At 40.8% G+C, this 1,141,133-nt stretch overlaps 10 protein-coding genes and 1 long non-coding RNA gene across 27 annotated transcripts; 5 read left to right on the top strand and 6 right to left on the bottom strand.

Moving 5' to 3' along the window:
* Window positions 1-11,331: 11,331 nt before the first annotated feature.
* On the top strand, window positions 11,332-172,232 carry c2cd3 (C2 domain containing 3 centriole elongation regulator). The gene is made up of 34 exons (XM_073044032.1): window positions 11,332-11,454; window positions 22,399-22,668; window positions 26,004-26,161; window positions 28,040-28,257; window positions 28,859-29,043; window positions 32,181-32,316; window positions 43,868-44,023; window positions 46,288-46,435; window positions 50,609-50,772; window positions 52,434-52,640; window positions 57,166-57,281; window positions 58,031-58,149; window positions 59,592-59,723; window positions 60,409-60,900; window positions 61,510-61,661; window positions 65,343-65,586; window positions 69,500-69,677; window positions 72,676-72,859; window positions 76,046-76,218; window positions 76,657-76,792; window positions 81,662-81,930; window positions 83,018-83,110; window positions 84,543-85,148; window positions 87,701-88,045; window positions 120,128-120,266; window positions 121,952-122,016; window positions 123,384-123,586; window positions 133,216-133,346; window positions 134,748-134,909; window positions 136,766-136,980; window positions 140,387-141,425; window positions 142,532-142,640; window positions 159,959-160,158; window positions 170,849-172,232. The coding sequence occupies exons 1-34, from the start codon at window positions 11,406-11,408 to the stop codon at window positions 170,865-170,867; spliced, it is 7,212 nt and encodes a 2,403-aa protein (XP_072900133.1). The 5' UTR covers window positions 11,332-11,405; the 3' UTR covers window positions 170,868-172,232.
* A 6,880-nt stretch (window positions 172,233-179,112) lies between these two features.
* On the bottom strand, window positions 179,113-220,546 carry LOC140726968 (dicarboxylate carrier UCP2-like). Of its 4 annotated transcripts, none has more exons than XM_073044030.1 (8): window positions 220,417-220,546; window positions 204,676-204,737; window positions 203,105-203,296; window positions 190,028-190,235; window positions 188,035-188,232; window positions 186,346-186,447; window positions 186,082-186,262; window positions 179,113-180,682 (listed from the first exon to the last, which is right to left on the bottom strand). In XM_073044030.1, the coding sequence occupies exons 3-8, from the start codon at window positions 203,228-203,230 to the stop codon at window positions 180,571-180,573; spliced, it is 927 nt and encodes a 308-aa protein (XP_072900131.1). In that variant the 5' UTR covers window positions 203,231-203,296; window positions 204,676-204,737; window positions 220,417-220,546; the 3' UTR covers window positions 179,113-180,570. The 4 variants fall into 4 exon arrangements, with proteins under 4 accessions (XP_072900131.1, XP_072900132.1, XP_072900128.1 ...); XM_073044031.1 differs by having other exon boundaries at window positions 203,105-203,247; XM_073044027.1 differs by lacking the exon at window positions 220,417-220,546 and adding an exon at window positions 212,242-212,338.
* Window positions 220,547-277,901: 57,355 nt separating this feature from the next.
* Window positions 277,902-293,791, top strand: LOC140726967 (dicarboxylate carrier UCP2-like). Its single transcript, XM_073044026.1, has 8 exons — window positions 277,902-278,105; window positions 278,455-278,613; window positions 286,953-287,178; window positions 288,145-288,352; window positions 289,175-289,372; window positions 291,664-291,765; window positions 292,544-292,724; window positions 293,217-293,791. The coding sequence occupies exons 3-8, from the start codon at window positions 287,053-287,055 to the stop codon at window positions 293,329-293,331; spliced, it is 930 nt and encodes a 309-aa protein (XP_072900127.1). The 5' UTR covers window positions 277,902-278,105; window positions 278,455-278,613; window positions 286,953-287,052; the 3' UTR covers window positions 293,332-293,791.
* Window positions 293,792-297,609: 3,818 nt separating this feature from the next.
* On the bottom strand, window positions 297,610-370,378 carry dnajb13 (DnaJ heat shock protein family (Hsp40) member B13). Of its 3 annotated transcripts, XM_073044022.1 has the most exons (9): window positions 370,236-370,378; window positions 367,756-367,859; window positions 357,108-357,269; window positions 336,955-337,109; window positions 330,220-330,333; window positions 320,741-320,854; window positions 309,874-309,950; window positions 305,454-305,641; window positions 297,610-298,303 (listed from the first exon to the last, which is right to left on the bottom strand). In XM_073044022.1, exons 1-8 carry the CDS (start codon window positions 370,301-370,303, stop codon window positions 305,488-305,490), a joined length of 948 nt encoding a protein of 315 aa, XP_072900123.1. In that variant the 5' UTR covers window positions 370,304-370,378; the 3' UTR covers window positions 297,610-298,303; window positions 305,454-305,487. The 3 variants fall into 3 exon arrangements, with proteins under 3 accessions (XP_072900123.1, XP_072900122.1, XP_072900124.1); XM_073044021.1 differs by lacking the exon at window positions 297,610-298,303 and having other exon boundaries at window positions 301,012-305,641; XM_073044023.1 differs by lacking the exons at window positions 297,610-298,303; window positions 330,220-330,333 and having other exon boundaries at window positions 301,012-305,641.
* A 10,647-nt stretch (window positions 370,379-381,025) lies between these two features.
* LOC140726964 (proteasomal ATPase-associated factor 1-like) lies at window positions 381,026-855,917 on the bottom strand. 2 transcript variants are annotated; one of them, XM_073044018.1, is made up of 12 exons: window positions 413,540-413,631; window positions 413,386-413,426; window positions 407,689-407,792; window positions 407,488-407,577; window positions 403,154-403,252; window positions 402,277-402,427; window positions 398,704-398,898; window positions 390,412-390,503; window positions 387,254-387,369; window positions 385,881-385,963; window positions 382,212-382,294; window positions 381,026-381,944 (listed from the first exon to the last, which is right to left on the bottom strand). In XM_073044018.1, the coding sequence occupies exons 1-12, from the start codon at window positions 413,587-413,589 to the stop codon at window positions 381,867-381,869; spliced, it is 1,182 nt and encodes a 393-aa protein (XP_072900119.1). In that variant the 5' UTR covers window positions 413,590-413,631; the 3' UTR covers window positions 381,026-381,866. The 2 variants fall into 2 exon arrangements, with proteins under 2 accessions (XP_072900119.1, XP_072900120.1); XM_073044019.1 differs by lacking the exons at window positions 413,386-413,426; window positions 413,540-413,631 and adding an exon at window positions 855,862-855,917.
* mrpl48 (mitochondrial ribosomal protein L48) lies at window positions 430,287-475,539 on the bottom strand. The gene is made up of 8 exons (XM_073044017.1): window positions 475,422-475,539; window positions 468,553-468,608; window positions 465,041-465,075; window positions 455,439-455,524; window positions 448,558-448,727; window positions 445,898-446,000; window positions 441,251-441,340; window positions 430,287-430,451 (listed from the first exon to the last, which is right to left on the bottom strand). Exons 1-8 carry the CDS (start codon window positions 475,440-475,442, stop codon window positions 430,377-430,379), a joined length of 636 nt encoding a protein of 211 aa, XP_072900118.1. The 5' UTR covers window positions 475,443-475,539; the 3' UTR covers window positions 430,287-430,376.
* rab6a (RAB6A, member RAS oncogene family) lies at window positions 510,287-596,291 on the top strand. Of its 8 annotated transcripts, none has more exons than XM_073044011.1 (8): window positions 510,287-510,390; window positions 542,234-542,292; window positions 562,756-562,809; window positions 568,521-568,626; window positions 582,277-582,388; window positions 585,163-585,256; window positions 593,326-593,392; window positions 594,138-596,291. In XM_073044011.1, the coding sequence occupies exons 1-8, from the start codon at window positions 510,300-510,302 to the stop codon at window positions 594,200-594,202; spliced, it is 648 nt and encodes a 215-aa protein (XP_072900112.1). In that variant the 5' UTR covers window positions 510,287-510,299; the 3' UTR covers window positions 594,203-596,291. The 8 variants fall into 8 exon arrangements, with proteins under 8 accessions (XP_072900112.1, XP_072900109.1, XP_072900113.1 ...); XM_073044008.1 differs by lacking the exon at window positions 585,163-585,256 and adding an exon at window positions 584,652-584,745; XM_073044012.1 differs by lacking the exon at window positions 568,521-568,626 and adding an exon at window positions 568,325-568,430.
* plekhb1 (pleckstrin homology domain containing B1) lies at window positions 654,748-755,563 on the bottom strand. 2 transcript variants are annotated; one of them, XM_073041882.1, is made up of 6 exons: window positions 755,375-755,563; window positions 754,908-755,060; window positions 740,374-740,476; window positions 713,420-713,465; window positions 659,308-659,410; window positions 654,748-655,116 (listed from the first exon to the last, which is right to left on the bottom strand). In XM_073041882.1, exons 1-6 carry the CDS (start codon window positions 755,409-755,411, stop codon window positions 654,980-654,982), a joined length of 579 nt encoding a protein of 192 aa, XP_072897983.1. In that variant the 5' UTR covers window positions 755,412-755,563; the 3' UTR covers window positions 654,748-654,979. The 2 variants fall into 2 exon arrangements, with proteins under 2 accessions (XP_072897983.1, XP_072897984.1); XM_073041883.1 differs by having other exon boundaries at window positions 713,426-713,465.
* fam168a (family with sequence similarity 168 member A) lies at window positions 850,669-988,884 on the top strand. Of its 2 annotated transcripts, none has more exons than XM_073044025.1 (8): window positions 850,669-850,793; window positions 896,415-896,502; window positions 940,476-940,556; window positions 954,216-954,341; window positions 958,758-958,900; window positions 968,078-968,252; window positions 970,011-970,141; window positions 983,716-988,884. In XM_073044025.1, the coding sequence occupies exons 2-7, from the start codon at window positions 896,433-896,435 to the stop codon at window positions 970,121-970,123; spliced, it is 708 nt and encodes a 235-aa protein (XP_072900126.1). In that variant the 5' UTR covers window positions 850,669-850,793; window positions 896,415-896,432; the 3' UTR covers window positions 970,124-970,141; window positions 983,716-988,884. The 2 variants fall into 2 exon arrangements, with proteins under 2 accessions (XP_072900126.1, XP_072900125.1); XM_073044024.1 differs by having other exon boundaries at window positions 968,075-968,252.
* A 36,176-nt stretch (window positions 988,885-1,025,060) lies between these two features.
* Window positions 1,025,061-1,094,700, bottom strand: relt (RELT TNF receptor). 2 transcript variants are annotated; one of them, XR_012098770.1, is made up of 12 exons: window positions 1,094,600-1,094,700; window positions 1,085,901-1,085,961; window positions 1,076,223-1,076,336; window positions 1,071,637-1,071,815; window positions 1,063,923-1,064,008; window positions 1,048,952-1,049,203; window positions 1,040,592-1,040,675; window positions 1,039,791-1,039,893; window positions 1,035,344-1,035,562; window positions 1,031,162-1,031,306; window positions 1,027,516-1,027,781; window positions 1,025,061-1,025,113 (listed from the first exon to the last, which is right to left on the bottom strand). XR_012098770.1 is itself a non-coding variant. In XM_073044007.1 (11 exons), the coding sequence occupies exons 2-11, from the start codon at window positions 1,085,943-1,085,945 to the stop codon at window positions 1,027,770-1,027,772; spliced, it is 1,239 nt and encodes a 412-aa protein (XP_072900108.1). In that variant the 5' UTR covers window positions 1,085,946-1,085,961; window positions 1,094,600-1,094,700; the 3' UTR covers window positions 1,025,061-1,027,769. The 2 variants fall into 2 exon arrangements, 1 of the variants encoding a protein (XP_072900108.1); XM_073044007.1 differs by having other exon boundaries at window positions 1,025,061-1,027,781.
* A 134-nt stretch (window positions 1,094,701-1,094,834) lies between these two features.
* On the top strand, window positions 1,094,835-1,105,842 carry LOC140725974 (uncharacterized). The gene is made up of 4 exons (XR_012098552.1): window positions 1,094,835-1,094,924; window positions 1,097,315-1,097,420; window positions 1,097,499-1,097,634; window positions 1,105,235-1,105,842. It is a non-coding gene; the product is annotated as an uncharacterized lncRNA (long non-coding RNA).
* Window positions 1,105,843-1,141,133: the final 35,291 nt, after the last annotated feature.

Here is a 1,141,133-nt window from a genome sequence, read left to right as displayed (position 1 = left end):
GTTTATTATCAATCAAATCACATGTTGCATAATGAAAAAAGTGATTGCAGTGTTACAAAATTGTGGTGATTTGTTTTGACAAGCAGTTCAAGAACCAAATATTGGAAGGGAAGTAGCTGTTCTTGAACCTGGTGGTGTCAGATCTCAAGACTTCTGTACATCTTGCCTGACAGTAGCTGTGAAAAGATGGCATTAGCAGGATGGTGAGGGTATCTGATGATGAATGTTGCCTTCTTGAGGCATTATCTCTGAATCAAGATCAGATTTATCACAAGTATATGTCCGGTTTAAGATGGTGCTGGTAAAGCTCAGTGACTACTTTTGGTGGTAAACAAAGCTACTATCTAATTTATTAATCATACTTTTTCTGGTAAATGATCATTGCAATCAATAAACTGTAACTTCCCTTCCAGAGTTGAGCATTTGAACTGTCTGAAAGACCTGGCATTTTTGCAGTGTGAATTGAAGCCTCAAAGGTGCAGGACAGCTGCAGAATAGCATGTATGGGCTGAGTCGAAGTGGCTTGACCTGGGCATGAGAGCATGGAATGAGTCAACATTTGGCCATTTCTGGAACAAACTTGGAGGTGATTAAATGTGGCAGAACCAAGGCAAGGCAAGCAGAAGCGAGACAGAGTCAAGGCGGTGGAGCCTGGGCCCGGTCCCAAAAGTGAGGAAAAACATGAGGTTTGATCAATTTAAGCAGTGGGCCGAACTGGAAAGGCCATATGCGGGCTAAATTGAAGCAGTGGGGCCCAGGCCCAAAAGCAAGGAACAACCCAAGGTTTTGATGATTTAAGCACTGAGCCAGCTTGTAAAAGTCAGGGTATTGTGGCCAGAGGTGAGGGTCGAGCTGATTTAGCACACTGCTCCACAAGGTTTACTCATCTCTGAGCTGAACTGAGGCTCCTGAATCAGCAGCAGTGATAACTGGCTTCATGGCTGTGCACTCACCTTCGTGAACTTCAGTTCTGAATGCTATTTGCTTACTTTTATTGTTTGCACGATTTGTTATTTTTCCTGCACATCGGATGCTTTTTCCTAAATGGGCTCTATAAGGTTTCTTCATTTTGTGGATGCTTGTAAGGAGACAAATCTTAAGGGTTTATATACCGGTAGTATACATACTTCATTGTAAATGTACTTTGAACTTTGATATTTGTCATTTTATGTAGATACTACCACTGGAAAGGAGGGATGTACCCATGATGTATTGGGCAGAGTTTATTCAAAGTCCCACAAGAGTTCCTTTTATCCGAAGTTATTTTTTCTTAAAATATTAATAAAACTTACAAATATATATTACAATTAAAGTGGTTTATATTTACAGTAATTCATATGTCATCATAATCAGTATTACTTTACTTGTAAAAGCGGCCATTCAACTCATTAAAGTCTTGCTAGGTCCCAGCAATACAATTCCATGTAGAGCATATTCAGTCTCATGTTCATCAACCTCCTTTAGTTATTTTATCACTAAATGAAGAGGTAATTAACTGTCACAAACAAGAGAAAATCTGCAGATGCTGGAAATCCAAACAACACACATAATGCTGGAGGAATTCAGCAGGTCAGGCAGCACCTATGGAAAAACAGTACAGTTGACATTTTGGGCCAAGACCCTTCATCAGGAGTGATGAAAAAAAAGATGAGGAGTCAGAGTAATAAGATGAGGGGATGGGAGGAAGAAACACAAAGTGATAGGTGAAACCAGGAGGTGGGGGAGGGGTGAAGTAACGTGCTGGGAAGTTGATTGGTGAAAGAGATACAGGGCTGGAGAAGGGGGAAATCTGATAGGACAGGACGGAAGGCCATGGAAGAAAGGAAAGGAAGAGGAGCAACAGAGGGAGGTGATGGGCAGGTAAGGAGATAAGATGAGAGAGGGAAACGGGAATGGGGAATGGGGGTGGTATTACCTGAAGTTCAAGAAATCGATGGTCATGCCATCAGGTTGGTGGATACTCAGACGGAATACAAGGCGCTGCTCCTCCAGCTTGAGTGTGACATCATCATGATAGTAGAGGAGGCCATTCACTGACATGTTGGAATGAGAATGGGAAGTGGAGTTAAAATGGGTGGGTACAGGGAGATACCGCTTGTTCTGGCGGATAGAGCACAGATGCTCAGCGAAGCAGTCCCTCAATCTACGTCAGGTCTCACTGATATACAGGATGCCACACCGGGAGCACCAAGCACAGTATGTGACCCCAACAGACTCTCAGGTGAAGTATTACCTCACCTGAAAGGACTGTTTGGGGCCCTGAATGGTAGTGAGGGAGGTGTAGGGGCAGGTGAAGCACTTGTTCCGCTTACAAGGATAAGTGCCAGGAGGGAGATCAGTGGGGAGGGGTGAATGAGCAAGGAATTTGCATAGGGAGCAATCCCTGTGGAAAGCAGAAAGTGTGGGGGGAGGTAAAGATGTGCTTCGTGGTGGTGGGATCCCGTTCAAGATGATGAAGGTTACAGAGAATTATATGCCGGAGGCGGAGGCTGGTAGGGTGGTAGGTGAGGACAAGAGGAACCCTAACTCTGGTGGGGTGGCAGACATGCATGAAATTAAAGAGATGTGGTTGAGGGCAGCGTTGATGGTGGAGGAAGGGAGCCCCTTTCTTTGAAGGAGCATCTCCTTAGTTCTGGAATGAAAAGCCTCATTCTGAGAGCAGACGCGGCAGAGATAGAGGAATTAAGAGAAGGAGATGGCAGTTTTACAAGTAACAGGATGGGAAGAGGGTTAGTCCAGGTAGCTGTGAGAATCAGTGGATTTATAAAAGATATCTGTAGATAAGCTGTCTCCAGAGATAGAGACAGAGAGATCAAGAAAGGGGAGAGAGGTGTTTGAAATGGACCACGTAAATTTGAGGGCAAGGTGGAAGTTGGAGGGAAAGTTGATGAAGTCGACAAGCTCTGCATGGGTGCAGGAAGCAGCACCAACGCAGTTGTCGATGTAGCATAGGAAAAGTGGAGGAGTGATACCAATGCAGGTTTGGAACATAGACTGTTCCATGTAGCCGAGAAAAAGGCAGGCATAGCTGGGACCCATGCAAGTGTCCATGGTTACATCTATTGTTTGAAGGAAGTGGGAGGAGCCGAAGGAGAAATTATTGAGAGTGAGGACCAGTTCTACTAGACGGAGGAGAGTGGTGGTGGAGGGGAACTGGTTGGGACTGGTGTCCAGAAAGAAACGGAGAGCTTTGAGGCCTTCCTGGTGGAGGTGTGTAGGGACTGGACATCCATAGTGAAAATAAGATGATCGGGGCCAGAACTTGAAATCACTGAAAAGATTAAGAGCGTGTGAATTGTCATGGATGTAGGTAGGAAGGGACTGAATCGGGGGAATAAAACTGAGTCCCCATTATCACGTCTTTGAGATGTGGGAGAAAATGAAAGCATCCAACAGAAATCCATATGGTGACAGGCAGCATATCTAAGCCCCATACCGACATTATGCAAGGTCAGAAATAAACCCGAATCACTGGATCTGTTAGGCAGCAATGGTAAATGCTGTGTAGCCTGCATTGTCACCATGCTCCACATTTCTTTTCCTTTACATACATTTCTTGAGCAACAGACCAAAAGAGAATCTTGGAGGACTACAATGTTAAGGAAATAGCACTGTTTATTTTCTCTCGATGCTCCTTTCTAACCACATTAGATACAGCAAGAGAAGATTCAGCATGTTTTACTGTAATTGACAGATTTTCCTGCAAGTTTCTCTTGCTTTTTTACCATCTTTATAAAGAACTTATTGACATTGAGAGTGAATATTTTTGTACTTCTGTTAATAAAAATGGCTCCCAATCATTTCTTTGACTTCAGTAATGATGATTACTTAACAAATAGTCTTAACAAGAAACCTCTTTATGCAAAGCAGAATGGCATGAAGTGAGTTTCTAAGAAACATTTCTAAGTTACACTACCAAGATTATGCTTATATGGTTTTGATATTGATGCTGTCTGGTGAAACCATCGATGATTTGGATGAACCAAGTGTAATAAATCCAATGCATCAGTGTAGATTTTGAGAAGGATAGAGATACTTTCTATGGATGTAAAGGTAAAGTGAATAGACAACAGCATGGCAGATAGAATATGACATAAAAATTGTGAGGCCATTCACTTTGGTAGTAAAACAAAACAATATTTTTAAAATATTGAGATTGAAAGATGTTTGTGTAGGTGAATTACTGGAAGTACTAAATTAAAAATGCCTTACTGGAAAAGGATCGGGTTCTGATGACATTGCACCTGGAATACTGTGTGCTTATCTGGTTTCCTCACATAAAGGAGTATGCAACAAAGGCTTGCCAGATTGATTGCTGGGTTGGGGAATCTGACCTATGAGTAGCGATTAGACTATAAGACCTGATAGAGGTGTACAAGATAATGAGAGGCATTGATCGTGTGGATAGTCAGAGGCTTTTCCCCAGGACTGAAATGGCTAGCACGAGAGGGCATAGTTTTAAGGTGCTTGGAAGTAGGTACAGTGGAAATGTCAGGGTAAGTTTTTTTTTTACGCAGAGTGGTGAGTGCATGGAATGGGCTGCTGGTGGCGCTGGTGGAGGCGGAAACGATAGGGTCTTTTAAGAGACTCCTGGATGGAGCTTAGAAAAATAGAGGGCTATGGGTAAAGCCTAGGTAGTTCTAAGGTAGGGACATGTTTAGCCCTGCTTTGTGGGCCGAAGGGCTGTATTGTGCTGTAGGTTTTCTATGTTTCTATATTCTAGTCCTCTCAAAATGAATGCTAACATTGCATTTGCTTTCCTTACCACCAATTCAACCTGTAAGTTAACCTTTACCATGGGCATCACAGTAGTGTAGCATTTAGCACGATGTTATTACAGCTCAGGGAATTCTGGAGTTCAATTCCCGTGCCAGTTGTACGGAGTCTTTATGTCCTCCTTTGGAATGTGTGGGTTTTCCCTAGGTTCTCCTGTGCCGTTCCACAGTCCAAAGACATACCAGGTAGGCTGATTGGTCATTGTAAATTGTCCTATGATTAGGTTAGGGTTTGTGGTGAACTAGATATACCTGTCTGACTGCTCCTGTGGCTCCTCCCAAGACCCTGCTGACTACCCCTGTGGCTCCTCCCACAGACCCCTGTATAAAGGCGACTGTGGCCTGCTGCTCTCCCTCATTTTCCCCAGGATGTAGTGTTGTTCTTCAGTCAATAAAAGCCGATACCTCACTACCTAAGTCTCGGCGTGAGTTATTGATGGTGCATCAGGGTTAATTGGGTTTGTTGGGGGCAGCAGGGACAGTGTGGTTTGAAGGGCCCAAAGGGCCTACTCTGCACTGTATCGCTAAATAAAATAAATTTCGGGAATCCTACACAAGGGCTCCCAAGTCCCTTTGTATGTCTGATTTTTGAATTTTCTCATTTACAAAATTGTCTTCACCTTTATTCCTTTTACCAAAGTGCATGACCATACATTTCCCTACACTATATTCCATGTGCTACTTCTTTGCCCATTCACCCAATCAGTCCAAGTCCCTCTGCAGACTCCATGCTTGCTCAACACTACTTGCCCCTCCACCTATCTTTGTGATACCTGCAAACTTGGCTGGAAAGCAATCAGTTCTGTCATCCAAGCAACACACACAAAATGCTGCAGGAACTCAGCAGGCCAGGCAGCATCTATGGAAAAAGAGTAAACAGTCGATATTTCAGGCTGAGACCCTTCATCTGGACAGGACATCCAAATTGTTGACATATAATATGAAAAGAAGCGATCCTAATACCGACCCCTACAAAACACCACTAGTCAACACTACTTGTAATCAGAAAAGGCCCCCTTTATTCCCACCCTTTGCCTCCTGCCAGTCAGCCTATCTATGCTAGTATCTTTTGTGTAATACCATGGCCTCTTATCTGATTAAGCAACTTCATGTTCAGCACCTTGTTAAAAGCCTTCTGAAAATTCAAGTAAACAATATCCACCACTCTCCTTTGTCAATCCTGCCTGTTATTTCCTCAAAGAATTCCAAAAGATTTGTCAGAGAGGATTAGACAGATAGAGAAGTCATTTCTTCATTAGAGGGCAGTGAACTTCCAGAATTCTGTAACTAACGGTGAAGTTGCATATTCAAGACAAAGATCACAGACCTTTCAATATAAGGTGAGTATACTTTAATAGATTTGGGACAGTGAAATGATGCTGAGGTTAAAAAAAAGTAGCTACAACCTTATTGAACCCAACAGCAGGAACAAGGAATTGATGGGCCTGCAGCTGCTTCTGTTTCTTATATATTCACAATTACTCTGGCTGTAATAACTCAGCCACTGATGCACCATCAATAACTCTTGGAGACGTGAGGCGAGATATAGGCTTTTATTGGCTGGAAGAAAGAACAAGCAGCAATTGACCACCACACTGCATCCTGGAGACTGAGGCCGGGGCGGTGTCCCCAATCGCCTTTATACCGGGGTCCGTGGGAGGAGCCACGGTCAGTGGGAGGAGCCACAGGAGCAGTCAGCGGGGGGGGGGGGGGCCTGTCCAGACACGTATATGTAGTTCACCACAGCCACCCTATTGTTTGAATTTAAGATTATCTTAATTTCCACAGGTTTATTATGTGATGAATTTACTGAAAAACTGTAAAGTATTGGGCATTTATTTCAGAGACATGAGTATTAAAATTAAAAGCTTTAACTAATCTTATTCTGAATTCATTGTTTAATTTTGTTTGACACAATGTCCTCTTGATGGAAGTAGATATCTAGAAAAGCTGAAGCTCTGTTAAGTTCCCTATCATCTTCAACTAGGTGGCACGGCTTGTAGAGTTGCTGCCTCACAGCGCCAGTCACCTGGGTGTAATTCTGACCACTAGTATTGTTGATGTGGAGTTTGCATGTCCTCCCCCCGATTGTGCAAGATTCCCTTAGGTCAGGGATTCCCAACCACTGGCTTAATTGTATTGGTCCATGGCATAAAATAGGTTGGGAACCCCTGTACTAGGTTATCTTAATTTCTCTTACACTTCAATGATATACAGTCTGAGGAGTTCAGTAACCATGCCAATTGAGGTTTATTGGACCATTCATCATTTGCTAAAAATTGAATGTTGGCTAGTATGAAGAAACAAGAAGCCAAATCATACTGTTGTTTGACTGCTTTCTACCTGGTCTTTAAAATGCCTTTTCTATTTAAGGTTAGCTCATGACCTCTGCTGTGCAATTAAATAGTTTTTATTTTTATTACATTTCCAACATTTGATTTTCTGTGATGTTCCAGCACAGGAACATCAAAAATGGGAGCAGGACTAGACCAATCAAGCCCTCGAACCTGCAACACTACTCAACAAGATAATGACTGATCCAGACTTCATCAAAAGCATTTTCTGCTCTCTTTTCCAAATATCATTCTGAATCAGTATTCTTTTTCTGTTAGTCTGGCCTGTTTGATATATCACACAACTGTAGTATTCACAACACATTCTGCAGACAAAGAAGCATAATCTGATTCTAGTTTCGACCCGAAATGTTACACTAACTATTTAACTACTTTGGTTTCACCATAACAGATAAATTTACCACTTTATTCTATCTATCACCCCACCTTCTCTGCTACTGAAACTTGTTTCCTCTCTTTCCCAATTCATTCCACAGATGGTGCCAGACCTGCTGAGTGTTTCCAGCATCAACCATTTTAAATTGGTAAATTGGTCTATTATTGCCATATACTGAGGTACAGTGAAAAAATTGTCTTGCATACTATTCATACAATTCAATTCACTACAACAGTGCATTCAGAAAGCATGGTAAAACAATAACAGATTGTGGAATATAGTGTTATAGTTAGAGAGAAAGTGCAGTGCAAATAAACAATAATATACAAGATCATAACGAGGTAGATTGTCACGTTAGGGAACCTTTTAATAGTCTTATAACAGCACGATAGAAGCTGTTCTTGAACCTATTGGTACGTACTTTCAGGCTTTTGTATCTTCTACCTGATGGCAGAAGGGGAGAAGAGAATATGTCTGGGGTGGGCAGGGTCTCTGATTATGTTAGCTATTTTGCTGAGGCAGAAGTGTACACACAATCCATGGAAAGAAAACAACACACACAAAATGCTGGTGGAACACAGCAGGCCAGGCAGCATCTATAGGGAGAAGCGCTGTCGACGTTTCGGGCCGAGACCCTTCGTCAGGACTAACCGAAAGGAAAGAGTAAGAGGATCTCGGTTAGTCCTGATGAAGGGTCTCGGCCCGAAACGTGGACAGCACTTCTCCCTATAGATGCTGCCTGGCCTGCTGTGTTCCACCAGCATTTTGTGTGTGTTGTTGTTTGAATTTCCAGCATCTGCAGATTTCCTTGTGTTTGCCCATGGAAAGAAGGCTGGTTTCCAGGATGTGCTGAGCTGTGTCAACAACTCTCTTCACTTTCTTGTGGTCATGGACAGTGCAGTTGCCATACAATCTATCATTCTTTCTGTGGCACAGGTTGACTACGCTTTATCCAATATGCTTGGGGCCGGAAGTGTTTCCAATTTTGGAACATATAATAAGATAGCCTGGGATTGCCATTATTTCTGACTCTGAATTTATGTGCTACTGGTAAGCAGTCTTTGTTGTACACTTGTTCATCACATATATACACCCACATATACATACATACACACATACTTAACAAAAAATTATTATATACCATTAATAAAATGAAAATACAATGTGCGCAGGGTAATAAATGAAGCACAGCAGCATCAGGAGACTACCTGAATCAGTTGTTGAACAACAACAGCAGGCATCCTGCACAAGGACTCCCAAGTCCCATTGTTTTGAATTTTATCCCCATTTGGAAAATAGCTCATGCCTTTATTCCTTCTGCCAATGTGCATAACCATGCTCTTCCATCTACCACGTCTTTTTCCATTCCCCCAATCTAAGTTCTTCTGCAGACAAGCTGCCTTCTCAACATTACCTGCCCCTCCACCTAACCTCATCTCATCTGCAAACTTAGCCATAAAGCTATCAATTCCTTCACGCAAATCATTGACATATAACATAAAAAGAAGCAGTCCCAGCACTGACCCCCACACAACACCACTAGTGACGAGCAGCCAACCAGGAAAAGCTCTCTTTATTTTGACTTTTTGCCTCCTGCAAGTCAGACAATCTTCTATCCCATGCTAGTATTGTACCTTTCCTGTTATACCATAAGCTCGTTAAGCAGCCTCATGTGCAGCACCTTGTCAAAAGCCTTCTGAAAGTCCAAATAAACAATGTCCACTATACCTATCCTGTCTATTATTTCCTCAAAGAATTCCAATAGATTTGTCCTGCAAGATTTCCCCTTTAGAAAACCATGCTGACTTTGGTCTATTTTATCATGTGCCTCCAAATAGTCTGGAATCTCATATTTAATAATAGACTCCATCTTTCCAACTATTGAAGTAAAGCTAACCGAGCTACAATTTCCTTTTTTTTCTGCTCCCCCCTTTCTTAAAGAGTAGAGTGACATCTGCAATCTTCCAGTCCTTAGGAACTATTCCAGGATGTAGTGACTCTTGAAAGATCATTATTAATGCCTCCACAATCTCTTCAGCTACTTCTTTCAGAACCCCAGGGTGTAGTCCATCTGGTCCAGTTGACTTATCTAACCCCAGACCTTTCTGCTTCTCATTCACCTTCTCCTTAGAAATAGCAATGACGCTCATTTCTGCCATTCCATTAGTGTCTCCAACAGTGAATGTGTGAGACCTCCGTCAGTCAAAGTCAACCATGGATGTTACATCCTAGCTGTCTAGATATGCAAGCCTGGGCAGTACGATGTGGAGAGCAAGCTATTGCCCATGTAGCAAACATCTGATGAATTCAAAGGAATGGCAAAGACCAATACGGTTTGGTACCAGCAGCATCGCAGGAGTTGCCAGTCAACATTGACCTCAACATAGGACTGCTTAGGAGACTCCAGCTCCAGATTTTTCCCTCAGGATTTACTCCCAAAGCCTTCCCCGTGAGACAGTATAGCCACAAGGCAGTGGAGACAGTGAAGACTGATGTAAAATATTTACTCAGTTCATCCGCCATTTCTTTGTCCTCCATTTCTATCTCTCCAGCATCATTTTCCAGTGGTCCGACATCCACTCTCATCTGTTTTACTCTTCATATATCTGAAAAAAGTTGTATCCACTTTTATATTATGTATTGGCTAGCTACCCTTCATATTTCATCTTTTTTCTCTTTATGGATAAGGGGTACTGAACCTGTACATCAATACAAATTGGTGATGGTCAAAGGGGACAAGCCAAATTTCTTTAGCCTCCTGAAAAAGAGGCACTGGTGGGCTTTCTTGGCTGGGGGTGTCAACATGGTTGGGCCAGTTCAGGCTTTTAGTGATGTTCACGCCTAGGAATTCGAATCTCTCAACCCTCTTGACCTCAGCACTATTGATGTAAAGGGGACCATGTGTACTGCCCCCTTCCTGAAGTTAATGACCAATTGTTTGGTTTTGCTTTCATTTTTCATTGAAAGGATGTTGTCATGACACTACATCACCAAGCTCTCAATTGCCTTCAGGTTTCCAACATCAGTAATCTTCATTTCAATTTTTATTATTGACCCTTCAATAAAACTGGAAAAGCAATGATTGTGTTTTAAATTAGAGTCTAGAAAACAGGGGCCATCAAGGAACTTCAAAGAATCAAAAATCAAAAGAAACTGTAGGTGCTAGATATCTAAAATATAAAGATACCCTGCATTTGTTTTTATATTTAGAAAACATATTTGTAATCTCGATAACTGGGTGCATTGTCACAGATATTTCCTGTATTCTCTACCAGAGGAATTTCTCCTATTTTCCCTCACAAAGATCCCCTCGTCTCTCCATCTTCCCCTTTCTTGTAACTTAAACACACTTAAACATATTAAAATGTTAGAAATCTGAAATAAAAAGAGAAAATACTGGAAACACTCAGACGGTTAGGCAGAATCTGTGGAAAGGAAACAAAGTCAATACTTCAAGTCAAGAACAACGCACACAAAATGCTGGCGGAACTCGGGCGGCATCTATAGAGGGGAATAAACATAAATACAGCCTAATTCCCCGAGTTCCTCCAGCATGTTGTGGGTGTTGCTCACGATTTCCTGTATCTGCATAATCTCTTGCGTTTGTGACTTCAAGTCAGAGACCGTCCGTCAGGGCTGGTGAAATAGTCTCCTTACTTCTTCAGTTCAGGTAAAAGTTGCCTGACGCTATTCCTCCCGCCGCATCTTTACACCCTGGCATTGGAAGCTGGTTGCTTGAAGAGCGAGTCCGTTGCTAGGGAACGCGTGTTGGTCCTCCATCGTCCCAGCGTGCTGAGCGGCCAGAGTTCCGCACCCAACCGAACCGGGCATTGAGCGGGCGAGTGACGAGTTTTAAATTGTTCTAATTAGTGACATGCACCGGAAAATCATAGAGGAACAATGAAAACTAAGAAGCCCAAAGCTGCAAAGTTGGGAAAGAAAAATAAAAGTAAGAGCGGGATTCCCCGGTTACTTTATATTATGCATTTGCCCATTGATTTTGTAGGCCTTGTCAGTTGATGTTATAGTACAGGAAGATATACAGACCAACGAAAGCATTGAGTGTTAGGAAATATGGATTGAATAGTGAAACCTTTCACTAATCACTCTGCATTCCTTCTGGGTGGGTTTGGGTGTCTGAATGTTAATTTCATCCATTCCCATTCGCAAGTTTTTATTATCGCCTCCCATTTTGTAGCACATTTATTTAGAGATTACAGATCTACTTTCAATTCCCCCTCCACCATCGGACAAACTGAACTTGGCATAGTATCTCGCACTAAATTAGGATCGTTTAAAGTAATTTTAAATGTACTCATTGTGGTGTTGTGCAGACAACTTGGGCAGAAGTTTTACAATCGAACCCGTATATCGTGATGAAAGTTAGTAAATTAGTCTGAAACATGTATTAAGAACGTAAATATTAGGAACACAAGTAACTTTCAGGCTATTCATGAAGATTATGAATGATTTTCTACCTCAGCTTTATTTCTCCTGGCTATCCTTGAAATTTTAAATACAAGAAACTTTTCAATTTTTGTTTTGGATCAGCTCAGTTCTAGACTCCTAAGCAAGGGGAAACATCATCCCTATATCCATGTCAGGTTCTATAAGAATTTTGTAAATTTCAATGAGATTGCTTCCCATTCTTCTAACTTCTAGATATGCCTCTTCTAATCAATCTCCGCTCATACTGCAATCATACAGTCCTAGCAATCAGTCCTGCCAATCTTTATTGCATTTTGTTTTAGCACAGCAAAATCTTTTTTTATGATATACAGTGACCTAAACTACATTCAGTACTCCAGGTGATGTTTTATGGAGTCCATGTATAATTGTAGTAAGACATCTTTCTTCCTGTCCGAAATCCTATTGTAATAAAGATCAACATGCCATTTGTCTTCCTAATTCCTTGCTCCCTCTAGTCCCTTTGAACACCAATCTTTTCATGTTTTCACTATTTACAAAAAAAAGTTCCACTTTTCTATTTTGTGTACTTGTGGATAATCTCAAGGTTTTGCTCATTCCACCTCCATGTCCTTGCCTATTCTGTTCATTCCTATCCCTTTTGAAGTCTTTTTAAATCTCATACTGTTTTTTTGCTAATCATATTCTCAAAGAACAGTAGATTGGAAAATAGTTAAACATATTAATCAGATATGATTTCCCTTTCATAAATAGTTGCTAATTTTTCTCAATCATCTTATTCTTTACTGGGTGTTGTACTTCTGCAGGCTTAGTCAGAAATTTCAGTGCTACCACTGTTGAGCTAACAGGCTGTTGGATCCCTTTTTTATTTCCTCATCCAGTTTCTTAAATACAAGGTCCCAATTGCAATTGACACAAGGTAGGTGGGAATATAAATAGTGAAGGAAACACTTAGACGCTATGAACTGATAGCTTTGTAAAGTCTAAAATTAATAAATTAACAAATTTGATAGTTAAGTTGGGTTATTTCGGGTTTCTTGCTTTGCAGCTGACTGTAAGCAGACAATTCTCAAGGTTGTATAATTTATACATTCTTTGATAATGTTCTTGAATCTTGATTAATTATGTGAGTAAAAGGAAAATGTTGGAAAATATGAAATAATCCATTTTGATGACAATAATAAAAGAGCAATATAGAAGTTAAATGGTGAGAGATTGCAGAGCTTTGAGTTGTGGAAGAACTTGGATATTCCACTTTGTGATTCACAAAAGGCTAGAACATAGGTATCAGGATCAGATTCAGGTTTATTATCACCGGCATGATGTGAAATTAGCAGCAGTTCAATGCAATACATAATATAGAAGAGGAAAAAAAAATACATTACAGTATACATATATTGAATAGATTAAAACGTGCCAAAAACAAAACTACTGTATATTAAAAAAATGAGGTGTCCAAGGGTTCAATGTCCATTTAGGAATTGGGTGGCAGAGGGAAAGAAGCTGTTTCTGAATCGTTAAGTGTGTGCCTTCAAGCTTTTGTACTTCCTACCTGATGGTAACAGTGAGAAAAAAGCATGCTCTGGGTGCTGGAGGTCCTTAATAATGGATGCTGCCTTTCTGAGACACTGCTCCCTGAAGAAGTCCTGGGTACTTTTGTAGGCTAGTACCCAAGATGGAGCTGATTAGATTTACAGCCCTCTGCAGCTTCTTTCGATCTTGTGCAGTGGCCCCCCCCCACCCCCTCACCCCCATACCAGACAATGATGCAACCTGTCAGAATGCTCTCCACGGTACATCTAAAGAAGTTTTTGAGTGCATTTGTTGACATGCCAAATCTCTTCAAACTCCTAATGAAGTCTTGCCTTCTTTATAACTACATTGATATGTTGGGACCAGGTTAGATCCTCAGAGATCTTGACACCCAGGAACCTGAAACTGCTCACTCTCGCCACTTCTGATCCCTCTGAGGACTGGTATGTGTTCCTTTGTCTTACCCTTCCTGAAGTCCACAATCAGTTCTTTTGTCTTACTGACATTGAGTGCCAGGTTGTTGCTGTGACACCACTCCATTAGTTGACACCACCTGAGATTCTACCAACAATGGTTATATCGTCAGCAAAATAATTTGAGCTATGCCTAACCGTACAGTCGTGTGTATATAGAGAGTAGAGTAGTGGCCTAAGCACACATCCCTGAGGTGCACCAGTGTTGATTGTCAGCGAGGAGGATGTGTTATCACCAATCTGCACAGATTGTGGTCTTCCGTTTAGGAAGTCGAGGATACAATTGCAGAGTGATGTACAGAGGCCCAGGTTCTGCAATCAGGATTGTGGGAATGATGGTATTAAATGCTGAGCTATAGTCAATTAACAGCAACCTGGCATTGGTGTTTGTGTTGTCCATGTGGTCTAAAGCCATGTGGAGAGCCATTGAGATTATGTCTGCCATTGACCCTATTGTGGTGATAGGCAAATTGCAGTGGGTCCAGAACCTTGCTGAAGCAGGAATTCATCACTGTTGATGTGAGTGCTACTGGGCGATAGTCATTAAGGCAGCTCACTTTATTCTTCTTTGGCACTGGCATAATTGTTGCCTTTTTGAAGCAAGTGGGAACTTCTGCCCGTAGCAGTGAGAGGTTGAAAATGTCCTTGAATACTCCTGCTAGTTGGTTGGCACAGGTTTTCAGAGCCTTACCAGGTACTCCATCTGGACCTTACACTTTGCGAGGGTTCACTCTCTTTAAAGACAGCCTAACATTGACTTCTGAGACAGAGATTACAGGGTCATCGGGTGCAGCAGGGATCTTCACAAATGTAGTTGTATTCTCCCTTTCAAAACGGGCATAGAAAGCATTGAGTTCATCTAGTAGTGAAGCATCCTACATTACTTTCGCTTTGTAGGAAGTAATGTCTTGCAAACCTTGCCAGAGTTGCCATGCATCCGATGTCGCCTCCAACCTTGTTCAAAATTGTCTCTTCACCCTTGAAATAGCCCTCCACAAATCATACCTGGTTTTCTGGTACAGGCCTGGGTTGCCAGACTTGAATGCCACAGATCTAGCCTTCAGCAGTTGACATACCTCCTGGTTCATCCACAGCTGTTGGTTTGGGAATGTACAGTATGTCTTTGTAGGCACACACCACTCATCCACACAGGTTTTAATGAAGTTGGTAACAACTGCAGCATATTCATCCAAGTTTGAAGATGAATCCCTGAATACAGTTCAGTTCTCTGATTCAAAGCAGTCCTGTAGGTGCTCCTGTGCTTCTCTTGTCCATACATTCTTAGTCCTCACTACTGATGCTGGAGTCTTCAGTCTCTGCCTCTACTCAGGGAGTAGAAGTACAGCCAGGTGATCAGACTTCCTGAAGTGAGGGCGTGGAATAGCACAGTAGGCATTCTTGATGCTGGTGTAGCAATGGTCCAGTGTGTTGTTTCCTTTTGTATTGCAAGTGATCTGTTGATGGTAATAGCTTAGTGATTTTTTTCAGACTGGCCTGGTTAAAATCTCCTGAATCAATGGTGAAGGCATTTAGGGCGTGCTATTTCATGCATATTGATCCCATTGCTCAGGTCATTTAAAGCCTGATTGACATTGGCCTGAGGTGGAATGTATACGGCTACCAAAATGACCCCGGCGAACTGCTGTGGTAGGTAAAAAGGATGGCACTTAACTGCTAGATATTCCAGAGGTATATCCTCTGCCTTCAATACTATTGTTCTGGAGTCACTGCAGAGTAAACTAACACCCCTAGCTGTACCCTACAGATCTGTCAGTAGATTATGAGCTTCCTAACAGGAAAAAAGCAGTACGTAAGGCTGGGCTTGTACTTGGCTAATCCAATGTTTATAAGCACAGGCTCTCTCCAATGCTGTGTTCTTTCACCTCTCCTGTTCTTACTTGTATAGATGACTGCACCTCCATAGACAAATCCATTAAATCCTAAAGTTCACAGATGACACAAAAGTAGTTGGTTTCATCTCGAATAATGGTGTGACCTACTGTCAAAGAGAGGTAGACTGTCTTGCAGCATGATGTGCTGGTAAGACTTGGAGCTTAATGCTATCAAAACATTGGAAATGAGGATTAACTTCTGCTGACAACCCCCTACCAGTCACAAATTCTAGGGGACTACCATTACCGGTATATTGAAGTGGGACAAGCACGTTATGCTCATCACTAGGAAAGCCCAGTAGAGATTGCTCTTCCTACACCACCTTAGGAAACTTAACATCTCAGGATGTATCTTGATGAATTTTTACTCAGCTGTCATTGAGAGTGTTGTCAGCACCTCCATCACTCTTTGGTTTTCCACTGCCTCCTCCCTCTCCAAGTCCAAGTTGCAGCGAGTGGTCTAGTCAGCAGAGAAAATCATTGGTTGTCAGCTACCACCATTTAAAGACCTGTTCATCCCCAGAGTGAAGAAAAGAGCTGAAAACATAACTGCTGACTCCACCCACCTTAGCAGGCACCTATTCACCAATTTGCCATCAGGGAGACACCACAAGTCCACCACCACCAGGATTACACATCGTCTCTGAAACTTCTTTCCTGTAGCTATCCAGCTTCTTAACAAAACTCACTCAGGTGTGATACCCCAGTTGTCCCTGCACGTTATCCATTAAATGGTCTTTTCTGCTCTCCTTCAAGTCAAGTCACTTTTTATTGTCATTTCGACCATAACTGCTGGTACAGTACACATTAAAAGTGAGACAATGTTTTTCAGGACCACGGTGCTACATGAAACAGTACAAAAACTACACAGAACTGCGTAAAAACTACACAGAAAAAAACTACACAGACTACAGACCTACCCATAAAGTGCACAAAAACAGTGCAGGCATTACAATAAATAATAAAGAAAACAATAGGCACAGTAGAGGGCAGTAAGTTGGTGTCAGTCCAGGCTGTGGGTATTGAGGATTCTGATGGCTTGGGGGAAGAAACTGTTACAAAGTCTGGTCATGAGAGCCCGAATGCTTTGGTGCCTTTTGCCAGATTGCAGGAGGGAGAAGAGTTTGTATGAGGGGTGCATGGGGTCCTTCATAATGCTGTTTGCCTTGCGGATGCAGTATGTGGTGTAAATGTCTGTAATGGCGGGAAGAGAGACCCTGACGATCTTCTCTGCTGACCTCACTATCCACTGCAGGGTCTTACGATCCGAGATGGTGCAATTTCCGAACCAGGCAGTGATGCAGCTGCTCAGGATGCTCTCAATACAACCCCTGTAGAATGTGATGAGGATGGGGGGTGAGAGATGGACTTTCCTCAGCCTTCGCAGAAAGCAGAGACGCTGCTGGGCTTTCTTTGCTATGGAGCTGGTGTTGAGGGACCAGGTGAGATTCTCCGCCAGGTAAACAGCAAGAAATTTGGTGCTCTTAACAATCTCTACCGAGGAGCCGTCGATGTTCAGCGGAGAATGGTCACTCCGTGCCCTCCTGAAGTCAACAACCATCTCCTTTGTTTTGTTCAGATTCAGAGACAAGTTGTTGGCTCTGCACTAGTCTTTTAGCCGCTGCACCTCCTCTCTGTAAGCTGACTTGTCGTTCTTGCTGATGAGACCCACCATGGTCGTGTCATCGGCGAACTTGATGATGTGGTTCGAGCTGTGTGTTGCAGCTCAGTCATAGGTCAGCAGAGTGATCAGCAGTGAACTGAGCACACAACCCTGGGGGGCCCCTGTGCTCAGTGTGATGGTGTTGGAGATGCTGCTCCCGATCCGGACTGACTGAGGTCTCCCAGTCAGGACGTCTAGTATCCAGTTGCAGAGGGAGGTGTTCAGACCCAGTAGGCTCAGTTTTCCAGTCAGTTTCTGAGGGATGCTTGTGTTGAATGCTGAACTGAAGTCTATGAACAGCATTCGAACGTATGTGTCTTTTTTGTCCAGGTGGGTTAGGGCCAGGTGGAGGGTGATGGCTATGGCGTCGTCTGTTGAACGGTTGGGACGGTATGCGAACTGCAGGGAGTCCAGTGAGGGGGTCAGCAGGGTCTTGATGTGCCTCATGATGAGCCTCTCGAAACACTTCATGATGTGAGTGCAACGGGACGGTAGTCATTGAGGCAGGACACTGAAGACTTCTTCGGCACGGGGACAATGGTGGCGGCCTTGAAGCACGTTGGAATGATGGCGCTGCTCAGGGAGATGTTGAAGATGTCAGTGAGAACATCTGCTAGCTGGTCTACACGTTCTCTAAGCACTCTACCAGGAATATTGTCTGGTACAGCAGCCTTCCGTGGATTGACCCTGCAGAGGGTTCTTTTCACATTGGTCACGGTGAAACACAGCACCTGGTCATTTGGAGGAGGGGTGGACTTCCTCGCTGCCACGTCATTTTCCACCTCAAAATAAGCGTAAGAAGTTGTTAAGTGCATCTGGGAGGGAGGTATCACTCGCACAATCAGGTGATGTTGCCCTGTAGTTGTAGTTGGTAGTTCCTTGATCTGCTAATTGTTCACATTTATGTAAATTTGATTATTGACACATGTGACTTCTGCTTATTTGTTGATTGCTCATGGCTGTTTGCACTATTGACTTGTAAATTGTTGGTTGCTATTGTGTTGTCTTTTGTGGTATTGTTCTGTGTATTATGCTTGGAACCAAACCACAGTCAATTCTGGCATGTTTCACCTACTGGCAGTAAAGTGATTCTAATTCTGATCAGGTAATTAGGAAACTAACAAAACTTATTATTAGTTGGTAATGGAAGTCAATCTAAAGAAGAGAGGTTATGATTTAACTAAGTAGGACTTGCTCTGTGTAGTGTAGGTCTGGAGCAGCATTTAAGGAAGAATGTACATGCATTGGAAGTCGTTCACAGAAGTATTACTAGATTGATAACTGGAAAGGGCAGGCTGCCTAAGGAGGAAAAACTGTACAGGCTAGATTTATATCTGTTGGAATTTAGAAGAATGAGAGGGGTCTTGAATGAAACATGTTGCTGAGGGATAATGCCAGAATGGATTCAAGGGGGATGTTTTCACTTGTAGGCAAATTTAGAACTAACAGTCATTGCTTAAAAACATTGTAAGACGGATATGAGACATTTTTTTTTCCTGAGCATTGGGAATCTTTGAAATTCTTTCTCAAAAAGTAGTGGAAGCATTACTTTTTTAAGACAGAGAGATTCTTGATAAGCAGACGGGTAAAAGGCTATTTGATTGGATGGCAATGTAGTGTTGAAATTACAATCAGATCAAATGTGAAATATGACCAATTTTATCTGTGGCCAGCTCTTTAGCATGTTCTTCATCAGGTCCTTAGGATTTATTGCCTTCCAGTCTTGCTATCTGTACTTGTACTTACTGTTTAATAATACTTATTCCTTTCCCTTTTTGTTTCTTCAACATGAAAGTTGAAATATTTAAGGGGAAATAAACTTACTCACTCGGAGAATTGGTGAATGCAGCTTCGATTTCAACATTTAAAAGAAGTTAGGTTAAGTACATGGACCCAAAGGGTATATGGAAGGTTATGTGTAAGTGTAGGTCAATGGAAGCAGGTGGAATTACAGTTCATCATGGACTAGATGGGCTGAAGGGCCTGATTCTATGTAGTGCTCTGTGACTATGAAACATTAACCCTGTTTCTCTTCCCATAAATACTGCCTGACCTGATTATTTCCAGCATTTTCTGAAGACAGATGCAGTTTATGTCTAATTTCTCTGCCATTTCCTTATCCCGTTTATAACATTGCCTGTCGTTATCTGTAAGAGTCCCACGTTTTTACTTGATGGTATTTTCCTTCATACAAACTTAAATCCTTGCATTCTATTTTTATGTTTTGAGTGAATTTATTCTCATATTCTGTCATTCTGTGCAGGAAGGCACAGAGTCGAATGTACTTCCTTAGAAGGTTGGCGTCATTCAATGTTTGTAGTGAGTTGCTGAAGATGTTCTATAGGTCAGTTGTGGAGAGCGCCCTCTTCTTTGTGGTGGCGTGTTGGGGAGGCAGCATTAAGAAGAGGGACGCCTCACGTCTTAATAAGCTGGTAAGGAAGGCGGGCTCTGTCGTGGGCACAGAACTGGAGAGTATGACATCGGTAGCTGAGCGAAGGGCGCTGAGTAGGCTACGGTCAATCATGGAAAACCCTGAACATCCACTGCATAGCACCATCCAAAGACAGAGAAGCAGCTTCAGCGGCAGGTTGCTATCGATGCAATGCTCCTCAGACAGGATGAAGAGATCATTACTCCCCAATGCCATTCGGCTTTACAATTCAACCGCCAGGGGAAAGATATGTTAAAGTGCCGGGGTTATGACTGAGCTTAAGTTACCATTCAATGTATTTTAGTAAACTATTTAAGAACTTTTTAAAAGCTATTTATTAATGCTTTTTTTGAGAGGGTGATTTTAGATGCATATCATATTTATACCGTGTTAAGTATTGTATGTAATTAGTTTTTGATACAATAAGTGTATGGGACATTGGAAAAATGTTGAATTTCCCCATGGGGATGAATAAAGTATCTATCTATCTATCTATCTATCTATCTCAGTCTCCATGAATTTCTTGGTCTTTGCTGAATTCTAAAATGTTTTACTTTTTTTTATTAGTTTTTCAAAACATTTTACAAAATTAAAAACCCCAAATCCCAATGAGGAGCATTAATACAGAGCAAGGTTAAGCATACAATATCAATATGCTACAGAGGAAGAGAATTTAACAAAAATACACCTAAATTAAAGACAAGTGAGCTTAGTGTCCTCCCCAAACCCCACAACACAAGAAAAAAAAACAACAATTCCAGACCAACCACCACACAATATAGAGAGTATGAGTCCGGACAGTCAAACTCCCAGACTGTGAATACACTTAGCAACAGAGGATAATAATGCCTACTACCAGAAAAGAAAGGGAGCTGAAAGCAAGGGACCGAAAAGAAAAAAAACCCTAGTCAAGAGGAAGGTTATGAAAGTACTCGATAAAAGGCCCCCAGATCTTATGGAACTTTAAATCCGAATTGAGAACTGAATAATGAACGAATATGAGTTTCTTGGAGGAAAGCAATGTCAGCTTTGAGTTGTTTAATATGTGAGAATACCTTCCTCCTTTTAACAGGGTGGTTCAGCCCCTTTACATTCCAGCTCTAAAATGTTTTAAATCCTCAGGCCTGCTGCTATTTTTGGTTACTTTATAAGCCCCTTCCTTTGATTTAATGTGATCCTTAATTACTCCTGTCAGCCATTTTGTCTGCAGAGTTCAAAATGCATTTATTATCAAAATATGTATACTGTATACAACCTTGAGATTTGTCTCATTACAAGCAGCCATAAAACAAAGAAACCCAATAAAACCCATTTTTTAAAAAAGATTGCCAAATAGTAATGTGCAGGAAAACAAATTGTGCAAAAATAAAAGTAAACAAATAGCATTCAGAACTGAAGTTGACGAATGTGAGTCCACAGCCATGGCCAATCATCATGGCAGCCAATCCAGAAGCCCATTAGCTGCAGGCCACAGCCTCAATTCAGCGCAGAGAAGAGTGAACCTCACGGAGCAGCAAGCTCCGGTTCTGACACCTTGAACTTTTTGATCTGGCCTGACACTTAAATTGTTCAAACTTCGGATTGTTCCTTGTTCTCGGCCCAGGCCCCACCGCTCAATTTGGCCGACATCTAATCTTTCTACTTCGGTCCAGCACTTAAATCAATCAAGCCTCGGGTCTCTCCTCGCTCTTGGGTCCATGCCCTGCCGCTTCAACTTTGCCTTACTTCACCTCCACTTGCCTCGCCTCAGTTCTGCCACATTGAATCGCCTCCAAGTCCGCTCCAGCAATGAACAAACATTGACTCATTCCCAACTATATAGGGCCCGTTCATGCCAAGCCACAACTGTCCTGTACCCTCGAGACTTCATTTCACACCATAAAAATGCCAGCTTGTACAGGCTGTTCAAAAGCTCAGCTCCGAAAGGGAAGTTAGATGCTATTGATTACAGTGATTGTATCCGAGAGAAAGAGTGATTAATTCAGTAAGTTATAATTTTGTTTGCTACCAACAAGTAGTCACTGTGCTTCACCAGATTATTCATGTGTATTTATTCATCAGATTTTCTTTTCATTCTAAATGCTATTAGTTTTCCATTTGCCTTCTAAATGAGGATCAGCATGGCAATAAAACTCTTCTAGTTGCATTTAAGTGTATATATTTTGATATGCCAGCAATATTTTAATATTGTGACATTCATAATAATCACCTCTCATTCCTCTTCAGTGCTCACACTTCAGCAACTGTTAGTATTTAAATTCATGGGCACTTGGACACACTTTTAAGCTTGGAATAACAAAATTTGCTCTGCTACAAGGTTTTTGTGAGCAATAATATATTTAATTTGAAGTTATTTAATGTTTGAGTTGATTAATACTCTTAATATTTTATATGTATTTGATAGCACCTTAATTTATCTCAGAAAAATAGAGCCTTCAATGTCATCATAACTTTACTGTACTTTTATTTACAGGAATAAGTGATGTCATACCATCTACAAGTTTGCCACCACTTGTTGAAGGTCAGATTCAATGTTTCCTAAGGATAACAGTCAGCAAAATTGTGTGGTTCATTCCCAAGCCTCTAGTTGCCCCTCTTGTTAGACTGCGCTGGTGGGGTGAAACTTCCACTGGTACTTTGTTTCACCCAAGAGATTCTTCACATGCTGAATCTAAATCTGTGAAAACCACTGCTCGATATGCTGTTCATTGTGGACCAAAGCAGTTTACTTCTTACCTTGAAGGTCAGTTGCAAACCTTAATCTCTAAATTCCATTATGCTTGTCCTATTCAAATAAATTTTGTGTTGAGTTTAATAACACTGTGCTGATATAATATATAACTTCATCAGATCTAGTTATGAATGGTGATGTGCAATTAAACAGCTTGTGGGAAGAAGAGGCTTCAAAAGATCCTAATTCATGGTACGATAGAACCCAACATGTGAATGCACTTCCAACAGCGTTTAACCCAAGTGTTGTGCTTAGTGATCTGTTTCTGATTCCTCTCAATTTTGCACCATCACAGAAGCCAATATGTTTGATTCAGTCCTCATGAATCATAAAATGGCTAAGAGCACTGGATATAATAAAAGCTATGGGACCAGATAGCATAACAGTTGTACTACTGAAGGCTTGCAGTCTTTGCTTTTAGCTAACAGTACAGTACCCCCATACTGGTATCTTCTGGGTGGCACACAAGTTAATGCTGCTACCTCACTACACCACTGGTTCATATTTGAACCTGATCTCTGGTGCTGAATGTGTGGACTTTGTATGTTCTCTGTAACTGTGATTTTCATTTTTTCCTTCCATCTATCAAAGACTTGTGAGTTGGCAGATTAATTGACCACTGTAAAATTCCTCGTCCTCCAGCATGAGTTGATAGACATGAGAGAAATAGTATGTTGCAATCAATTAAGTAGGGAAATGGAAGATGAAATTCTTCTGCGAGCTGATGGGCCAAATTATCTCTTTCTGAGTTATACCGCAGTGTTAAGAGAGTGAATACCTGATCATGAAAATGCTGGTCGTTTATTGAGGTTGGGTCTAAATCCTGGATTTCCCTACCTAACAGCACTAAGGGAGTACTTGCACCAAAAGAAAAACAGTGATTCAAGAAGGTAGCTCACAAGCTACCATCTCAAGAACAATTGGACAGGATATGCTGTCAGCAATGCCCAAATCCCAAAAATATTTTAAAAATATACCTTGCAATGTCATGTCCACAAAGGCAGAACAAATCTAATCTAGGTAATTACTTTCCAATCAGTCTAATCTGTCAAAGTGTTGGACGATGTCATGAACAATGGTAGCATTTGTTCACAGATGCCTGGGTTGAGCTTCACCAAGAGCATTCAACTCCACATGTCATCTAACTCTTGATCCAAACATGGACTGAAAAGCAAAATTGTCAGATGAGATGAAAGCCCTTTAACATTGGCAGCATTTGACTGAGTCTGAATAGGGAAACTTGGTGAAAGTAGAGTCAGTGGACAACAAAGGGAAAACAGTCCAGTGGTTGGAATAGTACTGTGTACAAAGGATAACTGTTGAGGTTGTTAGAGTCAATTATTCCAATTCAAGGGCACTGTAGAAGTTGCTCAGGCTAGAATTTTAGAATTTATCTTCAGCTACTTCAATATACTTCCTTTCATGAAAAGGATAGCAATGGAGATAGAGCAGATAATTTCACAGCCTTCATTACAAGCATAACTCCTAGATTGATTGTTATGTATTTTTTTATTTAGATATCCAGCCCAACGAGTTGCACCACCCAGCAACCCACCTATTTAACACTAGCCTAATCACAGGGCAATTTACAATGACCAACAAACCTACTAACCAGTATGTCTTTGGACTGTGGGAGGAAACAGGTGCACCTGGAAGAAACCCATGTGATTCATAGGGAAAATGTACAAACACCTTACAGATGGTGTTGAAATTGAACTCTGAACTCTAGAACGCCCCAAGATGTAAAAGTATCATGATAACCACTAAGCTACTGTGGCGCCTAATTTAATTAAGCAGTTCATGCTTGCGTGTTGGAAGACCCAGACTTTATTAGGCCATGGATAGTTAATGTGGCATATAGAATTTGTGTCATAATCTGCAAGGCAATTACTATTTCTGACAAGAGACAGTCCATCTATCCATTACCATGACAGGCCTCCACTATCATTTTCCTAGGGGTGATCTGTGAGTAGCCCTATTAATACCACACTTATAAGAGCAGGTCATCTTGCAGCATCTAACCTGTAAACATCCTTAAATGACACTCCACCACTTACAAAGCCGAAGGTAGAAGAATGATGAAATATTTTGTGTTTACCTAGATATGTGCAGCTCCAACAATGCTATTAAAGAATCTTAATACAACACACACAAGGAAATCTGCAGATGCTGGAAGTTCAAGCAACACACACAAAAAAAAATGCTGGTGAAATGCAGCAGGCCAGGCAGCATCTATAGGAAGAAGCACTGTCGACGTTTCAGGCCCAGACCCTTCGTCAGGACACACAGTTAATACAACTGTGTTAATACAGCACAGTTCACTTGATTGGTACCACATCCATCATCCTGTACGTTCATTCCCTCCACCATCAGTAGCCATAGTATGTACCATCAATAAGGAACTCACCTAGGCTACTCTGATAGCACCAACCAAACCCATAATTTAGATAACACTTCCTAAACTCAGGACATCTGCCATCAGGAAGGAATTGGGCTTCTTTAGATACCACCCTAATATGGAAATGTATCTTCATTCCTTCAGCAGAAGAACTACAGTAATTCAAGAAGCTGCTTCACACTTTGTTCTCAAAGGCATTAAGGATGTGCAATAAACTTCAGTCTTGCCAGCTCTGCTCAGATTCTGGAGATGAATAAATAAAATAAAAAGACCATACTAGCATAATTACAAACTAAACTGAATTTCATGTTTAAAAAAGTTTGAAATAGATGGGCAACCAAATGCCTCAGGGCCTACACCACCAGTTTCAGGAACAGGCAACCATCAGCCTCTTGAACCAGAGGGGATAACTTTATTCATCTTCACCTGTCCCATCACTGAAATGTTCCCATAACCTATGGACTCACTTTCAAGGACTCTTCATCTCTTGTTCTTGATATTTATTGTTTATTTCCTGATTGAATAAGTGAACAGTTTAGTAAGGAGTATAAATGGATTCAGAATAAATTCAATATATTCTGAGGTGAGAATGATGAGAGGAATGGACACAGTTTGTCAGATGATTTATAACAAAGTACCATTTAATGCAAACCAATAGCTACTATAAGTTTTTCATTTCATGTGGTGGGAGGGGATTGATGTCTTTCTTTCAACTACTTTAATGGTTTTCTGTATTCTATGGCTACCTGGAGAAGACAAATTTCAGAGTTGTATTTTGCATACATACTTTGATAATAAACTGAACCTTTGAGCCACCTTAGAAAGTTAATGTACTTATCAAATTCATTGCAATAAAAAAAATTCATTTCTGGAATATGGTTATTGCTGGCAATAACTCAAGCTAGTTTTAGACTTACATGCTGCTGTGTTCAACTTTTTAACATGATAGATATGGGTGTGCTGATATTGGATGTGATGACAAAGGCTGACCATCTCCCCATTGGTCGAGTTCAGATAAATGGAATATCACAGCTGTCACCCACCTATGACATTAGTGGATTTTTCACAGTTTTTTCACCCACCTCGGAGAAACTTGGAGAACTACAGGTTAGAAATGTTATCCTCCTTGGTATTTTTGATTAGAAAATATATAAAATTTTACTTCCTAAAATTGTTTGGAACTTAGTTGGCATAGGCCAAAGCAAATAATATTTTGTAATAATTTTGTTTGATTAAAGAAATAACCAGCAAGCTGCAGAAATCACTAATTATTATTATGGTGCATTAGAGCTCCCCATATTAATCCACTGAGTAAATGACCAGTTGTTCATAGAGTAAGTTGTCAATTTGAGCAATGCATCTAACATTGACAGTTTCATATCCATATGAAAACATGAACATATTTCCTATGAGATGTAGTTTTGTCTATTTGAGCTCTGCTGTAGGTATTTTGTGGCATTTTGGCTTGAGTTGTTTTTATCCCAGATGGGTGGTGAGAAGAGAAAAAAGAAGACTGAGGAGATATTGAAGTTTTAATCAAGTTATATATAAGGTGCCCTTTCTACTGCTACCACTAACAATGAACATAAATTAATATGCATTTACATACCATTTGCATATTTTCTACTCTTAAATTGATGAAGTATAAATTAGATCAAAGAATTGTACATCAAGCAAAGGGCAGCTCATTGTTCATTGAGAAGATTGTGGATTTTAATCCTCAAACAAAAAGGAGCAGTTGAGAATATCAGTGAATAAAATGCAATTTGATTGATTTAGTCACTGAATCGTGTCTGTTGATTTTATCCTTTGATGGACTAAATTTATTTTTTGCCTGATTCAATGTAAGTAATGTATGTTAGAGCATTTATGTTAATCATAGATATCTTTGCTGTTTTGTGAACACAGTCAATCAATTTGTAGAAGAAAAATAAACTACTATGGTATTACATGCATCATTATTGTCTCATGTATGGTTAAGTCCTTCAGTATTGTATTTAAATGTGAATTAATAAACGAACACCCTTTTGTTGCCATCATAACATTGAGCGTGCTTGGATTTGCTTGGCTGTGGATGTTTCCATTCCAGGTAATTGGTGAAAGTAGGAGAAAGGAAGTTGGGGTTTTGACATTTTTATCAGGATATTTAAGATTATGAGAGGCTTAACCAGAAGGGCCAACTTTCAGAGAAATGAATAACAAGTGTAGATTTCAGGTTAATTGATGGTAGAGAAGAGTTGGAACTTGTTTCCTAAAGGTGTTGGTGTAAAAGTCAAAAGCAAAATAAGGATTCTGGAAGAGAGATTTGGATGAGCAGTAGGATTGGCCAAATGGGTTAATTCTGCTCCTATGTCTTATGGTCTTAGAATGTCATAACCAAGAAGGTTGCAAGTAGAATTCTGAGCTGTCCAAACATAATACAGTGAGTAACCTCCTGTGCTGTAAATATCTCTGTCTTCATAATGCAGTTAGAACCATGTGTGGTTTTCAGATTTGATCACCAGTATGATAAAGGGAAATTAGACTGGTGAAAGGGAAATTAGGCAAGAGGAAATGTCTCTGATTCATTTGGTTGCATCCATCCTTGAGTCAAGAGGTCATGGGTTCAGAATTTATGGATTTGACATGAGCACAAATATTGTATTGCTCAGGAAGTGCTCCACTGTTAAGAGGATTTTTGGGTGAGGTGTCAACACAAATCTCCTTCATCACTATCAAGTGGATGAAAAAGTAATCCCATGCACTATTATGAAAACAGTGAAGCTCTCCATGGTCACTTGAATTGGCCATTTTAGAACAAAGTATTTACTCCTTTTCATACTTTGGTTTGTTGTTTCCTTTAAAAAAAAATTTTTCTAGCTCCATAATGTGAAAATGTGAAAGGTTAAAGTGTTCATGTTTCATCCCTTAATATGTGTAACTAAATGTTGTATGTTACTGTTGCTGATCATTTAAGTTTATTTATGTTATTGGCGTGGTTTCAAGGTATCACTTGCTCTGGAATCTCTACCTGATACTTTTGATAGTGGCTGTTCTATTCCAATCACTGACACGAGTGTGGATGGTGGAGTGTCAATCCGAAGTCCTGCTGCAGCGCATGTTTCAAGAACTGGATCTTTAGAAAATCTTGCTCCTCGTAAATTGTCATTAAGCAGCTTAAGTGGGAAGGAGTCTCTGTCAAGTAGTGCTTCAAATACTCCCAGGTAATAGCAAATCTTCAGTTTTGTTTTAAATGAAAGTTTAAATAGTGACATTATACTTCAAGATTATATGCATTACAAATAAAATGGACTAACATGCCTTTTCCTATGTTCACAGTAGCTTGTATTTCTATAATAATTTTAGCATTGAGAAAGGATTCTTACCACTCTTCAATTATTTAAAATAGAAGTGCATAGGGCTAGAATGTGATTATAGAATTGTAAGTAGGAGAAGCATGTTAAACAGAGATTCAACAACACAAAGCCATGATGACTGAAGATCCCTACAGCTCCCTACAGTCATCTAGGCTTCATTGTGAAAGAAGTGAGCTAAATTGAGGAGGAGGAGGTGGTGGATCTATTTGAGAAAGGTGGGAAAAATTGGTAGAGACCTTACAAAGGACAGTGGAAGTAAATGAAAATTTGAGTGTTAGTAATTACAGAAGAACATCATGAGAAGAATCTGTTTGTGTAAAATAACATAATGATTACTATCTTTGTAGATAATTAAGAATCCCTGCATTTGGGACACAATTTATAAGCAAACCAAAGAGGAAAATTGATTTTTGACTTTTTTGGGATGTTTCTCTTGTCCATCCCTCAGAGGAAAAGATCATTTGTACTTCCAGGAAAATGCAAAAAGTCCCACAAAGACAAATATTTCTGAAGGTAATCAACTGCAGAATTCTGCTTCTTTGGCACCCACAAAGACTTCTGACTCTGAAAACAAAAGTACGGAGAAACGTGTACTGTCAGTAGAAAGCCAGAATACTAAAAATCTCATTTCAGGTAGGTTACGAATTTGAATTCTTATTTAGTCACAACCCAGAATATTTTGTGTGCTTTATTTACCCCAATATCTGCACTCTTTTACATTTCTTTGTGACCTGTTCTTGTGTTTGAAAATATGGGATTTCTAGGCTACTGACTTATTTTTCACTTTAGGCATTGCATAACCCATCTAAATGATACTCTTTCATTTTCCAACAATTGATTCTTTTGAAATCTAGCAACAATTCTTAAAGATTTTGTTTGTAACTTGATCTGAAATAGTTTTTTTCAGAACAAATTTGTTGTTACGCTTATATTTTGCATGAATTTAATCCCAACAAATGATGTATTTGGGAAATCAAATAGGAGTAAACACTAAACGGTAGGGCATGTTAGAATGCTGATGAATAGAGAGACCTAAAGGTTCAAGTCTGTGGCTCCCTGTAAGTGACAATATTGGACACTGTGTCAGTGAATATGGCATGTGAAATGCTTGCTTTCACAAGCCAGTGATATTATGTTGCAATTTACAAAAAAAAAGGTTACACTGCTCTTTCTTCTTTTCATATTTTGGTTTGTGGTTTCCCTTAAAAAATTATTTCATTTGGCATAATGTGAAAATGTGAAAGACTAATGTGTACATGCCTGTTAAAGAAATTACTCAAATATACCACTGCGACATTTTGGACTTTGAAGTAACGAGAGCTTTATTCACGATACAGTGGGTTTCGAACTCCAAATAATACAGAGAGCATGGCTCCTTTTATACATTTATCAAACGATTGTAAAAGCAAAGTCTGTTGATTCCCTTGTGAATTAGAGAAGATAAGCTAGGTCACATGCAGTTCTCTTGTGATAAGTTACACCCTTAACCAGTGGTACCACGGTAGCAAAGCATGTGCTACCGGGCCGTGAGGAAACAATATGATTTGTCGATATGAAACGATGTGAGTCAGCTGCACCTTTCCCCATTCCCTGTCATGCCCACTGTTGAACTTGAACGCATGCAAGGTCATAATGCATGTGCGGTCATTACCCATGCGAGGTCATCAGTCACCTAAACACAGTGATACCCCAGTGCCAGGGATCACTGGTTAGTCTCGGGTAACCGGCCGCCTCACGCGGCCGGCGAGAAGTGCCGTTGCTACTGGCCTGGAACGCAGACAGATGGGCGCTGTCTCTAAACCTGTTTACCACTCTGAATGTTCATGGGGAACCCGGTGTTAAAATATTCGCAGACGACCTAATTCGGGCTCAGGGTTTCGTAAGTAGCAGAGCAGCTACCTCGCTGTGATCTACTGAAAGTCATCCTTTGAGCCAAACTTTTGTCAGCCGATAAATCCACCTACCTACACGCTCCCTGTCGCACTTTTCACTTGGTTGTTTTCTTTCTCTGGACTGTGACCGTCGCAGTCCCGGCACAGAGACCTCCGGCTCTTACCTTGTCCTCTCACTGGTGTGTTGCAATGATTTTATGTGTTCATATGAAGAAAATATGCGCTTAATATTAAATTCATTAGATAAACCCTTTTAGAAACAAAAAGACAGGGACTTTAATAACTTATAAATGGCTAATGGAAATTAGCCATTTATAAGTGACTTGTAGTTGACTTATCACCTATATTCCAGTTGTGATTAACACCCACACTGCTCGCTCCCCCCCGGCCGGTCCACAAGAATATTGTTATTAAACCGGTCCACGATGCAAAAAAGGTTGGTGACCCCTGCCTTTAGCAACAGCCAAACCTAAAAAAAAATCAGTCCTGTTTGTCCCATTTGCCCATTTTGTATTATGTGTGTTTGATTGTGCTGAAGAATGTGCAGAGGGAATTCTGTTGGATGTTACTTGAATGGAGAACTTTAGATATAGGGAGAAATGGGATGGGCTAGGCTTATTTTCCCAAGCAAATAGGGCTGAAGGTTGACCTGCCAGCTGAATATAAGATTAGGAAAGGCATAAGTAGGTAAACAGGCAAAATCTTTTTCCAGTGGTAGTAGTATCAATACCAAAGGGCATAGATTTAAGGTGAGAGGAAGAAATTTTAAAGGGATGTGTTTTTTTGCGTACTGTGTGTGATTGATATCTGGAACACTGCCAGGAGAGGAAATCTGATTAATTATAATGTTTAAGAGACAGTTAGAAAGCAATATTTAGTTTATTATTTACATATTATCTATACTGCTTTCAGAGCAGATGACAGTAAATCTCATGTGTTACAAAGGGCTAACTGAGCCTATTTTTCTTAAAGTTCAAGTTTATTTGTCATTCAACCACTTATGAATATGCATTGATACAGCCAAATGAAATTGTGATCCCCGGGGCTAAAGTGCAAAACACAGTACCAACAATCATACATAGCATAAGGCACACATACAGAACATATAATTATAATAGCAGTAAACATAACAGTCACAAAACAAAGATAATAATATAGCCCAAGTCCTTGGGTGTCATGTCCTGTAGATTGATGGTACATTGGCTGGTGTCTGCACGAACAAGTTAGCAGCAGTTCGATCATCATGTGCGTGTACAGCTGAAGCTTTAAGTTTGTGCAATCTTCTAAACTTATTTGGATATAGTCTTAAATGCATAGTTTATAATATGTAAATTTGTTCTAAAAGAATATTACAAATTTGGTTGTGGTGAAACAATGGATAAACCTTTTGGAAGGTTATAGTCTGGGATTATTCTCATCTGTGATTTGGAATTCAGTAACAGAACCATTTTAACATAACAAACAGAAATATGTTGAAGGAAAATTTGACTGGCAACCAACTGGTTCCAGAAATCAAAGTACTACCACAAATGTTCAAATCAAACCATGTCACTCCGGGAAACATTTCTTGCACATGGTTCTTTCAGAATGCCTCCTAATATATTTGCTACCTTCTTAATATTTTGAGTACTGTGCATAGCTATCATTAAAGTGTTAAAAAAGATGATGGTGAAACTACTGAGGAAAGCTATCAAGGAAAGCTGCTGTGTTTTCAGTCTAGGTTCTTTTACTTGTATAACATTGTCAAAACTAGTCTTTTCACTTAGCACCTTTGAACATTTTTCTAAATTAAAGCTTCATTGTAAATTCATATTATTATAGTAGTTAGAATTCTTGTAATTATTCACACATTCAATCAATATATTTCTTTTTTGGCAGTTCTTCTAGACCGAGGTAGCAAACTACGAAATGCGATGGTAGTTTCTGCAATGAAGACTGCTCCGAATGGTGAATCTGCATTAGTGGACATTTCTTCCTCAACTCATTATCAATCTATTGATGTGCCAAAATGGAAGTAAGCTTGATCAAACTCTTAGTGGTCACCAAGACATTTTTGTGCCATAACAAATGTAATTGAATTTTAAACTAATGTGATGTGCATTGAAAAAACAACTTTCTTTTAAATTAAGTTTTTCTGCTCATATCTGTGATAAAACTATCAACTATTGAAAGAAATCTTTTGAGGCAAAGCCCCAGTGGTTATTGTATTATTCTCTTTTAAAGCAGAATTAGGTTGATATGAAGCATAACCTGGATTTTTCCTCATAGGTGATGCCACTCTTTTCTCTGCATGTGTTATCTCAGCCCAACCTTAGTCTTTCCAAGGATGGGGAAAAAAACCTATGATAATTCACCCAGATATTGCAGTTCATGTTTGATGAGGGGTATATCCATGTTAGGATATGCTGTCAACATGTTTTGAAATATTTACATTTAAACAGGAGTACTGAATGAGGTGAATGAATGGAAGTGTTGACTGAATGATTTTGTTTTCCTTCATAGCTTTCAATCAGAATCAGGTTTAATATCACAGGCATATGTCATCAGATTTTGTTGTTTTGAGGCAGCAGTACATCGCAATACATAAGAATCAAAAATATATACAATTTAATTAAGTGGTGCAAAAACAGAGCGACAAAGTGAGGTAGTGTTCATGGATTCATTGTACATTCAGAAATCAAGTGGCGGAGGGGAAGAAGCTTTTCTGGAATCATTGAGTATGCGTCTTTGGACTCCTGTGCCTCCTCCTCGATGGTAGCAATGGAAGTTGGCATGTCCAGGATGATGGGTCCTTTATGATGGATGACACCTTCTTGAGGTATCACCTTTTGAAGGTGTTCTCGATGCTGTGGAGGCTCATGCCCTTGGTGGAGCTGGCTGAGTTTACAACTTTCTGCAGCTTCTTCTGATCCCGTGCAATGACCCCTCCATAGTAGATGGTGAAGCAACCAGTTTTCCACCGTACATCTGTATAAATTTGCAACATGATTAAATCTGCAGATGCTGGATATAAATAAAAACACAAAATGCTGGCAGAACTCAGCAGGCCAGACAGCATCTATGGTTTCGGCCCAAAATGTCGTCACTACCTCCTCCCATAAATGCTGTCTGGCCTGCTGAGTTCTGCCAGCATTTTGTGTATAAATTTGCACGTGTCTTTGGTTACATGCCAAGTCTTCTCAAACTCTGAATGAAATATATCCACTGTCATGCCTTCTTTGTAAGTGCATCAAAATGTCGGGCCCAGAACAGTATGTTCTGTAAGTATCTTCAGTATGTTGATACCCAGGAACTTCAAACTGCTTACCCTGACCATAGCTGATCCCTTGATGAGGGATGATGATGTGTGTTCTCTTGACTTCCCCTTTCAGAAGTTGACAGTCAATTCCTTGGTCTTACTGATGTTGAGTGCTGCAGGGTTGCTGTTGTGATACCACTCAGCAAGCTGATCTGTCTTGTTCCCATATGCCTGTCATCATCTGAAATTCTGCAAACAGTAGTTGTCATTGGTAAATTTATAAATGGCATTTGAGTTGTGCCCAGCAACACAATTGTGGATGTAGAGAGAGTAGAGCAGTGGGCTAAGCGTGTGTCCCTGAGTTGCGCCAGTATTGGTTGTCAGCGAGGATAAATGTTAATTCTAATCTGCACATTCCAATCAGAACTAATACCAGCACTAATAAAGTAGATATTTCTAACAACTTTAAGAAATTTGATCCACTGTGAGCTTTAACACCAATGTGCTTGGAAGAATGAAAATGTTTAACTGCTATCTATTCTAGAATCAAATATCTTAAAAAAAAATAGGAGCAGGACTAGGCTGTTTGGCCTCTTGAGTCTGCTATGCCATTTAGAATGATCGTAGCTATTCGTCAAATTTTAGTAGTCTTTTGGTCTTCCTTGATCTCTTTAAATATTAGTAGTAAATCTATTAACTGTCTTTGTGGTACAGAATACCACAGACTTACCTTACTCTGCTTGAAGAAATTTCTCCTCATCAGTACCTGTATCATTGAACTGCAATCCCTGATTCTGCACCTCCACCTTTAATTTGTCTGATCCCCATTATGTTTTATAAGCTTCAATGTAATATCCCTCATTCTTCTGAACTCCAGCAATTATAAGCTCAATCATCTTCTTGCATCAGTCCTGCCATCCTTGGAATCCGTCTGGTAATCCATAGCAAGAATGTTCATCTGATAAGGAGACCATAACTGCACTAAATACTTGAGGGATAGTCTTGGCAAGGTCCTGTACAATTGTAGTAAGATGTTGCTGTTTCTTCACTGCGCTCTTCTTGCTAGGAAGGCCAGTAGACTATTTGCCTTTGTAACTGTCCGTTATACCTGCATGCTTATTTTCATCAACTGGTGCACAATGATAATTAGTCTTGCTACCTCTTCCCCTTTCTACTCACCATTCAGTCTGTTTTTCTATGTTTGCCATCAGCATGGATTTAAAAATACAACAAATATTAAAACCTAAAAGTTGAGCTTCAGCGTGTGTACTAGATCATCTTCAGAGCCAGAGAGCATGTTGTAGGGATAATTTGATTAAAATCTGCAAGGCTTTACTAACTGGGGGAATTTATTTTAATATATGGTACTGTGCTATAATACTCTACGAGGGGTGATTGATAAGTTCGTGGCCTAAGATAGAAGGAAATGAGCTATTAACTTCAAACTTTTTGCATAATCACTCTAAGAGTTGACCTGCATGTGCATGTAATGAGAGCTGTATAACTCATCTCCTTCTATCTTAGGCCACTAGCTTATCAATCACCCATCTGTGGACATTTTCTAGAGGTCCAAGATTTGTATGCTCCACGACTGCTGGACTAAGTGTGTAAATGTAGGAGGGGACTAGGTTGAAAAATAAATGCGCTAGGTTTTCTAAAATTGATTCCTTCTACCTTAGGCCACAAACTTTTCAATCACCCCTCGTATAGCTTTACAAAATTCAGTCTATTTTAATAATGTATGTACAATAATGCTATTTTCAAGAAACTAATGATTAAGTGTACAACTTACACAACAACTTCTAGATTTTTTTTACCATCTTCCGATTTCCTGAACCTTTTTTGTTGTTTTTTTGGGTGTGAATAACAGTGAGAGTCAGTAGCCTCACTATTGATTTATCAGTAAATTGTGCCCTAATTTTAACTGTAACTATGATTTTAATGCCCGTGCTTGATACTATAAAGGGAAAATCCTGGAAATACACAGGTTTATCAGTTTTTCTTGACCAAAATATGTTAACTGTTTCAATAAAGTTCTGTACCTGGAACATTTTTTAAAGCTCTTAATAACCTGTCTTTAAATGCCTATTAAAATTGATATACTGTAGATCAGTACGAATGAAGAAGTGAGGACAAGAACTGATGTGCAATTTAACTTGAACTGAAATGTCAGTTTGAATTGAAATGATTTCTCCGAGTGCCCATTTTCCTCAAAAATAATTGCTTTGTATTTTCAGTTATCCAGTTATAGTGTCAGACTTCTGTAGGTAGTTGTGCTTTTAAACAAATAAGGAAGAAAAATGATGCTGTATTGTTCAACATTTATTCCAGTATACTATTGCTCATTTCCTTTCATAAGGACTGTATAGGAATTGATCTTTAGGAATTTGAATTAGTTTGATTGTAATTTCAATAGAAAGCCAGTCTTCATTTTAATCGTGTTATTAAATAAAATGTGATGAATTTTGAGCAAATAGTATTTTAATGTTAGCTTTTAAAATGATGAATAAGTCCCTTTCTGGACATACTCATAACAGACGATCTCACCTGTCCCTCAACACCATCTCTTTGGTCAAGAAACCACAGCAGTGTCTCCACTTTCTGAGGAAATAAAGGTGAGCAAGTGTCCTGACCAGCTGCATCACCGTCTCGTACAGCAATTGCAAGGCATCTGTCTACAAGTCCCTACAAAAGGTTGTGAGGAGTGCTGAGAGGTCCATCGGGGTCTCTCTTTCATCCATCAGAGATATTTATCAGGAGCACTGCTTACACAGAATCCTTAGCATTGTCAGTGATTCCTCCCATCTGTCCAACAATCTCCTTGCCCCCCTCCCCCACCATCAGGTGAGAGATATTGTAATATTAGGACAAGAGCTGTCAGGATGGGAAACAGCTTTTTACCCCAGGCCGTAAGACTACTGAACTCCCAGCCACCACCCAGGTCTCATTGTATATGAATTGCTTGTAGTGTTAAACTGTTTACTTTTTAACTTGTGTCCTAAATGTCCCTTATTATTTGTTAATTGTGTTAATATTACTTTATGTCTTGTGTGTACAGGTGTCAGAACAGTTAGTGGAGAGGTTGTGAAGGCAGATGTTGGTAAGACCTCAAACTAAGTTAGGAATCAAAAGGTTAAGCATGGTGTGATGAGTGTCCTGAGTTGCATATATTTCAATGCAAGAAGTATCGTAGGAAAGGCAGATGATAGTGCTGAAGATGAGGTAGCTGGTTTACAAACAGAGGCATCGTGTAGTGAGGAGAGGCTGTTGATAGGGCAAAATTGCAGTCAACAGGAGGAGTTGCAAATTAAAAAGTGGACAAAATTGAAGAGGGTGAATACAGGAATGAAGGTATTATATTTGAATACATGCAGTATGCTGACTATGGTAGATGAACTAGTAGCACAGTTGCAGATTGACGTATGATGTTGTAAGGATCTCTGAATCATGGCTGAAAGAAGATTATAGCTGGGAGCTTAATGTCCAAGGATACACATTGTAATGAAAAGACAGGCAGGAAGGCAGAGTGGGCAGCGTTGCTCTGTTGGTAAAAATGAAATCAAATCATTAGAAAGGTGACATAGGGTTGGAAGTTGTTAAATCATTGTGGGTAGAGCTAAGGAACTGCAAGGGTCCCAAGGGTAAAAAGACTCTGATACGAGCTGTATACAGAGCACCTAACAGTAGTAAGGATGTGGTCTATAAATTACAATGTTATAATAGTCATGGGGGATTTCAATATGCAGGTAGATTGGGAAAATCAGCTTGATACTGAATTCTGGTTTGTGGGGGGGGGGGGGGGGAATGTTTCCAGAATGCCTATGAGATGGCTTTTTAGAGCAGCTCATGGTTGAGCCCACAAGAGGACAGCTATTCCAGATTGGGTGTTGTGCAAAGAATGAGAATTGATTAAAGAGGTGAAGGTAAATGAACCCTAAGGAGAAAGTGATCATAATATGATTAAATTCACCCTGAAATTTGAGAAACAGAACGTAAAAGCCAAAGGGAGGGCAAATAATAGAGCAAAAATTAGTAGAAATTAGAGGATTGAGAAGCTTTTAAAAACCACCAGGGTAAAGGGTAAAACCACCAAAAGGATAAAGACCCAACAGAGTGTTCCTCGTACAGGCCGATTTCTTTGCTTAATGTTGATGTTAAAATCTTGGCCAAAGTTTTGGCTTATAAATTAGAAACTGTTATTCCCTCTATTATTTCTGATGATCAAACTGGTTTTATTAAAAACCGTCTTCCTTTTTTTAATATTTGGCGTTTATTTAACATTTTATATTCACCTTCAACTGGGATTCCTGAATGTGTTACTTCCCTTGATGCGGAGAAAGCATTTGATCGTATAGAGTGGAACTACCTTTTTGCAGTTTTAGAAAAATTTGACTTCGGTCAAAGTTTTATCTCTTGGATCAAATTGCTGTATCTGTGTCCTACTGCCTCTGTTTTGACTAATTTTCAGAAATCCCAGTTATTTAACCTCAAATGTGGCACCCGTCAAGGATGCCCTTTAAGTCCCTTTCTCTTTGATTTGGCTATAGAACCTTTGGCGATAGCATTCCGAAGCTGTCCTGAATTGACCGGGATTTGGAGGGGGGGTGTTGAGCATAAAGTTTCTCTTTATGCTGATGACTTATTACTTTTTCTTTCAAATCCGTCTACATCTTTACCTCCAATGTTCTTACTTCTTGATCAGTTTAGCCAGTTTTCTGGCTATAAACTTAATTTACATAAGAGTGAACTTTTCCCAATTAATAAAGAAGCACAAGAATTAGCATTTCGTGACCTCCCTTTTAAAGTAGTTCATAATCAATTTACTTATCTTGGGATTACAGTTACAAGGAAGTTTAAAGATCTTTTTTGTGAAAATTTTGCCAATCTTTTATATACTACAAAACAGAGTCTGTCACAATGGTCACCTTTATCTATGTCTTTGGTAGGTCGTATTAATGTTGTTAAAATGTATGTTCTCCCTAAATTTTTTTATTTATTTCAATCAATATCAATTTTTATTCCTAAAACTTTTTTTGATTCCTTAGACCCTATTATTTTGTCATATCTGTGGAACAATAAGCGTTCCAGAATTAATAAAGTTTATCTCCAAAAATCTAAAAAAGAGGGTGGCATGGCCTTACCTAACTTTCGTTTATATTATTGGGCAGCCAATATACATTGTGCTACCTTTTGGTCTTTTTTCCATAGCCAACCCGAGTGCCCTAATTGGGTGGCAATGGAGTTGAGTTCCACTAAAGATTTATCTATTTCTGCACTTCTTGGCTCTGTACTCCCTAGTAGTTTGTCTAGATTAATTGTTAATCCTCTTGTTAGACACACTTTGCGAATTTGGGCTCAGTTTAGGAAATTTTATGGTTTCTATGGTTTTTCCTCTTCTAGTCCTATCTTACATAATCACCTTTTTTTACCTACTATGTATGATTCAACATTCCATGATTGGTATAGGAAGGGCATTAGACATTTTGAAGATCTTTTTATTGATAATCGCTTCGCATCTTTTCAACAGCTCTCTGCTAAGTTCAATCTGCCTAATGCCCATTTTTTTAGATATCTCCAAATTAGACACTTTATTAATCCTTTAATTCCTAACTTCCCTGAAATGCCTGAGAAAAATGTTATGGATTTCTTTCTTTCTATTAATCCACTGGGTAAAGGTTTAATATAATTTATTCATGATAAATTAGCATTCTTACGGCGTGCCCCTGTGGATAAAATTAGAATGGCTTGGGAGCATGATATCTCTTTATCTGATGAGACTTGGGACTCGATTCTCAAATCGGTCAATTCAACCTCTCTTTGTGCTCGCCATTGCCTTTTACAGTTTAAGATTGTTCATAGAGCCCATATGTCTAAATCTAAATTATCTCAATTTTACCCTAATATTAGTCCTATTTGTGATAAATGCAAAAGGGGCGAGGCCTCTCTTATTCATATGTACTGGTCCTGTCCTAGCTTAGAGAAATTTTGGAAAGATGTCTTCATAACTTTATCCTATATTCTGAATCACCACTTAGAACCTAACCATTTAATTGCTTTGTTTGGTTTTTTGGGTGAGACAGATATACGTCTGAGTTCGACTAAGTGTCGAATATTATCTTTTGCTTCTCTCCTGGCTAGACGTTTAATCCTCCTTAGATGGAGAGATGTTGCCCCGCCCACGCATGCTCAATGGCTTAATGATATTATGTCCTGCTTAGACCTTGAAAAAATTCATTATTCAGTTCTTAATTCAGATATAAAGTTCCATAAGGTCTGGGGACCTTTTATTGAGTACTTTCATAACCTTCTTCTTAATTAAGGTTTTTTTCTTCGGTCCCTTGCTTTCAGCTCTTTTTTTGGTAGTAGGCATTATTATCTTCTGTTTTCAAGTGTATTTACAGTTTTGGGGGTTTGAATGTCCTGATTTATATTCTCTATATTGTGTTGTGGTTGTTCTGGAGTTTTTTTTTGTTGTGGGGCTTGGTGAGGATACTAACTTTACATGACTTCAATTTGGGTGTTTTCTCAATTATCTTTTTTGTATTATACTATTATTGCATGTTTATTTTTGCACTGTATTAATTTTCTTCATTTTGGTTTGGTTTTTTTTCATCTGTAGTGATGTAGAAAATGCATTAAAAAACCCACCAGAAGGCAACTAAAAAGTCATTAAGAAAGTAAATACGGAATATAAAAGTAAGCTAACCAATAATATTAAAGAGGATACCGAAAGTTTCTTCAGATACACAAAGTGTAAAGAGAGGCAAGAGTGATTATCAGACCGCTGGAAAACGATAATGGAGATGTAGTAATGAGAGACAAGAAAATGGTGGATGAACTGAATAAGTATTTTGCATCAGTCTTCACTGTGGAAGACACTAGCAGTATGGTGGAAGTTACAGGTGTCAGGGGTCATGAACTGTGTGAAGTTACCATTACTAGAGAGAAGGTTCTTGGAAACTGAAAGCTCTGAAAGTAAATAAGTCACCTGCACCAGATGGTGTACACCCCAGGGTTCTGAAAAAGATGGTAGCAGCATTAGTAATAATCTTTCAAGAATCACTGGATTCTGTTATGCTTCCAGAGAACTGGAAAATTACAAATGTCACTCCACTTTTCAGGAAGGGAGAGAGGCAGAAGAAAGGAAACTATAAGCCAGTTAGTCTGACCTCAATGGTTGGGAAGATGTTGGAGTCAATTATTAAGGATGAGGTCTCAGGTACTTGGAGGCACATCATAAAATAGGCCGTAGTCAGCATGATTTCCTCAAGGGAAAATCTTGCATGACAGATCTATTGGAATTCTTTGAAGAACAGGATAGACAAAGATGAATTGGTTGATGCTATGTACAGGTAATCCCCAAGTAACGAACGTCCAACTTATGGACAACTCGTACTTACGAACTGAGGAAGGAGAACGCCGTCTGCCATTTTAAGTCAGAATGCGACGCCATCTGCCATTTTAAGTCAGATCACGATGCCGTCCGCCATTTTAAGTCGTTGCCGTTGACACTGTGTTGAGTGTTTAACTTTGTATTTGGCTTAAATTTTTCTTAGTAAGATTCACCCTGACCCCACCCCCCTTACCCCCCTGTTCCGGTCGGCTGGTGGCGCAGTGAGATCAGTGTCGGGCTCGAGTTCGATCCAGTGACAGACCAGTCCCGTGCCGGGTTGATGTCGATGCAGTGACTTCCGTACCATCTGTGCTGAGTTGATGTCGAGCTTGAAACTCGACCTTGTAAAAAAAAACACTGCCACCTCCAGTTTAAATTCCCACGCAGAATATTGTGGAGGATCAAATACCCAAACCCAGCACAGCCCCATTTAGCCTGACCCACCACTTGTCCCACTTAGCCTGTCTCAATGCGGTGGTCCTTAGGACCCAGCGGACCTTGAGAGCTGGCGCAGCTCGGGACCCACCGCCCGCAGTTTTTCTGTTCCATTGACGGGAAGCAATCACGATTGAAAATAAAGTGGAAATAATAAAGCGTGTGGAAAGAGGTGAAACGTCATCGGTCATTGGAAAAGTGTTAGGCTACAGTCGGTCAACGATTGGAACAATTTTAAAGGATAATGGATAAAGTGAGAATAATGGAGCACGTTAAAGGCCCTGCCCTGCCCTGAAAGCTATAATTATTATTAAGTAACGCAGTGGTTTAATTATCAGAATACATACGTTTCTTAAGTGTTTTATATGTATAGAAAGGTAAAATATATACTATATACTAAGACAAACGTTTGACTAACTGATGCTAAATAATACTGGATGTACTTGTTCTGACTTACGTACAAATCCAACTTAAAGACAGACTCAGGAATGGAACTCGTACGTAACCCGGGGACTGCCTGTACTTGGATTTTCAGAAGGCTATTGACAGGATGCCACACATGAGGCTGCTTAACAAGTTATAAACACATGGTATTACAGGAAAGATTCTAGCATGGATAAAGCAGCGGCTGATTGTCAGGAGACAAAGAGTGGGAATAAAGGGTGCCTTTTCTGGTTGGCTGCTGGTGACTTCTGAGGTTCCACAGAGGTCTGTGGGGAATCGATTCTTTTTACGTTATGTGTCAACGATTTGGATGATGGAATTGATGCCATTGTTGCAAAATTGTAGATGATATGAAGATATATGAAAGGGCAGGTAGTTTTGAGGAAGCATGGGCAAAGATATGCAGATGGAATACAGTGTCGGGAAATGTATGGTCATACACTTTGGTAGAAGAAATGAAAGGGTTGACTATTTTCTAGGTGGAGAGAAAATATAGAATACTTGGGAGACCTTGTGCAGGATTCCCTAAATGTTAATTTGCAGGTTGAGTCTGTGTTGAGGAAGGCAAAAGCAATGTTAGCATTCCTTTCAAGAGGACTAGAATATAAAAACAAAGATGTAATGTTGAGACTTTATAAAGCACTTATGAGGCTCACTTGGAGTATTGTTAGCAGTTGTGGGCCACTTATCTTTGAAAGGATATGCTGAAACTGGAGAGTGTTCAAAGGAGGTTCACGAAAATGATTCCAGGATTGAATGGCTTGTCATATGAAGAGTATTTGATGGCTCTGGGTCTGTATTCACTAATAATCAGAAGAATCAGGGATGACCTCATTGAAACCTATCGAATGGTGAATGGCCTTGATAGAGCGAATGTAGAGAAGATGTTTCCCATGGTGAGAGAGTCTAAGAACAGAGAACACAGCCTCAGAATATAGAGGCATCCTTTTAGAACGGAGGAATTTCTTCAGCCAGAGAGTAGTGAATCTGTGGAATTCATTGTCACAGGCAGCTGTGGAGGCCAAGTCTGTATGTATTTTTAAGGCATAGGTTGATAGTTTCTTGATTGGTCAGGGCATAAAGGGATACATGGAGAAGGCAGGAGATTGGGGCTGAGTGGTAAATTGGATCAGCCATGATGAAATGGTGTAGCAGACTCAATAGGCCAAATGACCTAATTCTGCTCCTATATCGTATGGTCTTATCAGTACTGAGAAGAACATTGTTTTGTTTGGTGGTACACATGTAAATAGTTGAATGGTAATATATAAAGAAATTTTACAGAAATATAAAAAGACCAGTGGTGTTAATGACATTATTTTCTGAAATGTTTATCGATTTATTTTCCAGGTCCATCATAAATGATCATTTAAATCTTTAATTGCATTGTTCATTGTTTTTAATCTCCAAGAATCACTATCTTTGTAATTCAACTGTCTAAAAGAGCTAAAACATCAGTATCAATCATAACAAAAATTAATTATTTGAAAATAAAGTGAAACCATGTATTGTCTGCTTGATAGAAGTCACACATGCAAACTGAGAATAAATTAATTGGTAATGCACTCATCAAAGGCTCCAGAGAATGGTTATAATAACTTGCTATTTGAAATGTCATTTAAGCCCTTTTATGAGATTACTTCTTTAGCATCCTTTATTATTTGTTCATTATCAGCTTGCCACATGTGTGTATCAAGAATGATGATGGAAACAACTCGAGGCAATTTTTCCACAACAAGACATCACACAGAGTATAGAACATAATTTTAACTATTCACAATACTCTTAATCCACTGTGAAACTACATTATTTAGGAGAATACTCTGAGGTTAATTTGATGTACAAAATATGTTTAAGATTGTTACCTGTTGGTCATTTAATTGTGTACACATTGAAGTGAAAATTTGTCATGATATGTACAGGTTTCTGTGCTTTAAATTCTGAATGCCAGTAGCACCATTTTGTCTAAGCTCACAATTATGTTATATTTCTAAATTGTTTTTATTTGCAGTAAATTGTTTTCTGAGCCTTTTTTTTCCCCCTCCTTCCTGTCAGAATGCCTCAATCCCCTAATGGAAAACTGTTTCATAATTTGCTGGAATCAGAAGAAATTTCCCCAACTAAAGATACTTTACTACCTTCTCCTGAACACCCACTAAAGGAATATTATCCTAACACAGAGGCCACAGCCATCAAGTTGCTCCTTGGGAGGTAAATCCAGGCTTTATTTTATTTGAACTTTGCATTGGTTTCCATGTATTTTTCAAGTGGGTAACAATCTTAATATACATAATCTATGACGAGGGTTCCACAATTGAAAGGATTGGTGAAATTTTTTGGTGCACAAGAAAATGGATTCATTATAAATTCAAACTCTGCTTTTATCATTCCATGAGGATTAATTATATTTTATTACAGATTGTTCAGCACCAAAAGGGGTATCTGTAGTTAGATAATATTAAGGAAGGACGGTTATGTTGAAATTCTGATTAAGTTAATAAGGTAGTCTTACCTTGGTTATCTGTCATGTCTGACAATGACAGGAAACTTGTGCAATAGAGTTTATAAAGTGGAAAAGTCATTGTGCTGGGATAGTTCCTCTCTCTTGACCTCAGAAGTCCAAGTCCAGTGGTACGAGCAAGTGCCACAAACTGGGGTCTTCCTTGTTTACAGTGGATGACCATGACGTCTTCTGTGCTTTGCATGCCCTTTGCTCTTCTCAGAGTGTAGCATTACCACCTCCCTAGCTGTTAGATCTCACAGTAGATCTCATCCGCTCATACTAGGACGGTCCCTAACTGCCGATTATCCTCATCTGGTTTAGCATGCCTGTCAAAGTGGTGTACAGGGGTGTGTCCACTGTCACATGCAAACAGCTATTTGAGTCACAATGTGAGAGCTGGGTGTCTGGTGGGGACCAAAGGTGAGTGAGCTGCCTTTTCACCAGAGATGCTACCCCTCCCTGGACATCCCATAAACCCCAATCCGGTAGTACTGATTAGTATTAAGTGAATTTTAGGCTTCCATTATGATTGGTTGTTCAGAATTTTCCAAAGCTGCCTGAAGGGATTTTTAACATGATTATTTGTTTACAGTAGCAAATTAACTTGTCAGTCATCAGATCTTTGGGATGTGGATGGAAAGAAGCAAATCCAGGGGAAACTCCTGTACACTAAGGTTGTTACAGAAAGAACATGCAAACTCCATTCAGACAGCATTCTAGGTTAGAATTGAATGAGTCACAGGAGACTAACTCCTGCACCTCTATGCTCCTTAGGTGTGAAATCTTAAAAGATGGATTCTGCATTGCAAACCTTTAAAGAAGATTCACAAAATATAGCTTTACTGCAGCGTGATGTCCTAATGATTTTCCCAGAAGTTTTAAACTAAGAAACTTGACATGGAACCTGAAATCCAGCAGTCTAAATTTATCTTGTTTTGTGAAATATACAGTTCTTGGAAAGAGGGGAGTGCTCTTGATAAATGTAGTTAACTTTTATATCAATTCATTATTGTACAAGTATAATGTAAGGAAATTTTATGGTAGAGTCCTCAATATACACTCAGTGGCCACTTTATTAGATATCTCGTGTACCTAATAAAGTGACCACTGAATGTATGTTCATGGTCTTCTGTTCAAGGTGTGCATTCAGAGATGCTGTTTTGCACATTGCTATTGTAACATGTGGTTATTTGAGTTGCTGTCATCTTCCTGTCAATTTGAACCAATCTGGTCATCTTCCTCTTACCTCCTTCATTAATAAGACATTTTTCCCCCAAAGAACTGGTGCTCAATGGATATTTTTTGTTTTTCACACTTTTCTCTGTAAATTCTACAGACTGTTGTGTGTGAAAATCCCAGGAGATCAGCCTTTTCTGAGATACTTAAACCACCCCATCTGGCACCAACAATTATTCCATAGACAAAGTAACTTAGGGTCACATTTCTTCCCCATTCTGATGTTTGGTCTAAACAACAACTGGACTTCTTGACCATGTCTGCATGCTTTTATGCATTGAGTGGCTGCCATATGATTGGCTGATTAGATATTTGCAATAGCAAGTAATTTACCTAATAAAGTGGCCACTGACTATGTTCGAAATATTCTTAAGAATAAAAAACATTTCACTTAGCGGGAATATAGTTAACCAAGAGATTTTTACATTTCTTGGATTCACTAGCTTTAATTTGAACTTCAGAAACAATGGGACATTAGCATTGTGGATTTACCATCCATTACAGAATATGCTGATTTTTCAATGATTTTGAAGTCATTGAAGCAGTTTACATAAGAGATGATCAATCCACAACATGGGTATTGCACCTGGACAACAAAATCAAAATTTACCTCACCATGATAATAAAAAATATTCAAAACTTATGAATGAAATGTAGTAAAATCTTGTCATTTTAGCAAAACCCTAATAACTAAAACACCTTTCTTTCATATTCTGCCTGGCATTTTTATCTACAGTACTGACTCCATCCCTCTCCATTACTGGCATGGTATACATTCCCCTCCAGAGTCTTTATCTGGTGGAAGTAGTATTCTTGATGCAAGCGAATTGAACGATCCTCATTATGATAAGAGTCTGCTGGAAAACCTCTTCTACAAGGATCTTGTAAGTTATAAAACTGAAAAGGTTCCAAGATTTACCACAGCCTAACTAGTGTTAACATGTTTTGATTTTGAGATTGCTAATATTGATCACATCACATATCAAGAATCTGAGTTTTGTATTAACATGAAAAATAGTTGGAATACTTAAAATAGATTTGCTCCCATTTTTATGTTATTGCCCATGTACTAATCAAGCAACTGTGGTTTGGTATTTTTCATAGAGCAGAAAGATGTTGGTGCACTTAGATTAATTGTTTTGCATGATGGGTAATGCTAATGTGTGGAAGACGTTTTGCTCTGGTACTCACAAATAATTCCTTCAAGCAATGTAAGGAAAATGCATTTTTGAAAACATTGCTAAGGCATATTATTTATCAATTGGAAGTTCAGAGGGGATCTTCTGAATGATGTTAGAGCAACTAAAATATGACATGTCAAAAGTAAAAATGGAACTCTTGATAGATATGATCCGTTTCAAGAAGACTAGAATATAAAAGAAAGGATGTAATGGCAAGGCTTTATAAGTCATTGGTCAGACCTCATTTGTAGTATCCTAAGCAGTTTTGGATCCACTGACTTTGGCCTCCACAGCCACTCGTCGCAACAGATTCCACAGATTTACCACCCTCTGACTAAAGAGATTTCTCTGCATCTCAGTTTTAAATGGACATCCTTCAATCCTGGAGTCGTGCCCTCGTCGTAGAATCCCCTACCATGGGAAATAGCTTTGCCATATCTAATATGTTCAGGCCTTTTAACATTTGTAATGTTTCTATGAGATCCCCCTTCATTCTCCTGAACTCCAGGGAATACAGCCCAAGAGTTGCCAGATGTTCTTCATACGGTAACTCTTTCATTCCTGGAATCCTTCTCATGAATCTTCTCTGAATCCTCTCCAATGTCAATATATCCTTTCTAAAATAAGGAGCCCAAAACTGCACACAATACTCCTAAGTGTGGTCTCACAAGTGCCTTATAGAGCCTCAACATCACATCCCTGCTCTTATATTCTGTACCTCTAGAAATGAATGCCAACATTGCATTCACCTTCTTCATAACTGACTCAACCTTTAGGGTATCTTGCACAAGGACTCCCAAGTCTCTTTGCATCTCTGCACTTTGAATTCACTCCCCATCTAAATAATAGACTGCCCGTTTATTTCATCCACCAAAGTGCATGACCATACACTTTCCAACATTGCATTTCATTTGCCACTTCTTTGACCATTCCCTAAACTATCTAAGTCTCTCTGCAGTGTCTCTCTTTCCTCAGCACTACCTGCTCCTCCACCTATCTTTGTATCATCGACAAATTTAGCCACAAATCCATTAATACTGTAGTCTAAATCATTGAGATACATCATAAAAAGCAGCTGCCCCAACACCGACCCCCATGGAACTCCACTGTTAAGCGGCAGCCAGCCAGAATAGGATCCCTTTATTCCCACCCTCTGTTTTCTGCCAACCAGCCAATGCTCCATCCACGCTATTAACTTCTCTGTAATTCCAGGGGCTGTTATCTTGCTAAGCAGCCTCATGTGCAGCACCTTGTCAAAGGCCTTCTGAAAATCCAAGTACACCACGTCTACTGCATCTCCTTTGTCTACCCTGTTTGTAATTTCCCCAGAGAATTGCTGTAGGTTTGTCAGGCAGGATTTTCCTTTCAGGAAACCATGCTGGCCTTGGCCTATCTTGTCATGTGCCTCCAGGTACTCAGTAATCTCATCCCTAACAATCGATTCCAACAACTTTCCAACCACTGATGTCAGGCTAATAGGTCTATAGTTTCCTTTCTGCAGCCTCCCACTCTTCTTAAATAGCGGATTAACATTTGCAATTTTCCAGTCATCCGGTACAATGCCAGAATCTTTCAATTCTTGAAAGATCATTGTTCATGCCTCCACATTCTCTCATTCTCTACACCTACTTCCTTCAGAACCCAATGGTGCATTCCATCAGGTCCAGGAGATTTATCCACCCTCAGACCATTAAACTTCTTGAGCACCTTCTCAGTCATAATTTTCACTGCACAAACTTCACTTCCCCAACACTCTTGAATGTCTGGTATACTGCAGAAGTCTTCCACTGTGAAGACTGATGCAAAATATGCATTCAGTTCCTCTGCCATCTTTGCGTCTCTCATTACAATATCTCCAGCGTCACTTTGTATCGGTCTTATATCTATCCTCAACTCTCTTTTACCCTTTATATACTTTAAGAAGCTTTTAGTATTTTCTTTGATATTAGTTGCCAACTTCCTTACATAATTCATCTTTTCCTTCTTAATGACCTTCTTAGTTTCCTTCTGCAAGTTTTTAAAAGATTCCCAATCCTCTATCTTCCCACTCGGTCTGGCTTCCTTGCATGCCCTCTCTTTTGCTTTTACTTTTGCTCTGACTTCACTTGTCAGCCATGGTAGTGTCCTTCTTCCCTTTGAAAATTTCTTCTTATTTGGAATATATTTGTCTTGCACTTCCCTCATTTTTTTTGCAGAAACTCCAGCCATTGCTGCTCTGCTGTCCTTCCTGCAAATGTCCCTTTCCAGTCAACTTCAGCCAGTTCCCCTCTCATGCCATTGTAATTTCCTTTATTCCATTGAAATACCGACACATTGGATTTTATTTTTTCTCTCTCAAATTTCATGTGAACTCAATCATATTGTGATCACTGTTCCCTAAGGGTTCCTTAACCTTAAGCTCTCTTATCACCTCTGGATCATTGCACAACACCCAATCCAGCACTGCCGATCCCCTAGTGGGCTCATCAACAATCTGTTCTAAAAAGCCATCCCTTAGACATTCTACAAATCCAACCAGCAATCCTGATCGCCAGTGAAGTCTTTGAAGTTTTCATGTGACTGCACAGGTTTCCTCCGACATCCCAAAAATATAGTAGGTTAATTGGTCTTATAAATTACCTTGCATGTAGGTGAATGATAGAACCTTGGAGGGATCTGATGGCTCTGGGATTGTACTCACTGGAGTTTAGAAGGATAAAGGGGGATCTCATTGAAGCCTACCGAATATTGAGAGGCCTTGATAAAGAGGATATGAGGAGGATGTTTCCAATAGTGGGAAAGTCCAGACCAGAGAGCACAACCTCAGGATAAAAGAACATCCCTGTAGAACAGAGATGAGGAGGAATTTCTTTATCCTGTGGGCGATGAATCTGTGGAATTCATTGCCACAGATGGGTGTGTAGGCCAAGTCCTTGGGTTTTTTTAAAATGGAGATTGGTGTTTATTTATTGATTTACAGCTTGGAATAGGCCCCTTGAGCCCCTTCTGTTTCACCACCCAGCAATCACTGATTTAACCCTAGCCCTAATCATGGGATATTTTACAATGACCAATTAACCTATCAGTGGAGTAACCTTTGGACAGTAGAAGGGAACCCACACAGTCACGGGAAGAATGTATGAACCCCTTACACACAACAGTGGGAATTAAACCCTGGTTGCTGGTACTGTTGTGCTAAGTACTATGCCTCCAGGGTGTCAAAGGTTATGGGCAGAAGACAAGTGAATAAGGTTGAGAGGGAAAATAAATCAGCCATGATCAAATGGCAAAGCAATCATAATGAGCCTTATGGTCTAATTCTGCTCCTAAGTCTTATGAGAAATTCTGGCTGTTTAGGAATAGATGTGATGTGAAATAAAAATTATGTGTTTGCATTGTGCCATTGTGTGTTGATATGCATGATATTTAATTTAGAGTACTTTTACTGGCATAATAAAACTTAATTCAACAGTATTAATAATTGTACTGTCTGGTTATGTAGCTAGGCTGTTTTTTTGCATAACTGGCAATGACATTTTAAATACTTTGAAGAATTTGAGGCAGCTGAACTTGCAAGTAGTCAATTGCAGCACAGCATACTATGTACTAATGAACCACAACACTAAAATTAGTTAGATTTTTAAACTAAACATTCCTTGTAACTAATTTGTTTGAAATAATACAGTAAAATTAATATAGAACTGAAATATTAGTGAATTGAATTGTTTCATGTTTCTAGTATTATTTCAGGTTTTATATATAATGCAAAATGGCTGTTTGTGCCTTATGCTTTACAAGTCTTAAGTTGTCAAGTTTTGTTATCAGTATTAATGCAGTGAAATTTAGTTCTTCATGTGCTCATTAATTTCTTATCTGTTTATCGTTCCTTGTACGTAGAATTATGAAAGTAGTGTAAGTGACTTTACAAGTGAAGATGAGGAATTAGTTACTTCAGAGAAAAAACTAGGGACTCAAGCCCTCCGCAAATCTGATGCCCTTAACCAGAACAGCTTATCCCATGCACCAGATTTGAATCAAAATAAAATGCAAATGTCTATCAGGTAAGATAGTGCTTCAGAGGCATATTTAATATAGTTACTTGTATGTTTAATGTATCTAATTTGATTTTCTACAGTTGTTCTTAACTCCCACTGCCAGAATCATTTAAACAGTAATTGGAATTGTTTTTGTTTGTTTGTATGTAACCATTCCTTAGGATGACACTTGCACTGACAATAAAGCTGTTCAGCTACCTGTTACCCTTCCACATTGTTCAAGTTCCTTTTTGTCTGACTTTGACAATTAACCACTATTATTTATTGAATTTTACTAGCTTTTACATCACAATTTTATCCATGTACTCTTATGAAAAGGAATTGGATAACTAAACAAAAAATTAAAAGGATATGTGTTATGATTAGATTTCTCCAATTAATGAAGATATAATGTGCCAAATTTCAGAGTCCGTTGATGAATCTTTACCATTCAATTGATATACCCTATAATGGGTTAAGTAACCGTAGCTTCCCTCATACAGATCCTCCCCAGGTTATGTCAGGGTTCTGTCCCGTTCATTATCCAAACAGTTCCTAGGTTGAAAATGAACAGTTCAATTGCCTCACTGACTCAGTTAGTCTGCTCGGCTCATTAGGTTGAGGGAGCAAAGGCAAGCAGAAATCCCCTGTTTCTACCCAACACAAGATGGCTGTAACCTTGCAGCTGGCAGAAAATCCATTCCACCTGTCTTCCAAACGTTCACTTGTATGTTCTTGGCTGTGCTTAGTGCAGGCATGTGTAGCCTGCTGAAGACCTGTATACAGAAAATCAGTTCCTTTTGAATTTTTCAAGCTAATGTCTTAAGGCTGAATGGTTTCTTTTACTAGATGTGGAACTTTAATGGAAACTACCACAGCTAATATGGATGAAAACCAACATTTTTAAAATTTAAAAAATTATATTACTGGAAATACTCAACAATTTAGGATCTATCTCTGAAGAGAGAGACACATAGTTAACATTTAGCTAAGACCATCTATCTTTCATTGATTTTTTTTATTGTTATTCTATAGATTTATTGAGTATGCTTGCAAGAAGGTGTATCTCAGGGTTGTTTATGGTGACATATATGTACTTTGATAATAAATTTACTTTGAACTTTATCAAAACTGAGAAAGAGATGATGAGTTCTAAGATGCAGAGAAAGTGAGAAATCAAGAGTCTGTTACAGGAAAAATGGTACAAAGATTAAATGAGAAAAGAAATAATAGTTGTGGGAGGATGTTAGTACAACAATTAACGGAATAAAAGATCAATCAGGTGCATATTTTTCATCCTTGTATAAATTGCATGTGTTTGGTGGGGAGGATGAATCAAAATGCTGTACCTTGCTGATGTTATAATAATGTAACTTGTACTATAATAACTCAACAGGGATTGTATATAAGCAGGTTGCTACTGACACTTAAAATTGGGAATCTTATTTTCCTTTCATTTCTGGAGGTTGGTGCAATTGTAAAGGTCTCTATTGAAATGAGTTAATTGTTACACAAAGGATATTCTTTACAGTTTCTTCTTCATCCACTTAGTGTATTGTTACATCATTTGTTTATTCACTGATCCTGCTGTTGAGAATCACCCTTTGTAGAGACAAAGAAGAATTGAACATGTTTAACTTTTTGAGCTGCATATATTTAACACTTAACTAATTTCTTAACACCTACAGTCACCATCGACAAGATCCTGTATTGGACAACGAACAGGAGATACCTACAGTTGAGTTGAATGTAGATAGACTTGCTCTGCTGGGGCGCATTAATTTGGCTCGTGTTATAATTGAAACATTAAAGCTTCCTTCAGAGAGCACTCGTACAACTCCAAAAGAAAAGGGTAGCAGAGGAAAGCCACCTCGACCTATTTCAGGAAGGAAATGGTAATTTTTTTTTAAAGTTCATTGATTCAAGGGATGTGGGCTTCACAGGATGAGCCAACATTTAATTGCCTATCTCTAGTTGTTCATGAAATATCACAGTTCATATGATTTTTATCTTCGCTTCTAAGATATGTTAGTGGCTTGGTATTTTTGAGTGTTATTGCAGTCATTAGTATTTTGCTTTAGTTGTGTGCTAACTTCAATGTATAATTTAAAACAGTATATTAGTAGGAGGATGCTGCATTATCACAACTGCAGATGATGCTGATCAAACAGACTGCTTTGCACTGGATAGCCTCAGATTTCTCTAGTGCTGTTACAACTGGCCTCATCGTAGAGTCATAGCATGAAACAGGCCCTATGGCCTAACTTGTCCATGCTGACCAAAGTGCCATCTAAAGCAAGTCCCATTTGCCTACATTTGGCTCATATCCATCTAAACTTTCTTTACCCATGAACCACCTTCTGTGTGCAAGATTTTCCCCTCAGATCCCCTTTAGACCTTGCCTTAAAGCTAATATCCTAGATTTAGACTCTCCTATCCCAGAAAAAAGAGACTTTGATCATCCGCCTTAATGACATTCATGATTTTATTAACATCAATATGGTCACTCCTCAGCCTCCTTCACTGTAGGGAAAACAGTCCCAACCTATCCAGTCTTTCCTTCTAACTCAAGTCCTTCAGTGCCAGAAAAATCCTTATGAATCTTTTCTACACCCTCTCTAGACTGTTCACATTCTTCCTACAGTGGTGCTAGAAAGTTTGTGAACCCTGTAGAATTTTCTCTGTTTCTGCATAAAAGTGAACTAAAATGTGATCAGATCTTCACGTAAGTCCGAAAAGAGAACCCAATTAAACAAATAACACAAAACATTATACTTGTTCTTTAATTTATTGAGAAAAATTATCTAATATTACATGTATTTGTGGGAAAAATGTGAACCTCTGGGGTAATGCTTTCTACAAAAGCTATTTGGAGTCAGATATTCCAATCAATGCAATGAGATTGGAAGTGTGGGTTGTAGAGATGCCCTGCCCTATAAAAAAGACACACAAAATCAGGTTACTGACAGAGCCTGCTCTTCTCAAGAAAGATCTGTTCATGTGCCGCATGCCTCGATCAAAACAATTTTCAGAGGATCTTAGAAGAAGAATTATAGAGATGCAAGAAGCTGGAAAAGGCTGCAAAAGCATTTCTGAAGACCTGATGAGTGTCCATCGGTCCACAGTAGAAAAAATTGTCTGCAAATGGAGGAAATTCAGTACTGTTGGTACTCTCCCTAGGGATGGGCATACTACAAAGATTACACAAAGAGCACAACATCCATTCCCACGTGGAATTAAAAATGCCAGAAAATATGGGATTCCCAGTGGCCACCCATTTCAATTCCACTTCCCATTCCCATTCCAACATGTCAGTCAGTCCATGGCCTCCTCTATTGTCGAGATGAGACCACATGCAGGTTGGAGGAGCAACACCTTATGTTCTGTCTGGGGAGCTTCCAACCTGATGGCATGAATATCAAATTCTCAAACTTCTGGTACGCTCCCCCCGACCCCTTTTATAAAGCAACTTCCCAGCTCTTTACCTCACCCCTTCCCCCCTTCCTGGTTTCATCTATCACCTTGTGTTTCTTTCTCCCCTCCCCCCACATTCTAACTGAATTAGCATCTTTTTTTCTCCAGTCCCAATGAGGGGTTTCAGCCCGAAACATCAACCATATTCTTTTCCATAGATGCTGCCCGTGCCTGCTGAGTTCCTCCAGCATTTTATGTGTGTTACTTGTATCCTGGGGTCTACTATCTATTCTACAACACTTCCCTGGGGCTTCTGTCTATGTCCTCCCCTGGATTAATTTCCCAATTCCCAATTTAATTGTCTGAATTAAATTCCATCTGCCATTTGTTCGCCCACTTAACCAGTTGATCTAGATCCTGATGTAACTTTAGACATACTTTCTCACTGTCCAACATACTTTTATTGTGGAAGCAGTCAAGAATGTGAAAGATAGAATGTATTCAATTTATAATTTGGCAGATGTGAACAAAATTTATATCTTCTGTTGTCAAACACATTTTCCTACTCCTTGCATTTATGATATTTTGCAACCCAGTCCAGATAATGAAAGATATTTCTTGTTTCTGCCCACCTATGTCTCACACAAATACCTAAAGTAAACTTGACTGTGCAGCAGATTGCAATCCAGGTAGAGATGCAGCACCTATGGCGGTTTGAAATCCTGTAAAAAGTGTAGTGTCCACAGTTAGTTGCAGATCCATTGTTGACGCTGTAATTCCACACTAGGCAAATAAGTGGTGCCCATAGTAGACTGGAGTTCATAAAATGAGGTAGATAGAGGTTGGGTGGCAGAACATGCAGGACTACCCAGCACCCAGACTGAAGTTCAGATAAAGTGGCAGTACCCAAAGAAGACTGGAGGACAGGCAAGGGAAGAAACAGCAGTCATTGCAGACTCCATACCAGGCAGAGACGAGGCAAGTAGAAGATTCCTTAATGTGCCTGACTTGTCTCAATGATGAAGATGCTTTGGAGAGAGTTAGGAAGAGGAACCCAAAATTATCTTTTCAGTTACAACTGGCTATTTCTTCTTCCTAAGAAAGTTGACAATAGCTGTAGCTGATGCTCTCCTACTGTTGTTTATTGCTTGGCATTTAAAAAATTATCTGAAAATATCAAAGTTCTTGCATAAATATAACTCTTTCAAAATAATTTATATATTTTTTCTGCTAGCAACAATACAAATGCACTAGATTCTTATCCAAGCCACATACACAAAGTGCCGGAAGAGCTCCACAGGCCTGGCAGCATGTATGGAAAAGTAAAGTTGACGTTTCAGGCCGACACCCTTCAGCTGGAATCTTCTACTTGCCTCATCTGTGTTGAGTGTGGAATGGCTGCTGTTTCTTCTCTTGCCTATTCTCCAGTCTCCTTTGGGTCTTGGCCTGAAATGTCGACTGTACGCTTTTCCTTAGATGCTGCCTGGCCTGCTGAGTTCCTCCTACATTTTGTGTGTATTCCTTGGATTTCCAGCATCTTCACATTTTCTGTTGTTTGTGATTAGATTCTTATCCAGTAGTTTTATGTCTTTGTCTTAGTATCATTTCTGGATTTATAGCAGCATCTTGCATTATTGTTGGATGGCTGAAACAATGATGGGCGATGCGCTGTTAAATGAATTCTCTTGGTAGGTTATGTCCCAGGATTTCTGGCTGTAGAATAATTCTGAGGTAGATAATGTGATAATCTGGGATGAAGTGAATAAAACGTAATGTCATGATAATGTTTGGATGTTTCTGTAGAGAAGACATCATCCATAATCAATACAAGTGTTACGTACCCCGTAACTGGGTGTCAGACCAGCAAAGACAGAAGTATCCATTGGAGTCTGGTGGTACCAAAAACTAAAGGTGTTTATTAGTAAACTACACAATACAGTATCAAAAATGCAAATATACATATAAAACAAGTTAACAGTAATAAACCTAAAAGTGTAGGAATAATAATAATCAATAATAAACAAGCTCTATTGATGTCTAGGGGTAAATGAATTGTAATAGAAAAGTATAAAGTTCAGTGCAGTTCATATATGCTGAGGTAGTTATGGTTGTTGTGATGTAATCGTTGGAGAGAGAGAGAGCGAGCGAGATGTAACAGCTGCAGCAGGCAAACCTATTGCTTTCTGATTCCGTCATGTCGTTGTGGTCATTCAGTGATGACCCCTCTGTTCTTCAACTAGACCGTTCTTCTGTGGTGGACTCGTCACTCTGGCATGAGTGGACACACACACAAGTCCCCACCAGCCCTGCTGTAACACTGTGAGCTTTACTGACCGATCTCCTGATTCGGTCTCCGAAACCCCCACCTTTCTGTGGGTTCACAACACTCAGTCAGTGTCCACTGGTGTGTCTGAAGGGTGCCTCTCCAGACCTGTCTTTTATCCCCACTCACGGGGTCTCAGCTATCCATCAACTCTGAATGACTGTGTCCTTCAAATCAGGCCACTCCTGCTGTCTCCTGAGGAATGTTAACAAGCAAAGTAAAGTCCTTGTAGTGAACGGTAAATAATCCAAGAAGAATCAAAATACAATAAATCAACAGTCTCTCTGTCCCTCTTATCTGTAGCAGATGTTCTTGCCTGTGTTTCATCTCTCTCATGAGCAGCATAGCAACAGTAATAGTTCGTGGTTCTTGGGGGGGGAGGAAAATAGTTAACTCTGCACCCCATTGTCCATCAGGTCTGTTCATCACTCATAACACAAGTAAGTATTAGCATTAAAGACTCAAAGCATTCTTTGAGAAGCCTAAGCTACTTTTGTTTGTTGAAACAAATTTTTTTGTAGATGATATTCTATTTCTTATTTTTGAAACCAGGAAACAAAACTTTTGTTAGTTTTAGAAAATGTGTTTTTTCTGATGCAAGGTCTGTTATCTAGACAACTTGAATTCACTTGACAAGAAATAATTGTTTTATTTCTACTTTCTTTTTATTTACTTGTCTTCAGCACTTACATTGTTGAGTATAATTTTCCCATGGCCACAACTTCAAAGAGTGGAACGCAAGAGCTTTCCAGGGGATCTGAAATTACAAGAGTAGCTTCCAGCAAAGTTACAAAGGAAGGTAGGATGAATGGACAAAAATCTCTGTGCCATTTAATTAAAAAGAGAAATCAAGTAGGTTAACATTGTTCTACAGATTGATTGTCTTCCATCTGTTTCCTGAACTTATCCATGTCATCTGAAGCTTTCGATTTATTCTGATATATTCTCAGTGTAAAAATATGAAGACTCTATGTTCCTTTGTTCTGCATTCATTCTGCCAGTGAGGTCTACACTTAGATGAACTATACAGAGTACTCTGGCTCTAGTCTAGCTATTGTTTAATACAAGCACAATACAACTTCCCTGTGCTGTTATACTTTGCTTACCCAAAAAAGCATAATTTTCCAAGAGGCCATTTTTTTCACCCAACCAATCATTTAGATTTCCAATTATATATAAAATTGATTGAAATTTACATTTGTACTTCCTAATGTAGTTGTAGTTTGTTTTGGGGTATGAAGAGAAGTAAAAGCTGTCCTGTGGAAAAAAAAAAATCACTCTTGGAATCCTCCAGCCAGGTTAAATCAAGATAATCTTGTTACATATTGGATAGCATGCCTTATAGTAATAATGGAAGAAACAAAACTTTGTGGACAACCTGGTGGTATATGGTAGGGAGTAAAATGAAAACTACTGCTAAACTATCATGAATTGAGTGAAAGAGTAGTAATGCAGAAGGTAACGGTGAGAACTTATGAAGATAAGTTTATTTGTATAGACAAACACTGATATTTTTTAAAATATTCAATGGTTTTCCATTTTCTGTAGTTGTAAAGTTCCATCAACGGTTTGTTTTTCCCGTCTGTTTTGATGGATTGATGATAGAGCATTGGTGGAACTCCAGTCTTGTGTTCAACATTTACTCTAAGAAGATGACACAGAAAAAGGTTAGAGTTCAATTATTTTAGTTTGCTTATAAAGTAAATCTTTTCGTTGTATTTCTTTGAGAGGGGAAATGACCTAATCTGAATTTAGACCATATTATTTATAAAGACAAATCATTTGACAACTGGTGGGCAGAAGGACCCATTTTCTTGACTCCATGACACTAACAGCTTGGACTGGTGAGGTTTTTATATTGAATATCACCAATTCCGACCATTAAGGTTGTTGCCACTCTCACTTCTGAACTATCTCAAAAATGAAATGTTAATCTCTCAAACAAGTTTGGAAGCTTTCTGAAGAAAAAGTATGTGGAAATTTTGTTTAACTGCCTCAATTTCCTCAGTCTATTTCAGAGAAAAATACAGCACAGGAACAGGCTCTTGGGCCTGCAATGTTATGCCAAACCAACTAAATTAGTAATCAACTGGCTGACTGAACCAATATCTTCTGCCTGCAGAATGTTCAAGTTCTTCAATTTTCCTCGTACTCATGTGCCTATGTAAATGTCTCTTAAAAGCCCCTAGCATTTCTGTCTCTGCGACTACTCGGGCAAATATTCCAGGCACCCACCACTCTGTGTAAAACAAAAAAACTTGCCTGTCACATCTCCTTTGAAATTACCTCCTTTCACTTTAAATGCAATCTTTCCCCATTTAAAGGTATATAAGCCCTGGGAAAAAGGTACTATCTAATCTTCTCTATCTGTACCTCTCATAATCTTATAAACCTCTAACATTCACTCCCAACCCTTCGACGCTCCAGAGAAAGTAACCCAAGTTTCTCCAACCTCTCACTACAGCACATGCCCTCTAATCCAGGCAATTTCTGCTAAACCTCTTCTGCACCCTCTCCAAAGTCTTGACATCCTTCCAGACCTGTATGCCATACTCCAGATTTGACTTAAGTTGAGTTTTATAAAGCTGCAACATAACTTCCCAACTTTTGAACTCTAGGCCTCAACTAACAAAGGCAAGCATCTCGACCTGCTGTTAATACTGGAAGGAAATACACATCTCAGCTTGGTCTACAGCTGAAATGAATTGCTTAGATTTCAAAGTGCCTGATTTAATCAAAACTATTAATAAACCTTTACGTTGAAGCAGATTATTTTCTTTTGTTGATTTAATAAAGCTTATTACGGCACACAAGACATTCTTTTGTCATTTTATTTGTATGTTGTTGCTATCCTGATCACTTTTGGCCATGCAAATTCAAATACCTGAACAGCAAGTCTGAATTTCACTTGGGTCTCTACTGTGTTCTTTTATCTGGCCACAAGGAGGCACCAGTAGGCAAATCAAGAAACAGAATTTTTTCTGATTTCCTCCCTTTCCCTTTTAAAATTTATATATATTTTAACAATATTTTATACTGCTGTAGAAATATTTTAATGTATGTAAAACTGTTTGTATGAGTAATTCTAAACTCTTTTTCTTCACTGAAGCCACTTTTGATCGGTTCAGCTAGTCTTGCCCTTCGGACCATCGTTCAATCAGATTTATTAAGTATAACTAGCGAATTACCTGTGAACATGTGTGACAATAAGGAAAAGCAGGAACAAATTGGTCCTTTAAAGGTAAACTTTAGTACAAATTATGCAGTGATTGATAAGAAAAATTGAAGGTCATATCTGTTGACTCTCATAGTTGATGGACAAAATATGATGCAGAATGTTAAAAGGTTTATAAGTTCTGGTGATCAACACACTACAGCATTTATCACTTCAGTAATTTTGGCATATCATAAATGATTTTGTTATTTGAAAATGTTTTCAATGTGTAAGAGCTAATAGTATATTAGTTAATATGACTTCTGTAAACTTAGTTAATAGTTTAACTGATGTATGATGTGAGTACAGAATATGAAAGGTTTGATTTGTATAATTTGCACTGAGTCTGTTGATTTCTGAAGGGTGGCTGTGTGAAAACTGTCATGGTTCATGCTGTTAGATTAGGGAAAGACAAATTAGCCAATGTTCCTCATCCAGACATAGCTGAGGAGCCCTGCTTTGAAATGCAATTCTTTAGTCATTAATCAGCATTGGGATTGACTGTGTTGCCTTGTGATTAAAATCACTCGCTTGAGCATTGTCTTTCTCTGGAAGACAAATAGTATTCCCGCAGAGTGTCAGTTTCAGAAGATACTAAAAGAAATATACTAGAATATCTGAAATATTAACACAGGAATCTCAAAAAGTCTCTTGATCTAGGTTGAATTTATTGTGATCTAATTTCATTTTTCCTTGTATTAACATTTGGTAGGTATCCATGGAGCTGGCTGCTGACAACAAAGATTTCACCAGTGCTAATGCCAGATTAGCTGCTTCTCCAAAGGCTGTTTATGCTGTTTCTAGCCCGGGACCAAAACTCCTGTCAGCTCACAATACTGTTGATGTATGTCCAGTCGATCTGCAGGCTCGTGAATTAGTCAGGAAAGGAAATACTGAACCTCAGTTGAAGCAAAGTCATACAAAGAATGCTTCCAGAATTTACAATGTAAACCACCACCATCTTCCCTCTGTACCTGCAGCACCAATTTCAATAGGACAGTTTAATTCTTCAGTAGAGGAAGAAGAAGGGTTTTTACTCCATGTTCTTCTGATGGTACCTGATGGAAAGGACTTTGTCATGGGAGATGCCTCTGTCCAAAAACAATGCAATATATACCTAAAATGTAAGCTTTTCAGCACAGATGAAGCAACCAGGTCCCCGGTTAGCTGGAACACAGTTCACCCCATTTTTAATTTTTCACTGGTAAGTTTTTAAGAAATTCAACAAGTAATAATGAAGTGCATATATTGACTTTTTAAATAAGAGAAGGTCATGGATTATGATGACCTTGAATGCAGATTCAATTACACTTTTAAACGACAGCTCAAAACCTATTTAACCTTGCATTTAATTGCCATCTTTTTTCTTTTTATTTTCATGTTTATTTTTATATTACTTTCATGTTTGCACCTTCCTCATTGTAAAACACTTTGGACTACATTATCTGTATGAAAAGTGCTTTATAAATAAGTTGCTGCTGTTATTATTGTTATTAAAATATAAGTACCTAGAAGACAAAGGGAGATGTTTGTTGTGGATAGGAAAGAGAAAATTTACTGGTGAACAATAGCAGCATTATTAATTCGGCCATTTCATGGTATGCCTATTGTAATTTACAGAAGTTTAATTGCATCTCCTATAGTATGTCATTGCTATTTAAAAGCTTAACTATAAGAATCTAATTGGCCATGCAAATTGATTGCAATGTCTAGCCTTTGATATAAATTGTACTTCATTATTGAAAAGCAATATTTAATTTTCAATACCAATTTAACATTAAATATGCTGTTTTTTTAAAATTCTTTTTGCTAGGTAGCTCCAATCACACTGACTTCCACACTGCTTGAGAGGATGAAAAATAATATGATGATTATAGAAATCTGGAACAAAGCAATTACCTCAGGGCAAGAAAATCTACTAGGCCTTGTGAAGCTTCCACTTCATCAATTTTATTTATCTTTTAGGTAAAAACAACATTGATAAGTGAAATAGTATTTTCGTTTAAATGTTTCACATTGTGATGTAATTTGGATATATTGATCTAGAAATTTCCCACATACCTCACTTCCTTTTCTCAGCTATTAAATAACCTCTAGTAAGGGCAGATCTTTGTGGTTCATCAAGTCATTATTTGTGACTTATGAAGTAGGCTCCATCAGAATTTAGGGCCCTTAATGGTCTGTTTAATCTACTTTCGATAGGACCATGATAAAACAGAAGTGAATGTCAATTCAAGTAAAGTAATTACCATTTTCCCGAGAAACTGAAATTTTGTACTGGGCAATCCAAAATCTGAATATTGTGAGCATCACAATGTTCAGACCATTGTGAGACAAGTTAAATTTACCCTATTGATAATGTGTTGTTGCTATAGTAATCGTGCATAGTACAAAAGAATCCGCAGGTTCAGACACTTGGTGTGTGTGTGCACGTCTGAGGAGTCAGTTGTGCGAAGTTACCATCTGTGGGATTGTGACTGAATGCCTCTAAGACAGAATCCCACCTTAACACAGTGACAATCTAGCACCAGAGATCACTGGTTGACCAGGGGTAACTGGCTGTGTAGTGGCTAACGAGAAATACTGTTGCTGCTGGTCTGGAGTTGGGACGGACTTGTTTAGCACACTGAATGTTTATAGGAAACCCAGTGCAAAAATATTCTCAGACAACCTAATTTGGGTTTAGGGTTTTGTAAGTAGCAAAACAGCTACCTTGTTGTGATCTACTGAAAGTCGTCCCTCAAGCAAATATATCCTATTTATAAATTGAATTATTATTGGCGAACTTAAAATCACATTTATAGTGCTGATCTAAAAACAAAATAACAGGCAAAGTGGATTCAGAAGGGAACTTTTCCATCTAACCATCTTCATTAATCTTTTTTTAAAAATAGTTGTCTGTCAAAAACCCTATAGTGAAGAGCTTATAAACTTCAAAAATACAAGGCATATATTAACCACAAAGGGTGGATTTGGAATGAAACTTAACAGAATGATTCTAAGATGGGAAGTATAACTGATCCAATTCTGCAAAACTGGTATTGATGAACTGAGTTTACTGGGGTTAAAGACTTGTATTTTTCTTGTGAGTGACTACTTCAGAGTCAGAATCAGGTTTATTATCACCGGGATATGTTGTGAAATTTGTTAACTTAGCAGCAGCAGTTCAATGCAATACATAATATAGAAGAAGAAGAAAAAAAGAATAATATAATAATAATAACAACAACAATAAATAAATAAATACAGTGTACGTATACTGAATAGATTAAAAATCGTGCAAAAAGCAGAAATAATATATATTTAAAAAGTGAGGTAATGTTCACAGGTTCGATGTCTATTTAGGAATTGGTTGGCAGAGGGGAAGAAGCTAGTCCTGAATCACTGAGTGTGTGCCTTCAAGCTTCTGTACCTCCTACCTGATATTAACAGTGAGAAAAGGGCATGCTCTGGGTGCTGGAGGTCCTTAATAATGGGAGCTGCCTTTCTGAGACACCACTCCTTGAAGATGTCCTGGGTACTTTGTCTTACTGACGTTGAGTGCAAGGTTGTTCCTGTGATGCCACTCCACTAGTTGACATATCTCGTTCCTGTATGCCCCCTCGCCTCCATCTGAGATTCTAACAACAATGGTTGTATCATCAGCAAATTTATAGATGGTATTTGAGCTATGCCTTGCCACGCAGACATAAGTATAGAGAGAGTAGAGCAGTGGGCTAAGCACACATCCGTGAGGTTTACCAGTGTTGATCATCAGCAAGGAGATATTATTACCAATCCGCACAGATAGTGGTCTTCTGGTCAGGAAATCGAGAATCCAATTGCAGAGGAAGATACTTTAACCTCTCAGTCAGGATTGTGGGAATGATGGTATTAAACACTGAGCTATAGTCGATGAACAGCATTCTGACGTAGGTGCTTGTCTTGTCCAAGTGGTCTAAGGCCATGTGGAGAGCCATTGAGAATGCATCTGCTGTTGACCTATTGTGGTGATAGGCAAATTGCAATGGGTCTAGGTCCTTGCAGAGGTGGGAGTTCAGTCTAGTCATGACCAACCTCTCAACCTCTTGCTGGATTATCAGATTACATGCTTGATCAAATGATTAATTTTGCTGTAGACGTTATGTTTTAAAACAAGTGATTTAAATAGCCAAGCTTGATATCAAACATTTTTCCAACTGAGAAATACAAGCAACACATATAAAATGCTGGAGGAGCTCAGCAGTCCTGCCAAAGGGTCTTGGCCCGAAATGTCAACTACTGCCTGGCTTACTGAGTTCCTCCAGCATTTTGTGTGTGTTGCTTGGATTTCCAGCTTCTGCAGATTTTCTCTTGTTTGTGAGTAGAAATAAGACCAAGTTTTTCAGAATATACCTTTAAAAACTGAAAATTATCTATTTTTATTGCTTAGCTAAAGCAATAATCATGTTTACAAAACATTAGAAGTTTTGATTTTTAATCATGTGTATTTTCATATTAGATGTTTTCACCATGCAAATGCACCTTTTTTTTTCATCTGGCAGGGGAATGTTTCCAGAATTCTTTTGTTATCTTCTGTCAATTTCTTATCCTGTTGCACCAAGAAATAACAAATTTGTAAAAACCTGTGGGAAAAAAAGCTATGTCCATAAAACTATAAAGCTACTACTTGAAAATATAATAAAAATCCTGGAGCAAAATTTAGGAAGTAAATAGAAGCTGAGGGGAGTTTATGAAAGTTTGAGAGGCCTAGAGTAGACAGCCAGTCTAATGCATATAGTGCAGTGGGGGTGGGGGGGGGTGGTTCAAAGGTGATGTGTAGGGCAGTTGTGCCTGGAATTGTGGCAGAGGTAGACACCGTAGAGGCATTTAAGAAACTCTTAAATAGGCATATGAACATGTGTTGAATGGAAGGATATGGAGCATGTGTTGGGAGAAGGAATTAGATGTCGTTATCTTAATTAGTTCAGCATAATATCATGGACAGAAGGGCAAACTCCTGCGCTGTACAGTTCTGTGTAAAAATTTAATTTCTTATGCGAATCCACACTACAGTCAAGCATAGAATTTATTTTAGACCAGTGAGATAAGATTCTTGCACTGTATTACTCATGTAATGTTACCAAGCCAATTAAAAACCTACACAAGTGTCTGCACAATGCTCTTCTTGGTCTTGGGAGGGGAATAATATTTTTTCCTAAAATACTTCAAAATTGTTTTAAAAAATCACCAAAACCTTCTTGCTTGCTTCTACAATATGGCTATATTTTTGTGGAGCAGTCTGATCACTCATGTTCAAAGAAACATATCCTGAATATTAATTATCTATTCCTGCTGAACGTAAAAACATAAATGGATATAGAAAAATGAAGTCAGCAAGCTGGAGAGCCATCATTCGTTTCACTTGATTATAATTATAACTGTGTAAAATTTAGTTTAATTTAAACAGTAAGTTGTTTTTATAGATGGACATTTGTGTTAAAATCTCACCTGCTGAGCATTTGATTAGCTGTCAGTCGGAGCAACCTTAGTGTGCATAACTCTCCCAAGGTTTTAATTATTAACTGAATTGTAGCAAGTCAAGGCAGAGGGCAGATCTGTATACAAAAGAAAAAAGCTCTGAGCACTTCACTTTTGAAATATGATAATCTTTTTGTCTGTCATTAGGGACCCAAAGATTTCTCACTTATTGCTCCAAGCTCAATATCCTGTGGTTGGTGTGGACAGCTACATGCCAATGATGGATGTTTTCACAGGCAGTCAAAGAGGTAGCCTTAAAGTTCTATTAGCAATGGGTGGAGCAGACCAGATAACAGCACTTCAGAGACTAAAAAGTGATGAGGAGATATCTATCTCTGGTTTCCAAAGGATGCCTCATTTCTTGGATGCAGTGCCATCAGTTCTATCAAAGGTTTGTGATTGTTTTCTGCAAAATTATACTGTAATGCACTCAGATATGCTAGGGAATGCAGGACTAACACTTTTATGTTTGAATATAAGCCAGATACAGTTGAAGTCAGAAGTTTACATACTCTTAGGTTGAAGACATTAAAACTCATTGTTTAACCACTCCACAGATTTCATATTAGAAAACTATAGTTTTGGCAAGATGTGGAGGACATCTACTTTGTGAATGACACGTGTAATTTTTCCAAAAATTGTTTACAGACAGATTATTTCACTTTTAATTGACTATATTACAATTCCAGTGGGTCAGAAGTTTACAAAAAAAATCAAAAGAAATCAGCCAAGACCTCAGGAAAAAAAAGTGGACCTCCACAAGTCTGGTTCATCCTTTTGGAGCAATTTCCAAATGCCTGGAGGTACCACGTTCATTTGTACAAACAGTGGTACGCAAGTATAAACACCATGGGACCAAGCAGCCGTCATACTGCTCAGGAAAGAGATGAATTCTGTCTCCTAGAGATGAACGTACTTTGGCACGAAAAGTGCAAATCAATCCCAGAACAATAGCAAAGGACTTAGTGAAGATGCTGGAGGAAACAGGTAGATAAGTATCTATATCCACAGTAAAATGAGTCCGATATCGACATAACCCGAAAGGCTGCTCAGCAAGGAAGAAGCCACTGCTCCAAAACCACCATAAAAAGCCGGACTGCAGTTTGTAAGTGCACATGGGGACCAAGGTCTTACTTTTTGGAGAAATGTCCTCTGGTCTGATGAAACAAAAATTGAACTGTTCGGCCATAATGACCGTCGTAATGTTTGGAGGAAAAAGGGTGAGGCTTGCAAGCCGAAGAACACCATCCCAACCGTGAAGCGTGGTGGTGGCAGCATCATGTTGTGGGGGTGCTTTGCTGCAGGAGGGACTGGTGCACTTCACAAAATAGATGGCATCATGAGGAAGGAAAATGATGTGGATATATTGAAGCAACATCTCAAGACATCAGCCAGGAAGTTAAAGCTCGGTCGCAAATGGGTCTTCCAAATGGACAATGACCCCAAGCATACCTCCAAAGTTGTGGCAAAATTGTTTAAGGACAACAAAGTCAAAGTATTGGAGTGGCTATCTCAAAGCCCTGAACTCAATCCGATAGAAATTTTGTGGGGAGAACTGAAAAAGTGTGTGCAAGCAAGGAGGCCTACAAACCTGACTAGTTACACCAGTTCTGTCTGGAGGAATGGGACAAAATTCCAGCAACCTAACTGACCTAAGACAGGAAATGTTTTCTAGGATTAAATGTCAGGCATTGTGAAAGCCTGAGTTTAAATGTATTTGGCTAAGGTGTATGTAAACTTCTGACTTCAACTGTAAGCAAGTGGTGCATGTCAGTTTGTGGCCATTTCTAAAACTTCTGATTTTGTCCTTAAACTGAAATTATGTTGAAGTACCAATAATGGTCCAGTAATTAGAGTGCTGATTGCATTTGACAACATCAAAGTTACATTTTGAGATAGAAATATCTCAGGAGAAGCATGTTCTGTATGGACTTTTGTTTATCAGCAGGACTCTGATTTAGTAATAACAGATCTTTAATGTTGGGATGGTTCAAGTGGATTTGTGTATCCTCTCATTATATTTAGAACAAACTCAAAGTCAAGTTTATTGATATATGCACAGGTGCAATGAAACATTTCTGGCAGCATCATAGGTATATAGTAGTGGTCACCAACCTTTTTAAGCCCAAGATCCCCTACCTTGGTCTTAGTGAAAGGCAAGATCGACCCCAGATCGATTAGTTACACGCATGTGCACCGGGGCAGAAAAGACCAGAAGTAAAACCCTGCAACCCAGAAATAGAAATAATGTATAAACGCCAGGGGTACTCACCCTTTTTTGCACCTTGGACCGATTTAATATTGACAATATTCTTGCGGATCGGCCGACGGGGGTGGGGGTGGAGGGGGGATGGTGTTAAACACGACGGGAATACATCGATACTCGAAACAGTCTATTATGTCCAGTCTATTCCACAATTTAGTTTTTGTGGCTCTTGGCACTTAGCTTCTGTCCAGCTTGCTCACGTTTTTTCTGCTGACGCTTGCTCACATTTTTTTTGTCTTTAAGTGCAGGGTGCTTGGACTCAAGGTGCCGAAGCAGTTTTGAGGGCTTCATTGCCTCATTAGACAGCCTTCAGGCCCGAACTCCAGCCTCCCGCTCGCCCGCCGCCAGACGCCTTGGCCAGGTGCGGCTGGTCGTGGGTGCGGTGAGAGGACAAGGTCCCCATGAACATTTGTTGTGGTGAACAGGTTTAAAGGCGACGCCTGTCTGTCTGCGCTCCGGGCCGGTACCAATGGCACTTCCCGCCAGCCGGTTACACTAGGCCAACCAGTGATCCCTGGCGCAAGGGCATCACTGCATTTAGGTGACTGATGACCTTGCATGGGTTCAAATTCAACAGTGGACATGACAGGGAATGAGGAAAGGTGCAGCTGACTCATATCGTTTCCTCACGGCCCAGTGGTTGGGGACCACTGAAGTACACTGTGTAGTGTGGGGGAGCTACACGCATGCGCACTGGGCAGAAAGAACGGAACTAAAACCCCGCAACCCGGAAACAATCTCTCAACAGTGTTTGTGTATTTATTTTTCATTTTATTTCGGGATCTACTGGGAAAGTCACAAAGATTGACCAGTCGATCACAATCGACGGGTTGGCAACCACTAGTATATAGCATCATAAAAGCAAAATTCACAAGAAAAACAAATTAAACATAGATTATATGCAATTTTTTTCCCCAAGAAAATCCAATCAGAACCAAAAAAAACCAAAGTCAATGTTAGTGCAAAGTGATCATAGCGTTGCTAAACTGTGGTGATTAAGATTTTGCTGGTTGGTTCAGAGACCGAATGATTGAAGGAAAGTAGTTGTTCTTGAACCTAATGTAATAAGTGTATGAAAGATAGCAAACAAAAACCTTCATATTTTAAATTAATTTCCATGCTAAGTGATAGGGATAATACAAATCTAAGTCAAAACTTGTGCCATCATGAAGAAGTTATGGAATTGTAGACTGTATCTACACATAGCATCCTGGAGTAAGGAAGTCTTGATGAAACTTTATAAGAAATTGCTTCAATGCCAATGAGTGTAATGTGTCCGGCTCTGGATACTGCCCTTTGGAAAAGAAGGTGATAGAATAGATTCAGTAGTATTATTCCAAGGATGAAGGACTTCAGTTATATGGGTCATCTAGAGATGCTGAGGTTTTTATTTCCAACAGAGTTTAGAAAAGAGGGGAATTTAAAATCATGAAGAGTCCAGACAATAGAAAAAGTGTTCCTATTGGCAGACATCAAGAACAAGGGGATGTGAACAAATGTAAATGTATTGCGTTAAACATTTTTATATAGTCTAGCTAGGATCTGAAATTCACTGCTAAAGGAATATTTTGTAGCAGATTCATCTGTGTTCTGAAGGGAACTGATTAAATACTTGAAAATTAACAAAGTTGATGGTGATGAACTAGTTGAACTACCATTTCATACACCCTGATTGGTCTTGGTGATTAGATGGTAGAACTTTTCTATAAAGTTGCTGTACCATCAGTGCATTGAGGAATTAGATGGCCAATTTGTATGCTGTCATTTATTTGTCAATATTAGATGAAACTACTTAAAATGAATGAAGAAATGACACCATAACTTGAACTTTAAATTCACTCTGTATCTAGGTGATTTTCAGTAGATAAGAATTTTCTTTGAAGTCGCTGAAGCAAGTCCTAGAAAAATTGTTCTTGTCTGCATTGTTCCATCAAATATAATGAAAATGATTTTATAGGTTTGTTTTCTAACTACTGTTTTAAGTTTCAATTTGAGGTTTCATTATTTAACAGTTCTGATGTAATATATAATACTTTAGTTCAACAGAGAGAAGACAGAACCACTGATGGAACACATTTTTGAAATTAGTGTAATAAAACTGAAAGGACTGACTCCCTTGCAGTCCACTGTTTGGGGAGAGGCAGACTGTTACATTCAATATTATTTTCCAACTCAAGATGCTAATGTCATAACTGAGACCTTGCCAGATGTAACCGGTAAGTAAATTCTATACGTATTTCAACGCTGTTTTTCAGCCAGCATATGGCTTAGTAAAGTAACAGTATAGTGATCTTAAAGATGAACAAATACTGTAGTGGAATGAGTAAGTTCTATTGATGAAAAGAATTACACATTTCCAAAAACTTCAAAAGTATTTTCTTTAGAGTGAGCATTAAGCACAGCAGAAAGAAACTTGATAAAAGGAATTTATTTCATTTAGGAATCCAAATTGTAATGAAGCCGATAAAAATATTTATCCTATAGAACATTGAATAGTACAACACTGGACAGGCCAATCTGCCCAAGAGGTTGATGCAATTTTGATGCCAACTTATACTAAATGACCACCTCCTGTGTATCATTCATTTCTCTCCATTCCCTTCATATTTATGTGTCTATCTAAAAGTCTCTTAAATTCCACCAAGCTGCCTGCTACCACTTCTACCTCTGGTAATCCACCTGCTACGCTCCTGCATGAGGCAAAAAAACTTTCCTCATGTCACCCTTTAACCTCCTCCCGCACAATGCTGTCTTCTAGTGTTTGACTTTTCTACCCTAGAGAAAAGATTCTGACTGTTTACTCTGTCTTTACCTCTTATAATTTGAAAATATCCTTGTTATGGAAACACCATTGCCCTGGGATGGAAGTACCAATGTCTTTGTATTTTCACCATTTGTTATCTTCTGCACTATGATTCTATGCCCTAGTTGATTTGGTCTTTCAGATATTCTGTTATGGCTATTATTCTGTAGATTTATTATGCCTGCAAGAGAATATATCTCAAGGTTGTATATGCTTACATATATGTACAGTACTTTGATAACTTTACTTTGAACACTCTGGGGGAGAAATCTCAAATTTGTCCGACTCGTACCCTTTAAGCCCGGCAGCATCCTAGTAAACCTCTCCTACTCCTTTTCCACAGTCTCCAGGTCCTGGACAACTAGAACTGCACACAGTACTCCAGGGACTCTGAATAAAACTGCAGCATAACTTCCTTAATCTTATATTCGATGGCCTTTCCTTCTTTACCACCTTATCCACTTGTAGCCACTTTCGGTGAATAATTGAATTGAACCCCAAGATTCTTTTGTACCTCAGTGCTATTAAGAGGTCTATCATTAACTGGATACTCTCTCCTTTCATTTGATCTATCAACATATTACACCTCATACTTGCCTGAATTAAACTCCATCCACTGTATTCTCTGGTATTTTTTACAGTGTCCATAATTACACCAATCTTAGTATCATTGGCAAACTTACTAATCCACCCATCTACATTTTCATCTAAATTACTGATTATATATTACAAACAATGGAGATCCCAACACCAATCATTGTAAACCACCACTGGTCATAGACCTCTAGCCAGAATAACAACCTTCCAACCCTACTCTCTTTCTTCTATGGGCAAACTAATTCCAAATCCAAACTTGCATTTCACTCTGGATACAATACATCTTTATTTTCTGAATCAACATGCCATGGGGATCTGATCAAATGCCTTGCTGAAGTCCATGTAGCTAACGTCCACTGTCTTGCTCCCAAGCACCTTTATCACCTCCTCAAACAAACTGATCTTTTGTAAAGTATGACCTGCCCTGCACAAAGCATACTATTTTTCTTCTTCCAGCATTTTCTTCATTTGCTGACTCAGTGGTTTTGCTCTGGTCTTTTTAATCATTATCATTAGCTGTGGATACATCCCATTGTAGGAAGCCGCAATTTTAGTAATCCTGGCCCCTTTTAATTCTAGCTTCTTATATCCTTTTGCTTCTTCAGTTCTTTTCTTTACAATATTATGATAAGATGGATTCCTGACCTCACAAACTACCTTTTATGATCTTGCACCTTATTATCTATCTGCACAGCACTTTCTCTGTTGGTCTTGCACTTTATTCTGCATTCTGTTATTGTTTTACCTTGTACTACCTCAATGCACTATGTAATGATTTCAGAATCAGGCTTATTATCACTGTCATAGCTGTGAAATTTGTTGTTTTGTGGCAGCAGTTCCGTGCAAGACATAAAATATTATAAATAAATAGTGCAAAAGAGGAATAGTGAGAGGGTGTTCATGACATGTTCAGAAATTTGATGGTGGAAGGGAAGAATGTTGACTGTGCATCTTCAGGCTCCTGATGGTAGTAATGAGTAAAGGGTACGTCCTGGATGGTGAAGGTCCTTACTGATTGATGGTGCCTTCTTGAGACACTGTCTTTTGAAGATGTACTCGATGGTGGAGAGACGCATATTCAAGATGGGGCTGGCTAAGTCCCCAATACTTCGGTGTTCCAAAACCTCCTAGGGGTTCTGTGATTTGCTCTATATGTCCTGGCCTGGTTTAATTTCTCAAAGTCTGTAACTTCACACTTGTCTGGGTTAAATTCAGTCAAACATTCCCTTGTCCATTTTGCCAGAATTCTCAACCTTGTTCTAACCTTAGACCAGCTTCTTCTCTGTATACTATACCACAATTTTTCACCTGCAAACTTCGAACTATGTTTACATTCTGTTCCAAGTCATTAATATTTATGACAAACAATGAAGGGCCCAGCATCGATTCTTGCATTACTCCACTTGTTGCATGTCTCCAAAATGCAAAGCAATTCACTACTGCCACCCTCTGCCTCTTGCCCACCAAGATAATTTTGCTTTTAATTTGCTATCTCACACTTGATCTCGTGCTGTAATCATATGGACCAACCTTGCATGTGGGAGATGGACAGTGCCTAAAAAGACTTTATCCAAAGGATAAAGTGCCTTTATCAATCCTTTTGGTCTCCACAAAAAAATTCTTGATCAAATTTGTGAGACAAAATCTTCAGTGAACAAAGTCATTCAGATATTTTAGGCACCTTCCAGATGCTGTGGAAAACTAGATTCTGTTTAGTTCAACCCACTCTTACATTTTCTTGTGTCTTTAAATATTATAAAGATTAATTACCACTGAGTTATGTTAAATTATTTTGATACTTTTCTGTGTTGTAGGTATAATCTTGAAGTCTTTTCGCACAGCTACTACATTGTGCGTTCCAGATCCTGTATTTAATGATTGTCAGTGTCACTTGCTTCTGATCCCAGTGGACCTTCCTGTACAGAGAATACTTTTGGATGTTTGCTCAAAGCAAAGATCTGAAGGAGGTAGTGGCATCCAGTTTGAGGTTTGGTGTAGGTAAGTACAGTAGCCATAGAAACGTGCAAGTTTTGAGGAGTAGAAAGTAGGAAACTTGAGCAGTCAGATGTTTAGTTTGAGATGTTTCATTAACTGTTTCAAACTTAGCTATTTTAAGTAGAAGAAATAAATTCTCCAGCCATTGCACATTTACTGGATAACTATTTATTGAGTAGATGATTAGTAATAAGCCTCATTGTTATTTTATCTTTTTGATTATATTTTCTAATATTTGCTTAAAGAAATTTCTCTTATCAGTCCGGCCATGTCACAAACCATCCAAAAAGTAATGTCAACAAGATGATCCATATGTTAAGTACCATAATACTCTTTAGTCTCTCAGCATCTGTATGTGAACTTGACTATGTATGTACTTAATAAATATTACTTAGAAACATAGAAAACCTACAGCACAATATAGGCCCTTTGGCTCACAATGCTGTGCCGAACATGTACTTACTTTAGAAATTACCAAGGGTTCCCCATAGCCCTCTGTTTTTGTAAGCTCCATGTATCTATCCAGGAGTCTCTTAAAAGATCCTATCATATCCACCTCTACCACAGTCGCCGGCAGCCTATTCCACGCACTCACCACTCTCTGCGTAAAACAACTTACCCTTGACATCTCCTCTGTATCTACTTCCAAGCATCTTAAAACTGCCCTCTTGTGTTAGCCATTTCAGCCCTGGGAAAAAAGCCTCTGACTATCCACATGATCAATGCCTCCCATCATCTTATACATCAGGTCACCTCTCATCCTCTGTCGCTCCAAAGAGAAAAGGGCAAATTCACTCAACCTATTCCCCTAAGGCATGCTCCCCAATCCAGGCAACATCCTTGTAAATCTCCTCTGCACCCTTTCTATAGTTTCCACATCCTTCCTGTAGTGAGGTGACTAGAACTGAGCACAGTACTCCAAGTGGGTTCTGACCAGGGTCCTGTTTAGCTCCAACATTACCTCTCGGCTCTTCAACTCAATCCCACGGTTGATGAAGGCCAATGCACCGTATGCCTTCTTAACCACAGAGTCAACCTGCGCAGCAGCTTTGAGTGTCCTATGGACCTGGACCCCAAGATCCTTTTGATCCTCAAAACTGCCAAGAGTCTTACCATTAATTCTATATTTTGTCATCATATTTGACCTACCAAAATGAACCATCTCACACTTATCTGGGTTGAACTCCATCTGCCACTTCTCAACCCAGTTTTGCATCCTATAGATGTCCTGCTGTAACCTCTGACAACCCTCCACACTATCCACAACACCCCCAACCTTTGTGTCATCAGCAAATTTATTAGCCCATCCCTCCACCTCCTCATCAAGGTCATTTATAAAAGTCACGAAGAGAAGGGGTCCCAGAATAGATCCCTGAGGCGCACCACTGGTCACCGACCTCCGTGAAGAATATGACCCGTCTACAACCATTCTTTGCCTTCTGTGGGCAAACTAATTCTGGATCCACAAAGCAATGCCACCTTGGATTCCATGCCTCCTTACTTTCTCAATAAGCCTCGCATGGGATACCTTATCAAATGCCTTGCTGAAATCCATATACACTACATCTACTACTCTACCTTCATCAATGTGTTTAGTCACATCCTCAGAAAATTCAAACAGGCTAGTAAGGCACGACCTGCCTTTGACAAAGCCATGCTGACTATTCCTAATCATATTATGCCTCTCCAAATGTTTATAAATCCTGCCTCTTGTTCTTTTCCATCAACTTACCAACCACTGAAGTAAGTCTATAATTTCCTGGGCTGTCTCTACTCCCTTTCTTGAATAAGGGAACAACATCTGCAACCCTCCAGTCCTCTAGAACCTCACCTGTCCCCATTGATGATGCAAAGATCATTGCCAGAAGCTTAGCAATCTCCTTACCAACAAAATATTACTTGCTAATATTTTTCCTACACCCTGCTTTGATCAAAGTTTTGAGGCCACTTCTAGCCAATCATATTTTGTTGGTTTGCTTAACATTTTAAATGATAAATATACAACTTCCATCATTTACTAGCAGCTGCCCACAGACATTCTCTGGGCTTGTGCATAGCAACATACTCTCTCTTTCGATTGTGCAACACCACATAACTTTTTGTCTCACCATATTCTACACTATTTGGCTCTTGCTTGATCCTTAAAAGAGCTGAAGTTTTAATATAAACATTTGTTTCAGGTTAAAATAAGGTCCAGCAGTTACTGTTGTTCAAAGAATTCTGCTGCTTTGCATTTTAAACTAATTGATTCAGCAATTTTCTTTTGTTAATTCAATGTAAGTATTCATCTCAGTGGCTACAAAGAGCCTTGAATCAAGGAGAGACTGTTATGAGCAGTCTCTCCTTGGATAGTCACTCTCTTTTGCAACTTTATAAAGAATTGTAAATTTCAGTCAAAAGCAGAAAATAAGGGAAATGCTCAGCAGGTCACTATTATGTATATGGAGGGAAGCAGAATTAATGCTTCAGGTTATTAGATTTTCCATTATGTTGTCTCACCTGCTGAACTTCCTGTTTATATTTCAGCTTTCCAGTATCTGCATATTTTGCTATGTTTTAACAGTCATTCTGATTATTACTAACCCGAGTAACATCAGTAAATCAATTAACAAATTATGTATATAACTGCAGTGGCTTTATTATTACAAATGTACACTAATATATAAATATGAAAGTGAAAATAAAACATTTTTCTGTTATACCATTTTTTCATTCTTTATGATGTAATAAAATTTTTAGACTACTTGAGTAGTATAGTCTACCATTTTAACTATATTTCCTGAGAAAGAACACTGTGTCAACTAATTTATCATTTTTGATGAGAGGAATATGCATCTTTGCGAAAAAATACTGAACTAAACCAGTTTGCATTTAACCATAACCTCATTAAATTATGAAATAGGTTTGTGTCCTAAATGGCTCACTGCTGATACCATTTAATTTTGGGTACTCTCTCTGCCTCAGCAATAAAAAATACTGTAAGGAGTTCTTGAAACAACCAGTAGGTGGCAGAAGATTTCATTAATAATAAAAAGTAATGTAGTTTAGTGAAAGGCGTGATTGATGCAAAATTCATTCGTTCAATAAATTTAGCTTTTTGTTTTGAAATATGTTGCACAACCAAATATTATATGTATTTATAACTTTATGCAATGCATATAACATAACCTTTTCATATTATTTCTTAAGGTATTATTACCCTAATGTTAGAGATCAGGTCGTTGCCAGAGGTGTTCTCCCTTTGTCCAAGCTATGTGGTATGGTGACAATGCAACATCATAAGGAAGTTGGAGTTCAAACCTTTAGTGTTCCTCTTATTCCGAGGACAGAAAATGTTGAAAAACATCTTCCACATTCCACTGGTAAGTAAATTTTTCCCCAATTTTTATTTTTGTTGGTGAGCATTAGCAAAGTACTTGAACAGAATTGCATTAAATTATTATTTTTGATGACATCATGAGGTAATATGTCATCAAGAGAATAAAAATTAAAGCAAAATACTTGCCTGCCCATAAAAAAAAAATGACAATCTGGGCATCAATTTTCCAAATAATCACAGAACATAACAATTCAGATATGGCTATGTTGCATGGTACTACATATGTTATTGTAAAATGTATTAAATGTTTCATATGTGATGGTGCATATGAATTTTCAATTAGCATTTTCAAAAATTAAAAATGATCAAGTAATCTGTATCTGAAAACCTTATTCTAGCATACAAAGATTCATTATTCCATACATATTCTATCTTCCATGAAAGGCAATCAGATTAATATGATTTTTTTCACATATTACAGGCTTGTTGGACGTAAGTGTAAAATACAAATCTTCTGTAAAAGCAATTGAGGATGCCAGAGAAGGTATCATATCATCTAAAGCAGTGGTCCTTTCAGTACAGCTGCTTCGAGCTTCAGGTTTACAATCTGCAGCAAGGTGGGGATAGTTGACCAATGTTTCATGGATCCTTTTTAAATATTATTTGTATTAAAACTATTAGTGGAATTTTTGCTATAAATATTCCATTCATAACATCATTGCAGGACTTGTATGTGTCCAGGACAAAGAAGCAGGTAGGAAAAATCACTGCAGACACTATTCATCTGGCAACCTGCCTTTCCCAAAAACTCCCTTCTGGAAAGTGCTATAGGGCTATTAAAACAAAAACTTCACACTATTTTAAAAGTTTCTTCCCTTGGCCATTAATTTGATCAACCACTCTAGGTAGATCCAAACACCCCTCCCCCCCATCTGCTACCCCCATCATTACACTGCATTCTGAACACTTTAAACTACTTTTTATAAAGCTGTTTACATTGTAAATACATGCTGGAATTTATGTATTTATGCACATTTTATTCCATATCTGTACTTTAACATCTCACTTTAATTTTATATCATTCAAATGTTTCAAAGGTACATTTAATATCAGAGAAATGTATACAATGTACATCATGAAATGCTTTTTCTTCACAAACATCCATGAAAACATAGGAGTGCCCCAAAAAATGAACAACAGTTAAATGTTAGAACCCCAAAGTCACCCCCCAGCTCCCCTCCCTCTCATGCGTAAGCGGCAGCAAGCAACAATTCCCCCTCCCCCCACCGGCATAAAAACAGCATGGACACCCGCCACTGAGCACTCGAGGGTGAGCAAAGACACAGACTTGCAGTTACCCCAAAGACTTCACATTTCACCTGGTATACCACAGGCTCTCTCTTTCCCTAATAAGGGAGAAAGAGATGTCTCCATTTTCACAGCAAGCAGGGAGATATAACAAACAACTCGCTGGTTTACAATGTTAAAAGTCCAATACGTTGCTTTTTTTTCGAGCTCTGTGCCCAAAAATCTGGGCACAGAGCCGTAGATATTTTGACTCCCCCGACGACACACAGGTCTCCTGCCATGACACCAACCTTCGATCCGCCCATCTCCAGAGCCCTGAGATCTTAGGCCTCCAAAGCCGAGCCGGACTCTTAGGCCGAGCCCTTGGCATGCCGAACAACAACGGCCGATTATGAAACCCTGACAGCGGGTCCCAATCCCGCAAAGAACCATAGTCAGCATGTAACGCCAGGTCTGGGTCTTCAAAAGAACCTTGAAAGGGAAAAATAAAGATATTAGGGATGGAAGTAGAGCTGTTTCTGAAGATGCAAGCAAAGGAGTCACTATTTAGTGCCTCCACTCTGCCTTCTGAAGTTTTCATTCTTTATAACCATTGAATGTTTTTGTTGCATTTCAAGCAAACATCCCTCAGCAAGTTGGCAATGCTTGCAGATTTTTATGGTCAATAAAGTTGATTCTTGATACAATTGTAATTCATTTTAAACAAAAGAGCCCTGAAAATTAAACTTGAAACAAGTTATTGATGAAATGAGCAGATTGAGTATAATAAATCTGATTATATTTAGGCCTAAATATAATTAATGAAGTGCCATTAAAGATACAAATTGAAAGACTCGTTAAAGTTTGTAATAATCAGAATTAGACATTATCACAGGGGTTCCTGGAAGATAGAAGTAGAGAGAATAAGCAGAAAAATGCCTCTGAAATTCCATGATGTGTGGTAATCAGGAACATGTAACCAATTTGCAGTTGTATTTAATAAGAACAATATCAGTATTTGTCGATACCAAGTGAGAGTGGGAGAGTGATACATGAAAAACTGAGCAAAGATGTATTGTATGGGACTGAAAAGTTGTTGACTTCTTAAGGATATCTGGTAATGAAGATAAATCTACAAGTGTATTTTTGTATGGAATGAAGAATGGTTAAAAGTCCCAGTAAAACTTTAATTGTATTTTTGAATATAGGACCTTTTCAGAATCTTGTTTAACTCCAGGCAAAGTACTTTGTTTTATCAGTAACAATCTACATTTTAATGAAAATGGTGTTGAACAGTGGTGTTCCTTTCCTCAATCTGATCTGTTTCTGTAAGTTTCAGCAAAGCTTTAACCTACTTTGATATATAAAAAAATGTATCCATGCATACATTGCACACATTGAAATAGGACTGTGGTTAAGGTCCACTGAAATTTTTACTTGAATTGCTGACTGTTTTCAATGCAAACTGAGTTATTGGGGCAAGTGTCCTTACTATAACTTACTGCTCAATGGACCTCCTGAAGTACTATCTGCATCTCTGAACAAATTAATAACATGGAGCAATTTTATTCTGTAACCAGTTTCTTAAAGCCATTGCTCAGTTCAACAAACTGGACATTCCTAATTAATTTTCATGTTAAAGTTTCCAATAACTTCAATTTTCCATTTGTCTCAAATTACAGTAAGTTTGCTTGGCTATTTATCCAGTCCTCTGCAAAGGTAAGCTCCATCTTTGCTTATTAGGGATTTATGGTGACAGTTTTATCTAATCAATTACCATTGGAGAGAAGTCACCATTTTATTATAGGAAACAGCACAGCCATTTTGTGCACAAAAAACTCTTACAAATAACACAATGATTATTTTGTTTTCAATTTTTACCTGAGGGATTCGTTAGGCACTTAGGATAAACCCCCTGCTTTTGTTTTGAATAATGTCCTTGTCTTTTTCCTAAGAGAGCAAACTAGTTTGATGTGTCATCAGAGAAATGGTACCTCTGAGAGAAAAGCATTACCTTGGTACTATTCTGGAGTGTCGCCAAGATTTTTATGTTTAAATACAGTTGAACAGAAATCTAAAATTAGAGTTAAAGTTAGAGGTGCTACCATTGAGGCATGGCCGGCATACCAATACTAATTCAAACTCTCATGTTCTTGAAAATACCAACAGAGTTCCATGACTATGCATTTTTCTATATTCGTTTTTTCTCGGCACATCATTTTATTAACTGTGAGACCACCGCTGCAAATATCTATTTTTTAAATCTTGGATCCCACTGTCTTTTTATGTTGAGGCACAAGAATGCCAGAGCCTTGTGTATTTAGTATTTTAAAGGTCAGCATTGTAGTTTTAACAAAATAAAGCAGCAAATCTATATAACCATATAACAATCACAGCACGGAATTATATATGCATGTAATTCCAAAAGCGGCATTTAGATTTAAAGCAGTTGTAACTTGTCCAAAGATAGAAGTTTGAACTTGCCAATTCTGATCTCCCAGGAGTCCCAGTTAAGGGGAAAAATAGCCCTTGTTTTGATCTTAAAAATATGACCTATTCTGATTAATGTTAGTTTTTAAACTGTCTTTAGTGCGTTGATCCCACCATTTTCTCAGCATTGACAATCTAATATTCCTGTCATAATATTCACATCATAAGACGGTGATAATAAAAGCTGAGACTGAGATGGATGCTTTCATTTTCAGATAAGACATTGCAGCTTAAAACACATGCATATGCATATGCACATGCACACACACACACAAACATAAAATGCTGGAGGAACTCAGCAGATCAGGCAGTATCTATGGAGGGAAATAGACGGTCAATATTTTGTGCCAAGACCCTTCATCAGGACTGGAGAGGAAGGGGGCTGAAGCCAGAATATAAGGAGGAGTTTCAGCTGGCAGGAAATGAATGAGTTCAGGTGAGAGAAAATGGGTAGTGGGTGAGGGAGTGGGGTCAACGGGAATGATGTAAGAAACTAGGAGGTGATAGGTGGAAAAGGGTTAAAGAAGAAGGAATCTGATAGGAGAAGAGAGTGGACCATGGAATAGAGAGATGAGTTGGTAGCAGGCCATGAGGGGAGGAGAAGGGGGAAAAAGGGATGAGAAGCCCATCAGAATGAAGGAAATCAAAGTGGGGGGTGGTATCAAGGAGAACAAAGGGGAGTGGTTACTAGAAGTTAGAGAAAGCAATACTGATGTCATTAAGTTGGAGACTACCAAGACAGAATATGAGATATTGTTCCTCCAACTTGCATCTAGTCTCATCGTAGCAGAAGAGGAGGCCACGGGCTGACATGCTGGTATAAAAATGGAAAGTGAAATTAAAATGGGTGGCCACCTGAAGATCCTGGCTTTTGTGGTGGACAGAGCAAAGATACTCAGTGAAGTAGATCCCAGAATGTGTCAGGTCTCACCAACATAGATGAGGTCTTAGCCAGAGCACCAAATGCAATAAATGACCTTAACAAGCTCAAAGGTGAAGTGCTGCCCCACAAGGAAAGAATGTTTAGGATGCTCGGTGGTGAGCAAGGTGATGTATCGGCAAGTTGCTTGGATAAATGCCAGGAGTGCTGAATAGATAAGGGAGTTGTGGAGGCAGCATGAGTCTCTACATCCAACATATCATTCTCCATAACTTCTGCCTTCTCCAATGGCCTCCCAGAGGAGTAAGCTGGATACGGTTTCATACTATGCTCTTGACCTCAACACCTTAATCTTTTTTAGTCTGGCAACTTCCATGAAAAGAAATAAAGAGTATACATTTTGGGGTAGGTCTTTCATCAAGACTGGAAAGAAAGGGGGAAGAAGCCAGAACAAGAAGATGGGGGAAGGGAAAGGAGTATAAGCTGGAAGGCTATAGATGAAGCCAGGTGAGGGGGAAGGTACGCTAGGTGGGACTTTGTGTATTCATTTACTTTAGATAACAATTATGCTTTTTTTAGCATGTGAAATTCATAGAAAATGAGTTTTGCAGAAACTATTACATAATAGCCTACAAAATCTTACCTGCATGTTGAATTAAGTGATCATCTGCATTCACAAATCTGATATAGAAAAAGCATTTATGAATTAAGGTTGATTTCAGTAAGTTAGTTGCAAAAGGTATAAAATACCGGTAAGCCAGTTGTAATATCTGTAATTCTTTAATACTATAGCTTATAAATAACTTACATTGTGTTTCTGTAAATACAGGGCTGCTGCAGAAAGGAACAATTTCTTGCAATATCAATCTGAAGTTGGCGTGAACACTTATGTGACAATTCATATCTCCTTTCTTCTGGAAAATGAAAAACGGCGCACTAAAGTTGTAGCTCGTACATTCTGCCCAGAGTTTGATCATTATTCTGAGTTTCCATGTAACCTTATAATTCAGAAGTCAAATGGGGAGAGCTACAGTTTGGCTGAACTACTTGAATCATCAGAAGCTGTGTTTACCGTTTATCATCAGTCCAATAAAACTGGTGGGCACTGATTTTTTTACCTTTAGTTCTGTCTTTTAAGTGCACATACTGCTGTTTAACATCATCTGCACACTTCCTATTATTCCTGGATTGCATCACACTTGAAATACTAACAGCTGAACAAGTATTTAGGAGGCTTAAACAAAATCTAGATTGAATTCAGATATGGGCTAAATAAAAAGTAATATATTGGGTGTGAGGCATTAATGATGTCCATGAAGAGAAGGTCTTAACCACTTCATCTTTATGTTAGTGCTGTTAGCCTTGGCAATTCTGTCATTGTCTATATCTTGTGACTCACTGTTAACTGGACACTTGACTGGACTAGCTGTATAAGTAACGTGGCTTTGAAAGCAAGTCAGAAGCTTGGTATTTTTCAGTGATTGACTTGCATCCTGATCTGTCATTGTCTTTTTAAGCCTTCATTAAGAGGTGTGATGGAATTCTTTCTGTTGCCTAGTTCTGTGTCACACCAACGCCAATCAATAAGCTGGACACAGGCAAAGGAATGACAACAGAACCCAATTGATTATCATCACCAATTCATCATCTCACACAGTCACTCACTCCCATCATAAGTGCATATTAATTGTAGTGAATGCGATTTACAAGATGTGCTGCAGCAACTAAAGCCTCTGTAATAGCACTAATGAAATCAATGACCTTCAGCACTGGAAAGTGAAAGCAGAAGATAGATAGCAAGCATGCCATCTTAACATGGAAAATTTTTCAATATCACTAGGCCAAGTTCTTGAACTAACTCATCTGCTGAGTCCCCTCTCAACTTGGATTCCAACATTTCAAGATGATTCTTATCTTCCTGTATAGAAATGTGACAATGAGGAGCAGTAGCATTAGATCAATTGATGAATTAATCTAATGCCACAACCAGTATTGTAGCCTCAGCACATGGATTCCATAGTTATGAACATATAAAATGCAGTTGTTGCCTGTAGTTGTCCCCTGTTTTTGTTTAGTTCTGAAATCTGAATTCTTGTATGAGTCAGAATGTGATTTTTTTTTTTATGCACTGGAGGATTTTATTTGCATATCATTGCCAATTTTATGATTTCTTTTCTGTTTACAGCTAAGCCAAGTACAGTTTTAATTGGTTCATCAAGAGACATTGAATTGGGAAGTGTGCGTATTCCACTGGCAAGCCTGCTGGTGAAGCGGACAGGTAATGGAGGACCTGGTACACTAATGTCATTTAAGAAAAATTGGATAGGTATATGGACAGGAAAGGAATAGAGAGTTATGGGCTGAGTGCAGGTAGGTGGGACTAGGTGAGACTAAGCGTTTGGCACAGACTAGAAGGGCAGAGATGGCCTGTTTCTGTGCTGTAATTGTTATATGGTTTATATGTTGCACTATTATAACTAGAATTTACAGCCTAGGAATACAATCTGAGAACTCGTAAAGTTTAACAGTAACAATTATAATTTATAGATATGAAAAGTCACTTTAATCTCTGCTACTTTTTAAAAGAATTAATTATGTCAAAATAAGGCTTTCGATTGTAAAATAGGAAACCTTTGATCAATAAATGTGTCACCTCTTGGCACAGTGAGTTGAGATAGCAAAAACTCTGAAGTCAGAGAGAAAAAAGAAAATGTAAATTCACCTGACTTTAATTCACTATCCCCCTCCCACTCTGATCTGAGTGTGCAGCTTCCAGTTCTTTACAATGAGATCCAGTACAAGTTCACTTCAGTCTGGACACATTGCAGCCTTCCCAACTCAATATCAAATTATCTGACTTCAGATGACATGCTATTTCTTCCTGTTTATATAAGAAACATTTCTGCCTACCGTTCTGTTTTCCTCTCTGTATATTGTGGTCTTTTGGGCATGTCCAGGAATGTCAGAAGCACATCATGAACAAATTACACAGCCATAATAACTTAACCTCACACCATGTCTTCACACAATCAAAGAAATTCTCTTTGCTCCACCCACATTTCACTGCTACCCAGACTAACTCATTAGCTTTTATTGTTCAGATCCCTCTCTCAAGTCTGATGGAGACATTCATCTAAATATTAACTATTTATTTTTCCACAAATGGTACTTAGTTTTTCCAGCATTTTCTATTTTCTCATTTTGTATCACTTTGGCCCAGCATTTCTTATTCTACATGTTGAAGTCTACTCTGTCAGGCATGTCCCACCATATTACCAGTAACAACTCAATCCATAAGCCTAATCACTATTCTGCTGCCCTCATCAAGCCATTTTGACTCATCCTGTCATAGACATTCCCTTTGTTCTAGAGATCTCTACTCCACCCTCTCTCCTACTGAAAACTAACTTGCTTTGCTTTTACAGTTCAGATAAAGGATTGCCAACCCAAAACATTGACTGTATCTCTTTTAACAGATGCTTCTTAATATGCTGATTTTTTCCCAACATTTTCCCTATTTTTGTTTCTGATTTCAAGTTTTTTTTTCTATTTTCAGTTACATTTCAATTTCTAATCTGAGGCTTTAGTCCAGTGCTATAATCATTATGGTGTTGCCCCAAGTGATGAATATATATTGCTAAAAAATATCAAGGAATACAGAATATGTAGACTGAATATCTTCTCAATTATATATTGTGTTCTACATTAAGGTATCTCTGGCTGGTATGCAGTGAATCTTCCAGAAGCTGGTGCTTCTGTTCAGCGTTGTGGCACTCCGCCATATGTGGGTGGTGGTCTTGAAATTTCAATCTACTTTGCACATCCCAGTGATAGAGAGCGTGTCATAAAGGCTGCAGAGGCACTGGAGTGGAAGATTGGAATGAGTGGAGAAGATGATGAAAACTGGGAATGCACAGAGAGCAACATGTTGCTCACAATAGCTGTACCTCGCATATGGCTTCCCTTGCACTGTTTACTGCTGGCCGGTCAAGCACATCTGAACAAATATACTTTCTGTTATCTACGTTATAAATTCTATGATAGAGATGCTATTTGTACAACTCTTCAAAAGCCTATTTTTACTGACGTTCAGAGCCTGGTAACAGTGAGCTTTGACCAGGCAAAGACTGTAATTCTGAAAAGAACCCAATCCTTGGTCTGGTACTTAAAAGAAGAAAGACTAGAAGTACAGGTGTGGATGGCATATGGAAAAGACAAGGTTCAAAGACCTCACGATACTGATCGTCTGATTGGATATTCATTCATAGATCTATCGACACTGACAGAGAAAACATCAAGAAAACTTACAGTTAGTGGTATGTATATTGATTTTTGGAGCAAGTCTAAGTTGCAGTATATATTGAGACTATTATATTTTTCCAAAATTTCACCTTGCTGCTACTTTTAGGTTTGAAACCAAATGAAAGTATCCCTGCAGTTGCTTTTTAGTCCTAGACTTCTTTCATCTATTTTACTCAAACATTTTGATCTGTATAGCCTCTCTCCTGATAGCATGAACATCAATTTATTTAACTTCCAGTAATTTCTACTTCCTCCCCATTCTCTCTCTTTCTGTTCCTCATTCTGGCTTGCTTCTTACCCCTTCTGTTCACCTCACCTATCCAGCACCTCCCTCTGGGGCCCTTCCTCCTTCCCTTTTCCCATGATGCAATGTCTTCTCCTATCAGATTCCTTCATCAGCCAGTTATCTCTTCCACTTGCCACCTCCCAGCTTTTCACTTCATTCCACCCCCCCTCCCCTTACCTACTTTCACCTATCACCTGCCAGCTTGTACTCCTTCTCTCCCCCACCTTCTTATTTTGGTTCATCCGCTTTCCATTCCACTGAACATGAAAGGTCTTGGCCTAAAATATCAGCTGTTTATTCCTCTCCATAGATGCTGCCTGATCTGCTGAGTTCCTCACACAAAATGCTGTAGGAACTTAGCAAGCCAGGCAGCATCTATGGAAAAAAGTTACAGTTGACGTCTCAGTCCAAAACGTCCACTGTGCTTTTTGTCCATGGGCGCTGCTGGCCTGCTGAGTTCCTCCAGCATTTTGTTTGTGGGTTTGATTTCCAGCATCTGTAGATTTTCTCTTGTTTCTGCTGAGTTCCTCTAGCATTTTGTGTGTGTTGCTCTGAATTTCCATCATCTGTTGGATCTCTGGAGTTTATCTATTGTACTTTGGTCATATTTTCTATCCCATTCAGTTTTCAATCTGAAAAGAAACCTTAGAATCTTTCTGATATTTAAATTGATAGTTCTTTTTACATTGGGGAAAAGACAGTTTCTCCTTATTGGTCAGAGGACTGAGTCTAAGATATTCTCAGCAAGTGTTTCAAGCCTTCCTGATTCAAACCAGGTTAAATGTGGGGCAATGGGGAAGCTGAGCAGCAAACCCCTTGGCAAAATCTGGTCTTTTTAAAGATGACTATGTAACTCCTAAGTTTTCCATCTATGTGAATAAGAACCATCATTTTGGAATGTTTAAAACCTGACTTCACAAAACATTCAAAAACAATTAAATAAATTTCAAGCTATTTAAAATATGTAAAACATTTAAAATGCTAATTATTAAAATTAACTATAAAAGTTGTATCTTGGTTTTCCTATTTGCAGTAAACATTTTGTTGAAATTACTGGATACTCAGCTCCTCAGCTGGCTTATTTTGGTGTCGAGCCTATGAACAGATTCCCATGGACAGGAACTAATTGGCAGAGTGAGCAGACAGAATTTTGTTGACTGGAATTAATCAGAAAATCTGAGATTTCTACATTTAACTACCCATTTTGGGGTAAATGCTGACACTTTGCCCTGAAACTACTGCCTTTGTTAGCTGATATGAAAATTGTCTGACAGGGATTGTGAATGATTTGTGGTAGACATCTGTAAGCAATCTTTCCCCAATAATAGTGGTGAAATTAAGGAGGGAAAATGCAGACTGGCAGGTAACCATGAAGCATGCAGAAGAATTGAAAATTAGAACCAAAATTAATTTAAATAAAATCATGCCAGACACCGTCAACACAGGATACAAGACACAATTTTTGCAAAAGAAAAGAAAGGTGAAGGAATCTGATAAAAACTGGAAAGTAGACTGCACAGCATATCCAGGAAAATGCAAGCTTAGGTGGGCACATGCAGCTTCTCATGCTACCACAGTTTAGAGCAAATGACATGTTCTATGTAAAATTAACAGAGGAGAATGAGATGAATGTAGAGTGATTGTTTTATTGTTCAGGAAAGAGCCAAGCTGGACAGCGATGTGGAAACACTGAATAGTGGGTAGAGATGTGGAAGCTCCAAACATCCACATAGAAAGGAGATTGAAGAAAATGGATGGAAATTTATTGAAATAATGGAGGTCTCTGATGTCAGTGGGTCAAGATGAGAAAGGTTAGACAAAAATAAATTCTCGAGGAAGCTGTAATAATGGTGCTTCTGGAACATTCAGAGTTATTCACTGAACACCTCCTCTTCTCCTTATTCACACAAGCCCTTTCTAAACTCCACTTTTAATCAATTGTGTGATCACCAGCCCTTATAGTCCTGATGAAGGGTCTCAGCTGGAAACGTCAACTGTTTACTTTCTTCCATAGATGCTGCCTGGCCTGCTGAGTTCCTGCATTATTTTGTGTGTTGTCTTGGATTTCCAGCATCTGCAGATTTTCTCGTCTTAGTCCTAATAGTTATTTAGCTAAATTCTCGTTTTCCTTCACATCTCTAAGGACTTGTGGAATAGTTTTCTGTGTTAGAGGCAAATTGTTACTTATTTCCAAACATAAACCTTTTGCAGAATTGAAAAAATCCAGAGAAATTCCAAAATAATTATGTTTTCCCATTCAACTTTGTTTTTCTTTTACAGGAATTTATCCACTTTTTAAACGAGGTGCTTCTGACCTGTCAGGTGCAGCTCTGAGGTTCCATATCACACTTACACCAAATGATTTTCCACCTTCTACCACTGAATATTCTTCTCAGAGAACAAACTGTTCCGATGATGACCATGATTATGAATGCAGTGCCAAGGAAGATGTTCAGCTCATTAATGAAGCAGAGGAAATAACAGAAGTGCAAGTTGATGATGAATTGCCCACAGATTCTATCCTTGAATGCAACAAGGTGGCTAATGAAATTCATGAGGTAGACCTGGCAAAGACATTTGCAGTGAATATTGTAGTGGAGAGAGCTATGCATCTAAGCTTGAAAGGTAAAAAATTAATTTTGTTACAAAGTGTAGTGTTGCCATTTATTGAGTTGCCAGTGAAAATTATAATGATTTTCTTCACTTCAAAAGTAATTCATTAATTTTTCAAATAATTATAAAAGATCGCATTGCTTTATGTGAACAACATGCATCACATAGTATAAAGCAGTATGCCATGCAGCGGTTTTTGTTTTCTTTTGGCACTTTGCAATGTGAAGTTTATTGGTACAGTAAGAAATGGAATGGTTCTTGGACAAGGCAAAATGAGCAGCAACCATTAACATCAGGTACAAAATTCTGTACTTAACAGTGGAGGACAGTTGACAAGTAGCTTACAGCTTTTGGTTGCTGATGTCTGCCCCTACACTGGCTATATTGTCTTCAGCCTGCTCTCCTCTTTTCCTGTAGTTCTATGCAGCCTTTAAAGTTGTGTGAATCTTTCTTCCATGTGTTCAGCATCAATGCTCAACCAAAACCAAAGATCGTTGTCAGTTAGCAGAAACCCCAGCCCAAATGTATTGGTTGATGTATTGACTACACATTTTTTAACTATTAACTTGCCATTAGCTTAGTGCTTCCTCACGATTTTATGACTACTCACATATAAAAGTTTGGAAGGGTTTATCCAATACTACCAAACTCAATTTGGGGTTGGTATAATTTCATAATGAATCCCTTCTGTTACACTGATATAAATTTGATATCTGCAGATCTCAAGTTCCTGATCCTATGTCACCATAGAGGTGCAATATTTTATATTTTGAGTACTAAATGGTATTGGATATCAACTTAAGACAATTCTCAGAATAATCTTTTCAAATAAGAAGCTTATCAGGCTAATGAGTACCAAGAGGTGTGCAGCTGCCAATCTGATCCATGGATTTTGCTCTTATCTGTCTCATTGTCCTACCTTCCTGATGTGATTTCCTCCTTGATCACAACACCATGAACATTGTTATTGCATTATACCATTACATGTAGGGAACCGTACTCTCTCCGGTCCTGTTCACCCTGTACACATCAGACTTCCAATATAACTCGGAGTCCTGCCATGTGCAGAAGTTCGCTGATGACACGGCCATAGTGGGGTGTGTCAGGAATGGACAGGAGGAGGAGTATAGGAAACTGATACAGGACTTTGTGATATGGTGCAACTCAAACTACCTGCGTCTCAATATCACCAAGACCAAGGAGATGGTGGTGGACTTTAGGAGATCTAGGCCTCATATGGAGCCAGTGATCATTAATGGAGAATGTGTGGAGCAGGTTAAGACCTACAAGTATCTGGGAGTTCAGTTAGACGAGAAGCTAGACTGGACTGCCAACACAGATGCCTTGTGCAGGAAGGCACAGAGTCGACTGTACTTCCTAAGAAGGTTGGCGTCATTCAATGTCTGTAGTGAGATGCTGAAGATGTTCTATAGGTCAGTTGTGGAGAGCGCCCTCTTCTTTGTGGTGGCGTGTTGGGGAGGAAGCATTTTAAGAAGAGGGACGCCTCACGTCTTAATAAGCTGGTAAGGAAGGCGGGCTCTGTCGTGGGCAAAGTACTGGAGAGTTTAACATCGGTAGCTGAGCGAAGGGCGCTGAGTAGGCTACGGTCAATTATGGATAACTCTGAACATCCTCTACATAGCACCATCCAGAGACAGAGAAGCAGTTTCAGCGACAGGTTACTATCGATGCAATGCTCCTCAGACAGGATGAAGAGGTCAATACTCCCCAATGCCATTAGGCTTTACAATTCTACCGCCAGGACTTAAGAACTTTTTAAAAGCTATTATTAATGCTTTTTGAGATAGTGATTTAGATGCATATCATATTTTTTACTGAGTTAAGTATTGTATGTAATTAGTTTGCTACAACAAGTGTATGGGACATTGGAAAAAAGTTGAATTTCCCCATGGGGATGAATAAAGTATCTATCTATCTATCTATCTATGTAGTATACTATTACTTTGCTATTGCATAGAAGTGGTGGAGGAACCAAAGGGGTTATCTCTGATAGGGTGGAGACCAAAAGAGACTAAATGAGATGTTAGTGATGCTGGCTGAAGAAAAGCGACAAAGGCTTGTAGTTGCAGCTGATATGTTTGGAGGAGGTGTATATAGTAGAAAGTGAAGAAAAGAGAGGGAAAATAAACTAATGCCTGACCTAATTTGTTGAAGTTGCTATAAATGTGAAATGGAGAATGCTGAAAAATTACCAGCAGGTCAGGCAGTGTCTACTACAGGGGTTCCCAACGTTTTTTATGCTATGGACCTATACCATTAAGCAAACAGTCTGTGGACCCCTGAACAAGACAGGATAAAAAAAAGCTAATGAGTTCATAACTAGCAAAGATCTGACTGAGAGCTGGAAAGACTCTTTATCTGAAATTGTTGAATTCAAAGTTGAATCTGGGTTTTCTTCTGTTAATATGTAGCTAGTGCACCAAGAATGGGTCCAGAACTAGTGGTATGTTCCTTGTGTGAGGTTTGGGAATTCTGGGAGACATCCAGTCTCCCTGATAACTACATCTGCACAAAGTGTATTGAGTTGCAGCTCCTCAGAGAAGAGAACATGTTAAGGAAATGGAGCTGTAGCTGGATGACTTACAGTTCATATGGGAGAATGAGAAGGTGATAGATAGGAGTTACCTGGAGGTACTCACCCCTAAGTTGCACGAGGCAGGTACCCAGGTGACTGTCAGGAGAGGGAAAGGAAATAGGCAGCCAGTGCAGAGTACCCCTGTGGCTATTCCTCTCAATAATAAGTATACTGCTTTAGATACAGTTGAAGGGGGGGCTGCATTGACCTGATATCTGGCACTGAGTCTTTGCCGGGCTCAGAAGGGAAATGGATCACGTCTGGAGAAAGTATGACCTCTACAAGAAGGACTATTTACACCTGAACCAGAGGGGCACCAATATCCTTGCAAGCAAGTTAGCTACAGCTGCTGGGGTGTGTTTAAACTAATTTGGCAAGGGGATGTGAACCAAAGTGATAGGGCTGAGGATGGAACTGTTGCTATACAACTAGATGCAGTGTAGTGAGACTGTGAGGAAGGACAAGCAGATGATAGTGCAAAATTGAAGTCTGAATTGAATGCACTCAGGATACAGAATAAGTTAGATGATCTTGTAGTGTAGTTAGAGATTAGCAGGTATGATGTTGTGAGAATCATTGAGTTGTGGTTGAAAGAAGATCATAGTTGGGAGCTTATTGAAAGGACAGGCAGGGAGGTGGCTCTGTTGGTAAAAAATGAAATCAAAACCTGAGAAAGAGGTGACATACTGTAGGACTGGAAGTTGTATAATCCTTGTGGCTAGAGTTAAACAAACTGTAAGGGTGAAAATACCCTGATTGGAGTTATATTTAGGCCTCTGAACAGTAGCCAGGATATGGGCTACAAATTACAACACGGGATAGAAAAGGCATATAAAAAGGGCAATGTTGCATTAGTCACAGGGATTTCAGTATGCAAGTAGATTGGGAAAATCGGGTTGCTGCTGGATCCCAAGAGAGGGAATTTGTAGAATGTCTACAAGATAACTTCTTAGAGCAGCTTATGGTTGAGCCCACTAGGGGAAAAGCAAATCTAGATTGCCTGTGATGTAATGATCCAGATTTGATCCAGGGAGCTTAAAGTAAATGAACCCTTAGGAGACAGTGATCATAATATGATAGAATTCACCCTGCAGTTTGAGAAGAAGCTAAAATCGGATGTATCAGTATAAGAGTAGAGTAAAGGAAATTACAGAGGCATGAGAGAGGAGTTGGCCAAAGTTGATTGGAAGGGGACACTAGCAGGGATGACAGCAGAGCAGCCATGGCTGGAGTTTCTGGAAGCAATTAGGAAGGTGCAGGAAAGATATGAAGGGCCTGTTTTTGTGTTGTAGTAAATAAATGAAAAATAAATAAAATAATTGGCAGTTGAATTTAGTAAGTATTTTGTGTCAGTTTTCACTGTGTGGAAGACACTTGCAGAATTCCAGAAATGCATGAGTGTTGGGGTGGGGGTGGGCGGGGCAAAAGTGAGTGTCATTGCTATTACTAAAGAAAAGGTGCTTGGAAAGCAAACTCTGGGTCTATACTCACTGGAGTTTAGAAGAATGAGAGGGGTCCTCAATGAAATTGTTGAATATTGAAAGCCTGGATAAATTGGATGTTGAGAGGATGTTTCCAATAGTGGGGAGTCTAGGACCAGAAAGTAAAGCCACAGAATAGAAGGATATGTATTTAAGACAGAGATGAGGAAGAATTTCTTTAGCCAGAGGGTGGTGAACATGTGGAATTCATTGCCGCAGATGGCTGTGCAGGCCAAGTCATTAGCTATATTTAGGCAGAGGCTGGTAGGTTCTTGATTAATCAGGGCATCAAAGGTTATGGGAAGAAGGCAAGATAATGGGGTTTAGAGGGATAATAAATTCGCCATGATGGAATAACGGAGCAGACCCAATGGGCCGAATGGCCTAATTCTGCTCCTATGTCTTATGTTTTTTTTAGTAACCTAGCTTTCCTAGCAACATCTATCTTACAATGTCAAAAATTTAATAGTATGATCTATGTATAAAATATATCTAATCTGGTTAATTATCATTTATCATTTTGAATGTGCCAAGACCTGGGCAACAGTAATTTTAAATAGCACTTACCTTACACTGCAACCAGACAATAACTTATCCAACAGCGTCTAATCCCCTTCACTTGAAGTTCAGTAGTTTGAGTCTCTTGGTGGCATTAATCAGCCCCATTAAATTAATATAACTCCCAAGTTATACCTTAAACACAACAGATGCATTAGAATTGAATTGACTTTATTTCTTACTTCCTTCATACATGAGGAGTAAAAATCTTTACATTACGTCTCCATCTAAATGTGCAATGTGCAGTTAATAGTAATTTATAATAAATAGTATGTACAATGGGACAGTCAATATAACATAAAAATACAATTGTATCAATATGAATTAATCAGTTGATTGCCTGGCAGAAGAAGCTATCCTGAAGCCTGTTGTTCCTGGCTTTAATGCTACAGTACCATTTCCCAGATGGTAGCAGCTGGAACAGTTTGTGGTTGGGGTGACTCGGGGGCCCCAGTGATCCTTAGGGCCCTTTTTACACACTTGTCTTTGTAAATGTCCTGGATAGTGGGAAGTTCACATCTACAGATGTGCTGGGGAGTCCGTACCACTCTCTGCAGAGTCCTGCGATTGAGGGAAGTATAGTTTCCATACCAGGCAGCCAGTCAGGATGCTCAATTGTGCCCCTTTAGAAAGTTTTTAGCACTTGGGGGCCCATACCAAAACTTCTTCAACCATTGGCATTGTTAGATCCTCAGTGATGTTTATGCTGAGGAACTTAAAGCTGTTCACCCTCTCAACCTCAGTTCCATTGATGATAGTAGGGGTTAGGCTGGCTCCATTCCTTCTGTAGTCCACAACCAGCTGCTTTGTTTTTACGACATTGAGGGAGGTTGTTTTCTTGATACCACTGTGTCAGGGTGATGACTTCTCTGTAAGCCGCCTCATTATTATTTGAAATTAGGCCAATCAGTGTAGTGTTGTCAGCAAATTCGCAGTTTGGAGCTATGGGTGACGACACAGTCATGGGTATACAGAGAGTAAAGGAGGGGGCTTAGGACACAGCCCTGAGGGGCACCTGTGTTATCAGAGGGGCAGAGGTGAGGGAGCCCTCTCTTACCACCTGCCGGCAATCTAACAGGGAGTCCAGGATCCAGCTACACAAGGCAGGGTGAAGGCTGAGGTCTCTGAGCTTCTTGTCGAGCCTACAGGGAATTATGGTATTGAATGCTGAACTGTAGTCCAAGAACAGCATTCTCACATAAGCATTCCTCCTCTCCAGGTGTGTAAGGATGGTGTGAAGAGCTGTAGCTATTGCATCATCTGTCAATCAGTTGTGTTGGTGGGCAAATTGTAAGGGGTTCAGTGTGGGTGGTAGCATGCTGCAAATGTAGTCCTCGACCATCCTCTTAAAGCATTTGCTTATTATTGAGGTGAGTGTGACAGGACGCCAGTCGTTCAGACATGCTTCCTTGGTCTTTTTAGATGCAGGAGCAATGGTGGATGTTTTGAAGCAGGAGGACACTTTACACTGGGAGAGGGAGAGATTGCCATCACTTGCAAATTCCCTTCCCTGGTCACATTTGTATTGTACTGTCTTTCCTTCATTGTTTGCTGGGTCTCAGTACTGAAATCTGCTACCTAATAATACTGGGCAGAAATTCTTCACATTGACTGCGGTAGTTCAAGAAGGCATCCACCAGAGTCTGCCCAAGTGTAGTTAGCCATTGGCAATAAAATGCCAAAATTAACAGGACCAAATCCTACAAATGCTTTAAATAGGAACACAAATAAAATCAGATTACTCTAGAATTTTGCTGGTGAATTAATGTATCTTGTTTCTGAGTATCACCAAATCTGTTGTCCTGAGTTCCAAGGTCACCTTAATGTCAGCCGGTGTTGAAGCTTTCAATAAGAATTGGTGTAGGGATGGATAAAGTGCATAATGCCTATTGATTAATCAATCATTTATAAATACACCCAACCGCAGTGTCCTGATGGTAACTGACCACTTCAAGTTTGTGACATGGTGTTTTTTTTCTCTATGACTAGTGCTAATAGTATGGTTGACCAGTTCCTGCCCTTCTGAATGCTTTGGAGACATGGACAACCTACAGTAGACATCTCAAAGCATTAAATAGGTACCATCATCATTGCCCTTCTCTAAATCTACTCCCAGGACAGTTGAACAGATGTCAGTATTTTCTCCAAAACCAAAATACCCAACTTTGCAGCCACAGTCACTGGATAGGCAGCATTGCCTGACAGCAGTTTTCTGAAGTGAGCGTTATATTTGATTCATCACAAGTGAATTCCAAAGTATGATATTCATGAAACCTCCTTCGAAAAAAATTGAATATGCTCACTAGCTTATGTGAACCCCTGATCCAGTACTGCTCAAACTAGCAAAGAAACATCTTGGAACACTTCAAGTCACTGCCCTGAGTGCATAGAGGTCATGTTCAAACAATGAGAGGAACATTCAGTAATTGATTTATGCCTAAAACTCCATTTGTCCCACCTGTGATAATCTGCAGACCCAACATAGGACTGTTTAATCAGCAAAGAATCCAAAGACCTATGTATGTCCTCCATTCCAATAAAGAATTGATGTTTTTTATCATTAGCTAAGGTAGACTTTTGATGTATTTTAAAATGACGACTTTCTGTTTTGTTATCTGAGATGTCTTAAGTTAATAATATTCTTGCTCTTACTGTTATACTATCAATTAATGTTTGAAAAGAATCTCCTAAATTATATGTTACAGCCTTTCGATAGATTTATCATGCATTGTAATGGTGAAATCTCCCGTTTAACAATTTTTCAGATGTTGTTGGTGTCCTCATTTGCTATTCTAGGGATTACTAATTGGAATGTTTTGTGCTTTTTGCCTTTCTTCTTGAGTAATCCCTTAGGGTTGAAGATATTTTATACCTATTTCAATTTTTGTGTTTTGAAGTGGTTGATGAAGTTAATATACAACCAATGGACTTGGGGAAAGTGGCAGGTGGGTGGTTTGAGAGGTAGTGTGCTATTTCCACCAATTACACTGGGCATTTTGTGCAATTCCCATAAATGGACTCAGGTTCTTAATGCCTTTCTAAACTCCTCCACTTTGAGCGGTCTTAAATCACAGGTTTCCTCTATTCAGCTAGTAATCTTCTGCTTTGCAAAGCTTTGAGATGAGTCTCTGCTTTGTGAGTCTGGTGTTGGCCAGGTAATGTGACGGCCCAGCAATGCCATCTGAAGACATTCTTGAGGTGTTTCTGTATCTTTGCCGTAACAGAGCTCTGAATATGTTGCCTGTTTCAGAAGCTTAGAATTGGGCATACGAGTGACATGCCTGTATGAGAACAGACTGAATGTAATTACTGCCTTATTATTGGTTTCTCTCCAGGAATAAAATGTCGGCATTGGTGCATTTATAATTTTAATAACTATATAACCATATAACAATTACAGCACGGAAACAGGCCATCCCGGCCCTTCTAGTCTGTGCCGACGCTTACACTCACCTCGTCCCACTGGCCCGCACTCAGCCCATAACCCTCCATTCCTTTCCTGTCCATATACCTATCCAATTTTACTTTAAATGACAATACCGAACCTGCCTCTACCACTTCTACTGGAAGCTCATTCCACACAGCTGCCACTCTCTGAGTAAAGAAATTCCCCCTTAAAGTGTTACCCTTAAACTTTTGCCCCCTAACTCTCAAATCATGTCCTCTTGTTTGAATCTCCCCTACTCTCAATGAAAAAAGCCTGTCTACGTCAACTCTATCTATCCCCCTCATTATTTTAAATACCTCTATCAAGTCCCCCCTCAACCTTCTATGCTCCAAAGAATAAAGACCTAACTTGTTCAACCTTTCTCTGTAACTTTGGTGCTGAAACCCAGGTAACGTTCTAGTAAATCTTCTCTGTACTCTCTCTTAACTTGGAGAATTTTTTTTGATACACAGTGGTATCTCTCCACTGTTACTAGGTGTTTGCTCTAAATAGTCCTTGTCTAGAGGCTTGCTTGAGGACAGATTTCATTGTTAACCAGAATATTATTAACTTGTCAAATTGGAGAATTGGATTTTTTCCTCAAACTCAGAGACTGTGCTTGCATAAACTAAATACAGCCTACCTTTGCTGACAGGGCACGTAAAATTAAGGCATTTTCCAGAGTCTCATTAGTGACTCTTAATTGTTGGAATCCAATGTCATATAACAGGGAAGTTTGGCAGAGGACCTGTACTTTCATCTGTTTCAATGACCAAGTTGACAATTTGGTGCTCAGCCTCCAAATATGCACATGCACAAGCATCTTTTGTGTACTACAGTTTGACTGATTCTGAGGTGACCTCAATTTAGGAGTGGAGGAATCACTCACTGAACAGAATTTCATTTGTCCTGTAGCTTACTTCATAAAAGATTGATTAACTTTATTTGTCACATGTACATTAAAACAAACAGTAAAATGTGTTGTTTGCATCAATAACATAGTCCGAGGATGTGCTGGGAGCAGCCTGCACGTGTTGCCACACTTCTGGCTTAACATAACATGCCCACTACTTACTAACCCTAACTTGTACGTCTGGAATGTGAGAGGAAATAAGAGCACTCAGAGGAAAGCCATGCGGTCACAGGGAGAATGTAAAAGCTACTTACAGACAGCAACAGAATTGAACCTGGGTCACTGGTTCCGTAATAGTGTTATGCTAACCACTATACTACCATGCCGCCTAGATCTAGATAAACTGCATGTTTGAGCTGAGGGGCAGCTTTGTGAGGGGAAGTATTTGGGCAGTGGTGCAGCTCTCTTGACTTTAGTTTGCACTGATTTGCTAGATCCCAAGCTTCATATTGAGGAGTGGAAATTTCCTGTGATGAATTTTTAGAGTGAGTTGGATGTTAGTCAGCAGTACCACAGAAGCCTGGCAGACCATGGTCTTGATGCAATCCAAGAGGTTTGAAGACCACTGGAGACCATGCTCTGCTACATGGACTTCAACACATACTTAAGTGGGTATGTTTATAAGTGCCTGTTCATATACAATAAGTCTTTCTTGAATCTATGCATGCACTACTTCTTCATCGATTCCCCCCACAGCCTGTCCCTTGACAACACACTTTACTTTTTACCTTTGTCTATATCCAACACTGAATCTTTACACTCTTACTTCTGTCGTCATATCTGAACAACCCCCAGTCACCATTCTCTCATCCTCCCCTACACCCTGATGCTCATCTGTGTCCATCATTTCTGCATTGGATATCCATCCCCCTTTTCCCTTACACTCAGTTTTTTACCACTCTACCTTGCATTCTTTTTCCTTGCGGAATACTTTGCTAAATGATCTCCATGTTCTCTTTTGCTCTCTGCCCTGAGGAAGAACATCCTACATCATCATCAAGAGATGTAAAAGAAATGGCTGAATGAATTTCAGGGTGGCAGATGTTGGTATTCTGTGTTGGCAGGGAAATGTGCACTCTCATGGATTCTGGGACATTGGGCTACGGAGGCAAGCCAAGAGAGAGAGGGCTAGCCCATGGGTGAGGGTTCCCCTCCCTGTAAGAAAAACAGGTCATTTGGCCCTTCTAGTCTGTGCCGTAACTTTATTCCGCTAGTCCCATGGATCTGCACCTAGTCCATAACCCTCCAGACCTCTCCCATCCAATTTATTCTTAAAACTTAAGAGTGAGCCTGCATTTACCATGTCAGATGGTGCTCATTCCACACTCCCACCACTCTTTGAGTGAAGAAGTTCCCCCTAATGTTCCCCCTAAACCTTTCCCCTTTCACCCTAAAGCCATGTCCTCTCATATTTCTCTCTCCTAATCTAAGTGGAAAGAGCCTACTCGCATTTACTCTGTCTGTACCCCTCATAATTTTGTAAACCTGTATCAAATCCCCCCTCATTCTTCTACACTCCAAGGAATAAAGTCCTAACCTGTTCAATCTTTCCCTGTAACTCAACTCCTGAAGACCCGGCAACATCCTAGCTAATCTTCTCTGCACTCTTTCAATCTTACGGATATCCTTCCTATAGTTAGGTGACCAGAACTGCACACAATACTCCAAATTTGGCCTCACCAATGTCTTATACAACCTCACTATAACATCCCAACTCCTATACTCAATACTTTGATTTATGAATGCCAGGATGCCAAAAGCCTTTTTTACAACCCTGTCTACCTGTGATGCCACTTTCAGGGAATTATGTACCTGAACTCCCAGATCCCTTTGTTCCTCCGCACTCCTCAGTGCCCTACCATTTACTGTGTATGTCCTTCCAAAATGCAACACCTCACACTTTTCTGCATTAAATTCCATCTGCCATTTTCAGGCCCATTTTTCCAATTGGTGCAGATCCCTCTGCAATGCCTGCAATCTTAGTGTCATCAGTAAACTTGCTGATCCAATTTAACACATTATCATCTAGATCATTGATATAGACAACAAACAACAATGGTCCCAGCACAGATCCCTGAGGCACGCCACTAGTCACAGGCTTCCAGTCTAAGAAGCAATCATCCACTACCACTTTCTGTCTTCTCCCACACAGCCAATTTTGAATCCGGTTTACAACCTCTCCATGGATACCTAGTGTCTGAACCTTCTGAACTAACCTCCCATGTGGGACCTTGTCAAAGGCCTTACTAAAGCCCATGTAGACTATATCCACAGCCTTTCCTTCAACTACTTTCTTGGTAACCTCCTCGAAAAACTCTACAAGATTCGTTAAACATGATCTACCACGCACAAAGCCATGCTGACTATTCTTAATCAGCCCTTGGCTGTTCAAATATTTGTATATCCGATCTCCCAGAACACTTTCTAATAATTTACTTACTATTGATGTCAGGCTCACCGGTTGGAGCCTTTTTTAAACAATGGAACAACATGAGCTACCCTCCAATCCTCCGAAACTGCACCTGTGGCTAAGGACATTTTAAATATTTCTGCCAGGGCCCCTGCAATTTCTACACTAGTCTTTCTCAGGGTCCCAGGAAATTTCATGTCAGGCCCAGGGGATTTATCTACCTCTGTTCGTTGTAAGGCAGCAAGCACCTCCTCCTCTTTAATCTCTATATGTTTCAACTGCTTGTTTCCCTTCTTTCCATATTACGCTATGCCAGTTTCCTGAGTAAATACTGATGCAAAAAAACTGTTTAAGATCTCCCCCATCTCGTGAGACTGCATACATAGACAACCACTCTGATCTTCTAGGGGACCAATTTTGTCCCTTACTATCCTTTTACTCTTAATGCACTTGTAGAAACCTTACATCTTTTAGCTTTCCTGATTTCCTTCTTCAGTATTCTCTTACATTTTCTATACTCTTCAAGTACCTCATTTGTTCCTTGTTGCCTATACCTGCTATATACCTCTTCCTTTTTCTTAACCAGATGGCCAATATCCCCTGAAACCCAAGGTTCCCTATACCTGTTAACTTGGCCTTTAATCCTGGCAGGAACATGCAAACTCTGTACTCTCAAAATTTCACTTTTGAAGGCATTCCACTGACTGAACACATCCTTGCCAGAAAACAACTTATCCCAATCCACTCTTCCTAGACCCTTTCTCATTTCCACAAAATTGGCCCTTCTCCAATTTAGAAACTGGACTCGAAGACCAGACCTATCCTTATCCATAATTAACTTGAAACTAATGACATTATGGTCACTGGACCCAAGATGTTTACCTACACATACTTCTGTCACCTGACCTGTCTGGTTCCCTAATAGGAGATCAAGTATTGCATCCTCTCTCATAGGTACTGCTATATATTGATTTAGAAAACTTTCCTGAACACATTTGACAAGCTCCAAGCCATCTAGCCCTTTCACAGTGTGAGAGTCCCAGTCAATATGTGGAAAGTTAAAATCCCCTACTATAACAACTTTCTGTTTCTTACATCGATCTGCTATCTCTCTACAGATTTGCACCTCCAATTTTCTCTGACTTTTGGGCGGTCTATAACACAACCTTATTAGTGTGGTCACACCTTTCCTGTTCCTTAGCTCCACCCATATGGTCTTTGTAGACAAGCCCTCTGGGCTGTCCTGTCTACACACAGCTGTGATATTTTTCCTGACTAGTAATGCCACTCCTCCCCCTCTATCACATCTGAAACAATGGAACCCCGGAACATTAAGCTCCCAGTCCTGCCCCTCCTGCAACCAAGTTTCACTAATAGCAATAATGTCATAATCCCACATGCCAATCCACGCCCTAAACTCATCTGTTTTACCTACAATACTCCTTGCATTGAAATAGATGCACCTGAGAACATTTCTATCACGTACAAACCTTTGATTTCTGTCTATACATGCAGTCCTCACATGACCTTTATCCTCTTCCACCTCACTATCTGCTCTAACACTCTGGTTACCTCCCCCCTGCAAATCTAGTTTAAACCCCCCACCCCCCTGGAGCAGCACTAGCATATCTACCCGCAAGGATGTTAGTCCCCCTCCAGTTCAGGTGCAAACCGTCCCGTCGGAACAGGTCCCACCTTCCCTGGAACAAAACCCAATTGTCCAAAAACATGAAGCCCTCCCTCCTACACCATCTCCTTAGCCACGTATTTAGCTGCATTATCTTCCTATTTCTAACCTCACTAGCATGTGGCAGGGGTAGCAATCCTGAGATTGCAACCCTGGAGGTCCTGTCCTTCAACTTTTCACCTAACTCCCTTAACTCTCTTTGCAGGACCTCCTCCTCCTTCCTATCCACGTCATTGGTCCCTACATGGACCACAACATCTGGCTGCTCACCCTCCCTCATGAGAATACCGAGAACTCAATCTGAGATATCGCAGACCCTGGCACCAGGGAGGCAACAGACCATCTGGGATTCTAGATCTCTCCCACAGAACATCTTATCTGTCCCCCTAACTATCAAATCCCCTGTCACTACTGTTCTCCTCTTTTCCCTCCTTCCTTTCTGAGCTGAGGGTCCAGTCTCGGTGCCAGAGACATGACCACTACAACATGTCCCTGGTAGGTTGTCCCCAAAAACGGTATACTTATTGTTGATGGGAATGGCCACAGGGGTGCTCTGCTCTTTCTGTCTATTCCCCTTCCCTCTCCTGACAGTCACCCAGCTACCTGCCTCCTGACTTTTAGGGGTGACTGTCTCCCTGAAACTCCTGTCTGTTTCTGCCTCTGCCTCATGAATGATCGGAAGTTCATCCAGCTCCAGTTTCTTAACTTAGTTTGTCAGAAGCTGCAGCTGGATGCATCTTTTACAGGTGTAGCATTCAGGGACATTTGTGCTGTCCCTGACTTCCCACATACTGCAAATGGAGCACTCAACTGCCCTAAGTGCTGCCTCCATTACCTACTCCTAAGTTAATTAAATTAATTAAAGGAACTTACCCGGCCTTACCTCACTGGGAGCAAGCTCATCCTCAGCCTCTGCTCGTCAAAGCCTCAAAGCTCCACTAATACCCTGAGCCACTCAGCCACTGGCCGCTCTTCTTCTTCTTCCTCCTCCTCCTCATCCTCCAGTTGAGACACATCTAGGCATATTACTGCCCTCCACAGGATGTATAATTAATTATAGAATTTCAAAAAACCCAAATTCTCAAATATAAACTAGTCGTATCTAGAAACTGAATAATAAACTCTTCAATCAGATGGTGGTTCTCTTGGTGGCCAAACAAAGATTTAATAGAAAAACAAAATACATTTAAGTCAGACAGCCTCTTGAACAATATGCTTCTTTCAATTTTATATAGATTATAACTCAGCAAAACATGCTGAACTGTCTCTAGACTACCACAGGCACATAATCCAGTAGGATGTTTTCCTATTATCTTTAAATAATAGTTTATCCCACAATGCCCCAACATAAGTCTTGTTAATTTCACCATATCTCTATGATTTAAAGAGTAACAGTCTGAGACCTTTTTAACTAGTGGGTGACTAGAAAAGAAATGCCTTCTGTTTAATTCATTTTTCCAATCTTCCTGCCACTTCTTCTCTATACCTTTTTTTAAACCTCCTCCTGCTCTGCCTAGGGTATTCTAATTCCTACTTGCCCACTCTGTAAGGAAGACTTTGCAGTGCCATCCACAATTTCATTTCCCTCCACCCCAGCATGCCCAGGTATCCATGTAAATCTGACTTCACAACCCATCTTCCCTTTTCTAAACAAAACTAAGGGAATCTCAATAACTATGTCAGGATGAGCTTTTGATTTATGCCCTTTTATAGCCTCTAAGGCAACAGCAGAATCTGAACAGATGAGAACCCTGCATGGTGGAGAGTCTTCTATCCACCATAAGGCCCAGAGGATTGCTAATAATTCTGTTGCAAAGACAGAAACACCATCTGAAACACGGTGACCAATCCCAACTCCAAGCTGAGACACGTACATCCCAAATCCTGCCGTACTGCTGTCTGGGTCCACTGAGCCATCAGTAAAAATCTTCATACAAGATCCCCTTTTATTATTTATATATTCATTTATGATTGACGCTATTGAAATTTCTCTGCTTCTTTGAACCTGAAAAAGGAGGAATAGGTCTACTTCTAGTTCTGGCAAAAGCCAAAAGGGGATGGGTGGCAGACAAATTTGGTCAGCCATGTCTTCCTCAATCAGTTTCAATTTCATAGCCCAGTTATTAACCAAATCTAAAAATGGGTATCTTTTAATTTTACTTTGGCGCTCCGATGTCTCCTGCAAAAGACATTTTGATGGACAGCTGTGATTGAAGCCATTTAGTTTTGCCCAATACTGCAGGCCTATTTAATTTGTCTTAAATGTAGAGGCGCTTCTCCCATCTCCACTCATAATGCAGGGACTGATGTTGTTCTGAAAGCTCCACAACAGAGTCTAAGTGCTTTGGACTCCACCGTGTCTAATTTTTCAAGCACTGCCGTAGCAGTGGAACCATAAGCAATACAATCATAATCAATAACTGATTTAATCATAGCTAGGTATATTAAGTACATAGTTTCCCGCCCTGCTCCCCTGTCACATCCAGCAATACTTCTTATAATATTTAAAACTTTCTCACACTTTCCAATTGTCTTATCTATATGAACCCTCCAAGTAAGTCTTTCATCAAACCAGACATCTAAAAACTTGAATATCTTGACTTTTTCTAATGGAGAATCATATAGACACAATTCACAATCAAGAATCTTTCTTCTGAAGCCAAAAATCATATATTTGGACTTAGAAGCAGAAATCTTGAAACCCCATTTATTTGCCCAGTTTTCAACTGATCTTAAAGCCTTTTGTACCTGCTTTAATATATACGACGTTTCTTCCTCTTTTCCAGATTGCACCATCATCTGCAACCAACGATTTGCCAAATCCTATCCCTACCTGATCAAAGATATCGTTTATCATGACTTTAAAAAGAACTGGACTAATGCCATTTCCTTGAGGGGTGCCATTACCTATTTTAACTGACTAGGAACTTGTTCCACCTATTCTTACTTGAATTGTCCTTTCCTTAAGAAAATCTTTGATCCAATTAAGCATTCTACTTCTGATTCCTGCATCATAGAGTTTAATTAATAAACCATCCTTCCATAATGAGTCATATGCTCTTTCGATATCTAGAAATACACTTACCATTATAATTCTCTATTTTGAAACACTTTTATAATATCATGATCTAAAAGGGCAACAGATTCCATTGTTGATCTTCCAGTTCTAAAACCATTTTAATAGGCAGCAAAATGTCCCTTATTTTCTAAGAAATAAACAAGTCTGTTGGTGGCCATTCATTCCATAGTTTTATAAAGCACTGATGTTAAAGCTATAGGCCGATACAAACTACGACTAAACGCGTCTTTACCTGGCTTTAAAACTGGAACTACCACTACATGCTTCCATTCTACTGGTAATTTTCCTTCTTTCCACACTGAATTAAACAAAGCTATCATTTCTATAAATGCAGAGTCATCTAAATGCTTAAGCAATTCATAAAACAGTCCATCCCTACTAGGAAAAGTGTTTGAACCTGATTGGACAGCTTCCTGCAATTCCTGAAGGGAGAAAAACAAATTTATGGAGCTATTATCATCCAAACTCCTGTCCAATTTCCAACTTGCTTTTAACATAATTTCCTTTCTCAAATCACTTGGCTCTGCAGAACTGTGTAACATATCAGCCTTTTCCTTGTTGGTTACAGCTTCAATATCCTTCCAGCAAAGCTGGGATGGATAGTTTTTTATATATCCCTGACATTCTGTGAATGATCATCCATAGCTGCTTTATAGGTGTCTCAGGGCCCACGGTTCCACAAAATCTTCTCTAACTACCCCTCTTTTCATTTTAAATTACTCTCCTTGCTACTGCTCTTTCCTTTTTATATTCCATAACATTAACACTGGGTACTTTCTTAATTTCCTGTAAGCTCTATTTCTGTTTCTTACTGCTATATCACAATTTTTAATCCACCACAGAACTAATGCTCGAGCCTCAGGGACATTCTGTAGCAAAATAGTCAACTGAGCAACTTTATGAATTGTAGAACAGAGGGATTAATTCCAATTGTCTATGGAACCCTCGCTATCAATCTCTTCTATTATATCCACAGCTTTCTCCTGGTACTTATCCCAACAGGCCAATGAAAAATTATACCTGGCAGACCTCTCCTCAACTTCTACTATCAAATTTCTATCAAATCTACATAATACAGGATAGTGATCACTTCCTAGTGTGTATCTGTCCACAACATCCCATTCCCCAACCCTGGCTAAATTTGAGGAAGTGATTGATAAGTCTAAGTGACTACAAGAATTCTTTACAATATTAAATCTTGTAGACCTTCTGTCGTTTAGAAGTACCATGTTGTATTTATCTAGAAACTCCTCTACTACCACTCTATTACTATCTTTACTTTCACTACCCCATATAGGATTATGGGCATTGAAATCTGCAACCCAGATTACCGGGAGTCTTACCTTATTCATAATTTCATCAAAATCTGATAACATCACCATATTACATGAATTATAAAAGTTAATCAAAGTTGTTTGACCATGAGAGCTCCAAACCTCCACAGCCACAATTTCAAGGTTAGATTTAAAATCAAGTCTTCTAAATTGAAGTCCTGTTTTTATGAAAGTTGCACACCCTCCACCACATTTACCCGTTCTGTCAGCTCTCAAACTATCATATCCAAGGATCACAAAATCTAAATGAGGCTTTAACCTTGTCTCCTGTATACAGATCAAATCAGGCTTCTCTTTAAAAGTTCCAACAAATCTTTTTCATTCTTGACCATTTGCAATTAAACTTCTTGCATTCCATTGTATTAGTAAAAACATCCAAATACTAATTATTGGCGTCTTCACATAAAGCTCCTCCATACTCTCTGACCCCAACAACTGGGAAGTATTCAGTGATTATTTGTCTGTCATATACTCGTGTAATTTTTCCAGTAAAACCTGTTTTATATCAAGGAATCTCTCTGCAGTTCCAACAACTACTTTTATCATACCCAACCTCTTGGTTGTAGTTTCAGCCCCGACCAGAACATCAATAACAAACGCCAAAAAAGACTCCTTTGTCATCAACAACATGTCTGAAGGAACCATAGTTGGAGAATGCGGAATGTGCTGACTCCCCATCGTTCCAATCTTTTCTTTACTTATCTTTTGCTCTCTATCAACTTTCTTTATTGCCTGAGCATATGATATTTTTTGTTAGTTACTAACAACCTGAATCTGCTTTGTCTTGATAAAATACTCAAATCCTCTGAACACTGCTACATGGTCCCCTCCACAATTACTGCATTTAGGTGCCACTGCCTTACACGCTTTAGTATCATGATCCTCTCCACATTTCACACATCTTCTTTTACTTCGACACGAACCAGCAACGTGTCCAAATCTCTGGCAGTTATAACAGCGTAAGGGAGGTCTAATATATTCTCTAACTTGATAAGACATGCTCCCAAGATAGACTCTAGTTGGAAGAACGTCACCCAATCACCTCCTTCTCTCGATTTTAATCGCTTGGCTTCAATCACTCGACCACCTTTAATATTGTCCAAAATTTCCTTTTCGGTCATGCCAGACCAAATACCATACACTACCCTCCTAACTCCCTTCCTTTCTTTCAGAGTAATACACTCCACTTTCACAACCAATTTTCCCACCGTTTTAGCACTGCTATATTGGTCAACATCTTTGCAACAAATTTTCAGCAATCCATTATACAAAATCTTGGCCTGGAATTCTTTACCTTTTTGGTTCTCTAATGCTGCTGCTATTTTCAAAGGATTAAGGGCTCTAAATCCTCCTTTCCCTTCCTTCTGACCTTTAATTTTATACAGAACTATAAATTGCTCCAAGTCACCCATTTTCCTCAATTTGTTGTCCCCTTTTACATCAGCTCTTTCACTTGATGCACATCTTTTTGGCTACCCTTACTTCTGGAGTATTCCACAGTCTCCCACCCTCCTCCTTCAGTCTCAACCCTCCCTCCCCCCTTTGCAGTCATAGGCTACAAACTAACCCTTTCAAACTACTAAGCTGAATAAAGGGGAAGAAAATAAGTTAATAAAATACGTAAAGTTAAAGAAACTGGCCAACCAAAAGTTAAGGGAAACCACCACTGATCTAACATCAAAACGATACTCCTGGCCACTCTTCTTCAGTTACCCCTCCTTTTATTTGTCCCTGCCAATTATCTCCAGTACTCACTCCCTCTAATCAACTAATCAACACTCTGTTTAACCCTTCAGTTGCCCTCCACGCACCTTTTAAAGCACACTCACCTCAGCTCCTCAGCTGCTTCCCAGCACTCAGCGCTCTCCTGAGCCCTTCGCTCCTCCTCCTGCTGCGATGGTCCCGCGATCACACTGCTTTCTTATCCACCATGGCCTTTCCCATTTTCCACCTGCCAGCCCTCTCAACCTGCGACCTAGTTCATACTCCTGAATCACTTCCAGAAAAACATTTGGCGAAAACCTACCTGCCTCGTTTTGGCAGATTGTGATCACCTTGTGCTCAGATTAGCAAACCACAGGTTGTAATTTCACTTGCCACTGTGGCTGCCTTCAACCCATGAGGATTCTTTCTCCTGCACTGACACTTGTCTCCAATGCTCTCCCTAAACCTCAGAGGCTGCTGTCTCCCATACAGACTTTACAGACCATACAGACTCATTCCACTGAGATGCAACACTGAGCATCATAGGAAGTCATTCCTGCCTGTGGCCATCAAACTTTACAACTCCTCCCTCGGAGTGTTAGACACTCTGAGCCAATAGGCTGGTCCTGGACTTATTTCCACTTGGCATAATTTACTTATTATTATTTAATTATTTCTGGTTTTGTTTTGCTATATTTCTACTCTGTTTTTGGTTGGTGCAACTGTAACAAAACCCAATTTCCCTTGGGATCAATAAAGTATGTCTGTCTGTTTACATTCAAATTGTGGGTGATGGATGCAGGTATCTCTGTCCCCCGAACATCGTCAAATCCAGGGAATTTGTTTTTTACGTTTTCTCTATTAAAATAAAATGGGACCAATATCTCTTGCATTGAAACCACAGTACAGGGAGAACTATTTAAAGTTCAGAGTTAAGCTTATTGTATAAAAAGCTATCTTATATATCTTATCTATAAAAGATGCGCTTGCATTGGAGATGCTCCGGAGGAGGTTCACGAGAATCATTCTGGGAATGTAAGGGTTTATGTATGAGAAGGGTTTTGATAGTTCTGGGCCTATACTCATTACAGTTTTGAAGAATAATGGGGAATCTTATTGAAGCCTATTGAAGGCCTACATAGAGTGGATGTGGAGGGGATGTTTCCTATATCGTGGAAGTCTAGGACTAGAGGACAGAGCCTCAAGAGTAGAGGGACATCCATTTAGAACAGAGATGAGGAGGAATTTTTTAGCCGGGGATAGTGAATCTGTCGAATTCATTTCCACAGATGACCACTTCATTGAATATATTTAAAGCAAAGGTTGACAGGTTCTTGATTAGTTAGAGCCTCAAAGGTTACAGGGAGAAGAATGGAGAATGGGGATGAGTGGGATAATAAATCAGCCATGATGGAATGGCAGAACAGACTCAATGGGCTGATGGTCTTAAGAGCTATACTGCCTAGAGTATGAGTGTTGACTATTTTTATGTGCTTCATCCACATAGGAGCTCTTTATGAAGAGCCAAATAAGGTAGCTCACTCAGGCCACAACATCAAAATTTCTTACTGGTAATTAAAACATCTGAATTATAGTTTTACCCTATATATTACCCACAGACACCTTTAAGCTCTTATTATTTAAGTTTGTTTCAGGAATGGTGTCTCCTAATATTTGGTGTTTCATTTTATTTCTGTAATATGTCATCAAAAAGAAATCGAGAACAAGAGCCAAGGTTTAATTCATCTGTTGAACTTAACCATAGCTTCATTCAACCCAGGAACACCTGGACAGCAAAGGTGCATACATCACAATGTTCTTTAATGACTACAGCTCAGCGTTCAATATTATCATCCCCTTAAAACTAATCAACAAGCTTCAAGACCTTGGCCTCAATACCTCATTGTGCAATTGGATCCTCGATTTCCTCACTTGCAGACCCCAGTGAGTTTAGGTTGGCAACAAAATATCCTCCACAATCTCCATCGGCACAGGTACACCACAGACTGTGTGCTTAGCCCCTTGCTCTACTCGCTTTACACTTATGAGTGTGTGGCTAAGCACAACTCCAATGCTATTACCGTATTTAAGTTTGTCGATGTCACCACTACCGAATCAACAGTGGTGACAAATCAGCATATTGGAGGGAGATTGAAAATCTGGCCAAGTGGTACCACAACAGCAACCTCCCACTCAATGACAGCATAGAACATAGAACATTACAGGCCCTTCAGCCCACAATGTTGTGCCGACCATATAACCTACTCTAAAAATTACCTAGAATTTCCCTAGCACATTGCCCTCTATTTTTCTAAGCTCCATGTACCTGTCTAAGAGGCTCTTAAAAGACCCTATTGTATCTGCAAATCAAGATAAAAGAGCTGATTGTTAACCAGGAGGAGGAAACCGGAGGTCCATGAGCCAGTCCTCATTGGGGTATCAGAGCTGGATAGCATCATCAACTTTAGATTCCTCAGTGAAATCATTTCAGAGGATATGTCCTGGGCCCAGCACATAGGTGTAATTGCGAAGGAAGCACAACAGTGCCTCTACTTCCATAGAAGTTTGCGAAGATTTGGCATAACATCTGTAACATTGTCTGACTTCTGTAGTTGGTGTGGTGAAGAGTTTACTGACTTGCTGTATCATAGCCTGGTATGAAAACACCAATGCCTTTGAACGGAAAATCCTACAAAAATTAGTGGATATACCCAAGTCCATCATGTGTAAAACCCTCCCAACCATTGAGCACATTTACACAACGCTGTCGCAGGATCCATCATCAGGGACCCCCATATCTAGGTCTTGCTTTCATTTCACTGCTGCCTGCCATCAATCAGGAAGAAGGTACAGGAGCCTCAAGATCCATATTAAAATGTTCAGGAACACTTATTACCCCCCAACCATCAGGCTCCAGAACCAGTCTTCACAAAAAATTATTCTGCTCTGGTTAGAACAGGTTAACATCTTGGTTTTCTACTGTAGTGGCAATATATTTCTGTTGGCAGCTGAATTTGATGAGAAGGTTCCACAGTCCTTCTTGACTGATGGAGTCAATAAGCGTTCAGAAAGATCAGGGAAGGCTCAGTTTAGCTCAATGAAGATGATGTCCCTTGTGCCTCTGCATATACAAAATCCACACCATGATTTAATAAGCATTTTCCAGCTAGTGGCATGTCTTTGTGGTGGACCATGGTGTTAACTTTCCTTGTGGCAGACATCAACTAGATCTCTTTGTTACTACAGTCATACCAAAGTATAGGTATGTATCTTCAGCAAACAGGCTGCAGCAGTTCCAATAGACAGTCCATCCATCGGTTTCAAGGTAATAGAGTTGTACAGTGAAGAAACTGACTCTTTAACACCCCACTACCACCCATGTCTATTCCAACCATCAAAGAACTTTCTATACTAATCCCATTTATTAGTACTTAGTCTCTAACCCTCATTAACACCCACATCTATTTAATGTCAAAAACAAAACTGCAGCGGTGTTGATCAATTCCAAAAGAAATGCCAGAATGGGTGAGCAAAACTGTACAATTCTAATCTAAAGTTGAATTTTGCCTTTTAAATGCTCATGTTCCCACAGTATAAAAGGATTGGCTTCACAAAGCACAAGATTGTGCTACAAAGTACATTTGTATTCTGCTTTTGTACCCAAGCATAAAAGCAGATTGAGATCTTTGCCAAAAATACCAGCCCGCCGTTAGCTATTATAGATTGGTACAGGATCTTCAATAAACTTTGCCAAAGTGACAAAGCCAAATCTGAATTAAACTCTGGAGTTGACATGGTGCGCAGCAGCACTCTGCAGTCTACGAACAGAGTTAGCAGAAATTGATTAACATCATAATAGTTATAATTATGAGTTACATAGTTATAATTAACATTCTAATAGAGTTTATAATTGAAAGCAGTGTACAAAAATCATTTAATTTGTGTTAGATTTATTTTAGTCAGCATATTAATGGGAAACTAGCTTTGGAAATGCTCAAATCATTTTCTTAATTATTTTTGAAACAATAGACCACAGAGCAGTACAACACAATACATGACCTTCAGCGCACGATGTTGTACTTGTCTTTTAACTTACTCCAAAACCCTTCCCTTCCACAATATTTTAAAGTAGTTGAGTTATAAAAAGGGCAGAATTATCTAGTTGAGAATTTCAGAAATAAAGCATCAGTTTGAGTTAGTGGGAGGCAATTTCTAACTATTCTTTAACAATAAGGTTGGTGTACTGAGTGGAAATAGAGAAAGGGAAGGGGGAGGTAAGGAGATATGGTGAGAGAGGGAAATTGGAAAGGGGGAATGGTGAAAGGGGACAATTACCGGAAGGATATTACATGCCCATTATCTCCCTCTGGTGCTCCTCCCCCTTCTCCAGCCCTTTATCTCCTTCACTAATCAATTTCCCAGCCCTTTCACCCCTTTCCCTCTCTCAGTTTCACCTATCACCTATGACCTTGTACTTCTTCCTCCTCTCCCCCCACTTTCTTGCTCTGACTTTTCATCATCTTTTCCAGTCATGGTGAAGGGTGTTGACCTGAAACGTCAACTGTTTACTCTTTTCCACAGATGCTGCATAGCCTGCTGAGTTTCTCCAGCATTTTGTGTAAGATAGAGAAGATATTGATCACCATGGTTTTCAAATGATATCTTGTTTGATAAACTCTATTAAATGTAACAAAAGATGAATTAATCCAGGCTTTAAAAAGACTTTTGATAACTTCTTATTAAATCAATGAATATCAGAGAATGCAGTCTTGACAGCAAAAGATTCCACCCAACAGTGATAGAGCGGAGAGTAGGGATAAAAGATAATTATTCTAAATAACTGAAATGGAAAATGTAGATGGATCAGTGGATGTAAATATAGTCCAAATTATTTCTGGCCTGTGTTTCCCACATCAGTTATAAGAATGTGGTTAATGGTCCTGAATCTTTAGAGGAACACCTAACTTAAAAGTGGCATTTGCTTATCCACAAAATGCTGAATTCCTCCAGTATTTTGTGTGTGTGTTGCTTTGGATTTCCAGCATTTGCAAATTATCTTGTGTTTGATCTACGTACTTACCCACTTTAATTCATAACAAATAAACAATGCATACTTGTACCTATAGTTCTAAAGTTAGCCGAACTGACTGCCATTCGTCTTTCTGTCAGGCAGCTGTCCTAGCAAAATGTAATGGAAATGCCAGATATTAATTGATTTCTGTATGTTTCATTTATTTCTCACAAATCCATTGCATATTTCAATAATTGGTTCCTTCACATCTCCTTGTTTCTAATTTTTAATGGTGATACATAGTGTGGGTGCAGTTATGTCACTTGTTACAGAGTAATTCAACTTTTCATTCTGGTGTCTTCCCCCTTCCTGTCCAGTCCTGAAGAAGGAACTTGGTCCTCAACGTCACTTCCATAGATGCTACGTATTTGCTGAGTTCTTACAGCATTTTGTGTATGTTGCTCTGGGTTTCAAGCATCTACAGGGTTTCTTGTGTTTTTAACTTTTGAAGGTCCTCTGTTTCATCAGAGATTTGAGATTGTTGCTGATTTGTCTGTAGCTGTGAACTTCATCAAGTTATGAAGTTGAGGCTAAAATGTTGCCCTGAAAAAGAAACCCTTTGGTTTTAGTATTAGAATCAGGTTTATTAACATCGGTTTATGTTGTGAAATTTAACTTCCCTTGCAAGATTTTTTAAAAATTTAAAACGGGAGTTTAAAAACTAACACTGCAGCTTTAATAACATCAGTAGCTTGTTTACATGGTGGGGTGTACATTTGGTGAGGTTGCTTGATCACATATCGCATTGCAATTTAATGGTGTTCAGTCATCATCAAAGACTTTCAAATAGTTGCTCAGTTTTCAATACTCAGAGCAAAATCACAAAGTACTTGTCAGGCCATATCTGTGGGAAGTGAAATAAGAGTTAAAGTTTCAGATCAAACACAAAACGATCTAACAATGTGGCTTGTCCTGCTGAAAAATTTCAACATACTTTATGATTTAGAGGGAAAAAAGGATGGAGAATGGTGAGGGGGGGGCATTACCTTCCAGGTGAGGCAACATTTCACCTGTGAGTCTTTTGGGGTCATATACTCTGTTCAGTGCTCCCTGTGTGGCCTCCTGTATATCAGTGAGACCTGACATAGATTGGGAGACTGCTTAGTCGAGCACCTATGCTCTATCCACCAGAAGAAGGGGGACCTCTCAGTCACCACCCATTTTAATTCCACTTTCCATTCCCATTCTGATATGTCAATCTATGGCCTTCTCTACTGTCGCAATGGGGTCACACTCAGGTTGGAGGAAACCCTTATATTCCGTCTGGGTGGCCTCCAACCTGATGCCTTGAACATTGATTTTTCGAGCTTCCAGTAATGCACCCCCAGCCCCCTCATCATTCCCCATCTCCTATTCCCTCTCTCACCTCATCTCCTCGCCTTCCCATCGCCTCCCTGCTTTTCTTTCTTCCATGACCTTCTGTCCTCTCCTATTAGATTCTCCCTTCTCCAGCCCTGTATCCCTTTCACCAATCAGCTTCCCAACTCTTTATTTCACCCCTCCCCCTCCTGGTCTCACTTATCACCTTGTGTTTCTCCCTTCCCTGCCCACCCCTTTAAATATACTCCTCATTTTTTTTTCTCCAGTCCTAAACATCGACTGTACTCTTTTCCATAGATGTTGCCTTGCCTGCTGAGTTCCTCCAGCATTTTGTGTGTGTTGCCTGCATTTGATTATGAATTTATTTTGGTTCAGCACAGCATTGTGGGCTGAAGGGCCTGTTTCTGTGCTGTACCATTCCATGTTCTATCTTGAAAAATGAGAATCTAAATGGAATAAAGGAGGAAGGGGGCCTTTTAAGTACAAATACATAAATAATGAAAGGTAGCATCTCAGGCTACCGAAGTCACACAAAAGGTGGGGAAAGTATTGGCTTATTTCTAGAGGGATGAAATTAAAAATAGGCAAGTTATACAAGTAGATGATAAGTGTATTATGAATGTAAGGAAGGACGAGCCAATGATTAGGTACAGATGCAGACAGTGTAAAGCATTAAATTGTACCACAGTGGCAAAATTCAAAAGGGTGAAGGGTGCAGGACTGGAAGTGCTGTATCTAAATACACATAGTATTCAGAATGAGGTGGATGAACTCGTGGCACAATTAGATATTGGTCAGTATGACATTGTGGGCATCACTGAGTCGTGGCTGAAAGAAAGTCAGAGTTGGGAGCTTAATATCAAATGATATACTTTGTAACAAAACGACAGGAATGCATAGGGGGTGGTGTGGCTCTATTGGTAAGAGATGGAATTACATCTTTAGAAAGAGGTGACATAGGGTCAGAGAATGCTGAATCTTTGTAGGTGAAGTTAAGAAATTGCAAGGGTAAAAAAAACATTATGGGAATCATATCTAAGCCTCCAAATGGTAACCAGAATGTGGGGTTGAGATTGCAAAGGGAACTGGAAAAGACATGTAATTAGGGTAATGTCACAATTGTAATGGGGGACTTCAGCAAGCAAGGAGATTGGGAAAATCAGGTTGGTTTCAGATTGTAAGAGAGGGAATTTGTTGAATGTCTACAGGATCGTTTTTAGAGCAGCTTGTGCTTGATCCTACTTGGGGAAAGGCTATCTTAGATGGGGTGTTGTGTAATAATCTAGATTTTGTTAGGGAGCTTAAGGTAAAGGAACCCTTAGGAGACAGTGATAATAACATGATTGAATTTTTACTGCAATTTTAAAGGGAGAAGCATAAGTCAGATCTATCAGCATCGCAATGGCATAAAGGGACTTACAGAGGCATGAGAGAGGAGCTCGCCCAGGTGGATTGCAGGGTGATACTGGCAGGGATGACGGCAGAGCAGAGATGGCTGAAGTTTCTGGGAATAGTTCACAAGGCACAAGATAGGTATGTCCCATGAAAGAAATAGTTTTCAAATGGCAGAGGTAGGCAACCATGGCTGACAAGGGAAGTTAAGAACTGCTAAAAACCAAGGAATGGGCATATGATGCAGTAAAACTGAGGGGAAGTTGGATGATTGGGAAGTTTTTAAAATCCAACAAAAAGCAACTAAAAGCCACAAGAAGGGAAAAGATGAAATATGAGGGCAAACTAGGCAATAATATAAAGCAGGATATTGAAAGTTTTTTCTTTTATATAGAGAGCAAAAAGGAGGTGAGAGTTGATATTAGACCACTGGAAAATTATGCTGGTGAAGTAGTACTGGGGGACAAAGAAATGGCGGATGAACTTAATAAGTACTTTGCATTGATCTTCACTGTGGAAGACACTAGCAGTGTGCCAGTGCTTCAAAAATGTTAGGGAGCAGCAGTGAGTGCCATTGCTATTACAAAGGAAAAAGTGCAAGGCAAACTCCAAAGGTCTTAAGGTGGATAAGTCACCTGGACCGGATGGACTACATTCCAGAGTTCTGAAAGAGGTTGCTGAAGAGATAGCAGATGCATTGAGTTCAACTTGAAATTTGATAGGGAGAAAGTAAAGTCTGATGTAGCAGTATTTCAGTGGAGTGCAGTGGTGTGAGAGAGGAGTTGGTCAAAGTAAATTGGAAGGCGCTGCTGGTAGGAATGTCAGCAGAGCAGCAATGGCGTGCGTTTCTGGGAAAAATTAGGAAGTGCAGGACATATGTATTCGAAAAATGAAGAAATACTCAAATCATAAAATAGTACAACCATGGCTGACAAGGGAAGTCAAAGCTATTGTAAAAGCAAAAGGTTGGGCAAACAACAAAGCAAAAATAAATGGGAAGATAGAGGATTGGGAAGTCTTTAAAAACCTACAGAGAGCAATTTAGAAATTTGTTAGAAGGGAAAAGATTAAATATGAAAGCAAGCTAGCAAATAATATCAAAGTGGATAGTAAAAGTTTTTTCAATTATGTTAAAAATAAAAGAGAAGTTAGAGTGGATATAGGACCACTAGAAAATGAGGCAGGAGAAATAATAATGGGGGACAAAGAGATAGCTGATGATCTAAATGAGTATTTTGCATCAGTCTTCACTGTGGAAGACACTAGCAGCATGCCTGATGTTGTAGTGTGTAAAGGAAGAGAAGTGGGTGCAGTTATTATTACAAGAGAGAAGGTGCTCAAAAAGCTGAAAAACTTAAAGGTACATAAGACACCTGGACCAGATGAACTGCACCCTAGGGTTCCGAAAGAGGTAGTATTAGAGATTGTGATGGCATTAGAAATTATCGTTCAAAAGTCATTGGATTCTGGCATTGTGCCAGAGGACTGGAAAATTGCAAATGTCACTCCACTCTTTAAGAAAGGAGGAAGGCAGCAGAAAGGAAATTATATACCAGTTAGCCTGACCTCAGTGGTTGGGAAAATGTTAGGGTCAGTTGTTAAGGATGAGGTGATGGAGTACTTGGTGACATAGGACAAGGTAATATAAAGTCAGAATGGTTTCCTTCAGGGAAAATCCTGCCTGTCAAACCTGTTGGAATTCTTTGAGGAGATTGCAAGTAAGATAGATAAAGGAGATGCAGTGGATGTTATATATTTGGACTTTCAGAAGGCCTTTGACAAGGTACTACACATGAGACTGCTTACCAAGTTAAGACCCATGGTATTACAGGAAAGTTACTAACATGGTTAGAGCATTGGCTGATTGATCTGAGACAGCAAGTGGGAATATAAGGATCTCTTTCTGGTTGGCTGCCAGTGACTAGTGGTGACCTGCAGAGGTCAGTGTCGGGACCACTTCTTTTTGTGCTGTATATAAATGATTTAAATTATGAAATAGATAAATGGCTTTGTTGCCAAGTTTGCAGATGGTACAAAGATTGGTGGAGAGGCAGGTAGTGTTGAAGAAACAGGTAGGATGCAGAAGGACTTGGATAGATGAGGAGAATGGGCAAGAAATGGCAAATAAAATACAATGTTGGAAAATGCATGGTCATGCACTTTGGTAGTAGAAATAAATGTGTGGACTATTTTCTAAACAGGAAGAATATCCAAAAATCTGAGATGCAAAGGGACTTGGAAGTCTTTGTGGAGAACACCCTTAAGATTAACTTGCAGGTCAAGTCAGTGGTGAGGAAGGCAAATGCCACGTTAGCATTCATTTCATGAGGTCTAGAATATAAGAGCAAGGATGTGATGCTGAGGCTTTATAAGGCCTCACCTTGAGTATTGTGAACAGTTTTGGGCCACTCATCTTAGAAAGGATGTGCTGGCATTGGAGAGGTTCCAGAGGAGGTTCACGAGGATGATTCCAGGAATGAAAGGGTTATCATATGAGGAATGTTTGATGGCTGTGGGTCTGTACTTGCTGGAATTCAGAAGGGGAGGAGGGATCTCATTGAAATCTTTCGATAATTGAAAGGGCTAGACAGAGTAGATGTGGAGAGGATGTTTCCCGTGGTGGGAGAGTCTAGGACAAGAAGGCATAGCCTCAGGATAGACGGGGTGCCCTTTCAAAACAGATGCGGAGAAATTTCTTTAGCCAAAGGGTGGAGAATTTGTGGAATTTATTGCCACATGCAGCTATGGAGGCCAGGTGTTTGGGTGTACTTAAGGCAGGGATTGATAGGCTCTTGATTTGACATGGCATGAAAGATTATTGGGAACTGGGGTTGAGGAGGAGAAAAAAAATGGTCAGCCATGATTGAATGGTGGAGCAGACTCAATGGGCCATATTGCCTAATTCTGCTCCTATATCTTATGGTCATTGGATGTGTTCTTTCAAGAATGGTTCCAGAGGACTGGTAAATTGAAAATGTCACTCCACTCTTTAAGAAGGGAGGAAGGCAAAAGAAAGGAATTTATAGGCCAGATAGCCTAACCTCAGTGGTTGGGAAAGTGTTGGAGTCCATTATTAAGGATGAGGTTATTAAGGTTTTGGAGTACTTGGAGACTAATGATAAAATAAGTCAAAGTCAGCATGGTTTCTGGAAAGGGAAATCTTGCTTGTCAGATCTGTTATAATACTTAAAGGAAGTAACAAGCAGAGTGGATAAAGGCAGAGGCAGTGGGTGTCATTTACTTGGATTTTCGGAAGGCATTTGATAAGGTGCCACATATGAGGCAGCTTAACAAGATAAAATCCCCTGGCATTACAGGAAAGATACTGACATGTTTAGAGGACGGGCTGACAGGCAGGAGGCAGTGGGTGGAAATAAAGGTGGCCTTTTCTGGATGACTGCCAGTGGCTAGTGGTGTTCCTCAGGAGTTAGTATTAGGACTGCTACTTTTCACATTGTTTGTCACTTATTTAGATAATAGAATTGTTGGTTCTGTGGCAAAGTTTGCAGATGATATGAAGCTAGGTGAAGGGGTAGGTAGTGATGAGGAAGCAATGCGATTACAGAAGAACTTAAACAAAATGGAAGAATGGGCAAAAAAGTGACAGATGGACTACGGTGTTGGGAAATATATGATAATGTATTTTGGTAAAAGAAACAATAGTGCAGACTATTATCTAAATGGGGAGAAAATTTCGAACATCAAAGATGCAATGGGAATTAGGAATCTTCTTGCAAGACTCCCAGAAGGTTAATTTACAGGTTGGCATTCATTTTGAAGGGTATAAAATATAAAAACAAGGTGGTAATTCTGAGGCTTTATAAGACACTAGTCAGGCCGCACTTGAAGTATTGTCAACAATTTTGGCCCCCTTATCTCTGAAAGGAGTCTTTGGAGAGACTCCAGAGGAGGTTCACGAGGGAATGAAGGGGTTAACATATAGGAGCTTTTGGCAGCTTTGGGCCTGTACTCACTGGAATTTAGAAGAATGTGAAGATATCTCATTGATACCTAGCAAATGTTGAAAGGACTAGATAAGGTGGATGTGGAGAGGATATTTCCTCTGGTGGGGGTATCCAGAACCCAGGGGCACAGCCTCAAAATTGAAGGGTGACCCTTTTGAACAGAGGTAAGGAGGAATTTTTTTTAGCCAGTGAGTAGTGAATCCGTAGAATGCTTTGCCACAGACTGCAGTGGAGGCCAAGACAGTGGCTATATTTTAAGTGAAAATTGATCGTTTCCTGATTGGTCAAACTATCAAAGGTTATGGCAGGAAGGCATGTGTATGGGGTTGAATGGGATCTGGGATCAGCCATGATGGAATGGTTGAGCAGACTCGATGGGCTGAATAGCCTCATTCTGCTCCTTTGTCTTATGGTTTTACAGTGAAGGTATGAAAGTTTGATTCAACTGCACCTGGAGTACGGTGCACAATTTTGTTCATGTTTTTAAGGATATGTTATGTACTTTTCAAAGAGGAGGGAGGAGAGTTTGAGGGATTGTCAAATGGATTGCCTTTGTAGAGTTGTAATAGAAATATAGAGCAAATTTTGAGCATTCCTCAAACAAGAAAACAAATATAAAATCCACAATAAACTTGTTAACACAGCGAATAGCGATAACATGGAACTTGTTTTCAAATAGAATGATTGAAGCAAATAATTTGGAAACATTTGGAAAGGCTGCATAAGAAAACATAACAAAACATAACATAACATAACATGAAGCTGGATTAGAAAGAATCTGAAGATGTTTAAGTGAAACATAAGTACTAATGCAAGAATAGTTTGAAAAGATGGCCTGATATTGTGCTCTATATTTTTTCAACACAATACTCTAGACAATCTATGAAAAATTGTTTCAAAAATGTTTCAACTAAAATAGCTGCAGACCAATTTTGCCAGATTTTGGTTAGTCTTGTGGAGAAATATCTACTTCTGGATTTTTTTCTCATACTGAATTTATGCAATGTGGGCACTCTGAACTTTGGCTGATCTTCCTGTGCTGTCAAAAATAAGAACAAATTAAATTGGTTGTGTATTGATTAGTGTTTGATTCTTAAAGGCATAATGTATTTTTTAGGTTTATTTTATACTTACTATCTTATAATTACATTTTAAAGGATGTCCTTTGACAGAACAAACTGGAGTTAAACCAAGTTCCTATGTGTCATATTCTACATCAACCAATCCCACTCCTATAAGAACTCCTCTGATAGAAAATTCATATTGTCCTATCTGGGAACACCAGCAGCAAACAAGGTAAGTGTTCACTGAAATTTTATAGCATAACTACGGAGCTTCCTTAGCTAATACAGTCAGCACCAGTTGGTGTGAATGATTACTAAACTGCAGAACCCTAAAAAAGAAAATTGATGAAACCTGGTTTCCTTCCCAACTATCCACTCATACCTGGGATCAGTTTACTGTGTTTCTCTTTGCACTTGCACAATGTTACCTTTGAAATCCCATAAGCATCTGTCCAGTTTTATTTCTTGTCACCATGCAAACTCTCAGAGTAGGGCTGCTGCAGATTGTGTAGCTGCCTCAGTTCCAGCAAGCCAGGCTTAGTGCTGACCTCTGGTGTTCTCTGTGTGGAGATTGTATTCTCTCCTCGGACTACCTACACTCCAGTTTCCTTCCACATCCCAAAGGCTTGTTGGTTGTGAGGTTTATTGAAAGCGCCTCTGTCTGGTGTAGGCTGCTTGAAGGGAAGATAGGGGGAATGAGCATAAGAGAAAAGTAAGTGTAGGAATAGGATTGCTCTGAGAGCCAGCAAAAAACTTGATTGGGCTATGCTGGAAATACTGTACACTGCAAGTTCCACATTCCTGCTGGTTCTAGCTGTTCACTATCACATTCTACCACAGGAGGTTGGACAAGATATTTGAGAAAGACGGGTTTTCAGTCCTTGCCTTCAAATTCTTGTGCTAGCCATTCAGTTGTTCATTCCTTGGTTACTCTTTCAAATTTGAATTTTTATTTACGCCCCAGATTGCCTTTATGTTTCTCTTTAAGTTATAGAGGACTCAGAACAGTTTCACAATGATGTTGTCTGGAGTGGTTTGCTGCAGTTATAATGCAAGATTGGATAGACTGAGAACAAAAATTGCTAAGTTGGGACCTCATAGCAGATTATAGTGACAATCTTTTACCCATGGTAGAGGAGCCCAATACAAGAGGTTATGGGATTCAGGTAAGAGGGGAAAGATTTAATGTGGATCTGAGAGGCAAATTTGGAACAGTAATTTGGAACAGTAAGCTGCCAGGGGAGGTATTAGAGGTGGTTACAATTATAACATTTAAAAGACATTTGGGCAGGTACAAAGATCGGATGGTTTGGAATGATATGTGACAAACCTAGGTAAATGCAGCTAAATTAGATAGGCTGTAAGGGAAAGAGGTTAAGGAGCCTGAAAACTACACTCAACGTTTTAAGAACGACATCTTCCCCTCCACCATCAGACTTCTTAACTATCGATGAGCCCATGAACACTACCTCGCTGTTCGTCTTGTGCACAATTTATTTATTTTTATGTCTTGCACTGTACTGATGCCGCAAAACAACAAACTTAATGATGTATTTCAGTGATAATAAATCTGATTCTAATTCTAATCTAAGTCAGTTTGAATGAATTGGGCTTTTTGTGGAGGTAGCACTCCTCAAGAGACATTTGATTTTGCTTTGGAGATAAAACACTGTTTATACTATCTCAAGCTATAGATAATATTCTATCAGGAGTGCTCTATTCAATGTGAAAAACCACGTTATTTTGTTACATTCTTGTCTTCTTGAGCCAAGGGAAGCTATATAAATTAAGATTCAAGCCCTAAAACAGAATCTAGACGAGTCCTTATAGATAATGTGTGTGCCGTTTAGAAAATGAATATATCTAACTGAAGATAAAGTTTGTTTTTTACCGTGGATTTTGTTTGTCTTATTCCAGGCTGCCCAAAGAGTTATTATTGGATCCACAGCAAACACTAGTTTTCAAAGTATGGCATAAAGCAGGTAAATACTAAATATAGTTCTGCATTATTTATTTGATTCTGTTATTGGACCAGCTGTTCCTGAATATATTTCAAAAGAGAACATTTGCTGAAACTGATTACTGATGGTATGTTATAGAATAGAAATTAAGCTAAAGTGAATAAATAAGTTAATAGTAGTCTTCAGTTATTGAGGTATTTAACCAAATAGGTTGAAGTTTAGTCATTGTAGGATGGTTGTGTGTTTGAAGAATGAAAGACGAATAGTGAATTCTGTTGGTGTATTCAATCTGTGAACACTAGTGAAAATAAACAGATAATCACATAACAAAGTCATAGAGTTAGACATATGGAAACACACCTGTTGGATCAACTCATCCAATTCAAATATTTTGCCTACCAAGATAGTCCCATTTGCCTGCATTGGTCCCTCTAAACCCCTCCTGTCCATATGCTTATACAAATATTATTTAAATGTTGTTACTGTACCTGCCTCAACCACTTTCTCTGGCAGCTTATTCCATGTACGGATCGCCTTTTGTATAAAGATGTTGCCCTCAATTCCTTTTCTATGTCCTTCATCTCCCAGCTTAAACTATGTCCTCTGGTTTTTTAGTTCCCCTTCCCTGGGTATAGACTATGTGCATTCACTCTATCTATTCTCCTCATGACTTTACACACCTCTATACGATCATCGCTCAGTCTGCTAGATTCCAAGGAATGAAGTCCTAGTCTTCCAAACCTCTCCCTATTACTCAGTCCCTTACATCTTAGCAGCATCCTTGTAAATCTCCTCTGCTCTCTTTGTGATGTCCTTCCAATAAAAAGGAGGATCAAAACTTTACATAATACCCTAGGTGCAGTCACACAACCATCTGGTATGACTGCAACATGACATCCCATCTTCCAAACTCAGTGCCCTGACTGATGAAGGCCAGCATGCCAAACATCTTTGCCACCCTGTCTACTTTCAGTGAACCATATTCTTGTACTTCATAGGTCCCTTTGTTCCATAACACTCTCCAGGATGTTACCATTCACTGTGAAAGTCCTACCTGGATTTGATTTTCTGAGATGAAGCACTTCATGTTTATCCAAATGAATCTCCATTTGCCATTCCTCGGCCCACTTACTCAGTTGATCAAGATCCTCCTGAAATTTTTGATAACCTTCATAGTATTTGATGGAAAAAAAAAGGTCACTGGTTGAGTGACATTCAAGTTGATGAACTCAGACTTGAACCATAGCAATCAATGGTAAAGTCTCTTTGTAAGTTCAGATCTGTTAAGATCTATTTAGATTTGTTATATTTTACATACTCAGAAAACCTCTTTCACAGTACTATCACATTTATCAAACGCGTAAAAATGTTTTTTTTCTGTGTCCTAGATATTGACCGAGTTATAGGATTTGCATCCGTGGATCTTTCTCCTTTATTATCTGGATTTATGTCTATTTGTGGCTGGTATAATATCACTGACTTTAGTGGCCAGTGCCAAGGACAACTTAAGGTGGCAGTTACTCCAATGGAGAATATCTGTCACCTGAGAGAAAAGCGATGGACCCTGGCACGAAAACAGCCAGCAAGTGTTGTAAGTTATTTTTAATGACAGAGTAAAATGTACTGCTTTGACACTAAAGCTATAAAGGGATATGACTAAACAGAAAGGTTTCATCAGTCTGTTTGTGTGAATTCAATTTTGTGAAGTTCTCAATGCTGTTTAGAACAGTGTTTCCCAGCCTTTTTTAGCCTAAGCACTTTCATACTTGGCAACGCCCCTGTTAGGCTCGATATACTTTCTGGCACCACCATAGTGTAAAAACATGTCTACCATATACTAACAATAGTAAATGATTCTGCTTTAAATTTTTATTTGTCTTTCAACCTAGCTTACACAGTACCAGTGTGCTGTACAGCAGCTGCAATATCACTATGATCCTTGAATTTGATGGTTTTCAGCAAGAGTTGAAATATCTGGTTCAAGTTGTGACAGCAAAAACCTTAAGTCCCTAGGTGTAACAATATCAAAGCAGTTTCTGTTTTTTGTGAGTATGTGGTTCACTGCACTGAAGCCTTTTTCAACGAGGTAGGAGGATGGAAATGCAATGAAGATCAGTTTGGATCTTTCTTACTTACTTTATTGTCACCAAACAATTGATACTAGAGCGTACAATCATCACAGTGATATTTGATTCTGTGCTTCACGCTCCCTGAAGTACAAATCGAATTAAATATAATAAAAAATTAAATTATAAATCATAAGTAGAAAATAGAAAAGGGAAAGTAAGGTAGTGCAAGTCAGGTCCGGATATTTGGAAGGTACGGCCCAGATCCGGGTCAGGATCTGTTCAGCAGTCTTATCACAGTTGGAAAGAAGCTGTTCCCAAATCTGGCCGTACGAATCTTCATGCTCCTGAACCTTCTCCGGGAGGGAAGAGGGACAAAAAGTGTGTTGGCTGGGTGGGTCATGTCCTTGATTATCCTGGCAGCACTGCTCTGACAGCGTGCATTGTAATGTGAGTCCAAGGATGGAAGATTGGTTTGTGTGATGTGCTGGGCTATGTTCACGATCTTCTGCAGCTTCTTCCGGTCTTGGACAGGACAACTTCCATACCAGGTTGTGATGCACCCTAGAAGAATGCTTTCTACGATGCACCTATAAAAATTAATGAGGGTTTTAGGGGACAGGCCAAATTTCTTCAGCTTTCTCAGGAAGTAAAGGCATTGGTGGGCCTTCTTGGCAGTGGACTCTGCTTGGTTAGACCAAGTCAGGTCATTTGTGATATTCACCCCGAGGAACTTAAAGCTTTTGACTTGTTCCACCTGCGCACCACCGATATAGATGGGGTTGTGCGGTCCGCTACTCCTTCTGAAGTCAACAACCAATTCCTCGGTCTTGCTGACGTTGAGGGATAGGTTATTGTCTTCGCACCATGCCACCAGGTTCTTAATTTCCTCTCTGTACTCAGACTCATCATTACCCAAGATACGGCCTACAATTGTGGTGTCATCAGCAAACTTATATATTGAATTTGATGGAAACTTGGCTAGACAATCATGGGTGTACAGTGAGTACAGCAGGGGGCTGAGTACACAGCTTTGTGGGGCACCAGTGCTCAGAGTGATTGTAGAGGAGAGCTTGTCCCCTATTTTTACAGCCTGGGTCCTGTCTGTGAGGAAGTTGGAAGATCCAGCTGCAGATCCGAGTGCTAAGACCCAGGTTCCGGAGCTTAGGAATCAGATTATTTGGAATGATGGTATTAAAGGCAGAGCTGTAGTCAATGAAAAGGAGCCTTACATATGCGTCTTTATTCTCCAGGTGTTCTAAGGAGGAATGTAGTGGTAGAGAGATAGCATCTGCCGTTGACCTGTTGCTCTGGTAGGCGAATTGCAAAGTGTTGAGGTTGACCGGTAGGTTATGGTTGATGTGTTCCATAACCAATTGCTCGAAGCACTTCTTAGGAATTGATGTTAGAGCCACAGGTCAGTAGTCATTCAGGCATGCCACCTTGTTTTTCTTCGGCACTGGGATTATTGTTGCTTGAATTATTGTTAAAACACCAGGGGATCTTAGACTGCAGCAGGGAGCAGTTGAAGATGTCAGCAAACACTCCAGCTAGCTTGCTTGCACAGGCCCGGAAAAGCCATCCTGGGACGCTATCTGGGCCCGTCACCTTCTTTGGATTTATCTTCAGGAAGGCTCTTCTAACATCTTCCTCGGTGATGATGAATCTTGATGCCACCAGGTCCGGTAGGCATCTTTGACTGCTGTGTAGCAGTGGTCAAGTATATTCGGGCCTCTAGTGGAGCAGGAGACATGTTGGTATAACTTTGGCAGCGCTTTTCTGAGGTTGGCCTGGTTAAAGTCCCCGGCCGTAATGAGCAAAGCCTCCAGATACCTGGTCTCAAGTTCACTGATGTTGGCATACAGTGTATTCACAGCACACTCCACGTCCGCCTGGGGGGGAATGTAGACCGCTGTCAGTATGACCAAGGTGAATTCCCGTGGCAGATAATGGGGACGACACTTCACCGACAGATGTTCCAGGTCCGGACTGCAGGAGCTTGTCAGTGCCACTGTGTCCGAGCGCCATGCAGTGTTGATCAGTAGTCAGACTCCACCTCCCTTCGTCTTGCCCGAAGACGCCGTGCGGTCCACCCGATGGATCGAAAAACCCTCTGGTCGGATGGCACAGTTGGGGGTGGCAGGGGAGAGCCAGGTCTCTGTGAAACAGAATATACAGCAGTTCTGCATCTCCCTGCAGTAGATATGTCTCCCTTTAAGATCATCCACCTTGTTCTCTATGGCTTGAACATTAGCTAGTAGGATGGTGGGCAGAGGGATCCTAAAGCCCCTCCACTTCAGTCTGACCAGCAGCCTTGGATCTTCTCCAAAGACCAGGAAACTTTGTATGATAATGTAGCCACATACCACAAAGGCAAGCATTTTTGCTTCTGCATCATTCTGAATTTCGATAATTTCTACTTGCATCCTCTTTTCCTATTCTTCTTTGCAAAGAAATGGGTTAATTACCCAGTCTGGAATTTCCAGATCAGTCAAATTCTTGAATCAATTCTGAAAATCCATCTTCAATGACTGCAGGTGTAAGCAGTACTCTTCCAAATCACTGTCTGGGAAAGAGAGTGCCATACTTTCCGTGCAGGGATACTGTGAGAACATTCTTCTCCCAATGTTTTGCTTATATATTTCCATTTTCCGATAAAAGTGGACACTGCACTTTTTGCCTGGATTAGATTGAAATTCTCACCCTACAGTTTCACATTTTGAATGTTCATCTTGTCAATTTCCTGGTCTTTGGAGAAGATCCAAGGCTGCTGATCAGACTGAAGTGGAGGGGCTTTAGGATCCCTCTGCCCACAGATCGGCTGGGTATGCCACATCTCCACTTAGAACACGAGGAAATCTGCAGATGCTGGAAATTCAAGCAACACACACAAAATGCTGGTGGAATGCAGCAGGCCAGGCAGCATCTATAGGAAGAAGCACTGTCGACGTTTCGGGCTGAGACCCTTCGTCGTCTCGGCCCGAAACGTCGACAGTGCTTCTCCACATAGAAGTTCAGTCTTGTTTTCCGAGCTCTTTGTCGACTTTGAGAAAAATTCAACCATAGTGTCAAAAAGATCAAAGAAATGTTTTAAGCAGTAGCCTTTTGACAGCTAATGCACTTCAGTGTGAAGAAGCAAGCATTCAAACTCTTCATTGTTATCTTGGCATAACTGATGAAATATTCTGCTATTTAATGGATGAGGTTTAATTTTGTTGATAGCAGGATTTTACAAGAGTCATGCTTGAAAAATGTCGCTGGCAGAGGTTTCTGGCTGCGAGATGTTGACGGTGAATTACACAATGAATTGCAGACAGACTTGGAATTTTTTTTCCGGTATGGAAAATTATGCACAAGAAATCATATTTTTAATCTGAATACTTTTATCTTCAATATACATTTTGAGCTCATCATAGATTGATTCTCTGTTAATATTAGTTTTTAACTTTTTGCACCTTGAGGAATCCTTGGGGTTGGCAGGTTTACTGATTGCCACCCCCCCCCCCCCCCAAAATCTTGAACATCCCCCGACGACTTCTATTTCCCCTAATGGCCGCTTGGAACACGTAACCACCCCCTTGGGGGCAGTATTACCCCCATTGGGAATTGCTGATTTAGAAGTTTAGATTAAGTAATGTGCTTCTAAGAAAGATTTTAACCATTATGCTAAAAATTGATTTATTTTCCAGTGGGTTATTATTTGTAAATAGATAATTTTTATTTTTATTTATTAAATTTACTTATTCATGAAGCCCATTGAATGACAGACCTAATCTTTTGAGATCTGAAACCCTTTCCATAACCTTAGTTGAAAATATCTGAGGAAGCACCCCGTTTACTCTCAGAAAAGCAAGGGAACTTTATGTATATGGTTAATTTCAGGAAGATCTCTTTGAGAATATTAACATATGCTACTTTTGGAATATCTGCTCAGTTCTGATGTATTGTTTGATAAGCTTGAAAAAATTTCCTAGACTGAAACTAATATTTAGTCTTTGGTTTCTTCCTCGATATCATTGTCAGTAACTGTATATCATCACTGAAAGTTGGTCAGCTACTTGTTTAAAATTATTCAAATGGAAGACTATCACTTTTATAGTTTCAAAGTTAAAGGAAGTGGAAATAAATCACTCTCACCTAATTTAATTTGTATTTTTATTTATCTTTTTCTTGTCTACCTTTAATCTTTACTATACTTAATATCCTTTCAAAGTGTTGTCTTCTATATGGCATTACAGTCGGCCCTCCTTATCCGCAGGGGTTTGGTTCCGGGACCCCCCCCCCCCCCCCACGGATGCCAAAATTCGCAGATGTTCAAGTCCCTTATTTATCATGTATCAGTGCGGTGGTCTTTAGGACCCAGCGGAACCCCGGACTTTATTTAACATGTCTCTGTGCAGTGGACATTAGGACCTGGCGACGCAGCTCTGAATCCGCCGAGTTTCTGTTCATGAAAATAATCACGATCGCGATTGAAAATAAGGTGGAAATAATAAAGTGATTGGAAAGAGGAGAAACACCGTCGGTCATTGGAAAAGCGTTAGGCTACAGTCGGTCAACGATCAGAACAATTTTAATGGAGCATATGAAAGGCCCTGCCCGATGAAAACTACAATTATTACTAAGCAACGCAGTGGTTTGATTATTGAAATACGTATGTTTCTTAAGTGTTTTATATGCATAGAAAGGTAAAATATGTACTATATACTAAGAAAAACGTTTGGCTAACTGATGCTAAATAATACCGGATGTACCTGTTCTGACTTCAAATCCGACTTAAAGACGGACTCAGGAACAGAACTCATTCATAACCCGGGGACTTTTAAGTCATTTCTAGATTACTTATAATACCTAATACAATGTAAATGCTATGTAAATAGTTGTTATACTGTATAGTTTAGGGAATAATGACAAGAAAAAATAGTCTGTACATGCTGAAGCAACGAGTGCTGGAGAGAGAACTTCTGGGTTTTCCCAATCCGCAGTTGGTTGAATCCGTGCATATGGAATCCGCGGATAAGGAAGGCCGACTGTATTTACTTTTCTGCCCTTCTGAAATGTACAATTTTCCTAACCTTTCAGTTTTATTTGTTTCACAGTATTAGCCTTGCTAAAAACCTATTAGTTCTATCATAATATTATAACTACCACGGATACAAGGGTGTTGTTAGATTTTATCATTGAAGTTAATTAGGACTTTTTTATAATTGTAGGAATCTGTAGTACAGGATGAGACTTAAGCCCACTTTCTAATCCCACTTTCTAGCTCTTAATTCATTGTCGTGGCAATTCAAACACTCATCAATACCTTTTATGCAGTTAACAAACAAACCACAAACATTCCCCCACCCCACCAACAACGGGTTAAAAAAAAGCTTATTCTCCACTAATCATGTGACCATTGACTTCATAGTCCCCCATTCTTGCCTCTTGCCTACTGCTAAGAAAAGTGGATCCTTCCTAGTTGCTCTCAGAATGTTAATAAACTCGTGAAATCTTCCCACAATTTCCTCTGTCCCAAAGAAAACAACCTCAGCCAATTTAATCTTTCCTGATAGACAAATATGAGATCCATTCATGTATTCTGTAATGATCAGTACTATAGCTGTGGTCTAACAGTACCAACATAATTTGGTTGAGTCCTGAAAAAGAAGTATGCCATGTGGACTTAAGTGTCCTTCTAGTCTTTTAGAAGGTCTGATTTCCTTTCCCTTATTTTGTGTGTTTTCTTGTCCAGTTTTCCTGTCCAAATGCATACTTCACAGTTCTTTAGATTGAATCCTATTTGACATCCTTTTGCCTGCATGACTACTTCCTGTATTCAAATCAACACACACAAAGTGTTGGAGGAACTCAATAGGCCAGGCAGCGTCTGTAGAAAAGAGTAAACAGTTGTTGTTTTGGACCGAGACCCTTCATCAGGATTGAGTTCCTCCAGCATTTTGTGTGTGTTCATTTAAATTTCCACCATCTGCAGATTTTTCCATGTTGGTAATTTCTGCATTCCGTAGCTTTATTACTTACTACAAATTATAGATAATTTATAGTTATGAAATTATACATTATATTTCATATTTTTGCCAATTTGTCACAATTACTTTGAAAAATGATTTGTGGGAACTGATGTGGCATTAATATGTTTGGATTGTAGCATTGATAAAATTGCATACTATTGTACGGTACACAATTTATTATTGGATTTTACATGCTAATAATATGTCACCCTAAGTTTAGCAGTAACTTCTTCTCTGTTGGAAAGCTCGAATACGATTCACAATCATGACTGTCTGATCAGGGCTCATGTTCCACTGCAGTGTTGAAGAAATGCCATTCTGCTGAAGTTGGTGTATTTTAGGGGATGATTAAGTGAAGTGTAGGTGGATGAAAAGATTTCGTGACTCTATTTTAAAGGAAGGCAGAAAAGTCCTCCATGATTTAGTAGCCAATATACGTCTTTCAAGCATGGTCAGTAAAACATTATCTGTTCATTGCCTCTTTGATATTTGTGTGACTTTACTGTCTGTAAGTTTGAACTCATGCTTCCTGCTGTAAAGTGGTTACCTTTGTACCTTTGCTAGTCAGCTGTATTTTAAATTACAGCTCATTCTAGAAGCATGACTTCGAGTTAGTCATAGCTGTTTGAGTCATAACATGTAGTTCCTGCATATCTGCTCTGGGCCCCCACTGCCTCCCCATCTAGATCAACAATAGAGTTCCTTTCTCCTTGCGTTTAATACCATCACCATCCACATCCAATACATCATCCCCTGCCATTTCCACCACTTCCAAAGCAATCCTACCCCGAACCTCATTCCCATCCACAGAGACTGCTTCCTTCAGGATTCCTTGGTCTGTTATGGACTGTTTGGCATTGCTGAGAAAAGGCATAGACTAGGCAACTGTTCTGTGGAGCACTCAGTCTGCAGTGACCATCCCGATCTTACACTTGCATGTCATTTTAAGTCTCCATACCGTTTCTACACCAACCTGTCTGTCCTTAGCCTTCTCCCTTTCTATGGAAAGGCCAAAAACAAATTCAAAGAACAACATTACCTTGGGTAGCTTGTAACCTAATGGTGTGAACATTGAATTTTACAATTTCATATAATCCACACCTCCCCCCAGAGCTCTCCAACACACACTCACCTGTTTACCTGTCTTCCGAATCAGAATCAGGTGTAATATCACTGGCGTATGTTGTGAAATGTGTTGTTTTGTGATACCAGTATATTATAATACATAACAAAAACTATAAATTACAATAAGAAGTGTATTTCTATATAAAAATTAAATAAGTAGTGCAAAAAGGGAGAAAATAGTGAGGTAGTGTTCATTGGGTTCATTCTACCTTTGCTCATCTCTCCTACCTTTTCTTACTGGCTCTTTCTTTCATCTATCAGCCTCTGTTCCACCCTCCTTCACACTGCTATGTACTAGCATTCTTTCCTGTTCCCCATAAGTCCTGATGTAGAATCTTGACACCATTCATTGAATTACAACATTTGTCTCCACATATGTTGCTTGACCTACTAATTTCTTCCAGTGTTCTGTTTTTTTGTTTTAGATTCCAACACCTACAATCTCTTTTGTCTTCTTTAGTTTTATTATACCTGAGATATTGATCTCAGGAAGTAAGCATAACTTCCATTCTAGTTCTTTGAAAGGATGGATATGTTAATGCCGGTCTCTAATTGACCATGATAAGTTGGTAGTGTTCTACCACTTTCAACCACTACAGTCATTCAGATTAAGGTGAACCCACAATGCAGTGAATAGGGAGTCTCAGGATGTAGACATAGCAAAACAGAAAGTATCAGTGATACATTTCCAAGTCAAAATGGTTTGGGACTTGGAAAGATAATTGTATTGGGAGTGATCCAATGTGCCTGCTTTTCTTGACTGTTAGTCAAGGTCATATTTTGGGAAGTGCTGTCAGAATAGAATAGCTGCAGTATGATTTGTGGGAAGTAAATAAAGTTCCAGCTGTAATTTTTAATCATCAAATATAATACTTTCATGTAATACTGTGTTTTGAGCTTTATTAATTTACACCCTTGTATCCTATTCCATTCTGTATAGCTGCAAATACAGTCGTCCCTCGGTATCCACAGGGGTTTGGTTCCAGGACCCCCGCGGATACCAAATTCCATGGATGCTCAAGTTCCGAATATAAAATGGCGTAGTATTTGCATATAACCTACGCTCATCCTCCCATATACTTTAAATCATCTCTAGATTACTTATAATACCTAATACAATGTAAATGCTATGCAGATAGTTGTTATACTGTATTGTTTAGCAAATAATGACAAGAAAAAATGTCTGTACATGTTCAGTACAGATGCAGCCATCGTAGCTTTTCTGGGAACGCTGATGCTGCCTTGGCAACAACCGAAGCCTATTCTCCGGTGACTTTTAAGTTCTTGAGGCTGTAGTGCTTTACATAGCTAGTCAACCATCCCTTACTAGCCTTAAACTCCTTCCTCTCGCTCACAACACAAGTAGCGAACAAATGAGATGCAAGGCAAACAATGCTCGAACAACGAGTGCTGAAGAGAGAGTGAAGACCTGTGAAACGGCAGGAGGCTACAGCAGGGTATGCCTACACATCACTTCATTCGTGTGGATTCAGCATAGTGCTCGGCGCGTGGCAAATTCAAGTTTTGCTTTTAGGAACTTGCTGTGATTTTTTTTCGAATATTTTTGATCCGCAGTTGGTTGAATCCGCTGATGAGGATCCCGCGGATACAGAGGGCTGAATGTATTTGCATTAACATCCAGACTCCCATCTTTGTATATCTCTCTTCTGTTTGTTAAATGGTGATAAATATTCTGGCGCAGTTATGAAAAGCATTAAACTTTAAACAATTTAAAAATAGCATTATCTGCCAAGGATGTAAGAGAGACTCTAATGAATTGCACTTGTCTGACCCTGTTTCCAGTACTGCTTGACAAAACCTTAATTACTCAAGTGCATATCATCCAGAATAACTGCAAAAATTGACTGTGCTCTGTTGTGATGAGAAATAAGCCATGAGGATGGAATACAAAGTCATTTTTAACTTATAGAAGCATCATCTTAGTTTTCCCAGTGTAACTGAGAAACCAAAAAGAAATTTAATCGTATTACTTACTATAATATTTAACTTTATAGGCTGCTACCGTGGAACCATTGTTGTATAAGACCAGTGCCAAGTATAACTCATTCCCTAGTCACATCTCCAAATATTCAGAACAAGTCATCAGTACATCTTGGAATCCTGATGCTTTCCCAGCCAGTGACAGGTATGGAATAATGTTTTCACAGCTTTATAATTCTAGAAACTCAACAATGTTGAGAAAATGTTGACATGAGGGGTTAATGGAATTAAAGAATAAACATTTCATCATGTATGTACCTTTCGATGCCAATAGAAATGTGGTAACCTCTGAATTTCTTTATAGATTAGTGATTAAATTATTGATGGTATCAATATATAACCAAGATACCTTGCTAGCTTATTTGTATATTGTCTTTTTTTCAGACAACTGTAATTTTGCAAGTGGAAAAATTCTTGATATATTAAATACAGGGACCAAACTCATTGAGGGGATGCATATATATACATACACACACACACACACACACACACACACACACACACACACACACACACACACACACACACACACACACACACACACACACACACACACACACACACACACACACACACACACACACACACACACACACACACACACACACAATTACATTAAAGATACCCACATTTGCCATAATAGCATATGGTACTAGAACAGAATTAGACCATCATGGATTAGTAGGTCAACTGCTCTGTCTGTGATGCAAGGAACTACCGAGAATTGTGGAAACAGCTCACCACATTACAGAAACCATCCTCCCCTCCATGTACTGTCTATATGTTTCGCAGCCTCAGTGAAACAGCCAGCATAATAAAAGACCCCACCTGCCCCAGACATTCTCTCACCCCTCTCCCACCTGGCAGATTATACAAAAGCCTGAAAGTATGTACCACCAAGCTCAAAGGCAGCTTCTGCCCCGCTGTTACAAAACTATTGCATTATTTTCTGAATCAGAGATGGGCTCTTGAACCTGACAATCTACAACGTTATGATCTTCCAACCAATTGTCTCCCTGCATTGCACTTTCTCTGTAGCTGCTACATTTTATTCTGTATTTTCTTGCTTTACCTTTTACCTCCTCAGTGCACTGTGTAGTGTACTGATTTGTATGAATAGTATGTAAGATAAGCTTTTCACTTTACTTTGGTACCTATGACAGTAATGAACCCAACCCCATTCAACCCATCAAGTTTCCTCTACAGTTCAGTCATGATTTTTTCTCAGTCTTATTCTCCTGCCTTCTCTCAGTAAGGTGTGTACCTACTGAGATACTCAGAGATTATCTAAAATCGGATTACTGTTATTCTTTTTTTCCACTCTATGCATAACTGAAGGTGAACTGAGGATGCATGTAGGCTGTATTGTTTCTATAATAAAAAATGCTGAATGAGACAGTTTATCTGGTTTTTGTCCTTTTTTCCTGTGTTTCATAAATTTGCTTGAAAGAAAAGGTTGTCTCTTTTTTATCTTTGTTATTACAAATACTTTAGATTTTTTACAGTGCAAATTATGATTGAAATGCCCTTTCCTACATTTGAACAGGTCACTCAACATGGACGTCCAAGGCTCACGCCATGGGGAGCATATGGAAAATGTCCGTAGGTTTCACCAGTCCTTGCAACAGATGGAGTACAACATGCAAAGTGCTGGGAACATGGAATCTCTGCCACAAACTTCACGGGCTGTACTTTTTAGTGCTCTAAGGTAACAGTTTATTAATATATATTGCACGTACAAATAATATATCATATACATATTACATTTGTATTTATTTAAAGTGTAATTATGTTATGTGTCATGTTTTTACTAGTTACTCTAAAACTACAATTGAATCTTGCTTTTATCTGTTCAACATGTTCAGGGAATGAGCCTTCTTTAAATTACATTAAGTATTAAGTTAAATTTTACTCTTTATTCATTCTCTTGGTAGAACTATAAAATTCGGTCCACTAACCATTTACATTAACACAATGACCACAAGAAAGGTGCAGTCCCATGTAGGAAGCTATCTCATTCCAGTTCTCTTCTAGTGATTCACTCTTGATGTTCCCAACAATAACGTTAGCATAACACTACTACAGCACTAGCAATCTACATTCAATTCCGTCACTGTCTATAAGGGGTTTGTATGTTTTCCCCATGACCACATGGATTTCTTCCAAGTGTTACAGTTTCTTCCCACATTCCAAAGGTGTGCTATTTAGTAAGTTAATTGGTCACATGATAAACACAAGAGATTCTGCTGGTGTTGGAAATCCAGAGCAACACATAAAATGCTTGAGGAACTCAGCAGGTCAGGCAACATCTGTGGAGAAGACTAAACAGTCGATGTTTCAGGCCAAGACCCTTCATCAGGACTGACAAAGAGTCTCGGCCCGAAATATTGACTGGTTATTTCTGTGCATAGATGCTGCTTGACCTGCTGAGTTCCTCAAGCATTTTATATGTGTGTAATAGTCACTTAGGTTAAATCAGGTAGCAGGGGCTTGTTGACCAGAAGAGCCTGTTACTGTAATGTATCTCTAAATAAAATAAAATAAAAATAAATAAAATTACCAAGGTATGTACCTCTGAATATTCAGTATGTTAAATATGCTTAGCCATTGCTCTAGACTGATGGCACCACTGTTAGAATTTCTTGTATTCAAAACTTGATGGGCCAAATGGCCTACTTCTGTTCCTATAACTTAAAATAAACACAGATGGTGCATATTTACAAACTTTCATTTTGATGCTGATTTGCATCAAAATACTCATACAGGAAATGTAACCATCTCCATTTATGGACAGATGGAGGCCATTTGTTGTAACTCATATATTGGTTTTTCCATATTGGAATCCCAATCATTATTATCATTTGATGCCATTTTGCATCTAAGTGGAGTTTATCCTTCAACCACCTGAAATTTCCTGTTAATTTTCTTAGCATATGTAAAAAAAAGTGTCAATCAAGACTGAAATAAAAACATTTTGGCCTTTAATTACCGTTTTATACGTAGAATTAAACTTTGAAATCTTTATTTAAAAACAGGCAAAGTGATCTAGAAATTCCAAACACAGGAATTGTGTTTTTAGGTTAATTACCATCAGATTGCAAGAATGCTTGCACAATTATGTAGTGTTTTATTGGGTGTAATAGTAGGTCTAACTCTTGGGTTCTGGTATATTTTAGTAGGAAAATGATTACTTATTTGTTCCCCATTACATTGATCAGCATTTCAGAAGACAATTAACAGTATTAAACTCTATTACTGTTTGGAAAAATGGTAAGCCTTTGTAATTGTTTTCTTTCCTCACTTATATTAAAAGTGACCATAACAAATGGTTTCAGTGAGTAATTCAGTAATACAGTGGCTGATTAGCAACCCCAACTTCACATTTCTGGCCAGTCCCTATTTCTCTCTATTGTTTTATTATCTGTTAAATTGAAACACCAAGGGAAAGCAATTATAAGTACTTGCAAATTATTAGGTGATGGCCTGGTAATATAATCATTTAAAGCCATTTTCCAGTACGTTTGAAATAGTGTGTGTTCATATTATTTTTATTTTGATGTGTAGGAAGAATCTCAATGAGCTGGATGATATACAAAAATATTTCAGTCAGAAGCTGTCTTCAACTCCATTTGCGCATATGACTAGTACCATCCCACAACAAAGGGCAAATGTTGCTAATACAAATTTTCACCATGGATCACCAAATAGCATTGATAATGAACAGCATCTTTTGGACATTTCAAATGAACAGGTCCACAAATATCGCAATGTCATTAGTGGTGAGTAAAAGGACCTTTCTTTTGTTTATTCTTTATTTTTCATTATTTGCAAACTAATTTCAGAGATTTTAAGTTTTAATCAGTTTCAAGTTTCTGATTTAAATCTAAATTTACTGCAATTTTCTATGCACCTAAATGTTCTGAACACTAAAATAAACATGAGAATTATGAATAATATATCCTCATTATGCCTCTTACTTCACATAAGGCTAACAAATCTAGTCAATGAAATTTCACAATTAGCAACAGGTCTTTAGAAGACCAAACACCAGTAAAAAAATCTTGAGCAACAAAATATTATTTTCTAACAAATAGAAATGTACATGCAGTGAAGAGGAATTAGCCTTTACTGTGTAATCAAAGTTGACTTACATATCCTTATTCTAGGGTAATGGCTTAAAAGTCATCTGTCCATTTGTACACTAATTTGATGATAAGGCTAATTAATGATGGGGCAAGATTGCAGTCAACAGGATGAGTTGCAATGTAAAAGGCGGACAAAATTGAAAAGGGTGTGTGTAGGACTGAAGGTGTTATATTTGAATGCGCGCGGTATGCAGAAGAAAGTTGATGAACTTGTAGCACAGTATAACATTGTGGGCATCATTGATTCATAGCTGAAAGAAGATTATAGCTGGGAGCTTAACGTCCAAGGATGCACATTGTGTCGAAAGGACAGGCAGGTAGGCAGGGAGGGTGCATTGGCTCTGTTCGTACAAAATGAAATCAGATCATTAGAAGGAGGTGACATAGGGTTGGAAAACGTTGAATCATTGTGGGTAGAGCTAAGAACTGCAAGGGTAAAAAGACCCTGATGGGAGTTACATACAGACCCCCAAACAGTAGTAAGGATATGATCTACAAATTACAACAGCAGATAGAAAATATCAAAAAGGCAATGAATGTTACAATGGTCATGGGGGATTTCAATATGCAAGTAGATTGGGAATATCAGGTTGGTGCTGTATTTGAAGAGGGAGAAATTTCTAGAATGTCTATGAGATGGCTTTTTAGAGCAGCTTTTAGATGGCTTTTTAGTGGTTGAGCCCACTAGGGGATCAGTTATGTAGAGACTGCTAAATTTGGTCTACAAGTTACAAAAGGAGACAGAAAATACATGGCAAAAGGGCAATTTTACAATAGTTACGGGGGATTTCAATATGTAAATAGATTGGGAAAATCAGGTTGGTGCTGGACCCCAAGAAAGGAATGTTGAAAGGCCTAGATAGACTGGATGTGGAGAAAATGTTTCCTATAGTGGGGGAGCCTAAGACCAAAGGGTGCAGCCTCAGATTAGAGGGTATCCATTTAGAACAGAGATGAGGAATTTTCTTCAGCCAGAGTGGTGAACCTGTGGTATTCTTGTGGAGAAGTCAGCGGAATGAGGTTGAGAGGGAAAATGATCAGGCGTGAGGAACTGGTGGACCAGACTCACCAGACTCGGTGAGCTAAATGGCCTAATTCTGTTCCTATTTCTTATGGTAGTAAGGTCTTATATTAATCATTTAGCCAATCTGAAGCAATCCAATACAGATTCATCCAATACCATCTTTTAATGATTTAACTTTGACTTATCATTAAACTAATAAAAAATTGCAGTGCCTGTGGCTGTGTATGCTTGCCCTGATTTCTGTGGTATTAATTACAAAAACACTACTGTTTTTCTTCAGTACATTCAATCTTGTATATTTTTCACTGACATGAACTTTCACAAGCTGATACCACTGCAAAGCACTTTAAAACAGTTCAAATGTCTCTGATTTCTTTCCCTATCATATAAAATTCTGAGGGCTTAACGAAGGATGGTTCCCTTCATAGTGAAATGTAGAATAAGGTGGGGAGAGGGCCTACGACAGAATAAGGGAATGCGTGCTTAAGACTAAGATGAGGAGGAATTTCTTGTTTATAGTGCATAAATCTTAATTTTCACTACCATGGAGAGCTGTGAAGGATGAATTATTGAAAATGTTCGTTGCTAGGATGGTTTCATTTTCAGCCTTTTGGGGTTGAACTTTACAAGGTGCAGGTAGGAAAGTGGAGCCTAAGCAAAGTTTACATCATCCATTGCTGAAGCAGCCTTGAGTGTCTTAGGGCTTATTTCCTATATTTCTAATGGCATTCTATATTGATGCTGAGCAAAATATTTGGCCCTGAAAAGCTAAGTTTTGGTTGTGGTATGAAGATTACTGACATCAGTATTCCAAAATGCAAGGAATTTATTTTATGTTTATCAGGCACCCTTCATAATGCTTAAAAGGTTAATTAAGGATACTCGTGAAAATAAGTTAGTATTTTTAATCTGATTCATGACATTACATCTGTATGTAAGCCTCGGCACTAATCTCTGGCAGTAGCAGACATTAAGTAAAAAGTTTCAGTCCACAAAGATCTATTTGTGAAACTTCCATGGTTAGGGAAGTGCTGTAACTCTACTGCTAACTGCAGGTTCTGGCCATTATGATATATTGGCTATAAGGAATGCAGTTAAATCATTTGTAGTTTCCGAATATCTTTGGTCAATATATTTATTAGCACATGTTCAAGTTACAATCAAAGAAATTAAGATAATTTTCAGACTTTGGATGCTTCATCCATCTCTTATGATATCAACGAAGCAAGTGCGTACTTTCAAAATTAAATATATAAACCTATCATTTGTACACACAATTATTTCAAAAATTAATTATTTTAACTGGAAGAGCTTCTATGTATACACTTTCAATTCTTTAATTTTTTTTTTCCTTTTCCCCCTTTCTTGCACTCCTACTGCATTACACATCTGCAAAGAGAATTGGTCTCCAGTTATTAAGGGATGTCTGTAGCTGTTCCTTATTCATGGTGGTAGCATAGTGTATGATGTCCTCCAGTCTTATTTGTTTGACTTCTTTCCCCTCCACTCCTAAAGAATTTGAAGTATTACATATTTTGGCCAACATTTTACAGACCTGTGTTAATGTCTTAGATTTCCTTACTGAGCAAGATCCCATATCCTCAATGTAATGTGTGCCGCATCATATCTAAATTACCACATTACATTTGAAATATTGGTACTTACTTTATTCAAAACTGCTTTAAGTAGTTTCCTTTACTGAATACAGTAATTAAAGTTCTGTTTGCATGCCATTTCTGTTTGAGAGGTAACTGGCCATATAGAGGAACTAACTCTGTAATATTACTTATGGGTAAGGCATCTGTAACACTATCATCCTGTCTCTTCTCTTGGTGCCCAGTGTATGTATTCACATTGCTATGGTTAAGGTAATTTTTTAGCTTTTTCGCTTACTAGATCTAGGTATAATCTAATTCTAGGCGCCACTGATACTCATTTATTTGATAAATACTAAATGATTCTTGAAAATACTTAATTATTTCCATTTCATATCCATGCTTATATTTCATAATCTAGCTGGTTTGCAGAGAAACAAAGCTGATATTGCTGATCAGAGACCCTCTGCACAGGACATTGAAGATGAAGAGGAAATAGCAGAAGATTCACCACAGCAATCAGAAAATGGGAAACAACAAGATTTACTTAATACACAACCACCAGAGAGAAAGAACATGAAGATCCACCTTCCTCATTTCTGTGCACCAGCAAATTTAGATTTGGGACATTATAAACATAATGAAGTTTTTGATAAAGGCAATATAAATGACCAAAATAACGAGTACAATGTAGAAGTTGAGCACCAGCAAAACCATTATGCAAGTGACGGATTTAGTGAAGAAGAATATGAAGAAGATGTGATACAGCCAAAAATCTTAAATGACGTGACTGTTATGACGGACAGAACTAGCCCTTGGTCTAGTATTTTGTCAGATTTAGAAGAAGATAATAAGCATAAGTATGAAGATAAAAGAAAAACATCAGAACCAACTGGAAATGGAAGTGTGGCTAATGAACAAGAAGTGGTTTCCATTAGTGTGGATGATGAGATGTTTACTGAAGTACTGCAAAATGAAAATTACAAGTTACCTAGCAGTATCGCAGCTTCTGAGTCCCCTCGTACAGAAAAGTCTTCAGTAAATGAAGTAACAGAACTTGATATGTTAAATGAGAATTTAATTCTCCAAAGTGAATGTGGCTTAGATCTAAAGTTACAAGAAAGTCAGTTCTCTGATGATCGCGACACATTTTTCTCAAACAGTGGTGAAGCAGAGCTGACACGAGAAAATAAAGACTTTACAAGATTTGACATTTTCTCCAGCAGAACATTTTTGCCAATGGATAAGGACGAAACAGATCTTAGAATAAAAAATATTCATGAAGACTATTGCCATGGTAATAAAACAAAAGAACTTGAAAACGAAGAGAACCAAGTATCCTGTAACGAAGACAGCAATGAAGAGCCACAGGTTTTAGAAGCTGGTGGAGAGGGTGTTCACAGAAAACACAAGGGAACTGCTGAAACAGACACTGAAGGAGATAAATTTTCAGACCAATTGTATCCTTTGCATATTTGGTAATGCTTGTAAGGTCAACTTTTACTTAGAAATGCATTGATTCCTGATGTATTCCAGGGAAAGCCTTCTTTTCTGGACTACGATTATTTTAGGTCTTCAATGCAATTGATTTATTAAACAAAGCATTTTCTGAAATGTTTGTTTATTAAGTTGGCCATTGCTTAATACATTAGATTAATGTTGATTAAGTTTTTTTTGTGAAGTGATTTTTTTTTATAAGATAAAGAATGTTGTAAACAGAGAGATCTGGGGGCAAGAGCAGGTGCAAGTGCATAGTTCCTTGAAAGTGGTGATGGTAAAGAAGATGGAGTCTGACAGATTTTCCTTTGTTGGTCAGAACACTGAGTACAGAAGTTGGGACATTACAGCTGTACAAGACGTTAGTAAGATCACTGTTGAGGTACTGTGTGCAGTTCGAGTTACCCTACTATATTGATGCCATTAAACTGGAAGGGATGCAAACCAATATTTACAAGGATATTACTGGGACTGAAGAGCTTAGATTGTAAGGAAAAAAATGAATAGGCTAGGATTTTCTTTTCCCTGAAGCACAGGAGGTTGAGGGGTGACTTTAAAGAGGCTTATAAAATTATGAAAGGCACAGATAAAGTGAATAGCCAAAATCTATTTCCCCAGGGTAGGGGAGTTCAAAACTAGAGGCATAGGTTTAAAGTGGAAAGAGAAAGGTGTTGATGACTGTATGGAACAAATCATATCTCATAGTCAGAGTTTGTTTGATAATGTTGCTATTTTATATGGTACAAGTCATTGTGAGTACTTTTTTTTAGTTGTGAAGGAAGTTTTACTGGATAAAATTTCATGGTGTCACATCTTTTTCTTCCCTGATTCATTGTAATTGATTACCTGGATACAAACTATTTTAACATATTTGCTTGCCACCTTTATATCTAATTTCTGATATTCATGAGTAACTTGAATTGTTGGAAATGGATGCAAAGGATCATGTTACACATTCAGTTCAATTTCATTTAGTTATATAGCTATGGGCAAACTGAAGGTGGCTGCTGTGAAGAAACTGTACTTATGAAGTTCATTGATGTTAATAATCTTTAACAATTTTATGCAGACCAGATCCAGTTATAATTCCAAACTTTTTTCTTCCACCAAGTCATTTAGAAGCTTCAATGAGAATGTTAAATGTTCCACGGTCATTCCATACACCAACAACAAATCCAGTAAGTTTTAATTTTTCCTTTACATTGGTTGTGCTGCTCAAAGAATGCTTTGTAATATTTTAAGTTTTTTTATGCATTTAAAACTTCATATGTAATTAAGGAGGGTTTCCCTGGTTTATAAATTAGATTGTATAAGAACAAGTTCATTTTAACGTCCCCAAGAATTATCATTCTCTCATATACCTGACTAATAATCAGAAGCACATCCATTTGTTGAAACTGTTTTCAAATAGTAATAGGCAACATATATACTGTTATTCAAAATCCTAATTAAACAACTGGTGATTGTACATTTCAGTCAACAATAGAACATAACAGGCTGTCACAGGAAAAAAAAAGAAAATGTCATTGGCTAGTTTGGATTAGGAAACTCTAGTCACATACTCATGTAAACATACAGTTTTTATTTCAGATGTCTAATGTCTGCAATATTTTTGATAAATACTAATGAGATATCTGAAGCCCTATCCTCCTTACTGTGTTTGGTGTTTTTTTTTTCAGTTCAGTTTCAGTTTATTGTCATTTAGAAACCACAAATGCAATGCAGTTTAAAAAATGAAACAACGTTCTCCAGAATGATATCACAAAAGCACATGACAAAACAAACTACACCAGAAAATCCACATAATGTTTGGTAATCCCCAAATCCAGAGTCCGGAGAGGCTGCTGCGTATTAATATCGCGCTACCATCTTAGCGTGTCCCCCGGAAAGGAACTCCAAACCCTCCAGACAAAACAAGACTACCCAGACACACCAAGTCAAGAGACCAACTCTACCACCCAACAAACCAAAAACTAAAGCTACAAGACCTACACAAAACCACATAGTTACATATAGTTATAGTTAACATATAGTTACAACAGTGCAGACAATACCATAATTGATTAAAAAAAAACAGACCATGGGCACAGTAAAAATAGTCCAAAGATGTTAAAAGACTATAAGTTCGAAAGAAACCACCACACAGTTTCCACAAGTCCTCAGGATCCCGATAGACTTGTTTGAAACTTATCTGGGTTAACTAGCAACTGTGTTATCTTACTGAGCAATATTGTTTTCAAAAATGAATTAAAATTAGAATATTAATAAAAAATAGCATCTAATAGTGCAGAAAAGCAACTAGTCTGGCACCATCAAAATCATTAGCATGTCAGATTAATGGAGTTTTGCTATATATCTTAATCTTTACTGTTTTGCCATTGTGTTGCAGTAATCTTTGTTTTGTACATGATGGTATGGTTCTTTCAAGCAGGTTAAATGTATTTTGACAAACATGTTGACAAAACAGAATAAAAGTAGTCTGTTGGGCTAGTTTTAATTACCTAAAGAGATCAGAGAGGAATTCTCTATATTTTTATTCATCTAATTGGCTCTCTCAGGAGATTGCATAGTTTTCTTCATAGTGACGATCAAATACAGTGGATTCTGGTTAATTGGGACACATCGGGAGTTGGACATTTTGGCTCAATCAAGTAGCTGCCACAATTAGCTGAAGTTTTATGGAAATAGTTAAAAAGGTCTTAAAGAAAGCTGCCATTTAACTGAAATACAGAATTAGAACTCTATTAATGCTATTACAGTACTATAAAACAGGGTATTAGTTCCAAATAGTTATTAATGGAGCAATTCATCCAGTGTATGCCGTCATGTATGTAGTGTGCAGCAAGGGGTAGCACCTCTGGTGAAGAAGCTTGTCATGTCCATTCTGGGGCAGCTCAATTACCTTTCGTTGCCACCAGACACTCAGCTCTCACCTGTAGCTCCAAGTAGCTTTTTGTACACAACAGCGGCCACATCCCAGTACACCACTTCAACAGGCAGGGTAAACCAGGTGATGAGAGCAGCAGGCCTTATACCCTTGTGAAATAGTGACGTCCCTATCCTAGCATGTGAAGTCAGTTCCGGCAGAATGGGAAATTCCACAACGCTTCGTGGAGTGCAAAGGACTGATAAAGCACAGAAAAAGTCATGGTTATCCACAGCAACCAAGGAAGACCTCTGTTTCTACTCATAGCACTGGACCCAGAGGTTGCAAGAGTGGACTGTACCAGTGTAATGGCTTTTCCACTTTAATACCTTCCTGCCCAGGTTTCATTGTTATCGTCAGATACGACAGACAACCAACATGCTGCCATTTTCTTTTGATTGACTGTAAATAAACAAAATTAGTGCAGATAATAAGACTGCCTTCATGCAATGTTTTCGGCGATTGCATCCTCAAAATCTTCATTTTCGTCGTAACATTCAAGATAATTCAAGCGGATATGATAGGGTCTTTTAAGAGACTCCTAGACTGGTACATAGAGCTTAGAAAAATAGAGAGCTATGGGCAACTCTAGGTAATTTCTAAGGTAGGGACATGTTCGACACAGCTTTGTGGGCCAAAGGGCCTGTATTGTGCTGTAGGTTTTCTATGTTTCTATGATTCTCGATACCTTTAAATTCTTCTTAGATCCTAACTTGTTGAAGTAGTGAAATTGTTTCATTTTCACTCTCAGTTGTTTCTAGCATCTCCAAGCTGGAATGTTTGAAACTGCAGTGAGCGAAACAGTTTTGAATTGTCTTACTGCCATTTTCTCGCCAACTATCAGTGCCATAAATCACAGTTTCTTTTTAACACAAACACCTGCAACTGACACTATTGGAAAAACTGTTCACTTTAAACACAGTGTAGAATCTACTAATGGCCACACAAGTTCATGCAACTGATGCTAGTTAGAAGCTGTTCGGCAACAGTCTTCGGTCCCAATTAAGCATTGTGGCATACTAAATACATAAAGGGACTATTTTCTCAATTAGTTTTTGTTCTTTAAGTGTTGTTCCCAATAAGCAGCTGCCACAATTAACCAGTGGACCAATGAACCAGAATCCAGTGTGTATTGAAATGCTCAAGACATCAGTTGTGTACATAACTTTGAATGACCTAAAGGTTCTTTCCCTTTACATTATTTTTCAGAAGCAGAAACAGGTTTCTCTTATTCCACCAATCTTACAAAGATTTGGGAAAATATTACTAAATTTAAACTGTTGTTCTCCAGCAAAGTATTTATTTTTAAATTTCCATTTGGATATTTCCTCTTGCAGAAATAAACATGAGAGTATAAGGGATTAGAAAACATGTTTTCAAGAGTAAACTAAAGAAGTGCTCAAAAATAGCCTATCATTTTATGCCTCCTGGGCCTTCTTCTGTTACGGAGAAAGATTATCAACTATCCTTACATAACTGGTTTTATATTACAATGTTCTGACACACAGTGTCCCATCAATCCTGTTTACTTCATTCTGGCTGCCCTGAAGGCTGCCTGTTGCAATCACCTCATTATGAGATCACTTGAACAAGCAGAACATGTAGTTTCAAATATGTTGTAAACACTTAGTCTTATGATATGTACCTGGCAAACTAAATTCAACTTACAATGCTAGGGACATTTCCGAGACAGGGAAGATGTGATCATTTATTTCTGATTTATTAGCTGATCTGAGTCATCATCAGTGCTACAGTTGGTGTAAACAAACCTGAACTGTAAGGGTGTCTGTTTTACAGTAAAATCAGATAATGGCATTTATGTGGGCTCCTCTCAGCCGTTTGCAGGTGCAACTGTGAGTTCATTGGAGGCATGCAACAGTAAAACAGCAAAACAACTGAGATTAAAAAATAGAACATATTAAAATTTTTAGATGGCAGCAAAGCCAGGAAAGAGTTGGTTGTGGTCAGCATTCCAACTATTTTTTTGTACAGTTGCACAGACCAACCATTGCTCGGAGCAGGAAATTTTTACAAGGAGCGAAAACTGTGTAGCACTTCAAATGTTTTTATTTGTAACATGCATTCTATGAATATTTAGAATGAAAACTGAAAGATCACGTACTTTTGATTTTATTTATTAATTGAAGGGTATAATCAAATTCAATGCAACAAAGAAAATCTTAAACTTCTTCTCATCTGTCTTTATTACAAATGTCAAATGAGAAAATCTGCAGATGCTGGAAATCCGAGCAACATATACAAAATGCTGGAGGACCTCAGCAGGTCTGGAGTAAAAAAGCTGAGAAATAGATTTGAAAGGTGGGGAGGAGGGTAGAGAGAAATGCCAGGCGATAGGTGAAACTTGGAAGGAGAGGGATGAAGCAAAGAGCTAGGAAGTTGATTGGTTAAAGAGACAGAAGTTCATGGAAGAAAGAAGGGGAAGAGAGGAGCACCAGAGTAAGGGAATGGGTGGGCAAGGGGATGACATGAGAAAGGGTTCAAGGGAATGGGAATTGGTGAAGGTGGGGGGGGGGGGGGAACAGGATGGAGGTATTACTAGAAATTTGAGAAATCTATGTTCATGCCATCAGGTTGGAGGCTACTCAAATGGAATATAAGGTATTACTCCTCCAACCTAAGTGTGGCCTTATTCCGACAGTGGAGGAGGCCATGGATAGACATATTGGAATGGGAAGTGGAATTGAAATGGGTGCCCACAAGGAGATCCCACTTGTTCTGGTGGATGGAGTGTAGATGCTTGGCAGAGTGGTCTCCCAGTCTACGTCGGGTCTCACCGATATACAAGATGCCACACCCGGAGCACCGAGCACAGTGTATGACCCCCAACAGACTCACAGGTGAAGTATTACTTCACCTGAAAGGACTGTTTGGGGCCCTGAATGGCAGTGAGGGAGGAGGTGTAGGGGCAGGTGACGTGTCAGGAAGGAGGTCAGTGGGGAGGAACAAATGGATAAGGGAGTCATGTAGGGAGCGATCCCAACGGAAAGCAGAAAGTGGGGGGAGGGAAAGATGTGTTCAGTGGTGGGATCCAGTTGGAGCTGGCGGAAGTTTCGGAGGATTATGTGTTGGACACGGAGGCTGGTGGGATGGTAACTGAGGACAAGAGGAACCCTATCCCTGGTAGTGTGGCAGGAGGATGGAGTAAGAATAGATATGCATGAAATGAAAGAGATACGGTCGAGGGCAGTGTTGATGGTGGAAGAAGGGAAGCCCCTTACTTTGAAAAAGGAAGACGTCTCCTTTGTTCTAGAATGAAAAGCTGCATCCTGAGAACAGATGTGACAGAGCCAGGAACTGTGAGAAGGGGATGGTGTTTTTACAAGTAGCAGGGTGGGACAAGGTATAGTCCACATAGCTGAGAGAGTCCATTGGTTTATAATGGACATCGGTGGATAAGCTGTCTCTGGAGATAGAGACAGTGAGATTGAGAAAGGGAAGGGAAGTGTCGGAAATGGACCAGGTGAATTTGAGGGCAGGTTGGAAGTTGGAGGCAAAGTGGATGAAATCAACGAGTTCAGCACGGGTGCAGGAAGCAGCACCAATGCAGTCATAGATGTAGCGTAGGAAAAGTGGAGGATGGTCACCAGTGTGGGCTTGGAACATAGACTGTTCAACAAAGCCAATAAACAGGTAGGCATAGCTAGAACCCATTTGAGTGCCCATGGCTATCCCTTTTGTTTGAAGGAAGTGGTGGGGGGGGGGGGTGCCCAAAGGAGAAACTATTTAGAGTGAGGACAGGTTCTGCTAGGCAGAGGAGAGTGGTGGTGGAGGGGAACTGATTGGGAGTGAAACTTGGAGGGGAAGGAATGAAGCAAACAGCTAGGAAGATGATTGGTGTTTATTGTTACAATTTGTAACAGTGTTGTAACTGAAACACTGACAATGTAAATACTTTGAAGCTCTAAAATAACCTTTCACAACCTTATTGTCCTGAAATAAATTTCAGGTCTCAGGGAACCCCTGTATAAAAATTATTAAATCTAGAGCTCACTGTTTGTTAGCATGATCAGTAAGTTGTAGATATAATAATCCAAAAATAATTGTCAGTGCTCTTTTGAGTGGATAATGAGCTTTTAGACCTGGGATGGAAGATGTTGAATAGGGCAGTACCATGCAACAGGTCGACAAGCAGGTTCACTGGCACCCCATCCACCTGTCCATTCTGTGGCCGGGAGGAGTCACTGTACAGTGCTTATATGGAATCTGAGAGGTTGCATTCCCTGTTTGAGTATCTGCAGGGGCTGTTGCTCAAGTTACAGTTGCACTTCCGCCCCAGCACTCCTTATATTACAGGCACTCAGTATGAAAGGGGAAGGGTTGGGAGGAGTATCTACTAATGAGCTTGCTTCTAGGCCTGTCCAAGATGGCCATTTATGTGTCTAGGTGGCCGAAAGTCGAGGGCTTTGCCAGGGCTGACTGCCTGCCCCTCTTGTTAGGATGCATTCATGCCCAGCTTTCCTTGGAGAGGGAGCATGCTGTCACAATCAGTACAGTGGCGAATTTCTGAGAGCAGTGAGCCCCCAGGGAATTGACTGTTTTATAGACAGTGGTAATCACTTTTGAATTTGAATTTATTCACTGTCTTGTATATTGTATTTTGTCCTTTGTGTAATTGTTGTGTAAATAAACTTTTATAGTTTTGTTGAGAAAAAGACTGACTATTTTAGACAGACAATAGACAATAGGTGCAGAAGTAGACTATTCGGCCCTTCGAGCCTGCACCGCCATTCTGAGATCATGGCTGATCATCTACTATCAATACCCGATTCCTGCCTTGTCCCCATATCCCTTGATTCCCCTATCCATAAGATACCTATCTAGCTCCTTCTTGAAAGCATCCAGAGAATTGGCCTCCACTGTCTTCCAAGGCAGTGCATTCCAGACCCCCACAACTCTCTGGGAGAAGAAGTTTTTCCTTAACTCTGTCCTAAATGACCTACCCCTAATTCTCAAACCATGCCTTCTGGTACTGGACTCTCCCAGCATCTGGAACATATTTCCTGCCTCTATCTTGTCCAATCCCTTAATAATCTTATATGTTGCAATCAGATCACCTCTCAATCTCCTTAATTCCAGCATGTACAAGCCCAGTCTCTCTAACCTCTCTGCGTAAGACAGTCCAGACATCCCAGGAATTAACCTTGTGAATCTACGCTACACTTCCTCTACAGCCAGGATGTCCTTCCTTAACCCTGGAGACCAAAACTGTACACAATACTCCAGGTGTGGTCTCACCAGGGCCCTGTACAAATGCAAGAGGATTTCCTTGCTCTTGTACTCAATTCCCTTTGTAATAAAGGCCAACATTCCATTAGCCTTCTTCACTGCCTGCTGCACTTGCTCATTCACCTTCAGTGACTGATGAACAAGGACTCCTAGATCTCTTTGTATTTCTCCCTTACCTAACTCTACACCGTTCAGATAATAATCTGCCTTCCTGTTCTTACTCCCAAAGTGGATAACCTCACACTTATTCATATTAAACGTCATCTGCCAAGTATCTGCCCACTCACCCAGCCTATCCAAGTTACCCTGAATTCTCCTAACATCCTCATCACATGTCACACTCACCCAGCTTAGTATCATCAGCAAACTTGCTGATGTTATTCTCAATGCCTTCATCTAAATTGTTAATGTAAATCGTAAACAGCTGTGGTCCCAATACCGAGCCCTGTGGCACCCCACTAGTCACCACCTGCCATTCCAAGAAACATCCATTCACCGCTACCCTTTGCTTTCTATCTGCCAACCAGTTTTCTATCCATGTCAATGTCTTCCCCCCAATGCCATGAGCTCTGATTTTACCCACCAATCTCCTATGTGGGACCTTATCAAATGCCTTCTGAAAATCGAGGTACACTACATCCACTGGATCTCCCTTGTCTAACTTCCTGGTTACATCCTCGACTAATCTATTGGAGTTTTTCAAGCATGATTTGCCCTTGGTAAATCCATGCTGGCTCGGCCCAATCCTATCACTACTATCTAGATATGCCACTATTTCATCTTTAATAATGGACTCTAGCATCTTCCCCACTACTGATGTTAGGCTGACAGGACGATAGTTCTCTGTTTTCTCCCTCCCTCCTTTCTTAAAAAGTGGGATAACATTAGCCATTCTCCAATCCTCAGGAACTGATCCTGAATCTAAGGAACATTGGAAAATGATTACCAATGCATCCACAATTTCCAGAGCCACCTCCTTTACTACCCTAGGATGCCGACCATCTGGACCTGGGGATTTGTTAGCCTTCAGTCCCATCAGTCTACTCATCACCGTTTCCTTCCTAATGTCAATCTGTTTCATTTCTTCTGTTACCCTATGTTCTTGGCCCATCCATATATCTGGGAGATTGCTTGTGTCTTCCCTAGTGAAGACAGATCTGAAGTACTTATTAAATTCTTCTGCCATTTCTGTTTCCCATAACAATTTCACCCAATTCATTCTTCAAGGGCCCAACATTGTTCTTAACTATCTTCTTTCTCTTCACATACCTAAAAAAGCTTTTGCTATCCTCCTTTATATTCCTGGCTAGCTTGCGTTCGTACCTCATTTTTTCTCCCCGTATTGCCTTTTTAGTTAAGTTCTATTGTTCCTTAAAAATTTCCCAATCATCTGTCTTCCCACTCACCTTAGCTCTGTCATACTTCTTTTCTTTTAATGCTATGCAATCTCTGACTTCCTTTGCAACCACTGTGGCCCCTTTCCTCCCTTTGAATCCTTCCTTCTCTGGGGGATGAACTGATTTTGCACCTTGTGCATTATTCCCAAGAATACCTGCCATTGCTGTTCCACTGTCTTTTCTGCTAGGATATCCGTCCATTTAACTTTGGCCAGCTCCTCCCTCATGGCTCCATTGTCTCCTTTGTTCAACTGCAACACTGACACCTTCAATCTGCCCTTATCCTTCTCAAATTGCAGATAAAAACATCATATTATGGTCACTACCTCCTAATAGCTCCTTTACTTCAAGATCACTTATCAAATCCTGTTCATTACACAACACTAAATCCAGAATAGCCTTGTCCCTGGTCGGCTCTCGTACAAGCTGTTCCAAGAATGCATCCCGTAGGCACTCTACAAACTCCCTATCCTGGGGTCCAGCACCAACCTGATTCTCCCAGTTCACCTGCATGTTGAAATCCCCCATAACTACTGCGACATTACCTTTGCCACATGCCAGTGTTAACTCCCTATTCAACTTGCACCCAATATCCATGCTACTGTTTGGGGGCCCGAAGACAACACCCATTAGGGTCTTTTTGCCCTTACTGTTCCTCAGTTCTATCCACATAGACTCTACTTCTCCTGATCCTATGTCCCCCCTTGCAAAGGACTGAATCTCATTCCTCACCAACAGGGCCACCCCACCCCCTCTGCCCACATTTCTGTCCCTACGATAGCACGTATACCCTTGTACATTCATTTCCCAGGTCTGATCTCCCTGCAGCCATGTCTCCGTTATCCCAACAACATCATAGTTACCCATTCGCACCTGAGCTTCAAGCTCATCCGCCTTATTTCTGACACTTCGTGCATTCAGATATAGAATTTTTAGCCCATTTCTCCTCTCTCTGTTTAAATCGCTGCCTATTGTGCTTAACCCAGCTCCCCAAACTCCCATCGGGCTATACGCCCCTTGAATTTTGTTGTCTTTCCTAAATTTACTTATTCTTTCTGCACATTTAACTCCATGTTCCGTCAGACCATCCCTCTGTACATGTGTCCTCCTTATCACTTGTTCCACCTCACCTTTCTCTACTACACACTTAATATTCCGGAACCGTGTAGTCCCCACCAGTCCTTTATTCTTCATCTCGCTATCCTCTCTCACGTTCTGGATCCCCGCCCCCTGGAAATTTAGTTTAAACCCCCCACCCCCACCCCGAGCAGCACTAGCAAACTTTCCTGCAAGAATATTAGCACCGCTCCAGTTCAGGTGTAAACCATCCCTTCGGAACAGATCCCACCTTCCCTGGAACAAAGCCCAATTATCTAAAAACCTGAAGCCCTCCCTCCTGCACCATCCTCTCAGCCACGTATTTTGTGTATGTTGTTGCAGTAGTGCAGTAAATTACTCAGAAAATTGTAATTCTTCATCATTAACCTTATCAGAATTGTCCGTAGCCCTAGGCCTCAAATCCTCCTCTTCCATCTCATTCCTCCTCTTCATAAGTTGCCTCACTGGACTGTCTTTAGAATGAAAATTTCCCTCCAATTTTCTACTGCGCTAGTAGAGCTTGTTCACTCCTTTAAGTCAGTCAGCAGCACATAGGGGAAGTTGCAGGAGGGGGTGTAATATGGGAGGGGGAGGCTGATATCACAGGACAAGCTAGGCAAGTCAATTCGATGCTCAGAAAATGGACTTCAGGGTCCTCATCAGCCTACCATCCTCCCTTCCATGCAATACAGCACTCACCAGTTTTCAGCCTACAGTCTTCCCCTCCATGCAATACAGCGCTCACCAATTACAGTCAACCTTCACTAATCCGACTACCTGTAATCCGGTTCCTTCGATAATCTGGCACTGATTTCAAATTTCCCAGGCCACCATACCAATCTGCTGCACGTTGTTTTGGTTGCGCTAGATCTGTTCACGTGTTGGCGCGCACTTGTAAGCACAGACAGGTGATTCCTGCTTTTTCTCCTGCATCAATATCATTTGCGTGAGGCACGGGCGCCCATCTCACCCACCAGCGGCAGGGGAGCTGGCACACACTGGTTCAGTTTGCCTTCTCGCCTGCCTGCCGGCAGTTGCACTCTACCCTCCAGCGTCGCCTGGCCAGCGCTCTGTTCTCTTCTGCCTACGATTTCAGATCAAACATGGCAACCTGCTGAATTTAAGTGTATTCCTAAGCAGAGGAAAAGAAACTAATGAGGATTCCCTTAGTAACTGTGAGTGAAGAGGGAAGAGCCCAGCACCGTATCCCTGGCCGCCTGGCGGTCGTGTGAGATGTGGCATATAGAAGACCTCCTTTCTCCGACTACTGCTTCTGCTCACCCAGATGTGCTGCCACCAACATCAAGTTTTTGAAGAAACTGTTGTGCCAGTTTCAGCACCAGTTCCTGATGCTTCACTCATTTTTCAAGATGAAGATGTTGATGATCTTGACAACCCCACACTTGCAGACATGTAACTTTGCCTGAAGGTATATTAAACGTCTCACTTTAGAAGAGAAAGTGTTCAGCAGTTCTGTATAAGTTAATTCCTGTACATTTACCTATACCCTTTTTTATCTGTGCCTGTACAGTATATTACTTTATTAAAATTTCACTTGCTACTGATTTAATATTTCTGTTTCAGTATTATCTAACCTGTACTGATTTACATGATATTTTAACGGTATGATGAGGCAGTTAGCTATTGCTTAATGTGATCCTTCTATAATTCGGCATTTTCACTAATCCGGCACTCCTCAGATCCCAATGGTGCTGGATTATAGAAGGTTGACCTGTATCAGCCTACTGTCTTCTCCTGCATGCAATACAGCGCTCACCACTTATCAATGGCCTTCCCTACCTCACGTCAAAAACGGAATGAACATGGCCCTACTGTGTACTGCCAAACTGAGTTGAGAAACCTCTGACAAGATTACTAAGGGCTCTGCTCGGTCACTGCCTGCTACTGCGAGCGTTAGCATCGAATGTTCTGTGAAGTTCAAAAAACAATGCTTGCTTTTTAATGACAATCTCTCCGGGAACCCCTAGTGAGCTCTCATGGAACCCTGGTTGAGAAACCCTGCTGTAAAATGTTTCAAAGTAAAGGTTGTGGTATGTTTATTATTTAGAACAATTAACAGTTAATTGCATGGCATTACACAATAATATTAACATAGATTTGAAAATTGTATTAGCACAATTTCTAAATTATATTAACGTTATATGAAACAACATTGCAGCTGTGCAGCAACAAAGGCTATGTGCATTTCCTTTGGGTTCTTTGGCCTACTTCCCCCATACCAATGTTGCCCATTTCTGCTAATCCCATTTGTGCCTACTAGGATAATATTCTGTCTCATGTGGAAGTATTATGTTTAAGTATCTCTTAAACATAATAATTGTATCCTATTCCACCACCTCTTCTGGCAGCAAATTCCAGATTATCAATATATTTTTAAAATTTTAATAACAATTTAGTTTGCAGTGACAGAAATGGCATGTGAGAATGTAAAATGGTACTTTGCAATGTAAATAGGCATTTTCCTGTGTTGTTGAAGGGGCTGAAAGTCAAATCGATATATGAAAATATAGATTCTTTCTACACCTTTTCAGATGATAGCTGCTAAATGAGTTTCTTTTGTTGACCCTTGTGTCCCAGCTCTACTCCCCACTTTTCAATGTTCTAACCCCTGTGGCCATCCCCCTCAACAACAGATAGATCACTTTGGATACTGTTGGGTGGGGTGGGGGGGGGCTTGACCTAACAGAGGAAAGTCACTGTGATCAGGTCTCCAACACTGAGTCTATGACTCAGAAGGAAAGTGGGACGAAGAGGCACACTGTAGTGATAGGGGATTCATTAGTTAGGGGAATGTAAAGGAAGTTCTGTGGGTGAGAATGAGATTCCCGAATAGTATGTTGCCTCCTGGGTGCCAGGGTCTGGGACATTTCAGATTGAATCCTCAGGATCTTAAGTGGTAGGGTTATCAGCCAGAGGTCGTGATTTATGAGATACCAATGACATGGGTAGGATGAGTGACGAGGCTCTGCATAGGAATTTCAAGGAGTTAGGTGCTAAGATAAAGCACAAGACCTCCAGGGTTGTGATCTCAGGATTGCTACCCGTGTCACATGCTAGAGAGGACAAAAATAGAAAGATTATACATTTTAACAATCCTGTAAGGAGTTGGTGTAGGAGGAAGACATAAGATTTTTGTATCATTAGACTGTCTTCCAGGGAAGGTGGAACAGTACAGAAGGGATGGTTTGCACCTGAACTGAAGGGGGACTAATATCCTAGTGGGAAGGTTTGTTAATGCTGCACAGTGAGGTTTAAACTAGAGTTGCAGGAGAATGCCAGAACAGTTAGTGGGGAGGTTGTGGAGGCAGATGTTGGTAAGACCTCAGGCAAAGTCAGGAATCAAAATGTTGAGCATGGTGCGACTAGTGTCCTGAGCTGCCGATATTTTGATGCAAGAGGTATCGTAGAAAAGGCAGGATGATCTCAGGGCATGGATCAACACCTGGAATTATGACATTGTAGCCATTAGCGAGACTTGGTTACAGGAGGGGCAGGACTGGTAGCTCAATATTCTGAAGTTCCGTTGTTCTAGACATGACAGAGCAGGAGGGAATAAAGGAGGAGGAGTGGTGTTACTAGTCAGGGAAAATGTCACGGCAGTGCTCCATCAGGACAGACTGGAGAATTCGGCTAGGGAGGCATTATAGGTGGAGATAGGAAATAAGAAAGGTATGATCATGTTAATGGGCCTATATTGCAGACCACCCAAAACTCCTAGGGATTTAGAGGAACAAAATTGTCAAGAGATCACAGACTGTTTCAAGAAATATAAGGTTGTTATAGTAGGTGATTTTAACTTTCCAAATATAACTGTTTGGATGCATAGACTGATTAAGGATAGTCGGCATGGTTTTGTGAGTGGTAGGTCATGTCTAACCAGTATTATAGAGTTTTACAAGGAAGTTAGCGGGGAAGTGGCCAAGGACAAGGAATGGATGCTGTCTACATAGAATTTAGTAAGGCATTTGACAAGGTTCCACATGGGAGGCTGGTCAAGAAGGCTCAGTCACTTGGCATATAGGATGAAGTAGTAAATTGGATTAGACCTTGGCTTTGTGGGAGAAGCTGGAGAGCGGTAGTAGAGAGTAGCCTCTCTGACTGGAGGCCTGTGGCTAATAATGTGCCACAGGGATTGGTGCTGAGTCCTTTGTTTTTTGTCATCCGTATCAGTAATCTGGATGAAAATGTGGTTAACTGATAAGCAAATTTGTGGGTGACACTAAAATTGGGGGCGTAGTGGACAGTGAGGAAGGCTATGGTGGCTTGCAGAGGGATCTGTGTGAGTTGGGAAAATGGGATGTAAAATGACAGATGAAATTCAATGCAGACAAGTGTGAGGTTTTGCCCTTTGGTTGGACTAACCAGGGTAGGTCTTACACAGTAAGGAGGCACTAAGGAGTGTGGTTGAACAAAGGGATCTGGGAATACAGGTCCATAATTCATTGAAAGTGGTATTGCAGGTAGATAGGGTTGTTAAGAAAACTTTTGGCACATTGGCCTTCATAAATCAATGTATTGAGTACAGAAGATGGGATGTTATGTTGAAGTTGTAGAAGACGGTGAGGCCTAATTTGGAGTATCATGTGCAGTTTTGGTCACCTACCTACAGGAATGATGTAAACAAGGTTGAAAGAGTGCAGAGAAAGTTTACAAGGATGTTGCCGCACCTGGAGGCCCTGAGTTATAAGGAAATATTGATTAGGACTGTGTTCTTCAGAACATAGAAAATTGAGAGGAAATTTGATAGAGGCATACAAAGTTACGAGGAGTATAAATAAGATAAATGCAAGCAGGCTTTTTCCACTTTTTCCTCTGGTGGGGCTGCAACCAGAGATCATGGGTTACGGATGAAAGTTGGGAGGTTTAAGGGAACATGAGGGGAAACTTCTTCACTCAGAGTGAGAGTGTGGAATGACCTGTCAGCACAAGTGGTGCATGCAAGTCAATTTCAGCATTTAAGAGAAGTTTGGATAGGTACAAGAATATTAGCAATATAGAGGGCTATGGTCCTGATGCAGCTTGATGGGTGTAGGCAATTTAAATGGTTTGCCATGGACTAGATGGGCCAAAGGGCCTGTTTCTGTGCTGTGCTTCTCTATGACTCTAACGTTACTCACTTTCTCTTCCTAATTTTTTTTCTTTGCTGCCTCATCTCTTATCCTTGACTGTTCCTGCTTGTAAACTTTTGCCTTTTATTCCATGTATTCACATTGGCAAAACTTGTCAGACCATTTTAAAATAAATATTTTAATCCAGTCCAACACAACACACACAAAATGTTGGAGGAACTCTGCAGGCCAGGCAGCATCTTTGGAAAAGAGTTAACGATTCAGAATGAGACCCTTCAGCAGGACTGGAAAGGAAGGGGGAAGGAGTCGAGTGTTTTCTTGTGATTGTGTTTAATCCAGTCCTCTCCTCCACCTATAATCTTTTTCTTTCAAGAACTTCAACTTTCTCACACCAACTCGTCTGTCCACTGATACCTTTTGAATTTATCCTGAGCTGCATTGAAGAAGACCTATTGTTGTGCAAAAATACTGAATTATATTAGATAAGCAACCAATGTGCCAAATACATTTTGATCAATGACTGAAGTATAAGATCCTGATTATGCTATTGGAGGTTATGAGTGATCAAAGAGTTCAATATTTACATTATATTAAAAGTTCTGTTTGTAACTTGATCATCCTTAAACATGGTAAATTAAAAATGCATATGATACTCCTTTTAAAATATTTATTTAGATAGATAGATAGATAGATAGATACTTTATTCATCCCCATGGGGAAATTCAACTTTTTTTTCCAATGTCCCATACACTTGTTGTAGCAAAACTACTTACATACAATACTTAACTCAGTAAAAAAAATATGATATGCATCTAAATCACTATCTCAAAAAGCATTAATAATAGCTTTTAAAAAGTTCTTAAGTCCTGGCGGTAGAATTGTAAAGCCTAATGGCATTGGGCATTCATCCTGTCTGAGGAGCATTGCATCGATAGTAACCTGTCACTGAAACTGCTTCTCTGTCTCTGGATGGTGCTATGTAGAGGATGTTCAGAGTTATCCATAATTGACCGTAGCCTACTCAGCGCCCTTCGCTCAGCTACCGATGTTAAACTCTCCAGTACTTTGCCCACGACAGAGCCCGCCTTCCTTACCAGCTTATTAAGACGTGAGGCGTCCCTCTTCTTAATGCTTCCTCCCCAACACGCCACCACAAAGAAGAGGGCGCTCTCCACAACTGACCTATAGAACATCTTCAGCATCTCACTACAGACATTGAATGACGCCAACCTTCTTAGGAAGTACAGTCGACTCTGTGCCTTCCTGCACAAGGCATCTGTGTTGGCAGTCCAGTCTAGCTTCTTAGTCTAGCTATTTAAATTGTTGCCATTCATAAACAATGCAAAAAATGCACTTCTGAAATTTTTTTTTAAAAAATCTGTTCAAGTAAGCAATAAAGTGACAATCCTGAACTCAATTAGCTGGTCTTTAAACAATTCTCACATGCCAGGCGTGAATTTGTCTGACTGTTGCTGCTCCCAGTCAACATCCCTTAGCTCTTGTTGTAATTTTCCCTCTCTCAGCTTAGTACCCCATCCCTATCACAAATATAGCAACAAAACCCAAGAACATTTAGTTACCAGTCCTGCCCCTCATACACCATGGTCTCTCTAATGGCAAACATCATAATTCCTGGTACTGATTCAGGTTGTAAGTTCATCCTCCTTACCCATAAGACTTCTAACATTTTAGCAAACAAATTCCACTCAATCCAATGCAATTGTTACACTTTTATTCAATAACTGGTATCTCTTTTTATTCCATTCATAATTGAAATAATTTGTTACCAATCAAGTTTAGGTTGCCCATAATTTGAACAGGAGAATATCCCTTAATAATTTAGTTTCATAGACTTTATAGGCAACAAATAGATACACCCACAGTTAAAACCAGTTCCAGCCAGATCTGTTGAAATGTCATCAGCTGTTCTGATGGTACAATACAAAAATTTACGTGCAGTCAGCTGATTGTGAAGTATTAGAAGGGAACAAACTCCCAAATGCTGACAACTTGCTAGTTTCTGTTCTCATTAATTGGAAGCGTCGTTAATACTGTTCCTAAAACTAGTTGCACTTACAATAAACAATTGCATTCAGAAACTTCAGAAATTGGTCAAACATCTTCAGCTGCAAGTTTGTTTTGGACCAAGCTCTATCATTCTGTCCATCACTATCACTCTATTATTCTGAACACATATTTCATTGTGTACAGTCAACAATTTGAACATTTTGCTTTTTGAAGTGGGGTTTGGATTAGGATTACGTTTTTTCATAAGTTTGCCATATAAATGTTATTTTATTTAACCTCACAGTTATGTTTCAATGTGCTATGTCATGTTGTGACCTGGAGAGGAAGTTGCAGGTGATGGCATTACCATCTAGTGGAAATGCTACCAAGAAGACTTGACTTATTTCAATGCCTCTTGTAAATAGTGCAGAGAAGCCACAGAATGGGGAAAATCAAATCTGCAGATATTGAAAGTCTGAATGCCTGGAGGTTGGGTAACGTCTGTGGACAGAAAAGCAGAGTTAATGTTTTGGGTCAAACTTCATTTTCATTTCAACCTGAAATATTAATTCTGCTTCTCTTTCCACAGTTGGTGCCTGACATGCTGAGTGTTTCACAGAGTCGTACAGCATAGAAACCGGTAATTTAGCCCATCTGGTCACTGCCAACTAAGACTTTAACAAACTTGTTCAGATATGTAATGGAAACTATATTGACTGATTGTATTGCAGCCTGATATGGAACCACCAATGCCCTTCAGCAGAAACTCAGAACAAAAAATAGTGGATGTGGCCAAATCCATCACGGGTAAAGCCTTACCCACCATTGAACATATCTACACAAAGCATTGTTGCAGGAAAGCAGCATCTATCATCGGGGATCCCCATCACCTAGGTCATGCTCATTTCTTGCTGGTGCCATCAAGAAGAAGGTACAGAAGCCTTAGGTCTTACACTACCAGGTCCAGGAACAGTTATTACCCCTCAATCATTAGGCTCTTAAAGGGGATAACTTCACTCAACTTGCCCCATCGTTGAAATGTTTCCACAACCTATGGACTCACTTTCAAGGGTTCTTCATCTCATGTTCTTGTTTATTGTTTGTTTTCTTCTTGTATTTGCACAGTTTTTTCTCTTTTGTACACTGGTTGAACGCCCAAGTTAGTGCAGTCTTTTATTGATTCTATTATGGATTTATTAAGTATGCCTGCAAGAAAATGAATCTCAGGATTGTATATGGTGATATACATGTAATTTGATAATAAATTTACTTTGAACTTTGAACCTGCCCAAGTACCTTTGACTTAATTTCACCTCAGATGATTTCCTCTCATCGTTTCCTCTTTATTGTCAAAGAGCAATGCTATCATTAACTTTTAAATTTTTGTTTTCTACCCTGATTCCTACCCTAACTCCAAACAACATCAGTGTGTTTTTGTGTCTTCTTGGTTTCAAGTGTAAAATCTGTTTCTCTCTCAGCAGCTACTGTTTGACCAGCTTAGTATTTCCTGCTTTTCTCTTTTGGAATTGGAATTGGTTTATAATTGTCACAAATACTGAGATACAGTGAAAAGCTTAAATGTTCCTGTAGATAGGATATGGGCTGGCATGGTAGCGGAGCAGTTTGTAAAATGCATTAAAGCACCAGCTATAAAATTGGGGTTTTATTCCCGAAAAGTCAGGAATGTGTACATTCTTCCTGTAACTGCTTGGGTTTCCTTCAGGTGCTCCAGTTTCCTCCCACATTCCAAACGTGCAGTTAGGGTAAGTGAGTTGTGGGCATGTTATGTTGGTACCAGAAGCATGCAGACATTTGCAGCCTGCTCAGCACAATCCCAGCTGATTTGATTTGATGCAAACAATGCATTTACATGTGACAAATAAAGCTCATCTAAAATTGTGTTCATCTTAAAATCATTACACAGTACTTTGAGGTAGAACTGCAGGGTAGAAGTTGTCCTTAAACCGAGTAGTATGTATTTTCAGGCTTTTGTGTTTTCTGCCTGATGGAAAAAGGGAGAAGAGAGAACGACTAGGATGGATGGGGACTTTGATTATGTTGGCTGCTTTACTGATGCAGTAGGAAATAAAGACAGAGTGCATAGAGTGGAGGCTGCATTCCATGATGCGCTGAGCTATGTCCACAACATTCTGTAGTATTACTTTTATACTACTTTGAACAAGTCACTGCCACCCTATTTGTCCAACGGGAACTGGCTAATTGGAAAAAGGATCTAGTGTTTTCCTGGCGTATATGACGAATAAACTCTTTGCGACTTTCAGCTGGGTACAGGTATCAATTTTAACCGACTTTTCAATGGCAAACTCTGTCATCTTCATCAGGGATGATGGCTAGACATGTCTAGTCCAGTGGTATTTATACCTCTGTTGTCCATCCTTCCTGATCCAATCATGTTTCTGCAGCATTTATTGGCCAGATGGGACGCATGGTGAAAACCTGCGTCAAGGAGCACAGAATGTGTATCCATTTGAGTTTGCTGCAGGAGTTGGTGGTAGCAGAACATTGCATTGGATGGTTCAAAGCTGCTGATCCACACCAGTGGTTTTTGGGGCTACCTGGTGAAGGAAGCCATTGAAATAAAACTAGAGGAAAATAATTTTAACAAAGACAAAAGTCTCATTCTAAGTAAGAACTGGAATTCGATTGTAAACAAGGTGGGAAAGTGGAAACCTGAATGGATGAGAACTAACCAGTCAGGAGGGGCAGACATCAGGGGTATAAATACCACTGGAATAGACATGCCCAGCCAACATCCCTGATGAACATTGCAAGAGTTTGTAATTAATATGTCAGTTAAAATTGATATTAGTACCCAGCTGGAAGCCCGAAAAGAGTTTTTCATGGTTAATTGGATCCAAAATTGGCATAGTGATAGGAGGCAGAGGGTAGTGGTGAAAGGATTTTTTAAAAATTAGTGGTCTTTTTTTTAATTAGAAGTTCGACGTATTCATGTATATGATTGAATAACAATTAACATGAAGTTGAATTTGTGACCAATCATATACCGCAGGGACTTTTTATGTTTGTGACATTTATTAATGAATTGAGTGTGCATGTAGTAGTTATGATTAGGAATTTTGTGGAATACGTAAAAAATGGGGTTTTGGATAGCAAGGATCATTGTCTAAGGGTACATAGAACATTACAGCACAGTACAGACCTTTTGGCCCACAGTTTTATGCCAACCTTTCAACTGCTCCTAGATCAATCTAGCCCTTACCTCCCACATAGCCCTCCATTTTTCTTTCATCTGCGTGCCTGTCTAAGGGTCTCTTAAATGTTCCTAATGTACCTGCCTTTACTTCAACACCTGGCAGTGTGCTCCATGCAGCCACTACTCTGTTTGTAAAAAAAACTACCTCTGACATCCTCCCTACACTCTGCTCCAATCATCTTAAAATTCTATCCCCTTGTTTTAGCCATTTCTACCCTGATACAATGGGATGTACATCAGATGGAAAGTTAGGGGAGCATTGGATTTTGGAATTTAACACCAGGGTTTGATGTTATGCATTTTGAGAAATCAAATGAGAGAATGGAAAGGCATGAAGAAAAGTAAATGGACCCACCCCCAGGTCTCAGTCTTCAGGTCTGCAGATGAATGAAAGTGCCAACAAAGGTAGACGGAGTGATGAAGAAGGTATGTGGCATGCTTGTGTACATAGGTTGGAGGATAGAATATGAGCATTGGGACTTCATGTTGCAACTGTACAAAACTCTGGTTAGACCATATTTGGCATATTGTGTGCAATTCTGTGTTCCACACTAGAGGAAAGATGTGACAATGCTGGAGCAAGTGCAGAGGAGATTCTCCAGGACGTTACCTGGACTAGAGGACGATAGTTATGGAGTCATAGAGCACTACAGCTCAGAAATAGTCCCTTCAGACCATCTAGTCCATGCTGAACTTATTCTGCCCTGTCCCATCAACCTGCACCTGGACCATAGCCCTTCATACTCCTCCTGTTTATATACTTATCCAAACTTATCGTAAATATTAACATCTAACCTGCATCCACCTCTTCCACTGGCAGCTCATTCCACACTCACACGGCCCTCTGAGTGAGGAAGTTCCCTTTCAGGTCTTGCTTAAATATTTCACCCTTAGTAGTACCCCCCATACTAGTATGAACTCAGTGGGATAAAAACCTGCTTGCCCTAACCATATCTATACTTGTAATTTGGTATAACCTCTATCAAATCTCCTCTCAATCCCCATACATGCAAGGGAATGAAGTCCTAACCTTTTCATCCTTTCCCTGTAACTCAGATCTTCCAGTTCCAAGAACATCCTTGTGTATTTCTCTGCACTCTTTCAATCTTACTGATATCTTTCCCGTAGGAAGGTGACCAGAACTGCACGCAGTACTCCAAATTTGATCTCATCAACACTGTATACAACTTCAACATAACATCCCAACTCCTGTACTCCGTACTTTGATTTATGAAGGCCAACGTCCAAAAGCTCTCCATACAGCCCAGTTCACCATGGGTAAAGCCCTCCCCACTATTGAGCACATCTCGATGGAGCATTGTATCAGGAAAGCAGTAACAACCATCGGGGACTCACACCACCAGGTTCAGGAACAGTTATTACCCCTCAACCATTAGGCTCGAACCAGAGGAGATTATTTCACTTGTCCCATATCTGAACTGTTCCCACAACCTACGGATTCACTTTCAAGGACTTTATAATGCAAGGAGTATCATGAATAAAGTGGATGAGCTTAGAGCATGGATCAGCACTTGGAGCTATGATGTTGTGGTCATTACAGAGACTTGGATGGTGTAGAGGCAGGAATGGCTACTTCAAGTGCCAGGCTTTAGATGTTTCAGAAAGGATAGGAAGGGAGGCAAAAGAGGTAGGGGCATGGTTCTGTTGATCAGAGATAGTGTCACAGCTGCAGAAAAGGAGGAAGTCATGGAGGGGTTGGTTTACGGAATCTCTAGGTGGAAGTTAGGAATAGGAAATGGTCAATAACTTTACTAGGTGTATTTTATAGACCACCCAATAGTAACAGGGACATTGAGAAGTGGATAGGGAGACAGATTCTGGAAAGGAGTAATAATAACAGGGTTGTTTTAGTGGGAGATTTTAATTTCCCAAATATTGATTGTCATCTCCCTAGAGTGAGGGGTTTAGATGGGGTAGAGTTTGTTAGGTGTGTTCAGGAAGGTTTCTTGACTCAATGAGAGGCTGTACTTATCTGGTATTGTGGAATGAACCTGGTCAGGTGTCAGGTCTCTGTGGGAGAGCATTTTGGAGATAATGATCACAATTCTATCTCCTTTACCATAGCATTGGAGAGGGATAGGAACAGACAAGTTAGAGAAATGTTTAATTGCAGTAAGGGGAAATACAAGGCTATTGGGCAGGAACTTGAAAGCATAAATTGGAAACAGATGTTCTCAGGGAAACGTATGGAAGAAATGTGGCAAATGTTCAGGGGATATTTGCGTGGGGTTCTAAGTAGGTACGTTCCAATGAGACATGGAAAGGATGGTGGGATACAAGATCCGTGGTGTACAAAGGCTGTTGTAAATCTAGTCAAGAAGAAAAGAAGAGCTTACGAAAGGTTCAAAAAACTTGGTAATGATATGAATCTAGAAGATTATAAGGTTAGCAGGAAGGAGTTTAAGAATGAAATTAGGAGAGCCAGAAGGGGCCATGAGAAGGCCTTGGAGACAGGATTAAGGAAAACCCCAAGGCATTCTACAAGTATGTGAAGAGCACAAGGATAAGACATGAGAGAATAGGACCAATCAAGTTTGACAATGGACAAGTGTGTATGGAACCAGAGGAAATAGCGGAGGTACTTAATGAATACTTTGCTTCGGTATTCACTATGGAAATGATCTTGGCGACTGTAGGGATGACTTGCAATGGACTGAAAAGCTTGAGAATGTAGATATTAAGAAAGGGGATGTGCTGGAGCTTTTGGAAAGCATCAGGTCGGATAAGTCACCAGGACCGGACGGGATGTACCCCAGACTACTGTGTGAAGAGAGGGAGGAGATTGCTGAGCCTCTGGCAATGATCTTTGCATCATCAATAAGGATGGGAGAGGTTACAGAGGATTGGAGGATTGTAGATGTTGTTCCCTTATTCAAGAAAGAAAGTAGGGATAGCCCAGGAAATTATAGGTCAGTGAGTCTTACTTCAGTGGTTGGTAAGTTGATGGAGAAGAGGCAGGATTTATGAACATTTGGAGAGGTATAATATGATTAGGAATAGTCAACATGGCTTTGTCAATGGCAGGTCATGCCTGACGAGCCTGATTGAATTTTTTGAGGATGTGACTAAACACATTGATGAAGGTAGAGCCGTAAATGTAGTGTATATGGATTTTAGCAAGGCATTTGATATTGAGAAAGTAAGGAGGCATAGGATCCAAGGGGACATTGCTTTGTGGATCGAGAACTGGCTTGCCTGCAGAAGGCAAAGAGTGGTTGTAAATGGGTCATATTCTGCATGGAGGCCGGTGACCAGTGGTGTGCCTCAGGGATCTGTTCTGGGACCCCTACTCGTTGTGATTTTTATAAATGATCTGAGGAAGTGGAGGGATGGGTTAATAAATTTGCTGATGACACAAAGGTTGGATGTGTTGTGGATAGTGTGGAGGGCTGTCAGAGGTTACAACAGGACACTGATAAGATGCAAAACTGGGCTGAGAAGTGGCAGATGGAGTTCAACACAGATAAATGCGAGGTAGTTCATTTTTGTAGGTCTCATATGAAGGCAGAATACAGTATAGTATTAATGGTAAGACCCTTGGCAGTATGGAGGATCAGAGGGATCTTAGGGTCCGAGTCCATGGGACACTCAAAGCTGCTACGCAGGTTGACTCTGTGGTTAAGAAGGCATATGGTGCATTGGCCTTCATCAATCGTGGGATTGAGTTTAAGAACCAAGAGGTAATGTTGCAGCTATATAGGACTCTGGTCAGACCCTACTTGGAGTACTGCTACAGGAAGGAAGTGGAAACCACAGAAAGGGTGCAGAGGAGATTTACAAGGATGTTGTCTGGATTGGGGAGAATGCCTTATGAGAACAGGTTGAGTGAACTTGGCCTTTTCTCCTTGGAGCGTCAGAGGATGAGAGGTGACCTGACAGATAATAAGATAATGTGAGGCATTGATCATGTGGACAGTCAAAGGCTTTTTCCCAGGGCTGAAATGGCCAACACAAGAGGGCATGGTTTTAAGGTGCTTGAAAGTAGGTACAGAGATGTCAGGGATAAGTTTTTTACGCAGAGAGTGGTGAGTGCATGGAATGGGCTGCCGGTGATGGTGGTCGAGGCAGAAACAATAAGGTCTTTTAAGAGACTCCTGGATGGCTACGTGGAGCTTAGAAAAATAGAGGGCTATGGGTAAAGCCGCAGTAGTTCTAAGGTAGGGACATGTTCAGCACAGCTTTATGGGCCGAATGGCCTGTATTTTGCTGTATGTTTTCTACGTTTCATCTTATGTTCTTGATAGTTATTGTTTATTTATTTATTATTATTCTTTTTATTTTGTATTTGCACAGTTGTCTTTTGCACACTGATTCTCCTTTTGGGTGCAGTTTTCATTGCTTCTATTATGGTTATTGTATTACCGAGTATGCCCACAAGAAAATGAATCTCAGGGTTGTATATGGTGACATTAACTGCATGTACTTTGATAATAAATTTACTTTGAATTTATCTACCTGTCGCATAGTTATGGGAATAGACTAGGCTTGTTTTCAGTGGAACGAAGGAGACTGAATGACATAAGTATTATGATTATGATTGGAATTGCCAGGGCATAAGGTGAGAAGAAAGAGTTTAAAGAAGATCTGATGGATAAGGTTTTTTTGAGAACTGGAGCACACTCTCAGAGAAGGTGGTGGCATCAGATACACTTACACTTTTTAAGAGATCTTCAGACAGGCTCTTAATTAGGAAATAGATAGAAGGATATAGCCCTAAGTAGATTAATATAGATAGGCATGGACATGATTGAACATGGGGACGGTTGTGCTTTCTGAATTCCAGCGTATTTCAAAGGATAAATCAAAGTATCTGTATCCCAGGAGATTCTGTAGATGCTGGAAATCCAGATTAACACAGAATGTTGGAGGAACTCAGCAGGTCAGCAGCATCTAAAATGAAGGCTCTCAGCCTGAAACACACGTCTTTATGCCTCTCCATTGATGCTGACTGACTTGCTGAGTTCTTCCAGCATTTGTGTGTGTTACTCAAAGTATCTATCCCTGTTTTCAAATAAACAATAATGTTTACTGTTTGACCAACCTGTGACTCAGTTCCCTGGTTCCTATATCCGTACTTTACCAACTCTCAGGTCCCAGGGTTTCGTCTGGGCACTATTGTATCCTAAATGTACAATTGTGGCGCCCATCCTAATTACATCACTAGAACAATGAGTTCTGTTCTAATCCACATTTTCAACCAGAATATCCAGTTTTACGTGACTTAAGATTTGTGATGTACATCACCTTTATGTAAAAATTGTGGCATTAATTAAAAATTTGCCCCACAGTCAAATTTTAACAAAACCTCTGTTTACACTTCCCTCTTTCCAACCTGCCACTAACTCATCACAAATCTTGTTGGCAGAGTAAGATTTTTATTCCCACTTGATAAAAATGGTTCCAGTTCTCAAGGCATCTCAAATTAAAAGTTCATATCATTGTATTTTAGTCTGTCCATCGCCACCTTAGCCAATCTACGAAGTCTTATCCCTGCAGCTGTTTTGTGTACTATGCACTTTCAGGATTCTTCTCTGCCCTTCCCTTAATTCAAATGACACGGTTTAATTAAACTAAGAATTGGAAAGGTGGTAGGCACCCATTGGTAATATTGCCTTATTAATCGCTAGAAAATACCCTCCCCAACATTGAGCACAGCTACAAACTGCACTGGACTGCAAGGCAGATGGTGCTGAGTTCAAACCCAGCTGGTTCCCAACCTGGACAGCAGCAGTATCTGTGGTGGGAAGCTTCGACTTAATGACTGAACAATGAAACAACACTGCCACAAGAAAACAGCATCCAAAAATCAAAGACAACCACCACCTCCTCCCCACCCCCCATCCTCCAGGCCATGCTGCCTTCTCGGTGCTGTCATCGGGAAGGAGTTACAGGAGCTTTATGTCCCACACCACCAGGTTCGGGAACAGTTGAACCAGCATAGATAACATAACTCACCTCAACCCTGAACTGATTTCACAGCCTATGGACTCACTTTTAAGGACTCTACAATCATCTTCTCAGTAATATGTATTTAACTTTTTTTTATTTGCAATTTGTCTTTTGCATATTGGTTTAGTTTTTCATTGACTCTACAGTATTTCTTTGTTCTGTGAATGCCTGCAAGCAAATTCATCTTAATGTATGGTGATATTAGCATATCTACCAGCATATTTTGATTATAAATTTACTTTTAATTTTGCTTGAGCTACTACCTTATTTGTTCAATGAGTATGTGTGAAATAGACCATGAAAACGATTTCCCCTTTGACTGAATTCAGAATAGCATCTGCATTGCAAACAGCATTGACCTGTTTTTCTTGAAAGTATTAGCACATGGCAGAAACCACATACGAGATATTACTTTGTCCAGTGGCTAAATCAGAGGAGGATAGCCAACCCCTAATAATGCTGTAAAACAGTAATTCTTGCCTTCCAGAACATTGAGGATTGAGTATGTAGAACTGTCACAAGAATCTATCTGCGTTAGAAGCTAAGATACTCAACTTTAAAATTAAAATGTAAGGGATCCCATGGCATAGTTTTGGCTTGTCATCAAGATTATTTACTAGAGGTCATAGTACAGTGTACAGAAGTCGTCATCTTCCCAAACAGAGTCAAAATAAATGCTTAGAACCTGGATTGTGTGGTGCTTTCTTCTCAGTACCATGTATTGAATTGAATGAATTGACTTTATTTCTTACATCCTTCACATACATGAGGAGTAAAAATCTTTAGGTTATGTCTTTGTCTAAATGTGCAATGTGCAATTTATTGTAATTTGTAATAAATAATATGTGCAACAGGACAGTCAGTATAGCTTAGAAATACAGTTGTATCAGCGTGAATTAATCAGTCTGATGGCCTGGTTGAAGAAGCTGTCCTGGAGCCTGTTGGTCATGGCTTTTAGGTTGTGGTACTGTTTCCCAGATAGTAGCAGCAGGAACAGTTTGTAGTTGGGGTGACTCAGGTCCCCAGTGATCCTTCAGCCCCTTTTTACGCACTTGTCTCTGTAAACATCCGGAATATTTGGAAGTTCACATCTACAGATGCGCTGTGCTGTCCACACCACTCTGCAGAGTCCTGCAATTGAGGGAGGTACAGTTCCCATACCAGGCAGTGATGCAGCCAGTCAGGATGCTCTCAATTATGCCCCTGTAGAAAGTCCTTAGAATTTGGGGACTCATGCCATACGTTTTCAACCGTCTGTGGTGAAAGAGGTGAGGCTGTTGTGCTTTTTTCATCACACAGCTGGTATGTACAGACAATTTGAGATCGTTGGTGATGTGTATGGCAGGAACTTAAAGCTGTTCACCTTCTCAACCCCAGATCCATTGATCCAAATAGATCTTAGCAGTAAATTTTACAATTGCACAAGTGATTATTTCTAGCTGAAATTACAGCAGGTGCTTCCAGTTGTGAAGTATGTTTGTACTATTAACATCTTCCTAGCATTAATACACACCTTATGAAATGAATTGGAGATCTCAGCTTCCAGAAATAAAAACATACTTTAACAGGCCAAGGAAAACACTTTTATCATTGAAGTACCGTGTTAGGCATTATCTGACGTGGGGATCTTCCACAAGGGAACACAAAGCTTATGCACATGTTCATTGCACATACCAAAGTGCTCAGACTTCTCTGATTACTAATGTGTAGTTTTTGGAGAATGTAATGATAAAACAATGTTATGTAATGATCATCCCACAGATAGCTGTGTGTGGCTCAGTGCAGCATGTGATTCAGGGTGGGTACCTGACCTTGATCTATGTGGCACTGAAATGCACCCCCCCCCCCCCCATGGAACTACAGGTGTCATGGGGATTGCAGGCGACAATCTTTTGTTTGAATGTAGTGCAGCAATATGGCAGAAGCTGGGACCCAGGAAGACCCGATATACATTTTATGAGACAGAAAAGATGCTAAAACTGTTGCTTAGATGTTTATAAACCAGTTTCTTGATCTCTTTGTTAGGATGTGATATGGTACTTGTACTATATGCAATAATATTTGAGTGTATCAAAGGAAGATGGAATTCAATTTCTGGTCAAGTATTCCAGGTTTTTCCCTTCTATATTCTGTGTCTTCAGTTCTTTTTCCACTAGATGGACATATTCTCGCTTGTAAGTATGGAATTAGATAACACTATTCTGATCTGATTGTAATAGCAATTTAACAAATAATTTTGTTTTTGGGCAGATAATTTAAAAGATAAAAAAACAGATTGGCTTTATTTGTCAAATGTACGTCAAAACATACAGTGAAATGTGTCAGGGATGTGCTGGGGCAGCCTGCAACAGTAAATCACCTCTATTGGTTTTGTATTCACCATTCAAGTTTGTTTAATAACTTACTTTTTTTCCAGAATGAACTTCCAAATCTGACAAGAACTTCTCGACAGAGCAATCGACAAAAGTTAACTTCAAAGGTGTTATCTAAAGAAGAAACCGAAAGAATTGCAAAGATTTTTGCAGGGCACTTTGCAGAAGAAAGCTGAAACGATCTTTTTAATCAATAATGCTTTGATAATAAATCAATAAGCCTATGTACTTCACACCCAAAAATCAGTGAGTGTCCAAGTAAATTCATCCAGTAGTTAATGGCACATGTGACAATTGAGTTGTATAGTACTTGGACCTGAACAGTGAGTACTGTAAAACTGATTACCCTACTCTTCAGTTCCTTTGGCTGCTGCAAAAAAAGCATAGTTCATTCATGTCTATAGTTATCAGATACTGTTCCTTATTTATTCAGAACATTTAGTGCATTCAGTCCTTTCTTCAAAGTACACAAAGACTTTAGCAGAGATTAAAGTTTTGAGTGTGCTTCCAAGCCTTGGCATTATCCACTGACATTTACACTATTTGCTCCACAACAATGTAAACTCTATGCACAGCATCCAAAATGGGAGGTTTTAGGGCACTGAAGAACACTCAGTATACATTTGCAAGGTGGTATCTTTTCTATATTCTGTACAACATAAAATATTGAAGTGATACATTGGCAACATGCTTCATTACAACGTTTTCATTGCTCATTTATAAGAAAATTATTTTCCAAATAGACCAGTTCACACGATCCATTTAAATGGCACTATTAATGAACTTTCTTCTCAAGTCACAACAATGTTGGCTATAGGGGTTTCTGGTACTTGAGCTGGGAGTGATCCCATTTTTCGATTATATGTAATTGTAGCTGAACATTCAACATGGGAAGATTTTGTTACAAATCTGATATCATTCAGTTAACCTGGTGTAAAACAAAGAGAAGAGACTGTTTTTGAGAATAATGCTGCATACTGGTCAGAGGTATGTAGTGAAGAAATGTGAATACCCAGTCTTGGTTCTTACTTTGATATGCAGCACAATCAGGTCGTGTGAACCAATGAGGTAGATCTTAAATGGGAGCCAACTGCTTACTTGGTTGCGTATTATTTTGGAACTGCACTATCTTTGGTAATATGGTTATTTTAGGCCAGTAACACACAAAAATTGGACAAGTGGTAAACTGTCAGTGTTTTTTAAAATATAACAAGCTTCACTGTGATAATGTGAGAATCTAAAAGTACTGAAGACAGGAAATACCATAGGGCAGGGTATACTTGTGGTTAAAGGGTTGCATCAGTCATAATGCTGTTGAATGTATTTTTGTATGAAATAAGTTAAATCTTGTATTTTAATATTTTTATTAGACAGAATTATGTTTATGAAAACAAAATTGCCATTTGATAATAAATTATTTTTAATGTATTACAATAGTTTCATTTGTGATGGGTTTGAGGCTATACATAATTCTGGTGAAGTTTCTATCCTGTCTTGCTGCACCAGTTTGTGATAATCACAGCTTGTATTGGAGTAACCACAATCTAATACATTTTCATAGGTCATTTCTACTGCTGTTATGTAACACTAGTTAACAGTTTTATTGATATATTAAGGGATTTATTTAAATCTGTTGAAAATTAGCCTTCAGAAAATGGTGGTAAATTGCCATCTTGAATAACAGCAATCCTCCCGTTGAAGGTGCCCCACAATGCAAGATTTAAAACCAAATTGTTGCCAAGAACTCCAGCCATTGCTGCTCCTCTGTCATCCCTAATAGTGTCCCCTTCCAATCAACTTCGGCCAGCTTCTCTCTCTTGCCTCCTTAATTCCCTTTGCTCCACTGTAATATTGATACATTTGACTTTAGCTTCTCCTTCTGAAATTGCATGGTGAATTCTATCATATTATGATCACTGTTTCTTAAACATTCCTTTACCTTGAACTCCCTAATCAAATCCAGTTTGTTACATAACACCCAATCCAGAAGAGCTGATCCTCAAGTGGGATCAACCACAAGCTGCTCTTAAAATACCAAATCACAGGCATTCTACAAATTCTCTCTCTTGGGATCCAACACCAACCTGAGTTTCCCAATCTACCTGATTATTGAAATACCCTATGACCATCATAACATTGCTGTTTTGACATGTATTTTGTACCCCACATCCCGGCCACTGTTGTAATTTGTATCACACTTCCTGGCCACTGTTTGGAGACCTGTATATAACTCTCATTAGGGTCTTTTTGCCCTTGCAGTTCCTTAATTCTATCCACAACGATTCTACATCTTCCAATTCTATGCCAGAATCAGGTGTATTATCACCAGCATGTGATGTGAAATCTGTTAACTTAACAGCAGCAGTACAATGCAATACATAATATAGAAGAAAAAAACCAAAATTAAATAACAATAATAAATAAATATCTAAATCAATTACAGTATATGTGTATTGAATAGATTAAAAATTGTGCAAAAACAGAAATACTATATATTTAAAAAATGAGGTAGTGTCCAAGTGTTCAATGTCTTTAGGGATCGGATGGCAGAGGGGAAGAAGCTGTTCCTGAGTCACTGAGTGTGTGCTTTCAAGCTTCTGTACCTCCTACCCAATGGCAACAGCAAGAAAAAGGCATACCCTGGGTGCTTAATAATGGACACTGCCTTTCTGAGACACCGCTCCTTGAAGATGTCCTGAGTACTTTGTAAGCTGGTACCCAAGATAGAGCCGACTAAATTTACAATCGTCTACAGCTTCTTTCGGTCCTATGCAGTAGCTCCCCCACCCCACCTCCCATACCAGACAGTGATCAACCTGTCAGAATGCTCTCCACGGTACCACAGAGCCACCCCACACCTTCTGACTGCCTACCTGTCCTTTTGATATAATGTGTATCCTTGGATGTTAAACTTTCAGCTATAATCATCTTTCAGTCATGACTCGGTGATGCTCTCAATGTCATACTTGCACATCTATAACTGCACTACAAGATCATCTACTTTATACCCCAACAGTTTTAGCAACATGCCCGCAGGGATATTAGTCTCCCTCCAGTTCAGATGTAACATGTCCCTTTTGTGCAGGTCATATCTTCCTCAGTAGAGATCCCAGTGATTCAGAAATCTGAAAACCTGCCCATGCATGCACTTATCTGTCAAACATTCCCCTTGTTATCCTCACTGGCACGTGGACAGAGATGACCACCCTTGAGGTCCTGCTTTTTACCCAGCTCCCTAAATTCTCACTACAGAACCTCCTCCCGTTTACTCCCTATGTCATTGGTGCCAATATGTACCAAAACTTCTGGCTGCCCACCCTTCCCCTTTAGAATGCTGGGGACCCGATCCGAGATGCCCCTGACTTTGGCACCTGGGAGGCAACGTATCATCCTGGTGTCTCTATCGTGTCCACAGAATCCTGTGTCTAGTCCACTAACTATGGAATCTTCTATCACTATTGTAGGAGAGACTGGCACTTTCTGCAAACTATTTCGAAGATTGGAAGAGCAATGTATAGCCAAGCAATCAGTTGTTGATGCACATATTTTAAATGCAAAAGCATACATGACATTATACAGCACATACCTAGTGAAATGCGTACATCAATCTAAATCTAACTTTCTTGAATTAAAGAGAATTGATTTTTTTGATTTTTAATCAAGACCATATGATACGATATAGGAGCAGAAGTAGGCCATTCGGCAGTGAGTCTGCTCCGCTCTTCAATCGTGGGCTGATCCAATTCTTCCAGTCATGCCATCTCCCCATACCCTTTGATGCCCTGGCTAATCAAGAACCTATCTATCTCTGCCTTTAAATGCACCCAATGACTTGGCCTCCACAGCCGCTCGTGGCGACAAATTCCACAGATTTACCACCCTCTGACTAAAGTAATTTCTCCGCATCTCTGCTCTAAATGGATATACTTCAATCCTGAAGTTGTGCCCTCTTGTCCTAGATGTCCCAACCATGGGAAACGACTTTGCCATATCTAATATGTTCAGGCCTTTTAACATTTGGAATGTTTCTATAAGATCCCCCCTCATTCTCCTGAACTCCAGGAAATATAGCCCAAGAGCTGCCAGGCATTCCTCATACGCTAACTCTTTCATAAGTTGCACTTTTTTTTTTAGTCTGGTTTATTTCTCTATTCCATAATGTCATTTTTCAGGAGCAACTCACAAAATGCTGGAGGAAATCGACAAGGGGAAGAGGAGGGAGTTTTTTTACTGGAAGGAGAAATTGATATTCATGCCATCAGGTTGGAGACTATCCAGACAGAATATAAAATGTTGCTCCACCACCCTAAGGGTTGTCTCATTGTGGTGCTAGAGGAGGCCATGGACTGATTTGTTGGAACAGGAATGGGAATGGAAATTAAAATGTTTGGGCACTGGTAAGTTCTGCTTTTAGCGGATGGAGCAGATGTGCAGTTCCCCAATTCCCCAAAGCAGTTCCCCAATTTACGACAGTTCTCACCAGTGTAGAGGAGGCTGCAACGAGAGCACCAGACACAATAGGTGGCCCCAGAGGGTTTGCAAGTGAAGTGTTGCCTCAGCTGGAAGGACTGTTTGGGGCCCTGAATGGAGGTAAATGGGCAGGTGTTGTACCTTGGCCACTTTCAGGGTGCCGGGAGAGAGGTCACTTAAAAAACATTTCTCCTACAAAGCATGTAGTTCAAAATACTTTGCAATGGGATAAAGTGCAAACGTAAAACTAAAAGACAAAATGATATTGGTTAAAAGCAAGGTTAAGTAAGTAGGTTTGAGCTACCATTTAAAAGTGTTGAGTGAATCTGCATCCTTTATTGTTTAAAGTATTGAGTTCCACAGATTAGGAACATAGTTAAAAAAGAAAGCTGACCTGCAAATTTTCTTTTGAGGAAGATAATTTAAATTTAAAAGACCAGCAGAAGACCTGAGAGCTCGAGCAGGATTATGGAATGAAAATGGTTCAGTAATGTACTCCAGTCCCACACCACTGTAAGCTTAAAAAATAAGCTCACAATGTCTGGCACTGGGAACATATCTATCCCAAAGATTTTCAAAAGTTCCAGTATATCCCCTTTATAGCCCTGATCAGAATAAAGAAGGAGCCATATGTCAAGTATAGGCAACTAGCATCAAGAGAATATCTTGAGTACATGGATACAGGAGTGAGTACACGTAAGAATGAAATTAAGAGAGCAAAAATGGCCATGAGATATCTATAGCAGACATGATAAGGGAAATGCTAAAAGATTCCACAAATATATTAGAAACAGAAAGGGGAGCCAGGCAGAGAATAGGTCCCCTTAAGGATCAGTGTGGTGACAACACTATTTCTGAACTCTTCCTTTCCCTCCCGCTCCCACTCAGACAATATGTCAACTGACATCTTTTATAAACCTACCAACTCCCACAGTTATCCTGACTGTAGCATTTCCCACCCCGTCTCCTATAAAATTCCTATTCCCTTTTCTCAGTTCCTTTGCCTCCATTGCTCCTGTTCCCAGGATGAGCCTTCCCTTTCCAGAATATCAGAGATGCCCTCCTCCTTCAAGGAACGGGTTTCCCTTACTCCACTATTGATGCTGCCCTCACCCACATCCCTTCCTTTTCCTGAAGATCCGTGTTCATCCCAATCTCCCACCACCTTAAGAGTTGATAGTTCCTCTGGTCCTTTCCTCACACCCCATAAGCCTTCGTATTCAACACATCATCCTCCGCCATCTCCAAAGGGACCTTACCACTAAACATATCTTTACCATCTCCCCACCACCACTGCACTTTGCAGAGATCGCTCCCTCCATGATTCCCTTGGTCATTTGTCCCTCTCCGCTATTCTCCCTCCCAGCATTTATCCCTACAAGCAGCCTAAGTGCCACACCTGCCTAATCACCTCCCTCAACTCCATTCAAGGCCTCAAACAGTCCTTCCTGGTGAGGTAACACTTACCCCGCCAATCTGCTGGGGTCATCTATTGTGTCCAGTGCTCCTGATGCAGCCTCCTCTACAGTAGTGAGACCCGTTGTAAATTGTGGGAACACTTCGACAAGCATCTCTGCGCTATCCGCTAAAAGCGGAACTTCCTGTTGGCCAAACATTTCATTTCCCATTTCCTTTCCATTTTGTCAGTCCATGGCCTCCTCTTGTGTCAAGAAGTCACCCTCAGGGTGGAGGAGCAACACCTTATATTCTGCTTGGTAACCTGATAGCATGGATATCGATTTCTCCCTCCAGTTAAAAATGTATTTCCCCTCCCTCATTCTGGCCTTTTACCTCTTCTCACTTGCCTGCCACTTCCCCTGGGTCCTCTCCTCCTTCCCATTCTCCTATGGTCCACTCTGCTCTATCAGATTTGTTCCTCCCCCCACCTTTTTATTCTGGCATCGTCCCCCATCCTTTCCAGTCCTGAGGCAAGGTCTCATGAGAAATGTCAACTGTTTATTCATTTCCATACATGCAACCTGACCTGCTGAGTTCCTCCAGCATTTTGTGTGCATTGCTTTGGATTTTCAGCTTCTCAGACTTTGTGTTTCAACGTGCGGATTAATGTGTGGAGCCACAGGAGATGGCTACATCTTAAATGAATGAATCTCAGCTGCATTTGCCATGGAGAAGGACATGGAAGAGGGTCACAATATATAGGATCATACCAGTAGTACAGGGAGGAGGTGCTGAAATACGTGTGGGTAAATCCCTTTGGTCTACTCAGGTGCATACTAGGGCATTATAGGAAGCAATAGGCTATTTCTGGGCACTGGCAGGATTTTTTATACTATCACTAGCCATAGGAAGTCTTAACGATAGCTAATGATGTTAATGAAGAACTGTGGGGATAATCCCTTGCAACAATGATAGGAACATTATTGGAAAGGATACTTTTGGCAAGGCAAGGAAGTGTGAGAGATAGATTTTTTTTTAAAGTGATGACCAAGAGGATTGATGAGGTTAGTGCATTAAATGTTGTCTACCTGGACTTTAGCAATGTGTTTGACAAGATCGCACGTATTCTAACCTTCTGGACCACCCTACCACGTGGGATCCAGGATGAGCTAGCCAACTGGATACAAAGTAGACTTGGTGATAGGAGGCAGAGGGTGGTAGTGGAGGACTGTTTTTCCAGATTGAAGGCCCAAAACCAATGGTGTACCAGATTGATGACTAAGTGTCTTGTCTGTCATATATATCAATGATTTGGATAAAACTGCAAGTAGAATGATTAGTAGGTTTTCAGATAACATCAAAATTGGTGGTATAATGGACAGTGAAGCAGGTCCAAGGTTACAATTGTATAAAGGTCAACTGGGACAGTGGACAAGTGAATGGCAGATGGAATTTATCTCAGACGAATGTGAAGTGATGCTTTCAGCAAAGTTAAACCAGGGCAGGACTTGCATCGTGTGTGGCAAGGCCTGGGAGAGCGTTGTTGAACAAAGAGATCTTGGGGTACAAATAGCTAGTTCTCTGAAAGTGGGAACACACAGACAGGGTGACGAGGAAATCATATGGCCCAAACATTCTTTCTAGGTGGGGCAACACTTCACCTGCAAATCTGCTGGGGTTGCCTGTTGTGTGCAGTGCTCCCGATGCAGCCTCCTCTACATCAGTGAAATCCAGCATAAATTAGGCAACCGCTTTGTTGAGTACCTCCGCTTCATCCACCAAAAGCAGAACTTCCCAGTGGGCCAAACATTGTAATTCCAATTCCCATTCCAACATGTCAGTCCATGCCTCCACCAGTAAAAAATAATTTTTCCTTCCCCTTCACTCTTCTATTCTCCACTCTAGTCTCTTATCTCTTCTCAGCTGCCTAACACCACTTGGGTCCTTTCTTCCTTCACTTTCTCCTATGGTCCACTCCCCTCCCCTATCAAATTCCTTCTCCAGTCCTTTAATCTTTCCTGTCCACCTGGCTTCTCTCATCACCTTCTAGTTATCCTTCTTCCCCTGCCCCTATTTTTTTTTATTCAGGAGTCTTTCCCCCCCCCTCCCCCACCTTTTCAGTCCTGAAGGGTCTCCGCCCAAAACGTCCAGAGATGCTGCATTACCTGCTGAGTTCCTCCAGCATTGTGTTGCTTTGGATTTCCAGCATCTGCAGACTTTTGTTTATATATGGCATTCTTGCCTTCATCAATCAAGACAGTGTGTACAAACTATTGGGTAGGCTGCACTTGGAGTCTTGGAAGGTTGTGATTGAAATAAACAAGATGCAGAAAAGATTCTCAAGGGTGTCGCCTAATTGGAGGTCCTTAGTTACCATCTGTTACATACCCCGTAACTGGGTGTCTGACCAGCAGAGAAAGAAGAATCCGTTGGAGTCTGGTGGTACCAAACTAAAGGTGTTTATTAGTAAACTACACAATACAATATCAAAAATGCAAATATACATGTAAAACAAGTTAGCAGTAATAAACCTAAAAGTTTAGGAATAATAATAAGCAATAATAAACAAGCTCTATCGATGTCTAGGGGTAAATGAATTGTCATAGGAAAGTATAGAGTGCAGTTCATAAATGCTGAGGTGGTTATGGTTGTTGTATTGAAATCGTTGGAGAGAGAGGGAGCGTGCGAGTTGCAGCATGCAAACCTTTTTGTGGCTTTCTTAATCCGTCGTATCGTTGTGGTCATTCAGTTATGACCCCTCTGGTCTTCAGCTAGACCGTTCTTCTGTGGTGGACTCATCACTCTGGCATGAGCGGACACACACACAAGTCCCCACCAGCCCTGCTGTAACACTGTGAGCTTTACTGACCGATCTCCTGGTTCGGTCTCCGAAGCCCCCACCTTTCTGTGGGTTCCCAACACTCAGTCAGTGTCCACTGGTGTGTCTGAAGGGTGTCTCTCCAGACCTGTCTTTTATCCCCACTCATGGGGTCTCAGCTATCCATCAACTCTGAATGACCATGTCCATCAGATCAGGCCACTCCTGCTATCTCCTGAGGAATGTTAATGAGCAAAGTACAGTCCTTGTAGTAGAAGGTAAATAATTCAGGAAGAGTCATAATACAGTAAATCAACAGTCTCTCTCCCCCTCTTATCTGTAGCAAATGTTCTTGCCTGGGCTTTATCTCTCTCTCTCATGAGCAGCATAGCAACAGCAATAGTTCGTAGTTCTCGGGGGGGGGGGGGGGATGGCTAACTCTGCACCCCATTGTCCATCAGGTCTGTCCGTCACTCATAACACATCAGAAGATTGGATAAGCAAGGTCTACTTGGAGCAATGGAGTATGACAGATTTTATGATAAAGCTATATTAAAATTATAAGAGACAGTAGATAGCAATTGTCTGTTTCCCATGGTAGGAGCATCTAATAAAACTAGAGGGGAATATGTTTAAGACAAGAGGAAGGAGGTTTAAAGGGATCCGATGAGTAATTCACCCACTTGACATAGACAAGGTAGTTGTACCTGGAAAAAAGCTGCCAGAGGAGATGGTAGAGGCAACATTTAAGAGGCATCTGGCCAGGTTGTTGAATGAGTAGGGCCTAGACATGGGTCAAAGAGGCCCTGGAACTACGCTGTACATCTGAGATTAATCATTAATTTTGCTTCACCATTCCATAATAGATAACAGAAATCATCTTTATTCACCATATATATTTTAAAAAATCACAGGCTCTTGGTTCAAAGAATTTATAAGTTACATGATTATGGTACATTACTGTTGACCTGCAACAGCATCATAACACAAATCCTTTAAAAGATCCATGTCCACAAAATTCATACATTATTTAAAGGAATTCGGTATATATACACTATCTGTCACCATATATAGAATGTATCAAAGAGATTCCCAGGACTGCTTGGCCAACATCAGTGCACGTTTCAGCTGTTCATAGGAGACAAACATCACCACATTCCATGAGCCCAGCCTCAGGAAGGAGGGCATGAACCTGTCGAAAATGAAATAATAAATTTAGAATTATCTTAAGTGATTGAGAATAGTCTCCCTTATAAACAAGCACCTGTAAAATTAAACTGTCAGTAGTTATGGAAGTTAGAATGGTCTACATTTCTCCCTGCACAGATTAATCTTGTTACGACATAATAGATTTGCTATCAAGCCTCACTGTTTACTTATGTTAAATCCTCAAATTTAGTTTGTTTGCTTTTGTGATACTAAATCAGACAATTCAGTGCATTGAAGAAGCAGCTGGCAAGAATACTATGTGTAGAGCCAATGCAAGGCACAATAGAGATGAACAAGCAGAACAGAGCAGCCAGTGAGTGAGTGGGCCAGTGAAGGAGTGGAGCTTTGAGGCTTTGGCTCAAGAGGTTTTGGTGAGAAGAGGTGGAGGACGAGATTGCTCCCAGTGAGGTAAGGCCAGGTAAGTTTCTTTTATTAATTTAATTAACTTAGGAGTTGGTAATGGAGGCAGTATATAAGGCAGTCCAGTGCTCCGATTGTAGGATGTGGGAAGTCGGAGACAGCACAATCGTCTCTGATTACTACACCTGAAAAAGGTGCATCCAGCTGTAGCTCCTGACAAACTGAGTTAGGGAACTGGAGCTGGAGCTGAATGAACTTCAGATCATTCAGGAGGCAGTGGCAGTAATAGAGTTTCAGGGGGACAGTCACCCCTAAAAGTCAGGAGACAGGTAACTGGGTGAATGTCAGGAGAGGGAAGGGGAATAGACAGGAAGAACAGAGCACCCCTGTGGCCGTTCCCATCAACAATAAGTATACCGTTTTGGATACTGTTGGTGGGGACAACCTACCAGGGACATGTTGTAGTGGTCATGTCTCTGGCACCGAGACTGGATCCTCAGCTCAGAAAGGAAGGAGGGAAAAGAGGAGAGCAGTAGTAATAGGGGATTCGATAGTTAGGGGGACAGATAAGAGGTTCTGTGAGAGAGATCGAGAATCCCGGATGGTCTGTTGCCTCTCCAGTGCCAGGGTCCATGATATCTCGGATCGAGTTCTCAGTATTCTCAGGAGAGAGGGTGAGCAGCCAGATGTTGTGGTCCACGTGAGGACCAATGACATAGATAGGAGTAGGGATGAGGTCTTGAGGAAGGAATATAGGGAGTTAGGAAAGAAGTTAAAAAGCAGGACCTCATGGGTGGTAATCTTAGGATTGCTGCCTGTGCTATGAGACAGAGAGGGTAGGAACAGGAAGTTATGGCAGATGAATGCGTGGCTGAAGAGTTGGTGCAGGGGGCAGGGGTTCAGATTTCTGGATCATTGGGATCTCTTCTGGGGAAGTTCCGACCTGTACAAAAAGGACAGGCTGCACCTGAACTGGAAAGGGACCAATATCCTGGCAGGCTGGTTTGCTAGAGCTGTTGGGGAGGGTTTAAACTAGTTTGGCAGGGGGATGGGAATCAGAATCTGAGTGAAGGACAAGGACATGATGCTCTGAGTTGGTGAGGAAGGACAGGCGGGGGACAAGACATAAATGTGGCCAGTTAGAGAGGTTGAAATGTGTCTGTTTCAATGCTAGGAGTATTAGGAATAAAGGGGATGAACTTAGAGCATGGATCAGTACGTGGAACTACAATGTTGTGGCCATTACTGAAACTTTGCTGGAGGAAGGGCAGGATCGGCTGATGCAGGTACCAGGGTTTAGGTGTTTTAAAGGGAATAGGATGGGAGGTAGAAAAGGGGGTGGGGGGAGTAGCATTACTGGTTGGGGATATTATCACGGCTATAGAAAGGGAGGACGCTGCAGAGGGAGTATCCACTGAGTCGGTCTGGGTGGAAGTCAGAAATGGGAAGGGATCAATCACTGTGCTGGGAGTAGTCTATAGGCCCCCAAATAGCCCTCGGGACACTGAGGAGCAGATAAGCAGGCAGATTTTAGAATAGTGCAGGAAATACAGGATTGTAGTTATGGGTGATTTCAACTTCCCTCATATTGACTGGCACCTCCTGACTGCAAGGGGGATAGATGGGGCTGAATTTGTCAGGGGTGTTCAAGAAGGATTCCTGACACAGTATGTGGACCGGCCGACGAGAGGAGAGGCCATACTGGATCTGGTTCTGGGTAATGAACCTGGTCAGGTGACAGATGTATTGGTGGGGGAGCATTTTGGTGAGAGTGACCACAACTCCCTTAGCTTCAGCATAGCTATGGAAAAGGATAAAAACAGACAAAATGGGAAAGTGCTTAACTGGGGAAGGGCTAACTATGAAGGGATGAGGCAGTAAACTGGAAACAGATGTTCAAGGGTGAAAGCACAGAAGTAATGTGGAGGAAGTTTAGGGACCACTTGTGCTGGGTTCAGGATAGGTTTGTCCCACTGAGACAAGGAAAAAATGGTAGGAAAAGGGAACTGTGGCTGACGAAACACGTGAGGCAACTCGTCCAGAGGAAGAAGGAAGCATATGTTAGATATAAGAAGCAGGAAGCAGGGGGGCCTCATGAGAAATATAGGGTAGCCAGGAAGGAGCTTAAGAAAGGACTTAGGAGAGCTCGAAGGGGGCATGAGAAGGCCTTGGCATGTAGGATGAAGGAGAAACCCAGGGTGTTCTATGCGTATGTGAAGAACAGAAGGATGACAAGAATGAAGCTGGGGCCGCTGAAGGATAAAGAAGGCAACGTGTGCCTGGAGGCGGAGGAGGTTGGGGAGGTCCTAAATAAATACTTTGCTTCAGTATTCACAAGCGAAAAGGACCTTGATCAGGGTGAGGTCGAAATACAACAGGCCTGTGTGCTGGACAATGTGGAGATTAAGGAAGAAAAAGAGTTGGATCTTCTTAAAAACATCAAGATTGATAAGTCCCCAGGGCCGGATATGATACACCCCAGGTTGTTGTGGGAATTGAGAGAAGAGATGGCCAGAGTATTACCTATGATCTTTGAATCCTCTTTGGCTGCAGGGGAGATGCCGGAGGACTGGAGAATGGCAAATATAGTTACCTTGTTTAAAAAAGGTAATAGGGAGAATCCTGGGAACTATAGACCAGTGAGTCTACAAACTATTGGAAAGGATTCTTAAGGATAGAATCTACAAGCATTTGGAAAAGTACAGTCTACTCAAGGGTAGTCAAAATGACCTTGTGAAGGGAAGGTCGTGCCTCACAAGCCTAAATGAGTTTTTTGAAGGGGTAACAAAAGAAATTGATGAGGGTAGGGTGGTAGATGTTGTCTACATGGATTTTAGCAAGGCATTTGACAAGGTCCCCCACGAGAGACTCATCCAGAAAGTCATGAGGCATGGGATCAGTGGAACCTTGGCTGTTTGGATAAAAAATTGGCTTACAGGAAGAAAGCAGAGGGTAGTAGTGGAAGGAAAGTATTCTGCCTGGAGGTCGATGACTAGTGGAGTGCTGCAAGGATCTGTCCTGGGACCACTGTTCTTTGTGATTTTTATAAATGATCTAGATGAAGAGGCGGAAGGATGGGTGAGTAAGTTTGCGGATGACACGAAGATTGGAGGAGTTGTGGATGGAGCTGTAGGTGTCAAAGGTTACAAGAGGATATAGACAGGATGCAGAGTTGGGCAGTAAAGTGGCAGATGGCATTCAATCCGGATAAGTGTGAGGTGATGCATTTAGGAAGGTCAAACCAGAAGGCTGAGTACAGGGTTAATGGTCGGTTACTTAAGAGTGTGGATGAACAGAGGGACCTTGGGGTTCAAATCCATGCATCCCTCAAAGTCACTGCACAGGTTAATAGGATAGTTAAGAAGGCCTATGGGATGCTAGGCTTCATTAACAGGGAGATTGAGTTCAAGAGTAGAGAGGTCATGTAACAACTCTACAAATCTCTGGTGAGACCACACTTAGAATATTGTGTTCAGTTCATTATAAGAAGGATGTGGAAGCTATGGAGAGGGTGCAGAGGAGATTTACCAGGAAGTTGCCTGGATTGGAAAACAAGTCTTATGAGGCAAGGTTAGCAGAGCTGGGACTTTTCTCTTTGGAGCGTAGAAGGATGAGAGGGGACTTGATAGAAGTCTACAAGATTATGAGACGCATAGGTAGGGTGGATAGTCAGTACCTGTTTCCCAGGGCACGAATAACAAACACCAGAAGGCATATGTACAACGTTAAAGGAGGGAAGTTTAGGGGAAACATCAGGGGTAAGTATTTTTTTGTTTGTTTTGTTTGTTTGTTTGGTTTTTTTACACAGAGGGTTGTGGGTGCCTGGAATGACTTGTCAGGGATGGTGGTGGAGGCTAAAACATTAGGGGTATTTAAGAGTCTCTTGGACAGGCACATGGATAAAAGAAAAATAGAGAATTACAGGATAGTGTGAGTTAAGTACTTTTTTTAAAGGAATATAGGGGTTGGCACAACATGGAGGGCTGAAGGGCCTGTACTGTGCTGTAGTGTTCTAGTGTTGTAGTGTTCTAGAATGTATCAGTGCAGTGATACTGCAGTTCATAGATTGGGTGGGACTGGTAGGGGAAGGAGGAAGGATGAAAGGTCAGTGTGAAGAAGTAGCAGAAACCCAGGACCAGCAAGCACAGAAATGGAGTAGTAAGCATCAAAAAATGGCACAAAAATCATCATTAGGCCATTAGCCTATTTCAGGTTTCAAGAGAAGATCTGGTTCAACCCAAACAGGAAGACAGATTTAATTGATGGCAATTTTGTCAGGTAATCCGATATCACAAAAGGGTTCCAATTACCTGGCAAACTATCGAGGAGACAAATTAGGGGGAGGGAGAATAAAAAAAAGTGTCAAAAGCAAAATGCAAGAATTTGGACGACAAAGTTGGTAATACAAGATCAGTGATGACAGGTGAATGGTGTCAGGTTTCAAACAGGAAACCTGCTATCTAAGAAAGTAAACCCATTGACCATTAGCTGAGGTGTGGTTGACCCATAAGGAGCAAGGATACAAAGAGTAATGTGTAGAATACAAAGGACCCTACAGCTGAAGAAAAACGATGAGGATGGTGCAATAGTGCCACTGCACCATGCGCTCTTTTTAACCAGCTGTTACTGTGCAGAGCAAGAGTAATAATGTTGGATGAGACCGGAACTAGAGGTCATAGGTTAAGGGTGAAAGGTGAAATGTTTAAGGGGAACACCTTCAGTCAGAAGATAGTGAATTTGTAGAATGAGCTGCCAGCAGAAGTGGTGGATACAGGTTCAATTTCAACATTTAAAAGAAGTTTGGAGAACTGAAAGAATGGAGGGCTATGATCGAAGTTCAGGTCAATGGGACTAGGCAGAATAGTAGTTCAGCATGGACTAGGTGCACTCAAGAGCCTGCTTCTGTGCTGTAGTGTTCCACCTTATAAATCTCTACAAATCAATGGGAAAACAAATAGAAAAATTAACACAAGAGTCCAGTCTCGCCAAACTCTCCCTATGCTTATGGAATAGAATGGTTACCCTTTATAAAAAGCTGTCAAGCCCTCCTTTCGCAGCATGGTGAAGGAACAATTAATAGCACTGCTGTACTGGCCAGGGGTAGAGTTCATGTATCGCGTCTTCACAACATCAACGGGTGAAGCAACAATGGTTGTGCAGAACCCAGCAGCAAAACCAGAACAGAAGTGGCAAGGAAGGTTATCTGCAAATAAAATATCAAATCACTACTTTGCCTCAGCTAAAAATAGTATAGTCTTTTAGAATCACTAATGGTGCATCACTTACCAGTCATGAGATTATATCTTAAGATTGCATCCTTGAACAAGTCATAAGTGACCAGTTCTGCACAATTCACAATGGAATTACGAGCAATATTTGGCAAAGCACCTGTAAAAAAAAAACACTTTAAAGAAAGTGGAAAATCCCTTTGAAGCAGCCTCTTTCAATATAGACAGAAAGTCCTTATTGTCAAGTCTAGTCAACGCGTAAACTCAATGGCCACTTTATTAGGTACACCTGTTTGTTAATGCAATATCTAATTGGCCAATCATGTGGGAGCAACTCAATGCATGAAAGCACACTGACATGCTCAAGAGGTTCAGAGCAAACATTAGAATGGGGAAGGAAGTACGAGACTGTATATTGAACTGTACTCTTTGTTTTGTATATTGAATTAAACAATGGTCCTGCAAAACTGATAAAAGAGATCAACACATGCTTTATAAGGAAATGTGTCCATTTCTGGATGAGCATCTAAAAGCAGTAAAGTATAAATTAGAAGATTTTGTATTCAATCCATGACATGTCCTAACATCTTCATCAGCCTACATATTTTATAGTCATAGAATGCTACAGCACAGAAAAAGCCTTTTTGGCTCATCTAGTACATGCAGACGCGGTCTTCTGCTAAGTCCTGTACACCTGCACCCAGACCATAATCCTCTGTACCTCTCTCATCCATGTACCTATCCAAACTTCTCTTAAACATTACAGTTGAACCCAGGTCACTCCATATTCATACCACCCTGAGTGAAGTTCCCCCTCAGATCCCACTTAATTATTTTACCTTTTGCATATAACCTCTTGTTCTAGTCTCACCCAACCTCAGGGAAAAAGCCTGCATGCATTCACCCTGTATACAGTACACACCTCAATTTTGTATGTATTTATCAAATCTCACCCATTTCTCTTACACTCTAGGAAATAAAGTCCTAACCTATTCAACCTTTCCCTACAACTCAGGTTCTCAAGTCCCAGCAAAATCCCTGTACATTTTTCTGTACTCTTTCAAGTTTATTAATACCTTTCCTGTAGGTAGGCAACTGGAACGGCACACAATACTCTAAATTTGGCCTCTCCAACATCTTAAACAACTTCATATAACATCCCAACTCCTGTACTCAATGCCCTGATTAAGACCAATGTGCCAAAAGCTCTTTCCAACCCCATTTACCCGTGATGCCACTCTAAAGGAATTATGGACCTGTATTCCCAGATGTCCCTGTTCTACCATGTTCCTCAGTGCCCTACCACTCACTGTGAAAGACCTACCCTGGTTTGTCCTTCCAAAATGCAACGCCTCACACTTGTCCGCATTAAAATCCTTCTGCAAATTTTCAGCCCTTTTTTCCAGGTAGTAGAGATCACACTACAAGCTTTGATAGCCATCCTCTGTCCACTACTCCCTCAATTTTAGTGTCATCTGCAAATATTCTGATCCATTTTACTACCTTATCTAAATCAGTAATAAACATCTCATCTACATTTGTGTTTTCTTCTGGGAGAGGGCACACCAAAATTTCATTTCAAAAAGGGGAATATTGTTCAATTTAAGGACCATGTTGATAATCCTTTTCTGCACCAGTAATGGGCCCCAGGAGTTCCCACTTTTCTACATGCCATTGATAGCTGTCAAATGTGAGCTGGTTAGTTGATTAAAACATTTCATTACTACGGAATGAGAATTTCACAGACCTTTCCATAATCCTTTGAATCCTTCTTCTTTGGCAATTGTTCTGTAAGCATTCAATGTCCCGCTGTAGCGTTTAGTCATACCAGTGAGGTTTGCTTGTGCTTGAAACCTGACTTTCACCACATCGGTAGGCTGTGCCAAGGTGACTGCCATGGCTCCTGTTGTACATCCAGCAAGCAGGCGACATCCGATGGAGATAGCTGGATGAAAAATTTACAAATTCTCAATACCAGCTTTATGGTGGCAGAGTTGAGTCAAGAAACAGGTCCTTCAGCCCCTCTGGTCCATGCCATCTGAGCTATCCCCCTTTGCCCATATTTGTCCCACATCCTTCTCAACCTTTCCTATTCATATACTTGGCCAAGTATCTCTTAAATGTTAAATTACCAGTCATCTCCTTCCTCTGGCAGCTCATTCCATATTCTGATCACCCTTTGGGTGAAACAGTTGCCCCTCAGGTTCCTATTAAGACTCTCCCTTACACCTATGCCCCGACAAGAAAACTGTACATTGACCCTATCTATACCCCCCACCCCATGATTCCATACATTTCTATCAGATGATTCCTCATTCTATGCTCAAAGGCTGAGGCTGAAGTTGTTGGAACCAATATTCAACTAGATCGATTGTGAGAAAAGGGAATTGGGCATTGAAAACAGAGCAGACATAGGGGAGTGTTCCAGAGTGACAGAGAATTTCTGAGTCCTATGGAACAACACCCATTTTCAACTGATAGAAACAAATAATCCTACTTCTCTGTAGCCCTGTATATTTTTCCCTTTTCAGTACAATTTTAATTCTATTTTGTATGAGAGAGATCTGTGTTTGCATTTCAGGAAGCGGATACACAAAGAGCTGAATAAAAATACAGCTCATCTTCTTCTAAATTCTTATCAGTCATCTCAGATCTGCATATGCCTGTTTATTCAAATATTAGAAAATTCCATTATTGGTTCACCTGCTATAATTGTCTTATTCCCATCAGAGGTACAGTACTATATTTCAATATCTTCAATATTCAATATCAATTTAAATTCAATATCAATATAAATTTCAATATCTTTCCTCATATGTAAGCCTCCCAGAAATGGACTGTAGATGTGATTTACAAACATTAACCATGACACTGTTGCTTTTGGATTCAAAATCGTAACCTTCAGCCCAACTTGTCCATACCAACCAAACTGCCTACTCAAGCTAGCTCCATTTGCCTGCACTTAGCCCATGTCCCACTGAAGCTTTCCTATCCATGATCTTTTAAATCTTTGTAATTGTGCCCACTTCTACCATTTCCTCTGGCCACTTGTTTGACATATTGATCACCCTCCGTGTGCAAAGACTTGCCTCACAGACCCCCTTTAAATCTATGTCTTATAGTCTAGTCTACTGTGAGAAGATGGACCATTTATTATACCTACACCCTCATGATTTTGTAAGATCTTTCTGCAAGGTCATCCCTCAGCCTTTGATTCCCCATGGAAAAGAGTCCCAGCCTATCCAGTATCACCCTCATGGGAGCTTTTCTAGGCCCTTTCCGGCCTATGGACATCCTTCCCACAGCTGGGCAACCAGTACAGCCTATAATGCTCCAAGTGAATCTCCATCATTGTGTTGTACCGCATTGTGCATCTCACCATTGTTATGTTGAAAACATTTGTCTAACTGCCCCTCCAATTTTCCTTTCCTCCCCAGAAAATGTCCGTGTAGCCCCAGATCTCTTCCTTTAAAATTGCACTATCGCAAAATTGCATTATACGTTTTTATGTACAATTTTAGAAACTTTTTCCTTCATTTTCCTCCCTCCCAACAACTGAGCAACTTCCCAAATATCCCAGCCATTTAATCACTGGGTCTCCCTGAAATCTATTATTCATGAACTAATTTTGTTTTGCAACATTAATCTAGACACTATAGACGGCAGGCAAAGCAATCCTTTTCACTGTACCCCAGTACTTGATATTAATACACCAATTTACCAGTTCAGTGCATACTTACTGTCAGATCCATTGGAGTAGAAGAGTTTAACAGAATCATAAAGCCCAATGCGAACAGAAGAGAAACTCATCTGACGATGAAGACCAGCCACTAAACCATTGTAGAGACTTCTCACTCCTTCAGTCCTCACAATTGTAGCTATGGTACCAAAGACCCCTCTATACTTCACAGAAGTCACACTCTGCACAGATCTGGATTCTCCTTGAATCTGTGGATTATAAAGATTATTTCATTTTGACTGAATAATTGTTCATGTTACTTATTAGCATCTTGTACAATCACTTAATCCGTTACAAATTTAGCTGCAAACCACCCATCACTCTTGGGGTACATTTCAGTCTACCAAGATAATAAATACAATTATTAATAGAAAAATGATGATGTGCAGTATTTATTCATAACTTGATAGTTAGTTGTAAATGAATTCAAGCTTCCAGTTTAGAGCCATGGTGCATGTGATATTATGAGGAGAGGGCCAGATTTCCTACCACATTTCACATGAAACTTGCTTGAAGCCAGATCCTGATATTCTCCATGATGCACCAGTGTTGGACTTTAAAAATGGGATTGTTCGTTCACATCGGTACGAGAACTTTTATATGTGGACAAGTACATGGATAAGAGGGTTTAGAGGGATTTGGGCCAGATTGGGCAAATGGAACTAGCTTGGTGGCCACCATGGTCAGCATGGATGAATTGGCTTGCTTCCATTGCTCCCTTACTCTACGAGCCAACAACAATGGCAATTCTTTTTCAAAATTCATAGATTAAGGTACAAGAGAACAAGTTACAGGCAAGCAGGAATGGCCAAGAATCAGTACAAATTCGATGGGCGATGGGGAAAAAAATAAATATTTTCTCTAATGTTTGACTGGATTGAAATTATTTTTGCTCATTAGCTCCAGACTATTTCCTAACATCCAGTCAATATCCAAAACATCTCATTATCAATTTTAAAATATTAATTAACCTCCCGCCAGCTCAAGTGCAATTTGGGCACTCTGCTCTAAACACTAATACACCGTTAACATCATTAAGAAGTTCCAAATTGAGTTTCTGAAGAGGCAGAAGTTCGAAGTTTCTAATATCTTGAATGTATCATGTGCTCCTCCCTTCAAGCATTGGGCCTGCAAACTTACCATTGATGTTTTCTGAACTTGATTCAGCAAGTTTACAAATAGGTTGATAAAAGAATTAAGGACTGCCAAATATGAAGAGGTGCATAAAGTAAAATTAGACACCATAGCCTAGCAGAACAATAATAAACCAGGTCTAAAAAGAGAAAAACCAGGCATTTCCCATGGAAACTATTAGAGATGTGTTGCATAAAATAGAGGCCCCAAGTTTCCAAAGACATTTCTATGGTGGCATCACACAGCTGGTACTTTTCTGTTGCAGAGGCTGTAGAGAAATGTTTTTCCCACCTATTCCAATTCCCCTGCAGATCACAGGCAAGCTGCCAACAACAGCGTTCGTAACATGTTGGAAAAGGAGAGCGGACGTTCTCCTGTCAACCAGCCCCAAGCCAAAATTCATTGCTCAATTTGGAGAGCATTGCAATTCCTTTCCTCTTCAGTTCACACAGCCTTACTAAGATTTGTTCAGCTCTTGCAGATCCAAAGTCAGTGCTAAACATCAACATAAACATAAACATCACTAATATCTTCTGTTGCAAGACAAATGCAGTAACCTCACTAGAAACAGATCTCACACAGCATGTACTGCCATTCCTTCAATGTTTCCTTGCTGGAGCAATGCTGGGCAAATGCTTGACAATAGATGGGTTCACATTATAATACATTAAGCTGGCATCAAATGCAGAGAAGGCTGCAGTCAGTCACTGCAAAGTTGAATGACCTGCAATGATCCAAGTGTCACCAAAATGCACCAATTATAAACTGCTTGCTGGCAGATTTAACACAGATCTTGTAGAGCAGGGGTTCCCAACCTGGGGTGCCCGCACCCCCAGGGGGTGCGAGATGGAATTTCAGGGGGTGCGACAAAGAGTGGCTTGTGTCCCTGAGTGACGAGTCACGATCATCACTCAGCCAGCTGCCAGTGTGCCTTGAGAAGTGGTAGTAACGTTTCTCCCAAGCACACTCCAGTCTCCCACTGCCTGAGTCAGCATTGAGGATTCCATCAGTGTTACCTGGGAGTTACACCTCAGAGTTGAGGAGTCTCATCAGTGTTAGCTAGGTTACATCTCAGAGTTAAAAATCATCTCATAATGCCAAAATCTTTATACATCCCGAATCAACCATCGAGCAACGACTTCGCGTTAAAACCAAACCCGCAGACAGTAGGTAAATTATTCAATTATAATATTTTATATAGCCACATTTTGATAAAAAGCAGCTGAAGTCATTAATTCGTATTTGTCTCAATGGATTAAAGAAGTTTTTGAATTTCAAAGGTTTTTTTCCTTGTAAAAGGTTTTTTTCTTAAATCATTGATAATTTTAAATTGTGTTAGTTGAGGAGGTATCATGCTTAGCACCGAGAACTTTGAATCGTGATGGGAGTTCATATCTCCGGTAATCATCGGAAATAGGTGTGTAAATTCAGTAGAGAGTAGCCTAAAAAGTCACGTCGCGTCCCCGTAGCATTTCCACCTGACGATTTATCTTGGCGTAACCGCAGATAATATCATTATATAATATTCAAAAGCATATTTCTCACGATACTTTGCTATAGGCGTGTCTGGTTGAGTAACGTGGTCATCCCTGATTTAGTCAGATAGTTTTTCTCATATTAGCTCATATTTTTCTCTTTACCCTTAACCCTTCATCATGTCAAAAAGAAGGAAATGGAATGATGACTATGTGTACTTTGGTTTCACTTGCACAACAGGAAATGATGGCTTGCAAAAACCCCAGTGCATTCTTTGTAGCGTTGTGTTTTCCAACTCAAATCTGAAGCCATCCAAGCTTCAAGAGCACTTCAAGAACAAGCATGGTGGAGCTGATGTTGAAGGATATGATGTTGGGTCATTGAAAATCAAAACAGCTCATTTTGATTCACAAGGAACTCTTCCAAAATTAGGTTTTGTTTCTGTTGAAAAACCACTACTTCTTGCTTCATACCAAGTGGCATATAAAGTGGCCAAATCCAAGAAGCCCCATACAATTGCAGAAGATCTCATCAAGCCATGTGCACTGGAAATGGCAACAATTATCCTGGGCAAGGAAGCAAGAAAAAAATTTGAACAGGTGCCCCTATCAAATAAAGTCATTCACAACCGAATCAGTGATTTGAGTGAAGATATTTTGGACTAAGACATCTCAGATGTCAGAGCTAGCCCTCTTGAAATCTCTATTCAGTTGGATGAGTCAACTGATGTCTCCAGTTGTAGTCCACTCATCACATTAGTGAGGTATGTCAATGATGGTGCTGTGAAGGAAGATTTCCTGTTTTGTAAAGATCTGAAAACAAACATAACTGCAAAGGATGTGATGCAGCTGGTGAAAGACTTCTTTGCCAAACATGATTTAGATATCAAAGTCATTGGTTCTGTGTGCACTGACGGGGCACCTGCAATGCTTGGAAATAAATCTGGCTTTTCTGCATTGATGAAAAAGGAGATTCCAGACTTGCAAGTTACCCATTGTTTTCTTCATCGGCATGCTTTGGCATCAATAACATTGCCTCCAAATTTGAAGAAAGTCCTTGATACTTATGTGAAGATCATCAACTGGATCAGGGGACGTGCTTTGAATCATCGCATCTTCAAATCATTTTGTGAGGATCTGGGAAGTGAGCATTCAGTTTTGCTTTTCCACACAGAAGTCCGTTGGTCGTCACGAGGACAAGCTTTAACCTGCTTCTTTGAAATGCGGGAAGAAATCAAAGTTTTTCTGGAGGACCGTGAATGTGATCTGGTTGGGGCAATGGAATCACAGGAATTCACCCAAATGCTGGCTTACTTAGCTGACATTTTTACTCGTATGAATGACCTGAGTGTTTCTCTTCAAGGAAAAGGGATAAACATATTGAAGGCTTGTGAAAAGTTGAATGCCTTCAAAGAAAAGTTATGTCTTTGGCGTCGAAGGATGGAAAGTGGCAGTCTCTCAAACTTTCCTTCACTAGAAGAGATGGTTGATGATGCTGGATCCATAACTCCTACTGTGCATGAAGAAATTGTGGCTCATTTGGAAATGCTGTCAGAATCGTTTGATGGATATTTTGCTGCCGGAGACCTGAAGATTTCAGAAGAATGGATCATGAATCCATATTCCTACAATTTGGAGAAAATGTCAGATGATGAAGAGCTGAAGGAAGATCTTACTGATTTGCAGACAAATCGAGCTCTTGAAATGCAATTTGAAAGCAAGACTTTGGAGGAGTTTTGGTGTGCAGCACTGGATATGTTCCCAAGACTTGGTGGAAAAGCACTCCGTGTCCTCATTCCATTTACAACAACATACTTGTGTGAATCTGGATTCAGTTCTCTTTTGTCAGTCAAGACAAAATCTAGGAATCACCTGAATCCACAGGCAGACCTGGATCACAGTCAGCAAGAAAGTTCCACGTTTTGACAAAATCATGAATGAGAAGCAGGAGCAAAGAAGTCATTGAATTTTACGTTCACAATCGGGATTGATTTTACTGTTTACAATTTTTTCTGAATAAATTAGAATCTAATTACTCATTTTATATTTGCATTTTATGCACTGAGTTAAAAGCTTATTTTTTAAAGTTCAATTTGTTCACCTGCAGTATTGTATGTGGTTCAATTTGTGGTTCAAAAATTAGAAATTAGACTTCTTAATCTTCAAATGTTATATTACTTTTGTAAGGGGTGCAAACATTAATCAAACATTTCCTAGGGGTGTGGGGCATGGAAAAGGTTGGGAACCGCTGTTGTAGAGAGTTTGCAAGTTACATGGAAGAGTAGATTCATTTTGGGTAATTAGTTTGGAGTATGAAAAATTCAAAGTAAATTTATTATCAAAATACATATAATGTGTATCACCACATACAACCCTGAGATTCATGAATCTGCATGGTACAAGGTTTAATTCCAATTTGATGTGAATGCAGTGATGGTGATTTAAAAAAAATTACCATCCTATCAATGAGAACTCCAAACTGTATTGGTCCAATTTCCAAGCTAAGCGTCACTGGAGAGAAAGATAAAGTTAGACTTTTTGTACATTGAAACGTAGCGAAGTGCATCATTTTGCGTAGAAACAAATCGTCGATGATTGTGCTGGGCAGTCTCCAAGTGTCACCATCCTTCCGTCACCAAAATAGATGCCCACTTTTCTGCAAACTGTGCCAAGGAATTCCATTCACTCACTAGGCCTACCCAGGTATTCTGCTGAAGAGCATGTACTGTGATGCTTTTCTAAAGGGTCCCAAATATTAGCCACAAGATGATGATCCAGTATTAGCTGTTGACAACAGAAATAGGAACCAAAATACTTCCATACCTAATTTTTCTTCAGCCCTCAAGACAAAGATTATTCTGTGTAAAGAAAGGGCAGTGACCATCTCAATTTCAACATGATTAGGGTCAGGAGAAGACAGCAAATGGCGCCCGGACAGGCCAGTTTTCCTTCAGTCTCCCATGGAAATGCACACACAGCGATGTACAAAACTCCTTGCAGATCAACAGTCATCTAACACTTAAAGGAAACCAACAACTTCGATCTTCATAGGAAGTGAAAGAGAAAAAAAATTCCCACTTAAACAAACCAGTCCTTGTCTTAGCAACACACTGAAACCTAGAGTCTTACCAAAATACTGCAGATAAATAGTCAGACCACTTCCTTGTTCAGACAAATTCTGGTTCATTTATGTATCACGTGTATATTGAAACATTGAGGATGAGATTGAATGCATGAAGAGAGAATTTACAAGGGTGTAAGGACCCGAGTTAAAGGGAAATGTTGAATAGGTCAGGGTTTTATACCCTGGAGCACAGGAGAATGAGGGGAAAATTGATAGTTTTATACACAATTATGAGTATAGATAGGGTAATGCAAGCAGGCTTTTAACACTGAGGTTGATGAGACTAGAACTAGAAGTCATGAGTTAAGGGTGAAAGGTTAAATGTTTAAGGGGAATGCAAGGGGAAACTTCTTCACTGAAAGCAGTGTGTGGAACGAGCTGCCAGAGACAATGGTGAATACAGGTTCAATTTCAACATTTAAGAGAAATTTGGATAGGTACATGGATGGGAGGGGCATGAAGGACTAAGGTCTGGGTGCATGTTGATGGGGCTATGGCCAGGGGTTCCCAACCTGGGGTCTATGGACACCTTGCTTAATGGTATTGGTCCATGACATAAAAAGGTTGGGAACCCCTGGACTGGACAGATTAATAGCTTGTCACAAATGAGATGGGCCAAAGGACCCGTTTTTGTGCTGTGTTGTTCTATGTCTATTCCAGAGAGGTAACCTGATAGAGGTGTACAATACAAGTGGACAGCCAGTGACTCTTCCACCATCCCCACACCCATGGCAGAAAAGAGCTAATACCAGGACATAATTTTATGGTGATTGGAGAAAAGTATCGACGGGATATCAGAGGTAGACACTACCAAGGGTGGTGTTAGAAGTAGATACATTATGGGCATTAAGGAACTCAGATAGGTACATGGATGATAAAAAAAAATTGGAGGGCTGTATCGGAGGGAAGAGTTAGATTGATTTTAATGTTTAAAAAGTCAGCACAACATTGTGAGCCAAAGGGCCTGTAGTGTTCTATGAACTGTACAATGGAAGTGTGGCATTTGCGCTAGCCACCAACACAATCGAACGATGTGCTGGGGTCAGCCTGCAAGTGTTCCTGCACATTCCAGCACCAACAAACTATGTCCACAACGTTGAGCAAAAACAATAAAACGACAATGGCCCCTTTCCTCCCTCCTACCCACCCACTCACAAATATGCAGTCCTCCAGTCCCAAGACAGGCCACATCCAGGCCTCTGGCCTCCACTGGACTTGCAGACATTTGGCCTTTGACTTGCCCAACGGACCCACAGACCCAGGGCATTGGCCACTGGGCCTCAGCTTCCAGACTTCCAATGGGTCTTCAGGCTTCGATCCTGGGTATCAACCCAACAAGAGGACCCTCAACTCCAGGGCCGAGGACAAAACCCTGAACTCCAAACCTCAGACTTCAGAATTGCCAACTCATCTACCCAAGGGGCCAACTGCCCTCTTGCCTCGTGCACATACAGACCTCTGAGCCCACCGTTCCTGTGGGGGGACTCGCTGACCTGGGGGAGGGAAGCAGCCTTCATCCTCACACCATCATTCACATAACATTAGTGAAAAAACTAAGCGTGATGAAGAGAGGGTGCAGCACTGTTGCTGAGTGGCTTGTTGGTTTGCAGATGTTTCACTACCCAGCTAGGCAACATCGTCAGTGCAACTTTAAGTGAAACGTTGCGAACTATAGGACACGAAAGACCAACAAAGTAGATCACCAACATTTCATTCGAAGCTGTAACTCAGTGAGCAACATCCTCCGACATGTTCTTCCAACATCTTAAAGGGTGCAAAGCTGTCCCTCTGGAAAGGGAAGTACAGCGTACTATACTACATGCACAAACTGCTGGAGGAATTCAGCAGGTCAGTGGAAAGGAATAAAGAGTCAACGTTTCGGGCAGAGACCCTAATGACCAAATATAGACACTATTGCTCTCCATAGATGCTGCCTGACCTGCTGAGTTCCTCCATCTTTGTGCATGAGTTGCTCTGGATTTCCAGCATCTGCAGAATCTCTTATGTTTATACCATACTGTGTGCATTTTTCTCATGCTAGGGAACATCCAAAACTGAGTTTATCAAATGCTGAATTTAGGAACATACCAAACTAAGGCATCTACCAAAGGAAACTGTAATTAAAAGTAGTCAAAACTGAGATACAGCTTGGACACTGCAGATGCTGGAGTCTGGAGCAACAAGAAATCTGCTGAAGGAATTCAGCAGGTCGAACAGCATTCGTGGAAGAAAGGAAAAGTCAACATTGAGTTTCAACCAAAACCAGATTCTGCTTGACCCACTGAATTCTTTCAGCAGATTAGGCGAGATAGCTCATTTAATGTTGGTTCATTCTGCTCACAGGATGTCCCCTAGAAACATAGAAAACCTACAGAACAATATAGGCCCTTCGGCCCACAAAGTTGTGCCAAGCATGTCCCTACCTTAGAAATTAGTAGACTTCCCCTATTTTTCTAAGCTCCATGTACCTATCCAAAAGTCTCTTAAAAGACCCTATCGTATCCGCCTCCACCACTGTTGCCGGCAGCCCATTCCATGCACTCACCACTCTCTGCGTAAAAAAACTTACCCCTGACATCTCCTCTGTACCTACTCCCTAGCACCTTAAACTTGTGTCCACTTCTGGCAACCATTTCAGCCCTGGGAAAAAGCCTCTGACTATCCACACGATCAATGCCTCTCATCATCTTATACACCTCTATCAGGTCACCTCTCATCCTCTGTCTCTCTAAGGAGAAAAGGCTGAGTTCACTCAACCTGTTTTCATAAGGCATTCTCCCCAATCCAGGCAACATCTAAAAGTATAGACTTTTACTTCAGCAATAAGATTTGAAAGAAACATGACGCGGTCTGTAGACATGATGGAGTTGTGTAGGATTTGATCTATGGTACATTGTTCTTCTGCCTTTGATCATTGTGAACCAACACTTATGGACTACATAAAACCTCTATACCACTCTCCAGTTAATCCCTCCTTCCTGATTTCATTAGAGTAATGGCAAAACCATTTCTTCCAGGATGCCAAATTTGTTCGTAAGTGGAATTTTACAGGCCATTGAGAAATAGAGTTAGAACTAACCTATCAAGTGAGACCATTAAATCTCCAAAGGTAGCTCCATATACACACTGTGTCACCTGGTTTATAGTTCAAATTACAAGGTAAATTTATTATCACAGTACATGTACTGTACATCAACATGAGATCTGGTCCCTCTGATCCTCCACACTGCCAAGAGTCTTACCATTAATACTATATTCTGCCATCATATTTGACCTACCAAAATGAACCACTTCATACTTATCTGGGTTGAAGTCCATCTGCCTCTTCTCAGACAACACACACAAAATGCTGGTGGAACACAGCAGGCCAGGCAGCATCTATAAGGCGAAACACTGTCGATGTTTCGGGCCGAGACCCTTCATCAGGACTAACTGAAAGGAGAGATACTAAGAGAAAGGGAACCCTTTCTTTCTCCCGAGGCCTCCCATCCCATGATCCTTTCCCTTCTCCAGCTCTGAAATAAATTTCGCCAATCACCTTTCCAGCTCTTAGCTTCATCCCACCCCCTCCGGTCTAAGCAATTTAAGATCCTTCAGCCCATTGTGTCTATGCTAACCATCATACAGTATCTGTCTACGCTAATCCCACATAGTGCACACAAGATACTGGAGGAACTCAGCAGATTAATGGAGGGGAATAAGCGGTTGATGTTTTAGGCTGATACCCTTCATCAGTACTGATGAACGAATGGTCTCAGGCACAACCATCCACTGATTATTTCTCACCATAGTTACTGCCTTACCTGCCGAGTTCCTCCTGCGTTTTGTATGTGTTACTCTGGATTTCCAGCATCTGCAGAATCTCTTGTGCAGAGCGTCTGCATTAAATCCATGCCTCTCATGCTGGCTCATTCAAGTACCTGTTTAGGTGCGTCTTAAACATTGATAAACATTTGATAAACAGCTTTTAATAGATGTAACACACAAAATTCTGGAGGAACTTAGCCGGCCAGGCAGCATCTATGGAAAAAAAGTATAGTTGACGTTTCAGGCTGAGACCCTTCAATCAGGACTGGAGAAAAAAAAGATGGCCATCAATACCTATTTTAATTTTCTAGCAAATCAAAGATAAGTAAAAATGATGCATCATGTGGCTAAATTATTCCAATATACCCAATTTGCTCAAACATTAGTGTATTTTCAGTTTTTAAATTAAAGTGAATTGTAAAGAAAACCAGACATTCAGCTCTTAAAATTTGCTACCATCAGCAGCTACACCCTTCACAACAGACCAACTTGGCGCCTTCTCTCCACCCACCACCCCACAAACTTCTGCATATCCTCTTCCAACGAAATGCACGTAGTTGACTTTGCCAAAGCATCTAGTTTCCCTATTCTTATTGCATCAATAATATACAGAGAGGCAGCCACACACTGAGCAAAACACATAAATTGCTGGAGGAACTCTGCTCAGGCAGCATCCATAGAAACAAACAAACAGTTGACATCTGGGATCTAGACCCTTCTTAGGGACTGGAAGCTGTACTTCTACACACCTTCAGCACCCTTTCATCCAGCATCACCACCATTTATGCCGTTTGCGTCAGTGACCACAGTCCGAATACATGCTTGTGTTATGATACCAGCCCCCTCCTTTGCGAGAATCGCAAGAGCCCTAGTGAAGGGGGGGGGGGGGTCAATGACCCAAGAGAGAGAGAGATGTGCTGAATACCGCGTTCCACCGGGTTGCAGAATAAAGCGACCCTGACTATTGTCTCATGAAGACCACGTGTAAAGCCCTCGGGCAAAGTGGGCTGGTTGAGAGAGAGAGTGACACCTGCGATCCCGTGAGGAAGTATAAAGGAGGGTCTGGGGGGGGGGGGAGGGACGACCTCTTTAGACGCGTCAAGGAGACACGATAGCGATCCCGTCGTAGCGGGAATCCAGTTTGAAGGAAGCCACGTGCGTTAGATTCTGAATCGGGAGTCTGTGGCTGGAATCACGGAAAATCGCTTTTAACTAACAACAGGAAAGCCGGCTCCCCTGATTTCACGGTTTTGCTTCGTAAGGACCGGGCAAGTGTTCCTTTTCTCACCAGTCTCTCTCTCTCCAACACGGGAAACTCAGCGGTTCCCAAAAGGCTGAAGCCTGCCGACTTTTTGAATGACTGTTATATTTCCAAATGGACAAGATATTATCCCCTAGACAACGATAGAGCTTATTTCTGATTGATCATTACTATACCTGCGCTTTAGATTGAGTATTGACGATGTATGTTATCAAAATGTTTGTATTAACCTTCCTTTTGTGCCCCTTTATAAATAAAAACGTTTAAAAGAGGTACCATCAGACTTCAGCGGACCTCTCTATCTTTGCTGGTAAGTGATCCAGTTACGGGATACGTAACACTTGAGGCAGTTCACAAGTGTCACTGTGCTTCAGCACCAACATAGCATGCCCAAAACTTACTAACCCTAACCCACACAGCTTTAAAATGTGGGAGGAAAATAGAGGATCCGGAGGAAACCCACACATTCATGGTATGACAGTAGTGGGGGATTGAACCTGGGTCACTGGGCAGTGAAATGGTGAGATTGAACCGGGTCACTGGGCAGTGATGAACTTTCATCATGCTGCCTCCAGCTTTGAGCACAAGACCACAAGACATGGGAGCAGAATTAGGCCATTCAGCCCATTAAGTCTGCTCCACCATTTCCTTATGGTTGATTTATTATCCCTCTCACCGCATTCTCCTACCTTCTCCCCATAACCTTTGACGCCCTTACCAATCAAGAACCCATCAACCTCCACTTCAAATACATCCAGTGACATAGCCTCAATGTGGTAAAGAATTTCCTTCACATCTGTCCTAAAGGGACATTCTTCTACTCTGAGGCAGAGCACTCTGGTCCTAGACTCTCCCGCTATAGGAAACATCCTCTCCACACCCAATTGGTTTCAATGATTCCTCCCTCATTCTTCTAAACTCCAGAGAGTACAGGCCCAGAGCCACCGAACACTCCCCATATATTCCCAGAATTATTTTTGAGAACCTCCACTGGAGCCTCTTTAGTGCCAGCACATCCTTTCTTAGATAAGGTGCCCAAAATTGTTCACAATACTCCTACTTTGGCTAGTTGTTCATTAATGGAGCTGTTTGGCACATTCCACATTCATTCTATGCAAACGAAAGTTGCTGCTGGAAAAGCTAAAGAAATGACTGACTAAGCTATACTTGAATAGATACCAATAGAAATGTAGAACAAGAAAGGATAGGTTAGAATGAATGATTGCCCATTAGAGAGAGGCAGGAGTTTCATTTCTCGGAAGGCTGAGAAATTTCGTAATTCTTTGCCCAATATGTCACTTCAGTGAATATGTTGTGGGGCAGATTTTGAGTAATTGGGAAGCTGGAAAACCAGATCAGTCATGATCTCTTGAATGGCAAAACAGACTGAAAGCTTTCCTGCTCCTACTCTTCGGTAGGAAGATACCCATCCAGTCACACCACTCCACCAAACTCAAGGTCACCATCTCACATCAACAGCAGAAGTGTTGATTCCAAATGAGTTTAGATTCTCACGTGCAGGGTCTTTGTCCATCTCCCTGTGGACTGTCTACACTTCTCAGTACATCGGTAAAGCACCCAGCAGAACCAAAGACCCCAGCCACCCCAAACATTCTCTACTCCCCTCTTCCATCAGGCAGAAGATAAAAAAGCTTGAAAGCATGTACCACCAGGGCTCAAGGATAGCTTCTATCCCACTGATGTCAGACTCTTGAATGGACCTCTTTTATGACCAGATAGATCCTTGGCCTCACAATCTACCACGTTATGATCTTGCACTTTATCATTTATCTGCACTGCACTCTTTCGATAGCTTTTACACCTTATTCTGCATTGTTATTGTCTTACTTGATTCTAGCTTAATGCACTGTGTAATGATTTTTCTGAGTAAACAGCTAATACAAGAGGGTATAATTTTAAGGTGATTCGAGGAAAGTCTAGGGGAAAATGAGAAAGGCAAGCTTTATTTAAAAAATTATACAGACTGGTGGGTGCATGGATTGCACTGGCACAGACACTAGGGACACCAAAAAGACTTAGATGGACAGATGGATGACAAAAATGGAGGGGTTAGATTGATCTTAGAGGAGGTTAAAGGATCAGCATGTACCATACTTCAGTGTCCTATGTTCAGTATGTAAAACAAGCAATTCATTGTATCTTGGTACACTGACAATAAGAAACCAATATATCCAGTGATAACAGAGCAATAGTCAAGAGAAAGAATGAGCTTTGACAAGAGATATTTATCGGTGCTTGCACGGTATGCCATTTTACCTGCAATCTCACTTTGGTTGTATCGAGAGGGAATGTGACAAGATCGGCAATACATGCTGCTGTTCCAGCTCCAATTATTTTTATACTGTTTGTTGGAGGTTTGTCCAAGGGTTTTAATCCAACCATGTTCAAGTGCGGTCCTCCTACAGATGTGCCGGAAGTAAACAATCTGTTACCATTCTCCAACCAAACCTTCAAGAAAGTAATAGAAGATGGTGAAAACCGTGTTTCCTTTTCAAAGTATGATTATACAACAAGCAGAGTTTTTAAAATGTTGGTTTGTAGGGACCAGTAATTACCAAGTTCATTATCGCTGATGTCCTTACATTGGTTCCTAAGGTTGTCACAGCCATGGTGGTAGTGGGGATAAACTCCCACTACCTATAAAGTGCTCCAAAGGGCGAGTAACTCTAACAGCCTCTGACAACCAAGTCCAACTCTTGGCCTTCACGTGTGGCTTAGCCGCTAGGCCTGGCAGAACAGTTTCTACTGACAAGAGAAGGGGGCAAAGGTGGACCACTGGCACCTCAAAACCAGTTGTTTCAGGGAGAAGGAAAACTCTGATTTTAAATCGCCGCTGCCTTGCGGCCATACCCACCCATAGGAAAAGCTTCCGAAGTAACCCCCAAGGAAGAAATCCACAGCCAGGGTCCCCAAGGCAGTTTGATGTTGTTTATAACTTCTCTCTGGCAGTCTCTGCGACGACACTGGTGCCAAGCTGTATTGGCACTTGCCCTTCCCTTGGACAACATCAGTAATGTGGAGAGGGGGAACCCGCTGCACGGGCAACATCCGGTTCTTCAAATCTTCCCACCCAGGCTTGCGCCTTGGAGAGGACACAGTCCACCAGAGGCACAATCCCATGATCCACTGGGATCGACAGCTGCCTCCCCCCTCACATTTTGTTTTCCAATTTATCTTGCAGAAGCACTAAAGGAAGCCCAAGTCATTAACTGGCAAAGGCTGTCAGCCCCACCAATCTGCCCAGGATTTATGCGTTACATCATGAGTTGTGAAAATATTCCCAACCAATCCAGAACCAATTTTCTCTCCTGTGAGATGATTAGCTATAAAAATACGCATGTGGAGGTTCCTTGATTCCCTACACCATTGTAACTGGTCCAGGCAATTATCTGGTCTGAATAACTTCCAGCTAAACGTGGTGAGAAACCGTTCTAAGTCCTGCTTAAAACATCTAGAGAGGCCTGAAGTCCAACATCATAGGTTCAAGAATGTCTATTCCCTTCTTGAAAGAATCAACAAAACCCTAATCACTACAATTTAGCAGCATTCTGACCACACAGTCCACCTTGCACTAAAATCGAAGTCCTCTTCTTTTAATTAAGTTTTCTTGCAAAAATGGTGAACAATTTATGTTTTTCTTGCGAATGCTGCTTTTAAGATACTATGCGGTGATGCTGCTACAAGCAAAGATTGAATTGCACCTGTGTATACATGCATTCCAAATAAATCAACCTCGACTTTTGAGAGTTATTCCCCTTTTAGAGGCTGGCATGTTCCAGAGGTTTACTATCCCCTGGGAAAAGAGGAACTTGACATCTGTAACTTACCTCCAAGTGAATTTGGAGCAGGGTTTGCCTGGAGGCCTCTGAGATGCTGTAGTCGTGACCAGCTGCAAGGAGAAATGAGATTGTAATCAGGGGACTCTCACTACTGCCTGCCAAAGGCCAAGATCACCGCCAGGGTCCTCTGCAACCCCATGGAAGAAGAACCACTTCCCAAGTCAGTGTGGATTCAGTCCATCGAAAGCTGCAACAAACACGATTTCCATTATGCAACATTACCAAGAGGAATCCAGAGACAATTAAACATGGTGTTTATGAATCTTAAAAGAGCGTTAATGTTGTCTAAAAGAGGATTTAAAGAACCCTGCTAATTATCAACTCCCCCTAGAAACCCAGCTCCATTTTGTCCCCACCACACCATTACATGCAAGCCGCAATGCCAATCAGCTGCTCTACCACCACAGTGTGTCCAAGATCAAGGCAGGCTGACATTGTCCTAATCCATTGATGCACCATCAATAACTCTGAGACGTGAGTCAAGGTAGGCTTTTATTAGCTGGAAGAAAGCACCATCAGCAGCAAGAGACCATCACACAACATCCTGGAGACTGAGGGAGGAGCAGTGCCTCCAATCGCCTTTATACCGGGGTCTGTGGGAGGAGCCACAGGAGCAGTCAGCAGGGGGGGCGTGTCCAGACAGGTATATGTAGTTCGCCACATCCATATCTCCATCAGGCTCTTTTAAAATCATTTTTATTTACATCTGCAAGGATGGATTTGGGGACAGTGGGGAATTAGGGGTCAGGTTAGGGTTTAGGGACAGGGTTGTGAGGGTATTACAGATCAGACAGGAGGCCAAGCCTCCAGTCTGTGTTCGAAGGCCAGTGACGCAGACGTGGGATATCTGTCATCAGCTGGTGGATGTCAGGCCGACAGTTAGTGGACGAGGGCCCCTCCAGGGTCAGCGAGGTATCGCCAAGTCTGGGAAGCTCTGAAAGTCTGCGGGGGAAATCAAAGTCCACTGGAGGCTGGGGGCTGAGAAGGCCACCTGTCCTGGGGTTAAAGGACTGTCTGCGTGTGGGTGGGGAGGAGTTTCACTTTTCTGTTATTTTGTTGCTTGTTGGGTTCTGCGTTATTCTGCCCAGCATGGTGGGCATACTGTGTTGATGTGTTGATGTGTGGTGACACTTGCATGCTGTACCCAGCACACCCTTCAGTGTGAGATTGTAAGTGCAAATGACACATTTCACTGTATGTTTCAATGTACACATGATAAATAGACTTGAATCTTGATGCTCCCCATTCAACCTTTGCTGAACCAAACTCATGCTCAGGTATGCAGAGAACAAACTCCAAGTCATCATTAACTAGTTTACTGGTGTGTACAAACCAGGCTTTGCACCAAACTACTGAAAGACAAAGGGCCACCTGAGAACTAAATTCCAATGTTCAAATTCAGAACCTCCACAGTGCTCCATCAGCAAAGAGTTTTCAAAAAGGTGAATACATCACATCCAGAGTGAAACCCATGCTTCCTAACAGAGTTATCCCTGCCCTCTGCATGAAGCCTACCTCCAGCAAGCTTGAAGAAATACCACAAAAAATCCTCCCAGTCCATTGGCAGGTTGAGTGGATTGAATGCCCCCACTTCGAGGCTCCAACTGAGCCCGACAATTCCGTGGGGCAGATCCCATCACCACACACCCATCACGAGACTCCTCAAACAGGCACCATCACAAGGACAGCTACACCAAGACGTTCTTAAAGCCTCCTGGGGGAAGCCAATATCCTCATCCACTCTCTGCAACTGGATCCTCAACTTCTTGATTAACTGACTACAACCAGCAAGAATCGACAGCAACGCCTCTACTACAATCTTGGTGCTCCTCCATCCTTCCCTGCTCCCGAAACACTGATAATTGCATGGCCGGATTCTGCTCTAACTCAAAGTCTTGCAGGTGACACCATGGTAGTGAGCCTTATCTCAAATACGAGTCGGAGTGCAGGAAGGAGATAGAGGGCCTATTGGCATGGTGTCAATACAACAACCTTTAGTCAACAAACAAAAGAGCTGGTCATTGACTTCAAGAACAGAGTGGTGTATGTGCTCTTCTTTTACATTGATGGTGCTGAGGTCAGAGGGTTGAGAGCTTCAAGGTCCTAGGAGTGAAATTCACCAACAGCCTGTTCCAACCACAGCCAAGGAAGCTCAACAGTGCTTCTACCTTCTCAAAGGCTAAAGAAATTTGGCATGTCCGCTTTAACCAATTTTTACTAATTCACTGTAGCCTACCTGGATGGATCACAGCTGCTTTGGCAACTGCTTTGTCTGAAGGCTACGTCCACACTAGGCCGGATAATTTTGAAAATGCCGGTTTCGCGTAAAAATGATAGGCGCCCACACCAAGCGTTTTTGAAAATACCTCCGTCCACATTTTAAAATGGGTATTTGGGTGAATCTCCTCCTACTGGGCATGCGCAGGATACATCCACCGAAAACAAGCGACATGTTTGGTGTCAAATCTCTCAGTGAAAGTGTGCATTTGTGCAGTTACAGACTAGAAAAACTTAGCTGCCAAACGACGGACAGCTGTTGGTTCTCACGCAAGAGGACTTAAAACTTAAAAAAAAACAAATACTGGAGCATATGGAGGCAACTGACAGGGGGTTCCTGTATGACCCGGCTGACGACAAACATTTAAAAACTGACGAACTCTGTTGCATTAATAAAGCACCTTGTTAAATGTATAAAACATGTCTGCATCAGTGTTACCTTGTATTTCCATACAATGTTACATTAGGCTGTTACACATCTATTGTCAGAGAAGTACTTGCATAAATAGGTAAACCACTTTCATACGAGCAAGGTCAGAAAACAGGGCAAAGTGAGTATACTTATTCAGTAAGTTATGGGTCAAAGTATTTGCTAAGTACATTTTAAACTCTTCTGGCTTCAGTCTCGTTGCCGTCTGTTCTGAAATTGTTGGGTTGCGTTCAAGAAAACAATGAAATGGCGAGCTGCTGTCACCATCCGTTCCGGCACATCATGACAGCATTTTTTGATTTCTCCGGTTACCCCGTCCACACTGCTCTGACCAATCTGGTGTTTTCAAATTTATACATTCTGGAGGGTGTTTTAGAAAAGCTCCGTTTTCAGGGGAGGGTCAAAGCGAAGAGAGAAAGCTTCGGTTACGGATTTATCCGGTCTAGTGTGGGCGTAGCCTGAGACTGCAAGAAACTGCAGATGGGTTGGCACAACATTGAGGGCTGAAGGGCCTGTACTGAGCTGTAGTGTTCTAGTGTCCAGTGTCTACATGTGGACTCAGCTCAGCACACCACAGTAAAATGCCTACCTTCCATGGTCCCTGACTACATTTCGCCCTGCTTCAGTAAAACAGCCAACATAATCAAAGACCTCACCCACTCTGGACATTATCTTTTCTCCATCATTCCATCAGGCAGAACGTACAAAAGCCTGAAAGAATGTATCACCAGGCTCAAATTCAGTTTCCATCCTGCTGTTACAAGACTCTCGAAGTACAGTAAGATTAACGCGACCTCACAATCTATCTTATTATGGTTTCACACCTTATTGTCTACCTGTACTGCAATTTCATAACTGCAACACATAATTCTGTTCAAGTCAAGCTTATTGTCATCAACCCAGCCTTCTAAAAGAGGTGTCTGAATAGAACGTGCAGGCATTAGTAATGATCTTTCGAGGATCACTGGAATGGTTCCAGAGGACTGGAACATTGCAAATGTCACTCCACTCTTTAAGAAGCAAGGAAGGTACAAGGAAGAACATCATAAGACAGATCACCTGGCTTCAGTGGTTGGGAAGATGTTGGCAGTCCATTAAGGATGAGGTTTCGAGATATTTTCAGGAGGCATATGACAAAATAAGCCAAAGCTGGAGAAGTTTTGCAAGACAAATTTATTGGAATTATCTGAGGAAATAACAGGCAAGATAGATAAAGGAGAGCCAGTGGATGTTGCTTACTTGGATTTTCAGAAGGCCTTTGACTAAGTGACACACATAGGGCTGCCTAACAAGATAAAAACCCATGGTATTACAGCAAAGGTTAGCATGATTAGAAGATTGGCTGACTGCCAGGAAGCAAAGGGTGGGAATAAAGGGAGTCTTTTCTGGTTGGCTGTTGTTTTGCAGGAGTCAGTGTTGGCAAATGCTTCTATTCATGTGTATGTCAATAATATGAATGATGGAATTGAGGGCTTTGTGTCCAAGTTTGCAGATGATATGAAGATAGATGGAGGGACAAGTGATGTTGAGGAAGCAGGGAGTCTGCAGAAGTACTGAGACAGATTAGGACAATGGGCAAAAAACTGGCAGATGAAATATAGTGTCACTTTGGCAGAAGAAATAAGGCATCGATTATTTTCTAAATGGAGAGAAATTTCAAAAATCAGAGGTGCAATGGGACTTGGGAATACTTGTGCAAGATCCTGTACTTGCAGCTTGAGTCAGTACTAAGGAAGGCAAATGCAATGTTAGCATTCATTTTGAGAGGACCAGAATACAAGAGCAAGGATGTCATGTTGAGGCTTTATGAGGCATTGGTGAGACCGCACTTGGAGTGTTGTGAGCAATTTTGGACCCCTTATCTAAGAAAGGAGATAGATAGATAGATAGATAGATAGATAGATAGATAGATAGATAGATAGATAGATAGATAGATAGATAGATAGATAGATAGATAGATAGATAGATAGATAGATAGATAGATAGATAGATAGATAGATAGATAGATAGATAGATAGATAGATAGATAGATAGATAGATAGATAGATAGATAGATAGATAGATAGATAGATAGATAGATAGATAGATAGATAGATAGATAGATAGATAGATAGATAGATAGATAGATAGATAGATAGATAGATAGATAGATAGATAGATAGATAGATAGATAGATAGATAGATAGATAGATAGATAGATAGATAGATAGATAGATAGATAGATAGATAGATAGATAGATAGATAGATAGATAGATAGATAGATAGATAGATAGATAGATAGATAGATAGATAGATACTTTATTCATCCCCATGGGGAAATTCAACTTTTTTTTCCAATGTCCCATACACTTGTTGCAGCAAAACTAATTACATACAATACTTAACTCAGTAAAAAATATGATATGCATCTAAATCACTATCTCAAAAAGCATTAATAATAGCTTTTTAAAAGTTCTTAAGTCCTGGCGGTAGAATTGTAAAGCCTAATGGCATTGGGGAGTATTGACCTCTTCATCCTGTTGGAGAGGGTCAAAATGAGGCTCACAAGAATGATTTTGGGAATGAAAGGGTTAACATAGGTAGAGCGTTTGATGGCTCTGGGTCTGTACTCACTGGGTTTAGAAGAATGACAGGGGGGATGATCTCAATGTAACCTATGGAATATTGAAAAATCTAGATAGAGTGGTTATAGGGAGGATGTTTCTCATAGTGGGTATTTCTAGGACCAAAGAGCACAGCCTCAGAACTAGACAGACATGCATTTAGAACAGATGAAGATTTCTTTAGCTAGAAGGTAGTGATCCTGCAGAATTCATTGACACAGATGGGTGTGGAGGTCAAGTCATTGAGTATATTTAAAGCAGAGATTGATAGGCTCTTGATTAATTAGGGATCAAAGGTTACAGGTAGAGGGCAGGAGAATGGGGTTTAGAGGGATAATAAATCAGCCATGATAGAATGGCAGAGCAGATGATGGGCCAAATGGCCTAATTCTCCTCCTATGTCTAATGGCCTTATCATATACTTGTATGTTGCACAAAACAGTACATACAACTCACACACAACACGAAGTAACACTTCCACAAATAAATTCACAAATAGCAAGATGCATTTACAACAACAAGTTTAAAAACATAAGAGTACAACACTACAGGCACTTCATAGCTGGCGAGATCCGAGTGGTGGCAGAGAGTCTGGTAGTCTCATTGCTTGGGGAACGAAGCTAGTTCCTACCCCTGTCCCATGCTACGGTACTTACAGCCTGACGGTGGGGGATGGAGGGGCGGTCAAAGAGAATGCTGACCGGAGACGGGGGTTATCGACGATGCCAAGGGCCCTGCAGAGACTTTATTTTCTAAGGAAGCTGAGACCCTTTAATGTGTGCAATAGGATGCTGGAGATCTTTTACTGGTCTGTTGTAGCAGGGTAGTCTTCTTAACTGCTTGATGTTAGTGCTGGTGACACTAAAAGGCTAAATAAACCCAAAAAGGCTGGATCAGGTCTTGGCTACAACCCGAACTCTTGGGTTAATGGTGGAGAAGTCACTAAACGAACTGTTATTCATTATGGACAATCTGGCATATCCTCCCTATGACTTACAGAATAAACAGCGGAGCACCTTTTCAAACAGACTCACTCAGCTGCGCTGTCACCAGGATCGTTACAGAAAATCTTTCCTACCGAATACAACAAGCATATACAACAGTTCATGTCTGTGCGGCGGGAGAACACACAACATGGCACTGTCACGTATCCCGTGACCGGGTTACCAAACCAGCAGAAATGGAATAATACGTTGGAACCTGGTGATACTGTAACTAAAAGTGTTTATTAGTAGACTGCCCCCACCGGTCTCCCTTCACACACTGTGAGCCTCTGATCGATTCCCCCAAATCGATCCTCCGAACCCCCACCTTGCTGTGGGTGCACAACGCTCTTTCAGTGTCCCGTGGCGTGTCTGCCTGTGTCTGAGCAGACCTGCTTTTATCTCCCCTGCCGGGGTACCGGCCGTCCATCAACTGTCCATGTCCATCACCTGGCCCCGCCTTGCTGTGTCAGCAGGGATTCACACAAGCAGGCAAAAGTGTCCTTGGAGCAAAAGTAAACAATTATCGAAGAAGCCATAATACTAAATCATTCTCTGTCTCTCTCTCTCTCTCTCATTATCAGCATCTGCAGCAGGAGGCCTCCCCCCTCTTCTCTCTCTCTCTCTCTCTCGATAGCAGCATAGTTCACGGGGGGGGGGGGGGGCAACTCTGGCCCCCATCTCCGCCTGGTTTGCTCATCACACATCACAGTACAAAAGTCTCTGCTTTAATATTTCATACATTATTATTGCACAGTGGTACATTTTGTGTATATTATTATTCTGTATCTATTACTAGTTAAGTCTGTATACTGCTAAGTGCATTTTTCAATGTTGCTGCTGTAAAAGAAGTGTTTCCCCACTCAGGATCAATAAAGTATTACTAATAACATTATTACACAGCACATCTGGGTTGTTACTGTTTTCTCTTGAACTACCGCATTGCACAGTTGTAATGAAATTTTTTGTACGGATGCCACACAAAATAAAGTTTATTTGTACCTGTGACAATAATAAACCAACCACTCAAGGGAATCTCTGCTCCTTACTACAAATTAGCACAGAAGCATCCAGGATGGCAACAAGAACCTCGAACAGCTCCAACATGGAGCGTACGATGGAAAATGAAAGCAGCTGGAGGAATCCTCCAAATGGCTTGCCTGCCTGTTGTCAAGCACCTCCTATCCAGATTCAGCAGGATACATGTTCCACTGATAAGTATTATCAGCCAAGCTCAGAGTTACAGTAACAGAAACTCACCCGAGATCTTGAGGGACTTTAAAGTCTTTTGTTTGCCGGTTCTTGTTGAGATACAGTTGAGGTGCCTGGCTTCAGGACTCATTTATCCTGTAATACTTCCCCAGCTGTCATAGCAGCAGATTTCACAAGTTCCAGGGCTTGCAGCTGCAAATTGCAATTCCAGGAAAGGAGAGTCATACAGTATGAAACAAGCCATTCAGCTCAACACGTCCACTCAGACCACTGGCATCCATTTGTATTAATTCCATCTTCCAGCCCTGAGCCTTCAAAGTCTTCATGATTTGTGCTCTTGTAGATGGCTCTTAAACCTTATCAGCATCTCTGCTTCCACCACAGTACTTACCACCTCTAGGTATAAAGGGTTCCCCTCAAAAAATCTCTTACCCTTTAGTGGAATCTATATCCCCTAGTTTCATTCACCTCTGACAAGAGGCATGGATTCCTGCAGTATTGTTATCTATAACCCTCAATTTAACATATTTTAATCTTGTCTCCTCTTAATCTCTTCCACTCCAGTGGAAAAAAGACTTTGCCTCTCCTATAACAAAAGCTCTATTCCGGGTAACATCCTGGAGAACCTCCTCTGCACCTTCTCCAGTGCCATGTTGTTATTGTATGTAGGACCAGAAACACCAGCAGTACTCCAGCCAAAGATGACCACTCTTTTATAAAGTTGGAGCATAGCATCCCTGCTCTTGTGTGCAGTGCCTTAATGCTTAAGGTCAGCATTCCATATGTATTATTATCATAGAACTTTGAACGTATGTACAAAGTTTGTCAATCCTTGCATGGAGAATTATCACTTTGTCATGGTGGAGAGGCTTGTGGGTTCCTGAGATCCCAAGAGTGATGCAGTCTGGAGTTTAGCCATCTGGGGCTTAGCTCTTGGTAGTGTCAAGGCCTGTGAATCGTCCTCACCACTTTAAACGAAACCACGTACAGGCGTACTTCTTTAAGGGAAGTCCACCCCAACATCCTGGATTAAGTCCTGTGGTGATCAGCACGCGGCAAAAGGATTAGGATGGTGAGGTCTGAAAGCCCCTAGTCACAAACTGGCCAGAATACATGGATCCCAGGTCTGCCTGTATATCCACTCAAATAGACAACCCCTTAGGAGAACATCATACATGACCCGAAAGATTGCAGTACTCCTATTCAATTCATGGTGAAGGTCCTGGACTCATTGGTATCCCCAAATGCATCACCTCAATTCCTACTGCAATTTCTCAGGCCATTTAACCATCACATCAATAGCCATTAGGAGGCTAGAAGGCTAGAACTTACAGGTGTGAATTGGGACGATGTTTCTGCAGGGAAATGTACTATGGACATGTGGTCGATGTTTAAGGATCTCTTGCAGGATGTTAGGGATAAATTTGTCCTGGCGAGGAAGATAAAGAATGGTAGGGTGAAGGAACCATGGGTGACAAGTGAGGTGGAAAATCTAGTCAAGTGGAAGAAGACAGCATACATGAGGTTTAGGAAGCAAGGATCAGATGGGTCTATTGAGGAATATAGGGTAGCAAGAAAGGAGCTTAAGAAGGGGCTGAGAAGAGCAAGAAGGGGGCATGAGAAGGCCTTGGCGATTAGGGTAAAGGAAAACCCCAATGCATTCTTCAATTATGTGAAGAAGAAAAGGATGAGAGGTGTGAAGGTAGGACTAATTAGAGATAAAAGTGGGAAGATATGCCTGGAGGCTGTGGAAGTGAGCGAGGTCCTCAATGAATACTTCTCTTCGTTATTCACCACTGAGAGGGAACTTGATGACGGTGAGGACAATATGAGTGAGGTTGATGTTCTGGAGCATGTTGATATTAAGGGAGAGGAGGTGTTGGAGTTGTTAAAATACATTAGGACGGATAAGTCCCCAGGGCCTGACGGAATATTCCCCAAGCTGCTCTACGAGGCAAGGGAAGAGATTGCTGAGCCTCTGGCTAGGATCTTTATGTCCTCGTTGTCCACGGGAATGGTACCGGAGGATTGGAGGGAGGCGAATGCTGTCCCCTTGTTTAAAAAAGGTAGTAGGGATAGTCCAGGTAATTATAGACCAGTGAGCCTTATGTCTGTGGTGGGAAAGCTGTTGGAAAAGTTTCTTAGAGATAGGATCAATGGGCATTTAGAGAATCATGGTCTGATCAGGGACAGTCAGTATGGCTTTGTGAAGGGCAGATCGTGCCTAACAAGCCTGAGAGTTCTTTGAGGAGGTGACCAGGCATATAGATGAGGGTAGTGCAGTGGATGTGATCTATATGGATTTTAGTAAGGCATTTGACAAGGTTCCACACGATAGGCTTATTCAGAAAGTCAGAAGGCATGGGATCCAGAGAAGTTTGGCCAGGTGGATTCAGAATTGGCTTGCCTGCAGAAGGCAGAGGGTCGTGGTGGAGGGAGTACATTCAGATTGGAGGGTTGTGACTAATGGTGTCCCACAAGGATCTGTTCTGGGACCTCTATTTTTTGTGATTTTTATTAATCGGATGCCACACAAAATAAAGTTTTTGTACCTGTGACAATAATAAAGCAACTCCACTCAAGGGAATCTCTGCTCCTTACTACAAATTAGCACAGAAGCATCCAGGATGGCAACAAGAACCTCGAATAGCTCCAACATGGAGCGTACAATGGAAAATGAAAGCAGCTGGAGGAATCCTCCAAATGGCTTGCCTGCCTGCTGTCAAGCACCTCCTATCCAGATTCAGCAGGATACATGTTCCACTGATAAGTATTATCAGCCAAGCTCAGAGTTACAGTAACAGAAACTCACCCGAGATCTTGAGGGACTTTAAAGTCTTTTGCTTGCCGGTTCTTGTTGAGATACAGTTGAGGTGCCTGGCTTCAGGACTCATTTATCCTGTAATACTTCCCCAGCTGTCGTAGCAGCAGATTTCACAAGTTCCAGGGCTTGCAGCTGCAAATTGCAATTCCAGGAAAGGAGAGTCATACAGTATGAAACAAGCCATTCAGCTCAACACGTCCACTCAGACCACTGGCATCCATTTGTATTAATTCCATCTTCCAGCCCTGAGCCTTCAAAGTCTTCATGATTTGTGCTCTTGTAGATGGCTCTTAAACCTTATCAGCATCTCTGCTTCCACCACAGTACTTACCACCTCTAGGTATAAAGGGTTCCCCTCAAAAAATCTCTTACCCTTTAGTGGAATCTATATCCCCTAGTTTCATTCACCTCTGACAAGAGGCATGTGTTCCTGCAGTATTGTTATCTATAACCCTCAATTTAACATATTTTAATCTTGTCTCCTCTTAATCTCTTCCACTCCAGTGGAAAAAAGACTTTGCCTCTCCTATAACAAAAGCTCTATTCCGGGTAACATCCTGGAGAACCTCCTCTGCACCTTCTCCAGTGCCATGTTGTTATTGTATGTAGGACCAGAAACACCAGCAGTACTCCAGCCAAAGATGACCACTCTTTTATGAAGATGGAGCATAGCATCCCTGCTCTTGTGTGCAGTGCCTTAATGCTTAAGGTCAGCATTCCATATGTATTATTATCATAGAACTTTGAACGTATGTACAAAGTTTGTCAATCCTTGCATGGAGAATTATCACTTTGTCATGGTGGAGAGGCTTGTGAGTTCCTGAGATCCCAAGAGTGATGCAGTCTGGAGTTTAGCCATCTGGGGCTTAGCTCTTGGTAGTGTCAAGGCCTGTGCATCGTCCTCACCACTTTAAACGAAACCACGTACAAGCGTACCTCTTTAAGGGAAGTCCACCCCAACATCCTGGATTAAGTCCTGTGGTGATCAGCACGCGGCAAAAGGATTAGGATGGTGAGGTCTGAAAGCCCCTAGTCACAAACTGGCCAGAATACATGGATCCCAGGTCTGCCTGTATATCCACTCGAATAGACAACCCCTTAGGAGAACATCATACACGACCCGTAAGATTGCAGTACTCCTATTCAATTCATGGTGAAGGTCCTGGACTCATTGGTACCCCCAAATGCATCACCTCAATTCCTACTGCAATTTCTCAGGCCATTTAACCATCACATCAATAGCCATTAGGAGGCTAGAAGGCTAGAACTTACAGGTGTGAATTGAGATAATGTTTCTTCAGGGAAATGTACTATGGACATGTGGTTGATGTTTAAGGATCTCTTGCAGGATGTTAGGGATAAATTTGCCCCAGCGAGGAAGATAAAGAATGGTAGGGTGAAGGAACCATGGGTGACAAGTGAGGTGGAAAATCTAGTCAAGTGGAAGAAGACAGCATACATGAGGTTTAGGAAGCAAGGATCGGATGGATCTATTGAGGAATATAGGGTAGCAAGAAAGGAGCTTAAGAAGGGGCTGAGAAGAGCAAGAAGGGGGCATGAGAAGGCCTTGGCGAGTAGGGTAAAGGAAAACCCCAAGGCATTCTTCAATTATGTGAAGAACAAAAGGATGACAGTAGTGAAGGTAGGACCGATTAGAGATAAAAGTGGGAAGATGTGCCTGGAGGCTGTGGAAGTGAGCGAGGTCATAATGAATACTTCTGTTCGGTATTTACCACTGAGAGGGAACTTGATGACGGTGAGGACAATATGAGTGAGGTTGATGTTTTGGAGCATGTTGATATTAAGGGAGAGGAGGTGTTGGAGTTGTTAAAATACATTAGGATGGATAAGTCCCCAGGGCCTGATGGAATATTCCCCAAGCTGCTCTACGAGGCAAGGGAAGAGGTTGCTGAGCCTCTGGCTAGGATCTTTATGTCCTCGTTGTCCACGGGAATGGTACCGGAGGATTGGAGGGAGGCAAATGTTGGCCCCTTGTTCAAAAAAGGTAGTAGGGATAGACCAGTGAGCCTTATGTCTGTGGTGGGAAAGCTGTTGGAAAAGATTCTTAGAGATAGGATCTATGGGCATTTAGAGAATCATGGTCTGATCAGGGACAGTCAGCATGGCTTTGTGAAGGGCAGATCGTGCCTAACAAGCCTGATGGAGTTCTTTGAGGAGGTGACCAGGCATATAGATGAAGGTAGTGCAGTGGATATGATCTACATGGATTTTAGTAAGGCATTTGACAAGGTTCCACATGATAGGCTTATTCAGAAAGTCAGAAGGCATGGGATCCAGGGAAGTTTGACCAGGTGGATTCAGAATTGGCTTGCCTGCAGAAGGCAGAGGGACGTGGTGGAGGGAGTACATTCAGATTGGAGGGTTGTGACTAGTGGTGTCCCACAAGGATCTGTTCTGGGACCTCTACTTTTTGTGATTTTTATTAACGACCTGGATGTGGGGGTAGAAGGGTGGGTTGGCAAGTTTGCAGATGACACAAAGGTTGGTGGTGTTGTAGATAGTGTAGAGGATTGTCAAAGATTGCAGAGAGACATTAATAGGATGCAGAAGTGGGCTGAGAAGTGGCAGATGGATTTCAACCCGGAGAAGTGTGAGGTGGTACACTTTGGAAGGACAAACTCCAAGGCAGAGTACAAAGTAAATGGCAGGATACTTGGTAGGGTGGAGGAGCAGAGGGATCTGGGGGTACATGTCCACAGATCCCTGAAAGTTGCCTCACAGGTAGATAGGGTAGTTAAGAAAGCTTATGGGGTGTTAGCTTTCATAAGTCGAGGGATAGAGTTTAAGAGATGCAATGTAATGATGCAGCTCTATAAAACTCTGGTTAGGCCACACTTGGAGTACTGTGTCCAGTTCTGGTCGCCTCACTATAGGAAGGATGTGGAAGCATTGGAAAGGGTACAGAGGAGACTTACCAGGATGCTGCCTGGTTTAGAGAGTATGGATTATGATCAGAGATTAAGGGAGCTAGGGCTTTACTCTTTGGAGAGAAGGAGGATGAGAGGAGACATGATAGAGGTGTACAAGATATTAAGAGGAATAGACAAGAGTGGACAGCCAGCGCCTCTTCCCCAGGGCACCACTGCTCTGTACAAGAGGACATGGCTTTAAGGTAAGGGGTGGGAAGTTCAAGGGGGATATTAGGGGAAGGTTTTTCACTCAGAGAGTGGTTGGTGCATGGAATGCACTGCCTGAGTCAATGGTGAAGGCAGATACATTAGTGAAGTTTAAGAGACCACTAGACAGGTATATGGAGGAATTTAAGGTGGGGGGGGGTTATATGGGAGGCAGGGTTTGAGGGTCAGCACAACATTGTGGGCTGAAGGGCCTGTAATGTACTGTACCATTCTATGTTCTATGTTCTATCAAGGTAATCTTGTTGTGCAAGACTGCCCTCAACAGGGACAACAACTTTACCAATCTTAGTGTCAACTGTGAACTTGCTGTCCATAGCACCTACATCCACATATGGATGTTCCCTCCATGACACTGTAGACTCCCACTGGCTACTCTAGTCTCCTTCCACAGCGCAGAGGTAGGTTATCAGAATCAGGTTTGATATCACTGGTGATACATCATGAAACTGTGCAGCAGCTGTACAGTGAAATACAAAGTATAAATTGCAGTAAGAAGTAGATAAGTCATTAAGTAAGAAGTGCAAAAAGAGTAAAAGTTCATTGTCTGCTCAGAAATAAGACCATAAGATACAAGAGCAGTCTTAGGCCTGTCGGGATATTGAGTCTACTCTGCTATTCCATCATGGCCCATTCTCCTGCCTTCTCTTTGAGCTGATGGCAAATACATCCAGTATGCATCTTCAGGCTCTTGTACCTCCTCCCTGATGGTAGCAATGAGAAGAGGGCGTGTCCGTGGTGATGGGGGTCCTCAATGATGGATGCCACCTTTTGAAGGTGTCCTCGCTGCCGGGGAGGACAGTGTCCAGGATGGAGCTGGCCGAGTTTGCCGCTTTCTGTAATTTTTTCTGATCCTATGCAGTGGCCTTCCAAGCCAGGCAGTGAAGCAACTAGTTATTGGCAACAGTAAATCGACTTTTAATCAGTTTAATGGCAAAAGAAGATTGGGGGGGGGTGGGGATTGATAGCCATGTGTGAGAGAAATTAGAACAGGCAAATAAGGGAGAGGAAGTGGGATTGCTTGACTGAGGACTGGTCTGGACCCAATGGATGAATAGTTCCTTTCTCCATCGTTGCAAGTACAAGAGGAGAGGTCACCTACAGACATCCACACCCATTGGATGATACAAGATTTGCAAACCTCTTTTCCAAGGAATGTACAACAACGTCCACAAGCGAGTAATAAGTCACATTGGAATTATAAACATCACAGTGAAGAGCTCAAACCCTAGCTGGTTCAAATTTGGATTTCAAAAGGTTGGATTCACCAACCTACCAATAAGTATCGCAACACATTACAAATGAGGCAATTATGATCACTGAGTCAACTGAATAATAGCAAGCATCTGGTTTCAATAGGGATGGTATTATGCATTATAAATCAGAATTAATTAACTTAAATTCTCCACCAACCCGACCATCATTTTGATCTCCTGCTGTGCTTCAGAAGAGCCTAATGCAAATTTCTGGAAGAATATCTGGGAATATCTCAGAACTGTAACTAGAGGGATATGTAGGAGGGAAGGGTTAGGTTCATCTTAGAGTACAAGGTCAGCACAAATGAAATGGGCCTAAGGGCCTTTTCACTGGGTTAAACCACAGAACATAGAAGGCTACATGCCAAAGAACATGTAGTTCATTAACTAGCTTATTAAGCAGAATTTCAAAGAATCGAGATTTTTTTTTTCTTTAGCGGTCTTCTCCAAGAGAGCTGTACACCTGATTCACATCTGAACCAGTTCTGGTGAAAAGTCATTAGCAAATAATGGCTACCGGTTCTCTCTAATTCCCCACATATTTTCATTGTTTGATATTTCACAGTTCCAGCTTTATTTCTCTTTTCCTCTTCATCCATTGATACCACCCCACCCCCGCCACCCTCCGGCATCATTTGCGGACAGAACCTCTGCAAGAAGCAAGCCTCGACAACCTTCTCTCATCCAGGACCACCTCTTAGGGCATTCTAATGGACGTCTCTGTATTAGTGGGAGAAGTCGTGACTGTTCCTGCCACCTTCCCCTTTCTCTACGGATTGCAGAGATGAACTCCATCTCCACAGTGTTTCAATGCTTTCCCTTTGTTGGTTTCGAATATTGTGTCTGGCTTACTGTAAAATAAAGGATTACTTGTTGTTTTATGTCATACAACCACTTGGGCGCTTTATGGTAAATTCATGCAAAAATGTTCAGGCTTATGCAATTCAGCAAAAGAAATTGGGAAAGCAGAGAAAATCATCGTACTTACCTCACGACAGAGGAACAACATAACAAACGATCACCAGAACTCCTGCATTCTCCTCAACGTCTGACCCAGCTCACTTCAAATAGTTGGAACTGCGGTACCGATCTCTATTTATACAGGGAGCCAACTGCTCATTGGTGGAAGAAGGGACGTTCCGTTTTCGACCACTCGTGTCCGTGATGGGTGTCCGTGATGGGAGTCCCGCGCATTTCAACACAGGAAATCTGACCATCTGATCAACAAGTTACCCCAAATCAAAAGCAAGGGAACACCAAACGTGGCCAGAGGTCCGGCAAGAGAAGACTCATTATCCCTGACCATCCAGGTGTATCACCTTTAAACTACCTGTAGACAAGCGAAAGTTTTTAACACGGGTAGTTTTTAAACTACCTGTAGACACGGGTTATAAATGATACGGAGTGATAATCTTCATTTTCTACATGCCTGTACAGGGCGTGTGTTTTGTTTCCGTGTATATAGGGCTGCGAAAATGCTGGGAGCGTTTTAAACTTCATAATGCATAAAACGATTAGACACCATCTTTAGTTCTTAGGCTATATTTACACAACATTAAGGTTGATTCCTGTTGAGTGGCTTCAGAACTGGCTGTATTCTGCAGATGACAGATGAAGCCGCGCTGACATCTCGCAAACATTACTTGACAGACCTGAATTACGTTTGCTTCGTATGTTCGTTGCCAGCATGTGCTCGACGTCCGTCACTTTCATACGAAATGTGTGAGCTTAGTAACAAGTTGTGAGTTTAAAACTTTAATTCCACGAGCTTGCTTTACTTTCCTTAAAAATTTAGTGTGTTCTCAATATATAGTGGTGATTCAACCGTTGTTTGTTGTATTACATTTCTGTTGACAGGCAGGGTTTTTTAAAAACATCAGCTGATGGGGGGTGAGGCTCTAACTTTCAGCAATTGGATTGGACACGTCGACCTCCCCCCGCCCCCCCTTAATCAACCAATAGTCAAATGCAAATGGTGGGTCTGGTCTCTGTCCCCAGTTACCCTTTGACATTCCAAATATATATCCCTATAATGAATACAAATATTTCCAGTGTTAGGATGTTACCCAGAAACTTGGGTGGGAATAACTTTAACAAAAACACCCCTGTAGGATCACACCACCCTGCCTGGCTCTGAAACCAATGCAGCTTGATGAGTTCTTGCTTAGGTGTGACATGTTCAATCACACACTCTGTTCAGGTCCCCAGGCTCCTGATGTAGAAAGGGTCAGAGTTCAGGGAAGGTGCATTACTTTTACCTGGGTCTGCTCCTGGGCAAGGCCAAAGGGCCCAGGTAGGCAGCTACAGACCACCAATGTAATCACCCTGGTCGCCTGGCTCTTTTCCAAGTCCAGGTGACCCAGGCAGGACAGTAGGTGATGCCCTTTGACCCTCTGTAGACCATCAGTCCTACAGGAGTAAAGCAGCATGTGCTTTGTTTATATAACGTTTTCTTTCCCTTCTAGGTTCCCATATTAAAAGTACCCTTTAAAGGACGCAATTAAAATAAACTGAAAAATCCTGGCATGCTCAGAGGGCCAGGGAACATCTGCTGAGAGAGAGGGGCAGAAAACTGAAGTTCGGGTTTCAAGTCAATTGCCTTTCACGAGATGGGTCTGGCAATGGGTCATTGACTTGAAATGTCACCACTGACTGATTCACCCACATCCCGGCCAGGCTCTCTTCTTCTTGCTGCCATTGGGCAGGAGGTACAGAGCCTTAGTCCCACACAACCAGGCTCAGGAATAGTTATTACCCTTCAGTCACCAGATGCCTGAACCAGCATGGATAACTTCACTCACCACAACTCTGAATTGATTCCACAACCAATGGGCTCGCTTTCAAGGTCTCCCCAACTCATGTCCTCAGTATTTTTTTTATTTATTTGTAAAATTTGCACAGATTGTCTCTTTTGCACATTGGTTGTTCGTCAGTCTTTGTTTATCATTGATTCTAATGTACTTCCCTGTTCTACTGGGAATGCCCGCAAGAAAATGAATCTCAAGCTATTATATGGTGATATATGTGTATTTTGACAATAAATTTACTTTGCACTTTGAATTTTTGAACTCTTTGGAGGTGCTGTGTGGACTCCTGAGTATTTTCTGACCAATTTCTGTTTTTATTTCAGATTTTCCTACCTGGACTATTTGTTTTTTATACAGGTGCACTTAGCAACAGTCAGCAGTACTAATTTCCATTAAATCTCATCTTCTTTGTCTGCATTGCACCAGTTAATTCCTGTAAAGACATTATTCAAAGGGAGATATAAAAATACAGTGTAGCACTCACTTCAGTTTGTGACGTTAATATTGGTCTAGCTGTGCCAGCTGCATGTGCTTTATGAATCTGACGGGCGTAGCTGTGAGAAGCACAAACAGGTCTTGAGGAAACATTGGTGAAATGTCAAGGAGCAAATGTCAGATTAAATCACAGCAAAAGAAAACATGGTTTAGTACTTAGCCAGGCTTGCATTATAATTTAAAAGACAGTTATGATCTAATTTGTATGAACAGTTTCAGAGTTCATTCCTTCTTTGTAGTGAGTCACATACCCAGCAGGTAAAATATATATTTATTTATTCATTATAACTCTGCCACGGACAGTCCCAAGCCCGGCTGTGAAAGGAGAGGGGATGGGTATGGGGCTCACAACACCATCCCGTAAAAATTCAGAGATACGGAAACCCAAACGGAAGCTCCAAAGACCTCATCCCTGGGAGAGGAAGGATTGAGAAGATAGTCTATACCTGGGGACAACCTGAAAGACTGGCCCAGGACAGAGGACTATGGAGGAGGAATTGCTTTCTTCATCATAACGAATAAAAACTTACTTTAGCCCATCACTCCTACTGGGGCAGAGGCTCCTCTGCCCCAGTTGGAGTGATGGGCCAAAGTAAGTTCTTTTTCATTATGACGAAGAAAGCAATTCTTCCTCCAGAGTTCACGCTGGCAACATGCAGGACAATCCTGTCAAGCCCACCTTCCCCTCTGGGTCACCTCCCCATTAACCTACACCAAGGACATCTACAGAGCCAATTAAACAAGCAGCAGGTCTTCGGGATGTGGGGGGAAATGAGAGTGTGGGGAGGGAATGCAAACCCCACTTAACCAAGGTCAGGGTCAACCTGAGCTGCTGAAGCTGTGAAACAAACACTACGTCACTGTCCTGCCCCTTACAGTAACCAATTAACTTTTGGAATGTGGGTGGAAACAATCTTCATTTGCTGTCTCTGTGCCCTGGTCCAGATCGCTGCTCTTGGTCAGTATCAAGTGTCTAGAGACCTATTCCTGGAATGAGCTGGCTATTTTCAGTGGCACTACTTACATAATGATTCAGATTCTGATTCATTTATTCATCACATGTGCATTGAAACAAACAGTGAAATGTGTCATTTGCATTTGCGATCAACACAACACAAAAGTGTGTGCTGGGGGCAGCCCATGAGGGTTGCCACACAGTCTGGCACCAACAATGCTCGCCCACAATGATCAGCAAAACAAGCCCTTTCCTCTTTCCCATCCATCCACTCAAAATCCTCCAAACCCAGGAGAGGCCTCCAGGCCTCCAGCCTCCAATAGACTAGTAGAACCACAAACTTCAGGCCTCTAACTTCCTCAGTGGACTCACAGATCTGCAGACCCAGGGCTTTGGCATTGGGCCTCGACTTCGGGTCTTCCAATCGACCTTTGGGCTTTGATCTTTGACATCAACCCCAGAATTATCCAATGACAGGACCCCAAACTCCAGGCTTGGATCTCTAGAATGTTGAATGATTCCAGCAGTAATAACTGTTCATGAACCTGTAATCCTGTTGAAAATCCACCTCCAAGTTAAATAAAGCCTAGTTCATTTATTTCAGATGGGACAACAGTGGCGGAAGATCAGACCTTGCATCCTACTCTGGCTGTGGTATATAAATTTTAGTATATAAATCGGCTGTATGAAGAAGATGGTGTTGGTGACAATGAAACTACCAGGTTATTACAAAATGGAGACATACAGTAAGACCCTACAGAAGCATTTTGTTCCAAAAGCCCATTTAGTTCTTCAGGAAGAAAATCTACTCATCTTACCCAATTAGGCCCAGACATGACGTTCCTTTGGAAAGGCTGTGTCATGGAATTCTATTCCCCAGGGTAGGAAAGCTTTGTGTGAAGCTGGGCGCTTTAAAATGACCAAAGCCCAGCATGATGAAGGCAAATAAGATTCATTTACACGGAAGGGTGACTGTTGCATTTTGATGGTTGTATTTTGTAGTACAGTGGATTCCGGTTAATTGAGCCACCAGTTTATTGGGGCAACTGCTTATTTAGGATAACTCTTAAAGAACAAAAACAAATTGAGAAAAAAGCCAGTATTCCACTTGTTCATTTGGGAGACTCTGCTGCTCAATTGAGGCAGGAGACCGTTGCTGAACAGTGCACTTGTGTGGCCATCAGACACTACGCCATGCTTAGACTGAACAGTTATGTCAGTTGCCTGTGCTTGTGTTATGTTATCCATTTGGGCCAATAGATGCCAATTCAAAAAGCAGTGACTTTTGATCACTTTGGTTTCTTTTAAATTTTGACTTTAAAAATTTTTGATACCCTTGCCACAAGAAGATTTGACACTGGTGGAAAAAAATTACTCTACTGGACCAAGTTAAAAGCAATCCGCATAACACCACTCATCACCGGCTGCCATGGTAACTGGAGTGCTGAAATCTACAACTGCACACCGGATACATCAGCAAGGTAACCTGTGGGAAGGATGCCATTACGCCAGGGACAACGAGGACCATCCCAAAAACGAAAGCATGAAGGTAGGGATCCAGATGTTGAAGTGTCCCTCAATCAATGGTTTTCCATTGTAACTGGACAAAGTGTGCTTATAGTGGACCAATGTCAAAAAGCAAGTCAGAACAATCAGCTAAGAAGCTGGGTAATGATGATTTTAAAGCAACGGATGGTTGGTTGTATTGATGGAAATGACAATAAAGACAATAAATTCACCACAATAAATTCAAGAAAGCACACAGTGAGTAAGATAGTGCTGATGCTGTAAGTGCAGAAACACGAACATCTACAAAACTCTCCGACTTCCTTCAAAAATTTTGTGCAGATGACGTCTACAGTGCCGATGAAACAGACCTTTTCAATTGTGCCACGCTGGTCAGCTCCCTTTGCTACAAACACACAAGACTATCAGTTTCAAAGAAAGCAAAGGATCACATACCTGTGTTGTGTTGTTCAAATATGGCAGGAACTGATTTTAAAAATGGTTGGTTATTGGGAAAAGCATTAAACACCGAAGCTTTAAGGGGATAAGGGGCTAAGAATGGGTAGTTTACCAGTTGAGTACTATGCCAGCGTCCACTGGTTGAATCCTTCTGTTGGTAACCATTTCAAATTAATACACAGTTTTATAGTACTACCGCAATATTGGTAGTGTTCTAGCAAACACGAGGAAATCTGCAGATGCTGGAAATTCAAGCAACACATACAAAATGCTGGTGGAACACAGCAGGCCAAGCAGCATCTACTGGGAGAAACGGTGTCGACGTCTCGGCCCGAAACGTCGACAGTGTTTCTCCCTGTAGATGCTGCCTGGCCTGCTGTGTTCCACCAGCATTTTGTGTGTGTTGCTTGATAGTGTTCTAGCTTGTTCTGTATTTCATTTAATTTCATAACCTGTTACTCAGTTAAACAGCAGTTTGTCTTTTTTTAATACCTTTTTAACTATCTCTATGAAACTTTGGATAATTGTGACTACCACTTAATTAGGCCAAAACATACTGCTTCTGATGCGTTCCAATTAACCAGAATCTACTGTATTCCTTTTTCTGTATTGGTGATTTATCTTTATTAATCTTCCCGACAGTAAAGACAACTCCTGTTTCTCAATTCTCTCCATATCCTGGACAGCATTCTGGTACGTGTCCTCTGTCTCCCTTCCTTCTTGTGCCTGGATTTGAACCCAGTGCTACAGCTAGTGATTAAAAAGTAATTTATAAAAAGTCATTACCATACCAAATTTATATTTGTACTCTACTCTTAAAAAATAGCAAAGAATCGCATTTGATTTCCACTGACTCAGACTCAGCTGTCTATAGTTTTGAGGATTATCCCTGATTCCCTTCTTGAATAATGGGACAACATTAGATACTTGCCTGTCCTCCAGGACCTTGCCTGTGGCTGGAGAGAACATGAAGATATTGGTCAAGGCCGCTGCAGTCTCATCTCTTGCTTCTCTTGTGGTATATCTGGGGACTTATCCACCTTAACGGTCTTTATGAGACCCAACACTACATCCTCCTTTACCTCAAAATACCCTAGCATATCAATAGATTCAAGATTCAAGATTATTTACTATCATTTCCAGTACACAAGTGTAAAGGACAACAAAATAATTGTTACTCTGGATCCGATGCAGCACACAAAGAGACAATAAGATAAAGGGGACAAACACGAGGAAATCTGCAGATGCTGGAAATTCAAACAACACACACAAAATGCTGGTGGAACAGAGCAGGCCAGGCAGCATCTATAGGGAGAAGCACTGTTGACGTTTCGGGCCGAGACCCTTTGTCAGGACTAACTGAAAGGAAAGATAGTAAGAGATTTGAAAGTAGTGGGGGGAGGGGGAAATGCGAAATGATAGGAGAAGAACGGAGGGGGTGGGATGAAGCTAAGAGCTGGAAAGGTGATTGGTGAAAGTGATACAGAGCTGGAGAAGGGAAAGGATCATGGGACGGGAGGCCTCGGGAGAAAGAAAGGGGGAGGGGGAACACCAGAGGGAGATGGAGAACAGGCAAACAACTAAATATGTCAGGGATGGGGTAAGAAAGGGAGGAGGGGCATTAACAGAAGTTAGAGAAGTCAATGTTCATGCCATCAGGTTGCAGGCTACCCAGCCGGTATATAAGGTATATAAGGGGACAATAATTTTTTAAAAACACAATAAATATAAATACATAAGATAGTTTATATATACAGAGATTCATTGTATGTTCATAAAGTTACGCTAGGCTGAGGAGTGTCTGTACATAAGGTGACTCTGACAGGAAATGATAAAGTAGTAGTGGTTGGGGGGGGGATGGTGGAGTGGTGGGTTAGTGGGTGGAAGTGTTGATCAGTCTTACTGCTTGGGAAAAGTATTTTGAGTCCAGTTGTCCTTGTGAGGCCGCTACGTAGCCTCCTCCTTGATGGGAGTGGACAAACAGTTCATGAGCAGGGTGGTAAGATCCTTCATTATGTTATTTTCTGTCTACGTGGGTGGGCCGGTGCCAATGATGCATTGGGAAGTTTTGACTACCCATTGTGGAGCCTTCCTGCCCACCAAATGCAGTGCCCCTAGCAGGCAGTGATGCAGCACTTTAGGATGTTCCATACTGAGCAGTTGTAGAAGGACCTGAGTATAGATATGCATAGTCCAGCACTTTTCAGCCTCCTCAGAAAGCAGAGGCCTTAGTGAGCTTTTCTGAGTGTGTACAGTGAGTTCAGGGACCGTGTGAGGTTGTGTAAGATGTACACTCCCAGGAGTTTGACACTGTTGTGCCACCAGTGTCAAGAGGGCGATGAGCAGAGTGTATAACATTGGGCTCAGCTGTAATATACTATAAGACCATAACACATAGGAGCAGAATTAGACCATTTCGCCCATTGAATCTGATCCGCAATTCTATCATGGCTGATTTATTATCCCTCTCAAACCCATTCTCCTGTCTTCTCCCTGCAACCTTGCATGTTCTGACTAATCAAGAACCTATCAACCATTTTAAATATACCCAAAGTCTTGGCCTCCACAGCCACCCGTGGAACAGATTCACTACCCTTTGGCTAAAGAAATTCCTCTTCATGAACGTCCCTCTATCCTGAGACTCTGGTCCTAGACTTGCTCATTATAATAAACATCCTCATTCAATAAACATTCAATATTCAATAGGTTTCAATGAGATTCCCCTCATTCTTCTAAACTCCAGTGAGCACAGGCCTAGAGCCATCAAACACTCCTCAAATGTTAACCCCTTGTGGTGAACTACATATACCTGTCTGGACTGCTCCTGTGGCTCCTCCCACAGACCCCTGCTGACTGCTCCTGTGGCTCCTCCCACAGACCCCTGTATAAAGGCGATTGAGGCCTGAGCCCGGCCTCATTCCCCAGGATGTAGTGTTGTTCATTCTTCCAGTCAATAAAAGCCGATATCTCGTTTCTTATGTCTCAGAGTGAGTTACTGAATGTGCATCACCCCTTCATTCCCAGAATCATTCTCATGAACCTCTTCTGGACCCTCTCCAATGCCAACACATCTTTTCTTAGATACAGGGCCCAACACTGCACACAATACTTATTATTTCCTGTCAATCTCCTTACGTATAGCCTAGCATCACTCTATCGACATACAATCAATCTATGTATATAAGCTAGCTTATGTATTTACATTTATTGTTTTTATTATTATTATGGTGTTCTTTATCTTTTGTGGAGTTTTTAGTGCTGCTTTGGATCTGGAGTAACAATCATTTTGTTCTCCTTACATTTGTGCACAGGAAATGACATTAAACAATCTTGAATTGAATTGGAGTGTGTTCTGATCAATGCCTTATAAAAACCTCAGCATTACATCCTTGCTTTTATATTCTAGCCCTCTCAAAATGAATGTTAACATTTCATTTCCCTTCCTTACCACCGACTCAACCTGCAGGTTAATCGTTAAGGAACTCTGCACAAGGACCCCTTTGCATCTCCAATTTTTGAATTTTTCTCCCTGTTTATTAAATAGCCTGCTCTTTTATCCTTTTCACCAAGGTGCATGACTATTCACTTCCATACTCCATATTTCATCTGCTACTTCTTTGCCCATTTCCCCAATCTGTCTAAGTCCTTCTGCAGACTCCCTGCTTCCTCAACACTACCTGCCCCTCAGACAACAAATTTGGAGGGGGACACGGAATTAACATTTCAGGCTGAAGACTCTCGAAGATACAGATGCTACCTGACCTGCCGAGCACTTCAAGCATTTTCTGTTGAATGCCAATAAACAATCTTGAACTCTGAATGGTGGTAAACATAACACTTCACAGAGCTTGTGACCCAGGTTCAGTTTCCATTGCCTTCTGTAAGGAGTTTCTACATTTCCTCTAGTTGCTCTGGTTTCCTCTCACATTCTAAGGACGTATGGGTTAGTAAGTTATGGGCATGCTGTGTAGGTGCAGGAATTGTGAAGAAACTCATGCTGGTCATTGATGCAAATTATGCATTTCACAGTATGTTTCAATGTTTAAATAAAGCTAATAAAATTAATATTTCTCTTTAGTTCTACTGAAGATCATTGACTAATGCCTTGTCCTGCATGTCATCATAAAGAACAAATAAGATGGAGAAGAATTTATGTGGGCTGTTAAAGTTGAAGGTGATGTTCCACAGTCCTGATTGATTGAATCAAAAGCTTTAGTGAAGCCCTGTACAGTTTCATAAGCCATAAGCCCACATGTTCCTTGGAGTTTCTCTCAGTGAAGATCATGTCCATTGTACTGTGATTTGGAGAATACATCGCTGGTCACTGAGGAGATGTAGTTCTGGAAGACCCTAGTGACTAGGTAGAAAAATGGTTTGACACAGCCAAGAAGGACCAAAAGGCCTGTTTCTGTGCTGTAATGTTCTATGGTTCTATGGTTCTATGACTCTCCCTGTGTCAGTCAGAAGGAGGTCCCTGTAGGACTTGCATCCTTTCTTGAAAATGGTATCTCTTCTCTTCCCAGATGTAGATGAACAAGGATATAACAATAATCATGAGAGACTTAAAGCTACAGATAGACTACGCATACAAAATCGTTATAGTCTAGAGATCAAATTCATGAAGTGTATAAATGATAGTCTGCTAAACCTGCATGGTGATGAATCAATGTGGAAATGGGTGATTTCAGATCTAAAACTGCGCAAGGATAAAGCATTACCTCATCATCTGGTAGTTAATAGGTCCTTGATACGTGTGGCCAAGTGGTTAAGGCGTTCGTCTAGTGATCTGAAGGTTGCTAGTTCAAGCCTTGGCTGAGGCAGTGCGTTGTGTCCTTGAGCAAGACACTTAACCACACATTGCTCTGCGACGACACTGGTGCCAAGCTGTATGGGTCCTAATGCCCTTCCCTTGGACAACATTGGTGGCATGGAGAGGGGAGACTTGCAGCTTGGGCAACTGCCGGACCTATTAAAAAACCTTGCCTAGGCTTGCGCCCTGGAAACTTTCCAAGGCGCAAATCCATGGTTTATCGAGACTAACGGAGGCCTACCAAATAGGTCCTTAAGAATGAGTGACCTCAATGTAGTGAAAATTTAAATGGTGGTTTGAAGTGATTTAGTTCAACAAAAACAAAGGATTTTAATCAGAACAGGGCAAGCTATCAGGTATGAGGTGTGAGACGACTAAGGCTGATCAGGAAACAACATTAAAGCTAAACCCAAAATATCAAATGTTTAATCCTTTCCATAGATATTGCCTGATCTGCCGAGTTCCTCCCAGCATTTTGAGTCTGTTACACTGATACCCAATTTAGTTGTTCCTTTAGAGTTTTGATCTAGTAGAGTTTCTTGGCCCAGAGAATTTTTTTTTTTGCTATGAGCCACTGGGAAACAAAACTGGAAGCAAGCGGGCTGCCCCTGGCACATCATCGGACATAAGTGACATATATGTTTTGATGTTTCAGTGTATATGTGACAAATAAGGCTAATTTTTATTTTTTTAAAAGTACTAGAAGCACCAGTTTACCAGCTTCAGTAGGGGAATTGGATATGGAATGCACATAACATCATTGGTGCTCAGCCAATGAGAGAGCAGCACACAATGACACACACCTCCCCACCCTTAGAAATGATTCAAGTGGCACGGTTATTCCTGGGACCGCACCCAGGGTGCTGTGTGAGATGCCATTGTAAGTATATGTATATCCCTTCAAAAAAAGGAATAAAAAGGAATGTTGTCCAATTGTGGCTGACAAAAGAAGCTGAAGGTTACAGGTGACTAAGAGAAAAGCTTTTAATGGTGCCAGAAATGGAAAGATATTGTGTTGGAGAACCATCAGATGACAGCAAGGGAGGATTGACCTACTGTAGATAAGGTAATGCAAGAATGAGTAACAGACTGTACTAACTACTAAGAAAATAAGTAGAAGCTTAACCCCAGAACCTCCAGTACAAAAAGAATGAAAAGATAAATGGCCTTAAAAGATAAATTTAAGATCCTGCCTTGGACTGTAACCCTTAAAGCTCCCAGCAATGTTGAGGTATAGGTATAGACTGCGGTAAAAGAATACCTGTTTCAATTCCACTTGTTGCAGCTATATAAGACCTTGGTCAGACCCCATTTGGAGTACTGTGTTCAGCTCTGGTCACCTCAATACAGGAAGGATGTGGATACTACAGAGATTGCAGAAGAAATTTATAAGGATATTGCCTGGATTGGAGGGCGTACCTTATGAGTTGAGTTGAGTTGAGTGAACTCGGCCTTTTCTCCTTGGAGCAATAGAAGATGAGAGGTCACCTGACAGAGGTGTATAAGATGATGAGGGGCATTGATCGTGTGGATAGCTAGAGTCTTTTTCTCAGGGCTGAAATGGCTAAAATGAGGGGGTATATTTTTAAGGAGCTTGGAAATAGGTAATGTGGGGATGTCAAGATTAAGTTTTTCACACAGAGTGGTGAGTGCGTGGAATGCACTGTCGGCGGTGGTGGTGGAAGCGGATACAATAGGGTCTTTTAAGATCCTCTTAGGTAGGTACATGGAACTTAGAAAAATAGAGGGCTATGCGCTAGGGAAATTCTAGGCAGTCTCTAGAGTAGGTTACATAGTCAGCACAGCGTTGTGGGCCGAAAGGCCTGTAATGTGCTGTAGATTTCTATGTTCTATGTTCCCATTCTGACATGTCAGTACAAGGCCTCTTCTACTGCCAGGATGATGCCACACTCGGATTGGTGGAGCAGCACCTTATATTCCATCCGGGTAGCCTCGAACTTCCAATAATTGCCCCTGCCACCCTTCACAATTCCCCATTCCTGTTTCCCTCTCTCACCTCCCTCTAGTGATCCTCCCCCTTCCCTTTCTTCCATGGTCTTCTATCCTCTCCTATCAGATTCCCCCTCCTCCATCTCTTTCACCAATCAAATTCCCAGCCCTTTACCTCACCCCTGCCCCATCCCCATTTCACCTATCACCTGCCGCCTTGTACTTCTTCCTTCCTTCTGCCCACCGTCTTATTCTGACTTGTCCAGTCCTGAAGAAGGGTTGCGGCCCGAAATGCCGACTGTTTATTCCCCTCCATAGATGCTGCCTGGCCTGTTGAGCTCCTCCACCATTTTGTGTGCATTGCTTTAGTGGAATAGGCGTTTAACCTTTCACTTGCTCTGTAATACTGTTTTATTTTGTTAAGCTAATGTTAATTTCTTCAAGCTCCTTGGACCTTTGATCTGCATTATTTGCTTTTTTCCACCTTTTAGTACGTCTTTCGCAGGTATTACCTCTGCTCCATGTTCAGGCGGTTTGCACCCAGTCTGTGAGGTCATCCAGGCCAGAATTTCCCAGAGTTCATTTTGAAAATAAAGCTCCAATGATAATCACCCTTCTCGTCTCAATAACCTGCCTTCCTCACACCATTGCACTAACCCTCCAGAGACCAGTGCAATCAAGCAGCATAATGGGATGTAATTGGGCAATCTGCTGTGCCACTGACTGAAAACGTTAACTGTGTATGATTCTCCACAGATATGTCTTATGACCAATGGATTTTAAACTTAATGGTGCATGGACAATGAACTCCCTTCAAGTTTTCAGTTTGGATTAGATTCAGGCAAAGTCACTGACAGGTCACATCACACCAATAGTTCGAAAGAATGAATCATAACGTAGGAATGGGAGCACCCATAACCTATAGGCGGTCACACAACTTGACTGTCAATTAAATTATGAAGACGTGGAGAAATTCACTAATAGCACCATTACCAGTGGACGAGCCGACAAGAACACTGCATCTGATGATCAATACATTAGCCCTCTCGGCAGCACTGGGTCCCATGTTTCAGGCTGAGGATAGGGAGCCAGGTAACCTGAGGCTCGCACAGTCCAATGGAAGTAACGAATTCCATTGCATAAGATGCAGTGCCATCCAGTTCCCTGGAGCAGCAAGTCATAAGTTTCTCAGTGTTTGGAGGAGGATAAGCACACAGACTTGGAAAGAATTGGGACTATGTGAACTCATTGGTGACAGAGAAGGAAAAGAGTGGCATCCAGAATAGAGAGGAGTAACAAGCAAGGGAAAGAAGGTTAATGTGAGACAAGAGTGAGATTAAAAGGTAACCATCTTGACAATAATTTCAATTGAGAAGGTTAAAGTAAATTTATTATCAAAGCACGTATACTTCACCCTGACGTTCATTTACATACAGGCACTCACAGTAGGTGCAAAGAATCACATTAGATTTAATGAAAAACTACACACAAAGACAAACAATCAATGTGCAGATGAAGACAAATTATGCAAATTCAAATAAACAAAAATACAAAACAGATAGATAAATAGATCAATGGAGAAATTAGTAGACAGATAAATAGATAAATACGTAGATAAATAAACAAATGGAATACTGAGAACATGAATGCTAGAGTCCTTGAAAGTGGGTCCATAACTTGTGGAATCAGTTCAGTGTAAGGGTGATGATGTTATCTCCAGTGGTGGTGTGAACAGGTTTTGAGCTACACAACATAGCTGCATTTTGCCCAGAGGATATTATGGGAAACTGCTTCAATTTTTGATTGTAGTTTCAGAATCAGAATCAATATATCATTGACATGTTTCATGAAATGTATTGTTTTGCCGTGGCAGTACAGTGCAATACATAAAAAAACACTGTAAGAATTACCAATCCTCATAGAGGGATCAGAAGTAGAGAGAGTGAGCAGCTTCGAGTTCCTGGGTGTCAAGATCTCTGAGGATCAAACCTGGTCCCAACATATCGATGTAGTTATAAAGAAGGCAAGACAGCAGCTATACTTTATTAGGAGTTTGAAGAGATTTGGCCTGTCAACAAATACACTCAAAAACTTCTATAGTTGTACTGTGGAGAGCATTCTGACAGACTACGTCACTGTCTGGTACAGAGGGGCACAGGACCGAAACAAGCTGCAGAAGCTTGTTAACCTAGTGAGCTCCAGCTGGGGTACTAGCCTACAAAGTACCCAGGACCTCTTTAGGAAGCAATGTCTCAGAAAGGCAACGTCCGTTACTAAAGACCTCCAGCACCCAGGGCATGCCCTTTTCTCACTGTTACCATCAGACAGGAGGTACAGAAGCCTGAAGGCACACACTCAGCGATTCAGGAACAGCTTCTTCCCCTCTGCCATCCGATTCCTAAATGGACATTGAACCCTTGGACACTACCTCACTTTTTAAAAATACAGTATTTCTGTTTTTGCACATTTTTAATAATCTATTCAATATACATAATTGATTTACTTGTTTATTTATTATTATATTTTATCTTATTTATTATTTTTTTCTCTCTCTGTTAGATTATGTATTGCAATGAACTGCTGATGCTAAGTTAACAAATTTCACGTCACATGCCGGTGATAATAAACCTGATTCTGATTCTGATAAGAAGTATATTTTTTAAATAAGTAGAAAAATAAATTAATACAGTCGACAGTTTACAGTCTAGTCCACAGCTATTCCAGCACTGGTTCATTGCTGCCTACCGTTCTTCATAGCATGTTTGAACTTGTGGGTTTGGTGATGAATTTATTTGCTGAAGACCTTAATCTCTGTCCCAGTGGGCATGCTATCTGATTTTACAGTCAAATTGTCAGGTTGTTGCAAATGAACTGGAGCTGCAGAACCTCCTTCGTTTCAGTGATGGGTGTGCTCAGTGTTTTCTGGATTCAGCAACAAGAAAGAATCCCTGGAAAATTTGATATTCGTGCCATGGAGGAATGGAAGAGTTCTACATGTGTGAGCTCAGAGTATGATCAGTTGGTTTTGTCCACTATGATTGTAGTTCTCTTGCAAGGAAAAAATGCCTGACCAGACAGTGCCAGTAATTACACAACCCAAAGATCTTAGTCATCGTGATATTTACAGTGGTTGCTCTGACAATTCCAGTCAGACTAATGTGAATGCTTATGTGAGAGACACAAGAGACGCAGTTGCTGGAATCTGGAGCCACAAGCAAACTGCTGGAGGAACTTAATAGATCGAGCAGTCGCTGCGGGAGGAAAGAAATTATTGATATTTCTTTCCTGATGCAGGGGTTCTGCCTGAAATTTTGGCAGTTGCTTTCTTCCTGCAAGTGCACTGACCCAGCAGAATGAATGTTCATGTTGTCTGCGATCTGAAAGCGATTGATTGCAAAATGAACCCAGTGTTCAATGAGAGTATAATATCCATCATGATCCTTTTTTAAATTTTGCTTTTGACTTTCAACAGGATCTTCAATCTCATTAGCCAGGATGACCTTTGTACCTAATTATAATTCCTTCCAGCTTCACAGCTTATTGTTCTACTCAGTTTGTTCAGTGATGGGTTAAACACTAAAGGCATTGTATGAGATACAGCCCAGATACGCCTATTTATACACCTATATCTTGGAAAGGCTAGCCAAGGCAGTATTTGTTCCAACAGGCCAGACATCCCTTGACAGGATCTCACGCAGGCAGACAAACAAACTGTGACTGGTAGGACTAGATGGAAATTCCTGATTGAACTTAACAAGTTTAACATTCAAGTCTCTAAATGAGCTTCACTATCACTGGCATATGTCATGAAATGTGTTGTTTTGTGGCTGCAGTATAGTGAAATACTTTTATATATTTATTGTGATACAGTGCAGAGTAGGTCCTCCCGGCCCTACCAGCCGTGCCGCTCAGCAGTCCCCCAGTTTAAACCGAGCCTAATCACAGGAAAATTTACAGCGACCAATTAACCTACCAACCGGTATGTCTTTGGACTGTGGGAGGAAACCCACACAGTCACGGGGAGAATATACAAACTCCTTACAGGCAGCAACGGGAATTGAACCCGTGTCGCTGGTACTGCAAAGCGTTTTGCTAACCACTATGCTAATATGCCCATAAAATATATTACAAATTATATATAAATAAATCAATAAATAAATAAATAATATGAAAAGCGAGCAAATGAAGTGAGATTGTGTTCACACTTGCTGCACTTGACTCAGACATAACTGCATGACCAAACACCCGAGTAATCATATTGTCAAGTTCGCTAATGACACAACAGTTTGGGGGCTTGTAGAGTATTCATTATTTCAATAACATTGAGTAATATTGTACATATATCATCTGATTAAGCATTCTTTGTTTACATCATTAGTTATTGGTTACATGAATGGCATACGTCACTACGTCGCACGTGAGCTCCCGACTAAAGAAAAACTAAGTCGGCAAGTATTCTGGCTCCTTCTTTATCTTTTGACTAGTTTCTAGAGTTACAAAATATAACAGACTCATCACCAACAACGATGAGATAACCTGCAGAGAGGAAGTGGAAGAGATGGGAGACCTGGTGCCAGGCAAATAACCTCTTCCTCAATGTCAACAAGACAAAGGAGATGGTTGTCAATTTCAGAACTTGCTCCGTTCACACCCCTCTTTACATCGGAGCACAGCAGTGGAGATTGGAAACAGCTTCAGACTCCTGGAAGCACACATCTTGCATGAACTCTCAGGGTCCCAGAACATATTCTGCACAATCAGGGAAGCTCAGTAATATCTCTATTTTCCACTGAGGCTGAAGAGAGCTGGACTATACACATCTATACTCATGTCATTCTGCAGATGTGCAGCAGAGAGCTGAAGTCCACGATTCCTTGGTCTTTCTGACATTGAGTGCAAGGTTGTTGTTGCAACACCACTCAACCGGCTGATCTACCTCACTCTTGTACACCTCTTCATCATCGTTTTGTGCAGTAGGTATTCCATTAAGCTAAATGAGAACTTTTGTGCAAGTACACCTATCTGAGGCTCCTCTGGCAGACTGTGTGTTGCTCCAGGTTCCAGTCTCAGCAATCTCTTGAGACTCCATTAATACTTTCCCTCCTCCCTCTTGGAGTTATGCCCAGCCTGAAAGAAGATGAGAGTAAGGGGCTGAGCCCTGACACTATCTCAAACATGATGTCTAAGATTTATGCTGTAGAACCATCCGTGCCTATTGTCAAGAAGTTGGTCTATGGCTAACACTGGGACCAACCTAGAAATGTGGAAAATTTCCCTGTTCTCAAAGTAAAACTGATCTGAACCATACACTACCATGAGCCTATACCCAAGTTGTCAATTATAATCACATTGGAAGGAATGCTATTACGTGACATTCACTCATCATTAACTAGCTTGCAAGATGTGGTCCACTGGTTGGAATTCTCTCTGCTGCTTGAAGGCATGGTATGGAGTGGGAGTGAGCTAAATGCTATATTGAAAATTCAACCAGGAATGCTGATAGCTGAGCAACAGTCATGACAAAGCACGAAGCCAAGATTCAGAATACATGAGCCTTCACCCCACACAAACACAAAAGATTCTGCAGATACTGGAGATCTTGACCAACGCACAAAATGCTGGAGAACTCAGCAGATCATGCAGCATCTCTGGAAGGGAATAAACAGCCAATGTTTCATCAGTTCCATGGAAGCACGAGAGACTACCTCATTAATTAATTAAGACACAGTTACATAGAATTTTGTATAGAAGAGGGATTAAGGGTTAAGGGGACAAAGTAGGTGGGTAGAACAGAGTCCACATTCAGATTGGCCATGATCTGATTGAATAGCAGAGCAGGCTTGCAGATCAGATGGTCCACTCCTGCTGTCATTTCTTATGTTCTTATGTTTAGATGATCTGGGCCAAACAAGGGCCAGCGGGACTAACTTAGCTGGGCACCTTGGCCAGCATGCACCAGTCGGGCTGAAGGGTCTGGGTCCGTGCTGTGCGACTCTGTGAGAGATGACATGAAACACTTGCAGTAGAGGGAGTACAGAGGAGGTTCACCAGAACAGTTCTTGGGTGAAATGAGAGACTAAGGCATGGTAGAATAGCGATTAGTGTAACGCTATCACAGTGGAAGTGACCCGGGTTCAATTCTGCCGCTGTCTGTAAGGAGTTTGCACCTCCTCACGACTGCATTGGTTCCCTCCCATGTTCCGAAGAAGTTAGGGTTGGGGTTAGTAAGTTGTCATCATGTTATGCTGCATTGTCCCAAGCACATCCTCAAACTGTGTTAGTCATTGACGTAAAATGACACATTTCATTGTAAGTTTCAATGTTTTGAGGCAGAGGTGACAAATAAAGCTAACCTTTAAATCCTTAACTTTAAGCAGCTCACAGAATACAATGTGCAGTATGACTCTGTGAAGGGTATTGAAACAAAATGCAGGCTACCCATTTCCTTCTACAGCACCTGACTGACCTGTTGGTTTCTTCCAGCATCTACGTGATGTTCTGTGTAATAATTGATATCACTGCTGAATGCACACTGAACTTTGAGGCAAAGTATGATGCAAGGAATGCTGACTGTTTTCTAGGAAGGGTGCTATGCAGTGCGAATGAACTTTCCAATACTTAATTCCAAACTTCTGCATAATACCTTCAAAAAACATTCTTGTAAATCACATCTTTCAACATCTAATTGATGACTGTCAGTCATTCTTTCTCAACACTGACACAGGGCAGCTTGATACTGATCTTCCAAGTTCAGTGCTGAATGGAGTAATAACGTATCATCTTACATTCTCCTCTTAGGGAGGAAGGGCACAGAATGTTCGGCACTTAGGAAACTGATTTCTCTTCAGCAGGCTGCTATTTTCTGAATTCAGGTCCTTCCCAGTTTACAGGTACTCAACTTAGTCCAACACATCCATTCGTATGAACGAGCATGCTGGGAACTGACAGGATAGATCACATGGCTGCCCTGTGGGAACTTAGCTCACAGCTGCATTTCTGACTTGCGAACTGTCCATTCACAGGAAGAAGCTCCAGCCATAACCTGGGAGATTCAGAATCAAGTTCAATATCACGGGCAGCCCTGTGTAAAAGGGATGGGTTGCACTTGAATCCAAGGGGGACCAATATTCTTGCGGGCAGATTAACTAGAGCTGTAGGGAGTGGTTTAAGATAATATGGCGGGGGGACGGGAACCAGGACGAGGACGAGCCGGAGGTTTACAAGTAGATGATGGATGTAACATGATTGTAAGGAAGGACAAGCCAATGACTGGGTACAAATGCAGACAGAGCAAAGAGTTAACTTGTACCACAGAGGCGAAATTCAAAAGAGCGAAAAATGCAGGACTGAAGGTGCTGTATTTAAATGTACGTAGCATTCAGAATATGGTGGACGAACTTGTGACACAATTAGAGATTGGTCGGTATGACGTTGTGGGCATTACTGAGTCATGGCTGAAAGAAGGCCGTAGTTGTGAACTGATCATCAGTGCATTGAAAGGACAGGCAGGAAGGTGGTGAGACTCTGTTGGTAAGAGAGGGAATTATGTCTTTAGAAAAAGGTGACTGGGTTGGAGAATGGTGTATCTTTGTGGGTGGGGTTAAGAACTTCAAGGGTAAAGAAAACCGGTATGGGAATTATTTATAGGCCTCCAAATAGTAGCCAAGATGGCGGGGGGGGGGGGGGTGGGGAAGGTTGAGATTGCGAAGAGCTGGAAAAGGCATATAATATGGGCAATGACACAAGTGTAATTGGGGACTTCAATATGCGAGGGGATTGGGAAAATCAGGTTGGTGTTGGATTGCAAGAGAGGGAATTTGTTGAATGCCTACGAGATGGCTTTTTAGAGCAGCTTGTGCTTGAGCCGACTCAGGGAAAGGCTGTCTTAGGTTGGGTGTTGTGTAATTAGGGAGCTTAACATAAAGGAGCCCTTGGCATGCGGTGATCATAATATGATTGAATTCACACTGCAGTTGGAGAGGGAGGAGGGTAAGTCAGACGTACCAGTATTGCAATGGGATAAAGGCAATTACAGAGGCATGAGAGGAGTTTGCACAGGTGGATTAGAGGAGGATATTGATGGGGATGACGGCAGAACAGAGATGGCTGAAGTTTCTGGGAATAGTTCACAAGGCTCAGGATAGATATGTTCCACAGAGGAAAAAGTCTCAGATGGCAGGGGTAGGCAACCGTGGCTGACAAGGGAAATTAAGGACTGCATAAAAGGGTATATAAGGTAGCAAAAGTGAGTCGGAAGTTGGATGATTACTTTTGAAATCCGACAAAAGGCAACTAAAGCTATAAGAGGGGAAAAGATGAAATATGAAGGCAGGCAGACTAGCCAATAATATAAAGCATGATACCAAAAGTTTTTCTGTTATATAAAGAGTAAAAGTGAGGTGAGAGTTGATGTTGGACCACTGGAAAATGATGCTGGAGAGGGAGTAATGGGAGTCAAAGAAATGGCAGATGAACTTAATGGGTACTTTGCATCTGTCTTCACAGTGGAAGACACTAGCAGTGTGCCAGAGCTCTGTGAGTGTCAGAGAGCAGGAGTGAGAGCCACTGCCATTACAAAGGAAAAAGTGCAATGCAAACTCAAAAAGTCTTAGGTGGATAAGTCACCTGGACCAGATGGACTGCATCCCAAAGACCTGAAGAGATAATAGGTGCTTTGGTCATGATCTTTCAAGAATTCTGATTCTGACATGGTCTCAGAGGACTGGAAGATTGCAAATATGACTCCAATCTTTAATAAGGGAGGAAAGCAAAAGAAAGGAAATTATAGACCAATTAGTCTAACCTCAGTGGTTGGGAAAGTGTTGGAGTCTATTATTAAGGATGAGGTTTTGAGGTACTTGGAGACTAATGATAGAATAAGTCAAAGTCAGCATGGTTTCTGTCAAGGGAAATCTTGCCTGACAAATCTGTTAGAGTTCTTCGAGGAAGTAGCAAGCAGGGTGGACAAAGAAGAGGTAGAGGAAGGATTTTTAGAAGGTGCTGATAAGATGCCACACATGAGGCTGCTTAAGAAGATAAAAATCCTGTGGCATTACAGGAAAAATACTGGCATGGATAGCAAAATGACTGACAGGCAGCGAGTAGGAATAAAAGGGGCCTTTTCTAGTTGGCTGCCAGTGACTAGTGGTGTTCCTCAGGGATCAGTATTGAGACCACTGCTTTTCACATTGTTTGTCATTGATTTAGATAATGGAAGACAGGTGGAGGGGTAGGTAGTGCTGAGGAATCAATGTGATTGACAAATTGGAAGAATGAACAAAAAAGTGACAGATGGAATACGGTGTTGGGAAATGTATGATAATGCACCTTGGTAAAAGGCACAACAGTATGGCCTACTATCTAAATGGGGCAAAGGTTCAAACATCAGAGGTGCAGAGGGACTTAGGAGTCCTCCTAAAAGGTTAATTTACAGGTTGAGTCTGTGGTAAAGAAGGCAAATGTAATGTTGGCATTTATTTCAAGAGGAATAGAATATAGATAGATAGATAGATACTTTATTCATCCCCATAGGGAAATTCAACATTTTTTCCAATGTCCCATACTCTTGTTGTAGCAAAACTAATTACATACAATACTTAACTCAGTAAAAATATGATATGCATCTAAATCACTCTCTCAAAAAGCATTAATAATAGCTTTTAAAAAGTTCTTAAGTAGTTTACTTAAATACATTAAATACAATCAACCCCGGCACTTTAACATATCTTACTCCTGGCGGTTGAATTGTAAAGCCTAATGGCATTGGGGAGTATTGACCTCTTCATCCTGTCTGAGGAGCATTGCATCGATAGCAACCTGTCGCTGAAACTGCTTCTCTGTCTCTGGATGGTGCTATGTAGAGGATGTTCAGGGTTTTCCATAATTGACCGTAGCCTACTCAGTGCCCTTCGCTCAGCTACAGATGTTATACTCTCCAGTACTTTGCCCACGACAGAGCCCGCCTTCCTTACCAGCTTATTAAGACGTGAGGCGTCCCTCTTCTTAATGCTGCCTCCCCAACACGCCACCACAAAGAAGAGGGCGCTCTCCACAACTGACCTATAGAACATCTTCAGCATCTCACTGCAGACATTGAATGACGCCAACCTTCTAAGGAAGTACAGTCAACTCTGTGCCTTCCTGCACAAGGCATCTGTGTTGGCAGTCCAGTCTAGCTTCTCGTCTAACTGTACTCCCAGATACTTGTAGGTCTTAACCTGCTCCACACATTCTCCATTAATGATCACTGGCTCCATATGAGGCCTAGATCTCCTAAAGTCCACCACCATCTCCTTGGTCTTGGTGATATTGAGACGCAGGTAGTTTGAGTTGCACCATATCACAAAGTCCTGTATCAGTTTCCTATACTCTTCCTCCTGTCCATTCCTGACACACCCCACTATGGCTGTGTCATCAGCGAACTTCTGCACATGGCAGGACTCCGAGTTATATTGGAAGTCTGATGTGTACAGGGTGAACAGGACCGGAGAGATCACGGTCCCCTGCGGCGCTCCTGTGCTGCTGACCACCGTGTTAGACCTACAGTCTCCCAACCGCACATACTGAGGTCTATCTGTCAAGTAGTCCACTATCCAATCCACCATGTGAGAGTCTACTCCCATCTCCGTTAGTTTGTGCCTTAAGATCTTGGGCTGGATGGTGTTAAAGGCACTAGAGAAGTCCAGGAATGTAATCCTCACAGCACCACTGACCCCATCCAGGTGAGAGAGGGATTTGTGCAGCAAATACATAATAGCATCCTCCACTCCCACCTTCTCCTTATACGCAGACTGAAGAGGATCCCGGGCGTGCCTGGTTTGTGGCCTCAGATTCTGTATTATCAGCCGCTCCATGGTCTTCATCACGTGCGACGTCAAGGCAACAGGTCTGAAGTCATTCAACTCCTTTGGTTGTGGTTTCTTCTGTACCGGGACAATACAGGATGTTTTCCACTGTCTGGGTACTCTTCTCTGCTCCAGGCTCATGTTGAAGATGCGCTGTAGTGGTTCTCCCAGCTCAGTCGCACAGGCCCTCAGTAATCGTGGGGAAACTCCATCCGGTCCCGCCGCCTTGCTGGTACAGATCTTCCTCAGTTGACCTTCCACCTGTGCAGCCGTAATCCTGGGCGTGGGCAAGGTCTCCTGTGAGTGGCTATTTTCCTGTGAGGGAAGTAAGCCTGGTGTGGAGTTCTGCGGTGAGGATGAGATTGTGCTGTCGAACCTATTGAAGAAGTTGTTCAGCTGGTTCGCTTTCTCCACATCTCCACTTATGTTTACCCCCCCCCCTTTGCACCGCATCCGGTGATGATCTTCATCCCATCCCACACCTCCTTCATGCTTTTTTTCTGCAGCTTTTGTTCTAGCTTCCTCCTATACTGCTCCTTTGCCCCCCTTATCTGTACTCTGAGTTCCTTCTGAACTCTTTTAAGCTCCAACCGATCACCATCTTTAAAGGCCCTCTTCTTCTGGTTTAGGAGGCCTTTGATGTGACTAGTGATCCAGGGCTTATTATTGGGATAGCAGCGAACAGCTCTAACAGGAACAATGGCATCCACACAAAAGTTAATATAGTCCATTGTGCATTCAGTGACCTCCTCAACGCCCCCACAGAGCCCCCCTTGCAGTACATCCCAGTTAGTAGTACCGAAGCAGTCTCTCAGGGCCTGTTCAGCTTCAGGAGTCCACTTCCTAAAAGAGCGTGTGGTAGTGGGATTCCTCATCACAATTGATTTATATCTGGGCTGTAACAAAACCAGGTTGTGATCAGCTTTCCCCAGTGAAGGCAGCGGGGATGCACTATATGCATCCTCTATGTTTGCATACAGTAGGTCAATAGTCCTTTTACCCCTGGTGTAACAATCCACGTACTGGGAGAAAGCAGGTAATAAAAGCAAGGAGATAATGCTGAGCCTTTATAAGGCACTAGTCAGGCCAAGCAGAGTATTGTCAACAGTTTTGGGCCCCATATCTCAGAAAGGACGTTGTCATTAGAGAGTCTAGGGGAGGTTCATGGGGATGATTCCAGGAATGAAGGGGTTAACATGTGAGGAGCGTTTGGCAGCTTTGGGCCTGTACTCATTGGAATTTAGAAGAATGTGTGGGGATCTCATTGAAATCTACCGAATGTTAAAAGGACAAGGTAGGGTGGATGTGGAGAGGATGTTTCCTCTGGTGGGGGTATCCGGAACTAGAGGGCACAGCCTCAAAAGGAGGAATTTTTCTAGCCAGAGAGTAGTAAACCTGTGGAATGCGGTGAAGGCCAAGTCTGTGCATATATTTAAGGTGGAAGTTGATCATTTTCTGATCGGTCAGGGTATCAAAGGATATGGTGAGAAGAGAGGTGTATGGAGTGGGATCCGGAATCAGTCATGATGGAATGACAGAGCAGACTCGATGGGCTGAATGGCTTAATTCTGCTCCTATGTCTTATGGTTTTACACTGTATGTCGTGAAATTTGTTGTTTTGCGGCAGCTGTACATTGCAATGTATGGTAATAAGAACTATAAATTACAATAATCACATAGGCATTTTGAAAAGAAATTAAATATGTAGTGCAAAAAGAGAGGGAAAAATATTGAGTCCATGGGTTCATTGTCCATATAGATATCTGATAACTGGGAGAAGAAGCTGTTCCTGAAATGTTGAGTGTGTATCTTGGGGCTCCTGTACCACCTCTTTGATGGTAGCAATGAAAAGAGGGCACGACTTGGGTGGTGGGGTCCTTAATGATGGATGCTGCCTTCTGAGACAGCGCCTTTTGAAGGTATCCTGGATGCTGAGGAAGCCGGTGCCCATGATGGCGCTGGCTGAGTTTACAACTTTCTACAGCTTTTTCCGATCTTGTCCAGTGGCCCCTCCAAAGCAGACGGTGATGCAACCACTCCATGCTACACCTGTAGAAATTTACAAGTCTCTTTGGTGAGATACAAATTCTCCTCAAGCTCCTAATAAAATATAGCTGCTGTTGTGCCTTTTTTGTTAATGCATCATTATTTTGGGTCCAGGAGAGAGTCTCAGAGATGTTGACACCCAGGAACTTGAATCTGCCCTTTCCACTTCTGATCCCTCAATAAAGACTGATGTGTGTACCCTCGACTTCCTCTTCCTGACACCCACAATCAATGCCTTGGTCTTACTGATGTTGAGGGCAAGGTTGTTGTTGCAACACCACCCAGCTAGCTGATCTGTGTTACTCCTGTATGCGTCCCCATCATCATCTGAAATTCTTCCAGCAAAGGTTGTGGTGCATCAATAGCAAATTTATAGATAGCATTTGAGCTGTGCCTAGCCGCACACTTATGGGTGTAGAAAGAGTAGTGCAGTCTGCTAAGCATGCATCCTTAAGGTGTGCCAATGTTGGTTGTCAGTGAGGAGGAAATGTTATTTCTGATTCACATAGAGAGGTACAGAGGCCCAGGTTTTGGGGCTTCTTGATAAGAACTGAGGGTGTAATTGTGTTGAACACTGAGCTGTAGTCAATAAACATCAGCCTGACATAAGTATTACTATTCAAACACGAGGAAATGCTGGAAATTCAAGCAACACACGCAAAATGCTGGTGGAACACAGCAGGCCAGGCAGCATCTATAGGGAGAAGCGCTGTCGACGTTTCGAGCTGAGACCCTTCCTGAAATGTTGATTGCACTTCTTCCTAAAGATGCTGCCTGCCCTGTTGCGTTCCACCAGCATTTTGTGTGCGTTGCTTAAGTATTACTGTTGTTCAGCTGATCCAAGGCTGAGTGGAGAGCCACTGAGATTGCATCAGTTGTAGACCTATTGTGATGATAGGCAAATTGCAGCAGGTCCAGACCCTTGCTTGGGCAGGAGTTGATTCTAGCTGTGACCAACCTCTCAAAGCACTTCACCATGGTAGATGTGAGTGCTAGTTAGCAATAGCCATTGAGGCAGCTCACCCTGATCTTCTTGGTCACTGGTACGATTGTTGCAATTTTGAAGGACATGGGAGCTTTCAATTGCAGCAGTGAGAGATTGACGATGTCCTTGGACACTCCTGCCAGTTGGTTGGGAGGACTTGCATTCTAACTTTCTAAATAGTCTTGTGCTTAGAATACTCTTCCCGCTCATATACGATACAGTTTTTACAATCCATTTGGCCCATATAATTTTATGTCCAGTGTTTATGCTTCACAGGAACATCCTCCACTAGTCATGATTAGTAAGGTTGTAGGTGACAACAAAGTTACCAGTATAGAGGTCAGTGAAGATAGTTGCCTTAGGTTACAACAGGATCGAGATGAACTACTGAAGTGGACAAGGAATTGCAGATGTGCTACAGTTGCATGACACTATAGAGTTCATAGTTCAATTCCAGCCACTGTCTGTATGGGAATTGTATGTTCTCCCTGTGACCATGTGACCCTACCTAACTTATTGCCACTTTCAAGAAATTATGGAACTGTACTCTTAGAGCTCTCTGTTTTACCATAATCCGCAGTACCCTACTGCTCACCATATAAGACTTACCCCGGTTGTTCCTCCCAACATGCCACACCTCATACCTGTCTGCATTAAATTACACCTGACATTTTTCGTTTCATTTTTCTAGCTGGTCCATATCTGCAAGCTTTGATGGTCTTCCACACTGTCCATTGTGCCCCCCAGTCTTGGTGTCATCTTGAATGTGCTGATCCTGGTTACAACAGTATGACTGGAACATACAAACTCTGTAATTCCAGAATTTCACTTTTCAAGGCCTGGCTCACCGTTGCCAGAAAACAACCCGTCCTGATCCACATTTGGCAGGTCCTTTCTGATACTATCAGAATTGGCCTTTCTCCAATTTATAAAGCACAAAGTCAACCTGAGATTATAGTCTCAATCCTTCTCCATAATTATCTTGAAACTGATAGGATTATGATCACTAGATGCAAATTGTTCCCCTACGCAAACTTCTGGCATCTGTCCTGTCTCATTCCCTGATAGAAGATCGAGTATCGCACTCTCTCTAACTGAGACCTTGATGTACTGATTAATGAAACTTTCCTGAACACATTTGATAAATGCTATCCCATCCAGCCCTTTTACAGTATTGAAGTCCCTATCAATATGTGGAAAGTTAAAATCACCTAAAATCACCTATTATCACAACCTCATCTTTCTTACAACAAGCTGCAATCTCTCTACAAATTTGCTCCTCTAAATCCCACAGACTGTTGAGTGGTCTATAAATAATCCCATTAACATGACCAAACACGAGGAAATCTGCAGATGCTGGAAATTCAAACAACGAAGGGTCTCAGCCTGAAATGTCGACAGTGCTTCTCCTTATAGATGCTGCCTGGCCTGCTGTGTTCCACCAGCATTTTGTGTGTGTTGTTCCATTAACAATACTTTCATGTCTTCAGTTCTACCCATATAGCCTCAGTGGATGAGATTTCCAGTCTGTCGTCACTGAGCACAGTTGTGACATTTTCCCTGACTAGTAATGGCACCCCTCTCATTTTAATCCCTCCTGCTCTATCATGTCTAACACAATGAAACACTGAGCTGCCAGTCCTGTCCCTCTTGCAACCAAGTCTCATAATGGCTATGTTAATAGCTACAATCTCATAAATCCACATGCCAATCTATCCCCTAAGCTCACCCACCTTTCCTACAATGCTCCTTGTGTTTAAATACACATAGTTCAGAACATTACTCCCACCATACTCGACCTTTCAAATACCGACTTTGTATGTAGGTTTAACAGCAAATTTCCCCACAGAACCATCACTATCTGCTTTCTATCCCTTGCAACTCTAATATAACGCACCACCCCGACCCCAGGCAGCACTAGCAAACCTTCCCACAAGGATAACAGTACAGTCCCCTCAAGTTCAGGTGCAAATTGTCCCTTTAAGTCCCAACTTCACTGGAAGGGAGCCCAATGATCCAAAAATCAGAAGCCCTCCCTCCTGCGCCATCTCCTTGGCCACGTGTTAGACTGTATGATCTTCCTATTTCTGGCCTCACTAGCACATGGCACATGTAGCAAACCTGAGATCACAACCCTGGATATCCTGTCCTTTAACCCAGCACCCAACTCCCAGAACTCACTTTGCAAGACATCCTTCCTACCCGTTGGGACCTACGTGGACCACAGTCTCTGGCTGCTCACTCTCCCCACTTGAGAATGCCATGGAATCGATCTGAGGGACCTTTGACCCTGGCACCTGGGAGGCAACATTCCGTCCAGGGATCTCGTTCTCTCCCACAGAACCTCCTGCCTGTTCCCCTAACCAATTAACCCCCTATCACTACAGCTCACCTCTTCTCCCCCCCCCCCCCCACCTTCCCTTCTGAGCCACAGGTCCAGGCTCAGTGTCGGAGACCTGACCGCTGTGCCTTTCCTCTGCTAGGTCACCCCCCCCTTAGCAGTATCCAACGTGGATTACCTGTTACTGAGAGGATCAGCCACAGATGTATTCTGCAGTGGCTGTCTGTCCCCTCTCCCCCCACCTGACAGTCACCCTGTCCTGCACCTGGGGTGTAACTATCTTCCTGTACATCCTCAGCCTTCCGAATGATCCGGAGTTCATCCGGTCCCAGCTCCAGCTCCTTAACACGGTCTGTTAGAAGCTGCAGGTGTGGTCGTCAGGGGCACCGGCAGCCTCCCTGTCATCCCGCGTCCCACAAGAGGAGCATTCTGCTATCCTGCCTGGCATCCCCACTGCTCCACTCTGCCACAAGGAAGAAAGAATTAAATAAAGTTCATCCAATTACATGAAGTGTGTCAGTATATTTTTCTCTACCAAAGGAGCCAACCAAACAAGCTAATTTGGTTGTGGACTCTCTGCAAGTGCCGCTGCTTGTCCCTGACCTGGACTTGCGGCGCGGCGAGGAGTTTGCATCTGTGTGGGTGAGTGGGAGGGAGGGAGGAAGCTGGCTTGTTCTGTTGGAGTTGTGCTGACGTTGCTGTTGCTGAGAACTTGGTGGGCACGCTACACTGGCGCCAGAATATGTGGGAAGACTTGCGGGCTGACCCCAGCACATCCTTCGTTAGTGTTGCAGAGCAGGTAACGTACTTCACTACTGTGTATGTTTTGATATATATAAGTAGGTCAAAGCGAAGTAAGTTTACTATCAATTAACATGCCACCTTGAGATTCATTTTCTTGCAGGCATTTACATAAAAATGAAAAAATACCATAAAACAAAATCAAAAAGCACAGGATAAGATATTAACATCCCTCATGCCAATGGGTCGTGAGCACTTGCTCAAGACGGCCTTGATGTTGAGAGTGGTGCAGGATTGACATGCGGGGGTTTTCAAGTGGGCACCCCCCCCACCCCCGATGTTTCATTCATTAGCCCACTACATCTCCTGAGGGCTCTACGGTGACTTCTGGCATCCCAAAGATACAGCCCCCCCCCCCCCAAACCCCAGTTGTGTTTTCCTGCTCTTTTGATGCTGTCTTGGAGCCCAGGAAAGGTCTTTTTGCTTGATCCAAAGCTAGTGAGTGCTTCTTTCCGCTGCCTCAGATGTGGTTCTGATGGTTTGCTGTCGAGTCTAACCATGGATCCCTGGCTCCTTCAGCAATTTGATGGTGGATGTGGCTACAGACCCCCTACAGTCCACTTCCCCAGAACAAACTTTGGTTTCCAGCCCCGTCCTGAGCTCCAGCTGCTGTATCTGCATAGCATAGCCTCCTACGCTCATACGCTTCAGCCACTGAATCCTCCCTCAGGACTGTGAGTTCCATGATGTAGACGATCTGTAATGAATTGGACCAGAGAACCAAGTCTGGCCTAAGGTTGGCGATAGCAATTTCTGGTGGAAAGGTGACCTGTTTACTGACATCCACCAGCATTTTCCAGTTCATCTGTCCTGTTTCTGGCTCAGGAGGGAGATAAGTTGGTCTTTTCTCTCCCTCCCAGACGAATGCTGCTGCTGACAGAGCGTTAGTCGTTCTAGGGGGCAGGGAGTTGGTTGCTATCCTGTTGGTCCTGATTGGTGCCGCCAGACTCTTCAAGATCTGGCTGTGACACCATGTGTACCTCGTATGAGGCTGGTTTTACAGCTTGCCCGGACATGCTTGAGGGTTGCCGGAATCAGGCACGGGGAACAAACTGGATACTCACCGAACCACTGGTGGAGGTTTTTTTTGTGAGGGAAGCACAATTTATGAAAAACTATGCAAAAATGACAAATAACCGATGTGCAAATTAAGACATAGTGTAAATAAATTAAATAAGTAATACTGAGAGCATGCATTGTAGAATCCTTGAAAGTGAGTTTGAAGATTGTGGAGTTAGCTCAGATTTGAGGTGAGTGAAGTTATCCACTCTGGAGCCTGATGGTTGAAGGGTAAAAATGCTCCTGAACCTGGTGATGCGGGACCTGAGACTCCTGAACTTCCTTCCCGATGGCAGCAGCAAGAAGAGAGCATGGCCTGGATGGTGGGGGTCCTGATGGTGGACGCTGCTTCATTGTGGCAGCGCTCCATGTAGATGTGCTCGACAGTAGTAAGGGCCTTTCCCGGGAAGGACTGGGCTGCATCCACCACTTTCTGTGGGTTTTTCCATTCGTGGGCATTGGTGTTTCCACACCAGGCTGTGATGCAACAAGCTAAGACTCTTTGCATAGAGGATAGTCAAATTTTTAGATGACACGCCGAATCTAGGCAGAATACTAAGAAAGTAGATATGATCATTAATGGAGAATGTGTGGAGCAGGTTAAGACCTACAAGTATCTGGGAGTACAGTTAGACGAGAAGCTAGACTGGACTGCCAACACAGATGCCTTGTGCAGGAAGGCACAGAGTCGACTGTACTTCCTTAGAAGGTTGGCGTCATTCAATGTCTGTAGTGAGATGCTGAAGATGTTCTATAGGTCAGTTGTGGAGAGCGCCCTCTTCTTTGTGGTGGCGTGTTGGGGAGGAAGCATTAAGAAGAGGGATGCCTCACATCTTAATAAGCTGGTAAGGAAGGCGGGCTCTGTCGTGGGCAAAGTACTGGAGAGTCTAACATCGGTAGCTGAGCGAAGGGCGCTGAGTAGGCTACGGTCAATTATGGAAAACTCTGAACATCCTCTACATAGCACCATCCAGAGACAGAGAAGCAGTTTCAGCGACAGGTTACTATCGATGCAATGCTCCTCAGACAGGATGAAGAGGTCAATACTCCCCAATGCCATTAGGCTTTACAATTCAACCGCCAGGACTTAAGAACTTTTTAAAAGCTATTATTAATGCTTTTTGAGATAGTGATTTAGATGCATATCATATTTTTTTACTGAGTTAAGTATTGTATGTAATTAGTTTTGCTACAACAAGTGTATGGGACATTGGAAAAAAAGTTGAATTTCCCCATGGGGATGAATAAAGTATCTATCTATCTATCTATCTATCTATCTATCTATCAATGTTGCCGTGCCTTCTTTATGGTGGCGCATGGGCTGGTCCCAGGATAGATCCTCTGGTATAACAACGGCAGGGAATTTAAAGTTCCTGTTGAATCTGAATCTGAATCCAGGTCTGGATCTGGATCTGTTTCTCCCTGCAATTGCACGAGTATCCCAGTGGTCCGATTTCCTCTCACAGCACAAAGATTGTGGGTTGGTAGGCCAATATTAATTGACGGTGGAGTGTGTAGGTGGCTGCTAGAGCCTAGGGTGAGTTGGTAGAAATTTGGAGAGGATACGATAGATTAGAGCTGGTTTGGTGTGAACGGCTGGAACAGATTTGGTGTGCTAAAGGGTTTGTTTTACAGTATGTAACTATTACTCTGTAATATTAATAGTGGATTTCTATATAACAGCTTATATTTTGACAGGAACGTTGTTACACTTTCACCCAGAAGACTTTCAGCTCATTTTGTCTGCCATCAAATTCACCTGAAGGAATTCTAATAATACTAAATTCTTAGATCTACGAATTCAGTATTAATTCTGAATTAATTATTTCTGAAGTAATTAACTCAGAATTAATTAATTTTGAATTAACAATATTCTGCCTCACTCCTTGAAAAGCATTTAAATTTCTTGCTTCACCACGTTTCTGTAATCCTCGACTCGTTGTTAAGGATGTCAATCAATTCCTTTAATTCTACTTCTTAATGTGCCCAAACAGTGATTGAGAAGCTTGGGATTTTTTTTCCCAAGTGCTAATTTCTGGACTAAGTCTTCCAGGGAGAGGGACAAGAGAAATTAAACAACGAGTTAGAGTTGTGTTAGTGGTTATACAGTCTTTAAAGCTGGAGTCAGTTGTCAATGGTTGGGCAATTTTAAAAATTAAGGTGTATTTATAATTAATAAGGAATTTAGAACATACACTCAGTGGCCATTTTATTAGACCCTCTGATGTTACAATGTTAATTGTATGACCACAGACCTTACTTGTAAATAATATGAAATCTGGTGATAAAAGTTAGACTGATTCTGGACAGGAGATAAGGTCGTTAAAGTCAAAATCTATTGTTTTTACATTCAGTTGCCATTTTTTAAGTACACCTGTATACCTGGTCATTAATGTAAATATTTAATCCGCCAATTATATGGCAGCAGCTCAATGCATAAAGGGATGCAGACATGGTCAAGAGATTCAGATGTTGTTCAGACCAAACAGCAGAATTGGGAAGAAATGTGATATAAGTGACTTTGACAATGGAATGATTATTGGTGTCAGATGGGGAGGTTTGAGTATCTCAGAAACTGCTGGTCTCCTGGGGTTTTCACACACAATGGTCTCTAGCGTTTACAGAGAATGGTGCAAAAATCATAAAATATCCAGTGAGTGGCAGTTCTGCGGACAAACACGCCTTGCTAATGAGAGAGGTCGGAGGAGAATGACCAGACTGGTTCAAGCTGACAGTAACTCAAACAACCACGGGTTACAACAGAGGCACACAGAGAACATTTCAAACCTTGAAGTGGATGGGCTACAACAGCAGAGGACCATGAACATGCACTCAATGGCCGCTTGATTAGGTACAAGAGGTAGCTAATAACGTGACCACTGAATGTAGATCATAGAACACCTCAGCTCACAATGTTGTGCTGAGCTTTTAAGTACCTCAAAAATTAATCTAACCCTTCCCCCCTACATTACACCTACCACCCCACCAGCCTCCGGATCCAACGTATAATTCTCCGTAACTTCTGCCACCTCCAACGGGATCCCACTACCAAGCACATCTTTCCCTCCCCCCCTTTCTGCTTTCCACAGGGATCGCTCCCTACGCGACTCCCTTGTCCATTCGTCCCCACCGATCTCCCTCCTGGCACTTATCCTTGTAAGCGGAACAAGTGCTACACCTGCCCTTACACTTCCTCCCTCACCACCATTCAGGGCCCCAGACAGTCCTTCCAGGTGAGGCGACACTTCACCTGTGATTCGGCTGGTGTGGTATACTGTGTCCAGAGCTCCCGATGTGGCCTTTTATATATTGGTGAGACCCGACGCAGACTTGGAGACCGTTTTGCTGAACACCTACGCTCTGTCTGCCAGAGAAAGCAGGATCTCCCAGTGGCCACACATTTTAATTCCATGTCCCATTCCCATTCTGATATGTCTATCCATGGCCTCCTCTACTGTCAAGATGAAGCCTATACGTTGTGCTGCCTTCTGGTCTTTCTTCCACGGCCAACCCGAGTGCCCTAACTGGGTGGCAATGGAGTTGAGCTCCACTAAAGAATTATCTATCTCTGCACTTCTTGGCTCTGCACTCCCTAGCAGTCTGCCCAGATCAATAGCTAATCCTCTGGTTAGACACACTTTGCGTATATGGGCTCAGTTCAGGAAATGCTATGGTTTCCAGGGGTTTTCCGTTTCTAGCCCTGTCGCACATAATCACCTTTTTTTACCTACTACGTACGATTCAGCATTCCATGTTTGGTACAGGAAGGGCATTAGACATTTTGAAGATCTCTTCATTGATAATCGCTTCGCTTCTTTTCAGCAGCTCTCCATTAAGTTCAACCTGCCTAACGCTCACTTTTTCAGATATCTCCAAATCCAACACTTTACTGCTCCTTTAATTCCTAACTTTCCTGAAATGCCTGCGAAAAATGCTATGGACCTATTTCTTTCCTTTAATCCACTAGGTAAAGGTTTAATTTCAATTATCCGAGATAAACTAGCAGCCTTACGACGGGCCCCTGTGGATAAAATTAAAATGGCCTGGGAGCAGGATTTAAATATCTCCTTATCCGAGGAGAGCTGGGACTCAGTTCTCAAATCGGTTAACTCAACCTCCCTTTGTGCTCGCCATTGCCTCTTACAGTTTAAGATTGTTCATAGAGCCCATATGTCTAAATCTAAACTATCTCGATTCTACCCTGGCATTAGTCCGCTCTGTGATAAATGCAAGAGGGGCGTGGCCTCTCCCATCCATATGTACTGGTTCTGTCCTAGCTTGGAGAAATTCTGGAAAGATGTCTTCACTACATTATCGGGTATTCTGAATCAGCACCTAGAACCTAACCCCTTAATTGCTCTGTTCGGTTTTTGGGGCAAGACAGATTTATGTCTGGGTCTGACCAAATGCCGAATACGATCCTTTGCCTCTCTCCTGGCGAGACGCTTGATCCTCCTTAGATGGAAAGATGTTGCCCCGCCCACTCATGCGCAATGGCTTAACGACATTATGGCCTGCTTGGACCTCGAAAAAATTCATTATTCAGTTCTTAATTCGGATCTAAAGTTCCATAAGGTCTGGGAACCTTTTATCGAGTACTTTCATAACCTTCCTCTTGACTAGGGTTTTTTTTCTTTTTTTCTTCTTCTTTTCGGTCCCTTGCTTTCAGCTCCCTTTTTTTTCTGGTAGTAGGCATTATTATCCTCTGTTGCTAAGTGTATTCACAGTCTGGGAGTTTGACTGTCCGGACTTATACTCTCTATATTGTGTTGTGGTCGGTCTGGAGTTGCTGTTGTTTTTTTCTTGTGTTGTGGGGCTTGGGGAGGACACTAAGCTCACTTGTCTTTAATTTAGGTGCTTTTTTGTTAAATTCTCTTCCTCTGTAGCATATTGTTATTGTATGCTTAATCTTGCACTGTATTAATGCTCCTCATTGGGATTTGGGGTTTTTAATTTTGTAAAATGTTTTGAAAAACTAATAAAAAAAAAAATTTTTTTAAAAGATGAAGCCACATTCAGGTTGGAGGAACAACACCTTATATACCAGCTGAGTAGCCTCCAACCTGATGGCATGAACATTGACTTCTCTAACTTCCGTTAATACCCCTCCTCCCCTTCTTACCCCATCCCTGATATATTTAGTTTTTTCCCCCCCTCCTTTTTTTTCTCTCTCTTTCTGCCCATCACTCTGCCTGTTCTCCATCTCCCTCTGGTGCTCCCCTCCCCCTTTCTTTTACCCTAGGCCTCCCGTCCCATGATCCTTTCCCTTCTCCGGCTCTGTATCCCTTTTGCCAATCACCTTTCCGGCTCTCAGCTCCATCCCACCCCCTCTGGTCTTCTCCTATCATTTCACATTTCCCCCTCCCCCTCCTACTTTCAAATCTCTTACCATCTTTCCTTTCAGTTAGTCCTGACGAAGGGTCTCGGCCCGAAACGTCGACAGCGCTTCTCCCTATAGATGCTGCCTGGCCTGCTGCGCTCCACCAGCATTTTGTGTGTGTTCCCCCTACGTTACCCTTCATTTTCTATCATCCATGTACCTAACGCTTTCTTAAATGCTCCTAGTGTATCTGCCTCTACCAGTTCCCCTGGAGGCATGTTCCACACAGTCACACTATGTAAATAATTTCCCTCTGACATCCCTCCCCTCTATAATTTCCTCTAATCACCTTAAAAACAAAACTCTATAATTCTCTGGCAACACAAGTGAATCTGCAGATGCCGTAAATAAACAAAAGCACAACATGCTGGCAGAACTCAGCAGGCCAGACAGCATCTATGGGAGGAGGTAGTGACGATGTTTCGGGCCGAAACCCCCATGGTTTCGAAACGTTGTCACTACCTCCTCCCATAGATGCTGTCTGGCCTGCTGAGTTCTGCCAGCATTTTGTGTTTTTCTCTGTAATTCTCTGCCTGCTTGTGGGGAGATGAAGATAATTTAGCACAGCCATTATTCAGGAATGTGGGCAGAGCTTGTAACAAGAGACAGGGCTGGTACCTTGGGGCAAGTGGGTGGAGGTCAGGGGAAGGAACTAGGAACAGTTATGATCACGAGTGATCTTGTGGCTGAAGCCAGGCTCAGCTATTTGTATCTTTCAGCTTGTTTTGACAATCTGAAACTCACTGAGTATATTGCTCACTCAGTTAAGTTAACCTTCATCACTGTGGAGTTTATTAAACCACAGTGTAGCATATAAAAGAAATGAAAAAAACATCTATTGGCACATTAATAGGTATAATATGCAAATGTCCAACACCACCTACAACCCAACGGTACTGGATTATATCCAAATGTTCAAAAACTGGGAATGTATGCAGGAATTTTACAGGCATTGTTTGGGATTGTTACGTACCCCGTAACTGGGTGTCTGACCAGCAGAGAAAGAAGAATCCGTTGGAGTCTGGTGGTACCAAACTAAAGGTGTTTATTAGTAAACTACACAATACAATATCAAAAATGCAAATATACATATAAAACAAGTTAACAGTAATAAACCTAAAAGTGTAGGAACAATAATAATCAATAACAAACAAGCTCTATCGATGTCTAGGAGTAAATGAATTGTCATAGAAAAGTATAAAGTTCAGTTCATAAATGCTGAGGTAGTTTATGGTTGTTGTGTTGAAATCGTTGGAGAGAGAGAGAGAGAGAGAGCGAGCGAGATGTAACAGCTACAGTCAGGCAAACCTTCCTTTGCTTTCTTAATCCGTCGTATCGTTGTGGTCATTCAGTTATGACCCCTCTGGTCTTCAGCTAGACTGTTCTTCTGTGGTGGACTCGTCACTCTGGCATGAGTGGACACACACACAAGTCCCCACCGGCCCTGCTGTAACACTGTGAGCTTTATTGACCGATCTCCTGATTCGGTCTTCGAAGACCCCACCTTTCTGTGGGTTCCCAACACTCAGTCAGTGTCCACTGGTGTGTCTGAAGGGTGTCTCTCCAGATCTGTCTTTTATCCCCACTCACGGGGTCTCAGCTAACCATCAACTCTGAATGACCGTGTCCATCAAGTCAGGCCACTCCTGCTATCTCCTGAGGAACGAGCAAAGTAAAGTCCTTGTAGTGGAAGGTAAATAATCCAGGAAGAGTCAAAATACAATAAATCAACAGTCTCTCTCTCCCTCTAATCTGTAGCAGATGTTCTTGCCTGTGTTTCATATCTCTTTCTCATGAGCAGCATAGCAACAGTAATAGTTCATGGTTCTTGGGGGGGGGGGGAATGGTTAACTCTGCACCCCATTGTCCATCAGGTCTGTTCATCACTCATAACAGGGAGATTTGGTTATAATTATGTCCTAAGCAATATTAGCCTTTAATTTACAAAAATTCAGATTAGTTTATTCGGATTCAGATTACTTTATTCTCATATACACCAGGGTGGATTGGAATTCCTTGTTCATGTGAAGCCCACAGAATAAACAGTGTATATGGTAACAATAAATACAACAATAAACTCTTTAATAAGTGAAAAACAACAGCATGATGCAAAGAAAATATTGCAAATTGAAGGAGTTTACGAAAATGAAATGCTAAAGAAAGAGGTCGAGTTAAGAGCTTTAGAAAATGGCAGCATCACTGTTAGGGATTATTCAGGCATAAGAGAATTATGTGAATTTTGCACAGTCAAAATACTGGAGGAACTCAGGAGGTCGGGCAGCATCTATGGAGAGGAATAAAGAGCTGATGTTTCAGGACTCCTGATGGAGAGTCTCTGCTCAAAATATCAGTTCTGTATTCCTCTCCATGGATACCGAGTTCCTCCAGCATTTTGTGTGTGTTACTCTGTACTTCCAGCATCTGGTGAAGGTTCTCAAAACATCAACTGTTTATTCATGTCTATAGATGCAGCCTAACCTGCCAACTTCCTTCAGCATTTTTAAGAACATCAGAACATAAGAAATAGGAGCAGGAGTGGGTCATCTGGCCCGTCGAGCCTGCTCCACCATTCAATAAGATCATGGCTGATCTGGCTATGGACTCACCTCCACCTACCTGCCTTTTAATAGCCCTTAATTCCCCGACTATGCATAAATCTATCTAACCCTGTGTTAAATATATTTACTGAGGTAGCCTCCACTGCTTCATCGGGCAGAGAATTCCACAGATTCACCACTCTCTGGGAAAAGCAGTTCCTCCTCCTCTCCGTCCTAAATCTATTCCCTGAATCTTGAGGCTATGACCCCTGGTTCTAGTTCTCACCTACCAGTGGAAACAATATTCCTGCCTCTATCTTATCTATCCCTTTCATAATGTTGCATGTTTCTATGGGATCTCGTCTCATTCTTCTGAATTCTAGCAAGTACAGTCCCAGGTGACTCAATCTCTCTTCATAGTCTAAACCCCTCACCACTGGAATTAGCCTGGTGAACCTCCTCTGCACCACCTCCAAATCCTTCCTTAAGTAAGGAGATCAGAACTGCACACAGTACTTTGGGTGTGGTCTCACCAGTACCCTGTACAGTTGCAGCATAACTTCCTTGCTCTCAAATTCAGTCCCTCTAGCAATGACGACAAACATTCTATTTGCCTTCTTGGTATCCTGTTCCCCCTGCAAACCAACCTTTTCTGATTCATTTGTGACTCATTCACTGTGGATGTTCTCATCTGCAGAATCTCTTGTGTTTGTGAATATAGCAGATTATTAATTATTAGTTATGAACCAGTCTTCAGGAAGTAACAATTTAACTTCAATTTATACTTTAAGGCCAGTGAAACAATCCTTGGGTGTAGGACATTCCAATTCTGTTCCATTGAAACTACACAGAGGAAGACAATAGATGAACGTTCATGCTAATGGTGGTCATGGGAAGCTTGACAATGACAGCAGGGAAGGTATTACATGGCCATCTTCTGCATTAGCACATTGTTAACAGTATATCCCTGCCACTTAATGTTCAGGTCTGGTCTGTCACTTAATATTCTAGCCAGTTGTATACTGTATATCTTTCAACACTGTGGCAAAAGGAGTTAGTGCTCAGAATCTTTCAGAACAGACACCAGTGTTGAATATTCAAAGGAATTCTGCTAGTATGTAATACTGCCAAAGGTACCTGACTATGTTCAAGCAGTAAAAGATAAGTGGTGATTATAGCCATAATACTGTAGTTATTCATTTTATAATGTTTTCTCCAAGGATCCTCATCTTGTCATAGTGGAGAGGGTTGTGAGCTTCCTGAGTTCCCAAGAGTGATGTCAACTGGGTTTCAGCTGTCTGACCCATGGCGGTAAGGTCAAAGGGGAAGTTCTAGACAAAGAGCGATTCAACCAAGACAGCAATGGTGGAGGTGGCAGCAGTGCAGGCGGAGGAAAGCTGCAGCAGTGAAGTGCCCCCGGCTGTCTTGCATTCCATGTCATTGGACCCTGACCCCGATCTGTCAAGGATCATGTGGTGGCTGCCTTTCCACGTTAAACAAAGTTATACAGTGGGGTTCTGTCCTGTGGTAAAGAAGTGGTGAAGAGGGTAGGATTGTGAGAATATGAGGATCCTGGATCAGCCTCTACAGCCACAACAATAGAGAACCTCTTAGGAGAACATCATATTCGACTAGTGTTCAAAGTTCAAAGTAAATTTATTATCCAAATACATCAATGTCACCATATACCATCTTGAGATTCATTTTCTTGCAGGCATATTCAATAAATCCATAATTGAAACACAAGCCTAATAGAAACAATGAAAGACCACACCAACTTGGGTGTTCAACCAATGAGCAAAAGTCAATGAGCTGCAAATACAAAAAAAGAAAGATATAATAATAATAAATAAATAAACAATATATATCTGGAACGTGAGATGAAGAGTCATTGAAGTTGAATCCATAGGTTGTGGGAACATCTCAATGATGGGGCAAGTGAAGTTGAGTGAAGTTATCCACTTTAGTTCAAGAGCCTGATGGTTGAGGGGTCATAACTGTTCCGGAACCTGGTGGTGTAAGTCCTGAGGCTCCTGTATCTTCTACATAGCTCACAGAATGTTGCTGCGGTTCACTGGCACCATTTTGCTCGAGTGATCACACTACTACTAATGTATAAAGAACGTCAAGAATGTGAGATACTCTTGTATGCCCTTGGACATTTCTCCTGAAGGCTCCCTGAGTGAATAAAGAATTTTATATTTGATATTGGTATTGGTTTATTATTGTCACATGTACAAATATACAGTGGAAAAAATGGTATTGCAGGAGAAATAGATTATGAGGTCAAAAGTTACACACACAAATGTTGCTGGCACTCAGCAGGTCAGACAGCAACTATGGAAATGAATAAACCATCAACATTTTGGGCCAGTCAGGTTTGGAAAGGAGATGAGGTTGGGCGGGGCGAAGAAGCCAGAATGAGAAGAGGAGGAGGACAAGCTAGAAGGCGATAGGTGAATGGGGGAGGGCGGAATGAACTATGAAGCTGGGAGGTGATCAGTGGAAAAGGGGGAAGGCTAGAGGAGAGGCAATCTGATAGGAGAGGAGAGTGGATCATGGGAGAAATGGAAAGAGCAGGAGCACGATGGGAGGTGACAGGTGGGTGAGGAGAAGAGGTAAGAGTGGTCAAATGAAGAAGAGAAAAGAGGGAGGGGAAGATCACCGGAAGCTGGAGAACAAGAGAAAATCAGCAGATGCTGGAAATCCAAGCAACACACACAAAATGCCGGAAGAACTCGGCCAGCCAGGCAGCATCCAGTCCTGCTGAATGGTCTCGGTCCGAAACGTCAACTGTACTTCTTTACCATAGATGCTGCCTGGCCTTGTAGAAGTTGGAGAAATCGATGTTCATGCCATTTGGCTACTTAGGTGGAATATGAGGTGTTGCTCCTCCAACCTGAGAGTGACCTCATCGTGGCAGAAGAGGAGGCCGTGCACCAACATGTCGGAATGGGAATGGGGATAGGAATTATGGTTGGCCACTGGGAAATTCTGATTTTTGTGGGTAGAGCTGAGGTGCTTGACAAAGCAGTCCCCCAATCTATGCTGGGTCTCACCAATGTACAGGAGGTTGCATAGGGAGCATTGGATACAGTAGATGACCCCAAAAGATTTGCATGTAGCCTTGAACAGAGGTGAGGGAGAAGGTGAATAGGCAGGTGTAGCAGTTCTGCCACTTGCAGGAATAAATACTAGGAAGGAGATTTGTGGGTAGGGACGAATAGACAAGGGAATAATAGTGATCCCTGAGGAAGGTAGAGAGAGGGGGTGGGAGGTAAAGATGCATTTGGTAGTAGGGACCTGTGTGTAACCCCCTCTCTGGGCTTGTATGCAAACTTCGCTCAATAGCTATCCCTGCTAACAACCATCTGACTCAATGGCAAGAAGGCCACCTTTCCCAAACAAATATACGTCTAGGGTCAGTGTGATTTGGGGTTCAACTAAACAGGAATGCCTTGATGTTCCAATTAAAGCAAACTGGTTGACAAGAAATAACAGATTGTACATTGCATAAAATTATAAAGAAAGTATATTAACTAACTTCAGCTTTATCAGACAATTATTAAGAGTAAGATAAATAAAAGGGCCCATTACAGTTAAACCAGTCTCAATGAGCACTTGACCATCAGAGCTGCTATCTTCCAAAAGCTGAGTTCTCATCGCCAATCACTGGAGGAGCTTTTCATCTTGAACTCCTTCATCTCAGTGATTCCAGCTTCCTTCAGTTTCAGCACTCCTCTCCTTTGTCTTGTGAAGCACTCCTTGCAGTCACGTCTTCCAGTTGGATCGAATCCTATGGCCATCTCTCCCAATCTTCTCTTCTCCTCATGTCCTGCCAAAAGACCTCAAACCTCACCAGAGTCCACCACAATTTTTTCTCTGCCCAGCTGTCTCTAGAAGCTTCACCCAATTCCACCATCCTGATTGGCTGACACCACATTCCTAAGTTGAACATCATAGCCTCTTATCTTCAGCCGAAACCGAAACATTCTACCAGCAGGAGACACTGTTTTTACAGATAGCTACTAAGTGAAATGCCCCACGGCATAGCAGTAGAAATCTTAATAAGGACATTACATTCTCCCCACCCCAACCAAAAATAATCATGACCTCATGACTTTGGAACTTATCAAATCATTTCAAGACCCCCAATCCATTTGTAAGTGGCAGTAACATATCTCACTATTGGGATAGACGCAATGCTCTGTTTCCCCAGTGCATCATATGCCAGCCTATCTGAGGGTTTCCTGACTCTTTGAGACCTTCTTATCTCATCAGCCAGACCTTTTGGATTCTCTACCAGTCACTGTCTTTTCACATTATCTGAGCACTGCCACTCATCCAGTAACTGAGATGTCTGCTCCACCCACGTCACATATTCTTCCTCCAAACTGGGGATGGGATTGACTCCGGAGAACATCTTCAGTCTACAATAACTTTGGCTCTCTGCCGGTACACTTGGGCATTTACCTACCAGTGACATACTTACTGAAACCAGTTCAGAATTTCCATCACCCAGTGAAGGACCCATTGGACATTTCATATCAGACAACTCCTTCCCCTCACTTATTTGGCCTCTTGAGGAAGTTGGAGAGGTGCTGATGAGCTTTTTTGACTGTGAAAATCAACATGGTTGGACCAAGATAGGCTATTGGTGATGTTCATACTTAGGAACTTGAAGCTCTCAACCTCAGCACTGCTGGTGTAGACAGGAGCACGTGCACCACTCCTCTTGCTGAAGTCTTTATTTTTTTCCCATTGACACTGCCTGACCTGCTGAGTTCCTGCTGAATTTGAGGAAAATGTTGTTGTCACAACTAAGCTCTCTATTTCCTTCAACTGCTCTGACTCATCATTAATTGAGATGTGGCCCGTAACAGTGGTGTCACCTGCAAACCAGATTTCCCAGTTACAGCTTCCACATGGCTGCTTTAGTAATAAGAGTTATAGAAAAATGCAGCACACAAGCAGGCCCTTTGGGTCATCTTGTCAGTCACAGGACCATTTAAAGCAACACATCCAAAATGCTGGAGGAACTCAGCAGGCCAGACAGGAGGAAATATCTGTCAAGACAGGAAAACATCTGCAGATTTTCTCATGTTTGCTGAACTGCCTACTCCCATCAATATGCACCAGAACCATAGCCCTCCGTACCCCTACCATCCATGTAATTATACAATCAACCTCTTCAACACTAAGATCTTGAGTGAAGAAGTCTCCCCTCATGTTCCCCTTAAACTTTTCCACTTTCACCTTAACCCATGACCTCTACTTGTATTGCACCCAGTCTCAGTATGAAAAGCCTGCTTTCAATAACTCTATTTATACCCATCATAATTTTGCATGCCAAATCTCCCCTCAGCGTTCAAAGTTCCAAGGAAAAAAACCCTAACCCATTCAATCTTTCCCTATAACTCAGGTCCTTCGATATCCTTGTTAAATTTTTTCTGTATTCCTTCAATCTTATTGACATCTTTTCATAAGTGACAAAATTATGTGACACATCACTCCAAATTAGACCTCACCAACACCTTATACAATTTCAACATAACATCCCATCTACTGTACGTGAAATTTGTGATTTATGAAGGCCAATATGCTTAAAGCCTTTCTTATGACCCTATTCTTGGTGCTTGATTGGTCACGGCATGAAGAGATATGGGGAGAAGGTAGGAGATTGGGGCTGAGAGGAAAATTGGATCAGCCATGATGAAATGGCAGAACAGACTTGATGGCCAACTGGCCTGATTTTGTTCTTATATCTTATGGTCTATCTACCTGTGCCACCACTTTCAAAGAATTATGGACTTGTATTCCCATATGGTGTTGGCATGTGGCTAAGTGGTTAAGGCATTCGTCTAGTTATCTGAAGGTCGCTAGTTCGAGCCTTGGCTGAGGCTGCGTGTGTGTCCTTGAGCAAGGCACTTAACCACACATTGCTCTGCGACGACACTGGTGCCAAGCTGTATGGGTCCTAATGCCCTTCCCTTGGACAACATTGGTGGCGTGGAGAGGGGAGACCTGCAGCTTGGGCAACTGCCGGTATTCCATTAAAAAAAAACCTTGCCCAGGCTTGCGTCCTGGAAACTTTCCAAGGTGCAAATTCATGGTCTATCGAGACTAACGGAGGCCTAAAGAAAAAAATTCCCATATCCCTTTGTTCTACCACACTCCTCTGTGCCCCACCATTCACTGTGTAAGACCTACCCTGTTTGGTCCTACCAAAGTGCAACACCTCACACTTGTCTGCATCAAATTCCATCTGCCATTTTTTAGCCATTTTTTCCAACTGGTCCAGATCCCACTGCAAGCTCTGATAGTCTTCCTCACAGTCCACTGCACCCCCAATCTTGGTGTCATCCACAGATTTTCTGATCCAGTTAACCATATTATAATCCAGATCATTGATATTGATGATAAACATCGATCTCTGTGGCTCATCGCTAGTCACAGGCCTCCAATGAGAGAGGCAACCACCTACTACCACTCTCTGACTTCTCCCACAAAACCAATATCCAATTTGTACCTCATCCTGAATGCCAAGCAACTGAACCTCTTTGACCACCCTTGCATCCAGGGCCTTGCCTTACTGAGATCTGTGTAGACAATATCCACTGTCCTGCCTTCACCGACATCCCACCCTGCAAAAACTCATTTCAGGGAGGTAGCACCCCTGCCCCCTGCAACCCCATATCTCACCCCCCTCCAGTTGACCTCCAAGGGAGTATGTAATACTTTGTCTAATCTGTAAACCTATTTGGGTATATGCAGAAAATGTGACATTAAATGTGACATTGGTCTCCAGGGTTAAGGAAGGACATCCTGGCTGTAGAGGAAGTGCAGCATAGGTTCACGAGGTTAATTCCTGGGATGTCCAGACTGTCTTACGCAGAGAGGTTAGAGAGACTGGGCTTGTACACGCTGGAATTAAGGAGATTGAGAAGGGATCTGATTGCAACATATAAGATTATTAAGGGATTGGACAAGATAGAGGCAGGAAATATGTTCCAGATGCTGGGAGAGTCCAGTACCAGAGGGCATGGTTTGAGAATAAGGGGTAGGTCATTTAGGACAGAGTTAAGGAAAAACTTCTTCTCCCAGAGAGTTGTGGGTGTCTGGAATGCACTGCCTGGGAAGGCAGTGGAGGCCAATTCTCTGGATGCTTTCAAGAAGGAGCTAGATAGGTATCTTATGGATAGGGGAATCAAGGGATATGGGGACAAGGCAGGAACAGGGTATTGACAGTAGATGATCAGCCATGATCTCAGAATGGCGATGCAGGCTGGAAGGGCCGAATGGTCTACTTCTGCACCTATTGTCTATTGTCTATAAAATATGTATTTATATTATATTATATTATATTATCATGGAGTTTTTTTTATTCTATTACAACTTTAAGCAAGTCTACAGGGAGTTTGGCCTCATCACGTAGGACATCAATAGAGTAGCCCCTTAGCAGCTAGCCAGCTAGTTTAAATAATGTTAGCTATGCTAATGAACGAATGACACCTGTTAAACTCACCTCAACATGTCTTTTACATTTTAACCCACCATGGGCAATAGAAAAGTCACTGTTGCAAACAGTGCAGTGACCAACACTGTCATTATTTTTGAGGTTGACTGTAAAGCCCGCCCACAGAGAACACTGATAGGTCTACTTAGCACGAAGAGAGACCAATCAGGATGCTTGCTCTCCCTCTCCAATAATTCGATTCCTGGGATATTGCATATAATTTGCAGGCGTCAAGGAGCCACTACCAATGTATGGGAGACTCCCAAAACTTCCGGGAGAGATGGGATGTCTGCCTTCATCCACTTTCCTGGTAACTTCCTTAAAAAACCTTTATAATTGGTTAGACAAAGCCATGCTGACTATCCCTAATCAGTCCATACTCATAATCCTGTCCCTTAGGATAGCTTTCAATAACTATCCCACTGCTGATGTCAGGCTTACTGGCCTACTATTTCCTGGTTTATTTTTAGAGCCAAACAACATCAGCTATCCTCCAATCCTCTGGTACTTCAACTGTTGCTAAAGATGATTTAAATATCTCTGCTAGGGCCCCTGCAATTTCAGCACTTGCCTCCCACAGGGTCCTAGGAAACAACATCAGGCCCTGGGGATTTACCCATCCTAATTTGCTTCAAGACAGCAAACACCTCTTCCTCTGTAATCGATATAGTGTCCATGACTTCACTGCTGTTTTGCCTCACTTCATTGGACTCTGTGCCCATCTCCCAAGAAAATGCACATGCAAAAAGTCCATTTAAGATCTATGCTCCATGCATAGATTATAATTCTGATCTTCCAGAGAACCAGTTTTGTTCCTTGCAATCCTTTTGCTCTTAAAATATACTTAGAATCCATTATGATTTTCTTTTACCTTGTCTGCCAGGGTAACCTGATGTCTTCTTTTAACCCTCCTGACTTCTTTCTTAAGTGTTTTCTTGCATTTCTTATACTCTTTAAGTACCTCAAATGTTCCTAATTGCCCATATCTGCAATGCACCTCCTTTTTTTTAACTTAACCAGGGCCTCAATATCTCTTGAAACCAAGGTTCCATAGACCTGTTATCCTTCCCTTTTATTTTCACAGAAACATACAAATTTTGTACTTTCACAATGTAACTGTTGAAGGCCTCACACTTACCAAGTTCACCTTTCCCAGAAAGCAACCTGTCCCAATCCACACTTGCCAGATAATTTCTTATACCATCAAGATTGGCCTTTCTCCAATTTAGAAAGATGGGTAGTAGTGTGAAATTTGAGGAGGATGTTAGGAGAATGCAGGGTGACTTGGACAGGTTGGGTGAGTGGGCAGATGCAGTTTAATGTGGATAAATGTGAGGTTATCCATTTTGGTGGCAAGAACAGGAAGGCAGATTACTATCTGAATGGTGTTTCTGAATGAAAGTTAGGAAAAGGGGAAGTACAATGAGATCTAGATGTCCTTGTTCATCAGTCACTGAAAGTAAGCTTTCAGGTACAGCAGGCAGTGAAGAAAGCTAATGGCATGTTGGCCTTCATAACAAGGGGAGTTGAGTATAGGAGTAAAGAGGTCCTTCTGCAGTTGTACAGGGCCCTGGTGAGACCACACCTGGAGTATTGTGTTCAGTTTTGGTCTCCAAATTTGAGGAAGGACATTCTTGCTATTGAGGGAGTGCAGCGTAGGTTCATGAGGTTAATTCCTAGGATGGCGGGACTGTCATATGTTGAAAGATTGGAGCGGCTGGGCTTGTATACACTGGAATTTAGAAGGATGAGAGAGGATCTGATTGAAACATATAGGATTATTAAGGGATTGTTGGAGGAACAACACCTTATATACCAGTTGGGTAGCCTCCAACCTGATGGCATGAACATTGACTTCTCTAACATCCGTTAATGCCCCTCCTTCCTTTCTTACCCCATCTCTGATATATTTAGTTGTTTGCCTGTTCTCCATCTCCCTCTGGTGCTTCCCCCCCCTTTCTTTCTCCCACGGCCTCCCATCCCGTGATCCTTTCCCTTCTCCAGCTGGGTATCACTTTTGCCAATCACCTGTCCAGCTCTTAGCTTCATCCCACCCCCTCTGATCTTCTCCTATCATTTCGCATTTCCCCCTCCCCCCACTACTTTCAAATCTCTTACTATCTTTCCTTTCAGTTAGTCCTGACGAAGGGTCTCGGCCCGAAACGTCAACAGTGCTTCTCCTTATAGATGCTGCCTGGCCTGCTGTGTTCCACCAGCATTTTGTGTTGTGTTGTTTGAATTTCCAGCATCTGCAGATTTCCTCGTGTTTGCTATCACAACCTTATGTTTTTTGCAAATGTCAGCGATCTCTATACAAATTTGTTCCTTAATCCCACAGACTGTTGGGTGGTCTGTAACATAATCCATTAACCTGTGCCATACCTTTCTTATTCCTCAATTCCATCTTTAAACCTGGTCAGGAACAAAGATCACCAGGAGAATTACAGATTAAGTGGTATTTTAGAGATTTGGCAGTGTGTAAATTGTTCCTTATGGATTTACAAAAAATGTGATAATGGTTCTGGTACAAGAATGTGAGTTTGTTGTTCCTCCTTCCCCTCCCCACTGGGCCAAATCTCCAGGCCCAGCTCATCACCTGGTGAGTTCACACCTAGGAAATGCAAGTGTCAACCCTCGCAACCTCCAAACCATTGAGTATTGGGTTAATAATTGCAACAATTCAGCAATTCCACCCCCCACCACCCCCCCCCCCCAGTCAAACTCCAGCCGCATTTCAATGGGATCAGCTAAGCTTCTGAACATTGCTTTGCTCTTTCACCTTCAAACATTGATCTGCCCTGACAAAGGGTCTCGGCCCGAAACGTTGACTGCTCGTTTCTACGGATGCTGCCCGACCTGCTAAGTTCCTCCAGCGTGTTGTTGCTTTGACCCCAGTATCCACAGTGTGCTTTGTGTTTTTGATCTGCCCTTACTCTTCCCCCGCGCTGGAATCCTGAGCTGCTCCTCTTCCACACCTGAGGCCCTGCTCTCCGTCCTCTTCCTTTTCTCCTTACTTTAGAACCCTTCTTACTCTCCTGCACTGTGAACCCGTTCTAGAACACTTCAGCACAGTACAGGCCCTTCGGTGCACAATGCCAAACCTATAACCTACTCTACGACCAACTGAACCATTTCCCCCTTCATAGCCCTGCATTTTCATCAAGCATGTGTCTATCTAAGAGTTTCTTAACTCTCCCTAATGAATCTACCTCTACCAGCACCCTGGCACAGCATTCCACACACCCACCACTCCCTGAGTAAAAACCTTACACCTGACATCCCCCATACCTTCCTCCATTCACTTTAAAATTAAAACTCCTCGTATTTGCTCTTCTACTTGCACTATGTCCGCTCCTCCTGGCTGAGGAGTCAAGATACACACGTCCACCCATGCAAGATGACCAGGAGTGTGCACTGTCACACTCAACCCATCCTGCATCAAAGCCCTACTTCATCACGCTCTTCCCCACCTTTGATTTTACACCACCTCACCCCTCTGGCACCGTGGACTCTGCCTTTCTGTAACTCTGCTACACCCCCACCTTGGAATTCCTTCCCCACTTTCCTCCCACCCACCTTCCACCACTGGTTACACGTTCTCTTCCCAACTCTGCCAGAAATACCCTCAACCCTCCAGCCCAGATCACCTGCTCTCCCCTGACCACCGCTCCCCAGCAAAACCTATCAATGTTCTGCTCTCTCTACACTCACGACTGTGGCTCAGTAGAACCTCAAATGCCATCTCGAAATTCGCCAATGACCCCACTATTGTTGGTAGAATCTCAGGTGGCGATGAGATGGCGTACGGGAGTGAGAAAAGTCGGCTGGTTGAGAGGGGTCGCAACAACAACCTCACGCTCAATGTCGGTAAGGCCGAGGAGCCAATTGTGGACTTCAGAGAGGTGAAGTCGAGGGAACACTCACACCCATCCTCATTGAGGGATCAACAGTGGAAAACACGAGCAGCTTCAAGTTCCTGAGTGTCAACATCTCAGAGAATCTGTCCTTGGCCCAACACATCAATGCAATCACAAAGCATCCATGACAGCAGTTATATTTCATTAGGAGTTTGAGGAGGTTTGGTATGTCACCAAAGACTCTAGCAAATTTCTGCAGATGGACCGTGGAGAGCATTCAGAATGGTCACATCACTACCTGGTGTGGAGGCTCCAATGCACAGGATTGACAGAGGCTGCCGGGGGTTGTAGACCCGGCCAGCTCAATCACGGGCCCTACCCTCCCCACCAATGACAACATTTTCAAAAGGCGGTATCCATCATCAAAGATCCTCAGCAACCCTAATACATGGGTTCTCTTCTCATTACTAATTACAGGGAAGGAGGTATAGCGAGGACACACACTCAGTGTTCTAGGAACAGCTTCGTCCCCTCTGCCCTCCAATTTTTCATTGTAACTTCTCATCATTTGTTACGTATTGCAGTGTACTACCGGCACAAAACAGCAAATTTCATGGCATATGTCAGTGATAATTAACCAAATTCTGATTCTGAACATTGTAACCTTGTCAGCTCACACCCCACCCATTTCCCCCTCCTCCTCTGTTGTTCCACATCATCTCCAACCTTTGGACTATGATCCAAAGATACATTACACACCTTCTAGTCTCCCTCCTCCCCATCCACTCAGCTTTCAATTGCAATATTATAAAATCATAAAGTTATACAGCGCAGACACATGCTCTTTGGCCCTATTTCTCTACCTGGGCTAGTCCTACTTCCCCACGTTTGGCCCATATCCTTCCAAAAAATTTCCTATCCATGTACTTGTGTAAATTCTCTGGCACCTTGCTCCACACACCCACCACCCTCTGTGCGGATAAAGAATTACCCCGCAGGTCCATTTAAAATCTTCTCCCTGTCACCTTAGATCTGTGCTCCCAAGTTTTAGATGGCCCTAGCCTGAAGAAAAGACTGTGACTATCTGCCATATCCATGCCCCTCATGATTCTACACACCTCTGTGAGGTCTCCCCTCAGTCTCCCATGACACAGGGGAGAAAAACCCGAGCCTCTCCATTGTTGTGGAGCCCTCGCCCATGTTTCCTCTATTTCCCGCGCTCTACCCTGTCTTTCCCTAGATGGAACAGGAATGGAGCTCCTTTGTTCTACTACTCCATTTTATTTTATATATTTATGTTTTAGATACAGCCTGCTAACCAGCCCTTCTGACCCAACAAGCCCGCTTACACTCACGAGACCAATTAATCTACTAACTTGTACTTCTTTGGAACATACGAGGAAACTGGAGCACTGACATGGTCCCAGGGAGAATCTTAAAGACAGCGGCGGGAATTAAAACCCGAGTCGCTGATGCTACAATGGTATTAGACTGGTTGCTAGGCTACTGTGCTGCCCTTCCCATCAGCCTATGCATCCAGCACAATACCCTTTGACATTTCCATCACCATGGTGTAGTCCACCACCTGCCGCACCTTCTCTTCCCCACCCCATCCCACTTTCTGCCTTCTCATGTTTGCCTCACCCCGAAGGACCTTAAAGAGCTCTTCCAGGCGAGGCAGACATTCACATGCACCTCCTCCAACCTTGTTCATTGCATTCGGTACTGTCTAAGCGGCCTCCACTACATGAGTTAGACCAAGCACAGTCGAAGTTAACCACTTTGCCCAACACCTGCATTCCATCTAAACCAGGATGCTGCCTGGTTTAGAGAGTATGGTTTATGATCAGAGATTAAGGGAGCTAGGGCTTTACTCTCTGGAGAGAAGGAGGATGAGAGGGGACATGATAGAGGTATACAAGATATTAAGAGGAATAGATAGAGTGGACAGCTAGCACCTCTTCTCCAGGGCACCACTGCTCAGTACAAGAGGACATGGCTTTAAGGTAAGGGGTGGAAAGTTCAAGGGGGATATTAGAGGAAGGTTTTTTACTCAGAGAGTGGTTGGTGCGTGGAATGCTCTGCCTGAGTCAGTGGTGGAGGCAGATACACTAGTGAAATTTAAGAGGCTACTAGACAGGTATATGGAGGAATTTAAGGTGGGGGATATATGGGAGGCAGGTTTTAAGGGTCAGCACAACATTGTGGGCCGAAGGGCCTGTACTGTGCTGTATTGTTCTATGTTCTAAAGCCTTCCGGAGCACTTGGTTGCTGGTGCCGAATTAGGGTTTAATTTTTTCTTTTAGTTCAATTTTCTTTATGCTTATTTGCTTACATAATCACCCGCTTGTCCGCAAATGCTTAGTGGATTTTCAGTACATAGAACCTAGAGCAGTAAAGCGTAGGAACATTGTCTTCAGCCTGTTATGTTGTGTTGAACCAAATAAATCAGTAATCAAATGGCCAAGCAAACAAATCCCTTCTGCCTACACAATGTTTATATCTTTTCATTTCCCTCACATTCATGTCCCTGTCTAAACATCTTTTAATAAAACATAGAACAGCATAGCTTGTTCTGTTTTTTTTTGCAGTTTCTTTGTAAGCCAGTGTCACAGACTGTCCTTGTTGTGCCATTGGCTGTCCTAATCAAAAGAATTTCCTTATCCACAAAGTCCTAATGAAAGCCACAGACGTCAACTCTTTATATGCCTCCAATGATGCTGCCCGACCTGCAGAGTTCCTCCAGCATTTTGTGTTTTACTCAGGATTTCCAGCATCTGCAGAATCTCTCGTCTTCCTTGTGTATCTAGTTCGAGCAGGTTTTTGGTGTAAAGCTCGACCACAAGGTAAGGTTTATTGCCCTTTGCTCCACAGTTCCAGTTCAGTGAGTTAGTTACAATTGGAGACAGTTACCTACTGCTCCGTTTTATTGCCTTTCTTTTGCCGTGACATCTAATTAAACAGTGGTAAGCGGAAGATTTCTGACTCATTTGTGACTTCAAAAGACAATTCGGGGTGGTGACGTAGTATTTTGGTTAGTGCACCACTGTAAGATGGGGGTTCAATTCTTGCCGCTATCTGGAATGCTGTTGTGCATTCACCCCATGACCACGGCGGTTTCCTCTGACATTCCAAAGATGTATATTCAAGGTTGGGTGGCGGGGTGGAGTTATGTCTCTACTGAAGGAGGAGGGGTAAGGCACTCCTTCCCTCCGGTAACTGCAGGCCACTCCTGGGCAAGGTGTAGCACCTGCTTAGCCCCCCCGATCAGAGTCACGTGAAGCCATGGTGGATGGTTGTATAAACAGCTGGTGTACATCACTAATTCTGGTCATACGACCACCAACGCCAGGCAGACAATCTCTGAAGAGAATTGATAATGGCCAGGGTTACCTATCTTGTAAAGACACTGCCCAGAAGAAGGCAATGGCAAACTACTTCTGCTGAAAAATTTACTAAGAACAATCATGGTCAAGACCCTGATCACCTACATCTTATATGGCACATAATGGTGATGATGATGATAGTTATGGTTAGTGAACTGAGAGCATGCAGTTGCCACAGGAAGCATAGTGACACCATAAGACATAGGAGCAGAATTAGGCCATCTGGCCCATCGAGTCTGTTCCGCCATTCAATCATGACTGATCCTTTTTTTCCATCTCCTCCTCAACCCCAGTTCCCGCCTTCTCCCCGTAACCTTTGATGCCATGTCCAATCAAGAACCTATCAATCTCTGCCTTAAATACACCCAATGTCCTGGCCTCCACAGCTGCATATGACAACAAATTCCACAAATTCACTATCCTTTGGCTAAAGAAATTTCTCCACATCTCTGTTTTGAAAGGGATGCCACCTGAGGCATCCTGAGGCTGTGTCCACTTGTCCTAGACTCTCCCACTATGGGAAACATCCTTTCCACATCTACTCTGTCTATGCTTTTCAACATTTGAAAGGTTTCAATGAGATCCCCCCTCAACCTTCTGAATTCCAGCGAGTACAGGCTCAGAGCCATCTGGGTCTGTACTCGTATGATAACTCTTTCATTCCTGGAATCAAATTGTGAACTTCCTCCGGACCCTCTCCAACACCAGCACATCTTTTCTAAGATAAAGGGCCCAATATTGTTCACAACACTCAAGGTGAGGCCTCACCAAGTGCCTTATAAAGCCTCAGCATCACATCCCTGCTCTTGCATTCTCGACCTCTTGAAACGAATCCTAACATGGCATTTGCCTTCCTCACCACTGACTCACCCTGCAAGTTAACTGCCAGGGTGTTCTGCACAAGGACTCCCGTCCCTCTGCATCTCAGATTCCTGGATTTTCTCCCCATTTAGGAAATAGTCCACACATTTATTTCTACAACCAAAGTGCATGACCATGCATTTTCCAACATTGTATTTCATTTGCCACTTTCTTGCCCATTCTCCTAATCTGTCTAAGTCCTTCTGCATCCTACCAGTTTCCTCAACACTACCCGCCCCTCCACCAATCTTCATTTCATCTGCAAACTTGGCAACAAAGCCATCTAATCCATCATCTAAACTCACTTGCCACTCACCACAATTCTTGTTGATTTGACACCAAAGAAAACGCATCTCCTGGTTGTATATGGTGGCATATATATATATATATGCGCCCAAGACTTTTCACAGTACTCTATTTACTTTGATAAATTTACTTAGAATATTTTACTATATGTTTCAATGTACATCTGACAAATAAAGCTAATCTGAATGTCTTCAATATTATCACCAGAACCAACACTAGCCATTTCTCACTCCCACACGATCTTGTCTGTCTTCTGCTTCCTCCACTGCCAGGGTGAGGCTAAATGCAAATAGCACCCGGGTTGTCTATAAGTCAATGGTATGAACACAGAATTCTCCAATTTCGAGTACCCTACTCCCCACTCAGCTCCTTCTTTTCTCTGCCTCTGTCCTTATTTCCACTTTCTCCTTCTCTGTGTGTCTATTGACATGCCTCATCTGGATCTGCCTACCACTGGCGAGCTCTTTCTCCACCCCTTCCTCTCCCCTCTGTCTTTCAGTCTAGTTGAAGGGTCTCAACCCAAGATGTCAGCTGTCAATTTCCCTCTATGACTAAAGTTCAAAGTAAATTTATTATAAAAGTACATACATTTTCTTGTGGGCATGCACGTTAGATACAAAAGAAACACTGAAGTGTGTCAACAGAATAAATGAAAAACTACAAAGTCAGGTGACCATCCAATGAGCAAAAGGTGTTCATTGATTGAGCAGATACGAAAAGAAAGACAGCATAATAAGTAAGTAAATAAATAAATATTACAGAGAACCTGAGTTGTAGAGTCCTTGAAAATGAGTCCACAAGGTTGTGGAATCAGTTCAGTGATGGGGCGAGTGAAGTTATCCACTCTGGTTCAGGAGCTTGATGGTTGAGGGGTAATTGTTCCTGAACCTGCTGGTTGGGATCTAAGGCTGCCTTCTTCCTGATGGCAACAGTGAGAGAGAGCATAGCCTGGACTTCTCGAGTGCCTCCAGCAGTTTCTATTTCGGCCCCAGCCTATCCACTCTCTCCTTATAATGGAAGCATCCTTTTGCATCCACTCTGCACCTTTTCATAACTGGGTGACCCAAACTGACCGAGGGCTTTTAACCTGAAACATCAGTTCTGTTTCTCTTCCCACAGTTGAGATCTGACCTGTTGAGTATTTCCAACACTGAAGTTTTATAGAACATAGAATTGTACAGCATAGTATAGGTCCTTTGGCCCACAATGTTGTGCCGACCCTTAAACCCTGCCTCCCATATATCCCCCCACCGTAAATTCCTCCATATACCTGTCTAGTGGTCTCTTAAACTTCACTAGTGTGTCTGCCTCCACCACTGACTCAGGCAGTGCATTCCACGCACCAACCACTCTCTGAGTGAAAAACCGTCCTCTAATATCCCCCTTGAACTTCCCACCCCTTACCTTAAAGCCATGTCCTCTTGTACTGAGCAGTGACGCCCTGGGGAAGAGGCGCTGGCTGTCCACTCTGTCTATTCCTCTTAATATCTTGTACACCTCTATCATGTCTCCTCTCATCCTCCTTCTCTCCAAAGAGTAAAGCCCTAGCTCCCTTAATCTCTGATCATAATGCATACTCTCTAAACCAGGCAGCATCCCTGTAAATCTCCTCTGTACCCTTTCCAATGCTTCCACATCCTTCCTATAGTGAGGTGACCAGAACTGGACACAGTACTCCAAGTGTGGCCTAACCAGAGTTTTATAGAGCTGCATCATTACCCCATGACTCTTAAACTCTATCCCTCGACTTATGAAAGCTAACACCCCATAAGCTTTCTTAACTACCCTATCTACCTGTAAGGCAACTTTCAGGGATCTGTGGACATGTACCCCCAGATCCGTCTGCTCCTCCACACTACCAAGTATCCTGCCATTTACTTTATACTCTGCTGTGGAGTTTTCCTTCCAAAGTACCACCTCACACTTCTCCAGGTTGAACTCCATCTGCCACTTCTCAGCCCATTTCTGCATCCTATCAATGTCTCTCTGCAATCTTCAACAATCCTCTACACTATCCACACCACCACCAACCTTTGTGTCGTCTGCAAACTTGCCAACCCACCCTTCTACCCCCACATCCAGGTCGTTAATAAAAATTACGAAAAGTAGGGGTTCCAGAACAGATCCTTGTGGGACACCATTAGTCACAACCCTTCAATCTGAATGTACTCTCTCCACCACGACCCTCTACCTTCTGCAGGCAAGCCAATTCTGAATCCACCTGGCCAAACTTCCCTGGATCCCATGCCTTCTGACTTTCTGAATAAGCCCTCCGTGTGGAACCTTGTCAAATGCCTTACTAAAATCCATGTAGATCATATCCACTGCACTACCCTCATCTATATGCCTGGTCACCTCCTCAAGGAACTCTAACAGGCTTGTTAGACACGATCTGCCCTTCACAAAGCCATGCTGACTGTCCCTGATCAGACCATGATTCTCTAAATGCCCATAGATCCTATCTCTAAGAATCTTTTCCAACAGCTTTCCCACCACAGATGTAAGGCTCACTGGTCTATAATTACCTGGATTATCCCGACTACTTTTTTTGAACAAGGGGACAACATTCGCCTCCCTCCAATCCTCTGGTACCATTCCAGTTGACAACAAGGACATAAAGATCCTAGCCAGAGGCTCAACAATCTCTTTCTTCACCTCATGGAACAGCCTGGGGACTTATCCGTCCTAATGTATTGTAACAACTCCAACACCTCCTCTCCCTTAATATCAACATGCTCCAAAACATCAACCTCACTCATATTGTCCTCACTGTCATCAAGTTCCCTCTCATTGGTGAATACTTAAGAGAAGTATTCATTGAGGACCTTGCTCACTTCCACAGCCTCCAGGCACATCTTCCCACCTTTATCTCTAATTGGTCCTACCTTCACACCTGTCATCCTTTTGTTCTTCACATAATTGAAGAATGCATTGGGGTTTTCCTTTACCCAACTCACCAAGGCCTTCTCATGCCCCCTTCTTGCTCTCCTCAGCCCCTTCTTAAGCTCCTTTCTTGCTACCCTATATTCCTCAATAGACCCATCTGATCCTTGCTTCCTAAACCTCATGTATGCTGCCTTCTTCCACCTGACTAGATTTTCCACTTCACTTGTCACCCATGGTTCCTTCGCCCTACCATTCTTTATCTTCCTCACCGGGACAAATTCATCCCTAACATCCTGCAAGAGTTCCTTAAACATCGACCACATGTCCACAGTACATTTCCCTGCAAAAACATCATTCCAATTCACACCCGCAAGTTCTAGCCTTCTAGCCTCAGAGTTTGCCCTTCCCCAGTTGAAAATTTTCCTGTCCTCTCTGATTCTGTCTTTTTCCATGATAATGCTAAAGGCCAGGGAGCGGGTGATCACTGTCCCCTCTTAGTGCTCACCCACTAAGAGTTTTCATTTTGTTTTAATTTTTGTTTCACAATCTCCGACTCGCCCCAATCACCGTATACCGTAGCAGAGTGCGATTCCAAATTACAACCCACAGCGCAGAGATAACAGAGGTCCAGTACGCAACCCTTGGCCTCAATTTACCGAGGGAGGGCGATGCGGAAGGGAGTCCCACCCCCTTTGTTCGGCGTTGATGAGGTTGGCGCTGACGCCGAGCCGTGAAAGAAGGGAAGTTACTGTCTTATTTAAAAGGACAGCACTGGAGCCGGCGATCTACTGCAGAGGTTGAACCCAGGTTGTAGGCTGGACTGTCCTGCTCGCACAGAGAGAGCACCCACATTTGCACACGGCAGACGAAGGACTTAACTCAATTGCCAGGTAAAGTTTTAATTCATTTGTCCGTGGAAGCCGGTGTTGATTTTTAAATACCTTTATTAAATTTCTAAGAATATTTTGGACTGCTACTCGTGTTCAGAACAAGCGGCGTGGTGACTGTTAAAACGTAATGAAGAATAGTCTGTGGGAATTATTTAGGCTTTATTTATAAATTGTAGTTCTGCAAAAAAAGATTGGGACGGAATTTAAAAGTAGCAGAAGGTAGTAACTGATGTTTTTATTCCGGGTGTTGTGTGTTAAAGAGTGCGGACTGTTAAAGTTAGGAACAGTGTGCAATGTATTGCATCAGTTAATGACCGTGCCTAACTGTTCTGTGCTTTTCTTGTTGCAGAACCCGTATTATGATCATTTGGCGATTCATTTCTGAATTTTCTATGGAACAACGGCAGAGCCAAACTGTAACTAAACAGAGCTACAACGAGCGGGATACTTTTAGAGAAAACTGTTCGGCTCTCTTGTAACTGCCCTGGCACACTGCATCTGACTAAAGGTAGTTTCCCGTCGTTTGACATGTCGTGCGAGGCTAGAGAGTGGTTTATTTTAAGTTGCCTTGACTTCTGGTTTGTCTCATTCCAGTCTAGTCCCTCCTAATTGAGTCATGCTGGTTGCGAGGTATCCGGATATTACAGGGCAGAGTGAACAAAGAAAGAAATAGTCATTGATAATCTTAGCAGTAAGGGTTATTTCTAATGCCGTGGAACATTTCTAAAGATTTGGCAGACCAGAGATGGGTGTGTGTAAGAAGGTGGTAATGTGGGCGCCGCCAGACCACTGTCAACTTGCCACTCTTGGCTGGGATGTATTTCAATGGTGTTAGTGAAATGATTCCCTTACCTGACCGAGTCTGAAACCATGGATATGATTAGTTTCCTGGCATTGGCTTTCACCCTCCCCCCCCCCCCCCCACCCCACCCTGCCCGTTCACTTTTTGGCCTGTTCCCCATACCTATTGACCACGCGCACAATGCCAACATGTTGGACAAAGTATTCAGAAGGAGTGTAAGTGTTGACCACCTGAGTGCCTGTGTGTTTCCCTCAAAGTCAGAATTGTGTGAGATGGCAGACTTCCTCCCATAGTTTTATACCGTTCCTGGTTTCAAAAGGACTTTGGTTTCTCGTAATGGTCTACAGCTGGCCTTGAGCAGATCTTTGCATTCCCCATAGTGTTGGCACTTTCTCGGCTTGAATTTGTTCTGGACTAAACATGAGGAGAAGTAGTTCAGTTTCTACCACATTGGTGATTTCTAATTTCAGAAGTAATTTGAAGATTAGCTGTCTGTGGTATCCAATGATGATAGATTCTGGTGTGAAACCTGTGTGGAGGGGGTTTTTTACAGTGGAAAAGCCTTTGCGAGGGGGGGGCAGTTCCTCTTTCACAAGTCCAGGTCCAGGTGATACATGCAGTTGTCACAAATGGAGCCCTCCTTAGCTGCAGTGGATGACCATTTCTTTGCTTTATGCAGAGCTACGGACATGATAAAGCAATACAGAACCACCTCCTTGGCTGTGCTCTCATCTACCCGGTCAGCCAGAGCTGATTTCACATGCTTAGATGGGAATCTCCCTCCCTCACCATGTATGATGCCCACCGCCTCTCCTCACTTGGTTCAGCCGGTCGGTATGTTTAGTCGCGGCTGTACGAAGCACCCATGCTGTCGCAGCTGCTTGGAGCCGTAGGTGAGAGCTGTGTGGCTGGTGGGAACCTAGGCTTGAGTGAGCTGCCGCAGAATGACCATAAGACCACAAAACATTAGGCCATCTGGCCCATCGAGTCCGCTCCACCATTCAACCATGGCTGATCCTCCTTATTTTTTCTTCCTCTTCAACCCCGGTTCCCAGTTTTCTCCCCATGACAGCCTTCACCAGAGGCGCCACCCCATCCCTGGACATCCCATAGTCCCGAATTCAGTAAATCTGGCGTCATTGTGTGTCTGACCTTTCAGATTAGTGGTTTTTTTGCACTGGTACTGGGAAGATCGGAGGTGTGTAGAGTGGGAGAAGGCTCTTGAGGATACAGAGGGAAGAGTAACAAAAGGCATGAGGCCTTTGAAAGGTGCAGAGGATTAAATGATCAGAATGATGATTAAGTCACATTGCGAACAAAGAAAGGGAGATTTGTTTCCTGCTGTTCTCATGGTGATGTAGGGAGGATCCTGTTGCTCTCGCTTGGCCTGTGGTTGAAACTTTATTTGTCTGGCAAACCATTCAGCAGACAATTGAAAGCTGAGCCAGGAGAGTCCTGAGAACAAGTGGTTTAGCCTTTACCCATAGTCACGGAGAGGAGAAACAAGGCACTTTGGCCCAGCTTGTTCATGCAGACCTATATGCCCAAGCTAGTCCCATTTGCATTATTTCACTCTATACCTTTCCAATCCATTTACCTCTCCAGGCTAAACATCGTAATTGTATCAATCCTCTCCCATTTCATCTTACACACTAACCTTAATGCCTCCCAAATAGTCCCCTTTAAAGCTCTCCCATCTCACTTTAAATCTATGCCCTCTAAGGTTTGGACTCCCCTTGATTTTAGGACTGGTTAATACAGTGTGTACTAACAGAGGGTGCTGGAGTCAGACACAATTACTACATTTAAAGACCTATTATATTTAAATACTTAAATATGCAAGGCACAGACAGATATGGCAATCACGCAGGCCAATGGCTAAGCAAAAAGGTCAGTATGCACACGGTGTTCTGAAGTGTCCATTTCTGTGAGAGGAGATTAGATTGCAGATTAAGAACAGAACGCTAGGTCAGGCAACACCCCTGGAGGCAAAATGTAGACAACCATTTGCGACCAGACCCTGGATCTGCACAAAGAATAGCCTGAAACAACGCTATATATTTCCCCCCTCTCAAAAAATGTCTATGCCTGAGATTAAAATGATAAACTACCCTAATTCCTTACAAGCTGCCCAGTTGTGTAACATTTTCTCATTGACGGTCAAACCCATTGAGACTGTGGTTTGTTGCCTTTGTCACACGCGTTTTATGAAGGATCATAAGACATTAAAGACGCTGTAAAAATGGTTTTGGTGGTTGACAACACAAACCTCGGACACAGTGACATTTACACGGAGAGGTTTTTTTTCCCTCTCTGTCGCAGTTCGGATGGTTTCTCCCCAGCAGGTGCTAGTTTGGAAGTTAGTACCTGCATAACTGCGACCGAAGTGAGAAGCAGACACTTGGGCTTTAAAAACATTATTATTCTTGATTTCATAATATTGTTCCATAAGCAGCCTCGGGCGTGCATAATTGAAACTGAGTTCAGAATTTGCGCTTACGGCTGTTTTCGTGCGCCGGTTAGTTTAGGAAGCACAATGCGCTTGTATTCAGTGTCCTTTATTCTTAGAACAAAAATAGACTTTTATCTCGGTTTTTTTTTGTTTGATCTCTGGCTTCAAATGTTCTTTGTCGAAGTTATTTTCCTTGTATTGGTTTCATTAGGCAGAGCAGATGTTACCCGAGTTTCAGTCTAAGCTAGCAACAGGGTTGACCAATGGCGTTCGAGCCCTTGCATTACGCAGAAGCTTCCGTCTTCCACAACAACAGCTTAATTATATCAAATGTTTGAGGCAGGCGGAATGGCTGGGTGGTGTCTGGTTATCTGCTTTTGTTTCCTCCTTTTCATTTTATCAGCTTTGAACCATGGCTATTGTCTATGATCAGGGATGGGGTGGGAGCGATGAAACTCAAACCGCCACTTTGTTCAGAAGTGGGGTGGAATTGCTATAGGTGAACCGAAAAGATGCTTGCTTGTCAGACATTGGTGACGGAGGCCATTTATCCTTTGTTCATGTTTGCTCAAGATAGAGTGGCGGGAGTGTGGAATGAGTTGCCAGTTGAAGTGGTGAATGCGGGCTCACTTTTAACATTTTAGAAACACTTGGACAGGTACATGGACGAGAGGTGTATGGAGGGATATGGGCCGGGTCCAGGTCAGTGGGACCAGGCAGAAAAATGGTTCAGCACAGCCAAGAAGGGCCAAAAGGCCTGTTTCTCTGCTGTAATGTTCTATGACTCCGATGATTTTTCCCCACTCTTGGTCCATTGCCCTGTAGTCTATGGCTGGCCGGGTGTTTTAAAAATGCAGTCAGGGCTTCTTGTCCCCTCTTGAGCAATGACTCGCCAGCTGATGCTTTTGAGGGGGTTGTCAATTTCGCTCAAACTTGCCATGCATTAAATTAGGGGTGGTACGATAGTGTAGCAGTTAGCACCATATTTTACAGTATCAGCTGTAAGATTGGGGTTCGATTCACACCACTATCTGTAAGGAGTTTGTACATTCTCTGTGACCGTGTGGGTTTCCTCCGGGTGCTCTGGTTTCCGCCTGTATTCCAAACATGTAAGTTTAGGGTTAAGAGAGTTGAGGGCATCCCATGTTGATTTGACACAAACAACAATTAATGGGAGGAAGTTCGCAGATGCTGGAAATACAAAGCAACACACACAAAAACACTGCAGAAGCTCAGTGGGTGCTGCCTGACCAGCTGAGCTCCTCCAGGTGTGTGTGAGTGAGTGTGTGGCAACACTTCACTGTTTCAATGTACACGTGACAAAGCTAAACTTTAATTGAATGCCCTTGTATATTAACCCCTTTGGATATGGAAAACGTCCACATCAAATTAATCTCCACCCTGAAAGCCTGATGCAAAGAAAAACTACACTAGAATCTAATTCAACTAAAACGTGGTTGCCCTGGCCTCATTTTGTTAATCTCTCGTAATGCTTCCCTCAGCTCCCAAAGCTTTGTGTTCAGATGAAAGCGTTTCATAGACCTCTGTGGTACGTCCATCCGTAGAAACTTGTGTCTTTGTTGACATACCAAATCTCCTCAAACTGCTGATGAAGTATACATATGAAGTATGCTAATGAAGTCCTCTGTCCTGGGCCAGTCTTTCAAGACGTAGTCCTTCAAAGGTCCCTCTTTCCCCAGGGATGAGGTCTTTAGAGCTTCTTGTTGGTGTTTCTGTAGTGCTGGGCTTTTAGCAGGGTGGGGTTGCTTGCCCAGTGTCCAACCCTCCTCTTTTGCAGTCGGTCTTGGGACGGTCCATAGCAGAGTTAAAAACATTTGTGTTCCAAGCAAGTTAACAGATCTCACAGGGGTGGGGCGGGGAAGGAGGCTTGAATAAACAAGGTGCACAGCTGGTGACCAATCCAGATTACATATTTGCTGGATCTAAGGTCAGGTGATGATTTGTTTAAGTTCTGTCTCCATTCCACCTGCTCCTAAAACACTGGTTCCTTCTGGGAGCAGGGTAATGAGGCACAGAGCTTATTAACAATTTCACTGTGGCTTGTTTTTTTTTCCCAATAAAAGATGTGTATTCCTTTCATAAAAGGTTAAGAGATGGAGGAGGGGAAAATAACATCCTGTAATGAGTATCTAAAATATGCAAATCTACAATTTAAAACAGGTCAGGCTGCATCACTGGGGAGAGAGAGGAAAAAAGTTAATATTTTAGGTCAGAACTGGGAAGGAGAGAAGAAACTTGTGAATCTGTGGGGGAGGGTTGTCCCAATAGGATAAAATCAAGGTGACTGAGAATAAGCCGTAAACACGATTATCCAGTCAATAATAGGGAGGGAGCAGTTAAGAGTGAGACAGCTCCACAGCCTGTGTGGGCTCACTTTCAGGGACTCTGCAGACAGTGCTCTCAGTATTTTTACTTTTCTTTGTTATTTGCACAATTGGTCCTCTTTTTGCATGTTGGATATCTGTCGGTCTTTGTTTCTTCGTGGATTGTGTTGTATTTCTTTGCTTTTCCTGTGAGTTACCGCAAGAAAATGAATCTCCAGATTCGAAATGGCATACAATGTTTAAAAGTTTGCACTTTGAGTTACAAAAGATCGGAGGAGTTCTGAAACGCAGAGCAAGAGGACAGCGTGTTTGTTCGGCCAATAGCAGGATGCCCCATGCAAGTGCCTAGCTAACTCGTTACTGTAGAAGTGCCTGCCGATGAGCTGACATCAAGCAGAGCGGTAATGTAGTTGTCCTTCAGCTCTCGAATCTGTATGGGGATGTCACCCCTTTCTCAACAGAGTAACTACACGGGATAAATCTTGTGATACACTTTTGGAAAGCTTTGAGAATATGTGGATTCGTAAATTTAATGTCTTGCATTCTGGATTTTATTGAGTGGTAAAACCTGTACTTGTAAAGAATTAGTTCTGAAATGCTAGAATCAGTCTAGTATTACAGGCATCATGATATTTCTTAACTTTGCGGCAGCAGTACAATGTAATACATAATGGAGAGAAAGAAAACAAAATTATAGTAAGTATATATTGAATAGTTAAGTTAAATAACTTCCAAAAAATGTAGTGAGGTAGTGTTCATGTCCATTCAGAAATTGGAAGGCAGAGGGAAGAAGCTGTTTCTGAATCATTGACTGTGTGTCTTCAGGCTTCTGTACCTCCTTCCTGATGGTAACAATGAGAAGAGGGCATGTCCTGGGTGATGGAGGTCCTTAATGATGGACACCTTACTGAAGATGACCTGGATACTAGTGCCCATGATGAAGTGGCTAATTTTAGAACTCAGGAGCTTACTTCAATCCTACGCAGTAGCCCCCTGCCCCCCCATACCAGATGCAATGCAGCCAGTTAGAATGCTCTCCAAGGTACATCTGTAGAAATTTGCGAGTGTTTTTGGTGGCATGCCAAATCTCCTCAAACTCCTAAAGAACTATAGTCACTGTCTTGCCTTCATAGCTACATCAATATGTTGGGTCCGGGTTTGGTCCGTGGGAATATTGACACCCAGGAATTGCTCACTCTCTCCACTCAGAATTGAGGGAAGTACAGTTCCCACACCAGGCAGTGATGTAGCCAGTCAGGATGCTCTCCATTGTGGCCCCCCTAGAAACTTCTTAGGATTTGGGGGCCCATACCAAACTTTTCAACCCTCTGAGGTGAAAGAAGAGCTGTTGTGGCCTTTTTCACCACACAGCTGGTGTGTACAGACCACATGAGGTCCTCGGTGATGTGGATGCCAAGGAACTTGAAGCTGTTTATCCTCTCAGCCCCAGATCCACTGATGTCAATAGGGGCTAGCCTGTCTCCATTCCTCCTGTAATCCACAACCAGCTCCTTGGTTTATTCAAGCTTATTCAAGATATCCTAGCTGGTCTTGGCAAAGGGGATTTGTAGAAATGTCCTTACCAGAGAAGACTCTACAGGTGAAATGTAGGATGCCTGTAAACCAGGATAACTTGTTTCCTCGAGACTGAAAAGGAAAAAGTTCAATGTCATTGAAACTGGAGGAAATATGCAGTGGCTCCCAAAGGACAGAGCGTGAGACCAGTGTGGTGATTACCGAAGGGAAAAGGGCACAATTTCAAAGTTCTGTACGATCTTTGAAGTATTATCGTACATGGTGAGGAGAAAGGTGCAAAATGCCAAGAGGTAGTAAACTGGTGGCACAAGTAGGTGAAATACCAGTCAGGAATGTGGGATGATGAATTTTGAATTGGGGAAAATTGAAGAGGCAAATGGGGCAATTCAAAGTAGGTCTCAGTGGAGATCTAAAGATGGTGGGACATATCAACAGAGCAGACTCTATGGGCCAGATGTCCTAATTATGTTTATCCAGAGGACTGAGATTCCTGGGCAACTTTCATCTTCAGTCCCAAAAAACATCTCATGAGGTAATTCAGTATTTGTTAGAATCACCAACAACAGAAGGTTTTGCTTGTACTTCACAATCTGCTGTGGAACTGGGCAGATCTTTTGGAGAGAATCTAACTCTCCTCTTGCATAATATTATACTTTTTAAAAACAAAGATAATTATAGTTTCAATGACTATACTCATGAGCTTAAAGCTTTGAATGCAGAGAAATATCTGAAGGATTTACAATGGTTACAACATCCAAACTAGCAAAATAGCACAGCGCTTTCAGTACCAGCGACCAAGGTTCAATTCCCATCGAATTCCCATCACTGCCCATAAGGTGTTTGTATGTTCTCCCCATGACATCCGATTTCCTCCAGGTGCTCTGGTTTCCTCGCACAGTCCAAAAACCTACGAGTTGGTAGGTTAATTGGTCATTGTCCTGTGATTAGACTAGGGTTAAATCAATCAGGCGGGGTTGCTGGGTGGCATGGCTCGAAGGCCAGAAGGGCCTATTCTGTGCTGTATCTCAATAAATAAATTAAATAACCAAACAATAAATATTCAATTCTGGTGGCTGGTCCAAGAAAATGAGCACAAACTCTAGGTGTCTTGTCACAGTGGTTCAATATCAGTCGCTAGAGTATGAAGTAACAAAACAGACCTGTCCTGATGTACATTGTGGCCGGCTACGGCTTTAGCGATGTGCTAAATCAGGAAATTTAAATGCCTTCCTTGATCTTTTTAATGATCACCAATTAATGTGAACATTCACCTATTTCTTTGCTATTTCCAACAGTATCCCACATCCAATCATTGGTTTAATTAGTTATGAAGTATCAGTTGAAGTGAAATAGTGACCGGGTTGTATTTCCTGAAGACTGGCTATCATTTTGCACGGTATTTGCTATTTTAGTTTTTTAATCCCTAGCACGTGCTGTGAAACTCCTTTCATGACCAGACCAGCTTTATAGCAGTAGGGTTCTTGGGGTTCAGTGTATTTGTCCAGCTCTTCGATGGAGGGGAGGGAATGCCCACATCCATTATAATCCCCCAGGTTGTCGTCTATTCCAAGTTGGAGCTCATAAATATGTTGGGATCGTAAATATGGTTTCAACCTAGCAATATCTGCAATATCCAAGAAGCTGCAGTAAAAAATGTTAGATACCTGTTGAAATTAAAATCCTTTTCTCCCTCCTTCCCTTTCCACTCTCAGGCACGGGCAGAGTCCATTTATCTCGTTCATCACTCTTGCCATCTCCTGCAAGACACATCAGGATTTCATCACTTTGCTGCTAATCGTAACTTTGTGGAAAATGGTTGGGTTCAAGCCTACAGACATTCCTCCTACAGCCACAGTGAAATTTCTCAGTGCTGGAACTGCAGCCTGCATTGCTGACTTGTTTACCTTCCCGCTGGACACTGCAAAAGTCAGATTACAGGTAAGATCCTGGTGTTAGTTTTGTGTAAGTATGTTGCCTTGGACAGAATATATTGGTATTCCTTCTGACTTGCACTGATACTTGCTTGGGTTATTCAGCCCCCTTTCAATGTTAATCAATTTACTGACATTTTGAAACGTACCAGAAATGTAGTACAGGGAAGTGAGGGGTAGAATGGGGCTATGGGAAATGTTCTGAGAGCTGCCAATAAATTAAGTGACTTCAGAAAACATGAGTGGAAATTGGAGAAGGAATATTTGGGATAGTACTGAGAATCTCCATCTGGATGGAGTACGGAAGCCCTGTGCAATTGCTAGAAGAGTACACCACCTCTGAAACTACCTAGTAGGTTACCCCATTGCAGAGTCCATGGGTCCTACTCTGACTGCATCAACCACTGGAGCAGAAGCAATCCATCTTGGGCACTCCCTCCAGAGTATACATTATCACAAAGGAACTAGGATTAGTCATGTAAATATGAGAGGCAGAATTTGTTTTTGTTCCTTCTGTTATTCAAGTCAACAGAACCAAATCACAAAATGAAGTTCGTTGTGTGTTCATTACTGCATCACTCATTTGTATAATCAAATTAAATTGGAACAAATTGTTCGACTGCTTGCTTGATCCCCTGTTGTGTCTGTATTTTGCAGCTTAAGAGCTGAAATAGTCATTTACTTTTCTGAATTAGTTTAGTGCTGTATGCTACTATTTCCTCTTTTTGGCTTCTGTAAACAATAAGTAATAGCAAATGAAGAAACTTGCTTCTCATCAAACTTCTACTTACTATATTTCTATATATGCAATTTTTTCCCCTATAAATAACAGTTTACAAGCTGGAATTGCCCTGTGATGACCAAGTGCCGAATCTGGGATGACTAAGTATTAGACTAGACTAGTCTACATGTGAGTTGGGCTGAGCCCAAATCACACAATGCGGGATGTTCATCCAATTTTTGTCCTGCACAGATTCAAGGGGAATCAATGTCTGCTGCAGAGACGAGTACCTTCAGATATAGGGGTGTCTTTGGCACCATGGCCACAATGGTCAGGAATGAGGGACCAAGAAGCCTCTACAGTGGGCTGGTGGCTGGTCTTCAACGTCAGATGAGCTTTGCTTCTGTGCGCATTGGACTCTATGATTCTGTAAAACAGTTCTACACCAAAGGATCTGAACGTAAGTATAACTTATCTCTGACTATAGTGATGTGTTACTGTGGAAGATCGATCAGCTTCAGATAAGAGTCTGGGTGTTCTTCTATCAATTTTAAATATTTTTTGGAATTTAGTAATTGTTGTAGGAGGAAGCTTTAATTTGCTGAAGGATAAATCGAATGGATTAATTGTTCCGATATTCTTAAACAAGGTTCCACTGAACTGAAAGACCAATTATTGAGCAGACTATTTGCCAGTTGCAGATCACAAACAGTGACCTTTTACAGTTCCTGATCTGTATCAGTTTCAGGAACTCATGGTGCTGTGAATTTATCCTGTAATCCTGTCTACCAAGCAATGGACAGTGGAAACATAACCAGTATTTCTCTATTTGATCACCAGAAGGGGAAAAAAAACGGAACTGTGGAGACAAGAGATTCTGCAGATGATGGAAATCCAAAGTAACACACAAAATACTGAAGGAACTCAGCAGGCCGGGCAGTATCTATGGAGAGGAATACAGAGCTGAGGCCCTTCATCTCTGCATGAAACATTTGCATTTTGTTCCTTTCCAAAGATGCTGCCTGACCAGAACTGAGCCTGAACGGTAACTCAGACTGATTCTAAAATTAGAATAAATTGGTTTATCATCATATGTACTGAGGTACAGTACTGTTCATAAAGATGCTTCAGTGAGGGTCATGTTGCCAGTAATTGACAACGCTGATCAAATAAATGCATTTGCATTTTAAAATTTGGCACGCTTTAATCCACTTACGTAAAACACAGTACAGGTTCCTGGTCCTCCGATGGCTAGTCTTTAATATACGGATAATTTCTCTAGATGTTGGCATTGGTAGCCGCCTGCTCGCTGGCTGCACTACAGGAGCCATGGCTGTGGCGTTTGCCCAGCCGACTGATGTGGTGAAAGTGAGGTTTCAAGCACAAGCAAGTGTATCTGGTCCAAACAGACGATACAATGGAACCATTGAAGCCTACAAAACCATCGCCAAAGAGGAAGGAATTCGGGGGCTATGGAAAGGTTTGTACTTCTATTTGGAATTGCATTGAATTGTGTTTGATCCAAGACTCCCCGTTAAAATTGTTGGTTACAGAATTGTAATTTGATAATGAACTGGAAAATCTTTGCAGGAGAATAGACACTGGGTGACATGCTGCCATTTTAATTGAAATTGAAACATGCTACTTAATTGGTTTTAGTAAAACACTATTTTGTAAGATGGTCAAGTGATTGACTGAAGAGTATCTTTTTTTTGGTGGATTTGAATATTTTAGAATCTTGCTGTAGCTATTTGTGAATCTGTTTTAATAATCATAACTTTCCCAAATGTAGTACGGAGTTCAATGTAATATGCCCTGAGATTCATTTTATTGTAATAAATTTTAATCCAATAACCATAATAGAATCAATGGAAGACCGCACGAACAGGACGGACAAACAACCAGTGTACAAAAGACGACAAATTGTGCAAACACAAAAAGAAGAAGTATTGAGAACTTGAGACAGAGTCTTTGAGAATGAGTCCTTGGGTTGTGGAAACAGTTCATTAATGGGGCGAGTGAAGTTAACCCTTCCTGGTTCAAGAGCCTGATTGTTCAGGGGTAATAACTTCCAGAACCTGGTGCGGAGAGCCCTGACACCAGTGCACCACCTTCCTGAAGGCAACACTGGAAAGAGATCATGACCTGTGTAGCGGGTGTCCATGAAGGATACTGCTTTCCTATTACAATGCTCCATGTAGATGTGCTCAAAGGCGGGGAGGGCTTTACCTGTGATGGCCTGGGCCAAATCCTCTACTTTTTGTGGGAACAGGAACAGAACCTACACATGAAGTAGCTGAAATGAAGAAAATTCCTACAACATTTGAGAAACAATAAGACAACAGGGCAGAATTGGGCTTTTCGGCCTATTGAGTCTGCTCTGGAATTTCATGGCTGAATATTATCCCTCTCACCCCACTCTCTGCCTTCTCATTCCCATAATAGCTTGTCCTCCACAGCCATTGGTAGCAATAGATTCACCATTCTCTGGATAAAGAAATTCCTCCTCCTCCTCTCTGTTCTCGGGGGCATCCTACTATCCAAAGTCTGCGCCCACTATAGGGAACATCTTCTCCATAGCTGCTCCATCTAGGCCTTTTCAATATTCGATACGGTATTTGCATTTAAGATGTAAATTTTTGGTAACTGGCAGTAAGTGTCAAATTGGATCCTGTTCAAGGCCACGGCTCCTCGTAATTTCTGTAAACCTGTTACTGCATAGTCTCAGTGTACAGATTTGGAGCTAACTTTCAAGTTATTTAAAGAACATTTCCCATAGTATTACTGTCCCATCTAAATTTTTGTGACAAGATCCACCTCCTGGGATTACATATCACTACATAATGGAGAGGGTTCAAAGGAGGTTCATGAGAATTATTCCAGGATTGAAAGGGTTAATGTATGAAGAGCATTTGATGGCTTTGGGCCTGTATTCGCTGAAGTTTAGAAGAATGAGGGGGATCTCATTGAAACCAATAGGATATTCAAAAGTCTAGATTCGGTAGAACAGAAGATATTTCCTATATTTTGTTTTGGGCCAAAGGGCCAGCTTTGGAATAGAAGGATGTCCCTTTAGTACAGATGAGGAGCATCATGTGAACTAAATTAGTTGCAAATTCTACATTGTGCACCAGCTCAAGATAAATGTCTTGAGGTGCCTCAGGAAAACTATGTCCTTTGCTCTCAATGTTCCTGAGCTCTAGCAAATGGGTGGTGAATCTGTGGAATTCATTGCCACAGGCGGCCATAGAAGCCAAGTCATTGAGCATATTTAATTTGGATGTTGATAAGTAAAGTCATCAAAGGGAGAAGGCTGGAGAATGGGATTGGGAGAAAATATCAGCCATGATGAAAAGGTGGAGCAGACTCAATGGGCTGAATGGCCTAATTCTGATCCTTTGTGTTATGACCTCTGTTTGGGTATGGACTATCATTGTGAATTACTGTCACTACATTTTGAATCATTTAAGAATTACAGGAAAATCAAATTATTTACACCCACAAAAATTCATATTCTTGTAAAATCTTGTGATCTAATTGAGGACATTTAAAAGAAGCACACAGTTGGAGAACCTTTAATTTTTGTATGAATTGTCTAACATTAGAAATGTTTCCCATTAATGTTTTGTTCAAATTCATCTTTCTATTCCTACTTCCTTTCTGCCAGCCCCTCGAGAGAAGTAGTAGAGTTTAGCTGATAAAATAGGATATTTGTGCAGATGGAGAGAGAGGAACTACATAAATAATTAACATTACACATTACTTTATTAGGTACTCTACCAAATATCGCCCGTAATGCCATTGTGAACTGCACAGAACTTGTGACCTACGATCTGATCAAGGATCTGTTGATAAAGAAGGGTCTCTTGACTGGTAAGTGATGGGTGATTTGTTCTTGAATGAAAATTTGTACATTAGAATGTGAAAAAAAATTACTGAACTTTCAAGGCCAAGGAGAAACTTTAAATTGGTAAGGAGTCTAATGTATTCCAGGAAAATGAGATAATAAGCTTTCTTGCATGTAATTTGCATTGCAATTGTCCTCTAAAGGCTACATAAATTGTAAAGGACTCAGTTTATTTCTATTATTGGAATTGATACAGGAGCATTCTCAACTAGCTCCAGTTCAGCGGATGTAGAACATATGTAAACATTGTGGTTTTCCTATATTGGAGGTATAATTAAAAATGAGTAAATAGAAAGAAGCCCAGATTACTATGTCTGTATTGGTTTTTCCATTAACTCCACCCTTGCAAATGTGTCATCAGGCTTCCTAGGCTTATCCCTATCTATACACTTGGGCCTCCAGTCAGCCAGCAGCACGATTCTATGCTTCATTCCAAGGAGTCCTACTCCACTTATGTCTTCCAGGTTGCGTTACACCATACTCTTGCATCACATCATTCTCTACATCCAAATGAGAAGTACTGACAACTAATTTCCAGAATAACCATAATTAAAGTATCTTTAAAATTAATGTTGTATTGTAATTATAAAAAGTATCAATAATCACTGAAAATAACTTACTGATTTTTTTTTAAGGTTTGGCATATTTTGTGAAATACAGTATGTTGACATAAGCTCGAGGCCCAACAATCCAGGTCATCCTGATATTAGTGCAGGAGCCAATGTTTTAATGTCTCTCTTACAGATAACCTTCCATGTCACTTCTCTTCCGCTATTGGTGCTGGATTCTGCACAACTCTTATTGCTTCACCTGTTGATGTAGTGAAGACAAGATACATGAACTCTGCCCCTGGCCAGTACAACAGTGCCTTAAACTGTGCAGTTACCATGTTTACTAAAGAAGGTTTCACAGCTTTCTATAAAGGGTGAGTGCTTGCGTCTGGAGTTTCTAATACTGCGAATATTGTCTTGCAGCTGCTGTGAAGAGAACCTTTATTTAAAAAAAACTTTCTTTAATGTCTTCAGTATTTAGCTTTTGTGTTGCTAGTATTCTTTGGGAAGATGCATGCTCGTGAGATTAAAAAATTAAACAGGACACTGGGACGGCATGAAGTGGAAGGCAGCTATGTGGACCAATTATCACACAGCTAGTGGAATTTTTTTTTGCTTAGACTCGCTTAAATTTTAATTCCATTATTCAGCTTGAAACTTGAGTTTGTATTCAGTTACTTCCCATTTTGTGGTTGGAAAAATTGCATGACTTCATCTGAATCCCATAACATAGCAACTATACCAAATTTTTGCAAAGGTCATAGTGTCATTTTAAAACACTTTTAATAACTTGCTATATGTCATTGTAATGTGACACTTTCCAGAGTCAGCTGATTCTATAATCTTGTGTAATTGTTTCCTTTCAGATTTATGCCGTCATTTCTACGCCTGGGTTCATGGAACATAGTGATGTTTATTACCTATGAACAGCTGAAACGAGCTATGATGGTTGCCACACTTTCTAGAGAATCTTCTCTGTAAACAAAGATGCATAGTCTTTGCTTGAAATAATTTTTAAATCTAACATTCTGTGATATTTATTTTTTCCTTTGGATTTTCCATGTTGTAAAGCATTGTGTATCTCATTGGCTTAAGGAGCTATTTAAAGCTGGCTTTACAAAGGACCATGTATACTATGGAATTATCTCAACTGTTATTTATCTCCCCCACTACTAACTAAGAAATATTGATTTGTTGCATTATATATAACCTGGGTAGATTGGAAGAAATGAATTTTATTAATAAACTACTTTTTATTAAAAATCCTATAGCAATAGGAAAATTTGGTTTAAAAAGTATTAAGTACAACATTTGGAATGCATTCTGCAATGGTAGTCTGGGATTTTATTAAATGAATGCCTTTTTTACAAAATTAGATCCCTGAATTTCCATTCAATCAATAAAGCTGATTCTCACGTTTAAAGTGTGTTTTTAAAATGGATTTGAGGTTTGAGTCTTTGTGTTTGAAGCTTGAGTTAGAGGTTAATTTCTAGATGTGCATCTCCTATCACTGAGAGGTGTCTCCTGAAATATGGATCTTCGTATCAGGAGCCAGGCCAAGTTGGTAAAGTTCCTTTCCTGGATATAGTGCCTATAAAACGTATTCAACCCTTCCTACGAAGTTGTCATGTTTTATTGTTTTACAACATGGAATCACAGTGGATTTAACTTGGCTTTTTTGACAGTGATCAACAGAAAAAGATTCTTTTGTGTCAATGTGAAAATAGGTCTCTACGAAGTGATCCAAATTAATTACAAATTAAAAACAATAATTGATTGCTTAAGTATTCACCCCAAAAGTTTTTTAAAAGCACAAGAAAATTTCCCTGTCATTGAATATCCCTGAATAAGTACAGTTAAGCCAATCATGATGTGTAAAGAATATGGCACAACTATAAATCTGCCTAGAGCAGGCCATCCTCAAACTGAATGATCATGTAAGAAGAGGACTAGTGAGGGAGGCCACCAAGAGACCTATGACAACTCTGGAGGAATACAAGTTTCAGTGACTGAAATGGGAGAGACTGGGCATACAACTGTTACCCGGGTGCTTCACCAGTTGCAGCTTCGTACGAGAGTGGCAAAGACAAAGCCACTGTTAGGGGGGGGGGGGGAACCTCACATGAAATCTCAGTTAGAGTTCCCAGAAGGCATGTGGGAGACTCTGAAGTCAGCTGGAAGAAGGTTCTGTGGTCTGATGGAACCAAAATTGTGCTTTTTGGCCCTCAGACAAAATGCTATGTTTGGTGTGAACCAAACACAGCATATCAAAAACGCACAGCATGGTGGGGTCTGCATCGTGCTGTGCAGATACTTCACTGCAGCAGGCCCTGGAAGGCTTGTGAAGGTACAGAGTAAAATGAATGCAGCAACATAAAGAAATCCTGTAGGGAAAAACTGATGCAGTCTGCAAGAGAGCTGCAACTTGGGAGATCTGTTTCCCAGCAAGGCAAGGACCACAGGCATAAAGCTACACAGGAATGGTTTGAAAACAACAAAGTTAATGCCCTGGTGTGAACAAGTCAGAATCCAGACTTCAATCCAATTGAAAATTTGTGGCTGGACTTGAAAAAAGGTTATTCACTCACAATCCCCATGCAATCTGACAAGCGAGCTTGAGCAGTTTTGTAAAGCATGGGGAAAATTTGCAGTGTCCAGATGTGCAAAACTAATAGACCTATTCATAGACTCAGTCAAGGCTGTAATTGCTGCCAAAGGTGCATCTACTAAATACTGAGTAATTATGCAATCAATTATTTTGTGTTTTATATTTGTAATTAATTTAGATCACTTCGTAGAGGTCTTGTTTCACTTTGACACAAACGTTTTTCTGTTGATCAGTGACAAAAAAGCCAAATTAATTCCATTGTGATTCAATATGTAAACTATGAAAACTTACAAGGGTGGTGAATACTTTTTATAGGCACTGTATTTTCCGGCATGCGCATTAGTGAAGGAGTCAATGACTTGGAGATCTGTCTTCAAGTGCAATCTGCAAGCTACAGTTTAATGACCTTGGATCTGGAGTAGAGTTGATGATTGTCCACTTCTTCTGTAAATGGCCTCCATTCCAATAAAAAGCTCTTGGACGTGGTAAAATATTCCATTAAGCAAGATTAAAAAGAACTATATCGTGGTTGTTTGTGGTGGGGTTTGGCCTCTTGGACCTTGTTAGTTTTAAATATGGTTTATATATTATGGCTAGATCTAAGTAAACAGTGGTGGATAACTCCTACCAAAGCAAAGTTGTGGTCTGAGGTAGGCTAGACATGATCACATTGAATGACAAAGTAGGTTTGAGGGGCTTGTCTATTCCTGCTCCTTCCTATTGGTGTGTAAACATTCTATGCCTCCATTCAACTTATCTAGAAAGTGGTTACAATCTGAAACTGTAAGCGGCACTGAATAATTTTTACTGTTCCCAAACGTAGAATTTCAATGCTATTAAATCATTTATCCATCTGTACGTGGGATGAACTGAAGAGATGGTACTGTACTGTATTTTAATATGCCTTTATAACCATGGAAGTAATCAGTGTCATCCTTAAATTATTCCAGGCCAACAAAAAACAAACAATGAGAACAGCCTTGCTGAAAGAAAATCAATTAGATAAACTGAAGTCCAATAATGTTTCCTTTGATTGTTCACAGCTGAAAACAGTGAACTACCAGCTCCAGCCTGTGATTGATTAAATTTCCACTAGGTGCACAAAAAGGATCTAACTGGGTACAGAAATAATGAGCCTCATTTATTGCCATAAAAACCCAGCATGGGGCATCATTGGACAATTCCTGCCAGGTGTTTGGTTTAAAAACTCAAAGGCCATAAAGAATCTCAGATCAAACAGGCAGAAATACTGAAATAATTCAACAAGTGCAGCAACATAAAAGTAAACTATAGACGGTTCAGGTTGAATAACCTGTTTTTTTTGTTCCACACTGGCTGCTCGACTGGCTAGTTTTCCAGCACTACTGATTTTACTTTTTGCTTCAAATTCCAGCATCTGCAGTCACATTTCCAATGTACATTTTTCTACAATTTCACCAGTTATGAGAAGACTGAATAAATCTGGTACATTTAATGATTTTGTTTGGATGCTGATTTACTTCAAAACATCTTTACTCTGTTTTGATTTGATCCATGAGTTTCTTTTCGGTAGAAAATATGCATCTGTTAATCTGCATAAGTTGCTGCTTTGACTGGAACACTGTGGATCGACACAGAACAGCAAAGTTGTGCCCACCCTGTAACTTAACCCTTCCCTCCCATATAGCTCTCCCAATTTTGTTTTCATGTATGTGCCTATCTAAGTCCCTAATGTACCCACCTCTACCACCACCCCTGGCGGTGTGTTCCATGCCCTCTGTTGGGAGGGGTGGACATGGGGGGGGGGGGTGTCCCCTGAGATCCCTTCCCTCTGCCCACCCCCCATCCCCAATACTTTCCTTCTAATACCTTTAAGATATTTCCCCATGTACTAACTAGTTCTATCCTGGGAAAAAATCTTTGGCTATCCTCTCTATGCCTATTGTACGCCTCTAGCAAGTGACCTTCCATCCTCCTCTCCAAAGAGAAAAGCACTAAACAAGAACTAACTGAAACTGTGCCTACTGTTAGGGAAATTTGGTATCAATTTGACTTGAATATTAATTGGAGATTTCGTATGAATTGTTGTACTGGTAGGGCTGGTAGTGTGCAAGGATGTTATTGCAAGCTGATTTGGCAGATTGTAATGTCAGTTAATGTATAGTGATTATTATATAACATTGCCAACCTCAATACAGTTGAAGCCTTATGTTCATACACGAAGAATTTCATTTTGAGCACCACTTGAACCAACTTAACTTTTTAAAATGATACCAATTATTGCCAGTTTTCTAGTGATAGACACAAAGGAGAGTTCATTCAGAAGCATATTTGGTCTTTGCAAAACTATCACAATGCACTATGGTATGGTTCTAACATCAAACTGTAGTAAATCCCTGTTGCTCCAAAACTTGGAGCTTTGGTAGCTATTCTTGGTCTTCACAGCAAAGAAGCTGAGATGAGGGTTTGTAGACTGTTAGGAAAAGACAACTTCTACCCTACAGTCATCTCAGTTTCTTAACACTTCAAATGGCTTGATGCATAATGGATGTTCTTTGAACAGTTCCTACACAGACTTAAGTGAGCATCAATATTTGAAAGCAAAAAGAAACCAGATGCTGGAGACCTGAAATAAAAATACAGGAGATACACAGGTCTGATGGTATCCTTTATTTCACCACTGCAGATTTTGTCTGAGATGACAGTGGAACTCTGCCACTTGTAGTAGTCAGTTATTGAGGCAGAACATTGTCAACAATGGCAGAAATGATTTGGGGCCATTAATTTGTCTCAAAAGGCTGGTGCCCAGATCATTAGCACTACTTTGCAATTTGTAACACACTACTGTATTAGGAGAAAATCTGGAATAATCTATTTCTCCTGAAAGTAAACAGTGGGCAGGATCAATGTGTGGATGAGTGCAGGCTCTTGGATGGTGCAAAGACCCAATGACTCGTTTTTGTTGCAGAGCACCACGAGTGTCTTTTAAGTTTAAAGAGATTGCATCCATGAGTGGTCTGTCACCAAATCCGGAAGATCACAGTAGTTGTCTGATGTCTGGAATGTGTTACAACTGTGAGCTTCAATAGTCTTCAACTGCCATACATCTTTGAGCCACTTTGGCAGGAAAAAGGCCCAGCCTCCAACATCTTTGGTTCTTGACTCTACCAAAACTTGCAGGCAACCAGAAAATATTCAATCAATGAAAGGCATTTGCAAACTAACCAAGCAGACCATCGGTGTTCTAAAACAACACTACTGTTGCCTCTATTATCTAGAGACAATGCCGCAAGGCTTTACAAAGGTATAGTTGCTGATTGTACCTTCCATAACCCCTGATAAATGCAGGCTCATCCTTGCCAGCAGCTGTGGATCAAAAGAAGGAAAGGAGTAAAACTCAGCAGTCTTACTGGCTGAGCTGATTCTAGTTTCAATAAATACAATCCTTATCCCTCATTCCATTGGTTCCTGTTTTAACTACTTCTATTCTGAATTATTGTAATATAGTTAAGGAGCACAAATTAAAAATCTAAATTACATTTATACATTGAACTATGATAAAATCTGTGTGCTTTTTTAATTTAATCATTCCTTTAGTGCTTATGATCCACACAACTTTATCAGTCAAAGCTCATATGTTCTGGAGTATAGCATGGCAGCTGGAAAGCTACTGCTGTGTAGTGAAAGAGGTGACCTTGAACTATAAAATTCATCCTCTGACAACACTCTTACCATGAGCTCTGGCTGTGTTAATTGGCTGGCTAAAAGACCATGGGAAAGGCAGAGTGGTAGGGGTGGAAGTTTAAGGATACTGTTTTGGGAATGGACAGCAATCTCATGTAGATCTAAGTACATACCTCAAGCTGCCTCTGGAACACAGGCTGCATCACTGCTAGCTTCTCCAATCCCCAAATCCAAACCCTGACTCGCAAGTTAAATGGCTTCAGCCAGTGATACAAAAGAAATTGAGACTATGGTCATCAGGTACTACACGATGGTTGTGTCGGCAAATTTTGAACATGATGTGGAGGATTGTGAAGGATGGAATCCCATCCTTCTGCATGTGCCAATGGTGATTTGATTACTAATTTAATCACATTTTTGCATAAAATTGTGGGCCAAAGGGTCTTCTTGTGCTGTGCTGTTCTATGGTATTTGGTTATTGGTCTATTATTGTCACACATACTGAGGTATAGTAAAACATTTTGTTTTACATGCCATTTATATCAATAATTTCAAAACACAAGTAGATAAGGTAGCACAAGGGAAACAGTAACAAAATGTAGGTGATGTTATACTCACAGAGAAAGTGCAGTGCAGGTGGATAATAAGATGCAAGTGCCAAGAAGAAGTATATTGTGAGGTTAAGAGATCATCTTTCTCACAGAGGAGATCTGTTCAATAGTCTTGTAACAGCACGATTGAAGCTCTCTTTTATTGCATCCAGAACTGACTATCTGACTTCAACAACATATCAGGCATACCCAAACCAAAAACTGTCATAGTCTGCTGAGAGCTAGATCTGTGGCTTTCAAGACTAGTGATTCAGAACTATACAAAAAGTCTAGGTACAACCTGCAGAAGGCCATTTTTAGAGCAAACATTAATTCTCATTGAAATTAGAGATGGAATTAGATGCATATCAGCTCTGGCAGGGTTCGCAGGCCTTTAGGTGAAACCTAACAGCATGAATGGCAGTGATGCTTCACTCCCAGATGAGCTCAGTGCTTTTTATGTACACTTTGAAAGGGAAAATAAAACTACACCTGGTGCGAATCCCTGCAGCTTCTGGTAACTCTGTCATTTCTGTCTCGGAGCCCAACATCAGAACATCTTTCAAGGTGCCAGGCCTGATAGAATACCTAGTAGAGCATTGAAAACCTGTGCCAGCTAACAGGCAGGAGTGTTCTATGGACATCTTCAGTCTCTCACTGATGCAGGCAGAGGTTCCCATCTGCTTCAAAAGGGTTACAGTCATACCAGTACTCAACAAGGGCAGGGTGAGCTGCCTCAATGATCACCACCCAGTTACACCCATATCTACTGTGATGAAATGTTTTGAGAGATTGGTCATGACCAGAATCAACTCCTGCCTAAGCAAGGACCTGAACCCACTGCAGTGTGCCTTATGATCACAACAGGTCTACAGCAAATGCAATCTCACTGGCTTTCCACTTAGGCATGGATCACTAGGCAATTACAATTCCTATGTCAGGCTGCTGTTTGATTACAGCTCAGTGTTAAACACAATCATACTCTCTCTACTAATCAATAATCTCCAAAACCTGGCCCTCTAGCCTCTTCTGCAACTGGATCCTTGACTTCTTCATTAGGAGACCTCACTTCCTCACATCTCTTCCTCAATGACAATCAACATTGGCGCGCCTCAAGAACGCATGCTTAGCCCACTGCTCCACTCTGTACACCCATGAATATGTGGCTAGGCATATCTCAAATGCCATCTGTAAAATTGTTAGCAGAGTTTCACATGATGACAGGGAGGCACACAGGAGTGAGATAGATTAGCTGGCTGAGTGATAATCACAACAACAACCTTGCACTCAACGTCAGTAAGACCAAGGAATTGATTGTGGACCTCATGAAGAGGAAGTTGAAGGTACACACATCGGTCCTCACCAAGGGATCAGCAGGGTGAACAGTTTCAAATTCCTGGGATTCAACTTATCTGAAGATCTATCCTGGGCCCAATAAATTGATGCAATTACAAGGAAGGCACAACAACGGCTATATTCCATAAGGAGTTAGAGGAGATTTGGTATGTCACTAAAGACTCACAGATTTCTACAGATGTACTGTAGAGAGCATTCTAACTGGGTGTATCACCAGGATCGGAAAGAGCTGCAGAAAGCTGCCTGCTCCATCATGGACCTCAGCTTCCCCAGCATCCAGAACATCTTCAAAAAGCGATGCTTCAAAAAGGGAGCATCTATCATTAAGGGTCCGCATCACCCAGGGTATGCCCTCTTCTTATTGACACCATCAAAGAGGTGGTATAGGAGCCTGAAGATGCACACTTAATGCTTTAGGTACAGCTTCTTCCTCTCTGCCTTAGATTTCTGAATGGACGTTGATCCCATGTACACTATCTCACTAATTTTCTTTTTTTTTTGCTCTTTTTTTTGCACTTATTTAATTTTTTTATATAGACTGTGGATTCCGGTTAATTGGGACAAATAGTGACCAATATACTCTAGTCCAATTAAACAGCTGCTCCAATTAGCTGATGTTTTCATGGAAATAATTAAAAAAGGTATATAAAAGATAAACTACTATTTAATTGAGTAACAATTTATGTATTTAAATGAAATACAGAACAAATTAGAACACTACAAATACTACTACATCACTATAAAACTGTGTATTAATTTGTTCCCTATAGTTATTGAGGGAGGAATTACAATGCCGTGTTCTTTTACTAGTCTAAGTGAACAATATCAGCGCAGACGCCCAGTGTGGATAATGGACTGCCCTCATACAATTTTTGACAGTTGCATCCTCCAAAACTTCATTTTCATTGTAACATTCAGGATGACTGTTGATACCTTCAAATTCTTTATAGCTGAAGTAGTGAAATCAGTTCATTTTCACCAATGGCTGTTTCTGGCATCTCTAAGCCTGAATGCTTGAAACTGTAGATAGGTGACCAAAATTGCACACAATAAACCAGATTAGATCTCATCAATATCTTATACAATTTCAACATAACATCCCAACTCCTGTACTCAATACGTTGATTTATGAAGGCCAACGTGCCAAAATCTTTCTTTATGACTCTATCAACCTGTGATGCCACTTTCAAGGAATTATGGATCTGTATTCCAAGCTCCCCCTGATCTACCACACTCCTCAGAGCCCTACCGTTCAATGTGTAAGACCTGCCCTAGTTGGTCCTTCCGAAGTGGACCACCTTATACTCATCTACATTAATTTCCATCTTCTATTTCTCAGCCCATTTTTCCAGCAGGTCCAGATGTTGCTGCAAACTTTGATAGTCTTCCTTGCTATTCACTACATCCTCAATCTTGGTGTCATCCACCAATCTGCTGATCCAGTTTACCACTTTGTTATACAGATTGTTGACAGACAGAGCACCGATCCCTGCGCCACACCACTAGTCACAGCCCTCTAGTCAGAGAGGCAACCATCTACAACCACTCCCATGCTTTATTTGCAAACCCAATGTCTAATCTAATTTACTACAGTACCTCATCTTGAATGCAAAGCAACTGAACCTTGGTAAAGTCCACGTAAACAACTCACTGCCTTGTGTTCATCAACTTTCCTGATAACTTCCTCAAAGAACCCTATAAGATTGGTGAGACATGACTTACTACGCACAAAGCCATGCTGAATATCCCTAATCAGTACCTATCTGTACAAATATTTGGTCTCTTAGAATACCTTCCAATAATTTTTCCACTAATAATGTTAGGCTCACTGGCCTATAACTTCCTGGCTTATTCTTAGAGCTTTTCTTAAACAATGGAATAACATTAGCTATCCTCCAATCCTCAGGCACATCATCCATGGCAAAGGATGTTTTAAATAACTCTGCTAGGGCCCTGCAATTTCTTCACCAGCTTACCACCAGGACCAAGGGAACACATTGTCAGGCCCTGGGGTTTATCTACCCTAATTTGCATCAAGACAGTGAACACCTCCTCCTCTATAATCTGTATAGGGTCCATGTTGATCTGCTGATCCAGTTTACCACTTTGTCATACAGATTGTTGGTATTTGTCTCCCAAGTAAATACAGATGCAAAATATCCATTTAAGATCTCTCCCATCTTTTGAATCTATGCATAGATTACCACAATACTCTTCCAGAGGACCAATGTTCTCACTTGCAATCCTTTTGCTCTTAATATATTTGCAGAATCCCTTAGGATTCTGCTTCTCATTGTCTGCTATACTAACCTTGTCTCTTCTTTTGCCCTCCTGATTTTCTTCATAAGTATTCTCTCACATTTCTTGTACTTCTCAAGTACCTCATTTATTCCTTCCTACCTTTGCCTGCTATGGACCTCCTTCTTTTTCTTAACCAGGGCCTCAATATCTCTCAAAAACCAAGTTTCCATAACCTTGTTATCCTCACCTTTTATTCTGACAGGAACATACAAACTTTATACTCTCAAAATTTCACTTTTGAAGGCTTCCCACTTACCAAGTACACCTTTGCCAGAAAATAACCTATTCCAAATTCTTTATGATACCATCAAAATTGTCCTTTCTCCAATTTAGAATCCCAACCCGAGGACCAGACCTATCCTTTTCCATAATTACCTTGAATAAATAGCATTATGATCACTAGGTACAAAGTGTTCCCCTACACAAACTACCCTACCCTGTTTCATTCCTGAATAGGAGATCTAGTATTGCACCCTCTCTAGTCGGGACTTCTATGTACTAGTTAAGGAAACTTTCCTGAACACATTTGACGAACTCTTTCCCATCCAGCCCTTTTACAGTATGGCAGTCCCAGTTCAATATGTGGAAAGTTGAAATCACCTACTATCACAGCCTAATGTTTCCTGCAACAGTCTGTGATCTCCCTACAAATTTGCTCCTCTAAATCCTGCAGACTGTTGGGTGGTCAATAATCCAATCCCATTAACATGGTCATACCTTTCTTATTTCTCAGTTCTACCCATAAAGCCTCACTAGACAAGCTCTCCAGTCTGTCCTGATTGAGCACTGCCATGACATTTTCCCTGACTAGTAATGTCACCCCTCCCCTTTTAATCCCACCTGCTTTATCATGTCAAAAATAATAGAACCCTGGAACATTGAGCTGCCAATCTTACTCCTCCTGCAACCAAGTCTCACTAATGGCTACAATGCCACAAATTCCATGTGCTGATCCATGCTCTAAGCTCATCCACCTTTCCTGCAATACTCTTTGCAGTCAAATATATGCAACTCAGAACATTAGTCCCACCATGTTTAACCTTTCGATTCCAGATCTTGTACATGACTTAACAACATACTTCTCCACAACCATTCTACTATCTGTTCTAGCACTCTGGTTTTCATCCCCCTGTAACTCTAGTGTATCTCCCAGCCCCACCTCCTAATCTCATTCATGCAGCACTAACAAATCTTCTTGCTAGGATATTAGTCCTCCTCCAGTTCAGGTGCAAACTGTCCCTTCTGTGCAGGTCCCACCTTTCCTGGAAGAGAGCCCTATGAACCCAAAATTAGAAGGCCTCCCTCTTGCACCAACTCCTTAGCCAAGTGTTAAATTATATGATCTTCCTATTTCTGGCCACACTAGGAGATGGCATAGGTAGCAATCCTGAGATCAAACCCTGGAAGTCCCATCCTTAAACTTTGCACCTAACTCCCTAAAGTCACTTTGGATGCCCTTGTCACCCATCCTACCCATATCATTGGTACCAACGTGGACCACAACCTTTGGTTGCTCAACCTCCTTGGACTTGATCTGAAGTTTCTCTGACCCTGGCACCCAGGAGGCAACAAACCATCTGGGAATCTCATTCTCATCCACAGTACCTCCTTCCTGTTCCTCTAACCAATGAATCCCCTATCACTCCAGCTCGCCTCTTTCCTTCCCTTCCCTTCAGAGCAACGGATCCAGACTCAGTGGAAGAGACATGCTCGCTGCGACTTCTCCCTGGTTCATCCCTCCAACAGTATCCAAAGCAGTATACTAATTATTGAAGGGAATAGCCACAGGGGTGCTCTGCACATTCTGCCTAATCCCTTTCCTTCTCCTGACAATTGCTCAGGTACCTGCCTCCTATAACTTAGGGTTTCATCCAAGACTTCATCTGAATTCTCTGCACTGGAATTAGCAATTGCTCCCTCTGCAGAGTTGACATTTGGACCACTTGTGGTTGGTGACTCACTACTGTATATCCCACTTCTAACTAACTACAAAAGTTTCAGTTTCTAAGTCTGTGCGTGTGTGAGGTCAAGTTCAGGATGTCCTCAGCTTTATTCATTTACTTAGACACTGATCCCTGGTCAAGTGAGAATCTCAAAAGACTTAAGGGCAAGAAAAGATGGTGATAGTGGTTGGGCTGGTGTGGAAGGGGTTACAAACATGAGATACACAAGGTGTAGTCTGTAAATCAGAAGAAATTGTGTTATATGGGGAAAATGGGGTTTGAGAGAAAATTACTATGAGGCTACCATCGTTTACAATGGCTATTGAAGAGTTCATAATGGTCACAACCTCTTCTCAGAAGAACGAGCACCCTCCAACAAGATCCCATGAAATATTCACTGAACGTGACCACATTGTCAGTTCATCCAAAGGCATGCAGTATGAAATGTGCTTTGCAATCCTCAGTTATTTAACATTATTACTTGGAGTAAAAAATTTTAAACTATAAACAAATAGGAAACTTTGTTTTGGTAATAATTTTGCTTAAAATTTATAAATACACATTGTAATTTAGTGGTATAATATAATTATTCATCTACATATCAATATTTAAGAATGGATAAACATTTCTCCCTGTACTGACATGCAAATAACTGTTCTTCTTGCCATGTTGACCTTTAAACATGTAATGCTTGATTAATCAGTTTCTTCTTTGCCGGTGTGAGTTTATCTGGAAATTTGATATCAAACTGGATGATGAGATTTCCTTTGCTTGATGGATCTTTGGATAAAGGCATTCCTTCTCCTGGGACTACCTTGGTGTATTTAGGACTGTGGGAAGAAAAGAAAATGAATTACCAGAAACAATTTACGTTTTCTATAAGTTCAAGAGCACAGTCCATAGTTCTATACACAAATTTACTAAGTATTAAATTTGGAAATGGGGTAATTATAAGAGATGTCTCTTTCTTAAGTTGGGTGGTTAAATTTAAAACATTAATTGGTAATTCCTTACAACAAGGGCTGATTCCATTTTTTAGATGTTTTGTCAGCATAAATGCAAAAGAAGTTTGTTAACACAGGAAATAGATTCTAAGGATTCCAGTTCTATGGATTAATGCTTCTTCTGAGAGCTAGTTGGGGATGCTGGTGCAGGTATTGTTATTTAGAGATCCATCATTCCTTGAAAGTGGTGTCACAGGTAGATAGTTAGATAGATAGATAGATAGATAGATACTTTATTCATCCCCATGGGGAAATTCAACTTTTTTTTCCAATGTCCCATACACTTGTTGTAGCAAAACTAATTACATACAATACTTAACTCAGTAAAAAATATGATATGCATCTAAATCACTATCTCAAAAAGCATTAATAATAGCTTTTAAAAAGTTCTTAAGTCCTGGCGGTTGAATTGTAAAGCCTAATGGCATTGGGGAGTATTGACCTCTTCATCCTGTCTGAGGAGCATTGCATCGATAGTAACCTGTCGCTGAAACTGCTTCTCTGTCTCTGGATGGTGCTATGTAGAGGATGTTCAGAGTTTTCCATAATTGACCGTAGCCTACTCAGCGCCCTTCGCTCAGCTACCGATGTTAAACTCTCCAGCACTTTGCCCACGACAGAGCCCGCCTTCCTTACCAGCTTATTAAGACGTGAGGCGTCCCTCTTCTTAATGCTTCCTCCCCAACAGGCCACCACAAAGAAGAGGGCGCTCTCCACAACTGACCTATAGAACATCTTCAGCATCTCACTACAGACATTGAATGACGCCAACCTTCTTAGGAAGTACAGTCGACTCTGTGCCTTCCTGCACAAGGCATCATAAAGATAGGGTCATAAAGAAAGCTTTTGGCATAAAGTATTGAGTATGGGATTTGGGTGTTGTGTTGAAATTGTATAAGACATTGGTGAGGCCTAATTTTGAGTATTGTGTGCAGTTTTCGAGTTATAGAGTCATAGAAAGTACAGCACAGAAACAGGCCCTTTGGCTCATCTAGTCCTTACTGAACTATTTTAGCTGCCTACACCCATCAACCTGCTCCAGAACTATAGCCTTCCATTCCACAATCATCTACAGTGGAGCAACCCTGTAGAATTTGCTACATTTCTGCATAAATATGACCTAAAATGTGATCAGATCTTCACGCAAGTCCTAAACCTAAAGAGAACCCAATTAAATAACACAAAAAACATTACACTTCTTCATTTACTTATTGAGAGAAATGATCCAGTATCATATATATTTGTTGGAAAAAGTATGTGAACTTCTGGGGTAATGCCTTCTACGAAAGCTATTTGGAGTCAAGTGTCCCAATCAATGAGATGAGTTTGGAGGTATGAGTTGTAGAGGTGCCTTGCCCTATAAAAAAGACAAAGTCAGGTTACTGTCAAAGCACTGCTCTTCTCAAGAAAGATCTGCATATGTGCATCATGCCTCAAAACAACTTTCAGAGGATGTTAGAAGAATTGTAGAGATGCATGAAGCTGGAAAAGGCAACAAAAGCATTTCTAAAGACCTGAGCGTTCATCAGTCCACAGTAAAAGAAAATGTCTACAAATAGAAGTAATTCAGTACTGTTGCTACTCTGCTAGGAGCAAGTGTCTTGCAAAGATTACACCAAGAGCACAATATGCAATACTGAAGGAGGTGAAAAAGAACTCCAGGGTAACAGCAAAAGACCTGCAGAAATCTCTAGAACTTGCTAAAATCTCTGTTCGGGTTTCCACTATAAGAAAAACGCTGAGCGAGAAAGGTGTTCATGGAAGGACACCACAGAGAAAACCACTGCTCTCCAAAAACACATTGCTGCACACCTCAAGTTTGCAAAAGACCATCTGGATATTCCACAATGCTTCTGGTTCAATTTTCTGTGGACAGATGAGACAAAAGTAGAACTTTTTGGCAGAAATAAGGAAATGGCTGAGGCTTTGAATGACTATTCTGTGTTGGTCTTCATGGTGGAGGACACATCTAACGTGCCAAAGAGATATGTATTGAATGCAATGGGAGGTGAAGACCTCAATACAATAGCTACCACTAAAGCAAACTAGTTCCCTGGTCCTGATGGAATGCATCCCAGGGTACTGAAAGAAATGGCAGAAGTTCACTATAGCCCAGTTAGTTTAACATCTGTAGTTGGGAAAATGCTTGAAGCTATCATTAAAGAAGAATGGTTAGACATGACCTACTATGCATGCAGCCATGCTGATGTCCTTAAACAGTCCATGTCTAACCAAATACTTATATATCTGATCCCTTAGAATACCTTCCAATAACTTTCCAACTACTGATGTCAGGCTCACTGGCCTATAATTTCCTGGTTTATTTTTACAGCCTTTCTTAAACAGCGGAACAACATTATCTATCGTCCAATTCTCTGGTACCTCATCTACCTACAGGAAAGATGCAAATAAAATTGAAAGTGTGCAGGGAAAATTTATAAGGATGTTGCTGGGACCTCAGGACCTAAGTTATATTAGAAAGGTTGAATAGGTTAGGGCTTTAATCCCTAGAGTATAGAAGAATGAGGGTAGATTTGATAGAGGTATACAAAATCATGAGGGGTATATATAGGGTAAATGCCTGCAGGGTTTTTCAACTGGGGTTGGGTGAGAATAGAACGATAGGTCATGGCTTAAGGGTGAAAGGTAAAATTTTTAAGGGGAACATGAGGGGAAACTTCTTTAGACCTAAAGACCCAGAGACAGTTTTTAAGATTTCAGTAGAGGAGCAACATATGTAAAGAAGTAGAAATGTTAGAGAGAGTAGTAGCACCACATTAGAGAGCAGCAGGCTAAGAAATATTACGAACAATGTGAAGATTGGCTCAGAATGTTTGTATAGAAACATACAAAGTACAGGTAATAAACTGTGGTGACAATGAAGTAAAAATGATTAGGGTAGGGTGCTTAATATTTGAATACATTTTCAATAAGTATATGTAAACAATAATGGGAGGTGCGAGACAGAATCCATTTGTTAGAGCTGAAAAGCAAATATGATCATGCCACAAGCAGTATGCTATAAGCCTTCAAATATTAAGAGAAGAGAGGGGGAGTGGGGGGGGGGTGTAGAGAGAAAAGCAAATTTGTAAGGTGGTTATAAAGATGTACAAAACTATGGAGTGGTAAATCTGAGGGTCAAGAGCCAATGTTGGAGTAAAGAGAAAGGACTTTCCAAAATATAGAACTTTCTTGGTCAGTACGTTGTTGGTCCAAATTGGAAGGAGGAGGAGGGACAGGGCCAAAAACAACTCTTGAGTAAGAGCGAAAATCATAAGTTTTAGAATGATGATGGAGAATGGCAAGGAACAATCTGAAGTTGAATTCAAACTGACTGAGAGTTAAATTCAATGGGATGAGAGTGAATCTAGCCAAGAAAGCAAAGAAGGAAAAACCAGCACAGAAAAAAATAGGAAAGGAAATGTGGGGAAGATGCTCCAAGTATAGTATATGGACATATCTACTGGAGGGAAAGGGAACTAAAGCCAGGCCTACTAGAATTACAATTGTGAAATGCCTCTTCAAGAAAGGGCATGCTATAGTTACTGTATATTACTATAGTTACAATAATCATGGAAAAGATTAAAAAGATAGGTTTGCGGCAAGACATCACAGTTTTGTAAAAGTTCACAATTGACTAAGTTAAATATGTTGACAAATTAACATGGAAGGATGATGATTGAATGGTGTAGATGTTTAATACATTGATTTTCAAAACGATTTAACAAAGAAGCACATAAAAGGCTAGTTATCAAAATTGAGCCCTATGGAATAAAACGGTCAGCATCAGCTTTGATAAACAATTAGTTTAAGGGCAGGAAACTGTGTGTTAGGGTAAATGTCAATTTTCAGATTGGAGATTCATATGCAATGGTGTTCCCCAAGGGTCCAGTTAGCCTATTTTGATAAATATGATTGACTTGCAAATTGAAATACAATGAAATTTCAAAATTGAGGTGTAGTAAACAGTCTGAAGGGCACCAATCAATTACAACAATAAACAGATTGGCAAGAAAAGACAGACAAGTGGCCAACAATTAAACAGAGTAAATACTTACTGGACAATGTCATTGATTGGAATGCTGAGAAACCTGTCATCTAGTGTCTCAATTTCCACAGTGTAACCTGTTAAAGCCTAAAATCCAAATTTACCAAGAATTATTATGATTTATGAATTGCACAAAAGCTCAAATCATAAAAATATGTATTATTCAACTGTTAATATATTCATTGGTAAATTAATAATTTTCTCTTTTTATGAATTGAAATTGTTATACTTGTACCTGTTGGAGCATCAGAATCAGGGTTATTATCACTGCCTTATTTGACATGGAATTTGCTGTTTTGTGGTAGCAGTACAGCACAGACATAAAATTTCTATCAATTACAAAATAAATAAATGGTGCAAGTCAAAGAATAATGAGACAGTGTTGATGGATTCATGGACCATTCAGAAATCTGATGATAGTGGGGGAGAAGCTGTTCCTAAAACACTGAGTGTGGGTCTTCAGGCTCCCACAGTCCCTAATGGTAGTAATGTGAAGAGGGTACATCCCAGATGGTGGGAGTCCTTCATGATGGACGCTGCCCTCTTAAGGCACCACCTCGTGAAGATGTTCTTGACAGTGGAGATGATTGCGCTCGTAAAATCTACAACCTTCTACAGCTTCTTGCGATTCTGTGAATTGGAGCCTCCATACCAAGCTGTAATGCAAACCAGTTAGAATGGTCTCCACATGCATTTACATGAAATTTGCAAGAGGCTTTGGTATAGTAACAAATTGCCTTAAACTACTAACGTAGCAGAGCCACTGAATTGCCTTCTTTGTGACTACATCAATGTGCTGGGCCCAGGACAAATCCTCTGTGATGTTGACTCTCAGCAGATTTGTTCACCCTTTCCGCCATTGACCCCTGAATGTGGACTGGTGCATACTCTCTTGACTTGCCCTTCTTGAAGTCCCCAATCTTGTCTTCCTGACATTGAGTGCGAGGTTGTTCTTGCACAAAACCAGCTGATCTATCTCATTCCTGTAAGCTTCCTTGTGGTCTTCTGAGATTTTGCCAAGAACAGTGAAGTTCTCTGCAAATTTACAGATGGTATTTGAGCTGTGCTTAGCCACACAGTCATGAGTGTAGAGCAGTGGGCTCTCTGAAATGTGCCTGTGTTGACTGTTAGTGAGAACAAGTTATCTATACTGACTGTAGTCTCATGTACTGTTCCATGGACAGTATAGCTTCTTGATCTAAGCATCATAAGTAAGAACAGCCAGATATTTAACTGCAGTGGCCACAGCTAAACTTGATTCTGTTCTCATATAACATTTATAGATACCTGATTTCTAGAAGGATTGCAAGGTAAGTATCAGGGAGCTCTGATTTTTTTTGCTCTCTTCTCTAATCTAGGACCACTTACATTAAAATTATATAAATACAAAAAGTATTTCTGTAAATGTAATGATCCATGACAATGGACTTCAGCAGTGGTAGAATACCTAGTTTGTTCCTCCATTGTGCTTTCCCACATGGGGACCTCTTGCTCTCAGTCACATTATTAATAGAAGCAGATCAAATGTACCATCCCACTACCAAGAGTTCAAATCAATCTGCTTATCTCATAGATATTCCATTAATTTGACAAAGCACATATAAATTTAATATTTTACATTGGACTTTTTAAAAATAGAATTCTAAGTAGTTTCATAGAACTTGCACTTCTTAAAATAGGATATAAAAGAGCATCATTAATAATTCATAATCTATAGAGAATCAGGAAAATCCAATCTCCAATTTGCTGATGCTGGTCTTTACTAAGCTAGTGAACTTCAAACATGATTGATAATGGGAGATTTCAGTTGACCTCAGTGTCTTAAAGTGAAGAGAATTTTGTTGAGAAAAGAAAAACACCAGCCAGGATCTTTGACCTGATCAATATTTTATAATCCCATGTTAGGTCACATAAAGAGAAAACACTGAAACTAATTAACAGGTCTAGTGGCTTCTGTGAAAAAGGATTATTACTTCAGGTTGATGTCTTTCCATCAGAACTTGGCAAAGCTTAAAAAAACCAGACCTGTTTTAAAGTGCAGAGAGAGAGTAGGGGAGAGGGAACAAAGGTGACAAAGTAGAAACCACGAGAGACTAAGATGCAGATAGTGGAACTAGTTGAGAGTGAGTGGTGGAGACTCGTTACTCACAGTTGATCTGCCTGAAGGTGACGTAAACAGGAGATAAAAGCAAAAGAAATAATAAAAAAAGCAAAGCTGGATCTGTAAGGTATCAAACATTGCAGATCCTGGAAATTATGTAAGCAATGATGGAAAAAACTCATCAGGTCAGGTTGGATTTGTGGAGAAAGAAACATTGAGTTATTGTTACACTTTAATGACCTGTTAACAGAACTGGCTAGTTCCAGTACAAATGGCTGGTTATCTGAAATTGTTGAATTCAGTACAGTAATGCATTTAGTTACATGAGATGCTTGTCCCTGAGCTTATATTTGACCTTGTTAGAATAATGTAAGAGGAGAAAAATGGAGTGTTTTGAGTGGGAGTGGATAGAGAATTAAGTGATGTTCAACTGGAAATTCAGAAAACCACTGCTTACCAAACAGAGGTGTTCTGAAAAATGTGACCTGAACACTTTTTAGTTTCTCCAATCCAAAGGAGACTGTATTGTGAATACCAAATGCAGTCCACTAAGTTTGGAGTACAAGTGAATTACCACTTCACCTTAAAGGAGTGTTTGGATCTCTGAATGTTGGGAAAGGAAGAGATCATCTGTAAAATGAACTTCTTTTTTCTCCTCTTCTTTTTAGCAGTTCATCAGTATCAAGGAAGTTTAAGAGGATAGAATCAAAGTGATCCATCAGTTCAGAAAACAATTTTACCATCTCAAAGTCCAAAGAAGTTCAGTATATTTGGGTTCTTCTGCTAACCTTACAGAGGACTTCATCCCCTCACTACTAATCAACAAGCTTCAACATTTGTGGCTCTGTACCTCCCTCTGCAAATGGATCATTGACTTCCTCATTGGGAGACCACAGACAGTGAGGTTCACTAATCACATCTTCTCAATTTGGCTTATGTTATTTTTCAGTTTAAACCTTTTCAAAAATGATTAATAGCTATCATTTATAAACAGTTAATGAATGCTTGCATGTCGCCTAATGATAGGGTTCAACGTACCTGGGAAGTAGAACTTCAACATTCACTTTCAGATAATCAATGGAGTAAAATTTATTACTTAGTCAATAATTCATCTATTTGCGCATGCCATATCTTAATTCAGTTTAAGATAGTACATAGGGCCCATATGTCCAAAGATAAATTGGCACATATTTTTCCAAATATAAGCCCCATCTGTGACAGATGTAACACAGAAATGGCTACTTTAACTCATATGTTTTGGTCATGTGTAAGTTTAAATAATTTTTGGAGGGATGTGTTTGGAATATTATCTGAAGTTATAAATATGGATGTTCAACCTAATCCACTTACAGCAATTTTTGAGATTATTCCAGAGGAAGCAAGCAAAGTGTCTGCTTCCGCCCAACATGTGATAGCTTTTTCAACTTTACTGGCTAGGAGAGCTATTTTGCTACACTGGAAAGAATCTAATCCACCTACCATTTTCTATTGGCTCTCCTCCATTATGTCATGTCTAAGCTTGGAGAAAATTAGAAGCCGGACATTTGATACATCCTTTAATTTTGAACAAGTTCGGCGACCTTTTATTCAATATTTTCACATGATTTAATTTTTATTTATTTATTTATCTATCTATCTATTTATCTGTCTATTTATTTATTTATTTATTTAAAATTCTCTTTGGGGAAAATCCTTATCCATGAAGGTTCAGAGATGACTGGAAGGATGTGTTTTTTTTCTCTTTCTCTGTTTTTTTCTAATTTTATCCTCAATTGGACTGCCCAATCTTTCTTTTTCTTCTTTTTTTTTTGTTTTTTGTTCCAGTTTAGTTAGTGGGTTTTTTTCCTTATCAATAAAATTTCCAATCTTTTTTTCTTATGATTGTTATGAGGAGTTGTAGTTTTTTTTTACTATTGTATATTTAACAGCATAATATTTTACTTATTTGATTTTGATATTATATACTTTTTGTTTTTACTATTGCTGTTTATATGTCTTTTATATTGTCTACTTGTTATACTCCCCTTCCTATTTGTATATTCTTTATTTGGAAATCAATAAAAAGATTGAAAATGAACATCTTCTCCTCACTGACTATCCACACAGGTACACCTCAAAGATGAGTACTTAGCCCACCGCTATACCTTCTTTTCATTTGTGACTATGTGGCTAGACACAGCTCAAATGCTATCTATAAATTCGCCAACAACACCACAGATGGTGACAAGATGGTCACCCCAGATGGTGACAAGAAGATGTACAGGAGTGAGGTGGATCAGCTGGTTCATTGGTGTCACAACAACAACTTTGCATTCGCATCAGCAAGACAAGCAATTGATTGTGGACTTCAAGAAGAGGAAGTCAGGGGAACACATACTAGTCACCATTGAGGGGTCAGTGGTGGAAAATGAGGGGTCAGTGAGTATCAACATCTCAGAAGATCTAACTTGTGCCCAACATATTGATGCAATCACAAAGAAGGCATACCAGCAGCTCTACTTCATAAGGAGCTTGAGGAAATTTGATACGTCACCAAAGACTCTTGCAAATTTCTACAGATGTACGGTGGAAAGCATTCTGAATGGTTGCATCACAGCCTGGTACAAAGCCTCCAATGCACAGATTGTAGAAGACTGCTGAGTGTTGCGGCTCAGCCAGCTCCGTCATGAGCATAACACTCCCTGCCATCGAGGACAGTATTAAGACATGGTGCCTCAAGAAGACAGTAAGAACCCTGACCATCGAGGGTATGTCTTTTTCACGTTACTACCATTGGGGGAGAGGTACAGGGACCTGAAGACCCACACTCAACATTTTAAGAACAGTTTCTTCCCCTCTGCCATCAGATTTCTAAATGGCCCATGAATCCATCAACATTACCACATTTTTTGTCTTTTACCTCTATACCTTTTTTCATAACACAGTAATTTCTAAGTCTTGCTCTGTACTACTGCCACAAAACAACAAATTTCATATTATACTGTATGTCAATGACAATAAGTCTGATTCTGATTGAATATATCCTCTTTACAGAATGTAAGGTGATGAAAACTGAACAGCTATCCCAGAAATATTGTACAAGGGAAGAATTACATTTCTGGTTTCATATTTAACTGTCCAGGCTAAAGCTCTGACAGGGAGACACAAGAGACTGCAGATGCTGGTAGCTGGAGCAACACTGAGTCTGCTGGAACAATTCTATTTTGATTCCTCTCCCATTCCCACCCTGACCTGCCCAACCTGGCCTTCTCTACTGCTAAGAAGTCCAATCCAGACTGGAGGAGCAACACCTTATATTCCACCTGGGCAGTCTGCAACCTCATACTGTGAATATTGAGTTTTCCAAATTTAGGTTACCCCCAACCCTCCTTTTCTGATCCTCCATTCTGCCCATTTTATCCCCCTTCTCACCCTCCGCCAAGCCCTCCCTTCACCCAAGTTTGCCCTTGTCCCTCCTCCATCCAATAACTTCACACGTGTCCCTTTCCCGCCACCAACCTCCTTGGTTGGAGGGTTCTAAACGAAGTAGCTGAAAAAATTGTGGAGGCATTAATAATGATCTTTCAAGAATCACTAAATTCTGGAATGGTTCCAGAGGACTGGAAAATTGCAAATGTCACTCCAGTCTTCACGAAGGAGGGGAGGCAGAAGGAAGTAAATTATAAGCCATTTAGTGTAACCTCAGTGGTTGGGAAGATGTTGAAGTTCATTACTAAGGATGAGGTTTCAGGATACTTGGAGGCACTTAAAAAAATAGGCCAAAGTCAGCAAAGTTTCTTTAAGGGGAAATATTGACTGACAAACCTGTTGGAATTCTTTGAGGAAATAACAGACAGGATAAACAAAGGCGAGTCAGTGAATGTTGTTTACTTGGATTTTCAGGCCTTTGACGAGGTGCCACACATGAGGCTGCTTAAGAAAATAAGAACCCATGGTATTACAGGAAAGATACTATCATGGATACAAGATTGACTGACTAGCAGAAGGCAAAGAGTGATACTAAAGGGAGTCTTTTCTATTTGGCTGCCGGTTACTAGTGGCAATCTGCAGGGGTCAGTGTTGGGACTGTTTCTTTTCACTTTATATGTCAATGATTTGGATGTCGGAATTGATGGCTTTATGGCTAAGTCTGCAGATTAAGCAAAGATAGGTGGAGGGGCAGGTAATGTTAAGGAAGCAGGGAATCTGCAGAAAGACAGATTGGGAGAATGGGCAAAGAAATGTCAGGTGGAATATCGTGTAGGTAAGTGTCTGGTCATACCCTTTAGTAGAAGGAATAAAGGCAAAAACTGTTTTCTAAAAGGGGATAAAATTCAAAAATTTGAGCTGCAATTGAGGGACTTGGGAGTCCTTATGCAGGATTCCTAAAGGTTAACTTTCAGGTTGAGTTTTTGTTAAGGAAGGTAAATGCAATGTTAACCTTTATTTTGAGAGGACTAGAATGTAGGAGCAATGATGTAATTATGCTGATGCTTCATAAGGCATTAGTCAGACTGCTCCTGGAATACTGTGAGCAGTTTTGGATCCCTTATCTAAGAACAGATGTGCTGGCATTGGAGAGGGTCTAGAGGGGTTTCACAAGAATGGTTCTGGAATGAAAGGGTTAACAGGTGAAGGCTCTGGACTTGTACTTGCTGGAGTTTAGAAGAATGAGGGGAGCGTCTCATTGAAACTTATTGAATATTGAAAGGCCTAGATAGAGTGGATGTGAAGGGGATTTTTCCTGTAGTAGGTGAGTCTAGGTCCAGAGGTCACAGCTTCAGATTAGAGGGATGTCTATTTAGAATGGAGATGAAGAGGAATTTCTTTGTCAAAGGGTGGTGAATCTGTGGAATTCATTGTCACTGATGGCTGGAGAGGTTAAGTCATTGAGTATACTTAAAGTGGAGGTTGATAGGTTCTTGATTTGCCAGGGTGTTAAGGGTTGGGGGAGAAGAGAGGAGAATGCAGTTGAAAAGGATATTAAGTCAGTGATGATGAAATGGCAGAGCAGACTCCCTTCTCTTCTTATGATTCCTATTCTTATCGTTTTTACCTAGCAAATCCAGCATTGATGTTTCTGCTTATCTCCCTCCAGTAGCTATCTACAGTCTCCTCACTCCCTTCTCCTACTTCGCTCCATCTGTAGCTTGTTTTTTTTTGTTCTCTTTGTCTATCTCCATCTATCACTCACCTACCACAGTCTTCCAACTCAACCCCCCCACTCACCTCGCCTACCTAGCACTACCAGCCTGTCATCTTACTCCCTTCCTCAGTACACTCACTATTCTATCTTGCCACTCCTTCCCTCTCTATACCAGCCAACTTGCTCCTCCACTCTCAGTCCTGATGCAGCGATTCAACCCGTAATGTCAAACATTTCCTTCTTCCCACCAATGCTGCTCAGCCAGCTGAGTTCTTCCAGCAGATTGTGTGCTTCTATAGCTCTGCTTTCACACCACTGTTCTGCTGCTTATCATGGACCTTCAGTGCTTCATTAACTACAATCCCAAATATCTGTCCAACTCAGCAGCCCTTCTTGTTTTATTTAGAGATACAGCATGAAACGGGTCCACCCGGTCAACGAGCCTATGCTGCCCAATTACACTCATGTGACCAATTAACCTACTAGCCTGCACATGTTGGAATATGGGAGGAAACTGAAGCACCCATGTAGTCACTGGGAGAATGAACAAACAACAGCAGCAGGAAATTAACCGATGTCATTGGCACTACAAAGCATAGCGCAAACTGCTACGCTACCACGCCATCCTGAGTAAGTAATTGTACATACTATACATCGGGGATTCCCAATCTTTTTTATGCCATGGAGCCTTACCATTAACCGAGGGGTCCATGAATCCCAGATTGGCCAGTGCTGTTGTATATCCATCAGGAATTACACTGGCACAAAGGCATCATAATCACTAATCTACACTGAAAGGTCTGATTGCTCATCCTCTCTGCTTTCACTCACAGACCACAAGAATTGCCTAGCTCCATGCCAATTGCAAGGGCTGAGGCTCCTCCTTGTGGATTCCTATATCCGCCTCCCTTAAATGGCATTTTAATCTTGATAAACTAAGTAAACATGGGTAAATGTTTTGTTGCTTATTTTATTTTGCATAATAATATTTTTAAATGATTGATATGATTTTAGTGTGGTTTGAGTTTTCTTTTAATAACATATTATTTGAATCAGTTATATTCTCCTGAATAGCATTTAAATTTCTATGATTATCAGAAACAAGTAAAAATAGTTCAAAAGTTCTTTGACAGCAGCAGTTTGTCAAACACAGTCAGTGTGGGCCACAGTGAGGACTTAGCATCTGCTGTCTGAGGATCAATGTCTTTGTGTACCCACAAAGACTACTTGTTCCTCTCGGCATCAGTATTATAGAATCTCTCAAGTTCACAACCACCTGCCTGCCTATAAAATGTGTAAAGGAGTGAAGTCTGAGCAGGAATGGGAATACAAAGAACCTAACCACCCATAGTGTATCAAACAGCCCTGTGAAAGCTCTGTGAAATTGCTGTTACTGCCAGTGAGAGACCAATTTGACTCAGTGTAGGCTGAACCTGAACAAAGCAGGAGACAGGCCTAGAATCAAGCAGGAATGAGGTCTGGAACCTGCTGGGACTTGGAGCTGACACCTGGTGGAAGCTCAAAGTCAAAGTGAGAGTTTATTGCCATGTACAAATATATCTACGCACAGGTGCAATGAAAAATTTTACAAGCCCATAGCATCAGGTACAGAACATTCACAAGAAACACATAAACACATAACTTTGATTACTTCTTTTTTACAAGATATAGACTGAGGGAGTGATTAATGTTGTGCAGGTTGGTTCAAGAACTGAATGGTTGAAAGGAAGTAGCTGTTCTTGAACCTGGTGGCACAGGAGTTCAGGTTTCTGTACCTCCTGCCCAATGGTAGCTGTGTGAAGACAACATGGCCCAGGTGGCAAGGATCGTTGATGACAGATGTTGCTTTGTGTAGGTGCTACCAATGGTGGCGAGAGATATACCTGTGATATTTTGGGCAGACTCCACTATTCTCTGCAGCTTTTTAAATTCCTGCACATTCAAATTGCCATACCAGACCATGATACAACCAGTAAGGATACTTTCAACGGTACATCTCCTGAAGTTTGTTTGAGTGTTCAGTGACATGCTGAACCTCCTTAACGTCTAAGTTAAAGATGCTGGCATGCCTTCCTTTTAGTTACATCTATGTCAATTGATATGTTAATGCCCAGGAATTTAAAGCTGCAACTTGAGTTAGATGGGGCCTAGACCCACTCAGCCAGATAGCAGAGTGAGTTTGATCCTTATCTTGAATCTTCAGTCACAGCTTCCTGACTATTACTCTAGGTCATCAGAAGGAACTGGGTGGTGATGTCACCAGTAATTTCTTGTGAGGAAAATGTGTGTGTCATGGGGATTCTTGGCCATACCACCATGGCCTTTCTTGGTTTTACAAGTATCCTATATCAAGTTCCATCTGTTCAAACAGCTTTTATTTCAGATATAGAAATTACAGTAGAATCATAGATGGACACCAAACCCTACTTCTCATGAACCACACTTCTTCATGGGACAGTCATAGCTATGAGGCCTGGAGGCTGTTGGGCTTGTAGAGCTATAATAATTAATTGCAGTTATGAGAACTACACAGAAGGAAGTGAAATGAGTGACCAAGATGGAGCATAATCTGGCTTATTAGGTCTGGTGTTTGTATTACTGAACAAAGTCAATGAGTTTCCATATGATTAACCTAAAGCTTTCTGAAGATCACAAAATACCCATCTGATATGAATTCTATCACCAACTTTCTAATATCTTCAAAATATTGGATCAAGTTGGGAAAATGGGACATACTCTTTTAGAAGCTGTACCAGGATTCCCGAATGATTTTCTTCTGAATGTCATCATATGTACCCCCTAACACTTTTTAGTACCCTCCAAGACGATCACAACCTTGTCTCGGTTTGAAGGCTTGCATTCTCAATGACCCAGAGAGCTATGCTGGCTAGAGACAAAGCCTTATGCTTTGGCCCTTGATAGGATCACCCATGCCAAAAAGATCAAATGGCAGAGGCCAGACTAAGAGTGGTTCATCAGTAATCCAGATTCAGGGGTTCTGCTCAGGGCTAACAACACTGACTAGTCAAACAAAACTGTAACGGAAGCAGCAACAAAGAATCAAGACCTTCATTGCTGCCCTAAACACCAGGAGTGCAATAAGTAAGTATGCACTTTCTAGTACAGGCCAAAATCAAATTATTGATTTAATTTTAATATTTATCAGGTTGTCATTAGGAAAGTTTGAACAGATAGGTTAGTATCTGCTGGTGTTTAAACAGCAAGAAGGGATTTGTTTGAAAAGTTAAGTACCTGGTGGGTCTGGACAGGATGAATGTGCAGAAAATGTTTCTTCTTGAAGCTTTTTAAGCTGAAGGTGACAGTTTTTTTTCTTTTTGGAGGTCATGATAATTTGGAACTACCTTCATTAAAGGGCAGTGGAAGCAAAGTTTTTGACTATTTTTAAGGCAGATATATAGACTGTTGAAAAGCAAGGAGGTGAAGACAGACTGAATTTAACATGTGATTATTCATAATCTTATTGAATGATAACTCTGGCATGAAGAATTGTGTGGCTTATTTCAGATCTTAATTTTTATGCTCCTGGTTTTGTTTGTGTTTTTATACTTTGGTAGAGTAGACTCAATGGGCCAAATAGCCTAATTCTGCTCCAATGTCTAATGGTCTTACATACCTAAAGCTTGCACATACCTTTGCCAACTCTATAGGAACATTGTAAATGAGATCATTTTTGTCACGACAGAACCATGGATGTGGTTTCTCTTTCACAACAAATATTATGTCTGACGGAATATTATTTGGACCCTGCATGAAACAAAAGTAATAAATCTCATTAACCATTGCAAATTAGCAGTTAAATTTCATAGTCCTTACAAACATCATTCAAGGAATCATTGTTTATAACTTTTAACAATTAAAGTAGATATATTTTATATTATCATATAACCAACTTAGAAATATAGGTCACTGAGGCAAACAGCATTGACGTTTGACTGCCAGAATATAGGAGAATCAGGTTTAGTATCACTGGCAGATGTTATGAAATTTGTTTTATGCCACCACTACAGTGCAATACACAATAAAATGCTACATATTACAATAAGAATTACTATATACAAAATAAGTAGTGCAGAAAGCAAGCAAAATAAAGAAAAAAGTAGTGAGGTAGTTTATGTGGGTTCATTGGCCATTTGGAATTCTGATGACAGAGGGGAAAAAGCTGTTCCTAAAATATTGAGTGTCTGCCTTCAGGTTCCTGTACCTCCTCTTTGAAGGTAGCAATGAGAAGAGGGCATACTCTGCATGATGAGGGTCCTTAATGATGGATGCTGACTTATTGATGTAGCGCCTTTTGAAAGTGTCCTCAATGTTAGGGAGGCTCGTGCCCATGATGGAGCTCCCAATGCGGCCTCCTTCACATTGGTGAGACCCATGGTAAATTGGGGGACTGCTTCCTCGAGCATTTCCACTTCATCCATCACAAGTGGAACTTCCCAGTGGCCAAATATTTGATTTTTGACATGTTAGTCCATGCCCTCCTCTTGTGCCAAGGTGAAGCTACCCTCAGGGTGGAGGAGGAACACCTTATATTCTGTCTGGGTAGCCTCTAACCTGATGGCATGAATATTGATTTCTTCCTCTGCTTCAAAAAAAATCCTGCCCTCCCATTCCTCTATTCCCCACTCTGACTATTGTTTTACCTCTTCTCACCTGTCCATCACTTCCCACTGGGTCCCCTCCTCCTTCCCTTTTTCCCATGGTCCACTTTCCCCTGGTATCAGATTCCTTCTTCTCTAGCCTTTGACTTTTCCTATCCACCTGGCTTCACCCATGACCTTCTAGCTAGTCTCCTTCCCCTCCACCCCAACCTTTTTATTCTGCTATCTTCCCCTTCCTTCTCAGTCCTGAAGATGGGTCTCGGCCCAATGGGTCTATTTCCATAGATGCTCCTGACATGCTGAGGTCCTCTAGCATTTTGTGTGTTGCTTTGGAGCTGGATGAGTTTGCAAATTCCTTCAGCTCTTGCCAATCCTTGGTAGTGATTTGGATATAACTGTGCAGTGATATAGAAGGACACTGATATGGACTTGGACAGCATCTCTGATGGCAATGTTCCACACACCATGTAATACATTTGATGTTTTTACTGTTACTGTTGGTTTTATGCCTTCTTAAATGACTCCACTTAAAAATAGCTAAAACTATTTGGCCAGCTTTTCCAAAGTGAATATCACTGTCTGTACTTGCTGCTTGATTTCCTTTGACATATATTTGGAATCTAGAAGGAAGACCTTGGTGCCTTAGTCAGTTCTGCAAGTTAGCGGCAAGATCTGAATGAAGACACCTGTAAATTGGTCAAGACTCAAGTTATTTATCACTTGTACATCAAAACACACAGTGAAATACCGTGTTTGTGTTAACAACTAACACACTCGAGGGTGCACTGTAGGCAGTTTGAAAATGGTGCCACACAAACCACAATGCTTGGCAGAACAACACAAAACACAACAAAACAGAACATAACAAGCAACAAAACAACAACAGCAAAGCAAGTCCCATTCCTCCCTCCCATACACACACGTACACAGTCCTCCAGTCCCAGGACAGGCCGTCTTCAGACTCAAGTGGATTCGGACTCAAACACAGAGATTCGCAGACTTGGGCTCCAGCCAATGGGCCTTGGTTTCCAGACTGTTAATTTTGACTCTCAGGCCTCAGTCCTCAGTATCAACCCCAGGACCCACTTATCATCAAATACTAGGCCTTGAACTCTGGTCTCACTGATTCACAAACCCAAAGGATCATTGACCTCGTACCTCCTGCCCACATGGAACATCGACTCCATAATCTGCTGACAACTCACTGACCCTGGGAGGGGCATCCACCACCCTTGTCCATGCTGGTCTGCCAGCCCAACATCCGACCACAGATGACCCACATCTACATTGCTGACCTTCAAATAAAGAGCAGAGGTTCAGATTCCTGTCTAACCTCTAATTCCCCCACATTCCCGTTCCTAAACCCTAAGCTGATTCTAACTCTTTTCCAAATAACAACCCAAAAAAAAAATCAATTATATCTGAGCTGCAACCTTGATGGTTGATGGAGATCACAGCTCGGCGCCATCTTGGAAAGTCAGGCAGAAGCCAAGCATCTAGGGTATTTCAGAAATGCTACTGTTATGTTTTGTAACTCCAAAACATTAAACTAATCAAAAGGAAAGAAACAAGGGAGCCCAACAGATGGATGTAAACTTAGTTTTTTTTATTTATGGAGAGGCGCACTTATGACATAGTGGTATGGTGATGTATGCCATTAATGTACTTTTACATACAACACATAATGAATTAAACTACAAAGAATGCTTAATCAGACAATAAATTTACAATGTTACTCAAATATTACTGAAATATTAAATTCACAACACTCCTCCCCAACTCAATATAGAATGTACCTCAACTCTTATAATATAAACACACACACACACACGCAGAGTGTACTATATGCAAGGAGAAGGCAGAAAAAGGCGGTTGAGGGGATAATGAATCAGCCACGATGGAATGATGAAGCAGACTCAATGGGCCAAATGGCCTAATTTGGGTTTTGTGGTCTTATCTTCTAATTGAATTACTAGTACCTATTCTGCCATTCAATGCTCACCGAATTTTATTTCAATTCCATCCATGTATCCATTCCTGTTAATAACTTTGTCTAACAAAAAACAAACAGCCTCAGAATTGAAATTACTAATTGATCTGATGTGTGCTACTCTGTTTTTTGCACTATTTGAATATTCAGTTATTGTATGGTTCCTCTGAAATGGTTAAGGCAATGTTAGAGCATGAAAATTATTTACTTAATATTTCTGATAGTGGCAAGCCAGTCATCATAAACCCACTTTAAAATTCTGCCTAGGTTACTGCAGGTCTGGAACTGAAAGCCCCTGTCTCTGATCATCAGCCTAAACTGAAGTGAAATAAAGTCAGTGAAGGAGACTGGCATGTGATGAATGGGTTATGACTGCTGCCAGGAAATTGGGCAGACAGTTGCAAATTCCATAAACCAGCTGTATGTTGAGGGAGTTGAATCTTTATTCACTTTCAATTAATATCGATACTGATCTTGCTGGTTGGGGCCGGGGAGAGTAGGTGAGGATTCAGCGGAATGTAGGGCAATCTATAGCTCTCCACATCTGGGAAAAGTCCCCTATAGGTAAAGCCAGGGCTCTCATTTTCCTCTTCACTGAATTCACGGGGAGAATCATTTAGCTTTGCTTTCTAGAGTAGAGAGCTTTGGTTACCTCCCTGACACAGCAGTGGAGTGAAAACTGAGCTGTAAATGACATCACCTGCTGCAGTCTGAGATTGTGGAATTAGCATTAAATCCCACACTGATGAAGGGAAAGGAGAAAAGGGATAGAGAACACAAAAGAGAAAGGAAAGGAAAATAAGCAAAAATGCAAAATTTATTTAAAAATGTATGTTTAATATTACAATGCCTTGATGTAGCACAAGAAAAGGGAAACCATGAGCTGCAGCTGGTCATGAATTCCAGCTAGCACACATCAGATGAATATGAATGTAAGGTTCCTTGCAACTCAGTCACATGACTGGCTAGCTGAGCGCCTACTAAGGATGAATATCAATAAGAGCCTCAAGTTTGAGGCAGATGTAGCTGGCATTAGAGTTAGCTGACGCTTTAAATAACTATGTTAGGAATGGATAACTTCCCTTAAGGCTGCAAAATCACTCTGTTCATTTTCACTGCTTTCTAATCTGTGGAAAAATATATATGATCCATCTCATACACAACAGATCAACTTAACCTGTGAACAGACGTTTAAAGGATACGCAGGCATGTATTTTCAAGTTTAAAAAATTATAAATATAAATAGATTTAATCTGGTGTACTGTACTGCAGTCCTTATTTAGTGTTGTTACTGAGCAATCAGCATAAAGCTAGAAATAATATCAGTGACTTGATTGCACCCATTTTTTGTGAGAATGTATGAATATATAAACAAATATATGAATAGGAAGAGGCACTCAGTCCAAATCTTTGTTGTTATTCAGTATGAGCCTTGGTTGATCTGCCCAACCCTTATATATTCTCTTCTTCATCATTTCATCAAAGCTCTCAATTTCTTATTCTTAAAAAATCAACACTTCCTCTTTAAATAGCTCCAATAATCTCTCTTTGGATTAGAGAATTCCAGAGATTCACCGGTCTCTTCGAGAAGTTCTTTTGCACTTTAGCTTTAAATGATCTCACCTTAATCATGGAAATATGCCTCCTTGTTTGAGACTCTCACTAATGGAAATATTTCAACATCTGCATTATCCTATGTCATCAGGATCTTATATACCTCAATATGGGTCACCTCTCATTTTTCTAAACCCCAAAGAATATTGATCCAATTTATTTTACTGTTTATGATAGAACAATCCTCCCTTCCCAGGAACTAAACTAGTGCATCTCTTTTGGACTGTCTCTAATACAAGTAAGGGGACCTAAACTGTGTGCATTTTGGCCTCATACTCCAATTATAGCACCACCAGTATCCTGTATAATTGTAACAAAACTTTCCGATTTCTAAACTCCAACCCTCTTGCAGTAAATGCCAACGTGGCTTCCTAATGAATTGCTGCACCTTTCTGCTAACCTTTTGCAATTCATTCACAAGAACACCTAGAGCACATTGTACTTTGCTCATCTGCAATCTTCCTCCATTAGCTAATAGTCTTACCAAAGTGCACAATCTGACATTTTCCCACATTAGACTCCATTTGCCAAGTTTTCACCCACTTACTCAACATCCTGTTGTGGAGTTTAAATATTCTCATTGTAAAATGCCCTCTCACCTATTTCTGTGTCATTGGCAAACTTACACTTTGCTCTTCTTTCACATCTTTACTGTAAAGTCATAAATAAATGAGTGAATAATGAAACTGGTCCTTGGGCCACTTCAATAGTTATGTCTTTCCAACTCTCTCTAACTAAATGTCAACCCTTGCTAACACAATTCCCCAAATATCATATGCTCTTCTCTTGTGCCACAGCCTTTTATGTACCAGCTTGTCAAATGTCCTCTGATAGCTATTTGTGTGTGTGTGTGTGTCTGTCTGTCTGTCTCGGTGGGGGGGGGGGGGGGTTTCATCCTCAAAGAACTCAAGCAACTTTATAAAAACATAATTTACTTTTCATAAAACCACGTGGATAATATCAACCTTCATGAGATGACAAGCCATTTCTTCTTTAATTATAGACCCAGTACCTTGCTAATAACAGACATTAAACTAATGGTCCTATTTTTGTCTCACTCTTTTCATGAACATTGGAGTCACGTTTACAGTTTTCAATCTACTGATACTTACCCAGAATTTTGAATAACTTCAACAAATGATGGGAATATCCTTGCAACCATTTCCTTCATAGCCCTCTGGTGCAGGCCATTGTGTACTGGGAGCTTGTCTGTCTTTTGTCCATTAGTTTTTCCAAAGCAGATGACCCCTGTGTGAATTGGGTGTTGCATTTCTAGAAACGATCTATAATGCAGTTTTCCCATAACATTAAATCACAAGCAACACACACAAAATGCTGGTGGAACGCAGCAGGTCAGGCACCATCTATAGGAAGAAGCATTGTCGACGTTTCGGGCCGAGACGTCGACAGTGCTTCTCCTTATAGATGCTGCCTGGCCTGCTGCGTTCCACCAGCATTTTGTATGTGTTGCTTGAATTTCCAGCATCTACAGATTTCCTCGTGTTGACATTAAATCACAAGTAATGTTTATCTTTTTCACAAAAATTCCATGAGTGAATTTTATTCAGCATTTCAAGTTTCTGGTTAATAATTTTGTGAATGCTATAAGAGCAATTTTCATTTTTTTGAATGGCCTTTATGAAGGGGCTTGCTCGTACCATGAACCCTGCAATTGTGATTGTTACAAGTTCCTCAAAACTGTTTTAAACTAGGCCATCAGACATCTTTGGGATATTTCTGGAGTCTTCCACGGTGAAGACTGATGTAAATTCTTAATTTAACTTATCTGTTAATTCCTTTTTTCCTGTTATTAATTTCCAAGTCTCACTCTCTAAGGGTTGCACACTAATCCAGTCAACCACGCTTATTTTCTGCAATAATTTTAGTACTGTCAATTGGAACATAAGATCCAGAACCATTGACAACAAAATAGCATTTTAATTTTCCTTTTCTCCTTGCACCTTGTGAAACCTGCTACAACCATCCTAACTGGTACATGACTTCATTGCACTTAAGCCTGAGTTAAGCCTTGGATATTGACCTCTTACACATTATTTACAACAAAACACTGAATTGACAAAATAAGATCTTCATGCCTAAATATAGCTCAGAGTTCTTGTAGGTAAAAATTAAAAGATCTACTTCCTTCCTGGGGGTAGAATTTTCAATATAATTCACAACTATATTTGACGATCTCAAAGTACTGACAGGCAGGAAAGGAATAACTGTCAACTACAGGCTAAAGATCTTTAAAAATAATTTGCAATTTGCTGCTTTCTCAAAAGCCAGATAGCGTTAAGAAAACAAGTTTTTTAAAATATAATAATAGTTCTACTTTCTAATATCAGGTTATAACATGCTAATATTGCTGCTTCATGCAGGCAGTCATTGGATCAGCAAAGTACAAGTGATAGAAATTTAAGTAGATTACATCATTATCATCTCAATTTTTCCAATAATATACACTCAGTGGCCACTTTATTAGGTACACCTATTTTGTTAATGCAAGTATCTAATCAGCCAATCATGTAGCTGGTTCCTTAAGGTTGTTATAACCATGAATTGTGATGGGGGCACAAGCTCCCACTATCTATTAAATGGTCCCAATGGCATTTGCCTCAAAGAGCCTCTGACAACCATGACCAGCTCCTGGCCTTCACATGTGGCTTAGCTACTAAGCCTGGTGGACTATTTCTACTGACAGGAGAAGAGGCAAAGGTGGGTTACTGGTGCCTTACTTGAAGAAGGATATACTGGCTTTGGAGGTGGCACAGAGAAGGTTCACCAGATTGATTCCAGAGATGAGGGGGTTAGATATGAGGAGAGATTGAGTCACCTGGAACTGAAATTGTTGGGATTCAGAAGAATGAGAGATCTTATAGAAACATAAAATTATGAAAGGGATAGAAAAGACAGGCAGGAAAGTTGTTTCCACTGGTAGGTGAGACTAGAACTAAGGGACATAGCTTCAAGATTTGGCAGAGTAGATTTAAGACAGAGATGAGGAGGAACTACTTTTCCCAGAGAGTGGTGAATCTGTGGAATTCTCTGCCCAATGAAGCAATGGAGGCTACCTTAGTAAATATATTTAAGACCAGGTTGGGTAGATTTTTGCATAGTTGGGGAATTACAGGGATATGGGGAAAAGGCAGGTAGGTGGAGATGAGTCCATGGCTAGATCAGCCATGATTCTATTGAATGGCAGAGCAGGCACAACAGACCAATAGCCTACTCCTGCACATATTTCTTGTGTTCTTAATACCAGTTGCTTTGGGAAGATGGGGCTTGTCAACCATGGTTGGCAGCTCATTGAGGAACAGGAAAATTCTGATCTGAAACCTCTACAGTCTTGCAGCTATACCCACTCATGGGGAAGGCTTTGGCAATAAACCCTGAGGGGAAAATCCAGAGCTGGAGTCCCTAAGGCAGCCTGTTGAGGCCAACATTGACTTGGCAACTGCTATGACAATGCTGGTGCCAAACTGTATCAGTCTCTGCCGTTCCTTTGGGTTCTTTAGATGCGTGAAGAGGGAGAGCTTGCTCCACGGGAAACAACTTGCTCTCCATATTGTACTGACCAAAATTGTGTATCTAGACAACTAGGATGCAACATCCGTGGTCAACCCTAACCAACGGAGGCCTCACTCAATCATGTAAAAGTAACTCGATGCATAAAAGCGTGCAGACATGGGCAAGAGCTTCAGTTGTTGTTCACACAAACACCAGAATTGAGGAAAAATGTGATCAAACTGAATTTGACCATGGAATGATTATTGGTGCCAGATGGGACAGTTTGAGTATCTCGGAAACCACAGATCTCCTGGGATTTTCACACACAAGTCTTTCAAGTTTACAAAGAACAATGCAATAAAGAAATGCCACCCAGTGAGGGCTTAAATATCTTGTTAATGATAGAGGTCAGTGGAGAATGGCCAGGCTGGTTCAAGCTGATAGGAAGGTGACAGTAACTCAAATAACCACATATTACAACAGTGGTGTATGGCGCATGGCCAAGTGGTTAAGGCGTTGGACTAGCGATCTGAAGGTCGTGAGTTCAAGCCCCAGTCGAGGCAGTGTGCTGTGTCCTTGAGCAAGGCACTTAACCACACACTGCTCCAGTCCACCCAGCTGAAAATGGGTACTCCAGGAAAAATGCTGGGGGTTACCCTCGTGACAGACTGTCCCCCCCCCCCATCGAGGGGGTGGATAGTCTTGTACTCTCAGTCGCTTGTGCTGAAAAGCATCTCTGAAGGTACAATGTCAAATCTTGAACTGGATGGGCAACAGCAGCAGAAGACCACGAAGATACACTCCTGTACTTAATAAAGTGGCCACTTAGTGTTCGTGGTTGCTGGGAAAGGGATAGAATTTAAATGTGCTGAAATTAATTTTCAGTGCAGTTCTAAGAATCTAAAAATATAATAAATAAACCAAAAATCTATTCTTGAGGAAGAGAATGCTGTAAAGTGGGAAGAATTTCTGACAGACATTTCCTCGGATCCTGAAGAAAGCTGGCACTGTTCTTTCAACATGGTTCTCCAGCCAGAAATTAACCTGCTTAACAGTTTAGACTTACAATTGTGTAAAGAATATTTTGAATGAAGTAGGTTGCTATGGATGTGAGCTACTGGAAGGAGAGTGTGGCGTCTAATACCCAATTTAAGAGGTTGGGTTTCAACGATGTGAGTTCATGAAAGAGGAGAGGGATGTAGTGCATGCCTTTTCAGTAAAATCTTCCCTCTCCTTTCTATACCCACATTATATCTGGAAGTGTGGTGAAGGGGAGGGGTGGTTGGAAATGGATTGGGTATCAAGACTCGGTCTTTAAAGTTCCAAGATCCTACTCCAATTTGCTTTTCCCAGGCAGCTGGTGTTACGATTTTTATTTTCAATTACGCTCCAAGTACCTGGTCTCCTTCATTTGGGAATGTGATTTTGGTTCCTGACAACCAGCCTGGTTTAACTTGAATGGTTAGAATCTTATCCTTAATGCTTGAAGTGTGACCATCTTCATTCATAACCTGTTTAATGATAACAAACCAAATGAATTGTAATTTAACATAAAATTATTAAAATAAAGTTCTAATCAATTCAGTTAGAAAGTAAATGTGCCCAGACCTACATAAAAAATCAACTTATTTATGGAGGAAATGGTTAAGTGTTTAAGGTTTTATGCTGTGTTTCTGCATGTTAAGACACTTATTCTTTCACTAAATGTGAGCATCATTGGCAAAGCCAACATTTAACCCCCTCCCTTCCAAACTTGAGAAGATAGTGGTAACTAAAGTTTTTTTTTGTGTTACAGATTGTGTAGTGATGATCTAGCAACAACAAAGGTACACTGATGGATTTCTAAACCAGGATAACATGTGACTACAATGGAGTTCATAGGTAATGCTGCTCCCATGCAGCCCTACTCCTAGGCAATAGAAGTTACATATTCAAAAAATGCTACTGAAGAATCCTTGCAAATTACTGAAATGTATTTTGTATTTCACTTCTGTACTGACAAATGACCATAAACAATCTTGAATATGGTGTGGTTTGCAGTGAAGGTCCATCAGTGGTGGAGGGGTTGAATGTTTAGGGTGGTAATAGGGTGCCAATCATGCAGGTTGCTTTCATGTGGATGGTGTTGAATCGAGACTTGTAGTGAAAAAGCTTTGAAGAATCAGGTTAGGAATCACTCACTGGAAATTCACAATCTCTGACAAGGTATTATGTCACAGGTTTTTAATGTGGTTGTTATAATCACATTTTTGGAGACCACCTAGGATGTTGATGTTAGCAAAATTGGCAATGGAAATGCTGTTAGATGCCAAGGAAGGAATTAGACACTTCGTTGTTGGATTTTTTATACTCAAATTTTGGATGTTGGCATCACTGGTAATGCCAACTCATTGCTCATCCTTACTTGTCCTTGAAATAGTGGTAGTGAGCTGCTGCCTTAAACCAATACACTCCTCTTGAACGTGAGTTTAGATGGGGAGTTCCATCATTTAGACCTAGTATGAATGAATACCTAAGATAATTCCAAGCAGGATGATGTACAGTTTGGAGGAGAACTGCAGGTGGTGGTGCTTACATGCACATGCTGCTCTTGCTGATAGAAATCTTAAGCTGGGGACCTGCTGTCAGATAAGCCTCCATGACTAACTGGAGTGCATTTTGGATTGTTATACACAACAGCCATAATGCATCAATGGTGGAGGGAATGAGTGTTTAAAGTGGTAGATGGGAAAAACAAAATGTGTGAAGTTGTCATTACTAGGGAACAGCTACTTGGGGAAACTGTAAGGTCTGAAGGTAGTAAGTCACCTGGACCAGATGATATACATCCCAGGGTTTTGAAAGAGACTTTGGAGGCATTAGTAGTAATCTTTCAAAAATCAATTGATTCTGGCATGGTTCCAGAGGAATGGAAAATTGCAAATGTCACTCCACTCTTCAAGAAGGGAGAGAGGCTGAAGAAAGGATATTATAGGCCATTTTGTCTGACCTCAGTGGTTAGGAGGATATGGGAGTCAATTGTTAAGGATGTGGTTTCAAGGTGCTTCGAGACACATAATAAAATAGGCTGTAGTCAGCATGGTTTCGTCAAGGGAAAATCTTGCCTGACAAATCCGTTGGAATTCTTTGAAGAGATAACAGGTAGGACAGACAAAGGAAAATTGGTGGATGTTGTCTACTTGTATTTGCAGAAGGCCTTTGACAAGGTGCCACACATGAGGCTGTTCAACAAGGTAAGAGCCCATAGTATTACAGGAAAGAGACTAGCGTGGATCGCATGTTGGCTGACTGGCAGGAGGCAAATGTGGGAATAAAGGCAGTCTTTTCTGGTTGGTTGCCAGTGAGTAGTGGTGCTCAACAGGGAGCTGCTTTGAGGAAGTAGAGAGGTTACAGAACGACTTAGTACAGGTTAGGAGAATGGGTGAAGAAGTGGCAGATAGAATAGTGTCGGTAAGTGTATGATCATGTACTTTGTTAGAAGAAATGAAAAAATTGACTATTTTCTAAATGGAGAGAAAATACAAAAAACTGAGGTACAAAGAGACTTGGGAGTCCAGATGCAGAATTTCCTAAAGGTTAATTTGCAGGTTGAGTCAGTGGTGAGTAGGGCAAATTTGATGTTAGCATTCTTACTGAGAGGATTAGAATATAAAAGCAAGGATGTAATGTTGAGGCTTTATAAAGCAGTGGTGAGCCCTCACTTGGTTGGAGTATTGTGAGTAGTTTTGGGCCCCTTATCTAAGAAAGGATATGCTGATACTGGAGACAGTTCAAAGGAGCTTCATGAAAATGATTTCAGGATGGAAAGGCTTGTCATTTGATGAGCGTTTGATGGCTCCTGCCCTCTACTCACTGGAATTCAGAAGAATGAAGGGTGACCTCATTGAAACCTTCGAATGTTGAAAGACCTCGACAGACTGAAGGGCGTCCTGCTAGAACGGAGATGAGGAGGAATTTCTTTAGCCAGAGAGCGGTGGAGAGTCAGCTTTGGAGGCCTAATCATTGATTATATTTAAGGTAGAGGTTGACAGATTCTTGATTAGTCAGGACATGAAAGGATATGGGGAGAAGGCAAGAGAGGGATCAGCCATGTTGAAATGGTGGAGCAGCCTCGATGGATCAAATGGCCTAATTCTGCTCTTCTATCTTATTTTCTTATGGAAGGATGAGAAATGTTATCTTTTTTATGGGCAGGAGCTATCTGAGGAATTTTCCACATTGTCATGTAGATCTGACTATTGTAGTTGTATTGAAAGAATCTGGCTACAGGCACAAATCCTCACCACCACAGCCAAAATGTTAATGAGGCAAACAGCTTTTAGAGTATTCAATGCATGCAGCTGTTTCATGATCTTGAATAGACTGAATTAAATTGGCTGAAGATTGGCATCCAAGATGGGTGGAACCTTGGAAAATGGCCAAGATGGATCACTCATTCATGGATGAGGAACGTTACAAACACTTCAAGCTCATCTTTTGCTTTCTGCATTCAGCTCTGTGATTATTCAGAACAAGAATGTTCATCGATCTTCATCCTTTCATTAGTTCTGTAATGTTGCTTCTACAGTTAAGCATGCACGTAGTTTATGCTGTAGTTTTTCTTGATTGATACCTTTGGGTGATCCTGGCATGCTCTTACAATCACCGTGGTTGGTGTGTAATGATGGAGTGAGGATTATGTTGGTTTATGAACGCATATAAGAACATGAAACTATAAGAGAATGTAACAGCAAAAGGCCATAGAACCTCAAATCTATTCTATTAATTAATATCACGATTGATCCTCTGTCTTGTGCAATATACCACCTATCATCTTATTCTGCTGCACTGCAGCATTTTGGTAAAACTATCTTGGAAGTTCAAAGGTGAGACTCCTAGCAAGGGGAGGCTGATGATAGGGCAAAAGTGCAGTCAACAGGATGAGTTACAACGTAAAAGGTGGACAAAATCAAAAAGGGTAAATACAGGACTGAAGATGTTACGTTTAAATGCACACAGTGTATGCAATAAGGCAGATGAACTTGTAGCACAGTTACAGATTGGCACTTATGATGTTCTAGGCATCACTGAATCATGGCTGAAAGAAGATTATAGCTGGGAGCTTACTGTCCAAGGATACACATTGTATTGAAATGACAGGTAGGAAGGCAGAGGGGTGGCATTGTTCTGTTTGTAAAAAGTGAAATCAAATCATTAGAAAGAGGTAACACGGGGTCGGAAGGTGTTGAATCATTGTGGATAAAGTTAAGGAAATTCAAGGGTAAAAAGACCCAGATGGAAGTTATATACAGACCCCCAAACAGTAGTAAGGATGTGGTCTACAAATTACAACAGCAAATAGAAAATGTCAAAAAGGCAATGTTACAATGGTCATGGGGGGGATTTCAGTATGCAGGTAGATTGGGAATATCAGGTCAGTGCTGTAGCTGAAGAGGGAGAAATTTCTAGAATGTCTATGAGATGGCTTTTGAGAGCAGCTCATGGTTGAGCCCACTAGGGGATCAGCTACTCTGGACTGAGCATTTGGCAATGAATGGGAATTGATTGGAGAGCTTAAGGTAAAAGATCTTGTAGTGGAACATGATCATAATATGATCAAATTCACCCTGAAATTTGAGAAGGAGAAGCTGAAGTCATATGTATCAGTATTACAGTGGAGTAAAGGGAATTACAGAGGTATGAGAGAGGAATTGATCAGAACTGAATGGAGAACAACATTGACAGGGATGACGACAGAGCAGCAATGCCTGTAATTTCTGGAAGCAATTCGGAAAGCACAAGATATATACTTACCAAAAAGAAGAAAGTATTCTAAAGGCAAGATGACTCAACTGTGGCTAACAAGAGAAGTCAAAGCCACCACTATATAGGCCAATTAGTCTGACCTCAGTGGTTGGGAAGATGTTGGAATTGATTGTTAAGGATATAGTTTTTGGGTACTTGAAGGCACATGATAAAGTAGGCTGTCATCAGCATTGTTTCCTCAAGGGAAAATCTTGCCTGACAAATCTGTTGGAATTCTTTGAAGAAATGACAAGCAGGAGAGACAAAGGAGAGTCAGTTGATTTTGTGTATTTGAATTCAGAAGCCCTTTGACAAAGTGCCACACACGAGGCTGCTTAAAACATTGCAAGCCCAAGGTATTACAGGAAAGAGTCTAGCATGGATAAAGCAATGTCAGATTGTCAGGAGGCAAAGAACGTGAATAAACAGCCTTTTCTAGTTGGCTGCTGGTGACTAGTGGTGTTCCACAGGGGTCTGTGTTGGGACCGCTTCATTTTATAATTATATGGTAATGATTTGGATTACGGAATTGATATCTTTGTTGCAAAGTTTGCAGACAATACGAAGATAGGTGGAGGGGCAGGTAGCTTTGAAGAAGCAGAGAGACTACAGAAGGACTTGGATTAGAAGTGGCAGATGGAATTCAGTGTTGGGAAGTGTATGGTCATGCACTTTAGAAGAAGAAATGAAAGGGTTGTTTATGTTCTAAATGGAGAGAAAATACAAAAATGAGGCACAAATGTATTTGAGATTCCTTGTGCAGGATTCCCTGAAGGTTAATTTGCAGATTGAGTCTGTGGTGAGGAAGGCAAATGCAATGTTGGCATTCATTTCAAGAGCATTAGAATATAAAAGTAAGGATGTAATTTTGAGACTTTATAAAGCACTAGTGAGGTCTCACTTGGAGTATTGTGAGCAGTTTTGGGCCCCTTATCTTATAAAGTTTGTGCTGAAATTGGACAGGGTTCAAAGGAGATTCACAAAAATGATTCCAGGATTGAACAATTTGTCATATGAAGAGCGTTTGATGGCTCTGGGCCTGTATTCACCAGAATTCAGAAGAATGAGGGGTGACATCATTGAAACCTATCGAACGGTGAAAGGCCTTGAGAGAGTGGGTGTGGAGAAGATGTTTCTAGGAGTTTAGGACCAGAGGACATAGCCTCAGAATAGAGGGACGTCCTTTTATAACAGAGATGAGGAGGAATTTCTTTAGGCGTTAAATGGTGAATCTGTGGAATATGTTATCTCATTCAGCTGTGGAGGCCAAGTCTTTATGTATATTTGTGATAGAGGTTGATAGATTTTTGATTAGTCGGGGCATGGAAGGGATAGGGGGAGAAGGCAGGAGATTGGGGCTGAGAGGAAAATTGGATCAGTGATGATGAAATGGTAGAGCAGACTTGATGGGTCAAATTACCTAATTCTGTTCCTATATCTTATGGTCTTATGTCAGGATTCATATTCATATCTCTAGATGATTAGTCCAAATTTCTTTTAAATGAAAAGAAACATTGCTGCCATTCTTTAAATCAAACAAGCTTTCCCAGGAATATTTTCAGTCGGTTTACCAAGGCTGAAAGAGTCACTAGATGCTTACAGGCCAAAAAACTGGCTAAAGAGTTTCCTGAGTCAGTGGATCTTTGGGCAGTTGTGAAAAAAGGTACTTCTAGACAGACAGCTAAAAAGTGTTTAAACTTTGGTATCTTTGGAACACCGGTAATTTTCACACTTGCCAATCATTTTTATGAATTAATCATGGTCTTAGTTACTCCTTAACTCCGTCATGGATAGTCCCAAGCTGCAAAAGGAGGAGGCTGGGGCATTGAGCTAGCAATCCATCCAGTAAAAGCTGAGAACTACAGAAGCTCCAAAGACCTCATCCCTGGGATAGGAAGGATCTTTGAAGATGGGCTACACCTGGGGACAACTTGAAAGACTGGCCCAGGATAGAGAACACTAATAAGATGCTGTTGATGATTTATGCCCCAGTAGAGGTGACGGGCTTAAGAAGACTGGGGGGAGGGGCACCGTTACTCCTTGGAACAGACAGTTTACATGTTGCCATAGCTATTTTGTTTTCACTGCAAGTAATAGTTCTAACTACAAACGTTTGTAGATAGTGAAAAGTACAATATGTACTTATACATCTCACTTCTGGTGTGAATTAAAGGAAACAAAATCCAAAGACTTAGTGAATTAAAGTATAACCCATTTCACAATTTATCTGTAATATCTGAAGTTAAATTTCATCAATGCTGAGTTTATTGAACACAACTGTGTCAATAGATGACAGTCCCATAAATTTTCAATGATCATGCTAATTCAATGAATTAAGAGTACTGTACCCTGCGTGAGATTTTGATCTTTTTCAAACATCCATGATACAAATCTTCCAAAGATAAATGCAACTCCCGTTCAATAGGAGGATCCTGTTTCTTAACTCCACGTCCTCGTAATCCTCCAAATCCCAGATTTATCTCTCCTTTCGTGTCAAAAAAATCTGCAAATGAAAGTAAAGTGTGGAGTGTGGAAATGTGGAACTGAAACAGAGAACCATAGGTGTTTATTGCAATTTTGTGTTTCTGACCAGCAACAAAGTGGGAGAAATGTCTGTGAAAATGATACCACTTGTCACATGTTTTTATTGTATAATGAAAGCCATCCTAATTGTGAAAAAAAGATGGCACCATAAAGAATATTTTTGTGCTAATAGGCTGCATTCTGACAGTAAATCTTTACTAATTCAATTCACTTGCTCTTCACTTAAAAATGTTTGGATATTGCCAGTTATTTACAGTTCTCCAAACAACAGTTTCCTTAGTGGATTATTTTCTAGCATCTCTGAAAATCTATAAAGGATTTATTTTTGAATCATAGAATTATAGAGATTAATAGCACAATAAAATATATTTTACTCATGGAATCCACGCTTATCAAAATGAACTTGCCTTCATAATCACACTTCCCAGCCTCACATTCATAGCCTACTAGATTACATCTCATCAAGTACTTCTTAAATCAATGCAAGTTTCTGCTTTTACCACCATTGGCTCTAGACCCTTATTATTCGAGGAGTGAATGATTTTTTCCTCAATAATGATTTTACTCCTCTATTAATAACCATAAATCTAAATTCTCTTGTTATTAACTTAATGGGTACTTCCTATCTGGTTATCATAACCTTATATTCCCTGGTCATAGAATTTTACAACACAGCAACAGGTCCTACCATATCTATGCTGAGCAACAATTACCCATCTACACTAATCCCATTCACTAAGTCTTATGAGAATATGTTGAGTAAGCTAGGGCTTTTTTCTTTGGATAGAAGGATGACTAAAGGTGACTTGATCGTGGTGTACATGATGAAAAAAGGCACAGATAGAGTGGACAGCCAGAGACATTTTCCAGGGCAGAGATGGCTAATACCAGGGAGCATAACTTTAAGGTCTTTTGGAGGAAAGAATAGGGGGGAATGTCAGAGGTAGGTCTGTGCTAGAGGTGGTGTAGAAACAGATACATTAGGGACATTTAAGAGACTCTTAGATAAGCATATCTAAGATAATGGAGATAAGATATCTAAGATATCCATGGAGCTAAGATAAGATATCTAAGATAAAAGAAAATGGAGAACTATGTAGGAGGGAAAGGTTATATTGACCTTAGAGTAGGTTAAAGGGTCAGCACAATATTGTGGACTGAAGGGCCTGTAATGTGCTGTAATGTTCTTTGTTCTACATTCATTTGGCCTGTATCTTTCCATACCTTGGCAATTCAAGTGCTTGTCCAAATACCTAAATCAAGATGAGTCTTAATCTGCAAGATTTATATGGTTGAGTCATGTACAGTTTATGTGGACATACTGATATTTCTACAACCTCCATGTTTAAATTAGAAAATATTTGATTTTAAATATTCACATTAATTTTAATATTGGTAATTCCAGACTCTGTAGTTTAGGGCATAAAACAAATTGTTTATTTTTGATGTATTAAACCTTCTAGCTAAGAATCTAGCATGATTTCCCTTGGCTCCAATATTACTAGGGCTATTAGTGGATAAGGTTCCACTGCCTATTCCTATTCTGACATGTTGGTCCATGGACTACTCTACTGCCACAATGAGGTCACTCAAATTGGAGAAACAACACCCTATATTACTATTGGTTAGTCTCAACCTGACAGCATGAACATCAATTTCTCTAACTTCTGGTAATTTCTGCCCTATTCCCCTTCTCTCTTTTTCCATTCCCCATTCTGGTTCCCCTCTTCCTCTTCTCCTCACCTCCTACTGGCACCCCTCCTTCTTCCTTTCTCCTGTAGTCTACTCTCCATTCCCATCAGATTCCTTCTTCTTCAGCACTTTACCTCTTCAACCTACCACCTCCCACCTTATTTCATCCTCCTCCCCCTGATCCACCTCCACCCTCACCTGGCTTCATGAATCACCTCCATATGATGGAGAAACTCAGCAAGCCAAGCAGCATCTATTGACAAAAGTACAGTTGACGTTCCAGCCTGAGAATCTTCAGCAGGACTGAGGAAGCATTTTGTGTGTGTTGCCTGGATTTCCAACATCTGCAGAATCTCCTGTGTTTATTATTAGGGATAGGATCTTGGAGAAACTCTTAAATGAATGCTTCTTAGGAGAGTGCAAAACCGAGGATCTCCTCAGGATGGTTGGCGCAAAAGACAAAGGACATGGTGCCACTTGCCTCTGATGTTTATAGTGGTTAACAATGTGGTAGTTGATGGGTAATCCATTACGTAAAAGCAGACAAGCAGAACAGAGAGCCCATATAATATGTTGCCAAGGTGAAGGACATCTCAAACTAGTTTGATTTGATATCGGAGAGAGGGAAAGAGCCAATTGTTGTTATATTTATTGGAACAAATAGTGCACAAAAGTACGAGGAGTAACATTTTAAAAAGAGACATTATTATTTACATCTTAGTCTGTTTTCACTCTGATTTTATGGAATCCAGAGTTAACTGTGACACAACAACAGATGTGGCAAGAAGTGCCTAATGGTGCAGATGGGTGAGTGGTTTATGAGGCAATGTTTAGAAAGGTCCTTTGTGTATCCCCAATCCACAGACTCAAGCTTCTCAATACTAACCCAAATGATTTCTCTCCATTTCAAGGACCAGGGATTTCCATGAGTCACTGGGATAAATCTAATTTTATCTTATGTTATCTATGTTGCTTTTTTTTTCCAAGGAAGTTTTGACCATATTCTTGAATCATTACTCTCCATGACAGAGCTTGGAATAGAGTACCTGCTTCAAGAATCAGATGTCGGGCCTGCCCAATGCGGCAGAGTGTAATTAGTGCCATAAGGCTGTAATTATAATCTCTATATTATTACTCAATTCATGTGCAACTTGGCATGGGATAAACAGATTATAAAGGAGGATGCATAACTGGAAGAACTGTACAGGAAAGTTTCTATGCTAAGGAAAATGGGTACCACTACTGGGACAGCAAGAACTGGGCCATGAACTAGAACTGGCCAATTTCATCTGAATTATCCAACTTCCAGGAAGAAGTAATATGTTTAAATTAGAAATAGGCTACACAAATATGAAGTGGGTGCTTCACAGTTTTTCCGTGCCCATTTTTGCCTGAAAAGAGTATTAAAGAGGAAAACTGTCTATTTTTCTGTAACCCTCAGGCTCACCCAGCTCACGTTCATCTAGGGCCCCACCAAACTGGGTAATCATGTTTATGTGGATGCTGCGTAACATACCCCCAGTTACAAACCCACAACGCAAACTATCAGACAGTACACCATGTGCAACTAAATGATAGACTTTATGAATCTTAATCTGAATACAGGGTTAGTAATGAAAATAAACAAAACAAAAAAAGGGCCCAAGTCAAAGTCAAAATTGCGTTGAAGCTCACTCAGTAATCAATCTTCCACCATCGGTCTCCTCCAAACGTTGCCAACCTTCGGACCCTCAGATCCCAGTCCACTCCGTCCGGTGGTCTACCTGCTCTTTCCACACACGTCTTCCCTCAACAAAAGACCACGAAAAACCCGGTTCCCAGACATACAAGAAAGAACAACATCTCTCCCATTGGATAGCCAATGAATTCCAAAGACTCGTTATCTCTAGTCATAACCCAAACATTGCTGCTACAGAGAAACCATTACCTTAACAGTGGAACATTACATAGAAGTCATTATATTAGCCTTAGCTGTGAAACCTTACAGTGTGTTACATTTCTATCACGAAACCAAAATTGTTAACCATGTTTATGGTAATTAATCATTCTCACTAGATGTGGCCAACACTTGAAAAGGCCTTGCTTTTATCCAATCCTTATTGCCAGGATGGAGCCTCAGAGAGGGTAACATCCAGGAATTTGAAGTCTCCAACTTCCTCCCACCCCACTTTCCATAAACATCCCAACCCTACCCTCTCCTCTGGTGCCAACAACTCTCTTCCCCCCTCTGATGCCAGCTCTACTCCTTGCTGTGTTTTCACCATCCCTCAGGTGGAATGTTCTGTCCTCAGTAAGGGGCTTACATTTGTCTACCTTCACCCGCTCCTCAGTGAGTTTCATGCCCTCTATGATGCTGAGTTCTTCTTCCATCGCATCCATCTCTGAGCTCACTTCTTTGGCAAGAATTCCACCCACTGCACCAATGACCCTTACTCCCACCTCCAATCCTCCTCCTCCTCTTAGATACACTGCTCTGGTTCTTTTCATCTCAAATTGCCGCTGAGACATCAACTGCCACAACTTCAGCACTCCTCTCTCGTCCTCAAACCTTACCCCTTCTGAATGCACTGCCCTCTACTCTCTCCACACCAATCTCAACTTTACATCAAACCCATAGTCAAGGGAAGTGCTGTTATGTTGTAGAGAACTGACCCCTACTTTGCTGAGGCCTGGTGGCGACTCTTAGACACATCCTCATACCTACCCCTTGAAGGGGACCCCACTCTGACCATCAGTAAACTGTCTCTGACAGCATTACTGACTTCATCAACTCTGGAGAACTCCCTTTCACTGCCTCCAAACTCAAAGTTTACTTTCCCTCCTTCTGCTCGCTTCTACCTTCTACCCAAGGTCCACAAACCTGACTGTCCAGGTAGGCCATTGTCTCTGCTGCTCCTCCCCCAGTGAACTCATGTCCCCCTACCTCAACTCCATCCTATCCCCCTCGGTCAGTCCTTTCCCACCTCGATCTCCTCAGTAATGTTCAACTCCCCGGGCTTGACCACTTCATTTTCACCATAGATGTCCAGTCTCTATACACTTATATCCCCCATCAAGAAGGGCTTAAAGCTCCTCACTTCTTTCTCAATAAGAGGACCAACCAGTTCTCCTCCACCACCACACTCCTCCATCTGGCAGAATTGATTCTCAGCCTCAACAACTTCTCCTTCAGCTCCTCCCACTTTCTCCAGATTTGAGGGGTGGCAGTGGGCACCCGCATGGGCTCCATCAATGCCTGCCTTTTTATTGCCTATGCAGAACAGTCCATGTTTCAAGCTTTCCCCAGTAATGCTCCCCAACTCTTCCTCCGCTACATTGATGACTACATTGTTGCTGCTCCATGAACCCACACTCAGCTCATCAATTTCATCAACTTTGCCTCCAACTTCCACCCTGCCCTTAAATTCACTTGGTCCATTTCTGACAACTCCCTCCCTTTTCTCAATCTCTCTATCTCCCTCTCTGGAGCCAAACAATCAACTGATATATTTTATAATCCTATCAATTCCCATGGTTATCTTGTCTATATTCCTTCCCACACTGCATCCTGTAAAAATGCGACTTCCTTTTCTGAGGCCCTTCGTCTCCACTGCATCTGTTCCCAGGATGCAGCCTTCCATTCCAGGGCATCAGAGATGTCCTCCTTTTTCAAAGGAAGGTGCTTCCTTTTCTTCATTATTGTTGCTACTCTCACCTGCATTTCCTCCATTTCCTGAACATCTACGCTCACCCGATCTTCCTGCCATCTTAACAGTGATAGTGTTCCTCTTATCCTTACCTATCAGCCATGAGCCTCTGCACATAGCGCATCATTCTCTGCAACTTCCATTATCTCCAAAGGGATCCTACCACCAAATATATCTTTACCACCCCCTCTATATCTCTACTTTCTGCAGGGATCGCTCTCTCCATGATTCCCTTGTCCACTCATCCCTCCCCATTAATCTCCCTCCCAGCACTCATTGCTGCAAGTATTGGAGTATAAAAGTATAAATTTTGCTATGTAACCAAAACTATGTAGTCAGTTTTGAAACTTGCTATTTGCTATGCATGTACTCAATTTAGTAGGAGAATGAAATCCTAAGAATGTAGAAGACAATGGTGTGTTAATGAGAGGTAGCTAAGAGATGTAGATTAGAACATGATTAAGTCAATGGGTAGAAACAATAGTGGCGGATGTACGTGTGATACGCAACTATAGACCGATTGCATATGCTAATGCAACTAAACCAGGAGATTGCTATAAAAAATGCTGTGTCCAAAGGATCGGTGGGCAATCAGCAACTAGCTCAATGACTGTCTCAGCTTTGATTTGCAAATTAAAGTTTAATACTTCTTGAAGAATCTTCTGCGTCTCCTGGTCATTTGTGGGGCACGAGAAACCACGACAAAACAAGCAGTCAAAGTACTACACCTGCCCATTCATCATCTCCATCACCTCTATTTGGTGCCCCAAACAGTCCTTTACCTGTGAGTCTGCTGGGGTCCTCTACTGTGTTTGGTGCTCCCAATACAGCCTCCTCTACATTGGTAACACCTGTCATAAACTGAGGGACTGCTTCATGGAGTGCCTCCACTCCATCCGCCAAAAGTGTAACTTCCTGGTGACCAAACAAGGATGTTAGGGATAAATTTGTCTCAGTGAGGAAGATAAAGAATGGTAGGGTGAAGGAACCATGGGTGACAAGTGAGGTGGAAAATCTAATCAGGTGGAAGAAGGCAGCAGACATGAGGTAAGGATCAGATGGGGTTATTGTGGAATAGAGGATAGCAAGAAAGGAGCTTAAGAAGGGGCTGAGGAGAGCAAGAAATGGCATGAGAAGGCCTTGGCAAGTAGGGTAAAGGAAAACCCCAAGGCATTCTTCAATTATGTGAATAACAAAAGGATGACAGGGGTGAAAGTAGGACCGATTAAAGATAAAAGTGGGAAGATGTGCCTGGAGGCTGTGGAAGCGAGCGAGGTCCTCAATGAATACTTCTCTTTGGTATTCACCAATGAGAGGGAACTTGATGACAGTGAAGACATCATGAGTGAGGTTGATGTTCTGGAGCATGTTGATATTAAGGGAGAGGTGGTGTTGGAGTTGTTAAAATATATTAGGACGGATAAGTCCCCGGGTCCTGATGGAATATTCCCCAGGCTGCTGCATGAGGCGAGGGAAGAGATTGCTGAGCCTCTGGCTAGGATTTTTATGTCCTCATTGTCCACGGGAATGGTACCAGAGGATTGGAGGGAGGCGAATGTTGTCCCCTTGTTGCAAAAAGGTAGTAGAGATAGTCCGGGTAACTATAGACCAGTGAACCTTACGTCTGTGGTGGGAAAGCTGTTGGAAAAGATTCTTAGAGATAGGATCTATGGGCATTTAGAGAATCATGGTCTAATCAGGGACGGTCAGTATGGCTTCGTGAAGGGCAGATCATGTCTAACAAGCCTGATAGAGTTCTTTGAGGAGGTGACCGGGCATATAGATGAGGGTAGTGCAGTGGATTTGATCTACATGGATTTTAGTAAGGCATTTGACAAGGTACCACACAGTAGGCTTATTTCAAAAGTCAGAAGGCTTGGGATCCAGGGAAGTTTGGCCAGGTGGATTCAGAATTGGCTTGCCTACAGAAAGCAGAGGGTCATGCTGGAGGGAGTACATTCGGATTGGAGGGTTGTGACTAATGGTGTCCCACGAGGATCGGTTCTGGGACCTCTACTTTTCGTGATTTTTAATAATGACCTGGATGTGGGGGTAAAAGGGTGGGTTGGCAAGTTTGCAGACGACACAAAGGTTGGTGGTGTTGTGGATAGTGTAGAGGATTGTCGAAGATTGCAGACAGACATTGATAGGATGCAGAAGTGGGCTGAGAAGTGGCAGATGGAGTTCAACCTGGAGAAGTGTGAGGTGGTACACTTTGGAAGGACAAACTCCAAGGCAGAATACAAAGTAAATGGCAGGATACTTGGTAGGGTGGAGGAGCAGAGGGTTCTGGGGGTACATGTCCACAGATCCCTGAAAGTTGCCTCACAGGTAGATAGGGTAGTTAAGAAAGCACACGGGGTGTTAGCTTTCATAAGTCGAGGGATAGAGTTTAAGAGTTGCAAGGTAATGATGCAGCTCTATAAAACTCTAGTTAGGCCACACTTGGAGTACTGTGTCCAGTTCTGGTCGCCTCACTATAGGAAGGATGTGGAAGTATTGGAAAGGGTACAGAGGAGATTTACCAGGATGCTGCCTGGTTTAGAGAGTATGCATTATGATCAGAGATTAAGGGAGCTAGGGCTTTACTCTTTGGAGAGAAGGAGGATGAGAGGAGACATGATAGAGGTATACAAGATATTAAGAGGAATAGAGAGAGTGGACAGCCAGCGCCTCTTCCCCAGGTCACCACTGCTCAATACAAGAGGACATAGCTTTAAGGTAAGGGGTGGGAAGTTCAAGGGGGATATTAGAGGAAGGTTTTTTTACTCAGAGAGTGGTTGGTGCGTGGAATGCACTGCCTGAGTCAGTGGTGGGGGCAGATACACTAGTGACATTTAAGAGACTACTAGACAGGTATATGGAGGAATTTAAGGTGGGGCGTTATATGGGAGGCAGGGTTTAAGGGTTGGCACAACATTGTGGGCCGAAGGGCCTGTACTGTGCTCTACTATTCTATGTTCTAAACATTTTAATTCCTATTTACATTCACAATCCTGTTCCAACATGTTGGTCCATGGCCTCCTCTTTAGCCATGATGAGATGGAGCAGCACCTGATGGCATGAATAATGATTTCGTCTTCTGGTAAAAAAAAATCCCTACCCCTCCCCTCTTCTATTCCCCACTCTGGTCTCTTACTTTTTCTCATCTATCACCTTCACCTGGATCCCCTCCTCCTTCCCTTTCTTTTGAGGTCCACTCTCATCTCCTATCAGATCCTTCCTCTCCAGCCATTTACTTTTCCTAGCCAACCGGCTTCACCTATCGTCTTCTAGCTATCCTCCTTCCCCTCCTCCCATCTTTCTTAATTCTGGCATTCCACCCCCCCCCCCCCCCCTTTCCAATGCTGAAGAATGGTCTTGGCCCGAAATGTCGACTGTTTATTTATTTCCATACATGCTGTCTGACCTGCTGAGAGTTGATTCTAGCAATGACCAACTTCTCAAAGCATTTCATCACAATAAGTGTGAGTGGTACAGTCATTGAATTAGCTTACCATTGCAAGGTGATATCTTTAATGCATAGTGATTTGAATTTGTATATGATAATAACTGCACAATTTTGTTCTTCAGGAATACACCTGGACACTACAGAGAATGAAAAGAATTAAAGGAATGGATACTTGACAAAGATGGAAGAATAAGGTAAGGCTTTTAGAAGTTTTTAAAGCAGAAATTACAGTGGTTTGGAAATTTGTAGCTTGAGTCTTCCCATTGTTCCTATGCACAACACTGACCAATTCTCATATTCAGAAGCAATTGCAGTACGAAGATTCACTGCTGCCTTCAGAGTGCCAAAATTGCCTTTAATCATCTGAGGAAAAGTATATTTGATGGTCTCCTTTCAAGCGGTGACAACATTATAGAAAAATTCATCAAATCCATGGTTAGATAAGGGAACCATTGTCAATGTTCTCTATCGGGCTGACATTGCTAGCATTGCCCTAGATCTGCAGAGCACATCATTTGCATTTCAACATCAGTCTGCTGAAAACTGTTGTCCCTTAAGAGTCCCAACACTGTCAGAGATTTGTAGGTGGGCACAAAGGGTATTCTCAGAACTCCATGTAAAAGTATAACATCTCCTCCTATTGGGAGGACACCCTAGTTCATCAGCACTCACAATGAAGACGCAACATTTAGATGATGTTGGATCCAACTGTTTAGCTGAATTGTTTTGCAGTTTAACAATTCATTATCCACTTGTATTTTAAGTAGTTCCTGTATGCATATAACAACTTAATATGCTTTTAATGGTTATACAAAGTATAATTCTGGAAAGCTCTGGAAGCTTCTTTGTTCTGCATTATTTGAATAAGTGCTTTCTCAGTGGTTAAATCTTATCTATAAATTTTAATGGTGTTTTCTTTATCTCTGCAGTATAAAAATAGCTGACCATAGGGCAATGCCATCCTAAATCTCAGTTCTTTTGTCCCTTTGCTCAATAGGCCTCTATCAACGTCCATTTAAAATTTTCCATTGTTCTATCAATGCTTAGTAAAATGATTGCGAAGCAACAGATTTTGGGTCTCTTTCCTGATTTCAGAAAGAACCTTGAATCGAAACGTCAGAATTCAACAATGGCATTTTGAATCTTACATCCAGTAGTAGAAGCCATTAAAGGTACAATGAATGCATCACCTCCCAAATTACAAATCCACCTGCCCTGTTAAGTACCTTCTGTTCCACCTACAGGAGTGTCTATTGGTCCCATATTAATTTTATTGGCTATCTCAGAAATTGTAGAGCTGGACTGGACAGTCAGTCCTGAGGGATTGCTTAATCAGGTGTGGAAGAAACATCGATTTTAACGGCGTTTTACACCTTGACATCAAGAATATAAGTCTTTCAAACACCTTCTGTAATGTTAAGAATTCTGCTATATATATCAAATGCATGCCAATTGTGGTTGAAAGCATGTATACTGAATTTCTCTAAATAGTTCTAAGTTCTCCTTTTTTGGTCACTTTATGGCAGCATCTGAGATTTCTAATGGTTTCAATTAAGGTTCAATTAAAATGTATATAGAAAATTCAGCATCCATTAAAATGTAATTACTTTTACTAAAATTATTTTATCACATGTCAACTGGGGCTACAGCAGGCCACAGCACTGAAATGGTTCATCTGAGTTGCAACAGAGTTCTACGATTTATCTCAAAATAAAATAAAGTAACTTGGGTGATATGAAAAGACTCGAAAGCTGAACAGTCATGTTTTGTTTTTAATTTTGAAATTTTTAATTTTATTAATTAAGCTTGGTAATCTTTGAACATGCTGTGCCAGATTTTGCTAGACAGATAATGGTGTTCCAGTAACGCAAACTATCAACAGTTCACTAAGCAACCAGAAACTTGAAATGTGTAAGGCATGCCCTGTGAATTGTCAATCCCAAAAAATTTGAATTAATTTTCCAACAACTTTGTAGAAGAACCATCTCTAACTTGCTCCACAATTTGCCTGAATTGTAGCACCCGCATGATAATTATACTTTAAATTCACCATAGGTATGCTTAGTCACTAACACTGTAAGCAAGATAATTGTACAAAAGTAAGCTTCATTAAAGATATGAAACCAACATGATAATTGTTTAGAATTGCAAATCAATCTAACCAACTCATAAAATGAGTAAACATGTAATCTCTTATTTGATACATTCTTTCAAAATATGACTATTTTGATATAAAAATATTTTCATTTTTAACAAATGTCACTTTTTATATCCTTTCTATTACTTTGATGTTTGTTTCTAAGTTGGATTTTGTCACATTTTTTTTGTCAACCTCTCAATTCTTCCACAATTTATTTCTTCCTAGTTAAATCTCAATGGTTAAAAATATGCACTACTAGTCTCATTGTTTAGGAAAGCCTCTAAATAATGTATTCACTATATATTGTCAGCTTATTTTTCCAGTAATGTAATTTTTTAAAAGTTTAACTAAATGGATATAAGACAAAATACTTCCCTCTAGTAAAATCTGAGCTGAAAAATTGATGTAAATAATACATATTAATTATTATTAAATAATTTAAGTAATAAATAATTTAAATATGCATTTAGCAGCAGCACTTTTAAGCTGCAGGAGCTCTGATAAATTAGAAAGTCCCTTATCAAGCTGATGGATTCATTATTATACCTGGCCAAAGCTGATTTTCTGTTCATAATTTCTATTTAACAATTCTTGTGCACTTTTTAAAAAAGAGAAATTGTCTTGCTTTTACCAGGAGAAGCTGCCTTGGTTTAATTCCTCTTTACACAGTCTTTACCCAGTCTTTTTTTATCGAGTCAACTGACTCTGGTATAAACCATATACCATTCAATCATCCCTGCTTCCTCCAAATCATGGTAACAGTTCTACCAGACTTTTTTTATATTAATGAATAAAAAGTGAAATGTATTTTGCAGTTAGAAGGTAATTTAGTAAGGTAAAGCTTAAAAGACAAAGTTAAGTTGTTGGTAATGCTAGGCGCTATCAGGAGCAGTGATTTAACAAAGTATATAAAGAGAGGGGCATACTTATGCTGGGTGATGTACAAACTCCAATATAAAGGACAATGGCTGGTTATATCACAGGTTAATAGTAACAATAAGGTCTTATAAGGTAAGGTTTCCTAATAATGGAATCTAATACCTAATTCACTAATTCTGATGGTAACCATTTATGTTCTGCCATATACCGTAGATTCCGTACTACAGAGCGCACCTGATTAAAAGCCGCAGGCTCTAATTTTAGAAAGAAAATCAATTTTGTACTTGTACAAGCCGCACCGGATTTTAAGCCGCAGGTGTCCCACGTTGTAATATGAGATATTTACACAGAAAGATATTACACGTGAGGATTTTTAACTTTTAATTAAATTCGTATGGTAACATAAACAAATACATATTGCAAATGCTTTTTTTCGAACCGTGCCTGTAACACGGCTACTTTTAAATATACATACGTATCGTTAACACACAAATTACGTTGCGTATACTTTTTTACTGAACAGTGCACGAACAACATTCCAATATCTCCTAACGACTGGTAAAAAAATATATACTGCAGCCTACCAGGAAAAGTTATTGATCGCCTTTAACTTAAAAGCAGCGTTCTCGTGCGGGTCTAATGCGCTCGCCTAATGTGCACGCCCCCACCTTTCCGTTTATCGCAAACCGGTATTTCCCACAAGACGCGGCGAAACCGGATGTGACGTCATAGCATCCCGGGATGTAGTACAGAAAACAAATATACTTAAAACACTTCTAACTTTAACTAGAAAATACTAACAAATGAATTACTAAGCGAAAATATTATAAACTAAATAACTGCCATAAAGGCAGCACAATGCTTTTCTTCGAGTGTTTTCCATGTTGATGAGGGTGAGTACAAATGACTGATTTACAATAATTTAATTGTGAAAGTGCGCTTGATTTATCGTACAATTTCATTGGACCTCTGTGAACTACTCATCAATTTTATTCGTCTACTGTTACGAGGCAAAATGTTTTTGGCGGCATGAAAAAAAAACATGCATTAGCCGCACCGTAGTAAAGGCCGCAGTGTTCAAAGTTGTTCAAAGCGTGGGAAAAAAGTAGCGGCTTATAAACCGGCATCTACGGTATTTGAAGTCTGTCAGGAAGGAATGTTATAAGAACATACTAACCTTTAAATTATGTATTTGTATCAGATTTGGCTGGCCTAAAACAACAACATGTAGAACATATTTACAGTGTTTTCTTACAAGCCAGGAGGCCTATCGAGTCTACGTATACTTTTACAGCATCCCTCTCAGTCCTATTATCCTATGTATTTTCTTATCACTGTTCACATGCTCTCTGACATAGTTATCAGCTTTTCCCAGTCTGCTGTCATCCACCTACACACAAAATAATCTAGAGTAGCCAATCTTTGGGTTTGAGAAGAAACCAGAGTGCTGAAGGAAATCCACATGATTACAGGGAGAATGTACAAATTCGACACAGATAGCACAGGTCAGGACCAAATGTGGGTCACTGAACCAGTGAAAAGGTGGCACTACCTGCTGGGCTACTGTGCCACCCCCAATGATGACTTATCAGAGTCTATTTGCCATTGTAAACTGCCACGTCAACACTGCCTGCAAATCATCTGTCACCCTGTAGTTACAGAAGGTGGCCACAAGGTAGCCCTATGAAGGCACTTCATAAGGTGCACTTTCAGATCCAGCATCGATATTCCAATAACCTGCTAATGCTCAACAACTGACTGTGAATAACATTACTGCCACACCGCTCTTATACCATTAAAGTACTGCCTTTAAGTCAGAAATACTGGTAGTATGAATGCCAGCTTTGGGTTAGTGGTTGTACTGTCATTTCTGAGTCAAAAAGTTATTAATTCATCCTATTCTTGAAACTTCAGAAAGGGCTACAGTTTCAGCAGACCCTCTTTTGAATTTATTGTGAAGCTGAGACCCTACCAGCTTTTTTAGGTATGTATAAAAGGTCCCAATACTCAACTATGTCTCAAGGTTTGGAAAAGTTGAGAGAGAAATTCTCAGGCCTGTGATACACAGGGCCTTGCTGTGAAGAATCAAACCAGAAGGATTGCTTTAGTTAAGCCAACGCAGGATTAGAATTCGATGATAAAAGGCGTAGATCAAATGGACAGCCAGAGACTTTTTCCCAGGGCAGAAATGGCCAACACAAGGGGGCATCATTTTAAGGTGATTGCAGGAAAGTATAGGGCGAATGTCAGAGGTAAGTTTTTTTTTACACAGAGAGTGGATGCATGCATTGAAAGTGCTACCAGCGTACTGGTAGAGGCAGGGGCATTTAAGAAACTCTTAGGCAGGCGTATGGGTGATAGAAAAATGGAGGGCTATGTTGGGGGGCAGGGTTAGATTGATATTGGCATACGTTAAAAGATTGCCACAATATTGTGGACTGAAGGATCTGTAATGTGCTGAAATGTTCTATGTTCAAAGTTGGCTCATTGCTGATAGCAAGGTCAATTAAAGTTCTATACTAATAATGATATTGTATCAAAAGACAACTAAGAAATAAAGCAGCATTTTTTTCATATCTTGCATGACATTAAATGATCTGGTTTCAAAAAGAAGGTTGATAGTGAGCTAATATCAGGGAGTAATATTGTCCCTTTTGTTATTAATTAATATATTTATCTGAAGAAAAAGAGAGTAGCTCTCAATCTATGGCCTTCTGCACCACTACAAAGTGGTTTACAGCAAGCTTAATTTAAGAACAGCACCTCATTTTCCATCTGGGCATGTTGCAGTGTTCCAGACTCAAAACTGAATTTTGCTGTTTAATGAAGTTCAAATTTAATTGTCATTTAACAATACACATGAAAACAGTCAAATGAAACAGTATTCCTCTGGGGCCTAGGTGCAAAACATAGTACCCATAGTCACACACTGCATATAGAGCACATATAATTACAAAAGTACTAAAACATGCAGTCACAAAAATAGTAAGTCCCTGAATGTCGAGGCCTGTAGATTGATGGTACATGGGATGTTGTCCTGGAGCTACGTCTCTGCAAGAACAAGTACGCAGCAGTTCCTCACCACATGCTAGTACAGGCACAGACGAACACAATGCAGTTGTCTTCCACCAAGCAAACACTAGAGGGCAGCACTGATGGAAGGTGCCAGCCTCCAACCCAGCCATGCCACACCACCTCTGGCGTTTCCTCCCCTGGGCGGCTGCAATAGGTGACCCCATGGCATGAGGGTCTGGTCCGCACAACAACCTATGCCATCAGTCTCTCCAATGAACTAGACTTGGCAGTATTCTACATTACCAATGTCCAGCAGATCACCAGAAAAATGTCCAAGACAATCATTTGCACCATTTGTTGGACTGCGCACTACCTCAGGACACTGCCTCCTCCTTAGGTGGCTATACCAGGCAACATGGTACACACCAAGTCTAGTTCCACTGCTATCAAGGGACATACCTGAAGTATTTGATGTTCTTACTATCCAGCAGTGTCTTGTAATCATAAAAAACATGGTAAAGGATGAATAATTATACTTTTGTTTGGGCTCTCAGAGGCTGCTACAACTGAGCGCACTGCCATCTTACCAGAATTCAAGTAACTCCTTTCTGTCTGCATCTGAACTGGCATATTCCACTGCAGGATATCAATCTGTAATATTGGCAAGTTTTTGCACTCTCCACTAGCTTGACCTGACCTGCTTTGTATTTCTAATAGCTCTGCATTTCACTGCATTTACACTCCTTTGCCTGTGTTCTCTCTAACTTCCCTCTTTAACCTATCAACTAGATACGAGCTTATCCCAAAAGCAACATTAGCCTAATCCTGTCATTGTTATCTCCATGATCATATATACCTCTCTCTCCTCTCCTCTGTAACTTAAAACTACCGGTAATGTGTTTTCCCATTTCTGACAAGTCTTCGACCTGAGGTGTTATCTCTGTTGATCCTTCCACCAATGCCTTCAGACCTGTTGAGTGCTTCCAGAATGTTCTGATTTTTAAAGCAACTATTCTTAATTATTCTATTCAAGACCCACATTGTTTTATTTGCCCAGTAGTATTATGTATCTGATCATTAAATTTACTTGAAGACTGAGCTTGGTTTTCTCTCCAAAGAAGCCTGCTGTACATTTCTATAATTTTCTCTTTTTATTTCTGATTTTCATTATCCACTGTATTTTGCTTTCATAAACTTATGGGTAAGATTGTTGTAGGAATGCTCAAATGAAAAAGGGAAATAGACTGATGTAAGGTAACTTATTATCCAGTATATTCAAATAACAAATTAGAAGTCAAGGATGTAGTGATCAAGTTACACAGTACCCTGTGTTACGTACCCGTGACACGTGACAGTGGTACCCTTGTCACGTGACTGGGGTTGAAGTTATACTGGACTTGAAGTAATGGTCTTGTGATGGTGGAGTGATGTCATTTTCCCGCCAGTAGAGGTCATGTGACAGGTTTTTTTTACAGGGTATAAAAGGAAGACCCACCCTGTCAGGTGGGGCAGTTCGTGGCTAGATTTGCCAAGATGACTTCATGTCACTGCGTGATTTAATGTGATGACGCAGTTTAGTTGAAAAATGAAGTTTTATATAATGCCTAAAGTTTAAAAGGTCATTGCCAGCGGTTTCTTTGCTGGTGGAGAGTGAAGATAAGAATTTGGAAGATAGAAATCGAGGAGAATCGATTTTCGACAGTGGAAAGTTCGACCTTATTTGATCCTCATTCGGAAGGATTTCATTGACTGTTCTCATGTTAATCTCCGCTGGGATAGCGGGAGATTGAGAATAGTGTGGAAGGAAGGTCAGTGCCTTTAAGCCGTTATATTTCATAAAATTCTTCGTGGGAAAGTGCGATGCCGGGGAATCGAAGGACAACGTCGTGGAAGAGAATTTAAATCGCCTTTTAAAAAGTCTCTCCTCTTAAATGGACTGTGAGCTTTTGAACTTTTGGCATACCGCTTTAAAGAACTGTTTGTTTTTCAATACCGCTTTAAGAATTGTTTGAACTGCAACGCTATTAAGAACTGTGAATCTGCCGCACAGCAGCTGAATTCCGGTTAAGCTAATGTTTGTTTACTTTTGGGGGGTTTGTTTTCAGTGTTTAATAAACGTGTTATTTGTTATAAAAACCCTTGCCTAACTCATATATATTTATTGTTGCCTGAATACGTAACATAATTATGGGGGCTACGTCCGGAATTGGATCGTTTGAGTTTAAAATGCTTTTTGAATTTTGAGTCGGTGTTTTGGTAACGGGGAATACTCGATTCTTTTGTTTGATTGGCTTGTGAGTGGTATTTGGCAACGATGAATATTGATGAGTTTCTGGATTCGCCCGACGCGGACTTTTTAGCGAAGGCGAAAAAAACTGAAGTATCTGAGATTGCTAATAGATTGCAACTTAAAGATATTTTGAAGACTGCATCAAAGGCTGTAATACAGAGAAAAATCGCATCACATTTTGTGGCTTCGGGTGATTTTGATGAATCGATTTTAGAATCGTTTCCAATAAGTAATCTGGAGATACAGTTGCAAATTGAACAAATGAAGTTGGATCAAAGTAAAGCAGAATTGGAGAGGTGTAAATTGGAAGCTGAACAGAAAAAGAGAGAGTTTGAATATGCAATGGTGAATTTAAGGTCTGGGAATCAGTCTTCTGATTCTAAAAAACCGTTTGTTGCTAGCCAAGAAATTAAATTGGTCCCTCCATTTAGTGAAACAGAAGTGGAAAGATATTTTCAACATTTTGAAACTATTGCTCGGATGTCAGACTGGCCGAAAGATAAATGGTCAGTGTTGTTACAGAGTGTGATTAAAGGCAAAGCACAGCAAGTTTATACAGCTTTAACTGCTGCGCAAGCATTAGATTATGATATTGTGAAAACGAATATTCTCAAAGCATACGAATTAGTCCCAGAAGCTTATAGGGAAAGATTCAGGAGTTTGAAAAAGTCTGTGGAAAAGACTTATGTGGAATTTGCCTATGATAAAGCTATGTGTTTTGAGAGATGGGTTTCTTCTAAAAATGTAAATGAGGACTATGATACATTGAGAGAGCTGATTTTAATGGAGGAATTTAAAAGAAGCATTCCTGTTGAAGTAAGGACCTACTTAAATGAGAGGGATACTGATAAATTGCAGGACTGTGCTAGATTAGCTGATGAGTATGTTTTAATCCATAAGAATAAATCTCCTCAGGGTAGAATTTTTAAGAGGAAAAATAATATGGAGACTCAAGTTAAATCAGAAATTAAATCAGAGGTTAATGAGAGAGGTAAGGAGGAAGGAAAACCTGTGAAGGTAAGACAGTTTGGTCTTATTTGTAACTATTGTAAGAAGCCTGGCCATGTAATAGCTAACTGTTTCAAATTGAAAAAGAAAGAGAAGGAAGCAGTTCCAGATGCTTGTGTGCAACATACTGAAGCACCTGTAAAGTTACAGGGTTTGGTAAACACAAATGAGGATTTGTTAGAGTCTGACCAAGTTAGAAAGGGATATGATCATTTTATAACTGAAGGGTTTGTATCCTTGAAAGAAGGATCTACTCTGGTGCCAATAAAAATCCTTAGGGATACTGGAGCTTCTCAATCACTGATGTTAGATAGTGTGTTGAAGTTTAATGAAGAGAGTGATACTGGTGAGGTAAATTACATAAGAGGTGTTGGAAGTGATTTTATGCCTGTACATTTACATAAAGTAAATTTAAAGTCAGGGTTAGTTACAGGATTTGTTAAAGTAGGATTACAGCATAGCTTACCTGTGAAGGGTATTTCTTTATATAGGTCTTCAGTAGGTTTAACTGAATACACTTTATCTATCTGTTTAATTTTATTAATAAGCACTGACAATTCTGCTTTAGTTTTCTTTCTCAAGGCTGCTGAATATGAGATTATCTGTCCCCTAAGAAAAGATTTCAAGGTGTCCCATATAACCAGATTTGACATTCCTTCAGTTGTATTGTTACGTACCCGTGACACGTGACAGTGGTACCCTTGTCACGTGACTGGGGTTGAAGTTATACTGGACTTGAGGTAATGGTCTTGTGATGGTGGAGTGATGTCATTTTCCCGCCAGTAGAGGTCATGTGACAGGTTTTTTTTTACAGGGTATAAAAGGAAGACCCACCCTGTCGGGGGGGCAGTTCGTGGCGGGATTTGCCAAGCTGACTTCATGTCCCTGCATGATTTAATGTGATGACGCAGTTTAGTTGAAAAATGAAGTTTTATATAATGCCTAAAGTTTAAAAGGTCATTGCCAGCGGTTTCTTTGCTGTGGAGAGTGAAGATAAAAGTCTGGAAGATAGAAATCGAGGAGAATCGATTTTCGACGGTGGAAAGTTCGACCTTATTTGATCCTCATTCGGAAGGATTTCGTTGACTGTTCTCGTGTTAATCTCTGCTGGGATAGCGGGAGATTGAGAATAGTGTGGAAGGAAGGTCAGTGCCTTTAAGCCGTTATATTTCATAAAATTCTTCGTGGGAAAGTGCGACGCCGGGGAATCGAAGGACAACATCGTGGAAGAGAATTTAAATCGCCTTTTAAAAAGTCTCTCCTTTTAAATGGACTGTGAGCTTTTGAACTTTTGGCATACCGCTTTAAAGAACTGCTTGTTTTTCAATACCGCTTTAAGAACTGTTTGAACTGCAACGCTATTAAGAACTGTGAATCTGCCGCACAGCAGCTGAATTCCGGTTAAGCTAATGTTTGTTTACTTTTGGGGGGTTTGTTTTCAGTGTTTAATAAACGTGTTATTTGTTATAAAAACCCTTGCCTAACTCATATATATTTATTGTTGCCTGAATACGTAACACCTGAAAACCACATGTAATTCCAGTTGTTGAGTCACAATGGAGGCATTCAAGACTTGAGGCTGTTCTCTGTTGTCTATTGTCAACATCTGAGATATGAAGAATTTCTGGAGAAATATACTTTAGCATTTGTTTTCACAGATTGGCAGTCTTTGGCATTATCTTCCAGCTGGCATGTGTAAACAGGCAGGGTGTTCATGACCCAACTGATAGAAACAACATTATGCTCTGAGCTAATATCACTTTTCATATTGTTATTAAAATATTTAACAGAAATACCTGCAAATGGATTATCTCCACCAAAGAAATCTCTGAAGGTTTTGTTGGGATTGCCATGAAAGGTATATCCTGTTGTCCAAGCTCCTGTTTCACCAAATTCAGAGGGAATGCCTCCCTTCAAGCCCTCTTCACCAAATTTGTCATAAGTAGCTTTTTTCCTTACTGAAAAAAATGATAGGAAGAGATTTGTTATGTCAACAAAAACACTCAAAAACTTCTATAGATGTACCATGGAGAGCATTCTGACAGGCTACATCACTGTCTGGTATGGGAGGGGGCTACTGCACAGGACCAAAACAAGGTGCAGAGGGTTGTAAATTTAGTCGGTTCCATCTTGGGTACCAGACTACAAAGTACCCAGGACATCTTCAAGGAATGATGTCTCAGAAATGCAGCGTCCATTATTAAGGACCCCCAGCACCCACGGCATGCCCTTTTCTCATTGTTACCATCAGGTAGGAGGTACAGAAGCCTGAAGACACACACTCTGTGATTCAGCAACAGCTTCTTCCCCTCTGCCATCCTAAATGGACATTGAACCCTTGGACACTACCTCACTTTTTTGATATATATTATTTCTGATTTTTGCAGAATTTTTAAAATCTATTCAATATACATATGCTGTAATTTATTTATTATCTTTTTCTTCTTTTTCTGTATAATGTATTGCATTGAACTGCTGCTGCTAAGTTAACAAATTTCACGACACATGCCGATGATAATAAATGATGATAATTAACGTCGTCACTACCTCCTTCCATAGATCCTGTCTGGCCTGCTGAGTTTTGCCAGCATTTTGTGTTTTTATTTACTTCCAGCATCTGCAGATTCACTCGTGTTGCCGATGATAATAAACCTGATTTTGATATTTCTCAGTTTATTTGGATTTCTAAGTACCAAAAAAAGCTTAAAATTTCAATGGAATTATTTTAAGATTCCATTTTAGCTTAACCACAGTAGTGAGTTACCCATGTAGATTGAACTTGATCCATACCCTGGTGTCTCCACAAATGAACCACATTAATGTATTTTCACTCATTAGATATCTGTAATTATCAAGATTATTGTTCAAAGTCAGAGCTTAGACATCAACAAAATTTTATGGTTTAGAAGATGGTATTTAAATTAGACTGCAATAGGGCTAAAATCTATAACAATTAAGCTTTCAAAGATAAAAACACATTAATTTTGGGAGATTCTTATGACATTGTAGCAATTATTGGGGTTAAGGGCTAGTCACAAAACCTTGCAACTCGACTATGAAAACTTTTCCACCAAATTCCAGATTTGTTATGAAGAAATTGCTGCTATTATCAAGATTGTGTTCTTATGATCTGAGTCATTAATTTTTTCTTTTTCCACAGATGTTGCCTGACTTTGAGTATATCCAGCATTTTCTGTATTTATTTCAGATTGCACATCTGCAATTTTTCTGATTTTCATTTGAATTTAGGATGCTGGGTCTTTGTCAGCCTAAGCTGGGCATGTGCGTAGCCTTTGCCAATATTGACAGCACCTACAGGAGATAATATCACCTGTAGCATCTATCACCAAGGGATATCCAGGATATGCTCTCTTCTCACTGCTACCACCAGGCAGTGGGTACAGATCCTAAAGTCCCACACCATCAAGTTCGGGAACAGCTACTTTCATACAAGTTCTTGAACTGACCAACAAATCCCAAATCACATCTCAGCTACAGAACATGACAAGCTACCTCTTGCACTAACACTGACTCTTCTCTGATTGTGTCATTAAGACTAATGATTTATTTTGCAGGCTTATTTTCTCTTCACTGCTTATAATTTATGTATAATTTATATTCTGCGTGTTGTCTGCATATACAGTTTTGTGATGTTATTCATTGTATCTGTATGTCACCAAATTGCATACATGACAATAAATTTGATTTGTCTTGACTAACTAGGGCCATTAACTTGCAGCAACAAAGCAGACAAGTCAAAAATTCTAAAACGAGATTTCCTGGTGGTGGCTGATGGAGTAGCAGAAATCTCCCATTGCTCCAACTCTAATTATCTTACTATTTCCAACCTGCCTTGAAACTTCCCTTTTAAGTGTGATATTTTTTCATTATGGCTACATCAAGGGGTGGCCGAGGTACTAAAAAGGATGATCCCCCTGCTTCTTTGGATTCTGTTATGGATTTGCTGCAAAGTCATACACGAGAAGCCTCTGAGAAGTTTCAACAATTCAGCTTTGAATTTAAACAAATAGATGGCAAATTGGATTCTATTCAGCAAACCCTTAATGAACACAACAAACTTTTAAAAAATAATGAAGCAAGGTTGTCGTCTCTAGAAATGGAAGTGGATGAATTGCAAAAGCTTTGTGAAAAGCAATCAAAGTCCAACGAAGAGTTAAAACAGAAGATTATCAACATAGAAGATAGAAATAGAAGGAACAACCTACGGGTTCTGGGTCTCGAAGAATTAATTGAAGGTACTCATCCTATGGAATTCTTTGCAAACTTTCTGCAAGAATTATTTCTGGAAATTTTGGCGTCTTTGCCTATGATTGATGGAGTTCACAGGTCTTCCATGTTTAGACCTCTAGCAGTGATAGACCAAGATCGGTAATAATTTGTTTTCATGAACTTAAAACAAAGGGACTGTTAATATGCAAATCTCGTCAAAGAGGTATGATTGATTATTGTGGCAGCAAGATTAGAATTGTTGAAGATTACTCACCTGAGGTTATGCAGGAACGTGATAACTTCAAAGAAGTTATGTCTGAGTTTTTTAACAGGGGTTTTAAACCCTCCCTTCACTATCCAGCTTGTCTCAGAATCACACTTAAAAATGGTTCTTTCAAATGGTTTCGTTCGACTGCTGAAGCACAAGGGTTTTTAAACTCCGAAGGCTAGCTGTTTAGTTTGTCCTTACATGAAGACACAAGATTAAATGATAAACTTAATTCGCAAATCCCATCGAAGGGGCATGATTTGTTATAGGGTGGAATATTAGATTCTCGAAAACTATTCACCTAAGGTTATATAGGAATGTGCTAAGTTTAAACAAGCTTTGTTGAAATTTTTAACAAGGGTTTTAACCAGTCCCTTGGCTACCCAGTTTGACTGAAAATCTCATTAAAAATGGACCCTTTGAATGGTTTTGTTTGAATGCTGAAGCATAAAGATCTTTTAAAATTTGTAAGCTAACTGCTTAGCCTGTTTTTTCATGAAGATATAAGATTAAATGTTTAATGTCTTTCTGTATGAATAATGGTATCTTTTACTTTTGGTAAACCGTTGTAACTAATTTCCTTTTGAATTTTTTAATACTGTATTTTTGATATACGAGATTGAATTTCTTATTTGGATATTGTTTAGTCTAGGTTGGAATATAAATAATCTTGAAACTAATTGGAGCGATCACCAGGTTTTTTGGGGGTTGTTCATAGTTGTAGATGCCGGCTTTCTAATAGTCAGTTTTCCTCCTTTGGGAGGTGGGTGGGGGGGATGTTTTTTTCTCTCAGGAGCTGTTTTTGAAATTTTTTTTAGCCAACTTGTTGCTTGGTTACCATTTCTCAAGGTTTATGGATTGGTTTTAACTTACATTTTAACCTTTCCTTTAAATAATACTAAAAATGGACCAAACTATTAATTTACTCAGTTTTAATATGAAAGGGTTAAATCACCCTGTTAAACGTAATAAGATTTTTGCTTATATTAGGAAATTTAAGGTCCCTAATATTTTTTTACAAGAAACTCATACACGCAAATCTAATAATCTACGTTTTTTTAGCCATTGTAATGGACTTTGTTTTCATTTGTCTTTTCAGGCCAAATCTAGAGGAGTTTTGATTCTTATAGATAATACACTTTCCTTTGTCCAACATAAAGTAGTGTCTGATACTAATGGATGTTTTGTTATAGTTTCAGGAAAAATAGATAATAATTTAATAGTATTTGCCAATGTGTATACCCCAAATGTAGATGATCCAGGATTCTTAGAGCGTGTTTTTTTGTTTGTTTTTACCAGATCTGACTCTTTATTCTTTGGTGATGGGAGGAGATTTTAACTGCTGGCTAGACCCAATTTTAGACCAATTATCATCTAAACCAGTGTTTCTTAATAAATCAGCTTTGTTCATTCAATCTTTTTTTTAATTGAAATGTGGTATTGTTGATGTTTTACGTTTCCTACATCCTTTAGATAGGGGGGTACTCATTTTTTCCCCATGTTCATCATACATATTCCAGGATTGATTATTTTTTATTGATAGTCAAATGATTTCATCAGTTTGTTCCAGTGAATATAAAGATTTTGCTGTTTCATATCATGCTCCTGTATTTCTATCTTTAAATCTCCCTGGTCTTCCTCAAACAAACAGAATTTGGTGTTTTGATACAAATTTGTTATCTGATAAGGAATTTTAAAAATTTCTAGAGGCATATTATTTTGTTTTTTGAAGAGAATAAAAAGGAAGAGACTTCTAATCTTATTGTATGGGATACTTTCAAGGCCTATATTAGAGGACAAATTATTTCTTATACTGCGAGTGTTAAGAATAAAGCTAATAAAGAAAGAATTGAATCAATTAGATCAAAAATATGCGAAAGCTCCAGATACTGTTTTATATAAAAGACGTCTTGAAGTTAAAACTATATACGATCTTCTGTTAACATATCCAATTGAAACTCAACTTCTTAAAGATAAAACTCAATTTTACATTCATGGAGATAAATCAGGCAAAGTATTAGCAAACCAATTAAAAACTTCTGTAGTTAAACAACAAATTAAAGAAATTTGCAAAACTAATGGTGATAGGACAACTGATCACTCTGAAATAAATGATACCTTTACAGAATTCTATTCTAAACTTTATAGTTCTGATACCCCTAAAGATAATACTGTAATGAATAATTTTTTAGATCAATTAAATATCCCTGCACTTACTGCAGATAATTGTAAACAGAAGGATGAACCCATTTCTTATGAGGAAATTGCCGAGGCTATACGTTCATTACACTCGGGGAAGGCTCTGGGTCCAGAGGGATATTCTGGAGACTTTTATAAGGCTTTTTCTTCATTAATTATATTGCAGTTACACATAGCCCTTTTGGATTCTTTCAAATTAGGTAGCTTGTCTCAATCTTTCTATGAAGCCTCTACTTTGCTTATCCTAAAGAAGAACAAGGACCCAACTGAATGCTCTTCATATAGACCAATTTCATTACTCAATGTCGATACTAAAATCCTTTCTAAAGTTCTGGCTCATAGGATTGAAAATACTCTACCTTCTATTACTTCTGATGATCAGACTGGATTTATTTAAAACCGACATTCCCATTTTAATATACGTCGTATATTAAATGTTATTTACTCTCTCTCCTAGGAGATATCAGAATGTGTGATATCCTTAGATGCTGAGAAGGCCTTCGATCAGGTTGAATGGAATTATTTATTTAAAACCTTAGAAAAATTTAATTTTGGACCAGATTTTATTCAATAGATTAAATTACTTTATCTATCTCCTTCTGCTCGTGTTGTTAATAATTTTCAAAATTCCAAACCATTTAAACTTAATCATGGAACTAGACAAAGCTGTCCGCTGAGCCCGTTGCTCTTTGATCTAGCTTTAGAACCTCTTGCCATTGCTTTTTGAGAATCTAATGATATCTGTGGTATTTTAAGGAGAGGTATTACTCACAAAATTTCATTTTACGCTGATGATATATTGTTGTTTACCTCTAATGTTGAGACCTCGTTACCTTGTGTACTTTCTTTACTCACCCGTTTTAGCCATTTTTCAGAATATAAATTGAACCTACATAAGAGTGAATTATTTCCTTTAAATAATTTGGAATCAATTAATACTAATCTCCCTTTTAAAGTTGTAAGGAATCAATTTACTTATTTGGGTGTAACAGTCACTAAGAATTACAAACACCTGTTTAAAGAAAACTTTCTTACTTTATTGAATCATGTAAAAAGGATATCATTAAATTGGTCACCTATTTCAATATCATTGATTGGACAAATTAATTCTACTAAAATGAATATTCTACCTAAATTTATATATCTTCTTCAGACTTTACCCATTTTTATTCCTAAATCCTATTTTGACTCTCTCGATTCTACCTTATCCTCTTATATATGGAAAAATAAACGTCCTCATTTAAATAAAGTTCATCTTCAAAAATCTAAAAAGTCTGGAGGTTTAGCCTTACCTAATTTTAGGTTTTATTGCTGGGGGAGTTAATATATATCTTACGTTTCGGCTATATTATATTAATTGTGTAGATTGACCGGTATGGGTTTCTTTAGAAGCTAACTCTGTTAGTAAATTTCTCTTCTTGGATCCTCACTTCCTTTATCTGTAAGTAAACTAACTGATAATTTAATAGTTAAACATACTCTGAGGATCTGGATGCAATTTAGAAAACACTTTGGTTTATTGAGATTTTCCCTTTCAAGTCCCATTTATTCTAATTCTTTTTTAAACCCTCCATGACTGATTTAGTTGTTAAAGAATGGGACAAGTTGAGTATTAAATGTTTTTGGCATCTGTTTGCTGGAGGAAACCTTTTTTCATTTGAACTATTGTCAGCTAAATACAGTTTACCCAAAACTCACTTTTTTAGATATTTACAAATCAGAGACTTTTTAAGATCTCAATTATGCACATTTCCTATAAGCTCAGATAAGAACTTACTAGACATAATTTTTAGTTTGACACCTTTTCATACTGGTGCTATATCTAATATTTATGTTATGTTACTGGAGATGAAGAATGTTCCTTTCGACAAAGTTAAGAATCTCTGGGAACAAGATTTACAGAAATCAATATCTGAGGAAACTTGGAATGAAATTTTTAAACTGGTTAATACTTCATCGCTATGTGCTCATCATTCCCTCAGACAATTTAAGGTGGTACATAGAGCTCACATGACTAAGGATAAGCTATCTCGTTTTCATTCGGATATATCTCCCTACTGTGACAGATGTAATAATGGAGAAGCTTCATTAATTCATATGTTTTGGACTTGTCCGAATCCTGAAAAATATTGGAAGGAAGTTTTTCAAACTTTGTCCTTACTTTTTAAAGTCAGTTTTAAGCCTAACCCTCTGATGGCCCTATTCGGTATTGTTGCAGGACAAGATATTAAGCTGAAGGCATCTGATTTACATATTTTGGCCTTTAGCTCTCTCATAGCTGGGAGGACGCTTTTGTTTAAATGGAAAGATGTTTTTCCTCCTACTCATGCTCAATGGTTATGCAACATTATGTCATGTTTAGATTTAGAGAAGATTTGTTGTTTAACTTCTGAATCTCGTCAAGACTTTCAAACATCGTGGGGACCTTTACTGAATTATTTTCAAAACCTTCAATTCGTTGTTTAAACACAGATGTTGGCTATTATTCATTTTTATTATATGAGAAGGTATTTTACCTTCTTTTCTCCTTAATGAACAGCTTTGGTCTTGGTAGGGGTTAGATTCTTTTTTTTGTATTAAATTAGTATAGTTCAATATAACTATAGATTAATTTATATGAATACGGATAATGAGGTTGTTATTATGAACAGATACAATGTAATTGGTAGATTTTAAAATCTTTTTTGACCTTTTATATACACTTTCTTGTACTCTGTATTCTTCTATGTAGAAACTAATAAAAATATTGGAAAAGAAAAATGCTAAAACAAGAGAAAATCTGCAGGTGCTGGAAATCCTGATGAAGAGTCTGGGCCCAAAATATCGACTGTTTTCTCTTTTCCATAGATGCTGCATGACCTTCTGAGTTCCCCCAGCATTTTGTGTGTGTTGCTAAGTCAGAAACTCTTATCACGGCCTGAGCAGCACAGATATTTTAAAGATGAAAACATAATTCTTGGTTACTTGAGGCACCTCTATTAACTTCATGCACCCAATTTTTTGAACGATCTCACTATTACTGGATTGAACCAATTTTTCTGAACAAGTCAGGGGAGACAAATAACTTCCCCAAAGCTATTACATATTTGAAACTAGATTTTTTTTTACAATTTGCTGAGCAAACAGAAACAGCTCTTTCAATGAGTATCCTTTTGTTTATTCTTAGAATGTATCTATTGTTGATAATATGAGCATTATTTCCCATTCTTAGATTACTGGTGGTGGGCCATTTTCAATAGATGCTTTCCTTGTGTATTTTTTGCAGTGGGCTTGAAAACAATTTCGATTTTTTCAAAAAAATAGTTAAGAAACTGTTACATACAGCATGGGACTGTAGTCACGTGCCGCCCAGACTTGGTAAGAATGAGAAGTTTGCTTTTATAAAAGAATAGTAATCTTTTGCTGCCTTTTTATAAAATTCCACCAGCCTCACTGCTATTTCCATTGATATAACCTTTCATTTTCATGGCTGTTAAATATGACTCCTGATTGTCAAAAGTGCATGGAGGGATCAGAACACATTTCAGACTCTGCATTACCAAGTTAGTAACACAACCATTTAATTACAATACTTTTTGTGATAATGTCTACAATATTAAACATTAATGCCCATGACATCCAAATCTAACCCCACAACATCACTAAACTCCACCTCAGTTTATGAAGTCTGCATGGTGCCTTTTAGACATATCAATGGAATGTTCTACCACCCATGTGTTCTACTTCGTTGAATTTTCTGTGTTTCACCTTGAAATCTACATTGGTCTGGTGTACATGAGCCCCTGCCACAATGGTAATACAATTTGTTCAGCCAGGCAGGCTTTTGTTTAGATGTTGCAATTTTGTTCACGCTCACTTTCATTCCTGACCGCAATTCAATTGCATCTCTAGCTGCTGTTTCATTTTAACTGTTCTTTTAAATGTGTGTTGTACTTCAGTTAAAAGCCATTTCTGAAAGCTCTCTTGTAAGATTCCACAAACTAAACAATCTCTCAGTACATCGTTAAGCCCATTACTGAACTGTCAATGCTAAGACAATCTCTTCAATTCAGCCACATAAATGGACTCTCCTTCCATTTGATTCCACTTATGAAACCTAAAGTGCTCGGTAATCAATAATGGTTTTGTTTCTAAATGTTACTGCTTTACATTCATGATATCAGCAAAGTTCACTTCAACTGGTTTGGTTGCAGCAGTTAAATGTCTAAGCAAACTGTATGCTTTTCCACCTATTGCACTCAGCAAAACTTGCACTTGTTTCTCATTGGCTACTTCATTTCCTTCAAAATGCTGCTCAATTTGTTCAGTATACATCAACTAATTATCTGTTGTGCAATCAAGTGCATCTACCTTTCCAATGTAGGCAGCCATTTCTGTTTTTTAAAAAATTATTATTATTATCAGTGTTTATAAACCTGTGAATTTCACCTGTTTTATGCCTTTTTTAAAAAAAAACTTGAAAGTCTTTCATCTCTTACAAAAAAAAATGTGCTGTGCTTTTTTTTAAAAAAATCAAATGTCTTTCTCGCCCCTTTGAAGAAAAACATGCTACGCTTCATCTCGGGTTCATTTTTAAACTTCCCTGTCACCACTGTTATATTTTGTAATTCCAAAACATAAAACTAATTGAAAGAAGAACACAGGAACCAGGGATAACTTGTGTACTTTAGTGAGGCGCATACTTATGACATGTGGTGTAATGACGTATGCCATTCACATACTTTGACATATAATCTGTAATAAATTATGTAACCAAACAAAGAATGCTTAATCAAACAATATATTTACAATATTACTGAAATATTAAATACACTACAGATATTATTTTTCTGAGCATGAATATTCCATGATTATATTTTTCCACTGTTACTTTACTCATTGCTTTAAATGTTATATACTGCATTAGCACAGGAAAATGGGAAATGAAACAACATGTGGGACTGTGTACCTCTTTCTGTTCCTATTTCTTATCTTTTTATGGGCTCCAGTTTGCTCCTTGACAAGGAATAATTGTGCAAGCAACAAGGACTCCCACATTTTGTTTAAGTAATAAAAAAGGGCTGAAAATAACTGCAGACAAGCGGTCTACTAGATTGTGAACAAAGAAAATTGGGTATCTGACCTTGTTGTTTCATGAAACATCAGAGACAAGCATTTTCAGTCAAAGTAGAGTGGAGTTCTTCTACTGGGCTTTAGTTTCTTCTGATAACCACATGTTAACCATAGAGTAATTCAAGTTGCAAAAGACATACCGGTAATCTTGATTTCTTTTAAAAATAAACTTATAAACTGCACAGCTATGACAATGATTATGTATGAATAGGAACACAGAATACATCTTTCTACAAAATATTCAAAACATCACTCCTTTAAACATTGTTCAATAAAGTGCATGAACACTGAAATGTTCCTCCATTATGAAATACATTTTCATAATGAAAAACTGCATGGAAAATTTTTCCACGCTGAATTAAAAAGATGCTTTAATCATTTAACTGTATTACATGCAAAACATTTGGGTGAGGATTTTATTAACCAGAATAATGGAGTTCAGTACTGATTTAAATTGTATTTTAAAACCACAGAAGTATTGATTTCAATTAATCTGCATTTCAATATAAAACCAATGATCACTATTTTTATAAATAGTCTGGTTAGATATATGGCAAACATAGTCTTAATATAGTTAAGCTAATCATGAGGTTTGCAATCGGAAGCTGTGAAACTATAAAAATCTCTATACTCACAATCACTCAGAACATCATAGGCTTCTGCAATCTGTAAGAACTTTTCATTTGCACAGGGATCTGTAGTTTTATCTGGATGATACTTTAGGGCTAATTTTCGGTACCTACAAAGACAGATAGACATCCTCAACAAAATATGGTAAAAATCTCACTTTCCATCCATTTTCTGTTGAAGCCTAAGCATACAAATATAAACCTTTTCATAACTTAGTGAAATACTGTGTGCTCATGCCAACCAAAATTTACATAAACTTATTTCCAAAAAAAAGATAGAGCCCATAGCACTGCTTCTAGGTGACAAAACGTGTTAATTCCCTTTTTGTTTACAGAAGGCTGAACTTTCAAATCTGTTAGTATCACACCTCATCATTCTATTTTGTTTTAATTGGAAAGCAAAATCCCATTATTAATGTAGCAAGAAACATTATGGAAGCACAGTATTACACTTGCCTTGTATTTCTGAACCTGAAAAAGTAGACATTTTCTTTGAGAAAAATATATTAAAGCATATTGAAGTTGTGAACTTCAAGATTCAAAATTGTTTATTGCTGATCTTCAGTACACGAATGTAAAGAACAAAATTGTTGTTACTCCAGATAAAATGCGGCATAAAATACACAATAAGCATAAAAAGTAATAAAAATACAAAAAACAATAAATATGAATGTAAAAGCAATGCTATAAAACAATATACAAGTAACAGTTATATTCATAGATTGACTCTATGTACATAACGTGGAGCTAAGTGATGAGTATGAGTTAATGGTAGGGGTGGTCTCTCTATCGCCCATTACATCGCTGGCATTTAGGGCACCAGTGAAGATCCTCCACCTCTGGCAGTGTTCAGGGCTTCCTTCATCATGACAGTAGCTCAGTTTTCACCGTCCGTCATGCAAGTTCCGGGTAGAGAGTCGGGAATACCGTGACACTCAGATGTGGAAGGATTCTTCATTGCTATTTCCATAAAACAGTTTTGTTCTACTTCCTGAGCCGAAAACCTGAACCTGGAGGATGATGGACCTCTCTTAGTCTGGGCTCTACCGTTTGACTTATTTGGCATGGGTGACCCTACCCATAAAGCCCTGACTCCACCTACTAAAGCTCAATGGGTCATTGAGGCACACAAGCCTCCAAACCCTACAACACATTTGTGGTCCTCCTGGAGGGGTGGGGGTGGTAGGCTGGGTTAATAGCTAGAGATGTTGATTGCTTGACTATTGACAGATTTAAGGTATTTTAAATGGAAATGAACAATGAAAAGAATAATTTGTAGAGGGATCTGAAAGCAACAATGCAATGAAGCCTAAGACTGTGACACTCCGAGAATGGTGCATTCTCAGGCGAGTCTACCCACAAGCATGTAAAACAGGAATGCAATTCATATCACCTTGCACAATTCAATGGATAAAAAATGAATAGAATGAATCACAGAAGAAATCAGTAATGTCCACCATCGCTCAATATATTCAATAAGTATAAACAAAGGAACTGTAGAGCACATCTCAATAAAGATCAATATTGAGCCAGCTTCCAGTTGCTTCATCTGAACTGTAAAGAACACATTGTCAAAGCCTTACAAGATCGATGAAAATAATGGAATGGGCCTCCCATGGGCCTTCCAGTGTTTCATAGACTTGGCTAACACCAGTACGTGCACACTATGGATTCCTTAAGAAGGCAAAATATTGTCTGCACCTTGCTGAGAGCTCCCCTGGGTTTCTAGAGCAACTGTACCCACATATACCATGGCAACCATGAACACACATGACCCTTCGGTTCACATAACACAACTTTTGGAGTGGTGAGCGGTAATTCTGAGACTAATGTGCCAGTAGCAGAGAAAATATTGATTTTCATCAACATCGTTTATACATAGATGACACTCCAGAAACATTGTGAAATGTTGGTGGCGGCCATGGACATTTGTCAAATGTACTATTTGGTCAATACTTGCACCGCGATATTAGCTTGAATTTAATTAGTCATCAAAGAAACTTGTGCATATTACAAAATGTGTGCACTTAAATGGGATATTGAGGGCAAGTAGCAAGTTGGTGGAGGAACTGAATAATTTTTCTACACACACACCATAGGTCCTCAGTAATTGTATGGATATGCAAAGGTACCTTCATGCAAGATAAGAGATAAAAAGGGACAAGGCAAAAGGAATACGTAATAAATGCACATTTTTAAAGAATCTGTGTTATGCTAATTTTTGTGGTTGTCACTCTTTAAAAATCATCTTTCACACCCCTTCAGAATATCCCACTGCTCTCTACAGCCAAAGTAGTACTTCAGAATTGCTGTCAATTTTTATATAATGTGTACAACATTTTAAAATCCAATGGTCGATAATATTATAATCAGCTAGCAGCTTTTGGAGGGAAAGAACTGGCCATACACTCCCGTTCCATCTTGAAACATCTCAGGAGCTTCTACATAGTTGTTGAACAAACCCATACGTTTTATTTTAAACTCACGCTTTTTTAATATCCACGTCTGTTGCATTTCTAATAATGCCCAGGATGCTGTAGTAATCCTGACCCATCTTCACTCTTTAGCAGTTTTTACACTTGAACGATGTTGGCTTTCTCACTTCTGTTTGCTTCCCGGCGGACCTCCGTTGCTGCGGCAACGGGTTGACCTGAAAGATGACTACGTGGGATCGGAACCATGGTAACCGATACAAGACCTTCTGGGAATTGTAGTGCTATACGAGACCATTCTTTTTAATTTTTTTCTGTCCGTTTTTATCTTTTCTTAATATTTTATGAAATATTTTATAAAATTTGTTAGCAAACAGTTAAGTTAATGTTTCATTATTTTGGTTACCTTTAAAAATGCCTTCTTCAGGTAAACAGTACTTGACTTCAAGTACTCAGCATTCCACAAATTCCACATTCTAACATCTAAAACAAAGGTCTTTTTTAAATTTTTGATTCAGCTTTGATAGTGATTCTTCAAGTTAATTTGGTCTTCTTCATTTTGTCTGTTAAAATGTGCGGTACCTAAGCAATAATCAAATGGTACAGTGTCTAAAAGCAATATGAATACAATAAAATGGTGGGGATGGGTGGGGGAAGTGGGTGAGCAGGTCCATCAGCTTCCATGGAAAGAGAAAAAAAGAGTTAACTGTTTCAGATCAGAGGGTCCTTAGAAAAAAACAGAACACTTAGTTGTTTTATTGCAATTTTTATTTATTTTTATCCTGCCATTTAGGTAGAGTCTTAACCACTAGATTGAGCAACACACACACATTGCCGGGGGACCTCAGGAGGTCAGGCAGCATCATGGAGTGAAATGTCTAGTCAACATTTCAAACTGAGATTCTTCATCAAAACTGGAAAGGAAGAGAGCAGAAGCCAGTATTAAAAGGAAGGGGGAGGGGGATAGATAGATAGATAGATAGATACTTTATTCATCCCCATGGGGAAATTCAACTTTTTTTTTCCCAATGTCCCATACACTTGTTGTAGCAAAATTAATTACATACAATACTTAACTCAGTAAAAAAATATGATATGCATCTAAATCACTATCTCAAAAAGCATTAATAATAGCTTTTAAAAAGTTCTTAAGTCCTGGCGGTAGAATTGTAAAGCCGAATGGCATTGGGGAGTATTGACCTCTTCATCCTGTCTGAGGAGCATTGCATCGATAGTAACCTGTCGCTGAAACTGCTTCTCTGTCTCTGGATGGTGCTATGTAGAGGATGTTCAGAGTTTTCCATAATTGACCGTAGCCTACTCAGCGCCCTTCGCTCAGCTACCGATGTTAAACTCTCCAGTACTTTGCCCACGACAGAGCCCGCCTTCCTTACCAGCTTATTAAGACGTGAGGCGTCCCTCTTCTTAATGCTTCCTCCCCAACACGCCACCACAAAGAAGAGGGCGCTCTCCACAACATCCATAGAACATCTTCAGCATCTCACTACAGACATTGAATGACGCCAACCTTCTAAGGAAGTACAGTCGACTCTGTGCCTTCCTGCACAAGGCATCTGTGTTGGCAGTCCAGTCTAGCTTCTCGTCTAACTGTACTCCCAGATACTTGTAGGTCTTAACCTGCTCCACACATTCTCCATTAATGATCACTGGCTCCATATGAGGCCTAGATCTCCTAAAGTCCACCACCATCTCCTTGGTCTTGGTGATATTGAGACGCAGGTAGTTTGAGTTGCACCATATCACAAAGTCCTGTAGAAGCTCAATCTGGCAGGAAATAGGTGAAAGGAGAAGATAGGTGGGTAAGGGGGGGTGTGAATGAAAGCTAACGACGTGAGAAGCTAGGAGGCAATAGGTGCAAGAAACAAATGGCTGAAGAAGGAATCTGATGGGGAGGACATTAGACCATGGAATAAAGGAAAGGTGGTGGGGAGCTAGAGAGAGCTAATGTGCAGGGTATGAGGGTGAAGGAGAGTATGAGAAGTGGTGAGGAGGCCACTGGAATGGAGGAAAAAACTCATGGGTGAAGAGGAAAGCAAGATGTGTGTGGTTTTTAGAAGTTAGAAAAATTGATGATGGAGACTACCAAGATGGAATATGAGGCGTTTCTCCTCCAACTTGTGTCTGGCTTCATTGTGGCTGTAGAGGAGGCTGTTGGTGTGGGAATGGGAAGTGGAATTATGGAATTGAAATGGGTGCCCACCGAGTGATCCTGGCCTATGCAGCAGATGGAGTAAAGATGCTTTCTTCCACCTTCATGAACTCTCATCACCTCCCTCCCATCACCGTCCTCCCAGTCCTGACTATTCAGAAAAAAGGAAAATGCACCCAGAGATACAGCACATGGAAGTCTTGCAAACTTGGCAGAGGAAGCACATCACCACTGTCTATCAACTTCCTATCCCGTCACACTCCATCAACCCTTCAGTGGCTAATTCTGCAGATCCTACAGTGACTGCATTAGAATTCTCAGAGGTAGAATAACAATTTCCACCTCAAATTAAACACCACATTCAAGAAAAAAAACAGCTCTTTTTATCCAATGAATATCATATATTGCAGCTGGCGGACTTAAGGAGAATAATCTTCACTGTGAACAATTGAATAACCTACTTTGGTGTTTGTATAAAGCTCTTCATAATTACCTTTCTAATTTGGTTTAGTATGCAAACAAATTGAATTGTTAGTGCCCAATATTTTATCACTCTCTGGTGCCTCATTCATTGACAATTGTGTGGATATATCTTTGACTGACAGGGAGGAAGGATGACACCATAACAGGACCAATTGATTATGGGATAATGTTCCGGATTTATCATTAACAACCTTGTTTTCCTGCCAGTTTTGCAAAGAGCAAAAATAAAACCCTTTCTAGTCTTCCCAGTCTGTTGCTTTATCTTCTATTTTCCAAAATTTTGGAACTTTCTCTGCTGTGCCAATATTCTGGGCTTCTTCAAAACTGTAAGTGTGCTTTCAGTAGGTCAGCTGTCCCCCTTCAGTGCACCAACGTGACATTTTCAACACTGAAAGTACAACTGTCCTGGACCCATCAGATAAATATAATTGCATAGAAAGGACAACAATGCCTCTACTTCCTCAGGAGTCTGCAAAGATTCAGCATAGCATCAAAAACCTTGGCAAACCTCTATAGGTGTATGGTGGAAAGTGTGCTGATCGGTTGCATTACAGCCTGGTACAGGTATATCAATGCCTTTAAGTAGAAAATCCTACAAAACGTAGTGGATTTGGCCCAGTACATCATGGGTAAAACCCTCCCAACCATTGAAAGCATCTACATGAAATGTTGCAGTAGGAAAGCAGCATCCATTGTCAAAGATCCTCACCACCCAGACAATGCTCTTCTCTCGCTGCTGCCACCAGGTGCCTCAGAACTCGCACTACTAGGTTCAAAAACAGTTACCACCCCTCAACCATCAGACTCTTGAACAGAGGGAGATAGCTGCACTCATTTCAGGACTCTTTTATCTTGTTACTTCATGCGCGTTATTTATTGCTATTTATTTAAATTCGCATTTGCGCAGTTTGTTGTCCGTTGATCCTGTTTACAGTTATTGTTCCATAGATTTGCTAAGTATGCCCACAAAAAAAGAATCTCAGGGTTGTATGTGGTGGCATGTATGTACTCTGATAATAAATTTTACTTTGACTTTAGTGTGTGACTTGACTAATCACTGAGTAATCTCTTACGTACAAGTTTGAGACATTGTACACCCTGCATCAAGCCTGCTTTTGAAGTCATTTGAGCGAATCTACGAAGCAGCTTTGCAAGTCAACTTTGTTGCGGATGAATAGCATATGACATAGAATGGCTGCTTGCTTTGCATCAGTCTCTTTGTAAAAACAGCATCTGCGCACAGCAATAGGTTAGAAACAGGCCTTACAGCCCACTCCATCCATGCTGGCCATCAAATATCCATCTAAGCAAAACTGATTTTCCAGGATTTGGTCCATACCCATCCGTCCCTTTATGATTCAAATGCTTTTTTAGAATCTTGTTAAGTGTCTGTCCCTCCACCTCAGGTGGTACTTTCCAGATTCAAAATATTGTCTGGGTAAAAAACAAAATCCTTAGTTTCTTCTGAATCTTTTATCCCTTACCTTAAACCTATAACCTCTAGTTCTGATCACTCTACTAAGTTACAGTATTCACAGGAATTTGTAATGAATATACAGTATACCCATTGTCTTGCTATAAGAACACGTTGCCTACCTGGACATCAAATGGAGAACTTCTACCTATCAATGTTGGAGATCTTACGAAGAAAATCACAGCTGTGACGAATGGAGCTGGTCCAGCAACCCTGAATAATTTACATTCTATTTCGTTTTAATGGAACTGGCACACAGCAAATGGTTACCATGTTTGAAGAAACATTATTCTAAATCTTTCTAATTAAAACCTAATTTTGTTAATCCCTTTAGGAAAAAGGACTGTAATTACTATGCAGAAATTAGTGAAACGTTTCTCCCTGGTTGCTAGATACAATACTTAAAATATTGCACCATTTTAGTCAGAGTGTTAGAGAATCATAGGATTGTAGAGCACAGAAATGAGACAATTAGCCCACTATACCCATGCCAAACCTTTTGGCCACATTAGATTTGTATATTTCTATGATCTGCCTATTCAACTGCCTGTCTGAATGTCTCTTGGTGATTGTATCTGATTCTACCATCTCTTCTGCCAGAGAAATCCAGATATCAACCACTCTATGCAAAAAATAACTCTTAAATCTTTTTAAAAATTCTTTCCTCTCAGTTTAGACCTATATCCTCTTCTTTTTGATGTCATTACCATGCCATCTATGCCTCCTATAATTTCATATCTCTAACAAGATACTCCTCAGCCTCTCACTCCATGGAAAGCAATTTCAAACTACCCAGTCTTTCTAATCTTTAAAGTCCTCCAACCCAGGTAGCATCCCAGTGAATCTCCTCTGAACTTGGTCGGTTGCAACCCATCCTTTCTATAGTGTGGTGACCAGAACTGGACACAGTGCTCCAAGTGCAGTCTTCATTGGTGGATAGAGGAACAAGAGGTGTTAGCTACAATTGCTAAGTTCAGTATTAATTCCCCAGGACTGCAGTGTTACCCAGGTGGGGAGTAATATACTGTAGGTGCTGGAATCTGAAGCAAAAACAGTTGTTGGGAGAACTCGGTAGGTCAAGTAGCATTCGTGGAGACGAAGGGATGGTCTATTGCATTCAAAATGCTGAAGGAACTCAGTATGTGAGCCAGCATTTTGTGTTTTGCTCAAGATTTCAAGCATTTGAGAATTTCTTGTGTCTATTGCATTCAATGCTCACAATGTAGCCTCCTCTATATTTGCAAGACCAGCTTAGACTAGGTAACTGTTTTGCAGAGCACGTACCCTCTCTCTGTAACGGCAAGCTTGTGCTTCCATGTCTTGGTCATTTCATCTGCCTTTTCCATTCACACCGATCTTCCTGGGGGAAGGGGAAGGAGTAGAAGCAGGCAGGTGATAGGTGATTCCAGCTGAGATGAGGAAGGTAGGTAGATGGGGGAGGGGAGAAGCTGGAGGTGATAAGTGGAAGAGGTGAGAGATCAAGATTAAGATCGTTTAATGTAATTTCCAGTATACAAGTGTAAAGGAGAAATAATTAATTGTTACTCAGGTTCCAAAGCAGCACACAAAAAATCCCAACAAGATAAAGAGCACAATAATAATCCTCCCTCAATGTCCAAAATACAAAAGAACTGATTGTGGATTACAGAAGGAATAGAGACAAGCTTGTCCCAATCAGTATCGATGGGACTGCAGTTGAGAGGGTGAGTAGTTTCAAGTTCCTAGGTATACACATCACTGAAGATCTCACCTGAACTGTACACACTGGCTTTGTGGCAAAAAAAAGCACAGCAGTGTCTCTTCCATCTTCCACTGAAGAATTTCATCATGAGCCCCCAAATCCTCAAGACCTTCTACAGGGGCACCATTAAGAGCATCCTGACTGGCTTTATCATCACCTGGTACGGGAACTGCACCAACCTTGATCTCTGGGAACTGCAGAGAGTGGTACACACAGCCCAGTACATCTGTGGATGTGAACGTCCCTCCACTGAGGACATTTACAGCAGCAGGTGCATAAAGAAGGCCTGGAAGATCATTGGAGACACTAGTCACCCCAACCATAAACTTTTTCAGCTGCTCCCATCTGGCAAATGCTACTCCATAAGCAGGGTGGGTGGGATCCTTCATAATATTGCTGGCCCTTTTCTGGCACTTTTCTTGATGGGAGATAAGCCAGTGATGCATTGGGCATTCTTGATTATCCTTTCTGGAGCTTTCTTGTCTGCCAGTGTGCAATGATGCAGCATGTTAAAATGCTCTCTACTGGCCTTCTGCAGCATGGCCTGAGTGTTGATGTGCATAGTCCAGCTCTCTTCAGCCTCCTCAGTAAGTAGAGGCATCCTCTTGACAAAATTAAAACTGCCTGGGAGCAAGATTTAAATTTTTCAATGTCAGAGGAAGTATGGGATGAAGTCCTCAAATTAGTTAACTCAACCTCTTTGTGTGCCCGCCACTGCCTGTTACAGTTCAAGGTCGTACACAGGGCCCATATGTCTAAAACTAAATTATCTCGCATTTACCCAGATGTTAATCCCTGTTGCGACAAATGCAAAAGGGGCGAGGCTTCCCTTATCCATATGTACTGGACATGCTCTAGTTTGGAAAAATACTGGAAAGATGTCTACCAAACACTATCCCAAATACTTAGTACAATCTGGAAACTCACCCTTTGGTTCCTCTTTTCGGTACCTCCGGAGAGGAAGACATGTGCCTAAGTCTGACCAAATGTTGCATACTGTCTTTTGCCTCTCTTTTGGCAAGGCACGCAGTCTTGCTCAGGTGGAGGGATGCTGCCCCGCCCACCCATGCTCAGTGGCTTAGGGACATCATGTCCAGTCTACACCTTGAGAAGATCCACTACTCAATCCTCAATTCTGACATGACGTTCCAAAAGGTATGGGGACCCTCTCGAATATTTTCAAAAGCCCCAGCTAGACTAAAGGTCCATTCTCTCTCTCTTTCCTCAGTACATAAATCCCTGATCTCCAGCATTTTCCGGTAAAATTCTTCAGACTAGATTTGTTATCATACAACAGCCTATACACCTTCTCTATATCAATGCAGCTCTGTGGGGACAAAGGTTCTGTTTAACCCTTTTTGCTAATGCATTGATGGCTTGGAGTTGGGGACTGGGAGGGGTGGGGCAATAATCAAAGCATGATTGTACTATGGGTGCATCTCTTTCATAAATGTGAATTGTACATTTGTTATGCACTGCACAATTCTCCTTTACACTATGTTCTCTTTATTTAAAAAAACAATAAAAATATTATTGAAAAAAAGGTAGAGGCATTGGTGAGCTGTCCTGACTGCGTAGAATATTCTTGTGCGAGGTGTGCATTTCCAGGAGTCTGCAACTCCTCATGGTTTCCACTGTTGTGCCTTCAATGTAACGAGGGGTGCGAGTTCTCCTAAATTTGATAACCATCTCCTGTCTTATTATTTGCCTGGCACCAGGCCTCAAGCTCTTCTACCTCCCCTCTGTAGAATGTCTCATTGTTGTGGGTGATGAATCCCACAATTGTCATGTCATTTGCAAACTTGACAACGTGATTACTCGGATGTTTGATTGTGCAGTCATGTGTGAGCAGAGTGTACAACAATGGGCTCAGCACACAGCCCTAGGGGCACCCACATTGAGGATGATAGAGAGGGAGGAGTGGTTGTGTATCCTGACTATCTGAGGTCTGTTGGTTAGGAAGTCCAACACCCAGTTGCGCAGTGGTGCATTTAAACTGAGGAGTAGGAGTTTGTTCACCAGGTTCTGTGGGAGAGTAGTATTGAATGACAAACTGAAATCCAGAATCAGCATTCTGACATAAGTGCCCTTGTTTTCTAGGTGAATGACAGATGCTATGGTATCCGTCACAGAGGAATTTCATCAGGTAAGCATATTAGTGTGCGTCCAGTGTTACAGGAATGGGGTTTTTGATATATGCCATTACCAGCCATTAATGATGATTGGCATCATTTGTTCTGAATATGTAGAGTTTTTTTGGTACAGGGATGATGGTGGCTGATTTGAAGCATGTGGAGACACCAGCCTGGGTAAATGAAGTGAAGGAAACAGATGGAAATTGGTACCAGAAGTTAGAGAAATTGATGTTCATGCCATTAGGTTGGAGACTACCAAGATGGAATACGAGGTGCATCTGGCCTCATCACAGCAGTATAGAAGACAGACATATTAGTGTGGGAATGCAGACTGGAATTGAAATAGGTGCCACCAGGAGATCCTGGCTGTTGTACTGAACAGAGCAGAGGTATTCAATGAAGCAGTCCCCCAATCTACAATGGGACTCAGCGATGTAGAGGCCACATTGTGAGCTTTTGATGAAAGGTCTTGGTCCTAAATATTGGCTTTTTATTTCACTCCATAGATGCTGCCTGACCAGCTCAGTTCCTCCAGCATTTTGCCTGCGTTGCTCAAGATTTCCAGTATCCGCAGAATCTCTTCTGTCACCAACACAAGTTTAACAGGCCAAATGCCATCCTCTGTGTTCAAAGGAAATATGAAAGATTATGACATAAAGTACAGGGAAGCTCAGCATTGCCCTCAGATTGAACTTCTTCAATGTAGTTGCCTACTCTGCATTTGGCTTCTCCAGTGTCAAAGAGGTCACAGTGTGAATACTGAATGCAATGCACTAAATGTGAACCAGTAGCTTTGGGTAGATGGGTCGACACCTCATCAAGGAAAACTCTTCATCACAAACCGCTGCTGCCTTGCGGCCATACCCACTCACGAGGAAGGCTTTGGGAGTAAACCCGGAGGGAAAAACCCGGAGCTGGAGTCCCTAAGGCAGTCCTACAGTGAGTTCAATGTTGACTGGCAACTCCTGTGATGCTGCTGGTACTAAACTGTATCAGTCTCTGCCATTCCTTTGGGTTCATCAGCTGTGTGGAGAGGGAGAGCTTGCCACATGGGCAGCTTGCTCTCCAAATCGTACTGCCCAGGCTTGCGTATCTAGACAGCGAAGACTCAATATTCATGACCAATTCTAACTGACGGTCAGAGGTATTACAAATGATAAAATTGCATGGTAAAGCGAATAGTTGGTGGAAAAAACCCCAGAAAATTCTGGATATACTCAACAGATCAGACAGTATTTGAATAGGAGGTCTAGGTCCATAGATGCCTCAAAGTTGCCGTGCAAGTTGATAGGGTGGTTAAGAATTGGTATGATACAGTGGCCTACATTAATCAGAAAATTGAGTTCAAGAGCCACAAGTTAATGTTGGAGCTCTATACAACTGGTTGGACCACACTTGGAATATTGCATTCAGTTCTCGTTAACTCATTCATTACATGAAGAATGTGGAAGCTTTAAAGAGGGTAGAGGAGATTTATCAGGATTCATCCTGGATTACAGAATATTTCTTACGAGGCATGCTTGATTGAGCTAGGGCTTTTCCCTTTGGAGTAAAGGAGGATGGAAGGTGACTTGATAGAGATATACAAGATGATACGAGGCATAGAGTGGACAACTAGCACCTTTTTGTCAGTGAGGAAATGGCTAATAAAGGGGATATATTTTTAAGGTGATTGGAGGAAGGTATAGGAGAGATGTCAGAGGTAGGTTTTTTTTTTACAGAGAATGATCAGTGTATGGAATGCATTGTCAAGAGTGGTGGTAGGGGAATAAATGTTAGGGAGATTTAAAAGATGCTTACATAGGCTCATAGATGAAAGTAAATTAGAGGGCTATGTGGAAGGGATGGGCTACATTGACATTAGGGTAGGCTGAAGGGCCTGTACTGTGCTTACTGTTCTGTTTTATCTGTGAAAAGAGAAACAGAGTTAACATTAACTCTGTCTTTATTTCAGATTTCCAGCATCTTCATTTTCTTGATTTCCATTTATGAATAGTTTGTGGAGTTGATAAGAGTAGATATTAACCCAAATGTTCAGTATTTATCTTTAAATCAATATAGATAAATGAAAAGTATCACCTTATTTTTAATTATCTTGTGGGTTTTTATTTTTTTAACCCTAATTAGCAAAAAGTGGCCTTTCTAAGCTGCTGCCATCCTTGGGGCAAATATACCCCCACTGTACTGTATGGTTGGAAATTCCAATAATTAGTCACAATGACTATGAAAGAACACAATATATTTTCAAGTCCACAGCATACAACTTGGACCACAGACCGTAAAACATAGGAGCTGAATTAAGCTATTTGGTCCATTGAGTCTGCTCTACCATTCGATCATTTCTAATTTATTATCCCTCTTGACCCTTTTCTCCTGCCTTCTCTCTACATCCTCTGATACCCTTACTAATCAAGTACACATCAACCTCTGCTTTAAATATACCCAATGACTTGCTCTCCAAAGCCATCTATAGCAATGAATTCCACAGGTTCCCCATCTTCTGATAGAAATTCTTCCTCATCGCTGTTCTGAAGAGATGTCCTTTTATTTTGTGGCAGTACCCTTTGGTCCTGGACGGTGTAGATGTTTCCACTAATGGAAACATCCTCTCTGCGTCCACTCTATCTAGGGGAAAGTTGAAGGGGAACATGCAGTGAGAAGGTTCCCATGGAACTGCCACCCTGGTTCCTTCAGTTAACAGATGTGGCAGGTTTGAGATGCCCTGAAGAACCCTTTTGAGATGACCTACAATGCATTTTGTAAATGCTGTGCACTGTTCAACAAGGAAAGGCATTCCTGTTTCCCGTGCATTGCACATACAGTACAAAATACTGCCGGCCATGAAGAAAACCAGAATTCATTTTATTATTGTTCTTTATTTAGAGATACAGTACTGTGACAGGTCTTTCTCACCCAATAAGTTCACGCTGCTCAATTACACCCATGTAACCAATTAACCTACTAACCTGTACGTCTTTGAAATGTGGGAGGAATTCAGAGTACCTGGAAGAAACATGTGGTTATGGGGAGAACACACAAACTCCTTACAGACGTTGGCAGAATTGAACCTAAGTTGCTGGCACCCTAATAGCGTTAACACTAACCACTATGCTATCATGCTGCCCACATTTACTTGAAATGTCTAAAAATATAAAAGGATTGGGGAATTGCTTGTATAATCAGCAAATTATGGGTGATCTGCAAGACATAATCACAGGTCAAAATTAAAGATATTGAGAAATGAATAAAAGCAATCCTAGCCAACTTAAAATTTTAGCATGACTGGAAATTATTTTTTTTAAAAGGAGGAAACAAAAGTGTATTTATTGCCTTAGATACTTTTCTCAAACTGCATTGAACTGAACTCCATTGTGTATTCATAGAACTCAATTTAATAGAGACTATAATATGATTTTATCATACGATTAAAATCACACTAAATAATGCAATGTAATTACCACAAAGCAGCTGCTTCATTTATTTTTTTTCTGTGTATTTTGTCTTCTATTTGCTGATGCAGGCAATATAGAGCAAATCACAGAGACTGTATTATAATCTACAGAGCTAAGCTCTGAATTGCTTTTAACTAAAAAAAAGTTTTGTTTCTTAAAACAGTAGACGAAAGGCAAAGTGAGACTGCAGTTATCTAATGCACTCTCCCAAGAACAATGCTTCAAAGAGTTCAGAAATTCTGTAGTTGGTACTTCCGAACAACACTGTCCCTGGAGCATGTGTAGGCAAACTTTTCCCTCACAACAACCTGAAATGAGATAAATACAGGTTAGGGCATTGAGCAATGGGTCAGCAAATGGAAAACGTTCTCGCACAAATTTTCATATAACATGAACTTCTAAGATATTTATAATTCTTAGTGCTGTGCATAAAATGATATATTATTGATTACAGTGTGGGATTCAACTGATTACATTTTCCAACCATTCATAATCATGAATGGAAAATCTAGCTCACAAATTAATTTTTTATGATATTCAAGCCAAACACAATAAGCCACCATTACTTTAGTTACCTTGTATATGGGGTCACAGTCAGGCCCTGTAAATTCAATGACATAATCTTGATCCTGCTGAATAATATAACAACTTCCATCACCTGAAAGAATAAGGCAGTTTTAAATGAGTTATTTTCAAATATTTGGCTGTAGTTTAGGTCTGCAACAGTTTCAGCAGAACTCGCTGATGACTATGAACCCATTTTCTTCTAGAGAAAGTAAAAATATTTCGACACACACCAAATGCTGGAGGAGCTCAGCAGGCCAGGCAACATCTATGGAAAGGAGTACAGTCGATGTTTTGTGCTGAGATCCTTCACGAGTCCTGATAAAGGGTCTTGGCCTGAAACATCAACAGTTTACTCTTTTCCATATATGCTGCCTGGCCTGCTAAGTTCCTCTAGCATTTGATGTGTGTTGCTTGGAGTTCCAGCATCTACAGATTTTCTCTTGTTTGTGAAAAATATCTTAATTCCAATTCTTGTGAAAATTTGTTTTCTCCATTAAATATGCTAATTTCTGCCTGGGGTACAGATTCTCTGTTGCAAGAAATATTCTGGCATTTCACCTAAGCAACATTTTTTTAAATGAATTAAGTCTAATAACTGAGTGTCAATAAACTTTATAAGTTGAGAGGGTTTGCATGGGTGTAAGACTAATTGCACAAAATTTCAGTCCTCAGCAAAAATATATAGAAAACATATGAATCCTGGAAGATCACACTTGTCTTCTTTTCCCCAATTTCCACAATTTTCCCAATTTTTATTATGATTTCACAAGAAGCAGAATGCATGAAATTGACTCCAGTGAAATTACTTTCAAGAAATGTCATTGTGTTTTTCTGTAATAAATAGAGTTTTGTACTTCAGGGAATCATAGAATACAAAAATCAGAAAGCCAAGTGAACCGAGACAAAATGGTAAATCAGCCATGATCTTTCGAAAGGCAAAATATGTATGACAGATTAAAGAGCAGTTTAACATTTGGTGCGATGTGGATGTCATTAGCAATGCCAGCATTTATTGTCAATGCCTCATGTCACTTCAGTTGAGTGGCTGAATATAATTTCACAGGGTAGCTAACAGTCAACCACCTTGATGGTTCTGGGATCACAAATAGACCACTCTAGGTAGGGGCAGCAGGTTCCACATCAATGGGACCAGTGAACCAGAAAGGTTTTTAACAACAGCCTGGTAGCTTCATGGTCACCATTACTCGTAAGTCTATTATTTACTTACTTCAGTTTAGGTAGGTGAATATTTTGGGAATAGTGTCCACAATTCATTATGTCATAAGATGGTTATAAGAATAAAATTGAATCTTGCAGGAAGATTTTAACTTGGGACAAAATAGGACAGGAAAGACAAGACAAGATAGGAGCTAAGAGCAAGTACTATTGGACAAGTTCATGTCTGACATGTGGGAGCTATTTAACAACAGCTGATCAGAGTTCAGGTATGGAATTTCTGAATTCCTGAGGAGGATTTTTTTTTAGCCACAGAGTGGTGAATCTATGGAATTTGTTGTCACAGGCAGCTGTGGAGGCCAAATCATTAGGCAGAGGTTGATAGATTCTTGATTGTTCAGGGCATTAGGGATATGGGGATGATTGGGGCTGAGAGGAAAATTGGATCAGCCATGATGAAATGGCAGAGTAGACTTGATCAGCCAAATTCTGCTCCTACATCTTATGGTCTTATAAGTCCCCAGGGCCTGATGGCATAAATCCCAGAATACTAAATGAAGAAGTTGGGACATTACTGGGATTTGGACAAAGATCTTTGTGACTTCACTTGTAGCAAGTAAGGTCCCAAAGGACTGGCAAGTAGCAAATGTTTCATCTTTGTTCAAAAAAGGAAATTGGCTAATAATTACCTAGTGAACCTCACATCAGCGAAAAGGAAGCTCTTGGAGAAGATACTCAAGGATAGTATTTATGCACATTTGGGAAGGCACATCTTGCTTAGGGACAGTCTGCATAGCTTTGTGCAGGGCAGGTCATGCCTTAACAGACTTGACCGAGTTTTTTTTAAAGAGATTACAAAGGAGCTTGATGAGAGTAAAGCTGTGGATATTATCTACATGGACTTTAGTGTAATGCCCTGATAAAGGTTTCACTGCTAATGTAATGGTCTTTCTGTAGAAGCAGAGTTTGGGTTATGGTTAGAGATAACAGGTGCTTTGGAATGTGAGCCATCCAGTTAGGGGAGTGGGTTTTCTTTTTGTGTGCCTGACACTGGTGTGAGCTGGGGTCTTTCATCTGGCAGGAGATGCTGGAGAGAACCGGTTGTAGGATTCTACCCAGTGGGGGACTGTGATTTGATGGAGCAAGGTGTGGAGGTCTACTGAGGTTCGGTGAATATGACTTTTGGAAGAGTTGAGTTCCAACTGGTGCACACTTGACTATTTCATTATAATGGACCCTTTTTGTTTTTTTCTTTACCAACCCTTTAGTTAAGTTGGCACTTATAAATGTAATTCCTTTAATCATATGCAGTGTGCTGTCTGTTATTTCTTGGCACCAAGTTGTAACAGCGTAGCAAATTATATAGCATTCACACAAACCGGGGTTTGGGGTGGGAGAGCCGTCCCAATCTCACAGATTTGGTGGGACCGGAGTGTGTATTCCCTAGATGTACACAGCCCAAGGAAACCAGGATTTAGTTATTATCCTTCACCCATCAGGCCTTTGAACCAGAGGGGATAATTTCACTCAACTTCACTCCCCCCTTCAATGAAATGTTCCCACAAGGTCTCCCTTTCAAGGACTTTTCATCTCATGTTTTTAATATTTATTTATTATTTCTCTTTTTATTCTTTTCTTTTTGTATTTGCACAGCTTACTGTCTTTTGCACATTGGTTGTTTGTCCATCCTCCTAGGTGCAGTTTTTCATTAATTCTATTGTGTTTTTCATGTACTTACTGAAAATGCCTGCAAGAAAATGAAACTCAGGGTTGTGTATGGTGACATATATGTACTTTGAACTTTGCCTATGTTGGTGGGGGTGTTAAGTATAAGAGTAAGGAAGTCATGTTGTAGCTCTATAAAACTTCAGTCTGATCGCGCTCATTGAATTGTGTGCAGTTCTGGTCATCCCATTACAGAAAGGATGTGGAGAGGGTGAAGAAGAGCTTCACCTGATGCTGCCTGGTTTAGAGGGTATCAGCTTAAAAGGAAAGCTTGGATAAACTTGGCTTGTTCTCCTTCAGAGCATCAGAGGCTCAGACATGACCATATGAAGGCATTGATAGGGTAGACAGTTGGAATCTTTTATCCAGGGTAGAAATATCAAACACCAGAGGGCATGTTTTTAAAGCTGGGGGAAGGGGGTAAATTTACAGGAGGCATGAGGGGTGAGTTTTGCTTCTTGTACACAGGGAATGGTAGATGCCTGGAAGATTACCACGGGTAGTAGTGGAATCAGGCAACCTGGTGCAGTTTAAGAGGCTGAATGAAGGGATTAAGGAAATAGATGATAAACGGAAGGAGGAGATTTAGAATGTAGGCATCAAAAATCAACACAACATTGTGGGCTGAATGGCCTGACCAGCGCTATAATGATCTATGCTCTATGTTTAAATTCTCCAGCTGTCATCTCCAGGTCATTAAGTTACTGGATACCAGATCAATAAGTTAGGCACCATGCTCCCATACAATGTATTTAGAGAAACAAATATAGCCTTACTGTGGCTAGCCATAAAGCCTTCTCTACAGGGCAACAAGGAAAGGACTGGAGCACCTGATCGATGGATAACCTGTACGGGTGTTCTGTAAAGACAAAGTAAATTGAAAGTTAAAATGCAAACTAAGCATAGATCAGGACAATGTGGCATGTTCTAGCAAAAAAAATTTTTGTATATAAGGTTACATATTTAAATTCTTGCTAAATTCCACTTCTGAGCCCCGTTGTTCAAAAAGGTTTATATTATCTCTCATTTCTTTGGGAACTGTTCCCCTCTTCATCCAATTCATATAGTTATCCCTGAAAGATAATCACACTCTCATTTTATCTGTCCTGTATGCAACCTTTCCAACTCCAGATCCATCTCCACTGAAATTCACAGTTCACTTTTTATTTTTCTCACATCCCTCAGGATAGTTAAAGAGAATGAATGACACTACTACTCATACAGTGATCTGGAGCTTTAACCCACTTTCTTTGCAACATTTAAGGTGGTTGTTCACACAAATCTCCTTCAAATTCTCTGCTCTCCAGATCCATGGGAATGTCATTGCATGGGAGTTCTTTGTCTTTGCTCTGCAATGGCAGTAAAGCTTCTGTCATAATCACTCTTTACTCTTTCTGCATTTCATTCAGTTTTTGAAACCACATCACTCTTCTCCATATTGCATCGGACGCTGTAGTGCTTTTCTTCGATTCCCCTCTTCTCCTTACCTGTCTATAATCCCCCCTCTGATGCCCATCTTCCTTCTCTTTCTCCCATGATCCACTTCCCTCTCCTCTCCTATCAGATTATTTTTCTTCAGCCCTTTACCCCTTCCACCTATCACTTCCCTTCTTACTTCATCCTCCCTCTCCCACCCACCCACCTTCCCCCTCACCTGGTTTAACCTATCACCTTCCATCTCATACTCCTTATTATGGTAAATCACAAAGTATAAATGAGAAGTCACAATCCTTTTTGTATATCCCAATTGCCTGGATAATCTAAAAGTATCAAGAAAGCTATTTGCAATTAAATAAAATGCAGAATGCCCTTTTATAAGAAAATATTGCTAACTAAAAGACATCCACTAGAAGGATTGGTCAAACAAATACTAAGAGATTTTTAAAGATGAAAGTAAATCAGATGTGCAGTTCCAATAGTACCACAAACACAAGAAAATCTGCAGAAGCTGGAAATCCAGAGTAACACACACAAAACACTGGAGGAACTCAGCAGGTCAGGCAGCATCTATGGACATAAACAAACAGTCGAAGTTTTGGGCCGAGATCCATCATCACGGCTGGAAAGGAAGGGGGATGTAGCCAGAATGAAAGGGAACCACAGATCAAACACCAGTTTAATTTACTGTGGTGTTGTGCAGTTTACTTACTTTGTGTTTCGGACATCCAATTGATAAATGTTACCATCGTGTGTGCCTGCAAGGACGTAGGTACTTGAAAAGAAAGTACAACAGTTGAAGGCATCGGATCCCTCAAACATAAATATCTGGAAATTCAACATAAAGAATGACATCAGATTTATCTGCATTTTTTATGATCACAAAAATTATTAACACTTTGAGCCACTACTCTCAGGTTTTTTAAAAAAATGCCTAGAGAATAAATGTTACTATGGCACCCAACATCAGTTTAAAAGCAAAGCCATTTTCAATGTCATGAAACTGCTGCACAAAAGGCAAAATATCTTTCTCCCCCCCTCTCTTTTCCTTTTTTTAAGCAATTGAACATTCAGTTCTACTTCCCACATATTAAATAAATTTGGAATAAGAAGCTGTAATCAGTAATGGCAACCATGAAACTATCATATTTTACAACACCATTCATAGAACCACTTACTTCAGAAAATGGTATATAGTGGCATGCAAAAGTTTGGGCACCCCTGGTCAAGATTTCTTTTTCTGTGAATAGTTAAGTGAGTAGAAGATGAACTGATCTCCAAAAGTCATAAAGTTAGAGATGAAACATTCTTTTCAATATTTTAAGCAAAATTAGTGTATTATTTTTGTTTTGTACAATTTTAGAGTGAAAAAAAGGAAAGGAGCACCATCCAAAAAAGATTTGAGCTCTCAGATAACTTTTACCAAGATCTCAGACCTTAATTAGCTTGTTAGGGCTATGGCTTGTTCACAGTCATCATTTAGAAAGGCCAGGTGATGCAAATTTCAAAGCTTTATAAATACCCTGACTCCTCAAACCTTGTCCCAACAATCAGCAGCCATGGGCTCCTCTAAGCAGCTGCCTAGCACTCTGAAAATTAAAATAAATGATGCCCACAAAGCAGGAGAAGGCTATAAGAAGATAGCAAAACGTTTTCAGGTAGCCGTTTCCTCAGTTCGTAATGTAATTAAGAAATGGCAGTTAACAGGAACGTTGGAGGTTAAGTTGAGGTCTGGAAGACCACGAAAACTTTCCGAGAGAACTGCTTGTAGGATTACTAGAAAGGCAAATCAAAACTCCTGATTGACTGCAAAAGACCTTCAGGAAGATTTAACAGACTCTGGAGTGGTGGTGCACTGTTCTACTGTGCAGGAACACCTGAACAGATATGACCTTCATGGAAGAATCATCAGAAGAAAACCTTTTCTGCAACCACACCACAGAATTCAGCGTCAGACGTTTGCAAAGGAACATCTAAACAAGCCCGATGCATTTTGGAAACAACTCCTGTGGACTGATGAAGCTAAAATAGAACTTTTTGGCTGCAATGAGGAAAAGTATGTTTGGAGAAGAAAGGGTGCAGAATTTCATGAAGAGAACACCTCTCCAACTGTTAAGCATGGGGGTGGATCGATCATGCTTTGGGCTTGTGTTGCAGCCAGTGGCACGGAGAACATTTCACTGGTAGAGGGAAGAATAAATTCAATTAAATACCAGCAAATTCTGGAAGCAAACATCACACCGTCTGTAAAAAAGCTGAAAAAGGAAAGAGGGTGGCTTCTACAACAGGTTAATGATCCTAAACACACCTCAAAATCCACAATGGACTACCTCAAGAGGCGCAAGCTGGAGGTTTTGCCATGGCCCTCGCAGACCCCGACCTAAACATCATTGAAAATCTGTGGATAGATCTCAAAAGAGCAGTGCATGCAAGACGGCCCAGGAATATCACTAGAAGCCTTCTGCAAGGAAGAATGGGTGAAAATCCCCCAAACAAGAATTGAAGGACTCTTAGCTGGCTACAGAAAGCATTTACAAGCTGTGATACTTGCAAAGGGGGCGTTACTAAGTACTGACCATGCAGGGTGCTCAAACTTTTGCTTCAGGCCCTTTCCCTTTTTTGTTATTTTGAAACTGTAAAAGATGGAAATAAAAAGGTAATCTTGCTTAAAACATTAAAGAAATGTGTCATCTTTAACTTTATGCCTTTTGGAAATCAGGTCATCTTTTACTTGTTTAGCTATTCACAGTAACAGAAATTTTGACCAGGGGTGCCCAAACTTTTGCACGCCACTGTGTTTACCCATCTGAAACAGTCACATTTCTTTCAGTGTCTACGGAGAGGAACAAACATTCGGCGCTCTAGGCCTTCAACAAAACAGTCCCGATGAAGGGTCTCGGCATGAAACGTTGACTGTTTATTCCTAGCCACAGATACTACTCAATCTGGTGAATTCCTACAGCATTTTGTGTTTGTTCCTCTGGATTTCCAGAATCTCTTGTGTTTACATTTCATTTTATCCTGTATGCATCCTTTTCTTTCCAGCTCCCTGCAACTTCTACCAAAATCCACAAAAGACCTTTCAACCTTCTCATAGCACCAAGAAAATTCTAACCAAATGACATTAAAGACTTCTGCTAATCATTTTTGTGATTTGGAGCTTAAATCACTCATCTAATCTGCATTTGATATGATTAATAGCACCATCCTCCTCCCTAGTCTGCAGTGTTCAGCTCCACAGGACTGCCTGTGGATGCTTTCACAGACACTTTTTGAGTGCTTTTGCCAGTAATGGCTTGTCTGTTGTCTGTCACATTTTCACCAAAGGATCTATTTTATTCACTTTCTTCAATAACATTGCCTGTCTAGGAATTGTAACAAATTTCTCTCCAGTCAAGACAGGAGGGAAGTTATAAACTTTGTGCTGCCATTGGTAATCTTCACTCTTTGTTGACTGGGAGAAGTTGGATTTTAACCATTCATCCTAATGACTGGCAATATCACAGACCTCCATCTTTACAATAATGCTACTTTCATTTCAAGTCTGTTTCTGTTGCATGTATCTTGTTCAACATTGACTTACCATTCATATTTCTAAGGATGTATTTTGATTCCTGCTCCCAAGGCATAGTACATTTGAAACCTTCATCTTTGCCATTAAATCCCTCTATTGTTATCCCATCACCTCCTAAAAATTCCACTTTCTGCACTTCTCCCCTTCCTGTGTTTCACCACCGGTAGTAAATTTATGAACCCTCTATTTGGCTGCTCTCTTCTGGTATTTACTGCATGTAAATTAGCTGGTAGTTCCTGCAATTACTACATTTCAAGATAAGAATATCATAACTGAAAACAATAAAATATACTTACTGGTTCTCTGCTGAGCAGTCCAATGCTTTGCAGTTTTCTATCTTCACGAGCTAGAAGTAACAATTTTCCATCAGTTCCTATTTCACGTTCACCTGGTAAGAATACAATCTATTTTAAAAAAGTGCTGAAGGGGAATATTACATTGAACATAAGTGCATCTAATTAATATAAATGCTAGAGATTTTTTGCTTAAAAAATGCTGTCTGACTTTAAGGCATTCTCTTTATAACAAACATAAATGATCTTCCAGAAACAATGGAGAACATAGTATTTGTGAGAGGGAGGATGTACTGCTGGTCATTTTCCATAGCTTTATACACTTTGGAAGAGTTTGAAGGAAATGCAGGGCAGCTAATATAATTCCACTATGAAATGGAGGCAAAGAAATTACAGAGCAATAGGCCAATTAGTTTTGACATTGGTAGCAGAGAATAGAGTCCATAATAAAATAAATAATAGGAGGGACCTTATAAAACAGTGATAGCATCAAAGTCAACATGGATTTATGGAAGGGAAATTGTGTTTAACAAATTGTTTGGAAGTTTTTGAGATTCTAACGAACAGAATAGTGGAGGGAGAACAAGCAAATATGATGTATATGAACTTTCTGAAGCCTTTCAATAAGGCCCTACATAAAAGATTACCATATAAATTTAAAGCACAAAGGATGGGAGTAAGGTGCTAACATGAACAGAGAACAGTATGGTGGACATGAGTCCAAGACTGAGGACAAGGATAAGCATAAACCATGTAGGACTGGGATGAGGAGAAATTTCTTCACCCAGAAACTCGTGAAACTATATTCCATCTCAGAAAGCATTTTGAAGCCAAATCATTAAATAGATCAACGAGGAGTTATAGTTATTAGGGCTAAAGGGGACAAGGAATATGCAGAGAAAGCAGGAGCAGAATAGTTAATTTGGGTGATCACCTATAATCATAATGAATGGCAGTAAACTCAAAGATCTGAATGGCCTACACTCTCCAAAATATTTCTCTATCAAGATTTCTCCTGAAATGACCTGTACTTTCACCTGAAAATTTACTTGGACTGAGATTTGGACTTTCTAAATGCTATTGCTAGATTGCCTGCATGCATGTGAAAGATATATCAAGGGAGTTTTAATCATGTCACTGTTGAACGATACACAGGGTAACCCACAAATCTTGGAAAAACTCATGTACATCATTTTGAAAGGCTGTCATAGCCCCATAAACCCTGACAAAGATGGAAAAAAGGCTAGCAATAAAGACTTAAATCCCAAGGCCATGGCACAAAGGTAATAGAATAAATTAAATTAGTTGTTATTGCATTGCATTTCTGAATTTTATTAGTATTTTGGGATCATTTTGAAAATCAGTTTGTTTTTTCTTCTTCAGTAATAAATAAGCCTTGCTTTCCTCTGTATGTGTACTTTTAGGATTAATGATTCTGATTTCTGCATAACACAGATAGAAACATCTGCTCCTATGACAGCTTCAATCACCAATAAAGAGATATGACAATCAGGGCCATCAGCACTATAAGTGCTTGAAGACACAACAAAGCAGAGCTCATAAGTACATCAACTACCAGATTAGAAAAAGTCCTACAGAGAGGCATGTCTGATGAAATAGGATTGTGAATTTTTTTTTGCAAAATGATGCTCAGCTGCCATCTCCATCGAGATCAAGGCTCAGACTTGCTTGTTATTTTAAGTTTGTAGGCATTGTTTTGGGGGAGAGAGGGGAGTCAGAGTCAAGTTAAAGCTTAAAGGCAGTGATGAGGAGGACTTAGTGGACAGGCCTCTGCTCAATGCTTTGTGTTCCACCTTCAAAGTCCTGACTCTACATCTCCACCCCATGCTCAAGGGCCATTGACATGGATGGATGACGAGGGAGATCCATGGATGTTGGGCTGTCCCAGGTCTGTTTAGCCTGGGATTGGATGTTACTGCAAGCAGAAGGCACGAGGGCTGGTCAGTTGGTGTGCCAGGAGTTCAGGGTCCCGTCATCAGCTAGTTGGGAGTTCAAAACCGAACTGTAAGTTGAAGCCCATTGGCTGAAGCCTCCAGACTAGAGGATGGAGGCCCATCCTGGAGTTGGAGAACTATCCATGTGTGTAGATGGGTAAGAAGGAGAGTGGGAGGGAGTAAAAAAGCCTGTTTTGCTGTTGTTGTCTTGTTACTTGTGTTCTGTATTGTTCTACCGAGCATTTGGGCATGCTAGGTTGGGGGTGAAATGTGGGCTGCCCCCAGCACATTCCCTAGGTAGAGTTGGTTGTAAATATAAACAACACATTTCACTGTATGTTTCAATGCACATGTGATAAGTAAATCTGGATACAAATCTGAATCTGATTACGACAGTTATATTGACTGTTTCGTTTAAAGTTCAGGTTCAAATATGGAGAATTTGACTCAATATATGGTCAACTTAGAACGAAAAGCAGAATAAAAAGAATGTACAAGGTCACCAACTCAACCCAAGTGTGGGCTTCCCTTTTTTTTTAAGCAAAACATAGTCTACTAGTATGGAGAGAAAATGCTCTCCCACGACAGGAAGCAACATGAAGGACACAAACTTCAATCCCTTCTCATCTCCATGGGACTCGAGCCACCTGAGGTGTTAGTGAGGCCATTTGTGACAGACTGCGATCACAAATATCACCCCTGGAGCGTTTTACACTTAACTGCACCTATCATTCTACAAAAACAAACTAGTGCTCATTTATAAGCAACTAATTTGAAATTTTCACTAAATCTTAATGACTACTGCAAACTCCCACTAGCAGATGTAATAAAACTGGAGAGTGGATATTCACAGGGACTCCCTCTGTGGAAACACAAAAAGAATGGCACCATTATTTCAGTGATGAAGCACAACAACCTGTATTTAGATTGCAGTATAAATGCAAAATGCTTCAAAGGAATAGTTATTTGAAAATGGTTGTGAGCCAAGGCAGTCAATAAGTAGTGCTGATGTCAAGTTACATACTGTATGTTTTTCTTAATAGGAAATAAAGAAAGGGGAGTGGGAGGGGACAAAACATAGAAAACCTACAGCATAATACAGGCCCTTTGGTTAACAACGCTGTGCCGAACATGTACTTACTTTAGAATTTACCTAGGGTCACCCATAGCCTTCTATTTTACTAAGCTTCATGTACCTATCCAGGAGTCTCTTAAAAGATCCTATCATATCCACCTCCACCACTGACACCAGCAGCCCATTCCATGCACTCATTACTCTCTGCGTAAAAAGCTTAAGCTTACTCCTGACATCATCTCTGTACCCACTTCCACTCATCTTAAAACTGTGCTCTCTCATGTTAGCCATTTCAGCCCTGGGAAAAAGCCTCTGATTATCCACACGATCAATACCTCTAATCATCTTATGCACCTCTAACAGGTCACCTCTCATCCTCTGTTGCTCCAAGGAGAAAAGCCTGAATTCACTCAACCTATTCTCATAAGGTATGGTCCCCAATCCAGGTAACATCCTTGTAAATCTCTGCACCCTTTCTATAGTTTCCACATCCTTCCTATACTGAGGCAACCAGAACTGAGCACAGTACTCCAAGTGGGGTCTGACCAGGGTCCTATATTGCTGCAACATTACCTCTTGGCTCCTAAACTCAATCCCACGGTTGATGAAGGCCAGTGCACCATATGCCTTCTTAACCACACAGTCAATCTGCACAGCTGCTTTGAGCGTCCTATGGACTCAGACCCCAAGATCCCTCTGATCCTCCACACTGCCAAGAGTCTTACCATTAATACTATATTCTACCATCATATTTGACCTACCAAAATGAACCACCTCACACTTATCTGGGTTGATCTTCATCTGCCACTTCTCAGCCCAGTTTTACATCCTATCAGTGTCCCACTGTAACCTCTGACAGCCTCCAGACTATCCACAACACCCCCAACCTTTGTGTCATCAGCAAATTTACTAACCCATTCCTCCACTTCCTTATCCAGGTCATTTATAAAAATCACGAAGAGAAGGGGTCCCAGAACAGATCCCTGCCCTCCATGCAGAATATGACCTGTTTATAACCACCTCTTGCCTTCTGTGGGCAAGCCAATTCTGGATCCACAAAGCAATATCCCCTTGGATCCCATGCCTCCTTACTTTTTCAATAAGCCTTGCATGGGGTACCTTATCAAATGCCTTGCTGAAATCCATATACACTACATCTACTGCTCTACCTTCATCAATGTGTTAAGTCAAATCCTCAAAAAATCCAATCAGGCTTGTAAGGCATGACTTGCCTTTGACAAAGCCATGCTGACAATTTCTAATCATGTTATGCCTCTTCAAATGTTCATAAATCCTGCCTCTCAGGATCTTTTCCATCAACTTACCAACGAAAGAGGCAGGTAAAGAGGGTGGTTGGTTAGCAGGTGGACGATGAAAGAAGAGATGGAGAAGAGGAGGGGTGGGGTACTATGGGGTAAGGAGTTTCAGAGTTAACATTAAACCAGTTGAAGGCAAGTAATGTAATTCTAGTCTTTAAAATTCTAAATCTTCCATTGCACAGATGATAGCTATGCTATAGTCTTTATGAATTTTGGCTCAACTCAGAAAAGTATGATTTATTAAGTTAGTAAAAGCTAGTATCAGAAATGATCTTGCAAGTGTGAATTGGGACAGGCTATTTTCTGGCAAAGGTGTATTTGGAAAGTGAGAAGCCTTCAAAAATGAAATTTTGAGAGTATAAAGCTTGTATGTGCCCGTCAGAATAAAAGGTAAAGATAACAAATGTAGGGAACCTTGGTTTTCAAGCGATATTGAGGCCCTAGTAAAGAGGAAAAAGGAGGTGTATAGCAGATATGGGCAAGTAGGAACAAATGAGGTGTTTATGGAATTCAAGAAATACAAGAGAACACAAGAAATAAATCAAGGAGGCTAAAAAAAAGCATGAAGCTGCTCTAGCAGGCAAGGTGAAGGAGAATCCTGAAGGATGGTACAGGTATGTTAAGAGCAAAAGGATTGCATGGGACAAAATTGGTCTGCTGGAAGACCCGAATGGTAATCCAAGTGTGCAGCCAAAGCAGATGCGGGAGATCTTAAATGTATTCTTTGCGTCTGTATTTACTCGGGAGATGGATGCAGAGTCTATACAGGTGAAGAAAAGTGGCATCAACTTCATGGACCCGATATAGATTACAGAGGAGGAGCTGTTGGCTACCCTGAGTCAAATCAGTGTGGATAAATCCCCAGGACCTGAAAAGGTGTTCCCTCAGACCCTACAGGAGGCATGCAGAAAATGCCAGGGCCCTAGCAGAGATATTTAAAACATCCTTAGCGACAGGAGAAGTACCGGAGGACTGGAGGATAGCCAATGATGTTCCACTGTTTAAAAAAAGGCTCAGAAACCAAGAAATTATAGGCTAGTGAGTGTTGTGATGGAAATGAGAAAGATTCTTTGGGTCTCACATGCAAGAGCCCGGGACACACAGTTTTAATAATGAGGAGTTTATTTACAAGGGGAGATAAAGCTTGGGAACAACACAAGCGGCTACAGTATTCATACAAATGCACTTAGAATGGATGAGCGTGGGAAAAGTCGGGTCTGCAGTACAATACACGGGAGAACGGTGTGGGAACAGAGTACAGGTACACATACAAGCAAGGGAAAACTACAATACTTGCCCCCCGCCCCCCCCCCCCCCCCCCCCCGGCTATGGGCAGGCACGGCTCTTTGCTAAAGGGACAACAATAAACACTCCCACAACCCTATTCAATGCACACCTTACCACGTGTCTCCAGCACTGTTCTGCTGTTTTCAGCCTGGAGTGAATCAGGGTGGTCCCTTGAGGATGGCAAAAGAGAGCCAGCCAAGCACATGTAGTACCCTTTATAGGTCAGGGGGCCAACAGTTTGGTGCTAGACAGGTTAACCCAATTAAGGTGGCCAAAGGTTAAGTGTGCATTGATTAGTTGGGAGGGGCAAAATGTTGACTGGCAGGTGGTGTGACCTCTGACCAGGTCAGGGCAGTGCTGTCATGGGACAGGCACAGCTCTCTGGTTACAGTGAGTCTGACAACAGTTGTGGGAAAGTTGTTGGAAGGTATTCTAAGGGTCCGGACATATAAATATGTGGATAGACATGGACTGATTAAGGATAGTTAGCATGGCTTCATGTGTGGTAGGTCATGTCTATCAAATCTTTAGAATTTTTTGAGGAAGTTAGCAGGGAAGTGGATGAAGATAAGGCAATGGATATTGTCTACATGGACTTTAGTAAGGCAATTGACAAGGTCCCACATGGGAGGCTGATCAAGAGGGTTCAGTTGCTCAGCATTCAGGACGGGGTAGTAAAATGGATTAGACATTGGCTTTGTGGGAGAAGCCAGAAATTGGTAGTGTAGGATTGCCTCTTTCATTGGAGGTCTGTGAATAATGGTGTGCCACAGGTTCGGTGATGGGTCGTTTGTTGTTTGCCATATTCAGATTCAGATTCAGATACAGTTTATTGTCATTTAGAAACCACAAATGCAATGCAGTTAAAAAATGAGACAACGTTTCCCCAGAATGATATCACAAAAGCATATGACAAAACAGACTACACCAGAAAATCCACGTAACGTTTGGCAATCTCCAATCCAGAGTCCGGAGAGGCTGCTGCGTATTAATATTGCACTACCGTCTAGCGCGTTCCCCGGAAAGGAGCTCCAAATCCACCAGACAAAAACAAGACAAAAAACTAAAGCTACAAGACTTGCACAAAACCACATAATTACAACATATAGTTACAACAGTGCAAACAATAACATAATTGATAAAAAACAGACTATGGGCACAGTAAAAATAGTCCAAGATGTTAAAGGACTGTAAGTTCAAAAGAAATCACCACAGGTTCCACAAGTCCCCAGGGTCCTGACAGACTCGCCATCCCACGCCAGTGGCAGAAGGGAGTACCCCCGCTATGGACTTCTAAGGTGCCGCCCGACTCAGCCTCGCAGATGCAGCACACAATGGAAGCTCCGTCGAAACCAGCCTCGCAGACGCAGCACACACTGAAAGCGACCTGAGTCCGTCGAAGCTCCGAGCCGACGACCATCCCCTCCTGCACAGCTTCTCCGAGCACCATCCTCTGCCGAGCGTACTAAGACGGCCCCGCCAATGGCCATTGGCAACGCGACCCCGAGGACGTATGAAGTACCATATATATGTATCAATGATCTGGATGATCATGTGATTAATTGGATCAGCAAATATGCAGATGACACCAAGATTGGAGGTATAGTGGATAGTGAGGAAAGCTATCATGGCTTGTGAAAGGATCTGCATCAGATGGAAAATGGGCTGAAAAATGGCAGATGAAATTTAATGCAGACAAATGTGAGCTTTTTTTTACTTTGGTAGGACCAACCAGACCAAACAGTGAATGGTAGGGCACTGAGGAGTGTGGCAGAACAAAGGGATCTGGGATTACAGGTATATAATTTCATTGAAAGTGGCATCACAAGTAGCTAGGGTTATAAAGAAAGCTTTTGGCACAATGGCTTTCATAAATCAATGTATTGAGTACAGAAGATGGGATGTTATGTTGAAGCTGTATAAGATGTTGGGGAGGCCTAATTTGAGTATTGTGTGCTGTTTTGGTCACCTACCTACAGGAAAGATGTAAATAAGTTTGAAAGAACGCAGAGAAAATTTACAAGGATATTGTCAGGTCTGGAGGACTTGAGTTATAAGGAAAGATTGAATGGGAGAGTACTGTATTCTTTAGAACGTAGAAGATTGAGAGGAGATTTGATAGAGGTATTATGAGGGGTACAGACAGGGTAAATGCAAGCAGGCTTTTTCCACTGCCAAGTGGAACTATAACCAGATGTGACGGCTTAAGAGTGAAAGGTGAAAAGTTTAAGGGGAACATGAGAGGAAACTTCTTCACTCAGAGTGTCACGAGAGTGTGAAATAAGCCAGCAGCATGTGGTCCATGCGAGCTTAATTTCAACATTTGAAAGAAGTTTGAATAGGTACATGGTTAGTAGGGATTTGGAGAGCTTTGGTCCCAGTACAGTGGAATAGGTTGTTTAAATGTTTTGGCATGGACTAGATGAGCCTGTTTTTGTGCTGTACTTCTCTACGACCCTAAAACTAATAATCTCTCCTCTAACCAAACAAATGCTTTCCAGAAGTAGTTATTACATCTTCATCTTTGCCTTATTATATGGTTTGATGTGCAACTGGAGACTAAAACAAGGACTTCCCTGGTCTGTGTACTTCAATAATTTACAGAACAAACTCCAACTTTAGAGGAACTTGCAAGAATCTATCTGAACAGTTTACTTACTTATTTGATGCATAGGAGAACCCAAATTCAATGTGTTTTCAGCAATCCCAACTGAACATCCATTAATTGGAGTCCCACAGTCTGTTAGAACTGCAAGACAGGTGGACATGCCACAGTCCCATAGTCTTGCTGTTCCATCCCTAGAGGCTGAGATAACATTTCTTCCACGTTCTACAATTGCTGTATCAAGAATACCTGTTTAAAAGGAAACACACCATAAACAAGCATCTTCCTCTCAATTCATACAATCTGCAAACTAAAGTATTTTAAGAATTGAGTAACCGATTCAATTTTTAGGAGCAAAAATAACTTGTGAAACTTCTCATCTCCTTCAACAGAATTTTAAAGTTGAAATCACCTGCAGTTAGTAACTACTTTCTTTTTTTTGGTTTTTATATGTTTTCACAGCCATAAGTAAAAATCTGTTTTTGAATAGGATTGAGAACAAACACATAGAGAAAACAAAACAAAACAAAACTGCTAGAGGAACTCAGCAAGTCAGGCAGCTTCTCTGGAAACAAGGGATAGTTAATGTTTTGGGTTGAGACCATGTATTGTGACTGGCAGTGCATTGATTCAAAATTCAAGGTTGTCTAATGTCAATTCCAGTACAGAAGTGTAAAAGTGACAAAATAATTGTTACTCTAGATCCGATACAACACAAAGAACACTAAGATAAAGATAAAAAAACACAATAAATATAAAGAAATAAGATAACCTATATACATAGATTATTTGTATGTCTATAAAGTGATGTTAGACACAGGAGTGTCTGAACATAAGGTGACTGAGCCGAAATGATAAAGTAGTGGTGGTGGTGGGGGGTGTGGTGTTGATTAGCCTTACTGCTTAGGGTAAAGTAACTGTTTCTGAGTCTGATGGTCCTGGCAAGGATGCTACATAGTCTTCTCCCTGATGGCAGTGGATAAACACTCCATGAGCAGGGTGGAGGGTTCTTTCATGATGTTACTGACTCTTTTCTGGGGAGGGGGGGTGGTCAGCTGTTGTCGGTTACATTTTGGGTCGTTTTAACAGCCAATATAAAAGAGATGAGAAATAGTAGTCAGGCAGGAGCTAGTAGGTGCAAAGAGAAAATACGTGAGGAGGAGGATGGAGGGTAGTTAGATCCAGTGGAGCAGGCGCAGGTACAGGTAGAAAATTAAAACTGTGGGTTCAATTAACAAAACAAATGAATGCACAATCAAGATACCTTGTTAAAGAAATATTTACATAGTCTTAAAACATTAAATGCAATGAATTATTGTGTTTTGTTTTGGCAAACACAGAATAGCGGCAGTATATCTCCAACAAAGCCACTCATTGGTGTACAAAGGTGTCAAGATCTGCTCATTGTTGCAAACAGAAAAGAATGACTGCAGGTCATAGGGCAGAACTGCAAAGCAGCAAGGATAACTCTTACAGTTTTCTTGGTTTAACTCTCCTTTTGGCATTTCTCTCTCCAGCTCGGGTACTTTCAAAGTTTTACAGTTATCAACTTTCATTTTGCTTTCAGAAAACATATACTGATTTACTGATTTTTTTTAAGAAGTCACTTCTGCATAAGTAAGCTGCTTGCAATGGAGGTTTTAAAAAAAACTTCAGAATATTAAAATGCAAGAACACAAGTTAACGTTAAGTTATTCATAAGCCCAAGCCCTTAATGGGTTTGTTTCATTATTTATTGATCTGTTTCAGAGCAGCTTTATTTTCTTTAATTTTACTTATTTTATGTAGAGATACAGTGCACAACAGGCCCTTCTAGCCCAATGAGCTGTGTTGCCCAGCAATCCACCGGCATTTGACAAGGTACCTTATGCAAGGCTTATTGAGAAAGTAAGGAGACATGGGATCCAAGAGGACGTTGCTTTGTGGATCCAGAACTGGCTTGCCCACAGAAGGCAAAGAGTGGTTATGGATGGGTCACATTCTGCATGGAGGCCGGTGACCAGTGGAGTGTCTCAGGGATCTGTTCTGGGACCCCCTACTCTTCGTGATTTTTATAAATGACCTGGATGAGGAAGTGGAGGGATGGGTTAGTAAGTTTGCTGATGACACAAAGGTTGGAGATGTTTTGGATAGTGTGGAGGACTGTCAGAAGTTACACCTGGACATTGATAGGATGCAAAACTGGGCTGAGAAGTGGCAGGTGGAGTTCAACCCAGATAAGTATGAGGTGGTTAATTTTGGTAGGTCAAATATGATGGCAGAATAAAGCATTAATGGTAAGACTCTTGGCAGTGTGGAGGATCAGAGGGATCTTGGGGTCCAAGTCCATAGGACACTCAAAGCTGCTACTCAGGTTGACTCTGTGGTTAAGAACGCAAACAGTGCATTGGTCTTCATCAACCGTGGGACTGAGTTTAAGAGCTGAGAAGTAATGTTGCAGCTATATAGGACCCTGGTCAGACCCCACTTGGAGTACTGTGCTCAATTCTGGTCGCCTCACTACGGGAACAACGTGGAAACCATAGGAAGGGTGCAGAGGAGATTTAAAAGGATGTTGCCTGGATTGGTGAACTCAGCTTTTTCTCCTTGGAGGATGAGAGGTGACTTTAGATAGAGGTGTACAAGATAATGAGAGGCATTGATCATGTGAATAGTCAGGTGCTTTTTCCCGGGGCTGAAATGGCTAGCATGAGAAGGCATAGTTTTAAGGTGCTTGGAAGTAGGTACAGAGGTGATGTTAGGGGCAAGTTGTTGTTGTTTTTTTTTGTTTTTTTTTACGCAGAGTGGTGAGTGCATGGAATGGGCTGCCAGCGGCAGAAACGATAGGGTCTTTTAAGAGATCCCTGGATAGGTACATGGAGCTTAGAAAAATTAAGGGCTACGGGTAAGCCTAGGTAGTTCTAAGGTAAGGACATGTTCAGCACAGCTTTGTGGGCCGAAGTGCCTGTATTGTGCTGTAGGTTTCTATGTTTCTACTTAACCCTAGCCTAATCACAGGACAACTTTACAATGACCAATTACCTACTAACCAGTACATCTTTTGATTGTGTGAGAACCGGAGCATCCGGAAGAAACCCACGTGGTCAAAGGAAGAATGTACAAACTCCTTACAGATGACACTGGAACTGAACTCCGAACTCCAAGGAATGGCCCCAAGCTGTAAGAGTGTCGCTCTAACTGCTACGCAACCATGGAGCCTTAGTTTTGGGGTCAACATTAAAAAAAACAAAGATAATTGCAATAAAATTAGAGGACGTTGGGAAATACTTAACAGGCCAGGCATGAGCTGAGGTATAGGGTTGATGCTTTAGGCCAAAGACACTCAGATGCTGCTATAACTACCAAATTTTCCCCCTTATTTTCTATTTATATTTTAGTTACTAGCAATAGCTTTTTAAAAAATTTTCAACAATACCTGCAATATGGATAACAATATTGTTTTCAACTTGTAGAATATTTTACTCAATAATTTAAACACTGTAAATCTTCATGGAGCCAATTAATTCAACAATCTAGTCTTGTAGTAATGTTTACAATAATCTGTCAGGAAAGTTTTCTTCAGAATCCATTTTCGTCAATCGTTTGCCCTTGCATTTGTACAGAAAACTTGTTATCAACTCTACGTACCTCCTTTGTGCCCAGTTAAAGTTACAGAACAAGTTCCATCTTCAACAGACCAGATCTTTAACTGAGCATCCATTCCTCCACTTAGAACGACAACACCAGATGGAAAAAATCTACAAGTGTTCACGTCATATACGTGGCCAACCAGTTCTCTCTAGAAATTAACAATTCATAAATGATTAGAAATGCAAATATTATTTTCAATTTCAAATTCTTTCTTTGAATCATTACTTTGAATTATTACTTGCAAGACATCAACTTCTCATGATTTATTGATATGTTTGTGATGATTACATTTTAATACTCCAGATCTTTGGTATAGTTATGTAACTGATGAAGCATCTTGCCCTGCATTCACACTACAATCTGGAACAAACACAACAAAATGTAACAAAATTACCTGCACAATAGGGATCAGATTTATCAAACTTTATTACCTACATCAGAATGATCATATGAAAATAATCTTACTCCAAGGTTTCATTACAATGGTTAGAAATCGATTCAGCAGTAATTTCCTCACTTATAAGGTTACTGGAAATTTTTGATGGCATTATGGCTTTATGATCTCCCCTGGGTTAACTGTAGTTGACTTTACAAAGTAAAAATTACTAAGTAGAAAATCTCTTAAAGTCCTTTCAGTTAAAAACAATGCACATTCAGTTTACTATGATGTTTTAATGCAATTCAAAAGTCAACTCAGAGTAAAAAGGTCAATCAGTCACAAAAGAAACTGCTGAAGACAGTCTTTGACCCAAAGAATGTTTACCACTTAGACCAGCAGCAGGTAAATGTAAAGAAATGGAAAACTGATACTTTTGTGAATTTACAGTAAATTCTTTCTTACTAAAAGCTGAAAAGGAATTAAATAGGCACTAACCCTCATTTCACCATTGTTGGCCTGCCAGACTCTCATGGTTCCATCTGTACTGCAGGATACCCCCAGACCCCCACCACTGGATATATCCATGCTGGTTATCTAGATGCAAGGTTAGAAGAATCAATGTTATGCTTAAATCTAACAAAATACCCAGTATTTTTGAAACACACACAAGGTATGACAAAAAGCAGTTTAAACAAACTGCAAAATCAGATTTCCACAGCCACTCGCAACTTAATTTATAACTCTTAACATTTGTAACATTACAATTTCATAATATACACAACTAATTGAAACTATTTAATAGAAACTATGAATGCATATCAATTAAACGTTCTATTCATTTGGATTAGCGGTCTTAGCCATAGTACTGAAGTAGGGTGGCAGAGGGTAAGAGAATTGACATGTGGGAAAAAACAAAGCAACAAATACCTCTGCCTCAAATCAGTTTTGTTTGCTTATGAGTCCGTGTACACACTCAATAGCCACTTAATTAGGTACACCTGCTTGTCAATGCAAATATTGGCCAATCATGTGGCAACAACTCAATGCATAAAACCAGGCAGACATGGTCATAAGGTTCAGTTGCTGTTCAGACCAAACAGCAGAATGGCAAGAAATGTGACCTAAGTGACTTTGACCACGGAATTATTGTTGGTGCCAGATGAGGTGATTTGAGACCATTACGAACCCCCACAGCCCCCAATGATCCAGTGATTTCAGTCTCTGAGTCCGACGTGAGAGCAACCTTCAGGAGAGTGAATCCATGGAAAGCATCAGCCCAGGTGGGATACCTGGCCAAGTACTAAAAAACCTGTGCTGAGTGTTCACTGAGATCTTTAACCTCTTGCTATGGTAGTCTGAGGTACACACTTGCTTTAAGTAGGCTTCAATTAAACCATTGCCTCAGAAGAACGCAGTAACCTGCCTCAATGACTATCATCCAGTAATTTGAGAGGTTGGAGATGAAACACATCATCTCCTGCAGAGAAGCAACTTGGATCCACTCCAATTTGCTTAACAGCACAACAGGTCCACAGCAGATGCCATTTCATTGGCTCTTCACTCAACCCTAGAACATCTAGACAGCAAGGATGCATAAATCAAGATGCTCTTTATCAACTACAGCTCAGAATTCAATACTATCATTCCCCACAAAACTAATCAATAAGCTTCAAGACCTCGGCTTAAATATGCTGATGACACCACTGTTATAGGCCGAATCAAAGGTGGTGACAATTCACCATATCAGAGGGAAGATTGAAAATCTGGCTGAATGATGCCATAACAACAACCTCTCACTCAGTGTCAACAAGGCCAAGAGCTGATTATTGACTCCAGGAGGAGGAAACCGGAGGTCCATAAGCCCGTCCTCATCACGGGATCATAGGTAGAGAGAGTCAGCAACTTTAAATTCCTCCATGTTAGAGTGTTCAGAGGACCTGTTCTGGGCCCTACACATAAATGCAATTACAAAGCAAGCACAGCAGTGCCTCTACTTCCTTGGGAGTTTGCAAAGATTGAGCGCGACATCCGTAACTTTGAATAAATTCTATGAATATGTGCTGGAGAGTATATTGACATGTCACAGCACAGCACAGGTATGGAACACCAATACTCCTGAATGGAAAATCCTGCAACAAGTAGTGGATATGGCTTAGTCACAGGAAAACAGCATCCACTATCAGGAACCCCCACCACTCAGGTCGTGCCTTCCTCTTGCTGCTGCCATCAGGAAGAACGTACAGGAGCTTCAGGACCCACACTACCAGCTTCAAGAACAGTAATTACCTCTCAACTATCAGGCTCCTGAACCAGAGGGGATAATTTCATTCAAATTCACTTGCCCCATCAGTGAACTGTTCCCACAACCTATGGACTCACTTTCAAGGACTCTTTATCTCAAGTTCTCGATATTTATTTCTGCTTATCATTATTTCCTTTTTATCCTCATTTTAGTTTTCTGTCTTTTGCACACTAGCCCTGTTGGTATGGTCTTTCATTGATTCTATTAAGGTTATTGCATTTATTGAGAATGCCTGCAAGAAAATGAATCTCGGTGTTGTATATGATGACAAATATGTACTTCGATAATAAATTTTCTTTGAACTTTGAATTTTATCTCAGAAACTGCTGATCTCCTGGGATTTTCACACACAATGGTCTCTAGAATTGACAGAGAATAGCACAAAAAACAAAAATCATCGAGTGAATGGAAGTTCTGTGGGTGAAACCGCCTTGTTAATGAGAGAGGTCAGAGAATGGCTAGTCTAGTTCAAGCTGTCAGATAGGTGACAGTAACTCAAGTAACCACATACTACGATAGCAGTGTGCAGAAGAGCATCTCTGAATGCACAACACATCAGACTTTGAAGTGGATGGGCTACAGCTGCAGAACACAAACATAAAGAAATACAGTCAGTGGCCAATTAAGGCTCAGGTGGTACCTAACAAAGTGTCAATTGAATGTATGCTCATTCTGCCATAAAATACAGCACAATTTCCAGCAGTGGTACGTTATGAGCACTTCTTGCTCTCGTCACCTGATATTAGAAAATGTGAAGGAAATATGACTGGGTTGGTACACATGAGATGGTGTCCACTCACCAAGCTTCGAAGAATAGCTAGAAATCTATATCCAATGATATAACTATGAAGTTGGGACAGACCCACATCAAAATAATTGGCATATGGACTAGGCAGAATGGCTGTAACCTATGAAACACCAATACAGTGGAAAGTGATATACTTCACAGGCAAGGGGAGAAAATTTCAGGAAGGATGAAAGTCAGGATGAATTAAAAATCTTCATTCAATGTTTTAAAGTTATTTAGTTGTAGCTTTATGTGGAGAAAGTTTATGTAATTGCAAATCTCATAATCATGAAGGACTCTGAGGTTTGATGTTTAATATTCTGTGTGTTATTTGCTCTCTTTTTTGGCTCATTGGGTGTTTGATGTTTTCTTTGAACAGATTCCATGCTGTTTCTTTGTTTTGTGGTTGTCTTCGGGAAAACAAATCTCAGGGTTGTATACTGCATATGTACTTAGATAATAAGTGCACTTTGTACTTCAATTATTAAAAAAATTATATTTTATTTGACACTTTTCAGTAGCTGCTATGTGATAAAAATGTATTATTTTGTGAAATGAAATTTTGCATACCAATTTTTGGAACATTCTCTCTTCTTGCAACAACTGGGAGTTCATTTTCGGGCCCATGCAATAAAATAATGATTAAATTGTAGAGCCATCTCTCTAAAATGCAATCAGTAGCTTGGCACTGGAAAAATTAACTAAATTAATATGAACTAATGAGTGTTATAGTAGATAAATAAAACATAAAATTTGGTGCAATAACACCATCAGTTGAGACTACATTCCCATTAGTATAGTTTTAACAGTTTTGTTGAGGAACTTCTTTACCCTAGATTTGTGGCAGGTGAAAGATCTCAAAAAAACGTATCACATCAGCCAAATACTGAAATAACCTCACTTCCTATTACACATGAATAAGATATCTACTACATCCAAGCCTAATGTGGGCATGAATGTCAAAAAAGGGTTTGTGAACTATTTTAACAATTAGCAGAAAAGGTACAAAACAATCTTATTGGTGGATAAATGAAACCACAATCATCCACTAATTGACTATTTATTTGGAAAGTCCGATAGTTCAGTATCTGGCTCACCAACTGATGATTCCATGTTCCCTGACAAACAGGAGGTCCAGTTCACATGCCCTCTTTCGCTCAAAAGATCTCAAAGTTCTCTGTCATTCACCAGGGTCACAGTTCCTGCGCTTTTTTAAAACTCCATCTGGTTTTATTTCCTGTACTCCTTTTAAATTCACTAAGTTCCCCCCACCCCCGCTCCCTTGAGCTCACTGAAAAATGTGTTTTTTGACTATACAATGCCTAAAAATGTTAATTAAAAATATGTTGGGTTATTAATTGAAGTAACACCAATTAGTCCGGAACTATCAAAGTGCCTAGTAAGCCAGATTACCAAAGCTTTACTGTATTTCAGTCTCCAAAAAAACTTAAATGTTAAACTAATTATATATTCTTTTTCCTCAGGTACTTCAGAATTCTCGATCTTAAAAAAATCCTCAGCCAGTGCTAACACTGGAACAAGAGGTGCTCATCAAAAAAGTTAACATGTTCCATTGACTCTCGTGTATTAATTACACAAAATTACAATGAGATTTTTTAAATATGCAATTTTTCAAATGAACATCACAGTCAAAATAGGCTCAAAGTAAAGACAGTATTTGTCTTAGGAAATCCTTCAGTTTATGCAACCGGATAAAATCTTAGAGAAATATGAACTTACACTTTTGGTGTGTATTCTAGAAAAGACTGCATAAGGCATGAGAAATTTTGAGGCTGTATTCCCATCTGGACAGGAAATTAAAATACTCTTCTGCAAGGGAAGAAAACAGAGTTTTAAAAATGGACTGATTCACAGTCTGAAGCACTTCATTTTCACCAATGGTAATATGAAAGAAAATGATGTTAAAGAAAAGGATCTCACCTTTGTAACTTCAGTTACTTCAAATCCTTCCGAAGCTGTGACTACTGGAATGCTATCCTTGCCAACCCCTTGGCACTTTATACAGCCGTATAATGTAGCTGCTCCTAAATGATCAAAAACGGACATTACCTAATAATTACATAACCCTTCAATGTAATTAGAAGCCATTTAGTCCTCATTTTTATGGAAAGTCATTTGCAAATAAACTTTCCAACAATTGTCTGACATTTCAATCTTTTTGATGAGATATTAAATAAGTTATTGTTTATTGTCTGAAAAGATTACAGCATTTTGAAAATGGAGATCCTTCTGGTACAATGGGTAATGCTCATCTCTGAAACCCTATCTAGACATTATCACCTTATTATATACACATTACAAGCCATATTCCCCACATTAAAACAATGAATAAGAAAATACTTCATTTGCTCTAAATGCCTTGAAATAAGTTTAAGTTTATTGTTGTTTGACTGGACATCTACGCAACCAAATAAAATGACGTTCCTCTAGACCATGGAGCACCCACAAGACAACTATCACACACAGCGCATAAACCAAAATATTACAATAAATTATAATTCAAAATGCATGTAATATGCTGCATAGGTAAACAGAACAGTGAATAGCTCAGTCTTAGTGATGAGACCTTAGTGGTGGCAGGGTATTCATTAGTCTCAGAGGCTGAGGGAGCAAGCTGTTACCCAGTCTAGCAGTCCTAGTCCTGATGCTTTTGTACCTTCTTCCTGATGGTAGCGGGCCAAAGAGATTGTAGGATGGCTGGCAGGTATCCTCAGCAATGCTGCAGACCCTTCATCTGCTACCACCCTCGTAAATGTCACAAATAAGGGGGAGGGAGGCCCAATGATCCTCTTGGCAGTTTACACTACCATCTGTAGGGTCCTGTGGTCTGATGCCTTGCAGCTTTGATACCACACAATGATGCACCCATTCTGGACACTCTAGATCAGGGTTTCCCAACCTTTTTAATGCCAAGGATCCCCACCTTTAACTGAGAGGTCCGTAGACCCCAGGTTGGGAACCCCTGCTCTAGATGGTGCTCCTATAGAAAGTTATTAGAATGGAGGCGGGAGCCTTGCACACCTCAGATGTTGCTGTGCCTTCTTGGTTAGTGAGAAGGTGTTGTGGGTCAAGGTTAGATCGTCCATTATAAGCACACCAAGGAACTTCATTCTCTTCACTCTTACCATGGCAGAGTCATTGATTTGCAATGGATAGGTTGACCTGTGCCTTCCTGAAGACCACAATCATCTCTTTTGTCCATAACGAGATTCCAGTTGGTGTTCTTGCACCATTTCAGAAGCTACTCTACCTCCTCTCTGTATGCCGACTCATCATCGTTGCTGATGAGGCCAACCACTGTAGTATCACCTGTGAACTAGATGATGCTCCACGTATGTTGGTATAAAATTGTTACTATTGTTGAGTGTCACTGAGTCATGGCGACCCTATGGTAATTGTCCACAGGGTTTTCATGGCAAGATACAGAAATAGATTATCAGGCCCTCCTACCGCGCAGATACTGCCAAAAAGGATTAAGCCTTGTAGCTGGCTGATTAAGTCTGAAATGGGGTTCTGGAGTCACGTTTCTGTCAGGAGCAGTATGCAGTAGTCCCTCGTCTCCCATTGGTTCAGATGTAGACACAAGTAATCCACCTTATTCTCCAGTGATTGAATGTTAGTGAGTAGAATCATCAGGAACACAGCCTGCAGGGACCTATTTCTCAAACTTCAGTTATGCCTCCCAACACCCCCCCCCCCCACCCCCCCACATTTCCCATCCCCTTTTCTCTCTCTCATCTCATAATCAACTTCCCAGCTCTTTACTTCATTCCTCCCTTTCCAGGTTTCACCTATCACCTGGTGGTTCTCTCTCCCCTCCCCCCACCTTTTAAATCTATTCCTCAGCTTTTTTCCTTGAGTCTTGCCGAAAGGTTTTGGCCCAAAACATTGTCTGTACTTTTATTCCATAGATGTTGCTTGGCCTGCTGAATTTCTTCAGCATTTTGTGTATATTCCTGATTTCCAGCATCTGTAGATTTTCTCTTGTTTATTATTTTACTTAATACCTTTGCATTTTATATAGACAATCCAGGGCAAGTCACAGAATCATGATCAAATCATGAATACTCGGATCAAACCAGTGTTTGAATCCTGCATACAGTTCTGCAAAACTGGCTGATTACAGAGGACTCAAAAGTGAAAAGAAAATTAAAATAAGAGAGGTTAAGAGACTATGTGAGAAAGACTAATGTCAAAATAAATAGTTTTGTAGGAATAGAAATAGAACAAAAATAGGAATGTGCATGCACAATGTACTAAAAGAGTATTTTACATCTGTCTTCACCGGGGAAAGGGGAGCTTCCAAAGTACAAAATGCAAGAAGCAGTTGAGAAACTTAACACTTTAAACATTTTCAGCACGGAGGTATCAGAAATATTGATTGAACTTAAGCAGGCAAGGGATGCACCCTAGGATCTTGAGGAAAATAGAGGAGAAAAGCATGAGAGCATTGACCATAATCTTCTAGAGCTCATTAAGTGGTGCCAAAGTATTGGAGGATAGCAAGGGAATGTTATTCCCCTATTCAAAAAGGACAAGGAAAATCAGAATCAGAATTAGATTTATTATCACCGGCATGTGCCGTGAAATTTGTTAACTTAGCCCAGCTATCGCAGGTCTGTCAATTTCATCTTGGTAGTCAGAAATTTTTTAGAAACATTGAACTGGCACAGGGAGGAAAGAGGATTAATTAAACAAACCAGCATGGATTTGGAGGATAAAGGAGTCAAAATGGATTCCCACATAGCTTTGGGTAAGGTGCCAAAATCAAAGTATATGGTAAAAAAAGGAGACTGTGATAGCATGAGTACAAAGTTGACTAAGTAATAGACAACAAAATGTTGAGATGAATAGTTGTTTTGCAAAAGGGAGATAAATGCAAAGCAATGTTCTCAGTGTTCCTGCCTTTGCTGTGTTTGTTAGTGACCCAGACTTGGGGTGAGAGCCGCAATATTTAGATGCAGCAAAGATCCTCGCTCATGTGAAGCTCACAGTGTAAAGTGAACGTGGTAATAATAAATAGAACAAAAAGCACAGTGATGAGCACAAATCAAAGGAATGGTGCACAGCATAGGAATGCAAACTGAAGGACGGCAAAGAGAAATGCTAAAGTAACAATAATGGAAGGGGTAACATTAAGGGTATGTGGCAGCAGCTCTGAGAAGGGGTGAGAGAGAGGTGATTGTTTCAGAAGTCTGATAAAGAAGCTGTTCCTGAGTCTGATCATTTGGGCTTTCAATTTCCTTTACATTTGCAGATTGACATAACTTGGCAGCATTGTGAACTGCAAAGTCCATATAGATTGATTACAGTAGGATATAAAGAAGCAGATGCATGGCAGATGAAGTTTAATGCAGAAAAAAATGAAGTGATGAATTTCAGTAAGAAGAATGACGAGATGTAATACAGAATAAAAGGAGAAGAGGATACTGCACAAAAAGAAAGAATTAAAACATGAGAAACGTATTCTTTTTATATGCAGTACTTGGTTGGAATCTAAAATGCACTTCTTACAAAAATGTGGAGGCTTTTTCCATTGTAGCCTTCAAGATGAAACTAGATAAGTATACGATAGAAAAGCAAACTGACATGCAATGAAGGAAGGGTTATGATTTGCTTTGGTGAGAGCTCTGGTCTGACAAGATGGATGAATGGCCTTCATCCAAGTCATAACCGATTTATGGCTTTATTATTTTGCTCTGGTGAAGGTAAAAAAAAATCGATGTTGTTCTGAATGTTGGGAATACACTTTTCAATTCCTCAAACAGGAGCTTGGGACCTATGATAACTACCCAAGCCACTCAACAGGTCGACAAAATATTAATTTAAATTTGCCAAAGCACTGACCTCCTAAGAGTGCAACATTCCAAGCTGACACTAACATCTTAAGTATAAATTTTAGTTTTATTTTAATAGATACACAAAGGATAAAAAATATGCTCTTATATAGAATCTTCAGTGTAGAACATCTTCCTGGACTCAAGCTAAGGAAATATTGGAATAAGTGACTAAAGCATGGATGAAGTGGTATCTTAAAGAGGAGAGAAAGAAGAAGAGCATTTGAAAACCTGTAGCTTAAGTACGGGGGAAGGGGGGTTGGGATTGCTAATAGCCAGACAAACTGAAGTGTAGAGGAACAAGAGACCAGATTCACAAAGAAAAGAATTCGTAGGATGCTGTAGAAATGGAGGTTACAGAGAAAGGGAAGATAACACCATGAAAGGATTAGGGCAGTTAGATGGAATGTTTAAATCTGAGCCACAGGGTATAGCCAATGTAGGTTATATGGGGTGAGGAGCAGTGGATGCCTGGGAAGGTGGCAAACATAATAGATGCAAGCAACAAGAGGTTGGAACAAGGAAGTTTAATGCAAGTTAAGAAAACATAGCACACAAGCCAGCTTTGACTTTTCTGAACTGTACAGACAAGAAAGATTAGAAGAGCCCAAGAAAGAGTCAAGGCCAACACAGACAAGATGAGCTGAACAATCTCCTCTTATGAGATGTTCCCATAATGACCCATTATTCTATTTACTACAGAATATTTGTGTAATGATTAGGAGAAGCAATAAGCAGAGAATATTTTTCAACCTGAAGATAACATATAAGTGAAACTTACTGCCTTAAAGCAAAAATACCCTAATTATCTCTGAAACCTATTTGGAGAAACACACTAATGTGCTACAAGTATATGCACCGTGTGCTGGAAGGTGGGCACAGGCTGAGTAAATGTTCCCCATCAGCTACACATGCAGGAGGGTCACAGTTACTTCTTTATACCTTCATTTTCTATTTCCATATGTAAAAGGATTAGGATTCGGGGGAGGGGGGCCAATATACTGTAAATGCTGGAATTGGAAACAATGAACAAACTGCTGGAAGAACTCTGTAGGTCGAGCCATGTCTAAGGAGGCACTTCGGGTTGAGACCTTGCATCAAAACCTCATCTCTTTATACCGTTTTCCCTCTACTCTCTCATCATGCATGAGATATAGAGAGAAGATGGCCATAAGACAAGACACAGGAGTAGAATTTGGCCATTCAGACCATCAAGTGTGCTCTACCATTCTATCATGGGTGACTTATTATTGTCTCCACCACCCCCCACCCTATTCTCCTGCCTCCTTCCAGTACAAGGAGGTGGGAGAAGTGAGACTGGCTGGTAGGTCGAACTAGCTGAGGTGGGGGGGGGGGGTGGAATCATGGGCAGTTGGAGTTGGAGCAAGAGAAGTAATTTTTTGAGACAGAGGCTGGTGAGAAGAGTGAAACATAAATAAGCAGATGAAGCCAAGTAGGGAGGTAGCAAGGCAGCAAATGGACAGATAAGATTATGATTAAAATTATGGCTGTCATGCAGAATAATTCAGTGACTGTTTTATAATTCTGTTTAACCATGAGGCAAAACCAGTCTGTTCAAAATCTTCAGGTCACAAGCGGGAAAAGGTCTGCACTCGATTAGACAAAGTGACAGGTTCTGGAAGGCAAATTTTTATTACTAATTCTACCCGTCATACTGTTTAGAAAGGGGTTGGAGGCGATTGCAAACCGGTGGAGTGTCACAAAATAAAGTCTTGATATGTATTTGAAGCCACATTGAGCTCCGTCTCTCAGTGCTTACCGGGAATTTTACAGGAAACCCAAGCTTCCCTCTCATTCTCCCTGTTGGGACAAAAACCGAAAACTCAATTAAAATCCTGTCGGCGGAGAGAGGAGTCTGTGTCTCCATAAAGGAACTCACTGATCATCTGGTATCAATTCTACTCTAGAATTACCACAAGGCCTGTGCCCAGTCGCTCTGGATGAAGATCCGACCGCCTGCCATGACGATGCCACACTGCCGTAAATCGCAGTGTGTGTCGCAAACGGCCCGTGTTATTCTCCTCACCTCCCTCTGCTAAAAGTGGCAGCTGCAAGTTGCGTTATGCTACTGAATCTATTTACGTTCAGGGCAAACTACAGAGTTAGTAAAACTGACGCTTTATATTTAAGGCTAAATTGTAAACACATATTTATTTTTAAGGACAATATTTTACAGGGAGTTTACTTTTATAAAATATTAGTGCCAAACCTGCTATGTTCACATTATTGGCACTCTGCGTTAATTATTTCTCTTCTATCTGCCAATCAACCCTCCTTTCCCGGAATGCACTTATCGCTTGCCAACTCTTGCTAACCACCCGTCTCTTCATCTCTTCAGACCGGCAATCTCCTCCCTTGTTTTTCATTTGTGGGGACAGTTTGGTGATGGGGTATGTAAGTGAAGTTATCTGTCTTGTTCAAGAGCCAGATGGTTGAGGGGTAATAGCAGCTCCTGAACTTGGTGGTGTGGGTCCTGAAGCTCCTGTACCTCCTTACTGATGGCAGCAGGGAGAAGAGAGCATGACCTGGATGTTGGGGGTCTTTGATGATGGATGCTGCTTTTCCTACCAAGGTGCTCCATGTCAATGTGCTGGGCGGTGGGGAGAACTTTACCTGTAATAGATTGGGCTGTTCCCAGTACTTTTCGTAGGTTCTTCCATGCAAGGGAATTGATGTTTTCATATCAGGCTGTGATGCAGCCAGTCAATATACTCTCTGCCACACATCTATTGAAGTTTGTCAAATTTTGTGGATGACATGCCAAATTTTGGCAAACTTCTAAGAGATTAGAGGCAAGTGTAAGCAGGAGCATTATCCTGGGACAACTGTGTCAAAACCGAACAGTGCTGTGATGGTGGACACTCCCTGAACACTAAACAGTACGTACCTGAAACGTGGTGCCCGGACGTACCTGTGGCTTCCCCCGGGGTGGTACATCTGCTACTACCCAGGATAGATAGTACTGTACATACCTCCTTAATAGTCTGGATGACCACACTGCCCATGAGGGTTGGCCGCAGAAATGTTCTGGATGATGGTCTTTCCCCTGTATGTTATGGCCATGCTATCTCAGGAACTGATACGCACATTCTCTGTGCTGGAGACACTGGACAACGTGCTGGCCACAGGGCTCAAGCATACAAAGGATGCACTGACTAAAGTGTCAGCTGAGATGATGGCCATTCGGATAATGGCCTCCGAAAATCAGATGGCCTTGGTCTACCTGCTTGTAGAGACAGGTGATACCCGTGGTCTGATTGGTCAGGAGTGCTGCACCTACATCCCGGACAAATGTGGGAACATTACTGATCATTTCCAGCAGTCAGTAAATAAGATCAGGAAAGAAGGGGGCCAGCTCCATAACTACTACTCTCCGGGAAAAACTCGTGGTCTTTTGGAGCATGGGGAGGCTGGTGGACTACTGATTTACTGGTGGGTTGATCATCCTGGGTATTATTATGTTATGTTTTGTGTGTTGGCGCGTGGCCAAGTGGTTAAGGCATTGGTCTAGTGATCTGAAGGTCACTGGTTCAAGCCTCAGCTAAGGCAGCGTGTTGTGTCCTTGAGCAAGGCACTTAACCACACATTGCTCTGCGACGACACCGGTGCCAAGCTGTATCAGCCCTTGCCCTTCCCTCAGACAGCATCGGTGGCGTGGAGAGACTTGCAGCTTGGGCAACTGCCGGTCTCCCATACAAACCCTGCCCAGGCCTGCGCCCTGGAAACTTTCCAAGGCGCAAATCCATGATCTCTTGAGACTAATGGATGCCTATTTGTGTGTACTATAGTGGGGCATCCACAGGGGTTAATCTAGCCTGCCAGCTAAGTGTCATGGTGTTGTCTTTCAAGGGGTGGCATCAAAAGCTGCTCCCCCAGGATTGGCCCGTGTGCCACCGGCTGTGTAACTGAAGATGTCATGGCACTGGTAGAGGTTAAATCCAGCGCACAGTAACTACACAGCCTCTTCTCAGATCTGGATCACTGTGGACGAGGTAGTCAAAGGTGCCACTGAACCAGTAAACAGTGGGGGTGTGCTGCACCCCAGGTGCACAGTTTAGAGAAGTATTTGCAGTTGTGTGCATGTTTAGTGTCTGTTTGGTTTTACTACTTTAGATAAGTATTTGCAATCAAGTTTGGCTTGAAGGGATTACTGAATGTTTGATGTCTGTCTTGTCTTATAAATAAATAAATAGTTAGCCTACTTACCAATAGAAAATCTCTTCTATCCCCACTCACCAAACTTGCAAACCTGGTTTCATACAATTGGCTTCGCACCAACTATTGTACTTGTAAGAAAGCAGAAGGTCCAACCTGTGCCTGGAATGTGCTGCCAGGTGTGAAACACAACAGAGGCATTTGAAGCGCTCTTAGAAAGGTACATGAATGTGCAGAGAATGGAGGGATATGCATCTTGAGTGGGAGAAAGGATTAGTTTAGTCAGGCATTTAATTACTGATTTGTTTAGATTGGCACAGCAGCATGGACCAAAAGGCCTGTTCCTGAGCTGAACTGTTCTATGTACCATCTCCTCTTCTTGCAAATAAGACGGTTGTTCAGCCTCATCAAGTGGATAGTGCTTGAAATGTGAATGGTGTATATGTCTTCACTTCTGTATGCTAAAGTGTTAACTGAGAATCCGTTACCAAATGAGCCATATTTAGGACACGAGAGACCACAGATGCTGGAGCCTGGAGCAAAAATCAAGCGGCAGAAAGAGCTTAACAAGTCAGGCAGCATCTGTGGAGGGAAATTGACAGCTAACCTCAACAGATGCTGACTGATCTACTGAATTCCTCCAGTAGCATTTTATGAGCCACCTCTGAGGTGAGAGGTGAAATGTTGATCAGGAATTCTTTTGGACTAATCAAACTTAGAAATGCTAATGCACTGCAGTGGAAGTAATACTGTGAATGTCTGGTTAGAAAAAGGGGGGTAGTGTTAAGAATGGGAATGTTATGGTGCAACTATGTATTTCATACGGAACCAAAATACTGTGGGTTCTGGCAAATGTGCATACTGAAAACCCAGCTGGTGAAACTTCCAGCTTTGGAATAGAAGAGACAGACTTAAAAAGTTTACTCAGCTTTCATCAGAACCTATAAAATGTATAGATACACAATGTTGTGTATGTAATGTTTCAGTAATGTTATAAATATATTGTTTAAGCATTCTTTGTCTACACAATTCATGAACGGTTATAAATATGAAGTGCATGAGTGGCATGCATCATTATTGCACCACATTCTACGTACATTTCTCGTTAAAGTAAAAACTAAATGTAAATGAGTTACCCCAGGCTCCGTGTTTTTCTTTCAGTTAGTTGTATTTTCTTGGAGTTATGAAACATAACAGTGGTGATGAGTTAAGTTTAAAAACAAACCTGAGGTGACTACCTAACCTGATGAAGCATAGCATGCCTTTTCTTTTCTTCAGAAGAGGGGAAAGATGCTAGAGTTTAGAAAAAATACAGCACATATTCTCAGAAGTTAAAAAAAGGCAGAAAATGGACAAAATTTACCTGTTCATAAACAGTAATAATATTTTTTTTAAAAAAGCAAAAATGGCTGGTTACATCAGAAAGATAGATGCATTCCATTGCACAACTGATAACTGGATATTGTATACTGAATGAATTGGGCAATATTTTGATGCAAATGAAGTAGCCAATGCAAAACAAATGCCAGTGTTTCTGGCCATAATAGTGGAAAGGCATATAGTTTACTTAGAAGTTTTACTGCTCGAATCAAACCAGCTGAAATGAGTTTTGCTGATATTGTGAAAGTAATGCAAGAACATATAGAACTGAAAATATTGCTGATTGCTGAATGTTTTAGGTTTAATAGGTGGAATCAAAAGGAAGGGGAGTGCATTTCAGAATGTGTGGCTGAATTGAAGAGATTGAGCATCGTCAGGTCTTAATTATGCACTGTGAGATCGTTTTGTTTGTGGAATCTTACAAGAATGATTCAAAAATGGCTCCTGCTGTAGCACAACTGAACCAATTGAAATCACTGTATCAATGGAAGCAGCAGCCAGAGAAGCAATTGAGTTGCAGTCAGGCATGAAAATGAGCGTGAACTATATTGCAAGGTCTAAACAGAATCCTGCCTCGCCAAACAAATTGTGTTGCCATTGTAGAAGAAGCTCACATAGACCAGACAATTGCAGGTTTAAAGGTGAAACGTGTAGAAAATGCAACGGAGTAGAATATTTACAAAGAGCATTTCAGGGAGACAAAAATAAATGGACTGCACAGGGGAGAGGAAAAGATAAAAAGTCAAGTTGCATTTTCAAAAATAACATTAATCTGCATGCTGTCCATGAAAAAATCTGATAATGATGAGAATGACATAGGACAGTCTTGAGAATTACAATGTGAAAACTAACAATAGACAAGCAATATGGCTTGCACCAAAAGTGAATGGCAATTTAAATAAAATGGAATTGGACACTGGCTTGGCTGTTGCAGTCATTCCACAAAATGAGTTTGAATGGCATTTCAAAGATACCAAATTGAAGCATGTCAATATCCAACTGAAAGCTTATACTGGAGAAAAGATACCTCCTGTGAGATCGACATCTGTAACAATGATATAACAACCAACAAGCCACATTGGGCTTGTATGTGGTAAACACAGGAGGGCCAACATTGAGGGGCTGTGATTTGCTGAGAGAACTATAACTTGATTGCCACATCTCCTGCAAATAAGTCAACTGAAAGCAAATTAAGAAAGGTACTCAATGATGCCACAGCAGTGTTCAAACATGGCATTGGAAAACTCAAACATGTTGAGGGTAAAATAGAGTTAAATGAAAATTCCACACTCAAGTTTCACAAAGCCCTTATACCATCTGTGATAAAGTAGCCAGTGAGCTAGATGGCAGGAATTCTTTTCGAGATTGAGTGGAGCCCATGGGCAATGCCAGTGGTTCCAGTGGCCGAGAAGAATGGGTCTGTCAGGATCTGTGGTGATTTTAAGATCACCATTGTGGTGATATGACATTTAAGAACGTGATTGGAGAGAGTTCTGAGCATGCGCAGGAATGATAGAAAGATCGAGAAACATGGCATTGTAAGCACGTTGTGGCTGTTGTTAAATAAAAGTCTATTCTTCCAGAAAATGGTCCTTTATTAGTAGCCCACGGTATGTATGAATATAAAGAACACAACATGCTGTCAGAAGTTGGTCTGGAAGAATAATACGTTTCCTAACACAGGAGAATCGAAGACAATTTTCTGAAAAAAAAGTTCGATCTGTTTTGGTGTTGTTAACAGTTTTACAAATGGAAAGTTTGCAGCCTCCACTGACACTTCAATTGTCTGGGAACATAGCTGAGAACTGGAGAAAATTTAAGCAATGTTTTGAATTCTATTGGCGATCGATACAGATAAAAAACCGGAAAAAACGAAAGCTGCGTTTCTACTCCACGTAATAGGTGACGACACAATTGAGGTATATAATCATTTTATTTTTGAAAATGGAGATAATTTAAAGTTAAAATCAATAATGGGCAAATTTGAAGCATTTTGTATACTGAAGCGTAGTGTGACATATGAGTGGTACAAATTTTTCACATGTACGCAGAAAGCTGGTGAAACTATTGACCAATATGTTACTGAGTTGAGACACCGGAGTAAATCATGTGAGTTTGGAGAACTGACAGACTCTCTCATTAAAGACAGAATTGTTTGTGGCATTCTGGATAATGGTCTGAGAAAAAGACTGTTAAGAGAACAAGACTTAGACTTGGAAAAAGCTTTGATGCTCTGCAAAGCTTTGGAAACCATGACGTCACAGGCTGAAGAACTTTTCACTGAGAGCTGCCACACAGACGTGTGATTAAGTGTGAACATATTAGAAAAAAATAATAAAACAACAACAAAACCGACAGAGAGCAAGACGTCATCTGAGAGAAAAAAGCTATGTGGTCGCTGTGGGCGGCAGCATCAGCCAAAACAGTGTCCAGCGCATGGGAAAATGTGCAACGACTGCGGTAAGAGTAATCATTTTTCATGCTGTTGCAGAAGTAGAAAGAAAATAAAACAAGTAAATGCAGTGTTTGAAAATGAACTTGAGGAGTTTTATATAGATGTGCTTTGTGAAAACAAACAAAGTAAGAATGACTGGACTATTCCATTGCAAGTGAACCAAAACACATTCTGTTTAAACTTGATACTGGAGCACAAGTAAATGTTCTTGCAGAATTTGAGTTTAATGCGTTAAAGCCAAGACCAAAGTTACATCAGACAAATATAAAAGTGATTGGGTATGTAGGTGCAGACATTCCAGTTAAAGGAACATGTGTGGCAAAAGAATCACACAAAAATATTTTTTTGATTTGATTTGATTGGCAATTTGATTATTTTTTGATTTGATTTGATTGGCACCACCGCTTTGATTTGTGGTGGTGCTAAGGAATGTACAATCAATACTGGGTTTATCTGCCTGTGAGAGATTGAATTTTGTGAAAAGAGTCTTAGTCCTGGACAGTGACACAGAATCAGAATACAGTGACTTGAAAGAGTACAAGGACTTGTTCAAAGGGCTTGGTTGTCTTCCAGGAGAGCACACGATTAAAATTGACAACACAGTGCCACCCGTAGTACATCCATGTAAAAAAGTGCCTTTTGCATTACATCATCAACTGAAAACAGAGCTTGACAGAATGGAATGGCTAGGAGTCATAAAAAAAATTGATGAACTGACTGAATGGGTCAATTCGCTTGGCATTGTTGTTAAGAAAAATGGAAAACTGAGGATTTGCTTAGATCCAAGAGACTTGAATCAAGCCATTAAAAGACAACATTTCAAATTGCCTACTTGTAGAGAAATTACAAAGTTTGTATGTCACAGTTTGCTTGCAAAGTACTTTAGTAAATTAGATGCATCCTCTGGATTCTGGCAACTTAAACTGGATGAACCGAGTTCAAAGTTGTGTACCTTTAACACTCCTTTTGCCAGATACTGTTTTCCTTGGCTTCCGTTTGGAATTGCATCAGCTCCTGAAGTGTACCATAAAACGATTCACATGCTATATGAGCACATTGAGGGCGGAGATACTTCCATGGATGGTACTATTGTTTGGGGATCATCTAAACAAGAGCACGACGTGAGACTCAGACAAGTCTTAGAGGCAACACGCAAGGCAAACCTGAAGTTGAATAAAGACAAATGGCAGCGAGGAGTGACTGAACTTACCTCTGTGGGTGATATCATTCAGCAAAGAGGCTGTGCGTCCTGATCCACTGAAGGTTTCTGCTATTGAGAACATGCTAAGACTGCAGTGTAAAGAGAATGTTCAAAGGTTTATGGGAATGGTCAACTACATGGGAAAATTCATACCCAATTTTTCAGAGCAGCTTGCTCCATTGAGGCAGCTAACAGAAAAGAAAAACAAATGGAGCTGGAATCATGAACAGGAGAAGGCATGGCAAAATCTCAAGAAAGTGCTCACTAAAGAACCTGCATTGAAATTCTATGATGCTGAGAGACCCATCAAAATCTCATGTGATGCATCTCAAGCAGGCTTAGGGACAGTATTACTCCAGAAACATGATAAGGAATGGCTGCCAGTGGCATATGCACCTCATTCATTATCTGATACAGAAACAAGGTATGACCAAATTGAAAAAGAATTGTTCAGCATTATACAAGGGAATCTGCAGATTCTGGAATTTCAAGCAACACACACAAAATGCTGGTGGAACACAGCAGGCCAGGCAGCATCTATAGGAAGAAGCACTGTCGACGTTTCAGGCCGAGATCCTTTGTCAGGACTAACTGAAAGAAAAGATAGTAAGAGATTTGAAAGTACAACCCAGATCATACATGGTCCAAACAGAAGAAGGAGCAGTGTTAAGAAATCGTAAAGACCTGAAGAAAGAGCCAACTTCAGAGTTTCAGTTAACTGATGCAGACCAGATGAAACATGGAAATAACAACGAAACACAATAGACAATAGACAGTAGGTGCAGGAGTAGGCCATTCGGCCCTTCTAGCCAGCACCGCTATTCACTGTGATCATGGCTGATCATACACAATCAGTACCCCGTTCCTGCCCTCTCCCCATATCCCTTGACCCCGCTATCTATAAGAGCTCTATCTAACTCTCTCTTGAATGCATCCAGAGACTTGGCCTCCACTGCCTTCTGGGGCAGAGCATTCCACATATCCACCACTCTCTGGGTGAAAAAGTTTTTCCGCATCTCTGTTCTAAATGTCCTACCCCTTATTCTTAAACTGTGGCCTCTAGTTCTGGACTCACCCATCAGCGGGAACATGCTTCCTGCCTCCAGCGTGTCCAATCCCTTAATAATCTTATATGTTTCAATCAGATCCCCTCTCATCCTTCTAAATTCTAGTGTATACAAGCCCAGTCGCTCCAATCTTTCAACATATGACAGTCAACAAGAACTGTGTGAACCACTTAGAAGGTCTACTCGTGTTCATAAATCCCCAGAGGGACTGACAGAGACATGTTAAATTATGCATTTGCTCTGGTCAATGTTGCTAATTGCTTTTCTTTTTAAGGAAAGGAAGATGTGGTGATATGACGTGTAAGAACGTGATTGGAGAGAGTTCTGAGCATGTGCAGGAATGATAGAAAGATCGAGAAACATGGCATTGTAAGCACGTTGTGGTGGTTGTTAAATAAAAGTCTATTCTTCCAGAATATGGTTCTTTATTAGTAACCCACGGTACATATGAATATAAAGAACACAACAATCATTAACCCAGTACTGAAAGTAGATGAATACCCTCTGTCTAGTATAGAAGATATCTTTGCAAACCTTTCCAGGGGGAAACACTTCAGAGAAGTGGATTTAGCTGAGGCCTACCTACAGATGGAGATGGAAGAAGAGTCCACAGTGTTTTAAAGTTCAAAGTAATTTTATTATCAAAGTACATATATGTTCACCATATACAACCCTGAGATTGATTTTTGTGCAGCATACTCAACAAATACATAGAAAAATAACCATAACAGAATCAGTGAAAGACCACACCAACTTGTGCATTCAACCAGTGTGCAAAAAGACATCAAACTGGAAAAACACAAAAAAAGGAATAATAATAATAATAACAATAATAATAATAATAATAATAATAATAATAATAATAATAATAATAATAATAATAATAATAATAGATAAATCAACAATAAAATATTGAAAACATGAGATGAAGAGTTCTTAAAAAGTGAGTCCATAAGTTGTGGGAACATTTCAATGATGGGGCAAGTGAAATTAAGTGAGTTATCCCCTTGAGTTTAAGATCCTGATGTTTGAGGGGTGACAACTGTTCTCAAATATGGTGGTGGTTGTCCTGAGGCTCCTGTACCTCCTTCCTGATGACAGCAGTGAGAAGAGAGCATGACCTGGGTGGTGGAGGTCCCTGATGATGGATGCTGCTTTCCAGTGACAGTGTTTTGTGTAGATGTGCTCAATGATTGGGAGAGTTTGCCCATGATGAACTGGGCTCTATCCACTACTTTTTGTAGGATTTTATGTTCAAGGCATTTGGTGTTTCCATACCATACTGTGATGCAGCCAGTCAAGATACTCTGTACTACACATATATTGAAGTTCATCAAAGTTTTAAATGTCATCCGGAATCTTCGTCAACTCCTAGGGAAGCAGAGGTGCTGCTGTGCTTTCTTTGTAATTGCAGTTACATTGCCCAGGACAGGTCCTCTGAAATAATAACATGGAGGAATTTGAAGCTGTTGACCTTCTCCACCTCTGATCCTCCAATGAGGACTGGTGAACGGACCTCTGGTCCCCTTCTCTTTAAGTCAATAATCAGCTTCTTGGTCTTGCTGACATTAAGAAGTTGTTGCTGTGGCGACACTCTGCCAGAGGTTCAACCTCCCATAGGCTGATTCATCACCACATTTGATTCAGCCAGTGACAGTGGTGTCAGCAAACTTGAATATGGCATTGGAGCTGTACTTAGCCACGCTGTCATAAGTGTAAAGTGAATAGAGCAGGTGGCTAAGCACACAGCCGTGTGCTGATGGAGATCATGGAGGAAATGCTGTTGCCAGTCCAAACTATCTGGGGTCAGTTTGGATTGGCAGCAACACTCATAAAAGGCTTTATCGCTATAAAAGGCTTATTTTTAGAGAAGCATCTGCACCTGCACTCTGGCAGAAAGCTATGGATTGGGTGCTGCAAGGCTGCTCAGGCACTCTGTGTTACCTGGATGACATTATTGTTACCAATAAGGATGACAAGGAACATCTCCAAAATCTCTCAACAGTGAAAAATAGGTTATATTATAGGCTCAGAGCATGATGTAACAAGTATCAGTTCTTTAAACCAAGCATCACCTACAGTAGTCACACCATTGACACACAAGAATGTTGAGAAAATTGAAACAGTGGTGGATGCCCGAAGGCCAAAAGGCGTGTCACAGTTGTGGCCTTTTTAGCATTGACAGAATTCTCTCAAAGCTGGCCACTCGTTATTACAGATTCGGAAGAAATGGCAATGGAGAAAGCAGTGTGAGGTGGCTTTCGAAAAGGTAAAGGGAATGGTGACATCAGAGTGAGAATGTACTCACATTACAATCCACATCATCCAGTGAAACTTGCCTGTGACACCTCGACTTACAGTACAGGTACAGTCATGTCACGTTATGAGTAATGGAAATGAACACCTGTCGTGGTTTCTCGTGCCCCACAAATGACCAGCAGACGCAGAAGATTCTTCAAGAAGTATTAAACTTTAATTTGCAAATCAAAGCTGAGACAGTCATTGAGCTAGTCGCTGATTGCCCACCGATCCTTGGACATAGCATTTTTTATAGCAATCTCCTGGTTTAGTTGCATTAGCATATCCAATCGGTCTATAGTTGCGTATCACAAGTACATCTGCTGCTATTGTTTCTACCCATTGACTTAATCATGTTCTAATCTACATCTCTTAGCTACCTCTTATTAACACACCACTGTCTTCTACATTCTTAAGATTTCATTCTCCTACTAAATTGGGTACATGCATAGCGAATAGCAAACTCAGACTACATAATCTACATCTCTTAGCTATCTCTCATTAACACACCATTGTCTTCTACATTCTTAAGATTTCATTCTCCTACTAAATTGGGTACATGCATAGCAAATAGCAAGTTCAAAGCTGACTACATAGTTTTGGTTGCACAGCAAACAATTTCAACCTTTATACTCCAATAAACCCCATAGCCTTCGCATCATGTGTCATTACTGCTGCAGAGAAAAATTACGCACAGATTGACAGAGAGGCCTTGAGTCTGGTTTGGGGTGTAAATCATCTAAACCAGTACCTGTATGGGAGAGAGTTTACCATTATTGCTAATCATCATCAACCACTAGCGTCCATTTTCAACCCACAGAAGGGTATGCCACCAACAGCTGCAGCACAACAACAGAGGTGGGTTTTGTTTCTCGGAGGACAAAATTACAAGATTGAATTCAAGATGACAACTATTCCTGGAAGTGTTGATGGATTGTCCTGTTTACCATTGGAAAAGGAAATACCTGAAAATTTACAAAAGAGGTCACTTCTCTTGATGTATTCTCCCTGAGCAAATCAAAAATCTCTCTATTATGGCAGAGATGATCTAAAGGGAAATCAGAACCACACTCTCTGAGTGGTAACCCGAAATGTCTGGAATGTGCGGCAAAAACTACAGTTATCCCATTTTTCCCAGCACCAGGGATGAATGTGCCCTTGAGAGACATTACCTTATGTGGGGATTGAGGGTTGTTGTACCATCCAAGCTGAGAGCTGAAGTGTTGGAGGAGCTACATGCTGGTCATCTAGGCGCAGCCAAGGTTTGTCTGATGGCCTAGGATAGATCAGCAGATCGAGCAGCTCACCGAGCATTGTTCAGGATGGCAACACATCCATAAAATGCCCAGAGCTGAATCTCACTATCCCTGGGAATGGCTTGCATTGCTCTGGCAGCGGAATCATGTGGATCGTGTGGCACAAATTTCTTGGTAGTAGTGGATGCAGCTACAAGGTGGCCTGAAGTTTCCCCAGTAGCCTCCACTACAGCCTCACACACTGTTGATGTGTTGAGAAGCCTCTTCTGAAGGACTAGTGTCCCAGAGCTCTGAGCAATTGACCAGTTTGTTGCTAGACAATCTCAGTCACTCCTGAAAATGAACATCTGCACAGTACCACCCATCTACAAATGGCTTAGTGAAAATGAAAAGGTTTGTCCAGAGCTTAAAGAATGCAATGTCAACAGTGCATACCACACTGACACTGAACCAGAAGCTCACTAATTTCCTCCTTGCATTGTGCAATGCAGCACACTCCACAACTAACAACTCACTAGCTATGCTGTTCCTGGGTCGTCCCCTGTGCTCACGCTTGGATTTCCTCAAACCCAGTCTCAGAAGGAGTACGCATGACAAACAGCCCAAACAAATTGTTGGCTCCTCAAAAAAAAGAGGTTTGATGTTTCACGCCTGGACAAGCAGTCATAGTGAGGGACTATAACAGTGATCAAAAGTGAGCACTGGGAAAGATTAAGGCCAGAATTGAACCACTCTCTCACACAGTGGAGTTTGCATCTGATATCATCTGGAGATGAGGAGAGCAGAGTCAATTGCTGGAGGAGAAATGTGTCCAGACCTGTCAGAATCACCTCCTGTAGTCCTAGAGTCAACTCCTACAAACACCGCGAAGGAGGCCCCAAAACGTGAGATCGGTTCACAGGCACGTCTCACCTGCCAAGCAGAGTGACAACCACTCCCCACCCCGCCTTGTCAGAAAAGACATAATCCCACAAGAATAAGAAATCCTCCACACTGACTGTATCTTTAGGCCTGAATAAGACAATTTAAAATGTATGTCTATATTGTAGTTGTATTATATATATATTTAACATATATACATATTATATATATGTATGCAGTATACTGCATGACTAGAGAGCAATAAGTTACTAAGTTGTGATGTATTCCATATTGAGTTGGAATTTATAGCTAACCAGGGAGGAGTGTAGGGTATTTAATATTTAAGTCATTTTTGAGTAAGCATTCTTTGGTATTTACATAATTCATTAAGAAGTTTATGTACAAATTACATGAATGGCATACATCACAATTGCACCATGTTGTAAGTGCGTGCCGCACTAAAGTAAAAACTAAATGTAAGTGAGCTATCCATGGTTCTGTATTTTTCTTTCAATTAGTTTTACATTTTTGTTACAAAACATAACACAAGAGACTTTAAGTACAGAGACACAGAACGAGCAATGGAGGGAAGGATAAAAGAAAAGTCCTCTGATAAGGTGGAAGGTAGGAGGGATTTAAAGATAACAAAAGGATGATGGAAACAAAAAAAATTGATGAGACAAATTCACAAAAATGTATTGAAAGGTATAAATGATAAAATATCTATTTCATATAGTAATTGTAGATGAACATTTTGTGGTATGAGGCCACTTAATTGCTTTTTTTCCACAAGGGAAAACAGAAGAGCATCAACAAGTAGGAGGCAGCTACTGGCTCTTCAAGCCTGCTGCTCTATTCAGTAAATTAATGGATTATCTTGTATTTCAGCTTCATTCTCCTGCACTAATCCCATGAATACAACCTCACTAGTTTGCTCTCTTTATGCACAGTTTCGTTTTATATTCCTTATTGGAATTTTTAAAAATCTTGCAGTGAGGACACTGCTACAAAACATCAAATTTCACAACATATGTCAGTGCCAATAAACCCGATGCTGATCTATCAATCTGTGTTTAATATACAGTTGGAAGTGTCAGAAATCTATGCAGCTCTCATTACCATTTCAAAAATATCAAGGCTAAGGGATAAACATCCAGCCAGAGAAACTTGCTATAACTTCAATGTTTTCATTCCCAAACTGCTATTTGGAAATCTATTCTAAATTCATCAGAGTTCTATCAAGCCTAAATTTCCCTGTCAATTTAAATCATGTCTCCTTTTAAGCTCAAGGATATCTTTTCAGTTCTCCACCAAAATTGTAAGGGATTGTTGGCACTTTAATTACCACGGGCACTTCTGGAGCTGCTGCCTCTTGTGTTTTACATCTTATGTGCTCATTTTCACTTTGGGATGACTTCTTAGACAGATTTCTTAGTCTGTAGACTTTTAGCTAACGCTGTTAAATCATGTTTTCCCCACACCCTCCTACCAGTAGAACAGCAGTTAGAAGTGAAATACCCACATTAAACCTGTTTGGCATTTCAAAGTAGGCTTCTTTCTCTAGGGAAAATGCACTTGGCTGCTTGCAGAATTGTATGGGAAAGCTATTTCCAAAAGGCACAGGAAAATCTTGGCTAGGATTGCAATTTGAGTAATTTACATGTCAAACCACCGGCCTGGATCCACGTACCATCTGTCTCATCTTCCCTTCTTTTTAACTCTCATTTTAACTTTAAACAGTACAGTCTTTAAATTTCTAGTTAGGTCTATCTTGTTCACCCACTTCCACTTATAACGTTTACTGATAAGTTTTGTTATGGGATTATATTAAATGGATGTTAGAGTTCTGTGAATTTGATACAACAAACAATTAGCTGCAGGAACTCAATGCAGGAGTGTGTTAAGGAGTGATTCAGATCTTGATGCAAGATTCAACCTGAAACGTTGACAATTTACTTCTTCTCACAAATGCTGCCCCACTTCCTGAGTTCCTCCAGCAGCTTGTTTATTGGCCCCATTTTCAGCATCAGCAGTCTTTGGTGATTCTATGAATGTGATGAAGATCTAATATCTATCTGGGCTCTTCAGTTATCCTCACATGCTGGAACATAAGACTTTCTTTGGGCAGATATTACCTACATTATGCAAACCTCTAATGTTGCCCATTAGGAAATAAGTGTCAGAACATTAATAAACAAACATTACTTTTATCACCAGAAGCAAAGTAGAGAAAGTTAAATTATACTTGTGTTGTTAATCGCAGAAAGCTCAGCTGAAGTGACTGTCCCTAGAGATTGATTAATAATATAAACTCCATAGAAGCTGATGATCATAGATGAACTTCGGTCAGGCTGGAGGAGTCATCCTTTCAAACTTCAATCGCATTTTAACATAAATGATGTTTTTGCTAGAGTAGGTGCAATATTTTTATATGTATAATATTGTCAATGAGCACAATAAATACTTAATTTTTTATCAATTATTATGCACATATTAATATAATTTCAAAATAATATTTGATTTATTTTAGACCAATACAATAGACACTACAATACAACTAAGTGAAAAGGCTGTTAGGAATAACCATACAGACTAATTAACAAACAAAAAGCAAACTGTTGGAGAAACTCAGTGGGTCTTGCTGCTTTTGTAGAGGCAAAGGGATGGTCTACAGTTTGGGTTGAGACCTTACATCAGGTCTGATACAGAGTCTCAACGAAACGTCATCTTACTATATCCATTCTGGCCTAATCCCACTTTATAAAATTTGGCTTTAGCATTCTAGAGCTCATCTTAATAGTTACCGTACATAGAAACATAAAAAACCTACAGCACAATACAGGCCCTTCGGCCCACAAAGTGTTGCTGAATATGTCCCTACCTTAGAATTTACTAGGCTCACCTATAGCCCTCTATTTTTCTAAGCTCCACGCACCTATCCAAAAGTCTCTTAAAAGACCCTATCATATCCGCCTCCAGCACTGTTGCCAGCAACCCATTCCACGCATTCACCACTCTCTGAGTAAAAAAACCTACCCCTGACATCTCCTCTGTACCTACTCCCCAGTACCTTAAACCTGTGTCCTTTTGTGGCAACAATTTCAGCCCTGGGAAAAAGCCTCTGACTATCCTCACGATCAATGCCTCTCATCATCTTATACACCTCTATCAGGTCACCTCTCATCCTCCGTCGCTCCAATTTCTTAAATATTATGAGAGTACCTACCTCTACACTCTCTTATGCAAATATATTTATGTGCACAGCATTATACCAAAACTTGCGCACAAGGCTAAATGTGTCATTGATTCATCCATGACACTGCACTTGTTACTGAACACCTACTCTGATGTTTGTCAAGAAATGTCCAATGCAACCTTCTCATTATATTGTAATGTCCAATTTTTTTAAGGAGTAACTTTAAAAAAGAACCTCTCAAGTTATTACTTAGCATTTTCAATAGGTTAAATATTAGACCATACCAACTATTATTCATGCTCATGTTAAAGCGCATTGTTTAGTCATTGTATACTTAGCATTACCTTTTGTGAATAGTGATGTAATGAGAATAAATCTAAAAAGGAAGGAATAACACAGATGGAAATGTAAATTTGACAGAAACTAGCCAAAATCTGCCCAACTAAATCCATCAAGATTGCAGTTTAAATTAGCCATTCAGATAACAATGACACATATGAAAAAAAAGGTATGTCACTTGAACCCTGACTACTTAGTACACATTTATCCATCCTACTTTGTATACTATTTTTATTTCAAAATAGATTTGTAAATAGCTTAAATGAAACAAGGAGTCCACTTCTGGCAGACGATTTTTAAAATCAGGTTGGATAAAAGTTTATTATTGCAAATGGAATGCCTGAAATCTCATGCCATTACATTCACTAACGACACCCATACCTTTCAGGTTCATATTTAGAAATAGCTGCATGTGAATTATAGGAAACAAATTTCAAGACAGTGAAATCACACAAGATCACAAAAATTTAACATTTATTTTATTAAATATATAATACAATCACAGATCTAGATGCCACAATTCAAAGTAATCTGGTAAACAGTCAATTCATCTGTGCTAACAGTCCTTCTAGTTCTGGTCTAGCCTTGAAGCGGGCATGGAAATCAGCTTCAGTGTGCTGTGGAAACAATGAAAACCAAGTATTATCTGGAACATGTCTTATGGTCTTAAAACATCAAAACTTAACATTGTATTTTGGAAATCTAGAACATTAGCACCTTATCAAATAATATTTTGAAAAACCTTAAAATAAGTATTTTTATAAGGAAACAAACATTCACAAATAAAAGAATCGTCGCAGTGCAGGACGAGCCTATTTGACCCCAAGAGTCAGAACTGATTCTCTGCAGTCTCATTCCAGTGTAATTCCCTTTTGAACACCATGTTTCTGCCACCCTTTCAGCCTTGTTAGCAATACTGAAGTCCATAGAATAAAATGGTAAGTGGCCACAAGAGTACAAAATTGTTTCAAAAAGAGAAAGAAATATTTGGGTAAGCATCTTTATTGTTAAGCTCGGAATGCATTAAGCCATGTTCAAATTGCTTATAGATCTAATATATTAAATCCAATATGGCAATGGGGATATTATTTATTCATAAAGTGTATTAAAGTAGTTTTCTTTCATGATATAAAACTATAAAGTATGGATTATGGAGTTGCATATGAAGTTTGTTACTAAAAGGGGAGGGAAGTTTTGATGAGAGGGAGGGGGGAGGGGGAGATGTCCTTGTTTAACTAGTAGGTAATGAATAAAACAAGAAGACTGGGTTGGACTTCAGCATCATGAATGTCAAGATGCAGATTAGCAAACTTAGAGGTTTGTTAAAGAGCAAGGAAAACAGCCTGCAAAATGACATCGGCAGAAAGGAGATGGAGCTCAGTTTAATATTTCATGATAATGCCTCAGATCTTGCACACTGCAATGAATTGTTAACTGAGACCAAGTCCTGACATATAAACCATGAAAAAAAATCACGTGATCTAATATAGACCAGCTCAATGCTATAAACAGCAGATGGATGCTAAAAGAACCATGTTATGAAATCTCTTGTAGAAGATTTTGTCCTCAGGGTGGGTATGTCTACATGTGCACATACTTATGTTTTCACCTTGATGCTCCCATTCAAAGACCCACTTCCTAGATATTGTTCTTCAAATTATATAATATAAATCCTTCCAGAATTTTGTATATCCCGCTTTCTAATTGAACATGAGGAAGTATTTATTAAAAGTAGCCAAGAACATTCATCCCATTGTGTAAGGGAGAGAAGATGAAGTTCACTGGATTGAACTATCTGGGTTTTATTTTTAATTATTCCTTCTTAAAAGATAGGCAATACTGTAGGGCTATATTAATTTCCCAACCTGTGGGAATTAGGAGTCAACGACGTAATGAAGGATTGGAATCATGTATCATCTGGAGTACATGGAGTATCAAATTCCATTACCTCAAGGACATTGGCATGAATTTGCTTACCATCGCCTATAATAGCAAAGCACAGATCTACCTGCTGTGGCACTAGACTGCAGTTTTGCTATAAAAATTGAAAATGCAAGAAAGCAAAGTGTGCTGATTTAATACATACCCTGTACCTCTAATACCAAGATAACACTACATAAAATTAGCTTGATTCAAAGTCACAACACATATTTTGCATCACAAACTTGATAGTTTTTTTAAAAATGCTAAACTGTTTAACAATAAAATATTAAAAGAAATGTTTAAAGCTAATATTATTTCAGAAGGGGACAATGAGTGCTGAATGAGTTAACTGTTTAAACTAAGTGTTTCATTTCATCTTTACTGAGCAGTTACTATTTGCTCAGAAAACAATTACGATCTGTGCAAGTAGATTTGAGAGGAAACGTGAATAACACGTTTCATCTCAGATCTGCTCTTTCAACCCTCTGCTGTCTTTCCACATTTATAATGGTATTCAGATTGGCTGAAGCATTCCACTGTCCATCAGTGTAGTCTGAATGGTGGAAGCACCTTTGATGATCCACTTAGGAAACCCTGCACAGAAAAGCTTCAACTGTTAGCAAAACCCTTGAAAATTTCAGCAGTTATTATAGCTCAGTATAATTTAATAGTTTAACTGTGTCTGATATTCAGAGAAACTTAAAACTATTAAAAACTTGGCAAATATTTTAAAAAATTAAGGTAATCTAAAGCAAATACATTAAACTAAATTAAAACCATAAAATACTCATCGTCCCCTTCAAATTCAAGCTCAATACCTCAGCAAAAATACTGGAGAACTCAAAAATATTGAGATTTTGCCACTGAAAACACAAGAGAGTGCAGTTGCTGGAATCACACAATCCTCTGGAGGAATTCAGCAGGTCAAGCAACATCATTAGGAAGAAATAAACTATCAATAGTTCAGGTTGAAACATTGCATCAGGACTGAGAGCAGAGAGGTGAGATGGCCAATGTAGAGAGAAGAGGCTGAGGCAAGAAAGGATTCCCAGGAGACTGGTGGACTAAGGAGGGGTGTAAGAAAAGATTCCCAGGAGACTGGTGGACTAAGGAGGCGTGTAAGAAAGGATTCCCAGGAGACTGGTGGACTAAGGAGGGGTGTAAGAAAAGATTCCCAGGAGACTGGTGGACTAAGGAGGGGTGTAAGAAAAGATTCCCAGGAGACTGGTGGACTAAGGAGGGGTGTAAGAAAGGATTCCCAGGAGACTGGTGGACTAAGGAGGGGTGTAAGAAAGGATTCCCAGGAGACTGGTGGACTAAGGAGGGGTGTAAGAAAAGATTCCCAGGAGACTGGTGGACTAAGGAGGCGTGTAAGAAAGGATTCCCAGGAGACTGGTGGACTAAGGAGGGGTGTAAGAAAAGATTCCCAGGAGACTGGTGGACTAAGGAGGGGTGTAAGAAAAGATTCCCAGGAGACTGGTGGACTAAGGAGGGGTGTAAGAAAGGATTCCCAGGAGACTGGTGGACTAAGGAGGGGTGTAAGAAAAGATTCCCAGGAGACTGGTGGACTAAGGAGGGGTGTAAGAAAAGATTCCCAGGAGACTGGTGGACTAAGGAGGGGTGTAAGAAAGGATTCCCAGGAGACTGGTGGACTAAGGAGGGGTGTAAGAAAGGATTCCCAGGAGACTGGTGGACTAAGGAGGGGTGTAAGGTGACAGGCAGGTGGTGCCAGGCAGGGGAGCTGGAAGACTGCTGAGGCAAAGAGGGAGAGGAAAACAAAAAAAGATGGAGCAAGGTGGGGGGGGAGGGGAGTGTGAAGATGGAAGACAGCTGCTCGAGGGAGATAAGCAGGAACACAAACTGCTACCAGAGCTGGATTCGGGTAGATAAAGATGGGAGAATCAGAGGGTCAGGAGGAGGACTGAGGGAGGAGGGTTACGTGTATTGCCCTGGTAAAGGTTTCACTGCTAATGTAATATTCTTTCTGTAGAAGCAATGTTCGGGTTATGATTGGAGATAATGGGTGCTTTGGAATGTGAGCCATCCAGTCAGGGGAGCAGGTTTTTTTTTGAGTACCTGACACTGGTATGAACTGGTGGCTTGGTTTGGCAGGAGATGAAGAGAGATGATGCTGAACAGAACTGGTTGTAGGATTCGACCCGATGGCGGACTGTGATTCAATGGAACAAGCGGAGGTCAACTGAGAATCGGTGAATACGACTTTTGCAAAAGTTGAGCTTCAACTTGTGCACATTTGACTGTTTAACTATAATGGACCCTTTTTGTTTTTTTGCTTTCTTTTCCTTACTAACTCTTCAGTTAACATTCATAAATATGATTCCTTTAATCATATGCAGTGTGCTATTTATTTCTTGGCACCGAGTTGTAACAGGGTAGCAAATTACACAGCATTCACACAAACCAAGGTTTAGGGTGGGGGAGCCGTCCCAATCTCACGGATTTGGCGGGACCAGAGTGTGTTCCCTAGATGTACGCAGCCCAAGGAAACTAGGGTTTGATACACAAAAGTGGAAAATTCAATATTCATGCCTTTGAGCAATAGACTACTCAGGCAGAAGTTCAGATGTTGCTCCTCTAGTTTGTTTTGGGTTTTTTCCTTCAGAGGAGAAGGTGAATAATGACCAGGTCAGTGTGTGAATGGGGAGTTGAAATGGTCTGCAACTGAGTGCTCAGGACGACCACCGCAGACTGAGCATAGGTGTTTTGCAAAATGGTTCCTTAATCTGTGTTTGGTCTCACAGTCGTAGAGGAGTTCTTTCCTCCCACCAATGCTGCTCAACCCACTGAATCCTTCAGCAAGTTATGTGTTGCTCCAGAATTAGTTCCTGGGGTGCTATGAGCTCTATTTAAGGTTCTGAATCTGTCAATAAATTTGGAATTTCTGACCAATAATGTAAGTGCATAGTCCTGCAATTACTGCCTTTAAATGGCTAATGGCAGACAGTCGTCATGAGCCAGCAAGACAAGCCCCACACTACGTTCCTTATCCTTTACCTCTCTCCAGCAGGTATAAAGCTGAGGCACACCATTAACAACCTGGGACCTGTATTTCACAGCAACACCCAAATTCAGAACTTCCCATCCTTGCTTTCAAACTCTTCGCACTCTCTTGTCTTTTCCAGTTTTCACTGCTTCTCTGGGTCTGGCCTCAAACATCTAATATTAATTGCCTCACAGTGGCAATTAATCTAACCTATAGATCTGGAATTCCCTCTCCAAACCTCCCTACTTCAGTTTTTTTCCACAAAACCTCTCTCTTTAACAAGACTTCTGATGTTCTGTACATAATTATTGTGATTTGCTGTCAAATTATTTCATATAATGTTCCTGGAATGCAAACTGCGACAGTTTACTATATTATAGGCACCATATATATATACAAATAGCAGATGAATTTTAATTTCTTCAGTATTACTGTAGTGTCACTTTTACATCATTTATTCCTTGCATATTGTGCACAGAAATTTAATTACACTTAGGACTTTTCCACTAGATTGGCATTTGATCAAACACAGAATGAAGGAGTCTTTTCCAATGGTAAAACTATTATGTAAGTTAAGGATTAATCATATATTTTCCCCCATAAGTTAACAGATCCATAGAGCAAATGATTACTCTGAGGTGACAAGCAGAAAGCAGTCAACGTAGTATGCATAACATTTCAAAGGATCTTCAATAAGGTGTAATATTAAATATTTATGAAAAAGGTTAGGGCAGGTAAGTCAGGGACCAAGTGGTGGATTAAACAGAAAAGCTCTGCTGAGAGCTGAACTGAAGCTCACGCAGTAATGATTTTTGACTCAGTAATTGAATGCGTGATATCAAAGTTTTATAATGATGCCCAATTGGGAATTAAGATGACAATGATGAGAAATGCAACGAATGCAATACTGAAATACTGATCTCATCGCTGATTGGGTACATGGCAAACTCCCCGTGTTTTGGATCTGGACCATATGTTTCCCGTTCTGCCTGGTGACAGACCATGCCATTGGATGGTTGATTGGTGACCTGTAACTGATGCTTCACATTTTCCAAATTTTTTCCAACAACCTTGGACATCAAATGCTCAGATGTGCTAGCCGTCAAGAGATCTTGCCTGCAGGCAAGCCTTCACATGGGAGCAACTCTTCTGCCTCCACGTATGCTTAAGGGAAAATATACCACCACAAAGCATCAGTTAAAGGCCATGCAATCAATCAACGACATAATCTTCTCCCGACCTCACAAGTGAGTTTTCGTAATGATAACCAATCAGCTGATTGATAAGTATATAAAGGCCAAGCATTCGGAGGACACACCACAAATGAACATGGATGTATACGATAGAATGCTGTTTCTGAACTACAGTTCAGCATTCAGCACAATAATTCCCTGGATGTTCAGAGACCTCAGCCTGCACCCCACCGTGTGCAGCTGGATCCTAAATTTCCTATTGGATCGTCGACAGGTGGTAAGGATGGGCTCCCTCACCTCTGCCCCTCAATACAGGTGCCCCCCAGGGTTGTGTCCTGAGTCCATTCCTCTACTCCCTTTACACCCATGACTGTGCTGCCACACACAGCTCCAATCTGCTGATCAAATTCACAGATGACACGACTTTGATCAGCCTTATTTCTAGCGGTGATGAGACAGCCTACAAAAGAGAGGCTGACACCCTGCCAGAATGGTGCCAAGATAACAACCTCTTTCTAAATGTCCATAAATCAAAAGAGCTGATTGTGGAATACAGGAGGGATGGAGACAGGCTCGCTCCAATCAAAATCAATAGGTCTGTAGTTGAGAAGGTGAGTAGTTTCAAGTTCCTTATTATACAGATCACTGAACATCTCACCTGGACTGTGCACACTGGCTTTGTGGCAAAAAAAAAGCACAACAGCGTCTGCTCCACCTTAGACAACTGAATAAGTTCAGCATGAGCCCCCAAATCCTCAAGACCTTCTACAAGGGCACCATTGAGAGTACAGTCGGCCCTCCTTATCCGCAGATTCCGCACGCGTGGATTGAACCAACCACGGATCAGGAAAACCCGGAAGTTCTCTCTCCAATGCACTCGTTGTTTGAGCATGTACAGACTATTTTTTCTTGTCATTATTTCCTAAACAATACAGTATAACAACTATTTACATTGTATTAGGTACTATAAATAATCTAGAGATGATTTAAAAGTACAGGCAGTCCCTGGGTTATGAAGGAGTCTTTAAGTCAGATTTGAAGTCAGAACAGGTACATCCGGTATTATTTAGTGTCAGTTAGTCAAACATTTTTCTTAGTATATAGTATATATTTTATTTTTCTCTGCATATAAAGCTTAAGAAGCATACATATTTCAATAATTAAACCACTGCGTTGCTTAGTAATAATTGTAGCTTTCATTGGGGCAGGGCTTTTCACATGCTCCATTAAAATTGTTCCGATCGTTGACCGACTGTAGCCTAACACTTTTCCAATGACCGATGGCGTTTCACCTCTTTCTGATCGCTTTATTACTTCCACCTTATTTTCAATCATGATTGTGATTATTTTCATGGACAGAAGCATTGCAGATTCAGAGCTGTGCCGGGCCCTAAAGACCACCACACTGAGACAGGTTAAATAAGGAACTTGAGCATCCGCGATTTTTGGTATCCGCGGGGGGTCCCGGAAGCAATCCCCCGCAGATAAGGAGGGCCAACTGTATACTGACTGGCTATATCACCGCCTGCTATGGAAACGGCACCAACCTTGATCGCTGGGAACTGCAGAGAGCCCAGCGCATCTGTGGATGTGAATTTCCTTCCAATGAGGATATTTACAGCAGCAGGTGCATAAAGAAGGCCTGGAAGATCATCAGGGGCACCAGTCACCCCAACCATAAACTGTTTCAGCGGCTTCTGTCTGGCAAATGGTACCGCAGCATTAAAGCCAGGACCAGCAGGCCACGGGACAGCTTCTTTCTACAAGCCATTAGACTTATAAATTCACATGTCTGTATTCTATTCTCATATGGTGATTAAAAGTTTGCAAATGAGTTGTCAAGATCAGAGAACAATTCAACCCAACAATCAACCATCCAAGCTACACATTTTCCAAATTATTACTAATACAAATGTTGAGAATTTCATTCTGATAGAATTTATGATCATAGTTCTTAATTCCAGGTAATTAATTAGATTTTATCTTTGTGTCTTCACACTTTTAAATCTCACCACTTCATTTTTGTTGGGTTTAACTTAACTTTTTTATTCCCCATTCTTATTATTATTGCAGGATTCATTTTTCAAAATTCACCCTTGGATATTGTTCCCTTTATCTGCAATTTTTAAATTAATGTATATGCAACAGATGAATCAAACGATGATCACAAAGAGAATGAAGAAGCCAAATACAATCAAATCCGGGGTCTTGTAAAAAATACACCTCCATGACAACTATATTGTAACAAATTGTGTCAAAGCACTTCACAGCAGCTTTATCACCAAGTGATAATGAGCCATATAATGAGATGTTGATGAAGTTGGCCAAATGAAGAAAAAGATATAGGTTTAGGGAGAGAATTCTGTTGCATACCATTTTTACAAATAAAAACACCAGTATTTAGTAGTAAAATAATCAGATTTTGAGACATTCAAGATACCACAAATACAGAAACATATTTTTAAGGGGTTCTAAATCCAGAAGAGGATACATAATTAATACCAAGACCCTGAAGGGATTTGAAGATAAGGATAAGAGATAACAAAGTGAGAAAAGGACAGAAGCATCAAGAGGAATGGGATGATGTAAGTTAAAGGCAGCAGATCCTGTTTTGGGGATAGAATGAAAGATGTTATATTCAAGTGGAATGGACTGGGAAACCACGGAAGGCTGCTGGACCAGACAACATCCCTGGTAGAGTGCTCAGAGGATGTGCAGACCAACTAGCAGATGTTCTCACTGACATCTTCAACACCTCCCCGAGCAGCGCCACCGATCCAACGTGCTTCAAGGACGCCACCATCATCCCCATGCCAAAGAAGTCTTCAGTGTCCTGCCTAAATGACTACCATCCCGTTGCACTTACATCCATCATCATGAAGTGTTTAGAGAGGCTTGTCATGAGGCATATCAAGACCCTGCTGCCCCTCTCACTGGACCCCCTGCAGTTTGCGTACCGTCCCAACCGCTCAACAGATGACGCCATTGCCACCACCCTCCACCTGGCCCTAACACACCTGGACAAAAAAAGACACATACGTTCCGATGCTGTTCATAGACTTCAGTTCAGCATTCAATACAATCATCCCTCAGAAACTGACTGGAAAGCTGAGCCTACTGGGCCTGAACACCTCCCTCTGCAACTGGATCCTAGACTTCCTGACTGGGAGATCTCAGTCAGTCCGGATCAGGAGCAGCATCTCCAACACCATCACACTGAGCACGGGGGCTCCCCAGGGCTTATTGCTCAGTCCACTGATGTTCACTCTGCTGACCCACAACTGTGCTGCAACACACAGCTCGAACCACATCATCAAGTTCGCAGATGACACGACCGTGGTGGGTCTCATCAGCAAGAACGACGAGTCAGCTTACAGAGAGGAGGTGCAGCGGCTAACAGACTGGTGCAGAGCCAACAACCTGTCTCTTAATGTGAACAAAACAAAAGAGATGGCTGTTGACTTCAGGAGGGCATGGAGTGATCACTCTCCGCTGAACATCGACGGCTCCTCCTTGTTAAGAGCACCAAATTTCTTGGTGTTCACCTGGCGGAGCATCTCACCTGGTCCCTCAACACCAGCTCCATAGCAAAGAAAGCCTAGCAGCGTCTCTACTTTCTGCGAAGGCTGAGGAAAGTCCATCTCTCACCCCCCATCCTCATCACATTCTACAGGGGTTGTATTGAGAGCATCCTGAGCAGCTGCATCACTGTCTGGTTCGGAAATTGCACCATCTTGGATCGCAAGACTCTACAGCGGATAGTGAGGTCAGCTGAGAAGATCATCGGGGTCTCTCTTCCCGCCATCACGGACATTCGGACATTTACACTACATGCTGCATCCGCAAAGGAAACAGCATTATGAAGGACCCCATGCACCCCTCATACAATTTCTTCTCCCTCCTGCCGTTTGGGAAAAGGCTCTGAAGCATTCCGGCTCTCACGACCAGACTATGTAACAGTTTCTTCCCCCAAGCTATCGGACTCCTCAATACCCAGAGCCTGGACTGACACCTTGCCCTATTGTCCTATTTATTATTTATTGTAATGCCTGCACTGTTTTTGTGCACTTTATGTAGTTCTGTGTAGGTCTGTAGTCGAGTGTAACTTTCTCTTTTTTTTTTACGTAGCTGTCTAGTTTTTGTACTGTGTCATGTAACACCATGGTCCTGAAAAACGTCGTCTCATTTTTACTATGTACTGTACCAGCAGTTATGGTCGAAATGACAATAAAAGTGACTTGACTTGACTTGGAATGGCCTAGAGATAAGAAACCAATGTTCGACAAGGTGAAAATGGAAACAGGGAGTATAAATGATGAGTCATATGCTTATCTTTGGGTCAAATATAATATCAAGATTACTCTATTCTGGTTACATGTTAAGTAGTACTGGGTGAGACATGAAATCATCAGGTATTTACAGAGTTGAAGTTGAAACCAAAGATGATAGTTTTGGTCTTATATATTGGAGGTAGAGAGGGTGATGGGCCTTGATGTTATTAAATGAATAATCTGGTGAAATTAACAGATTTATGGTCCCCCGCACTAGAGCAAAAACAAATAGGATGACTGATTGTACTTAATGCCAAAGTCAAAATACTACAGCAGGACGGCAAGAAAGAAGGTCAACTTGAAATTATATACTTCGGCTCAGCCAGGAGAAATAATATTCTGCTTCACACATCTGCTGGTTCTGAATGGCTGGTTTAAAGCTCCAGTAGTCAAGATTTGATTGTTTTTCTCAGTAGCATGGAAACTAGGAATAAACACCTTCTGGGAATATCAGCATGGAAAGCAAACAAAATAAAAGAGCAACAAAGATGACTGTGTTAGATTATAAACACAGAGGAAGAAAAAATATTGCTTATAACTTGAATTACAAAATTAAATGAAGAATTACACATGCCTGTACAATTATTAGCACCTAGGCATTCTTCTGTTTTATTTTATTTACGATCTTGTTTCACCCAGTCAAGAGCTCAAAAATAGCTTACCCAACCTAGGGAATTAATAAATAGGGGAATGTGGGAACAATGTGTCAAAATATAATTCAAGCTGGCGGGGGTTTGACGGTCTGTGTTTGCACTGGAATTATGCTACATTAGGCTAAATCAGCCAAACTCTGTGCTATTTGTGCAGAAAATATGTTGATCAGTTCTATACACATCTTTGACTCCTGGTTGTTTTGCTTTCTTCCTTAAAGTAGAGATACAACACAAAAGGAAACAACATATGTGCTTGGAGGTTAATTGGACTACGCTGTGAAAATGTTCAACATGATCAGCTTTGACACTTACTTCCTTGATGCACAGACGCACACCTTCTGGCTGATTAGTTTGGAGGACTTCCACAACAATCGGGACGAGAATTGAGCTCAAACCACTAACCTAAAAACATAAAGCACAATAAACACTGTTCGCATTTACTTTGTACAATATTAAAATAACCATGGCACACTGCAAGGTCCTTTGAAACATAAAGAACGTTCTAGGCTTGGTTTAATCACTAAGTGCACATATAAAATAAACTCACATAGACTACTGGCTACCAAATAAACTATCCTGTTGGAAAGTAGTGCTAAGGTTCAAAGATTCGCAGCTTGTATTTTCATGGGAAAATATGTGTCAGTGAAGCAGGTAACCTGGATACGAGATAAATGGGAACTGGATGTCAAAAGCCATCCCACATCCAGGCACAGCAGTCCACAAAGCAAACACTGTTTACAAATAAAGGACACACCGAAGGAAGTCATGCTGAGGCATATATTGCACTTTCTTCATTTTTTGCATTGTTTCGTGTTTCAGTCACAGTGTCATCTAAGTGGTACAGAATATTCAACTAAGTACATTAAATTCATTTTTAGTGTCAGAGATATGGAATTTGGAGAGTTCTACTCATTTATACATTTATTAAACTGTGAGCACAGGCTAAGCAGATTACAAAAACAACTGAAAAATAGGAATGAATTATAGGCACATGGGATTGATTATAACAGTGATCAAATGGTACACATTGATTATTACACTTGTATCCATAAGGTTTTTCGTGGCAACCTACAATAAGCTGTAGTCTATCTCCTTTATCGGGGTCAGACCTGTACAAAAGGGTCAAGCAACAATATGCCCCTTTTAATCATGCAAACTGAAAAACCTTCACCCAGGCATGTGGAAGTGAAGTCAGGAAACTACATTTGGATACAGGTAGTCCCCGAATTTAGAACAACTTGCACTTACGAACCGAGGAAGGAGAACGCTGTCCGCCATTTTAAGTTGGATCGCGACGCCATCTGCAATTTTAAGTCCTTGCCGTTGACACTGTGTTGAGTGTGTAACTTTGTATTTGGCTTAAATTTTTCTTAGCAAGATTCACCCTGAACACCCCCCCCCCCCCCGCCTTTTCCGGTCGGCTGGTGGCGCAGTGAGATCAGCACCGGACTTGAGTACAGAGGTTCCGGAGTTCGATCCAGTGACAGACCACTCCTGAGTGCGCTCTCCATCCGTGCCTGGCTGATGTCGAGCTCACAACTCGACTTCATAAAAAAAACACTGCCACACCTTCAGTTTAAATTCCCACACGGAATATCGTGGAGGATCAAATACCCAAACCCAGCACAGCCCCCACTTGTCCTGGCTCAGTGCGCTGGACTTTAGGATCCAGGGAATTCAGTGTGGTGGTCCTTAGGACCCAGTGGAGCTCGGGACCCACCGCCCGCAGTGTTTCTGTTGACGGGAAGTGATCACGATTGAAAATTAAGTGGAAATAATAAAGCAATTGGAAAGAGGCAAAACATCATCAGTCATTGGAAAAGTGTTAGGCTACAGTCGGTCAACAATTGGAACAATTTTAAAGGATAAAAGGATAAAGTGAGAATAATGGAGCATGTGAAAGGCCCTGCCCCGATGAAAGCTACAATTATTACTAAGCAACGCAGTGGTTTAATTATCGGAATAAATACGTTTCTTAAGTGTTTTATATGCATAGAAAGGTAAAATATATACTATATACTAAGACAAACGTTTGACTAACTGACACTAAATAATACCGGATGTACTTGTTCTGCTTTACGTACAAATCTGACTTAAAGACGGACTCAGGAATGGAACTCGTTTGTAACCTGGGGAATGCCTGTATCTTAATTCAGTTCAATATCATAAAAGCAAAATAAACAAAATGTACTTAGTGTGTTAAGAATTGTATTAAAAATCTGAAGGAACAAGCCTCACCAGTTCTGGGGGAAAAAAACGGATTGTTTGGTAGTAATTAAGACTTATAAAGCTGTTAAAATCCACTTATATTGAACTAAATGACCGCTGGTAGTTTCACACTGTTTATACAGCAAAATCCTGGCTACTGAATATAGTCCTGGATAGAGCAAGATGCAAAAATCCTGGAATTCATATTAAAAAGGGATGATGAAATGAAGTATGAAGCACTACTGACAACGTGGGTGGAGCAATTGGAAGTGGCCAAGAAACTCGATTATTCTTATTATTTTTCTAATCAGCACAGTAAAGGCGCTCTGGTCCATGATGTTGTGTCGATCTTTTAACATACTCAAAGATCAACTTAATGCTTCTTCCCAACATATCCTACTATTTTTCTATCATCCATGTGCCCATCGACATCCTGCTAAAATTTCCTTCATTCACCCTAAATGCAAGACCCTTGGTATCAGCCAATGCTGCACTGGGAAGAAGATGCCTCTTAGAATCTTGAACACCTCTACCAAATCAACCTCTCACCCTCCTTCTCTCCAAAGAGAAAAGCCCTAGCTCGCTCAAACTTCCCTCATAAAACAAGCCCACTAATCCAGGCTGCATCCTGGTAAATCTCTGTGGTCTCTCAAAAAGTTTCTCATCCTTCCTATAATGAAATGATCAGAACTGAACATAATACTCCAAGTGTGGTCTAACCAGAGTTTTATAGAGCTGCAATGTTACCTTGCGGCTCTTGAACTCAATTTCCCAAGTAACGAAGACTAATACACCATATGTCTTCTGAACCACTCTATCAACTTCCGTGGCAACTTTAAAGACTATGGCCATGAACCCCAAGATCCCACTGTTCCTCTACAAAGCTAAGAATCTGCCATTAACCTTGTACTCTGCCTTCAAGTTCAGCTTTCCAAGTGTATCACGGCATACTTTTCCAAGCTGAACTCCATCTGCCACTTCTCGGCCCAGCTCTGCATCTTATAAATATCCTGTTGTAACCTATGACAACCTTCTACATTATCCAAAACACCAACAACCTTTGTGAAATTTGCACTTCCACCTCCTCATCCAAGTCATTTATAAAAATCACAAAGAGCAGGGTCCCAGAACAGATCCCTGGAGAACACAACTGGTCACCAACCTGCAGGCAGAATACACTCACTCTACTACCATCTTCTGCTTCTGTGGGTGCCACACACTAATACAATTTGTTTTGTCACTTCTTCAAAGAATTCAATCAGACTTATGAGGCATAACCTGACCCTCAGAGAGTCATGCCAACTATCCCCAATCAGACTACGTTCCTATAAAAGCTTTTAAGTCCTTTCACTAAGAATCCCTTCCATTGGTTTGCCCACCAGTGGTGTAAGACTCACTGGTCTATAATTCTCAGGATTATCTCTATTACCACTCTTGAACAAAGAAATGACATTTGTTGCCACACTCTAATCCTCTGGCACTATTCCTGTGACCAGGGATAATCACCTTTCAGCAATCTCTTTCCCTGTTCCCTGTAGTAATCCGAACTGAATATATTCAATATATTATATCACAATAAATAAATACTCTTTTTTAGAAGTTGGAAATAAAGTCAGATTTTGTAGTTTCATCTTTAAAGTACACACATATTGTCTCTACAATCTGTAGCCATTGCTTTAAGAATGATAAAATTTGCATTTGGAACTAATTTGAAATGAATGTGTTACCATGTAATAAAACTGAATACTTCAAATATTTCTAGGAGACTATGAAAATTAAAGAAAGAGAAAGTTTTTCTATTTGTCAATGTGACAATGAGTTGAAAGGTTAGCTTTATTTGTCACAGATCATATAGTGAAAAGCACTGTTTCGTGTCAACATCCAACATGGTCTGAAATGTGTTAGGGGCAGCCCACGAGTGTCGTCATGCTTCTGACTTGCCAACTCGGCATGCCCACAACTTACTAACTTGTACATCTTTGGAATGTTGGAAGAATCTGGAGCACCAGCAGGAAACTCATGTGGTCAAGAAGAACATAAAAAAAATTTTTTTACATACAGCATTGGGAATTGAATCCCAATCTTACAGCTGGCGCTGTAAAGCATTACACTAACCGTTACATTACTGTGTTGCCCAGTTGTTAGACAAATCCCTATCTGCAGTTTTCCAAAGGAGTACACTCCATATCTGCAACGCCAGCTATTTCCTCATAAGAGATTAATAAAAAGTTCATGATATTCTGCTGAACCCACAGACAGAGTGCTTGGAAGTATCAATAACATAGCTTGGGAGAGGGCCACAGCCTTGTTTGGAGGCTTGTGTGCCTCAATGATCCCAAGATCTATGTTGGCTGGAGTCAGGGCTTTATTCTTTAGCCCTTGGTTGGGTCATCCATGTCAAACAAGTCAAAGGGCAGAGACAAAACTAAGAGTGGTCCACCAGTCCTCCAGGTTCAAGGGTTCAGCGCAGGGCTAACAACCCTGCCTGGTAAAACAAAACTGTTATGGAAACAACTACATCGGAGTGTGACGGCATTCGAGTCTCCTACGGGACTTGAATGACTGACAGTAGTGAAAGCTGAGCTACTGACACAATGAAGGAAGCCCTGAACATCACCAGAGATAGACGACTTTCATTGATGTCCGAAGCAGTGTACTGGACAGTAGAGGTCTTATTTGCCAAAAAAGATGGCTTGCACAGGTAATTTTTAAATAAAATGTTCATGATATTTTTAGTTATAACATACACACCTGTACAATTCTCTCATGAGTGAGAATAACAGCTTCAACATTCATCTTAGTGCCTTGTTCCTGTAACAGTGAGATCTCAGTGGATTTGGTGGGCATTGCATAGCTGTGGAAAAGAAATGCATAAACATTGCTATCTATTACTTTAACATTTCAATAAAATTACACATTAAAAGTAATAGTAAACTGGATATGAAGACTGATATTATTTGAATTATTTTGTGTAAGAAAACCAATTGTGCAATTAATGCAGAATTTGTGCTTTCTGTTTACATAACAAGACTGCGGGGTAACTTTCACTGAGTTGTTAAAAAAACCTTTTAAGAATTACTTGATACTCTCACTCAGTTTACTTGCAATTCTATCATAAAATATGTCAAGCACCTTTGACCCCGCATTTACTGCTATTTTTCTGAACCACGTGATGAAACTCTGCTTTTTATGTCCTAAACCCATCTCTCGCCTTCTGGAAATCCAAGTAAATAACGTCCATCTGTTCCCCTCTATCAACTGTGCTTGTTATGTCCTCAAAGAACTCCAGTAAGGTTGTCAAACAGAACCTGCCTTTGCTGAATCCATGCTACAGCTGCCTGATGGATCCATTTCTTTCCAGATGCCTCGCTATTTCTTCTTTAATGATAGCTTCAAGCATTTTCCCAACTGCAGATGTTAAACTAACTGGCCTATAGATGTCTGTCTTTTGTCTACATCCTTTTTTGAACAATGGCGTGACATTCACCATTTTAAATTCGCCGGGACCTGCCCAAAGTCCAGAGAATTTTGGTAAATCATCACCAAAGCCTCTACTATAACTTCTGCCATTTCTTTCAGTATCCTGAGAGACATTCCATCAGGAACATGGGACTTATCTATCTTCAGGCCCACAAGTTTGATCAACACTACCTCTTTAGTGATAGCTATTGTATCGAGGTTCTCACCTCCCATCACATCTATACCATTTCTCTTTGGCATGTTAGACATGTCCTTTACCATGACAACCGACATAAAATAGTCATTCAAAGCCTCTGCCATTTCTTCATTACCCAATATCAATTCCCCTTCTCATCTTCCAAGGGACCTACATTCACTTTAGCCACCCTTTTCCACTTTATATTGTTATGACCTCAGCCCCCTCCTTTGGGAGAATCGCCAGAGAGCGAGAGCCTTATGGTCTGGAATGTGGATTGGCCGCTCAACAAGACAAAAGCCTCGGACATAGCCATTGTCTTGGGAGACACCTTTGTGGGATAAGGAATTGGCCTACGTGCAAAATCTCAGGGCAATGTGAGATGGGTGATGGGGGAAGGATTGCCTGGCCCCCCTACCCTGATGGACATCAACAACCCTGCTAGTCCAGATAAAAGGTGGGCTGCCGAGGCGGGGCCTCAGACGCACCAAGGAAACACACGAAGGAGAAACGCTAGAAATCCTGCGACAGCGTTTTAATAGCTACAGCCGGTGGTGGGGTTCGTGTGCGTCCATCCCTTGCCTGGGATTGGCGACTTCACCACGGAAGACGGCCTAGCTACAGGGGAAGCCACAGATGAGCGTTCATTCCCCAACGAGGCTCCGACAAACTGAACTACTCCAGGTTGGAAACCCGATCGGGTAAACTCTTAAATCCCTCTCTCTGTCTTTCTAACAAAAGTGCACCAACGCGACACTTCTGCCGGCAACTACGTGAAACTGCCGTGATCTAAAAGACTTTTAGATATCCAGCGAACGATATAAAATCTACATTACCCCTAGACGACGATCGAGCTTGTGTTTTGAATGATTATTATTACACCGGTGTTTTAGATTGAGTTTTGACGATGTATATGATCTGAATGTTTTGTATTAACCATACGTTTGTGCCCCTTTTTGAATAAAACGTTTGAAAATAGTAGCATCCGACTCAGCTGATCCCGCTATCTTTGCTGGTAAGTTACCTGGTTACGAGGTTACGTAACAATATAATGATAAAAACTTTTACTATCCATTTTTATACTTCGTGCTAGTTTATTTTTATAATCTATCCTCCCTTTCTTTATTGCTCACTTAGTGGTCCTTTGTTGCTTTTTACAGTTTTCCCTGTTTTCCAGTTTCCCACTACTCTTGGTGACTTTGTATGCACGAGCTTTTAGTTTGATGCCTTCTTTTATTTCCTTAGTTATCCAAGGCTGGCTCTGCCCACCCTTACTGTCCTTGCTTTTAACTGGAATATACTTTTGTTCAGCACCGTGAAAATTCTCTTTGAAAGTCTTCCACTATTCCTCAACCGTCCCACCATATAGCTTGTGTTTCCAGTCCACACTAGCCAAATCCTCCCTCATCCCATTGTAGTCTCCATTGTTTAGGCATAATACACTGGCTTTAGATCGAACTATTGCACCCTCCATTTGTAGCAGAAACTCAATCATTCTGTGATCGCTTTCCAAGAGGATCCCCAACTACGAGATCACTAGTTTTACCTGCCTGATTGCACAGGACCAGAGCTACGATAGCACGTTCCCTTGTAGGTTCAGTAACATGCTGTTTTCATCTCTTTAATCAATTCTTTGCTCACTCTTCATAATCTTTGATTATATTTCTTTGAATAATTATATGTTAAAAGCAATATAGATACAAATTATGTCCATTGCAGATGATTAAACTAGTGTCCATTTGGTGTTCTTTGCTACCTTTCCTTTACTTTGATCTTCAGTTGGTTGCAGAACCTGTGGATGTATTGACTGTAGTGCTCCACATGTGTCATGTCATGGCCGGTGATCTGGATATTTAGGTCACCATATTCTGTGTCAGTACCCGCTTTGAGCTGCTTCATTTGTAGCTTCTCCTTTTTTTTCCGTGGCTGATGGGAAAAAAATGAATTTTTAGACTAATATTCACTGAAACATCACTGAAACATTATGCCAATCAGATTTGTTGTAGCCTACTGTAAAAAATTGTGGCAGAACACACCAAATCTCTGACTGCTAGAACTATTATTCAATGAAGATCCAGCCATTTCTTGATGTACAAGTCAATGGTATTCAGGAAAGCCCCTTTAGCTTTGTAGCTGAAAATGCATAACTAATGTTTTGCAATTGATTTACAACAATATTTTGAAAGATTTTTTTTAGGAATGCTTGACTAACTTAATCAAGAACTTGCTGTATAATCAGTGGTAAGGATACATCACAGAATCATGAAAGACTACAGCATGTTAGTCCACCTAATCCACGTTACTTTATGCAAAAACAATCAAACTAGATGTACTTCCTTGCCCTCTCATATACATTTTTTTCTTTTGTAGTACTATACCTGTCCATTTCCATTTTGAATGTCATGGCTGAAACCCTCAACATCTCCACTGTTCCCAGCAATGCATTCCACACCCCAACCATTGAAAAAATTATTTCTTAATGACCATTTTGATACTTTTCCCGTTTGTTTTAACTCTACATCCCCTGGCTCTTGACCCTTCTGATAGCTTCTCCCTAACAAATTTACTTGAAACCTTCATGATTCTAAGTAGCTAAATTAGATTCCTTCTCAATTTCTGTTCCAAGGAAAACAAATGCAAGTTTTTTCCTATTTATTATACAACTAAATAAATTACTCCACTAAATCTCTTCTGCAAATTGCCAATTTTTGTGTGCTAATTGTTTTGACCTTTGCAAGGAAAATCTGATTATCTAATGCACAACGTTCTTCCTAATAACCCATGCATGGTATGTTATGAGGATGCACTTTGATGCATTAGATTGGATCTAACCCATTGTTTCAAGTACCGTAGATGCCGGATTATAAGCCGCTACTTTTTTCCCACGCTTTGAACAGCTTTGAACACTGTGGCCTTTACTACGGTGCGGCTAATGCATGGTTTTTTTTCATGCCGCCAAAAACATTTTGCCTCGTAACAGTAGACCAATAAAATTGATGAGTAGTTCACAGAGGTCCAATGAAATTGTACGATAAATCAAGCGCACTTTCACAATTAAATTATTGTAAATCAGTCATTTGTACTCACCCTCATCAACATGGAAAACACTCGAAGAAAAGCATTGTGCTGCCTTTATGGCAGTTATTTAGTTTATAATATTTTCGCTTAGTAATTCATTTGTTAGTATTTTCTAGTTAAAGTTATAAGTGTTTTAAGTATATTTGTTTGCTATGACGTCACATCCGGTTTCGCCGTGTCTTGTGGGAAAATACCGGTTTGCGATAAACGGAAAGGTGGGGGCGAGCACATTAGACCCGCGCGAGAACGCTGCTTTTAAGTTAAAAGCGATCAATAACTTTTCCTGGTAGGCTGCTGTATATATTTTTTTACCAGTCATTAGGAGATATTGGAATGTTGTTCGTGCACTGTTCAGTAAAAAAGTATACGCAACGTAATTTGTGTGTTACCGATACGTATGTATATTTAAAAGTAGCCATGTTACAGGCACGGTTCGAAAAAAAGCATTTGCAATATGTATTTGTTTATGTTACCATACGGATTTAATTAAAAGTTAAAAAATCCTCACGTGTAATATCTTTCTGTGTAAATATCTCATATTACAACGTGGGACACCTGCGGCTTAAAATCCGGTGCGGCTTGTACAAGTACAAAATTGATTTTCTTTCTAAAATTAGAGCCTGCGGCTTTTAATCAGGTACGCTCTGTAGTACGGAATCTACGGTAGGTCTGTTGTTCTGCAGAGCAGTCGCTGTTTAACTAAATGGTGATCAATTATAATTCCTGATTAACCAGTTACCTTTAGATACCCAGTGCACCAATGTTATAAGATATAGTAAATTCAGCTGGACAAACAATGGGAAGTTTTCGAGTGGTTTATGATAGTTTTAGCTGGTTAAACACTAGCAGCATTTCTGTTACACAATATGCAAATTCTGTTAATGGGATGGGAGGTTTTAATTTCCCCAATACTGATTGGCAATATTGATCCCTAGAGCAACGGGGTTTAGATGGAGTGGAGTTTGTTAGGTGTGTTCAGGAAGGTTCCCTGACACTATGTAGATAAGCCTACAAGAGGAGAGGCTGTACTTGATCTGGTATTGGGAAATGAACCCGGTCAGGTGTCAGGTCTGTCAGTGGGAGAGCATTTGGAGGTAGTGATCACATTGGAGTGATAGCATTGGAGAGGGATAGGAGCAGACAAGTTAAGAAAACATTTTATTGGAGTAAAGAGAAATATGAAGCTATCAGGCAGGAACTTGGAAGTATAAATTGGGAGTAGATGTTCTCAGGAAATGTGGCAAATGTTCCGGGGATATTTGTGTGGTATTCTGCAATGAGACAAGGAAAAGATGGTAGGATACAGAAACCATCGTATACAAAAGCTGTTGAAAATCTAGTCCAGAAGAAAAGCTTACAAAAGGTTTAAAAAACTAGGTAATGATAGAGATTTAGAAGATTATACGGCTAGCAGGAAGGAGCTTAAGAATGAAATTAGGAGAGCCAGAAGGGGCCATGAGAAGGCCTTGGTAAGCAGAATTAAGGAAAACCCCAAGGCATTCTACAAGTATGTGAAGAGCACGAGGAAAAGACAGGAGAGAATAGGACCAATCAAGTGTGACAGTGGAAAAGTGTTTATAGAACCGGTTGAGGCAGCAGAGGTACTTAATGAATACATTGCTTCAGTATTCACTATGAAAAAGGATCTTGACGATTGTAGGGATGACTTACAGCGGACTGAAAAGCTTGACCATATAGACATTAAGAAAGAGAATGTGCTGGAGCTTTTGGAAAGCATCAAGTTGGACAGGTCACTGGGACCGGACGAGATATACCCCAGGCTACTGTGGAAGGCGAGGGAGGACATTGCTGAGCCTCTGGAAATGATCTTCACATCATCAACGGGGATGGGAGAGGCTCCGGAGGATTGGAGGGGAGCAGATGTTGTTCCCTTATTCAAGAAAGGGAATAGAGATAGGCCTGGAAATGATAGACCAGTGAGTCTTACTTCAGTGATGGGTAGGTTGATGGAGAAGATACTGAGAGGTAGGATTTATGAACATTTGAAGAGGTATAATACGATTAGGAATAGTCAGCATGGCTTTGTCAAAGGCAGGTCATGCCTTATGAGCCTGATTGAATTTTTTGAGGATGTGACTAAAACACATTGATGAAGGTAGAGCAGTAGATGTAGTTTATATAGATTTCAGCAAGGTATTTGATAAGGTACCCTATGCAAGGCTTATTGAGAAAGTAAGGAGGCATGGAATCCAAGGTGGCATTGCTTTGTGGATCCAGAATTGGCTTGCCCACAGAAGGCAAAGAGTGGTTGTAGACAGGTCATATTCTGCATGGAGGTCAGTGACCAGTGGTGTGCCTCAGGAATTGTTCTGGGACCCCTTCCCTTCGTGATATTTATAAATGACCTGATTGAGGAAGTGGAGGGATGGGTTAGTAAATTTGCTGATGACCCAAAGGTTGGGGGTGTTGTGGATAGTGTGGAAGGCTGTCCGAGGTTACAGCGGGACATTGATAGGATGCAAAACTGGACTGAAAAGTGGCAGATAGAGTTCAACCTAGATAAGTGTGAGGTGGTTCATTTTGGTAGGTCAAATATGATGGCAGAATATAGTATTAATGGTAAGACTCCTGGCAGTGTGAAGGATCAGAGGGATCGTGGGGTCCAAGTCCAAAGGACATTCAAAACTGCTGCGCAGGTTTACTGTGTGGTTAAGAAGGCATATGGTTTACTGGCCTTCAGCAACCATGAGATTGCGTTCCAGAGCTGAGAGGTTATGTTGCAGCTATACAAGACCCTGGTCAGACCCCACTTGGAGTACTGTGCTCAGTTCTGGTCACCTCACTACAGGAAGGATGTGGAAACTATAGAAAGGGTACAGAGGAGATTTACAAGGATGTTGCCTGGATTGGGGAGCATGCTTTATGAGAATAGGTTAAGTGAACTCAGCCTTTTTTCCTTTGAGTGACAGAGGATGAGAGGTGACCTGATAGAGGTGTATAAGATGATGAGAAGCATTGATTGTGTGGACAGTCAGAGGCTTTTTCCCAGGGCTGAAATGGCCAACATGAGAGGGCGCAGTTTTAAGGTGGTTAGAAGTAGGTACAGAGGAGATGCCAAGGGTAAGATTATTTTTTTTTTACGCAGAGAGGTGAGTGCGTGGAATGAGCTGGCTGCAATGGTGGTGGAGATGAATATGATAGGGTCTTTTAAGAGACTCCTGGATAGGTACATGCAGCTTAGAAAAATAGAGAGCTATGGGTAACCCTAGGTAATTTCTAAAGTAAATACATGTTTGGCACAGCATTGTGGACTGAAGGGCCTGTCCAGTGCTGTAATTTTTCTATGTTCTATTCTTCAACCCACACTCATAATGGGACTGAACTTTGACAATGAAATCAAACTGGGGATAAAATGTGTGCTTTACACCAAAAAGATTGAAAAGGCATTTGCTATAACCATTAACCTAGGTGGTGTTCACTGCCATCTTGTAATCTTCTTATTAGAGAGATACAAGAGATTGAAGTTACTGGAATCCAGTGCAACAAAAAAATCTGCGTTAAGGTAACCTTCTCCTCTGGTGGTTTTCTTCTCCTATTCAATCCTTTTATAATCCTCCCATTCCTGTTTCTTGTCACCCAGCCACCGCCTCCCCCCATAAGTAAGCTCTGCCCCCTCGCCTTCCTATACGTACAGTCCACCCACAAGCCTTACCAACCCCGGTTACCCCAACTGGTTCCATTTGCTATTCACCTCTCCCTTAATGGTTCCCATGATCAACTCCTTGACTTATAAGATTACAGCACTGGTAGCCTTTTTTTTGCACATCATCCTGGCAACAGCTACCTCTCCGCCTTCTCTCTCCCTTCCTTCCAACCTACTGCATCTGCCTCTCCTTTTGTTCCCCCTCTGCCTCCAACCATCATTATCCTGGCTGTCCCCCAACTCTACCCATCCCTTTCCTTGCTGGACCTGCCTGTCATCCATTCACCCTAGTGTAGTCCACTGTCACCTCTGGCTCCCTTCCCCCATCTCTTCACTCCATTTTCCTCTTCATACTTTTTCCTCTCTCAATCAAGGTTTCTATCCAAAACATCGACAATTCACATCTTCCACCCTCCTAACTCACTGAGTTTCTCCAGTAGATTGCTTTTTAAACCCTCTACATAAAACTGCATCAACTGCATTCTGTATGCATCAGATGCTTGGTGAAAAAATAATTCTATAGATGTCATTGAAGTTACTGAATCACACAGTCAAATTAAGTGAGAGACATGTCTTGCTGAGTCCTGCAATAAAATCTACCGAGGTCACAAAGATCTTCAATGCTGCTTTGTCATAGGCATTCTACAAACTTAAAGTAAACACAAAGTACACTGCAGGTGCTAGGGTCAAATCAACACGTACAAACAAGCTGGAGGAAATCAGCAGGTTGTGGCAGCATCGTGGACATGTTGACTGCTCGTTTCCATGGTTGCTGCCCGACCTGCTGAGTTCCTCCAGCTTGTTTCTACAAACTGAAGTCATTCTTATGGGGGGCTGGGTAACATTTTTTTTCTCATACACTTTTATTCTGTAACTATTTGAAAACAATAAAAAAAGTTTAAAAAAAAAACAAGCATCTGAATATCTTTTCCTTGACTCTGTCAGCCTACGTAATAATGTTAGCAGCATAAATAATTTAGTGATTTTTTTTTCCACGTCTAGAGATAGAAATGATACTGTAAGTGGAACCTGAATCTGAAATTCTTCACAGCAACATCAGGTTTTTAATTATTGCCACCTCATTAGTTCCACATAAAAAACAAAACGGATGGTTCTAATCAGTTTTACAGATTTATCTACTAACTCTGCCTTTTTGTGAGCTGAAGATGCATGTAGCCCAGACCAAAAGATGATTTGTAAAGGAGTTACAGGAGTTTCTATAGCTGCAAACAGTTTAGTAACCCGAGCACCAAGTAACTGAGGCAGCTGTTCTCCTACAATTATCAGTACCTGTTGAGAGAGCTTTTGTGGAAAAAGCCTGTAGCATTTTACAACAGATCCATTTCATAAGTTGAATGCAAAGACCTTTGAGCTGTCTTGAAGTCATGAAAGATAACACCTAAGAACTTCACAAGGTGATGAGAAAACTTGAGGTGGAAAATGAAGCTCCATAAATTCTAAAGAGCAGATGTAAACAGAATGATATAGAAAGCACAGCTGACTGCTGACAGCACAATCAGAGCTGCATCTCAGGCATTCCATTCATATTGTCGATTGGCATTCACTACATCCAGTCACACAGGAAATTGACAATGCTAAGAAGAATTAGAGAATTGACAATGGGCCTGGAAGAATTCATCTTTCAGCAGAGGAAGATATAACCCTACGTAAGATATAGTCGCACAACAAATTTCATGACACATGTCAGAGATAATAAACTTGATTCTAAGATAAATATTAAAGAATGAGAGTAAGTTAGCAACTACTTGAACACAAATAAATAGCAACCATAACAATGACCCATTTTAAAACAAATCAGTTATTTCTCAATTAATTATAATAAAACCATCTGTTTCATACGTTTAATCTCGATATATAAACAAAATCTTACTTACAATTTCTTTTGGCAGTAGGTATTTATACTTCCCAATCCCATGGGTGGGCATTGATCTGTAATGTCTATTGCTGGACAGAATATTACCTGAATATGCAAAAAGCAGATTTTTTTTTTGCTTATTATAGATGACCATGTATCATCTCGCAGTGACAGTACAGTAGCAGTACAAAGTGACAGAAAGCTATTGAGTCCATTCTTTGAAAATCTGTAACTTTTTTTTGTACAAAAACCTAACAGGATTACAATCTATTTGTAATCCGTTCCATCTGCCAACAGTGGAACTGCCATCCAAACATTTCAATTCCCATTCCTGTTCCGACATATCAATCTATGGCCTCCTCTTGTGCCAAGATGAGGTTTACCCTCAGGGCGCGGGAGCAGCACCATCTGGGTAGCCTCCAATATGATGGCATGAATATTAATGTCTTCTTACAGTTAAGTTTTTCCCTCCTCTCTTCATCTATTCCTCACTCTGGCCTCTCACCTGTCTATCACCTCCCCCTGGGTGCCCTCCTCCTATGGCACACTCTTCCCTTCTATCAGATTCCTTCCTCTCCAGCCCTTTAATCTTTCCTACCCACTGGCTTCATCTATGACTTTCTAGCTATCCTTTCCTTCCTCCACCTTTTTATACCGGCATCTTCCCCCTTCCTTTCCAGTCCTGAAGAAGGGTCTCAGCCCAAAACATTGACAGTTTATTAATTTCCATAGATGCTGACTGACCTGCTGGATTCCTCCAGCATCTGGTGTGTGCTGCTTTGGATTTCTAGCATCAGAAGACTTTCTTGTGTTTGCAATCTATTTGTTTAATTATTTACCTAATATCCCTTACTCTGTGTTTACTTCTTTCGAGTGGTTTCTTTTTAAACACATAAAGTCTTAACACAAACCATATGAAGGAAGATCGTGGATGACAAATGGAAAATGAAAAATGCCAAACAGAAACTATACACAAAATATTCAAATGAATTAAGCAGTTATGTCTGAAAGAGGGGAAAAAAAAGGGTTAATATTTTAGGAAATTTCAGTTCAGTGAACTTTCATCAGAATTAGTGATAGTGTTATTGCATTACAGGCACATTATACTTGCCATCAGATTCCTGAATGGTCCATGTACACTAACTCACTACTTTGCTCTTTTTTTTGTAACTTATAGCAATTTCTTATGATTTGTACTGCACTGCTGTCACAAAACAACACATTTCACAACATGTCAGTAATAATACACCTGATTCTGATTCTAAAAAAATGTTTTAAACTTGATAAAGAACATGATAGAACTTGCAGGACTGGCATTAATAAAACAAACAGATAGCAAATTAAAATTAATTTCCAAACTCACAATAACAATTATTGGAAAACAAATGAATCATTTTAAATATCTACCATCAGGCAGAAGACTGCAATGCAAAAAAACAGGAACAGTGAGGATGAGAAACAGTTTCTTCCCCCAAGCCAACAGGCTTTTGAACTCCCTGCAGCATTGTATTCAAAGTGTCGGTAGTTAATCTGTTTCGTACCTTACAATATTTAGTATTAATGCACTTTAGTTTGTTATTTATGTGTGATTCACCTGTAGATTTTACCCTTACCTTCGTAAATTATTGTGTGTTATGTGTACTACTGTGCTTTACACCCTATTTCAGAGAAACGTTGTCCCATTTCTATACATGTTATATGGCTATATATTATATACATGTGTATAGTTAAATGACAATAAACTTGACTTGACTTGATTTGAGTCCTTTGGAGATGGGAAATCAGAGGGTATTTCAGCCTCCAGATGAATCATACAAAGGGTACAAATTGATAGAATAGCAGAAGTAAGCCATTGTAAGGTTTCCTATTGTAAGGTAGGCAAAAATGTATTAAAAATACAAAATAGAAGAAAACCATCAGAGGTAGGTACTAATGTAAAGGAAGAAAGGCAAAGCCGTTTTAACAGTGAGAATAATTTGCAATTACCGTAGATTCCGGATTTTAAGCCGCTACTTTTTTCCCACATTTTGAACAGCTTTGAACTCTGCGGCCTTTAATACGGTGCGGCTAATACATGGTTTTTTTCATGCCGCCAAAAACATTTTGCCTCGTAACAGTAGACCAATAAAATTGATGAGTAGTTCACAGAGGTCCAATGAAATTGTATGATAAATCAAGCGCACTTTCACAATTAAATTATTGTAAATCAGTCATTTGTACTCACCCTCATCAACATGGAAAACACTCGAAGAAAAGCATTGTGCTGCCTTTATGGCAGTTATTTAGTTTATAATATTTTCGCTTAGTAATTCATTTGTTAGTTAAAGTTAGAACTGTTTTAACTATATTTGTTTTCTGTACTACATCGCGGGATGCTATGACGTCACACCCGGTTTCGCCGCGTCTTGTGGGATACCGGTTTGCGATAAACGGGAAGGAGGGGGGCGAGCGGCGGAGCGAAAACGCTGCTTTTAAGTTAAAGGCGATCAATAACTTTTCCTGGTAGGCTGCAGTATATATATTTTTTACCAGTCGTTTGGAGATATTGGAATGTTGTTCAGTAAAGAAGTATACGCAACGTATATTTAAAAGTAGCCGCGTTACAGGCACGGTTCGAAAAAAAGCATTTGCAATATGTATTTGTTTATGTTACCATATGGATTTAATTAAAAGTTAAAAAATCCTCACGTGTAATATCTTTCTGTGTAAATATCTCATATTACAACGTGGGACACCTGCGGCCGAAAATCCGGTGCGGCCTAAAATCCGGTGCGGCCTGTACAAGTAAAAAATTGATTTTATTTCTAAAATTAGAGCCAGCGGCTTTTAATCAGGTGCGCTCTGTAGTCCGGAATCTACGGTAAGTCAGTCAGTCAATGGTTCTCGGTGTGGGAGAAGAGTTAAATGCATGGCTAGGAAACCTTTACGTAGTGACAGCGTGTGAGATGTGAACTGAAATACACTCTGCTTCCAGGCCTGTCCACATATCTTGTATGGTTCTCAATGACGATCATAACAATCTTGACCCAGCTTCTCCAAATCAAACAATTATGGGGAAGATTCTACCAAATGTCAGTGAAAATGCTGAATTTCTTCAAACTTCGTCACTGCTTCAGATCTTTCCTCGGCTTCACTCATGGCTTGAGTTGGCCTCCAGCTGGCAGTCAAGTACTGAATTCCCAGAGAGCTAGAGAACTTGTATGGAAGAATGAATGTGGAAGCTGTTCAATATCTGAGTGGGGCATAGCAATTCTGTGGAGAAATTGCAACTGGAAACTACAATCTCCACCTGCTTCTGTGCATTGATGAAAATAAAAAAAATAGGCATACCCACAAATAATCATCTAAAACTATAAAGGATTTTATGAATTAAACAAAAATAACTATTCTTACTCTCTTCCCTAAAATTTCCTGCCAATTAAAAATCCTTTCAGGTAGAAGATTCGCTAATGTCTCCATCGATGTTTATGGAAAGTTGATCACTACAATCAGCAGTCTAATTTGATCGATCTCCTTGACAAAGACCTTCATATCAATACAGTTGCTACTAGATTGATAGGAATGTAGTAGATGTAAAGCAGAAATATATCAAGCAAATTAAATGTGTACATTCTGTAGTATCCACAATCATTTCTGCCACACGATGTCACTTACTGTCCGTTATGCCACTGGCATTTAGGGCCGAAATGAAGGCCATCCATCTCTGGGAGTGCTCAGGGCTTCCTTTATCATGTCACTAGCATCTTCTCGGTTTTCAGTCATGCAAGTCCCAGGTGCAGACTCAGGAATACCACTGCACTCAGATGCAGGATTCTTCATTGCTGTTTCCCTAACAATTCTGTTTTACCAGTCAAGGCTGTTCTAACCCTGGAGGACCCATGGACCACACTTAGTCTCTCTGGCCTCCACCCCGGCTCTGTTTGGCATGAGTGACCCTACCAACAGCCAAAGAAGCATAAAGCCCTGACTCCAGCCAACACAGCTCTCTGGATCATTGAGGAACGCAAGCCTCCAAACCCAATGACAAAGTAGTGGTCCTCTTAGAGGATATAATGTCAATTAAAAGCAAAATTAAAAGCCTACTTCTCTGATCTGCATCTTTAATACAAAAGGTTTTCCATTCTGAATCCTTCTCCTGATCCAAACATCAAAGTTAATGATAAAACATACATTCAGCAGAATGTACACAAATTGTTAATTGATCCCTTCATACTTATTTGAATTATTCTCACTGTGACAGAGTTGCTGAATTCTCATGGCGAATATGACATATTTTAAGTACACTATTGCAGTAACACAATTTTCATTCACATTTTCCCCAGGAGTTAAATTAACATACAAGTAGTCATATTAGCATCACCACCACAACCACTGCAGTCTCATTCTGACAATAAAACCCTGAAAATGTGCTCATAAATTGAAAGCTATCAAGTGGAATTCTTTGCCAGATCCAAACTGGCACGTGTCGAATATATGAATTGCTTTGAGAAATGCTGAGGAACTGCTGTGTCTTCATGCTCTGCCAGTGTGGGAATACAGCTGTAGAATTAACAATGAACAGCTGTCAGAAAGGTTGGGAACTTAGTGCCTATGCAGGCATGGAAATATTGAACTTCTACCTCTTACACTAAAAACTTTCTGTGGAATCCAGCCAATAAGGAAGAAGAGAAAGACTGGACACACTATGGAATTGGTGCTCAGCCACATGTGGATAAAATCAAGTTTTATTATGAATTATTATGTGTATGAAGCCCCATTTCCTTTGATGCTCCTCCACAGTTCTCTATACGATGTATATTCTTAAGAAAAGATTGGTTCTATTTGTCATATGTACATTGAAACATACAATGAAATGCATTGTTTGCATCAAATCAAATCAGCAAGGATTGTGCTGGGTAGCCTGCAAGTGTTGTCACACTTCTGGCACCAATATAGCATGCCCACAACTCACTAACCCTAACTCTACGTCTTTGGAATACGGGACAGAATCAGAGCACCCAGAGGAAACCCACAAAGTCAAGGGGAGAAAGTACAAACCCCTTAAAGACAACGGCAGGAATCCCTGGTCTTACAGATGGCATATAGAAACACGGAAAGCATACAGCACAATACAGGCCCTTCGGCCCACAAAGCTGTGCCGCACATGTCCTTACCTTAGAATTTACCTAGGGTTACCCATAGCCCTCTATTTTTCTAAACTCCATACATCTATCCAGAAATCTCCTAAACAGCCCTATCATATCCGCCTCCACCACCATTGGCGGCAGTCCATTCCACGCACTCACCACTTTCTGCATAAAATACTTACCCCTGACATCTCCTCTGTACTTACTTCCAAGCATCTTAAAAAGTATAAAGCATTATAAAGCAATTGCACTAACTGCTACCATTAAATTTAACAAGACCTACATAGTATAGTCAATCACCCTTTACAAACCAAACATTTCCCAATTCATCTGCAAACTTGCATACCATTATACCAGTCACAAAGCACCAGATGTTTGGCTCAGGTTTTGCAAATGTAATGATGCCATTATGTAATATCTGTTGCCATTCCTCATAGAAACCAACAACCTCAAGAATTCTGCACATCCATACTTTCACAGAGAAACCTCAGAGTGACTCAATGCTGCTTCACATGAAGCCTTAGTCGATACAAAAGATAAAGATGCTAACACTAATCATTGCAGGACCAGTCGCAAAGGAAATCCAAATTTGTTGAAAATCCACAGAGCATCAGAGCGGGTTACTGATAATCCACCAGATTTCATTGTGTAGAAAAGCTCACCTGGAGCTTTCCCACAGACCAGGTGGATGTTTGGCTCAGATTTTGCTAGAGTAATGATGGTAAAACTGTAATGATATTCTGTCATTCCTCAGGGAAACTAAAAATCTTCTACTCTTCTGCACATCCATACTTTAACAGAGAAACCTCAAAGATGCTGACTGACTCAATGCTGCCTCGTATAAAACACTAACTACAGTCTTTTTGTATGAATCAAGAAAAAGCATTTGAACTGATGAGAATTTCTCAAATTCACAAACAATTACCCCAGTTTTGCAGTACTCATTATCATAATTTTCTCTTTCTAATGAGAGCCATTAACCTAAAACATCAGCTGTCTCCCTTAACATTGCGTTTGCTGACTAACTTTATAAATAAATAAAAACAGTAAGTGTTGGAAACACTCAGCAGGTCAGGCAGCAACTGGAAAGATAATGGTTATACTTCAGGTTGAAGAGAAGGTTCTGAATGCTTTCAATGTCTTCCATTTTTATTTCAGACATCCAGTAAATGAAATTTTTAATTTTAATTTATTATTTAAAGATGTCGGGATTATGGTCAAAGAAATGTCTACAACTGGGGAAACTCAGATTTCCTTTCATTTCACATCCTGCCCCCAAAAGATACTGGGACCAAGACACACTGGAATGCAAGGTAGTTATTTTGAACATACTTGAGTGATGATTACAATTTGACAAAATTTCTTTAATAGCACATTATTTATGAGCAAAACAAACTCTAGATTTAGAAATAACATAAAGAAATCCCATTTTAATGAAAGGACTCAATAAATCTCCCAGGTAGTAGTGAAGATGAAACCCTCTGAACTTGTGGAAAATAAGACTGAAATAAAAATAAGACTGAAATAAAAAAAGACTGAATAAGACTGAAATGAAAGAACCTTAGGATCTTTTTGATGAACAAATTAAGAGAAACCAAATGTCATTACATCAAGTAAACAAATGATGCCTAACCCAAGAAGTAAATGGAGAAAGAGTGAGAGTGCTCCCCCAAACCAGCACGATGGATTATGGACAGAATTGCACAGACCATAAAACATAAAAGCAGACTAGGCCATTCAACCAATCAAGTCTGCTCCACCATTCCATCCCAGATCCCACTCAACTCCATACACCTGCCTTCTCACCATATCCTTTGATGCCCTGACTGATTAGGAAACGATCAACTTCTGCCTTAAATATACCCACGGACTTTGTCTCCACTGCAGTCTGTGGCAGAGCATTCCACAGATTCATCACTCTCTGGCTAAAAAAATTCCTCCCTACCTCTGTTCTAAAGAGTCGCACCTCAATTTTGAGGCTGTGCTCTCTAGTTCTGGACAGCTTCCCCATAAGAAACATCTTGTCCACGTCCACCTTATCTAGTCCTTTCAACATTCGGTCGGTTTCAACAAGATCCTCCTGCATTCTTCTGAATTCCATTGAGTACAGGCCCAAAGCTGCCAAACACTCCTCGTATGTTAGCCCCTTCATTTCTTGTGAATCTCCTCTGGACCCTCTCCAATGACAACACATCCCTTCTGAGATATGGGGCCCAAAACTGTTGACAATATTCCACAATATTGAGTTGAGTTATGATTCAATGGATCATAAGACATTGGAGCAGAATTAGGCCATTTGGCCCATCGAGTCTGCTCTGCCATTCAATCATGGCTGATCCTTTTCTTCTATGTCCTCCTCAACCCCAGTTCCCAGCCTTCTCTCCCCATGGGAAACATCCTTACCACATTTACTCTGTCTAAGCCTTGACATCAACAACTGCTGTAGAAATATGCACTACTGTGACCTGTATTCTCATGGTCTGATTTCATTGCAGTATTTAAATCAAGAGATCAACACTGGTTCAATAAGCAATATAGAAGGACATGTCAGGAGCAGCAGCAGGTATATATCTAAAAATTGAGATGCTAGCCTGATGAAGTTGCAACCCTGGACCACAGATATAGAATGCATTAGAACGCACACAACCAGACAATCACCTAAAGCTCCATGGTCCTGTTGCATCCAGTTGTGAATGGTGGTGGGACAACTAAAGAGTCAAAGTGAAGAAAAGGCTCCAAGAACATGATGGTGGGGCTCACAATGAAGCACTTGCACAAAGGTACAGGTAGAGGTGCTGAGTGGCTTGTCATTGAAACCCAAACCTAAGTCTCCAACCAACTCCATTCCAGGCAGTAACAAAAATGGCTGAAATGAATGGATACAACAGAGGATATGGATTTGGACAACTTCTAGGCAATAGCACTGAAGTCTTGTTTTCCAGAATCACTCATGACTCTAGCCAAGCTATTCCCGTACATTTACAACACTGATATCTACAGAATCAGAATTAGGTTTATTATCACTGACCTATATCATAAAATATATTTAAAAAACTATGTTACAATAAGAAATATATTTTAAAAATAAGTAAATAGTGCAACAAAAGAGCAAATTAGTGAGGTAGTATTCATGGACCATTGAGAAATCTGATGGCGGAGGGGAAGAAGCTGTTCCTAAAATGTTGATTGTGCATCCTGTAGCTCCTTCCTGATGGTAGAAATGAGAAGGTGGCATGTCCTGGCTGTTGAGGTCCTTAATGATGGATGCTGCTTTTTTTTGGAGACCTTGTCTCCAAAGATCTCCTCAATGCAGAGGCTTGTGCCCATGATGGAGCTGGCTGAGATTACAACTCTATGAAGCTTTGTAAAGGATTATACAGTCGTTACAGACCAGAGTGGTATAATAGCTATGCTCTATTCACACAAGTCAGACTAATGACCACATTATCAATCTATTCTTACACTCTATTCTTAAATGTGGTCAAAAGAGTTCCATTCTAGAAGGGGTGAGATTGACTAACGTGGATATCAAGGCAGCATTTGATTAAATGTGATTTTAAGGACCCGGTAAAATTTAAAGAGAAGACACTCTGATGCTTGGACTGGAAGTCCCTACAAAGGACTGTGAGAACAGCTAAGAGGATCATAGGGGTCTCCATACCATCTATCAGGGACATTTATCAGGAGCACGGCAAGGCCCTTATTATCATTAAAGTTCCCGCCCATCCATCCAGCATCCTCTTTGACTTTCTACCATGAAGCAGGAGACTCCAATGCTTAAAACATGAATGGTCAGGATGGGAAACAGTTTCTTTCCTCAGGCCATAAGGCTTCTGAACTCCTTATTGCATTGCCTTCGAAGTGTCACTGGTTAATCCATTTTCCTCATCTTCATGCATGTCCCTTACATTTGGGTGAGTACAGATCCAACAAGCACCTAAGACAAAGCATGACTGCTTAGATTCCATTCTCCAAAGTAAATATACTCTCCTTTCTCTATTCTTGGGCTACAATACATAACATTTACAAGATACAATTACTCACTTAGGTTACTGCAACAGGATCTCCAAAACTCTTACCACCAATAAAGAAAAGGGCAGATGACACATGGGAACACAGCCACAATCCCATCCATATGGAACACCACCCTGACTTGGAAATATATGGCTCTGCCTCTAATATCACTAAGTCTCATCCTACAGGAGCTAACGTTTTAACATCGTGGGAGTCTGTTCAGCTGAACGACAGCAGCAGGTCAAAAGGTTGATCTACCAGCAACCTCTCAAGGGTAATTACAAATGACCACTGACAACTACACATGGAAAATTAAAAATCTTAAGGGTCATTATCTGAAAATCAAGGAGGAATGTGAAAACGAGATATGGGATAAAGCAGTAACTGGCAGAATTTGCCCTGAGGCCATTTGGCTTGAACTATTTCTCAAATTCTTTCAGCAAGATAATATTTTTTATAATGGAAATAAAATCTCTCTAACCTGATAATGACAGAGGAGTCTGTAAAGATGTTAACCTGAAAAAGAAAAGAAAATTGAAAAGTCAATTTATCCTGCAAAGATGCAGTTCATTTGTAATTTGAAAATTACAGTACTTCCATTTAACAAATTATTTTGTGAGGTTCAAATCTCCAACAGATGCAAGTAATTTGAAATTATAAATAAACACAGAAAGTGCTGGAAATGGAGATCTGTGGAGAGAGAAAAAGAATTAAATACTCTAGGTTGATGATCATTCATCTGAACTAGAATTTAGCATTAAACATATTTTAAGCTTCAGTGAAGGAGCTTGGTAGAAAGAACATGGGTAATGTGCATTCATGGGAAATTATGTTGGTGCTGTCTCAGAGAGGATGTTGAAGCCTTGTTCACTGATGTTGATCTGTTGTAAATAAGATAATTTTAGGAGGTAATGAGAAATGAACTATGAAATATAAAATTCTTCAGTTACAAGAAATCTGAAATGAAATGGAATGCTGGTAACATGCAGGAAGTTAAGCAGCATCCACAGAAAGACAGGAAACAAAGTTAACATTACAAATTGATGAGCTTTCATCAGAATTGGTCAGTACTAATACAATTTAGAAAGACTGATTATTTGAAAATATCAAATGCATTAAACTCAGAAGATTACAATATCCCCCACCAGAACATCCAATGCTTACTTATTACAACACGAGGCATTTGACCCACTAGATGCATTCCAGCTACCATCAGAGCAATCACATCTGTCCAATTCTCCTTATTTCCACAAAGCCCTAGAATTTATCATCTCTCACATGTCCATCACTTAACCTTAATTATTTTGCTACTTACTTGCAATAGGAGTCATCTACAGTAGCCAATTAACTTACCATCACATCTTTGGGATGTAGGAGGAAACTGGAACAGACAGGTACCCACAATATCAAAGGAAGAACATGCTAACTTCATCTAGCATCAAAGGTCAGGATTGAACCCAAAAAGATTAAAAATGCATGAAATGCTGCATATTCCTTCTATACAGAACACTGATGCAAAATACCTCCAAGTACATCGGCCATCTCATTTTCCAGGATTAATTCCTTAGACTCAGTATCAATAATGTTATTAAATATAGAAAGTATATTTGTCGCTTACTTTCCTGGCTAGTTTTATTTTTATACTAATATATTCCCCTTCCTATTAATCTTATAATCATTCTTGTTTTCAATACATTGTCCAATCTCTGCTATCTATCTTTCATACAATTGTGTAGTTTTTCCTGAAGTTTGACACCATCTTTGGTTAACCTTAACCTTGAATGATGCCTTCGTTCCTTCTTTCTTGTTGCAATACCTGCTCTTTCCTCCCCACAATCCAGAAAAATGAGAAGCAGTTTTGTTTTAATTTTTCTATTTTTCTAGACTATTTTTTTTTAATTTAGTGTATTGTATTGCTCACAGTGCATCTCCTTTACCGTAAGACAAAGGAGTAAAATTAGGTCATTCAGCCCATTAAGCCTTCTCCATTATTTCACCACAGCTGACTTATTATCCTTCTCAACCCCATTCTCCTGCCTTTACCCCATAACCTTTGATGTCCTTACTAATCATGAACCTATCAACCTCCACTTTAAATATACCCAATGACTTGGTTTCCACAGCCCTCTGTATCAATGAATTCCACAAATTGATGTCCCTCTGGCTAAAATTCTTCCACATCTGTTTTCTAAAGGGATGTCTTTGTAAATTAAGGTTGTGCCCTCTCATACTAGATTCATCGACTATTGCAAACATCCTCTCCATGCCCGCTCTATCTAGGCCTTTCAATATTCAGTAAGTTTCATTGAGATCCTCACCTCATTCTTCTAAACTCCAGCAAATACAGCTGAGTACATTCCGTATACATTGAGGAAATCAAGCACATATTGACTAACCTTTGCAGATTATATCCCTTCACTTTGCACGAGTGATCCCCAAATTCTCCAGTTCCCTCTCACTTTGCTCTCTTTTCCTTTTTGCCTCTTACACAGTTCCATCCAAACCTAACATGAGATCAAAGAACTCTGACCAGGTGTGTACAGCCCTCAGGACTTCACACTGTCAAAAGTTTCAGATAACCTGCCTTTGTAGAATGTTTCAGAACTGTCCAAAATATCATAATTCTCTCTTTAAATTTCAGATTTCCAGGCTCAGCTGTTTTTCCTTTTGCTTTTCAAATACAAAAATATGGTTACAAGCCAAAAAGCTTGGATAGTAAAAAAACTGAAATAAATACCAAAAATGTTTAATGGGTTTATAAGGAAGAACATATTTAATGCTTCAGCTTTGTGACCTTTCATCGTTTCTCTCTTCTCCGATGCTGTCCAACCTGCTAAGTATTTCAAGCATTTTCTGCTTTTATAAAAGGAAGGCTTTAATGGTTCCAAAAATACAGCAGCTGGTATCACAAGCATACATCACCAGTAGGTGCCAGGGTATTCAGTAATGATAGAATGTACCATATATCATCAGAAGTTACGCACATTAACCCTTCTATTTAGAATAAGGAATAAATTACAATTATTCAGCCAACTATCAAAAGCTACTCCATCTTAAAGAAGATTTATTGCTTGCAGTTCCTCCTGTTATCTGGCCTAATTGTTCCTTTCATCAGTTATAACTTGTGCTCTACATTCTCATGTCCTTATGCCCACTTGTTCTCACAAATCTTGGATTAGATTTAAAAAACACTACAGATGCTAGAAATCTGATAGGTGTGATGAAGGGTCTTCAACCACAAACATTAAATCTATTCCCATTTCCACAGATGCTGCCTGACCTGCTGAATGTATCCAGCATCCTTATGCCCTAAATTCAGTCAAACAACAATTGCATGCAGCTTTTGCATAACTTAGCTGACAAAGAACTAGGTAAGATGCAAATTAGATCTTACTGTTTCTTTGCAATTTTCAGTGATAAGCATATAGGATGGACCTTATTTACATTATCCTTTCAATTTTGTATTGGGGAATATTCAAGTCAGACACCATTGTCCCAAAATTGAGAATTTACGCCAGAGACGAGGAGCTATTTAGAGTTGTGAAGCTTTGGAGTTTCCTAGCCCAGAAGACTGTGTGGACTCAGTTGTTTAATATTTCAAAAAAGACCTTGGATAAAATTTATGACATTCAGGTAATTGAGGGATATGGTAAGAGAGTAAGATTACAATAGATCAACCATGATTTTTCTGAATGGTGTTCAAGGAGCTTAAAAGACCACTTATCACATTTCAATATGTTTGCCTAACAGAGCACACAAGTTTTTTTATATAAAGTAAAGTTTGGTTGAAGCATATCATGGCACAATTTAAGAACAAGTTAATAAACAGTGTTTTCACAGCATGCGTCGTGGAGTCATAGAGCTAAGCAACACAGATACAAGCCCTGGCCCAATAAGTCAATATTAACCATGATGCCCACCCAGCTAATCCCAATTTCCTGCTTTTGACACACAATATGAGATGTATTCGCCATGCAATGTAAACTGCCCTACCTGACAACTGTAGCAGCAGCTTGTTTCAAGAGGACTGAATTTCTTAAGCACAGGACCTAAAAACAAGATGAGAGAATATTTGATAAGAAATGCATTCAATATACAAGAACATAGGAAAATGGGAGCGGCAGTCGGCCACCAAGCCCGCCAAGCCTTGCTTGCCAATCAATAAGATAACGGCTGATCTATCTTAGTCTCACTTCCTATCTCCAAGGTCCTCAATTCCTCAAAATTTCAATAGATTTCCCTCCCTTTCTCAAATATATCTAATGATTTAGCCTAAGAAGCAAAAAACTTTTGCCCTAAGAGGCAAAAAATTCCAGATTCACTATCCTATGAGGAAAGAAATTTCTCTGCATCATAGCTTTAAATGACTTGCCCTAATTTTGTAACTACATCTCCCAGTGAAAACATCTCCATGTTATCGAGACATACAACATGGAAACAGGTCTTTCAGCCCAACTGGTCCATGTCAATAGTCATAAGAGTCTGTTACTCTCTTAAATCTTTATCTGTCTTATCAATATGATACTAACTACATTCATTAAAATTAATTAACTAGTCATCATTAACTGAAATGAAGAAATTTTTTTTATGAAATGGGTTGCCACGGTAACACAGCAGTTAGCACAATGCAGATTACAGCCTGGGGTATGGGAGTTCAGTTCCGGCGCTGACCATGTGGGTTTCCTCCCACAGTCCAAAGACACACCCACTAGCAGGCTAATTGGTCATTATAAATTGTCCTGCGAATAGGGTAGGGTTAAATAGGTGGGTTGCTGGGCGGCACAGCTCATTGGGTCTGCTCCGTGCTGTATCTCTAAACTACCAAATAAATAAATAAATGAATGAATGAATGAATGAATGAATGAATAGCAAGTTGTTTACTTTTCACTTCTTCACAAGACATTAATTCTTGGGTATAGATCCATGGTTGCAGTCACCCCAGTAGTTCAATCAAATTACCATTATTCACATGCATTTCTATATTCAGTTTTAGCATGCAACAACACAAACTACTAGCAGAGTAAGTGACAGAGAGTAGAACAGAAATCCTGCTGAATTTCCCAAACCAAATTATTAGGAACGGTAGCCCATTGTAGGGTCTCCTACATACTTCCCAACACAGATCAGAAATCCTTGTTTCCTAACATGTAACCCCACTTCAATGTAAATTTGGAGCCATCATACAAATTAAGCATCTTTGAAAAACCGGATATTCGAAAAGTTTTTATATGCATGAAGTAAACTATAAGGGCCGACAGTCAATGGGATGAGTTGCAATGCATAAGGGGACTAAGTTGAGTGAATACAGGACTAAAGGCGTAATATTTGAATGCACGCAGTACATGGAATAAGGTAGATGAACATGTAGCACAGGTACAGATTGTCATGCTTGATGTTGTGGGCACTACTGAATCAGGGCTGTAAAAAGATTATAGCTGGGAGCATAATGTCCAAGGATACATATTGTATCCAAAGGACAGGCAGGTAGGCAGAAGGGGTGAGATGGCTCTGTTGGTAAACAATGAAATTAAATCATTAGAAAGGGGTGACATAAGATCAGAAGGTTTGGAATCGTTGTGGGTAGTTAGGGAACTGCAAGGGAAAAAGATTCTGATGTGAGATATATACAGATCTCCAAACAGTAGCAAAGATGTGGTCTACAATTACAGTGGGAGATAGAAAATGCATGTCAAAAAGGCAATGTTACAATAGTCATGCTCAATAGGCAGGTAGATTTGGAAAATCAGGTTGGTGCTGGATTCCAAGAGGGGGAATTGGTAGAATGCCTATGAGATGGCTTTTTAGAGCAGCTCATGGTTGAGTCCACTAGGGGATCAGCTATCCTGGATTGGGTGTTGTGCAATGAAACAGAATTGATTAGAGAGTTCAAAGTAAGGGAACCCTTATGGGCCAGTGGTCATAATATGACAGAATTCATCCTGCAATTTGAGAAGGAGAAGCTAAAGTCAGATGTAACAGTATTACAGCTGAGTAAAGGGAATTACAGAGATATGAGAGAGGAGCTGGCTAAAATTGATTAGAAGGGAACACCAGAAGAGCAGCAATGACTGGAGTTTCTGGGAGCAATTTGGAAGGCACGGGATATACACACCCCAAAGAGGAAGAAGTATTCTAAAGGCAGGATGATGCAACGTGGCAGACAAGAGAAGTTAAAGTCAACATTAAAGCCAAAGAGCGAGCACATAATACAGCAAAAATTAGTGAGGAGTTAGAGGATAGGGATGCTCTTAAAAACCAACAGAAGGCAACTAAAAATGTCATAAAGGAAAAGTTGGAATATGAAGCTAAGCTAGCCAATAATATTAAAGAGGAAACAAAAAGTTTCTTCAGATATATGAAGTGTAAAAGAGAAGTGAGAGCAGACTGCTGGAAAATGTTACTGGAGAGGTAGTAATAGTGGACAAAGAAATAGTAGATGAAATGAATAAATATTTTGAATCAGTCATCACTGAAGAGGCAGTAATAGTATGCTGGAAGTTTGAGTATATCGGGGGCAGGAGTGTGTCAAGTTGGCATTATTAGGGAGAAAGTGCTTGGAAAACTGAAACATCTGAACGTAGATAAGATTGTGGAGGCATTAGTAAAGATCTTTGAAACAAAATCAACGGATTCTGGCATGATTCCAGAGGACTGGAAAATTGCAAATGTCACTCCACTCTTCAAGAAGGGAGAAAGGTAGAAGAAAGGAAAATGTAGGCCAGTTAGTCTGACCTCAGTGGTTGGTAAGATGTAGGAGTCGATTGTTAAGAACGTGGGTTCAGGGTACTTGGAGACACATGATAAAACAGGCCATGGTCAGCATGGTTTCCTTAAGAGAAAATCTTGTTTGACTAATTGGTTGGAATTCTTTGAAGAAATAAAAAGCAGGACAGACAAAGGAGGATCAGTGGATGTTGTATATTTGGATTTTGACAGGTGGCCACACATGAGGCTGCTTAACAAGACATGAGCCCATGGTATTACAGGAAAACATGGACAGAGCATCAGCTGATTGGCTGAAGGCAAAGAGTGGGAATATAGAGAGCCTTTTTTGGTTGGTTGCTGGTGATTAGTGGTGCTCAATGGGGTCTGTGTTGGAACTGCTTTTTATGTTATACGTCAATGATTTGGGTGATGGAATTCACGGCTTTGTGGCCAAGTTTGTGCGCAATACAAGGATTGGTGGAGGGGCAGGTAGTGTGCTGGAAGCAGAGAGGCCACAGAAGAACTTAGGCAGATTAGAATGGGCAAAGCTGTGGCAGATGGAATGTTGCGTCAGGAAATGTATGGTCATATACTTTGAAATAAACAAAATTAAAGCGTAGAGTAATTTCTAAGTGGAGAGAAAATTCAAAAATCTGAGGTGCAAAGAGATTTGAGAATCCTCGTGCAGGATTCCCTGAAGGATAATTTGCAGGTTGAGTCGATGCTGTGGAAGGCAAATGCAATGTTCGCAAACATTTCAAGAGAACTAGAATTTAAAAGCAAGAAACGATGTGCTGACTTTGGTAAGGTTCAGAGGAGGTTCACAAAAATTATTCGGGGATTGAAAGGCTTATCATATGAGTAGTGTTTGGCGTTTCCAGGCCTATACTCACTGGAATTCAGAAGAATGATGAGGGGGTGGGAATGGGGAATCTCACTGAACTATATCGAATGTTGAAAGGCCTTGATGGAGTAGATTAGGAGAGTATGTTTCCTATGGTGGGGGAGTCTAAGATCTGAGGAAACTACCTCAGAATAGGACCATAGGTCCATAAGGCATAGGGGCAGAATTAGGCCATTCAGCCCATCGAGCCTGCTCTGATCCTGGATCTCACTCAACCCCACACACCTGCCTTCTCGCCATATCCTTTGATGCCCTGACCGATCAGGAAATGATCAACTTCCGCCTTAAATATGCGCATGGACTTGGCCTCCACGGCCGTCTGTGGCAGAGCATTCCTCCTTTCCTCTGTTCTAAAGGGTCGCCCCTCAATTTTCAGGCTGTGCCCTCTAGTTCTAGATACCCCCATCATAGGAAACATCCTCTCCACATCTGCCCTATCTAGTCCTTTCAACATTCAGTACGTTTCAATGAGATCCCCCCCGTATTCTTCCAGTCCAGTGACTGTAAGCCCAAAGCTGCCAAACGCTCATTTGTTAACCCCTTCATTCCCAGAATCATCCTCATGAACCTCCTCTGGACTCTCTCCAATGCCAACATCCTTTCTGAGATATGTGGCCCAAAACTGTTGATAATACTCCCAAGTGTGGCCTGACTGGTGTCTCATTAACTCAGCATTAACTCCTTGCTTTTACATTCTATTCCCCTTGAAATAAATGCCGACATTGCATTTGCCTTCTTTACCACAGACTCAACCTATAAAGTAACCTTCTGGGAGTCTTGCACAAGGACTCCTAAGTCCCTCTGCAGCTCTGATGTTCCAACCTTCTCCCCATTTAGATAATAGTCTGCACTATTGTTCCTTTTACCAAGGTGCATTATGATACATTTCCCAACACCGTATTCCATCTGCCACTTTTTTGCCCAATTTTTCAATTTGTCTAAGTCCTGCTGCAATCACATTGCTTCCTCAGCACTACCTACCCCTTCACCTATTTTCGTATCATCTGCAAACTTTGCCACAAAACCATCAATTCCATTATCTCAATTATTGACAAGCAATGTGAAAAGCAGCAGTTGCAATACTGACCCATGAGGTACACCACTAGTCACTGGCAGCCAATCAGAAAAGTCCCGTTTTATTCCCACTCACTGTCAGCCATTCTGCTGCATGCCAGTATCTTTCCTGTAACGCTATAGGATTTTATCTTGTTAAGCAGCCTCACGTGTAGCACCTTATCAAACGCCTTCTGAAAATCCAAGTAAATGACACCCACTGCCTCTCCTTTGTCTGCCCTGCTTGTTACTTCCTCTAAGGACTCTAACAGATTTGTCAGGCAAGATTTCCTTTGGCAGAAACCATACTTTGACTTATTTTATCATTAGTCTCCAAGTACCTCGAAACCTCATCCTTAATAGACTCCAACACTTTCCCAACCACTGAGGTTATACTAACTGGCCTACAATTTCTTTTGTTTTGCCTTCCTCCTTTCTTAAAGAGTGGTGTGAAATTTGCAATCTTCCAGCCCCCCAGGACCATGCCAAAATCAAGTGATTCTTGAACGATCATGACCAATGCATCTATTATCTCTTCAGCAACCTCTCTCAGGACTCTGGGATGTAGTCCATCTGGCCCAGGTGACTTATTCACCTTAAGACCTTTGAGACTGCCTAGCACTTTTTTCCTTTGTAATAGCAATGGCACTCACAGATCCCTGGTACACTGCTAGTGTCTTCCACAGTGAAGACAGATGTAAAGTACCCATTAAGTTCATCTGCCATTTCTTTGTCCCCCATTACTACTTCACCAGCATCATTTTCCAGTGGTCCAATATCAACCTCCCTTTTACGCCTTATAAAACCGGAAGAACTTTTGGTATCCTGCTTTATATTATTGGCTAGTCTGCCCTCATAGTTCATCTTATAGCTTTTTTAGTTGCCTTTTGTTGGGATTTTAAAAGCCACCCAATCACCCAACTTCCCACTCACTTTTGCTACCTTATATGCCCTTTCCTTGGCCTTTATGCAGCCCTTAACTTCCTTTGTCATCCACAGTTGCCTACCCCTGCCATTTGAGAACTTCTTCCGCTGTGGGACATATCTATCCTGCGCCTTGTGAACTATTCCAGAATAGGGGCATTAATTTAGAAATGAGATGAGGAGGAACTTCTTTAGTCAGAGAGTAGTGAATCTGTGGAACTTGTTGCCACAGATGGCTGGGGAGGCCAAGTCATTGGATATATGTAAGGCGAGGTTGATAGATTCTTGATTAGTCAGGGCATGAAATGTTACGGGGAGAAGGCAGGAGGTTGAGGCTGAAAAGGAAATGGATCAACCATGATGAAATGGTGGAGCAGACACGATGGACCAAATGGCCTAATTTTGCTCCTATATCTTCTGGTGTTATTTTATCTCACACATTAAAAATAAGGCATGCTCATTCTGGTTTGATGTGAAAACTAAAATACCACCCTACATAATATTTCTGATGAGGTGTCTAGAAATATCAAATATATAAACAAGGCATGATTTAAGTTTGCTTGTGTTCAATACGGTATACTTTCATCAATACCAAAGTAGACATTACGTGTAACCATCAGGTTAAAGTCTGGACGATTATTTTATGGGAAAAGGCTACAATCGCAGAACCTCCAGTGAGCATCACTTCATTCCTACCTTTACAAAGTTTTACCTTTGTATAGCATCTTCTACAATCCTTTCAGTAATCCTAAAGTCTGCATCCAATTAAGTACTTTTGAACAAATAAGTTCCCACAAGTGCCAATATGACAATGACCAGGTTTAGTAAAATTGAATGAGGTATTAAGTATTAGCCAGAACATCACAAATTATTCCTCCATCCTTCAAAAATGCCAGTGCCTTTGTTTGTGACAACGAAGACAGATTTCACCCTGATGTACTACCTGACCCAACAGTGACACTCCCTCAGCATTACACTGGAAGTAATCTGAACTTGGTTGCTCAAGACTCTGCAGTAGGATTTGAATCCACAACCTCTGATCTTAGAATTTTTGTATACATAAATAGGAGTACAATGCCAGCCGTTCAGGATCATTTACAGAAGTTGTTCAGAAAAGCATTATTTTAATAACCAACCCCTTGCCCCTAGACCCACCACTCAGTCAGACTTATTCCGCGCCTTCTCTAGGATGGATATTTAATAATCCATTCACACGCAACCGTACAGAGCCGTCCTTTTCACGTAAAACAATAAATTTCTGTTAGAATATAATCACCTTGTTGAGAAAAGGACTCATGCTGCAGATATCTCGGACAAAATTACTGTACGCGGCCGAACTTCTACCGGAAACCCGCTCTGAAATCTCCCCCAACAGCGTCAAAGACTCAGAACCGACGTTCCGGGTTCAGTGCAGTTCACGAAATCCCTTTGGGATAAAAAAAACTGGAACAATAAAGAATGATAAATTGAAAGGAGAATTTACATTAAATTGAGACAGAAAATTTTGTTTACTATAGATACATTTGTGCTTTTGCCTGAAATATTAGTGAGACAACCAAATTGCTTCGGATGCAAAATTTTGCTTAGAAAAAACTCTTATGCTTGTTTCTTTATAAAGAAGAAAATTTATATTTAAATAGGATAGATTTATTGAAGTAATGAAAATTATTAATTTTTATTTTGTTATATATTGTGTAATTTGGCAATAATATGTTTTGTTTGCCCATTTTCCATAAAATTTATGCATTTCTGCCAACTTGTAACTGGATATACCAATGTGATGGATTCTTAAAAGTGCATGGATCAATTTTCTGTCACCAGTCAGATTAATGTGCTGTATTGAGTGCAAAACAAAACTTACAGCCACTACAAAAATTAGTAATTTTTCTAGCTCTAAGATGCATAATGCAAATGGTCTTTCATTTTGACAAGATTCTTAACGATGGTTATTTCAGACCCAGAAAAAAAATCACACCGGGCACTTGGTGTTACTTAGCCAACTGAGTTCACATCACATCAAAGCCCAATACTGCAGAACACTTACGCTCTGAGGTGTGCAGAGGACCGCATGAATCATTTTCAAGGTCGTCTAAAGATGGGCACATGACTGTGCAGGAAAATGGAAGGAAATGGGCATTGTGTACACAGAAAGGATTAGTTCAGTCAGCCATTTGATTACTAACTTAATTAGTTTGACACAACACTGTGGGTCAAAGCATTTGTTCCTGTTCTGTTAAGTTCTATGTTCTATGATGGATCCTGGACCCAAAATATGATGTCTCACCCAAACAGCCCCAATTATTCTCTTAGTGTTGCACCTGGCCTCTGTCTCACTTTACACGCTCCCCCCAACTCATAACTTGTTTCTCCATTTTGTTCCACCTAACAGCCATTTCCAGTGCAATCTTTACTTTCATCTCATCTGCCAATTATCTCCCTCCTGCCAAACATAGCAAACAATTTACTGACCCTTCTGCTAGGACTGGCAGCATAGCCACTTTATCGACAGTAGTCTATAGTCCCTGTGCATCTGCTCTGAAACCTGACAGTACGCCGGTGAAATGCTGGGATCTATTTTACAATAAAAATGTAAGTTGTTGCTACTTCTGCCATGAATTTAGTAATCGATTTTGTTACTCTTTGTTCCCCTTCCTTACCATCCCCAATATGGAAATTCACATTTAGTTATATTACCAAGCTGTAGTATGTTACAAACAATACTATTAGAGTTTAATTTGAAAAGATAAAACTGAATGGTATAACTATGATTGGTGGCTACCACAGGGCACAGAACATTTAAGTGATGGAGATAATAGCATTAGAGGCTTTAATTTAAGCTCTTTTAGTTTTCACCGCATTCAATATATTATGTTCCTGACATCTCCTTGCATGAGATGGCAACCTGCAGCTATTTTTCTTATTACTGACTCTCGGGTAATCCAATATCACAATCACTGATTTAATTATGCCCTGGCGTAACACCTGTGTACACTTATGTCGACGTATCATATTGAAATAACAAGGGCATGTGTGCATGCAAAATTTACGAAATCCCGCAAAGACAATTTTCACCCCTGACCATGGTGACCGAAACTGCTTACCTTCCACAACATAAAGTCAGTGCTCTCCGCTATTTGCTTGTACTTGAATGCATTTTTTTAAGTGAAGGTTGGCATGCAGCAGAAAGGAGGATATACTTGACAGTATTTATAGCTGCAACAACATTGCCACTGTATCAGTGGCTCAAAGGATAACATGGGAATTACTTATAGATTTCTGATCTTGCTCATCCCTGTTTCACATTCACCATCATCATTATGTGCCGTGTTGTATGTCGTAGATGATTATGGTCTTTCCACGACCATAATTGTTCTTGGCAAATTTTTCCGCAGACATCATTTGCCATTGTCTTCAACTGGGCAGTGTTTTTACAAGACAGTATTAATACTCTTCAGAGGCTGTCTGCCTGGTATCAATGATCACACAACCAGGACGTGATATGCACCAGCTGCTCACACGGCCCTCCACCACCTGCTCCCATGACTTCTCGTGACCCTGATCGGTGGTTGGGGAGTGGTGTGGGTAGGGTGGTGCTAGGCAGGTGCTGCATCTCACCGAAGAGTTACCTGCAGGCTAGAGGAGGGGAGGAGCGCCTTACATCTTTGATAGAGACATCTCTCCAATCTGCCATTTGGAACCTTCACGTTAATCTTGTCTGTCTTGGTAGCCTCCAAGCTGATGGCATGAACATTGATTTTGCTATCTTCCAGTAATTTCTCCCCACAGCCCCTTCCCTCTTCTTCCATCCCCCCCCCCCCAGTCTAGCTCCCCTCTTACCCATTCTCTTCTCCTCACTTGCCTACCACCTCCCTCTGGTGCCCCTCTTCCTTCCCTTTCTCCCATGGTCCTCTCTCCTCTCCTATCATATTCTCTCTTCTTCAGCCATTTACCTTTCCCACCGATCACCTCCCAGTTTCTCAGTTCATTCTCCCTCCTCCACCTTTCACCTTCTAGTTTATCTCTTCCTCTCCCCTCACCCTCTTAACCTGGCTTCTTTCCCCTTCCTTTCCCATCTTGAAGAAAGGTCTCGAAACGTTGACCGTTTATTCATCTCCATGGATGCTGCCTGACGTGCTGAGTTCCTCAAGCATTTTGTGTTTGATGCTCTGTGAAGGTTCTCTCTGTGGCAAGGAAATGAGGCATCACCACATCAAAAAGAAAAGGATTTCATGGCTCGATATATAATCTCCTAAAACTCACAAAAGAGCAATGCTCTTAGAGGCACCAGTTTACTGAGGACACCAATACTGCAGGAGAATCTATATCTAATTCTAAAGCTACATCGCCATAACACCATAAGACATAGGAGTAAAATTAGGCCATATGGCCCATCGAGTCTGCTCCGCCATTTAATCATAGCTGATTCTCTTTTTTCCCTCCTCATCCCCACTCCACAGTCTTTTCCAAGTAACCTTTTATACTGTGGCCAATCAGGAACCTATCAAGCTTTGTCTTAAATACACCCAATGACCTGGCCTCCACAACTGCCTGTGGTAATAGATAGATAGATAGATAGATAGATAGATAGATAGATAGATAGATAGATAGATAGATAGATAGATAGATAGATAGATAGATAGATACTTTATTCATCCCCATGGGGAAATTCAACTTTTTTCCAATGTCCCATACACTTGTTGTAGCAAAACTAATTACATACAATACTTAACTCAGTAAAAAATATGATATGCATCTAAATCACTATCTCAAAAAGCATTAATAATAGCTTTTAAAAAGTTCTTAAGTCCTGGCGGTAGAATTGTAAAGCCTAATGGCATTGGGGAGTATTGACCTCTTCATCCTGTCTGAGGAGCATTGCATCGATAGTAACCTGTCGCTGAAACTGCTTCTCTGTCTCTGGATGGTGCTATGTAGAGGATGTTCAGAGTTATCCATAATTGACCGTAGCCTACTCAGCGCCCTTCGCTCAGCTACCGATGTTAAACTCTCCAGTACTTTGCCCACGACAGAGCCCGCCTTCCTTACCAGCTTATTAAGACGTGAGGCGTCCCTCTTCTTAATGCTTCCTCCCCAACACGCCACCACAAAGAAGAGGGCGCTCTCCACAACTGACCTATAGAACATCTTCAGCATCTCACTACAGACATTGAATGACGCCAACCTTCTTAGGAAGTACAGTCGACTCTGTGCCTTCCTGCACAAGGCATCTGTGTTGGCAGATCACTATCCCCTGGCTAAATATATTTCTCCACATCTCTGTTTTAACTGGATGCCCCTCTTGAAATTTTCTCACTGCCATTTGCTAAGGTCTGTCAGAATTCCCCAAAGACTTGTCCAATTCTATCATATATGAAACATTGTGTCATAGGTGTGGTGAACTACATATACCTGTCTGGACACGCCCCCTGATGACTGCTCCTGTGGCTCCTCCCACAGACCCCTGTATAAAGGCGATTGAGGTCTAAGCCCGGCCTGTCTGTCTCCAGGATGTAGTATGGTGGTCAACCACTGCTTGTTCCTTCTTCCAGTCAATAAAAGCCGATATCTCGCCTTCACGTCTCAGAGAGAGTTATTGATGGTGCATCAATAGGTTCATGCGTTATTTGATGCCCAGGACATAAATGGACATGAATAACAATCTGAAGAAGGACATGCTCAGTATTTGTTCCATCTTCTTCCTCCCCCGCTTTTTCAACCCACTCGTATCATTTGGCAACTTTCACCATGCAAGTTAATTAACGCTCGGCCCTGCTGATGTTTCTGAATTAAGCTGAACTGAATCACTGTCTCCAGATGAAGCAGAAAGGCAGAAACTTGGCAGTGTTGTAAAATACAAAACAGCTTACACAAAAACATGAGGATACAACAGAAATTTTCTTGAAGGAATCAAAGAAGCTAATAATTAAATATCTAACGTTTCATAAACTTTACTTGTATTGTATTTGATGCCACTTAATTTTCTCCCCAAGATTTAACTTGCACTTGTTTTAATTTTCTGTGCTATAGTTATTCCATCAAGATTAATGCTGACTGTATCCCTCAGTCAACCCAAACAAGATGATATCACTTCTTTCTAGCTTCATTAAGATGTAATCAACTAACCAGCAAGTTCCAGCCAAAGAGTACCAGCTACTGTAGCTAAGTGCACCGGAAATCGAAGGAGTCTAATTATCATGTTTTGTTCAAGAGCCTGATGGTTGAGGAGTAGTAAGTGTCCTTGAACCTGATGGTGTGAGTCCTGAGGCTCTTGTACCTTCTACCTGACGGCAGCAGTGAGGAAAGAGCATGGCCTGGGTTTTGAGGATCTCTGATGATGGATGCTGCTTTTCTACGACAATGTTTCATGTAGATGTGCTGAATGGTTGGGAGGGCTTTACCCATGATGTACTGGGGAGAACCCATTACCTTTTGTAGGATTTTCCATTCAAAGTTATTTGTGTTCTCATACCAGGCCATAATGCATCCAGTCAGCAAACTTTCCACTAAACATCTATAGAAGTTTGTCAAGATTTTTGATGACATGCTGAAACTCCGCAGACTCCTAAGGGAGTAGAGGCGCTGTCGTGCTGTCTTTGCAATTACGTTACAGTGTATGATGGGCCCAGGACAGGTCCTCTGTGATAGTGACATCCAGGAATGTAAAGTTACTGATATTCTTCAGCTTTGATCCTCCGATGAGTACTGGCGCATGGACCTCTGGTTTCCCTCACCTGAAGTCTACAGTCAGTTCCTTGGTCTTGCAGACATTGAGTGAGAGTTTGTTGTTATGACACCACTCAGCCAAATTTTCAATTTACCTCCTGTATGCTGATTCATCACCACCTTTGGTGCAGCCCACAACAGAGGTGTCATCAGCAAACTTGAACATGGCATTGGAGCTGTACTGAGCCACACGGTTATAGGTGTAAAGCGAGTAGAGCAGGGGGCTAAGCACACATCCCTGCTGATGAAGATCGTGCAGGACACATTGTTGCCAATCCGAACTGACTGGGCTCTACAAGTGAGGAAATCCAGCATCCAATTGCACAAGGGGTCTTAAGGCCCAGGTCTTGGAGTTTACTAATGAGTTTTGAGGGGATGATGGTGTAGGGTAATGTAATTGGGAGAAATGTTCATAATTCACAACCACCAACATTGTTGGGGTTTCACTTTAAGAGGCTGGTGTGACATGATGATGTCATTGTGTAAAAAGCTTTTAGCGCACTTTTGAAGTTTAAGTTTTGGAGTTCAATAAGATGCGTTACGGGTTTCATTAAACATAAAACACCTCACTTTGTTTTATTTGCAGAAACCTACATTGGTGACCCCAATGCTCTAGGACGATTCTGGAGTTATCGAACATATCAGCCAACACAGTCGCTTTGAAACTGCTGGAGTTTTGGGAGCAAAATGCTGTCACTTTGAGTTTCTGCACATGCCACTTGGACTGAAAAATGTAGCACAGACTTTCCAATGGCTGATGGACTCCGTATTAAAAGACTTAGATTTTCTTTTTGCTTACCTGGATGACATACTTGTCGCCAGTGCATCCAAATCTGAACACGTATCTCATTTCCGTACACCTTCTGAGCACCTAAGCCAACATGGGTTGATTATTAACCCTGTTAAATGCCAGTTTAGATTGTCAACCATCGACTTTCTCGGCCATCGCATCTCCACAGAAGGTGCGAAACCCCTCCCAAAGGTAGCCGCTAGTATGAATTTCCCACCGCCCCACACTACTAACAACTGACAGGAGTTTTTAGGCAAGGTGGATTTCTATCACCGCTTCATTCCGTGAGCTGCTGAACTTATGCTTCCCCTGTATCGTGTGCTTAAAGGCAAAAACCCTAACCACGTGCTTGACTGGTCAGTGGACATGACCAGGGCACTTTATGATACCAGATGAGCTCTTTCCAACACGACCCTACTGGCACACTCATAGCCATTACTACTGATGCCTCAGACTATGCTGTGGGTGCTGTGCATGAACGCTTGCTCGGAGGTGTGTGGCAGCTGCTCGCCTTCTTCAGTAAGCAGCTCTGTCCCTCCGAAAGGAAGTACAGCATGTTTCACCATGAGCTTCTCGATCTCGATCTACCATTCTGCCATTTTTCTTTTCTTCTAGAGGGTCACCATTTTACGGTGTTCACTGACCACAAACCCCTCGTGCACACGATGGCCAAAATATCCGACCCTTGTCCTGCACAGTTGCAACACTACCTGGCCTACATATCAGAGTTCACAACTGGTATACGACATATCAAGAGGAAAAATAATGTCACGGCCGAGAGCCTCTCACGGTCAGCCATTGAGGCTGTACTCATAGGGGTTGATTACGCTAGCATGGCAGCCGACCAAGTTACTGACCCAGAGGTCCAGGCTTACTGAACAGCAGTCACGGGCCTGCAGTTGGCTGACGTTAAGTTCGGGGAAGCTGGGGATTCTCTCTTGTGTGATGTCTCAACTGTTTGCCCTCGCCCCATCATGCCCCCAAACATGAAAGACAAAAATTAACCGTCATGTTCAGGCACCACTGCTGCCTTTTGAGGTCCCTGAGCGACAGTTGACCATGTCAATAAGAACTTTGTTGGTCATCTCTCCCCCCCCCCCCCCCCCAAGGTTTCATACGCCTTGTTATCATGGTGGACTGTACCATCAGGCAGCCAGAGATCAGTCCTCTAGCATCAACAATGGCCATGGACATGGCTTGGGTGTTCACCACCAGCACTTGGGTGCTTGGTTTGTCACCCCATGTGAAATCTCCTCCGACAGCATTTCCCGATTCATTTCAGACCTCTTGGTTGCTCAGAACCTTGGCATATCATCTGCAGTCTAATGGCCTATGTGAGTGGTTTCACTACTCCTTAAAGGCTGCTCTGAGGGCTTTCCTGACCGATGTGTGTGGTGCTGGTCCTGCTGGGGCTCAGAATTGCTCCAAAAGAGGACCTGCATTTGTCCTCAGCTGAGGTAGTACATGGGCAGCCATTATGAGTGGTTCCATTACTGGTGTCAGTAATGGTGGTTCCATTACTGACACCACAACTGCCTGGTTGGCCTCTCAACAGCGTTCCACCCTCCTTAGTAAATTCAATTCCTTTTCACCTGTTGCTATCCCCCATCATGTTGTACAGCACTCTTGGGTCCCTGTTGACCTACATTCCACCTCATTTGTTTTCGTCTGCCATAATGCACACCAACATCTTAAGCTTCCTTGAGATGGCCCGTTCCACATTTTGGAATAGGAAGAAAAGACATTTATCATAGACAAGAGGGGTAAACCTGAACGTATTTTGGTGGATCACCTTACACTGGTCCAATAAGATTTGGAGTATTCCGCTGCCATGCCCCTGGTGTCACAACATGACCATGAGCATGTCAACATACGTCTGGATGGGTCAGAGGCACCTGTAGTTCTTCCACCCATGGAACACAGGACCTGAGCTGGGTGGTTTGTCTGAGCCAGACAGGTTCACAATGCTGGTCTTACTGAATTCTAGGGGGAGGGCAGCTGTGTAGGGTAACATATTTGGGAGAAATGTACATAATTCACAACAACTGACATTGAGTTTGGGTTTCGCTTTAAGAGGCTGCTCTGAAACTATGACATAATTACATAAAACTTTTTAGCGCCCTTCAGAGGTGTAGGTTTTGAAGTTCAATAAAATGTTTACGTGTTCTGTTAAACATAAAATGCCTCACTTCATTTTATTTGTGGAAAACTACAACGGTATTAAACACTGAGCTGTAATCGATAAAAACCATCTTGATGTATGCATCTTTGCTCTTCAGATGTTTTAGAGTTGCGTGAAGAGCCAATGAGATGGTATCTGCTGTGGACCTGTTCCTCTAGTGGGCAAGTTGAAGTGGATCCAAGTCACCTCTCAGACAGGAGATGATACCTTTTAACACTAGCCTCTCAAAACATTTCATCACTGTGGATATAAGTGCCACTGGGCACTTACAAGGGCTTAGTAGTCAATGACAACAGCATAGATTTTCATTTCATGGGATTATCTCAGAAACCATGTTTTAGAGCAGAAGAAAGATCTGTGTGCTAAAAATAAAAAAATGTCATTTGTTACTGGTCTGCCACATAGATGTTTAATGAAAGCCATTTTAAATGAATTAAATTTCAATTTGTACTTAAAGCGCTTTCTCAGGTGCCATTTTTCTGTAGCACAAGTTGTTGCTTTCTGATTTAGCACCCCAGCATTTACTGTATATATGTTAATATGTACTTTACTGTGCAAAAGTCTTAGGCATATTTATATAGCTAGGGTGCATTAGATTTTTGCATAATACTCTAGTAATTTTATGTTTTGTATTGTACTGCTGCCACAAAAAAAAAACAAATCTCATGAGCTTTGTGAGTGATGATAAACCTGATTATGATACGTGCCTCTGTTGAGGACTGAGAGTGGGAAAGGGGGCAGGGAGAGGGGAATCATGTTTGGGAAAACATGGAAGAGAGAGGGGAGGGAGTGGGAAGCACCAGAGAAACATTCTCTAATGATCAATATATCAATTGTTTGGGATCAAATAACTTTTCCTGTTGTCTCAGGGCTGGGTGTGTCTGTGCCAGTGCCACCCTCTGCCCTGGCACTCCTTCCCTACCACCTGTCCCACACCCCTCTCACGGTGCTCTACCCTTGCTTTTCCCAATGTTCTCTGCTTCTGCCCGATTTACAAACTTGTTCTCTGCTCCACATTATGCAAAAGTTTTGGAAATCTTACCTATATATTTGTATGCGCCTATGACTTTTGCACAGTACTGTACATACAGTGTAATATATGATATACATTTATGTGTGTGTATGTATACTTCTGTGTCATTATATTTGGTATATTATGTATATAACAAAAGTTAATAATAATAAATTTATAAAATATAAGAACATATATTGGGGAAGGACATGGAGCAATCTAAAAGATGTCCTTTTGAAAGTATGCTGATGGATGGCATCATGGTGTGGAACAGCAATTTGAGCAGGAATGTAAGAAGCTGCAGAGAACAGTGTACTCATCGTAACACATCAGAGGCTCAGACATTCCTACCATGTTCATGAGACACTCCTCAAGAAGGCAACATCTATCTCCCTCCCCTCCCTCCACCTTTTAAATCTACTTCTCATCTTTATTTCTCCAGTCCTGCCAAAGAGTCTCAGCTGAAACATCAGCTCTGCTTTTTTCCATTGATGCTGCCCGGCCTGCGGAGTTCCTCCAGTATTCTGTGTGTGTGGCATCTATCATCAAGGCATCACTGTCTGGCTCACACCATCTTTTCACAGAACCCCGAAGTCCCACCCAGTAAGTTTCAAGATCAACTCCTTTCCCTTTAACCATTTGTTTCCTGAACCAACCTGCTGAACCCTAACCATTACCTCAGCAGAGCAGGATTATGTCCACTTTACACTGAAGTGGACTTTGTTTTTCCCCCATTCTAATTCTGTTCCTTCGTGATAATTTTTTATTTGTTTTTGTGCTTGCTGTGTACCTGCTGCTGTGGGCCTGTGACGCTGCTGTGACAAAGCTTTTCATCGCACCTGGGCTTGAATGTATGCGTACATGCAACAATAAACTCCACTTTGACTTCCTCCTCAATCTTAACCCCTTATTGGAGAGAGAGAGCTGATTTTGTCTAACCGTGAGGCTTGGAGAAGTGGGAGGAATCCAGCTGATGTCAGGATTAAGTTTTAGTTGACAGAGTAGGCTGGCGTAAGCAGGGAAATGGGGAATACTGATACGTTTTCTCCAAAGGGTAAGTCAGGAATCACTCACAGGACTACAGCTTGAACATGGGAGGCTGCAACCAGTAAGAGATTTCTGCAGGTGAACTGAAGGAATCATTCAGAGTTGCATTGGTTGCTTTTTAAATGATCGAATTTGGGCAGTGCTGAATTGTTACCCAGCACTGCCTCTGGTGAATTCTTGAGAAATTTTATTGACTTACATTTGTTAAAAATTATACACTGTCCATTGAAAAGAATGATGTTTTAAGGGAAACACAGAACAAAACAACTCATTATTAAATCGATATTCAATTGTAACTGAAAGAGTGTTTTATAAAGTCTAGTTTCACTGATCAATAATGGAATTGCCCTATTACATTCTCGTACATCTCCCCCCCCCCCCCACCTTTTCTCCATCTGTTGTTCTTCTCTCTATCTATTATTCACCTGGCACAGACATCCAACTCCACCCCTGCTCAGTTCCCCTACCTTACTCCCCTCCTCATTTCACCAATCACCTCAAAGGCCTTTTTTTTGCCACTCCCCATTCTCCTCTCTATGCTGGCCATTTCGCCTCTCTACCTCAGTCCTGATACAGTGTCTCTTTCCTCCCACCCACTGCTGCTGCTTAACCTGCTGAATTCTTCCAGAATCAGAATCAGGTTTAATATCACCAGCACATATTGTGAAATCTGTTAACTTTGCGGCAGCAGTACAATGCAATACACGATAAATATAGGAAAATGTATATTTCTGTAGCTTCTTTCGGTCTTGTGCAGCTGCACTCCCATACCAGATGATGATGATGCAACCTGTCAGATTGTGTGTAGCTCCTGATTCCAGCATCTGCAGTCTCTTGTGCCTTCATAACTGAGTAAATATTCACTTACTCTAAAGAATTTAAGCTATTATAATTTTAGACAGTGCAAGCTGTGGTATGGTCCATGTGGCGTGGTAGTATAGCAGTTCGACTAACGCTGTGCGGCATCACGATCTGGGTTCAAGTCCTGTCACTCCTTTGTGTAAGGAGTTTGTGTTCTCTCCATAACCACATGGTTTTCCTCTGGCTATCTCCCACATTCTAAAGACACATGGGTTAGTGTTAGTAAGTTGTGAGCCTGCCATGTTGGTGCCAAAAGCATGGAGACACTTCCAGGCTTCTCCAGCACAATCCTCGTGTTGGTCATTGATGCAAAACACCACGTTTCACTGAACGTTTCAATGCTTCAACGTATGTGACAAATAAAGCTAATCCTTTAATTGTTCTTCATCTACTGTGTTAAACCAGAGTTCCCTTGCTTGTCTATGATCGTTTGAAAATGCCAGCTTTTGGTGTGGTTGAAAGTGGTTTGTCTCGTTTCGCAGGATTTGATTCTCTTCACTGTGCATATCAATGATTTGAATTTAAAACTAGAGTAAGTATTAGAAAGGTCTCCAGATGATGTCAAAATAATTTGCATAATTAATTCCTTAGAAGACGAAAGGAAGCTACCTAGGGATATTTATAGAACAGAGGAATGGACTAAACAAGTAACAGGTAGAAATTGCTTGAACTACGTGTAAGGCAATACATTTTGGTTAAAGGAAAAAATAACAGCAATTATACTCTGAGAGGCAGGAAACATTCTGTGGGAGAAGATAGAGGAATTTAGAATAATAGTTCACTGAACATTAAAGGCAGCATCAAAGGTCAATGAGGCTGTTAATGCTAATGGGTTTTTGTGTAGAAAATAAAACCTCAGAGGGAATGATGATCTTGTGAAGGCCTTAATAATATCACAGGCCAATGTCTGTATTACTGGGCTATACATCGTAGGAAGGATATTAAGAATTTAAAGAGAGTATTATTCATTTTCTCTGCAATGTTGCCTGGTATAAGGAAATACAGTTGACTCCATATTTATCTGAAGAATGGGTAGGACTCTAAGTTTTAAAACATCAGGTAAATGGAGCAGTACAGAATGAGGTAAACTCCTTTCATTTGTAGGAGGTTCAAGAATGAAGAGCAATTGGTACAAGATAATGTGGTTTAGAAGAGAGCAGAATAAAAGAAAAATAACACTTTGATCTACGGCAAGGGTTCCCAACCTTTCTTATGCCATGTACCAATACCATTAAGCAAGGGATGTGTTGACCCAGGTAGGGTACCCCTGATCTATGGCAACATTTGCAGGCTGCCCCCAGCACAATCCTTGAACTGGACATCGACGCTGAATGATGAATTTCACTGTATGTTTCGATGTTTTGGTGTTTTGATGTGATAAATTAAGCTTAACTTTAAATTTTTATACAATCTCCTGGTTTGGTTTTGATCTCTTGACTAGGTCATAGAATTTTTACTTGACGTAGTATTTATTTCTGGTTTCTTGTCCACTTTCAGGAAATTACTTGGCCTGTGGGGCTGTGTAGTAATTTCTATATGTATAATTGAATGTGTATAGTTGATCATTCTTCTCTTCGAAGACAGCTGCGGTCATAGTGCTTCTGGGGCTTAAGTTATTGTTTATTTCTTAGACAGATGCCATTTTGCTTGATCTCTGAAAAAGCAGTGTTTGCAGACGTGAACTCAGAAGGCTTGAAGAAAATAAACAAACTTTCTAAAGTATGTAACTCAGCCTACAACTTTTCTGTATGGTAAGACAGAAAAGGGTGAGTGCTGGTTTAGAAAGAGAGTAAAACGTTTTGTTCTGATGGTCTGCCCATTGTGAAGGACTGATTTCATGTATCAGCTCATCATTGTCCATCTACCAACACTGCATGTTTGTAGGATTCATTCACTCTTGGGTTGATAAAGTATATTGATGTTCAAGATCAGACTGAGTAGCTTGAGAGAAATGGTTCAAAGGTCAAAGTAACTTCATTATCAAGGTACACAAATGTCACCATTTATAGCCCTGAGATTCACTTTCTTGTGCATATGCTTATTAAATCCATAATACAATAATAACCATAATAGAATCAATGGAAGACTGCCCAACTCAAGCATTCAATCAGAGTGCAGAAGATAATAAACTGTGCAATTACGAAAAGGAAGAAATAATAATAATAAATAAATAAGGAATAAATATCAAGAACATGAGATGAAGAGTCCTTGAAAGTGAGTCCATTGGAATGGCCTACTTCTACTCCTATATCTTATGGTTTTACGGACTTACGGATGTGGGAACATTTCAATGATGGAGCAAGTGAAGTTGAGTGAAGTTATCCCATTTGGTTCAAGAGCATAATGGTTGAGGGGTATTAACTGTTCCTGAACGTGATGGTGTGAGTTCTGAAGCTCCTGTACCTTCTCCCTGATGGCAGCAGAGAGAAGAGAGCATGGTCTGGGTGGTGGGAGACCCTGATGATGGATGGGGCTTTCCTGTGACAGTGTTTCATATAGATGTGCTCAGTGGTGGGAAGGGCTTTACCCTTCTTCAAATTACCACTTGCTTCAGAAAGGCAACAATTCTACCGGTGCCCAAGAAGAATAATGTGAGCTGCCTTATCACCACTATCACCTGGTAGGACTCACATCTACAGTGATGAAATACTTGGACAAGTTGTTCATGACAAGACTCAACTCCTGCCTCAGCAAGGAGCTGGACCCATTGCAATTTGCCGACTGCCACAATAGGTCAAAGGCAGATGCAATCTCAATGGCTCTTCACATGGCCTTAGACCTCCTATGTCAGGATACAGTTAATCAACTATAGCTCAGCATTTAACATCATCTTTGCCACAATCCTGATTGAGAAGTTGCAGAACCTGAGCCTCTGTACTTCCCTCTGCATTTGAATCCTCGACTTCCTAACCGGAAGACCACAATCTGTGCAGATTGGTGATAACATTTCCTCCTCGCTGACAATCAACACTGGTGCACCTCGGGGTGTGTGCCTAGCCCACTGCTCTGCTCTCTGTACACCCATGACTGTGTGGCTCGGCATAGCTCAAATACCATCATTAAATTTGCTTACAATGGCATTAGAATCTCAGATGGAGACAAGAAGGCGTACAGGAGCGAGATAGGCCAACTAATGGAGTGGTGTGACAGCAACAACCTTGGACTCAACGTCATTCAGTCGGAAGAGCTGATTGTGGACTTCAGGAAGGGTAAGACTATAAGACATAGGAGCAGAATTAAGCCATCTGGCCTATTGACTCTGCTCCACCACTCAAACATGGCTGAACCTTTTTTTCTATCTCCTTCTCAACCCCAGTTCCAGGCCTTCTCCCCGTAACCTTTGAAGCCATGTACAATCAAGAACCTATCAGTCTCAAATACACCCAACGACCTGTCCTTCACAGCTGCATATAGCAACAAATTCCACAAATTCACCGCCCTTCGGCTGAAGAAATTTCTTCACATCTCTGTTTTGAAAGGGTACCCCTCTATCCTGAAGCTATGCCCTCTTGTCCTAAACTTTCCCACCATGGAAAACATCCTTTCAACATCTACTCTGTCTAGGCCCTTCAACATTTGAAAGGCTTCAATGAGATCTCCCCTCATCCTTCTGAATTCCAGTGAGCACAGACCCAGTATGATAACCCTTTCATTCCTGGAATCATCCTTGTGAACTGCCTCTGAACCCTCTCCAATGCCAGCACATCTTTTCTAAGATGAGGGGCCCAAAACTGTTCACAGTACTCAAGATGAGGCCTCAGCAGTGCCTTCTAAAGCCTCAGCATCACATCCTTGCTCTTGTATTCTAGACCTCTTGAAATGAATGTTAACGTAGCATTTGCCTTCCTTACCACCCACTCAACCTGCAAGTTAACCTTCAAGGTGTTCTGCACAAGGACTCCCAAGTCCCCCTGTATCTCAGTTTCCTGGATTTTCTCTGTTTAGAAAATAGTTTGCACATTTATTTCTACTACCAAAGTGCATGACCGTGGATTTTCCAACGTTGTATTTCACTTGCCACTTTCTTGCCCATTCTTCTAATCTGTCAAAGTCCTTCTGCATCCTACCTGTTTCCACAATACTACCTGCCCTTCCATCAATCTTCATAATTGAAGGTAAGATGAAGGAACACACACCAATCCTCATAGAGGGATCAGAAGTGGGGAGAGTGAGCAGTTTCAATTTCCTGGGTGTCAAGATCTCTGAGGACCTAACCTGGACCTAACATACCAATGCTTTTAAAAAGAAGGCAAGACAACAACTATACTTCGCTAGGAATTTGAAGAGATTTGGTTTGAAGCCAGTTTAAACTAGAATTGTTGGGGGGTGGGAACCAAACTGAAGAGACTGCAGAAGAGGAGGTTGGCTCATAAATAGAGAAAGCTTGTAGACAGTGCGAGAGGGAGGATAAGCAGGTGTTAGAGAAGGGACGCGCTCAGACCGAAGGTTTGAGATGTGTCTATTTTAATGCAAGGTGTGTTATGAACAAAGTGAATGAGCTTAGAGCGTGGATCAGTACTTAGAGAGATGATGTGGTGGCCATTACAGAGACTTGGATGGCTCACTAACAGGAATGGTTACTTCAAGTGCCGGGTTTTAGATGTTTCAGAAAGGACAGGGAGGGAGGCAAAAGAGGTGGGGGCGTGGCACTGTTGATCAGAGGTAGTGTCACGGCTGCAGAGAAGATAGACGCTATGGAGGGATTGTCTATGGAGTCTCTGTGGATGGAGGTGAGGAACAGGAAGGGGTCAATAACTTTACTGGGTATTTTTGATAGGCTGCCCAATAGTAACAAGGATAACGAGTAGCAGGTAGGGAAACAGATGCTGGAAAGGTGTAATAATAACAGAGTTGTTGTGATGGGAGATTTTAATTTCCCAAATATTGATTTTAATTTCCCAAACATCTCCCTAGAGCAAGGGGTTTAGATGAGGTGGAGTTTGTTAGGTGTGTTCAGGAAGGTTTCTTAACACAATATGTAGATAAGCCTACAAGAGGAGAGGCTATACTTGATTTGGTATTGGGAAATGAAGCTAGTCAGGTGTCAGATCTCTCAGTGGGAGAGCATTTTGGAGATAGTGATCATAATTCTGTCTCCTTTACAATAGCATTGGAGAGAGATAGGGACAGACAAGTTAGAAAAACATTTAATTGGAGTAAGGGGAATTATGAGGCTATCAGGCAGGAAATTGGAGGCTTAAATTGGAAACAGATGTTCTCAGGGAAAAGTATGGAAGAAATGTGACAAATATTCAGGGGATATTTGTGTAGAGTTCTGTATAGGTACATTCCAATGAGACAGGGAAGTTATGGTAGGGTACAGGAACTGTGGTATACAAAGACTGTAATAAATCTAGTCAAGAAGAAAAGGAAAGCTTACAAAAGGTTCAGAGAGCTAGGTAATGTTAGAGATCTAGAAGATTATAAGACTAACAGTAAAGAGCTTAAGAAGGAAATTAGGAGAGCCAGTAGGGGCCATGAGAAGGCCTTGGCGGACAGAATTAAGGAAAACCCCAAGGCATTCTACAAGTATGTGAAAAGCAAGAGGATAAGACGTGGAAAAATACAACCTATCAAGTGTGACATTGGGAAAGTGTGTATGGAACTGGAGGAAATAGCAGAGGTACTTAATGAATACTTTACTTCAGTATTCACTATGGAGAAGGATCTTGGCAATTGTAGTGATGATTTGCAGCAGACTGAAAAGCTTGAGCATGTAGATATTAATAAGGAGGATGTGCTGGAGCTTTTGGAAAACATCAAATTGGATAAGTCACCGGAACTGGACAAAATGTACCCTAGGCTTCTGTGGAAGGCAAGGGAGGAGATTGCTGAGCCTCTGGCAATGATCTTTGCATCATCAATAGAGATGGGAGAGGTTCCCGAGGATTAGAGGGTTGCAAATGTTGTTCTCTTATTCAAGAAAGGGAGTATAGCTAGCCCAGGAAATTATAGACCAGTGAGTCTTATTTCAGTGGTTGGTAAGTTGATGGAGAAGATCCTGAGAGGCAGGATTTATGAACATTTGGAGAGGTATATGATTAGGAGTAGTCAGCATGGCTTTGTCAAGGGTAGGTTGTGCCTTACTAGCCTGATTGAATTTTTTGAGGATGTGACTAAACACATTGATGAAGGTAGAGCAGTAGATGTAGTGTATATGGATTTCAGCAAGTCATTTGATAAGGTACCCCATGCAAGGCTTACTGCGAAAGTAAGGAGGCATGGGATCCAAGGGGATATTGCTTTGTGGATCCAGAACTGGCTTGCCCACAGCAGGCAAAGGGTGGTTGTAGACGGGTCATATTCTGCATGGAGGTCGGACACCAGTGGGGTGTCACAGGGATCTGTTCTGGGAACCTTACTCTTCGTGATTTTTATAAATGACCTGGATGAGGAAGTGGAGGGATGGGTTAGTAAATTTGCTGATGACACAAAGGTTGGAGGTGTGGATAGTGTGGAGGGCTATCAGAGGTTACAGTGGGACATTGATTGGATGCAAAACTGGGCTGAGAAGTGGCAGATGGAGTTCAACCCAGATAAGTGTGAAGTGGTTCATTTTGATAGGTCAAATATGATGGCAGAATATAGTATTAGTGGTAAGACTCTTGGCAGTGTGGAGGATCAGAGGGATTTTGGGGTCCGAGTCCATCGGACTCTCAAAGCAGCTGCACAGGTTGACTCTGTGGTTAAGAAAGCATATGGTGTATTGATCTTCAACAATCATGGAATTGAATTTAGGAGCTGAGAGGTAATGTTGCAGCTATATCGGACCCTGGTCAGGCCCCACTTGGAGTACTGTGCTCAGTTCTGGTTGCCTCACTACAGGAAGGATGTGGAAGCCATAGAAAGGGTTCAGAGGAGATTTACAAGGATGTTGCCTGGATTGGGGAGCATGCTTTATGAGAATAGGTTGAGAGAACTTTGCCTTTTCTCCTTGGGGTGACGGAGGATGAGAGGTGACCTGATAGAAGTGTACAAGATGATGAGAGGCATTGATCATGTGGATAGTCAGAGGCTTTTTCCCAGGGCTGAAATGGTTGCCACAAGAGGACACAGATTTAAGGTGCTGGGAAGTAGGTACAGAGGAGATGTCAGGGGTAAGTTTTTTACTCAGAGAGTGATGAGTGCGTGGAATGGTCTGCCGGCAGCGGTGGTGGTGGAGGTGGATATGATAGGGTCTTTTAATAGGTACATGGAGCTTAGTAAAATAGAGGGCTATAGGTAAGCCTAGTAAGAGACATATTCGGCACAACTTTTGTGGGCAGAAGGTCCTGTGTTGTGCTGTAGGTTTTCTATGTTTCTATGAGAACATGAAATGAAGAATCCTTGAAAGTGAGTTCGTAGCATGTGGGAATATTTCAATAACGAGGCAAGTGAAGTTGAGTGCAGTAGTTCCCTCTTGTTCAAAAGCCTGATGGTTGAAGGTAATAAATGTTCTTGAATCTGGCAGTGCAACTCCTAAGACTCCTGTACTTTCTTCTTGATGGCAGCAGCAAGATGAGAACATGTCCTGGTGGTGGGGGTTCCTGATCATGGATGCTACCTTCCTGCGACGATGTTTCGTGTAGATATGTTCTAAGGTAGGGAGGGCTCTACCTGGGAATGACTGAGCCGTATGATGCACCATCAATAACTCTTGGAGACGTGAGGCGAGATAGGCTTTTATTAGCTGGAAGAAAGCACTGTCAGCAGTAAGAGACCATCACACAACATCCTGGAGACTGAGGGAGGAGCAGTGCCTCCAATCGCCTTTATACAGGGGTCTATGGGAGGAGCCACAGGAGCAGTCAGCAGGGGGGCGGCGTGTCCAGACAGGTATATGTAGTTCACCACACTGTATCTATTACATTTTGTAGGATTTTCCATTCAAAAGCATTGGTATTTGCATACCAGGCTATGATGCAGCCAGTCAATATACTCTCCACTAAACATCTATAGAAGTTCGTCAAAGTTCTAGATGTCATGCTGAATCTTCGCAAACTCCTAAGGAAGTAGAGGTGGTGCTACGCTTTCTTCGTAATTGCACTTGCGTGCTGAGCCCAGGACATGTCCTCCAGAATAATAACACCAAATTGCTGACCCTCTCCCCCTCTGGTCCTCTGATAGGACTGACTCAGGCCTCCAGTTTCCTCCTCCTGAAGTCAATCATTAGCTGGTTGGTCTTGCTGACATTGAGTAAGAGGTTGTTGTTGGGGAAGTTAGTAAAATATTAACCTCGGCAATCAATCTTTAGAACTGAACATCAGAATCAGAATCAGCTTTACTATCATTGGCATGTGTTGTGAAATTTGTTAACTTAGCAGCAGCAGTTCAATGCAATATGTGAAATAGAATAATAATAATTAAGTAAATCAATTACTGTATACGTATATTAAATAGGTTAAAAATCATGCGAAAAACCCCAGAAATAATATATAGTAAAAACTGAGGTAGTGTTCATAGGTTCAATGCCCATTTAGAAATTGGACGGCAGAGGGGAAGAAGCTGTTCCTGAATCACTGAGTGTGTGCCTTCAGGCTTCTGTACCTCCTACCTGGTGGTAACAGTGAGAAAAGGGCATGCCCTGGGTGCTGGAGGTCCGTAATAATGAGCGCTGCCTTCTGAGACACCGTTCCTTGAAGATGTCCTGGGTACTTTGAAGGCTAGTACCCAAGATGGAGCAGACTAAATTTACAACCCTCTGCAGCTTCTTTCGGTCATGTGCAGTGGTTCCCTCTCCCCCCACCCCGCATACCAGACCATGATGCAGTCTGTCAGAATGCTCTCCACGGTACATCTATAGAAGTTTTTGAGTGTATTTGTTGACATACATAGAAACATAGAAACATTGAAAACATAGAAACATAGAAAACGTACAGCACAATACAGGCACTTCGGCCCACAAAGTTGTGCCGAACATGTCCCTACCTTAGAAATTACTAGGCTTACCCATAGCCCTCTATTTTACTAAGCTCCATGTACCTATCCAAAAGTCTCTTAAAAGACCCTATCGTATCCACCTCCACCACCCTTGCCGGCAGCCCATTCCACGCACTCACCACTCTCTGAGTAAAAAACTTACCCCTGACATCTCCTCTGTACTTACTCTCCAGCACCTTAAACCTGTGTCCTCTTGTGGCAACCATTTCAGCCCTGGGAAAAAGCCTCTGACTATCCACTCGATCAATGCCTCTCATCATCTGATACACCTCTAGCAGGTCACCTCTCATCATCCATCGCTCCAAGGAGAAAAGGCTGAGTTCACTCAATCTATTCTTTTTTTTGTAATTTAGTTTTTTATTGAAGTTCATCAAACAAACATTTCCATAAGATGTATTTCAGACATTGTACATATATATCATATAATCATATATATCACAAATCTCCACAAAGATTTATCTGAGGTATAAAGAATGGAAAGAAAAAACAAGCAAAAGGAAAGAACTATGTACAAGTAGGGAGTGATCTTTTTTTACAACATATTCATTGATTTGTGAGAATAAAATCAGGACTATGAGGCATTATGTAGTTAAACGATTTTTCCCAGTATTAATCAAATTGTTCCAGCTTATGATTAACAGATGTTGTTATCTTCTCCATTTTGTAAATGTCCATTGTAATTTCCATCTGTTGGGCTCTCCTGTGATAACCGTTTCCTAGTAAGAGTCTTTTTACCAGCCACCAACAGTATATTCATTAAATATTTATCTATTTTCAACCATTCTTGAGGTATATATCCAAAATATATGGTCTTACTCTCTAAGGGTATTTCACATTTAAAGATGTCTTGTAGGGCATTGTGTATCCCCCTGCAATAGTTTTTGATAACAGAGCAGTCCCAAAAAATATGATTATGATTTGCATTTTGATTTCCACAATTTCTCCAGCAAACGGGGAGGTTACTATCATAATGGGATTTCTGAGAGGGTGTAATAAAATATCATTAAGTTTTTCCATCCAAACTCTCTCCATTCTTGTGAACTGGCACACTTCCGTTGATACCTCCAGATTATTGTCCATTCTTCCTCAGATATAATTATCTCTCCTTTCTTCTCCCATTTTGTTTTAATATATGAAGTCAAATGTGTTTTTAAGATTTGACAACCCTTATACATGCTTGAAATGATTCTACTACCATTATCTGAATTATATGCTTTTCTAAAGAGCTCTATCAAGCATTTACTTGTGTTGCTTACATTTTTAAGCGTCTTATTAAAATATTGTCGCATCTGTAAATATCGATAAAAATCTTGTTTTTCTAATAAGTGTTTCTCTTTAAGCATTTCAAAACTGAACAGTGTTCCTTCTTTTATTATGTTGCAAAGAACTGTTATTCCTTTAGCTGTCCAGTCCTTAAATCTAGCATCCAATTTATTTGGTGTAAAATCCGAGTTGTATGCACACCATTTAAGAATTGCAATATCTCCCTCTAGATTATATTCTTTTATAGTGGTTTTCCATATTTTAAGAGTCAATTTCACCCATGGGTCATCAATAGTATTTATGTACCTTTGCAAGTTGTTATCAGCCAAAATTGCTTGTATGGGGATGGGAAGTACCCGCTCCTCAATGTTTTTGCATTGAGCGTCATATGATGGGTTGCACCAACATATCACAGCTTTCAACTGTGCTGCAAAATAATAATCTCTAAGAGAAGGTAGGCCCCATCCCCCCTTTTCCTTTGTTAATTGCAAAGTTTTGAGACGAACTCTAGGCCTTTTACCTTGCCAAATATACCTTGATAACATCTTGTTCCATTCATTGAATTGATTTTGATTAATCTCTATTGGTAGGGTCTGAACGAGATATAACAGTCTGGGCAGTATATTCATTTTAATAGACTCAATCCTTGAACTGAGACTAAAAAAAGGAATCAGGTTCCATCTTGCCATATCTTCCTTAATTTTTTTATATAAATGCTGATAATTACATTCTGATAATTTTGCCAAATCTTTTGGCATAATGAAGCCCAAATATTTGAAAGACTCTGTCTGCCATGCCCAGGGATATCTACTTTCAATTTCTCTTGGTGGGCTATAGGAATATGAAAGTAATTGGGTTTTATCTATGTTGATCTTGTATCCTGATAATTGACCATATTGTTCAAAGGATTGCATCAATTTAGGTAAAGAGTATGTTGGTTGCCCTAGATAGATCAAAATGTCATCCGCGTAACAAGCCAATTTATGCTCTGTCCCTTTAATAGTAATTCCCCTGATATCTTCATTTTGTCTGATGTATTGAGCTAATGTTTCCAGATGTAATGCGAAGAGCAGTGGTGACCATGCACAACCCTGTCTTGTGTCCCTTTCTAGGGTAAGACTATTTGATAAACATCCATTGATTTTAATCCTATTTTAATCTATGTAAAACTCTGTAAAGAAAATTCCAATTAACCGAATCAAATGCCTTTTCAGCATCCACGCTTATCACTATTGCTTCAGTTTTATTTTTTTGTATATGATACATAATGTGAAGTGTCCTTCGTATATTGTCTTGTGTTCGGTGTTGTCATATAAAACCTGTCTGACCATTACGTATCAGTATGGGTAGAAACTCCTCTAATTGTTTGGCCATGATGGAGGTAAATAATCTATAATCTATATTAAGAACAGATATTGGTCTAAATGACCCGCATTCCATTTTATCCTTGCCTTCTTTCGGTATAGCTGAGATTATCGCTTCCTTCCAACTGGGTGGCATTTGTGCCTTTTTTAGAGGCCAGTTCAGTGTGGAGAGTAAAACAGGAATTAACTCATTTTTAAATTCTTTGTACCACTCTGCCATATACCCATCTGATCCTGGTGACTTGCTTAATTTAAGCCTACTAATTGCAGCTTTTAATTCAACTTCAGTTATGTCAGCAGTCATCATTCTATTTTGTTCTTCGCTTAAAGTGGGTAACTCTAGAGAATTCAAGAAGGTGTCAATTTGAGTTATGCTTCCCCCGGAACTTTGGAATATAGAGTTTTGTAAAACACTTCAAAAGCTTCTTGAATTTCACTTAGCTTATTTTTTTATCATTTTTGTTCTTGGGTCCCTAATTCTATGAATTGTATTTTCTGCTATTTTTTTTTCAGCTTCCACGCCAGTATTTTCATAGATTTTGATCCACTTTCATAATGTCTCTGTTTCAGAAACATTAAATGTTTCCTGATTTCTTGCGTAGCCAAACTATTAATTTCATTCCTAATTCTTTTAATTTCCCCTAATGTATCCTGTGCCAAATTCAATTTGTTTTTTCTCTAGTTCCTTCAGCCTATTTTGTAATTCCTCTAATGTTTTATTCCTTATTTTTTTCTTATATGAAGATATTGCTATAATTTTCCCTCTTAAGACAGCCTTCAGAGTATCCCATAGAATGGGAGGTGAAAGCTCTCCATAATCATTAAATTCTAAGTAGAGACCAAATTCTTTTTTAATTTGTTCCTTAAAGTACGGATCATTGAGTAGACTTGAATTTAATTTCCAAATAGTATTCTTTGGTTGTAGGTCAAAATCAACAGATAAATATATAGGTGCATGGTGACTTACATCTATTGTCCCAATTCCCCAGGTGTTTATTTTGTCTTTGCCTTTTCTAAATGTTCTGAAACAGTCTATTCTTGTATATACAGAACGGGGAGCAGAATAATGAGTGTAATCCCTTCTGTCAGGGAAAAGGTCCCTCCATATATCAATTAAACCAACATCCTCAAAAAGTGTATTAACTTTCTTATGTAAGGATTTTGTTTAATAGGTTTTTCTATTGGAAGAGTCTAAGTTTGGTTGTAATTCTAAATTTAAGTCTCCCCCACATTACAGGAGACCTTCTGTTTCCGCTACCATAATATCAATAATTTTCTGAAAGAAACCAATATCACTTCCCGGGGGTGTGTATATATTCAACAGAGTAACTAAATTTCTGTCTATATTCCCCTCTGTCTATATATCTATATATTCATCTATATATCTGCCCTCTTTATCTCCCATTTCGAATACTTTTTCAAAATTTAGCTTACTTGAGATAAGAATAGCAACTCCTCTCCTATGTCCTGATTTATAAGAGGAGAAAAACAGATTAGTGAAGCCCATTCTCTTTAGTTTTTTATGCTCATTATCACTTAAATGAGTTTCCTGTAAATATACTACATGGGCTTGTTCTTTTTTCATTTTGGATAAAATTCTATTACGTTTGATTGGATTTAATAGCCCATTGACATTAAAAGAAATTACTCTTACCTATAATTACCATCTGTATTTATCTGTCAATGTACCATTGAAATTAGCAGAATAAAACTTAATCGATCTACTCCCTGAACAAATAAGAACCAAGAAACGCAAATAATAACAAAAAAGGCAACAAAGGTGTGATTCCAAGGCTGAGGTCTCTAGTAGATGATCCTGCGTTGAGCTGGAGGAAATGTCTAGCTGTGGGGGATAACCCTGCCTACTTGTGAATTGAAGGCCCCCATTGCAGTGTTCATAAAAGTCAGTGAACAAATCCATTACACAGAAAAGATTTCCCTGTGTACTCCTCCTATAAATATATGTGTATATATATATATATATACATACATACACACACACACATATATATATATATTACATACATACACCTATATGCACACATATATATTCTCATTTTGGTGGGGAAAAAGGAGTAAGTGAGCAAATAAAGAATAACAACTATGTAATATAAAATCCACATTATTTTAAGTATTTCTTGAGATAGGTATATCACCATCTACTTTTGCTTCCATTTAGCTTCTCAACATTTTTAAAGTTAGCCAAACCTTATGGCTCTTCTGGAGGGAGTGAGGGCTGTCTTTGGAAAACTCCCGGTCTCTTCCTGATATGCTTCTCTCACCCTCCTCCCGTCTCCTGCCTTCTCGATTCTCGCACTATTTCCCAAGCGGAGCGGGATAATTCCTCCGCTAGGCTTTCCCTCGGTTTGATCATGCTGACAGGCAACACTCTGGCCTTCATGTCTGTAGTCACCTCTTCCACTGTCTGTTACAACCGCGTCCCATCTTCATAAAACACTCAAAGTTTAGCAGGGTACGGAGTTTGAAATGTAATCCTTTCTCTCTTTAGTATTCACTTTACTTCAGAGTATTATTTACGTTTCTGCAGGACTGCGGGGGGGGGGGGTAATCTTAGTCGAAATATATTAATTTGTCATCTAAAAACACCCTCTTCTTACCCCAGGCCCTTCGTAGAATCTCCGCCTTGGTACTGTACTGAAGGAATTTGATTATTATTGAGCGTGACTTATCTGCTTTATCTCGGGTAGGCTTTGGGACGAGCGCACGATGCGCTCTCTCAATTTCCAGCTCCATAGTCGAGGGAAGCTCCAGCGCATCCCGCAGCAACTTTCTGACAAACTCTGTTAAAGATGAGCCCTCTGCTCCTTCGGGAACATTGTATATCCTGATATTTTTCCGCCGTGATCTTCCCTCCAGGTCAAGCAGTTTACCTTCTTGGTGATTTAATATTTTTATCGTCTTACTTGGTATCCATTCCACGTTTGAACGCGATCTTCCACCTTCTCAATTCGAGTCTCTGCCACTGCTATTTTTTGATTGACGTTGGCGAGCTCTGACTTAATATCATGTAGCTGCTGCTTTATATCTTTCTGGAACTCCCTTATCTCTTTCAGAATTTTGTTTTTCTGGAAGAGCTAGTGACTTAAGCTGCCATTCTCGATGATGATGTCACCGGAAACCGTCACTCAATCTATTCTCATAAGGCGTGCTCCCTAATCCAGGCAACGTCCTTGTAAATCTCCTCTGCACCCTTTCTATGGCTTCCACATCCTTCCTGTAGTGAGGCGACCAGAACTGAGCACAGTACTCCAAGTGGGGCCTGACCAGGGTCCGATATAGCTGCAACATTACCTCTCGGCTCCCAAATTCAATTCCATGATTGATGAAGGCCAATACACCATACCCCTTCTTAACCACAGAGTCAACCTGCGCAGCTACTTTGAGAGTCCTATAGACTCAGACCCCAAGATCCCTCTGATCCTCCACACTGTCAAGAGTCTTACCATTTATACTATATTCTGCCATTATATTTGACCTACCAAAATGAACCACTTCACACTTATCTGGGTTGAACTCCATCTGCCACTTCTCAGTCCAGTTTTGCATTCTATCAATGTCCCACTGTAACTTCTGATAACTCTCCAGACTGTCCACAACACCTCCAACCTTTGTGTCATCAGCAAACTTACTAACTCATCCCTCCACTTCCTCATCCAGATCATTTATAAAAATCACGAAGAGTAAGGTTCCCAGAACAGATCTGAGGCACTCCACTGGTGACTGACCTCCATGCAGAATATGACCTGTCTATAACCACCCTTTGCCTTCTGTGGGCAAGCTAATTCTGGACCCACAAATCAATATCCCCTTGGACCCCATGCCTCCTTACTTACGCAGTAAGCCTTGCATGGGGTACCTTATCAAATGACTTGCTGAAATCCATATACACTATATCTACTGCTCTATCTTCATCAATGTGTTTAGTCACATCCTCAAAAAATTCAATCAGGCTCGTAAGGCACGACCTACCCTTGACAAAGCCATGCTGACTACTCCTAATCATATTATACCTCTCCAAATGTTCATAAATCCTGCCTCTCAGGATCTTCTCTATCAACTTACCAACCACTAAGGTAAGACTCACTGGTCAATAATTTCCTGGGTTAAGTCTACTCCCTTTCTTGAATAAAGGAACAACATCCACGACCCTCCAATCCTTGGGAACCTCTCCTGTCCCGATGATGCAAAGATCATCACCAGAGGCTCAGCAATCTCCTCTCTTGCCTCCCACAGAAGCCTGGGGTACATTTTGTCCAGTTCCGGCAACTTATCCAACTTGATGTTTTCCAAAAGCTCCAGCACATCCTCTTTATTAATATCTACATGCTCAAGCTTTTCAGTCTGCTGCAAGTCATCACTGCAATCACTAAGATCCTTTTCCATGGTAAATACTGAAGTAAAGTATTCATTAAGTACCTCTGCTATTTCCTCCGGTTCCATACGCACTTTCCCACTGTCACACTTAATGGGTCCTATTCTTTCACGTCTTATCCTCTTGCTCTTCACATACTTGTAGAATGCCTTGGGGTTTTCCTTAATTCTGCCTGCCAAGGCCTTCTCATGGCCTCTACTGGCTCTCCTAATTTCCTTCTTAAGCTCCTTCCTGTTAGTCTTATAATCTTCTAGATCTCTAACATTACCTAGCTCTTTGAACCTTTTGTAAGCTTTCCTTTTCTTCTTGACTAGATTTATTACAGTCTTTGGATACCACGGTTCCTGTACCCTACCATAACTTCCCTGTCTCATTGGAATGTACCTATACAGAACTCTACACAAATATCCCCTGAATATTTGCCACATTTCTTCCATACTTTTCCCTGAGAACATCTGTTTCCAACTTAAGCCTCCAATTTCTTGCCTGATAGCCTCATAATTCCCATTACACCAATAAAATGCTTTTCTAACTTGTCTGTTCCTATCTCTCTCCAATGCTATTGTAAAGGAGATAGAATTATGATCACTATCTCCAAAATGCTCTCCCACTTTGAGATCTGACACTTGTCCAGGTTTATTTCCCAATACCATAAGACAAAGAAGCAGAAGTCGGCCATTTGGTCCATCGAGTCTGATCCATTCTCCCATTTAGTCCCACTCCCCCACCTTTGATGCCCTGGCAACTCAGATACCTATCAATCTCTGCCTTAAATACACCCAATGACTTGACCTCCACTGCCGCCCGTGGCAACAAATTCCACAGATTCACCACCCACTGGCTAAAAAAATTTCTTTGCATCTCTGTTTTGAATGGGCGCCCTTCAATCCTTAAATCATGCCCTCTTGTACTAGACTCCCCCACCATGGGAAAGAACTTTACCACATCCACTCCGTCGCCCATTCGAAATGTTTTTATGAGGCCCCTCCTCATTCTTCTAAACTCAAAGGAGTACAGTCCAAGAGCGGTCAAACGTTCTTCATATGTTAACCCCCTCATTTACGGAATCATTCCAGTGAATCTTCTCTGAACCCTCTCTAATGTCAGCACATCCTTTCTTAAATAAGGAGTGCAAAACTGCACACAGTGCTCCAAGTGAGGTCTTACCAGTGCCTTACAGAGCCTCAGCATCACATTCCTGCTCCTGTATTCTATTCCTTTAGAAATGAACACCAACATTGCATTCGCCTTCTTCACCACCGACTCAACCTGGAGGTTAACCTTAAGGATATCCTGCACGACGACTCCCAAGTCCCGTTGCATCTCAGAAGTTTGAATTCTCTCCCCATTTAAATTATAGTCTGCCTGTTTATTTCTTCTACCAAAGTGTATGACCATACACTTTCCAATATTGTATTTCATTTGCCACTTCTTCGCCCATTCTCCCAATCTATCCAAGTCTCTCTGCAGACTCTCTGTTTCCTCAGCACTACCGGCCCCTCCACCTATCTTTGTATTATCAGCAGACTTAGCCACAAAGCCATCTATTCCATAATCCAAATTGTTGATATACAATGTAAAAAGAAGCGGCCCCAACAAGGACCCCTGTGGAACACCACTGGTAACCGGCAGCGAACCAGAATGGGATCCCTTTATTCCCCCTCTCTGTTTCCTGCCAATCAGCCAATGCTCTATCCACGTATATAACTTCCCCGAAATTCCACGGGCTCTTATCTTGTTTAGCAGCCTCATGTGCGGCACCTTGTCAAAGGCCTTCTGAACATCCAAATACACAGATACCAAATCAAGTACAGCCTCTCCTCTTGTAGGTTTATCTACATACTGTGTCAAGAAACCTTCCTGAACACACCTAACAAACTCCACCCCATCTAAACCCCTTGCTCCAGAGAGATGCCAATCGATATTTGGGAAATTAAAATCTCCCATTATGACAACTCTGTTATTATTACACCTTTCCAGGATCTGTTTCCCTATCTGCTCCTCGATATCCCTGTTACTATTAGGCGACCTATAAAAAACACCCAGTAAAGTTATTGATGCACTATCAATAACTCCAAAAGACTGGAAGTAGAGTAAATACCGAAAGGCTTTTATTAGCAGTAAAATGGACCACGTCCATGCTGGATGACTGCCTTGGACTGTGGGAGGAGCAGTGACCTACCAGGGGTCTGTGGGAGGAGCCACAGGAGCAGTCAGCAGAGGGGCGTGTCCAGACAGATATACATGGTTTACTACAGTTATTGACCCCTTCCTGTTCCTAACCTCCATCCACAGAGACTCCATAGACAATCCCTCCATGGCGTCCATCTTTTCTGCAGCCGTATCGCTATCTCTAATCAACAGTGCCATGTCCCCACCTCTTTTGCCTCCCTCCCTGTCCTTTCTGAAACATATAAAACCCGGCACTTGAAGTAACCAATACTGTTCCTGAGCCATCCAAGTCTCTGTAATGGCCTCCACATCATATCCCCAAGTACTGATCCAAGCTCTAAGCTCATCAGCTTTGTTTACAACACTCCTTGCAATAAAATAGACACATCTCAAGCCTTTGGTCTGAGCGCGTCCCTTCTCTGTCACCTGCCTATCCTCCCCCTCGCACTGTGTACAAGCTTTCTCTATTTGTGAGCCAACCTCCTCTTCCCCAGTCTCTTCAGTTTGGTTCCCACCCCCCAACAATTCTAGTTTATACTCTCCCTAGAAGCCTTAGTAAACCTCCCCGCCAGGATATTGGTCCCACTGGGATTCAAGTGCAACCCGTCCTTTTTGTACAGGTTCACCTGCCCCAAAAGAGGTCCCAATGATCCAGAAATCTGAATCCCTGCCCCCACTCCAAACCCTCAGCCACGCATTTATCCTCCATCTCATCTTATTCCTATTTTCACTATTGCATGGCACAGGCAGTAATCCCGAGATGACTACCTTTGTAGTCCTGCTTCTCAACTTCCTTCCTAACTCCCTGTAGACTTTTTTCAGGACCTCTGCTCTTTTCCTACCTGTCATTAGTGCCAACATGTACCACGACCTCTGGCTGTTCTCCCTCCCACCGCAGGATATTTATTTATTTATTATTTAACAATATTATTTTCTTTTTGGACTTGAATAGTTTGTTGTCTTTTGCACACTGGTTGAATGCCAAAGTTAGTGCGGTCTTTCATTGATTCTATTACGGTTATTATTCTATAATGCATTTATTGAGTATACCCACAAGAAATTGAATCTCAGGGTTGTATGTGGTGACAAATTGTACTTTGATAATAAATTTACTTTGACTTTGAACTTTGAACATAACAATCAGGAGCACACAGAAGACCAGAATAAACGGTGGAAGGAGAGCACTTTCTTTCAAAATAGCTCTCCTCACTGGGGTCTTTTTGGGGTCTGTGATCTACAGCTACAGTTCAATCTACAGTTCTCAGCAAGTGGTAGGTTCTCAGAGTGGCTGTGCGTCCAGGCATTTCTATATCTTCAGGAGCAGCTTGGAAGGTGTACAATTTTGGGGTGTGTTCCCGCAGACAACCTATGACCTGGTTCTTCACCGAATTCACCGACTGAAGCGTCGTGGGAGATCCAGACATTGGGACTATATGGGGTGTGCACTGCTGTTGGAAGAAGGCCCCTGTACTCGAGCAATCTGCTCTCCCTCTGCTTTCTTTTTGAAGGAGGGTGAGAACCTGTTGGCCCTCGAGTGAGGGGGCTCAGAGAACCGATGTAGAAGATTGCAACATCGAACAGCGAGCTGCTGGTCTCCTTGTTGCAGGAGCGATCCCTCTCTCCCTCGTTAATGTGAGAGAGCATGTCTGGGATACTGAAGAGTCAGGTTATGGACTGTAACTTTTGTTGGGACTCTAGATCCAGGTTACTTTGTGGGCTTTTGCTACTGCTTGCAGGGTGGAGTGTGGGGGTCGTTGCTTTTGCGGGGGAGGGGGAGGGAAGGGTCGATGCTCTTGCTGATGCTTTTGTGTGGGAAGGGGGTGCTTTGGGGTTCTGATGTTTTTGACATTCATTCTTTGCATTTTTTTCTTTTATTGGTGTCTGTGAAGAGTAAGATTTCAGGTTGTATACTGTATGCATTTGCTGATATTAAATTGAACCATTTGAACCACCATCTCTGTCAGGCAGCATTTGCAGTCCCATATTGGCCTCATCAGCCACAGAACTGCAGAGAAAGCATGTCATCAATGACCTAAGAAAATTGCCAAGAAGAAGTGTCTTCCCCAAACAATATAATTCTGCCAAATAAAATCAAAATGCTTGGAAATAAACAGTATATATTGAAATGTTATAAATGAAAATCTAATCTAACCAAGCCAAGATAAAGGATGAATGAGAATTAAGAAAGGATGATAGAACTGTAGAATTGTCTGCCACAGATTAAAGTGCATATTAGTTCAAATTCAAAAAACAAACTACTGGGGGAGCTCAGTAGGTCGGCTAGCGTCTATGGAGGCAAAAGGATAGCCAATGCTTTTGGTCTTTTTTATTTGGAGTTACGGATCTGTAACAGGCCCTTCCAGCCCAGTGAACTGGTACCACCCAATTACACTCTTGTGATCAAATAATCTAATAACTTGTCTATCTTTGGAATGTGGGAGGAAACTGGAGCACCAGGAGGAAACCCATGCGGGCATGGGGAGAGTGTACAAACTCCTTACAAACAGCCTTGGGAGTTGAACTTGGATAGACAGTGCTGTAAAGCTTCAAGTGAGCCATTGTGTTACTGTGTGGCAGGCTGAGGCCCTGCATCAGAACTACTCCACTGCAGTGTGTGCTTAAAACTCTCCTAGCTCAAATTGCTTTTCAATCTGTATACCATTATGGGATGTGCGGGATCACAATGAGAAGATATAAGTACAGATATATAGTTAGGCCATCCAACCCTCCAAGCCTGCTTTGCCATTAAATAACATCATGTATGATCTAAATGTAACCTTAGTTTCTACCGTTGGTATCTTTTGCTTCAAAGGAATCTATCTCTTCCTTAAGATCAGCCACTGTCCCAATGAATGGTGGGATTAAGCAGATGAGCAACCTTCTTCGTTTTCTAATCTGTGCTCTGGGTCATATAGAATGCATGGTTGCTTCTTTGTTCAGACATATTCTGTTCCTGGATTTCATTTTCTTCTCTCTTTCTGCTTTATTTCACTTTTCATTTGAATCAAACAGACACCAAAGAAAATGCACCATTTACGGATTTAAAATCCACCATCTGTGAAAGCGTTTATCCTCTGAAAGCTGTCATAGGCACATATCTAAAAGCCAAAGCATAACTGAAGGTAGATAGGTTACTTGGACCAGATGAACTATACCCCAATGTTCTAAAATAGGTAACTGAAGAGATTGTGGAGGCATGAGTGGTGGTCCTTCAAGAATCACTAGATTCTGGAATGATTCTGGAGGACAGGAAAATTGTAAATGGCACTTTACTCTTTAAGGAGGCAAAAGACAGGAAATTATAGGCCATTGGCCTGACTTCAGTGGTTGGAAAGATGTTGGACTGCATTATTAAGGATGAAGTTTTGGAGTACTTCAAGTGTTATGAAAAAATAGGCTGAAATCAGCATGGTTTCTTTAAGGAGAAATCTTGTCTGACAAATCTATTAGAGTTATTTGATGAAATAACAGGCAGGATAGACAAAGGAGAGCCAATGGATATTGTTTACTTGGATTTTCAGAAGGCCATTGACAAGGTGCCACACATGAGGCTGCTATACAGAATAAGAGCCCATGCTATAACAGGGAAGACATTAGCATGGATAGGAGATTGGCTGACTGGCAGAAGGCAAAAAGAGGGAATAAAGGGGGCCTTTTCTGGTTGGCTGCCTGAGTGGTGTTCCAAAGGGGTCAGTGTTGGGTTTGCTATTTGTGAATGCTAATGATCTGGATGATGGAACTGATGACTTTGTGGCCAGGTTTTGTGGAGAATACTAAGCTAGGTAGAAGGGCAGGTAATATGAGGATGGAGGGAGTCTGTAGAAGGACTTGGGCAGATTAGGAGAATGGGCAAAGAATTGATAGATGGAATACAGTGCAGCGAAGTGTATGGTCATGCACTTCGTTAGAAGGAATAAATGGGTAGACAGTTTCCTAAACATGAAGCTAGTTCAGAATCAGAAGGGCAAAGGGCCTTGAGAGTCATAGTGCAGGATTTGCTAAAGGCTAACTTGCACGATGAGTTGGTAGTAAGGAAGGCGAATGCAATGTTTTCATTCATTTTGAGAGTACCAGAATATAAAAGCAACAATGTAATGCTGAACAACACACACACACAAAATGCTGGAGGAACTCAGCAGGCCAGGCAGCATCTGTAGAATAAAGTACAGTCAACGTTTCGAGCCGAGGTTTCATGCACTGCCAACTGTACTTTTTTTCCCACCGATGCTGCCTGACCTGCTGAGTTCCTCCAGCATTTTGTGTGTGTTGTTCAGATTTCCAGCATCTACAGGTTTTCTCTTGTTTGTGAATGTGATGCTGAGACTTTATTAGCCATTGGTCAGACTGCACTTGGAGTATTGTGAGCAGTTTTGGGCTCCTTATCTAGGAAAGGATGTGCAGTCATTGGAGAGGGTCCAGAGAAGGTTTACCAGAATGCTAAACACAAGAGATTATGCAGATAAGGAGTAACACACACAAAAAAAAAAATGCAGTCAGAACTTAACAAGTCAGGCAGCTTCTATGGAAGGAAATAAATTGTTGACTTTTTGGGCCAAGACCCATCAGCAGGCCCTGGTGCAAAATCCTCCAGCATTTTGTGTATTTATGGGAATGGTCCCAGGAATGAAAGGGTTAACATATGAAGAGCATTTCATCCCTCTGGGTCTCCACTTGCTGGAATTTAGAAGAATGAGGGAGAATTTCATTGAAACCTTCTGAATATTGAAGGCCCAGATAGAGTGGACGTGGAGAGGATGTTTCCAATAGTGGGAGTGTCTGTGAGTAGAGGGCACAGCTTCAGAATACAAGGGCATCTCTTTAGAATAGAGATGATGAGGGACTTCTTTAGCCAGACTTTGGTAAATCTGTGGGATTGATCGATACAGATGTCAAATTGGTAAATCTGTGGAATTGATTGATACAGATGTCTATGGAGGCCAAGTCATTGGGTATATTTAAAGTGGAGGCTGATAGGTTCTTGGTGAGTAAGGATGTCAAAGGTTACAGGGTGAATGGAGCTGAGAGGCAAAATAAATTAGTCATAATGGAATAGTGGACCAGACTCAATGGACCAAATGGCCTGATTTTACCCTTGGATCTAATGATATAAATTGCACTAATTGCAATCAAATAGATGATGTATCAGAAGAAAAATTTAAAAAAAAACATGTCTTATCATAGCATATTTTATAACTCTCAACCAGTCATCAGTCCAAACAACAGGGCAAAGATCCCTGTGTGACAGGTGACGTCACCCCGTGGGTGGGATGGTAACGTGGCGTTCTGCGTATGCGCAGGTCACTTGCGGATCAACCAAACCGGACGCCGGCTCTGCTTCTCTCTCGCCACTGATTGGATGTCCGATGAGGAGACGTCACGCACACCGAAGAGCTTTCCTTTTGGTGATTGGCTAACAGGACTGCCAGTCATGTTGCTCCCTTTTCTCCACGGGAACAGGAAGCCATTTCCAGCAAGCAGGTTAGGTTGTTATGCAGCGGCTCGTATAGTAACCGTGAAGAGTAAGGCGATTTTTTTTTGTGTGTTCCTCTTTCAATTGACTGTGGATAATTTAAAATATATAATATCGCCGGTAGACGTAATCGCTTGCAGTTAGATTTAGCAATAACTACATTTCGGCTGCGAGTGTGAAGGAAAAAGAAGACGTTTAGTTCCTTTCAAATCCTCTTTTCTCTTCTGCGCGATGACTTCGGGAGGCGACTTCGGGAACCCGCTGCGGAAATTCAAGCTGGTTTTCCTGGGCGAGCAGAGCGGTGAGTTACCGGCGGGGGAGCTGGTGTAGAGGGTGCCTCTCTCATCGGGATGACTGGCAGGCGCTAGGCTGCATTGACTTGATTTCCACTCCCCACCCCTCCCTGTGGACACACCTTCGACCTGAGGCCTGGGGAATGGGGATGCAAAGGGAATAAAAATAAAGATGCTTTAAGCAGAAGGAGAGAGAGAAAAAAATCTCTATTCTTTGAACAGCCAGTGGCAGGTTAAGTCACTCGCCAACATCGTTTTGAGAGATGAAAGGGTTTTCGCAGGCAGATGTGTGTTGACTGCATTCATTCTACATTCTCTGCTGAGTTTTATCTTTTTTTTTAAATCTTTCATTACTGTTGGACGCGCAGGTGTGGGTGTTATCATTCTTGCAATAGTTAATCAGGTCGTGATTTCCCCCCCCTCCCGATGTTTCAGTGGTAATATCCACTCGCATTCATCCGCATTTTCCTGCACTGTCTTGCTGAGCACTAAATTACTATTGACTAACCCTGTTTACAAAACAAGGGCGTTTTCTTTTAATCTGGTTAATTGTCGTGATCACAGCTAGTCTCGAATCAAGAATTTGCATTTTGGCAATTTGTTCAGCAGTGTTGCATTTAAAAAGAGTGCTGGAAGTGATTCTTATTTTCTCTTCCAGAATCAAGACAGCCGGTAGTTGATTGAAATCTGGCCTACTAAGCAGTGTAACGTTATATTGTAAAGATCCACACAGCCGCGCCTTGAATTGTTAATCTTAAAACAGTTGAACCCATAATTTACTGTAAATTAAATCAAAACGATCGATTTATACAGACCCATTTCATTAAAATTCAGCACGGATAATTTGCATTTTTGTCAGCGCATGAACTGGGCAAGAATCCCACTGATTTGAATATCTATTGCGAACGTCGATATGTAGCACTGTAAACCTACATTTCATAGTCTAATTAACTGGGAAGTAAAAAAAATCCCTATTGATACATAGTCTCAGATGTATCGGTTTCTGAAGCATAACATATTTAGGGTAGCAATTAAGATTTGATTTCCATAAAGCTAGGATATGATGGAGATGGGTTATTGATTCGCTAGTAGAGATTTCGTTTTTAAAAAAGCTGATTAAACAGTTTGTGCAGTAACGATACAGACTTAAATTGCCTTACGGTAATGTTGAGTAAGTCAGTTCTGTACAATTAAGACAGCCTTGATCATAATCACCTTTCTGACAATTGTATGGTAGTTGTTCCGAATGCCTATGATATCCCTGATGGAGTGCGCTTTTGTTTTTAGATTTTGTCGTAATACGTCCCTGAGAGGTGACCATCCCGATATAAAATGTTGTTTGTTAGGTAATGAAAATTGCAGCGGTGAAGTATTATAGAAGAAGGCAATGAAGGAAAGCGTTGTCTCGTTACCTTTATTAAAAGAAAGCAGACGAATGGAATCTGGGCGTGGTGAGGCAGTCTGCATCATTCACAGTACAGAATACAGTAGCGCAGGTCGGTATTGACTGCTTCTAGACACGAAAAAACTAACTACGACGTGTCGTACATCAATGTGTCCTCGATTTCTAAATACAGTTTCACTGGTTTCATATACTGAGGCCGCTAATAAAACCTCTATTTAAAATTTTTAATGTTTATTGTATCAATTGAATATGCAATTTGCCTAAGCAATTTAAGAAAAATAACAGTCCAGTAAGTTAATCACTAGAGTTCTACACAGAACTATCCTGCCATTTTGAATAAATGATATTAATGAAATACTGTAATCTGAATGTTTTTATTCTCAATTTAAATCATAAAATGCATTCTGAAGGAAATGGTGGGGTTGTGGTGGAGAAGAAAATTTGGTGGATAACCAGACATTTAAAAAAAGGCCAGTGTTAATACATAACATGTCCGGCAGCACCTGTATAGAGATAAATAGATAACGCTGGCGATTAGTTTCGTTAGAATTATGCTTGTTTCTCCAGGGGTGTAACCTGACTTGCCTAGTATTTTCAAATTTCCAGCATCTGCAGATATTTTTTCTTTAAGTGCATAAGCAGTCACTTTCCCTCAATCATAGTCAAATTGAGTTCATCTGAGTGCCTGTTTGATGGAGCCTCAATTTGACGTACTGATTAAAACATCTATTTTTATTAGGTATAAAACATTAATATGAACACTGTTCTCCAGGAGTCAGGTGACACAGAATAGTTGCAAGCAATCATTTATATGGAAGGTTAATATACTTGCACTGTTGTTGTCCAGTACATGGAAGTTTTTGTTTCTTTTTGACCAAAGTTTGGAAATTGGTGAGAAAAATCACATTTTGATTTAAGTTCTATTAAAGATGCCCCTCAAAGCAGATGAATAAATGAGGAATTGCATTATATTGCTCGCTCAGAATTAGGTTTGGCCAGCAATTACTTCCTGGATTATACCTTCAGCAGAAGGCAGTCCATTGGTGCTCATTCCAACTTGTTTGAGGGAGGATTCCATACAACTATTTGTAGTTTCATGGAGGTGCAGACATAACTTCACTGTTCTGCAGCATGTCATATGCAGTCTTTATCTCTTTGGCCCTCACAAATCTGCCAAGAGCTCCATTTTAAATTTATTTGAATGTTCACATATCCCAGGCAACTGCTTTGTTTGTGAACAGCATCATTTGTACTGTACACAAAATTAGCTAGGTTTCTGGTCAAGCTGTTTCTGCCATTACAGCATTGAAATTTACTGGACAATGTGGAAAATTGGCTGGGTATATCCTGTTCTCAAAGCAGGACAAATCCAGTCTGGAAACACCAATGCCTTTGAATGGAAAATCCTACAGAAAGTAGTGGATATGGCCCAGAACATCACAGGTAAAGCCCCTCCCCACCATTGAGCACATCCAAACGGAGTGATCTCGTAGGAAAGCAGCATCCATCATCAAGGACCCCCACCACCCAGGACATGCTCTTTTTGCTGTTGTCATCAGGAAGGAGGTACCCATGCTATCTGGTTCAGCAACAGTTATTATCCCTCCAACCATCAAGCTCTTGGAAACAGAGGATAACTTCACTCTCCCATCACTAAAGTGTTCCCACAACCTATGGTCGTACTTTCAAGAACTTTACTGCTTACTTTCTTGAAATTTATTGCTTTCTTCATTATTTTATTTGTATCTGCACATTGGTTGTCTATCTGTTGCGTGCAGTCCTCCACTGACTTTTTTTGTTTTTTGGAATTACTGTGTATGCCCACAAGAAAACAAATCTCAGTTGTATGTGGTGACGTATATGTACTTTAATAATAAATTTTCTTTGAGCATGGTGTAGGACCATTCAGATTAAGGCAATCTTGAACAGCACATTTTATCACCAACTGAAGTGGCAAAGGTCAGCAGTCCATAGTGATGCCACCATGAGTAGGTTCCTGACCAAATCCTTGGGATTTTTGTTTGGAATATATTAGAAGTTCTGGTGATTGCATTCTAAATTCCTTCATTTCTGAGTTTGCATGCTGAAATTCCCATCCAGCATCATCACAGAAGGACTGCAGGTCTTCAAAAATGGGCAATAATTGCTAGTTTTGCCAGTGCTGCCTGGAGATGGGACGTGAGCTCATGATCAACTCCTTTGCTTCTCTCTGATTGAGACATTGACCAAGGTTGAAGTCGACGAGAACAAGAGCATGGGGTGCGTGGGTGTTCGGCATCATCTGTCTGCATTTGACCGGTTTTCCTCTCCCGCTTGCTAGCTGTTGTTGCTGGCAAGTGCAGGAAAGTAAAGTCTTGGGATCCACGTTGCCTGAGTTGGATTGGTGAGGCTGTGGTCTCCTTTTGGGGGACTTTGAGGTTCACGTTGCATGTGCTCCTGGAATCTTGTTACACTTTTTTGCTGTTTTTTGAGTGGTTTGATCAGGGCAATCCATGTGGACTGGGGCACTTCAGTGAAGAATGGTCTTGTGGCCTGCATTGGCTAGCGATGCGGTGCTGATCTGAACTAAACTGAATTTTACTGGTTTGATGTTTGATATTCTGTGTTGTTCACTCGCTTTTTGCCATTTGTCCAATTTGTTCTTTTTTTTCATGTATTGGGTGTTTGATGTTTTCTTGAATGGGTTCCATGGTGTATCTTTGTTTCGTGGCTGCCTGTGGGAGGACGAATCTCAGTTGTATTCTCTATCCATTCTTTGATAATAAATGTACTTTGAACTTAGTTGCCTACATTCCAAAATGAATGAAACACTGTTCAACCACTATAATGTTGCTTTGTTGGAAGAGCTATTTCTGAAGCCTAGTTATTATAGCTATTTTTTTCTTGGTGCAGCTTCTGTCTCTATTCACCTGGCTGAGTATAAATCATTTTCCTTGAGATGTTTGTTCAACATTGATCATATTTTAAATTTCCTTTCTGATGTTTTTGGAGCTGCTATCATTTTTTAAATTTTGAGTGTTTGAGGAATAAAACCTAGTAAGCAATGTTGGAACTTAAAATGCTTTGCACTTTTATCATAATGTTAGTAGTATTATGGGCTGCTCTAAATCTCTGTAATTTGTGCAATTTGAAGTTAGTATGCCAAATGAGCTTTTTCTGTGGCAGCTGTTTAATCTTCCTGAAAGTTATCTCTATAAGAAAATTAAAGTTGAAAAGACTTCAGATCTAATTAACAAGTATTGAAAAATGGCTAGATTTAAGCATGTCTAAAGCTTATTTTTCAAGTAGCAAAGGGTGCTGAATTCTGATATGTCAGTCCATGGCTGCTTCTATTGTTGCAATGAAACCACACTAGGGTTGGAGGAGCAATATCTTGTTCCGTCTAGGTAGCCTCCAACTTGATGGCATGAACATCGATTTCTTGAATTTTTGATAATGTCCCCCGTTCACCATTCCCCCATTCCCATTTCGCGCTCTCACCTTATCTCCTTATATGTCCATCACCTCCCTCTGGTGCTCCTCCCCCTTTCTTCCATAGCCTTTTGTCCTCTCCCATCAGATTCCCCTTTCTCTAGCCCTGTATATCTTTCACCAATCAACTTACCAGCTCCTTTCTTCACCCCTTCCCTCTTTTCACCTATCACCTTGTTTCTTCTTCCCACCCACCCCCACCCCCCAGCTACTTACTCTGACTCCTCATTTTTTTCTCCAGCTCTGATGAAGGGTTTCAGCCCAAAACGTCGACTGTACTCTTTTCCATAGATGCTGCCTGGCCTGCTGAGCTCCTCCAGCATTTTGTGTGTTGCTTGGATTTCCAGCATCTGCTGATCCTCTCTTGCTCAAAGTAAATTTACTAAAATGCATATTTGTCACCATATACAACCCTGAGATTCATTTTCTTGCAGGCATACTCAATAAATCCATAATAGAATAATACTTATAATAGAATCAATGAAAGATTGCATCAACTTGGTGCAAAAGACAACAAAACTGAGCAAGCATTGTTGAAGAAGAAAACAAACCTTAACCTTTCTTCTCTTTTGCAGATGCTGACCTACTTATTGTGCATCTCCCAGTGTTTTCTATTTTTGTTTTAGTTTCCATATTTTAAAATTGGATGCTGCTTTATCCCTTGGCAAATGGAAAGCTATTTTAAGAATTGCTTTCAAGTGCAGTGTCTGATTTTCATTTTATTAGTGGATATCTTCCTGAGTTGCTGAGATTTAAAATCTAACACATGAATTATCTTTTAGTTTCAACCAACAAAGCTTTCTTGTTATCTTGTCAACCTTAAATGTTGGACTTAATGATGAGTTAATTACTTGCTAAGTCAGGATTTAAACTCGTGATTTTGTTTTCAACCATTTTTGTTTAGTGCATATTTTTGAATCTTTTTCATACCAATTTATATTCATTCCCATTAGAAATTGCATGCCTAGCAGTAAATATTGGATCCTTTGGATGCTGCATTCTTTGATTTTTTTTTATACTGATGCGACTTGAGATTTGAAACTGGAATGTCATGAATACTACATTATTCACATTTGATAGGGATAATCATCAGTTACTGTCAATGAAATGAAAATTCCTAGAAACGTAGAATAATTAGTGATAAATCTAAAAGTTCAATGTAAATTTATTAAAGTGCATGTATGTTGCCATATATAACCCTAAGATTCATTTTCTTGCAGACATACTCAATACATCCATAATAGAATAAATGAAAGACTGCACCAACTTAGTGCAAAAGACAACAAATTGAACAAATACAAAATTCTTTTTTCCAATATTTTTATTAGTTTCTACATAGAAGAATACAGAGTACAAGAAAGTGTATATAAAAGAACAAATACAAAATTAAAGAAATAATAATAAATAAGCAATAAATATTTGAGAACATGAGATGAAGAGTCCTTGAAAGTGAGCCCATATGTTGTGGGAACATTTCAACGATGGGGAAAATGAAGTTATTCTCTTTGTTTCAAGAGCCTGTTGACTAAGGGGTAATAACTGTTCCTGAACCTGGTGGTGCGGGTCCTGAGGCTCCCATACCTTCTTACCGATGGCGGCAGCAGCAAGAGGAGAGCATGACCGAGATTCCTGATGATGGATGCTGCTATCCTGAGTTGATGTTCTGTGTAGATGTCCTCAATGATGGGGAGGGCTTTACCCTTGATGAACTGGGTCAGATCCACTACACTAAAGGACTATGTGAGGATATTTAACATGAAAATGATGCTAAAGTATTGGACTTTAAAAAAAACTTAAGTGGAGGTGTGAAGGTTGATGGACAATAACACTGCTTCATTATCTTCTGATATGTGAGAATTAGACACTATTGAATGTCTATTCCAAATTGCATTTGAGTAGGTGGTAGTAGGGACAAGTCATTAACTTGAATTGCTGCATTTGTTGTGGTGAAGGTGTTCATGAGTGGTTTTAGGGAATTCCAGGAGGTTGGTGTGTCCTTGTAGTGTAGTCCGTACCCATGCCTATATTAGTAGATAGGATCAGGTAAGCATTGCTAAGCTTCTTTATTGTACTTTGTTGATGGGGCATTGTTTACGGAGGTGGATGATGTCAGGTTGTTGTTCTGTATGTTACTGATTTGCAAGTGGAATTGAACTAAGGATTTCTAGTTCTGACCATTGGCAGCAGGAATACAGAGGAAGTAGATAAAGGCAGTTGGGACTACAGTATTCCCAGGAGGAGCTCCTTTAGTGGTGTTCTGGAGCTCATGATGCTCAGAACTGTTCTCTTTTGTGTTGATTTTGATGGTAGAGAAGTAGATGTTGATTGATGATAGAGTAGTGGATGTTAGTTATATAGATTTTGGTAAGACATTTGAGAAGATTCTCATGGTAGGCTCATCCAAAACATTTACAAGTTGCTTGGACTTGAGGACCTGAATTATAAGGAAAGGATGAATAGGTTAGGAATTTATTCCCTGGGGTGTAAGAGAATGAGGGGAGATTTAATAAAGGTATACAAAATTATGAGGGGTATAAATAGGGTAACTGCAAGGAGGCTTTTTCCACTGAGGTTGTATGAGACTAAAACCCTCGGGTTAAGGGTGAAAGGTGAAATGCTTTAGGAGAATATAAGGTGGATCTTCTCCACTCAATGGTGAGAGTGTGGAATGAGCTGCCAGCAGAAGTGGTGGATACAGGTTCGATTTCACCATTTAAGAGAAATTTGGATTGGTGCATGTATGGGAGGGGTATGGAGGGCTACAGTCTGGGTGTAGATTGATTAAATTAGGCTTCACAATAGTTTGGCATGGACTTGATGGGCTGAAGGGCTTGCTTCTGTGTTGTAATGTTCTATGACTCTCTGGTGGTCCATAACTAGTGGTGTTCCACAATATCCATATTGGAACCTGTGTGGTTTTTGCCTTGTACTACAGGCCATGCATTTAAAGTGAGAGGGAGAAAGTTCAAAGATGATGTGGGGCAAGTTTTTTTTAAAATCGAGAGTGGGGGTGCTTGGAATGTTCTGACGGAGTGGTGGAGGCAGATATGATGGAGGAATTTAAGACTCTCTTGGTTTGGCACATGAATATGCAGAGGGATATGGGCCACGTGCAGGCAGAAGGGATTAGTTTAATTAGGCATCATTAATTTGACACAATATGAGCTGAAGGGCCTGTTCCTGTCCTTGTTCTTCAATTTTATTGAAGTTCTTTTGTGCCTTGTGTCGTGAAACATCTTTTCCCTTGCCTCTAGAAAATTGCTTTTCTGGTCATCTGGAGTCAAAGAGCCTAAACTGAGCATCATGCATTCCACTTAACCACTGCCTGCTGGCCACAGTATTTATCAAATTTATCTTTGGATTGGAAATACCTGCACAGCCAATTCCAGAATGTACTGATGTCCTCTGATCCTTTTATGAGTCCAGTTTACTCTGGTGTTTCTTGTTTCCATGTGAAATGAATTATATTGGCTGAAGACTGACTTCTGTGGAAGTGAGACCATTTGGGAAGAGCTGGAATGGTTCATTTCAGTGGTTTAATGTGGTTGTAAATGCTTATGCTTTCACTTTTAATCTTGCCTGATCAGATGAATTGTTTTTAAATTGGTCTCATTGCTTGTTCAGTGACTCACTTCCATTCATAAGTTGAAGTAGCTGAGTTTTTATCAGTTGGTTGCAGGATTGCGTAGTTTTGCTTACTTGGCACTTTTCTTTTGTAGGTACTGCTAATAAAAGTAGATTCTAAAGAACAGGTTTACTTGGTGCAATTTGTCATTCATTCATGTTTAAAGGAATTGGTAGGAAAAGCCAATATTTTTCATGTTGAATATTTGAATGTTTGATTTTTCTCTATTCAAGATGCTCAATAGATTTATAGCCTGGAATATGTGCAGTCACCAGTTTATTTACAATTTCACTAAGTGCTTTTTTAAAATATGTGCAAAAGTTTTCTTTTTTCTTACTGAAGCTGTTGTATGATTTACAATACAACTGCTGAGGCTTCATTAAGCAGAAGACATTTCGTCTTTTGGGTTTCAGCTTTAAGTATTGGTAAGATGCACATTGTACATTCCTGGCACCTTCAGGCAGCAAAGGATACAGGTCATAGAACAGCAGTAAGAAAATTATCTAGTTTTAAAAGTTCATTGATGTGGAAAGACCATTTGCCACACTGCTGATGTTGGCTGACCAGCTGATTATTTCCAAAACACAAAAATACTGCCAAGATGAGGCCAAACTCAGGTTGGAGGAGCAACACCTCATCTACCGTCTGGGTAGCCTCCAGCCTGGTGGTATGAACATTGAATTCTCCAATTTCCAGTAATTCCCTCCCCCTCCCCTTTCCCCTATCCTTGGTCCCCCTCTGCCTCTCTCCACTTTCAACTTTCTGCTCCTTTACCTCTACAGTTCTTTCATGCTTATCCCCTCCCCCCTTTATCCTTCCTTTGATTGATTCTCCACCTGGTGCCTCTAGCCCTTCCCCCTCCCTTATCTCTCTTACTGGGCTTCAGCCCTCTCTTCCCCCCCCCCCCCATTCCTGATGAAGGGTCTTGGCCTGAAACGTTGGCTACTCTTTTCTCACGGATGCTGCCTGACCTGCTGAGTTCTTCCAGCGTCGTGTACGTATTCTTTGATTATTTCCAATATCTTCTGCTTTTTTCCCCTCAGATTTTCAGCACCACTTTTTGGTTTGCTTTTCTCTCTCTCTCCTCCCCCCCCCATTCAGTCACTCCATTGTCTCTTTAACTGCTAGGTACAGATATGTACCTACTGTATAATTGAAAATGTCTTCAGTCTCTCCGGACAATAAATTACTTTTGGAATCTGATGATTGTTCAGTACCAGCAGACAATGTAGATTTGTAACATTCTGCCAATAGCAGTAGAAGTGATCAGTTGAAATTTATGGTGGAGGAAGTTGTGTTGGCTGGATTAATGGAAGAATCCTACATCTTTAGAGTAGTAGTATTGTGTCTTTAACCTCCATTTGAGCAAGCAGATGTGACCTTGATGTCTCATTCAGCAGAATATCTCTCCCTCAAGCATCATTTTACTTGGCAAAGTTTCAAAAATTTAAAGGTGGGAAGCTTTTCTAAATTTTCCATTTTGGATAATCATCATCAAAAAATGTAATTTAAAAATGGACATACTTAAGTTTTCCATGGTGCTGTATTGCTTAAGTATTAATAAGAAAAGTGCTTGGAGATTTTGCTTGGGTTCAGCAATGGACCATAGTGCTCCTTGAACATGTTTCCCCATTTAATGAAATCATGGCTAATTTGTGACCCAAGTCCATGTATCTGCTTTAGCTTGTAAAACAAAGGTATAAAAGGGACACATTTTTCAATCCTTTTAAATTTAGGATATAGCATTAATTGCTAGTTGTAACAGAATAATGCAGGCTTTCATGATGAATTGTAAGAAGATCGTGGCTTGAGTTCTGCCCCCTCATCATGTTCTCTCAGCTAGTGAAAATAGTAGATAGAATGAAGCTTAGTTCCTCTTCACATTTTAAATAGCTCATCAAATCGCCCACTAACTCTCAGGTCCAAGAAGTACAGCCACAGTATCTCTTCTTACAACTTTGTGTATTAATCATTTAGATTAATCATAGTTAAATTCCTTACAAGGCTAGCATATCCTTCTAACGTAGAGTCCTTTTGCTATTCCAGCTGTGGTCTAGTCAGAGCTTTATATAGCTGCAGAATAAATTGTACCCTCTTTTGTAGTTTTGTCAGGTTTATGTATGCCTATTGGATTTCTGGTTAGTGTTATGATTTTCAAATAATTTGATTGAAAGTAATAAATACAGTGCTTGATGTTTTAAACTAGCACAGGAACATGCCTTTTAGCCTAACAAGAACATGCCAACCTTAGTCCTAATTTCCTGCATTTATCCCATATTCCTATAAGCCCTGCCCCTGCATACTCCTATTCAAGTACTTAATGATGCTATTAAACTTGCCTCAACCACTTCCTCTGGCAGCTTGTTCCATATACTCATCACCACCCTCTGTGAAGGAGTTGCCCCTCAAGTCTCTTTTAAATATTTCCCTCTGACCCTGTATCTCTATCCCCTAGTTTTAGACTCCCCGAATATTGGAAAAAGACTTCATGATTTTCTAAATCTCTAGGTCACCTCTCATTCTCCTATGCTCCAAGGGAGGCTAGGTTGATTAACCTCTGCCTATAACTCAAGCCCTCTAGTCCTGGCAACATCCTCGTAAATCTTTTCTGCACCTGTTCTAGTTTAACCAGTTTTGTTTCTGTAACAAGGTGACTAAAGCTATACGGTAGTCCAAATGTGGCATCACCAATGTACAACTGCCACATGGAGTAAAAGAGTAGGAACATCATGCCCTGACTAATGAAGGCCAGCATGCTAAACACCCTTTTCACCACTCTGACTTACTGTGATGCTGCTTTTAATGAACTCCTTGTACTCCTGGATTCCATTATTTTCCCTGGTGTTCTACCGTTCAGAGTGTACGTCCTGTTAGTTTCACTTTCCACAATGCTATTGCCTCACACTTGTCTGCATTGAAATCCTTTTGCCACTCCTTGGGCTACTTTTAACTGATTAAAATCTCCCCCCCCTCCTCTCCCCCCCCCCCCCGGTAATCCCGTAATCTACAATAAGATTTTTCACTAATTGACAACACCTATTTCATGAAATCTGCAAAGTTACTGATAAAGACGTGCATTCAGTTCCAGATCATTTACATAAATGACAAAGATAGCGACAGCAAACAATGCAACCAGGAGTGACATCCTCCACACGGTCTGAATAACAAGAGTCCCAACACCGATCCCTGTGGCGCACCACCAGCCTCCTTTCCAAGAAACAACCTTTAACCCCTGCGCTCTACTTCCTTCCTCTGAACCAATTTTGAATCCACCCTTGTATTTTCTCTGGATTCCATGAGATCAGACTTCCCAGACCAGCATGCCATGTGGTGCTGAACTAATGACACCTAATCTCTCTATCCCGCACAAGGTGTATTCATATGCCTATCTAAGACTCTTAATAGCTGCTTCCGTTGCCGTCCCTCGTAGCACATTCCAGACACCCACCATTCTAAGTTTAAAAAAAAATAAATGCTCCACACGTGTTTGAAAATATCTCGCCTCACCTTAAATGCATGCCTTCTAGTTTTAGATATTTTGACCCCGGGGAGAAAGATACTGGTTGTCAGCTGTATGTATTCCTTTCATAATTTTATAAATTTCTGTCAGGTCTCCCCTCGGCCTCTGCTGCTCCAGAGAAAACAACCCTAGTTTGTATAATCTCTTTATAGCACCTGTCATTTAATCAAGGTAGCATCTTGGTAGTAAACTACTTCCATAACCCCTCTAAGCCTCGATGCCTTTTCTATAATGAGGTGACCAGAATTGAATGTAGTACTCCAGATATGGTCTAGCCAGAGTTTTATACAGCTGCAGTGTGGCTTCCTGACTTCGGAATTCCGTGCCTTCGCTAATAAAAGCAAGCATGCCATATGCCCTTTTCTTACTCTATCAATTTCCATGGCCATTTTCAGGGAGCTATAGACTTGTGCCCAATTATCCTCTGTACTTAAATACAGTGACTGACTGTGTATGCACTTTCCCCTGTATATTTGACTTCCCCTAGTGCAACTCTTCCCACTTGCCTGAATTACACTTTATCTGCATTTCTCTGCCCTTATCTGCAACTGTACTATATCACACTTCGGCCTTTGGCACCTCCTACATTAACAACAGAAGAGATCCCGGTTTAGATCCCTTTGGGACACCACTAGTCAAGGACCTCCAGCCAAAATAAGACCCATCAGGCACTAGCCTCTGTCTTCTAGGGGCAACCCAATTCTGAATCCAAACAGCCATTTCACCATGAGTGTCATGCACTTTAATCATCTGGATGAGCCTACCCACGAGAGACTTGGTCATATGCCCAATTAAAATCCATCCACTGATCTTGCTTTATCAATCGCTTTCCTTGAAAAACTCATTCAAATTTATAAGACTTGCTTTGCCCCACATAAAGCCATACTGACTGTCCCTAAGTAGGCAATGATTTTCCAAATGTTCATAAATCCTTTCCCCAAGAAGCTTCTCCAACATCTTCCCTCCCATTGATGTGAGATTCACTGGTCTACATTTTCCAGGATTATCCCCATTTCCCTTCCTGAACAAAGAATGATGATGGTGTCTTTCACCTTTTAGAATGGTTACTTTGTAGATGCTTTCAACTTGGAATTATTATTAAAAAGACAACTTGAACTGAATTGTAGTTCATTATGTGATTATTAGCATTGCAAATTTTGATTACCGTAGATTCCGGATTATAAGCCGCTACTTTTTTCCCCACGCTTTGAACACTGCGGCCTTTACTTCGGTGCGGCTAATGCATGGTTTTTTTTCATGCCGCCAAAAACATTTTGCCTCGTAACAGTAGACCAATAAAATTGATGAGTAGTTCACAGAGGTCCAATGAAATTGTATGATAAATCAAGCGCACTTTCACAATTAAATTATTGTAAATCAGTCATTTGTACTCCCCCTCATCAACATGGAAAACACTCGAAGAAAAGCATTGTGCTGCCTTTATGGCAGTTATTTAGTTTATAATATTTTCGCTTAGTAATTCATTTGTTAGTATTTTCTAGTTAAAGTTAGAAGTGTTTTAAGTATATTTGTTTTCTGTACTACATCCCGGAATGCTATGACGTCACATCCGGTTTCGCCGTGTCTTGTGGGAAAATACCGGTTTGTGATAAACGGAAAGGAGGGGGCGAGCGCATTAGACCCGAGCGAGAACGCTGCCAGCATATGATGCAGCTTTTAAGTTAAAGGCGATCAATAACTTTTCCTGGAAGGCTGCAGTATATATTTTTTTACCAGTCGTTAGGAGATATTGGAATGTTGTTCGTGCACTGTTCAGTAAAAAAGTATACGCAACGTAATTTGTGTGTTACCGATACGTATGTATATTTAAAAGTAGCCGTGTTACAGGCACGGTTCGAAAAAAAGCATTTGCAATATGTATTTGTTTATGTTACCATACGGATTTAATTAAAAGTTAAAAAATCCTCACGTGTAATATCTTTCTGTGTAAATATCTCATATTACAACGTGGGACACCTGCGGCTTAAAATCCGGTGCGGCCTGTACAAGTACAAAATTGATTTTCTTTCTAAAATTAGAGCCTGCGGCTTTTAATCAGGTGCGCTCTGTAGTCCGGAATTCACGGTACTTCCAGGCGAATAATGCTGATTGCACAGGTTTTCGATCAGGATAGTACCACTGATTTTTATTGAGATAAGGTGCAATGTTACTACTTGTAAACCATGCTTAAAACTGCTTAATTTGATGCCATTGTATTTGGAAAATGTGGATTTAAAATTTTAAGTTTACAAGCCAAGTGTTTTGAAACAAACTTTTGGCTATTCTCTTACTTCATAGAAATTCTTAATACTAGACCTTAATTGTTCTAATTTTAGTTATTTGAAACTTAGTCCTTGTCTCCTGGTCTTTCCCAAGTGCTTTACGATGGCATCAATGTATTTAAAGTCCAGAGTTTTGAATAATTGATCTTTGAATGCTGTTTATTTGGGACACATACATTTTATACTTGATAGTTTAATTTTTCAATCTGTTGTCGTAAGTTAACATGGTGCAAACAAAATGTGCCATCTGTCTCAGCCACTCAGCTGATGTGTACTTGAAACTCCTCTGAAATTTGCTCAGCCTTCTGCAGATGGCAAGCAGCAAGTGGGCAGTTCTGGTGTTCCATGAGTTCATGTCCCTCATGAATAGTTTTTTTTCTATTGTCCTGTTCCTTGGAAACATTCAGGTGATGGCATCACATGTGGCACATGGGGAAGGAAGAAGAGGTGCCTGAGCAATAACAAAATGGCATTCAACTGCTGGGGAAATAGGTGTTTTCTGTGACTCCAGGAAGCCATATTGTACCTTGGAGCTTAAATCAAGGATATTGTTAAATAGATGTAAGAGAATTTGGATGGAGGTGGGTAAGCACTGGGTCCTTTTTGGTATCAACAATATGAGTAGAAGGTCATGCAGGCTGAGTTAAGGGAGTGAAAATGTAGACTAAATAAGGTACGACCTCTACTGTGCAAAGAAAAAGAGTAGGTGAGCTTGCTGCTGGAAAAATGATGTGGGATGGAGAATTCTAGATTCTTGAGGAATTAGAGATATTTTTGAGGGAGGTGGTACCTCTGCAACCAGGTACTTTACACCTCAACAGGAATGGCGCTAATCTCATGAAGAGAGGGAATACTTTGCACATGCTGTTAGGAAGGGTTTAAACTTCGCAATTGGGCACCACAGTAGTATAATGGTTAGCTATTACAATTCTGGGCATCAGAGTTCAATTCCGGCATCCTCTGTAAGCAAGTTTGTTCATTCCTACTGGTTTCCTCCCACTATCCAAAGATGTAGCAGTTAGTAGGTTAATCGATCATTATAAATTGTTTTGTGATTAGTCTAGTGTTAAATTGGTGGTTTGAAGGGCCTGTTCATGCTGTATCTCTAAATTAAAATTGAATGAATTGAATGATCTTTATTGTCATTATACATAGGTACAATGAAACTCTGTTTGGCTTCCTCTCAGGCAATCAAACAAAGCGGTAGATAAAAACAAGACAGTAATAGAAAAACAGTGTTAAATAGATAAGTAGCATAAAATAAGTTACAGCAGCATCAGCTTTTGTGGGAATTTGGCCTGTTTCTTCTTTCTGAGGAAGAAGGGTCTTTGTTGTGCCTTTTTTTTACAAGCATCGAGGTGTTGGTGGTCCATGTCAGCTGCTTTGACAACATAACTCCAAGGAACTTTAGGTGTTCCATACTTTCCATTACCTCTCTGTGTATATGGAGGAGGGTGTGTACTCTGTCCTTTGATCTCCTGAAGTAAATGATCATCTCTTTTATTTTAGAAGTGTTGAGGACCAGGTCATTGTCCTTACACCACTCCATCAGATGATCTACCTTGAGCCTGTAGGCTGTTTCATCCTTGTCTGAGAGATCTTTGGATTCCCCACAAACTGAGAGAGAAGGTAAAATGGGGGTTTGGGCATTTAGGAAGGCAAAGAAAGGAAAAGACACATGCAGAGCAGTGGCAGAAGTGATACAGGTGTAATGAGAAGTGACAGTGTGCGCAAACACACTGTATCAAAGGTAAAACTGAATGAATGTAGCATTGCAACAAGATAATTGGAAGGAATGAGGTTATGATTTCATCGTAGCTTTGGTGTATGAAGCTTTGAACGGAACATTCAGAAATATTTGACATTTCAGAAGTGTCAGCATGAAATAGAGTAGCTCTAATAAACTCTGCCATGAACAGTTCCAATCCTGGCTGCGAAAGGAGGAGGATTGAGTATGGAGCTAACAATCCCATTCCATAAAAACCCAGTGCTACAGAAACACCAATAGAAGCTCTAAAAGCCTCATCCCTGGGAGAGGAAGGAGAAGTTGGGCTACAGCTGGGATAGACTAGCCCAGGACTGAGAACTCTGGCGTAATGCTGTCGGTAGCCTGTAGAGGTGATGGGCTTAAGTGAGTAAGAAGCTCTGTTAATAAAGAATGAAAGCACTGCAGATGTGGGGAATAATAATTGCAAGAAGCTTAAGGTACTGAATCAGTTTGGATGGGGATAGAAAATGGTATGCATAAGAACCCGCTGTGGGAATAATAATAGCCACCCTCCCCTCTCCATGTGTAATGGTATAAAAACTGAGAAATAATAGAAGCATGTAAAATGGATTCTGTGATTGCCATGGGTGATTGTAATTACTGATTGGACAAATCAAATTTAGCAAAGGTAGCCTTGATGTGTTTATAAGTACAACCTTGATACTGTTTTAAAAACATACAATAATATATTGAGAAACCAACAAAGAAGCAGGCCATTTCTTAATTTTTTAAGTTTACAGTTACAGTGTGGAGCAGGCCCTCCAGCTCAATGAGCTGTACTGTGCAGCAATTCACTTATTTAACCCTATCCTAATCTCAGGACAATTTAGAATGACCAATTAACCTACTAACTTTCTTACAGAGGGCACCAGAATCGAACTCTGATGCCCCATGCTCTAATAGTATTGCGCTAATAGCTATGCTACCATGGCACCCTACAAGTGAAATTTGAACTCTTCCCAATAGCATGTGCAAAGTAATCTCTCCATGTGGATATTAGTGCTGTTCCTGTTGAGGTGTAAAGGCTGGCTGTAGAGGTCCCTTATACATTTGTTTTACAAGGAGCTAAAGCAGATACATGGACTTGAGTCACCGATTAGCCATGAGTTCATTAAGTAGGGATCTTATTAAATACCCACTGAAGCTGAATGGGATGCTAGCTTCAGAAAAAGGTGGTACTTTGGGTACTTCAGTCTCAACCCAGATTAGTTAAAAAATGATTGATGTTTGATTTTTACCACCCGCTCCATGCCACCTTCTAACTCTGATTTATGTACTCCCTATCAAAGAACTAAGAAATATTTGATTTATTTCTTTGTTCACTACTATTTAACTTGACGTATCTTCAATAAATCTTGCTGCTCAATTCTCTTCCAGATGTGTTTGCCACTGTGGCTTTGTATGCAAGAATGATGAAAGCACCTTAATGAAACAGCAAGTCTTTTAAGACTGTGTTCATAGTATTGCTTAAAAAGTAGTGGAGTTGAAATATGAGCTGTGGGCTTTGGTATGACAAATTCTATGATAGACTGCCAAAATAAACCTGGAATTTTTTCCCTAAGTTAATTTGAATACATTGTAACATTCAAATTGTGTGTCAAGGCTGTTTCCCATTTTACTAAACTGGTCAGTCTAAAAATATATTCTTTACCTCTTCTAGGTTGCTCCATTGTCACAAAGATAAATTTTTCATGTGTGGTGGCTATCATTGTATCTCTTTGTCGAAATAAAGTAAATGATGTGATCATTTAAATTTGTCTGTGCAGATGACTTTGAAAGAGGATAGAACTGCAAGATCAGGTGAGAGTCATTTATAAGAATGTATTTGTAATGTTGTATCAAATTTGTATTTCCAAAAGTCTGGGTGACAAAGGTCATTGGCTGACAGAACTTCATTTTATTTATTTATAGGATTTTCTGACAAGGTTGACAAGGTGGATAAAAGAACTGATTGATTAGTATTTGAAAACGTATTTGTTGCCTGGAGGTGGTGGTGGCGGATAGCCTTCTGGAGCCATTACCAAGATTTCCTCAGAATTCTAATTGTTGGAGAGCTTTAGGGATGTTGGAGCTAAGATGGTGTGTGACTCCACCATTATTGACACTCTGGAGCTAATATATGTGCATTTGTCTAGATTAATGGATTCTTTGCTTTAAAATCTTACTCTAAAATGGGAGACTAGTGTATGAATTTTCAAATGGGTAGGGAAGCATGTCATGAAATTTCCCAATTAATCTTCAAATTGGTTGCGAAGAACAGTATTTTTAGTTTTGTTACCATGTAGATTTAGTTGACATAATACTGTTTATTTTTTTATTTTAAAAACTAAATTTGAGTGTTATTGAATATATTTTCATTAAAATAAAGCCAGAGAATAGTTAATATGCACACACCTTCTACAAAAGCTTAATATGGTAAAAAGCCTTTTGATCCCTAGGCTCAGATTTGTAAAACCATACGCCTGAAAACTGTTTCTTCATACCAGTTGACATGCCTGTTCTTTAATTGATGTATCTACTAATATTAATGATCAAGATAGGATTAATCAAGTAGTGAGGATTACCAGGAATTTATGGTAACCCATGGGTGGGTTACTATCTCTGCTTATTAGGTTTGAATTCTCTTCTAGTTAAACTTTCAAAACTTTGGCTGAATGTTTTAAAAAAATGCTCAAAACACTAGGGAGTATAGTTTTTTGTAAAATTATTTTGCATTTCTTTTTTACCTGTAAATGCCTGCAGGGAAATTAATTAAGGTAGTATATGATATGTACTTCATTTGATAAATTTACTTGGAACGTTGAGGACAGGCAGCAACCCTGGAAGGAGAAACAGTTAACATTTGGTGTCAAAGCTCTTTTGTCAGAACTGGGAACAAGCTAAATATTGTAGCGGTGTGCTACACGCAGCGCTAAAATAATGACACGGAGTTGGTAAACTGCAGTTAAAGAAGATTTTATTCGAACTTCACAGCCTTGCTTTAAAGCCTCCCTGATCCCGCCCTCCCCGGGCGCGGATGCTGTAGGGGGCGCGTACTCACAATCCCCCGCAGGCTTTTCCCTTTGTTGGTGAAGCAGACCTGGCGCCCTTTTGGGACTGGCCTTTGTGCCGGCGCGCTGGCTATTTGTGAGCCGGTTTGAGTGCGCTAGGAAGTGGGTCGCCACAATATGCTATTAAGTGGCATAGAGGACATAAGGCTATAAGACATAGGAACAGAATTAGGCCATTTGGCCCATCAGGTCTGCTCTGCTATTTCATTGTGGCTGATTTATTATACTTCTCGCCCCCAATGTGCAGTTCTGGTCAACAAATAATAAAGATTTAATTAGGCTGGAGAAGGTGCAGAAAATACTTCACAAGGATTCTGCCTGGATTGGAGGACTCGATTTACAAAAAGAGATTAGATATTCTGAGTTTGTTTTCCTGGGAGTGAAGGAGGCTGAGAGGTGATATGTAAGAGCCATTTATAAATTGCGAAGTGTAGGGTAGCTAGCCAGAGTTTGTTTCTTATGGTAAGGATGTCTAAAACACGATGTCATAGGTTTAAGGTGAGAGGGAGAAGGTTTAAAGGAGTCTGAGGAGTAAACTTTTCACAAAGAATAGTTGTTATCCAGATAGGTACATATAACTAGGGGTTAGAGGGATATGGAATTAATGCAGTCGAGTGGGATTGGTGTGGGCAAGCATGATGGTTGATGTAAATGTGGTAGGTTAAAGGGCATATTTCAATATGTATAACTCTAACTATATTAAATTGTGGATGGTAGAAATATGAAATAAAAACAGGACATGTCAGAAACATGTGGCAGCATCTGTGCAAGAAGTTGTTCGAGTTTTTGGTCTGAGACCCCATGTCATATCTGAGGAAGAGTAAAGCAATGGTTTTCAGTAGTGGTGAAGGAGAGGGTCAATTGTGTAGAACAGTAGAAGGAATATTCTTAATGAGTGAGACAATCAGTTAGAATTGATTATGCTGCTTTGTGTAATATATTGCTAATAGCATAGCCGTGGAATACAGGTTTCCCCTGCTATCCGAAGGTAGAGTGTTCCTGTGAAACTGTTCATAAGCCGGAATGTTGTAAAGTGAAGAAGCAATTGCCATTTATTTATATGGGAAAAATTTGTGAACGTTTGCAGACCCAAAAAATAATCTACTAAATCATGCCAAATAACACACAAAACCCAAAATAACAGCTAACATATAGTAAAAGCAGGAATTATATGATAAATACACAGCCTATATAAAGTAGAAATACTTTTCTGCATTCATTGCAGCATTGTCCACTGCAGTGAAAATCTCATGCAAGCGGTCTCGGCAGCACTTGCAGCAGAAAGACTCGGCGCAAGCGCTTTCGGCAGAAACACTCTATCCAGTAACCCTTAAGCTATGAAGCTGCCAAATCATACCAAATAACACAGCCTATATGAAGTAGAAATAATTTATGTACAGTGTAGTTTCACTTACTGGAATCGGGAAGACAGTGAGCACACTGATGATGGTGTGTTAGGCTGAGTCGTCGGAGGTTGGGTTGGTGGGAGACTGGGGTGTCATCTCATCATTGTCTGTTTCCATCAGGGCAGGCAGGTCACCTTCTAATGGATCTTGCTAACGGATGCACAAAATAAATACAATACAATGCAAATACTTTATTGTCACCAAACAATTGATACTAGAGCGTACAATCATCACAGTGATATTTGTTCCTGCGCTTCGCGCTCCCTGAAGTACAAATCAAAGTAAATATAATAAAAATTTAAATTATAAGTCATAATTAGAAAATAGAAAAGGGAAAGTACGGTAGTGCAAGTCAGGTCCAGGTATTTGGAAGGTATGGCCCAGATCCGGGTCAGGATCTGTTCAGCAGTCTTATCACAGTTGGAAAGAAGCTGTTCCCAAATCTGGCCGTACGAATCTTCAAGCTCCTGAACCTTCTCCCGGAGGGAAGTGGGACAAAAAATATGTTGACTTATCCTTGATTATCCTGGCAGCACTGCTCTGACAGTGTGTGGTGTAAAGTGAGTCCAAGGATGGAAGGGAACACGAGTGAATCTGCAGATGCTGGAAATAAATAAAAACACAAAATGCTGGCAGAACTCAGCAGGCCAGACAGCATTTATGGGAGGAGGTACTGATGATGTTTTGGGGCCCAAGGATGGAAGATTGGTTTGAGTGATGTGCTGGGCTAGGTTCATGATCTTCTGCAGTTTCTTCTGGTCTTGGACAGGACAACTTCCATACCAGGTTGTGATGCACATAAATCAACATAAAGCACAGATGCTCACAGGCACGTGTTTAAGCAATGCCGGCTAGCATGCAGTTCTGGAGGAGGAGCTTGGGTGCTCGGGGTGCACACTTCATTTCTTCGCGCGCTGCCTTTTTTCTGTGTGCTGCCTTTTTCGTGCGCTGCAGTTTTTTTCACCTGTATGCTTAACAGGCCAGACAGACTGTTAGACGAAAACTGGTAGGAAAACTGGTGCAAAAATGATGACAATGCGGATATCATTTCATGCAGGTTGAAGAACGAGTTATCTAAAGTTGGAGAATTCAATATGGATTGACTAGGCTGCAATAAGCCCAGACAGATGAACTATTTTTCCGCAAGATTTTGTTGTTCTGTTATGCCTTTGAGAGAGTGGGTAATTTTGTTACCCAATTTTGTGTACAGTCTGTAAGGTGATCCTGATCTGGTTTCTTTCCACTTTAATTTCCCATCCCACTTCCCCTGCAGCCTATTTGTTTGTGGCCTCCTGGACTGTTACAGCAAGGCATAATGCAGGGTTGAAGAAAATCATCTTGTCTTCCATCTGGGGACAATGCTTTGGACCTTGTTGCAACAGTATAGGAAAGCACTGACAGGTCGAAGTGGGATGAACAAAAGGTTTTAAGAGTTACCGGTACTTGATCATACAGCATTTTTACAGCATGTCTTCCAGTCCCTTCAGGATATGGTTGAATTGACATGTCTTCTGAAGAGTGTCTTGTGCGTCCTACCTCTGCACTGCACTTTTTTTTTTAAAAGGCTTTTTGCGATCAAGGATTTACTTTCTCAAGCACTATTGTACCTGAAGTAAATAAAATTTTAAGAAAGATTTCTTTTTGTAACAGAAAGAATAGTTATAGTGTAGCAGTTGTTTCAACCCAGTTCTCAGCCATTATCTTCTATGCCATTTTGTCATGAGTCTAAATTGGCAAGGTCTTGATCTGTTATTTACACAGGTTTGCATTAGAATTGCCAAATTTAGATTCAGTCTGTGGTCGAAGAAATTGTGAAGAGTTTGAGTCAGTTAAGCCATTGAACTGTTTTAGAATGCAAGGCATTGTTTTAGAATAATACCCTGTCATTCAGTTCACAAATTAAATAATAGGCTAGTCACTCTTTTCACTGCTTTTTGAGTGCTAGGTTTGAATAGAGGAAGGAATGCCATATGATGGACAGGTTCTAGAATTTCTTTCATAAATCTATTTAACTTTGTCTCTTTCTGAGATGCACTTAAATTATGCGCACCTTGCTCTTTCTGTCTCCATGCTTGGATTTCTGCTGACGTTTGTCAAAAAAAAAAGTTCTAGTAAATTGCCCTTGCTACATTACGTAATTGAGTAATTTATGTTGAGGCTATTATACTGAAAATATTAGATCAGTGACAAAGATTTGTGAACAAAGAAATTGAATAAATCCTTTGCATTCATTTAAAAAAACAATGAAAGTGTTTTGCTCTTTCTTTCTACAAAGGAAATAACGTTTAAAAAAAATATACAAGCACAAACCCGTCAGACTTGGTAGATGAAATTTTTGAGCATTTGTATTTCTGCACTAACTTGTTTTGGTATTTTTGTTTTTGAACATAGCTTTCCCATTATTATTTTAAAAAAAAATAACAAATTGAACTTGTCATCCTGATACAACTTGTAGTTGGGTATAAAATAGAGAACACAATCACTTGTATTTGCCTACCCCTTCAATAAGATCTTTGTTAATATTTTACTATAGTTCCAATTTCCTTCATAACTCTAAATCATTTGATTTATTAATATTTAAAAGTCCATTGTGCTCTATCTTGAATATAGTCAATGACTATCCTACTTAGCTTTCTCAGTAGAGAATTACAAAAAAGTCACTATCTTCTGACTGTTGAAATTTCTTCTAATCTTAATCCTGAATAGCTAGCCTCTCATTTTGAGTCTTATGTTCCATAGTGCTTCACTGCGATCAAGTTGCATTATTCTAAACTGGAAAAGACAGGTCAGATGAGCATAATCTCTTTTCCTATAACAAGTCTGCCACTTCTGGAATCAATCTGGTGAACCTGACTGCATTCCCTCTATTGAAAGTTTACCTTTATTTAGGGAACAAAGACTGGTCCTCTGCGTAGTATTTTAGATGTGGTCACTATATAATTGCAGCAAAGCAATTGCTCCGTTTTTGGAATCTTACACAGAACATAGTACAGCACAGTACAGAGTCTTCCATGATGTTGTGCCGACCTATGTAAATGTACTCCATAATCAATCTTGCCTTTCCCTCCTTCACAGGCCATAACCCCCCATTTCTCTTGTATCCATATTCCATCTAAGAGTCTCTTTAATGTCCCTATTGTATCAGCCTTTACCATCATCCCCTGCATTGTGTTCTAGGCACCTACCATTCTGTGTAGTTTAAAGAAGTACCTTCCTCTGACACTTACCCTAAGCTTTCCTTCATTTGTCTTAAATGAACGTCCTCTGGTAATGGCCATTGCTGTCCTGGGAAAAAGGTGCTAGCTATACACTCTATTGATGCCTCTCACAACCTTGTACATCTATATTAAGTACCATCTGATCTTTTGGTCAAAAGCTCTAGATGGATCAACTTTCCAAAAGGCATGTCTTCTAATCTGGACAGTGTCCATTGAGACTTTCACTGAACCCTCTAAAGCTTCTACATCCTTCCTGTAATGAAGCAACCAGAACTGAACAATATTGCAAATGTGATCTAGAGTTTTATAGAGTTGCAACATAACCTTGTGGGTTTTGAACTCAATTCCCTGACTAATGAAGGCCAGCACACCATATGTTGCCTTAACCATTCTATCAATTTGTGCAACAACTTTGAGGGATCTGTGGACTTTGACCCCAATATCCCTCTCTCCCTCCACACTAAGAGTCCTGCATTGTCATTGGAGTTTTAACTTTCCATTGTGTATCATTTCACTTTTTCTGAATTGAACTCCATCTGCCACTTCTCTGCCCAACTCTGCAACTTGTTTATATCCTGTTGTAGCCTACAACAACCATCTAGATTATTCATAACACCTCCAACCTTTGTCATCTGCAAACTGATGATTTACCCTAACTCTCATCATCCTTCTGTTTCTCATGTGTAAAATGCCTTGGTGTTTTCTTTTAATCCTACTTTCCAAGGCTTTCTCATGTCCCCTTCTAGCGCTGTAAATTCAATTCTTAAGCTTCTTCCAGGCTACCTTATCATTCTCATGGGCCCTGCTTGAGTTTTGCTTCTTGAACTTTAAAGTATGATTCTTTTCCCTCTTGACTAAAGACTGATTTATACTTGTACAGACTATGCTGCAGCCTACGCTGTAACCCTGATTTTCACTGTTTAAAATTTTTTTATTTATTAAATTTTTAAGAGAATTACATAAAATAAATAGAATTAGGTGCTTTGGTGTGCGCCAAAACACTAGTTGGCGGTGGGGTTTCTATGCCACTGTGTTGAGTTTCTTCGTGAGAGACGTGGACGAGGAAATGCATTTCAAACATTTTCGCATGTCGGCAGGTAGATTTGACGATTTGGTTCATCTATTTCGTATTGGTGTACGCACAGCCTACAAACATGGTGGAGAAGAAGCAACTGGAAATGAGTTGGAAGAAATGCAATGCTACCAAGCAGACCAATCACAGTTGTTGTGGTCTGCGTTGCCACGACGTGTGAGTAACTTTTCTGGAGAGGTGCACATCACCCTATGGCGTAGGGTACAGCGTAGGTACGGCGTATGGTATGCGACACCTATGGCGTCGGAAGTGACGCACAAGTATAAATCAGCCTTCAATGTTTCACCTCTCGTCAACCAACTTTTATAAAGGTCAACATGGTGTTTGCCTTTCTAATTGCTTACTGTAACTGCATGTTAACTTTCAGTGATTTTTTTTTTAACACAAAGGTGACCAGGTGTTCCTGAACACCACCACCTTTCAGTTTCTTGTCATGCTGCCACATCTCTACCAAAATGGATGATTCCATATTTTACATTTCATTTGCCATGTCCTTTCCAATTCACTTAGCCTGTCTGATTACACTGAAGCCTCTCTGCTTCCTTTCAACTTAAATTGCCAGTTAGTTTTGTTTCATTTTCCTGTCTTGGTATATTAAGTTAACCTTGAAACAAATCAGTGAAGAGCTTTGGCCACAGTCTCGCAACCTGAAGATCACTTGCTTATTCCTACTTTGTTAACCAAATCTCAATCCTTGCACTGATTCTGTCTGATATCTTGTCTGGCAACTTTATTGAAGGTTTTTGAAAGTCCAGATGTACTACATTTACTAGTTTGTCTATATCTCTTCTGGCTGCAATCTCAAATTTTGATATGTGTCAAATGTAATTTCTCTTTAGTGCATCCATGCTGACTCTGCCTCGTCCTTCTGTTATTTTTCCTAAGTGTGCTGTGAGTTCTTTAATAATAGATTCCGGTACTCTCTCTGCTAACTAAACTGGTTTCAGGAATGGTTGGTTTGCTATGTGAGTGGAATTCAGTAGATTAGTCCTGTGTTCTCTGGAAGTTGAAGAATGAGAGAAAATATAGTTAAAACTTAGAAAATGCAAGTTGAATATAAGATGGATGTTTCCACTGACTGGGAAATTTAGAAATTCGGATCAGATTTGTAGAGAAAGAGGTAAAATCACAGGACTGAAATAAGCAATTTCTACATGCATTGTGCCTTGACCGTTTAGAATCCCTTATCATGGAGGGCTCTGAAAGTTGATCATTAAATTGTTTTGGTGGAAATAGAAGATCAGCTGGAGTCACCATGGAAAATGGAGTAGATTTGGTTCTTGACACAGATGTCAGGCTAACTAGTTTGCAGTTTCGTTTTTATTTTCCTCTATCCCATCTTCAAGGAGTTAAGGGTTGCATCCTCTCAAATAAGTTAGAATATATTAAATTGTGGAGGATGATGACTATTGGCTCTGTTTTCACCTTTTAAAGTTGTGTTTTCAGGTTTTGGAGATTTATCATTCAATTCCGTTAGTTACTTAAATGGCAATATACAGGAGATTAATAATTTCATTCTGTCCTTTCTTTAAAAATTACTTTATTTGTAAACTATTTGGCCCAATTCATCATGCACTGGAAAAATGTAATTGAATTGTACTCAATCATAAATCAGCTGACTTTTTAATTAAAGTTGCCAGCTTGAAAATAATGCTGAAATTGAAGGGCTAAAAGGTGCTAAAAGAAAAATAATGTGTTGGATTAGAACTTGAAGTCTATCCTGAAACATTTAAGGCAGGACTTCCCTACTTGGGGTTCATTACCCCTTGGTTTATGGTAGGCTTCATAGCATAAAAAGGTTGGGAACCACTGATTTAAGGCTTCTTTTTGAAAGTCAGTAACAGAAAATAAGAAAAATAATTTTCAACTTTTGGTTTGTTTTCCATCATATGAAGGTAGATTATCTGGAGACTTGAATTCAAATTCGTTGTGACAGAAGTATTTAAATTCAACCATTCAAGTAATCTGGAGTAAAGATGTAAATTCATTTACTTGTGACTAACTTGCCATTAAACCCCATTTGGTTAACTAATGGCCCTCACAGAAAGAAGTCTCTCATATTTACCTGATTTAGTTTATTCTTTCAGAACTAAAGCAAAGTGATTGACTCTTAAACAGCCTTTGAAATGACCTGTTCAGGGGAACAATTAATGATGGCACGTACTGTATATCTCAGCAACATCTCCAGATATGACCATAAGATTTAGGAGCAGAAGTAGGTAATTTGGCCCTTTGAGTCTGTTCCACCATTTAATCATAGCTGTTGTTTTATATCCCATTCTACAACCTTCCCTCCATAGTGCTTAAGCACCTCCCTGCTTACTCCCATCTCATGTTTTGTTTTGTATTTACTTAGGATGCTTTTACCCTATGTCAGTAGTGTATTTTTGTCCAAAATAGGAGAGAAGAACAAGTTCTCCCTACTCTTTGTTAGAAAATGACTGCTAAAAATGTTTTTTTTAACATTTAAGAAAACAACCAATTAGATCATACTGTGCTAGACATTACTGCAATGCAGTTGCTTTACAATATATTATTGCTCATTCTGAATATTTATTTTCCCATTCCCCTTTATATTTTCAAAGTGCAGTAAGGTGGGTCAGGATTACCTGATTACTAAGAATTGGATGAATTTACTGACAAAAACGTTGGACCTGCGTGCTGAATCTTCTGTGCAGCAGATAACTCAGCATTATTTAATATTGCAATAATTTCTGCAGCATCATCTGCCATTTTGAATATTTCAATGTTTTGATGTATAGCTTGAATATAATTTAAGTAAAATGCATTAGTCTGCAGAAAAAAACTGGTTTGAATATTCGTCACTGCAGAATGGGTTATTTATGTAGATAAGGAAATTATACTGTTGGGTCACCTGAAGAAAGGGTCTTCATTCCTGAGACGTGTAGGGATTTTTGCAACCTGGATTGCTTAAAAGCTGGTCCAAGCAAAGTGAGTTTTCCACAGATTCCTGTGCTTGTGTTCAAAGTATCTCAATAGGTTAGGAAACCTGGTATGCCTAGGATTTTCCAGCCATTCAGTGATATCCTGGCAAATTTGTGACAGTGTTGTTATACACTTGCATTGATTTGCTCCTTGATGTTGGCATATCATCCTTGGTTTAAAATTAACATATGATCTATCATGAGAAGTTCTTTGCATGATTACGAATCATATACAATATTGTACAAGTTGCACATATGCTGCACATGGAGCTATGGTGCCCAAGACTCTTGCATAGTACCGTATTTGTCAACAAGCAGAGAGCAACTTTGTAAATCTGGCAAGAGCATAGGGTGTTGGGAATGGTGATAGTGGAGTGCTATGGGAAGGGTGTGGGACAGGTGGCAGGGAAGGGGTGCTGGGGGCAGTGGGTGGTGCAGGTGCAGACACAGCCAGCTTGAGACATTAGGCAAGGTCATTTAATTCCAAACAATTAGTTAATTGATCATCATAGAATGTCTCTCTGGTGCTTCCCACTCTTACTCTCTCTTCCCCTTTTCCCAAGTGTGATTCCCCTCTTCCTACTCCTTTCACACTCTCAGTCCACAACAGAGATGCATATCAGAATTGGGTTTATCATCACTCACATACTGTATGTCATGAAATTTCTCTTTTTTTTTGCATTTCATATTCTCAGTAAGAATTTTACTGCTATGCTGTAGGTATTTCATTTTAGCAGTTCTTTAAGAGCAGTCTGTTCTGCTTTCAGCCTGTTTGGGTTTGAGCTGAGATAAGAAGCTTTGTTGTTCAACTTGGGAATGTGGTGTCTGCCAGTCAGGGCGGCGGAATGGGGAGAAGGGAGAATGGTGTGGGGAGTTTTTTTTACTAGAGCTGGGAGAAAATGGCTGAGGATGCTGTCCCTGTTGCACAAGGTGCTTGGTACAGATGAATGGTTTCAAAGCAGAAGGACCAATGCTCCCATGGGAGATCTGTTTGTTTGAGATGAATTTCGAGTGGCATTCGGAAGCTGGTGTGTGCTTTCATGCAGACTGAGGGTCCTGTTCAAGATGAGCTCTAACTTGAGGGCACATTTGACTGTTCAAGAATAATTGGCCCTTTTTGTTTTTTTTTCTTTAACTGTTTGCTTAAGTTAACATTTTTAAATATACTTTATAATTGCATGCAGTGTACAATCTGTTATTTCTTGCCCATGGGTGATTGCCGGAGGCAGTAAATCACACAGCATTCACACAAACTGGGGTTAGGGTGGACAAACCATCCCAACCTCGGATCTGGTGGGACCAAAGTCGTACATACGAAGCCTGAGAAAGGTGGGTTTCTCACCACAGAGTCCAGTAGCTGTTAGTGAGGGCTCAATAAAAAGATATCCAATAAAAAGGGGTTTCATGGGGCAGCAGTACAGTGCAATATATAACGTTACTAAAGGACTGTGCAAAAATCTTGAGCACTAAATATATGTGTATATGTATGTATGTCTATATATACACATTCTCTGGGGTGGTAAATTCCAAAGATTTACAACCTCTATATAAGGAAATTTCTCCTCAGTCCTAAATAACCGTTAGCCAGATACAAGGAAGACTTGTTAAATTTCCAATTAGAGGACATCCACTGTCAATTCCATTCAGTCTGCTGCAATTTTCAGTTACACCACCTCTCATAAAACCTGTCTTTCATACAGTAATGTAGATTCATACCTTATTTAGTGCTTGGGCTGCATTTCTTCGAATGAAAGGGCTATTAGAATTGCTGCTAAAAGGTGTTATAAAACGTGCCTCAAATACTTTGTGGTGTGATGTGGAAATGCTATCTAAGACGGCTGGTGTTGGATTAGCCATGCACCTGCTCAGTATCAAATATGTGGCCCAGGGCTGCACTGCTCCTTGATGACAGATTGTCTAGATCCTGTTCAAAGTAAATTTGTTATCCAAGTACATATGTCTCCATACACAATGATGAGATTTGTTTACTTGTGGGCATAGATAGTAAATCCAAGAAGCCCAATAGAATCAAGGAAGGACTTCAACCAATAGGGCCGACAAACAACCAATGTGCAAAAGACAACAAATTGTGCAAATACAAAAGAGAGCAACAGAAAAATAAATAAGCTTTAAATAGCGAAAGCAGGAGATGAAGAGTCCCTTAAAGTGAGTCCATAGGTTTTTAGGAACAGTTCAGTGATGGGGACTGTGAAGTTATCCCATCTGGTTCAACAGCCTGATGGTTGAGGGGTAATAACTATTCCCGAACCTGGTGGTGATGGCCCTGAGGCTTCAGTACCACCTTTCTGATGGCAGCAGTGAGAAGAGAGCATGGCCTGGGTGATGTGGGTCCCTAATGATGAATGCTGCTTTCCTGAGCCAGCGATTCATGTAGATGTGTTCAAAAGTGTGTAGGGCTTTACCTGTGAAGGACTGGGCTGTATCCACTACATTTTGTAGGATTTTCTATTCAAATGCATTGATGTTTCCATTCCAGGTTGTGATGCAGCCAGTCAATATACCCTCCACCACACTTCTATAGAAGTTTATCAAAGTTTTAAATGTCATACCGAATCTTTTCAAACTTCTGAGGAAGGAGAGGCCCTGCTGTGCTTTCTTCATAATTGCAATTGTGAATTGGGCCCAGGACAATCCTCTGAAAGGATTGGTTGTCTCTCTTATCCCTGGAAGTGGATGCTTTCCCCCAAAAGTCAATAGCTACTGCTGAGGTTGTTACCATGGAAGCCTTTGGGCTGGGTAGAATTGTGTAATCAGAGACTAAGACAGCAAATTCTATTACAGTCAATAGATGATAAGTCAGGTTGAAGGAGCTGACTAGAGCAATGGACAGGGTGCAGCTCTAAGCCCCACATCTGTGCGCTGACTGGCTACAGCTTGCCCAACACTAGTACTCGTAATCAGCTTTTCTGCACCAAGTCATGGGCAAGCAGAAGACCGAAGTTCATACCTTCGGTCCTGGCTTGGAAGGACATTACTGGTAGAGTAAATTTGATTACTAGAACACAACTGAAACATTTTAATAATGTGCAGCTGGATTTTCATTCTTAAATCTCCCATTTGATTTCATTCCAAATTGTAAAAGTGAATCTAGTTGGCCTGTTGTGTCATTTAATTACCCGAATTTCATAGTAAAAATATTTCAGTAATGTGCCTTAACATCAGGTGGCTATTACTTGATAACAGGTGGAAAACTTCTGCATTTTTTTTCATTATTGTCTGCCATATACTTAATGATAAGCAGTGTGATGTTGGGTATAGCATCAGTGACTATCATCTTGCTCCATCGCCAACAACTTTATTGCTAGGTCAAGTTAATTCCTGTTATGAAGAAAATGCCTGAGTGTTGTTTCAGCTCTATTAACCTTTCCTAAAATCTTTTAAGTGCCAGAATTGGGTTCTGTTCCAGAAGTACATTTAAAATCAGAAAAAAATAATTGCACTTTATTTGTATCTGTTCTAAATCTGAAGTGTTTGAACAAAACTAAACAAAACTGCATATACTTTCAGGTTTACAGTTTTTCAATTTATTAGGAAGTATTTTTGAAGGCATGGACATAGATTTCAGTGAACATGGATTTTTGTGATGTCCAGGAAATAAAGCGAAAGTGTATTTTGATTTTGTTTCTCTTGGGTTTCTAATCCTTTTAAACTAAAATATTTTCTAAGTCTTGCTGTTGCTTTGTTGAGTATTCATGGAGCATCCATTTTAAAGAATATATTAATGCAACTTTTAAGCCTTGTATAATTCAGCATGTTTGCAATAATTTTTAAGTTATACTTTGTTTTCTCTTTCAGTTGGGAAGACATCATTGATAACTAGGTTCATGTATGACAGCTTTGACAACACTTATCAGGTAAAGGCTTAATTGGTGAAAGCATTTCTTAAATGTTAATGTTTTGATGTTATAACAATGATTTCTGTTCCCTTGGGTGGGGGGGGGGGGGGTGGAGAGAAGTTATTTCTGCTACAAGTCAGAGAATGACCTGGGTTTGATCTTGCTTGTGAAGGTAACATAATGGGAGAAAAATGCTGTTGCCTCCAAACTCCAGTGGTCTGGGTTCATCTTGTCTGTTTAAACTTCACATACTTTCTATATGACTATTTGAGTTTCTTCTCAATTCTGAAGTCTTGCTGATAGGTAGTGTAATTGTTTGCTGCAAATTCACCATAGTGAAGCGGAGTGGAAAGATAATTGGAGTGCTGTTGTTGACCAGCTAAAAGCAAATCAATTTTTGAGAAAAAACATGGGAATGGAATTGATGGGTTTCTTTAGAGAGCCAGCAGAGACTCAATAGACTGCCATCATCATTATGTACTGTGTGGTATGATGTAGGTGATCAAGATTATTCATGATTGTTTTTGGCAAATTTTTCTACAGAGGTGATTTGCCATTGCCTTCTGGTTGTCTCTTTACAAGACAGGTGACCCCAGCCATTATCAATGTTCTTCAGAGATTGTCTTTGTCTTCACATGACCCTGATAGTGGGGGTGGGGGGGGGGGTGCGCACTAAGCAGGTGCTACGCCTTGCCTAAATGTAACCTGCAGGCTAGCAAAGGGAAGGAGTGCCTTGCACCGTCTTTGGTAGAGGTGCATCCCTATCCCACCTCTCCAGTAGAAAATAAGCTGCACTGAAGGTGGAGCAGCCAAACCAATGATGAATTTGAATAAGGTTTCAGTTGGTTAGATTAATAATGTAAGTGTAATGTGGTCTGAACATTAGAACTATCAAGTAGGAAGTAAATGGAGGGCAGAAAGAATACAAATATGATAACTAAAAGAAAAGGAATTAAAAGGCTTTCTTTGGGCATTTAACTAATATACTCGGTGAAGTTGGGTGAAGACAACAAAAGAGACCTGTGTAGGTAAAGTGCACTCTAGAAATACTAAATAGCTTTGTGAGGAAGAAATACCTTTGAGTATGATGCTGTTGTTAGATTCATAATAGCTAGTTAAGGAATTCGGTATGTCAAAAGTTGGAGGAGATTCTGGAAAAGTTTTAGGCAATAGATGCTGAATCTATGGAATCATTGACACAGATAGCTGTGGAGGCTAAATCATTGGGTATATTTAAAGCAGAGCTTGATGGGTTCTTGATTAGCAAGGGTGTCAAAGATTTCAGGGAGAAGGCAGGAAAATGAGACTGAGAGGGATAATAAATCGGCCATGATGGAATAGTCAAGCAGACTTAATGGGCTGAATGGCCTGAGTCTGAGCCTGTGTCTTACGGTCTTATTACCGGCTCATCTGACAGAAGAAGGGGTGAAGTGGTAGAATTTTGACTATAATCCAATGTTGTCACAGGTATAATGAATTGTATATGCTGTATATAGATTTTACATTTATATTAATTTAAAACAATTTATCAGACTAGGGTAATGCTGTTTTTATAGGGTTGGTTATCAGGATCACTGCTGTTCTTGTATTAATGACTTTAGTGCAGGGGGTAAAAAGAACAGTGATGAACTTAAAGATAAATGGATGTAATGGCCAGACATGGAGCAGATAAAAGCTAACTGCAGAGAAGTGAATGGGATGCATTTTGGTAGCAAGGATGAGGAAAAGAAATACGGTGAAGTTCCAAATGGGGATCTGCTGGAACAGAAATTTGTGTCATGGACTGGAACAGCTTGCATTTCTGAGTTACTCAGTAAGTATACAGTGGTTCTAGAAAGTTTGTAAACACTTTAGAATGTTCTCTATTTCTGCATAAATATGACCTAAAAGGTGATCAGATCTTCATGTAATTCCTAAAACTAAATAGAGATACCAATTAAATAAATAACAGAAAAAATTATACTTGTTCATTTATGTATTGAGGAAAAATTATCCAATATTGCATGTATTTGTTGGAAAAAGTATGTGAACCTTTGCTTTCTGTAACTGGTGTGACCCCCTTGTACAGCAACAACTTCAACCAAACGTTTCCAGTAACTGTTGATCAGTCAACAGTTCCTCCTCACAAAATTCCTCCTTGGCCATTCCTCCCTATAAAACTGCTTCCGCTCAGGCATGTTGGTGGGCTTCCTTGCATGAGCTGCTTGCTTCAGGCCCTTCCACAGTATTTCTATAGGATGAAGGTCAGGGCTTCAACTTGGCCATTCCAAAACATGAAATTTCTTCTGCTTTAACCATTCTTTGGTACACTGACTTGTGTGTTCAGGGTCATTGCCTTGCTGCCTGACTCATTTTCTCTTGAGCTTCAGTTCTGGGTGGATACCTTGATGTTTTCTTGTGGAATTTGCTGGTACAAATCAGAATTCATAGTTCCATTGATGAAAGCAAGCCATCCTGGTCCCAAGGCAGCAAAGCAGGCCCAAACCATGACATTACTACCACCATGTTTCACAGATGGGATGAGGTTCTTGTGTTGGAATGCAGTGTTTGCTTTTTACCACACATGCTTCTCATTTAAGCCAAGAAGTTCTATTTTGGACTTCCCTGTCCACAGAAGATACTTTGAATAGCCTTCTAGCTTAGCTATGTGGTCCTTGGCAAACTTCAGATGGGCAGCAATGTTCTTCTTGGAGAGTAGTGGCTTTCCCCTTGCAATCCTGCCATGCACATCCCTGTTGTTCAGTGTTTGCCTGATGGTAGATCTATGAACACTGACATTAGCCTATGCAAGAAAGGCCTACAGCTCATTAGATGTTACCCTGGGGTTCTTTGTGACCTCCTGGAATGTTCCATGTCTTGTTCTTGGAGTGATTTTTGTTGGTTGACCACTCCTGGGGAGAGCAATATTGGTGTTGAGTTTCCTCCATTTGGACATCATCTGCCTGACTTTGGTTTGGTGGAACCCAAACTCTTTAGAAATGCTTTTGTATCCTCTTGCAGCCTGGTGAGCATCAACAACTTTCTTTGAGGTCCTCAGAAATCTCTTTTGACCGAGCTTGGTACACTAATAAAAACCTGTGTGGTGAAGATCAGACTTTGATAGTCAAGACCCAGGTTTATGGCCTGTAAATAGGGCAGGACCTCCCACACTCACACCTGATTCTAATTTCCCCTTTAAAGGAACTGATAATCCTGGAGGTTCACATACTTTTTCCAACAAATATATGTAATATTGGATTATTTTTCTCAATAAATAAATGAACAAGTAATGTTTTTCGTATTTATATGGGTTCCCTATCTAGTTTTAGGACTTGTATGATGATCTGATCACATTTTAGGTCATATTTACGCAAAAATAGAGAAATTATTAAAGGGTTCACAAACACAAGTGCCACTGTACGTCATTAAATTGCTGAAGAGATTTAGGGAATAGAAATGAATCAGAATCAAACTTTAATCGCCAAGTACCTATGCACATACAAGGAGTTTACGTCCGGCAGATGTTGTCTCTCTGCTCATAACAATAATAATGATAAATATAAATGAAAATATAGATTATACATACCGGTAGAATGAAGTGAATAAAGATAAACATTTCCATGGAAATAGTCAAAATTCAGAGAGGGTAGCTTTGAAATGCTCATTTTCCAGGTGCTGGACAGTCAAAATGTAACATCCTCCTTGGAAAGGGAATGGACTTTTCTAAGAGAAATGCTGAGAGATAGCTGAGGGGGTGAAAAACTGCAATGGTAAAATCAGAATGGGACTGACTGAATTACACTTGTTGAGACACTTCAAGTTCCATGTTGTACCAATTCTGATTGATGTCTCTAATTGGTTTTGGCTTTGAAGCAGTACTTAAATGGGCAGTAGGGAGCATTGATGCTTTTAGGCAAATATTGATCTGTTTATTACCCACCATCCTGCTTGACCTACTGGCTTTGCATTTAAAGTACATGGTTGTGAGTGTTTTAGCTTAATGGTTAACTGATTCTTCTCATGGTTTCTGAAATTTGATAATTTATATATGCATACTGTATGTGTTACAAAGAAGTTACTGATTGTTTGTTCATTAGAAAGAATTGTTGTGTTTTCAGTGCAGATAGTTTCCATGGTTCATGGTTGATTTATTCCTCCATACACCTGCAGAAGATTGGTGTGGACCAGCAACCCATTGACTTTTTAACTTTCTGAAACTAACCAAGACCAATTAAATCTTAATGATCATATCATTTAATTGTTTTTGTAGCTCTGAATTTTCCAATGATGTACAGTTGACTACCATTGACCTAGGATTGGAAGCACATTTTACAGACTGTTGTGAATTGAAGCTGTACTATGCAGTGTCTTAATCAACACAGAGTAATGTTTGTTACTGTGTCAGTCCATATTAACCCAACTGAGATAAAAAGATCTGATTTAAAAGACAGTTTGCATGTGAGCTTCTGCTTTCTTTCAAAATTATCATTATATTTTGCTTTTTCCAACTTGAGTAACATTGCCTTTTTTCAGCTGATTGCACATTGTCTCATGCTGCACTCAAATAAGCCTTCATCCTTTATTTCTCAAAGTAGTGGATGGAAGTAACATTATTTTTGGGGAAAAATGATTATGCAGATGGTTTTAAAAAATCTGCCTTTATTTAGTAACAGCTTTTATTCAGTCACGAACTATTATGAATTTTCATATTTTATCATGCGGTTAATTAAATGTATAATATGCAAATGAAAACTTATATAATATAAAATCTCAAACCTGGGATGAATCATCAAAATTATTTTAGTTCTTTATGTTACTTTTAACCAACCACAGAGATCCTCCATGAGAAATTTTCAGTGATATTATTTCAGAGGTCACGTGGAGAACATTCTATATTCCACACAGACTTTCCAGGTCAGGATTGAACATTAATTTCCAGGTTCAAGGCAACGGTGTCGCTCTCCTGTCTAAATCCTCTGAATAACATGTCATCATATCACCTGGCTGCTAAATTTGGCTAAGAATGGTTTATGAATATATAAATGAAATCAAAAGTCTCAATGGATTCATGCTACTTGTATGAAAGTTGGTGATCCTTTGCATTGAATGTTAGTGACAAGTAATATCTGTATTATTGGTTTAAATTTCTCGTTTTTGTGCCTAATGCATTAGTCAGAGCTGCTGACTCATTAGTCACTCATATTTTACGAATATGACCATAATTATGGAAATACAAGTAAAAAGGATTCTCTTGGAAGTATACTGTATCCCACTTAAAATGCACCCTTTATTCCTGCAGTGTGAATATAGGAGGGGGAGGCAAAAAAAATTTACCAGGTGAAGAAGTCGATATTCATGGCATCAGGTTGGACTTTAGTGGCTAGCAAGCTCCAGCTGACATTCATTGTTTAGTTGGCCAAGATTTCACTGTAGTTTGTGTCTGGACCAGTCCAGATATAGTCGGTGGATTATCATCAGCCATCACAGCTTACTTGTATTAAATGAGATGGGAGAAGTAGTTATCTATGAAATGGGTTTTTTTTTAAAAAGTGAGAGCAATGCAGGACAGATAGAAACTGAAGTGTATAGGAACTGGACTGTTTTCAGATCAATTGGTTAGGGCTAGTTACCTTGTTTTTATTCATAATTATAATTTGAGTTGGTTCTCATATAGCATGGATGACATGAAGGAACTTGAAACCGACAAATAGATTTTACACTAACAAAAAATCATTATCTGGATTGCAATAATTATATTTGTATCAAGACTTGAACAAAATGAGGCTTAAAATGAAAATAAGACTAGCAAGTCAGTCAGCATCTGGATAAAGAATTCTTTTAATATGTTGAGTGAATTGTTGAAGAATTGCCTGACCAGCTGGATGTTCTTTCTCACGTTTTCTTTTTACAGGGTTTCCATCCTCTCACTTTAAAACATTTTCAATTACTGTTTTAAAAATATATTTAATTGTCAATTTTCTTTTGTGTACTAAAGCCATTGATTTACTTAAGTAATTTATGTAACACTTACAGTTTGCAGTTTAGAAAGCAGAGGTGGAAGTATGCCAGTTGTGTATGAAAATGCTTTGTGCAGATATGCATTGGATAACAAAGATTTAAATAATCCCACACCACACAGGGTTCAAGATGAAATTTAAAGTAGTACATTTGAACAACAATGGAGCTGACTTTCTAAAGTCTAAATGAAAATGTGACCTTTCACCGGTGTTTAGCTTCAATTTTTGCTAAAGTGCACTTCAATTCCAGTTTGAGAAGCAGCTTAAATACATAAAATGGAACACTTTATGCTAAGTTGCTATTTATACTATTTATCTGGATAAGCTATGTAAGGAATGCGTAGATACTGATGTGTAGTAGTAGCTTGCAAAATCATGGTGCAGGTCTCTTAAAGTAGTTTAGTGACCGTGATTTAAATTATGCAAGACTTAAAGGTTTTATTTGGTATTGTCATCCCAAAGGCCCTTAGCAAGGACTTGAAACATTTGCTTTAGGTTGTGTACAGTTGAAAAATATGATGTGGTCCATCACATTATATAGGGTTGGATTAACATAGTTTACAGTACTATGTCAGTAATTCTTTGTGAACCTTGCTATTGGTTAAGAGAATAACTCGGTGAATTAGTAACAATTTTCATTGTGGATGTATAATATTGTAGAGAACTGTTAAATGTAAAATGGAATAGCAGTATGGAAGAAATTTCTCCTGCCTTGTCTAGAATAGCTGAATCCATATTTTGAGACTGAATAATAATTTATACCCTGACCAAGGGAAATGATCATCTATGCATCTGCCTGCCAAACCACCAAAGAATTTTATATGTTTCAATGTGGTCATCTCTCGCTTTTTATAAACTCAAATTTATAATCCTAGTCTCATAGAGGGATCAGAAGTGGAGAGAGTGAGCAGTTTCAAGTTCCTGGGTATCAAGATCTCTGCGGATCAAACCTGGTCCCAATATATTGATGCAGTTATAAAGAAGGCAAGACAGCGGCTATACTTCATTAGGAGTTTGAAGAGATTTGGTATGTTAACAAATACACTCAAAAGCTTGTATAGATGTACTGTGGAGAGCATTCTGTTAGGCTGCATCACTGTCTGGTATGGTGGGGGGGGGGGGGCTACTGCACAGGACTGAAAGACGCTGCAGAGGGTTGTAAATTTAGTTGGCTCCATCTTGGGTACTAGCCTATAAAGTACCCAGGACATCTGCAAGGAGTGATGTCTCAGAAAGGCAGTGTCCATTATTAAGGACCTCCAGCACCCAGGGCATACCCATTTTCACTGTTACCATCAGGTAGGAGGTACAGAAACCTGAAGGCACACACTCAGCAATTCAGCAATAGCTTCTTCCCCTCTGCCATCCGATTCCTAAATGGACATTGAACCCTTGGATAATACCTCTGTTACGTACCCCGTAACTGGGTGTCTTACCAGCGAAGATAGAAGTGTCCGTTGGAGTCTGGTACTATTTTCAAAACAGTGTTTATTAGTAAAAATATACAAATCAATATCAACAATGCCAATATACAGATAATACACGTTAGCAATACTAAACCTAGAAGTGTGGGTATAATAATAATCAATAATAAACAAGCTCTATTGTTGTCTAGGGGATAATGAATTGTCATATGTGAGTATAAAGTTCAGTTCAGTTCATACGTGCTGAGGTATTTGTTGGTCGATGTGTTGTAATTGTTGGAGGGAGAGAGAGCGAGCAAACAGTGACAGCTATTGTCTTGCAAAGCTTCCTTTACGATCCTGATCCGTCAATATGTTGTTGTGGCCTCTGTCCTTTAGCTAGACCATTCTTCTATGGTGGACTCGTCATCCAGGCAAGGGTGGACACACACACACACAAGCCCCCACCGGCCTCGCTATAAACACTGTGAGTTAAAATTGACCGATCCTTCGTTCGGTCTCCGATGCCCCCCACTTTTCTTGTGGGTTCCAACACTTAAACAGTGCTCACTAGTGTATCTCTTGGTGCGTCTCCTGGTGTGTCTCCCCAGACCTCACTTTTATCCCTACTCACGGGGTCTCAGATGCCAATCAGTTTTGAATGGCTTAGCCCATCAAACCAGCCCACTCCAGCTGTCCACTGAGGAATTTTAATGAACAGAATAGTACCAAGTAAACAGCCCTCTCCGGAGCCGTGAGTCTTACAGGAGTCATAATATGGTCTCTCTCCCCCGGTGTTATCTCGCCCTTGTCTGAAGCAAATGTTCCAGTCCCAGTATGTTTTGTTCTATCTCTTTCTCTCTCATTAACAGCCTGGCAACAGTAACTGTTTGTAATTCTCCCAGAGGAGGGGGACATGGGCAACCTTGCACCCTTCTGCCCATCAGAGCTGTTCATCCTTCGTAACACCTCACTTTTTAAATGTATAGCATTTCTGTTTTTTTTACACGATTTTTAATCTATTCAATGTACGTATACACTAATTGATTTACTTATTATTACTATTTTGTTTTCTATATTATGTATTGCATTGAACTGCTGCTGCTGCTGTTAACAAATTTCACGACACATGCTGGTAATAATAAACCTGATTCTGATTCTGTTTAAACCCTGCACACGATAAAGCTTCTGACATGGAAACAATGTGTGGAACCTTTGCAACTCCCTCTACCTCTTAAATAGAGAGATCAGTCATTTACCCTGTATCTAGCAGTAGGCTCACCAGGACTGCAATCTAATCCTCTTGCACAAAAGGTGATCTTGCCATTTGGCCCACTTATTGCTTTTTATAACTGTATTTTCACTAACAATGATTTATGTAGGGCACCCAGGTTTCTCTGATTGTTAGTAGCCTTCAAATTTATAATTTTTGAATCAAGAAACTTGGTTTTCATCTCTTCCATTTTACTCAGTCTGCTTTGTTCAGATATCTACTTTGTTGTTTGCATCTCCTGAAGCCTTCCTGCCCCTTTCTGATACCTCATACTACTACCCAGAACAAATGTGGATATTATACCTTATCCCCGCATTCAAATTTATACAGGTTGTGAACAGCTGGACCCCAATAGTTGCCTGCTTTACCCCAGCAGTCACAGCACCCTAAGCAAAAATGTCCTATCTTCTGTCAGTTAACCAATCCTCAGTCCTTGCCAATATGCTGTCTCCAAAACTATGCATTAGAATTTTGAGAAACAATTCTTCCACTTTTTAATGAAAATTATCTGAAAATCCTATAACAAAATATGTTCATGTTTGTTCTTAATCTGAGCGTTGCAACTTTGAATTCCATCAGATTTGCCAAACACATTTTTCATTTCATAAACAAACACCAGCTGTGTCTGGTTCTATCGTCATTTTCTAAGAACCCTGCTGTTACTTTTGGGTTCCAGCACTTCCTTACCATTGATGGTAGATGGCTCTTTATCTACCCAACTGTAGTCTGTAGCTCTTTCTTTCTTGTCTCTTAAATAATGAGGTGCATTAAAACTTTTAAATTCTTTTTAATATATCATTTAAAAAGTAATTGCTTCTTTTAGATGCTTCTCAAGAGCATACTTTAGTACTTATTTTGCTTTCCCTTTCCGTTTCCTTTTTCAATGTCTTGTTCCCTGTTGGATTTTCTTTTCAATCTTCTTTGACAAAATTTGAGTCTTAAATGTTCAGTAGTTTCATTTAATATCAGAGGAAGTATGCAATATACATCCTGTAATTCTTGTTCTTCACAGGCATCCATGAAAACTGAAGAGTGCCCCAAAGAATGAGTGACAGTTAAAATGCTAGAACCCCAAAGCCCCCTTACTCCCCCTTCCCATGCACAAGCAGCAGCAAAACAACGACCCTTCCTCACTCCATCCACTTTCACAAAAAAATCAGCACCCTCCGGCCAGCAAGCAAGAATGCAATGTCAAAGTCCCCAAGAAAGACCATGATCTGCAGTACAACAAAAACGAATTGCTCACCCCACAATTTGACATACCACAAGTGTTCAGATTCAGATTCAGTTTATTGTCATTTATAAACCACAAATACAATGCAGTTAAAAAATGAGACAACGCTCTCCAGAATGATATCACAAAAAAGCACAAAACAGACCACACAAGAAAAACCACATAACGTTTGGTAATCCCCAATCCAGAGTCCGGAGAGGCTGCTGCATATCGATATCGCGCTACTGTCTTAGCACGTTCACCGGAAAGGAACTAAAAACCCATCAGACAAACCTAAAGCTACAAGACCTACACAAAACCACATAGTTTTACATATAGTTATAGTTAACATATAGTTTCAACAGTGTAGACAAACCCATAATTGATAAAAGACTAACTGACAAAGACCACATAATTATAACACATAGTTTCAACAGTGCAAAGCAATACCATAATCTGATAAAGAGCAGTCCATGGCACGGCTTAAAAGAAAGTCTCAAAGTCCCGACAGCCCATCATCTCACGCAGACGGTAGAAGGAAGAAAAACTCTTCCTGCCATGAACCTCCAGCGCCACAGCTTGCCGATACAGCACTTGGGAGCTCCGACCACAGCCATCTCCGAGTCCGTCTGAAAACTTCGAGCCTCCGACCAGCCCTCCAACACCGAGCACCATCTCTGCCGAGTGCTTCGACCCCGGCACCGGCTGCCAAGCAACAGGCAAGGCCGAGGATTTGGGGCCTTCCTCCCAGAGATTTCTCCAATCGCACAGTAGCAGCGGCAGTGAAACAGGCATTTCAAAAGTTTCACCAGATGTTCCTCCGTGCTTCACACGTCCATCTCCATCAAATCAGGATCGTACATGGCCCCTACTTACAGATAACAGATATTCATTCCTGGAGTGGCCACTGCGCGCTGTGTCGCGGCGCCATCTTGCATCTTCCTCCCCCTTCCCTTTCTCCACAAAATGTAATACAGTATTTAACTCTGTTGCCACAGCTGCACTACTTTTTTTTCCTGTTGGGTTTTTATCTTCAGGGATATATACAAGCTGTAAACTATGTATTAATTTCAAACTCTTGTTGAGAGCTTTGATACCTGAATGACAGAGCCTTGTCTTTAGTTGTCTTGGACTTCCTTTCCATTGGCTCAAGCCTCTGTTCTATGAAGCCTGTGGGGTAGCTAGTATGCAGTGTTCTACCCCATATTAAAAGAAACTGTGTACACTATATGAAGTTCTGTCCACCAAATGAAGTTCAGCACCTGAAATATCAGTATTGTCATAGACAATCCCAACAGTTAGTGAGCTGAATGTTGCACTTCTATCAAGACAAGGGAACATGGATGCTTTGACATCAGCCATCTCCTGCTCACAGATTTTTTTTTGTGGGAAAATCTGTATTATCATCATGGAGGGATCTTTTCAATGAAGAATGAGCTGATCTGATGTGTTGGTAGCTACCTTTGTGGAATTAGTGAAATACTGTTAACATTTCAGCTAATTCTAGCATGGAACTAATATGTTATGTTTAACTGGTGCATACGCCCAAACCTGGAATACTCAGATGAGGTGAAATAGGTTCTCTATTCTGAACGTGGAAAATATCCTGGTCTGTATCCCTAAGGGTAAACTTGCCCTGTTTACTACAATGCCAGTGTGTTAGGAAGAAATGCAGCCCTCTGAAGTTATATACTTCAGTCACATATTGTCAAAGTCCTCCTCTTGACAATGCTTGGAGCACAGTCTCATCAGATGGATAAACACACAATTTTATTGCAACACTTTTGTTCCAGGCACTGGCATCTTGGGTTATATCACTTTACAAGAGAGGGACTGATGTATAACATCAGCTGTGCCATGATAGAGCAATTGAAGTGGTTGTCTGTTCACCAGTCATCAGTACCTATCTCCGTCAACCTGACCCTAAAACATTTGCATCAACAGAACTGCAAGATGATCATTGTTGAAGCTCTGAAGGACCCCAAAGTGGTAGATCTTCTCAGACAGCCTGTCAATCTATAGGAGCCACATGGTATCCAGAGCTTTTGCACTAGCATCTTGCATAGTTGGCATGTGTAAAGAGACTCTTTGGTTCTCCACCAAGAACAAACAGGACTATATTGATGAGAATGTCAGAGATTACAGGGCTTCTCTACCACAAACATAACATTCCTGCATTGAACCTGCACTTTTTTCATGGGAAAAGGGAAAGTTGTACAGGTATCTGAAGGTAGTGGTCCAGCTGAAAATCTGTGACCAAAGATTAGATAATAGATGAAGTGGGTTAATGTAAGTTCTACTGTGCTGTAAAACAATCTACAAACCAAGAACCCATTGTGAACTCTTCTAAGACAGAAGCAGTCAATGTCCACCAGAGGCAATATTTTGAAAACCTCTCCAGCATTGTCTCTGATCTTAATATAAGCACCATGCTGCAGCACCTTTTCAGGCCAGTCTTCAACAGTAAGACAGTCTCAGGAGCAATCAGTATCCCCACTGAAATCCTGAAAGTCTGCAGTGAGGAACTTTGTCACCAACCTACAATCTCCCTTCCTACATCTGGGAAGAGGAGAGTACACCAGGAACCATGTGTACCATAACCATGATTGCCTTTAAGACAAATAACTGAATTTGATCTAAGCTGCCACATTTTTTGTTTCACTCATCACCCTTTCCTGCCTTCTCTATCACCTGGATTAACCTCAGGGATGTGTGCATAGCCCACTGCTCTGCTCTACTCTACATCAATGACTATGTGGCTAGGCTCAGCTCAAATGTTATCTATAAATTTGCTGACAATGCAACTAGTGTTGGCAGAATTTCAGATGGTGACGAGGGGACGTACAAGAGTGAGATATATCAGCTAGTTGAATGGTGTTGCAGCAGCAACTTTTGACTTATGTCGGTAAAACCAAAGAACTGATTGTGGACTTCAGAAAAGATAAGACGAGGGAACACACACTAGTCCTCATAGAGGAATCAGAAAAGGAAAGTGAGCAACTTCAAATTCCTGGGTGTCAATATCTGTGAAGATCTATCCTAGGCCCAACATTACATGCAACCATAAAGAAGGCTTTATTTCATTAGGAGTTTGAAAAAAGATTTGGTATGTCACCAAAGACACTTGCAACTTTCTATGATGTACTGTGGAGGGCATTCTGACTGGCGGCTGATTCATTGTCTGGTATGTGGAGGGGGGCGGGGTTGGTTGGCCTACGGCACACGATCAAAATAAGCTACAGAGAGTTGGAAACTGTCACTTCCATCATGGGCACTAGCCTCAGTAGTATCCAGGACATCTTCAAAGAGCAAAAGGGTAGCAGATCCGGTCACCCAGGACATGACCTGTTCTTGTTGCTAACATCAGGAAGAAGAGGAACCTGAAGGCACGCACTCAATGGTTCAGGAACAGCTTATTCCTCTCTGCCATCTGAATGGACAGTGAAGCTGTGAAAACTACCTCACTACTTTTTTACTTTTTTTCTTTTTAATTATTTTTGCACTACTTATTTAACTAATAAATACATAATATATATTTACTGTAATTCAGTTTTTCTATGTATTGCATTGTACCGCTGCCACAAAGACAACAAATTTCATGACCTATGCAGATGATATTAAACCTAACTCTGATTCTCCTTTTTTTAGTTCTGACACAGGATTTTAGACCTGAAATAGTAACTGTTTCACTTTTCACTGATAGTACCTGATGTACTGAGAATTCCAGCATTTTCTCCTTTTCTTTAAGGAAGGTGATCTGATTGATAACTATAAAAGGATCTGCTTGCTACCTGCTGCAAGGAAAATCATCAGCAGATCCTTCTTGGCTGCCTCTTCCCAGTGACCAGGAGCACTTCTGAATCATTGGGATAAGGTGAATATACATAGTTAAGTTGGCATGAATGAATTGGGCCAAAGAACCCTTTTTCTATGGCCATCTTGCCTGAAGAGAAGATGAGCATACCACCATCCTCTCCTCCGGTAAGATAGTGGCATGCTTGGATGCAGCAGCCTCTTCAGGACCAACCAAAGGCCTTTTTATTTTTTTAATGTACTTTTTTATGATTGCAAGGCAATGCTGGACATTAAGAATATAAGTACTGCAGGTCTACTCCATCAGCGAGTAGCTTGTTAATTGAGGAGCTGGACCTGGTGTGGACCATGTTGCTGTCTGCTACAGAAAGGTGTCAGAGGTGGTGCGCAAAGGCAGTGAGTGATTGTCGTGGACTGTTTTCTTGCAATCACAAGCCCTGTTACACATTGGTAATCTAAAACACTACAAGTCTGGTTCACTGTTTATTGGTGTGACTGATGGTGGGGGAGCTGCGTGGCCTCGGTTGTAGTGAGGACTGGGGCTTGCTTGTTGCAGCCATCCAGGAGGGGAAATACTGGATTGGGGAGTGGCCCTTCCTGTTGGTGCTACCCCCCCCCCCCCCCCCCGTGTTCAGTAGGTGGAAGATGAGCTGGATTGGGTGCTTGTGTTCGTCTGTAGAGTGCTGAGTGCTTGTTCTTGCCAACAATACCCATGTACCGTCAATTTACAGGACATGTCACTCAGAGACTGGGGCTGTATTTTTTTTTGTGTAACTCTTGGTTTGGCTAGCAACTTAATCTAGGGGAAGATGGCCTCTGGCCTGGCCAAACTTAAGAAATCTTGTCTGGGTGGATGCTGTGTAATGTGTCCCCTGTTACAAAGCATTACCATGAAATAACAAACAGCACACGATATGCGATTAAACGATTGAGCTTTATAATTCTTAATTTGACTATATGGTTAGTAAAGAAACAAAAAAAAAGGCCCATTCTCATGAAGCAGTCTCACGCGCAATGTTGGAGCTCACAGTTCAGTCCATTAGTTCCCCATTGACCTCCTCCGAGCATAGCTGACCCTTGGACCCTCGCTCCGTCCAGTCTGTCCAGTGGTCTACCAGCTCTCTCCATTCGCGTCTTCTCTCCTCATCTCTCCCCAACAAAAGACCGCAAAATCTCTGCTCCCAAACCCACAAGAAAGAACAACATTCCTCTCATTGGATAGCACATATTCCAAAGCCCTGTTATCTCTAGTCAATACCCAAACATGGTTGCTACAGAGAAACCATTACCTTAGCAGTGAAACATTAAAGAGGCCATTACAGTAGCAGTGAAACCTTAGTGTGTTACACATGTGACTGTTTACTGCTATTGTATGTCTTATATGCCTTGTGCTATGTATTACTGTTGGTACAGTGTTTTGTATCATGGTCCCAGAGGAACGCTGTTTCTTTTGGCTGTATTCATGTATGGTTACAGTAAATTCCGGTGTACAAGCCGGAATTTTCAAGGTTAAAAATGACTTTTTCATGTTACCTTTGTATAAGCCGACCCCTTTTGTAGAGATTTTTGATTTAACCAGAAAAGATCACAAGATCTCTCATGCTGGTACTTGGCTTCACCGGATCCAGAGCCTGGAAATTTTGTGTACCAGTACCTGCTAAGAAAACAGGCCTACACGTTGTAGAGCGTTATAAGCGAATTCTTAATAAATAAATCAGGGAGGGAAATTTTGGATTAGGTCTCCAATGGTAAAGAATCCTCTGAAATGTAACCCCTGTGAAACCATTTAGTGCCCATCATAATCTCGTTAAAACATAACACGGGGTAGCGGGATCAGTATGTGTACTCAGTATTGAGTTTGTGACCACCACGTACAAAAGATTAAAACAAATGCGATATGATGCTGGCTTCAAGCTGAAGGTTGTTGATTTTGCTAAAGGAATGAATAATTCTGCAGCTGCTAAAAGTTTAGTGTAAACGCGAAACAAGTGAGAGAGTGGAGAAAGGCAGAGGACACGCTGAGGGAAATGCTATAGATGAAATGTACAAACTGTGGGAAAACATGCTAGTGGCCAGAACTGGAAGAAAAAGTAAATCACCAGCGATCATGTGGATACATTGTTACCAGAGAAATGATTCGAGTTCAAGCGTTGAAATGGGAGGAAAAACACTGTGAGGTCAGCGAAAATTTCAAAGCTACGCGAAGTTGGTGCACCTGATTTATGAATAGATGTGATCTTGTGTTGAGACAAAAAACAAAGATTGCTCAGAAAATTCCCATGGGGTGTTGTTTATGTTCAAGAACACTGCTGGATGGACAAAGCGGGTTGCTTGAAGTGGGTTAAAGAGCTGTGGTGTCAACGTCCCAAAGGTTTCAGGAAGGAAAAGTCGCTACTTGTCTGGGACATGTTCAAAGCGCACTTGTCAGGTGAGACAAAAGCAGCATTGAAAGCTGAAAATACGGACATTGCAGTCATCTTCAGGAGTTTGATGTCCGTGCTCCAACCACTAGATGTGAGTTTAAACAAACCATTCAAAGACTTCATGCGTCGACAGTGGAACGAATTTGACTCAATAACAACCAATAAATACGACCTGTCTTCCATGTATTTGTTTTTCCAAAGTTGGCACCCTCTGTATAAGCTGACCCCCTAACTTTAGGACCAAAATTTAGGGCCACATTCTCGGCTTATACATCGGAATTTACGGTAAATGATAACTAAATGAACAATTTTGTGAACTCCCTCCTGCAGCTTCACTTAAACCTTTGACTCAAGGTAGTTGCCCTGAAAAATTCATCTCCATCTTGTGTTTGCTTCATGACAGGTGACAGTACTAACCTGTGGGGCCACAACAAATCCATTCTCCATGTAGACTGGAGTCAAACAAGGCTGCACCTTTGCCCCTACCTTTTCTCTATTGTAGAACCTGATGCCATTATAAACTAACCCACCTCCTTGTGCTCATGGTCAGTATCCCTCCATCTGCCGAGTTAGGTGCCTATTGAAATGTCACTTAAACCACGATCTAGGTACCTATCACTCTGTGTTTTAAACACATATACACGCACATACGTAGTTATGTAGTTTTAAATGCTGCCATTATCTGCCCTGATGAATCCACTCAGTGATTTTCCCGTATTTCGTAGGAGAGGTATACCACTTCATCGACTGCCATTACTGCCCCTTTAATGGAAAATTTTTGCCTTGCCTTAGCTTAATGCTGTTTCCACCTCTTCTTCAAGGTCATAAGATATAGGAGCGTAATTTAAAAACTAAAATAGAGTTTTAAAAGGAGAAAACCTTTGTGCCCACTGTGTTCTGCTGCATTAACAGCATTATCCATAATGTTTGCGGTATCTTTGCCTCTCATAATCTTGTAAGCCTTTATCAAATCTTCTTTGAGCCTCTGCTGCCCCAGAGTAAACATTACAAGTTTGTCCAATCTCTGCTTGGAGCTAATGCCCTCTAATCCACGCTGCATCCTGGTAAACCATTTCTATGCCCTCTCCAAACACTTAACATTCTTCCTATAATGGGGAAACTAAAGCTGAATGCAATATTTCAAGGCGTCCTAACTAGTGTTTTATAAAGCTGCAACAGAGCTTCCTGACTCTTGAACGTGATACCTGACTAATAAAGGCAAGCATGCCATATGTCACTTTTATCTCCCAATCAACTTTCATTGCAGTATGGACATGGACCCAATATCCATCTGCACATTAATACTTTTAAGGGTCTTGCTATTAAGTGTACTGTCTCTTTATATTTGATCTTCACATTTGGCTGGGTTAAAATCCATCTGACATTTCTTTGTACCAAAACAAACAGTTGCTTACTTTGGAATTGCTTTTTCAACGTGCTGAGGGCACGATGTTGCCCTCAGCTCCAATAGATTTTTGTGGGAGAGGACCTAATCTTGAGAAATAATGGGAAGCTGTTCAGCCTCTTTAGGATCAAGTCATCCAAATTCAGTGGTCTAGGGCACTTTTATTTCCACATGCTTAACAGCCAAGCTCCAGTATATTGCTGATGTTTGCAGAAGCGTATCAGAGAACATCCCTTCTGCACAACATCTGCAAGAGCACCTGCTGCTGTTGTACTATAGTGTTCTAGTACTCTGGTACCATATTGCCTTCTAGCAATAAAGGTTCACAATGAGACTGGAGAAAACATACACCCTTTCTCATGTCTTGGGAGCTATTTTTTAATGAAAGCAGATATTGATGGAAATTCTGCAGAGCCTGTAATTGAGGTAAAGTGTACATGAATTTGTGACCTTGGACCTGCACAGAATTTGCAGTACATTGGGCAGCAGTGATCCTTGTCTTCTGATGTGTTTTTAAAAGCTACATGTAGGATGGCACAATGGTGTAGTAGTTAGTGTAACGTTATTACAGCTCCAGTGACCTAGGTTCCATTCCACTGCTGACTAAGGAGCTTTTATTTTTTCCCCTGTGACCATGTGGGTTTCCTCCCTCATTCCAAAGATGTATGGGTTAGTATTTTAATTGGTCAATTAATTGAACAACACGGGCTTGTTGGGCTGAAAGGGCATGTTACCATGCTGTATCTCTATAATAAAATATAGTTGGCATCTCAAGGCGGTGGAAAAATAGTAACCGTGCCTGCACAAAGTCCTATATACTTGCATAAATAAAAAGGGTAGGTGTCCTCTTTAGGCCAATATCCATAGCTTAGAAGCATTTGTTGTAATCAGCTGCCTTTGTTGGACAGACCACCTCATTTGCTGACGCTCTATTCCAAGTTCTTTAATGGAAGATTTCCAGGCAGACAGAAGAAAAATTAGATGATATGCTCAAAACCGTATTGAAGTGTAACATCCCACAGATTCCTCAGCTATGATAATTCAAAGTGGAGAAAGAGTGGAAGCAGGTCATACTGTTTGAAGAACAGGCTGGTGGTGTTGTAGTTGTTTAAATCGTTGGGTGGTAAGCTCAGCACTTACCTGGTCAGACCCATTTTGAAGTTTTGGTGAGATCTTTTTCATTCTCTGCATGAAAGTTTGGGTCTAGTCTGCTTAATGTCATTTTGTGCTTTAAACCTGCTACCCACATGTAAATAGTGTTCTAGGTTGTGTTTTCACTGTGTTCTATCTGATTGGAGAAAGCCATCTCTATTCTTGTACTCAAGTCTTCTTACAGTACAGATCAATACAAACACTTGCCTTACTAATTACTTAGCTTTCATGATTAATATAACATCCAGGCTCCTCCGAGCATCAACACCAACTATGCTATATTGCTGTTCCCTTTACTATTGTGCTCCCTTTCATTCCCCTAACTCAGATACTGCAGTGTTGTGATGATTTTGCTCCCATCCGCAAATTCTGCAAGAATCTTGGATTTGTGCCAAGACTGAAACTCCTACTATCACTCGTACGCTCCTCAGGCCAAGTCAGATCTTTCTGGCCATCTTGACCAACCATTTCTATAGTGCTAAGGGCTATAACAAACAGTCTTCAGAAAAAACATATCCATGTAACACCCCACAAAATGAACAGTGTCTGAATCATAGATTCCAGCTCATCAACTGAGTCAAAGATCCTTGAGTTGGAGGTACGCAATGCAAATGTGTTGGCAACAGATCCCAGCTCCCATGTACTAAATCTGCATTGCAGCTATTTTGTGGTGCCTGTTTTAAAGTATTTGTTTAAAATGTTGATTTAATTCTGTCACCATTTCCTATCAGCCACCTAATCACAGCTGTGTGAAAGCAACATAATTTTACCCTATCTGGCTGGTCATCATCCTCATCTGGTTCTACCTATCGCTCACCAATCTCTGCTCCACTCCTCTCTCGTACTGCTATATATTGGCAATCTTTCCTCGGTCCCGATGCAGGCTCTTATTCCAAAACAGTGAAAAGTACTTTTCTTCCCCTCCACAAATGTTGCTTCATTCACTGAGTTATTCCTGAGATTAGATTACAGCATCTCTGGTCTCTTTTGTCTTCATAATTCATTCTACAATGTCCAATAAAGATTAATTTGTTTGTCCAGATTTCTTGTACTTTAGATGATTAGTTGGAAGTTGCAAGCCAAAAACAGAAAATGGTTGAACTATGAGTGATGCTGATTGTGAGGAATGATGTGAGCTAGCAGAGGGCTTCACTGAACCATGCTGTTTAGGGATTGCAGTTCATTGTTTGATGTCCAACTTTGTAACCATTGAGATTAGCTGAATTGTGAATAAAGGTGCCAAGTCACCAAAATAGAATGATCATAAAAAAAATAATGGGTTGATTCTCAGGATTTTCCTGGGTGCTTGAGTGTTTACAATTTTGAAACAAAGAAAAATCAAATGCAATATGTTGATTGGTAGATAAAATGAAGTTGAATTTAAGAAAATGGACGTGTCTGTCCTTTGAATGTAACCTTCAGCCTATTGAGTTGAATTAATCACTAGGAAGTATTAATTTGTGACGAGTAGTAATGCATGCAGTTGAATATTTCATTCTTTTGTCAGCTTAATTGTTAAATCAACTGCATCTTACATGCACACATTTTTTAAAATTCCCTTTATTTAAAAAAAGTGTCTTCATTATATCTGTTAGAATGCATTATGGAAAAAAACAGGTGAATTTTGTCAATGTAACTAATTCCAGACCCTTGGGCTTAAAGGAAAAATTTTTCAAATATTTTGGGATTAATTGTTGTTTAGAACATGAATCAAACCATGTCACAGCTTTGGTTGTGTAATTCACAGCTGGTCCTATTTAGTCCTAAGTACATTTATTTTAATATTTCATTCTCCACCTACAGGCAACCATCGGAATAGACTTTTTGTCAAAAACTATGTACTTGGAAGATCGAACAGTAAGTAACTTAAAAGCATTTTTTTTTAACTTGAAGTTAAGTTTTTTTTTCACTGCTCTGTAAAGTGAAAACAATGATCACAGTAAATTTGCCATGTAAGAACATAGAAAACCTATAGCACAATACAGGCCCTTCGGCCCACAATGCTGTGTCGAACATGCACTTTAGAAATTACCTAGGTTTACCCATAGCCCTTTACTTTTCTAAGCTCAATGTACCTATCCAAGAGTCTCTTAAAAAACCCTTTTGTATCCGCCTCCACCATCACTGGCAGCCCATTCCACACACTCACCACTCAGTTTATATTTTTTTTAAAAAACTTACCGCTGATATTTCTTCTGTACCTACTTCCAAGCACCTTAAAACGGTGCCCTCTTGTGTTAGCCATTTCTGCCTTGCGGGGGTGGGGTGTGGAGGGGGGAAGCCTCTGACTATCCACACAATCAATGCCTGTCATAATCTTATACACCTCTATCAGGTCACCTATCATACTCCGTCACTCCAAGGAGAAAAGGCAAAGTTCACTCAACCTGTTCTCATAAAGCATGCTCCCCAATCCAGGCAACATCCTTGTAAATCTCCTCTGCACCATTTCTATAGTTTCCACATCCTTTCTGTAGTGAGGTGACCAGAACTGAGCATAGTACTCCAAGTGGGGTCTGACCAGGGTCCTATATAGCTGTAACATTACCTCTTGGCGACTAAATTCAATCCCATGGTTGATGAAGGCTAATTCACGCATGCTGCCTTAACCGCAGAGTCATCCTGTGCAGCTGCTTTGAGTGTCCTATAGACTTGAACCCCAAGATCCCTCTGATCCTCCACACTTCCAAAAGTCTTACCATTAATACTATATTCTGCCATCATATTTGACCTACCAAAATGAACCACTTCACACTTATCTGGGTTGAATTCCATCTGCCAGTTCTCAGCCCAGTTTTGCATCCTATCAATGTTCTGCTGTAACCTCCGATAGTCCTCCATGCTATCCACAACACCCCCAACCTTTGTCATCAGCAAATTTACTAACCCATCCCTCCATTTCCTCATCCAGGTTATTTATAAAAATCACAAAGAGAAGGGGTCCCAGAACAGATCTCTGAGGCACACTACTGGTCATCGACCTCCATGCAGAATATGACCCGTCTATAATCACTCTTTGCCCTCTGTTGGCAAGCCAATTCAGGATCCACAAAGCAAGGACCCCTTGGTCCCATGTCTCCTTACTTTCTCAATAAGCCTTGCACGGGGTACCTTATCAAATGCCTTGCTGAAGTCCATATACACTGCATCTACTGCTCTACCTTCATCAATGTGCTTAGTCATATCCTCAAAAAATTCAATAAGGCTTATAAGGCACCATCTGCCTTTGACACAGCCATGCTGACTATTCCTATTCATATTATGCCTTTCCAAATGTTGATAAATCCTGCCTCTCAGGATCTTCTCCATCAACTTGCCAACTACTGAAGCAAGAGATGGGGTGTCGTGGAGCAGAGCTGTGGGGGGCAAATGGTTATATAAAATTTATGGTTTTCTTTTTAGTCAGATGAAGTGCATCATTAAGGTTGTTATCAGGTCTCTATTGAATCCTGTTAAAACCTAACAGTTAATTTCAGCTTTAATATAATAACTGCTTTGCAGACCACCTTCCTCTTTTATTCCATGTGGAGCTTATTTTAGTCCTTTGCTTTTGATGTATCAAATTAACTAGCAAATGCTGGAAACACTCAGCAGGTCACACAGTATCTGCAGAAAGAAAAATTGTTAATATTCCAGATTGAAGACTCCATCACTTGGCCAGTATTTCCAGCAATTTCTGTTTTAGTTTTAGATTTCCAGCATCTGCAGTTTTTGATTTGCCTTTGCAATAACTAACTTTGCTGTAGTTTCTTCTGAAAGGAAGAAGTTGGAGCTCTTCATACCAAGCTGTTCAGTTGTGTTCAGCATGCAGATGTGAGATTGTTGTTCATGTCTTGCAGTTACTCTTATTGTCCACTGGATCTTAACAGTGCCTTTGTCAGGATCTAAGTCAGGAGTCCTGTGAGACAGAGCCTATACTTGTAATGTAATAAGTAGATATACTTTTAAAGTCCTGTGAGACAGAGCCTATACTTGTAATGTAATAAGTAGATATACTTTTAAAGAGTGAAACAAGTTTTCTGAAAGATGGAGTACATCTTCCTGCCTCTGAGATGCACTTTGGTTTTGCTATTATCCATTCATGGATGATTATGGAATCCAAATGGCATGTAATAGAGTGCACTGAACCTTAAACAGACAAAATTAGCAATTTTGTATAGGCTCTTTTTCTATTATATCTCATTTGCAGAAGTTTTTTTTAATTATCAAAAGTATAATGTATTGTTCCCATGTGTTTTTAGTAATATACAGTTTTTGCTTACAGTCATTTATCAATTCCTGATCTTGTTTCATTGTGTTTTCATGATGTTGATATCAGTTGGATTTAGTTAATCTTGACCTTTGCCTTCCAGTTTATTCTGAGATTGTCAAATACTGTGATACTTTCTATTTTTGAACATCTACCCCAAAGGCAATTAACCATGAATAAAGTATTGAAAATACTTATTTCAATGTTGAACACAATGTAAAGCTTGGTACGTGGAGCCCATCATCTTTCCAGAGTGCAATTTTCAAATACTAATAGCTTTACTGTTCATAATTCCGTACCATTGTTTGTGGTCTGCAGAAAATGTTTGTCTTTGGCCTATATAGTCACTAACCAATTCTTAAATGTCCAATCATATATAGATTGACTAATCTGCACCTTTCCCCAAATGCTTTCTTTCCCCAGTCTTCTGATTATTCAATCCCTGAATTTGCATCTCAATTTGGCTTCTGCTATCATTACATATAATCTCATCAAACTCATTGTTTTCTTGACATTCAACTGTACTCTCTTTACGTATATTCCAGTATACTGCTGGTCTTCAAACTATACACTTTTCTTGTTGATCTTTCAAATTATCTGCTATTTTGGGCAAGTGCTGTACTCTTTTGAAGCTCCTATCATCAATCCACATCCCCATCAGAAACAAGTCTATCCTCCTCCTCCTCTCATATCCAAGTTCAATTTTTATTACAATTAAGTGCTTTTTTTAAAGTTCCATTTGAATCAAAGGGTGCATTCGGACCCTATCTCAACACAATTGATGTATTTTGTGAATATGCAGCATTTTCTCACTTTGACCATATCCTTCAGTATGATTATATAAATCCTCAGAACTCCATCCTCCATTGTTCAGCTTTGTTTGCCTAGTCCCACTTTATAGCCAATTGATCTCCAGTAACACCATTCTTGTGCACACTGAGTCCTTTTCTCATGTTCATATTATGCTTTGGTAACATGATCCATGTATCACAATAAGTTTCACAAGAATGTCTGTACATTTGGCTCTAAATCTGCTCCATGTGTTGTTAAACTTTTCACTGTGTTTCAATAGTTCCCACTCTCTTCATTGAAGCACAGTTTCTTTTAGGTGAACAGCACAAAGATCACTACCTTGCATTTAATGAAAATGGCTTATCCATGGAATTCCCTACTGTAGCCCTAGCCACAAACTTTACACCATTGATATTGCTTTCAAATTCCTTTCCTGTCCACTATCTCAGGCTGAGGCAAACTCTGCTTTAGCATCACTGTGCTAGGTAATTCCAAATTTCCTTCAGCTCCTAGGTTTATTCCAATCTTTATTTACATATGCTTGCCCTTGTAGCTTTGCCCTCTTCTGGCCTAATGTTACCTCAACATGGTTAACTCTTTTATGTCTTATTCACTTCTGTACCAGACTGTAAGGTTTGCCTGTACCCTCCAATTTAAAATGGTGATACTGATGATCATGTTTTTCCTTGTCCACCAGTCCTCAATCTATCCCTTAAACCCTTTAGATACTATTTTTTTCCTACTCTGATCCTATGATGATGTTTTCAGCTGTTACTGGAATTTTTCTGTAACCACCTTTAGTTTTTCTCCTTTTAGATTTACTGAAAAAAAATACTTTGAGGGAGCTTGTGAGCACATCTAAAGTCTTCTGCTCTTTGGGCTTCCACACCTGCATTATTGTTGATAGTGGCAACATCTCAGCCTTTTCTTCAATTGATACGAAGACCATGCTTTTACCTGCAGCATAATTGCAAATTTTACCTGGTGTAAATCTCTCGAGTTTGATACTGAAACAGATTGGAGCTGGTTTTGACAACAAGCCACTTCACCATACTGAAGAGACAACTGAGGCCTGGGTATTGGCTTTCACCATCTTATATTAAATGATTTTTGATAGGTATCATCTACTTTAGCACTTCTCTCGTGCTGCTCTTTGGCTCCAGTGGCTAACGAAACTGATCTTGTAGGTACCTGATTTGGAATAGGTGGGTCCTTCTGTTAGATACAAGAAGAATGCAACAATGTAATTTTTGATCCATTTGTTTTAATCTCTCATTTTTTTTGAGTGAGAAACTTAACTGGGGTTTGCTGTGCACCCTACAGTACCTTAAGGTGACCAATTTTATGTGGGCTTTTATTGTTAATGCTTGCTATTTAGAAATGCAGACATAAATAAGCTACCACTACGGAGTCAGATTCTTTTTTTCACTAATGTATATGTGTGCCTTCTGGAATGACTGGACTGAAGTGGAGGCAGCTACCTAAAGCTGTTTTTTTTGGCACAGCTCCGAGTACTAAATTCATTTGTAGCATAATAATCAGTCCAATTTAATGTTTTCCTGGCTCAGAACAGATAATGAAACTTGTTTCAGTTTGACAATTAGGAATTTCAGAAAATGAACAGAACTATTTGACATCTGGAATAGTAAATTTGATGAAAGCATTATCAAAATTGCTTGGAGGCTAAATTGTCCATTATCTACAAATTGCAGCAATTGGCTGGCTAAAAAAAGAACTTAAAAAGTGAAACCAAACAGATCCTTTTTATTCTACCTTTTTCCTTTATGAGTCATTGCTATACTTGGATGGTGTGAAAATACTCAAGCATTGTCTCATTGATCAAGTGGATAAATCTATGTTAATATAATTGCTGCTTCCAACCCAGAGATTTTCCAGTGAGGAATCCAGCCACTTAATTGGGGAAAACAGTCTTGCCGACTGTATCTATAACTATATTTTAATACTGAAGTCAATACTTGAATTCATGAAATCTTGGATTAGTATGATGGCCAACTTGACTTTTAATCTTGAAAAATGCCAGCTGTTTTAGACTCCAGGAGCCGCTTTTTTGCAGTTCTACACTGACACCTAAATTAAAGCAGCTTAATTTGATAGATGTGCGGATGACAGAAATGTTCCAGCCCTTAATGTGTAACACTGCAAGGACCAGTTGGATATGTTTAATGCTAATTCCACACAATTACCTTTCAGCCTCTGACAGTTGCACTCCTGTTGTCCCTCACGTTAGCGCTTTTTTTTTACTTTATCCTTTTTGTATTTGAATGCTTGCTACTGCTTTTGTTCTCTTTGACCTTTTCTCCCATCCCACAGATACGGCTTCAGCTCTGGGATACTGCAGGCCAAGAGCGTTTCCGTAGCCTTATTCCCAGTTACATCCGTGATTCAGCTGCAGCTGTAGTAGTTTACGATATCACAAGTAGGTATTTGAAGTTTTCATGTTCAAAAGGGAACAGCCCTTGATATTCTTATTCCTCCCTTTTCTTGCTGTTGTTTGCCTGGTGACTAGGTGCGGTTGCAGTTATGGGACACAGCAGGTCAGGAGCGCTTCAGGAGCTTGATTCCTAGCTACATTCGTGACTCTACTGTTGCAGTTGTTGTCTATGATATTACAAGTGAGTGGGGCCTTTTGCTATTCTAACATTGGCTTCAAATGGGCATGTGCATCCTCTTCGTTGCTTACGTAATAGCCTAACCTCAACAGGTCTGTGAAGAAAATCTGGTTGTGTTTCTATGACTATGGTTACCCTGGGTTAAATTATATTGAGGATGTTTTTCAAAATTCTCCAGTTGGTGCATAACAACAACTCAAACTGTGTGTAGGAATTTCTCATTACAAAACATCCCGTTCAATTTTCCAAGCTATGTCCTTATATAGAAGTTTTTTAAAAAAGTCTTTAGTCTGCCCTATTATTCTTTAGGGAAAGAAAGACTTCCATTTATGAACGTTACTGCAGTTTATGTGCTGATTCTAGGGAATTCCAGGATTTTGACTCCTGAACTGCTTTAACTGAAGAAAATGGGAGGTGTTAATTAAAAAAAGATTGTCCAATTGCTTCATTAAGCCCTAATGAAAGATTGTTGCTGCACATCCTGTACTGTGTGCAGCCATGATGCCTGTGGTATCGAATTAGATGTTCAAGATATTGGATGGCTACCAATCAAATGGATCCTTAAGTACTGGGTAATGTTGAGCTGCTTGTGCATTGTTACAGCTCCTCCATGCAGGCATGCCCCTTGGATCCAGCAAACTCTGTGGTTTGTGGCATGTTTTTGTTGGAGTCTAGAAGCGACCTATTTGTTGCAACATTCAGTGAATAAGGTTTGCTCTAGGAACCACACTGTTTATGTAGTTGATACATCTCGATTCATAGAAAAGTTAGGATATAGTAGACCATTTGGTCCACGGTTTCGCTGAAGCTGAAGAGAAATTGCCCCCTCCCATATCCCATATGTTAGCACTGTGTCTGTGATCCTAAGTTTTATTGTTTTTCAAGTAATTTTTGCCTCTACCACCAAGTCAGTAAGTTTCAAACCCTGTATTATCTGGGTGAAAAGATATTTGCTCATTTTCCATCCAGTCATTTTATCAAAAACTTAAATATATCACCCCTGTTGTTTGATGATTCTACCAAGGGAAATAATCCTTCTCTTTTACTTTATCTGTGCTCATAATTTCATACATGTCATTAGTTTCCTTCAGCTGCTTATGTTCTAAAGGGGACAAGTTTAGCTAATCCAATCTTTCATTCTAGCAGCAGTTTTTCAGAACTGGTAAATCTCAAATTCTCTGCAATTTACTGGTGCAATCACTTTCCTGCAGTACAGTAGCCAGAACTATAACCTGGTTAAGTTGCGTTTTAACTACTGTTGCATACATGTATAGAATAACCTCCCAACCCTTAACATCTAGGCCTTGGCTAACCAAGGAAAACACTTGGTATACCCTTTTAACTACCTTATTGATTTGTCCTGCTACCTTTAATAGATGTGGAGGTAGGCTTGAATCCCCATATGTCTCAACATCACTCAATATCATAATAAGTTTCTGTTCTCCTGCCTTATTTGCATTTCTCAAAACACAGCATCAGTCCTGCCTTTGGATTAGATTCCATTTGTCACCTTTCTACTTTGATGACCAGACCATCTATATCTTCCTGAAGTAACATGTTTTCTTCCTTATTGGTCGCCATAGGGCTAAATTTTTACTTTGTCTATATCTGTATCTAAAACATTACAAAATCCAAGGGACCAAGTACTCAGCCCTGTGGAATTCCACTGGTAATGGCCTTCAATATTAAAGCTGTCAACCATTGCATTTCCTTTCTCTTGACTCAATTTTGGATCCAATTTGCCAATTTCTATTAGATTGCATGGGTATACATTTTTTTAACTTGTCTGTGTGTCCCTAGTCAATACTGGTTTAACATGCTGATGGTAGGGGTTTTAAAAGTGGTATTGGAGTTAAGTGTCAAGAGGTGAAATAAAGCATACTTTGAGATGGTCATTACCTGATACTTGTATGGTTCAAAAGTCAGCTTTGTTGATTAACACAAATTGTTGTTACCCAGGCGTTTCTGCTTGTTGATTTTAAGACCATATCACATAGGAGCTGAATTATTCCATTTGTCATCTCCACCATTCAGTCATAGCTGATTTATTTTCCCTCTCAAGCCCATTCTCCTTTCTCTGCTTTAAATATACTCAATAACTTGACCACCACAGCTGTCTGAGTCAGTGAATGCACAGATTCACCAACCTCTGGTTAAAGAAATTCTCCTCATCTTTGTTCCAACTATTGGAAGCCTCCTCTCCACATCCACTCTATCCAGATTTTTCAGTATGTGGTAGGTTTTCTGAGATTCCTGTCCACCCCCCCCCCCCCCACACATTCTTCAAAACTCCGAGCACAGGCCCAGAGCCACTAAACGCCTCTCATTCATTAACCTTTTCATTCCCAGAATCATTTTCATTAAACTTCACTGGACCCTCTCCAATGCCAAATATCTTTTAGATATGGGGCCTAAAACTGCTCTTGATACTGACCAATGCCTGAAAGTCTCAGCATTGCATCCTTGATTTTATATTCTATTTCTCTCACAGTGAATGCTAACATTGCATTTGTCTTCCTTACTGCCAACTCAACCTACTAGTTAACCTTTAGGGATCCTGTACTTGGACTCCCAAATCCATTTGCACGTCCAGCTTCTGAATTTACTCCCCCTTTAGAAAGTGGTCTATGCCTAATTCCTTCTACCAAAGTGTATAACTATGCCTTTCCCTACACTATTTTTCACCTACCATTTCATTGCCCATTCTCCTAATTTGTCCAAGTCCTTTTGCTGACTCCCTGCTTCCTCAGCACTATTTGCCCCTCCACTTGTCTTTGTATCTAGCCACAAAGCCATCAGTTCCATCACCCAGTCATTATTTATGGTGAAAAGTAGTGGATCCAACAGTGATCCTAGCAGAACAGTAGCAGCCAACCAGAAAAAGCCCTTTTTATTCCCATTCTTTGCTCTCTGTCAGTCAGCCAATCCTTTGTCCATGCTAGTATATTTCCTGTAATATCATGGGCTTTTGTCTTGTTTGGCAGCCTCAGATTGCTTCAGTATACAAGAAATTGTGCAGACTACAGACCATAGCCCCACTTCCCATCTTTATCAAGGAAGGAAGATAACAAAACGTTTGCTTCTCTGAAAATAAATGCACCGCTGCCTGGCATTGTGATTACCCTCCAGCAATTGTTCCACCACCAGAACATTGATGCTTTCTGCTAGGTGTGACTCTGTCACTGGTGAATTTTGCCCCTGCGGTCTTCCTGTTGCATCCATTTAAACGCACCCTTGATAGCATGTATGTTCACTTGCCCTCTGGATTTTCATTATTATCAAGTAATGATTGCTGTCATTCTTCATTTCTGGTCAGAAGACGTACTTTGCTTGATCTGGTGACTTCCAATTGAAATAGAGGTGGCTGTTTCCTCCTTTCTCCTTTGTAACATGCGCTAGCAGAAACTGTATGTTTTAAAGTGAACTCTGTATTGAGGTTGACTTTCATATTAAACAGGTGATAAATGTTTTGGAAGAATCTGGATTAGGCTATTTGACTCATCATATGTGCTCTACCATTCATTAAAATCATGGTTTATCTGCTTAGATGCAGATAACTACATTTCTTAATATCCAATCTCCTGATCATATTGCAACAGAGTAGAAGATACCACTAAAGCTCCTCAAGATCACTGTCGTCTTGCTGTTGTCTCTTGACTTGATCTAAATTCCTTAGTAAATTTTACTGATTACACTATTTAAAAATTTCAGTTATTCTGGCATCTGTAGCCCTCTGGTGGAGAGTGATTCAAATTTACAGCTTTGGTTATTGGCATTGGCTGGCCCATCTGTAAATTATACTCTGAAGACTTCCAGGGTCACTCTTTCAAATACTCTAACAGTAATCAGGAGCTAGTAACATAATTACATCAAAATTTCACTGCCCATTTGTTTCAAATTGTTGCTTTCTTTTCCTGTCTGACTTTATAAATTTTCATTGTATATGACCCTCTGAAGGAGGAAATTTTTATCATTACCATTTATATTTGTGCACCAGCCTGATTCTTGACTCCATAGAGAGGAGATGCATATTTTTCTGGATTCACCCTATTTCAATTGTGTCTCAATATTGTAACCTTCAGTGGAAATCCATTTTAGCTTTCGAGAAAATGGTCCTATTCTACTGTCTCTAAACAACAAACTCACTATTCCAGTAATTTGTCCAGTGAATCTTTGCTGCACTCTGTGGCATGTATAACCTTTTTTCAGAAAGGAGTTCAGTTCTGTACACAATAATCCAGATATCATCCAGTCCTCATGCAATGGTAACAAGAAATCTTCACTCGTATCTTCGCGAATTTAAGACCAGCATACAACTTGCCTTTCTAATTGCTTGTTGCATGTTGTAGTGGCTACTCAAACAAACCAACGCCGCTTAGAGACTATGTGGGGTTGGGCGGGGGCGGTGGGGGGGGCGGTGTTTGATCCTGTATGACGTGCTCTCCAATCCAATAACAAGGTTCCCAAATTGAAGACTAACTTCAATCTTTTATTAAGGGACTAGCAAAACAATCGTGAGGCAATTTTTAAAAAAACTAATGAAACTTTCCCTTGAATGAGGAAATTGGCAGATGCTGGAAATTCAAGCAACACACACAATATGCTTGTGGAATGTAGCAGGCCCGATAGCATCTATAGGAAGAAGCACTGTCGACGTTTTGGACCGAGACCCTTTCCCTTCCTCCTCACCGGCATCTCCTCCATTCCCAAACATCCACCCTCACCATCTTCCCACTGCCTTAACAGTGATAGAGTTCTTCTTGTCCTACCTACCCACCCCATGTGCTTCCCCATCCAACACATCTTCTGTAACTTACACCATCTCCAAAGGGATCCTACCGCTGAACATTAACCCACCTGGCTTTCCACAATGATCACTCCCTCCATGATTCCTTTGTCGATTCACCCCTCTCACTAATCTTCCTCCTGTCAGTTATCCCTGCAAGTGGCCTAAGTGCTACACCTGCTTATTCACCTCCTCCCTCACCTCCATCCAGTGCTGCCGATGCAGCTTCCTCTACATTGGTGAGGCTCATTGATCACCTGCACTTCATCCATCAAAAGTGGAACTTGCCAGTGGCCAAACATTTTAATCCCAATTCCCATTCCTGTTCCAACATGCTGCTCCATGGCCTCCTCTTGTGCCAAGGTGAGACAGGGTGGAGGAGCAACACTTTGTATTCTGTCTGGATAGCCTGAAATCTGATGGCATGAATGTTGATTTCTCCTTTCAGTTTGAAAAAAATCATTCCCCCTCCTCCCCTCTTCTATATATGGGAGGGCTTTATCTGTGATGGGCTGAGCCATATCCTACTTTTTGTAGGATTTTCTGTACAAGGGTATTGATGTTTCCATATCAAATCATGATGCAACCAGTCAATACACTTTCCACCACATATTGAAAGAAGTTTGAAATTTTAGAGGCGCTGCCTTGCTTTCTTTGTAATGGCACTTGTGTGCAGGACCCAGGATAGATCCTTCAAAATGATAACACTGAGGAATTTAAGATTGCTGACCTTCTCCACCTCTAATTGCCCTTATAAGTTCTGGCTTATGGACCTCTGGTTTTGCCACCTGAAATCAACAGTCATCTCTTTGGCTTTGCTGATATTGAGTGAGATGTTGTTTTTGCACCATTTCAGTCAGATTTTCACTCTCCCGCCTATATGCTGATTTGTCACCTCCCATGATTTGGCCAGTGACGGTGTATTTGAGAAACTTCAATATGGCAGTGTAGCTGTGCTTACCCTGAATCATAAGTATGAAGCAAGTAGAGCAGGGGGCTAAGCACACATCTTTGCGGTGCATCTGTATTGAGGGAGATTGTGGAGGAGATGCTGTTGCCAAACAGAACTGACTGGGGTCTGCAAGTGAGGAAATCAAGGATCCAGCTGCACAAGGAGGTATTGAGGCCTAGGACTTGAAGCTTATTGATTAGTTTTGAGGGGACTAGAGCCATAGAGAAGTACAGCACAGAAACATTCCCTTTGGCCCATCTAGTCCATACAGAAACCATGTAAACTGACTACTCCCATCGACTTGCACCAGGACCATAGCCCTCATATCCCTTCTATCCATGTACCTATCCAAACTTATCTTAAACATTGAAATTGAGCTTGCATGGACCACTTGTGCTGGTAGCTCATTCCACACTCTCACGATCCTCTGAGTGAATGTTTCCCCTTAGACTTCTCACTTTTCACCCTTAAGCCATGATCCACCCAACCTCTGTGGAGGAAAAAGCCTGCTTGCATTTTCCCTGTCTATACCCCTCATAACTTTCAAATCGCCTTTATCTTCTGCTTTCTAAAGAATATAGTCCTAACTTATTCGATCTTTCTTTATAACTCGGGTCTTCCAGACCCAGCATCATCCTTGTAAATGTTCTCTGCACTCTTTCAACCTTCTTCACATTTTCTTATAGGTAGGTGACCAAAACTGCACACACTACTCCAAATTAAGCCTCACCAATGTCTTATGCAACCTCAACATGATATCCTCTATTGCTTCTACTGTGGTGGTGAGGTCACACTCAGGTTAGAGGAGCAACACTTTATGTTCTGCCTGGGTAGACTCCAACCTGATGACATGAACATTGATTTCTTGAACTTCTGGTAAATGCCCTCCCGCCCCCTTTCTCCTTCACCATTCCCATTTCCCCCTCTCATCTTATATCCTTACATGCCCATCACCTCCCCTTCCCTTTCTTCCCTGACCTTCTGTCTTCTCCTATAGATACCCCCTTCTGCAGTCCATATTGCTTTCACCCATCAACTTCCCAGCTCTTTACTTCACCCCTTGCCCTCTCCTGCTTTCACCTATCACCTACTACTTTGTACTTGTTCCTTCCCCCCTCTCCCCACACCCCCATCTTCTTTCTTAGATTTCTTATCTCTTTTTTTCCAGTCCCGATGAAGGGTCTTGGATTGAAATGTTGACTGTTTCCTGTTTTCCATAGATGCTGCCTGGCCAGCTGAGTTCCTCCAGTATTTTGTGTGTATTACTTTGATTTCCAGCTTCTGCAGATTTTTTTCTTGTTTGTGATAACATCCTATCTTCTGTGCTCAATACTTCGATTTATGAAGGCCAATGAGCTAAAAGCTTTCTTTATGACCCTATCTACCTGTGATGCCACTTTCAGTTAATTATGTACCTGTATTCCCAGATACCTTTGTACTTCCACCCTCCTCAGTGCCCTATTGTTCACTGTGTAAGACCTACTTTGGTTGGTCCGACCAAAGTGTAAAACCACTCAATTGGCTGCATTAGATTCCTTTTTCCATTTCTCAGCCCTTTTTTCCCAGCTGATGCAGATCCCTCTATAAGCCATGATAGTCTTCCTCACTGTCCACTACACGCCCAATCACGGTGTGATCACAGATTTGATGATCCAGTTAACCATGTTATCATTGATATCATTGATATGGATGACAAGCAACAAAGGACCCAGCACCAATCCCTGCGACATACCACTAGTTACAGGCCTCCAGTCAGAGAGGCAACCTGCTACCACCACTCTCTGGCTTCTTCCACAAAACCAATGTCTAATCCGATTTACTACCTCATCCTGAATGCTGAGCAAGTGAACCTTCTTGACCAGCCTCCCATGAGGAACCTTGTCAAATGCCTTACTGAAGTCCATGTAGACAACATCCACTGCCTTGCCTTCACCACTTTGCTGGTAACTTGTAGTATTGAATGTTGAGTTGTAGTCAATGAAGAACATCCTAATATTTGGACTGCAAAGGACATACAAAGGTGGATTGAGGGAAGAGCCAGCAAAATGGCATTTGCCATTGGCCTGTTGTGAGGGCAGGCAAATTGGGAGTGCATCCAGGAGTTGATAATTTTTATCACCAGCCCCTCAAAGCACTTTATCACATTGGATGTAAGTGCCACTGTGTGATTGTCATTGAAGCAGGTTTTCACATTCTTGGGTACCGGTACAATTGAAGCCTGCTTGAAGCAGGTGGGTACCTCACATTGCTGAAGTGAGAGGTTAAAGATATCAGTGAATGCTCCAGCCAGTTGATCAGCACAGGTCTTTTGTATATTGTCAGGTAACCTGTCTTGGCCGGATGTTCTCTGTAGAGTTACCCTTCTGAAGGATGTTCTCATATCAGTCTCAGTGACTGAAATCACAGGGTTGTTGTGGGAGTCCGTGAAGATAGCTCCATGTTTGGATGGTCAAAGGTGTTGAGCTCATCTGTGATTGTCACCTATGTCGCGTGGTTCCATTTTGTAGGAAGTGATAGCATTCAAGCCCTGCCACAGCTGCTAACCATCCTTCAGTTGTTTAAGTATGGTCTGGAATTGCCCCTTCGCACATGAGATGGCTTTCCGAAGATTGGTACCTGGACTACTTGCGTTTAACTTAGTCACCAGACCTGAATACTCCTGATCTGGTTCTCAGCAGATTGCAGATCTCCTGGTTCATCCAGGGCTTCTGGTGAGGGAAGACTGAAGGATATCGTTGGGGCACACTCATCAATGACTGTTATAAAGTCCATGACAACCATAGTGCATTCATTCAGATCTTCTAAGACCTTGAACATGGCCCGGTCTACCGTCTCGAAGCAATCCATAGTTTGTCTGTAGCCCTCAGCAGTTACATCTTTGTTGGCTTTGTCACTGGAGCCTTCTGCCTGTATGCAGGTAGGAGAAGGATAGCTAGGTGATTAAGTTTCCTGAAATGCCGTGTAGGCATTTTTGATTGTAGTGTAAAAGTGATTTAGTGCATTGGGACCCCTCTTGCTGCAGGTGATATGTTGATGACCATTGGGCAGAGTTTTCTACAAACAAGCCTGTTTGAAGTCCCTAAAAATGATTTGAAAGGCTTCAGGGTAGGCTGTTTCTTGTTTGCTAATCGCGGCATTCACTACATTGACATATGTTTTTAGAGGTATATAACCTGCATTTAGGATCATGGAGGAGAACTCTCTTGGTAAGTAGAATTGTTGACAGTTAATCATTAGATTGTCCAGGTTGTAGGAACAAATGTTTGCAGAGACCACTGCATCCAAGCACCACAATAGTTTATCATGAAACACAGATCGCAACCTTTTGCCTTCTCTGAATCAGCAGTCCAGTCCATCTGATTTATTGAGAAGTCTTCAGGGAGCCCTAATTCTATTTTCTTTCTAATTGCATTTTCGTTCCCCTCCCCCCCCCCCCCCGTTAAATAATGGTATCAAATGTGAAGGCAGCAAATGCAGGCAACTCTCCAGACAAGGTATAAGGTTTCTGTAACTACTTGGAAATGATAATTTTAGGAAGCCTCATCCATTAAATCATGATCATCCAGAAATCTTTAATTATTGATCAGATTTCTGCTATCACTCAGATGTTGTAGATTGCAGGATGACCTGAAAATGCAAGTTCCAATGGTCATTATCAGTTTGTACAGTTGCGGCATGTTTCTTAAGAAAGTAAGAAAAATTGAAGAATACTTAGAGCTGGAAAGAATAATTCAAGTTTTTATCTATCTTCTATTAGCATCAAGATAATTTTGTTTTCAAATATAAATGCTCTTGCTTTTATTAAGAATGTTGAAGAAACTAGGTCTTGAGAAACGAATCTGTTGATCCTGCTCAGGAGAGAAATCCACAGGAAACATATTTGTGCCCTGCATTTGAGCTGAGAATTGTTCTTGCCTGAAGAAGTTGCAATACCCAAATAATATTGTTTAGCTTGGTTTCTTAGTTCTAATACACCTGATTTTGAAATTAAGACCTTTTGCTTTGGTATCCCTTTAGGTCCATGCTGTTCTCCCTGGTGACATCAGCAAAGGGACCTGGCTGGATTGCAAACAGGACTTGAATGTTTCTTACTGAGAATACAAACTCAATTGGTTTTCTCAAGGCTATTAAAATTACTATTTCTTTTTGCTTTTTATTTGGTGGTTGACCTTTTATGAAGCTACATTTTCAGCTGCTTGATTTTCTGTTATTAGGTTGTAATGTCACTAGAGAAGCCCTTCGGTTTCTCAGCCAAGTGATTGGACATCTGTGTGAAAGTGGTTGACAATACTGCCAGTAAAGCTTGTTTTTAATACTCATGGTCCACACGGGTAGATTCTTTTCCCTGCAGTATGACAGGATAGATGTGAGTGTCCTTGCTTCTACCTCCCACTAGCTATTTTCCATATGAATGCTGAAGCTAATTAAAATACTAAGTCATGATTTCATATGTGATAAATTAAAAAATTAGATTCTCAGTCGTGAAGCTGGCTCACTTCGCTATGAAATGTATTTTACTTGGGGTGGTTTGTGCCCAGTTTCTGAAAGGGGCAGTTTACCCCCATTTCATGAATTTTGAAGAAGAAGCAGTGAGGAGCCGTTGCAAATTTCATTAGAAATCTGCAGATTTTCAGTGTTAAAGTGAAACATGGCAATTATAAGAACTGTCTTCCATTTTGAAATCAGATAGTCCCAAGTTCAATAAAAGCTTGTTTCCTAAGAACTAGTATTTCAACTGATCCTGGAGTAACAACATTGTGCACTTTTTCTTGTATTGTCATTTGTTACGTGATTTTAAAAACTGCCAATTTTGTGCTGATCTGTACCAATAAATTAATTAAGGCTACACATTCATTTTGTGCAAGATCTTGCATAGCAGAGTCCTTAACAGTCTGCAAACAAAGTTGCACTGAAGAAATAATCCCCTTGATTACTGTTAAAGCCCAAATGGGCTGGAAATGCTTACATTGTCAGCATGAAACACAACCATTTTAATTTAAGACCTGGAGCCGTGCAAAGTATGGATTCTGCATGTTCCCTCAATCGTAGATATGTTACAGTTGTACTCGGCATGTGTGCATGTAAATATTGGTTTCGGAATTGAAATTGATTTGAATAAATGTGCTGCATTGAGACGAGAAGAAAATGGTCCCATAATATGTCACACTTCATTGGAAATACTGTTTTCAAAGTAGTACTCCTGGAAAAGGTTCAACAATGAACTTGTTCCAGGAATTTAAAATGAGGTAAAACAAATGCACTGCCCATCCAGTTCTGATAAAAAGATTCCTTTTCTCATGCTAAAACAGCTTGGGGTTATTTGTCATTGCCAATAGCAGACCCTATTGAAATTTTGTTCATTTTTTGAGAATTTTAGCAATGCAGTTGAAGTTGACTAGTTATTGAGGCTCTTGTGCAAAATCCATTGCGGTGCAATAGACTGAAGTTGCATTTATCAGCTTGCTTAAGACCTGCCACATTCGTAGCTGAATTGATGATAATGAGCTGCCTCCTTATAGCTTCAAATAGAAACTGTAAGTTTGCTGAAATTTGCTTGATCTTCCAGCTACATGAAACAAAAAACTGGCTGCTGGAGACAGATGAAAGAATTTCTTATTTTTGCGCACAAACTTGGACTTGTGGCCAAGGTTGCAGGGTAACTGTTCTGAATATATTTTCATTCATTTCAAAGAGCTTGGCCGTGCAAGTTCTTCTCATTATTATTATGAGGCGGTCTTATGGTGTAGTTAATGTTCTAAAAGCAGGTTACCAAACTCTCTGTTAAAGTAAGATGTTTTACGTGACAATTAAGTCAAATTATCTGAAAACTCAAAACTGCTTGGAAGGTGTAACCTTAAAATATGGATCATCAGTGAAAATCTGACAGTTTGCCTTTTCAGTAAAGTTTTAGTCTTCAGAATTCTCCCAGGTTAGGTTTGCAATGATGTTTGCTGAAATTTGGGTGGTTGGGTGTTGGATGGTTCTAATCAGAAGATCTGAATCTAGTGTGGTGATCGATAGCTGCCACATATTCATTACCCTCTTAACATCACACAACTTTCATAAATACACAGCATTATTTTAAACAAAAAGTTGCCCTGATGAAAGCATCCAAGCTTGTTCTACCAGATGCCAATCATGAGTTTGTTTCCAGTATTTGAATAGCACCCAGTTTGAGTTACAAGATTGATTAACTTGGCTGTTTTTTTTAGCAGGCAAAACTTTAGCAACCCATCCTCAAATCACTGTTGTTGGAACCAGTGCTTTTCTATGGACTCTGTAGTTCCAAAAATAGTATGTTTGATTTACTTTTAAAGCCGATGCTGGATCCAAAGGTCACGAACAATTTTTAAGCATATTGGTGATGCTGAAGAAGCATACAGTAGTGATAAAACTTGTGTTAATGTACTTGGTAACATTTCTGAAGTTGATAGAATTTACACCACCTCATTTGTGATTGACAAAAACAGCTTGTTGGTAACAATTTGCTTCATTTGGGAATGATGCAAATAGTTGGATAACAGAAAGATAAATTTACTATAAATTGAGACTGGTGAAAAATAAGTCCTAAGTGAATTGTTGGAAAATTGAAATGTAGAAATACTTGTGGAAGGCAAGTAAGCTAAGGTTAAGATAGGTTTGGTAGAGAGTTGCTGAAGTGCAGTTATTTTCAATAAATAAAAAAACAAATTTAAAAGTAATATAATTTGAATGTAGAGATACCATATTGGAGAGTCAAAAACCCCAAATAGTGCAACTAATATTTTATAACCTCTCCCTTTCATCTGCCTCTCTTGCCTTCATCCCATCATCCTCATCCTCACTTGCCTTTTCTCTCCCCTCCACCCCGCCCCTCCCCCACCCCCCCACCCCTCCACCCTGCCCCGCCCTGCCCCGCTAGAAACGCAAATAACCCAACTACCAGAAGCTATTATTTTCAATATTTATCCGAGCTCCTTATCCATAAATTTTATAATTTGCCATTCTGGATTACTTGCCCAATATTCCACTATATTTTCCTTGTCATTATAATGAGCAGCATTTTTTTCAATGAGAGGAGATTGAAATACAATCAAATGAGTTTGAAGGTGAGTGGTAAACACTACTCAGTGTTTCTCAATGTGTGTTTCTCATTGGAGAAGGTATTCCTCAGAGGAGGCAACCGGAATCCTCCTTTGACTAATTCCTGATTATTTTAGGGTCAGAGCTGGACATGGTCTTAAGTTTTTTGAAAAGGATTCTGAGGTGTCAGCCTATTTGAAAATGATCACTTTCTGGAAGATGCGATCTTTAAGATGCATCTTATTTAATTATACCCAATAGCTACTTAAAGCTTTTATGTCTTCAGATCAATTCAAATGGATTTGTGGCTGCTGTGAAGTAGTTAATTAAAATATTTGCTGTAATTTTCGAAATTCTGGGTTTCTACCTTTCTTGAAGGTAGATACTTATTAACTTGTTTATTGATAAGTTTATCCTATAAGATAAAACTTGATCCTTGTGTTTTTGAAGGTGGTGAATATGTTGTGTGTGCTCTACACAGTTACCATAATAAACTGATGTTTAGCACTTGCATTTATTGAGATTGGGAAAGTACATCAGTTTTTATTTGTACAATTGCACCAAAAATTCTTCAAACAGGTAGTTCATTTATGTTTGATCTTTTTGGCATACTGCTGCAGAAAGAATTTTCCCAAGGTTGCTTGTTCAATGAATTACATTGGACAGGTGTAACGGGTTGCAATCTTAAAGCAGAGAAAAAAAATTTAAATGTAAAATTAAAAGATATTGAAGCTAAAGCTTACAGTTGTCTCCATTTGTCTCATTGGCCATGGCCTTTTTCATTTGCAAGTTAAAGCAACTGTAATTGGTGTTAATTTACAATTTATATTTATTATTTTTTTTAAAACAAAAGATGTAAACTCCTTCCAACAAACCACAAAGTGGATTGATGATGTCCGAACAGAGAGAGGAAGTGATGTCATCATTATGTTAGTGGGAAATAAAACAGATCTTGCAGATAAAAGGTAAGATGCTTTTCAATAATGCTAACTGCATATAATAAAAAAAAGTGCTCTGCTAGTAACTAATTAGTTTGTATTCTTCCTCATCTTCTCACAGCTTTTCAATAACTTCCTTTATTTGTAGGTAATTACTTGCCCAGCAATCTTCATGCATGTACTTAATTTTCTACCTTGATTTGTGTCCAGTTGTATGGTTAGGTTTGTAAATTCTTTGGACCTGTGGACAGACATTGAATTCATAGAAAAACAACTTTCAGATGTTATTTTTAACATGTAAATATTAATAGTTTTGAAGTAAATATTTAAAAGTTAAAATAAGTGAAAGGTCACTTACCTCGATTGCCATTAAACCATAAATATAAATTTTTTACTCATGTGGAATCTTTTGTCAGCATATATATGTCTCTGTTACACAATTTTGACAAGTTGTACCATTGCAAGTAGCAGCAAACATTGTGCAGCAAATCAAATGGGCTGATTCTCTTGAGTGGTCTTTGTCGGTGTTATTCCAACAGTTCTAAATGCATTTTCCACATACTTTCCATATCTTTATACCTATGAATTCAAATTACTATCTGCATTTTTTGTTTCCGTTTTAATTAGTTTCTAATAAGGTCTTGAAATTCCTCATGGTTACATACATTTTTGGACACAGATTAATTAACCTCCAGCAAAGAATTGATTACAAAATAGATCAACCTCAGACATAATGGTTCAAATAAAAAATAATTCTGAAAGTGTGCTTTGACTCCCACTACTGCCAAAGCACAATTTTTTGTCCTCTTTAATCTTTTGCAACTATAGCCTTTCAACTACATCCTAAACATAGTTGTTTTTCCTCTATTTGTCCATCCTAAGTGATTTCCCCTTCTTCCCAATTACTCCCAAGAAACATTGATATTTTGAATTGTATTTAAAAATATTTTGGATTTTTCTAAATCTTGCAGTCTTTTAAATTAGGATTGTAGCTGTCAAAGCCATGTGGTTTTGCCTGATCGATGAAAGGGATAATATTACTTATTGTAATCAATGTTAGTTATTTCTAAGTCATTTTTAAAATACTGCATCACTTTTTTTTTATTCCTTCAGAAATATTTATTTTGCCTAAAATAATGCTAGCAGATGAGAATAGATAACTGGAAGGACAGCGGATCAGGCACCTTATGCGAAAAGAGAAATTGTCAATGTCCGTTGTCCTTAAGGTGTCCACCCATGACCACTTGGGTTTCCTCCCTCATTCCAAAGACACATTGGTTAATAGTGCACATGGGTGTAATTGGGTCATGTGGGCTCATTGGGCCAAGAAGAGCTGTTACTATGTTGTATCTCTAAATAAAAAGAAAATTCAGTTCAATGACCTGTTATTCCCCTGAAGCATTGACTCGGTTTCTTTATCCACAAATGCTACCTGACCTAGTATTTTGTTTTTATTTTGTCTTTCTATGAACAGGACTTCTTTGTCTTTTAGTATTTGTGGAGAATTCTGCTCATCCATTGGTCCTGTAACATTTGGATAAAATTGTCACCTAATTTTTTGTTAATGGGTAAAACATTTACCTTCTCATTGAGAGTTCTTGAATCATGCAATCCACCCCTTTCATTAAGGACCTTTTTATTCCAATACTGTGATTTAAAAAATGATGTAAGTAATCAGTAGGTTGGGCAGATTTTGTGGAAAGTGAAACAGAATAACCAGGTTATGCCAGTCTTTGTTTCTTCCTATCAGGACTGTTCCCTTTGTCCATTCTTCCTTCACCTTATCTATAAATTACAACTAATTTCCTTTTCCCTCTTTCCCAGTTCTGATGAAGGATATTCAAATCGGAAATGCTAACACAGTTTCTCTTTACAGATGCTGCTTGATCTGTTGAATGCTTTTTAACATTTTCTATTTTAATTTAGATTTCTTGCATCTGGTATAATTGAATTTTCATTTACCAAAATAGGGAATTTATTTTTTTTTTTGTAGAGAATTTTTGACTTGCCAAACATGACGTTCTTTACCATGTACAGTGTCAGCCAGAATTAACTTCTAATCCTGCCTCATCTAAAATCAGGTAGCCACTAACTGCAGCTTTCTGTAATTGTTCATTTAATTTGACAGCAAACTATTATCCAAAATGATCAGCAATTGGAACAGTGTCTTCTGCCAATTGATATTGGGTAATAGCAGTCAGCAATACATTCCTACTCACCAAAGTTCATCTTCACTGGTGTTCCCCAATGCTGTAAAATTCATTGTCAACCATTACTTTATCTGCTGCAGGCAAGTTGCAATCGAGGAAGGGGAAAGGAAAGCCAAAGAACTGAATGTAATGTTTATTGAAACTAGTGCTAAAGCAGGCTACAATGTAAAACAGGTAAGTGAGAAATAGGGCACACTGCAGGGTTTGCTTGTTTATGTGGCTACATAGGAAAACCAAAGCTCGTCTTTAATATTGGTATTTGTGGGTGTTGGGGTCTTGCAATGAAAAATTGGCCATCAGTGAGCATTTTGTAATGTGATTAAAGTGACATCCAGGGAGTCTAATCTTTGGGGTTTAGGCTGTTAATATATTTGATGAGTGAAGTTTTTATTAACGTCATAATTTCAGCATTTGGGATATTGCTCAGAAATCTTTTCATGCAATCTGAAGAGGGAATCTCATGAAACTCTTTTGATTTAAAATCTTGATATTTTCCTTTTAAATGTAGCCCAGAAATGAGCAAAAACTGCAGTGTTCAAATATATATGTGCATTGTTTTAAAGTTTCTGTTCTGTCTTGCCATCTGTCCAGGCAAATAACAACTGAAGAAGGTGAACAGAGAGCCAAAGACCTGAATGTTCTGTTTATTGAAACCAGTGCAAAGATAGGCTACAATGTCAAGCAGGTAGAACTTGCTATATCCATGGTGTGCCATTTGTAGTGGTGTTTGGTTATCCTGCCTTCTGCTAGATGATTAATTGCATGGTACGAGTACGAAGTAATAAAAATATTGTACCTATTCAGTTAGTGTTCAAATCCAAAAATAACATTAATCGTTAAGACAGTTGTGCACTTTTTGGAAAAATACTTATAATTCAAAACTTAATAATTTACTGAGATTGCTGTTAAAATGGTTGTCTTAAAATTATTTCTGTGTATTTTGGCCTCAAACTTCTGTTTCAAATTGGCTGCTTTGTAGCGATTTAAAAAATTTATATTTGGTAACCACTTTAAATTTTTATTGGTCACTTGTTTCATTGCATATTTTCAGTAAATTGCGATTTCTTTAAGACACTGGTGGAACTAAGTTTCAGGGCTTCTGCTTCTGCTTCTCTTCTTTTGCGATGATTGCCTTATTAAACTTTGCCTTCACAGGTTTGTCCCAATCAACTCTGTAGTTATTGGTAATTCCACTTTTACCTTCTGGTGGGGCTTGCTGTATAATGTCATGTTCACAAAGGTTTAATTGTAAACATTTTAAGTTGCACTTTATCTTGCATGGTAGCATATGTAGTTTTGTTTGATCCTAATTCGTAGGATATTTGTTCTCTTACTCCAGCTCACAAGAGGTTGCCTTTAAAACGTATTTTTAGTGCAGAATGGCTTCTCCCATTAAATCTTGTACCCTTGCATTATATTTGTGATATCTAAGAAAAATGCAGCAATTTTGAGCATTTCACAGATCTTTATCTGATCGTGATTTGTCAAATCTTGTTATCCTTATTGCAATATTAGGATGTGCTCTCTATTGCTATAGCTTTTCATGCTGTTTTTTTTTGTAATATGTGTTGAGCTTAGGGTAACGCATACAAAATTGTGGAGGAATTCAGTAGGTCATCTATGGAAAAGAATAAACAGTGGATGTTTTAGTCTGAGACCCTTCACCGGTCCTGAAGGAGGGTTTTGGCCCATAACATCGATTTATTCCTTTCCATAGATGCTGCCTGACCTGCTGAATTCCTCCAGAATTGTGCATGTGTTTTTCTGGATTTCTGGCATCTACGGAACTTCTGTTTGAGTTATGCTTAATTATGTTAGGACTTGATAGCTTCTGCATCCATTGGAAATGGAATAAAAGCTTTCACTGATGTGGAAGATTCTCAGCTGATGCTTGCCAGATCTGAACATCTGGATTTTTCCAAGCTCAAATGTAGCAGGGAGGGTAAAACACATGCTAATACAGCAGAATGCTTAAACACTGTCACCAGTAGTGATTTTATTTTGTCTTGTCCATTTCACCTTTTGCCTATTGCAATTGTAAATTATACCTAAGGTGACGTGGGAGAAAGCATTTGGAAGGATTTATTATTTCAGTGCAAATCAGAATCAGATTTATTATCCCTAACGTGTTTTGCTTTTGCAGTACAGTTTGAGACAAAAGATTACCCTAAGTTACAATGAAAAATACAAAACAAAATAGTGAGATAGTGTTCATTGGTTTATTAGCCATTGAGAAATCTGATGGCAGAGCTGAAGAAGTTGTTCCTAAAACCATTGAACATGCGTTTTCAGGTTCCTGTACGTCCTCCAAGAAGGTAGTAATGAGAAGAGGGCATGTTCTGCATGATGAGAGTTCTCCATGGATGAGTTCGCCAGACTGTTATGCAACCTATCAGAATGTACAAGTTTGCTAGTCTTTGGTGATATACTAACTCTCCTTAAACTCCTAATGAAGTAGAGCTAGTGGCATGTCTTTGTGATTGCATGGATGTGTTTGGCCCAGGATAGATCCTTGGAGATATTGACACCCAGGAACTTGAAGCTGCTCACCCTTTCCACTGCTGACTGACCCTGTGGTGAGGACTACTGTGTGTTCATTCGAATTTCTTTTCCTGAAGTCCACAATCAGTTCTGTGGTCTTACTAACATTAACTGCAAGCTTGATGCTGCAACACCATTCAATCATTTGGCAAGCTAATGGCATCCCGTTTATTTCCCCCCTCAACATGCAATGCAAACAGACTGTCATACCTTGACCATTATGGAGATTTCAATTCTGCAAATGCTGTGAAATTATATGTGTATTTATTTTGATAGTATCTCTATTGTAGCTAAAGGAATAGTTTGATAAAATGTTGAGGTAAGCATTTGACAAAATGCTTCACATAACTGAATGAGAAATGTGCAACTCTGTTGTATTTTCTTTCCTCCAGAAGACTGGCAATAATTTTAGTTTATTATTTAAAGAATTACACATTCAGTCTAAAAGAACAAATTAACAGCATGCAGCTACATTATCTCTTCATGTATTTTTTAACAGTGCAGCTAATTCTTAAATATGTCATGCAGTATCTTTTTTAAGGAAACTTTTGAGTATGTTAACATCAAATTTTATGCTAAATTAGATTTAGATTGACATTACAAAAAAGTAGTTTTCGTTGTAATGATATTACAGCTGTGTTGATAGTGAATAATATGCGTAACTTCCTTACTATTGTTCCAAGTGTAATAATTCAGAAATGATTTGGCCACATTCCAATTAACTTGTCCATGCAAGATAAATCTGGCATTCTCTGACAGCAGAGATTTAAATTGAATGAAAATGATAAAGTAGAATGCGTATCAGGAAATTGATCAGGAAAAGGAGAGTCAGGTTAATATTTTGGTATAATTCCATTGCTTTCTGACATTTGTGGTCCTTCTGCAGTGCATGAAAAGCAAGAAACTGCAGATCCACTATTACATCTGATACTTTTTTCAACTTTGAGTCTTATTTTTGGTAAATGTAACTTCCATTTGGTCTAAATTCATACATTTATGAATGCCATAGTTTCTAAGAGAATTAATTTCTTTATCTTGAAGTATGAATATGGTACTAAAATAAAGAAGATTTCTATTCAATTTTTAAATATAAAATAAGTATTTACTCATGGCTGAATACTCATTAACAATCTTCATGATGGAAAGATTCATGACAGCATTGGAGACATGAGAATCAGCATTCTTTGGTGATCATGATGGCAATAAGAGAGATAAGATGCTCTTTCAATTGGAATTTGAAAATTGCACGAGGTTTTGATGATATGAGTTTTTGTTGGCCTGTCTTCAATAAGCATTTGATTATTCCTTAATCCACAGAAGTTTTGTACACCTTTCAGCATGAGGTTCAGCAATTTCTCTGAGCTATTACTTGTCTTTAAGTTTATAAGATAGTTTACACTTTCATATTTTCAGTCATGGTATCCACTTTTTATATCACTACCTGACTGTAGATGATGCACTTTGTCACCTAAAATGTTACAATATTTAGAATTTGCCTTGCATACATATTGATTGCACTAAGCATTTGTGACCCTTGCCACTCACCTGACCACTGTAAATAATTTCAGGATTACATAAAATAGCTGAGTGGAGACACAAATGACCACAGGTGCAGGAATCTGAAGCAACAAGCAATCTGCTGTCAGAATTTGGCAGGTCACGCTTCATTTGTGGTGGTGGTGGGAGGGAATTAAAATGAATTGTTGACATTTCAGGTCCATTTACACCCCCTTGCCCACCAGATGCTGTTCAACCTTTTGAGCTCTGCCAGCAAATAGTTTGTTGCTGCATTCAATAGCAGTTAGACCAAGTTTATGCTGTTCCCAGGGCACTCTTTTCACGTAGAGTAGAATGCAGCTTTATAAAGGGCAGAGGTTTGGCGAGTGAACATAACTGAAGCACTTCCCAATGCACAAACCACCAGCATAAAAAGCACAGTTTGTTTGCTCCTGGAACTTGAACTTTGCTGGGAAGGTCAGTGTTTAAAACCCATCCCCAATTGCTCTTTAAAGTTGGAGTTAATTTGCCTCCTTAGAGTAGTCCCATGTAACATTAGTTACGGATTTTTGTGAGTTTGATTAGAGTGAGGATGTTAAGTGTTTTGGAGGGAACTCGTTCTCCTGTCAGTTGTGGTTTTAAGGAAGAAGCTATGGAGAACTTCTGCAATGTAGTTTGTAAGTATTATCCATTCAATGGCCACTTTATTAGGTATAGGAATAGAACCGAGTGTTTTTTTTGCTGCTCTAGCCAATCCATTTCAAGGTCCAACAGGTTGTGCATTCAGAGATGCTTCATTGCACACTACTGCTGTAATATATGGTAATAAGTTGCTATTGCCTTCCTGCCAGCATACACAAGTCTGGCCATTCTCCTCTGGCCCCTCTCATTAACAAGGAATTTTCACCCACAGATCTACCACTCACAGGATGTTTTGTTTTTCACACTGCTCTGTAAACTCTAGGGACTTTGCATGAAACCTGCAGGAGATCAGCAGTTCCTGCAATACTCAAGTACTCATCTGGCACCTGCAGTAATCCCACCGTTGGATTATATTTCTTCCCCATTCTAATGTTTGTTCTGAACAGCAACTGACCTTTTGACCACGTCTGCAAGCTTTTATGCATTGAGCTGCTGCCACATAATTGATCAGATATCTGCATTAATGAGCAGGTGTCCCTAATAAAGTGGCCACTGAGTGTATTTTGGCACTATACCTGAAGTTTACAGTTTAGCATCACCGTACAAAGACCAATTCCAGCCCTTAAAAATAAACATTCAACAGGAAGTCAGTATCTTCAGATAGTTGTCAAAAGTGCTCTGAACTGAAAATTAATCAAGTGAGTTGCAGGTTTCAGAAGTGTTTATTTCTTGTAGGTAAGACTTTTCCCAATATCTTGTATCAAACATTGAGGGTTGTAGGTTGATCCGTAGCTATTTCTTTCAGATTTTTTAAAAAAAAGCTTTAACATTCTGCTTTTCTTACAGCTTCCATACAGATAACTAGGAATTTACACAGCCTTGTATGTAATCTTATTCTTAATGTAGTTTGCACAGAAATGAATTTTGGATATCTTTAGATAAGCAGTGGATTCTTGGACACGATAGTGTGTTTGACTTGTTTTACGGGATGCACCACAATTTCTTAATTTTGTTTTTCACTCTTCCGTGTATTACCTACTTGTGGTGAACTACATATACCTGTCTGGACACGCCCCTCTGCTGACTGCTCCTGTGGCTCCTCCCACAGACCCTGGTATAAAGGCGGTTGGAGGCACGGCTCCCCCCTCAGTCTCTGGGATGTTGTGTGGTGGTCACTTGCTGCTAATCGTGGTCTCTTGCAGCTAATAAAAGCCTATCGTTTGCCTCCCGTCTCCGAGAGTTATTGATGGTCATCACTACTTGAACACAATTTTGTTACCTGTCTCAGTTAGGAGTCCATATTTTAGAAAGTTGTATGAAGGTGATCAGATCTCAATTTTTATATTAAACATACTACGCCTTTTTCCATTAAACTTTTGGGCTAGGTATACTAGATTTTTGAGTTTTTTCCCAATCTGTTGGAAGTCATAGCGCTAACACCATTTCTCTTCATTTTAAGGAAGAAAAGGCATTATGTGCTGCCTTTTTTAGGAAGTAGAAATTATAAAATTATGCAGTATTCAATAGTGAATTGAATTTTTAAATACATACATAATAGATCTCATTAATCGGGGGCCAACAGAAAACTCCAATGGGGATAGAATTTCCTAGTGAACAACTGATTAGGGTAACATGCGATTATAGTAAAATTCTCATGATCTAATAGATTATAGGTATTTTATGAGTACTTGTTATTCTCAATATTTAGGTCATTATAGTCTGCACCTCTATTTTCCTCAGAACACAGAGAGCAGCAAATGCTGAATGCTAAAGATAACAATTATTTTATTGATAGTGATAACGCAGAGATCTATTCCATAATTTTTAAAACTCAAAATATGCTTTATTCATAATAATAAAACAAGAACAAACTGTGCAATGCATTTCATTCTTTTAAAAAATATAGAAACACAGAAAACCTGCAGCACAATACAGGCCCTTTGGCCCACAAAGCTGTGCCAAATATGTCCATACCTTAGAACAGGAGTAGGCAACCTAAAGCACGAATGATTTTCTAGCATACATTATTCATTAATTTGAGGCAATACATAACTAGATGTATTTAAATGGATAATTCCCATATTTTAAGTTTTTTATGGCATTTATCTGGTCCACCGTTTGCTCATTAATATGCAATCAGGCCCCAGAGGCAAAAAGGTTGCCGACCTCTGCCTTAGAACTACTTAGGCTAATCCATAGCCTTCTATTTTTCGAAGCTCCATGTATCCATCCAGGAGTCTCTTAAAAGACCCTATCATTTCCGTTACTGCCGGCAGCCCATTCCACGCATTCACCACTCTCTGCGTTTTAAAAAAAAAAAAAAAAAAACTTGCCCCTGGCATCTCCTCTGTACCTACTTCCAAGCACCTTAAAGCTATGCCCTTTTGTGCTTTCAGCACCTTTCTATTACATTCCTACACGTCAATACCACTGCTGCCACTCGTGGCCCCTTTAGAGTGGTATACTACTACCATAATTGAGGGGTTTCCTCACCCAACCTGGCCATTCCCTCTCCAGTAACAAGAACCGTACACTGGTTCTTCCCCACTGAGCCCTTGTGGTGCTGCACCCAAGCTTCAGTGCATTCCTCAACACGAATCCTGCAGCCGCCAATGTGCCAGTTGACAGAATTCCTCCACAGGTATCTCAATCTGCTGGCAGGTCAACAACTTCTGAGTAGACCAAAGGGCTATTCCTTAGTTAATGCTCTACCTCAATATTGGTTCGCCCTACTGTATAATTAAGTAGTGTGCTAAAGGTAGATGCTTTCTTCAACTTGCATTGCAAATACACTGGTAAATACTTCTGAGTATAACCTTTCACAATCAGTAATACATTAGCATTGTTTTTACCTGTATTGGAATGCACATTTATTTCTTAATCAGAAATATTCAAGTTTCCTTTAAATCAGTTCGGTGAATTTTTTCCCCCTACAAAGCTGACTATGCAGAGTCACGTGATTAGGGTTAAATGTTCGAGTAGTGGGCAACTAAAGAATGGGAAGCAAAGGTGATGACAGCAATTCTAAGCAGTTGTTAATATCATCTGTTGACCTCTGCGGGTGCTGGAGTAAAAGATGATGCAACTTGGATATAGGAAAGATCTGAATTCTATCTACAATAGCCTTCTGCTTTCTATTAATCAGTCATTCTTGCATGCCAATATGTTAACTCTTCCATAATTCTGAAATATTTTGTCTGTAGTACCAGACAATACTATTATCTAAATTTTCTGAGAAAATTTAAACCTGCTTGCTGCTCGATGTCATTTGGTCAGCCAGTCTGCTTGTCTTGCTAAACTTGCATATTTATTGATTTGATAACTGGATTGGCTGTGGGAAAACTATGTGCTCACTGCAGTTCAGTTCTCTTTGGCTTTCTGCAACAAAGCAATGTTCTTTCAGCAGTTCTGTGCTATCTGAAAAGGACTAGCTCTTTTTTTAAGTCATCTTTTACGATTTGCTTTGGGTATATCTCCAGTAATAACCTACACATTTTTACAATTAAAAGAATTATTCATGGATGCTCTTTGTGGTAAAGTTGGGCTTTTTTGTGCTGTTTGCTGTCACCTTTAGTGTTTTCTAAATGGATTTATTCAGTGTACTGTTGAATATTTATGAGTTTGCGGATCCCCATTATTTTGATAAATTTGTTTGCTTTGTGTCTTCGAAACCAGTTGATTGTAAATTTGACTTGTTAATTCAAAATTGCATTCAGATTGAATGTTTTTCTGATTTTTTTTAAAAAAAGGATGCAGCAATATTTTCCAGAAAGTGTACTTTTGCCAGATTGTTCTGGAATGGAACTATAATGCTTCTGGCATCTGCACCTCTTGTTTAAACTTGAATAGAAGATGTAACATTAAAGTTGTAATAAAAATCTTAGTTTTTTATTTGTGGCTTGCTGAACTCTTTGGGGATTTGGTTAGTCAAGGATACAGGAACGGACCAAATTAAAGGGACTGATAGAGATATTTTCCCAATATTTTTGCACCTATTTATGCCTCCCATCACACCAATCCATTTTTAAAATTCATGAAATGAAAGTTTTTATTTTTGTGTATCTCTTACCGTAGCTTTTCCGGCGTGTAGCTGCTGCCTTGCCTGGAATGGAAAGCACACAGGACAAGAGCAGGGAAGACAGTATCCTTTATTGGCTTTGCACCAGTAAAATGAAATTGAACTTGGTCTTTAATACTTACAGAACTGTGGGGGGGGGGGGGGAGGCAACTAGATAATTTTGCTTTTTGTCCTGAATTTATAAACTCAGAAGTTGCATTATGATTTTCTAATATTGTGAGTTCTGCTGGAATTTTTAAGAAGGGAAGTTGGAAAGTTCTAGGAAATTGTGTGAAGTTATTCAGAAGTAATCTCTTGTTGGATGTGAGTGACACAAAGACTTTTAAATTAATTCAGTATTAAAGTTTGCAAAATAAAGATTTCTCAACACTCTAGTTAGGGACTAGAGCTGTCTAGGGACTACCAGCTGTCACAGAATCACTGAAAAAGCTCCAACTCTGAGCTATGATGTTATCAGGTATGTATGTTGGGAATGAGGTATGCATATTTTTCCAGGTTTATGCAAGTGGGGTTTTCATTCAAACATGTTGGGAACCATTGTTTCAATGCATGTGTAGTTTAAAGCTGGAATCACAAGTTTGCTGTCAGAACTTCAGCCCGTTCATTATAATATAGGAAGGTGTGAATCTGTTTATTCAATACATTTTATAAAATACCCTGAATATGTTGCAATTTGATGGAGTCTTGATGCTTTATGAAGCTCTGAATTTGTTGAGTTCTTTGGTAATTGTTAATGATCAGCCCTTCTTTAAAGTAGAAAGGCTTTAAAATGTATGATAAACTTTCCCTTAACACAGATGACTTTCAGTGATTGATATAAAACTGGAAAAGACCCAAGAACAACCAGTCAGTGAGGGAGGATGCTCCTGCTAATACTGGTTCTAAAGCCCACTGCTTATTTGTCATTGCCATCCACCACAGTGTGAATATTGGCTAGTAATCTTACCCTGTTGGTAAAGTATTGCAATTCATCATTGCTGGCTGTCTTGTAATTGATCTATTAGCTTCACAAGCACAAATGTGGAGAAAATGTCAGTGTCTTCATTGGAAATAAATACAAAAAAATGTAATTGCCAAAACTCAACCTGCATCAGTTTACTTTTAATTGGAAGACACATTTAGTTCTTTGCATTGTATAATATTGCACTTTTAATGATGGAACTCTGTAGCTGTTTAGTGTAAAGGACAGTTTATGCAGATAACATCTGAATGCTAAGTGGCTTTATGACAGTGACTACAATATCTGAACAATGAGACACCAGTGAATTGGATCTTTTTAATGCTTCAAAATGATAAGTTTTTCAACCAAATCTGTTAACTAAATTTCATGTGTGCAAAGAGAACTTAAAAGCATACATCACTTGTAGTTTTGCTGAAACCTGTTAGTATTTAAACCCCACCCAAATCATGTCTATGAATTCATGTTGCCCCATTCCTTTATCGCTTCATCTGGGCCCAACTTGTCTTTTTTCCCCTAAATTTAGCCATCAATTAAGATGGCGATGGCCCCTCAGAAATGCACTTACAAATAATTAAGCATAATTTCAAGATAATTGCATTTGAAAGGGCAAAAAATAACTGAAGACAAACCTTTGTGTTGCATAGGCTGGAAAGTTCTTTTTACTCACTTGCACACATTTTAAAAATAGAATGTCCTCTAGCATACAGAGATCTTTCAATTGTGCATTTGAAAGAAGGAAAGCATTCACATGCAGAATTTGTAAAATTATGCATCTTCTATTAATTTTTGTTATAGGGCTTCCATATTGTTTAGGGATTTGTAATTCTGCATAGTTGGTTTACTTACCTGGAATAATATGATTTAGGATTTTTATTTAAGAGGATTGTTTATCTCCCCTCTAATTTATTTCTGTGCTCCAGTTTTTTTTTACAGTCTTTTAGATGAGTGTCACTGATTTTATTATTATTTTTGTCATGTAAGGATTTTCAGCATAGAACACTATAGCTTTGTCTTATGACTTTCTTTCTAATCTAAGCATCAAAGCATGTTTAGACTAATTGTTTGGGGGGTTGGAGAAACTGTTTCTAGTTCATGCTGTACACCACTTTTACTGTATTTTTACTGGAGAAAGTAAAACCACACGAAACTATCCAGTTAAAATTTTTTGCATCCTTTAAGTGCCTACACCTCATGCGTTGTTAAAGTAGGGCTGCAGGTATAGTTGGTTTCACTGTTGCTAAGAATCATAATTCTGCCTTACTTATGGTGTGGCATTTACAGGCACGAAGATTTCTTGGTCTTTACAAAATCTGACCGGTCTATCACACTTTGAAATGTTGCCTGAAATGGCTGCTTTTCCCCCTGCATGCTGGAGCTGTAATGTATTGCAGATTTTTTGCTTATCCATTTAGATAACTAATTAGTTCTTAATTTTCCTACTGAAAATACTGTAAGACGGTGTGGCTTGGGTTCTTTATATACGTTTGCCATTTGTAATCCTCATTTTTCTTGGAGTACAAGAAAATAACACTAAATGGATTGCCCATGCATTTTCTTTTCTCCACGGTATTTAAACAATCATTAAAGCTCAACTGGGGAAGTTGTCTGGCCAAACAAGAGCATGCTGATTTTTATCAGAACTTCTTTATACACTGACAAAACTAACAAGCTTGTGAACAATTTTTTGGAGAGCAGCATTTTTCTTTTATGTATGAATTTAAAATTATTTCACAAGCTGAGCTCTCAAGGCTTCTGTGGTGCAGTAGTGTGCAGTTTCAATAGTACTGGTTTTTGAACAGAATATGGCTTACTTGGCTTGACTGTTGTACCCATGCAACTGTATATTCATTACTACTTTTGCGTATGTCTTGTTACTATGATAACCGGAAGTTAAAAAAGGAAAATTTTGTCCTGGAATATCACTAGTACCTCAGCTCTGTTTGATAATGTAAAATAAAAACCCAAAGCCTGAACAAAATAAACACCTGCCTATTCAAAGTAGTTGACTGCTGTGTTTTGCTTTTTATTTCTTATGGTTTAAACCGTCGACGTTACAAGTGTTTCATTTATGATTCCAGTATCATTTGTTCTTTTTACTTGATAGTAGTCATACATGAGGGTGCATTTTGGAGGAAAGGCAAGGGATAACCATAAATGAAAATTGAGCATATAGTTTAGAACCAAAGTGAGGTGTGTTCGTATTCATTATCACATATTTTCAACGCAATATCTTCCACAAATGTGAGAACTAAAGCAAACCCTGTTTCAAAGTTGCCAGAGTCTGTATTTTTTTCCCATGTTTCTAATATTTTGAATTAGCTGTGTCAAAACAGTACTGTATTAAGCTACTTTGTGCGTTCAAGTTTTCTATGGCAGCTTATCTGGTTTTCCGTCCTTTATCCAAAATTTTTGTCCCTTCTAATTCATGTAGACCGTTTCATTTTATTGCCGATTTATCATCCTAAAGTCCAATTCACTGCTCAGATCAGTGCTTTCTTGGATCAACTTTACATTAGCTTGTTTTTAGTTCTAAGCATGTGTCCTTATACTCATAGAATTTCCTGTTCTGAATTTCTCTAGTAAAATGCAAAGTAATTCTTGATATACCTATAGAGGCATAGTTTTAAGGTGCTTGGAAGAAGGTACAGAGGGGATGTTAGGGGTAAATTTTTCACACAGTGGTGTGTGCGTGGAATGCACTCCTGGCGACAGTGGTGGAGGCAGATACAATAGAGTCTTTTAAGAAACTTGGGTAGGTATATGAAGCTTAGAAAAATGGAGTATTTGGCAGTAAGGTAATTTCAGGTACTTTCAAGCAGTTTCTAGAGTAGGTTACATGGTCAGCACAACCTTGTAGGCCAAAGGGCCTGTAATGTGCTACAGATTTCTGTGTTCTATACCCTAGCTATTTATTATGCTCAGGCTTAACATACAAGGTCTCATGACCTGTTGTGGCTTGTTAATGGCATTTTTTTCATATGTGTATTTGATAATAGAATGCGTCCAGCACAAGTGTGTTGTTCATTCCTTTTATAGGAAATAATTTCGTTATGCACTCAAATTTACTTGAGTTGAATAGTTTGACCACTGTTGGCATGAAATCACCATTGCAACCTTATTGACGGTTCAGGTGAAGCCAAAGGTAAGGATTGGCATAGATCTCTCATGTTAAGAAGCATTATTTATATTATCTAGGTGAAACTATTACATATAAATGTTTTTAATATACCACTATCCCTGAATTAATACATTCAAAATGAATGATTTGTGGAAAGGATGTTTGTAGAAAATCTACACACTGACATTGAGACATCGGCAGTTTAATTTTCCATGTAAGAATATAAGAAATGGAAGCAGGAGTAGGCTATCTGGCCCGTCGAACCTCCTCCAGCATTCAATAAGATCATGGCTGATCTGGCCATAGACTCATCTCCACCTACCTGCCTTTTCCCCATAACCCTTAATTCCCTGACTATGCAAAAATTTATCTAACCTTGTCTTAAATATATTTACTGAGGGTAGCCTCCTCTGCTTCAGAGGGTAGAGAATTCCACAGATTCATCACTCTCTGGGAAAAGTAGTTCCTCCTCATCTGTCCTAAATCTACTCCCCCAAATCTTGAGGCTTTGTCCTCTTGTTCTAGTCTCACCTATCAGTGGAAACAACTTTCCTGCCTCTATCTTGCCTATCCCTTTCATAATCTTGTATGTCTCTAAGATCTCTCATTCTTCTGAATTCCAATGAGTACAGTCCCAGGCGACTCAATCTCTCCTCATAATCTAAATCCCTCATCTCTGGAATCAACCCGGTGAACATCCTCTGCACTGCTTCCAAAGCTGCTGAAGTAAATATGAATTTCTTAATAGTTAAATGCTTACTCCCTTTTGGAGCTTCTAGTTGGCAAATCCATTGATATACATCATTAGGTCAGCTTTAATGCCAGCACAATGCAATAGTGACAAATTCTCAATCAGCAATCATTCAGAATCAATTGTATGAAAACAAAATGTTCAGAATCTGACAGGAATATTTGATCCAATGTCAGTTTTCCACTATGTTTTATTCTGGAGATGGACAGCAGGCCAGGCATGTTTGTACTAATTAAACCTCGCAGGTTTCTTATTTTTCATTTTTGTGTGTCTGTATGGCATTAGGCTGTCCAAAGAAAGCCTGACAGCACTGTTGTTTGTCTGGCTTTGTCCACCTCCAGAAGAATCAATATTCAGGTTTCAAATATATTTTTAATTATCACTGTTTGAAAACTTGCCACAAATGTGCTCAATCCACGAGTGAGAATAATGTACTAGCCCAACTCACCAACAGTCCCATGAATTCAATTCTAATTCATACAGTTTGAAAGCTTTACTGAATATTGCAGAAAATACTTGAAGCGCTGTAAGAATCAGTAAAACTGGAAAGGATTTTGTGATGACATAAATTGTTTCTGTTTTATTTCTCATTTTTCAATCATTAATCTTGAAGTTTGGACATGCATTCATATCCATATTTCTAAACTGGGTGTGCTCTAAGCCACACTCAGCTCGTTCAGATTTATGGCATAGTTTATTAATCATGAAAAGTACTTGATGGAAAGTAAGTAAATAATGGAGGTGACTTAAAGTTGTCACTGTTGCTCTACCAAACAGGTAATTACACAAGGACATTAATAGATAAGGGGTGATGGTACTGGTTTTAATCAAGATAGATAAATATACAAACTTATTTTCAGATGAAGGATTCAGATTTCTGGATAATTAGGACCTCTTCTGGGGCAGGTGGGACCTGTACAAAAGGGATGGGTTGGACTTGAATGAGAGGGGGACCAATATTTTTGTGGACAGATTTATGAGAGCTTTTGGGGGTGGTTTAAACTAATATGGCGGGGGGATGGGAACCAGTATGATGGAGCTGAGGATGAGCCAGCAGGCTTACAAGTAGATGACAGGGTGTAACATGAATTGTAAGGAAGGACAAGCCAATGACTGGGCACAAATGCAGACAGAGCAAAGAGTTAAGTTGTACCACAGCGGCAAAATTCAAAAGGACAAATAATACAGGACTGTATGTGCTGTATTTAAATACATGTAGCATTTTGAATAGGGTGGATGAACTTGTGGCACAATTAGAGATTTGTGGTCTGTTGTGGGCATCACTGAGTTGTGGCTGAAAGAAGGCCATAGTTGAGCTTAACATCAAAGAAACTTTGCATTGAAAGGACAGGCAGGAAGGCACAGGTAGTGGTGTGGCTCTGTTGGTAAGAGATGGAATTACATCTTTAGAAAGAGATGACATAGGGTCAGAGAATGTTGAATCTTTGTGGGTGGAGTTAAGAAATTGCAAGGGTTTAAAAAAAACATGGGAATCGTATATAGGCCTCCAAATAGTAGCCAAAACATGGGGTTGAGATTGTAAAGGGAGCTGGAAAAGGCATGTAATAAGTGTATGACACAATTGTAATGGGGGACTTCAGTATGTATGGGCATTGGCAAAATCAGGTTGGTGTCAGATCACAAGAGAGGGAATTTGTTGAATACCCATGAGATGGCTTTTTAGAGCAGCGTGTGCTTGAGCCTACTTGGGGAAAGGCCATCTTATGTTGCGTGTTGTGTAATAACCCAGATCTCATTAAGGAGCTTAACATAAAAGAGCCCTTGGCATGCAGTGATCATAATATGATTGAATTCATACTGCAATTGGAGAGGGAGAAGCTCAAGTCAGATGTATCAATATTGCAATGGAATAAAGGGAATTACAGAGGCATGAGAGGAGTTTGCACAGGTGGATTGGAGGAGGATATTGATGGGGATGACAGCAGAGCAGAGATGGCTGAAGTTTCTGGGAATAGTTCACAAGGCACAGGATAGCTATGTCCCACAGAGGAAGAAGTTCTCATGGTAGGGGTAGGCAACTGTGGTTAACAAAGAAAGATGAGGACTGCGTAAAAGCCAAGGAAAGGGCATAAAGGTAGCAAAAGTGAGTAGGAAGTTGGATGATTGGGAAGCTTTTGCAATCAACCAAAAGGCAACTTAAAAACCTTTAAGAAGATGGAAATGAAAGACTAGCTAGTAATATAAAGTAGGGTGCTAATTTTTTTCAGTTGTATAAAGAATAAAAAGGAAGTAAGAGTTGATATTGGACCACTGGAAAATGATGCTGGTGAGGTAATGGGAGACAAAGAAATGGTGGATGAAATTAAATTGTACTTTCCATTTGTCTTCAGTGTGGAAGACACTAGCAATGTGCCAGAGGTGACTGAGTGTCCGGGAGCAGGAGTGAGTGCCATTGCTATAAAAAGGAAAAAGTGCCAGGCAAACTCAAAGGTCTTAAGGTGAATATGTCACCTGGGCCGGATGGACTACATCCCAGAATCCTGAGAGAGGTTGCTGAAGAAATAACGTATGCATTGGTCGTGATCTTTCAAGAATCACTTGATTCTGGCATGGTCCCCTGAGGACCGGAAGATTGCAAATGTCATTCCACTCTTTAAGAAGGGGGGGGGTGGTGAAGGCAAAAGAAAGGAAATTATAGGCCAGTTTGTCTAACCTCAGTGATTGGGAAAGTCTTGGAGTCATTTATTAAGGATGAGGTTTGGAGATACTTGGAGACTAATGATAGAATAAGTCAAAGTCAGCATGGTTTCTGTAAAGGGAAATCTTGCCTGACAAATCTGTTCAAGGAAATAACAAGGGTGGACAAACGAGAGGCAGTGGATGTCATTTACTTGGATTTTTATAAGGCGTTTGGTAAGGTGCCACATGTGAGGCTGCTTAACAAGATAAAATCCCATGGCATCACAGGAAAGATACTGGCTTAGATAGCAGAATGGCTGACAGACAGGAGGCAGTGAGTGGGAATAAAAGGGGCCTTTTCTGATTGGCTGCCAGTGACTAGTGGTGTTCCTCAGGGGTCAGTATTAGTACTGCTACATTTCACATTGTCAGTGATTTAGATAATGGAATTGATGGTTTTGTGGCAAAGTTTGTGGATGATATGAAGAGGGGGAGGGGGACGTAGTGCCGAGGAAGCAATGTGATTGCAGCAAGACTTGGATAAATTGGAAGAATGGGCAACAGTGTTGGCAATGTATGATGCATTTTGGTAAAAGGAACAATATCGTGGACTATCATCTAAATGGGGAGAAAATTCAAACATCAGAGGTGCAAAGGGACTTGGCAGTCTCTGTAAGACTCCCAGAAGGTTAATTTACAGGTTGAGTCTGTGGTAAAGAAGGCAAATGCAACGTAGGCATGTATTTCAAGGGGAATAGAATATAAAAGTAAGGAGATGATGCTGTGGCTTTATAAGACACTAGTCAGGCCACCTTGGAGTATTGTCACCAGTTTTGTGCCCCATATCTCATGAAAGGATGTGTCGTCATTGGAGAGAGTCCAGAGGAGGTTCATGAGGATAATTCCAGGAATGAAGGGGTTAACATACGAGGAAGCATTTGGCAGCTTTGGGCCTGTGGTCACTGGAATTTAGAAGAATGTGGTGGGGGGGGGGTGTGGATCCCATTGAAACTCACCAAATGTTGAAAGGGCTAGATTGGGTGGATGTGGAGAGGTTGTTTACTCTGATGGGTGTATCCCAAACTAAAGGGGACAGTGTCAAAATTGAGAGGTGACCCTTTAGAAACAAGGTGAGGAACTTTTAGCCAGAGAGGAGTGAATCTGTGGAATGCTTTGCCACAGACTGCGGTGGAGGTCAAGTCCGTGCATATATTTAAGGTGGATGTTGGTGATTTCCTGATTGGTCAGGGCATCAAAGGATATAGTGAGAAGGCAGGTTTATGGGGTTGAATGGGATCTGGGATAAGCCATGATGGAATGGTAGAGCAGACTCGATGGGCTGAATGGCCTGATTCTGCTCCTGTGTCTTATAATCTTACAGACTGAGTTTATGAATGCCTAATAAAATCTCAAGCAACACACAAAGTGCTGGAGAAACTCAGCAACTCAGGCAGCATCTATGGATGGGGAATAAACAGTGGATGATTGAGACTGAAACCCTTCATCTCAGTCCCAATTGTCAACTATTTATTCCCCTCCATAGATGCTGCTTGACTTGCTGAGTTTCTCTAGCACTGTGTGTGGTGGTGTTCAAGATTCCCAACATCTGTAGAATCTCTTGTGTTTGTAATAAAATCTCATCTGGTTATTGTCCACTAAAGTTTTCCCCCCTAATAATACTGTACTACAATGATGTTCTTTCAAAATTAAATTGAAAAATTGATATATTGAATCAAGTACTTTTTGTAATGTCATTCTTTTTGACTTGAAACAAATAGTATCACAAGCTCATTTTAAATTCCATAATTAAAATCTACTTTATTTGTACTGAATTTTGAAGTATAACTTCTGAGAACTGGGGAATAAAAGCTACAAGGTAGAGAAGAATACAGTTTTACCACAGCCCATGAGATTGGTTTAGATGAGCAAAAAGAGAAGCATGGATATTGTGAGCTAAAGAGCATGTTTCTGTGATGCATGATAATTGGCCTAACAGTTTAGAGAAGGTAACATTAAAGAACTTGATAAAACCATGGAGGGATTCTTGTTCTTCACAGAGATCCACAAAACCAGAAGAGCGCTCCAAAAAATGAGTGACGGTAAAAACGTTTGGACCTTCCGCGCACAAGCAGCAGCAAAACAGCGCCCCCACCAGCAAAAAAAAGGCATCAGCACCCTCCACCTACCAAGCAAGCAAAAGCAAAACTCCCAAAAATGACAATGATACGGAGAACAAAATCTAATTACTCACCCGACAATTCCACATACCACAGGCTCTCCCTCTTCCTAATAAAGGGTAAGAGAGATACTCGCCTTTCACAGTGAGAGAGGAAACGTAACAAAACAACTGGCTGATTTGCGATGGTAAAGTCTGTCGCATCGCTTTTTATCTGAGTTCTCCCGACTCTAGAGTCAGCAACAAACTCTTTCCCACCAATGAGGGAGAGAGCGATTCATCGAGTACAGACCTCTGACAGCTGATCTTTATTCCCAATGTTCCCTTTTCTTCTGCGACATTTCGGTCGGCGGCACCCGCATAGAATCAGCTCGGCTGCAGGAACCCCGAACGCACGTCCTTGGAACTTGGAAAAGCAGCCAGTCGTGATCCCCTGGGACTGAGTCCTACCGCCGCAAAGAAACGGTCTGAGCATAACTCCAGGTCAGGTTTTCCATCAGGACCCTGTTCACCCTGAAAAGGGGGGGGGGGGGGAAGAGACATTAGAGGTAGAAATTAAACATTCTGCAGATGCGCTCAAAGGAGCTGCTGCTAAGCACCATCATAGCCCTGCCTACTCTTACCATATTCCCATCAACCCTTTTGATGGGAATATGGTGAGAGCAGTTTATTGTGGTCTTGGGATGTAGGAGGAAATCACTTGGGGGAGCCCATAGACATGAGGATTGACCCTAGGTCACAGGAGAATTGAGGCAGTGTCTCTATGCGACGTGTGCTGTACCGCCCATCTAAATGTTTGGGGCCCCCTTCCTGCTGAGAATCGATTCTAGGGTAATCTCCTGAAGGCCTTCTAAGTAGATTTTGATTGGCTGGTATTTAGAAAGTTCACATTGAATTCAAAAGAAACCTCTTCACTGGGAGTGAGATGTGTAATTTCCCAGTGTAGAAGTGGTTGATCAAATGGTGGAGCTACATTAAAGAGAAGACTACAGAAGGATAAAGGGAATCGACGGTTACACTGATAGATTTGAATGAGGAAGGACTGATGAAAGGAGACATAAGTTGTGCAGTTGGGATGTATGGCTGGATTCCACACTAAATATCCTATCCTAGATTTTAAAACAAGACGACCCAGGCTGTAGCAACAGACACTGCAGTCATCCAGTGTTGAACTTGACAGTGGATGGTCAGATAGACAGCTAGCCCTTTTCCCTCAAATTTGGTTACGAAATAGACTAATTGGCTTCAAAGCTAAATATGATTTTTTTTTTGAAAGAGCATCTTGAGCTTAAAAGGTGATGTTCAATATAATTACTTTAGATTTGCTAGTTGTCATTGAAGATGAAGTTTTAGCTTTGTCTCTCTAGCAAGTACTTGCTAAAGCTCAAGCCCATGACTTTTATTCTCAGTGAAGCAATTGTATTTACAACTTGCCTGAATGTAGCAAATCACAATTTGAAGTGGCATGCATCACATTTTAACAAATGTTTTTAGGTGCACCATCGCCCTCTAGAGCAAAGGGGAAGAAGAGCAATAAAACTGAAATTCAACAGATTTATGTAAATTGGCTTGCAGCAAATGAAATATTGAATACTGTGATAACTTGATCTTTATATCAATGATAATTTAATGTAATAGAGGCATATTTATCAAGAAATGTGGATGGATCCAGCTATTAACACTTTTATGGATTGAAAAATAAAACATTCTTTTTACTAAAACAATCCCTATTACCCTAAATAATCCATTTCTACCTTTCTCTTAAAAGGAAAGGTCTTTTTCTCAGTTACTCCTGTCAAACAACTCTGCCCAGAACTTCTCTCAAATGCATGTTCTCTGGATGCAAATCTTTTTGTTCCGCCAAAGATTTTAATTTTGAAAAATATCTACATGACATATCTACTAAAGTCAGGCAGCATACAGCATGGATACAGGCCGTTAGACCCACCCAGTTGGTCTTGATTTCCTGCATTTGGCTCATATCCCTCTAAGCTCCACCCTTTCACATACCTACTCAAGTGTTTCTTAAATGATAGTGTTGTATCTGCCTTAACCACTTCTGGCAACGTGATCCATACTCATCGCCTGTGTGGAAAAAGTTGCCCCTTTGGTCCAATCTCACTTATAACTCTTAATTTTGGACTTCCCTACCTGGGGGGAAAAAGACAATGATCTTATAATTTTAAACATTCCAGTGAGGTTACCCCTCACTCTCCCATGTTCCAAGGAATAAAGATCCAGACAGGCCAATTTCTCCCTATTAATCAGGCTCTCTAGTCCTGGCAACATCAAAGTAAATCTTTTTGGAACTCCTAATTTAACCACGTTTTCCTATAGGCAGGGTGACCAAAACTGTATACAGTACTCCAAGTGCAGCCTCACCATCATCTTGTCCAATTGCAGCATAATGTCCCAACACCTACACCCAATGCCCTGACTGATAAAGGTCAACATGCTAAATATCTTTCTCACCACCCTATCTACCTGTGGTGACACTTTCAGTGAACTATATACTTGTATTCCCAAGTCCCTCTGTTCCATTACTCTCCTTAGTGACCTATCATTTCTAGGACAAGTCCTACTGTTTTGACTTTTCAAAATACATCACCTTACACATGTATGTTGAAATCCATTTGCCACTTATCAACTTGGACAAGATCCCCCTGTAATCTAGGCTAATCTTCCCTATCAACAAACCTAATTTTGTATCATCCACAAATTTCCTGATCAATCCTTGTGCACTTACATCCAAATAATTTGTACAAATAACAAGGGTACAGCACACCACTAATCATCAGCCTCCATCTGAGAAACCTTCACCCAGCACAGTTTCCTACCTCCAGGCTAATTTTAAATCCAGCAAAATTTCTCTCCCAGTATTCCATGGGAATGCCAGTCTACAATGTGGGATCTTGTAAGGGTCTTGCTAGATTCCAAATAGACAACTGCCATTGCCCTACACTCATCTACCTTGTTGGTTAATTCAAAACTCAAAAGGGTCATCAAACGTGACTATCCATGCATAAAGCCACACTCACTCCTATTCAGACTGTCTATTTAAATGCTGGTAGAATCTGTCCCTTACAATTCTTCCCATAAACTTCCCCACTATTGATGGGCTTGCAGTTCTCTGGCGTGTCCTAGCTCCCCTTCTTAAACGACATTAGCCATAGTTCAGTCTTCGGGAACTTCACCAGTGGCTAACAATGAAACAAACATCTCTGCGTGTGCCTCAGCTATTTCCTCTCTACCCGCCCACAAATTCCAAGAAAGCACTTGGTCAAGGTCTAGGGTTTTATTCACTTTACTGCAATGTAAACACCTCTTCTCTGGTAATATGAATGTTCTCCAAAATATCTCCACCTGTTTCCCTTACTACTTGAGCAATCATGATACTCTGAGTAAACACTGAGGAGAAATGTCTATTTAAAAATCCCACCCATCTCCTGCGGCTCAAGACATTGACAACCCTGCTGTACTCGAAGGGGACTTTCTCAGTCCCTAGCCACCCTTTTCATATATCTATAGAACCTCTTGGGATTTGCCTTAACCATATATGTCAAACTCAAGGCCCGCGGGCCAAATCCGGCCCACGGTGGAATTATCTTTGGCCCGCGAGATAATATCTAATTACTATTAAAGCTGGCCCCAGTAATCGAAGCGCCTATGGCGTATGATATGGCTAATGCTGAGTTTATTCAGGTACCAGGTTTTCAGGGTTTTTAGTGTTTATTCGGCAGTCTTGCTCGGCAGTCTTCTTCATAAGAAACGGAATTTGTAAAGTGAAACACTTTGTAGTTATAGCAGAGACTGAGACACATGAGAGCAGGCTGAAAAAACAGAGGCAACGAAAGCTGCGTTCGCACGCGTCCGACTGATCCGGCCCGCATGAAGCTGCATTTTGCTCAATCCGGCCCGTGACCTAAAATGAGTTTGACACCCCTGGCCTTAACCTTGCCTACCAGATCCATCTCGGACCCTCTCTTCCCCTCCTGATTTCCCTCTTCTAGTCATTGGGTTGAAGAGTGAATCCATCAGTCTATGCTTCCTCCTTTTTCTTTACCTGAGCCTCAATATCGTCAGCCCAAGTCCCCTAAACTTGCTAGGCTTACCTTTCACCTTAACAAAAACATACTGCTCCTGGATGCTTGCTATCACATTTTTTTAAAAGCCTGTCTTGTTTGTTTCTTCCCCTTCAAGCAGGCTCATCTAGTCCACCTCTGCCATATCCTGCAAGCCTATGGCTGAGGCTTTGTAAGGCATTAGTCAGACCACGTTTGGAGTATTGTGAGAAGTTTTGGGCCCCATTTAACACCATATGGTATAGGAGCCAAATCGGGCTAATCAGCCCATTGAGTAAACTCTGCAATTCCTTTTTAGCTGATATATTATCATTCAAAACCCCATTCTTCTATCTTCTCCCGTAACCTCTGAAACCCTTACAAATCAAGAATCTATCAACCTTCACTTTACATGAGCACAGTGACTTGGCTTTGACAATAGTCCGTGGCAATGAATCCCACAGATTCACCACCTGCTGGTGAAAGAAATCCCTCCTCATCTCTGTTCTAAATGGACTCCCCTCTTTTCTGAGGGTGTGCCCTCTGGTCCTAGACTCTTCCACTACAGGAAACATCCTCACCACATCCACTCTACCTAGGCCTTTCAACATTTGATAGGTTTCATTGAGTTCCCCCCCCCCCCCCCCACCATTCTTCTAAATTACAGCGAGTACAGGCCTAGAGCCATCAAACACTCCTAATACAATACCCTCACATTCCTGGAATCATCCTCGTGAACCTTCTCTGATCAGCCATGTTCGAATAGCAGAGCAAACTCATGAATAGCAAATTGTTCTCTTGTGTCTTATGTTCTCATGATCCCAATTCCCTCCAAATTAATTCTGCTCCAGTTTAGGACCCTAACTTGTGGATGTAACCTATCCTTTTCCACTACTGTTTTAAAACTAACAGAATTGTTGTCACTAGAGCCAAGGTGAGCCTTGACGGTTACTTGCTCTACCTTGGTCCCCCAGTATTACACCTCCCAAGTAAGGCCGTCTATATATTGACTCAGGGAAACATGCCTGGACACATTTCACAAAATCCACCATATCTAGTACCCTTAACATTCTGGATGGCCCAGTCAATAGTAGAGAAATAACAAATTCAACCCTAGTGTTCTTACAACTATGAGCAATGTCTCTATCCACCTGTTTCTCAAGACGCTGCTGACAATTGCAGGTCAATAATACATCTCCAATAGAGTGACCCCTTGTTTCTACATTCTACCCATACAGCCTTTTTGGACAATCCTCCAATAATATCATCTCTAAATACTACTTGCATCTTCCCAAATGAAAAAGGCTACATCCCTTCTTTGCTTACTGGTAGCTCTATGAAATATTACAAGTTTCGTAGCATTATCCATTCCCAGTAACTTTTGATGGTTTTGTAAATTGCAAAGGAAAAGATTTGGCAGTAGGGATGTTCATAGTGATGATTGTGATGGAGCTGAAGATATGAAGAGATTTGGACAAAGAATTGTTCGAAACTTCACAGTAGTCGGCTTAACTCATCAGTGACCAGGATGGGCACAGGCTAGGTTACTGACAACTGAAGTTAACAAGGTCTGATGGGTGGTCTAATTGGAATAAAGTGATAATATAGGTGAGGGATTAAAGAGTATCCAGATTTAGTGAGGCAATACTACTTGGTAGAAGTTGTCTACCTTTGTGACTGTGGGCTCATGGTGATCTGATGAGGTGCAAACAATGGTTGAAGATGAGGCTATAGCAGGTAGGAATGTCTGTCTATCTTTGACCGATGGGTGATGCAGTAGTTATAAGGAAGGGGTTTAAGAAGGGCAGGGATTCCTGCAGCTGAATTAAAATTACATTTTCTACTGTGTGCTGCCAGCAGTATCTTCCCAACCTCTGGCACACAGGATGAAGGTAGCAGGTGATTAGGAATACCACTACCAGTAATTTCCCAATCCCCCTAAAAAGACATCATCCGACATACACTATATATATCATTACAACCATCATATAACTGCAGCGAATTGACCGTCTGCTGCTCAATGCCAGGAACCTTTAGAGACTTGCTGGCAATTTCAGGAATTCCGCATTCAGACATGCTTCAACAGGCATCCTAAGCTGCAAAAAGTTATGAAAGAGATGCACTGAATTCCACACACAGCTGCTGGTACTTTACGGATAAACAAAGTCAGCATTGGTAGTCTGGTGTTACAACAGTACCATCTATTGTAAATTATGTTTTATTCTCACACTTGAGTGATCAGGCCCTGTTCATTCCTGTGTGGCTTTCAGCCTTGTAGAAGAGTCAGTTCTATTTACTGTACGCACATTAAAGTTGTAGATGGAGCTGTGATCCTTGATAACGTCTTAACTGTAATCCTGAAGCATTGCCCCCCCCCCAAAGAACTGGCCATACTTCCAGTCAAGTTCGCACAATAAAGATTCTGCATTAATATTGAATTTGTTCTTTGTATTGAGTGATGACAGCAATTTTTGAAAATGAAACTGTACACAAATACTTGCAATGCTTCTAACCATGTGCTAGTGATTAGCTTTATCATGGACAGTGTGCCAATCACTTGAAGTGAATGGTAATTGGTCACAAGTGAATGAAGTTATGCCCAGATGGTGAAGATGGTATTGACATTCATTTTGCAAATTAAGGTTTTCCCAAATCTTCTCAGTTTACGCCAGCTACTGACCACAAGCCTTTACTAGGAATTCTGAACATGAACATAAGCATAGTATTATTCCCAAGTTCATATTTACACGCAGTATCAATGCCATGAACATCAGCACCACAGTATTTTATAATCATGATCAAGGTATCACAGATGCAGAGGTGGACATTTTCCTGTGTTTGATTAGGGTGTAGAATTGTTATTTTTCTTGTAGTTAAACTGCATGTACAATAGTTACATATATACAAACACCTATTTATTTTCAAGTAATAATGGTGCAGTGGCTTCAGTAATTTTGAGAAACATTGCCTTCAGTAGCAGGTATCACACTGCTTGAATCTGGCTAATCTATTTTTTAATTGTTGTCAGTGGAATTTTGTTATCTCTAGTCTGAGTATGAGAAAATCACAATTACTTATTAGTCTGTTCTTTTTTTCTTTGTTCTCCCGAGGCTGTTTCTTTGCTCCTGTAACATTAATAAAATAGCTGTTAGCAACAAGTTTTATGCCTCATTCTTGACTTCCAAAGATACTTTGGATCAGTACAAGCATCAGCATCCGACACCTATTGCACTGTGGCTTTGACGTTCTAAATAGAGCGCACAAGCAAAATATCTTGATGAGGCTCTGCTCCGGGAAGCTGCCGTATGAAACCAGAAAGAGAAGTTTCCACGCTGATGGGAGTAGGAGGCAGTTCCCGTTCCAGGATTGGAAATAGTTGGGAGTTCTGCCAGAATTTTTTTTGGAGGTGAGTGGATAGATTAATTTAAATGCTGGCCTCAATTGAGACATTTAACTTCTCCATCGTGGATACCATGAACTTTCTATGTATTAATATTGGAAAACAGTGTACTGATAGCAACAAAGTTGTAAAGGAAGATTGAGAAAATTCTTGATGCATGAAACTCTGATAGAGTGAAAATGATGATAGTGGCTGGCATAGGCAAAGCTAGGAAAGACCTAGCCAGTAGATATGCTTCGTCAGGATGACAGAACTTCCACACACCCCTAAAGCATCACTCTAGTTATGAACGTGGTCTGCAAACCAGACCAGCGGGCCAATACATCGTGAAAAAAAAAGACGAAGACAACTTTTTAGTATTAATTGTTAGCCAGTCATTGTGGTTAGAATAGGAACATATGGGTTCATGTATCACCACAGAATTCATTATTAAGATCTACGTATGCCCTACATTGCTTTTGTGAAGAAGTCTGTGTGTTTAGATCGTTTTGGTTTGAGCAGTTAATGAAGAGCAAAGGAGTAAAGGCAACATTTTAATTCTCACTACCAGCTTCAAGTGGGGAAGCAGGAAGCTCAGCTGGAGTGGCAAAGGAGGATTGGAAGAAACAGAAGGTTAATTAATCATCACGATGATGCATTGAATTGCAGCTTTTCTTCAAAACTGAAGAACAATACCATTCTTCAGAAAAGGAAACATAGAAAACCTACAGCACAAGCACTTTGGCCCACAAAGCTGTGCCGAACATGTACTTACTTTAGAAATTACCTAGGGTTACCCATAGCCCACTATTTTTCTAAGCTCCATATACCTATCCAGGAGTTCCTTAAAAGACCCTATCATATCTGCATCCACCACCATCGCCAGCAGCCCATCCCATGCACTCACCACTCTGTACGTTTAAAAAAAATCCTACCCCTGAAATCTCCTCTGTACCTACTTCCAAGCACCTTAAAACTCTGTCCTCTCATGTTAGCCATTTCAGCCCCCGGGAAAAAGCCTCTGACTATCCACTTGATAAATGTCTCTTATCATCTTGTACACCTCTATCAGGTCATCTCTCATCCTTCATTGCTCCAAGAAAATAAGACCGAGGTCACTCAACCTGTTTTCATAAGGCATACTCCCCAATCTAGGCAACATCCTTGTAAATCTTCCCTGCACCCTTCCTATGGTTTCCACACCCTTCCTGTAGTGAGGCAACCAGATCTGAGAACAGTACTCCAAGTGGGGTCTGACCAGGGTCCTCTATAGCTGTAACATTACCTCTCGGCTCTTAAACTCAATCCCATGATTGATGAAGGCCAATACACCATATGCCTTCTTAACCACAGAATCAACTTGCACAGCAGCTTTGAGTGTCCTATGGACTTGGACCCCAAGATCCTTCTGATCCTCCACACTGCCAAGAGTCTTACCATTAATACTATATTCTGCCATCGTATTTGACCTACCAAAATGAACGACCTCACACTTATCTGGGTTAAACTCTCAGTTCTCAGCCACTTCTCAGCTCAGTTTTGCATCCTATCAATGTCCCAACGTAACCTCTGACAGCCCTCCACACTATCCACAACACCCCCAACCTTTGTGTCATCAGCAAATTTATTAACCCATTCCTCCACTTCCTCATCCAGGTCATTTATAAAAATCACGAAGAGCAGGGGTCCCAGAACAAATCCCTGAGGCACACCACTGGTCACAGACCTCCATGCAGAATATGACCCATCTACAACCACTCTTTGCCTTCTGTGGGCAAGCCAGTTCTGGACAAAGCAATGTCCCCTTGGATCCCATGCCTCCTTACTTTCTCAATAAGCCTTGCATGGGGTACCTTATCGAATGCCTTGTTGAAATCCATTTACATTACATCTACTGCTCTACCTTCATCAATCTGCTTAGTCACATTCTCAAAATATTCAATCAGGCTCATAAGGCACGACCTGCCTTTGACAAAGCTATGCTGACTATTCCTAATCGTATTATGCCTCTTCAAATGTTCATAAATCCTGCTTCTCAGGATCTTCTCCATCAGCTTACCAACCATTAAAGTAAGACTCAGTGGCCTATAATTTCCTGGACTATCTCTACTCCCTTTCTTGAATAATAGAAAAACATCTGCAACCCTCCAATCCTCTGGAACCTCTCCCATCCTCATTGATGATGAAAAGATCATCACCAGAGGCTCAGCAATCTCCTCCCTTGCCTCCCACAGTAGCTTGGGGTACATCTCGTCTGGTTCCGGCGACTTATCCAACTTGAAGCCTTCCAAAAGCTCCAGCACATCCTCTTCCTTAATATCTACATGCTCAAGCTTTTCAGTCCACTGCAAGTCATCCCTACAATCACCAAGATCCTTTTCCATAGTGAATACTGAAGCAAAGTATTCATTAAGTACCTCTGCTATCTCCTCTGGTTCCATACACACTTTTCCACTGTCACACTTGATTGATTCTATTCACTCATGTCTTAAACCCCTTGCTCTTCCTATATTTGTAGAATGCTTTGGGGTTTTTCTTAATCCTGTCTGCTAAGGCCCTCTCATGGCCCCTTCTGGCTCTCATAATTTCATTCTTAAGCTCCTTCCTGCTAGCCTTATAATCTTCTAGATCTCTATCATAACCTAGTTTTTTGAACCTTTCATAAGCTCTTCTTTTCTTCTTGACTAGATTTACAACAGCCTTTGTACACCACGGTTCCTGTACCTTACCGTCCTCTCCCTGTCTCATTCGAACATACCTGTGCAGAATCCAACACAAGTATCCCCTGAACATTTGCCACATTTCCTCTGTATATTTCCCTGAGAACATCTGTTCCCAATTTATGCTACCAAGTTCCTGTCTGATAGCCTCATATTTCCCCCTACTCCAATTAAACATTTCCTAACTTGTCTGTTCCTATCCCTCTCCAATGCTATAGTAAAGGAGATAGAATTGTGATCACTATCTCCAAAATGCTCTCCCACTGAGAGATCTGACATCTGACCAGGTTCATTTCCCAATACCAGATCAAGTACAGCCTCTCCTCTTGTAGGCTTATCTACATACTGTGTCAAGAAACCTTCCTGAGCACACATAACAAACTCCACCCCATCTAAATCCCTTGCTCTAGAGATATGCCAATTGATATTTGGGAAATTAAAATCTCCCACCATGACAACCCTGTTATTATTACACCTTTCCAGAATCTGTCTCCTTATCTGCTCCTCGATGTCCCTGTTACTATTGGGTGGTCTATAAAAAAACACCCAGTCGAGTTATTGACCCTTTCCTGTTCCTAACTTCCACCCACAGAGACTCTGTAGACAATCCCTCCATGACTTCCTCCTTTACTGCAGCTGTGACACTATCTCTGATCAGCAGTGCCACGACCCCACCTCTTTTGCCTCCCTCCCTCCCTGTCCTTTCTGAAAAATCTAAAGCCTGGCTCTGAAAGTAACCATTCTTGCCCCTGAGCCATCCAAGTCTCTGTAATGGCCACAACTTCATAGCTCCAAGTGCTGATCCATGCTCTAAGCTCATCTGCCTTGTTCATAGTACTCCTTGCATTAAAATAGACACATCCCAAACCATCGGTCTGAGCACATCCCTTCTCTATCACCTGCCTATCCTCCCTGTCGCACTGTCTCCAAGCTTTCTCAAATTGTGAGCCAACAGCCCCTTCCTTTGTCTCTTCAGTTCGGTTCCCACCCCCAGCAATTCTAGTTTAAACTCTCCCCAACAGCCTTTGCAAACCTCCTCGCCAGGATATTGGTCCCCCTGGGATTCAAGTGCAACCCATCCTTTTTGTACAGGTCACACCTGCCCCAAAAGAGGTCCCAAAGATCCAGAAATCAGAATCCCTGCCCTCTGCTCCAATCTCTCAGCCATGCATTTATCCTCCGCCTCATTCTATTCCTATACTCACTGTCACATTCCACAGGCAGTAATGCCGAGATGACTACCCTTGAGGTCCTGCTTCTCAACTTCCTTCCTAACTCCCTGTAGTCTGTTTTCAGGACCTCCTCCCTTTTCCTACCTATGTCGTTGGTACCAATATGTACCACAACCTCTGGCTGTTCACCTTCCCACTTCTGATGCAATCAGAAACCTCCCAGACCCTGGTACCTGGGAGGCAAACTACCATCCGTCCTTCTTTCCTGTGTCTACAGAATCACCTGTCTGCCCCCTAACTATAGAGTCCCCTATTACTGCTGCCATCTGCTTCCTTTCCCTACCCTTCTGAGCCACAGGGCCAGACTCTGTGCCAGAGGCGTGGTCACTGTTGCTTCCCCCAGGTAGGCTGTCCAACCCAAACAGGAGTACTTATTGTTAAGTGGGCAGCTACTGCGGTACTCACGAGGCCCTGGTGTGACTACCTGCAAATAGCTCCTCTCTATCAGCTCCTCACGCTCCCTGACCAGACGAAGGTCATCGAGATGCATCTCCGGTTCCCTAACGCGGTGCCTAAGGAGCTGCAGCCCGACGCACCTGGCGCAGATACTCTCCCGGACTTCTCACATCTGACACCGAGCACAGAACACCAGCCTCACACACACCAGTGAAAGTTGATTCTCGTTCAGCCCAGTTTGGAAGCAGATAGCTTATGGTAAATTACGACCCAAGTTGCAAGTGGAGGCTATGTCCACACAATTGAGATTTTACTAAGACCCATAGCAGGTCGAAGAGAAAACGAGAGGTCATGGGGAAATAGTGGAGGTACAGTACACACTCATAAAAAAGTTAATGTGGATCATTTGCTGTTGTAAACACTTCGGTTTTTGTCTTCATGGATTGTGAATGAGAATGCATTATGTAATAAACTTAATTAAAGGTGGAATAAAAAATACACCAAGTCAATATCTTTGCAGTTCTCCATGTTATATTCTAGCTGCCCTTATCTTGCCCACATGTCTTTACTGATTACAGTTATTTACAAAGCACTTTGTACCACATGCTATGAAATGTAGGGAAAGCATGCAAAAGTGTTTCACTGTACTTCAAAACATCTGCCATAATAAACCAGTTACCAGTTACTATTCTTCTTTGGCTTTGTCTAATCAAAAAGATAGTACATCATAATTAGTCCTTTCTTTGTCATTGATGGACATTTTAATCCATTGAACCGCATGCACATGCCCTCCACTAGTTCCAACCTGAAAATGACCCATTCCCATTGTTTTCTAGCCATAACCAACTATCCAATATTACTCTATAGAATTGCCATAGCACAATGACACTACAGTTCAGCTATCAGGAATTATTTTTTCCTTATTTCGAGTTTGTATTTCCACCTTCCTGTCCATATAACTTGCTGTAACCTTAAATTGATTTAATACTAATGGAAATTTGAGCTTAATGTTTGTAGAAAATGATTATTGCCCTGTAAAACATGAACGTGGTTGGGAGGCCAGCAGAGGGCGCTCAGTTAGCATCTTAACAATGGATACTGTAAAGCTGTTCAAATCAGTTGTGAAATTAGTTTGTGTGACAATGGAAGCAAGCAGTCAGGCTCCAACAAGCTAGAAAAACATATCATTGTGATTTAAAAAAAAATTCTTGCAAAGTTGTTGGTGAGGTCTAACTACATGCAGTATTTAAATTCTAACTTGTGGTATTTTACAACCAAAATGTGTGTGTATTACTTTTGTGAAAAGGAAAGCTAACCATACTGTAATATTCTGCAATTAGTTTAAAAAATACTGTAATTTTAAGAAAATGCATTTTGCTGTCCTAAGCTAATTAAGTAAGCTGTCACTATTCAATGTGTGGCTGGTGGAAACAGCCACACATTATGTTGAAATGGTCCCTAGCAATACAACGATTGGGCTGTTCACATTCCCCACAATGATTCATTTTTATTGTCTTACACAGAAAGCCATTATGTAATAAGGTTACATTACAAATCATACTTAGCATACTTAGCTGTCCCTTTAGCACAGAGATGAGGAGGAATTTCTTCAGCCAAAGAGTGATGAATCTGTGGAATTTAGTGCCACAGACAGCTGTAGAGGTCAGGTCACTGTGTACATTTGAAGTGGAAGTTGACAGGTTCTTGATTCATAAGGGCATCACTGGTTATGGGGAGAAAGCAGGAGAAGGGGGCTGAGAGGGATAATTAATCAACCATGATCAAATGGTGGAACAGACTTGATGGGCTAAATGGCCTATTTCTGCTCCTATGCCCTTACGGTCTAATGATCTATGAGGACATCCTAAAAATCTGTACAGTATTGCAAATACATGGAGAAAAGTGATCCTTCTTTCACAAAAATAGCATGAAATAAGTATGGTTATGGTATCTGTAACCAGATGTAACCTCAGACTAAGGCTTTCACTAACCATCAAACTGGTCCATGATGATATATCCAGTCTAGGTTTGAATACTTGCTTAAATTATGTATTAGACAGCATCTTCCTGAGGAAGCCTACGCACTTTCTAAAAACCAAAGAGAAAGATGAGTCACTTGTCTTCTGTTAAATAAAGAATAGTTATCTTCTGTTACCAACTGCTCCCCCCGAACCTTTGAAATCGGCACCGGAAGAGCCTCATCGAAGTCACTCCTATGAGCATAGCTATGGAAAATTCCAGAGTTCACTGCACAAGTTCAAGTTTAGTTGTCATTCAACCATACACACGTATACAGCTAAACAAAACAGCATTCTTCCAGGCCCAAGGTGTACAACACAGTACATACAGTCACACACGGCACATATGGTTACATCAGCACGTACAGTCATAAACTCAGATTAGCATAAGTCCCTGAGTGGCACGGCCTGAAGACTGAAGGTGCATAGGACGTTGCCCTGGAGCCATGTTTCTGCAAGAACAAACACGCAGCACTTCCTCATCTCATGCTGGGTCAGCCAGAGATGAAAGCAATCCAGCTTGTCTCCCAGTGAGCAAACTCTATACAGCAGCACCGATGTGAGAACTGGCCTGCAGGATCCCAGTGTGCCTGCCGCACCTCCTCTGGTGTCTCCTCCCTGGGGAACAGGGCGACCCTGAGGCATGAGGGCCTGTTCTGTGCATCAGCTGAGGCCACATATCTTCCCCACCATCAGTCTTGCTTATGAACCAGTGAACTGGACTTGCTGCATTTTGTATTACCAATGTCCAACAGGGTCTTGTGACCGCAGGAAAGACATCTACGACAAACATTTGCACCTTATTTCGGTCCCGGAGAGGCCACTGCAACCCAGTAAGCGGTATCTTACTGGAAGTACCACAAAGGGGTAAGGGGGCATTCGAAGGATAGATGAGCAGCACGAGTGTGTGGGCTGTTCCTCAGCAGCCTGTTGCTGCTCATAATGCGGAATGTGGACAGCTAGAGCTTCAACACAGCCCGGATAACTGGTTGAAGGGTTGTTATGGCAGGTGAAGGCTGCATGTATCCCAGTCAAAGTAAGCCCTCATACCCTTACCTTGTACTTCAAGAAAAGCCCAGTATAATGAGATTAGATAGGCTAATTCGTCGCTGCCAGCACCTTTCTAAATTAATAAACGTAACATTAAGTTTGGAACCCATTTGCTGAAGATTGTACTTACTGTAAATAGAGCATAGAACAGGAACAAGCCCTGAACGATGCGCCAAATTCAGCTAATTCACTTGTTATGCCTGTACACGATCCATTTCCCTCTACTCCTTACATCTACAGCCAGTCACAGGCAAAGCCTTAACCATCATTGAGCACGTCTGCAAGGATCCATGCTCTCTTCTTGTTGCTACCATTGGGAAAGAGGTGTGGAGCCTTGGGTCCCACATCACCAGGCTCAGGGATGTTTATTACCCTACCCTGCCGAGCCAGTGTGGAGAATCTCACTCACCTCAATGTACTTCCACAACCTATAGACTCACTTTCAAGGTCTCTGTAACTCAGTATTATTTATTTGTTTTTTAAATTATTTGCATGATTTGTCTTCTTTTGCATATTGGTTGTTGTCTTTGTCATTTATAGTTTTTCATAAATTCTGTTGTATTTCTTTATTTTTCTGTAAATGTCCACAAGAAAACAAATCTCGTGACACATGCATATTTAAAAACTCTAATAGATTTACTTTGAAGTTTGAAATTTGATTTGTCTATCTAACAGCCTCTTATGTGCCACTATCATACCTGCCTCCACCATTTAGAGCCATACAATCATGAAAAAGTACAGCACAAAACAGGCCCTTCAGCCCATCTAGTCCATGCTGAGCCATTTAAACTGCCTACTCCCATCAACCTGCACTAGGACCATAGCTCTCCATACCCCAACCATCCATGTACCTATCCAAACTTTTCTTAAATGTTGAAATTGAGTTTGCATGCACCGCTTGTTCCATACTCACAAGATCGTCTGAGTGAAGAAGTTTCCCCTCATGTTGCCCTTAAGCTTCTCACCTTTCACCCTTAACCCATGACCTCTGGTTGTAGTCCCACCCAACCTCAGTAGAAAAAGCTTGCTTGCATTTATCCTATCTATACCCCTCATAATTTAGTGTACTTCTATCAAATCTCCTCCCAGTCTTCTATGTTTCAAGAACTAAATTTCTAACCTATTCAACATTTCCATTTCACTCAGGTCCTCCAGACCCAGCAACATCCTTGTAAATTTTGTCTGTACTCGTACAACCTTATTTAAATCCTTCCTGTAGGTAGGTGACCAAAACTGCATGCCATACTCTAAATTAGGCCTCACAAAGTCTCAAACAACTTCAATAAAACATCCCATCTCCTGTACTCAGTACTTTGATGTATGAAGACCAATGTGCCAAAAACTTTCTTTATGACCCTATCAACCCATGACACCACTTTCAATGAATTATGGACCTGTAGACCCAGATCCCTTTGTTCTACCACACTCCTCAGTGCCCTACCGTTCACTGCGTAAGACCTGCCCTGGTTGATTGTACCAAAGTGCAACACCTTGCACTTGTCTGCATTAGATTCCATCTGCCATTCTTTAGCCCATTTCTCCAGCTGGTCAGATCTTGCTGCAAGCCACAATAGTTTTCTTCACTATGCTCCCAATCTTGCTGACACCTGCAAATTTGCTGATTCAGTTACCACATCCAGATCACTGATATAGATGCCAAACAACAACGAAACCAGTACTGAGCTCTACAGCACACCACCATTCACTGGCCTCCAGTCAGAGAGGCAACCTGCTACCACCACTCTCTGGCTTCTCCCACAAAGCCAATGTCTAATCCGATTTACTACCTCATCCTGAACATCGGGCGACTGAACCTTTTTGACCAGCCTCCCATGTGAGGACCTTATCAACTGCCTTGCTAAAGTCCATGTGGACCATGGGTCTCCCTTAATTGTGCAGATCTTACATGCAGAAGAATAATTAACTGCAACTGAGCAAAAAGATCCAACAATACAGCTTTCAAGTCAATTTCTGAATGACTAAAATACGGCATTATTTAATCACCTATTCATAAACTGTGCACAAAGTGGACTCGCAGCAAAAAAAATCAATAGATCTCAGTTTCAGTTAATTATTCTGTGCATAAGATCTGCACAATTAATGGAGATGGGGAGAGCATTAAACAGTGAACCAGATGATTGAGTGTTGTATTAGCTGGGTGGTATCTGATGAGAGTTAATCATGCTGTCCCTATCTTTAAGAGGAGCAGAAATGTAATAGTTATGTATTTAGACTGTTAATCTGAGAATCTGGAGGCTTCAGTTAATATCTCACAATAGGAATGAGAATTTGAAGTCTGGTGTTATTAAATATCAGGATGGAAAATCCAGTATTGGTCGTGGTGACTAGTTTTGATGTAAAACCCCATTGGATGACTAACACCCCTCCTAAAAAACAATCTGTCATTCTCAATCTCACCCAGTTTGGTCTCTGTGGCTTTGTGGATATGGTGGTGGGTGAGACAGTCTTATTTATTTTCCCTTTCAACCCCTTCTCCGGCATGCTCTCGATAATCTTTAACACCCTTACAAAACAAGAACCTATCAATTTCTGCTTTAAATATACCTAATGACATATCCTCCACAGCCTTCTGTGGCAATGAATTCCACAGATTTACCACCCTCAGGCTATAGAAATTCCTCCTCATCTCTGTTATAAAAGGATGTCCTTCTACTCTGAGGCTGTGCACATATTCCAATTCCAATTCCATTTCATTTCCAAAGTTCAAAGTAAATATATTATCAAGTGCATGTATGTCACCATATATAACCCTGAGATTCATCTTCTTGTGGGCATACTCACTACATCTGTGAAATATTAAGCATAACAAAAGCAATGAAAGGCTGCCCAAATAGGGTGTTCAGCCAGACTGCAGAAGACAGCAAGCTGCGCAAATACAAAAAAGAAGAAATAATAATGATAAATAAATAAACAATAAATATGAGCTGAAGAGCCCTTGAAAGTGAATCCATTATTTGTGGGAACATTTCAGCCCAGGACAACCTCCTGCCTCAGTGGACTCGGGCCTGCAGACACAGGATGTCGACTTCGCCAGCAGACGCGCAGAAATTGGCAGACTTGGCTCCGGCCAATAGGCCCCAACTTCTGGACTTCTGATTGGACCCTTGGGCCTCAATCCTCAGCGTCGTTCCCAGGACACGCTGATCACCAAACAGTGAGACTTGAACTGCAGACTGCTTGATGATGGGACTCCGATCTCCAGGCCTCATACTCCGGTCTCACCGATTTGTGAACCCAGGGGGGTCATCGGAACACTGTCCTCCTGCCCACACAGAACACCGACTCTGGAACCTGCCGTCAACTTGCTGATCTAGGGGGGCCCTCGACCAATTTCTGCTGGCCTGATGCCCATCATCCGAACTCAGATATCCTACAAACAGTGTCTGACCTCTAATTCCCTCAAATCCCTATTCCTAAACCCAACTCTGACCCTTAACCCCCCCACTCTGTCCCCAAAATCATCCTCACGAACCTAAAAAAAAAATTAAAAAGCAACTGAATCTGAGCTGTGACTCAACACAGCTTGCAGCTAGGTGCCATCTTGGATTCTTCTCGGAGGGGAATTCAAAAATTTATGAAAAGCCATGACCTTGAAACAACAAAATGTAATGATATTTGAGCTTAGCTGTGGTGCTAGTGATTACTGTTCGTGTTAAGCCTAACTTTCCAGTAGGATATTATGCTGGATATATCAGATTGTAATTGAGACGGATTACTGAGAAGTGAGTAAAGAGGGTATGATGCATTTATATAGGATTTCACTTTGATGGTTTGCCGAGCACACTGTGTGCACTCTCAACTGTGAATATTTCAAAAATTAAAGAGAACGTTTCACCAAGCAGCAATTTAAAACACATGAAGGGATAAATATTTTACATTAATTGCTCTTGGTCAACTGGTTACTTCATTTTTGGATAGCTTTCTGATAAGCCTGTTTGCAATATTTATTTCTTGTAAGACTTTTTAAAAATGCCATTTTATAATACATTCAGGAAGTCCTGAAGGGATTTAAAATAATTAAAGTATTTTTAAAGTGCAGTCATTGTTGAATTAAATAGTATTCAATGCAATTCCCCTTTGGAATGTCAGATTTTACATGGTCAAAGAAGAGAGAATAATCACTAAATTTATTATTAAGAGAGATTGAGTTGTACATCATGCGAACAGGCCTTTGGGTCTGACTTATCCATGCTGACCAAGGTGACTCTCTCAATAACGATCCTGTGAACTAATCCTATTCTCAGTGCAAGTTTGTACATTCTCCCTGTGACTGCATGGGTTTCCTCCAGAGGATCTGCTTTCCTCCCACAGTCCAAAGACGTACCTGTTGGTCATTGTGAATCGGGGGGTTGCTGGGCAGTATGGCTCGAAGGGCCAGAACAGCCTGTTCTTTGCTGTTTCTCAATAAATAAAGTAAATTTAGCCCATATCCCTACTCTATCCATGTAGTTGTCCAAATGCTTTTTTATTGCTGTGATTGTACCTGCCTCTACATTTTCGATGTATCTATCAACCCCTTCCATGAAGAACTTACTTCTAAAATCACCTCTAAATATATCCCCTCTCAGTTTAAACCCATGTCCTCTGGTTTTAGACTTTACACATGCTGGGAGTGGGGTTGTGACTAACACACAAAATGTTGGAGTAACTATGAAAGTTAGGCTGCGTTTATGGACGGGAGTAAACAGTCAATGTTTTAGGCCAAGATCCTTCATCAGGCCATGACTATCTACTCTGTCTCTGCCCCTCTTGATTTTATAGAACTCAAAGGTCACTAATCAGTCTCCTGAAACCCAATGAGAACGATCCCTACATATCAGGCATTAGCCTGGTGAATCTCTTCTTCAATCTCTCTGGTGCTGCCACTTTCTTTCAGAACTGCATTACAAGAGTCACTGAATCAATGTCTGGTACATTTGTAATATGGTGTCCCAACTCGTATACCTGACACCCAGTTATGCTAAGTGCTGTGTATTTAATATATCAGTAATATTTGAGTAATATTGTAAATGTTATTTGATTAAGCCTTCTTGTTTGTTTAAATAATTCATTACAGGTTAAGTGTAAAAGTATGTGAATAGCAAACATGAGCAGCTCGCTTAAAGTAAAATCAAATCTAAGGCATGCACTCCTGGCTCCATGTTTCCTTCCAAGTAGTTTTACATTTTAGTGTTGCAAAACATAACACTAATCCTGTTTTTTGCTATCCAATAAGACCACAAGTCAAAGAATTAGGACATTCAGCCCATTGAGTCTGCTTTGCATTCAATCATAGCTGATTTATTATTCCCTCTCAACCCCATTCTCCTGGCTTCTCTCTTTAACTTTTGACTCCCTCACTAATCAAGAACCCTTCTCCCTCTGCGCTTTAAATATACCCATTGACTTGGCATCCACAGCCAGCTGTGGCAATGAATTTCACAGGATCACCACCCTCTGCCTAAGGAAGTTCCTCCCCATCTCGGTTCTAAACTCTCTGGTTCTAGACTCTCCCCACTACTGGAAGCATCTTCTCCACATCCACATTATCCATACCTTTCAATACTCCACTGGTTTCAAAGGGATCTAATGCATGAGTAAATGAGCTGAGTTAGCTTTCTAGACCAGAGAGCCTCCATTCAGTGGCATGCTTCAAAGTGGGAAGTGAAGCCTGTGGTAGAGAATTTTAGGAGTATTATGATCTTGACTGCCGTTGCTGAGGTGGATCTGGCCTTATCCTGTGAGAGTAGTTGTAGCTGCTCTACGTGGCAACCCTAGGTTCACAACATGTAGGTGCCACCACCGCTGGGTTAGGAAGTGTCCTACCAGGCAAGATCACACTGGCCCCTGTAGCTACTGCTCCTCACTTAGGTACACAAGTCACAGTGGGTCCATGGAACCTTTCTTAGGGTAGAACTCTTGCTAAGGACCCTTCAGGCGACTTCCTGTCCCCTCTTCCAATTGGTTGACAGTCTCTGCAGTTTCTCTTCTCATTCCTTCTCAACCAGCATCCGGAGCAAAACTGGACATCATGAAATACGAGCTCACGATCTGATATCTACCTAATCTATCTCTCCCTCCCTCCATCCTTTCCTCCCTCATCCCTCTCTCCCTCCCTCTCTCCATCCCAGCCCAATGACCCATATTGCCTGGCAATCCACCTGTTTACTACTAGCTTAATCACAGAACAATTTACAATCACTGATGAACCTACTAACTTGTACGTCTTTGGACTGTGGGTGGAACCTGCACTGTTCACAGGGCGAGGGTACAAACTTCTTACAGACGGTGCTGAAACTAGAGAACAGCCCGCAACTGTAATATGGCCGTGCCCAGATTTGCCCCTTACTCTGCCATTACTCTCAAACCGAGACCCTGAGGTGACTCTGTAATGTAGACAGACAGACAGACAGACATACTTTATTGATCCCGAGGGAAATTGGGAAATTTGGGAAATTTGGGAAGCAGCACCAGGCATAGCTTAAAATAACGGACAGGCAGACTGCTGAAACTGTAATGCGCACAGCTACTTGTGTGCTGAAGAATAAGCAATAGACAGAGCTAAGCAACGTTACCACCAATGATCCGATCAAAACTCTGCACTCCCACCTCATCCAGTTTAGAATCGCAGTAGTAAAGGAAACAGCCGTAATCTATCACCGCGACAAGTCTACAGCAGATGCAAACTCACTGGCTCTCCACTCAGCTTCGCAGCACGTGGACAACAGCAGTATTCACATCAGGCTGCTGTTCAAAGATGAAGGATGACTACAATTACCAATGGACCCCACTGTACATCTTCTAAATGATGACTCCCACCTTTCCCTTACGGAAAAATCATGCAAAATCTGGCTGGCAGGCCTGACTGCAGCTAAGAAGATTGTAGTCCAGCGTTGGAAACCTCCTCGTGATATTTCAAGTACTCACTGGCTTTGGAGCTTTTTGGACATTTCTTACCTGGAATTATCATCAGCAAGAGTAAATGATGCACAACCAAACACAATCTTAATGTGGACTAATTTGATATCTAACTTAAAAGATCTTCTGTTAAAATAGGAATGCTCTGTTTGTGTATGCACTACTATTCAGTTGATTGGTGGAGGGGGAGGGGTGGGGGGAGAGGGAGGGGTGGAGATGAGGGTTGGGGGGGTGGCTGGGTTAAACAGTCAAAATGTAATCGGCAACTGGTTGTATTGAATGTAATTTGTTGGTGTTGCAATAAAAATTAGTGATAAAAAGATGAAGGTTGGCATTATTTATCACGTCTCTTGAAACATCAAAACATACAGTGAAATGTATCATTTGTGTCAATGACCAATTAATTATATCATCAATCATCGTCATCCCCTCAACAAGCTTCAAAACCTGGGCCTCTGTACCCTCTCTTGACTTCATCATTGGGAGACCACAGTCAGTGTTGACCAGTAGTAACACCTCCTCCTCACTGACAACTCACACAGGATGTGTGCTTAGACCTCTGCTCTGCTCTCTCCACACTCATGACCATGTGGCTAAGCATGCTTTGAGTGCCATCTATTAATTCGCTGATGACATTACTGTTGTTGGCAGAACCGCAGATGTTGACGAGGAGGTGTAGAGGACATAGACTGAAAGGTGTTGCAGCAGCAACCTTACACTCAACGTCAGTAAGACCAAGGAATTGGCTGTGGACCTTTGGAAAGGGAAGTGGGAGTAATGTGCACCTGTCGTTGTGGAGGATCAGCAATGGAAATGATGAGCAGTTTCAAATTCTTGGGTGTTAACATCTCAGAGGATTTGTCTTGGGCCTAACGTATCACAAAGAAGGAACAGCAGAGGCTTTACTTCATGAGGAGTTTGAGGAGATTTGGTATGTTCACAAATTTCTGCGGATGTATGGTAACAGCATTCTGACTGGTTGCATCACTGCCTGGCGTGGAGTCTCCAATGCCGAGGACTGAATGAGGCTACAAAGGGTATTGACTCTGACAGCTCTATCACAGGCACAACACTACCCGCTATCGAGCACATCTTCGAAAGGAAGGTGGCATCCATCGTTAAGGACCATCACCATGGGAGACATGCCCACTTCTCTTTAACACCACCAGGGAAGAGGTACAGGAGCCTGATGATACACACTCATCATTTCAGGAACAGCGTCTTCCCCTTCGCTATCAGATTTATGCATGACCCATGAACACCACCTCACTAATCAACCTGCATTATTTATTATAGCTTAGAGTACTTTTCTATGTTGCGCACTATATTTCTTCCTCAAAGCAACAAATTTCATGACAAGTGTCAGTGTTAATAAACACATTCTGATTCTCCAAGAACACATCTGTCCTCAGCAATTGCAGGGATCAGCACATGAAAGTTAAAGAAAAGGATCATTGGGATCTCTTCTTTTGAAGGTACAACCTGGACAAAAGGGGCGGGTTACACCTGAACCTGAGGGGGTCCAATGTCCTTGTGGGCAGGCTGACTAGAGTTGTTTGGGTGGGTTTAAACTAATTCAGCAGGAGGACAGGAACCAGAGTGATAGTGCGGAAGATGAGGTAGTTGGTTTACAGACTAAGGCAATGCGTAGTAAGACTCCTAGCAAGGAGAGGCCGATAATAGGACAAAATTTCAGTCAACAGCATGAGTTGCAATGTAAAAGATGGACAAAATTGAAAAGGGTGATCAATAGAGGACTGAAGGTGTTATATGTGAATGCACACAGTATACGGAATAAGGTCGATGAACTTGTAGCACAGTTACAGATTGGCATGTTTGATGTTGTAGGCATCACGGAATCGTGGCTGAAAGTAGATTATGGCCGGGAGCTTAACGTCCAAGGATACACATTGTGTCAAAAGGACAGGCAGGAAGGCAGAGGGGGCGGCATTCCTCTGTTGGTAAAAAATCAAATCGAATCATTAGAAAGAGGCGACGTGTTGAATCATTGCGGCAGAGCTAAGGAACTGTGAGGGTAAGAAGACCCTGATGGGAGTTGTATACAAACCCCCAAACAGTAGTAAGGATGTGGTCTACAAGTTACAACGGAGGATAGAAAGTGTGTGCCGAAAGGGCAGTGTTTCAGTAGTCATGGGTGATTTCAATATGCAGGTAGATTGGGAAAATCAGGTTGGTGCTGGATTTGAAGAGAGGGAAATTACTACGAGATGGCTTTTTAGCATACCAGGGGATCAGCTACTGTACTCTGGACTGGGTGTTGTGCAATGAACTGGAATTGATTAGAGAGCTTAAGGTAAAAGTGATCATAATATGATCAAATTCACCCTGAATTTAGAGAAGGAGTTGCTAAAGTCAGGTGTGTCAGTATTACAGTGGAGTAAAGAGATTTACAGAAGCATGAGTGAGCAGTTGGCCTGTGCCGATTGGACGACAGCAGAGCAACAATGGCTGGAAGCAATTCAAAAGGTACAGGATATATACATCCTAAAGAGGAAGAAGTATTCTAAAGGCAAGACGACACAACCATGGCGAACAAGAGAAGTTAACGGCAACATAAAAGCCAAAGAGGGCAGCAGCGTCAGATGGCATCCCAGGGTGGGTCCTCAAAGTGTGTGCAGGATAGCTGGCTGGAGTGTTTATGGACATTTTTAATCTCTCCCTCTCCCAGTGTGTAGTGCTCTTTTGTTTCAAATCATCCAGCATTGTCCTTGTACCTAAGAAAACCAAGGTAGCATACTTAAACGATTGGCACCTTGTCGCACTCACCTCAATGATAAGGAAATGCTTTGAGAAGCTGCTTAAAGATTACATCTGCGGCATGCTACCACCAACACTGGACCCTCTACAATTCGCCTACTTATGGAGCCGTAGCCACAGCACTACACACTGTCCTCGCTCATCTGGAGAAAAGGGATGTATATGTTAGAATGCTGTTCCTGGACTATAGTTCAGGATCCAACACCAAAATTCCCTACAGACTTGACAGTAAGCTCAGAAACCTTGGCCTTCACCCTACCTTGTGCAGCAGGATCCTAGGTTTCCTATCGGATTGCCAACGGGGCTAAGGCTGGGCTCCCTCACCTCTGCCCCTCTGATCCCTAATACAGATGCCTGCCCCCCAGGGTTGTGTCCTGAGTCCCCTCCTCTGCCCCATTTACATCCATGACTGTACTGCAGATGACACGGCATTGATTGACCTCATTTCTAGCAGTGATGCTTGCTCTTATTAGCTGAGGCATTGAGTTCTAAAGTCAGGAGGTTATGTTGCAACTTTATAAAACTGTATTGGACACAGATCTGGTCGCCCCATTATAGGAAGGGTGTTGAGGCTTCGGAGAAGGTGCGGAAGGGGTTTACCAGGATGCCGCCCGGTTTAGAGAGCGTGTGCTGTCACGAGCGGCTGGATAAACTTGGGTTGTTTTCTCTGGAGTGCCGGAGGCCGAGGGGAGATCTGACAGAGCTTTACAAGATTATGACAGGCATCGATGCAGTGGACAGAGAGTATCTGTTTCCCGGGATTGAAATGTCTAAAACCAGAGGGCATACGTTGAGGATGAGAGGCAGTAGGTTCAAGGGAATGTGAGGGGTAATTTATTACTCAAAGAATTGTAGATGCCTGGAATGCATTGCCTGCTATGGTGGTAGAGGCATATGCATTGGAGGCTTTTAAGAGACAAATGGATGTAAGGAGGATGGAGTATTATGGACATGGTGTAGGTAGGAGGGATTAGTATTTGGGTGTTTTTGATTTGCTTTTTAGCTGGTTCAGCACCACATTAGGCCAAATGGCCCGTTCCTCTGTAATCCTGTTCAATGTTCCAAGTACTGACCACCTCGGCCTGCTCCCCAGATCGGGATTTCAAGAGCCCATCTCCAGCTAATCAATTCACTCCACCTTGTACAAAAACATAGCTAATAACACTGCCTTTTGAAGATGTGCCCGTGATGGAGCTGCAGATTCAATAATCCTCTTTGTAACCTTCCTACCAGAAGGTGATGCACCAAGTCAGAATGCTCCCTCTGGTACATCTGTAGGAAGTTGCTTGGGTCTTCTTGACGTAGCATTGTGAGCAATGTTGGCACCAGAATATGTAGCCAGAACATGCGGTGACTCTTGTGGGCTGTTCCCAGTACATCCTTAGCTGTGCTGGTTGTTAATGCAAATGGCACATTTCACTGTATGTTTCCATGCATATGTGATAAATTAATCTGCCTCTGAATCTGAATTGTACCAAGCCCCCTCAGACTCCTAATTCTGGTTACAGCAAAGGCACCGTGGGATTATCTCACCCACGAGGACAGCAGCCACCATGACCTTCCAGACTCAGGTAGCAATGGGGGAAATTGCTGCTCCCGTCAGTGATGCCAATAGTGGATACATTAAAAAATGTATCGGTGTGCCGACCGGTAAAAAATTACAGGGAAAGTGGTGGTGAATAGCTTTAATACAGTCAGTGTGGACACGATGGGTTGATGGTCTGCTGTATGCTGTATGTCTCTGTGACCAGCTTCCCACCTATTTTCACAGAACATCCCTGGTTTAGGAGAGGCTCCCTGAACAATTTATGCCCAGACGTAATGCAACTGATGATTTTCTTCCAATTCAGTCACAGATTGCCTTCTACTAAACAAAGATACCCAACCCATCCTTCGTGGCTCGTATCCCCTTGGGATAGTTACTCCCGGAGTGAGTTACCGTCGTCACTTTACAGCCCAGTGTCAAACTCTGTTAAGCACTGTGGGAACAAACGTGGCTGCAACTGATCATCCTGGGATCGGTGGGAGAGAAGCCTTGAATTGTAAAATCGGAACGCATGGATGGAAGTCCGATACCTCTAGCCCGCACTGGTTAAAGATTCACAGAGGCAGGACGGTCGTGCTTTGACACCAATCTGATTAACCGAACTGCTTCAGCGGCTCAGTAAAATGACAAACTCATTATTGGAAATGACAGAATGGAACATACTTCGAGGATCAACCCTGCAGAGAGATTTTTTTTTTTTTGCAAAGCACGCAATGATTTTGACATTTTAACGTTATTAAATTGATGTTAGTGGGCCCACTGGTACATGGTGGAATCAATCTGCGAGAGCCATCCCTTCCCGCTAGTGACACAGTTCTGGAATTTTAGATCGGGCATGTTGAGAGTGAAATAGGACCTTAAAATTCTCCAGAGTAACACAAGCAAAGTGCTGAAGGAACTCAGCAGGTCGGACAGTATTTATGGAAAGGAGTAAAGAGTTAACGATTTGGGTGCTCACGTTTCAGGTCAGAATGGAGCCTGAGCCACTGGCAGCAGCTCTACCAGCTGGACCACTGTGTCTCCCCTGTCCTTCCCGTACAAAGGAGCTGGACTACAGGAGGAATGGAGACAGGCTAACCCCTATTGACATCAATGGATCTGGGGCTGAGAGGATGAACAGCTTCAAGTTCCTCGGCATCCACATCAACGAGGATCTCACATGGTCTGTACACAGTAGCTGCGTGAGAAAAAGGCACAACAGCGCCTCTTTCACCTCAGACCGTTGAGGAAGTTTGGAATGGGCCCCCAAATTCTAAGAACTTTCTACAGGGGCACAACTGAGAGCATCCTGACTGGCTGCATTACTGCCTGGTATGGGAACTGTACTTCCCTCAATCGCAGGACTCTGCAGAGAGTGGTGCGGTCAGCTCAGCCCATCTGCAGTTGTAAACTTCCCACTATTCAGGACATTTACAAAGACAGGTGTGTAAAAAGTGTACTTCTATGTTACATTGACTGTTCTATTTATCATAAATTATTATAAAGTACTATGATTGCGCATTGCACATTTAAATGGAGACATAACGTAAAGATTTTTACTCCTCATGTATGTGAAGGATGTAAGAAATAAAGTCGATTCAAATACAGAATATTCTCTCCCTCTCCCCCTCCCCTGTCCTCTCCCTGTGTTCCTCTCCTCCTTCTCTCCCCTCTTTTCTCTCTGTCTCCTCTCCTCTCTCTCTCCCCCTCTGCCCTCTCTCTGCCCCTCTACCCCTTTCTCCTTCCCCCTCTCTCTCCCTCCCCCTCAATCTCCCCCTCCCCCCTCCCTCTTCAGAGAAGAAATTCACCATGTCTTAGTCTTAAGTGGGCTTTCCCTTAATTTGACAACATGCCCCCTGGTTTTGGACTGTCCCATGAGAATTAGCACATGCTAGGCATTTACTCTGCCTGGCACCCTAAGAATTTTACATATCTCATTGATTCACACAAAGAATGGAATAATTCCTCATAGGACAATTCTTCCATATTCAGGACCAGCCTAGTGAAGCTATTCTGAACTGTCTATAAAAGTAATGCTTTAAATGGGTGGGGGGGGGGGGGAATTGTTTACAGTCCTCTGGATAAGTTATAATAAGGCCTTTCTTTATTTGCAGTTAGACTTCAAATCCTAGAAATGAGAGCCTTGAGCTTTCCCAGTTAGGTGCTGTGCTTTCTTTGTAATTGCACGTAGGTGCTGGGCCCAGGACAGATCCTCCAAAATAATAACCCTGAGGAATTTAAAGTTGCTGACCCTCTCCACCTCTAATCCTCCAAGGATGATTGGTGCATAGCCCTCTGGTTTCCTGCTGCTGAGGTCAATGATCAGCTCCTTGCTGACATTGAGCAAGAGGTTGTTGTCGAGGCACCACTCGGACAGATTTTCAGTCTCCCTCCTACATGCTGATTCATCGTCACCTTTGATTCGGCCTACAACAGTGGTGTCGTCGGCAAACTCGAATGTAGCATCGGAGCTGTGCTTAGTCACACAGTCATAAATGTAAAGTGAGTTGAGCAGGGGGCTAAGCACACAGCCTTGTGGTGCACCTGTGCTGACGGAGATCGTGGAGGAGATGTTGCTTTTACCAAACCATTATCATGCCTGAGACCACCTTCCTAGTGGAAACACAATGGGCAGCAGATATTGCGATCTAGAGCTAAGAGCAAACAGCTGGAGGAACTCAGTGGGTTGAGCAGCATCTGTGGAAGAAAGGAATTGTCAATATTTTGGGAAGAGTCACTAACATTCAGAACACAAATCCTAAAGCAAGGTCTTGACCTGAAACATTAGAAATTCTTTACTTCCCACAGGAGTTGCTCAACCCACTGATGTCCTCCAGCAGTTTGTGTTTTTACACCAATCTTCGGTTGTGATGATTTAATTCCTCCCCTGCATCATTCAGTATACCGTAGATTCCGGACTACAGAGCGCACCTGATTAAAAGCCGCTGGCTCTAATTTTAGAAAGAAAATCAATTTTGTACTTGTACAGGCCGCACCGGATTTTCGGCCGCACCGGATTTTCGGCCGCAGGTGTCCCACGTTGTAATATGAGATATTTACACAGAAAGATATTACACGTGAGGATTTTTTAACTTTTAATTAAATCCATATGGTAACATAAACAAATACATATTGCAAATGCTTTTTTTCGAACCGTGCCTGTAACGCGGCTACTTTTAAATATACGTTGTGTATACTTTTTTACTGAACAACATTCCAATATCTCCTAACGACTGGTAAAAAATATATATACTGCAGCCTACCAGGAAAAGTTATTGATAGCCTTTAACTTAAAAGCAGCGTTTTCGCTCCGCCGCTCGCCCCCCGCCGTCCCGTTTATCGCAAACCGGCATTTTTCCCACAAGACGCGGCGAAACCGGGTGTGACGTCATAGCATCCCGGGATGTAGTACAGAAAACAAATATAGTTAAAACAGTTCTAACTTTAACTAACAAATGAATTACTAAGCGAAAATATTATAAACTAAATACCTGCCATAAAGGCAGCACAATGCTTTTCTTCGAGTGTTTTCCATGTTGATGAGGGTGAGTACAAATGACTGATTTACAATAATTTAATTGTGAAAGTGCGCTTGATTTATCATACAATTTCATTGGAACTCTGTGAACTACTCATCAATTTTATTGGTCTACTGTTACGAGGCAAAATGTTTTTGGCGGCATGAAAAAAAACCATGCATTAGCCGCTCCGTATTAAAGGCCGCAGAGTTCAAAGCTGTTCAAAATGTGGGAAAAAAGTAGCGGCTTAAAATCCGGAATCTACGGTAATTGAGATGTCCATTGTGATCGTTACTGCAAATACTGGTGTGAAATCTTAGTTTAACTCCTCTGCAATTTTCTTATTCCCCATTATGATCCTTGTTAAGATCTTGCACTTTGTTGTTTACTAGCACTGTACTTTATTGGTAGCTGTTATGCATTGCTCTGCCTCAATGCACTGTGTAATGATTTGGTCTGTATAAACAGTGTGCAAGACGGGCTTCTCACTATATCCTGGTACATGTGACAATAATAAACCAATAGCAACACCGTTTTCCTAGACTCATTCTCCAGGTAGCTTGTTGTCACATCCACGGATTCAGCAGCACAGTAGATACGGCAAGTGCGCTTGTGAATATGCTAATTATTATTTCATCATGCTAGGATTTAACACCATACTTGTCGTTGTAGTGCTTGTCGAGACTTGGACACAGCACAGCAATGCTTCGCTGCCTGGTTGCATTTGGCCTTGCCTGAGAAATGGGACTGTCGAGTCAACTGACTCTGAAGACTAGCGGTATTCGTTTTATATTTTAGTTGTTCTTTTCGGCTGCAGTGTAGGCTTTGTTTTTCCATTTGAGAGTTTTGGTTAGCGGCCCTGTTTGGCCTAAGGTTAATTGTTTTCTTTCCCCTTTAACACTGTTCGCTTTAAAGTCTGTGAACTATCGACCCGCTTCAGTGTCTCTCACCCTGCACTTGGGCCACATCCGAACCCGGTGACAGCTTGTGTTCACTTGGAAATCTCTTTTCCTTTATATATACGTACATGCGTGAAGAAACTCTTGTTGTCCAGTTTGATTTTCATTGTTAGTTGGGCCTCACGGTTACAAGACTTGATCACAATCTACCTTTTGCCTATCTGCACCGTACTTTCTCTGTCACTGTAACAATACATTCTGCATTCTGTTTTCTTTTTACTACCTCAGTGTAATTACATATGACATGATCTGTCTGGGAGGCCTATAGATCAAAGCTTTCAGCTAAATGCCTTCTTTAACTTTTATGTTCCTTTAGGACTTTTTCTCCTTGCTGCATTTTTTTCAAATAAGCCATCACCATCCTCCTTCCCAACCAAATTATATCCAAAATGGTATCTCTGTTGAAGAGGGCATAGGCCATAAGGGACCCCTGTACTGCCCACCTTGCTGTGGTACCCAATCACTGCCCCTGCAGTGTTACCACTCCACTCCACATGCTACCATGTAAAGGCCATGTGAATACTCCACAGTGGATCCATTCATGCACAATGCTCCAGCCCCATAGTGCAGTTAGCTGCTAGCTATATCTAGGTATACTTCCTGCACACAGGGTCACCAGAGACGTATCTTTCACGTCCTACATTGTGTAGGAGGAATTCCAAACTCTCCTGGCTTGAGTCAATCTTAAACTAATCTCCTCAAATACTCTCCGTAATTAATGAATGCTAATTACTGTAAAGGTCTCATTTTCTCCAACATGACTCACTATATTGTTAAGCACATCCACAAGCTATTAAGCTGTAGACGTACAGCAGTAAAAATTATAGAACTGGTCCCCTGGTTGTACTTGCCTGTAGCCTTCCCTGTGAGTTGTTGAACCTTGGAGATCCAATGAAGCCTGTCTGATTCAGGCTGATCTTCCAACTCTATACATCATCCATCACTAAGCCAGCCCACTTCCAATCCCATTACATTTCTCCGTTCTGGAATTGCTGCAAGTCATAAACTTCCAGAACCTTTCTCCGTACCTATTCCAATGCTCCTCTTATTCATCTTCCCATTCTCTGCTCTCTTGGGGAACTTCAGCTCTTTTAAAGATTTAAAAATTAGATTTATTTGTCACACATATATCGGAACATCGAAACATACAATGAAATGCGCCACTTGCATGAACGACCAGCAGAGTCTGAGGATGTGCCCAGGGGCAGCCTGCAAGTGCCACCACACTTCTGGCTGCAATATCGCACGGCCACAATTTATGAGCTGTAATCCGTTCATCTTTGCAACGTGGGAGGAAACTTGTGCACACAGAGTAAACCCACACAGTCATGGGCAGAACATACAAACTCCTTACAGCAGTGGGAATTGAACCCTGATCTCTGATCACTGGTGCGGTAAAGTGCGGCACTAACCTCTACGTTACTGGGCTGCTCGTTTTTAAATTCTGCTGTTTGTATCCAGTTCCACACAGCCTCACTCGTCTATCCTGTTCTTGCTGATTGTAATTATCTTACAGTAACCGATAAATCCATTTTAAAGTCCTCGTCTCTTTGTATTCTCAGAATGCCAGACAGAAGTTTTCAAGTTTTGGCGATTTTGCAGTTTTCCCATTTGCTCCATCATTGATAGTTATAAATCTTTCTATGGAATTCCATTCCAAAATCCACCCCGCATCTCCTCCTCTACAATCCCATTTAGAGTGAGTCTCCTGATCAATCTTTAGCTCACACACTCCAAGACTTGCTTCCTTTTTTTTACCTTTTGTTTATACTGTACACTTGTCTAGTGCATGGGTAATATTTGAATGCTTAAAGGTGCTCTGTAAATATAAACAAGAAATTCTGCAGATGCTGGGAATCCAGAGCAACAAGTCTTGATGGTTTATCATGAGTCCTGAAGGGTCTCGGCCTGAAACGTCAAATCTTTATTCCCCTCCATAGATGCTGACTGACCTGCTGATTTCCTCCAGCACTTTGTGTCTGTGGTTGCTATGGAAATGTAAGCTTTTGTAAAAGTAACTTGTTTTCTATTTTGGCTGCTATAAAGTAGAACGTACATTAAAAAAAAGCATGACCATCAGAGTTAATAACAGTACTCGACTGTCAGAATTACCTCAAGCACTGCAATGTTATTCTCACTCAGGCAAAGGAGGTGGGGGGAGATATGCGGCACAGAAGGAGGTCAATCAGAACAGCAGGCTTGTGCTGTGTGAAGCATCAGCCTTCCTGCCTCTGTTGCTATCCCCTGCAAACCAAAACTTGTACCTTCACAGGCTTTCTGCAAACATCGATTGGGATTAGACGCAATGTGATGGAGTAACCACATTGAATAATTTAACAATGCCCAGATAAAAGACTGTTAAAATGAAATATTTATATTACATGCCTTAAGCTGAGTTTGAAAGGCAGCTCTGTCACATTCTATTCAAATGGTGGGAGCTTCCTTTTGGCTGAGTTTTTACATTATAGCGCAGTCAAGACTGGCAATCTACAATGCGCCAGAGTGATTACTGAATTATATTTCATCTCTAGCCTACTCGGTAATTTCATTTCTACTTAGTAGGAATATCTACTTCTTTTTGATAAATGTTCAAACAAGGCTAACACACCATTGTAAAACTCAGTGTGTTTTAAATAGCATCACACAGAAGATGGAGGCTGGGGATTATGGTGATAACAAATGTTTCATCAAAACTGTGTGTGAAGCCACCCACTGGATTGAAGCACATCTTCCTCTCTTTGCTTAGAAAACAGGAAGATAGTGGTGGTATCACAAGTTGCCGCCCCATTCACTCTGATCATCGACGATTCATGAACTAATTCTGTCTTTTCTGTGTATTCTCATCAGCCTGGTATGGAAACACCAATGTCCTTGAACAGAAAAGCAAAGTTCCAAGTTCCATTTCAAAGCAGATTTATTGTCAAAGTACATATACGTCACTATTTTCTTGCAGGCATTTACAGTAAATACAAAAAACACAATAGAATCAATGAAAGGCCATGCTTAACAAGGCAGACAACCAATGTGCAAAAGACAACACACTGTGCAAATACAAAAAGAAAGAAAAGGTGTAATAATAATAATAATAATAATAATAATAATAATAATAATAATAATAAATAAATAAATAAATAAATAAATAAATAAGCAATAAATATCGAGAACATGAGACAGAGTTGTTGAAAGTGACTCCATTGGTTGTGGGAACAGTACAGTTATGGGGTGAGGGAAGTTGAGTGAAGTTATCCCCTCTGGTTCAAGAATCTGATGGTTGAGGGGTAATAACTATTTCTGAACCTGGTGGTGTGGGTTTTGAGGCTCCTGTACCTCCTTCCTGATGGCAGCAACAAGAAGAGAGCACAGCCTGGATGGTGTGGGTAGTAAATGCTTTCCTGAGGCAGCTCTCCACGTAAATGTGCTCAATGGTGGGGAGGACTGGGCTGTGTTCACTACTTTTTGTGTGCTTTTCCACTCAATGTTACCGTACCAGGCTGTGATGCAGCCACACCTCTATCGAAATTTCTTAACGTTTTGGAAGCCTACAGAAAGTAAGGAAAGCAACATCATCATCAAGGACCCCCACTATCCAGGCCATGCTCTCTTCTTGCTGCTGCCATTGGGAAGGAGCCTTAGGTCCCACACCACCAGGTTCAGGAATAGTTACAAACATTCAACCATCAGGTTCCTGAACCAGAGTGGATAACTTCAGCCACCCCAGCACTGAACTGATTCCACAACCCATGGACTCACTTTCAAGGACTCTGCAACTCACGTCCACAATATTATTTATTTATTTATAATTATTTTGATTTTTCTTTTTATATTTGCACAACATTGGTTGTTTGTTCAACTTTGTGTGCAGTTTTTTCATTGATTCTATTGCGTTTCTTCATATTACTGTAGAAACACCAAGTTATTACCAAGAAAATCAGTCTCATACATACACGTACTTTGATAATAAATTTACTTTGAACTTTGAAGATTTTTAGTTACCCAAAAATCTCAAGATTCAAAGTGAATGGCTGGTTCAGCACCACTGACAATGGCTGGACTGAGTTTCAAACGCTGCCCAACAGTTACCTTTTGAACTGTTTCCTAATTTTCTCTTAAAAGGTCTCGCTCTAATATTCTAAACAAAGGATATTCTGTAGATGCTGGAAATCCAGAGTAACACACACAAAATGCTGGAGGAACTCAGTAGGTCAGGCAGCATCACAGGGCTCTAGTATTTAACCCTAGCTCTCAAGATCTGGATTCCCTACGATGATCAAGGTTAAGCCAGCAAAGATTTATTGAGGCATACAAAATTTCTCAATGGCTTGAGAGGCTAGATGCAGGATGATATTTCCTGAGAATTGTGTTGAGTTTTAAGATGGGGGACAGCTACAAGACGAGGAGAAATTGCCCACTCAGAGAGTAGTGAATCTTTGGGCTTCCCTATCTAAGAGGGGTTTGGATCTCAGATACTGAGTGTATGCATTACAGAGATTTTTAGGTGTTAAGGAGTGTGGGCTTAGTGCAGAAAGGCGATGCTGTGGTAACAGATAAGCCATGATTTTATTGAATGCCATCAAAGGTGCTTGGGGCCAAATGGCCTACACTTGCTTTGGTTCCACAACCTGCCAGCCTCAATGAACTAGTCCACCTCCTGGGACTGAGCTGACCGTCTGGTCATTGTTCCAAAGCCCAGAAATGGCTGGGTTAAGATTTTGAAGGATGAACATCTCACCTGCTTCAATTTGATTAGTTCCAACAGAGACCATCAAATCGCCTACACTTGACATTCAAGTGTATTACCTTTACCCAAATTGACCAAAAACTCAAGTGAACTAACCCCATAAATGCTGTGGTTACAAGGGCAAGTCAAAGGTTGGATGTGCTGCCACTCGTATTTCACCTCCTGACTTCCCTACACTTTCCACATCTACAAAGCACAAGTAAGAAGCATTACAGGACACTCTCCACTGGCCTGGCCGAGCGCAGCAACAAGAACTCTCAAGAAACTTGTCACCATCTGGGACAAAGCAGCCCAAACGTATGGCACTGCATCAACCACCTTGAACATTCCTTCCTTCCACCACTGACACACATCTCAAATGTACTGCACACCTGCCAAGACTTCCTTGAATCAAACCTGAAGAAGCAATAAAGAGAGATTGACAAACTTGGGTTGTTCTCCCCTGGAGCGTTGGAGGCTGAGAGGCACCCTGGTAGAAGTTTATAAAATCATGAGAGGCAGAGACAAGGTAGCAAGTCAGAGTCCTTTTCTCAGGGTGGACATGCCAAATAGTAAGGGGTGTACATCTAAGGTGAAAGAGGTGGGGTTTAAACGAAGACTTACATGGCAAGTTTTTCTCAACAGAGGGTGGCAGCTGCCCGGAATGTGCTGCCAGGGAAGGTGGTGGAAGCAGATAGAATAACAACAATTAAGAGTCCTTTAGAAAGACAAATGGACCAGTAAGGAGCTAAGTGAACTAATATGCATTTTAAATTGCCACTATAGTTGGCAAAAACTGTGAGCTGAAGAGCCTGTCCCTGATCTTTATTGTTCTGTTATTCATGTTCATTGCTCCAAGAAAAACAGTGGTTGACAGGACCATTACCATTGGCTGAGTGTCCTCCACATGCACCGGTCCTTCTTTGTCATTGGGGCTAAATAACGTGACGTTACTGCCACGCAGGTAACCTGTGTTCAATTACCGCCACTGTCTGTACGGAGTTTGTACGTTCTCTTCGTGACTGTGTGCAGGTTTCCACCAGGTGCTCTGGTTTCTTCCCACACGCCAAAGACGTATGGATTAATTTGTCACATGGGAGTAGTTGGGTCACATGGGCTCGTGGGTTGGACGGGCCTGTTACCTGCTGTATCTCTAAATTAAATAAATGAATAAGCTCCCTACTCAACAGAACTGTAGGAGTACCTTCACCAGAGGATTGCAGTAGGTCAGGAAGGCAGCTCTAGGGCAGTTAGGGATGAACAATAAATATGCCAGCGGTGCCAAGATCCTGAAAAAGGAGAGCAGAGGAAAGGAAATTACCTCTCTGGATCCACCCCGTTAGGATCCCTCAGGAATGTAAATGTTTTAAATCCCTACTCAGTGGGTACAAACCCAGTCTCACCAAATTTTCCTCTTCACACAACATGCCCAGTCTAGTAAACATTCCCCTTAAATTCCAAAATTTAGGACAATTCCTTTGTATTCATTTTTTTCTGATAATTCTATTTGTGTTTGATTAATTTTAGTGTCACTGCTTCTGGAAAATGTATATGTAAACGTGGGACAAGGCCTGGATGCAGGGTTTCAACCCAAAATGTTGACAATTCCTTTCCCCCTACTGTTACGGAGTTCCTCCTGCAGATCATTTGTTTCTTCAATTTCCAGCAGTCCCTTGCCTCCTGACAGCATTGTTATTTGGACATAATTTGAATGCTCCACTTCTCTGTAAAATATCCTGCAGTTACTGAGTGTCCACCATGTGGGGTTATTCATGGAAAATAATTGGGTACAGTTCTAGAATATTGCTAGCACTTACAGACATGTTCATCAAAATAATAGACTTCAGAAAGTCAAATCTGGTTTGTGAACTAAAGATTGCAAGTGACAGTGCACTGCAGCCAGCATGCTTATGATAAATATTAATTTTAATTAATAAAAATTAACAGCACAAAATTAATGTTTGGAGTTTCAAGGGGCATTTTAATAAGAAGGGTAGTGAAACTGAAGATCATACAGAGCTGAGAAATTAGTTAAAATCTGGAGGAGTGCAGTAATGTTTTCCCTGGATTGGCACTGAGATCTCCGTTTTTCCTGATGTAGACTTTACTTGGACTTGGTAGTCAAGGACACAATTTTAAAGTTTATAGATAATATAAATTATGGAAGTGTGATAAACAGTGAAGAACAGAGCATGATGCATAAACAGAGCATAAATTTCATGATGGCTTCGGACAGTCAGTGCAGTCCTATACAGTGCCAGCAATCACCGATTGGGCTCCATAAGGCACCTGTATGCTCGCCCCATGAGCATGTGGGTTTCATCTGAGTGCTTCAGTTTCCTCCCACGTCCCAAAGGCACACGGGTTAGGGTTAATAAGTTGTGGCCATGCTACGATGGTGTGTGAAGTATGGCGACGTCTGTGGACTGCTCCCAGCATACCTTCAGATTCTGTTGGTCATTAACTCAAACGGCACACTTCACTGTAGGTTTTGACGTTTCAGTGTGCTGTACATGTGACAAATAAAGCTAATCTTTTGTTTACGTAATGGCACGGTGGCACAGCCAGTAGAGCTGCTACCTCACAGCTGCTTCCATTCCTGGCTTTGTGTGTTTTCCCTGTGGAGTTTGCAAGTCCTACCTGTGACCGTATGAGTTTCCTCCAGTTGCTCAGGTTTCCTCCCATATCCAAGGATACGAGGATTGGTAGGTTAATTCCCCTCTGTGAGTTTCACCGAGTGTGTAGATAAATGGTGAAATCAGGGAATGATGGAAATGTGTGAAAAATAAAATGGGTTATGATAGAATCTGTTTAATAATAGATGCTTAATAATCAAAGTGAATTTTTAATTTATTTTATTTAGCGATACAGTATGGAACAGGCCTTTGTCACTAAATTACATCCGATTAATCTACTAATCCATACTTATTTGGGAAACTGGAACATCCAGAGGAAACCCATGCGGTCATGTGGAGAAAGTACAAGCTTCTTACTTCCAGCGGCAGGAATTGAACCCAGGTCACTGGCTACAGCGCTGCCCACTTGATGGACCGACATGTCCATTTTGTGCTGCATCTCTCAATAACTCTGCAGACTATTTGGAGGAATTTGTCCGGATGAAATTTATGCCAGTTGTAGGGATATTGCTGGAGAAAATTCTTAGGGATAGGATATATGAGCTTTTGGAAACCCATGGCCTAATTAGGGAGAGCCAGCATGGCTTTGTGTGTGGCAGGTTGTGCCTTACCAAATTGATTGAGTTTTGACAAGGTGATGAGTGAGAGAGAGATTGATGAGAGTAGGGCAGAGGATATTGTCAACATGGATTTTAGTAAGATGTTTGATAAAGTCCCCCATGGGAGGCTAATCCAGGAGAATGCTGAAAGGCATGGACAGAGTGGATGTGGCAAAGTTGTTTCCTGTGGTGGGGGAGAGGGAATGACTTAAGGATTGCAGGGCACCCATTCAGAACAGAGATGTGAAGACATTTTTTTAGCCAGAGGGTGGTGAATCTGTGGAATTTGTTGCCACGGGTGGCAGTGGAGGCCAAGTCAATGGGTGTATTTAAGGCAGAGATTGATAGGTATCTGAGTAGCTACCTGAATGTCAAAGGTTATGGTGAGAAGGTGGGGGAGTGGGACTAAATGGGAGAATGGATCAGCTCATGATAAAATGGTGGAGCAGACTCGATGGGCCAAATGGCCAACTTCTGCTCCTTTGTCTTATGGTCTTATTAAGATTCATGGGATCTGGGGTGAATTGGCATTTGGATTCAGAATTGGCTTGCACATAGAAGACAGAGGATAGTGGTTAGAGAGACTTATTCCAGCTGGAGTTCTGTAATTAGTGGTGTTCTGCAAGGATCTGTTCTGGGACCTCTGCTGTTTGTGATGTATATAAGTTATCTGGATGAAAATGTAGATGGGTGGGTTAGTAAGTTTGGAGATGATACCAAGATTCATAGAGCTGTGGATACTGTAGAAGACTGCCAATTAATAAGGTATAGATCAGTTGCAGATATGGGCAGAGAAATGGCAGATAGAGTTTAACCCAGATAAATGTGAGGTGTTGCACCTTGGTAGAGCAAATGCAGGAGACAGTACACTGTTAAGGACAAGATCCTTAACAGTGCTACTGAGCAGAGAGATCTTGGGATCCAAGTTCATAGCTCCTTGAAAGTGACTACACAGGTCGATAAGGTGGTTAAGGAGGCTTATGGAATGCTTGCTTTTATTAGTGGAGGCATTCAGTTGAAAAGTCAAGAGGTTATGTTGCAACTTTATAAAGGTCTGGTTAGGCCACAGCTGGAGTTTTGTGTACAGTTCTGGTTGCCCCACTATAGGAAGGATGTTGATGCTTTGTAGAGGGTATAGAAGAGGTTCACCAGGATGCTGCCTGGATAGGCAGTGTGTGCTATCATGAGAGGCTGCATAAACTTGGGTTGTTTTCTCTGGAGTGGCAGAGGCTGAGGGAAGATCTGATAGAGGTCTATAACATTGTGAGAGGTATAGATAGAGTGGACAGAGAGTATCTGTTTCCCAGGGTAGAAATGTGTAATACCAGAGGGCATGCATTGAAGGTGAGGGGGGTAGGTTCAAGTGGGATGTGAGGAGTAAGTTTTTTTACACAGAGAATCGTGGATGTCTGGAATGCACTGGCTTGTATGATGGCAAAGGCAAATACATTAGAGGCTTTTAAGAGACTTTTGGATAGGCAAATGGATGTAAGGAAGAGGGAAATGGACATTGTGTAGGTAGGAGGGATTAGTGTTTAGATGTTTTTGATTTGCTTTTTAGCTGGTTTAACACAACATTGTAGGCTGAATGGCCTGTTCCTGTGCTGTACTCTTCTATGGTCTATGTTCTATGTTAATCTCAGAGAAAGTAAAATAATATATTTTGTATAATGAAAGAGGAGAGGTGACATTGACTAAATGGTATAATACTAAAGTGGGCAGAAACAGAGACCTGGGGTATATGTGGACAAGCTTTGAGATCAGCTGAAAGGCATTTGGAATCATAAACAGAAGAGATTCTGCAGATGCTGGAAATCCATAGTGACACAGACAAAATGCTAGGGGAACTCAGCAGGACAGGCAGCGTCTATGGAGAGGAATAAAGAGTCGATGTTTCAGGCCGGACCCTTCATCAGGACCCTTTGGGATCCATGGCTTTATAAATGGAGACACAGTTTACAAAAGCAAAGAAGAACTGTTGAAACTCTGTGAAAGACAGGTTTAGATGTAATAGGGTCATCTACATCATCATCATTATATGTCGTGCCATATGATGGCCTGTGACCATGGTTGTTCTCAGCAAATTTTTCTACAGAAGTGGTTTTCCACTGCCTTTTCCTGGGCAGTGTCTTTACAAGATGGGCAACCCCCCTACCATTATCAATACTCTTCAGAGACTGCCTGCTTGGCGTCTGTGATCACATAACCAGGATTGTGATATGCACCAGCTGCTCATATGACCATCCATCAGCTACTCCCATCACTTCACGTGATCCTGATTGGAGCGGGGGCTAAACAGGTGCTACACCTTGCCCAAGGGTGACCTACAGGCTAGCAGTGAGAAGGAGCACCTTACACCTCCTTGGTAGAGACATATCTCCACCCTGCCACCCATTAGGCTAGGGTGTCTTAATTCTGGGTGCCATATTCTCTGCATAACGCAAAGGCCTTAGGAAAGATGTGGAAGATGTTTACAAGAATGACTCTAGGAAAGAAGTCCAGTTAGCGAGAATGAATGCAGAAAATGGGCTTGTTTTCATTAAGTCAGGAAGATTAAGAGAAGAACTTAAAAAAAAGAAAGAGAATGAAAGGCCCAGATAAGAGAATAAGGAAAAAATCTTCATAAGGCTTGAGAACAAAAGGTCAGAGCTTCAAGGCAAATGGCAAAAGAACTAAAGGTTACAGGAGGCACACCTCTTTAATATAGTAATCTGTGCAGTGTACTTAATATCAGTTATTATAAGATGATTAGCCTTTAAAGCTGTTTTAACTTGATAAGGTCAGGGTCACGTGATTAACAGTTCTGAGTTGTACCAATTATTTGTGGAGGCTTGTTGAACTAGGCTGGAGAGCCCTTAGGAATAATGTGCAGTATAATGTGTTGAGCCTTTGAGTATGTGAGCCCATTCAGTTCCTGGCTCATAAGGAACCCAGGCACCGCAATCTGGACCTCAAAGTCTGAACAGGTGGAAGAAGCAGATGTTCTTAAAGGAAGCAGAAAAATACTTGAAGAGGAAAGATAAATATCTGCTCCAGGGAAAGGGAATAGGAACTATATTACATTTATAAAAACGTTGTACTTCTCAGTGACTTCCCTCTGTGTTGTAACAATAATGCTGATTAGGAGATGGTGACATTGTGGTAATTGCCTGAGTTAGATTTCTCGTGTTGTTTTTCAGAAGGTAAGTCTTCTAAAGAATTGCAGAGTTGGTTTTCATGGATTATTATGCCAGAAAAAATGCAAAGTACTGTAAATTCCATAATAGTGATTGAAAGTGAATGAATATTTCAATATTTGAGAAAGAAAAATGCTAAAGGGCATTAGAGTAGAAATAAGGGAATAGCTCTTGGAGATTCAGTGCAGGCAGAGGACCTGAAAAGCCGTAAGATTCTAAAAAAGTTCTTTTTCTCTGTGCCCTTTACATATCTTTGACATATTTACAAAGTAGGGCACCCAAACTCTTTTTTTTATAGGCTCAGAATTAACTGTTACCAGTTTGGGTGTTCGAAACTGGAAGCAAATTTAATTTGTCTTTGCAATTTTTTGTTTTGGAGAAAATTCAGTGAAGAGCCAGGGTTAATAATTCAAGCAACACCAATGCTGAGAAAAGTAGGACAGTAGACAAAATATAGGCAATGGTTAGCAAGATCATGCTTTTTTTTTAATGCAGTAGGCTGTTATGTTGAAACTGGCTCTTCAATTATTAACCCAAGAACTATTAATACTTTTATATGGTACTTTGGTCATTTGACTTTACTGTTAACATGCATATTTTAAGCAGGCTGGAGCCACTCTGAAAGAAAGTATTTTTCTTTTCTTTACTAAACCATTGTGGGTCCTGAAGGTAACATATAAAATGATTAATTCTACAGCATTGAGCAGTTAGAATTTCAGTACATAGACAACATGAAAGAGTGAATGATTAGAATTTAAAACTGAGTCAGGATTTCAATAATTTAAAATTTTATGGAATGACAGATAGATACAAGAAGGATTCTTCTGGGAAATTAGTAGGTCCATTGAGGAATATTTTGAGAAGGATCAGCCAGAAGAGTTTCATTAAGATGGTCATCGGTGAAAAAAAGTAATTGAGAGAGACCAAATATTGCAATTGAGTGATTAATCATATATCAAATGGCAAACATCTTGTATTCTCGTTCAAGTGTATGAAAATGTCTTTAGAAGTCTTGAGGACTTCTTGAGGTTGAACAATCTAGGATTTTTCTCTTTGGAGTAAAGGAGGATGAGAGATGACTTGAGGTGTACATGTTGATAAGAGGCATTGACTAAGTGGACAGCCAGAGACTTTTTCTCAGAACAGAAATGGCTAATACTACAGGACATATTTTTAAGGTGACTGGAGGAATGTATTGAGAGTTTGTGTGAGGAATGTTTTTTACACAGAGAGTGGTAGACCCCTCTGCCAGGGGTGGTGGTAGAGCCAGATACATTATGGGCATCTATGAAACTCATAGATAGGCACATGGATGATAGAAAAATGGAGGGCTTTGTAGGAGGGAAGGATATGATTGATCTTGGAGTAGGTTAAAATATCAGTACAACATTGTGGGCCAAAGGGCCTGTAGTGTGCTGTAGTGTTCTATGTTTTTTCATGTAAGTGTAAAAGGCCTATAGCTCAGTTTGGGTATGATTGGCTGGACTTCTTTTGGAAGTGAAAACACACTTGTAACAGTCTTTTGATAAACATAATATACACTTTTTAAGCAAATCTGAAAGACTGCACATGCTTGGCTAAACATCAAAAAATTACTTACTTCTCTGAATTACATTTTGTTTTCACATGGATGAATTATTGATCTGTTAGGCAGGGAGATTAATGATCTTGCCAAGGAAGAAGAACTGGATAACTCAATGAAGATTTTCACTATGGATCACTTTTTCTCCATATTTCCATGTTCCATGTTTCCATTCAGTACAGTCAAATATAGCGTGAATTTCATTTATTTGAACAGAATACACTGGACAATATAAAATAGCTTCAAAGCACTAACTAGATCAGTAAGCAGTAGAACCCCCTGTAAGAAATTCTTTTAATTCCTGACAACCAGACATCAATCCAATTCTTTGTCTTTTTTCTTGTAATGCAGCCTCTAAGACAGAAGCATTCTCTAACACTGTAGTCTCCTCATTATTGACTTAGAACGTATTGTTAGAAATAATGGTGTCAACAGCTTATGGATTCCAAAATCCAAATCTAACAGCTGTAGTAAGTGGTCCCCTGCTCCATCATGGGCAACATCGCTCTGCAGCTGTCTGCATGTAACTTTCACAAATTAGTGAATGGCTAGTGGGAGGAAGGCGGGGAGTTTTTGGTTTCTCTAAGCCACTCTAATTGTAAAAATATCCTAAAATGTTACAGTTTATTGAATGAGTTGTCAATGAACTTTGACTGGCTTACAATTCATAATTACTGCTTAGCAAATTTGCTACCTGGATATAAGTGATTTTATATTAGTATACTCATTATCACAGAAAAAAATTCAAATTTCCACTCCTACTCAAAGCTAGTCTTTATCAACATTGGTTTCTGATGTTTTGCTTCTACTTTTATTGTCACGTTTATTATGCAACATTTATTTTACATTCTGTGAAATACTTAATCTAATATTATTTTTAAAATGTGCTTTTTGCTTCCTAGCTTGTGACTGCAACCAAACCTCAATGAGATTTAGTTGGTCAGTCCGATGGTACCAGTAGAGTTGACAGGTGGCTGCAACCAATGTCAGGAACGTCAGATATGTACCATTGTATTTGCTAGGTCTTTGTGGTAACTTCTTAGACATAATCACCAAACCCTGACCACAAAGCTCATCAAATAACATCCAGATTTAAATGATTTTCATCTTGTTGTGCTCTTTTGCATTAAAAGTTGCATACATATACTTTTTTTAGGCATAGAAGAAGGCCATTTGCTCCATTGGGCAAATGGGTTTCTTAGAGCAATTCCATCAGGCCATCTCCCTTGGTCCATTTTGTCTCATGTGATCATCAGCTCCATCCTGATTCTCCTACAGCCTCCTGAAGCAAGGAATAATTTACAGTTGCCAATAAATGCACCAGCAAGCTATATGTCTGAGGATCTAAAAGTGAAGGGAACTTCTACTGAAATGCAGACACATCTGAAGTGTATAATTTGACCTTGTTATTGAAATGTTGGCACCTAAAAAAGTGGAAAATGCTTCGAATACCAATTTCTCATGGAAATAATAATTGCACAGTTGAATTAGGCAAAGCAATTTTATGGATGCTTATTTAAAAGTGGAAAATGGAATCTGATTTTTTTGCTCCTTCTGTCCTTTATTTAAAGATAATAATCCCTCATATTGTAATACTATGTGACTCTGATCTATGTGTACATGGTACAAAATAACACACACTGACAGGGAAGAAGAGTTGAATATGTAGGCTGAAGTCCTTTCCTTGCATTCAAAGAGAAAGCATTCACCCATTTTGTTGACATTGAATTATACAGTACTGTATCTATACTCTTCTAATCAAAATCAGCTAGTATACACCAGTATGGCAAAATGAGATAAGTGCTTTACATTTAGCAAGTAATTTCAGACTACACTTATTCAATTATCATTTGGGTATGTCTGGTGCACAGTGTTTTTGAAACTTGCTATTAGTGGAGCTTTCTTTAAAATTTTAATGTGGCATACTAGTCCCACAAAAATCAGTTCAAGTAAACAGAAAATGCACAGCAGGTCTCTGTGAGAAAGATCCTCTTTATAATGTCGAAAATTATACATAAAGAATTACTTTAATTCCTTCAGTGCCTAAATGTTTTCTTTCAATAATGAAAAGCACCTGTACAAATGGAATTGGAGAAAGTTTGCCAGAGCAGATTGTACTTAAGTATTGGAGGGCTACCACTTTTGTGGATGGAGATTCCTTTAGGCATAAACTAAGTTTGATATGACTGGATCATGGAAAATTACCTGATTATATTTCTGTTGATGATTATAAAATAAAATTACTACACAATGACGTAAGACTAGCAATGAGGGTGTAGATACTTTTCCCTGAAGATCCCAGTTTAAACTATTTCATTTGCACAATCCTAATACCAAGTTTCTTTCAATCAGAGGCTTTTAAACTTTTTCTGATGCACATTTTGTAGGGTGATTATGACAGTCTGCAATAATTTGCATCTTTCCCAATTCTTTAAAATAGTTTCTATTGACTGTTAGAGGCAAATGTTGCTCTGTTGTTTTGATGGATTAATTGCAAATTAAAGGTATTTGTGGGTATCAAAAGCAATTTTTTCAATATCTTAGAAATTGATTTTTGACAAAATGAATGACACAGACTAGTCTAGTAACTTGTGGCACTAAACTGATTTCCCTAAGTTCTCATTCTGAGTAAATTTCTCTGACCAATTTCTATTGACCATTCTCTAAACACAAGAGATTCTACGGATGCTGGAAATCCAGAGTATCATATACAAAATGCTGGAGGTACTCAGCAGGTCATGCAGCATCCATGGAAAGAAATAAACAGTCAACATTTTGGGCCGATACCCTCCTTCAGGACAGGAAAAAAATGGAGAAGTCAGAATAAGAAGATGGTAGGTGGTGGGGGGGAAGTGGAAGAAGTACAAGCTAGAAGGTGATAGGTGAAATCAGGCAAGTGGGGGAGGGTTGGATGAACTGAGAAGCTGGGAGGTGATAGGTGGAAAAAGCTGAAGAGTTCAGGAAGAAGGAATCTGATGGGGTGAAGAGTGGACCTTGGGAGAAAGGAAAGGAGGAGGGGCACCGGGGGAGGTGATAGGCAGTGAGGAGAAGAGATAGGAGTGGAGCCATTGAAAGAAGAGTGAAGGGAAAGGTGGAAAAATTACCAGAATTAAGAAAAATCGAGGTTCATGCCATCAGGTTGGAGACTACTCAGGCAAATATGAGGTGTTGTTCCTCCACCTGAGAGTGGCTTCATTGTGGCAGTAGAGGAGGCTATGAACCATGTTGGAACGGGAGTGAGGACTGGAATTAAAATTGTCGGTCACCGAGAAATCTTGCTTGTTTCAGATGGAGCGAAGGTCTCGATAAAACAGTCTGCTGATGTACGTCAGGTCTCACCAATGTAGAGGAGGCCACACTGGGAGCACCAGACACAGTAGACGGCCCAACAGATTCGCAGGTGAAGTGTTGCCTCACCTGGAAGGACTCCTTGGGCCGTGAATGGAGGTGAGGGAGGCAGGTATAGCACTTCTTCCGCTTGCAGGGATAAGTGCCGGGAAGGAGATTAGTGGGGAGGGTTGAATGGACAAGGGAATCACGGAGAAAGCGATCTCTGCAGAAAGGAGTGTGTGTGTGTGTGTGTGTGTGTGTGTGTGTGTGTGTGTGTGTGTGTGTGTGTGTGTGTGTGTGTGTGTGTGTGTGTGTGTGTGTGTGTGTGTGTGTGTGTGTGTGTGTGTGTGTGTGTGTGTGTGTGTGTGTGTGTGTGGTGAAGATGCATTTGGAGGTAGAATCCCATTGAAGATAGTGGAAGTTGCAGAGAATGATGTGTTTGATGTGGAGGCTCGTGGGGTGGCAGGTGAGGTCAAGAGGAACTCTATCCTTGTTAAGATGGTTGGAAGTTGAAGTGAGTGCAGATGTCTTGGAAATGGAGGATATGGGGGTGAGGGCAACATCAATGGTGGAGGAAGGAACCCCTTTTCTTCGAAGAAGGAGGACATCTCTAATGTTCTGGAAAGGAAAGCCTCATCCTGGGAAAGGTGCAGTGGAGATGAAGAAACTGAGAAAAGGGAATGGCATATTTACAGTTGACTGGGTGGGAAGAAATATAGTCAAGATAGTTGTGAGTGTTGGCAGGTTTATAAAAGATATCGGTAGACAGTTTGTCCCAAAAGATGGAGACAGAGATAAAGAGAGGGGAGAGAGGTGTTAAAAATAGACTAAGTGAATTTAAGGGCAGGTTGGAAGTTGGATGCAAAGTTGATGAAATGATTGAAATCAGCATGGGTGCAGGAAGTAGTACCAAAGCAGTCATCAAAGTAGTGCAGAAAGAGTTGGCGAGTGTTACCAGAGAAGGCGTGAAACATAGACTATTCCACGTAGACAACGACAAGGCAGGTATAGCTGGAGCCTATGGATTTGAGAAGATCTGCAAGAGAAATTGTTGAGTGTGAGGACCGGTTCAGTCAGACAGAGGAGGGTGGTGGTCGAGAAAAAAACAGAGAGCTCTAAGGCCTTCTTGATGGGGGGACTGGACATTTGTGGTGAAAATTAATTTTCTTTTCTCTTCTCTGCAAATCACCAGAAGAAAGGACTGTACCTTTGTGGACGGTTCACCTCATATTATCTTCTTCTGGAATATTCAGGATAAGTTTTCTTCTTTATTTTGCCTGGAAAACTCCTTGGATATTGGATAAAAGGTAGAAACCTGTTAATTCATATCTCTGCAATCTTTCCTTGGGTGGTAGACCATAAGGCATAGCAGCAGAATTAGGCCATTTGGCCCATCGAGTCTGCTCCACCATTTTATCATGGCAGATTCATTATCTCTCTCAACCCCATTCTCCTGCTTTCTTCCCTTTCTAATCAAGGACATATCAACCTCCACTTTAAATATAACCAACAACTATGCTTCCACAGCTGTTTGAGGCAATGAATTCCACAGATCCGTCTGTGATGCTGCACAGATGCAGCAGTATTTCTTTGACTCAAAAGGGAAATCATACATATACTTGCTTCCAGTTTATTCCATCAGGGATGTTGGGAACCAGTGAGAAGGGTGGCTCTAGACGTCTGCTGTTGACAGCTGCAAAGTGGCTACTGGAGAGTGAGAATCAGGAAACAAGCCAAAGATATTACAGCCATATGGCAAGGCATTCCTCCTGCATCAACCAGGAGGGAAATTGGCACCATTAGTGGTGTTCTTGTTGCCCTATCTCAGGTCCATTGGTCCTTCTGATATGCCCCCTCTAACAGGATGCAAGAAATGTACACAAATCCACAACAGAAAATGCAGATGCTGGAAAGCTGAAATATGAAGCTAAACTGCTGGAAGCACACAACAGATCAGGAAAAGAAACGGTGAAGGTCTGAGGTCTGTGAATGGTGGGAGAAGAGAGAAACAAGTTAATATGGGCGGCAGAGAAAGTGGGGGGGGGTGATAGGAGATGGGTAGATCAAAGGCAATTTCTGATAGGTTGGGACAAAATGACCTAATGTGATGGGTAAGGGAAACTTGAAAATGGAAGACAGTTTTGCATGCACAGAGAATTATTAGCCCGTAAGATTTTTTTAGTGATATCGCTTTATTTCAAGGAACAAACTCAACTAAGACAAAGGTTGTATTGGGACAAATTCAAGTAATTTCAGATATGCTAGAATGACCAATTTGTCTTACTGGACCCATGGTCACACTGGTGGATACCTTCTTTAAGCCCAAATCATTGCAATTTAGCTCTTAGAGCAAATCCAAGTTGTATCTTCAAACACAGGTGAAGAAATCTTCCAACTGGAGTTCAGTAAGTAGAATGTTGTAACTTTGGATGTGTGTTTTCTGGACTGATGGATCCTGCATTTATAGTAATGGTATCTCTTAATGCTGAATGTAAATCACATGCTCAGGGATGTCCAATGGAAAAAACCAAGGTCCCTCTTAGTCAGAAGACCTGATGAAGGGTTTCAGCCTGAAACATCAACTGTTCATTTCCCTCCATAAATGCTACCTAACCTGCTGAATTCCTCCAGCACTTTGTGTGTGTGGCCCAAGCCTCCTCTTGAAGTCAGGCTCAAGGGCTTTAAGAAGCCATCAACCTTCTTAGTCAAAGTTGGGCCACAGCACTCAGCGGTGGGAGGAGTTTGAAATAAATTGGTATTGTGACCTTGTCTTAGAATATTGAAATAAATTGGTATTGTGACCTTGTCTTAGAATATATTACCTCGAGACCTTGTCTTGAGGTAAAGGAACCATTAGGAGGTAGTGACCATAATATGATATGTTTTAACCTACAATTTGAGAAGGAGAAGGGAAAATCGGATGTGTCAGTATTACAGTTGAACAAAGGGAACTATGGAGCTATGAGGGAGGAGCTGACCAAAGTTCAATGGAACAATACCCTAGCAGGGAAGACAGTGGAACAACAATGGCAGGTATTTCTGGGAATAATGCAGAAGGTGCAGGATTGGTTCATTCCAAAGAGGAAGAAAGATCCTAAGGGGAGTAAGGGGCGGCCGTGGCTGACGAGGGAAGTAAAGGGCAGTATAAAAATAAAGGAGAAGAAGTATAACATAGCAAAGATGAGTGGGAAACCGGAGGACTGGGAAGCTTTTAAAGAGCAACGGAAGATAACAAAAAAGGCAATACGCCAAGAAAAAATGAGGTACGAAGGTAAACTAGCCAAGAATATAAAGGAGGATAGTAAAAGCTTCTTTAGGTATGTGAATAGCAAAAAAATAGTTAAGACCAAAATTGGGCCATTGAAGATAGAAACGGGTGAATTTATTATGGGGAACAAGGAAATAGCAGACGAGTTGAACAGGGACTTTGGATCTGTCTTCACTAGGGAAGACACAAACAATCTCCCAGATGTAATAGTGGTCAAAGGAACTAGGGTAAAGGATGAACTGAAGGAAATTTATATTGGGCAAGAAACAGTGTTGGATAGACTGTTGAGTCTGAAGGCTGATAAGTCCCCGGGACCTGATGGTCTGCATCCCAGAGTACTTAAAGAGGTGGCTCTAGAAATCGTGGATGCATTGGTAATCATTTTCCAATGTTCTATAGATTCAGGAACAGTTCCTGCTGATTGGAGGGTGGCTAATGTTGTCCCACTTTTCAAGAAAGGAGGGAGAGAGAAAACAGGGAATTATAGACCGGTTAGCCTGATGTCAGTGGTGGGAAAGATGCTGGAGTTAATTATAAAAGAGGAAATTACGACACATTTGGATAGCAGTAGAAGGATCAGTCCGAGTCAGCATGGATTTATGAAGGGAAAATCATGCTTGACTAATCTTCTGGAGTTTTTTGAGGATGTAACTATGAAAATGGACAAGGGAGAGCCAGTGGATGTAGTGTACCTGGACTCCCAGAAAGCTTTTGATAAAGTCCCACATAGGAGATTAGTGGGCAAAATTAGGGCACATGGTATTGGGGGCAGAGTACTGACATGGATTGAAAATTGGCTGGCTGACAGGAAACAAAGAGTCGTGATTAACAGGTCCCTTTCGGAATGGCAGGCTGTGACCAGTGGGGTACCACAAGGTTCAGTGCTGGGACCGCAGCTGTTTACAATATACATTAATGATTTAGATGAAGGGATTAAAAGTAACATTAGTAAATTTGCCGATGACACAAAGCTGGGTGGCAGTGTGAAATGTCAGGAGGTTATGAGAATGCAGGGTAACTTGGACAGTTTGGGTGAGTGGGCAAATGTATGGCAGATGCAGTTTAATGTGGATAAATGTGAAGTTATCCACTCTGGTGGCAAGAACAGGAAGGCAGATTATTATCTAAATGGAGTCAAGTTAGGAAAAGGGGAAGTACAATGAGATCTAGGTGTTCTTGTACATCAGTCAATGAAAGCAAGCATGCAGGTACAGCAGGCAGTGAAGAAAGCTAATGGCATGCTGGCCTTTATAACAAGAGGAATTGAGTATAGGAGTAAAGAGGTCCTTCTGCAGCTGTACAGGGCCCTGGTGAGACCCCACCTGGAGTATTGTGTGCAGTTTTGGTCTCCAAATTTGAGGAAGGACATTCTTGCTATTGAGGGAGTGAAGCGTAGGTTCACAAGGTTAATTCCCGGAATGGCGGGACTGTCATATGTTGAAAGATTGGAGTGACTGGGCTTGTATACACTGGAATTTAGAAGGATGAGAGGGGATCCGATTGAAACATATAAGATTATTAAGGGATTGGACAGCTGAAGGCAAGAAGCATGTTCCCACTGATGGGTGAGTCCAGAACTAGAGGCCACAGTTTAAGAATAAGGGGTAGGCCATTTAGAACAGAGATGCGGAAAAACTTTTTCACCCAGAGAGTGGTGGATATGTGGAATGCTCTGCCCCAGAAGGCAGTGGAGGCCAAGTCTCTGGATGCATTCAAGAGAGAGTTAGATAGAGCTCTTATAGATAGTGGAATCAAGGGATATGGGGAGAGGGCAGGAACGGGGTACTGATTGTGTATGATCAGCCATGATCACAGTGAATGGCGTGAATGGCCTACTCCTGCACCTACTGTCTATTGTCTAATATCAAATAGCTCAAAAAAGAGGCTACTCACAGTTTAACCGAAGAAAGTGAAACTAAAGATATGCTTTATTTGCAACATGTTGAATGCACTACACAAAATTGGACACAAAGCTTAATTTTTCCTATTCTACATTAGGAATTTAGTTTTTAGTTTGATTTGGAACCAAAGTGCTGACTAATGATTTAATTTCTAATTATGCCCAAGGTACTGAACTTGTGTAACTAAAGCCCTTTAAACTTGCCCAGCATTGCACGTTATTGCTTTAACAGCAACATCACTTCAGAAGTAACACGGCGCCCACATAAGTGATCTCAGCATGGTGCCGGTGAGAACCCCAGCGAGCATCCCCAGTGCCATTTGTCCTCCTGTGGTGCTACAGGGATCCGGATGAACACACACACCTGTCATCCTTGTCCCTAAAAAAAAAGGAAACATGGATTGTTAATGTATAATTATAACATTGCCTCTGCCTCTCACTATTTTCCAATGGATTAGATGACCATTGGCCTTCCTTCATCAAGTAGATGCCTTGTCTGAATATTGACATGAACCAATTTGTGTTCGCCGGCCACTTCAAGATTCAAAGTTCAAAGTAAATCTATTACTAAAGTGCATATACATCACCATTTACAACCCTGAGATTTGTTTTCTTGTGGGCATACTCAGAAAATCTAACAAACACAATCCAACGAATGACTGCACCCAACAGTAAGGACAAGCAACCGATGTGCAAAATACAACAAACTGTGCAGATACAAAAAGGAAAAAAAATAAGCAATAAATATCAAGAACATGAGATGATGAGTCCTTAAAAGAGACTCCATAGGTTGTAGGCTGAGGAGAGTTATCCCCACTGGTTAAAGCACCTGATGGTTGAGGGGTAATAACTGATCTGGAACACGGTGGTGTGAATCCTGAGGCTCCTGTACCTTCTTCCTGATGGCAACAGTGAGAAGAGAGCTGTTGGTGGTGGGGCTTGACATTGGATGCAGCTTTTCTGTGACAGCGCTCCATGTAGATGTGCTCATTGGTGGGGAGGGCTTTACCTGTGATGGACTGGGCTGTATCCACTTTTTGCAGGATTTTCCATTCAAGGGCATTGATGTTTCCATGCCAGGCCGTGATGCAGCCAGTCAATATATCCTCCACCGCACATCTATAGATGTTTGTCAAAGTTTCTGATGACATGCCTAATCTTTGCAAACTCCTAAGGAAAAAGAAACACTGCTGTGCATTTATTTGTAATTGCACCCATGTGCTGGGCCCAGAACAGGTCCTCTGAAATGATAACACTGAGGAATTTAAAGTTGCTGACATTTTCCATATTTGATCCCTCAATGAGGACTGGCTCATGGATTCCTGGTTTCCATTTATTAGTTAAATGTACAGTGACATACACATTGAAGTGCTTTGTTTGTGTTAACAGTCTAAGGGTACACTGGTGGCTGCCCACAAGTGTAAGCCCACTGCCAACATAGCATGACTACAACGTTCTGCAGGGCAACATGCAGCCAACATACAAGAAGACAGAAACAACAAACAGCAAAATTAACCCCTTCCTCCCCCCAACCCAGTGGGTGGGCACAGGGAAATCCTGCCTATTATGGAAGGTGAAGCAAAGGTGCTTGGCGAAATGGTCCCCCAGTCTCTATCGGTTTTCACTGATGTAGAGGAGGCCGGACTGGGGGCACTGGGATACAGTAACCAGGAAATCCATTTTAATTCCTCTTCCCATTTCCATTCCATGGTCCCCTACATACCACAATGAGACACACTCAAGCTGGAGGAGCGACACCTCATAACCCATCCGGGTAGCCTCCAACCTATTGGCATGAACATTGATTTCTCTAACTTCCAATCATTTCTCCCCCTCCTGCTTCTCTCTTTTTCCAATCCCTATTCTCCTCACCTACTCATCACCTCCCCCCTTTCTTTCCCCTCCTGCCCCTCCTCCTTCCCTTTTTCCCATAGGCCACTCCCCTCTCCTATCAGGTTTCGTCTTCAGCCCTTTACCCTTTCCACCTGTCACCCTCCCAGCTTCTCACTTCATCTCCCCTCCCCCAGCCACCCACCTTCCCCCTCACCTTGCTTCAACCATTGCCTGTCAGCTTGTATTTCTTCCCCTCCTCCCCCACCTGCTTATTCTGGCTTCTTCCAATTCCTTTCCAGTCCTGAAGAAGGGTCTTGGCCTGAAATGTCAACTGTTTATTCCCCGCCATAGATGCTGCCTGACCTACTAGTTCCTGCTGCGTGCTCAAGATTTCCAGTTTCTGCAGAATCTGTTTGGTTAGTATAGTATATAATTCCTGCATAATTCTCTGCTCTTGTATTCTTCTGCCAATGAATGCTAGCTAACCATAATATTAGATGCATTTTAGAAATACAGTTTTAGGATTTACATTGACTTCCATGGCATTGTATGGAAAAGATCTGGCAACAAAACAATCACAGTTATCTTGACTATACCTCTTCCAATCCTGTCTCATCCAAAAATGCTACATATTCCTTTTTCTCAGTTCCCTTGTTTCTGTCGCATCTTTCCTGGGATGCAGCTTTTCTTTCCAGGACATCAGAAATGTCTTCCTTCTTCAAAGAACAAGGTTTCCCTTCCTCTGCCATTGATGCTGTCCTCACCCAGATCTCCTCCATTTCCTGAACATCCACGCTCATCCCATCTTCCCACAACCCTAACAAAGATAGAGTTCCTCTTGTCCATGCCTACCACCCCATGAGCCTCTTCATTCAATATGTCAGGCTCCGCAACTTCCTCCACCTCCAAAGGGATTCTACTATCAAGTAAGTCAACTCATCAGAAAGGATGGATCCGTCCTTGGCTACAACCCAGACTCTTTTGAGTTAGTAGTGGCGAGGACGTCACTAAGCAAACTGCTATCCATTATGGACAATCAGGCACATCCACTCCACGACCTACTGAATAAACAGCGGAGCACCCTTTTGAACAGGCTCATTCAACTCCGCTGTCACAAGGATCGTTACAGAAAATCTTTCCTACCAATGCAATAAGCATATGCAACAGTTCATCTCTGTGCGACAGGAGAACACACGTCATAGTACAATAGTCTCTGCTTTATTATATTGTACATTATTATTGCACATTGGTAAATTATTACTGTGTATATTATTATTCTGTGCATTATTATTAGTTAAGTCTGCACACTGCTAAGTGTATTTTTAAATGTTGTTGCTGTAACAAAAGAATTTTCCACTCGGGATCAATTAAGTGCTTATTATTATTATTATTAGTAGTAGTAGTAGCATCTTTACCACCCCCTCCACTTTTCACAGGGATCACTTCCTCCATGATTCCCTTATCCACTCATCCCTCCCCACTAATCTCCCTCCTGCCTCTTATCCCTGCAAGCGGCCAAAGTGCTTCACCTTCCTATTCAGCTCCTCCCTCACCTCCATTCAGGGCCCCAAAAAGTCCTTCCAGGTAAGACCTGTAAAACTGCTGGGGTCGACTATTATATCCGGTGCTCCTGATTTAGCCTCCTCTGCAATGGTGAGACCTGTTATAAGTTGGGTGACCATTTCGTCAGGCACTGCTGCTCCATCAAAATTGGAACTTCCCAGTGGCTAAGCATTTTAATTTCAATTCCGAATCCCATTCTGACATGGCCATGGCCTCCTTTTGTGCCAAGATGAGGTCACCCTCAAGGTGGAGGAGCAATACCTTATATTCTTTCTGGGTAGCCTCCAACCTGATGGCATGAAAATCAATTTCTCCTTCTGGTAAAAAGAATTCCCCATCCTCTTCTCTTCTATTCTCCACCCTGGCCTCTTATCTCTTCCCTGGTTCCCCTCCTCCTTCCCTTTCTCCTATGGTCCACTCTCCTCTCCTATCAGATTTGTTCCTCTCCAGCCTTTTATCTGTCCTGCCACCTGGCTTCACCCATCACCTTCTAGCTATCCGCCCTCTTCTTCCCCCACCTTTTCATTCTGCATCTTCCCCTTTTCTTTCCAGTCCTGAAGAAGTGTCTTGGCCCAAAACATTAACTGTTTATTTATTTCCATGGATGCTGCCTGACCTCCTGAGCTCCTCCAGCTGTTTTATATCTGTTGCTTTGGATTTCCAGCATCTGTAGAACTCCCCATGTTACTGAGTGCTAACAGATAGGGGTCACGCCCTAAAATGCTATTTACAAGGTCCCTATTCCAGGCATCTCAAGTTAAAGGTGCTCTTGGGGAATTAATCTTTTCAAGATACGTGTTGAGCAAAAGAGTGTGGTAGCTTTTATTCTGCAAAGATACTTTGATTTATCAACAGAGTACAATACCAGGACTGAGTTGCAATCACTTGAAATTAGCTACCTCTACTTGCACTAATTTTGCCATTCTATGTGAAATCATTATCAGCAAGCAGTAAAGGTGCAGATAACATCACAAGGTTATGGCTGCTTATTAGAAAAAGACTATATGACATAAGAGCAGAGCAGGCCATTCAGACCATTGAGTCTGCTCGAAGCAGCAGAACATCAAGTTATCAAAATGATTAAAAACTATAAGAACTTAGAAACTTAAATCAATCGATTGACGTTTGACAACAAATTATGTCAAGTTGTGTAACAGGACTTTAAATGCTGTACCTGGATACTGATAGGCGCAGTTCCTTGGATTGATGTAGATGGTGTTAAACTCATTTGGAGCAATGGTTTGATAATGATCATCAGCAGGATCATACACGGATACCTTGTAAACAGAATAATTTGTTAAACATTAGTGGGCTTTACAATGCAAAAAGACCAAGAGGCATTTTATCTTCAGAGAATACATGCAGTTATTACATATAGGGACAAAAAGATTACCTGCTGATACTGAGCAGCAGTTAAATGTATTGATTGAGTTATGGAGCCTAAAAGACAAGGTATAAATTGCTGTCTTTTTCCACTTACCTGTTTCTAGTACAAGTAGCAGAACTTGTGAATATTTCTGGGGGAAGATAGCAATATATGCTCTGATTGGCTGTAAATGCAATTTTTCAGTTCAAGGTCCTTTATTATTATGTAGATTTTACTTTTGTCTTGCCTTCCATTTGTTTACTTTTCAATCCTTATGGCTTAAGTATTTTTGTTGCTATAACTCTAAGGTTGTGTGGCAGGATGGAGATATGTCTTTATCAAAGGAGGTGTAAGGTGCTTCATCCCTCCGCTTGCCTGCAGGTCACCCTTGGGAACGGTGTATTACCTGCTTAACTCCATGGTCAGGGTCACGTGAAGCCATGGGAGCAGGTGGTGAATGGTCGTATGAGCAGCTGGTACATATCACAAGTCCTGATTTATGCGGCCACTGACACCAGGCAGACAATCTCTGAAGAGTATTGATAATAGCTGTGGTCACACTCTTTGTAAAGACACTGTCCAGAAGAAGGCAATAGCAAACTATTTCTGTGGAATTTGCTAAGAACAATCATGGTCAATAGACGTTGATTGTCCACATCATCCGACACGGCACATGATGGGTGTGATGATGATGATGAATTCTAAGGTGAGTTGGGGCACCCAAGAAAGTAAATAGAAAACCTTCTCCTAAAGTTTCATTGGTGCTGCCATTTCATCACCATGAGGAACAAAGCTGAATATCCTGTACCAAGCGACTCAATGCCAAACACATTCAACTGCAAGGTTTGGGCAGCATTCCAGATTAGCCACCAGGAACAGCTGACATAATACACAAGGTCTTCTCCCTGTCTGCGCCAGATAGATCTATCAATGATAGCAACAATAGAAGTGACCATGGCACATGCTTTGTGGAGACAAAGTCCTGTCTTTACACTGAGGGCACATCTATTGGGTTGTGTGATACTATGGGTTGGAGTCCTTCTCATTTAGAAGACTCAATTTGGTAACATAAAATGAAACATACCCTCATGAAGGGCTCTGGAACATCAGCAGACACAGACACCACCATAATTTGTGACCTTCTAGCCCACATCTCCTTCACACCGCCATTATTATCAAAGCAGGTCATCCCCTGAAGTTACTGATTACAGTATCTCCAGCCCCTGCCATCTCAAACTAAAAGTGGTCAAGGGAAGATGATTGAGCCCTGGTTCACAGGGAAGAGCAGAAGGGGTTGCTGGGAGCAGCACCGGGATAACCCAAAACTGAGAACCAACCTAGTGAAGCATAGCACAGAGCTATCTACATGCTATACATCAAAACCAGCATGCAATGGATAGCTCTAAGCGATCTCACAGCCAACAGATCAGATCAAAGTTCTGCAATATTGCCAAATATAGAAGTGTACAATGGTGGACAGTTAAGCAGGAGATTCCATGAACTCAAGGATGTCTGGGCCTAGCCTGTGAGGACTAAGGACTAGGGAGAAATAATCATGGCCATATTGGGACAAAGGTCCACTTCAGCTTCTGCCTATCTCAGGAGCCAGCTATCATCAATACAATTCACTCCACATGATACCAAGAAACAACCGAAAGCACTGGATAGATCAAAGGCAACGGGACTGGACAATGTCCCAGTTGTGGTTCTAATAAAACAGTGTTCCAGGACTAGTCGCAACTCTAGCCTAGTAGTTTCAATTTGATTACAAAGATGTAACTGTAAATTGATGGAAGGTGTTGTCAAGTGGCAAAAAAAGAAACAAAAAAGCACAGCTTTCTCTTTGCTAAGGCCACTCCTTCCCAGACCACAGCCCCGCTCCAGATGAGAGAGGAGAGTGATTGCCACTGACATTTGACTGAATGTAGCATCAAAGTGCCCCGGTAATATTGAATTCGATGGGCGTCCAAGGGAAAACATTCTGATGTTTGGAGAGGTTCTTGACATGAAGGAAAATGATTGATAGAGGCCAAGTATCCCAATCCCTGCACATCCTCAACCCGACCATGTTGATCAGTTCATCAATGACCTTCTTTCTTAAGGATCGAAGTGGATACGTTCAGCTGATGATTTTACAATGTTGAATTCTATTTATAGCTCATCAGCAAATAAAGCAGACTAGTACAAAGACAAGTTTATTATCATATACACAAGTACATGCATGCACAGGTGCGCTGAAGAACATACTTGCAGCAACATCACAGGCAAATAGCATCAGATGCACAACATTCAGAAGAAAAACATAAATTATATGTATTTTTTATGAGAATAAACAGTTCATTGCAGAACAAAGTGGTCATTGTGTTGGTATAGTGAGGTAATGTTTAGAGTTGTGGAGGTTGATTCAAGAGATGAATGGTTGATGTTTCAGTACTTCCTACCCAACAGTAGTTTCAAGAAGACAGTATGGCCCAGATAATGGGGATTATTTGATGATATATGTTGCATTGTTGAGGCAGTGCCTCATGTAGATATTCCTGATAGTGGGGAGGCACGTAGCTGTGATATATTGAGCTGAGTTTATAACTCTCTGCAGCTTCTTAGCCTCCTGTGCATTTGAATTTGCCACACTTGACTTTGCTGTAACCAGTCAGGATACTCAAAGTTCCATGTAACATTATTGTCAAAGTACCGTACGTACATGTCACCATATACTACCCTGAGATTCATTTTACTGCTTGTGTAATATTGTCTGGTAATTTTGTGGCACCAATAACGATCTCCTACTAGAGAAGGTGTTCCCAACCATTTTTTATGCCACAGTCCAATACCATTAAGCAAGGGCTCTGTGGAACCCTTGCACTAGAGAGAGGCTAAAAGGGGGGAATTTGTCCTTTGAGTCAGAGCAAATGGCTGAAATAGTGAACGAGCCTGAAGGATCATTGGAGACCCAAGTCACACCAACCACAAACTGTCCCAGCTGCTACCATCTGGGAAACGGAGCCACAGCATAAAAGACAGGACCAACAGGCTCTGGGACAGCTTCTTCCACTAGGCCATCAGGCTGATTAATGGACAAGGGAATACAATTGTATTCACGCTAATGCAATTGTATTTCTACACTATATTGACTGTCCTGTTGTACATGCTGTTTGCTACAAATTACTATAAATTGCATATTCAGATGGAGACATAAGGTAAAGACTTCTACTCCTCATGTATGTGAAGGATGTAAGAAATAAAGTCAACTCAATTCAATAGTGTCAGTTTTACTGAGAAGGGTTTGTAGGATAGAGAAGGCAAAATGTGCACACTAACATGCTGTGACATTTTGGGATTAAGTAGGAGGTTGTGCTAGGTCTTCTGAAAAGCATTAACGTGGATAAGATCCCAAGGTCTGATGGCATTGTTGTAAGTATTAGCCTTCAATGATAAAGATCAGTTAGGCACAGAGAAAATCTGTATTTGCTGATAAGTCCGCTTATTGGCACATGAATTGACACCCTATTTACCTGTTACCCTAGCTCTCCATGAACAGTCAAAGAATAGAAAAGAAGGAAAAGAAGTCTATGCTGGCCAGGCATTCTTCTTGATCGCAATGTAGACTCCATGTTTCCGAAGCAGGGTTATCCACTTCCGCGATGATTGTCTCCACAGAGTTGTCGCTGTCTGTGCTGCCAAAATCTTCCATTGCTATCTTATTCCTTATCAGATCAATCTGTGATGTTTCAATTTCATTAGTTCAAGCTCCTTTGACTGTCTCAGCTTCTCATTGGATCTTGTCTAAGGCTACAAGCAGTATTACGTTAAGGCTCTTTCACCCAGTCTTGTGCCCTAAGTTATGTCTTTTGTTACTTCCAACTCAGACTGGTCCACACCAGTATCTGAAAATGATCTCAAACTTAACAGATCATCAGCAAAAAACTCATTGTGCCCACGTTCATTCTTTCTGATTAAGTTATCCCTGAACAAGAACCAGTTCATCAAACAGTTCACAGAATGGTGCCTGCAAGAACAGACTCAGAAAATGGCCACCTCCACTCCTGTGATCACATGGCAAGAACAAAGACTTTTCCTTTGTTTGTTTCCACTACCCTTGCCTCATTCCTGTTTGCTGATTTGTAGGTTGTAGTTCTTTCTGGCCAACAGCATCAGCATATGTCCCAGAATATTGAAAGAAGCAAGTGAGAAGATGACTGAAACTTAGACAAAGCCCTTTGTGTCCTCACCAGTAGCAGGCAAAGACCCAGAGAGCTGGAGAGTAGTAAATGTTGAGCCTTTGTTCCAGCAAGAAAATAGGGATAATCCAGGAAATAAAAGGCCAGTGAGCTTCATGTCAGTGACAGGGAAGCTTTTGGAGAGGATACTGAAGGATAGGACTTTTGTGCATTTGAAAAGGCTTGGCTTGCTTAGAGAAAGTCAGCATGGCCTTGTGCATACCTTGCAAATTTGACCGTGTTTTTGAGAAGGCGACAAAAGAGCTTATGAGGGCAAGGCAGTGGATGTTAGCTACATGGACTTTAGTAAGGCATTTGATGAGGTACCTCATAGTAGCTTGATTAAGGTGCATGGGATCCAGGGTGAATTACAAGTCACACATCAGGTTGAAGAGCAGCTACTTCCCTTCAGCCAATTGGTTCTTGAGCCAACCTGCACAATCATGAATCACTATAATTTAGCAACACTACGATCACTTTGTGCTAAAATAAACTTCGATTTTTTGTTCTTTTCTTATAAAAATTGTGTATAATTCAATATATTGTTCAACTATTGGGCATCAGTTGACTTTGACAATATGGGAAAGGGAGTCCACCAAAAACCAAAAACCGGTTGGTCATTGTGAATTATGCCATCATGAGGGTAGGGTTAAATCGGGGATTGCTGGGCAGCATGGTTTGGAGGCAGTATTCCGCACCGTATCTCAATAAATAAATAAATAAATGTTCCAATGTCAACTTCATTAGTTTATTTGCATTAATAAAATAAGGTGGGGGAGCAGAAAATGGATGTAGGTTCGTGTCCCTTGCTGAAAATTAAGCATCTTAATAATGGAACTTTAGAAAGAACATTACAGAACAATGCAAGCCCTTCAGTCCATTGTGTTGTGCTGACCATTTAACCTACTCTAAAATCTACCCTTCCCTCCTACATAGCCTTTCATTTTTCTATCATCCATATGAGTCTCTTAAATGTCCTTGCAACACACACAAAATGCTGTTGAAACTCAGCAGGCCAGGCAGCCTCTATGGAAAAGAGTACAGTTTCGGGCCAAGACCCTTCAGCAGGTCCTGATGGTGTGAGTCCTGAGGCTCCTGTACCTTCTTCTTGATGCAGCAGTGTGAAGAGAGCATGGCTAGGGTGGTGGGGGTTCTTGATGATGCACAGTGCTCTCCTGTGACAGCACTCCATGTAGTTGTGCTCAATGGTGTAGGGACAACTTTACCCATGATGAACTGGGCCAGGTCTACTACTTTTTGTAGGATTTTCCACTTAGGGCATTGGTGTTTCCATACCAGGCTGTGATACAACCAGATAATATACTCTCCACCACACATCTAAAGAAGTTTGTCAAAGTTTTAGATGTCATGCCAAATATTCATAAACTTCTGAGAGAGTAGAGGTGCTGCTGTGCTTTCTTTGTGCTTGTGTTCTGGGCCCAGGACTGGTCCTCTGAAATGATGATACTGAGAAATTCTCCATCTCTGATATCTCAATGAGAATTGGGTCATGGATCTCCATTTTCCTCCTTCTGAAGTTAATAATCATCTCCTTGGTCTTTTTGACATTGAGTGAGAGGTTGTTGTTATGGCATCACTCAGCCAGATTTTCAATCTCCCTCCTATATGCTGATTTGTCACTACCCTTGATTTGGCCAATGACTGTAGTGTCATCGGCAAACTTAAATAGGCATGGGAATTGCGCTTACCCTCACAACCATAAATAGAAAACATGTAGAGCAGGAAGCAATGTCTCCTGATGAAGGGTTTCGGCCTGAAACGTCGTCACTACCTCCTCCCATAGATGCTGTCTGGCCTGCTGAGTTCTGCCAGCATTTTGTGTTTTTACGTACAGCTTTGTGGTTCACCTGTGCTTAGGGAGATTGTGGAGGAGATGTTGTTGCCAATTTAAACTGACTGGGGTCGGCAAGTGAGGAAATTGAGGATCCAATTGCACAAGGAGGTATTGAGGCCTAGGACTTGAACCTTATTGATGAGTTTAGAGGGGATGATAGTATTGAATACCGAGCTGTAGGCTATGAAGAGCGCCCTAACGTATGTATCTTCACTGTCTTGATATTCCTGTATTAAGTAAAGAACCAATGAAATGGCATCTGTTGTTGACCTGTTGTGCCAGTAGGCAAACTGGAGTGGACCCAAGTCACTTCTCAGGCAGGAGATGATGTGTTTCATCACCAATCTCTCAAAGCACTTCATCACTGTGATGACAGTCATTGAGGCAGGTTACTATATTCTTCTTAGACATTGGTATTTCCATTTATTTCCACTTGGCATGATTAACTTATTATTATTTAATTATTTTTTGGTTTTTATATTGGTATATTTCTTCACTATTCCTGGTTGGTGCAGCTGTAACGTAACCCAATTTCCCTCGGGATCAATAAAATCTGTCTGTCTGTATGAATGAAACCTGATGAAGCAGGTGGATAGCTCAGACTGCTGAAGTGAGAAGTTAAAGGTATCAGTGAATGCTCCAGCCAATTGATCAGTACAGGTCTTTGGTACCCAGCTAGCTACCCTGTCTGGGCCAGATACATTCCGTGGGTCCACCCTTCTAAAGGATGCTCCCACGTCAGCCTCAGAGACTGAAATCACAGGATCATCGGAGGCTGTGGGAGTTTGTGAAGATTCCTCTATAATTTGATGATCAAAGTGAGCATAGAAGGCATTGAGCTCATCTGGGAGTGATGCCTTGTTGTCACTTATGTCGCTGGGTTTCACTGCGTAAGGGGTAATAGCACTTAAGCCCTGCCACAGCCGTCGAGTAATTCAAGTAGTGCTGGAGTTGCCACTTCGCACATGAGATAGCTTTCCAGAGATCATATCTGGAACTCTTGTACTTGGTTGCCAGACCTAAATACACTGATCTGGCCCTCAGTGGATTGTGGATCTCATGGTTCATCCAGGGCTTCAGGTTAGGGAAGACTCTGAATGATTTTGTGGGGACATGTTTGTCTAGTAGTGTTGCTATAAAGTCCATGACAACCATGGTGTATTCATTCAGCTCCTCTGATGAATCCTTGAACACAGTCCAGTCTACCTATCATAGGCAGTCCTCCGGCTCTTCTGACCACCTCTTTGTTGTCTTAATCTCTGGGGCCTTGCTCTTTCATCTCTGCCTATATGCAGATAGGAGAAGGACAGCCAAATGATCAGATTTCCCGAAATGCGGTCCAGATATGGAACTGTAGGCATTCCTAATTGTAGTGTAACAGTGGTTGTGTGTTGGCACTCCTGGTGCTACAGGTGATATGCTGATGATAATTGGGCAGAAATTGGGCAGTCTCTGAAGTTTATTTGAATGTCGTCAGGGTAGGCTGTTTCTTGTATGCTAACTATGACATTCAATGCATTGTGTGCTTTTTTTATTATCTGCTTTTGGGTGGTATGTAAACTGTGGTCAGGTTTACAGAGAACTCTATCGTTAAGTAGAACGGTTAGAACTTGATCATCAGATGTTCCAGGTCATGTGAACAAAAGTGCGATAATCACACTGAGCACCACAAAAAAATTATCATGTTACAGACCTCTAGCTTTTGCCTTCTCCAAATCAGCAGTCCAGTTCATCCGGTTATCAAGAAGCCTTCGGATCTAACTGATGTATCCGGTGTGTCCAGACTCCATGAAACAAGAATGCAGCAATTCCTCATTTCACTCTGATCCAGCAATCTTGCCCTTAGGCCCTCAGTTTTGTTCTCCAGCGACTGTACACTTGCTAACAAGGTGCTGGGTAGAGGGAGTTGTATTCCTCTGCATTTCAGCCTGGCTTGAAGTCCTATACTCGTCCCACTCGTTTGGCTGTGGCAATGTATCTTCATCCACTTAAAGGTGCCATATTTATTAATATAGGTGCAGTATATTTAGAAGTTTTGTAAGCAGCCTGCATTACATCGCCGAGACTCTGCAGCGCCATCACAAGAGTCACATCTCTTGTCCATGTAGCTGTAGGCACATCTGGCTTAAAAGCACGCAGTCATCGGGAGAACGTACAAATTCCAGACAGCGCTCAAGATCAAGAAGGAATCTGAGTCACTGGAGATGTGAGACACTGGCTCTACCAGCTGTACTACTGTGCTTCCTTTACTTTACTGAGACATGGGGAATTGTGATCAACTCCAATAAAATATGCTGAAACCAAGGGTCTTGAATCATCAAAACATCTACTGTTTATTCCTTTCCAATGAAGCTGCCTGACCTTCTGTGTTCCTCCAGCATTTTGTCTGTGTTACTCTGAAGCCACAGGATGCAGCAGAACAGAATTTGCAATCATAATGTCTTTATATTTTCTGTAGATACGCCTTGATTAAGGAATTATATTCAAAATCTTTAGACTTGCCTGCTATTGGATTTAGCCAGTGTGTAGTTAATTAGCCTTAAGCTGTAATATCCATCCAACCTAATTTTTCTCTGAAAGTTTTGAGTACCCCACTTGTTGAGGCTCCAAAATAAATTCAACTGAATTTTAATTACTGAATGACATTCAAAAGCACTTCCAAATTATACACATAATGGACCTAATCACGTAGCATGTTTTCACTTTAATATGGCTCCTCTCAAGCCGTCTGGTCAGAGATCAAAGAAAAATGCTTGCTGGGTATGTTGTGTTAGGCTGGTGACAAAATCTGAAAGCAGCTGTTTATTTGAGTGTGGAGGCCTGAGTGCTGAGTGACTGCATTAACAAGAAAGTATATTGTTTTAGTTCAATAAAAATATTGCAGATTTGTCAGGTGTTTTGTTGAATAATTTGTATTGTCTTATCTATTTGTGTGCATTCCTCCAAGAGGACCACAGCCTTGTCATGGTTTGGAGCCTTGAGTGTCTCAATGACCCAGAGAGCTATGTTGGCTGGAGTCAGGCTTTATGCTTTGGCTCTTGGTAGGGTCACTCATGCCAAACAGGTCAAAGGGTAAAGGCCAGCTAAGAGGTCCACCAGTCCTTCAGGTTCGGGGATTCAGCTCAGGGTTAACAATCCTGACTGGTAAAACAAAACTGTTATGGAAACAGCAATGAAGAATCCTTTCACATCTGAGTGTGATGGCATTCCTGAGTCTCCACCCGGGACTTGTGTGACTGAATAGTGAAAACCGAGAGGAAGCTGCTGAGATGATGAAAGAAGCCCTGAACACCGCCAGAGATGGAGAATCTTTATTGTGCCCCTAAACGCCAGTGGCATAACAGGCAGTAAGTAAGTAATCTGTGTGCATTGACCAACAGTGGTATCAACACTGTAAAAAGTAGAGCACCCCTTCACACTCCCAGATGATGGATGCAAAAATATTTGAGGTAAATATTTCAGGGGTAAAATTTCTGTGTTGAATGCCTAGAGTTTTTGTTAATTGAATGCGTTATTTTGTGTGGAACTTCCAGGGAAGCAGAGTTGGCAATACGTCTGTACATGGTAGCGTTTATTGGGTGCATTGTGCTTTGTAGATGAGCTTTGCACTTCCACACTGTCATGTCAGGCGAAATCAATGCCTGCAAGGAGAAACAAGAGATGCAGAAATTGAATTGTATGCTGAAATCAAAATTAGTCTCTTGAAGCAGAATTTCATGGACCGGAACTAATTGGAAATAGTTTTCAAAACTCCTCCATGTGGTTTTGATCAGAATATTGAATGCATTTCATGGCTTCATCCTAAAGAGGATTTCAGGATGCAGCTCCATGGCAGAGTAGAAGAAAGAGCATACTATAGAAGAAATAGTAGTAATGTAATAAGAAGTGTCTGGTGCAACCTTGTCTTCCAGTTAGCTCTACAGCTAACAGAGGAAGTAACTTAGTGGTTAAGTTAGTGCACTTGTATCAAGATTGTTTAATGTAATTTCCTGTACACAAGTACAAAGGAAAACAAAATAATTGCTACTCTGGATCCATTGCAGCATAAAAAACATAATAAGATAAAGAACAAAATAAATATAAACACAGAGAAAGCGTGTACGCATATATTGACTGTATGTCCATGAGGTGATGCTAGGCACAGGAATGCCTGTACATAAGGTGACTGGCAGGAAATGATGAAGTTTGGTGGTGGGTGGTTTAGTGGCTGGAGGTGATGATCAGTCTTACTGCTTGGGGGAAGTAACTGTTTTGAATCTGGTGGTCCTGGTGTGGAAACTATGTAGCCTCCTCCCTGATGGCAGTGAGACAAACAGTCCATGAACAAGATGGGTAGGATCCTTTACGATATGGTGGGCTTTTTCCCAGCACCTTTCTGTATATATGGCTTTGATGGTAGGAAGGCTGGTGCCCACGATGCATTGGGCAGTTTTGACTACCTGTTTTAGAGCCTTCCTGTCAGCCTTAATGCAATTTCCGTACCGTGCAGTGGTGCAGCATGTCAGGATAGTCTCTACTGTGCACCTGTAGAAGAATGTGAGTATTGATGTTCATAGTCCAACTCCCTTGAGCCTCCTCAGGAAGTAAAGGCATTTGTGAGCGTAAATAGTGATGATAATGCATCTATTGTAAAAAGCCATCTGATTCACTTGTGTCCTTTGGGGCAATTTGCTCCCTGGATCGACTTACTTCTGAAACATCAAAGATCCCACCATATTGGCCATGCCATCTTCTCACAGCTACCATTGGATAGGAGGTACAAAATGGGTGGTGCTAGAGGGACATTTAAGAAACTCTTAGATAGGCACATTGATAATAGAAAAATGGAGAGCTATGTAGGAAGGAAGGGTTAGATTGATCTTAGAGTAGGTTAAACATTTAGCACAACATCATGGGCCAAGTAAAATACAAGAAGTCTAGGTATGATCTCCAGAAAGCCATCTCACCTGTGAGGTGGCAATTCCAGACCAAACGAATCACTGAAGGATGCTTGGCAGCTGTTGTGGGGCTTTATTACTATTGCCTCCTCCAAAGTGAAACCAAGGGACGTAGGTGACAACAAGGCTTCACTCCCAGTTGAGTTAAATGCCTTTTATGCTTGCATTGATCATCCAAACATAGAGGCACCTTCATGAACTTGCACAGCCCCCGATGACCCTGTGATTTCATTCCCTGAGGCTGACGTGAGAGCATCCTTCAGGAGGGTGAACCCACAGAAATCATCCAGCCCAGATGGGGTACCTGGCCAAGCACTAAAGACCTGCACAGATCGATTGGCTGGAGTGTTCACCAATATCTTTAACCAGTGCCTCTATTTCCTCAAAATGTTTGCGAAGTTTCAGCATGCCATCTAAAACTTTGACAAACTTCTATATATGTGTGGTTGAGAGCATTGACTAGTTGTATCAGGCTTGGTAAGGAAACACCAATGCCCTGGAACAGAAAATCCTGCAAAAGGTAGCAGATACAGCCTGTCTGTATTTGCTCTGTCTGTCTGTGCAGTTTGTCTGTCTCTATTTGTTCAGTCTGTCTGCCTTTGCGCTCTGTCTGTCTGTCTTTGCGCTCTGTCTATCTGTGTCTTTGCGCTCTGTCTGCCTGTCTGTCTTTGCGTTCAATCTGTCTGTCTGTCTTTGCGCTGTCTGTGTGTCTTTGTGCTCTGTCTGTATGTCTGTCTGTGTCTTTGTGCTCTGTCTGTATGTCTGTCTGTGTCTTTGTGCTCTGTCTGTCTATCTTTAAGCTCTGTCTGTCCTATTGGGTGTAGTCTTTCACTGGTTCTACTGTGCTTCATTTATTTACTGTGAATGCCTGTAAGAAAATGAATCTCAGCATTGTAAATGGTGACATATATGTACTTTGTTAATAAATTTACTTTGAACTGTGCTGTAATAATCTATGTTCTAAGTCTGCAGTTCCACACCACTAGGTTCAAGAACAGCTGCTTCCCTTCAGCCATCTGACTCTGAACCAACCTGCACAACCCTCATCACTATCTCAGTAAAACAACACCATAACCACTTCGCAATACTTTTTTTGTTCTGATTGTATTATTTCTTGTAAAAATTGTGCCTAATTTATGAGTTTCTTGAGAACATGTATTGGATGCTATGTGCCTGTGATGCTGCTGCAGGTAAGGTTTTCGTTACACCTGTACATGCATGCAAGAAATTTCACAACATGTTAGTGATAATAAACCTGATTCTTGTGCATATGGCAATAAACTCGACTTTGTCTTAACTGCCTTCCAAAATGGTAACTTACTCAGTTTCAAACTAATTATCACATTAAATGCTGACCGTGTTTCTCAAATCCAATAAATGAAGTGAGAAGAATCTCCCAATGCAACTTATCACATGAGTTAAGACCCATAATTTGCCCCATAACCTAGTGAGTAAAATGACCAGAACTTAATGTTGAGCCCTGAAATTGTAATAAATAACAAAGAACAATATAACAGACATGTAACAGTTTCTCCTTTGCTTGGAGCACCAAAGTAACCACTGTTAACCAACTCTGAGAAAGAATTTTAGCGAAAAGCTGGGTAGAATTTTGAATGTTTTCTTTACCCTCTTTAATTATTTACCTAAGCCCTTTGAGAAAGTTATTATTGAATCTACTTCCACCTATATTTCTGGCTGTTCATTTCAGGATCTCTTGTCAGATTAGAATCAGGGTTTGCCCCTAGATTTTGCTCTCAGGTCTTGGGTTATTTGGGTTTTGTCCTTCCCCATAGATTTTTTGCATAGAATACAATATCTGTTTGAAAGAGAACTATTCCATCTTCTGCACTGTGTCCATATAAATCTTTCAGAATTAATACCATTCCAGTGAATCTTATCTGTACTCAGGCTATGGACACATCTTTCCTACACTGTGTGTTTAAAATGGCCTCAGTGTTTCAGCATGGTTAAATCCAGTGTTCCAGAATAGCTTCTTTGTTGCTTTATATTTTTCTCATGGGGTGTTGTTTCTGTCACTGCCAAAGTCGGTATTCAATGTTTCTCCTTTTTTTTCTATGTCTTTGTACTATATTGCTTGACTTTCACTGGACAGGAGTGTGTGGTGTCTGAAAGACCAAGTTATCAGAATCAGTTTTATTATCACTGAAATATGCCGTAAGATTTGTTGTTTTGTACCAGCAGTAGAGTGTAGTCTGTCTTGAGGTCGTGGAATTTTAAACTCTGCCGGGGATGGTGTAACTGAGAGTTTTAGCTTCCAGTCAGCCATTCAGTGCAGGCTGGTCTGATTCATGATTTAGAAAGGACGAGGAGGAGCTGTAGTTCTCGATTCCAGTCCCCAACCCTAATCCAGTCGCCTGGTGGGGTTCCAATCCATTATGCTTTCAATAGCAGAGTGCGGAATGTTAGAGAGATTTTTGGGTTTAGGTCATTTACATTTAGCAAATGACTTTGGCTACCAGTCTTCTGTCTTGATAATATATTGTGGATTCAGTTTGGGACAATGCATTCCTAAAAGCTGCGGATCCCAGTCCAGACGCTGCTGGCATGGATGCAAATCTGAAGATGTGAAGTTTGTATGTAGCTTCAAAAGGAAGCATTGTCTATACTTTGTAAATATGGAATTGTCCTTTGTGTTTAGCAAATAAATATCGAGCCCCACGTCGGGCTAGCAGACTTTTCCATGAAAAGCGTCTCCATATGATGCCTGCTGTACCTTGTTTTGTCAAATAAAGAAGCTGCTTTGTACCTACTAGTAATTCTCTCCAGCGATTCCATTCATGGAACAACACGGAAGTTTGGGAAATTCTGGGCAGAGGGAATCTCTGTTGCTCTACCTTCTTCTTGAAGATGAAGCTGCCTTAAGTCCCCAGATTTCCAGAGCCTCGGGAAACCTGACCTGAATAACACCCGCAAGTCAGATCAGTATCCAAACCATGTGGCACCCACCCCACCAACCTCCAACCCTCCAATACATGTCCCATCTCCTTAATACGTGGAAATAAATAAGATGCACGAAACGCAAAGAATTCCCAGCCCAGACCTACCCCCGTTTAACTCTCCCCGATCTCCTGGGTGTTGCTGGCCATTTTCAGATGAGGCATTGAGTTCACAAGTCGAGAAGTTATACAGCTTTATAAAACTGGTTAGCCACATCTGGGGTATTGCAGTCAATTCTGGTTTCACCATTGTAGGAAGAATATGGAGGCTTTGGAGAAGATATGGAAGATGTTTACTGAATGCTGCCTAGGTTAGAGAGTGTTAGCTATAAGGACAGGTTGGATAAACCAGGGTTGTTTTATCTGGAGCAGCGGAGATGAGGGGAGACCTGATGAAGCTTGTGAAATCATGTCAGGTTTTGATAGAGCACATTTATTCCCAGGGTTGGGATGCCCAATACTAAAGGGCATGCATTTAAGACAGGCATTCCCAACCTTTTTATACCATGGGCCCCCACCATTAACCAAAGGGAACCCCTCATTAAAGGTGAGAAGGGTAGGTCCAAAGCAGATGTGTGGGGCAAGTATTTTTAATGTAGGGAGTAGTAGGTGCATGGAGTGTGCTGCTGACTGATGAAGGGAGATACAATAAAGATATACAAGAGGCTGTTAGGCACATGAATATGCAGCAAATGGAGGGATATAGATCACATACAGGCAGAAGGAATTAGTTTAATTAGGCATCATTACGATAATCAGTTCAGCAAAACATTGTGGCTGAAGGGCCTGTTCCTGTGTTGTATTCTATTCTTCCCCCTTCACCTCCCACCTGCATCCGATCCCATGCACCCTCAAGACTTTAATGACAATGCCACTTTTTTAAATGCCTCCTCAACTTGTCTGCCACCTTTAAAGATACACGTATATGAATTTTGTACTCCCTTTAAAACTGTGGCATTTTCAGAAGGAAACCTGCCTTAATTTACTAAAGTAACCTGCTAAGTGATTGTTTGTTACTAACAAGGTTCTTTTTGAACCACTATGAAGGCCAGTCAGTAGTGTAGAACCATTGTGTTTCAGGAGAGACCTTACACTACCACCTCAGGGACTGGAGCCATACAGTAAATATACCCTTAGACAGCATCTCCACACTCACAGGATGGAATTTTACAATTGTTTAAAATTAAATAGTGCTTTTTAATAATTATTTTAAGGTAAACACTTAATTGGGAATCTTTATGACACTTATTCTTCAAGCCCTGTTGTATGCAATGCAAAGAATGCAGCCAGTATGAATAGAATAACAGGCAGATCTTTGGAAAGACTTGTTACCATGGTGATGCTGCATGCTGCGTTTTGGCAGTCAGCCAAAATAGTGCAGGAAGATAGCTGCTAAATTAAATTTTATCTACAGTATGATATTATTCCAAATTTGAAAATTTCTTGGATATTGTGATAAATGAAACCTGTGTCTGTTACCATAAACCTGATTTTCTATTCAAGTGTTAAGCACTAGTGTCAAGATTAGAGACAAGAGACACCCACACACAAACTACTTAATTCCATTTGAAGGGCCGGGCCTTGGTGGAAAACCTCTCTGAAAAGCTTTGTTTTCCACACGCTTAGATACAATGAAGATGTTTGCATCAAAACACCTCTTTTATGGCTCAATATAAAGTCATCACACTGCGCAGAAACCACATATCTCTGTATTTATTATGACAAAGCAGGAGATTCAGCCCACAGGTCTTTGCCAGGTCCCAGTAGGGCAATCCCATCAGTCCAATTCCCCTGGTTCCCCTGGAACTTATTCCAACACATGCCATCCATCTATACCAGAATCAATTTACACAAGTCAATTTACTAAGGAACACATCTTTGGAAAATGGGGTAAACGTGAAATACAGAAGCCTTTCAGCCCATTGAGTCTATTCTGTCATTGGATCATGGCTGAGATTTTTTACAACCATATTCTGTCCTTCTGCCTGTAACTCTTAACCCCTTTACCCAAAAAAACCCACTATTGATCCCTGCCTTACACCCAAATGGCTGAACCTGAACACTCCTTTGTGGCAACATATTACACAATTTCACTAAACTTTGATTGAAGAAATTCCTCCTTATCTCAGTCCTACAAGTCTGTTCCTTGATTCTGAGGTTGTGTCCTGGACTCAATATCCTCTCCCTATTCACTCCAAGCAGGCCTTCTCTCTGAGTTACGTGAAGAACTTGTAAACCCCCCACTGCTGTCACTGAAGGACAGAGCTGAACCTGGGCTGCTCTTAAAGGCGAACATTAATTACTGCAGAATGAACTTCATAAAACACATTGTTAATAGAGTGTAAATAATAAAATCAAAGTGGTCAAGGTGTTCACACAGAAAGCATCTTCCCCATAATCTTGATCCAAACATGCAGGAGTTGCTTCATTTGCTGAGGAGTTGCAAATGGAATTGAGGACTGCACGTTCACCAGCAAACAGCTACTTCTGGCACATGATAGAAGGAAGTTCATAGGTGGAGCAGCTGAAGATGACTGGACCTATGACCTTGCCCTGAGTAACTCCTCTGGTAATATTCTGAGGATTGGACAACTGACCTGCATTAACTTCAATGATCTCCCACAGAAGGAGGTTTCACTGGAGTCTTTTCCTTTTATGCCTGTTGACTTCAGTTTTACTAGGGTGCATTGATGGCACCTTCCATTCAAAGATCAATGACATGAAGCATTAGCATTCTTTTCTTTCTCTGCAGATGCTGCCTGACCTGCTGAGTATTTCCAATAATTTCTACTTTTATTTCAGATTTCTAGACTCTACAGATTTATTTTTTGCTTCAATCTACTGAATGTTTACTGCACCTCCTTTAAATTAAATAGATCTCTTCTTCAATAGGGCGAGTTTGCCGCAGTGCACTTCCCTCGGGTCTCAAAAATAACCTTTCACTGCTATTCTGTTTCCTGTTATTGATCCAGTTTTCTATTCTATTCACACTGCTACAGACCCTTTTAATGCATGGCCTTCAATCTCTATCACACACCCTTTATGCAGCACCTTTTGGAGATCCTTACTTACCACATCAACCAGATTTCTCTCACCAGCATTCTCTGCTACTTTTATTATTGCTTGGATAGACTAGACACGGGGAGAAAGGTTCCAAATATTGGGAAGAGTGTAATTAGAGAACATTAATATAAAACAATAACAAAAAAACAATAAAGAATTCAGGAGAAACTCCTTTACTTGGAGAGGTGATAATGTGGAACTTGTTGCTATGGGGAGTTGGGAGTAGGGGTGGGGAAGTGGTGTGTGGCTGAAGAGACTGCCAGAGATGGAGAGTGGAATAGTGGTGGAAGTGACCAAAATAAGAGGAGGTCTAAGTGGAGCACAATTACCAGTATAGATGAACTTCTGAATGTGCTAAGTGTTTTATGTAATCATAGGAACATAACGCCTGCACAATCATAAACGCCTCCATTCCTTACACATGTCTAACGGCTCCATATTCTTCACAATCCCATTTCCCTAAAATAATGGCCAACAAAGCATTTTTTTTCTTAGTTACTTGCTCTGCCTGCATGGCGAATTTCTGTATTTCATGTACAGGGATACCCAAATCGTTTGCAGAACACCAACAAGAAATAAGTTCACATCATTTTCTGTTCTTCCTGCTAAAATATACACCATCCACCATTTCTTTGTTCTCTCTCTTTCACTTCCTAAATCCTAGCAGAATCTTTGTGTCTCCTTCTCCCAGCCTAATTTCCCAGCTAGCTCCGCGTCCTCAGCAAACACGTGTACGTCACATTCTAATCCTTCAAATTAATAATGTAGATTATAAACAGCAGAGTTCCAGTATCCATCCCTGAGGCAGTACACTAGTTACAGCTTGTCAATACAAAAATAACCCATGTATGGACATGTTCTCAGACAATCTGACAACTGGCTGCTTAAGTAGAGCACAGAACATTACATCACAGTCCTTTAAGCTCAAGATGTGTTGACGTTTAACCTACTCTAAGATCAATCTATCCCTTCCCTCCTACATAGCCATAATTTTTTCTACATTCTATGAGCTTTTTGAATGCTTCTAATGTACCTACCTCTACCACCATACCTGAAAGGGCATTCTGTGCACCCGCCATTCTCTATGTATGAAACTTACCTCTGACATTCCCCTATACTTCCCTCCATTCATTTTAAGATTTGTACTAGATTTCTGCCCTGGGGAAAATACTCTGGCTATCCAATTAGTCTATGCCTCTTATCATGGCCCAAATATCTCCATTAAACCTCCTCCCCCCACCTAAAATGTGTGTCTTCTAGTACTTGACTTTTCTACATTGGGGGAGAAAAAGATTCTGACTAACCTAAATGTCAACCTTTAGAATTTTATAAACATCTATCTAGTCTCCCCTCGGCCTCCACACTCCAGAGAAATTTGCTGGAGCACAGAGGCTTCTAAGAATGGCTGGGATAGGGGAGCTTATAGAAATGGAGAGGGCTGATCAATGAAAAGATTTAAGACAGGGATGAGAACTATAAAAGCAAGATGTTTTTAAAATGGGTATCAATGTAGGTTACTAAGCACAACGGTAATGAAGCTCAAAGTAAATTTATTATCAAAGTACATATATGTCACCATATACAACACCGATATTCATTTTCTTGTGGGCATTCTCATTAAATCGAAACTAAAATAATAACCATAATGGAATCAATAAAGGGCTGCACCAACTTGGGCGTTCAACCGGGACATTTGAAAACTACAGGCCTTTATTTCAAATTCTGTCTATAAAAGCCCTCATCAGATAGACAGGGTAGTGAAGAAGGCATTTGGTAGGCAGGTCTTCAGTCAGAGCATTGGTATTGGTTGATTCATGTACCAAGATAGTACTAGGAAAGCTTGTCTTGCAAACTGACCAAATCATCAGACAGTGCATTGAGAAAGAATAAGCTTAAACAATGCAGAATGAAGTGTAAAAGCTACTGAAAAACTGCAGTGCAGGTAAACGATGAAGTGCAAGATCATACTGAGGTAGATTGTCGCTGTGCATTTAATATTTCAGTAATGTTTGAGTAATATGAGAGGAGATGAGAGGAGACATGATAGAGGTGTACAAGATATTAAGAGGAATAGATAGAATGGATAGCCAGTGCCTCTTTCCCCAGGACACCAGTGCTCAATACAAGAGGACATGGCTTTAAGGTAAGGGGAGGGAAGTTCAAGGGGATATTAGAGGAAGGTTTTTCACTCAGAGAGTGGTTGGTACGTGGAATGCACTGCCTGAGTCAGTGGTGGAGGCAGATACACTAGTGAAGTTTAAGAGATGACTAGGCAGGTATATGGAGGAATTTAAGGTGGGGGGTTATATGGGAGGCAGGGTTTGAGGGTCAGCACAACATTGTGGGCTGAAGGGCCTGTAATGTGCTGTACTATTCTATGTTCTATGTTCTAATATTGTACATATATTGTTGTTTAAACATTATTAGTTTAAATAAATCATTATGGGTCATATGTAAAAAAAATGTCAATTGCATTCATCATCACACTACCATGTGATATGGGCACACCTCTATTAGAGTAAACATGAAGTTAGACCCATATTTCAGACTCCTGAGTCTTCCTTTGAATCAGTTTAATGTTTTGAAGACACAAATCATAACAACTGTGAGTCCAAGAATCCATTTTATTGTACAAGAGGTCCAACCTAGAGTCTGTTAATGGTGGGATAGAAACCATCCTTGAAATCTCACTTTCAAGATTTTGTATTTTCTGCCCACTGGGAGAAGGGAAAAGGGAAGATGTCGGGGTGGTTGGGGTCTTTGATTATGCCACTTGCTTTACTGAAGAAGTGTGACGTATAGACAGAGTCCACAGAGGGGAGGTTAGTTCCTGTGATGTGCAGAGCTGCGTCCACAACTCTCTGCAGTTTCTTGCTATAGGACCTGGGGTGTTATATTGCAGTTGTACCAGACATTGATGAGACTGCACTTGGAGAATCATGTACAGTTTTGTTCACCCTGTTACAGGGAAGACATTATTAACAGGAATGAGGGCAGTAATTTACAAGGATGCCTGACGACACCTGAAGGACTGAGCTATGAGGAGAGGTTGGAATCTTTTCCACTGGAGTGTAGGAGAATGAAGGGTGACCTTATAGAGGTGTATTAAATCATGAGTGGTATAGCAAGGGTAAATGCACGCAGTCTTTTACCCAGTGTAGGGAGGAATAAAAACTAAAGGGCATAGGTTTAAGGTGAGAGGTGAAGGATTTAAAGGGACATGGGGCAACCTCTTCAGGCAGAGGTAGTGCCTACATGGAACTATCTGTCAAAGAAAGTAAATGAGGCCAGGACCGTAACAACATTTAAAATAACATTGGGTTAAACACATGGATAGGAGGGATTTAGTGGGATATGGGCCACTAAATTCTTGATTGGTTAGGGCATGAGGTATACAGGGAGAAGGTAGGAGGTTGGGGCTGAGAGAGAAAATGTCATGATGAAATGGCGGAGCAGACTCAATGGGGCAAATGGCCTAATTCTGCTCCTTTACCTTATGATCATATGGGCTTATGGGCCAATCTGATTGATTTGGTGGGCACCATGGATGAGTTGGTCTGAGGAGCCTGTTTCCATCCTGTATTACTCTATTACTCTACCTCTTTCCAATTTTATTTCTGCTTTGTGAAGAGCAATTGATCTTGCAAGTTAGCTCTTCATTATTTCATTTAAAGACACAACACAGTAACAGGCCATTCCAGCCCAAAGAGCCCATGCTGCCCAGTGACAGCCATGTGACCAATTCACCTACAACTTCTACATCTTTGGAATGTGAGAGGAAACCAGAGCACCCCAAGGAAACACGCTTAGTCTCGGGGTAACGTAAAATTGGCACTGTAAGAGCATTACGCTCACAGCTATGCTACCGTGCCCTCATGGTAGTGAGGCTTCATGAGCTAAGAGTGAAACAATAAAATTAAAGCAGAACTTAAAGGAACAACTGGACAAATTGATGCTGGATCTTGATGAGTGCAGGGAGCAACTTGAACCTGAAGACTATGAGGAAACAAAGCAGCAAACGTTAGAACAGCTGAGGGAATTCAGCATGTCTCTGAAGCACTTAGGTTTGAAATGAAGGATGAGAGAGCTGGGAATGCTTGGGTCAGAGCATACAGATACAATTCAGTTGAAGTCATACATTCTCTTCTTATATTGTAATTTCATTCTAAACTCCCATGTCCACATTTATACATCTCTTCAGCCGTGATGAGGACATAATTATAATGTGACAGGTTTGAATGCGCTGCATCATTATAAACATGGATGCAGTTTAGTGAAGAGTGTTGACAGGAGGTGTGCACTGTCACAAGGTTTTTAATTAATTATATTCTTTATGATGGAACCTAGTTCACTGCATTAGATGGCATTATTTCTGTGGTGCCTATCGTCAGGATTTAATGAGACTGACTACTGAAAGTGATTCTTACACAATTATTATGTGAACTGTCAGAGTTCAGGAATTTGAATGGCAAGTTCATGTCAGATAACGTTTAAATTATGTAGATATAGGGGAAAAATCAATAAAATAATCATCAATATTGAAGCTGTGAGAAAATGAACAATTCATATTTTTTATTACCTTCAGGAATTATAGTGGAGTAAAAGCACCGATTTATAAATTATTCATTTCAATGATTTAATTACAGACCCTGCCAGAGTTGAATAAGATGGGTAAATTACAACTTTCATGACTCTTGTACAGAACTTCACTTATAACGGAAGCTAACTGGATTGATTTTTCATATGATTTTTAAATATCAGAATTTGCACAAAATAATAAAATAAAATTGCTCTATTTATTAAACAACAGATTTATTTTCTTTTTGAGAATGTGCTGATAGGTGAGCTGGCTTTTTAAAAAATACCTAATCCAGCATTTATAGAAAGTTAGAAGCTCCTGATTTTGGAGGTGACTTTTTGGCTGGGTAGGAAGATTGGTTGGCTAACAGGAAACTGTGTGTGGGCATAAATGTGTCTTTTTCAGGTTGGCATGAGTATTGTGCCACATGGATCGGTGCTGTGGCCTCAGCTTGTCACATATCTGAAGTGAGTGGCAAAGATTTGGCAAATGGAGTCTGACAGTGGAACCGCACAAAATGCTGGAGGGACTCAGTAGGTCAGGCAGCACCTACGGAGAGGAATAAAGGGTCAATATTTTGGGCCAGAGGAAAGGCTTTGGGCCAAAATGTTGACTCTTTATTCTTCTCCATAGATGTTGTCTGACCTGCTGAGTTCCTCTAGCATTTTGTGTGTGTTGCTCTGGATTTTCAGCATCTGCAGAACCTCTTGTGCTTGATCATGGAAGTTATGTTTAGTTTTAACAAGAAAAATAAAAAATAAAGAAGCATGTAATCTAAATTGTGAGAGATTGCAAACCTCTGAGATGTCCTGGGTTTTGCTAGTGTATGATTTGGAAAATGATCCAACCAACCCAAATAGTCAAAAAACAAACTGATGGAGGAACTTAACATTTCAGGCACTTATGGTGGAAAGTGGACAGTCAGCATTTCAGGTTGGGATCCGTCATCTGAAGGGGAGAAGATCAATATTAAATAGGTCAGGGAAAGGGATGGGGCAAGAATTTTATTTATTTATTGAGATACATCACAGAATAAGGCCTTCCAACCCTTTGAGCCACACCACCCAGCAACCCCAATTAAACCCTAGCCAAATCATGGGACAATTTACAATGACCAACTAACTACCAACCAGCACACACAAAATGCTGGTGGAACGCAGCAGGCCAGGCAGCATCTATAGGGAGAAGCACTGTCGACGTTTCGGGCCGAGACCCTTCATCAGGACGAACTGACTGACGAAGGGTCTCGGCCTGAAACATTGACGGTGCTTCTCCCTATAGATGCTGCCTGGCCTGTTGCGTTCCACTAGCATTTTGTGTGTATTGTTTGAATTTCCAGCATTTGCAGATTTCCTCGTGTTTGCGTAACTACCAACCAGTACATCTTTGGACTGAGCACCCAAAGGAAACCTATGCAGTCACAGGGAGAATATTCAAGCAGGTTTTGAACCCAGGTCACCGGTATTGTAAAGCGTCGTGCTAACACTATGCTACCATTCAAGGCCATGTGTAGGTACATAACAATTCCAATATTATTCTGCTCATGATGTACCTCCCATGTAAGAGGTGCAGACTAGCTTTAAGAAGCGCAAATAACTAAGTATTGGACCACCCCTACTGTGCAGGCAGCCAATGAAGAGTGTGTGAAGCAGTTGCGGCTCAGAAAAATCATTACCGTAAGCAGAAAGCAGCAGAAAGCTGGCATGAAGCCCAAATTCCACTCAGCATATTAATTGTGTATTGTAATCCCTATGTGTGCTTTAAGGGGCTAACCATTTCATAGACTGTCGTTTCAGAAAAGAACTTGATTAAGTAATTAAACTTGAGGCTGACAGAAGCAATGGTGCATTGTGGTCAGTCTCTAAGGTTCCCTCATTTGTAACAAACGATTGTTGCATTCTGGGAGCATTATCTCAGTCACTGTGACTAAGCATGTACCTGTCAGTAGCTCTGTTCGCACATCCTGTATGTAAGCAGCAGACTATATTAATGGAGACTCCCAGCATCAGCACACTTGGGAATGAATGAAGAACCTTTGTGTCATTAGAACAGCCGAGAGATGTGTTTATACTTGTATAAATGCCACACCACCAGGTTTAGGAACTGTTGTTATCCTACAACCATCAGGCTTATAAACTAGCATGGATAACTTCATTCACCACAACTGTGAACTGACTTGACAACCCACCGACTCACTTCACTTTCAGAGACTCTACAACTCATGTTCTTGGTATTTATTTGTGCAATTTTGCTTCTTTTGCACATTGGTTGTTTGTCAGTCTTTGTTTATGCATAGTTTTTCATAAATTCTGCTGTATTTCTTTATCATATTAACTCTTGGCTGAGAAGAGACTGGGATCCACTCCAATTTGCCTACCAGCACAGCAGGTCCAAAGCAGATGCCATTTCATTGGCTCTTCACTTAACCATGGAACCACCTGGACAGTGAAGATGCATACATCAGGATGCTCTTTAACATATATAACTTGGCATTCAATACTACCATCCCCTCAAAACTAATCAATAAGCTTCAAGACCTTGGTCACAATACTTCCCTGTGCAATTGGATCCTCCATTTCCTCATTTACAGATCCCAGTCAGTCTGGATTGGCAGCAACATCTCCTCCACAATCTCCATCAGCACAGGTGCAGCACAAGGCTGTGTGCTTAGCCCCCTGCTCTATTTGCTTTATACCAAGTAAAAGCTCCAATGCCATATTTATGTTTGCTGACAACACTACTGCCATTGGCCAAATCAAAGGTGGTGATGAATTAGCATATAGGAGGGAGATTGAAAATTTGACTGAGTGGTGCCACAACAATCTCTTACTCAATGTAGGCAGACCAAGGAGCTGAATATTGACTTCAGGAATAAACTGTAGGTTCATAAGCCAGTTCTCATAGGTGGTCAGAGGAGGATAGGGTCAGCAAATATAAGTTCCTCAGTGTTCTCATTTCAGAGGATCGGTCCTGGGCCACGCACGTAAGTGCAATTATGAAGAAAGCCCAGCAGCATCTCTACTTCCTTATAAGTTTGCAAAGATTTGGCATGACATCTAAAACAATGACAAACTTTTATAGATGTGTGGTGGAGAGTATATTGACTTATTATTTCATGGCCTGGTATGGAGGCAGGAACATCCTTGAATGGAAGATCCTATAAAAGGCAGTGGATATGGGCCAGTCTATCATGGAAAAAGCCCTCTCCACCATTGAGCACGCTTACACAAAGCACGTCACAGGAAAGTATCATCCATTATCAAGAACTCCTACAACCCAGGCCTTGCTCTCTTCTTGCTGTGGCCATCAGGAAGAAGGTACAGGGACCCTAGGAGCCTCACCACCGGTTCAGGATCAGTTATTAACCCTCAACGACTGGGATAACTTCACTTGCCCATCACTGAACAGTCCCCACAACCTGTGGACTCACTTTCAAGAACTATTCTGCTCGTGTTCTTGATATTTATTGCTTATTTATTGATTGTTTATTTTTCTTTCCTGTATTTGCAGTTTGTTGTCTTTTGCACATTGGTTGCTTGTCCGACCTGTTGGGCATGGTCTTTCATTGAATCTGCTAACTTTCTTGGATTTATTGAATATGCATGCGAGAAAACAAATCTCAGGGTTGTATATGGTGACATATATGTACTTCGATAATAAATTTACTTTGAACTTCGAACTTGAATTTATTTTCCTGTAAAAGCCTGCAAGAAAATGAACCTCAAGGTTGTATATGGTAAGATACACATACTTTGATAATAAATTTACTTTGATTTCCATAAATACTTAACCTTTCCTTGAAGGGATGAGCACATTATGGCACCAATGGGGAAGATAACTGACCACTAAATTGATAAGGGCAAAAAATGGTGGTCTTGCTGGAAAATGAATAAATATAAACAGGATGCACAGAAATGTACATAAGTCCTTCATTAAACACAAGCTCCTGCATTACTGGACAGTAATTTCTTGCTTGTGTCAATAGACAATAGACAATAGACAATAGGTGCAGAAGTAGACCATTCAGCCCTTCGAGCCTGCACCGCCATTTTGAGATCATGGCTGATCAATTCCTATCAATACCCGGTTCCTGCCTTGTCCCCATATCCCTTGATTCCCCTATCCATAAGATACCTATCTAGCTCCTTCTTGAAAGCATCCAGAGAATTGGCCTCCACTGCCTTCCGAGGCAGTGCATTCCAGACCCCCACAACTCTCTGGGAGAAGAAGTTTTTCCTTAACTCTGTCCTAAATGACCTACCCCTTATTCTCAAACCATGCCCTCTGGTACTGGACTCTCCCAGCATCTGGAACATATTTCCTGCCTCTCATCTCACAGTTCACTAGTAAAGGGATAATAGCAGGAAAACTAACCATTTGTTAATTTGGAAGGTGGCTATTTTGGAAGAAAGAAGAAATTCAAGTACTTGATATTATTTTGAGAGAAAGGAAACTAATCATCCTGAATTAACAGAAAAAGTCTGAGGAAATAGCCTTCTGCTTTTCTGTTCTCGTTTGAAAGTTCATTTCATCTGGATGTCAACAAGACAAAGGAGATGATTATCAACTTTGGGAGAACTTGTCTCACTCACACCTACCCCATTTAACATCAGTGGCACAGCAATGGACTGCAAGCAGTTTTAAACTCCTGGGAGTGCACATCAGACACAAACTCTAATGGTCCCAGAACACATCCTATAGAGTGAAGAAAACTCACCAACACCTTTGTTTTCCGAGGAGGCTGAAGAGAGCTGGACTTTGTACATCCATACTCATGTCATTCTACAGATGCACGGTAGAGAGCATCCTAACAAATTGCACACTGCTTGGTATGGAAACTGCACTGTGGTGGACAGGAACGCTCTACAACAGGTAGTCAAAACTGTCCAATGCATCTGTGCCCATGACAGAAAATGAAGGACCCCACCCACCCTGCTCATGGACTGTTTGTCCCACTCCCATCAGGGAGGAGGCTATATAGTATCCACAATAGGGCCACCAGACTTAAAAACACTTACATTCCCCAAGCACTAAGACTGATCAACACCTCCACCCACAATTTCCACCACCTGTCAGTCATCTAACGTAAAGCCCAGCAACACTTCATGGATATACAATCAATCTTTGTACATAAGCTATCTCATATTTGTATTTATTGGGTGTGTTATTATTATTATTATTGTGTTCTTTATCTTTTGTGTTTTTTTGTGCTGCATTGGATTTAGAACAACAATTATTTTGTCCTCCTTACACTTGTGTACAGGAAATGACATTAAACAACCTTGAATGAAGATCTCAGGTAGAATATTCAATTCATTTATGTGTCTTTGAAGCTAATGGTGGGAGTTACATTGTAAATCATGTTCCTGACTCCTGTACTCTCCTACTACAGTGAAGAAGATTGAAGAAGAAGGTGCCTTAGAACTTGTCGCTGAGATTGACAATACCTTCTCAATGAAGAATGTTTGAAGAAAGTGCACTGGTTGCACAGAACTTATCAGAAGGAGCAATTAGAAGTGGCATCTTTGCCATGGACTATCCCAAGCCCAGCTGCAAAAGGAGGGGGGTTGAGCATGGGGCTAGTAACCCTATCCTGCAAAAACCCAGTGCTACAGAAATGCCAACAGAAGTTCCAAAGACTTCATTCCTGGGAGAAGAAGGATCATGAAGAAGATGGGCTACACCTGGGGATAACTTGAAAAAGTGGCTCAGGACAGAGGACTCTGCTGAGCTACTGTTGGCAGCCAGTGCCCCATTAGGAGTGATGGGCATAAGAAGAACAAGAAGTGAAAGTGGAAGAACGTGCACGGCGTGATACTTCCAGGTGCATGTTTATTATTAGCCACAAGATAACACTGCAGCTCTATAAAACCCTGGTTAGACTTGGAGTATTGTGTTCAGCTCTGGTCGCATCACTATAGGAAGAATGTGGTAGCTTTAGAAAGGGTACAGAGGATATTCACCAGGATAATACCTGGATTAGAAAGCATGTGTTATGAGGATAGGTTGAGTGACCTAGGGTTTTTCTTTTTGGAGAGAAGGATGAGAGGTGACCTGATAAGAGGAACAGATCAAGTGGATAGTCAGAGACTTTTCCCTGGGCTGAAATAGCTAATATGAGAGGCCGTAATTTTAAAGTGACTGGAGAAAAGTCTAAGAGGATATCAGAAGTATATCACAGAGTGCTGGTTGCGTGAAACGCGCAGCCAGGTGTGGTGGTAGAGGCAGATATATTGGAGGCTTTCAAGAAACTCTTAGATAGGCACAAGAATGACACAAAGGTTGTGGGTGTTGTGGATAGTCTGGAAGGCTGTCAGAGGTTACAATGCAACATCAATAGGATGCAGAACTGGGCTGAGAAGTGGCAGATGGAGTCCAACCCAGTGTGAAGTGGTTCATTTCAGTAGGTCAAATTTGAAGACACAATATTAATGGTAAGACTCTTGGCTGTGTAGAGGATTGGTGAGATCTTGGAGTTTGTGTCCATAGGACACTAAAAGCTGCTGTGCAGGTTGACAGTGGTGTTCAGAAGGTGTATGGTGTGTTGGCTTTCATCAACCATGGGATCGAGTTCAAGAGCCATGAGGTAATGTTACAGCTATATAAGCCCTTGGACTCCACTTGGAGTACTGTGTTCAGTTCTGGTCACCTCACTACGGGAAGGATGTGGATACTGTAGAGAGAGTGCAGTGGAGATTTACAAGGATGTTGCCTTATGAGAATAGGTTGAGTGAACTTGGCCTTTTCTCCTTGGAGCAACAGATGATGAGAGGTGACCTGATAGAGGTGTATAAGATGATGAAAGGCATTGAACGTGTGGATAGCCAGAGGCTTTTTCCCAGGGCTGAAATGGCTAACATGAGGATGCTTGGAAGCAGGTACAAGAGGGATGTCAGAGGTAAGCTTTTCACACAGAGTGGTGGGTACATGGAATGCACTGCCAGTGAAGGTGGTAGAGGTGGATACAATAGGGTCTTTTAAGAGACTCTTAGATAGGTACACGGAGCTTGGTAAAATAGAGGGCTATGTGGTAAGGAAATGCTAGGCATTTTCTAGAGTACGTTGCATGGTTGGCACAACATTGTGGGCCAGTACTGGACTGGAGCCTATCAGCTGTGAGGAGAGGATGGACAAACGTAGATTATTTCCACTGGAGCATCAGAGAATGAGGGGTGACCTGGTGTAATATTATGAGAGGCATAGATCAGGTGGAGAGTCAGCTATTTTAAAAAGAGTGGAAGTGCCAAATGCTAGAGGGCATAGTTTTAAGGTGGGGGGGGGGGCAAGAAGGAAATTTGTCAGGCAAGTTTAGGCATAGAGAGTGGTAGTTGCTTGAAGAGTACAGCCAGGGAGATACAATAGCAGTGTTTGAGAGGAATTTCGATAGACAATTGAACAGCAGGGAACAAAAGAACAGATGGGATGGGATTAGATTGGCATCATAATCGATGCTCATGTGATGGGCTGAGTAGCGTTTCCTGTGCTACATTGTTCTATGTTCTTTCTCTATTCACTATAGTGCCATGTGAGAACTTTTCAGAAATACTTAATACTACAGAAGGGCGAAAAGTTCTGCAGTTACTGGAAATCCAAAGCAACACACGCAAAGCAACACAACAAACACACACAAGTTTGCTGATGATACTAAGCTGGGTGGCAGTGTGACATGTGATGAGGATGTTAGGAGAATTCAGGGTGACTTGGATAGGCTGGGTGAGTGGGCAGATACTTGGCAGATGACGTTTAATGTGAATAAGTGTGACGTTATCCACTTTGGGAGTAAGAACAGGAAGGCAGATTATTATCTGAACGGTGTAAAGTTAGGTAAGGGAGAAATACAAAGAGATCTAGGAGTCCTTGTTCATCAGTCACTGAAGGTGAATGAGCAAGTACAGCAGGCAGTGAAGAAGGCTAATGGAGTGTTGGCCTTTATTACAAAGGGAATTGAGTACAAGAGCAAGGAAATCCTCTTGCATTTGTACAGGGCCCTGGTGAGACCACACCTGGAGTACTGTGTACAGTTTTGGTCTCCAGGGTTAAGGAAGGACATCCTGGCTGTAGAGGAAGTGCAGCGTAGATTCACAAGGTTAATTCCTGGGATGTCAGGACTGTCTTACGCAGAGAGGTTAGAGAGACTGGGCTTGTACACACTGGAATTAAGGAGATTGAGAGGGGATCTGATTGAAACATATAAGATTATTAAGGGATTGGACAAGATAGAGGCAGGAAATATGTTCCAGATGCTGGGAGAGTCCAGTACCAGAGGGCATGGTTTGAGAATAAGGGGTAGGTCATTTAGGACAGAGTTAAGGAAAACAACTTCTCCCAGAGAGTTGTGGGGGTCTGGAATGCACTGCCTCGGAAGGCAGTGGAGGCCAATTCTCTGGATGCTTTCAAGAAGGAGCTAAATAGGTATCTTATGGATAGGGGTATCAAGGGATATGGGGACAAGGCAGGAACCGGGTATTGATAGTAGATGATCAGCCATGATCTCAAAATGGCGGTGCAGGCTTGAAGGGCCGAATGGTCTACTTCTGCACCTATTGTCTATTGTCTATTGTCTAAAATGCTGGAGAAACTCAGAAGGCCAGGCAGCATCTGTGGAAAAGAGTAAACAGTCAACGTTTCAGGCTGAAACCCTTCATCAGGACTGAGAGGGAAGAGGGGAAATGCGTGAATTAAAAAGGTGGGGCGAGGGGAAAGAGGCTAGCTGGATGCTGATAGGTTTAGCCAGTTGGGTGGCAAAGTTCGAGGACTGGAGAAAAAAGAATCTGATAGGGGATGATAGTGGATCATAGGAGAAAGGGAAGGAGGAGGGAAACTGGGGGAAGTAATAGGCAGGTGAGAAGAAGTAAAAGAACAGAGTGGAGAATAGAGGAAGGGGAGAAGGGAAATTCTGTTCACTGGACTGGAAAGAGAAATCAATACTCATACCATCAGGTTGGAGGGTATCCAGACAGAATATAAGGTGTTGTTCCTCCACCTTGAGGATGGCCTCATCTTGGCACAACACATTGTGGCATCTCCCCTCTTCCCTCTCGGTCCTGAAGAATGGTCTTGGCTGGAAATGTCAAATGTTCACTCTTTTTCGTAGATGCTGCCTGACCTGCCGAGTTCCTCTAGCATCTTGTATGTGATAATACAGAAGGAATGTCTAAGCCAGCTGTACAAAACAAATGGGGAGAGAACAGCCTTCTCTTATATACTGAGAGATGCCCATGATATCCTTAGAAGTCCCCTTGCAGTCACTGGTGATGCTGTCTTGATAGACTAAGTAATTGCCTGGATTTCTGTCACTGTTTAAAATCTGGAACATCTCTGACTCTTTCTAATTCTCTTGCATAAGATCATTGACCTAAAATGAGAGCATAACAGTGTTCATGACTTACACTGTTGACAAGAATCAATGAAATGCATTGCTTTTAACTGCAAAATTTACACCATAAGACCATAATCTATAGGAGCAGAATTAGGCCATTTGGCCCATCAAGTCTGCCCTACCATTTCCCCTCAGCCCCAATCTCCTTCCTTCTCCCTGTATCCCTTCATGCCCTGACCAATCAAGAGTCTATCAACCTCTGCCTTAAATATACATAAAGACTTGGCCTCCACAGCTACACCCAAGGTTCAGAGCAAAAAATCAAACTAAACCAGACAAAAACACTTCATCTTTTTTATATCACAAAAGCATCCTCTTTAAGATGGGGAAGGAGTAAAGACTCACTGGCTGTAGATTTAATCTCAGATTAACCCTGACAAATTCAAATGCCCTAGCATTTCATCTAACTCCACCTTGTTGGTGAAGAACAGTTAAAGTAGCCAATATAATCAAAGGCATCTCCCACCCTGGACATTCTCTCCCCCCCCCCCCACCACCCACTGGGCAAAAGATACAAATATCTGAAAGCACATATCACCAGGCTGAAGGTCAAGAGTTCAAAGTTCAAAGTACATTTATTATCAAAGTGCGTGTATTTTATTCAGCTTGGAGATTGACCTCCTTACAGGCTGCCACAAAACAAAGAAACACAACAGAACCCATTGAAACAAAAGAAGACCGTTGCACATCTAATATGCAGAGAGAAAAAATAAACAAATTGTGCAAAACAATGAAAGTAAGTAAATAGCATTCGGAACGGAAGTTCACAGAAGTGAGTCCGCACTGTGATAGTTGCAAGCCACAGCCTCAGTTCAGTGCAGAGAGCTGAAGTTCAATGTAGAGACGAGCAAACTTTGTGGAGCAGGGAGCTGAACCAGCCCATCCCTCACCTCCAGCCCCGACACCCAAACATTTTCAATCTGGCCCAGCGCTTAAGTCGTCCGAACCTCGAGTCTTATCATACAAGTTATTTCACTGTTACAAAATAATTAAACGGAGCTCTTCCAACATAAGATGGACCCTTGACTTCATATCATAGCCTTGCACCTTGTTGCCTACCTCACGACACTTTCTCTGTAACTGTAACACTTTATTCTGCATTCTATTGTGCTAATGATGTAAACTGGTTTCTTATTGTCACATATACTGAGGTACAGTGAAAAACTTGTCTTGCATACCATCCATATAGATGAACTGATTACAACAATGCATTGAGAAAGTACAAGATAAAGCAATAACAGAGTGCAGAAGAGAGGAAGTCTGGAGTGGGTGGAGTCTTTGATTGTGCTGGCTGTTTTGCCAAGGCAGCCAGAAATGAAGACAAAATCCATGGAGGGGCGGCAGTGCCCATGATTCTCCTTGCAATCATGGCTGGAGCAGTTGCCATAGCAAGCTCTGATACATCTGGATAGGATACTTTCTATGGTAATCAATAAAAAACTGATGAGGGTGAAAGCAAATACGCCAAATTTCTTTAGCCTCCTGGGGGATTAGAGACGCTTTTTAGCCATGACATTGACATGGTTGGACCAGAACAGGCTATTGGTGATGTTCACACCTAGGAAGCTGAAACTCTCAACGGTCTCGACCTCAGCATCATCGATATAAGTAGGAACACGTGTACTGTCCTCCTCCCCCTTCCTGAATTCAATGACCAGCTCTTCTGTTTTGCTGACATTGAGAGAAAGATTGTTGTCATGACACCATGTCACTAGGCTCTCTATCTCCTTCCCGTACTCCGATCCATTGCTATTCCCACCATGGTAATGCCATGTACTGATATGCTGAAATGACCTGCTTTGGATAGCCTGAAAGTTCTTCACCACCCTGCAGCTTGCTACATGTGACAATAATAAACCAACTCACCAATTTCTTTGATGGGGAAATACTGTTGACATTTGCACAAGGATGAAATACTATTGTTGGTTACAGTTTATTTTCACCATCTCCAGAGGGACCGCAACAGTTCAAGAAAGTTGCTTATTACCATTTTCTCCTGGACAATTAAGGATGGACAATAAATTTTGGCCTTGGCAGCAATGCCTACATTCTGTAAACTAATAAATAAAATTATACCTTTGACTAAAGAGAATGAAAGAATGGAATATTAAGTTATAAAAAGCTTCTACCTTGATTAAATCATATATGGAATTCTGTGCACCCTTCTCATGAGCATATTATGAAGTGAAGGTACAAGATGGAGTGAGTGAGGCCTCTGTCGTCAGGACCAACCATGGATACTACATCCTAGCTGTCTAGATAAGCAAGCCAGGGCAGTACAATATGGAGAACAAGTTGTTGCCCATGTAGCAAACTCATCCTTTCCACACCTCTGATGAACCCAAAGGAATGGCAGAGACAGATACAGTTTGGCACTAGAAGTGTCGCAAGAGTTGCCAGTCAGTGTTGAACTTAACATCGGACTGCCTTAAGGACTCCAGCTCTGGACTTTTCCCTCAGGGTTTACTCCCAAAGCCTTCCCGTGAGAGGGTATAATCACAAGGCAGTAGAGGTTTGAGATTAGAATTTTTCTTCTCCTAGATTACCTTGCAACCATGGCTGATGAGCCTATATTCCAGAAGCAATTGGGTTTATGGCACCAGTAAAGTGAGTAATTGGTTTTACGGCACCCCTTCTCCTATCAGTAGAAATGGTTCAGCTGGGCGTAGCAGCTAAGCCACATGTAAAGGCCAGGGGCTGGACATGGTTTCCAGAGGTTATTTGAGACACACACCATTGGAAGCATTTAATAGGTAGTGAGAGCTTGTCCCCATTACCAGCCCCTGCTATAACAACCTTAAGGAACAAGATGGACTAGGAGCAAGGATAGTATACCGTAAGTTAGACTGCAACAGTCAGGGCATTGAGTACGGAATTTGGGATGTTACAGTATGTTGCCATTGGATAAGACCTTGGTGACGTTACGGAATATTGTGCTCAGGTTTGATTACCATGCTATAGGAAAGTTGCATTAAGTTGGAAAAAATGCAGGAAAATTTATTAGGATGCTACCAGGATTCAAAGGTTATAGAAAAAGATTCAGCAGGCTAGCACATTATTAATTGGAATGTAGGAGTCTAAGGAGTGACCTTATAGAAGAGTATAAAATCATGAGGAACATAGATATAGTGAATGCACAGTCTTTTTCCCAAGGTTGGGAAATCAAGAACTCAAGGGCATACAGCAGGTTATTTAAGTTTTATTCCTTTACTATTAATAAAAGTATAACAGACAGATTGAATTACATGAAGCATTTCAGAAAACATGTTCAAAAATTATTAATACAGTATTAATCTTTTAAAAAGCCTACAGAAAAATACAATAATTTCTAAATAGCATTGTTATTGTACCTCATATATAATAAAAGAAATGGGAATGTGAAATTATAATCTTTGGAGCATATTCATCAAAGATCAAGGAAAGGAAAGTAAACACACTTTACCCTCAGTGCGACTTCTGTTGCTGCACTAACGATGACGAATATTTTATATCCGACTTGTAGCTAGATGTTTTTAGAACTATGCTCATAGCACTAACTTCAGCAGTCTACTATAATTAGACTTGACCAAGTTCATAACTGAAAACAATAACTCAATGAAAATGTCAGGGAAAATACTGTTAATATTACCATTGCAAAAAAGTTCAGACAGTTAAAAGTTTCAGGAATGGAATTCTAGAGTTTTAGAATCTTATTGTCTGGATTTTTATGCTTTGGTCCAGTCACTAACTGACTGCTTTCAATATTTTCAAGTTCAGCTCTTAAGTCGAACAGTTTTTGCTTACAAGTTGAGCAGTTTCATAAGTCAATCAAGTTAAATAACATACTGTTACTAATATAAGTAAAATCTGTTTGTGAAAAAATATTTATGGAAGCACTAAACTACATATATTGTTTACCAATACTATAACCAAAAATCCAGTGTTCACTCACAAATGACAGAAGAAAAATTAGAGCAGAGTAAAGCTAATGCCAACTGACGCAACCGTTTACTATTTAAATACTGATGTGTACACCAGGTCTGTGAGGATTTCAAAACACATTATCCAACATCATATGTTCTCACAACCATCTAGCTGGCACCAAACCAGTATGAGATGTTTCCTGTGAGAACATCTCACTGCTCTCAGGTTGTAAAATATAATTTGTTGCTTCATTTGGCAGTAAAGATAATGGTTATATATCTTTCATTTATGGGTGGGGTTTAAAGAATCAAGGGGCAGCACTGTGTATGCCATTTGTCAACAATCTTTTTTGCTTGTGCCATCTTGGGCACAGGTGTCACAGGTTTGCCACCCGTGGGATAGAGGGTTACCCAGTTAAAATGTTACAGGGGAGGTGAAGACTCAAAGGGGGCCCAGGTGTTAGCTCGCATGGTTTGGTCTGAGTGGCCTTTTTCTACATTGTACCTGTTATGTATTGTAACTTTAAAGCAGTAAGCTAATTCAAAGGAAGACACAGGAGTCTGAAATTTGAGTCTAACTTTGTGTTTACTTTAAGCAAGGGAAGCACGTATCATACGGTAGCGTGATGACATAGGCAATTCATGTATTTATATATATAACTCATGATGAATTATTTAAATTAATAAGAATGCTTAATCAAGCAATATATATATATATATATACACACACAAGATTACTCAAATTTTACTAAAGTATTAGCTAAACAACAGTATCTTCTATATAACTTACTCACAGCAGCAGGATTTACTCTTATGAATCTGCTCATTTAAACTCCTTTTAATGAGAACACCACAACACATGGTACATTAAATATTCCCAATAGCCACTCTCGAACATACAAAGCAAATCCTTTTCACCAATTCTTTTCTGATAGATTGGCATATTGAAATTATTCTTCATTTCATCATCATTCATGTTGGATATTTAATTTGATTTCCTCTTGATAAGTTAGAAAAGGTGTCCATTAAATAGTGAAAATGTGAGATAGTTTCAAGTTATCCCATTCTGTTATCTATTAGCTGTGATTTAGGACATTATCTCTACTAAATTTATCACTGCCATTTAAGTTTAGCCATGCATATATTTCAATTGACTGAAAATGTAAGTCTAGAGATTTATTAGAAAATAGAGGGAAAGGATAAGATCCTAAAAAAGACACAATGTGATTTATGTGCAGGATTAATTACATGTCTTTTCAAAGAGTAAAATGGTTTTAATATGATGCATGACAACTAATTTATTGTGTATTAGATTGCAAATTTGCATTGTTATCTGCCATTATGATTTTTTGTCAAATCCATGTTTTTTAATAAGAGAGTATGAAAAAGCTTAAATTTTCAGAGTTCTTTACACTGTTGTGGATAATTAGGTTTTAAAACAATCTAACAACCTTCATGATCATTTTTAAAATGGCAAACCACAAATTACAGGATTTATCAAATTTATGGCTGTGATTACTGGAGCTCTAATCTAGCACTTATACCAATGCATTATGGCTATACATTTCAGGCTGCGGAAAGAGTCAGGCTTTTTAAAGAGTTATAGTTTTGAATTGTTAGCCCATCTTGATTAAAGATTAACACACTCACATGAACATGAGTCCCAGTGAAGGACCTCGGCAGAAACATCGAATGTTTATTTCCCTCCATAGATGCTGTCTCATTTGCTGAGTTCCTCCTGAACTCTATGCGTGTTGCTGCAGATTTCTAGTACCTGCAGAATCTCTCATGCTTAACTTTCACATGAAGTTCCTTTGTTAAGCTTTTTAAGAACAACTAGCTAATTTTAAAAATCGCCTTTTAAATTAGTGTAGGAATCGCACATAGAACCAACAATTTTGTGTGTGTATATGAGAGCACAGGATCACACCATCATATAAAGGATGCTAAAAAATTATTTGCAGTCACTGGAAAGATGTTAGATATTTATACCAATGAATATCAATCCTGCCACTTTACCTTTCCTTTGTTATCCCCCAGAGATACAAAGAGTTCTTCCTTGTGAAACTTAACACTTCTTCAAATCTAGTATACTGCATTCTGTGTGTACAATACACTGCAGAAGCCAAATGCAGAGTGGGTGACCACATTGTGTAGTGTCTCCATTTAATCTGCAAGGGCACCCAAAGCTTCTCGTTTCCTGCCCCACTCTCACTGTCATCTCTCTTATCTTCAAATACTTGTTCCAATGACATTTTCCAGCTACATGAGTTGCATTCTATGGATTTAAATTGAACTAAACAATCTTAGGTAACTATTCTTACATTCAGTGGCACTTTATTATGTACCTCCTGTAGAAAATAAAGTGGCCATTGAGTGTATGTTCATGGTCTTCTGCTGCTGTAGCCCATCCACTTTAATGTTCAACATGTTGTGCATCCAGAGATGCTCTTCTGCACACCATTGTTGTAATGCGTGATTATTTGAGTTACTGTCACCTTCCTGTCAGCTTGAACCAGTTTGGCCATTCTCCTCTGACTCCTTTCATTAACAAGGCAATTTTTGCCTGCAGAACTGCCACTCACTGGCTATTATGTGCTTATCTCACTATTCTCTGGAAACTCTAGAGACTGTTATACGTCAAAATCCCAGGAGATCAGCAGTTTCTGAGATACTCAAACCACCCCATCTGGCACCAACAATCATTCCGTGGTCAATATCACTTAGGTTGCATTTCTTCCCCATTCTAATGTTGGATCTGAACAACAACTAAACCCCTTGACCATTTCAGCATGCTTTTATGCATTGAGTTGCTGCAACTTGATTTACTGATTAGGTATTTGCATTAACAAGCAGGTGTACAGGTGTACCTAATAAAGTGGCCACAGAGTGTATTTTCCACTCTATCTACACATGTGGATGTCCCTCTTCAGAAATGTCTATCTTTTTAAAAATTTTCTGTCTCTAGCTGCAGTTTACAAGTAATTTCTGCCTTGACAACATAGGCTTGTGCTGTATCCCTCTGTTCTCTTCCCTCACTGCAGCTTAAAGCTCTCTTGCTTTCTCTCTTTTCTAGTTCTAATGGAAGGTCTTTGACATGAAATAACAATTCCTCTCCTCACTGAAGCTGCTTCGCCTACTGAGTGCTTCTAACATTTACTTGTTCCTGTTACGGATTTCCAAAATCTTCACTTCTTGCTCTAATTTATATGGATTTTATATCAGTTTTAGAACATAGAACAGTACAGTGAAGGAACAGGCCCCTCATTCCACAATGCTAGTACTGTAATTAAAAACCTAACTACACAGAACCCTTCTGCCTGCTCAATGTCTATATTCCGCCAGTCTCTGGGCATTCATGTGCGTACCTAGAACATAGAGCATACAGCATAGTACATGCCCTTTGGACCACAATGTTGTGCTGACTTTTTAGCCTACTCCAACATAAATCTAACCCTTCTCTCCCACATAGCCCTCCATTTTTCTTTCATCCATGAGCCAGTCTAAGGGTCTCTTAAATATCCCTAATGTATCTGTCTCTGCACCACCCCTGTTAGGGCATTCCACGCACTCAGCACTCCCTGTGTAAAAAAGAAACTTATCTTTGACATAACACCTCCTTATACTTTCCTCCAATCACTCAAAATTATGTCCTTTTGTATTAGCTATTTCTTCTTTGGGAAAAAGGCACTGGCTGTCCACTCTACCTATATCATCTAATAGCCTCTTAAACAACTCTATTGTATTTGTCTCCAGGCACCCACTACTCCCTGTGCTATAATAGTTTTATAATATGAGGTGAATTACAGAAGTTCATCCTTTGGAAGTATATGAAAGAGAATGCAATGATTAGCAAACACCTTTTAATAGCTGAAGAAAAGACACAAGACACTCTAAATGCAGCACTCATTTTCTTTTTAGGAGTAATCTTTGTTGACAGATTATGATTTCATTTAACATGCCCTGACCAGTTCCTTGTTGGCACTTTTCTAGCTAGTTTTTTCTCTTCCGACTTGACCTGTTTTTATTTCCTCAGCAGTGTTTCAGTCCCAGTTTAGCAACCCACTAATCACAGCCACAGATTCAATTATTCTGGCTGATGAATAGAAGATTCAACCCATTCAGGTGTAAGAAAAGTGCTAACCTTGAAGTTTAATATTAAAAGCATAACAAAGTAAATATTTTTAAAGTAGTCTTCCAACACAAAGTCCATCTTCTACAGTCATCCCTCTCACTTCAAGAGGCACAATTTCAAATGTAAACTTATCTATATCCATCAGGAGCAACAGACTAAATGCTGGAGGAGCTCAGCAGGTATGCAACATCTATGGAATGACAGCAAAATGGACAGTTGACAGTTTGACATGAGACATTTCTTCTGTCTAGATCTGCCTGGAAGGGTTTGACTCAAAACATCAATTGATCATTTCCCCAACTCACTGAATTCCTCCAGCACTTTGTCTGTTACTCAAAATTCCAATACCTGTTGCCTCTTTTGTCTCCTTTCCAACTATTATTGGCGTTTACTAATCATTGCCTTCTCTTACACATACTTCTGAAGAATGAGAATCTGTAATGCTCCCCGCACCATAAAACTATTACAACACACACCATCAAGCCTATAGGTCACAAGCCAGCTGTACTTGTGCCCTTTTCAATACAACCAACAAAGACACACTAAATTAACAATTTGGGCACAACTTGTTAGCAAAACATTCCCTACTGAACAGGGGTTCCCAATTTGGGGTTCATAGCCCCCTTGGTAAAATGGTAGGAGTCCTTGGCATAAAAAAGATTGGGAACCCCTGCTCTAGAAGAAGAAATGTGCAATAAAGCTGGAATAAATTGGGGTAAGAAATGAAGCTGTTGGAAAATCAAAGAAAAAGCAGAAAATGGCGGGTACACTTAGCAGGTGGAGTTGCCTCAGTGGGGGAGAGGAATAGATGTTTCAGCTCAGAGGCCTTTCATCCGAACCAAAAAATAAACATTTATATCGTGTAAAGTAAAATCAGAAAATGCTGGAAATACTCGGCATCTGTGGGAAGAGAAATTGAGTTAATACTTCTGGTCGAAAGCCTTTCATCAGCACTGGAAAGGAGAGAAAAGAAGCTCATTAAGCTTCAGTAGGTTAACACCAGAGTGACTTTGGGGAAACGCTGTAAGCAAGGTTATCTAGTCAATGAGAGAATGGAAGCAGTTGAATGAGAATATAGACAAAAGAAGATAGGTGTTGCACAATGCAGGTCAGTCTGGCATGTCCTCAACTCCCAGAGAAAAAGAAGGGGGAAAAAAACAAGCTGAGCTAACGTGGATGGATTTATTTAGATTCAGATTTAGATGACAACAGATACAGGCAGAGAAGTCCAGTTAGCTGAATATGTAGACTTCAATACAGAGTCCAATGTGACCACTTGGATGAAGAGGTTCTGTTCCTTAAGCTTACATTAAGCCTCATTGTAACAGTGCCGGAGGTCACAGACTGAAAGGTCAGAAAGTGGGATGGGGACTTCAGTTGTCAGACTAACAGGAAGCTCAGGTTTGTCTCCATGGAGTAAACACAGGTGCTCCACAAAGTGAAGATATAAGATGCTGCAACGTTGAGCAAAGAGACTGCTGGAGGAATTGAGCAGGTCAATCTGATGTAGGGTTTCAACCTGAAACCTCGGATATTCCTTACCCCAAACAGAAGATGTTCACTAGGTTTCTTCAGTGGAATATTTTGCTCCATAAAGGGGGTCACCCAATCTGTGTTTGGTTTCTACAATACAGAGGAGATCATACAGTGAACACTGAACGCAGTACATAAGGATCAAAGACGTGTACGTGAATCTTCGCTTCACCCGAACAGCTTGGGTTTCTGGTATATCTGAAGGAATGAAGTGAAAGTACAAATGTTGCATCACCTGCAGTTGAAAGGGAAAAGTGCCTTAAGTAGGGACAGGTTGATGGGATTGGAAGGGAGAACCAATGAGTCACAAAGAGAACAGTCCTTGTGAAATGTTGAGAGGGGAGAAGAGAGAAAAATGTGCCTGGCGGTGGAACCTCTGAAGTAGGTGGAAAATGCAAAGAATGACCTGTTGAGTGCAAAAACTGGTGGGGTGGAAAGTGAGGACTGGGGAAACTCCATCCCTGTTTTGTCCCAGAGGAGAAAATGTGAGTGAAGAAGAATGGGGAATGGATTAGATGTGCTTTTTGTTTACAGTGGTAGAAAGGAATCAGGAGAGACAACATTCCAGAGGCAGCTGAACGAAAAGCTTCATCTTCGGAGCAAATACGGCAGAGACAGAAGTCAAAGTCGAATTTATTATATACACAGGTGCAATGTAAGACTTATTTGCAGCAACATATTAGGCCTGTAGAATAATATAAGCAGCATTCAAAATAAATAAATTATGCATAACGTTTTACAAGAAAGAATTGATTTGAAAAAAAAATCCATTTTAGTGCAAAGTGATCACAGTGATGCAAAACTGTAGTGATCAGAGTTTTGTTGGTTCGTTTAAGAACTGAATGGCTTAAGGAAGGTAACTGTTCTTGAACCTGGTGGCGTAACACTTCAGACTTCTGTACATCTTGTCGGATGGTAATCGCAAAAAGATGGCATGGCCCAGATGGTGGGCATCTTTGATGGTGAATGTTGCCTCCGTGAGGTAGCACCTCCTGTAGATACCATCAGATATGGGGAGAGATACGCCTGTGATGTACTGGGCTGAGTCCACTTCTCTCTGCAGCTTCCTATGTTTCAATGTTCCGCATATTTGTATTGCCATAAACAGTCAATGATGCAATCATTCAGGGTACTTTCAGCAGGACATCTATAGAAGCATGTTTGGTGAGAAATGGGACCTCCTTAACCTCCTGAAAAATACGCTGACGTGCTTCCCTTATGATTGCATCTACATGTTGGGTCCATATGTCCATTCAATATTTTAATACCCAGGAATTTAAAGCTGCTGATTCTCTCCACTGCTGATTCCCAATGTTAATTGGTGTAAGTTCTTCCTTCTTCCCCTTCCTGAATTTAAAAATCTGTTCTTCAGTTTTGCTGATATTAAGCAAGAGGTTGTTATTATGGCACCACTCAACCAGGTGTCCTGTCTCACTCTTTCAAGCTGACGCACTGCCACCTGTGATTCATCTAACAACAGTGATGTCTTTGGTGAATTTGAAGATGCATTGAAGCTGTGCTTAACCACACAGTTATGGGCATAGAGCTGGGGTCTGAGCATGCAGTGCTAAGGTGCATTTGTGTTTGTGCCAGGACGTCTTCTCGTCACCATTTGAAATTCTGCCAACAATAGTTATGTCATTGGTAAATTTACAGGTGGCATTTGAGCTATGCCTAGCCTCACAGTCATGGGTGTAGAGAGAGTGTAGAGTAGTGCATCCTTGAGGTGTGCCCATGTTGACTGTCAGTGAGTGGAGATGTTGTTACCAATCCTCAGTATTTGAGGTCTGCCGATGAGGAAGTCGAGTATCCAGTTGCAGAGGGAGATACAGAGGCCCAGGTCTTGAAGCTTGATGATGAGTTTGGATGGGATGATAGTGTTGAACGCCAAGCTGGAGTTATAGACAATAGGTGCAGAAGTAGACCATTCAGCCCTTCGAGCCTGCACCGCCATTTTGAGATCATGGCTGATCAATTACTATCAATACCCAGTTCCTGCCTTGTCCACATATCCCTTGATTCCCCTATCCATAAGCTACCTATCTAGCTCCTTCTTGAAAGCATCCAGAGAATTGGCCTCCACTACCTTCCGAGGCAGTGCATTCCAGACCCCTACAACTCTCTGGGAGAAGAAGTTTTTCCTTAACTCTGTCCTAAATGACCTACCCCTTATTCTCAAACCATGCCCTCTGGTACTGGACTCTCCCAGCATCTGGAACATATTTCCTGCCTCTATCTTGTCCAATCCCTTAATAATCTTATATGTTTCAATCAGATCCCCTCTCAATCTCCTTAATTCCAGCGTGTACAAGCCCAGTCTCTCTAACCTCTCTGCGTAAGACAGTCCAGACATCCCAGGAATTAATCTTGTGAATCTACGCTGCACTTCCTCTACAGCCAGGATGTCCTTCCTTAACCCTGGAGACCAAAACTGTACACAATACTCCAGGTGTGGTCTCACCAGGGCCCTGTACAAATGCAAGAGGATTTCCTTGCTCTTGTACTCAATTCCCTTTGTAATAAAGGCCAACATTCCATTAGCCTTCTTCATTGCCTGCTGCACTTGCTCATTCACCTTCAGTGACTGATGAACAAGGACTCAGAGATCTCTTTGTATTTCTCCCTTACCCAACTCTACACCGTTCAGATAATAATCTGCCTTCCTGTTCTTACTCCCAAAGTGGATAACCTCACACTTATTCACATTAAACGTCATCTGCCAAGTATCTGCCCACTCACCCAGCCTATCCAAGTCACCCTGAATTCTCCTAACATCCTCATCACATGTCACACTGCCACCCAAACAGCAGCCTGACATACGAGCTCCTGTTGTCCAGATGATCCAGAGCAGAACGAAGGGTCAGAGAAATCACATCTGCTGTTGACCTGTTGTGACAGTAGACAAACTGGAGCAGATCCAGGTCATCTTTGAGGCCGGAGTTGATTCACGCCATAATCAACCTCCAAAAGCACTTCAGTATGTAAGCACTAGAGGATAGTAGTCATTGAGACAGGTCACCACACTCTTTTTGCCGCTGATACAATAAGTGCCTTTTTGAAGCAGGTGGGTACCTCAGATCATTGAAGCAAAAGGTTGAATATGTCCATAAACACTGCAGCCAGTTAGTACTTACTGATCTTCAGCACTCGACCAGGTACGCTATCTGGACCAGGTGCCTTTTGTGGATTCACCCTCTTAAAGGATGCCTAAACGTCAGCTACAGAGACTGAACTTACAGGGTCACCTGGAGATGTGGGGGCTTGTGCAGGTGTGTCATAGTTCTCCCTGTCTGAGTGTACGTAAAAGCATTGAACTTGTCCAGGAGCGATGAGTTGTTTTCACTTAGATTAACTGATCTCACCTTGTAGGAAGTCACATTGTGCAAACCCTGCCACTGCTGTCCGGTGTCCGTTTATAATTCCAGTTTAGTCTGAAGTTGCCTCTTTGCATTTGCAGTGGCTTTCCAAAGACTGTACTTCAGTCTTTGTCTTTATGCAAAGGGAAGAAATATATCTTGGTAACTGGATTTACCAAAGTGTGGACGAGGGATAGAACAGTAGGCATTCCTGATGGTGGTACAGCAGTGTTGAAGTGTTGAATCGTCTGGTATTGCAGGTGATGTGCTGATAGAAGTTAGGCAGAGACTTCTTCAAGTTAGCTTGAAAATAGAAGCATGTTAGAACTAACCTAACTAGATTACAGGAGGTAGGGCTGAGACATAGAGCAGCGGAGATAGCTGTCGGTGTTGTAATGGATGTCAGTAGCTTCTGAAATGGGCACACAGAGATTCAGAAAAAGAATGGAAGAGTCAGAGTGGAGGACTTGCCTAGCCTGATGTGTCGATATGTCTTCCTGTCCTGCATTTTACAGCTCCTACATTCTTTAATTTACTGTATGTTCTCACTCTCTATTTGCCCTTATTCACCTGCTGCCAGATAAACGTTTACAGTTTACCTCAGTTTTACCCTTTCAGTAACACACATCCCCCCCCCATCTGTCCTGCAGCTGAACAAACTTGTTTTATCTTCAGCCCAGTTCTTACAAAAGGTCTCCACCCTGAATCGTTGACTCAATTCCTCTTCCCTCAGATGTGTCTGCACCTTAGGGTGATGAATCTGTGGAATTCATCACCACAGGCAGCTGTGGAGGCCATTTAAAGCAGAAGTTGATTGGTTCTTGATTTTTCAGGGTGTCATAAGCTACGGGGAGAAGGCAAGAGAATGGGGGTGAGAGGGATAATAGATCAACCTTGATGGCCCAAATGGCTTAATTCTGCTCCTATATTTTATAGTCTTATGGTCTCAGGAGTATTTCCAGTATTTTCTGTTTTTATTTTAGAAATTCTTCATTTTCAGTTTTTTTGTTTAAATGTTTGCTTACATCACCTAGGCTACACAAAATGCTTTGCAGCCCATAGAAGTGTATCTAAAGAGTCATCATTATTGTAATGTAAGATTTGGGGTATCAATTTACTGGCAGCAATGACCTACAATTGACAACGATTATAACCAGATTATCTACGGTAATGATGTTGATTTGGACAAGGGTATTTATCAACATGGCCAGGAAAGCATGGCATGAGAGGAAATGGGATCTTTTGGAGAGAGATGTGAAAGCTGGTACCTCTGGCATCACAGCATGCTCTCAGTGCTGCACTGAAGGACGACATATTCAGTGGTCACATCTCTCAATAAAATTATACTTGTGCTAAGAAAATGCTTAGAAAATAAATTAAATCCTAACACAAATAATTTTACTGTTGGCAGAATATTATAGTCAGATATCATAATGTCAGTATTTTTATCATCCAATTATCTCCATGTATTAGGGAATTCTTAATACCACTCCATGCAATTAGACATATAAGACTAAATGATTATAAAAGCTCAGACTAATTTGCCCACACATACAAAGGCAGATTCAATTAGTATTTCTTCATATTCCTTCATTTAAAAATGTACAATTGTACAATGACTATGAGGTTATGTTATGGGCCTGGTTTTCCAGAGGCCTACACTAATGATCTGGAGACCTGTCTTCAAACCTCATCAGGGAAGCTAGTGGGTTTAAATTTTTAAAACTGGAATTAAAAAGATAGCGTTAGTAATGACAAAATTATTGGATGATCATAAAAATTGCGCCTGATGCACAAGGGAAATAAGTCTGCAGTCATTATCCAGTCAGCCTATATGTGACTCCAGATCTACAACACTGATGTGATTTAGCAAGCGACTCAGATGTGACAAAAACACAATGAAACAGGGAAGTATATAAATGGATAGAGGCCAAGACTTTGAATCGATCAGGAGACCATATTCAGACGTACCAAAGACACACCAAGCCCACCTGGCTCTATAAAGATTTCTTTGTTATTGTCTGAAATTCTGAATTGAATTGAATTAACTTTATTTCTTACATCCTTCACATACACGAGGAGTAAAAATCTTTATGTTACATTTCTGTCTAAACGTGCTATGTGCAATTTATAGTAATTTGTAATAAATAGTATGTACAACAGGACAGTCAATATAGCATAGAAATACAATTATATCAGCATGACTTAATCAGTCTGATGGCCTGGTGGTAGAAGTTGTCCCGGAGCCTGTTGGTCCTGGCTTTAATGCTGAGGTACCATTTCCCAGATGGTAGCAGCAAGAACAGCTTGTGGTTGGTGTGACTCAGGTCCCCAATGATCCTTCAGGCCCTTTTTAAGCACCTGTCACTGTTAATGTCCTCAATAATAGAACGTTCACATCTACCTTTGCACTGGGCTGTCCACACCACTCTCTGTAGAATCCTGCGATTGAGGGAAGTACAGTTCCCATACCAGGAAGTGATGCAGCCAGTCAGGATGCTGTCAATTGTGCCCCTTAGGATTAGGGGACCCATAGCAAAGTTCTTCAACCATCTGAGGTGAAAGAGGCGCTGTTGTGCTTTTTTCACCACATAGCCGGTATGTATGGACCATGTGAGATCCTCAGTGATGTGTACGCCAAGGAACTTAAAGCTGTTCATCCTCTCAACCCCAGATTCATTGATGTCAATAGGGGTAGCCTGTCTCCATTCCTCATGTGGTACACAATCAGCTCCTTTGTTTATGTGACATGAGAGGTTGTTTTCTTGACACCACTGCATCAGGCTGATGACTTCTTCTCTGTAGGCCGCCTCGTTATTGTTTGAGATAAGGCCAATCAATGTAGTACTGGCAGCAAATTTAATTTGCAGATTGGAGCTGTGGGTGGCCACACAGTCAAGAGTATACAGGGAGTAAAGGAGGGAGCTTAGGACACAGCCCTGAGGTGCTCCTGTGTTGAGGGTGAGATGGGCAAAGGTGAGAGAGTCCACTCTTACCACCTTACCACCTCTCCCTCAACGTCTGCACCTAAATTAGAACAACAATCTTCACAGATTGATCAGCTTTAGGTAGTCTTACTCACTGAGTCATACACTTAACTGACTTTTCAGACTTCCTCTACCATCCTCCTGGCCCAGACCTGTCGGGATCAACAGCATGGTTGGAGGGAGTTAACTTTTCACTAATAATCCCATTACCAATTACCAAAGTTCAAAAGTTCAAAGTAAATTTATTATCAAAGTATGTATTTGTCACCGTATACTACCCTGAGGTTCATTCTCTTGCTGGCATTCCCAATAGAACAAAGAAGTACAAGAGAATCATTGAAAAACTACACGCAGAGACTGACAAATAAGCAATGTGGAAAAGAAGATAAGCTGTGCAAATACAAAAACATATACTGTACTACTAACAATAAATAAATTAGCTAATCCTCAACATTGACTCAATTAGATAATGTCGACAACACTGGAGATACAAGCTACTGCTGTTGCTGGGATCTGAAGTAAAACCACCTGTACCAGGATCAGGTTGGAATCAGCAGATCAGGTGGCATCTGTGGCGCATAGCGCCTTGCGAATGATGTTTCTGGACGAATGATGGATTGGTATGGCAACTGCTGAGCACGTGACCACAAGAAACCCATATCAGTATTGATGTGCAGTGTGACCTTGGGGTCCAAGTCCATAGCTCCCTGAAAGTGACTGCACATGTTGATAGGGCAGTAAAGAAGGCGTCTGACATGCTTGCCTATTTTAGTTGAGCTATTGAGTTCAAGAGTCAGGAAGTTATGTTCATAAATGGAAGAGACGCTTGAGGTGCTGGAAATCCAGAGTGTAATGTATGTATCTATTTCTTTTAGAGCAATGAACCCCCCCCCCCACCCTTTAGCACTACATATTGATCTGTTGCCTGCGCATGTGCTGTTGTCTATGCATGCGCACTGTTTTGTTTTCTCTCTCTCTCGCTGCAAAGTGAATACACCAGTTAAAGCCATCTCTCACATGCGTGCTTTCATTTAATCAATATGTAGTTGTGCACAGACACAACAAATTGGTGACAAGTACAAACCTGAATGTCAGAAAATATCACGAACTACACCGGCAGCTAGGGGCCAAAACAGCGAGATTTAAACTGCACCGAGAAAGCCATCATGGACACTAACAAAGGCGTGAGTACAATGCATAGTACACAGTGAAAGACGCACTGAATTTAAAGTGAAAATAAAGTGGAGAGGGCTTCAGCCAGGAAAGTTGATGAATTTGATAAAACTGATGAAGGCTGAGAGTCATATATCGAGAGTGTGGAACTGTATTGTAACTCAAACAACATGGAGGAACAAAACATTGTTTCTACACTTCTTAGCTTAACGGGTGCAAGAACGTACAGTCTCTTACACTATTAACCTCAGAAAAGGCAGAAAATAAAACGTTTGATGAAATTGTTACAGTTTTATAAAATCACTTGAGCTCTAAACCACTGATAATAGCTGAGATATTTAGATTTTACAAAAGGAATCAGTCAAACGATGAAAGCATTTCTGAATACATTACAGAACTGTGCAAACTTTAAGAATACTGTGACTTTAGAGATAGACACTAGGGACAGGCATGTGGTATGCATAGTTAAAGCACTCAAAAGAGGCTACTATCGGAAAGAATCCTAACATTAGTATGAGCATTAACCATTGCAATATTGTTAGAGATTGCAGCAAAGGGTGCCGCAAAACTATATAGAGAGATAATGCAAGGCAGACAAAAGGCACAACCATGTGAAAAGTTTCTAACAGAAAACTAAGCAAGTGTATAAAGTTACCAAATGTAAAACAGAATCAGACAACACAGAGTCTGACAAAGATGAACTGTCATGCCTAGAACTGCTGAGTATAACTGAAGCACATCATAAAGTCATCTGGACCATGACAAACGTGTCCGGAGTAAAACTGAAAATGGAGATAAATACAGGGTCAGCTTTGTTCTGAATTGACTACAACAGACTGTTTTCTAAGATCCAATTAGAGAAGACCTCAGTGATGCTAAAGACTTATATAGATGAAAAAGTGCCTCCTGAAGGAAAACTGAAAGTAAATGTGATGTATGGAGGCCAAACACAACAGTTAGAGATTCATGCATTGAAAAGTGGAGGGCCAGTACTTTTCAGACATGAATGGTTGAGAAAAATCTAACTGTACTGGCACTCAATCAAAGCTCTCATTGAGGCATCAACATGTAATGGCAGCCCAAATGGTAGCACTAACCAGAGACTGTCAGAGCAACTTAATGCTAATGAGAAGGGAAGGGAATGTTTGAGAAGGGAATTGGTAAATTCAAAGGCATGAAGGCCAGAATTGAACTGGATGAAACAGCAACACCAAGATTCCATAAAGCGGATTCAGTGCCTTACACACTACATCCTGAAGCGGATGCTGATCTGCAGAGCTTGGAGGCATCTGGAACTCTCTTCAAGGTTGAGTGGAGTGATTGGGCCATGCCCATTGTCCCAGTGATCAAGGAACTGTTCACATTTGTGGGGATTTCAAAGTGAGCATAAACCCTGTGCTACATACTGCGCAGTATCCTCTGCCACGAACAGAAGAGATTTTTGCATCTTTGAGGTTTTCAAAGATTGACTTGTCACAAGCCTATCTGCAAATGGAGATTGAGGAGTCAAGCAGGAAGTTTCTCACAAACAACACTCACAAGGGACTGTTCCAGTATAATCGTCTCGTTTTCGGCATCACATCAGCTCCAGCAATTTGGCAAAGAGCAATCGATTAATTTCTCCAAGATACACCAGGAAACTTGTAACCACAATGTTACCTTGATGACGTCATTGTGACTGGCAAAAAAGATGAAGAGCACCTCCAGAACTTTATAAAGTACTTACCAGGCTGAATGAGTGTGGTCTGCATGCAAAGAGAGAGGGAAATGTGATTTTTTCAAGAATGAAATCTCATATTGTGGACATGTCATTGACAAGCATGGTTTACATAAGTCACAAGAGAAGAACAAAGCAGTGCTATAGGCACCCAAACCGGAAAATGTGTCACAACTCTGGTCATACTTGGGCTTTGTAAACCATTGATTTCTCCCAAACATTGCTACAGTGCTGCATCCATTGAATGCTCTGCTACAGACCGGAGCAAAGTGGGAATGGTCTGAAAGATGTGAAAAAGCATTCAAGAAAACAGAGACTAATAATATCCAATGAACTGCTGATCCATTATGACCCATCCCTGCCCATCAGACTGGCGTGCGATGCGTCCCCTTATGGCAGTGGAGCTGTTTCATCACATACTCTTAAAGATAGATCTGATTGCCTTTGCTTCAAGATCACTGACGAGCGCAGATCGCAACTACACACAGATCGACTGAGAGGCCCTTGGTCTAGTATGGGGAATAAAGAAGTTCTCCCACTACCTTTAGATACAAAAGTTTACACTAGTGACAGATCACCAGTCCCTTGTGTCCACTTTCAATCCCAGGAAGGGAAGACTGCTACCCGGTTACAACATTGGGCACTGTTCCTAGGAGCCCACTCTTATGATATAGAGTTTAAGGGTAACAAACAACACAGCAACACTGATGGCTTGTCATGTCTTCCAGTATTGGATACTGAAAAAGAAAAGAATTCATACTGTGACCCAGCAGAAGTGTTCCATACCGCATTGGTGGACCAGTTGCCGGTAACAAATTCTGAAACACAAAGTGAAACAAGGAATGATCTGACATTGCCAAAAGTCTATGAAATCACTATGCAAGGATGGCCAACTCACGGTAACCCCATGTTTCCAGAGTTCTCGGCGAGATGAGACCAACTGTCGGTATGCCGATGAACGCTGATGTGCGCTTCTCATGTTGTGATTCCCTCTAAACTGCACACCAGAGTGGTAGAAGGGCAATGAGGTTCAGTCAAGATGAAGAGTCTCTCCCGGAGCTACATGTGGTGGCCGGGAATAGGTAAACAGATTGAAAACTTGGCCAAAAGCTGTTCAGGATGCCAAAAAATTCAAAATGCACCTCCACAGGCACCGTTACACCTGTGGGAGTGGCCGTCGTCACCATGGCAAAGAGTACATATTGACTTTGCTGGGCCATTCACAAACTCCATGTTTCTGATTGCTGTGGATGCTCATTTGAAATTACAGGAGGTGAGGTTATCCTAATGCAGTCAACCACACCAGCAAAAATTGTCTATGTTCTGAGGACTATCTTCACAGAAACGGCTTACCTGAATAAATTGTGACTAACAACAGGCCACACTACGTGTCAGAAGAATTCCGACCATTCATGAAGAAAAATGGCATCAGATATTTCAAATCAGCTCCTCACCACCCAGCAATGAACGGGTTAGCTGAAAGGTTTATCCAAACCTTCAAGGAGTCTATTAAAGTGATGGACAAGGAGGACATTTCTCTACAGCACAAGGTGGACCACTTCCTTTCTGATTATCAAACACCTGCAATGCTGAACATGAACAGGAATCTGAGATCTCCTGAAACCATACCTCCGGAGGGAAGTACAGAATAAGCAGTTCAGCCAGTTGCCAAGTGAAGCAGCAAGGAACTTCGAGACAGGAGGTTCTAGAGCATGGTTTCTGAGAAGACAAGTGGACACCCAGCAGGGTAGCTACAAGAACTGGACCACTGATGTACACAGTGGATGTTGGAGTCCAGACATGGAGACATCACGTGGACCAGATACTGGATGCTCACCTGAGTTGATTGAATCCAACAGGACGGACACATTGCAGTCACCGGACTTACCTCTCAGTGGTGATCATGTCACTGACAGCAATGTGACACAGAAACCAATAATGTTGTCTTAGACAAGACACCTACCAGACCTGAAGCCACTCCACAGGTCCAGAGGCACTATCCTGAAAGGAACAGCGTGCCACCCAATAGACTGAAACTTTAGAACTGTGAAGTTAGTTATGGACTGTTATTGTGAAAACATGTTTATTTGGAATATGGGTTTATGAAAGGGAAACTGAATGTTTTGTACATATACAGTTTTAAGTTGCATTAATCTAAAGGGGGAGAAAGTGTAATGTATGGATCTATTTCTTTTAGAGCAGGGGTGTCAAACTCATTTTAGGTCACGGGCCGGATTGAGCAAAATGCAGCTTCATGCGGGCCGGATCAGTCGGACGCGTGCGAACGCAGCTTTCGTTGCCTCTGTTTTTTCAGCCTGCTCTCATGTGTCTCAGTCTCTGCTATAACTACAAAGTGTTTCACTTTACAAATTCCGTTTCTTATGAAGAAGACTGCCGAGCAAGACTGCCGAATAAACACTAAAAACCCTGAAAACCTGGTACCTGAATAAACTCAGCATTAGCCATATCATACGCCATAGGCGCTTCGATTACTGGGGCCAGCTTTAATAGTAATTAGATATTATCTCGCGGGCCAAAGATAATTCCACCGCGGGCCGGATTTGGCCCGCAGGCCTTGAGTTTGACATATATGTTTTAGAGGAATGAACTCCCCCTTGGCACTATGTATTGGTCTGTTGTCTACGCATGCACATTGCTCTCTCTCTTGCTGTAATGTGAATACACCAGTTAAAAGCATCTCATGCATGCGTGTTTTTATTTAATTGATATGTAGTTTTGCACAGACACAACACAGAGTAACACACACAAAATGCTGGTGGAACTCGGCAGGTCAGGCAGCATCTATGGAAAGGTATAAAGAGTCAACTTTACGGACCGAGACCCTTCCTTGGGACAGATAAAGGTCTTGGCTAGGAAGTTATTTTGCATATTTATAAAACTCTGATTCAGCCCTATCTGGCCACTTTCTAGGAAGGATGTGGAGGCTTTGGAGAGGATGCAGAAGAGGTTTACCAGCATGCTGCCTGGACTGGAGGGCAAGCACTATGAGGAGATGTTGGACAAACATAGGCTGTTTTCTTTGGAGTAACAGAGGGTGAGAGGAGAACTAATATAATTTTATAAGATTATGAGAAACATAGAATTTAGACAGCTGGTATCTTTCTCCCTAGGGTCAAAATGTCTAATACCCAAGGGCATGCATTTAACGTTAGCGAGTAGATGTTCAAAGGAGATACATGGGACGGGTTGTCTTACACAGAGAGTCACGAATGCTCTGGAATGCTCTGCCAGGGATGGTATTAGAAGCAAAGTACGATAGATGCATTTAAGAGGCTCTTTGATAGGATCATGAGTATGAAGAGAATGGAAGATATAGAGTTGTACAGGGATTAGTTTAGTCAAGTTTAATTTATAGTCAATTAGTTTGGCACAACATTGTGGGCTACCAGGCTTGTCCCTGTGCTGTGCTGTACTGTTCTATATTTTAGAGGTCACCATCATAAGTGTCATGAAATACAAGGTGTACACTTAACAGAATTTGAATAATAAATATGCACTTTGAATCTTAGAGTGAACGACGAGAGGTTAGCAGAGACACAAGAGACTATAAATGCTGGAATGTGGAGCAGTACACATGGCACTGGAGGAACTCAGTAGGCTAGACAGCATCTGTGGAGTGAAACAGAAAAGACTTTTCATCCCAAAATGCAGGCTGACCATTTTTCTCCATAGATGCTGCCTGGTTCGCTAAATACCGCCAGCTTCTTGTGTGTGGAATGAGATTAACCACTCTGAGCACAGCAAGGTGCACATATTCAGGCATGAAATTAAAAGTTCCTTTTTATTCATAACTTCAATTCAGATCACAATGGTGAGAAATTTTTGGAATAATTCAGGTCTAACAATCATGTACCTCATGTAATAGAAAAATTTAACTTAAGTCACAATCTCATAATAACATAGAGCGAGAATACATGATATTTTAAATCTACCCTGAATTTGGCCCAGTGATTTAACCTCACTGATCTGAATATCCAAATTTGGTTTTATTTAAATATTGTACACTTTCATTCATTGTCATCTGTGTATTAAATAATGCTTAGAGAAATCTTTAAAAAAAAAACAAATGGAGATAAAGTGTTATAAAGTAGAAACTATTTGAAACATACCCTTACCACATTGGATTTTGCTTCCAGAAAAGCCAGTTTCCATGCCCTGCCACACACAAAATAAAACACATGGTTCAATGATTTGGATTTAGAATTTTTTCCATACAATGTCAAGAAAATTCATAGAAACCTTTTATCCACCCAATGATTATTAGGGGAAAAATAAGTTCAGTTTCTGAACTGCAAGATAGTTGAATTAGCTTGATTCAGACAGACATACAGACAGACATACTTTATTGATCCCGAGGGAAATTGGGTTTCGTTACAGTCGCACCAACCAAGAATAGTATAGAAATATAGCAATATAAAACTATAAATAATTAAATAATAATAAGTATATTATGCCAAGTGGAAATAAATCCAGGACCAGCCTATTGGCTCAGGGTGTCTGACCATAAATGATCTCACTTGATATTCTTGTTAATGTATCAAATTTCAGTCCATATACAAGCAATCTGAAGTTTAGTTTGGGACTATCGCTTTCTCATCTAGATGGCAGATGAATTTTTACCTGTCTGTGTTACTGGACCCATTTACCAATTTTGGCTCAGGGTCAGATTCTGGACAAAAGGCAAGCAGATAGAACCAGTCTAGCAGCTCAGCAGGATCTATCTCCATGTTACTTTACCATCTTCAGAAGGCATGATCAAGGTGTTGCTTTTGATGTTAAAATAATAGGATGCACAATCAATAGTGGAAGGGAAACACAGAAGAGATCTCAAGGGGTAAAGATGACCATACAATAGATTTTGTTGTTAGTGCAGCAGTTAATGCTGATGCCTCATAGTCCCAAGCACTCAGGTTCAAGTGCAGTCTGTATGGGACTGTACATTGATGTATGGGATTTGCCCGTTTCCATCTGCAATTCCAGAGATGTGCTTGTAGGTTAATTCAGGAATCTAATATACCTCTTAGTAAATTGCAAACCAGGGAAAGGGGAATTGTCAGACAAGTGAGAGAGAATAAGATGTAGTGGTAGAGAGGAATAAGGAGAATGGGATTTCAATGCTGGGAGTTAGCATGGACCTGATGGGCCAAATTGTCTCCTTCTGTGGCATGATACTCTATATCAGCTGTGCAATAAACACCAATGCAAGTGGAGGTGTTTTGACTGCTCTGATCTTCCAGCTGACTGAACATCGAATTACAGGTGGATTTCTGAGAACCAATATGCTGAGGCACGCTGACAACCAGCTGCGCGATTCATCTTGCAAACCGTGAGCGTTAGCAGCACTTTTGGAGAAATCACACAGAATCTGTTATCCTGCATCACTCGTGCAACATTTCAAAGAGCCGAAATATAAAAGGTCTATTCAGATCTTAGAGCATGAAGATTTAGGCGGGGCGGGGTGTGGGTGAGGGCACAGAAGCATAGTGGTTAGTGTGACACTATTATAGCACCAGCGACCCTGGTTTGATTCTCGCCGTTGTCTGTATATTCTCGCCGGGTGGGTTTCCTCTGGATATTCTGGTTTATTCCCACATTCCAAAGACATATGGGTTAGTAGGTTAATGGTCACGTGGATGGAATTGGATGGTACAGGCTTGTTGGGCTGGAAGGTCCCGTTACCAGACTATATCTATAAATAACTAAATAATCTGAAGCATTTCTCAGTACGATCTTCCCTGGCATCTGTAAAGTCAAAGGCAACAGAGTGGATATTGAATGGGATCGTGATTCACTGTTGCTTTCATGTTGCCAAATAAAAAGACTCTCAAAATAATCCATAATGCTAACAGGGACGCCATATAAATAAATAGAAAATATATTTATTTCTAAGTTAGCTTTACAACCAGTGATGCAAATTGTGGAACTCACTGGTGTAGCTCATTTGGAACTCAGAAATCCAAGTAGCTTCGGACCTGTCCCAAAAATTGTCTCTGTGTTCTGTATCAGGTCACATGTAGATCATAAGACACAGGAGCAGAATTTGGCCATTCAGCCCATCAAGTCTGCTCTACCACTTCATCATGGCTGATCCATTTTCTTCTCAACCCGATTATAGTGCCTTCTCCCCACAATCTTTCATCAAGAACCTACCAACTTCTGCCTTAAATGCACCCAATGACTTGGTCTCCACAGACGCCTGAAGCAACGTATCCCACAGATTCTCCATGCTCTAGCTAAAGAAATTCCTTCTAATCACTCTAAATAGATATCCCTCTATGACTGTGTCATCTGGTTTTAGACTCCCCTACACACATTCCCACAGGAAACATCCTCTCAACATTCACTCTATTTAGGCCTTTCAATATTCAATAGGTTATAATGAGATCCACCCTTCATTCTTCTAAATTCCGGTGAGTAAAGGCCCAGAGACATCAATTGCTCCTCATACGATAAGCCTTTCATCCTTGTTTTTATATTCTAGTCCTCTCAAAATGAATGTGAACATTGTACTTTCCTTCCTCACCACAGACTCAACTTGCAGATTAACCTTTAGGGAATCCTGCATGATGACTCACAAATCCTTTGCACCGCAGATTTTTCAATTTTCTCCCCAATTAAAAAATAATCTATGCATGACCATACACTTCCCAACACTGTATTCCAGTTCCCACTTCTTTGCCCATTCCCCTAATCTGAGCAAGTCCTTCTGCAGCCACCCTTCTTCCTGAACACTACCTGAGCCTCCACCTATCTTTATATTGTTGGCAAACGTGGCCTCAAATGCTGTCATCCAAATCACTAACACACAACATGAAAAGAACAGGACTCAACACCGAACCCTGGAGAACACCACCAGTCATCCACAACTAATCAGAAAAGGCTCCCTTTATTCCTACTTTTTGCCTCTTCCCAATCAACCAATGCTTTATCCATGCTAGTATCTTTCCTGCAATACCATGAGCTCTTATCTTGTTAAGCAGCCTTATGTGCAGCACCTTGTCAAAGGCCTTCTGAAAATCCAAGTACACAACATCCACTGATTCTTCTTTGTCTACCCTGCTTGTTATTTCCTCAAAGAATTCTATCAGATTTGTCAGGCAAGGTTTTCCCTTAAGGAAACCATGCTGACTTTGGCCTGTTTTACCATGCACTCCTAATACTCTGAAGCCACATCCTTAACAATCGACTCCAACATCTTCTGAGCCACTGAGGTCAGGCTAACTGACCTGTTTGAAGATGGCGGCGCGCATGGACACAGCAGCCCCTCGGGGAGCGATAAGTGTATCTAGTGTTTGTTCTATTTGTCCTAGACGCATAACATACAGTGGGAATGTGCTCGTTAACATCAGGGCAAACTATGTCGGAAAAACTGATGAGTTCCGGCGTGACATGGACAGTTTACGCCGCTACGGACCACTATCTGCTACCAAGCCGGCTGCTTCCCGAGGGAGGAGGAAGCGAAAGCGCTGTGAGAGAAGACAGGAGGGGTAAGAGGGCCAGCATCCATGCTAGGCTAAAAGCTAACCCCACCAGGCCAGCGGTACCGTCCCTCCTGCTCTCAAATGTCCGCTCCATCGACAACAAGCTGGATGAGCTGCGTCTGCTGAGAGAAACACGCAAGGAGTTTAAAGACTGCTGTATGTATGTTTTCATGGAATCCTGGCTCCACAACAACATACCGGACGCGGCAATACGGCTAGAGGGAATGACTTTGTTTCGTGTGGATAGAGAGACAGCTAGCTCCGGTAAGAGCCGGGGAGGGGATCTGTGTATCTACATCAATAAAGACTGGTGTGCGAATGCTACAGTAGCTCACCTCTGGCTGAATTTCTCATTGTGAAATGTAGGCCGTTCTATCTGCCGAGGGAATTCACCATCGTGCTTGTAGCAGCTGTTTATGTAGCTCCCAGTGCTAATGCTAAGGCTAATGCTAACGAAGCACTGGGAGGCCTACATGAAGCCATCAGTGAGCTACTGACTACACATCCTGACAGCTTTGTGGTGATTGCTGGGGACTTTAACCACACCAGCTTAAAGACTGTGTTCCCCAAATTCCTGCAATATGTGGATTTTAAAAGCAGGGGAGACAACCCACTGGACTTGGTTTATACCAACACCCCACAGGCATACAAAGCAGCCCCCTACCCCCATCTTGGCCACTCTGACCACATATCTGCCATGTTAACACCAGCATATAAACCACTGCTTAAACGTATGAGCGCAGAGAAAAGACAGATAAGAGTCTGGCCAAAAGGAGCAGCCTCAGCACTGACATCGGTGGTGGGAAAGATGCTAGAGTCCATTATTAAAGATGAAATAGTGGCATATCTAGATAGCAGTGATAGGATTGGGCCGAGCCAGCCTGGATTTACCAAGTGTAAATCATGCTTGACTAATCTGTTGGAGTTTTTCGAGGATGTAACCAGGAAGTTAGACGGGGGAGATCCAGTGGATGTAGTGTATCTCGATTTTCAGAAGGCATTTGATAAGGTCCCACATAGGAGATTGGTGGGTAAAATCAAAGCTCATGGCATTGGGGGGAAGACATTGACATGGATAGAAAACTGGTTGGCAGATAGAAAGCAAAGGGTAGCAGTGAATGGGTGTTTCTCGGAATGGCAGGTGGTGACTAGTGGAGTGCCACAGGGCTCGGTATTGGGACCACAGCTGTTTACGATTTACGTCAATGATTTAGATGAAGGCATTGAGAATAACATCAGCAAATTTGCTGATGATACTAAGCTGGGTGGCAGTGTGACATGTGATGAGGATGTTAGGAGAATTCAGGGTGACTTGGATAGGCTGGGTGAGTGGGCAGATACTTGGCAGATGACGTTTAATGTGAATAAGTGTGAGGTTATCTACTTTGGGAGTAAGAACAGGAAAGCAGATTATTATCTGAACGGTGTAGAGTTAGGTAAGGGAGAAATACAAAGAGATCTCGGAGTCCTTGTTCATCAGTCACTGAAGGTGAATGAGCAAGTGCAGCAGGCAGTGAAGAAGGCTAATGGAATGTTGGCCTTTATTACAAAGGGAATTGAGTACAAGAGCAAGGAAATCCTCTTGCATTTGTACAGGGCCCTGGTGAGACCACACCTGGAGTATTGTGTACAGTTTTGGTCTCCAGGGTTAAGGAAGGACATCCTGGCTGTAGAGGAAGTGCAGCGTAGATTCACGAGATTAATTCCTGGGATGTCTGGACTGTCTTACGCAGAGAGGTTAGAGAGACTGGGCTTGTACACACTGGAATTAAGGAGATTGAGAGGGGATCTGATTGAAACATATAAGATTATTAAGGGATTGGACAAGATAGAGGCAGGAAATATATTCCAGATGCTGGGAGAGTCCAGTACCAGAGGGCATGGTTTGAGAATAAGGGGTAGGTCACTTAGGACAGAGTTAAGGAAAAACTTCTTCTCCCAGAGAGTTGTAGGGGTCTGGAATGCACTGCCTCGGAAGGCAGTGGAGGCCAATTCTCTGGATGCTTTCAAGAAGGAGCTAGATAGGTATCTTATGGATAGGGGAATCAAGGGATATGGGGACAAGGCAGGAACCGGGTATTGATAGTAGATGATCAGCCATGATCTCAGAATGGCGGTGCAGGCTTGAAGGGTCAAATGGTCTACTTCTGCACCTATTGTCTATTGTCTACAAGACTGTTTTTGCACACAGACTGGGACATATTCAAGACAGCAGCCTCCTATGATGACCATACAGACATTGAGGAGTATGCTAAGGCAGTAATCAGCTACATAGCCAAATACACGGAGGATGTCACTGTGATGAAAACCTTCACCGCATGTGGTAATCAAAAGCTATGGATGACAACAGAGGTGTGTTCACTACTGAAGGCCCGTGACACAGCCTACAGATTGGGGGACAGGAGTGCACTTCGCTCAGCCAGGTCTGCGCTTTCACTAGGGATCAGGAAAACGAAAAGGGCCTACGTGGGCAAAATACATGGACACTTCTGTGACACAGGTGACACCAGACGGATGTGGCAGGGAATTCAAGCTCTGACAGACTACAGGATCAGGCAGAAAACTGATGACAGCGACGCCTCTCTTCTAGACAGGCTCAACAATTTCTTTGCACGCTTCGAAGCATCAAACACTACAGCAAGGGGGAGAGCCAGTCCCTTCTTACCATCTGACCAGCCGGCTACAATCATTGATTCAGAGCACACACAGAGGACCCTTGCCAGAGTCAACCCACGAAAAGCGGGAGGTCCTGACAACATCCCTGGACGTGTGCTCAAGGAATGTGCTGATGTATCAGCAGATGTCCTGACAGACATTTTCAACATCTCCCTTAGTCAAGCCATTGTCCCCAGATGCTTCAAAACCTCCACAATCATCCCTGTAGCAAAGAAATCATTTGTAGCCTGTCTGAATGATTACCGTCCCATCACCCTGACCCCCATAGTGATGAAATGTTTTGAATGGCTTGTCAAGCCTCATATCACAGCCAGCCTCCCCTCATCGCTGGATCCTCTACAGTTTGCTTATCGTCCCAACCGCTCTACGGAGGACGCAATATCCACCACACTGCACACTCTCTCACTTGGACAATAAAGACACTTATGCCAGAATCCTGTACATTGATTTCAGTTCAGCGTTCAATACCATCACCCCACAGAGACTAGTGGAGAAACTGTCGCTGCTTGGCCTTAACACTGCCATGTGTCACTGGATTCTGGATTTCTTGACAGAGAGACCACAGTCAGTCCGTGTTGGCAGGAATATCTCTGACTCCATCACACTGAGCACTGGATCCCCACAAGGCTGTGTGCTCAGCCCACTGCTGTTTACACTGCTAACACATGACTGTGCAGCCAGATTCAAGGGGAACCTGATCATTAAATTTGCTGATGATACCACAGTGGTGGGGCTCATCAGCAAAAATTATGAAACAATGTACAGGGAGGAGGTCAAACACCTAGAGAGCTGGTGCAGTGACAACAACTTGATGCTTAATGTCACCAAAACCAAGGAGATGATCGTCGATTTCAGATGGTCTCAGCCTGAGCACACACCCCTCAGCATCAGCGGCTCCACAGTGGAGAGAGTGGAAAACATCAAGTTCCTTGGGGTGCAGATCTCAGACAATCTCACCTGGTCCAGGAACACCACTGGGATTGTGAAACAGGCCCAGCAGAGATTGCACTTTCTGAGGAAATTTAAACAAGCATCACTCCCCACTAACATCTTAACTACATTCTACAGAGGGGTGGTTGAGAGTGTGCTGACCTTTTGCATCACAACCTGGTACTCCAGCTGCAGTGCTGCCGACAAAAAAGCCTTGCAGAGGGTGGTTAGGGGAGCAGAGAAGGTTATTGGGGTCTCCCTACCTTCTGTCCAAGACCTCTTTCAGAGTCAATGCCTCCAGAAGACACAGTACATCATTAAAGACCCCTCACACCCTCTCCATAAACTTTTTGGTCTTCTGCCATCAGGTAAATGTTACAGGAGCATCAAAACAAAAACCACAAGGTTACTAAACAGCTTCCTCCCACAGGCAGTCAGACTGCTAAATAGCTGCACTACCTGACCCTGCTTTGGACACTTTTAACTTGCACTGGACACTTATAACTTAATTTTAACCAACATGTGGCTGTTGTGTTGTTGGGGATGAATAAAGTATCTATCTATCTATCTATCTATCTATCATTTATTGTTGTGTTTACTATTTGTTGCATTTGTTATGTTATGACTGCACTTGTCCCTGGGAAACGTTGTCTCATTCTGGCCTGCAGAGCTGATGTATGGTTGGAATGCCAAAGTTTTTGAATCTTGAATCTTATAATTTCCTTTCTTCTGCCTTCTTGAAAAGTGGAGTGACTTTACAAATTTCCAGTCCTCCAGTACCATTCCAGAATCTAGTGACTCTTGAAAGATCATTACTGCTGCCTCCACCGTTTCTTTAGCTATCTCTGTCAGAACCCTGGGGTGTTATCTGCCTTCAGACCATGCACCTTCTCTCTAGTATTAGCAACTACACTCACTTCTGCCCCCTGACATTTTTGAATGTCTGGCATACTGCTAGTGTCTTCCACAGTGAAGACTGATGCAAAATACTTTTGCAGTTCATCCACCATTTCCTTATCCCCCATTTTTAACTCTCCAATGTCATTTTCCAACAGTCCAATATCTAGACTCATCTCTCTTTTACTGTTTATATATCTGAAAAAACTTTTGGTATCCTCTTTGATATTGTTGGCTAGCTTTCCTTCATATTTCATCTTCTCCCATTATGGCTTTTTGAATTGCCTTATGTTGTTTTTTTAATAGTTTTCCAATCCTTTAACTTCCCACTAAATTTTGCTGTATTATATGCCCTCTCTTTTGCTTTTATGTTGGCTTTGACTTCCCTTGTCAGTCATGGTTGTGTCAGCTAGCCTTCAGAATACTTCTTCTTCTTTGGGATGTATCTATCCTACGTCTTCCGAATTGCTTTCAGAAACGCCAGCCATTGCTGCTCTGCTGTCATCCCTTCTAGTGTCCCCTTCCAATCAATTTAGACTAGCTCCTCTCTCATGCCTCTGTATTTCCCTTTAAACCAATATAATACTGACACAACTGACTTTCGCTTCTCTCTCTCAAATTGCACATATTATGATCACTGCCTCCTAAGGGCTCCTTTACCTTAAGCTCCCTAATCAAATCCAGTTCATTACACAACATCTAACTAGAATAGCTGATACTCTGGTGGGCTCAACCACAGCATGCTCTAAAAAGCAATTTTGTAGGCATTCTACAAATTCTCTCTTTTGGGATCCAGCACCAACCTAATTTTCCCAATCTCTCTGTTGATAGAAATCCCCCATCTAACATTGCTCTTTTGACAAGCCTTTTCTATCTCCCATTGTAATTTGTAGCCCACATCCTGGCTACTGTTCAGAGGCCTATATATAACTCCCATCAGGGTCTTTTTACACTTGCAGTTTCTTAACTCTACCGATAAGGGTTCTACATCTTCCGATCCAACGCCACCTCTTTCTACATGTCATCTTCACATACCTTAATCCACAGTGAAAGTAGGCAATCCTTGTTTCTGATAGGAAGAACACACTTTGCAGCTTGCTTTAATATTTGACCTCAGAATCAGGTTTAATATCACTAGCATATATCATATAATTTGTTTTTATGTGGTGGCAGAACATTGCAGTCCATAAATAAGATGCTGTAATTGCAGTAACTATATATATATATTTAAAAGTTAAAATTAAATACATAGAGCAAAAGGAGAAAATCAGTAGTGAGGTAGTACTCATGTGCTCAGTGCCATTCAGGAATCTGATGGCAGAGGAGAAGAAGCTATTCATGAATCATTGAATGTGTGCATTCAGGCTCCTGTATGTCTTTCCTGATGGTAGCAATGAGAAGAGGGCATGCCATGGGTGGTGGGGGTCCTTAATGATGGATGCCGCCTTTTTGAGGCAACACTCCTTGAAGATAACCTAAATGCTGAGCATCCTGATCTGTTTGTTAGTGAAAGTCAGGGAAACCTGGAAGCCTGTAATGAAAGGGCAAAGTGTAAAAATTAGTCCTAATCTTGAATATAGATTACATGCCTATGCTCCCTTACTACCTCCAGCTCCCAGAAATCTCTGATGTATCTTCAAATTTAAAGAAGCAATAAAAAATCTACAATGAGTTAAAATTAGCTTTGTGAAAAGAATTTCACTGAAGGATAATCAAAAGGAATGTACAGAACAAAAGGCGCTAGACTGGAGGGAAGTCAACGGGTAACTGAATAAGCAACTATTGCTTTACCCTGGAACCCTGGAATTTTTTTTCTATTTACACAGTTTGACTTCTTTTGCACATTGATTGTTTCATTATTTTTGTGTGTAGTTTTCATTGATTCTATTGAATTTCTTTGTGTCTACTGTTAATGCCCACAAGAAAATGAATCTCAGGGTAGTATATGTACTTTGATAATAAATTTACTTCAAACTTTGAACTTGAAAAACCCAAGGTTTCACCGCAATGTTTACAGAATTAGTAATGGACAGAGCTGCACACTTTGACACATGTTTATACTTGTGAAGATTCAATACTGCAGATTTCCTTTTTCTTATTATTGAAAGGCCACAGTGAGTAAGTGACTAACAACCCTGTCTCACACAAGGCGCAGACACATTTGGTCACTATGGGGATGAAAAGATGAATAGTTGCTGGTGTGAGAACGTATTGGAGTTTCATATTCTGAGGAGGTGTATCTTCTAATCAACAGCCACAAGCTGGTCTGAGTCTATTTTGCTCATGGCTCCTCAGTACATTTAAACACCAATTGCTACAGGGTCCAGGGGAACAAGAGAGCTTGCCCTGCTTCAGTCCTCAAAGGACATAGCTTTGGATCAAAGCCAATGAGACAAGTGGCCCCTGCCAGAAGAGACAGATCAGCTGCTGGAAGCTCGCCCAAAGAATAACACTAGGTCCCAAATTTAACCATTTCTAGATGCAGACACTGTAATGTGATCACAGGGTTTAACAGTTTACAAATGTTTACACTTGTCAAGATACAGTTGACCAGCTTTTATTCTTCTTGTGCTTGATTGCTATATTATCAGACTCACAACCTTGATCTCTTTAAGGTAGGTCAGAAATACCCAGTCAGAATGGTTTGGCTTGTTACTGGTGAAGGTGTGGCAAAATCTCATGTGGAATTTAACTTGATATAAGGAGTAGCATTATATCATCTAAGTTAAGGAAGAAAATAAAATTAAACATTGAACATAGAATAGTACAGCACAGTACAGGCCCTTTGGCCCACAATGTTGTGCTGACCCTTAATCCCTGCCTCCCACATAACCCTCCACCTTAAATCCCTCCATACAGCTGTCTCTTAAATTTCACCAGTGTTTCTGCCTCCACCACTGACTCAGACTCAGGCAGTGCATTCCAATCACCAACAACTCTTTGAGTAAAAAACCTTCCTCTAATATCCCCCTTGAACTTCCCACCCCTTACCTTAAAGCCATGTACTCTTGTATTGAGCAGTGGTGCCCTGGGGAAGAGGCGCTGGCTGTCCATTCTATCTAATCCTCTTAATTCTTTTCCTTTTCTTCCTAAAATTAAAGCTACTCCAATATAAAGCCCAAATTCCTTGAGGGGTTCTCCAACAGAAATCTCAAAAGGAAAAGAATTGAAGGGAGGGGGGAGAAACACTATGGACCTTCTCACATGACAGTTTCAGGAAGAAAAATATTTTGTTCTTGCATGGAATCTCTCAAGTTTATTTAATTTGGTTCAATTTTTTGATCAAACAGCAGTGGTCTGTTAAGTTGCCTTGATGGTTAATTGCACAGTGTGAATTAAGACAAATAAGATCTGGGAGAATTAATGGGAATGTGGGGTGAATGAAATGGAGTTGGTATCAATGGGTGCTTGATGCACTGACACAGTAGGCCGAAGGGTCTGTTCCTGTACTTCATGACTCCAGGAGGTTGCAAATATAGCCTTAATCCCCCTCCCATGAATTATTTTTACAATTTCATATTGACATTATTGTCCAGAGAACAAAACTCAACCTGACTTCCTCTCAGAATTCTTACTACATGGGCCCTTCTGAGTAAATTGGGAATGACAGTGGAGGAACATATGCTAAGCCATCAAATGCAAGAGCCATGTGATGGATCCTTCTTACATGTCTCTGAACCATGTTATTTTCAAGCATCAACAGAGACCATAAGCCCATAAGACATAGGAGCTGAATTACTGTAGATCATTTGGTCCATTGAGTCTGCTCTGTCATTCAATCACGGCTGATTTATTTTTCCTCTCAAACCCCATTCTCCTGCCTTCTTCCTGAAACCTTTGACACCCTTGCTAAACAAGAACCTATTGTTACGATACGGCAACAATGAATATAGAATTGAGACAGGTTTTTTTTAAATAAACAAATAAGCATTTATTTAAACTCTGCTCACTAAAAATGAAAAGTAAACAAATGACTAACTTAACCAGAAGTTAACTGCTATACAGCAACTCGAACAGTTCTTAAAGCGATAAATGCGAATACAGTTCTTAAAGTGATAAGTGCGAAAATCCAAATGATTTATACAGTCAATTAGGAGAGACTTTCTTGAAGTAACGAATTCCTCAATGACATGACGTTACTGCTGATCCCAGCCGAAATATGCCTTGCCCGAAGGATTCATGACGAAGGAAATTAAAACAGCTTAAAGGAACTGACCTTTTCCTTGGTGAATAACACTGCCCAACCCTTTCTGCTCTTACAATGCAGGGCCTATCTCAGATGCAGGTTACTATTTCCAGAACAAAGATCCAATAAGGTCAATCCTGTATTAAACCGCCAACGACACCAACTTTACTCGATCCTCCAGGTTTCCGTACTTTGGTAAATCTTCACTCTCCAATACTTAGACTTCAAAATTAAATCGAAGATACATCAAACATAATTGGCAGTGATTTTCAAAACTGCCGGCACAACGACAATGTACCTTACAGTAAGAATTAAAACTCCACTTTAAAACAAAACTGCATCATGAAACCAAATATACAGCATAACAGAGTAACGGATGACTTAAACAACGTCCCAACAAAAATTCCCGCATCACAGCAGGCTTTCCCCGTTTTATACCTGTTAAGAACAGGTCATCATGTGACCTCACACTGGCGGGAAAATTCATCGACCACCATCACAAGACCATGACATCATGCTCACCAGATACTCAATTACATCATGGTCATGAGACAATCACAAGATACCCACGAGGTATGTAACGCTATCAACCTCCATTTTTAAAATACCAATGAATTAGCCTCCACAGCTGTCTTTAGCAATGAATTCCACAGTTTCACCATCCTCTGGCTAATGAAATTCCTCCTTATTTCTGTTCTAAAGGGATGTCCTTGTATTCTAAGGCTGTGCCCTCTGGTCCTAGACTCCCTCACTGTTGGAAACATTCTCTCCGCATCCACTCTTCCTAGTCCTTTCAATATCCAATAGGTTTCAACGAGATTCTCCCCCTCCCCTCATTTAAAGATTATAATCCTGATGCACCATCAATAACTCTCAGAGACGGGAAGCGAATGATAGGCTTTTATTAGCAGCAAAAGTGACCACAACATCTTGGAGACTGAGGGAGGAGCAGTGCCTCCAATCAAAATCCGCTTACCATCAGCTCCCCATCCGCCTGGAGGACCGCCCCTACACCGCCTTCGAGGTGGGCGGCAGGCTCTATCACTTCCTGCACATCCCCTTCGGTGTCACGAATGGTGTCTCTGTCTTCCAGAGGGAAATGGACCGGATGGTGAACCAGTGCCAACTGAAGGCCACGTTCCCATATTTGGATAACATTACCATTTGCGGTCACGACTGGCAGGATCCCGACACCAACCTCCAACGATTTATCCAAGCATCCAAAGCTCTTAACCTCACCTATAACAGGGACAAGTGTGTGTTCGGAACTACCCGACTTGTTATCCTTGGGTATGTTGTGGAGAACGGGGTCATTGGCCCTGACCCCGACCGTATACGCCCCCTGTTGGAACTCCCTCTTCCCACCACCCTCAGAGCCCTCAAACGGTGCCTGGGCTTCTTTTCCCATTACACCCAATGGGTCCCTCACTACGCAGACAAGGCCAGCCCCCGGTCAAGTCCACCACATTTCCCCTCTCAGCCGAGGCCCGCGCGGCCTTCAGCCGCATTAAAGGACACATTGCCAAAGCAACGATGCATGCGGTGGACGAGACCATTCCCTTCCAAGTAGAAAGTGATGCCTCCGACTTCACGCTGGCTGCTACCCTCAATCAGGCAGGAAGGCCGGTAGCATTCTTCTCTCGTACCCTTCAGGGCCCTGAAATTCGGCACTCTGCAGTGGAGAAAGAAGCCCAGGTCATAGTGGAAGCTATTAGGCACTGGAGGCACTATCTCACCGGCAAAAGGTTCACCTTGTTGACCAACCAGCGCTCAGTTGCGTTCATGTTCAGCAACCAACAGTGGGGCAAAATCAAAAATGATAAAATTTTGAGGTGGAGAATAGAACTCTCCACCTACAACTATGACATCCTGCACTGGCCTGGAAGTCTCAATGAGCCCCCTGATGCCCTATCCTGGGGAGCGTGTGCCAGCGCGCAGCTCAACCGGCTATACGCCCTCCATGCAGATCTTTGCCACCCGGGGGTCACCCGACTTTACCATTTCGTGAAAGCCCGGAACCTGCCTTACTCCCTTGAGGAAATCAGGACGATGACCAGGGACTGTCAAGTCTGCGCTGAGTGCAAACCGCACGTCTACTGTCCTGAAAAGGCACAACTTATCAAGGCCACCCTCCCCTTTGAGCGACTGAGTGTTGACTTTAAGGGCCCCCTTCCCTCCACCGACCGCAATGTGTACTTTCTCAACATAATCGACGAGTACTCGCGGTTCCCCTTTGCCATCCCCTGCCCCGATACCACTGCCACATCCGTCATAAAAGCCCTGCGCCAGCTCTTCACTCTGTTCGGATATCCCTGCTATATCCACAGTGATAGAGGGTCCTCCTTTATGAGTGACGAGTTGCGCCGGTTCCTGCTGGCTAGGGGTACCGCTACTAGTAGGACCACGAGCTATAATCCCCGGGGGAATGGACAGGTGGAGAGGGAGAATGCCACTGTGTGGAAGGCCACACTCTTAGCCCTTAGGTCAAAGGGATTGCCGGTCTCTCGCTGGCAGGAGGTCCTCCCCGAAGCACTCCACTCCATCCGCTCCCTGTTATGCATGTCCACCAATGCCACCCCTTCGTCTCCAAGATGTTGTGGTCACTTTTGCTGCTAATAAAAGTGATGCACCGTCAGTAACTCTCGGAGACGGGAGGCGAACGATAGGCTTTTATTAGCAGCAAAAGTGACCACAACATCTTGGAGACTGAGGGAGGAGCAGTGCCTCCAATTGCCTTTATACAGGGGTCTGTGGGAGGAGCCACAGGAGCAGTCAGCAGAAGGGCTTGTCCAGACAGGTATACACATAGTTTACCACAAATCCCGTTTTAAGAAACAGGTGAAGTATAAGAAGCTCAGAATTTCCTTCCTGTGGCACTGATATGGTTTTGATTCAATGCCAGTGAACAGCAGGAGGGAAGAGTGGCCCAACAGTTATTGCTGCTGCTGCTACGCTTCAATGATTTGAGTTTGATCCTGACAGAGGGAGCTGTCCATGTGGAGTTTGCAGGTTCTCCCTTTGACCAGCTGGATTTGCCCTGAGTGCTCTGGTTTCTACTAAGGTCCCAAAAAATGTGTTAATTGGTGGGATAATTGACCACTGCAGGTTAATTCTCGTGCACGTGTTTGCAGGAGAATATGGGAAGTCAATGATAACATGTTAGAGAGATTGGATTAGAGGGAAGTGGGTAACAGGACCGATGAAGATGCTCTGAGAGCTGCATAGACTCAATGGGCAGAATGGCCCCTTTTATGTCATGAGATGAGAAAATGGAGACAAATCTAATTAACTTCAGAGTATCTGAATCATTTCCTCATATTTCTTAACAAATACATGGAAGGGACTCTGTACCTATTAAAGTGACCATGTTTGTGGTCTTCTGTTGCCCATCCACTTCAAGGTTCGATGGTTCTAAACAACAATTGAACATCTTGACCATGTCTGCATGCTTTTATGCAATGAGTTTCTGCCACATGATTGGCTGATTTAATATTTGCATTAACAAGCTGGAGTACAGGTGTACCTAATAAAGAGGCTGCTGAGTGTCACCCTACCTAGAGTTATAAGGATATAAATATCTGTCATTTCATGTTTAGTAGTTCTTGAAATACAGCCAGTACCTGCAGCACAGAATGATACAGCTACATGTAACAGGAAATTAAATGAGCATTGCAATTCCTTGGTGAGTTTTCACATGACTAGGGACCTCATCAGCTCTAAAGCACACACAGCGCAACACATATCTCGCACAATATAACACTAAGCTAATTACAAGAATAATAAAACAAATCTCCAACAGAAAAGAATTAAAGGGTGGAGATAAAACACCGTGACTCTCCTCACATGAAGATGTCAGAGCAAAAAATGTATTCTGTTTTGTCATCAGATTCTTAAGGTTCAATCTTTTGACCTAACGGCAGTGATCTGTTAATTTTTTTAAATAACTGCTTCATGTTTTGTTACTGAACCACACTTAACACTCAAGCTGCAGGGAATTCAACAGAGATATATCACTTCCACAAGCTGTGAGAATTTAAAAATACTCCTGTAATAATAGGTTGCAATTTTCGCAAGGTGAGTTCCAAGGTATGCTGAATGTCAATGTTGAACTAATCAGCAGTTTTAACACGCATCTGAAAATAAGAATCATCTTTCTAGTATAATGCATAGGAAAGGGATTCCATTACTCCAATCTAATAAAATGTATACTTCAATATAGAATAAAATATTAGGAGACTGATTCATCTGTGTAAATCTGTGCACACTCTAAAAGAACAAAGATACAATGGCATTGTACTCTAGTTATATGGATATGGAAAGTTCATAGACAAGGTAAATTTATTATCAAAGGACATATATATCACCATATATTACTTTGAGATACATTTTCTGGGAAGTAAAGAAATACAATAGAATTTTTTTAAAAACTATGCATAAATAAAGACTGCCAATCAATGTGCAAAAGAAGACAAATTGTGCAAATAAAAAATATATATATATATACTGTATATGTGTGTATACACACGCACACACACACAGTGAATTCTGGTTAATTAGACCATTGGTAAATCAGGACAGCTGCTTATTTGGGACAACTCTTAAAGTACAAAAACTAATCAAAAATAGCTGGGATTCCCTTCATTTACTTGGCTCACTGCACCGCTTAACTGGGACAGGAGACTGCTGCCGACAGGTTCAAACTAGCGTCAGTCGTGTGCACCTGGGTGGCTGTTAGACACTACGCTATGCTGAGAGCAAATAGTTTTTAAATAGCATCAGTTGCATGTGTTTGTGTTCAAAAAGCAGTGATTTTTATCACTGATAATTGGCAAGAAATAAGCAGCAAGACAATTCAGAACAGTGTTGCTCACTGCGGTTTCAAGCATTCAGGCTTAGAGCTGCCAGAAACAGCAGGGAGTGAAAATGAGTTAAGACTTACAAAAAAATTTGAAGGAACAGACAATCATGTTGAACGTTACAATGAAAATGAAGATTTGGAGGATGCAATCGTCAAAGGCAATCAAAGTATATTTATTATCAAAGTATGTATATGTTATACAACCTTGAGATTCATCTCCTGACAGGCAGCCACAAAACGCAGTTCATTATCTGCACTAGGTGTCTCTGCTGATTTTGTTCACTTGCAGTTAATTAAAGAACACAGCATGCACTGGATGAGTTCCTCCATTGATAACTATTAGGAACTATTTCACAATTTTATAGTGCTGTAGTAGTATTGGTAGTGTTCTCATTTGTTCTGTACTTTACCTAAGTGCATCATTTGTTACTCAGTTAAAAGGTAGCTTGTAGCAAAGGTAGCAAAAAAGGTCGATTTTTGCACCCTTTTAACTATTTCCATGAAGCTTTGCCTAATTGGGCCCAAATGCACTGGTCCCGATGTGTCTGAATTAATCAGAATCTACTATGCGTGTATACAGTGAAATCTTATCTTAGGCATCAAGGGGGAAAACACTGGCTATGCACAAGAGATTCAAGAATACCTGTCTAAAAACGAACCCCAGTGGTGCTTGGGCAGCATGAGAACACTCAGAGAATGCTGGAGGAACTCAGCCGGCCAGGCAGTATCTATGGAAAAGAGTAAACAGTTGACGTTTTGGGCCAAGACCCTTCATCTTTTGCATTGCTGCTGCCTGGCCTGTTGAGTTCCTCCAGCATTTTGTGTGTGTTGCTTTGGATTTCCAGCATCTGCAGATTTTCTCTTGTTTGTGGGCATCATGGGTATTACTGACCATGCAAGGCAAGACAGCGTCGACTCTACAGGTGATGCCTCCCTACTGATGTTCTAAACAACTTCTCTGCACTCTTCAAGGCTTGCAACACAACACCAGCCAAGAAAGCTCACCCCCTTCCAGATGAGCAAACAGCAGCAGGCATGAGAAGGACTCTGCAGAGAGTTCACCTCCATAAAGCAGGTGGCTCAGACAACACTCCAGGCTGAGTACTCAGGGAACATGCACACCAGCTCACTGACATATTAATGGATATCTTCAACACTTCAGTCATCCAAGCTGTTGCCCCACATGCTCAAATCAGCCACCATCATCCCTGTGCCAAAGAACTCTACACCTTCAGAACCGCTTGGTAGCATTGATGCCAATTATCACAAAGTGCCTTGAATGGCTGGTAATGGCACTTACCAAAAAGTCCATTCTGGTCACAGTGAACGTTCACCGATATGCTTACCAACAGAACTGCTCTGCGACAGATGCCACGGCAGTAACTCCTGAGAGTGCACATCTCACACAACCTCTCATGGTCCCAAAACACATTCCACACAATCTGGAAAGCTCAGAAATGCTTCTACTTTCTGAAGAGGCTGATGCAAATTGGACTATGCTCATCTATGTATACTCATGTCATTCTTCAGAGGAGCAGTAGAGAGCCTCCTAGCAAGCTGCATCATGGCATGGGTCAGAAACTACACTGCAGTGGACAGGAAATCTCTACAACATGTGGACAAAACTGTCCAATGCATCACCGGCACCAGCCTACCTACTATCAAGGAGTTATACACAGAAAGGTGCTAGAAAAAGGCCAGTAACATCATAAAGGGCCACACACCCTGCTCATGGATTGTTTGTCCCACTCCTATCAGGGAAGAGGTTGTGTAGCGTCCACGCTAGGACCACCAGGCTCAAAAATAGTTACTTTCCCCAAGCTGTAAGCCTGATCAACACTTCCACCACTGCTTTATCATTTCCTGTCAGTCACTTTATGTACAGACACTCCTGTAATCACCTTATGGATACACAGATTACGTATATAAGTTAGCTTATGTATTTATATTTATTGTGTTCTTTATAATTTTTTTGTGTTGCATTGGATTCGGAGTAACAATTAATTCATTCTCCTTTGCACTTGTGTACTGGAAATTACATTAAACAATCTTGAATCTTGAAAGTGACCTATAAGTAACCAGGCATCTAACCTGGTATCCAAGAATATTGTTAGGGATGGAAATAAATTCAGTGTGATTTGTATTTACACTGATGAAAGCGAAGCACATTTTTTCATAATCCCCTTACTGTTCAGAAAGTTATCTTTCAATTAAGATAATATCAGCTGATTTACATCATTCATTGCAATTATACTCAGTTCTCTCATAGATTTTTCTAAAGCTTGCAGTCATCACCCAGTCAGGATATTGCAATGGGACAAAGACTGTTAAATTGTCAAACAGCCGATGTTTAAACAGACTATTATGCTGATTCCTTAATCATATACTGACATTTTTATTTGAATAATACAAGAGCATCCTAGAACCCAAACCTTCAGACACTTCTTTATCTTTGCTTGTTGAGGTTATTGTTCAGCGAAGCCCTCTGAGAATACAGAAGGCACTCTGGTTGTATATTCAGAGAATCAGATATTGCATAGTTAAATAGAAAAACAGACTTAATGAATTTGAACACCTAGCGTGGATTGTTCTATTCTGGCAGTGCGTAGCAGGAATTAATGTGTGCAAATCAACACATAATCCCACAAGGTTCTGTGTCTTTTTGTTTCATTGTTCTTAGGATGTAGGTGACACTGATGTTGCTGCATAGATTGTCCCTCTAGTGCTTTGAAAGTGGAAGCTCCAGGGTGGGGGTCCGGAATTGTAGTCTCGGGCACCAGCAGCTTTCAAAGAGCTGTTGGCTGCCCTTGACATTGAAATGTTTTTCTTAAAAGAGAGGAAAATGCTTCAGGAGAGAACCATCGCATTCATCAGTTAGCCTCTGGCAGTTAAGCAAAAGGTTATATAGCAATGAAGGGCAGCCCTGTATCAATGGCGGGATCATCTGAATGGAATACAGAGGTGGGAAGGCAAAGGGGGGGGGTTGGGTGAAGGGGGGAAATAAAATTATTTTTATAGCCCTCCTTTGAAACATTCACGTGAAACAGGCAGTGAGTGATTGAGGCAATTTTCAGATAATCCAGCTGCATTAATCAAGAGCTCTAATAACTTGAACAGAATGTGTAACCTTGATAAGCCTTGTGCAGTGAGTGTAGAGGCTCAAAATTCTTGCAGCCATTACAGATCTAATAAACCAGAACATCAAAACACCGCTGAACTAATTTGTCCAAAATATTCAGTTGTTACTTATCTGATTAAGTCATTCATCTGAAAATATTGTTAAGGAAATGAAGCAACAGCTCTGATGTTTCAGCTATCTAAACCAGTGACAGTACAGCTTCCTTACTTCATGGGTTAACTGAACTCAGCAGGGATTCTGTTGGTAACATCAGTGCCTCTGGGTCAATGAAAGGAATAGCTAAGTGATGACTCCTGTTGCAACATGCATGGACGTGTATCAGCTAAGTATAGAATCAGGCCATGATGATGCCCTCGTGTTTGACATTCATAATCAATCAGGAAAAGTGTGGAACTTTACACTAGTCATAGAAGGTAGAGAATTAAATCAAACTCCAGAATTCAAAAATTATGCTTTTTTTTATAAAGTGAAAACAAAATCTCCAGTTGGTAATGTTCCTTGTCCTCAGCTAAAGGAAACATTTAACCCATTCTTCACCAGTACCTGTAATTACTGCCAGAGCAGTCTCCATATCAAGCCTTTACAGTATCCATCCAGATAGGATGCTTTCTATCAAAATTGAAAGTAAATTTATTATCAAAGTACATATATGTCTCATATATATCCATGAGATTCATTTTCTTCTGGGCATTCTCAGTAAATACAAAGACACACAATAGGTTCAATGAAAATCTGCATACAAGAAACAGCCAATGTGCAAAATACAACAGACCGTGCAAGTACAAAAAAACACAAAATAGTAATCATTAATAAATAAGTAATATATATCAAAAATATGAGATAAAGAGTCCTTGAAAGTGAAACAATAGGTTGTGGGAAGAGCTCGGTTGCGGAGAGTGAAGCTGACTGAACTTCCCATCTGGTTCAAGAGCCTACTAGATGAGGGGTAATAGCTGTTCTTGAACCTGGTGGTGTGGGTCCCAGGCTCCTGTACCTTCTTCCCGATGGCAGCAACAAGAAAAGAACATAGCCTGGATGGTGGGGTCCATGCTCTGGTGCATCATTGAAAATTAGTGAGGGTGAAATTTGTTCATCCTCCTGAGAAGCTAAAGGTGCTGTTTGGGATTTCTTGGCCATGGTATTAATGCACTTGGACCAGGACAGACTATTGGTGCTGTTCACTCCTAGCAACTTGAAGCTCTCAACCTTCTCAACCTCAGCACCTTTGATGGAAACAGGAGCATGTGCACTGCTCCCCTTCCTATCTTCTGCAAATGTGTAGATGGAGTTAAAGCAGAATACACACAGTTGTGTGTGTATAGAGAGTATATAGAGAGGATACAGCTGTGTGGCCACCAGTACTGAGAATAATTGTTGTAGAGAGGTTGCTGCATATCCTTACTGCTTGTGCTCTATTGGTCAGGAAAACCAGGATCTAGTTGCAAAGGAGTCTAGGATTTCAGAGATGAAATTGGGAGTTTGTAAGTATAGTACTGAAGGCAGGGCTGTAATCGATAAACAATGGGCTGACATAGGAGCATTTACTGTCAAGATGCACTAGAGATAAGGAAAGGCCGAGGAGATGGTGCCTGCCATAGACCTGTTACAGCGGTAGACAAATTGCAATGGGTTGAGGATGTCTGGGAGGCATGAGTTAATGTGTGCTATGACCAGGCTCCCTAAGCACTTCATGATGGCAACGTCAGAGCCAGCAGGCAGTTTTCATTAAGGCATGTTACCTTGTTTTTCTTAAGTTATCAGGATGATAGTGGTCTTGTTAAAACAGCTGGAAGCCTCAGATTGAATCAGGGAGAGGTTAAAAATCTCTGCAAATACCCCTGCCCAGCAGATCAGCACAGGATCTAAGGGCATGTTTCAGAACCATCCAAGCCAGATGCTTTCCAGGGGTTCACTCTCCGGAAGACTGATATTAAGTCTGCAGTGGTGAATATGGGTACGGGTGCTGGCAACTAAACATAACTGGGGCTGTAGATAGCACTTGTATGGGGACAAGGAGTAAAAGAGAAACAAGAGTGGGCATCGGACTGCTGAAAAATGATACTGAAGGAGTAGTAACTGGGAACAAAGAAATGATGAATGATACAAAGATAAGTGGAGGGGCAGGTACTGTTGACAAAACAGAGAGTCTGCAGATAGACTTGGATAGGTTGAGAAAATGGGCTAAGAAGTGGCAGATGAAATACAGCACAGGGAAGTGTATGATCATGTACATTCTTAGAAGGAATAAAGGGCTATTTTCTAAATAGGGACAGAATTCAGAAATTGGAGCTGCAAAGGACTTGGGAGCCCAGGTGCAGGATTCCCTAAAGGTTAACCTGCCGATTGAGTCGGTAATAAGGAAAGCAAATGCAATGTTAGAATTCACTTCCAGAGGACTGGAATATAAAAGTAAGGATGTAAAAATAAGACTTTGTAAGGTATTGGTCATATTACATTTGGAGTATCATGAGCAGTTTTGAACCCCAGATCAATGAATGGATATGCTGGCATTGGAGGAAGTCCAGAGGAAGTTTACGAGAATGATCCAGGGATGAAACAGCAAACATAAAAGGAGTGTTGGATGGTCCTGGGCCTGTATTTGCTGGCTTGAGAAGAATTGTGGGGATGGGGGGGGGGGGGGGGGGGGGGGTGGAGACTCATTGATATCTACCAGATAAAGAAATGCCTACATAGAGTAGATGTGGAGAGAACGTTTCCTACAGTTGAAGCATCTAGGACAAGAGGATACACCTCAAAATAAAAGAATGTCCCTTTAGAACAGAGATGAGGAGCAGTTTCTTTAGCCAGAGAGTGTTGAATCTGTGGAATTCATTGCCATTGACAACTGTGGAGGCCATTGGATATACTTAAAGTAGAGGGTGATGGCTCTTGATTAGTAAAGGTGTGAATAAGGCAAGAGAATGGGCTTAATGAGGGAAAAATAAATCAGCCACGATCAAATGGCAGATTCAGAAGACCAAATGGCCTTATTCTGCTCCTATATCTTATGGTCTTATAGTCCAAGACTGCAATAGGGAGTGAATCTCCCAGTTTTGCCCATCGGTTCCAATTTGGGAACACTGTATTGACCTCTTTGGCAGAGTGATACACTTACTGATAAAGTCATTTACAGCAGTGACGTACTCACCTAGCGGGCCTGCTGAGACATTGAACTTAGACAAGTCAACTGACTCAAAGCAGTCACTTGGAAGCTCATCTGTTTCCTCAGACCAAAACTGTATGACTTCCCATTCTCACATTTCAGCTACTGCTTTTATGCAGGGAGAAGGAACACAGCCTGGCGGTCTGATTTACAGAAGTGTGGGCAGGGGAAGGAGTGGCTCAGTAGGTGTCTTTACACCATAAGACCATAACACGTAAGAGCACAATTAGGCCACTTAGCTCATTGAATCTGCTCCACATTCCATCATGGCTGATTTATTATCCCTTTCAAAGCCATTCTCCTGTCTTCTCCCTGTGACTTTTGGCACCCTTACTAATTAAGAACCTATCAGCCTCCACTTTAAATATACCCAGTGACTTGGCCACCAAAGCCACTGTTGCAATGAATTCCACAGATTCACACCTTTGGCTAAAGATATTCCTCCTCATTTCTCTTCTATAAAGATATCCTTGATCTCTGAGGCTGTACCCTCTAGTCCAAGACTCCCTCACTGTAGAAAACATCCACTCCATGTCCACTCTATCTAGGCCTTTCAATATTTGATAGATTTCAATGACATTACCCCCACCCCTCCATTCTTCTAAACTCCAGTGAGTACAGACCCAGAGTCATCAAAAGCTCCTCATAGAATAACTCTTTGATCCCCAGAATAATTATTGTGAACCTCCTCTGGATCCTGATGGTCTTTGATGGTTATGTAGAAAGGTTCAAGGGTGTCTGAAAGGCTATGAGCAACAACTATGAAGTAGATTAGTGTACTTGGGCTTCTTGTAGCTAGCACAGAGATGGTGGCCCATTTGGTCTGTTTCAACTCTACGTCACTTTGCTTCTTGCTTTTTCTGCTCTTGCTCAAGATAAGATTGCCTGATAATGATTAATATGGAGGATGTTAGCTGCATAAAGTTTAGCCTTCTTAGAGTATGGATTGGCCCAGTCTTAGCCTTACCATTCTTAATAAGATTGCAGGAGCCACATACTGTACATGCCTGAAATGAGACTCACGAAATGGGCACCAATTCCTATCTGGCAAATCTTTAATAACAAGTCTATAGCCAACAGAGACACATGCCTTAGATATGTTGATAAAAATGACAGCCATGTATATCTTTATAGTTCCTCTTGGCCTCCTCTCTCACTGCAGCTGGGACGAATCCATTCTGATGATAATTAAGGACAACTATGTTCACCAGCTGTTTAGCTAAAACCTTAGAGAATAAATGGTGATAGCACACCAGTTATCTACTGATTTTAATTTTTCACTATCATCAGACTTCAGAACAAGGAATTTTCTGCTCTTTTTCATATTTTACCTACTTTAATCCAAGAGGAAAACATAATAGCCAGCTCACTGGTGTCCATTCAATGAACTTCAGTTCAACTACAAGTGCGATAGTTGCCTGAAAGGATAGTAATGGGAGCTGTGGATCAATCACATCAATCTCTATCGGCTAAATTTACAACTGATCCAGGTGTTAAGAGCGGAATACCCATCATCATGGAAGTTATAAATACAAAGTCACATGTTCCTCAAAAATATGTCAACATATCTCAAGACAAGTGTTAGGTGAGGAAACCCACAGTAATGGAAACCATAACTACAAAGTCACCTGTCGCTCTAAGATATGTGAACATATTGGCACCCGACTGTGCAAATGGATCCTCTGTTTCCTCACAGGCCAACTTCTCCTCCACTGTCACCATCTTCACAGGTGCACCACAAGGCTGTGTGCTTAGCCTCCTAGTTTACTTACTTTATACTTATCGGGACTATGTTGGGACTTATCTGTGGAGCGGGAGATTGCAGAATGAGTTGGAGATACTTCCTTGTGGACTCGATGTGCAGGTTTAAAAAGCAAGCAGGTCCTGTCAATACTTCTCTGCAGAGCAGGAGATTGCTTGGGTTAATAGTAACTAAAGTTAATTAGCAAGGGTCAATAAACAGAAGTAGGGTTTGAGCAGAGTGGCCATTGTGTGAGTGGGCAGTGTTAGAGTGGTCAGTCTTTAGCTCACACGGGCTTGGTCAAGAGCAGGTGCAGGCTAGAACTTAACTTGGAGAAGTTAGAGGCATACCAAGTGTAGGCAGGATGATAGTTCAGACAGCAGAATGCTTCTCCTGAGAGATGTGGTATTTCAGGGTAGCCAATGGTCTCCCTGATGGCTACAGCTGCAGGAAGTGCTCCCAACTTCAGCTCTTGATCGACAAGGTCAAGGAACTGGAGCTGGAGCTGGATGCACTCGGGACCATCTGGGAGGCTGAAAACTTCATAGATGATCTTTACTGATGTGGTCACACCCAGAGTGCAGGCTTCAGACAGTAGATCGGTGACCATCAGGAGAAGTAAGGGGAATAAGCAGTCAGGGCAAGCTTCTCCTGTGGCCATTCCCCTCAGCAACAAGAATACACCTTTGGATACTTTTGTGGGGGTTGACCTATCAGGGCACAGCAGCAACAGCCATGTTAGTGGCACTTTGGCTGGCTCTGAGGCTCAGCATAGAAGGGTAAAGTCAGGCAGAGAGGTAGTGGTAATGACTCGATAGTTAGGTGAAAGGATAGGAGATTCATTGGCCATGAAAGAGAATCCAGGATGGTGTGTTACCTCTCCATGCCAGTATTCAGGATGTCTCAGTGCAGCTGCAGAAGATTTTCAAGAGGGTGGGTGAGCAGCCAGAAGTCATGGTGCACGTTGACACCAAAGACATAGGTACAAAAGGGGAAGAGATCCTGCACAGCGAGTATAATGAGTTAAGGAAAAGGCTGAAGAACAGAACTTCCCAGGTAGTAGTCTCTGGATTGCTCCCAGTGCCATAAGCTAGTCAGTTCAGGAACAGGATGATAGTACAGATGGTTTCAGATTTCTGAATCACTTGGATCTCTTCTGGGGAAGGTTTGACATGTACAAAAAGGAAGGGTTACACTGAACCTGAGGGGTACGAATACCCACTTCCTTGCGGGCAGGTTTGCTAGAGCTATTGGGGATGGTTTAAACTAAGTCGGCAGGGGGATGGGAACTGGAGTGAGAGAACTGAGGATGGGGTAGTTGATATACAAGTTGATGCAGTGTGCATTGAGTCCATGAGGTAGGACAGACAGATGATAGAACAAGGACTTTTGCGTAGGACTGTATTTGTCAATGTGGCGTGGATGGCAAGTTTGCAAATCTGATATGAGCAGAGGATTTTGGGAATGGTGGGGGTGGACCACCACAGTAGGGTGAAGGACAGGTGGCAGAGAAGGAGTGCCGGGGCGAGGGGTGGCTCATGTGCAGACATACCCAGCCCTGAGGCATCAAGCAAGGTCATTTGATTCCAAACAATTGGTCTGTTGATCATTTCAGAATGTTTTTCTGGTGCTTCATGCTCCCTATACTCTCCCTTCCCTTTTTTCCAACCTTGATTGCCTCTGCCCTGCCTCAGTCCACAATAGAGATCCATATCAGAATCAGGTTTGTCATCACTCAACTATGTCATGAACTTTGCTTTTTTTAATGTGTCGGCAGTACAATGGAATACATAAAATTACTACACAACTATACAAAAATCTTAGGCACCCTAGCACTACTTATGTGCATAAAATCTTTACACAATACTGCATACATAAAACAACATTGTTTCCTCAGTTTCCCTAGGTCCCTGCTTAGTAGATGAGCCACACTCAGTGGTAAATGATTTTATTAGATCAGATACATGAGAAAGGAAGACTGATAAGACTTACAGTGCATCATCAGCGCTGTCAGCACTAAGTGTCAGTTTTGACCCGTCTTTTAGGTGAATCATCAGCATACATTCCCTACTGGTTTCTTCAGGTGGCAATCTGCCTGATGCAAAAAAGAAAGTAATATTAATTTAGAGGGAAAAAATGGGTTAAAGAAAAAGCCTTTGTTTCTCTTCAGCTGTTTCTATAGCGAACAGTAACTGTATGTTTTAATGTACATGTGTCAAATAAAATTTATCTTTAATCATTAAATCTGGCATTGCAAAAATACTGTTCAGATCTAGCATTATTTCAGTAAATTGGAAATAATAAATGTTGTTACATTCTATGTTCATCATGCCATAACATGAAGTTACAGATAAAATCAACACATGTTGACAAACAAGCAACTGAAGTATTTAGTCTCCAGACAACACCGCCACTTCTAAGTTCTCATTGCAGTCTTGAGATACAACCCTTAAACTTACACTGTTAGAAAACGGGTAACTTCTGAGGAAAAGAAAAAATGATTTGACTTATTTCTAGAGTGAAATCTGAAAACTGTATTTCTAATGGAAGTTTCATAAGAATTCTACAATTATAATTCTTCATATTCGCCATGACATCATACTGATCAACGGAATGCAAGAATTAAAAGCATAAGGCCATTAAGAAGCTTTAAGAAGACCAGTATCATCCTGGTACCTAGTTAAAATAAGGTAATGTGTCTTATTGACTACAGCCTGATATCTACCATCATGAAGTGTTTCGAGAGGCTGGTTATGACACGCATCAACTCCAACTTTCCAGATAAACCTGACCTACTGCCAAAACAGGTTTATGGCAAATGCCATCTCCCTGACCCTACAATCATCTCTGAAATATCTGAGAGTAAAGACACCTGTGTTAGACTGTTGTTGACTATAGCTCCACCTTCAACATTATAATTCCAGGGAAACTCATCACCAAACTCCAAGACCAGGAAGTCAATACCTCCCTCTGCAACTAGATCCTTGGCTTCCTAACCAACAAGCAGCAATCAGTAAGGATAATCAGAAAAAGAACCACCACAATTTTTCTCAATGCTGGTGCTCCACAAGGTTGCATCCTCAGATCCCACTCTACTCTCTGTACACTGTTCGCGCTTCTGATCCAACTCCATCTACGAGTTGTGACACCACCGTTGTGAGCCGCATCTCAAATAATGATGATTTAGAGTACAGGAAGGAGAAAAGGAGCTTAATAACATGGTGTCACGACAAAACCTTTCCCTCAGTGTTGGCCATGCAAAAGGCTGATCATTGACTTAAGACAGTGCACATGTATAAAAAAAAGGGAGGAGGGGAATGAATGGGATGAATATGACCACTCAGTCACGAGTGTACAGGGAGTAGAGTAGGGGGCTGAAGGCTCAACCTTGAGGAGCTTCAACATTGAAAATAATCATGGCTGTGGCTGCCTACCCTTAACAGTCAATTTAATGGAAGACCCTACCCACCCCAGACATTTTCTCTTCTCCCCCTCTCACTGAGCAGAAGATACAAAAGCCAGAAAGCACATACCACTAGCTCAAGGACACCTTCTCCCCCACTGTTATAAGATTATTGAACGGTTCCCTAATGTGACAAAATGGACTCTTCACCTCACAATCTATCTTGTTATGATCTTGTTCTTTATAGTCTACCTGCAAAGCATTTTTTCTGAAGTTGTTACACTTCATTTAGCTTGTACTACCTCAATGGGGAGGAGGTCTGGCCCCTGCACATGCAGCACACTGGCTCACTTGTGTGTGAACACACCCTGAGGCTCGTGAACCATATCCCCAGCTATGGGTAAATAGCCCCACTGCCCTGTGGGCAGCCTTGGGAGAGATAAAGGCTACGGGAGTAAACCCAAACAGCAATTCTGGAGTGGAGCCCCTGAGCTCATTGAACATCCTTCCGGCAGCTCCAGCAGCCAAGCTGGTGCCAAACATATTGCTTCATAAGTTTTTCCTTTGGATTACACTGGTGAGGCCAAGAGGGCGATCCTAACGACGGGGCAACTCAGGATCATCATCACCCATTGTCCTTCAAGACAGATGGATGCCAACCAACCAACCTCAATGCACTGTGTAATGATTGATCTGTATGAACTGTGTGCAAGATAAGCTTTTCATTGTATCTTGGTACAACAATAAACACATTAAATTAATCCAAAAGGACTACTATTCCATAATGCTAGTCATTATTTGGCAAGAACATAAGTTCAACATTTTAGAAACTGCTTCTTCCTCTCTGCCATCAGATTTCTGAACAGTCCATGAACTCATGAACACTACCTCAATATTTTGCTCTCTTTTTGTACTTCCTTTGTTATATTTCTTATTGTCACTTACAGATTTTTATACGGGTGGCGGAGTGGAGACATGTCCCTACTGAAGGAAGTGTAAGGCTCTCCCTCCTTCCGCTAGCCTGCTCAGCCACCTCCCCCCGTCACCCCCCGGATCACGGTCACGTGAAGCGATGGGAGCAGCTGGTGGATGGTCGTATGAGCAGCTGGTGCATATCACAAGTCCTGGTTATGCGACCACTGACACCAGGCAGACAATTTTTGAAGAGTATTGATAATGGCTGGGGTCACCCATCTTGTAAAGATACTGTCCAGAAGAAGGCAATGGCAACCCACTACCACAGGAAAATTTGCCAAGAAGAATCATGGTCATGGATAAGACCAAGATTGCCCATGTCGATATGATATGGCACATAATGATGATGATGATGATGATAAGTACTTTTTTAAATGCATTGGACTGTACTGCTGCCACAAAAAAACAACAAATTTCACAATATATGTCAGTGATAATAAACCTGATTGTGATTCTGATTCTGGTGACACTATGGAAGTTATGTAAAACCCTAACATTAGTGAGCAGGAAACTGGGAGTTCCACTCTAACTATTGCTCACCACCAATATTTCACAACAGACCAGGCATCCAGAATCAGCCTGCACCTGTCTGAGCCCTATCCCTCACCCTTCCCACCAACACCTTCCACCCTTAACCCCACTGATTCACCACCAGGTACAGGAACATCAATTTATTGCAAGTCTGCTGCACTACTTCTACAAAGGTTTGGCCCTTTCTGGGATTCGTTAATCTTGCTTAAGTCTACAGGGGTTACACGGACCCCTGTAGTGTAAGATATTGAAAGACCTTGTTTTATTTTTCCTTGGGAAATTGTAAGACAGGAAAGGTTACAGTTTACAACTGCTTGGAGAGGAGAGGTGGAGGTAGAAAGAGAGGAGAGATGAATGGGAACGAAAGGAATGGAAAGATGAGGAGAGTGGCTACCAATGGGAAAAAGGGTTGTGGATCTGTGGTGGAAACATCTACTCCGAAGCATCTACTGCATTCTCACAAAAATGGCAATCATTGTGACTAAACTCTCCTCGGGCTTCCAGCTGGCTGCTGGTATCGATTATAACCTGGAAGCTTGAGAAAGTTTATTTATCATACGCCGGGAAAGCACAGGATCCTTTTTCATTGCTTTGCAAGTGGATGTCAAGGTCAGCAGAGTCGTGAACATTGATTGCTTAGCTCCTTCAAGAGAATGTTAGTGGAATACTACACTTTCGCTTCCATTTCACCTGACAATACCAGCCACAGCAAAAATGCATTTCCCACTTTAGAAAGTGGGACCAGATTTAACTGCTGCGAAGCACTCACAAAATGGTCCATTTAATGTATACGAGTGGTTAGTGCTGGCCACGTTAAAAAACAAATTTCACAACATATGCCAGTGATATTAAACCTGATTCTGACTCTGATGAGACCATTATAAGGAACAGGCAGCACAGAACTTGGCCTATCACAGAATCTGAAGTGCTGTGTTATTTATCACATCTACTCCAACCGGATCATGTAGGTGCAAATCTCTCCAATTCAGCAAATGTCAGCTTATGGATGAGTACGGTTTAGAGGAAGAAAAATGGTGAGAGTTCTGGTATAGGACCAGTTTAGCAAAATTCAGAGCAAAATTCTGCTGCTAATTCAATATATTCTCAATAAAATTTAAAAATCTCCAAATTGGCAATCACTAATATGGTCCATAAATAAGGACATAAAATTTGGAAAATGTGAAATGTCACAATTCTGTTACAGTGCTAAGGACTTCACTATAATATCTACCCAACATTGTTTGGTGCCAGACTGGATTCACAGCACAACATCTTGTTTTTACAGTAACCCTGACTGAGCAGGGAGAGGTGAACAAACAGTAATGGCTATCATTTCCTACACGTGCTTATAGCTTTCTTTTAGGCTGCTATATTGGATTATTAAGTGATAGGAACCCATCCGAATGAAGAATTTCCAAGCCTCAAACCTGGAGGCATCTGGCAGAGTAGGTAAATCTATGTAAAATTATCTAAGAAAGGGAAAGAAATATGACAATGTTTATATAATCCCAGCAGTAATCATAAACTGTTGTCTTATGCAGGGTCAGTGTTAGTGCTTTTTAGTGCAAGTTATTTGGAGATATTGTTTGCTTAAAATTAGTTGCCATCCACAAATCAAGGGAATTCACAATGATTTGAACAACATCATTTTACATCATTCCAATGTTACCTGTTGTAACTTGTATTTGTTCTTTATTTCTGTTGGTAATTTCCCTGTGTCATAATGAACGATGAAAATGCAGGAAGTTTCTAACAGTCAAGTTTTAGGGAAATTCCAGGCAGCAGCACCTCCATAGCTCACCACATGAGCAAAAGTATTTTTCTTATTGTTCTGCAAATGGGCAGATAGTTTTTGTTTTCTTGTTCATGCGGTTCTTATTCTGATATTATTTTAATACTTAAGGGGATTACCTTTTTAATAAGACCGTCAGACATAGAAGCAGAATTAGTCTATTAGCCTGTCATGTCTGCTCTGCCGTTCCATCATGGCTGATTTACTGCCCCTCTCGACATTTTTCTGCCTTCTCTCCATAACCTAAGACACTCCTATTAACCAAGAACCTATCAACCTCTGATTTAACTATACCCAATGACCTGGACTCCACAGCCCTTTACGGCACTGAATTCCACAGATTTGCCACCCTTTAGATAAAGAAATTCCTCCTCATCTCTGTTCTAAAGGGACGTCCTTCTATTCTGTGTCTGCGCCCTCTGGTCATAGACTCCCTCACTATAGGAAACATCCACTCTGTCTAGGCTTTTCAATATTCTATAGGCTTCAATGAGATTCCCCTCCCCTCCCAATTCTTCTTACTCCAGTACAGGCCCAAAGATATCAAATGCTCCTCATATATTATCCCTAAGGTAAGATATGGACTTCAGCAAGGCCTTTGACAAAGTTCCACATGGAAGGTTAGTTAAGAAGGTTCAGTCGTTAGGTATTAATGCTGGAGTAATAAAATGGATTCAACAGTGGCTAGACGGGAGATGCCAGAGAGTAGTGGTGGATAATTGTTTATCGGGATGGAGGCCGGTGACTAGCGGGGTACCTCAGGGATCTGTTTTGGGCCCAATGTTGTTTGTAATATACATAAATGATCTGGATGATGGGGTGGTAAATTGGATTAGTAAGTATGCTGATGATACTAAGGTAGGAGGTGTTGTGGATAATGAGGTGGGTTTTCAAAGCTTGCAGGGAGATTTATGCCGGTTAGAAGAATGGGCTGAACGTTGGCAGATGGAGTTTAATGCTGAGAAGTGTGAGGTTCTACATTTTGGCAGGAATAATCCAAATAGAACATACAGGGTAAATGGTAGGGCATTGAGGAATGCAGTGGAACAGAGAGATCTAGGAATAACAGTGCATAGTTCCCTGAAGGTGGAGTCTCATGTAGATAGGGTGGTGAAGAAGGCTTTTGGAACGCTGGCCTTTATAAATCAGAGCATTGAGTACAGAAGTTGGGATGTAATGTTAAAATTGTACAAGGCATTGGTAAGGCCAAATTTGGAATATTGTGTACAGTTCTGGTCACCGAATTATAGGAAAGATATCAATAAATTAGAGAGAGTGCAGAGACGATTTACTAGGATGTTACCTGGGTTTCAGCACTTAAGTTACAGAGAAAGGTTGAACAAGTTAGGTCTCTATTCATTGGAGCGTAGAAGGTTGAGGGGGGATTTGATCGAGGTATTTAAAATGTTGAGAGGGATAGATAGAGTTGACGTGAATAGGCTGTTTCCATTGAGAGTAGGGGAGATTCAAACGAGAGGACATGATTTGAGAGTTAGGGGGCAAAAGTTTAAGGGAAACACAAGGGGGTATTTCTTTACTCAGAGAGTGATAGCTGTGTGGAATGAGCTTCCTGTAGAAGTAGTAGAGGCCAGTTCAGTTGTGTCATTTAAGGTAAAATTGGATAGGTATATGGACAGGAAAGGAGTGGAGGGTTATGGGCTGAGTGCGGGTAGGTGGGACTAGGTGAGATTAAGAGTTCGGCACGGACTAGGAGGGCCGGAATGGCCTGTTTCCGTGCTGTGATTGTTATATGGTTATATGGTTATATAAGATAGAAGATGATGAGAGGCATTGATTGTGTGGATAGTCAGAGGCTTTTTCCCAGGGCTGAAATGGTTGCCACAAGAGGACACAGGTTTAAGGTGCTGGGGAGTAGGTACAGAGGAGATGTCAGAGGTAAGTTTTTTACTCAGAGAGTGGTGAATGCATGGAATGGGCTGCAGGCAATGGTGGTGGAGGCGGATATAATAGGGTCTTTTAAGAGTCTTCTGGATAGGTACATGGAGCTTACAAAAAATAGAGGGCTATAGGTAAGCCTAGTAATTTCTAAGGTAGGGACATGTTCGGCACAGCTTTGTGGGCCGAAGGGCCTGTATTGTGCTGTAGGTTTTCTATGTTTCTATGTTTCTTTCATTTCCAGGGCAATTCTCGTGAACCTCATCTGGACCCTCTCCAATGTCAGCACATCCTTTCTTAGATAAGGGGCCCAAAACTGCTCTCAATACTCCAAGTGTGTTCTGACCAAATCCTTATAAAGCCTTAGCATTACATCCTTGCTTTGTTATTCTAATCCTCTCAAAATGTATGCTAACATTACATCCTTACCACTGACTTAATGAGATTGTAAGATAATGTAATTGGTGGAAACATACAGATTTCCAACCACCGACATTGGGTTGGGGGTCACTTTGAGAGGCTGGTCTGACGTGATGAGGTAATTACGTAAAGGACTTTTAGCGTATTTTGAGTTCAGGTTTTGGAGTTCAGGAAACGTCTTATTACAGTTTTCTTAAACTTAAAATGCCTCACGTTGTGTTATCTGTGAAAACCTATATTGGTGACCCCCATGCTCTTGTACGATTCCAGAGTTACTGAACAAGTTGCTTTGAAACTGCTGGAATTTTAGAAGCAAAATGCCATCGCTTGGGTTGTACAAGCTGAGGCCCTACTCGCGCTGCGAGAAATCACAGCCAATGTCACCAAGTTCTACTATGCGGTAGCGTCACTTGGAAACTCCACAGCTATGAGACTGGTAAGTTACTGGAACATCCGCCTGAGCACCATAAATACCGATTGCTGAAAACTTACCTTTTACAGACTTTTGGACCATCAAAGTCTGAGCTATCCTTACAGTTGCTCTCCTTTCCCGGCCTCAGTGATGCTAAGCTGACAGAGCTAATGAATCACATGCTGTTTCTCTTGGGAAATCACCATCCTTGCTTTATTTTCAAAGAACTCTTCATGCAGCAAATGCCTGATTGTTCGCACAGGCCTCGCAAATATACCCGTGATGACTACAGAGAGCTTGCTAAAATGGCTGAGAGTCTACACACATCTAGGCAGTAGTGCATCATTTCTCCTCCTATCTCTAGCTCAATTAGCTTGGTCAACAAAGCCCCCAACATAAGCACACCCACGCCTGAGAAACAGATGATGTCAAGCCTGTGTTTTTACCACACTCGCTTTGGTACAAATGCTAGGAAGTGCTGACCACCTTGCAGTTTCAACAGTGCCTGTGCATCAGGACAGCAGAGCTCTGTGAACACCGTGGCTTCCAGCTGCCAAGGATGTCTCCTGTTCATTATGGACACCCTTTCAGGGCGATGCTCCCTGCCTGTTAACAGTGCTGCCAGCATCGCCTATTGATGAGAAGGCAAAGAGTGCTGAAACCTCAGCGGGATTCAGACCTATGGGACACAACAAGTGACACTCTGCTTCACTGGGCGATGTTGCACATGAGGCTTCATTCTGGCTGAAGTGGCTAGACCTCTGCTCAGTACAGATTTCCTGTGTGCCCAAGGACTATTAGTTGATCTTAAGAACTACCGGCTTGTGGAATTCAAGGACTTTGGGTTGTTACCCTGCTCTCCCAGTAAATTCCCCACAACGACTGTCAATCGCATACACCATTGCATGTGAGTTTACTTGATTGCTGGGCAGATTCCCAGACCGCACCAAGCCCACATTCTCCACAATAGCCATAAAACACAGAGATGAGTAACACATTTTTACAACTGGCCCACGTCCATGGTTGCGCGTGTAGACTGGACCCAGAAAAGCTGGCAACCATGAAGGCTGAGTTTGCCAACATGGAAAGACTTGGCATTGTACGCCAGTCGAATAGCCTCCAGGCTTTGCCCCTCCATACGGTCCTTAATTCCGATTTTGGTTGCTGCCTATACGGCACTTGTTCACAACTGATAGACAACATATTAAGGGGAAATAAATGTCATGGCTGATTGCCTCTCATGGCCAGCCATTGAGGCCATACACATAGGGGTTGACTATACTGGCATGTCAGCCAACCAAGCTACTGACCCAGAGGTCCAGGCTTACCAGACAGCCTGCGGTTGGCTGACATTAAGTTCGGAAAAGCTGGGGTTTCTCTCCTGTGCAGTGTCTCAACTGGTTGCCGTCATCCCAAATTGCCTGCAAACTGGCGGTGGACTGTGTTTGAGTCCATGTATGGCCTCTTGCATCCGGGTCAGAAGGCCTCACAGAAACTGGTTGCACTAAAGTTTGTGTGGCACGGCCTTAGAAAGGATGTGTGTGATTGGACTGCAGCCTATATGGAGTGCCAGCAGTCAAGAATTAACCATCATGTCCAGGCATAATTGGCAACTCTTGAGGTCCCTGAGCAGCAGTTTAACGTCGTCAATGTGGACTTCGTTGGTCCTCTTCCCCCCTCCTGCAGTTTCACGCACATTACCATGACGCACCATAACACCAGGTGGTCAGAAGTCGTCCCTCTAGCATCAAAGGTAGCCGCAGATGTGGCTCAGGTGTTCATCAACACCTGGGTCACTCAGTTTGACATCACATTTGATATTTCCTCTAACCATGGTTCCCAATTCATATCAGACCTTCGGACTGCGATGACCTGGCTACATTACTCCAAAACCGTATTACACATAGTCCAATGGCCCATGCAAGTGGTTTCACCACTCCTTAAAGGCTGCTCTGAGAGCTTCCCTGAGTGTTGGCATGATCGTCTTCCATGAGTCCTGTTGGGACTCAGAACTACTCCAAAGAGGAGCTTATTGGCTTTTCAACAGCGCTCCACCTTCCTCAGTAAATTCAATTCCTTTTTCACCTATTCTTACCTCCCGTCATGACATAGAGCACCCCTAGGTTCCTGTTAACCTATTTTCTGCCCCGTTTGTTTTCATCTGCCATGATGTACACCAGCATCCCCTTAGGCCCCCTTACAGTGGCCTGGTCTGCATTTTTGAATGGAGAGAAAAGAATGTGTTTCGATAGACCGCCTTAAACCGGTCCACCAGGATTAGGAGGATTCCACTATCATGCCGCTGGCATCACAACAGGACCATGAGTGTGCCAACTCTTACTGGATGAGTCAGAGAACTCGTTCACCCATGGAACATAGGATCTGAGCTGGGTGGCTCATCCGTGCGCTGAACAGGCTCACAATGCCAGTTTTAGTGAATTCTGGGGAGGCCTGTGTAGGGTAATGTAGTTGGTGGAAACGTACAGAATTCACAACCATCAACCACTAATACAGGCTGGTCTGACATGATGAGGTAATTATGTAAAAATTTTTTTTGCACATTTTGTGTTCAAGAAATGCGTTGTTACCATTTTCTTAAACTTAAAATACCTCAAGTCATGTTATTTGCATAAACCTACAAGATCACTCTCACCTTTCCAGCACTCTCTAGATGTTTCCCTATATTTTTCAGAGCAGTTCAAATTGCTATTTCAATGGAAACCACCGAGAGAAATGCAATTGTGTAACAGTCAGGAATGAAAGTGAGTATGAACAAAAGTACAACAGTTAAACAGAAACCAGCCTGACCTAACAAACTGTGTTACCATTGTGGCTGGGGCTCACATATATCACAGCAATGCAGATTTAAAGGCGAAACCTGCAGAAAATGCGACAAAGTAAGACATACAAAAAGCATATCAGGCAGATAAAAATAAATGGACTGCACAGGGAAGAGAAAAGCATGAAAGGTAAGTGGTAGTTTCAAATAAAGTGCTAACCTCATGCTGTTGATGAAAAATCTGATAATGGTGGAGGTGACGCAGGACTGTGTTGCCTTGAGATTAACAAAGTGAAATTCACAATAGACAAGCAATATGACTTACACCAGAAGTGAATGGCAAATAAATTAAAATGGAATTGGACACTGGCTCAGCTGTTTCAGTCATTCCACAAAGTGAGTTTGATTGGCATTTCAAAGATACTAAACTGAAGCCTGCTGTTATCCAACTAATAACTTATATTGGAGAAAAGATAACTCCAGTGTGCATGACATGTGTATCACTGAAATACAACAACCAACAAGTCACATCAGGCCTGTATGTGGTAAAAACTGGAGGCCAGCATTGTGGGAGTGTGATTGGCTGTGACAAAAATAACTTGATTGAAGATCCATCCACCATTTGCATGCATCTGTCTCCATGTTGTACACCACGAACCAGTGGCTGACAGAGGGCAAACAGGTGTTGGTGCCAATCTCTGTGACTCTAGTTGGAAAACATATTGGACCAAAAAAGAACCATGCTCCTCACAGAAATTGTGAAAATGCAGAAAGCAGTCATCCGACTACAACGGTTTTTGTAGGCAACATATCTGAGAAAGCTACTGATATGTTAATCAGGCAGTTACTTGCAAAATGTGGCTTAGTTTTAAGCTGGAAGCGAGCTCAAGGAACTTCAGGAAAGTTGCAAGAATTCAGCTTTTGTGTGTATGAAGAATCTACTTTGCATGCATTAATGTCATTGCATGAACTTCAAGTGGGAGACAAAAAGCTGTTTGTAAAAGTAGATGGAAAGACCAAAGCCCAGTGGGATGAATGGAAGGGCAAATAAAAGGAGTCAACGGAGATATGAAAACAGGACTTGTCAGATGATGTCATGGATGAGGAAAGTAAGAGGAGAGATCAGATCATAAAGGGAGCAATAAAAGGGTTAATAAGAGAATACTCCAGTGAACTAAATGCACCTTCCTAAGATCAAGATGTACAAACGTTTGTACATTCTAGAAAGAAAAAAAGAAAGAAAAAGTGTAGGATAAAGAGAGAGAAAGAAACCGAGACCTGGAGAGAAGCAAGAGTTGAAGTAGATCCAGAGAGACAAGCTGGGAAAAGGAGAAGCGAGTTGTCCAGAGCTCTCAGAACCACTTCCTGCTTTCTCAAAGGGAGGAGGCCCAGAATCTAAGGTTGTTTTTACAGCCACAGTTCTCATCTGCCAAGCAGAGCAACCTCCCTTGTCAGGAATGACGTTATGCCACAAGAGTAAGAAATCTTCCACAACAATTAAATCTTTAGGTCTGAATGGGACAATTTAAAATTTACTGTGCCCTGGTTGTCTATACAGCTGTTGTATTATATCATATATTGTGTATATAGTTGAGATGCATTCTATATTGAGTTGGCGTTTATGGCTAACACGGAGGAGTGTTGTGCATTTAATATTTCAGTAATATTTGAAAAAAATTGTAAATATATTGTTTGAGTAAGCATTCTTTATTTGCTTATATACCATAATTCATTATGGTTATTTGTAAAAATACGTGAATTGCATATGTCACGACGCTACCATGTGATATACTTACACTGCCCTTAAAGTAAAAAAGCAAAGTTAGACTCGTAGTTGGGACTCTCCATGTTTTCCTTCCAAGTAGTTTTATGATTGGAGTTACAAAACATAACATATAGCATGCCTTTTCTATTCTAGCTCTCCTGACTTCTGGCTTCTGTATAATATTCTGTATAAAGATGCAACATGTGAAGAAGAAAGAAGGCATCAATTGTGGGGTGGGGGGAGGGGGCTTCAGAAATAGTACATCAAATAATTTTTAAATAGGTCACTTTTACTGTTCTGCTCAGTTCCAATGAACCTCCTGAGCCATCATCTCAAAAAAAAGCAAGGCAAGCCTTCCAAATACAAATGAAAATTCTGAACTTGGGTCAGTCTACTGGAATCTTTCTTTACAATCCCCCATTACTGAACCATTTCTTATGCCGTCCAAGATAACCCAAGATAACCAAATTGTGTTGAATTATGATTTCTTATGTTGTACCCCAACATGAATTTGGAAAGCCCCAAACTTTACTCTTTCTATTGCCTCCACCACTGCACTTCACAGTAAACACTTCAAACCAATTTTATAATGCTGTTTACATTGTATTTATGTACATATGTACATTTTATTCCATGTCTGTACTTCTAACTTTATTTGTATATATGTCTTTATTCTGCATAATTATTGAAGGTTGTCAGTTTTTGTTGCATGTAGCGCTAACATACCACAGCAATTTCCAAATACACGTAAAAGTATATAGCAAATAAAATTGATCCTTGGTCTGTTATAAACAAAATGTCCTACCAACAGTATGAAATGGATTCAAATCAATGTCTCAATGGCATCAACTACTACAGGGTCATATAAGAAGATATGGGGCATATGGATTGGAAACTGGTACTCAATCCAAGCATTTATCCACCATTCAAGCCTTCTGTCTTTCTCTATCTATTAGTGTAAAGTTCTGTCCAGTTCTCTTTCACATGCTTGTCCAGTCTATGCTTGAATGTGTCATTTGCACCATTCTCTGTTGAAGAATATTCCATATTGGTTTTAGACGGGTCATATTCTGCAGGAGGTTGGTCACCAGTGGAGTGCCTCAGGGATCTGTTCTGGGACCCTTACTCTTTGTTATTTTTATAAATGACCTGGATGAGGAAGTGGAGGGATGGGTTAGTAAGTTTGCTGATGACACAAAGGTTGGGGGTGTTGTGGATAGTCTGGAGGCTGTCAGAGGTTACAGTGGGACATTGATAGGATGCAAAATTGGGTTGAGAAGTGGCAGATGGAGTTCAACCCGGATAAGTGTGAAGTGGTTCATTTTGTTAGGTCAAATATGATGACAGAATATAGTATTAATGGTAAGACTCTTGGCAGTGTGGAGGATCAGAAGGATCTTGGGGTCCGAGTCCATAGGATGCTCAAGGCAGGTTGACTCTGTGGTTAAGAAGGCATACAGTGCATTGGCCTCCATCAACCGTGGGATTGAATTTAGGAGCCGAGAGGTAATGTTGCAGTTATATAGGACCCTGGTCAGACCCTGATGCACCATCAATAACTCTCGGAGACAGGAGGCGAATGATAGGCTTTTATTAGCAGCAAAAGAGACCACAACATCTTGGAGACTGAGGGAGGAGCAGTGCCTCCAATCGCCTTTATACAGTGGTCTGTGGGAGGAGCCACAGGAGCAGTCAGCAGAAGGGCGTGTCCAGACAGGTATACATAGTTTACCACAGACCCCACTTGGAGTACTGTGCTCAGTTCTGGTCGCCTCACTACAGGAAGGATGTGGAAGCCATAGAAAGAGCGCAGAGGAAATTTATGAGGATGTTGCCTGGATTGGGGAACATGCCTTATGAAAATAGGTTGAGTGAACTCGGCCTTTTCTCCTTGGAATGACGGAGGATGAGAGGTGACCAGATAGAGGTGTATAAGATGATGAGAGGCATTGATTGTGTGGATAGTCAGAGGTTTTTTCCCAGGGCTGAAATGGTTGCCACAAGAGGACACAGGTTTAAGGTGCTGGGGAGTAGGTACAGAGGAGATGTCAGGGGTAAGTTTTTTACTCAGAGAGTGGTGAGGGCGTGGAATGGGCTGCTGGCAACGGTGGTGGGGGCAGATACGATAGTGTCTTTCAAGAGACTTTTTGATAGGTACATGGAGCTTAGAAAAATAGAGGGCTATAGGTAAGCCTAGTAATTTCTAAGATAGGGATATGTTCGGCACAACTTTGTCGGCCGAAGGGCCTGTATTGAGCTGTAGGTTTTCTATGTTTCTATATTCTCACCACTCTTTCAGTCTAGAACTTTCTTCAGAATTCCCTATTGGAATTTCTTGGGGACAACCTGATACTGATCACTTCAGTAGCAATGTTATCTTTCTAACCCACTCTATTGAAACTTCTTGTAATATTAAAGAAAGTTCCATTAGGCCAGCCACCCCCAACAACCTTTCTTTCTCAAGAGAAAAATGATCTAATTTGTTCAGAAAGCTGTTCGCCAGAGATTGAAACAGATCATTATTAAACTTACAAAGTGACAGGAAATATTTACCTGTGCATTCATATCCCACCTTTACACTTAAGCAATTTATTTTTAGATGGATTCTGTCTTCCAGTTGATTGCGATTTTCATCTTGATAATAATAAAGGCTACCGTCCAGCCATAAATCAAACCAGTTCCTCTTCCATCGTCGAAGAACTGAGCCTACAGATACACATAACATATATTCATCAGCTCGTCTTGTTTACTACTGAACTTTAAAATGGTTCAATTAAAATAAAGCTTCAAATAACACAAATAAAGAAAGCTCCTGCCTCTTAAAAGTCAAAAAGGGGCCGGTTTCATATCGTATAGGGGTTTCCTCACAATTCTTTCAAAATTAAGCACTATGAAAGTAATTAGAAACATAATTGATTTAAATACTTGTTATAGATATGTAATGAAATATAAGTACAACTATTTTAACTTCTTTTAATGTGTCCCTTTTGAAAATGCAGCAATGAGTTAAAAGCACTGACTTTGTCTCCACAACCAGCCACTCTTCACCAGGGCCATCTTCGGTCATCCAAAAGAAGGGACGCCCACCCAGCGGGATCCGGGACGGCTTCCTTGTCTCTCGCCTGGTTTGGGGCTGAATTTGTCTTCCTTCGCACACCTACACTGGAACAATTCACACTCAACACTTCAGAGAAAGACGGCCTCTTCTCTTAATCCTGATCCCAATGACCGGATTAGGATTTATCGTCACTGGTTGATCCAGCTACTGAAGGCAAGAAGCTTCTAGAAAACAGGTGGAGGATGTTTTGCAATTTCACACACACACACACACACACACACACACACACACACACACACACACACACACACACACACACACACACACACACACACACACACACACACACACACACACACACACACACACACACACACACACACACTCTTCAGAAACTAGTTCTGTTTCTGCCGCTCTTCACAAAACAAAGTATGCATTTCTTTGCCAGGCTCCCCAGACAAGCAATTGCCTAGAGCTGCCTTCAAATACAAGCAATCAATTATTAATTTCAACATTACAAATTGCTAAGTCAATTAATTCTTAAAAATAGGTTAAAATTGGTTTTTAATTTCTAAAACACACCATTCGCATCCAGGCACTTTCTAGTAAGTTTCAACTATTATGTATAAGAAAGATGGTGGTTGTCTCTCGGGGTCCGAGGAAGACTAAACATTCTGCAGTCACTGGGGATACACAGGTGGCTTCGGAGGCCGAATGCCAAAGCACACAGGCGGTTGCAGGTTGGGGGTGGAATGGTGGTTGTTAGAACAGGTGCATACACAGCTCTGTAGCGCCGGTCTCATGCTGCTGCAAGGCGCTGATTTCGGTTATCCTCAAAGTCAGATGCAGCTTTTCTGGTCAGGGGGCGCCACGCAGCCCTGTTGGCTGCGGACTCAAGTTGTCGAGGCTGGAGGTCTGCCCATTTGATGTATGATTTCAAATTGTCTTTGAATCATTTTTTGGGGCAGCCCTGATTGCGACTGCCATACTCAAGCTCACTGTAGAGCAGCTGCCTGGGGATTCTTGTTTCACCCATGCGGATTACATGGCCAGTCCAGCGTAGCTGGGCCTGGAGGATCCTTGCCTCAATGTTTGTGCTGTTGGCTCTGTCAAGGACTTCCTGATTGGTGATTCGGTCCTGCCATCGAATCCTCATGATCGACCGCAGAGAGCGCATGTGAAACTGCTCCAGCTGTTTGATGTGCCTGCGGTACAGGGTCCAGGTTTCGCAGCCGTACAGGAGATGGGTGAGGACCACAGCCTTGTACACCTTGAGCTTGGTTGAAAGCTGAATGTCCTTGTGCTCCAGAACTTTGACACGGAGTTTCCCGGGTGCCTGACTGGTTTTCTGGATCCTTGCTGTGGTCTCTTTGTTAAGGGATCTGTCACTGGAGATGGTGCTTCCTAGATACTTGAAGCTCTCCACATTCTTCAGGACAGTGCCGTCGATGGTGATGCATGGCTGAGGAGGGTGACTGTTTGGTGCAGGCTGAAGGAGAACTTCTGTCTTACTGAGGCTGATTGTCAGTCTGAACAGCTTTGAGGCTGCAGAGAACTTGTCGACAATCGTCTGCAGGTGGTTCTCCTGCTTCCTGAAACAACTCTCCGACCTGCCCGTGGGAATCAACAAAAGGCTTCTGTGGCTACGCCTGCCCCTCAGCCACAAACGTCACGCAACAGTCATCAGCGCTTATGCCCCCACCATGACCAGCAAATATGAGACTATTGAACAGTTCTACGCCAATAAGAAAGGTAGACAGTTTAAAAGCACATTGATAGAACTTATTGAGATTCAGCACGCAATAGGCCCTCCCGGCCCTCTGAGCTTAATTCTAGCCTAATCACAGGACAATTTACAATGACTCATTAGCCTACCAACCAGTACATCTTTGGCCTTTGGGAGGAAACCGGGGCACTCAGAGGAAACCCATGCAGCCATTGGGAGAATGTACAATCTCCTTACAGGCAATCCAGGTCCTGTTATTACTGTGTGTCAACACCAAAGTATTTCACACTAGAGACTGTGATCGCAACAACAGAAAATGGAATTATAGACACTTAACTATTCTTAACTGGGTGAAGCATGAAGATTCTGATTTTTTGACACAGAATGTCGTACTCCAAAAATTTCCTTCACTGGACACGTTTTGACAGTGTGCTTGCATACACTCGTGACATGTATCTTGGGAGCTGCAGTCTTACGTGACAGACGCGCATTTTGCCTCAAGTGCTTCTTACCTGCCGGCTCTAACGTGTGCTGAACTAGATAATGAGTAGGAAGCAAAGCAAAATTCATTTACCGAAAAAGTAATTGGCTGACAATTTCTCCAGTCTTCAAAGTTAATTTATTATCAAAGTACATAGACTGTATGTCACTGTATACAACCCTGAGATTCGTTTTCTTGCAAATCCAAGAAACACAAACGAATCAATGAAAGGCTGTAACCAAAAGGACAGATGAACAACCAGTGTGCAAAACACAACAGACTGTGCAAATACAAAAATAAAACTAATAAATAAATAAACAACACGTATCAAGAATATGAGATGAAGGGTCCTTGAAAGTGAGTCTATAGGTTGTGGGGTCAGATCAGTGATGGGGTGAGTGAAGTAGAGTGAAGTTATCCTCTCTAGTTCAAGAGCCTGATGTTGAGGGGTAATAACTGTTCCTGAAGCTGGTGGTGTGAGTCCTAAGGTTTCTGTACCATCTCTCTGAAGGCAGCAGTGAGAAGAGAGCATGGTCTGGGTGGCGGGAGTCTCTGATGATGGATGTTGCTTTCTTGTGCCAGCACTCTATGATGTGCTCAATGATGGGGAGGGCTTGACACGTGATGGACTGGGCCATTTCCACTACATTTTGTAGGGTTTTCTGTTCAAGGCCATTGGTGCTTCCATACCAGGCCGTGATGTAACCAATCAATATAGCCTCCCCTCCATACCTAAAGAAGTTTATCAAAGTTTTAGATGTCATGCTCAATGTTTGCGAACTCCTGAGTGAGGCAATGCCATGCTTTCTTCATAATTGCACTTAAATGGACAGATCCTCTGAAGTGATAATTCTGAAGAATTTCAAGTCGCTGACCCTCTCCACCTCTGATCCCTCAACGAAGACTAACTCATGGATCTCCACTTTCTTCCACCTGAACTCAATAATCCGCTCTTTTGGGCTTGCTGACAGTGAGCAAGAGGATGTTGTTGAGACACCACTCAGCCAGATTTTCAACCTCCTATATGCTGATTCATCACCACTTTTGGTTTGGCCAATGACAGTGGTATTGTCAGCAAGCTTAAATATGGCGCTGGAGTTATGCTCAGTTTCACAACTGTATGTATAAAGCCAGTAGATCAGAGGGTAAGTACACAGCTTTGTGGTTCACCTGTGCTGAGGGAGATTGTGGAGGAGATATTGTTGTCAATTCGAACTGACTGGCATCTGTAAGTGAGGATAATGAGGATCCAATTGCACAACAAGTTATTGGGGCCTAGGTCTTGAAGCTTATTGATTAGTTTTGAGGTGATAACAGTATTGAATGCCAAGCTGTAGTCAATGAAGAGCATCTGGATGTATGCATCTTTGCTGTCCAGATGTTCCAGGGTTGAGCGAAGAGCCAATGAGATGGCATCTGCTGTGGATCTGTTGTGATTGTAGGCAATTGGGAGTGGGTGTAAGTTATTTTTTAGGCAGAAGATGATATGTTTCATCACCAACCTCTCAAAGCACTTCATCACTGAGGATGTAAGTGCTACTGAATGATAGTCATTGAGGCAGGTTACCACGTCCTTCCTAGGCACCAGTATAACCGAAACCTGGTGAAGCAGGTGGGTATATCAGACTGCTGAAGTGAGAGCTTAAAGATATCGGTGAACACACCAGCCAGTTGATCAGCACAGATCTCTAGTTCTCAGTCGGGTACCCATTCTGGGCTGGATGCTTTCATGTCAGTCTCAGAGGCTGAAATCACAGGATCATCAGGGGCTGTGAGAGTTTGTGAAGGTTCCTATAGGTTTTAATGCTGTAGGTCTTGATTACTGAATGCCAGCTTAGTTAGATGAATTGAATATTTATATTATGACAAATAGGGCACACGTCATTAGTGCAGATTCAAATTATGGGCAAAGATAGCATTTGTGCCAGGGTATTGCAGAAGCCTCTAGAGTAGGTTACATGGTCAGCACAACATTGTGGGCTGAAGGGCCTGTAATGTGCTGTAAATTTCTATGTTCTATGTTCTGTGATCTATGTTCTATGTTCTTATCCAAGACCGTAGAACTGCAGAACAAATAAGGTGATACTGGTAGTTCTGAGTCACAAACATGGAACTTCACTCCAGGTCTTTAAGTTATATCATTGAACAAGTGGACTAGAATTCTAAAAGGGCCGAAGGTAAATTCATGGGGCACATCAAAGATGCAGAAGCAGAGAGAGAAGCCTTTGACAAAAGCTGGATGGGTAAAGGTAAAGGCAAGCAAGGGCAGCCATGCACAGTTACAGAAGAGAGATCTTTGAAGAGGTTAGCATGATCGGGTGTGAGAAAGAGTACAGGAAGGATCTGAAGGGGAGAGAAAGTGTATAATGATCATTCATTTTGAGGGTTGGGTATTTTGACAGGGCATATGAGGAATGTTTGAACATTAATGTAGAAGTGAGCAGTTGCATTCAGGATTGGTTATGAACAATGGAACTTAGATGAGGTTGCGTTTTGTGGGTGTTGGAGCTTGGTGAAGCAAGGGGAGGAGAAATTTGCAGATTGAGTCATCTCCTTCATTGAAATATACAAGTAATTAACTTCCAGTGCCAATCTTCGAGACAGAACGGGGTCTGCAACAGCTAGCAGCTTATTTGTCACTAAAATGGTAACTGATTCATCCATCAGTAGCTACTGGGCCCCAGCTAGAAATGAGAAGGTCTTCAAAGTAGGCATTGGCCATTTATTATTTCTCTCAGCTGGTGAAAAATCACCATGCAAAAGAATGGTGAAAGTTGAACTGAAAAGAAAATGATTTATAATTATATACCAGACAAGTAAATCTGAAAACAGTTACACTTGTGATATTGTCCCAGAAATTAAACTGCGTGAATATTAGCATTTCCTTCAACACTCTGGACCATCATAAAATTGTCTCTGATCGCATCAACTCTGGAGAACTCCCATCCACTGCCAGCAAACTCATAGTAGCCTTACCCCACTGTGCTCGCTTCAACTTCCTATCCAAGATTCACAAATGTGACTGTCCAGGTAGGCCTGTTGTCTTTGCCTGCTCCTGCCCCACTAAACTTGTGTCCACACACCTCAACTCCATTCTATCTCCCTAGGTCAGACCTTTTCCACCTACATCTGTGACATCTCACATGCTCTCCACCTTGTCAACAACTTCCAATTCCCTGGCCAAGACTGCCTCATTTTCAGCATGGATGTCCAGTCTTACACTTCTATCCCCCATCAAGGAGGCTTTAAAGCTCTCCGAGTCTTCCTCAACAAGATCCATTCAGTTCCCCTTCACCATCATGCTCCTCTGCTTGAAGAACTGATCCTCACCCTCAACAATTTCTCCTTCAGCTTCTCCCACAAGGGATAGCCATGGGCACCTAGATGAGCCACAGCTACGCCTGTCTTTTCATTGGCTTTGTAGAACAGTCCATGTTCTAAGCCTTCCCTAGTAATGCTCCACAGCTCCTCCTGCACTACATTAACAACTCCTCATGCACCCATTCTTCAATTTCATCAACTTTGCCTCTAACTTCCACACTGCCCTTAAATTCACTTGGTCCATATCTAACACCTTTCTCAATCTCTCTGTCTCCATCTCTGGAGACAAACTGTTGACCGACATTTTTTATAAACCTACCAATTCCCATGGCTATCTTGACTATGCTTCTTCCCACCCTGTCTCCTGTAAAAATGCTATCCTCTTTTTTTAGTTCCTTCGTCTCCACTGCAACTCTTCCCAGGATGAAGATTTCCATTACCTAGACATCAGTGATATCATCCTTCTTCAAAGAATGGGGCTTTCCTTCCCCCACCATTGATGCTGCCCTCACCCGCATCTCCTCCATTTTCTGGACATCCGGGCACCCCCATCATTCCACTGCCTTTACAGGGATAGAGTTCCTCTTGTCCTCATCTACCATCCCATAAGCCTCTGCATCCAACACATCATTCTCCACAATTTCTAACATATTCAATGAGATCCTACCACCAAACACATCTTTACCTCACCCCCAACTAGCTGCTTTTCACAAAGATCACCCTCTCCATGATTTGCTTGTACATTTGTCCTTCCCCACTAATCTCCCTCCTGCCACATATCCCTACAAGCAACAGAAAACAGAAATACTACACCTTCCCATTCACCTCCTCCTTCACCTCCATTCAGGGCCCCAAACAATCCTTCCAGATGAAACAACACTTGACCTACAAATCTGTTAGGGTATCCTGTACTCCTGATGTAGCCTCCTCTACATTGATTAGACCCAACTTAAGTTTAGGGCACAGCTTTGTCGAGCAGCTCTGCTCCATCTGCCAAAAGTGGAATTTCCCCGAGGAATTTCCCCTATTTTAATTCTTGTTCCCATTCCTGTTCTGACATCTTATTCCACGGCCTTCTTTTGTTATGATGAGGCCACTTGCAGGGTGGAGGAGCAACACCTCCTTTATATTCTGTCCAGGTAACCACCAACCTGATGGCATGAACATCAATTTCTCTTTCTGTTATTTTTTTCCCCCTTCCCTCTTCTTCTATTCCCCACTCTGGCCTCTCACCTCTTCTCCTCACCTGCCTATCACTTCCCCTTGGTGCCCGTTCTTCATAACTTTCTCCCATGGTTCACTCTCCTCTCCTATCAGATTCCTTCTCCACCCACCTGGCTTCACCTATCACCTTCTAGCTAGCCTCTTTCCCCTTCCCCCACCTTTTTGTTCTGGTGACTTCACTTTTTCTTTCCAGTCCTGGAGAAGGGTCTCGGCCCAAAACATTGGACTGTTTATTCATTCTCATAGATGCTGCCTGACCTGATGAGTACCTTCAGCATTTTGTGCGTGTTGGTTAGTACTGTGTTAGAAAAATAAATAACAGAATTGTACATGACACCGGCCTAGATTTTGCAATGAGTGACAGTTTTATCATGGTCTTTGCCAACAAGCGTCAATCAGGATCTAGTGATCAACACAAGACGTTCTACAGATGCTGGAAACCTTAAGCAACACACACAAAATGCTGGAGGAACTTGGCAAGTCAGGCAGTATCTAGGGGAATAAACAGTTGACAATTTAAGCCAAGACCCTTCATGAGGACTGATGAAAGGTCTCGGCCTGACTGTTTCTTACCCTCTACAGAAGCTGGCTGACCTGCTGACTCCCTCCAGTATTTTCTGTGTGTTGCTCAGAATCTAGTGATCTCTGTGGCAAGGGTTACCTTTTCCTGGTGCCAGTTCATGTCAGGAACCTGCTCCCCAATGCTGTGCAGACATCATAGAAAAAGACGAAGTAAATAGAAAAATTCAGATGAAAGGTCCTTGTTTTGATCTGCTAGCTCCGCTCCTCCCTCTACATGTGCTGCCGATTTTGCTGAACTGTACTCTTTCCAGTGATTTTTCTTTCTTTTTTATTTTCAAAATCCACAGTACAGTATTTAGCTTTTGCTTATATTTCACATTGTTGCTACTTTGTAGATCAGCAGAGACAATCCAGAGACTTCTACATTAAATTATATATGTGTGCAAATGTGGGCTATTAAGTGAAAACAAGAAGTGCCAGACAGACTAGGATGGATGGTCATTGGCCTGAAATGTTAACAGTTTTATTCATTCAAGGGGTGTGTAGTTACGAGAGAATCATAGTCATACAATACAGAGTTGTGTATGTGAAGGTGGTAGGAGCTGCCTTCTTGAACTGCTGCAGTCTTTGAGGTGTTGGTATACTCACTGTGTTGTTAGAGAGAGAATTCCAAGATGTTGACCCAGTAATGGTGAAGAAATAGCGTTATGTTTCCAGGTAAGGATTGTGTTTGGCTGAGGGGGAGCATCCGGACAATGATACACCCACGCTTCCGCTGTCCTTCCCCTCTAGTAGGTACAGGACGTGCATTTGGAAATTGCAGTTGTTTCTTCTCTGGAAAGATGCTACCTGAGTACTTCCAGTACTTTATGTCTCGGATTTACAGCATCTACAGTGTCTTTAATGAGCTGCCGAGAATTCACATCCTAATATTTGTCTGCCATTTATATCAGTTTCAATATTTCCGCTATCCAACAATGAAACAGAACCTGCCTCAGTGAGATCTCCTGCACTGTGTGAGTAAACTCACGATCCATGACCAACTCAGTTTTTTTTTACAATCTTGCTTTAAAAATAATTTTCATAAGATTCAAGTGTTCCTGCATTTAGTCTATTCAACTCTTGTCAGGTACGTAATATGCTTTCCCACAAAGGTCTCACTTCAGCCACAGATCATTAGCTAACATATACTCAGTGACCACTCCATTAGGTAATTCCTGTACCCAATAAAATGGCCTCTGAGAGTAGGTTTCATGCTGCTGTAGCCCATTCACTTTAAGGTTCGATGTACTCTGTGTTCAGAGATGCTCTTTTGTGCACCACTGTTGTTTGACTTACTGTCACTTTTCTGTCAGCTTGAACCAGTCTGGCCATTCTCTTCTGACTCTCTCATTAATGAGGCCTTTTTACCCACAGAACTACAGCTCACTGTTTTTTTTAAATATTTATCTCACTCTAGGGGTGGTTGTGCATGGAAATCCCAGGAGATCATCAGTTTCTGAGATACTCAAACCACCCCGTCTGGCAGCAACAATCATTCTACTGACAAAGACACCTAGATCATATTTCTCCCTGTTCTGATGTTTGGTCTGAACAACAACTGAACCTATTGACTAACAGTCCCTTTCATTTTTTTCCCAGCTCTGCAGACCAATCATTGATCTGAGCAGGAAATTTTTAAATGTCCTGAAAACTACACGTCACTTACATTTTTTTGTAATATGTATACAATGAATATTTATAATGAAAGTTGAAAAATCACATACTTCTGATTCCATTTATAAATTGAAGAGTATAATGAATTACAGTACAACAAAGACTTTTTCTCATCTGTCTTTTTTGCAGCTGGGCAGCAATAAAGGTTATGTGCACGGGAGCATTTCAGTTACTGCGTGACTGCACAGCTTCAAGGGAACAGCGCTCTTGACTGTGTCTGCGTGCTTTTATGTATTGAGTTGTTGCCACACGATTGGCTGTTTAGATACTTGCATTAACAAGCCAGTGTACAGGTGTTTCTAACGGAGTGGGTACTAAGTGTACTAGTCCTTTTCCAAAGGCACACTGTTACTGTACCATATCTTTGGTTGTAAAGAGTTTTATCGGTTCATATGGTTGTTTGCACAGAAGAGCTGAGGGAAAAAAAAATCCATGAAAATCTTTCCCAAATGACTGAGCCACAATGTCATCTCTGCACTGATCTTTCAAGGTGACATTGTCAGCCATACTGATAGAAGGGTTAAACAAAACACTATAAATTGCATTGATATTGTTACCTGTGCTACATTAATCCATGTCCTCTTCTTATAGCACATTGTTAATAGGGTGTAAATTAAAATATGATTCTTTTAAATAGCATTAGCAGCATGATCAAAGCACTGATTGTATTAAGGCTCTAGTATCTTAGCAACATTGACATTGAATGCATAAGTTCCACTTTGAAAAATTCCAGGGGAAAACTCGGCACTATTGTCAATGCTTTGATTGATTATACATGTTCCAAATTTCCCAGTGGCTTCGAGGACTCAGTCTCCTTGAAGCTTTAAAGCATAGATTTAAATAAATGATTTTTTTTTCTAGTACAGCAACTTAGGTGTAACTCATTGCTGGAGATTGTTGTTGGAGCGAGTTTTTAGAAAGGTAATGGGGGCTAAATTAGTTATCACTGGAAAACTGGTAGTGTGTTATGTGATTAACAAATACTCATTTAACCAGGTGAAAGATACGCATAAGTTTCATGCTTAAAGCTCCTTAATATAACCAATAAACTGCCAAAACATTGATGCAGTTGTGAAGAAGGCAGGCCCTCAATGATACTTCATGAGGAGTTTGAGAAGGTATGGTGTATCACCAAAGATTCCAGTAAGTTTCTACACGTGTACGTGGAGAGCATTCTGAACATATATGAGTTTTATTTTACTGGATTTAAATTCAGATTTACCTATCACAGGTACATCAAAACGTACAGTAGTTGGCCATTTGCAATGAACTCTTTGGAGTTTCCAAGGATGAGAGGCAACTTGATGGAGGTTTAAAAGATTATGAGAGTGATGGGTGCCTGAAATGCACTGCTGAGGGTAGCTGATACGACAGGGACATTTAAAAGAATCTTAGATAGGCACATTGATGTAGCGAAATGGAGGTTATAGGCTGTGTAGGAAGGAAGGGTTAGATTGATCATGGAGGAAATAAAAAGGTCAGCAAAACATTGTGGGCCAAAGGACCTGTAATGTGTTATCCAAGGTTCTAAGTGTGAGTGTCATCAGCACACTGCACATCAATTAATGAAGTTTGAGTAATCTTAGTTCTGGGATATAGTTGCCATATTGAGACCTACTGTTGGTCAAGTCAATATTGTGTCCTAGCTGTCTACGTGATATACAAGCCAGGGCAGCACGATATAGAGATCTAGATGTTGCCCATGCAGCAAGCTCCCCCTCTCCATGGAACTAATGAATCCAAAGGAGTGGCTCTGGCACCAGCTGTGTCACAGGAGTTGCTAGTCATTGTTGAACTCCACGTAATATTACCTTAGGGATTCCAGGTCTGAATTTTTCCTCTAGATTTACTCCCAAAGCCTTCCCTATGAGTGGGTATAGGCACAAGTCAGTGGAGTTTTGAGATCAGTTTTCCTTCTCCAAGATGAGCTGCTAACTGAAACTGATGAGCCCCATCTGCCTGATGTGACTGGTTTTAAGGGACCAGTTACCCACCTTTGCCCCTCTTCCTGTCAATAGAAATGATTCTACCAGGTTTAATAGCTAAGCCACATGTGAAGGCCAGGAGATGGATTTGGTTGTCAGAGGCTATTTAAGGCGCAAACCATTGGGAGCATTTAATAGGTATTGGGAGCTTACCCTCACTACCTCCCCCAGCTATGACAACCTTAAGGAACATAGTTGTCATGGTGAGCAGCTAAATGGAAGATTAGTTCCACTTTCATGAAGAACTTGTCAGAAGTGAGTTCCAATATTGCACCAAAAAAGATAGAAGAACATATTGTGGAAATGATGCAGTCTTGTGTGATTCAGGTCTTCAATGGCAATAGTTCTGTTGTAGGTCCTTTGGATAATATCATGGCTTGTGTACAGCCATGGTGTAAGTGTTAAATATCTGAGTTCTATGAATATTGAATTTGAGGAAGGTGATTCAATCTCTACAGACTGATGGAGTAATCAGCTTTGACAAGGTCTAAAATGGCTATAGATAGTCACTAGTGCTATAGCCTGACTCTTCCATGGAGGTGTTGTCTGGCTTACTATGACTCATACTCACTATGCTTCTGGAAGAATGGAATCTGAGCTCCATTTCGGGGAGTAGCTGTTCAGCCATTAGTTGGTGACACATCATGGCCATTCCCTGCTGGAGGATATTACCTCCTTAGATAGGGTAGAACTGCAATCTTCTCCCATAATGTCACCTTCAAATCAAATCACTTTCAGCAGTATCAGTCATTGAGGATTCCTTCTCCATGGCAGGCTCATACAGAAAGTCAAGAGAAATGGGATCCAGGGAAACTTGGCTGTGTGGTTACAGAATTGGCTTGCCCACAGAAGGCAGAGGGTGGTTGTAGATGGAGGTTGGTGACCAGTGGTATTCCACGGGGACCTGTTCCGGGACTATTTAAGATTTTTATAAATGACTTGGATGAGGAAGTAAAGGGTTGGGTTAGTAAGTTTGCACATGACACAAAGGTTAGTGGAATTGTGGATAGTGTGGAGTGTTGTTGCAGGTTGCAATGGGACATTGGCAGGTTGCAGAACTAGACTGAAAAGTGGCAGATGGAGTTCAACACTGAAAAGTGTGAAGTGACTCATTCTGGAAGGATGAATTTGAAGGCAGAATGCAGGTTTAATGAAAGGGTTCTTAGCAGTGGAGGAACAGAGAAATCCTGGGTTACAGAAGGGTTAGATTGATCTTAGAGCAGGTTAAAAGATCAGCACAACATTGTGGGCCCAAGAGCCTGTACTGTGCTGTAATGTTCTATGCTAAAATCAGAAAGTGCTGGAAATACTTAGCAAATCAGGCTGCATATGTGGGAAAAATAACAAAGCCAACTTTCCAAGATGAAGAACCTTTATTCTGATGAAGCATCTCCAACATGAAATATTAACTCAGTTTCCTTTCTCACAGATGCAGCCTTACCTGTTGTGTATTTTCAGCTTTTCTGTTTTCGTTACTGAAAAACTTGGGATTTTTAAGAAGCAAAATTGAGGAGAGCCTTTGAGATGTAATTTACCAGATCTCACCACCAACTACTTTGATGGTGCCAATCCAAATTGTCCTTACATTCATTCTGGGCCCTCCGTGATCTGGATAAAAGTAGTACGTTGATGTAGCTCTAAAGTCTGTGGACATCCTTCTTGTATCCGAATGCTTCAATGTCAACAGCCAAAGTTTAACACCTAGAGCTTTTGAGGCAGTTTCAGTAATGGCTTCCAGAATGACGGAAATAGACACTCTAGTCCCTTGTATCCTTGATGCCAAAGAGTAAGGATTTTAACCCTTGCCTCAACACTTATAAGCATTGAGTCCTTATGAACAGGATTGCAAATGGGCCTTCAACTAAGGCCAGGACAACCAGCAGGCCCCAGCTATGTAACTGGCAGGTGTTGAAGCATGGCATTCAGAAAAGCATTACAGAAGTGTCTGTAGATAATGCACTTTTGCACAGATCACACCAACTCTAACTGGAATAGTATCTTGGCGCAATGCCGTTTTTAAAGAAAGTGGTACCTTTGTAACCAATCAAGTTTAGACACTTTGCTGAAGTAAGTGGAGAAGCCAAGAAGAATCAATTAGAATATTTAGTGTGTGTGTATATATATATATATATATATATATAGAGAGAGAGAGAGAGAGAGAGAGAGGAGAGAGCGAGAGAGAGAGAGAGAGAGAGAGAGAGAGAGAGAGAGAGCGACAGAGAGAGAGAGAGAGAGAGAGAGAGAGAGAGAGAGAGAGAGAGAGAGAGAGAGAGAGAGAGAGAGAGAGAGAGGAGATTAAGAAATTAATGTAAAATAGACAGAAAATGTTTGAGTTCTGAAAGCTAATTTTCAGTTCGTGACAGGGCGGGATTAAAAATTAATGTTTTCTAGAATGGACAAATTCTGACATTTCCTGATAAGTTTAGTGGCCATAGAGCATGTAAGCTATTGCGGCTTCAAACTGTACTTCATTGCAACATGATACTGGAACAAGGAACATTTAGAGAACTAAGATGATTCAGATTGGGAATTTCTACATTTAACTGTGAAGAGCGTATCACAGAAGTGTGACTTACCTCTCAATAACGGAGATCACTGATCGCCTCCATTCTACTAACAATATATTGGGGCCAGTGATTTTACAAGTTTTCCAAAACTCTCTTTAAATTAATTGCTCACCCTCTAATAGTCATATGTTTGTTCTAATCATATAATTTTTAATTGGCTACATTTCCTTCATATACTCTATTGAACAGTGATTTGACAATAGCTTTCATTCCCCATATACCTTTATCTGGAGCATAGGATAGATACTTGGAAAGTCACAAGACTTTAATACTTGAAGAAAACTATTTGGTACATCAAAATGTATCCATCCAATAGGATCCTAAAAATCACTAAACTGTAGCATTCAAAGTCAAAGTAAATTTATTATCAAAATATCGATGTCAACATATAGTACACTGAAATTAATTTTCCTGCAGTCATTTACAGGAAAGTAAGGCAATACAAAAGAATTTATGAGAAACGATATGTAAATGAAGACTGACAACCAACCAGTGGGCAAAAGAAGACAAATCATGCAAATAATAAAAAAGTAAATAAATAACACTGAGAACATGAGCTGTAGAGTTTTTGAAAATGAATCTATGAGTTGTGGAGTCAGTTCTATGAGTGAAGTTATCCACACTAGTTCAGGAGCCTGGTGGTTGAAAGGTAATAACTGTTTCTGAACTAGGTGGTGTGGGACCTAAGGCTCCTGTATCTCCTGCCCGATGGCAATAATGAGAGGGAAACATAGCTTAGATGATGGGGTCCTTGATGCTGGATGCTGTCTTTTGTCGCAGTGCTCCATGTTGATGTGCACAATAGTGGGGAGGGCTTTTCCTATGATGGACTGGGCATCGGTGTTTTCATACCATGCTGTGATACAACCAGCCAGGATATCCTCCACGGCACATCTACAGAAATTTGTCAAAGTTTTAGATGACATGCCGATCTACGCAAACTTTTTAAGAAAGTAGAGGCACAGTCATGACTAAAGCAGAAAAAGGTAAAAATACTTAATAGGTCAGGCAGCATCCGTGGAAAAGAAAGTAGAATTGGCAAGTAGCATGTTGAAGGTTTGATTTTTGATTTCAGATTTCCAGCATCAGCCCTTACTCTATATTTATAAAAATTACAGCTTCTTGGAAGCATAGAGGTACTAGCACAGATTGTTGGGGTGAATGACCTGTTGCTTACTACAAATGTTAATGTGTTTTCAGGAAGGGTTTCATCTCAGCTGAGGTTTGTTCCATATATTTAAGCTTTTGTGAAAAAAATTGGATGCATTAAGTAGGTCTAAATGTGCCATATAAATGTAAGTTCTTGTAAAATTTCTGAAAAATAATAATAAATTACCTTATCCTATCCCAAAACTAAGAGATTCTGCAACTGCTGAAATACAGAGTAACACACACAAAATGTTAATGTATCTTCCCAGTAAGATGATGGCACATTCAGGCGCAGTAGTCAACCATGAGTGCTTTTGTCTTTTTTAACCATCTTTTCCATGATTGCAAGACAATGCTGGACATTAAGAACTTCCAGTACTGTGGGTGTACCCCATCAGCGAGCTGCTCATTGGCGGAGGAGCTGGATCCAGTGAGGACCAAATTACTGCCCACTACAGAAAGGCATCGGAGTCGGTGCACAAAGGCAGTGTCCAGTCTAACAGCAAGTGATTGTCTTGGCTATTTTCTCATGCAATTGCAAGACTCTGTTGGACATTGGTAATATAAAACGTAAAAGTCCGTTTCCCTTGTTTGTTGGTGAGACTGTTGCAGAGGGGCTGTGAGGCCTTGGTTGTAGTGAGGAACAGGATTCATACACAAGCTTGCCCATTGCAACAGTCCGGGAGAGGAGATGCCAGAGGCAGTATAGTGCAGCACCCATGCTGTGTTGGGGACTGGGCCCTTCCATAGGTGCTGCCCTCCAGTGTTCAAATGGTGGAAGACAAGCTGGATTGCATGGACTGCCAAGAACTGCATGTTTTTGCTGATAACACCCACACACAAATTTACAGGACATGTCACTCACGGATGGGCTATATATGTTTACTGCTTTCTTATATGAGCTATACATTCCTTGTGCTGTGTACTGTGTTGGTACTGTGTTTTGCACTTTGGCCCCAGAGGAGCACTGGGTTATTTGGCTGTTTCCATGGGTATTTGTATATGGTTGAATGATAATTAAGCTTGAACTTGAACTTAAAAGTGTTGGAGGAACTCATCAGGTCAGGCAGCATCCATGGAGGCGAATAAAGAGTCAGCTTTTCAGGCTGAGACCCTTCACCAGGACTGGAAAGGAAGGGGAACAAAGCCAAAATAAGATGGTGAGGAGGCAAAGAAGTACAAGCTAGAAGGTGATAGGTGAAGCCAGCTGGGAGGGAAGGTAGTTGAGTGGGGGGGGGGGGGATGAAGTGAGAAACTGGGAGGTGATAGGTGGAAAATGTAAAGGACTGAGGATGAAGGAATCTAATAGGAGAGGAGAGAAAAGAAAGGGGAGGAGCACCAGAGGTGTCCTATCTGTCCTATCTTAACTCATTTCATATTTAATATTTTAAAATGCTACTTGTTTTACTTTTTTTTCTATTCCCATAGCACTTAGCAGCATGCACTGTATATCTATTTGTTTCTTGTACTAGCATCCAGTCTTAAAAACTATGACTATCAAAACTATACAAGCTTTGTTTTGAGTCTCGGTACTTTCAAAGAAGCACAAAATGATAAGGATAGTTAATTTGGAAAGAATGATAACATTTCAAGATAAATAATAGTTTTTAAACATACAGAAACATACACAACCTGGTTTCAGGCTGTATAGATTTAGATAACACCATATAGTGAAGGTCCAGTTATAATTAGGAAAAAAGTATTACCCCCACAAAATCACCAGAATAATTTTACCATCTGTCCATTTTCTAGCTGGCTCTGTTTCAACACGAATGCTTAAGGCTCTCATATTAAGTTCATCTGCATGCAATTTTAGCATAGGTGTTAACCCATTTATTCAAAGCAGAAGCACAGAGGAACTTAGTACAAGTGGTTTAAACGTTGCTATGGGAACAACCTCGACTGGAGAATACAATGCCAAATTGTTGATGGGTCAGCTAATTTGAACAAGACTTTTTGTGCTGCCTCTTCACTCTCTGTGCCCATATTTTCTAAGATTTAGATCTCTCTTTTTGCCTGTCCCTCTCCAACATGAAAAAAATGTCATTTTTCTTTAATCCTCCAATGTTGATTGAAAAACTGAATGAAACCTAAGGAAATGATATTGTCCCTAATTCTTAATTTGGAAAGAGAGGCAAATTTGGCATACAATAAGGAGATCCTGTGAAAGGGTGAGAGTAGAGTTGTGGTACTGGAGAAAGTAGGGTTAATAGCCTTTCTGAAATTAAGCTGCTTTAAAAGGGTAAATTAGTTCAATAATAAAACTAATAAAATGATGGCCAACATTGTCTTTGAACTTTACCACTACATGTTGGAGATTATGTCTTATATTTTTTCCAATTTCCTTGAGATGATGTGGAAATTAACTAGGCAGTAAAAGGATATTACTGCAAAGGTTGATCAACTGTGGAAAAAAGATGAGATGGTAAAATATGGAATGGATTGAGATAAACACAAGAGATTCTGCAAATGCTGGAGGAACTCAGCAGGTCAGGCAGCACCTATGGAGAGGAATAAAAAGTCAACATTTCAGATTGAGAACTTGCATCAGCATGGGAAAGGGAGGGGGAAGAAGCAGAATCAGAAGGTGGGGGAGGAGGGCAAGGAGCTCAAGCTGGTGATAAGTGAATATGGAAACCAGGTGAGGGGATAGGTGGGTAGGTGGGATGGGGGGGGTGGGAGAAAGAAGTGAGAAGCTGGAAGGTGATAGGTGGAAAAGGTAAAGGGCTGAAGAAGAAGGAATCTGATAGGAGAGGAGAGTGGACCATGAGAGAAAGGGAAGGAGAAGGGTCACCAGAGGGGTGACGGGCAGGTGAGGAGAAGGAGTAAGAGGGGAGCCAGAATAGGGAATAGAAAAAGAGAGAAGGAGAAGGGGAGAAAAATTACTGGAAGTTAGAGAAATTGATATTCATGCCATCAGGTTTGAGGCAATCCAGATGGAATATGAATCATAGCTCCTCCAACCCAAGACTGGTCTCATTGTGGCAGTAGAGGAGGCCATGGACTGACATGTAGGAATGGGAATAGGAAGTAGAATTGAAATGGGTGGCCTCTGGGCGCCCGTTGTAGTGGATGGAGTGAAGGTGCTTGACAAGTAGACCCCTAATCTACATTGGGTCTCACCATGTGGAGGAGGCTGCACCTCAAGCACTGGAGGCAGTAGATCTCCCCAACAGACTGGCAATGGTGATCCCTTAAACTGGAAGGACTGTTTGAATGACATAACTCACATTTCACAGAACGTTCCTTTGAGCCCATCTTTTGTCAATTGACTTCCTAAGGGTTATATCCAACAAATATAATTGTGTTCATTCATCCCACCACAGATGCTGGAGGTAAATGCCAGAGATTTAATGATATCATTTCTTCATTATAGGGTTAAACTCTGACTCAGATAAATAATGTGAAGTTAAATTCAGCTCCATCTTCTTAAAGAAACATAAGGATCGAAGAACTGGATGTACAACATTGGAACTAGAAGACACAGTAGTTCCTTGAATCTGCTCCTCTGTTCAGTAAAATTATGGCTGGCGTAATGCCTCATCCACATTGCCTCCAATTCCTGCATCATCAGGTTCTTACTATTTCAGAAAATGTATTGATCCCAGCCTTCAATGCAAACTTCAAGAAGTTCAAAATAAATTTATTATCGAAGTACATATATGTCACCATTACTGCCTCAAGATTCATTTTCTTGCAGGCATTCACAGTAGAACAAAAAATTACAATAGAATCAATGAATAATTACACATGTAATGCCCCAGTTCCTGGTTCATCTTTTTTTTACTGTTATGCTGTTCTGTATTTGATTCTCTGCAAGCTGCTTGTTCGGGTTACTGTTGAAGATAAGCGATAGGAGAATTGTGTGCCACCCACTCAGGATGGCCGGATTAAGGGGAGGTTTCTCTGGTGAGGGACACTAAGGTTGGGCTTGGGTCTTTTGTGGGGAAGATGAAGAGGGAAGACGCCGGAGAGAAGAGGTTGTAGGATTCAACCCAGAGCGGGGCCGCGTTTGACGAAGCCTGGAGTGAGATCAAAGGAGGATCAGTGAAGAAGAAACCGTGAGCTCCAACTTGTGCGCATTAGACTGTTCCATTAAAATGGGCCCTTTTCTTATCTTGTTCTTTCTTTACTAATCCTTTTGTCAAATTAAGAATGATAAAGCTAAATCTTTTAATTGTATGCGGTGTACTGTTTGTTATTTCATGGCACTTATTTGTAACAAGGTAATGAATTACACAGCATCCACACAAACAGGGGGTTTTGAGGTGGGTTCGTGCCTCAATCTCACATGTTTGGTGGAGCTGGAGATTGTCTTCCCTAAATTTATTCAGCCAACGGAACCAGAGTGTTTCATACACAAAGTCTAACAATCAATATGCAAAAGAAAACAAACTATGAAAAAATAGCTGACAACATGAGTGGTAGAACCTTTAGAAGTGAGTCTATATGTGGCAGAACCCACTCAGAGTTGAGGTGAGTGATATTATCCATGCTAATTCAGGGGCCTGATAGTTGAAGGTTAATAACTGTTCTTGAAGTTGTTGGTGGGGGACCCAAGGCTCCTTTACCTCCTTCTCAATGGTAGCAGTGAGAAGGGAGCATGGCTTGAATGGTGGGAGTCTTTGATGATGGATGCTGCTTTCTTGTGGCAGTGCTCCTTGTAGATGTGCTCAAAGGTGGGGAGGGCTTTGTCTGTGATGAACTGGACTGTATCCACCACTATCCTTGTATCCACAGGAACTTCTGTTCATGCAACTGTCCCTCTGTAACTGGATCCTTGACTTCCTAACCAGAAGACCACTATCTGGCCAAATTGATAATAACATCTTCACCTCACTCACAATCAATACTGAGAAGTGTGCTTAGCCTACTGTTCTATTCTCTCTATACTCATGACTGTGTGGCCAGGCATAGCTCAAATGCCATCTGTAAATTTGCTGATTGTTGGCAGAATCTCAGATGGTTATGAGAAGGTGTACAGGAGTCAGATATACCAGCTAATTGAGTGGTATTGCAGCAACAACCTTGCATCAAGTCAGTAAGACTTAAGAGCTGATTGTGGATTTTAGAAAGGGTAAAATGAGGGAACACACACCCATTCTTATGGATCAGAAGTGGAGAGAGTGAGCAATTTCAAGTTCCTGGGTGTTAATATCTCAGAGGACCTAACCTGGTCCCAATGTATCGATGAAGCTATAAAGAAGGCAAGACAGTGACTATATTTCTTTAGGAGTTTGAGGAGATTTAGAATGTCACCTAAAATACTTGCAAAGTTCTACAGTGGGGAACTTTGCTCTCCAGCGTGGAGAGCTTTCTGACCGACTGCATCACCATCTGGTATGGCAGGGTGAGGGTGGGGGGGGGGGGGGGAGCTAATGCATAGGAGTGTAGTAAGCTGCAGAGTTGTGAAATTAGCCATCTCCATCATGGGCACTAGCTTCCATAGTATCCAAGACATCTTCATGGAGCAGTGCCTCAAGAAAGTGGTGTCCACCATTAAGGACCTCCACCACCCAGGACATGCCCTCTTCTCATTGTTACCATTATGAAGGTGGTACAGAAGCCTGAAGGCACACACTCAGCAATTCAGGAACAGCTTCTTTCCCTCTGCCATCCCATTTCTGAATGGATATTGAAACAAAGAACACTACCTGACTACTTCTGTGTTTCTGTTTTTGCACTACTTATTTAATTTAACTATTTGATATACATATATATTTACAGTATTTCACAGATTTCCACCCTATATTATCATGTATTGCACTGTACTGCTGCTGCAAAGTTAACACATTTCATGAAATATGCAGGTGACATTAAACCTAATTCTGATCCTTTCTGATCTTTCTGATCATGGACATTGGTGTTCCCATACCAGGCTGTGAGACAATCAGTGAGGATACTCTCCTCTAGAGGAGAGGTTTAGAGGTTTGTCATGTATCCAGTGACTGCTTATTCACAACTCTTGGTAACAGAGAATTGCAAATATTTACAATAGTTTTCATCAAGAGAACTATCTCCTTCTTAATCCTGGATGGTTGACCCCTTATCCTGAGTTTATGAGCCTAAGTTCTAGACTCTCCAGTTAGACAAGACAATCTTTAGTTTATCAACTGCGGGAGGAAACCAGAGCACCTGGAAGAAACTCATGTGGACATGGGGAGAAAGTACCAACTCCCCGTTTGGGGAGATTAACCTGGGTCACTGGTACTGCAAAGTGTTGTGCTAGCCACCTTGCTACTGTGCTGCCTACCTTGTGAAAGGCCTTCTGAAAACCCAAGTAAACAACTTCCACTGACTCCCCTTTGTCCATCCAGCTTGGACTCCAATAGATATGTCAGGAAAGATTTCCCCTTAAGGAAACCATGCTGACTTTGGCCTACTTTATCAGGCCCCTCCAAAACCCCAAAAACTGTTTCTTAATAATGGACTTTCAGACCTTCAGTTTCCCAAGCACCTTCTCTGTAGTAATAACAACTATACTCATTTCTCCCTCCTGACAGTCTCGACTTTCTGGATACTACTAGTGTCTTCCACTGCAAAGATTGACTCAAAATACTTATTCAGGTCATCCGCCATTTCTCTATCCCCAATTTCTACCTCTCCAGCATCATTTTCCAGCAGTCCGATATCCACTCTTGCATCTCTTTTACTCTTTATATATCCCAAAAAAATTTGGTATCCTCTTTTACATTATTGGCTAGCTTACCTTCATATTTTATTTTTTCTCTGTTTATTGTTTTTAATTGCTTTCTGATGGTTTTTAAGTATTTCCCAATTGCCTAGCCTCCCACTAGTTTTTGTTATATTATATGCACTCCCTTTTGTTTTTATGCTTTCTTTAACTTCCCTTTCAGCCATGGTTGCATCATCCTCCCTTTAGAATACTTCTTCCTTTTTGAGATATATCTATCCTGCACCTTCTGAATTGCTCCCAGAAACTATGCCAACATCCTTGCTAAAATCCCCTTCAACTTAACTTTGGCCAGCTCCTCTCTCATGCCTCTGGAACTCCCTTTACTCCACATCTCCACATCTAACTTTATTTTCTCTCTCTCTCTCTCAAACTGCAAGGTGAGTTTGATAATATTGTGAGCACCCAGAGGAAACCCACACCTCACAGGGAGACGGTACAAACAGAATGAACTGAATCCTGAATGCTGGCACTGTAAAGCTTTACGTTAGCTGTTACACTACCATGTCCCTCTGGATAAAGTGACATTTATTCAAATTGTCACTTCCCTTCAACTGCGTCCTTCATCACACAATCATAAAGGGACACTGCTATGTCTCTCTTTGTCATTCCAAGCACACTCTCCCATTATGTCACACACAAGCATTCTCTTTGCATATTTCTCTATCTGATTTTACCCTTCCTGATCCAGATTAGAACAATTGCTGAGTCCAACCTTCTCCATAACACAAATTAACTAATTCAACACAGAACTGGAATCAAATCTTGGTCCTTCTTGGGTGTGTGACCCAGTTACTCAATTGTGTGAGTTTTAGTTAAAGCTGAAACATGACTAATGAGACTGAATGTCATTTATGAAAAAGAAATATATCTTCTTTCAGGACCATAATCAAGGAACAAGCTAATGATAATGTTGATTTTGGATTTTTCAGAAATATTTTCATTAATGTTATTAGATAATATCTCTTAAAATGATCATAGAATATAAAAATTGCAGCCAAAATATTTCAGAATATGTTTGTATATAATTGGGTGTGTAGCCTGGGACAATAACTTGTGAATTCAGATTTGATTTTGAAATTTGCACTAAGTGTAATAAATTCTGAAGAAATTTTACCATTACACTGAAGGTTAAAACACAGAATTTCCTCTTGTATTGTACCTTAATATATGGACAGCAAATGGTGGGTAATACTACATTTAAACATGTGCATGCAAGAGATATGCTGTGAATTTTGGTAAAATTACACCCTTGATATTAAGTTCCATTTTACTAGAGTTCAGATAGGATGTCTAAATGATAATAAGAAGAACTTGCATTTTTATGAATGTATTAATGTATCATCTTTCACAGCCTGGCAGGAATCCTGCAAACAGCAATGTCTCACAAACAGCAGGGAGGTAATCAGTTTCAGAGATTCTAGTTGCAGGATAAGCATCAGCAAATGCACATGCTGAATTCCACCACTGCTCAAAATAGTATTTTTCTGCATGTACAGTAGAGGAGAGATGGGGCTATGAGTTAACCTTGCACTTAAAGGTGGCATCTTTGACACAGTACTGCGGGATTAGACCATAATACCTGGAATAGAATTAGGTCATTTGGTCCATACAGTCTTCCCCGCCATTCCATCAGAGTTGATTTAATATCCCTCTCAACCTCATTCTCCTGCCTTCTCCCGGTAATCTTTGACACCCTTATTAATCAAGAACCTATCAACCTCTGCTTTAAATATACCCAATGAATTGGCCTCTACAGCCGGCTGTGGCAATAAATCCCACAGATTTACCACCCTCTGGATAATGAAATTCTTTCTCATCTCTGTTCTAAATGGACGTCCTTCTGTTCTGAGGTTGTGTCCTCTGGTTCCAGACTCACCCACTATAGGAAACATCCTCTCCACATACACTCTGTCTAGGCCTTTCAATATTTGATAGGTTTCAATGATATCCCCCTCTCATTCTTTAAATTCCAGTGACTACAGACCCAGAGCCATCAAATGCTCCTAACACATTAACCCTTTCATTCCCAGGATCATTCTCATGAACCTCATTTGAACTTCTCCAATGCCAGCACATCCTTTCTTAGATAAGAGGCCCAAAATGATCACTGTTGATAAGTTTAACCTTTGGTTAAATGAGAAGTGCCACATACCAAGCATGGTGACACCAATACTACTCTAATTCAGGCTCCATTTGAGGAGGTTGCGGTGCCAGGAACATAGCCTCATTACATTTGTTCTTTATTTCGAAACAATAAAGCTTCTGTGACAGCATTACACAAGTGGGAGCAACCATGTGAGATGTATTGCCACTGATTTAATATGCAAACATCTAGGCTGATGTAAATGTGTGCCACAGAAAGTATCACTTAATTTTTAATTCTTCACTGTGGATGTGCAGATGATCAGCTATTCCGCTCTTTCTGAGAATACCAAGGAATCTCTGACTGTGATCAATATTAGTCAACTTAAGCAATTCAAAATAATTGTTGTTGTTATTCCAGACTGCTTTTTGTGTTGAATACTTCATGATACAGAGGATTATTGCTTTGTCATTGCTGCAACTGTCATTATATTTTATATACAGTGCTGTGCAAAAGTCTTAGATATATATATCTAAAACTAGGGAACCTAAGACTTTTGCACAATACTGTACATGTCAATGTGGGGTGGAGGGCAAGTTTGTAAATCTGGCAGGAGAAAAGAATGTTGGGAGTGGTGAGGGTGGAGCACCCCGGGAGGGGTGTTGGACAGGTAGCAGAGAAGGGGTGCCAGGGTAGGGGGTGGTACAGATGCAGACACATGCATCTGAAGCACCAGTTAAGGTAATTTGATTCCAAACAATTGGTTTATTGATCATTACAGAAAGCTTCTCTGATGTTTCCTGCTCCCTCCCCCTCTCCCTCCCCCTTTTCCAACCATGATTCCCCTCTCCCACTCTCAGTCCACAATAGAAATTCCCTATCAGAAAAGGTTTATTATCACTCACATATGTCACAAATTTTCTTTTCATGGCTGCAGTACAGTGAAACACATAAAATTGGTACAGTACTGTGCAAAAGTCTTAGGCATCCTAGTTACATATATGTGTCTAAGACTTTTGAACAGTAATGTATAACAGCATTGTTGTGTGTTTCTCTACAATTTGTATGTATATCAAGAATATATGGCAGATATCCATAATATACTGTATTTATGAAGATTTGTCAGTTCCTGGTACAGTGTACTCATTTATTCTCAATGGTTTTCTGCTTGTTGAGCAAATTCCTCCAATAACTTTGACAAGACACCTCAAAAAGTCTTTTTCAGAGTAACACATACAAAGTGTTGAAGGAACTCAGCAGGTCAGCCGGTATCAAGGGATAGGACCTAAAAATTAACAGAGTTAAGTTTTGGTCTTAGATCCTTCATCAGGATTGGAAAGGAAGGGGGAAGACAAACAAGAGAAAATCTGCAGATGCTGGAAATCCAAGCAACACACACAAAATGCTGGAGGAACTCAGCAGGCCAGGCAGCATCTATGGAAAAAAAGTATAGTCGATGTTTTGGGCTGAGACCCTTTGACAGGAAGGGGAAAGAAGCCAGATTAAGAAGGTGGAGGAGGGGAATGAGTGTAAACTAGAAGGTGACAGGTGGAGCCAGGTGAGGGGGAAAGGTTATGAAGTGAGAAGCTGCAAGTTGATAGGTGGAAAAGGTAAAGGGGTGAAGAAGAAGGAATCTGATAGGAGAGGAGGGTGGAATATGGGAGAAAGTGAAGGAGGAGGGCCACAAAACGGAGGTGATAAGCAGGTGTGCAGAAGATAAGAGGTAAGAAGGGAGCCAAAGTGGGGAATGGAAGAAGAGAGAGGGAAGAGCGGGTAGAAATTACTGGAAGTTTGAGAAATTACTATTCACACCATTTTTAGGCACTTAAAGCAATTTTTCTCACATGGAATTTCTCCAACCTCACCTGAAGTAATTAGAAAGCTGAAAGCTGTTGTGGGGTTTCAGGGTCATTTTTTTTCAGCTTCTCTGTTCTTATTCAGTTCTCTTATGTCATGTTCTCTGTGTATTGATTTTGTTGTTTGATTAAAAACCCAACTTAAATTCTTACACTCAGTTCAAATTACAATACACAGAGACTAACATTGTTGTACATGAGTGTGAATGGATATAATTAGATAATAGAACTCATTATTCAAATTCAAACAAAATGTGTATTGGGATTATGGACAGCTTTGAGAAAAAATATTTTAAAAATGTGCTAACTCATAGTTAACAGCTGTGTGAGGAGTTAGAAATGGGAAATGTTGATCAAATTGCAGCAGATCTTTCTGGAAACTAAGAGTGTAAATCAGGTAATCAAAGTTAATTATAAGATTGCAGTGTTTATTTATTCACTATAAATACTGCTCATTGCTGCAATCAAAGTACCAGTCTTGAACATTGAAAGCTTTGTTAATGTACATCATCTGCAACCATTTATCTGTCATGCCTCTGTGGTGAATGCCGTAACAGGAAAGGGCTTTGCATCAAAGAGTCGAGGAATGATACAGCAGGGATACAGGCCATTCAGCCCAGTTGATCCATGCTGACCAAAATAACCATCTAAGAAAGTCCCATTTGCCCATATTTGACCTCTAAACCATTCCTGTCCATATACCTGTCCTAGTGCTTTTTTACATGCATAATGTACCTGCCCCAACCACTTCCTCTGGCAGCTCATTCCATATACTCTGGGTGAAAAGAATGCCCCTCCAGGTTCCTATTAAATCTTTCACCTCTTATCCTAAACTTCTGCTGTCCAGCTCTTAGAACATAAAATATTACAGCACAGTACAGGCCCTTCAGACATGATGTTGTGCTGACTTTTTAACCTACTCTAAGATCAATCTAACCCTTCCCTCCTACATAGTCCTCCATATTTATATCATCCATACGCCTATCTGAAATGCCTCCACCACCATCTCTGGCAGGGCTTTCCATGCACCTACTGCTCTCTGTCTTTAAAAACGTTCCTCTTATACTTTCCTCCAATCACTTTAACATCTTGTTTGTCCAAACCATAAAAGACCATGCATTCACCCACTCTATGCCCCTTATGATTTTATCCATTACTATATGATCACCTTTCATTCACCTTCAATCCAATGAATAAAGTCCCTGCCATTCACTGTAAAAGTCCCACTCTGAAACGACTTCTTAAAATGTAACTGGTCGCAATTGTATGAATAAAGCTCCATTTCAGAATCAGGTTCAGGTTTATTATCACTGACATACAGAAAGTTGTGAAATTTGTTGTTTTGTGGCAGCAATGCAGTGCATGGCATAAAAGTTACAATAAGTTACAAATAAGTAGTGCAAAAGAAGAATAACGAGGCAGTATTCATAGACCATTCAGAAATTTGATGGCAGAGGGAAAGAAGCAGTTCCTAACACATTGAGTGTGGGTCTTCAGGCTCCTGTACTTCCTCCCTGATAACAGTAATGAGAAGAGGGCATGTCCTGGGTGGTAAGACTCCTTAATGATGGATGCTGCCTTATTTAGGCACAGCCTCAACGGTGGAGAAGTTTGTACTTGTCTGTGAGCTGGCTGAGCTTACAACCCTCTGCAATCTCAATTGACCCTGTGATTTGGAGTTTTCATACCAAGCAGTGATGCAGCCAGACAGAATGCTCTCCATATTACATCTGTAGAAATTTACTAGAGCCTCTTGTAAGACACAAATCTCCTGAAACTCCCAATGAACTATAGCTGTTGGTTTAACTTCTTCTTGACAGTATTTGGATAGATCCTTTGAGATGTTGACACCCAGGAACTTGAATCAACTCACCCTTTTCACTTCTGATCCCTCAGCTGTACTGGTGTGTGTTCTCTCGACTTTTCTTTCCTGAAGTCCACAATCAATTACTGCTGATGTTGAATGCAAGGCTGTTGTGGCAAGACCACTCAACCCATTGATCTATCTCATTAGTGAGCACATGGGGAGACAGCATTCTCGACCATTGCTACTCTCCTTTCTGCAATGCTTACAAAGCGCTCCTCTGCCTGCTGTTTGGAAAGTCAGATCACTCCTCCATCTTCCGCTGTTGGTCTGACCAATCGGACTCCATGTTACAAGACTGCTTTGATGACGTCAACTGGAATGTCTTTCATGATAAGGATGTCTCCAAGGTCACGGAAGGGGTCGTGAGTTTCATCCGGAAGTGCATCAAGGATGTTGTCCCCCAGAAATCGGTCAGGGTCTGTCCAAACCAGGAACTCTGGATCAACAGTTCCATGAGAACAGCACTTATCGCGCGACACAGAGCTGACATTGCCAGTAATCAGCAGGAATGCTACAATCTACGCAAAGTCATCAAGGCAGCGAAACGACAATACAGGGACAAGATCCAGACACAGCTCTCCACCAACAAGACACACAGCTTATGGCAAGGTCTGCACACCATCGCAGACTTCAAAGCTAATCGCAGTGGTGCTGCCAACATTGTTGCTTCTCTCCCAGATAAGCTAAATCTATTTTACACTCGGTTCGATGTCGCCAACACTGAGCCCCTGAGGAGAGCTGCCAAAGTGACCTGCACCTTGGTCATCTCTGAGGCTGAGGTACGCAGGTGTTTCTGACGAGTGGATAGCCACAAGGCTGCAGGACCGGATGGCATCCCAGGGCGGGTACTCAGAGTGGCACGGCACAACTGGCAGGTGTATTTACAGACATTTTTAATCTCTCCCTCTCCCAGTGTAGAGTGTCTTCCTGTTTCAAAACATCCATCGTTGTCCCTGTGCCTAAAAAAGACCAAGGTAACATGTCTGAATGGCTGGCGACCTGTCAAACTCACTCAATAATAAGCAAATGCTACCACCCACGCTGAACCTCCTACAATTTGCCTGCCAACAGATGATGCAATAGCCACAGCTCTACACACTATCCTTACACTTCTGGAGAAGAAGGATGCTTATGTGAGAATGCTACAGTTCAGCACTCAACACCTTAATTCCCTCCAGGCTCGACAAGAAGCTCAGAGACCTCAGCCATCACCCTGCCTTGTTCAGCTGGATCCTGGACTTCCTGTCTGATCGCCAGCAGGTGGTAAGAGTGGGCTCCCTCAACTCTGTCCGTCAACACAGGTGCTCCTCAGGGTTGTGTCCTAAGCCCCATCCTTCACTCTCTGTATACCCATGACTGTGTCGCCACCAACAGCTCCAATCTGCTAAACTTGCTGATGATACTATATTGATTAGCCGAATCTCAAATAATAATGGGGCAGCCTACAGAGAAGAAGTCATCACCCTGACACAGTGGTGTCAAGAAAATAACCTTTCCCTCAGTGTCGCAAAAACAAAGAAGCTGGTTATGGACTACAGGAGGATTGGAGACGGGCTAACCCCTATTGACATCAATGGATCTGGGCTTGAGAGGGTGAGCAGCTTAAGTTTCTTGGCATACAGATCACCAAGGATCTCACATGGTCTGTACATACTGGCTGTGTGGTGAAAAGGCACAACAGCACCTTTTTTACCTCAGACCGTTGAAGAAGTTCGGTATAGGCCCCAAAATCCTAAGAACTTTCTACAGGGGCACAACTGAGAGCATCCTGACTGGCTGTATCACTGCCTGGTATGGGAACTGTATTTCCCTCAATTGCAGGACTCTGCGAAGAGTGATGCGGACAGCCCAGTGTATCTGTAGATGTGAACTTCCCACTATTCAGGATATTTACAAAGGCAGGTGTATAAAAAGTGCCCAAAGGATCATTGAGGACCTGAGTCACCCCAACCATAATCTATTCCAGCTGCTACCATCCAGGAAATGGTATCATAGCATAAAAGCCAGGACCATCAGGCTCTGGGACAGCTTCTACCACCAGGCCATCAGACTGATTAATTCACCCTGATACAACTGTATTTCTATGTTATACTGACTGTCCTGTTGTGCATACTATTTATTGGCAATTACTATAAATTGCACATTGCACATTTAGATGGAGATGTAACGTAAAGACTTTTACTCCTCATGTATATGAAGGATGTAAGTAATAAAGTCAATTTAATTCAATTCAACTCCTTTATGCCTTCCTGTCGCCATCTGAAATTCTGCCAACAACCATGGTCTATCAACTTATTTATAGGTGGCCCTTAAGCTGTGCCTATCCACACAGTCTTTATTATAGAGAGAGCGAAGTAATGAGTTAAGCACACCTCTTTGAGGTGCACCTACATCGATATTCAGTGAGTAGGAGATGTTATTACCAATCTGCATTGACTGTAGAAGCCCAATGGCAGGTTTAGAATCCAGGTGAGGTGCAGAGGCCCAGATTTTGAAGTTTGTTGATTAGTACTGATGGGATGATGGTTGTTGAACACTGAGCTGTAATCAAGAAACAGCAGCCTAACGTAGGTATAGCTGTTGTCTAGGTGTTGCAAGGCCAGTGAGATTGCATCTGCTGTAGATCTATTGTGGGGGTAGACAAATTGTAGTGGATCCAGGTCCTTGCTCAAGAAAGAGTTAATTCTGGCCATGACCATCTCTCGAAGCACTTCTTCACTGTAGATGTGAGTGCTACAGGGCATAGTCATTCAGGCAACTCTTGGGCACCAGAATTGCTCCCCTTTTGAAGCAGGTGGGAACGTCTGACTGCAGCAGTGAGAGATTGAAGATGCCCTTGAACATTCTAGCTGGTTGGTCAGCATGGGCTTTTGATATACACCATCAGGGTCTGTCACCATGTCAGGGTTCACACTCTTGAAGGATGTTCTGGCATTGATCTTCAAGACAGATATCACAGGGTTACCAGTTACTGTGGGAATTCATACAGGCATAATTTTATTCTCCCTTTTAAAGCATGCATAAAAGGTGTTGAATTCATTGGAGACTGTCATTAGGTTTCACTTTATGGGAAGTAACAGCATGATAACCCTGCCTCAGCTGTTGTGAATTTGATTGTGGTCCCGACTTCACATGGAATTACCTTATCACTCTTAAGACAGCCATCTGTAGGTTGTGCATGAACTTCTTGTAAGGTTCTGGACTGAACACCACAGTCAAGCTCTCAGCAGTCTGTGAAGCTCCTGGTTCATTCACAGCTTCTGGTTTGGGTATGTTCAGTATGTTCTCAAAGGCCCACACTGATCCACATAAGACTTGACAAAGTCGGTAAACAAATTGGCATATTCATTCATATCCAAAGGTGAATCCCAGAATATGGTCCCGTGCACCAATTTAAAACAGTCCTGTAAATCCTCCTCTTGCTCCTTTGTCCATACCTTTACAGTCCTCATCACTAGTGCCGTGGTGCTCAGTCCCTTCCTATGGGAAAAGAAGTACAGCCAGGTGATCGAACTTGCCAAAGTTCAGGCATGCTATGGCGCAGTAAGTGTTCTTGATAGTGGTGTAACAGTGATCAAGTGTGCTGACTCTTCTGATTCCACAGGTGATGTGTCGGTGGTAGTATGTCAAAGACGTCTTCAAGCTGGTAGTCCTCTGCAATGATTGGGAATGCATCAGGGTGCGGTGTCACATGACTGCTGATCACGATACTTACCTGCTCCAGTACCAGTGGTGGAGTGTACTCTCTGCACTGCAACCAGGATGACATCAGAGAACTCCCTTGGCAGATGGAATGGACTACACTTGACTGCTTGATGTTCCACTGGGGAATAGAACTGAGACAAAACCATCACATCTGTACACCATTATAAGTTAATCACACCACCACCTCTGCCTTTACCTGACACTGCCATATGACCTATGCAGTAGAAGGTGAAGGCTTTGGGCTGGAGTGCTGCGTCCAGAGTGACTGAGGGTGAGCCATGTCTCTGTGAAGCAGAATACACAACAGTCCTCGGTCCACTTACCAGCTGATCATGATCCCACTGCAATTCCACTTCTTTACTTTGCTACATGTTGAATTTTTACGAATACTCTTACGTTAGTATCTTCAAAGAACATGTCCAATCCCTAGCAATATTAGACTATAATCAATTAAGCCAATGCAAGAAGCCATCTTGTACAGATTTTAGGTTTCACTGCCTACACAATACTTAGATGGATCATTTCCCAGAAAAGGTAAATCCATTTTTATAATTAGATCTTCAGATACAGGTGTCCCCCCCTTTACAAAGGTAGGGTGTTCCTATGAAACCTTTCTTAAGCCGAAATGGTGTAAAGTGAAGAACCATTAACTTATATGGGAAAAATTTTCGTAAAAGCTAAAATTCTCTCTGTAATGCGAAAACAGGTTACTAATGTAGGTCTTCTGTAAAAGCAAAGCGAACATTCATAAAGCGGGGGACACCTGTATCACTAAGTAGGCACTCGTTTAATGTAAAAAATGATGAGCAGTGTTTACACTTCACCAGTTCTCAGTTTATTCTGGAAATAATGACTAACATATCTAGCTTTTCCAGTCAGGCATATGCATAAGTGAGAGTTAGCTGGTTCATCATCTTGGCACTAACTTCATGTTTCCTCCCACAGTCCAAAGCCATACCGGCTAGGTTAAATGGTCATTGTAAATTGTCCCATATTTAGGTTAGGGTTCATCAGGGTTGTGGAGTTGCTGGGGAGGCATATCTCAAAGAACCGGAAGGTCCTAATCTATTCCATAACACTAAATAAATAATAAATATTTCAGTGTTATTTTCAAATACCAAAAATGTTGATTGAGAACTTATCTGATGGAAAAAAAAGTGAGGTGCAGGATTTATGATAGCAATGATTTGCAAGTTTAGAGGACAGCATCATCCTTTAGAAAGAAATAATTATCAGTAATGCAGGAAAGATATCCACTCTGTCTCTATTGGAACTGTAAGTCAGGGGAGGCAGATCACTCTTTGACAATGATTGTTGCAGGATTTTGTTGGTGCCTTCTATTCATATCAATGAATGATGAAAGGAATGGATGGTAGAGACCTCAGTGAGTACACACTGGTCTTTCCTTCCAAAACATCTGTGCAATCAAAAGCCAGCAATGCCAGATTGACCATGAGGTGTTGAAAGTGGCAACAACTGTGAGTGGTTGGCAGTAGGACTTAGCTGCCCATGGTTGTCCTTGGATTAAATAGATGTTAAGGAACAATTGCTGAATCTAATCCTCATTCTCCAATTCTAACTCTAATCTAACAGTTGGCATCTTCTAGGTATTCACATACCTACAATAGATGCTACATCTACTGAATTTTGATTTCCAGAACATTTATTATCAGCTATACCAGAAAAGCCAGTTTAATGTGGTTGTTGTTAATTGTTATTTACACTCTAAGGCCTCTTTATTAGGTACCTCCTGTTTCTAATAAAGTGTCTACTGAGTGTGTAGTATATTCATGGTCTTCTGCTACTGTAGCCCATCTACTTCAAGGTTCAACATGTTATGTGTTCAGTGATGCTCTTCTGCACACCACTGTTGTAACATGGTTATTTGAGTTACTGTCACCTTCTTGTGAGCTTAAACCAGTCAGGCCATTCTCCTTTGACCTCTCGCATTAACAAAGTATTTTTGCCCATAGAACTGCCACTTACTGGACGGTTTTTGTTTTTCACACCATTCTCTGTAAACTTTAGAGATTGTTGTGCATGAAAATCCCAGGAGATCAGCAGTTCTGTGATACTCAAACCACCCTGTCTGGCACCAACAGTCATTGCGTGGTCCAAGTCAAACTGCTCACAGTTTTTCCCCGTTCTGATGTTTGGTCAGAACAACAACTGAATCTCTTGACCAGATCTGCATGTTTTTATGCACTGAGTTGCTGCCATGTGATTGGCTCATTAGATATTAATGAGCAAGTGTACACAATAAAGTGGCCCCTGAGTGTAAAATGGCAAGGACAAGGCAAAGGTATCTTATGACTCTGTAAGATTTTATATTAACTATTGGAAATTTAAATGGATGCTAAGTTACTTTAAAACAACACCTTCTAGAGCAGGGTTATGCAGGGTGGGATCTATTGCTCCAGAGAGGAATGAAGCATGATAGACCATTAACAGTCACAAAGACGATTGCCAATCTTCAGCTCTCTCAATTCCTCCTGCCTCAACACTCAAATATCTCTTGGCTCTCCTCTCCTGATCATCTTTGTCATTCCATTGACAACCTCCATCTTGCCTCAGGACCTAACTGAAGGCTAGTCCTGAGGATCAGTATGTAGGTTCATGGTAGGCATCCAAAGCCTGTCAATCTAATGTAGATCTGGAGTTTAAAAAAAACATACAAACTGCTGGAGGAACTCATCTGTGGGGGAGATGAATTGTCAATGGTTTGAGTCAGGACCCTACGTCGGAGTGGAGATTGGGGAGGTAAGAAAGAGAGGAGATTTAGAGTATGGAGCTGTTGTAGAGAGAAGAGGGGGAGTGGTGAGACAAGGGCCATTTGATGGTTGGTGGGCTGAGGAGGAGTGAAAGATATTGGGTAGAAGGACCTAGGTGAGGGAGAGGAGGGGTGAAGTTGGGAGACAGGCAGGTTGATGATTGGTGGATGCAGGCAAGGAAAATAATAGAAAAAGATGGAGTCAGTAAAGGGAGAGTAGGGTGGAGAAGAAAGTTGTGGGTAAAAAAACAGGGAAATAAAGGCTGCAATCTAATACATTAGGAAGAAAACATTAAAGAAGAGCCGATGGAAGCAGATGGGGAAGGGTAGTAGGTGGATTGAACAAGGGTGAGGATTAAAATGAGTGGTAAGGAGCTGAAGCAGTAGCTTGGGAAGGGGAGAAATGGGGAGTTACTTGAAATAGATAGGAAGAGAGAGGGGACACAGGAGATAAGGGTTATCGAGCATTGCAAAATTCAATGTTCTATTTAATTCAATTTTAATCTGACCTAGTTTTGTTCATGCCTTGGATTTACAAGTTTCCTGAAGTTATTTGATATATTGGCAAACAGAGTGCTGTGCAGTTTCCATCCTGTTAATGCATTCTCTGCCACCAAATATTACTTGTTCACCTACACCATGTCTAATAAATTATCTGTCATTTTCTAGCTTGGAGTCATATCTTGATGGGTAAATAAACATTCATTCTCTATGCAGGGAAGTTGAAGGTTGTGATGATGTGATACAATCTAGTCAGCAGGTGTACAGATTCAAAGTTTCTATTTTAACCCCTGGATGTTACTGTTATCTACTTATAAGTTGGGACATAAGAAATCAGAGCACAAGATGTTACTTAAATGGCAGTACCTGAGTGGGTTAATTCACATAAAAGTCAGTCATGTTTATTGTCACATCCACAAGTATATGTATACAAAGGGTCAAAAAAACACTTACTTGCAGCAGCATGACAGGCACACAGCTTGATAAAAGCAGAATTTACAAGAAAAACACAAATTAAACATACATTCAGTGGCCTCGTAGTTAGGTACATCTGTACACCTCATTAATGCAAATATTGAATCAGCCAATCATGTGGCAGGATCTCAATGCATAAAAGTGTGAGATATGGTCCATCAGACTAAACATTGGAATGGGCAAGAGATGTAATCTAAGTGATTTTGACCATGGAATAATTTTTAGTGCTAAATGGGGTGGTTTGAGTATCTCAGAAACTGATCTCCTGGGATTTTCACATACAGCTTCTAGAGTTTACAGAGAATGGTGCAAAAAAATAATAAAAACCATCCAGTCAATAGCAGTTCTGTGGGCAAAAGCACCTGATTAATGAGAGAGGTCAGAGTAGAATGGCCAGACTGCTCAAGCTGACAGGAAGGCAACAGTAACTCAGATAAGCAAATGTTACAACAGTGGTGTGCAGAACAGCATCTTTGAATGCACAATACATTGTACCTTTGAAGTGAATGGGCTACAGCAGCAGAAAACCATGAACATATATTCAGTTGCCTCTTTATTAAGTACAGGAGGTACCTATTAAAGTGACCACTGTATGAATAGGCAGCATTTACAAGAAATAACACAAATTAAACAAAACTTGTACACAAGTTTATTACATACCCATTAATAAAAAATTTCCTGTAACCAAGCACGTACTGAAGTATGTTAGTGTTCTGTGGTAATGGTCTGAGCAGCTAGTGTAAATATTCCCTGTCACAGGCCTGTGCCTGGAGCTGTAATAAATACAGGTGAGAGTGGAATCAGCAATATTATCCCTCGATGTGTTTATCCTGGAATTATCCACAACTCAAAAGTTCAGCCATTATTTCTCACAGTGGCGTTCACCCTAAGGCAACACTGCCTGTACGTTGACAAAGGGCAAAATTCAGCAATAGATGGTGGAAGCAGATCAGATAGGAAATGCACAGTAACAAATTCCAAGTGACTTAAATGAAGCCATTTTGCTATCACTTTTCAGGGCAGCTGATGAATAACAGCTCACTGAATCAAAGTATGACTCAGCATGGAATAAACTCACTCAGAACTATAAACAGAACATGCTGGATACACTCTGCAAGTCAGGTAGCATCTGTGGAAAGAGAAACAGTCAATGTCTTGGGTTATGCAACAAGGCTCTTGACAATATACTGTATGTCAAGCATGTCTAAGATGTCAAAGTGTTGTGTCCTGATGAAGGGTCTCAGTCTGAAATGCTGACTGTTTATTTCTTTCCATGGAGGCCGCCTGACCTGCTGAGATCCCCCAGCATTTTTTTTTTTGTGTTACTCTAGATTTCCAGCTTCTGCAAAATCTCTTTTGTTAAAGGTACATAGGATGCAAGGGAAAGGGGCAATTTGAACCCAAGACTGGCTCATTGGCAAAAACAAAGGTCAAAATGGATATCTGATTTGTGATTGAAAGGCAGTTTTCAATGGGGTTCCACAATGCTGAGCACTTGCTTTTTTTGTTGTATATTTTAATAATTTAGATTTAAATGCAGTTAAAAATGTAAATAAAGATGCCAACAGATAACATTAAAAAATTGACTTTGAGCTTGACAAGAGAGGAGGAAATATTTCCCAATGAGGATATCGATGACCTGGTCATTTGGGTCGAGCAGTGGCAAATGAAATTTTATTTAGAAAAATTTCAGGTAATTAAGTATGATAATGGAGAGAATATACAATTATTGAGAGGATATTGTGCAGTGTAAAGGAAGGAAGAGACCTTGAAGCAGATGTCCACAGATTTCTTCTGAGAGCTAATAGACATAAAGAAAGCTTTTCTTTACTAGCTAATGCTTAGAGGTTATGCCTGAAATATACACAGCACTAGTTAGGCTTCAGCATAGGTTCTGTATAAATTTCTGATCACCACATTACTGGAAAGATGTGATTGTACTGGAGGTGGTGGGCATAAAACAAATTTATGATGTTGTTGTCAGGAACGGAACTTTGTTATTTATAATTAAAGATTGGGCAAAATGAGATTGTTTTCTGTGGAACATAGGAGGCTGAGAGGAGACATGGTGAATCTGTGGAATTCATTGCCACTGATGGCTGAGGAGGCCAAGTCATGGGTATATTTAAAGCAGAGGATGAAATGTGTCAAAGATTGCAGGGAGAAGGCAAGAGAATAGAGTTGAAAGGGATAAAAAATCAGCCATGAAGGAATGGCAGAGCAGACTTGATAGACCAAGTAGCCTAATTATTCTCCCGTAGCCTTTGGGTTTAAATGTATAATCTTGTGAGGGACTTACGTGAGTTAACAAGCAAAACCAATTTCCCTTCTCCGAGGGTATCTAAAACAATGGGGCACAGACTTCCAGTGCTTGGTAGAAGGATTAGGGAGAGATGAGGAATTTCTTTTTCACTTAGAAAATAGTAATGGAAATCAGCCTGAAAAGATGTTAAAGGCAAAACCCTTCATCATTTTTAAAAAGTGCCAGTAAGTGCACTTGAAGACCTGTCACTGACCAAGTACAGGAAGGTGGGATTAATCTGCATGCCTACTTTTCATCCAGATGCAACGAGTCAGAATTAGATTTATCAACACTGTCTTAATGACGTGAAATTTATTTCACTGCTGCAGTAAAATGCAAAGACTATAAAGGACCATAAATCACAAAATAAATTGTGGAGCTAAAATGAAGGAATAATTAGGTAGTGGATTTGCAAATTGGTAAAAAGGGTGATTATTGTCACATTTACTGAGGTACAATGAAAACTTGTCTTGTGCATACAGATCAATTCAGTACAGCAATGCATTGAGGTAAAACAATAATGAAATGCAGAATAAAGTGTTACAGTACAGGGAAAGTGCAATGCAGACAGACTGTGAGGTGCAAGGTCACAATCAGGTAGATTGTGAGGTCAGGAGTTCATCTGATCTTGGTAGGGAACCATTCAATAGTTTTTTAGCAGCAGGATAGAAGTGTCCTTGATGCCGGTGGTACATGCTATCAGGTCTTTATATCTTCTGCCCTATGGGAGGGGGAAGAAGATAGGTAGGATCTTTGATTCTGCTGGCTGCTGTACTGAGGCAGCAAGATGTGTAGACAGACTGTGATGTAACTGTGAGTGTGTTTTTTTTTGGAGGAAGAAAGATATGGCACCAACCAAGACCAATAAAATTTCAATGTTCATTTACAGTCTGTCAAATAGCCAAAAGTAAAATTAAACATAATAGTTTAATTTTGATAATCCTGTTAACATTAATATTGTTATTGTTAATTTGCTGCTTCAACCCACCCAATTCCCCATGGCTGTTGGAGTAACACTAAAGGCCCTGACAAATAACCTGGATACATGACCTCAAGTCCCAGGTGGGAAATTTAAATGAATATAATTAAATAATTCAGAAACTATCAGTAATAGTAGCAATAAGACTGTTTTGGAAATCCAAAGGTTTTGTGGAAATAAAATAAATCCTACCTGATCTGGTCATATTGCATAAATACCATCTTGAGGTGGATTAGAATAAGCAGCCCTCATTATAGCCTCCAGGATGCATTCTTTTATCTGTAAAAGAGAAACTAAAGTTGAATTTGTAAGAGTGATGGAGGAAGATATCACCCTGCCAGTAATCATCCTCCTGCTTGGATAGCAAACTTATTATGTATGGATAATCTAAACAAGCATTTGATTTTAAAAATGCAAACACGAGGAAATCTGCAGATGCTGGAAATTCAAGTGACACCCACAAAATGCTGGTGGAACACAGCAGGCCAGGCAGCATCTATAGGAAGAAGTACAGTCGACTATACTTCCTCCTATAGATGCTGCCTGGCCTGCTGCATTCCACCAGCTTTTTGTGTGTGAAGCTTTTGACTTGTTTGGATCTATGTGATCCGAACACTACATTGAAGAGAATCCTTTATCTGAGGAAGACATTTTAAGATATTCTGTCATATACTGTATGCACAGAACACAATCCTTATTGTGTTACTTGGAACTCAAGCTGCAATTAGAAATGGAATTAAATTGCATTGGTTTATTATTGTCACATGGACCAACTGAAAGAATTGGCTGAAAAATAGCAGATGGAATTTAATGCGGATGTGTGAGGCATTGCACTTTGGGAGGACAAGACCAGGGTAGAGCGTACATGGTGAACAGTGGGACACTGAGGGGTGTGGTAGAATAGAAGGACCTGGGAATACAGATACCTTGAAAATTGAATCACAGGTAGATAGGGGCATAAAGAGGTCTTGGCACATTGGCCTTCATTGATCAAAGTATTGAGAAGAAAAATTGGGATGTTATGCTGAAGTTGTATAAGACATTGGTGAGGCCTAATTTGGGGTATTGTGTATAGTTTGATTATCAATAAGATTGAAAGAGTGCAGAGAAAAATTACCAGAATGTTGCCAGGGCTTAAGGACTTGAGTTAAAAGACTTTATTCCCTGGAGTTTGGGAGAATGAGGGACAATTTGATAGAGGTATACAAAATTGCGATGAGTACAGATAGGAAGATTTTTCCACTAGGCTCGATAAGACTAGAACTAGAGTTCATAGTTTGAAGATGAAAGGTGAAATACTTAAGGGGAACCTGTGGGAAAATTTCTTCACTCAGAGGTGGTGCAAGTGTGGATGCAAGAGCTGCCAGCAGAAGTGGTGGATGCAAGTTCGATTGCAACTTTTAAGAGAAGCACACACAAAATTGCAGAAGACCTCAGCAGATCAGGCAGCATCAGTGGAGAGGTTTTGGGCTGAAACCCTTCATCAGAACATCTAAGAGAAGTTTGAATAAGCATATAGATATGAGGGGTATATAGAGCTGCTATAGTCCAGGTATAGTTTGGTGGGGCTAGGCAGAATAATGTTTTAGATAGATGGGCAGAAGAGCCTGTATCTACACTGTAATGATCTATGACTCTATGATGTTGAGGAGCTGCAGGTTGCATAGATTACAGCAAATGTTCTGGGTTCTGTCAAGATTTTCTGAAGGAACTGGTGACATATCAGCGAAGTTTTTGAATATAATTACAACTCTGGCTATCATGCAATAAAAGCAGAACATCTGCCTGGTTTTCTTGTCTACAAGATCAATCCACTCAGCCATTTGAGAATCTATTAAACTCTCAATAAACATCAAAGTAAAGGAAGAAGTCAACATTGCTATCAAGGATAGCAATAAAGGATTGCAAGGACTGCCTGGAGGATCATTTGGGGTCTCCCTTCCACCATTCCGAGATATTTATCTGGTGCTCTGCATATCCAGGACCCTGAGCATTGACGAGATTCCTCCCATCCATCCTAGAATCTCCTTGACCACCTACCATCAGCCAGGAGGTACCATAGCATTAGGACAAGAACTATTAGGGTAGGAAGCAGCTTCTTCCCTCAGGCCATAAGACTATTGAACTCCCTGCTACCACTCAGGTCTCATCACAAATGGAACATCAGTAGTTTACTTTTTAACTTGTGTGGTAAATGTACCTTATTATTTGTTAATTTATTTGTGGTAATATTACTTTATGTGTTATGTGTGAGTTTAATTCATTGTGTTGTGCACCTTGAACTTGAAATGATGCTGAGGTCATTTCATTGTTTTGCATATTCTAGGGATATAAACTTGAATATAGAGAACATAACTTCAAGATGTGCAGATGAACTAAAGTTCAAAATGTAGTAAATTATGAGGAGAGGGTTAACAACTTCAGAAAAATGTAGACGGCAATTTGAAATAGACAGATGCATGCAAAAGTTAATGTGCAGAAGTGTGACAGCTCGGGATGAAAGGAACAACGCAATTTAAAGTAAGCAGTACAATTATTGAAGAGATTACAGAGATAGAGTGGCCCAGTAGCATTTGCATGTTGCTGGGAAGTTTTTGAATGTGGCAGGACAAATTAAGCAATAGTACAAGTAAGTAGGATTCTATGCTTTATAAATTAAGTATCAAAATAAGAAAGTTATGCTAAACCTTTATTTAAAATGCTGTTGGATCTCAACTACAATATTATAATCAGTTCTGGAAATCAGAGAGATATCAAAACCTTAAAAGTGGTAGAAAGGACACTTATTAGAATGGAAACAAGAATGAGCAAATGATCAAGGATGAACTTGATTCACCATATACATTTACATGTATGTGGAATCTGCTGCGGTATGCTGGTGCAATGTGCCAATAACAGCATTCATGCAACAAAAAACAACATGCCAGGACATCCAGGTAACTGGACTGTTCTCTGAACAGGAAAGGCTAACAGGGTATTTGATGGAACAGAAGTATTTGAATTCATTAAAGTAATAAAGGGAAATAATTTCTTATGTCAGTGGACATGGGTAATGGGAGGGATAGAAGGGAAGTGGCAAACAACTAACTGAAAGAAGGAAATTGCAATAATGATCTGAAATATATCGCCTGAAAGGGTAGTGGAATCAGATTCAGAATGAGCCTGTGAAAGAGAATGGATAAATAATTAAAGGGAAAATCTTAAATGAGGTACAAGGACAAGTATTGGATTAGGACTAATTGCATTATTCCTTCAAAGAGCTGGCGCATACATAATGGTTCAAATGATTGTTTTCTGTACTCTATTATTTTCTGATTCATTGTTAGAGATAATTAGGACAAATGTCTTTCTTGTTAACTTTGGGTGCAAAGTTTTTTCAAGAATTCATAAAGGAAAATTCTCCAGTGCCTGAAATGCAAATTTGCACCTGCAGTAATTCTTCCTTCTCTCTTGGCCACATAATATTTATAATCCCTTCCTGATTTCTGATCTCAAAACTTCAAAAGGAAATTTCAAGTCTTTTCATTTGTATTGATATGAATTTCCTCAAGCCTTCAAAATACAGAAAAAGCATTGAAATATTATAAAAATTACAGTCATGAAATGGAACTGATTGGAAATCTGTGAAGACATTTAGCTGCCTCTCCCCGATTAGGACTTTTCAGTATAATTGTGAAGCTTTTTTTGAAATCCACATACTCATAAAGACAACAAAGGCCTAGCAGCAGAAGGTCCTCATGATTAACATTTTCTAATTTACATTTTTATTTAATTTATTAAGCTTTTTAATCATCTGCATATCATGAACAACCATTCCCTAACCAAGAGTGCCAGAGGGCATTTCCCACTGATGTCTCTAGATAGCCATTAGAAGATGCATAATAGCAACATGGGTTAATTCTTCTGTTTATATTTTCTTTCCATGATGGTATTAGCTTGCTTCCACCCGATATTTATTGCACCTTCAATTTCTTGGCCAGTATAGCTTTCAGAGAGATAGAGGTTATTCAAATCCCTAAAATACTCCTGCAGGACTCATGGGAGATCAAAATACTTACAACCCGAGGAGAGACTGAAAAATTAGGGTGGTTATCGTTGAAAGGAAGGTGGATGCCTAAGTAAGACCTTATAGAAATGTTTAAGGTATTAATTGGCAAGAGGAAAGATAAATCTCAAATCTAGCTGTTGTAGTAAGAAAGGTGTGCTTAAGAAACAAGAGAAAATAGGAGTAGGAATAACCATTCTCCATCTTGACACCTTGTCCCTTGAGACATGTTGTGCCTAGAATGTCCTGACAAACGGTCTCAGTCTGAAACACCAACTGTTTATTCCTTTCCATAGATGCAGCCTGACCTGCTGAGATCCCCCAGCATTTTGTATGTGTTACTCTAGAAATGTTTCTGTCTCCTTCTTAAATCTATTTAGTGACATCCCCTCCAATGCCCTCCATTGTAGTGAGGTTCTTAAGTTCAGCTCCCTCTGAATAAAGAAATTCCTCCTCATCTCAATTCTAAACCACTTGCACTATAACACAAGACTGTGACCCCCGTCCTGTCTGTCTTCTGTTGTCAGATTTTGTAAGTTTCAATTAAATCCCAGATCATTCTACTAGTGAAACTCGTCTAACCCAACCTCTAAGTGTGACAGAAACGATATTGAGATAGAGAAAATAGCAGTAAGGATTGTTTTTGAACAGAAAGGTTTCATCAGTTTCCACTCTGGTCACAACAACAAACTTTTTATTTGCAGTTCTTCATGTGGTTGGCAATATTGGTATGGGTTATGACATGAATACAAAGACAGAATACACTTTATTGGGTACAATTGTACACTTGCTCATTATTGCAAATATTGAATCAATCAATCATGTGGCAGCAACTCAATGTATAAAAACATGAGAAGTCATCAAGAGGTTCAGTTATTGTTCAGACCAAACTTGGGAGTGTGGAAAAGATGTGATCTAAATGACTTTGACCATGGAATAATCGTTGGCACCAGACAGGTTGGTTTGAGTATCTCAGAAACTGCCAAACTCCTGGGATTTTCACACACAATAGTCACTAGAGATAACAGAGATTGGCATGATAAACAAAAAAACATTCATTGAATGGCAGTTCTGTGGCTGAAAATGCCTTGTTAATGAGTGAGGTCAGAGGAGCATGGCCAGAGTAATTCAAACTGACAGCAAGGTGACTAACTCAAATAACTAGGTGTTGCAACAGTGATGTACACACAACAGATAAAAACTTGAAGTGGATGGGCTGCAGCAGGAGAAGACCACAAATATACACTTAGTGGCCACTTTATTAAGTATAGGACGTATAAGTAACGTGGCCATGGTGTAGAGATGCTAACTAATTAAGAGTCAGTTTTGCAGAACTGATTAGCATATGGGATGATAATAATATCTGGAACCTTTCAAGAAACAGTGGGAAGTGGTGATCTGTAAATTCTGTTATTGATCGATAAATTAGAAATTGGTAAATACCCTTACTCAGCTCTGCCTTCAAATCTTAATGTATGAATCAGGTAATCAGCATATACTGTCCTTTGATGAGAGTACAGAAAAATATTCAAGGACAATAACAAATCCCCAAGGAGTCTAATACATCTATCAAAAAGCTATCAGAAACCTGTGTATAATTTAAGGATATAAAATAATATTTATTGGAATTCTTATAGCAGCCATTAAACATATATTGTGAGATGTTTTTATGAAATGTTAAAATCATGATTGCAAAGCTGGAATGTGTCAGATTAAAGATTAGCATTTTTATTGCATATACATTGAAACATCAGAACATATAATAATGTGCATTGTGTGTGTTAACTACCAACACAGTCTGAGGATGTGCTGGGGACATCCCACAAGTTTCACCATGCTTCTTGTGCTAACATAGCATGCCCAAAATTTACTAACCTTAACCCACACAATTTTGCAGTGTGGGAGGAAACCCGCTATGTTTTGTGACTCCAAAACTTAAAATCAAAATGCAAGAAAAAGACAGGAGCTGGGTCCCAGACAGTCCTTCCAGGTGAGGCAACATTTCACCTGCGAGTCGGCTGGTGTGATATACTGCGTCCAGTGCTCATGGTGCGGCCTTCTATATATTGGTGAGACCCGACATAGACTGGGAGACCGTTTTGCTGAACACTTATGCTTTGTCCGCCAGAGAAAGCAGGATCTCCCAGTGGCCACACATTTTAATTCCACATCCCATTCCCACTCTGATATGTCTATCTATGGCCTCCTCTACTGTCAAGCTGAAGCCACATTCAGGTTGGAGGAACAACACCTTATATTCTGTCTGGGTAGCCTCCAACCTGATGGCATGAACATTGATTTCTCTAACTTCCGTTAATGCCCCCTCCACTTCTTACCCCATCCCTTATTTACTTATTTATTATTTCCCCACTCCCCCCTTTTTTCTTTTCTCTCTCTGCCCCTCTCACAATCACTCCTTGCCTGCTCTCCATCTCCCTCTGGTGCTCCCCTCTCCCTTTCTTTCTCCCTAGGCCTCCCGTCCCATGATCCTCTTCCTTCTCCAGCTCTGCATCCCTTTTGCCAATCAACTTTTGAGCTCTTAGCTTCATCCCTCCCCCTCCTGTCTTCTATCATTTCAGATCTCCCCCTCCCCCTCCCACTTTCAAATCTCTTACTATCTCTTCTTTCAGTTAGTCCTGACAAAAGGTCTCGGCCCAAAACGTTGACTGTACTTCTTCCTATAGATGCAGCCTGGCTTGCTGTGTTCCACCAGCATTTTGTGTGTGTTGCTTGAATTTCCAGCATCTGCAGACTTCCTCATGTTTGTGAAAATGGGTCTTAGTTTTGTTTTTACTTGAAACAAGGTGTGCACATATCACATGATACCATGATGATGTATGCTATTTGCATATCTATAAAGATTACCTGTAATTAATTATGTAAACAATAAAGAATGCTTAAGTCAAACAATATATTTACAATATTTCTCAAACATTACTGAAATATTAAATACACCTCCTCCTTGGTTAGCTTTAAACTCCAACTCAATATAGAATACATCTCAACTTATATACACAGTATACTATATAATGCAACTGCTATATAGCCATCCACAACATAGTAAATCTTAAATTGTCTCAGTCAGGCCTAAAGATTTAATTGCTCTGGAGGCTCTCTTACTCTTGTGGGAAAATGTCTTTCCTGATAAGGGGATCACTTTGTTTGGCAGGTGAGACTTGTAGCTGTTCAATAATCTCAGGTATTCAGGCCTCTTCTGAGTTGGTTGTAGGAGTTGACTCTAAAACTGCAGGGAGTGGTTCTGACAGCTCTGAATGCCTTCCTTCTCCTTTTCTTGGCTTTTCTCTCTAGATCTACTGTATTTCAATCCTTGCTTCTCTCCTGGTCCCAGCTTCTTTCTCTCTATTAAACACATTCTCAATCTGTTTCTTTTTCTTTCTCACCTTCCTTCTTTCTTTCATGCCTTTCTCTTTCTCACTCATGTTCTTTCTATCTCTTCTCTCCTTTTCAACTTGTTTTTCTTTTCCTCACTTTTTTCTTCTAGTTTATTGCAAATGTCTCTGAATAGGCTAATTTCTTGAGAAATTAGGTCTCATTTATCTTCTTCCATTTCCATAGCACTTATGTATGTCATTCTCCTCTTTCTTTTCCTTTTTCTTTCTAGGATGTGCATCTTGATGTTGGAAAGGTGCATTTGGTTCAATGGAGTATTCTCTTAATAATCATTCTATTGCTCTCTTTACAACATCATCTGCCAAATCCTCTGTTTTCATATCTTCATTGACTCCTTTCTTTTCTACTTTTATGAGGAGCTTATTGTCTTTACTTAAAGTTCACACAATAACCTTAATGCATGCAAAATAGATTCTGGTTCTTTATACAAAAGCCAAATGCTTACAACTTTCCTGAAGCTCTTTGAACTCTCTTCCAGCTTAAAACTAAAGCACATTTCACAAGTAACTACCTGATTAACATATTAGAAGCTTTCTCAGATATGTTGTCTACAACAACTGTTGTAGTCGGATGACTGCTTTCATCACTTCCATGATCCCTTTGAGCAACAATATCCAATATGCTTTCCAACCAGAAGCACAAGGGTTGGCACCAACATCTGTTTGCCTTCTGTTGGGTAACAGTTCATGGTTTACAGCATGAAGACAGCTGTGGCATCATCCAGTACCTTTCTTAATTCGCTTTCAGTTGATTTGTTGACAGGAGATGTGGCATGCAAATAGTGGATGGATCTCCAATCACGTTGCAGTTGTCTCAGCCAATCATGATCCCACAATGCTGACCCTTTTATTTTTACCACATACACACCCAAAGTGGATTTATGGTTGTTGTATTTCACTGTTATGAATGTCATTCCCACAGGAGTTATTTTTTTCCTCAAATATCCTCAGATATAATCGTCTGGCCTGACACTAGTAGAGAAGTGGTTATTGGTGAACTCACAGTCCCCTGGGAAGACAACATCGATGAAGCCCATGAGCGCAAGTTAACCAAGTATGCAGAATTAAGATCAGAGTGCAGAGACAGAGGGTGGAAGGTCTCATTCTATCCATTCGAAGTAGGGTGCTGTAGCTTTATTGCATTCACTTTCCAGAAGTGGCTGCATGACCTTGGCTTTACTAGAAGAGAGATCAAGTCAACCAGCAGGGCTGTAGCTGAGGCAGCAGAGGCAGGATCATCATGGGTGTGGACCAAGTACGTCCAGAGGGGCAGATAGTCAGACAGTGTATCCATCTTTTGTAAACTCTTCAGTAGCTGCATAGATACCTGAAGAGTAGACTATCTGTTGGATGGAAGCTACCAACAACTCTGATAGAGGTAGATGCCAAGTTGTTAAACTCATCAGTGGGAGGTGGTGTCTTAGCACTGCTGGCCCACCATCTTGAGGGAGTCTTGATCATAAGCGAGCCAAAACTCCTGAAGACAGGTGGCAGATTAACTGATGATCCCACTGCTGATAGCACAGGACAGTTAACATCTTAGTCTACGTGTATTTTCAATTCAATTCTTAATTACCTGCAGGCTTTAGTTCAGAATCTTTGAAATGCTGTTCAAACTCATTTTATGGAATGCCTAAAACTGCTGAGTTAGTGTCCAATTCCATCTTAATTAATCTGCCGTTCACTTCTGGTATAAGCCATCTTGTTTGTTTATTGTTAGTTTTCACATTGTAAATCTCAAGACTACGCAGTCCTATCACAAACAAGAGAAAATCTGCAGATGCTGGAGTCCTGATGAAGGGTCTCAGCCCAAAACATGGACTGTACACTTTTCCATTGATGCCGCCTGGCCTGCTGAGTTCCTCCAGCATTTTGTGTGTGTTACCTAGTCCTGTGTCACTTTCATCATTTTCAGATTTTTCATCAATAGCGTGCAGATTAATGTTCTTTTTGACTTTTTTCCCTAAATGTAGTTCATTTATTTTTGTCTACCCGACATCCTGTTTGTATATCTCCTATTTTCTGCAAATTTTCCTTTTAAATCTGCTTTGATCTGATGTGTGTGAGTCCCTGCCACAAAAGTAACATAATTTGTTCAGTCAAACAGGCTTCCATCCATCTAGAAGCTGCAATTTTTCTTCATGCTCACTTTCATTCCTAACTGCAACTCATTTGTGTCTCTGTCTTCTGTTTCCATTGATACATCAACTTCAACTGCTCTTTTGACAACTGTGATTCAGTTAGGAGCATTTTTTTCAACAATATTTTTGTTTTTTTAAATAAAGAGAACAAATGTATCAAATGTACAATTCACATTTATGAAAGAGATGCACCAATAGCACAAACATGCTTTGGTTGCCTCCCCACCCCTCCCAGTCCCCAACTCCAAGCCATCAATGCATTGGCAAAAAAGGTTAAACAGAACCTTTGTCCCCACAGAGCTGCATTAGTATAGAGATGTATTTTTCTAATACATAGGCTGTTGTATGATAACAAATTTGAATCCGAAGAGTTTTATTGGAAAATGCTGGAGGTCAGGGATTTATGTACTGAGGAAGAGGAGAGAGAATGGACCTTTAGTCTGGCTGGGAACTTAGAAAATATTCAAGAAAGGGTCCCCACACCTTTTGGAACTTTATGTCCAAATTGAGGATTGAATAATGGATCTTCTCAAGGTGTAGACTGACATGATATCCCTGAGCCATTGAGCACGGGTGGGTGGGGCAGCATCCCTCCATCTGAGCAAGACTGTGCACCTGGCCAACAGAGAGGCAAAAGACAGTATGCAACGTTTGGTCAGACTTAGGTGCGTGTTCCCCTCTCCGGAGGTGCTGAAAAGAGCAATCAAAGGGTTAGGTTCCAAATTGTAATTAAGTATTTGGGATAGAGTTTGGAAGATATCTTTCCAGTATTTTTCCAAGCTAGGGCATGTCCAGTACATATGGATAAGGGAAGCCTCGCCCCTTTTGCATTTGTCGCAACAGGAATTAACATCTGGGCAAATGCGAGATAATTTAGTTTTAGACATACATGTGTATGAATTTGAACTGTAACAGGCAGTGGCGGGCACATAAAGAGGTTGAGTTAACTAATTTGAGGACCTCATCCCATACATCATCTGACATTGAAAAATTTAAATCTTGCTCCCAGGCAGTTTTAATTTTGTCAAGAGAGGCTCGCCTCAGAGCCGCCAGCTTGTTGCAGATAATAGATATTAGACCTTTGCGCAATGGATTCAAACAGAGAAACATATCAGTGACGTTTGTGTCAGGTGTCTCAGGGAAGTTTGGTATCAGAGGGCAGATAAAGTGTCTAATTTGCAAATATCTAAAAAAATGAGTGTTGGGTAGATTAAACTTTGCAGACAGTTGTTCAAATGATGCAAAACAGTTGTCTAAAAAATTATCTTTAAAGCATCTGATACCTTTCTGTACACGTCTTGAAATGTTGAATCATGTATAGAAGACTGGAAGAGATGATTATGTAGAATAGGACTTGAAAGAGAGAAACCATGGAGACCACTATGCTTTCTGAACTGAGCCCACACTCTCAGGGTGTGCCTGATGACAAGATTAGCAATTGGTTTAGACGTACAAAAAGGCAGTGCAGATCCAAGAAGTGCAGAGATGGAAACATTCTTAGTAGAATTCAGCTCCATTGTCAGCCATATTAGGCAGTTGGATTGATTATAAAAATGAGACCAAAAGATGAGACAATGAATGTTAGCTGCCCAGCAGAATAGGCAGAAATTGGGCAGAGCCATGCCCCCAACACTTTCAGATTTTTGAAGATAAACTTTATTTAGTCGGGGATGTTTGCCCTTCCATAAGTAGGATGATATGACTGAGTCTAATGAGTCAAAGAAGACTTTAGGAATGAAAATTGGTATGGATTGAAAAAAGGTATAAAAATTTAGGAAGGATGTTCATTTTGACAATGTTAATTCGGCCCATCAGGGACATGGACAGGGGTGACCACTGTGCTAGGCTCTGTTTTGTTTGATTTAACAAATTAATAAAGTTTTCTCCAAAAAAACACTTATACTTCCTTGTTACTGTGATGCCAAGGTAAGCAAGTTAAGTTTGTATCCAGAAAACTGGCTGAATTTGTTAAGGAGTGAGAACATGGGGGGTAAGGAGATGATCAGGTTTGATATAAAAAGTAAAAGATCATCAGCATAAAGGGAAATGTTGTATTCCCCTCCTCCAAGTCCCTGTCAGGTCCGCACAACTACGGAACGCAATCGCCAGTGGCTCTATGGCCAGATCGAAAAGTAAAGGGCTGAAAGGGCACCCTTGGCGGTTTCCATGTTTGAGGTTGAAGGGTTGGGATTGCTGAGAGTTGGTCAAAACAGAGGCAGTGGGACGTGAATATAACAGTTTAATCCACGTGATAAAACTTGGTCCAAAATCAAATTTTTCTAAAACAGCAAAGAGATAATTCCATTCCACATGGTCGCACACTTTCTCTACATCTAAGGAAATGACACATTCAGGGATAGGAGCTATTTTTAAATGCTTTCTTGTAAGATTCTACAAATGAAACAATCACTCAGTGCATCATTAAGCCCATCACTGAACTGACAATGCTCTTCAATTTAGCCACATACCCTGAAATGAACTGCCCTTCCTTTGGATTCCACTTATGAAACAACAAAGAATGCTTAATCAAAAAATATATTTGCAATATTACTCAAATATTATAGAAACATTAAATACACAACAAAACCCATGCTAAAAGGAGACTGTACAAAATTCTTACAGACAGTGGCAGGAATTGAACCCCACTCTTACAGCTTGCGCTGTAAAGTGTTATGCTAACCACTATGCCATCTGCAACCAGGAGGTCCAAGCAGAGATGTTTTTTTGAACATAGTCTAGAACACTTGAATCAATTTGATTTCAGAAGGCCACAGGGAAAGATTCCCTGACCACCAATTCCTTCACACAAAAACAGGGAGATAGAAAGCAAAAGGTTTTTCTGATCTAGCATATATGAACTGCCTGGGCCTGTATGATTCAGTTCTAATACCAATAACTGGTGTTGTAATGCATAATCAGTCATGATCTGATTGAATGCTGGATTAGGACCAAGGAACTTAATGGCCTTTTTCCTGTTCCAATAACCCACCCCCTCTCAGTCAGGAAGCTGACTTTGGGTTTTGAGTAATTGCAGCAAACTTAACTTCTGAAGAAAATACATAAAAAGAAGATAATTCTAGTCTCCCATTGATGCTAGGTTGAGATAAAAGGGAAACATATAACATCAGCAGTTTAACCTCTCAGCCTTATTTAGCTTCTTCACACCAAAGCTTCTTGAGCAAAATACTTAGTTCTCACATTTGTTACTGTCAAAATTACTTGACCCTACCTTCCTTTTGTTGTTTGCTGTTAATTAACTGATTGGCCAATCAATTATTAGCTAACAATTAGCACACTGGTCTCTTTTAAATTTCTATAAATTGAAATCTGCAAGCGAACTGTGAGAGCTATATCTTTTAAACTCTCACTGTTGCTCCAAGTATTTAGTTCAGTAAAGAGAAACTCATTTTACTGATCACTATTCATCAGACTGAAGGATTATTGGCTGGAAGTGCATTCTCTGTTGTATGCATTATGTACTAGTGTTAGTGTATTGAACTCTGATTTGAAGTTGAGTTCAATTGGCTCCCAACAGTTTTGTATTAACTTTGATAGTTGTTTACACTAGTTACAATGCCTTCATCATATGTCAGTCATTTTCAATTATGAAATATCATTTTATCATACCTGAAGGTTCCTTGCACTAATCTACGAAAAAAAATCAAATTTGCAAAGCTATTACTACAACTCATGGTGATGACTCGGCAAATAGGATGGATTGAAATTCTTGTTGAATGGTGTTACAACAGCAATCTCTAACTCAACGTCAGCTGATTATTGACGAAAGAAGGAAGAAATCGGGGGTCTATGGGCCAGTCCTCATTAGGGGGATTAGAAGAGGAGAGGGTCAGTGATTTTAAATTCCTTGGCATTATCATGTTAGAGTTGTGCCCTGGGACCAGCACTGAAATGCCTTTTCAAAGAAGGCACAGCAGCACCTCTACTTTCTTAGAAGTTTGTGCAGATTTGGCATGTCATTAAAAACTTCAACAAACTTCTATAGATGCACAGTGCAGAGCATCCTGACTGGTTGAATCACAGCTTGTTATGGAAACACTAATGCCCAAGAACAGAGAAACCTACAGAAAGTGGTGGATGTAGGCCATTCCATCACAGGAAAACCCTTCCCACCATTGAGCCCATCTACAAGGACTGCTGCCACAAGAATGCAACGTCCATAATCAAGGACCACCAAGAGAGGCCATGCCCTCTTCTTGCTTTTGCCATCCAGAAGGAGGTACAGATGCCCTAGGTCCCACACTGCCAGGTTCAGGAACAGTTATTACCCTTCAACCGTCAGACTACTGAACCAGTGTGGATAACTTCACTCACCTCAACACTGAACAGATCACTGAACACTGTGGCCTCACTTTCAAGGACTCTACAATTCATGTTCAGTATTATTTACGCATTTATTTATTATTTTTATTTTATTTTTGTATTTTCACAGTTTGTCTTCTTTTGCATGTTGGTTGTTTATCAGTCTTTGTGTGTAGTTTTCCCATTAATTCTATTGTATTTCTTTGTTCTACTGTGAATGCTTGCAAGAAAAATTAATGTCAGATTAATATATGATGACATATATGTACTTCAACAGTAAATTTACTTTGAACTTTGAACAAGAGTGTAGATTTATATAAGCACTTTCAATTTAGTGCTGCATTTCAAGGAACCTGACAGGAACATAATCAAACAATACAATGCTAGATATTAAAAAGATAGGAGAAACCAGGTGATTTTTCACCTGTCACCTGCTAGCTTGTACTCATGCCCCCCCACCCCCCACCCACCAACACTTTCCTATTTTGGCTTTTGCATCCTTCCTTTCCAGTCCTAATGAAAGGTCTCACCCCAAAGTATCAGATGTTTATTCCTTTCCATGGAAGCTGCCTGACCTGCTGAGTCCATCCAGCATTTTGTTGTGTTACTCTGGCTTTCCAGCATCTGCAGAATCTCTTGTGCTTATGACACTATTAAGGCAAATAAGTAAAAGCTTGGTCAAATTGAAAAGTTTCAAAAACAAGGAATGAGCTAGAGAACCACAAAATTTTAAGGAAGAAATTGCAGCCGATGGAAGGTTGCCATTTAAAAAATGATTAAATATGAGATCAAGGAGGCAGATACTCAGAAGACTATAGGGCAGGAGAGGATAACAAATCCAATGCATCACAGCTTGGTATGCCAACTGCTCTGTCCAAGACTATAAAAAATAGCAGAAAGTTGTGAATATAAAACCAGTCCGTCACAAAAACCATCACCTGCAGCCCCAAACCTTGACATTTTCTATACTTTCTGTTACCTCAGGAAAACAGCAGACATGATCAAGGACTTCTCCCACTGGTCATTCTCTTGACTCCCTCCTCCTGTGGGGCAGAACATACAAAAACTTGAGCGCACGTACCACTAGAGTCAAGGATAGCTTTTATCTACTCTTGAATGGATTTCATATATAATGGAGAAGAACTCTTGATCTCTCAATTGACCTTGCACTTTATTTGTTGACCTGCAGAGCACATTCTCTTATTGTAACATTAATTCTGCATTCTGAATCTTTTCCTTTCTTGGACTGCCGTGATATACTAATGTGTGGAATGATTTGACTGAATGGTATGCAAACAAAACACTCTTGGTACATGTGATGATGGTTGTCTGTCATATCTGACGATGACAAGAAACTTGTGCAGGAGAGCTTTTATAGTGTAAAAACCATTGCACTGGGACAGTTCCCCTCTCTCAACCTCAGATGTCCAGGTCCAGTGGTACGAACAAGCATCACAACTGTGGTCTTCCTTGGTTGCAGTGGATAACCATGACTTATTCTGTGCCTCGTCATGTCCTTCGCTCCCCATGGAATGTTGCAGAGCTGCCTTCCTGGCATTGGATCTTACTATAGATCTCATCCACCCAGTTTGCTGGAGCTGACTTTGCATGTTAAGACAGGCATGTTCCTACTTCACCGAAGTATGAAGCTGCCTGGTTTATCCTGCCATTTTGACAGGGGACTGAAGTTAGCAAGCTGCCCCAGAATGGACCTGACAAGCCCCATCATCAGAGTTGCTACCCTTCCCTAGACACCTATACACCCCTATACAAGTGATAACAGCACAATTACCAATTTCAAAATATAAGGTTCCAGATCACAAAGCAAAGCAAAATATTTTCACATTAGTTCCAAAGTCCACAATCTATCTCACTGTATTGCTTTGTTGTTAAAATGTTGCTCCAACATTTCATCCTGGACATTTAAACGGATCAGATGTTTGCATACTCTAAAGCAGGGGTTACTCAACCATTTTTATTCTGTGGGCCAATACCATTAAGCAAGGGATCCATGGACCCTAGGTTGGGAACCCCTGGTCTACAGCTTCCATCTATTATTTTAATTGAGTCTGCACTGCTCTTTTCTGTAGCTCAGATTAACTATATATATAATCAGATGACACAATTGTATTTTCTATCTGAGCTTTTGCAAGTATTAACAAGCACGCTAACTCTTTGCACTTGAGTACTTCATGCCAAGAGCTGACAAATTATGGAAGTTCCTTTATAAATTCTGTCGAAACAGCCCTACCCAGTTAAACAGCATTTTTTAAAATCTACATTGTTTTTATAATCAATAAACTAACGTTGTTGGCAGATTCTATGACAGGAACATCCAAAAAATTAATCTTCTATGACAATTCTTACGATGACATCCTCAACAAACGATGCCTCAAAAAGGCAACAGCCACCATTTATGATCCCCCCCATCACCCAAGACATGCTTTCTAAACATTGCTACCATCATGAAGGAGGTACAGGAGCCTGAAGACACACACTCAATGTTTTAGAAGTAGCTTCTACCCCTCTGGCATCAGATTTCTGAAAGGACAATTCAGGGGTTTTAAACACCCTGTACCAACTATCTTGCTGGCGAACGTGCAGTCTCTGGTGAATAAAATCGATGATCTCAGAGCCAGGGTGTTGAATTAGAGGACATTAGGACCACGTGTGTCCTCTGTTTCAGGGAACCCTGATTAGCTCCTTCCGTACCGGATGCAGCAATTCAGATCAACAGGTTTACTATACACCATCAGGATAAATCTACAGTCTCTCAAAAGCAGAGGTGGAAGAGTATGCCTCATGATCAACTTTCCTTGGTGCATGAATATATCAGTGCTGTCCCAATTCTGCTCACCAGATCTGGAATATCCAGCAGTAAAGTATCTTCCTTTTTACTTACCACAGGAGTTCTCTGGGGTCATTCTGGCAGCAGTTTACATTCCACCTCAGGCCAATGTCAAGTAGGCTTTAGATAATCTGAGCAATGGGATCAACATGCACAAAACAGCGCACCCTAATGCCTTCACCATCATTTTGGGAGATTTTGGGCCCCAAAAATTACCAATTTTTTTACTAAGCAATTACCATCAACAGATCACTTGCAATACCAGAAGAAACAACAAACTGGACCACTGTTACACCACCATCAAGAATGCCTTCTGTGCTATTTCACGCCCTCACTTTGGGAAGTCTGATCACCTAGCTGTACTTCTACTCCCTGAGTATAGGCAGAGTCTGAAGACTGCAACACCAGCAGTGAGGACCAAGAAGGTTTGGACAAGGGAAGCACAGGAGCGCCTACAGGACTGCTTTGAATCAGTGGACTGGACTGTACTTAGGGATTCATCTTTAAATCTGGATGAGTATACTGCAATTGTTACCGACTTCATTAAAACCTGTATGGATGAGTGTGTGCCGACAAAGACTTACTGTACATTCCCAAACCAAAAGCCGTGGATGAACCAGGAGGTACATTGTCTGCTGAAGGCTAGATCTGTGGCATTCAAGTCTGGCAACCCAGGCCTGTACCAGAAAACCAGGTATGATTTGTGGAGTGCTATTTCAAGGGCAAAGGGACAATTTCAAATGAGGTTGGAGGCGATATCAGATGCACGGCAACTCTGGCAGGGACTGCAAGACATTACTTCCTACAAAGTGAAACCCAATAGTATGAATGGCAGCGATGCTTCACTACCAGATGAACTCAATGCCTTCTATTCACACTTAGAAAGGGAGAACCCAACTGCAGCTGTGAAGATCCCTGCTGCACCTGATGACCCTGTGATCTCTGTCTCAGAGGCCGATGTTAGACTCTCTTTAAAGAGAGTGAACCCCTGCAAGGCAGAAGGTCCCGATGGAGTACCTGGTAAGGCTCTGAAAACCTGTGCCAACCAACTAGCAGGAGTATTCAAGGACATTTTCAACCTCTCATTGCTATGGGCAGAAGTTCCCACTTGCTTCAGAAAGGCAACAATTATACCAGTGCCAAAGAAGAATAATGTGGGCTGCCTTAATGACTATCGCCCGGTAGCATTCACATCGACAATAATGAAATGCTTTGAGAGGTTGGTTATGACTAGACTGAACTCCTGCCTCAGCAAGGACCTGGACCCATTACGTTTGCCTATGGTCACATTAGGTCAACAGCAGACACGATCTCCATGGCTTTAGACCACCTAGACAACACAAACACCTATGTCAGGATGCTGTTCATCGACTATAGCTCAGCATTTAATATCATCATTCCCACAATCCTGATAGATAAGTTGCAGAACCTGGGCCTCTGTACCTCCCTCTGTAATTGGATCCTCAACTTCCTAATTGGAAGACCACAGTCTGTGCGGATTGGTGATAACATATCCTCTTCGCTGACAATCAACATTGGCGCACCTCAGGGGTGTGTGCTTAGCCCACTGCTCTACTCTCTGTATACACATAATTGTGTGGCTAGGCATAGCTCAAATACCATCTACAAATTTGCTGACAATACAACCATTGTTGGTAGAATCTCAGGCAGTGGCGAGAGGGCATACAGGAGTGAGATATGCCAACTAGTGAAATGTGCTGCAGCAACAACCTGGCACTCAACATCAGTAAGACGAAAGAGCTGATTGTGGACTTCAGCAAGGGTAGGACGAAGGAACACATACCAATCCTCATAGAGGGATCAGAGGTGGAGAGAGTGAGCAGCTTCGAGTTCCTGGGTGTCAAGATCTCTGAGGATCTAACCTGGTCCCAACATATTGATGTAGTCATAAAGAAGGCAAGACAGCGGCTATACTTTATCAGGAGTTTGAAGCAATTTGGCATGTCAACAAATACACTCAAAAACTTCTATAGTTGTACCATGGAAAGCATTCTGACAAGCTGCATCACTGTCTGGGTTGGAGGGGCACAGGACCGAAAGAATCTGCAGAAGGTTGTAAATCTGGTCATTTCCATCTTAGGTACTAGCCTACAAAGTACCCAGGACATCTTTAGGGAACAGTGTCTCAGAAAGGCAATGTCCATTATTAAAGACCTCCAGCACCCAGGGAATGCCCTTTTCTCACTGTTACCATCAGGTAGGAGATACAGAAGCCTGAAGGCATACAGTCAGCGATTCAGGAACAGCTTCTTCCCCTCTGCCATCCGATTCCTAAATGGACTTTGAAGCTTTGAACACTACCTTTTTTTTTAATATACAGTATTTCTGTTTTTGCACATTTTTAAATAATCTATTCAATATATGGAATTGATTTACTTGTTTATTTATTAATATGTTTTATTTTATTTATTTCTCTCTCTCTGCTAGATTATGTATTGCATTGAACCACTGCTAAATTAACAAATTTTAAGTGACATGCCGGTGATAATAAACCTGATTCTGATTCTGAACCAACCCAAGAAGATAACTTCATTGTTTTTGCTCTTTTTTTACATTGTATGTTTAATTCAATTTATACAGTAGCTAGAAAATTTGTGAACCCTGTAGAATTTTCTCTATTTCTGTATAAATGTAACCTGAAATGATATCAGATCTTCATGTAAGTCCTAAAATCTAAATAAAGAGAACTCAAATAACACAAAAAACATTATACTCATTCATTAATTTATTGAGAAAATAATCCAATATTACATGTTGAATAAGTATGTGAACCCCTGCTTTCAGTACTGGTGTGACACCCTTGTACAGAAATAACTTCAACCAAACGTTTCTGGTAACTGTTGATCATTCCTGTACATCTCCTTGGAGGAATTTTAGTCCATTCTTCCTCATAAAACTGCTTTAACTTTAGGAAGTTGGTGGGCTTTCTTGCATGAATGGCTTGCTTCAGATATTTCCACAACATTTCCATAGGATTAAGGTCAGAATTTTGACTTGGCCATTCCAAAACAAGAATTTTCTTCTTATTAAACCTTTCTGTTGTAGATCTACTCTTGTCTTTCTGATCATTGTCTTGTTGCATTATCCAACTTCTATTAACTTCAGGTGGCGGACTGCTACCCTGACATTTTCCTGTAAAATGTCTTGATTGTTGAACTTTCAGGTGGCTTTTTGCAAACTTTTTTTCCAGCAATGTTTTGTTTTGGAGTGCAGTGCTTTTCTCTGTGGTGTCCTTCCATGAACACCATCTGTGTTCAGTGTTTTTCTTATAGTGGACACATGAACAGAGACCTTCACAAGTTCTAGAGATTTCTGCAGATCTTTTGCTGTTACCTTGGGTTCTTTATCACTTCCTTCAGCATTGCACACTGTGCTCTTGGTGTGATCTTTACAAGATGCCCACTCCTAGGGAGAATAGCAATAGAACTGAGTTTTCTTCATTTGTAGACAATCCCTTATTGTGGATTGATGATCATGCAGGTCTTTAGAAATGCTTTTGTCGGCTTTTCCAGCTTCATGCATCTCTATAATTCTTCTTCTAAGATCCTCTGAAAGTTGTTTTGATTGAGGCATGGTGCACATAAGTATGTCTTTCTTGAGAAGAGCAGGTTCAGTCAGTAATCTGACATTGTGTGTCTTTTTTTATACTGCAGGGCACCTCTGCAACCCACACCTCCAATCTCATCTCATTGATTGGAACACCTGACTCCAAATAACTTTTGTAGAAGGCATTACCCCAGAGGTTCACATACTTTTTCCAACAAATACATGTAATATTGGATCATTTTTCTCAATAAGTAAATGAACGAGTATAATGTTCTCAGAGTTATTTATTTAATTGGCTTCCCTTTATCTAGTTTTAGGACATGTAAAAATCTGATCCCATTTTAGGTTATATTTATGCAGAAAGAGAGAAAGTTCTAGAGGGTTCACAAACTTTCAAGCACCACTATATGTATGTATGTATGTATGTATGTATTTATGTATGAATGTATGTATGTATGTATATATGTGTGTGTATCTATATGTATATATATATATCTTATTGTAATTTATACACTGTACTGCTGCTGCAAAACAACAATTTCATGACATAAAAAACACAAAATGCTGGCAGAACTCAGCAGGCCAGACAGCATCTGTGGGAGGAGGTAATAACGACGTTTCGGGCTGAAACCCTTCATCCTGATGATCATCGAGTTCTGCCAGCATTTTGTGTTTTTTATTTATTTCCAGCATCTGCAGATTCACTCATGTTGCCTTTTAATTTCATGACGTATGTCAGTGATATTAAACCTGATTCTGATTCCCAAACAATCCTGAAGATTATCTGTCCTTCTAATACTGAAAAATGGTAACAACAAGGACAAACCTTTACACTATCATTGTTGACAAAGAAAGAAACAAGACCAAAGCTTCTTTAGAAGAAATGATTGCATATCTTATAGATGCCAGTAATCAAGATAAAGGGAGGAAAAATAAATTTTCAAAGGAGTCATAGAGGAGATATAGAATTTGTTTTGTCTCAGAAAAAGTTGTGGTTTGGAATGCAGCAATGAAAATGTCTGATGGAAACATTGGTAACTTCCAAAACAGGATAGTGAATCTACTTGAAAAGAGAAAAAAATACATCGCAACATAGAAAGCCTAATTGTAAAGCTCTTTAAAGCAGATGCGGAGGTGTAATGGGTTGTGTAACCTCCATCTATGCTATAAGATGTCACTAATCTGCCCTTTTCAATTTGACTATAATTTTGAAGGACTCATATAATTGATTTTTTCTATACATTTCTCACTTCCCTCTAGGTGTGACCATGTCAATAAACATGTCAATAGTTTAAGCTGGAAATATACTGTACCAACATAGTAAGGTCCATTATTTGACAGTTCAAAGTTAGATGGCTATTTGGATATAATCACAAATTAACCCAAATTATGATTTTGGCATATTGGTTTGTTTTCAACTCTTTCAAATAATTCCTTAATACCAAACACAAATTTAATGGTTGATGCATTCTTTTAGTCACAATGCTGCATAAAGGCAGCATTGATGATTCTCAGCCAAAAAATAATTCACTTTATCTTAAAAAAAGATTGTTCATTCAGTTTTCTGCAGACTTTGTCTACGTAAAGAGCCAATTCATCGTTTCAGCTGCAATGGATGCTGCTGTTTGCAACTTCCAGTTATTATAATATCATCAAGGTTATAAATTACCCTAGTCCTGTAAGACTTCATCCATTTTCTTTTGAAAGACTGTGAAAAACAGACCACTGTATGTGGTAACAGTATAACAGTCCATTCTTTCCTGTATGTTAATACTGTTGATTCTGGCTAATTGGGACCCATCGGGACTAGTACAGTTTGCCCCAATTAGCCAACATTTCATGCAAATAGTTAAAAAGGTATAAAAAAGACAAACTACCAGTTAACTGAGTAACAAATTTTGTATTTAAATGAAAAACAGAACAAGTTAGAACACTACCAATAAAGTACTATAAAACTGTATGTTCCTAATAGTTATCAATGGAGGGATTCATCCAGTGTATGTTGCTACTGTATGTTCTTTGGATATTCTGTAAATGAACAAGATCAGCACACATATCTAGTGCAGATAATGGACGGCCTTCAGAGAATGCTTTCAATGATTACATCCTCCAATTCATCATTTTCATTGTAACATTCAAGATGATTGTCAATACCTTCAGATTCTTTGTAGTGTCTAACTTGTTGAAGTAGTGATATCATTTCATTTTCACTCCAGGCTGTTTCGAACATCTCCAAGCATAGATGCCTGAAACTGCAATGAGCAAAGCAGTTCTGAAATGTCTTACTACTTATTTATCACCAACTCTCAGTGACGAAAATCACTGACTTTTTAACACAAGCACACGCAGCTACTGCTATTTAAAAACTGTTTATTCTAAGCATGTTCTGGTGTCTTGCGGCCACTCAAGAAACTGTTCGGCAATAGCCTCCTCCCCAAATTGAGGCATAGGATCCCAAATAAAGGAAAGGAATCCGAGCTACTTTCTTGATTAGTTTTTGTTTTTTAAAAAGTTGTCCCAAATAAGTGGCTGCTCCAATTGATCGCTAGCCCAATTAACAGGAAGGAATTCACTGTTAGTTCGAAATTATTTTGAGCTATTATCTAAATTGATCAGTTGATAATCTTGATAATATTATTTGGTTTTTTTTTGCTAATTTCCTTGCAACTTTGCAAACAACGTGTTCACTGCTATATTTCAAAAGCAGTGGAAAAATAGGCCAATCACAGCACAGCAGTAATAATGTCCTTTCACACATACCATGCAGATAAAATCCTGTGCAAATCATGTATTTTCATTCATACTCTCTAGTTAGCAAAGCTATTCTGAAAATGTTACAATAAGGACTCAGGAAAGGCCAGTTTTAGTGAACAAGACAACACAGTTAGGATTTAGGAAAATGGCAGCCATACAACTTCCATTAGTGGTGGTAAATCGAAAAGCCCTGTCACTACAAACTTTATGAAATGAATTACAGCACCAAGGTAAATCAAATTAGCCTCTATCATAATTGAAAGCATGAATCAGAGGCGGGTGGGTTGAAGACAAGTTGAGTCAAATGACCCAATGGGTGTAATTAATTCCCTGGCTTGTTTCTTTTAGAGATAACAAGTAACGGTAACAGGCCCTACCAGCCCAATGAGCCCACATCATCTAATTACACCTTTGTGACCAATTAACCTACTAAACTGTATATCTCTGGAATGTTGAGGAAACCAGAGCACCCAGAGGAAACGCACGTGGTCACAAACTCCTTACTGACAATGGCAGGATCTGTATCCGGGTCGCTGACACTGCTGAGGATGTGCTAACAACTACACTACCATGTTGCCTTAAAAACATACAGTGAAATGCATTGTTTGCATCAAATCAAATCATGAGCATTGTGCTGAGCAGCCCGCAAGTGTGACCACACTTCCCGTGCCAAAATAGCATGCCTACAACTTACTAACCATAATCCATATGTCCTTGGAATGTGAGAAGAAACCAGAGCACGGAGAAAACATACAAACTCCTTACAGACGGGCAAGAATTGAACCCCGCTAGCGCTTTAAAGCAATTATGCTAACTGCTATACTGTCATGCTGCCCCTACCAGTGACTTCTTATTGACACAAGAGAACATCAGCAGATGCTGTCAATCCGAGCAACGCACTCAAAATGCTGGTGGAGCTCCGCGGGTCAGGCAGCATCTATGGAAAAAGAGTACAGCTGACGTTTCGGGCCGGAACAGATATTGACGTAGCTGTCTGTATCTTCATTCTGGGGATCAGGAAGCTCATTAAAGATTCTCACTAGTAACCAATTCCACCCCCAAACAGTTACTAGTCAGGGTTATTCACAGTTGGGGCCCATTTTTTAAAGCAAGCTTACATTCTCTGGTGAGTGATTTTACTCTGTTTGACTCCAAGGAATGAAATTCCTTACATTGCAAAGTTTTGGAAGCTGGATCACCTGATGTATTTAAAGAGGATACTTAATTGAGGACAGGCCCCATCAGGACCTCTGATATCCAGACTGTAACCCTGGACTCATAGACACTGGGCTTCCAACCTTCAGACTCACTGACCTCTGAGCTTTGACTCCAGGATTCATTGATCATGGCTTTCAACCTCAGTACCTGCCATCAGCCTAAGCCATCAATCCTGGGACTCGTTGACCTCGGACCTCTGACCCTAGGATGTGTGGATCTTGGGGATCATTTGAGGAGCTGAGGTCGATATAGAAAGAAGTTCAGTGATTTGAGAAATGCAAAAAGAGGGAGTGCACCTTTTCATCTTTCCTGATCTGCAATTCCTTGAAAATGACATTACAGGTTAATAGGGCCATAAAGAGAAATTCTGAGACATCGGTCTTTACAAATCAGGGGTTGGAATGTTTTATTAAAGTTACATAAGATGTTGGTGAGAACAAATTTGGAGGAAAGCTAACAATAAGCTTGATAAGAGTGCAGAGAAAATTTACAAGGATGTTGATGGGACTTAAGAACCTGAGTTATAGGGAAAGATTGAATAGGTTAGGACTTTATTCCCTGGAGTGCAGGACAATGAATGGAGATCTTATACAGGATTACAAAATTATGAAGGATATAGATAGGGTGAATACTTGCAGACTTTTCCCCTCAAGTTAGCCAAAAATTGCTCATAATTCCAACACTTGAACATGGGGAGGAGACAAGCTTTAAGTAATACTCGCCCTGCTAGAGCCATATGTTTAAACAAGGTGAGGCTGGAGGTTTTCTTAAGCAGGGAGACCATGCATTTGCTCAAATCAATGAATCATAGAAAATTTATGACATAGATAGCATTTTCAGTCCCACTTGTCAACATCAATCTAATCTCATCTTCCAGCACTTGATTCACTGCCTTGCAAGTATACATCCAAATACTTCTTAAATGCTAAAATGTAAAGGTTCTGTCTTTGTCATTCTTCATCCAAGGGGTCCAGATACCTAACCCAAATGGGTGAAAATATTTGTCTTTATTCTCCCTCTAAACCTTCTACCATTTACTTCATGCCCAGATGTTCTTTAGTCCTCTGCTAAGACAAATAGGCCATTCTTATTTTACTATGACCTCATAATAGTACAACCTCAATTAATCCCTTCCCAGCTTCTACAATTTCAAAGAAAACAATCCCAACATCCAACCTGTCCTTATACCTAATAGTTTCCAGTTCTGCTAACTACCTCGTGGATTTCCTCTGCGTGCTGTGCACTGCAGTCACAACCTTTCTGTCAAATGGTGACATCACTGTATGCAATTACTCAATCTCAGGAGGCTTTAAAGTAGTTTTCCAGAGGGCTGGGAACCAGAGCACCAGGTCAGTAAGTGAATGATCAGGCAGGGAGGTAGATGTCAGGGAAAGTATTGAAAGAGAAAATCAAAATAGCAGGTATGATGGGTTGGATGGTTTGAAGTGTGTGCATTTTAATGCTGGGAGTATTATGGGTAAAAGTGATGAACTTAAGAGCATGGATCAGTACATGGAACTACAATGTTTATGCCATTACAGAAACATGGTTGTGACAGGGGCAGGAACAGATGATTAAATACCAGATTTTTAAAATTTTAGAAAAAATGGAGAAGGTAAAAGTGGGGGCGTGGGGGATGCTATTAATCAGGGACCATATCACAGCTGTACTCTGGGGAGACATAATGGAGGGTTCAGACACTGAATCCATTTGGGTAGAAGTCAGGAATGGGAAGGGTGCAATCACACTGATGGGATTGTACTACAGACCCCCCCCCCCCAATAGCCTCTGGGAAACTGAGGAACAGGTATGTAAACAGATTAAGGAAATGTGTAAAAATAAAACGTTTGTTATCATAGGGTATTTCAACTTCGCTAATATAAACTGGGACGTTCTTAGTGCAAGGGTGGAAAGATGGTTCAAAGTTGGGGCAGAATTTGTTAAGTGTATCCAGGAGGGTCTATTGAATCAATATGTGGATGGTTCAAAGAGAGGAGGGGTGTACTGGATCCGGTGTTAAGTGATAAGCCTAGCCAACTGACTGACCCTTCAGTGGGTGAGCAGTTAGGAAACAGTGACCACAACTCCTTAACTTTCAGGATGGCTACAGATAAAGACAGGTATGGTCCTTGCGGGAGAGTTTTAAACTGGAGTAGGGCAAATTACAAGGGCACTAGGCAGGAACTAAGAAGTGTTCATTGGGATGAACTTTTTGCTGGCAAGTCCAGATCAGACAAGTGGACAGTGTTTAAAGATCAAAGGACATGGAGGACCAGGAGATCAGTGCTGTGTATATAAATAGGTTAGGGCTTTTAGAGGTCAAGGAGGTCGAAGTGTTGGGCCTCCTAATGAGTATTAAGACCATAAGATACAGGAGCAGAATTAGGCCATTTGGCCCATGGAGTCAGCTCTGTCATTTCATCATATTTGATCCAATTTTCCTTTTTTCCCCAATCTCCTGCCTTCTCCCCATATCCCTTCATGCCCTGACCAATCAAGAATTTATCAACCTCAGCCTTAAATATAGATGACCTCCACAGCTGCCTGTGGCAAAGAATTCCACAGATTTACCACTCTCTGGCTAAAGAATTAGATAGATAGATAGATAGATAGATACTTTATTCATCCCCATGGGGAAATTCAACTTTTTTCCAATGTCCCATACACTCCATTCTAAAAGGATACCCCTCTATTCTGAGGCTGTGGTCTTAGACTCTCCCATCATGTGAAACATCCTCTCCACATCCACTCTATCAAGGCCTTTCACCATTTGATAGGTTTCAATGAGGTCACAGCTCATTCATCTGAATTCTAGTGAATACAGGCCCAGAGCCATCAAGTGCTCTTCATATGACAAGCTATTCAGTCCTGGAATAATTTTTGTGAACCTCCTTTGAACCCGCTCCAGTTTCAGCACATCCTTTCTAAGATAAGGGGCCCAAACTTGCTCACAATACCCCAAGTGAGGCCTCACCAGTGCTTTATGAAATCTCAACATTACATCCATGCTTTATTTTCTTGTCCTCTTGAAATGAATGCTAATATTGCATTTCCCTACCTCACCACAGAATCAACCTGCAAATTAATCTTCAGGAAATCCTGCACAAGGACTCCCTGGTCACTTTGCACCTCAGTTTTTTGTATTTTCTCTCCATTTAGAAAATAGTCAACCCTTTCATTTCTTCTACCAAAGTGCATGACTATATACTTTCCGAGACTGTATTCCATCTGCCATTTCTTCGCCCATTCTTCTAATCTGTCTAAATCCTATAGCCTCTCTAGTTCCTCAAAATACCTGCCCCACCCACCTATCTTCATATCGTCTGCAAACTTTGCAACAAAGCCATCAATTCCATTGTCCAAATCATTGAGATATAAAGTATAAAGAATCGGTCCCAATACAGACCCCTGTGGATCACCACTAATCACCGGCAGCCAGCCAGAAAAGGCTCCCTTTAATTCCACTATTAGCCTCCTGCCAATCAGCTAGTGATTTATCTGTACTAGAATCTTTCCTGTAATACTATGGGCTTGCAGCTTGTTAAGCAGCCTCATGTGTGGCACCTTGTCAAAGGCCTTCTAAAAATCCAAGTACACAACATCAACCTATTCTCCTTTGTCTTTGGAATTCTTTGAAATTCAAAGAATTCCAACAGATTTGTCAGGCAAGATTTTCCTTTGAGGAAACCATGCCGAGTATGGCCTATTTTATCATGTACCTCCAAGTACCCTGAGACCTCATCCTCAGTAATTGACTCCAACATCTTCCAACCACTGAGCTCAGACTTCCTGGCCTTAGTTTCCTTTCTTCTGCCTCTCTCCCTTCTAGAAAATTGAAGTGACATTTGCAATCTTCCAGTCTTCCAAAACCATCTCAGAATCTATGATTCTCGGAAGTCATTACTAATGCCTCCATGATCTCCTCAGCCACATCTTTCAAAACTCTGGGTGTACAGCTTCTGGTCCAGGTGACTTATCTATCTTCAGACCTTTCAGTTACCCAAGAAGCTTCTCTCTAGATATGGTAACTTCACATACTTCATGCCCTTTGACACCTGAAACTTCCACCATACTGCTAGTGAAGACTGATGCAAAATACTTATTCAGTTCATCTGCCATTTTGTTGTCCCCATTGCTACCTCTCCAGCATCATTTTCCAGTGGTCCAAAATCCATTCTCACCTCTCTTTTACACTAATGTATCTGAAATAACTTTTTGGTGTCCTCTTTAATATTACTGGCTAGCTTACTTTCATATTCCATCCTTACCTTCTTAAGGACTTTTTTAGTTGGCTTCTGTTGGTTTTTAAAAACTTCCTGATTCTCTAACTTCCCACTAATTTTTGCTCTATTATATGCCTCCTCTTTGGCTTTAATGTTGGCTTTGACTCTTCTTGCTAATCATGGTTATGTCATCTTTCCTTTAGAATACTTCTTCCTCTCTGAGATGTACTGTATATATCCTGTGCCTTCCGAATTGCTTCCAGAATTTCCAGCTATTGCTGCTCTGCCGTCACCCCTGCAAGTGTTCTTTTCCAATAAATTCCGGCCAACTCCTCTCTCATGCCTCTGTAATTCCTTTCACTCCACTGTAATACTGATACATCTGACTTTAGGTTCTCCTTCTCAAATTTCAGGGTGAATTTAATCATGTTATGATCACTTTTCCTTGAAGGGTTCTTTTACCTTCTGCTCTCTAGTCAGTTCTGGTTCATTGCACAACATCCAATCCAGAATAGCTAGCTGATCATCTGGTGGGCTCAACCACGAGCTGCTCTAATAAGCTAGCTCATAGGCACTCTAGAAATTCCCCCTCCTGTAATCTAGCACCAACCTGATTTTCCCAATCTACCTGCGCATTGAAGTCCCCCATGACTACTGTAACATTGCTCTTTTGACATGCATTTTTCTATCTCCTGTTGTAATTAGTAGGCTGTGTGCTTACTACTGTTAGGGCATTTGTATACAACTCCCATCAGTGCCTTTTTACCCTTGCAGTTCCTTTGCTCTATCCACAAACCTTCTGACTCTCTGTCAACTCTTTCTAAAGATTTGATTCCATGTTTTTTTACCAACAGATCAACACCACCTCTTCTGCCTTCCTGCCTATACTTTTGATACAAGGAATATAATCTCCCAGCTAAAATCTTTCAGCCAGGTATTCAGTGACGCCTGCAACATCATTCCTGCCAATCTGCAAGTTCATCTACCTTATTCCATATACTGTGCACATTTGGATACAATATCTTCAGTCCTGTATTCACTCTTTTTGATTTTGTTGCACTATGCTCAATCTTTTAATTCCTAACTTTGTGGTCTTACCAACATCTGCCTCCACAACCTCTCCACTAACTGTTCTGGCACTCTGGTTCCCATCCCCCTGCAACTCTAGTTTAAACCTCACTGTGCAGCATTAACAAACCTTCCCACTAGGATATTAGTCCCCCTCCAATTCATGTGCAAAGTGTCCCTTCTGTACAGTTCCCACCTTTCCTGGAAGAGAGCCCAATGATCCAAAAATCTTATGCCCTCCCTACAACACTAACTCCTTAGCCACATATTAAACTGTATAATTTTCTTTGTTCTAGCCTCACTAGCACGTGGTACGTGAAGCAATTCTGTGATGACAACCCTGGAGGTCCTGTCCTTTAACTGAACACCTAACTCCCTGAAATCCCTATGCAGAACCTCGTCACTCATCCTACCCATGTCATTGGTACCTACATGAGCCACGACTTTAGGCTGTTCACCCTCCCATTTAAGAATGCTGAGGACTCAATCCAAGTTATCCTGGACCCTGGCACCCAGAAAGCAACATGCCATCCGGGAATCTAGTTCTTGCCCACAGAACTTCCTGTCCGTTCCCCTAACTAATGAAACCCCTATCGTCACAGTGCGCCTCTTCTTCTCCCTTCCCTTCTGAGTCACAGAGGGAGACTCAGTGCTAGAGACCTGACCACTGTGACTTTCCTCTGAAGAGTCATCCCTCCAACAGTATCCAAAGTGGAAGACCTGTTGTTGATGGGGATGGCCACAGGAGTATTCTGCACTGGCTCCTTAATCCCTTTCTGCTTCCTAATTGTCACCCAATTTCCTGTGTACTGTACCTTGGGTGTTACTACCTCTCTATATGTCTTATCTATTACCCCTTCAGCCTCCTGAATCATCTGAATTTCATCCGGTTCAGGCTCCAACTCCTTAACGTGGTTTGTTAGAAGCTGCAGCTGGATGCACTTCTCACAGTTGTAGTGGTCAGGGCCACTGTAGATCTCCCTGCCTTCCCACACCCCACAAGAGGAGATCTATCTCCTATCACCTGTCACTATCCTGCCTGTCATCTCCACTGTCCCAGCTTAGCAGAAATAAAGAAGAAAAGGAAAAAAAGCTTGAGCTTTTCTTTCTTTTGCTTTCTCTGAGTAAAACCTCTCTTCACTGAAGTCTTGGAGAGCTAAGGACTAGATCACCACTCTGACTATGCCCACTCCAATGATGGTCACTGTGCTTGCTTCTGCCTTCCTTAAATAGTTTATCTTACCAACAGATCCCAAATGCCGATTGGTGCTGGTCAAAGCTCTATTACATCGCCAAGACACATTCCTGCCTTTAATCTTCAGGCAGTGGACCTGATTGAAGTCCCCTGCTCTCAGTGTCTGGATTGGCCACTGATCAAAGCTTTAAGGTGGATAAGTACTCAGTGCCTGAAGGAGGTAAGAGATTGCTGGGACTTTGCCAGTATCTTTGTGTCCTCTCTAGGCATAGGTGATGTCCCAGAGGACTGGAGAGTGGTGTACATTGTATCTCTATTTATGAAGGGAACAAGAGAAAATCCAGGGAACCATAGACACATGAGTCTTGCATCAGTTGTAGGGAAATTGCTGGAGAAAATTCTCAGGGATAGGATATATGAGCATCTGGAAACCCATGGCCTAATTAGGGAGAACCAGCATGGTTTTGTGCAGGATAATCCGTGTCTTACCAACTTGGTGGAGTTTATTGACAAGGTGACTGACGAGAGAGGTTGATTAAGATAGGGCAGTGGATGTTGTCTACATTTACATTTTAGAAAGGCATTTGACAAAGTCCCTTATGGGAAGCTAATCTAGAAGTTTAGGATGCATGGAGTCTGCAGTGAATTGGCTGTTTGAATTGAGAACTGGCTTGCACATAGAAGACAGAGTGCAGTGGTTGAAGGGATTTAGTTAACATAGAGGTCTGTAATCAGTGGTGCTCTGCAGGGATCTGTGCTGGGACCTCTGCTGGTTGTGATGTATATAAATGACCTAGATGAAAATGTAGATGGGTGGGTTAGTAAGTTTGCAGATAATATCAAGATTGGTGGAGTTGCGGATAGTGTAGAAGATTGGGAAAGAATACAGCATGATATAGATCAGTTGCAGATAAATGCAGAGAAATGGCAGGTGGAGTTTATCCTAAGTAAATGTGAGGTGTTTCACTTCGGTAGGGTAAATGCAAGGAGACAGTACACTGTTAAAGACAGGACTCTTAACAGTGTTGCTGAGCAGAGAGATGTTGGGGTCCAAGTTCATAGCTCCATGAAAGTGGCTGAGACAGCTTGTGGAATGATTGCTTTTATTAATCGAAGCACTGAGTTCAAAAGTCAAGAGATTATGTTGCAACTTTATAAAACTTTGGTTAAGCCACATCTGGAGTACTGCACACAGTTTTGCACTATAGGAAGGGTGTTGAAGCTTTGGAGAGGGTGCAGAATAGGTTTACCAGGATGCTGCCTGCTTTAGAGGGCATGACTTATTGTAAGATGCTGGACAAACTTGGGTTGTTTTCTTTGGAGCAGCAGAGGCTGAGGCAAGGTCTGATAGAGTTTTATAAGATGATGAAAGGCATAGATAGAGTAGACAGGGAGTATCTTTTTACTCAGAGAGTGGTGGATGTCTGGAATGCACTGCCTGGTATGGTGGTAGAGGCATATACATCAGAGGCTTTTAAGAGATAGGCACATGAATGCGAGGAAGAAGGAGGGATATGGAGATTGTGTAGACAGGAGGAATGAGTTTTTGGGGGGTTTTCATTTACTTTTTAGCTGGTTTGTGTGGTAAACTATGTGTATACCTGTCTGGATACGCCCCTCTGCTGACTGCTCCTGTGGCTCCTCCCACAGACCCCTGTAGAAAGGCGATTGGAGGCACTGCTCCTCCCTCAGTCTATAAGATGTTGTGGTCACGTTTGCAGCTAATAAAATTGATGCACCATCAGTTTGGACCAGAAAGGCCTGTTCCTATGCTGTACTGTTCTATGTTCTAACTGAGTGATTCCCAATGGGGGCAGTTATGTGTTCTAAGGGGGTGCTAAGGGAAACAGAAGTCATCTGGGGGGGGCGGTAAGTGGCACTGTACAGCACACAAGTACTGTGTAAGCTAGGTTCAAAGACACATAAAAATTTAAAGCAGTATCATTTTTCTCATGTGAGCATATGGTAGACATGCTTTTACACATTGGGGGCGCCAAAAAGTATATTGTGCCTAAGAGGGGCATTGGCAAGAGTGAAGGTGCTTTAGGGGGGCGTTGGGCTAGAAAAGGTTGGGAAACACTGTTCTAACTAGGTTTAGAAAAGCGATGACACAAGACATTCAGAAGTTCATGGAATTCTAGAGCAATGCTGGAGGAATTCAGCATACTGTATAGGGAGGGAAAAGAAACAGTTGACACTTTGGGTCAAGCCCCTTCATCATGTACCACCAGGCTCAAGGACATCTTCTATCCCATTCATTTACTGAGTGCTTCCATAGTACAATAAGATGGATCACAACTTATCTCATTATGACCTAATACCTTAGTATCTTCCTGCACAGCTTTTCCTCTGTAATCGTAACAATTCATTCTGCCTTCTGTTATTGTTTTAACTTGTATTATTTCTATGCACAGTTGTAATGAATTGATCTGTATTAACAGTATGCAAGACAAGATTTTCACTGTAGAACAGTACAGCACAGTACAAGCTCTTTGGCCAATGATGTTGTGTCAATCCTCTAATCTAGTCTAAGATCAATCTAACCCTTTACTTCTACATAACCTTGCATTTTTGTTTCATCTATGTGCTTACTTAAGAGCTTCTTAAATATTCTAATGTGTCTGCTTCTACCACCACCCCGGCAAAGTGTTCCATGCACCGACTGCTCTCTGTGTAAAAAGTCTACCTCAACATTCTCCGTATATTTTCCTCCAAACACCTTAAAATTATACCCCCTTGTATTGACCATATCTGCCCTGGGTAAAAGTCGCTAGCTATCCACTTGATCTATTCAGCTGGTCATTTTGTACATTTCTATTATGTCACCTCTCATCTTCCTTCTCCCCAAAGAAAAATGCCCTAACTTGCTCAACCTATCCTCATAAGGCATGCTCTCTAATGCAAGCAGCATCCTGGTAAATCTCCTCTGCATCTTCTCTAAAGCTTCCACATCCTTCCTACAATGAGGCAATCAGAACTGAACACAGTACTCCATGTGACAACAATAAACAAATTTACCATTAATACCCAGTCTACCTAAAACTTTTTTTGGTTCATTGACTTTCATTATTACAGTAGATATTTGTTTGTAACCAAAATTCTTATGACAGATCTACTTTGCCAAAGCCATGAAGAAAACCCAGATTTCATAGGTTCAAAGTTCAAAGTAAAATTTATTATCAGAATACATACATGTCACGACATAAACCTTGAGATTCTTTTCTTTTTCTGTAAGCATACTTACCAAATCTTTAGAACAGTAACCATAAATAGTAACAACTGTTAACTATACACAAACTGAGCAAATGCAGATATAAATAAATAGCAATAAATAACAAGCATGAAATAACAATATAAGAGTCCTTAAATGAGTGCAGCTATCCCTTTTGATCAAGAGCCTGATATTTGAGGGGTAGTAGCTGTTCTTGAACCTGGTGGTGCAAGTCCTGAGGCACTTGTACCTACTACCTGAAGGCAACAGTGAGAAAATAGCATGGCCTGGGTGGTGAGGATCTTTAATTATGGAAGCTGCTTTCCCATGGCAATGCTTCATGTAGATATGCTCAATGGTTGGGAGGGACCAAATCTACTACCTTTTGTAGGATTTTCTGCTCAAATAGGTGTGTTCCCATACTATCTCCAAAATGCTCTCCCACTGAGAGACCTGACACCTGACCAGGTTCATTTCCCAATACCAGATCAAGTACAGCCTCTCCTCTTGTAGACTTAACTACATATTGTGTCAGAAAATCTTCCTGAACACACCTAACAAACTCCACCCCATCTAAACCCCTTGCTCTAGGGAGATGCCAATCAATATTGGGGAAATTAAAATCTCTCATCACAACAACCCTGTTATTATTGCCCTGTTCCAGAATCGGTCTCCCTATCTGCTCCTCGATGTCCCTGTTAATATTGGGAGGTCTATAAAAAACACCTAGTAGAGTTATTGACACCTTCCTGTTTCTAACTTCCAGCCACAGAAGAGACTCAGTAGACAATCCCTCCATGACTTCCGCCTTTTCTGCAGCCGTGACACTATCTCTGATCAGCAGTGCCACACGCCCACCTCTTTTGAGGCCCTCCCTGTCCTTTCTGAAACATCTAAAGCCTGGCACTCTAAGTATCCATTCCTGCCCCTGAGCCATCCATGTCTCTGTATTGGCCACAACATCATAGCTCCAAGTGCTGATCCACACTCTAAACTCATCCATTTTGTTCATGGTACTTCCTGCATTAAAACAGACACATCTCAAACCAACAGTCCGAGAGCATCCCTTCTCTATCACCTGTCTATCCTCCCTCTCACACTGTCTACAAGCTTTCTCTATTTGTGAGCCAACCACCCCTCCTCCGTCTCTTCAGTTCCGTTCCCACCCCCCAGCAATTCTAGTTTAAATTCTCCCCAATAGCCTTAACAAACCTCCCTGCCAGGATATTGGCCCCCTCGGATTCAAGTGCAACCCATCCTTGTTATACAGGTCACACCTGCCCCAAAAGAGGTCCCAATGATCCAGAAATATGAATTCCTGCTCCCTGCTCCAATGCTGCAGCCACGCATTTATCCTCCGCCTCACTCTATTCCTATACTCACTGTTGCATGGCACAGTCAGTAATCCCAAGATTACTACCCTTGTGGTCCTGCTTCTCAGCTTCTTTCCTAGCTTCCTGTCATCAGCTTTCAGGACCTCCCCCCTTTTCCCACCCATATCGTTGGTACCAATATGTACTACAACCTCTGTATGTTTACCTTCCCACTTCAGGATATCGTGGACATGATCAGAAACATCCCGGACCCTGGCACCTGGGAGGCAAACTACCATCTGTGTTTCTTTCCTCGCATTCATTAAGAGTCCACAGAATCACCTGTCTGACCCCCTAACTATAGAGTCCCCTATCACTGCTGCCATCTGCTTCCTTTCCCTACCCTTCTGAGCCACAGGGCCAGACTCTGGGCCAGAGGCATGGCCACTGTTGCTTCCCCCAAGTAGGTGCCCCCCCCCGCAACAATACTCAAACAGGAGTACTCATTGTTAAGGGGGACAGCCACAAGGGTACTCTCTAGTATCTGACATTGCCCTTCCCTCTCCTGACTGTTACCCACTTATTTGTCTCCCAAGGCCCCGGTGTGACTACTCGCCTATAGCTCCTATCTATCACCTCCTCACGTTCCAGACAAAGGTAATCGAGCTGCATTTCCGGTTTCCTAACACGGTCCCTAAGGATCCTCAGCTCAACACACCTGGAACAGATGTGGCCGTAGGGAGGCTGGAGTCTCCTGGACATCCCACATCCGACACCCAGTACAGAATACTGACCTCGCAGAAATACTTCCTATTCCTATTCTTCACAAGAAACGTACTTCACCTTGATGCATCATCGCTGAAGCCCAGTTGAGCCAAAGCCCTCCTACTCTGTCTCCCTCTACTCTGGCACTCACTCTATTGGATATTGGACTAAACCTAATTAGGGGCTTGAGACTGAAGATGGAAGCCCGAAGTTCAATCAGAAGTCTGGAAGTTGAAGTCTGATGGCTGAAGAGTGGAGGCCCAGAAGCCTGGCATTGGAGGACTGTCCAAGTGTGTAGAAAAGAGGTTATTTTAGCTTTATTTTAGTGTTTGTTGTGTTCTGTGTTGTTCTGCCAAGCACTGTAGGCATACTATGTCGGCTGCCCCCAGCACATCCTTAGGTTGTGTTGTTTGTGAAAACAAATGATGCATTTCACTGTATGTTTCAATGTTCACATGATAAATGATTCTGAAATCTGAATCTAAACGCTGGGAGATCCCTTTTCCGAATGTGTCAGCTTCATTCATTAATTTCAACAGAATATCAGAAAACGTGAGTAAGCAACTTAATTCTCAAAGAATGTCTGTTCAATTTCCAAGTAGATCTTGTCCTTGTGTAGCTCATGAAAAATTAATTGAGGTTCAAGGGCAATTGAAAAACTAGGCTTAACAGTATATTATAGAATACTGCAAAACATCACAATCAAGGGTAACAATAAGGAGCATCTTCTCTGTTTATACTGCATAAATCCTGGAGCAGGAAGAAGCAATCTGGCATCAGACATGGTCAAACAGCTTTTTACTAACATCACACCCAGATAATTGTGTTTAAAGTTAACAAATGAGGCAACAGGCTTCCAAATTATGTGGTCGTGGCAGTAGGCCCAGCAAGCAGGAGGCACAAGAAAGGTCAAACCAAATTCTCAAATTCAAATAACTTCTTATTAACTGAAATGTGAAAAGATGGAAACAGATCCATAGAATGATGGCATTTTATAACAAAAACAAGCCCAATCAGTCCATCATATCAATCCTGTCTTAATAAACATTTCCATTTAATCCCACTCCCCTATTGTTCTTATTTAATTTTTTATTTATGTGTAAGACATAGGGGAAGAATTAGACCATTTAGCCCATCAAGTCTGATGCACCATTCCATCATGGCTGATTTATTATCCCTCTCAGCCCCATTCTCCTGCCTTCTCCCCGTAATCTTTGACATCCTGAACCTATCAACCTTTGCTTTAATATACCCAATGACTTAGCCTCCACAGCCATCTGTGACAATGAATTTTACAGTCACTATCCTCTAGCTAAAGAGATTCCTCCTCATCTTTGTTCTAAATGGATGTCCCTGTGTTCTGAGGTTGTGCCTTCTGGACCTAAACACCCCCACTACAGAAAACATGGTCAAGTACCTTTCTACTAACATGCACTAACTCCTTCACTATTCTTTGAGGACAAAAAAAAATCTTAATTTTCTTCAAAAACTTATCTGGAGCTGTATAGCACTTTATGACATTCATCTAATGTCTTAATTACAATTTTGAATTTTTCCTATCTTTTAAGGATCAATGCAAACAGCTTTTTTTAAATCCTGAATTGCCTGATTGAAATCCTTCATAGTCTTGAACACCTTTAATCAATTTTTTCTTGCCTTTTTAAGTGAAAGGATGACTGACTATCCTGCTCTGTCCTAATGCCTGAAGACTTACATTCCTGGGATCATCTCACTAAATGCTTTCCTCTGAATCAATTGAATCCTATCTACAATTGCCTTCTAACTGAAGCTGAAAAAGGTCTATAGTTTCCATTAGGTGTACTGATATTTTTAGAGTAACTTTCCTAAAATTGGCCAAACCATTTCAAAATCTAGGGAAGTTCTAATGCATTAATTCTGCGTAGACTTTAAGACCATTTTTAGTTATTTAAATTTGATTGCACATATATGGTGAATTGGACATATGTTTAAAAAACTTGAGTCAAAGTCAAAAGTCAAAGTAAATTTATTATCAACATACATATATGTCACCAGATACTATGTTCAGATTAACTTTCTTGCAGGCATTTACAGGAAAATAAAGCAGTACAATGGAATTTATGAAAAACTGTAAAGACTGACAACTAATGTGAAAAACAAAACAAATTGAGCAAAAGAAGACAATTGTGCAAATTGAAAAAAATACTGAGCATAATTTGTAGAGTTCCTTGAAAGTAAGTCCATAGGTTGTGGTATCAGTTCAGAGCTGAGATGAGTGGTTATTCACATTGGTTCAGAGTCTGATGGTTGAAGGGTAACAACTTTCTCTGAATCTGAAGGTGTGGGACCTAACCCTCCTGTCCTCCTACCCAATGGTATAGCAAAGAAATGGCTCCTGACCAGTGCCTAAACCGGGGATTGGACTAGGGACCTTCAGACTAACAGTCTCCCAAATAAACTATTTTGGCAAATGTACATAACACAGTAAAATGCATCAGGTTACCTGTTGTAAACAATCTTCAAGTATTTCAACACAGTTTTTAAAAAGGTTAGAATGGATTGGATTAGTTTATTTCATATACACCAGTGAACAATGAAATTCTCTGTTTGTACAAAGCTCATGGTATGCATAGTATTACCAAATATAAGAATAAATACAATAAATAAGAATGGTATAAATGGTATAATAGTGGAATAAGTGAGAAAGGTAGTTAGTATAAGAACTGGGAACTCCCTTGAGAAGAGGATGTGAAAGAGGTGATTGGTTCAGAAGGCTGAAAGCAGGAGGGAATAAACTGTTCTGAAATCCAGGCATTCTAAATCTAGGTCCCTGGTTCAATCCCAGGTTTAGGCACTAGTTGAGCAAATACAGTATTGTGCAAAAGTGTTAGGCACATAGATTTTTATACAGTTTCAGATGCTATCGCCTCCACAGAGCCCTGATTTCATTATCATCGAGGCTGTCTGGGATTACCCGGAGAGGCAGAAACAAGCAAGGTGGCTGAAGAGCTGTGGCAAGTTCTCTAAACACAAAGTACACTGCAGATGCTGTGGTCAAATCAAGACGTACAAACAAGCTGGATGAACTCAGCAGGTCGGGCAGCATCCATTGAAATGAGCAGTCAACGTTTCGGGTGAGACCCTTCGTCAGGACTGAAGAAAGAGGGGGCAGGGGCCCTATAAAGAAGGTGGGGGGAGGGTGGAAGGTGCCAGGTGAAAAACCAATCAGAGGAAAGATCAAGGGGTGGGGAAGGGGAAGTAGGGAGGGGATAGGCCGGAGAGGTGAAGAAGGAATGAAAGGGGAAAGCACTATGGGTAGCAGAAGAAGGCAGAATCATGAGAGAGGTGATAGGCAGCTAGAAGAGGAGGCAGAGTGAAAGTGAGATGGTGGAAGGGAGATGGAGGGAATTACCAGAAGTTGGAGAATTCGATGTTCCTACCAAGGGGCTGGAGGCTACCCAGACGGTATATGAGGTGTTGCTCCTCCAACCTGAGTTTGGCCTCATCATGGCAGTAGAGGAGGCCATGTATGGACATATCCGAATGGGAATGTGAAGCAGAGTTGAAGTGGTTGGCAACCGGGCAAGCACGTCTGTTGTGGCGGACGGAGCGGAGGTGCTCAATGAAGCGGTCCCCCAATCTGCGTCGGGTCTCGCTGATGTAGAGGAGGCTGCACCGGAAGCACCGGATGCAATAGATTACCCCAACAGACTCACAAGTGAAGTGTTGCCTCACCTGCAAGTTCTCTAAGATGCTTGGAATAACCTACCAGCTGATTTTCTTATAAAACTGCATGACCGTGAGCCTAAGGGACTTGATGCAGCTTTAAAGGCAAATGATACTCACACCAAATACCGATTTGATTTAGTTTGTTTACTGTTTACTGATATTTAGTGTAATTTTTTTAATATTTAGAAACTTTTCATTTCATTATTTTGAAAGCACCTTCACTTTACAGACTTTTTTTACATTTGACTAGTACTTTTGCACAGTATGTTAAGTTTGAATCAAAATAGGATAACAATATACCTCTTTCGGCAAAAACTCTTAACTAATAATTTCACTTCAGTCTCAGTTGCTTAATAGAAAATTATGCAGGATATTAGCCCAAACACAGAGAAAAAAGCCAGCTTTGACATGAGGAGAATAAATAAGAATTGCTCTTAGACACTTCATGTAGTATTATTTTTTTTCTAAAATATCTCTAAAATGATCTGAAATAACTTCCTTTACTACTTAACTAGTTAGCTCGAGTGCAAATGAAGAGAACAGAGGATTCTTTCTCATTAAGCTTTTGCACTGAAGAATATTAACAGTGTCTATTGCAACACAAACAAAATGCTGGAGGAAGTCAGACAGCCAATATGTCAACTGGTTAGTCTCCTTGATAGGTGCTGACTCACTTGTTGATTGCCTCCAGCATTTTGTATGTGTTGATCAAAATTTCCAGCATCTGCAGAATATCATGTGTCAATAACTTGTCTATTAGTTGTATCACTCGACCCTTGATCTCTTACGGTGCATACTTGATCCTCCATCTGAAGACAAAACTTTATGGCAAAAGTTACATTCTGATTTTCATTAACCCATTTATTAAAATTTTCCAAGTATCATCCTCCTGAAGTAGAAGACTTGGGACATCATGTTACAGATGTACAAGACTTCAGTGAGAATGCACCTGGAATATTGTGTACAATACTGGTTACCTAGAAGGATGTCATTAAATTAGAAAGGGTGCAGAAAAGGATGCTGCTGGTTACTGGGTTGCTGAGGGCATGAACTAAATTGAGAGACTAGATAGGCTGCTTTTTCCCTGGAGTGTATGATGCTGAGAGGTACCCTAATGGAGATAGATAAACTAAAGAAAAGGTGAGTGGTTATAATCCTTTTCCCAGATTGGGGGGGGGGGGATTAAATCTGGTGTGCATAAATTAAAGGTGAGAGGAGATGAATTTAAAGAAGACCCAAGGAGTAACTTTCACATTCAGAGGGTAGTGGATATGTGGAATGGGCTAGGAGAGGATGTGGTAGAAGTGGGTATGATTACAACATTTGGACAAGCATGTTGATAGGAAAACATTCAGAGAGATAAGGGCCAAATAGGAGCAACATGATAGCATGGATGAGTCAGACCGAAGAGCCTAGTTCTGTACTGTTAACCTATGTCTCTATAACAACAAACAATCTGGTGGAGGAACTCAGCAAGTCGAGCAGCATCTCTGGGAGCAAAGGACTTGTCAATCTTTTTAAAAATCTGTGTTTCTATAACTCAATGTCAGCAAGACCTAAGAGCTGATTGTTGACTTCAGGAGAAGGAAACCAGAGGCCCATGAGCCATTCTTCATTGGCAGATCAGAGGTGGAGAGAGTCAACAATTTTAAATTCCTCGGTGTTATTATTTTGGAGGACCTGTCCTGGGCCCGGCAGTTAGTGTAATTATGAATTATGAAGGAAGCAGTGCCACTACTTCCTTAGGAGCTTGCAAAGATTCAGCATGACATCTAAAACTTTGACGAACTTCTATAGATATGCAGTGGAGAATATATTGACTGGCTGCATCACAGTTGGTATGGAAACACCAATACCCTTGAACAGAAAATCCTCCAAAAAGTAGTGGAAATGGCCCAGATCCTCACGGGTAAAGCCCTCCCCTCCATTGAGCACAACTACATGAAAGGCTGTTGCAGGTAAATAGCATCCATCATCAAGGACCCCCACCATCCAAAGCATTCATGTCTCGCTGCTGCCATCAGGAAGAAGGTACAGAAGCCTCAGGACGTACACCACCAGGTTCAGGAACAGTTATTACCCTTCAACCATCAAGCTATTGACCCAAAGGAGATAACTTCACTCAATTTCACTTGCCTCATCATTAAAATACTCCCACAACCAATGGTCTCACTTTCAAGGACTCTTCATCTCATGTTCTTAATATTTATTGCTTATTTATTTATTATTATTATTATTTATTTCTTTTTGTATTTGCACAGTTTGTTGCCTTTTGTGCACTGGTTGAATGCCCACATTGGTGTGGTCTTACATTGATTCTGTCATGGTTAGTATTCTTTAGATTTATTGAGTATGCCCGCAAGGAGATTAATCTCAGGGTTGTTTATAGTGACACATAAATACTTTGATAATAAATTTACTTTGAACTTTGAATATGACCCAATCTGGTTGGCTCTAATACCAGGTCCTGAGAAATTACACTATTCACCTTCCTCCAATATGAAAACAACTATTTCTACAACTATTATTTGTTACTGAGACAGCTTTTTATTCAGGCTATCAACATCACTTTATGCAATGTGTTTTAACTCTACAGACAATCCTGTAATATGCTATAATGTGACACATTTTTTCTTGCTCATGTGTATTGCAGTACTGTGATCCTGGAAAACATAGTAATGCAGTTAATATCAGGAAGGTTTGTCAGAATGTCAGCTTCAGACCTTTGTGACCATTTTATTGTCAGCCCCATCGCTGGGAGGTGCAGTGAAGCAAGATTATTTAAGACAACCAGAATAAGGTTTATTATTACTATCTTATATGACATGAATTTGTTGTTTTGCAGCAGCAGTACAGTGCAAGACATAAAATTATGATAAATTACAAGATAAATCAGTAATACAAAAAGAAAGAAATAATGAGATTGTATACATGGGTTCATGGATCATTCATGGGGAGGGGAGGAAGCTCTTCCTATTGAGAATGGGTCTTCAGGCTCTTGTTCCTCCTCTCTGACAGTTGTAACAAGAAGAGGGCATGTCCCAGTTGATGAGGGTTGTTTATGATAGATATGGCCTTCCTGAGGCACTGCTTTCTTGAAGATGGCCTCAGTGGTGGGAAAGGTTGTGTCTGTGATGCAGCTGGTTGAATCTACAGCTCTCTGCAGGCACTTTCAATCCCATACATCAATAGAAATTTTCAAGACCCTTTGATGGCATACCAAATCTTTTCAAACTCTTCATGAAGCAGAGCAGTTAGCATGTCTTCTTCTTGATTGCATCAATGTGTTGGGCCCAGGCCAGATCCTCAGAGATGTTGACATCTAGGAATTTAAAGTTGTTCACCCTTCCCATAGCCTGCACTTCAATGAGGACTGCTGCACATTCTCCTGACTTCCCTTTCCTAAATTCCACAGCTCCTTGATGTATGTGATACAGAGTTTGAGGTTGTTGTTGCAGCATCACTCAACCAGCTCATCTATCTCACTCCTGTATACCTCCTCACTGAGATGGTGAATGGAAAAAAAGACTTCTCATCTGCTATTCTATCTATTTATATCCCTTCTACCTAACTTCAAGATTCAAGTTTATTCATCACATGTACATCAAAACATACATTAAAATGCATTGTATTAACAACTAACACACCTGACGGTATGTTGGGGTCAGCCTCTGAGTGTTGCCACACATTCCAACACCAACATAGCAATGCTTGGCATGCTTCGACAAAATAAGCAACAAAACAACAATAGCAAAACAAGCCCTGTTCCTTCCTTCCACTCACACACATACACATTCCTTTAACTGCAGGGCGGGTCTCTGGCCTCCAGCGGACAGACTGAGCTTTGTCTTCCCCAAGGGATTTGCAGAGCCTCAACTTCTGATTCAACCCTCAGCATTGATTCCAGGACATACACTAGGCCTTGAACACCAGACTCACCAATGATGGAACTTCAAACACAAGGCTTCAAACTCCAGTCTTGCCAATTCATGAAGCCAGGGGTTCATTGAAACTCATTCAACTTGCTCGCACAGAACCTCGACTTCAGAACCCGCTGACAACTTGCTGACCTGTGGGATCAGAAAGGAAGATCTAGCCCAGTGTATTTGAGTTAATAAATAATAAGAAATTTGTAACCTGATTGGGAACAGCACATAAACCTTTAGAGAGCATGAAAGAAATAAAAAAAGGAAGTGATAGGCCATAAATTTCTTTTTCTATTGTAACAGAGTTATAATTATGGATGGCATATTCATCTTTATCCTGATGTAGATAGGATAACACAAATATTTGTGGTCAAAGCATGACAAAGGTTGTTAGAACATATCTTACACTATTTCTCCTTGATAAAAATATTGCCTGTCCAACATTTACAGTACAGTGCTGTATCTTGTTCTGCTAATGAAGCAGGTCAAGTATGTAACCTGAAGATAGGTGAACTCCTGGGAAACAACCTAATTAGGATCACATTGAAATTAGAAAAGTAGAGAACAAGATAGCGGTTTAGGTTTGGGAATTAACTAATTTCAGTAACATAAGAGGGAAGCTATCCAGATTAATTGGTTTGAAAAAAAAAAGGCATTTCAAACAACAGACCATAGGAAAGATGATAAATATGAAATAAATGAGCCACAAATTAAATACATTCCATCCAGGAGTAAAGAGAGTACATGAAAGGTAGGTAGCTCCATGGATAAATAAAAAGTTAAGAGAAAAGTTAAATTTAAAACTTGATAAATGATCAATACAGAGAAGTTCACCAAGCGAAAACTGAAAATTGAAGCCGTTACAGAAAGAAAACATAAAAGAGATACTAGAAATTCTAAGAGTATGATGGAATATGCATCACTAATTAGATTTATGCAGCTATAACAGTTTATTCTACCAAAGTTACTTGATCACATTGACAGAACCTGCTTTACAATGTACAAATAGGGGTTTCCAACATGGGGTCCACAGACCCCTTGCTTAATGGTATTGGTCCATGGCATAAAAAAGATTGGGAACCCCCTGATAGAAGAAGGCAAACTATTTTCTCCTCCAAGGAATCGACATCAAAAGATTTCCCCAATCAAAAGATGTTGGAAACATGGATCTCCATCCACAAACAGCTATGGTCAAAAGATCAATGATTAAGATTGATGTATTTCAGTAAGCTAAAGGATATCAAGCCCAATGGAGATAATGATATGTGGTACAGTATCTCTCAATCCAAAACATTGACAGGCTGATGATTTACTTCTGTTCTTGACTCCTCTCCTCCACCTATCACTGAGACAATCTGAATATCACCAGTTCATTTAATTACTTCTGTTGGATCAACAATGAAGAAGTAATATAATGTAATCTTTGAGCCAGTGAAGTTATTCTGAAGTGTAGTCACTGTTATAATGCAGAAAACACAGCCAAACTGCACACAGTAAAGCGCAGCATACAATTCTTCAGCAAAACTGTAGTGATGTGGACTGCAGGATTTCTTGCTGTTCTTCATCTCTGAATCTTACCAGAAAAATGAACCATGATTCATGAATAGCTCCAAATTACGTTCTAATTCTCATACTATTCAAAGTGCTGGGGATAGGCAAAGAATATGGTCTTGCCAATCTCAAACATAGGTAGCGAAGGAAAAATTAAAAAGACTGCAGGCAACATAAATTGCAAGGAGCATTACAGGTAGGTAAAAAGTTAAAGGGTAGTGAAAAACAATGTAAAATTAGATTAGAAATAAAAGAATATCAGATTCTAAAAATTCCTTTTCAGAACATTGAACTTATTGTCATACATACTGAGATGCAATGAAAAATATCCATCCAGATTATTTCAAACCATAAGTACATCGAGGTTGTACAAGGGAAAAGCAATAACAGAATGCAGAATATACTGTTACATTTACAGAGACAGAAACGTGCTTTGCAAGTAGACAGTAAAATGCAAAGGCTAAGATGAAGTAGATTGTGAGGTCGAGTTCATCTTTAACATACTAGATGTCTATTCAATAGTCTTACTTTGTATAACAGGGAGATAGAAGCTGTGTCCTTGAGCCTGGCAGTGCAGGATTTCAAGCTTTTATATCATTCTTTGCAAGGCCAACTTTTATTTCTCAGTCCTTGTTAGCCTTGAGATGGTGACAGTGTTTGGGCCGAGGTTTCTTCAATATCTGAAGAACCACAAACTAATTGTGTGCAGTCTGAGCAAATCTGCATGCGTCTACCATGTTTGCATACCACCAACAGACAAGCACTTAAGACACTGTATGATGTTGTCACTAAACAAGAAACATTTCACATTATAGAGATTTCAATCAGGCTTGTTTGAAGAAATCCCTGACCAATTACCATCAGCATATAACCTGTAGGAGAGGTCTCAACACACTAGACCACTGCTATACTAAGATAAGGAATGCCTACTGTTCCATGCCAAGACCGCACTTTGGGAAATCTGATCACTTGCTACATACACAAAGTTCTGGAGGTACTTACTTCACCTGTGAATCTGCTGGAGACAACTTCCAACTTGCCCTTAAATTCACTTGGTCCCTTTCTGACATCTCCCTCCCCTTTTTTGGTCTCTTTGCCTCCATCTCTGGAGACAAACTGTCAATTGACAACTTTTATAAACCTACCGATTTGCACGGTTATCTTGACTATACCTCTTCCCATTCTGTCTCCTGTTAGAATGCTATTCCCTTTTCTCAGTTCCTTAATCTCTGTTGCATCTGTTCCCAGGATGTTGCATTCCTTTCCAGGACATCAGAGATGTCTTCCTTCTTCAAAGAACAGGGATTCCCTTTGTTAACCATTGATGCTGCCCTCTCCTGCATCTCCTCCATTTCCTGAACATCAGCACTCGCCCTGTCTTCCTGCTGTCTTAACAGTCATAGAGCTCCTTTTGTCCTTACCTACCACTCCATGAACTTCTGCATCTAACTCATCATTCTCCGCAACTTCTACCGACTCCAAAAGGATCGTACTGCCAAACATATCTTTACCTCCCCCGCCCTCTGCCTTCCATCTTTACATCTGCTCCCTCTGTGATTCCCTTGTCCATTTATCCTTCCACACTAATCTCCCTCCCAGCATTTATCCCTGCAAGTGACAAAGTGCCCATTCATTTCCTCTCTCATCTCCATTCAGGGCCCCAAACAGTCCTTTCAGATGAGGCAACACTTCAACTTCAAGTCTGTTGGGGTCATCTACTGCATCTAGTGCTCCTGATGCTGCTTTCTCTACTTTGGTGAGACCTGTCATAAATTAGGGGATCGCTTTGTCGATCACCACAACTCCATCCGTCAAAAGAGAAAACTCCCTGTGATCAAACATTTTAATTCAGATTCCTATTTCTGTTCTGATGTGTCGATCCACGGTCTCCTCTTGTGCCACAATGAGGCCACCCTGAGGGTGAGGGAGCAACACCTTTTATTCCACCAGAGTAGCCTCCAACATGATGGTAAGAATATCAATTTCTCTTTCTGGGAGACAAATCTTCCTCCCCTTCCCCTCTTCTTCTATTCCTCACTCTGACCACTTACCTCTGTCATCTGCCTATTACCTCCCCTGAGTCCCTTCCCTTTCTCCAAAAGTCCACTCTCTTCTCTATCAGATTCTGTGTGTTGTTTTGGATTTTCTGGATTTGCAGAACTTCTCATTTTTATAAATTTGATCACTTGGCTGTCCATCTCCTATGTGCATACAGGCTGAGGGTAAAGAGCAAGGCTCCAAAGATTAGGACAACAAAGAATTGGTTGTGGGAGGCAGAGGAGCAGTTATGGGATTGCTTCCTGTCAGTAGACTGTGCCATGTTCAAAGACTCATCTGTGGATCTGAATGAATACACCATAGTTGTCACAGAATTTAAAAAAACAAAAAACAGATGCACGTGTTCCCACAAAACCATTCAGTCTTACCCAACCAGAAGCCCTGCATGAACCATGAGATCTGCAATCTGTTGAGGGCCAGATCAGAGGTATTCAAGTCTGGTGACCAAAAAAGTTACCAGAAGTTCAGGTACAATCTCTAGAAATCCAACTCATGAGCAAAGAAGCAATTCTGGAATAAACTTGAATCAATGAAGGATGCTCGACAGCTTGAATGCTATCACCTCTTAGAAAGTGAAATCAAGTGACACAGGTGACAAAAGGGCTTCGCTTCCAGATGAGCTCAATGCCTTCTAAGCTTGGTTTGACTGTCAAAACATGGAGGAACCATCATGATCTCCCACAGATCCTGTGATTTCAGTATCTAAGGCCAATGTGAAAGCATCCTTCAGGAGGGTGAACCCACGGAAAGCAACTGGCCCAAGTGGGTTACCTGGCTGAGTACTTAAGACCTGTGCTGATCAACTGGCTGGAGTGTTCACTGAGATCTTTAACCTCTAACTTCAGCAGTCTGAGGTTCCCACCTGGTTTAATTAGGTTTCAATTATACTAGTGCCGAATAAGAATGTGGTAACCTGCCTCAATGACTGTCATCCAGTAGCACTTACATTCACAGAGATGAAGTGCTTCGAGAGGTTATTGATAAAACATACCAACTCCTGTCTGAAAAGTGACTTGGATCCACTCCAATTTGTCTACCAGCACAAGTGCACAGCAGATGCCATTTTAACCGTGGAAGATCTAGACAGCAAAGATGCATACATCAGGATGCTCTTTATCGTCTACAGCTCGGCATTCAATACTATCATCCCCTCAAAACTAATTAATATGCTTCAAGTCCTTAGCCTCAAAACCTCTTTGTGTGTTTGGATCCTCGATTTCTTCACTTGCAGACCCCAGACTGTATGGATTGGCAACAACATCTACACAATCTCCATCAGTACAATCTCCACCTCAAGGCTGTGTGTTTAGCTCTCTGCTCTATTCTTCACTTTACATTTATGACAGTGTGGCTAAGCACAACTCCAATGCCATATTTAAGTTTGTTGACGACCACCACTGTTGTAGACCGAATCAAAGGTGGTGATGAATCAGCATATAGGAGAGAGATTGAAAATCTGGCTGAGTGGTGCCACAACAACAGACATGGTGAAGGCCAGCAACTTTAAACTCTTGCCGCCATCATTTCCTTTTCAGGACCGGTCCTGGGCCCAGTACTTAAGTGCAATTATGAAGAAAGCATGGCAGCACTTCTACTTGGTAGGAGTTTGCATAGATTCAGCATGACATCGAAAACTGTGACAAACTTCTACAGATGTGTGGTGGAGTATATTGACTGGCTGTATCACAGCTGGTATGGAAACACCAATGCCCTTTGTGGTGAACTAGATATACCACACCCTTGAACAGAAGATCCTACAAAAAGCAGTGGATATAGCCCAGTCCACCATGGGTAAAGCCCTCCCCATGATTGAGCACATCTACAAGAGGTGTTGTTGCAGGAAAGCAGTATCCATTATCAGGGACCACCACCACCCAGGTTATACTCTCTTCACGCTACTGCCATCAGGAAGAAGGTACAGGAGCCTTGCAACCACCAGGTTCAGGAACAATTATAACCCCTCAGCCATCAGCCTCCTGAACCAGTGGAGATAACTTCACCCACCCCCATCGCAGAGCAGTTCCCACAACATATGGACTCACTTGCAAGGACTCTTCATCTCATATACTTGATATCTATTGCTTATTCATTCATTCATTCATTTGTTTATTTATTTATTCTCAACTCATGCTGGTAAAACCTGCAGTACAGGCATAGGTAAGCACACATTTCTCAATTGCTAGTAACTTTCGGACTATTCTAATGGTGTTTAATATTGTGGCTTTGGGAGATTTACATAAACATTGCTGTATAAGCCTAATTGCTTAATGCTGAAGTGTAGTCATTTTGAGATGATGATGATTATTATTTATTTCTATTTTATCTTTCTTTTTGTATTTGCAGTTTGTTGCCTTTTTCACTCTAGTTGCCTTCCCTGTTGCTGTGGTTTTCATTGATTCTATTATGGTTATTGGATTTATTGAGTATGCCTGCAATGGCCTCTTCTATAAGACAGAGAGACTCTGGCATTCCGCTATTATGTAAACAACCCTCTTTTACACAAGCACTCCAAACCATACTATTGAGCATGAATACATTGGCCGTTCTATGACCTGCATGTTTCTAACTTCCTATTTTGATTCTCAGTTGGAAAAAAAGGAAATGAAGGAAAGATTAACACAAATGCTGTAGCAAAAAATGAAGCAATTTGCTAAGCATATTGATTTTTAAAATTCCCTTTCATCTTTCAATTTTTAGCAAATCTTGTCACAAAGCAGGAGTGGGAGTTAAAAATTAGTATGCAACAAAAGCAATACAACTAGAAAATATCAATTATGTACATATGATCTGAGGTGAATTCTAACTTGATTAGTGGCAGGTGAACAAGCAAAATAGATTCTACTTTCTTGAAACAACACACACAAAATGCTGAAAGAACTTAGCAATCCAGGCAGCATCTCTGGAAAAGAGTAAACAGTCGATGCTTTGAGCCAAGACCCTACATCAAGACTCAAAGTAAATTGTCCTTCAGTTAAAGATAACTTTTGTTACCAAAATTGCATGTTGTTCTATCTCACAAAATCACAGCTTTTCTCCAGTTTCTAATGAATGCTCAGTTCCCATGTATGTTAGAAGGGGAAGGGGCACATCCTTATGATGCTACGTGCTATTTTCCAGCCTTAGCCAGTCTTTGAAGTTATCTTAGAACTACTGGTTCTGTAGAAATAAAGTGAAAGAAGACAATCTTAGCCTTTGCACACAAACCTCTTCCGTAACATCATTGAACTGCCTCAGATATATGGCTGATAAGACTTGCACCAGAACCATCCTGACCAGAGTATTGGAAGAAGCAGCAGAAGATGACAAAAATAATGGACTTTCTTCTCTTTCAGTGGAATTTTCAGGGCTTTTTTCTTGATGTTATGCTGCCCCTCTCTTTAAGTAGGTCTCATAAGATGGTTGGCCATAAAATTAGCTATTCTGATTGCTGCTTAGGAAGCTGTTCAGTAACGTGCATTGCTGTTTACTAGTACAATGATGCAAATCATGAATGCCACAACATTGTCCAGGTGTCATGGATATTTTTTTTCTTTATGGAAACTTGAAATGTAAAATTATTACGTATGCTGATGAAACCTTTCTAGAAAAAAGTGATGATTTTTACTCAGGCAGTGCATTCCAGATTCTACTCACCTTTTCGGTGGAAAAAAATCTTCATCCAATCGTCTCTAAACATCTCAATCTTCTCTATACACTGGTTATAGATGCCACCATCATGGGGAAAGGTTTTGTACCATCTTTGTCTATTATAATGTTATGTACATTTATATTTTCCTTCAGCCTCCTTCACTTCAAAGAAAACAAACCAAGCCTATCCAGTTATTCTTCATAACTGAAATTTCCATTCCAGGCAAAATCCTAGTAAGTAGCCTCTACACCCTCCTACAGAATGGCAACCAGAATTATCTAAAATACTCTACCTGTGACAAGAGTAAAGTTTTATAAAATTATACCATGATCTCCATGTTCTGATAGACTATACTATGGCTAATAAAAGCAAACATCCTATGTGCTTTCTTCATCTCTTTACAGGTCCTCTCTAGATTACAGTAGGGTTCCATTCCGTGAACTGTACATAGACCGTACAGTGCACAGGTCAGAAATGCAGCTGTGAATTAAGTTCTCACGTGGCAGAAATTGCCTGCAGCCCTGCAGCAACTAGCAAATCCATCCTGCAGATCTCCAAATAGCTTGTTCATATATGGACAAGCTGTACATAGGTTAGGGGGTTTGTAAACTGGGAAGACCTTTATCTACCTGTGCAGTCACCTTTGAGGATCTCTGGACTTATGAACTAATATCCCTTGGTTCCTCATTATAGCTTATGGTCCAACCATCATGGTGTACGTCCTATTCTTATTAATAATAGCCCTCCTTAGGTTAGTGTTGACCATGGATGTTGTGTCCTAGCTCTCTAGGTTCACAAGCCAGGGCAGTACAATATGGAGAGCAAGCTGTTGCCCATGTGACAAGCTCCCCCATCTCCACACAGCTGATGAACCCAAAGGAACAGCAGACACTGATACAGTTTGGCACCAGCAGCATTGCATGAGCTATCAGTCTGTGTTGAACTTAACATAGGACTGCCTTAGGGACTTCAGGTCTGGACTTATCCCACAGGATTTACTCCTGAAGCCTTCCCCATGCATGGGTATAGCTACAAGGCAGCAGAGGTTTGAGATCAGAGATTTCCTTCTCCTAGATGAGCTGCCAACCCAGGATGACAAGCCCCATCTGCCCAAAGTGACTGGTTTTAAGGTACTGTACCAGTAACCCACTTTCTCCTGTCAGTAAAAACAGTTCTGCTGGGCTTAGTAGCTAAGCCACTTGTGAAGGCCAAGACCTGGACTTGGTTGTTCGAGGCTATTTGAGGCGCAAGCATTAGGAGCATTTAACAGGTCATGTGAGTTTATCCACTTTATTGTCCCTGGCTATAACAAATTTAAGAAACTACTACTCTTATTACAATTCTAAATATGCATCACCTCACACAACAGAATTGTTTCTCAAACTCCTGTTGAAATGGAGCCAGAAAACTCAGTTTTCTCTCAGACATTGTGTTCTTCTGTAGCGATGGCTCTGCTGAAAAATATTTACTTGGTTACATAAATATCCGTCTTGTCATTTTCTACATAAATAGATCAAAATAAAAAGTAACTTTCCACATTGACTGTGACAATGATAAATGGGCACAATATCTGGAAGAAGAAAAAAATAAACTATTGCCGTAAAGTTCAGCACTCACAATCCCAAAATTTTAAATCTATTTTCATAGATATTACAATTAAAATGCAGCTAGTCGTTTTTCACATCAAGGTGTACTGTACTTCAGTCTAATTCTTGATTAATAAAGGCAAAGTGATTATATATTGCATTCCTAAAAAAAATCATGCACATGTTCATTTCCATTTTATTAGCATACTTTAACATATATAAAAAAAATCACTTGCCCGTTTTAAGTGTGAACTCTAGTGTATGGCCACAAAATCACATGCACACACAATGGTGGGAGAACTTTCAAAATTGATCATCTGACTTTATCATGATTCAAGGATTTTCCTTTGTTATTCTGCCTACATTGGTAGCCAAAGTGACCAAGTAAGTTATCTAATTCAGTTCCACCCTTTCGGTAACCATCTGTGTCACTGAATCCCAGCTGATAATTTTTTTATACCTTATTTTCCTTTACTAGCAGGGTTGGAGGTAGGGAAAATGGTCAAGTTCCCACTGCTGCCAGCTGATCAACTATCACCAACCTGGATGAGAGGTGTATGGAGGGATATGGGCTGGGTGCGGGTCAGTGGGACTAGGCAGAAAAATGGTTCAGCACAGCCAAGAAGGGCCAAAAGGCCTGTTTCTGTGCTGTAATGTTCTATGGTTCTCTTAATCTCTCTCCAGAATGTCTGTTTACTTGCAAACTAGGCCTGAGGAGTATTTAACCTTATTGCAGATAAATTGCATCAAAATAATGACTTAATGGAAACCTGGCAGAAGAATGCTGACAACTTTCCCTAAGTGACCTTCTGGACCTGAGTATATTTTTCCACCACTTGCTCTGTCCACAAGATCAGCTTGGAGTTGTGGTAATTACCACCAAATCACACCTTAGTTCATCTTCTAGCAGATTATCTTCTTAGCATGTGTTCTTGGCAAATGAGATTAGTTTACAATACATGGTGGGCACAGACGTAGTGGGCTGGAGAGCTATTCCTGTGCTATACTGCCAAAGGAATTACCATTAAGTGTTTCCTCACCAAGATGCCTACAGTATTTTCCTCACTCAGCCTCTCCTTTGATAGAATCTTCTTAAGCTTACACTGTGGCCTGTCTCAACTATTCTTTACTCCCCATACACTCTCAGAAGAATTTAGTTCAATCTTTGTTTCAAAATGAGAAATGGAGGAGCTAAGTACTCATAAAACTGAACCTGATAATCAGAAAAGAAGAATATTTTTAAATTTGGTGAAAAACTGTGAAATGTTGAAGTTCATAACAACAAATGCAACAGTCAGGGAGTCAAATGTTATGTTAGCTTTCATCTTGGGAGGAGCTAAGTCTTGTGGGAGAATTTTTATTATGGAAGCTTTGCTTATTACTCCTGGAATATAGTTTTGGCATCCTTATCTCAAAAATAATATAATTGCCAGAAATGAAGTTATTGATTCATGGAGTCATACAACATGGAACCAGTCTCTTTGGCCCACCTTGACCATGTCGACTGTGTTGCCCAGTGACTTGTTCCTCTCTGCCTGCAATTGCTCTCAAACTCTTTTATCCATGTACTTATCTAAATGGCTTTGAAGTGTTGCTAATGTGCTTTCCTCAACCATAATTTTTGACAGCACACTCCAATTACACACTTTGTGTGAAGATGCTGCCCCTGATGTCCCTTTTAAATCTTTCACCTCTGATCTTAAATGTATGCCCTCTTGTTTTTAGCAACCCTTCCCAAGAAAGATCTGTGTTTCTTTCTGTCTATGCCCCTCTATCAGGTTACCCTTCAATCTCCTGCCTTCCAGGGAATAAAATCCTAGTCTAGGAAACATCTCCTTATAATTGAGGCCCCTAAGTTCAGGGAACATCTTGGTAAATCTTTTCTGCACTCTTTCTAGTTTCATAACATATTTCCTATAATAAAGAGGGTGAGCAAAGTAATACTCCGAATGTGGCCTCACATTCAGTAAAGGTTTACTAGATTGATTCCAACTTTGGCCATTCTCCAGAGTTTAGAGAAATGAAAAGCAATCTTATTGAAGCTTACAAAATTTTTACAGGACAGCAGCAAGGAAAGATGTTTCCTCTGGCTGAGGAACTTAGAATGAGAGATCACACTCAGAATAAGGAAAGAAGTTGATTGTATGAGATGGCAGGTGAATAGAACATAGAACACTACAGCACAGTACAAGCCATTCAGCCCATTTTTCTTTCATCCATGTACTTATCTAAGAGTCTCTTAAATGCCTCTAATGTATCTGCTTCTACCACTATCCCTGGCAGCACATTCCACACACTTACAAATTCTGTGTTTAAAAAAACCTATCTCTGACATCCCCCACCAAACTACCCTCCAATCCTCTTAAAATTATGCCTTCCTGTAATAGCCAATTCTGTCCCAGAAAAAGACTGCTGACTTTCCACTCTAGCTTGCTCAACCTTTCCTCAAAAGACATGTTCTCTAATCCAGACAGCATCCTGGTAAATCTCCTCTACACCTTCTCTAAAGCTTCCACATCCTTCCTATAATGAGGTGACCAGAACTGAATACAGTACTCCAAGTGTGATCTAACCAAGAGTTTAACGGAGCCACATTACCCCATGGCTCTTGAACTCAGTCTCCCGACTAATGAAGGCCAACACATTACACACTTTCTTAACCACCATATCAGCTTGCACTGCAATTTTGAGGGATCTATAAATATGGACCTCTGTGCACTACTAAGAATTCTGCTATTGACCCCGTACTTTGCCTTCAAGTTCAACTTTCCAAAATGTATCACTTCACACATTTCTGGATTGAAATCTGGATTGCCGCTTCTCAGCCCATTTCTGCATTCTGTTAATGTCCCGTTGTAATCCATGACAACCTTCTGTAGTATTCACCGCACCATCAACCTTTGTGTCATCAGCAAACTTACTAGCCCATCCTTCCATTTTCTTATCTGAGTCATTTATAAGCATCACAAAGAGCAGGAAGGGGGTCTCAGAACAGATCCCTTCTGAACACCATTGGTTACATTGGATGGCTGTGGAGGCACTGAGCTCATTTGAAATAGTCTGAATGTTTTCTGGATAGCAAGGGAATCAAAAATACAGGGCAATGGTGCTGAGTCAGAGGAACTCTGTGATCTTGATAAATGGCACAGTAGGTCTGAAAGGCCGGATGGTCCACTCCTCCTAATTCTTCAGTCTTCTGGAATGCACCTCATATCAGGGAAAATCCAGGCTTGTTAAGTGCGTGGTCAATTTAGTGATGTATGTGGCTTCAACTAGAAAAGAATGAATGTAATCTACTTCAAGTAAAATCATATATTGTACAATTAGTCTCTGAAATCAACTGCTACGTGAAATAATATTTTACAGAGAAGGCACTGTTCACATAAGCCATGAGGAGGTATATCAAGAGATAAAGAGTTCATTTCTATTGTACCATAGGCCTGTTTAAGGTTCTTATAGTAGGTCATTTTTACCTTTTTATACTGGATGTCCCTATAACCGGTACAGCAGCTGTCCTTGAGTCTGGTGGTATGTGTTCTCAAGCTTTTATATATTCTGCTGGATGGAAGGGGGAGAAGAAATGACCAGGGTGGGAAAGATGTTTTTAATAAGTTGCCTGCTTTCCCAAAGCAGTGGGATTCAATGGAGGTTTTCCTGCTAGAGTGAACTGTGTGTTATGGCCCTTTGCAATTTCTTGTGTTCTGGGACTGAGCAATAGTCCCGATGCAGGGTTTTAATGACAATTCCTTTCCCGCCACAGATACTGCTCATCCAGCTGAGTTCTTCCAGTGGATTGTCCGTGCTCCAGATTTTAGCATGTGTCTCCAGTTGCAATAACTCTTTGAGAGGGTAGGAAAGAACTAGGGATGATGGGCCAGAAAGAGCCAAATGGCCAGAAACTTGGGACAGCAGATTGGAACCCCGTTCGGCTTCAGCATAACAAACACAAAATGCTGGAGGCACTCAGCATGTCAGGCATGGAGGGGAATAAGGAGTCAATGTTTTGCACTGAGACCCTTCATCAGGATTGGAAAGTAAGGGTGCAGAAGCCAGATTAAGAAGGTGAGGGGAGGGAGGGAGCACAAGCTGGCATGAGATAAGTGAGACCAGGTGAGGGGGAAGATGGGCTGAAGGAAGAAGCTTGGTGGAAGAGGTAAAGGACTGAAGAAGGGATCTAATAGGGAAGTGGGTCATGCACAGGTGAGAAAGTAACCAGAGTGGGAATAGAAAGAGCAGGTGTCTGTATGTGTGTGTGTGTGTGTGGGGGGGGGGGGGGAGAGAAATGACTGGAAATTAGAGAAATCAATGTTTATGCTATCAGATTGGAGGATACCCAGATGGAGATCCTCCCTTTTGTGACAGACCGAGCAAAGGTGCTGAACAAACCAGGTCCCCCAGCCTGCACCGAGCCTCAGCGATGTGGAGGAGCACCGAATACAATAGGTGACCCCGAATGGCATACAGGTGAAGTGTCACCTCACCTGTTCGGGGTCCTGATTGATGGTGAGGGGAGAGGGCGTAGCACCTAGCACGCCTGTAGGGGTAAGCGGCCGACTCGCGCAGCCCTGGTGTCTCCTCACCTGGAAGGGGTGTTCGGAACCCCGAGGGCGGAGAAGGAGGAACTTGGCGGGATGAGAGCCAGGAGGGAGATCGGCTGCGATGCGCGAGGGACTCACGTAGGGAGAGCGGGGGGAGGGAGCTGCTTCGTGGTAGGACAGCATGGATGATTGACAGCTGGGGAGGTCGGGGGGAGCCGGTTACCTTCGGCACGTCATGACGCGGCAGGCAGAGGCGGTGCCGGATGTGGCGTTCGATCGTTTCCCTCCCTCTGGGTTGAGAAGGAGACCGAGCTGTGCGGAGCGAGAGAGAAAAAAATCCCATAAACAGGCAGGGAGGGAGGTGCTCGCTTCGCTTCTTGCTGGTAAGCGCCTGATCTTTCTTCTAACCTGCAGCACTGGAGCCGACGGGCGCCCTGCTGTTCTTCTCCTCGTTTTGCGCCTTTGCAAGTGAGGAGAAGGAAGAGGAACAATAAAAAAAAAGGGAGTTTTTTTTGTTGTTGCTTTAAAATGGACGGTTTGTTGTGCCTGCTGACTGAGTTTTGCAGGGGGGCAGGGCTGGCTGCGGCGGGATTCAATCTTCCCTCCCACCCCAACTTGGTCGTCGAAGTCTCCGTGCGGGGTAATGATCGCACGGGTCCGTTTGTTTTGGGATGCCGGGCTCCCCGTGAAGGGACGGTGGGAAGAAAAATAGTGAACTAAAATGGACGTTGCTGGCGCAGGAGCCCCCTTGTCCGCTGCTTCTCAGCTCCAGAGACGATGAAGGGCTCGTTCTCACAACCCTAGGAATGCAGCGAGGCGCGGAAACAGCCGCAAAGCTTGAAGGAGAATGCATCAAACTGCATGCCCCTATTTAACTTTGATTTTGTTCATTATGTCCTCCTTACGCTAAACCCAACAAGAGCAAATATTTTGATTTTTTTTCCCCCTTTCATGGTCCCATTTCTACGCTCCCATTCCCACTTTTTTTTCTGCCTTGCTGCAATCTGGGTACATTTTTTGTCATGTTTATTTTAAAATAGACATTGAGACAGTGTTTCAATGCGCTGGGCTGCACCTGAAGCACAGTTAATATAGGCGGTTCCGTGTGTAATGCATTCGTTCAGTTGTAAGAAGTGTCTTTGTGATGGCGACAATATTTTCTTTTCAGTTAGTGAACAATCTCAGTACCATGTCTCTGTTCTCTCCCCCCCCCCCCCCCGCAAACGCGGAAAAGGACCCTGCTGATGTTCTACTAAGATAGGTCTTTTGCTATTACCTGAATGCAGCCGAATAACAAATTTTTCAAAATATATGGCGTATATGTTTAAAAATATATGAATGTTAAAATGTGGATTGCATTTTGAAGCAATGCCAATTCCTGTTTCTGCTGTTTAGGAGCATGATACGAGTACTTAAAATGGACGGGTTATGGCTGCTGGTTTTAAGAACCAGAAAGGCATTAAAAGCTATTAGTTTTTAAGAACTATGTCAGTTGAACCAAATGACCAAAGCATAAATGTTTTAATAGTTTCCCACTAATTTGGTCCATCTTGAACAACGGGAAAGGCTTTACGGAACTCTAGGGACGGTATACATTGCCGTTTCGACTGTCTCAGCCAAAAATGTTCAGTTTTTTTCTTTTCATTTTCTCTGATGCAACTGCGTTAATTCAAACACGTCAATCCGTTTTGTGTATATACGTGCGGATATACATCGAAATAACATTTACGCCTACTGTAAACTGTACTGAACATTTTAATTCAAAAATGCTTACCAGAGGAGTTTGTTGTTTCCTAGGATGATGTACCAACACTCGGATGCACAACACTATACCTTGCTGTCGACCTTGGCACATTCATCAGGCAGTTTTTCTGATTTTGTTTCAACGCCACGATTTTATTGAATGTGCTGACTTATATTTTAGGTTGAATGCCGAAGCAATATTTCATTGAACATAACTGAGGCTATATTTTTTTCCAATGCTGTTAGTCTTTTTTAATCTGTCCTGTTCACCTCCCCTTTCCAAAATAAACGACACTAATATTCAGTTACTTTGATTCTGCCAACTGTCCAATAATATATGTATTTACTAGTGTACAGAAATTACAATACAAAATGTAGATTGGCTGTTCAGTGGTTGTCAGTTTTTAAGATGTTGAATGTCTCGTCTTCCTCTGTAATGGGTTGTGTGTATTCGTGCAGAACTTGCTTGTTGTTCTACATCCATGACTGGCAATGTGAGCTGTTCAATGTAAAATATTCCAGATCCTGTGAACGTTACTACCTATTAGAATTTCTTCCTTGCATCCTGAATTTGTGCAGTTGGTACCTGTATTAATCTATAATTGATCTAAATGCTATTTAGCGTTTCAGAGATCAACTTAATTTCACTTAAGTATTTCATGCTTGGGAGTTAGGTGAACAGCAAGTGCAGTTTTGTCATGTCTACCTTCAATGCATAGAATCATTTAAATTCCTGGTAGAGCCATTTGGCCCATTGTACCCATGACAGCAACAATGTCTGTTAATTCAGCTTCCTAGTTCTAGGCCATAATGTGCAGATGATAGCTCTTCAACTGTCCATCCTGTTACTTTGAGTGTGGTGAAGGTTTAATACTATTTTTAATTTTGAATGTATTCATGTAATGTTTTTTGGATTAAATATTTTGGATTTGGTCATCTCAAAGAAGTTGGTTATCAGAAACAATAGCCGGTTGGAAATCTGAGTTTTGAACGTTGGTAAGAAAGGCAATAGTGACAAATAGAAATAGTGTAAGACAACACACTCCAGCTAAACTAGATGTTGTAATTTTTGGCATGGATATATATATTCATCTCTCTCTCTCTGTATATGTGTATATATAAAGGGAGAGATAGATAAACACGATAGTAATGTTTGAGATTTTTCAAGAATGAGACGCCTCGTTTTTTTTGATATGGATGGAATCTCCTTCGAAGTTGAAGAATTTGCTGAATTGCGAATGATTGTTTTGAAACTGGGCATCTTACTTGAAATTTTCTGTGCCTTGCTGTAACTGGATCCATATTTAAATGTTTGAAGTTTGATTGCAATTCTCATTTAGTCTGTACATGTAAAGGCTTTAAGAAATGTAGATCAAACCAGTTGCTTTAAGATAGGTTTGCTTCATTCTGTGATATCGAAAAGTGCGTAGTATAAGCAGTATGGTTCTATTTTGATTTGACTTCTACAGGTAACATTGTTTTTAGGCATATTTTACCAATTCAAATTGTCAGTGACTGAAATAGGGACAGTCTAGACAAATTTATCAACATTTATATACCATGAAGGGGTTTACAACCATTGACCCAAAATATAGCAACAATAATCAATAATAAAAATCATAATATCTGTCATACATCATCAGAGCCCTTGACCTAAATGTTTTGTGGCAAAATGTATCAATGTTAGGTGATGGCCACTGTTTTCTTGCACTGTGTCAGTGCACATCTTGTTTGTGTTTGGGGAGTGCGGTAAGCAGCACTGGGTATTGTTCTCTGGCCATTAACAGGTTTTGCTGGCCACTTTGCAGTGGACAACTGCCAGTGCAGGTGATTTACAACATACATTATTTGAGAGTGACACGAAGTCTTGCTGAAGAACATTTGGTGTGGCTTCACTTGCCACTGTCAGTGATTGTGGAGCAGGCAGTGTGTTTACTGAGGCTCAGCTCTAAGTACAGAAGCCATTGCTGCATGGTAGCCTGATATTTCAGGCACCAACTTGGCTGACTGCTGATTTGTCAGATGGTCTATTTGCTCTATATCTCCAGCTTCACTAAATGAAAGATGTGCACACTGCCTATGTGGAATAAATTTGATTTTTAAGACTTGGAATAGTATGACCTCAGTGATTGAAATTATGTTTGCAAAATTAAAAGAAAAAACCCCCAGCAGGCCTAACTAAATAGTGTGTGTTGTTCTTACACTCTTGGTCCATCGTTGTATAACCACTAATTAAACAAGACGTAAATAACAAAAAAAACTTGTTAGGACCAACTGTAACAAACATTAAAAATAGGAAATCACTTCTTTAAACACAATGTAAAATTGTGTTTTTGGGATGTTGCAGAATAGACTTGAAGAATTGGCATTTAATAGGTCTTTTGCTTATTCTTTGATTTCTTTAAGCCCCAAAGTATAAACATCCATAGAAGATAGAATTGGAATTGGTTTCTTATCGTCATATGCACCAAAATACACATGAAAAGCTTGTCTTGCATACTGATCACATGGATCACATCATTATAAGTACATGGGTATTACAAGGTAAAAGACCAACAGAATGCCAAATAAAGTGCTTTGAAGGTGGAAGACAAGATGTAAGACCATAACAAAGTAGATTGTGAGGTTACGAGTCCACTTACCAATTCATCATTTTACTGTCTGAGCATGGGTCAAGGATGTTGAGCCAGCAGGATGAAAATATGACTAAAACAACAAGCTCAGAAGATTGTCTTCTATTCAGATAGAAAAGCATGAGATTTGATTTGGACTCGTAATGAACTGATAGGAGAAGAGTAATGTTTGCCAAAGGAAGTGGGGATAACTTGCTGTTCTTCAAAATAGTGCCACAGGACATTTTACATCCGCTTTGGAAACAGATGTGACTTATGGGATTCCTTTTCCTGTTTGGATCACTTGTTTCCTTTGCTGTATCAGGTTAATCTTGGGTGATCTCTCATACACTTGGATGTCTGTGCCAAAGTCTCAAGTGGAACTGGCACCATGCTTTGTTTCAATGGAGTGTACAACAGTCTGTGGCTGTACTTGGCCATGTGTGAGATCAGTAGATTGAACACAATACAACAATTATTGTTGCCATAATTTACAGATAGAGTTGGCTGTTAAAAAATTGAGTTCGCAGTTTGGTTTGTAATGTATTTGGCCAGTGTTTGTGATTCACTGCATAACTTTGTGTAACAATCTCTTGGACTGCATATCCCAGAGATATGCTAAGGTATTCAATGGAGAAAATGTGTTTCAAATTCTCTGTATAGAAGGAACTGGAGTGCAATGCTAATGGGTTGAGACTAATAGAGATGTAACCAAACAAAAATAGGAGATGTAAAGTATCTTGAATACCTTTAAGTAGAAAGTTCACAGAGAGTAATATTGTGAAGGCCATGCAGTAGAAACTACTTTAGATATTTATAGGAGAGAGTCAAAATTACTTCAGTAATGAATGATTACCGTAGATTCCGGATTTTAAGCCGCTACTTTTTTCCCACATTTTGAACAGCTTTGAACTTTGCGGCCAATAATCCGAAGCGGCTAATGCATGATTTTTTTCATGCCGCCTCGTAAACATTTTGCCTCGTAACAGTAGACCAATAAAATTGATGAGTAGTTCACAGAGGTCCAATGAAATTGTACGATAAATCAAGCGCACTTTCACAATTAAATTATTGTAAATCAGTCATTTGTACTCACCCTCATCAACATGGAAAACACTCGAAGCATTGTGCTACCTACCCTACTTAGTTTAAACTATATTTGTTTTCTGTACTACATCGCGGGATGCTATGACGTCACACCCGGTTTCGCGGTGTCTTGTGGGAAAATGCCGTTTGCGATGAAACGGGACGGAGGGAGGGAGCGCATTACGCGAGCGGCTTTGGATCTGAGCGAACTCTGCTTTTAAGTTAAAGGTATCAATAACTTTTCCTGGTAGGCTGCAGTATATATATTTTTTACCAGTCGTTAGGAGATATTGGAATGTTGTTCAGTAAAGAAGTATACGCAACGTATATTTAAAAGTAGCCGCGTACGGGCACGGTTCGAAAAAAAGCATTTGCAATATGTATTTGTTTTTGTTACCATATGGATTTAATTAAAAGTTAAAAAATCCTCACGTGTAATATCTTTCTGTGTAAATATCTCATATTACAACGTGGGACACCTGTGGCCGAAAATCCGGTGCGGCCTAAAATCCGATGCGGCCTGTACAATTAAAAAAATGATTTTATTTCTAAAATTAGAGCCAGCGGCTTAAAATCAGGTGCGCTCTGTAGTCCGGAATCTACGGTAAGTTCAAACGATTAAACTGATTTTTAGACTGCATTTGGTATTTTGGTGTATTTCTGACTGAAACTGTAGCTTTTTTAAGATGGTTGTGAATAAGTTTTCTAATCATTTCAAGATTCAAGTTTATTTATTGCGGGTACAATAAAAACATGCAGGTAAATACATGATTTGCATTAACAGCAAACAGCTGAGGATGTATTGGGGGCAGCCTACAAGTGTTGCCACACGTTTCTGCACCAACATGGCACGTCCGCAATGCACAGCAGACCAACACAGAACACAACAAAATCACATCAGCAAAACAATCTCCATTCCTCTCTTCCATCCATACAGGTCTCCGGAGGACTTGGGCCTGCAGACATTTTACTCTGAAGATAAAGTAATTTTCTTTGGTTATATAACTACAGGTAAAGCCAGAGTAAAAATATCATCTGCTCAATGCTGTTTGTAGTTAAATCTGAATGCAGTAAAGTCTTAGATTCTTTTTGGAGTCCTACTATAAATGTTTACTCCCAAGTATTCTTGGTTCCATTGTAATCCTAAATTAATATTAAAAATAGGATGTGTTCTGAAGGAATACTTAAAGCCCTTTCCTGTTCTTCAGTACAGCTGAGAATCCACGTAAATTGGATCACTTTCGTGGCAGTTATTTCTCACCTTTCTTTCATTAAGATGCCAAAGTCTTAACATGTATTCCAAAAGAACAACATCCTCAGTGTGTTCTAGTTTCTAATTGCCTCTGGATTTTAAAAAATTATCATTAGATCCCCTCTAAATCTATGGTTTATACACTCTGTTATGGGCAAACATTTCCCTTACTCCTGTTATGCCAGTGAAATTTAGGGGAGCAACGAATGTCCTCCATCTGTCTTTTCTTGGCCAACTTCTCTATTGTGTGCCAGGTGGCATTCATGGTCCTCATTTCTGTCTTCATGGTATGGTGCTAAGTTGTCTTAGGACATCCACATTTCCTGTGCTGTTCAGGGATCCAATGAATTACTGTCTTGTTGATGGAGTTGGCCTCTCTTTCTCATCACGTGCCCAATCTATCTCCAGTGTTTTCTCATTATTGTGGCCATGTTCGATTGATGACACTGAAGGAGTATAGGGCATGGTTGGAGATCTTTGGCCAGAAAATATGGAGAATTTTCCAGAGGTTCATGGTGTGGAATGACAGGTTAGCAAGGTTGCTCTCTGTCATGCGAGAGCATTTCGTCCTGTACAAGAGTGTGGACAAAACACACCTCTGGTACAGCTTCACCTTGGTGTGGACACTGTCTACACCATAATGCTGACCATCTTCCCTTTCTGAGTATAGAACTATTTCACCAGTTGCTGCCTTGAGTGTGCCAGACCCTGTCCATCTGCTTTCACTGATACTCAGTATATGTGGGTTGTCATGACACATTTCTGCAGTTATTTGTGCTAGCTTGCCAGTGTTGTGCATGATTTGTACATTTCAAAAGCCAAGTTTGGTTTTGATCTTGGCGGTGTTCAAAGCTTCCTTCACCGTGCCAGTAGCTTCCTCTCGGTTTTCACTACTGTCAGCAATGCTAGTCCCGGGTGGAGACTTAAGAATATCATTGCACACAATTATAGAAGGATTCTTCATTGCTGTTTCTGTAACTCTTTTTTTTTGACCAGTCAGGGATGTTAGCCCTGAACTGAATTCCCAAATTGGAAGATTGGTGGACCACTCTTAGTCTGGCCTCTCGCCTTTGACCTGTTTGGCATGGGTGACCCTAACAAGAGCCAAAGCACAAGGGCCTGACTCCAGCCAGCATAGCTCTCTGGGTCATTGAGGCATGCAAGCCTCCAAACCCTATGACAAGGTTGTGATCCTCTTGGAAGAAACATTTCCCACTACTGATCTTATCTGTGCTTCCTCTGTTGTAAGTTAAATAGACCTAGCCTGACGAAGTGAGTCCTGATGAAGGGTTTCGGCCCAAAATGTCGACAGCACTTCTCCCTATAGATGCTGCCTGACCTGTGTTCCACCGGCATTTTGTGTGTGTTGCTTGAATTTCCAGCATCTGCAGATTTCCTCGTGCTAGCCTATTCAGTCTTTGCTCATTATCAAAATGCTCTGTCCCAGAATCGTTCTTGCTCATTTTCCTAGTGTTGGAAGACCAGAAATGAATGTAGTATTCTAACTGTAGCCTGGTCATTGGAGTTGTAATTGTTAGTAAAGAGTTTACCTTGTGCACCAGATCAAGTAGTGGTTGGATATTTTTCAATTTATATGTACAGTGGATTCTGGTTAATTGCACCATTGGTTAATCAGGGCAGCTGCTTATTTGGGACAACTCTTTATTTAAAAAAAACACTAATTGAGAAAATTGTTGGGATTTCCTATGTTTATTTAGGACATGCTGCTTAATTGGAGCAGTAGACTTGCTGAACAGGTTCTAACTAGCATCGGTCGTGTGCACATGTGTGTTCATTAGATGCTACAGCATGTTTACAGTGAGCAGATTTTAAATAGCATCAGTTGCGTATTGTTTCTGTTCAAAAAGTAATGATTTTTGTCTGATTAGTTGGTGAGAAATAAGCAGTAAGAAAATTCAGAACTGTTTTGCTCACTGTGGTTTCAAGCATTCTGGCTTGGAGATGCCAGAAACAGCCGGGAGTGAAAATGGAACAATTTGAGGACTTCAAGTTGGGAACTAGAAAGAATTTGAAGGTATTAACAATCGTATTGAATGTTAAAATGAAAATGAAGATTTGGAGGATGCAGTTGTTGATAGCATTGTATGAAGACAGCCCATTATCTGCATTAGGTGTCTGCGCTGATGTTGTCTACTGGATGAATTCCTCTGTCGATGCGTAGTTTTATGGTACCATAGTGCTATTGGTAGTATTATAATTTTGCTCTTTTCAATACATATAATTTGTTACTCAGTTTATCTTTTTTATATACCTTAATTATTTTCATATAATTTTGACTAATTGGGGGCAGCTTCTTAATTGGGCCAAAATATGGTAGTCTCTTTGTTCCAAATAACCAGAATCCATATTTGTCCATATTACATAGATCAATTTCTCAATTTTTCTGTTCCTTTTTATAAGATCTTGTTAATCAAATGATTCATGTTGTACAGAAAGAAAATTGGGCCAACAGGTCCTTGGAGTGGTTGATATAAGACTTTCCTGCACCTTGGTTGTGCAATTCAGTTTTGTGAAATTTATTGAAGAGATATTAAAATGATAGTATGGCTCAATTTAATTTAAAAGTTATTTTACAGCTGTCAGAAATTTTTTTGTAGTCTGTTTTAATTGTGTAACTCTTCATCAGAAAGCCAGAATTGATAAATTGACCATGCCTGAATAGGGAATGTAATAGCATGGGTATTTTATTAGCATGACCGCTAATCTAGACATCTAGATTTATAAGTTTGATTTTAGTGGCAGCATGATGGTGGGAGATTGAGAATGTCACATTCTCCATAATGACTTTTAAAATTTGAAATAGAAAATTAGTACAAATAAGCATTGACTTTCATCCTGCCAGATTACATTTTGTTTTTAATAAAGTAGTCTGAAATAAATCCATGGTTTGGGGTGGTGTTAGTAGCCTGTAGGGTTCCTCAAGGTAGAAGGCTCAGCCTGCCCCAAGGAACAGCTGAGTATGCCCAGTAACCATAGGATGAATATTTCATTCAGCCTTCTGAAAAATTAATCATTGCTGGTCCAAGTGCCCATAAATGTGTGGGGACTCATGAACCAATTTTTAACTCTGGTTGTTAAGCGAAGTGGAAACCTTTGCTGAGATCACCAGAGGTGGCATGCATATACAGGAGAATGACAATCCCTCTGAACTCTCTGGCCTCTGATAACCATCCATGGCTGTGTGTTTCTGTCTGTGATTGTGTGGGTTTCCTCCAGGTGCTCCAGTTTCTTCCTGCATTTCAGAGATGTGCTGGTTGGCAGATTAATTGGTCACTGTAAATTGTCTCTGGTGTGTAGGTGAATGGTAGAATCTGTGATGTTGTGGGAGGGGGTTGGTTGATGATAACCTGGGAGTGTAAGAAAAAATATGATTAACATGGGATTAGTAATGGTTCCTTGATGGTTTATGTGGACCATCGAGGACCTATTTCCATTCTGCATCTCTATGACTTGAATGAAAGATTACAAGGTATCCCACTTAATATGAAGCTTATGGAGAAACATTTCTCTGGAGATGAAAAAAGGATGTCTTGATCTAGGTTGTTTAGGAATGTGGGGGGGGGGGAGGAGTGGAAAAACTAGCATTGAGCGATGTTTAACAGTGGTGGTTAAGTAGAGTTTGGATGCTGTTCATCCGTAATCTCCTTAAATGGCGTAGTTGACTCAGTTGATTGGCATTATACACTGACAGAACAGACAATGTTTCACTGTTGTCACTCTTTATAAATGAAAAGGTTGTAGCTAGACAGACTGTGGTAGGTGAAAGAATAAAATGGACCAGGCTTTGATAAAGATTTAGAAACAGGGTGATGTAGCTGGGGGTAGGGGTGGGGGAGAATTGAAGAAGGGGAGATGGAAGATAGAATCGGTAAGAGATGTTAATAGATTTGGAGGAATGACGTAAGTCTGGAAAATAGAAAATACGCCTGCACTGCAGTAATGGGAGGTTCATGCTGGGACAGTGAGCAAGCAAACGGTCTGTTTATGTAGCTTTGTGTACTACAGATACATCTCTTTGCATCCATTTTTAAAAGGTTATGCAGCCTCACGAGGTAAGGTGAGAGAATGCACAACCATAGACCTTTGATATAGGCTTCACGCAGAGCATGTCCAACATATTTGTGCTTATAACGATGACATTTGAGTACTAATACATAATTCATAATTTTTCCTTGTAGTATTTACCAAGAAGAACGAATGTTGAAAAAAATAGATCTTTCATGCATCAAAGTTGTGGGAATGCTGTTCAAAAAGCTGCAATTAACTCAAGTAATTGGTACTATTTTATTGTTATTTATTTAATGTGGGCTTTGTAAGTAGAGGAGTTCCAGCTGATGAAGGAACCACAATATATTTCCAAGGCAGAATACTTGTCGGTTGGGGATCCCTGTATATTCCTTGCCCATGGTGGTAGAGGTTGCATGTTTGTGCAGTGGAAATAACTTCAATGCATTTTTGTTACTGGTGGATTCTGCTGCTGTAAATCAGAACTATAGAACATTTGGCCTAACATCTGTAATGGGGAAGCTGAAAGGGACGATGTCTGATTCGGGGGAGTGAGCATGGGTTTGAGCTTAGAAAGTCATACTTGGCAAAACTTTCAGTTTTTGAATAAGTAATTAAAAAAGGGTAGTGCTGTGGGTGTTTATTTGGACCATTGGGACCTTTGATAAGGTAGACTGGTCTGGAACTTTAGATTCCATGGAATCCAGGCAGAGGTGGTTAGGTAGATTCAATATTGGCCCTGAGATGGGAAGCAGTGGGTGATGGTAGAAGGTTGGTCCTCTAAGAGGAGACCGATGACTATTGTTGTGCTGCGGGTGCCAGTGGCATTTGTTGTGTTACCCTTGTTATTCATTATTTAAATGCTTTGAATGCAGATGTTGAATGCTTGGGCAGCAAGTTTGTGGATGACTTGAAATAAGGTTTTTGTTAATGAAGGAGGTTATCTTGATCAATTAGGAAGTGGGAGGAGGAGTGGCAAATGGAGTTCAAGATACCGCGTTTTGGAAAGTCAAACCAGAGCAGAACTTGTACTATGATTGGTAAGGCACTAGGGAGTGTAGAACAATGAGTTAGGCCTACAAGTGCAAAGTTTGTTGACCGGTGACACAGTAGTGAAAAAGTTGTTTAGTGTGCTGGCCTTCATCAGTCAGGGCATTGTGAATATAGGAATTGGGACTTTACACTCGGTGGACACTTTGTTAGGTACACATGTACATCTTATTAATGCAAATATCTAATCAACCAATTATGTATCAGCAACTCTGCATCAAAGTATGCAGACATGGTAAAAGGTTTCAGTTGTTCAGACCAAACATCAGAATGGGGAAGAAATGTGACCAAAGTGACTTTGGCAGTGGAATTGTTGTTGGTGCCAAAAGGGGTGGTTTGAATATTGAGAAACTACTGATTTTCTGGGATTTTCACACATTTTGGGATATATATATATATCCATATCCCCCTGCATCTCACTGCATCGGGTGGCAACCTTCCATTTTCTTTAGTATTTGTCTGTTTTATGAGGTATAGTTGCTAGCTCGGCACTCAACTCAGCATGGATGAAAAGTGTGCAAGGAGCTGGCCGGATTCAAACCTGGGACCACTCGCCCCGAAGTCTAGTGCAGATGCCACTACACCACCAGCTGGCCAGAGGAAGTGATTGAGCAGGTACAATTGTATCATTTAAGAAAGACTTGCAATTGGATAGGTGCATGGAGGTATTTGACTTGGAAAGGTATGGATTGAATACAGGAACTGGGGTTTAACTGGGTGGGCAGTGTATTCAGAATGGACTTGTTGAGCCTAAGGAACTGTATCTGTGAAAAATTAAGTTTGTTTTAAATGTTTGTTGAAAAGCAAATGGTTAAGCACCAGAAGAATTCCTACAATCTAGTGATGTCTTTTGTCTTGGTTTAATGGAACAGGTTATGCTGATGGTCAGTGATGCTGAGCTCCTTGCACCTTGGTACAGTGTCCACTTTGTGCATGGTCAAATATGTAAGTTTGAGACACCCTGAAGGTTACACACTAATACATCCGGCTGTTTCACTGCTACATTTGTCATTGAACCTACTGTTTCAGCTGTGATTCACTAAGCAAATTGTGCACTGCATCTGGCAGCTTTATCCCAAGGTGAATTGGTGTGTAAATTGATGCCCTGTTAATTTTTGTTGGATTGTTAATTCTGCAGAATGGGGGAAAGAAATGTTTTGTGTATTTTGTTTCAAAATGACCAAAACTAAAATTTCATATAATATTTTAATTTAAAGTATAAAATATATTGGAATAGTTTATAAACTTGTCACAGCTCCTTCGTATCATATAGTTGTAAAGTGCAGAGAGCCCTTTGGCCATGCTGACTTAAATGAACATTCAAACTAATGCCCTTTCTCATCACTTTGTCCATTCCTTTGTCCTCAACCTGTCCATATATTAAAATGTACCTAATGTACTTGCCTCAGACACTTCCTTTGGCAGCTGGCAGTATTAGCTACCTTTGGTGTAAAGCAAATGCTGCCCGGGTATCTCTGAGCAGGCCTCGAGCTGCTTGCCTTCTGACTTGACAGCATTGGCACTTGGCTGACTGAATATCAAAGACCTACTAGGCTCCAACAAGCAGTCTGCTGCTGGAGGAACTCATTAGGTCAAGCAGCACCTATTTGGTGGGGGTTTGAGGGGGGAATTGATCTTGTGCAGTGTTTCAACATCGATAATTCCTTTCTTCTTATAGGTGTTGTTTGATTTGCTAAGTTCCTTCAGTAGATTTTGTTGCTCTAGTTTTAAGCATCTGTAGTATTTTGTGTATCCATTTGGGATTTCTCCTTTTAACTCTAGTTGGTTTGAGTTCAAAGCAGGGCTGAGGAGTTTGAGATATTTAGTATAAGAGCTAAAAGAAACATTGTAGTCTGCCTCTAAAATGAGGAATGAGTTGAGTGGAATGGAAATCCAGAGCACTTAAACTACAATTATTAGGTAAATAAATTGTATGAAAAGCAAAACCTGTTGATGGCTGAAACTGCAATTTTTTTCTCTAACCTGTAATCTAATCTCTAGGATGATTATGCCCTCATTGTGCTTTGATTTATAATTTTTTTAAATGGCCAATTCAGAAATTAATTCACAAATTAGAAATAGCAAAAAGTAAGGAAGCAATATTAATTATAAGTTGCTGTCATAGCATGGTATTACTAGAATTTCATTGTTTTGGGTTAATTTTGTAAACGCGAGTGTTGCAGTTTCCTTTTAATTTTTTAGATTTGATTATTTGACATAAAACAGTACAGAATCAGACCCTTCAGCTCACAATGTTGTACCCAACTAAACAGTTGGGCATTTTATTACTAATTTTTAACTAATTCCTTTTATATAATGTGCATATCTTTAAAATTCATGCACATTCTTGTGCCTAAGTGCTATGAGTGCATTTTAGGCACACACCATTCAGCATGCGAGGGTGAAAGGGAATACCTTCTTCGTATCTACTTTGAACTTGCGCCTTCTCTAAGTAAGTTTTAAAATTTATGGTGAGTTAAAATATCCAGCATTTCCTTAATTGTGTAAATGAATTTTAAAAGTTTTTCCATGATTGGTAACTGAATGATGTATGTGATGCCTATTTTGTGCAGAAACTATCAGATGGAGTAGCAAGGATAAAAACAATGCGCATGTTTGTAGTTATGCTGTAAGTGCTATGGAGAAAGCTTGGCCATTGAATAAATGGTCTTTATTCATCAAACATTTGAATTGTTATAAATCTTAGTACTGCATAATTTACTAATATACTGTAACTTTTTAACTGTGCCATTTACATTTAATTTGGGAAAATACATATACTGTACTCAGGAAAAATATCCTGAGAAATACTGAAATTTGTAGGAAACAGCTTTTCTAAAATCTGAGTTGTACAAGTGACTTTAATCTAAAATTTGCTCTCCAGGTATCTTTACATGCTGTTAAATTACAGTCTGAAGTCTAACATTAGAGCAAAGCAAGGGGGTTTGGGGGGGGTGGGGGAGGGGAGTTGAAGTTCCAGAATTACATAGGGTCTAGATCTGTGAGTTTAAACCTTTCTGCATCTATTATGCAGAAATAATATCTCGTGATTTCAGAATTGGAATATAGAACAGGCCCTTCAGACCACATTTTTTTCTGAGCTAATTAAATTAGTAATCCAATGGGCTAATCCCTTTGCCTACACAATGTCCATAAACTTCCATTTCCTGCATATTCATGTGCTAATATAACAGCCTCTTTGAATACCTTGTACTTACCTCCCATCACCAAGCCGGAAGCACATTACAGGCACTCACCACAGTAAAACCAAAACTTGCCAAGTGCAGCTGTAAACTTGCTCCCTCTCAACTTGAATTCTTGCCTCTGGTATTTGACATTTCAAGTTGGAGAAAGATGCTGGCAGCATACTAATTATAATCTCTCAATCTTGTAAACCTGTATCAGATCTTCCCTTAGCCTCTGCCACTCCAGAGAGAACAGCCAACTTTGTCCACCCTCTTGCCCATGCCTTCTAATCCAGGCAGTATCTTGGTAAACATCTTCAGTGCGCTCTAATGTCTCTACCTCCTTCCTGTAATGGAGTGAGCAAACGGAATGTAATATTTCTAGATGTGGCCTAACTAGAGTTGTATAAAACTGTGACATAACTTGTTTTTAAAGTCAATTCCTCAACTAATAATTGCAAGAATGCCATATGCCCCTTTTATCATTATATCAACCTGTGAAGCCACTTTCAGAGAGAGATGGATTTCGACCCCAGGATCCTCTGCACATCATCATTAAGGGTCTTGCCCTGTACATCATCTTTGAATTTGACTCCTTTCACTTTAAATGCTTGCTGTCTGGTGTGAGATACTTCAAGTTGGGGAAGGCTTCTGGCTCTGTACTGTAACTATGCCTCTCAATCTTAAGCCTCTATTAGGTCTCCCTTCACCACCTCTGCCAGACAGTAAACATCTTCAGCATCCTCTCCAAACTGTATAGTGTCTCTTTACATTTGATGTCCCAGATTACATCATTTCAATCTTGGCTAGGTTAAACCTCATCTGCCATATGATCTGTATCCTGCTGTATCCTTTGCCAGTCTTCTATGTTATGCACAACACCACCAAATTTAATACCTTCTGCAAATTTACTAACCCAGCTTAATCTATAAGCTCCCAATTCTGATCCCTATGGAACACTGCTAGTCACAGACCTTCAGCCAGAATGAGTCCCATCAACAACTGCTGTCTTCTATGGGCTAGCCAGTTTTCAATCCAAACTGCCAATTCACTCTGGATCCTATGCATCTTGATCTTCTAGATGAGCCTCCCATGACGAACCATGTGAAATGCTTTAAATCCATAAAAACAATATCGATAGTACTACTTTCAATCACCTTTGTCATCCTATGAATATGATAGTTTTTGAGGCACAACTTACTTTGCTTAAAGCCGCACTTATTGGCCCTAATTAGAGCCATGGTTTTCCAAATGCTTATAAACCCTATCCTGAAGTATTCTCTCCAGTAACTTTCCTACCAATGATGTGATACTCGTTGGTATATAGTTTTCAGGAATATTTCTATTTCCCTTCTTGAATAATGAAATAATTGCTAATTGTCAGTTCTCTGGGACCTTGCCCATGGCTAGAGAGGACATAAGGACCCAGCAATCTCTACTCTTGCATTTCTCAGTAACTTCGGGCCCATCAGACCCAGGGGACGTCCCCTTAATGTTCTTTGAGACCTAACACTACCTCCTTCATTTTGAAATGCCCTGGCATATTAGCATGCTCCATACTGATCTCCCTAGCCTGCATCTTTCTTGGTAAATACTGAAGCTCATTTAGGACCTTATCCACATCCTCCACTTCCAAGTGCATGTTCCCTCCTTTATCCTTGAGTGGTTGTACCTGCTCCCTAGTTAGCCTTTTGCTTTTGATGTATGTATCTATGGGATTTTCTTTAATTATACTTGTCAAACAAATTCTCAGACACTGCTATGCCCTTTGGCCTGACTATCAGCCTGAACAAGACAGAAGTCCTTCACCAGCTCGTGCCAAACACCAACCCATAGAATCAAAAATCACTGTTGACGACACCCAGCTGACAAATGTAAACAGCTTCAAATACTTGGGAAGTATCATTTCGAGTGATGGGTCTTTGGACAAAGAAATTGACTCCAGGATCAGCAAAGCCAGCCAGGCTCTGGGGAGGCTGCGTACCAGAGCGCTCAATCAACACAACATCTGCATCTCCACAAAGCTGTTAGTCTACAGAGCTGTGGTCATCCTGTCTCTTCTATATGGATGTGAGAGCTGGACTCTGTACCGACGACACATCAAACAACTGGAGAAGTTTCACATGTGTGTCCTCCGCTCCATCCTTGGCATTCATTGGCAAGACTGCGTCTCCAACTTGGAGGTCTTGGATCGCGCGGCGTCCACCAGCATTGAGTCCCTGTTCATCAGAGCCCAGATGCGGTGGGTGGGACACGTTATCAGAATGGACAACCACCGTATGCCTTGCCAGCTGCTCTATGGTGAACTGGAGACCAGAAAGAGACCTCAAGGTTGTCCACGCAAGCCTACGATGACATCCAGCCAAGGGAACTAGAAGCTGTGGCTGCTGACAGAACCCACTGGCGAGCCCTGTGCTATGAAGCCTACACCAGTTTTGAAGACAGGCAGTGCCAAAAACTGATGGAAAACTGTGAGCGGCATCACAGAACAGCAGCCACAATTATTACAACAATGGACTTCCAGTGCCCCCATTGTGCTAGACTTTGCGCTTCCAGACTGGGACTGCAGAGCCACCTCCGTGTCCACAGATGAACTGCACAATACTGTGTTGTCTTTGAATCCGAAGAACTACCACAACTTGTCAAAGATGTTTTCTTGGGGGGGGGGGGGGGAGGAATGGCGATGAGGGTTGGGAGGTGGTTGGGTTGAACAGTCAAAATGTAATTGGCAACTGGTTGTATTGAATGTAATTTGTTGGTGTTGCAATAAAAAAAAATTAGTGATTTTTTAAAAAAAAGATGTTTTCTGCCTTGTAGCTTTCCAAGTTCCGTCCTGGCTTCTCTCCAAGTTCTTTTCAGGCTTCTTTATAATCTTCAATAGCTCTGTTTGATTCCAGCTTCTTAAATCTTGGGTATGCTTTCTTTTTCTTGACTAAATTCACTTCTCTTGCCATCTAGAGTTCCTGTACCTTGCCGTCCTTGTCTGCCCTTCCTGCTGGATCACATCTGTCCTGTACCCTGTGCAGTTGGTCTTTAAACACTCTCCACATGTCAGGTGTGGGTACTTTACAAACACAGCTGTTCCCAATTAATTCTACCTATTTCCTGGCTAGTATTCTCACTATTTGCTCTGCTTCGATTTAATACTTTCCCTCAAAGTCTGTACTTAATATAGCTACCTAAAAACTTTAGGTGTTCTTATCACAGTTTCCTAACTTTTCTCCCACTGAAAGGCTGGTCACCTGGCCAGGCTCATTGTCCAACAGTTGGTCCAGTATGCCCCTCTTCTTGGACAAGAGGTCTGTAGACTTGGCCAGACCCATTGTGGGCTCTAGTCTCCCCATCATTGAGGACATTTTTGAAGGGTGATGCCTCAAGAAGGCAGCATCCATGATTAAGGGCCACCACTATCAAGGACATGCCCTTATTACTGCTATCAGAGAAGAAATACAGGAGACTGAAGACACTCTTAATGTTTTAGGAACATTGCCATTCCCTCTGCCATTGGATTTCTAAATGGTTCTTGAACCTACCTATTTTTGCTCTTTTTGCATTAATATTTCTTGTATCTTGTAACTTTTAATGTAGTACACTGTGCTACTAACACAAAGCAACAAATTTCACAACATAGGGTGCCAGGCAGGAGAATGAGTTGACAGGAGAAATAAATTAACCATGATAAAAGGTGGAGCAGACTTGGTGGGATAATTGGCTTAAGTCTGCTCCTATGTCTTGTATTGATTTAACAAACCTTCCTGGATGTATTTAACAATTTCTGCCCCTCCTAAATCTCTTGCACTAAGGAAATCCAGTATTAAGGAAGTTGAAGTTACCCCTGTTGTTTTTCCTTTCCCTAATTTACCTGCACACTTTCATCAATGTCCCATTGTCTATTGGCAAGGCTCTGTACTATAATCCCATCAGTGATAACTCCTTTTGAGTTCCACCGATATACTCAGTGGCTAAACCGTCCAGTATGTTCCTTAGTGCTGCTCTCATATTGTCCCTAATTAATAACACTACTCCACCTTCTTGCTCCCTTTTCTATCTTTTCTAAAACATTGACCATAGAGCATTCTTGGTTCCCTCTCAAACAAGTCTATAGGCATGTCATAGTTCTATGTACTGATCCAGGTTCTAAGTTCATCACCCTTACCCACAACACTTCTAGCGTTAAAATGCACACTCTTCAATCTGTCCATCCCATTGTGGATAACGGTAGTATTCTGAAATTTGAAAGCTGAGGTTTATTATCCTGACATGCTTCACATCTCTGGCTCATACTTTTTCTTTTGTTGACCAAAATATGGAAGTTATGACATTAAGCACGAATTTTTAACACCACCACCATTTTTAATAATCCATTCCATGCTCTTCAATAGGGAGAAGTGATAAAGTGATTAATGGTAAGAATGGGAGTATCTTAAGATTTTCAGAAGCCCCTCATTAAAGTACTCCGCAGTGGTCATGGGCTAGGGAATGTGGAATCAGAGGTCAAGGAGCAGCATGTCAAGCAGGTTTGTTTCAAGACAAAACAAAATTAAGTTAAAGGGTTGTTATTCACAGGAATGAGGGGGGTAATGATTTAGACTTTGAAATAAGATTTATTCTATATTCCCTTGCCTTGTATCAGCCCAAATGCATTTATCACACTTTCCCTCAATTAAATTTATATTTTCCAACTGGATGGGATTGGAGCAAGAGGCAAATTGCATTTTAATTTTAAGATTAGACTTGCTTTAATTGATTTATTCCAAATCAGAATCAGGATTATTATCACTAACATACAGTATGTTGTGAAATTGTTTTATAGCTGTAGTACAGCACAATACATAAATTACTTGGATGTTCAAAGTAAATGTACTTTGAGAATTAAATTTATGTGACCATATACAATGCTAACATACTCAGTAAGTAACCAAAATAGAATCAATTAATAACAGCACCCAATAGGGTGTACAACCAGCCGATGTGCAAAAGACAAACAGCAAATACAGAAGAAAAAAGAAAATAATAAATATTGAGAACGAGATGAAAAGTCCTTGAAAGTGAATCCATACATTGTAGTAATAACTTCACTTGCCCCATTACTGAATTATCCTCATTGGTTCAGGAGGCTGATGGTTGAGTAATTGTTCCTAAATCTGGTGGTGAGATTACTGAGGCTGTTGTACCACTTTCCAGATGGCAGCAGTGAAAGAGCATGACCTGGTAGGTGGGGATCCCTGATTTTGATGCTTTTCTGTGACAGCTATCCATGTAGATGTGCTCAGTGGTAGGGATGGCTTTACCCGTATCCACTTTTTTTTTGTAGGATTTTCCATTCAGGTTATTGGTGATATCTATAATGCTGGATATCTGTTCTGTTAAATCTAACACAGGCTCTTTTAATGAAAATAAAAGTAGGATTATATAAAGCAGGTTTCTTTAACATTGTTTCTTCTGAGTTTAGGAAGCCCCAGGAGTGAACTAATTATGTTGGTTTGATAAGTTCGATGTACTTTTCCTGGAATAGTGAACTAATTTGAAAGCTTGTTCATTCCTTTGGATATGCCGAATAAAAATTGACAAAGGTGGTTGGAGCGAGGTATCCTTGAGACTGAGAGTTGGAAAGTAAGGGCAACGTGATTAAGAGTTTGGTTGGGTGGGAGACGAGTGAGCAGAATACATGAAAAGAGATGAACGATGACCTTGACTAGGACTGATAAATCTAATTTGTTTCTTATCCTAGTATCTTTTATCTTTGTCTTTCTGACAACCACAAAAATAAAATGTCCATCACTCAGATGTATATATGTGATCATTTTGGGTATAATTTAGTGAATCTTCAAGATTTTGTTTTATGGTTGTCACCATTTCCCATAATGAATCCCTAAGTTGTATTTAAAGATGTCTGTTTCTTTGTGCTGTAATTGCATTCTTTTACTCATGGTGATGCTGAAGTGAAAAAATTGAAATGCGCCTAGAATGTTTTCCAAATGTATGTTTCCTTATGTGATATAAGTTAAGAGCTTTGTGACATATATGCATTAAATATGTTCTGAAGTTTTAGTACCTTGTAAAAGTATTCAGCCCTCTACACTTTGTTCACATAAATGAGTATTACAACCAGGGATTTTGATCAATTTAACTGAAAATTTTTATTTGTGAATCATGCGCTCTTTTTATTTTACACACAGCAGAGCCCAAAACAAAAGGGGAAAATTGTAAATCAGGAAAGACTAAAAATTCAAAAACTGAACTGTCACAGTTCAAAAGAATTCATGTCCCCTTTACTCTGTATTCTGTTGAACCATCTCTCGCAGCTATTACAGCCAGTAGTCTTTTTGGATAAATCTCTTTTAGCTTTGCACAATGTAATGGAGCAAGATTTGTCTATTCATTCTTGTAAAATTGCTCACACTGTGCTGTTAGTTGGAGAGTGGCAGTGGACAGCAATTTTGAGGTCTTGCCAGAGATGTTTGATTGGGTTAAGGTCAACACTCTTGACTGGGCCATACAAGGGCATGAATTTTCTTCATCTGGCAGTGTGCTTTGGATTGTTGTCCTGCTGAAAAACTAGCTTCCTCCCCAGTTTCCTATCTTTCTCTGGCAGAGGCTAGCAGGTTTTTATCTAGGATCTCTCTGCACTTACCAGCATTCGTCTCATCAATGCTGATTAGATTTCCAGTTACTGCTACTGAAAAGCATCCCCATAGCATGATGCTGCCTCCAGCATACTTTACAGTAGGGATGGTGTTACCTGGCTGATGCACAGTATTAGGTTTACGTTACACATACCACTTAGTGTTGAGGCCAAAAAGTTCCAATTTAGTCTCACCCGGGCACAAGATTTTCTTCCACATCTGTTTAGTATCTTCTAAGTGACGCATTGTGAAGTCTTGACTGGCAAAGATGTGCTATTAGCCAGGGCCACTCTTGCATAAATACCTTGTGTAAATCCTTAGAGATTGTGCAGCAATGAACTTGCTCTGGTTGCACCCACTAACTTCTGCAGTTCACTCAGTGACTAGCATCTCTTATATTCTTCTCCGGTGACCAAGCTTAGAGGGGCGGCCTGACCTAGGCAGTGTGGTGTAGTTTCATATTTTCCCACTTTTTCATGGACTGCACTGAGCACCAAGGTATGTTCAGTGCCTTTGAGATGGTCTTGTACTATTCCCCAGATTTGTGCTTCTCTATCATTTACCTGACTTGTCTTCAATGCTCTTTTGTCTTCATTTTGGTTTGTTAAAAATCTACCATTACAGAGAGGGGGAGGTATTTTTTCTTATTCATTGAAAACAAGTGATCCTCCAAATTTCTACATTATCAAATTGGGTGAGTTGGTAAGATAATATATTATATTGAATATAGAAATTTACAGCACATTACAGGTCATTCAGCCCACAATGTTGGGCCAACCATGTAACCTACTCTAGGGACTGCCTAAAATTACACTTGAGGCAAGTTAGTGTAGTAATTATGGGATGAATATTTTTTCAACCTCAATTTTGGTATTTAATTTTCTGTAAATTGACTGGTTTTGAAATTTTTACTTTAATTTGACATGATGCTTGATTAGCTCAAAAAATCCTATATTTTAAATTTGGAAAATGAGACAGTAAAATATGAAATCTCAAGGTAAAAGAATATAAATGACTGAAAGCTTCAATTCGTGCTTTAATCAAGATTTAATTTGAGCTAGGTTCTAGATTTGGGAGATGTGTCAAGATCTTGTACCAGAATTTTAATTCATGTTACCTGTGGAATACATTTGTATATTGAGCTGCATTACAAAATACTGCATCAGATACATTATTTTGAAATGCACTGTTTATAGGATGAAAGCTGATCAGTAATTTTCAGAAGGGAATTGGATAAGTGTTTGAAAATATGTGATGCATCTGAGGAGGAATTTGGGAGCAGATGAAAGGCAGTTTAAAAGCCAGCATTAATCTGATAGACCCTTTCTTCATCCCCTCCAACTACATATTTTCATTATTTCTTGATGCTTTGAGCTACAGGGAAAACTGTAGGAATAACTCGGTGGATCAGTCAGCGACTGGAAGTAGAAAGTTGGTCGATGTTTTGAGTCAGACCCTACATCAGGACTGATCAGGATTCAAGACCTCAATCTGAAACACCAACTGTGCAATTGTCGTGGATTGAGGGGGGGGATGACAAATGGTCTTCAACTGCTGATTCTTATGTTACCCCCCTTTCATCTTTCCTCTGCTTAGTTTTCCCTGTTACTCATGACTACTGACATCCCTGTACTGAAACTAACCCTGATTAACTTTTCCTCCCACTGTACCTTTTCTTTGTTTAGTTTTCTCGCCTGTCATCTTCAGTCAATTTTGCTAGTCTCATTTTGCCTGATCTTATTTGACTATAATTATCCACTAACTTTTTAACCTGAGTATGGGTGATATTGGAAATTAAATGTGAAAGTATCTTCTGTACTGTTTTTCAAGCCATATTCCACAAAGAAGGTATTATCTGAAAGCAGTCTGGTTCAGGGTTGTGGCATCTGTTATAGCCGCCTCACAATTTCTAGCTATAACAATTGCACATTTAAGAGCTTTTTGATTTAACTAGAATGGGACCTGTACAGAAGGGACGGTTTGCACCTGGACTGGAAGGGGACTAATATCGTAGTGGGACGATTTGTTAATGTAGCACAGTGGGGATTAAACTAGAGTTGCGGGGGAATGGGAACCAGAGTGCCAGAACAGTTGATGGAGAGGTTGTGTAGGCAGATGTTGGTAAGACCTCAGACACAGTCAAGAATCAAAATGTTGAGCATGGTGCGACTAATGTCCTGAGCTGCATATATTTTATTGCAAGAAGTATCGTAGAAAAGGCGGGATGATCTCAGGGCATGGATAAACACCTGAAGTTATGACGTGGTAGCCAGTAGTGAGACTCGGTTGCAGGAGGAGCAGGACTGGCAACTCAATATTTTGTTACTGAGCAGGAGGGATTAAGGGAGGAGGGGTGTTGTTACTAGTCAAGGAAGATGTCACGGTAGTGCTCTATTAGGACAGACTGGCAAACTCAATTAGTGACACATTATGGGTGGAATTGAGAAATAAGAAAGGTATGACCATGTTAATGGGGCTATATTACAGACTACCCAACAGTGCTCAGGGTTTAGAGGAACACGTTTGTGGAGAGATTAGACTGTTGCAAGAAACAAGGTTGTTAGAGAGCATGTGATTTTTAACTTTCCACATATTGACTGGGAATGCCATACTGTAAAAGGACTAGATGAGATAGAGCTTGTCGAATGTGTTCAGGAAAGTTTCCTTCATCAGTACATAGAAGTCCCAATGAGAGAGTGTGCGATATTGGATGTACTATTAAGGAATAAGATGGCAGGTGACAGAACTTGGTAGAGAAACATTTTGCATCTAGTGACCACAATGCTGGAAGTTTCAAAATAATTATGCAAAAAGATGGATTTGGTCCATGGGTTGAGATTTTAAATTGGAGAAAGGCCAATTTTGATTGTATCAGAAATGGCAAGTGTGCATTGAGACGAGCTGTTTTCTGGCAAAGGTGTATTTGCTAAGTGGGAGACCTTCAAAAGTGTAATTTTGAAAATACGAACTTGTATGTGCTTATCAGAATAAATGGTAAAGATAACAAATGTTGGAAACCTCAGTTTTCAAGAAATATTGAGGCTCTGGTTAAGAAGAAAGGTACATAGCAGGTATAGGCAGGTAGGAACAAATGAGGTGCTTATGCAGTATGCGAAATGCAAGAGAGCGCTTAGGAAATCTGAAGGGCTAAAAGAAGACATGAAGTTGCTCTAGCAAACAACGTGAAGGCGAATCCTAAGTCCTGAGGTCCTGCTGTGTTTTTTTTTCCAAAATAAAAGCTTTAAACTATCGATGCAATGCTCCTCAGACAGGATGAAGAGGTCAATACTCCCCAATGCCATTAGGCTTTACAATTCTACTGCCAGGACTTAAGAACTTTTTAAAAGCTATTATTAATGCTTTTTGAGATAGTGATTTAGATGCATATCATATTTTTTACTGAGTTAAGTATTGTATGTAATTAGTTTTGCTACAACAAGTGTATGGGACATTGGAAAAAAAGTTGAATTTCCCCATGGGGATGAATAAAGTATCTATCTATCTATCTATCTAAACATTAACCAGGAAATTATAGGCTGGTGAACCTGACATCAGTTGTGGGAAAGTTATTGGAAAGTATTCTTAGGGACCAGATATATAAGTATTTGGATAGTTGTTGACTGATTAAGATGGTCAGCATGCCTTTGTGTGTGGTAGGTAATGTCTAACCAATCTTGAAGCTTTTTGAGGAAGTTAGCAGGAAAGTGGATGAAGACGAGGCAGTGGATGTTGCCTAAGTGGACTTCAGTAAGGCATTTGACAAGGTCCTGCATGTGAGGCTGATCAAGAAGGTTCAGTTGCTTGGCATCCAGGATGCGTAAGTAAATTGGATTAGACACTGGCTTTGTGGGAGAAGCCGAAGAAGGTTGCCTCTCTGCTGGGTCATTTTTTGTTTGTCATCTATGCCAGTCATCTGGATGGTAATGTGGTTAACTGGATCAGCAAGTTTGCAGATGACACCAAGATTGGTGGGGGAGGGGAGGTGTAGTGGACAGTGAGGAAGACCCATGGCCTGCGGAGGGATCTGCATCGGCTGAAAAATGGCCGATGGAAGTTAATGCAGACAAGTGTGAGGTTTTGCACTTTGGTAGCTACTATATGGTAGGCCTTGCACAGTGAACATAAGGGAGTGTGGTAGAACAAAGGGATCTGGGAATACAGGATCATAATTCATTGAAAGTGGTGCCACAGGAGGTAGATAGTCATAGAGAAAGCTTTCACTGGCCTTCATAAATCAATGTATTGAGTACAGGAGATCGGGACGTTGGTGAGGCCAAATTTGGAGTATTGTGTGCAGTTTTGGTTACCTACCTACAGGAAAGATGTAAACAAGGTTGAAAAGTGCAGAGAAAGTTTACAAGGATATTGCTGGGTCTGGAGGATCTGGGATATAAGGAAAGATTGAATAGGTTAGGATTGTATTCCTTAGAAAGTAGAAGACTGAGAGATTTGTTAGAGGTATACCAAATGATGAGGGGTATAAATAGGATAAATGCAAGCAGGCTTTTTCCATTGAGGTTGGGTGGGACTACAACCAGAGGTCATGGGTTAAGGGAGAAAGGGGAGCATGAAGGGAAACTTCACTCAGAAGGTCATGAGAGTTAGAATGAGTTGCTACGCATGCGAGCTTGATTTCAACGTTAGAGAGGTTTTGATAGATACATGGATAGCAAGGATATGGAGTGTAGTTTGATGGGAATAGGTAGTTTAAATGGTTTTGGCATGGAATAGATGGGCCAAATGGCCTGTTTCTGAGCTGCACTTCTCTGACTCTAATGCTACAATGTGTTGTCTACTGATGCCTTTTGTTATAGCAGACTTGTGAATAGTCCTCTTCCTCTCCTCTTCTCTCCCTCCCCTCCCCAAAGTAAGTATACAAATCACCTGAAGTTTCTTTTTCCTACTGGGAATTTGAGGTAGTATGCTTATCACTCAGTGATGTCAAATCTGACAGCATGACAGAACAAATGATCAAAATGCACAGTCTCTGTGGCCAAAGAAAATTGTGATTTGACTTTAAGAAATGTTTCCAGATATAGTGCAGAAAAGGTGATCTTTAGAAACTTGATTTGAAGAGAATACTTGCTGTAGAATTGTAAGTTTGAGCGCATCATTTTATTCTACAGAGAGGGTGTAGAACACTGGAGATTTTTAGTTGGTCTTAGTTTTACACTGTTGACTGTATGTTTGATCTCATGCACTCTACCATATCATCCTTTTATACTCGTTGCACATTGCTTAAAGCATTCTTCCTTCTCGGTGCATGAGAATTGTTGGCAAGGCTAGCATTTATTCTCCATCCTAAGCTGCATCAAAGGCAATGTTGAGCATTTGTCTTGAACCACTGCAGGGTGCCTTGTAATAGAATTCATCAATGTAAATTCCAGGATTTAGACCCATGAACAAAGAATCGGCACTTTATTTCCAAATCAGGATAAAGTTTGACATTGAATGGAACATGCAGATGGTATGCTTCTAGGTGTCCTTTGCTCTTGTTCTTTTAAAGATTACAGAACACCAGTGATTCACTGTAGCCCATTTTGTACATGGGAGATGCAATGTGCTGCTGATGAAGAGCATGAGTTTTTGATGCCAGTCAAGCAGAATGTTTTGTCTTTGTTGAATTGATCTGGTATTACTGAGTTGCATTCATCTAGGAAAGTGAGCGTCTCCTGATTACAAAACTTGAAAATTGGGAGGTCAACTTGTTGCCTTGGGAATCCTAGTAGTTAACCCAGGGGTTCCCAACCATTATTTTTAAAAATGCCATGGACCAATACCACGATGTGTTGTGGGAGTACATGGAAGATCGAAAGCAGTGAACTGGCTGTGTGCTCAGGGATGAGAGCTCGGAAAAAGCGACGCAACAGACTTTTAACACCATAAATCAGCGAGTTTGTTTGTGACACCTTGTTTTGTTATGTCTCCTCTCTCAGTGAAATGGGGACAACACTTTTTCCCTTTTTGGAGGGAGGGGGAGGGAGAGGGAGAGAGAGAGTCTGTGCTATGTCAAATGGTCACATGGTTTCCCTCCGAGAAAATCCTGCCTGATGAGCCTGTTGGAATTCTTTGAGGAGATTACAAGTAGGATAGATAAAGGGGATGCAGTGGATGTTGTATAATTGGACTTTCAGAAGGCCGTTGACAAGGTGCCATACGTGAGGCTGGCTTACCAAGTTTAGAGCAAGTTTTATAGGAAAGTTACTGACATGGTTAGAGCATTGGCTGATTGGAAGAAGGCAGTGTGTGGGAATAAAAGGATCCCTTTCTGGTTGGCTGCCAGTGACTCATGGTGTTCTGCAGGGGTTGGTGTTGGGACCACTTTTTATGTTGTATATAAATGATTCACATGATGGAATAGATGGCTTTGTTGCCAAGTTTGCAGATGATGCGAAGATTGGCGGGAGGGGGGCAGGTGGTGCTGAGGAAATGGGTAGGATACAGAAGGACTTAGGCAGATTAGGAGAATGGGCAAGAAAGTGTCAAATGAAATACAATGTTGGAAGATGCATGGTCATGCACTTTAGGAGTAGAAATAAATATGTAGACTATTTTCTAAACGTGGAGAAAATCTAAAAATCTGAGATGTGAAGGGACTTGGGAGTCCTTGTGCAGAATACCCTAAAGGTTAACTTGCAGGTTGAGTCCGTAGTGAGGAAGGCAAATGCCATGTTAGCATTTATTTCAAGAGGTCGAGAATACAAGAAGAAAGATGTGATGCTGAGGCTTTATAAGGCACTAGTGAGGCCTCACCTTGAGTATTGTGAACTGTTTTGGGCCCCTCATCTTAGAAAAGATGTGCTGGCATTGGAGAGGTTCCAGAGGAGGTTCACAAGGATGATTCCAGGAATGAAAGGGTTATTGTACGAGGAACGTTTGGTGGCTCTGGTTCTGTACTCGCCGGAATTCAGAAGAATGAGGAGAGATCTCATTGAAACCTTTTGAATGTTGAAAGGCCTAGACAGAGTAGATGTGGAAAGGATTTTTCCCATGGTGGGAGAGTCTAGGACAAGAGGGCACAGCCTCAGGATAGAGAGCTCCCTTTCAAAACAGAAATGCGGAGAAATTTCTTTAGCCAAAGGGTGGTGAATTTGTGGAATCTGTTGCCATATGCAACAAATTTGGAAGCCAGATTGTTGGGTGTAATTAAGGCAGAGATTACTAGGTTCTTGATTGGACATGTCATCAAAGGTTATGGGGAGAAGACCAGGAACTGGGGTTGAGCAGGAGATTTTTTTTTTCAAAAAAAGGATCAGCCATGATTGAATGGCATAACAGACTTGATGGGCCAGAGGCATCATTCTGCTCCTATATCTTATGGAATGAGTAGTCTTTGGCGTACTGCAAGTCTGTGTCTTTATTGATACTTTGCTGCATGTTTGAGTGCTCAGTGGATGGCGCTGATCCTTTTTTGCTGGTGGGGGGGTTAATGCTCTGCTGCTTATGCATGGGAGGGGGGAGTTTGGGGGGCTTTGGGGTTCTAACATTTAACTGTCATTCATTCTTTGGGCACTCTTTTTTGTGGATGTTTGCAAAGAAGAATTTCAGGATGTATATTGTATACATTTCTCTGACATTAAATATACCTGTTGAATACCATTAAGCAAGAAGTCTGTTGGCCCCAGGTTGAGAACCCCTGTTCTAAACACTTGTGTTTTAGCCAGTGTTAATGTGCCCTCCTTTTGATCAGATTTACCAGGACTTGACACATTTGGCCAATTTTGCCTTAATAATAAAATTGCCTTGTATCTAGAATTAAGCTGTTTTGACCATATTTATAAAGATTCTATTAAATTTCAGAGCCATATGCTCCTGTTCCACATTGTAGGTTTTTGGAAGTTTTATAGGTACACAGGAATAAACTAACTGCAATAGGGATGTAGCCTTATAAACTGGCTTATTATTATTGTCATGTAGATAGATAAATAGATACTTTATTCATCCCCATGGGGAAATTCAACATTTTTTCCAATGTCCCATACACTTATTGTAGCAAAACTAATTGCGTACAATACTTAACTCAGTAAAAATATGATATGCATCTAAAATCACCCTCTCAAAAAGCATTAATAATAGCTTTTAAAAAGTTCTTAAGTAGTTTACTTAAATACATTGAGTCCTATCTTACTCCTGGCGGTTGAATTGTAAAGCCGAATGGCATTGGGGAGTATTGATCTCTTCATCCTGTCTGAGGAGCATTGCATCAATAGCAACCTGTCGCTGAAACTGCTTCTCTGTCTCTGGATGGTGCTATGTAGAGGATGTTCAGGGTTTTCCATAATTGACCGTAGCCTACTCAGCGCCCTTCGCTGTGCTACCGATGTTATACTCTCCAGTACTTTGCCCACGACAGAGCCCGCCTTCCTTACCAGCTTATGCCAAAATACTGTGAAAAGTTTTGTTTTGCATGCCATCTAGTCAGATCACCATGGCCCCTCAGCACCACCTCTTTGGTCAAGAAAGCACAACGGTGTCTCCACTTCCTAAGGAGATTGAGGTGAGCGAGGCTCCTCCTCACCTCACGCTGATTTTTAACCAATTTTTACAAGAGCACCATCAATAATGTCCTGCTTAGCTGCATCACTGCCTGGTGTGAGTATTGACTGCAAGTCCCTAAAAGGATTGTGAGGACTGCTGAGAGGATCATCAGGGTGTCTGTTCCACCCACTGGACATATTTATCATGAGCACTGCATACACAGGACCTTAGCGTTGTCAGAGATCCTTCCCATCCATCTGACAATCTCTTTGACCCTCTACCATCAGGCCAGAGATATCATAGCATTTGGAACTGTTAAATTGGAAGCAGCTGCTTCTCCCAGGCTGTAAGACTGCTGAACTCCTTGCCACCATCCTGGTCTCATCACATGAAGTGCCAGTGGAGTTGTACTGTGTACTTTGTAAACTTGTATATGCACCTTTTTACTTTATTTGACATGTGTGAGTTATAGGTACTGTTCTACAACTTGGTCTGGAGGAATGTTTTATTTGTACATATCAAAGACCCCTTCCATACTTGTCATTCTTTCTTCTCCACCTCCCTGTCAGGCAAAATATACAAAAGCTCAAAAATGTATGTTACCAGATTCCAGGCTAGCTTCTATCCCACTGTTATAAACCTTTTGTGTGGATATACAAAATGTGCATGGTTCAATTAACGATAAAGTTGAACTTGAAAGCATAAGTACATCACGATAGTACACAAGGGAAAGCAGAATATACTTTTACAGTTACAGGGAACGTCCAGTGTAGGTAGACAAATAAGGTGTAGGGCTTGAGCTTATTGAAGCGGCAGAGCCCAGTCCAAGAGTAAGGAATGACCCGTTGTTTGGCTGATTAAAGTGCTGGGTCAGATTGAAAAGTTCGGGGTATTGGGGCCAGAGGAGAGGGACTGGCTAGCGTTCAGCTTGCTGCTCGTGAGGTCTGCTCGTCTGTGCTGTATTGAGGCTGTGGCCTACAATTAACAAGTTCATGGATTGGCTGTGACTGACTTTGAGGCTGTGGACTCACTTTTGTGAACTTCAGTTCTGAGTGTTATTTGCTTGCTTTTATTGTTTGCACAATGTTACTTTTTTCTTGCACCTTAAGTGTTTGCCTGTCTTTTTTGGGTTCTGTTGGGTTTCTGTTTTGTGGCTGTCTAAGGTGGTGAATCTCAAGGTTGTATATAGTTATACTTTGATAATAAATTTACTTTCAGCCTTGAAGGTGCAAGAGATGTGATAAGGTACATTGAAAGATTGAGCTCATCTTTAGCGTATGATAGCGATACAAAAGTCTTATAACAGTGAGCTAGAAGCTATCCCTGGAGACTGGTGATGCATGTTTTTGAACTTTTGTATCTTCTGCCTGACAGGAGGGGGGAGAAGAAAGAATGATGAGTATGGGAGGGGTCTTTGATTATGTCAGAATCAGGTTTATTACCACCGGCATGTGTCATGAATTTTGTTAACTTAGCAGCAGTTCAATGCAATACATGATATGGAAGCAGAAGAAAAAAATAAATAAATTACAGTATATGCATATTGAATAGATAAAAAATTGTTCAAAAACTGAAATAATATATATTCAAGTGAGGTAGTGTTCATGGGTTCAATGTCCATTTTAGGTATCAGATGGCAGAGGGGATGGCTGAGTGTGTGCCTTCAGGCTTCTGTACCTCCACCTGATGGTAATAATGAGAAAAGGGCATGCCCAGGGTGCTGGGGGTCCTTAATAATGGAAGGTGCCTTTCTGAGATGCTGATCCTCGAAGATGTGCTGGGTACATTGTAGGCTAATACCCAAGATGGAGCGGACTGAATTTACAACCTCTGGAGCTTCTTTCAGTCCTGTTCAGTAGTTCCCCCCCCCCCCCCCCCAATACCAGACAGTGATGCAGCCTGCCAGAATGTTAGCTGTTTTCCAAGGCAGTGGGGTGTGTAGACCGTGTCAATGGAGGGGAGGCTGTTTTTTTGTGATAGATTTGCTTGTGTTCACAACTCTGCCATTTCTTGCTGTCTTCAGCCAAGCAGTTGTCACACAACACTACGATGCTCTCTATGGTGCATAGGCTTCTATGTAGTTAGACTAGGATAAACTTTTGGTGACATTCACTGCTAGGATCTTGAAGCTATCAGCCATGTCCACCTCAGTACCATTAATACAGACAGGTACCGTAGATTCCGGACTACAGAGCGCACCTGATTAAAAGCCGCTGGCTCTAATTTTAGAAATAAAATCAATTTTTTACTTGTAAAGGCCGCACCGGATTTTCGGCCGCAGGTGTCCCACGTTGTAATATGAGATATTTACACAGAAAGATATTACACGTGAGGATTTTTTAACTTTTAATTAAATCCATATGGTAACAAAAACAAATACATATTGCAAATGCTTTTTTTCGAACCGTGCCCGTAACGCGGCTACTTTTAAATATACGTTGCGTATACTTCTTTACTGAACAACATTCCAATATCTCCTAATGACTGGTAAAAAATATATATACTGCAGCCTACCAGGAAAAGTTATTGATCGCCTTTAACTTAAAAGCAGCGTTTTGGCTCCGCCGCTCCCCCCCTCCTTTCCGTTTATCGCAAACTGGTATCCCACAAGACGCGGCGAAACCGGGTGTGACGTCATAGCATCCTGCGATGTAGTACAGAAAACAAATATAGTTAAAACTCTTCTAACTTTAACTAGAAAATGAATTACTAAGCGAAAATATTATAAACTAAATAACTGCCATAAAGGCAGCACAATGCTTTTCTTCGAGTGTTTTCCATGTTGATGAGGGTGAGTACAAATGACTGATTTACAATAATTTAATTGTGAAAGTGCGCTTGATTTATCGTACAATTTCATTGGACCTCTGTGAACTACTCATCAATTTTATTGGTCTACTGTTACGAGGCAAAATGTTTACGAGGCGGCATGAAAAAAAATAATGCATTAGCCGCTCCGTATTAAAGGCCGCAAAGTTCAAAGCAGTTCAAAATGTGGGAAAAAAGTAGCGGCTTAAAATCCGGAATCTACGGTATATATTCTGCCCTGCTTGAATTCTATGACAAGCTCTTGTTTTAAAGATATTGAGGGAAACTTTTTATAGCTTCTGCATCCATAATCTCAGCTGTTTATCACGTACAAATTGAATGTTTTTTTTCCTTTTTTAAAAACTTTTTTTATTGCATTTTCAGATAATTACAGAATGAAAGAATGTGAAAAAAAGTATATTGCCCTTCCCCCCCTCCCCCCTAACATCCCTATAGAAAAAAAAAAGAGAGTGCCTGGATATTGGAAGATCTCCACATGCTCCACGGAGTTCATAATAACTTTAGTATATATAATTATTTCTTTCCCCAAGTAACCAATTATTTCATCTTCAGAGCAGCTATATATTTAATCCTGCCTTTTGTAAATAAGGGCGCCAAATTTTCAAAAATGTTTCATATTTATCTCTTAAATTATAAGTAATTTTTTCAAGTGGAATACAGCCATAAATTTCTTTCTTCCAACAATCTATACTTAAATATGTATCCGATTTCCAGGTAACTGCAATAGCTTTTTTGGCTACTGCCAATGCAATTTTTATAAATTCTTTCTGATACTTATTCAATTTGGGTTTCGGTTTTATCCCTTCAATATCACCTAGTAAAAATAATATTGGATTATGTGGAAGTTGTGTTCCAATAATTTGTTCCAATAAAACTCTTAAATTTGTCCAAAAAGGTTGAATTTTAGAACAAGACCAAGTAGAATGTAAAAAAGTACCAATTTCTCGGTTACATCGGAAACACTGTTCAGATAAATTTGGGTTAATGTTTTTTTTTCCTGTAGTGGTTTAGACCTTAGGAGGCTGAGATGGATTGACTGGCATGTAGAGTTGAAGATGGTTGTAAATGCCTGTTTGTTCTTGCCACTCAAATCTGAGTCTCCTTATTTAAAAGAATATTAATGAGTAGGAAACATTTTGGAGAGGGCTTGCTGGAGATGCCTGCAATGGGTGGGTTGCCTTGAAATGTTGAACAGACTAGGGTGTATCAGCTGAAGTTCAAAAGTGTGAGAGGGATCTTAATTGAGATGCAAAATCTTATGCAATCTTGCCAGGGTGGACGTGGCAAGGGATTGCATCTTGAGAATCTAGAGCTAAAAGGCACTAATTAAACCGTTAATCATTTAAAAATTAAAGATCTTTTGATCGTTATTGAGTAATGTAATCAATAATGAGTATAAAATACTTTAATGAGTAGCACTTTAAAGATTAGCTTTATTTGTCACATGTACATTGAAACATATAGTGGAGTGCATCGTTCGTGTCAACAACCAACAGAAAAACAAGCCCACATTTAGTCCACAACGTGTAATTTTGTTTTCTGAATGTTGTGAATCTTTGGAAATCCTTTCCTCAAACGGCATGTAGGAGCCTTTGTATTTTTTAAGTCTGATTCAGAAAAGCAAGGAGTTGAAGGGTTATATTAGGCAGGTGAATGTGGAGCAGTAATCAGATTAACCATGATTTTATTGAATGGCAGAATGGGCTTGAACTAACTTGTAAGTTAATTTTCTCCATTGTTAATTTTCATTGATTTGACACATCCTTTAACGTTGAGATTTTCAGCTCTCATTCATTTTTATTCAGAGGATGGTACCTGTATTGAATGAGTTGGCAACAGAAGAGGTTCAGTCAGGTACAATAGAAACTTGGACATTTTGGGCCAAGACCCGTCATCAGGACAGGTGTACTTAGTGGTCACTGAGTGGATATACCTGTAGAAAAGGTTTTAAAGGATATTGACCAGGTATGTGGGACACCTTTGATGAGACCACTTAGGCCAAAGTGCCTATGTCTGTGCTGTAAGACAATGACTATAACTGACTGCAGAGTTGTAATTCGATCCATTGGTTTCAGGGCCTTTAGTTCTATTTTTAGTTCTATGATTGTCACTGTTCTTTTGGGCTATGTAGACATTGTGCTTTTTTTCCTTAGCCCCATTGTTGCTTTCCACCATTAGCGGGCCTTGAAGCTTGAGGCTGCATTTCCTTCCACAGACCCCTCAGTTAATGGTAAGGCTCATTGGCATAAAAAAAAAAGTTGGGAACCCCTGCCATAGAGGCAATTAAGTAAGACTGAGCGCATGGTTTTTGGATGAGAAATTAACTTGAAACCTCTTGGTCAGCCCTGATTGGCTTTATTTGAAGAGTGAGAAAGTTCTTCCAGATCCTGACTGTTCTTTCCTCGATAAACAAGGCTGTGAGGACAGGTTTTCCTTATAAAAATTTTTTAATGAGATATTACCATGATAAATCTGATTTCTCAAATTTCCTGTATTATAACAGAAAAGCAAAAGCACTTCACTAGATGCAAAGCAAGTAATATATTCTGACCATGCAGTACACTTAATGTAAACTTTGAAATTTAATGAAAATTAAATAACTGTATTTCAAAGAACTCTTAAATAGGCTGTTACTGCTATGGTTGCAGTCCTGTATTCTAGACATTCTAGCCAGAGCATCAGCTCCGTCAAGCACTCTTGTTTGTGTTAACTCATTCTTGTGGATCTATCCTCCTCAATAGCTTGTTGGATGGTCCCTTCTAAAGATTAGGTTAGCGAATCTGTTTCCTTCTTGAAGTCATATATATCTTTCCTTCAGCATTGACACTAAAATCGTAGCTCTCCAAGTATGCTTTCTTCAGAACTGTTTCAAGTGCAGCAAGATTTCTGTAGGAAAGGCACAGTTTTCTATTTATCAAGCTACTTTGATAAAACTGAATTTAACTATTGAGTTGATACCATTTAAAACAAGGGCTTTAGTCTGGGCAAACTGCAACCTTATGAAGTCAATATTGAAATCTCCAGCCTCTGGTCATCACAATTGGTAATTTTTGTTGCAAATCATTTTTATAATATTGGCTGCCTTTCCCACCTCCGCCCCCCATTGATATGCCAATGACTTGTTATTGAAATACATAAAACTTTCCCCCTCTCAGTAACAACTAATTCACATAGCAAACCTGGCCTGACCCTTTTACAGATATTCATTTTGTCCTGTTTCTCTTGCCCACTTTCTCTGCAACCTGGACTATGTTTTCTCTCTCTTCAGATAATGGTTTTCAACTGAATCATTAACTCTTTCTGTTGTGTTTTATTGGCAGCATTTTCTGTTTCTTGTCTGAGATTCCGGTATTAGTACTGACAGTAAATCATTTGAAATGGCAATTGGTCAGAAACATAGAAAACCTACAGCACAATACAGGCCCTTTGGCTCTCAAAGTTTTGCTGAATATGTCCCTTCCTTAAAAATTACTAGGCTTACCTATAGCCCTCTATTTTACTAAGCTCCATGTACCTATCCAAAAGTCTCTTAAAAGACCCTATTGTATCTGCCTGCACCACTGTTGCCGGCAGCCCATTGCATGCACTCACCATTCTCTGAGTAAAAAAACTTACCCCTGACATCCCCTCTGTACCTACTCCCCAGCACCTTAAAACTGTGTCCTCTTATGGCAAACATTTCAGCCCTGGGAAAAAGCCTCTGACTATCAGTGCTTCTCATTTTTTACACCTCTGTCAGATCACCTCTCATCCTTCGTCGCTCCAAGGAGAAAAGGCCGAGTTCACTCAACCTATTCTCATAAAGCATGCTTCCCAATCTAGGCAACATCCAGGATTGTGGACTTGGGATAGAAAATCATTGTTTTAGTTCAATAACAAAATAGGCTTATGAAGCTATATAACCATCAAGTGTTTTTTTTTTCAGTTTTGTTAACCTGTTGAATACCTAGAAAGGAAAAAGTTTTGAAAGCTGTTGACTGTGATAAGCCCAAGTTTTTGTTTCATCACCAAACTCTGTATGAACGCTGATCACTCAACGATAAATTGGCTTCATAAAGGTATATTAAGCCCTTAATGTTTAAAATTTTTTGTTGGTGTAATGTTTAAAGACACATGGTCAAATTGAGCTTAACCCTGATAAATGTTTTCTAACTTAGAAAATGATCGTTTAGAATATTTAGAATTCTAGTGAACAGACAATAAAATAGATTATGAAAATAACCTAACACAAAATATAAAAGACAGCAAAAGTTTTTACAATTAGTTTTATAATCATTTATAAAGCAGAAAAGAGTAGCTAAAGTGAACATGGGCCCCTTGAATGATGTGAAATGGAAATGGCTAAGGGTTTGAATGTCAGTCTTTTACGTGGTGGACATGCCTAAAGTGCCAAAGATACATGTTGTGGATGAGATGGGAGGTGAGGACCTCCACAATTGCTACCACTAAACAGGTGGTGCTGAGCAAACTAATGGACCTGACAGACGACAAGTTCCCTGGGCCTGATGAAATGCATTTTTAGGGGACTGAAAGAAATGGTAGAATTTATAGTAGAGGCGTTTGTGATAATTTACCAAAATGCTCTGTGTTCTAGGTAGGTCCTGATGAGTTGGAAGATGGTGAATGCCATATCACTTTTTTAAAAAAAAATAATGTAGGCAAGATGCAGGTATCTATAGGTCAGTTAGCTCGATGTCTGTAGTTGGGGGAAAAATGTTTGAAGGGGTCATTAAGAATGAAATAGCAAGACATCTGAATAGAAGTGGTTCCATCAGACAAGACACAGCTTGGACAAACTTAGAGGAGTTCTCTGAGGATATAACAAACATAGTGGATAAATGGTAACAGGTGTATGTTATGTGCTTGGATTTCCAGAAGTTGTTTTATAAAGTGCTGCATAAAAGAGATCATAAGGTAAGGATGCATGGAATTGGGAGTAATATATTAACATGGATAAAGGATTGGTTAACTAATAAAGGCAGAGAGTTAGGATAAGTGGGTGTTTCTCTTGTTGGCAATTAGTTGTGAGCACAGTGCTTCAGGAGTCAGTACTAGGCTTGCAATTGTTCACAATATACTTTAGTGATTTGGAAGCGATGACTGAGTGTAGCATATCGAAGTTTGCTGATGACACCAAATTGGGTGGAAAAGCAAATTGTGCTGAGGACGTGGAGAGTCTGCAGAGAGATGGATGGGTTGAATAGGCAAGGGTTGGGCAGATGGAGTGCTATGTTTGTAAATGTGACGTCATCCACTTTGGAAGAAAATGTGGAAGGTCAGATTATTACCTAAGTGGCATAACACTGCTGCATGCTTTTGTGCAGGGTGACTCGGGAGTCACATCCCTTAATATCTACAGAGATGATCATGAGACTGGCAATTCCAGACAACACTGGTATTAAAATAGGAGGAAGAACCATCAGAGACTTGAGATGCGCAGATGATACAGCCCTGCTAGCCACAACAGAAGAATACCTACAATCACTACTCAATAATGTTGCAAAAGTCTCTGCTGAATTTGGATTGCTGATAAATGGCAAAAAGACCAAAGTTATGGTGATAAGCAAAGCTGCAATTCAAGCTGACATCTACATCGGAAATGACAAGATCGAACAAGTGTCCACCTTTGTATACCTTGTTGCAGAACTAAATGACACAAAAGGAAATCAGGTGAAGGTAAGCAATGGCATGCACAAGCACTACCAAACTCTGGAACATCTGGAAAGATAGATCTGTGAGCACTGACACCAAGATACGCCTCCTCAAGAGTCTCATCTGGACAATAGTCCTATATGGCTGTGAAACATGGACCGTAAAAGCAGCTAATTTGGACACGTCTCAAGAACTGATGACACACTGGAATGCACTGTGCTTGAAGGCAGAGTAGAAGGAAGCCACTCCTGAGGCAGACAGAGGACAACCTGGATCAACAACTTCAAGAAGTGGACCAGAAATGCAAGAGGTTTGACTGCCGACAGATCACAGTGGAAGAAAGTGGTTGCCGAGGCTCTGGCAGTGTATGGCACATGATGATGATGACTTGGAAGTAGTGGTGTATGAATTGCAAAAGGTTGATTTGCAGGTGCAACAGATCATCAGGAAGACAATTGCAATGTGGCTGTCATTGCTAGAGGGACTGATTTTAAGACCAGGGAGGTATAGCTGCAACTATGCAAGGTACTAGTGAGGCTGCACCTAAAATACTGCATGTAGTTTTGGTCTCTTTATTGGAGAAAAGTTATATTGGCTTTGACATGGTGCAGTTCTGTCAAGTTGATTCTGAAGATGGGTTAGTCTATGAGGAAAGATTGAGTCGCTTGGGACCGTACTTGATGAAATTGAGAAGAATGATGGGGGATTTTGTAGAACATACAAGATTATGAAAGCGATAGATAAGAGGCAGGAAAGTTGTTTCCACTGTATATGACACTAGAGCTAGGAGAATGCCTACAGGGAGTAAATTAAGGATGGAAGCTAGAAGGAAATGCTTTTCTCAGAGAATAATGAATCTGTGGAATTATTTGCTCAGGGAAGCAGTAGAGGCTGCTGTATTCAATATATTTAAGACATTTTGCATAGTAGAGGAGTTGAAGGTTTTTGGGGGAGGGGGAGAAACAGATAGGTGCAACTGAGTTCACAGCTGGTTCAGCCATGATCTTATTGAATAGCAGAGCAGACTTGACAGGCTAGACGACTCCTATTTCTTATGATCATGATCTCACTGAAGAGAAGATTTAATTGAAACGAACATTCTTGAAGGATTTTGACAACGTAGATATTCTTGAGGGAGAATCTCAAATTATGACAGATGAAGTGACATTTTATTTGAGAGTCACGAGTCTTTGGAACTTAAAAGGATTGTGGAAGCAGTCTGAATATTTTTTAAGAATGAGATTAATAGAGATTTGCTAAGCAGTTGAATGTGAAGTTGTTTGCAGTCACATTGACCTTAACTTGCTAAATTGTGAAGAAACTTGAGGTTAAGGGGCCCTGTGCTAATTTGTATATTTATAGATACCCCATCCAACTCTGTTTATTGCACTTTCAATAGCTGGAAAGAAGGGGAATGGGTTTGTAGAGTGTGATAACTATTTGCTTTAAAAAAAAGCTTAAACCTGTATTCCTGAATGGTGATCTTGAAGTGTGAACCAAAAGGGTCATGATGAGATGGATTTTCTACTAATAGGAAAAACTTGATGAGGGGACATAGCTTTAAGTTTTGTTCTTCACCTTGTAACTAAGGTGAATGGGAATTTCCCAATTGTAATAAATCTCTGGAAGGCTTCACCTCGGGTATTCAAAGAGGTAGATACTGTACGGTGCAAAAGGCTTAGACGTTAAAATTATGTAAAACAAAGATGCTTTCAAAAATAAACAGTAAAAAATCTAAATCAAGTCAATATTTGGTGTGACCATCCTTTGCCTTTAAAACTACATCGATTCTCTTTGGTACTGTGTCATGCAGCTTTATAAGAAAATCAGCTGGTCGGTTGTTCCAAGCATCTTGGGGGGGACTTGCCATAGCGCTTCTGTAGTGTTTGACTGTCTTGCTTGTTTCTCTCTCTCTGGTTAATCCTAGATAGCTTCAATGACGTTGAGATCAGGACTCTGTGGAGATTATACCATCTATTGCAGAAGTTCTTGTTTTTTTTTCTGTTGAAGATAGTTCTTTATAACTTTGGCCATGTGTTTGGGATCATAGTCCTGCTGCAGAATTAAGTTGGGATTGATCAGATCCCTCCCTGATGGTATTGCGTGATGGATGAGAATCTGCTTGTACTTCTCAGCATTGAGCATTCTATTAATTTTGACCAGATCATCAACTCCATTTGCAGAAATGCAGTCCCAAACACGAAGGGAGCATCCACTGTGCTTCACTGTTGGCTGCAGTCACTCAATTATGTAGTGCTCTTCAGTGCATCTACTGTCAAACTGCCATCAAAATTTTGACTAGTCAGTCCAGTGCACTTGCCGCCATTATTCAGCACCCCAGTATTTATGTTTTTGTGCATAGGTGAGTCTCTTGGCTCTGTTTCCACTTTGAAGGAATGGTTTTTTGGCAGCAACTCTTCTCTGAAGACCACTTCTGACTAGACTTCTCTGGACTGTGGTGGGATGTACTTGGGTTCCAGTTAGTTCAGAGCTGATAGCAGTGCTAGACTACTTCCAATTTAGAAAGGACATCAGTTTGATTTATTTCTGTTTTGCTTTCAGTTAATTCGTTTAGTTTTTTAAACTCATTATGTCATTGATCATTAGCACCTGTTTGTTACCTTTGTTTAATCAGGCACTGGGCTATATACCTACAAAGTAATCAAATTTATATTTGAAAATTGGTCTGTTACTTTATATTACTTTAACGAAAAACAAAAAATCTAAATTTGGAAAATGTTTGAAAACCTAAAATTTGCTCTTCTGACACACTAATGCAGAAGACAAAAATCTAAAGTTCAAAGTACATTTATCAAATTATGTATAGTATATACAACCTTGAGATGTCTCCTTAAAGGGAGCCACAAAACAATGAAATCTAATTGAACCCACTAAAAAGAAAGACAATGCAGAAAAAAACTGTGCAAACAATAAAAGTAAATAAATAACATTCAGAACTGAAGTTCACGAAAGTGAGTCTACAACTGCAGTCAATTCAGAAGCCCGTTAATTATAGGCCACAGACTCAGTTCAGCGCAGAGATGAGTAAACTTTGAAGAACAAGTTAAACACTATACCTTTGGCCCCGACATCCTGACCTTTTCAGTCTGGCCCGACACTTAAATCAGCCAAACAATGCGCTGTTCCTCATTTTTCTATAAATCAAAATTTATATTAAAAAAGCTAGGATGTCTAAGACTTTTTTGCACACTTCTGTAACTTTTGAAATTGTAGAGCAATACGGAACTGGCACAAGATTTGTTGAGATGTATGATAATGATAGTGGGGAAGGCCTGAGTGACAAGATGGCCTACTTCAATTTTGTGGTGTCAATTGTTTGACATTCTGTTTAAATACTAGCACTAGAGTTTATACTGTTTTTACTCCATTTCCAGCTGATGTTGGAAGATGCTGCTTAATGCATCAGCTGCTTAATTCAAACTAAGTTGATCTGAACTTGTGCTTGTTCTAGTTTCATGATAATAGTTGAGTAGATTGCTTAGTGTTGGGTCCTATAATTTTGAGATGTATTTAGTAGTAATACTTCCAAAGAAATTCAGTTATCCAAAATTAAATGAATGAAATGAAAAAAGGGAAAGATTGTTGCAAACAAAAGAAAATCTGCATGTGCTGGAAATTCGAGCAGCACACAGAATTTGCTGGAGGAATTCAGCAAGCTAGGCAGGAGATATAGTGGGGAGCATAGTCGACATTTTGGGTGGAAACCCTTCAGCAGGGTTGGAGGAAAATAAGCTGAGAAGTAGATTTGAAAGATGGGGGGAGAAGAGAGAAACACTAATTGATAGGTGAAACTTGGAGAGGGAGGGATGAAGCAAAGAGCTAGAAAGTTGATTAGTGAAAGAGACAGAAGGCCATGGAGATAATGTGCGAAGGAAAAGGGGATTGTTGCAGTCTTGTTAAACAGCTTACTCAATCCAGGGGATACCATTTAAAGGTGGTATCTAGGTGTATCTAGTTTTGAATGAACATGTTTTCTAGAATGCTGTAACTATTCATATCCAACAGTTTACATATGTATTATTTATGTTCCCGGAATCATCCATGTTAACCTCCTCTGGACCCTCTCCATTGCCAGCACATCTTTTCTCAGATGATGAGCCCAGTAGTGTTCACAATACACAAGATGAGGCCTCACCTGTGCCTTATAAAGCATCAGGACCTCTTCAAATGAATGCCAGCATTCCTCTCCACTGACTCAACCTGCAAGTTAGCCTTCAGGATGTTCTGCACAAGGACTCCCAAGTCCCTTTGAATCTCAGATTTTTGGATGTTCTCCCAAAACCCTGTGTGGCCAAGTGGTTAAGGCGTTGGACTAGCAATCTGAAGGTTGTGAGTTCGAGCCCCAACTGAGGCAGCGTGTTGTCTCCTTGAGCAAGGCACTTAACCACACACTGCTCCAGTCCACCCAGCTGAAAATGGGTACCGGCAAAATGCTGGGTGTTAACTGGCCTGATGAGCCTATAAGGCTCAGGACAGACTTTAACTTTCCCAGAAGTCTGCACCTTTATTTCTACTACTAAATTGCATGACCATGCATTTTCTAACATTGTATTTCATTTGCCACTCTCTTGACAATTCCCTTAATCCATCCTAAGTCCTTCTGTGGCCTCCCTGTTTCCTCAGCACTACCTGCTGCTCCACCAATCTTCATAACCTCTGCAAACTTGACAATGAAGCCTTCTATTCCATACACCTAAATCATTAATATATAGCATAAAAAGAAGTGTCCCAACACTGACCCCTATGGAACTCCACTGATCAGTAGCAACTAACCAGAAAAGAATTCTTTTATTCCCGCTCACTGCCTCCTACCAGTCAGCCAATGCTGTAACCATGCCAGTAACTTTGCTGTAATGCCATGGTAAACAGCTTCATGTGTGGTACCTTGTCAAAGGCCTTCTGAAAGTCCAAATATACAACATCCACTGCATCCTCATTATCCATCCTACGTGTATCTTCTCAAAGAATTCCAGCAGGTTTGTCAGAAAGATTTTCCCTGAAGGAAACCATGCTGACTTTGTCCTATCTTGTCCTGTATAACCAAATACTCTGTAACCTCATCTATAACAATTGACTCCAGCATCTTCCCAACCACTGGGGTTGGGCTAACTGGTCAATAATTTCCTTTCTGCTGAATTCTTCCTTTCTTGAGGAGTGCAGTGACATTTGCAATTTTCCAATCCTCTGGCACTATGAGAGAGTCCACTGATTTTTTTTTTTGTTGAAAGAATGTGACTAATGCCTTCACAATCTCTCCCGCTACTTCTTTCAGAACTCCAGGGTGCAATTTACAGCGGACTGAAAAGCTTGAGCATGTAGATATTAAGGAAGAGGATGTGCTGGAGCTTTTGGAAAGCATCAAGTTAGATAAGTCACCGGGACTGGACGAGATGTACTCCAGGCTACTGTGGGAGGCGAGGGAGGATATTGCTGAGCCTCTGGCAGTGATCTTTGCATCATCAATGGGGGCGGGAGAGGTTCCGGAGGATTGGAGGGTTGTGGGTGTTGTTCCCTTGTTCAGGAAAGGGCGTAGAGATAGCCCAGGAAATTATGGACCAGTGGGTCTTTCTTCGGTGGTTGGTAAGTTGATGGAGAAGATACTGAGAGGCAGGATTTATGAACATTTGAAGAGGCATAATATGATTAGGAATAGACAGCATAGCTTTGTCAAAGGCAGGTTGTGCCTTATGAGCCTGATTGAATTTTTTGAGGATGTGACTGAACACATTGAAGGTACAGCAGTCAATGTAGTGTATATGGATTTCAGCAAGGTGTTTGATAAGGTACCCCATGCAAGGCTTGTTGAGAAATTAAGGAGGCATGGGATCCAAGGGGACATTGCTTTGTTGATCCAGAACTGGCTTGCCCACAAAAGGCAAAGAGTGGTTGTCGATGGGTCATATTCTGCATGGAGGTCTGTGACCAGTAGTGTGCCTCAGGGATCTGTTCTGGGACCCCTACTCTTCGTGATTTTTATAAAGGACCTGGATGAGGAAGTGGAGGCATGGTTAGTAAATTTGCTGATAACACAAAGGTTGGGGGTGTTGTGGATAGTGTGGAGGGCTGTCAGAGGTTACAGCAGGACATTGATAGGATGCAAACTGGGCTGAGAAGTGTCAGATGGAGTTCAACCCAGATAAATGTGAGGTGGTTCATTTTGGTAGGTCAAATATGATGACAGAATATAGTATTAATGGTTAGACTCTTGGCAGTGTGGAGGATCATAGGGATCTTGGGGTCTGAGTCCATAAGATACTCAAAGTTGCTGCACAGGTTGACTCTCGTTAAGAAGGCATACAGTGCATTGGCCTTAAACTCAATCCCATGATTGAACAGCCAAGAGGTAATGTTGCAGCTGTATAGGACCCTGGTCAGACCCCACTTGTACTGTGCTCAGTTCTGGTCGCCTCACTACAGGAAGGATGTGAAAACCATAGAAAGGGTGCAGAGGAGATTTACAAGGATGTTGCCTGGATTGGGGAGCATGCCTTATGAGAATAAGTTGAGTGAACCCAGCCTTTTCTCCTTGGGGTGACAGAGGATGTGAGGTGATCTGATAGAGATGTATAAGATAATGAGAGGCATTGTGTCAATAGTCAGAGACTTTTTCGCAGGGCTGAAATCTCCAGCACAAGAGGGCACAGTTATTAAGTTATTTGGAAGTAGGTACAGAGGAGATGCCAGGGGTAAATCTTTTATGCAGAGAGTGTTGAGTGCGTGGAATGGGCTGCCGGCGACGGTAGTGGAGGCAGATACGATAGTCTTTTAAGAGACTCCTGGATAGGTACATGGAGCTTGGAAAAATAGAGCTATGGGTAACCCTAGTTAATTTTTAAGATAAGGACTTGTTGGGCACAGCTTCGCAAGCCAAAGGGCCTGGAAGGTGCTGTAGGTTTTCTATGCTTCTATGTATTTACAAAACAGAGTTCATACAGCTTGCAGCAGTAGTTGAATTAAGATCTGGGCATAACTGCATGATTCATGCAGAGCTTAGCTAAATTTAGTAGGACCTTGACTCACTGCAGTAGGAGGCTGGTAACTTCGCTTCAATACCCATGGAACGGATACTGTCAGTTATTTGGAGAACTGTTTTGGTTTATCTCTTCTAAAGCTTTAACCTTTTGGTGCACGATGATAAAAAGTAAACAATTTCTGTTCCTTGAATATGGGCGTTTATGGGTTCACGTGATGGAATTGTTTCCTTAGAATTTTAGGCGTAGGTCACATTTTCTGTACTTCCATATCTAAATTCTTGACTTATTTTTGTATGGTTTTTTTCTCTTACCGGTAAGTTGGTCATTTCTATTTTTTATCTTTCAAAAGATTTATCTTGTGTAAATATTAAGGCTAGCTATTTATTCAAAAATATCACTACAAGTAATTGCAACAAATTATTTCTGTGTAGGGGAGAAACAATACTGAAAGTTGTATTTTCTTTTTTTAGAGTTCCTAGTCTTCCATCATGAATCCGGTTTATAGCCCCGTTCAACCTGGGACTCCTTATGGAAATCCTAAGAACATGGCTTACACAGGTATGTCTAACTATACTTTGCATGTTTGTGCATGACTTGGAGACAATGATATTCTACTATGAAAGGAAATGCTTAAGTCCAATAGCTGCAGGTAGGAGAAGGACTGCCAAGTGATCAGATTGCCCAAAATGTGGTTTAGGGACAGAATGGTAGGCATTCCTAATTGTAGTGTAGTCTTGGTCGACTGTGTTGGGACATCTGAAGGTTATGACAATTGGGCAGAGATTTGTTCTAACAAGCCTGATTGAAGTTCCTGACTATGATGTGAAATGCATTGGGGTGGGCAGTTTCTTGTTTGGTGATGGCAGTATCAGTATCTTGAGTGCCTGGTTAACATCAGCTTTTAGCAGTGTGTAAACTGGTGTTAGTATTCTCCATGCAAGCAAATAAAATTTAATGGGGTGAATGTGGATTTTATAACAGCTAGGTTAATTCACTGCAGTGATCCTCTTCTGGCTGTGTTTGAGTGCACTCAATCAAGTGAGCTAACGTGTGGCAATAGGTTATCTAAAACAGTTTCTCATTTGGATATACAAAGACATTATGTTATGCTCTTCTGATAAATGAATATCCAGAAGATTTGCATCTGAGTAATCTAGGCATACCTACAAGTATTTGGATTACTCAAATGAGAAGTGACTTGAATTTGAAGCTGAATGAATCTTCAACTTGAAGTAACTGAAAATAGTAATTGCAAATATTAGTTCAAAAGCTGTTTCCATTGACAACAGTGAAAAATGCACTACCGAGGAACAGTTTCGAAGCCAGTGAGAAGAGGTTGATGTAATAACTGTTAGGTTGTCTTGTTGCATCAGTGATTGTTCAATACTCGTCTGATGTTTCATTGTGTTAAAAATCATGGCATGAGTACTCAAGCATAAGGGAGCAAAACTCTTTAAGAGTATGCTTCTGAGCTTATTTGGACCATAAGACATAGCAGAATTAGGCCACCTGGCCCATCAAATTTGTTCCGCCATTCAATCATGGCAGGTCCTTTTTCTCTATCTCCTCCTCGACCCCAGTTCCCGGCCTTCTCCCAGTAACCTTTGATGCTGTGTCCAATCTGGAACCCATCAATCTCTGCCTTAAATATACTCAACGACCTCACCTCCACAGCTGTACGTGGCAACAAATTCACCACCCTTTGGCTAAAGAAATTTCTCCGCATTTTTGTTTTGAAAGGAGTCCCTCTATCCTGAGGCTGTGCCCTCTTGTCCTAGACTCTCCCATCATGGGAAACGTCCTTTCCACATCTACTCGGTCTAGACCTTTCAACATTCGAAAGGTTTCAATGAGATCCACCCCCCCCCCCCCCCATCTTTCTGAAATCCAGTGAGTACACACCCACAGCCATCAAATTTTCCTCGTATGATAAACCTTTCATTCCTGGAATCATCCTTGTGACCCTCCTCTGGACCCTGCCCAACGCCAGTGCATCTTTTTGAAGATGAGGGGCCCAAAACTGTTCACAGACAATACTCAAGGTGATGCCTCACTAGTACCTCAGCATTATATCCTTGCACTTGTATTCTAGATCTCTTGAAATGAAATTGCCTTCCTCACCATCGACTCAATCTGTAAGTCACCCTTTAGGGTGTTCTGCACAAGGACTCCCAAGTCCCTTTACGTCTCAGATTTTTGAATTTTCTCCCCATTTAGAAAATAGTCCGCACATTTATTTCTACTACCGAAGTGTATGATCGTGCATTTTCCAGCGTTGTTTTTCATTTGCCATTATCTTGCCCATTTTCCTTTGGATGATTTTTGGGTTTAGGTCATTTATGTTTAACAAATGGCTTTGGCTACCAGTTTTCTGTTCCTTGATAATGTATTGTGTATTCAGTTTGAAACAATGCATTCCTAAAACCTGCGGATCACAATCCAGACATTGCTGCTGGCTGTGGGATGGATGCGAATCAGAAGGTGTGAAGTTTGTATGTAGTTTCAAAAGAAAGCATTGTCTATACTTTGTAAATATAGAATTGTCCTTTTGTGTTTAGCAAATAAATATCGAGCCCTATGTTGGGCCAACAGACCTATCTCCATATGATGTTTGCAGTACCTTGTTTTGTTGAATAAAGAAGGCAATTTGTATCTCCCAGTAATTTTCTCCGGTGATTTCATTCAGGCACACAACACTCCTAATCTGTCCAAGTCCCTCTGCATCCTACCTGTTTCCTCAATGCCACCTGCCCCTCCAACAATCTTCGTATCATCTGCAAATTTGGCAACAAAGCCATCTATTCCATCATCTAAATCATTTATATACAGCTGAATGCTCTGGTTCCGTCAGCTGCATAAGTCTAGGAAAGACAATCTCCGGCCCTGCCAGACGTGTGATCAACCCCTTGTTTGTGTGGATTCTGTGTGATTCATTACCCTGTTACAAATATGTATCGTGAAATAACAAACAGTACACTGCATACAATTAAACGATTTAGCCTTATAATTAATTGGACTAAAGGGTTAGTAAAGAAAAGGGCCCATTTTAATGAAACAGCCTAATGTGCACAAGTTGGAGCTCATAGTTTCCCCATCGCTGATCCTCCTTTGATCTCCTCAGGCTTCGTCGAATAATGACCTCTTCCTCCCGCTGAAAAAAATACCCAGCTCACACCAGTGTCTGGCACACATCACGAAAAGGCACTCCCTTCATTGGACGGCTCACATTCCAAAGCACCCGTTACATCTAACCATAACCCAAACACTCTTTCTACAGAAAGACCATTACTTTAGCAGTGAAATCTTTCCCAGGGTGTTAAACAACATAAAAAGGAGTGGTCCTAACACCAACCCCTGTGGAACACCACTGTCACTGGCAGCCAACCAGAAAAGGATCATTTTATTCCCACTCGGTGCCTCCTACCAATCAGCCAGTGCTCTAACCATGTTAGTAATTTTCCTGTAATATCATGGGCTGTTAACTTGGTAAGCAGCCTTATGTGTGGCACCTTGTCAAGGACCTTCTGAAAGTCCAAATATGCAACATCCACTGTATCCCCTTTATCTATCCTACTTGTAATCTCCTCAGAGAATTCCAACAGGTTCATCAGGCAGGATTTTTCCTGAAGGAAACCATGCTGACTTTGTACTATCTTGTCCTATATCACCAAGTACTCCATCACCTCATCCTTAATAACAGACTATTAACATCTTCCCAACCACTGAGGTCTTGCTAACTGGTCTATAATTTCCTTTCTGCTGCCTTCCTCCTTTCTTAAAGAGTGAAGTGACATTTGCAATTTTCCACTCCTCTGGCAACATGCTACCTGTTTCAGAACTCTAGGGTGCAGTTCATCTGGTCTGAGTGACTTATGTACCTTTTATGTCTTTCAGCCTTTTGAGCACCTTCTCTCTTGTACCAGTAACTTCACCCACTTCTCCTTCACACTCTACAACATCAGGCAGACTGCTTGTGTCTTCCACAGAGATGATTGATGCAAAATACTCATTTAGTTCATCAGCCATCTCCTTGTTTCCACCCCCCCCCCACCCGTTATTATTTCTCCTGCCTCAGTTTCTAGTGGTCCTGTATCCACTCTCATTTCTCTTTTATTTTTAACATAAAAAGCTTTTACTATCCACTTTGATATTGTTTGCTAGCTTGCTTTCATATATCATCTTTTCCCTTCTAATGATTTTTTTTTGGGTGCTCACTGTAGATGTTTTAACATTTCCAATCCTCTATCTTCCCACTGATTTTTGCTTTGTTGTATATCCTTTTTTTGCTCTTACAATAGCTTTGACTTGTCAGCCATGATTGGACTATTTTATCATTTGAGTATTTCTTCATTTTTGGCATACATACGTCCTGCACCTTCCTAATTTTTCACAGAAGTGCATGCCATTGCTGCTCTGCTGACATCCCTGTTAGCAACTCCTTCCAGTTTACTTTGACCAACTCCACTCTCATACCACTGTAATTTCCCTTACTCTACTGAAATACTGCTACATTAGACTTTACTTTCTCCCTATCAGATTTCAAGTTGAACTCAATCATATTGTGATCACGGGTTCTTAAAGGGCTCTTTTAACTTAAGCTCCCTAATTGCCTCCTGCTCATTACATAACACTCAATCCAGTATAGCTGATCCCCAGTAGGCTCGATGACAAACTGCTCTAAAAAGCCATCTCTTAGGCATTCAACAAACCCTCTCTCCTGAGATCCATTACCAACTTGATTTTCCCCATCGACCTGCATAATAAAATCTTCCATGACTACCATAACATTGATAACATTGCCCTTTTGACATACCTTTTCTATTTCCTGTTGTAATCTGTGTTCCACCTCCCAGCCACTGTTGGGAGGCCTGTATATAACTGTCATCAACGTCCTTTTACCCTTGCAGTTTCTTAACTCAACCCACAAGGATTCAATATCTGCCGATCCTATGTCACATCATTTTACTGATTTGATGCCATTCTTTACCAGTAGAGCCACACCACCCCCTCTGCCTACCTTCCTATCCTATATAATGTGTAACTTTGGACATTCAGCTCCCAACTACAACCATCCTTCAACCACAGTTCAGTGATGGCTACAATATCATACCTGGCAATCTGTAAATAGTGTGTCAAGATCATCCACCCATTATTTCTTATACTACACATATTTGGATTTTTGGATATTTGGATACAACACCTTGAGTACTGTATTTGCTATTCTTTCTGATTCTGCATCCCTAAATTATGATATAATTTGGTTCTAAGCAGTCATTATTCTTCAGATTAGTTGTCCAAACCATTAATAATCACATATAGTCTGAATTAATCTTAAGAAATTGACCTGAAATCATAGATGGCCTAATATTCATATTGAACATCTAAATCATTTTTAGTTGTTGAAAAAAACTGCAAGCAGTTCTATTGTGTAGTAAATTTTGGAATACCTAATAGATATTACTGGGAAAGGGTATGTTTTATCAGATAAGCATCTTATCCATACTACATCAACCACTGCCACTGGGCTATAAACGCGCAGGATCAGTGTGTGGTTAAGTGCCTTGCTCAAGGACACACGCTGCTTCGGCTGAGGTTTGAACTAACGACCTTCAGATCACTAGCCCAAAGCCTTAACCATTTGGCCACACGCCAACACCATATTTTGACAAAATTTCTGGAGACCTTAGAGGAAAATGATTATCTGATTTGTATTGTGCGATCTGTCAACTGTTACAATGCTGGTACTTGAGTTTCTTGGTCAGAAAGACCAGATGATCAATTCGATCACAGTATATGCAAATAACAGTCTTCTAGTTTGTATGATCATACATGATGTTAATGATTTGTTCTGACAATTTTCAGCTAGCCAGCTGAGCAAGTATGGCATGTCTTTCAATTTTACTTTTAGTTTTTATAGTAAAGGATGGACAAATTTGTGGGTAAGTTGTCAAATGACAATCCAAAGAGGCACGTACAAGATTAATTAAAATCTACGTTTGTCAGTAATTGGCAAAAAATTCTTTCAGAATATTCTTTTGGATTTATTGGTGATGATTCTGGTTATATACCCTATTTTGGTTTTCCTTGCAAACAAAGATATTTTGTATTATGTTTTCTCTTGTGTCGTCAATATCAGGTTGCATGTTTTTCCTTTCTGTCTGTATCAGAGTTGGCCACTTCTGCCAGAAATCAACTTGTGATTTTTGGCTTCGTTTCTATCTCCATTGGTACAGCCTGGCCTGCTGATCCTGTATCAGAGCCTTGCTATTAGTAACACTATACAGAGAGGAAAAAAGAACATAACTTCTAAATGTCATTGTTCCATTTAATCTCACTCTATCAGGCATTCTCTTGGTTTTCTCCATCCATCCTTTTCCTCTGCAACTGAAGACAACTCATTCTCTTTCCTCTTTCTCACGTAGAGTCTTCATTGACTTGAGACTGAAAATTGAGTTCTTTCTCCAAATGCTACCTGATCTATTTCAGGATTTTATATCGGGGTGCTGCACTAATCCACAGCAATTTTTAGGTTCTCTTAACTTGACAGGTAGTCTATAATGAATAGCTGATGGAAAAATACTTCAAAGGTGGGTAAGTTGCAAAGCATGTATAATTAATCCATTTACTTATTTACTGAGATATAGCACAGAGTAGACTCTTCCGGTCCTTCGAGTTGTGCTGCCCTGCAGACCCCAAGCCTAACCATGGGACAATTTACGATGACCAGTTAACCTACCAACTGGTAAGTCTTTGGACTGGGAGGAAACTGGAGCACCCAGAGGAAACGCATGTGGTCATGGAGAGAACATACAAACGCCTTGCAGACAGTGATGGGAATTGAACCTATGTCGCTGCCACTTTAAAGCATTGTGCTAACCACTATGCTACTATCGACAGCTTAAATTGTTTCTCGTGCTCTGCAGTTGATATGAAACTGATCTTTATCACAGGTTATTTCAGAAACCCAAGGGGTGTAACCTCAAGGTGATTGAAGTACAGCATAGGAGGAATGTCATGGGTAAATTTTGTTTTCAGAGAGTGGTATGTGTGTGGGACACTGCATGGGGTGATTGTAGTGACAGGTACATTTGGGACATTTACAAGACTCTTAGATAGGCACATGGATGAAAGGAAAATGAGGACTATGTGGGAAGGAAGGGTTTGATTGATCTTGGAGTAGGCTAAAGGGTCGGCACAATATTATGGGCCAAAGGGCCTGTAATGTGTTGTACTGCATAATGGACTTGCTGATATAAAGTAGTATTCACCCAGTATCATTGTCATTTCAACAGCAATAGGTGGGTTTCATTATGCTGGCTAGATGAGTGCCTGCACCCTGGTCATCCAGAGTTGGATCCTGGTCTTCTAGTTCAGAACACTGGAGATTGTAAGATAGGACAATGCATTAATTAAGGGTGCTTGATGAGCTCTGCACCTCCTGTTATTGCTTGAAACTAATGCTGAATCAAGGTTGTTTCAAGGTCATTGCTGATCTTGGAAAAAGTTGCAAATTGAGGGAATATTTGTTTAATAGCAAGGTAGGATTTAGCAGTTTGAATTGTATTGAGTACTGTTCATGAATGTTTATAAAAATGATTGAGGTCATACTGCTAGATGTTCTAATATTTGGTTTAGTGAAAGCTTTGTGTATTTATGGCTTATGTATGGCTTGCAAAGTGTGCAAAAAGTAAAAGAGTAATTTCTGCTGTTTGAATTGTTACTGAGTAGCACATGTGATGTGCATCAGAATTTGGTTTGCCTCGGACAAGTTGCAGTAGTAAATGTAGTCATGGCTAACTGTTTTGCTGACATAGAGATTTGGAGATCGTTTTCTATTTTATTGTGATATCTGTATACAATTTTAAACAAGGGGCATACTCATGGACATATTCAGCATGGTGTAGTTTAATTGTTTTCATTTTGGTTTTGTATTAATCTAAGAATGAAATTGAAGTACCAAATCTAGAGTGCAAAAACTGTAGGCTTTTGCTTTTCTCGGCTAGAAGGCTTGAAGGGTTTGATTAAGTAGATGAGCAGTAAATTAATCATACAAACTCGTATATGGTACCCATTTCCTTTGAGTTGGCTGAATTCACTGAAAGAATGTTGTAATTGTCATTAGTTTTAAAGATGGAGGGAAATTAAACCAGTTTGTTGCTTTCTGAGCATTAAAGCTTAAATTTGGAAGATTGAACTTGATACGCCATGGATGTTCTATTTGGTAATACCTAGTCTGAGCATGCACATTTGAATTTATTTTGAGCCTTCTCTGTTTAAAGTTACATGCCAGAGAATATTAGTAATTATATTAGTCCCTTGAGATGCTCCATGTGGAAAGTTGATTCTTGCTGTTCCAAGGCAGCCAGTTCCCCATGCTCCAAGTGGAGGGGGCGGGGTAGAAAGGATATCAGTTAAGTAAAACACTTTTTGGACAGAAGAATATTAAAGCAGGATGTTTAGCCGTATTTGCGACACCTCCCCTGTCTTTGTTAATGTTTTTGTAGTATTTAAACAACATTTCTAATTTTGAAAACATTTAAATAGTTGGTTGATGAGTTTGTTACCGGGACTTCATAAGTGCTTAATTAGAGCATTAGATATAGGAGCAGAAGCAGGCCATTTGGCCCATCGAGTTTGCTCCGCCATTCAATCATGGGCTTGTCCAATTCTTCCAGTCATCCCCACTCCCCTGCTTTCAACCCATATCCTTTGATGCCCTGGCTAATCAAGAATTGGAAGTATATCCATAATTGATCTTGGCGTAGGTTAATAGGTCTGTACAACACTGTGACCCAAAGGGACTGTACTGTAATGTTCTATTGCACCTGTGGCCTTGAGGTGCTTTGAAGTTTCACAGCAAATGAAATGTAAACTTGCATACAAGGCAACTATTATACATAGTACTGATAAAATCTTGCATTAGTCAATATGTAATTAAAAGCAAATGCTGGGAAAATTCTGGTTGGGTATACACAAAGAGGAAGAACAATTATAGTCATAACCTTCAGAACTGAAGAAAGGTGCTGAAAAATGCCTATTGGGCATGTAGTTTGAGCTCATTATTTTAAATGCTTTAGCAGGTGATGAAAGCAACACAAGTAAGGTTCTCTGGTTATTTCTTTAACAGTTAAGTTCACCTGCATCACACTGACTTTATTTTTTCACTTTTCATACTAAAAAACAAAAACATTAAATTGCATCGGATTGTAGAACAACAGTGCCTTAGAGTATTCAGCCCTCAAACCTTTGATCACATAAATGAGTACAGGTAGTCCCCAAGTTACGAACGTCCAACTTACGGACAACTCATACTTACGAACTGAGGAAGGAGAACGCCGCCCGCCATTTTAAGTTGGATCCCGACGCCGTCCGCCATTTTAAGTAGTTGCCGTTGACACTGTGTTGAGTGTTTAACTTTGTATTTGGCTTAAAATTTTCTTAGTAAGATTCACCCTGACCCCACCACTCCCCATTCCGGTCGGCTGGTGGCGCAGTGAGATCAGCGCCGGGCTGGAGAACGGAGGTTTCCGAGTTCGATCCAGTGACAGACCGCTCCCGTGCCGGGTTGATATCGAGCTCGCAACTTGGCCTCGTTTTTAAAAGAAACACTGCCACCTCCAGTTTAAATTCCCACGCGGAATATTGTGGATGATCAAATACCCAAACCCAGCACAGCCCCCACTTGTCCCATTCAGCCTGCTTCAGTGCAGTGGTCGTTAGGACCCAGCGGAGCTCAGGACCTGCCGCCTGCAGTGTTTCTGTTCCGTTGACAGTGTGCAGTGGTCCTTAAAACCGAGCGGACCTCGGGAGCCGGTGGCGGTCGGGACCCAACGCCCGCAGTGTTTCTGTTCCATTGACGGGAAGCAATCATGATTGAAAATAAAGTGGAAATAATAAAGCGTTTGGAAAGAGGTGAAACACCATCGGTCATTAGAAAAGCGTTAGGCTACTGTCGGTCAACGATCAGAACAATTCTAAAGGATAACGGATAAAGTGAGAATAATGAAGCATGTGAAAAGCCCTACCCCAATGAAAGCTACAATTATTACTAAGTAACGCAGTGGTTTAATTATTGGAATACATATTTCTTAAGTGTTTTATATGCATTGAAATGTAAAATATATACTAAGTCAAACGTTTGACTGACGCTAAATAATATCGGATGTACTTGTTCCGACTTACGTACAAATCCGACTTTAATACGGACTCAGGAACAGAACCCGTACGTAACCCGGACTGCCTGTATTACAAGCAGGGAATTTAATAAATTTAACCGGGAATTTTTATTTGTGAATCACATGCTCCTTTTTGGACAGTAGAGTCCAAAAATAAACGTGGAAAGTTGTAAAGCATGTAAAAACTACAATTTCAAAAAAAATATCAGCAGTTCAAAAGTATTCATTCCCCTTTCTTCTGTACTTAGTTGAACCACCTCTTACAGCTATTACATCCGGTAGTCTTTTTGGATAAGTCTCTATTGGCTTTGCACAATGTGTTCGAGAAAGATTTTCCTATTCCTCTTTGTAAAATTGCTCAAGCTGTGCAGGAAGTTAGTTGGGGAACAGCAGTGGACAGCAACCTTGAGGTGGTGCAGAGATGTTCGACCAGATTAAGGTCTGGGCCACTTAAGAACATTAATTCTTTTCATTTGAAGCCGTTCCATTGTTCTGGCAGTATGCTTTGGATTGTTCTCCTGCTGAAAGGCAAACTTCCTACTCAGTTTCTTTCTTTCCTACAGTAGAGGCCAGCAGGTTTTTATCCAGGATCTTTCTGTATTTAGCAACATTCATCTTCTCATCAGTCCTGACCAGATTTCCAATCCTGCTGCTGCAAAGCATCCCCATAGTATGATGTTCCCTCCAACATGCTTTACAGTAGGGCTGGTGTGACTTTGCTAATGTACAGTATCAAATTTATACCACACGTACTGTTTAGTGTTGAGGCCAAAAAGCTGCATTTTAGTGTCATCTGACCACAAGACCACCTTCCACATTTTTACAGTATCTTCTAAGTAACACTTTGCAAAGACTTTATTGGCAAGGATATACTTTTTAGTGGCATGTGTAGCATAAATATAATACTAAATCTAGTATGGTGGAGATGGCTTAAGAGAAGGAAGAAAATTTTCTTTTTTGCAGTGTCAAATAAACTAATACCGAGTTGAGTTTGACTTTCAAAGTTAATTTGTTATCGAAGTACTTGTGTCACCATATACTATCTAGAGATTAATTTTCTTGCAGATGTTAACAGTATAACAAAGAAATACAATAGAATCAATGAAAAATTACACAAAGACTGACGTACAAAAAATATTAAAAGAAAAATTGTGCATAAATAAAACTGAGGAAATGAATAGTGGAGTTCTTAAAAGTTCATCCATGGGTCATGCAATCAATTCAGAGTGGAGGTGATTGAAGTTATTCACACTGGTTGAAGCATTAACTATTGTATGGTATTTCAGAGTAGAATCTAAACTTTCATAATTTGATCTCTGCAGATTACACTAGGGTGAATTCTTTTTAAGAAAACAATTGAAATTCAGACTTTTGAGTTGATGTTTAACAATCTTTGTTAAGGCAATGGGTGCTCCCATTGTGGTATATTCCAAATGTAACTTTGAAACATAAATTTATAGTGAAATCCTTGACATTTTCACATTGTCTGATCACATAAATTGATCAGACTATTTCCATTTAATTATAATCAACAATCCTGTTTTGAAGTGAGGAAGGATTTAGGAACAATTTCTGTCGAAAGTGTTGATTTTTATTTTATATCTAGGAAGCTGGGTAATGATCAGGTTTTCTTTTTGTGTTGGAAAGAAACAGGTTCGACTAAATGTATCTCCATTATGTCCGTTGATATTAAGGCCTCCAAATGGAGGCAAGAATTCTTACTGTCCACAACAGAAAAACCAGTGAAATTTCCAAGAAAGATGTAAAAGTTCATTGCGTTGAAGTTCACTGATGTGATTGATGTCACATGAAGAAAAGCACTTCTGGCTTGGAGGAGGGCTGTTAGTGTTTTGATTCCCAGATGTCACATGACACTCCTCTTTTGTCTCTTGGATTTACTTATTCAAAACTCTCTAATTAGGTTCAATTTGTGCAACTTTCGCTGCCTCTTTTATTCTCACAGTCCTTTTGTAACTGCTATCAGCTAAGTTCTTGCTACTAATATGATTCACAAAGCTTGGGTGTCATTGCTTCATGCAGTTCAAAATGAAATCAGATGAACTTATTTAAATATGCTTAAGCTCCTTTCTTCTGTACTTGGCATTTCCATCCCTTACATCCCAAATGGCTTGCAATGCATATTTTGATCAAAATAAGATTTAGTCATTTGTCTTCTATCTGCTCAAAATCTTTGTGTGGGGAAAATGCTTTGCTGTTTTGACTCACATCCATGGCACCTCTGTACTAACCTTGTAACAAATAGCTTATCTTTACCATGAATTTACAGGCACACAGAGTTCCATTTCTGAGAATTTCCTGTAAACTGCTTTTTTTCCACCCACCCTGCATGGCAGAAGTCAATAGATGAGATTTGTCTTATCATTTCCCAAAGCAAATCTCTTAAGGACCTCCTGAATTGGCAGCTGTATTTTTTTTTAAACAATGCACGAAGATTCCCTGGGTTATGGTTGACCTGATTTGGGGAAATTTGACCTTGTGTAATTACTTCCATATATTTTAGTGGTTTCAATGAGTAATAATGAAAATTTTCATGATATTGATTAATGACTGGATACAGTATACAGTGCCTGTAAAAAGATATTCACCCCCTTTAATATGACACATCACATCATTACAAATTGTGCAGCCAATTCGTTTTAGAAGTCACATAATTAGTTAAATGGAGATCAGTTCTGTACAGACTAGGTGTTTCAATAGATTATAGTAAAAATACACCTGTATCTGGAAGGTCCAACTGCTGGTGAGTCAGTATCCTGACAAAATCCACACCATAACGTTGAGCAGTTTTGTAAAGAAGAACAGGGAAAAATTGCAGTGTCCATATGTACAAAGCTGATAGAGATCTACCCACAAAGACTCGAGGCTGTAATTGCTGCCAAAAGTACATCTACTAAATATTAACTTGAAGGGAGTGAGTAATTAAGCAATCAATTATTTTCTGTTTTAATAATTGTAATAAATTTAGGCCAATTTGTAGAAATTTGCTTTCACTTTGACAGTCTTTTCTGTTGATCAGTGTCAAAAAGGCCAAATTAAATCTAATGCGATTCAATGTTGTAAAACAATAACACATGAAAACTTCCAAGAGGGTGAATTCTTTTTTATAGGTATTACAATAATGTAATTTCAAAGTACATTTATTATCAAAGAATGTATAAAATTAGATCCTTGAGATTTGTTTGCTTACAGGTAGCCACAGAGCAGGAAACGTGAAAGAACCTTATTTTTTAAAAAAAGACCAACACCCAATGCGCAGAGAAAGGGAACAAAATTCTGCATCATGTGAACAATAGAAGTAAGCAAGAACATTCCAAAACAAACTAAACCTTGAGTCTGAGCCCCGGAGCGGCCCAGAGAAGCCCCAGAGCCATTTATTGTGGAAAATATTAAATGAAATGAAAAAATTAAAGCAAATGTATGTCGTGATATGATACAGGTTACTGTCAAAAATTGTTACTGATTTACTGAGAAATTGGCATAGAGACAGTTCTCAAGAATGGAACTCTTAAGTAACCTAGGAGCTGCCTGTATTTGGACAGCTAGTGTGCCAAATGCCTTTTTTTGTCGCCCCGTCTACCTGTGACATAGTTTTCAATGAGTTATGTATTTGTACTCCAATTTTCTCAGTTGTATTACACTCCCTAGTGTCTTACCATTTATTGTATAGGTCCTACGTCAGGTTGGCTTTCTAAAATAAATCACCTCGCACTCACTTGTATTGAAATTTATTTTCCACACCTCAACTCACTTTAACTGATCAAGATCCTGCTGTAATCTACGATAGTGTAGCGATGTACTACATACAGAGCTAGAGACAACGACGCGCAGTCGTTAAGTCGTTTCAAGACTAGTTTATTCAAACTTCGCGGCGCTGGCATTTAATCCCTAGTGCGCGGGCGGAAATGACATCAGAGGTGCATTACCAAAGTCTCTCCCCGTGCGCTGGCTATTTGTGAGCTGGTTTGCCTGCGCAGAAAGTGGGTCGCCACATAACCCCCCCCCCCGCAGAACCAGTGATACACCCCCCCAATGTCCACAGTCTGGATCAGCCTCTGTTTGGGAGGTCTGCCTCTGCGCCACGGTGCCTGAACCTCGACCGGCTACGCCAAGTCCACATGGGCTGGTTTGAGTTGGTCCACCGTGAAAACCTCCTCTTTCTCCCCAATGTCCAGAACGTATGTGGACCCATTGTCTTTGATCACCTTGTATGGCTGCTGTAGCGGTGCCCGGTGTCCGCCCCTTCGTACAAACACAAACTTACAGTTCTACAGGTCTTTGGGTACATGGGTTGGGGTCGTCCGTGCTATGAAGTCAGTACAGGGGCCAGGTTGCTGAGCCTTTCGCATAGTCTGTCCAGCACTGCTGCGGGTTCTTCCTCTTGCCTCCTTGGGGCTGGTATGAACTCTCCTGGGATGGCCAGAGATGCGCCGTACACCAACTCGGCCAACGAGGCGTGCAGATCCTCTGACGCTGTGCGAATTCCAAGCAGGACCCAGGGAAGCTCGTCCACCCAGTTAGGTCCTCTTAGGTGGGCCATGGGAGCCGACTTCAAGTGACGGTGGAAGCGTTCCACTAGTCCATTTGACTGTGGGTGGTAGGCAGTTGTGTGGTGTAGCTGCGTTCCCAACAGGCTGGCCACAGCCAACCACAGGCTGGAGGTGAACTGGGAGCCTCTGTCGGAGGTAATGTGGGCCGGTACCCTGAAGCGAGCTACCCAGGTTGCAATCAGTGCTCAGGTGCAGGAATCGGCAGATGTGTCGGTGAGCGGGACCGCCTCTGGCCACCTTGTGAACCGGTCTACCATAGTTAGGAGGTACCGCGCTCCTCGGGACACTGGTAGGGGGCCCACAATATCCACATGAATGTGGTCGAACCTCCGGTGGGTGGGTTCGAACTGCTGCGGCGGGGCTTTAGTGTGCTGCTGCACCTTGGGTGTTTGGCACTGTGCACACATTCTGGCCCATTCACTGACCTGCTTGCGAAGTCCGTGCCACGCGGACTTGCTGGAGACCAGCCAGACGGTTGTCCTGATAGATGGGTGCGCCAAACCGTGTATGGAGTCGAAAACTCGCCGCCTCCAGGCTGCCAGGACGATGGGGCGAGGTTGGCCAGTAGCCACGCCACACAGGAGGGTCCTCTCACCTGGGCCTACAAGAAAGTCTTGCAGCTGCAAACCCGAGACTGCGGTGCTGTAGCTGGGCATCTCATCGTTTGCCTGCTGCGCCTCCGCCAGTGCTGCATAGTCCACCCCCAGGGACAGGGCCTGGAGAGTGCGTCGGCCACAACGTCGTCCTTTCCCGAGACATGCTGGATGTCTGTCGTGTACTCGGAGATGTAGGACAGATGTCGCTGCTGGCGAGCTGACCAGGGATCAAACACCTTCGTGAACGCGAAGGTCAACTGTTTGTGGTCTGTGAACGCAGTGATCGGCCGGCCTTCTAAGAAGTACCTGAAATGCCGGATTGCGAGATACAGTGCTAACAGCTCCCAGTCGAAAGCACTGTACTTGAGTTCAGGTGGTCGTAGGTGACTGCTGAAGAACGCCAGGGGCTGCCAACGTCCCTCGATGAGTTGCTCCAGCACCCTACCGACTGCTGTGTCGGATGCGTCCGCTGTGAGGGTGGTCGGAACGTCCGTTCTGGGGTGCACCAGCATCACGGCATCTGCCAAGGCTTCCTTGGCTTTAACGAAAGCGGCCGCGGCCTCCTCGTCCCAAGTAATGTCTTTGCCTTTACCTGACATCAGGGTGTACAAAGGGCGCATGATACAGGCTGCTGAGGGGAGGAAACGGTGGTAGAAGTTCACCATGCCAACGAACTCCTGCAGGCCTTTGACCGTGTTGGGCTGGGCAAAGTGGCGGATCGTGTCTACCTTGGCAGGCAGAGGTGTTGCCCCGTCTTTGGTAATCCTGTGGCCCAGGAAGTTGATGATACGAGACTGAACTGGCATTTGGCCGGGTTGATCATGAGGCCGAAATCACTCAGGCGAGAGTAGAGCTGGTGGAGGTGGGACAGATGCTCCTGATGACTACTGCTGGCTATAAGGATGTCGTCCAAATAGATGAACGCAAAATCCAGGTCGCGTCCCACTGCATCCATTAGCCGCTGGAACGTCTGTGCGGCATTCTTCAGGTCGAGCGGCATTCGGAGGAACTCGAACAGGCCGAACGGGGTGATGAGTGCTGTTTTGGGGATGTCTTCAGGGTGCACCAGGATTTGATGGTATCCCCAGACGAGGTCTACTTTGGAAAAGATTCTTGCCCCATGCAGGTTTGCTGCAAAGTCCTGTATGTGCGGCACGGGGTTGCGGTCTGGAGTTGTAGCCTCGTTCAGTCTGCGGTAGTTGACGCATGGTCTCCAACCCCCGGCTGCTTTGGGCACCATGTGCAGAGGGGAGGCCCATGGGCTGTCGGACCTCAGGAGTGGTTGGGCCACTGTGGCCAGTGTTAAGTCCCACGTGAACCAGCTGGCGCCGAACTGCAGCTACACTGTGCGGGTGCCCTAGGTCCATTTTGTGCTGCCGTTTGCGGCCCTCGGTGGGTCCTGGCTTCCTGTTGCGGGTGTCGTACCCCGTTGGGGGCAAGACGCTGATTTCCACTCCGGTATCGACCTAGAAGCGGCGTCCCGACTGTTTGTCCCAGACGTACAAGAGGCTGTCCAGGTGGCCAGCCGCCATAGTCATTAGCGGCAGCTGGCCCTTGCAGGGCGGGCGACAACGGCGGGCTTCTGTGCCCCACCGCTGGTGGTAGAAACACCACTGTTCACTGTCCTCCTCAGTCCTGCCTCTGTTGTGTGCACCCCCCTGCCGGGCCGTGCCTGGTCTGGTCTGCTGTTGGGCGCGTGGCCTGGTAATCTGACCGTCGGACGCCACGCTCTCTCTTGGCTTTCCATAGCACGTCTGCCCGGGCCGCCACCTTCCAGAGGTCGCTGAAATCTGCGTCGGCCAGCAGCAGATGTATGTCCTCGGGCAGTTGCTCTAGGAACGCTTGCTCGAACATGAGACAGGGCTTGTGTCCGTCAGCCAGGGCCAGCATCTTGTTCATCAGCCTGTCTCCCAAACCGTCCAGGTGAAGCAGGTGGGCACCCCGCTCACGCCGTGAGAGGCCAAAGGTCCCAATGAGCAGCGCTTTGAATGCTTCATATTTGCCTTCTTCCGGGGGCAACTGTATGAAATCCGCAACCTGGGCGGCCGTCTCCTGGTCAAGGGCGCTCACCATGTGATAGTAATGTGTGGAATCAGAAGATATCTGCCGAATCTGGAACTGGGCTTTTGCTTGGCTAAACCACACGCGTGGTCGCAGCGTCCAGAAAGTCGGCAGTTTTAGCGAAACTGCGTGAACAGATGACGTGTCGGTCATCTTTGGTCCAAATCCCATTTGGACCGTCGGGGTCACCAATGTAGCGACGTACTACATACAGAGCTAGAGACAACGACAAGCAGTTAAGTCATTTATAGTAACAGTGAATAAAAAGGACCCCAACACTGACCCCTATGACACACCACTAGTCACTAGACTCCATTCCGAGAGACAACCTTCAACCACCAGCATCTGTTTCCTATGTCCAAACCAATCTTGAATTCACCTAACTATGACTAGCCTCCCATACAGGATATTGTTGAAGACCTTGTTTTGCTGTTGGTGCTTGTTGTGTTCTGTCTTGTTCTGCTGAGCATTGTGGGCATGCCATCTTGGTGCTGGAATGTGTGGTGACTCTTGTGGGCTGCCCTCACACCCTCAGGTATGTTCATTAATGCTTGTATTGCATCTGTTCTGATGTACATGTGATAAATAAACTTGAATCTTGAACTTTGTCTTTTTAATTTTTATCTCCTTTAGTGCATTGATAAAATTGGGCTGTAGTGAAAGTTACCAAAAAAATTAGCTTTTGGTGTTGAATGTAGTTTTTTGTCTTTCTCATCAGTTGATATTTGGAAGTAGGAATAATCAAGCACAGGAAGAAGCAAGAGAGGATGGAGATTGGTACAGTTGTTCCCAAAGTAAGAAGGATATATTTCAAATGGGTGTTGGTTTTGTAAGGGAAGTCTTGCAAGAGTTCGATTAATAATGTATTGAGAATCGGGCTTAATTGGTCTATAGCAGATGCAGTCTCGTTGGCTTTCTACTCGGTGTTGGATCACCTGGACAATAGCAATGCTTATATGTCAGGCTACTGTTCATTGATTACAACTACATTGATGTTCATTGACTTAAAATCTTACCCTCAGTACTAATCAACAAGGTCCAAAACTTGGGCCTCTTTACCTCCCACTGCAACTGGATCCTTGACTTGGAGACCACAGTCAGTGCAGAGTGGAAATAACATCTCCTCGCTGACCATCTGCTCTGCTGCACTTCAAGGATGTATACTTAACCCACTGCTCTACTCTCTGCTTCCACAATTGGGTGGCTAGGCACGGCTTAAACACCTTCTAGAAATTTGTCTGACACAATTATTGGTAGAATTTCACACGGGGACAAGGAGGTGCACATGAGTGAGATGGATCAGCTGGTTGAGTGTTGTCGCACAAGACCATAAGACAGGAACAGAAACAAGCCATTCAGCCAATCGAGTCTGCTCTGCCATTTCATGATTTATTATCCCTCTTATCCCCATTCTCCTTGTAATCTTTGACACTCTGACTTATTGAACTTGTTAGCTTCCACTTTAAATATATCCAATGACTTGGGCTCCACAACAGTCTGTCATCTAGCTAAGGAAATTCCCCCCCCCCATCTCTGTTCTAAGTGGATGACTCTCTATTGTGAGGCTGTGCCTTTTGTTCCTAATCTCCCCCACTATAGGAAACATTCTCTCTACATCCACTCTATCTAGGCCATTTAATAGGTTTCAATGAGGTCTCCCTTATTTCTTCTAAATTCTGATGAGTACAGCCCATAGACATCAAATGCTCCTCATACGCTAACCCTTTCATTCCCGGGATTATTCTTGTAAACCTGTTCTGAGCCCCCTCTAATGCCACCATGTTCTTTTTAGTTAAGGGGTGCAGAACTGCTCATGATACTCTAAGCACGGTCTGATCAGTGCTTTACAGAACCTCCGTTTCACATCTTTGCTTTTATAGTCTAATACTCGTGAAATGAATACTAACATTGCATTTGCTGCCTTAACCACTGACTCAACCTGCGTTAACTTTTAGGGAATCCTGCATGAGGACTCCCAAGTCCATTTACACCTCTGAGTTTTTTTGAATTTTCTCCATTTAGAAAAATGACTGTTTTTATTCCCTCTGCCAAAGTGCATGACCATTCACTTCCCTACATTATATTCTATGTGCTACTTTGCCCATTCTCCTAACCTGTCTACGTCTTTGTGCAGACTTGCTTCCTTAACACTACCTGCCAATCCACCCATCTTTATATTGTCTGCAAACTTGGTCACAAAGCCATCAATTCCATCATCCAAATGATTGACATAATGAGAAAAGTGGTCTCAGCACTGAGCCCTGCAGAACACCAGTTGTCACCAGCAACCAACCATAAAAGGCCCCCTTTATCTCACACTTTGCCTCCTGTCAATTAACCATTCTCCTATCTGTGCTAATATCTTTCCTGTAATACAATGGGCTCTTATCTTTTCAAGCAGCCTTGTGTGTGGCACCTTGTCAAATGCCTTCTGAAAATCCAAGTAAACATCCATTGACTCTCCTTTGTCTATTATGCCTGTTATTTCTTCAAAGAATTCTAACAGATTTGTCAGGCAAGGTTTCCCCTTAACGAAACCGTCTGACTTTAGCCGATTTTTTTTTTAATCATATGCCTCCCAAGTATCCTGAAACCTCATTCTTAATAAGGGACTCCACCATCTTCCCAACCACTTAAGTCAGTTGAACTGGCCAATAATTTCCTTTCTTCTGCCTCCCTCCCTTCTTGAAGAGTGAAGTAACATTGCAATTATCCAGTCCTGTAGAACCATTCCAGAATCCAGTGATTCTTGAAGAATTATTACTAATAACTCTACAATCTCTTTCAGAACTCTTGGGGTGTAGTCTATCTTCAGGCCTTTCAGCTTCCAAGTGCCACCACCTTAATAATAGCAACTGCACTAAGTCCTGCCCCCGCCATTCGAATTTGTGGCAAACTGTTAGTATCTTCCACAGTGAAGGCTGATGCAAAATAATTAGAAACATAGAAAACATACAGCACAATACAGGCCCTTCAGCCCACAAAGCTGTGCAGAACATGTCCTTACCTTAGAGCTACCTAGGCTTTACCCATAGCCCTCTATTTTTCTAAGCTTCATGTCACCATCCAGGAGTCTCTTAAAAGACCCTATCGTTTCTGCCTCTGCCACCAGCAGCACATTCCACGCACTCACCACTCTCTGCGTTTAAAAGACCGACAAACAAACAACTTACCCCTGATATCTCCTCTGTACCTACTTCCAAGCACCTTAAAATTATGCCCTCTCGTGCTAGCCATTTCAGCCTGATTATCCACACTATCAATGCCTTGATTATCCACAAGATCAAAGATCTTGTACACCTCTATCAAGTCACTTCTCATCCTCTGTCACTCCAAGGAGAAAAGACCAAGTTCACTCAACCTATTCTTATAAGGCATGCTCCCCAATCCAGGCAACATCCTTGTAAATCTCCTCTGCACCCTTTCTGTGGTTTCCACGTCCTTCCTATAGTGAGGCGACCAGAACTGAGCACAATGCTCCAAGTGGGGTCTGACCAGTGTCCTATATAATAGGTGCAACATTACCTCTCAGCTCTTAAACTCAATCCCACGATTGATGAAGGCCAATGCACCATATGCAGCTTTAACCACAGAGTCAACTTGCATAGTAGCTATGGACTCGGACCTGAAGATCCCTCTGATCTTCTACACTACCAAGAGTCTTAGCATTAATACTATATTCTGCCATCATATTTGACCTATGAAAATGAACCACCTCACACTTATCTGGGTTGAACTACATCTGCCACTTCCCAGCCCAGTTTTGCATCCTATCATTGTCCTGCTGTAACCTCTGACAGCCCTCTACACTATCCACAACACCCCCAACCTTTGTGTCATCAGCAAATTTACTAACCCATCCTTCCACTTCCTCATCCAGGTCATTTATAAAAATTGCAAAGGGAAGGGGTCCCAGAACAGATTCCTGAGGCACACCACTGGTCACTGGCCTCCATGCAGAATATAACCTGTCTACAACCACTCTTTGCCTTCTGTGGGCAAGCCAGTTCTGGATCCACAAAGCAATATCCTCTTGGATGCTATGCCTCCTTACTTTCTTAATAAGCCTTGCATGGGGTACCTTATCAAATGCCTTGCTGAAATCCATATACACTACATCTACGGCTCTACCTTCATCAATGTGCTTAGTCACATCCTCAAAATTCAATCAGGCTCGTAAGGCACGGCCTGCCCTTGACAAAGCCATGCTGACTATTCCTAATCACATTGTGTCTCTCCAAATGTTCATAAATCCTGCCTCTCAGGATCTTCTCCAACTTACCAATCACTGAAGTGATCTTTATCTGCCATTTCTTTGTCCTTCATTATGATCTTTCCAGCAGTTTGTTGTCCACTCTCCTCTCTTTATATATCTGGGGGAAGAAAAATTTAATATCCTCTTGTATTGGCTAGCTTACCTTCATGTTTAATTTTTTCCTCTCCTTGTGGCCTTTTAGTTGCTTTCTGTTGATTTTTTTTTAAAAAGGGCTTCCGAATTCTCTAACTCCCCACTAATTTTTACTGTATTATATGCCCCCTTGCTTTTATGCTGTCTGACTTTCCTTGTCAGCTGTGGTTGTGTCATTCTTCCTTGAGAATACTACTGCATCTTCATGATGTTTCAATCCCACACCTTTTGAATTGCCCCCAGAAACTCCAGCCATCATCGCTGCTAATGTCCTCTTCCAATCAACTTTGACTTGTTCCTTTCATTTCTCTGTAATTCCCTTTACTGCACTGTAATACAGATATATCTGTCTAGACTTTCCCTCTCTTACTAGAGGTGAGTTCTATCATGTGTTCACTGTCTCTTAAGGATTCCTTGACCTTAAGCTCCCTAATTGAATCTGATTTATTACACAACACCCAATCCAGAATTGCCTTTCCCTTAGTGGGTTCAATCACAAACTGCTCTAAAAAGCCATCTTGTAGGTATTCCACAAATTTCCCCTTGGGATCCAGCACCAACCTGATTTTCCCAATCTACCTGCATATTGAAATCCCCTATGACTGTCATAAAGTTGCCCTTTTTACATGACTTTTCTTTCCTCCGCTGTAATTTGCAACCCACATCGTGGCTACTGTTTGGGAGCCTCTATATAACTTCCATCAGGGTCTTTTTACCCTTGCAGATTCTTAACTACCCACATAGACTTGATATTTTCTGAACCCAAGTCACTTCTTTATAAGGACCTTGATTTAATTTTTTACACCAACAGAGCCACCCCATCACGTTTGCCTGTCCTTTTGATACTATGTAAATCCCTGGATGTTAAGCTCCCAACTATGATCTTCCTTCAGCCACAACTCAGTGGTGGCCACAACATCATGCCTGCCAGTCTCTAACTGCTACAAGATCATCTACTTCATTCCGTATGCTATGTACATTCAAATATGACACCTTCAGTCCTGTATTGATTTTTTTCCGATATTTTTTTTTCTCTAATCTTACACTTCAACTCATCCCACTGACTGAAAATTTGCCCTATCATCTGCCTGTTGGTCCTGTCTCACTACACACCGCATCTAGTTGTAAACCAACTGCCCCATCCTCAGCCCTATCTCTCCAGTTCACATCCCCCACCAAATTAGTTTAAACCCTACCCAACAGCTCAAGCAAACCTGACCACAAGAATATTGCCCCCCCATTCCCCATGGGTTCAGGTGTAACCAGTCCTTTTTGTATAGGTCATACATACCTCAGAAGAGATTCTAGTGTTCCAGAAATGAAACGCTGATCCCTATCTCAATTCCTCGACCACACATTCATCTGCCAAATCATCCTTTTCTTACCTTCAGTGGGAAGTGGCACATGCAGCAATCCAGAGATTACTATCCTGGAGGTCCTGCTTTTCAGCCTTCTACCTAACTCCCTTTATTCTCTCTTCAGGACATTCCTCCCTTTTCCTACCTGTGTCATTGGTATCAAAATGTACCATGACTTCCACTTGTGTACTCTCCCCTTTTAGAATGCATTTGTCCCGATCTGAGACCTCCCTGACCCTGGCATGTGTGAGGTAACATAACATCTGGGTGTCTCTTTCCCATCCATAGAATTTCCTTTCTGCTCTAACAATGGAATCTCCGTCACTACTGCACTCCTCCCTGCACCCCCTTCTGAGCCACAGAGCCAAATGCAGTGTCAGAGACCTGACCTGACCTGGCCTTTCCTTTGCTAGGTCATCTTCACCACCTCAACAGTATCCAAAGCAGATATCCTAACCATATGCAACCTTCCAATGTCAATAAGACCAAGGAATTGATTGTCGACTTCAGGAACGGGAAGTTGAGGGAACACTCACATTTGTCCTCATTGAGTGATCAGCACTGGAAAGAGTGAACAGTTTCAAATTTCTGGGTGTCAGCATCTCTGAATATCTATGCTGGGTCCAGCATATTGATGTAATTACAAAGAAGTCATGACCATGGATATATTTCATTAGGAGTTTGAAGAGAATTGGCATATCACCAAAGATACTTGCAAATTTCTATAGATGTACCATGAAAAGCATTCTATCTGGTTGCATCACTGTCTGGTATGGAGGGGCTACTGCACACGATCAGAAAATGCTGCAGGAAGTTGTAAACTCAGCCAGCTCCATCATGGGCACTAGCCTCCCCAGCATCCAGGACACCTTCAAAAGGTGATGTCTCAAAAGAGTGGCATCTATCATAAAGGGACCCATCACCTAGGACGTTTCTTCTTCACTTTGCTACTATCAAGAATGTCAGAATCGGAATCAGGTTTATTATCACCGGCATGCATACTGGGGTCCGAAAGGCACATTCTCAACGTCTTAGGACCAGCTTCTTCCCCTGTGCCATCAGATTTCTGAATGGGCAATGAACTCGTGCACTACCTATTTTTCTTCCTTTTGGTCTTTTTGCACTAATTGTAATTTTTTGTCTATTTCTTACTGTTATTTAGTTTATTATGTGTTACTATGTACTGCTGCCACAAAATAAATTTCATATGCCAGTGATAATAAAACCTGATTCTGATTCTAAGTGTGTTATTATTTCAAAATGAGCTTGGGGGGGAAAAAGATCAAGGGCATGAAACTTACTTATGTGGGTTTGGGGCTAGAAAAGAAGATTCCAGGGATGTTGTGCAGTAGACATCTGAAGTTGCTGAATAGATCTTTTACTTCCAAGATGTCATTAGTATACTGAAGATAAATTATACATTTGCGACTCCCATCATTGTGTGGTCATAACAAAGCTATCTGTTCTCTGTGCCATGTGGAATAGAAATGGGACTTTGGGTCCACTGCACCCATTCACCACAAGTGGCTGTCTAAACAAATCCCATTTATTAGCATTTATCTGTGCTTGTCCAGATACTATTAAAATGAGAGATTCTATTGATCATTGCTTCTGGGTGCAAGTATCTTCCTCACTATCCCTCAAAACTACCTTGCCTTTATTCACCTAGTTCTCCAGGTTTTAACACCTCTAAAATTGGGACAGGTTTCTTGCTATCTGCCACATCTATTGCCACCTTCATTCTAAATTAGATAGTAGGCAAGATGTTCTTTGCTGTGGGCAAAAATTCAGGCGGGCATCAATAACTATCACCCCATTGTACTTACATCCATGGGCCAAATCAATGGTGGTGATGAATTGGCATACAGGAGGGAGATTGAAAACTCAATGTCAACAAGATCAAGGTTGCTGTAGATTGTAGACTTCAGGAGAGGAAACCAAAGGTCCATGAGCCAGTTCTCATCGGAGGATTAGAGGTGGAGAGGGTCAGCAACTTTAAATTCCTGGGTGTTACTATTCCAGATGATCTGTCATGGACCCAGCACGTAAGTGCAATTGTGAAGAAAGCGTGGCAATGCCTTTACTTCCTTAGGAGTCTACAAAAGTTGGGCATGACATCTGAAACTTTGACAAACTTCTGTAGCTGTGTAGTGGGGGGTGTATTAACTGGCTGCATCATGGCCTGATACGGGAGCATTAATGCCTTTGAACAGAAATTCTTACAAAAAGTAGTTGATACAGCACAGTGCATCATGGGAAAAGCCCTCCCAACTATTAAGCACAGCTACATGAAATGTTGGCGTAGGAAAGCAGCATCATCGATAGAGATCACCACCATCCAGGCCATGCTCTTCTCTCACTGGTGCCTTTAGATAGAAGGTACTACCCCTTAATAATCAGGCTCTTGAACAAAAGTGGATAACTACACTCGCCTTGATAGAGGTGTTCCCTCAAACAACGATCTTAGTTTAAGAACTCTTTATCTCATTATGTCATGTTCTCATTTATATATATTTGCATAGTTTATGGTCTTCTGCACTCTGGTTGATCTTTCATTGATCCATTTATAGTTACTATTCTGTGGAGTTGCCGAATATGCCCACAGGAAAATGAATCTCAGGGTTGTATGTGGTGACGTATATGTACTTTGATAATAAAGTTTACTTTGAATGACTGCTAGGGAAATGGAAAACTGGCCTGGGGCAACTTTATGTAAACCAAGGGTTTTTCAGAGTAGATGTGAATTCAATCTCTGGAATGGTTGGGAAGGAAGGAAGAAAAGCTTCACATGTACAGTACATTGAAAATCAAAGCATGCTGGGAATTGCATCATTTTGCGTCAGTGTCCAAAGCAGTATAAGGTGTAGGGACCCACAAGTGCCACCACACTTTCACAGCCAAAGTAGCATGCCTTCAAATCACTGAACAGGCAAAATCTCCATCAGCACAGGTGCACCATGAGGCTGTGTCACTTTAGCTCCACTGCAATAGTTAAATTTGCTTATGGTCTGCCATTCTAAGTATTTGCTGGGTCCATTGATTGTGTTACCTTCCAACAAAAAAGAGAATGATTCTCATTCCATATAACAAAATACACATCAGCATGGGAAAGTGTCATTAATTTCTCTAATTTACAATAACCACTCCCCTCTGTTTTCCTCCCCCCGTTTCCCTTCGCCTATCATCTCACCCCCTACCCACACTCCATTTTTTCCTCTTTTTCCCATTTCTGTGCTTCCACGATTTCCCCATCACCTTCACTTTTCTCCCTCTGGTTTACCACCTCCAAAGTAAAGTAAATTTATTAGCAAAGTATATGCCTTAAATATCACATACTGCCTCGATATTCATTTTTTCCAGGCATTTATAAGTAAAAATACAATAGAATTTATGAAAAGCTGCATATAGACTGACAAACAACCAATGTGCAAAAGACGATGAGCTGTATAATTAAAAGGAATACCAAGAATTGTTTTTTAAAAAAATATTGAAGGTGAATCTATAGGTCATAGACTTAGTTCTGTACAGTGGTGATTGAAGTTATCCATATTGATTCATGAGCCTGATGGCTGTAGGATAATTGTTAATTAACTTGGTGGCATGGGATCTTTTGTTTTTGCCCAATGGTAGTAGCAAGAAACAGGCGTGACTTGGATGGTGGGGGTCTTTGGGTGCTTCTTTCTTGTGGCAGTGCTCCATACAAATGGATTCAGTGGTGGAGGGGTGTCTTTGCCTCTGATGGACTGGGCTTGTATGTACCACCTTCTCTAGTCTTTCCTGTCCCTGGGCATTGATGTTTCCATACCAGGCCATGATGTAACCAGTTAGGGTATTTCACACACTACATCTGTAAGATGTTTATCAATGTTTTTGGTAGCATGGCAAATCCACACAAATGTCTAAGAAAGTAGATGTGCTGCCGTGCCTTATTTGTAATGACGCTTGCATGCTGGTCCCAGGAAAGTTCCTCTACGAAAGTTTGTTAACTCTAAGGAATTTAAAGCTCTACCCGTCACCTCCTTTTCACATTTGCTTTTCTTCCTCTTCCCCACGCTCCTGCCTTCCCCCTCTCACTTGGGTTCAGCTATCACCTGTTAGCTTCTGCTCTTCCTCCCTCCCTTTTATTCCAGCTTCTGTCCCCTTCCTTTCCAGCTCTGATGATTTGGCTTGAAATGTCAACTGTCTATTTTCCTCCATAGATGCTGCCTGACCTGAGTTCATGCAGCATTTTGTGTGTTTTGATCATGTATTATGGTGCTAGGTGTCATTGTGTAAATGGGATAAGATTATTTTACTGATTTAAAACACATTGGATTTTCTCTATTTGTGCAGTATTTAATGTTTTGTTGACAATATATTAAAGGATTATCAAGTATGCATTATAGCAGCTAGGTGTGAATGCTTGAGATACCATGACAGTGTTCTCTAATGCAGAGAAAAATCTAGATGTTATAAAATTCAGTATCCTGATGTCATGATCATGAAAATGTTATTACTCAGGATTGGGGAATCAATGAGTAACTTAAAAATCAATTTGAGATGGTTTAGGAGAAATAACTTATTGTAGAGAATTTAGATAATGGAATGGTTTATCACAAAAAATAGTTAAAACTGTGCTACGTACTTTAAAAGAGATGGTTGAAATATTCATATGGTTATAGCAAAAACCTTTCAAAACTGCAATTTGTGTTGTTAAAATGCTTGAGTTAGTGTTTTGTAATGAACTTTAATTCTTTGTTTTAAATAGTATTACGGAGGTTTAGCCTCCAGTGGAATAATTGCCTCTTGTGAAATAAAGTCTTCTGGCTATCTTAAGCATGGCCTCAGTTCTGAAATAGACTCAATTCTAAGTCTGACATGGGCACGAAATTGGTCATTATGATGGGAGGACAGAAGCTGTAATATGAGCTGTCACTGTTTATAAAACAGTTAATTTGCATTAGAATCAAGTTGCATATTAATTAGTCCTTTCGTGTTACATTTTAGGATTTATATACTTATTGAGCACGTCATTGCTGATATTCCTGCAGTTAAAACTACATTCTCTTCGATGTTTGTGATTTGGTATTTGCAACACTTTTTGAACATTTTGAATTAACTTTAATATTCAGTGTTAAACTGAAATCTTCAGTTCACTTGCAAAGAACATTTTCAGTTGGGTTAATTTTCTAATTAATTCCTGATGGCATTTGGAAGTAGGCCTTGAATGTGTGGTTGACACAGGTTTGCTTCCAGTATCTCAAGTTATTTGTCGCTTACTGTTAATGTGCTAAGAATGCAAAAACAGTTTGTAAAAAGAAGGTTTATGTGGATCTAATTGACTTTGTCCTGAGAAGCTTAGTAATTAGCATGCCACAGATGTGGTTACTATGACAATCTTGAGCAGTCTCTCTGGGTCAAGGATAGTTTCAGTTCTGTAGATTAAGGTGGTTGATGAAGGGTAATGTGGGTCTGCCATAGGTGGTGAAGGAGATTGATGGAATGGGTGGGTAGTGTAGAGGGAATGATTCTAACAAAAGGGTAAGGTTCTCAGTGTCATCCCAAATATGGTAAATTTTGATTGGTCAAGGACCATTAATGCTTGTGAGTTGGTGCAGATGCCAGACATTTTGAGAACACTTCAGAATATTCTTGAATTTTTCATCTATTCTGGTGTTTGCTTGCCATGCTTTCACTTGGACTAAAGTGCCTGATTTGGGACTTTGGTGTCAGACAACTGAATGATGTGGCCTGGCCATTGGAGTCATTGTCAGTTAGCACAGAGTCATACTGCTTGGTCCGCTTTGTCAATGCCAATCATTCAGATCCTATTTGCCTCCACTTGTCCATAACCTGTGCCTTTGCAATTGAAGTGCTTGTCTAGATACTTCAATATTGTGAAATTCTCTGTCTCCACCGTCCTTTCAGGAACTGTATTCAGAACCCCAGCTAACCGCTAAGTGAAAATACTTCCTTGTATCCCTTTTAAAGGTCTTACGCTTCACCTTAAACCTTCGTCCCTGATTACTAATAGCTCTGCTCTGAGAAAAAAATTAGTATTGACTGCCTTGCCTATGGCCTTCATAATTTTGTATGCCTCTGTTAGGCTCCCTGCTCAGCTTTCTCTACTTCAAGGAAAACAAGCTCCTCGTACCCAAGGTACTTCATCTCGGCACTATCTTGTACATCCTCTGAAAAGCAATCAACATTCTTTTCATAATATACCACAACTTCCCTTCTCTTATCCTTTGCCCTTTACCTAATGGCACTTATTATGTCCATATGTATTCTTGCCACCCTGTCTACCTGTGCTGTCACTGTCACAGTTCTAAAAATTAGATTAGCTTTATTTGTTGCATATACATGTAAACAAAACATTTCACTGTATGTTTTGATCAATGCCCAACACAGTTCAAAGATATGCTGGGGGTAGCTCGCAAGACTCTTACTTGTAAAACCAACATAGCATCTCCCCAACTTACTAACCCTAACACATACATCTTTGGAATGTGGGAGGAGACCCATGCAGTCAAGGGAGAACGTATAAACTCTTTCAGACAGTGGTGGGAATTGAACCCCACTAGAGCTGTAACATATCATGGTAGCTGCTAGGTTACTGTGCTGGCCCAAGTCCAAGGTTGTATTGGACTTGTTCCACAATCCTCTCTGGGGTCATACAAAGATGAAATATAATATATCTTGACCTTGCTTCTCATATTAGGATTAAATCCTTTCAGCATTTACAAGCCCAGTATACCAGTGGATCAATCTCTTTCCTTAGCTTGAGACTATACTCCTTATAAAGCCATGCTGTCTGTCCTTGATCAATCCCTATTCTGCTAATTATAGGTTGATCCTGTCCCTCAGAAATATTTCTAATAACTTTCCTACCAACCACCAGTGTAAGATTTATAAATGTATAATTACCTGCCTTAATCCTGCTACCCTTCACGAATTAAAGAACCACATCTGCTATTCTCTAGTCTTCTGGCATCTCATGAAGAGCTAATAGGATTAAAAACCTGTCAGGGCTGCAGCTCTTCTTCTCTCCCCCCCCCCCCCCGATTCCCATAGCAGTCTGACCTATATCCAGCTGAATCCTTTGACAACCTTCCCCACAATCCATGACTTGGCCAATTTCTGTCATCTGCAAACTTAGTAATCAGCCCATCTACACTTTTCTTCCAATCACTTAAAAGATACAAATCACAAACAAATGGGTCTCAACAGGGATCTTTGTGAAACATCACTAGTCACAGTCCTCCAGTTAGAAAAAGTACTTTACCACTGTCTTCTATGGCCTAGCCAATTTTCTATCTAATCTATATTGTCTTAAATCCCAAGAGCCTTAATCTTCAGGATCATCTTACCATGAGGAGCCTTGTTGAAAGCTTTAGCAGAGTCCATCTACAACTGCACAAAAAAGTTTGTGAGCCCTTTGCAATTACCTGGTTTTCTGCATTAATTACTCCTAAAATGTGGTCTGATCGTCATCTGCCCAATAATAGACAAACATAATCTGCCTAAACTAATTACACATAAACAATTGTACTTTTCAAGTCATTATTAGAAACGTTTTTTAATCCAGGGGTCACCAACCTTTTTTGCACTGCGGATCGGTTTAATATTGACAGTAGTCTTGCGGACCAGCCAATGGGTGCGGGGGGGGGGTGTTAATCACGACTGGAATATAGGTGATGTCAACTATAAGTGGCTAATACACTCAAATTCGTTTCTAAAGGGGTTTATCTAACAAATTTAATATTAAACACACAGCACGTTTTCCTCATATGAACATATGAAATCATTGCAACACACCAATATTGCTGAATCAGTGGGAGCCCTGGGCTTGTTTCCCTGCAACAAGAAGGTCCCATCGAGGGGTGATGGGAGACAGTGATATTCGAAGGGGGTTCCTTCTGTCCACTCTATTCCGCAATTTAGTTTTTGTTGCATTCATTGCAGAAAACCCAGCTTTGCAGAGGTATGATGTTAGAAATGGAAGCAACGTTTTCAGTGCTTCCATGGTTATCTCAGGATATTCAGCCTTGACTTTGATCCAGAATGCCGGCAGAGATGTTATGTCAAACATACTTTTCAGCCCACAGTCATTTGCAAGCTTGAGGAGTTGATCTTCCCGCGCTGACATGGATGATTCACTGGGGACATTCACAAGTGGGTCTCGGACCCATTCCTTTGCACGTCTTGGGTCATTTGCGGTTGGGAAGTAACGCTCGAATTCTGTCGACAGCGAAGATAGGTGATCGCACACCAGCTGTGAGAAGGACGGTGCAGCCTCAGTCTCTCCCAAAATCTCAGCTAATCTCTATATGTCAAATATGCCCCTGTCCAGTAGCTGTCCCCACAGTTCCAGTTTGGCTTTGAAAGCAGACACTTTGTCTGCCAGCTTGAAGACAGTTGTTATTCTCCCCTGAAGTGACAAATTGAGTTCATTGAGCAGGTTGAAGATGTCACACAGATAAGCGAGTTTTACTATCCACTCGTCACTGAAGTGTGCTACCAGTGGTGACTTTTTTTTCCTGAAAGAAATCTCTGTAGCAGCACTCTTAACTCAAAAACCCTGGCCAGGGCTCTCCCCTTTGATAACCACCTGACTTCAGTGTGTAAGAGAAGGCGTTTGTGCTCTGCATCCATTTCCTCACAAAGCTGCTCAAACGGACGTGTGTTAAGGGCTTTTGCTTTGATGTGATTGATAACTTCAACAACGTTGAAGTTAAGATCGCTGTGAAGATCAGGTGACATTTTTCGGCTAGCCAGCATTTTCCTGTGTATGACACAGTGTGTCGACTGTTTTGAAGCAACCTCTTTGACTCGGGTAGTGAAACCAGACAGCTGTCTAGTCATAGCTGCAACCCCGTCTGTGTATATTCCAACACAGAATGACCAGTCCAGTTTGCCTGACATGTAGTCATTCAAAGACTTGAATAGTTCTGCCCCAGTTGTTAGTTGGCAGCAGCAGTGCACACGACATCCTCATGCACATCATCTTGAAATCTATATCGCACATAAACCAGCAGTATTGCCTTGTCAACATCGGTAGACTCGTCCTTATCTGTGGATTCTGCATGCGCGGATTCAACCAACCGTGGATCAGGAATACCTGGAAGTTCTCTCTCCAGTACTTGTTTGAGCATGTACAGACTATTTTTTCTTATCATTATTCCCTAAACAATACAGTATAACAATGATTTACATAGCATTTACATTGTATTAGGTGTTATAGTAATCTAGAAATGATTTAAAAGTACAGACAGTCCCCGGGTTAAGAATGAGTTCCATTCCTGAGTCCGTCTTTAAGTCGGATCTGAAGTTGGAACAGGTACATCTGGTGTTATTTAGCGTCAGTTAGTCAAACGTTTTTCTTAGTATATAGTACATATTTGACCTTTCTATGTATATAAAACACTTAAGAAACATGCGTATTTCAAAAATTAAACCTCTGCGTTGCTTAGTAATAATTGTAGCTTTCATCGGGGCAGGGCTTTTCACAGGCTCCATTAAAATGGTTCTGATCGTTGACCGACTGTAGCCTAATGCTTTTCCAATGACCGATGGCGTTTCACATCTTTCTGATCGCTTTATTACTTCCACCTTATTTTCAATCGTGATTATTTTCGTGAACAGAAACACCGCAAATTCAGAGCTGCGCCGCCGGGTCATAATGTCCACTGACCATGTTAAATAAAGTCCGGGGTTCCACTGGGTCCTAAAGACCACCACACTGTGACAGGTTAAATAAGGGACTTGAGCATCCGCATTTTTTTGTATCCGCAGGGGGTCTCAGAAACAAATACCCTGCGGATAAGGAGGGCCGACTGTGTTTAATAACTGGTAGAACTTCCTTTCGCAGCAATAATCTGCACCAAACGTAGCTGCTGATCAGACTTGTACAAGACTGAAGAGGAATTTTAGCCTATCCCTCCTCACAAAACTGTTTCAGTTCATCAGTATTTCTGGGATACCTTGCATGAACAACCCTCTTGGGTTCATGCCACAGCATTTCAATTGGATTAAGGTGTGGATTCTTCCAAACCATGAATTTTCTTCTTTTTTTTCACCATTTTGTTGTTGGTTTACTCTTGTGTTTCGAATCATTGTTTTGTTGAATCATTGACCTCCTATTAATCTTCAGGTGAAGGACCACTACCCTGACATTCTCTTGTAAAATATCTTGAGACAATTTTGATTTCTTTGTTCTGTCAATGATTGCAAGCTGTCTAGGCCCTTGTGGCAACAAAGCAGCCTTCCACCATGCTTCACAGTTGGAATGAGGTTTTGATGTTGGTGTGCAGTACCCCTTTTCTTCCAACCATAATGGTGTACATTTGTCCCAAAAATACATCAACTTTTGTCTCATCTGTCAATGAACATTGTCCCAGAAGCATTGAGGAACACTTAGGTGGTCTTTTGCATACTTGAGACGTGTAGCAATGATTTTTTTGGAGAACAATTCTGGTTCAGTGTTTTTTCTGATAGGGGACACATGAACAGAGACAAGTTCAGGCTCAGCCAACATATGTTCATCGGAGGAAACAACTTCTGGCCCTGCCAAACTGAGAAATCTTGTTTGTGTGGATGCTGTGTGAGGTGTTGCCTGGGGTTACAAATCTGCACCGCAGAATATCGGAGCACACCATATGCAATTAAATGATTGAACTTTATAAATCTTAATCTGGATAGAGAGTTAGTAAAGAAAATAAAAAGTAAGAGGGCCCATTTTAAGGGAAAAGTCTGTTGAGCATCATCGGAGCTCACTGTTCATTCATTTGTTACCGTCGACCTGCAAGCGTAGCCAGCCCTCGGACCCTCACTCCTCATTCCACTCCATCCAGTGGTCTTCCAACTCTTTCCATTAGAGTCCTTTCTGTCCATCACTCCCAGACAAAAGACCACGAAAATCTCTCTTCCAGACTCTCAAGGAAGAACAACATTTCTCCCATTGGATAACATACATTCCAAAGCCCTGTTATCTCTAGTCATAACCCAAACATTGCTGCTACAGAGAAGCCATTACATTAGCCTTAGTGGTGAAACCTTACAGCCTGTTGCACAGTTCCAGAGATTTTTGCAGGTCTTCTGCTGTTACCCTTGGGTTCTTTTTCACCTCCTTCAGTATTGTGATTTATGCTGTTGGTGTGATCTTTGCAGGACACCCACTCTTAGGGAGAGTAGCAATGGTACTGAATTTCTTCCATTTGTAGACTGTGGATTGATGAACATTTGGGTCTTTAGAAATGCTTTTGTAGCCTTTTCCAGCTGCATGCATCCCTGCAATTCTTCTAAGGTCCTCTGAAAGTTGTACACATTAACTGCTCTTTCTTGAGAAGAGCAGGCTCTGTCAGTAACTGATTTTGTGTCTTTTTTATAGGCAGGGCACCTCTACAACCTACACCGCCAATCCCATCTCAGTAATTGGAGCACCTGACTTTGTTGAAGGCATTTCCCCAGAGGTTCAAGGCACTTTTTTTGAACCTGGACATTGTTTAAATGGTGTACACTGTTTTGATGAGAAGAAGTACAATTGATTATGCATTATTAGTTTAAGCAGATTGTGATGTCTATTATTGTGACTTTGATGAAGATCAGACCATAATTTTATGAATAATTAATGCAGAAAACCATAAATTGCAAAGGGTTCACAAACTTCTTGCAACTGTATATAACACTGCTCAACCTTGGCATCTTCCTGATCTACTGTTCCACTGTTCTACCCTTGTATCTTCATTGCTTCAACAAAAACTGTCTAGTTTGTTAGACTTAACCTCCCCAGCCGAAAGCAATCATGACTATCCCTTAACAACTGATTATCCCAAAAATTATGTTATAGCAACCTTGGTTATTCTCCAGCCTTTTGTGATCTCACTTGTTGCTAAAATGGTGTGAGAATCTCTGTCAAAGCCCCAGCATTCTTCCTCCTTTCCTCTCTTAACAACCTGGAAGAGATCCTATCATGCACTGCAACTGATCCTCTTTAAGAATCAAGGCAGCGAACATCTCTTTTTTTGATATCAACATGCCCTCCTGACCATGCCATATTCCAAGTCGGTGAATACTGATGCAAGTACTCATTTGGTATCTTGCCCATTTCCTGTTTTTAGGCTTAAATTTCCCGTTTTGTCCTTGAGCGGTCCTACCCTCTCCCTTTGTTATCCATTTGCTTTTAATGTACGTGCAATATACCTTGCAATTCTCTTTAATTGTTCTCACCAAGAGCAGTGCATTGCCCCTTTGGGCCCCAAGGTTTCTCTCCTGCTTTATATTCAAAGGACCTCTCTGATTTCAGCTTAAATCTCATATACTTTTTCTTGACTAAATTTTCAGTATCTTATTATGTTGCCATCTTTATCATTCTTTAACATGGGAACAAGTTGCTCCTGACTTGTAAGCGCAAACTGGAGGAAATCTGCAGATGCTGGAAATTCAATCAACACACACACACAAAATGCTGGTGGAACGCTGCAGGCCAGGCAGCATCTATAGGAAGAAGTACAGTCGACGTTTCGGGCCGAGACCTTACAAAGGTTTTGTGTGTGTTTCTCCTGAATTGTGACCAGCTGACATTTAAATGACTCCCACATATCCCTAATTACTTTCCCTAGGTAATTGTGGCATCGTAATGTATCATGTCCATTGTCTCTGTAGATATGACTAATTGGAAGGTGGTTGAGGAGGACCTACCTTCTCAACTACAAATGGTTGCAGTTACTTCCTCAAGTTCCTCTGTGCCAAATTTTAGAAGTTCAGCAAGAGTACTGACAGCTCTAGCCACCTTGTCAGTCTGGGGTGGCAGCAAGATTACCGGAAGCTTGCTGTTGGACAGAATTTATAATATTGAAAGGTTTCTTTAAAATGCTATTTTAAGCAGCTTCTGATTTTGGTGAAAAATACTTGTTTACTGTTGTTTTAAAGTTGCCAGAGATGGTCAAAATGTTTTAAAGCTGTTTGAAATAGTAAACCAGTTAGTATTTCTCATGTTGGGGCTGCGTTATGGAAGAGAGCATACGTTTATGATGAGAGGTAGGAGGTATTGAGGGAATCTGTGGAGAGATTTTCCTTCAGTGGTTGAAATCTGGACTGTACTACCTGAGGAGGTGGTGGATGCTGATTCTTGACATTTGAGAAGCCCCTATATAAGCACTTGAATCACCAAGGCATTGAAGGCTATGGACCTAGTGTGGGTAATGGGAATTAATAGGGATAGATACAATGGCCAGGGTGAAAGTGGGATATAAGCTGTATGATAAAAATTGTGCTGTTGTTTTAGACTTACACTGTAGATGAAGATTGTGTACACTGAATTACACATGTGCTAGTCATAAATCTGAGATTTTGAGGCAGTAATTAAGGAGATTGTTATAGGGTGGGTGTTTTATGGATTTCTAAATCTTTTAATAAGATGATAGACACAGGGGTCTGAGGTATGTTGTTACACTCAGTCCAAAATTGGCTGGGTGATAGGAGCCAGAGTATACTGGGATTTTAACACCAAAAAAAATCTGCAGATCCTGGAAATCCAAAGCAAGACACACGCAAATTGCTGGAGGAACTCACCTGGCCAGGCAGCACCTATGGAAATGAGTAAACAGTCAACATTTTGGGCCAAAACCCTTCATCTTTTCTATAGATACTGCCTTGTCTGCTGAATTTTTCCAGCATTTTGTAGGATTTTCTTCTGACTTGAAATCTAGAACAAGTGATGTACTGCTGGGACCTTTGTGAATAACAAGGGGAAAGTTAGTAGATGACATGACAATTGGTGGAGTCATGGATAACAAGGTTGCTTAAAGATGCAGCAGAACATAGATCAACTGGAACATTTGGGGGAACGTTGGCAGATAGAATTTAATCCATTTAAGTGTGAGGTAATGAACTTTGCATGTCAGATTCTGTTAGGGCATATAGAGTACATAGAAAGGATCTTTGGAGTGCTGATATACAGAGAGACCTTGGGGTGCTAGTCCACAGGTCAGTTGAAGTGATGACATAAGTGGATCAACATCATTATATACCATGTCGTATAACATGGGCAATCATGGTCATCCACAAGTTCCACATGCACGAATTCAACCAACCGCGAATTGAGGAAAAACTGGAAGTGCTCTTCCAGCACTTGTTGTTCGAGCATGTACAGACTTTTTTCCTTGTCATTATTACCTAAACAATGCAGTATAACAACTATTTACATAGCATTTACATTGTATTAGGTATTATAAGTAATGTAGAGATGATTTAAAGTATACGGGAGGGTGTGCATAGGTTATCGTGGATCGGGATCAGAAAAAATTATAAGTTCTCTTACTAAGTAAGTCGGAACAGCTGCATCCAGTATTATTTAGCGTCAGTCAAACGTTTGTCTTAGAAAATAGTATATATTTTACCTTTCAGTGCATATAAAACACTTAAGAAACGTATGTATTTCAATAATTAAAACACTGCGTTGCTTAGTAATAACTGTAGCTTGCATTGGGGCAGAGCCTTTCTCACTTTATCCTTTAAAATTGTTCCGATCGTTGACCAACTATAGCCTGACGCTTTTCCAATGACTGATGGCATTTCACCCCTTTCTGATCGCTTTATTATTTCCACTTTATTTTCAATCGTGATTATTCTCGTGAATAGAAACACTGCGGATTCAGAACTCCGCCGGGTCCTAAAGTCCACCGCACTAAAACAGGTTAAATAAGTGACTTGAGCATCCGCGTTTTTTGGTATCCGCGAGGGGTCCCAGATCCAATTCCTCGCAGATAAGGAGGGCCAACTGTATTTCATTTGCCACTTTCTTGCCCATTCTCCTAATCTGTCTAAGTCCTTCTGCATCCTGCCTGTTTCCTCAACACTACCTGGACCTCCATCAATCTTTGTATCATCTGCAAATTTGGCAACAAAGCCACCTATTCCATCATCATTTATATACAGCATAAAAAGAGGTGGCCCCAACACCGATCTCCACTGAATGCTACTAGTCACTGGCAGTCAACCAGAAAAGGATCCTTTTATTCCCACTTGCTGCCTCCTACCAATCAAACAATGCTCTAATCATGTTAGTAACTTTCCTGTAATACCACGGGCTCTTAACTTGGTAAGCAGCCTCATGTGTGGCACCTTGTCAAAGGCCTTCTGAAAGTCCAAGTATACAACATCCACTGCATCCCCTTTGTCTGTCCTACTTGTAATCTCCTCAAAGAATTCCAACAGGTTCATCAGGCAGAATTTTTCCTGAAGGAAACCATGCTGACTTTGTACTATCTTGCCCTGTGTCACCAAGTACCCCATCACCTCATCCTTAACAACTGACTCTAATGTCTTCCCAACCACTGAGGTCTGGCTAACTGGTCTATAATTTCTTTTCTGCTGCCTTCCTCCTTTCTTAAAGAGTGGACTAACGTTTGCAATTTTCCAGTCCTCTGGCACCATGCCAGAGTCCAGTGATTTTTGTACATTTCTAATGTACCACAATCTCTAACGCTACCTCTTTCAGAACCCTAGGGTGCAGTTCATTTGGTCTGGGTGACTTATGTACCTTTATGTCTTTCAGCCTTTTGAGCACCTTCTCTCTTGTAATAGTAACTACACCCATTTCCCTTCCTTCCTACATCAGGCATACTGCTAATGTCTTCCATAGTGAAGATTGCCGCAAAATACTCACTTAGTTCATCAGCCATCTCCTTGTCCCCCGTTATTATTTTTCCTGCCTCATTTTCTAGCGGTCCTATAGCCACTCTCATTTCTCTATTGAAAAATTTTTACCATCCACTTTGATATTATTTGCTAGCTTGCTTTCATATTTCATCTTTTCCTTTCTAGTGAAGGAAAACTTCCCAATCCTCTATCTTCCCACTAATTTTTGTTTTGTTGTATGCCCTTTCTTTTGCTTTTACAATAGCTTTGACTTCGCTTGTCAGCCAGAGAGATGGTAGAGGGAGATACTTTTTGCAGTTTTAAAGGAATTTGGACAGTTATTTGGATTGAAAAGGTACATGCAAGATGCATCAGATGCTGCTCATCCTGCTGAGGTCCTTAAGCTGATTATCTGTTGCACTGGAAACATGTACCTTTTTTTTAATCCCCTTGCACCTCCAACTGGCAAGATGTTCAGATTTGATGAAATAAATTTTTACCAGGAAAGCTTATGCAATATTTTGCACAATGAAACATAAAGCTAATGGAAAGACAGAATTAGCATAGGGCTCAGTTTATCCTAGAGAATTCAGTATATTATGAGTTAATTTTCACTTTATTCATAGAATTTTGTTTATGTTTGATATCTGAAGACATGGGCCAATGGCATAGAAATGCTTCATTCCTTTTTACAAAGTAATATACTCTTATGATTGGACTATGACATCAAAGTTAGTGAATTTGGTTATGTGATTACTTTTTGACTCTGGTTAAGATGTTCTGTTTATAATTTGCATTCACTTCAGCTGTCATACAGAAAAATGATGGTGGTGAAAAGCTTTCTAACCAATTATTGACAAGGGAGTAATGACAATTTAGGGGAATGAAATAAATCAGCAAGGGATTTCCAAGTTGTAACTGTATTTCAGATTTGGGTATCTTTTAAATCTTGGCTTAGGTATTTAGAAATGGCTTTCAATGCTATTTGTTTATTGTAGTTGTGCATTCAGCCTGTTATTATACAAATTAATATATTTAGATTTGAACTTCATGCATAATCTCATCCAAGCTTGATATTCTGCACCAGGGTGACATAGATGGCAGGATGACTTTAACCAGGGAAAATGGGTGGGATATGTATCTAAATATCATTACAGTTTATGACAGTATCAAATACTAGGTGGATTCTAGTGATGAGAGTAATTGTCCTTGATGTCTTTGTAAATGTAGTGATTGGGGATTCAGTAGTTGAAGTCACACCTGGCAAAAAAAACATGATTTAGGCATTGTTCCAGAATTCCTTGGGATGACTCTTTTGGTCAAACTTGTCTTGGACTACTACATTTTCTGACGGTCTGCAAGTTTTGACGTATTATTGGTATTGGGTCTTAATGACATCACTGACTTTGGAGTACAGGGATTCCTTTGATTTTTGCTTAAAAGTTTTTAAAGTCTATGGGGCAGAGATTTCTAGGTCTAATTGAGCAGTGTCTTTCACCTAAGTTAGTGGTGGATACTGTGACTTCTGCTTGTTTGCAGAATCGTATCTCATGTTCTGTGTTATTCTTTTAATAAAATAGAAATTCACAGCCTGTTGGATTGCAGAAATCCAGAAAATAAATAAGTTTTCATTTTATTTATTTATTATTTAGATACAACATGAGCTAATCTTGTACCTAATCTATTGTCAAACCCTCTTCCAGAGTGATGTATTCCTGTTCATATCCATTGCACCACTTAACATATTTTCAGTCTTCAACTTTCCAGTCCCGTTTCTCTTTTCATTGTCTTCATTGTGCTTTGACTTTAAGTCCTTCATGTAGTTTTATTTTTGGCTCTCTTCTACTATGATTACATTCCCAGTTCTACTTAGTCATAGAGCACTACAGCACAAAAACAGTCCATCAAGTCCTTGATGACCTTTTTGTGCCTAGTTCAATTGACCACACCTGGAGCATAACCCTTCATACCCCTCCCATGCTTGTACTTATCCAGACTACTTAAACTTTACTGTCAAACCTGCATCCACCACTTCCACTGGCACCTTGCCCCTCCCTTTCCACACCCCCCCCCCCCACCCGGTTCCTTTTCATTTTTCACCCTTAAACTATGAGTTGCATTCTTAATATTTTTTATTCATAACCAAAATTTTTCATGTCACACCATTAGTTTTCCTTGTGATTCTTTTCCATCACTACCTTTCTCTTTCTTTGTCTCAGTTGTGCTATCATTGAAAAATGCCAGTGTGTTGAACCACCTTTGGTGTCCTCCAGATCTCTTGCATAGTCAGGGCTTTGGTCTTGCAGTGTTTTTGCTGTAGAAGGTGCACCATTTAATGCCCATGTCTGTGTATAAATCTTTTTGGTAATATGCTGTGATTCTTTGTATTTCAGCAACTGCATTTTCATGCTGGTTCAGGAATTATCTTAAAGAACTATCTAATGAAGTATGTCTTTATTTATATTAGCTATCTCGATGTAGGCAGGCCACAACTGATGGTTATCAGTGTAGTACCAGACAACCCGGTTATTAGGCATCAGTCAAGAAGAGAGAAATAAATTTGTTCAATTTAAAGCAATAGGTACGATGAACTTTTATTGCACCAGAATAATAACTGTTCTTAGTGTAGGAAAAGATTAAGAGCAGGTTTCTTTCCAAGTTATATTTTATTCTGGAAATGCATCATTGTTCCTTCATTGCTCTGTCTAAATTATATAACTCGAGTTTGTGGTTATACCTACAGAAACATTGCAGTGGCAGTAGAATCTATTTTCTTGCCTTTAGTAAATGTTGACCTTGCTTGCAATGTCCATGACCAGACAAACAAGGGGGAAAAAAATTAACTGTTCTTGGAGTGCCTTGATTAACACTTCCAGTTAATGTTGTAAGTTTGTCCATCAGGTAACATCAGCTTAAATGAACCCAACTGCGTGTTAAATTAGTCTCCTGTTTAATTTCCCCATCAGTCCATCAATGGGATACTTATTAATGTTAAAGCAAAACACATTGGTACTGGAAATCTAAAATGAAATACAACATACAGGAGCTGCATAGAGCAGATAATATCTGGAGCGTAAGTCCTAGGCATTGTAGATTAATGACCATTTGTCAGGACTTAAAGTGGAAAGTATTGAGTTAATTACAGAAATGAGTTTGGAATGGAAGAAAAGAACAAAAGCAAAGATGGCACAGGGCTGAAAGCAGAAGAGAATGATTTAAAAAGGACAATAATTCAAGTTAGTTAAGATGGTATTGGGGCTAGTAAGAAAACAGATTTAAGTGGGAATCATAACTTCATCTGCTTGAAACTGGAGGCATTGCTTAGAATGTGAAATTAAGCTTCTGTTTGGAAAACTGTAAGAATGAGATACTATTCAATGTTAGGCTTTTTTTTTAACTCCTAAGCGGTTCCAGATTGGCCCAAGTTGGAATATATTGGGGAATTAAAATGCCAAGCAACTACAAGCCTGCAGTGGCATCCTGAGTTGATATGTTCCTCAATGCAGGAGGAATCAAGTTATGAGCAGCAAGTGATGATATGCTGCAATTTTTTAAATTACCAAGTGGATCAGTGGGTTTGGAGCTCATCTGTATTTATAGAGGAAGGTCCCATTTTGGTCAATCGAAGGTGTTATAGTCTGTTTAAAACTTTTTTTAATGATTGCAAGACCCTGCTGGACATTAAGAACTTAATGTACTGCATGCCCACCCGATCAACAAGTTGCTCGTTGACGGAAAATCTAAAGGAGTGGGACTCGGTGCGGACTGTGATGCTGTCTGGTACGTGGAGGCATTGGTGCACGAAGGAGGTGTGCATTCTAACAGCGAGAGATTGTTTTAGTTGCTTCTCTTGTGATTGCAAGATCCTGTTGGACATTGGTGTGGAATGCTGCAAGTGCAATTCATTGGTTTGTGGGTGAACAGCAGGAGAGCTGTGTGGCCTTGATCATAGCGAAGACTAGGCACGTCACGTGTTTCCAGCCACCGGGGGGGAGGGTGGCATCACAGTCGGTGCACTCCAGTGAAATGCTAGAGGCAGTGTGGTGCTGTGGCTATACCAGAGTTGGTGCTGCTCCCCAGTGTTCACTTGGCAGAAGACAAGCTGGATGGTGTTCAGCTGCAGACTGCTGCAACATACATGGACTCAGGGACTTGGACTATATGTTTTGTGTGCCTGTATTTTACTGCTATGTTATATGTGCGTTGTGCTGTGTATGACTATTGGTACTGTTTTGTACCTTGACCCTAGAATAATGCTCTTTCATTTGGCTAGGTTAATTGGTATTCATGTATGGTTGAATGACAATTAAACCTCCACTTGATGAGGGGAGCAATAATGATTTATGGAAAAAAAAATCACTTTGTCTTGGGGCTGGGCTAATAACATTAGAGGAAAATCAATTAAATGACATCTTAGTTTCCATTGCATAAGAAATGATGTTCTCTTCCATGAAGTGCAAGAAGATGATGGGGGAAGATGTACTTAACTAGAATATTGCTTGATCTAAGGTTATATCTCAAAATAGATTGAACTCACTTGGATCTTTTTCTCCTGAGGAGGGAAACAAAGTCGAGTAATCTGAGGACTAGTATAATGAAAATGCTTGTATCTTGTTATCAAGTCCAGGAGTGAGAGTTGTCAGTATAATGGTGGTCTGATAGAGTGTGCTGAAACATTTTAACCTGGAGAGGAATTGAAATATGGGGCATACAACCACAAGGCATAAAATGTAAATAAAAAATGAATTAAATCTATGCTTACCAATATGAACATTTCAGGGAAGCTAAGGGAGACAGAATTAGAACATTTTGAGGTTATCAGTTATAAGTAAGAGGTGTGCATATACCTATTACATACTGGAAACATTTTACCATTGTGTATTTCAAGTATTGCTGGGCATAGTGACGCCTGTGCTATAGCAGTTCGGGTATATGGAATTCTCAAAACACTACAAAAATCTGAGATACAGAATAAACATGTACTCTAATGAAATTGAGGTGGGAGAAGAGTAAACTTTTTTTTAAACTTTCACTTAATGAACACATGTGTAATGTGGTTTGTGTTACACAAAATTATGTTATGGACTATTGTCTAGGAACAAATCCCCTGTAATGCGGGGGGTTACCTGTAATGATTTGTAATTGAATGCATCTTGTATTGGGAATATTAGTCGCAAACTTCCTGTCTTGGTTTGAAATTGGTTTATTATTGTCACGTACTGAGATACGGTTGACAGCTTGTCTTGCATACTGTTCATACAGATAAAATAATTACACAGCATATTGCGGTAGAAGAAGATAAAGCAATAACAGAATGCAGAATAAAGTGTAACAGCTACAGAGAAAGTGCTGTGCAGGTAACAATGTATGAGATCATTTGAAGATCAAGAGTCCATCTTATTATACTATATGTAATGTACTAGTATCACAATCATTTTCTGTTCTCCACTGTGCTGTCGACCCTGTCAAAAGCAAGAAGTTTCTACTTTTGTGCTGGAGCCTCCAGCTAGGTAGGGAATCCATGAAAAATTCATGTCCTCTCGAAAATATGGAGAATATACTCTATTTATAATTAGTAGTGTTGGTAAAGTATAAATACTGCATGTGGATAACCAATAACAAATGTTACTAGGGAAACACTGAATTTTAATGCATTTTTTGTGGAGGCTATCTTGATATATGCTTGTCAGTGCTTTTGATTTGAGCATACTATATCACTTAACATAATGTTCTGTTTCATTGTTCAGGTTATCCTGCAGGTTACCCTACAACTGCACCAGCCTATACTGCTAATATGTATGCTAGTGGCAGTCCTGGATATCCTCCAGGTAAGATTTTTGAACTCTTTTGTTTTCCATACTCAGTGCATTTTAAATGATAAGCTGATGTTCATTATGCATTCACGTAATAAATTACATTTTTTGTCAACTTATTCAGAATTCAGACATTTTCTAATAGAGGAAAGTAATGGGAAGGATATCCCTAGACCCAAGTTATTCCCCGCATTCTCCATTTGGTTAGTCTGGATGCAAAAGTTGATGCTAACGTGTCATTACATTAGGCAATGAGATCTCAGTGGCAGCTAGGCCCTGGGTATTATACAAATGAGATGCTGCCCTGGAAAGCCATGAGAGTCTTATCAGAAAGCAAAGCATGTTTGAAAACTCTGATGTTCTGACATTTGACAATTATCAGACTGGATTTAAAAAATATAAAAATAAATTTCAAGCTAGAACTTTAGTGAATGTACACTCATATCTGGAAACATTAAACTGCAGGAAAATTGTTTACTTTCATTTCTTAAAGCACAGGCTAAGAATTCGCATTGAATTAAATAGGATCTCTAATCCTTCACCAGCTATGCCTTGGCATAAGATCAAAGGTGATTTCCTCAACATAGTGGAGGCATAGCAAGTAAAGAAATTGACCCTTTGGCTTGTGTCATTCAGTAAGTCTGGGATTTGCAGGGAGTCTGAAAGTCAAGAATTTCCCATCTGAAAGGTTGAACACTGGGTCATCACCTTGGATTTGCCTGCTGCAACTGGAGCTGGGGTTCCCAACCTGGGGTCCATGGACCCCTTGCTTAATGGTATTGGTGTATGGCATAATAAAAGATTGTGAACCCCCGAACTAGAGGATCCACTTAATAATTTTGATTTTCCCTTTCTCGCACTTGGATTGAATGAAAGTTTGGATTTAAAGAACTGGAAACTGACAAAGAACAGTTTGAGGATGAAAGCAAATAATCCTGGTTGGAAAATTAGTTCTGGGAGGGATGGAGCAGTGCACATGATTCAGCTAAGAAATTGTATGAAGATGTAAGGAACTGAAGCACGAGTAGGCCATTTAACCTTTGTCACTTACTTCATATTCAATAAAATGGTGCTGGATCTTACCTGTATGAACATTATATCCCTTGCATTGTTCAGTTTCCAGAAATTTATTGTTTTTTTTAAGCATGGAGTTTAGCAATGATTTTGACACAGACCCATATGACAGGTTATCAAAAATGGATAGCAGTAAATTGGATTCAAAATTGGCTTAGTGACAGTAAGCAACCGGTTGTTAGGTGCTCTCGTGGCAGGAAAATGGTTACCAATAATGTTCAGTTAGGCTCTATATTTGGTAATTTGCATTTTGTAACCTAAGACTTAAATATAAGATTTAGGATAAAGGTCTTATAGAAAATCTTATTGACCATGGTTGTAGGTAAGTTACAGGGAAAAAGACTATTGTGGGAGAAGTGGCATCTCATGCAGACAGATAGAAATTCTAATAGAAAGTTACGAAAATAGAAGAATTAGACAATTACTTTGTCTAAAAACAAATCTGGCCAGGTATAATAGGGAATCAAGGGTTCAGTAAGATCGAGAGCCCGAGGGGTCTATAAGCTGAGCAAAAGTACTAGAGTGCTGACAGATCCCAAGGACTTGATGATCAACATCCAAAGTTTTTGAAATATGTGCCTTCAGAGATGGCAGACACCCTAGTGTCTTTCAGGATTCTACAAATAGACTGAGGGTAGTAAATGCAATGCCACTATTTAAAATTGGAGAAAGAAAGTGGAGAACTGCTAATCTGTAGCTTCATATCAGTGATGGGGAAGAAGGTTGAATTTACTTACATTGAAATATTTGATAACAATCATACTAGGATTGAGCTTAGATTCATGTGGTAAAATTATGTATAACTGAACTGCTGGAGCAATTTGAGGCTGTGATGTGGAAACAGCAGAGAGGAACCGTACCTATTCATGGAGGTGTCGAAGATATCTGGAGGATACTGAATGAAATTGGCTGGTAAAATAACCAATAGTGATATGAAGAATCATTTGATTCAAGAGTAATTGAGGCATAACATTTAGCAGAGTTGAAATAAAAACCAGGAGGTGGAAAGTGGTTATTAAAAACAGTGAAGATTAACTGTTATTATGTACATTTTAAAACTTGGACCTGAATTATTAGTGTGACTCAGGCAAAGTCCTTGTAATCCCTAATGTGTTGATCATTTTCAGTGTAGTTGAAGAAAATTATTGATAAGAATTCTAAGTAATTTTATCTTTGCATAGTGTGGCTTGCGTTACAGAAAGTCCTATTATCACATAATAGGCAGTAGTTGTGCTCTAAGCAATGTTGCCCATGTAATGCAAATATGTAGTGTTTCCTAATCCATTAATCACGTTATAATGAATCTGCATTATGGAAACATATGTTATAGCAGAACCAGCTACACAAATATGAGAATGAAAGTTTCATCTGTTTAACCTCAGAATCTTGTTTTAACCTATTGAGCTGTCTCCTGGCAATTTGCCAGTAGTTCTGAATGGAATCCCAAAGATATATGACAGAAGAAAAACAAAGACAACTTGTCAATAAGAAGCTACGATATAATACACTCCAGACATATCGAACAGAAAAAGTAATTATGAGAACTAAACAGAGATATTACGAACTAGGTGAAAGATCACACTAGATTCTTGCTTGGCAGTTGAAAACAGAGCAGGCTTCCAAAACAATAAATGCAATTGGAACAAGTGCAAATAAAATTACTTATAAACCTTTAGAAATTAATGAAACTTTAAAAAAATTTTACTCCGTTATATCAATCAGAATCACAAAATGAGGTTGCAGAGATAGAATTTTTTTTTATCACAAATAACTCTTCCAAAATTGAATTCAGAAGAACAGAAAGGATTAGATATGCCCTTTACATTAAAAGAGGTTGAAGAAGCTTTAGGATCACTTCAGAGTAATAAATCTCCAGGAGAAGATGGTTTTCCACCTGAATTTTATAAAAAATTTAAAGATTTATTAATCCCTCCCTTTATGGAGTTAATATATCAAGCAGAAAGAACACATAAACTTCCACAATCTTTTTCGACAGCGATCCTAATAGAATTGCCAAAAAAGATAGAGATCCTTTAAAACCAACATCATATAGGCCTATTTCTTTGTTGAATATGGATTATAAAATAATAGCAAAAATTTTATCTAATAGATTATCTAATTTTTACCAAAATTGATACATATGGATCAAACAGGCTTTATTAAAAATAGACAATCAGCGGATAATATAACTCGGTTACTTAGCATAATTCATCTGGCACAAAAGAAAGAGGAAATGAGTGTGGCAGTTGCTTTGGATGCAGAAAAAGCATTTGATAGATTGGAATGGGACTTTTTATTTAAGGTATTGGAAAAATATGGGTTAGGAAAATCTTTTATAAAATGGATTAAAACCTTAAATACTAGTCCCAAAGCTAAAGTAGTGACAAATGGTCAAATTTCAACATCATTCCAGTTAACAAGGTCAACTAGACAAGGCTGTCCATTATCACCTGCCCTATTTGTATTGGCGATAGAACCATTAACTGAATTAATTAGAACGGATCCAGATATTGTGGGCTTCAGAATTAACCCGGAGGAATATAAGATTAATTTATTTGCTGATGATATTCTGATTTATTTAACAAACCCATTGCATTCATTGCATAAATTATCTTTCAGATTGGAAGAATATGGGAAAATATCAGGATATAAAATAAACTGGGATAAAAGTGAAATTTTACCCCTTACTAAAGGAGATTATAGTCAATGTTGATTAGTAACTCAATTTAGATGGCCGACAAATGGTATAAAATATTTAGGTGTAAGAGTCCATAATGATATAAAGAATTTACATAAATTAAATTATTTGCCATTATTGAAAAAAATACAAGAAGATCTTGATAAATGGATGATGTTACCAATAACATTAGTAGGTAGAGTTAATGCTGTAAAAATGAATATATTTCCTAGATTACAATATTTATTCCAAACATTACCAATACAACTGCTCCAGAAGTTTTTTCAAGAGTTGAATAAATATGTGAGGAAGTTTCTTTGGAAAGGTAAGATGTCAAGAATATCGTTGGAAAAGTTGACATGTAAATTTGACCTAGGAGGGTTACAACTCCCAAATTTTAAGAATTATTATAAAGCAAGTCAACTTAGATTTATTGCATCTTTTTTTGATGAAGAAAAACTGGCATGGATTAGAATAGAGTTAGATAAGATAGGAGAAAATATACCAGAAGATTTTATATATAAATGGGAATCCAAATGGATACGGGAAAAGAAAGAATCTCTTATATTAAAACATTTGATTGACTTATGGAATGAGGTAAATGAGGATGATGAGATAAATAAATCTTTATTAGCAAAGAGAACCCTAATTCAAAATAGACTTATTCCTTTTACAATGGATAATCAACTTTTATATAACTGGTTTCAAAAAGGGATCAGATATATAGGTGACTGTTTTGAAGGAGGTATATTGATGTCGTTTGATCAATTAAAGAATAAATATAAAATATCAAATAACACTCTTTTCTGTTATTTTCAATTAAAGGCCTATTTAAGAGATAAACTGGGTCAACTAATGTTAATGCCAAAACCTAATGAAATAGAAACTTTAATTCAAAAAGGAAAAATTAAAGAATTTACGTCTTGTATGTATAATTTGATTCAAAAACAGACAATTAAACCAGGAATTCTTAAGTCAAGACTATGTCTTGATAGTATGACAAATACAATAAATGTCTGACTTAGATTAGTACAATACAATTTTTTTTACATCAATTATATATTACACCACAAAAAATAAATAGATTAAACCCAAATTTATCTGACCAATGTTTCCGATGTAATCAAGAAATCGGTACTTTTTTTACACTGTACTTGGTCTTGTTTTAAAATTCAACCTTTTTGGATAAATCTAAGACTTTTACTGGAACAAATTATTGGAATACAACTTCCACATAGCCCAACATTATTTTTACTAGGCGATATTGAAGGGATAATACTGAAACCTAAATTGAATAAATATCAGAAAAAATTTATAAAAATTGCATTAACAGTAGCCAAAAAAGCTATAGCAGTTACTTGGAAATCAGATTCATACTTAACTATGGATCGTTGGAATAATGAAATATGTAGCTGTATTCCACTTGAAAAAATTACTTATAATTTAAGAAATTAATATGATATATTTTTGAAAATTTGGCACCCCTATCTACAAAAGATAGGATTAAATATATAGGTCCTTTGAAGATAAAATTATTAGTTATTTGGGGAAAAAAATAAAGATATATACTAAAGTTATTTTGAACTCCATGGAGCATGTGGGGATCCTCCGATATCAGGCAATCCTTTCTTTCTTTTTTTTCTTTTTTCTTTTTTTTAGACAGGGATGTTAAGGGGGGAAAGTTCAGGACTTGTTAACAAATTTGGATGTCCAATTCTGTCAGTTTGCATTACCAGTAGATTCTGGTGAATCACCTCTTGAACTCAAAGGCACATTGCCCAGGACACAATGATTGTAGTGGGGAATGTAACACATAGAATTAATAGGCTACAATGAGAAGTTGTTAAATTATTTTGTTTTAATTACATTTTTTGGGTGTTTTCCATAACTTCAGCCTTTATCATCTCTCAAAACTTCTGTTAGGTTTGGGATGTATTCTTTGGCAGACACTTCACAACATCTAGACCACAATTGCTGAAATCCAGTTCATGGAAAGCCAATGAGCTGGACCCACCACACCTGAACTAAGTAGAAGGGGCAGGGTATGGGATGTGGTATCTCTTGAAGAAATGGGTTCTGTCCCATTGTTTTCCAAAGCTGATAGTTCTGCCAAGAAAAATAACTTCTAAAGTAGATGAAAAGTTAAATAGTCCTCAATGAAGGAGAATAATTTAAGATTTTTTTCAGTATTATAATACTTATTAATTTAAGAAATAATACTGTAAAAATCACTTGCAGTCAGTTCTCTGTCTGAATGCTGTACAAAGGTTCATTTATGAAAGTTTTTTTTCATAATTTATCCTGATGTGGGTGTTGTAGACTTTTGTATACTCTGCAGGCTCTTGTTTGCAAATACCTGAGTATACTCAGAAACTTGTTCTTCCTTTAACTTTAGAGATGCCTCTTTGTTCTTTGTTCCTAGTTCTTTATTTCCAGCAAGCACTTACTCTTCAGGAAACAGTTACTTTTATCATGTTTATGCAGTGAAATATAATGCCAATTCAGATTGCTTTATGAAAGCTGTAGGTTATTGGATTCTAAATGTCACATAAATCAGCATTTCAATCTCAGACATCTAAGTGAAACTATTGATAATAGCACCAGGCTATTCTATATTATGTTAGAGTTCCCAAGTACCCACTTACTCCATCACTACTTTATTAGTTCCCGTCAGTCAGTTTATGTATAGCTTAGCCTCACTTTACAGACATACAATCAATCAATGTATATAAGCTATCTTAAGTATTTATATTAATTTTGTGTTCTTTATTTTTATTATTGTGTTCTTTATTTTGTGTGTTGTTTTGTGCTGCATCTGATCCAGAGTAACAATTTTTTTGTTCTCAGTACACTTGTGTACAGGAAATGAATAAACAATCTTGAATTAGTAATTTGAGCATGGTCTAGAGTTTCTGGCTAGCTCTGTTAGCTTCTTTGTCATTGACAAAAATCCTATTTTATCATAGCATGTTGGCATTATGATGTTGGTGCTGCAGATTTGAGTATTTGCCTGCATTTATAAACAGTGCTAGCAGTGCTCTGGCTTAACTACACCAATGTTTTCTTATATGCTTTCTCACATGCTGAATGAAGATCTTTAGTGTATTCAAATACACAATCCATTGCCAAAGTGTCTTCATTGTCCTCATGGGCTTGCTTCATTTTATTAAAATTGCTGATAACCTCCAGTTCTCAGCTTGAATTGATGGAGCCAGTGTACTGATTGTTAAGCTTGTGTTCATAAGTTACTGGTTTATCTTTTGGTAATTAACTTTTGCAAATGTTTGCAGATTATGTATTTTATGTTGTGCTAATTGAAGTAAAATTAGTACAACTGTAGTAAAACTAATTAATTGAAGAGCCATGCAATATCCCAAATCTTGTATAGTATTTAGAAGTGACTGTGGAGTATCTGTACAAGATTTGGGATACAGCAATTACTTATTTGTAATGGGTGATGTTTAAACAACTGTTTACATGGTGCAATTATTTGGCAGGTTGCTGAACCATTCTTCCCCCCACATTGGTAGGTTTGACTGCAATCTAGATTAATAGTTTGGAACTATCTCCAGCTCTAAATCTGCTGGAATTTGTAAAGTTGGAACTAATGTTTCTCCTCTTAAGTTCATTAAGCCATTTTGATATTTGATTTGGTTTTTGATTTTGTTGTTATAGTCCATTTTCAGTGTTGATATATCAGAATTTTCAAAATAAAAAATTTATAGACAAGCTTAAATAATGTAAACTTAATTTTCTATGAAGGCAGTTGCTGCTTTCTGTTTTCCATTTGAATATTCATTTAATGAATTATTAACATTTGGACTATTTTTGAGACTTTTTTTGCCAAGAGATAGGAAGGGAGAAAATATAACCTACCTTTTATCAAACAATGTACCTTTTAATAACATAAGATTTGAGATTAGCTGCCAAATCAAAAATAAAGATTTAAAAACCAAAAAGGAAAAAATTTAAGTTCAAATTAAGTTTATTATATATACTGCATATATCATGGCCTACAACCCTGAGATTCATTTTCCTGGGGGGCTTTGCAGTAAATAACAAAACACAATAGAATCAATGAAAAATACACATAAAACAGACAAAAGATACTAAACTGTGCAAAAAGAAAAAACAAACAAAATAATGTTTAAAAAGTAATAAATATCGAGAATATGGGATGCAGAGTCCTTGAAAGGTTGTGGGAACAGTTCGGTGATGAGGTGAGTGAAGTTATCTCCTCTGGTTCAAGAGCATGATGGCTGAGGAGTAATAACTGTTCCTGAACCTGGTGGTGAGAGTCCTGAGGCTCCTGTACCTCTGTCCTATTGGCAGTAGCAGAAGAGTTTGGACTGGATGGTGGGGGTTCTTGATAGTGGATGCTGCTTTCCCACAACGCCACTCCTTGTAGATGTGCTCAGTGGTGGAGAGGGCTTTGCTTGTGATGGACTGGGCTGTATCCATTACTTTTTGTAAGCTTTTCCATTCAAGGGCATTGGTTTCCATACCAGGCCATGATGTAACCAGTCAGTATAGTCTCCACTTCACATCTGTAGAAGTTTATTGAAGTTTTAGATGTCATGCCGAATCTTCACAAGAAAGTAGAGGTACTGCTGTGCTTTCTTTGTATTGGTACTTGCATGTGGGACCAAGAATAGATAATCAGAAATAATAACAATGAGAAATTTAAAGTTGCTATTCCTCTCCACCTCTGATTCCCTGATGAAGACTGGCTATTGCTCCTCTGATTTTCTCCTCCAGAAGTCAATAATCAGCTCCTTGGTCTTCCTGACATTGAGAGAGATGTTCTTGTAGCACCACTCAGCCAAGTTTTCGATCTCCCTCCTATATGCTGATTTATTACCACCTGTGATTCGGGCAATGATAGTGGTATTGTCAACAAACTTAAATGTGGCATTGGAGGTGTGCTTAGCCTTGCAAAAGTGTAATTGAGTAGACTGGTGCTGAGCACACAGATTTATGGTGCAAACATGCTGATAGTAATTGTGGAGGAGAAGTTTCCAGTCTGAACTAACTGGGGTCTGCAAATGAGAATATCAAGGATCCAGTTGCATAAAGAGGTCTTGGAGCTTATTGATTAGTTTTGAGGGTATGATAGTTTTGAATGCTGAGAGCTTTGTAGTGGGATCTAGACCAGCTGAAGAATGGCAGATGAAACTTAATGTAGACAAGTGCAAGGTATTGCACCAGGAAGGACCAACCAAGGTAGGTCTTACACAGTGAATGATAGAGCACTGAGGAGTGCAGTAGAACTAAGGGATCTGAGAATACAGGTTTAAAGCTTGAATTTAATGTCAGAGAAATATATACAATATACATCCTGATATGCTTTTTCTTCACAAACATCCACGAAAACAGAGAAGTGCCCCAAAGAATGAACAACAGTTAAACATGATAACCCCAAAGTCCCCCCCAGATCCCCCCCTGCATTGGTACTGTCACTGAGCCCAAGCGTGTGCTAAGCAATAGCAAAGACACAGACCAAAGTTACATTTCATCCGACATTCGGCAAACCATAGGTTCTCTCTCCCTGGGAGAGGGAGGTGTTCCCCATTTTCACAGCGAGCAGGAGACATAAGAACAACCCACTGGTGTATGATGTTAAAAGTCCATTTCGTCACTTTTCTTGAGCTCTGTGTCCAAAGATTGCAAAGACCTCAGGTCTTCAGGCCCACAGCGAAAGATTTTCCGGCCTTTCCGACGACACACGAGTCTACTGCCGTGACACCGACCCTCGATCCACCCGTCTCCAGAGCCCTGAGATCTTAGGCTTCCAAACACGATCGAGACTCTCAGGCCAAACCCTTGGCATGTCGAATATCGGCCAGTCGTGGAACCCCAAGAACAGGTCCCATTCGCGCAAAGAACTGAAGCCTGCATGTTACTCCAGGTCAGGGTCTTCAAAAGAACCCTGAAAGGGAAAAATGAAGATATTAAAGGTGGAAATAGAGCTGTTTCCAAAGATGCAAGCAAGAGAGTTGCAGTTAGGTGTCATTATCCCTCCTAAGCTCTGCTCTCCCTCCATAATTCGTTGAAAGTGCTGGCTCAGGTAGATAGGGTCGTAAAGAAGCTCTTGGCATGTTGGCCTTCATAAGTCAAAATACTGAGTACAGGAGATGAGATGTTATGTTGAAGCTGTACAAGACATTAATGAGGCCTAATTTGTAGTATTGTGTGTAGTTTTGGTCACCCACCTACAGGAAAGAATACAGAGAAGATTTACAAGGATTGTTGCTGGGACTGGAGGATCCAATTTATAAGGAAAGGTTGAACACATTAGCGCTTTATTCCTCGATACGGAGAAGATTGAGGAGAGGTTTGATAGAGATACACAAAATTATGAGGGGTATAGATAGGGTAAATGCAAGCAGGTCTTTTCCACTGAGGTTGGATGGGACTATATTTAGAGGTCAAGGTTAAGGGTGAAAGGTGAAATGTTTGAGAAACATGAGGGGAAATTTATTCACTCAGAAGGTTGTGATATGTGGAACAAGCTGCTAGTGCAAGTGGTGCATGCAAGTTTGATTAACACATTTGAGAGAAGTTTGGATAAGTAGATGGTGTAGGTCAATAGGACTAGGCTATTTAAATTATTCGGCATGGCTGAGATGAGCCAAATGGCCTGATCGGTTCTGTACTTTTCTATGTCTCCATGTTGGCCTCCTCCAGTCCTCCAATGGGTCTATCCTTCTAGCTGATCCTCAAAATGTTTAGCAAGTTCGTTGATATCGTTCCAAGGCTTTCAGGTGTCTACTATAGATTATATGGATTCCGCTCCATACAGTAATGTAGGAAGGACAACTACTCTAAAGACCAAAATTTTCTTTGCACCTGCCAATTTTTCCTGTAATTGGCATGCTGTGAAGATCATATCTGTGGTACCTCTAGATGGGCTGAAACCACATTGTGATTTACAGAGTACTTCAGATAGCAGAAGGAGTTGGTTGACAAAGGATACATGAAAGCACTTTGCCTGTTGTTGACAGGAGGGAGATGGCTCTGTCGTGGCTACAATATGGTCACTGTTAGAACATCACTGAGCTCTGGGGGCAGTTGTTTCTTTTTCCAGACCCTCGGCTGCAAGCCATGTATTTGCACAGGAATACTGGTGCAATTTCCTTAAGGATTTCTGCTGGGATCCCATTAAGACCAGTAGCTCTGTTGCTTTTTAGCCTTCTGATGGCATCATTGACCTCTTTCATAGTGGGAGGTTCCCCAGTGCCTTCTCTCACAGGTCTCCGAAGGATTTGGTTAGTGACCTTTAGCTCAGCAGTGCGGTTGTGGTTAAAAAGTTCTTAAATGTGCTCTCTGTTGATCATTGATATCATTCTGATCCTTTAACAAGTTCTTTCCATCCTTTGAGCACAGATGGTTTAATCCAAGTAGCTTGGAACCATAGACTGCTTTGTTGGCACTGAAGAAGCCTGGAGTCTGCCAGTCTCTGAATTTCCAGGGCTTTCACAGTTCACCAAGAATTCTTTAGCTCTCTCACCCTGTACTGAACATTTACCTTCTTTCTTGGCCTTGCTGCCAAAGTCATTCTGCCAGGCACAAAAGGCTTTGCTTTTCTTGGAGATGAGCTGTTCTATCTCCATGTTGTTAACATCAAACCAACCCTGATATTTTCTGGACGTGTACCCAAGGATGCTTTTGCAGGTATTGAGGATGGTGGATTTAAGCAGACCTCAGTGTTCTTTGATATCCTCTGGGTATTCCTGTTGGTAGTTTTCCTCAAATGAGGCTTGAAGATGCTGTTGGGTGGCAGTGTCAAGCAGGCTCTCGAGTTTTAGTCTTGCGCTGAACTGCATCTTATGAATTTTCCTCATGAGTCTGGACATGGTGGAGAAAATCAGGTGATAATCTGTCCATCAGTCATCTGCGCCAAACATGGCCTTTACATCGGGTGGTCCCTAGCTTGGACAATAACATAGTCAATGCGATGCCACTGTTTAGATTGGAGGTGCTGTTAAGATGCCTTAAATTTTGTTTTTCTGGCAGAAGAGAGTGGTTATGAATTTAAGACTGTACTCAGCGCATATGGTGAGAAGTAGTAGTCCATTTGAGTTGAAGTCCTTTCCTATGGTATTCTTCCAAAGATTGAAATCCCAACCAACCCAGGCATTGACATCTCCTAAGAGAATTATTTTGTACTCCTTGGGGGTGCTTGACTGTGTCGTGTTTAGGCAAGCTAGAAGGCCTCTTTTTCATAATTGTGTGAGTCCAGAGTTGGTGCCATCTGTTGGCAAGTACCAAATGGATTGTCATGAAACATTCACATATCTCCACAGGAAGCTCAGAGTTAACTGACAATCTTTTTTTTTTGTTGTTGCAAACCCAACACCAAGGATACTGTGCTCATCGGTTGACCACCCTTCTCCCTTAGTTGCCCTTCCTCTGCCAGACAGGTTTCAGAAAGAGCAGCCAGGTCAACCTGGCATCTCCTCAGTTCTCTGGTGATGATTGCAGTTTTCCTCTTTGGTCGATCACTGGTTGTACTATATATCAGAGTGTGCACATTCTAGGCTCCAAAGGTCATATTTATTTGTTTCTGACAACATATGGTGATCCCTCTGGGTAGGTTAATCCAGTCAGGAGCTTGAAGCAGGCTGTTTTTAGGTCATCTTTTCCAACCCCTTCCCCAAGTGGGGTGGATCCCAAATAGGGCTGCTCAGTAGTGGGGGTAGCTGCCAGAGTGTTCTGCCCTCAGTTAAAGAATCTCGTGACTAAATCAAACACCCATAGCCTTCACACAGACCTTGGCTGATTAGAGTCAGGGTCCAGTGACATAGAGTGCAAGATGACTGGATGACCTTTCACTGCTGTAGTCTTCCTCCACTTTCACTGACATTGTGATATGTCATCCTCTGCCAGCTTCACTGTTGAGATCTTGGTTGGATCACTTTTCGCCTGAAACTTCCCTCTTGACCTTAACACCTTGGTCCTACCAGGAACTAAACTCCAGATAGCGTCACTTTTGGGATCTCAGGAACTTTCAAGTCTCTCCACCATGACAAGGTGATCCTTGGAGAAGGAATCATATGGTACTTCACTAGTTATGGCTGGCCAATCTGAAAAATACTCAGTTATACCTGCCCTCTGCTTTTGGCCTGATTCTACGCAACAGCAGAATGGTGCAGCGGAAGGATGCTGGGCCTATAACCTAGAGGTTGCTGGATCATGACCTAAAGTGTTCACTTGACTAGAATAAATGGGAACCATAGATGCATCATGCAACAAGGCAAGAACTAGGAGTTGGAGATAGAGAGATTAGAGATTAGCTTTATTTGTCACGTGTTTGTCAAAAAAAGCAAAATGCATTGTTAGTGCCAAATCAAATCAGCAAGGATTGTATAGAGCTGCCCACAAATGTCTGTACTTCTGGTGCCAACATAGCATGCTCATGACTTTCGTACTCTAATCTGTACGTCTTTGAAATGTGGGAGGAAACCAGAGCATCTGGAAGAAACCCACACAGTCACAGGGAGAACATACAAACTCTTTTCAGACAGTGATAGAAAATGAACACCAATTGCTGATTTCTGGCACTGTTTGGAGTTGTGCTAACTGCTAGGCTAGCATTCCAGGTTTACATAGGAAGTTTTATTATTAAACCTAGACAACTTAATGATGGGAGGAGTTTCGCACAGTCATGGGAAAAATTATGGATGTCTTTCTAAAACTCATAAATGCTTTTAGTAGTCTCATCAAATCAGTTAAGTTGATGTTTGTGAAGTCTGTGTAATGCTTCAAAGTGCATTTGTTTTCATTGTTTCAGATCTGTTATCTGATCTTGATTCTGTAAATGCTGTACATTAAGACTGATGCCATCAGTCCATGAATCATTGCATTGTTATTACTGAAAGCTTTTTTTTGGTAACACCCGTTTTTTTTCTGTCTCTTGCAAGCTTTATTCATGATGAGACAGAGCTGGCCACAGACGTCAACTTCTGGTGCCACTGAGGGTACTTATGACCTCCCAGTCGATGCTGGCACTGAGAGCAGAACTTTCCAAGCTTCTTCTGCGTCATTCAGTAAATAAAATATTCTTGTTATATGGTAGATTTTCATTGAGCTGGTTTATTTTTGGAGGGCATGTGCAGAAGAGTCCTGGGGAAGTAGTGGAGTAAAGACAGATTTCAAGACACATCTAGAAAAGCAAAATATTTTTATGGATTTGGGTTAAGAAAGTTGAAGGTAACAGTTTGTTTAGTGAACAGATTACTTCCTTAGGAAAGTCATAACATTAAGATGGTAATGTAGTAATTATTTTCCACTAATAATCATCAAATTTTTACATGTTGATAGCCTATTTTTCAAAAATATCAAATCATTTAAACTACTATTAGAAGACTAACGGATGCTAAAGAAAAAAAATTATAATTCAAAAGATTAAAATGCTTAAATTTATATCAGGACCTCCTTGAGACAACAGTACTACTTAAAAGATGTTGCTGAAAACTATGGAGGATAAATATTTTCCTTCTCCATTAGCTCTCAAAAAGTGTGAATATTTTGACCATGTCTCTTCTGCACATCAGTTGGAGTAAATATCCAACAGAGAAATGGTATTTGCAAAACAGTCTAAGGATATAAACGACTAAGAATCTCAAACTACTTTCTGTGGCATTATATGCCTAACTACAACTACAACCCTTGCTTTCTAAAGTATACTTGAAGCAAAACAAACTCAAACTCCATTACACAAGTTGTACTTTGCAAATCAATGTGATTTTTTTTGTATTCTGCTTTAAATTCGTACAGCATATAAATTGTGTTGCACTTTATTAGTATCACCACATTGTAGAGAATTATTCTTTACATGGGAATGTAAGAGCCAGAACAAACACTGCGCTTTGACAGGATGCAGAGCATTAAAGTACAAATGTTAAGCTTAAAAAAGACTTATTGCACAAATTTGTTGGCATTTACTTGTTTTGATCAGCATATTCACTGATTTACTCCATTGTTTTTTGTAATCATGGCTCCATTTCTTCACAATGAAAGATTCTTAGTTCTTGATCTGGAACAGCATTTGTTTACTGTTCTACTCCAATATACTGGTGAAGTGCACAGCCAAATTTGTAGCCTAATTGTCTATTTGCCCATGATCATTAGGTACCTATGCATAAGAATGAAGCACTAATAAAAGAATTGTGTAGTACTAACATGGTGAATTTAAAAGAAAAGCCACAGCAATTTGTACCTTGTTCCACGATAAGGGGAAGAAGCTGTAAAATGCAATTTCAATTAATTTCCAATGCAGTTTTAATTGATTTCCAATGCATTTTCACAAATTTATCTATTTGTTAAAGAAAATTTGATGTAATAACTATAATGCAAAAAAAATCAGTTACAAATCTTCATGAAATGGAACTGCTTCTTCCCTGTATTTCTCATTTTCCTTTTCCTCTTCCACGTCCCATTCCAAACCACCTCAAATGGACTTCCTCATGTTTAAATAGTTTACTACTCCACTGAAAATGGTTGAATACTCAAGTGTCAGGAGACATCTGAGCTTTCATTGGAAGAGCAGACTCTAAATTATCTGTGGAAAAACATTGAAGATGTTGTCTTCCAGAATGAAGGTTTTTTTTTCTAATTTCTTTCAGAATCCTTTCTGGACAAAGTAATTTATATTATGTCTGACCTAAACTCCATTTTCCCTAATTTAATGAAAATTGGGCAGGGCCAAATATTTTAAAATGATTGTAGATTATATTTGTGGACAGGTTGTACTGTACGCATGACTTTTTCCAAAAGGCTGGCCACGTCCAATTTCTCTCCATGAAGCAGGTAAGTCCTTTTTTAAGAGGCAAGGTGATTTACATTACCTAGTTAGTTGAGATGTGAATGTGTGTATGGATATGAAAGTGTGTGTGAATATTTAAAGTGTAAATTAGAAGATAGACTAGATTCAATGATAAAAGTAAATGCTGGAAATACTTAGACTGGAAGCAGAATTACATTTGGCCAGGAAAGGGTAATGACCTGTAACCCAGAATATGAATTGTGCACTGGGTGCAGTACACGATCTTCACCCTTGGTTAAAATAGCCCATGTTGAACCAAATAAATTTCAGATAATGTGAAATGATATAAAATTAAAGTTTTATAAATTGCACCTTGCAGTATTTATAGATAACATGTAGATTCTAATGCATTTATAGAAAGTTAAGTTGGAGCCTTGGCTTGGTAACTTAAAATGAAAATGGAATATCCTTTTCTCATCTTCTGGTGCTAGAGATATGATGTTGCATAATAATTATTAACTTAAAATTGTAGTCTGGGTAGAGACTAGGATGTTTTATTCAGTAAAACACTTCTTTCCAAAAATTTTTTTAGCTGTTAAATTAGCAGCTTCTAAAGCTAGTTACTGGGGCTAGAGCACAAACTGCTTCAGTAACTTCAGCTGGTTTGCAAGTACCTGGATGGCCGTTTAGTTGGGCTGTTATGAACAGTCTTCTTGGTTTACAATGCCAACCTCATTTTTAAAATGACTTGACAACTTCAACACTGAACCTATGTTTAAATGTCAAAATGTTCATCCAGAGCAAACAAGATCAACGATTATTTGAAATTTCATGACAATTAGCCAGATTCATATTTACAATGCAGATCATTTTCATTGGGGCTAAGTTAAAGACAGAAGATTCATCAGCACATCTGCATGAAGGCACCTAACACAAATTCTCCATCAAAGGGTGGCATTCTCCTGTTTCTATCACATTTTTTGTGCTTGGAAATGGGGTAAAAAGAGTTAGGAATCCTATTGCTTAATTCATGAATGATAAATCATTTTGAGGCATGCTCATCGAAGATCCTTTTGCACCTGGTTTTGTTTCCAGTATCATTTTTCTGTCTGTTTCCCCATGCCACATTTCATACAATGGTGGTCGGTTGGCTTAATTTTAGTGCATACTAATACTGCTTTGTAACCAAGCACTGATTAACCTTTTTCCTTTCCCTGAAGAGAGGGGAAATCTCTGCTCAATTCCACATCTGACAGATACATAACTCAGGATGAGTATGTATCTTACTACTTTTAAAATGTAGATGTTCTGTATAATTTTTGTGTAAGCTGTTTTTGAACACTTTTATTTTGCCACACAGTAAGTAGTTTGAGATTTTTGTCATTAAGGAATATTGCAGTCCTTTGTCATAACTATACAGATTGAAAGCTATGGCTGCATAAAATCCTATCTCGTATAAGAAAACTTGCAAGATCCAGGATGTAATATTCATAGCAAAACAATGAGAGTCAGCCTGTTATGTAAAAATGACCTATGTTAATATTATTCCAGCCATAAATTATTCAGTTGTGCATAGAATAAAAACAATTTTAAGACAGGATTAGTTAGTGATCCAAACCTATTTAAAATATTTTTGTACTAAATTTTCCACTGGATGAAATAGCTAGTTCTCAGCTCTAATCACTTTGTTACAAGCTTTAGTAAAATCTAGATTAAAATTTATGTAGTTATTTTATAGAACATGTATTTTGTATAATCTGCTAAAGTTTTAAAGCACAGTTGTTGTTCTGACCCAGAATTTGCTTGGAATATATAGGGTTTCCCTGCACCATTATTGGTTTGTAAACTGTGAAGAATTGCTTATAACATCAAATGGCTAGTTGATTTGTCTGTTACATTGTCAGCCTCCTGAAAAAAAGGTGCTCATTGTTGCCACCCCTTGTTTTCAGAAATTGCCACATCTGTGCTATTATTACAAATTGAATTTTCAATAGTAAATAGTGGCTTGTACTTGACATGAAGGTCCCTTTATTGGGGAGACTGCTCTGGCAATTCCTTTTATTTTCCCTGGTTCCTTGAATTTCGTGAGCTGTAGAATTTTGCTTCTACATAGAGTAAATTCCCAGTGTTCTAATTATAATTTTTCTTTGTTTTCACCCACCACATTTTTGTTTCTCTTCTAATTTGGCTCCAATTCAAATTATTTTCTATAATCCTGTGTGTCCTTTACAAATTGAAAGGGGGGGGGGGTGAGGGTGTGAATTTTTTTAAAAATTCCTAAAAATTTGTGTGCATATGTAAGATTCCCTGTTCCAGCAAATCCTTGGTTATTATCTTAACCAATTAAATCGTTTATCTAAAGTTGTGTGCCACAGCAGCTTAGAAAGAGTAGAAAGTTTACTGCATGCTCTTGAGTTAATGTAAAAGTTACTTTTTCTTTGTTTTTGTTTTCCATTTTGGAGTTAGCATTTAATTCTTGAGCACTAGATTTGTTTCTAAATTCAATTAGAAATTGAGGGTTTGTTTACTTCTGATGATTTTGACAGAAGGATAAGTGTCAATTAAATATGAGGAAATGAGAGTTGAATTAACACTTTGATCTTAAAGCTAAATATGAATTCCAATTTAGAAATTATTTGGAAAAGTAAATCAGTTTGTACTGCTTTTCTTGTGCTTTTAATTGATTTTATCTTTTTAGGATACACTGGAGGAACCCCCTACAAGGTAGCACCTACTCAGAGTAATGGTGCACCACCACCATATTCTCCATCTCCAAACCCTTACCAGACTGCCATGTATCCCATTAGAAGTGCCTATCCACAGCAAAATCTGTATGCCCAGGTAAATGTAATGTGAAATCGAAGTGTGACTAATGAACTGATTAAATTTGCATTGAATTGTGGCATGATTCATGAAAATAGTACACACATCACACCAATTAATTCCTGATAATAGGTGTATAATTGTGCGGTGGACAGGATTGCTGATAGTTATAATCATGAAAGCTCTGATCTATTCTCTCCACTTGGTTTAATCATTTTTGTTTGCTCTTCATCTGTAGTCATCAATGCAACGAGATATTCCCTGTGATTATTTATTCTCACTCGTGGCTTTACTCGGTGTCCTGGTAGACCTGTGTTGTCAATTGACATAGCTACAAGTTTATCTGGTAATTAAATTAACCCTTGTGCAGTGTGTTGCATTACAAAACAGTTCAAAGAAAAATAGTTCAAAGTAGTCTAGCTTAAATGTACCTTTAGGATGGGAAAGTTACTAGTGATTGGGTTCAAATGACACTGAATTGCTTGGAATATCAGGTAAAAAAAAACCTTTCTGCCAGATGTGTTAATGGAAAATTGTTGACAGAATTCATGGTGCATTTGTCAAATTTAAATTTCACTTATTTCTGTAAGTGTAGCAGGCAAGTATATAGGATCTAATGTGCATGGAGAGAAATAAACATCACAGAATTAGCTGAATGACTTGCCATATTCTGCCTTTGCCAATTGTATGGGGAAACAAATGAAATATGAAATGAGGCAGTTTTCTCATCTCCCTATCTCTCTTTAACATGATTATACAATGGGTACCCACATCAAATGGCTAATCTGGAGAATTTGGCCTGTGGGATCTTCTGCCAATTTATTGAACACACAGTAGATCCTTTCTGCTATGCTGAAGTACAACATGAGGGATTTTGGCTGATTTGAGTATAATTAAGTGCAAACAAAAAAAGCAAACTACACCTGGTGTTTAACTGAGATTGCAGGCTGAGATCTAAAATAGTATGGTGAAAATTAAGCCAGACATTTTTTCACAAGCAAGAGAAAATCTGCAGATGCTGGAAATCTGAGTAACACACACAAAATGCTGGAGGATCTCAGCAGGCCAGGCAGCATCTATGGAAAAAAGTGCAGTTGACATTTTGGGCCGAAACCCTTCGGTAAGACCCAGGTTTGCTGAGTTTCTCCAGCATTTTGTGTGTGTTAGCCAGATATTTTTTGTTTTGTTTTATTCCTTTTTCAGGGACTGGGTTGTAGACAGACAAATTAACACCCATCCTGAATTAGTCTTGAAAATGTGTGCCATCTCAAATTACTCTAGTCCTTATAGTTAAGAATATAACACTCTTGGGTACGGCATTCCAGGTGTTGCAGCCAACAGCAGTGAAGGAATGATATTCCATAGATGCTGTATGACTGCGGGGGGTTGGAGGGAGAAGTCCCTGCAGACGCTGTCCTTCCTAAGTACAGATGTCTGTGCCCTCATTGATAGAGCTTATGAGTTTAAGTTCCATTTTAGCTAACTTATTTCAGTCAGTAACTACAATGGCTTTGGTAGAATGCATTCCTGCAATTTTTACAAGGTGATGGAAGGAATGATGGAGGGGGTTGATTAAGGTGGCAGTCAAACAATCTGTTGTTTGAACATCTGTTGTCAAACATTGGTGTTTTTGAGCCTGCATTTTGGGTCTATGTTCATCCAGTTAAGTGGAGAGCATCTATTATACTTCTAGCTTCAAACTTGTGTCTTTTTGATGGTGTGAAACTTTGGGGTGTTCAGAAGCTTGCTGCTGGATACGTGATCTCTGATTTCCTTATGTAGCCGCATTACCTAGTCCAATTGAAGTTCTAGTGAATCATAACCTCCAGGATGTTGAGGTTACCATTGAATATCAGAGCATAGATGGAAAATGAAGGGTGACTTTACTTGCTGCTTATAAGATCATAAGACATAGGAGCAGAATTAGGCCATTTGGCCCATCGAATCTTCTCCACCATTCGCTCTTGGCTGATTTATTTTTATTTCCCCATTTTTCTTGCCTTCTCACTGTAACCTTTGATGCCCTTACTAATCAAGAACTTATCAATCTCCTCTTTAAGTATATACCCAATGACTTGGCCTTCACATCCATCTGTGGCAATGCATTCCACAGACTCACCACTCTCTGGTTAAAGAAATACTCCCTCTCTGTTCCAAACGGAAGTCCTTCTATTCTGAGGCTGTGCTCTTTGGTCCTAGACTTTCCCAATATTGGAAGCATCCTCTTCATATACTCTCCATATAAGCCTTTCAATATTCAGTAGATTTCAATGAGATTCACCCCCATTTCTCCCTTCCTCCCCCCCCCCGACTCATTTCTTCACTCCAGTGAGTACAGGCGTAGTGTCATCAGATGCTCCTCATATGTTAATCCTTTCATTCCTAGGTTCATTCTTGTAAGTCTCTGGACCCTCTCCAAAGCCAGCACATCCTATTAGCCTATTTCTGTATGTTGTTAAGGCCTTGCAGGATGCACTGCTTTATTTGCTGAAGAGTTGTGAATGGAATTGGACCTGCAGAACTGTCAATGAAGGTGTTCGCTTTTTGACCTCATGGAAGGAAGCTATGACTTGGAGCTATGATGTTGTGGCCAATACAGAGACTTGGATGGCTCAGGGGCAGGAATGGTTACTTCAAGTGCCAGGCTTTAGATATTTCAGAAAGGACAGGGAGGGAGGCAAAAGAGGTGGGGGTGTGGCACTGCTGATCAGAGATAGCATCACGGCTGTAGAAAAGGAGGAAGTCATGGAGAGGTTGTCCACGGAGTCACTGTGGTTGTAAGTTAGGAACAAGAAGGGGTCAATAACTCTACTGGGTGTTTTTTATAGACCACCCAATAGTAACAGGGACATCAAGGAGCGGATAGGGAGACAGATTCTGGAAAGAAGTAATAATAACAGGGTTGTCGTGGTGGGAGATTTTAATTTCCCAAATATAGATTGGCATGTGCTTAAAGTGAGGAGTTTAGATGGGATGGAGTTTGTTTGGTGTGTTCAAGAAGGTTTCTTGACACAATATGTAGATAAGCCTACAAGAGAAGAGGCTGTACTTGATCTGGTATTGGGAAAAGAACCTGGTCAGGTGTCAGATCTCTCAGTGGGAGAGCATTTTGGAGAGAGAGTTGTGATCACTATCTCCTTTACCATAGCTTTGGAGAGGGACAGGAACAGACAAGTTAGGAAAGTAATTGGAATAAGGGGAAATATGAGGCCATCAGGCAGGAACTTGGAAGCATAAATTGGAAACAGATGTTCTCAGGGAAGCATACAGCAAAAATGTGGCAAATGTTCAGGAGATATTTCTGTAGAGTTCTGCAAAGGTATGAGACAGGGAAAGGATGGTAGGGTACAGGAACCGTGGTGTACAAAAGCTGTTGTAAGTCTAGTCAAGAAGAAAAGAAGAGCTTACGAAAAGAAAACTAGGTATTGATAGAGATCTATAAGATTATAAGGCTAGCAGGAAGGGGCTTAAGAATGAAATTAGGAGAGCCAGAAGGGGCCATGAGAAGGCCTAGGTGGACAGGATTAAGGTAAACTCCAAAGCATTCTACAAGTTTGTGAAGAGCAAGAGGATAAGATGTGAGAGAATAGGACCAATCAAGTCTGACAATGGAAAAGTGTGTATGGAACCAGAGGAGATGTCAGAGGTACTTAATGAATACTTTGATTCAGTATTCACTACGGAAAAGGATCTTGGCAATTGTAGGGATGACTTGCAGCGGACTGATGTGCTGGGGTTTTTGGAAAGCATCAAGTTGGATTAGTCACCGGGACCAGAGGAGTGTACACCAGGCTACTGTGGGAGGTGAGGGAGGAGATTGCTGAGCCTCTGGCAGTGATCTTTGCATCATCAATGGAGGCAGGGAAGGTTCCAGAGGATTGGAGGGTTGCGGATGTTGTTTCCTTAATCAAGAAGGGGAGTAGAGATAGCCCATGAAATTATAGACCAGTGAGTCTTACCTCAGTGGTTGATAAGTTGATGGAGAAGGTCCTGAGAGGCAGGATTTAGAACATTTGGAGAGGTATAATATGATTAGGAGTAGTCAGCATGGCTTTGTAAAGGGCAGGTCGTGCCTTATGAGCCTGATTGAATTTTTTGAGGATGTAACTAAAGACATTGATGAAGGAAGAGCGATAGATGTAGTGTATATGGATTTCAGCAAGGCATTTGATAAGGTACCCCATGCAAGGCTATTGAGAAAGTAAGGAGGCATGGGATCCAAGGGGACATTGCTTTGTGGATCCAGAACTGGCTTGCCCACAGAAGGTAAAGAGTGATTGTAGACGGGTCAGTGACCAGTGGTGTGCCTCAAGAATCTGTTCTGGGACCCTTACTCTTCGTGATTTTTATAAATGACCTGGATGAAGAAATGGAGGGATGGGTTAGTAAATTTGCTGATGACACAAAGGTTGGGGGTGTTGTCAGAGTTTATACCGGGACATTGATAAGGATGCAAAACTGGACTGAGAAGTGGCAGATGGGGTTCAACCCAGATAAGTGTGAAGTGTTCATTTTGATAGGTTAAATATGATGGCACAATATAGTATTAATGGTAAGACACTTGGCAGTGTGGAGGATCAGAGGGATCTTGGGGTCCAAGTCCATAGGACACTCAAAGCTGCTGCGTAGGTTGACTCTGTAGTTAAGAAGGCATATAGTGCATTGGCCTTCATCAATTGTGGGATTGAGTTTAGGAGCCAAGAGGTAATATAGGACCCTGGTCAGACCCCACTTGGAGTACTGTGCTCAGTTCTGGTTGCCTCAATATAGGAAGGATATGGAAACTATAGTAAGAGTGCAGAGGAGATTTACAAGGATGTTGCCTGGATTGAGGAGCATGCCTTATAAGAATATGTTGAGTGAACTCGGCCTTTTCTCGTTGGGGTGACGGCGGATGAGAGGTGACCTGATAGAGGGTGTATAAGATGATGAGAGGCATTGATAGTCGGAGGCTTTTTCCCAGGGCTGAAATGGCTAGCACGAGAGGGCACAGTTTTTTTTTTTAATTTTTTTTAAATTAGTTTTTCAGAACATTTTACAAAATTAAAAGCCCCAAATCCCAGTGGGGAGCATTAATACAGTGCAAGATTAAGCATACAATAACAATATTCTACAAACGAAGAGAATTTAACAAAAAAGCACCTAAATTAGAGACAAGTGAGCTTAGTGTCCTCCCCAATCCCCACAACACAAAGAAAAAAACAACAACTCCAGACCAACCACCACACAATATAGAGAGTATAAGTCAGGACAATCAAACTCCCAGACTGTGAATATACACTTAGTAACAGAGGATAATAGTGTCTACTACCAGAAAAAAAAGAAAAAGGGAGCTGAAAGCAAGGGACCGAAAAGAAGAAAAAAAAGAAAGAAAAAAAAAACCCTAGTCAAGAGGAAGGTTATGAAAGTACTCGATAAAAGGTCCCCAGACCTTATGGAACTTTAGATCCGAATTAAGAACTGAATAATGAATTTTTTCGAGGTCCAAGCAGGCCATAATGTCGTTAAGCCATTGCGCATGAGTGGGCGGGGCAACATCTCTCCATCTGAGGAGAATCAAGCGTCTCGCCAGGAAAGAGGCAAAGGATAGTATTCGGCATTTGGTCGGACCCAGACATAAATCTGTCTCGCCCCAAAAACCGAACAGAGCAATTAAGGGGTTAGGTTCTAGGTGCTGATTCAGAATACCCGATAATGTAGTGAAGACATCTTTCCAGAATTTCTCCAAGCTAGGACAGAACCAGTACATGTGGATGAGAGAGGCCACGCCCCTCTTGCATTTATCACAAAGCGGACTAATGCCAGGGTAGAATCGAGATAGTTTAGATTTAGACATATGGGCTCTATGAACAATCTTAAACTGTAAGAGGCAATGGCGAGCACAAAGGGAGGTTGAGTTGACCGATTTGAGAACTGAGTCCCAGCTCTCCTCGGATAAGGAGATATTTAAGTCCTGCTCCCAGGCCATTTTAATTTTATCCACAGGGGCCCGTTGTAAGGCTGCTAGTTTATCTCGGATAATTGAAATTAAACCTTTACCTAGTGGATTAATGGAAAGAAATAGGTCCATAGCATTTTTCGTAGGCATTGCAGGAAAGTTAGGAATTAAAGGAGCAGTAAAGTGTCGGATTTGGAGGTATCTGAAAAAGTGAGCGTTAGGCAGGTTGAACTTAACGGAGAGCTGCTGAAAAGAAGCGAAGCGATTATTAATGAAGAGATCTTCAAAATATCTAATGCCCTTCCTGTACCAAACATGGAATGCTGAATCGTACGTAGTAGGTAAAAAAAAGGTGATTATGTGCGACAGGGCTAGAAACGGAAAACCCCTGGAAACCATAGCATTTCCTGAACTGAGCCCATATACGCAAAGTGTGTCTGACCAGAGGATTAGCTATTGATCTGGGCAGACTGCTAGGGAGTGCAGAGCCAAGAAGTGCAGATATGGATAATTCTTTAGTGGAGCTCAACTCCATTGCCACCCAGTTAGGGCACTCGGGTTGACCGTGGAAGAAAGACCAGAAGGCAGCACAACGTATATTAGCTGCCCAGTAATATAAGCGAAAGTTAGGTAAAGCCATGGCCACTCTCTTTTTTAGATTTTTGGAGGTGGATTTTATTAATTCTAGAGCGCTTATTCTGCCACAGATATGACAAAATAATAGAGTCTAAGGAATCAAAAAAAGATTTAGGAATAAAAATTGGGATAGATTGAAATAAGTATAAAAATTTGGGAAGAACATACATTTTAACAACATTAATACGACCTACCAAGGTCATAGATAGAGGTGACCATTGTACCAGACTCTGTTTTATAGCATATGAAAGATTGACAAAGTTTTCACGAAAGAGAGGGCACAGTTTTAAGGTGCTTGGAAATAAGTTAAGAGATGTCAGCGGTAAGGTTTTTTACGCAAAGAGTGGTGAGTGTGTGGAATGGGCTACTGGCGACGGTGGTGGAGGCAGATACGATAGGGTCTTTTAAGAGACTCCTGGAGCTTAGAAAAATAGAGTGCTATGGGTAACCATAGGTAATCTCTAAGGTAGGGACATGTTTGGCACAGCTTTGTGGGCCGAAGGGTCTGTATTGTGCTGTAGGTTTCATATGTTTCTATATTTTTAAGCAGCTGAAAATGGGCCAAGGACAGTACCCCAAGGAACTCCTGTAGCAGTTCTGGGTTGAGATGTTTGTTTTCAAATGACATTGTTTGAGGAATGACTCATATCATTGGAATAGTTCCCCATTTATGTCCATTAACTTTAATTTTACTACGAATCCACAATGATGCCTTTGGTTATATACTGCCTAATGTCAAACATGTTATCTTTTCTGTTCCACTCTTTGATCCAGATTCATAGAGCACCACAGTACAGAAAAAGGACCCTCTGCCCATCTAGTCCATGCTGAGCTGTTACTCTGCCTAGTCCCATCTGACACCTGGACTATACCCTTGCAATCCACATACTTACCCAACCTTCTCTTAAATGTCGCACTCAAACCCACCTCCACTGGCAGCTCGTTACAAACTCACGCCACCCTCTGATTCCCCTGAAATATTTCACCTTTCACTCTTAACCTGTGACCTCTAGTTCAAGTTCCACCCAGCCTCGGGAGGGAAAAAAGGCTGCTTGCATTCATCATTTTGTATACCTCTATCCCTCTACAATTCTCCCCCCATTCTCTCATGTTTGAACTGAAGCGGTGACCAGATCTTGAGCTTAATGGAGCTGACAAAACTCAAATTGGGAATTGGCAAACAGGTATTAAAGAAGAGGCTTGATGAAACTTCCCTAGCAGTGATTGACTGGATTAGATTTGTATTACACTTTGTGAATGAGACGTGTGCAGTTAATTTTCTAACATTGTTAAGTAGATTCCCTTGTGGCTCTGCTGGAGCAGGAGGAGGCCAAGGGAGATCACCTGCTCAGTACTTCTGATTGATCAAACCTGTTTGTAGATGTCTTCAGTTATTGAGGTGGTCCTACCTTTACTGACACTGGAGCTGTTCCTGGAGTGTTCACTTCCCATTTCTGTTTAATATTCTACCATTTGCTACTGGATGTAGTACAGTGAGTTAGCTTTGCTTGTAGAATTGCTTAGCTCTATATTGTAAACTAGTTCTGCTGTTTAGCAAACATGCCTTGTATTGCAGCTTCACCACGTGGGAACTACAATTTTAAGATGCATCTAATATTGCTTGTGCCAAGTGCTTCTTTGTAACAGTAGATTGAGGAGTATGTTTGATCAAGAGGTTGCAAACTACGATGCAATTTTCTGCATCTGGGGATGGTCCACAGTACCACCAAGATGGCTTGTTTCAAACTGCAAAGTCTTCTGTGTCCATCCATTTATTAGGACAACAGTGCTTCACTCTTTCCTACTCTCTCCCCCCACATCTCTTTCCTGCTTGTCCATGCCTACCTTCCTTTATTTTTGGCCTCATTTCCATCCCACCTCCAGTTTTCTGTCCTTGCACCAGCCCTTTCGTTCTCGTATTGTTTGCCCCACCAAAATTTCTTGGCTGTTGAGTCCTCACTTCCCTTTCCACCTATCCTTGAACTTTCCCTTCCCCTCTCTTGGTCCTCCCTTTCCCACCATCAGTTTTTCCTCTGAGGTTCTGCTGCTTCACCGCAGCAGGAATTGGAGCCAAAGCCATTACCTGTTGTCCCAAGTGTTAGCTTGTAGCTTTGAGTAAGTTCTGCCTTCACTTCTCCAACTTGATTTCATGCAAGTGGGAAACCCTGTAGATCATGGTCTCGGGAATTTGGTGTGCTGTTCTCTGCTGTGTTCAGAATTTGGATGTAAGAATAAGACAGCAAAAATCTAGGCTACACTCAGTGTGACACTCCCTAGTTGATTTTATCTAACAGCTTTTATACCACAAAGTCTGAAGTACTTGACAGTGATGATACCACAGCAAAATTAACTGATCTATGTATGTATTGTTTTATCATAAATGTGTAAATTTTTAAAGCATTGAGATGTGCCATCACCAGAAAACTGGCATTTTTGTATATGCATCAATGTGTTAATAGGATGGACTACCTTCTAGAACCAGTCTTTATGGTGATAAACCTTTTAAATTTTGGTGAACTGAAATTTTTGTTTTAAGTCAGCTTTACTATGATGTGTAGCATACACACTTAATAAAATATTGTGTTAGATTTTAGCTGATTTCTGATTTTGTTTTTAAGCAGGGGGCTTATTATACACAGCCTGTGTATGCAGCACAACCCCATGTAATTCACCATACCACGGTAGTGCAACCCAATAGCATTCAACCTGCAATTTACCCGACTTCTGTCCCTGCGCCACGGACCAATGGGATGGCTATGGGTATGGTTGCTGGGACTACCATGGCGATGACAGCAGGTAGGCAGTCTGTAGATGTATTTTTAGTAGTACTGTTGGCAAACAATGTACAGCAGTTGTGTTAATAATCTAGAGAAGCACTCTTTAATCTCTCAGAGTGGACATCAGTATTTTAATGCTGAAGTCAGAAAGCACCTGCATTCAGAAATGGAGAAGGTAAATCAAGTCTTATTAAATTCAAACACGGCTTATTAAATTCATATAGGCATCCAATGCCTGTATATTTAATCTTCTTGGGGAATTATTACACAAAGCTGGATATTTAAACCAGCAAAATTGAAGGGTGGCACGGTAGCATGGTGGTTATTGCAATTGCTTTACAGAGCCAGCAATCACCAATTGGGGTTTGATTCCCGCTGCTATCTGTAAAAAATTTATATGTTTTCCCCATGATCACCTGGGTTTCATCCCACATTCCAAAGACGTACAGGTTAGGGTGAGTAAACTGTGGGCATGCTATGCTGGCACCAAAAACGTGGTGACACTTGCAGGCTGCCCCCAGCATAATCCTCAAACTGTGTTGGTTGATGACGCAAAATCAACACATTTCATTGTTTTGATGTACATGTGACAAATAATGGTGATCTTTAGTTTTAAGTTACTTTGGATGGTTATACTGCTATTGTGACTCTTAAGGTAACTGTTACATATACAAGTCTGTAGATCCTAAACTATAGATAAATCTGAACAGAAATGATCCTTTACCTTATCAATAAGCTGCACCCCAGTCTTTAATGTCAAGGCTGGTCGCTGATTGAGTTACCACGGTCATTAAGGATACTTCCATAATATCCTTCAAGTTCAAGAATATGTATAGTGTAGTCACTGTTCATTAATTAAGACTTTTCCTTGGGTCGTCCTTTGTAACCACTTGGAGTGTGATTTTGCAGTTATTATGTGGTTAATTCTCTAGGGCTTGAGTAAAATTTTGTGGATGCTGGGATCTGGAACATTAAAAATTCTCAACAGGCAAGGCAACTGGAGAGATGAACAACAAATTCAGTGAACATTCATGAGAATAGTTCCAAATAAAAGGTCATTAACCTGAAATGTTTAGTTCCTATGTCTTCACAGATGTTGCTGGCTAGACCCAAGTATGTTCAGCATTTTCTTGATTCCAGCATAGGATTTCTTGTTCTGACAAAATTGCAGCCAAAAGAACCAAACTGACTTTCCTAATAAAGGGTCTCAACTTGACCTGAGTTCTTGCTTTGTTTTTTGTTCGTAATTCCAGCATTCGCAGTCTCTTTTGTCCTCGACGTAACGAAATGTACTTATGTCCTAACAAAGCAGGAATTTTTTAAATATTTGGTGTGGTTGTTGCACTCAATCGTTTCCTGCATTTCTTGTTTCATTTAGTCCTTTGTAATAGGAAGAATATGAAACAGAATTTTAAAGTGTCAAGTTTGAATGGGGATATCTTTAGATTCTATTTTTTATTCTATAATTTTCTCTTAATCACTCAGTTGAACTTAAAAAGTTTAACATTTGTAGATTATTTCAGTAAACACCTGAAAACCATTTGAAATTTTGCTGTGAAGCAGTTGTACATTTTATAGCTATTATACAAGATGAAATTAATGTTTACTTGCTGTATAAATCAGAACAAATAAGTGAAAAGTATAGGTCAATTGTGTTAATGCTGTCTAGCAATTTGTCACAGTTCTGATTCAGTTTGTTTCTGTGCAGAAAGTTACTTCCCAGCACCTGAAATGTTGTTGAACTGAAGCTTTTTCCATTTCTTCCTTCCCTCAAAAGGGACTCTGCTGACCACGCCACAACATACTCAACTAGGACCACATCCTGTTTCTGTGCCAACGTACAGGACTCAAGGAACACCTGCGTATAGCTACGTACCTCCACACTGGTAAATTCGCAAACCAATTCATGTAAGTTTAAGAGCTTGGGTGGGGTGCAGTTTGTGAAATGTATAATAGAAACATAGAAGCATAGAAAACCTACAGCACAATACAGGCCCTTTGTCCCACAAAGCTGTGCTGAATATGTCCTTACCTTAGAAATTACCGAGGGTTACCAATAGCCCTTTATTTTTCTGAGCTCCATGTACCTGTCCAGGAGTCTCTTAAAAGACCCTATCATATCCGCCACCACCACCATCGCCAGCAGCCCATTCCACGCACTCACCACTCTGCGTTTTAAAAAAACTTACCCCTGACATCTCCCTTGTACCTGTTTCCAAGCACCTTAAAACTGTGCCCTCTCCTGCTAGCCATTTCAGCCCTGGGGAAAATGCCTCTGACTAGCTACACGATCAATGCCTCTCATCATCTTATACACCTCTGTCAGGTCGCTGCTCATCCTCCATCACTCTTAGGAGAAAAGGCCAAGTTCACTCAACCTATTCTCATAAGGCAAGCTCCCCAATCCTGGCAACATCCTTGTAAATCTCCTCTGTACCCTTTCTATGGTTTCCACATCCTTCCTACAGTGAGGCGACCAGAACTGAGCACAGTACTCCCAAGTGGGATCTGACCAGGATCCAATATAGCTGCAGCAGTACCTCTCTCCTCCTAAACCTCAATCCCACGATTGATGAAGGCCTTCTTTGCTTTCTTAACCACAGAGTTAACCTACACAGCAGCTTTGAATGTCCTATGGACTCGTACCCAAAAGATCCCTCTGATCCTCCCCACTGCCAAGAGTCTTACCATTAATGCTATATTCTGCCATCATTATCCAGATCCCCCCCCCCCCCCCCCCTTTACGAAGGTAGAGCGTTCCTAAGAAACCTTTCTTAAGCCGAAATGATGTAAAGCAAAGAGCCATTAATTTATATGGGAAAATTTTCCGTAAAAGTGAAAACCCTCTTTGTAATGCAAAAACAGGTTACTAATGTAGGTCTTTTGTAAAAAGCGAAGCGGCGTAAAGCGGGGGACACCTGTACCGTTGTTAATATATTCTTCCGTCATGGTAAGTTTCCTGAGTCAATATATAGGGGGCTCTGCCTAGCACAGTGTAATACTGGACCTTAGGGAGCAAGGCAGGGCAGGTAACTGAATTGGCTGTCAGCAAGCACATCGACTCCAGTGGCTGTAATTCTATTAAGATAGTGATGGAAAAAGATAATAAGGGCATAAAGCATATGGCGAGAAGGTGGGTGTATGGGGTTGAGTGGGGTCCAGGATCAGCCATGATAGAATGGCAGAACAGTCGATGGGCTGAATGGTCTAATTCTGCTCCTGTGTCTTATGGACAGGAGCACAGGTTTGGGTACTGAATTGGAGCAGGACTAATAAAGGATAATTAGACAGGATCCAGCAGAAGCTTGATTGGGTGAAACTGTTTGAAGGGAAAGAAACCAATATCAAATGGAAGACTTTCAAAAGTTTGATATCAAGAGCCCAGGAGTAACATGTAACTGTTAGGATGAAGGGTAAACTCGGCAAGTTTAGGGAACCTTGGTTATTGAGAGGTACCGTATTCTGGTCAAGATAAAGGAAGCATACATTGGATTTAGAAGGTTAGTCCCTTGGTGACTATATTAAAAATAAAGTATACTTAAGAGATAGTGCCCCAAGAAGATGGCATCCATCATTAAGGATCCTCACCATCCAGAACCACCTCTTATTATTACCATCGTGGGGGAGATGTTACAGGAGCCAAAAGAAACCACACTCAAAGGTTTAGGAATAACTTCTCCCCTCTGCCATCAGATTTCTGAACAGTCCATGAATAGTATGAAGTTATTCACTTTGGAAAGTCAAATTGAAAGGCAAAATACGGGGTTAATGGCAGGACACTCAACAGTGCAGAGGAACAGAGTGATCTAGGGGTCCATGTCTTTAGGCCCCCTCAAAGTTGTCGTGCAATTGGATAGGGCTGTTAAGGTGTATTGTGTATTCGGCCTTCATTAGTCGGTTGAATTTGTTACGTACCCCGTAACTGGGTGTTTGACCAGCAGAGAAAGAAGAATCCATTGGAGTCTGGTGGTACCAAACTAAAGGTGTTTATTAGTAAACTACACAATACAATATCAAAAATGCAAATATACATATAAAACAAGTTAGCAGTAATAAACCTAAAAGTGTAGGAATAATAATAATCAATAATAAACAAGCTCTATCGATGTCTAGGGGTAAATGAATTGTCATAGGAAAGTATAGAGTTCAGTTCATAAATGCTGAGGTGTTTATGGTTGTTGTATTGAAATCGTTGGGGAGAGAGAGAGAGCAAGCGAGGTGTAACAGCAACAGCTGCGGCAGGCAAACCTTTTGTTGCTTTCTTAATCCGTCATGTCGTTGTGGCCATTCAGTTATGACCCCTCTGGTCTTCAGCTAAACAGTTCTTCTGTGGTGGACTCGTCACTCTGGCATGAGTGGACACACACACAAGTCCCCACCAAGCCCTGCTGTAACACTGTGAGCTTTACTGACCGATCTCCTGGTTTGGTCTCCGAAGCCCCCACCTTTCTGTGGGTTCCCAACACTCAGTCAGTGTCCACTGGTGTGTCTGAACGGTGTCTCTCCAGACCTGTCTTTTATCCCCACTCACGGGGTCTCAGCTATCCATCAACTCTGAATGACTGTGTCTATCAAATCAGGCCACTCCTGCTATCTCCTGAGGAATGTTAACGAGCAAAGTAAAGTTGTTGTAGTAGAAGATAAATAATCCAGGGAGAGTCAAAATACAGTAAATGAACAGTCTCTCTCCCCCTCTTATCTGTAGCAGATGTTCTTGCCTGGGCTTTATGTGTATATATATCTCTCCCTCTCCCTCTCCCTCTCTCTCCCCTCCCCCCTCCCCCCCCCCCCTCTCTCTCTCTCTCTCTCTCTCTCTCTCTCTCTCTCTCTCTCTCTCTCTCTCTCTCTTGTCCGGGGGCGGGGGAATGGTTAACTCTGCATCCCATTGTCCATCACTCATAACACCCCCATCCTTCTGGAAATTTTCACCAGAGTGAACATTAACTAATAAAGCATATTACCGAATTACAGAGTTTTAACAAAATACAGAAGTGGTCTTAACTACAAGAATAATACAGATACACTTTCAAATTAACATCTGGATAAACAATCAGCAATTACATTCTCACTCCCCTTTACATGTTGTATTTTAATATCGAATTCCTGTAACAACAGACTCCCAACTTAATAACCTCCTATTTTTATTTTTCATGTTAGCCAAAAATACCAAGGGATTGTGTTCTTAGCTTAGGTGTATATTACAAAGTGTGAACCAATACATGTGTGATCATAATGTAGTACATTATAGAAATTTGTGGAAATACTAATCTCTCTTTTACTTTCAAACTTAACATTCAGTCCATCTTCCATGGTGTTGTCTTTATTATTCACATGCTTTGTTTAAAAAAAATCAAATTCCTGCAAAACCAGATCCTGTTATTCAAAGTGGCATTTGGTCAACCCTTGCCTCTTTTCCACTTAACTCTCACGTGGTTAGCTTGCTCACCAGCTTGGAACAGGCCTTCACAGACTCCTTTCACAGGAGCTATCTTATCACCAATGTTTTCCAAACTAAGCCCATTTGCTGAACTTCCAAACCACTCATTAATTTTAAGCAGGCCATTAATTTCATCTTCAGGATCTTTAATTCTGTTAGTTTCTTGTTTAACATCTGCAGGTGATCCCTCTTGGTCAAAACAACACTTTAAGTTCTACCTCTCCAACTCACATCCTTGAACAACATCACCAAGTTGTTTATCCTTAAATTCCAAAACAAACTAATTGACTCACAGGCACCTTGTTAACAAGCCATTGTTTAGTTAACGGTCCCTTCACTTTTGTCAACAGTTCTGACACCAAACTTGACTTTAAATTTTCTTTATTCAAAAGTTTAGGAACAATACTTTTCCCTTTCCCTTCAATAATATTCACATCACCAACTTACATCTCCTCATAACTTATAACACAAGTGACTGAGAATTCACTTTCTCCCGGTGCCACGATTAACCCTTTCTTCACTGAACCAAGTCTATCTGACCCAAAAGGATTGCATTCCTTTTCAACTAAATCAGACACCTTAGACTTTTCCTGAGCTTCAACACTAGGTTCAGTATCCTCTGACTCCACATCCTTCACATCCTGAACACAAGCAAACGGGACATCTGCCTCTCCTAGGCTTTCAATACCAGTCCCTTTTTCAAATTCTAAGTTCCCCTGATCCTCCCAGTTACTCTCTGGGCAACTCCCCTTCGGAGTAAACTCAACCTTGCGGGTTAAGACAACTTCATCTGCTAACCCAGCAGACTCCCTCAAGGTAGCGGCATCCTTTTCATCTAGGACTACCCTTACATCATCGGGAACACTCTTAAATTCCCCAACTGTAAACAGGTCTGTCAAACAAGACAGATCATCTGTGTCCAACCCTGGACCTTCTAACTGCCTCATCTGTTTCTCATCTTTACTCTGTGCCTCCATAACCTCCTTCCTCACTCCCAAGTGTCCACCTAGAGGTCCCTTGTGAGCCAAGTTCAAAATTTCGTTCCTTGACACTAAATCTGCTTCGTCTCCCTTACTTTCCTTAGCTCCACTATCCTCCGTTTTACCATCCTCTAACCTCTCCTGGTACAAGATCAGTAAAAACTTCTCTGCTAAATCAACACTGGACTCATTTAAACTTGCTCCTGTCTCAGCTGCCTTTCTAGACAGGCTGCAAGTGATTGTGCATGCGGGATAAATCTTGGAATCTATGGGTGGGTCCTCAGCACTTACAGGCTTACTTGTTAATTTCACTGCTGAATACACGTCACCACCTGCCAGATCGTTACCAAGTAGGACGTCCATGCCGTCCATCGGTAGTTTCGACCGCACCCCTATTTCGACTGGTCCAGATACCAGGTCACATTTCAGAAACATCCTGTGCAAAGGTACGGCCTCAGTCCCTTTTCCGATACCTCTTAGCACAACCTCCCCAGTCTCAGTCTCAGTACCGAAGTCTAACATCTTAGAATCAATGACTGATCAGCCCCAGTATCTCTCCAGATCCGCACTGGAACTGGGGTTTCTCCTTCCTTCACAGACACTGTCCTTTCCGAGATAAACTTCTCATGCCTCTCTTGTGCTCTATCTACCTTTGCCTTCCTCATCGATCTGTTGACCAACTCAATGCAACCATTCGGGACTGCTGTTTTCCCTCTTCCTGTCTCCTTCTTTGGAGCAAAGCACTTAGATGCTATATGACCAGCTTTCCCACAATTATAACACATAAAGTTGGGAACCTTCCTGCCAGCCTGATTTTCCTCCTCCTTACCTTTTCCACTAGCTCCCGGCTTATTCTCTGCCTTAGCCGGTGGGCTTTCTCTACCGTCCCTACTGCCTTTCTGGTAGCTCTTATTTAGAGAAAACTTTGTTTTGTGGGTAAAGGCATACTCGTCTGCTAATTTGGCAGTCGCAGACAGAGTCACTGTCTCCTTCTCATCCAAGTATGTCTTCATACTCTCAGGGACACAACTTTTAAATTGCTCCATCGGTATTAACTGTAATAGTTTATCATAATCTCCAATGACCCCTTTTGAGGCGCACCAATGCTCGCAATACATTTGCATCTCATGGGCAAACTCTAAATACGTGTGGTTCCGGAACTTCTGCCGGTAAGCCTCTGGCACCAACTCGTAACTCCTCAATACAGCCCTTTTTACTTTCTCGTAATCCTTAGACTCATCCATAGACAATGCCGAATACGCTTGTTGAGCCTAAGTACGCTCTGTAACAGAACAGCCCATTTCCCCTTAGGCCAGTTCTGATTCACAGCCACTTTCTCAAAATGAAGGAAGAACTTATCAACATCCATCTCCTTGAATGGAGGTACCAACTGGATCTCCTGACCAATCTTGAACCCCTCATTTGGGTTTGCTACCGGGTCCCTTCCCTGTGATGCCTTTAACCTCTCCATTTCCAGTGCAAACTGCCTCTCTTTCTCTCTGTCCTCCCTCTGCCTATCAGCTTCTTCTCTCTGCCTTGCAGCTTCTATCTCCTTTATCTGGAGCTCATGCTCCCTTTCCTCCTTCTCCACAACTAACCTTAATCTTTCTATCTGTATCTGAAGCTCACCCTCGACTGGTTTTTTCTCAGGGAACAGGTCCAATACATCCGATGTGAACACACCCTCGGATACATAATGTACAGCTATTGCTCTCTGTATATTCAACTTGCTCATCGACGATTTCACCACTGAGAGATTTAATCGTTTTGCAACGCTCACCAATTCCGCCTTCTTGGCATCCTCTAATGCCCCCAAAGTCTGGTCTTTTAAAAATTTGTCAATTTCCATCTCTGCTGGTTTCCCATCTGGTTATCCACACAACCAGATCAGATAAGGGACTTTTATCCCGATTCACTGGCCCCCCAATTTGGTAATCAAATCCCGGAGACGAGGCCCCAGTTTGTTATGTATGGGTGTCTGACCAGCAGAGAAAGAAGAATCCATTGGAGTCTGGTGGTACCAAACTAAAGGTGTTTATTAGTAAACTACACAATACAATATCAAAAATGCAAATATACATATAAAACAAGTTAGCAGTAATAAACCTAAAAGTGTAGGAATAATAATAATCAATAATAAACAAGCTCTATCGATGTCTAGGGGTAAATGAATTGTCATAGAAAAGTATAAAGTTCAGTTCATAAATGCTGAGGTGGTTATGGTTGTTGTATTGAAATCGTTGGGGAGAGAGAGAGAGCAAGCGAGATGTAACAGCAACAGCTGCGGCAGGCAAACCTTTTGTTGCTTTCTTAATCCGTCGTGTCGTTGTGGCCATTCAGTTATGACCCCTCTTGGTCTTCAGCTAAACCGTTCTTCTGTGGTGGACTCGTCACTCTGGCATGAGTGGACACACACACAAGTCCCCACCAGCCCTGCTGTAACACTGTGAGCTTTACTGACGATCTCCTGGTTTGGTCTCCGAAGCCCCCACCTTTCTGTGGGTTCCCAACACTCAGTCAGTGTCCACTGGTGTGTCTGAACGGTGTCTCTCCAGACCTGTCTTTTATCCCCACTCACGGGGTCTCAGCTATCCATCAACTCTGAATGACTGTGTCTATCAAATCAGGCCACTCCTGCTATCTCCTGAGGAATGTTAACGAGCAAAGTAAAGTTCTTGTAGTAGAAGATAAATAATCCAGGGAGAGTCAAAATACAGTAAATCAACAGTCTCTCTCCCCCTCTTATCTTTAGCAGATGTTCTTGCCTGGGCTTTATCTATCTATCTCTCTCTCTCTGTCTCTGCCTCTGTCTCTCTCTCCATAACAACAGCAATAGTTGGTAGTTGTCAGGGCAGGATGGTTAACTCTGCACCCCATTGTCCATCAGGTCTGTCCATCACTCATAACAAGTTCAAGAGGCACAAGATAGTGTTTCAGCTCCCAAAGTTCCCAAAGACTAGAAGGTGGCTTATGTTGTTTTGTTGCTTTAAAAGGAAAGCAAGGACCAGGGTACTATGGGCCGGCCAGCTTGACATTAGGATGTTCAAGCATTTGGATCAACAGTCTAATTAGCAAAAGTCAGCATGGCTTTCTGCATGCCAAGTCATAATTGATGAACCTTTGAGTTTATTTTAAAGGAATGATCTAAAAGGTAGACAAGGGTAGGGCTGTGGGTGTTGTTCACTTGGACTTTAGAAAGGCATTTGACAAGGCCCCATGTGGTAGACTGATCTGGAAGGTTTGGTCCCATGGATCCATGGAGAGATGGTAAGGTAGATTCAAAATTGGCTCTGAGGTGGGAAGCAGAAGATGATGGTAGAAGGCTGTTTCTTGGAATGGAGGCTGCTGACTAGTGGTGCGCTGCAGGGATCAGTGTTGGGACCCTTGTTCATTATTTATATACAGTGGATTTCAGTTAATTGGGACTCATTTTGGCCCAATTAAGCAGCTGCCCAAATTAGCTGAAGTTTCATGGAAATAGTTACAAAGATATAAAAAAAAGACAAACTGAGTAATTATGTATTTAGATTAAATTAAAAAAAACAAATTGGAACACTATCATTGGTGCTATGGTACTAGAAAACTGCATTAGCTCCTAATCATTATTGATGGAGGAATTCATCCAGTGTATGCAATGAACAGAATCAGTGCAGACACCGAGAGCAGATAGTGGACTGCCTCCATACAATGCTATCAACGAAGCACAGGGAAATTGTTTCATTTTCTCACCGGGCTGTTTCTGGCTTGAAACCACAGTGAGCAAAACAGTTCCAAATTCACCTACTGCTTATTTCTCGTGGATTTTGTGTGACAAAAATCACTACTTATTGAATGCAAACACGTGCAACTGATGTTATTTAAAAACTGTTTGTTATAAACCCACTGTAGCATATAACAGCTGCACAAGCGGGCACAACTGAAGCTAGTTAGAATCTGATCAGCAACAGTCTGCTGCCCCTATTAAACAGCACAATGTCCCAAGTAAATGAAGGGAATCCCAGCAACTCTCTCAATTGTTTTTTGTTCTTTAAGAGTTGTTCAAAGTAAGCGGCTGTCCCAGTGACTGTTGGTCCATTTAACTGGAATTGATTTGGATGTGAATGCTCAAGGCTTGATCAGTATGTTTGCAGATGAGGCAAAATTAGGATGATGATCATGCATCTTGATCAGTTTGGGAAATAGGCCAAAGAGGCGAACATAAAGTGATGTATTTTGGAAAGTTATACAAGCTTAGGACTGCATTATGAGTGGTAGGACAGTGGAACAGTGGGTGTGCTGTGGAAGAGGGCCACAGGGGTACAAGCACATTGTTGAAAGTGATGTCACAGACAGGGTGGTGGAGAAAGATATTTAACACGCTGGCCTTAATCAGACAAGGCACTGAGTATAGGAGTTGGGACATTATGTTGCAGTTCTATATGTCTTTGGTAAGGCTGTATTTGAAGTGCTGTGCACAGTTTTGGTCACCATTATAGGAATTATGTAATTAAATAGAAAGAGTGCAGAAAAGACTTGAGGATGTTGCCAGGTTTAGAGGGCCTGAGTTTTAGGGAGAGGTTGGCCAGTTTAAATCTTTTTCCCTTTGAATGTAGAAGAACGAGGGTTATGTTTATAGAGGTTTACAAAATCATGAGGAGCGTAGATTAGGTAAGTGGTAGCAGTGTTTTCCCCAGAGTAGCGGAACCTATAAGTGATAAAACTTTATGGGTGAGGGGAAGTATTTAAAAGAGACATGAGGAGCAACTTTTCCACCTAAAGGGTGGGGAGTGGTTGGAATGAGCTGCCAGAGGAAGTGGTTGAGGCATGTATAATATCATTTAAGAAGCACTTGGATAGGTACATTCAGTAGCAAGGCATAGAGGAATAAGGGTCCAATGCACGAAACCTGGTCTGGATGGATAGGCACTGGGGTTGCCATGTACTTGTTGGGCAAAAGGGCCTGTATCCATGCTGTATAATCACAAACAAGAAAATCTGAAGATGCTGGAAATCCAAAGCAACACACACAGAAAGTTGGAGGAACTCAAGTAGGTCAGGCAGCATCTATGGAAAATAGTACAGTCGACATTTTGAGAAGGGACTTGGTCTGAAACATTGAATGCTTACACTTTTCCGTAGATGCTGCCTGACCTACTGAGTTAATCCATCTTTTTGTGTGTGTTGCTCTGTATCCATGCTAAGTTTAATGTCCAATGCTACTGCTTAGTGATTCTAAATTTGTCATTCATTTGAGATGTGGGTATCACTGGCAAGGCTAAAATGTAATGGTCACCCCTAATAAGCCCCACACATGAAATGTAATGTATGCATAGTTTTGAGACTCATTAGAAAGTAGAGTAATCGATAATAAGTCCATGCCTTGGATTTGTGCCTCAGGCCTGCCCCATCTGGCACCGCTTGACCCAACTGGAAAAGCTTGTAGTATACATATCAGCCTCATCAGTTACCACAGTTAGGATTGGAAGGATGTCCTTTGTACGATGATATTATAGTATGTTTTAAATTAATTATGTATTCAAAAACTTTTTGCTATAGTTTAGTCAAAAGCTTCAGGTTTAATCCTGGCATCTACTTTGTAAAAATTATTCTAAAAAGAAATTATTTTAAAAGCATTAACACTTTAGTTGCTTCTGGTCTAATAATTTGGTTCCGCATCATTCAAGTTTTGCAATATAAGATGAAGATTGGCATCAAACGTTTGGAGAAGTTAAACTTAAAACACCATTGTTTAAAATTTTGATATCTCTTGAGCTGTCAATTAAATTTAATGTAATTTTCCTTGAAAGTACAAAATTTAGCATAAGGTAATTGATTAGAATAGCCAGTAATTCATTGTATGTGAAGTTTCTTTGATTTCTGAAATCTTTGCCAATATGGGCATTTTGGTCTGATTTGTACTCAATTTCTTTGATTAACAGTATTGTACAAAAGTCTTAGACACCTAGATTTTTAATATAAATTTTGTTTTATATGTTTTTTGTCTTCTGCATTAGTGTGTCAGTAGAAAAGAGCAGATTTTAGACTTCCAAACATTCCTTTTTTCAAAAAATTAAATGTTCTAAAGAAATTTTTGTAATTTATTAATGAAAGTAACATATTAAGTAATAGGCCACTTATCAAATAAAAACTTGATACTTTATAGGTATGTAGCCCAGTGCCTGATTAAGCAAAGGTAACAAACAAGTTCTAATGATCAATGACATAATGAGTTGAATGAACTAAACTGATTAACAGAAACAGGTGTAGAATGTATCAGACAGGGCGAAGGACAACCAAACTAAAAGGTGAGTGTGGGCTGATGTGACACTTTAACCTTCAAAGTGTCAATTCTTACACTATGGTAAGAGTGAGCATTGTAACAAAATGCAAGGTGGCCATCTTGTGTCTGCAAGGTCTCTCCTAAGCAGAAATCTTCTGGCAGACAGGAGTTTCAAGATGTGTTGTCTAAACTTTTCCGAAGAAGCACAAAGAAATGGGCAAGGTTGAGGAGCAGAAACGCAGTGGTCGTTCATGGGAAACAGTGCAGCAGACGAGAGATTAAACCAAACAGACATCACTTCTAAGTCGTAAGAAATCCAGCTCTGCTATCAGCTCTGAACTCACAGAAACCACTGGAATCCAAGTACGCCCCTCTACAGTCTGGAGAAGTCTTGTCAGAAGTAGCCTTCAGGGAAGAGTTGCTCCCAAAAGCCATTCTTCTGAAGTGGAAACAAAACCAAGAGACTCACCTACGCACAAAACACAAGTACTGGGGTGCTGAACAATGGCAGCAAGAGCACTGGACTGATGAGTCAAAATTTTGGAGGCAGTTTATCTGTAGAAGAGTTGGAGAGTGCTGCATTGATGAGTGTCTTTAGCCAACAGTGAAGCACAGCAGTGTATCCCTGCAGGTTTAGGACTGCAGTTCTGCAAATGGAGTTGGCGATCTGGTCAGAATTAATGGAATCCTCACTGCTGAGAAGTACAAGTAGAATCTCATCCATCATGCAATGATTCCAAACACACATCCAAGGTCATAAATAACTACCTTCAGCTAAAAGGAGAACATGGAGTTCTGCAACAGATGGTATGGCTTCCAGAGCCCTGATCTCAACATCATCGAGGATGTCTGGGATTACCTGGAAAGATGGAAGCAAGCGAGACAGCCAAAGTCTGCATAAGAGCTATTCTCCAAGATGCTTGGAACAATCGACCAGGTGATTTTCTAATGAAACTGAACCACAGTGTTCCTAAGAGAATTGATGTAGTTTTAAAGGCAAAGGCTGGTCACACCAAGTATTGACTTTATTTGGTTTTTTACAGTTTACTGCTTTGCTCTTTATGGTAATTTTCTTGATATTTAGCAACTTTTCATTATTTTTGAATGCAACTTTGCTTTACAGAATGGTTTTTTACATATGCCTAAGACTTTTGCACAGTACTGTAATTTTGAAATTTTGTTTATTAATTTTCTTGAACAAAATTCCATTTTTCCCATGATTGTATGCTCCAGGTGTGTATAGTTTTATGATTCAGAGCAGTACTTTGTACAGTATTATAAATGAAACAGATCAGAAAAGAACTAGGATGCCATTGTGCAGTAAAAGAAAAGTATTTACCCTCAACCTGATTCTGTAAGGTAGTATGAGTTTATATTTTCTTCAGAGCAGCATTTAGACTCTTCCATAATCTATGCACTATTTTGCCAATTTTGGTATCATCCCAATTTTATGTTGTTTACATTGAATTAGTTTTTTTCTATTCATCCACTTAAACTTTAAAGTCCATCCTGGTCTATAGTTCACTTAGCGTGTATGTTTTTTAAACAAAACAAATAATGCATGTAATGTGGAATCCCTATAAGACCATAAGACTTAGGAGCAGAATTAGGCCATTCGCCCCATCTCCTCTGCCATTTCATCATGGCTGTCCCTGGATCCCAATCAACCCCATACACCTGCCTTTTCTCCATTTCCTTTGATGCCCTGACCAATCAGGAATCTATCAACTTCTGCTTTAAGTATACCACAGACTTGACCTCCACCGTAGTCTGTAGCAGAGCATTCCACAGATTTACTACTCTCTGGCTAAAAGAATTCCTCCTTCCCTCTGTTCTAAAAGGTCATCCCTCAATTTTGAGGCTGTGCCCTCTAGTTCTGGATACCCCCACCACAGGAAACATCCTGTCCACATCCATCCTATTTAGTCCTTTCAACATTTGGTACATTTCAATGAGATCCCCCTGCATTCTTGTAAATCCCAGTGAGTACAGGTCCAAAGCTGCCAAACGCTTCTCATGTATTAACCCCTTCATTCCCAGAATCATCCTCATGAACCTGCTCTTTGACTCCAATGACAGCACATCCTTTCTGAGATATGGGGCCAAAACTCTTGATAATACTCCAAGTGTGCCCTGACTAATGTCTTATAAAAGCTCAACATTATCTCCTTGCTTTTATATTCTATTCCTCTTGAAATAAATGCCAACATTGCATTTGCCTTCTTTACCACAGACTCAACCTTTAAATCAGCCTTCTGGGAGTCTTGCACAAGGCCTCCTAAGTTCCACTGCACCTCTGATATTTGAAGTTTGTAAAGACACTTCCCTTTTTTTTTAATTGGAAAAATGAAAACTAGTAATCTTATTGCATTTATTCCTCTAAAGTAAATGTGCATTGAAAGTATTTAATATGATTACTGGTAATTCTCTTTTAAAGTTTGTGCTGATTTAAGTCTTGGTCTTTGAAATTCCCTATTTGTTATTTTCCATTATAAAATTGCAAAAACTCATTTTGTTTAGTGCATAGTCATTGCCATTTTAAATTTAATATAATTGCAATCCTGCTGTTTTGGCCTAGTTGTTTCTGTGGTCGTAACTGGATGAGAAATTTAAATATTATTCAGATTTTCTGTACTTGTAATATTAGCCATCTTTTTTAATGAACAATTTAGAATCTGGGTTATGGATTAAAATGTTGCACCCACGATTTGAGATAATTTATTTAATGAAATATGAATGTAGAGTTAATGTTAGATTTGTTTGTTAGATATGGCATAAAGTCCTGTTTCTTTTACCTCCCGTACAGATCTGGAGTCAGACATTGTATGCAACTACTCAAGTCTTATGTTGGTGCTTGTGCATCGAAGCCACATGGCACCAAATTTGTTTGCAAGGACAAAGTCAAAGGTCACTTTATGCATTAAGTGTTTTTTTTTGTAAAAGCTGCTTTTCTCCAAATTTCTGCCTCATTTAAGTTCTTTTCCATCATAGCTACTCAAAATTGTTACTGACCAACATTTGTTATTACCAGTGAGGCTACGGCCAAAGGGGCCTATTCAATGGTGAGAGGACATCCTTTTAAAAATTGCATGTTTCACCATTTCTGTTATTCAGATCCCAGATAGAGGTCTACATTGAGATTTAAAAGCAAAAAATTGAGCCCAACCTAAATTTGATGCATCAATCCTAAGCAAGGCAAAACATTATTTCAGTCTAAAGGGAAAGCTTTGATCTGATTGGTATTCTCAATATAGCAAATAGCAGCCATAAAAGCTGAGATGTTCAGTTAGAACATTAACCTTTCTAGTTGCATTTAAAAGGTATTACCAATATTAGTACTCACCACTGAAATGGCCTTTGATCTTTTTTTGTTTTTGATAGAATTATTCAGGAAAGCTTTGAGGGGTTAAAGGGATATAGAAATAATGGCGCACTCATTTCATTGCTGCAGCACAGTGAATTCTTGGGATGGCTTAAATAATGCAGCATTACTTGTTTGAAATAGTTGGCCAGAATCTTTGCTCAAGATGAAGTAATTGGCTCACCACCGTTTCTTCCTGCTGCCAATTCATTACAGCTATTAAATCAGCATTGTGTTCATTTGGGGTTCTAAATACAGCTTGCACTGTATTGAAAGCGATATTACTATGGCATTGGCTTTACTTTGCTGCTTGCTAAAGAAAAATAATCTGGATTCATGATGCACAAAGGTCGTTCTCCTCAAACCTGTGAAATTCTACCACCGTTAAGCTCTTTAGTATCCTGGGTTTATGCTGTCTCCCTCATTAAATTGAACTAGTTGTCAGTTTGTTATAAGTTATTACTGACATTTTTGCAATTATTTGGAAGTTTAAAATGTCATTTAAATATTATACAATTTCAAGCAAAGTAATTACATTTTCAGATATTTCTTAATGAAAAGACCTGAATAGAAGAACACTGCAATTTTAAAACTCTTGATGGTCTTAGTTGATAGGAATTTGTGGAAAATACCATCCACACAGAATGGGTGCAGTGTTAATTTATGAAAATATTAATTCATAGCCTGGCAAATAAATCCTTTCCATCTTGTTTTGGGAATGAATGTAAATGACTGGAAAGCACTGACAAAGGTATGAGGGTGAAGTATTTTGAATTTTAGGGAGTACATATTTTCCTTCAACTTAGAAATGACCACATATCAAAATTCTGTCAAAACACATAAGATAGGTTATGTTGCACAATACATATATAAAAAATAATCTATGCTAATAAACAGGTGCAAGACTTTATACATGAATATATATATATAGATATGTATGTAACACGCCCGTATTGTGTTTGTGGTTGGCTTTATAGACTGATTCTTGAAGAGAAAACTATACAACACCTAGGTTTTAAATAGAATTGTAATCAAATATATTAAACTTCGCAGTCTGCTCTGGCAGATTTTTTTTACATTCAGATCACATAATTAAAAGAGGTTAATTGGATAATTTCCTAAAATGCATGTGGTGTTTTCTATGCACTCACTGCAATCCTAACCAAATAAAGCTATGGTTGTAAGGAGCAGCGCTTTGCTTTAAAGTAGCCTGTTTAATAATGGTAGGAAAGAGGGTATATTCTGCATTATCAAAGGAGGCATTCTGATGCTGAAGTATTAAGGCGGTCTAAGTTTAAAATGCTCAGATTTGTAAGTAGTCAAAAATGATTGTTGCAGAAGATTAATTTTAAATCTTCATACTTCAGCAAATTTAATATTTGTTTAAGGTATAGACAAATCTGATCCATTTTGTATTTAATTGTGACATTCTTGAGCAACATTCCATTAAGAAAAAATGAGTTGGCTTAGCATATTAAAAGAAAAACATCAGAGAGTTTTAATCCCTTTTTTTTTGCTAGAACAGCCATTATTTGGTCTACTGTTAAAATTTGCCTGAATTTCAGTGATGGATCTCTTAAAACTGTTGTACCGTTGATTTCACCAACTAGTTAATTTGACAATGGAAAAATAGAATTTTTGACTAATTTTCCTGAATCATTCCACATCAGAGAATGAGGCTTGGCTACAGTGTTCAGTATCCACCAATGTTACTGCATTACAAACCCTGCAGTGATTAGATGGTATTCTTCCCTGCCTTGAAGGATTGAAGAACAAATTAGTGATGAGGGCTCTCACATCCTGGCAAAATAGGGAGGGAGCAATCTTTGGTTTTTCATTCAAGTTATATCACAAGTGATTGAGAAACTGCTCAATCCAGTGGAGACATCAGAAGCATCAGGTGTGCAGATGTCTTAAGCTGAAATTAATTTGAGCATTGCAAGTTTGATACCATCTGCCTTTAAATTGAAACTCAAAACTATAAAATGGGCACTTAGTAAAAAATGGTTTCTAAATTACTAGGTACTAATTGAAAGCAAGATGCAAGTGAGCAATTTTGAACAGAACCAGCCACTATTGATGCAAATGATTATCTTGTGATTATGTTTTCAGTGAGATTTTTTTACATTTCACTGAGAAATCATGAGTGCATCGGTGCAAACTAATTACTGCTCTTAAAATCAGCAGTTTAGCTTTTTACATGTTAATGATGGGGAGGGGGGACAAGCACAATATGCAAAGAAATGTAGTTTTACTGTAATTGTCTTGAGGTTAAATTTCCCACTAATTTGTATGAATGGAACTGGCAAATGGGAATTATTCAATGTGATGTTAGCTAGTTATGCCCTATTGACTTAACTGGTTTTAGGCATCTTCAAAAAATGTTTGTGCCTGATGTCAAAGTAAAATTTCCCAGCTCATTGCAAAGGACCGAATTCTGACGTCTCTTTGTATTGCTAATATTTTGTAAATGAGGGTGTATTAATAAGTGGGGGCTAATATTTCAGTCATTATTGAGAAGATTAAGTTCAGATTTTTGTATTAAATTTGCTTCACTTAATGTCAATTAATATACACAGGTAGGCTTGCAAGACAGTCTAAATCCATTTATCCCTGATGGAACTTTATCCTCCAGCCATTTAATTAGTCCATGTGATTTTTTTAAATCCCATTGTTTCAATATTGTAATGTATAATTAGGTTTGTCACAATCTTTTTTTTAAACTGGGGTTTCTTCATATGAAAAGTACAATTTTCTAAGCAGAATTATGTAAACTGTCTTAAATTTGGTTCCAGTTTATGGTGAATTGATGATATTACTCCTCCACAAATAAGCTGCTTAAGTAGGGAGAGTTGCTCTGAAGCCTGGACAAACTAACCTGAGAGCACTTTACTCTATCAAAATTGATAACCCCTGCCCCCCAGACTTGAGAATTCTTAAAGCCAAAGTGCAGATTTTGAATAAAATAAATTCATTAGATTCCTTAAATCCTTTTAAATCTTACCCTATTGCTATAGTTTCAAGAGAATATAGCTGATTGGTTTTGGATAATTTAACCGCTGCTCACTAGGCTATTTTACTAAATAGTTCACCATTTGTCAGATCAGTATTGTGTCACCAGTTAAGATATTTTTGTATCACTGCCCACAGTTAAGTGATCACTTGGCTACAGACTATAAGATGTGCTTTGCTAATTCCTATTTTGATAAAATCTGCACTCAATTACTATTTCTGGTGACTTCAATGCAGGTAAATGCATCTTTATCAAGCATATAAAATGTTTATTTACTGAACTTGAACATGGGGGATGCAATTCTTTAATAAAAATTATTGGTGTACATAGAGCAACAGCAGGCATTGTGGTGGTCTTGTTAATAAAACTTAATGGCCAACACGGTAACGTTTTTCAACTATTAAAGTGTTTGCAGTACTGCTCTGTGTGGAGCATCTTTTATTTACATCCATATGGTTAATAGAATTGGAATCCTTATATTTTGCAAAGTCACCAGAAAAAAAAATTTGAGTAAGAACGTGCAAGTAAATGGGTTTCCAACAGTTTGCCTGATGTTCTTGTCTTGTTATGCACTTTGTGCTGCATAATGTTAGCAATAGCTTGACTTGCATTATTGTGTACTTTCGTTCCTTCTTACTGTTTTGTTAAATTAACAGATTTTCAATTCTTTCTTCTGCCACATTTTTGAAAGGAGAAATTGGTGCCCAGATTTCAGTGCAGTTGAATTTTTATTGGACTAAGCATACTCTTGGTATATAATCATGCATTTTTTAAGATGGCATGATATTTCAGAATATGACTAAAGCATTAGGAACAAATTCAAGTTGTTCTGTGGAAGTTGCAGACTGTTCTTATAATATTGAATGACTAATTTGGATACTGCCAGATAACTAATGTAATTTTTAAAATGTTATTGACTGTTTAGCTCATAACCAGTGTATAATTGCAACAAAAAAAGCATACCAAGGCAACTGGGCACTCGTAGTTAATTCAACATAACCAGGTTTACCAATTCAGTTATTATTATACATGACCTTCTAAAAGATTTTTGTACACCTTTGCTAAATTAAGTACTGTAATGCAAGACTTGAACAATGCATATTAATAGTTGTACTGGCCCGATTCAATGTCATAAGTACTTCAGAATATCAAATTTATATAGGAGAGATTAAACGGTGTGTACGAGTGTTGCTCCTGTATTTTAAAGAAAGATAACCTAGGAAACCTTTGCAGTTCAGATATGTAATTTAAGCGCTTTTTACCATAAGTGTTATTTAAGTTGTTTAATGATTGATGTTTATTATTCTTAATAGAAAAAAAAACTTTATGGTTTAACTGAAGTTGGATGCTTCTTTGAGCTACAGGGAGCATTTCAGAACACAAGTCTGTGGGCTTTCCTTTTACTGTATTTCAATTGCAGTTTTGGACTTCCTTATTTTGAATTCTATTGGAACACTAATAAAGCAAGAGGAGAATTATGGAAATGTCATTGTCTTCCAAGTGTAGTTCACAGAACCTGTGTTTTAATAACACAGCTTAGAAGTTACTTATGGAATTTGAAAGACCCACAGATTACACTTGTGACTATGAAGTGTAAATCTGTTTTTTTATTTTGTTTTTATTTGGATAAGATCAGTTAGTGATCTAAGTGACAGAATTAAGCCAAGAGTTTGTAATTGTATATTTACTGTAAGATGTAGAACATTCAATAACTATTAAAATGTTTACAAAAAAAAAAGTTTGTCATTGTTATTCGCACATTATGTGTTCAATTGGGGTAAAGTTTTAAGTTTGATTTTTTTTTAAAAATGAGATCAAACCTGAAGCTTTTTCAAGACTTTTTATACAATTCTTGAATAAAATTTCAGATCTGCACACTTAAGTGTGAGAGGTTGTTCAGAGACTGTATGAAAGTGCATGATCCGTGACTCTGCATTTAACTTCATCGTTGAGAAACAAAGTCTGTAACCATTATAGAGCATGGTAAAAATATCCCCTGCGAATACCAGATATGCATAAATACATCAGCAAGATCTACCTCAATGTTAGAGATTCTATCCTATGAATCTTGCATCTTAATTTTTGACACACCTTAATATTAGAAAACTACAGCATGAAGCTGAGTTGACCTTTTAGCCTACTCTAAGATCAGTCTAACTCTTCCTCCCACATAGCCCTTTTTCCCCCTCGTACACCCTTGTGCCTATCTCTAGTCTCTTAAATGTCTCTACATATCTGCCTTTCCAACCCCCCTGACAAGGTGCTATATACCACTGTGTAATAAAACCCACCTCTGGTAGTCCTCTGTGCTTTCCTCCAATCATCTTAAAATTATGCCCCCTGTATTTAGCCATGATGGGGCAAAAGTCTCTGGCTATGCTCTCGATCTATGTCCTTTTTTATCTTTTACACCTCTGTCCAATCATCTCTAATCCAGGCAGCATCCTGGAAGCTCTGTATCCTCTGAAGCTTCCACATTTTTCCTATAATGAGGTGACCATAACTGAACACAATATTTCAAGTGTGGTTGAAGCAGAGTTTTATATTTCAATGCTTTCAAAATTGGAGGTGTTGCTGTTTACATACAGTGCCTATAAAAAGTATACACCCACTTGGAAATTTTCATGTTTTATTGTTTTACAACATTGAATCACAATGGGTTTAATTTGGCTGCTTTGACAGCAATCAACAAAAAAAGACTTCTGTTTCAAAGTGAAAACAGATCTTTACAAAGTGATCTAAATGAATCAGAAGTATAAAACGTAAAATAATTGATTGCATAAATATTCATCCCCTTTAATATAACACACCAAATCATTCAATTGTTTTAGAAATCACATAATTAGTTAAATGGAAATCACCTGTGTGCAGTCAAGGTGTTTCAATTGATTGTAGTAAAATACACCTGTATTGGAAGGTCCAATTGCTGGTGAGACAAGTATCCTGGCAAAAGCTACACCATGAAGACAAAAGAACACCCAAGCGACTCCATGAAAAATATATTGAAAAGCTCAAGTCAGGAGCTGGATACAAGAAAATTTCCAAGTACCGTAAGTGAATATCTCTTGGAGTTAAGTCAATCATCAAGAAATGGAAAGAATATGGCACAGCTGTAAATCTGCCTGTAGCAGACTGTCCTCAAAAGCTGAGTGATTGTACAAGAAGTGGACAAAACTTCTGGGGTGGGGGGGGGGGTTGAATATTTTTATAGGCACTGTACTACAAAATAATCAAATACAGGGGAGGTGTTGTAAATATGACTAGATACCCAGCTTTAATTTTCTTTTGTGCAAAAAGTGTTTTACTTCAAAACTGTCCCACTTGGAACATGGGGAGTTGACTACCCTTGTGGTACAGAAGGAACCAACTTTTCCCAAGGAACAAATATAATTGCTAACCTTCACTGGCATGTACGGTAACTTAATTCTTTAAATAGCGAAGGCTCAAAATATATTAGAATACGTATATTAAGACTAGATATTACCAAATAATACTTCCAAGGTGTATTAATTTCAGTCTTCCAAATTTAATGTCTGCTGCCCAGAAAGCAGCAGACTTCCCCCATCTTAAAAACTGATGATAATTACAAAATTTGTGCTGTTGCTTTCAACGAAATCAGTTAATTCAAAGCAAATGGGTACCATGTTCTAAATCATATGAATAAAATTTATTGCTCAACTATCTGATAAAAGTCTTTCAAGCATTCTAGCCTAGAAAAGCAAAAGCATTTCCGTTTTTGGCACCCTTGATTTAGTACTTCAGTTCATTTAGCACTGCAGCTTACAAACCCAAATTCTGATGCATTTCACATGTGTCATTCATATATCAAACAGGAAAAGAAATTGCTGTTTTTACTACTTGCATATTTTTCAACATATACATAAGCCATGAAAACAAATCTTTCAAAAAAGCATATGTTAGAACATCTCACAATATGAAGTCAATCAATTTTATAAACATTCATGAACAAATACTTTATACAATCCAAAATGATAATTCCTACTTTGCTATTAAACAGATATTCTCCTTATTTGTAAACCTTTTCAGGGTCAGCAATGACCTTGAAGCAACCTTAATACAGCATTAGTTTCAAGTAATGATAGGAGATGCAGAGCTCATCAAATAACCTTAATGAATGCATAGTCCCACCTTATGATCTCCACACTGTTCAGAAGTGTTTGTCTTGCCAGCGTAAATGGGGTCCACAAATTGTTGTTGAAATTATAATGGTACTTGGGACAACTACCTTAAATTACCAAGTACATAATATTGTGGGCCCTTCAACCCACAATATTGTGCTGACTCTTTAACCTACTCTTAAGAGCAATTTAACCCTTCTGTCTCACATAGCCTTCTGTTTTTATTTCATCCATGTGTCTAAGAGTCTCTAATGTATCTGTCCCTACTGGAAAAAGAAAACTTACCTTTGATATCCCCCCTTCATACTGTCTTCCAATCACATTAAAGTTATTGTACAATACTGAATCCTGTAAGTAGGTTGGAATTGTTTGTTTAAGGGGGCCGGAAATACTTATTGATCTTAAGTATGCCTGAATTATGGATTGTTACTGCATGGAGTGTGTCAGCTTTGGCAGAGCAATCCAATTAAATTACACCTCCGCATTTATTCCCCATAAATCTGTACAGTTTTCAAACCATAGTCATAAGTGCTTCAGTTCTGTCTTGTGCAGAGCAACAACCGCAACAGAATAGTATGATTAAATGTTTTTATTGAATCCTGTTAGTGGCAGTACACACTGGGCAACCTATAGTTTAGGAGTTGTGACCAGGGCCTGCCAAAACAAAGACATGGCCACTCGAAAACCCATGCCCAAAAGAGAGCGCCTCTTGTGCGTAGGAAACCAAGCAACCGGGACTCGCCACATTCTTGCAATCAATCTGATATGGTATATCTTTATTTTCTGGGAAGATATCCAAGATTGCAGCATTAGAAAAACAGCACCATTCTCTGCACCTGTTTAAGCTTTCCTATACCTGGTATACCTCCAGTAACTCTTTGCTGTGAATTATCCAAGGCTTTAATTATTCCTAAATCTAGTATCCTGAATTGATCACCATATTCTGCTTGAAACCAAAACTTCAAACATAAGAAGAACATATGGAAACACCTGGCAGGTCAGGCAGTATTTATGCTCAGTTGTGATAGTTTTCAATAATTTTCTCACCATTCTATATTTCTCCATAAATCCAAAAATCATCACCTTTCTAATCTTTAGCACTCCCAGTCTATATCAGTGTAATTAAAGTCTGTTATTCTAACTGTGCATCTTTGAAATTCGCAAACCTTCAATCACTGACCAACTTGCTCACATCTCCAACACTTTTTATTTTTAGTTGAAATTTGTTAATCTGGTTGTGAGCACTGTATTTATGCTAATTGCATTAGTTTACTTCCTTAAGTCAAATGTATTTAATTCTAATATGTAATTTAATTTCTCTTTTGAACTGTGACATGCACATGCAAAGCCTCTAATATTTGGTAATCAGGAATGCTAAGAATTCCTTTATTTCTTAATGTATTCATGGCATTAGCCTTGCTATTATTTCATGCCTACAGCTTGCCACCTTTACTGATTATGCTGCCAGAATTGATCTGTTAACAGTAAACCTCCCCTTTTACACACACACAAAATGCTATGGGAACTCATGTCAGACAGCACCTACAAAAATGAATAAACAGTTGACATTTAAGGCCGAGATCCTTTATTAGTCCTCTCCTTTTGCTATTTTCCTCACAGTGATATAATTTTTTTTACAATACTTGTAATCCTGATATAGATAATAGAAGTTAATAAAGATGAATGCAATCTGCTTTTTATAAATTCCGTATCCAGATTAAAGCATCAACAAATCAGATACACAAAATATGCAGATGCTGGAAATCCAAAGCAACACATGCAAAATGCTGAAGGAACTCAGCAGGGCAGGCAGCTCAGTATTAAATTGGGAGAGTGTGAATTATGATGCTATTAAGCAGGAATTTGGGAATGGATATACTTGGGGAAATCTACAACAAATATGGACTTGCTTCAGGAGCACTTGCATGGGGTTCTCAATAGGTTTGTCCCATTGAGGCAGGTAAACAATGGTAGGGTGTAGGAGCCATGGTTGACAAGAAGAGTGAATCATCTAGTCCAGAGAAAAAGAGAAGCATGCTTAAGGTTTAGGAAACAAAGATCTTGACAGGTCTCTAAAGAGTTACAAGCCATCAAAAACTTTTAAGAATGGATTTAGGAGAGTTAGAAGGAGGCATGAGAAGACCTTGGTGAGTAGGATTAAGGAAAACCTCAAGGTGTCTACACGTATGTGAAGAATAGGAGGATGACTAGAATAAAGGTAGGACCAATCAGGGATAAAAGAGGAAACATATCTGGAGTTGGAGGAGGTAGGAGGTTTCATTTTTCAGTACTGAGAAAGACTTTGATGAATGTGAGGTCAGTGTAGGACAGACTGATATATGTACTGCAATATGTCAAAATTATTGAAGAGGATGTGTTGGAACCTCTGATAAACATTAGGACAGATAATTTCTGGGGCCAAATGGGATATACCCCAAGTTACTATGGGAAGTGAGTGAAGAGATTGCTTCACCTTTGGTGAAGATCTTTGTATCCGCACTGGCCACAGGAGTAGTGCCAGAGGATTGGAGAATGGCAAATGTTATTTCTTTGTTGAACAAATGTAACGGGTAATCCTGGGAAACATAGACCACCAAGTCTTAAGTCAGTGATGGGTATGCTATTGGAAAGAGTTCTTAGAGATATGTTTTACGACCTTTTGGAGAAGCATTGGCTGATTAGGGATAGTGAGATTGGCTTTGTGAATTCTTCGAACTTGACAACATTAATAAAGGCAGCACAGTGGATGTGATGAATATGGATTTTAATAAGGCAATTGACAACCTATTCAAAGATTACAAGATGGTTCTTTTCTCCCCCCTACTTGGAGAGATTGAGCAGTATGGGTTAACAAACTCATTTTGAATGAGTGGTGACCCTGTTAGAAGACATAATTTTTATGAGATTTGATGAGGTAGATATCTCTCCCTGGGCCGAGATGTCCAAAACAAAGATTCGGTCTCAAAATAAGCAATCTGTTTCAGGACTGAGATGAAATTTCTTCACACAGAGGTTAGTTAATTCTCCACCAAAGTGGGTTGTGTAGACTAAGTCATTACGTATAGTCAAGGCAAAGATTGATAGACATTTGGATGTTAAAGGACTTTTTCAGGTTCTTAATATCACTGACAAGGCTAATTGCCACCTTGAGCCATTGTAGTTCTTTTGAAGTACTGCTTTTGGGTAGAAAATTACAGGGTTTGGACCTAGAGATGATCTCTCTGATTTTGTTTCTAATTTTTTGTTGATGAATGCTTGCTGTAACTGCTTTGAAATAGGCCATGGTCAGCAGTTGACTCTCAGTGACCAGAAATGTAATACAACAACAAATGAGGACCAGAAGTGAGATTAGAAGGGATGGATGTCATCATCATTATTTAGCTTGATACATCTTGTATCAAACAAACATGCAAGCCTTTGTTTTGTTGCCAAAAGATAAGGTTTTGTTCTAAATTGGTCACATAGAGTGGAATAAGAGTTCTCAAATACACACATCACAGTTCATCGTGGCTGATATGTCTTCACTCTGACAAATTTCCTTTGTTACACCAGCCACTTCTCTTTCTCAGCTCTGATGAAGAATTCACCCCTCATCTGAAATATAAATTCTTTCCACTGATACTGCATGACGGTCTAGTTTTTTTCCCCAGTAATTTACATTCAATGCTTTCATATCATTGTGACCTGAATTTTCTTTCATCCTGATGTTATGTCCAGCCAGTAGGGCAAGTCCTACTGCCTTATATTAACACGGATCAAGAAGAGGCCGTGACTAGAGTATTTTGTATCTTTCTATCACAGGCATTTCCCATTATTCTGCACATTCCTCACCCATCTCTTCTAATTACATCTCTTTCCCATTTCTCACAAGACAAAATACATTGGCCATTGTTCCATTAATGCTGCCTGACCTACTGAGATTTTCAGAATCAGGTTTTTTATCACCGGCATATGTCATGAAATTTGTTAATTTAGTAACAGCAGTTCAATGCATATATAATATAGAAGAAAAAAGGTAAAAATAAATAAGTAAATCAATTACAGTGTGTGTGTGTGTGTGTATATAGATATATATAAAAGATTTAAAATCATGCAAAAACAGAAATAATATATATTTTAAAAGTGATGAAATGTTCATGTGTTCAATGTCTATTTAGGAATCGGATAGCAGAGGGGAAGAAGCTGTTCCTGAATTACTGAGTGTTTGCCTTCAGGCTTCTGTACCTCCTACCTGATGGTAACAGTGAGAAAAGGGCATGCCCTGGGTGCTGGAGGCCCTTAATATTGGACACTGCCTTTCCATAGTATCTTCTATTTTCAATGTGCAGTTTTTTTTTCCTGCTTGTCAGATTACAGTGAGCTCCATGTTACTGCAGTCTAAACTCCCCACCCATTTCCTTGGGATTTCCGTGGCATTGAAAAGACTTTTGATGTTTTTTTTTTAAATACCCTCTCTTTTTTTGCCTCTCCCTGAGGATTACTTAATAAATTTCAATAGGTACACTTTATGTCAGAGAAATGTATACAATATACATCCTGACATTCTGAAGTGGGTGGTTTTATATTCCATGAGGTTTAAATGTGTAGGATAGACTTGGTAGTTTGGTGTATTATTATCCCAGGTACTGAGGTATGGTGAAAAACTCTCACATGTCCTCCATATGAATCATTTCATCAGATCAGCACAACAAGGGAAAAACAATATCAGAATGCAAAATAAGTTGTTGCAGTTGCAGAGAAAGTGCATGCAGGGAGACAATATGGTGAAAATCATAAGGAGGTGTGAGGTCAAGAAACCATCTTATTGTTCTGGGGGCATGCTAGGTAACAGTCTTGTCACGTCAAGTCAAATTTATTTATAAAGCACATTTAAGAACAACCCATGTTGACCAAAGTGCTGTACAAACCATAACAGGTAGCTAAAATCACAAATACAAGAAACATATAAACAACAAGGCACTCAGCTTATAGGCACAAAATAAACAACACATGAGCCTCAGCACAAGCCAAAAATCAGTCACATCAGGAAGATTCAAACGCTAGTGAATAAAGGTAAGTTTTAAGCCTGGACTTGAAAGAGTCAATGGAGGGGGCAGATCTGATTGGGAGGGGAATGCTGTTCCACAGTCTAGGGGCTGCAACAGCAAAGGCGCGGTCACCCCTGAACTTAAATTTAGATTGCAGGACAGCCGGGGCCCCAATTCAACCGACCTGAGGGACCTGGAAGTAGAATAGGGGGTTAGGTCTGCAATATAGGAGGGGGCCAGCCCATTTAAGGCTTTAATAAACAAACAAGAGAACCTTAAAATCAATTCTAACCCGTACTGCTAGCCAGTGGAGAGAGGCCAGAATAGAAGTAATATGGTCCCTCTTCCGGGCACCTGTCAGGAACCTGGCTACGGCATTCTGGACCAGTTGCAGGCGGGACAAGGACAACTGACTTGTAACTCAAGAAGCTGTCTTTAAGCCTGGTGATACATGTTTTCAGGCTTTTATATATTCTGTCTGATATCGGAGGGGGGTGGTTCTGGGTGGGTTGGGTCATTGATTATGTTGGCTGCTTTACTGAGGCAGTCAGAATCCATAGGCAAACACGAGGAAATCTGCAGATGCTGGAAATTCAAACAACAACACACACAAAATGCTGGTAGAACACAGCAGGCCAGGCAGCATCTATAGGGAGAAGCGCTGTTGACGTTTCAGGCTGAGTCCCTTCGTCAGGAATCCATGGGCTACTGCTTTCTATGATGTGCTGAGATGTGTCCACAACTCTTTACAGTTTCTGCAGTCCCAGGCAGAGCAGTTGCTGTACTAAGCTGTAATGCATTCAGGTAAGAAGCTTGCTATGGAACATCTATAAAAATTAGTGAGATTCAAAGCTGACATGCCAAATTTCTTCAACCCGCTGAGGAAGTAGAGGTGCTGGTGTGTTTTCTTGACAATGGTAGTCCATGTTATTGGAACAAGACAGTCAATTAGTGATGTCATTCCTGGCAACTTGAAATACTCAATCTCAGCATCATTGATGTAAACAGGAGCATATGCACAGTCTCCTTTCTGAAGCCAATGACCATCCTTTCGTTTTGCTGACATTGATGGAAAGGTTGTTGTCATGACACCATGTGACACTCTGTATATCCTTCCTGTACTCTGACTCAACGTTATTTGAGATTTGGTCCATTAAAAATGTGTCAGCTGCAAACTTACAGATGGAGATCGAGCAGAATCTGGCCACACAACTGTATCGGAGTGAAGAAGGGTGATGAGGATGCAGCCTAGTGGGTCACCAGTGCTAAGGATAATTGTGGTGGGCAATCAGGAAAAACACATTTCCCTGTGCTTTTCCATATACCTGTCCTTAATTATCAGAAATATTTGGGAATTTACAGAAATGCTATGAAGCCTCTGATGCATTGATTGGCAACACTATGTAGGCAGGGGGAAGCTTTTGTGTTCGCTTTAAGTATTCTCATTGGGAATCCCTGATTGGCTGGAATGTTGAGCATTTGTCTTCATTTAATCCAAAATGCATTATTTGGAACAAAATACACAATGCAGGAGGAGCTCAGCAGGTCAGGCAATAAACAAGCAGTTAACGTTTTGAACTGAGATCCTTCTGAACTGGAAAGGAAGGGAGAAGATGCCAGAGTGAAAAGGTGGGGGAAGAGGAAGGAGGATAATTAGAAGGTGATGAGTGAAGTCAGGTGGATGAGAATAGTAAAGGACTGGAAAGGAAGGAATCTGATAGGAGAGGAGAGTGGACCGTAGGGGAAAGGGAAGGGGGGAGGTGATAGGCAGATGAGAAGAGGTTTGAGGCTAGAATGGGGAATAGAAGAGAAGAGGAGAGGGTAATGAAAAAATTATTACTGGAAAAAGAAATCTATATTCATGCCATCATGATGGAATATAAGGTGTTGCTCATCCACTTTGAGAGTGGCCTCATTGTGGCACAGGAGGACGTGGACTGACATGTTAGAATGGGAATCAGAGTTAAAATAGTCATTGGGAAGTCTTGTCTTTGGCTGATGGAACAGAGAGGCTCGACAAAGTGCCCCCCACACCCAAATTTACGACTGGACTAATCAGTGTAGATGAGGTTGCATTAGGAGCACTGGACATAGTAGATGATCCCAACAGATCTGCAGGTGAAGTGTTGCGTCACCTGGAAGGAATGTTTGAAGCTATAGCACTTGGGCCACTTGCAGGGATACATGCCAGGAGGGGGATTAGTGGGGAAGGATGAATGGACAAGGGAATGATGGAGCGAGCAATCCCTACAAAAAGCAGAAAGTGGGGGAGTGGGAGGTAAAGATGCGTTTGATGAAGATGGCAGAAGTTGCAGAGAATGATGGATGAGGAGGCTCATAGGGTGGTAGGCAAGAACAAGAGGAACTCTATCATGGATAATACAGCGGGAAGGTGAGTTGAGTGCGGATGTCCAGGAAATGGAGGAGATGTGGGTGAGGGCAGCATTGACGGCGGTTATTCAATTGTTTGGAATCTCTGGGAACTTTAGATGTTGCTTAGATGAACAGAGTGGCAAACAGTAACCAAAACACTTGCACATAATTTGTTAAAACTATCTACTAGTGAACACGCTTTTTTTGTTTGTTACCAGTAGCTCTTGAAACATGAGATATGTGAATATGCACAAAATTGTCTGCTTTTAATGATTATCCTCTAATACACTTTTACTTTGTATGAATGCTCTCATGCTTCTGCTGAATAACTTAATAATCAAAGTTCAAAATAAATGTGTTATCATAGCATGTAATACTACCCTGAGATCCTCCTCCTTGTGGACATTCACAGTAGAACAAAGAAATACAATAAAATCAACGAGAAACTACACATAAAAACTGAAGCCAATGTGTGAAAGAAGGCAAACTGCAAATACAAAAAAATCCTAATAATAATAATAAGTAATACTGAGAACTTGAGTTGTAGAGTCCTTGAAAATGAGTCTATTTGTTGTGGAATCGGTTTAGAGTTGAGGTAAGTGAAGTTATCCATGCTGGTTCCCAATGGTTGAAGGGTAATAACTGTTCCTGAAACTGGTGTTGTGGGACTTAAGGCTCCTGTACCTATTTCCTGATGGCAACAGTGAGAAGAGAGCATAGCCTGGATGGTGGGGGTCCTTGATGATGGATGCTGCTTTCTTGTGGCAACACTCCTTGCAGATGTGCTCAGTGGTGGGGTACATCTGCAGTAACAAACAGCCAATGTCCACTACTACCTATGGTATTTCTATATGACCTTTGATTATACTGTTCTGAATCTTTGCACTTGAGGTTTTGTAGACCTGAGATCCAGATTTCTTTATTATGTATATAAAAATATACAGTGAAAAGCATCTTTTGTGTTAACAATGAACACAATCTAACAATGTGATTGGGAAGCCTGCAAGTATCACCACACATTCTGGTGCCAACATAGCATGCCCATCATGTTCAGCAGAACATCACAAAACACAACAAACTGGGGTTGATTTCTCTGGAGCTGTGGAGGCTGAGGGGAGATCTGATAGACATTTATAAGATTATGAGAAGCATAGATAGAGTAGACAGATAGTATGTTGTTCCCAGAGTTGAAGTGCATTTAAAGTGAGAGGGGGTAATTTCAAAGGAGATGCAAGGGGCAAGTTTTTTTTGTGTGTGTTTATTTTACACAGGGAGTAGTGGGTGTCTGGAAAGCATTGCCCAGAGTGGTGGTAGAGGCAGATACATTAGGGATTTTTATGAGACCATTAGATATGCTCATGAATGTGTGGGAAATGGAAGGATAAGGGCATTGTGTAGGCAGAAGGGATTAGTTTAGTTGGCCATTTGATTGGTTCAGCCCAACATTGTGGGCCAAAGGACCAGTTCCTGTGCTATACTGGTCTATGTTCTATGAAACAAAGCAACAACAGCAAAACAAGCTCGATCCTTCAGACCACCACCTTTCCACACACCTACATGAGCAAATCCTATCTCTTGATGGAATGGCAGATTATGCTGTAAGGATGATTTGCTATTTATGTGGAATGGTGACATAACCTTGGTGTCAACTTTGGTTCTGATAGCCTCAACCCATGTATTTACAGTAAAACTTAGATCATCCACTGTAACATTGCACAATCCATCTTGTACTCTTCTTGTCCCAACTGCACCCAAACCTACTTATCCATCAAGCACCCACTCACTGCTCTACATTGGCTCTGATTGAAGAGAACATTGAATTAGTATAGTATTGTATAAGATTCTTGGACAAATATATGTAGCTAGGTGCCCAATACTCTTACCCAATGCTGTAGTAATTTTGTTTTCCACTAGAGTTGTCACAAAAAATAACAAATTTCATGACATGAGTGAGTGATGATAAACCTGATTACTGATATTGTAGACTGGGAGTGGGAAGGGACCAAGGGGCGGAGTTGTGGTTGGGAAAAGGGGAAGGGAGATGGGAGGGAGCAGAAAGCACCAGAGAGACATTCTGTAGTGATCAATAAACTAATTGCTTGGAATCAAATATCCATGCCTGGTGTCTCAGGGCTGGTGCGTCTGCACCCGTGCAACCCCTGGCACTCCTCTGCCAACTGTCTCACATCCCTCCTGCGGCACTCCACCCTCACCATTCCCAACATCCGTTGCTCCCACCAGATTTAAAAACTTACTCTCTACCCCACGTTGACAAATACAATGCCCTGTAAAGGTCTTGTGCCCCCTAGCTAAATATATATGTGCATAAGACTTTTCCACAGTAGTGTATAGTGCCTTTCACAACCTCAACAATTCCCACTGTGCTTTACAGCCAATTAAGTGCTTATTAAACTGTTGAACTATTATAGGAGAAGCAGTAGCCATCTGCCTTGTAGCAGCTCCTGCAATCAGCATTTTGATCACGAATAGGTAATGTATATTAGTGACATTGAGTGAAGGGCAAATATTGGGCCTGCACATGAGTAGGATTGTGCCACAGGTTGTTTAGTGCTGTTATGCCTCTTACAGTGCAACATTTTCTTAACGCTGCAGCAAACTGTCAGCCAGGAATTATTTACTCATGTCCTGGTTTTATTACTCTCAGTCTACAATGGTGACTGTCAGCCTTAAGTCACCTGTCACTTTTACTCTGCATTCCACTTCCACTTTGACCTCTTGGTCTTTGATCTTCAGTTAGAAACCCAGTGTAAGTTTGAGGACCAATATCTCATGATCTAGGCTGAAATTACAGTTACACATTACTGAATTCAACAATTTCAAACTAGCAGCTTTTCTGTTTGTGTCACAACTGGTCAGTTCTGATGTAAGGTCATTCATTTGTAACATTAATTTTGTTTTCCTCTCTTCATAGATGCTTCCTGTTCTGTTGAATATTTTCAGCATCCTTTTCTTAAAACAACACACACACAAAATGCTGGAGGAACGCAGCAGGTCAGGCAGTATCCATCGGAATGAATAAACAGTTGATATATTGGACAGAGTGCCTTCTTCAGGACTGAAAAGGAAGGGGGAAGATGCCAGAGTAAAAAAGGGTTGGGGGAGGGAAAGAGAGGAGTGGAAGGAAATTTTACTGGAAGGAGAATTCAATATTCATGCAATCGGGTTGGAAGCTACGCAAACAGAATATAAGGTGTTGCTCCTCCACCCTGAGGGTGGTCTCAATGTGGCACAAGAGAAGGCTATGGTCCGACATGTGACTTGTCGTCCACTCTCCTCTCCTATCATGTCCTTTAAGTTCAGCAACTGCTCCATTCAAGCATCTTTTTCTCTCAACTTCCTTCATTCGTATTTTTCACAAAGATCAGCAACAATTAATGATAATTATTTTTTCTCTGTTAGGCAATTGTGTTACCTAAACCAACTTGGTTTACACGCTTTCGAACACATTCCCTTTTATTCTCTCCAGGCCCAACCCACTCTGCAACTTAAATTACTTCCAGTTTTAAGTGGTGACTGAGCTATAACGTTAACTCTTTATCTGAGCTTCAGAGTATCCCCAATATTTTTATGCTCTGAAAACTCAACATTCCTAATATGTTCATTAAAGCTGTAAAAACCTAGGGTTTTAGTCAGATTATTATTTAGGCAATATTATTTCTATTAATTATTGCTTGAACCTTTATAATTGTGCTAATTTCATTTCAGAGTTAGTCACCTCAAAGAGATTTATTGCAATCTTGTTCCAGTATCGACCTTGTTTCTTTTAGAATATAGTTCTAACTTTTATTTGCCAAAGCGTATACCTCAGTTTCATACTCCAAAGTGTTTGGAACTAATTTAGTTCTGGCTTATAGTAAGGTTTCAGAAATAAACGGTGTTACTGATGCCGATTGCTAATATTTCTTGCAAGGAAATAAATAATTATAGGTCATCAGGAGAGCTTGTCTGTTTTTGAGTACTGGCCTGTGTTTTCTTGAAACTTTCACTTAGGAGGGTGTTTTCATTGTGGTTTAGTGTTTTCAGCAATGCAACGCCCACTTATGTCTGCACCAAAGTCTGCTAGCTTGTGAGCTCAACTGCTTGTTTGAGGCTTGAATTCATATTCAACAATTTTAAAGTTTAAGGTTGTTTAATGTCATTTCCTGTACACATGTAAAGAAGAATTAGATAATTCCTACTCTATCTGATACAGCACAAAAATACAGTAATATAAAGAATACAATAAGAAAAATGACAATAAATACAAATACATAAGATAGCTTATATACACAGATTGTTTATATGTCCATAGAGCGATGCGAGGCAGAGAAATGTCTGCACATAAGGTGACTGACAGGAAATGATAAAGTAGTGGTGGTGGGGCTTGGGGGGAGGGTGGTGAGTGAGCAGAGGAGTTTATCAGCCTTGCTACTTGGGGAATATAATTGTTTATGAGTCTTCTGATCCTGACATGGATGCTAGTCACTTCCCTCATGGGAAGGGTGGGTGGGATCTTTCATGATTTTACTAGCCCTTTTCCAGCACCTTTCTGTATTTATGTCCTTGATGGTAGGTAGGCTGGGCCGGTGCTCCACTGGGTAGTTCTGACTACCCATTGTGAAGCCTTCCAGTCTGCCACAGTGCGGTTTCCATACCTTGCAGTTCTGCAACAGCTTGGGATGCTCTCTACTGGACATCAATTTGCACTCAACCAATGCACAAATATTGTACGAGGGGTGATTGATAAGTTCGTCGCCTAAGGTTGAAGGAGTCAAATTTAGAAAACCTAGCACATTTAATTTTCAACATAGTCCCCTCCTACATTTAGACACTTAGTCCAGCGGTCGTGGACCATACAGATCTTGGACCTCCAGAAAGTGTCCACAGAAGGGGTGATTGATAAGTTTGTGGCCTAAGGTAGAAGGAGATGAGTTATTAACTTCAAACTTTCTGCATAATCACTCAAAGAGTTGATCTGCATGTGCATGTAACGAGACCTGTATAACTCATCTCCTTCTACCTTGTATGCCCTACGACCGCTGGACTAAGTGTGTAAATGTAGGGGGGGACTATGTTGAAAAATAAATGTGCTAGGTTTTCTAAAATTGACTCCTTCTACCTTAGGCCACAAACCTATCAATCACCCCTCTTATAATATACTCAACAACCTCACAATGCTGCGTCCTAAAATATTGAAATTGAGCCACTGATTTGCATCTTTAGTGATTTTTTAAATTTCAAATCTTCAAGATAAGCTGCATTTTTTTGTTTGATAAACATGTCAGGCATTTTGCACATTGACAATTACCAATAGATGGTGCTATTAGTCACTAAGCTGGTCTACAAACCATAACCAGTAATATGAAATTTAAGGTTTTGCATGTTTAAGGAGTGCATTTAGAAAATCGCATAACTCATAAGTATGACATCTCATTTATGGATTAGTAGCTACTGATTCTCTTGCTGAAATTATAATAGTCCTATAATAAGAAAATGCTATTTTTAAAAGATCCAATAATCTTCTGTGACCAGGTGCATATTTGTTAACTCTCAAAAACTGTTTCATTCAGCAAGCATCAAATAGCAAGACAATTAATACAATGTCGTCACATGTAACCTTTGAATTTTACACACACACACCCCCCCCCCCCCCCCCCCACCCCTGAATTAACAAACTGGGCACAATCATGTTCTAGTTCTGTGACCCACAAAGAAATGCTTCTATAAAATCTACTTACCTGCACAGACTTTCAAAACGTTGTGCATCATCTTGCGTTTTGACCTACCCTGACCAAGATCTGAGAGCAAATGCCTTATTCTTCTCCCATGGATTTTTTTTCTGCTTCCAGTGAGATACATCCTGAATTGCTTACATTGGGACTCCCTAAAACTCTGTATGGGCCCCAGGGTTGCACAGACCATAATCTGAGAATCACCTGCAGAATTTGCAATTTCAGGTAGACAAACAGCAGGAATAATATTAACCTTTTTGATACTGAAGGTTATTAATGGCATATTTGAATTAATGATAGTTATTCACCAGTGATTGCAGTAAGAGTATTATTTTTAAAGATATGTGCCAGTGCATAAGAATTCTACAGTTTGTTGATTATCTCCTCCCTGTGGTGAGCCACTTCAGTGCCAATAAAAGGTATTCACCCCCCCCCCCCCGGAAGATTTCACAGTGTATTTAATTTGGCTTTTTTTGACACTGATCAACAAAAAATGACTCTTTCATGTCAAAGTGAAAACAGATTTCTACAAAGTGATCTAAATTAAAGTTATTAAGTTATTTCCCATGGTAGGGGACTCTAGGACAAGAGGGCATGACTTCAGGATTGAAGGACATACATTTAAAATAGAGATGTGGAGAAATTTCTTTAGTCAGAGGGTGGTAAATCTGTGGAATTTGTTGCCAAAAGCAGCTGTGGAGGCCAAGTCATTGGGTGTATTTGAGGCAGAGATAGATATGTTTTTGATTAGCCAGGGCATCAAAAGGTTTGAGGAGAAGGCAGGGGAATGGGGTTCACTGTAAGAATTGGATCAGCCCATGATTGAATGGCAGAGCAGACTCAATGGGCTGAATGGCCTACATGGCTCCTATATTTTATAGTCTTAACAGCACAGAAATGGACCATATGGCCCATCTAGTCTGCTGAGCTAATAATCTGCCTAGTCCCATTGACCTGCACCCATACCATAGCCCTCTATACCATAGCCCTTTCATGTACCCATCTAAATTTCTCTTAAATTTTGACTTTCATCTGGTAGCCATCCCATTCCTAAAAGGCCAAATCCTGTGTGACAACAGAGCCTTGTTTAACGTAATGCCAACAATTGGTCTTGCCAACAATATCGCAGGAATAAAATGGCAACAAACAATCTGCTTGGAGGAGCTCAGCAGATGGAGGAGCATCTTGTGGAAGGAAACAAAGTGTCATAATGATTTGGCATTGATTTTTTATTGTAATGTGCCAAGATATAATGAAAATCTTGTGCTCTCTGTTCATATAGATCAGATCATTACACATTGAGGTGAGTCCTGAAGGAGGTACAGGAGCCTCAGGGCTCACTCCACCAGGTTCAGGTATAGTAACTACCTCTCAACCATCAGGCACATGAACCAATGGGGTAACTTCATTTGTCCCATCATCAAAAAGTTCCCCTAACAAATGGACTCACTTTCAAAGACTCTTCATTCCATGTGCTCAATATTTATTGCTTGCTTATTTATTTATTTCCACGGTTTTTTTTCTTCTGCATTCTGGTTGAATGCCCATGTTGGGCAATCTTCCTTTGTTTTTGTTATGGTTATTATTCCATAGATTTGTTGAGTATGCCCACAAGTAAATGAATCTCAGTATTGTATATGGGAACAGAAATGTACTTTGATAATAAATTTACTTTGAACTTTGAAAAGCTTGAGTTGCATACTTTTCATACAGATCAAATCATTACACAATGCATTAAGGTAGAACAAGGTAAAACAATAACAGTGCAGGAAAGAATTTGTAAACAAATCAATCATTAGAATAAAGTATTAACAAGCTAAATCTTAGGACATTGTATTTGATTAAATTATGGTCATATACACCAAATGGCAGTGAAATTCCTTGTTCACATGAACTATGCAGAGTAAACAGAATAAATGGTAAAAATGAATATAAATACAGTGATGAGTGGAAAGCAGTATAATGGTACAACGATTGTAATGCAAATTGAAGTGATGCAAAGAGAAACGTTAAGTGACAATAGCAGAATAATCAAGAGATTTGGGCGAAGAGTAGGAGAAAACAGCAGCACCACTGGGAAAGGAATGTAACGGTGATGGTTGGTCCAGAAGTCTGATAGATGTGGGGCAGAGGCAGTCCTTAACTCTGGGTGACTAGGATTTCAGGCTGCTCCATCTTCTTTCAGAGGTTAGAATAGCGAATGCTCAGGGTGACAGGTACAAGAAGATTGGGCAAACAACCAATGTGATTCCCTTGTTTAAAAGTGAGTGATACACCATCAATAACTCTCTCTGAGACGTGAAGGCGAGATATCGGCTTTTATTGACTGGAAGAAAGAACAAGCAGTAGTTGACCACCATACTACATCCTGGAGACTGAGGGCCGGGCTCAGGCCTCAATCGCCTTTATACAGGGGTCTGTGGGAGGAGCCACAGGAGCAGTCAGCAGAGGGCGTGTCCAGACAGGTATATGTAGTTCACAACAGTGAGGCTGACAGAAGGTGGACAACTATGGACCTGTTAGTTTAACATCCAGGCACCATGGTAGTGTGGTTGCGGGACACTATTATAGCTCGGGGCATTGCAGTTCAGCGTTTGGTTTCGATGCTGTTCTCCCCATGACCACGTAGATTTCCTCCAGGCGTTCCATTTTCCTCCATATTTCAAAGACTTATCAGTTCATAGGTTAATTTTGGGGGGGGGGGTGGTGGGGGATATTGGAAATTGTCCTGTGACTAGACTGGGGTTAAATAGGTAGGTTGCTGGGCAGCGCAGCTCAATACTGTATCTCTAAACAAATCAATAAATCTGCTGTAGACAAGATCCTAGAATCAATAATTAAAGAGAAATAGCTAATAACTCATGAATGTTGAATGCAGACAAACCTCATTAACATAGTTTTATGAAAGGTAAATCATGTTTGAATTCTTTGAGGAAGTGCGAGGAAACGTTGACGGAGGGGAACCTGTGGATGTAGTGTATTTAGATCATGTGACAAGATGCCACATAAGAGGCTAATGGAAAGATATTGGTGGAAAAGTGTTAGTTTGGATTGAAAACTGGCATCCACATAGCAAAGTAAGAATTAGAAGAAATGGTAAACATGAGAAATTCTGCAGATGCTGGAAATCCAAAGCAACACACACAAAATGCTGGAGGGATTCAGCAGGTTAGGCAGCATCCATGGAAAAGAGTTAGCAGTTGGTGTTTCGAGCTGAGACCCCTGATCAGGACTAGGAAGGAAGAAGATGCCAGAATAAAAATGTGGGGGGAGGGGGAAAAAGGCTAGCTGGAAGGTGATGGGTGAAGCCAGATGGGTGCGAAAGGTCAAGGGCTGGAGATGAAAGAACCTGATACGAGAGGAGAGTGGACAATAGGAGGAGAGGACCCAGGGGAGTAATAGGCAGGTGAGAAGTGAAAGGTCAGAGTGGGGAATGGAGGGGGGGGGTTAAATTTGTTCACCAGGTGAAATCAATATTCATGCCATCAGGTTGGGGGTGGGGTACCCAGATGGGACATAGTGTGGCTCCTCCACCCTGAGGCTGGCCTCAACTTGGCACAAGAGGAGACTGTGGATTGACACATCAGAACAGGAATGGCAATCTGAATTTAAATGTTTGGCCACCGTGAAGTCCCACTTAGGCAGATGGTGTGGCGCTGCTGGGGTCCTATTTCCGACCATGTAACAAGTGGAGTACTCCAGTGATAGTTCTTGGCTCTCAATTATTTACTGAGACAAGTGTGTAAGGTTTCCACATTTGGTGATAATGTAGAAATAGTTGGAAGGGGCATGTGCTGAGGACATAATGATTCTGTCACGGGAAGGACACAGGATGCAGACAGATAGATAGATAGAAAGCAAAAGCTTGGCGGTGGAGTTTAAAGTGGGAATGTGTGCGGCCATACTCTTCAGGAAGAGGCGGATTATTATCTAAATGAGAGGAACTGCATATTTTAGAAGTTCAGAGAGACCATGATATTCTAGTGCACAAATCAAACAGTATGTTGGCCTTTATTGTAAAGGGTGTGAAGTTTAAAAATAGTTACAATAAAAAAGACTGCAGATCCTGGAAATCCTCAGCAGCTCAGACTGCAACTGTGGAAAGAGAAACTGAGTTAATGTTTTGTCATCTGGGAAGGAGACAAAAGAAGTGTGTATGCTACAGGGAGTGAGTTGGAGGTGGAATATGTCTGATACTGCAAAACTGCACCCCCATGGGGATTGGCAAGGGTGTGAATGAAAGCTACAATTTCAAAAGCTCACCTGTTCAGTGAGTGACAGCAGCAGTTACTGAGTGAGAGCATAGACTAGGAACGTGGGAGATATGAAAACCAGGACATACATTTACATGGAATCATGAATCTGGTGGCACTAAATGGTGCTCTTTGGCAAAAGACAAATGCAAGACCATAAGGTGTAGGAGCAGAATTAGGCCATTTGGCCCATCGAGTCTACTTGCCATTTCATTATAGTTGATCCATTTTCCCTCAGCCTGAATCTCCTGCCTTCTCCCTATATCTCTTCATGCCCTGACTAATCATAAATCTATCAACCACTGCCTTAAATATCCCCAATGACTTGGCCTCCACAGCTGCCTGTGGCAACAGATTCCACAGATTCACCACTCTCTGGCTAAAGAAATTCCTCCTCCTCTGTTCCAAACGGATATCCTTCTAGTCTGAGGCTGTGTTCTCTGGTCTTAGACTCCCCACCATAGGAAGCATCCTCTCCACATCTACTCTATCGAGGCCTTTCAACATTGGATCCATTTCAATGCGGTCACCCCGCTTTCTTCTGAACTTCTCTTGACAGTCTCAGTTACCTGTTTCCTGTAGCCTATCAGTGACTACCTCCCCGTTGCTCCTATAGAACACTACAGCACAAAAAAGGCCATTCAGCCTTTCTAGTCTGTGCAGAAACTTTATTCCACTAGTCCCATTGACCTACACCTAAGTCCATAACCTTCCAGACCCCTCCCATCCATGTATCTATCCAATTTATTCTTAAAACTTAAGAGTGAGTCGGCATTTACCACATCCAATGGCAGCTCGTTCCACACTCCCACCACTCTGAGTGAAGAAGTTCCCCCTAATGTTTCCCTAAACCTTTCCACTTTCACCCTAAAGCCATGTCCTCTCGTATTTATCTCTACTAATCTAAGTGGAAAGAGCCTTCTCACATTTACTGTCTATACCCCTCATAATTTTGTAAATCTCTATCAAATCCCCCCTCATTCTTCTACGCTCCAAGGAATAAAGTCCTAACCTGTTCAATCTTTCTCTGTAACTCAACTCCTGAAGACTCAGCAACATCCTAGCTAATCTTCTCTGCACTCTTTCAATCTTACTGATATCCTTCCTATAGTTAGGTGACCAGAACTGCACACAATACTCCAAATTTGGCCTCACCAATGTCTTATACAACCTCACCATAACATCCCAACTCCTACTCAGTACTTTGATTTATGAATGCCAGGATGCCAAAAGCCTTCTCTACAACCCTGTCTACCTGTGATGCCACTTTCAGGGAATTATGTATCTGAACTCAGATCCCTTTGTTCCTCCGCACTCCTCAGTGCCTACCGTTTACTGTGTATGCCCTGCCTTGATTTGTCCTTCTGAAATGCAACACCTCACACTTGTCTGCATTAAATTCCATCTGCCATTTTCTGGTCCATTTTTCCAGTTGGTCCAGATCCCTCTGCAAGCTTTGAAAGCCTTCCTCGCTGTCCACAATGCCTCCAAACTTAGTGTCATCAGCAAACCACATCCTCTAGAATCTTGATATAGACAACAAACAACAATGGTCCCAGCACAGATCCCCGAGTCACACCACTAGTCACAGGCCACCAGTCTGAGAAGCAATCATCCACTACCACTCTGTCTTCTCCCACACAGCCAATTTCGAATCCAGTTTACAACCTCTCCATGGATACCTAGTGTCTGAACCTTCTGAACTAACCTCCCATGTGGGACCTTGTCAAAGGACTTACTAAAGTCCATGTAGACAACATCCACAGCCTTTCCTTCAACTACTTTCTTGGTAACCTCCTCAAAAAGCTCTACAAGGTTCGTTAAACACGATCTACCACACACAAAGCCATACTGACTATCCTTAATCAGCCTTTGGCTGTCCAAATATTTGTATATCTGATCTCTCAAAACACCTCCCAATAATTTACCTACTACTGATGTCAGGCTCACCAGCCTGTAATTACCTGGTTTACTTTAGGAGCCTTTTTTTAAAAAATGAAACAACATGAGCCACCCTCCAATCCTCCAGCACCGCACCCGTGGCTGAGGACATTTTAAATATTTCTGCCAGGGCCCCTGCAATTTCTACACTAGTCTCTCTCAAGGTCCGAGGAAATATCATGTCAGGCCCAGGTGATTTATCTACCTTTATTCACTGTAAGGCAGCAAGCACCTCCTCCTCTTTAATCTCTATATGTTCCATGACGCTACTGCTTGTTTCCCTTCCTTCCATATACACTATGCCAGTTTCCTGAGTAAATACTGATGCAAAAAAACTGTTTAAGATCTTCCCCCATCTTGAGGCTCCACACATAGACAACCACTCTGATCTTCCAGGGGACCAATTTTGTCCCTTACTATCCTTTTACTCTTAATATACTTTTAGAAACCCTTCGGGTTTACCTTCACGTTATCTGCCAAAGCAACCTCATGTCTTGTTTTTGCCTTCCTGATTTCCTTCTTTAGTATTTTCTTACATTTTCTATACTCTTCAAGTACCTCACTTGTTCCTTGTTGCCTATACCTGCTATACACCCCTTTCTTTTTCTTAACCAGATGGTCAATATCCCCTGAAAACCAAGGTTCCCTATGCCTGTTAACTTTGCCTTTAATCCTGGCAGGAACATGCAAACTCTGCATTCTCAAAATTTCACTTTTGAAGGCATTCCACTGACTGAACACATCCTTGCCAGAAAACAACTTATCCCAATCCACTCTTCCTAGACCCTTTCTCATTTCCATAAAATTGGCCCTTCTCCAATTTAGAAGCTCGACTCGAGGATCAGACCTATCCTTATCCATAATTAACTTGAAACTAATGACATTATGGTCACTGGACCCAAAATGTTCACCTGCACATACTTCTGTCACCTGACCTGTCTGGTTTCCTAATAGGAATTCAAGTATTGCATCCTCTCTCGTAGGTACCTCTATATATTGATTTAGAGAACTTTTATGAACACATTTGACAAACTCCAAGCCATCTAGCCCTTTCACAGTGTGGGAGTCCCAGTCAATATGTGGAAAGTTAAAATTCCCTACTATTACAACTTTGTTTCTTAGCAAACACCAGGAAATCTGCAGATGCTGGAAATTCAAACAACAACACACACAAAATGCTGGTGGAACACAGCAGGCCAGGCAGCATCTATAGGGAGAAGCGCTGTTGACGTTTCGGGCCGAGACCCTTCGTCAGGATGCTGCCTGGCCTGCTATGTTCCACCAGCATTTTGTGTGTGTTTCTGTTTCTTACATCAGTCTGCTATCTCTCTACAGATTTGCTCCTCCAATTCTCTGACTATCAGGCAGTCAATAATACAATCCTATTAGTGTGGTCACACCTTTCCTGTTCCTCAGCTCCACCCATATGGCCTCTGTAGACAAGCACTCTGGGCTGTCCTGTCTACGCACAGCTGTGATATTTTCCCTGACTAGTAATGCCACTCCTCCCCTTTCATCCTTCCCCCTCTATCACATCTGAAACAACAGAACATTGAAACATTAAGCTGCCAGTCCTGCCCCTCCTGCAACCAAGTCTCACTAATAGCAATAATGTCGTAATCCCACATGCCAATCACGCCCTAAACTCACCTGCCTTACCTACAATACTCCTTGCATTGAAATAGATGCACCTGAGAACATTTCTAACACGTACAAACCTTTGATTTCTGTCTATACATGCAGTCCTCACATGACCTTTATCCTCCTCCACCTCTAACTCTGTGGATTCCTCCCCCTGCAAATCTAGTTTAAACCCCCCACCCCCTCGGAGCAGCACTAGCAAATCTACCCGCAAGGATGTTAGTCCCCCTCCAGTTCAGGTGCAAACCATCCCATCGGAACAGGTCCCACCTTCCCTGGAACAAAGCCCAATTGTCCAGAAACATGAAGCCCTCCTTCCTGCACCATCTCCTTAGCCACGTATTTAGCTGCATTATCTTCCTATTTCTAGCCTCACTAGCACGTGGCACGGGTAGCAATCCTGAGATTGCAACCCTGGAGGTCCTGTCCTTCAACTTTGCACCTAACTCCCTAAACTCTCTTTGCAGGACCTCCTCCTCCTTCCTATCCACGTCATTCCTTCTTTTCTGAGCTGAGGGTCCAGTCTCCGTGCCAGAGACAAAACCACTACAACTTGTCCCTGGTAGGTCGTCCCCACCAACAGAATCCAAAACGGTATACTTATTGTTGATGGGAACGGCCACAGGGGTGCTCTGCTCTTCCTGTCTATTCCCCTTCCCTCTCCTGACAGTCACCCAGCTACCTGCCTCCTGACTTTTAGGGGTGACTGTCTCCCTGAAACTCCTGTCTGTTTCTGCCTCTGCCTCACGAGTGATCCGAAGTTCATCCAGGTCCAGTTCCCTAACTCAGTTTGTCAGGAGCTGCAGCTGGATGCACCTTTTACAGGTGTAGTCATCAGAGACAATTGTGCTGTCCCCGACTTCCCACATCCTGCATACAGAGCACTCAACTGCTCTGACTGCTGCCTCCATTTACCTACTCCTAAGTTAATTAAATTAATTAAAGGAACTTACCTGGCCTTACCTCACTGGGAGCAAGCTCGTCCTCAGCCTGTACTTGCCAAAGCCTCAAAGCTCCACTCCTACCCTGAGCCACTGACACACTAGCCACTCCTCTTCCGTTACCCCTCCTTTTATTTGTCCCTGCCAATTATCTTAAGTACTCACTCCCTCTAATCAACTAATCAACACTCTATTTAACCCTTCAGTTGCCCTCCGCGCTCCTTCCCAGCACTCAGCGCTCTCCCGAGCCCCTTGCTTCTCCTCCTGCTGCGACGGTCCCGCGATCACACTGTCCCGAGTCCCCACTCCGCTCCGCGCTCCTTTTAAAGCCCAATTTCTATCACTTCATTCTCCCGTATGAGCTGACGGTCAGCTCCAGCTCTTTAATACAGTACATTCTCTCAGGAGCTGCAGCTCGGTGCATCTCGTGCAGATGTGGTTATGCAGAAAACTGGCGGTCTCTCAGACCTCAAACATTCCACACTCACTACAAAACACTGCCCCGGTGCCATTCTCACTACATTACTGTACCCTAACAGACGAGGAATGAAGAACTAAGAACAAAAAGAGAATTTTACCAGATACTTTACCTCTTCAAAGCCACTCCAAAACACTGACCAACTCTTAACAATGGCCACTCCACTTGCACTTGCATTATGTTTATTTACCCTTTCTAATGAATCCCTCTCAGTGATTGGTTACACTCCAACTCCAAAAAACTGCCAAGAAGTTCTGCCTTTTTAATCTTGAATGCAACCTGATTGCAAAGGTAGCCCTCTTCACATACTCCTGCTTGCTGATTGCCAGTGAGAGTGGCGGAAGCAGTTTTGATTTCAATATTTAGGAGAAGTTTGGAGGGATACATGGGTGGGAGGGATGTGGAGTGCTATGGTCCAAGTACTTGTTGTTGGGACGAGGAAGAAGAATAATGTGGTATGGATTAGATGGGCCAAAGGGCCTGTTTCTTTGCTGTAGTGCTCTATGATTATGACTCTATGCTTCTTATGGTCTGCCTTTGTTTATAGATAAGAAATTAGCGTAGTTATTACGAATTGGCTGTTGTAATTTTATAGGGAAGCAATTACAGATGATCGATTAACCAGATGGTCTTCAATTTTGAAATTCCTTCGCATGACCTTAATATCAATATAAATTAAATTATTATAAACCCCATTTAAAATCCAGACATCATATACGGAAATGAATCGAACAGCTGACATTTCCGGCCGAGACCCTTCGTAAGATCACTCTGTTGTAATGCATGTTAATGACCACTAGAGGGTGTTCAGTAGATTGATCACAAACTCACACGAGCACTTGGCTTTTCACTGACTGAAAACATGCAGTGTTCATTGAGAGGAAATAACATGGTGTTCCACAAGCACGTTGGAAATGGTGTAAGTGATTTTAGTTCTAGCTCTCATAAAGGAATGCATTTCTTCTAACATTCAGAAGGTATTAGAGTAATAGACGTTTACAAATTAGAAAGAATGTACATGGAAACATACAGTGAAACATGTTGTTTCTGTCAAAGGCCAACACGGTCTGAGGATGAGCTAGGGGCAGCCCACAGGTGTTGTCATGTTTGCACTGCAACTTATTAAACTGCACATCTTATTAAACCATGGGAGGAAACCTCTGTGTTCATGGGGGGAGCATACAAACTCCTCATAGGAAGCGGAGGGAATTGAACCCTGATCTCAGGCACTGTAAAATGTTATGCTGCCACGGTACATCGTCAACATTTCGGGTCAAAACCCTGCATCATGACTGAGAGTGGTGAGATGAAGTGGCCAGTGTAACAGGGAGAAGGGGAGTGGTGAGAAAGGAGTCTGAGGGGACTGGTGGCCTGAGGAAGATGACAGGTAGGTTGTGCCAGGTAGGGGAGGGATGTCTGAATGGTGTCGGTGGACAGAGTCAGGTGAATGATAGAAGGAACGAGAGGCAGACGAGGCAAGGTTGGGGGAGGGTACTGTGACAACTACTGAAGGTAGATCAGCTGGAACACAAAGGGCTAGCTACCAGTGTAGGAATCTAATATGTAAAGAAGAGGGTAATAGGAGTCATTAGGGGAGAGGTGAATGCCAGATGGAGCCTGAAGGCAAGGTACGGGAAGCCTGTAAGTGAACTGTATGTATAGTGGGTGGGTGGAGTCAAGAGGAAGAGGGGGGTGAAGATGGGTTGTGGAAATTGGGGGATGGTTGGATCAAACCAGAAGGAGGAGCCTGATTAAGATGGATTTTGGGGGACATGGACATAAATGGGAGGACAGGAGGAGGATTCGAAGGGGTGGGGCTGAGATGGAGATCTACCTCTGTGCTGGGTTATCCAGAACTGGAAATCTCAAATGTTCATACCACTGGGTTGTAGACGGTCCAGGAAGAATATAGGGTGTTGTTCTTCCATTTTGTATAAGGCCTCACTCCCCAACTTTGAAAGCTCTCCACACAATAGGTGCCCCTTCAGGTACATTTTAAACAGAGAGAATCTCTTCACTCACTACCCTTTCTATCAGTGAACTCCAGACCTCCACCACCAGATGAAATGTTAAAATCTTTCAACTCAAGCATGGGAAGTTAAATATTAGAAAGCTGTTAATTACTTTATAATAATGCATAAATTCCATTACATCATTAGGATATCAGGATTAGGGTTTGAATGTGTCAATTTTGCTGCTGATGTGCATATTTGGGCACCAGATTAATATCACCATTCCACATAGAAACAAACACGATCTGGTCTCTCTCTGCCCTTATCCAAACTTCTCTAGAAATCTCTAGGTTTCTATTGCAATCACATCTATGGTGTGCTGTGTTCTTCAGACTGTACATAAACCCTAGCTATGCTCTAGCTAGTATTTTTATATTCCGCATTTTAGATAGTGAAGACAAATTTCCAGTATCTTTTCTTAATCACTGTAGTCTACTACCCCTGCTGCTGGCTACAATCTACAGACATGCAGATTTTCTTTTTTCTCCAGTGAATGAACTCACACATCTCCAGTTCAAACTACTTTTGCCACCTTTCTCTTCCATTGGCTATTGATAGCTTAGTTCAATCCACAGCTTTCTCACACACTCTCAATGATAGAGCTAATATGTTATGGTCTGTCGTTATGTGTATAGACTGACTATCATTGATTTAGACTGCTACACTGTGGGAGGTTGATTCATGTAAACTTTACTCATACTTTCTGTGATTGAAAATAAAATTGGTTGTGGGTTCTAGGAAAAGTATCAAGTTGTGATGACTCAGGAGAGTCATTGGCCAAGTCACTGGGTGTATTTAAGGCAGAGATAGAGAGGTTCTTGATTAGCCAGGGCATCAAAGGGTATGGGGAGAAGGCAGGGGAAGAATTGGAAGACTGGAATTGGAAGAATTGGATCAGCCCATAATTAAATGGCAGAGCAGACTCGATGGGCCAAATGGCCTATTTCTGTTCCTATATTTTATGGAGATTGCAGATGCTGGAACCAGGAGCAACGAATAATCTGCTGGAGGAACTCAGCAGGTTGAGCAACATTTGTGGAGGAAAGGGATTGTTGATGTTTCAGGTTGAAACCCCCATCAAAATAAATCCTAAATGTGAATCTGAGAATAATGAGGCAAGACGGTCAACTGACAGAGGAAAAGGAGAGTGACAGCAGAGGATTCTGATGCAGGGTTTCAACCTGAAGCACTGACATCTTCCCTCTCGCAGATGAAATTTGAATTAGTTTTTTGAAGAGATGGCAAAGAGGACCAATGAGCGCAGGGTGGTAGATGTTGCCAACTGGTACTTTAGCGAGGCTTTTGTTCAGGTACCACATGGATGGGAGTGGTTGTGCTATCAGTGGTTCGAGGAGGTGGTTGTAGTGGAGGGTTATTCTTCAGATTGGAGGCCAGGGATCAGTGGTGTGCCACAGGGACTAGTGCTGGGTCCACTTGGTTCGTCATCTCTATTAACAAATTTGTTGAGAACATAATCGGCACGGTTAATAAGTTTGCAGGTGGCACCAAAATTGATAGTATACTGGATACTGAACAAGTTATCTAAAATTACAACTGGATCTAGATCAGTTGGAAAAATGAGCCAAGGACTGGCAGATGGAATTTAACTCAGAGAAGTGTGAAGTGACACATTTTGGGAAGTTGGATATATATGGTGAATGGCAGGTCCTGGGGATTGTAGAATACAGAGACTTAGGGGGTGGAAGCACAAAGTTGCTGAAATTGGTGACACAGGTAGGCAGGGGAGTGAAGATGGTGTCTGCCACACTTGACTTCATCAGTCAAGGCACTGAGTGCAAGAGTTGGGCATCACGTTACAACTGTACAAGCTGTGGGTGACACCACAGTTTTTCACAACAAAGTCTGCCTTCTGACAAGTGATAGATAGATAGATACTTTATTCATCCCCATGGGGAAATTCAACATTTTTTTCCAATGTCCCATACACTTGTTGTAGCAAAACTAATTACATACAAACTTAACTCAGTAAAAATATGATATGCATCTAAATCTCTCTCTCAAAAAGCATTAATAATAGCTTTTAAAAAGTTCTTAAGTAGTTTACTTAATTACATTAAATACAATCAACCCCGGCACTTTAACATATCTTACTCCTGGCGGTTGAATTGTAAAGCCTAATGGCATTGGGGAGTATTGATCTCTTCATCCTGTCTGAGGAGCATTGCATCGATAGCAACCTGTCGCTGAAACTGCTTCTCTGTCTCTGGATGGTGCTATGTAGAGGATGTTCAGGGTTTTCCATAATTGACCGTAGCCTACTCAGCGCCCTTCGCTCAGCTACCGATGTTATACTCTCCAGTACTTTGCCCACGACAGAGCCCGCCTTCCTTACCAGCTTATTAAGACGTGAGGCGTCCCTCTTCTTAATGCTGCCTCCCCAACACACCACCACAAAGAAGAGGGCGCTCTCCACAACTGACCTATAGAACATCTTCAGCATCTCACTACAGACATTGAATGACGCCAACCTTCTAAGGAAGTACAGTCGACTCTGTGCCTTCCTGCACAAGGCATCTGTGTTGGCAGTCCAGTCTAGCTTCTCGTCTAACTGTACTCCCAGATACTTGTAGGTCTTAACCTGCTCCACACATTCTCCATTAATGATCACTGGCTCCATATGAGGCCTAGATCTCCTAAAGTCCACCACCATCTCCTTGGTCTTGGTGATATTGAGACGCCGGTAGTTTGAGTTGCACCTTATCACAAAGTCCTGTATCAGTTTCCTATACTCCTCCTCTTGTCCATTCCTGACACACCCCACTATGGCCGTGTCATCAGCGAACTTCTGCACATGGCAGGACTCCGAGTTATATTGGAAGTCTGATGTGTACAGGGTGAACAGGACCGGAGAGAGCACGGTCCCCTGCGGCGCTCCTGTGCTGCTGACCACCGTGTCAGACCTACAGTCTCCCAACCGCACATACTGAGGTCTATCTGTCAAGTAGTCCACTATCCAATCCACCATGTGAGAGTCTACTCCCATCTCCGTTATTTTGTGCCTTAAGATCTTGGGCTGGATGGTGTTAAAGGCACTAGAGAAGTCCAGGAATGTAATCCTCACAGCACCACTGACCCCATCTAGGTGAGAGAGGGATTTGTGCAGCAAATACGTGATAGCATCCTCCACTCCCACCTTCTCCTTATACGCAAACTGAAGAGGATCCCGGGCGTGCCTGGTTTGTGGCCTCAGATTCTGTATTATCAGCCGCTCCATGGTCTTCATCACGTGCGACGTCAAGGCAACAGGTCTGAAGTCATTCAACTCCTTTGGTTGTGGTTTCTTCGGTACCGGGACAATACAGGATGTTTTCCACTGTCTGGGTACTCTTCTCTGCTCCAGGCTCATGTTGAAGATGCGCTGTAGTGGTTCTCCCAGCTCAGTCACACAGGCCTTCAGTAATCGTGGGGAAACTCCATCCGGTCCAGCCGCCTTGCTGGTACAGATCTTCCTCAGTTGACCTTCCACCTGTGCAGCTGTAATCCTGGGCGTGGGCAAGGTCTCCTGTGAGTGGCCTTGCACTCAACCTTTATTGTTGGAGGGCATTGTTGAACAGTGGTGCAGATTGGTAAAGGGCCTTTGATGTTAAACAATAGACAATAGACAATAGGTGCAGAAGTAGACCATTCGGCCCTTCGAGCCTGCACCGCCATTTTGTGATCATGGCTGATCAATTCCTATCAATACCCGGTTCCTGCCTTGTCCCCATATCCCTTGATTCCCCTATCCATAAGATACCTATCTAGCTCCTTCTTGAAAGCATCCAGAGAATTGGCCTCCACTACCTTCCGAGGCAGTGCATTCCAGACCCCCACAACTCTCTGGGAGAAGTTTTTCCTTAACTCTGTCCTAAATGACCTATCCCTTATTCTCAAACCATGCCCTCTGGTACTGGACTCTCCCAGCATCTGGAACATATTTCCTGCCTCTATCTTGTCCAATCCCTTAATAATCTTATATGTTTCAATCAGATCCCCTCTCAATCTCCTTAATTCCAGCGTGTACAAGCTCAGTCTCTCTAACCTCTCTGCGTAAGACAGTCCAGACATCCCAGGACTTAACCTCGTGAATCTACGCTGCACTTCCTCTACAGCCAGGATGTCCTTCCTTAACCCTGGAGACCAAAACTGTACACAATACTCCAGGTGTGGTCTCACCAGGGCCCTGTACAAATGCAAAAGGATTTGTAAGGTCAGTGTTCCTGTATGAGAACATCGTCTCAGTCTAGAGCTCTGCCTCCGAATACAAACGTCAGCACAGTCTGCGTATAGCAGCTTAACCACTGGGGTCTGAGTGACTTTGTTTCTGGGATGTGCTCACTGTGAGTTCAATAGCTCGCCACTAGTTCTGAAGCTTCATTCCACTGCCACAGGAAGTGTGACGGAGTTAAGGTCCAACATGCTGACAAGGACCGGAAAATATGTTGAGCCAATGATTCAGATTCAGATTCAGTTTATTGTCATTTAGAAACCACAAATGTAATGCAGTTAAAAAATGAGACTATGTTCAGCATTGTCTGATGCCGGTCTTTACTGATATCAGCTCTGTTGTAGTCCTTTTGGTTACTGTCCCTGCTCGCATGCCATCATGAAACAAACTGAAGGTAGGCTGTATTTCTGTGGGTAGCTGAATAATAGAGGTGCTCTGATGATGGAATCAAAGGCTTTTGTGAAAACAGAGAAGGCCACCTATGGTGGTCGATGCCACTCCCTGCATTTCTGCATAGAAAGGGAATCAGAGATTATGGGGAGCAGGCAGGAGAATGGGGTTGAGATGATTAATAAATCAAGCCTGGTGGAATGGCAGAACAGACTAGATGGGCTGAATGGTCTAATTGTGCTCCTCTGTCGTATGGTTGTGGGAGTTGTCGGGCACTGTGTACTGTGCATCCAGGTGGACAAATCCACACTATGATTGATGGAGCAGCTCTTTGGACACTGGAGGGAGGATCCCATTGAAGATATTCCCTGACAGAAAGGATGGAGAGCCCTCGGAAGTTAACCTGACAGTCACGGCTGTGACACCTAGGAATCCAATCCACTCTTCTCTGTAAATGATAAGGTTGTGCATTCATGGCTGAGATTCGTCAGCACTGACGTTTAGAATGCCAGTGAGGATACCCTCTGCTACTGAGAGCCTTGTTATTTTTTTCATTGGGATAATACTATTCCTGCTTGTTGATCTGAAATGGTAGCGAGTCTGAACTGGATAGGCTACTTAAGTGTCAAAGGCACTTGCACTGAGGACAGAGTCAAAGCAAGTACTGATTGCCTGTCTGTTCTTGGACGATGGTGGGCTGTTGGCAATGTCAAAGCAGCCATTGATGTAATGTGCAGGCCCTTCAGTCCACAATGTTATGCTAGCCTTTAAACCTACTCTAAGATCAATCTGACCCTTCCATCCTACATACTGTAGCCTGCCATTTTTCTATCATCCATATGCCTGTCTAAGAGTTCCTTAAATGCCGTGGCTGTCAGTGAATTGCTGAGTCTCGGGCGCTCTTTCTGTCATCATCTTCACCATCCTCATTCTCGTGAGGAGGTTCACAAGAGTGATTCTGGGAATAAAAGGCTTATCATATGAGGAGCAATTGGTGGCTCTGGACCTTTACTCGCTGGAATCTAGAAGACTGAGGGTGAATCTCATTGAAATCTATTGAATGTTGAATAGCCTAAAAGAGTGGATGTGGAGAGGATGTTTCCTATGGTGGGGACCAGAAGGCATAAGGTCAGAAGAGAGGGGAATCCATTTAGAACGGAGATGAGGAATTTCTTCAGGCAGAGGGTGCTGTATTTGTGGAATTCGTTGCCACTGGCATCTGTGGGGGGCCAAGTCATTGGGTGTATTTAAGGCAGATAGCCTCTTGATTAGTTAGGGCATTTAAGGTTACAGAAAGATAGTAAGAGAATGGGGTTGAGAGGGAAGTAAATCAGCCAGACTCGATGGGCCAAATGGCTTCATTCTGCTCTTATGTCTCATGGTTTTCTGCAGAACTTGTAATTTCAGGCATCGGGTGAGCTGTTAATTTTCCTTTGCTGGAGAACCTAAAGGTCTTTTCACAGGCTGGGATTTTGTTGACTCCTGTTGGATAGGAGCTGTCAGGGGATCTGTGAGGTGATTTCTGAGGAGATCCATGGATTCTCGGGAGCTGTTCACTGCTGCTTTGTCCCTTGTGTTCTGTTGAACAAGGTTGGCATCCTATGTTGGCACTGGGATCTGGGCTGCCCCCAGCACATCCTTGGATGTCTTGGTTGATAACATGAACAACATGTCGCTTTATGTTTCGATATACATGTGATAAATAAAACAATCTAAATATTTAACAGGGACATTGCTGCTGGATGAGACATGCTGAGCAGATGATTCATTGCTGCTGAATGAGACATGCTGAGCAGATGATTTAAAGGACAAAGAAATGGGAACTGGAGTGGCAAGTAGAAGAGAAAGGTCTTCGGACTGACCTCTGCCAACAAGAATGAGCGAGTCTGGCTTCTCAGTAACTTTCTTATGCAATCAATGAATGCCTCACGACCCCCTACCTCCACTCTACTATGCAGCCAATTCATGATTATTATTACTGCGTACGTCCCTGATCCTGAAGCTACAGATAAGACCAAGGGGGATTCTATTCTACCCTGATTTGAGACCATAGACCAGAAGATATAGGGGCAAAATTGGGCCATTTTGCCCATCGAATCTGCTCTGCCGTTTCATCATGGCTGATCCATTTCCCTCTCAGCCCCAATCTCCAGCCTTTTCCTTGTATCCTTTCATGCCCTGACTATTCAAGAACCTAGTAACCTCTGCCTTAAATAGTTTATGTTTCAATGAGGTCACCTTCATTGTTCTGCATTCTGGTGAGTACAAGCCCAGAGCCATCAAATGCTCTTCAATCCTGGAATCAATTTCATGGAGGTCCTTTGAACCCACTCCAGGAACAGCACATCCCTTCCGAGATAAAGGGTCCTAAACTGCTCACAATACTCTAAGTGAGCCCTCAGATGTGTTTTATAAAGCCTCAGCATTACAGCCTTGCTTTTATATTCTAGTCTTCTTGAAATAAATGCTAACATCACATTTGCCTTCCTCACCACCAACTCAACCTGCAAATTAACTTTTAGGGAATCCTGCACAAGGACCTCCAAGTCCCTTTGCACCTCAGTTTTAAATTATCTTTCCATTTAGAAAATAGTCTACCCTTTTATTTCTACCACCATACACTTCCCAACATTGTATTCCACCTGCCACTTCATTGCCCATTCTCCTAATCTTCCCAAGTTCTGTAGCCTCTCTGCTGCCTCAATACACGACCCTCCATCTATCTTTATATTATCAGTAAATGTGACCACAAAGCCACCAATTCCATCATCTAAATCATTGACACAATGTAAAAAGAAGTGGTCGCAACACATATCCTTGTGGAATGCTACTAGTCACTGGCGGCCAACCAGAAAAAGCTCCCTTTACTCCCACTCTTTGCCTCCTGCCAATCAGCCAATGCTCTATCCAAGCTAGTATTTTTCCTGTTGCAAAGCAGCCTCAAGTTTGGCACCTTGTTCAAAAGTTTCTGAAAATCCAAGTACATGACTTAAACTGATTCTCCTTTGCCTATCCTGCTCGCTGTTTCTTTAAAGAACTGCAACAGATTTGTCAGGCAAGATTTTCCCTCAAGGAAACCATGCTGACGACAGCCTTTTTTAAATCATGTGCCTCCAAGAACCCGAAACCAGATCCTTAAAAACTGACTTAACATCTTACTGAGGTCACAGACTAACTGGTCTATAGTTTCCTTTCTTCTGCCTCTATCCCTTCTTGAAGAGCAGAGTGACATTTGCAATTTCCCATTCCTCCAGAACCTAGTGATTCTTTACTAATGCCTCCACAATCTCTTTTGCCACATCTTTCAGAACCCTGAGGCGAGGAACATCTGGTCCAGGTGACTTACCTACCTCCAGTTTCCCAAGAACCTTCTTAGTAATCACAACTTCACAGTGACATTCTTGAACTTCTGGCTTATTGCTAGTGTCTTCCACAGTGGAGACTGATGCAAAATACTTATTCAGTTTGTCCACTGTTCCCTTGCCTCCAATTAAAACTTCTCTATCATCATCATCATTTTCTAGTGGTCCAATATCTACTCTTGGCTCTCTTTTACTCTTTATATATCTGAAGAAACTTTTGTTATCCTCTTTAATATTATTGGCTAGCTTATCTTTGTACGCCATCTTTTTGTTCTTTATGACTTTTATAGTTGCTTTCTGTTGGCTTTTGAAAGCTTCCCACTATTTTTTGCTCTATTATATGCCCCCTCTATGGCTCAGACTTCTTGTCAGCTATGGTTGCATCATCCTGCCTTCAGAATACTACGATGTCTTTCGTATGTATACAGCCTGTACCTTCTGAATTACTCCCAAAAATTCCAGCCATTGCTGTTCTGCCAACGTCCCTGCTAGTGTGCCCTTCCAATCAATTTTGGCCAGCTCTTTTCTCAAGCCTCTGTAATTTCCTTTACTCTACTGTAATACTGATACATCTGACTAGCTTCTCCTTCTCAAATTGCAATGTGAATTCTATCACATTATCACTGGCCCCTAAGGATTTGTTTACTGAAAGCACTATCAATTCCGGTTCATTGCACAACACCCAATCTAGAATAACTGATCCCCTAGTGGGCTCAACCACAAGCTGCTCTAAAAAGCCATGTTGTAGGCATTCAAGAAATTCCCCCTCTTGGGATCCAGCACCAACCTGATTTTCCCAATCAACTATATATTGAAATTCCCCATGATTATTGTAACAATTTGCATCCCAGAGGGGTCACACAGATGTCAACTTCTACGTTACCTCCTTGTTCAAGTTGTAATGTAATCCAGCAGGGAGGGCTGTCCATTTAAACTGGGATGAGGAGGAATTTCTTTAGCCAGAGAACGGCAAATCTGTGGAATTTGTCATAAGCGCTATGGAGACCAAGTCACTGAGTGCATCTAAAGCAGAGATTGATGCTTTCTTGATTGGGAAGGAGGTCAAGTGTTACCAGAGGTGGTGAGAGAGTGGATTTGAAAACAAAGATCAGCCACGGTGGAGCAGACTCAATGGGCCGCATACTTAAACATCTGGTTGCTAGCAATCTATTTCAAATTATCTAAGTCTACACAGAATTTAGAAAAAAGAACTCACAGATACAATTTTGAAGCATTAGAAAAGGAAGTCTGTCCACAGCTCTGATGGTATAATAATAAAATTTATTTCATCGGGAAGCACCCAAGTAAAAATCCTGCAACAAAACCCAACCAAGAATAAATAAACACGTGATACAGGAATGGTTTACATCAGTGCATCTACATGAATATGTCAGTACATTAAATACAGTACTAATGTTACACAACCAGAAATAAAGTAAACATTACCATAAAGTTTAAAAAGCAGCAATATGCAAATTAATTTTCACCCAAAATTAAAATGCTGTAAACAAGTCTTATGAAAAGGGGATTTAATTAGGAATCATTTTCAGTGCCACACTTCAGAGATCCCCTCCAAATACTCAGCTGAGCACACCAATGGTGGTGTCAACTACCTGCATGAGTGAATTTAATTTTTCCCCACCTTTCCCTGTAGTGAATGTGGAGTTTGAAATTTTAATTTTGTTTAAGCCACGAGCTGCAATCTGCAAACTCAGAATTGCCATTTTGGGAGTCCCATTCTTACTGGCAAGATCAGCATGAGGGACTAGTCCTATAACTACGCTGGCCCTCTGCCGTTGAAGCTGCTTGTTTTGCAGGACAAATTGCAAAACACTTATTTATTATGGAGTTGCTTCGGAATCAAGATTGGTGTATTTGCTCTGAATGTGCGCATGTAAGGATGACCGGCGCTGCAGGAGCCACTGCCTACACTTGCAATGATGGTAGCTGCCTCACAACCTCTGCCCCATTTGCCATTTTCCCCATAGTACTGTCACTAAATGCAAATCCCAAGTTGCCATTGAAAGTGGACTGGAATGTATTACTTGCTTCAAAAAAAAAAAAAGGTCCTCTTCTAATTGAATTCAGTCAATTCAAATTTGTTGTACGTGAAAATGCTGCGATCTTTTTAAAAAAAAATAAACATCTTCAAACTATTGGCCCTATTAAAAAGTCAAAGATAGTTTAATGCTTGCAGGCCGCAGTAACTCTCCTTTCTGAATAGTGTGGATCAATGGATGGCTATCGTTATAATTCTGTATTAAAACTGCATCTCACTAGCATTTTATACAAAGGACACAGATGAAAAAAATAAAAACATTAAATCATTATGCTTGCACTCATCCAAATCAGTGGAAACAGTCCTGTTTCAACGGTGTTTTACCCACCCAATGCTCTTTGCCTAACAATTCAGGAATATAATACTGTAGTGTTTCACAATGAATGGTCAGTCATTATAATTCCTGCTTTGAGATTGTGCTGTTTTTATCACAATTACCTAAAGAATACAAAGCTCTCATCAGCATTTCTGACTGGAATCTCGTGTCAGAAATTCAATCACAATAATGTAAGTTTATCAGGACTATTCCAGCTCTAGGCATTACTTTGCACATGGCTCTTCTGTACATACACCAGGTGAATACACGTCTCAAACTAGTGGAATTACTGTACAGCCAAAATGTCAAATTTCTTAACAACCACCCCCCCCCCATTCATTGGCCTATCAATAATAAACAAATTTTACCATTTAGGATCTCTGCCTGTTTCCTCATCTGAAGCATTTAATGTTGCTACACAATAAAGTCCAGTCATTCTTCATATATAAATAAACTGCTGTTCCATGATACATGATTTGCCAGTTTCTGGTTGAGGCAACACAGCTGTTGCAACAGTGGGCATCTACCACACCCACATGACCAGTAGATAGTGAACAAAAGGGGAGGTGTGCACTGTTGGTACACAATCACTACATACCCTCCCTGGTCTAAATCAACTTGTAGAGGTAATAATGAATGTTTACAATATTTCTTCTGCAAAAGGTATATTATTGCTTTGGCATTTTAAACCACTACAGTACCACACCTTACAAAGATAGAAATAGGAAAGCTGCTTGTTTTTCCATCTTGTTGAAATAGTTTTCTGTTGTTCCTGTCTTTATTACTTTTTAAATGTTCAGTGGGTCAGATTTAACCCGATTCATTTACCGCAGCATTCAGAGAAAGTTCTTTTTATTGGAAAAGGGACATTACTTGTTCCGTGGGTAATGTCAAACCCTGAGTTGTTTAAACACTGGTCCTTTTAAAAATCATTTAAAAAATAACTAAAGCAATAAAAGAATTGTAACTTTCCTATTAATCACAAATTTTGACATTGTTCAAAAGTGGTTTGTTAACATCTTATTGCATTTCCCCCCCCTTTAAAATAACGCTGAGTCACCTCTCCAAACTCTTTACTGTCTGCTGGTCCTATAGCTTGAGTTTGTTTAGTTACAGAGTTTGGTCCTGTAGTACATGCAGAATTAATGAGATTGTTTTTCCTAAATTCCTCAGAAGTGCTCTAATTGCCTTCAATATAGAATCTAAAAACATCTATAAGTATGAAACTATTAAATAAATCAATATTACTGAAAAATCTAAAGGGATGACAAATAATAGCATTTTGGTGTGCAGTTAAGGTTATAACATTTCCAAATAAAAGTTACAATTATAAAAATAACCTGGGATAGTGAACAGATAGGACTGTTTTAGGGAACACACATATTAGCCGTTGCTCCTCCAGTCTCAGCTTTCAAACTGTGCTCACGTAACTGAGTTTTCCCAGCAGCCCTTCAAGTAGACCACATTTTGCTACAGAGCATTTGGGAAAGGGTTTTTTTTTGTCTTAAATGTTCATAGGTCCAAGGCATTTTCCACCTTTGTTTCAACCCACACTAGGGGTAACTTATTGACCTCTTCAGGATCTTCAATAAAGTCAGTCACCAACCTGTTTTAAAAAAAAAATCAAACAAAATGATGTTTTAAAACACGAGCAATAATATCTGGGCAATACACTTGGAGTGTTCCTATGTAATGGAATGGTTTGAGGTCATTGCAATGTGCGTTTGAGAGTCTTAAGACTTCTCCACTACACCACCTGCATTTAGAAGAGTAAGGAAATTTAACACATCCCCTTTGACCGCAACATTTAAACCTTAATGTAGAGTTAGGCCACTTGGCCCATCGAGTCTGCTCTGCCATTCCATTAGGGCTGATTTTTTATTCCTCTCAACCCCATTCTCCTGCTTTCTCCCTGTAACTTTTGACACCCTTACTAATCAAGAATCTATCAACCTCCACTTTAATAAGACCAAAAGCTTTGGACTTACTGATTTTTATAGATGCAACATCAACCTCACAATCTATTTTGTCACAGGCTTGCTTCTCTTGGTCCGCAGGCAGTTACTGAAGTGACCCAGTTCTGAACTCTGGGTCACTTCCTGCCACAAATGCAACAGCACAGAACACAATGGGGATGATACACGTCACAATCCAGCATGTTAGTCACCGCACCTCATTTCCTCCAATACACACGTTATTGTTGGGTTCCAAGACTAGTCAACATGTATGATAACATTCAAATCCTCTAATGTGATTTCATTTTTGAGAACAAATATTGCTGCAAACTTCTAAAAGACTTGCTAATAAGCAATGCAGTAAGGGTTAAATAATCTTCACCCAGCTTTTCAATTGAAGGGAAGAACTGTAAGTTTTATATAAAAGCATCTTCAAAAAAGCATATTTTTTAGCCAGAGGGTCGTGGATTTATGGAATTCATTGCCACATACAGCTGTGGAGGGCCGATCATTGAGGGTGTTTAAGGAGAAGATTGATAGGTATCTTAATTAGTCAGGGTATCAAGGGATATGGGGAAAAAGCCAGAAATTGGAACTAGATGGGAGAATAGTTTAGCTCATGGTGGAGTGGCAGAGCAGACTCGATGGGCCGAATGGCCTACTTCTGCACCTTTGTCTTGTGATCTTGTGAAAAGTTCTTATTCAATTAACCTACTGTAATATGAACTTCAAGTCACTTTTTATTGTCATTTCGACCATAACTGCTGGTACAGTACACAGTAAAAATGAGACATTTTTCAGGACCATTGTGCTACATGAAACAGTACAAGAACTACACTGAACTACGTGAAAACAACACAGAAAAAACTACACTAGACTACAGACCTACCCAGGACTGCATAAAGTGTACAAAACAGTGTAGGCATTACAATAAACAAGACAATAGGCACAGTAGAGGGCAGTAAGTTGGTGTCAGTCCAGTCTCTGGGTATTGAGGAGTCTGATAGCTTGCGGGAAGAAACTGTTACATAGTCTGGTCATGAGAGCCCGAATGCTTCGGTGCCTTTTCCCAGACGGCAGGAGGGAGAAGAGTTTGTATGAGGGGTGCGTGGGGTCCTTCGTAATGCTGTTTGCTTTGTGGATGCAGCATGTAGTGTAAATGTCCATAATGGTGGGAAGAAAGACTTATGGAAGAGGAAGAGGAGGGTTTCTTTGCTGATCTTGTGCCTCATTTGCTTTCCCGTCCAACCTCCTCATCCCTTAACGGGATCATACAAAAGTCTTAGGCACCCTAGCTGTCTGATTTAACTGTAGTCACCTTTACTAGTCACAAACAGATTTAAGATTTGTAATTAAATAAATCTATAATCAAACAGCAACTGTTAACCATAAAAATATCCCAGCAGATTACCATTAAAAGTGATCTGGTCCCATTAATGTTCCTCAGAGAAGGGAATCTGCCCATCTTCCCTGGTCTGGTTAGCACCGATTTCAAGAGGACTCGAATAGAAAGCAAGAATGTAATGCTAAGGCTTTATAAGGTCACATTTGGAGCACTGAGAGCCATTTTGGTCCCCAGATCCAAGGAAGAATGTCCTCATGTAGGAGAGAGACCAGAGGACCAGAGGTTTATGAAAATGATCCATGGGACAAAAGATTTAATGTATGAGCAATGTTTGATGGCTCTGGGTCCGTACTTGCTGGAAGGATGGTGGGGGCGGGATTTCATTGAAACCTGTCAAGTATTGAGAAGCCTAGTGGACAAGGAGAAAATGTTTCTAGTAGTGAGAGTCTAGACCAGAGGGCACAGCCTCAGAATAAAAGGGCGACTCTTCATAAAAGAGTTGAGAAGGGCTTTCTTTAGAGAGAGGATGGTGAATCTCCAGAATTCATTGCCACAGATGGCTGTGGAGGCCAAGTCTTTAGTACACTTAAATAGGTTGATAGGTCCTTGATTAGTGAGGGTGGCAAAGTTATGAGGAGAAGGCAGAAGAATGGGGTTGAGAGGGAAAATAAATCAGTCATGGAGTGGCAGAGTAGACTCAATAGACTGAATGATCTAATTCTGCTCTTATGTCTTGTGGTCTATGTGAATTCAGACCCACCAAAGCAGCTGATTCTTTAAATAACCTCAGTTCAGGGGTAATTAGGATTGAACAATAAAGGCCAGCAACTCATAAATAAGTGTCAAATGCATTATTTGCATCAAATATAATAGCCCTTTTTATTGGGAAAGATGTGTCAGAGGATGGAGGGATTGTGGACAAATTAGATTTGCCTTTAGTCAGTATTCCATCAGTTAAGCTGCTTCAAGCAAATAAATCTGGTGACGGTACAGCTATAATAATTAAATTGTAAGGACAGGTTTCATAGACTAGTTCTGGAACAGAGAGGGCAATTTATCACAAGTGGCGCATTGCTCCCGCTGCCAATATAGCTTACTCCCAACTTACCAACCCCAGCCAGCGCATGTCTTTGGAACGTGGGAGGAAACCAGTGCACTTGTAGAAACCCATGCAGACACGCAAAAAACACGGAAACGCCATACAGGCAGCAGCGGGATTTGAACCCCAATCACTAACACTGTAAAGTGATTGCATTCACCGCTCTCTACTGAGCCACCCCAGTCTGGTCATATAAAGACAGGCAGAAATTGAAAGGACTACTCTAAATCAGGAATATCTTCACATTAACTGCCTATCCATCCAGGAAATCTGACAGCAAGTCAACGGAAATTTTATAAAATGATGAACCACTTTTTAAAAATTTGGGCATGGATATTAAAGGTTATGTATAGCAAGATGCAGATACCCATGACCCCAGGGGTAGACAGAATAGACCTACCTCCTGTTAACATAAATAACGAAGAAGGTGGAAATTTATGATCAAAATAATAAATCCTTGAAAGTGTTGGAAGTGTTCCTGTGGATAAAGAATTGGACCCAGCCAAATCAAGAAACTGAGGTTAAACACTTAATATGAACATGCCCTTAAACAAAAGTCAAATAACCCAAGGGTTGACCACTCTTACCTCTTGCTGGCTGGCTGTGTGCTTTGGGCATTTTACTGAGCCCAGTAACTTTTGGTCCATTGAACCATCACAGGTAGTGTCTACCAAGTCACTTTTCCCATCAGCTACATTCTGCTTCTGTTCAGGAATCTGAGTAACACGGAACCTGCCACAGTAAGGAGAAAATACTGAAAGGTCAAAAAATGCATGAGGAATAATAAATATCAACTTCGAAAATGTCAGTGAACTTTGGCTATGTTATTGTAGTAGTACTATTCAGAAATAGATAGGATATTAGATAGAAAGATACTTTGCACTATTTTTGTAACAGTAGTTTTTACATCTTGCACCGTAAAGCTTATCACAAAACAAACTTCACAAGATATTTCAGTGATAAACCAAATTCTGATTGTGATCTGGAGAAATATAATTTTATAATTTACAAATACTTCAGTGAAAGATGCCTGAAGTGTACAAAGTCTGAAAGATTATCATATATCCTAAATGATTGATGTCACCACCTATTTTGGGAGAGGGGTGTAGACAAGCAAAGTTCACATTTCCTGCCTCTTATTGTGCTGAGCAACGTGATCATTGTTGTTAATGAATTCATGTGCTCAGTTCCAGGACAGGAAAAACATGAAGGATAGAGGAGATCGACACAGAACAAGAGTATTTTAGCTCCAAGGAGAAACTGGGATGATTATAGTTGCCATGGAGGAGAGGAGAAAGTTTTAAATTGCTTTTTTTTTTTTAAAAAAAACAGTAGAATCCAAGGAGTAGGCCACCTGGCCTTGGAGATTGCTCCAACATTCATCAAAATAATGGACAATCATCTATCATCTACTTTTTAGGATGAGATGAAGGCAGAAGGAAGGAAATTATAGGCCTGTTAGCCTGGAAAGATGTTGGAGTCTTGGGATCAAAGGAAGAGGTTCTGGGGTACTTAGAAGCACATGATAAAATAGGCCAAAGTCAGCAAGGAATTCTTGCATGATAAATTGAAGAATTTTTGAGGAATTAACAGGCAGGATACACAAAGGAGAGTCAGTGGACATTGTTTATTTGGATTTTCAGAAGGCTTCTGACAAGGTGCTGCACATGAGGCTGCTAAACAAGATACTAGCACAGATAGAAGATTGACTGACTGGCAGGAGGCAAAGAGTGGGAATAAGGGGGCTATACTGGTTGGCTGCCAGTGACGAACAGTGTACTGGAGGAGTCAGCGTTAGGACCGCTTCTTTTCATGTTATGTCAATGATTTGGATGAAGGAATTGATGGCTTTGTGGCCAAGTTTGCAGATGGAATGAAGATAGGTGGAGGAAGCAGGGAACCTGAAGAAGGACTTAAGACAGATTGGCAGAATGGGCAAAGGATATAGTGTGGGGCAGTGTGCACTCATGTACTTTGGTAGAAGAATAAATGAGTGGACTACTTTCTAAATGGGGAGAACATTCAAAAATTAGAGGTGCAAAGGGACTTGGGAGTCCTTGTGCAGGATTCGCTAAAGGTTAACCTGCAGGTTAAGTCTGTGGTGAGGAAGACAAATGCAATGCTAGCATTCATTTTGAGAGTACTAGAATACAAAAACAATGATGTAATACCAAGGCTCTACAAGGCAATGGTCAGACCGCACTTGGAATATTGTGAGCAGTTTTGGGCCCCTTATCTAAGAAAAACTGTGCTGGCACTGGAGAGGGCCAAGAGGTTCACAAAAATGATCCCAGGAATGAAAGAGTTAACTATGAGGAGCTTTTGATGTCTCAAGCCTGTCCTCACTGGAATTTAGAAGAATGGGGGTGGAGGTGGGGGAAGTACCTCATTGAAACCTATCAAATATTGAAAGGCCTAGATAGAATGGATGTGGAGAGGATGTTTCCTCTAGTGGGGAAGTCTAGGACCAGAGGGCACTGCCTCAGAATTGAGGGATGTCCCTTTCCAACGGAGATGAGAAGGAATTTCTTTAGCCAAAGGGTGGTGATTCTGTGGAATTCAGTGCCACAGATAACTGTGCAGGGCAAGTATATGTAAGGAGGAGTTTGATACATTCTTGAGTAATCAGGGCATCAAAGATAACAAGGAAAGGTTTTGAGAGTGGGGCTGAGAGAGATAACTCAGCCGAGCAAGCTCTTACGGCTCTCAGCACAATGGCCCTGCTCCATCCTCATTCCTTAGTGTCCAGAACTCTCTTGATTTGTGCTTTCAATGAACTCCATGACTGAACTCTCTTCTAAAAGGCTTAACCCTCCCTGAATGAAAAAAAAATCCTTCCAAGTTCTAGATGGTCTCCCCCATACTTAGATTATGACCCCCCCCCCCCCCCCCCGATTCTAAATCAAGCTTCCAAGGACACCTTGAATATTATCATTTCCCAATCAGAATAGGTTAGAAGATTCACCTCAGCAGAATAGTCAATAACCTAATACTAAATCCATGTCTTCTGTAGTCCTGTACTTCTCCAGGAAAACACTTGTGATATTTTGAGGTAGTTTTTTTAAAATGTTGTACAAATTCAGGGCATACTGCCAGTCACTGACAGACAGACACCGAAAAAGTGACGTGTAGGATTTGACCACTCACTCTTTGGGGCACAAGAAGTGGAGATTGGTTGACCAGTAAAATAATAGAACACAGTATAGTATACGTTTTGGCCCAGGATCTTGTACCAATCTTTAAGATCAATCTGATCCTTCCCTCCTACACAGCCCTCCATTTTTATATCATCCATGTGTCAATCTAAGAGTTTCTTAAATACCCCTAATGTATCTGCTTCCACCAGCAGCCCTGGCAGGGTGTTCCACACACCCACCATTCTAAAAATTTGCCCCCGACATCTCTCCAATCACCTTAAATTATGGCCCCTTTATTAGTCATTCCTGCCCTGAGAGAAAGTCTGACTATCTAATCAATCTATGCCTTTTATCTTGTACAGCTCTATCAGGTCACCTTGTATCTTTCTTCGCTCCAAAGAGCAAAGACCTAGCTTGCTTAGTCTTACAATATTACACAATAGTGCCTACACTGAGCTCGGGCATCACTCATTAGATTGAAATAGACTGGTGATAATTCAGAGAATGAGGCGGCAAAAAGTCCTTTTCATTTGGATGTAATCAGGCAATCGTACATTCTAATACAAGTGTTTCATGCTGTGCCTGGGACTTGCTTCATCAAAAAGATGTGCCACTTAGGAGTGGGAAGGACTGCTGACATATTGTGGAAGTAAACCTCAAACACACTTTAGCAGAAGGGAGGAAAGTGATGAAATACGAAGCAACGGCTCCAAATAACTCCACTGAGTAACAGAGCCTGAACAATGGACCATTTAAGGTAAATAGTCTGTCCTATTCCATATATTCAGTGCAAAAGTTGCCCGTGGTGAGGGGAGAGAGCAAAGGAGCTGGAAGTCTGAAATAAAAAGCTGTAAATAATCATCAGGGCAGGCAACAGTGAAGAGAGAAAAAGTCAACCTGATGGCCTTCTATCAGAACTTGGGTTATTTTAATTTTAGTTAGATACAGCATGGTAACAGGCATTTTTGGCCCAACAAGCCCATGAAGCCCAATACTAGTTTCAAATAGACTTGCATTGATTATGCAATTAACCAGGTTCAGGAACAGTTACTACCCTTCAACCAGCAGGCTCTGATCCAAAGGGGATAACTTCACTCCACTGAACTGTTCCCACAACCTATGGCTCACTTTCAAGGACTCTTCATCTTATGCTCTCGATATTTATTGCACGTTTATTTATTTATTTCTTCTTTTTGTATTTGTAGTTTCTTGTCTTCTGTACTCAGGTCGAACGCCCTTGCTGGCCAGTCTTTCATTGATTCTGTTATAATTATTATTCCATAGATACGTTGAATATGCCCACCAAAAAAATCTCAGGGTTGTATACGGTGACATACATGTCCTTTGAATCTTTCAACCAGTACATCTTCAGAATGTGGGAGGAAATCAGAACACAAGGAACACAGGGTCACAGGGAGAGAGTACAAACTTCGTATGGACGGTGGCAGGAACTGAACCCCGATCACTGGAGCTGCCCCGAAGGAATTAACAGCTCTTTCACTGTCCTGATCCGGCTTGGCCTGCTGAGTTACTGCAGCTGTTAGCAATACAGAAATTAACATGACTACTTTGCAGGGAGAAGGTACACTCTGAAATCGGAAGGCATGGTCCTCAGCGCAGTGAGGCACTTACCTGCCGATGGAGAGGATGGTGATTTCACCAGGCCTGTTGGCCCGGGTCCCCACTTTGACAGGTTTTGCAGTGTTCCGGATGGGAGGATTCAGCAGCAGTTCAGGCCACTTCTTCTGACTGCACCGTGTACAGCTGGAGCCCAGAAGGGTCGCTGACGTCTGCACCGTGTGCACATGATGGTGTTTACATAGCTTGGGAATGGTCAACAATGGAACCAATCTGTAGAAAAAGGAAGAGAGGGTCAAAGTCTGATCTCAGATAGCTTTATCAAATAAGTCAATCCCAACACAGACTTGAAATGCAAAGGAAATGAGGTTCACACTGGGATAGACAATGCCTGTCTAACAGAACCCAAAAGGTATTGCAATAGTAATCCAAGTTCTGTAATCTGCAATTTAAAATTGGCCAAAAATAACTTTGGTGATTGGAGACTTCAGTGAAGTGTGCTCTGAAATGATAGACAAAATATTGGTTATCATTGCAGCTCCTGGAAATGAGACCAAAGATCAACAGATTATTGATGTAGTAACTGGATACCATTTTTAAAAAGTGAAGAATGTGATAGTAGTTTGTAGAATTCTGAGAGGGTACCAACCAAAAGGAATTCATTAGCTAAAGAAAAGCACCTTGAACACTGAATCAAACAGCATGAAAGCTGGTGCTTCAGCTCACCAAATCCATGCTATCAAGCAAACACTCCTCTTACATTATTCTCCTCACTTTCCTAAAACTCCCCCCCCCCCCCCCCTCCCTTCTACTGAACGACATTAGGGGAATTTACATTGGTCAATTACACTGACTGAACTACTTTCCTTTGGGAAATGGGAGAAACTAAATTGGGGAAATCCACACAGTCACAAGGAGAACTTGGAAACATTACACAGATAACACCAGAGGTCAACAGAACCCAGACTGCAGGGGCAGTGCCACAGCAGCTCTACTCTCTGGCACCAGGGAACTTTTGAAATGAAACTGACACTGCAATCTGAGGTTTTCTTTATTGTTTCCCAAGTGTGAAATAATGTTAGTAATAAAGCAGAAGGGAGAAGTGGATATTAATATAACAAACATTTGCAAAATAACTTTACTTGGCCTTTTTTCCCCCTGTTGCGCAAGGAATGCAAATGATAGCATCAGTATAATATTTAAAGGGTTTCCTCAAATTAACTGAATTTCCATTTAGTTTTTGGATTCACGTTTCAGATATGGAACCATTCCATATTTTCATCAGACTATCTTTTGGATTACAGGAGAATGAGGAGCCTTGATTTATCTGAAGGGGGGAATTCAGGATAATTTTCCTTAAATTAATAGGAGGTATCACCAGTTTATTATATAAGCATTAACTGATAAAAAAAAAATCTTTGTTGTATTACTTAGAAAGGGCCAGTATTGGAAAGAATGGAAATGGAATCCAATCACGTTACATCTTTCCACAACTCTAATTAATGCAAGTCTATTTGAAACCAGAAATGTGTACGGGTGAGTGTTTGCCAGCTATCTGATACTATTTCCATTCTCTTTAGCTTTCCCATATGGCTGAGCTGTGCACTAACATTAAAACCAGACAGGTTCCTCTGTAAATGTTAGTGTGATAAAGCATTACTTTTGAAACTGGTGATTAAGTTGCTCTACATGCAGGCAAAAAACACTTAAAATCCCGCAGTCAACATTAGCAGTAATCCCTCTTCAACTTCAGAGGCACGTTTTACTCTTAAGAATATCAAAAGCTGAAAAGTGCATCTGAAAAGCTCATCGTGTGGCTACTTCGAACCATAGTATGGGGAGGAATGTTTGTGAATGACGTAGTTCGATGGTCTTTTCATTATGCTTCAAATTTACAATGCGACAAACTTATAATGTTAAATAACAAGATACTTTGTCTACTTACGGAGTCTGGGCTACTGAACGAGTAGCACATGAAATGATACAACTCAATTAGCTGACAGAGGGGGAAAGGGACACCAAGGCCAAGGTCACTGTTGATTTTCAGTCTGGTTACACTTTTAGTGTGCATGGCCAGTGTGGACCTTGGCTTAAAAACGGAGAGTGCAGCAAATGGTCAGAATTCAGTACAATCTCTGGAGTTAGTCTACCAAACAAAAACAGCAAGGTAGATAAAGACCAGCTTCGCCTTTTAGTAATAATATTGCTGCTGCTGATGTATAAGAATAAGCTTGCACTTAGCACAAGGATTATTAAGTAGTGAGAAGTCAAAAATAAATAAATGAGGTTTTCTGCCTCCAGGATACTTTCTGGCAGAAAGGTCAGGGGCTCTGCCATATTCTGGTGATTCTGTTTTTGCCCCCTTGTCTCCTCCCGATCCCTCTACCTTGAACTCCAGGTTCAATCCTGACCACCAGTGCTGACTGGGAGGAGTTAGCAAGTCTTCTTCAGTGAGTTTTATTCTTCAGGTGCTGTGGCCTCCTAACATCCCAAAGACATGAGAGGTTGGCCAATGGGCTGCTGTAAATAGCCCCTAGAGTCGGTGAGGGGTAGAAATTGTAAGGAGCAGATGAGAATTTCCAAGTTCTTCACTGAGAACTTCTTCACTCAGAGAGTGGAATGAGCTGCCAGTGTAAGTGGAGGATGCAGGTTCAATTTCAGCATACCAAGAGAAATTGGATAGGTACTTGGATGGGAGGAGTATGAAAGGCTGGATGCAGGTCGATGGAACTAGAAAGAATACACGTTCAGCCAAAGGGCATACTTCTGCGCTGTGACATTCAATGACTGACGCTAGAACGTGGTAAGAATGAGATCAGTGTGAAAATTAGATCAGTGCTGGATAGCAAATACAGGATCAATGGACTGAATGGCCTATTTTCATGCTGCAGGTCTCCAAGGAGAATAGGCCCAATTTATTTATGCCCCTTAATTTTATACACCTCAACCGAGTCTTCCTTCAGCTTCCTCTGTTGTAAAGAATTTTTAGAAAGCTAATCTTATCTTTCCTAATAGAGAAGCTGACTAAATTCTCACAGGGCTCGTTCTGTTCTGTGGTTTTTGCCCACTAATTCACTTCACATCAGCCAGATCTTGCTGCATCATTCCAGATCTGAAGCCAAGCCATAGAGGCAAAAGAGCAGCACAATCATCCATGAGTGTCCTGTGGGGCACCTAACCACACAATCTCAAACAGTGCAGCAGCTCAGAAGGGCCATTCCAAAAGGGATTTGGAATTCCAGCAGTGTTCAGTGTGAGCAAGAACGAACACCTTTTGTCCCTAAGATTTTATTACAGGGCACAGAATCTAAATATCAAGGAAGATAATCTAAGAACATTATGTCAACAGGAGTAGTAGGCCAACAAGATTCTTAGGCCTATCCCACCATTCAATATCATCAGGGTTAATCTATGCTGGCCTCAATTTCTCATCTGTGTCAGTTCCCCATTACCTTTAGTTTCTCAATCTTCCAAATATTTATCTCCACCCTAATATAAAACAACATCAGCACTGGACTCCGGAGTGAAGGTTCCCGAGTTCGAACCCAGTCGGGCTGCTCCCGGACACGCCTTCCATCCGTGCCGGGTTGAGTGTCGAGCTCGCAACTCGGCCTCATAAAAAAAACTGTGCTGTGAGAAGGATGTGGGGGACCACTCACAGAATCTTTCCTCCAAGACAACCACTTGAAAAAAAAAAGTGGTCACTGAGGCTCTGGCAGAGTATGGCAGACAAAAAAAATAAAACAAATGATCTTGCATCCACAACCCTCAGAATCAGAGAACTCGAGAGATTCACTACTCCTAGAGAAGAAACTTCTATACAGGTATGCGTCGCTTAACGTCCACGATACGTTCTGTGAAATCGGGTGTTATGTGATTTGGACGTTGTGCAAACACCAGATTGCCTCTTGCTGCTGCTTTCACTAGGAGTGGTTTTGCTGCGTTTGGAAGCCATGATGCACTTCACGGTAATATTTTCGAAAGAAAATTAAACAGAGAGATAACGCTACTACACTCAAAAGACGCGCAATACACAAGATTGGTTACGTCCACTATGTCACGTTCTCCGATCGGGACTATGGACGTATACGCGATCCGACTGGACGTTAAGAGGCGCATACCTGTACTCCCTAGTTTTAAATAACTAGATCCTTTTACACTCCAGAATTTTCCCACCATAAACAAAGATGCAAACAAATATCACATTAGTACTTAATCTGGAAGTGGTTAAATTGGGTAGACGGTCAAGTTTAGCTAAGTTGATAGTTCTTGCCAGAATAGCTACAATGAGATAAATGGTCTCTTTCTGTATTGTTAAAACTCCTAACTCACCTGAAAGAAACAGAAAATTTGCCAACTGTTTTAAACAATTTCATCTCACCTCAACTTCAAGAGTGTGTGAATCAAAACATGGCCTAAAAAGTACTCTATCTCAAACTCAGTTCAATTCCCTGGAAGTCTAAAGAAGCCAGATTTTCAAGTCCATTTATACACAACTTGCCTTTCGGATGCATTTTTACTGGTGATGTCTGCTTTGTTGTCGGAGTCAGTCCCCTCCAAGAGTTCGTGCTCCTTTAGCAACTCTTGCAAGGCTGCAGCATTTTCTGTGGTCAACAAAAACACCATATGATCAGTTGTGGAATCACGGTGCACTGCAGCACTGAGAACGTTGGAGGACATGCTGCTTTGCAGCCACAACGGCAACTGCTTCGGCTATTACTCAAGAAACCTGATCAATATTCTATTCTTCATTTGAAGAATTGAACAAGAAGGAAGTTACACTCTTGGATGTTTATACACAAACTTAAAAGATGGTGAAACAGATCACACACAAATCCAAACTGGTTTGGAGTTCAAGCTCTTTAAACAATGGGCATAGATGAACCCCCATCTATATCTGAAACTGGTAGTAACAATATTACAAAACGGAGAAAAAATGGTTGCTTGCTGTGACATGTAAGCAGCACCAGAAAAGTATCCTCACTCTGAATCCCCATAACATCCCACTTAAGATTCTGGCAGCAATAGTGAATGGAGGCAATTCTCAGGGCATAATTTACAGATTTTTATTTGCTGGATAGATGGGCAAACCTTTGAGAGATGCCATCAGGTTCATGGGACCATTCAAACCGAGTGCTGAGTTTGCATCGGCACTGTTGCTGGCTCCAGATATTCACCAAAAAGCACAAGTGCTGGTCGCGGACTGTGTAATGCTGCTGCCATTCCTCGCCTTACTTGAAAGCACTAATGCCGAGGGACCACGTACCTCTAATGGCAAATGAAGGACAAAACCAGTGCTAACCTTTCTTTTCTGTGATCAGCCGCACCAGCACACCAATCGTGTCCTCATTGGCTTCATCTGATATGAAGGGAATTGCATTGATAGCTGCAGTAAAAGAAAAGAAAATGAAGAAGGTCCTTTGGGAACTGAAATCATCAAGTACACTAAGCTTCTAATTTGTTCTCTGTAGGGTTTATCCTACAATGAAGAAATTAGACTTTATAGGCATGAGCACGAGGTAAGACATTCACAGGATACATAAGCAAGAGATTCTGCAGATTCTAAAATTACACACACACACACACCGCTAGAGGAACTCAGAAGGTCAAGCAGTGTCTATGAGAGGACTAAACAGGATACACGTTCACAGCTGAAAGCACCGAATGTAGAGAACTCCATTTTTGTTTGATAAGCTCTGGTGACAGTACACACCACTTTGCAACAAGTGACCTAACGTATCGGGAGTTCGTTCCTCCATATTGTAGGAAGTTACAGAGCACAAGTATTGACTGAAGTAACATTTCATACAAAATACCTCAAGATTAAACACTTCAAGGGTCACATTCAAAGGATAGAGCCGAGACCAGTACCTTGGCTGAACATTGCTGATTTAAATCCTAACAGATACACAAAAGCTTGTGACAGGCAAACTCAAGTTTTCACTTTTTTCTGGAATTTGGGTAAAACCCAACAAGTTGGCATAATAAAAATAATAATAATAATAATAACAACAACCCATATCTAGTTATTCCGAGAGCATTACGACAACCACATAATACAGGAATGGCAAAGTTCAAAGTACATATATATCCCTGAAATTTACCCTGAAATTTATTTTCTTGTGGGCATTTGTAGGAAATAGAAAGAAACAATAGTGAAAAACTGCACACAGAGATGAACAATGTGCAAAAGTCAAAGTGTGCAAGTCCGCAAAGAAAAAGTAGTAACAAATAAATGAACAATAAATATGGAGGGCACTAGTTGTAGAGTCCTTAGGTTGTAGATCAATTCAGTGTTGGGGTGAGTGAAGTTATCTCCTCTGGTTCAAGAGCCTGATGGTGGAGGGATAATAAATTATTTAACCTGCTGGTGTGAAACTGAAGGCTCCTGTAGTTCTTTCTCGATGACAGCAGTGAGCAGCATGACTTGGACGGTGGGGGTCTTTGATGAAGGATGCTGCTTTCCTGCAATACTGCTCCCTGTAAATTTGCTCAGTGGTGGGGTGGGTTTTACCTGAGACGGACTGGGCTACATCAACTACCTTTACAATTTTTCCATTCAAGGGCATTGGTGTTCTGTGATGCAACCAGTCAGTTATTTCTCCACCACATATCTATAGAATTTTGTTAAAGTTTTAGAGGACATGCCAAATCTGCACAAATTCTAAGTAGAGGCAATACCATGCCTTCTTTGTAATGGCACTTACTTGCTGAGCCCAGGACAGATCCTCTGGAATGATAATTCTGAGGAATTTAAAGCTGCTGACTCTCTCCACCTCTGATCCCAGATGAGGACAGGCTGATGATGGACCCCCAGTTTCCTCCTGCTGTAGTCTATAATCAGCTCTTTGGTTTTGCTGACACTGAGTGAGAGGTTGTTGTGGCACCACTTCGCTAGATTTGCAAACTCCCTCATTTATGCTGATTTGTCACCACCTTTAAATTTGGCCAACGACAGTGGTGTCATCAGCAAACTTAAATATGGCATTGGAGCTGTACTTGGCCTCACAGTCATACTTTAAGTATAAAGCAGAATAGGGGGCTGAGCACACAGCATTGTGCTGATGTTGATTGTGAAGGAGATGTTGTTACCAATCCGCACAGACTGGGGTCTGCAAGTGAGGAAATCGAGGATCGAGTTGCACAAGGTGACATTGAGGACCAAAGCCATATGGGGAGCACAGTGTTGCAATTAAGGTTACTGCCTCACCACACCAGAGACCCAGGTTCAAGGGAATCTCTGTGGAGACTGAACGTTTGCCCTGATCTAATTTCTTCTCATAGTTCCAAGACATACAGTTTATTATGTTAATTGGCTGGTGCATGTCTGGCCCAAGTTCCAAAAAAAAACGTTGTATGGAATAGGACTATTTCCTGGAAATTAGGTAAATCTTTTCCACATTTTTTCTAGTTTAATAATCTCCTTCCTACAACAGGGCAACCAAAATTGTACAAAATACCGTAAGTGTGGCCTCACTATTAGCAACACAACTTCCCAATATAGTGCCCTGACGTATGGCAGCCAGCGTGTCAAACACATTAGCAACAATTAAAAGCCAGTTAGATAAATACATGGATAGGAGGGGTCTAGGGGGCTATGGGCCAATGCTAGCAGATAGGACTGGACTGTCTTTGGACGAGTTCGGCCAAAAGGTCTGTTTCCATGTGGTGTGACTAATTTAGATTCAAATTCAGTGCACAAACGTCACTACATTTCATACAGGTAACATTTCTACCCTAGGACCTCTAGTGACACGGACAGACTCCCTAACTATCATGCACGTCCATGCCTCTCAACTAGCCATATCATGTTTTGGGTTTCCAAAATGAACTTTATCTTGCTACCTGAACTGAGAACGCATTGGAAAAAATACACCAGCACCTCTAATTTTTGAAGAAATCAAGGAAAGGATCTTTTTAATATTTCACTCCTTAAAATATAGCCATGTTCTAATTTTTCTTTGACCGTGTTTCTATAATGAACTCCATTTGGCCTAGTTAAAAGCAACTTTAAGGTGCTTTTACACTCACTCTGGCATTTCCTGAGTTTCCTTTTACACAAAGGCAGGAAATGGCATAACCACGAAGAATTACCCCGGCATCGAATATTCTGATTGGTTAGCTCTGACCCTACAGAAAACTGAATTAATATCTTGTACTAGATTTTCCTCTATCCGAGAATACCCAGTGCATTAAATATCAGATGGGAATTAACACCAAATCTCTCTGAGAAAATGTTCAACTGTGGCTACACAGCTTTGTTGATACAAACATTACATTATCTAATTTATACAACTTTGTGTAAAAAGCTATTCCTTTCCCTTCAAAGAAACTGGACGATGGATTCAGTCTGATCCTCACTTAAGACTGTTTTGTGCAGCAGTCAGTTGACAAATCAGGAGCAAGTGCCATGGGTTTTTTATTGTCCCTGTTTCTACAGACAATAAATGTTGAGGTGATCTGTACTGTGTTGCTATTTTATCGCCACCCAGGGGTGGTTGCAGTCTGAACTACTCTGCCTGGTTGAACATAGAAACTCAACATTTAAGTATTTGAACAAGCACTTGAATCACTGAGGCACAGCAGACTACAGCCATCAATACCCATCAGAGATTGTCTGCCTGGCATCAGTGGGCACATAACCAGGACTTGCGATATGCACCAACCACCACTTGCTCCTACGGCTGCACGTGACCCTGATTGGGAGGCACTAAACAGGTACTACACCTTGCCCAAGGGTAACCTGCAGGCTAGCAGAGGGAAGGAGTGCTTTACACATTCTTTGGTAGAAGCATATCTCCACCCTACCACCCAAATAGACTACAAGCTTTCTATAGCAACAGTAAAGGTAGAGCAGCCAAAACCACAACTTGCTGAATATGAATTTGAATAAGGCTTCAGTGGGTTAGGTTAATAATGTAAATGTAAATCAGTCAGAGCAATAGAACCATCAAATATGAAGTAAATAAGGACAAAGGAAATACAAGTAGAATGGTAGTTAACAGAAAGGGAATAAAAAGGCCTTCTCCGGGCATTTAACTAATATACTTGGTGAAGTCAGGTAAATTAAGACAGCAAAATATACTTCTTATGTAGGTAAGGTGCACTCTAGAAATGTTAAGTAGCTTTCTGAGAAAGAAATGTCTGAGTATGGTGCTGTTGTTAGATTTATAGTAAGAGCTAGTTGAGGAACTGGGTACGTCAAAAATTGATGGAGGAGATTCTGGAAAGCTTTAGGCAGAAGGTGTGGAATTTATTGCCACAGATGGCTGTGGAGGCCAGGTCATTGGGTAGATTTAATACAGAGCTTGATAGGTTCTTGATTAGTAAGGGCATCATAGGTTACAGGAAGAAGGCAGGAGAAAAGGTTGAGAGCGATGATAAATCAGCCATGATGGAATAGAGGAGCAGACTTGATGGGCCAAATAGTGCTGACTCTGCTCCAAATGTCTATGATCTTACCAGGATATCTGACAGATAAATGGGATTACTACAGGTGGGTACCTGGTAATCATGAACATAGTGGTCCTAAGGACTGGTTTCTCTGCTGTCTGGATATAATTAGTGCTTTGCCACTATGTTATTTGGCTCTTTCTGAAACCTGTATCAAAACATTCACTGCATTTAACAAAGTCAGCCACTGGAGTCCAGTGCTTTGCTGACTTGGGCGAGTCTTAACCCTTATTATGGAATGCTATAAACAATGTCTTCTATTGTCTGCTGACTCCATTCTAAATTTCATTGGAAGCATTTGAATCCAATTTGAATAACAAAAAAGCTAGAATTTCTGCACAATTCCAAAGACAATATACATCATTCATTCAGTTTGAGATTTGTCATTTTTGGCCTCCCAAACCCACAACTTTCTCACACTCCTCCTTAAGGAGCCTTGTCCTGGTTAATGCTTCCACAGATTCAAACACAAAGGGTTTCTGCCTGAAACATCGACTGTACTTCCCCCCCCCCCCCCCATAGATGCTGCCTGGCCTGCTGAGTTCCTCCAGCATTTTATGTCTTGCTAGCACATCCAGCATCTGCAGATTTTCTCTTCTTCACAAAAGGCAAGGTCAAGTTACACCACAGGAGAAACATTTATCTGGCCTCATCTCAGACTCGATTTAACATCCATAAACTCAATACTTAGCTGTAGTTATAACAGTCCTCCAAAATGAAGAATCCCAGTGATATGGAATCTACAGAGGAAATCTCTCTTCACCTCAGCACAGAGGACGGATATTCACCATACCCCCACATTTGCAAGAATCTCTTGCTGCATAGAGGAAGTGGTGACCGCACTGTTAATCCCTCTCTGTATATTGTATGTTTTAATGATTGAGGGTGGTGTGGTAGCGTAGCTGTTAGCGCAATGTTATTACAGCGCCAGTGATCTGGGTTGCGTTCTGCCGCTCTCTGCAAGAAGGACTTTGTATGGGTTTCTCTGTGACTGTGTAGGCCTCCTCCGGGTCCTCTGGTTTCCTCCCATTTTCTAAGGGTATATGGGTCAGGATGTTAATTGGCCATTTGGGTGTTATTGGGCAGCAAGAAGAGGCTGATTCCGTTCAGCATCTCCAGATAATTTTTTTTTTAAAATTCTACTACAATTTACTGAGCATGGGCCAATTTCACCTCGTAGGACACCTCCCCCATCCCAGGAAGGAAACAAGTGAACCGGCGCAAAATAGTTATCTTTAGAGTTATAAAGTCAGACGCAGTAACAGACCCTTCGGCCCAGAGTCCATGCCGGCCATCAAAACCAATCCATTTTACTCTTTCAACATTTCTATTAACTTGTCCCAGAATCCACACACGGCGAGCAATTTACACAGCCACTTAACCTATCACGCCATGGGTCTTTGGAAAATAGAGCACGAATTCAAAAACCTGTGTTCATAGGAAGGCATGGCCAATTTCTCAACAGCTGCACTGGTCAGAATTGATTCTGGGTCATTGAGGCTGTACCTAGTACACCGTATGAGGTCAACCTTCAGCAGTTCTGATCGTCTTACCCATCAAGACCAGAATGGCTCTGTACAGAACAATCTGATTGGTTGTGTTTCCTGTTCTTTATCCCAGAGCTTGTAAACTGCCTTCTCACCAGTGTCCCAGTGATTCAATTTCCATCATTCTTCCAACAGCAAATTCCAGATGATAGCTGCCCACCCCATCTTTACTTCACCCTCTCCTTTAAATCTTGAATGAGAAGACAGAGGTGCCGTGACAAGTAAGTTACAAATCAGATCAATGACAACCTTATCCCATGCTACATCACGTATGTACAATGTCCTGTGTATGTTCTCAAAAGCAAAGAAAGACTTCTGGGCTCATCATCCTATCCTACGTAGGCTCTTTTTGCTGATAGGTCTACAAAAGACTAAGGAGAGGGTTTAAACTGGCTACCTGAGCCAAAGGATGTGAGATGCCTTTCCCAAACCTATGCCTATAGAAACAGATTTAAATGGATTCTCAAATTCCCTCCAGCTTATCTGATGCCAACTGTGATAAAATACAAGCTAAAACGGAACAAATTTTCTTACAATTAAAGCTTATAATTTTTTGACTTGGTTACACTTTTAATTTAATACCAGGTACAGCTTGGTCTTGGTTGTAGCCTTGATCAAAAGCAAAATGCTGCTTTGTAAACAATTCCATGTAATTACTGGGCTGGATGAAGATGCTCTCCAAATTTCTCACATAAACAGCAAATCAGTCAATGCTTTCTCCACGCCAATTGCCAGTCCAGTTCAACAACCCTCACAGATCAGAATTATATAAACCAACACCAAACTAGAGTAACTGTTCAATTACCCACCTACTCTCGGTAACTCTTATGCAATAAAGGGAAAGGATAACTCCTTCTGAGCATAGTTTCACAGTGGAACTACCCCAAGGGGAATAAGGTCACTTCTCATTGCTAATGTTGCAAAGAAATAAACTACCAAAGGATTGACAGAAATTCAGAGTTGTTGATTTTTAACCACTGCCGCCAAAGTTTTACTGAATAAGTAAAATAAGTAGAATAAGTTAGGCTGCTGACAATTTTATACTGGTCCCCAAAGAAACAAAATCGGGTGTGAAGGGGGTGGCAGAATAAAAGGATTCATCATTTCTGTAAATATGCAGTCTTTGCTGCCTACAGAAGATAGAAGATTTATATATAATGGTAGCAATGCAGTAAGAGGTTTCCTGGGCTCTGCAAATGAGATGGGCAGGTGGGCATCTTCACAAATGGAGAATGAAGAAACAACATCCGTCTGAGGAGTGATAGCTTTGTGATTTGATTTCTAGATGGGTGTCCAGAGAGCTAGACGTTGCACAGATGCTGTTGTTGTGGCTGGGGAATTTAAATTCGGAATTTTTCAAAGACCTGGAGGTTGCCAGATTGTTGGGGCGAAAAAATGCTGATTTAATGTCCTTTGGAAAAAGAAATCTGTTACCTTAAATAAATCTGGCCCAAATATGATCTCTGAACATTCAAACAGCTATCTTTATAAATAAAACTGGAAAATGCTGCAATTCTGGCAATGTCAGTGGAAGGAGAAACAGAGTTAATGCTTCAGATCAATAACTTTTCATCGAACCTCGGAAAAGTTAAAAATCAAATGCTTTAAGCCAGAGGTTCCCAATTTTTTAAAAAAATATATATATACCACACAGCCTTACCACTAACCTGCAGAAACCCCTGCTTTATGCTGTAGTAAAGGAGAGGTGCAGAGAGCAAAGGGTCACACATCTTAAAGGGCCAGAAGTTAGAAAGAAAAGCCTGGTGATCTGAAATAGTTGAATTCAATAATGTGCTTTTAAAAAGATGAGACGCTATTCTTTGAGTTTTTGTTAGAACAATGCAGAAAGACTAAATAGGGGAATAGCATTGGGATGGAGAACTAACAGGCAACTGGAAGCTCAGTCAGACTCGCTGACTCTACAGGGACATAACTGAAGAGCAGTCACTCAGTCTAAAGGAGACCACTTGGGTGAATGGAGCACACCAAAGTGTAGGTAGAAATGATTCACTGCTCACCCCAAGAGAATGTTTGACTTCCAAGATGGTGGAGAAGGAAGGCGTAAAGAAGGCATCATGCACGTCGGTGATAGAAAGCTGCCATGAGAAGGGGAGTGGCTACTTGAGGTGGAACAGCAAACAAGGGAATAAAGATGTTCATTTTTTAATATTCCCCTGAAATGGCCTCTTAGTTTAAAATGATGGGAAAAAAACTTCCAACCTTTCAAACGGCCCCACCTCCTGGAAATTTAACTATAGTAGGATGTGACTCTGTATTAAACATAACGCAGGAATCACTCACGAGTAGCCAAAACACAACACAGAACAGGGCTTTTATGTGACCATTTTAACATAAACAATGAGTATAACTTAAAGCAATTAAAGCATTTACAAATAGTCTATCATCCAACTGTAGGCAGGGAAAAAAAAAACTTGCTTGCCCAAACATTTCTCTTTACGAGCTGATGGCATTAACTGAAAAGGCAAAAACTAAAGTTGAGGCATGCCTGGGGACCTTCAGATCCATCAAAAATAACTCCAAATCGAACTACAAAAAAAGAGTGAGCATTAAAGCAGAGCTTTATACAGATGCAGATTTGCATAGGTGTATTAGCATTCAGGACAAAAAAATATATAAACAGTATAATTTGGATTGTATTTACCCAGCTTCCCATTGGGACTTTCTTCATCAGATTTTTCTGAGGTACAGCGGTATCCCTTCTTCTTCAGGGCATTGCAGATGAAAATTCCGCACAATCCCACAACGCAGAAGACCGGCACCAATGCGAAGACAACAAACTCTGTGTGCTTCTCGTCATGTGTCACCTCCTTGCTCTCGTTGGAAGACTTTGAAAGGCCTGCCTGATGTGTGTGCTGGGTATTCCGTGCCACACGTATCAGACGGGAATAAAGCCCTGGCAAAAACAAAAGTGATCTTAATTATCAGGCACAATAAAGACTTAACTTTATCCACCTCATTTAAATTTGCTGCTGCTTCATTAAAAGATGAAAAAAATTGTCATCTAATCATCCCGCACTGATATGGCACAATTGTTCACTTAGGGGAATGAAGACATCGCAGTCTACGCCATTATTAAAAAATCTGCTGGAGGAACTCAAGCAGATCAAACGGTATCTGTGGAAAGAGTTAAGAGTTTGGGTTGAAACTTGCATGACAGTTCTGATGCAGAAGTTTAACCTGAAATATTGACAGCAGCAGAAGCAGCTCAACCCACCGAGTTCTTCCAGCAGATGTTTTGTTGCTTCAGGATCTGCATTCTCTTGATCTACAAGGAAAGCCTTTCCTTTGTTGTCCCTGGAACTGACAGGGAAATATCCTCTTAACAACCCGATGGTTTGCTAGGCCTCTGTGGAGTCATATGTCACCCACATCACTACAAGTCTGCATCTACAAATAGAATTAATTGACTTGAGTAAGGACGGACTTTGTCCCAAAAGAACATCATGGAAAGAGGAAGTTATTTATAGCCTAACTGGTCACATTTATACAGCATGAAAAAGGCCCTTCTGTCTCTTCCAGCCATGCCACCAAGCAATCTCAAGTTAAACATGGCCTAATCATGGGGCAATTTACAATAACCAATTAACCTACCAATTGGTGGGTCTTTGGGTTGTGGGAGGAAACCCACGTGGTCACGGGGAGAATGTACAAACTCTTTACAGGCAGAGGTGGGTATTGAACCTGCATCACCTGTACTGTAAAGCGTTGTGCTATGTTGCCATGCCACCTCAGTTCTGGATATACTGTTTCCCAGTAATCTAGCTACTAATGATCCACCGTGCTGCTCTAACTCTTTACCAATAAGCTACCGTTCTTTTGACCTTTGCCATCTTTGAACAAAAAGAAATGGTTTTGTGTTTCAATGGATGGATTTGACCAGGGACAAATCACAAACAGCCTTTGCGGGTGTTAATACCACAAACACTTACACTCGGACATTAAAATATGACTTTGTCCTTGTGATTTGAATCACTGCCTTGTTTATTCAGATATAGAGGGAGATTTACTTACATTTGCAGAAACAACGGTGTAGGCAAAAATATTAGAAAATAAGTGTGAAAGCACTCTAAACGAAGGGAAGTAACCTGCAGGTCAGTGGAAGACTTGAGCCCTATTCTTATGCTTTTCGCAGTGACTGATGAGATGACATGAACTGCTGCCAGCCTTGAAGCCTTTCACATTTGTCATTGTGAAAATTGCAACTGTATTAATGACGCACATGGAGTAATTGAATTGTGTGGTAAGCTACTGCTGTTATATTGCTGAAAATACTTTATAATAGGTAAAAATAGAATTGTTATCTAATGTTCCTAATATACAACAATATTCATAAAGATAATCGTTCATTGGTTGGGGTCATTATGATAAAAATATTTGTTTTATTTGAAGTAGGGTATTTTGTCACTTTTCTCCCAGCATCCTCAAAGACCATTTTTAATTTTGGATGGCAATAAACATATTCGCAAGACCTATAGATCTAACCAGTTGAAACTATTAGAGTTTGTTTTCAAGCCCATTTTTCTTCAGTGTTGCTCATCTGTCACCATGCGAGTGACATCTTGCCTGGCTTTTAGCATGGAAGCTGAAGGGTAAAGTTGGTACATTTGTGGCAACACAACTGGCTACCAGGAAAGCAGCTTTCTAGTCACCCGTGATGGCTGGTAGCTGAACACCCCACGAGGATCAGGTGTATGTGGGGGTGGGGGAGTCTATATATGTCTCCATCTGTTCACTGAGTGTTTGCAGACCACCACAGGGACAGTCCTAATGCAAGTTCCACTGTTGGACCCACACACTGCAGGTGCACAGGTCAGCACCAGCAAGTCAGTGGAGAGCGCTCTGGTGGAACAGTAGGGTGCTGTCATTTCATTTTCACTTCTCTGCACCACGGGCATGGTACTCCGAAGGCACCACGGAGGAAAACAAATTTTAAAAAGTGCAGTGATTCATAGTTTCTGATATTGACATCTAAAAGGAAAATTTAATTCCTGTTTTCTCCTACAATGGAATTTGAATGTGTTCTATGGAATAAGGTACCGACTATTGGATTACTGCATCATAATGCCGCCTGGCTTCCTATGAAATCTGTTTTAAAAAATAAAAGAGCTTAATTAAAAGCACTTGGGAAGCACAAGAGGTTAATACCCATGTATGACATTGCCTGAATAACGGAATCAAACGCATCACCAGAGACAATCACCTCTCTTCATTAATCTCTTCCAAATCTCTAAAATACATTCCTTCTTCATTTGCCCTCCCAGCATCATTGGACTATTTTGCCTATACAAAGAAAGCTTCGTCATTATACACAGTGACACATCTCAAACAAGATCTTCTCGCAATGAGTTGCATTGAGCCGATGTGCTTACACAGGGAATCTGGACAGCGGAAAGGAAAGCACTCCCATTCCACAACTTGACCATCTGGGCAACTTAATCTCAATCTGTATCATATAATGAATATGTACTTCCAGAAAGGAGTACAAAACTGTTTTGTCATAGAATCATAGAACACTATAGCACAGAAAAAAAATCCCTCCAGTTTATTAGTCTACACCAAACTACTAATGTCTAGTCCCATCGACTTGCACCACAGTTCTCTATACTGCTCTCATCTGTGTATCTATCCAAATGTCTCTTAAATGTTGAAAATGAAACCCACGTCCACCACTTCCACTGGCAGCTCATTCCACACTCTCACCACCCTCTAAGTGAAGTTCCTCTTAAACCTGTCACCTTTCACACTTAACCCATGACCTCTTGTCTTCAGGGAAAATAGACCAAAGCAGGAAGGGCAAAGCATGGGTTAATGGTTAGAATGCACAAGAAAGAGGAACTGAATTAGTTGTGTGTGTGAGATCACATAAGGAGACTGTGTCCTTCAACAGTCAGACAACAAGATACCCATCAGTCTAACGAACAATAAAACTGAGCCGCAAGTGACAGCTGCAGTGTGCGTGAAATAGCAAGCCAAGTTATTTTAGGATTGTATCTGTGGGCTCATGGTGTGTTCTGTCAGACACATTAGAGAACAATAAGAAGGTCTAAAGCAGCACAGTCTCTGGATAAATCTCAGGAAGTTTATCGAGAAAACTCATTGATGAGAATGTTTCCACTGTCAAATAAGCAGATTTTATCTGGGACACGAGGAGATGAAGAGCTTCTGCCTCAACCCTAGGGAACCAGGTTCAATCCTGGCCTCAAGTGGCATCTGTGTGGAGTTTCCCTGCCTCCCCTGTGATCAAGTGGGCTTCCTCTCACATCACAAAGCTAGATTCAAGATTCAAGTTTACTTATCGCATGTTACTTCAAAACAGTGAAACGCGTCATTTGCGTTAACAGTCAACACATCTGGAGGAAGTGCCTGGGGTACACTGCAAGCGTCACCACATATCCCAATGCCAACATAGCATATCCATAACAATACAGAACACAAGCAACAAAACAAGCCCTGTTACCCCCTCCCACTCACGCACAGACACAGTCCTCCATCCAAGTCAAGCTGTCTCTGACCTCCAGTGGACTGATTTGGACTTGGACACTGAGACATTGGGCCTTTGGCAACCCCAGCAGACCTGCAGAAATCCTCAGACACAGGACTCCGGCCAACTGGCCTTGACTTCTAGACCTCTGACTTGACCCTTGGGCCTTGATCCTCAGCCTCGACATCAGGACATGCTGATCACCAAACACCAGGCCTCAAACTTCGCTCTCCCGATTCACTACACAAGCTAATGATTTAATCGGCCACTATAGCTGCCTTTACTATGTAGGTGAGTTGTAGAATTTGGTGCAATTGATAGGAATACAGGGGAATAAAATAGAATTGATGTAGAATTAATGCAAATGGATACTTAATGTTCAACCTGAAATCGAAAGGCCTCTTTATCTGCTGCCTGACACTATGAATCCAAAAACCTTGAATAATTTACAGCATATTTATAAAGTTCCAAGCAAAGTGCCTGAGAAAATGGTTTTGCAACAAGGAATGAGTGTAAATTCACCTGCTGTCGCTTACGGTAAACAGACCATAGTTACAGCTGCCCATTGTACTTTGCTTCTGAAATTCAGTACCGCTGATTTACGCAAGCAATGAGAATATTTCAATGAAGGCCACAAGGACAAGCTGCCAAGGAGGAGGATCCAGGTTCATCTTCAACATTTAAGAGAAATTTGGATAGGTACGTGGATGGAAGATGTATGGAGGGCTGTGTTCTGGGTACAAGTCGATGGGACTAGGCAGATTTATATTTTGGCACAAACTAGATGGGTCAAATGGCCTATTTCTATGCTATAGTGTTGAAGGACTGACCTCTACACACAACTGTCCTTGGAGCAAAAGGGCTCACACAAATATTAAAGCTTTAACAACATGCTTGTGACAATAAACCCTTTTGAGTGCTAGAGCCTCTAAGAGCTAAATTGAGAACTCTGATGGAAGCCAGCCCATCATAAAAGAAACGCTAAACCTGGGAAACAAGATCTCATATTTAGTTTAGCCCTGATGAGTGGTCTTGGCCAAATCACTGGCTTCTTATTCCGCCTGACCCGTTGGGTTCCTCCAGCACTACATGTTTCTCTGTGGATTTCCAACATCTGCCAGAGTCTCTTGTGTTTAAGATAACTCAGATAATGTCTTGGTGTAGACTATGTTAATTATTTAGATTTACAGCATAGTTATAGGCCCATCCAGCCAAACAACCATGCACCGCCCAAATACACCTACTAATCAGGCAAGTCTTTGGAACGCGGGAGGATACACAAGCGCCTGGAGGAAACCCATACTGTTTTGGGGAGAACACGTAAATTCCTTACAGCAGCAGAACTGAAGCCCTGTCACTGCTGCTGTAATAGCGTCAGGCTAATTATTACACTCAGCTACACAGAGAAGTGTATGAGCATCCGGGTGAGGGCAGATGAGGAGCACGGCTCACTGCAGAGGTCCGTGCCAGGCTGAGGGATTGTGATGCTACTTTTAGATCAGGGGATGTGACAACTCTCAGGGAAACAGAAGCTGTGCTTTCCCACTCCATCAGGAAGATGAAACGGGAGCATTCTCAGAGAATTTACAGCCACCTGCGATACCAGAGTCACGAGGCACACGCGGCAGGGAATCCAGGGGATTGTAGACTACAAGTCCACCCTGCACGTCAATGACCAGGACGCTTCAGTCCGAGAGCTGAAGGTTTTCCATGCCCGATTTGACGTGCAAAACAAAGAGCTGGCGAGGAAGGCACCCCTATCCCCAGGGGAGCAGGCACTCCGTCTGGCTGAAGCTGAGGTGAGGAAGACGCTGGCCAGAGTCAGTCCAAGCAAAGCTGTGGGGCCCAAAAACATACCCGGTTGAGTTCTGAAAGACTGTGCAGCCCAGCTGGAGGAGATGCTGACGAAAATATCTAACTTCTGTCTGGAACAGTCCATTGTCCCCTCAGTTTTCAAGGAGGCGGCCATCATTCCAGTGCAAAGGAGGCGACAGTAAACCGCCTAAATGACTATCGTCTGGTGGCATTAATATCAACCATGATGAATGCTTTGAGCGGCTGGTTAAGGAGCACATTAAAGCCTTTCTCCTGGCTACAATGGACCCTTTCCAATTCGTTTATCACTCAAATCGATTCACTAACGATGCAATAGCCTCTGTCCTCAGCACATCAATCCAGGTTCTGAGGCAACCATTGCTTCCCCCAGCACCAACGCCTCCCCTCTTCCAGTTCAACACACAGATAAATAAACAGGCTACCACTGTCTACATCCCCTCCTTGCCCTGCACTCACCAACCACACACTAACTGATCTTCACCTCCCCCAGCTCCCACCTTCCACCAACTCCCCAGTCATCATGGACTCACCCTCACTGCTGAGCAGGTGAGGAGGTCTCTGGGGAAACTCAGACACAGCAAAGCGTTGGGACTGGATGCTGTGAACCCCAAGGTCCTGAAGGAGTGTGCTGAGCAGCTGTGTGGAGTTCTCCAGCGCATTTTCAATGAGTCTCAGACTGGAAAGGGTCCCGACTGTGTGGAAAACATCATGTATGGTCCCAGTACCCAAAAAGGACCAATCAAGAGGCTTGTCCTGTCTCACCTCCGACCCCTGGTCAGATCAGCCCTTGATCCCAGGCAGTTTGCCTACCGGGAGTGCAGTGTCATCTACTTGCTGAACAGAGGCTACTTCCTTTTGGATAAGCGGGGCAGCACTGCGAGGATCATGATTTTTGATTTCAATACCATCCAGCCCTCACTGCTGCAGGAAAAGCTCCATTCAATGCAGGTTGACACATTTTATTGTGTCCTGGATAATGGACAACCTGACTGGCAGACACATTTTGAGCGACTTCAGAGCTGAGTGTTTGATTTGGCTATAAGCAGCACTAGGGCCCCACAGGGATCTGTATCTGGTTCCTTCTAGCTCACCCTGCATACCTCGAACTTTAGATACAACACTGAGCCATGTCATCTGCAGAAATTCTCTGATGACCCAGCAATAGTTGGATGTATAAGGGAGGGCAGGAGGATGAATACGTGGAGGACTTTATTAAATGGTGGAAGTTGAAACATCTGCAGCCCATCATCAGCAAGACAAAGGAGATGGTGATGGACTTTAGGAAGACTAAGCCTGCACTGCTCCCTGTTACTATTGATGGTGAGAACAGGGATGTGGTGAGGACCAACAAGCACCAGGGGGTGTACCTGGAGGACAAACTGGAGTGGACCTCCAGAAGAGCCAGAGTTGCCTCTACTTCCTGAGGAGACTGAGGTCCTTTGGGGTATGCAGGCATGTCCTACCAGTCTGTTGTTGCCAGTACAATCTTCAGTGCAGTGGTGTGTTGGGGCAATGGCATCAACATTGGTGATGCCAACATGCTCAATAAACTGATTAAAAAGGCAAGTTCTGTTATAGGAGTCAAACTGGACACACTCAAGGCTGTGGTAGAATAAAGGACCCTACAGAAAATACTGGCAATTAGACAAAAGACAGTAGGTGCAAGAGTAGGCCATTCGGCCCTTCTAGCCAGCACCGCCATTCAATGTGATCATGGCTGATCATACACAATTAGTACCCCATTCCTGCCCTCTCCCCATATCCCTTGACCCTGCTATCTATAAGAGCTCTATCTAACTCTTTCTTGAATGCATCCAGAGACTTGGGCTCCACTGCCTTCTGGGGCAGAGCATTCCACATATCCACCACTCTCTGGGTGAAAAAGTTTTTCCGCATTCTGGACAATGTTTCTGACCCTCTGCATGCCACTTTGGCTGAACAGGAGTACTTTTAGGAACAAAAACTGCACTGCTCCAAAGAGTGCTATACGAGGTCATTCTTACCCTTGGCCTTTAGGCTCTATAAAGAGTCCATTAGACAGGAGCAGAATTAGGCCATTTGGCCCATCAAGTCTGCTCCGTCATTCAATCATGGCTGATCTTTTTTTTCTCCTCCTGAACTCCATTTCTCAGCCTCTCCACGTAACCTTTGATGCCGTGGCCAATCAAGAACCTTTCGATCTTTGCCTTAAATACACCCAATGAGCTGGCCTCTACAGCTGCCTGTGGTAACAAATTTCACAAATTCACACCCTTTAGCTAAAGAAATTTCTCCATATCTGTTTTAAATGGATGCCCCTCTATCCTGAGACTGTGCCCTCTTGTCCTATACTCCCCCACCATGGGAAACATCCTTTCCACATCTACTCTGTCTTGGCCTTTCAACATTCGAAAGGTTTCAATGAGCTTCCCCCATCCTTCTAAGGTCCAGAAGACAGACCCAGAGCCATCAAACGTACCTCTTGACAACCCTTTCATTCCCAGATTCATACTTGTGAACCGCCTCCAGACCCTCTCCAATGCCAGCACATCCTTTCTTAGATTAGGAGACGAAAACTGTTCACAATACTCAAGATGGCATTATCAGTGCCTTTTAAAGCCTCAGCATCACATCCTTGCTGTTGTATTTGAAACCTCTCGGAATGAATGCTAACATTGCATTTGCCATCCTCACCACTGACTCAACCGGTAAGCTAACCTTTAGCGTGTTCTGCACAAGGACTCCCAAGTCCCTTTGCATCTCAGAATTTTAGATTTTCTCCCCATTTAGAAAATAATCTGCACATTTATTTCTACTACCAAAGTGAATGAACCTGCATTTTCCAACATGTATTATTTCAATTGTCATTTTCTTGCCCCTTCTCCTAATCCAAGTCCTTCTGCATCCTACCTGTTTCCTCAACACCACCTGCCCCCCATCAATCTTTGTATCATCTGCAAACTTGGCAACAAAGCCATCTATTCCATCATCTAAATCACTGATATACAACATAAAAAGAAGTGGTCCCAACACTGACCCCTGAGGAACACCACTAGTCACTGGCAGCCAACCAGACAAGGATCCTTTTACTCCCACCTGCTGCCTCCTACCAACTGCCAATGTTCTAATCATGTTAGTAACTTTCCTGTAATACCATGGGCTCTTAGTAAGCAACCTCATATGTGGCACTTTGTCAAAGGCCTTCTGAAAGTCCAAATATACACATCCACTGCATTTTTTCATCTACCCTACCTGTAATCTCCTCAAAGAATTCCAACAGGTTAGTCAGGCAAGAATTTCCCTTAAGGAAACCATGCTGACTTTGGCCTATCTTGTCTTGTGTTACCAAGTACTCCATATATGTCAAACTCAAGGCCCGCGGGCCGGATGGTGGAATTATCTTTGGCCCGCGAGATAATATCTAATTACTATTAAAGCTGGCCCCAGTAATCGAAGCGCCTATGGCGTATGATATGGCTAATGCTGAGTTTATTCAGGTACCAGGTTTTCAGGGTTTTTAGTGTTTATTCGGCAGTCTTCTTCATAAGAAACGGAATTTGTAAAGTGAAACACTTTGTAGTTATAGCAGAGACTGAGACACATGAGAGCAGGCTGAAAAAACGGAGGCAACGAAAGCTGCGTTCGCACGAGTCCAACTGATCCAGCCCGCATGAAGCTGCATTTTGCTCAATCCGGCCCGTGACCTAAAATGAGTTTGACACCCCTGAGTGACTTCACCATCTTCCCAACCACTGAGGTCAGGCTAATGGGTCTATAATTTCCTTTCTGCTGTCTTCTCCTTCCTTAAAGAGTGGTGGCATTTGCAATTTTCCAGTCCTCTGGCACCATGCCAGAGTCCAATGATTTTTGAAAAATCATTTGTTAATGCCTCCACAATCTCTAACTCTATCTCTTTCAGAATCCAATGGTGCAGACCATCTGGTCTGGGTGACTTATGTACCCTTAGGTCTTTCAGGCTTTTGAACACCCTGCCCCTTGTAATAAATAACTGCAATCACTTCTCTTCCCTCAAACACTACAACATCTGGCACACTGCTAGTGTCTTCCACAGTGAAATCTTCCACAATGTGTCAACCTATAATGAGGGAAGTGATGTCCCCCCTCCTGATAGACCCTTTGAAGTAACTTATTTTTTAAATTCTTTCTTACTTCTTTTAATATTTGCATATCTGTGCACTTGTAATGCTACTGTGACACTGTAATTTCCTTTGGAATCAACGAGCACCTATCATTCTGTCCTGGCCCACCTGGAAAATGGGGAATCATATGCCAGACTGCTTTTTATAAACTTCAGTTCAGCGTTCAACACCATCACACCTCAGAGACTGGTGGGGAAACCATCCTCGCTGGGTCTGAACACCTCCCTCTGCAACTGGGTACTGAACTTCTTAACGGTAAGGCCACAGTCGGTCCGTGTGGGCAGCAACATCTCTAGTCTCATTAAGCTGAGCATCGGCATTCCCCAGTGCTGTGTGCTCAACCCACTGCTGACTCACGACTGTGTCACAGGATCCAGCTCCGACCAAGTCATCAAGCTTGCTGATGACACAACACCGGTTGGCCTTAGCAAGAATGATGTCGAGACAGACTATAGAGAGGAAGTAGAGCAGCTGGTGGATTGGTGTGAGAAGAACATCCCGATCCTGAACATGAACAAGGAAATCACTGTGGACCTGGAAGGGGCAGACAAACCACCCTCCTCTGCTAATACATGGCTCCTCCATAGACAGGGTTCAGTGCATCAAGTTCCTGGGACTTCACATCACGGATAACCTCACCTCCCTGAACAAGGCAGCACAGCAGCACCTCCATTTCCTAGGATTGAGGCAAGCATGGCTCCCCCCTCCCATCTTAACTGCGTTTTACAGGAGCACCATTGAGAGCGTCCTGCATCTCCATCTAGTATGGCAGCAGTCGAACATCGGACCACAAGTCCCCACAAAAGACTGAGAACAGCCGAGAGGATCATAGCGGTCTCCCCACTAACTACCAGGGAGACTGTATACGCAGGGCCCTTGGTATTAGTAAGGATCCCACCCGTCCACCCAGCATCCTCTTTGACTTTCTACCATCAGGATAGAGACTCCGATGCATAAAAATTAGAATGATCGGGATGGGAATCAGTTTCATCCCCCAGGCCATTAAGCTTCTGAACTCCCTGCCACATCGTATTTGAAGTGTCATGGGTTAATCTGTTCTGTACCTTACAATGTTTTAACATTAATGCATTTTAGTTTGTTATTTATGTGTGATTCATCTGTAGATTTTTCCACTTGCCTTCATGTTAGCTTGGTACGCATACTACTGTGCTTTACACCCTGGTTCGGAGAAACATTCTCTCATTTCTATATACATTATATACATGTGCACAGTTAAATGACAATAAACTTGGCTCGACACTACTGCGCCTCCTGCATTACTGTGGATTCACCAGCTTCTACCAACAAGAAGGCCGTTCCCATCAAAAATAAGTATACCGTTTTGGATACTGTTGGTGGGGATGACCTACCAGGAACAAGCTGCAGTGGTCCTGTCTCTGGCACTGAGGTTGGACCCTTGACTAGGCAGGGGAGGAGGGAAGAGAAGAGAGTGGTATTGATAGGGGATTCTATAGTCAGGGGGGCGGATAGGAGATTTTGTGGGGAAGATCGGGAGTCTCGGATGGTATGTTGCTTCCCTGGTGCCAGGGTCAGAGACATCTCAGATTGGGTGCAGGTTATTCTCGAGAGGGAGGGCAAGAATCCAGATGTTGTGGTCCATGTAGGGACCAATGACGTGGGTAGGATGCGTGAGGGGGTCCTGCGTAGGGAGTTTGGTGCGAAGCTGAAGAGCAGGACCTCCAGGGTAACAATCTCAGGATTGCTACCTGTGCCACGTGCGAGTGAGGCAAGGAACAGAAGGATTATAAAGATTAATACGTGGTTGAGAGGATGGTGCAGGAGGGAGGGCTTCTGGTTTGTAGATAATTGGGCTTTGTTCCAGGGCAGGTGGGATCTGTTCCGAAGGGACGGTTTACACCTGAACTGGAGCGGTACTAACATTCTTGCAGGGAAGTTTGCTAGTGTTTCTTGGGGGGGTTTAAACTAAATTTGCAGGGGGCGGGGATCCAGAATGTGAGAGAGGATAGCGAGAGGATGAATAAAGGACAGGTGGGGACTACACGGTTCCGGAACATTAAGTGTGTAGTTGAGGAAGGTGGGGCAGAACAAGTGATAAGGAGGACTCGTGTACAGAGGGATGGTCTGACGGAACATGGAGTTAAATGTGTTGAAAGAATAAGTAAATTTAGGAAGGACAACAAAATTCTAGGGGCATATAGCCCGATGGGAGTTCGGGGAGCTGGGTTAAGCACAATATGCAGCGATTCAAACAGAGAGAGGAGAAATGGGTTAAAAATTCTATATCTGAATGCACGAAGTGTCAGAAATAAGGCGGATGAGCTTGAAGCCCAGGTGCGAATGGGTAACTATGATGTTGTTGGGATAATGGAGACATGGCTGCAGGGAGATCAGACCTGGGAAATGAATGTACAAGGGTATACGTGCTATCGTAGGGAAAGAAATGTGGGCAGAGGGGGTGGGGTGGCCCTGTTGGTGAGGAATGAGATTCAGTCCTTTGCAAGGGGAGGACATTGGGTCAGGAGAAGTAGAGTCTGTGTGGATAGAACTGAGGAACAGTAAGGGCAAAAGGACCCAAATGGGTGTTGTCTACAGGCCACCAAACAGTAGCATGGATATTGGGTGCAAGTTGAATAGGGAGTTAACATTGGCATGTGGCAAAGGTAATGTCGCAGTAGTTATGGGGGATTTCAACATGCAGGTGAACTGGGAGAATCAGGTTGGTGCTGGACCACAGGATAGGGAGTTTGTAGAGTGCCTACGGGATGCATTCTTGGAACAGCTTGTACGAGAGCCGACCAGGGACAAGACTATTCTGGATTTAGTGTTATGTAATGAACAGGATTTGATAAGTGATCTTGCAGTAAAGGAGCCATTAGGAGGTAGTGATCATAATATGATAAGCTTTTATCTGCAATTTGAGAAGGATAAGGGCAGATCGGAGGTGTCAGTGTTGCAGATGAACGGGGAAAATATAGAGCCATGAGGGAGGAGCTGGCCAAAGTTGACTGGACGGATAGCCTAGCAGAAAAGACAGTGGAACAGCAATGGCAGGTATTCTTGGGAATAATGCACAAGGTGCAAAATCAGTTCATCCCCCAGAGAAGGAAGGATTCAAAGGGGGGAAAGGGGCCACAGTGGTTGACAAAGGAAGTCAGAGATTGCATAGCATTAAAAAAAAAAGAAAATATGACAGAGCTAAGGTGAGTGGGAGGACAGATGATCGGGAAGTTTTTAAAGGAACAACAGAACTTAACTAAAAAGACAATACGGGGAGAAAAAATGAGGTACGAACACAAGCTAGCCAGGAATATAAAGGAAGATAGCAAAAGCTTTTTTAGGTATGTGAAGAGAAAGAAGATAGTTAAGAACAATGTTGGGCCCTTGAAGAATGAATTGGGTGAAATTGTTATGGGAAACCGAGAAATGGCAGAAGAATTTAATGAGTACTTTAGATCTGTTTTCACTAAGGAAGACACAAGCAATCTCCCAGATGTATGGATGGGCCAAGGACATAGGGTAACAGAGGAAATGAAACAGATTGACATTCAGAAGGGAACGGTGATGAGAAGACTGATGGGACTGAAGGCTGACAAATCCCCAGGTCCAGATGGTCTGCACCCTAGGGTACTAAAGGAGGTGGCCCTGGAAATTGCGGATGCATTGGTAATCATTTTCCAATGTTCCTTAGATTCAGGATCAGTTCCTGAGGATTGGAGAATGGCTAATGTTATCCCACTTTTTAAGAAAGGAGGGAGGGAGAAAACAGAGAACTATCGACCTGTCAGCCTGACATCGGTGGTGGGAAAGATGCTAGAGTCCATTATTAAGGATGAAATAGTGGCACATCTAGATAGCAGTGATAGGATTGGGCCAAGCCAGCATGGATTTACCAAGGGTAAATCATGCTTGACTAATCTGTTGGAGTTTTTCGAGGATGTAACCAGGAAGTTAGACGGGGGAGATCCAGTGGATGTAGTGTACCTCGATTTTCAGAAGGTATTTGATAAGGTCCCACATAGAAGATTGGTGGGTAAAATCAAAGCTCAGGGCATCGGGGGGAAGGCATTGACATGGATAGAAAACTGGTTGACAGATAGAAAGCAAAGGGTAGCGGTGAATGGGTGTTTCTCGGAATGGCAGGTGGTGACTAGTGGGGTGCCACAGGGCTCGGTATTGGGACCACAGCTGTTTACCATTTACGTTAACGATTTGGATGAAGGCATAGAAAATAACATCAGCAAATTTGCTGATGATACTAAGCTGGGTGACAGTGTGACATGTGATGAGGATGTTAGGAGAATTCAGGGTGACTTGGATAGGCTGGGTGAGTAGGCAGATACTTGGCAGATGGCGTTTAATGTGAATAAGTGTGAGGTTATCCACTTTGGGAGTAAGAACAGGAAGGCAGATTATTATCTGAACGGTGTAGAGTTAGGTAAGGGAGAAATACAAAGAGATCTCGGAGTCCTTGTTCATCAGTCACTGAAGGTGAATGAGCAAGTGCAGCAGGCAGTGAAGAAGGCTAATGGAATGTTGACCTTTATTACAAAGGGAATTGAGTACAAGAGCAAGGAAATCCTCTTGCATTTGTACAGAGCCCTGGTGAGACCACACCTGGAGTATTGTGTACAGTTTTGGTCTCCAGGGTTAAGGAAGGACATCCTGGCTGTAGAGGAAGTGCAGCATAGATTCACGAGGTTAATTCCTGGGATGTCTGGACTGTCTTACGCAGACAGGTTAGAGAGACTGGGCTTGTACGCGCTGGAATTAAGGAGATTGAGAGGGGATCTGATAGAAACCTATAAGATTATTAAGGGATTGGACAAGATAGAGGCAGGAAATATGTTCCAGATGCTGGGAGAGTCCAGTACCAGAGGGCATGGTTTGAGAATAAGGGGTAGGTCATTTAGGACAGAGAAGGAAAAACTTCTTCTCCCAGAGAGTTGTGGGGGTCTGGAATGCACTGCGTCAGAAGGTAGTGGAGGCCAATTCTCTGGATGCTTTCAAGGAGCTAGATAGGTATCTTATGGATAGGGGAATCAAGGGATATGGGGACAAGGCAGGAACCGGGTATTGATAGTAATTGATCAGCCATGATCTCAAAATGGCGGTGCAGGCTCGAAGGGCCGAATGGTCTACTTCTACACCTATTGTCTATTGTCTATAAGACTTACCTGAACATTCTACAGCTCCCAGTGGAGCAGATGAACATGGCAGACATTTCTCTAATCCAGAGGTTTCTTCAACTGAGGCATAATGCCTACAAAAGAAAGCAAAAATGAGCTGTTAGTTAAACAATAACTGCTTTGATAATGTTAAAAAAAAACATGATTATATAACCCAATATTTCAGCTGCTTTTGCAGTTATACAAAGCTATTAAGATATATCAACTCCAGAAAAAAAAAACCTTGTAAAGACTCCTCCAGAGCTAAGGGAGTAAAATTCAAAATCCTATCTGGGAATTCTCTCCTGAGCTGCTCTGCCTTACCATATTTATTAGCCAAAGACTCCATTTCCACAATCCAACAATGATCCACTGTCAATCCAGTTCAGTTATGACAGCAAGCAGTGGCTACTCTAAACAAACCTCTGGCCCATCTATTTGCTCAAGGTGAATCCTAGACCAGCATTTCACACAAACCCAAGTCACTTCAAAACTGGCCTCAGGCTTTTATCAGTTGGGTAGGTTAAACTGGAAAAAATAATCTGCAGCTAGATGCAAGAGACAGGAATTTAGAACTGAGTTGATTACTGATGCTTCTACTGCCTTGATCTTGACAGGTCACTGGAATGGATGGCACAGAAACCCCAGTGACATGGCAAGATACCAGAATACAGTCAGATGTGATAAAGTGAAAGAGAAGCCCTCATCCTTCTCCTGCGTAGCTGTACTTTTCTAGGGGTTCCGAATAGTTAGTAAAAATAATATTTTCCCAGCCTTCATTCTAAAGCAGATTCCTTTGCTATGAATGAACTTCCACACAGATCTGAACCAGATCATTAAAAGGGTATTTATCCACACAATTTTAATGTACGTTCTTCAACTGGAAGCATTGCTCAAATTTCACAAAATATAGATCTTTCAATTTCAGCTTCAAATTCTGATATCAAATGTTATTGTTGATCTCACTCTGAACCCCAACTCCATCCTCCATTCTTAATTGTCTGTTGAGGGTTCATTCACAGCCACATCATTATCTGTAGGCTATTTAGCTTAAAGATATACAATGGAAAAGAGCAAATTGGATAAAGTACTTGAACTTTCAACTTAGGATACTTATTGATAATTAATTCAATATAAACTAAAGAAAAAACATTTATCCACTATTTTTTCTCCCAGAATTCCCATTCAACCAGCAAACGTTTGTAAGAATGATTTATTTTAATGTATTTCACAATAATGCTGGTTATTTATAGATTCAGCATGGTAATTCTACAAGAGCCTGTTAAAAAGCAATCACTGTTTTTCTAAAGGGCAAAAAGTTGGCAGTTTGGCAACTTAAGTTTCTGCCTAGAACCTTAGCATGTGATATACAGTATTTTGAGAAATGTTATGCAACTGGCACAATCAAACAAGTTGTACTGTCCCACCTCCCATGGCTGCCAGATGTCTGAGGGTGCACTGCTGCAATTGGGTGGCCATCACTCTGCTAATCAAAGACACTGCTTCCCCATTCTGTAAAATGAAAGGAATCATGGAAAGAGTTTTCAGACACCTTGCTCCAAAATTACACACAAATTGATGGGAATTTAAGAATTACATAGAGCTGTCTTATATTTTGTATTCACATGAGAATTACAGAACAAAAATGTCCTATTAGGGAGTTTTAAAGCCAACCCTCGGGCTGGCGGCTGATGTAGTGGTATCAGCACTGGACTTCGAGGTGAGAGTCCCGAGTTCCCAACCTGGGCAGCAGTAGTATCTTCGCGGAAGAAAGGCCTGGCACAAAAACCTGAAGGACAACTACATTATCCATAGGGTCGCCATGATTCAACAGTGACTCGATGACAAAGCCAGCCTAGTGATTACAGGAATTGTTGCTCCAGATGTATTGTTATAAGTGGGAAGATTTTTTTATTAAATGACCTGATGTGGTTTAAGTTTCCTTCTAAAGAGGTTTCTATGTAAATATTGTCAGACATTATTATGGAAAGATCAGTTAATGTATTATAATTATTAGAAACTAGAACTATTAGATCAGGCTTTTCTGGCTAAGTCTGGATATTCAGGAAACAAGATGATTTTGGTAATTAATAAGCAAACAGTCCTTATTTACTGCTGATTCACCAGTTTAGAATGACTGATTCGATAGTAATAGCTTTCTGCCGCGTACAGTTTAAGCCTCCCACTCCCATTTGGGGTGAAATTCCAGTCACTTCTGAAATGGTCAATCAACTACCAGCACAGCTCAGTGAGGAGACTGCAAATACATTTGAACTCAAAGTCGCAGGAAAGAATGTAGCACTTGATAAAGGAGAAATTTCATTTACAATAAGGATGAGAATCCATCTAAAGTAGCTGGGTGATGAGTTACCGGCATTCCCAAGAGGCAAATGTAACCAACAGCTTCAGCATTAAATTAAAAATTCATTCTGAATAAATTCCCTGAGCTGAAAGGACTCAACAGTGAGAAGTTGAATCTGGTTATAGTGCCTTTGATTCTAATTCACAAATCATCTGAGCTTATCGGTTAAAGAAAAGAGGCCTGTACAAATGTTTTAGATGAGAGTGAGGAAGAAAGCACATTTGGCCAATTTGTCAAAGCCAGTTCCTGTCTGAGTATTTACATCTCCAGCACATACCATTCATTTACCCTTGTCCATCTCCTCGTGGCGTCAGGCTGTTTAGCAAATCTCGTGCCACACAGGTTTTACTGACGCCTGCTGAGAACCACGCAAATGCCTCTGTGCACTCATGGCGATGAAATTTCCTTCAATTGATCCTTGACACGAAAACACAGAACATAACAGCACAGTACAGGCCCTTCGGCCAAGATGTTGTGCTGAACTTTTAACCTACTCCAAGATTAATCTATCCTTTTCCTTCCACATCACCTTCCATTTTTCTATCACCCCTGTGCCACTAGAATGGACCTTACAGAACATTACAGCATGTTGAGCCATTTTCCCAGGGTGGAATTGCTAATATGGGGGGGGTGGATTTTAGAGATTGGAGGAAGGTAGAGGGTGTATGTTAGGCAAGATTTTTAAAAACAGTGTTGTGTGCATGGAACACTCTGCTAGGGGTGGTAGTAGAGGCTGATACATTAGTGGCATTTAAGATACTCTTAGATAGGCACAAGAATGTTAGAAAAAAGTAGAGCTTTGTAGGAGGTAGAGTTAGGTTGATTTTAAGAGTAGTTTAAAAGGTCAGCAGAACAGTGGGCTGAAGGGCCTGTACTGTGCTGAAAACTTTAGTGATAAAAACACAAGAGTGCAGCACAGGAACAGGCCATTCGGCCCTCAATGTTGTGCTGAACCAGCTAAAAAGCAAATCCCGAACACCAATCCTTTCTACGTACACAATGTCCATATCCCTCCATCTTCCTTACATCTATATGCCTATCCAAACATCTGTTTAAAGCCTCTAAAGTATTTGCCTCTACCACCATACCAAGCAACACATTCCAGGCATCCATGACTGAGTAACAAAAAAAATTACCCCTCACATGCCCCCGAACCTACCCCTCTCACCTTCAATGCATGTGCTCTAGTATTAGACATTTCAACCCTTGGAAACATTCTGTCCACTATCTATGCCTCTCCTAATCTTGTAAACACCTATCAGGTTGTGATACAGGCTTATAAGATCTGTGTCTTAGCTGCATCTTCTGTTGGATTGGGGAGTGAGAATGAAAGCACGTAGAGACAATACTTTGCCCCTGAACAGCAAAAACTTGCTACCTCCAGCAGGACTGGGGTGGGGTGGGGCTATAGCCAAGAGATAACCATGAGCATAGGGGAAATTTAAAACCCATTTAAGCCCATCTTAAATTTCAATTAACCACTGTCTAATTAGCTGGACAATTTCCCTTATTAATAGAGTAACCAAGGGAAGCAAAGAGAGACCTTCGGGAACAGTCCTTGGAGCCTGAACAATGGTTTAAAAGATGTTTCAATGAAGGAACAGCCAGAGCATTGTAAAGAAAGAAAAAAAATACAAATTGGCTTGAACCAGAGGATGAGCGACAGTGCAAATATTTCAAATAACTGATTTACTTCATTTTGTGGAAGGACATGAAATCCCACTCTTATTCAACATTAGCGATTGATTCATTACGAAGGCAACACCGAGTCCAGCTACAAGTGTGCCAGCTCTTGGCCATTTCTAACAACTTTAATTGAGTCATTCCAATTCTGTATGCTTAAACTTTTGTCTTGCGTGACAGATTTGTCACACGTTGTGCATTTCTAGCCCAGGGTTGTATCTTTAGTCACAAATCACAACGTTCTGTGCTTTCCATCAACTTCACTTTAAACCTGTAGGATACCATTCACTTCAAGAACACATGAATAGCTTATAATAGTTTATAAGCTCAGCCATACAAGCCTCGTTTCCCTGTCCTGCTATTCAGCGTTGGCATGTTGTTCCACTCCTAATCAACAGTGGCTAAACTTACTGAGTCATGTCACTAAGCTGAGCCATTGTGGTTTTTCACCCTGTGAACTCTATTCAGAGGCCTTTTACAAAGAGGATTCTGTTAAAAGTGGGCCCAGATGACATGCAAAAGGAAAGCACCAAACACATACCACACTTGTCAACCACATACTTCCACATATCTGAAGTAAATTTCCATACTTGTCACTAAATGTTTATTCTGTCCAGCAGCCCATCTACTTATCTATTGCTACAAACTGAATGTGCCGGAAATGGTTATACTTACAAAATAGGCACTCTGCCTATCAAAAATGAGCACAATGGATTTTCACCACCAATGTCCAGTCACTATACACTTCTATCACCACCATCAAGAAGGCCTTAAGGCTCTTCAGTTCTTTCTCAACAAAAGATTCAACCAGATCCCCTCCACACCACACTCCTCCATCTGGCAGAACTGGTCCTCAACCTCAACAATCTTTCCTTCAGCTTCTCCCACTTTCTCCAGACTCCAGGGGTAGCCATGGGCACCCGCATGGGCCCCATCTGTGCCTGACTTTTCATTGGCTACATAAAACAGTGAATGTTCCAGCCTTCTCCGATAAGGCTCCCCACCTATTCCTACGCTATGTCGATGACTGCATTGGTGCTGCTTCCTGCACCCATGCTGAGCTTGTCAATTTCATCAACTTTGCCTCCAATTTCCACGCTGCCCTTAAATTCACTTGGTCCATTTCTGACACTTTTCTCCCGTCTCTCCTGCTGGAGACAACTGTCTACTGGCATCTTTTATAATTCTACCGATTCCTGCAGCCATCTCGATTATACCTCTTCCCACCTTGTCTCCTGTAAAAATGTTATTCCCTTTTACAGTTCCTTTGCTGCACCTGTTCCCAAGCTAAGGCTTTTTCCCCCCCAGGGTATTAGTGATATCCTCAAAGAACAGCGTTTCCCATCCTCCACCATTGATGCTGCCCTCACCCACCTCTCCTCCATTTCCCGAAATCCTCGCCCACCCATCTTCCTGCCGACTAACAGAGTTCCTTTTGTCCTTACATTCCACCCCATGAGCATCTGCATCCAACACATCATTCTTAGAAACTTATACCATCTTCAATTGGATCCTACCACCAAACGCACCACTACCTCCCCGACTCTCTGCTTTCTGTGATTCCCTTGTCCATTTATCCCTCTCCACTAATCGCCCTCCTATCACATATCCTGAAAGTGACAGAAACGCTACACCTGCCCATTCAGCTCCTCTCATTCAGGGCCCCAAACAGACTTTCCAGGTGATGCACCTCTTCACCTGTGAACCTTTTGAGATCATCTAATATATCTGGTGTTCCCAATGTGGACTCCTCTACATTGGTGAGACCAGACGCAAATTGGAGGCCGGCTTTGTCGAGCACCTCCACTCCATCCGTCCACCGGTGGCCCACCATTTTAATTCCCATTCCCATTTTGACATACCAGTCCATGATTACCTCTTCTGCTACGAGGCCACTCTCAAGGTGGAGGAACAACACCCTGTATTCCGTCTAGGTAGCCTCTAACCTGAAGGCATGAACATCACCTTCTCCTTCTGGCAATTTTCCCCCCTCCCCTTCCATCTTCACTCCAGCCTCTTCCACCTTTCACTTCCCCCCGGTGTCCCCCCTCCTTCCGTTTCTACCATGGTCCACTCTCCTTCCCCATCAGATTCCTTCTTCTCTAGCTCCTTACCTTTCTCATCTACCTGGCTTCACATATTACCATCTAGCTAGTCCTCCTTCCCCTTCCCCCTTTTTATTCTGCCATTTTCCCCCTTTCTTTTTGGTCCTGAAGGATCTTGGCCCAAAATGTCGCCTGTTTATTAACTTCCATAGGCCCATTGAGTTCCTCCAGCATTGTGTGTGTGTGTCTCTCTCTCTCTGGATTTCCAGAATCTTGTGTTTATGAATGACTACTTGATATAGACAGAACAACACATTTCATGTTTACAGATATCCAGATACGCAATTAGATTACAAATTGATGGCAGTTTGGGATACTAAGGGTTGAAATCCAGTGATTTCTTAGATGCACTGAATGCATAGATTATGTCAGGATGAGGATTTGACTTCACTTCAGTTAGACTAAATGAATATATTTAAATAGATAAGTTAATGCCACGCAATTAATTGATCTCTTTGGTAGGCTTGTGAAGATGATTTCCTCCCCAGTTTCACATTCAACGCTAGTTCAGAAATCATAATCTCGTGTTCTGTTTTTTAATGTTTTCCAGAGTGCTGTGATATAGAGCCAAAATTACTGCTTCAATCCTAGGAAATTAAATTTCAACATCTGCTGCTCTATTGACCAATGCAATAGCTTTCCAGCTTATAGACTACATTGTGCAGAAGTTTATACCAATTACATTGTACTTACTAAATACAAGTATATGCAGTTGTTGACTTTTAACAAGCATGCTTAAGCCATTTACACTGGACTGTGCCTATGAAATATAAACTTAGTTGATTAATCATTACAGAAACATTTAAAAACGATGAGCAAATGAGAATTGTCTTCATGTGCTGGATTTCCAATATATCACTCACTCATGGACAAATAATGAGCACATCTGATACGTGGTCCTTGAAGTTTGTGTTTCAAGTTATGAAATGAAAAATTGATTTTTCCAACCTGAACCAGTAGAGCTCAAGTAGAAATAAGCAATTTTTTCTTCCTCAGTTTCAATTTCATTCTGAACTCATTAAATTTGAGTTGATGGTCATGAGAAGGCTCACTAAAAATTCAATAGGAACCGTGGCAGCTTTGTTTGAAGCCCCAAGGTAGCAAAGTCCTATCGAGAAAGCTGGCCAGAGTTTTGCAGACTTTATGTGTACAAGGTCATTTGCTCTTCACTGTCGTTTCGGCACGCACCTCCCAAAGTGCGCAGTCTCCACAAGATTTTGGTCACGTGTAGCAAATTGAGAAAATTTCAATTATATAATGCATCAAAACATGGCACAATACAGGAGAACCACCTGACATGATAATTAATTCAGAGACATAAATTTTAAAATTCCCAATAATTTTGCAGTCCCATGACTAAATCATAATTTCAAATAACTAATGCCCATAAACAAATGGAGCATTATCATAATGTATAACGATGCACTGCAAATTAGTTATTTCAGTGCAATCTTTAACCCGATTTGAAACAATTTAGATGTTACACATGCAAAAAGAGTTAACGAGGAATCTGCATCAAGCTCAAGTTTTCCAATACTAAAATTTACAAGAGGGAGACTTAGAGGTTAATTACCCTGGCAAACAGTGTCCACAGGCAGCATCTGTCACTGGTGTTCCCAGACGGATATACGTCTTCCTCAAGCTCGCACAGTCCGTGTGGGTTTTACAGGACCCGAAACCATAGCTGTCTTTAAAAGTGCCCTGTGCACAGGTTCTGCAGCTCTTTTCAAAACCTTTTCCGTAACCACATTCCTAACAGAAACAGCTTCTATTTTAGTAGAGTAAAATTTTCCCAGATTGTCCCCAAGCAGATACATGCTTTTTATTACCACACGGTTAAGATTAAGACAAGATGATGATGATCATAAAGTGCAGAATCAATTAGGATTTCACTGTATTTGCTATAATTACCGAAACAATCTCTTGAAATGATAGTTCGGCCACAAAGGGCCTGTGTACAACACAAATGATTAATCAATAGTGATAATACAATTGTGAGTAAAAGCATTTCATAACAAATTATATTGGTCATTCAAGCATTTCAACCAAAGCCATCTGTCTACTCCAATTACATTTAATCTTATCTATTGTTCCTGTTGATTGATCAGTCAATAGTCAAATTATTAATGATTCGCCATTACAACAATTGGGAAACTATGCTAGGATTTGCTTTAATATGATGTGGTAGTGCGCTGAAACAGACCAAGGGTGTAATGTTTGCTCTGGGCAATGTGGTTTAAGGAGCGTTATTGAACTGGGAACCATTTAGAATCAATCTCAAAATCCCAATTCTCATTTCCATAAGGTCACCTAGCAACCAAGCTGGAATCTAGAGAGGGAGAGGGAAAACAATATATACAGGAATTTCACCAAGCCAGTTCATTTTAATGGTTTATGGGGATGTGTCTACTGCAGGAGTCTCTGCTGAATTCACTGAGCAGGACTCAAAACTTCCCCTTCCTCACCCATCCCAGGAGGACATTAACAGGAGCATTGCTGCAGCTTCCCTTCTCAGGACAGATAAAATTGCAAACACATCCTACTGATGCAAACAGGACCAGACATACACGCAAGTCCTCAGCATTACTCAGCAGAGCAGGGCAGAAGCAAGTGGGATGCCAATAATTTAAGTCCAGCTTACCAACACTGACCTGCTTGGCTTGGGCTCACTAAGTAATTAAAAGCCTCCATCTTCTCATAATCATTTCACAAATACTGGGCCCCTCTCAGGGTGCAGGCAGTGTCTTGTGGGAAAACCCAGAGCACTAGTTAGTCTGAACAATTGTCAGTGACAGAGATGAGGGAAAGGAACCCCACCTTTCTAAACTTGCCGACAATGTGGGATTGAGAGTTGTAGAGGCTTCACGATGAGTCCAGTGAGGGCAAGGATATGACAAGTGCAGCATAACGTGAATAAATGTGAAGTTATCCAAATTAGCGGGGGGAGAAAGGGAAACTAAATGGCAAAACATTGGGTAATATTGACATACAAAGAGAGCTAGGGTGACCTTTAATGTCACTCACTTAAAGCAAACATGCTGGTACAGCAAACAGTTAAGACTGCAATTGGTGTGTCGGCCTTCAATGTAAGAGCTTTTGCGTACAGGAACAAGAATTCTTATAACAATTATATGGGATACTGATATGTATTATTTGAAGGTTTGATTATCAAATGGTTCTTGGATGGAGAGCTATCATACAAAGAGAAATTAAGTAATTAAAGAGCAAACACGAGGAAATCTGCAGATGTTGGAAATTCAAACAACAACACACACAAAATGCTGGTAGAACACAGCAGGCCAGGCAGCATCTATAGGGAGAAGCGCTGTCAACATTTCGGGCCGAGACCCTTCGTCAGGACTAACCGAAAGGAAAGATAGTAAGAGATTTGAAAGTAGTGGGGGGAGGGGGAAATGCGAAATGATAGGAGAAGACCGGAGGGGGTGGGATGAAGCTCAGAGCTGGAAAGGTGATTGGCGAAAGTGATACAGAGCTGGAGAAGGGAAAGGATCATGGGACGGGAGGCCTCAGGAGAAAGAAAGGGGTGGGGGGGGGGGGGGGAAGCAACAGAGGGAGATGAAGAACAGGCAAACAACTAAATATGTCAGGGATGGGGTAAGAAGGGGAGGGGCATTAACAGAAGTTAGAGAAATCAATGTTCATGCCATCAGGTTGGAGGCTACCCAGCTGGTATATAAGGTGTTGTTCCTCCAACCTGAGTTTGGATTCATTTTGACAATAGAGGAGGCCATGGATAGACATATCAGAATGGGAATGGGATGTGGAATTAAAATGTGTGGCCACTGGGAGATCCTGCTTTTTCTGGCGGACCGAGCATAGGTGTTCCGCGAAACGGTCTCCCAGTCTGCGTCGGGTCTCACCAATATATAAAAGGCCACACCGGGAGCACCGGACGCAGTATACCACACCAGCCGACTCACAGGTGAAGTGTCGCCTCACCTGGAAGGACAGTCTGGGGCCCTGAATGGTGGTGAGGGAGGAAGTGTAAGGGCAGGTGTAGCACTTGTTCCATTTACAAGGATAAGTGCCAGGAGGGAGATTGGTGGGAAGGGATTGGGGGGACGAGTAGACAAGGGAGTAGTGTAGAGAGCGATCCCTGCGAAAAGCAGGAGGGGGTGGGGGAGAGGGAAAAATGTGTTTGGTAGTGGGATCCCGTTGGAGGTGGCAGAAGTTACAAAGAATTATATGTTGGACCTGGAGGCTGGTGGGGTGGTAAGTAAGGACAAGGGGAACCCTATCCCGAGTGGGGTGGCGGGTGGATGGGGCGAGGGCAGATGTGCGGGAAATGGGAGAGATGCGTTTGAGAGCAGAGTTGATGGTGGACAAAGGGAAGCCACTTTGTTTAAAAAGGGAAGACATCTCCTTCTTCCTGGAAAGAAAAGCCTCATCCTGACAGCAGATGCAGCGGAGACGGAGGAATTGTGAGAAGGGGATAGCCTTTTTGCAAGAGACAGGGTGGGAAGAGGAATAGTCCAGGTAGCTGTGAGAGTCTGTAGGTTTATTGTAGATATCAGTAGATAGGCCGTCTCCAGAGATGGAGACAGAAAGATCAAGAAAGGGGAGGGAGGTGTCGGAAATGGACCAGGTAAATTTGAGGGCAGGGTGAAAGTTGGAGGCAAAGTTAATGAAGTTGACGAGCTCAGCATGCGTGCAAGAGGCAGCGCCAATGTAGTCGTCGATGTAGTGAAGGAAAAGAGGGGGATGAATACCGGTATAGACTTGGAACATGTAATTAAACCTGTGTACACCAGAGGTTAGAAGAATGAACAGATCTAAATGAGTGTAGAAACACTGAAAAGCTGGTGTAGGGAATGATACCTGTGGCATACACTGATCTTTTTTATCACGGTCTGGTATGGAAATACCAATGCCCTTGAACGAAAAAGCCCAAAAAGTAGTGGATACAGCCCAGTCCATCGGGGGAAAGCCCTCCCCACCCTTGTGCACATTTATATGGAGTACTGTCCAGGAAGGCAGCATCCAGTCCATGCTCTCTTCTCACTGCTGCCATCAGGAAGGATCCGTACCACCAGGATCAGGAACAGTTCTTACCCCTCAACATCAGGCTCTTAACTCACCCCATCACCGAACTGCTCCCACAACCTATGGACTCTTCATCTCATGTTCTTGATGTTTATTGTTTATTTCTTTTTTTGTGTTTGCAGAGTTTGATGACTTTTGCACGTTGGCTGTTTGTTCTTCCTACTGGGTGTCGTCTTTCACTGATTCTATTGTGATTCTTGTATTTACTGTGAATGCCCACAAGAGGATGAATCACAGGTTTGTATATGGTGATGTATATGTACGTCGATAATAAATTTACTTTGGCAGGGAGGAGCTCCTGAGAACTGCAATCTCCATCTTAGTTCACAGCACAGGACATTTGGAATGCATCATTTAGTTGATTTTCTGATGCTGTGGACCTGCGAAGCTGCTGCAAAGTAAGTTTTTCATTGCGTCTATGCATATGACAATAAACTCAAAAGGAGAGGTTCTTTCATTCCAAAGGTGGTGAACCCATAGAATACCTGAAGGCACTGGTTTTATTTGAGGAGATCGGTAGATTTCTAAACAGGAAAGGCTTCAAGGCGGCCAGGGGATCAGAGTGGGACTTTGATACAAAGATACAGGATTGAATGATTGAACTGAACGGCCGAGCCACTCAAAAGCTGTGTGCCCTTCACCTTCCCCTTAATGTTTCTGCATTTGGAAGCTTTAATTGCATGTACGTGGCTCACATGAAGCAAATCCTGGTTAGACCACGCTTGGAATAGTGTGCTCATTTCTGGTCGTCCCATTACTGGAAGGTGGGTCCAGAGGAGATTTACCAGTGTGCTGACTGCATTAGGGAGCACATTTTATGAGGATAGGTTGAGCAAACGAGGGCTTTTCTCTATGGAGCAGAGAGATGACTTGATAAAAGTATACAAGATAAGAGGTATAGATCTAGTGGATAGCCAGAGACTATTTCCCCCAGGGTAGAAATGGCTAACACCAGGGGGCAAAGGGTATGTTAAAAAGTGGGATGAAGAGTCTGTGCTGTGCTGCAGTGGTCTATGTTCTAAAATACAGACAAAAAAAAACTAAAAGACACACATAACTAAATTAAGTTTATGTTAGAAAGAGTGAGCTTATTACCTTGTCAGGTTCTTGTCCTGGAGGACAGGGAAAGCAGGGGACACAGTGACCTCGGCTGTCCTCAAATTCCAGCTCACCGCACTGCATCATCATAATACTTTGCCATGTCAGCAGCTGTGAGAAAACAGACACGTTGTGTTAGTGACACTTAATCATTCACCCCTCACTGGGGCCCAATGAACTGTTCAGTGACGCAGCTTATAATGCAACTGAATTATAGTGTCACCTTCTGCATATGGCAGAGTAACCATTCTGTTAATCTTTGTGCGCTGAAATCCCTGTTCTCTCTCTCAGACGTTTCTCAAATATACTGGCTGGGGGCCAGGTTCAGGTTTCTCCACTGCCAGAAATCTGCTTACTCTGGGCATCTCGTGGATGTCAAAATGATGACAGCATCTTCTGTGCACTCAGTGGAAATATACTCAGTGGCTCACCTACTTGTTAATGCAAATATATAACCAGCCTATCAGGTGGCAGCAACTCACTGTACGCAAGCATGCAGACGTGGTCAAGAGGCTCAGTTGTTCCACTAAATTATCAGAATGGGGAAGAAATGTGACTGACTGTGGAATAATTGGTGGGGCCACATAGGGTGATTTGACTACCTCAAACTGCTGATCTCCTGGGATTTTCCTCACACAACAGCCTCTACAGTTTACAGAGAATGGTGTGGGCAAAATCACCTTGAAACAAGAGAGGTCGGAGGAGAATGGCCAGACCAGTTCAGGCTGAGAGAAAGGTGACAACAACTCAAATAACCACTTGTTAACAATAGTAGTGTGCAGAAGAGCATCTCTGAATGCATGACACATCAAACCTTGAAGTGGATGACCACACCAGTTTCTGCTCCTGGGCCTAATAAAGTGGCTACAAAGAGCAAATACTGGGGGGGATAAATCAGCTTTTGTTAGCGATGGAAGATGAGACTTGAACTGGAGGTGTACAAGATGATGAGAGGCATTGATTGTGTGGATAGTCAGAGGCTTTTTCCCCAGGGTTGAAATCGTTGCCACAAGAGGACACAGGTTTAAGGTGCTGGGGAGTAGGTACAGAGGAGATGTCAGGCATAAGTTTTTTACTCTGAGTGTACGGAATGGGCTGCCAGCAACAGTGGTGGAGGCAGATATGAAAAGGTCTTTTAAGAGACTTTTGGATAGGTACATGGAGCTTAGAAAAATAGATGGCTATAGGTGAGCCTAGTAATTTCTGAGGTAGAGACATGTTCAGCACAACCTTGTGGGCCAAAGGGCCTGTATTGTGCTGTAGGTTTTCTATGTTTCTATTTCATAACACTTGATAATAAACAAAGACAATTAGCCCATAGTGTAGAGCTAACAGCCACTGATGGTAACCAGAGTTCAATATTATTTGGATGGATCCACAATTGACCTTGAACTGTGGAGCTCATTAGGCCAGGTCAGCATGCAGCTGAGTGTCAACAGCCTGCTCCTCGATCTGGAATCACCCATCACCCAGACCTGGGCGATGAATCTCAACGGAGGGTCAGGCAGCATTTGGGGGGGGGGGGGGGGGGGGGAAGAAACTGTGAACATTTCGGGGTCAAAACCCTCCATCAGGGAGGAGTGAGGAGAGGCAAGGGTCAGCAGAGAGAAGCAGAGTGCTAAGAAAGGACTCCAAAGTGATTGGTGGACTGAGGAGGGTTTATAGGGGTGTGTGTGTAGACAGATAGATAGGGTGCCCAAGACTTTTCACAGTTCTGCGTATAATCTTTGCACTAACCAAATAACACTTAATGCTACTGAGCTATTACAAAGCTATGTACCCTTATTTGTTTACTCTTCCTATTTAATCAGAAGTCTTAGACCCAAGGCTTTTGTACAGTACTGCACATGGTACAAGTGCACTAAGAATATGCTGACTTCTACAATAAACCACAGAACATCACATGAATATATTAATGAGTTGATGCCAGATTTAAGTTAACAGAAATAAGAACTTTAATAGGCTGCATTACTATGATATGGTGGGGGGAGGGGTGCTACAGCACAGGATCAAAAGAAGCTACAGAAAGTTGTAAAATCAAGTCCACTCCATCTTGGGTACTCGCCTCCATAGAATTCAAGATATCTTCAAGGATGGTACCTCGGAAAGATGGTGTCCATTATTAAGAACCCCCATCACCCAGAGCATGCCCTCTTCTCATTGCTATCATCAGGTAGGAGGTACAGAAGCCCAAAAACAATTCAGCAACAGCTTCTTCCCCTCTGCCATCCAATTTGTGAAAGGAATTGAACCCGTGAGAACTACCTCACTTCTTTTAAATATTATTTCTGTTTTCCACTATTTTTAAATCTAACTATTTAATATGTACTTAACGCAATTGATTTACTATTTTTTCTTTGTCTATTATCATGTATTGCATTGAACTGCTGTTGCTAAGTAAACAAATTTCATGACACGTGCCGATGATAAACCCGATTCTGGTCTTTAGCACAACTCATCCTTGCCAACCAAGATCTCCTTCAGAGTTCATCCCATTTTCCAGTATTTGCCCCATATCCATCTAAAACACGGTTTCCCAGCCGGGGTCTGTGGCCCTTCGGTTAATGGTAGTGAAGAAGAATATCCCTCAACTCGGCAGTGGAGTTCTCAGGGCACCGTCATGACAGTGTTTCTGTCGCAAGCTATTCTTGTTTTTATGAGGCCGAGTTGCTAGCTCGACACTCTTAATGGTAGAGGTCCACAGTATTAAAAAAAAAGTTTGAGATCCCCTGCTCAAAAACTTTTCTAAGCCTGAAGCTGGTGAAATGTCTTTTAAAAATGTTGCATTTGTACCTGCCTCTACCACTTTCTCTGACAGCTCGTTCCATATACTTACCACCCACTGTGTGAAACTCTTCCCCCTTTAATAGCCAGTACGTTCAATTCTAAAAGCTTACATTAAAATGGAAGAGTGCTGCTTAGTTCTTCCGAGGCTGTTAACAGTTATTGTTATATATTAATTACAACAGAAAAAGAAAATTGGAATATTTGAAAGATTAAAGTTGCTTCAGTTGTTCTCCCCATAATTTAACACTACCTCTAATTATTTTCTTGGTGGCTTCAGAATTGATAAATTGTGAAAGTGTAGCTTTTTTCCAACCCATACTATAATTCACAACATACTGCTGACTTTAGGATTATACACGAAACCAATGTTCTATTACTTTTCCTTTCAGAGTTTCTCCACCACCAATCCTCCTTCAATAAACAGCCAAAGATGGCCCCAGTGGAATCTCTCTCCCACATCAATTGTCTTCTTCAAGCTTCCTAATTACCACAAAAAGTTAAGATCAGTACCTCAGACCATGCTTCTGCCTCAGCATCTTTTGACATCAAACCCTTTGCTCATGCAAATTTATAATTGTTACTGAAAGACATCTCATTAAAATTCCTGTGATAGCAAGGAATGATGAAGGTACATAAAAAAATTCAGAACCAGGCTTATTATTACCCACATAGGCTGTGAATTTTTGTTTTGTGGCAGCAGTACGGTGCAATACAATAACTATATTTTATATTTCTTATTGTTACAATAAATAAAACATAAATTAGTACAAAAATAAAGTAAGATTGTGAGGTAGTGTTCATAGGCTCATGGAGGGACTGTTCAGAAATCTGATGGCAGAGGGGGAAGAAATTGTTCCTAAAATGTTGAGTATGTTACCTTCTTCCTGATGATAGTAATGAGAAGAAGGCATGTCCTGGGTGGTGAGGGTCCTTAATGTTAGATACCGCCTTCTTGAGGTAGCACCTATTGAAGATTACCTTACACTTCAGTGGCCAGCACTCAAACACCTCATCACATCAGGTGAGCTATGTCAACAGTGTAGTTCACCTATTCCTTCAAACTTCTGGCTGAGAGTCAGAGTTAACCCTGCTATTATACTGAAGGCAGACTTCAAATGCATTGGGATCAGACAGTGTAACATAGATGGTCCAAGACCAGCTGTATTTGATTAGGCCAGACAGTGATCATACTTGCCTCCCTTTCATTGGTGGCAATTTCAAATCCTGGTGCCTCCTCGTTGTTCCTGAGAAATACCTGATGCAAATTTGTGGGCACTGGCTCTTCAATGATTCCACATCCAGTAAGACTGTTCTGGGATGAGATATGATGAAATTACAGGGACATAATACAGTCGGCCCTCCTTATCTGCGGGGTATTGGTTCCGGGACCCTTCACGGATACCAAAATTCACGGAAGCTCAAGTCCCTTATTCAACCTATCTCAATCCTGTGGACCTTAGGACCCAGCGGAACCCTAGACCTTACTTAACCTGTCCCAGTGCAGTGGACATTAAGATCCAGCGCCAGAACTCTGAATGCACAGTGTTTCTGTTCACGAAAATAATCACGATTGAAAATAAAGTGGAAATTAAAAAAAGCGATCGGAAAGAGGTGAAACAACATAGGTCATTGGAAAAGCGTTAGGCTACGTCGGTCAAAGATGGGAACAATTTTAAAAGATAAAGTGAGAAGGCTCTGCCCCCAATGAAAGCTACAATTATTACTAAGCAACGCAGTGGTTTAATTATTGGGTATTGGGGTTTTGGGTTTTTGATTCTCCACATCAACCCGGCCGGATGGAGAGTGCACTCCATAGCGATCTGTCACGAGTTTGAACTCGGGAACTTCCCGAGCCCGGCGCCAAAACATACATTCTTAAGCGTTTTATATGCATAGAAAGGTAAAATATATACAATATTCTAAGACAAACATTTGACTAACTGACACTAAATAATACTGGATGTACCTGTTCCAACTTACTTAGTAAGAGAACTTCCAATTTTTTTTATCCCGATGCACGACAACCCAAACACACCCTCCTGTATACTTTAAATCATCTCCAGATTACTTATAATACCTAATACAATGTAAATGCTTTGTAAAATGGTTGTTATACTGCATTGTTTAGGGAATAATGACAAGAAAAAAAAAGTCTGTACATGCTCGAACAACAAGTGCTGGAAGGTAGAGAAGGTTAGGACTATTTCCTGAAGCTTAGGAGAAGGAATGCACATTTGACAGAGGTATACAAGGTTTGAGTATAGGAAAGGAAACTGCAAGCAGGCTTTCACCCCACTGAGGTTGGTGAGACTAGAACTAGAGGTTAAGGGTGAAAAGTAAAGTACACAAAGGGAATACGAGGGGTAATTCCTTCACTCAGCTCAGGTTGCAGGTCTTGTTTGGGTATCTGAAGGGGCTGCTCGGGATCTGGTTGTACTTCAGCCCCACACTCCTGGTATACAGGCACCCAGTACGGGTCTCGGGGAGGATCTACTGGGGGGCTTGCTCCTGGACCTTGGCCATGCACGGGTCTAGGCAGCGGAAAGCCGAGGGCTCTGCCAGGCCTGACTATGCCCAGCTGTCCTTGAGGAGAGAGCACTCAGTCACAATAGGTACAGAGGGGGATTTCCGGGAGCAGTGCCTCCTCTCCCCCCCCCCACCAGGGAACTGACTGTTTTATAGACAGTGATAATCATATTTTAACTTGAATTTATTCACTGTCTTGTAAATACTGAATGTTTGTACTTGGTGTATGTGTTATGTAAATAAACTTTTATAGTTTTGTAAAAAAAAACTTCCAGCAGAAATAGTGGATGCAGGTTCAATTTAAGAGAAATTTGGATAGGTGCACGAATGGGAGGGATATGATCTGGATGTAGACTGATGGACTAGGCAGTGTAACAGTTCAACACAGACTAGATGGGCTGAAGGGACTGTTTCTGTGCTGTAGTGTTTTATAACTCTAACTTCAGACCCACAATAAGGTCAACACCTTTCTGGCTCCAATCTGGAATGTCAGCTTGTTACTACCACAACCTTCGGGGAAAATAGGGATGGGCAAGGAATGCTAGTCCTGCCTTAAAAGAAAATGCATGCACTTGGAAATTAAAACTACCCCATGTTAAAACACCATAGAGTTGGTGGTAATAATAAAAAAATATCAGAAGCAAATCCAGAGCAGCTAGTTAGATATCAAAACATTACAAATAAGAATTACTAATTCATATGATACAACTGGTGTAAAGTTTGCTCATGCAAAAGATTTTCAGAAATAATTGCCTGAGAGCACTATAGACCACAAGAAATCTAGTCAACAGTAAATTATGTTGCAAAACAGAGAAAGTAAACAGTATAGGGTCTTTGGCCCACGGTCTTGTGCTGACTCTTGAAAAGATTAGCTTTATTTGTCATATGTATATCAAAACATACAGCAAAATGAATCATTTGCGTCAGTGATCAACATGATCACAGTATGTACTGGGGACAGTCGATGAGTGTCACGATGATTTCATTGGCAACATAGCACGCCTACAACTTACCACCCCTAACCCACATCTTCGGAATGTGGGAGGAAACCAGAGCACCCAGAAGAAACCCACAGGGTCACAGGGAAAAGGTACAAAGTCCTTACAGACAGTGCCCAGAATTGTTAAAACATTATGCTGATTGCTACGTTGCCACATCAACTCTTAACCCGGTCCAAGATCAATCTAAACTTTGCCATAGATGGTCCCCTGCCTGGCTGTGAGAGGAGGGTTGGTCACGGGCTACAAAAATGCCAGAGGCTGCAAAGACCTCACCCCTGTGAGAAGAAAAACCCTCGCCTAGAAGACGCATGAAGTTGTGCGGTGAAAGCAGAAGCCACAGGGCCAATCAACCTTCAGCTCAGGACTGAGGACCGTGGCAAGCTGCTGTCACTGGCCCATGTCCCATTAATGGAGATGGGTTTAAGATGATGCACATGGATGAAAGAAAAATGGAGGGTTATGGGGTAGTGTGGGTTTAGTACTTTTTTAAAGGATTATATGAGTCGGCACAACATGAAGGGCTGAAGGGCCTGTACTGTGCTGTAGTGTTCTATGGCTCTATGATCAATCGAACCCTTCACTCCCACAAAGCCCACCACTCTTCATCCATGTGTCCTAGAGTTTCTGAAATGTTCACTGTGTTGCCCTTAAGGCATTCGTTTAGTTTATTATATTTTCGCTTTAGTAATTCGTTTGTAATCGTTTTCTAGTTAAAGTTAAGGTTGTTGAAAGTAAATTTGTTGTCTATGATATATCGCGGCATGCGATGACATCACACCCGGTTTCGCTGCGTCCTGTGGGAAAATACCGGTTTGGAGAAACGGGAAGGAGGGGGCTTGTGTGTGCAGGATCAGCGGGAGAAAGGTTTTCTTTCTACGCACTAGAAACATCATAGGAGCAACGCCGTAAGTTCATAAGATAATCGATATGTTGAAGTAAAAATGTTAACGCTGATTCTGTTAAAAGTAATGACGGTTGATAAAGTTTATGTTCTTTGTTATTCAAAGAGTTGCGGATAGTTTGTGTTGAAGTGTATTTAAAGCAGTTGATGGCGTAGGTAGATCCTGACTGTATGTTGTACTTTAATGTAATGTAGTTTGTTGTAGTTTTATTTTTGCAAGTATTTATGATGTAAATGTGATGCCAAAGAGGAAACAAATACTGTATATATTTTGTATTGTTTTATCAACAGTTTTCACCATACGTTAATGTGGAACAGTGAACAGTAAACGGTTAATCTTACTGGGATTGCGCCTCATTGACTACGGTTTATACTGCGTGTTTAGTTCAGAGGTTTTACACCTGTGTGGGAACACTACATTCACTGAATTTTGATTCTTCAGGGCTGAACAACATAGATAGATAATTGGGGAGTTTTGCTGAAAGTGTTACCGGAATGATATTAGCAAATATTTGAATTACTTCAGTGGGTCTAAAACTGAACAGGCACAGTCTCATTCTGCACTTAGTAGTAGAGAGTGAATCCACAACATCAGAAACACAAGAGATTCTGCAGATGCTGGAAATCCAGAGTAACACAAGCAAAGTGCTGGAGGAACTCAGCAGGTCAGGCAGCATCTGTGGAAAGGAATAAACAGCCAATATTTCAGGCCAAGACCCAATATGTTTATTCCCCTGCCTGGCCTGCTGAGTTCCTCCAGCATTTTGGGTGTTTTTCCATGCCGTCAGAGTGGGGTTGGATGGAAACAAAATAAATCTGGATACAATTTTGCTCCAGTGATTTAGTTGACAAGTCCCACCCCAACCACACAACCCCCCCTTCCATGATCTCGGAAAATCACCATCTGTGAGAGAGTTCACAGCAATGCCACAAGCTGTTGGAAATGTTAATCCCATTGCTTCAGAACAATTCCAGAAAGCTTAGTGTTTCTATAAGGCTCTTGAATGCAACTGTCTAGATTGATCCTGTTGATAATTCTTAAAAAGGGAAGAGCTGTTGGGAAAACAGTCCACGTAATGGAGACTCACTCAGAGCAACAATGTCAGCAAATAATGAACAGCAGGTGCTTGCTTTGTACAAGTCTGGTATTTACAAGTGAAGTCTAACTAAAAGACCAAGAGCATATTTGCATCTGATGAAGCAGAAACAATTGAGATTTTTATTTTTTAAAAGGCAAAAAGGACAGAACTTCAATCATGACTTTTCCTTTATCCTGGTTTTGGACCTGTCGAGAGCAGACAACATTGTTAAAGAGATCAGCTTTATTGCCACGTGTACATCGAAACATTGTGGAATGTGTCATATGCGTCAACGTTGGCGATGTGCTGAGGGCACTCCGCAAATGTTGTCACACTTCGGGCACCAACATAGCATGACCATAACTCACTAACCCAAACCTTATGTCTTCTTTTGGAATGAGGAGAAACCAAGGCACCTGGAAGAGATCCAGGTGGAGAAAATATAAAGGGATAATGTATAAACTCTCTACAAATAGTGGCAAGAATCAAACCCCCAGTCAGTTATGACTGGCGCTGTGAAGCGATTGCACTAACTGCTACATCACTGTGTCATCCTATTTTCATATAATCCTCCCTCTTCAAATTTACCAGAAACACAGACAGAGCTAGCAGTTGTTCTTTTAATACTTCTCTGCTTTTTAACTTAACTCACAATAAATCCAATTTGCTCATGGATGTGCTCACAAAATTTAAAGTTCTTATTTCTTTCTGTTCAAATTCTTACCTAGAAGGTACTGGGACCTTCATCAACCATTCAAAAATTCTACAATGCAACACAACTGACCTGTTGTGCAACTTCACTCATCTGATCCACGAAGGTTTCAGACTTAGCTCTAATCTTCACTCTCCTCCTTTAAAAAGCCCCGATGGAGTTCACACCTTAGTCCAATACGAGAGAACTGCTACGTGTCAATTTTCGTCCATTACATTCCCATAAAGTACTTGGGCAGGTTTTCTACAATCAGGACACTCCTTACTTGCACGATGTTGATACAAAGTCTTTGTCTAAATTTGTCACAGAATAGTACATGTAAGGGCTCTCTCGCTGGGCTTCAGATGAGGGAAAGATTGGCTTCCAACAGTTCCAAACCATTAATATACCTGCAAGCATGCTTCACCCTGTGAAGCACAAACATCTCCACAAACATTTGGCCAAACTGATGGAAAAATGAATTCATTTTTCCATATGTGCAGTTGGGTTTGTTCTTCCTTTCCCCTGCCCCATGCTCAAAACACGAGTGATCCATTTCTGTCTGCAGTAAAGGAAGATTCTGCATAGCTTTTATACTATTTGGGATGAACATCGTGAAATAGCCAAAACTCAGAACCCTTTATCATCCAAGTGTCTCTAAAATACTCGACTGAAAAAGATGGTACTCACAGTGATGTAACAAAATAATGTGCAACTTGGAGGTTTACTCTTCATCTTCAATGATTCAGACCTGAGAGAGAAAGACAAGAGACAATCAGTATCAAACCTCATGCAGAAATAATATGGAAAAGGGTTCCTCAGGTACAGGCGTGGATGAGCCTTACAATGGATAGTTACACTATTCACCAATGGGAGCTACTGAGTCTTTGGATAAGCTTAAAGCCTTTGCAGCACATGCCTCAACCCCTTTCCAGTAAGTTGGGCACAGATTCACAGGGTATACAGCTAAGGAGAAGAGATTTTAAAAAAAGCTGTGGATTAATGATTGGCCTGTTTTGTCTATTGCAGCTCCTCTTCAAGTGTCCTTGCTGTCACACTGCAGTAATTCTACCAACTTCATTGGTCATTTCCCCTGCTTTCAGCTGAGGTTTCTCTCCACCTGTCCCTTCCCAGTTGTGAACACTTTTAATAGATTCTTGTTCGGCACTGGAAATTAACAGCTTCTCCACAAAAAACTGTAGTGCAATGAATCACCGAGTGTAACTACCTACCTTGATATTCAGTGGTAGAGTACTCATCATCAACATCCTAGGGGGTTTTACCACGGACAGGAACTTAAATGGATCAGCTACACAAATACTGTGGCTACAAGGACAGATCAAACACTCGATATCCTGCAGGGAGTGATTCACACCCTAACACATTAACTAGCACAAGGTACGAGGCAGCAATATGATAGAATAGCCTTCACTTGCCTGGAGGAGTGTGGTACTGACAACTCTCAGAAAGCCCGACACTATCCAGGACGAAGTGGCCTGCTTCTCGGGCAACAGCTACGGCTCACCACCACCCGCAGTGGACATCAGAAACAAAATGCACTGGCCAGGTTACTCGAACAGAGCTGCCAAACAATGTTCCCTCTAACTTTTAGTAGTCAGTGTACACAAAAATCTTATATTGTGCAAATTTTTTTCCTGTGACAAAAGTATGTGTGTGCTGAATGCACGTCACAGTTTATGTAGGTTTACAAAATATTTGACATAAAACTGCACAGAGCAACAAAATAACATACATATTCTGTTAACTAGTCAACAGAAACATTTGGCTAAAAGATTATTTTCACTAAGTATAATTATTAATTACTACATTATTTTAGGTAACTAACCTTGTGTGCACACATTAATTTCCTTTCTGCGCTGGTTGAAAAACGTGTGCGCGCGCACACGTGCACAGCTTAGAGGGAACATAGCTGCCAAACCCCTGGCCTCCAGCACCATGAAGGAGCTCGACACAGGTTCCTCAAGTTACACACTATCCTGACTTGGAAGAATGTCATGGGCCAGTCATCACTGCCAAATCTAAATTCTGAAACTTCTTGTACCTTTGCCTGATAGTTAGTTCTGGGTAGCCACTGACCACCACATCCTAAGGTCAGCAGGGATGGCCAATAAACTCTGGACTGACCAGCGATACTCAGGTCCTTAATTTTAAAAACATACAGTTATATAAAAAAAAACATTGAGAGAGAAGGCACACACAAAAAAAAATCTCGAACTCCAACAGGAGTATCACATTTACAGCTTTGGTTTAATCCCAGCCTGGAAGCCTTTCATTGCTGGTTACAATTACACCAAGTGAAACACATACAGGAAGGTGGGGTGCTTTAGCAGGGGCACCACCCTCGTTAATTTACCATCTAGGTGGCTCTGTAAACATTGGGATTGCCTCACCTAAAGGTTCTTCTCTTTTATCTAATCTACAACCAACAAGCATCTGCAAGAAGCAGCAGATTGTATGATTTGTTGGTGGAACAGAAATGGAGATACAGACTACAGATTTAGGAATTTGGAGCAACAACAAAAAAAATCTGCCGGAGGAGCTCAGCAGGTTGAGCAGCACCTGCAGGGATTTGTGGCGAAGGACTTGTTGATATTTTGGCTCACAACCCCGCGTCAGGAGAAGCTGAAAATAGAAGTGCTGAAAACCTGAAAAAAGACAGAAGATGCTGGAAACAGTCAGCAAGGTAGACAGTATCTGTGTGAAAGAAACAGTTGGTGTTTCTGGTTGAAGAACTTCCATCAGAACTTGGTGTGTGAGCAAATAGGTCAGGTTTAGTTGAGGGGTTGGAACAGATGTGTAGGGCAGATGGAATGTCTCTGCTCGAGTTAAGCCCAGGCTTCCCAACTGATCCAGTTTATAGAGTCATTGAGCTAGTAATGAATATAGTTAGAGAAAGAAAAATACACCATTAAGGACATAAAGCTATCATTGAAACACAAAACCAGAAGGAGAATATTGGTAATACTCAACCAATCTGGCTGCGTGTGTGGAGAAGAACTGTTGATATTAGATATGGACAACCTTCCAGCAGATTTGACCAGTGCTGGTACAGGCACGAAAAGACGAGCTCAGAGCAAACTGTGGTAGGAACTCAAGCCGCATCAGACAGAAATTGTTGATGTTTTGTGTTAAGATCCTGCATCAGGACTGAAAAGTTTGTGATCTGAGTGCAAAGTGCTCGGCAGAAGAGGTGGCGTAGTTTTCCAATCTTGCGGTGGCCTTTGCTGGAACAGTGCAGGTGGACACAGATGGCTCAGAGTGGGAGTGGGATACAATGTTAAAGCAAAAGGCAACTGGAAGCTCAGGATCAACTCTACAGACTGAATGGATGCATCTGCAAGGTGGTCACTCAATCTTCACTTGGTTTACCCAACAGAAGAGGCAGCTTTGTGACCACCAGTACACCGGATTAGCAAAGGACAAGTGATTTGCTGCTTCACCTCAAAAGACTGTTTGGATTCTTGAATGGCGGGAAGAGACGAGCTAAAATAGAGTTCTGCATCTCTTGAGGCTGTATGGCAAGTTGCTGTTTGAAGAGGAATGGTTGAGCTAGAAGGGCAGGAATCATGGAGGAAATGATCCCTTTGGATACCAACAAACTGCCCCCCACCCACAAAACATTGTATACACACACACACAAATTCTGTGACAGCATATTTGTGTACGGATTCTTTAATTCTGCAAAGACAGATTTCATAACCTCAAGCAGTCATAAGGCAGGGGTCATCTGTACTGCAAGGAACAAGGAGAGGAAGTTTTGTCTGGTGGTAGAATCACAGTGAAGGTGCCAGAAATTGAGAAAGATGATCTGTTGAGTGCAGAAACTGGTGGGATTCTGCACTGGCAAGACCACCGCACTCAGGGGTAGAAACTACACCCTGCATAACGAAATCTCTCCTTCTTTCAGTACCAAATGCCAGCCCATTAGCCCAAGATCACGCCCTCAGTTTTGGATTATCGACACTGTACTTGATCTGGTATTGGGAAATGAACCTGGTCGGGTGTCAGATCTCTCAGTGGGAGAGCATTTTGGAGATAGTGATCACAATTTATTTCCTTTACCATAGCATTGGAGAGGGATAGGAACAGATAAGTTAGGAAAGCATTTAATTGGAGTAAGGGGAAATATCAGGCAGGAACTTGGAAGCATAAATTGGGAACAGATGGTCTCAGGGAAGCATATGGCAGAAATGTGGTAAATGTTCAGGGGATATTTGGGTGAAGTTCTGCATAGGTATGTTCCAATGAGACAGGGAAAGTATGGTACAGTACAGGAAGCATGGTGTACAAAGGCTGTTGAAAATCTAGTCAAGAAGTTTACGAAAGGTTAAAAAAAAACTAGGTAATGATAGAGATCTAGAAGATTATAAGGCTAGCAGGAAGGAGCTTAAGAATGAAATTAGGAGAGCCAGAAGGGGCGATGAGAAAGCCTTGGTGGACAGGATTAAGGAAAACCCCAAGGCATTCTATAAGTATGTGAAGAGCAAGAGGGATGCAACCTGAGAGAATAGGACCAATCAAGTGTGACAGTGGAAGTGTGTATGGAACTGGAGGAGATAGCGGGGGTACTTAATGAATGTTTTGCTTCAGTATTCACTACAGAAACGATCTTGGCAATTGTAGGGATGACTTACAGTGGACTGAAAAGCTTGAGAATGTAGATATTAAGAAAGAGGATGCGCTGGAGCTTTTGGAAAGCATCAGGTTGGATAAGTCACCAGGACCGGACGAGATATACACCAGGCTACTGTGGGAGGCGAGGGAGGAGATTGCTGAACCTCTGGCAATGATCTTTGCATCTTCAATAGAGATGGGAGAGGTTCCGAAGGATTAGCGGGTTGCAGATGTTGTTCCATTATTCAAGAAAGGGAACAGAGATAGGCCAGGAAATTACAGACCAGTAAGTCTTACTTCAGTGGTTGCTAAGTTGATGGAGAAGATCCTGAGAGGCAGAATTTATTAACATTTGGAGAGGCATAAAATGATTAGGAATAGTGAGCACGGCTTTGTCGGCAGGCCTTACGAGCCTGACTGAATTTTTTTGAGGATGTGACTAAACACATTGATGAAGGAAGAGCTGTAGATGTAGTGTATATGGATTTCAGTAAGGCATTTGATACGGTACCCCATAAGCAAGGCTTACTGAGAAAGTAATGAGGCATGGGATCCAAGGGGACATAGCTTCGTGGGCTCAGAATTGGCTTGCCCACAGAAGGCAGAGTGGTTGTAGACAGGTCATATTCTGCATGGAGGTTGGTGACCAGTGGTGTGCCTCAGGGACCTGTTTTGGGACCTCTACTCTTTGTGATTTTTTAAATAAATGACCTGGATGAGGAAGTCGAGGGATGGGTTCATAAATTTGCTGATGACAATGGTTGGGGGTGTTGTGGATAGTATGGACAGTTGTCAGTGGCTACAGTGGGACACTGACAGGATGCAAAACTGGGCTGAGAAGTGGCAGATGGAGTTCAAGACAGGTAAGTGTGAGGTGGTTCATTTTTGGTAGGTCAAATATGATGGCAGAATATAGTACCAATGGCAAGACTCTTGGCAGTGTGGAGGATCAGAGGGATCTTGGGGTCTGAGTCCATGGGACACTCAAAGCTGCTACGCAGGTTGACTCTGGTTAAGAAAGCATACAGTACATTGGCCTTCATGAACTGTGGGATTGAGTTTAGGCCAAGAGGTAATTTACAGCTCTTTAGGACCCCGTTCATACCCCACTTGGAGTACTGTGCTCAGTTCTGGTCACTTCACTATAGGGTGTGGAAACCATAGAAAGGGTGCAGAGGAGATTTACAAGGATGTTGCCTGGATTGGGGAGCATGCCTTGTGAGAATAGGTTGTGTGAACTTGGCCTTTTCTCCTTGGAGCAACGGAGGATGAGAGGTGACCTGATATAGGTGTACAAGATGATGAAAGGCATTGATCGTGTGGATAGTCAGAGGCTTTTTCCCAGGGCTGAAATGGCTATGAAGAGAGGGCACAGTTTTAAGGTGCTTGGAAGAAGGTACAGAGGAGATGTCAGGGGCAAGTTTTTTTTATTATTTAAAGTAAAGAGTGGTGAGTGCGTGGAATGAGCTGCTGACGACGGTGGTGGAGGTAGATACGATAGGGTCTTTTAAGAGACTCCTGGATAGGTACATGGTGCTTAGGAAAATAGAGGACTACATGTAACCCTAGGTAATTTCTAAAGTAAGGACATGTTCGGCACAGCATTGTGGGCCAAAGGGCCTGTATCGTGTTGTAGGTTTTCTATGTTTCTATGACACAGCAAGACCACATTTGTCCATTCTGTTAATCTCCCATTTCAATATCCCATGATATAACTTCCCCAAACCCTGTGAACAGCTGTTAAAATTGTCCTCAATAACGTACACTAAATCCTGGAGGAACTCAGCAAGTCAGACTCAATCTATGGAGAAAAATAAACATTCGACTGCTTAATCCTCTTCATGAATGTCACCTGTGCTGAGTTCCTCCAACATTTTGTACGATTTACTCTGCAGAATCTTATGTTTAAAATTCTTCTCAATTCCTATAGAAAATGTATGGAGATTGAGGTACAGTGCAGTACAAGCCCCCAGTGGACCATGCTAATAGAGCCAAAAGCTTACTGTGTTACTCCAACCCAATATTGTCTAATACTCCTTTTAACTTTTCACAATAACTGGCTGCACATCTGCTGAGGTACCTCAGCACAACTTATGGTGTTCACTCCGAGGCACATTAGGAGGGGACAGGTAATTTCAGGTCATTTGGGGCTAATGCTTCTTCCCAACTTGCAATGTCTTAAAAAGAAACTCAGGGGATATCAAGGGATAAAAAGTCTTGTAAAATAAAACTAAGTGAAGTGAGTGGGCAGTTGATAAGCAGATCCATTCAAGCATAGCATTTTGAGTGTTCTATTTGTGTGAGCTTTAAAAAGATGTGAGCGTCAATAGACTTTTCCCCAGGGAGTTAATGCACCATTTGATGCACCATAAACTATTCCATCTGGGTGCATAATGGCTTGGTATAACAACTGCTCTGTACATGACTGCAGTAATCAGCCGAGAATTGTGGACACAGCTCAGCACGTCACGGAAACCGGCCTTCCCTCTTTGGATTGTCTATACTTTGCTGTCTCAGTAAAGCAGCCAGCACCTCAACCACACCAGACATTCTCTCTTCTCCCCTCTCCCGTCAGACAGAAGATAAAAAGCCTGAAAGCAGGCTCAAGGACAGCTTTGATCCCACTGTTATCAGGCTCCAGAATGGACCTTGTGAACGCCAAGATGGATTCCTAGCCTCGCCAGGAGTCTGCACTCACATTTACCTGCACTGCACTCTTCCAGTTGCCTTTACACTTTAATCTGCATTGTTATGGTTTTACAGTATTCTAGCTCAATGCACTAGGCGATGAATTGATCTGTATAAACATCATCTTAGTAATAATAAACCAAGACATCTTGTCAAACTGTTTGACCACTTGCCACTTTCAGAAGCAAGTGCACAGATCAGAGGCTCCACAAATGGTAAGCAACAACTGTAGGGTCTAGATTATACATGTTTCAAGACCAGATGGGTAAATCAGCTCATGTTCTGGTGTATAATATTGTTTTTGAGTCATAGATATAGTCAAACTCCATGAAGACAGAACAGATCAAATCATTACACAGTGGATTGAGCTGGACTAAGGTAAAACAATAACAAAGCAGAGTAAAGTGTAAAAGCTGCTGAAATAGTCCAGTGCAGGTAAGCAATAAAGTGCAAGATCATAACAAGGTGGACTGTGAGGCCAAGGGTCCACTTTATCACAGGATTGGCACACCCACCCACATTAATTCCATCTTCCAACACTTGGCCTGTAGTGTTTGATGCTCAGGTGATTTTTGATCTTTAATTCATTTAAATGTTGATGACTAGAACAGATAAATACGGCCATTATCCAGAGAAGTATTCATAAATTTAGTGGAATTGGAGCTGAGTGAGGATAATCATGGGAAGTTGTTTGGGGGAGGTGGGGTGGTGGAAGAGATGTGCTTGTTTAGTGGACGGTCTGGTGGCCTCACTACAACTCGCCTTGATGTTTAACATACAATAGTGCAATCTAGGTATGTGGACATCATAACAATATAAGTACCAGACCCCTAGAGTGAAAAGAAGGACCTACTTGGATGGGCTGATACAAACTAAACTCAATTTTCCCTTTTGGTCTGAACTCATCCTTACACTGATGCAGTCGTTAGCTTCGTGCCTTACATACCTATTTTGGTTTCGCATAAATCATTTAATAGTCAGTGAGAAAGCCGTTCTATTTTTAGTACGGATAACAAAAGGTATCAACGATGCATATCCTATAGCCGTCTTCACAAAACGCATGGGGACCCATATCAAGCGATTTCCCTGAAACCAGGGTCACAGAAAAATCACTTTGTTCGCCTCCCCGAAACCAAAGGCAACAACCCTCCTCACAGACAAACTGGCCATTTATCACCTTTCGAGTAACCTGGTGCTTACAAATCGGCATCACAAACTGTCTCCGCTCGCAACACGAAGTGACCGCTTTTATCTTCCCGGGTAAAATTTCACCCGGCAATTCCCAGATAAAATTACTGATGAACCCCTCCCCCGTTAAGTAATTAGATTTTTCTCTTCCCCCCGCCCCCCTGCACTGGAGATCACCGAGAAGTTTCCCAACCATAAGAGCTGCAACGCTGGATCGGACATTCCTCGTGTCCTCAACCGAGTAAAGCTAAACACTTGTAACAAAGACTGGCGCAACTAAAGCGAGGAAAAGACTTCCTCTCGAGGAAGTCACACTTCACATTGTAACCCGGCAAGAGCACAAAGCAACTCCGCTTTCCTGCATTTCTGGTAAATCCCATTTAGATAGCTTACTAACAGGAAACAATCTAATTCTCTTCACCCAATCAGTCAGATAACCAATTATCAAAATATTGGGATTCAAGGATTAGAAGTAGCAGTACACGTTTTCAGCCGATACCGTGTCCAAAGATCGCTAAAATAGTTCTGATATCCAAAAAAGTAAAATGTAAATTTTCTGATAGTTGATATCTGTGAGGGTAAGAAACGTAAATGTATCCGGATATTGAAAGATTTGTTATGATGAGCAAAATAAAATAGTTCTGACCCAGATCTCCCTTCCCAAGGGGCTGAACAGGGTCCCAGGTACAAGCTAAACAAGACTAGACTCTTAAGGTGGGCGAGAGTCTGGGCAGGGGAAACAGGGTCCTGCCCCCTTCGACCTCTCGGGGAGGAAAGAGACGGGGTTACTCGCAATTCAGCTCACTTCCCCCGGCAACTTCATTCATTGCGATAACGAGGAAGAAAGGTTACTTCAGTGAGTTCTAAACCGCACTCACCTCGGCTGCTGGTCACTGAGCGCGCCGCTGATGCTTCCTCCCGCTAGCCGTCCGCTGAGCCCCGGCGACCAGACCCGCTCCCCTCGTCTGCCGGCGCCGGCTCGCCAACCCGCGTTGAAAAGACACGCGCCGGGGGCGGCTGGTGACGTCACTCCGGGACCGTCCCCCGTTTTCCCATCAGCGTGCGTCATCACGCACTACGTCGCCCGCACATCGCACCCCCCCCCCCCTTCCCCGTGCTGCGGTCACGGTCCGCTGAATCACGGCTTGCTGCATCTAATGAACGGTGATGGCTGAATCAGAATCAGTAACCAGCCATCAGATGGTAAACTTAACTGGAAAAAGCGTGAGCAGTTTAGGAGCGCAAATTTTTAAAAAAAATCCCGGTGCTTCTGTGCATTTCATGTCGTTAGATTATCTTATGTGTTACAGTTAGGTGGAACTCAGTCAATAAGTTTGCATAGTGTGGGGTGAGCTAAAACTATTTTTGCTTTATTCTGATTGCAACGTGGGACAACTTGGATAAGAGAAATCGTATGGAGACCTGAATGCAGGGAGACGGGTGAAACAGCACTCAGTTTTGAAGGGCAATGGTTGAAAATGCAGATCCTAATGAAGGATAAACCTCTTGAATCTCCCTCCCTTCTTGGCCCAGTAAGATCAGCCGTACCCCAGTTTAGAACCTTTACTTCTATTTTATTTGTAATTAGATTGGCTTTTCAGACCAAACATTTGAGAGCCAAACTATTTTCCACAAAACAGCTGATTCAAAAGCTGAGTTGTATAAATTCATTGTCATGCAACAAGATTCGTCAACAGCCTCTGAACCAAGACAAGCAAAAATGAACCCTCAAACAACAGAAAGTAACTAGTTCATCAAAAAACCTTCCCATTTAGCCAGCAGCACAAAAATACATGGGCTTAGAGATTAACAAGGGTGCAGTCATTCACTTAAGATGCTGTCAGTGCCAGAGTTCTAAATCCAAGTTTCCAGCATTAAAACTATTAATATTACAAGGATCAGCACAGGAACTCAGCACCGTCTATAGAGAGGAATAAGGAGGTGGCATTTCAGGCTGGGACCCTTCACCAGGACTCCAAGTCACTGATGACTCATTCACTGAAGAGTAGGGCAGACTGAGCCTTACACTGAATATCCACAAAGTTATGGTCCTGCACCGACCGCCCTACCCTGTTAGGGAAGCTTTTGTGGGGATCCCTAGTGATGGATAGAAAGCAGCGTCCATCATCAGGGATCTCAACACTCAGGCTCTCCTTTCGCTGCTGCCATCAGGAAGAAGGTTCTGGAGTCTCAGGACTCACACCACCAAGTTCAAGAACAGTTATTACCCTTCAATCATTAGGCTCTTGAACCAAAGGGGATAATTTCACTTGGCCCATCACTTAAATGTTCCCACAACCCATGGACTCATTTACAAGGACTTTTATCATGTTATTAATATTTACTAAAAGAGAAAATCTGCAGATGCTGGAAATCCGAGCAAAAGACTTCAGCAGGACAGGGTCGGGTTTCAGCCTGAAATGTTGACTACTTTTTTCCATGGTTGCTGCCTGGCCTGCTGAGTTCCTCCAGCATTTTGTGTATCAATATTTTCTTCTTCTTCTTCTTCTTCCTGTTTATTATTACTATTATTGTTATAAATTAATTATTATTACTATTATTATTATTAATACTACAATATTATTATTTACTCTTTTTGGCTCAAGCTGGTAAAACCTGAGGTACTGCCATAGCCAAGCGTGCTCAATTCTCAATCGCTGGGAACTTTCGGATTATTCTAGTGGTGTTTAGTATTATGGCTTTTTGGAGATTTACATAGATATTGTTGTGTAAAATTAATGCTATTGTCTGGTGACTTTGGGATGACACCAGTTGTAGATATTACCATTGGGGCAATGTATACCTCCTGTCCCATGATCCTTTCCCTTCTCTAGCTCTGTATCCCTTTTGCCAATCACTTTTCCAGCTCTCAGCTTCACCACCCCCTCCGGTCTTCTCCTATCATTTTGGATTTCCCACTCCCCCTCCTACTTTCAAATCTCTTACTATCTTTCCTTTCAGTTAGTCCTGACGAAGGGTCTTGGCCCAAAACGTCGACAGTGCTTCTCCCTAGAGATGCTGCCTGGCCTGCTGTGTTCCACCAGCATTTTGTGTGTGTTGCTCTACATTTATCATCTTGAATTTGTTGGTCTTTATTTATTATGTATTTTTGATATTTTTTGTGTTAACTACCTGGTCTGCATTGGCAGAAGGATGAGGTCTCCAACTCTGAGCCAGTCATTCAATGCTTCCTTTTCAACATCTAGTCTGTTCAGATTGTGGGGATGTCTTCCATGGAGGGTCATGCTCTTCCATTGGTTAACCTTTCCATCAATAGTGATAACATCTTCATACTTCTGTGCTGTGCTCTTATTTAAGTTTAGTGGTGTGTACTTCTTATCAGAATTGCATATGCTTGTATGAAGTGATGAATCCTGATTTCATTGATTAAAAAATATCCTTGGAAGTTTTATCTTTTGTGTAGATTTTTAATGTCTGTTATTCCTCTTTCCCTCCGTCCTAGGTAGTGTTTAAGTGCATTCCAGTGTATATATTTTTTTCAGAAATTTGTCATTTTGATCTTAATTTTCTTTGTAAGTTTTCCAGTTATGTTATTAATATTATTATTATTCTTTCTCTTTGTATTTGCACAGTTTGTTGTCCTTTACACACTGGTTGTATGCCCAGTTGGTGCAGTGTTTCATTGATTCTATTGTGCTTATTGGATTTGCTGAGTATGCACTGAAGAAAATGAATTGGGTATGTATATGATGACGTATATGGACTTTGATAATAAATTTACTATGAAGTTTGACGTTTTATTTCCCTTAACAATAGGAAAGACTCTTGCAAAGAGTCTTTACAAAGACTGGAAAATCTGGACAATTTGCCATTTCTTGGAAGGCATCTCTCGGTGAGGGAGAACATTGACGATGAGATTGTCAGCATCTGACAAAAAGGCTTCTCGAAGATCGTAAGTTCATAACTGGCATAGAGATTTTCACAAAAAAAAGCATTTTATTTTACTTGCTGGTGTTTGCACTTTAGTTGTCTACAGTATTCACTTTCTCTGTAACAGGAACTATATTTTCTTCATTCTGTTTTCCTTTTTACTACCTCAATGTACTTATGTATGGAATGATTTGTCTGGATAGCACATAAACAAAGGTTTTTCACTGATTCTTGGTACATGTGACAGTAATAAACCAATTCCAAGTGTAGTTTCAATCTTTCTCCCTCTCTCTTCCTTATTTGACTTTCTTCCCTGCATGTTCTCTACACTTCCTGCTGTCTTTACCTCTCGATATCTCACAAACGCTTTTCCTATATTTGCCTTATCATACCCAGTGATCTCTGCCATTTTGCACACTTCGAAAACAGAGACTACCTACAGTGGGCATCTGAAAGCCATGGAGCATCATCGGTGGTGTCCACAGGCAGAGTAAGCAAACCAAAATCATCATCGTCATCTTCAAGACCACACCCTCAGCATCAAAGCTTCAATTATTCTTAGCCAGCTTTGACAGATAGCTCACGTCACTGGCATGTCCAAGATCTGACTACTAAGATAGGCCCTTCACTCTGAGCTCCATCACAGCAGAATGTTACCAGAAGGATAGACAAAAGGTGTATCATTCCCACCTTTTGTTGGGAAATACTTGGCCCATGGCCCCTCAAGATAGTGAAGGGCATTAGGAAAACACTGAGGACTACACATCACTTTATTGGAAGCTCAGCAAGAATGTCGGAAAGAGCCCACCGCCTCCCACCTTATTCACCTGTCGGTCACCATTGAGCACCCCCTGCCTGATCGGTGTGCAGAATCTGCAGGACCCTCATCATCTCCATCAGCTATCTCAAAACCCATACAACTGGAAGGGAAGAAAGCCACCCCTCCCCTGACCCTAAGGGACTACAAAAGAAGAAGAAATGTGCCTTACCAAATTCTGCTGAATGTGACAGTTGTACTTTGTTTTAATCAAGGAATATCTGCTAGTTTGCAGCAGCTATGAAATGAAGTGCAGAATCAGAATCAGGTTTAATGTCACTGGCCTATGTCGTGAAATTTGTTGTTATGTGGCAGCAGTACATTGCAATACATAATTTAAAAAATGGTAAATGGTAATTTAAAAATGGTAATAAGTCTCTGGGTCCTGACAGGATATTCCCTAGGACCTTGAGGGAAGTTAGTGTAGAAATAGCAGGGGCTCTGACAGAAATATTTCAAATGTCATTAGAAACGGGGATGGTGCTGGAGGATTGGCGATTTGCTCATGTGGTTCCATTGTTTAAAAAGGGTTCTAAGAGTAAACCTAGCAATTAACGGCCTGTAAGTTTGACGTCAGTGGTGGGTAAATTAATGGAAAGTATTCTTAGAGATGGTATATGTAATTATCTGGATAGACAGGGTCCGATTAGGAGCAGTCAACATGGATTTGTGCATGGAAGGTCATGTTTGACAAAACTTATTGAGTTTTTTGAAGAGGTTACTAGGAAAGTTGATGAGGGTAAAGCAGTGGATGTTGTCTATTTGGACTTAAGTAAGGCCTTTGACAAGGTTCCACACGGAAGGTTCAATTATTAGGTATTAATATTGAAGTAGTAAAATGGATTCAACAGTGGCTGGATGGGAGATGCCAGAGAGAAGTGGTGGATAACTGTTAGTCAGGTTGGAGGCCGGTGATTAGTGGTGTGCCTCAGGGATCTGTACTGGGTCCAATGTTGTTTGTCATATGCATTAATGATCTGGATGATGGGGTGGTAAATTGGATTAGTAAGTATGCAGATGATACTAAGATAATGTTGTGGATAATGAAGTAGGTTTTCAAAGCTTGCAGAGAGATTTAGGCCAGTTAGAAGAGTGGGCTGAACGATGGCAGATGGAGTTTAATGCTGATAAGTGCGAGGTGCTACATTTTGGTAGGACTAATCAAAATAGGACATACATGGTAAATGGTAGCGCATTGAGAAATGCAGTAGAACAGAGTGATTTAGGAATAATGGTGCATAGTTCCCTGAAGGTGGAATCTCATGTGGATAGGGTGGTGAAGAAAGCTTTTGGTATGCTGGCCTTTATAAATCAGAGCATTGAGTATAGGAGTTGGGATGTAATGTTAAAATTGTACAAGGCATTGGTGAGGCCAAATTTGGAGTATTGTGTACAGTTTTGGTCACCAAATTATAGGAAAGATGTCAACAAATTAGAGAGAGTACAGAGGAGATTTACTAGAATGTTACCTGGGTTTCAGCACCTAAGTTACAGAGAAAGGTTGAACAAGTTAGGTCTTTATTCTTTGGAGCGTAGAAGGTTGAAGGGGGACTTGATGGAGGTATTTAAAATTATGAGGGGGTTAGATAGAGTTGATGTGGATAGGCTCTTTCCATTGAGAGTAGGGGAGATTCAAACAAGAGGACATGAGTTGAGAGTTATGGGGCAAAAGTTTAAGGGTAACACGAGGGGGAATTTCTTTACTCAGAGAGTGGTAGCTGTGTGGAACGAGCTTCCAGTAGAAGTGGTAGAGGCAGGTTTGATTTTGTCCTTAAAAAAAAAATTGGATAGATATATGGACAGGAAAGGAATGGAGGGTTATGGGCTGGGTGCAGGTCGGTGGGACTAGGTGAGAGTAAGCGTTCGGCATGGATTAGAAGGGCCGAGATGGCCTGTTTCCATGCTGTAATTGTTATATGGTTATACAGTAAGTATATATATGTTAAATTAAATAATTAGTGCAAAAAGAGAAAAAGAAGTAATGAGCTGGTGTTCATAGGTTCAATATCCAGTCAGAAATCTGATGGCAGAGCAGCTTATCTTCCAAACTGTTCATGAATAGTTGTCTCTGTGTGTTCTCCAATGTGGTTTTTACACAGTAACCTTTGATTAATAGTCATTTCCACAAATAAATTGCTCCTATGTGGCTGGAGTAATTATTTTGCATTAAGTTTGAGATTTATAAGCCCTTTTTTGAAGAAAGAAGTTATGTCAAAAATATCCGCACTGAATTTCTGTCACAAGCAGGCTGTGATGATACAGTTCATTGCTAACTCATTAGATGGTACTCTTATGAGCTTAGCTCACAGAGGAAAAACTATAGCTAAAATAAGTTTTAAAAGAAAGAAAAAGTTATTTATTACCTTTACTGACCCAGCACAGTAGCACAATGCTTTCCAATGCTAGTGATCACCGATCGGGGTTTGATTCTTGCCATTGTCTATGAGGAGTTTGTACACGCTCCTCGTGACCACATGTGTTTTCTCTCGGTATTCTGGTTTCCTCCCATGTGATAAAGATCCACAGTTAAGGCTAGGGTTAGTAAGCTGTGGCCAATGTTCCTTCTAATTTGTAGTGATCAGTGTGTGCAAAAAATCTTGTGCTGTGCAATTTTTTTGCCCAGTGACAACACGTGCGCACTGAATTTTATATATGCTGTAGAGGTATTCATTTTAACAGCTAGCAAAACACTGTCAGTAAGAACTTTGATCTCCTCTGGGTTTGATCGATTTTCCTCTCGTTCATCTGCACTCTCATAAAACATATGTAGCAGCCCTGTATTGGGTAATGAAGGATTTTCTCGCTGGAGCTTTTGCGCACTATCCATATGTAGTTTACTTACTATACGACGTTTTAGAAAGTCAAGTTTCCAAATGTCAACACAAGGAAATCTGCAGATGCTGGAAATTCAAGCAACACACACAAAATGCTGGTGGAACGCAGCAGGCCAGGCAGCATCTATGGGAAGAAGTACAGTCAACGTCTCAGCCCGAAATGTCGATTGTACTTCTTCCTATAGATGCTGCCTGGCCTGCTGCATTCCACCAGCATTTTGTGTGTGCGTTTCCAAACGTCACTCCACATCTTCCCACTTGCAAATTCTCCAGCAACTTTTGCATCGCAACAATACACTCAGGTAGCATCAGTTTCTGTAACGTACATAAATATTTCTCGCAGCTGCACATTCCTGGCCTCATGAGCCTTCGGTGTAGCAGTTTCTACAATTTCATTAAACCATTCCGCTTTAAATGAACTAGCAGTTCTTTTGCGTTTCATGCTCTTTACTTCTTTGGAATTCAACATAGTGTTTCAATCATTTCTTCAATAAAAACAATATAAATAAGCCAGTTCTAAAATCTGCAAACAAATCATCGCAAATTCCACGTAGTCAACACTGTCCGCACCAGAAACTGGAACAGGAAATGTGATTGTGTGTGATCGTGAAATATACTTAGCGTGCCAGTGAGGTAGAGGATGACAACCTTTTGTGCGCAGTTTGAATTCCTTTGTGTGCTCGCACACACGTGCACTCCTTAGAGGGAACAGTGGTTGTGGATATGCTATGTTGGCACCAGAAGCAGGGCGACACTTTTGGGCCTAGAGCACAATCCTCGCTGACTCAAGCGACACGTTTCACCGTACAGTATGTTTCAATGTACATGTAACAAATGAAAATAATCTTTGTTTTCTTCTTTTAGTCTTCTCAGGACAATCTGAATGTGCTGCAGCCAGTTAATTATTTTTGAAGTCCGATTAATATTAACTTGTCGACAAGGCGGACAATTTCCACACAGCGACTGTCCAAAAGCAACAATGATACAAATAATCAGATCATTTGTTAATTTTTAGGTGCTGAGTGATAAACATGGGCTAGGACACTCACCTGCACTTCCTAAAACAACATTTACCTAGAAAGCTAGACATGACCTCAGATTTTTAGTGTTCATTTGAAGGCTCACAGCTGACATTGCACCATTCGCTAGGTATTTCACTGGAAAGTCAGTCGAGATTACATGCTCAGGTCTCTGGAACAGGACCGAGAAGACACAATCTTCTGACTCAGTGCTACAACTGAACCCACATCAAGCAGAGAATACCAGTCATGTAAGAGTAGATTTGTCTTTGCCAGCACTGAAGATCACTAATTACATCAGTATCACCTGATATTATATGTAAATAGGAGTTGGTCCAAACTGATTTTCTTCTCACTGATTTCAAGCTGCTCTGCAGAACCGCCCGTGATGTGTTGGATGGAAATTTACTCCTGTGTGTTCTGTGATTCATTGCAATATACACCCTAACTGGGAAACTCTGCAAAGGTTTAAATAAATGTTACAGTAAAGAAAGCACTGAGTAATCATGAATAATGCAGTATGTAGTGTTTAAGATGAATTGCAGTTTGCTTTGTTTTATCAATTGTCTCAGAAATCAGTTCAGAGTCAATGGGCAGTGAGTCATATACATCGGAATGAGTAAGAGACTAATTTCCTTCATCCCCATTGCTAAAGGTGGATTTTAAAAGTCCAGGTTAATTTGATTCGTTGAATTAAAATACCTCAACCGTCATTTTGAGATATAAATTCATTCAAAGACCCAATGAGCAACACACACAAAATGCTGGAGGAACTCAGCAGGCAGCATCTATGAAAATGAATAAAGAGTCAACGTTCTGGGCTGAGAACTTTCATGAGTCCTGATGAATGCTACCTGACCTGCAGAGTTCCTCCACCATGCTGTGTGTGTTGGCTCTGGATTTCTAGCATCTGCAGAACCTCTTGTCTCAGATCTTTGGATACATTGACTTAACTATTAATGTAATGTACTCTACTTGCCTGCAGGCAGGAGGAGTCTTCTTTCAGGGGATGAAGAGATCTTAGAGCAAGGTCTTTGCTGTATATTGTCCTGAACAGGGGCAGGCATGCTAACTGCAGACATTTTCTCATTCCTTGCTTATGTTGCACTTTGCACATTAGTACTTGAGATACTGCGTTCAGATGCAAGCTCAAACCTTAAGCAAGGAGCTGATAAATAGTTCATTACATAGGTTAAAGTCTAGAGCTTGCATGCAACACATATCTAATTCAAACAGCGGTGAGGAATAGAAAAACACTGTGGAATTGAGATAAATGTTTGAAGCGCTGTTTCCAGAGTGAGGTGTGTTGTCAGCTAAGCCTTCCTGAAGCAACATGTTTGATTACAAACTCATCAGTACAAGGGAACACCTTCCACAAGAGCAGCACTGATTCAGGAAGGTGCTCCTATAGATATATATATATATATGTGTGTAATTATAAATAGTATTATAAATAATTAGTGCAAGAATAAAGAGGTAGTCATGGATTCATAGTCTATTCAGAAATCTGATGGCGGAAGGGAAGAAGCTGTTTGGGTTTCGGCCTGAAATGTTGATTGTACTTTTATTCCGTAGATGCTGCCTGGCCTGCTGAGTTCCTCCAGCATTTTGTGTGTGTTGCCTAAAACATTGAGTGTATATCTTCATGTTCCTGTACCTCCTCACTGATGCTAGAAAAGGGAAGAGAGCATGTCCCGGGTAGTGGCAGTCCTCAGTGATGGATGGTGCCTTTTTGAGGGATCGCCTTTTGAAGATTTCTCCAAGGCTGAGGAAGCTGGTGCCCATGATGGAGCAGGCTGAGTCTATAACCCTCTGCAGCTTTTTCCTTTGCTGTGTAGAGGCCCCTAGTCATGCTAGATAGTTTAGCATTCAGGATATGTGGAATATAACAATGCTTTGATTCAGATAAAGTTATCCACTGTGATTGCTGACACTAATGCACTAGGCAAATCAGTCATTTGGAGCATCTCCTTAGAGCCGGTAGAACTTACAATATTCATCAAAGACGCCCACTGTGGCTCACCTGATCCCCCAACATGACTCTTCCGCTTCTTCAACTTTCCTGGATCACATTTCATCTTCAGGGGCCAGTGGAAACCCCGGGGAAATGTAATAAGCTGCCATTGGATCATTCTGCCAGGAATGGGTAAACAGTATTAATAAAAACAAAGTAAGCTTTAGTTCAAGTTACAATAGGAAATCAGAGAATCTTGTGGACTTTTTCTCCGGCCATTAAGCCTGTTAGATAGCCTTTTTAACAAAGGTTAAAGCTTCTTACATAGCACTATCATGTCTGCTTCCACCACTATTCTAGCAACCTGTTTTAGGCATCTACCAGTCCCTGTGTAAAATAAATCTTGCCTCACATATCTCTCTTAGTATCATTTGTCAATCCATTACCCAAACCCTTTAAACTTGAGCAACACATACAATGTGCTGGAGGAGGTTAGCAGATCAGGCAGCAAAGGAATAAACAGCTGACATTTCAGGCCAAGACCCTTCATTGGGACATTTTAACTTGATCCTCTTGACTATTTGCTTTCATTTGTATAAACAATTTCTGGCAGGATAATGATAGTACCATACAAGCTTTGTGATAAAAAAAATTGCTTTGGTAATAATTGTCATGTTTAGCTCCTAACTTCTTTAGCATCAATAATATAGAAGAAGAATCAGGTTTAATATCACTGGCACGCGTCATGAAATTTGCTGTTTTGCAGCAACAATACATTGCAATACACAATAATAACTATAACTTACAATAAGAAATATATTTTAAAAATTAAGTTAAAGGGGGGACGTCACGTGATGACATAGGATCGAGACATGGAAATCCAGCTCTCCCGTAAAAAACTAGTAAAATAATGTTTAAGTGAAAAAAAGTTAGTGAATACTTTTTAAAAATTACTTATAAACTACTCAGGATTGTCTTAAGATATGTCTCCTAAACAGAAGCAGAAGAAAACTACTACTTTGAAGACAACACAAGTTGGAAAAGAATCAAGGCCGGCAGCCATGAAAGAGCCTCGGGCTCAAGTGCATTTTACCTCCGGCGATACAGAACAGGAAACTGCGGCAACATCAACTGTTTCCAAAAAAAAAGAGCACCAGGAATTGCGCATGCGTGAAAGAAGGGGCATGCGCAAACACGAGCAACCCAAACTATAAATCCCAGCTATGATCGGAACTGAAAGTGAAAGTGAATATGAGGTGGAATCAGATTCTCTGGATAAATCAGATGAAGATGAAGAGACAAACAAAGAAGAGCAACAGGAAGAGGTTGGAGGTGATATTGGAGACAGAACAAAATCTTTGGTGCAAATAATGCATGATTTATAAGCATTAAAAGTAATAAAAAAGATTAAAAATACAAAGATTATGTTTGATAAAATGATGAAAAGACAGGACAAAATGGACAAGAAAATTAAAAACTTGGAAGAAATAATGGGAGACACCATTGATAGAGTGAATAAAATGGAAGATAATATTTCTGCCTATACATCAGAAAGAAAACGGTTGTTGGAAAAAGTGGATGTACTTGAAAATTTTAACAGACAAAATAATATTAAGATTGTTGGACTTAAAGAAGGTATAGAGGGAGAGGATCCAATAAATTTTTTTCAAAAATGGATTGCGGAAATTTTGGAAATGGAAGAAGGAACCCAGTTAATTGAAATTGAAAGGGCTCACAGAGCCTTAAGATCAAGACCTCCAGTTGATCAAAACCCACGATCAATCTTGATAAAATGCTTAAGATATCAAGATAAAGAAAAGATCCTGAAGACGGCTGCCCAACGTGCCAGAAAGAGAAATGGGCCATTGATGATAGAAGGGAAAACAGTTCTTTTCTATCCTGATATAAGTTATGACCTTTTGAAGAGAAAGAAGGAATTTAACCCAGCGAAAAAAGTTTTATGGGAAAAGGGTTATAAATTTATATTGTGCCACCCGGCAACCCTGATAATTTTTTTGGATGACGGAAAAAGAAGATCTTTTACTGATTATCGGGATGCGGAAGAATTTGCACAAGAACTCCCAAATATTCCCTAACCACAGCCAAAGATTTAAAAGTGAAACGGATTAAAGATGAAGACAGGGACAGTGAATGGAGTTGATGGATGTTCAAGGACAGAAGAATATTTAAATATATTCTTAATTATATGATACAGGGGGAGAAAGGTAAAAATTTGAGAAATATTAATCGAGAGTAGTGATATTTTTTTTTCTCTTATATATACTTTTTATGTTACGGGGAGCTGGGGGATCTTTGGATCGATTGCTACGGGATTCACGTGTGTAATCATGGCGATTGCCATGACCCGAACAACGGAGGGGGGCAATGTTGTGTTTTTTTCTTTATTCACAACATTAGTAGGGGGGTATTTTGTTATTTTTTTTCTTTATAATCTATTTTTCTTTAATCTTTCCTTCTTTGCCTGGACAATCAAGGGGGAGACACATAGCAACACGGAGAATTTTAAAAAGATTCCCCAAGGTACTACGAAAGTTGAAAAGTTAGGTATTACTATAGACTGGAGTAACCCTGTTAAAAATAATGACTAATTTACTGAATTTTTAAAGTTTTAATGTTAATGGGCTTAATAGACCGGTGAAAAGAAAAAGAACTTCAACGTACATTAAGAAAATGAAAATAGATATAGCTTTTAGCTGCATTCCATTTGAAAAAAATTACTTATAATTTAAGAGATAAATACGAAATATTTCTGAAAATTTGGCGCCCTTATTTACAAAAGATAGGATTAAATATATAGGTGCTCCGAAGATAAAATTATTGGTTATTTGGGGAAATAAATAAATATATATATTAAAGCTATTATGAACTCCGTGGAGCATGTGGGGATCTTCCGATATCCAGGCATTCTTTCTTTCTCTTTTTTTTCCTTTTTTTTCTCTTTCTACAGGGATATGTTAGGGGGGAGGGGGGAAGGGTTGATAATTTTTTTCCTTCTGTAACTATTTGAAAATTCAATAAAAAAAATTATTAAAAAAATTAAAATTAAGTTAAATAAGTCGTGCAAAGAGAGAGCAAAAAAAAAGAAAAAATACTGAGTAGTATACGTGGGTTCGTTGTTCATTTAGAAGTCCAAACATTGAGGGGAAGGAGTGGTCCTAAAACATTGAGTGTGTCTCTTCAGGCTCCCGTACTTCCTCCTTGATGGTAGCAATGAAAAGACGGCCTGAGTGATGGGGCTCTTAATGATGGATGCCACCTTTTTGAGGCATCACCTTTTGAAGATGTCCTTAATGCTGGGGAGGCAAGTGCCCATGATGGAGCTGGCTGTTAACAACTTTCTGCAGCTTCTTCCAATCCTGTGCAGTGGCCCCTCCATACCAGACAGTTATGAAACCACCTAGAAGGCTCTCCATGACATATCTGTAGAAAGCCGTGAGTCTTTGGTGTCCTTTGCTGTCGTGCCTTCTTTGTAATTGCATCAATATGTTGGGCCCAGGACAGATCTTCATAGATGTTGACAACCAGGAACTTGAAACTGCTCACCCTTTCCACTGCTAATCCCTCAATGAGGATTGGCGTGTCTTCCCTTGACTCCCCCTTCTTAAATTCTACATCAATTCCTTAGTCTTACTGACGTTGAGTACAAGGTTGTTGCGACACAATGAGCTGATCAATCTCACTCCTGTATTCCTTGTCATCACCATTTGAAATTCCTCCCTCCAAACTCTCCATTTTGCATCAAGTGTCCTTGAACCAACAAAACCTTTTGGCGACATGTAGCAAAACACTTGAGTTCATGATGTTCTTCTGTATGTTACGATCACATGCAAGGTGCTCTGTTATGCCTCCAAGATGATTGCATCTGGAAGAGAAAGCCACACAGGATAACAATGGATGTATTCACAGATGTATTCCCAGGTTGATATAGCTCTGGAGAATTCCTCACCATAGATGCTGCCTGACCTGCTGAGTTCTTCCAGCACTTCATGTGTGTTCCTCCAGATTTCCAGCAGCTACTGAATCTCTTATGTTTATGACATAGCCCACCCATTGTCATGGGGCAATATAGATTAAAACTTTTAAAATTAGTTTTTACTGATTTAAAATTAGTTTTTGGGTAGCAGTCAGTGGAAATGAATCTCTGAAATCCCCTGATCCTCAACCTCGAAAAGAAAATACCTATTTTTTATCATTAAAGTCCAATCTTTTGTTTGATCTGAACTGAATTATTAATATTATGTGTGGTGTGTTCATTACAAGACAGATTAGTATGGCAGGCATATATCATCAGACTGGAATTTTTATTTTTCACTAGTGTCTCTAAATCTTTCCTAGGTGCTTCTACATAGACCATAGAACAGTACACAAGAGCATGGATCAATACATGGAACTACGATGTCATGGCCATTGCTGAACTAGTTTGAGAGAGGGGCAGGAGTGGGAGATTAATGCACCAGGTTTTTCAAAGTTTAAAAAAAATAGAAAAGGAGGTAAAAGGGGTGGGGGGTTGGGTAAGTTGCACTTCTAATCAGGCACAGTATCACAGCTGCACTCTGGGGAGACATAATGGAAGGGTCAGACACTGAGTCCATTTAGGTAGAAGTCAGAAGCACAATCACTCTGATAGGATTGTACTACAGACCCTGTAATAGTCACCGCAACGTTGAGAAACAGATATGTAATCAGATTATGAAGTGTAAAAATAATAGGGTTGATGTCATGGGGAATTTCAATTTCCTGTACATAAATAGTGACCTCCTTAGTGGAAAGGGTTTAGATGGAGCAGAATTTGTACATGTATCCAGGAAGGTTTCTTAAATCAATATATGGATGGTCCAATGAGAGGAGGGGCCATACTGGACCTGGTGTTGAGTAATGAACCTGGCTAGGTGAGGAACTTTTCAGTGGGTGAGCAGTTACCGAACAGTGATCACAACTCCTTAACTTTCAGGATAGCTATGGACTAGGATAGGTATGGTCCTTGCAGGAGAGTTTTAAATTGGAGAAGGGAGAATTATGACTGTATTAGGCAGGAACTAAGAGTTAATTGGAAATACCTTTCTGGCAAGCCCACATCAGACGTGTGGAGGGTGCTTAAAGATCAATTGCACAAAGTACAGTGAAGGCTTGTCCATATTAGAAGGAAGGATGGGTATGGAAAAATAAGATAACCTTGGATGCCCAGAGAGAAGATGAATTTAGTCAAAAAGAAAAAGGAGAAGTATGTAAAGCTTCGGCAGTCAGGATCAAATGGATCACATGAGGAATGTTAAGCCATAAAATAACTAAAGGAGGGCCATGAAAAGTCCTTGGCAAATAGAATTAATATGAATCCTAAGGCATTACAATTTTAACATTACATCCCAACTCCGAAACTCAGTGCTCTGATTTATAAAGTCCAGCATACCAAAAGCTTTCTTCGCCACCCTATCCACATGAGATTCCACCTTCAGAGAACTATACAGCATTATTCCTTGATTACTCTGTTCTACATAAAGTGAAGCTCCTCTGCATTGTCCCATAACACACTAACGGAGTCAAGAAACAGGGCGAAGCTCCCTCTCTCCTCTCTCAGCGATCACCAGCACGACGGCGATCCCGCATAACCGAATTCTGTGTTTGTCTCAGAGACAGTTACTTGTGCGCCACCGGATGTAGAGCAGAGGGAAGAGGAGAGAGGAGGAGGGGGAGGGCAGTGAAGCGGTGTTGAGTTTGCAGTCACTGGGAGGAAGTGATGAGAAACCACACATCAAGAGCAAGAGGATAACTAGGGAGAGAGTGAGACCACTCAAGGATTAAGGGGGGGAGGAACATTTGATTGGTTGCAGAGAATGTGTGAGGTACTTAATGAGTACTTCAGTATTCAATAAGGAGAAGGATATGGAGGACCAGGAGGTCAGTGCTGAGTGTATAAATATGTAAGGAAGTTTAAAGGTCAAAGAGGAAGAAGTGTTGGGACTCCTAGAGTATTAAGGTGGATAAATCCTCATACCTGATGGGATTTACCCCAGGTTATTGTAGGAGGCAAGAGGCGTGATTGTTGGAGCTTTGACTAGTATCTTCGTGTCCTCTCTCTAGGCTTAAGCGAGGTCCCAGAGGGCTGGCAAGTGGCTAATGTTGTACCTCTATTTAAGAAAGGAACCAGGGATAATCCTGGCACTGGTGAGTCTCACATCAGTTGTAGGGAAACTGCAGGAGAAAATTGTTAAGGATCGGATATATGAGCATTTGGAAATGCATGGCCTAATTAGGAAGAGCCAGCATGGCTTTGTGCTGGGCAGATGGTGTCTTACTAACTTGAGTGAGTTTTTTGACAAGGTGACAAGAGGGATTGATGAGGGTAGGGCAGTGGATGTTGTCTACATGGATTTTAGTAAGACATTTAACAAAATCCCTTTTGGGAGGCTAATCCAGAAGATTAAGATGCATGGGGTCTACAGTGAATTGGCTGTTTGGATTCAGAACTGGCTTGTGCATAGAAGCCAGAAGATAGTGGTTGAAGGGATTTATTCCAGATGGAGGTCTGTGATTAGTGGTGTTCCACAGGGATCTGTGCTGGGACTTCTGCTGTTTGTGATGTGTATAAATAACCTGGATGAAAATATAGATGGGTGGGTTAGTAAGTTTGCAGAGAATACCAAGATTGGTGGAGTTGTAGATACTGTGGAGATTGGCAAACAATACAGCATGATACAGATCAGTTGATATATATATATATGATATAGATAAGATGATATGGGCAGAGAAATGGCAGGTGGAGTTTAACCCAGATAATTGTGAGGTGTTGCACCTTGGTAGGGCAAATGCAAGGAAACAGTACATTGTAAAGGACAAGATCCTTAACAGTGTTGCTGAGCAGAGAGATCTTGGGATCCAAGTTCATAGCTCCTTGAAAGTGGCTACACAGGTTGATAAGGTGGTTAAGAAGGCTTATGGAATGCTTGCTTTTGAACTCAATGCAAGGCATTGAGTTCAAAAGTCAAGAGGTTGTGTTGCAACATTATAAAACTCTGGTTAGGCCACATCTGGAGTATTGCATACAATACTCTTTGCCCCACTATAGGAAGGATGTTGTGGCTTTGGAGAGGGTGCCGAAGAGGCTGCCTGGATTCGAGGTTATGTGCTATCATGGATTCGAGGCTGGATAAACTTGGGTTGTTCCTCTGCAGCTGTGGAGGCTTAGGGGAGATCTGATAGAGGTTTATAAGATTATGAGAGGCATAGATAGAGAGGACAGAGAGTATCTGTTTCCCAGGGTAGAAAAGTCTTATGCCAGAGAGCATGCATTGAAGGTGAGAGGGGGTAGGTTCAAAGGAGATGTGAGGGTCAACTTTTTTGACTCCAGTCATGGATGCCTGGAGTATGGTGGGAGAGGTAAATACATTAGAGGCTTTTAAGAGATATTTAGATAGACACGTGGATGTGGGGAAGATGAAAGGATATGGACATTGTGTGGGTAGGAGGGATTAGTATTTGGCCATTTTTGATTTAATTTTTATCTGGTTTGGCAGAATGGCCTGTTCCTGTGCTGTACTCTTCTATGTTCTAAGAGGAACAGGCCTTTGGGCTACAATATCTCTACCAAATTAAACTAAATCAATTCTGACTGCATGTGATCCATTTCCTGCAAGTTGATGTATCATCTGAAATTCTAACTCACCATTATCGGATGTGCTTCTGCCTCTAGCCCAGTACCTTGTTTTAGGCATCTACCCATCTCTGTGCAAAAAGTTGTCCCACACATCTCTCTTAAACTTTCTTCCTCTCACCTTAAATGCATGTCCTGTACTATTTGACAAATATACTCTATCTGCCCTATATAGAGCCGTAGAGAAATACAGCACAGAAACAGGCCCTTTGGCCCATCTCGTGCATGGCAAAACCATTTAAGCTGCCTCCTCCCATTGACCTGCACCGGGAACATAGCCCTTCATACCTCTACCATCTACGTACCTATCCAAACTTCTCTTAAACATTGAAATCGAATTCGTATGCACCATTTGTGCTGGTAGTATCTATGTCTCTCATTTTATAAATTTCTGTCAAGAGTCCTCTTAGCTTTTGTTGCTCTGGAGAAAATAAATTTATCCAACCTCTCCACATAGTTCAAACCCTCTAATCCAGGCAGCATTCTGTGGTAAACAAAATTGCAAAAATAATACAAAGTCTTCTTTAAAGCAGGTATCAACATTTAAGCCAGGTTTAATCAGTGGGTGATCTTTGTAGAAACCACTAGGTTTCCATTTCACCTTTCATGTCTTGTCAAGTAGCTGAATATATCTACTTCTTTGTGTTGTTAATCCTCCAGTGTGCCTTTTGTTCCAAAGAGGAATTATAAACTGACACAATAGATTCTGCATATGCTAGAAATCTAGAGCAAGACACAAAATGCTGGAGGAACACACCTGGTCAGGCAGCATCTATAGATGGGAATAAACAGTCAACGTTTCAGGCTGAAACATTTCATCAGGATGGATCTCACGCCCTCTGAACGCACTGCTTCTACTCTCTCCACACTAATCCCAACCTCACCATCAAGCCTGCAGGCAATGTGGGGTTTTCTAATTGACCTCTACCTTGCTGAGGCCAGGTGGCAACCCTCAAACGCTTCCTCTTACCTACCGTTAAAAAAGACCACACTAACCAGCATTAGGCCTTCACAATCGCATCAACTCTGGAGATCTCCCATCTGCTGCCACCAACCTCATAGTTCCTTTAGCTCGACCTGCTCGTTTCTGTCTCCTGTACAAGGTCCACAAACCTGACTATCCGGGTAGGGTCATTATTTCTGCCTGCTTCTGCCCCACTGACCTCCTGTCCACATTACAGACTGGTGTTGGATACAAACTGTGAAATGTTTGACTGCAAAGAGTTCACGTCAAGGGGTCATCTTCATCTTGTGTCATATGTGCCAAATGCACAGTGCAGACATGCATATACATTGAACTCTCCTGAAATTTGCTTCTAACTGCGTCAATGGGGCCTAATTTCAAAAGCTGAGATCAATATCTATCTGTGTTCAATGTGCCACGTCACATATTCAGCTCATTGAAGTAAAGATGCATTTCCTCTAAATTGTAAATAAATTTTATTCATCTGGCTTTTTGCAATTGCCTCTGATCTTACCAAGCCATCAAATTAACAGCATCAAAGACCTGGACTGTGAATTACCATCATTTTTTAATGAATGATCTAAGTCTTCTGAACATCGAAGGCTCTAAGGAGAATGGTCACTTCTTCCTTCTAGTGAATTAAGCATTAACAGACCTACTTTTGACTTTGCGTGACAGTATGTATCAGGTAGAACTACAGTAGCCACATATCATATCACCTTCTTTCCTTTCTCCCATCGTCCACTCTTTTCTCCTATCAGATTCCTTTTTCTTTAGCTCTTTAACTTTTCTACCTATCACCTCCCAGCTTCTTACTTTACCCCTCTTCCCCAACCACCCACCTTCCCCATCACCTAGCTTCATCTATGACCTACTAGTTTAAACTCCTACCCACCCCCACCTTCATGCTCCGCCCTCTTCCCTCTTTCTTTCCAGTCATAGTGCAGGGTCTCAGTCCGAAACATCAGCTGTCTATTCCTTTTCATAGAGGGTGCCTGGCTTGTTAAGCTCCTCCTGCATTTTGTGAGTGTTACTCTGGACTGCAGCATCTGCAGAATCTCTTGTGTTTATGATTAGCCACACATCATTCATTCTTTCTGATTTTCATTTCTGTTGGGAAAAAACAAAAACATTTCTCACCACTTATCTTAACATGGGTGTTACTTCCCTAATCTATTTCATATAAGTGATGTGTGTGATTAGCTGACAGATATTGGACAGGAAGTTTGTAACTGATGACATCATTGCAAAAAGTGCAATCTGCAGTTATTAGGGGACAAAGCATGAGCTAAAGGCTCCCCTCTGAGTCATCTCCTACTTTTCCCTTGTATACTCTCCCACCTTACTTTCCATTTGCTGCCTTTTTGCAGACAGGTAGTAATGACAAACCTTGCAGTGGCTGTGCACTAAGTGTGGTGATTTGTAGTCGCAGTAACCTCTGTGATGGTGGCCCGAACTGGCTGCTCATTAGCACAGGGATCTCATCACCCAACATTGCACTGTTCAGCCTATCACATGACTCTAATTCTCTTTCTCCTCAATCCTACCCTTTGATTTCCCCCTGTCTGTCTGTTCTCTCCCTCTTCCTTTCTCAAATTTCCCACCTGCTCCCTCATTTGTCCCATTTTCCCTCATCTCCGTTGCAAGCTGGCCCACTGTGATGGAGATAGATCTTTAACTGTACTGACCCTTTTGTTGTGAGCCATTGCAGTGGCTACCATCTGAGAATGCTCTAGTTGGCTTCTAAAGCTTTTAACCAGTAGAAAATTATGACCGATGTTTTAAAGTGTCATGACTCCAATTTAGTGATTGGCCTGGCAATACCCTATTTATTTGAACAAAATGTAGTCCCAGTTTAACACACCAAAACTGAATGAGATCCACTTTCTTGACATTTTCTCTGCTGTTTGCAGACCTGAGCAGAATTTCTGGGCCTTGGATCTGGGTCAGATCATCCAAGGTTTTCACAAGCAAGCCAAGCTCCCTTGGACATATTCAGGGCTTTGAGACAAATACCAAAATATGTGCAAAATATCTCCGGCATCAGAGCTGCTTGCAAATACAGCAATTTTGCCAGCTGATGCAGCTGTTGTTCTACTGCCTTTAATTTGTTTTGTAATATATCAAGTGCAATAAGACAGTTATGAGTAGAATTTTGAAGCATGACATCATCCCACTGTCGTCCTTCAAGTTGCCGAACTGAATAGAGCAGGCCCAAGAAAAAGCCAGAACTAGTTGATGGAGTCATGAAATAATGACACAGATGGAGGCCACAGCCCCAGGGACCTGTGCCAACTCCTGGCTGAAGCTATCCAATTACTTCCACTGCCTTGAATTTCTCCTGTTCCCTTGGAAATTTCTTTCTTTCTTTTGGAGGTCTCTGTGGGAGTAAGACAGAGTGGAAACCAGGAGAGAATGTGGTTAAAAACGCAAGTCCAATAGCGACATTACATTTCTGCCACTGAGATGACATGAAAGCACGAGGACGTATCATTGGAATTATTTCCTTTTACTATACTGCATTCCATTACCAAACATCTATGATTTGAATTTATTTGTGATCACTATTTTAATCAACATATAAAATCATGCTAAAAGATCTGGAGCATCTATAGAGGAAATTGTCAACATTTTGTGTTGAGACCCTTCAGTCCAGATGAGTGGTTTTGACCCGAAATGGCAACTGTCTGTTTCCCTCCACAGATGCTGCCTGACACACTGAGTTACTCCAGTGCTTTGTGTGTTGCTGTAGATGCCAGCGTCCACAGCGTTTATATCTCAGATGTCCATGGGAAAAGGAGATGACCATCAACACTCTCTGGCACCAGAGGTACTGACCCATTAGAAAAAGTGGGCTAAGAATAAGCAGACATGAATCTTAAATCTTTATCTAAATGAAACTTAAGGATGAATGACAACTTTCATTTGTACGGCACTTCCAGAGTCAGAATCAGGTTTATCATCACTGGCATATGCTGTGAAATGTGTTGTTTTGCAGCAGCAGAATAGGGCAATGCATAAAAAACTATTAAGTTACAATAAGAAATACAAATAAAAAGTAGGACAAATAGAGAGCAAAATAGTGGGGTAGTGTTCATGGGTTCATGGACTGTTCAGAAATCTGATGGCGGAGGGGAAGAAGTTGTTTGTGAAAAATTGAGTGTGTGTCTGAGGCTGTACCTCCTCCCTGATGGTAGTAATAAGAAGAGAGCATGTCCTAGGTGGTGGAGATCCTTGATGATGGATGCCACCTTTTTGAAGCATAACCTTTTGAAAATGTCCTAGATGGTGGGGAGGCTAGAGTTCTATAGGTGACTCATCTATCTGTCGTCTTCGTAAGTGCAAACTGGGCTCTGTACAATATGGATATGTGAGATATCACACACCAAACAACCCACTTCATGATTTACCCCCCTTTTTAACAAAACTTAACTGGCCTAACCAGGATCTGACTGCACTTTATTCCTTTCAGCTAGTAATGTGGCTCACCATTCAGAATGTCACGCCCCCTACTGGCAGGGAGACTTAGACTACCTTTTCCTATAGTTAAGATGTGCATCCACAGTTTCATAAATCCTTCTCTTTCTTTATTTAAAGGGCAATATGATTGATGCTGATGTTGTGCTAGAATGGGGAGATCAAAGAAAAGTAACATTGTTAAAAAGTCATGTGGGAATGTAGCCTTCATTAGTTAGGGGGAGGTTATGTTCCAACTTAGTCCTCAGCTGGAGTAATAGTCACCACACCATAGGATAGAGGTGATATTGCTGGAATGGGCGCAGAAGATACTCATCAGGATATTGCATGGAATGGAGTGTTTCATTTGAAAGGAAGGTCTTGTGAGGCTTGTCTGTCCTCCCAGGAGGTTAAGAGGTGACATGATTGAGTTATGTAAAATTATGAAGGGTGTAGATGAAATAGACTGCAGGATACTTTTCCCCATATCAGACAGAAAACTAGAGGACACTTTGTAGATTCAGGGGGGATCTGAAGGGAGGACATTTACATCCAGAGTGAACTGAGTATTTGGATTTGCTGAAGAATGTGGTGGAAGCAGACTGACTGACAATATTTAAGAAATGTCTAGATGAGCACTTAAAAACCTACGGGCCAAGGGCCAGAAGATACGTTCAGTGGCCACTTTATTAGGTACACCTGTATGCACGCTTGTTAATGCATATATCTAATCAGCCAATCATGTGGCAGCAACTCAATGCAGAAAAGCATGCAGACGTGGTCAAGAGGTTCAGTTGTCGTTCTCAGCAAACATAAGAATGGAGAAGAAATGTGATCTAAGTGACTTTGACCGTGGAATGATTGTTGCTGCCAGACAGGGTGGTTTGAGTGTTTCAGAAGCTGCTGATGTCCTGGGACTTTTACACACAACAGTTTCTAGAGTTTACAGAGAATGGTTTTAAGAACATAAGAAATATGAGCAGGAGTAGGCCATCTGGCCCATTGAGCCTGCTCTGCCATTCAATAAGATAATGGCTGATCTGGCCATGGACTCATCTCCACCTACCTGCCTTTTCCCCTTAACCCTTAATTCCCTGACTATGCAAAAATCGATCCAACCTTGTCTTAAATATATTTACTGATGTAGCCTCCACTGCTTCATCGGGCAGAGAATTCCACAGATTTACCACTTTTTGGGAAAAGCAGTTCCTCCTCAACTCTGTCCTAAATCTATTCCCCCAAATCTTGAGACTATGTCCCCTGGTTCTAGTCTCACTTACTAGTGGAAACAACTTTGCTGTCTGTATCTTATCTATCGTTTTCATATTTTAATATGTTTCTATAAGATTTCCTCTCATTCTTCTGAATTCCAGCAAATACAGTCCTAGGCGACTCAATCGCTCCTCAAAGTCTAACCCCCTCATCTCTGGAATCAACCTGTTGACTCTTCTCTGCACTGCCTCCAAAACCAGTATATCCTTCTTCAAGAAAGGAGACCAGAACTGCACGCAGTACTCCAGGTGCGGCCTCACAAATACCCTGTATAGTTGCAGCATAACCTCCCTGCTCTTAAATTCAATCCCTCTGGCAATGAAGACCAATATTCCATTTGCCTTCTTGATAGCCTGCTGCACCTCCAAACCAATGTTTTATGATTCATATACAAGCACTCCCAAGACCCTCTGCACAGCAGCATGCTGCAATTTTTTACCATTTAAATGATAAACTGTTCTTTCAGTTTTCTTTCCAAAGTGGATGACCTTACATTTACCAACATTGTATTCCATCTGCCAAACCCTTACCCACTCACTTAACCTATCTATATCTCTCTGTATCCTCTGCACAATTTGCTTTTCCACTCAATTCAGTATCATCAGCAAACTTAGATACACTACACCATGTCCCCAGATTGTTAATGTATATCGTGGACAGTTGAGGGCCTAGCACCAACCTCTGTGGCACACCACTCATCACTGATTGCCAACCAGAGTCCCACCCATGTATCTCAACTCTCTACTTTCTATTTGTTAACCAATCCTCTATCCACATCACCCCCAGCTCTATGCATCCTTATTTTATGGATAAGTCTTTTATGTGGCACCTTATCAAATGCCTTCTGGAAATCCAAGTCAATAACATCCATCTGTTCCCCTCAATTTACTGTGCTTGTTACATCCTCAAAGAACTCCAGTAATTTTGTCAAACAGGACCTGCCTTTGCTGAATCCATACTGCATCTGCGTTTCTTTCCAGATTCCTTGCTATTTCTTCTTTAATGATAGCTTCAAGCATTTTCCCAACTGCAGATGTTAAACTAACTGGGCTATAGTTACCTGCCTTTTGCCTATATCCTTTTTTGAACAGTGGCGTGACATTCGCCATCTTCCAATCTGCTGGGCCTGCCCAGAGTCCAGAGAATTTTGGTAAGTGATCACCAAAGCCTCTACTATAACTTCTACCATTTCTTTCAGTACCCTGAGATACATTCCATCAGGACCAGGGGACTTATCTATCTTCAGGCCCACAAGTTTGCTCAGCACTACCTCTTTATTGATAGTTATGTTTGGTAACACCAGAAAAATACCCGAAACAAAACTATGGGGCTGGGAGATGCATGTCTACTTCGTTTTCACTTTAGTGAGGCATGTAAATATGATATCATGACATAATAACATATGCCATTCATGTACTATGTGCATCTAACCCATAAACTACTTTGTAAACAACAAAGAATGCTTAATCAAACAATATACTTATGATATTTCTCAAATATCACTGAAATATTAAATACACAACACTTCTCCCTGCTTAGCTATAAACCCCAACTCAATACACAATGCATCCCATGTAACGTATTGCTCTCTAGTCATCTAATATATGCAGCATATACAGTATCCTATATATAGACATCCACAGCATAGCAAATTTCAAATTGGTCCATTCAGGCCCAAAGATTTAACCGTTGTGGAGGATTTCTTACTTTTGTGGGATAACATCTTCTTTGACAAGAGGGGTCACTCTGCTTGTCAGGTGAGACTTGTGGCTGTGAAATTATCTCAGGTTCTGGGGCCACATCCGTGGTGGTGGTAGGAGTTGAGGCTGGGACTGCAAGACATGGTTCTGACAGCACTGGACAGCTTTCTCCTCTAACAGTTGACTCTGTTTCCTCAAATGATTGATGTGTCGTCTCCAGGTGGCATCAGACGCAATCTCTACTGTGCGGAGAGTTGTCCAGTTCTGTCCTTAATCTTTCCAAGTATCTACTTTTGATCCTCTCTGTAGTCCCTCACTAGGACTGCTTGTCCAGGAGTGAAACATCAAACCTCATTGTTTGAGGAGCCCTCAATTTGTTTCAGCTATTTGTCCTGCATCCTCCTTCTGAGATTGGATTTGAGCAGATCCAAGTTTAAGTGCAAGGGATGACCCAGGAACAGCACAAGCAGTGAGTGGTTGGTTGTGGAGTGTTCTGCATTGTGATATACAAGGAGGAAATTGGCAAGCTTCTGATTCAGTACCAGTGTAGTGTGTTCTGCTGACATTGCTCGAAGTGGGTTCCTTACACTCTGGACAAAAGCTTTCCACCAGGAGATTTGCAGCTGGCTGGTACGGTGTAGATTTAATATGGTGAATTCTATTCATTTTCAGAAATGACTGAAACTGTTCTGCAGGAAACTGTGATCCATTGTCACCTACTAAGGGTTCTGGAACACCAGTCCTTGTGAAGAGGCTTCTCAACACATCAGCAGCGTGCGAGGCTGTAGTGGAGGCTATTGGGGATAATTCTGGACACTTTTTAGCTTCATCCACTGCTACCAAGGAATCTGTGCTCATGAGTGGTCTAGAAAAATCCACACGAACCCTCTGTCAGGGCAATGTGGGCCATTCCCAGCGATGGAGAAGTGCTGCTTCCTCTGGATGTGTTGGCACCCTGAACAGTGCATGGCGAGCTGCTGGATCCACTGTTCTATCCCAGGCCACCAGACAAAGCTTCAAGCCAGTTTGACTTCAAGCTCAAGCCTGCGTGGTCACTTTGACCACACCTAGATGACCAGCGTGTAGCTCCTCCAACACTTTAACTCTCAGTTTAGATGGTACAGCAACGCTTAATCCCCACATAAAACAAACCCTGTTAAGGGCAAGTTCATCCTGGCATTGGTAAAAACGGGTAAACTGGAATTTCTGCTGCACATTCCAACCATTTTGGTTTGCCATGTAGATCTGAGACAGTGTGGGGCCTTTTCTGGTTTCCTTTTGGATTATCTCTGTTGTAATAGGGAGACTTTCGATTTGCTTAGGGAGAATGCATCAAGAGGAGTGTCCTCCTTCATAAATTTTTCGGGTATTTCCTTTCCCAAGGGCAAACAGGACAATCCATCGGTATTTCCATGATTAGTTGTCCTCTTGAATTCAGTCTTTTAATTGTATCCTCCAAGAAAGAGAACCAGTCTCTGCATTTGTGCTGCTGATGTTAGTGGAACATACTTCTGACGACTGACTGGACACTAGATGTTGATGATCAGTAACGAGGGTAAATTATTTACCATATAAATACTGGTTGAAATAGTTTGTACCCCAAACTAGACTGAAGACCTCTCTGTTAATCTGTGTGTAATTTTTCTCTGCAGCAGTAAGGGGACATGATGCAAAGATTATGGTGTGCTCACTTCCATCACTCATAACATAAAGGGGGGCATCACAGGCAAGCTTCATTGGATGATGTGGATCATAATGCATGCCTGTGATATACATCTTGATGGTGTGTTTTTGGAGCAATTGATTGATCTGGCACTCCAAGGGAGTTTGGAGAGGTTGGGGGGCGGAGTGTGAGGTCTGGAGGCCTGGAAGCATGGAGACGGTGCGAGCCCACAATCGATTCCTTTGCTTCTGTTCAGTTGAGGTGTTGAGCAAGGCTGAAGTTAACAAAGAAAAAAAGCGGAGGATGGAGAGCCGTTCGGCACCATCTCACTGCATTTAACTTCCTCTCTCTCTTGCTGTCGGAGTAAAGTGCAGGAGCCTTGGGTTCCACATTGCAAGAGTTGATTGCCAAGGCATGTGGTTGCAGACTTGTTTAGGGGGGCTTTGAGGTTCATATTGCATATGTTACTGGATTCTGGTTATTTTTTTGCTGTATTTGAGCGGTCTGATTGGGGCAATAGGTGAGGATTGAGGCGCTTTGGTGAAGAGTGACTTTGCAGCCTGCAGTTGGCTAACGACGCTAAACTGAACTAAACAGAATATCCTGGGCTCCTGGTTTGCTATTGACATTCTATGTGTTGTTCACTCACTCTTTGTCATTTGTGCAATTTGTTCTTTTTTTGTATATTGGGTTTTTGATGTTTGTCTAGGAATGGGTTCCATGGTGTTTCTTTGTGTCATGGCTTCCTGCAGGAGAATGAATCTCAGAGTTGTGTTCTGTATACGTACTTCGAACTTTAATCTTTGAACTCTGCCATCACCATTTCCTTTTTCTTTTGGAAAACCACCTCACATTGCTTTGTCCAAATCTCTGGTGAGACCGCATTTAGAGTATTGTGTTCAGTTCTGGTCACCTCATTATAGGAAGGATGTGGAAGCTATTGAGAGGGTGCAGAGGAGACTTACCAGGATATTGCCTGGTTTGGAGAACAAGTCGTATGAAGCAAGGTTAGCAGAGCTGGGACTATTCTCTGGAGCGTAGAAGAATGAGAGAGGACTTGATAGAGGTCTACAAGATTATGAGAGGCATAGATAGGGTGGATAGTCAGTACCTGTTTCCCAGGGCACCAATAGCAAACACCAGAGGGCATATGTACAAAATTAAGGGAGTGAAGTTTAGGGGAGACATCAGGGGTAAGTTTTTTACACAGAGGGTTGTGAGTACCTGGAATGACTTGCCAGGGATGGTGGTAGAAGCTAAAACATTAGGGGTATTTAAGAGCCTCTTGGACAGGCACATGGATGAAAGAAAAATAGAGGGTTATGGGGTAGTGTGGGTTTAGCACTTTTTAAGGATTATATGGGTCGGCACAACATGGAGGGCTGAAGGGCCTGTACTGTGCTGTAGTGTTCCATTGAAATTTCTTCCTGATCTGTAGTAATGAGTTCAAGAGGTGGAACACAGTAGCCAGTTTTGGTAGGAACCTGTTATCGTAATTGACAAATCCTAAAAAGAACCTTAACTTTGACACATACTTGAGACATCCACCACAGCTTGAATTTTCTCTGCAAACTTGTGTAAATTCTCATGTGTCAATGACGTGGCCACAGTAAGTGATGCTTGGTGTAAAGAATTCACTCTTGTTGCGTCATGCTCTAGACCCATAATCTTCTAATTCTTTTTAACACCATCTTGAGATTCTGGAATGTTCCTTGCCATCTTCCTTGGTAACAATGAGTGCCTGGCTTGCCTTGCAGCACTGGGTCTACAACTTACTGTCAGAGTGCAGATGCAGATGCTACTCCAAAGCTATTATAGTGATAAAGCCTTTTGTAAGTGTTTATGGTGAGAAACGCTTCGAACTCTTCTTCCATCTCCATCTGTAGGTAGGCCTTAGCTAAGTTCACTTTGCTGAAGTGTTTTCCTTCAGAGAGGTTTGCAAAGATATCCTCTATCCTGGGCAGAGATAATCGTTCTACTTTTAGTACTGGATTGATGGTGACCTTAAAATCACCACAGATCCTGACAGACATACTGTATCGTTTTGGCTACTGGGACCATTGGTGTTTTCCATGGGTTCGCTCAACCTTGGAAAGAATTCCTTCAGCCTGCATGCAATCTAGCTCACTGGCTACTTTATCATTGATGCTATAAGGAATCAGATGGGCTTTGTAAAAATTAGGCGTGGCATTTTCATTTAACACTATTTTACCATTGATATGTTTGAGTTTTCCAGTGCCATCCTTGAACACTGCTGTGACATCATCCTGTGACTTTCTTAATTAGCTTTCAGTTGACTCAGTTTCTGGGGATGAGGCATGAAATGGTGAATGGATTTGCAATTAAGTTGTAGTTGCCTCAGTCAATCAAGCTCCCACAATGTTGGCCCTCCTGTTTTTACCACTTACAAACTGAGTGTGGCTAGTTGGTTGTTGTACTTCATTGTAACAAATGTCATTCCCACAGGAATGAGCTTTTCTCCAGTATAAGTTCTTAGCTGGATATCTGTAGGCTTCAGTTCAGTGTCTTTGAAATGCCATTCAAATTGATTTTGTGGAATGACTAACAACTGAACTAGTGTCCAATTCCATTTTAATTCACTTGTAGTTCACTTTAGGTGTAAGCCATGTTGCTTGTCTGTTTGTTTACACATTGTAATTCTCAAGACTACTCACTCCATTATCACTCTCATCATTATCAGATTTTTCATCAACAGCATGCAGATTAGTGCTCTTTTTGAAACTGCAACTTGACTTTTTATCCTTTTCTCTTCCTTGTGCAGTCCACTTATTTTTTTCCCACTTTTTCTGTGTCGAGTTTGTTACATTTTCTGCAAGTTTTCTGTTTAAACCTGCATTGGTCTGGTGTGTGTGAGCCTTTGCAACAATGGTGACACAATTTGTTCAGTCAGGCAGGTTTCTGTTTAGATGTTGTAATTTTGTTTGCACTCGTTTTCACTCCTGACTGCGACTGAATTGCATCTCTAGCTGTTGTTTCCATCGATTTCAACTGCTCATTTAAATGTAAGTTGTGCTTCAGTTAGGAGCTGTTTTAGAATGCTTCCTTGTAAGATTCCACAAACTAAATGATCTCTCAGTGCATTATTGCGACAGAGCAACAGAGGGTGCGAGGTGACCTGACAGAGGTGCATAAGATGATGAGAGGCAGTCATTGTGTGGATAGTCAGAGGCTTTTTCCCAGGGCTGAAATGGTTGCCACAAGAGGACACAGGTTTAAGGTGCTGGGGAGTAGGTACAGAGGAGATGTCAGGGGTAAGTTTTTACACAGAGAGTGGTGAGTGCGTGGGATGGTCTGCCGGCAATGGTGGTGGAGGCAGGTATGATAGGGTCTTTTAGGAGACTCCTGGATAGGTACATGGAGCTTAGAAAAATAGAGGGCTATGGGTAACCCTAGGTAATTTCTAAGGTATGGACATGTTCAGCATAGCTTTGTGGGCCGAAGGGCCTGTATTGTGCTGTAGGTTTTTTATGATTATTAAGCCTATCATTGAACTGACATCGCTCAAACAATCTCTTCAATTCAGCCATGTATGCTGAAATGGACTTCCCTTTTTTGTGATTCCACTTATGAAGCCTAAAGCGTTCTGCAGTCCACAATGGTTTTGGGTCTAAATGTTCCCACATTACTTTCATGATATCAGCAAAGCTCATTGACTTCTCTAACTTCCGCTAATGCCCCTCCTCCCCTTCTTACCCCATCCCTGACATATTTAGTTGTTTGCCTGTTCTCCATCTCCCTCTGGTGCTTCCCCCCCCCCCCCCCCACTTCCTTTCTTTCTCCTGAGGCCTCCTGTCCCATGATCCTTTCCCTTCCCCAGCTCTGTATCACTTTCACCAATCACCTTTCCAGCTCTTAGCTTCATCCCACCCCCTCCGGTCTTCTCCTATCATTTCGCATTTCCCCCTCCCCCCACTACTTTCAAATCTCTTACTATCTTTCCTTTCGGTTAGTCCTGACGAAGGGTCTCGGCCCGAAATGTCGACAGTGCTTCTCCCTATAGATGCTGCCTGGCCTGCTGTGTTCCACCAGCATTTTGTGTTTGTTGTTGTTTGAAAGCTCATTTCAGTTGGTTTGGCTGGAGCAGTTAAACTTTCTAAGGACACTGCATGCTTTTCCACCTATCTTACTCAGCAAAACGGGCACTTGCTTTGCATTGGCTATTTCATTTGCTTCAAGATACTGCTCAAATCGTAAGCATACATATTCCAGGTATTTCTTCTGCAAGCAAATGCATCTATCTTTCTGATGTAGCCAGCCCTTTTTGCTATTTTAAAAAAATGTTATATTATTATCAGCCGGTACTCACTGTTTATGAACCCGTAAATTTTGTCCATTTCCTGCCTTTTTTTTTAACTGAGTCGTCTCTCTCCTTTTTGAAGAAATCGTGTACTGCACTTTTTAAAATTTGCTGCACTTCAACGGGTAAGTAGTCATCTTAGGCTCGTTTTAAAAATACATTGTCACCACTGTCATGTTTTGTAACTCCAGAAACCAACTGGAAGAAAAATATGGAGCCAGGAGATGCATGTGTACTTGGTTTTCACCGTAGTGAGGCGCGCAAATAATGTGTGATGTAATAACACATGCCATTCAAGTACTTCGTACATATAACTCGTAATAATAAACAGAATGCTTAATCAAACAATATATTTAGAATATTTCTCAAATATTGCTGAAATATTAAATGCACAAGAAGAATGGGGCAAAAACTAAAAACATCTAGTGAGCAGCAGTTCTGTGGGCGGAAATGCTTGTTAGTGAGAGAGGTCAGAGGGAAATGGCCAGGCTGGTTCAAGCTGACAGTAACTCAAATAACCACGTGTTACATCAGTGGTGTGCAGAAGAGCATCTCTGAATGCCCAATGCATTGAACATTGAAGTGATGGGCTATAGCTGTAGAAAACCAACAAACTTACACAGTGGCCACTTTTATTGGTTACAGGGTGTACCTAACAATGTGGCCACTGAGTATAGGATTAATACAGATGTATGTGATGGACTGAGTGACCTTTTTTGCATGCTATATGATTCCAAGGAAATAATCTTGAAATCTGTGTTGGACCATATATGAAGAAAGTCCACTTTGACACAAAGAGCTTGAAGATACCAGAATGAATGGAACTTCCAAACAAAAGATTGAAGGGGTGTGGACCAAATGAGCGCTAAGGGAACTAGAGAGCTGCCATTGAATGATGGGGTTGAATGGCTTGCTACAAGTGCAAGAACATAGGATCAAGAGCAGAAGACCATGCAGTTCCTGGGTTTGTTCCAGCATTCAGTGCGATTTTGGCTGAACCTGCACCATTCCTACCTGATCCATTATCCTCTGGATCCCTTAACACTCAGAAATCTATCCGTTTCAAACCTGAAAACACCTGGAAAATGGTGAGTACTTGAAGTGTACTGCCAAACAACCAGAAAGCTTGAATGTGTGGGGAGTGTACTAAAACTGAATGGCAGACACCTCCACTCTTAAAGGAACTACCCCCCACCACCCAGCCTAGTTTGTTGACAAAAATAAGGCACATGCTATTGTTATTATCGATAAAGGCCAAACAAATCTGAAATATAAAAGAGGGGAAGAGATGTAATAAAGAAGCAGTAATGTACTCTTGGACCTTAGCCAAAAAAATTTACAATTCTTTTAGGATAGTTATGGCCCTGAAATCCCATAATTCCGTACCTGAAATACATATTTCAGACAAAAATTAGCCAAAGAAACACTTACTTGTGAAAATAAAACAGAATCCACAACTGCCTTTGGCAGTCTGAATCCTTAAGAAAATTCACCCTGTAATCTTTGTCTGCACTGTGGCTAAAGCTCTTAATTATAGTTTTCATTTAAAAGGATTAATTCCATTTTAGCTATAGGGAGTGTTAGTCTCGGGATACATTCTGTTTTCTGTTAAATAAGCAGTTAGAAGCTGCAGAGAATGCACAAAGATGAAGTTCAATTCTAGTTCATGGAATGCAGTTAGGAACAGCATCAGAACATTTCAGGAATGGGGTCAGTCATCAGTTATTTTTAGGAAAACAAATGACTGCATTTCTTCATTTTTCTCTCATTTCAGAATTTCCCTCGTGGTAGATTAACTGCTCTAACACAGAGTCAGAGACGCATAGAGCACTACAGGACAAAAACAGGGTGTTTGGCTCATCTAGTCTGTGCAAGCCTGGTCTACTGCCTAGACCCATCTATCTGCACTGGATCTTGGCCTTCCATACCCCTTTCATCCATGTACTTATCCAAAAGTGATGTTGTAATGTATGGATCTATTTCTTTTAGAGCAATGACTTCCCTTAGCACTACACATGGACTGTTGGCTGTGCATGCACATTGTTCTCTCTCTCGCTGCAATGTAAATATACCAGTTAAAACCATCTTCCACATGTGTGCTTATATTTAATTGATATGTAGTTGTGTACAAACACAACAGATGAAATAGTGTGTGGGCGGCGCGGTCGTGTAGCGGTTGGCATAACGCTAACTCCTGCGGTCAGCAATTGAGGTTCAATTTCCACCATTGTCTGTAAGGAGTTTGTACATACTTCCCTGAGACCGCGTGGGTTTCCTCACACATTCTCAAAGGGTTAGAGTGAGTAAGCTGTGGGCATGCCCGGTTGGCATCGATAGCATGGCAACTCTTCTGGTCTGCCCTCAGCACATCCTCGGACTGTATTGGTCATTGACGCAAACTTCACATTTCACTGTATGTTTTGATGTTTCAATTTACATGTGATAAATCAAGCAAATCTCTCTGTAAACGGTGCACCTGAACCTGCATCTCCCACTTTCATGGACGTCACTCCCCTTGTTCTATAATACTTTACTGAAAAGTCCAGTCCATGTGTATCCTTCCAAGCAGAGGTTCCCAATTTTTTTTTATGCCAAGGACCAATACCATTAAGCAAGGGGTCCGTGGACCCCAGGTTGGGAACCCCTGATCTGGAGGGTTGAGGGGTGGGGTTAATTGCTATTTGGGAGCTCAACCAGCCTCAGTCACACTAAACCAAAAAAAAGTTTCAGGGACCAATTCTCATTGAAAGACGGACACTCAATGATTTTAAAACTGATAAATATGATCAGCAGTGTTTTCAAAAAGAAATGACAAAATAAAAGAAGAAACAATGAATAGGGCGGTGGTGCAGTGGGAAAGCTGCTGCCTCACAGTAACCTGGGTTCAGTCCTAACCTCTGGGGTTGTCTGCGTGCAGTTTACACGTTCCCCCTGTAAATGCGTAGGTTTCTCCCAGTTTTCTACAATACCCCAAAGGTATGTTGGTTGGTAGGTTAATTATCAACTGTAAATTTCCCTTGCTGTTGATGGTTGGTAACAGATTCAAAGAGTTGTGGCCAGGGGTTGTAGTTAATGTGCATGGCCTAGTTAAATGGGGATTGATCTGATAGCCAGCATAAGCTCAATGGGCCTAATGGTCTCCTTCCTGTGTCATAAGGAAAATATGAAAAATAAGACATCTTAACAGCATCAGTTCACACAGAGGAGAACGGATGAGAGAGTGAATCAGAGTGTACGCGTCTCTCCCTGTTATTGAATATCGGGTAAGTCCAATTCCGGATTCACTTTGAGAATATAAGATTAGGAGGTGCGCACTGAAGCCAATAATATGCATTGTTTTATGTAGTTAATGCAATTTCCTGTAAAGAGGACTGTTATAATTGGCAATAGAAAGTGCTTGATTTGATGTCTAACCTCTTAAATGTTGTTCCTGTTCCTGCGTCCACCACCTCCCCTGGCTGCTCACTCCAGATACCAAATACTCTTTGTGTGAAGAATTACCCACCGGATCTCTATAAACTTTTTTCATTTCACCTTAAACTTATACTGTCAAATTCTCAACACCCCTCCAATAGGAAACAGACTCTGGCCACCTGGCCTTGCATAATTTTATATACCATTGTCATTATTCCCAAAATGTATCCCCTACATTTCCTTGCATTATCTTGTGTTGTAGTGTGAATGAAGTCACCAGAGAGAAGTACTAGTAGACACGAAGCAGCCTCTCTATTTGACTAAGTGAGATACAGCAGGCATCAGATGGAGACTCTTTTGGTTGGAAAAGGTCTGTTTGGCCCAGCTCTACAGAACATTTTATGTGCAAAAGATCAAAGAAAAATTCAGGACAATTCAAAAAAATCCATATTTACAATGCATCCTTTGAAACACACACTCCTTTCACACCCGCACTACAGACAACCAAATACACACAAATACCGAATTTAAATCAGCATTGTCTACCCATTGTTCAGAGTTGCATTTTCGATTTAATCTTCAATGCATATTCAGATCTGAAGGTTGGTCACTGAAGTTAATATTCACTTTATGTCCTAACCCCAAAAATGTCCTAACACTTTAATTAATCTCCTCAGGCCATTCAACTGACTTTGTCCTCCTGAATTCATGTGCGATACCCTTTGGTGTTTGCTGTGTTCCTCTGTTAAAGTTAAGTGGTAAGAGGTTTGGAGATTTGAGAGAGTTGTGTATGTTACGTGCTTGTCTCTGCAGTGCCATGTAGTTGTATCTGTGTAATGTTATGTGCTTGCCTCTGTAATATTACACGTTTGTTTCTGGCTCAGAGGCAACGATGCTCTCAATGCTCTCTCCGCCCTCCATTGTGAGCTCCATGGAGCTTACAATTTGTTCTGACCTAGCATCACCCCATGGTGATTCTGAAACTGATATCCAATGTGGCTTTAACCCTTATAAAAACATGCTGCAGTCTGTTACCCTACAAGCATGAACAACAGTTTCAAGTTCAAAGGTAGTGCACCCGTGGCTGACAAGGGAAATTAGGGATAGTATCAAGTCCAAAGAAGAAACATATAAATTAGCAAAAAAAAAGCGGCACACCTGAGGACTGGGAGAAATTCAGAGACCAGCAGAGGAGGACAAAGGGCTTAATTAGGAAAGGGAAAAAAGATTATGAGAGAAAGCTGGCAGGGAACATAAAAACTGACTGTAAAAGCTTTTATAGATACGTGAAAAGAAAAAGATTGGTCAAGACAAATGTAGGTCCTTTACAGTCAGAAACAGGTGAATTGATCATAGGGAACAAAGACATGGCAGACCAATTGAATAATTACTTTGGTTCTGTCTTCACTAAGGAGGACATAAATAATCTTCCGGAAATAGTAAGGGACCGAGGGTCTAGTGAGATGGAGGAACTGAGGGAAATACATGTTAGTAGAGAAGTGGTGTTAGGTAAATTGAAGGGATTAAAGGCAGATAAATCCCCAGGGCCAGATGGTCTGCATCCCAGAGTGCTTAGGGAAGTAGCCCAAGAAATAGTGGATGCATTAGTGATAATTTTTCAAAACTCCTTAGATTCTGGATTAGTTCCTGAGGATTGGAGGGTGGCTAATGTAACCCCACTTTTTAAAAAAGGAGGGAGAGATAAACCAGGGAACTATAGACCGGTTAGTCTGACATCGTGATGGGGAAAATGCTAGAGTCAGTTATCAAAGATGTGATAACAGCACATTTGGAAAGAGGTGAAATCATCGGACAAAGTCAGCATGGATTTGTGAAAGGAAAATCATGTCTGACAAATCTTATAGAATTTTTTGAAGACGTAACTAGTAGAGCGGATAGGGGAGAGCCAGTGGATGTGGTATATTTAGATTTTCAAAAGGCTTTTGACAAGGTCCCACACAGGAGATTAGTGTGCAAACTTAAAACACATGGTATTGGGGGTATGGTATTGATGTGGATAGAGAATTGGTTGTCAGACAGGAAGCAAAGAGTGGGAGTAAACGGGACCTTTTCAGAATGGCAGGCAGTGACTAGTGGGGTACTGCAAGGCTCAGAGCTGAGACCCCAGTTGTTTACAATATATATTAATGATTTAGATGAGGGAATTAAATGCAGCATCTCCAAGTTTCCGGATGACACGAAGCTGGGCGGCGGTGTTAGCTGTGAGGAGGATGCTAAGAGGATGCAGGGTGACTTGGATAGGTTAGGTGAGTGGGCAAATTCATAGCAGATGCAATTTAATGTGGATAAATGTGAGGTTATCCACTTTGGTTGCAAGAACAGGAAAACAGATTATTATCTGAACGGTGGCCAATTAGGAAAAGGGGAGATGCAATGAGACCTGGGTGTCATTGTACACCAGTCATTGAAGGTGGACATGCAGGTACAGCAGGCAGTGAAAAAGGCAAATGGTATGTTGGCATTCATAGCAAAAGGATTTGAGTACAGGAGCAGGGAGGTTCTACTGCAGTTGTACAATGCCTTGGTGAGACCGCACCTAGAATATTGTGTGCAGTTTTGGTCCCCTAATCTGAGGAAAGACATTTTTGCCATATAGGGAGTACAGAGAAGGTTCACCAGATTGATTCCTGGGATGACAGGACTTTCATATGAAGAAAGCCTGGATCGACTAGGCTTATACTCACTGGAATTTAGAAGATTGAGGGGGGATCTTATTGAAACGTATAAAATTCTAAAGGGATTGGACAGACTAGATGCAGGAAGATTGTTTCCGATGTTGGGGAAGTCCAGAACGAGGGGTCACAGTTTAAGGATAAAGGGGAAGCCTTTTAGGACCGAGATGAGGAAAAACTTCTTCACACAGAGAGTGGTGAATCTGTGGAATTCTCTGCCACAGGAAACAGTTGAGGCCGGTTCATTGGCTATATTTAAGAGGAAGTTAGATATGGCCCTTGTGGCTAAAGGGATCAGGGGGTATGGAGAGAAAGCAGGTACAGGGTTCTGAGTTGAATGATCAACCATGATCATACTGAATGGCGGTGCAGGCTCGAAGGGCTAAATGGCCTACTCCTGCACCTATTTTCTCTGTTTCTATGTTTCTATTAGTCATTCTCTAGGTGCATCTGTAATTATTTCACACCAGCTTTTCTATTTTAACAGTTAATTATGTTTTCCTGTAATTATATGTTTACTGAAGATACTGCTTTCCAATTAGTCAATGTATATTTTAACATCTGATACCTTGAGAGCAAAAGCGGGAGTCGTCTGCTTTTAATATCTTTTCAACAGTCTTTCTCCTTATTCCTACTCACTTTTCCCCTTCCTTTCCTTTGTTCTTATCCTAGTTTTGACTGCAAAGTTAATTTTAAACCTTCAAAAATAACACCAAGGTGTTGATTCATGAAAACAAGATTGGGCCTGTTCACTTCCCTTCAGTTTTATTCCGAAATCCATCACTTACTACACACAACTCAGCAACAGCTTATCCTCAGATTATTGTACCTAACTCGCAAATTTCTGGGAGGGGTATAGATAGGGTAAACGCAAGCAGGCTTTTTTTCTATTGAGGTTGGGTAAGACTAGAACTAGAGGTCATAGGTTAAGGGTGAGAGGTAAAGTGTTTAAGGGGAACAACTTCACTAAGAGGATGGTGAGAGTGTGGAATGAGTTGCCAGCAGAAGTAGTGGATGTGGGTTCAATTTCAACGTTTAAGAGAAGTTTGGATAGGTACATGGTTGGGAGGGGTATGGAGGGCTGTGGTCCATGGGCAGGTTAAAAGGACTAGGCAGAATAACAGCTGGGCACAGAGCAGGAAGGGCGAAGAGGCCTGTTTCTGTGCTGTACTGCTCTATGACTCGGTCTTAAATCTAGATTGATCACCTTTCCAATACAGTGCTGAGCAGTGATGCAGGAGAGTCGTACAACTCTTCAGCCGACCACATTTGTATTGACCAGAAAGTACCCATCTACACTAATTTTTTTTTGTTAAACAAAATATACTTTATTCAAAAATAAAATTATGTACAATAAACCATTCAATGACTCTCAATCCTTTACAAGTGTTTCCATTACGGTCTTTACATTTCCACACTTTTTGCCACCCACGTGGCACTCTGTTATTTCATATTTACATACCCTTGTCGAGGGGTATACACCCCACCCCTCTACCCCTCAACTCCCGCGGGAGAAGAACCCTAGACTGTGGTCCTTCCCCACTGGGCCCTTGCGGTGGCTGCTCCGAGTTTGAGTGCGTCCCTCAGCACGTACTCCTGCAGCTGAGAATGTGCCAGTCGGCAGCATTCCCCCACGGACATCTCCCTGTGCTGGTAGACCATCAAGTTTCGGGCCGACTACACTAATGTTGTTTTCCACCACTTGCCCAGCAGACCTCCATACCTTTATGATTCAAGGGCATATCCAGATACTTATTAAATGTGAGAGTCCCTGCCTCTACTTTATGAGGAGCTGAAAATGAAATTGAACATTGTGTGACCAATAGTCCTTTAAGGAGTGTGTTCCAGACTCCAACCACTCTCTGGGTGAAAACATACTTCCTCAGATATCCTTCATATTTCCTGTTGCTTGTTGTAAACAAATAGCCTCTAGGTTTAGCTATTGCTGCAATGGGAAAAAGTTTCCTACTATCTATCCTCCTATGCTCCTTGTAATTCTGCTGTCTTAACACACAATTCTATTTATTTAATTTAACAGTTTAATATATATACACTTCTTAGCGTAATTCACAGTTTTTATTGTTAATTTCACGACATAAGCTGGAGATATTAAGCCTGATTCTGATTCTTAAAGCAATCAGCAATGATCTTATAGCTGTTCAAATTTCCAAATAAAGAATTCATTTTTTATATCAATTATATCACATTGAAAAGGTTGTGTCTTCAGGATGCTGTATGTATTTTGCAATCAATTGAATAAAGCCCTTCAATGCTGTCACTATTTGTCACAGTGAAACTGAGTGTTTGGTGAGATAATGTGTTTTATTGGAGTTGGTCGAGGGCTGTATTAGGTGTGGGAGACTGCTGTGACCGTGATCTGAATCACTGGGGAGAAGGTTAAATTGGTGATATAGAAATCTTTATTTGTCATGGCAAACAAACACTGTTCCAGAGGCCTTGGAAGAGTCTCCCAAACTCAAAGTACATTAGATTTTTTTATACCCTTTAAGATCAGCAGTTTCAATAGCTACAATGACATTTTGTACTTCAATATTTTGAGTCTGGCAATGCTACTATTGACAGAGGGGACAGCTCTGAATGATCAGACTCCTTTGCTGGGACAAACCAATTCACGAGGATGGTCTGAAAGCTTCTGAAGACAGAGATCCCAGAGACCCAAAATTAATGCCCAGTCTCTGACTAGAGAAATATCCCAGCTATCGACATAAGAGATTCTGCAGATAATGGAAACCTGCAGCAACACATACAAAATGCCAGAGGAACTCAATAGGTCAGGCAGCATCTATGGAGGGAAATAAACAGGTGGTGTTTTAAGCTGAGGCCCTTCATCAGGACTGGTGATAGGTGAGATTCCTCCATAAATGCCTCATGACATATTGTATCCCAACAAATATGCCTGTGACCATGATTGATGTGCTTAGCGACAATATCAGTCTGGCCTCCAAGCTTCCTTAAACATAGTCATAATGATGCAAAATAAATTAGCCAGTGTTGCCTGGTTTGATGCCAGCCAAGTGACATAACACCATTGCCTTGGGTTTGGCTGGTGCATACAAGCATGTCTCATGGCCACTTCACTTTGCAAACCATATCTCTTGAGCAGCCAGTCCCCTGGTGTGGGCCAGCATCTTGTGCTCTGTAGTAGATAGCTTGTTTGTTTACAAAGCTGCCAAAACCCATTTCTGAGAGCTAGCTAACTGGATACAAAGTTGGCTTGGCTGTAGGCAGCAGAGAGTGACAGTGGAAGGCTGCTTCTCAGACCGGGGGCCCGTGTTTAGTGGTGTGCCTCAAGGATCAGTGCAGGGTCTATTGTGGTTCGTCACCCGTATCAACAACTTAGAAGAGAATGTATGATGTGGTTACTAAGTTTGCAGATGACTCCAAAATAGGTGGTGTCTTGATAGTGAAGATGGTAGTAAAAAAAATTACAGGGATCTTGATCAGCTGGGTAAGTGGGCCGAGGAAAGGAAATAGAGTTTAATTCAGGTAATTGTAAGGTGTTGGTCAAATCAAGGTAGGACTTTAGAGTAAACCATAGGGCTTTGGGAGTGTTGTAGAAAGGGGGAACTTTGGAGTTCAGGTACATGGTTACCTCTGAGTAGAGTCACACGGAGACAGGATGGTGAAAAAGGCTTTTGGTATGTAGGCCTCAAGAATCAGAATTTTGAGTACAGAAGTTGGAAAGTTATATTGCAGCTGTGCTAGATGCTGGCAAGTATTCTGTTCAGTTTTGCTCACTCTGCTATAGGAAATAGGTTACGAATATTGAAAGATTGTAAAAAAGGATATTACCAGGACTTTAAGGACTCAGTTTTAGGGAGAGGTTGGACAGGTTAGGTTACTTTTCCTCGGAGCATAGGAGTCTGAGAGTTGATATCGATCATTCGTCATGTGGCATGTTGTATGATTTTTCCGTGACCATGATTGTTCTTGGCAAATTTTTCTACAGTGTCTTTTTGAGACGGGTGACCCTAACCATTATCAAGACTCTTCAGAGATTGTCTGCCTGGCGTCAGAGGTCGCATAACCAGGACTTGTCATATGCACCAGCTGCTCATACGACCATCCACCATCTGCTCCCATGGCTTTATGTGACCCTGATCATGGGGCTAAGCAGCTGCTACACCCTGCCCAAGGGTGACCTGCAGGCTAGCGGAGGGAAGGATCACCTTACACCTCCTTTGGTAAAGATGTTTCTCCACCCTGTCACCCAGAGAGGTGATATAGGGGTGTATATAATCATGAGGGGCATAGATTTGATGAATGCACTCAGTCTTTTCCCCAGAACCGGGGAATCAAGAAATGGAGGTGAGAGAGGAAACCTTTTTACGCAGTTGGTGGTATATATATGAAATGAGCTTCTATAAAAAGTGGTTGAGGCTGGTACAACAGCAATTTTTAAATGCCATTTGGACAAGTACACAGATAGGATAGGTTTAGAAGGATATGGGCCAAATTCAGGCAAATGGGACTAGCTTGAATGGCTATCTTGGGCAGAATGGATCAGTTGGGCTGAAAGGCCTGTTTCTGCACTGTATGACTCAATCTTCCATAACTCTGTGAGAAGACATTTCTACTTTACTTCAGTTTTAAATTTCTTGCCCTTTATCTTTTAGTTATGCCTCTTGTTTGAATTTTTCCCACTAGTGAAAACATCCCAGAATCTATCTTATATGTTGTAATAAGGTAACCCCTCATAAACTACAAGAAATATAAGCACAAACCATTTTTTTTTTACAGATAGCTAACATGATGCAGTATTCCAAAGTGAGGTTTTACCAATGCCCTCCACGATTGCAACGAACCACCTGTTTTTAAACAGAATCCTTTGCAACAAAGGTCAAAATACCATTTGCCTTCTTAATCTCTTTTTGAACTTGCCTGCCTTGTTTGTGATTCATGTAACAGGACACCTAGATCCCTTTGTACTTAACTCACTTGCAACCTCTCCTTTTACAACCAGAATCTGAATTGGGTTTCTTATCAATGACTCAGCGTCATAGAGTATTATAGCACAGAAGCAGACCCTTTGGCCCATCTAGTCTGTGCTGAACTATTAACCTGCCTGGTCCCATGACCTGTACCTGGATCATCGCCCTCCATATCCCTTCCATCCATCTACCTATTCATATTTCAAAGTTCAATGTTTAAATTATTACCAAAGTACATATTTGTCACCACAAACAACCCTGAGATTCATTGTCTTGCGGGTATTCTCAATAAATCCAGAATAGAATAATAACCATAATAGAATCAATGAGGCCACAAATTCCTCATAAATGTTGAAATTGAATCTGAATCCACCACTTCTGTTGGCAGCTCGTTCCACACTCTCATTCCCCTCTGAGTGAAGATGTTTTCCCTCATGTTCCCCTTGAACTTGTCAGCCTTCACTCTTAACCCATGACCTCCAGCTCTAGTCTCAGGCAACCTCTGTGGAAAAAGTCTGCTTGTATTTACCCTGCCTATACCCTTCATAATTTTGTATACTTCTATCAAATCTTCCCTCATTTTCCTATGCTTTACTAGGGAGTAAACTCCAAGCCTATTCAACCTTTCCCTTTAACTCAGGTCCTCAAGACCTGGCCACATCCTTGTAAATTTTCTCTGAGAACTTTCAATCTTATTGATATCTTTCCTGTTGGTAGGTGACCAGAACTGCACACAGTTCTCCAAATTAGACCTCACTAACATCTTACGCAACTTCAACATAGTCGTGAAATTTGTTGTTTTGTGGCAGAATTACTATAAGTCACAAAAACAAATAAATAATGGAAAATAGAGAAGTAGTGTTTGAGGTTAGGAAGCTGTTTCTAAAACTTTGAGTGTGGTTCTTCAGATTCCTGTACCTCCTCCCCAATGTTTGTAATGAGAAGAGGGCATGTTCTGGATTGTGAGGGTCTTTAATGATTAATGCTGCCTTCTTGGGGCACCGCCTCTTGAAGATTATAATAAACTGCCTTTTGATTTCTCAGGCAGCTACAGAAGACTACTGAATCAAGTTGGTATTATAATCTACCAAAAAGAACGTGTTTCCCATGCAGTTGCTCAAGAAATTTGATTTCAGTAAAATAGGTGGAGTTTCTGTGATTCACTGCCATGGTTCCAGTACTCAGGCTGGAAGACGATTTATGCAATGAAACAGGTGAGGTGCAAATAATTTCTCAGTATTACTCAGGTGGCAGTCTGAACTCCAGAACATTTCCTGATAGTTATTTAAAATGCTTCTTTCCTGGAAATTTTAATTGCATTGAATTAGAGACAGATATAGTCAGAGAAACTGGGCATGTAACTTTTTAAGGAGTTAGTTATTAGAAAATTGTTCCTTGGGATTTAATATTGAATTCCACAATCTTAAGTAACCAGCCTTTCTTGATTGTCTCAGAGGTGGCTAATACTGATGTAAACATGTCTATTTCTAACATAAACTCATTTTTATCCCTCTCTCCACAGATGCTGCCTGATTAGCTGGGTATTTCTAGTATTAATATCCAGCCAACATTTCCCTTTGTTCCTATTCTCTTTTTTACTACTGGCACTGGAATTATTCAGGTTGCCAGGGCAACCTTGGTCACCACCTTATCATGGATATTCTCCATACTTCACAACATAAATTATACTTGCAGAGAGAGGAAAAATTAGTTTATGTTAGAAATGGATGTGCTTATCTAAGCAATAACACTACAGCACAGTACAGGCCCTTCAGCCCTCCATGTTGTGCCGACCCATATAATCTTTTTTAAAAAAGTACTAAACCCACACTACTCCATAACCCTCCATTTTACTTTTGTCCATGTGCCTGTCCAAGAGGCTCTTAAATACCCCTGATGTTTTAGCCTCCACCACCATCCCTGGCAAGTCATTCCAGGCACTCACAACCCTCTGTGTAAAAAACTTATCCCTGATGTCTCCCCTAAACTTCCCTCCCTTAATTTTGTACATATGCTGAAAAAGTTCTTGCACCTCACCTGTTTCATGGCAATGAATCACAGAAACTCCACCTATTTTACTGAAATCAGATTTCTTGAGCAACTGCATGGGAAGCACAAATACCAATTTGATTCAGTAGTCTTCTGCAGCTGCCTGAGAAATCAAAAGGCAGTTTGTGTGAGCTGAAATGTTGACTCAGTTTCGGTCTCCAGAGTTGCTGTCTGACCTGTTGCACATTACTGATATTTTCTGGATTTTGTTTCAGATTTTCAGCATCTGCATTATTTATTTCAATTGGATAATTGGCCTACCCTATTCAATACTAAGTCATTTGTTTGCCCTCTTTGGTTATGTGTTGCATCCTTTTTCTCAGTTGGTGACATTCAGTTAGACTGGGTTGACCTGTTAACCTGCTCTCTAGAATTCTATTCCAAAACCGTTCTACTTTGTTATCTTATATGCAGTTTTGAAGAAGTCTCTAAAACACCTTTACTGCCTAAGTTTTGCAGAGATATTTGGGCAAGACGTTGGATTTACTTAAAGATTCTTGCAAAGTTACAGAAGAAAAAAAATTATCGCTACCTTCAGGTCTGCATTAATAACTTGCCAGCAACAAAACAGAGAAATCACAAAGGACTTACAGTCCCTCATTCATAATGAAAGGGATCTGCAGAACGGTGTTTTCCTCAGCATTGACATTACAAAGGAGCTGCCAGTGTTGCTGAGAGTGGGAAGGATAAGAGTGAATGAGAGCTTTATCATTTTCAAGGTTTCTCTTTCTCTCTAAAACATGAGGTCAAAAATTCTAGGTGCAGACTTGGTAAGCATTTGGATTATATTATAGTCGACACCAAGTTCTCATTAATGAACAAAATAAAAGTCACTAAATCCTTATCCTATTGGACATGAACCTTGAGTTAAAACTTAACTGTTGGTGACACTCAGAAGAGTATATACTGAGTTTATAATCTCTTCTGAGGTTCTGCTCAGGACAGATGACACCAGCTAACTTTCATTCTTTCCTTGTATTGAATGAGCAGCTAGAATGCAATGTAGCCAAATTACATCTCAGTCACTTCTGCTTCTTCCACTGGAAATAAAGTTCTAAAACACTGGTACACTCCTGATAGAATGTCCAAGACTTTCGGTTAATGGTTGCTAGACATAATTAAGTTCACTGCCCTCCCAATACTGGGGACACAGGAGCTTAATGATGCTGGAATCTGGAGCGACAATCTAGCTATTGGAACTCGGCCGAGCTGCAGCTGTGGGGGGGGGGAGGGAAAGGAATTGATCCTGAAACACCAACAATTCCTTTCCCTCTTCCCCCACCCCACAGATTCTCCTCAATATGCTTCGTTGCTCCAACAGATCATTTGCTGACTTTCCCAATTTTACCTCTTTTACCAAATTAACCCCATCAAATGCATGTACGTAATTTAGTGTAGAAATATAAGGCAACAACACTAGGAAATATCTGCTTAATGTCAGAATACCACAGTTTTGTTTCCCGAATTAACTTATTTATTATGAAGTAACTCTTGTCCTAAAACCTGTGGCTTAGCTGACTAAATCAGCTTTGGTCTATTCTGTTCAAAAGACCATCCGCTCCAGTAACAGAAAGCTGATTGTACCAGTCTGTCACGGGTTGTATTATGGGAGAAATTAGACCTCAGGTTTGGTGCCAAGAACCCGGCTGTGTCATAATGTAGTATAGCATCAGATCCACACAGCCTACCTGATATCGGCTGGATGGGTAGTGTTCCAATAACAATCTTGCACCCAACATCAATAAGACCAAGGAACAATTTGTAACCACCTTTGATTCAGACGACAGCAGCATCATTAGCAAACTTAACTATGGCATTGGAGCTGTGCTTAGCCTCCTAGTCATAAGTATAAAGTGAGCAGAGCAGGGGACTAAGCACACAGTCTTGTGGTGCGTCTGGAGGAGACAGGGGTCTACAAGTGAGGAAGTTGAGGATCCAGTTGCACAAGGAGGTATTGAGGCCTAGCTCTTGGAGCTTATTGATTAGTTTTGAGGGGTTGATAGTGTTGAGAGCAGGGCTGTAATCAATGAGGAGCATCCTCTTGTATGCATCTTCACTATTCGTATGTTCCAGGGTGAAATGGCATAAGCTGTGACCTGTTGTGACGGTAGGATTCAAGACACTCCTTAAACAGGAGTTGATATATTTCATCACCATCCTCTCAAAGCACTTCATCACTGTGGATATAAGTGCTACTGGACGATAGTCATTGAGGCAGGCTGTGTTCCCGTGCCAATATAGAATGCACATAACTGACTAACCCTAAACTGTACGACTTTTGGAATGTGAGGGGAAACCGGAGGAAGTGTTCCTTCATTGAAGGACATTAATGAGCCATATGACCTTTTAGAATAATTTTCAAGTGTCATCACCATGGCTGTTGCAAGTTTTTTATTCCTGATTATTTAATTAACATGGCATGGAGGAATCTAAATTGACTTTACTCAATCTTTAATCCAGACCACTGGACTAACAATTCCCTATCACATCTGCTATCACTCTTTTACAACAGAGGGACTAAAAACAGCCAGGGACTCTATCCAGGAAAGATGCTTTCTGTGAGGTCACTCTCTGGAACACTGATCTAATGTCCTTAAGACGGACATAGGAGAAGAATTAGGCCATTCAGCCACTCGGCCTTCTCTGATATTGAATAATGGCTGATTTATTATCTCTCTGAACCCCATTCTCCTGCCCTCTTCCCATAATCTATGATGCCCTGACTAATCAAGAACTTATCAACCTCT

This window comes from Hemitrygon akajei, chromosome 4 (assembly GCF_048418815.1).
Source record: "Hemitrygon akajei chromosome 4, sHemAka1.3, whole genome shotgun sequence".
NCBI classification, from domain to species: Eukaryota; Metazoa; Chordata; class Chondrichthyes; order Myliobatiformes; family Dasyatidae; genus Hemitrygon; species Hemitrygon akajei.
Note: the sequence above shows the minus strand (reverse complement) of the source record. Positions and strands in the feature narration are given on the sequence as shown.

Bases quoted from the DNA above. Each gene is read 5' to 3' on its own strand.
- c2cd3 (XM_073044032.1), top strand. From the start codon at position 11,406: ATGAAAACTAAGAAGCCCAAAGCTGCAAAGTTGGGAAAGAAAAATAAA. The intron at 26,162-28,039 runs GTTAGAAATGTT...CGTGGTTTCAAG, and splicing joins AGAAACTTGGAGAACTACAG to GTATCACTTGCTCTGGAATC. The intron at 46,436-50,608 runs GTAAGTTATAAA...CCTTGTACGTAG, and splicing joins ACCTCTTCTACAAGGATCTT to AATTATGAAAGTAGTGTAAG.
- LOC140726964 (XM_073044018.1), bottom strand. From the start codon at position 413,589: ATGGCAGGCGGTCGGATCTTCATCCAGAGCGACTGGGCACAGGCCTTG. The intron at 402,428-403,153 runs GTTAGTGCCTAT...GTTAATTTCTAG, and splicing joins CCAACAATGGTGAAATGAGG to AGAGAACTGGTTGGCCACGT. The intron at 390,504-398,703 runs GTAAGTAAACTG...TATTCTTACCAG, and splicing joins TTCTCCTATGCATCAAATAA to GTGAACGTGAAATAGGAACT.
- plekhb1 (XM_073041882.1), bottom strand. From the start codon at position 755,411: ATGGCCCTGGTGAAGAGTGGCTGGTTGTGGAGACAAA. The intron at 755,061-755,374 runs GTCAGTGCTTTT...GTGTATCTGTAG, and splicing joins TGGCTGGTTGTGGAGACAAA to GCTCAGTTCTTCGACGATGG. The intron at 655,117-659,307 runs GTACAGCATTTA...CTTTTTTTTTAG, and splicing joins CTGCGCCTATCAGTATCCAG to GGACAAGGATGACAGGTGTG.
- LOC140726967 (XM_073044026.1), top strand. From the start codon at position 287,053: ATGGTTGGGTTCAAGCCTACAGACATTCCTCCTACAGCCACAGTGAAA. The intron at 287,179-288,144 runs GTAAGATCCTGG...TGTCCTGCACAG, and splicing joins CTGCAAAAGTCAGATTACAG to ATTCAAGGGGAATCAATGTC. The intron at 291,766-292,543 runs GTAAGTGATGGG...TCTCTCTTACAG, and splicing joins AAAGAAGGGTCTCTTGACTG to ATAACCTTCCATGTCACTTC.
- relt (XM_073044007.1), bottom strand. From the start codon at position 1,085,945: ATGAAGAGTAAACCTCCAAGTTGCACATTATTTTGTTACATCACT. The intron at 1,040,676-1,048,951 runs GTAAATACAATC...CTTTTACTGCAG, and splicing joins AAGTCCCAATGGGAAGCTGG to CTATCAATGCAATTCCCTTC. The intron at 1,035,563-1,039,790 runs GCAAGTTGTGTA...CTTTTTCTACAG, and splicing joins AGTAAAAATGCATCCGAAAG to ATTGGTTCCATTGTTGACCA.
- mrpl48 (XM_073044017.1), bottom strand. From the start codon at position 475,442: ATGAGTCCTTTTCTCAACAAG. The intron at 446,001-448,557 runs GTAGCAAAGAAC...TCTTTTCCACAG, and splicing joins AAGATCAAAGTAAAGGAAAG to CTATGCAATGCCCACCAAAT. The intron at 430,452-441,250 runs GTAAGTGTCAAA...TTGTTTCCACAG, and splicing joins TGCGTCTGTGCATCAAGGAA to CACACTGAAGCTGATTTCCA.
- LOC140726968 (XM_073044027.1), bottom strand. From the start codon at position 212,323: ATGAGTCCTGAAGCCAGGCACCTCAACTGTATCTCAACAAGAACCGGC. The intron at 204,738-212,241 runs GTGAGTTTCTGT...TTCTCCTTGCAG, and splicing joins AAAGTCCCTCAAGATCTCGG to CTGGTCACGACTACAGCATC. The intron at 180,683-186,081 runs GTAACCATTCTA...CATTTTCGACAG, and splicing joins TTGACAGCTTTTTATAAAGG to GTTCATGCCCTCCTTCCTGA.
- rab6a (XM_073044011.1), top strand. From the start codon at position 510,300: ATGTTGCTCCCTTTTCTCCACGGGAACAGGAAGCCATTTCCAGCAAGC. The intron at 568,627-582,276 runs GTGAGTGGGGCC...TTAAAACAAAAG, and splicing joins TGTTGTCTATGATATTACAA to ATGTAAACTCCTTCCAACAA. The intron at 585,257-593,325 runs GTAGAACTTGCT...CTCTTACCGTAG, and splicing joins TAGGCTACAATGTCAAGCAG to CTTTTCCGGCGTGTAGCTGC.
- fam168a (XM_073044024.1), top strand. From the start codon at position 896,433: ATGAATCCGGTTTATAGCCCCGTTCAACCTGGGACTCCTTATGGAAAT. The intron at 896,503-940,475 runs GTATGTCTAACT...TTCATTGTTCAG, and splicing joins TAAGAACATGGCTTACACAG to GTTATCCTGCAGGTTACCCT. The intron at 958,901-968,074 runs GTAAATGTAATG...TTTGTTTTTAAG, and splicing joins AGCAAAATCTGTATGCCCAG to CAGGGGGCTTATTATACACA.
- dnajb13 (XM_073044022.1), bottom strand. From the start codon at position 370,303: ATGGGTCAGGATTACTACAGCATCCTGGGCATTATTAGAAATGCAACA. The intron at 337,110-357,107 runs GTATTTCTGTTA...TTTCATTTGCAG, and splicing joins TGGAGATAATCCATTTGCAG to ATTTTTTTGACACGAAAGGA. The intron at 320,855-330,219 runs GTACTTGGAGCG...TGTTTCATGCAG, and splicing joins TCCCAAATGAAGGAGACCAG to GGTCCAAATAATATTCCGTC.